Source organism: Heteronotia binoei, chromosome 8 (genome assembly GCF_032191835.1).
Source record: "Heteronotia binoei isolate CCM8104 ecotype False Entrance Well chromosome 8, APGP_CSIRO_Hbin_v1, whole genome shotgun sequence".
NCBI classification, from domain to species: Eukaryota; Metazoa; Chordata; class Lepidosauria; order Squamata; family Gekkonidae; genus Heteronotia; species Heteronotia binoei.
In genome coordinates, this window is record NC_083230.1 from 4,939,138 (window position 1) to 5,891,702 (window position 952,565).

The window sequence follows — 952,565 nt, forward strand, 5'->3', positions numbered from 1 at the left end:
TCCTCTATATGACAGTCCTTCAAGTACATGGTGATTATATCACCTCTCAGTTATCTCCTTTCCAGGTTAACCATGCCCAGTTCCTTCAGCCTTTCATTATAGGATTTGGTCTCCAGACCGCTCACTACCTTGGTTGACCTCCTGTCAGCTGATGTAACTTTACTGAATAAAATGCTTAGCTGAACTGTCACCATCTTTAAATGCTGTTACTAACCATGAGAAAGGACCTTGCATATCAAAGTAGAAAATGCAGATGTTGCCAATGCTTGATGTGAACATTTCTTTCCCTTGATACTAACAGAAGCAGAAATTCCCCCCTTTGAAGATAAAGCGCCTCCAGGGACAGCCGCCTGGCCATCCCCAGAAGACTAACAGTAAAAATAAGATAAGAGGGAGAGACCATGTGAATCTTTGCACCTCACCTCAGCAATGTTTAGAATTGTGGCTTTGTATAGTTCCCTTTGATGTACCCCAATATAGCCTGTCACCTAATGCTACAATGTATCAGTCTCAATTTTCCTTCGTTCCGATGCTTATGGATTATCAGATAAAGCCTAACTTTGCAACAATTCAAGGTCTGGTCAGTTTGAGATCCCATCGTCTGACACCTCCTCTGTACATGTTCCAGCTTGTCTATATCCTTTTTAAATAGTGGTGCCCAAAACTAAATACAGTACTCTAGGTGAAGTCTAATCAGAGCAAAAAAATACCATCACTTCACATGATCTGGACACTGTACTTTTGTTGATGTAGACCAAAATCACATTTGCCTTCTTGACTACTACATCACACTGCAGACTCATATTCAGCGTATGTTCCACTGAAAACCCCAGATCTTTCTTGCACATACTACTGCCAAGTATCCACCATTCTATAGAATCTAGATGCATTTCATTTTTCCTACCTGAGAGCCAGTCTGGTGTCATGGTTAAGTGCACGAACTCTTAGCTGGGAGAACCAGTTTGATTCCCCGATCCTCCATCTGCACCTGCTGGTATGACCTTGGATCAGTCATAACAGAGCTGTTCTTCTCAATAGCAGTTTTTGGAGAGCTCTCACAGCCCCACCTACCTGTTGTGGGGAGGGAAGGAGACTGCAAGCCACTCTGAGACTCCATGTGAAGGATGGGGTATATGTCCAATCTCCTCTTCTTATAAATGCATCACTTTACATTTATCCTGGTTAAAATTCTTTTTTGTTGTTGTTTCAGCAGTTTGCCAGCTTATCAAGATCATCCTGTATCCTGACTGTCTTCTGCTGTATTTGTGACCCCTCCCAATTTAGTATCATCTGCAAATTTAATAAGCATTCCCTCTATTCCTTTATCCATATCATTTATAAAAGTGTTAAAATTGGTACCAAGACAGATCCTTGAGGCACTCCACTTGTCACTCCTCTCCAAGAGAATAAGGAAACAATCACAAGCATTCTTTGAGTGCAATCTCTCAACCAGTTACAGATCTACCTAACAGTAATAGGATCCAAACCGCATTTTGCCAATTTGTCAACAAGAATATTATGAAGAAACCCTATCAAAAACCTTACTGAAATCAAGATAAAACTATGTCTACAGCATTCCTTGGAGCATTGCTTACTGGAATGTACCTTTTGCAGTATTGGGGATCTGTTGATTACTCGTTATTAAATAACATGGGGTTGCTAACATCAAATAAGGTTAATAAGTTCTTTTGCATTTTTTGCCTTTGCAGCATTTAGTTTAAGGAACCTAGATAAATGGTGGTTACATTTTTAATCTGTGTGAAAACATCCACAGAAAATTTGTGAAAGCTTGGGAGCATTCAGCTTTTTTAACCCCCACCCCCACCCCGGTAACAACCATTTATCTAGGTTCCTTAAACTAAATGCTGCAAAGGCAAAAAATACAAAATAAGCTGCCAAAGTTTTCCATGGTCAACTGTAACCGAAACTTTATCAAGGGAGAGACCCCTGTGAGAGCTTACAGATGCTAGAAGTTGATTTGCAGATCAATGGTCGTCTTCTGCCTGAACAAAATTTATAGGTAGTTTGGGAATTAGAAGCCACTGGAAACAACTGGAAGAACAATCAAGTTTCTGACCAAGCTCAGTGACTAAAATATGAGCTGCATGGTGTTGGAAGAAAATTCAAGGACTGGCCTCAGCCTTCATAGCTGAGGAGAAGGATAAAATCACTTGCAGACTTCTGGAAAGTTCCTGTAGATGGCCATCCTGATGCAACATTTACATGATATCTGATACAGTTGTGACCTGAGCAGTGAGACGGAGTTTGATGTAGACTAGCTATAATATACAAGGTAAAATTACTAAAACAGTTATAGCTGTCCTTACATATTCTCTACGGTAGAGGTGTCAAACTCCTTTCTTATGAGGACCTGATCTGAAATAAATGAGACCTTGTCGGGCTGGACCATGTGTGTTCCTATTAAAGATTAGGTAGCAGAGATATAAACTTTATAAAGGACACAAACACAAAGATTTTTTTAAAAAAAAATTAAAACAAAACATTAGGACTCATTTGACTTAAAGGTGCTTTCTTTGTATTTCTTCCATGGGATCCTGGGAACTGGGCAAAGGAAGCTCTGGCTCTTTCCTTCCATCCCTGGGGGACCAGGAGGAGGAGCCTCAGCCAATAGAAGGAAGAGAGGCTTTTCTCTGTAGCTCCTGTGTGATTGAGCAAGCCTGGCAAAACAAGCTGTGATGCAGAAGGGAGCAAGAGATAGGGAGAAGGAAGCAGATGACAGCCAGCTGTTCAGGTGCCTAATTGGAGCCCTCTGGGGGCCTGATTCAGCTGCCGGGTGGTACGTTTCACACCCCTGCTCTAGGGACTGACATGCATGCTAGTGTTGTGTCATGTTTGCCATGTGTGAGACAAGAACAAGGACAATGGGATTTGGGCAGACTTCTAGAGTCCTGTACTAGCTTAAATTATTTATGGTACAAAAATCTAAATTTGCTGAAATATTGACTTGGATCCATAAGTGCCTTTCCACAGACAGAAGACACTTCCACATGTAAGGCCAAGTTTCTGCATTGAAAATTCCCACTTTGTGTTGCTGCTCCCCTGTGTTCTATGCTATACCCTTACTTCTGCAGCTGTTTTTCAGACATTGCAATATGATAAGAGAAGCAGGAAAGCCACACTCTGCAAATGGAACTCTACTTGCAGCTCTCTGGAACCAAGTTATCACCAGGGGTCGTTTTGTAGAAAAATAGGTGGTGGAGCTCATCCAGGGATTGTTATGCAGCTGCAATACTATTCAATGGACAAGGAGGTGGAACTCTCAAGGAGGAGGTGGGACTCTCAGAAAGGATCAGGAGCTGCACTCCTGTGAGCTCCCACTGAATCTGAGGCTTCGTTATCACTATTTGGAATATAAGGGCCACTGGTATAATCTGTGATAGTGCCAAGACTTCCAAAGATGTACTCTAAAGGGCTTGCTTTTCAAAAAACAAACACAACAACAACGCACTGGATTAAATCACTCTGATCTATACTCTCAGCTTTAGGTTCTATCAGTGTTTCAGTGCTGAAATCAGAAGGTCTAGACAAGGTAAGCTTCCTTCTATAACATGATAAAGGTAAAATTCAAAATTGATTTTAAAAATTGTGTCCTTTTTGCCCTCTTTACTAACTGCATGTCCTATCTACAGGCTTTCGTTATGAAAGCTGCATTGCTTATTGCTCAGTGATGATATGAAGGCAAATCACACTTAAGGAAGGAACTGTGCAATACATAAGCAGCTGTTACATCAGTCTTAAAAGTCCCCTCTGGCACTGATCACCTCTTGTTATTGGGCGCTAATAAGCTCTGAGGTAGCTTTTTTGCAGCAAGCTATAAGCTAGAGTTGATAGACTGAGTGCCTACGGACAGAGGCTTCTGACACTGTACAGAAGGCGGCAATCAGCACCATCCCAAAGAAAAAGAAATGCAAGAAAGCAAAGTGGCTGTCCGATGAGGCTTTACAAATAGCTGAGGAAAGAAGGAAAGCGAAAGGCAAAGGTGAAAAGGAAGGATTCATCCAACTGAATGCAGATTTCCAGAGAACAGCAAGGAGAGATAAGGAGGCCTTCCTGAAGGAACAATGCAAAAGCAATAGAAGAAAATAATAGAATGGAAAAAACGAGAAATCTCTTCAAGAAAATTGGAGAAATCAAGAGCACATTTCATGCAAAGATGGCCATGATAAAGGACAAAAACAGTAGGGACCTAACAGAAGCAGAAGAGATTACGAAGAGGTGGCAAGACTACACAGAAGAATTATACAAGAAGGATCTCAATGTCCTTGACAACAATGCGAGTGGAGATGATGGTATCCCAACTGAGCTATTCAAAGTCCTAAAAGATGTTAAAGTGATGCACACATTATGTCAGCAAATTTGGAAAATACAACAGTAGCCACAGGATTGGAATAGATCAGTTTATATTCCAGTCCCAAAGAAGGGTAATGCCAAGGAATGTTCAAACTATCGCACCATTGCACTCATTTCACATGCCAGCAAGGTCATGTTAAAGATCCTACAAGCTAGGCTTCAGCAGTATGTAAATTGTGAACTAACAAAAGTTCAAGCTGGATTTCGGAGAGGTAGAGGAACTAGAGATCAAATTGCCAACATGCGCTGGATTATGGAGAAAGCATGAGAGTATCAGAAAAACATCTATTTCTGCTTCATTGACTATGCTAAAGTCTTTGATTGTGTGGATCACAACAAACCGTGGCAAGCCCTTAAAGAGATGGGAGTACCAGACAGGGTTGCCACTTTCTGGAAAGTCAGGGAAATGGAAATTGGTCAGGGAAATTGGTCTGAAGTCAGGGAAAGTCAGGGAAATTATGATTAAAATATATTCAAGCAGTGGATTTTTGACCTGCTGCTGCAAGAGCATGATCTGTTCTTGTGGCAACTGAAATAGAGAAGTAGCAGAATACAAGTCAAACTTAATAATGCCCTTTCCCAGCTCCACCATTTTCTCAGCTCCACCCCCATCAACCAACCTAATGTGTTTGTTGAGCTCTGTCGCTGCATGATTTCCAAGGTTTGCCTGTAACATTTGCAAAGGAAGGCTAGTTTAAAAATTTAGTAAAATATACAAACTTTAAACATCAAACTGTTTTCATCCCTACTTGCTACAGATGTTGCTGCAGTTAATGTTGAAAGAAGCTGATATTAAATCTCTTATTTGACAAATATTTTTGCAGTTGAGACTTGTGTAGTTGGTAGAGTGAAACATTTCAATAAGCCTTGCATTAATGCAACATGACCTATTCATTTTTAAACTTGTGGTTATATTTGAATGGTGGTCTGGGAAATTGACAAATGGTGGTCAGGGAAAGTCAGGGAAATGAAAAATAAAATTTTAGTGGTACCCTGCCAGACCACCTCACATGTCTCCTGAGAAATCTGTATAAGGGTCAAGAAGCAACTGTCAGAATGGGATATGGAACAACTGATTGGTTTCGAATAATGTTAGGGGGGGGGAAGGAGTTTGACAAGGATGTATATTGTCACCCTGCTTATTTAATTTATATGCAGAGGACATCACGCGGAATGCTGGCCTGGATGAAGCACAAGCTGGAATTAAGATTGCAGGAAAAAACATCAACAACCTCAGATACGCAGATGACACCACTCTAATGGCAGAAAGTGAGGAGGAGCTAAAGAACCTCTTGTTGAGGGTGAAAGAGGAGAGCACAAAAGTAGGCTTGAAACTCAACATCAAAAAAACTAAGATCATGGCATCCAGCCCCATCACACCTTGGCAAATAGAAGGGGGAGACATGGAAGTAGTGACAGACTTCACATTTCTGGGATCCAAGATCACTGCAGATGGTGACTGCAGCCATGAAATTAAAAGACATTTGCTCCTTGGGACGACAGCTATGGCAAACCTGGGCAGTATAATAAAAAAGTAGAGACATCACCCTGCCAACAAAAGTCCATATAGCCAAAGTGATGGTATGCCCAGTAGTAATGTATGGCTGTGAGAGCTGGACCATAAGGAAGGCCAAGTGCTTTTGAGATGTGGTACTGAAGAAAAATCTTGAGTCCCTTGGACTGCAAGAAGATCAAATCAGTCAGTCCTAAGGGAAATCAACCCAGACTGTTCCCTGGAAGGTGCTGAAGCTGAAGCTCAAATACTTTGGCCACCAAATTGTCAGACTCTGGAAAACTACTGTATTAAAATGCTTAGATTAACTGAATGTAATAAAATGTTTAGCTCAACTGACTCCATTTTCTAACCTGTATTACTAACCATGGGAAGAGACTTTGCATATCAAAGTAGAAGCATAGTATTTACTAACACTGGTGTGAATTCCTGTCCCTGGAACTAACAAAGGCAATTCCCTTTTGAAGATAAAATGCCTCCGGGGATGGCAGCCTAGCCATGCCTGTGAGATCAAGAACCACAGAGAGATAAGCGAAAGGCGCTGTGTGAAAAGTAACACTTCATGTTAAGAATGCTTCGGAACATAGTTTTGTTTAGAATACCTTTGATGCACAATTCTTTAAAGTGACTCCTCACCAGGGAGAATGTATCAGTTCCAATCTTGCTACGCTCAGAAACTATGAACTATCAAATAAAGCCTTAAACTTTGTATCCAATGGAGTCTGGTTGATTTGAGGTTCCATCGTCTGACACAAATGAGAAGAGAGCACTCACTGGAGAAGATCCTGATACTGGGAAAGACAGAAGGCAAAAGAAGAAGGAGGCGGCAAAAGATGAGATGGCTGGACAACATTACTGATGTAACTAACACGAATTTGAGCAGACTTTGGAGGATGGTGGAAGACAGGAGGGCCTGGCGTGACTTTGTCCATGGGGTTGCAAAGAGTCAGATTGACTGTGCAACTGAACAACAACATAAGCAGTAACTGAATAGCGATTGAGTTTCAAAGTCAGAAATGTACTGTATTTTAAAGCGCAGGTGCTTGCATGTTGCTATGAGCAACAAGCAATACTGATAGATACGACGATTATTTCTTCCACCTCTTTGGAACTATATTAGGCAAAGAAAGAATATCATTTGTATTAGTGAAAATGAAAGCCCTTTAGTAACTAAAACAACCAAGGGGCTTCTATCCTTTGCAATGCTGACAAATAATATTTTCCTTAGTATGAGGTACAATCTGACCAGTTTCTCATTATCCAGTTGTATTCAGGTTAGATTACTTCTGAAGACCAAGTTGGAAAAGGCAAGGTGGACAACATGGTTACAAAGAACACATCTCAGTCTTAAGATCTATACTGGTTATCGATTCCCTTCCAGGCATAAGTCAGAATGATAGTTACTGTTTATAAAGCCCTAAATTCAGCATATCTCAGGGACCACAAATGCCCATTCGAGTAGGTATGTTAATTAGGATCTGGTTCTTAAGTAAGCCCCAAAGTGTGTGCCCAAATCTAAGTACTAGATACAGGGATTTCTTGACTATGGTGCCTTGGGGAACTCCCTACAGCAATTCAACCTGGCAGCAAGCTTCTTGAACTTTAGGCACTTAACATACTTGTTCTCCCAAGTCTTATGTTGATTCCCCCCAATCTGTTTTCCATTTTCTTTTAATGGTAGGTGTGCTTGAATAACATTTCTGCAACTGCTTGAAGTATGTCCATAATCTTGGTTTTTATGCTTGGTAACTGGTCTTGCAGTATTTGTTTGATATTTGTGTTTTTAATATTTGATATTTGTACATTAGCAGGGCTCTCAGGATAAAAACAAAGGGCAGGATGCAAGCACATTCTTAATAGAATTCAAGATTTTTATTTTAAAAAATCTGACCTGGGTCACTGAGAATGATTAATGCTCCCAAAAAGCTCTCATAGCCTAGAATGACAGCAAAACAGCTTAGGAACCATGCATGATCCTAAATATTAAGATTACAAATCTGTAGTGATCCTGGGTCAAATACTGGCTGGCTTTGAAACCAAATCTAGTTTTAAACTGCATCAGTTCTCAAATGGCATTGAGTGCCAGAGATTAAACATATTTTTAGATGGCTTGTGTTCTAGTTATGCCAAATTTTAAACTGTTCCAGCAGTTTCTGTGTGCTATACATGAAAGAAAGAACTCTCTTTACTTTAAAGATTCTCCATTACAGAAACGAAAGCACAGATGTAATGGAGAACCAAGTTGCACTTATCTATGACCACTGTTCACTGAGTGGTCTTCTATTCAGACACAAATTTGGGACCGTGTGTGCAAAGGCCAGTTACAGAAAAGATTTACAAAGCTTTCTAGCAGACCAGGAGTGCCCCTCCTTCATCTGTTGCTTTCCTGCTACAACAATCACATGACCAGGAGGAGGGGTGTTAGTCCCTGAGCTCTCTCCCTACCACCACTGGAGACCCCTAAGGTTCCAGAGTTTACAGCAGGGCAGGGGGAAGGGATGTGTACCTGCACAGAAGGACATTCAATGAACAACAATTACACATCAATTACACATAAGTGCAACCCTGTTTTCATCATTGTGGCTTCTGTGCAGACCCACACTGGGAGATTAGCAAGCTCGCCGATTGAAAGAGGTGGGTGTGAAGCTCTCAAAGGAAGAGGCCAGGTGGACCACCTTCCCAACAGATTTAGTGTCTCATGCTGACATTCATCCAAAACTCTTATAAAGGATCATGTAGCTCTCTGCAAGTGTCAATACTCCCTCTAAACTGTGGAGTCTTGTGAGCAAAAAATTCTACTTTGTGAGTTACTGGCTCTCAAGTTGTGAGCAAGCAATTTAGGGCTACTGCATGAATTAGTTTGCTCTGGAGCCATCCTTCCTGAGCTGAGACAAAAATGTGTAAACTGGAGGCTAAAAAACTGTGAGCTAGCTCACACTAACTCAGCTTAGAGGGAACACTGATCCCAACCAAAATACATGCAGTAATGTGGCAAAAAACCCCAACACTCTCTTGGAGAGATCCATTATATGCATTTTTCACTACCACAATGGAGTATGCCTTAATGATTTCTTCAGCAGTGTGGCTTCAAAGGGCTTGGACAAATACACACCATTAATATCCTGTCATAACAAACCTGGTGTCACCTAGAAATGCTCATTTCTAGAAAGTTATTCAACACTCCATAGTTGAAATATACTGTAAACAATAATTGAAGAGTGAGTTTAAGTGTACTTGTTTACTGGCACAATTTGAATATTTGATGATATGCCGTCTCACTCAGTAAGCACATTTAGGCTAAAGATCTGATATTTCAAGGCACTTATGGACGCTCCATGACTCCATGAAAACCAGGACAAATCAGAAGTGACAGTTAAACAGCATATAATATAAAAATATCCTTTTGTTTACAATTTACAAAATGTATTACAATTGTCATCTCTGCTGTCTTGTAGTTCTGGATGTGCACCCAGCACTTAAAAAAACAAAAAAACAAAACCAGAGCTATTTACTAACAGTAGGGCAAATAATTTACAAAGGTACACAAAAATTTAGATCATGCAGAGACTTCTTACACCTTCAATTAATACTTTATGATTGCAGCTATAATACCTGCCTGCCCTGTTCATATACAAAATAAAGTGTGCATGGTAATCAAACATCAGCAAAAAGTCTTCCATAAACTCAGTAAGATTTCACTATATTAATATGTCTATAAACAGTGTGTAACAAGGTTAAAAGGACATTAAGGCAATAATACTTGAAGTAACAAAATAAACCTTATGTAATACTTGCTACTAAGTGTAATAAGGCAGGTTGATGGCCCCAAGTTAGATTGCAATACTAGAATCCACTGTTACGAATACTTAAGGTTTGTGTGGATGTGCAGCTACAGATTACCATTGCGTAGTTGTGTCTACACTGTGTTAGTCCCTCCTCCCCCACCCCAAAAATAAAGAATGGGATACTAGTGATCTAGTTCAGTGGCACTTGAGTATTCCAGTATAAAATTCAGTAACTGTCCATTAATTCTTGCATCATGTCCATTCTGAAGGTGGCTCTCTTGGTCCTTTTGGTTTTCCACAGCGGTTTCCAAAACCTAAGAAGATTTAAATGATATTTTTGTAAAGCAGATTTACAGAAGAATTCAAAATACTTTCTTAAAGCCCCTCAAATAAGTTCATTGAACACAGACAGACTCTTTTCAAAGTGGTAGCTAGCATTAGATGTACAGTTCTCAAAACAGAAAAAAAGATGCTGTGATCTTGAGTCTATGATGTTTCAACTACAAACAAAACAAAGCAAGAAAGGATCAAAGAAATAGGAGAAGCCCCACCCCTCTCATACAATCATGGAAACAGTACATTCTACTTTCTTTAAACTTCATTTATTCCTTACAATTAGGGTAATTTTGTAGTTGCAACAAATGTCTATTCAGTGTTTATTAAGCTCTTCAGGGTGTATATTTGATGTTATTTTCCTTGCTGAACCATTATGGTTCAGCTATAACTATGCATCTAGGCAAATTTTTCAGCAACACGTATGTTAAAAACAGGTTGCTTTCCTGTAACTGATGATCTTCGAGTGGTCAGCTGTGCAATCACACACTTGGGTTTTGGGCCCTGCACGAATCCAACCTTGGAGAACTTCAAAAGCAGCGTCAGCGTTTTTTTGGTGGGCTTTTCCTCAGCCCTGGGGAGGAGGCAGTGAGTTGCATGCCTAGGGCTGAGGGGACGCTCCGCCCCTGCTCAGTTTCTTTCAGCCGCCTCTGTAGGTAAGTAACGAACGAGCCAGCAGTGGGGAAGGCTGGGTGGGTTGTGTGTGACTGCGCAGGTGACCACTCGAATATCATCAGTTACAGGTAAGCAACCTGTTCATCTTCTTTGTGGTCCCTGTGCAGTCGCTGTATGGGAAAATCTGGATGGAATGCTGATGCAGAGCTGCGGCCACGATGGCCATACACTTCATGAACACCCTTCGGTGTGGTTGAGAGGCCGAAGGGGAGGACCTGGTATTGGCAACTACTGGGTCCGACTGTGAAGGGAAGGTATCGATGATGGTGTGAGGAAATGGAGATGTGGAAATAAGCAACACTAGCCATGAATCTCTCAGTAGAAGCTGCAGAATTGTTTGCAGGGTAATCATCCAGAACTTCCTGGGTTTGATCTAGCAGTTCAATCCTCGTAGGCCCATGTTGAGGCGTTTGCCCCCATCTCGCTTGGGGACGATGAAGAACCATGAGTAGAAGCCTTTTCTCTGTTGGGATGGAAGTACTGGTTCTATGGCTCCTTTGGATAACAATGCAAGTACTTTTTCGGATGCATTGTCAGGAGTTTAGAATCAGTAGGCTGAATTTTGTAGAGGGACTTTAAGCAACGTGGAGTCAAAGGGATGGACACCAGTTTGTCCCATGTCTCTGCGTGTGGCTAAGTGGACTGGTAACATTAGTAGTAAGGATGCAGATAGAAGGTCAGACTGGACCAGCTGGTACACCAAGTCTGTCACCTAAGGGGCATTAGTGTGCATTGAGATGCTGAGAGCTTCTGCAATCCTGATGATGAGCTCCAGGTAGATCTTAGCATCTTCTGATGGTGAGAGGGTGCCTGGTGGGGTGACATCTGGGGTATGGTCTGTCTGCATGCCATCTGGTTCAGAGTCAGATGCTGAAGAGCCTGATGCGGAATGCACTGGAGACTTCAAGGGTTGTCAAGTAAATAAGTTGGCTGACATGTAAAGAGGGGGTCATCCTTGGAGGAGTCCTGAAAGGTGTCTGGCTTTGAAGGTGCTCCCAATGCAGCAGGAATCTTAGGAGGCTGTTGGGGTACAGGAACCAGAGGAGCAGTGCAGGCAGCCACTGCAGCTTTAAACACCTGAAGCGGAGACTGGAGATAGGTGTCTAAATATTGAGCACAGCAATCTTCTTTAGATGGTAATCGTGAGTGATGGCAGTGATGGTGTCAATGGTCATAGTATCTGGGAGAAGGAAATTGAGAGCTAGAGGACCTTGAATGGCAGTGATGAGAACAGCATCACTGCCTGGAGCAGGAGTGAGAACGACCATGACAGGAATATGAAAAGCATGATCGGCTTCTAGACTGGGTACACTGGCGTCTAGAGCAGAATCGACTTTGAGCATGGGAACAGCTGCCTTGATGTCAAGAATGAGACGACATAGGCTAATCCTGTTGCAGTCGAGGCAGAGGTTGAGGGAGGAGATGTGGCGGCTGGACGTCTTTGAACCAGTTGGCACGGTCTGTAGTGAGATCTGAGACCAGGCTAGACAAGCCACATTGGGTTTCAGACGAAACTGTCTGGGAGTGGAGAGCTTTCTCCGCGGCGACGGCAGCAGACATAGGTGCTTCTGTCTCCAAGAGATCGGTGTCAGGGATGACTATAATGGCAGAAGTATCTGGATTGATGGCGGTCAAGGTCAAGGTGGAGAGCAAAGACGATAAAGTCTGATGTTCGGTAACCAAAACGGAAGTCGAAGCCAAGGCAGATGCCATAGTTGGAATGGACAGCAGAGATGTCAATTCCGAGGTGAATGGAGCTGAGGCCGTCAATGGCTGTTGCAAGGGTCGATAGTAGCAGACATCGAGTGTTGCTGTGCACAATGGCTTCAAGTCGAGGGCTGTTGAGTCAGTGTTGGCGGGCCCAAGGCCTTATTGATGTCAGCCAACATAGTTGGTCAATGTTTTCTCTCTTTGCGGCCTTATGCTTTTTCTTTTGGGAAGCTGCCGATGGAGCTGAATCTCCCTGCTCTTTTTGGGGGGAAGTGATGTTTGCTTGGATGGCTCAGAGTGCGGCAAAAGAGAAGTTTCAAGGAGATGACTTCGGAGAAGGGCCGTGCGGTTTTTCTGGGTCTGTTTCCTGAAGCCTCGGCAGTGCACACAGTGTTCAACATTGTGGCCTTTCCCCAGACAAAATAAACAAAATGAGTGCCCATCCATAGAAGGGAGCTTAGCTCGGCACTTTAAGCAACTTTTGAAAAAAGTGATGGTCCCTTTTTTGTCTACCAGATCGGGAAAGGGAGTAACAAAAAGCTGAAGGGAACAACTCACAGAGGGTCTTTTTTTGTTTGTTTTTTTAGATGAAGGCAAAGATGAAGACAAAGACGCTGAAGGCAAATAGAAGCAGAGATGCTGAAAAAGTTGGGAGCGAGAGTGCACGAGGTCCATACAGGGAGGCAGCAAAAAGAAACTGAGTGGGGCGGAGCTTCCCCTCAGCCCTAGGCATGCGCACTCGCTGCCTTCTCCCCAGGGCTGAGGGAAAGCTCGCCAAAAAACTGCTGACACTGCTTTTGAAGTTCTCAGAGGTCAAATTCATGCAGGGCCCGAAACCCAAGTGTGGGACTGTACAGGGACCACGAAGAAGATCTTAAGCTTTACCTCAAAGTAATGCCATTTATACAAATTCTGTGCTACAATTACCAGCAATGAATTCTCACTTCCATTTGACTACTGTAAGAGGCAGAGGTACCTTCAAGTAAAACTGTAGTTTCTTCCTAGTGCATTAACCAAGGGGGGAAATCATTGTAAAGATTTACGCATCGGATGCTATGTATTCATTTTATCAAGTGATCAAATCCACGCAGTAAGAATGACAGATTACCAATTGCTGTAGTTTCAGCTGGAACTTCTGAAGCAGGGTCTCTTCTAACTACAAGACTGGAGAGATGAGGCTGAGGTATTCTGTCAGTTTGTGATGAGTCTTCCATTTCAGGATGATCTGCAAAAGGGGCTCAGTGATGCAAAAAGTCAAGAGCTTTACAACTTGCTGAATTGGATCCAAACTAAATTATTCATAAGTTGAAATTGGACCTTTCCTGCCTTCTTCCCCCCTCCCTCCCCCCCCATCCTCATGAAATGCTGCTCCTGAGGGTAGGAAACCCTGAAGAATGACAGCAGACATCTGTAGCAGGAAGAGGAAATGGATAGAAACTGCAGATTTATTTTGGATCCAATCCCTTTTCTCCAATAGTCAAAACAGCATTTTGTGTAATATCCTGATTTATCCTGTTTTCATTAGTAAAAAAAATTCTTGCACTCCAACAGAAATACAACACAAAGACTTGCTCTACTGTAAACAAAAAGCAACCACACTTGTTTCACTATCAACCTCTGAGAGAGTATTTTAACACATGAATCCCTCCTTTTGAGGACCGGTGCATGCATTTTGAACATGCTGTGATGTCTCAGGTTAGAAAATGACGTGACATCCCTGCACATACACACAGCTGGCAACCATGGACGTCGATCCTTACATTGTCATGGAGAGCTTCTAATAAACTATGAAAAGAAACACACTTGTGGGATGAGTGTGTCGCATGCAGAGAGGCACATGCTAATGTTCCCTTCTGCACAACAAACTTCCAGATCAAGGATCCATTTTAAAAACCTCCATATTCAGCTTTCATTGTAGTGCACAGGTAGACTAGTTCTGCAGCTCTTGGTTTGGTTAGGCATCTGATACAAAAAACTGCTCCCTCCTGCAATCTGACCCTACCATTACCTACCTTGTATCACCTCTACCCACTGGCCCTAGCCAGTGCTATATGGATCTAAATGCCTTGGCCACAGTCAACTCATTAGGAACCATGAACATGTAGATATCATATTTTAACTGCTACAACAACCTGTCTTAAATACTTTGTCTCTTTAAAGAAATGAATCACTTACCAGGCTGTGCAGGGGCAGCTATTTTCAATGCCTGTTAATAAATAATATTGGAAAGGTTGGCTAAAACTACTTGAAGAATGGTCACAGAAGGATAATTACACAAATACTGAAACAAATGTAATTATCATTTCCTGCCAGTGACACTCTAGTCCAGGGGTCCTCAACGTGGCTCCAGTGGCCCCATGGTATCAGCCAAAATCTTCCAGGGGTTTTAGAAAGCAGATGGGTTGCTGCCCAGGTTGGCTTCTAGGTGGCCACTGGAATGTGAAGATTTTTTAAAATGTTGTTTTGGCTGCAGCTGCCATCACAGCCCCTGGATCTTCTCTGTGTGACTGCAGACGTCTGCTGTGTGTCAGCAGGGCTTTTTTTCTGCCAGAGCCACAGGAGTGAAGCTCTGCCTGGACTGGCCAGGGCTCTGGCTGGCCCGACCCAGCATGCGGCAGTCACATGTTCCCAGGCCAGGCGGTGTGGCCTAATATGCAAATGAGCTCCTGCTGGACTTTTTCTACAAAAAAAGCAGTGTGTGTATGCAAGAAAATAATTTAAAACAAAATGTCCATGTTGAAAGGCAGACTATTAAACAGAACATCTGCCTGAAATATTGAAGGGTTACTAGAGTTATGAATACCCTCGCTCCCTGACATTTTGTGGTTGGCTCTGCTACCTGGGGCAGTCATTTTGGAGCTGGTTCCACCTCCTGCAGCTCTGCCCACCACCAGTGTTCCCTCTAACCTGAGTTTGTGTGAGTTAAACTAATTTATGCAGTAGTCAAATTGCTCACTCATAACTTTAATGTCAGTAGTTAATGATGTAGAATTTTTGCTCACAAGACTCCACAGTTTAGAGGGAGCATTACCCACCACCAGTGTCAGAATTTCAAAGGTTCCTGCAGGCTCAGAAAAGTTGGGCACCCCTGCTTGAGTTCAAAGCTAAGCACCAACATCCATACTCAACATTTAAACCAAGAGGCTATTTCAATCACATAGCTATTTTAATCTATTTTCATCCAAATTAATCTGATTATAATGTTGAATACAAGTTTTACTCCCAGTTATTTCTGGCAGGGGTGGGAGGAATCAGCTTCTCGCAAATCACTGTCAACTACTTTCCAATCATGCAATATAGTTTGGTTCAAACACTTCTGCACCACATGCCTAGGAACCAAGAGATGCCAGACACAGGAACTGGTCCAGCACATATTTATTCACCTTTAATCTACTCAAAGTATGACATTAAGGTATATTGTAAGATCAACAATAAAGCTCTGATTTGACACAGCTGTATTTTGTATCAGTAACACATCTAATTTTGACAAGAGACTAAGTTCCAGGTAGAGAACTATGGTGACAGCTATTCTGTCCCAATGTAGGTTTCAGTAACCTATCTGCCAATTGACACTGCCCTTTCCCCCCAAAACAGTAGCCGGATTCATATTTAACACAACAGGATAATTACTAATGTGAAGGCTGTAGTTTTAAGTTTAATTTAATTTAATTATTCCATTTATACCTCGCCCTATCCCGCAAGTGGGCTCAGGGTGGCTTTCAACAATAAACAACATTAAAATGAAAATCACATCAAAATTAAAACATCATAAAAGCAGATATTTTCACATCAGAGGAACAGACAGTTAGCAGTAATTCATATATTGGCAGCAAACCACGCAACAGTATGTAGGCTGGTAGCTGTCAACACAACTTAAGCACTTTGCTGATAAGGTGCTGGGGGAAGTGACGACTTTCAAAGGACACCTGCTGGATCAGTTAAAAGCCTGGTGGAAGAGCTCCGTCTTACAGGCCCTGGGAAACCTATGTAAGTCCTGCAGGGCCCGGATCTCCAGCAGGAGCTCATTCAACCAGGTAGGGGCCCAGACCAAAAAGGTCCTGGCCCTCACTGAAGCTAGTCGGGCATCCTTAGGACCAGGGATCACAAGAAGATGTTGTGTAGTTGACCTCGGAGCCTGGAGGGAGCTCATCTAGGGAGAGGTGTTCCCGAAGATATGCAGGCCCTTAGCAACTACAAGCACTATGAGCTGGGTTCAGAAGGCAGCAAGGAGCCTGGGTAGCTACCACCAAAACTGCAGTAGGCAAATGTTCTTTGCCACTTAATCACAGAATACAGCCATGCTATAAATGGTTACCCTAGAAAATGTTAATGTTTTATCATTTTAAATACTGCCTATTTATATATTTTAACTAGTATATTTTGAACAATGTGCTCCCACTATTGAACTTCCCATACTTACTGTACATTGTGTTGGTTCAGATGTTTTCTGGTCTTGTAAAGAACTCCATTCAGCAGCTTGTAGAAGGATAACAGCTTTGGGCAAGGTTGTGATTAGGGGGGAAAAATTGCAAATATTTTCAGTAAATATGATGTTGTACCCAACATAAGATAAATACAGGAAACACTTTTCTGGAAGACCATCAACATTAGCAGTTGTAACTTTTAGAAATTATATGCCTATACATAGATACTAGGCCTTTAATTTTCCTATCTAAGCATCAGAAAGCCAGTAACTTTAAACTGGAATGGAGATCTGGACAACTTTAAATGCATTTGAATCACAGCCTAAAGCAGTGCATAGCTATGCTGGCCACATTGATATTATGGGAACTCAAACTGCATGTCATCAGGTAATCAAGAAAGTTACAAGGCTGATGTACTTTTTTATTTTTTTAAAGTATTTATAGGCCACCTCTCTTCCAGACAGTTGGGTCCCAATGTGGATAGGGTACATGGTTATTACTTTGGCCTAAGAGTGAACAAATGAATGAACAAAGAACAAGACTTATTGCGTGAACAACAAAATAATGACCAACATGGCACTGTACACATTTAAAATTCCAACATATTTAATGAAAGTCTTGAACACAAATGTGCCAGGTTAAAGTGATACATATTTTAATCCCCAACAACAATATTTACATATATGATATTTCTAAAATATGCTGTTTACACATCTATACAAATCCGTTACACAACAGAGAACCACCAATAGCAATCCAGTATTATACTCTGTTTTTGGATTAACAAAAATATTAAACTCACTCTGATCACTTGCAAGCACAAACGACTCTGGTCTTCTTTCTGAAAGAGGAGAGGAGTCTTCAGTAGCACCAACATCTAAAACCATATAAAATTATCAGTCATGTTAAATCACTATCACAACTCCAACAAAATGATAAGGCATTTCATCATATGCGTCTGGAATGAAATCAAAATTACAATTTATAACAAATGGGTAACTGAATAATCTTTTCAAAGTACAATGCAAGCATTGATATTTTTATTTTACTCTTGGTTTTAAATTCGTTTTACTACATTCTTAAAAAGCCGTGTGTTTAATTGTCAGCCGCATTGGTGGCCCTGATTGGGCAGAAAATAAATTCTGTAAATTAATAAACATTATGACTTTGTAAAAGGGTGTTTTGCACAGCAGCAATATGACTAGCTGCCCGCAAAAATTTGCATATTAAAGGATGCTGTTTCTATAACACCTTCATTTAGTTAAGAGATCAGTAATAAGTGACTGTTTAGAGAAAAGAGAGACTTTCCTCTTCATTTTAAAAATGTGTCTGTGTCTTCCACAAGTGTACTTCTGCTGATGGAAGAGAAAGGAGAGATGATTTCATCCCCTTCCTTTACCCACACAGCTTTCCTTTACATGGATCCCCATGACTCTGGAATAATCTTTTTAGAGGATAAAAGGGACTGCAAGAATAGAGAAGAACATGGGAAGATTCTGCACAACTTTCATAGATGCATGGCTGGTCACCATGCTGCAACCTTGGAGAACAGAAATTGCAATACAGTTGCTAGCAGATCAATACCCTTCATACACACTAAATGCATTCATACTAGTTTAACTGCCATGAACATCTGATCATTCTTAAGGCAGTTCTACAGCTGGAGATTTGATACAAGAAGTAAAACGTCTACAAACCCATTAAATGATTTCATGATAACCAGGCAATCAAAATGTGGCTTCCCAAGTAGTAATTCAACATTTTATCCACCAAGCTGTGTTGGCCCTTGTTTTAATATACAAAACTTAGCTTTAAATACTTTATTTTTCCAAACCAGGAAAAATAAGATAAACATAATATAGGTAAATAATATTGATAAAATCTAGTACAGCTTACCTTTGTTGGCGCTAGAATGCACTGTGATTACAGCATCTTGCCTTGCAATGGACATCGGCAATACTTTCCTAGCTGAAATGTTTTCTGTACAAACAGCTGCAGAAACTGTGGCACTTGCAGTTGAAATATTACACATGCTCTGAGACCTGGCTCCACCAGAGCTCTTTTCATCTGTATCAGAATCATCAGAATGCAGAGGATTTGTAAAACAAAAGGGAGCCCTAACTGAAACCACAGCTGTATGTTGCAGGTTTTGTATTTCATCGGAAGAGGAATCCATGTGAGATTGTGAGTTTGGTACTACTGATAGATTTTTAACACCAGGACATAAAACAGCTGACTGTGGGTCTTCTGGTGTTGATATGGGCTGTACATTTTCAGCCCCTTGTAGCGACCACCTAGCATGTCCCTTCTCCTTGAGAGGCAAACAGTCTGGTCTCTGCACAGCATCAGAACCTATAAGACACTGATGTCCTTCTAGTGAAGATATTACAGCTATATTCAGTAGCTGCATGTTGTCTTCCAAACAAGAGTTTTGCAAAGTATCAACAAATGCATCTCCTGAGCCTTGTTCCTGTGGTTTAAAAGTCTTACCCAGTGTACAAGAAGAGCCACTTTTAATTTTAATTGCATGTCCCCTGTTCAAGAGAGAGTTGCCATCAAAGCTCCTTGGCCCTTCCTGAAGAGGTACCTTTTTAATTTCAAAACTCAAGTTGTGCTCCAGCTTCTTTTCTACACATTCAGAAAGTTCATTCTTCCCTGAATAGTCAGTTTCTTTACAGTAGTTTTCATTCAGATCTGCTGGATGTTCTGAAGAAACAATGTGTAAGATGGGCTTTGGGTGGTATCGATCATTGTCCTGCCATACAGTTGTGACAGTTGGGTAGGCAGAAGGAGGCGATGGAGTTAAAATGGGTGGCACTGGATGAGGCTCAGGAGGTTGCAGAATTTCTTCTTTAACATCTCCTTCTACAAGGCAGCTAAAAGAGATTGTTGTGTAAATTCCCCATAATTGGTGTTTATGCATGCTTATTATGCATGTTACTTAATCAGAGTTAACAGGAGCTAGCAAAGCATTTCTACAGACTTCATTAACTATTAAAATTAGTATTTTACCCATACTACAGTGGTGATGGTCAAGAAGATTCATAATGCAATAAATATGAAGCAAAGGCCGGATATAATTTTGTATATAGCACCAAGAACTCCTATCTTGTACAAATATTTAAGCACAAGAGGTTTGACCAAAAACACTTTAAGGACATGAATAATAAAAAGAGAAATACACACACAAGGAAAGGTATTAAAAGGCTAAACAAAAAGTAGAAAGGAAATGCTACCATAATCTGGCAGTTTATATTCTATAATGAAACATGGAAATTTCAGTTTTAAAAACACTCAGAGGAATCTTGTACTCTCTTGTTGCAGCATGTGGAGGAAAGTGTGAAATAGACATTAAGTTTTAGCTCAGTGCCTGGAAGGTGACAGGGGAGAGACAGTTAAAAAAACTGCATTAGCAGACATAACAATAATAATTAGTACTACTACTATGGTCCATTGTGAAGAAAAATACAGTGGGCTCTAGAAAGAGGCTCTGGTTGAGTGCCCCACCACCCTTGCTGTCCTCCCCCCACCACACACCTCAAGGAGAGCTGATCTCTGCCATCTGGAGAGCAGTTGTAATTCTAAGTGATCTCCAGCCATCACCTGGAGATTAGCAACAATGGTTCCCCTGGGGGAAACAGCATTGTACCTGCCTGAGGTACCACCCCTCCTCATACCCCACTCTCTCCAGACCCCACACCTTAAATCTCCAGTAATTTCCTAACCCTGAGTGGGCAACCCTATCTCCTTCCCTTTATCTGCCCTTCTGACTTCAGCTTAACATTGCCTTCCCCTCCCTGCAACCTCTACATAGGGAAAGTGTGATATTACACTGTGTACACAGTGTGGGGGAAGAAACCAAAGCAGCTTACATCATTCTCCTCTCACAACCCTGTGAGGTGGGTTAGGCTAGAAGCCAGTGAGTGGTCCGAAATCACTCAGCTTTCACAGCAAGAACCTGGGTCTGACAGACCCGCTCTGAAGCCCTAAATCCTATGCCATAGTGGCTGTCATAGGGGGGCTGCTGCTGAACAGTAGCAGTTCAAAAATAGATCAAAGCTCATGGCTATAATTACTGACAAATTGATTGTATTAACCAATGAAGTGATGTAAACTAGACATAAAATCATTAAACATTCACAATGTGCGACACACATATAAACTAATCAAGCACAGTTCATTTTGACCCAGACTCGTCAGTAGTCCGCACTTGGTGGCAGAAAAATCTTCATTCTATCAGAGTTCACTACATTCCAGACAGCATACCCTAGTGGTCTTAATTTTAATATTGATCATTCTGCTTCCTTATAATTGGATATTTTAGAATATCGCTTTAAGAAAGATTGAGCGTTTGGTATTTAATGGAAGTAATAGCTCTCTATACCAAGAGCTGGGGACAGACTGATGAAGTGAATGCGTTGATCCTATGCTAAAAGCTGTAAACTATGGGTGAGTAAAAAGAATTGCAACATGAAAAAAATCACATAAAGGCATGGCTGTGGGTTATGGTTCACTGTTGTTTGCTTTATTTGTATTTATGTAGCTCTGTGAAAAGAAATATTATTTTGAGAAAGAGAGCGAATGACAATTGCGAAACCACCATGAAGGTCTAGATTTGGTGAGTACTCTCATATTTCCTGAAGTTTATTTTTCTCCTGCTGACTTCAGTCTCTTCCCTGCTGTTTTAGAGCCCTATGTGACCGCTAGTAGGAAAATTTGGATAAAAGTTAAAAGCGGGCCACGTGGAACGAGTTCTGTAGCCTTTCAGTTTAAAGAGACAGTGCATCACAGGATTGCGGGAGCTATTACCAGAAGCTATTACTCACGGACTTATTGAGCTGCACTGACTGAAATTTGTTTGTGTTATGACACTTCTTCTATATTCTAATAAGATACTATGTTTATCATATCTAAATATTGTTTATTTCAGTGAGTGCGTGTTTATTGTATTTATGCTGTTGGGGGGGGGGGGCAAAATCCCAGCTCCTTCATCATGCAGTACATCCCTCTTCCTTCAGCTTGCAGTACAATACATTCAAACCTTCATCAACAGCAACCAAAATGTTAAAAGTACATGTTGTACATCACCTAATGCATGGTCATCATAAACTGTCAGCACAAGTTTCAGAATAAGTTAGATCATTCTGAAGCAAAACCAGGCAAGACAAACCAAAGTAACAAGCTACATGAATAGGTGCCACATCATACAATTTCATGGCAAGGCTTGAATTCAGTTTCTGCCACATCTCTAAATTCCAAGTATCTTACAATTTACTAGAAGCAACAACAGGGAGGACTGATACAAGGCAATAAAGAGCTACCACAAATGTATCTTCCACTAAAACCATATCAAAAGTCTTCTGTGTTTAGTAGGGGAAAATAGGAAACAAACACTTCAGCTTGAAGAGGATTACCAGTAGCCGTCAAGACAGACAGCAGGCTGAAGCCATTCTTTAACACATTATTATCTGATTCATTCTGTTGCCAAACTCCAGGAATCCAGGAAAACCTGGAACTGTCCCATTATCATCAGTGTAATATCACATTAAACTCTGGACTGAAGTTTAGCATCCACGTTATTGAGTATCAGACTGTACTCAGTCATGCACAAGAAAAAGCTTCAATTTGATAATTTCATCAGCTGCAAAAGTATACAAATATATCTGTAAATAAGCTCAAAATGACTACAAATTTGTTAAACTTTGTTTTATGCTAATATAGTTTTACAATTTCATGCTTTGAAGGTGGGAGATCTATTTTAAAAATAAGTTAGGAATGCCAATTATGCTAATCAAGTCTTACAGTGCAAATACTAAGGTGGTCTATTCAGAAACCTACTTAGGTTTATTCAGTGGGGCTTACTCCCAGGATTGATCTACGGATGACACCAGGTCATCTGGCTATCGGTATAAAAATGGATCCCACAGGAATATTTCAATGTATTCACAACTGCTAAGAGTTTGACTAGAGCATCTGAATCAAACATTAGATGGATGATTACAGTTGTTTCATGATCAAGCAATAAACTATTGTTATCAAGGTGCTAAAAGAATATCAAGGAACCAAAAACCTGTCAAGTTACAATATCAATTTGGTTGTCCAAATCACTAGAAGAACAGAATATGGAAATACTTGTCCTAACCCCCCCCCCAAAAAAAAATCCAAACCCAGATATTTAGAAATTAAGAAACTGTCTAGAAATCTAAAGCATGCATTCCTAGACATGCGACAACAGATCAAACTGGAAAAAACAATAACAACTCTTTATAAAAGGTTCAACATCCCATGAAATGTTGCTAGGATGAAAACAGAACAATACTACCAATTTTAGCCTACCAATAAATAGTTTGTGTAATGGAAGAGACGCAGATGTTGGAGGGAGGGAGGAAGGAAGGAAAATGGATGAGGGGGAAAGAAAGCAACTTTAACTCTAAATGCCTTCTCCAAGCTGGCTGACAAAGTGGTGGAGTCTTTGAGAGCCATACAATATGTGTGAAAGAGCCACATGTGGCTCCTGAGCCACAGTTTGGCCACCCCTGCTTTAGAAGGTGTGACAACACCTTCCTGGATCTGAATTACTCTATGCCTTGGCAAACATGGGCCAACTTAGACTGATATGGGTGAAGGCAGACTGCCATAATGCCAATTTCACAGAAGGGAAAAACTAAGTTATGTTTGCAATCACTAACTATACAACATGAAGCATACCGCTGAACACAAATTGTTTAACAATTACTGAGCAAAGAGAAAATAAAAGGATCAGGAAATAGAATCCTTTCCCCTTAAACTTATCATTTTGATCTTGGGGGAAAGCCGACAGGAGATGAAATGTCTCTGGTTCGGGAGGACTCGTCTCAAAGAGATGAAGGGTTGGCTGCTATTTTTCTACTATGATGGTGACAAACAGTATGGACTGTCTGCCAGATTCGAGAGGGCAGGAGGGAGGTGGCGGGCCTAGCTTGCCTGGGAAATTATAGATGTTTGTATGCAAATGCTAGAAGTGTCCGAAGTAAAATTGGTAAATTGGAATGTTTAGTGTTGGGAGAAAACATAGACATTGTGGGAATTTCAGAAACTTGGTGGAATGAGGAGAATCAGTGGGACACGGTGATTCCTGGATATAAGTTATATCGGAAGGATAGGGAGGGAAGGGTTGGAGGTGGGGTGGCTCTGTATGTCAGAGAGGATATACGGTCCAGTAAGACTGAGGTCAGAGAATTAGATTCCCTTTTAGAAATGCTTTGGGGCTTGAAATAGAGGGCCCAAAAGGAAATTTAACTATGGGAGTTTGTTATCGCCCACCAAATCAAAAGAGAAAGGACGATTATAATATGATGGAAGGCTTAAAGATAGAGGCTAAACGTAAGAACTATGTCATAATAGGTGATTTTAACTACCCGCAGATTGATTGGGTCAATATGTGTTCTGGTCGAGAGAAAGAGATTGAGTTTCTTGATGCTCTCAATGACTGTGCTATGGAGCAGATGGTCTCAGAACCTACCAGGGGTGGGGCGATCCTGGATTTGGTCCTAAGTAATGCCCAAGACTTGGTGAGAGATGTAAAAGTGATTGCGCCGCTTGGGAGCAGTGACCATAATGTTATTGATTTCACTGTTTGTATAAATAGGGAGTTGTCCAAAAAGACCACCACAACCACGTTTAACTTTAAAAGGGGTAAATTCTCTGAGATGAGGAGGCATGTGAGGAGGAAACTGAAAGGAAAGGTAAATACGGTCAAAACCCTTGGGGAAGCTTGGACACTATTTAAAACTATAATCCTAGAAGCTCAGATAAAATACATACCACAAGTTAGGAAAGGCACAAACAGGTATAAGAAGAGGCCAGCATGGTTAACAAACAAAGTAATGGAAGCTGTAAAAGGTAAGAAGGACTCCTTTAAGCGGTGGAAAACCAGTCCAAGTGAGATTAATAAAAGGGAACACAGGCTGTGGCAAATCAAATGCAAGACTGTGATCAGGCAGGCAAAAAAGGACTATGAGGAGCATACTGCAAAAAACATAAAGACCAACAATAAAAATTTCTTCAAATATATTAGAAGTAGGAAACCAGCCAGGGAAGCAGTGGGGCCCTTGGATGACCATGGGGTAAAAGGATTACTGAAGGAGGATAGGGAAATGGCTGAGAAGCTGAATGCATTTTTTGCCTCCGTCTTCACCGTGGAAGATGAGAAGTGTTTGCCCGCCCCAGAACCACTAATGTTGGAAGGGGTGTTGAAAGACCTGAGTCAGATTGAGGTGACAAAAGAGGAGGTCCTACAACTAATAGACGAATTAAAAACTAATAAGTCACCGGGTCCGGATGGCATACATCCGAGAGTTCTGAAAGAACTCAAAGTTGAACTTGTCTTCTAACAAAAATCTGTAATCTTTCACTGAAATCTGCCTCCGTTCCTGAGGACTGGAAGGTAGCAAATGTCACCCCCATCTTTAAAAAGGGTTCCAGAGGAGATCGGGGAAATTACAGGCCAGTCAGTTTGACTTCAATACCGGGAAAGTTGGTAGAAACCATTATCAAGGACAGAATGAGTAGGCACACTGATGAACACGGGTTATTGAGGAAGACTCAGCATGGGTTCTATAGGGGAAGATCTTGCCTCACTAGCCTGCTACATTTCTTTGAGGGGGTGAAGAAACATGTGGACAAAGGAGACCCGATAGATGTTGTTTACCTTGACTTCCAGAAAGCTTTTGATAAAGTTCCTCATCAAAGGCTCCTTAGAAAGCTTGAGAGTCATGGAATAAAAGGACAGGTCCTCTTGTGGATCAAAAACTGGCTGAGTAATAGGAAGCAGAGAGTGAGTATAAATGGGCAGTCTTCGCAGTGGAGGACGGTAAGCAGTGGGGTGCCGCAGGGCTCGGTACTGGGTCCCATGCTCTTTAACTTGTTCATAAATGATTTAGAGTTGGGAGTGAGCAGTGAAGTGGCCAAATTTGCGGATGACACTAAATTGTTCAGGGTGGTGAGAACCAGAGAGGATTGTGAGGAACTCCAAAGGGATCTGCTGAAGCTGGGTGAGTGGACATCAACGTGGCAGATGCAGTTCAATGTGGCCAAGTGCAAAGTAATGCACATTGGGGCCAAGAATCCCAACTACAAATACAAGTTGATGGGGTGTGAACTGGCAGAGACTGACCATGAGAGAGATCTTGGGGTCGTGGTAGATAATTCACTGAAAATGTCAAGACAGTGTGCGTTTGCAATAAAAAAGGCCAACGCCATGCTGGGAATGATTAGGAAGGGAATTGAAAACAAATCAGCCAGTATCATAATACCCCTGTATAAATCGATGGTGCGGTCTCATTTGGAGTACTGTGTGCAGTTCTGGTCGTCGCACCTCAAAAAGGATATTATAGCACTGGAGAAAGTGCAGAAAAGGGCAACTAGAATGATTAAAGGGCTGGAACACTTTCCCTAAGAAGAAAGGTTGAAACGCTTAGGGCTCTTTAGCTTGGAGAAACGTCGACTGCGGGGTGACATGATAGAGGTTTACAAGATAATGCATGGGATGGAGAAAGTAGAGAAAGAAGTACTTTTCTCCCTTTCTCACAATACAAGAACTCGTGGGCACTCGATGAAATTGCTGAGCAGACAGGTTAAAACGGATAAAAGGAAGTACTTCTTCACCCAAAGGGTGATTAACATGTGGAATTCACTGCCACAGGAGGTGGTGGCGGCCACAAGCATAGCCACCTTCAAGAAGGGGTTAGATAAAAATATGGAGCAGAGGTCCATCAGTGGCTATTAGCGTGTGTGTGTGTGTGTCTGTGTCTGTGTGTGTGCCGCTGTGTGACACAGAATGTTGGACTGGATGGGCCACTGGCCTGATCTAACATGGCTTCTCTTATGTTCTTAAGTTAAGAGCTAAGCAGAACAATTTTTCTGTTTCAGGTCATATTTCAGCTGCTTTTTCCCAATCATTCTCCCTTTTTTTCCATTCAAGCCTCTCTTGTTCCTAAAACTGCTTTTCCAAAATCCTTCTTCCCACTCTCTTTCTCCAACCAAAGAACAGACTCCTTTTAAACCTTGTTAGGTTAGTCTCCAGAAGGGTTCTCCTTTCAATGATTACAAGGAAATCCTGGTGCCAAGGGAAAAGTTCCTTTGTTCTGTTTGTCACCCACAAATAACATATGAAAAGGCATCAACCACAGGCAGGCAGACTAGCTGGTAGAACCTGATTTGCAACCTTTGGCCTGCCTATGAAGGTGATCATAGCTTAACCCATGACAGTCAACCAAGTATTACAATTTGCCTCTAAATGTTGAGATTATTTACAGACACCTGTGGATGAAGTGTTATTTCACCACACCTTGATCAAACTAAATTTTAATACCTGCTGCGTGTCCGAGGTGGCTTTGGTGGGGGAGAATCCTGTTTCTCGACATCTCCAGAACGAGCGGTGTTCTCTGTGCTAACTTCATTCTGCCAAGAAAATTAAATCCCAGAAACTTTCATTGAAAGATGGAAAGCAAATTGAAAAATAAACACTACCAAAATCAAAGTTCTAAGAATGGAAGAAAAATAAAAACAAATTGCAAAAACAAAGTCTTATAACATGTAACATAAATACCAGGTTTTAGTTTTATCTACAACTCAGTGAAGAAATATTTTTAATGTGCCTAAGATCCAATTTGGCCCTGACTTGGATAGCCTAGAAAAGTCTTATCTTGCCAGATCTCGGAAGCAAGCCAGGGTCAATGCTAGCTAGTATTTGAATGGGAAACCACCAGGAAATACTAGGGTCATGACACAGAGGTAAGCAATGATAAAGCACCTCTGAATGCCTCTTGCCTTGAAAACCCCACAGAGTCCCCATAAATCAGATGTGACTTGATAGGAAAAAAACCCAATTTAATTAATTCCCACCCACACCCCCCAGCTTGATAATATGTAGAAATCCATGTAACTGTTCTATTTGAGTATCTCTTCAGTGTGAGATTAAAGTTGATTGCCTTTTTGCTAAGGACATCATGAAATGCTTAAGATAGTGAGGCACTCCAAAGGGATCTGTCAAGGCTGGGTGAGTGAGCGGCAATGCGGCAAATGAGGTTTATTTGTTTATTTGTAATTTATATCCTGCCCTTCCCACCAGGTGGCTCAGGGCGGCTTACAACATATAAAAACTAACATAAGAGTATAAAATTAAGCATAAAAGTTTAAACATTTCACAATTTACATAGTTAAAATCTAAACATTTCTCACGGTTATATACTTAAAACATTAAAAACATACAGCGATCTTACAACTACACTCAGTTCAAGTTTCAGTGCCGGTTAGTTGTGAGCCAGCCGGAAGAGGACTGTCTTACAGGCCCTGCGGAATTGAGCAAGATCCCGCAGGGCCCTTACCTCTTCCGGCAGCTGGTTCCACCAGGAAGGGGCCATTACGGAGAAGGCCCTATCCCTTGTAGTTTTCAAATGGGCTTCCTTTGGCCCGGGGACAACAAGGAGATTTTGAGTTCCCGATCTCAGTACTCTCTGGGGAACGTTTGGGAAGAGACGGTCCCTCAGGTAGGCAGGTCCTAGGCCATATAGGGCTTTAAAGGTAATGACCAGCACCTTGTACCGAACTCGGTAGAATATTGGCAGCCAGTGCAGAGCCCGGAGTCCTGTCTGAATGTGCTCCCATCTTGGGAGCCCCAATAACAACCGGGCGGCGGCGTTCTGCACCAACTGCAATTTCCGGGTTCGGCACAGGGGCAGCCCCATGTAGAGGGCATTGCAGTAGTCCAACCTCGAGGTGACCGTTGCATGGATCACCGTTGCTAGATCGTCACGCTCCAGGAAGGGAGCCAACTGCCTTGCCCGCCTAAGATGGAAAAATGCGGACTTGGCAGTGGCTGCTATCTGGGCCTCCATCGTTAAGGAAGGCTCCAGTAGTACCCCCAAGTTCTTGACCCTATGCGTCGCAATCAGTGGCGCACCGTCAAAAACCGGTAGGGGGATTTCCCTTCCCGGACCCCGATGGCCCAAGCAAAGGACCTCTGTCTTCGCCGGATTTAGCCTCAGCCCGCTCAGCCTGAGCCACCCAGCCACAGCCTGTAACGCCCGGTCCAGATTTTGTGGGGCGCAGACCGGCCGGTCGTCCATAAGCAGATAGAGCTGGGTGTCATCAGCATACTGGTGACAACCCAGCCCGTACCTTCGGGCAATCTGGGCGAGGGGACGCATATAGATGTTAAATAACATAGGGGAGAGAACCGCACCGAGGCATCCCGCAATCAAGCGTGTGCCTCTGGGACAGCTCATCCCCAATAGCGACCCTCTGTCCCCGACCTTCAAGGAAAGAGGAAAGCCAGTGCAAGGCCAACCCCTGAATCCCCGCGTCGGCGAGGCGGCGGGCCAGTAGCCGATGGTCGACCGTATCGAACGCTGCCGATAGGTCCAACAACATCAGCACCGCCGAGCCGCCCCGATCCAGATGCCGTTGCAGGTCATCTACTAGGGTGACCAGCACTGTCTCCGTCCCATGGCCCAGGCGGAAGCCGGACTGAAGGGGATCAACATGGCCAAGTGCAAAGTAATGTACATTGGGACCAAAAATCATAACTATAAATACAAGTTGATGGGGTGTAAACTGGCAAAGACTGGCCAAGAGAGAGATCTTGGGGTCGTGGTAGATAACTCACTGAAAATGTCTAAGTCAAGTAACACCTTTAAGACCAACAAAGTTTTATTCAAAATGTAAGCTTTTGTGTGCTCTAAGCACACTTAATCAGACAAGGAATCAGGTACAGTGTGCTTAGAGCACATGAATGTCAAGCATAAGATTTCAAAATAACCAGTCCTTGGATTTTGAAACAAAGTTAGGTTTATTGATAATCCATGTGGCTCATTCGAGCTGAAGATTGGGACTGATACTTTGTAGCACCAGAATACAAGCTTTAAAATGGCACATCAAAGGTTCTATAAACAATTCTACATTCACGTGTGAAATTCACACTCTGGGTTCCTTATCTATATTGTGACTAGCACATCCTGGGTTCAGGCCTGGCTGGGCCTGGAAACAAGTCCCAGGAGGTCTTATCTTCAAAGAGGACATTCCTGCATTTGTTAGTAAAAGCGAAAGAAGAAAGGTGGGGGCTGCTACTTTGATGTGCTCACATTTTAACTTTGGGTTAGTAACAACTCTACAATCTAAATTCTCTAATATAGAAGTAACAATTATAAAATCTGGCTTCTGCAATATAGAATGGATATACAATGCTTGACAATGAAAGCTTACATTCTGAATAAAACTTTGTTGGTTTTTATTTATTTATTTATTTTTGTTTATTTTATTTATATCCTGCCAGAGCAGGCTCAAAGTTGCTACTTGACTCCTGCTTTGTTCTACTGCTTCAGAACAACACAGCTGCCCGTCTGGATCTATTAAAATGTCGAGACAATGTGCGACTGCAATAAAAAAGGCCAATACCATGCTGGGAATTATTAGGAAGGGAATTGAAAACAAATTCTGGTCACCGCACCTCAAAAAAGATATTATAGCATTGGAAAAAGTGAAGAAAAGGGCAACTAGAATGATTAAAGGGTTGGAACTCTCTCCCTATGAAGAAAGGTTAAAACGCTTGGGGCTCTTTAGCTTGGAGAAACGTCGACTGAGGGATTACATGATAGAGATTTACAAGATTATGCATAGGATAGAGAAGGTAGAGAAAGAAGTACTTTTCTCTATTTCTCACAATATGAGAACACGTGGACATTCAATGAAATTGCTGAGTAGTTGAGTTAGAACTGATAAAAGGAAGTACTTCTACACCCAAAGCGTGATTAACACATGGAATTCACTGCCACAGAAGGTGGTGGTGGCTACAAGCATAGACAGCTTCAAGAGGGGATTGGAAAAACATATGGAGCAGAGGTCCATCAGTGGCTATTAGCCACAGCGTATTGTTGGAACTCTCTGTCTGGGGCAGTGATGCTCTGTATTCTTGGTGCTTCGGAGGCATGGTGGGAGGGTTTCTAGTATCCTGGCCCCACTGGTGGACCTCCTGATGGCACTTGGGTTTTTTGGCCACTGTGTGACACAGTGTTGGACTGGATGGGCCACTGGCCTAATCCAACATGGCTTCTCTTATGTTCTTAAATGTTCAGTGAACTATTGCCGTGCCCCATCACTAGGTTTGGATGGCATATAGCAGAGGGTTAACAAACTCATGCAAAATTGTTTACCTCCTAAAATAATGCAGAGATGCCAGGAATTGAATCTGAGATCTTCTGCATGCTAAGCAGCCACAGCTCCTCAAAGCTTATCACTAAAATCAAGACTGGAAAGCAGCAAATTCTACACCAATTTTTAAAAAGGGGTCCAGAGGGGATCAATAACAGAATAAGCTTGTTAGCTTGATGTAAGGTTTGGATAAACATTAAAGACATAATTTCTAAGTATGTAGAAGGACAAGACCTACTGAGGAAATCTGTATGGCTTCTAGAAAGTGAAATCCAAATTTCTCAACCTCTTCAGAGTTCTTTGTAAGAGTTCACAAGCACATGGATATTGATTAAATAGTAGACATGGTATTCCTGCACTCTCATCCCTCTTGCCCCACAAAAGAGACTCCCGGGCATCTTCCCAGAAAACCCTTAAAGGTAAGTCTCAAGGTAACAGAAAGAGGTCCTTGTCTATATTGGTAATGTTTTTTTTAAAAAAAGCAAGCAGAGGATAGACGTTAAGTGGAAAGGTCTCACAACTGAAGGAAGCAAGCAGTGAGGTCTTCCAAAACTGTATGGGACAGGCACTATTTAATTATTAAATATTTTAAAAAAATAATTATTATTCCAGGTGAGGGAAACCAAAAAGTGGATTGTGAGTAATTAAGAACACAAAAAGAGCCCTGCTGGATCAAACCAGTGGCCCCTCTAGCCCACCATCCTGTCTCACACAGTATCAAACCAGTTAGCCTGGAGAAATTTCTCCAAACTGAATGAGTTCATGACAGGAGAAATGACAATGAATTTCAGTATAAGTGTAAAGTGGTGCAGATTTGAGCAAAATTCCAAACTTTGACATAAACTTATGTGGTCTGAACCAGCTGCGATTTGCAAGGAAAGATCTTGGAGTATTTCACTATGTGCACAGAACAATGAAGTTGTCACCTTATTACGTGACTGCAGAAGGAGGCAGCAAATTCTATATGAAAAATTATTAGGAAAGAGACTGAAAATAAAATGAACAGCATTATAATGCCCTTGTATAGAATTAAGGTGGGGATGCATTTGAATTACCCTTTACTCATCTTGAAAGGATACTAAAGCCAAAAAATGTACAGAAATGGGCAACCAGAATTATCAAGCAGATTTTCTATGAGAAAAGGCTAAGATTTAGGAATTTTTACTTTAGAAAAACAAATGGCTAGCAGAAGCCTAGAAGCAATCCCTGGACTGTGCATTCTGCATTAAGCTTTGAAACCAAACAATGCTTAAATAATTTCAAATAACAACAGACTCAAGAAGTGGACTTCAAGGCTGTTTTACAGTTAAATAACATTTTCTGGAGTCGCTTCTAGGTATTGAAGTAGGAATAGACATTTTGCTTTAACTTGTTAGCAACCATTATTTGTGATTGCTACTATTCTCTCTCCCCGAGTTCTGAGTGAGCTCATAAAATGTGAAATAATGCAAGTCAACCTCCCTCCACAAAAGGCTAACATAGTACAAGAAATTCATGCTGCTGCTCACAGTCCTTTCTAACAACCCCTCCCCACAGAAGAAACTAGACCAAGTCCCTCCTCCCTTTCTCACATACTCTCCATACATCTAGAGCAGGCTTTCCCAAACTTTTCTTTCCCGTGGCCCAGTTATTTTTACACTTCTCCTTCGTGGCCCACTAAAATTTGGGGGTGGAGCCAGGAGACTTTGGGGGTGGAGCCGGGAGACAGGAATTATGCCATTTCCTGTGGTGTCAAGGACCAAGAGATGTCACTTCTGGGGCACACTGACCCAAAACTTCACCTTTTCCTGTGATGTCACTTCCAGGGCACTTCCCCAAACCTGCCTCTTCTTCGGAAGTAAATTTATTTTCAGAAAAATCTCTCTGAAACTCATGCTGAGCCAAAATGGGGGTGGAAAGTGGGCGGTCCTCTCTTTTCACCACCACACCTACATGCACCTGTTTGTGTATTCTTCTCAAGCTTGCAAGCACTTCTAATGCCCATGTTCAATTGCCTGCACCACCTACACATCCCTTCCTCAACAGCACTGGCCAGTGTATGCAATTGGGAGTGCTGTTGCCTTTGCCATCAGGAATACCAGCACTATGTATCACCCACACTGGGCCCTGGCAGCTGCTCCACCTCAAAATATGCTGACACATTTAGTAGGCCCTTCCTTCAGCTGCTACTACCGGAACCCTGACTCAAGCTACAACCAAGCTTGCTTGGTTTCAAGAAAATCTTTTGACAGCTATTTTTCATATTTTTCTTTGGTTGAAACATGGGGAAATTGTTGTGAAAGGTAGCAGAGAATTGTACTGCAATTAATGAATTAATTTCAAGTTATATGAAGTTCACACAAGCTTTTCTGCAGTTATCCCAAAAATGATATTTATGAGGGGCTTGCAGCTTTTTACTGGCTGTGTTTTCCATGCCTTTAAAAGCAACCTGTTGTGCAGATACTTAGCCAGTGAACTACTTTCATCCTTTTTAATATCTACAGGAGGAGTTTAATTTTGGTGTCAGACAGCTGTTAAAAGCAGAACCAGTAAAATGGTGCCAAGTTCATAGTACCATCTCTTCCAGTGCTGTTGAGATATACCACAGTAATCTCCAATAATCTCTTTCTGCCCCACACCTCTTACTCTCACTCACTCACACAGAAATCTCATAGAAGGCCACTTGGCTACAACCGGGGGTGCCAACTTTTCATTGGCAGAGCTCCTATGTCTGCAACAACAGTATGATGAACAGAAAAGTTTCATCCAGTAAAAATGGAAGGAAAGAAAGAAAGAGAAAGAGAAAGGAAAGACAAGACAAGACAAGACATGGAAAGAAAAAACATAAAACATAAGAGAACTATGTTGGATCAGGCCAGTGGACTATCCAGTCCAAAATTCCCTCATACAATGCCCAAAAAGAACCAGAATGTCCACCAGTGGGGCCAGGGCACTAGAAGCCCTCCCACTGTTGCTTCCCCCCCTCCCAGCACCAAGAATACAGACAGAACATCACTTGCAGGGAAAGAAAGAAAGAAGTGGGGGCAAAGAAAAAAAAAAGCCTTCCTCACCATCAGATGACCCCAGCCAGCAAAAATTCTGCCCAGGGGTTATTTGGTAAAAAAAAAAAAATAGCTACTGGAATGCCCACTCCCCGCCCCTCCCAGCTGAAAAAAGCATACACCACCCAGGCCTCCCGGGGAAATCTCCCCAAAAGAACATACTGCAAGGCACATGAAAGCTCATACCTTGAAGAACACTTCATGGGTCTAAAGTGCCAGTGGGTGCTAGCTTTTCTCTCAAAACACTGGGAGTGGGGAGAAGGAGAGGCAGCCCAGCTCCTCTCTGCACAACACAGAGATGGGGCGGGGCTAGCTTTGCTAGGGCAGGGCTAGCTTTGGCTTTTCTTGTGACCCGGTAGTGAGGCTTCCATGGCCCGGTACCAGGTCACGACCCTGCAAATGGGAAACACTGATCTAGAGATGTACAAAGAGGATATGGGGAAGCTGTTGGGTCTTGTTTTATAAATGGTAGTTAGGGATGTGAACTGGAAAAAAAAATGGTGCTATTCGGGTTCGGAGTTATTTGAGGTTAAAAGTATTCAGAGTTGCCATATATCCCCAAATACCAAGTTCAGTAAAGCAAGCTGGTTCAGATTTTTGGGAATCCTGAATATATAGTTCCATCATATCCTATCGGCCATTAAAGTCAATGGCAAAATCTCATAGAATATAATCTGGGAGGGGGGAGGAGTTTTAGGAGAGGCACCAAATTTGCAGTGTAGCTGCAGGAACCTCTTCCCCAAAGAACCGCCATGTTCCAAAAGACTGGGCCAAAAAGAGTTGCCCCCATTGATTCCTATGATGGGAAGAACTAGCAAACACAGGCAGCAGTCAGATTGTTCTAGAGCAGGGGTGTCAAACTCATTTTTTATGAGGGCTGGATCTGACATTAATGAGACCTTGTCAGGCTGGGCCAGGCTGTGTCAGGCCAGGACATGTGTGTACCTATTTAAGATTAGGTAGCAGAGATATAAACTTTTTAAAGGACACAGACAAACACGACTAAAGGGTTTTTTTTTTTAAAGCACCTTAAAATAAAACATGCTTAAAACATTAGTACTTGTTGGTCGTCTTAGTATTTCTCCCATTGGATCCAGGGAGCTAGGCAAATGAAGCTCTGGCTCTTTCCCTCCCTCCCCAGGGGACCAGGAGGGGGAGGAGCCTTAACCAATTGAAAATCAAGGTTTTGCTCTTTAACTCCAGTGCGATTGAGCCTTGCAAAGCAAGCTGAAACACAGAAGGAAGCAAGAGAGAGGAAGAAAGAAGCAGACAAGGTAGCTGCTTGGGGGCCTGATAGGAGCCTTCCGGGGGCCTGATTCAGCCCCCACGCTGCATGTTTGACACCCCTGAGAATCTCCACAGTGGAAAATCAACTGTGGTGAGGGTGCTTGTTTACCAGGAGCATAACAATGATGTGTGCCCAGCAGAACAAATAACACTGTGGCAGTGCCACACACAGGACCTCAGTTCATATCTGAGAAGCTCTCCAATTTACAAACTTGTCAGGAGGGGGGGGGGTGCTTTCTGCAAGGACTGCACCACAGAATCAGTGCATTGAATATACCCTGTACCAGCTTACTAGTGACCAGCCCAGCAGCACAACCCTACCAACTACTGCCCAGAGCTGAACCCAGTGCTCTTGTGACTAATGCCAGCTCAACAGGACCTCCAAGGAAGGAGAGCCCATCACCTCCCGAGGAAGCCTGTTCTACGGAGGAATCGCTCTAATGGTCAGAAAGTTCTTTCTAATGTTGAGCCAGAAACTCTTTTAATTTAATTTCAACCCACTGGTTCTGGTCCTACCTTCTGGGGACACAGAAAACAATTCCACACCATCCTCTATATGATAGCCCTTCAAGTACTTGAAGATGGTGATCATATCACCTCTCAGCCTTCCAGGCTAAACATGCCCAGCTCCTTCAACCTTTCTTCATAGAACTTGGTCTCCAGACCCCTCACCATCTTTGTTACCCTCCTCTGGACCCATTCCAGCTTGTCTACATCCATCTGAAAATGTGGTGCCCAAAACTGAACACAATACTCCAGGTGAGGTCTTACCAGAGCAGAGTAAAGACTTCCTGTGATCTAGACACTATAGTTCTGTTGATACAGCCCAAAACTGCATTTGCCTTTTTAGCCACCACATCACACTGTTGACTCATGTTCAGCATATGATCCACTAAGACCCCTAGATCCTTTTCGCACATACTACTGCTAATGGAGTATTAAGCAACATCCTTCTAGGTTCCTATTGTCAAACAATGACTGTGTCTGAGAAATCTGAGGAAGCACTACTAGAACAGAACATATACTCGGGTATTTCACATGATCACTCCCATTCAGTCATACTTGGACAAATGCAATTTATTAAACAGTTTACTGTACACAGCCATTTGTAACACACACCCAGGTCTATACATTATGCAACTGAACATCTGTTTCAGAGCAAACCCACCAAAAAGAGTCAAGCCCAAATATGTTATATATTATCTTTAGTTGTACCAATATCAAAGTATCAGAATGTCAGAAAAGTTCGCTCCCCAGCAGACTAATTGGCCCAAATCAGGATCTGAAACCCCCTTACCAGAATGTGATGCACCAGGAGTTTCTACTACCCACTTCCCACAGCAACTCTTCATGAGACTGAAAATATATGCTCCTGAAGCATCTCCACCAGGACTCCACCAATGAGGCAGAAGGAGACATGCTAACAGACATGACACACTCTACCCACCCTGATACATGTGTGGAAATATCTTCTGTTAGTATGCCTAGGAGGGATGAACGGCTTGGGGATTCTGGCTATGTTAACTGCAGTTAAGTAGCATTCAGTTACCAAATCTCTACATTTTTTGCTACAAAGATTTCTCCAAATTAATTGATCCTGTGAGTATATAATAAAGCCTAAGTGGGAACACATCTGTTTGTGTATTTTCACAGAAAAAGAAAAGTGGAGACAAACAGCAAAGGAAATTTAATACTAAAGAAATTCTACAACTCTGATCTGTTATAAAGAAAATAAAGTGACGTACCAGCCCATCTGCAATTTCCCAGTTGGCACAGCTCTCGTATTTTTGTAGCTGTTTTTCAAATAACTGTGCTATGGCTCGGTGAACAAGTTCATACTGCTCCTGTATGTACATGACAAAGACTAAGATTAACATAAAAGATATACGAACAGCGAAGCATAGCCATGTACTAAAATTCTGCAGTGAACACAGTTATACCTTAGTCTGTACCGCAGAATGCCTTTGCGTCCTCATTTCTTGTATTAAGTTAAACACATTGAATTCTTCTGGTATTTTCTGTAAAGAAAAGTAAAACAACTTTTCCAGAAGGACCTGGTTTCAAATGCTATCTAAAAAGCCACAAGAACACTTCAATTTTTAATATTAGCTGGTGCTGAAAATTTAGCATTACAACTATGTGCCAATCATCCAAAGGGCCACCATGCAGTCATAAATGAATATAAAGTAGTGCCTAGCTTAAAGCTCATTTCTAAATTCTTCTCAATTTTGCGCATGTTGGACAACTCCATTATTCCCCTATAAAACTCTCCTTTAATCTCAAGCTAAAATGACCTAGTTTTAAAGCATTCAAATTGCTATAAATCCGCCTTACCCCAGCTTTCAACAAATTCCATGTGTAATCTATGGCACAGATGGCTCCTGTTCTTCCACACCCTGCACTATAGGAGGGAAAACAAATTTTAAATCTGCTTTTCAGGATTTTTCATATATAGTGAGCACTTGAAACTTCACAAAAGGATATGAGTGAACCAGTCCCTGTTTTCATAGTACAACAGCATGCATTCCCAGTCAACAACATTATTTTCTGACACAAACTTTTGTCTGTTGCGCATACAGTATAGATTATAGAAAACAATGGTACATTAACACCCAATGAATCCATTTTATTGGCAGCTTTTAACTGCATGCACTTTATTTCACCAACTGTCAAGCATAAAGGGTAACAGAAGATGAAAACCATTTGTGAGGCGTGGTTTAAATATACAGCATCCCATAAGTTTTCAAAATATTACTTACATAAATTTGGTTAAACTCACTTAGATAAATTATTAGGAACTGACGGACTGTGGTCTATACTACTGTGCGCTGCTTACTGAAACGAAGATCCTGCTATGTAATTTCTCTGTCTTTCAATGCATCGTGTTAAATTATGCTTTGCTTCAGTTCTGGTTTTTAGGTTTCTGATTTGGGTTTACATCCCTAACTGTACTGTTTACTGAATATCCTCTCCCACTAATTGTATTGATTCACACTGCACTGTCCCTTGCGTCCAAATGAGAAAGGCAAACTATAATGACACAGATAACAAATAAATAATATTTGTATTTATACTACACCCTGATGGAGCAGGTGTCACTCCCGGTTCCACCATCGATCTCTCCTACCTGACCCCCTCCCCACTGTGGGACAGAAGGCTCCTCTTTGAACTTCCACCATGACTGACATGAAAGATTTACTTTGTACCTGCAGTGTATACAAATAGGGACGTCTTCATGCTCCTGGTATTCTCTCATTAAGCTGATCATGTCCAGAATAGAATCAAAAGATGAAGGAACATCATGGTCAGGCCAGTTCACATAATGAAACTGATATACTCTACGTGTTTCCTAAAGGAAAATAAATGGTGACATTATGTAGTGTCACTTTTTGTAACCACACTAGATGCAACTAAAGAAATATTCAGAAAGATAAATGAACTCACAATAGTCACACAAGCTGCATGCTATATGGAACTGACCCCTTAGGACAACATTTCAACCACCCATTACCACTACAACTTCAAGGTTGTCATTTTTTAAATTTCAAGTTGCAGCCAACTTCTGGTGACCCCAGAGGGTTTTCATGGCAAGAGAGGTTCAGAGACACTTTGCTATTGCCTGCCTCCGTGTGTCAGACGATGGACCTCAGAATCAACCAGACCTTGAATTGTTGCAAAGTTAGGCTTTATTCTGTAATCCATAAGTATCTGAGCACAGGGAAATTGAGACTGATACACTATAGCATTAGGGAGACAGCTATATGGGGATACATCAAAGGGAATCATACAAAGCCACAATTCTAAACATTGTTGAGTTGAGGTGCAAAGATTCACACAGTCTTGTTCTCTTATCTTATTGTTACTGCTAGTCTTCCGGGGACAGTCCAGAGCCGTCCCTGGAGGCGCCTTATCTTCAAAGAGTGCCTTTGTTAGTATCAAGGGAAATGAAGGTTCACAGTAAGCATTGGTAACATCTGCATTTTCTACTTTGATATGCAAGGCTCCTTCTCATGGTTAGTAACAGGGTTCAAAGATGGCTACAGTGCAGCTAAGCATTTCATTCAGTAAGGTTCAAGACATTTTATTCAGCAAGGTTACTTCCATGGTGGCCTCCCATCTAACTATGAACCAGGGCCTATCCTGCTTAGCTTTCGAGATCTGACAAGATCGGGCTACCGTGGGCTACCAAGGTCAGGGCCCACTACTAATAGATACAGCATAGGCCCTTGTGTTTAATTCTTACCATAGGATTTTAAAGAATTTCATGAAGAAGTGAGTATGCCAGCTCTAAAACCAACAATATATTAAAAATTACTACCCAACTTATGAAAGCCATAATAGCTAAATTTGCATCAAAACTTGCAGCAGTGGTCAGAGCCCAAAAGATGCACATACACAACTTTGAGTCTCTACAGATGTGTATCAGCTCAAGCATGCAAATCCTTAATCAATACAGTTCCAAGATTCTGGCACACACGCACAAAAATCACAACCTAAGAGCACTGAGTACACATGTAAATTTACTACCAGGATTTTCTTTTAAAATCAAATTTAATTTAAAAAGAACGAGAAACTTGTTCACTAAAGTGTGCAATATGAAATAACCAAATCCTATTAACAAAGTTCAGCTCTGATCCCAAAGCATAAATAATTTAGTTGCAAAGAAGATGAAAACCTGAACCTTACATTTTATGTCATGGCACAAAGACTATGGCACTCCGCTACCCACACAAGTTTACCTGGCACAAAGTGTACCATTTTTCAGGTGCCAGGAAAAGATGCTTTTTAGATGTATAATCTTTTTTTTTTAAGAGCCCTGTGGTGCAGAGTGTTAAAGCTGCAGTACTGCAGTCCTAAGCTCTGCTCACAACCTGAGTTCAATCCCCGGTGGAAGCTGGGTTTTCAGGTAGATGGCTCAAGGTTGACTCAGCCTTCCATCCTTCCGAGGTCGGTAAAATGAGTGCCCAGCTTGCTGGGGGGGAAAGTGTAGAAGACTGAGGAAGGCAATGGCAAACCACCCCGTAAAAAGTCTGCCGTGAAAACGTTGTGAAAGCAACATCACCCCAGAGTCGGAAATGACTCGTGCTTGCACAGGGGACCTTTCCTTTCCTTTTCCCTTCTTTTGTACCTGTTAGAGGTTTTTCTTTTGGGGGGGGGGAGGGGGACTGCTTTTAAAATTGCTGGTTTTGCTACTGATGCTACTTAGCTTTTACGTGCTTCTTTTATTATTGCATTAACAGTTTTCAGAGCTATTTCATTTATTCCTAATACTGCTGTCTCTTGTTTTTATTGCTCTTTTAAGTTTTGTTGTTCTATGAAAGCTAGCCAATCATCACAGAGGACAAGTGAAGGAGATAAATGATCTAAAGAAATATTATCTCCTCCCCACTTGCTGCCACATGGTTCTTCTGGCTTCCTGACACAATGCTACGATCCAAACTCTGCAGTCAGCCACTTGACACAGGGCAGTTGCTACTCACCTTTGCATTATCCCAAATTAAACGATTAATTTCACAAATTACAAAAACACTGCTATACAACATTAAATATGATGCCCAAGGTTTTAGTACACCCTCAATATACTACTCAAAATTTTAGTACACAGGAGAATCTCTAACACATATCGATTGTTCATTTAGCTAACAGTACAGAGCTTGTATCTACTTACATTTTGAAATTCAAGTAGCAGAGTTCTAATATAGTAGTCTGTTCTTGCTTGCTCAGCTTCCTAAACAAATAAGGAAATACCTGAATGGAATTTAACAAGATACTAGTAGAATTACCAAGAACAGTACTAAATTTATTCCAATACATTCTAAAGCAGAAATTGCATATTCTTGTTTACAGGTTTATGGGGAAATTAGCCTAGATATCCTCAAGTTGCTGATCAAGTTAATAAATAATAATAATAATAATAATAATAATAATAATAATAATACATTTTATTTATATCCCGCCCTCCCTGCCGAAGCAGGCTCAACATAAATTCGATATACAAAAAAACATTCATACACTTCAATAGATAATACATTAAATAAAACCATCATTTAAAACCAACATTACTATTAAAATTAGCATTTATGGTGCTACATCTCAGACCTTCAGTGAATATACTGGCGGAAACGTCAACAGTGGATCTAACTTAACTCCATATTTAGACAAAGGCCATCTTAAAAAGAATGGTCTTGCAGACCCTGCGGAATTGATCAAGACTCCGCAGGGCCCACACTTCATCCGGAAGTTGATTCCACCAGTGTGGAGCGACCATCGAAAAGGCCCGTTCTCAAGTGGTCTTCAATTTGGCCTCCTTCGGCCCAGGGATTGTCAACCAGTTTTTTCCCGCTGACCTCAGTACTCTCTGGGGCTCATATGGGGAGAGACGGTCCCTAAGGTAGACAGGCCCTCGACCATATAGGGCTTTAAAGGTAATAACCAGCACTTTGTAACGAACCCGATATATAACTGGCAGCCAGTGCAGCTCGCGCAGCCCCGGCTGTATGTGCTTCCACTATGGGAGCCCTAATAACAGCCTAGCCGCTGCATTCTGCACCAGCTGCAGCTTCCGGGTTTGGCACAAAGGCAGCCCCATGTAGAGGGCATTACAGTAATCCAGTCTCGAGGTGACCGTTGCATGCATCAGTGTTGCTAAGTCATGACGCTCCAGGAAGTTAAAAATAAATGAAAATGTTTTATACCATGCTAATGCATGGACTTTAACCATAGCTGAGTTCAAGAAACATTATGCCTTAAACAAGCCAGAGTGGTCTGCCACCACGGATATAGTTGCTTAAATCAATGTATTCTATGATCAGACTATTATCAAGTTATAGCACTTTTTGAGTGCTCTCCATTCTTAGATGCGTGTACATTTCCGTTTTAACCAGCTCATTTCCTAACATTTCTGCCATTATTCATATTCAGTGCACTAATTTCTACTTATCTGTCATCACTTCCTTCCAGAAAACTCACCATGGAGACCACTTGTTAGCATATTAATTTGTCCAATCAGAATCAACTTATCAACAAATATTTGCTGTAGTGTTAATAATTCAGTACATGCTTGGTTAGTTTTAAAATGTTTAACATCTTAAAGAAAAGCTGGTCCAAACAACTGTTATATACTATAAAATTGTCTCATTTAGAAAAACATACCTACATACTGTAATTAAACCCACTTAGCCAATTTCCATCTCTGTACAGACTTCTCTGAATTGGTTCAATCTACCATTTACGCAAGTAAACTAGATAATGATATGGAATAAAGACATATAAAGCATCAACCTTGCAGTAGATAAGATTGGTCACTGCTTGGCCAGTAGACAACCTCTATACAAAAGGCAAGGTATAAGTGAAATAAGAGAACTCGTTTGGCAGACACAATGGCTCACTAAGTACACACAAATATTACAAGAGAAAAACATTGATAGTTTCAGTATTAGAAAAATCCTAGGAGCACATGCAAGGCCTATCATGTCTGAAAACAACATTGAAAACAGTGACTTCGTCAAAGAAAGTTGGATAAGATGGTTACAGGACTTTGGCTACTCCATTGAACTAGAAGAATGGGAAAAAATCTGGAAATATAATATTAAATTGACTAAATCAATAGTTTTTAAAGAAAATCTATATAAAATGATGTACAGATGGTACCTTACTCCCACAAGATTGGCCAAAATAAATTCAACTTATAATAACAAGTGCTGGAAATGTAAAAAGGTTAAAGGGACACTCTACCATATTTGGTGGAAGTGTGAACTCACTAAGAAATTCTGGGCACAAATAAATATATGGATCCAAAAGGTTCTAAAGAAAAGGATTAAACACTCTCCGGAACTCTATCTATTGAGTGTATGTAGAGAAAACCTAGCTCGAGGGGGAAAAAAACTATTGATGTATATGATCACTACCGCTAGGATACTCTTCGCGAAATAGTGGAAATCCCCACAAACTCCGGATAAGCAAGAATTTTTATTTAAGTTACTAGAATCTGCTGAAATGGATATTTTGACCATAAGGTTGAGAGACGGAAATTGGCAAGAATCTATAAAAACCTGGGAACCAGTGTATATATGGGCAGAAAGTATGGGATTTGTGATGAGACATTAGAATTGGTATTTTGTATTATCCCCAAAACTCCTTCTATATGTGGTGTCAGGTGGTCGGTAGTTATGGGGCTACATGGACATTGTTTTTCCTTCTCTTTTGTTGCTGTTTTTGGTTTTTGTTTGATTCACAATAAACATTTAAAATTTAAAAAAAGAAAAAGAAAACAGTGACTTCGCCCAGAAAGTGCCATTACCTAAAACAGACCTGAAGTTGCTTTATAGAGTGCAAAATCTGACAGTGGGCTCCACCTGTAGACTACATGCCGTTACCACTGAACAGCAAGTACCTGCAGAGCAGATCTTCATGAAGCACACCAGTATTTGGAAAAAGCAGAGCGATTTCAACTTACCAAAACTCTTGAGGAGCTCTGAAAGCACAAAGGCTGTTTGGAGTAGTCAACATATATCAAATAGTTTACAAAGCATTTTGAGTCATTTATTATTAGGAACCATGTGACTAGATAAGATATTGAAAAACTATATTTTATGTTTGTCACCTCTCAGCCAAAACTTTGTTCCCAAGGCAGTTTCAAGTAATAAACATACCAACTTTTTTTTAATGTGTCACACTCCAAGCAGCTTAAAACACTAAAAGCAATGAGATGAAACATTTATATAGCATGAAGTTTACAACACTATGTTAATTAATTCCTCCACTGACGATTCTGTGCACTGGTCTGTTCAAGCAACTGGTAAGTCTTTTATCATTTTTATATTGGATATACCTATCAGAATATTGGGACGATTACCATACATGTAGGCTTTATGTCTGAGGCATTATATCATATCACAGAACCTGCTGGCTGTTTCTCAACCTTAGAAATTGGCAGTCATGAAATTTGTCATCAGTTACATATTTCTTCATCTTTAAAAAACAAGGTTGCACTTACCTGAAACTGATGTTTATTGAGGCTGCTTTGCAGTGCACATGCAGGCCTATCATGTCAAGATCTTCTAGTGTAAAACTATTAATAATAATAATAATAATAATATTTTATTTTTATATCCCGCCCTCCCCGCCAGGCGGGCTCAGGGCGGCTAACAGACATGGGGATCCCATGATTCACATAAAACAACATAAACAGTTTTAAATATATCAGTCACAAATAAATTATTTAAAATAGTTAAAATATATAAAATGGTGCTAAAATACTGTATCATAATGTACGCAAGATGGCTAGATGTCCATTCGTTGGATTAATCAAGTTCTATCTCAAAAGCCAGCTGGAAAAGAAATGTTTTGCAAGCCCTGCGGAACTGGTTCAGGTCCCGCAGGGCTCGCACCATCTCAGGAAGGTCGTTCCACCAACGAGGGGCTATCACCGAGAAGGCCTGCTCCCTGGTAGCCTTCAACCTAGCTTCTCTTGGCCCAGGGATTGTTAGTAAGTTCTGAGAACCGGATCTCAGCGCTCTCTGGGGCACATATGGGGAGAGGCGGTCCTTTAGGTAGGCAGGTCCTCGGCCATATAGGGCTTTAAAGGTGATGACCAGCACCTTATAGCGAACACGGTAGACAACCGGCAGCCAATGCAGATCCCGCAGCCCAGGCCGCGCAGGTTCCCACCGTGGTAGTCCCTCCAGTAGCCTGGCCGCCGCGTTCTGGACTACCTGAAGTCTCCGTGTTCGGTATAGGGGCAGCCCCATGTAGAGGGCATTGCAGTAGTCCAATCTCGAAGTGACCGTTGCGTGGATCACAGTTGCTAGGTCGGTGCGCTCCAAGAAGGGAGCCAACTGCCTCGCCCTCTTAAGGTGAAAGAAGGCGGATCTAGCAGTGGCGGCTACCTGGGCCTCCATTGATAAAGAGGATTCCAGTAGCACTCCCAGGCTCTTGACTTTGCGCACTGGTACCAGTGGCGCACCGTCAAAGGCCGGTAAAGTGATCTCCCCTCCCGGTCCGCCGCGGCCCACGCAAAGGACCTCAGTCTTCGCCGGATTCAACTTCAGCCCGCTCAGCCTGAGCCAGTCAGCCACGGCTTGTAATGCCCGGTCCAAATTTGTAGGGACATCGCCAGCCCGGCCGTCCATCAATAGATAGAGCTGGGTGTCATCTGCGTATTGATGACAACCCAGCCCATACCTCCGTGCAATCTGGGCAAGGGGGCGCATAAAGATGTTAAACAACATCGGGGAGAGAACTGCCCCGAGGCACACCACAATGAAGTGGGTATCTCTGAGACAGCTCCCCCCCAATTGCCACCCTTTGTCCCCGACCATCAAGAAAGGAGGAGAGCCACTGTAAGGCTAGCCCCCGAATTCCTGCGTCGGCGAGGCGGCGGGTCAGCAGCTGATGGTCGACCATATCGAACGCAGCCGATAGGTCTAGCAACAGCAATACCGCCGAGCCGCCTCGATCCAGTTGTCGTCGGAGGTCATCCATGAGGGCGACCAGGACTGTTTCCGTCCCATGGCCCGGGCGGAAGCCGGACTGGCATGGGTCTAGGACGGAAGCGTCCTCCAGAAATTCCTGTAACTGCACCGCCACAGCCCTCTCGATAATTTTGCCCAAAAAGGGCAAGTTTGAGACCGGCCGGTAGTGTGCCAATTCGGCCGGGTCTGATGACGGTTTTTTCAGGAGAGGGCGGACCAATGCCTCTTTCAGGGGTGTTGGAAAAACGCCTTCTGAAAGGGATCGATTTATAATATCCCGTATAGGATATCTTAATTCCTCCTGGCAGGCCTTAATTAGCCAGGAGGGGCATGGGTCCAGATCACAAGATGTGGATCGTGCAGTGCCAAGAATTCTGTCGACTTCCTCCAAGCTGAGCGGGTCGAAGCAATCCAGAGTTAACTCAGAAGACACGCATTGGGTTTCGAGTCCACTTACTGCCTCAAAATTGGCGGGGCAGTCCTGGCGGAGCGATTGGACCTTATCCGCAAAGAATTTTGCAAAAGCCTCACAGCCAATCTCCAATTCCTTAGCTTTTGAATTGCCTTGAGGCAATGTAGTCAGATTCCGAATTATTCTAAATAATTGGGCTGGGCGCGAATTTGCGGATGCAATCTTAGCCGCAAAGTATGTTTTCTTTGCGGCCTTGATTGCCATCTCATAGGACTTCATAAACTTCCTGTAAGATGTTCTAATCGCCTCGTCACGAGTACGTCGCCATTGCCTCTCTAGCCGTCTAAGGCCTTGTTTCAGCTGGCGTAATTCCGGGGTATACCACGGAGCCAGCTTAGTCCGAGGTCGCAGAGGGCGCCGAGGTGCGATTTCCTCGATGGCCCTAGAGAGCCGGCTATTCCAGGTCTCAATCAGGCCATCGAGGGAATCGCCAGAGAGCCAGGGGTCCCGTAGAGCCATCTGGAACCGTTCCGGGTCCATTTGGCTCCGCGGGCGAGCCATAATCGGCTCCTCGCCTAAACAGGTTTGGGGGGGCATATTTACACGGGCCTTGAGAGCGAAGTGATCCGACCATGGCACTACCTCTGCGGTTATGTCGCTCACTACAATCCCGGCCGCGAAGATCAGGTCTAACATGTGTCCGGCCTGGTGAGTGGGGGTTACAACAAATTGAGAGAGTCCCAGTGTCGCCATGGAAGACACTAGGTCCGTCGCCTGACTGGAGGACGGGTCATCAGCATGGACGTTGAAGTCACCCAGGATTATCAGCCTTGGGTGCTCCAGCGCCCAGCCTGTCGCCGCCTCGAGCAGGGACGGTAAGGCGTTGGCCGGTGCGTTAGGCGTACGGTACACCAGCGTATAGTGTAAAACTATTAGGGGGCATTTGAGTGCCTATTGGAGCCACTGAGATTGTTTCCCTCAAAACAATCATATGATCCAATGGCATGATGTTCTGAATCCCTCAGTTCCATTTGAGCCGTCACGAGCACTTTTACTTTCAGGCTCATACTGGGACAGATGGGAGGGTATGTGTGCCTGCACAGAAGATCTCAATGAACATCATGTGAGGTTCTGCCAAGTAACACTTAGACTTCAACTATAAAGACATAGGAAATTTTCATGTTACAGGTGCATACTTCTCCATTCAAAGGCTTTGCCTTTGAGGACCAGAACCCAAGACAGTATTAGGTAATTTCAAAAAGGTGCAGGCTTCTTCCCCCACCCCTGACCTTTAAAGGCCTACCTATTTATAACACAGGTCACAGAGAGCTCAGCCTGAGAAATGAAAGTCATTCTCAGGCATCCAGATGTTCAAGGAAGGCCCCCGCATTCTCATGCATTCAGTAATGTCTCCACAGGCGGGCCTGGTGAGGGGGAGGCTTAGTAACCTTCACCAGACCAACACACAGGCGTAACATCAAACAGAGGGAGATAATGACACAAAACAAGAGACAGAGCAAATTTAGACAGGAGACAGAATATGGGGAGCTCGGCTACTCCCCTCTCAAATGCTTTCTTGAAACATAATCTCCAGGTTTGATGTCTCAGACGGGAGACCTCTTCTTGTCAGCTTGGTGTTTATAATCCAGTTTCACTTTTTTCCAGTGTCTCTTTCACTACTTCCCATTGGGAGACTAGTGTGGACCACCACTCTTGTAAATTCCTCCTTTATCCATAGAGGTTTCTTCCAGACCAGGTAGTGGCTTGCCCTCAAACTCCTATACCACTCAGAAGGGGGTAGTTCTGATAGAACTGTGTAGGCTGTTATTGTAACAGTACTCAATATAATGCAGAAAGTCAACCCAGTTGTTCCACTACTGGTTAATATAACATCAGAGGAACTGTTCCAGTATCTGGCTAGTCCTTCTATCTGGCCGTCAGTCTCTGGATGGTAAGCCGAACTGAGTCCTTGCTCAGTGCCAGTCAATTTAAGAAACTTCTTCCAGAATTTAGCCACAAACTGGGAGCCCTGATCTGAGATTACTTTGTCCAGGAAAGAGTGTAAGTGGACCACATGCTAAATAACAAGTTTGGCTAGCCTCTTGGCTGCGGGGAGCTGTGCACATGGCACAAAACGAGCTTGCTTAGAAAACACGTCTACAATTATTTATATCATAGTCTCTCCTTGGCTGGGAGGTAGATCTGTGATAAAGTCCATAGAAATCACCAACCAGGGATGTGAGGGGGTTTCCAGGGGTTGCAAGAAGCCAGGTCCCGCCCCCCCCCCCCCGGCCCGGTTTTTCGCTATTAGATAGATAGATGATAGATGAATTTATTGTCATTGTTCTCAACAAAAAGAGAGCAACGAAATGAGGTGCTCTTCCACAAACATACCAACACATCAAACACACATATTCATAAACCATTTAAATACATCTGAAACCATTAAACCATTTAAACCATTAAAACCATTTAAATACATCTAAAACGGATAAACATTCATAAAACCATTAAAACCATTTAAACCCTTAAATAAACATTCATAAAACCATTAAACATTCATAAAACCATTAAAACCATTTAAACCATTAAATACATCTAAAACAGATAATCCTTCATAACCCTGCATTTAACCTAACCACAGCACTTGGATAGAAACTGTCCTTAAATCTGTTTGTCCTAGCCTTCAACACTCTATATCGTCTACCTGACGGTAAGATCTCAAAAAGCAAATGGCCCAGATGTGTATGGTCCCTTAGGATCATTTGTATCTTCCTTTTACATGCCATATTATACAGATCCACCAATGAGGGGAGAGAACATCCACAAATCTTTTGTGCTCTTCTCGTCACTCTTTGGAGCACCCTTCTCTCTGCTTCCGTGCAGCTCCCAAACCACGCGCAGAGGCAATAAGATAAAATGCTCTCAATGGAACTACGATAAAAGGCAACCAGCAGACTCCCTGACAGTTGTAGTGATCTTAAGAGTCTTAAGTAGTATAGTCGTAGGCAGATCTGGCATTAGATCACGTATTGAGAAACATCTTTGCACACACTAGGCCACCAGACCTGCAGTATTTTTACAAACCCAAAATGTCCTGCTAATCTGCTGTCATGACAGTCCCGTAAAACCTCTCCCATAAGAACCTCTGGCACATACAGCTTCTCACCTTTATAGAGACAGCTGTCCCCCCCTCCCAGGATCTTTAAAGTCTAACTCTCCCTCCTTGGTCAGTGCCTTTCTGATCTTCTCAACCCAGGGACTGAGGGAGGCTGGTCAGCTTCTCATGCTTTGCTATGTTACTATGGCTCCTCTCAACTGAACTGATATAAATCTCATGCCTACAACTTTCTCCTTCTGATTCTGGGAGGAAGGGCAAGGTGTCTGCCAAAAAGATCAATTTCCCTGGAAGGTACTTCAGGGTGAATCGGAATTTTGAAAAGAATTCTGCCCATCTTAGTTGCTTAGCTCCTGTTAGTTCCCAATGGGGGAAGCAGAGCACCTCCAGATTCAGTAAGTCAGTCCACACCTCAAATAGCACTTTAAAGGTTTCTGACCAGTGCTGAGAGGCAGCCTCCTTACACCATATGGACCAGTGCCTCTCAATCTCTGAAAACTTTCAGGAGATGTATATGCAGGGGTGCAATTCCTTCCTGGGACCCTCTTGTAAAATTATCCCTCCTGTAGCAACGTTGCTGGCGTCCACTTGAAAAATGAATCTTTTGTTCTCATCAGGATGACAGAACACTGGCTCAGAGGTGAACTACCTTTTGCGATTGTCAAAGACTTGATGACAGTTATCACTACAGCTCAGTTTAGCTCCCAGCTTCACCCCTTCCGGCCCCCTCCCCTTTGTTTTGAGTAAGTCCGTCAAAGGTAACATGGTTTGGGCTAAGTTTTTTATAAAGGGCTGGTAGAAACTGGCAAACCCTAAGAAGGAGTGAAGCTGCCATCTAGTTTTCGGGGTTCCCTCCCCAACACATCCTGGACATTGGCAGAGTGCCTTACCTGTAACCCAGAAAGTCTAACTCTTCCTTATGGAACTCACAACTGGACAGGTTTGCATAAAGCTTGTTCTTATAGAGAATGTGTAAAACTTCTCTCACCAATTTCACATGTGATGGTAAATTGCTTGAATAAATCAATACATCATCTAAAACTACAACCCCCTTGTACAGAAATTTGTGTAATACTTTATTGATTAAAAAGGTGATGCCCTTTGTGGTCCAAAGGGCATCACCAAGTATTCAAATTGTCCTTGGGGGGGTGTTAAACGCTGTTTTCCACCCATCTACCTCTTGGATGTGGACCCAGAAGTATGCATCTCTCAGATCCAATTTTGTAAAGATTTTCCCATTAGCCACTACCCCCAGCAAGTCTCTAATCAGGGGGATGAGGTAAGCATTGGACATAGAGACTGTGTTTATCCCTCTGTGAGCTGCAGTAATCAGTGCACAATCAAAGCCTCCCATCCCTCTTTTTCCTAAATAGCACAGATGCAGCGTGAGAGGCGCTGACTAGGTGTATGAAACCTCTTTCCCAGTTCTTGTCAATGAATTTCTGCAATTTCATCCTTTCAGCTGGACTCATGGAGTACAACTTTCCCTTGAGAAGGTGGTTCCCCTGAAATCAGTTCAATGGCACAACCTGTGGCACAATGGGGTGGCAACTTGTCAGCCTCCTCCTTCTCAAATACTTGATTTAAGATTTCACTTGGCTTCTCCTGAGTTAAGCGCATACACTCCAGGGAGGAGAGGTGGAATACCATTCTGGGGCCCAGCCATGCTCCTTGCGTCTCTCATCAAGGAAGCATAGATGGCCAATGTTCCATTGTACATAGGGGTCATGGTCAGTGCACCAATGGATCCCGGGAATCTTGCACTGAGTGACACTATAAAGGTCCTATTTTTCCAATCATCCCCCAGTCCCACTGGTACCAGTTCCATCTCATATAGCGCAAGGGTCTCTCCACATAGGGTTTCCGTCCATCTGCTCAAACATAGTAATTTTCTTTAACTTCACCAAATTTAGCCCCAACCCCATGACCAATGCCAGACTAAGTTCCTGCTACATTCGGAGTCAAGCAGAGCTTGGACCCAGATGTGAGTTCCTTGCTGGGGGTTCATTAGGGTTATGGGGATATAAAATACAGTTCTTTCAGTCCTCACCCAACGTGGCAGACTGATCTCTTGGACCTGGTGGTTGGCACCCTTCATAGCAGGTCTCAGCCATTTCCCGATGGCTGTGGCACTAATCCTTTGCTGCTGGAAGACTTCTTGATCCTGGGCTCTCTGGGTCACTGTGGATTGCACCTGCTGCGACTCCCTCACTTGCCCTTGTGGCACTCCTGCCCACTTGGTTGTGAAGTCTTTCACTTGTGCTTTCTCCGTGTCCAGGGTGGGGGTCTGCTGCTTGGGGCATTCAGCCACAAAGTGATTGTCAGCCCCACATCTCAGTCACAGCCCTTGCTACATCCTTTTCGGCAATGGCTGCACCGTCTCGGCCACTGTCTCTCTCTGCTCTTGGAGTTCACTCTCCTCCACTGGCCCGCCTGGTGTTGCAGCTGAAAAAGTTTCACCACTTATTCATGGTTTTAAATCTCACAAACCAGTAAAATCTATCCCAGGATAGACAATTGCTTTTGCCACAAGATCGAGATTTAGGCCAGAGCAGTAAAACTCAACCTTCACTGATTCCATTCAGTCTTGTACCTTGCTTGGAACTCTGCGGAGAATACTTGCACTGACCTTTTCCCCTGTTGCATACATTTAAACTTAGTTCGTGCTCTTTTCCTCGAGTGGGTCCTCGAACTGCCCCCATAGTGCACACATGAAGTTTTTCACGCTTCACAGTTCTGGGGACCAGGCTTCATACAGAGTGGCATACCACTTCACTGCTGCCCCTCTGAGCCTGAAACCAAGGTAACTCACCCTGCTGGCATCATCTGGGAAAGTATGGCCCCGTTCATGCAGGAACTCTAGCACTTGCACTGTGCTCCATCAAATTTGGCTTCTAGATTCTGTTGGTCTATCAGCTGCAGTGGCACTCCCACTGGGAGCCCCAGTTACAGCAGTTGTTCCAGCACTCCTGCTGGGGTTCCAGGTAGCTGCTGCTGTTGTTGCTGCAGCCCCACTGGGAAACCGGGTGGAGCTGGCGGGTTTCCCTGAGAGGAACAACCTGACCTGGTTGTTGCGTGAGTTGCAGTGTCAGCATGTTCTAAACAACTGCTGTGAGATCCCCATCATCTCCCCCCTCAACTCTGCAATCTCTGACCAGAGCCCTTACACTGTCTCACAAGGGTCCATCTCCTTCAGTTCCTGCTCTGCCTGCTCCTCTTCCCCTTCGAGAATGCCTCCTCCTAAGAACAGTGTCTTTGAAAAGTCTACCCCGTCATCAGTCCCAGTAAGCAGCATCCTCCTAGCTGATGCTCCTTGAGGCACCCACACCATTTGTGTCTTCTCAAACTAATCCAATGAGCCCATTCAAGATCTCAGGGTCAGGCCCCCACCCATATTTCTTTCAGCTTTGACTCGTTGGGCCCACACTGATCTGTGGGGACTTCTGTGGCCTCACTTGGTTTTGTGAGGACTTTGGAGGTGTCCTCGCTTTGCTCTGATCCAGTGGCTGCAAGTCTCCATCATCTGGCGTAGCTCGGGTCTCAGTTCTTCCAATTAGATAGTGACTTCAGGCAAAATGTGAGGTTTTGCCAAGTAACACTCAATTAGACTTCGACTTTGACTGTGAAGACATAGGAAATCTTTGTTATGTTACAAGTGCATACTTCAACCTTTAGAGACTTTGTCTGAAATGAGGATCAGAAGCCAAGACAGCTTCTCTCCCCCCACCCACCCCCCGATCTTCAAAGACCTACCTATTTATAACACAGGTCAAGATATCTCCGTCTGAGAAATGGAAGTCATTCTCAGGCATCCAGATGGTTCAAGGAAGGCCCCCACATTCTCATGCATTCAGTGACATCTCCACAGGCAGGCCTGGGAGGGGTGGGGAGGCTTAGTAACCTTCACCAGATCAGCACACAGGCATAACATCAAGCAGAGGGAGATAACAACACCAAACAAAAGACACAGAGCAAATTATGACAGGAGACAGAACATGGATCCTGACATATCAGTTACAGATGCAACCCTGTTTTCATTGTTGCCTTCTGTGCAGTCATATATTGGGATTTTAGGAAACTGCTGACTCAGGAAGTAGATTGAGCTCTTTAATAAACACTTTATTGAAACACTGATTGCAATACAGCTTTGCCCACTGATGCTTCTCTTCTTGCATCTAGGTCGAATGCATAGTATCTGACAAACGTATCATGGTTCTGATCTCGTTTATTGGGACTCCTCTGAGGAAGGCTGTTGACAGCACCTGGGATCTAGTTGAATGTGCATGCACCACTTATGAACATGATATTTCTGCCTTTGAATAGCAACCTCTTATTACTGTCACAGTCCATCAAGACAACGTCTTAAGATGAAGCCCTTTCCCCCTTTGCAATTCTCAATAATAGAGACTTAACCTTTCTAAAACATTTTGTTCTAAATAAAACAATATTGATCTTGTAATATCAAGTGTATATAACCTTTCTGCATCAGAACTCAGTGATGGGAAAAACTCTGGTAAAATAAATTACTGTGTGAGAGGAAACTTCAATACTACTTTTGGGAGAAATTGCAAACTGGGCCTCATCACAACCCCTTTCTGAAATATCTTAAGGAATGGAGAGTCCACTTAATTGCCTTGCAGACATAACTGCTACTTTGCCTAGACTTTACATAAAGTCTAATGAAGTTGTAGCTAAAGACTCAAAGGATTTAGCCATCAAATGAGTCAAACCTAATGACAAGGATCATTGTTGAATCAGTGCAGGTTTCAGAGGAGTTAGAATTAATTAGACCTTCAAGAAATTTCTCAAACTATGGGAAAAACTGACTGGCCCTGAATCATAGGTAGAATGCAGAATTCGCTGCTAAGTACACTAAAGAGTGAAATAAACCATTCTCTTCCATTAAAATAACTAATCTGAGGTGCGCCTTTTCAGGCAAAACATTTTTGTTTGAGGTTCATTCCACAAAACATGCCCACTTATTGCTTTATAAGCATCATATCAATATCTCCCTAACTTCTGAGGAGAATCTAACCTCCTGGGAAGGATTCTCCAAACTGTCAAGTGTAGCTTGGCTAGTTTGTGATGATGTATCTGCTCCTATGCTCATTAAATTGGAAACTACAGGTAAGTAAACGGACACTCCTTTGGACAACAGCCTTAAACTGGGAAACCACATCTGTCAAGGCCAAAAAGAGGCCATCAGAATAAGACCTATGCCCTCACATATGACCTTGGCTATAACTCTCCCTACCAGGGGAATGGGAGAGAAACATAAAAGAGCCTCCCTATCCACTGAAGCTGAAAAGCATCCCCTAGAGAGTGAGAATCCCTTCCTGAAACCAAACAAAATTGTGGAACTTTTGAATTTTTCCTTATCAAGAATAGATTCATCTGAGGAAAACCTCACCCCTGGAATACAGGGTGCAGATATTACTATAGTATAGCCCACTCGTAGTTCATTAAAAGAGTCCTGCTGAGCTGATCTCCTTGTGAGTTTTTAGTGTCCACGATATGTATAGTTTGCAGAACCACCCTATTTTGTAAAGCCCAATGTGTCAGACAATGAAATTTCAAATTAACCAGACTCCATGTGTTACAATGTTAAGGATTTATTTGATAGTTCAAAGTTTCTGAGCGCAGCAAGATTGGAACTGATACTTTTCCCTAGGTGCATAGATACTTTAAACACTTGTACATCAAAGACTTCTAAGCCAATCTACATTCCCACTATGAAGTGATACATTTCACACGGTTACTTTCTCTTATCACTTTGTGGTTCCCATTCTCACAGGGATGGCCAAGCCGGCATTCCCGGAGGCACCTTATCTTCAAAGGGATGTTGCCTTTGTTAGTATCAGGGACAGGAATTCACACCAGTGTTAGTAGCAACTATGCTTCTACTTTGATATGCAAGGTTTCTCCTTGAGGTTAATAACATGGGTTAGAAAATGGAGACAGCTAAGCTAAGCAGTTCATCACAGTTTAAACCAAGCATCATATTATATCACGGTAACTTTCCAGTGTCTGACACAATGCCAAATGGTGGCTGTCTCCAGGGACATAAGCCAAGAACCAGTACCAAAGAGGCATAATAACCAACACTTCACTGGGATTAAAGCCAAAAGATGTGCCCATAAAGAGATGTTGACCTTCAGATCATTTTGATATTTTATTTTTTCTACGGAAAATAAATATTGTTCTTGTCTTCTTTCTAGGAATAGAAAATTACTTGTGCAGAGAATATAAAAACAGAATGCCTACCTGTAACAGACGTTCAAGTGGTCACCTGTGCAGTCACGCACATGGATTCCGTGCCTGCACAGGACCCAACCTTCGAGAGATATCAGAGCTAGCCTAACACAATTTTTGGCAGGCTTTTTCCTTCCTTCTGGGGAGCAGACATCCTCTGCGTATAGAGACTTTTGGTCAGAGTGGCAGCAGCTGCAGCTGGTTTGCTTAGAAGTTCCATGGATTTTTACCCTTTAAGGTAAGTTGTAGCCTTTTATCAGTTTCTCCCAGCTATGTTAATATACATTTAAAGAGTCATCTAGTTTTTAGAGTATCTGGGAAGTATTCTAACTTGGGAAATTCTCTCAGTAGAAAGGTACCAGTCCTTCTGTTTTCTTCATTGTCTGGCACAGGGGTAGCCAAACTGTGGCGTGGGAGCCACATGTGGTTCTTTCACACATATTGTCTGACTCTCAATGTCCCACCGTCCCATCACCTGGCTTGGAGAAGGCATTACACTCTTTAAATCACTTCTCCAAACCAAGTCAGCAAGTGAATGCATTTAAGTTAAAGTTGTTTTCTTTTCACCTCTCCCTCCTCCCATCAATTTGCTTGCCTGCCTTCCTGCCATCTGATGTTCATGTCTTGTGGCTCTCAAACATCTGGCATTTATTCTATGTGGGGGATATACATATGTGGCGTTTGAAGGCTCCCCTGGAAACTGGTAACTTAATTGGACTTAATTGGAGCGCCTATCGGTCACTCTGGGGTGAAGCAGTAAAAAACTTTAATGGCAGCTAAGAGCTTGGTCTTGTGGTCTGTGAATTTCTAAAACTTAAACCTGAACTTTTTCTTGTATTGCCCCCTGTACATGCAAAGGTGCAGGGATTTGAGATTGCAAATTGTTTTAAGCTATGGGACAAAAAAGAACACACCCATTTGAGGCAGAGGATGCACTGCCCCTTAATTCCCAAAAACTAATGAATCTAAAAAATTCTATGAACTCTCCTGGCCTAGACATTTCTGATATTTTTGCAAATATTATTTCTTCATTAAATCCTTATCTGACCACAGACAGCCAAGCCACCCTGGGTCAATTCAGAAAATTTTGGTTTGATCAAAAATGTAGAGTCATGAGGCATTCCATGTGCACATTACAAAGTAGAGTCAGAGCATTTGGTACTGAAACATCAATCCAACTTTTGTTCCAGTTTTGGTGTTTCTATAACTGAAGGAGGGAAATCTCAGCAGGAAGACTTGAACCTTTCAATTTTACAAAAAAAGAGATTTTTAGAATTAATATCCTTAGGTATTCAAGTACATGATTCAAAATTTGATGTTTCTTCTATTTCTCCAGATTTGTGGTTCCACTGTTTTTTCACCCTCTATAACAATACTCAAAGTGAGTCATTTGTTGATTATCCACCTATAGCTTTGGAGATTTTTCCAACATGGGCCCCATGTCAGTTTCAGAATGCAAGCAGCTGATTAATTCCTTACTTACACACAAAGCTCCAGGGAAAGATATGGTGCCCCCAGAGGTATTAAAAATAAATTCACAGTGGTGGTGTCACTTTTAGCCCAACTATTTTCAGAAATCGATCATACCTGCAACTATCCCTTCCAACTGAAAACAAAGTATTATAAACCCTGTTTACAAAAAAGTTAATAGGCAAGTTCCTGCAAACTATCACCCTATCAGCCTACTGGATATCTCTTCTAAATTACATACCCACCATCTTTTGCTCAAATTGGAAGGATGGGCTCAACATGGACCTAACGTTGAGCCTGATCAGGAAACTCCAGCTGGTGCAGAATGCAGGAGTGGGTCCTCATTGAGACCCCGCAAACAGCACACATTCAACCTGTGCTGCATGAGCTGCACAGGTGACCAGTTGAGCCCTGGATTGGTTCAGGGTTTGATACTTACCTTTAAGTGCCTTAATGGTCTGGGACTGCCTCTCCTGATATATCCCCCAAAAGGCATTACATTCCGCTAATAAGAACTTGCTTGTGGTCCCTGGTACAAGAGATATCTGGCTGTCCTCACACAGGGCCAGGGCTTTTCAGCAACCTGGCCCCAACCAAGTGAAACTCTGCTGAATACCATCCGTGCCCTGCGGGACTTGACGCAGTTCCACAGGGCATAGAAGACATTTGGTTGAGGACAGCAACAGCATTCATCTGGCAGGCATTCTCTCTCCCCCCCGCAAGATGGTACAATAACTGGAAATTTAGATTGCTATCTGAGCAAATTTGACTGATATTTTATTGCAACTGTAATATTTAACTTACATAATGTTTATACATTATTTACATCACCCCAGCCCTATTTGCAGGGATTGGGCAGTATGAAAATAAAATGTAATAATAAACATATTAAAATCATGCATATTTTATTTATTTATTACCGGGATTCCTGTCCCGACAAGGCAAGCTAAGGGTGGGCTACAACATAAATATGTATACCTCATTAAAATAATAAAATTTCTCAATTAACAATGTAGTTATTAAAACAATGAGTAATTAAAACACAAGATGGCAGTATTTCTGAGGTCTGCTCAAAACATTCCAATAGTCAGATCCAATTCATAGGGCATTTAATGCATATGAGCACCTTAAAAACAGTTCTGAGCTGGTGTGCAACAAGAGAGGCAGACCGTATAAAACATCTGCAGCCTCATCTAAAAGCTTGGCAGAAGAGCTCCCTCTTGCAGGGCCTGTGGAATCGCAGGAGGTCTCACAAGGCCCTGATCTCCACGGGGAGCTGATTCCACCAGGTCAAAGCCAGAGCTGAAAAGGACCTGGCCCTAGTTGAGGCTAAACAAATACTTTCAGGACCAGAAACTACCAGCTGACATTGATCGGCTGATCGTAAGGGGAACCTATGGGGAGAGTTGGTCCCACAGTTATGTTGGTCCCTGGTCATTCAGGGCCTTAAAGGATAAAACCAAAACTTTTAACCTGATTCAGAACTCCACCAGCAACCAATGCAGTCCACAACTATCAGCAGCATGTGCGCCTGCAAAGGTGTCCATCATTGACAGCAGGCACGCTGCTGCCTTTTGCACCAGCTGAAACTTCTGGATCAAGTCTAAGGGTAGGCCCACACAGAACAAATTACAATAATCTAATCTGGAAGTGACTACTGCATGGATCACTGTAGCCAAGTCATGGGAAGAAAGGTTGGGAACCAGCCGAAGATGGAAGAAGGCAGATTTGGCAACCATTATGACCTCACCCTCCACAGATAAAGAGATCCAGGATCACACCTAGGCTCCAGGCCCTGGATGTAGACATTAATGGTATCCCATCCATGGCCAGCATACGGGAGTAGGCCAGGTAGGCAGTCACCTAGGGCGGCACCTGCCCTTCAGAAGCACCACCGGGCACTCCCTCTCCCCACACCCACTTTTGCCTGCCAGGGTCCGTGCACAGACCCCATTAGTGGAAGCACACACTTGTCTACATACAAGTGGAAAGTGGAAGCACAAACTGCTCTGAGCCTTCCTTCCTTTGGAAGGCTCAGTGCAGCACAGGCAGCGGTCCCTTAGTTTTCGCCTGCTGGCAGACAAAAGCAGCAGTGCACACTGGAAGGCTCAGAGCGGCGCAGGTGCTGCCCCTTGCTTTCGCCTGCTGGTGTCTGTGCACAGACCCTGGCAGGCGAAAGCAGCGGAATTCAATGCTCTGAGCCTTCCTTCCAAAGGAAAGAAGACTTGCAGCAGTGCGTGCTGCTGCTGCTTTGCTTTTGCCTGTCTGCCTCCAGTCCTCCCCTCCCCCAACATAAAGGTGAAGGAAGGTCAGAAGTTGGATTTCTCCACTCAAATCCCCATGACTCAGGTACAAGACCTCCATCTTTGATGAATTCTGTTTCAGCCAACTCTGCCTCAACCAACCAGCCACAGCCCTCAGCACCCGATCCAACAGGTCAGTCCGTTAACAGATACAGCTAAGTGTCATCCACATATTTTATAGTATGTTTTTAATTTTATGTGAAAAATACAGAGACTGAAAGTAAGATAAAATAGAAATACCACAGAGTTTCATTTATACATTTGTAGTCCTATTTTTGTTGACAAACGCATAAAAATCAGAGAAAATGTCATTTATACTTATATACTTTTGTTTTGGGTTGGTCTACATACAATTACATTTTCATTCCTAACAATAGGAAGATTTCTGACCATGAATCATTGTAAGCATAAACACTTTAAACATATTCTGTCTCTTAAACATTCTGGTCTTTATCATTTTATTCTTCTTGAAATCTTTAAAGCTTTCCAACCACATTTTGATCAATATATCAAAAAAATACATTCAATTTTTCTTGACATTCGGATTCTCGTAAGATGTTAACTTTTCCATGATCAATTAATGTATTTTTCCAGTCAATCAATTCTGGGCATATTTCAGCTTTTCATATAAATTGCAAATCCCATCCTAGCTGCTGTCACCAGGTATTTAAATAGTTCGTTATGAATTTTTGATACATTGGACCAAAGGTGTCGAACTCCTTTGTTAAGAGAGCCAGATTTGACACAAATGAGACTTCATGGGGCAGGCCGGAGGTGTCATAAAAATGTCATGTGAGGTAGTGGAGACATAAACTTTATAAATGCCACAACGATTTTTTAATTTTAAACACAAACATGCTTAAAACTCTTGCAATATTTTGTTTAAAATGGAAAGGTGAGGGAATAGTGGGATTTGGCAATGCAATTTTTAAAATAAAACACCGAGAGAAAACACAAGGGGCACAGCAGAAACTAAAAAAAAAATAAGATTCTCTGATCCTGGGGAAAAAATGAAATGGCACTGCAATGGCACTGCATCCGCCCCCCACCCCTGGGTCTGCTCACATTGGCAAGGAAAATGTGGAATGCATTTTTCATTAAGGTCTCTGGACCCTATCTATCTGGGCACAGAGAACTTAATGGAAAATCCATTCCATATTCTCCTTGCAGCTTTGCTTCCTGCTGCAGCTTGCAAAGACAAGGAAGAAAAGACAGTGAACTCAAAGAGCAAGGAACTTAATCAGCCTCAGAGCTTCAAATGGTGAGGATGGGGGTGGGAGGAGAAAAGAGACCTGTGGGCCAGATTAAAGCCCTGGGTGGCTGGTTCTGGTCCGTGGGTTGGTCATTTGACTCCCCTGTATTAGGCAGTAATCAATGTTCCTTCTAAGCTGCAAAGTTTGTGAGTTAAAATTCTGCTTTGTGAGCTCATGGCATTAAAATTGTGAGCTACTACATAAATTAGTGTGCTCTGAGGTCATCCTTCCTGAGCTAAGGAAAAAATGTATGAGCTGGAGGCTAAAAATGTGTGAGCTAGCTCACACTAACTCAGCTTAGAGGGAACACTGACGGTAATATATTTAGTACCATTATTTTTTTTAATTTATCAGTAAGTTTATTTTTACTATCTTTTGTATTTCTTCATGGCTCTTTAATATTTTTTTGTGATCTGCTAGCGTTTTTGGTAGAATATCTGCTTTTCCAACTTTAGCAATTAAAGCCTTAGCTACCCAAGACATGTCTATTCTTGAGTATGAGTGATGTCTGTCTGAGTAAAATGTAAAGTCTCTTCCCTGTGAGTGGAAGGTTCACCAAATGACCCAATTCTAACATCTCCATGTATTTAAATACATTCTTTTGTAATTTCTGCCTACAGTTTTTTGATCTTTTTTTAAGATTGTAGACTGTTCATATCTTCAATGTTCAGGATTTCACCTTCATAAAAACCTAACAGCATTTGATAAAAGTTCCTTCCCTTGTGCTGTCAGTTCAAAGCCCTCTTGATGAATCTCTCCAGGTTTCTGCAGAACACCTTCCCAGACTTTGACAGATGAAGGTTATTGTGCTAGTAGGTTATTGTCCAGAAAACATAGTCCGTGGTCCCAGAATCCAAATTGCTCCTACTGGCACCACCAATGCAATCAGTGGTTCACCTCCATTACTGTCTGCTCCCACTGTATTCTCCTTCCCACAACAGGAAGGATCAAAGGGAACACCACCTGCACCCCCACTCTTGTCCCGAGAGCCTCCTAGTCAGCCTTAATGCTTCCGATGGTGTTCACAGTTTGAACCCATCACAAATGGGTAGTGCTCTGTGGGTTTGATAAGTTTTGAGATCCTATCCATAATATCTTTAATTTTCACCCCTGGCAGGCAACACGCCTCTCAGGCCAAAGGGTCAGGCCTGGATACATGACTTTCCATACCCCTCAGCAGGGAATCACCAATAATCACCTTCCTTTTCCTTCCCTTGCCATTTCTCCATGTTCTCCACCCTCTGTTTTCCTACTGTTTGTAATACTTCTGCTGGCAATATTTCCATCTCTGCCTCTGCCGCAAGGGCCTGGAATGGATTTCTTAGTGTAGTCTTGCTTGATGCCTTTGGGACAGGACTGTAGCACTCTGAAGAATCTCATAAAGACTTTCAACTGCACTGCTGTCCTTTCAATTGGTCTCTCCCCTTCCCTAGGCAGGACATCAAGGCTTCGGTTTATGAACTCCTCCCCTTCCTTGATTCTTTCTTCCAGGCTCCGAACCTTCTCCTCTAAGAGTTCTATTAACTTACACATCTGACTAATCCGTCTTGTCCTCAGGGAGAAGACTAACATGTTACACCCCCTGCTGCAGGTCATTGGTAATGGTCCATGAGCTTCATCATCCCTTCCCAAGTGGGGTAAGCACAACAATGCAAACTTTCCTAACTATTTATGAGATCCCCAGGCTCACCTCTGACTCAGCAGCCAGAGCAACAGTAGAGGACAGGGCCAGCAACCTCAACTTAGATGTGGCCACAATTAGCCAATCATCCAATTATGGCTAAATTGTATATCCCCTCAAACATAAAGAGGAAACTATTTATGCCAGGCATTTTGTGAATATTTGTGGTGCAGTTGCCAATCCAAATAGCGATACAGTGTACTGAAACTTTTTCCACATACCAAAGCCTAAGATATTTTCTGTGTTCCTCCTATACTATAAAAATACACATCTTTTAGGTCCAGTACTGCAAACCATAAATCATTCTTCAACAGCTGTAGAACCTGTGTTGATGATATCATATGAAACCTGGACACCTGTAAAAATTTGTTCAGTGCCCTTAAATCCAAAATTGGTCCATTTTCCCCATCTTTCTTTTGCATCAGAAAGACATGAGAACAGAACCAGTTGAATCATCAGGGGTCTCTACTTCCTCTAATACCCCTTGTCTTGAAGTGCATCTGCTTCCTCTTGCAACTGAGGCAAATGATATTCACAGCCACTGGTTGTGCAGGTGGTAGTGAACTAAAACTCCATCTTGTATCCATGTTTAACAATGTCAGGAACCCATTTGTCTGAGGTTACAGAACATCAGGGCTTTTTTTGAGCAGGAATGCACAGGAATGCAGTTCCGGCTGGCTTGGTGTCAGGGGGTGTGGCCTAATATGTAAATGAATTCCTGCTGGGCTTTTTCTACAAAAAAGTCCTATGTGAAACACTGGTGACATCGGGGGGGGGGGGTGGCCTAATTTGCAATATGAGTTAGTTAGTTCTTTATTCACGGTCATCCGACCAGCTTAAAAATACAAACAAAACAGCAACAAACGCATCACCTCTTACACGAAATTCCTAACTCCTGCTGTTACATATATTGTTAAAACCCATAACCAAGATTTACACTCTCAATTTCCCTCCTTTCCAGCTGAGCAGCTTAGCAGAAACGGGCAATCTTAGAAGAAACATCAGAATGAGCGTCAGACAGGAGGAAGGCAATTTGCTCATCCTCCTGCCAGCCCACCAAGGGTCCGAGAATCGGAGAAATTAGACTTGCCCTCAAGTCCTTGTAGTTTGGGCACTGCAGAACAATGTGGGAAGTTATTTCAACCTCATTGCAATTGCAGGGGCACAGTCTTTCCAGAAATGGGCGCCTGGCGTAACGACCCAAAAGCACCGATGAAAAAAGTGCGTTGAGCCGTGCTTTTGAAAAAGCTATCCGATATTTTGAGATAGTAATATTGAAAAGATAACTGGCTGGGGATAGTACTTTGGCTTGCTTCCCTAAGAAAATGTGTGCAGAAAGACTAGTTCTGGCAGATCTCAGTTCGAGCTCCACCAACCTCATGCGCAGACGTTCTTTCGCGTCCCTCAACTCCATCATTGCTAAGGACTCAGGGGAGAGATCACAAAGTCTGAAATGGTCTAGACATCTTTTCTCCCAGGTTCCCACAATAGGGTCTAAAAGAATCAAGTGGGGAAGACCATCTGACTTTGAAAGAACCTTCAAAAAGTTACAAAAGGTGTTTAACCACATGGACATCTCGATGCTTGGGACACCAGCTTCTAATCTGATGGCAGAGTTTGGCAGACAGCTAGGAACAGACAGAAACTTGTGCAGGATTTTAGTTTGTACTATCTCTAAAATATGGTCTCTGTTCATATCCAGCAGCTCCCAATGAGGCTACTCTCAACAACTTTGCCTTCTGATAGTTCCTCTTCATTTGCATCAGAATCTCATCAATCTTTTCTGAAAATAACATATGACATTCATATGGGAGATCTTCTGCTCTCTGGTGTGTGTCCAATGGGAGTGCATTAGATCATAGCCATGCATGTCTTCTCAAGACAACTGAAGTGATACTTTGACCTGGATGGCCCAGATGTCCTCTCAAAAGGCAGTTAGCACGTCATCAGATCTTGGAAGCTAAGCAGGGCCAACTATGGCAAGTACTTGGATAGGAGACCTCCTTGGAATACCAACACCAGGAGACAGAAGCAGGATGTATGAAGCCACTTCTCTGAATGCCCTCCATGCCCCAGTAGGGGTCACCAGAAGTCACCATAACTTCCAGGCATGCACGCACACACACAACGTACAAAATGCAAAAAAAAAAATCATATTGGATGTGTCTTTCATTTAAGTATCTACTTGCATTGATCTGTCGCTGAGCCAGTCTCATTTGGAGAACCTTTGCCAATTACTTCTTTTAATTCTTCTAAACAGGGATTTAACTTCTCCAAAGAAACAACTGATATCATTCCATGATGGCTAAATAGTTGGCAATCCTAAGATCTACTGCAGCTGAAGAATACATTTTTCTGCCTATTGCATCCTTCCTTCTTTATCCACTAGCACAACATGATTGCTCTGTCGCCCTCTTGGTTGCATCTCAGGCACTAGGGATGATGGCAGAGGACACAGTCCCAAATAACTGCATTTATCTTGCTTCACTCTATAAAGGTTTCTAATCAGTGAGATGTAGCTAACAAGGATGCAGGCTTATTCCACAATTCACCTGCCATCTCCAGGAATCCCTCTAACAAAAGGAACGCTACCGCTCCTGGGTACTCAGAATATAAATGTGACAGGATTTTATCTCTAGGGTGTTGAGAGGTATCCATCCAACAATTTGGCCATGCGAAGCATCTGCTCAGCATAAAGCCTGAGATCCTCCAATGGTGAAGAAGATGGCACATTCCAACCCTTTCATTTGGAGACAGATCAGATGGGACTTCCAAATTCTCTTCTGATACAAGAACAGGTTCATCCCTTAACCCCTCATCCAACTCAAAAGTTAGTTCACATACTGTTGCAGCAGTTAGGACCAAAGTAGTTATCACAAACTTCATAAAATACTTACACATGAAATGCGAAATGGTCCAAACAACACACCTTCCTCTCCATTCAGAGGCCAGTAACGCTCACATTTTTTCTGTAAACAAAACATATGCAGTTTTAATCAACATAACTGTCAAGTCGGCTGAATTCAATAACGAGTCTTTGGTTGAAACAAAGTTGCTAGTTTATTGAAAGCAGAACTGAAGACCATGATAGAGATTGAAGGACTGGGGTACATAGACATTAACCAAGCATTTAAGGTATAGATCAAAGGATTCCTACGGGCGGGGTACTCCATGCAGTATATTTTCACACTAGGATGTTACTCCCTCGTTCCCAAGCCAAGGCCTTGGCGCTTCACACTCCCACAGACACCCGGCTTGAGAAGGCTCCACTATCTTGTTCTCATATCAGCATTTCAAAGCAGACTACACAACAAAGGCATAGCTAAGCGGGGGGGGGGGGGGGGAGGAGAGGTAGCTAGCAGCATTCGGTGTTCAGTATGAGCCCAGAATCCCTTGCTTCTGAACCAGAGTTAGAAAACATGTTAATAAAAATACAGCAGACTTGACAATAACTGCATACATATTTACAAATACGTTGTACAGACCACTGGATATAAATGCCAGCAAGACCATCTTTTCTCAACTGTTTAAAATTTCAGATACTTTTTAGAACTTACTTTTTAATCTACTTCTAAAAAATTTCTATTTGCTCTCTGAATCCTTATGTAATTAATTTTAAGCCCACAAGGCTGTGTTGAGAATACTGCACTTAGCCTTGGTACCATCTAGTTTAGTGTACATGCTCAACATTATATAGTTTTCTTACCATTAATATATCTCATAACGCCTATTGCACTGCATTTTATGAAATCTGATATCAACTTTTAATTTTGCAATTTCTGAAAAAAAAACATAATATGGCAATATTCTGTGAGAAGCCAATTCAGAAAATTGATTTAGTAGCATAAAGGCTGCACACATACCCCCAAACCATGTATACGTACCCTTCCCATTTCAAATTCTCGACAAGCCATTACAATAATCTAGAAAAGAAAAATATAAATTTATCTAACAGTTTCAAAATGCTATTAAACCCTGCTTATATGCTGTCTAACATAAGAGCCAATGTGGTTTGAATGATTCAGATGTCTGATCAGGACACACAAGGCTCAAGTTCAAATTCCCATTTAACCATGAAGTCCATTGGCCACTATTTGAACCGAAGCTATCTCACAGGATTGTTGTAAGGATAAAAGGGAAGATGAGAAAAAACCACACACACCACCCTGAGCTCTTTGGATGAAGAATGGAATAGATATATTCAGATACAGCAATTCGCAATTACAAAAGAAGAGAAACATGTTTGAACATCAGTTCATAGAAAGCATGCTGTGATGGACAGCACTTTAAAATCTTTCAAGTGCTGTGGAAGCAAGTAATGGACTGTGAAGGGTTAATTCCTCACAGAAACAGATAACCTTGAGTGACACGCTGCTCTAAAAGATCTAACCGGTTATGAGTTGAGCAGAGGAAGACTTGAGAACTGAATGCAGAGGAGACAGATATCTGAATTCAGCCCTAACTAAGAAGAGTCGAATATTGACAGAACCTGAGTCTAGCGCTGATAGAGAAGGGTTTAGTGCTGACAGAATTTGTGTTTAGCCATGACTAAGGGCAGTTTAACACAGATGGAATACTGGAAAGGTTGACAGGAACAGTGGGCAATCAGATAAAGACTTCCATTCAGGCCAGATATTCTAGTGAGAGAAGAATTTCCCTACCCAGTTAAAGCAGGGAGACTGTGCTGAAGAATGGAGAGATCCCAGGTTTGGTGTGTTTAGTGAAGGAGTTGGGTACTGAACAGAGTACCCCTGCCTTCTGGAAAGCAAAAGAGCCAGATATGCTCAAGAAAGTATTCTGGAGTGTTTGGAAACAGTGAAACAAAACCCCCTCATCTTAAAGATTCTATGTCACTGAAAAACTTTTTAAAACTCCTAATTGCTTGGAACATGTGATCTGTAGTATATTGATTTACCTCCGAAATTTTACCCCTTTCACCTTTTCCCTCTACGTTGAATAAAATATATAGTTACTTTTGAACTTTAAAAAGCCTAGGAGCCATTTCAATGGTTTCAGTTAAAGGGGGATCTCAACCCTTTCCTCAGTTTTCTGGCTGAGCCAGCAGCAGAATTTCATAATGTGATAGCCAAAGTTCTTCCAAAAATAAGATCGATAAATATCGCTGCTCAGTCAGAAAAGGAGAGAAAAGGAGATCTTGCCTCTGAGGGACGTAAGTGAGTGAGGTCGACATAGGTGAAAACAGCTATTACAATATCTACATTTAAATATGATGTTTAGAACACAGACACAGCACTTACACTATGCATCATGCTTAACGGCAGCCCATACTTTGAAAAGCAACTGAAGCCCACGTGCACAATATTCACAGTAATTACAAATGCAATCTAGATATATTTCCTACAATGATTAAGCGCAAAAGTTATAAGATTTCAAATTTGACACCATGCTATCAGATCAATTCTCTAGGCAGACTAATACTTTTCCCTGTGATAGTTTTGTATGTAGGACAGGGCTTTCAGTTCTGTTTACAGTTAGCAGTACATGAGGCATGCCAAAGTGAAGCTAGGATGTACCATAAGCCACTGAAGTTAGACCTCTCTTAACATTGCACTGCAAGGGGCATTAACACTTGGAGAATAATCATCATTTTGACATGTACCAACTGCCATTTTGGTGAGTTCCAACTGAATATTTACTCTTGGAAGACAATTCACTTCCCACAACACATAACACATAACACAAGCCAAGGTCTGAATGACAGCAACATACATCAGGACATATGTGAGCACATCAAGTGACAGTATCATGCAGACAATTAGCAAGTATGTTGAATTGCAAGTCACCTGTTACAAAAATCTTTACATGACAGAACTGAATACTGAGGCAGGATACTTACTGCAACACTGTACTCCCATATCATCCTCCAGAAATCTATTACTGTATTTGCTAGCGGTCCCTGGGTTGCTACATACGCTTTTGGCCCATGGACTCCCTGAAATTTTAACACACACTGAATGTAGTTAGCAGTTATAGATGTGTTGTGAGTTTAAATACATTTTATAACATAAGCCAGTCACCTTAGACATGAAAATTCAAAGGCTGATTCTATTTAAAGATGCACATCCAAAATGCCAATGTGTCAGTCTCTTCAAACTCAGGAGTAATGTTCAAACCAAAGTAGTGTTTCATTCAAACTAATAACACAAGAAAAATACTCTAGAGTACATGTATAATGAAGAGTGTGAGAGTGACCTTTTAATGCAGAAGGTCAGGATATAAATCTCATTAAAATAAAGTCAGCAAATTAAAACAGAATATTAAAGCCATAGCTACAGTCAAGTCATTGAATGATCTGTTAAGAATACTTAGCTCTCCTGCCCAACAGAACATATGAGGTTTTCTTTGACACTAAGCTTTTCCTGGTCCTTATGTCTTCCTACAATCGGTGTTGATTGTTCTGGCTTTTCCAAATCTTTTTTTCACAAATATTTTTCCACAAAGTTGTGGAAGTCACCACACTCATCCGAATTTTTTGTTTACTGTCCAATGGTATTTGGCAGTGTTGTGTGGAGAAAATAATTACTATGTGCACCTATTACTGTTTTTATTTTAGATTTTATCACTTCTCTCTGCCATAAAGAGCCAGCAAAATGGCTGAAAAGTTAAAACAAATAAATGTACCTTTTGAAACCATTAAAAAACAACCAATCCCCCCCCCCCCGCATCATTAAGGCAAACTAGAGCATCATCTGAAGAGAGAGTATTAATGCATTAAAAATACTGAACTGTGGCTGCACCGTGACTTTTACTTATTGGGCACTATAAAACCTCCTTTCTCTTATTTATTTACAATGTGTTGATATTTACATTATTATTGTACATGATTGTTATCAGATGTATTGTTTCTAAAGCACCAAGTTCTACGAACCAAGGATTTTTGTACAAGTTTAGTGATTTCTTATTCACACACCAATGGTTTGGAGAATACTCTTTCCTCCTTTTTTTTGTGTTCAGGTTTAACAAACTATAACATTCTGTTCACCATCAAGGAAAGTTTGGTACAATATTTACAATTTCGTTAGGGAATAAAGTTACATAATTACATACCTTAATAAAATTTGCATTGATGTAGTCTGAATCTTGTGGGGGAGTTTTTAAAGTCAGTTTAACTCTGCTGTGGTCAACTATAAGATAGTAAATTTATGAAGAATTATTTTGCATGTTACATTTTGCATGCATTCCCCATAACACTGCACAACAAAATAAATGTGATTTTAAGATCAAAAATGCTTCCAAGAACCATTTTAAAAGGTAAACAAACATGATGCATTAGGAGACACTTGCTGCTACACTAAATTCAAGCCATTCATACTTGTTCCAGGAACAGGATTCGTATCTATAGCGAAAGGACTAAAGTCATGTTTCTAGATATTGCTTTTTATTATTGACTTTATGTCCACTGTTCACTAAATTTCTTAGAAGCAAACACAACACTTTTTAAATTTTAAAACACTCAGATCCAGTTCAGACCACCTGGCAAGAATCTAAACCAATTCTATAGGTAAAATCCAATATCAAATTACTATTAATCCAAAATTCTAAACCAGGCCACAAAAAGGCAATTCCAAGTCAGCATGTGCTCCATTACAGTTCACAGGACTTCCTCAACAGTAGGTATGGTTAAATGCACAGCTTTCTTATAGTAAAATCTGAAGGAAAATATATCCAATAATAAAGAATTTTAAAATAAGCCAGAATGGGGTGGGGGGGGGGGGAGACAGGTGTGAACAAAAATGCCAGGATTTTATTTTTGCTGTTCTGACATTTTACTTTTGCTGAGGGCTTACTATGTAGATGTGGTTTTTATAGTTTTTAGCAAACTTCTTGTAAGTTTTTTCCCACTAGCTACCTTGAGCTTCGTGGCAAGGCAGGACATAAATATTTTAGAAACAACAACAGTTTCTGAATTCATTGCGATGCTCTAAGGGAACAGAATTCTGTTATATTTCAGGTTGTTATTTTGAAGACATTTAAGTTACAATTGAGACTACTCATGATCCCCCTAAGTCAATGTTTCATGGTAGATATATCATGGTTATGGTGCAGTGGCAGTTTCACCATATTGTATCAAGCACTGAACAGTTTTAAACTTCCTTCTTTAGTTTTCAGGTTCGGGGATCAAAAACATTACTAGGCTGAAGTCAGGGCATCGCCCTCTCAGCAGAGCTGAGTCAAAACATTGCAGAACAACATTAACTTAAGAAACAAGACAAACCCTACCACTGAAGAACACAGACAACAACAGCAGACTCATCTCTCATCCAGGACTCATGAGTAGCTAACTCTAAAATAAGCTCAATGTCTCATGCTGGCTAAGGGGCACAACCAAGTAGTGTGGCTTCTGAATAGAGCAGCAGAATAATTTCCAGGGAAATCTAGACTTACCTTTTATACTACATCTGTATGTATACAGGTATCTCAAACATTGCACGCATTAATTTTTCCTGCTTATGTATTTTAAGAGTAGTCATGACACTCGTGAATTAAATACCACTGTGTTTTCAGGCAAGATCTCTGAATCACATGGACAGCAGGAGTCAGTTTTTCTAGAAGTATTTCATTAGCAATTCATACTTGCTACACATTGAAGACAACCCACAGTTCAGTTACCATTAGCTATGTTCAGTAATGGTCTGATATTCATCTGGCCAACTCCTGTCAACATTGTTAATTCTTAAAGTTAGCTTGTGGTTTGAAACTAAAGGTTGTATTGGCAATCACTGGCCATTCTTGTTTCTGGTGACTTTTCAAATAACCTGTAACCTTAGTAAAGTAACATTTGGTTAGTATCATACTGACTAAGGGGCACATCAGAATCCACGTTTTATGCATCCCGAGGGTTCAGTTTCCGTACAAGCCTGCAAACATTACCTAGCGTATGAACACTCTTTGCAAATCTTATTGTTCTTATTCCCAGTTTCTGGCATCATACGAGGCTTTGAATTATTGTCTTGCTCCCTCATACAATTTAGTTTAAAGCCCTCCTTATTAGGTTAACAAGGTTGTTACCAAACACCCTTTTTCCTACCGCCCATAAGGTGCAAACCATCTCCCAATAGAAGACCACCATCTCGAAAGCGTAAACCATGGTCCAAAAATCCGAATCTTTTCTGACGACACCATCAATGTAGCCAGTCATTTATTTGAAGTATTCTTTTTTCTCGTCCTAAGCCATGGCCTGCAACAGGAAGCACTGACGAGAACACAACCTGTGTGCCCAGCTCCTTCACCTTCTGACCCAGAGCCACATAGTCTTTTCTAATACGTTCAGGGCTATGACAGGCAGTATCGTTCGTTCCCAGGTGGATCAACAAGAAAGGATAGTAATCCATGGGTTTGATAAGTCTTCCAATCCTTTCTGTCATGTGCTGGATGCGTGCACCTGGCAGAGGGCAGACCTCTCGGGATGATAAGTCCGGTCGGCACACTTTGGACTCCACCCCTCTGAGCAAGGAGTCTCCAATCACCACCACCTTCCTCTTCCTATATTGAGCAGAAGCTCCAGGCTTCTTTTCCACAGGATCCTGAGAAACTTTCTTCAAGCTTCGTGGAGGCTGGGGAAGTAGCCCTTGTTCCAATGGTTCAGAATCAGTTACTGTGGGGAGATCCTAGAACCTATTGCTGAGCAGCAGGGGCTCAGAACATCTTCTTCGGGTCACATTTTTCCAGGACATCGTTTATCTTGATTTCAGTAAGGCTTTTGATAAGGTTCCACATACTATCCTTGTTGACAAGTTGGTAAAATGTGGTTTAGATCTTGTTACCGTTAGATGGATCTGTAACTGATTGACAGATCGCACCCAAAGAGTGCTTGTGAATGGTTCCTCATCCTCTTGGAGAGGAGTGACAAGTGGAGTGCCTCAAGGATCTATCCTGGGACCTGTTTTGTTCAACAACTTTATCAATGATTTGGATGAAGGAATAGAGGGAATGCTTATTAAATTTGCAGATGATACTAAATTGGGAGGGGTTGCAAACACAGACGACAGAAACAGGATACAGGATGACCTTGACAAGCTGGAAAACTGGGCTAAAATCAATAAAATGAATTTTAACAGGGATAAATGTAAAGTTCTGAATTTAGGTAGAAAAAATCCCATGCATGATTATAGGATTGGGGAGACTTGTCTTAGCAGTAGTATGTGCAAAAAGGATCTAGGGGTCTTAGTGGATCATACGCTGAACATGAGTCAACAGTGTGATACGGTGGCTAAAAAGGCAAATGCAATTTTGGGCGTATCAACAGAAGTATAGTGTCCAGATCACATGATGTGATGGTATCGTTTTACTCTGTTTTGGGCACCACATTTTAAGAAGGATATAGACAAGCTAGAACGAGTCCAGAGGAGAGCAACAAAAATGGTGAGGGTCTAGAAAGGCTGAAGGAGCTGGGTATGTTTAGCTTGGAGAGGAGACTAGATGACCCTAGTGGTCCCTTCCAACTCTATGATTCTATGATCACTACTGCAATTATACTGAAAAAACAAGCCTTTTCCAGGAGACAGATTTTCCATAAAGACTCATCTTCAAAGAGATAATCTGATTATACTGAGTCAACCCAGACCTCAAAGAATTTGCCAAGCAAAGCTATTCAATTCCAAGCACAAAAGTAAACTATGAAACACAAATACTGTAGACATGTTTGGTGATTGAGGATATCACGTCATGTCATAAAGTGCATCCCTATAGACCAGGGGTGGCCAACGGTAGCTCTCCAGATGTTTTTTGCCTACAACTCCCATCAGCCCCAGCCATTGGTCATGCTGGCTGGGGCTGATGGGAGTTGTAGGCAAAAAACATCTGGAGAGCTACCGTTGGCCACCCCTGCTATAGACTAATTTTTTAAAAAATATTCTTGGTGCTTCTCCGGCACCAGGATGGAACCTGTAGCTAGTTTTTAGTGCTAAAGTTCAGATTACACAGGTGATCAAGTTAACTTCTGGTTAAGCTACTCCTAACAGCCAGAAGGGCATCCAGAGTAGAAGCAGGTCTAGAAGTTCCTATCTTTAATGTTTTTAACTGTTTAAATATTTAACTGTTTATACTTGAAATTGTTTAAATTTTATTGTTGGAAGCCGCCCTGAGCCATTCGTGGGAAGGGCGGGATATAAATCCCAAATAAATAAAAAATAAATAAATAAATCTTCTGAATAGAACTTTAAAAAAAAATAGAAAATTAATAAATGGATCTAAATCAAATATTTGTACAAATGGTAAACCAACTTTCCCCCCACTAATATTAACTTGAAACATAGGATGTCAGTCTGCCGATATAGTCAGAATTCCAATATCTATGCAGATGACATTTGAAGGTAAAGGTAATCCCCTGTGCAAGCACCAGTCATTTTCAACTCGGGGGTGTTGCTTTCACAACATTTTCATGGCAGACTTTTTTACGGAGTGATTTGCCATTGCCTTCCCCAGTCATCTACACGTTACCCTCAGCAAGCTGGGTACTCATTTTAATGACCTCGGAAGGATGGAAGGATGAGTCAACCATGAGCCAGCTACCTGAACCCAACTTCCACTGGGATCAAACTCAGGTCACGAGCAGAGCTTGGACATTTAGTGGTTCTTAAATGAATTAATCAAACACTGTAGAACTGTTGTTTATTAAAAATTTACATAACTATTTCATCTCCCCATTCCAGGATCTACCCTTTTCCTGGTAATGTTCAGACAACAGATTCTTCAAGAAAACTGTTTTGAATAATTATATATCAAACGAGTCACAAAACTTTTTGCTACACTGGTTCAGAGATCAGAGTCATTAACAGATTTTAAGCCTTGAAAATGGGTTTTTAAATAGAAACTGGGAGGCCAACACAAAGAAACATTCACTTACACAGATGGCGGATCTTTTTAAAAATACTACTTTCAGTAAATAATTACCATCTAATTTACTTATTCAAGATATTGTAAGTGTTAACTGGCAAAATACTTTTATTAAATGATATTAAAGTGTTTATTTAGAAGAAAAGGGCTTACATGGCAGTATATCCTTGTATCTGTTCTTTTTCACATTTTCTTCTTTTTCTCCTGTGAATGTTGGGTAGATCTTTTCTGTTCTATACTTGGTTGATAGCCTCCTTAGCCTCTGTAATTAAAATGTTTTGATCTAAGTTACTTTTTCAGCAGCTTCAAAATACTTTTTCTTCAACAAAAAAGCTGCTGTATAGGAATAAGTTTAGTTGGGTCTTTTCAACCACCATTACTCCGCACAGCTCTCTTTAACCTGAAACAAATATTGAAGAACAGCTAGTCATATCATAGAAGTGTTACCCACACAATGGAATATTTTCCCCTTTGCAGTGTTCTATTCTGATAGTTAAACACAAATTTTTATAGAGTAATTTGTTACCAACACTGCTTTGAGGACATCAAGAAAAAAATGAGTTATTTCTAAAGCAACATGGACTGTCCCACTTGTGAGTACTAGAGAATCCTCAAAGATACCACTGGAAATAGTATAGAGCGTTGGAGTTTTTTTGGGGGGGAGTGCTTTCCTTTCCTTTTTAAAAATTATGCCCTCACATCCTAAAGGAGAAAGCAAACTGATAATCTTAATTGGAAACAAAACATCCATCATATCAAACAATGAAACAATTTTAACAATAAAATAGCCCAGCAAAATCACTAGCACACTCCCACCAGGTAGAGTGAGTTGGAAAGGGAAGGATAAAACTACAAATATAAAAAAAAAATGAGATCAACATTCACACTGTGTGGTAAGAAGTATTCAATCCACAACAACCCAACAATCAAACCAGAAATCAATATTTTGGGCCCAATTATCATTTAATTTCCCCTTAATAGGATGTTTGTTTGTTTATTGGCAAACTGGATTTTCTTTACTGTAAATTCTATATAAAATGCTCTACAAGGTTATATATACTGTTTTGTACCTTCTATATGCACAGTAGAATTGTGTTGAATCGTTTTTTGTTTGACACATTCATTTTACAAGGCTATGTATAACTTGGAATTTTTCAAGAAACTTATTATTTATCTTTTTTTTAAAAAAAAAAGTCTGGTAACCAATACTCTCTATGTTGTGGAGTCTTGTGAGTAAAAATTCTAATTTGTGAGGTACAAGTATTAAAGTTGTGAGCTACTGCAGAAATTAGTTTGCTCTGGGGCCATTTTCCCTGAGCTGAGACAAAACTGTGTGAGCCAGAAATTAAAAAACTGTGAGCTACCTCACACTAACTCAGCTTAGAGGGAACACTGTTGGTAACCTGGTGGTGGAAAGTGCTGTCAAGTCACTACTGACTGAAGACGACCCCATAGGATTGTCAAGGCAAGAGACATTCAGAGGTGGCTTGCCATTGCCTGCCTCCACATCATGACCCTGGTATTCCTTGGAGATCTCTCCTCTAAATACCAGCCGGGGCCAACCCTATTTGGCTTTTAAGATTTGACAAGATCGGGCTCACCTGGACTATCTATGAAAGGGATGTCTGGTTCCTAAAGCTCAGCAATCTACATGCAAGGCAGAAAACAGTATTATAATAAAAATGTAAGTTGCCAAAAAGGCTATTGTATTTTTGTGCTCCTGAATATCTGACTGCTCCTCTGAGTATAACCAACTGATCAACAAGCCAACCCAAGAATACATTTTCTTTGTTCCACAGGAAAGAGATTAATAGTGCTAGGGAAGTTCAAACAAACAGCAACAAAGGTACTATATATATTTTTATAGAAGAAAGCTAAATAAAAATTACTTTCCAAAATAAACTAATCTGCTGTAAACATATTCACAAAACTCTTTCTATGACAAAATGATTTCCACTTTGGGAATGGCTAGTATAAGAGGAAGCATGATGTTTAAACAAAAAAATCTATCTACATTTCGTCTAAAATGAAAACTCACATTGCCATGTCCTTAGTTTTATGACTTGCACTGTTCGTTCACATTTACTCAGGACACTGTTTTCTACAAAGAACGTAAGAGAAGCCATGCTGGATCAGGCCAATGGCCCATCCAATTCAAAGGAAGTCAATACTGCATATTCACTGTTTTACAGAAGTGGTTTGAAAGATAGTGACTGTTGCTACATAAGGCAAAAGATATATTTTTAAGATGAAAATTCACAATGCCGTGTTTTCACTTTTATGACAAACTATCCATGCATATTGACTCAGGAGACTTTTCTACAAAGAAGTCAATACTGCTTATTCATTGTTGTACAGAAGTGGTTTGAAAGATAGTGACTGTTGCTATGTAAGGCACAAGAGATATTTTTAACAGGAACAATGTATTTCCTCTTTCAAAGGGGTGACATGGCAATTTTACAGGTTACAGAAACACCACTACACCGTATAATACAAAAGACACCAAAACAAAGACTTTATTTTATAGGTTACAATGTGTCAAACATGTTGCATTCAGATAACTTTCAAAAAGATAAACTTCTACTGATTCCTTGATTCCTCATCAACTGCACACAACATGTACGGGGGTGGGAGGTTTAAGCAAAAACACTACCTCATAACTGCTTTTGAGTCAACAGTGCTGACTCCTTCCTTACCACAGTGGTCATATAAGACCAAGAGCTCTGCAACAGAGAGTGAGGAAAAAGTCAAAGGAAGGTAAAGACATCAACATATGCTTTTTTGGAGGATCAGCTCAGAGTTAATTATTCTCTCACATGTTCAAAGGAGGTGGATGTTCTCTGCTTGCCAAAGATGTTCCATAATTTTTCAACTATTTTGGTTATTTATTGCAAAAAAAAAAAAAAGTCAGTTTCTAAGGATTCAATATTTGGTCTGTTTCAAGGCTATAATTAATGTTTTTCATGTGATTATCCTAAAGAACTAAGAGAAAACACATTCTACTGATTGGGAGTGGGGACATAATCCAGATTTTCAAAGATCACTGGTTGACTGAGAAAGGACAAGACTAAAATTCTTTACTTGTATAACTTATTTGTATAGCTGGAAGGTATATTGTAATCTCCAAACTAATATGGAACAAATACGCAATGCAAGTAAAGAGAGAGTAAGCCTACAACTGAGGTTCCACAATGACATCTGTGGAATAGTTAAATTCTGCTGAAAAAAAGGAAGATATGCCACATATGGCATATCAAACACTGTTTTTAGACATGCTAAAATCTGCGAGTCAGTCTTCGGTGCCCTCAGGTCCCCCCCTTAAATTTTAATTCTGTAAGGGAAATATAAGTAATGTTGCCCTAAAACCTTTGCAGTTATTGTTCCAATAAAAATAATTTCCACTTAAAGCTTCACATTTATTTGACTATAACATTTTAACCATATTTATTTTTTCCTTCCCTGTAAGAAATTTCAGTTAAAGTATCTATTGCTTATCAGGACAAAACTAACACTGGGCACAATTTAAATTTTTACCACATTCAGATCAGCAAAGCTCCAAACCTCTCATCAACATATATGGCCAGCCCTCTTTTTTTCTTTTTAGGGTCCAATGCCATATGTATTTTCCCTAATTTTTTGTTTTCTAATAGGTGTTAATCCTTTTCTCTAATATGTTCTTCCTGGAGGCATATGTTATCAGCTTTCAATTTAGAAAGCTGTAAAAATGTCTTCCTTCTTATCTGTGGTACATGAAACCCACTGATGTTAACCGACAAAAGTTTCAATTGGCTACTCTCCATTATGTCTGGTGCTCTTTATTACCGTTTATGTTTGAGTCTTGTTTCCATAGATCTGCCTGCTCCCCTTTCTTCCTCAGAATCTTTTCCCTCTTCTGATGATTCTTCTGTGAAGCCTTGTCCCTCTCTTTTCTCCTGCCCCTTCTTAGTATCTCTACGTCCTTCCCTCTTTGTACCTGCTCTTTTTAATGTTGTTTCTATCCATAAATTCCTCTAATTTAAATATAGAGTCAATTTTATATCTTCGTTCTTGGTATGTAAATAACAGCCCTTCTGGGAAGAGCCATCTATAAGATGTTGATTTCTCTTGCAAGAACTCTGCCAATTGCTTGTAGTCCTGCCTTCTTTTTCGCACCTGCCATGGGACTTCTCGTGAAATTCTCACAGCTTTTCCCTTTACTATTAAACCTTGGCCTTTACAGGCATTCCATACTGTCTCTTTAACTTGTCGTCTGTTGAACCTGACATGAACCTCCCTAGGGAGTGAGTGGGTTTTTTTAATAAGCCGTGCTGACCCTCTGTACATGATATATTTCTTTTTCTAGCTCAGAGAGCTCTAGATCTATTGCTGGTGCCAATGCGTCACACATTTTGGATGTCAGATGTTCAGATTTTTGTTCAGGAACATTTTGGAATCTTAGGACTAAGGCTGCACTGTCAAGCTCTAATTCGTTATCCTATCTTGTACTAGTTTTTGTGTAGATTCCACCATAGCCAGCCTTTTATTAACTACTACCAATTTAGAATCAAACACTTTCACCGTTTGGCTCAGCCCAGATATCTCTTCTTTGGTTTCTGTCAACTGCCTCTGTAGCCCATCTAATTTTTGATTTAACCCACCTATCTGGTCAATTAAATTACTCTGTACTTGGTTTAGTGCTGCCATAAAATAAGCCTGCATGTTACTCTGCATTTCCTTAAGAGTGTCTTGGGATATTGAAGTCCCTACTGAGGCCCCAACTGATTTTTGTGTCCCAGGAGGGGGGACTGACTTATTAGGTTTGCTCATTTTAATGGGAAGATTAGATCAGTATTTGTGATTGGAAAGATAAGAGGCTTAAGCTTCTCTAGGTACCCTAATTACAAGCTCCAAAATTGCTTCTAACCAAATTCTCTGTCAGGTGACAGTGTGGCAACAGGCCAAATAAGAAAAATACATATCTATATTTAATCAATATATGTGGCTTAAGGAAGCTTAGAATTAATAAGGCAAGTAGCAATGCTTTTAAGAATCTTTGTGTGGTTCTGCCTAAGCAGAAGGGGAACCAGCCAGCAGGCAAACAAAGAAGACAAACAGCAAAATTTGTAACATCTCAAGCCAACCGCAAAGCTATATTCCTGTTTAAAAGGTACTTCCTCTTTTGGTAAGCAGGCAAACTAAGAAGTGCGCTTGCAAGCATAAAATACAGAATAAAGGAGCAACAGCTATAAGAGAGAAACAAATGGTTAGAAGAGTCTTAAGTACGTTTAGAGTCTTTAGGTGTAAGAAATCTATAAGAAATAAAGAGTGTGTTTTAGTAATGATTGTGGTACTATGCAGAAAAGCAGAAGTTACAGCAAGCACCGACAGGAAGCCCACATAAGTTAGAGGCAGCCAGGCTGATGGACAAACGGGCCTGAGCCTAACCACAGGCAGGTCAGGTGCAGAAATGTGCAAGGTCATGTTTGTGGTTTTGTGCGAGGTCATGTTTGTGGTTTTGTGTCAGTGGACCAGGAACCTGGGAAACTGAAATGTATTGAAGTGGGCATATGGGCTGAGGAATGGTATAAAAGGCAGCAGGTAACTGCAATCATCGCTCAGACTCTCGGGTCTGAAGCCCGTGTACAGGGCCATGTGCACGTTAAATAAAGAAAAGCTGTTTTCCTGATTTTCGTCTCCGTTGCCTCTGTGATTGATCCGGCTGAAATTGGTAACGTATAAATAGGGTTTTCCTGCTACAACAGTATATATTTAACCACCAATATGTACCAATATTGTTAATATGAGTCTTTTGATTACCTTTACTGCAGAAAAAGCATTCAATAATGTAAACTGGCAGTTTCTTTTGGAACTATTGAAAAAGATGAATTTTGGGGCCAAATTTGGGGAAATGACGGAGGCTATATATTCCAATCAGAAAGCTAGGATAGTTGTGAACGGTACTTTAACAGATACTACTAACCTCTGGAAAGGTACCAGGCAGGGCTGTCCATTATCCCCTTTGCTATTCATTCTATATCTGGAGGTACTGAATATAGCAATTCAGAACAATAAACATATTAAAGGACTAAGAATAAAAGGGGAGGAATATAAGCTTCAAGCATTTGCAGATGATCAAGTATCTTCCTCCAGTGCTGAGTGAGGGCTACTAATTTATCTCCCATTCCAAACATGAAATTCAAAAATGCTTGCCGTGTTCTGGCACTTTGCAGTGTCTGTCCATTCCAAGAGCCTATTTTTTAAAACTGCACCCTGGTTTATTCACTTATCCAATATTTCAATAACCTAGCAACTAATTTAGGAGTTCTAGGACACTTCTCAAATACCTCAGTTATCCCTATGCCATAGGTCACTGCCAGCCTATGTTAGTATCTGATAACCAGGCTTCAACACTTACCTACCAAATCAAAAGCTTCAATAATATAGGCCCAAACAATTGCCTCTAGGTTTTGCAAATTTTAGGTAAAACATTCTTTTAAAATAAAGTACAGTTGAATAATATCTTACCCTACATCAGCTGCAGAAACTTGCCTGCAGTTCAATAATAATTTGTTGCTCTTCTGCCTAAATTTAAGAACTACCACTTATAAATCAATGAGCTGATTAAAAAAAACTTGCAGGAAATCCTTTGATTATGTATTGGAATCAGAATACAGAGGTTCCAGTCCACTGAAGACATGCTACTGTTATTTAAGTCAGAGCCCTCTAGCTGCTCTTTTGGTTAAAAAGTGCCACACAAACTAAAAAAGGCACCCATTCAGATTTAACATTTTTCTTTACCCATTATTTTGTGTTCTTCTGCTACTATGGGAGGATCAGGAAGCACACAGTAGATGCTAGTACAAATAACACAATGTACTCCAACAATACAAACCACACTACACATTTACAAGAAACCACCCTACTACTTTGCCAAAAAGTACATTTCTTTGAACAGCTACAACAGCATATTTTTACATGGAGCTGGTGCTGACACAAATATACACTCTTTACCAAAGTTCTGTCAGTGGCTCCCTATTATTCACTGCATTAGTTTCACACTTCCAGGCCTAGTTGCCAGAAGAAATCCTCAATTATTATTTCAGATATAGTATCATATTTGAATCCTCAATCTTCCTCCAAAGAATCCAAAGGGCAGGGGAACACAAACATAGGAAATAGGCTGGGAACCAGCTCAGGGTTTTTTGTTTCCTCTGTGAAGGACATAAACCGCATCCTTCCCCACGCCACACCATGTGCAGCCTCCTGAGACAAGACAATTCAGCTTCAATTAATCATGATGTCCAAAATCAAATGTCTTCATAAACTGAGAATTTTAAAGCTACTGGGATCAAAAGAAACCTGATTTACTGAAGGCATTTGCTTCTGGATACAACTATCTGGATCTTGATGCATTCAACGGAAAGAATTACAAAAACCTCACAATTTACTGGGATTTGTGAGGTCTAAACCCAGCCTAAGAATGGCCCAAATTATCCAGTGAACCTCCAAACAGACAGATGAACTGCTTAAACAGAATTGAAGAGCTGTAGATTTGAACAGAGTGCAGCAGAAAAGTGCTGAACTTTGGCTTGTCTGAAGTTCGTCTGAAACATCAATGCTTTCACCAGTGACACATCAACTAAATTACTGTGCTAGATGCACTACTTGAGCACTTGTCAAAACACTACTTCTCACTGCCAGTTTAACATGTCATCTTATGCTCTTTGACATAGCAGCTTTCCTAAAGCTCTACTTTCTCTTCAGACTAGAACATTATACTTCTCTTCGACAAGACATGGTAATATATAAAATAGTGTATTTATCTGTAACTATTGTTTGAGTGGTTTTCTGTACGGGCACACATAGGATTGTATATGTGCAAGCCAGTCACAGAGATGAAGGTTCCAAAGCTCTCTAGTGCTTTCCATGCATTCGGAGTGCATTTCTCTCCAGTGTGTGCCAACATTTCCCACCCAAACCAGCACATGACAGAGACAGGGAGAGTGCTCTTTTCTCAGTCCTCCTTAGCCACTGTGGAGGATAGATTCCACATGAGAGAACCCTACAACAGGGAGAAGACAACTTGATGAACAAAAGTTACAGGTAAGTGCAACCTCATGTTCATTTTTGCAGTGTCTATGCAGCTCCACTACGGTGGCCAGACCGTCCCGGGCGCCCGGGAATGTCCCGGTTCTGGCCCCCTATTCCCGCCTCCCGGGCTGGCTATACCGGGACCATTTAGAGGTCCCGGTTTAGCCAGCCCCGGAGGCGGTGGGCCGCGGGCGCCGGCGGGGAAGGCGGCGAGTGAGGGAGGGAGCGTCCCTGCGCACGCACAGGGACGCTCCCTCCCTCACTCGCCGCCTTCCCGGCCCGCGCGCGGGGCCCAGCGGCGGTGGCGGAGGCCTCTCCGCGGCCTCCGCTGGTCGCTGGAAGCCCTCCAGAGACTCTGGAGGGCCTCCAGCGACCAGCGGAGGCCGCGGAGCAGCCGGCGCTGGTCCCGGAAGGCCTTCCAGAGACTCTGGAGGGCCTTCCGGGACCAGCGCCGACCAGCGAAGGCCTCTCCGCGGCCTCCGCTGGTCGCTGGAGGCCCTCCAGAAACTCTGGAGGGCCTCCAGCGACCAGCGGAGGCCGCGGAGCAGCCGGCGCTGGTCCCGGAAGGCCTTCCAGAGACTCTGGAGGGCCTTCCGGGACCAGCGCCGACCAGCGGAGGCCGCGGAGAGGCCGTGGAGCAGCCAGCGCTGGTCCCGGAAGGCCCTCCAGAGACTCTGGAGGGCCTTCCGGGACCAGCGCCGACCAGCGAAGGCCTCTCCGCGGCCTCCGCTGGTCGCTGGAGGCCCTCCAGAGACTCTGGAGGGCATCCAGCGACCAGCGGAGGCCGCGGAGAGGCCACGGAGCAGCCGGCGCTGGTCCCAGAAGGCCTTCCAGAGACTCTGGAGGGCCTTCCGGGACCAGCGCCGACCAGCGAAGGCCTCTCTGCGGAGCAGCCGGCGCTGGTCCCGGAAGGCCTTCCAGAGACTCTGGAGGGCCTTCCGGGACCAGCGCCGACCAGCGAAGGCCTCTCCGCGGCCTCCGCTGGTCGCTGGAGGCCCTCCAGCGACCAGCGGAGGCCGCGGAGAGGCCACGGAGCAGCCGGCGCTGGTCCCGGAAGGCCTTCCAGAGACTCTGGAGGGCCTTCCGGGACCAGCGCCGACCAGCGAAGGCCTCTCCGCGGCCTCCGCTGGTCGCTGGAGGCCCTCCAGAGACTCTGGAGGGCCTCCAGCGACCAGCGGAGGCCGCGGAGAGGCTGCAAAGCAGCCGGTGCTGGTCCCGGAAGGCCTTCCAGAGACTCTGGAAGGCCTCCAGCGACCAGCGCCGACCCGCGGAGGCCGCGGAGAGTCTGGCGCTGGTCGCTGGAGGTCCTCCAGAGACCAGCGGAGGCCCTCCCCGGCCTCCGCAGCCGCCGCCAGCCTCGCCAGCAGCACCAGCCGCCGGAAGGAGAGGCCGTCACCCGCCCTGGAAGAAGGTAAGCAGGGAGGGTGGGGGCCGAAAGCGGGGGGGGCTGGCGGGAGGGGGCGGTCTTCCTTCCCTCCCCCCTCCCTTCCTTCCTTTCTTCCTTCCTTCCCTTCCTTCCTTCCCTCCTCCCTTCCTTCCTTCCCTCCCTTCCTTTCTTCCTTCCTTCCCTCCCTCCTCCCTTCCCTCCCTCCCTCCTCCCTTCCTTTCTTCCTTCCTTTCTTCCTTCCTTCCCTCCCTTCCCTCCCTCCCTCCTTCCTTCCTTCCCCCCCTCCTTATGTTCTTATGTGACACAGAGTGTTGGACTGAATGGGCCACTGGCCTGATCCAACAGGGCTTCTCTTATGTTCTTATGTGACACAGAGTGTTGGACTGGATGGGCCACTGGCCTGATCCAACAGGGCTTCTCTTATGTTCTTATGTGATACAGAGTGTTGGACTAGATGGGCCACTGGCCTGATCCAACAGGGCTTCTGTTATGTTCTTATGTGACGCAGAGTGTTGGACTGGATGGGCCACTGGCCTGATTCAACAGGGCTTCTGTTATGTTCTTATGTGACGCAGAGTGTTGGACTGGATGGGCCACTGGCCTGATCCAACAGGGCTTCTCTTATGTTCTTATGTGACGCAGAGTGTTGGACTGGATGGGCCACTGGCCTGATCCAACAGGGCTTCTCTTATGTTCTTATGTGACGCAGAGTGTTGGACTGGATGGGCCACTGGCCTGATCCAACAGGGCTTCTCTTATGTTCTTATGTGACGCAGAGTGTTGGACTGGATGGGCCACTGGCCTGATCCAACAGGGCTTCTGTTATGTTCTTATGTGACGCAGAGTGTTGGACTGGATGGGCCACTGGCCTGATCCAACATGGCTTCTTATGTTCTTATGTGACAATACTGACTTTGGTGGACCCAAGCACTGATTCAGTGTAAGGGAGCTTTGTGTTTGTGACTGGAGTGGACAATACTGACTTTGGTGGACCCAAGCACTGATTCAGTGTAAGGGAGCTTAGTGTTTGTGTCTTCTGGTGCAATTTTGTTCTCAGATCCTGTATTTACTTCATCAGTACATGGGATAAGGCACTTTCTCAACTGTGCTGCATAATGCAGCCTATTTATTTTGTCCTGTTTGCTCTGTTGGCTCTATCTGCGCCACCTTCATCACTTTCGGGGTGTGGATCCCCCAGTGGGGTGGTCTCCCGACTCCCTCCGCCGGCTGTTTCTGATAGCCCTGCGCCCCCTCTTTCATTTGATATGTGTCCCGTGCGGGTGCCACCCTCCCGCCGGGAGATGCCGCAAAATGAGCCCCCTTGAGGCTTATGGCGGCAGGGCTCGGGGGAAGCGAGCTAGACTGCTGTTCTTTTGAGGGGTTATAGAGTGTTTCAAGTCCGTCCCTGTGGCATCGGTCCCATCGTTGTAGGGCCCAGGGGGCCGGCGCAGCGGCCCGCTGAAGCAGCCTGTCGGTCACTTCCGGGTTCCTGTCCTGCATCTCGACCTGTGTTATTAGTGACAGGCTGCTTCGGCGGGCCGCTGCGCCGGCCCCCTGGGTCCCACAACGATGGGACCGATGCCACAGAGACGGGCTCGAAACACTCTATAACCCCTCAAAAGAACAGCAGTCTAGCTCGCTTCCCCTGAGCCCTGCCGCCATAAGCCTCAAGGGGGCTCATTTTGCGGCATCTCCCGGCGGGAGGGTGGCACCCGCACGGGACACATATCAAATGAAAGAGGGGGCGCAGGGCTATCAGAAACAGCCGGCGGAGGGAGTCGGGAGACCACCCCACTGGGGGATCCACACCCCGAAAGTGATGAAGGTGGCGCAGATAGAGCCAACAGAGCAAACAGGACAAAATAAATAGGCTGCATTATGCAGCACAGTTGAGAAAGTGCCTTATCCCATATACTGATGAAGTATATACAGGATTTGAGAACAAAATTGTTTCCGGCGGGATTTTTGGGGACGTCACAGGAAGTGCTGTGAAGTCACTTCCTGTTTCCGGCAGTGGCATTTGGGGGAAATGATGTCATTTGGGGGAAGTGATGTCACAGGAAGTGATGTCACTTCCCGTTTCCGGCAGGTGACGCGGGGAAATGATGTCACAGGAAGTGGTGTCACTTCCTGTTTCCGGCGGCGCGCGCGCGCACACCCCTTCCCCCCCCCTTCCCCCCCAAGGTGTCCCTGGCTGGCCTTCAGACATTATGGTCACCCTAAGTTCCACATCAGAGAATAGCAAACTCACTTAGTGTGTGCTACTCAGCAGAACAATTACTGTAGTACCACTTTTCCCACAGCTGCTTCTCTCCTGAAGTCTATGTCAATGGAGTAGTATTTTGTGAAGTTCAAAGATGAGGACCATGTCGCCACTCTGCAGATGTCTTCTATAGACACTGAACGGTGGAAGTCAACTGAGACAGCCTGTGCTCTTGTGGAATGTACCTTAACCTGGAAAGGTCAGTAAATCTTCTCAAGAGAGAACGCAAGTTTAATTGCAGACACCACCCAACATGAGAGAGTCTGGGTGGAAATAGTACACCCTATTGGGATGGGAGAAACACACAAACAAGTGGTCATATTTGTGGAAACCTTTAGTATGCTGGCAGCGCTTTTTTTTGTTAAAAAAAGCCCAAGTGGGAACTTATTTGCATATTAGGCCAAACCCCTTGTGCCAAGCCAGCCGGAACTGCGTTCCTGTGCATTCCTGTTCAAAAAAAGCCCTGGTATGCTATGAATACAACAGTAAAGTTCTTCTCACATCGAGACTGTGTAGCATGAATGCTGTTGGGCAAGTGGGGGAAGGAAAAAACACTGAACCATTGGGACACATGAAAACTGGGCACTAATTTAGAGAAGAACTTGGAAGCTTGATCAAATGGCAGTCTTACCACTATGAAATTTGGTAAAAGAAATCATACAGCACAGTGCCTGTAATTCACCCCACTCTCTGTGCCAATGTGAAGGCAAGTAAGAAAATAGTTTTATAGGGCTGGTTTGATAAATCACAAATACCCATTGATTTTAACGGATTATATATCAAAGAAGACAAAACAAGGGAAAGACTCCACTGAGGCACTGGAGGGGAGATCGGGGGTACAGGTTAAGTAACTCTTCAAAAAACATTATTAACAGTTGAGCACAAAAAAAGTTAGAGCCTTCAACATTATAATATAACTGTAACATTATAAGCCAAGAGAGCTACTGAATAAACATTGATGGCGAATATAGCTAACCCAGAATCTTTCAAATACAATAAATAATCAAACTCAGTAGGAAATAGGCAGACTCCAACAGGATCCCATGTGTGGATGTCCAGTCCACAAATCTAGTTCACTTTTTAGAAACTTTATTTTTATAGACAAACAGATGTAGTATTCAAAGAAATACTTTAACACCAGCAAAAAAATATTACAAACATCTGAGGAATGCCAACATTCAAACAACTGGGAGATTTACAGTTAACACATCCAGAAACAAACTAAGCCAACAAAGAAACAAAATAAAAGCATTACTGTTTTGCATACATTTTGTGTATTGTACTGAATGGGGTTCATCAAAAGCACACACTGCAATTACAAGTTAAAACAAGCTACAATACATTACGCAACATTTTGTTGTAGGTCCCCTCTTCTATTATATATTAGCAAAATATGTATTTTAATATTCAATATTCCCTTCATTTGATCTGAGTAAAATCTCAAATTCTGTGAGAGGGCTTTTCAAATTTCTGGTTGATTTAACAAGTGCTTAATTTGCAAACAGAAGTTCCAATAAATTTTAAAACCTAATTGTTTTTCTCGTATTCTTTTCCAGGATGACTCCTTTATTCATTATATCTATCAAACAAGTCAGTTTTCCCTTACACCAGACTTCTGTTGATCCAAAATTATCTACCAGTCCAAACCAATCTTGTCTTAGAAAGTCTGATGGTGTACAGATTTCTCCTACTAATTTAGTTCTCCTTCCAACCCAATGTTTAATGTATTTTCCAAAAATACATTTTTTGCAATTTAAATTGAGATTTATTCCATATTATTCCATCTATCAATTATGGTTGTGTAAAGATTTGTTCAATATTAATCCAATCTTCAACTGCATCTTTGTGCATCATCTGCACAATACTGACCAGATTGGATGCTTCACAATAAAGTTGTAGATTCAGTAATCTTTCACCACCTATTTTTGTAGGTCTTCTCACTAAATGGTTGTCCCATTAAAAATTTATTATTTCTGCAGTTCCCTGGAAGAGGGTTCAATTGGCAGCACTCTAAATAAAAATAAAAACTTGGGGAGCACAAAAATTTTAAGTAGATCTATCATATCATGTTAATTTTAATTTGTTCTCTTTTAAAAAACTAGATTATTATTTCTTGGCAATTTTTTTCATATTTATATATGTTTAAAAATTCGTTCAATTTAACTGGGATATGGAATCCTAGTTATCTCAAAGTAAAGGTGATCCATATAAAAGAAAAATTATTTTTAAGGCTGGTAATAGCTTTTGAAAACAACTTTAACTGAAAGATTTCAGATTTTGTTAGATTAATATTAATAAATTAAGCCGAAGTCTCCTATAATTGTTTGCACTGATTCAAGAGATTTTAATTGTATCAGACAAATAAAGGACTATATCATCAGCAATTATTTTACATTCTCTGTCACTAATTCTTATTCCCTTTACTCTTATCTGACTACTAGTGGTTCCATACAAATTACAAATAATAGTGGGGACAAGGGACACTCTATCTTATTACTCTAGTGATTTGAAGTGTCTCAAAACACTGACCATTTGCTTTCACCTGCACAATGGGAGCTGCATGAAGTGTTTGTATTATTCTACTAATTTTTCTCCAAATTCCATTTGTAACAGAAGTTCATTCAGATATTTGGTCTCTAGGCTATCAAAAGCTTTTTCTATGCCAAGAACTATAATGGTTGTGTCGCATTTACATTTTCTGCTAGAATCTATAATATTCAATGTCCTACAAATATTATCAGTCATGTTTCTTTTTTGGTATGTGTTAGTGAATTCTGTTTATGCACAGCTACTGTACCTCCAATTACCCAAACAATTAGGAGCTTCTGAAATCATATCAATGGGTCACCAAAATTGTTGGGCAATTTCTTTTGTACCCCCAACAGCACAAACCCAAAACTAAAACCTGCAGTTACCGAAACAACCTGCAGTTATCAGAAGGCTAATACATACTCACTAATAAGTTTTAAGACCTCGTAGATAACCTATATTAGACTCCCAGTTTGGAAAAGCAAAACAGTTTATTAGATTCCAAGTTTCTCCTTCCGACAGAAGGCTTAAAATATAGTTAGAAAGGCAAAACCAGAGATTACATTAGTACTGTTGTTCATACAGTTCCTTTAGACAGAAGGCTTCAAAATATAGGAATAGAAAAACAAAACAGTTGGATAAACTTAATACATTTAAAAAAACAACTACACAGTTAGAATTCAGTCAAGCATAAAGCATAGTTATATTTTCCCATTTAAAATCTAAGTCCCAAGTATCTGGCAGAGCTAGATTCTGAGGATGTTTGAGGCCCCAAACAGAAATTAACAAGGATTGTTAATTTCTTGGCTGGACTGACAAAGAGGTCCCTGCCTCTTATACAGTCAGCCCCTTCTGCTCAAAAGTTCAGAGCTTATAAAGGCTTCAACCCATCTCTTTATCAGATCTATTGGGTCCATAGTTGTGCCTTACTGTAAACAATTTTGCAGCCAAATAAACAATCAGAGTTCAGATTGTCCTCAGTTTACTTTCGCCAACCCACTTAGTAGTAGGCTTCCTCCAGCTTGCTTCCTGCTATACCAAATAAGAACCAAACCCAAATATGGTCTTCCTGCCTGGGGAGGCAGCTTGAACTCTCACCCATTAACCTAATTTAGCCCGAATACCAAAAGTAAATATAGATACTCTAAGGTGCTGAAAGACTTAGACCTCGGGTGGCCATATTCTATAACTGCAGAAAGGATCATAGAGAAATTTATTTATTTATTTTTCGTACTTATATCCTGTCCTTCCCGCCAAGGCAGGCTCAGGGCGGCTAACAACATTTTAACGTCAAACAATAAAACAGTAAACAAGAAATTACAATTATCAATTAAGCAGTTAAAACAATTTAAGATAGTTTAAAAATATTAATACAATTTTAAAACAATTTTTGGTGCTAAAATAATAAAGTACATTCAGTGGTGTTGGGCATCTATGTAGTTTGGCTGAAGGCCAGTCGAAATAATGTTGCTTTGAAGGCCTTGCAGAACTGGGCAAGGTCCCGCAAGGCCCTGACATCTTCTGGGAGTTGGTTCCACCAGTGGGGGGTCGCAATTGAGAAGGCTCTTTCCCTGGTAGCCTTCAATCTTGCCTCCCTCGGCCCGGGGATTGACAATAGGTTTTGCAATCCAGATCTAAGTACCCTCTGGGGAACATGTGGGGAGAGATGGTCCCTAAAGTAGGCAGGTCCTTGGCCATATAGGGCTTTAAAGGTAATAACCAGCACCTCGTAGCGAATCCGGAATACTATTGGCAGCCAGTGCAGTCCCTGCAGCCCCAGCTGTATGTGCTCCTGCATAGAGAGGCCCAATAACAGCCTGGCTGCCGCATTCTGCACCAACTGCAGTTTCCAGATTCGGGGCATGAGCAGTCCCATGTAGAGGGCATTGCAGTAGTCTAGTCTCAAGGTGACCATTGCATGGATCACCATTGCTAAGTCGCTGTGCTCTAGGAAAGGGACCAACTGTCGTGCCCGCCTAAGGTGGAAAAAGGCGGATCTCGCAGTGGCTGCTATCTGGGCCTCCATAGCCAATGTGGGCTCCAGTAGCACCCCCAAGCTTCTGACTTTGGGTGCCGATATCAATGGCGCCCCATCAAAAGCTGTTAAAGGGATTTCTCTTCCCAGGCCACCACGGCTCAGACAAAGCACCTCTGTCTTCATCGGATTCAGCTTCAGACGACTCAACCTGAGCCACCCTGCCATGGCTTGCAGTGCCAGGGCTAATTTTCTAGGGCAGAGGCAGGCCAGCCAGCCATCAGCAAATAGAGCTGGGTGTCATCAGCATACTGATGGCAACACAGTCCAAATCTCTGGACTATCTGGGCAAGTGGGCGCATATAGATATTAAACAACATCAGGGAGAGCACCGCCCCGAGGCACCCCACGATTAAGCGGATGTCTCTGGGATGATTGTCCCCCAATCGCCACCCTTTGTCCCCGACCACCGAGGAAAGAGGAGAGCCATTGCAAGGCCAACCCCTGAATCCCTGCTTCGGCGAGGCAGTGAATCAGCAACTGATGGTCGACCATGTCAAACGCCGCCAACAGGTCCAACAACAACAGTACTGCTGACCCGCCTCGATCCAGTTGTCGCTGAAGAGCATCCACAAAGGTGACCAGCACTGTCTCCATCCCATGGCTTGGGTGAAAGCCAGACTGGTGTGGGTCTATGACAGAAGCGTCCTCCAGAAAGCTCTGTAACTGCAGCGCTACTGCCCTCTCAATGATTTTACCCCAAAAGGGTAAATTCGAGACCGGCCAATAGTGTGCCAATTTGGCCGGGTCTAATGTTGGTTTCTTCAAGAGGGGATGGACTATCGCCTCTTTGAGGGGCCATGCGAAAAGCCCCTCCAAGAGGGACCTATTTATAATATCCCGTACAGGATATTGAAGCTCCATCCGGCATGCTTTAATCAGCCAGGATGGGCAAGGGTCCAAATCACATGTTGTTGGGCGTACAGTTGCAAGGATTCTGTCAACTTCCTCCAAGCTGAGTGTTGTAAAACCGTCTAGAGCCGATCCGGAAAACAGGCACGGAGCCTCGAGCTCACATACTGTTTCAATTGTGGCAGGGAGGTCATGGCAAAGCAACGAGACTTTATTCGCAAAAAAAGTTGCAAAAGCCTCACAGCCGATATCCAATTCCCTACGATTTGGTCTGCCACGTGGCAGAGTTGTAAGAGTCCGAATAATACTAAATAATTGGGCCGGGCGTGAGTTCGCAGATGCAATCTTGGCCGCAAAGTAAGCTTTCTTTGTGGCTTTGACTGCCATATCATAGGATCTCATATACTCTCTATAAGATGTTCTGGTTGCTTCGTCATGAGTCCGCTGCCACTGCCTCTCTAGCCGTCTTGAGCCTCCATTTCATCAGCCGCAAATCCGTGTTGTACCACAGTGCCATCTTTGAATGGGGGCGCAGAGGGCACCAGGGAGCGATCTCATCAATGGCCATGGTGAGCCAATTTTGCCATGACTCGACCATGTCATCGAGCGAGTCGCCAGGGGGCCAGGGATCCCGCAGTTCCTTCTGGAACCGTATTGGGTCCATTAGGTTCCGCGGGCGAGCTAAAATACGCTCGTTGCCTAAACGAGTTTGGGGTGACACATCCACATGGGCCTTCAGGACATAGTGGTCCGACCATGGCACTGCATCAGCAGTAATTTGGATCACTGTAACCCCCGACGCAAAGATCAAATCCAGCATGTGCCCCGGCCTGATGTGTGGGTGTAGTTACAAATAGAGAGAGTCCTAGCGTAGCCATGGATGACACTAGGTCCGTCGCCTGATTAGAGTTCGCGTCATCGGCATGGACGTTGAAATCAACCAGGATTAAAAGCCTTGGGTGTTTCAACGCCCAGCCTGTTGCAGCCTCCATCAAGGATGATAAGGTGCTGGCTGGTGCGTTAGGCGATCGGTACACTAACCAGATCGCCAAACCCTTTCCAACATCCCACTTCAGACCCGCACATTCAATGCCGTCGATCTCTGGAGTCAGGAGAGCCTGGAAGGAGTAAGCCTCCCATATGAATAGTGCCACTCCACCCCCCAGCCCACTAGTCCGTGGCTGGTAGAAGACTGAGTATCCAGGGGGGACCACTTGGGAGAAGGCTACCATCTCCCCGTCACGTACCCAGGTCTCAGTCACGCATGCCAGGTCCATATCCTGTTCACTCAGGAAATCCAGAAGGATTGAGGTCTTACTGTTTATGGACCTGGCATTGCATAGCACCAGTGACGGAGGCGAGTAATTCAGCCTGGCCCCACCCCCTGTCACCACTGGGATGGGACACAGAGTGGAAGGGGACCAAGCACCCACACGTCTCAGCCGCCTTTCGTTACATTTATGTCTGTTCCCACTGTCATATTTTCCCCTCCCCAGGAGTACTGGAATTCCCAGGCTGGTCACCCCTCCCCACTGGCCTCTGCAGTCACCTCAAACCGGTATAGGATGTCCTGGTATGATCCTGTATTCCAGTTCTAGTCTCAACCGCCGCTGCCCTTGCTAACTGAGAACACCCCCCCACAATCAAACAACCCTGCCAATTAACCTCCCCATAATGGTTAATTAATTCTAAAACCCCTTAACCTAATCTCATTAATTAATTAGATTAACAATTTATCCCTTAAAGCCAATTAAGTTTTAAATCCCCCCCACCTCAATTTACACTCCTAACTTAATCAGCCAATAATAATCAATTATCTTAATAGCTAATTTGATAATAAACTGAACCCAAAATTACTCCCAATTATACACCCCAAATTAATCAACCACTAATACGATAGGTTCAGTTAAATTTAGCAGCTAAATAAATCAGAGCTCATTGTTAGCAATTAGGCAGTTAAGTTAGATGGCAATAGAAATAAAGTGCTAATAGTTAAAGTGCTTTGATGGTAAAGATAGTGTTTAAAGTGCGGTTTATATGCAGGCACCTCTTCTATCCTGGGGCTAAATTCAGCCCCGCCCGTCGGCAACCCAGCAGGCACGGAGGGGACAGATATCCTCTCTATGCCCCATAAACGCTGAAGCCCTCCAAACAAGAGCCCAACACAGCGCCGCCAGCGGAACACGAGGGCCCCCGTTAACCCAGCATGCCAGCACCACCAAAAGCGGGAGCGGTTCAAGGACTGCAACACCACCAGATGTAATCCTCGTCCAGGAACCACAGCCGCCGCCGACAATCCAGGGAGCAGCCAGCAGCCAGGTAACGTTGGCCTAATGCGTAGATGAAGATTACCACTGAGTTAGACTCACCATAGGGCCAACAGCCAGGGGGGTGGCACGGTTTCTTCTTCAACCGGGCAGGCAGGCGAGGGGCGGTTGAGGAGATTAGAAATTTTCCCTCGTCGGCTGGGGGGGGGGTAGCTTCACCCGTTCGCATGAGCACTCCACCGCAGCGGCCAATGCCGCCGGCGCCACTTCTCAACCCTCTACCCCTCCCTATTTGTCCACCCTGCTTGAGTCGCCGCTGCTTTCCCTGTTGCCCGGGTAGCCACTCACTCCACCCCGAGGTCTGCCTCCGCGTCACTAGGCCAACTCAACAGGGCCGCGTCTCCTTTTATAGATTTTATAGATTTTCTCACTGATAGAAGTCCATGTACAGTCCCTGCTTCCTTCCCAGATCCAAGCTCATCTCTCTGTCCAGTGGCTTCCACTGATTTCATTCCATTGACTTCCGTAGCTAGGTTGGCACAAGATCCCTCCTTTCTGCCAGGTCTACAGGAGCACTGGGGGGAACCCCACTGTGCCACTTGAGTTGCAGTCTGCACTCCTTCTTTCAGCATCCCATGCCTTTGCCTCACGACTAGCCCCCCAGGACCAATCAGGATACCTTGGGCTCTAGAAAGCCTTGGCTTGAGACTTTCTACTCAGTTTGGAGAGCTGGTTATCTAGCCCCCCCCCCCACACCACCTTAGAGGCTTCTAAGGTGTTTGAAGAGCTTAGTGCCCATTTCATAAGAGACCCAACCCAAAATTCTGCCACAGTATGAAACCCATTTGAGGTAGATTTATGTATTCTGGTATGATTCGTTTCAGTCTATTCACCACAACAGAAGGGAACATTTTCATATCTTGATTTAAACACATTATTGGTCTATATGAAGCAGAGGATACTAAGTCCTTATCACTTTGGGGCATGACCACTATATGTCCTCCCATTTATGTCTTTGGCATATCTCCTGAATCCATAATATGGTTACAATCTTTTAAGAGACCTGCTAAACCTGAAGAAAACACTTCCCCCTCCCCATTCTCCAAGGGAGGAGAAGAAAGGAGGAACCTCAGTCAGGGAAGGAGCTTGGCTCTGTAGCTCTGCTATTCAACTGAGAGAGCCTGGCACAGCTAGAGATCTCAATCAAAACTTAGAGCTATGCCAGACTCTCTCAATCACACAACAGGGCTACAGAGCCAAGTTCCTCCACTGGCTGAGGCTCGTCCTCCCTCCTCCTCTCTCGGAGAAGAAGAAAAAACAAGGAAAAGCTGCTTTGCTCGGCTGCCTCAGTCACAGGGGAGAAATGCAAAAAGCACCTTTAAGACCAATACAGTTTTATTCAAGGAAACAGCTTTTTGCCTTGTTACCCTGTGTGTGCATGTTTGTTTTATTAAGCTTGTTTTGCCAGGATTGTCCTGGGTGCAACTGGGTTCCCTCCATCCTTATGATCCGATCTTTCTTAGTAGGAAAGCAATGTGAACTATTTAGATGAGGAGTAACAACAAACTATTTAGATGAGGAATAACAAGGTGGATTAGACTTTGAGTGTGTGTCCAGCACATTTCATTTGTAGAATGGGCGCTTTGAACCTAGTTTTCCCAGATTAGTAGGCTGATACTGACCACTATACATTGCTGTCTCTCTGTTTTTGCACTGCCTCATTAGAGTTGCAGTTGTTTTTTTTCTGGGGAAGACTATAATTTTGTATATAAACACATAGCCCTCAGTCTGTGTCATGGTACCTTCACATGTTCTTGACCAGCAAACAAAGCAACTTATGTACAAAAGCTCACAATGCCCAGCCATTTCATGTTTTCCCCTGGGGTTTAGGGCACAAAGCACTGACCATGAGATTTCTGTAATGAGTGTCAATAAATCAACAACAGGTTTGCAACTTACAGATATACACCTGAACAGCATACTCAAGATTGGTACAGCACATTGTCTCCAGAATTTGATGCAATAATTCACAGCAAATGATGTCAGTTATCAGAAACTGTTAAATAAAATACTGAAAGCATCCAACAACAGATACAGCTGGGTGTCATCAGCATACTGGTGACAACCCAGCCCCAAACTCCATACCATCTGGGCAAGGGGGCACATATAAATGTTGAATAACATGGGAGAGAGGATCATCCCTTGAGGGACACCACATACCAAGGGGTAACGCAGCGAGAACCTCTCCCCAAGCACCACCCCTCTGCTCCCAATCATGGAGAAATGAGACCAGCCACCTGTAAAGCTGTCCGGATGTATCCTCACATTGGCGAGGTTGATAGACATGAGCACTTATTTGTACATTTTAGTTTGCACTGCCAACCCAAAGGCACATCAAGAAATCATATTTTACATTCAGAATCACATAGAATATGGGAGAAATACTGATTAGGCATGTAGCATCTCTGTGTTAGAATTCACTTTTCATGTGTAGTTCCAGCTGGATTATTGAAACTAGCTTCCTGTTAAGACAACAGCCAGCACTCCTGAGGGGCCATTGTTCTAGCAGCAGAAACTGCTCAATAACATTTTTAATTGAGACTCCCTGGCAACAGGATATTTCAATAGGCAAGTAAAAAGCAAGAAGAGGACAAAGGAATGTGCCATCTGGAATCTGCAAGCAAAGTTACATATTGAACTTGCAAGCCAAGGACTTCTAGACACATGCGTACTTTAAAAGAACTCTGTAAGCTGTATCAAACTGTGGAATGCAATTTTGAAAAATGCAAGAGCAACATTTTCACATCAGCTCAAGTAACCCAAGGGGGACTCATCCAATCAGATAGGGACAGGTCATCAGGTCAAGCACCTGATGGACCAATTATAATTGTCTTGAATAATGTTGGGTGATGTAATTTTAGGTATAAAATGACCTGCACTTCCTGTATTCCTCAGAGAACTGCTGGTTCCTGAGGGTCTTTATCCCTCTGTACAGTTTCTCTCTTATTAATCAGTTTCCATTTTTTTCCACAGGACTCCAAGTGTGCTGTGAATTGGGCAGGGGAGCATATTTGGCTCACAGGTTGTGTGCAACAAGGTAGTGGGTCACAAGACAGTAACTGACCATGTCAAACTCTGCTGTCAGACTGAGTAGTAACAGCAGCACTGACCCACCTTGATCCAGATAGAATCAGAATCAGAGAGTTGGAAGGGGCTATGCAGGATCAACCTAGATCATCCCTGACAACTGTTTGTCCAGATGCTGCTTGAAGACTGCCAGTGAGGGGGAGTTCACCACCTCCCTAGATACCTGATTCCACTGTTGTTCAACAGTGCAAAAAACATTTTTCCTAATATCCAGCCAGTATCTTCCCACCCTTAATTTAAACCCATTATTGCAAGTCCTATTCCCTGCTGCCAATAGGAACAGCTACTTGCCTCCTCTAAGTGACAGCCCTTCCAATACTTAAAGAGAGCAGTCATGTCTCCCCTCAACTTCCTCATTCCCAAGTCCCTCAATTTTTTTTCTCATAGGACTTGGTCTCCAGGCTGCTGATCATTCTCATCACTATTCAGCTATATATGTCTACGGAGATCACCTGTGAGGGTGACCAATGCCATCTCCATCCCATAGCTAGGGTGGAAGGGGGTCCAGATAGAGGAATCTTCCAGGAAACCTGGAGCTGCTCCGCTGCTGCTCTTTCTGCTCTCTTACCCAGAAACATAAGATTCAAAACTGGACAGGATCAATAGGATCCAGGGATGGGGCATTTTTAAAAGAGCAGTCTCACAACTGCCTCCTTCAAGGAAGATTCCTGAAATCAGAGACAAGTCGATAATATCTGCCAGTGGAGCCCGTATTCCATCACTGCCATCTTTCACCAGCCGCAATGGACCTGGGTCCAGGAGGCAAGTGTGGGCTTCGCAACGCGCAAGGTCCTGTAAGCCTCATCCTGGGAGAGTCAGCTGAAGTGGTCCATTACTGGGCCTAAAGATGGCCTAGGGGCCTCCAGTTCTTGTACTGTATCAATATTGACTGGCAGGTCTTGGCAGAGCAACAAGCTTTTATCCACAAAATAATTCCCAAAAGCCCACAGCTAATTGCCACTTACTGTCGACTTGAACTTCTTTGCTCTACAAGCTGGCAGCATCAGAGAAAGAAAGAGCCAGAATCTCCACAACTTGATCCTCTGAGGATGATAAACTGTCCACAACCATCAGTGGTGGGGAAAGCGTACAGGGCAGCACAAAGCAGGTAGAACCTACCCTAGAGGGCAATCAGCAGTGAATAGGCGAGTACTTGTTTTTATAGATCCCAGTAGGCAGCCGTGTTGGTCTGAAGCAATAGAACAAAGCAGTAGACAAGTGCACCTTTAAGACCAACTAAGTTTCATTCAGAATGGAAGCTTTCATATGCTCTTAAACAGACTTCATTAGACAAATGGGAATGGAAGCAACAGTTCTTAATATAAGTGGGCAGTGTGGAATCATGAGAATGTTTTTAGCAGATTAAAAGAAGTGTTTGTTAGTGTTAGGACAAAACAAGGCTGGAAAAACACAGGAGGGTGATAAAAAGCAGACTGCTGTCGTAGGGGTGCCATAAATCTAGGTAACATTCTGGCTTTGTTAGTTTAAATAGAGAGCGTGGTTTCTCAAGAGATTATAACATCCATATAGTTTGCCATAGGATGGGTTGGTATATGCAATAAGACAACCAGCTAATATCCCCCATTTGAGTATGTCAGTACAAAAAAACAAAAACAAAAAACCCAAATATTCTGATACACTGTTCTAAAAGAGAAATAATATGTTAGCCCTTAGAAAAACAGGGTGCATTAAAGTATAGCGGAAGGTGGGTTAGTATATGAAATGAGACAAACAGCCCACATCCCTCATTTGAGCATGTCAACACAAAAAAACATTATTCTGATACACTGTTCTAAAAGAGAAATACATTGGAACACTGTGGATACACAGCTATACTCAGTGAGAGTTGGTTTAGCATATGTAATGAGATAAAAAACCAATATCCTCATGGAGGCTCTACTACCAAAACTTCAGAAGTTGATGAATACTATAAGAAAAGATACCTAATACGTGGAAAGAGGCAGTAATTTCGTTGATACCGAAAGAAGATAGAGATGCCACGAATGTAAAAAATTACAGACCAATTTCATTACTTAACAATGATTATAAAATATATGCTAGAATATTAGCAGAACGCCTGAAGCAGCATTTGAATACTTTTATCAAAGAAGAGCAAGCAGGATTTCTTCCCAGGAGGCAAATTAGAGATAACATCAGAACGGTGATAGACATTATTGAATATTATGAGAAACATCCTGAAAAAGAAGTAGCACTATTTTTTGCGGATGCAGAGAAAGCATTTGATAATGTGCATTGGGACTTTATGTTTGCAGTGATGGAGAGATTGAGATTGGGTGAAGATTTTATAAGAATGGTGAAGGTGATTTATACTGAACAACAAGCAAGACTCTGTATAAATGCAGACTTGACAGAAAAAATGATAATCAGTAAAGGAACGAGACAAGGTTGCCCTTTATCTCCATTGATATTAATAATGACCTTAGAGGTATTGCTTATGCGAATCCAAGAAGATAAGGAGATAGAGGGACTGAAATTGAAAGGTTTTTCCTATAAATACAGAGCGTTTATATATGATGTAATGTTTATAAATGAAGATCCAACTCAAGTTACACCATTGCTGCTTCGTAAGATACAAGAATATGGTGAGCTGGCAGGCTTCTATATAAATAAAGAAAAGTCAAAAATTTTGTGTAAAAACATGCCAAAGAATAAACAGGAAGAACTACAAAGCTTAACAGAATGTGAAGTGACTTTTAAAGTAAAGTATTTAGGTGTAGAAATAACAACCAAAAACATTGACTTATATAAAAACAACTATGAGAAGCTCTGGCGGAAAATTGATGGAGATTTATTAAAATGGAATAGGCTGAACTTGTCTATACTGGGCAGAATTTCGGCAATTAAAATGAATGTGTCACCAAGGATTATGTTCTTGTTTCAAACAATTCCAATAGTGAAGGATGACAAACAATTTAATAAATGGCAAAGGAAACTTTCAGAATTTATATGGGCTGGCAAGAAACCAAGAATTAAAATGAAAATTTTGACTGACACAAAAGAGAGGGGAGGCTTCCAATTGCCAGATCTAAAATTATACCATGATGCAGTTTGCTTGGTGTGGATCAAGGAATGGATAACGTTATTAAATAGAAAATTATTAACACTAGAAGGCCATGGAAATGTTTTTGATTGGCATGCATATCTGTGTTATGGGAAAAATAAGATGGATGGCTTTTTCTTACATCATTATATAAGAAGTAATTTGTTAAAAACCTGGTCGAAATACAAAAGATACGGGGATGAGAGGAAACCGCTTTGGATTGTGCCAACAGAAGTAATAAAGTTATACTCAGATATTAATGAAGAGAAATGGTTATCATATAAACAATTGTTAAAAATACACGGCGGTAAGGTGGAATTAAAATCGGCGGAAGTATTGGAATATAAGTATAATTGGTTTCAATTGCAACAAATTAAAAGTTTGCTTGAACAAGATATTAGAAATGATGGAGTAAGACAAGAACAAACAGAACTGGAGAGAATGCTGTTTGGCGATAATGAAAATTTGATTTCAAGAATTTATAAACTATTATTAAAATGGTCTACAGAGAATGGTGGTTAAATCTCAAATGTTAAAATGGGTGATAAATATAAATAAATACAGATGGAACAATGGGAGTATTTATGGAAGAACTCTGTGAAGATATCGGCATGTAATAATATTAAAGAAAACTGTTTTAAAATGCTTTATAGGTGGTACATGACTCCTAAGAAACTGTCGAAAATGAACAATCAGGTGTCTGATAGATGTTGGAAATGTAAAAAACATGAAGGATCTTTCTACCACATGTGGTGGACTTGTGAAATGGCAAAACCATTTTGGCAAATGATTCAGCAAGAGATTTCAAAGATTCTGGGTTACAACATAAAGAAGGCACCAGAAATCTTTTTGTTGCGATTGCAAATGGAAAATTTTCCGAAACAAGATAGAATGTTACTTTGGTACTGTCAGGCCATGTTTCATTGAAGTTATTGATAATAGCTGATCAGGTTTACTTTATGCTTACTAACCCAATTGCTGAATAATTGCTATGCCACTAACATTGTGCCCGGCGGGAGGAAACGGAGGGGTGGGAATGGAAGGTGCTAAAATACCAAAGGCCAGTACAGGTCTTTGAAGTGCAGAATGCTCAGCTCGCCGCCCTGGCACCTCCCGAGCAAAGCAAGGACATCACCAGAGGGGGGAGAGAGCATCCATCACCAGGGCCAGATAAGAAGGCGCGTGAAAGTGTTGCCTGCCAGGACAACTGTAGTTTTATTATGAGAAATGGTTTAAAGCCTTTGAAGTGTATTCATAAATGTCAATGCTACAAGCTATCCGTTATCAGTTTCAATGCATTCATGTAGAGAGTAACATTGTTGTAATCAATAAAGGAAACTTAGTTTTGAACAAAGACAAGTCTGATCCTTTTGAAACTTCAATGAACCCTTTGCTGACAGGTACATGCTTCCAGCTGCACGGACATTGTATGTGCAGATGTGGAAGCAAGATAAAATACCAGAAAAATGGGACTGGATTATTAAAATTATGCATTGGAGTGAAATGGACAAGCTTACAAGAATCTTAAAAGTATATGATATAGAAAAGTTTAACAATGAGTGGGGAAAATTTCAGACGTATGTTGAAAAACAATGGAAGGTGAAAGGACATTTGGTGATTTTTGATAATAGTTAAATGCTAGGGAGATATAAATGGACTACAGTAAAAAATGTAATTATACCCTTTCTTTTTTTTCAACCTATTTTGATAAGGATTATAGTTAAAGTGAGACTACGGGAATATATATTTCTTCAATTTTATTTTTATGATAAGGATTGAGGACTAAAGGATTATAACGAAGATGGATAATAATTATAGCAAATGGTTTTTTCCTTATCTTTATTTTACTATAGTTATAAGATTTTTTATGAAGATTCTTAAAATGTTAAAACTACTTTTTATTTCTTTTTGTATTTTAAGTAAAATGCACCAGTGGAGGTCACGAAAAGGGGGGGAGAGAGGTGGAAAATGTGATGCAATGTATTGGTACTAAATTTTTAATAATAATTGAATATTATTATAATATGTTGCAGAATAATAAAAATTGTTTTACACACAAAAAATACTCAAACATAGAACAATATAGATAACAGGAACGAAAACAAGAAATATAGTAGAACTGACACAGAACTTAATTGTTCATCCGAATATGATGACTCAGGGAGGGCCAAGCTGTCCTCCCAGAGAAGAAGGGCCCTTCATGGTAAATAAAAGAGGACATCTTGCTTGGGACCTCCCAGAGCAGTGCCCTTGTAATTTGGGGGGGGGGGGGAATCATCATGTTCTGGACCACCCTTCAACCAAAGGATGCCTCAGCTGAGTGAAATGCATTTTGTTTGTATTTCATTTTTTTCCCCATTTAGTTTATATCCCGCCCTTCCCACCAAAGCGGCTCAGGGCGGCTCACAACACAAAAGTTCTAACATGGGATTAAGTTTTAAAATACATCAATTTACAACATTTAAACAATAATCCAGTAAAAACAGTAAAACAAAGCCATTTACCAAAGTACCATACTACAGCCTTCTATTCGAAATTTTCAAGTACCGATCAGTTGTATGCCAACCAGAACAGGACTGTCTTACAGGCACTGCGGAACTGCCCAAGGTCCCGCAGGGCCCTCGCCTCTTCCAGTAGCTGGTTCCACCAGCAAGGGGCTGTGATTGAAAAGGCCCTGTCTCTGGTCGACTTAAGTCGGGCCTCCTTTGGCCCAGGGATTGTAAGCAGGTTTTGAGAACTCGATCTCAGGACTCTCCGGGGAACATGTGGGGAGAGACAGTCCCTAAGGTAGGCAGGTCCTAGGCCATATAGGGCTTTAAAGGTAATAACCAGCACCTTGTACCGAACTTGGTATATTATTGGCAGCCAGTGCAGTCCCCGGAGCCCCGGCTGGATGTGCTCCCATCTAGGAAGCCCTAATAGCAGCCGGGCAGCAGCATTCTGCACTAGCTGCAACTTCCGGGTTCGGCACAGGGGCAGCCCCATGTAGAGGGCATTACAGTAGTCCAACCTCGAGGTGACCGTTGCATGGATCACCATTGCCAGATCGTCATGCTCCAGGAAAGGGGACAACTGTAGTCTTTAATGAAAGTAGAAACTGAGGACCAGGTGGTGGCTCTGCACACATCTTCTCCACAAGCATTTTTTGCAAAGGCTACATTAGTAGCCACACTCATAACGAAGTGTGCTTCCCAATGGGATGGGAAGATTACTTTACAATGCAGGATTTTATGGTCCTGCTTATGAAAGACCTAGACATGCCCTGACCTATATTAGTAGGGGAAATATTAATGAATAATGAATCAGATTTCTGTAAACTCTCAGTCCAAATCAGGTAAGCCTGATGTCAGGACTCACCTAACATCCAAAGTGTGCCACACCTCCTCCTGAGGGTGAGAGAGATTTGGGCAGAAGGTACGTTTAATTCTTGGGATCTGTAGAAACTGGATGAGACCTTAGGAAGGAATGTCAGGACAGTTCTCCGGACCACTCTGTCTTTACGGAAAACACATAGTCCAGGCTGGATGGACAATAGTCCCAATTCTGAAACTCTTTTGACTGATGTGATGGCTGTAAGAAAGAGAGCCTTCATACAGAGCCATTTGATGGGGATGTCTCTGGTTCAAAAGGAGGCTTAGTAGGACAGGACAGTATTAAGCCTCCAGGTTAGGAACCTGTGGGAGATTGGAGGGTCCTTGGATGAGGCACCTTTGAGAAAAAGTTTGAGATGTGGATATTGTGCAAGAGTCCTTCCCTGAAATTGTGGAAGAACTGACAGTATATGTCGCTTTAAGGCTTCATAATACTGGGTAAACGATTATGTAACTCCAACTATACAGCTGTAACTAGAAGCATGTGAGAAACATGTGAAACTCATTAGCCAAATGAGCAAAGGGATTGGCTGGTGGGGGTATAATAGCAGAAGCCACACTACTACCTCTTGTGGAGAAGGAGTGGGTGAATAGTGGAGAGGAGTTGGAGAGTGGCATGTTATATTGTTGGATTGATTGGATGAATTGGATTGATGGACTGGTAAATGACTATTCTTCTGGACTGTGATTATTGTACCTCTGAACCGGCTGGACTGAATGTGAGTGACCTGACAATTGGACTGTACTTGACTTATGCTTATTGCCTGAACCCTAATATACTTGTTGAACTGGCTGTCTGTGAGTCTGTCTTTATTAGAACTCTAGCTGAGGCTGGGCTGACCAGAGTGCCCTACAGGACGTATTCCAGCACACTCTGTCAAGAACACTTGATAATGCCAAAGTGTGGGAGCTTTCAGACCCCTTATCTGTCTTGGAGAAAGTCCAAAATGGCGGAGACAGGAAGCTTTCGGGTGTTAACGGCTTTTCTCCTGCACCAGCGAACAAAGGCCTTCCAGGTGGTATTATATATTTTAACAGCAAAATGTCTCCTCAGCGCTAGCAACATGTTGGTAATGTCATGTGAACATCCAACCTTCAGGAACTGATGCCTCTCAGCTTGCACACAAACAGACATTCTGGCTGTGGGTGCCAAATCAGTCCCTGGTGAAGCCGCCAGGAGGGCATCTGCTCAAAGAAAATTGGTCTGAGAAGCTTGGGGAGAGCTGCGAATAGCGAAAATGCATATTAGTCCTCACAGCCAGGAGGACATCAGGGCATCTGTGTCTGGGGAAAAGAACCTGGAAAAGAACCTTCACACTTGATTGTTGTCAGGGGATGCAAAAAGTTCACAGAGTTGGAAGGACCTCCAGGGTCATCTAGTCCAACCTCTGCACAATGCAGGAAACTCACAAATACCTCCCCCTAAATTCACAGGATCTTCATTGCTGTCAGATGAAGTGCACAATTGTATCATCCCGAAACCATGCCCTCCCCTACCTGGTCCATGGAAAAATTGTCTTCCACAAAACCGGTCCCTGGTGCCAAAAAGGTTGGGGACCGCTGCTCTATATGACAGCCCTTCAAGTACTTGGTGATCGTATCACCTCTCAGCCACCTCCTCTCCAGGCTAAACATGCCCAGCTCCTTCAACCTTTCTTCATAGGATTTGGTCTTTGTCACCATCTTTGTCACCCTCCTCTGGACCCATTCCAGCTTGTCTATATCCTTCTTAAAATGTGGTGCCCAAAACTGAACACAATACTCCAGGTGAGGTCTTACCAGAGCAGAGTAAAACGATACCATCACTTCAAGTGATCTGGACACTATACTTCTGTTGATACAGCCCAAAATTGCATTTGCCTTTTTAGCCACCACATTACACCGTTGACTCATGTTCAGCATATGGTCCACTAAGACCCCTAGATCCTTTTCGCACATACTACTGCTAAGACAAGTCTCCCCCATCCCATAGCCAACCAGAGGTAGAACGAATTGCAGTACTATCTTGGAAGAGGATCAGTTTGAGGAACCGTTCGTCCTCCTGAATATTTTGACTTAACCTGTCCACCTGCATGCTTAGTTCTCCCTTTTTCATTCTCCTTGGCCCAGGAAAGACTACATGTCGCTTCCTGGTGGAGTCTGACTGATCTGGCTCCCTCCTGTTTGTTGAGGCACACCTTGGCCGTGGTACTGCCAGTCCTGAGGAGGACATGACATCCCTGCAGCAAAGGCTGGAATCACATCAGGGCTAGTTGTATTGCCCTCAGCTCGAGGAGATCGATGGGGGAGTTAGGATTCCATCCTCATCTATTCGCATTGAGTCAGCTAGTCTCCAAGACTGCATTCCATCCCACTAGGCTTGCGTCAGTGAGCACCTCTTGTTCCTCCAATATCCAATACTTCTTGCCCTGCAACATGTTTGCTGGTCTGGTCCACCACAGGAGACTCTTCCTGACCTTGTGTGGTATTGATATCATGGTCTCCAAATGCTGGGCAATTTGCAGCTGAAGGTCTGGAAAGCTTTTGAAGATTCCCCATTGTATTGAGTCTACTGTCAAAATGAGGACCATCAACTTTGAGAGGACCATCAAGAATCATGAATGCTTCTGAAGCACTGAGACCACCAGCTGGTGGGTTTTGAATGCCTTGGTTGATGAGAGGAAGAGAGAGTTGGATTGAGTGCTGATAATCACTCCCAGGTGCTCTGTTGATTTGACAGAAGGGAACTCTTGTCCATTCACTAGAAATCTGTAAGATTCCAGGCACATGATGGTAGTAGCTGTGTTCTCTATAGCCTAAGTTTGATAGGATTCAGATGAAAAGGTCATCTAGATAAGAATGAACAAGGACTCCTTGCTTCCTGAGATCCATGACCACATTCACCAGGAGTTTTGTGAATACTATGGGAGCCAATGAGAGGCCAAAGGGAAGGGCCTTGTATTGATAGCAGTGACCTGCTATGCAGAAGTGAAGGAAGCATCTGCACTCAGGAAGATGAGAATGTGCAGATAGACCTCTATGAAGTTGATCAAAGTCAAAAATTCTTGTTGCTTGAGGGATGCCATGATGGATCTTAAGGTTTTCATCTGAAAGCACTGAAGCGTCATGAACCCATTCACAAACTTAGGATCTAGGATGGCTCACCAGCTGCCATTCTTTTTCGGCATGGTGAAAAATACTGAATACATCTCCTGTCCCTGTTGCACAGCAGGAACTTCCTCTATGGCTTGTATGTTCAGATGACGGACTGCTTCTGTGGTTCTGGCTTTTTTGGCTGGGTTCCTCAAAAGAGGGGATGTGATGACCTGATGGGGGGGATTTTGGAGAATTCTATAGAGTAGCCATTGAACAGAAGAGTCTTGGACCATTTGACTGTTGCAGACTGTAACCATTTGTCTCAAAAGTGCAGCAGACACCCACCCACTGGGAGTGGCAACGAGTCACGCTTTTGTGGGCTTGGAGTCTCTCTCCTGTTGATTGTGTTGGATCCCTGCTTGCTAAATCTTGGGTTGCATGGTCCATACCTGAGAGAGAATCTTGCATTTCCCCAGGAACTTCTGCAAGTATCTGGGCAAAATCTAGGGAGGAAATGCTGTGAATTAAAGGAACCAGAGGCAAAGTATCTTTTTTTCATTTCCCTGTATAGATTTTGGCATAGGTTTCTTGTCCCTAGTGTCAATATTTTATCTAGGGAGTCTCCAAAAAGGCACCCACCTTGGAAGGGGTAGGTGGTGACTACTGATTTGGATTGGTAGTCAGGTGGCAGCTGAGCCACAAGGTCCACCTGGCAGCTGTAGTAGAGGATATTGTCCTGGAGGAGAAAATTAAGATGTCTAATGCTGCATCAATGGAGAAGGAGATGGCTTTTAGAAGTCTGTGGTATCCTTCTAGAATGAGTTTGTTAACAGGCATTAACTGTATTAATTTTCTAACCCAGATTATGGAGGCCCCAAAAACTAAAGAAATGACTGAGTTAGACCTGATAGTCATGGCTATGGCCTAGGGTTGCCAAGTCCCCCACAGCTTGGCAAGAGTTTTCCCCAAAATCGCTAGAACATTTTATTAAAGCTTTTTAATAATACCTAGAAACTGCTTGTTGGCCAGGAATTTTCAGCCCTGAGTGGACTCTCAAAAAATTCAGGAAATGAAAAGGGGTTTTTTTCCATCCTATTTACCCTTGAGAAAAATTCCTCCCTGCCTTTTGGGAGTTTTTTGGTCTTGGAGGATGATTAGGGTTGCTCTTCAGAAGAGAACTCCTGAAGCTCTGGGGCAGACACAATTTTGCTTAAAAGCCTAAAGTATTGTAAATCCTCTGACCTAATAAACCAATTGGTTTGCTCTCTTAACTCAAAGACTGCCTTTTCCTCACTGGAGAGAAATTCTCCCTCTCCCCTGTCATTTAGCAGAGTCAAAGGAAGACTCTGTTGTTCCATCAACAAGAGATCTAGTTGTGTGTTGACTAAGTGAGGTATTCTGTGCCACCTTCCTTGGCCACTTAGAGCCACATTTGATATGCTGATGTTTAGGCAAAGCCCTCTCTGAGGAAGGGGGGGGAGGATGGAATGTGGAAGTATGCCTGCTAGATTCCCCTTGCATCCTAATGGAGATTATCTCTTTTCTTACAGCAGTATTGAGGGCATCTAACAGCTCCATTGGAAGTCATTAGCAGTTGCCAGCCTTGAGGGAGAATTAAATCTGACCTGTTCAGAGGACAACTCCATTGTCAAGGGGTGAGCTCTGGTAAAATCAGGGTCTCTTGCAAAAGGACTTTCCTGAGCAGAGACCTCCTTTGAGGGAACAGAGCATGCAGGGTCATGCCCACTTCCTCCTGTTGCACAGCCATAATCTCGAGTCAGTTGATCTCCATTTTGACATCCTTTTTAGAGTCCCACTGGAGAGAGCTATCAGTGGCCACCAGATCAAGCCTACTTGAGAATCATATTGGCTCCACTATATCCCACAGAGGATGCAGCTTTATGGAGGGCAGAGAAGCTCCTCCCCAGATAGAAAACTGTCATCTGAGGCCATTGCTGCCAACAACGGGAACACATTCAGCCTGTGTTGAAAGCGCTGCACTGGCTACCAATAACGTACCGGATTCACTTCAAGGTGCTGGTTTTAACCTTTAAAGCCCTATATGGCCAGGGTCCTGCATACCTTAGGGACCGCCTTTCCCCGCATATGCCCCAGTGAGCACTTCGGTCCAGGTCTCAAAATCTGTTGACAGTCCCCAGAGCCAGAGAAGCTAGGCTTCAGTCAACTAGAGCCAGGGCCTTTTCCGCAGCTGCACCTAGCTGGTGGAATGAGTTGTCGGAGGACGTTAGGGCCCTGTGAGAGCTCCACAGGGCCTGTAAAATGGCACTTTTCCACCCTGCTTTTTCATAATGACAACTTACAGCAACGGACTAGCCCCATAAACTGGAATTTAATATCATTCTGAACTTTCTACCACGCTATGGCGATTTGGGGTTCCTTGGAACATCTAATATTGACTATCCAGTATACTGCTACCACTGAAATTTAAATTGCATCATGAATTATTATACTAGCATCTATTGTTATAGTATTTTTAACTGATATTTTAAAATTGTTTTTATGTCTTATGTGTTATCGATGTTTTTATCTTGTTTGGTCATTTTTTGACCCTAACCTGTGAGCCGCCGTGGGGAGGGTGGTGTCAAGCATTGGTATTTCAAATAATCAAGCTATTGTTTAAATCAAAGACTTGCTTTATTGATAACCCAATACTTGCCCAAGGAACGATACCTTGGAAGTGAGACAGTAAGTTACATAGCATGGCATCTTAAAGGCTACTACAAAGACAAAGTTCAGATAGCTCCAAGACATAACATACAGATGTGAATTGCACAGAAAGTTCAAAGCATACTATCAACTAGCCATTTGGATACTACAACATCTCTCAGTTCCCACACATTCTTGGCCTGCTGATATGTATGGGAACTCGGGAGAGGTACTTCTACTTTACAGTATGGCGATTACTTGCATATCCTGCATCCTTGAGAGTCCACAGGTGGGGGAAGCTTTGAAAAGAAATCTTTATTCAGAAAAGGAAAATAGTTAAGGGGGAGGGTGAAGTATGAACACCAAATGCATATCAAATCATGCTTGACAGGTGCGATATAATTTAAATTTAATTAATTAAAATAAAATAAAATAAAAAATCAAGGAACTTTGCAGCAATATATTGGCCACCACTAGGACAGCAATAAATTGTATGTTTTTATAAAGTGTTGTTAGCCGCCCTGAGGCTGCCGAGGTGGGGAGGGCGGGATAGAAATAAAATTTATTATTATTATTATTATAAAATGGCCACCACTAGGACAGCAAACTCTCTTCAAGTTGAATGCATGAAAAGAATAGGCAAGAGAAAGGGGAGAGATCCAGAAGCAAGACACATCATAAGGTGACTGAGACAAGGAAAGAATGAGAGAGATGAAAAAGGAACGGGGACAACTAGTGTTGAAAAAAAAAATAAAGACAAATCCCATTTCTAAATTGCTCTCCCTGTGAGGCAGGAAAAGAACCGGAGGAAAGGGGGTGGATCCCTCGTGAGAGACAGAAAGTGAGAAAATTGATCCTGCCTCTCTGAATAAATGGTGGGAAATACCCAAGTAAGATGTCCTTTGCCTCAGAGGGAGAACATCTGATTTTTCAATACAGCAAAGTTCACTCTTCAGTGACAAACTAAGTGAATCAGTGCAATATGGTTATACTGAGGTCATAATAGCTTGACCTCAATAGCATGAGTAACTAGAGAAAACCTTTGCCAAAACCCACAATTCTCTTTTAACTTGATAACTTGACAAAATATGATAAAAATGTGCACCCTTCCTTAGCCCATTACTATGAGCCAAGGAGTGTACTTTCTGCTAGAAGGCTATTTGTGACAGAGGTCAACAGTATTTCAATAAGCTACCAGAAAAGACTGTAACTAATAATCATCACAACTAGTTTGAATAGAAAGGAAGTGAGTAAGACTGGAAGAGGAAGGAATAGGAGAAAAATACACTTTAGGAGTAAAAGAGGTTTAGAACTAAACCAGATAGCTGCTCTCCCTTTTGAGGCAGGAAAGAAACTGAGGAGATGGGTGTTCCCACCACAGGAAGAGGAAGAAGAAATGTTAGTCCTGCCTCACTGGGTAGATGGTGGGAAATACCCAAAATGCCCTTCGACTCGAAGGGAGAAATACTAATCAGTCACTTTTATTCATCAATGTTTTTCCAAATACTTTGCGCCCCTGAAAAGTTTACATGACAAGAATTTTATTTATTTTAAAAGTATATATGCTGCCTTCCCCAGAGACCTTCTCTCTAATCACAACATGTGGCAGCTACTGGTGGAGAGGAGACTGAGGCAACCACCCACTGGACAGAAAAATGTCCAGTCCCCTCCCACAGCCTCTCATATAGATTCCTTAGACCCAACCACCCACAATCAAATAAAAAGGGGGAACAAAATCTTTGATTAAAGGATTGCTGGAGTGTAAGCTATGTGCTCCCTGAAGGTCTCTATTTGAGAATCTGCTAAACCAAAGCTGTAATTTATCTGTGAGGTAAACAGAAATCATTTTTTCCTACATATTTGACTAGACAGACAAAACACAGATGGAGATGAAGGTATATTTAACAAAAAATAAACTCTTTAATAGTGTAAATGTTTTATGTGGATGGCTTCCATATGTAAAGTGAAACCGGCTCTCAACTTCACTTCCAAAGGTTGCACATTTTTCTTAACAACTCTGCAGTTAAGTAAATAAACCCTGGAGGGAGATTTGATTCACCTCTCTCCTGACAGGTTACCTCAACAAGTTCAAGACTGCTCTTTTACCAGAGACCCTTTCCACAGAACCTGTATGTTTAAGTTAGGAATGCAGGGCCCTTAACGGGATGCTTATTTACCTCAATGAAACAAGCTATCTTCCTAAGTCTAGGGTGGCCAAACTGGCTCAGGAGCCACATGTGGATCTTTCACACACATTCTGAGGCTCTCGAGGCCCCCACCGCACCATTGGCCAGTTTGTCAGGGACAAAGGGTGGCAATAGGGGGGCAATTGTCCCAAAGGCACCCTCTACCATGTGGTGTGCCCCAAGGGGCGGTTCTCTCCCCAATGCTGTTTAACATCTATATGTGCCCCCTTGCCCAGGTCGTCCGGAGATATGGGCTGGGATGCCATCAACATGCAGGTGACACCCGGCTCTACCTAATGTTGGGTGGCCGGTCTGGCTGAGCCCTGGAAAATCTAGACCTGGTGTTACAGGCCGTGGTGAAGTGGCTCAGACAGAGTCGACTGAAATTGAACCCTACATAGATGGAGGTCCTGCATCTATGTCATGGTAGCCTAGGAAGAGAGATCTCCCTGCTGGCCTTTGATGGGGCACATCTGGTGCCTGCATCTAGGGTCAAGAGCCTGGGGGTGCTCCTGGACTCTTCACTGAAAATTGAGGCCCAGGTAGCGGTCACTGCCAAATCAGCATTCTGCCATCTTTGGTGGATAAGGCAGTTGGTTCCATTGCTCGAGCGCAGCAACTTGGCAACAGTGATCCATGCGATGGTCACCTCAAGAATAGATTACTGTAACGTCCTCTGCATGGGGCTGCCCTTGACTCAAATCCAGAAGCTGCAACTAGTGCAGAACACAGTGGCTATGTTATTGGAGCTGCCTGTACGGGTGCACATTCAACCCACGCTGCAAACACTGAACTGGTTGCCTGTGGTGTACCAGGTTTACTTCAAGGTGCTGGTTTTAACCTTTAAAGCCCAATATGGCCTGGAACCTGCTTACTCTCAAGACCGCCTTTCCCCATATGTACCCCAGCAGACACTATGCTCAGGCTCTCAAAATCTTTTAACAATCCCCGAGCCAAAAGAAGTACAGTTGGCCACCACCAGGGTCACCACCATGCCGCCCCCACATGGTGGAATGCCCTTCCAGAAGAAATTAAAGCTCTACAGGACCTGGTACAGTTCCACAGGGCCTGCAAGACCAAACTCTTTTGCCTTGCATTTAACACTTGAGGCAGGCAACCGCTACACCATAATATTTACATCATAGCTCTGAGAGCCCGACTGGCACTATGATAATAGCACCTGAGCACCAACATAACAATAGTAATAATGTCAGCAATATGTAAATGCCAAAGCAATAATAGTAGTGATGGTAAACGAATCTTGGATGATTAGCTTATAGTCTTGTAAATTGTTGGTTGTTTTATTATATTGTCTTGTTTTTAAGCTGAATTGTTGTTTTAAAATGTTGTTAGCCGCCCTGAGCCCATAAGGTGAAGGCAGGATACAAATTTGATTAAATAAATAAACATCTGTCTCTTTAAATCCCTTCTCCAAGTCAGCTGGAGGCTTGGGGAATACATTTAAAGTTGCTTTCTTTCCACCTTATTTTATTTTTTCTTTCCACATTTCTTTACTGCTGTTGCTCTCTTTCTCCCCTCCCCCTCAAAAGTTAAATGTGTTCTCCAAGCCCTGCCCCATTGTTATGCCGGCTGGCTGGCTTGGCATGGAGACGCACTGCCAGCTCCAGGCAATGAAATAAATAAGAAGTTGTGCCAGCAGCTAAAGGCTTTTGCTTTTATTCTTGCCTTGCCTCTCTCTGTAATAAATTGGTGGGGGAATGGTTGGCATCCTGGGAGAAGCCTAACCAGAGCAAGTCTGCCTGGGTTCATGTCTTGCAGTTCTCAGACATCTGATATGTCTTCTGTGTGGCTCTTATGTTTAAGCAAGTTTGGCCACCCCAGCCAACCCCAAATCCTAACTAAAAGCCAAATAAAAATCTGGCTAAGTTGGTACTCTTATCCAGCACCTCAAAACCTCTGTCTGAAGAAAAAAAAATTCACTCTCCTTAAGTTGAGGCTGGCTCACCCCTCCCATCCAGTGGAGCACCACAGGCTCTGACTGGGTGACAATCACTTCATTTGCTTGAGGCCTAAATCACACGGATTGGTTCAGAGCCCTAGAGAAGTGGTACTTTAAGGGATAACAACACACAATTATACCACCAAATCATATACAGGCCAAATAAGAGCTTTTATGTCTAAAATCTCACAAGGCATTGATCACTATAACCTTAAAAGAGCTTCCCTTCCAGTCAACCCTAAAAAAACCTTTTTTCTTACACTCAAAAATGAAAAAGTCATTTGTAAGAGGATTGGGAAAGTTACTAGAAGCACCAAAGTGGTGTAGCGATTCAAGTGAGCCTGCCTTGGCGGGGAGGTCGGGGTATAAATAAAAATGTATTATTATTGTTAAGTGTCAGACTAGGATCTGGGAAACCCAGACTCAAATCTCCATTCTGCCATGGAAGCTTGCTGAGTGGGCTTGGACCAGAGACACACACCATAAAGTACCTCCTCGTAGGGCTGCTGCAAGAATAAACTGGGGGAGAGTAGACTGATGCAAGCAACTCTGGGCTCCCACTTGGAAGAAAAGCATGATATAACTTAAGAAAATATATATAAAACCCGAAAAATCCTTTGTTCTCCACAAATCATGCATACAACACTGGAATGTTGCCAACAGCTGGTATGAAGGCCCTACAAATTGCATTTCTTTGCTGTACAGATAGACTTCTCACTTTTACCTCTCTGATCGAGGTAACCAATATATGCCAGCAGCACTTAAAGCCTTTAATGCTAAAACTGATGCTCAACTACTGCACAGGGTACCAGAGAGCCAGTCTGGTGTAGTGGCTAAGTGCGTGGACTCTTATCTGGGAGAACCAGGTTTGATTCCCCACACCTCCACTTGCACCTGCTGAAATGACCTTGGGTCAGCCATAGCTCTTGCAGAGGTTGTCCTTGAAAGGGCAACAGCTGTGACCACCAACATCACAGGGTGTTTGTTGTGGGGGAGGAAGATAAAGGAGATTGTGAGCCACTCTGAGTGGAGGGCAGAATATAAATCCAATGTCATCGTCGTCTTCTCCTCTCTGAATCAATGTAATTGACAATTCAGTTGAATGTGTCCACTCTAACTTCTTATAAAAGATCGTGGGGGTACCACCTATGTGTGTTCCATATGCCTCTTGATGTTTGGAGTGTGGTCAGAAATTGCTGGCAACTACGGCATGGATTCACACCATTAAATTTTGGTTACGACTCCACTTCAACTCTGACCCTCTTAGCTATATATATCAGCTACTATCTGAATCTGTCAATTCTAGCTGGTTATCTTACATCAAAGCCAAAATAAATTCCCTAGAAACACAGAATCATAGAGTTGGAAGGGACCTCCAGTGTCATCTAGTCCAACCCCCTGCACAATGCAGGAAACTCACAGACACCTCCCCCTAAATTCACAGGATCTTCATTACTGTCAGATGGCCATCCAGCCTCTGTTTAAAAACCTCCAAGGAAGGAGAGCCCACCACCTCCCGAGGAAGCCTGTTCCACGGAGGAATTGCTCTAACGGTCAGGAAGTTCTTCCTAATGTTGAGTCGCAAACTCTTTTGATTTAATTTCAACCAATGGTTCTGGTCCTACCTTCTGGGGCCACAGAAAACAATTCCACACCATCCTCTATATGACAGCCCTTCAAGTACTTGAAGATGGTGATCGTATCACCCCTCAGCTGCCTCCTCTCCTGGCTAAACATGCCTGGCTCCTTCAACCTTTCCTCATAGGACTTGGTCTCCAGACCCCTCACCATCTTCGTCGCCCTCCTCTGGACCCCTTCCAGCTTGTCTATATCCCTGAATTTATCCTTAGAATCTTTAACCATGCTTTCCGAGTCTGAGGCTTTAAAAAAAGTAAAATCTAGTCTATGGCATTCAGAGTTACAAACTTTCTATAGTAGGGGTGGGGAACCTCCTGGCCCTGGGGAGGCTGCTGCACAGCTGTATACGGCCCTCAAGGTCACTTGGTGTGGCCCTCAGGCTTTGCTGGACTGAACCGAGCCATGTGGCAGCCTCCCTGGGGCCTGGCTGGCCAGCGAGGATTGTGTGGCCCAGCTGCGCTGTGCAGCAGCCTCCCCAGGGCCCAGATGAACTGTGCGGAAGACTCCCAGGGGCCTGGCTGGCTGGTCAGAATTGCTGCAGGGCCTGGAAAAGTTACTGTCAGAGTTCAGTTTGCAGTTGATTATCCCAGATGGTGTGGCCTAATATGCTAATGATTGTGTGACCTAATATGCTAATATTAGGAGATGTGGTCTAATATGCTACTGAGTTCCTGCTGAGCTTTTTCTACAAAGAAGTCCTGGACCTATGCATTTGCCTAGGGTGGCGGGCCAGGTGTGTGTGGGTGTGTGTGCCAGATTAGGCTCTCCCCACATGACTTCAAATAAAAAAACAATTATTTTCATTAATTTTGCTGGCCTGAATCACTCTCCCTCGGCGGAGCACTGTTTTTTAAGTTGAAAATTTTTATGGCCCGCAAATGATGTTATAAATATCCATATGGCCCTTGGCAGAAAAAGGTTCCCCACCCCTGCTCTATAGCCTTACCAACAGAATCTGGTCTTCCTTAGATTTAGGGATAGTTCCAAATCCAAGCTTCCCAGCTGTATACCTCTACCAACTCCTAGCTCCAAATTTGCACAGAGCCTTCTCCTTGGCCAGATTTAACGCTCTTCCGTCAGCCATTTTATCTGGCAGAGTCCAAGGGATTCCTTACTTGAGCAGGTGCTGTCCTTGTACGAAGGACTGCATTGAAACTGTCAACCATGTTCTTCTTCAGTGCCTTTTTTATTTGGTGTCCCATCATGGTTTTTATGTCCCATATTAGCCCTACTCCAAGAGACTTCTGATGATTTTAAAGTTCTTTTCTTGCTTAATAATTCAGATATTGAAATAACTGAAATAGTAGCAAAGTTTCTTTGTAGTATTATGGTTACACGTCCTGATAAGTAATACTATGTATTAGGCTTCATTATGCTGTTATTTCTGTTTTTATCTTATACTTCTAATCTTACTTTGTATGGACTCTGTACTCTCTAATTGATAATCTGGTCATCCTTCTATTGTATATGTCTATGCATGCCAATAAAGGCTGTCTGCTGATGACATCCTCCGTTCAATATTGACCATGTTTTGTGACTATGCATGAATCAATCTATTTTCCACATAAGCCTCCTGCTGCATTTTACAAATACTGCAACTGACATTGTATCAGCATTCCCACTACAAGTTCCTTACTGTGCTCTTTACAGCTACAGCTAACTTTACATTCCCGTACCAAAGGAGACCTACCTAGCAGTTCTCAGGAGGCAGCACGATTTCTGAGATTACTAGATACGGGTTTACCCTGCCTTTCTGTTTACTTCCCCCTCCCCACACACACACACACACACACCCTGATGCAGTAACTTGGAATTTGTGTGAGCCACTATTCTTCATGTGTTTGAAGGAGATGCAGTTCTGCAAAAGGAAACAGCATGAAAACTGCTTTATTCCAAGGCTATTACTATAAATCTAAGTAATTACTGCTAGTTTATTCTGGCAACTTTTCACACTAAAAATAAAAAAGAAATATTACCTGAAAGATGGTCCCGTGGGAGATAGCTACAGCACAGATATTAGATATAGAAAAACAGACAACTATTTTGTATTACTGAAACTTCCATGAAGCAAGAATATTATATTTGTGGTTAAAGATTAGAATCACTGAATGCTGTGGCACATCAAAGGTTTCAGCAACACGCAGTTAGAAGCAGCTCGGACCGGTGCGTCCAGAGTCCCTTCTAATCGGACCGTTCGAGGAGTCTCCCACAAAGGGCAATTCAACTCAGAACGCAGGGTGCTCGAGCGGTGAAACGGGGATGTCAACGGAGGCGGCTGCCCCCTGATCCCGCTTGCTCCTAGCCTCATTGTTCCAATCGCCATTTTTAAATGGCATGAGGGTTGACCGCCGGCTTTTCCTTCTTTTTCTGCACTCTGGATTTTAAAAATTCTGCAATACTAAGACAAGCTGCATTTATCTCATCTTCACTGTAAGTGTTCTTACTTCATAATATTGACGTCTGTGGCACTATTTTCAACAAGCAGGGAAAGGGAGAACCAGGGCTAAGGCAGACTTTAAGTGGAGGCAAAAGATTAAGAGGGGGGGACTCTCTCCTTTTTCAAGGCTTTTAAAAGTTTCTGTCTACCATGGTAACATTTACAATACCTGCATGAGGAGATTTACACCAATCTTTAGTTATACAAGAGACTTGATGGCTGAATTTAATTGACTTATTTTAAACCCCCTCTAGGGGAAAAAGCTTTGGACTTTGGGAAAGTTGCTTGCTTGCAAGTTTATATGGATGTGAAGGACAGCTGGCTTAAAAGTACTTTGAAGCTTAAATTGAAGTGCTCTGAATGAATTTACAAGAGCTCCAACTTGATTTTTAAATGCTGATGGGTATCTTATATTGACTTTTTGATATAGCTGGATCTCTGGTTGGAAGAAGAACATCTGTGCAAATTTCCAAAGTGGGTTCCCACTTCTTGTTGGATGTTATAACCCTTTAATTTTGTTTTCACTTTTTTCCTTTCTTTCTATCCGTGGCTGGATTATTGTTGACATGGTTTAAACATTTTTAGCTCTGGATTCTTTCTTTTTTTTCTCATCCTTCCTTTTTGGATTATCAAATATGGAAATGCTTTCTTATTTTTTATTTTTATTTATTTTTTGCTTTTCTCTTTGGGAGTGCCTGGTTTTATTTTTTTTTTCTGGATTACTTGTTTAATTTTTAATTCTTGATTTCACTCTTGGGTTACAAATAGGGCATTCAGCTCTGGATTATAAATTTATATCTTGAAGTTGTTGAAAGACTCCGTAGTGCCTTGGATTTTAATTGAACTATCATTGTTAGAGGACTTGTAATAGCGAATTGTTTTTGTTTTTGTGAACTGAATTGTTTTGCCTACATTGTGTTAAGTGCGGTTTGCCAAAAAAGTTTTGTTTATTATTGTTCCTACCATTGTTTTGGATACAACAAATTGTTGATAGAAGCTAGAAGACTGTTTTCTTTTAAAAACTATTTCATAATAAGGGCATTGCTTGGTGGAGATTAGCTTATCTGTTATAAAAAGGAACATAGAGTTCCAAAACAAATTCTGAAGAGGCATTAAACTTGTGACTATAAGTGTACTTATTCTAATAAGAATAGAAAATAAAGCTGGGATTTGTTTCAAAGAAACAGTCAAAAAAAAGAAAACCGAGAAGGAAAACCACCAATTCCTTCACCTAGTGTCCCATCTGGGCCAGGGAAATTTATGACCATACAGGGAGATATGAAAGAAATGCAAAGCACCTTAATGACTGCTATAGCACAGCTGACTAGCAAAGTAGACAATATTGGTGAACAGATGGCAGAGATTAAACAAGAGCTCTTAGAAAACAGCAGACAAACAGCTGAGACCAACAAAGCCTTAGAAGTATTAGATGGCCAGGTGACGGAGAATACCCAAAAGGTGGAACATCTGGAAAAAGAACAGAATATACATGATTCTAGACTTTTACAGTTGGAAGTAGACAGAGCTGCCTATATGTTGAGGTTTCAAAATATACCAGACAAGAAGATTTTTCTGAAGATTTACAGAAAATTTTAAGTGAAGCCTTGGCTGAAATTTTACAGGTGACTTCTCAAAGGATGGAAGAAGAGTTTGATCAAGTTAGACGGGTGCCATCAAGTTATACAAGACGAAATAAATTACCTAGTGAAGTTCATTAGAAGCTCACAAGAAAGAGGACTAGAGATGACATTTTGAAGCAAGCGACAGATCTATGATGATAGCTGGGAATATCGTGAAAATTCTAAGAGAGGTACCTTGGTCAGTGAGACAAAAGAGGAGAGAATACCAAGCGTTAACAGATTTTTTGAGAGGAAGAGAAATACCCTAAATGTGGTTAATGCCGTAAGGCCTTCTTTTTACCTACCAGGAGAACAGGTACAGGATAAATTCCATCTTCAAAGCTCAAAATTTTCTGGATAGAGTGAAAACTAAAGAAGGCAAGGAAAAGAAGGAGGAGGAAGAAAGTTCTGGTGAAGAGATCCAAATGAACCACAGAGATACCCAAGACAGCAGACCAAAAAAGATAAGAAAGATAGTGATAAGCAAAACCCATAATGGCCTCAATAGTTTCTATTAATGTGAATGGACTCAACTCTCCTGCCAAAAGGAGGAAGACTTTTAGATATTTGATAAAAATGGAAATGGACATAATTTGTCTGCAAGAAACTCATATTTTAACTAAAGACCAACATCTTTTGAAAAATAAAAAACTTGGTAACTTATTCACAGCAACAGACATAAACAAGAAGAAAAAGGGAGTGGCAATATATATTAAGGATAAATTTAACCCACAATTGCAGTATGCATCTGAAGATGGAAGAATTCTACTAGTGGAAATTACAGTGGACAATAAAAAAATTTTACTGGCAAATGCTCCAAATGACGAGCAAGAGAAATTCTTTCAAGACTTGTGTCTTAAATGATCAAATTTGGAATATGTAGAATATTGTCTAATAGGAGATTTTAATGCAGTCTGACAGACAATTGGACAAAAAAACATATAAACAGACTAAAAGTAAAAGTCTTCAATTGCCAATAAGTTTTTGGAAATTAGTAGAAGAACTGGATTTGGTTGATGTATGGAGAACAAAATATCCAAATTCTAAAGATTTCACCTACTATTCTTCTAGCCACCAAACATGGTCAAAAATTGATATGTGTTGGCTTTCTACAAGTTTGATCAAAGATCTAATGGAGACAGAAATTCAAACATGAGTTATTTCAGACCATAGTCCTGTAATGATAAAGCTCAAAGGTACACAACTGAGATCATGGAGGTTAAATAACTCAATTTTAGAATATAAAGTCTTTCTTAAAGAATCTAAGGTTGAAATGGAATCCTTTTTTAAACAGAACATAACACAAGATGTAAAGATGCAAGTAGTTTGGGACACTGCAAAATTTCAGGGGCCTTGCAATTAGATACAGTATCAAGAAAAAGGAAGAACTGAAAATTTTCAAAAATTAATGTCACAAACTGGAGAAGCTGGAAAAAAACTCAAAAAACAACCAACAAAACATGAATTTCAAAATAAGGTAAAAGAAATACAGCACCAATTGAACCTGTTACTTATGGAGGAGATGGAGATAAAATTGAGGTACGCTAGACAAAACCTTTTTGAACATGCCAACAAACCTGGAAGGTGGTTGGCCTATAGGATGAGAAAAGAAAAGGCCAAAAAAATAATTTCGACCCTAAAAGATGAGAATAATAAAGAAAACTCAAAAGCAAAAGATATGTCAAATCGTGAAAAAGTTCTAGAAAAAATTATATGAAAATAAGCAAATTCATAAAATAGATCTAGAAGATTATATTAAACAAAACAACTTTAGTAAATTTACAGAGGGACAGTAAAAAATTTTAAATGAGCCAACTACAATAAGAGAACTTGGAAACGTAATGGCATCTCAAAATAATGGCAAAGCTCCGGGTCCAGATGGACTGCCTGCTGAATTCTATAAAGCCTATGAGGAGTCTTTATTATTATCATTTAAGCGTCTCATTGAAAAGATCCAAGAGGAAGGCCAAATACCAGCTTCATTGCAAGAAGCTACAATATCTTTGATCCCAAAAGAGGATACTGATCTGAAAGATATTAAAAATTATCATCCAATTTCCTTTATAAATGTGGATTACAAAATTTTTGCCGCATTACTGGCACAACGTTTGAAGAAAGTTTTACAGTCTACAATACATTACGATCAAGCAGGATTCCTTCCTAGAAGATACCTGAAAGATAATGTCAGAACAGTTTGTAATATCTTGGAATATTATGAAACTCATCCAGAAAAACAATTGGCTCTAATTTGCTTGGATGCTGAGAAGGCCTTCAATAATGTTCGTTGGCAATTTATGGTACAGCAATTGAAAAGTATGGAATGTGGTGAAAATTTTTTGAGAGCAGTAGAAGCAATATAATCTTTTCAAAGTGCAAGGGTGACAGTGAATGGCGAACTGTCAGATGCAATTAATATTCAAAAAGGTACAAGACAAGGCTGTCCACTGTCACCTCTACTTTTCATTCTATCTCTAGAGATACTGAATAACCAAATAAGGGAAGACACAAATATTAAGGGAGCTATGATAAAAGGTGAACAATATAAACTGAGAGCCTTTGCAGATGATCTAGTTTTTTATATTAGAGCAACTAATAGATTGTCTTATAAACAAGATCACACAATTTGGCTACTGGGCAGGATTGAAGATTAATCATCACAAAACTTCTGACAAAGAATATGACGATGGAACAAATTCTATCTCTTCAGCAAAAATCAGGGTTTCTGTAAGTAAGTAAGTAAGTAAAATTTTATTTATATCCCGTCCTCCCCCGCCAAGCAGGCTCAGGGCGGCTAACAACAGCAAAATAACAATACATTTAACAAAACATTAAATTAACCCCAAACCGATTAATACATTAGTTAAAACAGTTACTAAGTCTAAAAACATTAAGTTAAATCTGACAGTACCGTTATTAATCGACGCTATGCCTGTCAATGAGAAAATGCCTGTATGAGAAAAGAATCAAATACCTAGGTGTTCTTATTTCAAATAAGTGTAGTAGTTTAAAAACAGATAATTATGATAAACTACTTAAAGAAATTAAAAAAGACTTGGAGATATGGCATGACTTGAATCTTTAATGGGAAGAATAGCCTTAATAAAGATGAATATCCTTCCAAGACTATTATTTTTGTTTCAAACTATTCCAGTATTTTTAAATAGTGGATTTTTTCAAGAATTGAACAAGTTGGTCTCCAAATATGTTTGGCAAGGCAAAAAACCTACAATCAAACTAAAGACATTGCAAGATTCCAAATTAAGAGCAGGTATGGGCCTTCCAGACAGGCAAGTGTATTACAAAGCTTCTGTGCTTTTGTGGGTAAGAGACTGGATACTACTGAATGATAAGAGACAAAAACAGGTTGCTTAGCTGTAACTGATGATCTTCGAGTGGTCATCTGTGCAATCACACCCTTGGGATTCCAAGCGCCTGCGCTGGCTCCAACCAGTACTGAAAAGCTCTATAGTAGATCTTTGTGTCCCGACTACTGGGCATGCTCACAGACACAACCACGCATGCCCAGTAGGCGGGGCAGCAAGATCCCATCAGTTCCCTTCCGACCGCTGAAGCAACTCCAATAAACCTCTGAAGAACTGCCAGCGGAGGGGAGGAAGGGCGGGTGGTGTGAATGCACAGATGACCACTCGAAGATCATCAGTTACGGGTAAGCAACCTGTTTATCTTCTTCGTGGTCTCTGTGCATCACACCCTTGGGAGAATAGCAAGCTAAAGCTTACCTGGAGGAGGGAGCTGGCACTAGACGACTGCAGCCTGAAGCACCGCACTCCCCACACCCATGCGGTCCGTCACACACGCATCTAAGGCATAATGCTTCACAAAGGTATCCGGGGTCGCCCAAGAAGCTGCTCTGCAGATGTCGGTAAGGGGCACCCCCTTGAGGAAAGCAGTGGACGTAGCCAATGCACGTGTAGAATGAGCTCTAGGAAGTCCCAGCAAAGGGCGTTTGGCTTGCAGATATGCCAACTTAATAGTCTCTACAATCCATTTCGACAGTTTCTGGGAGGAGACTCACTTTCCCTAGATGGACCGGAATAGCACACAAACAGGATGGACATCAAACGAAACTCCTTAGTTCTATGAAGGTAGAACAACAAAGCAAACGTCAAGCAAATGTAGAGCTCTTTGTTCCTGACCCTGTGGGGAAGGAAAATGGCTGGTAATAAAGTCTCGGATTGTAGATGGAACTCCAACATTACCTCGGGCAAAAAACGAATGTCTGGAGCAATGGCGACCCCTTGATCATGAAACTGCAGGTACAGAGGGTCTGATCTGAAGGCTGAGAGCTCCCCAGACGGGATCACCACCAAGAATGCCATCTTCCAGGAAAGGAGATGAAGGGAACATGAAGCCATAGGTTCAAAAGGGCGATGCATAAGACCTCTGAGAACCAGGGAAAGATCCCAAACAGGCCACCAAGAATGCCACCTTCCAGGAAAGGAGATGAAGGGAACATGAAGCCATAGGTTCGAAAGGGCGATGCATAAGACCTCTGAGAACCAAGGAAGGATCCCAAGCAGGGACTATGTGACGGCCGGGTGGATGCAGACAAAAAAGACCCTTTAGGAAACGCTTAGTTTCTGTGTGAGAAAACACAGTATAGCCCTCAACTTGGGCGTGATGTGCAGATATCGATGCCAGATACACCTTGATGGATGAGTATGAGAGACCAGAGTCAAGCAAGTATAAGAGAAATGAAAAAACTGTGAGAAGACTAGTCTGATCCGGAGAGAGCCGAGAAGAAACTACAAATGAAGCGAAACGTTTCCATTTCAGACTATAGGACTTCCTGGTGGAAGGCTTTCTGCTGTTTAGCAAAACAAAGTCAATTCTATCAGAAACAGAAGCTAAGCAATGAGCCAATCAGTTTCAAGTGAGGGACATCGTGATGGTACGTCTGTCCCCTCTGTTGATGAAGAGGAGATCCGGCTCCTTTGAGAGATGATAAACCCGTCTTTGGGATAGATGAAGGAGAAGCGGAAACCACCATGGAGCTATCAAAATGCAACTGGGCTGTTCCCTCTTTATCTTGACCAGCACCCTGGTTAGCAAAGGGATGGGCGGGAACATATGCAGGAAACTGTGAGACCACTCGAGAAGGAGGCCATCGCTCTCCGATAGAGGATCCAGGCCCCCCTCGAGAACAAAAGCGATGACATTTGCAGTTGTGACATGTGGCAAAAACGTCCATCTCTGGGTGGCCCCATCTTTGGAATACAGTTCTGAGATAAACTGGGTTCAATTCCCACTCGTGTAACTGCACTCCCCCTCCGCTCAGATAATCTGCCTTGACATTTAGGGTTCCCGGAATGTGAACAGCAAGAAGCGATATTCCCTGATCCAGGCACCAGAGCCAAATGTTTATTGCAAGGCGACACAGCCTCCGTGACACTGTGCCTCCCTAACGATTGAGATATGCCATAGCCGTCGTATTGTCTGTCAGTATCGAGATGGATTTTCCTCTCACAAGAGGGAGGAAGAACTGAAGAGCAAACCAAATTGCCATCAGTTCCAAATAGTTGATGTGATTGGCCTGTTGTAGAAAGTCCCAAGTGGTTCCCATGGTTAGGCCTCTGAGGTGGGCTCCCCAACCCAGGAGAGAGGCATCGGTTGTCATCGTCTCCGTGGGAGGAAGTGGGCAAAACGGAGATTTGTCAAAAAGAAACTGGCGGGATCCTCGCGCTGGCTCCAGTGAGCATGCGTACTGGGACGCCTGCGCATGCCCACTGGTGCCAAGCGCAGAAAATCCCAGGCTTTTTAGGTACCGATTCAGGGGATTGGCGCAGGCACTATATCCCATGAGTGTGAAGCACAGAGACCACAAAGAAGATCTAAAAGATTTATAATATAAAATATCAAATAATAATATGTGACAATTTATGTATCTTAAGTATTGCAGATGTAGGCTTTTATTTTTTGAAAGTAACTTTATGCAGAACAAGGTTAATATGTACTTTGTCTTCTATTCCCCCTATTCCCTGCCCTTACTTTTTTCTTTCTGAAACTAATAAAACTTTTTAAAATGGCAAAGGATCAGCAGAATAGTTTTATGGTGAAGCAACAGTTTCAGGTACAGCCATCTTAAAAAAGTCTCTATTCATCCTGCTTAAAGTACTGCCCCTGCTTCATTTATAATCTTCCCCAATGCTGTATGGACAGAAAGGTGTGTATTTTTTCAGAGCTCTCCCCCCCACACACATTGGTGTCATTTTCCTTACCTCAGTCCCTGCAGCAACCATTTTCCCTTTCACTGGCTGCACACTGCTCTCCTTAACAGGTGTGTATAACTAGAAAGGCTAAATATGTACTAAAAAAAATGAAAGCTTAGATCTAGTACACTGCTTTAGGCTGTCTGTTGTTTGCAAAGCCTTTTAATTCTCAGGGGTGGAAACTAGTCAAAGGGTCAAAATTACTGATTTTACAGACCAAAATTCCAAAAAAACCCAGCCAAAAACTGATAAAAACCTGACAAATTACTGAACAATTTAACTTCCTATCGTTAAATTAAAGTAAATCTGGAACTTCATTTTAAAAAATTATTACCAGGCCTCCACCATCACCACAGACAACCACTGCACATCTTTTTATTGAATTTTTAATCATAGAATTGGAAGGATCTCCAAGGTCATCTAGTCCAACCCCCTGCACAACACAGGAAAATCACGAGTACCTCCCCCTGCCCACCTTCTCATGATCTGCCTAAGTCCAAAGAATCAGCATTGCTGTCAGGCTCTCATCTAGCCTCTGCTTAAAAACTTCCATCAAAGGAGAGCCCACCACCTCCTTGAGTTCTTCCTAATGTTTAGCCAAAATCTCTTTTGATTTAATTTCAACCTGTTGGTTGTGGTCCAACATTCTGGGGCAACAGAAAACAACTCCACAGCATCCTCTCCATATGACAACCCTTCAAGTACTTGAAGATGGTTATCATATCACCTATCAGCCCTCTATGAAGATACAACAATATTTTCACTATTATAGAAAATGTATGGCAAAAACGCCTCCCTTTTAGCAATAATCGTATACTGCAGATATAAAACAGCAAAACAGTTTCGGGGTGAGGCTAATCTGTTGATGGGTGGCTGGCCACTCGGATACTGCCCCATCAGTTTTGGCTGAGGGATTGGAGGCCCTGGTGGGATGGTTAAAGCAGAGCCAGTTGAGACTGAATCCTATTAAGATGGAGATTCTGTGACTGGACAGGGGGGATTCAGGGTTGGGGTGCCAGTTCCTGGCTCTTGATGATGTGTCCTTAACACCAGCACAAACTGTCAAGAGCTTGGGTGTGATTCTGGATGCCTCCTTATCAATGGAGGCCCAGATCACAAATATTGCCAGACCGGCATTTTACCAGCTACACCAGGTCAGGCAACTAGCCCCCTACCTTTCCCATTCTGCCTTAGCCATAGCAATCCATGCAACAGTCACCTCAAGACTGGACTACTGTAGCTTGCTCCATGTGGGCCTACCCTTGAGACTGACACAGAAACTGCAGCTGGAACAAAATGCAACAGCGCAGGTCCTTACAGAGACCCCATGAACAGCACACATTCAGCTTGTGTTGCATGAGCTGCACTGGTTACCAGTTGAGCATCAGAGCAGGTTTTGGTGCTTACCTCCAAGGCCCTTATTGGTCTGGGACCCATGTATTTTTGGGACTGCCTCTCCTGGTATATTCCCCCAAAGGTTATTACACTCTGCTGATAAGAACTTGTTTGTGGTCCCGCAGCCCAAGAAATATCTTGCTGTCCTCAACCAGGGCCAGGGCTTTTAGTGCCCTAGTCCCATCCTGGTGGAACTCTCTGACAAGTAACATCTGTGCCCGGTGGGCTTCATGCAGTTCCTCAGGGCTTGTAAGGCATTTGGTTAAAGACAGCGACAGTGTTCATCTGGTTGCATAGATAGAAATTTAGATTGCTATCTCAGCAAATCTGACTGATATTTTATTGTAACTGTAATGTTTCTAACCTATATAGTATGCTGCTTATTTATCACTGCACACTGCCCCAACCCCTGTTTACAGGGGATGGGCAGTATAAAAATCAAATTTAATAAATAAAACATATTTAAAAACACACATAAAATAATCATTATAAGAACAGAACAATTACTGTACGGTAAATTTTGTCCTTGCTTTTACTTTATCTTTGGATTTTTGCTGCAAAACAGAAGTTATTAATGAACTCTTTCATTTCTCAACAATTTTCTGCACTGCATCTATCAGCATTTTTTCTTGCCCTCTTCTTTTCCAAAAAATACAGTAACAAAAGCAAAAGAACACAAATCATATTCACAAAAACAAAGAGATACTGACTTAACTGACCAATATCAGCCTGCGTCCCATCCCAACGGTTGCAGACAGTAGGGCTGAGCTGAAGTTCCCGCCTCCAACATTGGTGCTGTGTAATGTCAGGTTCATTAATAATAAGACCTCCGTCCTTTGGGACTTTCTGCTAGAGCAGAATATGGACCTGGCTTGCATGACTGAGACCCGAGTGTGAGATGGGGAGACAGTTGTTCTTTCCCAATTAGCTCCACCCGGGTTCTCGGTCCTTCACCAATCACAGATTAGCAGCTGGGGGGAGGGGTGGCAATATTCATTCGGGAGGCTTACTCCTTCCGGACTCTTCCACCCCCAAAGATCACTGGTATTGAATGTGTCGGTATAGTGTGCGATGTTGGAGAGAGTTTGGCTATTTGGCTGGTGTACTGGCTACCCAACACACCAGCTAGTGCTTTACTGTCCCTTGTGGAGGCCGTAGCAGGCTGGGCACTGGAACATCCAAGGTTTCTGGTCTTGGGTGATTTCAACGTCCACACCGATGACACGAGTTCCACACAAGCGATGGATCTGGTGTCATCCATGGTGGCGCTGGGACTCTCTCAATATGTAACAACTCCCACCGACCAGGCTGGACACATGCTAGATTTGGTCTTTGCGGAGGGGGTGACAGTGGACCATATTACTGCTGACACAGTGCCATGGTCGGACAACTATGCCCTGAAGGCCCATGTGAATGTTCCACGCCAACCCTGTTTGGGCAGTGAGGGCATTCTAGCTCGCCTGCGGAGCCAAATGGACCCTAAGCAGCTTCAGATGACTCTACAGGATCCTTGGCCCCTTGGCGACTCTCTAGATGAGCTAGTGGAGGCCTGTCAAAACAGGCTCTCCACGGCCATTGATGAGATCACTCCCAGGTGCCCTCTCCACCTCCGCTCAAAGCTGGCATCGTGGTATACCTTGAAGCTACAGCTGATAAAACAGAGGCTCAGACAGCTAGAGAGGCAGTGTTAGCATGCCCACGACAAAGCAACAAGAACATCTTATAGGTCATTTATGAAAACCTGAGATGGCAGCCAAGGCTGCTAAGAAAGTCTATCTTACAGCCACGATTGCATCTGCGAACTCGCGCACAGCACAACTGTTTAGAACAATTCGGTCTTTAAATACCCTACCACAGGGCAAAACAAATGCTAGGGAATTGGATATAGACTACGAGGCTTTTGCGAGTTTTTTCACAGGTAAAGCCTTGTCGCTCCACCATGACCATCTGGATAGAGGTGGTTCTGCGGTACTGATGCTTTTAGACCTGTTGGCCGCATTCGACATGGTCGACCATCAGCTACTGACCCACCGCCTCACCAACACTGGGATACAGCGGTTGGCTTTACAGTGGCTCTTTCTCCAGGGTCAGGGACAAAGGGTGGCAATAGGGGAGGAGCTATCCCGATGGCACCCACGTGTGTGCTGTGCCACAAGGGATGGTTCTCTCCCCATTGTTGTTTAACTTCTACATGCTCCCCCTTGCCCAGAGGTTTGGGCTGGGATGTCATCAGTATGCAGATGACACCCAGCTCTGTTGATGGGTGGCCGGTGTGACTCCTGTGACCATGGCACTACAAGTTGTAGTAGGGTGGCTCAGGCTGGGTAGACTGAAATTGAATCCGATGAAGATGGAGGTCCTGTATCTAAGTCGTGGCAATCCAGGAGCAGAGATCACACTACCGACCTTTGATGGAGCGCCACTTATGTTGGCACCTAAAGTTAAAAGCTTAGGGGTGTTACTGGACTCCTCTTTAACAATGGAGGCCCAGGTGGCAGCCACTACCAAATCAGCCTTTTATTACCTTCAGCTGATAAGACAGTTGATCCCCTACCTCGAATACAATGACTTGGCGACAGTGATTCATGCCACGGTCACGTTGAGATTGGATTACTGTAATGTTCTCTACATGGGGCTGCCCTTGTCTCAAACCCAGAAGCTTCAACGAGTGCAGAATGCTGCAGCCAAGATGTTAATGGGCCTTCCCTTGCGGGAGCACATTCAACCTGTGCTGAAAGCTCTGCACTGATTGCCCATCGCATATCGGGTTTGTTTCAAGGTGCTGGTTCTTACCTTTAAAGCCCTATATGGCCAGGGACCTCCATACCTTCGGGACCATCTTTCCCCACATGTTCCCCGGAGAGCACTTCAGTCAGGGTCACAAAATCTACTCTCAATCCCTGGCCTTAAAGAGGCCAGGCTCATGACAACTAGAGCCAGGGCCTTTTCTGTTGTAGCCCCAAGCTGGTGGAACAAGCTCCCTGAGGAAGTTAGGGCCCTGCGAGAGCTCACAAAGTTCCGCAGGGTCTGTAAGACGGCGCTCTTCCACCAGGCATTTGTAAATTAAGATCACAGGCTACAACAGACTCCAAAACAACTGGACCACCCCTGCAATATAACTATTACTGTTTTTAATCCTCAAAAAGTTAATTTGTGTAGAATGCTAGAAATCAAGAATAGCATAGTACTTTATCTGTAAACTTGATGGTTTATTAGCTGCAGTGAATACCAAATTTATTGTGCTTTAGAAGATGTTCATTATAGCAATAAGGCTAGAGATGAAAGAAACCTATCTTCAATCTACACAAAGAAATAAATTCCAACAGGAACTCTAACAAGGTAGATTCTAAGAGAATCCACACAAGAACTGTAGAGTATCTGGGGGGGGGGGGGGACTTGAAGGTTAAAGACTCTTGTCCCAGATCAACCAGCCTCATTTGCTGCATGTCTTCTGCAAGCCTTCCCATCTTTCTCAAATCTATATGCTGTTTGTATCTTTGCTTGTTCTCCTTTCCAGTGTCACAGGGCATGATCCAAAGACTACATAAGATATATAAAAGGGAGCTTTGCTGAAAAGCTCATTTGGTATTTATGAGAACATGAAAAGATTAAACAGGGACCTGGCTAAACCCTTTTTCAATCAATAGAGAAACTCCTTTGTACTGTCATGCTGGCCAGCTCTCATCACTAAGGATGGACATCCATAAATGGAAATTTGAGACACCTAAAGGGTCAGCCAGCAGACAGTGTCTAGTAGCACTTCAGCACACAACGTCAAAGAAAATAAAAGCATAAGGGCATCTGACAATGATGCTGTGGTAAATATGTAAACTAAGGGTTCTAATTCAGTCATATAATTAGCAACATGCAAACTAGACACACATTATGCACAAATTATAAAAACAGGCAGTCAACATAGCCTTCTTATTATAAAAGCATTATCCAGCTGATTCTACACCCAGATTCAGAGTTTGGTCTGAACCAGGAATCATATGCAATAATTAAACAATGCTTCCAAAGAAACAAGGCATACCACAAAAATTTCTGTTCAGTTTGAATTAGCATGGCTCATCCGCTCCCATTTTCAAAAATCTTATGAGAGAAAGGAACCGAATCAATACTTTATGCTCCTTATTTTCTCTTTTGTCCCTTTTTATTCTGTATCCCTTAAAATGGTAACAAATAAAATGTAAAGAGAGAGGTGGGGGGGGGATAAGGGGCAGATTCTACTGAGGATTACAGTTCCAGACCAGAGCTTGCGGGTGAAAGGATTTTTATTTGTTTGCTTTTAAAAAAAAAAAATAAACCAGACTCTCTTGGTCAGCTGTGAAATGGGAAGGCGAGAGAGGAGGGAGAAGAAGGTTTATGACACCTTGACCCAAGGAACCAGGTATGGATCTGTTCTTGTTCTTGGAGGTCCCCTACCCACAAGGAGCAGTATTTCAGAGGGCATATTCAGGGCTGCAGTGAAAAAGGTGAGGTGGTGAAATTCTGCTCTGTTGGCAAAAATCTCTTCCACCAGGAAAGATGATTACCATTCTGTACTCTTATACCATCCAGTAAGAACAATGGTACTTCACTGAAAATACAGAGCAATGGATCTTCAAAAAAATGAAGAATTAGCCTTCCCCATGCAAGTAAGATTCTAACAGTTACACAGTTGCAGATTGAAGAGTTGTTCAAAAGAATGAAAACTGTGCATTCAAGATTCAAGTGTAGTTTCTATTTTTTAAAATTACTGTTCCATTCTAAGCAGAGTGGTCTGGTTCAGATCTAATGATAAATCATGATTTGTTGCTATGTTAGTGATCCTCTGAGACTGCAGCTCTCTGCCTCCTCTCTTCGTGCTCAAATCAATTAAAAATGTCTTTATCCAAACCAGTTTGTCACTACAACCAACCCGTAAGCGTGATTTTCTCTTCTGCAAACTCAAGATTCAAAATCAGAGATTAATCCTGCTTTGGAAGGAAGAACACAATGCACAGATCCTGAAAGCTTTTTCATATGGTAGCAATTCATGGTTTACCCTTACTGCTCAGAATCACACTAACAAAGTCTGCTTAGTGATTTACACATTTGTACAAGATGCTTTTTGAAGATGTATACCTAAAGGATCAAAATAGCAAGACAACAAGGAAGAGAACCAAAGCACACACCAGAGCACACACAAGAATCCATACTCTAAATCAGAGGCGTCAAACTCATTTGTTACAAGTGCCAGATCTGACATAAATGTCACTTTGTTAGGCTAGGCCATGCATGCCATAAAATGTAACATGAGGTACCAGAGATACAAATTTTGTAAAGGTGATTTCAGATGTCAAATGGCAATAGCGGGGAAATGACAATAGCAGGTTTGATTGGATTAGGTGTAATATGCAGAGGGGTAGTGGGCATTGGAATACCACATTGGTAATGAGACAGGAAACCTAGGTTTCAATTCCATCCAAGAGGATTCAGTCCAGGCAGCTGCAAGGAATAAATGGACATAAGCCTGACATTAGAAACCATAACATTCCATAGCTGACCTAAGATTAGCAGTGCTTTCACAAAAGAATTTCAAACGGAGATTAGAACGAGACATTGTTGAATTGCAATTGATAATGAAACTCAAGGCAATGCATCCTCTGGACTGAACTGAGAGCTAGTTTTCATGTCTCATTAACAATGTGTGCTATTATCATTTGGCATCTGAAATCACTTCACTCTTCAAGATACTGTTCTTGTATCTAAATCTTAAACAAGGTTCTTTTTGAATTAAAATAAATACAGATAGGAACAGAGAAATCAAGACTGATTCCGCATTTAGCACTTGTCTCCCTTCTCTTTTCCCCAGATTTCACCTCTGGGGCAGGACTGCATGTTTTCTGCTCGCTCCTTGCCCTGCACAAGCTTGAGAGCCAAGAACAAGACCAGGACAAAGGCTATTGCAGAATTGGTACCTTCTTTTTAAAGCAACAACTTTTCAAAACAAGCCAAAATAACGTCCTCAGTGTACACTGTGCTTGTCAAAGAATCCATTCACCCACCCTCTGAAGAAAAAGTAGTGTGCTTGCACACAAAAGCTCATGCCTGGAATAAAACATTGTTGGTCTTGAAGCTGCCATGGACTCCAACTTTGTTTTCCCTCTCTCAATCTTTCCCTCCTCCCCAAATGAGGAGCAGCAGTCCCAGAAAAGGAAGCAGAAGCTTCCAGGGAAGGAAGGGATTTTTCCCACTAGAGGGTGAAGTAAATCCAAGGACTCAGGCCCAGGGGCATGGTATGCAGAAATAAGTGTCTTTGTTTCCATGCATTCTTTATCAAACCACAGCTTTGAATACTTGTTTGCTTTTATCGACTGTAAGCCGGCATCATGAATCAATAAGGGTTCAGTTTCTGAAGTAAACTGCCATACGGAATCAGTGGATTTTGTCCTGATGTAGATTCTATAAAGGCCGATTGATACTGTAATGCGGTTTCTTCTGCTAAAAACTCCTTCAGCCTCTGCTCAAGATGGACCATCCATTGTTTACTTATGTTGACGCCACAGGGAGCATCCCAGATGAGTGAAGGCAGCTGATAATTATTCCTGTCTTCAAAAAAGGGAAGAGGGAAGACCCATCCAATTACAGACCAATCAGCTTGCTCAGTATAATTGGGAAACTTTTTGTAGCCCACCTTCTAGATAAATGTAAGATCTGGATAGACCAAGAAAATCTATTGGTTGAAGAGCAGGCTGGATTTAGGAAGGGAAGATCTATTCTGGGGCACTGTCTAATTATGCAACATCTAATTGAAAATTATGCTGCTAACACAGCGGTTTCTCTGCATGCTGCTTTCATTGACTTAAAGATTACATTCAATTCCATATTCAGGGGAAAGCTTTGGGAGAAACTTGAGATTACATCCATCAACTGAAGACTTCTACATTTAATGAGAGTCTTATATAAGAACACATCTTTTAAAGTCAAATGCAGCAGGATTGGGCATCTCACTCACTAACTCCATATCAACATCAAAAGGAGTGAAACAAGGCTGTGTTTTGGCACCATTGCTATTTATTTTCTATATTAACGGTATGATTATAGCTTGAATAACCCTGATTTTCACCCCCCCCTACTTTAGCCAATAGAGAGATTCCTGCATTCCTATATGCTGATGATATGCTAATTCTTTCTCAAACTCCTGTGTGTCTTAGAAGAGCCCTGCAGGCTTTTAGCCTTTTTTTGTAATGAAAATATGTCTTTTGGGAAGAGACCTAAAACTAGGGACTGGAACATTAATAGACACAGGACTGAGCAGGTCAAAAGCTGTAAGTATTTGGGGGTGGTATTACAGTCATCAGGGACAACGCGCATCACAAGTACATGGCTGAGATTGACCAAAAGTCTTCCCAGACTAAAAAATTCATTCAAAAGGAGTGCAATATGTATCTGCTGCCCTCAGATTATACCAAGCCAAAACTTTATCTCAGCTACTGTATGGGACAGTATTGGGACCATCTTCCCCCAGCTTTGTTTTGCTTTTTTAGAAAAAGTCCAAAGTTTATAAGGGCAGCTTTTCAACAGCCAAGTTGTGTCTCTAACACAAGCTTCTGCTTAGAATCTGGACTAACTAAAGTAGAGGCTAGAGTAAAAAGCCTTGCTTCTATCAATTTCTGGCTTTAATTAAACTGTGTTCCTCAAGGATTAACACCTCTGATCCTTAGGGACTGCTTTCAATCCTCCTGGTTAACTACGGTTAATTGCAAGTTGACGTCCCTAGACTTTTCTCCAGACCCTTCTAGTGATGGGTTTACACCAGATGATTGCAATTATTAAACAGAGGATGCTAGACATTGAACGACAGTGTGATATCAATAGAGCGCCAAACAGCCATTCAGGTCACTCCTTCTACCTCTCTCGCCTCAAGACTCTGTTTGGGTTGATTCCAAGCTTCGACTTCATGGTGTTAAGCAGAACCCTATACTTAATGCAGTCTACAAAACCTGGGACTCCCTCCGCCAACATCTGGGACTCCCTCCGCCAACACCCTGAGCTCTTCAGATACTCTTCCATTTCCAATCAGACATGGTTTCCTCCTGGACATTCTTCTCCAATTCTTCAAACTTGGAAAGCCTGTAATATTTCCCACATCAAGGACATTTCTTAAGCATTGGGTCTCCTACCAAAGAACATTCTGGAATAAAGAACTGGTCAGTCCATTTCTTGGTTCTTCTATCTACAACTAAATCATACTTTCTCTAATCTTAATCTCCATAAAATTTTCCATTCTCTACATACTGACTTTGAGCATGTATTACACTCTTCATCTTCCAATAACAAAGGCCTTATTTCAGCATTCTATGACATCTTACTTAGACTTAATAGTATAAGATCTCTGGGTCACCAGTTGGTGTGGAAGCAAGATTGTAATCCCTCACTTACTCCTGGCCAATGGAATAGCATCTATGCTTCATCCTTATGCTCGTCACTGGTTTTCAACACTAGACTTCAGTCTTTCAAGATACTAAATCGCTGGTACCTTACACCTGCAAGAGCGTCCTCCTTCTCAAAATCTATCTCACCCTTATGCTGGAAAAAATATGGTGAAGTAGGCACCTTCGCTCACTTTTGGTGGGAATGCCCATCAATTGTAAAATTTTGGACTCCATCAAACTTATCGCTTCCTACCAGATACCTTTCAATCCTGCTGCCATCTTTCTTAATTTATGGGGCTCTCTTGCTATTCCTAGAATGAGACAAGAATGAATTATTAGCTTGCTAGTTGCTGCTAAAGCCTCGACTGCTTCCTTCTGGAACACCTTCACAGCCCGCACAATGACCACTTGGTTCTCTAAAGTGTGGAAACACATCATTATGGAAAAAAATCATTCTAACTTGCAACAATCTGATTTTTCTAATGTTTCAGCTAAATGGTTTCCTTTTATTGATTATGTTACCTATCTAGAACTTCCTCCTTTCAATTCCTTTCTAATGTCTATGCTTCTCTAACTCTTTGCTATTTTACTCCTAGTTCTTGTTTTATGGCACAGCAGTGGTAATTTATTTTATGTTCTTCTATTTTCTTTAAATTCTTATTAGGCTCTCTTATTTCCATTTCTGGCTTCCTATATTTCTAATTGATTTACAATGCTTAATTATTATAATGGGTCTCCCTTTTAATTCTTGTCTGATTCCTTTCAATAGGTCTGTTAATTGTATAACAGTATTAAATCATTCTCTGTTTTGTATGTGTGTGAGATTAACTTATTTTTTGAGATCTGCTTTACTTGTATACTATCCCTCTACACATTTCCAAAATCTGACTTTATTCAGTTTGTTGTAAACTTTTAAAATTTCAATAAACTTTTCGGGGGGAAATTTAAAAAATAGAGCACCAAACTTTTTGGCACCAGATAACATCAGATACATCATAGCTTCAGCAGCCTACCTTATGTCCCTGAAGTTTTCCTACCCATCAAAGAGCATTTTCTCTAGCTAAATGGCATGTACTCCCTTTGGCAGTGCTGGAAGGAAGGTATGGAAAGACTTCTTTGTTAGAAAGAGTCTGTCCTTGTGGTGCAGACATAGTAGAAACCACTGAACATGTTTTGTTCTCTTGTCAATTTTACCAGGAAATATGTGCTAAGTTTATTCTCCCTCTCGTCAGGAAGTTTCCAGACTGTTCTGACTCTGAGCTTTTAAGGAAGTTTCTCATGGGCATTAACGTGCAGACTACAGCTTCTTGCACATGTTTTTTTGCTGCTGCCTGTAAAGTTTGTAAGGATATTTTATGTAATACTTAAAATTACTCATCTAACTTGTAACTGTTTTAATTTTGTTTTTATTTCCCATTTAACTTATGGACCACTTTTAAAATTCTGAGCAGTGTATATAATGATCTATACTGGTTGTAGACCATAAGAAATAATAATAAGAACACGACATTGGATTTATATTCCGCCCTCCACTCAGAGTGGCTCACAATCTCCTTTATCTTCCTCCCCCACAACAGCCACCCTGTGAGGTGGGTGGAGCTGAGAGGATTCTCACAGCAGCTGCCCTTTCAAGAACAACCTCTGCCAGAGCTATGGCTGACACAAGGCCATTCCAACAGGTGCAAGTGGAGGAGCGGGGAATCAAACCCGGTACTCCCAGATAAGAGTCCGCACACTTAACCACTACACCAAACTGGCTCTCAAATAAATTGAAAAAGCCTCCTGGAGGGAGGGACTTGTCTTTGTATCTCTCCCACACAAAGCAGCCATGAAGTTCTAACTGTCTGCATTTGTGTCTGTGTGAGGGAGTGAAAGGAAATAGGAATTAGGAAACTCTAGGGAGCTGGGGGGGAGAGAGCAAGATACTGCGCAGCTGCAGCAGCAGCCCTAAAAAAGAAAGCAGGAGAAGGAAGTTACTCAGGGGATGGATTTGAGCTCTCAGTGGGCTACTTCTGTCCCACAGGCCAGATGTGTGACACCCCTGCTCTAAATGTTTTATTTGGTAGCAGTTAATAGTTCTGTGCTCAGTTTAGTGTCTTATACATACCTGCAGCATTGCTGAAAAAAACAGCAACCAAGAGCACAACAAAACAGCACCAATACAGTCAAAAGTCAAAAGAGGAGGCCAGCAGGTAAATATAATGGGCTGGGCCCTATGGCTCCATCCTAATGGTGACATTGTCTGCAAACAAACAAAAAAAATCCACTACTCATGGAATGTACAGGAAACAGATCCACAGACTCCATCCCAGCAGACCATATGTACACAAATGTAAGTGCAAGTACTTGCATAAATTCAGTAAAGGAGAATTCAACTTGCAATAGAAGGGATGAGAAAACTAGATATTATCCAGTAAAATTTACACAAATTTAAGTTAACATGAAAATCAGGGGTTTGTGGTCTAATATGCAAAGAAGTTCCTGCTACAAAAAAATCCCTGATCCTAAAAATGTAAAGTGACTGGCCAGATCATGATCCTAGGCCTAATGTGGCCTACAGGCTCCAGAGAAGCCTGCCTAGGAATTGCTAGTGGGCCTACATTTCCCAGGATCCCTTCTGTCCCTCTGACTGGCTGGCAGAGTTTTGGAGGGAAAACTAGCCTAAGAGGGGATGAGACCCAGGAGGAAAGCATAAACAGGCCAAGCTGCAAACAGGGTTGTTCTCTCTGGAAAAGGCTGCAGGGAGAAAGGTTCTCTCTGGCGACAAGGCAGCTGGAGGGTTCCCTCACCCAAGGAAGTGAGTCTGTTTGGTATTAGGAAGGGAATGTCTAGTCAGACACGTCAGGGCTGTTTATTTACACCAATCTTCACTCTTTTCTATATTTACTGTATACCAAACATTTTATTACCCACTCGTGTGTTTTTCAGCACTCATGATAAACTGTTATTGTTAAACTGCCTGGGTCCCGGTGTCTCTTCAGTCACAGTTGAAAGGTTTTGCTAAAAAGGAAGCTCCATGCAGTGGCGTCACTGGGGTGGGTTGCACCCTGGGGCCAAGTGCGTGGGTTGCACCCTGGGGCCAAGTCGGTTGCACCCTGGGGCCAAGTGTGCCGGACTCGGAGGGAAGAGCAGCAGTCCTCGTGCGCTGCCCAGAGGTGCTAAATCCCTCGCGTTCGAACAAAGGAAGCCTCCGCCTGGAGAAGCCGAAAGATTTGGGGACGGTAACCGTCCCGAAACTTGAGGAGAGGCGCTGCTCGTCCTGCAAACTACTTCTTCCATCAGTCCGTCCCTCCCAAGGCGCTGGCGGCGGCGCGGGCTTGTGCAAGACCAGTTGCTAGCCGAGAGCGGCGGCTGGGGGAGCTCAGCGCACCTGGCGAGAACCAGCGAGAAAGAAGCCCGCTTCGGGTCCTCGTCGCCTGCCCCCTCCTCCCCCGCCGCCAGCAGCAGCGCCTGCGGTGCGGAGTCTTCAGCACTGGCGCTCATGCGCACTGCCGGCAATGCTCCTGCGCTACCCCTCACCCGCTCCTCCTCTTGCTGCTGCGAGCGCGGCCGATGCCGCCTGTTTTCCTCCTGCGTGAGGGACTCCCTCGCTCTCTGCCTGCCTGCCCCCTTCCCTTCCCTCCTGCGCCCCGCGCGTCTAAAGCCTCCTTTCCCTCGCTGGTTGGCTCGCAACGTCCTCCCTTCCCTGGTTTGCCTGCTCGCCCTCTGATGCCTGCCTGCGGAGAGCTGCGCTTTCCTCTTCCCTCCCAGCCTTCTCTCGCTTCGCCACTGCCTTGAAAGAGCCTCCCCGCGTCTCCCGCCAATAAAGACTGTGATTGCTTGCCGCCTGCTGCCTTCAAAGAGCCCTAGGGGGCCAATGAGAATGCTCTAGGGGGGGCCAATGGCCCCCTTGGCCCTGCCCTAGTGACGCCTCTGGCTCCATGGGTGACTGGGTGCTCTGGGCCCTCCCATACAGATCCTTACCAAAGTAGTGGCAGCCAGTAGAAGACCCTTCCTGGCCTCCTGCTGTGTGACAAGCTGCATAATCAGCAAAACATTTTAACCGTTTACTAAAAGTACCCAGACATCTGAAAGTAACTAAACTCTGAAATACAAAAAAATATACGTTCCATGGATGGTTCTATTTATTTACAGAGTCAGATCATGGTATAGCAAAGTACAGCTAAACACATATAGATCGAATCAATCATCACAGCCCTAATATGCTGTGTGAGAAAAAGCTTTCGGACTGGTGAAAGAACCACTGCTAAAGGGGCACTAAAACTGATGAAAATTCAGTCAGTCCAGAGCAAGTGCTATTTTGAACCAACACAGGAACTCTCCAGGTCTTCAAGCAGATTGGAATTGTTAGCACTCAAAGAGGATTTGAATGACAGTATTTACAAGAGCAACCTAGGTAATGAGGTGGACACACAGCAGCCCGGTATAAGCCTGCCTACTGACCATATGCACCCCCCAGCCATCATGCTCCCTAATTCACTCATAAAAGAAAAAAAAGATAGAATCCTCCAAGGAATACAGCTTATATGACAATGGACCTTGGCTTCCAGCTGGCATAAACTGGTTGGCTGAAAGTCACCAAATGGACAGGCAATTCTTCTGACATGTACCTGCTCCAAAAAGAGAGCAAGTACATATAACAGAAATTTCCTGAGCTGATATTTAAAAGGTAGTATTTGGACTTTAGGCATCTCATGAGATTGCAGGCTCAAAGAGAAGGGCATTTCCTTAAAAATGTTTTACCCTGAATGAGATGTTGCTTGAAACCACAACATCCACAATAAATTAAGTGTGTCCTGCTTTATCACTTTCAGGGTCCAACCAATTCATAGTTTCAATCTTGATGTTATCTAGAACAGTTCTGACAAGTAGTTAACACATCTTATCTTTGTGGACCAGGAATTTTCTTCAGATACTGCAGAAGCAATCCTAGAATAGGGTTTCTTGGTATGGATAAAATGACCATTGGAACTCTGAGGAAAGGAGGACATCTTGGTTATTTCCCATTATCTGATCAGGGAGGCAGGGAATAGAATTTCTTCCTGTGGTGCAGGAACGTCCAATCCTCAGTTTGGGTAACTCCAAAAAAGCAGTTCATTGGGGTGCCGAATCAGGCCCCCTATCAACTGGCTCTTGTCTGCTTCTTTCTCCCTCTCTCTTGCTTCCTTCTGCATCTCATCTTGCTTTGCAAGGCTCACTCAACTGCACAAGAGCTGCAGAGCAAAACCTTGATTTTCTCAATTGGTTGAGGCTCCTCCCTCTCCTAGTCTCCCACGGAGGGAGGGAAATAGCCAGAGCTTCTTTTGCCAAGTTTCCTGGATCCCATGGGAGAAATAAAAAGAAAGCACCTTTAATACCAACAAATGCTAATGTTTTAAGCATGTTTTATTTTAAGGGTTTTTTTTTAAAAAAAATAATCTTTAGTCATGTTTGTATGAGACCTATTAAAAAGTTTATATCTCTGCTACCTAATCTTAAATAGGTATACCCATGGCCTGGCCCAACAAGGTCTCATTTATGTCAGATCCGGCCCTGATAACGAATGAGTTGAACACCGCTGCTTACTATATAGGTACACATTAACATTAAGAGTCAGAACAAGAGGGAAGGAAGGTAGAGGAGAGCTATAAAACAAGAAGGTGATGTAGATGAACAGAGCCTGAGTTCTAATACTCGTCTGGTCAATGTTACTGCCACTAGAAAAATGGTTTTGAGCCATAACCACTTCAATGAAATGTCCTTGAGTGGCACAAAGGGTGGTTTAGTCAGAGCTATCAGTACAGTATGAAAACACCAGATTGAAAACCTGCGTACCCGTGGAGGACATTTAAGTGAGGCCCTTTCCAGGAAACGGCAGATGTGCAGAGGACTGGATAAATCCACATCCTCCACAAGATGAAGTACTACTGTCAGTGCCACAACCTGTCTCTAAAGGGTAGCCTGTTTCAGGCCAGATGTCAGACAGTCTTGTAGAAACTTGAGAATATGGCAGATGGAGGATTTCAGGGGACTAACCTCCTTCCTCCTACATCATCTGTGAAAGGCTTTCCACAAGGCATTGTAAATTCTTGTGGGTGAGGCCTTCCTGGAGACCAACAAAATGTCCGTTACCTCTGAAGAGTATCCTAAGTTTAAGAAGGAACTCTGCTCGACTGCCATGCTGCAACCATTCTGGATGAGGATGCCAGATAGGTCCCTACATCAGCATGTCAGGTGAAACTGGTAGATGAGGATGTTGATATACTGCCAAGTGTTGAATCGTGGAAACCATGGCCAGTGAGGCCACCATGGAGCCACTAGGATGATCTCTGCTCATTGCCATCTAATCCTCCAGAGGAGTTTCAGAAGGATAGGAATTGGGGAAAATGTGCACATCAATCCCCGAGGATACCTAAACATTAGAGAATCCACCACTTCCACCAGAGGATGGAAGAATCTTGGAGTATCTGGGTAATTGGTGGTTGAGTGGCATAGCTATAGACCTATTAGCAATGGTCTGAAATGTTCCACTGTCTTCTGAATAACTTTCTTTTTAGGGACCATTTCTCTTGATGGTCTCCCAACTGAGCCAACCCACCTGGACATCGGCTATGCCCTTTATGTTCTCAGCTCTGATGGCTGCTCACCAAGACTCCACCCAATTGAACAGCTTGGTTGCTTCTTTATGCAGAGCACAAGACCTGGATCCCCCTTGGTTGTTCAGGTAGGCCTTGGCTGCTACATTGCTACATGAAAACCTTTCACCTGGTGATTGTAGATGGATGGCTCTCAGTTCCAACAAACTGATCAGTAATTGCATCTCTGTCTGGAACCAATGGCCTTGTGTCGGTATATCATTGAGAGTGGCTCCCCATCCAGAGAGGCTGGCATCTGTGAACAGCCAAACCTCCTTGGTTGTGTAATAGATTCAAAAACGTCTCCAAGCCCTGGCTCGATAAAGAATGCAAGCAAGCAAGAAGAGATCTAAAATCAGCGTATCGTGCATATAAGAACTCTGAGGACCTTGATTCTCTGTGTGCACAATACCATCTTTCATGCTCCAAAAAGTTATACAAACAACTGATTGCCACAAAGAAGCGTGAGGCCATGAAAGTGCTGTGGAATAGCATTATACAGTCATCCAAGGAGGGTTTTGGAAATTGATCTCAAGACACTCCTGCAGAGACATCTCCCCCATTGACTCATTTGTCACCCCCAAGAATTGGGAATCATTTTTTCAAGTGCTGTACTCTGATCCCCACCATTCTGCAGTTCCCCAGATTCATGAGGCCCTTTCAGACCTGCCACCTTGGCCTCCAGTGACAACTGGAGAAGTTAGATCTTTGATCAGTAAACTCAAGAGAGGCAAAGCTCCAGGCCCTGATTTTATTCCCCCAGATCTATTGAAAGATAATATAGACTGGTGGTCCTCTCTCTTGGCCCCATTGTTTACATATATAGATTTGACAGGGGATTTACCTGAGGCCTGGAGAGAGGCTATCATCATTCCTTTTTTTAAGTCCAGGCAGAAGGATAATCCAGCCAATTATAGGCTGATCAGCCTCTTGAGTATTCTGGGCAAACTATACACTAGCCATCTTCTAGAGAAATTGCAGTGCTGGCTGATTCAAGAAAGGTATTTGGTAGATGAGCAGGCTGGGTTTAGGGAAGGACGATCCACGTTGGGACATAATTTGATTCTATCACATTTGATAGAGAAATACGCAACCAGCAGAACTGTTTCTCTTTATGCAGCCTTTATTGACTTAAAATCTGCTTTTGATTCCATTCCCAGAGGAAAATAATGGGAAAAGTTAAGGGCCACCTCAATTGACAGATTTTTATTCCTGATCCAGGCATTATATACCAACACATCTATTAGGGTCAGGTGCAATAAGCAAGGTCTCCTTACTGACCCTATTCCAACTTTAAAAGGAGTCAAGCAAGGCTGCCTTCCCTTTTTGCCATCTTTATTAATGATATGATCAGCAACCTCCATCTGGTCGATACTCATCCCCCCTCCCTGTCCAACAAACGACATCCAACATTCTCAGATGGAGCCAGCGTGGTAAGCTACCTGGGCTCTCAACTCAAAGGGGTCACCGCCAAGTGGTTCATCACTCTGTACGAAACTGGGGCTCCAGAGCTAAGGAGTGTAGCCCAGTTTATGCATGCTCTCCAAGCACAGTTTGAAGACCTCCAAGAAGAGAAAAGAGCATATATGGGGCTGAAACATATGCGGCAGGGAAGCAAGTCAATGTTAGAGAAAAGCCTACCTGATTATTACTCAGCAACCTTACAGTTGCATCACAAGATGGATTCTGGAAAAATTTAGACATGTACTGATTGTATAGCAGCACAGTTTACACTCACCAAAATAGCTGCATAGGTATTGATGTCTCATTCAAAGGTAGGTTCTACTGAAACTAACAGTTGTATTGAATACTAGTCAAGTAAGGAACTTCAACAGAAATGGACTTAAACAGTTTCATACACCACTCCTTTGCATATGGCCATTTATCTTTAATCATATAGCTATTTATCTTTATCATGGCATCAATAGATAGCAAAAGTAGTAGGAGTTAGGGATGTGCATTCAGTTTGGCCGAACAGAATAAAACACTGAATACCCCGATTCAGAAGTATTTGGCGCCGAATACTTCCAAATCAGATCTAGCCCCATTATACGGTAGCCGAATACGGCTCCCTCAAATATTCGGAAGTCAATGGAAAAGGATGGAAAGGAGGTTTTACAGCCTCAGGGAAGCTGCTTGCCTCCTTTCCCATTCTTTGAAGCCTTTTCCTGCCCCTCCCATAGCCTCCCTGGGATCAGGGAGGGAGGGGGAGAGGAGTCCCAGCAGCCAATCAAAGGCATGCATTTGCAAAATGCATTGCAAATGCATGCATCTTTGCAGGGCTGTTGTGTTGCTGATAATGAGCTAATCCCAGCCAGAAGCAACATTGTTGTTATTTTGTTTATTTGGGTATCCAAGTAAATACTGTTCTCTGGCAATCACAGAGCAGTGGTATTTTTGAAACTGCTGTGTATGGCCAGAGAACCTTTTTAAGGAGTCTGCCTGGCTGGACTCCATTGCTGCTGTTGGACTGTGACTGGACTGAGAGAGAGAGACTGTGCTTGGCTTCAGCTGCTGCTGCTCTCTGTCTCAGCCTTCTTGCCTGGCCTGCCTGGACTGGAAGACATCCAAAGGTAAATCTTGGGATTCTTGTTTTTATTTTACTTAGGATTTAAGTAAAATACTTTTTAAAACTCAGAGTCCCTTTACTAATCCAGATTTCGATGGATGGCTTATTTGGGGTTAGGGGGTTCTGCTGGGACAGTGATAGCTGGTGTGTTGCTGCTGAGCTGAGAGGGAAGGAATGGTTTCCTTCCCTCTCTCTCACAATCTGAGACCCTCCAAAAGATCTTCCTCATTTGGGGTGCAACTCTGGCTCGCCTTCTTGGGTTGCACCCTGGGTAACACCAAAGAGCTAGACCGTCCATCGCTCAAGTCTAAATGCGTCTTGCTTTGCACATCACTTAGTGTCATAGACAGATGTGGAACTAGGTGTGGTCCACTGCTTTTGTTGTCTGAGACTTGTGCTGTTTGTGGCAGGGCTGGAGAGTTGGTATCATCGGACTGTGTGTCCTAAGGCAGGGAAGCTGGCATCTGAGTTTTCCCCAGCATCTAATTGGGTTTTCCCAGCATTGGGAGCAATGGGCCTTTTGGGGTGCCCAAAGATAGGGACCCTTGGCCCAAAGATAGGGACCCTTGGCCCAAAGATAGGGACCCTTGGTCCCCTGAAGCTACCCTGCAGTTTTTGGGGCTCTCTCTCAAACCCCCTGTCCCCCAGCAGCATTTGAGTATACTCTATCTTGCCATTGAGTTCAATGGCCCATAGGATATAATGGTGGGATGAGGACACACTCTTTGGGTGCCCCTGAAATGGGACCCCCTGGGCCAATATTTTTTTTTTTGCATTGGGGGTTCTGTAGGGGAGAGTCCCCTGCAGGTTCCCTGAAAATTTGGGGGCTCACCCTCAAACCCCCTCCCCTCCAGGCAGCTTCTAATATACCCTATGTTGCCATTGATTTCAATGGCCAATAGGGTATAATTGGGACGTATATCCAAGAATAACTGAATATCTCCCGTATATTTGGCTATTTCCAAATACTGGTATTCAGAAATATACAGTAATCTGAATTTTTCAGCCTCATATACTGTACTTCCGAATCCAAATATTTTGCACATCCCTAGTAGGAGTTAGGCCTCCACAGAATGTCCCTGACTCAAATCTGCTAATCCAAGTCAGTGCCTATAACAGTTACCAAGAGTAATCAAATCAACCACACAAATTTGCCAGTTGTACTATACTTATTTATTTATTGCACTTGTATCCTGCCCTCCCCAAACAGGCTCAGGGCGGCTAACAACTGTCACAATTCGATGACAGATTCCCATCATAACAATAAAACATCATTAAAACACTAAAATACTGATATTCAGTTGACTATAATTTTTCCATTTTTAAAGTCTGGCTATCTGAAAGTGCAGTCAAAGAACTTTATTGCCTAAATAAAATGGCTACATTACTAGGTATAAGACCCTCAGTAGCACTATTTCTTTTATACAAGAATATCTGATCTGAGAGCTTCCTGGAAATCTCTCTCTTAAGGACAAGAAGTCATAATTATACCTAGTTAAAATTAAACAGAATTATTATAGTGGCTAAATTTTACTAATTGCACTCTTACATTTATATTAAACAGTGCTTTAAGACAGTGACTGATGTTCTAATAACAAGTCATTTCCAAATCCTGTTTTTATTCAAATTTCACAGTTTGAGAATAGTCCTTGTATAGAACAACCATGCCTCAGTTGCACTCATCACCCTGCTTGATCTCCCAGTGCTTACCTCAGGGCATGAACTACTTGTTCTTTGGATTTATGGCTGGGGGGGAATGCCTCCTGGTAGAAATCACTTAATAAAAATATTTACAAACTTTATATGCAGCATTTTAATATACACTGTACTATAAATCTGAATTATCCACTGGCATTCACTGGGAAATTGTCAGTACCATTTCACAGTTAAAATCCCTTCGAGTTTGAAAAAACAAGCAGTCAACTACAACTCAATGCCCAGAAACCCTAGTGTATTTATCTATGCATGCATGCTTTAAACAATGCCTACAAAAAAGTTTGAGAATATATTTTCAAATGGCATATGTTGTACAAAAAAAACCCCCAGAGATTCTTCAGAAATCGTTACCATTGTGCCAGCATGGTATCAAGTGATTGCCACTGTATGCAGAAAGAACAAAATGCACATCTTGACAAGGAACTACAATGAGGATCATTTATCTATTTTGCCACAACAAAAGAGTGGCAATTGCCTGGTTATGTATGATTTCTTACTCCATCCAATGTATGCATTAACAGCAATCATCTGTGAATCCAACAGGTTAGAACTGTTAACTTTACTGGTACTTTAACTTTAGTTACATTAATTACTCTCAGAGAGCAGCTGTGTTGATCTGCAATAGATTAGATTAGGTAGATAAGGTATGGTCCAGTAGCACCTCAGAGACCAACAAGCTTTTGGGGGTATAAGCTCTGAAGAGTCAAAGCTTAAGCAATGAAAGGAGTTTTGACTCTCAAAAGCTTATACCCCCAAAATCTTGTTGATCTCTATGGTGCTACTGGACTTGATTCTAGTTGTTCTACTAATAATTACTGTACAGTGACATTTCATGGTTTGCTGCATGTCACTGAAGATTTGTTACTGGCGCATAGAAGATAATTACCGTTTTCGCACACAGCTTACCTTGCAGTCACAATCCTGTTCCCTTCGCAGCATCCGGTCGGATTTCCCACCATCTGCGCCGGAGTTACAGGAAGTGCTGCGGCTTTTGCGTAGCAAACGTAAACCGCTAAAACCCAGTTTACGTTTGCTACGCAGAAGCTGTGGCACTTCCTGTAACTCCGGCGCAGATGGTGGGAAATCCGACCAGATGCTGCAGAGGGAACAGGATTGTGACTGCGAGGTAAGCTGTGTGCGAAAACGGTATATGAGTCAAGCATTAAATCTACATGAAGCAGATAGCTCACAAATCAGATAGGGTACAAGTTCTACTAAAGGAACACACTCAAAGCACAACAGAACATTATACCATATGCAGAGTTCCAGGCACTGTAGTACATCAGAGAATCAAACCAGTACCAGTAAATAGCTCACATGCCTAGGAGAATATTTGACTTTTTATAGTGCAGAAACACATCCCTGTAAGCTACTTTTAAAACTCAAGGGAGTACTCTTACTTTGATCAACCAAAAAATACCTCTTTATCTATCAAAAGGTTTGAGGAAAGTATTTCAATAACCCCCTCCTCAAATCCAGAACAGAACCCTATTATTAGACTCCATCCTGACGAGAACAAGTAAAATGGGTAATAGCAATTCTCTTCTCTCCAAAATGCCTCAGACTTAGTTGTAGCAGTATATGACAGTTGTTTAAAAATTACTACAACTCAGCATTTATATAACGCCAACAATGCACTAGATAAAATACAGACTCACTAAAACAGCCATTTTCTGTGATCACATACTCACAATTTACATTAACTGGACAAGATATTTCTATCAAAAGCAAGGACAGAAAATCCAGGCTAAGGTTCAACATAAAGATTAATTATAGCAGTATATTTTCAGTGAAGATTTAGAAAAAGGATATGGAAGTCACCCAGGGAGGCAGAGGAAACAGCACTGTGTACAAACATTGTCACATAAGGCTCTATTTATTTCGATTTCTAGACTGCCATCCTCTGTAAAACAGGTGATAATAGTGGAAAAATCAGGGCAGCAAAAATTCAGCTTATGGTGGTACTGCAGGTAACAAAGTTAAAAGAGACTTGTAGAGGAACAATGCTGACTGCAGATGAAGAAATTTAGCAAAGTGACCACAGTGGGGAGCTACAGCAAGCAGAAGGGTAGAATGATCTAAACAAGAAAATGAACTAGTCTCAGCAAGGGGTGCAAAGAGGAAATGGTTGATTCTGGAGATGGTGAAAAGGAAACAGGAGCAAAATGTTGCACTTGTATGAAAGTGAGGGAGGAAAACACACAAAATAAAAGATAGTCTTAGCACACAAGCCTTAGCACAGGAAAGATGAAAGGTTCTCCAAGCAGAAATAGGGGAATAGATCTGGAAAGAAGTGTTATTAAGAACTCTACTTTAACGTTGTTCTAAGAATTCTACCTTCTCCATGATGTTCAACTTCCAATTACTTTGACAACCAGGAGGACAGGTTGGAGGTGGGGAAATGTATATACAAGGATGCAAAATGTTAGTGTAAAAAGCAGCTTTTGAATGTAACAGTGTAAAGGCTGTAAGGATTTGAGAGTGTCCATTAGATTACAGAAGAGAGAAACAGGAAACCGAGAGCAATCCCTGTGGAGCGCTTATGGAGAGCTGGGAGATGATGAAACAGGACACAGAAAGAGGGATCAAGAAACAGGAAGTCTGATAGAAGAGAACAGTGTCTTATAAGCAGCAAGTTATTCAATGAAGAAATGTTTGATAAATGGTGTCAAAGGCAACAAACAGATCAAAGAAAATGAGTACTTGTAGCCAAAAATTCACAAAAAACCTGCAACAGCTTCAAAAAAAAGCACATTACCTCTATACTTCATGATAAATCAACAGTCCCCTCCCTTTTACCATAATCATACTTCAAAACACAAAAGGTCTGCTGTTTTGAGACAGGCATGTTAGAAATCTGTTTTTACATAAAATGACCTGTCACTTAAAGGTTATTAGTCTTTTGCAGGCACAGATCTCCAGCCCTACATAAGATACGCAGTACTAAATCTTTCAAGCACTTTAACTACAGTAGTGGGATACATATTGCATAGTTAAAAAGAGTTATCTCACACACATGCACACTTTTTATGTTTGATTTTCTATTCCTATGATTCCGGAAAACAACTCACCCTGAGCTTACTAATGGAAAAGCAGTATATTTATCTGGTGAATAAAAGAAAGTGTAACAAAACTAAAATCAAGACTTTACAAACTTTTCAGATGTTTAACTTCTATTGACTGGTAATGTAAACCTAAACAGATCCCCCCGTATTTCAATTAGCATATTCTGTTGCATATAGAATAGAATAGCAAGTGCTGAGGTTTATAAATTAGTTGTACCGTAATTCTCAATCTATATGCTTTGGAAGATTAAACAAGAATTTCCACATCTTTTTTCTGCAGTATATTTATCCAGTAAATAAATGCGTACAGCACTGTATCAACATACAGAGCTGTTTTGTTAAACCACTGCAGGTCTGGAATCTAAAGTTCACAAAATGTCTATTTTCCCCAAAATAACACCAGTTGTGGCACTATTTTATGAACTTCAGATTTCAGACCTGCATAGGTTAACAAAACAGCTGTGTGCTAAGGTGACTTCTTCAGAGTAATTTGGAACTTGTGGTGAATGCTTCGGCACTATATTTAATCTCCATCATTCTTCTTTATACATTGTTGATATTTATGTGTGCTTGAGTGTACCTTAACTATAAATGTATGAGCACTACTATAAGCATCTGTGAATACATTTATTGTATTACTTTCACAGTGCTAGTTAACACTGTTTCTGTAGCCATAACCACTGGCTCGTAATACTTACTTTTGTGAAAATAACATTAATTATTGAAATAAGGCAAGACAACATAAGACTAGAAATTAAAAGCACAGTTTTTATTTTATCCTACAGAATAAGAAATCATATACGTTTGTTATTGACGGTTTCCAACTCAGTGTTCTTCCTGCTTTCTCTATGTATAGCAGTATCTGAGTATCAGCAGCACAGGGCTTTTTTTTTTAACAGGAACTCCTTTGCATATTAGGCCACACACCCCTGATGTAGCCAATCCTCAAGCTTACAGGGCTCTTAGAACAGGGCCTACTGTAAGCTCCAGGAGGATTGGCTACATCAGGAGTTTGTGGCCTAGTATGCAAAGGAGTCCCTGCTACAAAAAAAGCCCTAAACACAGAGATAATTAAGACCATCAGCTGAATCTGATCTCCAGAACTCTTAGCTTGAAGCATCAGCCATGGTGAATGTGTTATCAAGATGACTACTTGGGAGTTAGGTTAAACATGTAAACTTTCACCAATACTTTTCCCAGTTCAAATGCTCCTGTATCTACCTCAGAAACTATAGCCAGAGAGCCATTCCTGTTTCCCATGCCACCCCACCCAGGATGAGGAAACTGTTTCCTGAAGTATACTTCCTCTTCCATGCCACAGACCTGAAACAACTTTCAACACCCCCTTGATTTTATGCAATATCCTGTAGACACCTCTCTATATTTCCGGCCACCCTCAATGCGACACTTGCCTTAGAGTTTGTGATTCCAACTCAGTGACAACTCACAAGACGTTTAAAGTCCTGACCCGGATAAGGCTAAACCTGACCTCTTCAGTTCTCGGAAGCTAGACAGGGCCAGCCCCAGTTCATCTTTGGCTGTGAGACCATCCAGGAAGTGTAGGGTCACAACACAAAGGCAGCCCACGGCAACCAACACAGAACATCTCTTGCCTTGAAAACCTGACGGGGTCACCATAAGTCAGCTGTGACTTGATTTGGGGAGGGGGAGGCAAAGCAAGCCACGAAGACCATGCACAAAAAGCATGGCCAGATTTCCTGCCGGTTAATCCCAAGTCCCCTGTCTGCTGCAAAAGAGCCCTGTTGTTTCCCTAGCAGGAGCATCAGAACTATTCCTGGCCTGTCTGATAATGGCCAAGAACGAGGAGCGGGAAAGGCTGCCCTTCGCAAAGCGAGAACGACCACGAGTCATTGGGAAAACTGCCCGCTTCTATGCACACCTGGACAATTTACACCTGCCCTTTGCAAGGTGCAGAGCTGAGAGGCCGCAGCTGGGGCTTCGGGATGGGGGAAGAGCCGCCTCCCGGGGGAGCGGAGGCTGCGCTCCAGGGGCCTTCTTCGGGCAGGAAGGCGAAGCGGGCAGGTCCCTCGCGGGCGACAAGCACAGCCGCTGCTTCCCGGGGACGGAGGCTGACTTGGTGGTCTCTGGGTCAGGGAGGGCCCCGCAATGGCAGCGGCAGGCCCGCCGCGCGGAGGGGAGGGGAGAGGAGAGGAGAGGAGGCCGCGGCCCTTCCGCCCCCCCCCCCCCCCCTCACCATGAAGTCGGCGGCGAAGTCGTCCTCCCCGCTCTGGTCGGCGCTCCTCATCGCCCGCACGCGCTGCACGAACCTCCTCAGGATCTCCTCCTGCTCCATCCTCCCGCCGAGGAGCGCGAGGAACCGCCCGGCCCACCGGCCCTCTCCCGGCACCCCGCCCCGCCCCGCCCCGCCCCTCCCTCAGAAGCCGCCGAACACCACAAGGGCGGCGAGGCCCCGCCCCTTCCCCCTGCGCAGGCGCAAAGACATCCGCTCGCTCCCTCTCTCTAACACGCCCATGTGCGGAGCCCCGGCATTGGAGCCGCGTATCGTGGAAGTCGTCAGGATTGGCTTATCGGCTTGTCAGTCTGTTTCCCTATGGTCTCACCCCTAGCTCCGGAAAAACCTCCTTTCCCCCCTTCCCCGCCACTTATATCCCCCGGTGCATTGACGCTCCCCTGAGGCTGAAATGTAGGACTTCGGGTCCCATTCGGTGGTGGGAGGGGCATAAATTAATCCCCGGGGCGCGGCTGCAGTGCAGCAAAGGAGAGAGGCTGGCGGCGACCCGGATCTCGGGGGCAGGAGCCGCTTTGCGGGCTGGGCACGGCCGCTTCTCACGGTAGCCACATTTTTGAGAAATGGGGGAGGATTCGAGGATTTAAATCGTGTTTACCGAAAGGCAAGTCTTATCGGCTTCCGCGGGCCTTATTTCCAAGCGGGCATGTTGGAAGCGGAACGGCTTGCTGTAATATTTCCCTTCGCTTGCGGTGTAGAAACAGGCAGTCCCAGTCTCTTCTTTAGTTATTTGTAAGATCTGCTCTAGTTAGGGTAATGAAGTTATGCACAACTGTGTGCATGGCTGTTCACAAAACGTTCAGAGAGAGAGAGAGAAAGATATGCTTAGGGTTGCTTTCAGAGGTCAGGTGAGGCTGGGAGGTCTCACTAAATTAGAATTGATCTGCAGGCTGCAGAGATCACTTCCCCTGGAAGAAATTGTGGGCGGCTTTGGAAGGTAGGCTCTTACATTATGTCACTGTTGAGCCCCCTCCCATCCTCCAAACTACCATTCCCAGACTTCACACACACGCACAAATTTCCAGGAACTTCCCAAAATGGACCTGGCACCTTTGCCAGGGGTTGATTGGTGGGAGGGGGAGAACAGTCTGGGAAAAGCCTGACCCCCCTCCCCCACGCGCACACACACACCCCAGCCGAAGAGAAAGAACTTTCCCCATTAGTTTGGCACCACATACAGCCCGGACAGGCTGCTTTAATGGTCAATTGGCCCTGGATGCTTTTATAACATAAAAGAAAGCCAGCACCCTATGGTCATTAGAATATTAAACGAGCACCTCAGAGACCCAAGTTCTTGTCCTTGCTCAGCCATGAAGCCATCTGGGTAACCTTGTTTTAACCTGCCTCACACAGTGGCGCAGAGTGCTAAAGCTGCAGTACTGCAGTTGGAGCCCTCTGCTCATGACCTGAGTTCGATCCCAGCGAAAGCTGGTTTGGCGTAGTGGTTAAGTGTGCGGACTCTTATCTGGGAGAACCAGGTTTGATTCCCCACTCCTCCACTTGCACCTGCTGGCATGGCCTTGGGTCAGCCATAGCTCTGGCAGAGGTTGTCCTTGAAAGGGCAGCTGCTGTGAGAGCCCTCTCCAGCCCCACCCACCTCACAGGGTGTCTGTTGTGGGGGAGGAAGGTAAAGGAGATTGTAAGCCGCTCTGAGACTCTTCGGAGTGGAGGGCGGGATATAAATCCAATATCTTCTTCTTCTTCTTCTTCTTCAGGTAGCAGGCTCGAGGTTGACTCAGCCTTCCATCCTTCTGAGATTGGTAAAATGAGTACCCAGCTTGCTGGGGGGGGGGGGGGGAGTGTAGATGACTTGGGAAGCCAATGGCAAACCACCCCGTAAAAAGTCTGCTGTGAAAACATTGCGAAAGCAACGTCACCCCAGAGTCGAAAACAACTGGTGCTTGCACAGGGGACGACCTTTTACACAGTGGTTGTGACTATAAAGTGGAAGATACATTCATGCTGCCCTGAGCTCCTTGGAGGAAAGGTGGGATTGATATGTTGTCAATAGAACTGGAATCAGGCAGCTTTAAGCAATTCTAGAGTCCAGTTCTCCAGCAATACAAGTTACAGTTGTATGGAGCGCACACTACAGATTTTTTGTCTATTGGCTTGCATTATACACTATTAGCCATCGATAAGATCGCTCCACAGCACTCTCTGTGCCCTCGTTCTAAGCTGGCTCCGTAGTATAACCCAGAGCTGCAGCTGATGAAAACGAAGGCTCAGACAGCTAGAGAGGCGGTGGCGGCGTACTTGAGACAAAGCGACCAGAACATCTTATAGAGAGTTTGAGGCCCTATGAGATGACAGTCAAAGCCACGAAGAAAGCTTACTTCGCGGCTAAGTTTGCATCTGCGAATTCGCGCCCAGCACAATTATTTAGTATCATTCAGAATCTTACAACTCTGCCACAAGGCAGATCAAACTGTAGGGAATTGGATATAGGCTGTGAGGCTTTTGCGACTTATTTCGCAGATAATATCTCGTCGCTCCGCAACAATCCCCCTGCCACTGTTGAAACAGTAAAGGAACTCAAGGCTCCATACCTCTTTTCCGGATCAGCTTTGGATCGTTTTACAATGCTCAGCCTGGAGGAAGTCGACAGAATTCTCTCTACTGTGTGCCCAACAACATGTGACCTGGACCCTTACCCATCCTGGCTGATTAAAGCTTGCCGGCTGGAGCTATGATATCCTATACAGGATATTGTAAATAAATCCCTCTCTGAGGGGCTCTTTTCAGGGCCCCTCAAAGAGACAGTGGTCAGCCCTCTCCTGAAAAATCCATCAATAGATCTGGCTGATTTGGCACACAATCGGCTGCTCTCAAATTTGCCCTTTTGGGGCGAAATTATTGAGAGGGCACTAGCGCTACAGTTACAGAGTTTTATGGAGGACTCTTCCGTCCTGGACCCCCATCAGTCCGGCTTTCACCCAGGTCATTGGGTGGAAACAGTACTGGTCGCCCTGGTGGATGATCTCCAGTGGCATCTGGACCGAGGCAGTGCAGCGATACTGATGTTGTTGGACCTGTCGTCTGTGTTCGACATGGTCGACCATCAGTTGCTGATTCACCGCCTTGCCGACGCAGGGATTCAGGGGTTGGCCTTCCAATGGCTCTCCTCTTTTTTCCATGGTCGGGGACAAAGGGTGACAATTGGGGGACAGTCATCCCAGAGACACCCACTTAATTGTGGTGTGCCTCAGGGGGCGATGTTCTCCCCAATGCTGTTTAACATCTATATGCGCCCTCTTGCCCAGATTGCCAAGAGGTATGGGTTGGGTTGCCATCAGTACGCTGATGACACCCAGCTCTATCTACTGATGGACGGCAGGTATGCCTGTACCCCAGAAAATTTGGATCTGGCACTGAAGGCTGTAGCAGGGTGGCTTAAGCTGCGTTGACTGAAGCTGAATCTGACAAAGACAGAGGTCCTTTGCCTGAGCCATGGAGGCCCGGGAAGGGGAATCCCCCTATCAGCTTTTTATGGTGCACCTCTTGCAATGGCACCCAAGGTGAGAAGCTTGGGGTTCTACTGGAACCTTCATCGACAATGGAGGCCCAGATAGCAGCCACGACCAAATCCGCCTTTTTCCATCTTAGGCGGGCAAGGCAATTGGTCCCTTTCCTCAACCGCGGTGACCTGGCAACTGTGATCCATGCTATAGTCACCTCAAGATTGGATTACTGTAACGCCCTCTACATGGGGCTGCCCTTGTCTCAAATTCAGAGCCTGCAGCTGGTGCAGAATGCAGCAGCTAGGCTGTTATTGGGGCTTCCCATGCAGGAGCATAGCCTGGCCTGCAAGAACTGCACTGGCTGCTGATAGTGTACTGTATTCAATACAAGGTGCTGGTTATTACCTTTAAAGCCCTATATGGCCGAGGACCTGTCTACCTTAGGGACCGTCTCTTCCCATACGTTCCCCAGAGGGGACTCAGAACCTGTTATCGATCCCTGGGCCGAAGGAGGCAAGTTTGAAGATCACTCGAGAGACAGCCTTCTCTATAGCGGCCCCCTTTTGGTGGAACCAACTTCCAGAAGAAGCAAGAGCCTTGCGGGAGGGACCTTGTCCAGTTCTGCAAGACAGCTTTATTTCAACTTGCTTTTAATCGATAGCCACATGTGAGGATACTCAAGAAGACTGAATTGAAACTCCTGGAATGTATTATTAGTACCAAATTGTTTTTAAAATGTTTTAATTGTTATATTATTTAAGGTTTTAATTAATGTTTAATATTTGTACATGCTTTTATTGTTGTGAGCTGCCCTGAGCCTGCTTTGGCGGGGAGGGTGGGATATAAATCCAATTAAAATAAATAAATAAAAATACAGTTTGTAAGGTGAATACATACATTTATTTCATCCTGACTCTATGAGAAGCCAAGGCCAGCCACGTACATTTTATTTATACATTTTATGCCATTATATGGTGCAAATGAATATATGAGATGTTTACCATGTACCTATGAAAAATTGTAACATGAAGACCCAAAGATCTCGCCAAAGCTGCAGCCCTCCATATGTGTAGTTAGGAGTAAAGTATGGTTTGCATATGTTTCCTCATCAAGTGCTGATTTGAACGTGCAGATAAACCCTCACACAAATATCACCACAGGCAGCACTTTCATGCTTCCCCGCATAATCTTGTGCTTTGGAATGGAGCCAATTAACACATTCTGTTGGCCATCATAAATCAAGTGGTAAGGAAATCCAGTGTTGTACTGGCATGTGTAAACAAGGCCTTACACTGGATAGTCTTCCATCCAAATAATGTATGAGGTCAGACCCCACACATCATCTTTTGAATGTTTAAAATCTGATAGGTATAGGTAATGGAGGAGGAGGAGGAGAAGAGATTTATATCACAACCTTCACTATCCAAAGGAGTCTCAGAGTGGCTTTCTCCCACTATAATAATGTTTCCTCTGATCTCTGTTTTCCTAAGAGGAAAGTGGTGAAATTCTCAACATTATGGCTGAATGTCTTGTGTATATGCACCAGAAAGCACTTAACAGGTCACAAAAGGTGGCTTCCCTTTCAACCCACAACCATACTTTTTTCAAAGTTACTAGTTCCCATGATAGCAAAGCACAATGTTAACATAGGTCAAGAGTCAGAAAAATGTCATTGGGCTGGTTTTCCAGCGATCAGGTGACAGAGTTTATATTTCAGCACAAATTCCTGAGTAATCAGCCACAGCATCCAGTCTTCCCTGAAGGCTCTGGCTCACCCTGTTATCTATCTGTTGCCAAATAGTCAGATGCAGGGCAGCTGCTCTCTCATGGACTAAAGAACCCTGCCAAATCTGATAACAAAAATCTATGTAATTAAAGAGTATTGTCAGTCATTCTCCTAACCACACATTTGTCTCTAGCAGAGAAGAGGACAGAAAGAGAATCCCGTAGAGAAAACCATGTAAAGATTTGAACATGTGAAGCTGCCTTATACTGAGCAACACTTTTGGTCTATTGGTCTCCTCTTACTGGTAGTAGCTTTCCAAGATCACCACTGGAGGTCCTTCAACATCACCTACCACCACTGATCCTTTTAACTGGACATGCCAGGGATTGAAAAAGGAACCTTCTGCATGCCAAGCAGATGCTGTACCTACCACTGTGCCACAGACCCACCCCTTCTTCCTTGCTCCCAAGCTGCATTACTGCACAGGGTGGTCCTTTTAAAATGTTTTAAAACTTTAAAATATATATATAAATCTGAACTAGAAAATTTCCCAATTCAGATTTTCCCAGAAAATCTACTTCTCTGCTCAATGGTCATAATTTCCATCATTGTGCTTTGGTATTCAGAACATAGATGGGGGATTTGCATGAATTAAGAAGGTTGGGCCATTCATACCTTTTAAAGGGGATTACAGTCAAGGTTCAAACACCTGACACTCTGCACATAATTCAAGGCTGTCTTCCTTAGCAGCAATCAATAAAGTTCCAGCTGAGTGCCATCTTTTTAAAGAAAGAGGACTGAATGTAAAACTGTTGACTGTGTGAGTCAAGATCTTCAACATCTGGCCAGTCATTGTAAATATTTAATCCTCAAATGCACTTGCATTTTTCTGCTTCATGCTTGCATTTTTGCAATTCTGTGGAGAGTCTGGCATCTTTATGGTGCATTGATCCAGTTTTGTTGGGCTCAGTGTTAAGGTCTTAAGGAAAGGTGGAGGCTGTATCAATATATTCAAGCCAATTGTGAGCCATGAAGCATTCCATTGCTTTGAGAATTGATATGAAACTAATGCTTTCAGGGTGCTGAGGTTACATAAGAACATAAGAGAAGCCATGTTGGATCAGGCCAATGGCCCATCCAGTCCAACACTGTGTCACACAGTAGCCAAAAAAACCCCAGGTGCCATCCGGAGGTCCATCAATGGGGCCAGGACGTTGGAAGCCTTCCCACTGTCCCCCGCCGCCCCCCGCCAAGCACCAAGAATACAGAGCATCACTGCCCCAGACAGAGAGTCCCAACAATACACTGTTTCTAATAGCCACTGATGTTACCTCAACGAGCTTTTTATTGGGGAATATTAATATTTCTTAACTCAAAATGGTAGGCTGCAAGAGATGAGGTAAAACAGAATCTCTGTCAGTGTTTACGGAGATAGACCACTGAAATTCTTTGGTTAAATTAATTAATTTTATTATCGGAAATGATTTTCAAATGGTTACATCCCAATCAAATTATTTTCAAGCATACAAGAGGAATTACAGAGGTTAGCTGAATAAGTAGTGGGGGGAGATGATACAATTACCTAGTTCTTGCAGAGTGGGCTGATCAGAGAAGGCCAGAGACCTCTACAGAGAGATTTCTCCTGAGAAAGGGGGTGGGGGATGGGGAATGAAGGCACGAAGGGATGGAGGGAAAGATGGGAGGCAGGAAGAATGCCAGGAAGAGACTCTTGACAGGTAGTGTGGCCTGTTTTCTAGGGTAAGTTACGTCACATCCAGAGGCTCCCAGTGTCCAATAATAAAGCAGAGTGAATACCAAGTATCCAATGAGAAATCAGAGTGTAATATCCAATTAGAAACCAGGGTGTCATATGCATAAACCCCAAAAGAGGAATTTTAATTACACTGGCCAAATGATCTTATTGTTTATGTCATTGTAGAGGCTGGTTCCTTTGAAGTTTCCTGAGAGGTGACAAATCTCTCTCTATATGCCAGGATCATGTGTTCGTCACATGTTCAGGAGATGGTTTGACTTTGATAGCCATTAGTAGTAATTAAAGAAAAATAGAGATTCTATAGAACCTAGATTCCTTGGCAGAAGTGTGAGACCAGATTAGAGATATACCACACATTCACAACAAGATGGCACTTGGCCTTTAACCTTTCTGTTTCTGCTGTCTTTCCTGAGGAATAGCAGACCAGCAGACCATACATACATACGATTTGCTTAGGAGTTGCAAGGGAGTGTTTGTGTCCCTCTTGTTTCTTTGTTTTGAGAACAGCACTTGAAACAAGTTGAAGGGTGGAGACATTTTTACAGCTTTGCCTGCTATATTTCCTTATCTGGGCCTGAGTTTCTCCATCCCCAGGATCAGAAAATGGATGCCTCTTAGCCTTTCAGCACAGCCAAAATGTCTGCCAAGCCTGTGAACCAGACTTGATATGCCAGCCAGCATAAAGGCCTAGAGATTGGACTGAGTTTTGCCTCTCTTCTGTGGAAAAGAGACCATCTCAGTTCAGGTGGGCATTGCTGTCTAATGTTCATATTTCAGGGCTACATTGCAATATCACATTCAAGGGGGTGAATTGTTTAGGTATCAGTCCAGGGATGTCTTTCTGGATATCAGTGATGGACCTCTGCTCCATATGTTTATCCAATCCTATCTTGAAGCTGGCTATGCTTAGCTGCCACCACCTCCTGTAGCAGTAAATTCCATGTGTTGATCACCCTTTGGGTGAAGAAGTACCTCCTTTTATCCGTTCTAACCCAACTGCTCAGCAATTTCATTGAGTGCTCACGAGTTCTTGTATTGTAAGAAAAGGAGAAAAGTACTTCTTTCTCTGCCTTCTGTATCCCATTTATAATCCTGGCCCCATTGATGGACCTCCTGGTGGCACCTGGGTTTTTTGGCCACTGTGTGACACAGAGTGTTGGACTGGATGGGCCATTAGCCTGATCCAACATTGCTTCTCTTATGTTCTTGTAATCTTGTGAACCTCTATCATGTCACCCCGCAGTCGATGTTTCTCCAAGCTAAAGAGCCCCAAGCATTTTAACCTTTCTTCATAGGGAAAGTTTTCTAACCCTTTAATCATTCTAGTTGTTCTTTTCTGGACTTTTTCCAATGCTATAATATCTTTTTTGAAGTGTGGTGACTAGGACTGCACGCAGTACTCCAAATGAAGCCGCACCATCAATTTATACAGGGGCATTATGAGATTGTCTGATTTGTTTTCAATTCCCTTACTAATAATTCCCAGCATAGCAGTGGCCCTTTTTATTGCAGATGCACACTGTATTTTTTAATTGAAGTCTCACACTGTTCTTAGACATGTATGGCTAGCCAATTGAAGTCACACAGTGAGACAAAATCCAGGCAAGAGGGTTAAAAAGAGTTTGTATTCAAATAAGGGACAACATGCAGCCAAAAGTTTAGCTCAAATGTCCACTGAGCATCAGTTGCGTTCCAGTGTTTATACTCTTGGTTCTCTTTCCAGTTTCACATCACCCTTGACATCACTTACACATGTTTATTTCAATTATCTTTGTTTCTACTATCCATTAATTTTACTTTTGACAAACAGTCTTTCTGGCTTTCTTTCAGCATTTACTTTTCTTTCATCCAGTGGTGTCTTATCAAAATCTTGTTAAAAATGAAATATGGCACTCTTCTGGACAAAGAACCTTCACAATATCTCTGTTGGCTATTTCCCCAGTTTTTCTATCTCTACAAAACTTACAGGCTTAAAATTCATATTACAAGCGAAAATTAACTTTCTCTGCTATTGATATAACTTTTTATATTAGCACATGCATATATGACACACCAATACTTGTTTATAAAGTATTCCTATCTAGGCTTCCCAACCCCCCCGCCCTAGCGGGGGACCCCCGCCTTTACAGCCCCCTCCCCCGCTCTCCAAAAATCTGGAAGCGGGGGGAGGGGGTGGCGCTTCCCCCTCACAGCGCCCGGCTGCCGCCGCAGCAACACCAGCGCCGCCACCACCAGTGCCCCCGGCCCGGGCACAGACAGCAGCCGCTCGCCGCCGCTGCTGCCCGCCGCTGCCATCACTGCTGCTGTGGCCCAAGCTACAACCTGCAGCGGTGGGAGCAGCGCACCAACCGGAACCCGCAGCGGCGGCAGCAACGCGGAGCCTCGTTCCCCCCCACTCGGAAGTCCAGCACCGAGCGGCCAGGCGGGAGAAGGAGGCGGCGGCACTGCCGACGCGCAAGGAGAGGAGAAGCGGGGAGGGGAGAGGAGGGGGTGCTGGCCGGACGCCTGCCTGGGCTGCCCGGCCTTTGTTTCCCGGCACCTCCGGGATCCTCTCCTCTCCCAGCAGTGCAGCCTCCTCTGACCTTCCCTCTCCCTTGGAGGGTGTCGGGGAGGGAGGGAGGGAGGGAGCAGGGAAGGCCCCCACCAGAGATCTGGAGGGGGACTGGGGGGAACATGGAGTCCTGCAGGGTGAACGGAGACGTGGCTTCCGACGAGCTAGTGTCGCTGGGAAAAACCTCCGCTGCCTGGAAACGTAAAGGAACCACTTGAAACACAGCACTGCAGGTTTCAAACGACTGGAATCCTCGGAAGCGAGGCAAGGAGTCCGGAGAAGAGTGAACAAGTTCATGTCATGGGGGGAAAGGGGTATTCCGGGAAATCTAATTTAGTTGCAAACTTAGTCGTACCTGTTGCACACATTCGCTTTTAGGATACCATTAAAAAGTTAACCCTTCTCGTGACCAACCCCATCCCATGGAGCTTGTTTGCATGGTAAGGCTCTTTCACCAGGGAGTTGCATGCAGCTTTGCTCACTCCTCCCCTCTTGTCTTCCTGCGCTCTGAACTGACCTTGTGCTCCTTGTGTGTGTGTGTGAGAGAGAGAGAGAGAGAGAGCGCGCACAAGGCATCCCTCCAGGAATATTATTTCCAGATGGAGGTAAGAAACATTCATTTCTAAAATGGTAGCCGGTATGGTTGCTGGCTGAGGATACGAAGAAGGTCCCTCCTCATAATTTCAAGGCATTCATTGCACCAGTGACAAGCACTTTGTGAAGACTGTGTGTTGACCGAGGTTTGGTTCAGACCTCCCCCCATCCCGAGTATCACGCGTTCCGCCCTCGTCTTTTCCCCGGTCATTTTACAATCATTCACTTTTGCTTTCATTCGTGATGGCACAAATCCAACTTCCCCAGTTTGGAGGCCCTCTTCCTGCTTCAGGGTCGTCAGAAAGCGGGGAGAGGGGAGGGAAATGTCTGCTGGGAACTATTTTTCCCTATGGAGATTTATTCCCATGGAAAATAATGGAGAATTGATCCGTGGGTATCTGGGGCTCTGGGGGGGGGCCTGTTTTTTGAGATAGAGGCACCAAATTTTCAGTACAGCATCTAGTGCCTCTCCCCAAAATATCCCCCAAGTTTCAAAACGATTGGACCAGGGGGTCCAATTCTATGAGCCCCCAAAGAAGGTGCCCCTATCCTTCATTATTTCCTATGGAAGGAAGGCATTGAAAAGGTGTGCAGTCCCTTTAAATGTGATGGCCGGAACTCCGTTTGGAGTTCAATTATGCTTGTCTCAGCCTTAATCTTGGCTCCACCCCTAATGTCTCCTGGCTCCACCCCCAAAGTCTCCTGGCTCCACCCCCAAAGTCCCCAGATATTTCTTAAATTGGACTTGGCAACCCTATTCCTATCAGATATATATATGAAAAATAGTGATAATCCCATTCCAGCAATTTCTAAAGAAAACATTAAACTTCTTATATGGTTATTTCAGTTTCAGTGTAACTGATAACATAAAACTTCTTTTTTCTTTCTTGAATAAATACTTTTATTATTCATTTAACTCACCAGGAAGTTCTTATTGATTTTCTTAAAATATTAAAGTTTAATTTCGTTTTCCCTTTTTTGTAAAAGTTTATAAATAAACTATTCTCCTTATTCTGTTCTCCTTATTCACTTGAGGGCACTCTCTGTATAGAAAAATATAAATATAAATATAAGATGTTTTTGGAAACATCTGAGCTATTTTTCAATCCTGGCCTTGCACTTATAATTGGCTGAAAATACTTTCATTTAATAAATATCACCTCTGCTTTTTAAAACAATGCTTATTGTAGCAATTTAATTTCTTCATAGTAACCTTCAATTAAACAACCTGATCAGGCTGTTTACTTATATATTTCATTGGCTAAATATGATTCTCAATAATTGAATGTGAACATCTGAAAGCATTTTTAAACATGAAGCAGAAAGCTAGTTTAATTCCAAACCCTTTTGTCATTTTCTTTGGCTAATAGGCAAATCTTTCTGTTAAGAGATAAGAGATAGACTTGATGGTAAGGAATTTCTTAACTGAGTATTCTTGCAACTTAGAATATATATTTGGTCAACTTATTTACAGTATATTTGGCCAATTTTATTTTCCACAAAGCTTCAGGAATTTAAGGATCCTTAGCATAATGCTTAAGCAGCAGTTATTTTCAGCTAATTAACAAAGTATTAAAAACTATAAGCAAAATATTAAAAGCTGTAATTAATTTTTGGAAGCAATCAGCAAATAAGGAGAGGGGGTTGCCAATCACTTTTCTCTGCTGCAGAGATTTCAGCTGTATTCTGCTTGATAAATCTTATCAGTCCCATCCTGACATATTAAAAATAAAAAATCTCTCAACTAATTATCAAATTCCTTCTGCTGGACTTCTTGTTAGCTCAATAAATGTGATAGAAACCATGGCTGTTATACCTTTTTGCTTTGCCAGCTTATTCCAGGGAGCCCCAATGTCCATTCCCAAAAATATTGACATCCATAAAACAATAATCAATAGACTATCATTCAGGCCTTTTAGCTCCCTCTACAGATATGTCTGTACACTTTTCTCTGGGGTGTGTGGAAAGGGGCTTTATTCAAAGATGTCAGCTTGAGCAATAAGAACAATGTATAACATTATGGTACTTTAGAAAGCAATCCTAAGCAGGCAGGGCTTTTTCTGAGCAGGAACGCACAGGAACACAGTTCCAGCTGGCTTGGTGTCACGGGTATGACCTAATATGCAAATGAGTTCCTGCTGGGCTTCTTTTTTTTTTAAAGTCCTGTAAGCAGGTAGAATTCTACTCAGATCTATTTTGCGGGCTAACTCCAGAAAAAGTATGTTGAAATCACTGACCCATATGTTAGTTACCTCATTTACAAACACAAAAAAGCCTCTTGTAAAATAAGATAAGACTGAAACCGGGAACAGCCCACAACATGATATTTCTAACTCTTTTCTCCTTTGCTAGTCTTTGCTATATTTGGAATGCAACAGGACAGTAGTAGCCACAGCCCAAAAGTCTGAATTTGAACTCTCCCCCAACCAAAAATGCAAACTTTCTGGTTTACAAAGTCTATTAACTGCTACATGTCACCAGTCTGCAGTGTGTACATTCTCATCAAGGTTATTAAGATTATTTATTGTGAAATCCTAAGCAAAGTTATAGCTTTATAAGCCCATTGAAGTCAATGGGCATAGGAAGGTGTAACTGTGCTTGGAATTGGAAAAAACCCTATAGCCAACTCCAGAATCCACCATCCATCACAATAGTATCTTTAAATCAGATTATGGAATCATAGAGTTGGGAGGGATCTCCAGGGTCATCTAGTCCAACTTCCTGCACAAAACCCACAAATACCTACCCCAAATTCACAGGATCTTCATCACTGTCAGATGGCCATCTAGCCTCTGTTTAAAAACCTCCAAGGAAGGAGAGCCCACCACCTCCCGAGGAAGCCTGTTCCACTGAGGAATTGCTCTAACGGTCAGGAAGTTCTTCCTAATGTTGAGCCAGAAACTCTTTTGATTTAATTTCAACCCATTGGTTCTGGTCCTACCTTCTGAGGCCAAAGAAAACAATTCCACACCATCCTCTATAAGACAGCCCTTCAAGTACTTAAAGATGGTGATCATATCACCTCTCAGCCACCTCCTCTCTAGGCTAAACATCCCCAGCTCCTTCAACCTTTCCTCATAGGACTTGATCTCCAGACACCTCACCATCTTTGTCACCCTCCTGTGGACCCATTCCAGCTTGTCTATATCCTTCTTAAAATGTGGTGCCCAAAACTGAACACAATACTCCAGGTGAGGTCTTACCAGAGCAGAGTAAAGCGATACCATCACATCACATGATCTGGACACTATACTTCTGTTGATACAGCCCAAAATTGCATTTGCCATTTTGGCCACCGCATCATATTGTTGACTCATGTTCAGTGTATGGTCCACTAAGACCCCTAGATCCTTTTCACACATACTACTGTTAAGACAAGTCTCCCCCATCCTATAGCCATGCATTGGATTTTTCCTACCAAATTGCAGAACTTTACATTTATCCCTGTTAAAATTCATTTTATTTGTTTTAGCCCAGTTTTCCAGCCTGTCAAGGTCATCCTGTATCCTGTTTCTGTCTTCTACTGTATTTGCAACCCCTCCCAGTTTAGTATCATCGGCAAATTTAATAAGCATTCCCTCTATTCCTTCATTCAAATCGTTTATAAAGATGTTGAACAAAACAGGTCCCAGGACAGATCCTTGAGGCATTCCACTTGTCACTCCTCTCCAACAGGATGAGGAACCATTCACAAGCACTCTTTGGGTGCAATCTGTCAACCAGTTACAGATCCACCTAATGGTAACAGGATACAAACCACATTTTACCGACTTGTCAACAAGAATAGTATGTGGAACCTTATCAAAAGCCTTACTGAAATCAAGATAAATGATGCATGCAGCATTCCCCTGATCTAGCAAGGTAGTCACATTCTCAAAAAAAGAGATCAAGTTAGTCTGAGCTGACTTGAGAAAACCATGCTGGCTCTTAGTAATCACATCCATTCTTTCTAAATGTTCCAGGACCGACTGTTTGATGATTTCTTCTAAAACTTTTCCAGGTATAGATTAGGGGTGTGCATTTGGTTCAGCCGAACCTCATAGACCACCAAATCACCCCTAATTCGGAAGTATACGGAACAGTACACTTCCGATTCCATTTTCAGGCCATTAAATGGGAGCCGTATATGGCTCCCCATATACTTCCGTATAGATATTCGGAAGTATACGGAAGTCAATGGAAAAGGCGGGAAAGGAGCTTCTGCAGCCTCAGGGGAGCTGCTTGCTTCCTTTCCCGCCTTTGGAAGCCTTTCCCGCCTCTCCCATAGCCTCCCTGGGATCAGGGAGGGAGGGGGAGGGGGACAGGAGCCCCAGCAGCCAATCCAAAGCATGCATTTGCAAAATGCATTGCAAATGCATGCTTTGAAGGGCTTTTGTGTAGCTGATGGCTGGGCTAATCCCTCAGCCATCAGCTACATTGTTCTTTTGTTCTTTTGTTTACTTGGGTATCCAAGTAAACAGTGTTCTCTGGCCAATCACAGAGCAGTGCTATTTTTTGAAACTGCTCTGTGTAGTGTCAGAGTCTGCCTGGCTGGACTCCTCCATTGCTGCTGTGTTGGTGTGTGTTGGTGTGAGAGATTGTGCTGCGCTGGCCCTTGGCCTCAGCTGCTGCTGCTCTCTCTCAGCCTTTCCTGACCTGCCTTGAGAAGAAAAGACGTCTAAGGTAAGACAGTTTTGGGGTTCTTGTTTTTATTTTAGTTAGTAAAAGGACTTTTTAAGACTCAGAGTCCCTTTCCTTATCCAGAGTTGGGTGGGTGAGTACTGGGTAGCTTATTTGGGGTTAGGGGGTTCTGCTGGGGGTGGGGGCCTGGAATGGGGTGGGGGGGGGTTACCAATTTGCCCGTATCTTACTTTAGTGAGAGGACTTTTAAAAGTGCAGTGTCCTTTTACTTTTCTTGATTTGGGTGGCTTGGATTTCTTGGGGTTAGAGTGAAGGTTTTTTTGGGGGGGAGGGGTTGGTAAAGTTCATGTATTGTTAAAAGTTAAGTTTTTTACTGTTTTAAAAGGATTCTGTGTTTGATTTGTTGCTGCTGTGTTGTGCTGCTGTTGTTCCTTTTCTCTTCTGGTTCTGGTTCTTGGGGGGGCGCTGTTTGGCCTAATTTTCATTGTTTAAAAGCCCACTTTTTTAACAGTTGAGTTTCTTGGCCTTCTCCTGTTGTCCCTTTTCCTGGTTCTGGTTTTGGGGGGGGGGAGCTGGCACCTGGGTGAGAGATCCAGAACCAGCAGGCTTGTTATGCTTGGCCAGCTCTCCCCATGTTGTTTGGGGCAGGGCTGGAGAGCTGGCATCTGTAGATTGTGTATTCTGTGGCAGGGAAGCTGGCACCTGGGTGAGAGACCCAGAACCAGTAGGCTTGTTGTGCTTGGCCAGATCTCCCCGTATTGTTTGGGGCAGGGCTGGAGAGCTGGCATCTGGGTTTGCTGCAGCCAGGTCTGCAGAGCAGACCTTGAGCAGATTGTGTTTTGTGTGGCAGTAAAGTTGGCAACTGGGTTTATATTGGTTCCAGGCCTGCAGGGTTCGTAGAGTAGATAGAGGGATGTAGTGCATTTGGGTCCTATAGAGATTATCTGGTATGAAGTTAGGTTTATTTATTTATATTTATTTATGATTTGTATCCGCCCTTCTCACAAGTGGCTCAGGGCGGCTCCCAACAATTAGTCAGACATAAAATTAAACAAATATTTGAATATATAAACAATTAAAACATTTAGAACAGTTAAAACCTTAAAACCATTAAACATTCCAAAACTATGTGAACAGGAGTTTGGCAAAGCTACATTGAGTTTCTCGTCTCAGCTAGGTGTAAGCTAGCCGGAAGAGGGTCGTCTTACAGGCCCTGCGGAACTGAACAAGGTCCCGCAGGGCCCTCACCTCCTCTGACAGCTGATTCCACCATGTAGGGGCCATAACAGAGAAGGCCCTGTCTCTAGTGGTTTTTAAGTGGGCTTCTTTTGGCCCAGGGATAGCGAGAAGATTTTGGGTTCCCGATCTCAGCACTCTCTGGGGAACATGTGGGGAGAGACGGTCCTTCAGGTAGGCAGGTTCCAGGCCATACAGGGCTTTAAAGGCAGTGACCAGCACCTTGCACCGAACTCGGTACATCACTGGAAGCCAGTGCAGGGTCCGAAGACCCGGCCGAATGTGTCCCCACTTTGGGAGACCCAATAACAGCCGGGCCGCGGCATTCTGCACCAGCTGCAGTTTCCGAGTTCGGGACAGGGGCAGCCCCATGTAGAGGGCATTGCAGTAGTCCAACCTCGAGGTGACCGTAGCATGGATCAATGTTGCTAGGTCGTCGGGCTCCAGGAAGGGAGCCAACTGCCTTGCCCGCCTAAGATGAAAACACGCGGACTTGGCAGTGGCTGCTATCTGAGCCTCCATCTTTAGAGAAGGCTCCAATAGTACCCCCAGGCTCTTGACCCTGTCCGCCGCCGTCAGTGGCGCACCGTCAGAAACTGGTAGGGGGATTCCCCCCCCCTCGGTCCCCGACGACCCAAGCAAAGGACCTCTGTCTTCGCAGGATTTAGTCTCAGTCCGCTCAGTCTGAGCCACTCAGCCACGGCCTGTAGTGTCCAATCTAGATTTTCCGGGGCGCAGACCGGTTGGCTGTCCATCAGCAGATAGAGCTGGGTGTCATCAGCATACTGGTGACACCCCAGCCCATACCTTCGGGCAATCTGGGCAAGGGGTCACATATAGATGTTAAATAATATCGGGGAGAGAACCACCCCTTGGGGCACACCACAATCAAGTGTGCACCTCCGGGATAGCTCCCCCCCAATCGCGACCCTTTGTCCCCGACCATCAAGGAAAGAGGAAAGCCACTGTAAAGCCAACCCCTGAATCCCCACGTCGGCAAGGCGGCACGTCAGTAGCCGATGGTCGACCGTATCCAACGCAGCCGATAGGTTCAACAGCATCAGCACCGCCGAGCCACCCTGATCCAGATGCTGTTGAAGGTCATCTACCAGGGCAACCAACACCGTCTCCATCCCATGACCCGGGCAAAAGCCGGACTGAAATGGGTCAAGGACGGAAGCGTCCTCCAGGAAGGTCTGTAACTGCATCACCACTGCCCTCTCAATAAGTTTGCCCAGAAAGGGCAAATTTGAGACCGGCCGATAATGTGCCAATTGGGCCGGGTCTAAAAATGTTTTTTTTAGGAGGGGACGGACCACTGCCTCTTTGAGCGGCGTTGGAAAATGCCCTTCCGTCAGGGATCTATTTATGATATCCCATACAGGATATCTAAGGTCTCTCTGGCAGGATTTAATAAGCCAGGAGGGGCATGGGTCCAATTTACAAGTTGTTGGGTGAGCAGATAAGAGAATCCTGTCAACTTCCTCCAGGCTGAGGGGGCTAAAGCCATCCAGAGTATAATCCGAAGACAGGCTCGGGGCCTCAGTTTCACTAACTGTCTCAAAACTGGCAGGGGGGTCGGGGCGGAGTGACACGATTTTATCCGCAAAAAATTTCGCAAAAGCCTCGCAGCCTATTTCCAATTCAATAGAATTTGGTCTGCCTTGTGGCAGCGTTGTAAGTCCTCGAATTATATCGAACAGTTGTGCCGGGCGCGAAGTTGTGGACGCAATCTTAGCCGCAAAGAATGCTTTCTTTGCGGATTTGATTGCCATCTCATAGGCCTTCAAACTCTCTCTATAAGATGTTCGGGTCACTTCGTCTCGAGTACGCCGCCATTGCCTCTCCAGTTGTCTGAGTCCCCACTTTAATTGCCGCAGCTCCCGGTTAAACCAGGGCGATGGCTTTGAGCGGGGGCGCAGAGGGCTCCTGGGTGCGATCACCTCGATGGCTCTGGAGAGTCCATCGTTCCAGGACTCTACCAGATCATCCAGGGAATCGCCAGTGGGCCAGGTATCCCGTAGGGCCAATAGGAACCGTTCCGGGTCCATCAGACTCCGCGGGTGAGCTAAAATATGCTCTCCGCCTAAACAGGTTTTGGGTGACACATCCATACGAGCCTTAAGGGCAAAGTGATCCGACCATGGCACTGCTTCCATTGCAATATCATTTGGCTTTGGGTGCCCCAGAAATTAGACACCCTAGTCCAATTTTTTTTTTGGCCTTGTGGGTTTTGTGTGGGACAGTGCCTTGAAGCTGCGCAGCAGTTTGGGGGGCTCTCCTCAAAATCTCCTGCTCCCCAGAGCCACTTTTCCCACGACAATCACAGTGAGGAAGTGGCTCTAATTGTTTTTTTCTCACCATTGGGAGCAGTGTTCCTTTTGGTTTGCCCACTGATGGGTGCAGTCTTTTTGGGCCAGGGGGGTTTCATGCTGGGGAGTCCCCTGAAGCTGCCCTGCAGTTTTGGGGCCTCTCCCTCAAACCCCCCTCTGGCCAGAGCCACTTCCCCCACAGCAATTATAGTGGAGGAAGTAGCTAATTGGGCTTTCACCATCATTGGTGGCAATGGGCCTTTTGGGGAGCCCAAAGACAGGGACCCCCTGGCCCAATCTTTTTGGGACTTGGAGGTTTTATAGGAGAGACTTCCCTGCAGTTTTTGGGGCTCTCCCTCAAACCCCCTGCCCCCCAGTAGCCTCTAATTATGCCCTACGTTGCCATTGATTTCAATGGCCCATAGGGTATAATGGTGGGATAGGGGCACCCTCTTTGGGTGCCCCTGGAATGGAACCCCCTGGCCCAATCTTTTTGGGACTTGGAGGGTTTGTAGGGGAGAGTCCCTTGAAGGTCCCCTGCAGAATTGGGGGCTCTCCCTCAAACCCCCTCCCCTCCAGGCAGCTTCCAATATATGACCATAGGGTATAATGGGCCCGTATATTCGGAAATAGCCGCACATCTACCATATATGCGGCTATTCTGAGTACGGTAATAGGAAATACACAGTATTCCGTATCTTTTTGGCCCCGTGTATTTCCGAATCCGTGTAATTCCGGGGGGGGGGGGTTGCACACCCCTAGTATAGATGTCAAGCTGACGGGTTGGTAGTTACCTGGATCCTCTTTTTTCCCCTTCTTGAAGATAAGGTCAACATTCGCCCACCTCCAATCTTCCGGCATCTCTTCTTTTCTCCAAGAATTCTTAAAAATAATAGCCAGAGGTTCAGAAATTACATCTGCAAACTCTTTTAGAACCCTTGGATGCAGTTCATATGGCCCTGAGGACTTAATTTCATTTAAAGAAACTAGGTGTTTATGTACTATCCCTATGCTGATCCTAGGTTGGAACTTCATACCCTCCTTATATTTCTGTTTTCACCATGTTGAGCACCATTTTCCTCAGAAGAGAAGATTGAGGAAAGGTAGGAACTGAGCAGTTCCGCACTCTCTTCATTACCTGTTACAATTTCACTTTCCTGCCCTCGCAATGGGCCTACCATGTCTTTGCTCTTTTTCTTACTTTGAACATAAGAAAATAACCCTTTTTTGTTGTTTTTAGCATCTTTGGCCAGCCTAAGCTCATATTGAGCTTTAGCTTTCCTAACTTTTTCTCTACAAGCACTGGTGATTTGTTTATATTCATCCTTGGTTATAAGGCCTTCCTTCCAATTCCTAAAGGAGTCTTTTTTATTTCTCAAGTCTTTAGAGAGCTGTTTATGGAGCCAACTCAGCTTTTTTAGGCCTTTTCCATTTTTTCTTCTCATAGGAATCATCTGCGATTGCGCTTTCAGTATTTCGCTTTTAAGAAACTCCCACCCCTCCTCTTATAAACAATTTTATTGGCAACATATGGTAGCAAATCTATATCAATATCTTACAACTTAAAAAGAAAAATTTATCTACGCCATATCTTACTTTTCTCCCCCCCTCCCCCCGTTACTTGATCCCCGCCAGTACCCTTAACTATTAAAAAAACCAAAAGTTATATTCTTCTTTTAAAACTTAATCATTATCAAAAACTGTCCAATGTTCTTTTATTTTCCACTCTTTTTCTATGTATCTTCTGAACTTCTTCCACTCCATCTTAAAAACTTACAAATCATAGTCTCTTAATATTCTTGTTAATTTGTCCATTTCACTCCATGTCATAACTTTTATAATCCAATCCCATTTCTTTGGTATTTTTTCTTGCTTCCACAACTGCGCATACGATGTCCTAGCGTCTGAGAGCAAGTACCAGATTAAAGTTCTATCTTCTTTTGGAAATGTTTCCATTTGTAGTCCCAACAGAAAAGTCTCTGCAACTTTGTTAAACTCATATCCCAAGATCTTAGAAATCTCTTGCTGAATCATCTGCCAAAACATTTTAGCTCTTTCACAAGTCCACCACATATGGTAGAAAGAACCTTCATGCTTTTTACATTTCCAACATCTGTCTGGCATCTTATTGTTCATCTTTGCCAATTTTTTAGGAGTTATATACCATCTATACAGCATCTCAAAACAATTTGCTTTAATACTTTGACATGTTGTGAGTTTCATAGAGTTCTTCCAAAGATATTCCCAAGATTCCCAAGCTTCCATCTTTATTTCTTTATTCACATTAATTGCCCATTTAATCATTTGAGATTTCACTACTTCATCTTCTGTAGACCACTGTAAAAGTAATTTGTATACTTCTGAAATTAATTTATCATTGTCTCCAAGCAGAACTTTTTCCATTTCTGTTTGCTCTTTCCTTATTCCTTCAGTTTTAATGTCATTCTCTACCAAGCTCTTTATTTGTTGCATTTGAAACCAATCATATTTGTGACTCAATTCTTCAGCAGTTTTCAGTTCTATTTTTCCACTTTGTATTTTTAACAATTGATTATATGACAACCACTTTTCTTCTGCTCCTACTGGAAGGGAACCAAGCCCTCTTTACTAGACTATGTTGCTACCTCCAGAGCTATGCTTACAGAAGTGCTGGATTTTAGGGTTATTAGTAGATCTGAGAGTGACCACCTCCCGCTGTCACTCAAAGTCTCAACTGCCTTGCCGTTTAAGTCTAGAGAGATCCATCACCCTTCCGACCACTTAAGCCCTGTGACTGGCTGTGTAAAATGGTCCAGCAGAGTCAGTGCTAAGATCAGGAGTCTCTTGGGGTGTGAACAGATGATGGGCCTCAGGAAAATGATAATGGAGAAGGAGGGTAACATTGTCTCGCATTACAATGACATAACTGCTGCCCTAAAACCTACTCTCTCCTATTATATGCATAATAACACAGTTCTGAAAAGACGATCTTACGAGTGGTACGATTCAGAATACAGGTCCTTAAAGAGGCAGGTTACAGCTGGCCTGATTCTGGCAAGGGAATCTCAATTGACGGCTCACTATATGCAGTTAAAAGTCCTAAAAAAACAATTCAAGGAACTTACCCAACATAAGAAAGAAACTTTTATTAAGAAAAACTGGGAGGCCCTGATTAATGCAGCTAAATCAAACAATTCATCGCTTTTTTGGCATACAAGTAATCCACTATTGAAAGTTTTCCCCCTCAGAAGCTTCAAATCATATTACTGCTGCAGAGTGGGTGGAACACTTTCAGAGGATATATGCCTCTGAAGAGCCCTCTTGCCCCACCCTACGAGCGAAGTTGCTAACAGAGGACATTCCGTCCTGGGATCCTGTCACCTGCGAGGAGGTGAACTCCCTTTTAGGGAGGGGGGAAAGCCCCTGGGGGGGGGATTACATTAGGTCTGACCTACTTAAAGAGCATCGGGATTGGTGGGCTCCAACGTTGGCTTCCCTTTTCTCATATATAGATGAGACAGCAAACATGCCAGCCGATTGGGGCTGGGCGATTATTGTGCCCATTTACAAAAGAGGGGGTCATGAACTCCCCTCGAACTATAGGCCAATTAGTTTGCTAAGTGCTATTAGCAAACTGCATGCCTTACATCTGAGGGACAAACTTACGGCCTGGATGGATTCTCAAGGCATTATTGCTGATGTTCAGGCTGCCTTCTGCCCTGGAAGATCCCACCTTGATCAGACTTTGGTGCTGCAATTTCTGGTTGATAAATATTTGGCCACAAAGGGCTCCAGACTCTTTGCAGCCTTTGTCGACTTTAAGGCTGCCTTTGATCTGATACCCAGATCCAGGTTATGGGACAAGCTTGCAGCTTCGTCTATTGACAGACGGCTGTTGTTGCTAATGGTTAGCCTTTATAGTAACTCGGGCATCAGGATAAGATGCTCATCTCAAGGCCATCTAACCCAACCAATTTTAGTGAACAAGGGTGTCAGACAGGGTTGTGTGCTCGCCCCCTTGCTTTTCAATTTCTACATAAATTCACTTCTAACCTCCTTTAATGATTTGGCTTTACATCCTCCCAAGCTCGCCGATCGGCATATTCCAGTTCTAGCGTATGCTGACGACGTGCTTATACTATCCAGGACGCAGATTGGTATGCGAAGGGCCCTTCGCCATCTAACCCAGACCAGTCTGCAGGAAAAGTTGGAAATTAATCTAGATAAAACCAAGGTTTTAGTTTTCACCAAACGTTTCAAGGCTCATTGCTGGTTTCTAAATGGCAAACCCATTGAGCAAGTAAAAATTATTAAATACCTGGGGGTGATTTTTCATTATCAGGGAAAGCGTTTGGCACATAAGAACTATGTTGCACAATCTGCGCAAAGAACAGCTGATGCCATCTACCGTTTTTACATCTCCAAAGGGGCCAAATTCTTGCCTGCAGCACTAAGGCTGCATACTGCAAAGACTAGGGTCCAGTTGCTCTATGGCGCTGAAATTGCCCCTTATTCAACCACCAAGCCATTGGAGATAGTACAAACTAAACTCTTGCGCAAGCTTCTGTCTGTTCCCAGTTGTGTGCCAAACACTGCCATCAGGTTGGAATCTGGCGTCCCAAGCATCGAGACGTCTATGTGGTTAAACACCCTTTGTTACTTTTTGAGGGTTCTCTCAAAGCCAAGTGGCCTTCCCCATCTGATTTTTTTCGACTCTTTTGTGGGAACTTGGGAGAAAAGGTGTCTAGATCATTTTAGACTCTGTGATCTCTCCCCTGAGTCCCTAGCAATGATGGAACTGAGGGATGCAAAAGAACTTTTGCGCCTGAGGTTGGTTGAGCTTGAACTGAGATCTGCTAGAGCTAGTCTTTCTGCGCACATTTTCTTAGGGAAGCAAGCCGAAGTACTGTCCCCAGCCAGGTATCTTTTCAACATCACTATCCCAAAATATCGGATAGCTTTCTCAAAAGCACGACTCAACGCACTTTTCTCTTCGGTGCTTTTGGGACGTTACGCTGGGTACCCATATCTGGAAATTGCAATGAGGTCGAAACAACTCTCCCTGTAATTGCAATGAGTGCCCCTGTAATTGCAATGAGGTCGAAACAACTCTCCACATTGTTTTGCGGTGCCCTAATTACAATGACTTGAGGGCAAGATTAATCTCTCCAATTCTCGGGTCCTTGGTGGGCAGGCCGGAGGACGAGCAGATTGCCTTCCTCCTGTCTGACGCTCATTCTGATGTTTCATCTAAGATTGCCCGTTTCTGTTATGTTGCTCAGTTGGAAAGGAGGGAAATTGAGAGTGTAAATCTTGGTTATGCGTTTTAACAATATGTGCAATAGTTGGCGTCAGGAATTTTGTGTAAGACGTGATGGGTTTGTTTTTATGATTTTGTTTTTGTTTGTATTAAGCTGGTCGGATGACCGTGAATAAAGTACTACTACTACTACTACTACTACTACTACACTTTTCTTCACCTTTCTCAACCATTATCTTTATTACTTCAGCTGGCACTATCCATAAAGGTCGTCTCTCATCTCCATATTTCTTGTATTTTGTCCATGTATTTAATAAATTGCTTTTTATATAATGGTGAGAGATAAGACCATCCATCCTCTTTTTTCCATAATACAAATAAGCATGCCAGCCAAATTTATTTCCGTGACCTTCTAACACTAGAAGTTTTTTGTTTAACAGCGTTATCCATTCTTTCATCCACACTAAGCAAACTGCTTCATGATATAATTTTAAATCTGGTAGTTGAAATCCGCCTCTCTCTTTTGCATCTGACAGAATTTTCATTTTAATCCTTAGCTTCTTCCCAGCCCACACAAATTCTGAAATTTTTCTACGCCATTTATCAAATTGTTTAGCATCCTTCACAATAGGAATAGTTTGAAACAAATACATTATCCTTGGTAGAATATTCATTTTAATTGCAGCTATTCTGCCCTGCAATGACAAATTAAGCTTATTCCATTTTAGCATATCTTCATCCATTTTATGCCATAACTTCTCATAATTATTTTTAAACAGATCAATATTTTTCATTGTTATCTCCACCCCTAGATACTTTACCTTAGAGGTGACTTCACAACCCGTTAGTTTCTGTAATTCTTGTTGTCTATTCATCTGCATATTTTTACACAGAATTTTAGATTTTTCTCTATTTATAAAGAGTCCTGCCAACTCCCCATATTCTTCTATTTTAGTTAACAGCAAAGGTGTAACTTGTAAGGGATTTTCATTTATAAACATTATATCATCAGCAAACGCTCTGTATTTGTAAGTACATCCTTTTATTCGTAAACCTTGTATATCTTTTTCTTCTTAAATCTGCATCAATAAAATTTCAAGAGTCATTATAAACAACAATGGTGAAAGCGGACAACCTTGTCTAGTACCTTTGCTAATTTTCATTTCTCCTGTAAGATCTGCATTAACACACAACTTGCCCTTTGTTCGGAGTATATTGCTTTTATCATTCTTATAAAACTTTCTCCCAGCTCCATTTTTTCCATTATCGCAAACATAAAGTCCCAGCTTAAATTGTCAAATGCTTTCTCTGCATCTGCAAAGAATAATGCTACTTCTTTTTCTGGATGTCTTTCATAATATTCTACAACATTTACAACAGTCCTAATATTGTCTCTTATTTGTCTTTTGGGAAGAAACCCTGCTTGATCTTCCTTTATAAAATTTATCAAATGTTGTTTAAGCCGTTCTGCCAAGATTCTTGTAAATATTTTATAGTCATTATTTAATAACGAAATTGGTCTGTAATTTTTTACATTCGTGGCATCTCTATCTTCTTTAGGTATCAATGAAATGACAGCTTCTTTCCATGTATTTGGTACTTTCCCTTTTATTCTTATTATGTTCATCAACTTTTGCAATTTTGGTATTAATTCATCCTTAAGAGTTTTAAAATATTTAACTGTATATCCATCTGGCCCAGGAGCTTTTCCATTTTTCATTGTGTTGATTGCTGCTTCAATTTCTATCTTTTTAATTGGATCATTCAAAATTTTTCTCATATTTTCAGTTAGGGGTTCTATTTTTAACTTTTGTAGATATTCATCCATCTTCTCTTTCTTTATTTTAACGCCTTTAAACAGTTTGGCATAGTACTTGAAAAATTCTCTTTTTATTCCCTCTTGAGTAACCACTTTTCTTCCATCTACCACAATTCTACTAATAATTCAGTCAATCAGTCAGTCAGTCAGTCAGTCAGTCAGTCAGTCAGTCAGTCTATTTTCTCTCTTTTTCGTCAATTGCCAAGCCAAATACTTTCCCGGTTTATTTGCTCCCTCAAATGATTTTTGCTGAAGTCTTTTCAAATTCCATTCCAACTCTTTGTTCAACAAATGTCTCAATTGAGTTTGTAATATTGTAATTTCCCTTAAAATTTTCTTTTTCCCTGGTCTTTTTCTCAGCTTCCCTTCCTTTTTCTTTATTTCATTTTGAATGTCCACTAACTGTTTTTCTTTACTTCTTTTATCTTTATTATTCAAAGTAATCAACACTCCTCTCATTACTGCTTTGTAAGCATCCCAGACCGTTTGAAAATCAATATCTTCTCTATCATTCACTTGGAAAAAAGCTTTAGTTTCCTTTTCTAGGAATGTCACTGTCTCTTTATTCTGTAGCAAATCTTCATTCAATCTCCATCTTCTTAATTTCTTGGACAATTTTGTAATCCACATTATTGGGTTATGATCGGCCCCAATTTTAGGTAAAATCTCTATCTTCCTTGTTATAAAACTTAAGTCTTTAGTTCCCCACAGCATGTCGATTCTAGAGAAAGTTTTATGTCTTGCTGAAAAAAAAAGTATAGTCCCGCACTTCAGGATTAAATTTCCTCCATATATCTTCTAAATTTTCTTGTTTAGCCAATTCAAAGAAGGATTTTGGCAGTTTCCCTTCTTAGCAATACTTGATCATAAGTCAACTCATCAAATTTTTTTATAATGTCTTTAAAAAAAGCATCCTTTGCACCATTGGGCGCATATAGTCCCAATAACAACATTTTTTCCCATTTAATGTTATCTCCACTGCTACAAATCTTCCATCATTGTCTTTAAATACTAATTTTGGCTCTAATTCTTGTTTAATATATAAAACCACTCCCCTTTTCTTCTGTTCAGCTATGCAGTTCTTCCAGGAACAAATTGAGGGGGAAGGGCTCAATAGACTGCTAAAGGAGGGAGAAGCAGGAAAGTCCCTCTCCATGAAGTGTGCTAGGGTTACCAACCTCCAAATAGTATGTGGAGATCTCTAGGGATTTTAACTGATCCCCAGGTGACAGATCTGTGCCTCTGGAGAAAACAGCTGCTTTGGAAGGTAGACTCTGTGACATTATACTGTTTTGAAGTCCCCTCCACAACCCCGCCCCCCCCATACTCCACCCCCAAAATCTCCAGGAATTTCCCAACAGGGAGCTGGCAACCCTAATTATGAGATTGCCAAGTTAATCACCCTTGTTGTCCAGTTTTAATTGTCACATTTAACAAATACTTTGGCATGCAGATTTATTTGTTGGAAAATACAAAAGTTCAGCTGTTGTCACATTCATTTGCAAGTAGAAGGATATACACCAGTGGCCCCCAACCTTTTTGGCACCATGGACCGGTTTTGTGGAAGACAATTTTTCCATGGACCGGTGGGGGGGGGGCGGTGCTGGAGTTTTTGCAACCCCAGGCTCCCCCTCCGCCCATGCCACATCCCTGCCCCCCATGGGGGTCTTTATATGCAGGGGGAGATTGGGGCTGTTTCTGCCTCCCCCTCCCATTTAAAGAGTCTATAAATGAGGGGTAGGCTAAGGTCACAGCAGCACTGCCCCTTCTACTGGTCCGGGATCCTGCAAGGGGAGGCAGCCTTGGAGTGAGGCCGTGCTGCCTCTTTAGTCCGGAGTTGCTTTGGCTCACTCCATGGCCCGGTTGCTAGCAGGCCATGGACCAGTACTGGACCAGTGGTTGGGAACCCCTGATGTACACCCTGACTTCCAAAGCAGCTGGGTGAAATGATGGTTGTGATGCAAAATTGTTTCATGTAAACAGGAAATTGAACCAGGATGTAAACTAGACAGTTTCCCTATCCAGGAGCTTCAATTAAAAATAAACACATTAACTTAAAGGTCAGAAGAGATTTTTCTTCCTCTATGGAGAAAAAACAAGGTGACATAATAAAGCTGTATTGGTTACAACAGTAAGGTATAAAACAGCTCAAAGGAATTTAGATTATAATATTAAATTTTAATTGCACTAAAGGAATGCTGTCAATTAAGATAAATCCAAAAGTATAGCAAAATAAATGCATTAACCTGCATCAACATAATGGTTAAGTACCGATCTTGATGTATCTTGGGATTTTGTGAACATTTAGCCGCAATCAGGAACGCAGCATCATTATCCTCAATAAGACAAACAAACAAACAAAAAGCATAGTGATTGGCACATGACAAATCATCAAAAATAAAATATTGTCTGGCTCAAATTCACAACCTGTAGTTATAACACTAGTGTAACTAATACAAGTTGTGCTGTTTATACAGCTCTGCACTTTTGACCATCCTTATGGCAAGAGCGATCACTGCCCCAAAATCAGGCACATTACAGAGGGAACTGATTCACAGAGCTGACAGCATCCTGGTGGCTTGATTCCAGTGCTTATGAATAGTGAATAAGGTAATCAATTTATGTAACCTTTTATTTTGTTGTTCATAATTATTAAATATTGTAATAATTGGAATATATATCACGAATAGAGTAATGAGGAGATTGGGAAGAACTTCTACAGAAAGTTCACACATTGCTTAACTGCAGGTATCTATTTAAATTTAATCAAAATGATTGTATGAGAGTAAAAAAAGATTCAATTTTTTAAAAATATTTTTATTTTATTACTGACAGAAAATCAGAAGTAAAATTGTATTAATTTGACATCCAGATTGACTTGATTGAAGATCAGCCTATGAGAAATAATTAATGGGATATTTTTATTAATTCATTTTGTAAATAATGTATGTAATTAATATATAACTATGTATCATATTTTTAATAGAGCCCACACCACTGTGGAAGATTGAAACAAATTGAAACAAAGTAAATAAATACCTGGGGTCTTCGTAGGGTTGCCAAGTCCAATACAAGAAATATCTGGGGACTTTGGGGGTGGAGCCAGGAGACTTTAGGGGTGGAACCAGGAGACATTGGGGGTGGAGCCAGGAGCAAGGTTGAGACAAGCATAATTGAACTCCAAAGGCAGTTCCGGCCATTGCATTTAAGGGGACCGCGCACTTTTGAAATGCCTTCCTTCCATAGGAAATCATGAAGGATAGGGGCACCTTTGGGGGGGGGCTCATAGAATTGGACCCCCTGGCCCAATCTTTTTGAAACTTGGAGGGTTCTTTGGGGAGATGCACTAGACGCTATACTGAAAATCTGGTGCCTCTACCTCAAAAAACAGCTCTCCCAGAGCCCCAGATATCCGCAGATCAATTCTCCATTATTCTCTATGGGAATAAATCTCCATAGGGAATAATGAAGTTCCCAGCAGACATTTCCCTCCCCTCCCCCCACTTTCTGATGACCCTGAAGCGGGGGGGAGGGTCTCCAAACCGGGGGATCCCCTGCCCCCACCTGGGGGTTGGCAACCCTAGGTCTTCATATGGACTTGGGCTGAAATATTACAGCATGGGACTCAATTATTAATTGCCTAGTGTCGGGTGTTTTTCTATATTCTGTTTAAATCATCACTCCACAACTGTTTTAGCATCCAGGTGGAGCCTGGAGATCTCCCAGAATTACAACTGATTTCCAGACTACACAGATCAGTTCTCCTGGAGAAAATGGCTGCTTTGGAAGTTGGATTCTATGGCGTTATACCCCCCTGAGGTCCTTCCACTCCACAAACGCAGCCTTCTCAGGCTCCACCCCTAAACGTCCAAGAATTTCCCAGCCCAGAGCTGCCAACCACACTGATGCACCCTGTTTTCTGCAGACCTGTTACAACAGAAGGCCCAGGATAGCTGTATACATGGACCTGCTCTCTGCCCCCTGGTATACAGGCAGTGATTGCACTGCAATCCCAGGGAAATCCCAATTTTCTCAGCTACCTGAAATGTTGTTTTCCCAAGTTCACTAGAATGGAACCTCTCTAATGGATTCAGTTCAGTGCAGAGTGTTCATGGGCATAATGACTTCCATCTGCAAAGCATGACTGTCTCAGCTCTTCACTCCAGTGGCAGCCTGAACTACCCCTATTTCCAGGGATCCTGCTCTCTGCAGGAGCAGGATTTGGGGGGACATTTCAGGCTGCCTCAGAAGGGCAAACTGAGAAAGTCATATTCCATCAGTGGAAGTCATCACTGCTATGGAAATAGGGTTGCCAAGTCCAATTAAAGAAAAATCTGGGGACTTTGGGGGCGGAGCCAGGAGACTTTGGGGGTGGAGCCAGGAGACACTGGGGGTGGAGCCAGGAACAAGGGCGTGACATAATTAAGGATAGGGGCACCATCTTTTGGGGCTCATAGAATTGGACCCTCTGGTCCAATCGTTTTGAAACTTGGGGGGTATTTTGGGGAGAGGCACTAGATGCTATACTAAAAATCTGGTGCCTCTACCTCAAAAAATAGCCCCCCCAGAGCCCCCAATACCCACGGATCAATTCCCTATTATTCCCTATGGGAATCATTCTCCATAGGGAATAATAGAGTGCCCAGTAGACATTTCCCTCCCCCCCACGCTTTCTAAAGGGGGGGAGGGCCTCCATACGAGGGAATCCCCCTCCCTGCCCCCTCCCTCTCTCTCTCACACACACACACAAATACTTACTTGGTCTTCTTCTGGAGAACTGTGCCTGCTGTGAAAACGAAAGCAAAGAAGGGAGGGGCCGTTCTCCGAAGCCCTTCCTGTTTCCTCCTTCCTGCCCAGCCTTAAAGGGACAGGGATTTTACAAACTGCTCAGGAGCTCTATAGGTATGTTCTCCCCCCCTCCACCCCCCCCCCCGGTTCTCAATTTTTGAAGACCGGGAGATTAAGCTGGGAACCCAGAAGTCTCCCGCTAAAGCGGGGGGATTGGGACCCCTATATGGAAATGCTGTGCTGGATCCAATCCAGTGTCCCGTCAAAGCTGCAATACATCCAAAAATATGCCCACATTATATACAGAGTACGCAACAATATCACAGAATTCAAGGCCTGTGCATAGATATCACCTGCATATACCCAATAATGCAAAGCACAGCGCATCCCTGTACTGAATGTAGCACAGAGTTTGTTTTTTATACCTTAAGCATATTTGACTTGTAATAAGGCAAAGAATCCAATGTTTCCATATTGCCCCTACCATGGTGATGCATGTTCATGGTCAGGAGGAAGTTAATTGGACAGATGGCATTCAGCTGGCATAAATAACAGCTGTTGCTTTATTGCAGCTCTTCACAATGTTTTACCATCAGTGAATGCTAGGGCATTTATGTACAAATAGCAGCAGGAGTTAAACATTCTGGCATTTATTTGTCTTTGAGTCAGAAGTGTTCTGCTTGAAAAGGCCTATCTTTATTGCTAAAAATATAGTTGTTAATTGTGGTTCAGGACTTCAGCAGGTCTGCCACTGCAGTGATTTCAGGATAATGACCATTATCATGTATATTTAATACCTGTATTTCTCAGATTATTTAAAAGACCATGGCTGCTACCAGACCAATCCTTTGCAAATTGACAGGGGAGTCAGGTTTTGCAGAATTCAATGGGGCTTCCTTCCAAGTAAGTACATATATATATTTGCAAACTAAAATTTACCGCAGTTCCTGATAATTTGGTTTGTGTTTCAAGGCAGTGGTCTCCAGTCTATGGATTAGGATTTTGGATGGGTCACATAGCACCTCATGCTGGGTCATGAGCCCTATAAAGTTGCCAGTGTTTTGCAATCTTTTGGAAGGACCTGTTGTGCTCTTGTGTCTTATTACATGCTCATTGAGAAGACCAGCAGGACAACAAGGAGAGGTCACTCACCTATGGAGAGGACTCCTCCATGCTCTAACTATTGGCTTATTCCTCTTTTAGTTTGGGTTTTGACATTGGGTCCCATCTTCCTGTCACATTAGTTTGACTTTGATACCACATTACTTCCTGTCATGTACTTGCAATTCTATGTATCCTGGATCTGGAAAGTCTGAAGACATATCAAAGATTTCAGGTTTTTCACGGCTGGTAACATCATTAGGGTTTGTAGAATCTTTCGGGCTCAAGTGCTGTGTTCTACTTTTGAAAATAGCTGACTAATATTTGATTTTGTGGGGGTTTATTTATTTATTTGCTTTGTTAGTCTGTTTTCCTCCTTGAGCCTCAAATTAAAAAAATTTAAAACCAATCCAATATAACAGTATAATGCATAAAATAAATAATGCAACTCTTGCATTTCCCCTAATGCCCCTGGTTCACAGTGCCCTCTGTTGTTGCTTTCTTGCCTTCTCCCAGCAGGGTCGATGTAGTGTACTGGGAGCGTCAAATGAAGAGGCTCCTTGCAGCTGCATTCAGAGTGGCTGCCCTTGCTGAGCCAGCCAATCAGGTAATATCTATTTGAATGAAGCCCACTGTTTGAGAGGCTCCTTACAGCTACACTCAGAGTGGCTGCCCTTGCTGAGTCAGCCAATTAGATAATATCCATTTGAATGAACCCATGCAAATGAGGTTTCTTAACCTGTTTTTTCTATTGGGTTATTTATTGCTGGAGGTGTGTTTTGAGTGGAGTTTCTGTGTATATAGTTGTGGCTAGCTGCGTGTGTTTTCAGTTGGGGTTTTGCTAATAAAAGAGTTATGCTAGAATCACTATAGGATCTGACCCACTATAGGATCTGACCCACTGGCGATGAGAATGGGATGTTGCTTGGGTATGCAGCCCCAAGAACTGAATCACTGAGCTGTTGCTTGGGTATACAGCCCAAGGACAGAGCTGAATCACTGAGTGGAATCACTTGCCGTGGAGAATTGTCACCTTGTCCAACTGGCACCCAACCCCTCCGTTGCTCCAGTGGGGTAATCAACATGGTCACCAAGGGCCATTTCAAACCATTTGATGCTGCTGCCAAGACTGGCACTCATATGTCTCCCAATTCCAGTTCTATTTCATGATAATGAGATCACTGACACAGTGCACCAAAGCCACATTCCTCAGTGTCTGTAGGTGAGCCACCTTTGAGATCACCGATGCTCTCATGGCACTAGAAAAACTTGATGTGGTGTCCTTTGCCACAATCAAAACCAAGCTCCAAGACCACTTCTCACCACAGCCTTCCAGGATCACCTGCCGCCACACCTTCTACAAGAGGACCAGGCTCTGGGGGAAATTGTTGCTGCCTTTGTGACCACCCTTAGGAAGGCTGCATGGCTGTGTGAGTTTTCAACCTCAAAGAGGCCCTCTGTAATCATTTGGTGTGTGACCTCCGAGATGAGAAACTCCAGAGATGACTCTTCGCAAAGAGGAAACTGGATTTCAAGACAGCATATGAAGAGGCCATTGCCGCAGAAGCTGCAGAGCAGTTGACAGAGGAGGTATGCCAGATGCACAGTCCACCTCCTTCCCACAAGACCGAAGCAGTCCACCAGGGGCGCACTGAGGACTTCTCCACAGATGAGGACAATGAAGAGATTCTGCACATGAAGTCATCAGCCAGAAGCACAAGGGAATGCAGTTGTTTCAGGGGTTCCTTGCACCAGCTGCAGACGGTTTCACCAGAGGAAGACATGCCTGTTCCAGGATGAACAATGCCAGATCTGTGGAAAAAAAGGGGCACATTGCTCATGCCTACCGCTTCACTCAGCCCCACGACATGTCACCAAGGTTGAGATGCAAGTCACCGCTGGTCTCCTGGAAGACTCACATCCACCATGAAGACTGCCACACCCTCTCTCTATGCTCTGCCATGCCGGCTGAGACCAAGAGCATCCCCGTCCTGATGCTACAACCACCAAAGTGTGCCAAGATCAAGATAACAGTGAGGATACAGAACATGCATTTGCAAATACTCTTTGAGCAAAGATTGCAAAGGAGGCCAAGTATCATCCCATTTTTACAGCATCATAGGTATAGTTGGGGAGGCAAAAGTTAAAAGCGATCTGAACCCTTGGAAATTACCAGGAAGTCTTTCAAACTTTAAAACAGGGGTCCCCAACCCCCAGGCCATGGACCAGTACCGGGCCGTGGCCTGTTAGCAACCAGGCCGTGAGTTGTATAATTATTTCATTATGTATTGCAATGTAATAATAGAAATAAAGTGCACAGTTGTATTATCCCGAAACCAGTGTTCCATCTAAGCTGAGTTTGTGTGAGCTAGCTCACAGTTTTTTAGCCTGTGGCTCACACATTTTTGTCTTAGCTTAGGAAAAATGGCCCCAGAGCAAACTCATTTATGCAGTAGCTCTCAACTTTAATGCCAGTAGCTCACAAAGTAGAATTTTTGCTCATAAGACTCCACACTTAGAGGGAGCATTGCCCAAAACCATCCCTCCCCAGTCTGTGGAAAAATTGTCATCTGCAAAACCAGTCCCTGGTGCCACAAAGGTTGGGAACCACTGCTTTAAAAGACCAGTTAAATGGAACTCTGTTCATATAAGGTGGCTCAAGGAAAGTATAATGCTTCTTTTGTTACTCCAGTGATTATGAGTCAGTTGATTAAAAGAGACATACAGCACCACTTGAGTTGTTTGGAGACAGAAAGCAGGACTTACATTTTTACCTTTTGGAGTGTCCTCTTCTTCTTGGAGAACAGGTAAAATTAATGTTTTCTTTAGCATGTCTAATTTATTTGAAAAGCTATTAAGTTGTTGAAAAATAGCCATCACTGTCTTTCCAGTTAGTGAGCAATGGTCTCCTATAAGCTTCATTAGAGAGTGTTTTTGGAATTGTATAGTTGACTCCCTACTCTCTGCAGATAACCTTTCATTATGAGAGGGAATTCACTGCCACAGGAGGTGGTGGCGGCTGCAAGCATAGACAGCTTCAAGAGATGATTGGATAAACATATGAAGCAGAGGTCCATCAGTGGCTATTATCCACAGCGTATTGTTGGAACTCTCTGTCTGGGGCAGTGATGCTCTGTATTCTTGGTGCTTTGGGGGGCAACAGTGGGAGGGCTTTTAGTGTCCTGGCCCCATGGATGGACCACCTGATAGCGCCTGGTTTTTTGGACACTGTGTGACAGTGTTGGACTGGATGGGCCATTGGCCTGATCCAACATGGCTTCTTTTATGTTCTTATGGTGTCAACTGCAGGGGATACTTCTGTGTTGTTTCGGAAAAAAAAATATTTCTATCAGTTCTATTACAGAGCTGCAAGTTCAGAGCTGATTGTAGTGGCTCCTCTTCCTCTATGTTCAGGGCATTAAACCTATTGTAGATAGAATTAGAAGAGATATCACTTATTATTTCCTTCAAAGGAGATTCATCCATACATAGTTGTTTTGCTAATTTTGATGGAGAGCTGACGTCTAAAGGTCTGCTTCTTTTCTTATCTCCCATTTTGACTCTCAGTAGATGTCTGTAGCGGTTGTAATTAGAAGAAGAAGAAGAAGATATTGGATTTCTATCCCGCCCTCCACTCCAAAGAGTCTCAGAGCGGCTCACAATCTCCTTTACCTTCCTCCCCCACAACAGACACCCTGAGGTGGGTGGGGCTGGAGAGGGCTGTCACAGCAGCTGCCCTTTCAAGGACAACCTCTGCCAGAGCTATGGCTGACCCAAGGCCATGCTAGCAGGTGCAAGTGGAGGAGTGGGGAATCAAACCCGGTTCTCCCAGATAAGAGTCCGCACACTTAACCACTACACCAAACTGGTTAATTAGGTAACTCTCAGCACTTTCAAGGACAGAGCAAAACAGTTTCAAAAGCTGGGATCCCAGCCAACAACTGATGTTTTGGTTCTTGTAGTCAGGGCCAGCTTGTCCACTAGGCAAACTAGGCAGTTGCCTAGGGCGTCGGCAGGTTGGGTGCGCTGAAGTCGGCAAACGCCTAGTTTCCCCCCCCACACACACACACACCTCCTCCTCCCTCCCTTCCCCACCCCAGGTTGATTTTAATGTCCAGAAAGGCGATCAAGTACTGCTCCCGGCTGTGTAAAGGCACCCCCCCCCGCCGCCGATTAGCTGGTCAGTGGGTAAAACGGCGCTGTGCACTCACTCAGCGCCAGGCAGGTCAGCAGCAGTTCGAACGAACCATGTCCCAAAAGGGCACCACGACTGCTCCCTCCTCCACACTTCCTTCCCATCCAGGAAGTGCAGAGGAGGGAGCAGCTGCGGTGCCCTTTCAGGACGCAGTTCGTTTGAGCTGCTGCTGGCCTGCCCAGGTGCTGAGTGAGCACACAGTGCTGTGTTACCTGCTGATCAGCTGATTGGCAGGGGAGCCGCGTTTACACAGCTCGGAGTGGTGCTCGATTGCCCTTCCGGACATTGAAATCGACCTGGGGTGGGGAAGGGAGGGAGGAGGAGATGAGGGAGGGGACACAGAGGCACAGGAGGCATGGGGGGGGGGGGCAATGGTCCATGTTTGAGATAACTGTAAGATTTTAATATGAATTGAGGCTATATTTGGGCCTGTAATAGTTTTTTAATCATTTTGTAATAAATACATGTATTTTTTGTATATTTGATAAATATATGTCTTATATTCAGTTATTTAAATATACCCTATCAAAAATAAATATCACTGTATGTTAGAGACAAAGTCCTAAAAATGTTTCAGTGTATCGAAGTGGACACTGGGGAGAATTTTTTTTTTGTCTTTTATACTTTTATATATAATCATCTTTATAATTATAACATATATAATTGCGCTAGGTAACCCTTTTTTTCCTTTCTGTATTTTCTTCATATTATTTCTTGGTTTCCTCCGTTCCCTCTCATTTTTTATATATACACCATAAATTATTCCCAACATTGCCACTACATCCAGTAATCTGGTTTTGTACTAGATTTGCTAGGTTATTAAAATATACACATTAATCTTACTTAAGATGTTGTTGCAATACTAGATGCAAACTTCAACATTCATGACTTGTCTAATGTTTAATTCTGTCAGGTTATACATAAAGTCATTTTAAAATGTATTAAAAGCATGCACTATACTAACCTGGACTTCATATTGACCTGCTGGTGACCTCACAGGAGCCATCCTTTGAAGGTTGAGAAAGAATTAATTGTCTCTGAGAGCCTTTTCTAAGTGCCTTTGGAGGATAAACCATCGGTCTTTTCACATTATGCCAGCCCTTGATAGCTTGCTAAGTTGCTGGATGTACATTTCTGCCCATTACAAGCCAATCTATCCTGTTCTTTTCTGAATTAGCATTGAATATTAAATAAACCTGATCCTAGCTTTTAAAGATCATAGTGTCTGTTGAAATTTATTGGATGTGTTTTTTAATCCATCTGTTTTAGAACAGAAACACTACAGATCCCTTTCTATTATCCAAAGTGCTGATGGTAATCAAATTCTCTGGGATCCTCAGCAGTGCATCTGCGATCTAAAAAAACCAACTCTTTTTATGAGTCAGTGCAGACATATAGAAATAGTGTTTTGGCTCTAAAATGCAGAATAGCATACTACTGGTTATGATTTTTAAATATTTAAATATGCATAAGCATTTCAAGCAGCATCCAAAATTATTTCAATGTGAATGGAGTATTAATTTTTATTATTTTTGCAGCACTTTGTTAATTTCAATTCTTTGTACTGAAACGGTTTATATAAAACTAGAAATAAGGCCCATTGTGAGGAGAAATTCAACAGGCTCTAGAAAGAGGCTCTGAGCGAGTGCACTCCCACCCTTGCTGTCTTCCCACCCACTCATCCAAGTGGAGGCATTCACTCCCCCAAACCTTGGTGTCTTCCCACTCACTTAAGGCAGCAGGTTTCTGTAGGGGAATTGATCCTTCAACTTTCCATCTCCTCCCCTCTCTCTGCAGCCTGAACCTAGGAAAAATACATTCTTTTTCCACAGTATGGACCACGCCAACTTATATCCTCCTCCTCTTCCCCAGATGCACAACAACCCTGTGGGGTAGGTTAGGCTTAATGTCTGTGACTGGCCCAAAATCACAGTGTGGACCAAAGCAGGAGGGAAGCAACTGCAGCAGGTACAGAGTTCAACCTGCAAAACATCCATTTTCTCCAGGGGAGATGATCTCTGCCATCTGGAGAGCAGTTGTAATTCTGAGTGATCTCCAGCCCTCACCTAGAGATTGGCAGCAATGGTTCTCCAGAAGGAAATGGCTGGTTTGGAGGGTGCAGTCTATGGTATTGTACCTCTCTGAGGTATTGTACCCATTCTCAAAGCCCACCCTTCCATGCACCACCCTTCATATTTCCAGGAATTTCCCAACCTGGAGTTGGCGATCCCATCTCCTTCCCAGCAGCGGAGCAAGCAGCCAGGCATAGGGAATCTGTTCTGAATGGATATGATAACAGTTCAGGGGTACCACCCCTGCGGGGGCTGAAACATTTACCATATGGCAACTGAAATGAGAGTTCATTCCACCTGGAACTAGATTAACTATTCCTTTACAATTTTATAGCAACTGCAACTCCCGCCTTGTGGTCTATATCCTGATTTGTGGAAACTGTTCAAAAAATAAATGTGGGCACCACAATAAATCCTATTAAGGTCCGGGTGCTGGAATGTAAGGAAGAGTGCACAATAAAATTTCTGAAGTGCCTCTCATCTCACATTATACAGAAACTCACCATTCTATTGATAACCTGAAATATTTTGGTATTTATAACCACAGAAGTCACCCCAGCGTTACTGTAGAAATACACAAAAGTCTTTTACATGTGGAGTCCTTCTGTACATATAGATTGGATACGTTTAGCCCCAGGGGTCTTAATAATTACATTGATTTTTCTTGTTTTTTATGAATATGTTGTCCTCAAATTTTCCATTATTTAGTGCTTCTGTATGGGTCAAGTCTTTGGGAGTTTTTCTCCACAGTAGAAGATTTGTGCTTGGTATGCAGAGTTTGAGCAGGAATTTTGAGCAGGAATGCACAAGAATGCAGTTCCGGCTGGCTTGGTGTCAGGGGTGTGTGGCCTAATATGCAAATGAGTTCCTACTGGTCTTTGTCTACCAAAAAAAGCCCTGTTGGTATGAATGTGAATATACTGGAGTAGTGAGTTTTTTCCTTGATTTGTAAAATGTGTTAGGAAGCTATATGAATTTGGTTGGAATATTATATATTATGCATGTGTATGCACGGGAATGGGTGAATTCAACTCAGAGAATCCCTACATCTATGTGAAGTCAAATGGGCCTTAGAAAGCATTACTAACAACAAAGCAAGCGGAGATGAAGGTATCCCAGTTGAGCTATTCAAAGTCCTAAAAGACAATGCTATTAAAGTGATGCACACATTATGTCAAAAAAATTGGAAAACGCAACAGTGGCCACAGGATTGGAAAAGGTCAGTTTATATTCCAATCCCAAAGAAGGGTAATGCCAAAGAATGTTCAAACTATTGCACCATTGCGCTCATTTCACATGCCAGCAAGGTCATGTTAAAGATCCTACAAGCTAGGCTTCAGCAGTATGTAGATCGGGAACTACCAGAAGTTCAAGCTGGGTTTCCGAGAGGTACAGAAACTAGAGATCTATTTGCCACCATTTGCTGGATTATGAAGGAAGCACGGGAGTATCAGAAAAACATCTATTTCTGTTTCATTGACGATGCTAAAGCCTTTAATTGTGTGGATCACAACAAACTGTGGCAAGTCCTTAAAGAGATGGGAGTACCAGACCACCTCACATGTCTCCTGAGAAACCTGTATAAGGGTCAAGAAGCAACTGTCGGAACGGGATATGGAACAACTGATGGGTTTAGAATAGGAAAAGGAGTTCGACAAGGATGTATATTGTCACCCTGCTTATTTAATTTATATGCAGAGTACATAATGCAGAATGCTGGCCTGGATGAAGCACAGGCCAGAATTAAAATTGCCGGGAAAAACATCAATAACCTCAGATATGCAGATGACACCACTCTAATGGCAGAAAGTGAGGAGGACCTAAAGAACCTCTTGTTGAGGGTGAAAGAGGAGAGCACAAAAGTAGGCTTGAAACTCAACATCAAAAAAACTAAGATCATGGCATCCAGCCCCATCACTCCATGGCAAATAGAAGAGGAAGACATGGAAGTAATGACAGACTTCACATTTCTGGGATCCAAGATCGCCGCAGATGGTGACTGTAGCTATGAAATTAAAAGACATTTGGTCCTTGGGAGGACAGCTATGGCGAACCTAGGCAGTATAATAAAAGGTAGAAACATCACCCTGCCAACAAAAGTCCGTATAGTCAAAGCGATGGTATTCCCAGTAGTAATGTATGGCTGTGAGAGCTGGGCCATAAGGAAGGCTGAGTGCAGAAGAATAGATGCTTTTGAGATGTGGTGCTGGAGAAGAATCTTGAGAGTCCCTTGGACTACAAGAAGATAAAATCAGTCAGTCCTAAGGGAAATCAAACAAGACTGTTCCCTGGAAGGCCAGATGCTGAAGCTGAAGCTCAAATTCTTTGGCCATCAAATGAGAAGGGAGCACTCACTGGAGAAGATCCTGATGCTGGGAAAGACAGAAGGCAAAAGAAGAAGGGGACGGCAAAAGATGAGATGACTGGACAGCATTACTGATGTAACAAACATGAATTTGAGCAGACTTCAGAGGATTATTATTATTATTAATTTAATTTATATCCTGCTCTCCCCACCAAAGGCAGGCTCAGGGCAGCTCACAAACCAAGGGTTGATACAAACACATTAGTGTGACCGATACAATAAACAACAATAAAACATTAAAACAATTTAAAACACTTCCATGTTTTACTATCATAATTTCAGGCAGTGATTTAAATTCTAGTGGTTAGCTATACTCAGAAGTCTCAAGATCACCATAGCGCAGTGAAGGAGGCCATTGGTGGTGTTCTTATGGCCCAGTCCCATTGCTGCAGATGTTACCATTCATGTAAATGCCTGGTGGAAGAGTGCTGTTTTGCAGGCCCTGCGGAACTGTAAGAGCTCTTGCAGGGCCCTAACCTCCTCCAGCAACTCATTTCACCACCTAAGAGCAGCAACAGAAAAGGCCTTGGCTCTTGTTGTTTTGAGCTTCGCTTCTCTGATGCTGGGAACTATCAACAGGTTTTGAGACCCAGACCAAAGTGCTTGCTGGGGCATGTGCAGGGAAAGGCGGTCCCTAAGGATGGTGGAACACAGGAGGGCCTGGCGTGACTTGGTCCATGGGGTTGCAAAGAGTCGAACTCGACTGTGTGACTGAACAACAACAACAACAACTATATATATATATGCACTTTATTGAACTGAATGAGTTTAATACTATATCAACATACAGGAATTAATTGTATATTGTTGGACTAACCATTTGTATGAACTGGCTATTGACTTCAAATAATATTTTTGTATGAATCGGCTATTGACTTAAAAATATTGTGAGTTAAAGACTTTTGTTAGTAATCTGACCATGGTCTATTATTGTATAAGCTATTGTCCATTCTGTGGTTCTTTCCTTTGTTGTTGAACCTCCAAGTGGTGCCTGAAGATCTCCTGGTATCACAACTGACCAGAAGACAACAGATCTCTCTCCCCCTGGAGAAAATAACTGCTTTGGAGGGTGGACTCTGTGGCATTATATTCAGTTGAGGTCTCTCCCCTCCCCAAACTCTGGCTTCTGTAGACTCCACCACAAAATCTCCAGGAATTTCTCACCAACCTGGAACTGGCAGCCCTAGTAAGGACTGGGTCCAATGAATTCTCCCTCAAAGTCCAAAAGAGGCCTGGAAAGGGCCTCCCCCCTGCCTTTTAGTGAGAGAAGCAAGCTTTGTTGCCTTTTACTGAGAGGAAGATAAATTGCCTAACAAAAGCTACTGCCTAGTAGCTTCCCCAGTAGCCCGAGCTGCATTTGTCCTGGGTCCAGCAGTGGGTGGTAGAGAGGAGCGTAGCCAGCGAATGGCACAGGAGAGCAACTGACTGGTGGTTCATGGGCCAATCACTAATGGAGTTGCACACCATGGCCAATGGGTGGGGCAGTGGGTGGGGGAGAGGAGTATAGCCAGCAAATGGCATAGGAGAGCAACTGACTGGTGGTTCATGGTCCAATCACTAATGGAGTGCACACCATTGCCAATGGGAAAGACGGACTGAGTCAATTCCATTAGGGAATTATTATCTATGATGTGCAGCCTGATCCAATAAATTTTGACTGTAAATAATAAATCATACTAATATCGATAGGATTTACTCTCAGGTAGGACATGACAGTGGTCTTTGCTTGATCTTTTCAAGTGGAATAATAATATGCAAATTGCCCTTCAGGTTTACTGGACTTTTTCTCCTCCTTTCAGCTACTATCTCGGCACCATTATGAGCTATTTTTAGATTATTCCAAATACTGCGTGAGTAGATTTTCTTTTATGATGACATTGCACAGGAGGCATTAATATATTCGGTGCTGATGTTTCTCGTGGACAAGCTCAAGACATTTTGATGCCTGAGGCATTTTCTGCTTAATCACAGAAATATTAATGATCAAATGAAAATGTATTTATTTATGTGTTTTTGTTCGATTTATATCCCACTCTCCCCACCAAAGCAGGCTCAGGGCGGCTCACAATTCATAATAATAAAACAACAACAGTATAAAAACATTAGACTAAAATGACAGGTGCTATTTCAAACCAAATAATAAATAAATAGATGGCATTCAAGTAATTGTAACAGACACTAGCTAAATCTGGTGGTCTCAGTGGTAACATAGCAGTTTTGATGTAATCATGTAATCAGATTCCATAGTTAACAATCAAACACTAGGTGGAATAGCAGAACTGAGTAGTCTTCTGGGAGTTGATTCCACCAATAAGGCCTTGCGGAACTGAGTAAGTCTTCTGGAAGTTGATTCCACCAATAAGGGGCAGCAACAGAAAAGACTCTTACACGTGTTGTTTTAAGTCTTGCCTCTCTTGGCCCGGGGATCAATAATAGATTTTTAACTTCTGATTGAAGTACCCTCTGGGGAACATATGGGGAAAGGTGGTCCCTCAGGTAGACAGGTCCCAGACCATATAGGGCTTTAAAGGTAATAACCAGCATCTTGTAGCGAATATGGTATGCTACAGGCAGCTAATGCAGTGCTCGCAGGCCAGGCTGTATGTGTTCCTGCATGGAAAGCCCCAGTCTGGCTGCTGCATTCTGTACTAGCTGCAGCTTCCAGATTTGGGACAAGGGCAGCCCCATGTAGAGGGCATTACAGTAGTCCAATCTCGAAGTGATCATAGCATGGATCACAGTTGCTAGATCACCGTGCTCAAGGAAGGGAGCCAACTGCCTTACCCACCTAAGATGACAGAAGGCAGATTTGGCAGTGGCTGCTATCTGGGCCTCCATTGTCAGCAAAGGCTCCAGTAGCATCCCTAGGCTTCTGACCTTGGGTGCCTTCACACGTGGCACCCCATCAAAAGCTGGTACGGGAATCTCTCTGTCCAGACCACCGCGATTCAGGCGAAGGACCTCTGTCGTTGTCAGATTCAGTTTCAGTTGACTCAGCCTGAGCCATCCTGCCATGGTTTGCAGCGCCAGGTCCAGATTTTCCAGGACACACTCCAACAATAGAGCTGGGTGTCATCCACATACTGATGGCACCCCAGTCCATACCTCCAGGCAATCTGGGCACAGGAGCGTATGTAGATGTTAAACAACACTGAGGAGAGCACCGCCCCAGAGACACACCACAAACAAGTGGATGTCTCCGGGATGATTGTCCCCCAATTGCCACCCTTTGTCCCCAACCTTGAAGGAAAGAGAAAAGCCATTGCAAGGCAGACCCCTGAATCCCTGTGTTGGCAAGGCAGTGGGTCAAAACTGACGGTCGACTGTGTCAAATGTGGCCAACAAATGTGGCCAACAAGTCCACCAATGTCAGTCCTGCCAAACTGCCTCAATCGAGGCGCCACTTTAGGACAACCAGTACTGTCTCTGTCCCATGGCCTGGGCAGAAGCTGGACTGATGGGAATCTAACACGGAAGAGTTATTATCCATTATCTGGGGTGGAGGTATCTCTGACACCCCCTCTAGGGGCAGAAGTGAGCCACTGGGAGCCAGCAAGCTGTCCCTAGTAGATGGCAGGGTTTTGACCATGGCATGGTATTGCCAACCTCCAGCTGGGGCCTGGAGATCTCCCAGTATTATAACTGATCTCCAGATGATAGAGATCAGTTCCCCTGGAGAAAAATGGCAACTTCAGAGAATGGACTCTACAGCATCACATAACTGCCAAATACCCTGCCAGATAGGCTCCATCCCCAAATCTCTAGGAATTTCTCCAAATGGAATTGGCAACCCTACCATGGCAGGAACCACACTGACAAATCAGAGTGCTAACAACACAGACATAGCTCAGCAGAGTGACAGGGATCAGTTGGAAAATTATGGGGTTAAAACAAGGAAAGGAGGAGTAGGAACAGAGAAGTATAAAGCTGGAGCTATCAACCAATCAGAGGCCCAGCTCTTGAGAGAAGGCCTGCCTCCTCACAAGAACCAGAAAGTGGACCCACCTATTGTCAGCTTGTGTTCAGTTGCATCCTATTGATCCTAACCACATTGCCTATATTGTTTATTTGTGTAGAACTAACCCTAGGACCCTTTGATAGAATGCTAGGTATGCCAAAGGGGGGGGGGGAGGAAGAGCAGGGCGCCAGAAGCCATAAACGGCGGGAAGACCAGAGGGAGGCGCCGCCGCTTCCCAGCCGCTGCAAGGACATCGGCCGAAAGGGGGAGGCTGGATGGCCCAGGAAGGGAGATAGCCAGCGTGTGAATCAAACACCTTAGAAAGTGAAAATAACTTTGTTTTGAGAATGATTTAGAGGCCCCTGTCTTTGATGTGCCCCCATATATGCTAGTGCCTTTTCAATGTATGTTATCACTCTCAAAGACCTTCTGCAGTAGTAACATTGTATACTCAATAAAAAGAAACTTATTTCAAAAGAAAGAGTTCTATTATTTTGAGGATTCGATAAACCCTGCGCTGACACCTATTCTTTAGGTTGGTCTTTAAAAGTGAGAGAGAGGGTGATGAGGACTGGCCAGTTTTGGCTTTTGGAGGAGCCAGCTTGGGCAAAGAAGGATAATACAGGTGAACCTTCACACACACACCCCGCCCAAGCTGAGCAGCCTTCAGTGAAGTCTTCAGGAGAAATCTACTGAAATTCTTGGACATACATTGGTCATAATTTAAATTTGATAAAAGTATACTAAGTGTTTAGAAGAAGAAGCTGATGATATTGGATTTATATCCTGCCCTATACTCTGAATCTCAGGGTCTCAGAGCAGTCACACTCTCCTTTACCTCTCCCCCCCCCCACAACAGACACCCTGTTAGGTGGGTGGGGCTGAGAGAGCTCTTACAGCAGCTGCTTTTTCAAGGACAACTCCTACGAGAGCTGTGACTGACCCAAGGCCATTCCAGCAGGTGCAAGTGGAGTTGTGGGAAATCAAACCCAGTTCTCCCAGATAAGAGTCCATGCACTTAACCACTACACCAACCTGGCTCTCACCCTATAGATATTTTCTTGCATGCTTTTTGTTGAAATTTGTTGATATTCTGTTATCTTCCAACTACTGTTGAAACTCTTCTCATAAGTTTTATTAGGCACACCACCCTTACCTTTAACATGCATCCATTCTCAACTTTTTTTTCTCTCTTTTACTATGACCCACATGTTGATGACTGGGGAAGGCAATGACAAACCATCCTGTAAAAAGTCTGCTGTGAAAACATCATGATGCGACATCACTCCAGATTTGGAAACGACTGGTGCTTGCACAGGGGATTACCTTTACTTTTAAGCATGGGTGTGGAATGCAAAAAGCTATCCTTAAAACCTGATTACAGTGTTCAAAATGAGCACCCCAGGATACAATTCACAGCAGCTTTGACCATGTCTTGACAGCACGGTAAAATTTTAAATACATCCCTAGTGCAAAAGCTCAAAACCAGTTTTGTTGCTCTAATGTTAGTTTTTAATCACTATTGAAGACAAATCTAAACATGCAACTTAAAACAAGTTGATTAATTGTCCCATATTCTTCTTTACTGCTCCCAATATGATAGGTTTCTAGACCCATTTCTGCTCAATATGACACGTTGTTCAGATGCTGCAAAGGTATGCCGTCTTCTGAATGATTTATCATCTGAAATAACTGAAAAGGTTGCTTTATTCTTGAGTCTGATAATCAAGGATCGATTGTCCAATTTATAGCTGTATATGACTGGTTTATTTTGTTATTTCTGTATCTGTTTTTTGCCTTATTTATAATCTGATATATGCCAATAAAGACTTGTATTTGTTTGACAAATCTAAATAGATGATCTGTCATCATGTGGTAACTTTCTAGGCCTGGCATACGGGGATAGCTGTTTTATTTTTTAATTAATGCTTCATGGGCAATCTATTTTAAGCAGGAAAAAAAATCAAACAGCTTGAGGTAAGCAAGAACATATATTGAACAAGAGCAGAACTGAACACAAACAGGCCACACCACTCCTCATATCCATTTGGCCTGAGTTAAACACGCCCCCTTATGTGGCCGGCAATTACCCTATTGGTCTGTCCAGGAGTCTTCATTTGCATTTCCTGATAGAAATACCTTGCATCCCTATTGGCTGGTTCTAAAAGAACAGCCAATCAGAATGTTGGCATCAGGGTCCTGGAGGGCAATGTAGAATACTTCAAGGTCAACTAACAGACATAACACATCAGCAGTCAAAACAACCAATACACAGCACTCACCCTGTGTTTAATGGTCGCAGAATTAGCTCTTATCCCCTGTAGCAATTGCTAGTTTATCTCTTTCCTGCTTTCCTAGAGTTGCTAGATCTCCCCTGGCAACCAGTGGAGGGGTGAGGGCAATATCTGTCATTTGCACTTCTGAGAAAGATAGCAGGCTAATGCAGCCTGTTAAGATCCCATGGTTCACGCTCATAGAACCTTTTCCAGATAATGTTTGCTAATGGATATAGTGGTTAGAATGTCACATTAGGCATGGGAAGTCCCAGGAATAAGGCCCCCACTCACCCATGGAGTTCACTTGGGCGAGTCACTTTTGCTCACCTAAGCCTTAACCTTTTACTAGCTTTCTACAGGGACAAAACAAGGGAAAAGAGAGCCACATATTCACTACCTGCCTCACCCAGCAGCTACAGTTCCTCAACAGATTCCAGGAACCTAATGAGACGGCCTCAACCTTCCTGGCCCGCCTGCACGACATGGGAAGATGTCCTGATCGTGAAGTTCACTCACGGCCTCCGGGACTCAAAGGCATGTAGGAAAATAGCTATGGAAGATGATCCTACCCTGGCGAAGGCCCTACAGATAGCCACCACCGCCGAGGATGTGAGTAAGGAAAAGGTCTGCCTCCTGGGCACCAGTGCTCACCAGCTGCGACCGGCCACAGAGTCGGAAGACTCCGACGGGGACGATGCCCTGAAGCTCCACTAGGCAAGTCAACAAAAGCTACGAGCACAGGTGACAGAAATGACCACCCCCAAGACCTCGCCAGCTGCGTGGAGCTGCACGAGCGACGCACCTGCAGGTTCTGGAGCACAACCTGCCACACATGCGGAAAGGCCAGGCACCTGGCCTGGGTCTGCCGATCGTCAGTGCAGCAGCAAGAGAAACCTCCATACCAACAAGATGGCTGCCGCCACGAGGTCACACTCATGGATGACATCCAGGCACTCTCTACGACAGGGACCCAGGTATGCCAACTGCCCCTTCCATCCCCCAATAAGTACCACGTGACTGTGTTCATTGACAGCAAGCCCTGCAAAATGGAAGTAGACTCGGGGGCAGGCCAGAAGGTCATTTCAGCCCGCACATTTAGGGGGTTATGTCCAGGGGAAGAGACCCAACTACAACCATCCCCATTCATAGTCCGCGATTTCCAAAAGCGGGAGGTTGCAGTCCTGGGAGTGGGCCTGGTCCAGGTTACATATGGGAGGTTCAAGGGCAAGCTTCCCCTAATCATAGCAGAAGGGGACCTGAGTAGCCTCCTGGGGTGGCCCTGGTTCGAGGCCCTAGGGATACGAGTAATGGGTATCCATCACGCCCCCATTCAAAGAGACTTCCAAACCGTGTGCAATGAATTTCTTGCTGTGTTCGACGGAACCCTGGGAACGTACACAGGGAACCCTGTAGCACTACAGCTAAACCTGCATGTGGAGCCCATATGGCTGAAGGCCAGGCACGTGCCCCTAGCGTTGAGACCCAAGATTGAAGAGAAGCTAGACTGCCTCATGGCCCAAGGGGTCCTTGAACCAGTAGTGAACGCAAAGTGGAAAACCCCCATCGTCACCTCGATCAAGTCTAATGACAGCATCTGCATCTGTGCTGATTACGAATGCATGATTAATAAGACGCTTCAGGGCCACGCCTACCTGGTTCCAGTGGTGAGCCACGTACTAGCGTCATTAGCAGGGGCAAATATTTTTGGGAAATTGCACCTGGCACAGGCATACCAACAGCTACCTGTGGACGCCACCACAGCAGAGGCGCAAATGATCGTTATGCACCAGGGGGCCTTTAGAGTAAAGAGCTTGCAGTTTGGGGTCAGTGTGGCTCCACGTATCTTTCAGAATCTGATGGACACCCTTCTTACCCGGGGTCCAGCCATTCTTCAACAATGTGCGATAGCCGCCGCCACTGAAGAGGAGTTCACTGGCTGCCTCCGGGCTGTGTTGCAGAGGTTCAATGGCAGGATTGAAGGTGAAACGGGAGAAATGTGTGTTGGGCAGGATTGAAGGTGAAACGGGAGAAATGTGTACCCACCATTGATTTCCTGGGGTATACGGTGGACACAAGCGGCATTCACCTGGCCCAGGATAAAATAAAGGCCATTTGTGATGCGCCAGTGCCCACCAACAAGGCAGAATTACAATCCTTCTTGGGAATCCTCAATTTCTACCACGCTGTCCTCCCCCACATTTGCTACCTTCCAGTCCTCAGGAACGGAGGCAGATTTCAATGAAAGATTACATATTTTTGTCAGGAGATCCACAAGTTCAACTTTGAGTTCTTTCAGAACTCTTGGATGTATGCCATTCAGACCTGGTGACTTATTACTGTAGTTTTTAATTCGTCAGTTTACTATTCGAGGACTCTACAGAAACCAGAGCGAAACTACGCTCACATAGACAAAGAGGGCCTGGCCATCGTGGTGGGAGTTAAAAAAATCCATGATATCTTGTATGGCCAGCCCTTCACCATCTTGACAGACCACAAGCCCCTACTGGGCCTGTTCGCCCCTGACCGCCAAACACCCCAAATGCTTTCACCGCGGGTGTTGAGGTGGTCCATTTTCCTTAAGTACCGCCTGGGGAAGGCCGACACCCTGAGCCGCCTGTCGCTGCCCTTAACAGACCCAGATCCAGTCCCAGCGTTCCATATCATGTCACTAGAGTCCCTCCCAGACACGCTTAGAAATGTTTCAGACTTCAGTGATGTATATTATACTCCAGTCCTCATCCCAGGTCCTTATACATTATTCCAGGTCAGTATAATCTATCTCTAGCCCTCCTTTTACACAGGACTGGGCTCACGTGTCCTATGTATACTTCTTGAAGAATCTTTTGTTTCAGTGTATTTGGAATGACAGTCTGCTCTCCTCTTAATATAAGACCTTAGTGAATTGTCTGTTCTCCCTTGACATTCCAGAAATCTCTCCCATGGCATTTGTTACTTCATTTTGGGCCATTTTCTCTTTCTCACCTCCATTAATTTTTACATCATCTTGTTTTTTGTTTGTTTGTTTTTTGCTGTTTTTCTCTCATGGGATCCAGGGAACTGGACCAAGGAAGCTCTGGCTCTTTCCTTCCTTCCCCAGGGGACCAGGAGGGAGAAGAGCCTCAGTCAATAGAAGGAAGAGAGGCTTGACTCAGTAGCTCTGCTGTATGATTGAGGGAGCCTGGCAAAGCAAGCTCTTCCTCCCCCCCTTCCTCCCCAAGGGAGAAGCCTCAGCCAATGGAGAAAACAAAGGCTTTGCTTTGTAGCTCCTTTGTGATTGAGCAAGCCTTGCAAAGCAATCTGTTATGCAAAGGGAAGCAAGAGATAGGGAGAAGGAAGCAGATGGGGGACCTGAAAAGAATCCTCCGGGGGCCTCATTTGGCCCCTGGGCCACATGTTTGACACCCCTGAGCTAGAGGTTTTTTATTGTGTGCTCCAAAGGTTTGTAATCTGTTTCTATTGTGGGAATTTGGCCTCCTAGTTCAGAGACTGGGAATCAACAACACATTTAGACAGAGACAGCTTTTTATTTTTACTGTTATGGTTTGTATTTTTGCTATAATGAATGTACTGATGGAACTTTTCATATCCTGATACAATTGCAATTTTTTTTCAATTTGTGTAAAATTGCACTGAGCTGGAGTTAGTGACTGTGATGGATATCCGCAGGCAGGGCAGGCCCTGCTACTAGGCTATTGCCTAGGGTGCTGGGCTCCCAGGGGTGCCGAATTGGCTACTCCCCATATGACTGCAACTGCAACTGCTGCAGTGGTTCCTGGGACAGTGGGGGGCTGCATCTGGTCGCTTTCACCCTGCTGCCAGAGAGGGCGCCATTCATCACCTGACCGACGTGAGACTGTGCTGGTGCAGCAGGAGCCTCCTGGTCTCGTGTGCCTCACTTGAATCAGACTGCAGTGACCAAGGTGGGTTCCAGGCGGGCTGCAGATGTTCTGACTTGAGCCTCTGGCTCCATGCCCACCAGCTGCCTGTTTGCACTAAGAGCGGAGTGGTGCTGGAGGCGCACATTCATGTCAGCTGCTGGATGCCGCTGCTGCCGCCCTCCCAACCTGTGTGTGCAAGCCGCTTGAGTCTGTACAGGAGCCTCCTGGACTTGTGCAGCAGCTGCTGGTGTCACCAGCTTGCCACAGCCTCTCTTTGCCCCGCCCACAGCGGGCAGCAGCCAAGGCGGGATGCAGGCAGGCCTCTGCGGCTTCTCCGAGCCTCCTCTGACAGTCTCTGAGTGCCTGCCTGCCTGCAGTGCTGCTGCTAGGTGCAGAGCAGGGGTGGTGGGGGGGCATTGATTTGTGGGGCCGAGGGCCGCAGCAGTGCCCCCAGGAACAACAGGAAGACCTGTGCTGTGTTGAGGTAAGACTTCCTTGCCAGATCTGCACCAACTTGGCTTTTTTTCTTTTAAAGAGTTTAAAAAAGAAAACAATGGGGGGGGGAATAGAAAGCCCTTCATTTTCAGCCCCCAAAGACTGCAGTGAGTAGCCAGCACCAAGGGATGGAGGAGGGAGGGGCCACCACACTCTCCCACCACACAAACCATCGGGTGGGGGCAAACTGCTCAGCTGCTTCCCCCTTCTGCTCTATCTCTTCCTACAGTAAAATCTCACTGGACAAGGGTCACTGGAGTATTATGTGGCCATCTAGCCTTTATACTACAAAGTCATTAAATATTAAAATACAAAACTATAACTTATTGAACATATGAGGCTGCCTTATATTGAATCAGACCCTTGGTCCACCAAAGTCAATATTGTCTACTCAGACTGGCAGCAGCTTTCCAGGGTCTCAAGCTGAGGTTTTTCACACCTATTTGCCTGGACCCTTTTTGGTTGGAGATGCCAAGGTTTGAACCTGGGACCTTCTGTTTACCAAGCAGATAATCTACCACTGAGCCACTGTCCCTCCCCAATTATTCCTTAGAGTAAGCAAAGCTATTTTATTATAAACCCTTCAATGGCTCTAAACCAGCAAGGCTATTTTATTATAAACCCTTCAATGACTCTAAAGGTTGGAAGGGATTTGTACACCTGGGCACTTTTCTCCATTGTTGATGGGACATAATTGTAATGGACAAGATAGCATCTCAACTAGCAATAGCAGAAAACCCCACCAAAAAAATCTTTCTTTAAAGATAAATGGTTTACTTTTTTTGAATATGTTACAAATAATGAAAACAATGTATGTGCCATGCCAATGAAATATGTTGATTTTACCCTCTACTAATTTTGATGGTTTTTGTTTATTAACTGTGCAAGTCTTGAATGTTTTGTAGTTGACTATATATAGTTTTGTATTATGATATTTGAAAAATTGTTTAAATAAAAAGTTATTTTTAAAAAGAAATGTTTGGATGAATCCACCCATAGCTCTTCCACTACCTAGCTTAGCTCTTTCTTTACAGACATACCAGACTGTCAAGTACCTTACCATGAAAGGGTTACTGAGTTACTGTCTCACAAACTGTGCTAAAAATACTGCCTTTGTGTTATCTTGTATCCTGTACTGCAGTGCCTAGCCTATCTCTTCCCTTCCCATGCTTTGCTCTGCTTCCATGCACCTGCATTATGTTATGACTATAAGCCGGCTTAGTGACGAATTATATCAAGTTTGCAACCTTGGACAGTGGGAACAGAAAGTCTACCGATCCAAAGAATGCTTGGAAAAGTAACAGTGGGTGGGGGGGGGAAGGCTTCTCATTGCTTGCTATGCTTTTGCTGCACCTATGTTATTGATGAATATAGTGGATCAGATCTGACTCAGACCCTTGGCCTGAGAGTTACTCGCTTCAGATTCTTAATAAATGGAACCTAATAACTAAACAAGGACTGTTTATTGAGTACTCGGGGGAGGGGGAACCTGACACAGACTCTCTCTTCTAACCATAACTCAGTTTAATAAAAACTGTGTTCACTGCCAGGATGTATCTTGGGTAAATATAAATGCAAAGACCAGACCACAGTTTGTGTTTTGGATGGAACAGCAACTGTGGTTTGCTATGACTATAGGAATGAGATTGATGTGAGTGAGAGAGGAGGGGAAATGAAGTACCACATAGATTACCCAGGGTTGTTCCTGAAATCATTGTTTGCCTTTACATCTGTGCTGAAATTGTTGATATATTAGCTTCAGTGCAACTATGACCCACCTTTGATTAGGCACCACTTCTGTCCAAAAGACTGCATGTTTAAGGCTGTTTACCTTGCAGAATTTATTGTGCTGGTTATGCATTCCTACAGAACATCTCAGTTTTCCTCAATGCCACGATAAAGCATGGTTAGTGGGCTGGAACTGTGGGTTTTGCAGGCCACTGCTTGCCTTTCGATCTCAGGACTGTAATGCCTTCACCACCTTTGCAGACCATTTGTTGGAGACAACTAAAGCAAAGTGCACCTTGAGAAAGTGCTAAATTCCTATGTGGTTTCAAATGCTATTTCATCCCTTATCCTGCCTAGACTTGATCCTACGCATCAGAAGTCAGTCCTATTTCATTACTGATTTACAGTACAGAAAGAATCACAGAGTTTTTGCTGGAACTGCATTCTCTCCCAGTAATGCTAGGCTATACTGAAGACGAAAATGCTACTTGCGATCATAAACAAATGATCCAATTCATGTCGGTTTCTGCTTGTGCCTCTCAATAGACAATTTTTGTGATGGACAAGTAGTTGCAACCATTAAGAGTCTAGTATAGGAGTAATTTATGCAGGACTGCTGGCCCTTTATAGAATAATGAGCCATTTAATTATATACTTTATGTGTATGGGAAATTGTATTCACATTTATAACACAGAACAAATGGCTGTGGATTAAATATGTGGCATAAGTATTAATATGGAATTACCAGTGGAGGTGTTTGGAAATCTCATAAAAGTTTTTAAAAATGTTTTTCTTTAAATAAACAGTATAGGAACCGTAGCTTATAAAGTAAGTTGTTTTGTAGACATGTTTTGTTTGTCACATCCACTGTATAAACTTAAATTTCTGTGTAAAATAATAAAGGCCTATAATGGCAATGAGGTATTAATGAGCTGTTTTCCAGGTTCTTATTTAATAATTAAAACAGTGTGCTTAGTTGTTCACGTGTGTACTGTGGTCACAAGAAAAGCTTCAATGTCCTTTTGTTTTGTTCTTCCTTCAAATAACGGGAAAATCCAGGCAATTTTCTTCTACATAGACAGTACTGCAAATCTGTGATATTTTTATCTTTTTAAAAATATGTATAAATATGTGAACTGAGTTGTGCAATCCTATCCATAATTATTTGAAAATAAGCCCCCTAGATTTCAGGGGCTTATGCTATTTTAGTACATAGAGCACAAGGCTGCAAACTTTGTTCCTCTTTGGCACTTTGAATATAGCCAAGGAATATGTTTCTTTTGTCTGTCATCTAAGCCACCAAGTTCGGTGAGAATTGGATATAGGAGGGTTAAGTTACAGCCCCCTAAAGCAGGTGCCCCCAGGAAAGTGCTCTCATAGGAGTATGTCAAACTACCCTCACAAAAGCTAGAGACATCCAAATTGCAGAGCATTTCCCTGGGATGCCCCTCCAGCTGCCCTACAGGTTGTGTTCAGATTGGCTTGCAGGGGAAGATCCTAGGGTCGCAAAAAGTGCAAAGGGAGTGGAGTGTATTGAACATCCTCACTGCAAGCTGAAAACACCCTAGATGGGATGCCCCTCCATCTGCCCTCCAAGTTGTGTGGGGAATGGATTGGCTTTGACCCTCAGTTCAAGACATGCCAAGTACAAAATGTAGCTCTAGGAAAGAGCAATGGAACCCAGAATCCATTTCCCCAACAGGGTTGGTGGAAGAAGGCTTACAGAGACGACTCTGGGTGGGGGAGGTTAAAATTCTCATTGTGAGGTGTGGAGTTGCACCAGACATGGAGAGGATTGTGGTCGACCCCCGGGCAACTTGTGATGGGGGGTTAACATTCCCATTGAGGGGAGGTGCAATTGCACCTGACATGAGCAAGAGTGTCCCAAAGCCCTGAGTCTGCCAGGCATTTTGTGATCATGGGGGAACATACGAACATATATGAACATATGAAGCTGCCTTATACTGAATCAGACCATTGGTCCACCAAAGTCAGTATTGTCTTCTCAGACTGGCAGCAGCTCTCCAGGGTCTCAAGCTGAGGTTTTTCACACCTTTTTGCCTGGACCCTTTTTTGGAGATGCCAGGGATTGAACCTGGGACATTCTGCTTCCCAAGCAGATTGTGACGGAAAGCAATGGGTTAAGCATAAGCTGAAGACGCACAGGGCTGCGTCAGGTGACCTGAGGGTGGGGGCAAAGTGCTCTGAGCTCTCAGGGAGGGAAAAAAGTTAGTTTAGTGAGGGAAACTGCTGAGGCAGGAGTTCAGTCAGTTGGAGTCTGACAGAGTGGAGGCCTGTCAGAGAAGTCTGTCAGTGGGGACCTGACAGAGACTGAGAGGGTCAGTTAGTGCCGGCCAGAAGGGCTAAGAGGGCAGTTGATCCTGTGAAGAAGCTGGAGACGGAGACGGGGAAGTCTTCCAGAGACTGCCAGCTGGACAAAACCAGCCAAGAGGGCTGTGTGTGTGTGAGTCAGTTAAGACCAGAATGGTCACAGACACCAGGAAACTACTCTAAAGATCTAGTGAGGAGGCTGAGGGAGTGGATGTGGGTCTGAGACACCAAGAAGGGCTGAGAGGAGAGACTCCAGTCGAGGGGTGAGACTAGACACATCAGTCCCAAGAGGCCAGACCTTGGCTAGAGGTGGAGAGTGAGTTGAAGGGAACGGTGAACTGTGTAACTGTGAGAGATCCAAGAAAGTAAAAGTGACTGTAAGCTTGAAACAACTGAACAAAGAATAAGCCTGTGTAAATATCTCCCATATCCCCAGTTAAGACTTTTTGTTACAATAAATCTGTGGTTTAAGTTAAAGTTCTCGTGAGCCTATATATTTTGTGGGAAGAATAAACAAAGCTGCTGGGGTCCCATCAACAGAACAAGTAAAAATACCCCGAAGAGACGAAAATATAGAGATCCAGTGAGGGCGTGAGGTGGGCGCTGCTATACAGATGCTCTACCACTGAGCCACCGTCCCTCCCCCAAGGTGAACAAGATGGTACTGTCAGGGGTGGTTCCTGGAAGGGGGATGTGGAGGATGACAACACCCAGATAACGAGAGGGGGGTTTACTTTTCCCTGGCCAGAGGAGTGCGACTCTTTGGTAGACACTTGGATTATGATAAAGGACCAAAGTCCATATATAGAGGAGGGGGATTTCCACTCAGCAAAAATTATCATCTTCAAGGATGAAGACATTTGAGTCTTGCTCCTTTACAGTATTAGCCATTTTAGCTCACTCTTTCCTTTCCTCTCTCCACAGTTCTAGGGACTCCAGTATCCACTTGGATAAAATCAGAACTCTATTAGTATGTTCTGATAATTAGCTTAGTAAGGCTGGGTCCATAACTGATTGTTGGGTCTGGTTTAGGATGGTTGGACAGGTCAGGCAGCCATCCTTACCTTCACTTAGCATAGTGTTTCTTCTGAGCTTCAGCACAGCAGCGTGGCCTAGTCTATTGGTTACCACACTATCTCACAAACTGCACAGAGAGCCCTTGCTTTAAGAAACTAATAATGGTGGATACGGGACATCCTATACGGGACATCATAAATAGATCTCTTTCAGAGGGCCGCTTTCCTGCCCCTCTGAAGGAGGCAGTGGTCCGCCCTCTCCTAAAAAAGGCTACATCAGACCCGACCGAATTGGCACACTACCGGCCGGTCTCAAATTTGCCCTTTTTGGGCAAAGTTATTGAGAGGGCTGTTGCGCTGCAGAGGTTTCTGGAGGACGCTTCCGCCTTAGATCCATTCCAGTCCGGCTTCCGCCCGGGACATGGGATGGAGACAGTCTTGGTTGCTTTCATGGACGATCTCCGGAGGCACCTGGATCGAGGCGGCACGGCGGTTTTGCTGCTGTTAGACCTATCGGCTGCATTTGATATGTTCGACCACCGGCTGCTGGCCCGCCGCCTTGCCGACGCAGGGATTCAGGGGTCAGCCTTACAGTGGCTTTCCTCTTTCCTTGAGGGTCAGGGACAAAGGGTGGCAATTGGAGGAGAGCTGTCCCAGAGACACTCACTCAATTGTGGGGTGCCGCAGGGAGCAGTTCTCTCTCCGATGCTATTCAACATCCTTATGCGCCCCCTTGCCAAGATTGCCCGGAGACATGGACTGGGTTGCCATCAGTACGCTGATGACACCCAGCTCTGTCTATTGATGGGTGACCGGACTGGCAATGCCCCGGAAAATCTGGACCGAGCGTGGCAAGCCGTGGTAGACTGGATTAAGCTGAGTGGGCTGAAACTGAATCCAGCGAAGACAGAGGTCCTTTGCCTGGGTCGCGGCGGTTTAGGGAATGGGGTCTCTCTCCCAGTTTTTGACGGGGCGCAACTGGTAGCAGTGCACAGAGTTAAGAGCTTGGGAGTTCTACTGGAGCCTCCCTTGACAATGGAGGCCCAGATAGCAGCTACTGCCAAGTCCGCCTTTTTTCACCTTAGACGGGCGAGGCAGCTGGCCCCCTTCCTGGAGTGCAGCGACCTGGCAACAGTGATCCACGGAACGGTCACCTCGAGGTTGGACTACTGTAATGCCCTCTACTTGGGGCTGCCCCTGTACCGAACCCAGAAACTGCAGCTAGTGCAAAATGCAGCAGCCAGGCTGCTACTGGGACTGCCTCAATGGGAACATGTGCAGTCTGGGCTGCGGGAATTGCACTGGCTGCCAATTGTTTACCGGGTTCGTTACAAGGTGCTGGTCATTACCTTTAAAGCCCTATATGGTCGAGGACCTGCCTACCTTAGGGACCGCCTCTCTCCATATGTTCCCCAGAGGGCACTGCGATCAAGCTCAAAAAATCTTCTTGAAATCCCTGGGCCAAAAGAAACTAGATTAAAAGCTACCAGAGAACAGGTGTTCTCTACAAAGGCCCCCCAATGGTGGAATCAATTGCCGGAAGAGGTGCGGGCCCTACGGGATCTTAACCAGTTCCGTAGGGCCTGCAAAACTGCCCTCTTCCAGCTAGCTTTTTAAGACAGAACTCCTGATAAGATCAGTAATACTGAGCCATCTTATACGCCATTCGATTGTATTTTAATGTCATACTGTTTTATTGGTTTTATTGTCTAAATTATTAATTATATTATCTGTTATTTATCTGTATCATGGTTTACCATGTCCTGTTAGCCGCCCTGAGCCTGCCTAGGCGGGGAGGGCGGGGTATAAATAAAAGTTTATTATTATTATTATTATTTATTTTTAAAAAACATAACATATAACTAGTGAAGAGAAAGAGTGTCTAAACTATTCTAGATAACCAGATGGCTTTGTATTGTAGTAGGCTATCTGGTTAGTTCAGTTCAGGAGGAGAGACACCATGCTATTCCTCTTGATGCAAGCAAGAAAGAAGTAAGAGCAGGAGAACAGGAAGAAGGAAATTCCTTGAGTTACATTCTACTGGTTAGAGAGGGTGAGTGACAGCAGGACAAACAGGAAGGAAACTGACTGATATGAACCTATCTATCTGTCTAGCTCTATGGTGTTTGTAGTCTTGGGGGGACTGAGTGAGAGCCATCGCCAATCTGTTCTTCTAACAGGCTAATCTGAACAGGCAGTATGCTGGCTCTTTCCAAGCGCTGTGGCTGCATCCTCAGTTTGCAAAAGCAACAGACACAAACAGGAACATCTGGTAATTGTACTTTCATAATAGTGATGTCAAGGGCAGAGCAGCTGCAGGCAACTTTTATCTGAAAAGAACTTTGGTAACACATAATCAGCTGATATTAACTGGATTCAAGTGAACCACTGTCCCATCATTTTCAATGCTCTTCTCAGGGCTTTTTTTGTAGCAGGAACTCCTCTGCATATCAGGCCATACACAATCACTGGACCTAACAACATCAACTACACCATCTCAGGCCAGTGTGCTGTAGTGGTTAAGTGCGCAGATTCTTATCTGGGAGAACTGGGTTTGATTCCCCACTCCTCCACTTGCACCTGCTAGCATGGCCTTGGGTCAGCCAGAGCTCTCGTAGGAGTTGTTATTGAAAGGGCAGCTGCTGGGAGAGCCCTCTCAGCCCCACCCACCTCATAGGGAGTCTGTTGTGTGTGTGGGGGTGGGGGGGAAGGTAAAGGAGATTGTAAGCCGCTCTGAGATTCAGAGTGTAGGGTGGGATATAAATCCAATATCATAATCTTCTTCATTCACTTGCTCATCTTCTAATGTTATATTTATTTGTTTATTTTATCCCACCCTCCCTGCAAACAGGGTCAGGGCAGCTAACAGCATAGTAACATGATAAAATACAATAATCTATTATGAGACAATATTCATATAAAAATAATGAAAAACATTAAGCAATTATTAAAACCAAATACATAAAATTAATTTCTTTGGTGCTATATCTGCTGATATGCAATGTATAAAATAAATAGATGGTCAGCGTCCATCTACCTATTATATATGCCAATAAATGCCATTGCCAACAATGCCCTTCAGTTCTCTACATAAGCAAACTGGACAAACCCTACACCAAAGGATGAATGAACATAAATCTGACATGAGGAATCACAAGGCTGAGAAACCTGTAGGAAAACACTTTAACCTCCCAGAACATACAATGTGTGACCTCAAAGTAGCTGTTTATTGCAAAACAACCAAGAACAGAATGGAAAGGGAAATTGCTGAATTACACGTTATTACAAACAGGGCTTTTTTGAGCAGGAATGCAGTTCCAGCTGGCTTGTCATCAGGGGATGTGACCTAATATGCAAATGAGTTCCTGCTGGGCTTCTTCTACAAGAAAAGTCCTGATTATAAAACTTGGAACAAATGCCCAGCCTGGACTTAACAGGGATATTGGTTTCTTATCTCATTACATATGCCAAACTCATTCTTACCAGGAAGGACTATACATCTTCTGTAAGAACATGCATCCTTTGTATTTTTATGCATTTCTCTCTCTCTCCCACCCCCAATACATCCTCTGTAATATAGTGATGCACACATTATGTCAGCAAATTTGGAAAATGCAGTAGTGGCCACATGATTGGAAAGGGTCAGTTTATATTCCAATCCCAAAGAAGGGTAACGCCGAGGAATGTTCAAACTATCGCACTATTGCACTCATTTCACATGCCAACAAGGTTATGTTAAAGATCCTACAAGCTAGGTTTCAGCAGTGTATAGATCGGGAACTACCAGATGTCAGACCCAGAGGCAAGGAAAAGACAAGTAGAGTTCAAGATCTTTATTCCAGCATCATAGGCAGATACAGGCGTTGTCGGAACTGGCTCTTCTGCCATTTCCTTGCTCTTATAAGCCCTTGTCCTGACTGTTATAATTCAAACCAAGCGTGCCAAGTTGAAGCGGGGATTTTGCGTGGGTTCACTACTATTCCCTCATCATCCCAGGTGCTTGTTATCACCCCGTCGGTTACATCTCCTCCAGCTCCCTTGACCTTGGTCGCATAGTAACGAGCCAGTTCCCAGACATGCCACCTTCCCTCCCAATAGGCAGCGAGAATGCTTCAAAGCCAGCATAGCAAAGCATAAGCGTTAGCATTGTATAATTGTTTGGATACATATGGCAAAAGGAACAAAGATGGAGTGACTCTTGACATTCTGTCCCCCCTAAAATCCCTTCCCCCTGGGCTTGCCGGGGTATTTGTTGTAAAAGTCTTTAATCAGGGCTTTACCATTTGTGTCTTTGGCTTTGACCCATTCTGCTTGACTTAATGGGAAGTGAGTCCATTTAATAAGGTAAAAGAGTTCACCATGCTTGATCTTGGTGTCGAGAATTTCCTGCACCTCATGATGAATCTGACCATGAACCAGAGTAGGGGGCGGTGGTTCCATCTGGGGGTGCCATGACGAAGGCCCAGGGTCTTTCTTCAGATAACTGTTGTGGAAACAAGGGTGCACATGTTTAAGGTTTTTTGGGAATTCCAGTTCAACCATTACCTTATTTATAATCCATTTGATAGGGAAAGGTCCCAAATACTTCAGCCCCAGTTTTTTACAATTCTGAGCGTTGGGCAAGTGTTTGGTTGAGATATACACCTTGTTCCCAACCGATAAATCCCAAAGTTCGGAGTGCTTTTTATCATATTGGGTTTTGTAGGCTTCCTGCACCCTCTGGAGTTGCTGTCTGATAACTGTCCATCCCCCCGCCATTCCTTTCCACCATTCAGCAAAGTCTTCGAGAGCTGACGGGCGGGTGGGGTGAGCTCCAGAAACAGCTTACTCTCGTACCCATACACTGCTTGAAAAGGGCTTACTTTGGTGGCACTATGCACGCTATTGTTGTAAGCGTATTCTGCAAAAGGCAATAGGGCCACCCAGTTGTCTTGTTGGAAGGATGTGTAACAGCGTAGGAATTGCTCCAGCACCATGTTGGTGCGTTCCGTCTGTCCGTCTGGGGGTGATAGGCGGAGCTGAGCCCTTGTTCTATTCCCACCAACTCAGGTGCGATCGCAGTTGGAAATCACCTTACTGGGGAAAGCGTGTAGCTGAAAGATGTGCTGGATAAACAATTGGGCTAGCTGCTTAGCCATGGGTAGCTGCTTGCAGGGTATGAAGTGAGCCTGTTTAGAAAAGGTGTCCACTACCACTCAAATCACTGTTTTCCCATCAAGGGGGGGCAGGTCGGTTATAAAGTCCATAGATATACATTCCCAGGGGCGCAAGGCAGGAGGAAGGGGTTGCAAGTGCCCAGGCGGAAGCCCCCCCCCGTTTCTCTGCCATGATGCAAGTGGGGCATCCTGTTGTATATTCCCCCACATCCTTTCTAAGTCCCAGCCACCAAAATTGTCTTTGAATCAAATGCACTGTCTTGACAAAAACCAAACTGCACCCCCCCAACTTAGAATCGTGTGATCTTTGGATCACTTGTTTGCGTAAGGGGGGCGTACGTAGAGCTTCTCCCCCTTCCGCCAAAGGCCGTCCTCAGCCTTTGTTAATTGTAAACCTCCCTCCCCCGGCGGATTATCCAGAGTCGTTTGTTTCAGTTCCATTAGGAATTCTTCAGGGGGCTCTGCTTCCCTCCGGCTTTGCGCACGCGTCGTCACTAATGCGCTTAGATGGGAGGGTGTGAATAGTGAATCAATAACTTCCTTCCTCTTGCTGTCGTGTTGGGGGAGGCGGGACAATGCATCTACTAGGAAGTTCAGTTTCCCTGGAATATGACCCAACTTGAAATTGAACCGCCAAAATAACCCTGCCTACCGCACTTATTTATTGTTGAGGTTTTGGGTGGCGATGAGAGCGGCCAGATTTTTGTGTTCCGTCCACAGTTCGAATGGCTCCCTTGCCCCCTCTAGGTAGTGCCTCTATTTCTCTAGGGTGAGTTTAATGGCAGATGCTTCCTTATCCCAAATAGACCAATTGCATTTGGTTGGACTAAATTTCTGGGACAGGTACGCACAGGGGTGCAGTTGGCCGTCTGGCTCCTCTTGGAGCAATACAGCTGCGTGGGCGACACTGCTCGTGTCACACTGAACCACGAACCTTTTGTTCTCGTCAGGGTGTATTAGACAGGGTTCGGACGTAAACCGTGCCTTCAGTTCATCAAATGCCTTTTGACACTCTCCTGTCCACTGAGCGCTGGAACTGCCTTTTAAGGCTTGCAGCCCCTTTCCTTTTGTTTTCAACAGTTCTGTGAGGGGTAGGGTGACCTTGGGAAAGTTGCTAATGAATCCCCTATAAAAATTTGCGAACCCCAGGAAACTCTGGAGCAGTTTGCGGGTTCAAGGAGGTTCCCAGTCGACCATGGCTTGTAACTTTTTTGGGTCCATCCCCAGCCCCGCCCCCTGTGGAGACGCGGTACCCTAGGAAATCGAGTTCCATTTTACGGAATTTGCACTTGGATAGTTTGGCAAACAGTTTGTGTTCATACAGGGTCTGTAGAACCTCCCTCACTAAGCGGATGTGAGAGGGTAGGTCTTGAGAATATATCAAAACATCATCCAGGTAATAGACTATGCCCTTGTATAGATACTTGTGCAATACTTCGTTTATTAAGTTCATGAATACTCCTGGGGCCTCCTTGTGGCCGAACAGCATGACCAACTACTTGTATTGGCTAAGTGGGGTGTTAAAGGCAGTTTTTCACTCATCCTCTCCTTGTTGCATACTCGGAAGTACACATCCCGGAGATCGAGTTTGGTAAAGATTTTTCCTTGGGACACTTCCCCTAGGAGGTCCCGTATTACTCATAGAAATCGCATTCAAGTTGTGAAAGTCAGTACAGAGCCGTAAACTGCCGTCCTTTTTTTTTTCTGAAGAGCACCGGGGCGGCATGGGGGGACTTGGTGGGTCGTATGAATGCCCTGCTCAGGTTAAGTTCCAGGAACTTTTGTAGCTCCTCCCATTCCCCCTGGCTCATCGAGTACAGTTTAGCTTTGGGCAGTGGCTCCCCCTCCACCAGTTCAATGGCTCAGTCAGTGTCTCGGTGAGGGGGTAGCGCGTCTGCCTCTTGAGCATCGAACACTTTATGTAGATCTTGATATTCGAGGGGTAAGCTGGGCACCTCGACTTTAGTGACACAGAGTTTTTGAATCTGGGGAGGGGGATGCAGGCCCCACTTCTTGTTGCAGCAGTGGCCTTCACACACCGGGTCTAGGAAATATATTGCACTCCCGCTCCATTGGACGAGCGGATCATGGTCAGCCAGCCATTCCAGACTGAGGATGGCTTGGAACTTGACAGCCGGGGCAATGATGAAGGTGCGGGGCTCCCAATGCTCTCCCACCCCCAGGGAACATACCTGTCCCTGTGCTACATGGCTCCCCCTTCACGGCTCCCCCTTCATTTGGCCTCCGGCTTTATCGGTGTGGAGGTTCCCTTGGCTTGCTAGGGCACTTGCTGGCGATGTGAATTGTTTGGATACATATGGCAAGAGGAACAAAGATGAAATGACTCTTGACACCAGAAGTTCAACCTGGAATTCGGAGAGGTGGAGCAACTAGAGATCAATTTGCCAACATGTGCTGGATTATGGAGAAAGCAAGGGAATATCAGAAAAATGTCTATTTCTTTGACTATGCTAAAGCCTTTGATGGTGTGGATCACAACAAACTGTGGCAAGTCCTTAAAGAGATGAGAGTATCAGACCACCTCACATGTCTCCTGAGAAACCTGTATAAGGGTCAAGAAGCAACTGTCAGAATGGGATATGGAACAACTGATTGATTTAGAATAGGAAAAGGATTTTGACAAGGATGTATATTATCACCCTGCTTATTTAATTTATATGCAGAGTACATCATGTGGGATGCTGGCCTGGATGAAGCACAAACCCAAATTAAGATTGCCAGGAATAACATCAACAACCTCAGATATGCAGATGATACCACTCTAATGGCAGAAAGTGAAGAGGATCTAAAGAACCTCTTGTTGAGGGTGAAAGAGGAGAGCGCAAAAGTAGACTTAAAACTCAACATCAAAAAACCTAAGATCATGGCATCTGGCCCCATTACGCCTTGGCTAATAGAAGGGGAAGACATGGAAGTAGTGACACACTTCACATTTCTGGGATCCAAGATCACTGCAGATGGTGACTGTAGCCATTAAATTAGAAGACGTTTGGTCCTTGGGAAGACAGCTATGGTGAACCTGGGCAGTATAATAAAAAGTAGAGACATCACCCTGCCAACAAAAGTCCGTATAGTCAAAGCGATGGTGTTCCCAGTAGTAATGTATGGCAGTGAGAGTTGGACCATAAGGAACGTTGAATACAGAAGAATAGATGCTTTTGAGCTGTGGTGCTGGAGAAGAATCTTGAGAGTTCCTTGGACTGCAAGATCAAATCAGTCAGTCCTAAGGGAAGTCAGCCTGACAGTTCCCTGGAAGGTCGGATGCTGAAGCTGAAGCTCAAATACTTTGGCCAGCAAATGAGAAGGGAGCACTCCCTGGAGAAGATCCTGATGCTGGGAAAGACAGAAGGCAAAAGAAGAAGGGGACGGCAAAAGATGAGATGGCTGGATGGCATTACTGATGTAACTAACACAAACTTGAGCACACTCCAGAGGATGGTGGAAGACAGGAGGGTCTGGCATGACCTGGTCCATGGGATTGCAAAGAGTCAAACGCGACTGAGTGACTGAACAACAACAAATACATCCTATGTGATAGAATGCAATATATTGGAATAGATTTTTTTTAGACACAACACCTCTAGGAACAACAAATTGGTATGGTATTTAGAACAACATATAGTGATTTTCACCTTCACGCTTGAGGGGAAAGAGATAGGTTTCATAAAGTTAACTTTCTCATAATTAGAAAATATTCTCTTACATACTTATCTCTTATTTTGACATATTTATTGTGTCAACTGTTGTTTCCCCTTAATTAGATCGGTACAGCTGTTGACCCTATGCACTTGGCTTGTTGTCCCTGCTGTGGCTCAAAAATTTTTCATCACCATCATCTATGAATTGCCTCATCCTTGCCAATGCCAGGCTCTAGGCAATGTACAGCAAAAGAATACACATAAAATTAACAAAACCAGTTGATTAAAACAAGTTGCAACCCAATGAACATTATTTATAGCGTGCTACAGTTCTGCTTTCTAGGCATTGGGAGCAGTCCCCCCCCTTAGGGGGAGGGAGCTGCCAGTCTGGCAACTGTTGCTGTCCTCAGGTAAAAGCCTGGTGGAACATCTCTGCTTTACAAGCCCTATGGAATTGTAAAAGATCCCGCAGGGTTCTGGTATCTTCTGGCAGAGAGTTCCACCAGGTTGGGACCAGGACTGAAAAAGTCCTGGCACTTGTTGAGGACAGCTGGACCTCTTTAGGGCTGGGGATCATGAGTAGATTTCAATCATAGATATATGGCCGAGGACCTGCCTACCTAAGGGACCGCCTCTTCCCACATGTTCCCCAGAGAGCACTGAGATCCAGCTCTCAAAATCTTTTAACAATCCCTGGGCCAAGAGAGGCTAGATTGAAGACAACCAGGGAGCAAGCCTTCTCAGCAATGGCCCCTCGATGGTGGAATCAACTTCCAGAGATGGTGCGAGCCCTGCGGGACCTGAACCAATTCCGCAGGGCTTGCAAAACATTTCTTTTTCAGCTTGCTTTTAAGACAGAACCTGGCTAAACTGATTTGCAGCCATCTAGCCATCTTATGTATGATTATGACGTATAGTATTTTATAGCACCTATTTTATCTATTTTTAACTAATTTATTTATGTAATTGATTGTATTTAAAATTGTTGTTTATATTGTTTTATTTGAATCATGGAATTCCATGTCTGTGAGCCGCCCTGAGCCCGCCTTTGGCGGGGGAGGGCGGGATACAAAAATAAAGTTATTATTATTATTATTATTAATCAGTAGAGTGTAATGCTCTTCCAGGGACATAGCGAAGGAGGCGGTCCTGTAGATACGCCAGTCCCAGACTGCTCAAGACCTTAAAGATCATAGCCAAAACTTTGAATCTAACTTGGCACTCAACTGGAGACCAGTGTAGCTGGCGCAGCACAGGTAGAATATGTTCCATTTGTGGCATTCTTGTCAGGACTCAGACCACCGCATTCAGGACCTGTTAAGAGTTTCCGGGTCAAAGTCAAGGGTAGGCCAGCATAGAGCAAGTTACAGTAGTCTAACCTGGAGATGACTGTTGCATGGATTACTGTGGCTAGGTCCAAGTGAGGCAGGGGGGGAGCCAGTTGCTTGGCTTGGCATAAATGAAAAAAAATGCCACTTTAGCAGTGTGTGTGACCTGGGCCTCCATTGAGAGAGAGGCATCCAAGGTCACACCCAAGCTCTTGACGGTGTCATATGCTCAGGGCCTGTGCTAGGGTTTTTGGTGCCCTAGGCAAGCTGCCCACTAGTGCCCCCCCCCCCGGAATATTAAAAAAAAACAGAATTGTAGGAAAAATGAAAAAATGTGATTTTTAATTTACAGTTTTTAATTTTAATTTTTAAAAAATGTGAGATTAAGCGATAAAAATTGTGGGAATACTACTTGATCCTTTCAGCTGGAGGTGCCAGGGACAAGACCTTCATGTGAGCATTTCTACTCGATCCTTTTAGCTGGAGGTGCCAGGGACAAGACCTTCATGTGACCATTTCTATTCGATCCTTTTAGCTGGAAGTGCCAGGGACAAGACTTTCATGTGACCATTTCTACTCGATCCTTTTAGCTAGAAGTGCCAGGGACAAGACTTTCATGTGACCATTTCTACTCGATCCTTTTAGCTGGAAGTGCCAGGGAGAAGACCTTCATGTGACCATTTCTACTTGATCCTTTTAGCTGGAGGTACCAGGGACAAGACCTTCATGTAACCATTTCTACTCGATCCTTTTAGCTGGAGGTGCCTGGGAGAAGACCTTCATGTGACCATTTCTACTTGATCCTTTTAGCTGGAGGTGCCAGGGAGAAGACCTTCATGTGACCATTTCTACTTGATCCTTTTAGCTGGAGGTGCCAGGGACAAGACCTTCATGTGAGCATTTCTACTCGATCCTTTTAACTGGAAGTGCCAGGGAGAAGACCTTCATGTGACCATTTCTACTTGATCCTTTTAGCTGGAGGTGCCAGGGAGAAGACCTTCATGTGACCATTTCTACTTGATCCTTTTAGCTGGAGGTGCCAGGGAGAAGACCTTCATGTGACCATTTCTACTTGATCCTTTTAGCTGGAGGTGCCAGGGACAAGACCTTCATGTGAGCATTTCTACTCGATCCTTTTAACTGGAGGTGCCAGGGACAAGACTTTGTGTATGCAAGAAAGATGCTCTACCACTGCGCTATGGCTCCCACCTCATGACTCTGTTAAAGTAGAGTAGGAAGGAGGAGTGGTAGCAGACAACTTCAACAGGAGCCAGTTTTAGAAACTCTAATTGGCTCTTCTTCAGCTTTTACAATTGGTTAATTTATTTCTGCTGGGCTCCGAGGAGCGCACTGCGCAGGTGCTGTCCGCTTTCGTGTTTCCCAGGTCTGTTACTGGGCAGCATCTGCACTCCATGGAGCCTGCTTTCCATTGGGGAAGGCAGGCTCCAAGGAGCACACAAGCTGCACGTGGGGAGAGGGGCCAGGTGGCATCCTAGGCAGCCACCCACTTGGCCTACTCCCACGCATCTGCTAAATCATATCATACCATAATTCATTTTTCAACTCTGTCTATAAATTTGAATGCTTTTCTCCCATTTCACTGTACCTGAAGAAGTTGTGTGTGCAACACACAAAACGTATACCTTGAATAAGACTTTGTTGGTCTTAAAGATGCTGCTGGACTCTTACTTTATTGCTTGAGGTGACCATCCACCACTCCTGCTATATCTTCGAAGACCTGAATGAGATGGTGGAGAACTGTGGCGGCAGGGGATACAACGTCAGACTTCAGGAGAGGCCTGCCATTGCTCCCCGTTGTCCTCCATTAGCAATTCCCTGCAAAGATCTCGGTTGCCAACTTTCTCAGTCGCCTACTTGAAAAATCTGTAGGAAGTTTTTACCTAAGAAGCATTTTAAAAACCCGCTTCCCCCCCCCCCCCCCTCTGCAATGCCACGCGGCACAACTGCCCGCCATCCCCAGCAAGCGCAGGCCGGCCAAGAAGGGCACAGCGAGCGCCGGATCCCGCTCTGCACTGCGGGGAGCCCCCCGGCCTCGCTCCAGGGCGCCCGGCCAGTCCGAGCGGCGCGGAGGTGAAGGACACACGGCGCGTCCAATAGGCAGGCTCGCCCGCCCAGTCCCAATGGCAGCAGCTGCCGCGCCGGAAGCAGAAGCGAGCAGAAGAAGAGCCGCGGGGGAGAGGAGAGAGAGGCTGCGATGCTGCTGCGCCTGAGCGAGCGCTTCGACCCGCGGAGGGATGCGGCGCCCTGGCTGGCGGGGACGGCCCTCGCCCCCCCCTCCTCCTCCTCTGCCGGCGCTGGTGAGGGCGGGGCCTGCCTCTGCTCCGGGGGTTGCTTTCTGCCCGCCCCATCCCGAGGCAGGCGAGGGGTGAAGGTCGGTTTGCAGAGCGGCAGCGGCTTTGCGCCCTGACATGAAGGGAGAGCCTGTGGCTGAGGGTCAGAGCTGCGGCTTGGCATGGTCTCTGCCTGGCACTTCCAGTTAAAAGCCTCCGGGATTGGAGAGCTGCTGCCAGTCAGGGTAGACGAGAGAGAAGTTGTGGCAAGACGCCTCGTTTGCATGCAAAAGACCCTGGCAAGGTTCAGTTGGCAGTGAGCGGTGTAAATATTGGAGAACTGGAGAGTTACTGCCTATCAGAGCAGGCTGTACTGAGCTTGATAAAAGTCAGTGATTTGATTCAAATATAGGCAGCTTCATGTGGAGTTTCTGAAACTGTGGCGTGTAATTTAGTTTTTGGTGAGGGAGCTATGCAAAAAAGACTTGTGAAGTGTGTATGTTATAACTTTGACTCTTGGGGTCAGTTGACTGTCGTATGTGATGTGAACTCTTGCCAAATATATATACAAATAACCAGCCTACATTTTCTGGCTCTTTGACAATTATTTGCATGCAGGTTTTGTAACAGTTAGGAGCCCTGTGGTGCAGAGTGTTAAAGCTGCAGTACTGCAGTCCTAAGCCTGCATTTTCTGGCTCTGACAATTATTTGCATGCAGGTTTTGTAACAGTTAGGAGCTGCATGGCGCAGAGTGTTAAAGCTGCAGTACTGCAGTCCTAAGCTCTGCTCACGACCTGAGTTCGATCCCTGGTGGAAGCTGGGTTTTCAGGTAGCCAGCTCAAGGTCAACTCAGCCTTCCATCCTTCCGAGGTCGGTAAAATGAGTACCCAGCTTGCTGGGGGGAAAGCGTAGATGACTGGGGAAGGCAATGGAAAACCACCCCGTAAAAAGTCTACCATAAAAACGTGAACGCAACATCACCCCAAAGTCAGAAAACAACTGGTGCTTGCACAGGGGACCTTTCCTTTCCTTTTGTAATAGTTATGAAAGTATAAATGATTTTGCAAATAACTATGTGAAATCTTCTGGCAAATAGCACTCACAAGGTTCCTGGTGGTTTTTTTTAATGATGTCAGGTAACTTAATGCAAAAACAAACAAAAATCCAAACAAAAACACCAAAAACCTCATTTGGGAAGAAAAATCTAACTGCAAAGCAATTATGTGTGTAAGCTATAAAGTTGTACAGTATGATTTGGAATATTAAAAAGGTGAATTACAAATAAAAGCCTGTTCTCCAAGTTTGTTAGCTGTATGCTACTAACTTTCTTTGATCAAGGTTTATTTGATCAAGCAGAGTGCTTTTTTTTAATACTTGTTAATCTGTGTTTGTGTCTCTGTGTTTTGTGTTGTTGGAAAAGTCAAAGACTTTGTCAATTAAGTGCCCCATCCATATGTTGGGGTTGAGTTTTTCTCCCAAGTTGCTGAAGGGTAAAGAAAATTGATCATTATTAAAGGACTGATTTATTATTAGAAAACCAATGCCACAAGCATTGCTGATCAGTGACATATAGTTTAGTACTGTAATTTGTTTCTGTTTTTGTTGAGTCAGTGTTTTAATTGTACTCATGATTGTTGGAATAGTAACTAATTTGGGCATGGCTTATTTTTTAGTCCTATTTCTGCTTATGTGCTTTTAAAATATTTGTGTTGTGTGGCCTTCAGATAATGTAGAAATTAAACTGACCTGACCTGTAAAGGCCTCTGTCAGGCAAATTAGCCAATTTCCTTTTGGTATCTTTGAGAATGAAAATGGCTTGATTTGGCTGGACATGTCCAACAACTATAATGAAAATGACTGACCAAACAGAGTCAACCAGAGTGTATGCCTGAATGGTAGATTGTGTATATTTGCTTATCTGATTCAGAATGTCATATTAAACATTAGTTTGAAAGCTGTGAATGATCCAGGTGTACATAATGTTTAACTTACTTGAAATGTGTTTTGGGTTTACTGTTACTGTAACAACATAAGTGAAACAAGGTAGCATTAGAATGCTAAAATGAAGTGAGAGCAAGAATTTTTTTACACATTGCCTTTCTATATGGTTATGTATACCATATTTTCCTGTGATTCAACACGTCCCTTACTCCCACTTCAACTGTCTCATATCAGAATTGTGGCCAGAGAATATTAGAATGCATTGTGACTCTAACTATGTAGCAAGCAGACGCTGATTAAAGTCAGAAGAGATCGCTTGGATTGCAGGCAGTTGTGAAATTTTGAACATAAGACCATAAGAGAAACCATGTTGGATCAGGCCATTGGCCCATCCAGTCTATTTAATATATATATAATTTTTTTGGTCACTGTGTGTGTGTACACACACACACACACATATACATATATATACACACTGTGGCTAATAGCCACTGATGGACCTCTGCTCCATATTTTTATCTAACCCCCTCTTGAAGCTGGCTATGCTTGTAGCCGCTACCACCTCCTGTGGCAGTGAATTCCACATGTTAATCACCCTTTGGGTGAAGAAGTACCTCCTTTTATCCGTTTTAACCCGACTGCTCAGCAATTTCATCAAATGCCCACGAGTTCTTGTATTGTGAGAAAGGGAGAAAAGTACTTCTCTCTCTACCCTCTCCATCCCATGCATAATCTTGTAAACCTCTATCATGTCACCCCACAGTCGACATTTCTCCAAGCTAAAGAGCCTCAAGCGTTTTATACTTTCTTCATAGGGAAAGTATTCCAACCCTTTAATCATTCTAGTTGTCCTTTTCTGGACTTTTCCTAATGCTATATCCTTTTTGAGGTGCGGTGACCAGAATTGCACACAGTATTCCAACTGAGACCACACCATTGATTTATACAGGGGCATTATGATACTGGCTGATTTTTTTCAATTCCCTTCCTAATCATTCCCAGCATGGCGTTGGCCTTTTTTATTGCCATCACACACTGTCTTGACATTTTCAGTGAGTTATCTACCACGACTCCAAGATCTCTCTCTTGGTCAGTCTCTGCCAGTTCACATCCCAACAACTTGTATTTGTAGCTGGGATTCTTGGCCCCAATGTGCATTACTTTGCACTTGGCCACATTGAACCTCATCTGCCACGTTGACGCCCGCTCACCCAGCCTCAACAGATCCCTTTGGAGTTCCTCACAATCCTCTCTGGTTCTCACCACCCTGAACAATTTAGTGTCATCTGCAAACTTGGCCACTTCACTGCTCACTCCCAACTCCAAATCATTCTTCTCTCTCTACCCTCTCCATCCCATGCATAATCTTGTAAACCTCTATCATGTCACCCCACAGTCGACATTTCTCCAAGCTAAAGAGCCTCAAGCGTTTTATACTTTCTTCATAGGGAAAGTATTCCAACCCTTTAATCATTCTAGTTGTCCTTTTCTGGACTTTTCCTAATGCTATATCCTTTTTGAGGTGCGGTGACCAGAATTGCACACAGTATTCCAACTGAGACCACACCATTGATTTATACAGGGGCATTATGATACTGGCTGATTTTTTTCAATTCCCTTCCTAATCATTCCCAGCATGGCGTTGGCCTTTTTTATTGCCATCACACACTGTCTTGACATTTTCAGTGAGTTATCTACCACGACTCCAAGATCTCTCTCTTGGTCAGTCTCTGCCAGTTCACATCCCAACAACTTGTATTTGTAGCTGGGATTCTTGGCCCCAATGTGCATTACTTTGCACTTGGCCACATTGAACCTCATCTGCCACGTTGACGCCCGCTCACCCAGCCTCAACAGATCCCTTTGGAGTTCCTCACAATCCTCTCTGGTTCTCACCACCCTGAACAATTTAGTGTCATCTGCAAACTTGGCCACTTCACTGCTCACTCCCAACTCCAAATCATTTATGAACAAGTTAAAGAGCATGGGACCCAGTACCGAGCCCTGCGGCACCCCACTGCTTACTGTCCTTTACTGCAAACACTGCCCATTTATACTCACTCTCTGCTTCCTATTAATTAGCCAGTTGCAAGAATTGTTCCACCTTGAGAGGTTAAATGATGAATAGGATGGATTCTTAGTACATCTTTATTAATGTTGTGTTTTAACAATTTATTGATAACATATGGTTACAAAACTTATCTTTTGTATGCTAACCCATATGATATTTCAACCCCCCCTCCCTCCAATATTTGACTTCCCCAAAGTTATAAATTTAAATTCAATACTAAAGGTACCGCTAACCAGTCAAAGTCCAGTACATCTTTATTAATGTTGAATCAAAGTTTGCTTGGGCCAGTCACACTCACTCAACCTAACCTACTTCACAGGCTGATAGTGAACAAATGGAGTTGGGAAGAACTGTGTTGTATGCCACTTTGGATCCTCATTGGGGGGAAAAAGAAGGCTATAAATACAGTGCCAGTCTCAAGCATAATTACTTTCTCTAAAGGTCACTGTCTGGTGTGTAACTCTCCTTAGACTTAGCAGGGATTTGCTCGATGACTCACCTTGGAGGCTTAACATTTCTGTTTCTACCCTGACTGCTAAAAGTCATTGCTAGTTTGCTGGAGAGGAGGTTGGGGACTTGTTATGGCAGATTGCTGTCACATCGGGAAGTGGGAGGTGGTTTGGTAATTGTTGTAAACAATTTTTCCATTGTCACCCGGCCAACTTCCCTCTTTATTTCCTTACTACTTGAACAACAGTTAAAAATGACAGTTGCTATGACTTTGCAGTCTGTTGATACCTTCTTGATGTACTTTTTATTTCAGACCCTCTTAAAACTATATTTATTGTCTATATTAGCCCAAAGTAGTTTATGATATATTAACACTTATTGTTTCAGACAACTTTTGGGAGAGTTTAGAGACCCTGCATACAGTAAACATTGAAAGAAATGGAAATATTATTTATACTTGGAAGGTAAGTCTACTTTTTTTCACTTCAGAGATTGGTCATGATGCTGTGCATACTTACTGTGAAGGGAATTCAGCAGGGCATTGGATTTCAAGTCTGGGAGTCATATCAAAGAAGTGTGTGCATCCCTTTATTAATGTCAAGAAGAAGATTCTTGCCATTGATTTATGCCATTAATGTTATAATAGCCAGTTGCCAATGTTGCTTATTTATACTGCAATTGTGAAATCTGCACTCCATATAACACATGTATTGCATAGATGCCTTTTACATTTTAGCCTTTATAATGCATTTGCTCAATAGCTATGCTTTGCCTTCCTCTGTATTGTTCATTATTTTGTCCATGTAATTTTAGAGTGAACTGGAATGTGCTCAAAGGCCATTGGTCTTGAAATGCAGGTGGTTATCTGAGAGCTGTACACCTGGAGCTTTATTCTCACAGCAAGACACTGAGTGACTATGGGCGGACTGACCATATAATAATTCAAATGCTTCTTGACACTGCTTTTGCACCCTGAAGTATTGATGTCATTACCGGTCATCAGTAAAGGTAGTCCCCTGTACAAGCACTGGGTTGTTACCAACCCAGCTCATTTTACCGACCTCGGAAGGATGGAAGGCTGAGTCAACCTTGAGCTGGCTACTTAAACCCAACTTCTTCTGGAATCGAACTTGGGTTGTGAGCAGAGCTTGGACTGCAGTACTGCAGCTTACCACTCTGTGCCATGGTGCTCCTCATTAACAGTCATACCTAGAGTATAAGTGTCTGGCCTTATCCTGTGAGGTCAGTTCTAACAAAGAATGTCTTGCTGTAAACATGTATCTTTTCAATAAAATCCTTATTTGATTCAAATCAAAGAGGCTGAGTTGATGAGAAGTGCACAGGACCTGACAATCCAACAATTTAAATTTGGATTGAAGATGGAATATCTCTTTTAATTAAAATGTTAGAATTTTATTTCTTTGATAGCAAGGAGTTTACAAAATATTGATGTTCAGATACTGTGTGCAATATTTAGTTGATCTGGCATCCAACCAAACATTTAGCGGAGTTTATGTCTTGCTCAGTTTTATTACTTATATAAATTGCATTCCCCCCATCAAAAGGCACTTGATATAGCATATAATGTACCATAAAACACTGCTAAGAAGACTCAGCTAGATTTTTAAAAAGACTTGAAACAAAAAGCATCTGTTAGTCAGCCACCCAGCTGGAAATGCCTTTTGGAACAGGATGATGGAGGTCACAGCAACAGGCACTTCATGCTTTGCTGGGCAAGGCATAATCTCCACAATGGAAAGGGCACAGCCCTGAGTCCTCACTTTAGAAAAAGGCAGGATACATAATAAAGTCTCCCCTCTTGTCTCAGGAAATATGGAAACACGTACATAAGGAGATGTGCTCTGAATTGTACATGCCCCCAAGGCTCTAAACTTGACCGGGGTCAGAAATTAATGGATGAGATAGGGGAATGACCAGGTACCTGACAGACTGGCACTCTGTGTGAGGGTCAGGAGGGCTGCTAAAGGCACAGTGTAGAGAAATATTGTCAAGCCTATAAAAGTCACATTATGGATGGTATTGAGAGAGAGAGAGTTAAGTATTCAAAAGTTTTGTATAATTCTGCATTTATTCAACCAATTTCCTTTGCAGGGTATTTGGGGACACACCAGTGTTGGATTGTATGATCCCAACAGTAAAACAAATGAGGTAAGCCTAAAGAGCATTTATGTTGAGTAGAGAGCTAGAGACTAGAAAGTCTTCAGTGTTTCCTAAATCAAGCTGTTTAATGTTTATGAAGGCTTTCAAAAGTGAGTTTTTCTTGTTTCCCACCAAGTCATTTATGAACTGCGCAATTACTGCCCTAAAGTCATCAAACTTAACTTTAAAGCTAGAAACAATCCTCTATAAACCTTTAGTAGTAGGCTTCCACTGGTAAAACCCATCTCAGTAATTTTTGGTAGATTTTCGGTTTTATCCAAGCTCCTGGAATAAATGGATTACCATAGCAGGTGATTTTTAAAGTAAGGGTGACCTTCTAGTCTCTGGTACCATAAATACGAATGCCAACCCAGAGTGAGATCATGTCCTTTAAGAGATAACTGTCTTCTATCATTCAGTAAAGCCCAGTCTCTCACCCAAGACAGCACATAAGCTCTGTAGCAGTGATGGTGAACCTTTTAGAGACCTTTTAAACTGCAACCCAAAACCCACTTATTTATCACAAAGTGCCAACACGGCAATTTAACCTGAATACTGAGGTTTTAGTTTACAAAAAACAACTCATAGTGAAATTAACAAACTGAAAGAACACTTGGTCTGGATAGCATTTGCTTAGGAAAGAAAGTTGCTTTTTTTCCACCTCTCTCCCTCCCCACCTATTTTCCTTCCTTCCTTCCTTCCTTTTTTCCTTCCTTCCTTCCTTCTCTCAGACATCTGACATTTGTGTCTGGTGCCTCTCACACATCTGACATTTATTCTATGTGGCTCTTACGTTAAGCATGTTTGGCCACCCCTGTCCTACTGGATCCCATCTAACCCCCTCCCTAAAACTGCAGGAACACCTGCAAGGAATTTTCCTCTGTGTGTTGTGCTTGGGGGCTCCATTGTGATTCATGTCAGAATTCCAAAGGTGCCCACGAGCTCAGAAAGGCTGGAGTGCCCTGTTGTCTCTCTGAAGGAGGCCCAGTTAGGGTTGCCAGGTTTGAGTTGAGAAATACCTGGAGATTTGGGGGAAGAAGCCTGAGTTTGGGGAGAGAAGGAGCTTCAATTAGATATTACTCCAGAGTCTCGTGCGTGGGGGGGTGGGTGAGGGAGCATATGTGCCCACAGAGAGGGCTCCGAGTGTCGCCTCTGGCACCTGTGCCATAGGTTCACTACCACTGCTCTATAGTATAACTGCCAATCTGGAAGGCCCAGACATGCTCTGTCTTTTGAATCTTGTAGTGCTTTAAGTTTAATTTTTGGTTTTTTCTTCTGCCAAATATACGCAGAGACCGCCGTATTCAGCTCTTGGAAATAAAGTATTAGGTAATAATACTGGAATAGATTGAAATAAAAATACCAATCTCGGCAGGATAGTCATTTTTATTGAAGCAATTCTTCCCATTAAAGATATATTCAAGTCGTTCCACTTTTCCAAATCTTTTTTGATCTCCTTAAGTAACTTATCATAATTATCTATCTTTAAATTATTGCATTTATTTGTAATATAGATCTCCAAGTATTTCACTTTCTTTTCATAGGAAAACCCTGACTTTTGTTGGAAAAGATGGGTCTGCTCTGTTGTCATATTTTTAGCCAAAAATTTCATTTTTGCATAATTTATTTTCAATCCTTCCCAAAGGCCGAACTGGTTAATCTTATTCATCAAGTAATCAATAGAGTCCAATGGTGGTTCTAATATAAAAACCAAGTAATTTGCGAAAGCTCTCAATTTATGCTGTTGTCCTTTAATCAATGTGCCCTTAATGTTTGGGTCTTCTCTAATTTGATTGTTCAATACTTGCAAACAGAGAATAAAAAGTAGCGGTAATAGAGAACAACCTTGTCTAGTCCCCTTCTGAATAGTAATTGATTCTGACAATTCACCATTTACCATAACCGTCGCATTTTGGGAAGAGTGTATAGATTGTATCATCTTTAAGAAGTCCTTGCCACACTCTATAATGTTCAATTGTTGTAACATAAACTGCCAGTTCACATTCTTGAAGGCCTTTTCTGCATCTAAGCAAAGTAATGCTAATTGTTTTTCTGGATGACTTTCATAGTACTCCAATATATTACAAATTGCTCTAACATTGCCCTTCAAGTATCTCTGGAGGAAATCCTGCCTGATCTTGGTGTATAATATCCAATAGAACATTCTTCAAACATTGTGCCAAAATTGAAGCGAAAATCTTATAATCCACATTTAAAAGAGAGATTGGTCTGTAATTTTTTATATTTTTCAAATCTATCCCTTCTTTTGGTATCAAAGATATAATAGTTTCTTGCCCTGAAAGAGGTATCTTAGTCTCTTTACGAATCATGTCATAAGATACTTAAATGGAATCAAGAGACTGTCTTCAAAGGCTTTATAGAATTCAGCAGGGTGACCATCTGGTCCTGGAGATTTACCCTTTTTTTGCAATGCTATCGCCTCTCCCATTTCTTTTATCGTTATAGGTTCATTTAAATTTTTCGTTGATCTTCTGTGAAGTTATTGAGTTTATTCTGCTTAAGATAGTCTTCTAGCTCAGGGGTGGCCAATGGTAGATCTTCAGATGTTTTTTGCCTACAACTTCCATCAGCCCCAGCCAGCATGGCCAATGGCTGGGGCTGATGGGAGTTGTAGGCAAATAACATCTGGAGAGCTACCATTGGTCGCTCTTCCTTCGGCACCTGTTTAGTATCATATAAATTTTTATAAAATTGTTCCACAATTTGATGTATCTCCTGTCTTTTAAATTTCTCTATATTATTTTCATCTTTCAGCACTGTGATGGTTCTCTTGGCATTTTCTTTTCTCAGTCTATATGCTAGCCATCTTCCTGGCTTGTTAGCAAATTCAAAATAATTTTGTCTGGCAAATTTTAATTTCTTTTTTACTTCTTCTGCCAATATCAAATTGAGTTGATGTTGCAACTTTTTTGTTTTATTCTGAAATTCCAATTTTGTAGGTTGTAATTTAAGATTTTTTTCTGCTGTTTCTGTTTGGATCATTAAATTTTGATAAGTTTCCGCTCTTTCATCCTTCATCCTTCTTTCTCTTGGCATTAAACCTAATTGCCAACCCCCTAAAGAAGGCTTTGGCCATATCCCATGCAACTTGCATCTTTACATCTTGAGTTGTGTTTTGTTTAAAGAATAACTCAATTTCTACTTTGGTTTCCTTTACAAAGTCCTTGTCTTTCAAAATCTGGGTATTTAATAGCCATCTTCTTCTCATTTGAGTTTCTTTTAATTTTATGGTTACCGGATTGTGGTCTGATATAACTCTCGGGTGAATCTCAGTCTCTGATAATTCCTTCATCAGACCGGCAGACGACCAGCACAATTCTCGACCAAGATTGATGTCTTCATGAATAAAATGTAAAATTTCTTGAATTTGGAAATCTTATTCTCCATGCATCTATTAAATTAAGTTCTTCAGCTAGTTTAAAAAAGCTTATTGGTAGTTGTAAACCTTTGACTTGAATATGTTTGGGTGCCTTCTTATCCAGTTGTCTGTCAAAAACTTCATTAAAGTCTCCTATTAAACAATAGTCAGCGTAATCAAGATTTGTTAACTTAAGATGCAAGTCTTTAAAGAATTTATCCTGATGATCATTCGGTGCATAAATATTTGCCAAAAGAATCTTTCTGCTTTCAGTAGTGATTTCGACTAGTAAAATTCTTCCATCTTCTGATGCAAACACCAATTGAGGGCTAAGTTTGTCATTCACAAATGTTGCTAGGCCTCTCTTTTTTTTATTGAGGTCAGAAGCCAAGAATACCAATTTTTTTATTTCTTAATAAATGCTGATCCTTTGGTAGTATGTGGGTTTCTTGGAAACAAATTACATCTGCTTTAAATCTAGATAAATAATTGAAAGTCTTTCTCCTTTTTATAGGAGAATTGAGTTCGTTGACGTTAATCGAAACTATTATGGATTTTTCTTATCACTATCTTTTAAAATCTTCTTTATTTTGAGATCGCATTGAATATTTCTTTGTTCCATCTTGCTGTTCCTCCTCTGAAGATTCCTCATCATCACCATTCTTCTTTTTCTTATTTTCTTTCTCTCCAAATTTCTCCAAGAAGTTTTCAGCCTTAAAAATTGAATTAATCCTATATCTTTTGTCTTCATATGTAAAGAGCAGGCCTTCTGGTGATGTATATGGAATTTCTCTTTCTCTTAAGTAGGTTGTCAGTGCATTATATTCTCTTCTCTTCTGTCTAACTAGCCATGGCACCTCCTTCAAAATTCTCACATCTGCTCCTGCTATTGTCACTGACTTGTCCCTTGTTTCAAAATAGTATCTCTGATTCTCTTTTTTGTGAACTTCACAAGTATCTCCCTGGGAAATTCTTTCTTTCAGGTAAAACTTGATGTAACACGATAAACTTGATCAATCTCTTATTCAGTTTTTAATGGTGCAACCTGTAAGATTTCTGCCAAGGCTTCACGTAATGTTTTATGCAAGTCTTCAGACTTCTCTTCTGCTGCATTTTGAAATCTCCACAAATATATTTTGTAACAAGTTGATTAACTATTGTAGAGGCAGAACATTGATTAAGTTGGTAGTTAATGACATATCAAACAAAGGAAAGGAAAAATAAGTTTTTTTTTTCATTTCTACCTGGAGGTATTAGAGACCAATGTTAAATCCAGATTTTTTAGATCATGCCTCAACCACAAGCCTCTTAGTAAATATGCTAACATTGAGACTCCAATCAGCTAGAGTATTCACTTAAGTAGAGGAAAAAACATCATAAAAACACAACAGATCATGAATTCAGGGCTCACTATTTAAGTAGTAAACTCTATCTAATGTCAGTAGCAGTAGAGACTATATAGAAACAGCGAGCCAAGAGAGAGAAAAAAAAGGGACGGAGCAGAAGCCTTGCTGCTGTCAAAGCTGAAGTCGGTGCTCTGTCGTCAAAGCCTCTTCCGATCCCCCTGCGCGTTGGTGTGCTGGCTAGTTGTAGACGCGAAGGTGCTCCCGGCCAATCTCCCGTCAGTTGGAGTCATTAAGCGATCCACAGACCAGGAACAGTGACAACGAGCAGTAAAGAGTTAAGAGAAGAGGTGTTCATGCAGCTCCATTTGTATCAGGCGTTTGGTCTCTCGGCGCCGGAAACAGCTTCCACAGGTCTGCCTTCTCTTCCGGAGTGAGTGTGAGCGATAAGGCGGCCATTAATTCGATCCCTGACTGCGCATCGTGAGCTCCATGTAGGACGCCATTTTTATAAAGCAAAATCTCAGATGTTGGACTCCACTGGAATCTCAAGTTGTTTATGTGTAGTTTATGCGTAATAATCCTCAGATTGCGTCTTTTTTCCAGCGCTTCAGGAGATAAGTCCAGAAGAAAGAGCACTTTTTTCCCATTGTACATTAAGTCATCACTCTGTCTTGCCTTTTGTAAGATCATTTCTTTGATTCTGGGATTTGAAAATTGTACCAGGATGTCTCTATTAAAGTTGCTTCGCAACAATTTCCTAGATCCCAGCCTCTGTACTCTTACAATGTTGTTTGCCATATTTCCTTGGAACGAGAGCTTTTCTTGTAGCCAGCCCGCTATGAGAAGTAACAGATCACTTTTTTCTTCAGCCCCCTCATCAATCCCACGTAGCTTCAGGTTCAAAGATCTCCATTTATTCTCCAAGATTAATATTCTGTCCTGAAGCTTGTTTTCATTACTTTTGATGTTGACAAGCTCCGTTTTGGTGGACAACCCCAGCTCCGCTGATTGTTCCGCTATTTTGGCGGTAGTGGCCAAGTCTTCAGTTAGTTCTTCCATCTGAGCTTTTAAAGGGCTGATATGCTCAGCTATAGTGTCTTTGAAGTATTTATGGATATCAAGTCGTAGGAGATCAAGGTCTCTACGACTAATTGGGCCATCTTCTTTACAAACGGGAGTCACTGGGGAAATAGGCTGGTTGGAAGGAGCGGGAGCAGGGCTGAGCGCCATTTTGCACGCGGTTGGGGAGCAGAAGTCTGGGCCACTGACCTTGTTTGGATTTTCTGGTGAGAAGTAGTCGGAAACTGCAACTTTTTTTTCCCAAAGTTTGCTTCTTTCTTTGTCGCACCGTTTTCCCTTTTGATTTAGTTGTCATTGGAGTTTGTAGAGTCTTTCAATTTGTTGAAAGGGGAAGGAGGTATATGGAGCTCGTTTATTTCGCATCTGCCATTGCCTCGCGACGCTCCGCCCCCACCTTGAAATCTCAACATATATGCTACTCTGTCCATTTCCAATTGAAGAAATCTGCTATCAAAAGTTTTTTGGTTTTTTTTCAAGCTGTTCCACCTTTTGAGCATTAACCATAACTTGAGCATCTAAGGCCTTTAAAGCCTTATTAGTCTCCACTGCCTGCTTTCTATTCTCTTGGAGTTCTTGCTTAACTTCAACCATTTGTTCTCCTGTATTGTCTACCTTGTCAGTCAGTTGTGCTATTGCTGTCAAAAGAGCATTTTGTATTTCTTTCATATCCTCCTGCATGTTTGAGATACTAAACTTCACAGTGGGCAGACTAGGAGATGAAGTAGTGGATCTAACGTCTCTTTTCCTTTGCGTTTCTATGAAGACAGCAGCCATCTCCACTATTAATTTTCTATGCAATGTTACCAATCAACCATAAAGCTTTGAGTATTTACCAGCTTATTATGAAGCAGGATGTATTAGCTTTTATCAAGCCCCACAGAAAGAAAACAAAATCAGTGTTTTCAATAATCATCAAATTGTTTGGGAACACAACGTTCCAGCAAACATCCACAAATCCAGCAAAACCCAAATAGAGATAACAAATACAATAAGCAATACTGTTTTACAAGGGTATCAATTTAAATTTAACACAGAGATCTGAATAACCAGATCTCCCATACTGTATTTTGTGGAAATCACACTTATCAACTTAAAAAATTAAAAAATTGTCAAGCAAAGTTGATCGTTATGTATACTCTATCAGTTCAACCTAAAAGTTAGTTAACAAGACCTTATTTTAGCAGTGATCTTCCTCCAGCAAATACTTCCAAGAGTCACGTCTTAGTCCAAAATTGTGGAATCTCTCTACATAGCACTCTGTCATCCACTGTAATCCACTATAATCCAATTCCCAATTGTGAATTAAAACCAAAAAAGAGAAAGTTCCAAAAGGGAAAAAAATATATTTATAATCCACCACCATATTTGTAATCCATCCAGAGGTTCTGTAGTCTGCTAATATGTTTATAATCCACCATGAAGTTTTATAATCCACCAAGAAATTTGTAATCCAACAAAAAAGCTTTGTAATCCACTGTGTTTAGATGAACCAAAAATAAAACTGTCAGCCACCAAATCAGCAGGTATGCAGCCACCTTCACGGATGTCAGTGCCACATTCACCCGCATACTTAGGTTAGCTTGAGGCAAAACATCAATACAGAGTTCACCAAACCCTTTAGGACCAATGAAGTTTTATTCAAGATGTTTCCTAAGTTCCAAGCCCTAAATTCCACTTTCTGTCAGCAGCAACACCAGCAAGCCAGTACATCACAGACTGATTCCACTCTTTCAACACTTAGAGGGTTAAGAGGGTCTTTGCTAGCTCTCTAATTCCCAGTTCAAATAGAAATAAAATAGAGCTGATGTAAGAACAGATTATTTCCAGGATGAACAGTAGATTTTAAAAAAGAAAAACCTTAACAGTTGGAATGTCAGTGAGAAGCCTTGAAGTGAAAGGAGAGGGAGTTGGGCAATTGCCACCCCCTCCTTTTAAGTTCCACGCTTCTGTCCAGACTTCCAGCCTGCAAGTTCTAACACTTCAATAATTAAAAATAAATCAGAGGAACTTACAGCAAGGTATTTTAGCCTTGATTTCAGAAAGGTCCATGCAGTAGCGCTTGATATAGAAAGGGGAAGAAGCCGGTAGTCATCTCTAGTGCCATTTAAAAATGGCGATCTCTGCAGTGGAGCTTTACGGTGACAGCGGCTCTGGGAATCGACCACTGCCAAATTCCTGAGCCTGCCGTCAAGCCACCTGCCTTCCAAGACCCTCCCTGGGTCTTGGAGTCAGGTCCCGCAGCTGGAAGACCCCACAGCTGCTGGATTGTAGAGTGGCCATCGGGAGCAAGTCCATGGCCACTCTAAATGTTGAGTCACCAAAACCGGAAGCCGCAAGGGGAAGATAATCTGTGAAGGGGTCTTAGTTGGTCTAGCATGATAGGTTAGCGATCTGTATTGTTTCTGTTGTAGTAAAGAAGAACTTTATTCTCTGTGAATGAATAAGGATGCTAGTTTGAAAGGAGGATTGGGATAGTGCTTCTAATTTTAACTGGCGTTGTGGAGGCTAAAGTGTCTGCATAATGCAAAGGGAAATAATTAAAGTGGAAGTCTGTATTTTCAATCTTTTGAAATGCTACTGTTTTTAAGCATTATGTAATATGTGTTTTAACCCAAGGTATCTTTCAACAGCACCTATATACTTTTGAAAAAGATCTGTATGTGATCAGCTGTTCAGTCAACAATGAAAAGACATTGCTTGGTAAGTTCAATTTCCTTTCCCATTAGAAATTCTCTTGTATAATTATGAAGACTTTGGGATTCTTGATTGCTTGTGCTCACTAGTTCTCCTTGTAACTGTCACTGTACTATACATGATTCTGTTTTGAAGACGTACTCTGTGTTCTTAAAACATGAATGGACAATTTCAGATTTGTATGTAGTGCCCTGTATTGTTCACCCCCCTTCAGTAAGATTTGTGTGCTTTAATACTTGACCCAGGGTAGATGTCATGAAGTCACAGCTGACGTCTGGTGACCTTGGAGGGTTTTTATGGAAAGAGGTGTTCAGAGGTGGTTTGCCATTGCTTGCCTGTATGTTGTGACCCTGAACTTCCATGATGATCCTGTTCAAATACTGATGAGGGCCAACCGTGCTTAGTTTCTGAGATCTGATGAGATCATGCTAGCATGGGCTATCCAAATCAGGGGGTTAATATTTACTGTAGCAAATTTAAATATGTGTGTTTTGGTTTTTTTTTTTAACCAATTAGCTGTCAGTTTTCTTCAGTCAACAAAAGAAGTAAGAGCAGATCTGCTAATTCAACCAGGTACTTAAAACATGAAGATTATCTTCTTGTGTATTGTTGGACATAACCTCCAATAAGACTATTATTGCCCTAATTATGCTTTTTTAAATCACAGTGTCGAAATGTCTGACGTTACTCATTGAAATTTGTCCAGTTAATAACGTGAAAGTTTTAAAGGCTGTGGATAGCTGCATCAGAGTGCAAGTAAGCAAGCTGAATGATCTAAACTTGATAAGGAGAAATTATAAGGGATTTAGCTACTAGGGATGGGCATGAGCCAGGAAAATGAGGTTTGGGTTTCAGTTCATGGCTCAGCATGAACCGAGCCAAGAGGCCCACTTACGAGCTTATATGGTTGGCAAGGGTTGGGGCCCTGCAAACCTCATTGAAAGGGACTGCAGTCCCTTTAAACAGGGGTACAGAAAGCCCCAAAAACAGATGAGTGGTGGTTTGATGTTTTGGGCTGTCTTGTGCAGTCCCTTTGAAGTTTGAAGGGATTGCAAAACAGCATGGAAAATAACTGTATGGTGGGGAGGTGCTTCTGCAGTCCCTTTAAACTTCAGAAGGACTGCAGAAGAAAGCCCAAAAAACAGTGGCCAGCAGGAGGGGGGAAGGGCCAGCAGAAAGGGAGACAGGATCATCAGGGAAGAGACGTCCCACCTCCCTTTCTCTTGGCCACACAGCTAGGAGAAAGGGGGGAATTTATTTTCCACTCCCTTCCGCCTTTCTCCTGGCCATGGCAAGTGGTGGCCAGGAGAAAGTGGTGGGGGGGATATCCTGGATAAAGCTAATTTCCTTGCCGGTGGGGAGAGCCTTCTCTCGGTGGACCCAGCTGTCTTGGGCTCACTCATGCAGTCCATTTAAAGGGGTATACTAGGGAGGCAGCTGAGCCACCTCCCTGATGCAGCCCCTTTAAATGGGCTGCTTAAGTAAGGCCAAGACAGCTGGGCCTGTGTGGAGAAGGCTCTCTGCTCTGGCTCAGCTGCCTTTGGTACCCTGGAAAAGCCCCTGGAAAAGCCAGGTGCAGCCCGGTTTAAAGAGCCTGCAGGACAGAGCCCAAGACAGCTGAGCTGGTGGAGAGAGCTCTCCCTGCTGTTTCAGCTGTGGACTCCCCCATGCAGCCTGGTTTAAAGGAGCTGCAGGAGGGAGCCCAAGACCACTGAACTGGCAAGGAAAGCTCTCTGCACCAGGGAGCCTGGAGCTGGGCCAGTGGGGAGAGCTCTGCATGCTGACTCTGCTGTCTTGGGCTCCCTCTTGCAGCCCTTTTAGACTGGGCTGCATGTGGGAGCCCACAGCTGAGGCAGCCAGAAAAGTTCTTTCTCTCCCTGCCATTTAAACTCTGCTTCCTGCTTCCTGTGAGAAGCTCAAAGCAGGGTGTAATGGCTCCAAGCCATTTACACCAAACAGCTGAGTGACGGGGAGCTCCCATCCCCTGAATTGTTTCTCATTCAGAGTTCTTCTGCGCTTCATGAAAGATCACAAACCACCAAACCACTTCCAAATTTTGGGGAAATTCATTGTGGTTCATCAGTTCACAAACTTTGGTTTGCAAATTCCGAACTGGTCAAAATTCATGATAAACTTTGGTTTGTCAGCTGGCTCATGCCCATCCCTATTAGTTACAGTTGTTCAGGTTTTGTTTCAAAATGCTTTGTTGTATGAAAATTTTGTGCTTTGATGTGTCATTAGACTACTACTTTTAACTATATAACAAGGAACTTACAACGTTCCATAGAAAACAGCATTGTTATTCTGACTGTTAGACTTATATAGTTGAGTGTTACCAGGTGAGCTTAATCAGCAAAGCTTTATGCTGCCCATTATCTTTTGACAAATTTCCTTTTACAGTTTCTGTATCCAGTTGCAGAAGCACATGCTTTTCCAGAGAGTTGTCTCTTACTCATTTCAGAAGATAAATGTAAGCGTATTTTTAAAGTTACATTTTAATGCCATTGTAAGCTTTTGAGTGCATGCACACTTCATCAGACAATGAAATGGGGGACAGTTTCATTTTGCATGCTTAATCACTGCCCGCCAGCTATATGTAACTCTGCTCACTGTCCCCCATTTCATTGTCTTATGAAGTGTACATGCGCTTGAAAGCTTACATTCTGAATAAAACTTTGTTGGTCTTAAAGGTGCTACTGGACTCCAACTTTGTTCTATTGCTTCAGTCCAACACAGCTGCCCATCTGGATCCATTTTAATGGCATATTTCACAAGCTGACTTCTAATACTTTTATTTTAGGTAGCTGAGAAGCACCTGGCTGCATGAGAGCCAGTTTGGTGTAGTGGTTAAGTGTGTGGACTCTCATCTGGGAGAACCAGGTTTGATTCCCCACTCCTCCACTTGCACCTGCTGGAATGGCCTTGGGTCAGCCATAGCTCTGGCAGAGGTTGTCCTTGAAAGGGCAGCTGCTGTGAAAGTCCTCTCAGCCCCACCCACCTTGCAGGGTGTTTGTTGTGGGGGAGGAAGATAAAGGAGATTGTGAGCTGCTCTGAGTGGAGGGTGGAATGTAAATCCAATGTTGTTGTCGTCGTCTTCTTAAACGAGTACACACACGCAGGGCAGATGGTATGCACCCAAGAATACTCAAATAACTCTAGAGCTTGCAGAAACTTTCTCCATCATCTTCCAGACCTCTTGGAGGATTGGAGATGTTCCACAAGACTGAAGGAGTGCAGATGCTATACCAGTTTTCTAAAAAGGGAAACGGATGACCCAGGAAACTACAGGCCAGTCAGTCTGGCCTTTGACCCAGGGAGTTCAGTTTAGTTTATTCATAGCCTAAGCCAGCATTTAAAACAGTAAAATCATACAAAATTAAAACTGAATGACTATAAAATTGTACATAAAAAAGCATAAAATACTGCTGAAAAACTACAAATATAACAGAACATGGCAGTTACAGCAAACAGATTGGCAAAGGTGTTTATCCATTTCCTGACTGAATTATTAGAGTTTTCCTTATTCTTGTGGCAAGCCAGTCAAATTTTGCTAATTTGTATGTAACCTCAAGGTTCTTATCATCAAGAAGATTCTTAAGGAGTTGCAGTTTTTGACTACTGGTAAAAGATATGGCCGTGGAAAATTGAAGTACTTTGCGATGATCATTATAAGTCTCACAGTCAAATATGACATGAGAAACCATTCACAAGCACTCTTTGGGTGTGATCTGTCAACCAGTTACAGATCCACCTAACAGTAACAGGATCCAAAGCACATCTTACCAACTTGTCAACAAGGACAGTATGTGGAACCTTATCAAAAGCCTTACTGAAGGCAAGATAAATGACGTCTACAGCATTCCCCTGATCCAGCAAGGTAGTCACTTTCTCAAAAAAAGAGATCAGATTAGTCTGACATGACTTGTTCTTGAGAAACCCAGGCTGGCTCTTAGTAATCACAGCCATCCTTTCTAAATGTTCCAGGACTGACTGACTGATGATTTATTCTTAAACTTTTCTAGGTATAGATGTCAAGCTGACGGGTCAGTAGTTACCTGGATCCTCCTTTTTCCCCTTCTTGAAGACGGGGACAACATTCGCCTGCCTCCAGTCTTCCGGCACCTCTCCTGTAATTCAAGAATTCTCAAAAATAATAGCCAGAGGCTCAGAAATCACATCCGCAAGCTCTTTTAGAACCCTTGGATGCAGTTCATCTGGCCATGAGGACTTGGTTTCATTCAAAGAAACTAGGTGTTTATGTACTACCCCTATGCTGATCCTAGGTTGGAACTTCATACCCTCATTATATGTTCTGTTTTTGCCATGTTGAGCACCGTTTCCCTCAGAAGAGAAGACTGAGGAAAAGTTGGAATTGAGCAGTTCCGGCCTCTCTTCATTACCTGTTACAATTTCACTTTCCTGCCCTTGCAACTGGCCTACCATGTCCTTGTTCTTTTTCTTACTCTGAACATTAACCCTCCCCCCCCCTTTTTGTTGTTTTTAGCATCGTTGGCCAGCCTAAGCTGATATTGAGCTTTCCTAACTTTTTCTCTACAAGCACTGGTGATTTGTTTATATTCATCCGTGGTTATAAGGCCCTCCTTCCAGTTCCTAAAGGAGTCTTTTTTATTTCTCAAGTCTTTAGAGAGCTGTTTAAGGGAGCCACCTCAGCTTCGTTAGGCTTTTTCCATTTTCTCTTCTCATAGGAATCATCTGTGATTGCACTTTCAATATTTCGTTTTTAAGAAATTCCCACGCCTCTTGAACCCCTTTCTTCCTAAGTATTTCTGACCATGGGATTTTACCCAGCATAGTTCTAAGTTTATCAAAGTTCGCCTTTCTGAAGTCCAACCTATAAGTCTGACTACGTATAACTTTTCCCTTCCCTAAGACTGTAAATTCCAAAATCACATGGCCACTACTGCCCAGGGTGCCCACTATTTCCACTTCTTCAATCAATTCTTCCTTGTTGGTGAGAATCAAATCCAAGATAGCAGATCCCCTTGTTTCCTTCTTCACTTTTGGGAAAAGGAAGTTGTCAGCAACTATTTGACCTTTCATTTTTAGCAGAGTTGGACTTCCAACAGATGTCTGGGTAATTGAAAACTCCCATGATCACTGTGTCCCTTCTCTTGGAGAACTTTGCAATCTGTTCATTGCAGCAGGGACAAAATCATTGCAGCAGGGACATAATCGTTCTTGGACTGGCACTTTTTTGTATCTCCCCTCCACCACCACTGAAGGGAGAACGTCCCACCTCATTAGAGTAGACGTTCTCCTATATTCCTTATTTGTTAAGGTAGGGCATCAGTACGTAGGTATAGGTAGGACTTCTAATACTTCCTAGACTATTAGAAAGGGTGGAGGTATATGCATCTCCTGTCCCATCTAGAACTCAGAGCTTTTTAATGATTATATATAGTTCCTATACAGCCTTTTCTGCCTGGAGTTTTACAGCTGATCACTACCTTGATGCTTGTGGGGGGGGGGGCACAGTGGGAGGGCTTCTAGTGACTTGGCCCCACTGATGGACCTCCTGATGGCACCTGGGTTTTTTTGGCCACTGTGTGACACAGAGTGTTGGACTGGATGGGCCATTGGCGTGATCCAACATGACTTCTTTTATGTTCTTTCCTGTGTGGTGTGATGATCCTGCAGACATATGAATCACTGGGTTCCAGTCCATATGCAGGAATTGTGTAGACAGCCAATTGTTTGTTTAAAAGTCAATGAAGTTTGATATGATGGTTCTGGATACAGCTACTTTGGTTAGGGGGATGGAGGAGTTCTTTTTTGGCATGTGGAAGCTTTTCTGTAATTTTTATCAAGCACCTGAAAACCGCAGTCAAACTAATTCTGCAGGAACACAAGGAGAAATTCTCTGTCCCCAAGCTTTTAACAGTAAATGCATGAGATTTCTCATTAGTCCTTTGCCTCACCATAAATGTTTTTTTTTGCCAGGTTGACTGTATTTAAAATATCACTTGGACAGCAATCCTGAACATTTGGCACTCCCTTCCAAACCTGCCATCTCCAGCTCATGAGGCCTTGGAATGCAGCATCCTTTCTGCACAGCTGCAGTTTTGCTAAATTTGTTATGCCTTGCCCACCTTGTACCATTTCATGCCAATACTGAATGCAAATATGGTAGTAAGGGGTTTGAAAATGAAGTGCTATTTTCTTAAAAGTGAAACAGGTCTTGAATGGTGTGAGCTTGTGAGTGAGAGAATTCTTAAGAAAAGATACCGACGTTGTTTTTGTATTTTACAGATGTTGAAAAACTTGACATCAAAGTTGTCAAAGAAGAACATGCATCAGTAAGAAATTCTGAAAATTTTCATTAATGTATTTGTTCAGGGCCAATAATACGGATGAAATGGAGATAAGGGCATAGATTTTTTTTTTGCATTAATTATTTTCTATAAAACATATTTTGTCCAGCTGAATTTTATAGAAAACCTATAGGTAATGTGGCTGGTAGAATATAATAAAAATTGGCATCTGAAAAATTGATCTAAGCCCAGAGCTCTGAGGCTTAGTTCATAGTGACCAGCAACTTAATGAGATTTACAGAGAGACTGTCTGAGGAAGTTACTTACAGTTCATTTCACCCTGGTCCTCCATACTGCCACCTCTATAAAACTACTGGTGGGATTTTTTAGTTTAATTGTGGAGGGTATATAGAACTCACTCCTGGCCATACTCCTGAAAACCTATACAAATGGAGTATTTTCTGATCAGGTCCCAAGTTATTTGATATTACCTCCCTTTTTCTAATTAGCATATTGTTTTCTTTTCCTGTTTTAGGTGATTGAAAATTTCAGCCACCTCCCAAAAGAGAAAATTGCTGATGATTTCATTTGGATCCAGTGGGATACACTAGAGCAAAGACTATTCTATATTGTCCCAAAGGTTGAAAATATTAAATATTCCTTTAATCAGTCAGTCAGTCAGTCAGTTTATTGCGGCTCTAGGCCAATCAACAACAACAACACAACTCATCAATAACAATACAGCACAACACCAGGCTAAAATATAACATAACAATATAAAACTATGTACAACCATCAAAATAGTAATAAAATTATCTGACGTAGGCAACACTTAACTAAGGGCATCTTCTTTCAAATACAAACAGCATTAAATTTCTTCCTGTCAAGGTCGGTAACATATAGAAACTTAGCAAGATCCAGAGAAAGTTGATCACTCCCATCCCCTAAGAGGAAGTAAATGACTTGGGCCTGATTTAAAGATTTAGCTAGCATTAGATGGTTCCGCAGAAGTCTGTACCTTGCCTCTGTATGGAAAAGACAGTTCAGAATGAGATGGGGAACCGTATCGACCTCCTCCAGGCCGCACGGACAGATCCTGTCTTCTAACGGGATCTTGTGGAAACGGCCCCTCAGTATTGCTGTTTTCATTCAGAACTGTAACTTAAACCAACTGAAATGTATATTGATTAATAAGAGACAGAAAGTATTTGTGGGGCTTCATAAAGTTTATCAGAGTTAGGCTTTTCATATCTTTTGTTCTGAAAGTTCTGGTCTAACTTTCAGTGCCTGGGGAAAAGAATGAGGTTACTAAGTGCAAACTTTTTATTAGGATCAACCAGAGTAACACAAAACAATGTGCAAATGTGCATATTGTCCAGAACTCTTCATCAGACTGGATGTTGTGATGGATTAAAAATAGAGTGATGGAGAAAAGACATTTCAGACCGTGATCTTAAGCCTGCATTTTTTGTGGAATAGTAGATAAACTGGGGGTGGGTTGGATTGATAGTAAGTTGCACCTTTTGTCAATTCCTAGAAGACCAACTGGAGGAAAGTGCGCCTTTCTGTTTTCTGAGAATTAACAAGCTGGAGGAAGATTATCTTTGAAGGGACTCTGCTTGTGAGCTTTTTGTGCTTATGCGGCCTAGGCAACATTACTTTGGTTCTCTGTTGAGTCTTTAACTAGTACATCACATAACATTAATCAAGATTTTTTTACTTTAATAACTGGATGTGTTTTCTCAGTTTTTAATTGGAGGCTGTCATTTTCCAACCTCATTCCCAGAAGACCAGATATGATACCAACTTCACTAGCACCACTATCTACATTCTACGCAGGAAGGGGCTTTAAGATCAGGGGCAAGAAACACCTCTGAATATGTTAGCATCCTGCCAAATGAAGAGCTCTGGGGAATTTGAAGCTTGTCCTCTGCCTTGGGCTGGTGTGGTTGGTTCTAGCGAGGAGGGATTGCATAGCTTTTGTAAATGGATTCTGCTTTGGACCAATGCTGCTGCTTCCACATTGTGATCATGGAAACAGTTTTTCTGTATTATTGAACTACATATTCCAGAAATCTGGACTTGTAGAGCTGAACCCTTCCATAGGTAAACCCTTCCATTAGTAATGTTTGAAAAAAGCTTATAAAACATCCTTTCAGCAGAAAAAGGAAATAAGACTCCAGAAAAAATATCTAATTATTTGCTGCACTGAGTGCATGGTAAGTTTTGTATGGTATCATTTAGTGCTTTGGTGTGTTTAAACCTAAATCTCCCTGGTCCACCAATAGATGTTGTGTGATACACTTTGTCTGGAGATTCTGGGGATTGAGCCTGGGACCCTTCATGCAGAGTGGATGCTCTACCCCTGAGCCAGAGTTCTTTCTTGGTTTTGCTGCACCTCACCAGTGCTGTGCAAAGGAGGCTATGCAGAACAGGCAGGGAAAGGCAGGCCCACTGCAGAACATTCTAGGCTTCTGAGCCCATAGCAGCATCTTGGTGGTTTCAAGGGAAAGTGAGCGGCTAATAGAGGGTTTGCCTCACAGGAAAGCAAGTTTCTTTGTTGAACAGAGTGCTTCAAAACCAGACTTCACAGTTTGATTTGTAGTTTGCTAGCTTTCTAAAAACAATAAATCTAGAACCAATTGATACGTTTTAATGTGACTTCTGTTTTGTTCTGATCTTTGCTATCCACTGTTGCTAAATTCCAACAGACAGAAACTTGTGCAAGTCCTCAAACTCCTGAGTGATTGAAATCCTGCTGCAAAATAAAGACAGCAGTGTAGAAACAAAAGGCACACAACTTCTGTACTTACTTGAAAGGAAGATGACCCTGGAGTGTAGCACAACTCCCTTCCAAAAATTTTATATATGACAAATTTTAATTACTGGAAATAACCTTAGTGTGTGTGCTAATGTAAGATGACCCCCCCTTTTTGTTGGCATTCCTGAGTGGGGGGGCTAGTCTTGCATTTGGATAAATACAGTTCTATAAGTTTGCAGGAGTCCACTGGGGTTAACAGCATCTTACTTTGACTTTTAATGTGTTTGTGCCAAAAGGTGATGGGACACAGTTTTGAAACCCATAAAAAGACTTCATTTTATGAAACAGAATTGGGGTTTGTGGTATGCAAAACCTGAAGACTTTGCAGACAGAAAGTAGACTGGAGCAGGAAGGAAATGTGTAGCTTAGCTCTGCTATGGCAAATTTTTAGAAAAGGTTGTGCGTGTTTGCTTTTTCTAGCTTGCTTCAGAATAGAAAGGGTCAAATATCTTATCGTGGAGATCAGAACTATGAGTTGCAAGGAAAATGGGGTGGGGCTTCCTAACCATCTGTTTACCTGTGTAACAATGGGGAAATTGTAGGGGAGACATGGTGGAGATGATTGAGGATTCTCCTCATTTTGATACAGACCCCCTCTGTAGTGATTCTTGGCCTATTTTGCCTTTTCACAGTCAGGCTCCCTTCAGTTTCAAATCCTTGTGTTTGTGTGTGGGGTGTCATTTGCAGCAGACCATTGGGGCACAGAAGCAGTCATGTGCCTTCTCAATACTCCCTCAGATGAATGCTTCGCTATCTGCATTCTTGTGGTTGGACCTGCATGCTCCAACCACAACATCTAGTTATACACTATAGATCTAAATGTATTACTGCTATTTTCTCTTAATAATCTTCTTTATGTTGTAGGAATCAAGGGACGTATTAAACTGTGTCCAGTTTTATCCTGATAAAAGCTTTACATTGATAGTAAGTTGTCCAGATTTTAGTATTTATAATTCTAAATACTAAAGTTCATTCATTTGCAGATTTGTGGCTGAATCCTGCTTGGAGTTGTGTGTATCTTTTAGACTTCTGATGTTGAACTTAATTTTTATGAGGCCCTTATCTGACACAAATGTAACTCAGTTGGGCCACAGGTATAATAAATGATCAAAGGACACTATTTAAGTCATAGTTGGTTTTACTGAAGTCAGCCTCTTGTATGAAGCATAGAGTAGGAATTTAGCAATCTATTATTTTGAGGCTTGTCATGGACAAGATGAATTTGGTTTTTTAATTCATTAACTGAATAATTATAATGTGGCCTTCTAGTGTGATGTGTAATTATTTCTGTGGTATATTTTGTTGAAGAATGATATTGTAAAATAGAGAAGTCTGCATTTGAGTTAATGTGGTCTCAGTAGTCCCTACTGGATCAATTGCCTAAATGCTCTGCTACCCTAAAGTGTAATGCATATTTACTACTGCTAAGCAGGGCTTTTTTCCTAGAAAAAGAGGTGCCGGATCTGTCAAGAGGGAAATGAGGGTGCCCCTCATGAACTGTTAAACATATTTTGAGAATTTTGTTTCTACTAAGGTTCCAGAACTCTGTTCCACCACGTTCTCCCAGAAAAAAAGCCCTGCTGCTAAGTAACACACAACAGCATTGTTTCTTTGTTTTTCTGTAGCTTGAAGTACCTTTGGAGATCTCCCTGACTGACACAGGGTTAAAGTGAGTGGTAAATTTTATTTGTTTTTTATTTACTTATCCTATTTATACCCCACCTTTTCCCCCAGTGGGGACCCAAGCTGGCTTACATAAATTCTTCTCACCTCCATTTTATTGTCACAACCCTGTGAGATAGGCTAGGCTCAGAGTGTGTGACTGGGTCAAGGTAATCCAGCAAGCTTCCATGGCAGAGTTGGGTTTCAAATCTGGTTCTCTCAGTTCCTAGTTCAACACTGTAACCACCACACCCTGCTGGCTCTCATTGAAGGAACAAGTTTTCTAGTTGCATTCACACTTAATGATGCAAAATTGGATGCATCAATGTATCTACTTCGTCTTTGCTACATGTCCCCTTCCTAGCTTCAATTCAATAGCAAAATGTTCTTACCTAATGAGTAATTATTGTTATGGGTGTTTAAAAAGCTAGACATGATCTATCATGTCCTCTTTTTCTCTTTAAGGAATCTGAGAGTGGAGATAAATATTCCTTTAAGCAATTGCTATTTTTCATAGTTTGACTGTGGGCATGAGAAATTCCCACATCATTTTTTCTAGGTGTCTTTTCAGAGAGAGAGCTGCATTCACAGGGCAATGGAATTCTCTGTTGCATCTAACACTCCAATATTATTCTGATGTTTACTCCATGAAACTCCTCTCCCTTGAGATGTCAGTGCCCTACTCTTCTACTATGTGGTTACGCTCTTCCTTTCCAGTGTTTGACACAGTTCTAAATTTTGTTGGGTAATGGATCCGCATCCAATTTTTGCCTTGTAATTGAGTGATGCATGTATTGTATTTAGAATGGCCATTAAATGACGAATGGCGGGAGTTGGAATCAGATTATGGTTTCTATCAACGTGCCTTGTCAGGAGGAGCTACTGGTACATTATAAAACTTTGACAAGATTAATAGCAAAGAACTATACAAAGCTTAATCAAGGCAAAATATAGTGATTGAAGATTGTGTCGCACTATCCCAGTTCTGATGTAGAAAATAAGCTACTTTTTTATTCAGAAATATTTGAAAGGAGTTGTTAATTGTTCCATGCTTCTCCAAATACAACCTCATAATTCCTGCTTTGAATTTATAATTCACTCTTCTTTACTTCAAGTTCATTTTCACAGAGGTATCACTGTTCTGGGTAAAGAAGTAACTGTGGTTTTTCTGTTTAGACTTGTGAATTTGGAATGTGGCTATTATCAAGGCCAAGAGACAGAATCTCAACCTTTGAATCTACAGGTTTTTACAAATGAAAAAGGTAATTAATGTTTAAGATTAATGTGTGTTCCATTTAATTATGCACCCAGATTACCAGGAACCTTTTTGCAGCTTAACTTTCTCTGTTTGCACCACCACACAGTGGATATCCCTTAGCTATTGTGCTTTAGGTACTTAGGTCCAGTTATCAGAGTACAAAACACGCATGCATGCCATTATGAATAGTGTTTTAAATTTCTGCTTTTCTACACTGAAGTATGTTTGGGGGAAGGCAAGGCACAATCTTCTTTCTTACTAAGAGGGCAGCTATTTTAATAAACATTCCATATTATAACTCAAGCGACTCATAGATTAGGTACTTGGCTGCTTATAGCTACATTTTAAAGTATTGTAAGAAGCAGTTCTGAAACTTCAAAGTGGTGCTATATGCGTCTTAATTCAAATACACATTAGTAATGAAAGCAAAATATGTTTTAGTGGTAGCTGTTCTAACTTGTAGCACCTTAATTATTAACACTTAACAGCTGTTTTATTTAATTTTAACCTAATTTATAACTGTAATTTAATTGTATTTTAATCTGTCTTATTGTATTGATTGTATTTTATTGGAATCATGGTTGTTCCATGTCTGTGAGCTGCCCTGAGCCTGCCTTTGGGGGGGGGGCGGGATACAAAAATAAATTTATTATTATTATTATTACCTTGACACAAACTTCTAAAACAAATTTCTCTCATTTTGTGGCATGGAGAAAGTAGACAAATTTTGTTCCTTCCTTCCTTCCTTCCTTCCTTCCTTCCTTCCTTCCTTCCTTCCTTCCTTCCTTCCTTCCTTCCTTCCTTCCTTCCTTCCTTCCTTCCTTCCTTCCTTCCTTCCTTCCTTCCTTCCTTCCTTCCTTCCTTCCTTCCTTCCTTCCTTCCTTCCTTCCTTCCTCCCTCCCTCCCTCCCTCCCTCCCTCCCCTTGCCACATGACTTGAAATAGAAAAACAATTATTTGCATTAATTCTGCTGGCCTGAATTTTTCTCTCTTGGCGGAGCACTGTTTTTTAAGTTGATAATTTTTATGGCCCACAAATGATGTTATAAATATCCATATGGTCCTTGGCAGAAAGAAGGTTCCCCACCCCTGCTTTAGGTACAATTATATAACACATATATAACTTGATTCATGTTATTCATAATCTATTTCACCCCAGTGATGACTCCTCAGTATAACAGAGCATTGGTAGCCAACAACATTCCTAATATTTTTACCTCTCAAAAGCAATCAGCTTACTATTTTTATTACGGGAATGATTCTTTGTGTAGCTGCAGATGTTGAGGGATTTGCACTGGCAACAGAGCATCTCAGTGTTTTCCTTGCCTCTGATCTCTTTTTAAAACATTGAAGGAAATCAGTTTATCTACTATTACATAGAAAGAGTGAGTGTGCTTTCTTCTGCATCAGGGACAGGAAGGGGAAAGTAACCTTCACTCTTGTATTCCACAATTTGATGGTTGTAATTTCTTGTCCAGTTAATATAACAGCTCTTATTTTATCCGTTAGGATGCATGTGCATATGTCATTGTATCGCTCCTGTGAATCCTGGGGAAGTGACTTACTCTGTGTTCTTTTTACATAAAGGTACAGTTAATGTAGCTCATCTAGCTATAGCTATATATAGTTTGAAAGCATCCTGCTGCTATAGATGTGTATGTATATATAGAACTTTACGTATTCCCATTGTCTTTCTCCTCAAGTCTCCTTTTCTTGATTGACATCTCTATACCATTAGCCATGTGTGGCCCCCATCTGCAGATAGGTAAATTCACAGATTGGGGTAACACAGAAGTCAAACAGATTTTTCTTCAAACTTGGAGGACTCAAATCAAACACAAAGATTTTTTAAAAACTTAAAATAAAACATGATTAAAACATTAATTAAAGCACTCGTTGGACTTAAAGGTGCTTTCTTTGTATCTCTCCCATGGGATCCAGGGAACTGGGCAAAGGAAGCTCTGGCTGTTTCCTTTCTTCCCCAGGGGACCAGGAGGGAGAGGAGCCTCAGCCAATAGAAGGAAGAGAGGCTTGGCTCAGTAGCTCTGCTGTGTGATTGAGAGAGTCTGGCAAAGCAAGCTATTCCTCCCCAAAGAAGGAGCCTCAGCCAATGTAGAAAACAGAGGTTTTGCTCTGTAGCTCCTGTGTGACTGAGCAAGCTTGGCAAAGTTAGCTGTGATAAAGAAGGAAGCAGGAGAGAGGAAAAAGGAAGCAGATGACAGCCAGTTGCTTGGAGGCCTGATAAGAGCTCCCGGGGGGCCTGATTTGGCCTCGGGTTGCGTGTTTGACTGCCCTGTTGTATTGGGTCATTGAGTTTGTCTTAATAGGTATTATGTGATTTATTGGATTATGCCAGTCTTACTTTTTCAGAGGTGTGTGTGTTTGATATTGGGTCAAAGTTAGCCACCTTCCTGTGCAGTAGGCCTGGTATACCTGAGCTTTGTCTGGGGCTTTGTTGCCAGGCTCTGGCCAGGACTGTGTGATATAAATGAGAACAGGTTTAAGTTCAAGATCAGTACATAACCTGCCTACCAATTTTTGTCCTGTGTTTTCAGAAATTGTGCTTAAAGCTGGATGTGTGTCTTCTCTGTCTCATTAGGTTATAGTAAAACATATACTGTTACTTTGGAAAGAATGGATTCTTTGCAAGTGAAAGATCTGTTGTTTTTGAATCTTGGTAAGCTGAGAATCAAAGTTTATCCTTCTCCTCTTGCTGCTTTGCTATTATGAATTACAAACCCAAGTACTAAAGGCAGTTCTCCTTCTCTCAGAAGGAATGGGCATGTTTAACTTTCTGTGTCACATGGGTCTGCTGTGGCTTTAAAATGATTTGAGTTGCTAAATAAGCAGCCTTCTCTGACCATTATTTGGTGGGAATAATGAGCTAATTACATGCTGCTGGAGACAGCGTAAATGCACTGGCTGTTTCCTATGTCATAGCCTATGAGATTATTATTGTCTTGTTTCTGGGAGGTGCAGACACAGCTCTTTTAACTCAGCTCACTGTACCAAGAAAAAGAGTCATGAAGCTGGTTGCACTTTATATGAGTGTTTTTTTTTTAAAAAAAAAAACATATATTTTTAAAAAAAACCCAGATTGTCCATCTGTGGAATATTTCCAATAGCCCTGCTATTTCATGCTTAACTCATCTGTCAAATCAGCTTGAATTCTGAGGATAAGTAATGCTTAAAGCTTGACCATTCTTTGGTTTTGTTTTAAACTCCACAGATTATTATGTGGCTGCCTTCTTGCCTGGACACTTTCTGCATCTGGTCAACACTCAGTATCCTGACATGACGTGCTGCAGCTTCTTTCTGAAAGGTACGGTGAGACTTTCTTAACAGTCACTTTGGCAGCATCTGTTTGTTTAGAGAATTGTTCACGAACCCTCCCTGTGCCTGGAGAGAATACAAAGAGTAAGCTGAAAAAATCCTCCCTTAAATATTTCTCTATCCCCTTTTTCCATCTGCCATTCTCCAGGGTAGAAGCAAAGAAGCCTTTATTCTTTATTTTAAGAGATTTCATAATGCTGGTTGAATTGGTAAAGGTCTGAATAAACACAGAGTGAACAGAATTTAGTTTTGATCTACCACTTTTTTGGGGGTGGGGGGGGGCTCAAAGTCTTGGTGTGGTACCTCTGCTGGAAAGAACAGGAGCCTGGGAAATCTCTTATCCTGACATATTTGGAACAGTTCTTTAAAATCAGAATGAGTCCAGATATAAATCCTGATCAATACCTGTCATGTTTTTATTGTAACCTTTGCTCTAAAGAACTTGGAGTGGTGTACATGTTCTCCCATCCTTTTTTATGCTTACAGCAGTCCTGTGCCTTATACATGCACTCTGTGTCATCCCCGGTGAAGGACTGGACAACAGGAGGCACTCGGTTGCACTTTCATTCTTACGCCAAAGCTAAATTCTATGATTGGCATTTAGGCTTGTAGAAGTCAGTTGCTGGATAGGAAGTTGGGAAGGAGGAGGAAGGACCTGAGGTGGAAGAACAGATTAGGGAGAAAGGGTTAGTGTTCCGCATGGTCTAATACACTTATCCTCTTAGAGATGTGAAGGCTTTCGGAAAAAATAAACAGGGGAAAAAATGGAATCCAATTCTGCCCCCCCCCCCCTGGAATTTTACCTTCAGTTTTTCTAATGAAAAAAAAATTGGGAGGTTTTAGGGAACACTTGGGGAAAGCCCTCTTGTGGTTTTTTCCCCTTTTCCTTTTGGAATTAGTGAAATGTTAAGGCAAGGTTTATTTAAAATGCAAAGTATGACAACTTTGATGTAAACCAGTCTATATCATTAGCAATGGTAATTCCTATGTACAGTGTAGGCATATATAGCATATATCTTAAGAATGCATATTGTTTAAATGCAAACAATCCTGGCAAAACTTAATATGCAGAAATGAGAGCAAGTTTTAATCACGGAGATGAAGTTTAATAGTCACTCTAGCCTCTTGCTCCTGTTCAGTTCTTCATTGGGGTTCACTTGAATGGATCAATTTTTGAATGAGGACATTGGAGCTAAAGTAGAAGCTTATTGGGCCCACTGGATTGGGCTCCATTGTACCAAGTTTGTGATCATCTAAAAAACTATTGGGAAGTCCTTCTTTAAGGACTGAGAGTTTGCTGAGGTTTGGGTGGAAACATATTCATTGTGTGGGATTGATCCACCTTCTGAGGGATTCAAAATTCCTGGGGAAGCATGGACAGCAGAGGGTTTACTTGGGGCCATCTCTGTGCTAACTACAATTAGAGGACAAATAGGGAGAATGGGGGCAAAAGTGCTGTCCTTTATACCAAGAGCCTGTTTTTCAGCTGCTCCAGGCTGTAAGTGATGGACTTTTGCTCATTAGCTGGGAGACCTTTGAACAAGAATCACTGAGATTTCTGCTAGGTGAGATGTATGTACTCTGTCTTGGACTCCATGTTAGTGGGGAGGGGGGTGTCCTTCTAGGAATGAGCACAGACCTTAAAAAGGCAGTTCAGTTCAGGGTGGCCCATGAACCAAACTCCAGACCAAACAGGGTTCGGAGTGGCCCATGAACTTCTCCTTTCTTCTGTCTGTGGCTTGCTGTGGCTGGGAGAAAGGGGGCAGGGCCCACATTGTTTCTGGCTGTCAGTTCACTGACAGTTAGAATGGTTTCTCAGTGGAACAGGCTTCCTCCAGAGGTGGAAGGTTTTAAACAGAGGCTAGATGACCATCTGACAGCAATGCTGATTCTGTGAATTAGGCAGATCATGAGAAGGAGGGTAGGAAGGGTTGCATCAGGGCTTAGTTCTTGTGGCCCCTTCTTACACACCCAGGGAAATGCTGATTACCACTTTAGGACCAGTCAGCAGTTTTTCTCGAGGCCATATTGGCAAGGGGTCTTGGAGGTTTTTGCCACCGTCTGGGCATGGAGCAGGGGTCACTGGGGATGAATGTGTGTGGAGGAGGTATTTGTGAATTTCTTGTGTCGTGTTGGGGGTTGACCTAGATGACCCTGAAGGTCCCTTCTAACTCTGTGATTCTAGGAGAAAGGGGGGAGATCACACAAGAAAGGACTTCCTTTCCCCCTTTCTCTTGTCCATGGCTTGTTGCAGCTGGGAGAAAGGGTGTGGGGATTGTCCAGGAGTAGCAGACTCACTGAACTGTTAGGATTAAATTACTGTGAGTGATTTAACCCTTCAGTTTTGCTTCCCTTTCCTTTGAAGGGAGGGCAGCAAAGTCAAAGGGTTAAATGGCTGCTAGCTGGCCATTTAAACTGCTGGGGCAAGGAGAAAGGGGAGGAGATTGCCTGGGACAGGACTTTCTTTCCCTCTTTCTTCCAGCCATGCCTTGCCACAGCTGGGGAAAAGGGGGTATAGGGATTGCCTGGGAAGGGTTAAATGGCTGGTAGCCATTTAAACCTTACAGCTCTGCGGCAGACCAGATGAGCTGTTGGGTTTAAATGGCTGGCAGCCATTTTGCTCCCCCACCCTTAAAAGTCCGCTGTGGAGTTGTTAGATTTAAATGACTGGCAGCCATTTAACCCTTTGGTTTTGCTTACCCTCTTCAAAGCGGGGGTGAGCAAAGCTGAAGGGTTAAATGGCTGCTATCTGGCCATTTAAACATCGTAGCTGATCAGTGGACCCTGTACTTCTCCACTGTTAGGTCTAAATGGCTGGCCCTGAACAGCTGAACCTAATGAACCAAAAGTCAGGTAAAAACTTGGAGAGGGTGCCTTCTCTGTATATCAGTTCCCAAGCTCTGAACTAGCCCAAGTTTGTGATGAATTTTGGCTTGTGAGCCAGTTCGTGCCCATCCCTAGTCATCCCAGCTAATTGGATCGCTATCTGGAACTCTGAGTCACTTTTCCTGCCATTGGTCTCGATGTCAATTCTGAGGCATAATGTCCCTGGGCTAAAGAGGGGGAAGTGTAAAGACTCTGGATGGAAAGAGTCCATTAGTATTCAGGGATTTTTTTCTGTCTTATAGTCAGAGATGGAATATTTAAGCAACCAAGCATTAACAATAATCTGGCTGCCCTATGGGGGCAGTTAAAATTCTCAACTAAATTCAGATTATTTTTGGTATTCAACAGAGCTCTCAGATACTGTGCTACACAAAATTTAGAATTCTTGGGGAGGAGTTTTATCATCCATTATGATATTCAAACAGATCTGATGGTGCTGAAGGACTAATTGGTACAAGCTGTTGACTCTACTGGTGGCTGAGGGTTTAGGGGAGTCATGCCTGTGGTGGGACCAAGTTAAGAGCATCAGTGGCAGAGCACTGTTGTTGCTAGTTTCCAGCATTACACCAATTAGGTAATCCAGTTTTGAAAGCGTTAAGTTCATCTGGTCAAAAATAATTCCCGCTGCTGCACTTGTCAGAAAGAGAGGTCTGCTATTACATCAACCACCTCCTTTCCCTCAAAGCTGCCCTGAGCCCGCTTCGGTGGGGTAGGGTGGGATATAAATAGAATGAAATAAATAAATAATAAACAAAACAAATTCTTGCATCAAGGCAGACTGACCCACTCCCTGACCCATCACTCCCTGTGATGTTAACAGAAGGTGTCTCAGTTTGGGGAGCCAGTACGGAAAACTGGTTAGAGGTGGGCACATTAAACACCAAGGAATTAGTACATGCAAAGTACTTATGCACATATGCAAACGAAGAGGGAACTAGCAGACAAACCAGGTATCCAGGAGTTAGACATGGGCAACTGCAATTGAGAAACCCGTGTGCTGAGACAGCTGCTTTTGTAAGTGCCACCCCGTCCCCGAAAGAGACGATTTAACTGCCAAGTGCAACAGATAGACTAGAAAAGTTCTCTGAGAGAGAAAGACCAAATTGCTGTTACTCAAAGAGATTCTGCTGGATTGACTCCAGCCAGCTGGACCAAAATTTTGACCTTGCTCCAGTCCTTCCAGCACTCCTCAGGTAGGTAGGTCATGGAGTAGGTCAAGGACAGGCGACTCAGCACATTTTTCTGCAGGCATGCTATGACAAAATACTGTCTTAGGGGGTCACTGGCTGCTGGTACAGTATCTTAGATCAGGACTAACAGTTCCCAGAGTGCATTGTCCAGGTGGAAAATGGGAAGATGTAAAAGTAAACAGAAACGGGGAAGAAGCAGGGAAGTCCAAGGTGACTGGCAGGACCTTAAAGCTTTTAATTGGCTGAACTTGTTCAGGCTCACAGTGAAGGTAACCAGCTCAAGGAGTGGCAGCAGGCACAGACCCTGTTTGGAAGCTCAGGATAAATACCTCACCGACTCAGTCCAGAGGATTCTAGGCAATGACCTTAGAAGCACTTTTGGGGGGCAGGTTAAGTGCAGAATGAGGGCTTCAGCAAAGTGGGTGCTCAATCCAGCAAAAACTCAGTACGTGAGCAGTGCTGCCTCAGCAGCCGCAACTCCCAGGTGCAGAGGGCAGATGGCAGAAGGAGGTGCCGCAATTGCAGGACCTTCCCATAGGGATTCAACAGGGAGCAAGAATAGGTAATCTGTTCACCTGCATTCTCACATAGCACACATTCTGGAAAATGATGTTTTTCAATCTATGCAGTAAAAAACCCTGAGGAGGGATGGCTCAGATATACTGGAGCTCTTTGAGGAAATTGTTCACCAGTTTAGAGCCTTCACCTCTAAATGATAGAACTCTAGAATCCAAAACCCATTTTTCTGCAGGCTGGTTTGATCAGTAGTGTAGAGCAGCTAAAAAAGAGCTTGTTTGTTGCAGATATCAGGCACACAGTAATGAAAATGGAGTCAGCTCTACTGTCCTTATAGCTCTTACGTCAGCATATAAGAAGCTCCTAAAGCAAAAGAAGCTATAATGGCAGAAATTGGGCCAAGCCATCATGGAGAGGGCAGAATCCAAGTTTTGGGATCTTGTCGCTATGAGCCTGGGTAAAACTTCCACCCTGGTGGAGGCATGCACATTTCATTCAGATCTTTGGGATCCCTTCCACTCCTCCTAATAGGGTTTCTTGTACAAGCTCCCTCTATTGGTCTATCAATCTTGCTTCATTGGTCTCCTGTATCAGCTTCTGAGATTTAAAGTTTATCTCCTCCTCTTCTTCTGGCAAGGCCCTGGGGACGACCTGATCCCCCAGAACTATTCACATTCTTCTCTGACTGGTGGGCCTCAATTTTGGCCAAGCTGTTTACCCAGATCAACACAACAGGGGTTCTCCCTTAGGATGGAGATGCAGCATTATGGTCCCATTGTATAAAAATGGAGATAAACGGGTTCTCCGTAATTACCACCCAGTTAGCCTGTTGGATTATAGTCTGCAAAATGGACAACAAATATCTTTTAGGTAAGTTGGAGGAGTGAGAAGCCTCCAACTAAGTCATCTGACCAGAGCAAGTAGACTTCAGAAAAGGGCAAAGCACAATTGATCATTACTTGATCTTATACCATTTCATCCTAAAATGCATGAGGGGGGGGGGGGTGGCTTATCAAACACCTGTTTACGGCTTTTGTGGGCCTTAAAGTTGCTTTTGACACAGTGGATAGGGACTGGTTTTGATTGAAGCTGGCTTACAAACCTCAATAAAATGTTTTATCTGCAAGAGGTTTTGCTGTGAGAATTCCATAGCAATCTAACCACTACAATAAGAGAGGGAAGTCTGGATCACTAACTGAGGAGAACCCAGTCCTCAGAGTGGTAAAATGCAGGGGGGGCGGGTGTTCTAGCTCCCCTGCTCTTTAACCTATACCTCAATGATACTGTGGTGAGACTGACAGGTGCAGAGCATAGTCCACCTTCACTTGGCCAATAGAAGGTGTCTATTCTTCTGTATGCTGAAAAGATAATTCTGTTGTCTCTCACACGAGTTGGCCTAATGAGGATGGACACATTTAGCAACTCCTACAAAGAACAATCTCTTTGTATTAATCACTCTAAGATTAAGGTGATGGTTTTTAGAAAGAAGCACTGTAAATTCAGGTGGCATGCAGACATCCCAATAGATCAGTGCTACAGTTTTAAATACCTTGGGGTAACATTTTCTGAAAATGTCTCCTGGAATGCTCATCTGGTGATAAGTAAGTCCTCAGTGGCAAAATTATCTGGGGCTGTCCTTAAGTTGCATCTCTCAAAAGACGGCTTCTTGAAAGACCCCACCTTGAAATTTTTCCAGAGTAAAGTAATTATCCAGCTCCTGTATGGAGTTGTGATCTGGGGTTGGGATGACAACACAGTATCTAGCCTGGAGAGAACACAAAATTCCTTACTAAAGAGATTTGATCCTGCTTCAGGGTATTCCAATTGACCTGCTGTGAGCTGAATCTGGTTTGCCTTCCATTAGGGCCCATGCCCATGCTGCCCTAATCAATTACTAGTTTAAGTTTTAAGTTTAAGTTTATTTCAATTTACTGTATTTTTTGGACCATGGGACGCGCCTTCCTCCTGGGGGGCGATCCGCTGCCTCCGCCTCCGATCCCGGTGCTTCCCCCGCGCCTGCCTGGCTCCAGCTTCTTCCAGCAAGCGCTGGGATCGCTCCACGCTGCCCCCACTGCTTCGCGAGCGCCGGCTGCGGAGAGGGCAGTGTGCTTCCTCCGTGCCTGGCTCCAGCTCTGACGCTTACAGCAAGCGCCGGGATCGTTCCCTCCGCCCTCTGATCCCGGCGCTTGCTTTAAGCATCAGAGCTGGAGCCAGGCAGACAGGCACGGAGGAAGCACCCGCCCCCTCCGCAAACCCAGCGCTTCGCGAGCGCCGGCTGTGGAGGTGGCAGCATGCTTCCTCCATGCCTGTCTGCCTGGCTTTAGCTCTGATGCTTACAGCAAGTGCCAGGATCGCTCCCTCCGCCCTCCCATCCCAGCGCTTGCTTTAAGCATCAGAGCTGAAGCCAGGCAGACAGGCATGGAGGAAGCACGCTGCCCCCTCCACAGCCGGCGTTCGTGAAGCGCTGGGTTTGCGGAGGGGGCGGGTGCTTCCTCCGTGCCTGCCTGGCTTCAGCTCTGATGCTTAAAGCAAGCGATGGGATCAGAGGGCGGAGGGAGCGATCCTGGCGCTTGTTGTAAGCGTCAGAGCTGGAGCCAGGCAGGCGTGGGGGAAACGCCGAGATCAAAGGCGGAGGTAATGGATCGCCCCCCCCCGGAGGAAGGTACGCTCCATAAGACGCACACACTTTTTCCTCCACTTTTTTTTTGGGGGGGGGGGGAGTGCATCTTATGGTCCAAAAAATATGGTATATCCTGCCCTTCCCACCGAAGTGGCTCAGGGCGGCTCACAACATATAAAATCTAACATAGAATTTAAAATTTAAAATACATCAATTACAACAGTTAAAAAAGTAAAATAATAAAACATTTAAACAGCGATCTATCAAAATACTACACTGAACCTTCTATAGAATTTCTAATGCCAGTTAATTATAGGCCAGCCGGAAGAGGGCTGACTTACAGGCCCTGCGGAACTGGCCAAGGTCCCGCAGGGCCCTCACCTCTTCTGGCAGCTGGTTCCACCAGCAAGGAGCCGTTACAGAATAGGCCCTGTCCCTGGTGCATTTCAGACGGGCCTCCTTTGGCCCGGGGATAGCAAGCAGATTTTGAGAGCCTGATCTCAATACTTTCTGGGGAATATGTGGGGAGAGACGGTTCCTAAGGTAGGCAGGTCCTAGGCCATATAGGGCTTTAAAAGTAATAACCAGCACCTTGTTGAGAAAGTTACTAGAGAAAGTTAAAGAATTCTCCTAGTCATCTTTCTAAGAGTGCTTTATCCAACTGCAGAAAGACACCTCTTGGGTTGCCAGCTATCACAGACTTTTCTGCCATTACCCCAATACCTGTTGGCCACCAGCACTTCCCTCAGGATTTGATGTTCAATATAGATGCCTCCTTAGTTCTAGATTTCTCCCATGGTTTAAATTGCTCAAACGGGATCACACCAGAACTTCCTATTTGTTCAGCATCACCTTCCACAAACAGAGAGAAGCCTTTACAGCCCTTAGATTTCAGATAGTGACAACTGCCATGTTAGTTGGCTCTTACCGGTGTACAGTGAGTAGGCATCTGTGGAGTCCTGGAATTGGAGGATCTCCCACATATCCTGTTTATGACCTTTACTTAGTTCCTTGGGCCAGGTTCCTTGCAACCATTTTAGCCAGGCTATCCTTGCATTCAGTGGGAGACAAAATCATCTACTTTTTAACTGATGATGGCCATTAGATCACCTATATATAATGTCACTGTATGCACTGGTGGCCCAGAAGATTCATGCAAAACTTTTGCCCTGATATTCAGCATGCTATATTCTCTGCTATGTCCCGGACCTGACAATTTTAACATTTTTTAAATCATGTCGAGTTTTTACTGCAATATTTATTATTGCTTGGACAGCTATCATTAAATCGTTATTGCCTTTGGCCCCATGCAGTAAATATTCTACCTACCTACAGTTATTATAATGTCTTTAAAGGAGCTCAGTGTTATAAAGTTTCATAATATCCAGATATTTTAGCTATCTTGCAATTTGTGATTGTGTGCGAGTATTTCTGCCCAAAAAAATATGCTTGTTTTGCTTGCTACTAAATTTGTGTCCTACCTTTAATTTTTTTCTTCTTCTTAGATAGTAAAAAATTAAGATAAACGTGCTAGGATAGCCATGGATGCCGTGTTTTGCAATTCTCTCTCAAGCGTTTGGTATACTTGTAATTGTTGTTATAGAAAACTAAGACATTTGTACTTCTAAATTCTATACAAATGCCAAGAAGTGCATTTTTATATGCTAAATTATAAATGGCTCATTTTATGCCGTTAAATCAGTGAAATAAGTTTAGATTTTATACGAAAATAACCATTGCATATATTTCAGGTTTTCTCAAAATTTCCATGTTTCCCGGAGGAGAAACTGGATTTTTCCCCCCCATGGTTTCCAGATTTCTGGAATTTTTAAATTTCTACACCATGGGTGGCCAAACTGTGGCCTGGGAGCCACATGTGGCTCTTGCACACATATTGTGTGGGTCTCAAAAGCTGCACCACCGTATCAGCTAGCTTGGAGAAGGTATTACTGTCTTTAAATTACTTCTCCAAGCCAAGCCAGCTTGTGACTTAGAGAGTGCATTTAAAGTTTCTTTCTTTCCAATTCTCTCTCCCTCCTCCCATCTGTTTTCCTTCCTTCCTTCCTGTTTGGTGTAGTGGTTAAGTTTTGTGTAGTGGTTAAGTGTGTGGACTCTCATCTGGGAGAGCCGGGTTTGATTCCCCACTCCTCCACTTGCAGCTGCTGGAATGGCCTTGGGTCAACCATAGTTTTTGCAGAGTTGTCCTTGAGAGCTCTCTCTGCCCCACCTACCTCACAGGGTGTTTGTTGTGAGGGAGGATGGTAAAGGAGATTGTGAGCTACTCTGAGATTCAGAGTGAGGGTGGGATACAAATCCAATATCATCATCTTCTCCTTCCTTCCCTTCCTCCTTCCCTCCTTCCCACCTTCCCTCCCTCATCTGATGCTCATGTCCTGCAGTTCTCAAACATCTGACATCTGGCTCTTACGTTAAGCAAGTTTGGCCACCTCTTCTCTACACCCTTCTGATTTGGGGAGCTTAGTACTTTGTTAGCTGATCTGACACACAGATTTTTCTCTTCTTGTTGTTTTGATCAGTTTCCATAAATGAACAGCCTTTATGCACACTCTTAGATCAGGAAAAAATGTTTGATACCCTCCCCCTTTCGTTAACACAACTTGATGGTCACTTGTAGCAAAAAAACCCCCCCCACATATCACAGCCTCTCTAGTAAATATTAGCCACTTTCTTGACTTTTGTAGTATTTGGGTCTACTTGACACATTTGTCGTGCCTTGAAGTACACCAATCATAGACATATTAAATCATTGTTTAGCAGAATGACCCCATTGGGATTCTTTGGTGCTGAATGGGGTTCCTGTGTGTTGGGGATTCCTACCTGTTACTGGATCATAAAGCAGTCATATGCACCTCCCTTTTCTCCAATGCTGAATGTTCAGGTGAAGATGCAAAAATCAATGGATTGCACAAGAGCGCTGTTGTTTCCCCTCTCCAGTCCGTGGTCTTGGATCTCAGCACGGGAAAAATGTTTACTCTTGAAATAAACAAGCAAGCTTTATTGCATTTCCTCTGGAACAGCAAGTTGGACAGTGACAGGTTGGCCACGCTCCACTGTCTGCTGCTGCATATTGGGAGCACAACAGAGTTGGAAACTGAGGTAGGGAAGCATTTTCTTTTTGCCATGGAAATTTGGGTGCCAATGTATCTTGCATGTAAAATATAAAGCAAATACCTCCCAATTTACTCAGGGCTTCAAGGATAGCATGCCATCGTCTGGAAACAGTAGCTGCCTCCAAAATAGTTATGGATCTTTTCCCCTCATCTTATACAATATTTTTGCAGGTCAGCTTTAGAGGGAGCCTTTGGATTGCGTTTGTCAGGCCGGCCACATTAGTGGTGGGTCACAGTCCTAGCTGGACAGATACAAATTGGGAAACTGTAAAAATAAAAAAACTTTTGAAGACTACTGTTGTACCAGTTACAAGTAAAGAACTAAAATATGCTAGAATTAAGAAGTTTAAAAGAAAATAAGAGCGCTGAATGAGAACTGAGCTTTAAGACTTGAGAACTTCTTTTGCCTGCTAGTCATCTGAAACTGTGCAAGGGAATAGCTGTATCATGTGCCTTTTCTGCCCTTGGCCAATGGGGGACATCACAAGTAGGCAGGACCTGGGCAAGCAAAGCACGAGGATTTCCTAGCAGAAGGCTGATCTGACAGCAATCAGTGCTCACAAGGTCACTCACTAACTTTCATGGCAAGCCCTTCAGAGCACACATTAGCCAATGTTAGGTAGTGGTTAGAGTGTAAACTAGAAGCAGGGAGACCCAGGTTCAACCCCCCTTTTTACATTAAACTTATTGGCTGACCATGAGTCACACTCTCTCAGCCTAAACCACTTCACTAAGTAGATATGAATGAATGAATAGCAAGCCTTTATTGGCATAAAACAGATTTAGCAGTAAAATAGCAATATAAATAATATAAAATCCTAGATTATAGAGTACATAGGGAGCTAAAATACATAAAATAAGTAAAATATATGTGAGTCGAGTTTAGCCAATTTAAATAATTAAAACAAATAAAATGTGGTCATTCCAGAACCATCCTCTGTCGTTTTTCCATGGCCTGTTGGAGATATCTAGCCACCATTAAAGTTACCTCAGCACAAGTGTCATTTAAAAGTTTGTGGACTTTGCCTGAATCAGCACAGCCCAACATATCTGCTAAGATATCTTTCAAGTATATACAACAAATATCATCATAGAGAGGACAGTTCAGTAATACTTGGGAAATAGTTTCAATACACTTGGAATTACAAAGACAGTGTCTATTAGAGTACTCAATCCTGTTAAATCTACCAAATAGGATAGAAGATGGAAGTAGATATGAGAATCAAAAGGGGAATGGGGTAGCCATTAGGGGTGTGCAATTTTTTTAATTGGTATTTTTTGTTTTGGATCTATTGGACCTGAACATTTTTTGGTATTTCCGAAAAATCTTGGATCCCAATACCAATATGGTACTCAGATCTGGAATTATTTTTTGAAATCCTGATTTTTTTTTGGGGGGGGGGGGTCCCAGTAGAAAAATACCAGTTTTTTATAAAGCCAGCCCAATCCCCACCCCCAAGAAAACCCAGTTACATTAGGGAAGCCAATAAAGTATTTTGGGTATATTTGCAGCTCGGATAGATCCAAATGCACACCCCTAATAGCCATATAAACCTCCCCAAACTCCTTACAGGTAGTACAGGATGAAACTTCTCCAAATAAATACAGTAGTGACCATTTTTGTTTTTTTTGTAGATTATTAAGTGGATTTCTGAGAACATGTCAACTTGTTTTACGTTTGACCCTATACAGGAATTTATTATTGGTAGGTATTTTTTAAAGTTATTTCTTGTTTTATAAAAGGTTGGTAAGGGATACAGAAAAAAAAAGAAGGTATAGAATACTTAAAATTTTCAAGGACATTGCAGTGTAATAAAGCCTTTATATAATATATGCATTAGAATCATCTTAGACATTAATATCGTATATGTCATCAACAAAAAAAGAAGAGGAATCCTTAAACTGTTTGACCACATAAGTCAAGACTGTTCTGGCTCAAAGTAAAAAAAAAAAATCATATTATTTTGCTCATTCCATGCTATACATAAGATACGGAAAGGAGTGTGCTGATGCAGCTTCCCCAGGAGGCAAAGGCTGGTGTTCAGCAGGGCAGGTCACAGGCAAGGTTGCAGAGAGAACTGAAGTCCAGTTCAAAAGTCGGGGTTCCGGGAAAGTCAGTTGCCAGGTCCAGTTCAAGGCTGCAGAGGTCCAGCAACAGCAAAGTTGGTGGCTCCATAGCAAAGTTTGTGCATCCACAAACTGCTGCTTCTCCTGGCTGCATTTATAGCCAAGTCTTAATGAGCTAAACTCCCAGCCAGTTCATTGGCAGTCATCCTGAAACTATTCATCTCTTCAAACAGTGTTCCCTCTAAGCTGTGTTAGTGTTAGCTAGCTCACAGTTTTTTAGCCTCCAGCTCACACATTTTTGTCTTAGCTCAGGAAAAATACCCCAGAACAAACTTAATTTATGCAGTAGCTCACAACTTTAATGCCAGTAGTTCATGAAATAGCATTCTTGCTCACAAGACTCCACAACTTAGAACAGGGGTGTAGAACTCATGATCACTGGATCTGACATAAATGAGATCTTGTTGGGCCAGGCCATGTTGGACCAGGCCATGTGTGTACCTATTTAAGATTAGGTAGCAGAGAGATAAATTTTATAAAGGGCACAAATACAATTAAATATATATTTTTTTAAAAAATTAAAAACTTGCTTAAAACATTAGCACTCATTGGTCTTAAAGGTGTTTTCTCTGTATTTCCCCCATGGGATCCAGGGAACTGGGCAAAGCAAGCTGTGGCTCTGTCCTTCTTTCCCCAGAGGACTGGGGGAGGGGAGCCTCAGCCAATAGAAGGAAGAGAGGCTTGGCTCAGTAGTTCTGGTGTGCGATTGAGATAGCCTGGAAAAACAAGCTCTGCCTCCCCACCTTTCTCCCCAAGGGAGGAGCCTCAACCAATGGAGAAAATAGGAGTTTTGCTCTGTAGCTCCTGTGCAGTTGAGCAAGTCTTGCAACGCAAACCGTTATGCAGAAGGAAGCAAGATATAGGGAGAAGGAAGCAGATGACAGCCAGTTGCTCAGGGGCCTGCTAGCACCCCTCAGGGGGCCCTATTTGGCCCCTGGGTCACATGTTTGACACCCCTGACTTAGAAGGTGCATAGCTGACAGCAAGTCATGAGTCTAGCACTTCTCCTTTCTTGCAACTCTTAAGTGTCTCTTACAGTGTCAGCGCTGTTAGGGTGTGGGTAAGCTAGGTGGGCTGGGAATGACTTCTGAAGACTTGTTTACTTCTAGATCTAATGTCTAATTTTATCAATGTGTCACTGGGGTTTTTAACCCAGCCTGTAATCCAAACCAGGCCGGATAACTGATAATATAGTAACTCTTTGAATCTAAATTTTGGCTTTTTGCCATTCAAGATGAATGTATTTATTTGTTTCAATCCTTTACAATCTTTTCTTGAATATCAATTAATATTATCTGGAAGAATTTTTGTAATAAGACATTCATTTTTATTGCCAAGATTCCCAAGCAGGATAAATTTAATTTGGACCATCTTTCCAGATCCTTTTGTATCATCCAAGCTATTTTGTAATAGTCTTTGAAAACTGTATCATTATGTCCAGTCAGGTTTATTCCCAGATATTTTACTAGAGTCAAGAATATTTCACAGCCTTTGATTTTTTTTCAGAATTTTCCCTGTCTTCTTGCTTCCTTTTAAATTTTAAATTATTTTTGTTTTTTTCCCCTATTAATTTTATATCCTGAAAAGGACCCAAACTTTTCAATTTGCCCTATTACATGGTGCAATGAAAAATAGGGATTCATAATGGATCTCCCACATAACTTTTCAGTTTGAATTGTTCTTCACCAACTTTTATACTTTCAGTTTTTGGGTCTTGTCTTATCCTAGATGCAAACATTTTCATTGCAAGAATAAACAAGAGTTGCAAAAGTGGACAAGCATGATGTGTTTCTTTTTCTTTTTGAAATCCTTCTGTTAATACTCCAGTAATTTAATTTCTTTTTTCGCCCCTAACAATAGAAGGTTAATCCTCAATGTCTCTAGGCTATCCGTGATCGTGACTTCATCCTCTGTTGGTAACTTTGAATAAGAGAATATCCTCTAGGGAGTTGTTTAGGTTTAAACCAGGGGTGTCAAACATGCAGCCCGAGGGCCAAATCAGGCTCCCAGAAGGCTCCTATCAGGCCCCCGAGCAACTGACTCTTGTCTGCTTCCACCTCCCTCTCTCTTGCTTCCTTCTGCATTTCAGCTTGCTTTGCAAGGCTTCCTCAATCATACAGGAGCTTCGGAGCAAAACCTCTATTTTCTCCATTGGTTGAGGCTCCTCCACCTCCTGGTCCCCTGGGGAGGAAGGGAAAGAGCTTCCTTTGTCCAGTTCCCTGGATCCCATGGGAGAAATACAAAGAAAGCATCTTTAAGACCAACAAGTGCTAATGTTTCAAGCATGTTTTATTTTAAGGGTTTTTAAAAAAAAAAAAAAAATCTTTAATTGTGTTTGTCTGTGTCCTTTAAAAAGTTTATATCTCTGCTACCTAATCTTAAATAGGTACACACATTGCCCGGCCCAACAAGGCACAGCCCAACAAAATCTCATTTATTCCAGATCCAGCCCTGAAAATAAATGAGTTTGACACCCCTGGTTTAAACCTTCACATTAGCTGTTATAAGAATTTTTTTTCTCATAAGAGTTATTTGCTTTAAAAGACACTCTAGATGTTAAAGCCTCTCTCCTTGGCAAGGCAAATTAGTCAAATCAAATTGCAAGTAGTTCTGTTTTTGAACAATTTTGGTCCCGCTATGTTTCTTGATCAGTAGCGTTTCTTATGGTCCCGTTATAAGAACATAAGAGAAGCAATGTTGGATCAGGCCAATGGCCCATCCAGTCCAACACTCTGTGTCACACAGTGGCCAATATATACACATACACACATATATATACACATACATACATACTGTGGCTAATAGCCACTGATGGACCTCTGCTCCATATTTTTATCCAATCCCCTCTTAAAGCTGGCTATGCTTGTAGCCGCCACCACCTCCTTCTTGTGTTTGGTTGAAGGTTTCTGCTTGCTGAAAATAAAAACTTAATAGGAGTTGGAAAATGCCTGTGGCAGTGAATTCCACATGTTACTCATGAAAATGCCCAAAGGGTGATTAAATGCCCAGGAGACATGGAAGGAATATCCTCGCCTCCTGTGTCTAAACAAAGATAGATGATTTTCTTTCTGAAAGGGATGTTTATAACATTCCTGTTTCGAAAGATATGCAATTTTAATGGGTAAGAACAGGATGGAAAGAGATGGAGGCTACAGCAGAAATGAACAATGCCCTTTTAAAAAGCAGTGGAAGCTGTTGTGATCCTGAAAGGGAGTTAGATAACTGAATGGACTTGACTGCTATGAGGGTTAAATGTATTTTGAAGTGTCTGAATGAAACTAATGAGAAGCTTGAAAAATTTATGGGGATGAGGATTGGGACAACTGAAGAGATTAAGCTTTGTTGTCACCTTAGAGGATCTCAATATAGATTTGTGCCAACTATTTGCCAACTATGCCGGGGAACAAAAATCTATTTGCTGATTCCCCTATTTGCTGAAAATGGAAATGCTAAACTCCAGCTGATTTTTCAACCCAACCCCAAGCCTGATAATTTGCAGATACAGAGGCTGGCTACCCCCGTGGAATACAAAACTCAATGTGCTGAGGCATCTCAGTTTGTTACTTAGGATGGGGATTTCTGGAATTGATATGAGAGAGCTAGAAATGATTAGTCAATCGGGCCAGGTGCAGAGAGTTCTTCTTAGATTTGCAAGTGGTATTGGATAAAAATATGGAGCAGAAGTCCATCAGTGGCTATTGAGACGTGTTGGATACTGATCTGTTAACTTTTCCAGTCAATCTGATTTATATGTTGAAAAATAGAGTTGTTAACTTCCCATGCAAGCAGATGTGATAAAACTTTGTTCTCTAATATTTGAACCACAAAGTTAACATATCTTGCCATTGATCCCTGAGCTATCTGACCCATGCACTGCTTTATTTCTTTTGGCAAATGTCACAAAATCTATATATCTGTTTCTTGAATGTGGGTAGATCTGTGGATATCTAAATCTGTGGATTGAGACAAAGGAGATTTTTCTCCCAACTTTGGGGGAGGGGAACCCCCAGGTTTAAAGGAAAATCAGAAATCAGGAAAAAAATCACATGGGGGGATTTGTTGTCTGTGCAAGGGTGGATACCACACTTAAGTCTTCTTTTATCAAGGCCGGTTGTATCACTGATGATGGTGGGGCAGAGTGCCCAGGAACAATGGTGAGCCTGGCTGCAGTGCTGATGGTTTGGGGGGAGTGGCCAGAAACCATTTCAGCCCCAGCTGTGTGGCTCACAGTGGGGGGTAGGGGTGGGACCCTGCTGCATTGCTCAAGGGAGTAAGTGGACAGGAGCTGCAGCAGGCCTGGCAGCATGTCCAGAGGAAGGTGCAGCTTTTACCCTGTTGCCACTGCAGGAGTGGTGCCCATATGGGCCACTTGCAGCTTCAAAAGCCAGTGGCAAAGAAGTGTCAGGATCTAGGAGTTGGTGGCAGCTGAAAGAGCCTCCCAGGGCCCAGCAGTAGATGAGCTCTGCAGCTTCTGGACTCCTCACTGCTGCAGGACCTGCTGTTGCTCTCTGCCTCTCTGGGCCACAGTAAATCTACTCTCCCCATTTCCTGACCGTTCCTGCTACCTGCTCAGTGCAGCTGCCTGTACCTCAAGCAGGCTCACTCCTACCCCCACCCCCCGTCTCCACTGCCTCCCCACAAACCCACAAGTTTCTTGCAGATCCACACTTGTCTATGCTAATTCAGATCTGATGCATGCTTTTATTTGGTGGTATCTTCCTCCTCAGTTTTTGAGCAGGGAAGAAACCTGAGAAAGGAAGTTGAGTTCAGTGAAGGAATGACACTAGAAATTAAATAATGTCTTTGACTTGTTAAAAAAAATCTTCTGCAAACATTCTCTCTCTCTGTCTCTCAAAATGCATTCAGCTTCTTTGTATTGGAGAATGTGTTCAGAGGCCATCAATCTGGATAAACTTTTGCCATATACATCACTGGTGTGCTGGAATGAGGTAAAAATTAAAAAAATATTTAATAAGTCATGGAGATCTCTTCTCACGTGGGATATATAAGTCCATGGAGTTCTTTTACAATCAGAGTTACAGTTTACGCCACATCATATATGCAGGACCAGTTTGCCCTGTGACCTAAAGTCACAGAATCAGCATTGCTGTCAGATGGCCATCTTGCCTCTGTTTAAAAACCTCCAGAGCCTACCACCTCCTAAGGAAGCCTGTTCCATTGAGGAACCACGCTGTCAGGAAGTTCTTCCTAATGTTTAGTTAAAAACTCTTCTGATTTAATTTCAAGCCGTTGGCTCTGGTCTGACCTTCTAGGATGACAGAACACACTATCCTCTATATGACAGCCCTTCAAGTACTTGGTGATCATATCACCTCTCAGTCATCTCCTTATCAGGTTAACTATGCCAAGCTCCTTCAGCCTTTCATTATAGGACTTGGTCTCCAGACCCCTCACCATCTTGGTTGCCCTCCTCTGGACATGTTCCAGCTTGTTTATAACCTTCTTAAATTGTGATGCCCAAAACTGAACACAATATTCTAGGAGGGTAAAGTCTAACCAGACCAGAGCAAAGCTATATCATCACTTCACACACGATCTGTTGATACAGCCCAAAATCTCATTTGCCTTTTTAGCTACCACATCACACTGCAGACTCATGCTCAGTGTATTGTCCATGGGCAGCCAAATCCAGACATACGGGTCGGGCGGCCGCTCGGACATCGGTGGATCTATGGCGCCGTTAGTCGGCCTCCAAAGGGGTTCGGGGCGCTGGAGCACAGTGTGCCCAAGCGGCGGCTGCTGCCAGTAGACACATAAGATAAGCTGGAGCGTGGCCTCCCTGAGCAGCACGAGGGCAGGGACAGGAGGGGGGCACTTCTGCGGGGACGGCAGTTGGCTGGGGAGCCAGCCCATGTGATACCTGCCGCTGGAGAGAGCGCTCCCTGGCGGTAGGCTGCCTGCATGCCCCACCCCCCTCACGCACACACTGAGCATGCGTAATTCTTGGGGGAGCATCCGGTCAGCACTTACTGCTAGTTCTATGGAGAAGGCTACCTGTCAAAGGGGTGAAGCTGAGCCCCCGTCAGTGTCCCCCCCGTGTCCTGCATGGGAGGATGGCCTCCCAGATGCTGTGGGGGCCACCTGCCAGGACACAGTAGGCACCTGTGCCCCAAAGGTGCTGGCGGCAGTCCCCGTAGTGGCTTCCAATCGTGCCCGCCCGCAGAGAATTGTACACCCATGAGGGCTGCGTGATGGTGTCAAATTGGCTGTGTGCCGCACTCACCGCCCCCCTATCCCGCTCAATTAAGGACTCAACGCTATGTGCAGGAATCAGATTTATTGAAGTACAGGGCTGCAGAGGGGCTGCCGCACGGACCCCTTGCAGGAAGCTGCCTGCATCCGCAGTGGGCAGTGGCAGCCGTCCAAACGGCGCAGCCGTGGGGTGGCCGGTGCATTATCGGACAGGTGCGGCGTCCCGGACTTCGCCCCTGAAGGCGCCCGTGCACTGCGTCTCCCCGTCCGCCTTGCCGGCCGACCAGAGACTGGTCAATATTGCCGAGCAGGTGCTCCTCATGGCCAGGAGACTGGACAGGTGGCCGCGGACACGGTCCCTTCCATCCCCGCCATCCAGTGTTGTCCTGCGGCCGTGGCCTCCCACCATTCCCGGTGCCCCTCCAGCCTGTCCCGCTCTATGGTTGCCCACATGAAGGACAGGGTGACGAGGATCCTTTCAGCTGACTGTGATCCCCGAGCCCTGGGTCTCGGGTCCCCACCACCTGCTCAGCCTTCGGCATCACTGCCGCCTGTCAAGTCTGTCTAAAACTCTGGCTCAAGCAAAGAGCATGTTGGGTAGAACCAAAGTATAACCAAATGCTGCTAGTTCATCCTCTCTTCCTTCCCCCTTCCCTATAGAGATCTGGTTCTACTTTGAAATGGTAATGTGTGAAAGTCTTATCTGTGCCTTCTCAGCTCAGGTTTGGGGGAGAGGAAGGAGCCTGGGAGTATCAAGGCCAAACGGGCCTCTAATCAACATGAGAATGTATTTGTAACATCTATTGTGAATGTCCTCTGCACAATTCCACCCCCCCCCCATAGGAATCCTTTTGAAGTATACCTTATATGCAATGTATCTACTGTATGTACTTTAGTCTTTTCAAGACCTGGCTTAGGCCACAAGTATCAGTATCAATAAAATAGAGTCTTTGTATCCACACCGACTCATCATTGAATCTGCAGACTTGACACGGCCTTCTGGATCCTTCAGCGGCTCCCCCTGGTTATGGTCCGGGTCCGGCGGGGGGCGCGTGGGACGCCCCGCACTTGAGTCTGCCATGGCTGTGCTCCCCGGATTCCCAAGGCATGGGGCGGAGATGTGGGCAGATCCAGAGTTTGCAGCATGAAGGAGGTGGCTAGGGCCGACCATCTTTGTGGGGATGCCCTTTGTAGGTTCTTCACCACATCAGCTATCAGGGTCATGGTGCGGCTACCTGGGGGATGGAACAGGGGTCAGATGCTGGCACGAACGGCCACTCGCGGACGCCCTACGCCCCGTGCTCATTGCCGCACCTTGAGGGGACTCAGGCCGCTCATCATCTGTGAACAGACAAAGAAGAAGAAGAAGATATTGGATTTATATCCCGCCCTCCACTCCGAAGAGTCTCAGAGCGGCTCACAATCTCCTTTACCTTCCTCCCCCACAACAAACACCCTGTGAGGTGGGTGGGGCTGGAGAGGGCTCTCACAGCAGCTGCCCTTTCAAGGACAATCTCTGCCAGAGCTATGGCTGACCCAAGGCCATTCCAGCAGCTGCAAGTGGAGGAGTGGGGAATCAAACCCGGTTCTCCCAGATAAGAGTCCGCACACTTAACCACTACACCAAACTGGCTCTCCAGAGCCAGATGGAGGCCACCCACCGCAGCATCCATGATCTCCTCACTGGATGTGTCCTCCCTCGGACTGGCACCTCCTGACGACTGTCTGGATGTTCTGGGGTTGGCAGGGGGCGCTGGACCTGTCGACCTCCTGTTGCACAGGTGCTGGGTGGCCAGCTCCAGTCTTCGGCTGCCTCGCTAGAGCGGCCGCCCACCTCCAGGTCCACAGTGGAGCTTGTGCCAGTCCGTGAGGAGTCCTGGGAGTCACCTGGGGTGGGGAAGGGTGTCGCCATCAGATTGTGGCAGTCCCACGGTGGTGAGGAGGGGCAGGGAAGGGTGCCAACTTACCGCGGATCACCTCAATGTCATGGCCAGCTACAGCCACCGGGTGGATGAGGGGGTCCCATGATTGCCTCAGAGCCAGTCAGCGCCCGGGCCACTGCCTCCTCATAGGTCGAGCCCTCAGCAATGAGACGCTGGACCCACTTCTTGGCAGGGCCGAATGAGTTGTTCCAGCATTTCAGGGTGGACTGCTTTGTGTGGGGGACCTGGCTTACAGCGGACACTCACTCCGTTGCCATAAGCCAGAAACCCCGGTGGTGGGTGTTGGCCCCCCCAGCTCTTATGCCAGCGAGCGCCACTGCGGCATTCTTGGCCACTAAGCCAAAGAGAAGCGCCTTCTCTGCCACAGTCCAGTTTGGCTGTCGGTGACTCTCAGTCGGTGCTGCTCTGTCTGTCGCCATTCCTCCTACGGGCAGTGGAACGTGGGGGCTGCTGACCACAGCTGGCTGATAGTGGGTGCTCTCACGTCGCCCTGCCCAGCTTTCCCATGGTACACCAGCAGGGCATACAGTGGTCTCAGCGGCCCCACACCTCTGCTCGGCCAGGGCCCGTCAGAGCTCCAGCGGTGTCTGGAAGCAGTGGCTACTGTGTTACGCTGTGTATATTGTATATTGGCTACTGTGTGACACAGAGTGTTGAACTGGATGGGCCATTGGCCTGATCCAACATGGCTTCTCTTATGTTCAGTGGTGGAGTGTCTCGGGGCGGCAGCCAGGCCACCACAGACCATGTCACATCGTGCAAACCATGGGGGCCGTGACAGGTGGTGCCCCCTCATCACACTGCCAGAGCCCCCCCAGGTGCGAATGCTGCACATCCTCCCCGCTCTCTATGTGTGGGTTGTGCGGTGGTGATGGAGACGTCGGGCGCGCAGATACCGGGAGCGCCTGAGCACTTTGCGTCTCAAGGACGCCCCTGTCTGGACCACTTCTGCTTGGACTGCGCCACCATCCAGGACCTGTGTGAGCAGCTTGGGGCGAGCCTCTGCAGCCAGGTGGCTGGCCCCCGCCCCATCCCCGTCTTGCAGCATATCCTCATCTCGCTATGATTCCTGGTGACTGGCTCCTTCCAGGGCATGGTGGCCAAGGTCCTGGAGGTCTCCCAGTTGTCGGCCAGCCACTGCCTCCACTCCTTTCTAGATACCATGCTTCAGTGCCTCCAGCAGCATGTGTGGTTCCCAACAGGCGAGGAGGAGCTGCGGACTTCCAGAGCTGGCTTTGCATCGGTGACGGGGTTCCCCAATGTTGTGGGGGCTGTGGACTGCACGCATGTAGCCCTGGTGGCCCCACGAAGGATCCCATGGTGTACCGGAACAGGCACCACTTCTACAGCCTCAATGTGCAGGCATCCTGCGACCACCAGGGAGTCTGCCCAGATCTTCCCATCCTCGGGCCTCAACCGCCTCCTGGCAGCCTCGCCGGATGGCCAGGGGGGGTTACTAGGTAAGGCCACCAGGCGGCAGGGTGGGGCGCCCCCCCATCCCCTGTCCTCACCTTCCTGTCCTCCACAGGTGACCGAAAGTAACCGCTGCTTCCCTACCTGCTGACGCTGCACCAGGAGGATGCGCCCAAGGACTGAGCAGCGTACAACCAGGTACACAGGGCCACTCGCATCATCATCGAGCGTACCTTTGGGCAGCTGAAGATGAGGTTCTGCTGCCTACACCACATGGGCGGCCGACGCAGCATGCAGCCGCTTCCTGTGGCTAAGCTGATGGCCGTCTGCATCATGCTGCACAACATCATCACCTGGCAATGCCTGCCGGCTCCCCAAATCCTTCCCCTCCCAGACCCCAGGTCACCGATGCGGAAGAATGTGGAGGTGGCGGCATGGGCTGCCGCCCAGCAGGACTTTGGGGAGTACTTGAATCGGGAGCGTGTGTGAGCTCACATCTGGGCCACTTGGCGCATGACCAGGGCATCCAGGGAGGAGAGCTGTGGGACTGCTGGGGCTGGGCGACTGTGCTCCGGCGGCCACAGAGGCTGGTGTCTAGCACACACACCTGAAAGACAAAGAGACCGGGGGAGGCCTTGCTGACTGCAGGCATAGAAGTCCAACCCTGGCTGAGCCTGCGGCGAGCAGGGTGAGCGTCCCGGCTGCCTCCGGTGGAGCCATCCCACACATTTCCAGCTGTCCTGCATCACGGGCCAGCCTGCAATCACAGCAGCCGCGGCAGGGGCCGGCGTGAGTGCCAGCACCTGCCATAGATGGCGAGTCAGAGGCTGGGCTGGGGAAATCCGCAACACTTGTTGCACCCCCCTCACCCCAGCACGGGGATGGCTGAGACATGAGGTGTGGGGGATGGCAGCGGGATGTGCAGCCAGGGCTCACCCCCACACGCACATGTGCAGGGGCCTTCACCCCGCCCGGACGCTGGCCAGTCTTGGGGGCTGGGGGCCACGAGGACTCCGAACTGAACTTACCCATCCATACGGGGGGCTCCGGGAGCGAGACCTGTTAGGGCTAGGAAGCACAAGTGTTTAAGCAGACAGCCTAGAATTAGCTCACCTCCCCCCCAAGTCCAGCATCTATAACTTAAGTAACATCCTTCTATGTGCCATTCCCACCACCAAGTGCACCCCTCCTCGTGCTAAGTCCTCATTTAGAGGTCCACCTAACGGTAGCTGAATTCAAACCACATTTTACCAACAAGAATAGTATGTGGGAGAACCAGCAAGATGGCCCTTTGAATCAGGAGGCTGTTTATGTCTCCTGTGGCATTTATCTTCATGAGTGTTAGAAAACTTTCTCTAACACGTGGAAACAGGATTTACACCTATGTTCCTACTCCATAGGAGTCACTAACTATAACAAACGGCATCCTGCAGGACCTGTGCCAACTGTTGCCTTTAATATTTTCATTGATGGTAAAAGCCTTTAAAAGCACCAGCTGTTTTGCTTTTTTTGTTCTGTTTTCTTTTCTTCTTTGGACACAGATTTTTCCTTCTGCATTTTAAAAGTACTTATAAAGCAGCTCTCTTTATCTAAACCAGGGGTATCGAACTCATTTGTTATGAGGGTCAGATATGACATAAATGAGACCTTGTAGGGCCAGGCCATGTTGGGTTGGGCCATATGTGTACCTATTTAAGATTAGATAGCAGAGAGAAACTTTATAAAGAACACAAACACAGTTAAAGATTTTTTTTTTAAAAAAAACCTTAAAACATTAGCAGTCATTGGTCTTAAAAGTGCTTTCTTTGTATTTCACCCATGGGATCCAGGGAACTGGGCAAAGGAAGCTCTGGCTCTTTTCTGCCTTCCCCAGGGGACCAGGTGGGGGAGGAGACATAGCCAATAGAAGGAAGAGAGGCTTGGCTCAGTAGCTGTGCTGTGTGATTGTGATAGCCTAGCAAAGCAAGCTCTTTCTCCCCCTTTCCTCCCCAAGTGAGGAGCCTCAGCCAATAGAGAAAATAGAGGTTTTGCTCTGTTGCTCTATTTGCTCTGTGTGATTGAGCAAGCTTTGCAAAACAAGGGCAGAGCAGAGAGAAGGAAGCAGATGACAGCCAGTTGCTTGGGGGCCTGATTCAGCCTCCAGGCCAGATGTTTGATACCCCTGGTGATGACAATACTAACAGTGCTTGCAAGATTGTTTCTCTCCTTTTGAAATCTTCAACCATTTGTAAACATTTTAAAAACTGATATAATTGGATGCTGGAACAAACACTAATTAAAGCTGAGAAGTGGCAAGTGATCAGAAGAGAAAAAGCTGAAAGTTTTAAAGCACCTAAAACTATTTGTGGAATGATATAACAAAATAACTACATAATCACAACTGTGTCATCTAGCCGCCATGTTGGCTGTTATGAAAGCATTTTTATAACATACCTGCTTTGTTCTCAGGAAGAGTCTAATTCACTTTGTTGCTTATTTGGTTGCGAATACAGCAGAGTATAGGGTATAGTTCTTGTATATGGTATAATTCTTATATGAGAGGACTATATCTGATAAACAGAGAGATTATCTGGAAGGTCACAAAAATGTCCCTTAGATATAAAGAGGAAAAGAAACAAGAACAAGTAGAAGAAGAATTAGATACTCCAGAATATATGGTTAAAATACAAGAAATTATACATGCCCAAACAGAAACAATTTGTCATGGGTGCTGGGGACCCTGCAGAGGAAGTTGAGCCGGCAGAAGAAACTGTGCCCCTGCCACCTGCACCAGTGCCCCTGCCTCCTGCTGGAGAAGATCCCAGCCCCCCTGCCTCGCCCTCTCGGGTGGCGCGTGTGCGTGACCGCCTCCGTCAGGACCTCAGGGATCGGAGGAGGGCAGCACGCTCACAAGCAAGACGCTCCCTGAGCCCTGAGTTTTGAGAGGATTCTGGCCCTTCTAAGAGCAAGGATGCTTGAGTTGCAACAGGATCCTGGCTGCCTCCCTGAGCCAGCAATTAGCCCAAATGGGCAACAGCCAGCAGAGGGCTATATAGCTGTAGGCTTTGGGAGGAGGCTTTGTGGAAGCAACTAGTCATCTCCCTGACGTTCTAGCATCCACTCCGGCTTGACTTTGGTTTCTGGACTCCCTGACTTTGGCTTGTGACTTCTGGACTCCCTGACCTCGGCTTCTGGACCTCGGACCTGCGATACTTGTACAGTGATTCGGATTTGGCGCCTCGGACCCTCCTGCTTACTGGCTACAGACCTCGGACTGCCCCTGGACTTTGCCTGACCCGGCCCCAGCTGTGACACAATTACAGCTCAGATTAAAGAGTCTGAACAGAGAACTCAGCAACGAATTAAGCATGAGGGGAAGTTTACCTATGATAAAATAAAAAACAACTGGATTATCAGAGATACAGGATAAAGTTCATAGTAATTCACTTGAAATTGATACTTTGAAAGCTCAATGTATCTGGAACAAAAGCAAGAGGCTACAGACTAACAATTGAAGCTGGCTAAGCAGGAAATTGAAATATTAGAGACTGAATCTGTAACCTGCGTTTCAGATCAATCCTAAAAGAGTTTTGCAAGATTGATTTAGAAGAGAGCTTCTGTAGACTACTTCAGGCTAATTTTAAGACTGAAAGTGATTTTCCAAATATCAAGCAAATATATAAACTCCAATATTTCAGCCAAATATAAAAAACCTTGAGATATTTTGGTCAAAGTTACTCATTAGAAAATGAGAGATTTTATCTTATACAAGCAGAGAGAATCTAAAACATTCAATCTCCTTAAGAAGCAAAAGACAGATATTATTTGTATAAAGGAAACACGTATAAATACAGATCATGCGCATCTTCTTCAGAGCAAGAAAGTGGGGAAAGTTTCTGCTCAGCTACTAAGGAAAAGAGGGGTAGTTATTTATATATTGAATCAGCAACTTAATGTCATACAAGAAATACCTGACATAGATGGAAGATATATTATGTTGAATGTAAGAACCCCTGAAGGCAAAATTCTCACTTTAATTCCTCTCTATGCTCCGAATAATGGAACTCTATTGGACTTCCAAGAAGGAGAAATTGTGAACATCAGGAACATGAATGGAGTAATGGACCCTAAAAAAGATAAGAGAAGGAAAATAGGTATATTACCTAAAAATGTTTTTAGCTATATAGATATGCTTCATTTAATTGATGCATGGAGAGTTTTGTATCCAACTGCTAAAGACTCTATCTTCTTTGCTCAACATCAAATGTATTCTAGAATAGATATGTGTTGAATTTCCAAAACATTACTGATGAATTTACAAAAGGCTGAGATACAACCAAGGAGTTTCGCAGACCATAACCCTTTGCTAGTAGCCTGGCACAGGGTGAAACCAATAAGAGAAGTTGGAGGATGAACGATAACATTTTGCGGCACAAGGACATTTTAACATAAATGTAAAAAGGAATTAAGAGAATTTTTCACACTAAATATGATCAAGGAGTTGATGACAGTTTTGGAAGCAAGTAAAGCTTTTATGAGAAGGAATTTAATAGCTATTACCTCTAGAACGAAAAATGAGAAGTTGGAGAAAATAGTGAAATTAATGGAGAAAATTCAAATTTTGGAAGCTCAACATAAACAGTCTTTTAAAAAGCAGATAATAATGGAGATTAAGCAATTTAGAACCCAACTAGTCTTGTTACAGACTGAAGATATGCGGAAGAAATTGAATTTTATAAAACAAAAGCTTTTTGAGTATGCAAATAAACCTGGTTGGCACCTAGCTCATTGTTTAAGAAAGGAATCTGAAAGGAAAATGATCACAAGAGTTAAAATACAAAATGGAATTACATATATGAAAAGCAAAATACAAAAGCAATTTCTCAACTTTTTCCACAATTAAGGTTGTCAAAGGCCTTTTCTGCATCTAGGAAGATTAGTGCCAACTGCTTGTCAGGGTGGGCTTCATAATACTAAAATATTGCATATTATTCTCACATTGTTGCTCCAATGTCTTCTAGGAAGAAAGCCTGTTTGGTCTGGAAGAACTTTCTTTAAGTGTTGAGCTAATATAAATGTGAAGATCTTATAATCAACATTTAGCAAAGAGATTGGTCTATAATTTCTAACCTCTTTTAAATCACTTGCTTCTTTTAGGATCAACGAAATAGTGGCTTCTTTCCTATTTTATCTAGCAAGAGTTTATATGGAAGATTCAAATTGTCTTCAATGGTTTTATAGTATTCTGCTGTAGATCATCTGGACCTGGTGTTATACCATCCTTCTGTAAACCTATAGCTTCATTTAAGATTTTACGTTCTTCAGTGAAAGGTTTAGGGCTGTGATGGGCAAGATAGTTTTCAATCGCTTCTTTGTTTACATATGAACATATGAGTATATGAAGCTGCCTTATACTGAATTAGACCCTCGGTCCATCAAAGTCAGTATCATCTTCTCAGACTGGCAGCGGCTCTCCAGGGTCTCAAGCTGAGGTTTTTCACACCTATTTGCCTGGACCCTTTTTTGGAGATGCCAGGGATTGAACCTCGGATCTTCTGCCACTGAGCCACCGTCCCTCCCAATTTAATTTTAAACCTTTATAAAGAGTTTTATAATGGGTCTCGATTATCTTTGCCATTTCCTTATTTGTAAATCTTTCTATGTTATCGGTTCCTCTAAGGGCTAGGATGGTTCTTTTTGCCCGATCCTTTTTCAGTTTGTAGGCTAGCCATCTACCTGGTTTGTTAGCATTATCAAAATAGTTCTGTTTGGCAAATTTTAGTTTCTTTTCTACTTCTTCCATCAGTAAAAGGTTGAGCTGATGCAGGAATTTAATGTTAGTTTGTAATTCTTCTCTAAAAGACTGTTTGAGTTCTTCCACTTTCCGCAATTTCAGATTTAAATCTTTAGTTTGGTTTTGTCTAACTTTCTTGCGTCTAGCTGCATACCTGATAACTAGTCCTCTAAAAAAAGCCGTACTCATATCCCACACCATTTGCATAGTTACTTCCTGATTCATATTTTGTTCAAAGAAGAATTTGAGTTCTTTTTTTGCTTCCTGGATAAAGTCTTTATCTTTCAAAAGCAGTGTGTTTAGACTCCACATTCCTTTCCTCCTTGCATCTTTCAAGGCAATAGTTAACATATTATGATCTGATGCCACTCTTGGATGAATGTCTGTCAGGTCCAGGTCTCTCATTAAATCTGTTGACAACCAGCACATACCAATTCTGGACCAAGACTGATGTTTATGAGAAAAATAGGTATAGTCCCTTGATGTAGGAAATCTTGTTCTCCAGGCACCTACAAGGTTCAACTTATCTGCTAATTTCAGAAAGTGAATGGGGAGCATCATTCCTCTGGATTTTGTTTGTGGAGTGACCTTTCCATCTAAATTTTTTGTTAAAGATAGCATTAAAATCACCTATTGCACAGTATTCTTCATAATCCAGATCTAATATCTTGTGGTGTAGACTTTCTTGATGGTCATTAGGAGCTTATATATTCACCAGGAAGACCTTTCTCCCTTTTAAAATTTAGTTCCAAAAATAATATTTGGCCATCTTGTGAGGCAAATATAGGTTGAGGATTGCACTTAACTTTAATGTAGCAGACCACTCCTCTTTTTTTCTGTGTAGGGTCTGAGGCAAAAAAGGATATTCCCAATTTTTTATTTTGCACTAAACCTTGATCCTTTTGAATTATGCACATCTCTTGTAGACAAAGTATGTCAGCTTTGAATTTGGATAGGTAGAGAAAAGTTTTCTTTACCTTGATTGGGGAATTAAGACGGTTTACATTCAGAGAGAATATTTTAATTTGTTGTTTGGTCATTATGATGGCTTCTTATTACTACCCTTCTTATCCTTATACCTCACAGCCAATTTGTTCCTGGTTTTGATCCTTTTCCTCTCCTGACTCTGATTGACTGCTTGTTTCTTCCTCGTCTTGTTCTCCTTCCTCCTCTTTACTTTTCTTCTCTTTTCCAGCATATTTTTCCATAAAGTGTTCGGGTTTATGAATAGAAGTAATTCTATGCCTCTTTCCTTCATATGTAAAGATGAGACCTTTTGAAGTGAGCCAAGTATAGGGTACTTCCTATTCTCTTAAGAAGCTTAAGATCTGACATAGCCTTCATCAATGTCAATTGCAAGTCTTTAATATCTTCCTGCAAGTATTTTGCAGTCAGTTTGGCAGGGCCATATTGGACATTTGGAGATGGCATGGTACCTCTTTTGTTCATTATGATGACAATCAGCAATTTAATACACAGGAAAACTTTGGCAAAGCTGAAAATGCTTCAAATTACAAGAATCACAGGATATTTTATTGTAATATTTTTTAACCTTTTGAAAGGAAGTGTTATCCACAATACTAAAAAGTCGCTTAGATTACAGTTTCATGTACAAGTTTGTGTAGTATCACAATCAACAATTTCGTACTCAATCCAATGATATTTAGGTCATAACTGTCTCACAGGTACTAGATTGTAAACAATCCAAATTATATCCACCAGCAAATAACCATGTTGTTATAGGTTGCTGCAGAGAGCCTGTGATTAATGTATCCAGCTCTTAGCTGTTAGAAATTAACACAGATGTCCAACAAATATATAAATACCCATCTTCAGGAGCTGGGGAAACCCTAAGAACTGTAACTTTTCAAAGCTTGCACAGGGAGCTAACATAAGAAAGAAACTTCATTAGCTTTTGACAAACTGCACCACCAGAAACCACCAGAGATCCTTTAAGTCATATAAGACTTTATTTCTTATATCCAGATCTTGTAGATCTTCTAGCCCTTAGATGAGAAGATGCATGAGACCGTAATCCAAGCAATCCACAATAGGAAAAAGCAGCTCAGTAGAGAACAATGTAACTGTCAGAAATTAGCACAGCAAGTGCACAAAAAATGCTCAAAAACCCATCTTCAGCAAGGGAAGAGCCGGGTAAACCCTAAGAACAACCCCCTCACCACTTTCTAATAGCTCTTAAACGTCTTTAAAAATGTACAAAAAGGCAGCACAGGGAAACTTCATCATATTATAGAATCAGCATCAGTATTCGAAAGCCGAAAAGATTGAGGTGGAAAGAGGGAGGGAGAACTCCCCCTCTTCAATAGCCATTTCAGTTTCTTCCCCTTAATGCATAAGACTGTCATCTACAGCAAACCACAGTGGGAAAGAGCAACTTATAAAAGTTCTTTAACTTCTTAGAAAAAGCACAAAAGGCAACACAAGGAAACATCGTCACATTATAGAGTCAGCGTCAGCGTTTGAAAGCCGAGGAAATCGGGGTGGAAAGGGAGAGAAGACCCCCTTTCCCCCTCTTCTACAACCATTTCAATTTGTTCTACTTAACGGAGCTTATCCTCTTTAAAATATAGATCCCATAAGCATAATAAAAGTTGAAAGGTTCAGTCTTATAAGAACAAATGGCTTAGATTGAAGAGATGCAGATCAGCAAGAAAGGGGAAATATAAAAGCAGGTGGGTGTCCCCTCTTGTCCAAAATGGCGACCTGCGTGACGGAGCTTCGTGATGACTGGGGACCTGTGAGCTGAACTGCCATTCAATTCACTGCCCCCTGTCCAGTCATGTACTGGGGGGGCCTTTGGGCAAGGGGGCCATCCAATCACCCGATTCAGAACTGTTTGCTGGAGCGACCTCAGTGAACGTGTCCTGCTGTGAGGCACCAATCCCCAGAACCTCTGCTTAAGAGAAATTAAAAAGTCAGAAGAGTGGATTTGTAATATTATGGTAATAATTAAATGCATTGTCTGTATGAGCTGCGCTGAAATTGTAATTGTAAAAGGGGAGCGCTCTAGGTATGTTTATACTTTATTTCATATTTATTTTATACTTTTTTCTTTATTTCCCTGTTCTTTAAAATCGAATAAATACTTTTGAAACAAGCAAAATAGAAAAATATGTGGAACTTTATCAAAAGCCTTATTTAAATCAAGATGAAGCAAGATAAATATCTACAGCAGATCCCTGATCCAGCACGGTAGTAACTTTTTCTTAAAAAGGTTAGGAAAGGTGCCATGCTCTTATCATTTTGCAAATCATGTAAAACAGAGTTGTTCAGGAGAACTTTTTTGTAAAGATAATTATAACAGACGTGTTCAGGAAGGTTTATTTAAAAAGAGGGTAAGAGTATGAATTATACCACTGTGTACACAATATTATCAGTTACACATTGTTTCGTTGTTTTCAATTGTTGTGATACCATTTTATTTCCTAGTCTTTGCTGATTTGATATTTCTTAGTACTGATCCTGTTGACTTACACTGTGCTTATTAGATGTGTTTTCCTCTGGACTGTTATCAATTTACACTGTAATCCTCTGAGTCTGGGTGAGAAAGGGCAGCCTCTAAATATGGTAAATAAATATCCTGTAGGGATTTCCTGTCACACTCCTCTCTCTTGTCTTTACAGCTCATTCCTGGAGTAACGTGCACAACTCACATTATTTCATTACCAGTAGTGAAGGTAAGTTGTTGTCAGGGCTGGACCTAGACTGTTTGGCACCCTAGGCGAGGCTAACAACTTGCGCCCCCCTCCACACACTGAGAACCAATTTTCAAAAATAGATGAATTGTGAGAAAAATGAAAAGCGCAAAACTTGAAATTGCTCCCTGACCTGGATAGCCCAGCTGCAAGCCTGATATTGCCAGATCTCAGAAGCTGAGCAGGGTCAACTCTGGCAAGTATTTGGATGGGAGACCTCCTTGAAATACCAAGTTGGGAGGGCAGGCTCTATTCAGCCACTTTGAAAATCCTCCATGCCCCAGTAGAGGCCATCCACCAGAGGTTGGCACACACACACACAAAATACCAAAGAAACCAACTTAAAAAAAAAAGTGAGAATTAGTAATACAACAATCTTTCATTTTCTTTTTCAAACAGAAAACAGTTTTAGCACATAAATCACAAATCATTTTGAATAATCCTGTGAATTGTAATGTTACAATTTATCTCTCTTGAATATTTCCATTTCGGGCACATCAAAATTTCACTTTGCGTGCCTTTTCCTTTGCAAATTCAGTCACCAATTCCTTCAGGTCAAGTGCTGATGCTTTGGCATGTTCAATTGATATGGTTGCCAAACCAAGTAGTCTGTTTTGCAGCACTGTTGAGCATATGTTTGTTTTTATAAGTTTGAGCTTTGAGAAACTGCGTTCACCACTTGTCAGTGACACTGGAAGTGTGAGAAGGATCCTTAGATCAACAGCAGCATTAGGCACATTATCCAGGAGTCTTTGTTGCAGTATGAAGAAAAGTATTCCTTGTGGCGGCTCAGATGTTGAAAGTCTTCAAGCTATTGCTGTAAGTTCACAGCACATCTTCAGCATCAATATCTTTGTTTCCATTGTGTGTCAGTGATTTTTCCAAATTCCTGCAGCCCACCATTACACCATCAGGTAATTTTTTTGTTGAAACTATATATATCATTCAGGAAGCCAAATAGGGAATTATATTGTTATAGCTCTTTAATAGATTGTATGGCCACGTCTAAGACAGCAAATTAGAAATTGAGTCTGAATTTCTGCTGTGGCTCTTGCAGCACCTCTTCGTGGCCCTCATAGTGAAAATGCTGTTTCTTTCTCCTTTTTCTGTCTCAAAGTTTGATAGTTTTCTAGCTCCTTTGCAATCTCAGTAGCATCTGTGACGGAACCGGCCCGATTCTGCCTTCAGACCCGGTCCCGTCTACTCCCTATGGAGTCGCCAACTTCTGGAGGGAGCTATTTCTCCTCCTGCCCCTTGGGCTCGCTGCCACCACCTGCTCAGTCTAGGGGTTCAGATTGAGAGGAACAGGACTCCCAATCCCCCTCTCCTTCTATGAGGCCGGGCCTCAAGGTCCTCTGCCACCCTGTACTTGGGTACCACAGAGACCTCAGCACTTCTTTGGGGCACCCCTGGAGGACTGGCACCTTATCCAACTGCATGCCTTCCCCCTTCCCCGGGGCCCCCTTTATAACGCAGCGTGGTCCAGAGCGGTTGGGGATCTATGTGGTACAGAGTTTGACTGCCAGCATTCCAAACAGTAAAAATCTATTTATTTAAAAGAGAAAAAGAAAAGAAAAGAAGAACAAAACAAAAACAGTTGCATTTAAAAAGTTAGCACAGCACAGCACCCGTACAGCAAACAGCATGACAAACAAAATGTGGTTTTAAACGCGTCCTACTGTCCCTGGTCTAAACACGCCCTGCCTTTTTGGATGACTTGCTTGGTCTGACTGCCTGGGGGCCTTTTCTCTTGAATAGGCCGCATGCACAGGCAGGAGCCTCCACACTGGCAACCTCTTCCTTCGAGCTGCAGCTGAGAACTGAAAACTCTTCCTCCTAACTCACATGCAGAGAACAAAAGAACTTCCTGTCTCTCTAGGAGATTTTCCCCCTAGCGTTGTTGGTTTGGCTCTGGAAGGGAGGGGGGAGTGAGGGGAAGGCTAGGCCCAAGCCTGCTTCGCAGTTTCATGTTTTCCCTCCCAATGAAGCTCCAACCTGGATTAAAATGGCGTTTCTCCACAGCATCTATCAAAACTTGTTGAAAATGCTCATCAAACCTACAGCTGAAAAGGTAATTCTTGGTCTTTTGCAATTTGTTTGCAGCTACATTTAAATCAACTTCATTTTGTTGTAGCTTGCTTGTAAGATTGATTTCAAAAAGGATGTTGTACCATGTTATGATGGACGCTGCAAACTTAAAGTTATAGATTGTATCAAGCAAGGCCTTTAGCTTCAATATGAGAAGTATGGAAATACTTCTTGAATTGAAGCTGGAAGCCTTGCTTGTCAGTGAAGATCTCCATAAAAGCATCATATATATTACCAAATTGTCAAGCCCCGCTATTCCAAATAATGAACTCCTTTGTTAATTCAAATAGAAGCATTTATTGCAGAATTCGAGGTGCTCCAAATACAAGTCATTGGAAAAATTGAGGTACAGAAAGCTGCATGCATAATATAAAGAGTATCATAAACTATTACCCACTGAGGCCTTCCCCTCCCAAAGGTCACAGGTTACAGAAATAACCTAACAATTCTTCTACAAAGGATTTCTCGCAGGAACTCTATAAGATAAGGGATTGGTGAATTAGGGAGTATAGTATTCACACACAACAGACCATTGAGTACCATAAACAACTCCCTGCCAGCTGGCCAGGCCTACGTGTCAACCCACCTGTGAGTAATGGGGAAAAAGTGGAGGCTTTGAGGTGCCAGACAGGCCACAAGATACAGAAAATAGTAAGGGGCTTGACGATGATATCTCAGTGGTTTCAAATCATTGATCTGACTTTCCCATCTTGTTTGACTCAATGGTTTAACCGTTATGCCTGATACATGGCTACCAGGCTGCTGGCGCTTAAAATCAAAAAGGTGGCAGAGCAGTTTTTAAACTAAATCTAGGGGGAAAGCCGACAGGAGATGAAATGTCTCTCGTTCGGGAAGTCTCATCTCAAAGCGATGAAGGGTTAGCTGATACTTTTCTACCGGGTAATGGAACAGAGTTGTCCACTGAGATGGTGACAAACAGAATGGACTGCCTGCCAGAGTCTCGAGGCAGCAGGAGGAAGGTGGTGGGCCTAGCTTGCCTAGGAAATTATAGATGTTTGTGCGCAAATGCTAGAAGTCTTCGAAGTAAAACTGGTGAGTTGGAATATTTAGTGTTGAGAGAAAACATAGACATTGTGGGAATTTCAGAAACTTGGTGGAATGAGGAGAATCAGTGGGACACGGTGATTCCTGGATATAAGTTATACCGGAAGGATAGAGAGGGAAGGGTTGGAGGTGGGGTGGCTCTATGTCAGAGAGGGCATACGGTCCAGTAAGACTGAGGTCAGAGAATTAGACTCCCTTCTAGAAATGCTTTGGGTTGAAATAGAGGGCCCAAAAGGAAATTTAACTATGGGAGTTTATCGCCCACCAAATCAAAAGACAGAGGACACCTATAAGATGGAAGGCTTAAAGATGGTGGCTAGACGAAAAAACTGTGTCGTCATAGGTGATTTTGGAGCAGATGGTCACAGAACCTACTAGGGGTGGGGTGATCCTGGATTTGGTCTTAAGTACTGCCCAAGACCTGGTGAGAGATGTAAAAGTGATCGCACCGCTCGGGAGCAGTGACCATAACGTTATTGATTTCACTATTTGTATAAATAGGGAGTTGCCCCAAAAGACCAGCACAACCACGTTTAACTTTAAAAGGAGTAAATTCTCTGAGATGCGGAGGCATGTGAAGAGGAAACTGAAAGGAAAGGTAAATACAGTCAAAACCCTTGGGGAAGCTTGGAGGCTATTTAAAACTTCAATCCTAGAAGCACAGATAAAATATATATCACAAGTTAGGAAAGGTACAAACAGGTATAAGAGAAGGCCTGCATGGTTAACAAACAAAGTAATGGAAGCTGTAAAAGGTAAGAAGGACTCCTTTAAGTGGTGGAAAGCTAGTCCAAGTGATATTAATAAAAGGGAACACAGGCTATGGCAAATCAAATGCAAGACTGTGATCTGGCAGGCAAAAAGGGACTATGAAAAGCATATTGCAGAAAACATAAAGACCAACAATAAAAATTTCTTCAAATATATTAGAAGCAGGAAACCAGCCAGGGAGGCAGTGGGGCCCTTGGATGACCAAGGGGTCAAAGGACTACTGAAGGAAGATAGGGAAATGGCTCAGAAGCTAAATGAATTTTTTGCCTCTGTCTTCACTGTGGAAGATGAGAAGTGTTTGCCTCCTCCGGAACCACTTCTATTGAAAGGGGTGTTGAAAGACCTGAGCCAGATTGAGGTGACAAGAGAGGAGGTCAACAGGTCCGGATGGCATACATCCAAGAGTTCTGAAAGAACTCAAAGTTGAACTTGTGGATCTCCTGAGAAAAATATGTGAACTTTCATTGAAATCTACCTCTGTTCCTGAGGACTGGAAGGTAGCAAATGTCACCCCCATCTTTAAAAAGGGTTCCAGAGGAGATCCGGGTAACTATAGGCCAGTCAGTCTGACTTCAATACCGGGAAAGTTGGTAGAAACCATTATCAAGGACAGAATGAGTAGGCACATTGATGAACACGAGTTATTGAGGAAGATTCAGCATGGGTTCTGTAAGGGAAGATCTTGCCTCACTAACCTGTTACATTTCTTTGACGGGGTGAACAAACATGTGGACAAAGGAGACGCGATAGATATTGTTTACCTTGACTTCCAGAAAGCTTTTGATAAAGTTCCTCATCAAAGGCTCCTTAGTAAGCTCGAGAGTCATGGAGTAAAAGGACAGGTCCTCTTGTGGATCAAAAACTGTCTAATTAATAGGAAGCAGAGAGTGAGTATAAATGGGCAGTCTTCGCAGTGGAGGACGGTAAGCAGTGGAGTGCCGCAGGGCTCGGTACTGGGTCCCATGCTCTTTAACTTGTTCATAAATGATTTGGAGTGGAGAGTAAGCAGTGAAGTGGCCAAGTTTGCGGATGATACTAAATTGTTCAGGGTGGTAAGAACCAGAGACGAGTGTGAGGAACTCCAAAGGGATCTGTTGAGGCTGGGTGAGTGGGCGTCAACATGGCAGATGAGGTTCAATGTGGCCAAGTGCAAAGTAATGCACATTGGGGCCAAGAATCCCAGATGCAAATACACAAACCATTCAACAAATGACAAACTTTTTGAGTGAGCATAAAAACTTTGGGAAACCAGATCAAGAATAAAAACCATTATGGATTACAAATTAGTATCTTGGAATATAAATGGACTTAACTCACCATAAAAAAGGACAACTTTTCACTGGATTGGAAAACAAAAATGTAACATAAGTTGCTTACAAACAGATCCAACAAACTGATTACAATTTTTTTATGGAATAAACAACTTGGTGTGGAATTTTTTCCATTGGCTAAGGAGAAAAAAAGAGTAGTAGTATTTTATATCAAACAAGAACTTGACCCGAAATTAGTATTTAAAGATGATGATGGCAGATATATTGCAGTAGAAGTGACACTGAATCATAAAAGAACTTTATTGCTAGGAGTATATGCTCCAAATTGAGCAAAAGACTCTTTTTTAAAAGATATAATGCAACAATTGGACCAAGTTGTGCATGATCAAATTATGATAATGGGAGACTTTAATGGAACAGTGAAAAATACTCTGGACAGAATTGGGAAAAAAATAACGAAGGGAAACTTCCAAAATCATTCTTTGATCTGGTTAAACAAGAGAGTTTAGAGGATCTATGGAGGGAATTAAACCCCAAAGAATGTGATTATACTTACTTCTTGGCAAGGCACAACTCTTTTTCGAGAATTGACATGATCTGGGCCACAAAAGATCTTGGACTTTTAACAAAGAAAATAGAGATACTTCCTAAAATAAGAGCAGACTATAATCCATTATTGTGGTCTGCAAATCAGGGAAAAAGACTCTAAGATGGCGGATAAATGAGGATTTGTTACAGAAACAGGAAATAGTGGTTTCTCTGGAAAAGGAAACTAAATGCTTCTTCCAAATAAATGCAAAAGAAGATACCCAGTTTCAAATTGTGTGGGATGCATATAAAGTAGTAATGAGGGGCATTTTGATCACATTGAACAACAAGGATAAAAGAGCCAAAAATAAACAAATGATGGACATTCAGAAAGAAATTGGTAAAAATGAGAAAGAGCTGAAAAAATGACCTGGGAAAAAGAAGATTATAAGAGAAATTACAATACTACTAAGCCAACTGAGCAATTTGCTGAATAAAGAATTGGAATGGAATTTAAAAAAGACTACAGCAGAAATCTTTTGAAGGTGCGAATAAACCTGGAAAATATCTTGCATGGCTAATGAAAAAAAGAAGGGAGAATAAAGTAATTAACAAAATTGTATCTGGAAAAAAAGACATTGTTGACCATGAAGCATTAAAAGGGAATTTTAAAAATATTATGCCAAGCTGTTTAAAAGGCAAAATGTCAATAGAAAAAGAATTGATGAGTATCTACAGAATATTAAAGTCAACTCATTAACAAAAAACATGGAGAATTTGTTGAATAAACCAATTGAGAGAGGAGAAATAGAAGAGGCAATCAACTTAATGAAATTAGGAAAAGCACCTGGTCCAGATGGCTTCACGGCAAAATTTTATAAAGTTCTCACGGAGACGTTATTACCAAAACTTCAGACATTGATGAACACTATAAGATTAGATAGGAAAGATCCTGGTACATGGAAAGAAGCAGTAATCTCTTTGATACCAAAAGAGGACAGAGACACCACAAAATTACAGACCAATTTCATTACTAAACAGTGACTATAAAATATATGCAAGGATCTTAGCAGAACGCCTTAAACAGCATTTGAACAGTTCTATTAAAGAAGAACAAGCAGGATTTCTTCCCAAGAGACAAATCAGAGACAACTTAAGGACAGTTATAGATATTATTGAATATTATGAGAAACACCCTGAAAAAGAAGTAGCATTATTTTTTGCAGACGCAGAGAAAGCATTTGGTAATGTGCATTGGGAGTTTATGTTTGCAGTGATGGAGAAACTGAGATTGGGAGAAAATTTCATTAGAATGGTAAAGGCGATATATTCTGAACAATCATCAAGGCTCTGCGTTAATGCAGACTTAACAGAAAAAAAGATGATAAATAAAGGAGCAAGACAAAGCTGCCCTCTATCTCCACTGATATTTATAATGACTTTAGAGGTTTTGTTAATTCAAATCCAAGACGATAAAGAGATAGAGGGGCTAAAAATGAAAGGTTTTTCTTACAAATACAGAACATTTGTGTAAAAATATGAAGAGCAAACACGAAGAACTACAGCAATTAACAGAGTGTGAAATTACTTCAAAAGTAAAATATTTAGGTGTGGAAATAACAAAAAAAATATTGATTTGTATAAAAACAATTATGAAAAACTTTGGTGCAAGATCGATGGAGATATGATTAAATGGCACAAATTGAACTTGTGTATGCTAGGTAGAATCTCTACAATTAAGATGAATGTTTTACTGAGAATTATGTTCCTGTTTCAAACAATCCCAATAGTGAAGGACAATAAACAATTTGATAGCTGGCAAAGGAAACTTTCAGAATTTGTATGGGCTGGGAAAAAAACAAGAATTAAAATTAAAATTCTGATTGATGCGAAAGAAAAAGGCGTATTCCAACTGCCTAACTTAAAGCTGTATCATGATGCAGTTTGTCTGGTGGGGATTAAGGAATGGATGACATTATCAAATAGAAAGTTATTGACATTAGAAGGACAAAAATGAACAATCAGTTGTCAGATAGATGCTGGAAATGTAAATGTCATGAAGGATCTTTTTACCATATGTGGTGGACTTGTGAAAAGGCTTTGGATGGCATGCTTATATGTACTATGGGAAAACTAAGATGGATGGTTTCTTCTCACATCACTATATCAGAAACTATCTGTTAAACACCTGGTCAAAATATAAAAGATATGGTGACAAGAGGAAACCGCTTTGGATTGTACCAACAGAAGTAATAAAATTGTATTCAGATATTAAAGAAGAGAAGTGGCTAACATATAAACAACTTTTAAAGATCCAAGGAAAAAAGGTGGAATTAAAAGCAGCTGAAGAAATACATTATAAATATAATTGGTTTCAACTGCAACAAATAAAGAGCTTGCTTGAACAGGATATTAAGAACTATGGAATAAGACAAGAACAAACAGAACTGGAGAGAATGCTATTTGGAGAAAGTGAAAAGCTGATTTCAAGGACATATAAACTGTTATTGAAATGGTCTACGGAAGATGAAGTAGTTAAATCACAAATGATAAAATGGGCGATAAATATAAATAATACAGCTGGAGTCATGGGAACACCTATGGAAGAACTCTATGAAAATTTCTACATGTTATAACATTAAAGAGAATTGCTTCAAAATGTCATACAGATGATACATGACACCTAAAAACTGGCAAAAATGAACAATCAGTTGTTGGATAGATGCTGGAAATGTAAATGTCATGAAGGATCTTTTTACCATATGTGGTGGACTTGTGAAAAGGCAAAGCAATTCTTGCAAATGATTCAGCAGGAGATCTCGAAAGTTTTGGGATATAATATTAAGAAAGCACCAGATATCTTCTTGCTGGGATTACAAATGGAAAAATTTCAAAAGCAAGATAGAACAATAATTTGGTATATGCTTTCAGCTGCATGGACATTATATGTGCAAATGTGGAAACAAGACAAAATACCAGAAGTATAGAATTGGACTCTGAAAGTTATGCATTGGAGTGAAATGGACAAACTTACAAGAAGCTTAAAAGAAAAAGATTTAGAGAAATTCAAAAAGGATTGGGGAAAGTTTCAAAAATATATTGAAAAACAGTGGAACGTTAAAAGACATTCGGCGTTCTTTGACAATGATTAATTTTTAAAGAAACGATCTATGGATTACAGTTTAAAAGACATGATTATTGGATTATAACCTTTTTTCCTTATTCCTAATGACTAAGAAGAAATATCATGAAGATGGATTATAACTTTTGAGTTGTTCGGAGAAAGATTTTCTAATACACAAAGTTTATTACCTTATAACAAATTAGATTAAATAATAATACAGGGACGTTTGATAAGAGGACATGCACTGCTGCGGGTCACAAAAGGGGGTGGGGTGGAGAGAATGTTATATATGTGTTCTAACATTTAATGACAAATGAAGATATGTTATTGCAATATATTACAATAAATTGGTTTAAACAAGAAACCATTCACAAGCACTCTTTGTGTGCGATCTGTCAACCAGTTACAGATCCACCTAACGGTAACAGGATCCAAACCACATTTTACCAGCTTGTCAACAAGGATAGTATATGGACCTTTATCAAAAGCCTTATTGAAATCAAGATAAACGATGTCTACAGCACCTGGGAGAACCAGGTTTGGTTCCCCACTCCTCCACTTGCAGCTGCTGGAATGACCTTGGGTCAGCCATAGCTCTTGCAGAGTTGTCCTTGAAATGGCAGCTTCTGTGAAAGCTCTCTCAGCCCCACCTACCTCACAGAGTATTTGTTGGGAGGGGGAAGGTAAAGGAGATTGTGACTTCTCCTCCTCCTCTCCTTTTCTGTGATTCTCCCTTTGTGTTTTGTTAGTTCCAGAATATGGCATGAGCCCGTAGAGGGGGGAATGACTCACTGAATGGCTGACAGGAGGGCAGCTCAGCCAGTTTGAATGTGGGCAGCTCAGGACTCAGGCTGAGGCTGTGTCTTGAGGAGGGGTGGTGGTGAGGTAGTGACATGACTTTTCTTGAATGAAGGCTGCCTAGAGCAGGAGCCCTTTGTAGACAATACTGGTTGAGTGGGTGGGCAGGGCCAACCAGACCGATGGGTCTGTGCCAGGGCCCGGACTCAGGAAATCACTGCACTGGCACAGCCCAGCACAACTTAGGGGAAGCCTGGCAGCAAAGTGGGCCAGCAGCCGCTGCTAAACCTTGTGGTCATACTGCCTGTGATCTGCATGTTTGCACCACTGAGGGAGTCATGTGGTGGGTGTCCAATTCGATGCACCTGGAAGGCTGGCACCCTAGGCAACAGCTCAATTTGCCTATTGTGTGGTTCAACCCTGGTTGTTATAAGAAAATATGGTTAGGGATATGAGTGTAGGATGGCTCTAGTGCTCTGAAGGCAAGGTTCAAGAAGATTAATTTATTTAAGAGCTGCAGTAATTAGTAAAAATGTGCAGTACTTCCAAAATTCTGTTGGTTCTAATGCAATTTTTACCATGGCTCTTATCTCTTGCAAATATTTTATTTGTTATTTGCAAAGGTATATATATATATATTGGGGGCGGGGTTACATTTTAAATTTTTATTACGTTTCAGTATAAAGGGAAAGGAATGATGCGGGGATACAGAAGTAAAAAAAAAAGGAAAAGAGTTAGGGGAAGAACAAAACAGAAAAAAGAAAAATAAAAGTAATTATAGCTGTTACATTTTTATCTTCCAAACCTGATACTAAATTCTTTCTGCCTGCAAGTCTTAAATTTTAACCCAATACAACCATTACATTCTACAATCTTATTATTTTGTTATATATTTTTTACTGTTCTGTTGCTTATGATATAAATCTAAGGTATTAATCTTTAATACAAACAATCAAGAAAAGCAAAGAAACCAACCACAAAATAAAGCCTGCTGGTTAATTTTAACAATGTTAGGGGTAAACACTAACTGTAACAATATTTACAATAATCATAAGCAGAGAAGATGAATATAATTTCTTTATCCTTAATACTACCTTAATTGATTCCAACAGAGAAAAAAAATGAAAAAAAAAATAAAAATAACCAAAGACCAAAATAAAACCTAGGAGACAATACTTTATTTCAATATCAACAGATTCTATTGCTAAAAAGAAACAAAATACAAAACCAGGACCAATCTTTAAAATTTTCAAATAGCTGTGTTGTCTACCTCATTATAAATTGACCCAAATTAATTGTTTGTCTAGGTTGAATGTTTTAAGATTCATTAAACTTTTTGGAGACTATATCTCCTATTTTCATATTACTCTAAGAAGCACAAGTTTAATAAACAATGACAGCCTCATTTCACATATTTATTATTTTTACCTAGGTAAGAAATCATACAATCTCTATAACCCACTCTCTATTAAATTGCTCTATTTAACTTTATATAAAAAAGTATGATTCCTAGATGAAAATGGCCCCCTCTCTCACACTTTTTTTTGCCTATGGAATAAATCATACATCTCTATAACCCACTCTCTATTAAATTGCTCTATTTAGCTTTGAAAATCTACGATCCATAGATAAAAATAACAAACAGAAGAGAAGCATTCAGATTCTAAAAGTCTCAATTGCCATTTCAAAGCTGCACGCCTCTAGAAGTCTCGCTTGCAATTTCAAAGCCATTTCAAAGCCACACATCAGTTTCCTTTTATTAATTCCATGTTGACCAATTACGAGATAGAGCAACAGTTTATAATCCCTTCTTTTTGAAAGCTTTCCAAGTCTTGATCTTCTTGAAGTAGTTTGCCTTTTCTCTCTTTGGCACATAGATCCGTTTTATTGAAAGCAATGAGATCTCCACGACATCACTTCTTCCTGTAAAAACTTTAGTCAGGCTTGATTTCCGCCTCCTTTTTGTAACTGCGCACAATGTCTCCATTTTGATTTCTTTCAACTCCTTTCCCACCGGATCTTTATTCACCTCTCTCATCTCCATAGACATCACAGAGTCCCCTCACCACTCTGTTCATGTAAATTTTCAGTTTCGCTGTGTTTTAAAATAAAGGTTTCCACCTTGTCTTGTATCAACTCTGTCAGCAGACAGATTTCCTGCTTTAAGGAGGATATGGCAACCATAATATCTTTTTTTTCAAATGCTTCAGGTTGAATCGCCATCTTCTCAGTATGATAATCAAAGATAAAAAGCAACTCAAAGTCCCAGATAGTTTATCTTTCTAAATCCTCTCCAGCCTTGTGCGTTTCTCTTAAAGTTCGGTTGTAATCGTTTCAGTCCCGATCAGGTATCTTAAAGATATAACCGACTTTTATTCAGACTGTATTGAAATAAAATAATGTCTCATTATAGCTTGTTTAATAGTAAGCCAAATCCATTCGGATATCCATGTTCAGGCCAATTTAAATATCCTCTTCTTCCCACCCCCTTTTTGAACAGTCCCAATTGGCGTTATAGCAAAAGATCCATTAATCGGTAGTGGTAAAAAGAATGACTTAGTTGCATGATAGCATTTCGGTGATTAAGGTAGAAATATGATGTGATAGAAGCTTGTTAAAGAAGAAAGCAGTTGGACATTCATCTCTTGCTGCCATCATGGTGACCACGATGGTGGAGCATCGGGGCAGTCGGGAGGAACAGGGACCAGCCGCCGCTGTTTCCCTGGTTCCTGTAGAGCCTCTTGCTGTCAGAAGACCCCTCGAGGGTCTCCCTTGAGATGCCACAGCTGTGGCACTCCTCCTACCGCCTGGTTCAGGGGGCTGCCGAGAGCGAGCTCTGCAGATCCACCGAGCTCAAGATGCCAAAACCCAGAAGTCCCCCAAAAGATATATTTTGAAAGTGTGTTCTGACTTCAGGATCACTTTCTCCTCCTTGTACAGGAATGTCATTTTTTTAAACATGTAGAAGTGGAATCTATGCATACAATAAATGTGTGAGAGAGAGGGGAAGGGGGAAAAGACTTGCTGGATCTTAGGTCACATGTTTCCAGCTTATTATAAATTACTGGCTTCTTAACTAGCATGGTTCCATGTTCTTGCTGAGAGTTTAAGCTTACTGGCAACATTCTGGAATGATAAAGGTGAAGTAAAACCAGGCCTCAGTTTGAGCAGGAGCACACTGGAGCAGGGCTTTGGAAACTCCAGCATTGCCCCCTTGTCTCCTCCCCAGCTACCCCTCTCCGGTGAAGTCTGTCTACCTTCCTTCCTTTCATTTTTCTTTCTTTCTCTCTTTCACTCCTTCTGACACACTTATAGTGATGTCAGTAGGTGTGGCACATGCACATGAGTTATGCAAATGGTCGTACTATTGAGCTCTGACAACTCTTTTTCTACAAAATGAGCCCTGAGTAATACTATCACTGTTCTAAAACCAGCCACGATCAATTCATAATCACAAAGTTGTAGTTCCTTAACGCTGCCACTAGAGGCCACTGCTGTTCTGCATTGCTTCTCAGTTTAAGGAACACGTACTTGCTGTATGAGGTGGCATCTGCTCATTTTAACTTGGTGGAAGGCATATGAAATGGCTTGGGTATTTAGATTTACAAATGATGTGGTTACTTCCACAGAAAGAATAACTGAAAATGGCAAACTGTAGTACATTTTGAATGGCAAATTCCTGTGCAGAGCCATGCAAAAATGTCTTTGGCTTATTGATCTTTCTTGCAAATCTTTCATTCAACAAAATAATGTCAATTCCATGGAGGATTTCTGTGGACAAAATAGGGGGCACTTTCACCAATTCCCTTTGAGAGGGCACTCTGGGCAGGGGGGAGGTGAGGAAGTTGCAGTTGGCAGACTGAAATCCCTTCAGTCATTGGGAATTGCCAGTGGATCCAGTTGATGTGGGAGATGTGAGGAGCTTTGAAGCTCACCAAGGGAGTTCCATGGGTCCTGCCAGTCATTTGCATTCTCAGGGAAGAGAGCCATGAAATGCACCAGCAAGTCAGCAGGAGCAGAAATCCATGCCCACAAAGGGATGACTATTTGCTGTATTTGCCAGGAAGGGCAAGGTGAATAGCTGTTGTAAAACATGATGTGGGAATGGAGATATATCCAGAATCCAGATGGGCTGTCATGGTGTTGGTCTGAAGCGAGAGAAAGAAGTTTGAATCCAGTGGCACCTTTAAGACCAACAAAGTTTTATTCTAGGTATGAGTTTTTGTGTGTGCGCACACTTCCTCAGATTTGTTAGGGAATTCTGTTTGAAATTCTATTTCTTTATCTCAAACAGTGTGGTGGATCACTGGATCAAATAATCATTGAGAGGCCTTTAACATGAAAAAGGAAAAACGTATTTATTTCTACAGGGAAAGGGTACTGGGAGGTGAAAATAACAAACACTATAGAACTACATCCTCACACTAGATCATGTGCTTAATGGAGGCTACTTCCTCCTCCTCCTTGACCTCTCTGCCTGCACAAAGGAAGTCACCTGACTAACTGACCTAACAGACAAAACAGATTTTCCCACTTCTAGACCTTTATTGACAGCAGTCAGTATCTTCTTCCCAGGTCATGCAGACAATAGGGAATTAGGCACAGTGTTAACCCTATAATGACTGGAACTGAACATTGCAAAGGACAAACAAAACAGATACATATTTCCAACAAGATTAACTTTGTTGGGCTTTAAGATGCCTTAAACTGAAACTTGGGTATGGAGACGTGTGAAATGTGCTCTGAGTTGATCAGGGTTCACCTTGCTATGAGGAATGAGTTCCATAAGTCTGGATTGTGAAAGAGGATTCCTGCTGCCAATGAAGGCAGGAAGGGTTAAAAGGTTAGAAACATCAGCTAGTTTATGTTCAAATGCTGCGAGTTGGATTTCCCTGTGTGGAGCAGATGAAGATCCCATGGACATCTAGGGGGATGTCAGAAGTAAATCTTCTGAATTGCTGTAGTTTTCTCTAGATTTCTAAACCAGTAGGCTGGATAGTTATTTTCTCTGTCTTGTGCTCTAGTCTAATTTGTGGCAATAAAGTTTTCTTGCTTAAGAAAACACCCTGTGGTTAAAACTCCTCCTCTTGCACCTTAATCACTCGCTCGTACTCAAACATGCATGCACAAGAGAAGAGCTGAAGTTGGGAATCTGTCCTTTGCACATGCTCAGAAGCAACCTTTAGTAGTGTTCTTCAAGTCACTGGTAATGTGGAAGACTGGCTTTTAACGGGGGGGGGGGGGGGAGAAGAGGAACACACTTTACATGTACATAGACTACAAGTATATCAACACCCACAATCCCCAGGTCAGGTTTATAACAGATCCAAGTTGGATGCTTTCCAGGTACCTATCCGAATATGAACTTGTGTGAGGGGGGTAGGGAAAAGTTATGTACTGGCAAAAAAATATGCTCTTGGTATCTAAATTCTTAATGTAACATTCAAGGTTTTATAGCATTAATAATCTTCCACAGGCGGCAGAATTGTTGCAATTATATTGGAACGTTTGTGATGTAGGTTAACCAATCATAAGGTATTACTCCCCCCCCCCAAAAAAAATACTTGCTATGTATCTCATCAAAATGTCCAATTTGGGGCTGCACTAAAGTTGAAAAATATCCAGGTGTGAAAAATCCACCAGTCTCTGTCCCCGTGGGGTATTAAAAATTCCTTGGGTATTAGATGTTGTATGTCTTAGCCTTGTGTACACAATTCATATTGTAGCAGGAAAGAATTTACAGAAGTATTATTTTCTTAATTTCAGGTGCAAAATTGCAAAGGTTTCTGGGAAAAGCTCATTTCAAGCCTGGATTGTGCGAAGTATGCTGAGTCACATTTGCGTTTCAACAGCAAGGTGCTTTGGAGGGTGTGGGAGAAACTGCATTTGAACAAGGTAAATGAACTGTGGCAGCAGGTGTCCTGGTACACCCCCTCATCAAAGAGGTCAGCAGTTGTGCTTTCTTGACTGAATAAACCAAACAGAAATGTTAAAATGAATCTTGTTGCTGAATGTCCCAGGTCTGAAGGAATCAGCTATGGGAATTGAGCTGGTCTGTGTATTCTGTGAGTAGGATGAAAACTTTCCTCCTTGTGTCCTGACTGATAATTTGAGAAATTCCTATTTTAGAATTAGGATTTTTTGCTATTCTGAATCTGTATAATATCAACAGGTTGAATGTGGCTCAGTCTCTTTGTTTTGATATGCCTGACAGAGACTAAGATTGAGGCACTCTATACATTGTTCAGATATTTGCCCGTAGCTGGAGTATTGGGACAAATTATACCCTCTTTATCTTGTTGCTGGTTGGGTGCTACAACAGTGAACTAGAAGAATATGAAGATGTTCTGGCTAAGCATTTCACATTATTGAATTTGTTTAGGTTTCTTGAGAGCTTTTCAAAATCCTCTCTTAGTGTTGGTAGAATGGAATCATCTTCATCTCCTAATGTTTTTTATTCAAGTTAATGCATGCTTTATTTCAGAGAACTGAAGGGAAGGGAATCACAACATATATTACAACTGTATTTGAATATGCAAAAAGGTAAGTCTATTTATATTAATGTTTCCGCACAGAGGTGATACAATCCCTCTATCTAGCCCCTGTCTATAGGCATTTTTTGACCAACTGACGTTTCTGGACAGTTTCCAAATATATAAAGTGTGCTGCAATAATCTTAACCTGTGTATGTGATCACAGCATGGGTCGCTATGGCCAGATCACATCTGTTCTCCCCCCCTCCAGCCCATTTATCTCTTCTTTAGACAAAAACCCCTCAGATTCCTTAGCCATTCCCCATATGGAATGTGTTTTTCGCAATTCAGTCACACTTTGGCTGCCGCCTTTTACAGCTTTCCCAGCTCTGCTCTATCCTTTTTGAGATACAGTAACCAGAATTATTGATAGTATTCCACAGTATTTAGGAACTTGCAAAACAAGCATTAACTCTTGTGGGGGGTGTTTCTTGTGTCTGAATATAGTCTCCCTCTCTGTCTCAAACATATACAGTCATTTACACACACACACATTTTGTGGTGTCTACCTTCTGGTCGCCATATGTTCTAAATGAAATGTTAAACCTGTTTACTAGGCAGCAAATTCCAATCTTGAATGATTCTAGTGCCTTCTCCTGCTCAAATGGAATTTTCACCAGCCTGTGTCTTTTGCCCTCTTACCATACCAAACCTTTAATGGCATAACAGTTGCAAATAAAAATACACAGACTATAAACAATTTAAACATTGGAGATTAAATCAAAATGAAACCGAGCTTACAGATGCATTCATACATGGTCAGATTTAAATTTAAGGATGTCAGCCAAAAGTTTTGCCACAGCCTCGCTAACCTCCCCCTCAGAATCGTTCAATAAATAATAACAGGGTGGCAGAATAGACAAATCTGGGGAGAAAGAAAGCTTGCAAAATAAATCTTTACGGAGATTATGATAAAAGGAACAATCAAGCAATATATGCTGAATTGAGTCAGAAATATTCGCTCCACGGGAACGGAGTCTGTCGCCTAAAGGGACTCGATGATATCTCTCTTGTAAAACTTTGGAGGGAAACGCATTTAGTCTACCCAACATAAATGCCCTGTGATGACTTGGAATGGTTAAGTCTGATAGATAATGGGGCATTTTGCCGCAGAAAGCATAAAGACCTAAGGAAGCTAGAGAGCAGATATAAGGGTCTGTTGGACGTAGTTTCGTTTCCTCCAACTCCCACAGTCTCAATTTAATACATCTGAAGATATATGACTCATCAGAAGTAAAAAAATCATCAACCTCTAACCCCAACTGGTTAAGTTTGGACATAAGAACTGCTGACTAGGATGAAATATATGAGTCTCTTTTCATACAATCAAGAAGGCTGTTAGGATCTGTTCTAAAGTGAATTTTGGTTTTAAACAATTTATTGGTAGCATATGGTTACAAAGCTTATCTATTCCTTAATTTTTTCTTTTTTCACATTAACCCATATGACATTTCCATCCCCCCTCCCTCCAATGTTGACTTCCCCGAGGTTATAAGTTCAAATCCATACTAAAGGCACTTCTGACTGCTCAAAGTTCCATATATATATTCTTACAACTAAAAAAATGTCCAATATTTCTTTACTTTCCAAGTTTTCTCCATATATCCTTTAAATTTTCTCCACTCCCTTTTGAATATCTCTAAATCATAGTCTCTTAGTGTTCTGGTTAATTTGTCCATTTCACACCACGATAAAACTTTCATGGTCCATTCCCATTTCTCTGGTATTTTTTCTTGCTTCCAAAGCTGCGCGTACAAAGTCCTAGCAGCTGATAACAGGTACCAAATTAAAGTCCTGTCTTCTTTTGGGTATTTTTCTAATTGTAATCCAAGTAAAAACGTCTCTGCAATTTTCTTAAAATCATAGCCCAAAATTTTGGTGATTTCTTGTTGTATCATCTTCCAGAATTCTTTCGCTCTTTCACATGTCCACCACATATGGAAGAAAGAACCTTTATGTTTTTTACATTTCCAACATCTATCCGACATTTTCTTACTTATCTTAGCCAATTTTTTCGGAGTCATATACCACCTATACATCATTTTAAAACAGTTCTCCTTAATGCTTTGACAAGTTGATATCTTCATTGAGTTCTTCCAGAGGTGCTCCCATGTTTCCATTTGTATTTCTCTATTCACATTAATTGCCCATTTGACCATTTGAGACTTTACTACTTCTTCTTCTGTAGACCATTTCAATAATAACTTATATACTTTTGATATCAATTTTTCATTGTCACCTAACAGGACTCTTTCCAGTTCTGTTTGTTCTCGTCTAATCCCCTCTGATTTTATGTCATTTTCCATCAAACTTTTAATTTGTTGCATTTGAAACCAGTCATAATTGTTATTTAGCTCTTCTGAGGTTTTTAATTCAATTTTGTCTCCTTGAATCTTAAGCAGTTGGTTATATGACATTTCTCTTTTTTCTTCAGAATCGGCTGTTATTTTTATTACTTCTGCTGGCACTATCCATAATGGTTTTCTCTCGTCCCCGTATTTCTTGTATTTTATCCAAGTATTTAGTAATGTATTTCTGACATAGTGGTGAGAGAAAAAACCATCCATTTTATTCTTCCCATAGTACATGTATGCATGCCAGCCGAATCTATTTCCGTGAGCTTCTAACCACAGAGGTTTTTTGTCTAACAGCATTATCCAATCTTTTATCCATGTCAAACAAACTGCATCGTGATATAGTCTTAGATCGGGAAGTTGAAAACCTCCTCTCTCTTTGGCATCCGTTAAGATCTTCATCTTAATCCTTGGTTTCTTTCCGGCCCAAATGAAATCAGAGATTTTCCTTTGCCATTTGTTGAATTGTTTTGCTTCTTTTACAATCGGGATGGTTTGAAACAAATACATTATCCTTGGCAAAATATTCATTTTGATTGCAGCTATCCTGCCCAGTAAGGACAAGTTGAGTTTATTCCATTTCATCAAATCTTTGTCCATCTTACACCACAGTTTTTCATAATTGTTTTTGTATAAATCAATGTTCTTCATTGTTATCTCTATTCCAAGGTACCTAACTTTGGTTGTGACTTCACAACCTGTCACCTTTTGTAGTTCTTTTGTTTTATTTGGTTGCATGTTTTTACAGAGGAATTTCGATTTCTCCTTATTTATGTATAATCCTGCTAGTTCTCCGTACTCTTTTATCTTAGCTAACAGCAGTGGTGACACTTGAACCGGATTCTCCATTATGAACACTATATCATCTGCAAAAGCTTTATATTTATAAGAGAATCTTCTAATTTTTAGACCTTCTATTTTTTCATCTTTTTGAATTTGTTGTAACAAAATTTCAAGAGTCATTATAAACAACAATGGTGATAGCGGGCATCCTTGCCTTGTTCCTTTACTCACTTTCAATTCTTTGGTAAGGTCTGCATTTATACACAATTTTGCATGCTGATCTGTATATATTGCTCTTGTCATTTTTATAAATTGTTCCCCTAAATTAATTTTTTCCATTACCGCAAACATAAAGTCCCAATTTAAGTTGTCGAAGGCTTTCTCTGCGTCAACAAAAAATAAGGCCACTTCTTTTTCCGGGTGCTTTTCATAGTATTCCACAACATTAATAACAGCTCTTACATTGTCCCTTATTTGTCTTTTAGGAAGAAATCCCGCTTGGTCTTTGTTTATAAAGTTGGTCAGGTATTGTTTCAGTCGCTCTGCTAAAATTCTTGTATAGATCTTATAGTCATTATTCAACAATGAGATTGGTCTATAATTTTTTACGTTTGTGCTATCTTTATCTTCCTTAGGAATCAGAGAGATTACAGCTTCCCTCCAGGTCTTTGGGATTTTTCCTTCTTCTCTTATCGTGTTTAACAACTTCAACAGTTTGGGTGTTAATTCATCCTTAAGAGATTTGTAAAATTTTGACGTGAATCCATCTGGCCCTGGAGCTTTACCCTCTTGCATTGCTTTTATTGCTGCTTCTATTTCAATTTTCTCTATTGGGTCATTTAATATCTTTTTCATATGTTCCGTCAAAGGTGCCACCTGAATGTTTCGTAGATACTCTTCCACTTTTTCTTTACTTACATTCACACCCTTGAATAAATTTGCATAGTATTTAAAGAATTCTCTTTTAATTCCTTCTTGATCCACTACTGTTTTCCCATTTGCCATGATTTTATTTATAGTCTTATTTTCTTTCCTTTTTTTTAATTGCCAGGCCAGGTATTTACCAGGTTTGTTTGCACTTTCAAACGATTTCTGTTTCAAATTTTTTAAATTCCATTCTAGTTCTTTATTCAGCAAATGTTTAACTTGGGATTGTAATATCGTAATTTCTTTTATTAATTTTTTCTTCCCTGGTCTTTTTTTTAAGTCCTTTTCTTTTTTATCTATTTCATTTTGCAGTGCTGACAGCCTTTCTTCTCTTGCTCTTTTGTCTTTATTATTCAATGTGATTAATATACCCCTCATTACTGCTTTATAAGTGTCCCATACTGTTGGATATTCCATATCATCCGTTTCATTTATTTGGAAGAATGCTGCAGTCTCCTTTTCTAAGAATGATACAGTGTCTTTATTTTGTAGTAAATCCTCATTAATTCTCCATCTTCTTGATTTTCTTTGCAATTTTGTTGACCAGCATATTGGATTATGGTCCGCCCAAACCTTTGGAAGAATCTCAATTTTTTTTGTTATGAGGCCCAAGCTTTGGGAACCCCACAACATGTCAATTCTGGAAAAAGAATTATGCCTTGCTGAGAAAAATGTATAGTCTCTTACCTCAGGGTTGAACTTTCTCCAAATGTCTTCTAGATTTTCCTGTTTAATCAACTCAAAGAAAGAATTGGGCAGCTTCCCTTCTTTATCATTCTTCTTTGGACTTGATCTGTCAAGGTTGTTTTGTATTGTCCCATTAAAATCGCCCATCATCAATACCTGGTCATAAGTCTCTTCGTCCATTTGTCTATTTATGTCTTTAAAGAATTTGTCTTTCGCTCCATTGGGTGCATAGAGTCCTAATAGTAACGTTTTTTTCGCCTCTATCGTCACCTCAACAGCAATATATCTTCCTTCTTTGTCTTTAAAGATTAATTTTGGGTCAAGTTGTTCTTTAATGTAAAAAACCACCCCTCTTTTCTTTTGCTCTGCTAGTGAAAAAAATTCCAACCCCAAATTTCTATTCCACAAAAATTTACTGTCCTTGCGTTGTATATGAACTTCCTGTAAACAAATTATATTACATTTTTGCTTTTTAATCCAATGAAATGTTCTCCTTCTTTTCTGTGGTGAATTTAGTCCATTTATATTCCAAGATAGTAATTTGTACTCCATTATGATGTTGGTTCTTTATTTTCTTCAAAAAAGCTATGCATCTCTTGTTCGCTTCTTATTGTAATCCTTTTGCCATTTTGTTCAAATCCAAGACCCTCTGGTATTATCCATCTATATCTTGTGCCCTCTGCACGCAACTGATCGGTTAGCTTCTTGTACTTTTTCCTATCGCTGATCACTTCTCTTGGTAGCTCTTTCATTATTTTAACTCTGCTCCCTTCTATTGCTCAGGCTTTTTGGTACCCTTTCCTCAAAATTTTCTCTGCCACCTCTTTTGATCTTAATCTTATGACGATGTCTCTTGGCAGACCTTTATTTTTCGCATAAACTGAGTTGACTCTGTAGGCACCCTCCAACATACTCTTAAATCTGTCAGGGTCTTCTTCTATGTACTCAGTGATGATATCCACCATATAGCCTTTTAAGTCTGTATCTTCTTTTTCAGGTACCCCTCTTAGACGCACTTGTGACTCCAGCAACTTACAGTCGTGTATTATGACCTTTTCTTGAATTTTTAGCAAGGCAGAGGCCTGTGTATCCACTTTCATCTCTACCTCTTTCACTTTATTTTGAGTCTCTTCCTTAAAATTCTCTATCTCCTTCTTAAGGTCTCCAACTTCTTTTTTAATATCTTTTTTTATTGCCAAATGCAATTTGTCCATAGCTTTTAACATTTTTGCCTCCAGAGCGTCAAATTGAGACTGCATCTTGTCAAATGATTGGGCTCTTGCACGTGTTGTTCTTTCTACTGACATATAAAAAATCACCAAACCTTAAAAAAATCCCCACATAAAATTTAGCATCCAATCCAATAGCTTAGAGCCAGTTCTTTCAGATGAGACTAGTTTCGTTTTTCTCCCTTCTTCCTGAGCAAAGATATTGAATTTTAACAATTTTGACAGTTTTTCTCCCTTTTAAAATGGCAATCGTTATTTCTCTATGGTACAGTTCCAGCCTAGAGAGGTCTCTCTTCGTCTTTCTTGATCTGAGTCTTGGACTCAATTCCTTCCTAGTTCAAAGGTCGGATGTCACAGCTCTTGTTGTCCTTATAGGCTCTGATTTATTGTCCAGCCCCTTTTAGTTTCACTTCCTGTCACAGCTTAGACTGATCTCGTGTCTAGTCTCGCAGTTTTTTGAGCTGCATGAAGATTGATTGGGTCAATATGTGTTCTGGTCGAGAGAAAGAGATTGAGTTTCTTGATGCTCTCAATGACTGTGCTATGGAGCAGATGGTCTCAGAACCTACCAGGGGTGGGGCGATCCTGGATTTGGTCCTAAGTAATGCCCAAGACTTGGTGAGAGATGTAAAAGTGATTGCGCCGCTTGGGAGCAGTGACCATAATGTTATTGATTTCACCGTTTGTATAAATAGGGAGTTGTCCAAAAAGACCACCACAACCACGTTTAACTTTAAAAGGGGTAAATACACTGAGATGAGGAGGCATGTGAGGAAGAAACTGAAAGGAAAGGTACATACGGTCAAAACCCTTGAGAAAGCTTGGACGCTATTTAAAACTATAATCCTAGAAGCTCAGATAAAATACATACCACAAGTTAGGAAAGGCACAAACAGGCATAAGAAAAGGCCTGCGTGGTTAACAAATAAAGTAATGGAAGCTGTAAAAGGTAAGAAGGACTCCTTTAAGCGGTGGAAAACCAGTCCAAGTGAGATTAGTAAAAGGGAACACAGGCTGTGGCAAATCAAATGCAAGACTGTGATCAGGCAGGCAAAAAGGGACTATGAGGAGCATATTGCAAAAAACATAAAGACCAACAATAAAACTTTCTTCAAATATATTAGAAGTAGGAAACCAGCCAGGGAGGCAGTGGGGCCCTTGGATGACCATGGGGTAAAAGGATTACTGAAGGAGGATAGGGAAATGGCTGAAAAGCTAAATGAATTTTTTGCCTCCGTCTTCACTGTAGAAGACGAGAACTTTTTGCCCGCCCCAGAACCACTAATTTTGGAAGGGGTGTTGAAAGACCTGAGTCAGATTGAAGTGACAAATGAGGAGGTCCTACAACTGATAGACAAATTAAAAACTAATAAGTCACCGGGTCCGGATGGCATACATCCGAGAGTTCTGAAGGAACTCAAAGTTGAACTTGTGGATCTTCTAACAAAAATCTGTAATCTTTCATTGAAATCTGCCTCCATTCCTGAGGACTGGAAGGTAGCAAATGTCACCCCCATCTTTAAAAAAGGTTCCAGAGGAGATCCGGGAAACTACAGGCCAGTCAGTCTGACTTCAATACCGGGAAAGTTGGTAGAAACCATTATCAAGGACAGAATGAGTAGGCACATTGATGAACACGGGTTATTGAGGAAGACTCAGCATGGGTTCTGCAAGGGAAGATCTTGCCTCACTAACCTGTTGCATTTCTTTGAGGGGGTGAACAAACATGTGGACAAAGGAGATCCGATAGATGTTGTTTACCTTGACTTCCAGAAAGCTTTTGATAAAGTTCCTCATCAAAGGCTACTTAGAAAGCTTGAGAATCATGGAGTAAAAGGACAGGTCCTCTTGTGGATCAAAAACTGGCTGAGTAATAGGAAGCAGAGAGTGAGTATAAATGGGCAGTCTTCGCAGTGGAGGACGGTAAGCAGTGGGGTGCCGCAGGGCTCGGTACTGGGTCCCATGCTTTTTAACTTGTTCATAAATGATTTAGAGTTCGGAGTGAGCAGTGAAGTGGCCAAGTTTGCGGATGACACTAAATTGTTCAGGGTGGTGAGAACCAGAGAGGATTGTGAGGAACTCCAAAGGGATCTGTTGAGGCTGGGTGAGTGGGCGTCAACGTGGCAGATGCGGTTCAATGTGGCCAAGTGCAAAGTAATGCACATTGGGGCTAAGAATCCCAGCTACAAATACAAGTTGATGGGGTGTGAACTGGCAGAGACTGATCAAGAGAGAGATCTTGGGGTCATGATAGATAACTCACTGAAAGTGTCAAGACAGTGTGCGTTTGCAATAAAAAAGGCCAATGCCATGCTGGGAATTATTAGGAAGGGAATTGAAAACAAATCAGCCAGTATCATAATGCCCCTGTATAAATCGATGGTGCGGTCTCATTTGGAGTACTGTGTGCAGTTCTGGTCGCCGCACCTCAAAAAGGATATTATAGCTTTAGAGAAGGTGCAGAGAAGGGCAACTAAAATGATTAAAGGGCTGGAGCACTTTCCCTATGAAGAAAGGTTGAAACGCTTGGGACTCTTTAGCTTGGAGAAACGTCGACTGCGGGGTGACATGATAGAGGTTTACAAGATAATGCATGGAATGGAGAAAGTAGAGAAAGAAGTACTTTTCTCCCTTTCTCACAATACAAGAACTCGTGGGCATTCGATGAAATTGCTGAGCAGACAGGTTAAGACGGATAAAAGGAAGTACTTCTTCACCCAAAGGGTGATTAACATGTGGAATTCACTGCCACAGGAGGTGGTGGCGGCCACAAGTATAGCCACCTTCAAGAGGGGTTTAGATAAAAATATGGAGCACAGGTCCATCAGTGGCTATTAGCCACAGTGTATGGAGCACAGGTCCATCAGTGGCTATTAGCCACAGTGTATGTGTGTATATAACATTTTTTGCCACTGTGTGACACAGAGTGTTGGACTTGATGGGCCGTTGGCCTGATCCAACATGGCTTCTCTTTTGTTCTTATGTTCTTAAACCGCAACCACAAAAATCCACAACAATATGTCTTTTCTCCAAAATATCTTTGAAGGCAATTGTTTTTACGACGTTCAATTTTCACAAGCTGAATTCTTTTCCTGCTATGCCCCCCCTCAGCTCAGTTCATTCTAGGTTCTACAGTTTATGGGCATGTATACACGGCAACTCTCTTTTCTTTCTTCTGCGTCACCAGCCTCCCATTGCCAACTTTCACTCTTATCTTGAAGGTTTTTTTTTTTTGCTGTTGTTCACATCCAAAGCCACAGAGCTCAGCTTAACAAGGTAAAAGTTTTTTTTTTCCATTCAATTATGCTTTGCCTTCGTCTGTTATTAATCCACTCAGTGTTTAAACTATATTCAAAGTCTCTCAGAGTGAAGATAAGAATGATGAGTCTACCTTTTAGATGTTCTCAACTCCCCCGGCTGTTATTTTCTTGCAATTAAAATCAGTCCTTCTAGAGTGCTTGGATTCCGACAGCCTTAAGTGACCGAAGTCACTTTAGAGTCACTGTAGACGATGGTTGACAAATTCCAGTGCCGGACATCAAGAAATGAAGGAGTCAGCTCCCTGACTGCTCCAGTTCGATATCAACAGCATTAAAGGAAGATAAGTCGTCTTGGGTTAACCCTTGCCTAGGGTTAATGAGCATAGACCTTATCAGGGGTCTTTAATACCCTGAACAGTGACAATAAAATCCCCCTCTGTTAGGGAGCTGCAGACTGTCTTCCAGCCAAACAGGAAGCCATCTGTTCTAAAGTGAATTTTGAGCCAGAATTTAAACACTGCAATCCAGGCTTTTGTCTCCACCAAAGACTGACCCACTTCAGAGCAGAGAGCAAAGCAGGACACACATTTTGGCATACCAAGAATTTGTCTAAAGAATGAGGCTTGAATGCCCTCCACTTTCCTGGTAAATGCTGAGATCCATATAGGGATACCATAGAGAATTTGGGCTAGCGTTTTGGCTTTGAACACCTTAATTGCTGCCGGAACTAATTGGTTGCCCCTTGCAAAGAAAAGCTGTTTAATTTGAGCAATCGAACATTTAGCCAAGTTGACGGTGTTGTTACGATGTGAAACCCAGCTTAACTTGTGATTAAAAGTGATCCCCAAGTATTGTTGAATTGCCAATAAACCATCTCTGTGGGTGCCTACTTTAGATTTGAAAAGACAACTACTTTAGAACTACTTTAGATTTGGCATAATTGATAGAGAGTGAATTGCAATTACAGTAGTCATAGAAGGCATTCAAATACCTTTGCAGGCCCACACTTGTGAAGAAGAAGATACTGGATTTATATCCCGCCCTCCACTCCGAAGAGTCTCAGAGCGGCTCACAATCTCCTTTCCCTTCCTCCCCCACAACAAACACCCTGTGAGTTGGTGGGGCTGAAGAGGGCTCTCACAGCAGCTGCCCTTTCAAGGACAACCTCTGCCAGAGCTATGGCTGACCCAAGGCCATTCCAGCAGGTGCAAGTGGAGGAGTGGGGAATCAAACCCGGTTCTCCCAGATAAGAGTCCACACACTTAACCACTACACCAATCATCGGCATAAAGTACTAAGGGGACCGCTCGGCCTGCTAGTTTAGGCGGATGACCATAAATAGGGTTCAAAAATTGTACCAGGTCAGTTAAAAATAAATTAAAAAGATGCGGGGCCAGCACACAACCTTGTTTAACCCCCTTTAAAACGGGGATTTTGCTAGTCAAGTCACCGCTAGAAGAAAATTTCACTTGGCAAAAAGTATTAGAATGAAGTTTCCTCAAGAGAAGCAGCAGACGAGGGTCCATTCCCAGGTAACCTAGCTTAATCCATAGTTGGGCTCTATCTATTGAATCAAAAGTGCCCTTCAGATCAATGAAGGCAGCATATAATTTTTTTGTCCCAGTATGCATATATTTTTCAGCAATGAAGGCCAGAGTGTAGCAATGGTCCATAGCAGATTTGCCTTTGGAGAAGCCAATTTGTTCAGGACCTATGATGTTGCCTAGGCTCATCCAGTCAGTTAATCGGAGTTCTACATGTTTGGCATACAACTTGCCCATTATAGATAATAAACTAATGGGACGGAAATTTTCTGGTAACTCCAATCCCCCCCTTTTTGTAAATTGGGATAATTATAGAATCAAGCCAAGAGTCAGGGATGGAGCCATGCAGATCAATGAAAGAGAACAATTTTGCAAGGGACAAGAGCCACCAATCAGCAAACTTTGTGAATACCTCAGTGGGAAGGCAGTCAGGGCCTGGTGCTTTACCCGCTTTTAAATCCTTCAAGAAATCACTGATTTCCTCTAGAGTTACTGGAGGCCAGACCGGCATATTAGTAACTGTGGGGTTTGCTAAGATAGGAGGGGATACACATGGAGAAGCAAAAATGTTAGAGAAGTAATCAACCCATGTTTGCGCAGAAATATTTGGGTCAGTAACAGAATTGTTTTTTAGATTATCCGAAATAATTCTCCAGAAAGCCTTATTATCATTAGATTTTATTGAGTGGTAAAGTTGGTCCCATTTATTCTGAAAGGAAACTTTCTTTTTGGATGTAATAAGCTCCAGGTAGGCTGTCTTACAAGCAATATAGGCCTTAATTTTTGTTGGGTCTTTGGAGTGACAGGCCTCTTTAAATTGTGCTCTCAGTTCTTGTTTCCAAGCTAAACAGTCTGTATCGAACCAGCTAGAGAAACTGGACCTAGACAAGATCACAGGTTTAGCTTTAGCACTACAGTAATCATTTAATAATGAGAATCCTGCCCTCTTATGCAGCAGTAATTGGCTTTCATCTCAAAGGGTGAGGACATCTGTATGCCCAGAACTGGCAATTTCACCTTACTTCAAATTTGGGGCTCTTGTGCTCAAGAAATGCAGTTTTGACCTTTCAGATGGGTAGGCATCAAAAATGTCTCATGTTCTTTGTTCAATAGACAACAAAGGGGGGGGGGGGGTCTTGTGAAACTCATGGGGAGGGAATCTTATATCTCTCCCCATTGATGAGCTGATGTGTCCCAACCACTCACCTTTGGGCCTGGCTGCTGTGTTGCCTAGGAGCTGCTCTGTCACTGGAGACACTCCCAGTGTTTTCTGCCACCAGAACTGGGCCTGGAACCGTTCTGCACAAGCATGTGGACCCTCGAAGCTAAGTGTGTTGTATGCACCTGCACAGAAATGCTGTTTTACTTTTGGGGAAATTATTACCCTCTCATATATATTTTTTAAAGATTTCAGGTTTTTCTTCAAACTTTGGGGGAGGGGTCACAGAAAAAAATCTGCTTTGGATAAGTGTGACTCCAATCTGTGGATTTAGGTACCTGGTAACAGCGCTGACGCTAGGGTGCCTAGCACCCCAGGAAAGGTGCCCCCCTGCCCCTGAGTTCCCACCTCCCAGTCTCCCCCAACCTATGGACAAAATGCTCCCCCTGGTTCCACATATGCCAGCCTCACCGCCTTGCCTTGGTGGTGGCATGGAGTTCCCTTTTGCCCTGGTGGCGACCATGTTGAGTGCCCCAGAGTGGTAGCACGACCTGACTGTGGGGGCTGCAATCCAGATGCACATCAGCTGATCAACGGGCCCTTTATCAGCTACTGGGAAGGGCAGTGACTCTCCCTTCCTCGCTCACTGGCTTCTTTGCTGCCGCCAGGTCCGCACCTGTAGGCAACTGCATAAGGTAGCCTAATGAATGCACCAGCCCTACCTGGTAAATAGATATATGGATGTGCTTGGACCTAATGACAGTTACTAGTTTCCCAAGATTCAGAACCTGACTTTGAAACTTTCTTCTCCTAAATCTGTATCTGTGTGTGTCTTTTTATTCTATCCCAGGACAAAGTTTGCCTCATTGCCAATTTCAGAAATATTTTTGCTCTTTTTCTTTAATGTGTGGTGATTTAAATTTGCTAGTAAATATAGGCTTGTTAAACTACTGCATAACCTGTCATGTTCTATGGTGATATACTTTACTGATGAATGTTTGGTTTATGTAATAAATGTTAAGTGCATCAGTATAATAATTTTCCTGCTCAAACAGGAAATATTCCAACTTGTTTAAGATCTGTAGTAACTGGATATGGGTTAATGTTGAGAATAAATGATAGTTTAGTTGAACTGCTTTAGACAAATGTATTTTATTTAGCTGACTGTACCCAGTAAGATGTAACTTGGGGTTTTCAGTATATTTTTGCATTATTTTTGTTTAAAATGGAGGTCTTTCCTAGGGCCTAGAAGCAATAACTACCATGGGGGGAAGTGTCTAAAAATACTTCACTTGATAATGAAGCATTATGTGAGTGCTGGGGGGGACTGCTTGATTCCAGAGTGTTCCATAGAGTGAGCTCAAGAGAAGCCCAGTTCTTCCCTAGGAAGTTGCCTGTGTCTCATTGGGAGAGCCCCGCTTCTCATATCTTTGTTCTGTGGAATCCAGCCACAATTAACCCCCCCCCCCATAAAATAACACACATCTCCTTCTAGTTCCTGTGCATCAGTAAACATGAATCTTTAAGATACCATAAGGCTTCCAGGGATTTGAAGCACAGTTGTGTATCTGTGTTTATGAAAAATTTTCAGCAAATCTTCTTTTAAAGCACACTTCGATATCATTGCGTTCTCCACAGGGTGCTTTCCAAATTCAAGACATGGAGCACAGGTAAGACAGACGTGCCCCACTGCTATCATTATCTTATCACAATCCTGAATAATGGTGTCATATGGAAAGTCTTCTCGTCACTGTAGACTAATGATGCAGGTATATTCCAATCCTGCAACATTACTGAAGTGTTAAAGCACGTTTTTTTTCACTAAGATGCCAGCATTTTGCTTTTTTTTTTTGATGAGTAGGAACTTTGAGAGATGGATAGTAGAAAACATTTTCCTTGGGAATAAATTGAAGATATCTTCTCTTTGAAATAACATTAAATGAGAAGAAGGAGGGAAAGCCTGCACCTTTCCTCTGTAACAGGGGTGCAATATGCCCTGGCAGGCCTCAAAAGAATATGTATGATTCAAGTAGGTTGACTATGCTCTAGGTTACTCTGATTTCAGTGGGAGAGATTTTTTCAAGTGCTTAACCCTCCCATTGAAATCAGTGGGATTTTGGAGAGACCATGGAGAGGCCACCAACCAGCCAGAACCCCGGGCCCCCCTTTCCTCATCACCGCTGGTGGGTACCCGTTCCCGTACCACCCGGGGTAGCTGCTGGCCCCAATAGGCGTCAACCACCTGGCCATCACTCACCGCCAAGCTTGGCGAAGGGGGGCCAATCCTTCATCCTGTTCTCAGCCGGCCGCAAACTGGGGGTCCGTGGCCCACCGTGGTCAAGGGTCTGCCGGGGGTGGGTCGTCATTGGCGCTGGGGCCCTCCCCTGCATCCTCTGGTTCTGCGTGGTCCTCAAGACCTGCTTCTCAGGGGTCCACAATGGTTAGGAAGTGCGGAGAAGACAGCCACTGGGAGGGGGCATGGGCAACAAGAAGGGCAATAAAAGGGGTGGAAGGGCAGCCAGGAGGAGGTCAGTGATGACCCAAGGTGCATAGATGGCTGTTCAGTGGTAGAGCCTTGGTGTCCCCAGAGGAGGGAGCTGGATATAAATAAATATCAGCAGATAATATGGACAAGAGAATGAGAGACACTCCATAAATGATGACATATATTGGCATAGCATACAAGATGAAGTAGTGTCATATCAGTTGGAGGAATAATCTTGATCCAATTTTTGTTGTTGCTTGTTGTAAGCAAGGACTGAAGCCCATGTTGGGCTTCAATGCATTCTTTCTGGAAAAGTCTGAAGTGCATCACTTTGTGTATTTCATTCATGAGTTTCCTGCCCGATCCTGCGATAGAGCCTATAATATGTAACTCCTGTTTTGGTGTAGTACAAATCTGAAAGATGATCACATTTGGGGTCCCATTTGAAAAATGTTTTCAGGCTCTCTGGTATTTAGCACTGGTCCTGCATAATACTATTTCTCCTCCTCTTACATCTTTGAACAGCAGAAGAAAGGCTGGTTCCTCTCTTCCAAGATGAAGACGGCCAACAGCAGTTGCTGGTAGGACTGGTAGGTGGTGCTTAATCTGTGTTCTGCACTTGAGGGCGCAACACTCTTATGTGTTGACAGAATACGTAAAATTAAATGTTTTCATGAAGCATTGTTTCCATCATGCAGTAATACTCATAGATTACTAAACACTATAATTCCCAAAGGTTGGAATACTTTATCTTTGCCCATGAAGTGAACATCTGTTTGTAAATTTATGATAAAAGATCACTTCCAACTTTCTACTAAGAGATTATTTGTACAGAGGGTCCTGGCTTTTCTAAGCACTGATTTTTCCAGCTTGCTGGAACTGATTATTTTAAATGCAGCAGGGGACAGGATACCTTCCCTCCATTTGCTTGGCATGTAGAAAAACACTCCGTTTAATTACTCTCATTGTGTCTGACAAGGCCTAAGGTCATGCATTCAGCAGAATCTTATTTATTTACACATAAATACGTTTTTATTTACAGGTTTTTATCCTGCCCTTTTTGCTTTCACAAGGGCCACTAATGCAACTAATAATTTAAAAACCAGTAAAATCAATACATCCAACACACATTGTTAAAACAATTAAAACCAGAGCAAAATACACAAACATAAAAACAGCAGTTAAAAACACTGTGCAGGAAGGAGGGATCATTGAAGAAATGCCAAATGAAACAAAAAAAAATATTCATACTGCTGGTGGAAGACAACAACAGAAAGGGAGAGGAAGGGGAGAGAATTCCAGAGCTTTGGTGCCATGATGAAGAAGGCCCTCTCCCGGGGTGCCACACCCCTAATCTCAGAAGAGCACTTGGGACATTTGAAGATGACTGTAGTGTTCATCTATAGTGCAGCTAATGCAGTTTTGACTATATGGAAGTTTTGACAATATGATGTTTGCTTTCTTTTTTCTGCAAAACATAAATATGAACAAACATACTTGTATCAATGTAATAGTAGGTCATACGTGAAAATGTTTGAATCGTGATTTTAAAAAATTACTGTGGATGTTCTCAGCTTAAAACATTTCAGTTGGTCTTATTTTATTGTTTGCCCCTTGTCTTGTTCATCCTCAACCGTGTGGTTGGAGTCTTCAGACTTATTAAGCTTTCAGGCACAGTGGGAATTTTGAGAGAGGCAGGTGGTGCCATGGCTGCCATGGATGCAGAGGGTTGGACTGGCTCCCCTGAAGTGGAGCTGTTTGATCTCAGCTTCTAAAGAAAGGGGAGGTTCACTCCTGTGCAAACTCAAGGAGAGGTTCCTAAACCCAGAATCTCTAAATGGATACTGTGTATTGAATAAATGGTGACTTTCTTGCCTCCCCCATCTTACTTACTTTTATCCCTTAGAAGTTCCTTGAAACATAGATCTTGAGCAGTGGAATTGTTTAAACCTGCTGCTTAAGGGTCTTAAGTACTGAAATAAATTTTGCAACTGCCAGTGTAACTTTAGAATTCCTATTACTTAATAAAAAGACTGTTATCTCAGACACAGATAATCCAGGCCAATCAATGTAATAGGGGACGAATGTAATGCAATCTAAGGACCTCAGGAAAGGGACATTCCAGTAACATAAGCACTGGAGAATCAATCAAACTGGAGGAACATAAACAGGTTCTTTCCAAATAAGATAGCTTAATATATCTACCTTTCATAACCCCGGAAGGGATGGCATTTATTCTGGCACAAACAAAACTCTTAAAAGGCATGGGATTGGCAGAAAAATAATTATATCATGGCAAACAGCTTGAGGAAAAATAAGTATATGATGGCAAACAACGTGAAATGAGCAAGTGCAACAACTTTGAGTCACTGTGCTAGCATAATCTATCTCTGCAATATGTTTTGATTACAGTAAAAGCCTCCAGATTCTCAACTTCCCAAACCATATCTGATTCTCTAATCATACTATAGTCATCTGTGTCCCCCAGCATTCTGGCCCAGTGGGTCAGTGACTCCCAAGAACACTAAGGAGGTTGAAATGCAGGGTTGCAGCGTGTGTGTAAGGTGGTGAACCAACAAAAAAAAAAATTGCTGTTCCACAAGTAGAAGTGCCTACCATAAACTGAAGAACAATTTAAGGTCTATGTCCATGGCTAAGTTGTGGGTGAACAGCTGTGATGTGCTTACTTGGGTTAAATTCAGTGGGGAAAGACTGTGGAGTTAGATGCAGATAGTTTGCTCTTGCTGTTTTTCCTGTATTGTGCCCAGTGATGTTGCAGCCATAAATACAATCCCAATATCTTGTTGAAATGGTACCAGTTTACATATTCTGTTACAGTCTGGAAAACAGAAATTTACCCTATTGAATTTGACAACATCTTGTAACAATAACCTGCAAGATTAATAGTTAATTCTGGAAAAAGCATAGACAGTGACATTCTCTGGTTTTGTGCTTTTATCTTTCTCTGCCTTAATATTAGAATTTAAATTAATTGGTTTATTTTTACAGATGGCTGTCCAGTTGAAAGATCATCTTATGAGACACTTACAATATGTCAGCAAAAAGAGGATTGAAGAGATAGCTATGGATTATGTTTCAAAACAGGTTGTTTATTTTTTTAAGCTAAAGCAATGCAGGGGGTTTGTTTTGTAGGGAAGACTTATTCTTAATTCATTTAAGAGATGGAAGACCCTCAAGGTGGCCGAATGGACTGCCCTACTGCAGGTGATAGGATCCAAGTCTGAATACTTCTCTATGGAAGCAGAACTGCTGACACACAAGGAATAAAGGTCTACCCGCTCCATGCTTGCTGTTCTAGCTTTCTTTTCCCAGAGGATTTTTAACCTAAACATACCAAAATGTGATCCCCCTCCAGCAGTTTGAAGTGGTACAGTCTATTCTCCCACAGTTCTAACCCCCTGCTACCTCCATCTCCTATGTGTGTGCACGTGCAGAGTGTGAGTCTGGTCTAGTGTAGAACCATGTATTACCAACTATTAATCTTACAAGTACTACAATCTAATAGAAATTCCTCCTCACCAACCTCATTGTGGAGAATAAGGAAGAACTGTGCCTATACTCTGTCTCAGGGTCCATTTTTAAAAAAACAATTGCTTCTGTGGGAATGATATTCCATTCCTGTTTATTTTCAAAGATATATTTAAGTGTGACTGACTTTGTTCATAGTTATGGTATGGTGTGCATGATACATTATTGAATAATTCATTGTTTTTAGTAGAACGAAGTTTGATAGTCCTATTATGACTGCATGGGGTTGTTTGTGCCAAATAACATACTTCCTTTGTTTACTACAAAATTTGTGATTTCTGTTTTCAGCTTTAATTTCCCCCCCTACGTCTCACATGACAAAAACTAAGATGAATGTGCTAAGGTAGCATTGGGTTCAGCAGTTTGTGCTATAGTTCTGTTTAGCAAAGGGTCTTGCAATGGGTATATTCTTAGTCTTGGTTGTAGAAAACTAACAATGCAGTCCTAAACAGGGTTACAGCCTTCTAAGTGCAGTGGATGATACTGTGAGGTATTTATGGTTTTACATAAATATGCCAAATTGTACAGTTTTATGTGCTAAGTCATAAACTGCATTTCTTTTATTAAAGTAGCAAATTAAATTCAGATTTAGTAAGAAAGAGAATATATCATAGATCTAAAATTTTCCCATTCCCCTCACTCCTCCATTTTCAAAATGTCTAGGAATTTGACATCTTTACAGTATAGATTATTTCCCTGCTCACAGATAGTTACTTAATTGTATATAGATATTGGTGCAAGCCTATAGTGGCACATTACTACTTTTTTATCACGACACTGTCCATTTTTAGAGTCTCCCTCACCTTCTTGACAAAGTCAGAAGATGTGGCCACCAGGATTGTGATACAACTTGATCTAGAAAGCTGAGCTTTTGTTACCTAACAGGCAGTGGCTGATTTATTTTGTGACATTAATATAATTATACTGAAGCAGTTTAGTGTTGTGGTTGATCCATAGTTGAGAATATGAGTTAGAAAAGTAGAAGGTCTTTTCAATGAGAATTCAAAATACTACTTTATGTTTATATTTTGTAGCTGGATTTAATGTATCGGATAATGGAAAATGTTTGGAAGAAATATAATCTCAGTTCCTGGGTCCTTTCATTGTAAGTTGCTATTTTCTGTTGATTCACATTGAATTTAATCAAACAGAAAGTCTATACATGGGTCAGGAACAGAAAAGGTGGTTTCATTTGCTTTTGTAATGATGAAGTGACAGAACTTGGCCAAACATTGTTTTTAACAATGTGGATGTTTACTATATGGTTTTAAGTGATGACAGTACATTATACCAGTGATCTTCAGTCTATGGGCTGGGGCCCTGTAGATGGGTCGCAGGTTGGCCATTAAAGCCACTGGGAGAAGTCAAAAGTCCTGGCCCTCACCCTATGCAGAGAAGTGTGTGGTTGGCTAGGCAGGTCCTTCCTTTGGGAATGGTGGGGTCCTTTTCCTGGGCTGTGTTTTCCTCCGTCCACTCCTGGTCATAATCCTCTGAAGGTCCACTTTTGGGGAAGGGTCTGCTACTTAGGCATATGTATAAAGAGCAAACACATCATGTCCCTTTGCAAACAGGATGAGACATAGAAAGATGGTGGAGTAAGGTCACTCATTATTAGAGAGGGTTTCTTTTTGTCACAGGCTGGTTCATCCCCATCAAAAGCTGTCCCTTACTTTCTGACTTCCTTACCCACATCACAGTTTTGCCTGCCATCCCCAGCTGCCACAGAGTGTTCCGTACTTGGTTGCTGAATGGACTTCTTCCTACAACTCTGGCTCCACTTTTTCCTGTCACATGACCAGTGTCTCATGACTTCCTCTTGCATGCTTACAATTTACAACTCTCTAGAGATGAAAACAGAGTCCCAGGTCTGGAAAAGTTGAAAACCAGTGGTCTAGACAAAACATGTTGATCTTGCAACCTCCACTCCAACACCATCTGTAACACGAAACCATGTAAACGACAATGTCAGAATTATGTTACAGTTCTTTAAAGGGCAACATACGGTGCAAATTGCTTGTTGTATTTTTAATGCACATGTAGAATGCTCTTTCTAATTAAAAAAAGCTTTGATGGTAGTATGCGAATCAGAAGATTAATATCAGAGATCTGCCCAAAGAAAAGGCCGGGCTTTGTGTATACTCAGGTTTACTGAAAAGGAACATGCTTTGTGACGTGCAGTGAAGAATACAAGACAGGAGATTGTGATAGTAGAAGTCCTGTTTTGAGCTGAGCCTAACTTCATTTTTGGAATGTGTGTTCTAAGCAGCCCAAAAGGATTATGAGAAGAGGTAAGGAAGTGTACTGGTTTTGCTAATGGGGTGGTGTTTTGCTTTGTGCAGTGGGCAGCGAGGCACTTCGGATGAGATCCTTGTGTTCCACTTCATGTGCCAAATACTGCATGCTGCAAGTGGGATGTGTCTGCCTCTGCCTCCTGGTAAGTCCCCAACAGCAGAGATGATTATTTCTTTCACTTCTATGGAGGCTCCCTTTGCTTTAAGTAAGTTGTGATTCAGTGAAGCTCAATCAACTTTGTTTCAATCCCAAAATGGGTTTATACGTGCCGTGTCCCTCTTGGAGGTGAAAAGTGGATAGATACGGCCATTGACCGCGTCATTTCTAATGGAAAGCTGTGTGCTGACTTCTGTTGGGAGCACCCCAAATATCACAAGTTGAGCTCTCCGTAATCTCATTCTGGGCAGGTGGCCTATGGCCAGAAAAGAAACTTTGCTTAGTGATACTAATAGAGTAGATCACAGTAAAACTGATTTCTGAGATGACAATTTGGGGGGAAATTCACATCTCATTTGTCAAGGTGGCGAGTGGTTTATGATTGAACCCAGCATATTTGGCCTGGTTTTTCACCTACTTTAAAAAGGTCTCACAGAGAAACTTCTCAGTTGTGATACCACAGTGAGTAGTTATATCACCAAACATTGGGGGAACAGTCTCACTTTTGATTTGGTGCTGGTCATAACCTTTACATAACCATAACAAGGTGCTGGTCATAACCTTTAAAGTCCTATATGGCCTCGGACCTGCCTACATTTGGGACCGCCTCTCCCCATATGTGCCCCAGAGAGCACTCTGTTCAGGGTCCCAAAACCTCCTTAAGATCCCTGTACTGAAAGAGGCTCAACTGTCCATCACCAGAGCCAGAGTGTTTTCAGTAATAGCCCCTGCTTTGTGGAATGCAATACCTGAACACATTGGGGGCCTGTAAAACTGAATGATTTAAACTCGCTTTTAGCAGCTGAAGGGAGGTAGCTATTATTCCACGGCATCAGTGACCCAACTGAATCATTATAACTGAATCAAGAACACCAATCAGAAATGCACATTTTGGTTTTAATGATTGTAAACTGTATGATTGATTTTATTGCATACTTTGTTTTTAATGTTTTATGTGGTTTAATTTTTTGTTGTTGTTAGCTGCCCTGAGGCCATCAGGGGAGGACGGGATATAAATCTGATAAAATAAATAAATAAAATAAATTTGACAAGAAGCAGTGCTGAACTCTTTCCTTAATGCTTTTTTTGTATATTGTATGAAGATAGATGAATGCACTAGTGAACGCGGGTCAAGGCATATTCTGCAAAGGGGTTTACAAGTGTATATTAAATGCAGTGAAATATTAAAAACTGACAGCACATTTTCTCCATGCATGTGAAAGAGAAAGAGTTTCATTTTACTGAGTCTTAGTTTGGAAGGCTGTTTGACACTAATTTGAATGGAATAGAAGGGTCTGAAATGACTTCAGATCCTGATTAGATGGGAAATCATCCACCCTCAATCACAGCTAGCATCAGTGCTGAGGTGATTAAGGCTGAAGCATACTTGCAATACAGTTAAATATGTCCTCGCCAGCCTGCCTAACTGTTCTGTGGATCTTCCTGCTGCGGAAGAATTTGGCAGAGGAAGGCAATGCTAATCTTATCTACTAATGCCTCAGGGTGGCTTTACTCTTAGCCTAATGGAAGATTGACTAGGCCTATGTCATCCCAAACAGATGCTCTCCAGTTTTTCAGAAAAAAATATCAATTGATACTCTACAAGCAATTTTTTAGAGGCAAATATTCTCCCAGTATAAGTTTTTCCCTACTGTTTGGCTGAATTAAGTCTAAACTAATGTAACTTTAAACCCATTTTCTCAGGGGTGTGTATGTGTTTGTGGTGACTTACACACATAGTGTTTTAAATATTTATTAGCAGTTCCTATTTTAAATTAGAACCCAAAACGTCATAATGGTATTCAGGGATAATTTTAACTAAAAAATCTGCCTTGCAGCATCTGCCATTTTGTTCCAGTAAGAAATCTTGCATTCCTGTTCAAACAGTCTGCTATTTCTTTCACGGCAGGGTTTCATACTCTGCATCTGGGGCTGGGAGTGCGCTGTCTCCCTTTGCACACCCTCTTGCTCTACATTGATCAAGGAGTGCTGCGCCTGACAGAAACATGTGCTTTGGAACTCTTGAAAGGTAAAGTGCACTTTGTATCAAATAAAAGATGATGTTCCTCTAAGGGGGCAAGACACAAGTTTAAAAAGCATTCCGTTTCTTACTGTCTTTCAAACCAAGCTAATTTTATTCTTACAGTTATGGAGGGGTAAAATACCAGTTGCCAAATTCTGGATGGAGGGTATTGACAAGCAGATCATGAGATATATCTTTTTGTAAATCTGGAGAGCTAGGCCTGGTTGGAATAAGCTGCTAGCCAATTTGCTTGTTTGTGTGAGCCACAAGTTTCATTGGTTGTTGTCCCCTTGTCTCATAGAACCTGAACTTGGTTTTATCTCAGTGTCTGTTAACAGCATCTGTTACCCTTAAGACCTTATATACAATGAAGAGAACCACAGAAAGACAAGTTGATATACAATTAATAAACTGTGGTCTGATTACTATTATGAAATTCTTGTTTTGTAATTGCCACAATTCTTATACAGTGATGTCCAATCTCATAGTCAATTCATTCCAACATTATTATATATAATATTATCCCAATAAAGTGCTTGTGCCAAAGTCTCTGTGTTTCTTCTTTAAGTAGTGTCAAAACTGGATTCTTGTACAGGACATCTTAACCACCTCTGATGTTGCTTGCCAGCTAATCTGCATGTTTCAAGTAAACTTCCTTATGGAGGAGCAAAAAGTTATCCACAGTTACTAAGTTCCAACCGCTTCTGTAATAATCAATTCATATACCAAGCACAGGTCTATAGTGTCTGCCATTCAAACCGGAGAATTCATATGTTCCATTGATCTGTCAGATATACCAATCAAACAGTCTCATCACAGGTTTCTAAGATTTGCATACAATGGGAATTGTTTTCAGTATCAGGCCCTCTCCTTCTTGCTGAAGTTATTACCAAAGGTGTTCATCAAGGTTCTGGTGTCTTTGATGGCATACCTGAGGGTCCAGGGTGTCATTGTTCCTATATCCTAGACATCCTGGTCAAAACACCCTTCTCCACTCAGACGTTAGAGGCACTGAACATCATGATGGAGCTCAGAGTACATGGTTTTGTCATGAACCTGGAAAAGAGCAATTTAATACCAATGCAATCAATTCTTCATCTGGATGTATAGATAGACAGTGTACTCAACAGAGTCTTCTTATTGCTGGAAAGACAACAAAATATACAGCACCTTCTCACACAGATTCTAGAAAAAAGGTCAGTGGAAATCCTGGTCCTAGCTGAACTTCTGGGGATGCTGGTGTTGTGCCAGGAAATCCTGCAGTGGGCAAGATTCCATGCCCATCCCATCCCATCCGTTCAACAATAACAACCTTTAATGGCATTATACACTAAGAAGTATATAGGAGATAAAGAGTGCTTAATACAATTAACACAAATCACGCCTTTTTTGAAGCCAGATACAAAGGGTCTACTAACAGAGTTTACAGCAATACCTGGAAGATTTTTTGTTCCTGGTGTTTAGACGGGGGTCCAACCCTTTGATAGTTCCTGTGGGTGAGATCTTAAATTTCTTACAGCAAGGGGCTTAGTACTAGCATCTTGAATAGATGGGTAGCAGCTATTTTAATGGTATGGGGTACCAGGAAAGAGAAATATTTAGTTCAACATACGTATGTTAAAATGCTTTTAAAGAGGGGCATCTTTATTGAATCCACCCCCAAAACGCCGCTTCCCGACATGGAATCCAAGGCTCCGGGATTAGGGGATTACAGCACACTCTTGGAGGGGTGCAGCTACAGGGCCTTTCTGTGCCTAGAGACAATTTGCAGGGCAGCTACATGGAAGTCAGTACACTCCTTCACTTGGCACTACCAAGTTAATCAATTCACCTCAGCAGAGGCAGCATTCGGTAGGAGAGTTATGCAGCACACTGTGTAATAATTATCCGAAACACTATACAAGAAATGCACTTCCTATCCAGTTACTAAATTTCAAAGGTATACAACAGATATCCAGAAATAATTTTTTATTTATTTATTTATTTATTTAGGATTTATATCCCGCCCTTCCCACAAGTGGCTCAGGGCGGCTTCCAAAAATTGGTCAACATAAAATTAAACACTTTTAAATATATAGGCAATTAAATATTTAAAACAGTTAAAACCTTAAAACCAATAAACATTCCAGTTACATATAACTGATAACATATAATGATTAGCCAAATGTCACTGAAATATATACAGTCCAAAAACATTGACCTGATAAGTTGAAAACAGATGCCCGGTGTCCTTCCTGTTTCAAAACAAATCTTTTGTTCTCATAGTAAGTCAGTGTATGATCAGTAACATTAAAAGGATACTTGCAAATTTCAAGGTCTGTCAATCCAAATTTCAGAATAGAGAATCACTACATTCTCTATTCTGAAATTTGGATCAATAAACCTTGAAATTTTCATGGAAATTATTGGGGTGGGTGGGAAATGTAGACAAATTATTGTGCCAAATATTTCTCCTATCTCACCACTGACAAAACATTATGGTTTTCTCCAGAGCTTTCTCAACATGATGGTAATATGTATCAACTTCGAAAACAGAAGGTTTCAAAGTTTTAAGAGAGTTAGCCTTTGAAAATAATATACTTGAAAAAACCCATCTAGAAAATAAAACTCATCTAGAAAGAAGCTAGGTTCTACAGTCAAGTAGTTTTCTTACCTACAACTAAAACATACCTTATCTTCACCTTAAGTAAAAATTGCTTTATCACAACCTCTTTCAGAATATGAACTTATGGATATTAAACAAAATTCAAAAGGTCTTATTTCTAAGTTATATAAAATTCTATTGATAAACAGTTCTGAAATTTTACCCTTGCAAAAGAATTGGCAACAAGATCTCTCAAATAGACATAAACCAGAAGATTGGGGAGGGGGGGAATTGAGAATCCCATTCCTTTAGGTCTCCAATCTTTAATGTAAAATTTCAAATAATAAAAATCACAACCCGTTGTTATTTACTGCCAACTTGACTCCGCAAAATGTTCAATAAACTCTCCTTGTTGCACCAGGAAATGTGGTCAGATGGGTGACTTCCTCCAGATATGGTGGTCTTACCCAATCATGGTGTCTTCTTGGAAACGGATCCATCAAAATATTATTTTAATTACAGGTGTAAAGTTGTGTGCTCGTGCAGTGGTGGGGGTAAACTTTGTTTTCTGGATCCACGGGCACCTATGGAATGCGCCAACATTTTCCTTGGCATAACTACATGCCTCCTGGGGGGCGTGTCTGGGCCCGGGTTTGATTCCCCACTCCTCCACTTGCACCTGCTAGCATGGCCTTGGGCCAGCCATAGCTCTGGCAGAGGTTGTCCTTGAAAGGGCAGCTGCTGTGAGAGCCCTCTCCAGCCCCACCCACCTCACAGGGTGTCTGTTGTGGGGGAGGAAGTTAAAGGAGATTGTGAACCGCTCTGAGACTCTTCGGAGTGGAGGGCGGGATATAAATCCAATATCTTCTATCTTCTTCTTCTTCTGAAGTCCTTAGGGAGCCAACTAATCCTGGCTGTGCCCCTGACTCCACCCCCTTCCATGCCGCCGTGGGCATCTCTGCCAGACTCTTGCTTCCACCCGGGCACAGCCCCCAGGCACCACTAGCTGCGGGCAGGGAGCCGCTCAGGTGGGCCAATGCCTGTCACCTCCACGCCAGTGTAACTGGCCTTGTGCCGGCATAACTTACGCAAGTGTTGGTTTGTTTCCAAAGGATTTTGCCCCCCCCCCCCCTTAAGATTGCACTCTCAAATTCCTTCCTGATGTTTTTTTATTGGACTACCAAAAAACCCTTATAGGAAATAAAGAGCATAATGAGCCTATCTCTATTTTACTTCCTACAGCAAGAAGTACTGTTGCCGCTCATTGGAAAAATCCTTCACTACCTCACATCGATACTTGGTTTACTCATATTTGGTCTTATTTTGTTATGGTGAAGATTACTATTGGCATTATGCAACTATACTCTGAGAAAGCTTACAATAATTTTCTGGCAATTTGGTTCCCATTTATGTTATTTCTGTTTGAACAGGAATTAAATGAAATATTCTAAAAATCATAAATTGATTTAGGAACTGACGCATTAGAGATTACCATTTTAGGAGACAATGGGATACTTAAAGTTCTGCCTTATAGACCAGGAGTGTCAAACATGCAGCCTGGGGGCCACATCAGGCCCCTGGAGGGCTCCTATCAGCCCCCAAGCAACTGGCTGTCATCTGCTTCCTTCTCCCTCTCTCTTGCTTCCTTCTGCATAACAGCTTGCTTTGCCAGGCTTGCTCAATCACACAGGAACTACAGAACAAAACCTCTGTTTTCTCCATTGACTGAGACTCCTCCCTTGGGGAGGAAGAGAGGGAGGCAGAGCTTGCTTTGCCAGGTTCTCTCAATCACACAACAGAGCTACTGAGCCAAGCCTCTCTTCCATCTATTGTCTGAGGTTCCTCCCCCTCCTGGTCCCCTGTGGAAGGAAGGAAAGAGCTAGAGCTTCCTTTGCCCAGTTCCCTGGATCTCATAGGAGAAATACAAAGAAAGCTCCTTTAAGACTAATGTTTTAAGCATGTTTTAAGTTTTTTTATTATATATCTCTGCTACCTAATCTTCAATAGTACACACATGGCCCGGCCCAACATGGCCTGGCTCAATAAAGTCTCATTTATGTCAGATCTGGCCCTCGTAACAAATGAGTTTGACACCCCTGGTATAGACTATGTTGTATTCAACAGTTTTTGCTGTTTGGAAGTACTCCTGCACTTGACTATGTGTCACATTACCCCTGGCACTGACGTGGACAGCTTGACCTTTTCTTGATGCTGCCTAGAGTGAGTTAGTAGGTATAACTCTTTCCCTGTTCTGGTAGCAAAAAGCCAGAACGTATTGTTAGAATAATAGAATCACAGAGTTGGAAGGGGCCATGCAGGCCATCTAGTCCCAACCCCCTGCTCAATGCAGGATCAGTCTAGAGCATCCCTGGCAAGTGTCTGTCCAGCTACTGCTTCAAGACTGCTAGTGAGGGGGAGCTCACCACCTCACTAGGTAGCTGATTCCACTGCTGAACAAGTCTTTACTGTAAAAAAATCCTTACTTTCATTTTAGATTGCCTGTATGGCCCATTCCAAGTCTGTGATTCTGTTATTCTATGGAAAGGTGAAAAACAAAGGTAAAATATGGTGTAAAATAGTTGACTGAATGCCAAGCTAGAAGAGAGAGGCTCATAAGAAGCTCCTTATCACTTTATCTAAACCAAATGTTTCATGGGCTTTAATTTCCCTCCCTGCCCATCCTACAACCCAGTACAACCCCTACAACTAAAATTTTGAGGTATAAAAAGGGAGAAAATAGTGATTAGAACAATTTAAGTAAGATAAAATTTAAAAAAAACCTAAAACAGGGAACCACGTCAGCATCTGCCTCACATGCTCCTTTTTCTCACTTATTAAAGCACCTCCCTTTACCTCCTAAAAGGGAGAATGGAGGGAGTTAAAATAAAGATAAATCTAAAATATTGAAACGAAGAGGTTTTTGTAATGTCTTCAAATTTGGAATTTCCCAGAAAGAGTTTAGTTTGATCCCCTTCAGTATAATAAAATTTTACTTTTAAATATCGGCAGTTGGGTGGAAATAAACATAATGGTGTTTGTAGCTAACAAACATTGTGACTCCATTTGTATTTTTTCACATGATGCATACTTAAGGAAATGTGCAACATGACCTCATTGTGCTTCTAGGTGCGACATTGTTGGTTGTCACAGGAAACACACAATATCACATCAAAAATTGCTTTCTGTTATAGTTGGAAGGCTTAATACCAACCTTCCTCTAAACTTTTACTTTGGCTCCTGGTAACTAGCAGCTTTGTACATACACCACTTACCTACAAATACTGTGCGGTGTTGGCATGAACCTTCTTTGAAATAATTCTTGACACTCAGAACTCAAATTGTGTGGAACTTCCACAGAGGGGAATAGTTGCTCTTAAGTCATTACAAGGTTAGTACTTCTGGAGTGCTAATAAATGAAATGACTTGCTGTGTTTTTCTTTGTTTTTTAAAGAGCTGGACAATACTGAAAAAGAAAAGCTGAAACTTGGTATTCTCACAAGGCTTCCTGAGGTAACTTTCGAGTCTTATATCTGCTTGCTAGGTGTCTTTGTTTTTTAAAGAGCTGGACAATACTGAAAAAGAAAAGCTGAAACTTGGTATCCTCACAGGTAGAGAGAAAGAGATTGAGTTTCTTGGAGCAGATGGTCTCAGAACCTACCAGGTGTGGAGCGATCCTGGATTTAGTCCTAAGTAATGCCCAAGACTTGGTGAGAGAAAGTGATTGCGCCGCTTGGGAGCAGTGACCATAATGTTATTGATTTCACCATTTGTGTAAATAGGGAGTTGCCCAAAAAGACCGCCACAACCACGTTTAACTTTAAAAGGGGTAAATACACTGAGATGAGGAGGCATGTGAGGAGGAAACTGAAAGGAAAGGTAAATACGGTCAAAACCCTTGGGGAAGCTTGGACACTATTTAAAACTATAATCCTAGAAGCTCAGATAAAATACATACCACAAGTTAGGAAAGGCACAAGCAGGTATAAGAAAAGGCCTGCATGGTTAACAAACAAAGTAATGGAAGCTGTAAAAGGTAAGAAGGACTCCTTTTAGCGGTGGAAAACCAGTCCAAGTGAGATTAGTAAAAGGGAACACAGGCTGTGGCAAATCAAATGCAAGACTGTGATCAGGCAGGCAAAAAGGGACTATGAGGAACATATTGCAAAAAACATAAAGACCAACAATAAAAATTTCTTCAAATATATTAGAAGTAGGAAACCAGCCAGGGAGGCAGTGGGGCCCTTGGATGACCATGGGGTAAAAGGATTACTGAAGGAGGATAGGGAAATGGCTGAGAAGCTGAATGCATTCCCCCCCCCCCCCGTCTTCATTGTGGAAGATGAGAAGTGTTTGCCTGCTCCAGAACCACTTATTTTGGAAGGGGTGTTGAAAGACCTGAGTCAGATTGAGGTGACAAGAAAGGAGGTCCTACAACTGATAGACAAATTAAAAAGTAATAAGTCACCAGGTCCGGATGGCATACATCTAAGAGTTCTGAAAGAACTCAGAGTTGAACTTGTGGATCTCCTGACAAAAATATGTGATCTTTCATTGAAATCTGCCTCCGTTCCTGAGGACTGGAAGGTAGAAAACGTCACCCCCATCTTTAAAAAGGGTTCCAGAGGAGATCCAGGAAATTACAGGCCAGTCAGTCTGACTTCAATACCGGGAAAGTTGGTAGAAACCATTATCAAGGACAGAATGAGTAGGCACATTGATGAACACAAGTTATTGAGGAAGACTCAGCATGGGTTCTGTAAGGGAAGATCTTGCCTTACTAACCTGTTACATTTCTTTGAGGGGGTGAACAAACATGTGGACAAAGGAGACCCAATAGATGTTGTTTATCTTGACTTCCAGAAAGCTTTTGATAAAGCTCCTCATCAAAGGCTCCTTAGAAAGCTCGAGAGTCATGGAGTAAAAGGACAGGTCCTCTTGAGGATCAAAAACTGGCTAATTAATAGGAAGCAGAGAGTGAGTATAAATGGGCAGTGTTTGCAGTAAAGGACAGTAAGCAGTGGGGTGCCGCAGGGCTCAGAACTGGGTCCCATGCTCTTTAACTTGTTCATTAATGATCTGAAGTTGGGAGTAAGCAGTGAAGTGGCCAAGTTTGCAGATGTCACTAAATTGTTCAGGGTGGTGAGAACCAGAGAGGATCGTGAGGCACTCCAAAGGGATCTGTTGAGGTTGTGTGAGTGGGCGTCAACATGGCAGATGAGGTTCAATGTGGTCAAGGGCAAAGTAATGCACATTTGGGCCAAAATTCCCAGCTGCAAATACAAGTTTTTGTTGATGGGGTGTGACCTGGCAGAGATTGACCAAGAGAGAGATCTTGAGGTTGTGGTAGATAACTCACTGAAAATGTCAAGACAGTGTGCGATTGCAATAAAAAAAGGCCAACACCATGCTGGGAATGATTAGGAAGGGAATTGAAAACAAATCAGCCAGTATCATAATGCCCCTGTATAAATTGATGGTGCGGTCTCATTTGGAATACTGTGTGCAATTCTGGTCACTGCACCTCAAAAAGGATAACATAGCATTGGAAAAAGTCCAGAAAAGGGCAACTAGAATGATTAAAGGTTTGGAACACTTTTCCTACGAAGAAAGGTTAAAACGCTTGGGGCTCTTTAGCTTGGAGAAATGTCGACTGCAGGGTGACATGATAGAGGTTTACAAGATTATGCATGGAATGGAGAAAGTAGAGAAAGAAGTACTTTTCTCCCTTTCTCACAACACAAGAACTCGTGGGCATTCAATGAAATTGCTGAGCAGTCAGATTAAAACGGATAAAAGGAAGTACTTCTTTACCCAAAGGGTGATTAACATGTGGAATTCAGTGCCACAGGAGGTGGTGGCGGCTACAAGTATAGCCAGCTTCAAGAGGGAGTTAGATAAAAATATGGAGCAGAGGTCCATCAGTGGCTATTAGCCACTGTGTGTGTGTGTGTGTATTTGGCCACTGTGTGACACAGAGTGTTGGACTGGATGGGCCATTGGCCTAATCCAACAAGGCTTCACTTATGTTCTTATGAAAAGGTGCCTGTTTGGATGGGTTTTATAAACTCTTTGACTCAGTGCTAGAGTTCATAGAAAACAAAGAGCCAACTTAAATGATTCAAAAAAAGACAGCTTATTTGGCAGACTAGTTTAATAATTTTAATGAAACAAATCTACAGCTCCAAGGCAATGAGGTAAATTTAATCAAAACAAAAACCTGTTATGTCCACATTTGTGGCAAAACTTCTTATGTACAAATGAAATTTAGGATGAGGGGAATTCAGCCAGTTTCCAAATTTATCAACAGTAGAAAAACATTATGAAAACTTGCCTTACCTATTGTCAACACTTGGAGGCTCTCCATTCTGACTTTAATGAACAATTTGAAGATATTCTTAAAATGAACATACCCAGTTGGGTTTTGGGCCCTTTTTCAAGTACAAACACAGAAGAGTCTCCAAAATTACAAGAATTTATAGTAGTGGCAACAAATGAGGTGACACCAGGCCTGTAGCCATGGGTGGGGGGCACGGCCCCACCTTCCAACCCCCCCTCCAACTACGTGGCCCCTCCATTCAGTCAAGCTCACCACCGTGCATAATGACTTCTCAGCATTTGCCTCGTAGCTGCCGCCTTGTAGCTTAAAGCTGCTGCTGCAGTAGAAGAATTTGCCTCCTTGCTGCTGCTCTAATTGAGCAAATTTTGCCCACTGCCGTTGCTGTTGCTCTTTCCTGCCGTTTGCAAAGCATGCAGGAAGGGAGGGAGGCTATCCAATCGCCAAGCGGCTCCAGCAAGACTTCCTCCAGTCAAGGCTGACTGTTCCTACTCTGCTCTGACTGTGACCCACCTACAAACAAACGCTGTTGCTGCTGGCAAAACACGCCTCCCTCCCTCCAAACACAGCATGCTGGTCTCTAAGCCGGCAAGCAAGCACCTTCCCTGCCTTTGCTGTCTGCCTCTCCTCCTGAATCGGCAACTTGAATCCAAGAGTTCTTCACACCAGAGAAGGCACTGACATAGATGCAAGTTTAATGGTGAAGCATTAAAGGGGGGGGGGTCCTGTGGAATAGGTGCCAGGCTCCAGGCTAGACCTGGAGATGGTGCAGTGCAATCAAAAAAGCCCCTCACATCCTAAGGGGAGGTTTTATTTGCTAGAGCAACACCTGGATGCACGTTTAGAATCGCACATTGTTGGGAGGTGGGGGTGGAATGGGGGTTGAATCCAAGAGGTGCTAGGACTGGAGACCCACTGGGATGCAATTAAACAAACCCACCCAGACTCCTGTAGGGGGCTTGGGGTTGCCAGAGCCAGACTGGGATGCACTTTTTAAAAACAAAAATATCAAGGGGGAGGGGGAGGAATGGAATCCCAGTGTAAGCTTTACGATGCCAGGCTCCAGGTTAGACCTGGAGATGGTGGAGTACAATTTTTTAAAAAGCCCTCATGTCTTAGGGTTGGGGTTTTTTTGCCAGAGTAAGACCTGAATGTACTTTTAAAATCCAGAGCAGTGGGGAGATCGGGGCCGCCAGAGTAGCAGTGGTGGAGAGAGTGGGGGCCGCCAGAGCGGGGGGCCCCTTCATCAGAAATTTTATTCCGTGCCCCCCCCACCTAAAATTTTCTGGCTACGGTCCGGGTGACACTCCTCTTCAAGTGTTTGCAAATCATTTACAACGCATCTCCTTTAATAAGTTGCCAACCTATCAAGCCAATATGGAAGCGTCTCACCCTTCAAACTTTTTTGAGTCAGTGCCTGCCTTTTGTCAAGCCACTGTGCATTATCTACAAGGTGCCACTACTTTTTCAAGTTGTTGCAAGTCAGTTGCCAATTTATCTAGACGCTATGGAGGCGTTGCACCCTTCAAGCTACTTTGAGTTAGTTGCCTTACTACCATACTGTCGTCTTTGGAGTCAGCGGGAAATGGATTTCTTCGTGTGAAGTCATAGGCTGCTTTAAGGACTGTTTTTTTTGTTTCAGTGATTGTATGTGGAAATTACATGTATGTTAGTTATCTGGTAATACTATCCAGTATTGTGAGTTAATTAATATAAGTGCTTGTGGCAAATGATTATATAAAGATATTTAATTGTCATTCACGGACTCAATTGTTGTGTGAATATGGTCCGTGGTTTCCTTGTGGTTGGTTCAGTGGCAGGAAGGCGGATGGAAAAGAAGCCATCCAGAGGGCTCATTATGTGAGTGTTCGGCTCCAGACAGGAAGGGCTTTATGTTTGGGGGGGGGGGGGGATCCATACTAGCAAATCCTCTGCAGGTCTGCCTTTGAACTTTTGGCCGCTAATGGGATGCAGGTTCAAAGTTGCTGCTAGGTGGCCACATGTTGATAAGCAAGATTTTGCCTGTGGAAGAGGGAAGTGGCTTTCTGCTGTCAGAGATCTATCAGTGTTGGTAAAGAGATATTCACAGATTTGCAACTGAGGTTTATGTCATTGCAGTTGATTATCTTAACAGGCCAATTTAATCAACATCCCCCGTGCAACAGCTCCTGTATCAGTGCTGTATTTGTTGCATTTGCTTTTTGGCTTCCCACTGTTATTTTACTCTGTTATACAGGCAAATGGTAACAAGGTTGGTCAGCTGCCCAGTCATCCCGTTGGCTCCACCACTGTGGTGCGGAACTATGTTAAACTCCTGTTTGAGAACCTCAGGAATAAATCGGTAAGAGCTGAATCAGATATCGAGACAAAAGTTGCCAAACTTCAGCCTCAGCCACAATGCTCCATGGTTGCATGGCTACATGTAAAGCTTTATTTGCTTGATGGGCAAAGGAGGCATATGGTTCAAAAACCTCTGTGTGTGTGTGTGTGGTATTGGGGAAGGAGGGCAGTGGCATATTGTGAAAAAGGATACTGAAGGGTGCTGGATAAATTGAAGTCTATATGTTAAAGGATTCATGATCTTTCATAATGCAATGTTTAAAATCCAGAAGTTTAGGCGAAAATGCATTTCTTTCACAGCCCAATATGTCACTAGTGGACAGATCATCAGCCCAAAATGAGTTTCTTCCTCTCAGCTACTTGGTCACCATATTGACAGAAGTGGATCATCAAGGTAACGATCTTCCTACAGTACTGGGACAGGAATTAGACCTTGCATAAGTGGCTGCAGCCAAAATGGCCTCGGTTTCTCCTGATCCTCTTCATTGGAACATGTTTTGGGCTCCAGTTGGATTGGAAGATTATTATGGTTCCAAAGTCAATCCTTACTCTTATCTATAGCATCTCCTAAGTGAGGCAGGATTCCTTAACACTACCTAGTGCCATAATCCTTATGGATGTACATTAAAGGTGGTTTATAAAATATAGTCAGTGTCTGGTCTGCTGCACATATTACAGATGAGGGCAGGTTAACCAGTGAAGGACTGCTTCCCTATGCTCTAGCTGCACATCCGTTGATTACATACGGCAGCTCCTGTACTAGTGGACACCTCCGTTGTTCTTGCTACATTGGGAAATAACTGTGGGACTGGCTTTATGCATATGATTGTCCCATCCGTATTCTAGTGATGGGACAGGAACAGTGCCTTAGAAAAGTGGCTGTTCTGCAACCAAAATCACCTCCATTATCTAACTGGATTGTCAGTGACAGCACAGCCAAAATCAAGAGCAACAACTTGGGGTCAACAACCATAGACATAGGGTGAGAGCAAGTATTTAGCTCAGATGCTTGGCTAATATCATTATCAGTGTTAAAAAGATAGTCACCTGTGCAAGCACCAGTCATTTCCGACTCTGGGGTAATGTTTTCACGGCAGACTTTTTACCGGGTAGTTTGCCATTGCCTTCCCCAGTCATCTACACTTTCCCCCCCAGCAAGCTGGGTACTCCTTTTACCGACCTCGGAAGGTAAAAGGAGGCTGAGTCAATCTTGAGCTGGCTATCTAAACCCAGCTTCTGCTGGGATCGAACTCAGGTCGTGAGCAGAGAGCTTGGACTGCAGTACTGCAGCTTTACCACTCTGTGCCACGGGGCTCTTATACTAACTATTAATATATGCCATTATTTTTCTCAGGACAGATGGCTTCTGTGGAACAAGGTACCATGAATGTGAGACTTGTTGAAGAGGTGGCCCTGAAGCACACTAGAACACTCTTGGGCCTTTAGCACTGCTGCTCAAAGATGAATTGGTTCCTTCAAGCAATACCTCAGCCTTGCCACACACAGCCACAGATGCAAATAAACAGCCTTGAGATGAATGAACTGCTGGTTGCAGGAACAGAGGTACAGAATTGGGAAGATCTTAGTTTAGGTAATATGGAAAACTCTGTTGTTTGAAGAAAACTTATAACCGTTTTTGTTTGCACTTTTAATGACTCGGGTGTGTTGCAGAAATTGAAACCCCTGTGGGGTACATACAGACCAGTGCCAAACCATAATCAGTTCTTCTGCTATAGTCTGCATTTTACAGCAGTTCGTGTATATAAGAAATTGAGAAATTAATAGTGTGTGTGTGTTAAAATGTTAATTTATTGGTGGCTGTTGTATAGTGATGTGTATAGAGAAGGTCCACTTAAGTAATTGTGTGAGAGTCCTGCATCATAAATGGAAAATGTCTTTGTAAAATGAGAGCAATTGTATAATTTTGGATGTAAATATTAATGTATTTTTGGTTTTGTAGCCAGATAGGGGTGTTCTAAGATGTCTCATTGTTTTGTAATTCAGCATAAATACTGCAAGGGAGCTTAATTATCTTTGGGAATGCTACTGGAACAATCTTCTTGTCTGGACTCCTTGTCTGGATTCTGGAACTTAAACTCTTCAATATCCTGTTAATAGCAGTCAATAAGAGAGAGGGTATGCATTTTTTTTTCAATGAATGGGATCTTAAAATGTTTAACTTCAACTGGATCTCACCCACTGTTTCTAGAATGCATCACTGTGAAGAGAAGTTGCTGTTTTAAAGCTATTCTGTGCCTTGCCTGCAGTTGCATTCGCAACCATGTTTATATAGTATGTGGCTTCCCTATTTGTTTCCTTAGCTGTGATCTGTGACAGCAATAGAAAAGATGTACACTGGCTTCCAGCGGGGATAATTTTTTGTTTTGTTCCCAACATGCTGGCATACCACTAAACTGATGTAATTGAAGCTAGAATAACTGCCGTACAAGTACTTGACTTGTAAACAGCACATTTAAAAAGAAATTAAGTCAAGGGCTGCTGTCCTCAGTTCTGCACCCTTGAGTCCTGTGCATCCAAATAAGACAGAAGCTCACATAAACAGTGCAGGGTTACAGTCACAATATATACCTCTTTCACTATAGCACTATAGCGAATAGAAAATTATATGGCAGATGGGTTTGATCTTAGTATTTCAAATTTAAATATTCTTCTGGAAAATGTCTTGCTTACCCCTTCTCCCCTCCTACAGCCCTCTTTGACTTCTGAAAAAGAGAGATTGGGAGCTGGGAGAGCTTTGTGGGCCAAATGGTATTGAGCATGAAGTACTGCAGTGAGGAGGTAGAACTGGGTGAAATTGCTACAACATTCCTTGTCCAGAGGCACAAGAAGCTGCTGGTTGGCAAGAGAGAGGGGAAGGGAATTCCCAATTCCTCCCCTTCACTGTAAACTCACATATCCCCCTCCCTAAGCACACTGTGGCATTTTGTTCACAAGGCTTCCCTGACCCTACCATCAGTTATTCTGCAATAACAAGGAGGAAGCCAGAAAGACTGGCATTTATCTGTTTCACAGGATTCCTCCCCCCGCCATGAATATTTTTGGTATTCATTTTCTAGAATTGGACACCTGTTTAAAGTTTTACATTTCTAGCTGCAGGAGCCCGTCTCTATTGCAGGACTTCCCTTACTCCTGCACTACAGCTATTCATTTTACTGGAGCACTCTTAAATGGAAGAAGTTTATTACTATGTAAATAAGAGCCACCACCTATTCATTCTTCAGAGAATTTCTCTTTATTTGTGTCATGAAAGTGAGTTCAGTATATCTGTTTGGAACAAAACGTGTAAACAATTTCTAATATAAAAATATGATATAAACCTGTTGGGCTATCATATAAACAGACTTTTCAAAATACTAAACAGTTTGGGCCATTGAATGCACAAAAGGAAAAGTGCAGGTGGATATTCATTAATATTGTGGTTTTAAATGTATTACTTTTTTGGCTGACATTTAATAAACATTTTTAAAAGCTGGTCGGAATTCCTTGTGCTTCAGATGTTCACAGGTTACAGTCCCCTAATCATGATGTCACATGATCGTTTCACTGGAGCTTTTGTAGTGCTGCTGAACCGAGAGTGCTGTTGGGGTTAGTACAACCTCATTAAAACCTGATGGTTCTGTTGCTGATATTACTAGAATATAGATTTGACCTTTTAAGATATTCTGTGGCTGGATGAAGGGCCAACGTCTTCAGATTTCAATTGGCTTTACAGTTGGCTTTCTTATGTATCTCAGATTTGAACTAGGCTCACTTGGTTTGAAAGGAGCCAATGCCCCATAGGGCCGTGGTAAGGGGAGCACATTTTCATCATCTGGAATGTAGGCATTGGGGCGTTGTTCAGCTGTGGTTTGCACGCTAGTTGGTAAGTTAAGTTTTTCCTCTTCTTCGAGATGCTGTAAAAACAATTCATAATTGGTTAAAGGCTGTCCATTTGGGAAGAATTCTTAGGAGTGCTCTGAGCTTCAATTGCACCAGAAGTGTGATTGGCCTGCAAAAATCACTATTGCATCAAATTATCCCAACCAGGTCCTAGTAGAGAAGTAGTGGAAGAGATGCTCTACTGCAGGGGTGTCAAACATGCATCTCGGGGGCCAAATCAGGCCCACAGAAGGCTCCTATCAGGCCCCAGAGGAACTGGCTGTCACCTGCTTCCTTTTCCCTTTCTCTTGCTTCCTTCTGCATCACAGCTTGCTTTGCCAGGCTTGCTGAATTGCACAGGAGCTACAGAGCAAAGCCTCTATTTTCTTCATTGTCTGAGGCGCCTTCCTTGGGGAGGAAGGTGGGAGCTTGCTTTGCCAGGCTCTCTCAATCAGACAGCAGAGCTACTGAGCCAAGCCTCGCTTCCTTCTATTGGCTGAAGCCCCAATAAGAATTAAATACATTTTCCCCCTTTTTGATAATACCTCTTGAAAATGTTAACTTAAGAATTCAGGGCTGGCAAGGAGGGTTGGAATCTCAGGGTGGATTCACAAGTGTATCCATATTGTTTAGTCCCTTGCTGCTCAAAGGAAAACTATTTCTGTTGAAGAGTATGTGCTGTGAAAGCTCAGTCTTTTAGTATTGGTTCACGAGTGTCACATACTGTGCCGAGTGTGTGCTTGTCATTCTTTGAGTGTCTCCCAAAGTTTTTGAGCTATCATGGTTTCCAAGAAAGATGCAAGTTGCATGTTCTCCTTGCATTTATTTCCCTGGGCACATCCTATAAGGCAGCAGTGCCCATGAGTCGGTGCCCTGGTGTCTGCCAGTGTTATTTCATGCTACTTTCTTCCCCAAAAGTAAACAGCCAACCCACTACAAGCAGCTCCAAAGTGACCAGGTGATGTCATCTTTGGGTCAGCAGGGAACACTTGTTTGGATACAACTGCCTTCATCATAAGAAGAGGGCTGGTACTTCCTAACATTTTGGGATTGGACCTAGCCCCACGGCAGCCATTTTAGTGTGGTATCCAGCGCCCAACACTTGTTTTTGAAATTCCAAAAATGTCCATAAGCTCAAAAAGATTGGGATGAGGTCTTTGTTTTGGGTCTGAGAAGTTCTTCCTGCAACCCAAAACTACCAAATAGAGACCCAGAGAATGTCTGTCAACCTGGTTCCGGCCACCCCTCCTAGAGTTCCATGTGACGGACAGCAGTTATCAAGCCTGCCAAAATCCACCCACCACCTTGCCTAAGCTGCATCCCCAGACAAACTCACCTGGGCTCTGGCTTCAGCGGCTGCCTTATATACGTCCTCGTCACGCAGCACCTTTAACCACTCCGTTTCTACTTCCTGTGGTGGTGGGAGACCTTTCTCCAGCCTGGAGCTGACAGACATTAAAAAGTGTTCTTTGTCCCTCATTTCTTGTTGCAGTTTAATGGCAACTGCTTGACTCATCGATAGCTCTGCAACAAGAGCCATCATCTTTCGCGTTGCAGCTTTTATTTTCTCCTGGAGTCTGTTCATCTGGAATAAATAGGATTAGCAACATGTCAGGGGGCAAGGATGTGTGTTTCCCCCTCATTCCCTCCCTCCTGCCATATAAAAGCAAAACAAGTCCATGCCAGCTGTTGCCTTTCAGTTCAGCACCCAACAGTGATCTAAACCTGGGATCCTTCCATACCAGGGGGGCATGGTGGTCAGGATGCGAATGTGATTCTGTGTTAAATCACCCTTCCAACAGGGATTTCAGACAGAAGACAGTAATTATTTTCTCTCCATTGTTAGCTGTGGTTTCCCTTTCATGCCTGATAGGCATTGAACCTCAGCAGCTGTATTTTTTTGTCACCATCAGGATTCTCTCCCAGTCTGTTTTTAAAAAATGTCTAGGAGCATTGTCAACAATACATAAGAATAATTCAAGCAATATGCTTTTTTGAAACCCTTTTTAAAAAAACAAACCCACATATTTGCACAGGCACCTCCCCACTCACTCTCGCAAAAGGCTCAGGTATGAGCAATTCTCTTCTGGGTTTTGTTTTTTAAAAAACCTTCAGAAGCATGAGCAATGATGCATAAAAAGGCTTTTAAAAACTTTTAAACACTGCACATTTGTAGTCACCTCCAGAGATCTCCTTCCTGTCTAAAAGGCTGACTGGGTGACTTTCTTCTGTCATACTAATTGCTGCAGCAGAACTGTTTCCCTTTCAGGCCCAATAAACTGCTTGTGCTGAAGGTTTAAATAAAACAATTTATTGTGAATGGTCCTTGTGCAAACAGAGGCCAAGTTCTTGAGTCAGAGGGCTGAAACATGGAAACTCCTTGGAATGAAGGCATCCCTGGAGTGAACGGTAGGATAACTGTGTGCAAATTATTTCCTATACTTTGCATTTATAAAGAGCTTTAATTATTTCATTAATTCATTTGTAACCTGCCTTTCTCCCCAGTGGGGGCCCAAAATGGCTTAAATAATTCTTATCCCCTCCATTTTATCCTCACAACAACCCTGTGAAGTAGGTTAAGCTGAGAAAGTATGACTGACCCCAGGTCACCCAGCCAAGTTCCATGGCAGGAACGGGGATTTGGACAGATGAGTCGTCCAGAAACAAATCCCACACACACCACACTGGCTCCCCAAGTACATGGGCAAGCTAATCAATAGAGAATTAAAATTCTTTCCACTAATTTAAGTATTGAAATATTTAGCTCATGAGTAGCACAGAACAAAAATACTAGGTATAATTCTCTTAAGTTAAAAAGCCCCTTGACTCTTTTTCTATACAGTTGAAAATAATTATTTGTATACTAATTGCCCTGTTCTACCTCTACTTGTGTATGCAAAGGTATTTACCCAAAATTGGTTGCATCATTTGGGGAGGGGTTGCCCATCTATATGCACAGTAAAGATGTGCATCCCATTGATGGCAGTGCCAAGCAAACAGGCCCCACCAGCTGCTGGATGTTTGTTCTTTATCGCCACAGTTCCTGACTGAACAAATGTTATGCTTGAAGAAAGATGCCTCCATCTATATCATTCTCCTTAGCTGGCTTGTGGGATGAAGTTCAATAGCAGCCATACCTTTTTTGCCAATAGCAATGTATCCTCCTGGCCATTTTCCACCTTGACTCTGATCTTCTCTGTTAACTGGGACACTTGTTCAAAAATAAAGTCCTTCTCAAGCAGTTTCTCTTCTTTCTGTGCTAGCTGGATTTCTAACTACAGTGAGAGCAAATTCATAAACACACAATGAGCAAGAACAAATTATGTCAAAAAATTTCCCTGAAGAAATTGTTAAGTGTAGGGAAATGTCATGGGGATTGCCTTGCCAGAACATCCGAAAAAGCTCCCAGGCAGAGTCCAGAAGCTGCAGCTGAATCTCTGCAGAGGCAACGGCTCATGCAAACGATGGCTGGCTGATTATTAGAGCTAATTACCTGAGTGATAACTGTACTTTGGCCTGCTTTGCTTGAACATCCAAAAAAGCTCCAGGCAGAGTCCAGAAGCTGCAGCTCTATCCCAGCAGAGGCGACAGCTTCTGCAAACCTTGGTGGTATGGTAATTAGAGGTGGGATCTTGATTATAAGAGTGGGTAGGGTGGATGTCCATTGCTTGGCCTGGACTACCGTGGGTTTGGTTGACTGTGTTTTTCTGGTTCACTAGACATCTGCTGCAGAGCTGGTTAGATCCTCCACCAGGTAGAGAAAGAAACCAGAGTAAGTTACAAGATGTACCTAGTGGCCAGGGAATCCTTGTAAGAAGAAGAGGTGGGAGGTATGCTGGTGGCCAGAGTTAGATATAGAAGGAGACTGAGATATGGACATGCTCAGTAACCTTCTAATCTTCCCATCCCAAGGAATGATAGTGTGTGTAGACCCAGAGTTCTTTGCCCTCCTCTTCAGGCTTGATATTCTGCAATGTCAGTTTAATTATGAATAAAACTGCCTCCCTTGAAGAACTTACTAGGAAAGGCAATTTTGATTTGGCATGCTTAACCAAGATCTGGGTGGACAAAGATGAAATATTGGCTCTCAGTCAGCTGACTCCCTCAGGATACTCTGCCCTGGTGCTAGGGATTCTGCTGCTCCCAGCAGACCCCTGCACTGTGCCCCCCCGCCCAAGCTCCTTTTCTTTTCTTTTTTGCGTGTGGCATGATGACACTAGTGACACCATCGTGCAGAGCAGCGTGGAAGCCTCCGAATAGCGCGGTGTTTTAGCGGCACCTGGCTGCTTTCAGGTTGAAAGTGGCTGAGCGGCGCCTTCCCTAGGCAGCCACCTACCCCACCTACTCCCATGTGCCAGCCCTGAGGATATTCAGTCCTTCATCAATCACAAACAGGACAGGATGTGGGTGGCAATTCTCATCCAATATTCTTTTTCCTTTGAGCAACTTCCTGCAACAAACGTTGCTGACATTGAATGTGTAGGCCAGGCATGGGGTGCTAGCCAGGGAGAAGGTAGAAATCTTGCTGTCTTACCTCCTGAGGTTGGCTGAGACAGTGGCAGAGTGGGCCTTGCAATTCCCCAAATGGATTGTTTTGGGGAACTTCAGTATCCTTGTCTGGTGCCTTCTTTGGCTTTATGACTGTCATGGCATTATTAGGACTCTCCCAGGTTGTATTGGCCCCCACACACTGAGCAGACCACACGCTGAATCTGATATTTTGGGCAGGAATTGATCTGGATTCAGCGGTACCTTTGCAAACTGGTGTCATGGATGGATCAATACCTTGTGAAGGTCAGTTTGCGATTTGCCTCTCCACTCTGCAGGGGTGGCAAGCTTATTTATGCTCACCTGTGGAGTCTCATTAATCCAATCGGATTCCAGAAAGCTGTTATTTCTGATCGGTCTGAGGCGATTCCGGGCTCTCCCGCCCCCAAAGATCACCAGCATTGAATGTGTCGGTATGGTGTGTGATGCTGGAGAGAGTTTGGCAATTTGGCTGGTGTACTGGCCGCCCAATGCACCGGCTAGTGCCTTACTGTCCCTTGTGGAGGCCGTAGCAGGCTGGGCACTGGAACACCCAAGGCTTCTGGTCTTGGGTGATTTCAACATCCATGCTGATGACGCGAGCTCCACATAGGTGATGGACCTAGTGTCATCCATGGCGGCACTGGGACTCTCTCAATATGTAACAGCTCCCACCCACCAGGCTGGACACATGCTAGATTTGGTCTTTGCAGAGGGGGTGGCAATGGACCATATTACTGCTGACACAGTGCCTTGGTCGGACCACTATGCTCTGAAGGCCCACATGAATGTTCCACGCCAACCCTGTTTGGGCGGCAAGTGCATTCTAGCTTGCCCGTGGAGCCAAATAGACCCTATGCAGCTTCAGATGGCTATACAGGATCCTTGGCCTCTTGGTGATTCTCTAGATGAGCTGGTGGAGACCTGGCAAAACAGGCTCTCCACAGACATCAATGAGATCACTCCCAGGTGCCATCTATGCCTTCATTCAAAGCTGGTGTTGTGGTATAACCCGGAGCTATGGCTGATGAAACAGAGGCTCAGACGGCTAGAAAGTCAGTGGCAGCATGCCCACAACAAAGCGACAAGAACATCTTATAGATCATTTATGAGAACCTAAGAGATGGCAGTCATGGATGCTAAGAAAGTTTATCTTATGGCCATGATTGTATCTGCAAACTCACACCCAGCACAATTGTTTAGAAAAATTTGGTCTTTAACTACCATATCGCAGGGTAAAACAAATGCTAGGGAATTGGATATAGGCTGCGAGGCTTTTGTGAACTTTTTCACAGATAAGGTCTTGTTGTTCTGCCGTGACCTCCCTACCAGAGTTGAAGCAGTAAATGAACTCAAGGCTCAGTCTACGTCTTCTAGTCAGATTTTGGATTATTTCACTCCACTCAGCCTGGGGGAAGTTGACAGAACACTCTCCTCTCTATGTTCAACCACATGTAGTCTGGACCCATGCTGATCCTGGCTAATAAAAGCTGGCCGGGGAGAATTACGGGCTCCTTTGAGGGAAATTGTTAACAGGTCCCTATCTGAAGGGACCTTTCCTCAGCCTCTAAAGGAGGCAGTGGCCCGCCCTCTCCTAAAGAAACCATCATTGGACCTGGCCATATTGGCAAATTATTGGCCGGTGTCACACTTGCCTTTTCTGGGCAAGATTATTGAGAGGGCAGTAGCAATGCAGTTACAGAGCTTTCTGTGCTTAACCCTTTTCAATACAGGTTTCATCTGGGTCATGGGATGGAGACGATTCTGGTCACCTTCACAGATGACCTCCAGAGGCATCTGGGTAGAGGTGGTTTGGTGGTACTGTTGCTCTTAGACCTGTTGGCCGAATTCAACATGGTTGACCATCAGTTACTGACCCACCGCCTTGCTGACGCTGGGATACAGGGGTTGGCCTTACAGTGGCTCTCCTCCTTTCTCCAGGGCCGGGGACAAAGGATGGCAATAGGGAAGGAGCTATCCCATTGGCACCCACTTGTTTGTGGTGTGCCACAAGGGGCGGTTCTCGCCCTGATGTTGTTTAACATCTACATGCACCCCTTGCCCAGATTGCTCAGAGATTTGGGCTGGGATGTCATCAGTATGCAGATGACACACAGCTCTATCTGTTGATGGGTGGTTGGTCCAACTCCTCCCTGGAAAATCTGACCATGGCATTACAAGCTGTGGCAAGGTGGCTCAGGTTGAGTAGACTGAAATTGAATCCAACGAAGGTGGAGGTCCTGTATTTAAGTCATGGCAGACGGAGGTCCTGTCTAAGTCTGGGGGCAGAGATCTCTACTGACCTTTGATGGAGCACCACTTATGTTGGCACCTAAGGTTAAAAGTTTAGGGGTGCTCCTCAAATCCTCTTTAACAAAAGAGGCTCAGGTGGCAGCTACTGCCAAAAAAGCCTTATCTTCGACTGATAAGGCAGTTGGTTCGCTACTTTGAATGCAATGACTTGGCGACAGTGATTCATGCCACGGTCACGTTGAGATTGGATTACTGTAATGCCCTCTACATGGGGCTGCCCTTGTCTCAAACCCAGAAGCTTCAACGAGTGCAGAATGCTGCAGCCAAGATGTTAATGGGCCTTCCCTTGCGAGAGCACATTCAACCTGTGCTGAAAGCTCTGCACTGATTGCCCATCGCGTATCAGGTTTGTTTCAAGGTGCTGGTTCTTACCTTTAAAGCCCTATATGGTCAGGGACCTCCATACCTTCCCCACATGTTCCCCGGAGAGCACTTCAGTCAGGGTCACAAAATCTACTCTCAATCCCTGGCCTTAAAGAGGCCAGGCTCATGACAACTAGAGCCAGGGCCTTTTCTGTTGCAGCCCCAAGCTGGTGGAACGAGCTCCCCAAGGAGGTGTGGGCCCTGCGAGAGCTCACACATTTCCGCAGGGCCTGCAAGACAGAGCTATTCCACCAGGCATTTGGAAATTAAGATCATAGGCTGCAACTGACTCCAAAACAACTGGGCCACTTTTGCTAGAAAACACAGGGGAGGAGTTTGTTGGAGGTTCAAGTTTTCCCCCAGTTCTTGCCCATCTCTAGTTTGTGTCACTTTGGCACTATAATGAATGTACTTTTTGAACAAGCCCTTATGAGCCATGATCCCATGAAGGGGCCAAGGCAAGCAGCCTGGTGTCAGCTACAGAAATCGCAGATAAGATTTGGTCAATTAGACAATAAAGAAAAACACTAGACCAGAGGTGACCAAACTTGCTTAACATAAGAGCCACATAGAATAAACATCAGATGCTTGAGAGCCACAAGACATGAACACATATTACACACGTCTTCACTAATGCTTTCTTTGCACAGAAAGATTTAAGTACATATGTATACAACACAGCCATGCTAGAAGGAGACTTTTAAAAAGAAAAACTGGGAAAAACAGTCCCTATAAGACCAGCATAGGAAAAGGTTACAGAATTATTTTTTGGCACTCGTCAAGAGTTACTTCATTTTGTTCCTCTTGCCATATGTATGCTTGTGCTTGCTATGCTGGCTGATTGCTTTGAAGCATCCCCGCTGCTTATCTAGAGGGAGGGTGGCATGTCTGGGAACTCGAATGTTACCATGCAACCAAGGTCAAGGGAGTTGGTGGAGATGTGGCTGAGGGGGTAGATAACAGACACCTGGGGTGATGATAGTAGGAGGGAACCCGCATAAAATCCCCGCTACCATGGCACGCTTGGCTTGAATTGTAATGGTCAAGGCAAGGGATTATAAGAGTGGGGAACTGGTGGGAGAGCCAGTTCCGACAACGCCTGTACCTGCCTATGATGCTGGAATAAAGATCTTGAACTTTACTTGTCTGTTCCTTGCCTCTGGGTCTGACACTCATGAGAGAAGGAAACGCACATGTACCATATAAACCACCATTTGCATTATTATACGTCTCTTTTTGCCTGGATACTGAGGCTAGGAAACACAGCTCCTACAAGAGCTATGAAACTAAGAAGGAATCCTGCACTGTCCTCTTTAATTCCATCCCTCCTTCCAGTGGCTCTCTCAGCTCTTGTGCTCTCTTTCCCTGCTCTAAGTCTCCAAGCAACCTCTGTGGTGGAAGAGAAGAGCTTGCAAGCTGCTTATTTCCCCCCTCCTTCCCCGCTTCACACAGAGCAGAAACAATTGCCTACCTATGGGTCAGTACGCAGATGCTGACTGAGATCTTGATACTAAGCATGCTTATTTGAGAATAAGCCTGCATTAAGATCTTCCTTGATCTCTGGGAACTGCACAATATGTCTGAAAGAGCCACATGGGGCTCCTGGGCCACAGTTTGGCTACCTCTGCACTAAACAAAGAAAGCATGCTGTAACATGACTGATCTTGACAGCAGTGAAAAAAGAACTGAAGGAAGGGGGCACAGCCACATTGGAGCATGTGACTGTTTAGGTGGGAATGTCTTGCGTGGCTATGACATACAGCACTTCCTAATGCTTCCTAGCTGTAAAAACCAATGATGCACAGAAAACCAATGATGAACTGGCATTGTCCATCTCTGTCTCACCCCCACTTCCTCTGTAGCATGTTCGGTTATAACTTAAGCCCAGGTTCTGATGTCATCAACTATTTCTCCTTCCTCCAATCCCTGTTAGGGCTACATAACATGATGACATTGGGACAGAGAAATGTGCCCATTTTAAATAATGTTTCTTTTACACTGAGAAGATATATTTGAGTTAACAGGGGAAATTCCAATAGAATGCTCGCAGATTTGTTGGGGGATACCCATTGCTTGCCTGCTATCCTGCTTCTGGACCCCTCCCATGTTCCACATCTCTCTTCAAAAATCTTCTTGTCCTTTACTTCACTCATACTCCTTCCTTTTCTACTGTGTCCTTTTTCACCTTCCTTCCATCCCCATTTCTTATCCTTCACCTCTGCTCCACATCACTTCTCTAGTGAGCTTCAAGGTATACTAAAACGTAAGAATGGAAAGTTTGTGGTGGTGGATGTCAGTTTAGAGAGCAAACTCCGGTTGATTCTTGTGAAATCTGGGCAGGAACTGCAGCTTAAGTAGTAACAGCTGCTCAAGCTTGCAGCTTGGTTCTGCTTGTCTATGTTGGGGGGATGGGGTTTGTTTGAAACTACTTTGCCATGACAACTGCTATGCCCCCAGAGGCGAGAAAGGGAGTTCACGATGATAAATTAAAACAAATATGAGAAGAACCAGAAGAGACAACTGGAAGATTATACCCCCCATGCTAGTCTCAAGCAGGGAAGCCCACCCCCTCTACTAGCACCTACTACATCCAACATGAATACATAAAGTTCACTGTACACAGCATTACAGACTCCTCAGTATTGACTTCAACACAATTGCCCTCTTACAGCCCCCAGTCCCACTAAGGCTTACAAATACTAACTAAGATGGGGAGTTGTGTTTGTCTGTAGCAGTCAAAAAAAGGAGTCCCGTAGCCCCTTCAAGACAAACCAAACGGGTTCACCTTTGAGGTGCTCCTGGCTTCTTACTCTTTTCTACAAGGACAAGTCACCCACTACAACTTATTTCAACTAAAAAGATATTGGTAAGTGTTGGGTGATTACACTACCACCTGAAAAGTTTCTTGATCCCTTCCAAAATGTTTCATTCCCCTTCCCAACATTTGGGAAAACCCAGCTACAGCCTCTCCCCAGGAGGTAAGCTTAATTATATTTGAAAGGTGCCAACCCAAGGAGAACTAAAAATATTAAAAGGACTCCCTACCACTAAAGCCATTTTGCAGTGATATCCACTGCCCTTTTTCAATTTCCTCAACATGCCTGTAGGCTCAATATGCTTGAGGACCCCCAAGCTAAATGTACAACACAGCCATTTATGAGGGTAATCTGGAAGCAGGAATGATATTACCTCATCTATCCTTTTGAAAAGCTCTGGCAGACTGGGGTCTTTCCCAGGCAGTGCTCTTGTTCTGTTGTGACTTTTGGTGTCTGTAAACAGTTTCTCCAGACTTTTAATTTTGTCCTTGCATTGAGAAAACTATCAAAACAGGAGTGAAGAATAGATCATGAACAATCAACCTGTGAAGTTAGCAAACATTTTTTTTTCCCTTCTCTAGTTGAAGAAAACTAACTTATATTTAACATTATTAACCAAAATTTCCTTTTCCTGCCCTGTGTAACTGGGCATATTATCACTGGTCTCGCTCTCCCAGAGCCCTGTCAGGCAGAAATTCTAAGAAAAGCTGACAGTTGACCATATGACTAAGTTAAACATTCATTTCTGACAATACGTATATTCTGTGACATTTGTTACAAGCAATTCTGTAGAAATACACATTGCTGATCCAAAATGTAAAATCAGAATGTGATTCATTTCCTGTTCTCCTTCTTATAGAACTGCATACTCTAGGCCTTCCTGTCTTCAGAAATTGCAGGTTAAGAAAAGTTTTAAGCCCCACTCAAAATCAGCATTTTTAAAAGGAGGTATTTGCTTTGAGAAATATGTTTATTCCAATTATCAACGTAGTACATTTTTAGCCTCAGAGTGGCATACATATTTCTGTCATACCCATTTGATCTTTACAAGAACTCTGTGAGGTAGTTAGGCTGAGAGTGTGACTGGCTGAAGGTCACCAAGCCAGTTTCGTGGCAAGGGCGTGGTGGTGGATTTGAACCTGGATCTCTAACAGTTTAACCATTATATCAGCTGGCTTTCACAGATTACATTTTGCTTTAATACTTGTGATAGATTGAAAAAATATATTAAATTAATAAATTCCAAGACTTTGATAGTGCAGTTTCAAGAAAAGGAGAAATGTTTATCGTAATAAAGATGAACAAAACCAACCTAGCCACAGGGAGCTGCAAAAGGAAAATAATGAAAACGTAACAAGAAAGAGCCAAACCACATACTTCACAAGAAACAGGATGCGGTTACCATTCCAATGAGAGCTCAACACTCTACCAAATGAAAACACAATCCCCAAGAAGTTCCCCACAAATGCAACTAAAATGGATAAGTTTTATTTATTTTTAAAAATGGTATGGCATTACTCCAGACCTCTGCTTGAGGCAGCTCCCAACAACAAAACAAAAACAAGAAGGCTATAAAAACAAAACAAATCATACCAATAAATACTTCAATAAAACAATCTAAGTCAATATTTAAAAAAATCCAATAAAAGCAAGCCAAGGCATTGAAAAACACATAAAACAGTCTAAATTGATTCTGATAAAATAATCATCAAGCTAAGACTAGAGTATAAAATAGCAGGAAAAATAACCCAAAAATCCAAAACATAAAAAGCCATAACAATGTGGATATTCTATTATTACAGCCTGGAGGTCAGAGGACACTAGTTTGCAGCAACAGCATGAAAGTTCAATTTATTAAAACGGAATTTTCTGTCACATAATTAATGATTGAGTAAGAGCCAGTTTGGTGCAGTGGTTAAGTGCACAAACTGTTAACTAGGAGAACTGGGTTTGATTCTCCACTTCTCCACATGAACCTGCTGATGTAACCTTGAGTCAGTCACAAGTTCTCGCAGAGCTGTTCCTCTCTAGAGCAGTTTCTGTTAGAGCTCTCTCAGTTCCACCTCACAGGGTGTCTGTTGTAGGGAGGGGAAGGGAAAGGAGATTGTAAGCCACTCTGAGACTCCTTTGGGCAGTGAAGGGTGGGGTATAAATCCAATCTCTTCTCTTCTTCTAAGATACGGCACTTTAAAACACAGCATTATACAGAGTATGCAACATGTATGGTTTGAATGTCAGATGAGGTTCAAATCCCCCATCAGCCATAAAGCTCACTTGGTGATGCTGCGCCACACACAGAGAGAAATGTACAGGAAAAAGAAAATGAATATTGATCAATTTATACATAAGTAAATATGACTTACCACTAAGGAAACAGGGTTGAACTTACCTGTTCATCAAGTGATCTTCTGTGCAGTCCCACATGAGGACTGTGATTTTACAGGCCAGCCATGGAGAAGAGCTAGCAAACTTCTTTGTAAAGAATTTTCCAGACTCCCATGAGGGCTAGGTCTCCTTCCACTCACAGATTTTTTTCACACACAAAAGTCACATGATATGGGAGGGGCCAGCATTCAACCCTCAGTTTCCTCAAGCTGCCATGAAGTAGAGACCAAGCAAGGCAGACGACAGGGAAGGAGGGAAGGATGTGTGTCTGCAAAAGGCAGTACATTGTATTCTATGGTATGTTCCATGTATTGAAAAAATCTCAAATATTTTCTGTATTTTGCAATCAGTAACCATGTTTTATTATTGAAGTGCTTGAAGTGATTTTACTTTAGGCATCATAATATGTGGACAACTGGTTCAAGAACATTAGTCCAACAGCTAGTCATGGGACTAAAGTACTCTTAGGGCCAAATGTTTGTTTCTAGCTTTGCCTGTGGGATTGGGACTGCTGTTGATATTGCTGCTGTCTTACACTCTGGAAGTGGTGATAAGGGGGGGTCTATAGTCGTGGTAGCGAGGAAATCTATAAGAGCTAAAATTATTACCAGATGTAGGCCAGTAACTTTGTTTAGGTGGTTGTTGAGATGTGGAACCTGAGATGCCCAGTGTCTTGGCCTGTAGTTTGTACTGTCTCAATTTCCCTGGTACCTCATCAGTCAGGTCACTAACAGCACAATCCAGAGAGGGGGGTCAGAAAGTCTTTTGGGAGCAGACGAGCCACTATGTGGGCGCAGGAAGGGTTTGCACCGATGTATAACTGGTGCTGCCACAGTGGAGGGGAGTTACATGGACGGGGGGCCGCCCAAGGGCAGCAGCGCCTGCGGGCTATGTCCGAGTGTGGGCGGACGTGAGGCAGACTGTGGCATTCAGGTGAAGGAGGGGGTGGAGTTGGGGGTGCAGCCAGCCTTAGGCGGCTTCCTGAGCAGTTTGACCCATGATACGCCCCCACCCGAGAGGTGCAATGTTAAGCTGGCAAAAATAGCGGTGTGTTCCATAGGCACTCATTGAAACCAAAAACAAAGGTCGCCTCCACCGCTGCGGAAGCTTGCAAACCCCTTAGGGAGCGGCGTGATTGCCTCACCAATCCCCTCGCGCCTCGGGCTGACGAGCCCCCTCCTCAGAACCAATCGTGGTCTCCCCCTTCCTAGAAATACTTCCACTCTGGCCTTGCACAACTCAGTTGTTAGGGAGAGAAGCGTGTGGCGGGAAGCTCTGAGTTGGTGACAGGCAGGCACACTGGTGATGGGTTTTGCACCGCACGGTTGCTTTGACAGTATCTTTGACTTGCGAGGGGGAGAGAGAGGTCTCTCTGTCAAGTCTGCTTCAACTCTGGTCAAGTCTGTCTTCCATCTCTGGTTCAGGGGGAAGCATTCTGGGTAAAAGCCACACTGTATACCAATGCTGCTAGCTTGAGCTCTCCTTTCCCCCCTCCCTTCCTTTGTTATGTAGTTTTGCTTTGAAATGGGAATATGTGAAAGAGATTATGTGTCAGAACTTGTATCTTTAATGCTGGTTCCCTATAATGTGACCAATGCTGTAATGTATTCTTACTGTGGCTTAAAGCTGCTTTGTTACTGAACCAAACTGACTCCATGTTGTAACCCTTGCTTGACCCACAGTGCTTGGATAGTAATTAACCTTGCCCCACTGGTATCCAAAATATTTGGGGCTGTAGAGTGAGTTACGTTATGTCTCTGCACATTCTCACACTGGGACCCTTTGAAGCCGAGCAGCATGGCCTTCGGAGTAGGGAGGCATCCTCTCTACTGATAGTGATGGTGAGAAGACAGATGTGCCTGTAACGGTGTGAATTGTGGCTTTGTGAGATGTTTGCTTTACGTGTATAAAATTGTGCTGGTGCTGGCTCTCGCCATCACTGTTATCTTGCCTTTTCCAGTGCTTAGTTCTCTTCAATAAAATCCTAACTTTGTAACCAAGTATGGGATCCGTTTGAAGTTCCTAAGTTCTGACATTATAACAGTGATCCCATTGTTCGTGGCTTATCTGTACTGGAGGCTTGGCCCGATGGCGGCAAAAGTACCAGACGACGGAGAGCCCACCACTCCAATAGAGGACCCGCCGCTCGACCCAAATGTGACGGGGGTTCGGCGCAAAATTAAGGTCCCGGCGCCTTTCTCGGTCGACGCCGCGTTCCCAGCCCCGCGAACCTGGAGCCCGCGGAAGTCCACGGCAGCAATCGACGCCGCGGAGCAGCGGTACCGAAGCATGCTGGGCGAAGGGGGAGCCGGAGACGGCGACGGCGACCAAGAGGAGGGCCCGGAGCTCCGAGGGGGAGACGACCAGATCCGGACCCTCCGCAACGACTTATTCGACTGGGTGCGGGAGATACACGACGACGTGCATCGATCCCGCGTGACGATGGCCGAGGAGTTGCAGCAGAACCTGGGCGCGATCTACGACCAGCTCCGCACTTTGCAAACTGCGGTCCTGGGAGTCCCGATTGGAGGGCTACCGCTGGGGCAACCGCCCGTAGCCCCGCCGGCTCCGCCGGCCCCAGCTCCGCAAGCTCCGGCCGCCCCGGCCCCGCCAGCTCCGGCCGCCCCGGCCCCGCCGGCTCCGGCCGCCCCGGCGCCGCCGGCTCCACCTGCCCCGGCACCACCAGCCCCGCTGGCCCCGGCTGCCCCGGCGCTGCCGGCCCTGCCCGCTCCGGGGGCCCCGGCGCCACCCGCCCCGATCCTGCCGGCTCTACCGGGCCCAGCGCCGCCGCCGGGGGCGCCGCGAGCCCCGGGGGGGGCCGAGGGTCGAGGAAGGGAATTGAAGATTACTTTCGATGGGAATCCGGAGGACGTGGAGTATTTTACCATACAGTGCGACACGTTCTTCACCCACTGGGGTGCGGATTACCCGACCGAAGCCAGCCGAGTGTACCACATCGCGTCCCGACTGAGAGGTGCGGCCCGCAAGTGGTACGTCGGGCTTTTTATGGGGAGAAAGCCCGAACTAGCTACGGTGGCGGGGTTCCTGCACGCGATGCTCCGCCAGTATGGCGATCCCCTACGGGAGGAGAAGGCTGTCGCCGCCCTTCAGCGCATAGAGCAAGGCAACCGCTCCACTCGCGAGTATGCCACCGAGTTCCTGGGGTACTGCGCGGCAGCGAGGGGATGGAACGAGGTCATGAAATATACCGCGTTCATCAATGGTCTGAACCCGAACATCCTCGACCGCTGCTACAGTCAAGGGAGACCCGACACGTTGGTCGGATGGATCCAACTGGCCGGAGAAGTGGAGACCAACCTCCAACATGTGGGGATGCGACGGCAGCAGCTGGCGAAGAAGGCGGCGAAGCTCACGCCGACTAAATCCGAAGGGAGGAAGGCCCCGGCGACCTCCACCCCGTCTCCTGCTCGCAAGTGCTTCAAATGCGGAGACCCAAATCATCTCGCTGCCAACTGCCTAGTGAAAGCGGGTTCCACCCCACCCACGGCGAAGACAACTACCCCGGGGCCGAAAAAGAAAAAGAGCGGTCGCTCGAAGGAGCCCAGCCGGGGCTCTGTCGCCACTTCCTTGGCGACTGAGGAGGATTTTACCACCGATTTGGCTACAGTGGAAGAATCGACCGAAGAATCGGACGACACCGAGTCGGCGGGAAACGACAGCGACCTGCTTTAATGGGTGCCGCAAAGCAGGTCCAACAACAGCCGGCACTCCTCACGGTGAGAGCCACAGGGGGTTTACTATTTATGGCCGTTACCCTCCTCAACCCTAACCTAAAGAGATTCATGCACGCCCGAGCGCTGATCGACTCCGGGTGTAACAGGGACCTGATTACCCCCCGCCTAGTTGAGGCGTTGGGATTAGCCACCTCCCCCCTACCACAACCGATGCAGTTCCAGCAGATGGACGGGGGGCCCATGAGAGGGGAACCATGTACTTTAGAGACTCAGGCAGTCCCGGTGGGAACCGAGGAGCATTGGGGGATTGAGACTTTCGTAATTGCCCCCTCTTGCTCTTTTGACGTGGTGGTAGGCTCGTCTTGGCTCGCCCGCCACCAACCAGACATAAGGTGGGAGGAACAGATCGTCCGGTTCCCGGATTGGAGGTGTGAGCATCACCACTGGCGCCCCGAATGGGGGCCGCACGCTCCCCTCCAAAACATGCGGGCTTGCCTCACTCTCGAGGAAGTCGCCTCAATCCCCAAGGAATACCAGGATCTAAGATTAGCTTTTAGCGAGAAGGAAGCGGACGAGCTACCGCCCCACCGCCCTACGGACTGTGCCATTGAGCTGATCCCAGGGCAACAGCTTCCCAAGGCGAAACTGTACTCCATGGGTTGGGCGGAGAAAGCTGAACTCCGAAAGTTTTTGGACAAGAATCTAAAGCGCGGCTTCATACGGCCGGCCACTGCCCCCCATGCCGCCCCCGTCCTCTTCCGAAAGAAAAAGGACGGGTCTCTTAGGCTTTGCACAGATTTTCGTGCTATAAACGGGATTTCCATGTCCAACGCCTACCCGATCCCGTTGATAAAGGATTTGTTGAACACCGTAGCAAAGGGAAAAGTATTTACAAAGCTTGATCTCCAAGACGCGTACTTCCGCGTCCGCATCAAAGAGGGGGACGAGTGGAAGACAGCGTTCAACACCCCCCTGGGACAGTTTGAGTACCTAGTCATGCCCTTCGGACTGCAAGGAGCCCCTGGTGTATTCATGAACTTTATCAATGAAGTGCTACGGGAATTCCTGTTTAAGGGGGTGGTGGTGTACCTTGATGACATCATTATCTATTCACAAGATCTAAAGTCTCATGTGCCCCTGGTCCGAAAAGTGTTACGCACCCTTTGCAAACACAAACTGTATGCCAAATTGTCAAAATGCGAGTTCCACAAGACCGAATTGGACTATTTGGGTTTCCGGGTGTCGGGGGAGGGATTGGCCATGGACCCCGCAAAGGTCCAAGCGGTACTAGACTGGGAGCCCCCTCGAACCCGCAAACAACTACAAAGTTTTATCGGGTTCGCTAACTTTTACCGCGACTTCATTAAGGGGTTTGCCACAGTCATGCTCCCCCTCACGGAACTCCTTAAAACCAAAGGGAAGGGTTACGAGGCGAAAAAGCCAGGCGCACGCCTAACGTGGACGCCTGAATGCCAAAAAGCTTTCACTGAATTGAAACGCCTCTTCACCTCCGAACCCGTGTTGGCTCATCCCGATGAACTGAAACCCTTTGTGGTCCAATGCGACGCCTCCGACGCCGCTGTGGGAGCCATATTGATGCAGAGAGGGGAAAATGGGGTGCTCCGTCCATGTGCCTATATCTCAAGGAAATTTTCCAACGAACAAAGAAATTGGTCGGTCTGGGACAAGGAGGCGTTTGCAGTCATGTTTGCCCTAAAAACCTGGCGCTCCTGGCTTGAGGGAGCGAGAGTGCCCTTTGAAATCTGGACCGATCATAAAAACCTTGAAGCCCTCACCGGGCGTCGCAAAATGACTGCAAAACAAATCCGGTGGGCAGGTTTCTTTGCTAAATTTGACTTTGTGCTAAAACACATCCCGGGCTCAAAGAACTTTCTAGCAGACGCCCTCTCTCGCATGCCACAACACGACAGTCTCCGGGAGGAGGTAGTGGACTCATTAATTTCCCCCTCAGCCATCTCAGGGGGGGTCACTACCCGCTCCGGCAGGCAGACCAGCCCTCCGGATTCAGATCTGCTGCCTCGATTCCTTTCAGAATATAACCAGGAGGCCGACCGCCCCCCTAACTTGGTTAAAGCCGAAAACGGGCTCTGGCTGCACAATGAAAAAATCTATGTGCCCACTCCCCTCAGAAAAGATGTCTTGGAGCGCTGCCACTCGAGTCGCCTGGCCGGCCACTTTGGCTATGTCAAAACCCTCAACTTACTCACCCGCCAGTTCTGGTGGCCAAAAATTAAAAAAGATGTGTCAGAGTTTGTACTTTCATGTCCCACCTGCCTCATGGCGAAACGAAGGGGGGGTAAACCCCCGGGCCACCTGGTTCCCCTTTCTACAGCCACCCGACCGTGGTCGGTAGTCTCCATGGATTTCATTGTCGAACTCCCACCTTCACAGGGCAAAACAGTCATCCTGGTCGTAGTCGACACATTTTCAAAGCAAGCCCACTTCATCCCGTGCAAAAAACTACCCACGGCCAAAAAACTTGCCCAGCTCTTTTTCACCCACATTGTCCGCCTACACTCGTTCCCAGACAAGGTCATTAGCGACCGCGGAACGCAGTTCGTTGCCAACTTCTGGCGGGAGTTCTGCAAACTCGCTGGCATCGAGCAGGGTCTGAGCTCTGCCTACCACCCCCAGTCGGACGGACAGACGGAGAGGGTTAATGGTCTTCTGGAACAGTACCTCCGCTGCTTCATTAATTTCCAACAGTCCAACTGGGTAGATCTCCTCCCCTTTGCAGAATATGGCTACAACAATAGCCTCCATAGCTCCACCAAAACCTCCCCTTTTCAAATCATCAATGGTTACGAGGGCAAGCCGTTTCCCACTCTCGCCCTCCCCGCCAGCCCGGCCGAACCCACATCCTGTCAACAATGGTGGGAGGGCCCCCGTGAAGGCTGGAAGGGTATTCAGGAAAACCTGGAGGAAGCGAAAAAAGCCTACAAAAAGCAGTTTGACAAAAAGCACTCCCCAGAGTGGGACCTGAAGGTGGGGGATACAGTTTTCCTGTCCACAAAAAACCTTCCCCTTCCCCAGCCCTGTCGCAAACTCGCACTGAAGTTTCTTGGGCCTTTCAAAATAAAAAGGGTAATAAACAAAGTGACTGTGGAACTAGAGCTGCCCAAATCTCTAAGTAAGATCCATCCTGTTTTTCATTGCAGCTTACTTCGGAAAGACCCTGGTGCTACGTCCTTCCATCCCAGGGCCCCACCGCCCCCTCCGACGACAGTGAGGGGTCAGAGTCACCATGAGGTCCAGGAGATCCTGGACTCCAAAGTCAAAAGGGGGAAACTGTATTATTTGATCAGGTGGAAACACTTCCCCCCGAGCTGTGACGAGTGGGTCGAATCGCAGAACGTAGCCGCTCCGCAACTGCTGAAAAAGTTTCACCTACTGTACCCGCACAAGCCCAAAGCTGGCCCCGCGGGAGGGGGCGCTTAGGGGGGGCAGTATGTCAGAACTTGTATCTTTAATGCTGGTTCCCTATAATGTGACCAATGCTGTAATGTATTCTTACTGTGGCTTAAAGCTGCTTTGTTACTGAACCAAACTGACTCCATGTTGTAACCCTTGCTTGACCCACAGTGCTTGGATAGTAATTAACCTTGCCCCACTGGTATCCAAAATATTTGGGGCTGTAGAGTGAGTTATGTTATGTCTCTGCACATTCTCACACTGGGACCCTTTGAAGCCGAGCAGCATGGCCTTCGGAGTAGGGAGGCATCCTCTCTACTGATAGTGATGGTGAGAAGACAGATGTGCCTGTAACGGTGTGAATTGTGGCTTTGTGAGATGTTTGCTTTACGTGTATAAAATTGTGCTGGTGCTGGCTCTCGCCATCACTGTTATCTTGCCTTTTCCAGTGCTTAGTTCTCTTCAATAAAATCCTAACTTTGTAACCAAGTATGGGATCCGTTTGAAGTTCCTAAGTTCTGACATTATGGTGCCTTCTCAGGCTGGGCACCGGGGGAGGTTTCTCGCCCAAGGCCAACAGGCCTGAGAACGAATTTGTAACATCAATGTGTGAATGTGCCCTGCATAGTACCCCCTCCCTAAAGAATCCCTTTGAAGTATACCTTATATGATTACACTTTACTGTATGGTCTTCAGTCTTTCAATCTCTCCGAGTAGTCGAGAACAATGATATCAATAAACTAGAAACTTTTTATCAAGAAGGTCTCGTTATTGAATCAGCCGACTTGACACTCTCCCCTGGGGCTAACTGCTCTTGTTTCCAGATCTCCACAGGCTCTGCATACGAGGATTGTCGCCCATGGCTGGGTAAGTTCCATTGTCTTGCCCCCCCAGCCTCCCCCCCTCCCCTCGCTCTCGACCGCTTGTTGTGTGAGTGTCTCTAGCACTTGAACCAGGCAGTGGGCTCCGGCAGGGGGCATTTGCTGATCCCGCTCCCCTGTGCTGCTGCCTGCTCCCTTCCCCTGGTCTGCCCTCTGCTGCATTCCCAACCCCTGGGAGGGCACGGTGTGTGTCTGTGTGGCAGCTGCAGGGAGGTGGGTCAGAGACTGTCCCTTTAAAAGAGTGCCTAGCTGAAACGCAGCCTGCTCTTCCAGCCGCCCCCCATGCAGGTGCTCGGGATCTCTATCTCTGTTTTGCAGGTGGGACTCCAATACAGAGGCTTCCGCATGTGTCACTCCATCGCCCCCACTCCCTCAGCTGATTCTGCCCGCTGCTCTGAATGGAGCCCTGCCCACGGTGAGACTGCCCAGCGCACGCCAGGGAGACTATTGCACTTTGTTCCAGAAAAATAAAGTCTGAGCTGTGCCCTCTGTTGTCTCTCCTGCTTGGCATCTGCTGCATGTTCCCTGGGCAACCCCCTCTGTCAGTGGCCTCTCCAAGGGAATGCCTGGGAGGGTGGGTAGACTTAAATGGAGGGGGGACGGTCTATGGCAGGGGGCATCAGGGCAACACAGAGGGTATCTCTGTGTGTGTGGGGGGGTGTCTGCTGCTGGGCTGTTCAGTTCCAGACACACATTCCAGTTGCTGTCTATGACAGCAAACTCCTGCACTTGGTATTTTCGGATTGTCTGTCTGCCATTGGTAGAGTCTCTGATAGTGGGAGGGTGTGAGGGGATTGACGGCTTCTCCGTGGTCCCGTCCGGGCCTGTCATGCCCCCACCCCCACCTCGCTACCAAGCCAGGCTTCTCGTGCGCGCATGCCCAGCCTCACTCCTGTTCCCTCCCTGTGTTGGTGGGACGTCTCTCCTTTGCCTTTGATGGTCTGCCCATCATTGGCGCCATTCTCTGTTTGAGGGCGGGTTGGGGATGGATATCAGCCTCTCTGTCATGAGTCGTGGTGCATGTGCTAGGACTGGCCGATGGGGGGTGGGCTGGCTCTTCCCTCCAGCTGCCTCTGCCTCCCTTGTGTGCCTACACCAGCGGCATTGCCATGGCGACCGTCTCCCTCAGGCAAGCTATGCCTCTCCCCTCCCCATGCTTTAGCGTGCTGAAGTCCTCAGGAAGTCTACTAGCGGCGTGGCAGCTACACCACGGCTGGCCACCACTTATGTCAGGATTGAGCTGCCCATAACTCATTTCCTTCAAAAGGGAGATCTTCCAAATTTACTCTGGTATCTAGGGATAGAGTGGAAACCTCCAACAAGGAATAGAATCAACAAGGAATAGGCTAACACCAGTGCCCTCCCATGGCAATCAGCATAATGATGGGAAGCATTCAATTGTTGTTTCCCTAACACTTGGGTATTGAGCTACTTTCTCCCAGAGCAGCATTTAGTAGCTACCCATAATAGCCAAATTGTTTATCACCCTCAGATTCATAGCTCCTGAGGAGTATATTTTATGGCCAAACACATCCATCTTCCTAGGGGGAAGATTTCAAACCAGAACAACCCTTGGCTGGCAATGCTTTAGCCATCATAGAATTGGGTTTTGGATGCTGAAAACAGATAAGCACAGTCAGTTTCTTTAACCCGGTACAGGTTCTCTAGTTCCTGGACAAGGCTGGGACTGATGCATGTCTGTCCCAGGCTAACATCACCACTTCTTGAATCCCTTGGAGAAATGGTAAGGCCACAGGGCCAGCTTCAGACTCAAAAAGAACCTTCGTTAGATTGTTTTTAGTCTGTGATTCAGTAGACAAGTACTCCAGATTCAGAGCCCTAGCCATCTTGATGAGTTGCTCAGCATAGGGTTTGTTGGTATCTGTCAAAGATGGTGCTTGGGAATAGCTGACTTGGTTCTCAGGAGACCTCGATGCCAGCTTGGAACCATGGTCAGAGGTCTGATTGGTGGTGTCCTTTGATCTAGAGAGAAGAGTGTCATAGTTGATTCCTTCAGTGCTTTGGTTGCTGAATCTCATCCCTGGATGAACATGAGGGAGGGTATCACAGCCCCAGATAGAGAGAATCGCAGGATCCACCATCAGCAGCATCAGATATGATGAATAAGAGTGGGGTTAACTCGATTTGTGATGATGGCATCTCAGTGACAAGGAGTTCAAGAGCTCATTGTTGGAGGATGACTCCAACTAGTTCTGATGCTTTGACTTAGAGGAGCTTTCATCGCTGAGCACATTTGACATTGAGGTGATACAAACAGGCATTCAGGCATTGAGGACTGATGGCATTGAGAATTGCTGCCCTCAATTGCAGTTAGTTGAAAGAGACCTAGAATGGGGCTTCAATGCTGTAGTGAGCTGCTGGTGCTGCTCACTTCTGGTGCTCAAACAAGGCCAGTGTTTCAGCTGTGGCTTACCTTCCATTAGGGGAGGTTGAATTGCAGTGCAGTTTTTCAAGCAGCATTCATATGGGTGACTGTGATGAGCTTGGTGAAGTTTGAGGTAAATGCTTTGATTTTTTTCACCTTCTAGGTGGTTCTGAGAGAGCCCTGGCTAACCCTTCACAAAACGTTGTTGAAGTACGCCTTCTCCTGTGGGAGATCTGGAAGTGGGCATAGTCTTCTCTGAGGGAGCTTCTAACAGGGCCTGAAGGGCCTTCTCCCAAAGCACTGCCTTGAGGCAAGCTGCTCTACCCTCTCTGGTCTTGGGTACTAAATTGCGGCAGGCTTAGCATGAAGCAATAGTGTGTGCTTTACCAAGGCAGGAAGTGGCAAGAGGCTTGCTCTTCTGATTGTGCCATTTTTGCCCCACACTGAGCATGTTTTTTGAAAAACACCATCTCTTGTGGTTTAGGAGACTTCTGACATATTTTTACCTCAGACTCAATCTCTCTGAAGACATCAAGAATGCTCTCACTCTAAAGTCCTTTCTTACTAGCAGCAAAAAGAGAACTGCAGGGTGAGTGCTGGCCCCTCCCACACCACACGACTTTGGGGGCAGGAAGAGTCTGTGAATGGGAGGGGAACCTAGCCCTCCTGGGAATGTGGAAAATTCTTTATAAAGAAGCTTGCTTACTCCTCTTTGTAGCTGGCGTGTGACATCGCATCCCAATGTGGGACTACACAGAAGCCACAATGATGAACATTTCTATATATCTGCTGTGTTTGCAATACATAAACAATGGCTTATTTTGCTGCATGCATTCTATGCTTACATAGTAGTGGAAAGTCAGGTGGGACCTTAACCTCCTTACCTGTGTGTGCAAATAGAACAAAGCTGAAGTCCTTAAGACCAACAAACTTTAATTCAAAGTGTGAGCTTTTGTTTGTCAAGCACAATTCCTCATGGCACTTCCTCAAACAGAATGAAACAGAATCTTATCTATCTTGCATATAGAGGGTGGGTAGTGTTTTTAAAATATGAAAAAGAATAATAAGCTTAGTTACATGGCTATTACCTGTTAGGATTCAACTGTTGGGGAAACAACATCACAAGGATATAAATATGTCAGGATTGGAGATTGATGCATCCTTAATGATGAGTCTGTCATTAGGTTTCTCCGTTATAAAGAGTAACAGAACAACCCTAAGCAAAGGATGTTGTTGCTTGAGAGGAGACCAATGGAGTATAACAACAGACTCTCCATTTATTTATTCTTTACAATTAAGAAACCTAATGACTGACTCACCAGCAAGGACACATTAATCGCCAATGCTTTTACTACCTTAAAACCAAAATTCCACTGGGGAAAGACAATGATTCCATTTAGACATCACACCAAATCAGTTAAGAAAAGTTTAATTGTGGCTAGGTGTGATGCCTGAATTTACAAACCATGGATTGCAAATAATGGTTTATACTAATTGTGATTTGGTGTAATAACATTGCTGAGCCATATGTATAGTTCCTAGGATGAGAGTGACCCAGGTTCAAATCCTCACGCAGCCATGAAATTCCTATACCAGGAGTCTCCAAAGATTCTTTTACTAGACAATTGTAAGTGCTGAGTAAATGAAAGGCGGGGGGGGGGGGGGGAGGATAAGCAGTTCAAAATCAGGGGGTATTTTGTTTGCATATTTGGTTAACAAGGTTTGCTTAGAAGTAAGTCCAATTTTATTCAGTGAGGCTTACTCAAAGAAAGTATTCTTAGGACTGTAGCCTTAGAAGCTCAAACCACAACTTGGGTTCTAAACTATGGATTGTGCAACCCATGGTCTGATGTGATCTCTGAACAGATTCAATATTTTTAAATTTGGAGGACCATTACCTGAATCTGGAGGACCACTAAATCAGCATCAAGGCCTTTTTTCATTGGCAGTGTTTTCAGGAATAACTCAATCTGCCGTTTCTTCTCAGTCCGTTTCAGCCTCAGAAAGCGGATCTTTTCATCCATCACATTAATCTCAATGTCACCATCTCGACTCATCATCTCCTGAATATTTATTTTCTCATAGAAAATGCACACTTCTTCCTCACGTTCAATGAGCATAACTCCGCTGCAAAGAAAGCCAAAGAAAAGACTGTCAGGCAAGTGGCAACAAATAATTTTAAACTGGCCCATCCAAATAGTTCATGTTATGACAGTTAATCTTCTGTCTATTATCATTGCAAGAAGATTACATTTGATGAACTAGACTTCCTAATTAGAAGTCTCTTTCTTTAAATGATGTTAAAGGAGGAACAGGAGAGGGGTGGGGGAGCCAGCCACAATCATGCTGGGAGATAGTTGTGGGGGATCATTAATATTGATTAGGAAACACATTTTAGCTTTATCCTGTTTGCACAATCAGGCTGAGTCAGACAACAGCCACTTAGAGGAGGAAGTAATTTGTTTAATCAGTGTTACTATTATGATGATGACAATTTAAAGTCACTATTGAAGAATGAAACCTAGCTTTGCAAAAGGTTCTGCATTTGGCTTTAAAATTACTTGGAAACATGGCTACAAACCATGGATTACATTGTCCTAAGAACACCCTGTACATGTGAAATAATGATTCTAAGCCATGTTAGTAAGAAAAGTAAAGATGATATTCAATTTTTAAAAAATATCTGGCTTGTCCTGGCTATTACAGCCTCAGTTACAACCATGAGAAACATATTTATAAAACATTACTAAAATGTATCACTGCGCATAGGATACAACAGAACATGGCTCCCTTGTGGTTTCAGTGTCTCAATCTGCGTAAATACAGCTTGGCTCAGAAAAAACAGGTGCTTACCTGTAACTGATGATCTTCGAGAGGTCATCTGTACAGTCACACACTTGGTTTGGGTGCCTGTGCATGATCCCAACCTTTGAAAATTCGGAAGCTAGCCTTGGGCATTTTGGCATGCTTTCTCCCTTCCTCTGGGAAGCAGGCATGGACGCTGCACATGACCGGAGCTGAAGAGAAAGCTGCCTACCACTCCATTCATTTGAACTGCTGCTGGTAACTCCCATAAACTTTAGGTAAGTGACTGAGAAATGCCAGCAGTGTGGGAGGCTGGGAGGGCATTTGCGACTGCACAGATGGCCACTCGAAGATGATCAGTCACAAATAAGCAGCCTCTTTGCCTTCTTTGTGGTCTCTGTGCAGTCCCATGCTTGGGTGATTAGAGAACTAGTGTGACCCACCTAGCCAGTCTTTGCGTGGGTTTTTTGACTCATTCAGGGTTCACCGTAAGTCATTAAAAGGTCTGGGTCCTTCTGGAATGACTTGGTTCTGGTAATGTAGAATGATAATAATATAATAATAATAATAATAATCATTTTTTATTTCTATCCCGCCCTCCCCGCCGGAGCAGGCTCAGGGCGGCTCACAACATAAAACATACATTACATCAATTATACTTATAAAACATGGTTAAAACAATTACAGAGTATTAAAATTAACATAACAGTATGGCGTTATAAACAGGTTTCAATAAATTTCAGAAGTAAAAACATTTCAAGAATAAAAGCATTTCTAGCAGCATATCTAGATTTGTCACAGTTTTCCGCTAGTTGAAGGCCATCTTGAAAAGGTGGGTCTTACAGGCCCTACGGAATCCCTCTAAACATCGTAGGGCCCTCACCTCCTCAGGGAGTGGTTCCACAGTAATGGAGCAGTAATAGAGAAGGCCCGATCCCGGGTGGCTTTCAGTCTGGCCTCCCTTGGCCCAGGGATATTCAGCTGGTTTTTTCCCAGATGACCTCAGTGCCCTCTGGGGCTCATATGGGGAGAGACGGTCCCTTAGGTAGGTAGGTCCTCGGCCATATAGGGCTTTAAAGTTAATAACCAGCACCTTGTAGCGAACTCGGTATGCCACTGGCAACCAGTGCAGTCCGCGCAGCCCCGGCTGTATGTGCTCCCACCTTGGAAGCCCCAGCAACAGCCTAGCCGCCGCGTTCTGCACCAGCTGCAGCCGCCGAATTCGGCACAAGGGCAGCCCCATGTAGAGGGCGTTGCAGTAGTCCAGTCTCGAGGTGACCGTAGCATGGATCACTGTTGCTAGGTCGCGGCGCTCTAGGAAGGGGGCCAACTGCTTCGCCCGACGAAGATGAAAGAACGCGGACTTGGCAGCGGCCGCTATCTGTGCCTCCATTGATAATGAAGGCTCCAGAAGAACCCCCAGGCTCTTGACCTTGTGTGCCGCTTTGAGCTGCACACCGTCAAGGACTGGCAAGGGGATTTCCCCTCCCAGGGCACCGCGACCCAAGCACAGGACCTCTGTCTTCGTTGGATTCAACTTCAGCCCACTCAGTCTGAGCCAGCCTGCCACGGCTTGCAATGCTAGGTCCAGGCTTTCTGGGACGGAGCCAGGCCGGCCATCCATTAGCAGATAGAGTTGGGTGTCATCAGCATATTGATGGCACCCAAGTCCAAACCTCCGGGCAATCTGGGCAAGGGGGCGCATATAGATGTTAAATAACATCGGGGAGAGAACTGCCCCTTGTGGGACCCCACATACTAGTGGGTGCCTCCGGGACCGTTCCCCCCCAATGGCCACCCTTTGTCCCCGACCTTCGAGGAAGGAGGAAAGCCACTGTAAGGCCAATCCCCCAATCCCCGTGTCGGCGAGCCAGTAACTGATGATCGACCGTATCAAATGCGGCCGACATATCCAGCAATATCAGCACCGCCACGCTGCCTCGATCAAGATGCCACTGGAGGTCATCCACCAAGGCGACCAGCACTGTCTCCGTCCCATAACCCGGACGGAAGCCGGACTGGTGAGGGTCTAAGGCGGAAGTGTCATCCAAAAAACTCTGCAACTGTAACGCCACTGCCCTCTCTATAACCTTACCTAAAAATGGTAGGTTCGAGACCGGCCGGTAATTTGCCAATTTGGCCGGGTCTGCTGTACTCTTTTTCAGGAGAGGGCGGACCATGGCCTCTTTCAAAGATGTTGGAAATTGCCCTTCCAAGAGGGATCTATTTATGATATCCCGTATAGGATATCTAAGCTCCCTCTGGCAGGATTTGATTAGCCAGGAGGGGCATGGGTCAAGGTCGCAAGTTGTAGGGCGTACAGTTGAGAGGACTTCGTCGACTTCCCCAAGACTAAGCGCGTCGAAGTGATCCAAGATAACACCAGAAGACAGGCACGGAGCCTGCATCTACTGCATTCAATGTGGCAGGAAAGTCCTGGCGGAGTGACGAGATTTTATCTGCAAAAAATTTCGCAAAAGCCTCACAGCCTATTTCCAATTCTTTCATGTTTGGTCTGCCTTGGGGCAGAGTGGTCAGATTCTCAATTATCTTAAATAATTGTGCTGGGCGCGAATTTGCAGATGCAATCCTAGCCGCAAAGTATTCCTTCTTTGCAGCTTTGACTGCCATCTCATAAGACTTCATAAACGTTCTGTAGGATGTTCTCGTCACTTCGTCACGAGTATGCCGCCACCGCCTCTCTGAGTCCCTGTTTCAGTTGGCGTAGCTCCGAGGTGTACCAAGGAGCCAGCCTACTTCGGGGGCGCAGAGGACGCCGGGGTGCAATTTCGTTGATGGCCCTGGATAACCTGTCATGCCAGGTATCTACTAGGTCATCAAGGGAATTGCTAGGGGGCCAGGGGTCCCGCAGAGCCCTCTGGAACCGCTCAGGGTCCATCTGACTCCGCGGGCGAGCCAAAATAGGCTCGCCGCCTGTACATGGTCGAGGGGGCGCACCCACACGGGCCTTAAGGGCTAGGTGGTCCGACCATGGCACCGCTTCTACTGCGATACCGTCCACCAGAATCCCCGACGCAAAGATCAAGTCTAACATGTGTCCGGCCTGATGCGTGGGAGTGGTAACAAATTGGGAGAGTCCCAGTGTCGCCATGGAAGACACTAGGTCCAGCGCCTGATTGGAGGCCACGTCGTCTGCATGGACGTTGAAGTCACCCAAGACCATAAGCCTTGGGAACTCCAACGCCCAGCCCGCCACCGCCTCCATCAGGGCTGGTAGGGCGCTGGCTGGTGCGTTAGGCGGACGGTACACCAGCCAGATCGCCAACCCCTCCCCCACTTCCCACGCTAGACCGGCACATTCCAAGCCCTCGATCGTTGGGGCCAGGAGAGCCCTAAAGGAGTAACCCTCCCGTATGAGTAGCGCCACCCCTCCCCCCCGGCCAGTGGTCCGTGATTGGTGAAAGACCGAGTAGCCCGGGGGCGCCATCTGGGAGAGAGCCACCGTCTCTCCATCCCGCACCCAGGTCTCGGTCACGCAAGCCAGGTCCATATCCTGCTTGAGCAGGTAGTCCCTAAGGATTGAGGTTTTATTATTTATTATAAAGCTCTCTGGATATCCAGCAAATATAGAGTTCAGCAGGGTCTGGGAAGAAGGTGGAAAGAACAGTAGATTGGGACAAATGAAAGAATAAGATGACTTTGGGTAAAAATGAAGGATCTGGGCATAACACCGCCTTTTCCTTACAAAAAATACTGTAAGGGGTCCACCTTAAATGCACAAAGGCCGCTTGCTCTCTCAGCAGAGATAATTGCCAGCAGGAAAACTCTGCTTCAGGTTAATAGATGAATATCTGTCATTGCCAGTGGCTCAAAGGGCTTGCCCATGAGCTTTGCTAGCGCTAGCGACAGACTCCCTTCCAGGACTAAGAGCTTTCAAGGAGGTTGGAGATGAAGCATTCCTTTCAGGAAGGACTTGGTAACCCTGTGAAAATAATGTACTACCATCAACAAGATCATAGTTAGCTAATATGGCAGCCAGCTGGACCTTTAAAAATGAAACCCCAATTTCTGAATTCTGCAGGAAAACAAGGTACACAAGAGCCTCCAGGAGAGATGCAGTTTTAGGACTGATCAGTTTCAAGGTTGCATAGATCACAAAACATTTCCATGTGGCATCATAGGTCCATCGAGTAGAGGGTTTCCTGGCACCCAGCAGCACTTTCTAAATGTCCAAGGGGGAAGTTAAGGGTCTATCCATCTTGCTGTTAGTTTGACAAAACTGGGACCATGATGGCAGACCCTGCCTGCTGCTGTGATAACAGGCATGCGGCTGGAGGAAGAGGCAGGTAGCTGTTCTTCTAAAGATGATGAAGATGCAGAAACCAGGGTTTCCTGAGCCACTGGGCTAATAAAGATGCAGGAGGTCCAATGGTTGACGTCTCCTTGTCCCGGACCAACCAATTGCACTCTGAACCCGAGAACGTGCGAGACAAATATGCACAGGGGTGTAGAGTCCTGTCCTCCCCCTCCTGTAATAACATGGCCACTCGGGCTACATTGCTTGCGTCACATTGCACCACAAATGTTTTATTCTCGTCTGGATGGATTAGTACCGGTTCAGAGGTGTAAGGCTTTGAGTTTCTCAATCGCCTTCTGGCATGCCGGAGGCCAATCCAACCAAGCTCTGGGCCGCTGCGCCTCTGGCCCCTTCCCCTTGATTTTTAGAAAGTCTGTGAGGGGAAGCACCACCTGAGTCCAACGGAGAATAGCTCCTCTGTCTCCCCAGTCACTCACTCCTCTGCTCCCACAGTCTTGCCACCACACTGTCACCCCCATCCCGAGCTGTTGCAGGACCTACGCTGGAGGGTCTTCTAGGGGGGCTTCTTTCCCATTTGGGATTTTTAGGTCATCGTTGGACTTGCCCGTGTCTTCCCCCAACATGGTGAGCAGTTGAATGGGTTCCAAGTTAAAGTCAGTCTTTAACCATTGATGCAATAGCAGTTTATTAAACCTCGATAACTGTAGTAAGCATGGCAGATCTGGTGGGGCCAGTCTTTGCTTCTCTTATATACATTCAATAAAGCTGTTATATTTCAAAGAGAAAAGCGGGAAGCTTAAGCAAGAGATATACGTGGTAGTTCATTAGCCCTTCCCCTCCCAGCTGCACCATTTGGTCTCTAAGGCAACCGCCAGGCCAGCAGAGTCTTCTTAGATAACTGTTGCAAAGAGATAGTGCTATGCACACGAAAGAGCAAGAGAACATCAGAACAATAGTTTATAGGAATTCATGGCAAGACTCTTGACACATGAATCACCATTGCTATGCTCAAGTTAAAAGCCCAACTGCTGTATCTGCCGAAGGTGAAAGAAGGCAGATTTGGCAGTGGCTGCTACCTGGGCCTCCATAGTTATAGAGGACTCTTGGAGCACTCCCAGGCTCTTGATCTTTGGTGCTGGGATCAGTGGTGCCCTGTCAAAAACCAGCAAGGGGATCTCCCTTCCTGGGCTGCCATGACTTAGACAGAGTACCTCTGTCTTCAACGGATTAGTGAATTTGGTGCAGTAGGGGCAGGCTTCCACCCAATGTTCCTCACTGAGATAAACTAAGCAGAAATCATGGTCATTGGTGGATGGTAATTTTGAATAGCAACAGCACTTCCATACACCACAGTCCCAAGTGTGGGGGGGAAAGGGTGAGAGAAGGGGGGAAGCAAAAGCAAGGAGAAAGACAACTAATATGAAGAAAGATTGGGGAAGGGGGGTTTTTTGCAGTCAAAGATCTGTGGAAGATGAAAGTCATGGAAGAAATAGAAGTTGAAGAAGGGGAGAAATGTCGAGGAGCTCTTTGAAGGAGATGAGTTGTGAACAATGTGGTGTTCAAACAAGAACTGAGAGGGAAGTAGCTTTATCCTCAATTCCAGGTATGCACAGTTGATGCCTGCTCCCCAGAGTGGGGAGAAAGCACATCAAAACACCTGAGGCTAGGTCTGGAACTTTTTGAGGTTGGGATCACCCACAGACACCCAACCCAACTGTGGGATTGCACAGAGACTATGAAGAAAATCAGTGCATCTGGGCACAGGAGCTATTGTTGCTGGTTTTCTTTAATCAGCTACAAAATGACGGGGAGAGACAGGTTATTTATTTACTTATTTATTTATTTTATCAGATTTATATCCCGCCCTCCCCCGACAGGCTCAGAGCGGCTAACAACAGTTTAAAAACATTAGCAGTTTACAAACATATTAAAATTAGAGCTATAAAAACATTTCCACATATATTAAAAATCCGAGATGGCAAGCTTCTGTTTTCCATTATATTAATTCAGGGAGATTGTCGATAAAAGAGAAGTGCTGAATGAGCAAACTCAGAGGGAGGTTTCAAGAATTGGAAGAGGATAATAAAAAGTTAAAATTGTATTTTACAACATCATTCAACATTTTGAGGACCTTATGGTTGAAAATTAAATAGAAATGTATTAAATAAATCAAGAGCACTCTAAGAACACAAACTATATGGAGTAGAGAGCAGCAATAAAAAGAAATTATTTTCTGGCAAGAGGTGGATGCTATTCAAAGGGCAAACTGTGGGAGCACCCTAAGTATTTTTCTAAGAATCCAGGTACTGTACCTCTCATTTCGGCGCTGCACGGCCCGTTCATATTTCTTCCACAGCTGCACCATTTCATCCTCTACACGGGTGAGTGTGTTGGTGAGCCTTTCAACATCCATCAGCTGTTGCTCTCGCTTTTCCTTCATCTCTTGCAATGTTGCAAAAACCTTGCAGACATCACTCTGGATGCTGTCCTTGACTGCAATGTTATTTGCGTGCTTCAGCTGGTATTTGTGCAATTTTCTGAATAAAATGAAAAAAAAAACCACCTCTTCAGATTGAAGTTACATTTCAAGGAGTTTTCAGTTTGGGTGACTGTTAACCCTTCCGGCTGCACTTTTCTACCAATCCACAATATCCCCAAGGAGCTAAAATATTGCCTGCTGGGGACACATGCAGGCACTCATATAAGTCCCTGTACTGTTGCTTCAATGAGGCAAACAGCGAGTTAATCAGAAAGTTAAACCCTTTCCAACCAGTTTTAAATAAAAAGAAAAGGGTAGGAGATCCCTACAGGGAATTTTCAGCATCACACCTGGTTTGGCTTCAAGAAGCAAATGTGCAAGCAGCAGCTTCCTTGAAGTGAGGTCAGGTGAGATATGCAACTTGGATGGCAATGCACATGCCAATGGCTAATTCTGGCTTTAGCCTACCCCTTTTCCAAGAAGTTGCTGGTGGCAACTTTGCTTCCACTAAGAGACAAAGGACTCGATCAAAATTGCCTGATGAGCTTTACAGCTGAGTACTTGGGTTTACCTAATCTAAAGCCAGCTCTCTAAGCCCAATATCACACTGAAGGCACATCTTATTCAAAGCAATATTGGGCACCTAGGCCATTTCCTAAATCATAAGTACGTTTTTGTGTTTATCCTGTCAACTGTGCTTATTAATAATGTTTAATCCATGCTTACTAACCCTAATGCTTAATAGAATGTTAGCTACTAATGGTTGTGCCCTGCACGGAAAGTCAGGAGGGGTGGGAAGGAGGTTGCCAAAACTCCAAAGAGCAGCCCGGCCTTTGAAGTGCAAAATACCAGGCTGACCGCTCTGGCGCCTCCCGGGCGAGAGCAAGGACACCAACAGGAGGGAGGATGTAACTGTGCCTGGGGGAAAAGATAACCAGCGTGTGAAAGTAACAAGTGCAGGGACGAATGTAGATTTATTATGAGAAGTAGTTTAAAGCCCTGGTCTTTGAAGTATGTTCATAAATACCAATGATTCCAGTTACTCGTTATCAGTTTCAATGAATCTGTGCAGAGAGCAACATTGTTGTAATCAATAAATGAAACTTAGTTTTGAACAAAGCCAAGTCTGATCATTTTGGATACTTCAATTAATCCTTTGCTGACATATCCAACTGAACAACAGATTCCTTATCAAGCTAGTATGTAGAGATATGTGATTATAGTCCTGTTTTGAACTCGATTAGGGAGAAAGGGAATTTATTTAAAGTGCAATAAAGTAACAAACCTTTCAAGAAAGAAAAGGTAATACCCGAAGCAAAATTACAAAAATACTTGAGGCATAAATATGGAAAATTATGGAATATGGAAAATTATTTTTCAGAAGAATTATTTACTTAGATCCTCACCTCTCTTTAATTACAGCATTGTTCCTTAAGATTTCTCTCTCATTATCTAACATTTTGAGCCGCTCTTTCATTTCAGCAGTTTTGTGGTGGGCAGTGTGCACAAGGTTAACCAGTTTGTTCCTCTCATGACGTACAATGTCATACATTTTGGCAAATTCTTTCATTCTACAGTGTTATGGGAAAAGAAAGATAATCAGTCTCATGTGCCAGCCGATGAAACCACTTCATCAAAAGAGTTGTCAACATTTTCTTACTGTCTTTGGATTTCCTTTTGCTTCTTCTTATGTTCCCTTATTTCAAAATCTTTTGTTTTTATTTCTGTAATAATGTTATTCAGTCGAAGCTGCAATAGAAATAGCAGTGGCTATAATTTTGAGAACCATAAGGCTCCCTAAGAACTGGAAGACATTTGGATAAACATGCCAGGTTGTTTTTTTAACAGAGCCACAAACTAGGATTACAATAAAAGAAATCATGTTTTGTGTCTGGTTTTTGAATAATTAGTGCAATATGGACAAAGAGGTAATAAAACAGCTGTCTGAAAATACAGGATATGAGCACACAGGTGCATATATGTGTACAAGTGCAACGCATATACAAGTGGTCAGTTAGTCTCCTGTTCCTGGCAGGCAGCTGGTTTCAACCAGTTTGGTGTAGTGGTTAAGTGCGCAGACTCTTATCTGGGAGAACTGGGTTTGATTCCCCACTCTTCCACCTGCAGTTGCTGGAATGGCCTTGGGTCAGCCATAGCTCTGGCAGAGGTTGTCCTTGAAAGGGCAGCCGCTGTGAGAGCCCTGTCCAGCCCCACCCACCTCTCAGGGTGTCTGTTGTGGGGGAGGAAGGGAAAGGAGATTGTGAGCTGCTCTGAGATTCAGAGTGGAGGGTGGGATATAAAACTAGTATCATCATCATCAATCATCATCATCATCATCATCATCATCATCATCATCATCATCATCATCATCATCATCATCATATTGTTCAGCCACTTCAAGGCCCATTTCTTTACCTGGGTACCATTTTGTCAAAATTTCAAGCAATCTCAAGAGTTTGGTCAGATGCTACAAGGGCTGCTTCCACACAAGCATTTTACTGTGACAGTGCTTTCAAACTGCCAGCACTTTTTTTGAGTATTCACAGAACATCTTCTAATCTTCCACTTTCCAGATTTCCCCCCTGCTTTGCTCCTGTCTTTCTCATACCTACTCTACTACGATCAGTTCCATGCTATCTGTATGGGAAGGTGTGCATTTTCCCACTCACATAGACATAACTTCCCTTCTGCCAGTCCTTCATAGCCATTTCCCCTGCTACACCAACAAAGAGCTTTTTGAGAGCTACGTAGATCATTATAATGATCTATTTCTATAATCATCTAGTTAATCTGGATTCCTAGTTTTCATTTTTTTTAAAGTATGTCGCTACCATTTTTCACTGTAGACCCATAAGGGAAAAAAGGCAGGGAGTTTTGTCCAGATTACCTGGAAAGGAATGGCATGCTGCAAGACAGCTGCAGAGAGGAAGGAATGCACTGCTCAGCTGAATATGTGGATGCCCCAGTGCTGCTGTAAATGCCTTTGCATTCACAGTGTGATGGAAACAATATGGAGAATCACTGCTGTGTGGATGCACTCAATGCCAGGTGGGTTATGCTGGACAAAATTTGATACCAAAATGTCAAAGCTCTGTATTGTATTATTTGAACTCTGTATTTTTATGACTGGAGACTGAAACAAAAACCAAGCATTTTATTTGCACATGACATTTAGTGAGCATTAACAGCAGTTTTTGATCTTTCCTTCCAAAACGCCTGCTCATTAGGGTCCATAATATGAGAATATTTTGAACTCCTAGAGCTCTTGGCAGTCACAGGGTTTAAAATCCCTGAGCTGATACTCATTGAAACAAGCACCAAAAGACAAAGTGACTTACCCAGCTTCACACTGCAGTCCCATTTCTAGAGATTTCTCCATGGGATGTGGGTGCAGGAGAGGAAGAACAACAATCAGTACAGACTTGCCAGTGGTTTGGAGGTGAAACTAGGTTTGAGGCATTTGTCCAACAATAAAAATATGTAGGCCAGAAACTACAGTTTAGGACAGAATTCTGCAGACACCTGGCAAGTCCAGGTAAGTTAACATGCAATTTCATTTAGATTCTTCTTACCTGTGCTTTTAAAAAGTCCTTTGATTTTTGTTCCCTCTCATCAGCTTTGAGCTGAGTCATGCGTATCAAGTTGTTTGCTTCCTCTCTGTAATGCTCTTGAGCTTTAAAAAGTTGGTCTTCTTCAGCAATGCACTGCTCCAGCATCCGTCCCTCAACATCAGTGGATGTTTTCTAAATAGAAAACACCAGAGACCACTTTGCCTTTTTCTCTTTCACATATCACATTCAATGTTGACAGAATGCCACACTTGTATGCAGTCCCTTGCCTTTCCCTAATCCTTCAGTCTCAGTAACTTTGTCTAAAATGAAATCCTGCTAATATTACTAAAGTACTCAGGGACCAAAAAGTACTAAATGCCCTACAGAACACAGGAATCCCTGTCTGACTGGAGCAGCTCAGGAACTAGTGAACTGTCGGGGGAGAAGGCCACTGGTTATCAAAAGGTCATTATCCTCAACACATGAAACGTAATGACAGATACTTACCAGTGGCACTGGAAGAACCTGCCTGTGGCTGATGGGACCCACCCACATGTCCTGGCACAGAGAGTAGGGGTAAACCCCCTGCAGTAGCTCAAGCCCATGGTGAAATCCACTGAGCAGGTGGTTGAACGCATGTTGGGACAGTACACAGTCTTATCTGCCGCAGCTGCCCAGCAGTGGATTTTGTCCAATGAGCCAAAGACCCTCGAAGAGGCTATCACCTTGATGGAAGCTTATGCAGCAGCCAGTGGGGTGTCAAAAGAAAGGAGGCATGGCACGGGCAGAAGAATGGCAGGTCTGAGTGAGAGGGGACCAAATGGCAAGACTAGTCTGGGACTGCCTAGGTCTGAGAACAAAAAAATGAACACACCGTATAAGAACTGAAACAAACAAAGCAACTGTGTATAATAAATTGACAATGCAGCAAAAGAAAACCTTTATAGTCTCTTAACTTATAATATATCAGAATTTCTAGTGCTCATCAATACTCTGCAAAAATTCAATAATGTATCAGATTGCACAATACGACAGTGCTAGCGAAATAAATGTAAATTATTTCTAAGGTGAGGTGGATGAAAGGAAGAATAATGTAAATAACTGTTCTTATCCACCTTTTAAAAAAAATTCTGGCCAAAGACTCCTGAGGGGCCCCAATACACTATAGTATCAAAAAATGTTACAGAATCACAATCCTTTTGATATGAAAACTTTATGCTATTGTGGCAGGAATTCATCCATCTCACAATGCCTTCCAATAAACGAGCTCAGATATCACCAAAAAGACATAATCAATAAGCCAGTTTTCAGGAAGGGCAGGATAGAAATGCAAAAACCCAAACATAATAAGCATTATAAGCAGGGACTGATTGGAGCCAGAGGAGAACTTCACTTTGTGGGAGAGAATAGAATAGTCTGAGTTACTTTATTGAAAGTTTACCCTCTGATCTGCATCTGAGAACAAGCAGGAAGGGGAAAGAGGAACTTGTGCTGGAATGGGGTGGAGGCAAGGGGAAACGGAAGACCCCAGTCAGCCAAGAGGGCCTGTATGTTATGCCTGAGTGTTATACGTGAGTGCATATCTGGTAGGCTTGCCAATCCCCAGGTCCCAGCGGGGGATCTCCCAGTTTAGCAGGCTCCTTCCCGCCCCCAGTCAGCTGGCCGGTGGGAAGAGCCCCGCCCCCACAGCCTCCATGTGCCTTTCCATCTCAGAAGGCTTAGAAGGCTTGCCTCTTGAATGGTGTGTGTGCCTTTAAAACTCTGGAGCTAGGCTGAATGGGAGTGGTGCGAGCCTGCAAAACAATATGGTTGTTGGGAGAAAGGGAAGAGATTAGAGAAGCAGCTATCTCCCTCCATTTGTTTTGCAGCCCTTTCAAAAGTCTTTGCACAGAAAAACAGAGAGAACTTCTGATTTCCCTGTGTTAGTTTGAAGAACTTGGTTGAGTGTACAGCATTCAACAACTTCCATGGTGAGTAAATTGCCCCAGTGAGACCACAAAGTGTGTGCTTCCAAACTGTGTTTATTTTGGCAGTTTTGTGTGTGTGTGTGTGAGAGAGAAGGGGGGAGTGGAAGTGCAGCCAGCTGCTTGGGAAATGAGGAAATGAAGACTGTATTCAGGGGAACTGCACTGCTGTATTTCTATGTATTTATTTTAGGGAATGGGGAAGTCTCCTGGCCCCACCTCCAAAGTCCCCAGGTATTTTCTGAGTTAGACTTGGCAACCTTACTATGCAATGTGAATGTCCTCACATGGACTGTTCTGAGTTGGAGGCATGGACAGCACTGGGAGTAGGAAGACCCTGATCAGAGAAGGACCAAGGGGGACCCTCCATTGTATGCATGGGAATGTAAAACTGTACTATACATGCATGGTATGGGTGGAAGGGCACAAGGTATATAGGCAAATATAGGGTAGTAGCATCCCTGGTCTCAATTGCCCTGCTATCCTGGGGCAGGTTGAAAGTGTTGGTGCAGGGAACATAGATAAGGACACAAGAGAAGCCATGCTGGATCAGGCCAATGGCCCATTCAGTCCAACACAGTGGCCAAAAAACAAAAAACAAAAAAAAAAACCCAAGTGCCATCAGAAGGTTCACAAGTGGGTCTAGAAGCCCTTCCACTTTGCCCCCAAGAATACAGAGCATCACTGCCCCAGACAGTTCCAATAATATACTGTGGCTAATAGCCACTGATGGACCTCAGCTCTACATTTTTATCCAATCCCCTCTTGAAGCTGGCTATGCTTGTAGCCACCACCACCTCCTGTGGCAGTGAATTCCACACGTTAATCACCCTTCAGGTGAAGAAGTACTTCCTTTTATCCGTTTTAACCCAACTGCTCAGCAATTTCATTGAATACCCACGAGTAATTGTATTGTGAGAAAGGGAGAAAAGGACTTCTTTCTCCATCCCATGCATTATCTTGTAAACTTCTATCATGTCACCCCGCAGTCGATGTTTCTCTAAGCTAAAGAGCCCCAAGTGTTTTAACCTTTCTTCATAGGGAAAGTGTTCCAAACCTTTAATCATTCTAGTTGCCCTTTCCTGGACTTTCTCCAATGCTATAATATCCTTTTTGAGGTGTGGTGACCAGAATTGCACACAGTATTCCAAATGAGACCGCACCATCGATTTATACAGGGGCATTATGATACTGGCTGACTTGATAGGAGCAGCAGGAGCCATGGTAGATGGTGTGGACAGTGCAATGGGAAGATTCCGCATTGGCAAAGGTGTGGGCACAGGCTAGGGGAAAGCTGACAGAGGGACAGCAGGGTCTGTGGCTCAAGAGGAAAGGAGACCTCCTTTATCATTAACCCAGGAGGGGGAGGGCAAGGCCCAGTAGAGCAGTTGTTGATCCCCAAACCCTACAGGCAACAGCTACTGCAGATGGCCCATGACTTTTCCCTAGCAGGGCACTTGGCCTTCAAAAAGACCCCTAAGGTGGTGATGAAGGGATTTTATCAGCCAGAGCGCAGGTCAAGCAGTACTGCCAACTGTGGCAACATGGTACAAGGGTGGGGTGGGGGGTTTGAAACCTATGCAGGTAATCTCAGTACCTTTCAAGAAGATTGGACTAGACCTGGTGGGAGTGTTGGAATCATCAGCTGGGGGCCACAGTCACATTTTAGTAGTCATGGACCAGATAATGAAATGCCTGGAGACATTGGAACTGCACAGTACCACATCAGAGGTGCTGGTGTGGGAATTGTTGGCTATATTTGCCTGGATGGGGTTGCCCAAAGTGGTGGTCCTGGACCAAGGGCCTAATATGATTGGGAAGGTCTTCAGTGAACTGTGGCGATTGCTCAGGGTTTGCCCTCTACATACTGCCATAAACCATCTCCAGACTAATGGGCTGGCCAAGTACATCAATCAGGCCCTGAAGCAGATTCTGCACAGATTTATTCAAGTTGAATTCCATCAGTGGCCCTGATGGTTGGGATGCTCAGATGTTTGCAGTGTGTGAGACGCCACAAGCATCTACAGGGTTCACCTTCGTTGAACTGCTTTTTGGGTGGCATTCACCAGGCTTGTCCGACCTGGTTTAAAAAGCACTGGGAGGCCACAGGGATTCAGACCTGGAGGTTGCACCTACATCCTTTGCCTCCAGGCATGCTGGGCCAAGGCCATTTGCAAGAGGCAGGCTCACCAGAAGTGGGCCTATGATCAACAGGTCTGAGTGCAAGAACTGAAACTGAGGGACTGAGTGCTAGTGCTCCTCCCATCCAGCCCTTCAAGGTTGCTGGCCCAGTGGCAGGGACGCTTTGAGCTGGTAAAGTGGATTGGTGAGGTTGATTATGAGGTCAGGAGGCCAGACATGTGGGAACTGCTTCATATTGAGCATGTCAGCCTTCCTAGGACCATGAAATGCCTACTGCGGAAGGGCTGGCAGCAGCAGAGGAATGGGGGGTCCAGAGAGTACAGGAGCTGATCACAGGGACAGGGGCCGTTTTCGCACACAGCTCACCTCGCAGTCACAATCCTGTTCCCTCCGCAGCATCTGTCGGATTTTCCACCATCTGCGCCGGAGTTACGGGAAGCGCCGCGGCTTTTGCGTAGCAAACGTAAACTGGGTTTTAGCGGTTCACGTTTGCCATGCAAAAGCTGCGGCACTTCCTGTAACTTCGGCGCAGATGGTGGGAAATCTGACCAGATGCTGTGGAGGGAACAGGATTGTGACTGCGAGGTGAGCTGTGTGCGAAAATGGTTAGTTATTTTTGGAGACCTCTTACAGGACAGATGCAACAATTACATCTGCCACAGACAGAGACCCGTAGCTTCCAATGCAAACAGCATTTGTCTCACCTGGGCCAGGATATTTCCATGCCTTACAATTCTGGCCCTAGAACTCCCACAATCATCCTGAAACAGGTGGTCGATTCTGACTCTCCTATATTTATTCTCTGATGAGTTATTCCTGCCATAAATGAACAGGTGGACAGACAGGCTAATTCTTTTATTACTACAGATTCCTGGTAACAGCAAGAAAAGTTACTGGGCTATTTAATTTGGCTCAAGGTTATATGGGGGGCCCAGATGGAATATTTGTCTGGAGACCCTGCGGACCCTCTTGGCAGCCCTGGCTTCCAGGGGCTAGCAGGCTTCTTGGTGTTTCATCCCCAAATCTGCAATGATAGCCACACCCTTTATGGACTTGGTTTGGAGACGAATGGCCCAGGAATTGCAGTGGGATTCAAAGGACATCGAAGCCTTTGAAACAGTGCAGAGGGCACAAAGTAAGAAACCAGTCTTCAAGATGCTTGACCCCAGTCACCCGTTCACTCTGCAGACAGAAGCCTTGGGCACCAGCATTGGAGCTGTATTGTCTCAAGGGAAGAAGGAAAAGGAGCACCTTGTCCTATAGCTGAACAGCAAGCTAGTCAGAATGTGAAGAGAGCTCTGCTATCATTGAAAGACACTGAGCGTGAAATGGGCTGCTGAGACATTGAAACATTATTTGTTGGGGGTACGGTTTACCCTGGTGACAGACCATGCCCTTTGGTGTGGCCACAGTGGACGAGATACTAGTCTGTGGCTGACTCAGTGGTACTTGGCGTTGCAGCCCTACTCCCTCAAGGTGCGGCATCAGGCTGAGGTTGGTCATCTCACCACAGATTTTTCCTTCCAGGAGGAAGGAGATTGTAACCCTCCTGAAAGGAGGAGCCCCTGTGGAGTGCCATGATGCAGAGGGAATCAGGGGTTGGTGGAGACCAGCAGCATGAGTCTGGTCTGACATGCTTAATGCGGGATGAGGGTGGATCATAGTCTTGGCATTGCTGGCTGAAAAAGGAGTGCTGTTGGGCCAAGAAGAAGGAACAATGTTCCGGGGGTGGATTGCTAGGCTGCAACTTAAAAGCCATGATTAAGTATGTCTGGAGGTGGCTGATGGTCTAGATCCCTTGTAACAGGATACAGGTGAATGTGACCATACAGAGAGACTGCTAATAAAGATCTGTTGGAAGTCTGTGGGGGCAATGGAAAGATGACCTTGACCCAGATTGCTGTGACCTCCTGTATTGCAGCAATCAGAGCACTAAATCAGCTAGGATTAGATTTAAAAAAAAAAAAAAATTAATTCCATTCCTAAATGTCTACAGGGATATATGGGGAGGAAGAGCAAATATATTGCTACATTCTAGAATGAAAACTATCTGGGAAAACGTGGCATATAAATAAGCTAATTATTCACCTCCTGAGCAAAATTCCTCTTAATAATTTCAACTTCTCTCTGGAGTTCCCTTCGCCTTTCTAATAATGTCCCATCATCTTTAGGTAGAGCATCAATCTGTAAAAGGGAAGCAGGACACATTCAATTTATGCCAAAGAAAACAATCATACTACTTAATATAGCTAATTCAAGTGTCTTTAAATTTTTGTTTAAAATATGAAAATTCAGGAATCCAAGTACAAATGTCAAATTTTAAAGCAATCTTTCTAAATTTTTTAAGTTGACTGTTAAAGGGAAAATCCCCCCCCCCCCCCCGCAAAATCAGGGTAAACATTACCCTCCTCCTTTTTTTGGTATTATATTTACAACCTCAAATCCTATACTGTACAATATCTCTGCTGATTTCCAAGAATACCCTGATTTATAATAGCACAGTGCCTGTAGTATCTGCGAGAGTCCAGCAGGGTAATTAGACGGGAACCGAAGTTAGGCAAAACACATAGTTTATTATAGAATCCAACAGCCAAGAAAACAGACAGATAAACGACACACGCACAAAGCATACTCATGAAATACTAAGGTTAACAGCAGGCCAGTAGCCAGAAAATTCTGGTTGTGGGGGCTCACAGAAACCTTTTTTTGGATGTAGGGCCCCACCCTGGCAGCCTCCACTCTCTCTGCCGCCACTTTTCTCTCCATGGCTCTGGCAGCCCCCTTCCATGCAGCACCTCCCCCTCCCTCCCCCTCACCCACAGGGAGAAACTGTAAAGAGCAGGTCCGGGGGCTCTGGCAAGGTGCCCCTGCCAATCACATGATCGGCTGGAAAAGCAGCTCCTAAGCCGGCGGTATCTATGCTGGCTTTCCAGTGCGATCAGCAAGTTCAGCGTGGGGCGGCCAGTGCTGAACTTGCCGATTGCACAGGAAAGCCGGCGCAGGAACCACCAGCTTCGGAACTGCTTTTCCATTCGATCACGTGATCAGTGGGGGGCACCTTGCAAGAGCCCCTGGAGCCTGCTCTTTACAGTTTCTCCCTGTGGGTGAGTGGAAGGGAGGGAGGGGAGGTGCCGCGCGGAGGGGGGCCACCAGAGCTTCTGAGAGAAAAGTGGCGGTGGAGAAAGCAGGGGCGGAGGAAAGGAGGGGCCATAAGGGTCCAAGGGGGGGTTGGATGGGGGGCCATGCCCCCCGTGGCTACGAGCCTGGTTAAAAGACTGCAGGTGTGTTAATTACAGCAGAAGCAACGCTTAAAGAAACTTTACACTCTCAGACAATAGACAAATCTTCTTTACACAGAAAAATATACAGCCATTAATAAGAAAGAAAATTCAACCAATGATAAAAATTTGAATATGCTATTCAGGTACATATCTTTCTGGCAAAAAGATAGCTCTACCCTGCGATGTTACATACTTGGGGTGTCTATCTTCAGTTTGTGAGACAATTGTCTCATCCCGTATATCACGCGTATCCTCATCATGATGTATGTTTTCCTCTTCACTAGAATCACTCTGCTGTTCCCCCTTTTTCATCTGAGGATCCAAATCTTCTTCTATCTTAACCTCCTGTTCTTCACCATCATACCTGATTTCTCCATAGTACCTACATTGGTATTTAAGCTTACATCTATTTCTTCTATAAATAGATCCATCTGGAGTCATAACTTGATAAGTACGAGCTTGATTACATTTTTGTATTACCTTGGCAGGAAACCATCGCTCCTTGGACTCCACCCACACTGAATCTCCCACTTGTAAGGGTTTAAGGGATATCATGCTGCTTGATCCTGGAAATGTTTCTGCTTTGTCTGAACCTTCTGGAGATCCTCTCTCACTCCAGTAGGTATTTTAGGATGCAGCAAGTCTTTTGATACAGGGAGTTTACTTCTTAGCATTCTTTGTTGTTCAGTCGCACAGTCGAGTCCGACTCTTTGTGACCCCATGGACAAAGTCACACCAGGCCCTCCCGTCTTCCACCATCCTCCAAAGTCTGCTCAAATTTGTGATTGTTACATCACTAACACGCGTCTTTTACCATCCCCTTCTTCTTTTGCCTTCTGTCTTTCCCAGCATCAGGATCTTCTCCAGTGAGTGCTCCATCAATATTTGAGCTGGTAAATGCTTCATTCCAGTGATGGGTGTATTCCTATATTTGAGTAATGCCAATTATGGATCTTCCGCCTTCCTAATCAGTTGTTTTATTGAGCCAATTGTTCTTTCTGCCATCCCATTTGACTGTGGATATCCTGAGAATAGGTGAATTTAACTCAGCAGATCACTACATCTATTATTGTAGGGAAGAGTCCCGTAGAAGACATGGTGTGGCCTTTATAGTTAACAAGAGAGTGAGGAAGGCAGTAATGGGATACAATCTCAAAAATGACAGAATGATCTCGGTCAGTATCCAAGGTCAACCATTCAATATCACAGTAATCCAAGTCTATGCCCCAACCACTGATGCAGAAGAGGCTGAAGTGGATCAGCTCTATGAAAATCTACAACACCTTCTAGAACACCTGAAAAAGATGTCCTCCTCATCATAGGGGACTGGAATGACAAAGAAGGAAGTCAAAAGGTAACCAAAACAACTGACAAGTTTGGCCTTGGAGAACAAAATGAAGCCAGGTAAAGGCTAATAGAGTTTTGTCAAGACAACAAACTGGTCATAGCGAACACACTCTTCCAACAATCTAAAAGGCGACTCTACACATGGACATCACCTGATGGGCAACACAGAAATCAGATTGATTATATACGCTGCAGTCAAAGATGAAGAAACTCCTTAAAGTTAGCAAAAACAAGACCTGGAGCTAACTGCGGCTCAGATCATGAGCTATTCATTGCAAAATTCAGGCTTAAACTGAAGAAAACTGGAGAAGCCATTAGGCCATTCAGGTTTGACCTTGATCACATCTCTTATGAATATACAGTGGAGGTAAATAGGTTTAAGAATCTAGAGTTGATAGACAGAGTGCCTGAAGAACTATGGATGGAGGTTCATGACTCTGTACAGAAGGCAGCAATCAGCACCATCTGAAAGAAAAATAAATGCAAGAAAGCATTTGTCTGATGAGGCTTTACAAATAGCTGAGGAAAGAAGGAAAGCGAAAGGCAAAGTTGAAAAGGAAAGATTCACCCAACTGAATGCAGATTTTCAGAGAAGAAGGCCTTCCTAAAGGAACAATGCAAAGCAATAGAGGGAAATCAGAATAGGAAGGACAAGAGATCTTTTCAAGAAAATTGGAGAAATCAAGGGAATGTTTTGTGCAGAGATGGCCATGATAAAGGACAAAAACAGTAGGAGCCTAACAGAAGCAGAAGAGATCAGAAAGAGGTGGCAAGAATACACAGAAGAATTATACAAGAAGAATCTCAATGTCCTTGACAACCATGACAGTGAAATCGCTGACCTCGAGCCAGACATCCTGGAGTGTGAAGTCAAATGCGCCTTAGAAAGCATTACTAACAACAAACCGAGTGGAGATGATAATATCCCAGTTGACAGTATCCCAGTTGACGGAGATGACGGTATCAAAGTTCTAAAAGATTATTCTGCTAAAGTGATGCACACATTATGTCAACAAATTTGGAAAATGCAACAGTGGCCACAGGATTGGGAAAGGTCAGTTTATATTCCAATCTCAAAGAAGGGTAATGGCAAGGAATGTTCAAACTATCACACCATTGCACATTTCACATGCCACCAAGGTCATATTAAAGATCCTACAAGCTAGGCTTCAACAGTATGTAGATCGGGAACTACCAGAAGTTCAAGCTGGGTTTCGGAGAGGTAGAGGAACTAGAGATCAAATTGCCAACATTTGCTGGATTATGGAGAAAGCACGGGAGTATCAGAAAAACATCTATTTCTGTTTCATTGACTACGCTAAAGCCTTTAATTGTGTGGATCACAACAAACTATGGCAAGTCCTTAGAAAGATGAGAGTACCAGACCACCTCACATATCTCCTGAGAAACCTGTATAAGGGACAAGAAGCAACGATCAGAAAGGAATATGGAACAACTGATTGGTTTAGAATAGGAAAAGGAGTTTGACAAGGATGTATATTGCCACCCTGCTTATTTAATTTATATGCAGAGTACATCATGCAGAATGCTGGCCTGGATGAAGCAGAAGTCGGAATTAAGATTGCCGGAGAAAACATCAACAACCTCAGATATTCAGATGATACCACTCTAATGGCAGAAAGTGAAGAGGACCTAAAGAACCTCTTGTTGAGGGTGAAAGAGGAGAGCACAAAAAGAAGGCTCAATATCAAAAAAACTAAGATCATGGCATCCGGCAAAGAAGAAGAAGAAGAAGAAGATATTGGATTTATATCCTGCCCTCCACTCCAAAGAGTCCCAGAGCAGCTCACAATCTCCTTTACCTTCCTCCCCCACAACAGAAACCCTGTGAGGTGGGTGGGGCTGGATAGGGCTCTCAAAGCAGCTGCCCTTTCAAGGACAACCCCTGCCAGAGCTATGGCTGACCCAAGGCCATGCCAGCAGGTGCAGAAGGGGAAGACATGGAAGTAGTGACAGACTTCACATTTTTGGGATCCAAAATCACTGCAGATGGTGACTATAGCCATGGAAGTAAAAGACATTTGCTCCTTGGGAGGACAGCTATGGCGAACCTGGGCAGTATAATAAAAAGTAGAGACATCACCCTGCCAACAAAAGTCTGTATAGTCAAAGCTGGTATAGGTGGTATTCCCAGTAGTAATGTATGGCTGTAAGAGCTGGACCGTAAGGAAGGCTGAGCACAGAAGAATAGATGCTTTTGAGATGTGGTGCTGGAGAAGAATCTTGAGAGTCCCTTGGACTGCAAGAAGATCAAATCAGTCAGTCCTAAGGGAAATCAACCTGACTGTTCCCCGGAAGGTCGGATGCTGAAGCTCAAGCTCAAATACTTTGGCCACCAAATGAGAAGGGAGCACTCACTGGAGAAGATCCTGATGCTGGGAAAGACAGAAGGCAAAAGAAGAAGGGGACGGCAAAAGATGAGATGGCTGGATAGCGTTACTGATGTAACGAACACAAATTTGAGCAGACTTTGGAGGATGGTGGAAGACAGGAGGGCCTGGTGTGACTTTGTCCATGGGGTCGCAGAGTCGGACTCGACTGTGCGACTAAACAACAAAAATCCTGGGCTATTCACACAGTCCAAAACCCCAGTCACAGGCAAATTGCCAAAATTCTTTGCTGGCAAATGGCATATTGTCACTCACCACAATTTAAGGAATGCCATGATGAGAAAAAATGGCTTTAAACTTATCAATCACAGTTCCTGTAGTTTTATCAGTGAGAGTTATTACCTCTGGATATTTTGAAAAATAATTAATTGCAAGAAAAAATGACAGTGAACCATGCTCAAAAATGTCCACTCCCACTTTCTCCCATGGCAACTCAGGAACCTCATGTAGCATGAGTGGTTCCTTTCGATTTCTTGAGGAAAATGAGCACACAGAACAATTTCCAATAAATATTTCAATGTCATTAGACATACATAAGAACATAAGAGAAGCTATGTTGGATCAGGCCAATGGTCCATCCATCCAGTCCAACACTTTGTGTCACACAGTGGCCAAAAAACCCAGACACCATCAGGAGGTCGATCAGTGGGGCCAGGACACTAGAAGTCTTACCACTGTTGGCCCTCCCAAGCACCAAAAATACAGAACATCACTTGCCCCAGACAGAGTTCCAACAATACGCTGTGGCTAATAGCCACTGATGGACCTCTGCTCCATATGTTTATCCAGTCCCCGATTGAAGCTGGCTATGCCTGTAGCCTCCGCCACCTCCTGTGTCAGTGAATTCCATGTGTTAATCACCTTTTGGGTGAAGAAGTACTTCCTTTCATCCATTCTAACCTGACTGCTCAGCAATTCGAGTGTTCATGAGTTCTTGTATTGTGAGAAAGGGAGAAAATTAGTTCTTTTCTACCTTCTCTGTCCTGTGCATAATCTAGTAAACCTCTATCATGTCATCCCTTAGTCGATGTTTCTCCAAGCTAAAGAGCCCGAAACGTTTTAACCTTTCTTCATAGGGAAAGTGTTCCAACCCTTTAATCATTCTAGTTGCCCTTTTCTGCACTTTTTCCAGTGCTATAATATCTTTTTTGAGGTGTGGTGACCAGAATTGTACACAGTATTCAAAATGAGGTCGCACCATCTATTTATACAGGGGCGTTATTGTACTGGCAGATTTGTTTTCAATTCCCTTCCTTATAATTCCGAGCACAGCATTGGCCTTTTATATTGCAGTCGCACACTGTCTTGACATTTTCAATGAGTTCTCTAGCACAACCCCAAGATCTGTCTCTTGGTCAGTGTCCTCCATTTCACACCCGATCAACTTAGAATCATAGAGTTGGAAGACACCTCCAGGGTCATCTAGTCCAAACCCCTGCACAATGCAGGAAATTCACAAACACTTCCTCCTAAATTCACAGGATCTGCATTGCTGTCAGATGGCCATCCAGCCTCTGTTTAAAAACTTCCAAGGAAGGAGAGCCCACCACTTCCCGAGAAAGCCTGTTCCACTAAGGAACCACTCTTAACAGTCAGGAAGTTCTTCCTAATGTTGAGCCGGAAACTCTTTTGATTTAATTTCAACCCATTGGTTCTGGTCCTACCTTCCGGGGCCACAGAAAACAATTCCGCACTGTCCTCTATATGACAGCCCTTCAAGAGCATTTTTTAAAACAGCGAATAAATACCCTGTAGCAGTATTCTTTTAAAGACTAGAGAATGGCATTGATAAAATTTTTTGTATGTTAATAAAATACCCCAAAGAATACATCTCATTTAAAAAGAACAGATGTGATACAAGCTCAAGCATAAGAACTTCATACCCACAAAAATTAATAATAAAAATTCAGCTAAGCAAACCACATTCATATAATGAATTAATTTAAATCGTTTTAAAACATGTAGCAGCAATTTTTGATCTAACAATGCTGAGCAGGAGTAGCATCTAGGCAGCAGATAAAATTCAAAATCATGGAGACCAGCAAAAATTCATTAGTAATAAAAATTCAGCTAAACAGATCATGTTAATATAATAAATTGATTTAAACTTTTCAAAAGTCTTTAAAATATGTAGCAGCAACTTTCGACCTATTAACATTAAGCAGATGTAGTATATAGGTAGCATATAAAAATCAAAGTCATTAAAAGGAATTTTATACTTATAGGAATTCATTAATAATAATAAAAATTTAGCTAAGCAGATCACGTTAGTATAATAAATTAATTTAAACGCTTTAAAAAGTTTTAAAGCATGTAGCAGCAACTTAAGAGTTAACAGTGCTGAGCAAAGGTAGTAAATAGGCAGCAGATAGAAAGGATATGAAGAGTCTGCCACTCCTCCTGTTCCTCTTGAGAGGATCAACAAACAAATCTAAAAATTATGCTTCCAACAAGTCTTGTTAGTTACTGTTACTAACAGCCAACTATAGATACAGTATAAGGCAATAACACCCTGCATAAATAAACTCAGTGTAGAGTAGGTGAAGAGAGACAGGAAAAGAAACCTGTAAACAAGAACTGTTAGAACGACCCCCCCACCCCCCGCCACTGCCAACATCCAACCATAGAACAACTGCCCTAACCGAAAGATAATATAAATAAGTGCCTGAAAAGGCAAATGCAACATACTAACTGTAAACCACCACCCTCCTCCCGCCCAAAATACCCAAAGGAAAAACAAAACAAAATAAAAATAATCCCAACCAGGATTGTTTCTGAGTGGCCGCTATGTCACATCCACCCCACCACTAAGGGGCTAAAGAGCAAAGATGCCCCTGAACCCTAACCCCCACCCCACCCCTCTACACCAAAGGACTAGAGGAAATGTCAATAACAACACCAAATATATGAAAAAACACACAAACACAAAAGCATAAAACCTTGAAAGACATATTACAACCAATAGGTCAGAATATTTCCAACACTGTCATCACACCAATAAATAGTAATGGGTAATGCTATGGCATGAATTATCTTGATCGTGGTTGCCAGCAACACATCCTTACACTTAAGGGTATTTTCTAGCTCCTTCATGGCTAGGATTTTACAACAGCCACATGAGTAAATATATACAAATACAAAATGAGATGCAACACTTGAGTGGTGAGGGTCAGATCTGTCTAAATGGGAGGGAACCATCAATTCAAAATGTGAATGCTGTCTCTCTTGTGAGGGAAGGTGCTGGGGCACCTCTGTTGTACTGAGCACTGGCATGGTAAGCCCACTGAGGGTAAAGGAAAGTGAAATTGTAACAGGTGGCGAAAAGAGGGCAGAACTGCTAAGTTCCTACTTTCCCTCAGTCTTCTCTTCTGAGGGAAAAGGTTCCCAACATGGCAAAAACAGAACACATGATGAAGTTTTTTGTTCAGAAACCTGTTTTTTGTTCATGAAGTCTGGACAAAAATGCAGCATTTACTCAAATACCAGACTAAGTTTTTTTTTGGGGGGGGGGGTATGCCATAAAAAAGAGGCTGTTGTCAAATTTGCATTTAAGTTACAATTATTATGCTTAATAATAATAACTGTGTATAACATTTTTAGATGGGAATAAAGAGTCACATGGCATCTTTAAGATCAACATTTTTTTAAGGTATAAGCTTTTGTGTGCCAGCTCACACCTGGAATAAAATTTTGTTGGCCTTAGGTGTGCCCCTGGACTCAAACTTTGTTCTGTTGCTGCAGACCAACATGGCTAGCCACCTGGATCTATTTTTAGAGGGGGTTCATTTTATATTCAAGGTCATATTCTTTTTGAGTACTGTACGGAAACACTGTCAAACAAATCTTTAGCATGGTAAGCTGATCAATAGAACTTGTCCAGACAGACCTCCAAAAGGACTCTTTCGTGGTGTGATTTAACTTGTGCCGAGCTCTCATGAGCTATTTTCAGCTGCATTTCCATCTTCTTGAAATTTCTCAAGTCTTTCTCCCTCTCACGTTGCATGCGGCTCAAAGTATCTTGCAGTTTTTGCTTCATCACAAGACAGTTGCGAAATCCAATTTCTAAAATGCCCCTGTGGAAGTGGAGAGGCGATGGTGAAAACACACACACACTGAAGAAAACTAGCCAAGGAACCGGCAGAAACAAACACAACCACTTTAAAATCAGATGCGGGGTATGCAGACATCACTGCAAAGAAATCAGAATGGAAAAATAGTATTGGAAGAGAGAAATTCCATTTCACCCACTATTTTTTTTATTTTCTGAAGGGGAGCTGTGATATTCCATTGTGGAAAAAAGGAAACATCAGCCCTGGGCAACCCTGAACGTCCTTGGAAGAGAATTGTGGGTTTCTTGATGCAGCAATTGGAAATGCCCAAGAAACTGCCAGGCAGATACCTTGCTTGCCACTATCAATCTTTCTCTGAGCTACCTGGTGGTCCCAGAGCATCTGGTGCATTCTGGGACATGTTTTCAATGGTCTCCGCTCAACATGAGCTAAATGGGCTTCCTAAAATAAGCAAATACCCAGGTGGAAAGTATTTCTTTGAAGGCAGCTGGTGTGAAAACTTTTGGGTGACATCCCACTTCACCACATACATGGAACGCTCAAGTAAACTGATAGGCAAATACTTTTTTGCAGCTGTTCTGTTATCTATATAACTACTTAACACACTAGGACACCTTTTGCTTGAAATGTGTAACTGCTGACTACGGTATATGTAGGGGGGCTCTGTCCGCCAAACTCAGTTTTTGCAAGAAGCAGCTTGCTTGAAGTGTCTCAGTATTTCAGTAGACTTATACCAACCAAGAGGTGTGTTGATAGCTGGGGAACTCGCAGGACTTGACAGTGAGGGTCTCCTGAGTTTGTTGGTGGAATTAGCTAGGAGACCCAGACAATGCGAGAGGGGGCCACAAGCAGGATCTCCACCTATGTATACGGGGATTTTTCCCTTAGTAGAACTCTCAAATGAACCAGGCCTTAATTAATGGAATGGTTCTTACTAAAAGAAATTAAAAGAAATAAAATCAAATTTATTAATTGAAAAAGCACTCTATGAACACTCATACAAGTTCAGAAAATAAAGGTGGTAGCTTTATAAAGACAAGAAGAGAACTTATTTTACACAGGACTATATTACCTAATCCAGAACAGAGATTTGAGGAGAAAGATGAACAGAACAAACCAGCATTCCATTCAAAGAAGTTGTACCCAGTTTCATCGTGTTAGGAGTGTAATTTAGTGGATGTCCAGATAATGCATACACACAAACGTACGCACGCGCACAAATAGACAGAGAGACACACACAGTCACCACAAGAGAGCTCAAGAAGAACCAGAGAGGGTATGGATATAGCCTCTGAGCTATGACATGATTGTTCCCAGAACAATGTTGTGATGGTGGGAATGAAACAATGTACTTGAACCAGGGAAGCTGCACAGCTTTCCCATGGGTTGTGAATGCAATGTAACATTCATGTGAAAAGGTCTATTGTTTGGTGACCTCTAATAGGCATAGCAAGAAAACTATTCCAAAGGGTGTTATGAGATTAAAATGGTTTTCACTACAGACTCACATAGGATAAACTAGGTAAGAGAAAGTCAGGCAAGGTGGGGGAAGGGGTTAGTAGTTTTACTGCTTTTTCTGGAAATTAATATTTGGAATTGATGGATTTAAAAGAGGGAAGAGAACTGCCAAAAACCAGGCCTTTGCACCTTTTGGATCAGTTTCCCAGACAAGCATCTGACCAGTATTCGATGACCCACATTTCATGTGATTGTAGGGCCTATTTTGATCTTATTTGCAGACCAGGTAAAAGTCTAGATGAGCGACCCTGCGAGATGTTGGAGGAAGAAGGTTTCACAAGGTACCAGACTAGTCCTTCAAGGGAGGAGGGGTCCAGGCATAACAACAGGGAGTGCTTCTTCAGATTACATGGCCTTGGAATACAAGCCTCACCTTTCAGCTATGGCACTTCCTTCATTCTCTTTGTTCAATTCATGCATCTTTATCAAATTACTGAATTCTCGGTCCTTGCTTTCCAGCAATGATTTTTTGCCATCCACTTCTTTCATCACATCTTCCTTCTCTTGAAGCGTGCCCTCAATTGTAGCCTCTAATTTTTTAACGTGGTCAGTTACTTCTTTCAGTTGTTCCTGCAGTGCTGCTATCCTTTTCTCTGCTTCTCTGCAGACAGTGACAGATTGGAATATCTGAAAAGGGTTTTCCCTCCACTCATTTCCCTGTGTAATACTTTGCAATCTTATTTTTAAAAAATCAAATAAATAAACTCAGTCCACATTCCTATTTTAAAACCATGCTGTCAAGGGATTTATAAAGGACACACCCACAGCAAAAACGTCTGCTTCATAAGGCTTTATGAATGCCTGCATAGCTCCATACTCTTGCTGCACAGTAACTCCTCTGTGCGCTAATATTTCCAGGACTGGGAAATATTCTGAGAAATCTTGCAGATCTTATATAGTCCACCCTGATGATCAGCTCTGGCACCAGGATGCCCTGCCGTGCCAGCCACCCCAGGCAAGGTGCCCCCCACCCCCAGTCTCCCCTCCCTCATGTCCCCAGCCAGCTTTGCCACAGCTGCCTTGCCAGCCGGAGCATATGGATCGAGGTGGCTCGGCAGTACTGCTGTTGTTAGACCTATCGGCTGCGTTGGAAATGGTCGACCACCAGCTGCTGGTCCGCCACCTCGCCGACGCAGGGATTCAGGGGTTAGCCTTGCAGTGGCTTTCCTCTTTCCTTGAGGGTCGGGGACAAAGGGTGGCAATTGGGGGAGAATTATCCCAGAGACACCCACTTAACTGTGGAGTGCCTCAGGGAGCGGTTCTCTCCCCGATGTTATTCAACATCTACATGCGCCCCCCAGATTGCCTGGAGGTATGGGCTGGGTTGTCACCAGTATGCTGATGACACCCAGCTCTATCTATTGATGGATGGCCAGCCTGACAATGTCCCTGTAAATTTGGACCAAGCGTTGAAAGCCGTGGCGGGCTGGCTTAGGCTGAGCGGGCTAAAGTTAAATCCAGCGAAGACAGAGGTCCTTTGCCTGGGTTGTGGCGGTCCGGGTGGGGAAATCCCCTTGCTGGTTTTTGACGATGCACCACTGGTACTGGTGCGCAGGGTCAGGAGCCTGGGAGTTCTACTGGAGTCTTCCCTGACAATGGAGACCCAGATAGCAGCCACTACTAAGTCCGCCTTCTTCCACCTTAGACGGGCAAGGCAGTTGTCTCCCTTCCTGGAGCGCGGTGACTTGGCAACAGTGATCCACGCAACGGTCGCTTTGAGACTAGACCACTGTAATGCCCTCTACATGGGGCTGCCCTTGTACCGAACTCGGAAACTCCAGCTACTGCAGAACGCGGCAGCCAGGCTGCTAGTAGGTCTACCTAGGTGGGAACATGTGCGGCCTAGGCTGTGCGAGCTGACCTGGCTGCCAATTGTATACTGAGTCTGTTACAAGGTGCTAGTTATTACCTTTAAAGCCCTATATGGCCGAGGACCTGCCTATCTTAGGGACCATCTCTCTCCATATGTTCCTCAGAGATCTAGTTCACAAAATCTGCTGAGATCTAGTTCACTGAGATCTAGTTCACAAAATCTACTGAAAATCCCCGGGCCAAAGGAGGCCAAACTGAAAGTAGCAAGGGAGCGGGCCTTCTCGATAACAGCACCCCAATGGTGAAACCAGCTGCCAGAGAAGGTGTGGGCCCTGTGGGCCCTTAGTCAGTTCCGTAGGGCTTGCAAAACCGTCCTTTTCCAGCTGGCATATTAAGATGGAAACATCGCATCAATAAGCTATGTTTCCATGTATATTAAGAATGTAGCACCATTAATTTATACTGTAATTTAAATTTTAAATTTTAATCTAATCGCTGGTTTAAGAAATGTATTTTAATGGCTATGTTGCATTTATTGTTACATCATGGTGTGACCCTCCATGTCCTGTAAGCCGCCCTGAGCCTACTTTGGCGGGGAGGGCGGGGTATAAATAAAACTTTATTATTATTAAGGTGCAGCACAACACAGCCCGGCTGCAGGATGCACACCTCTGTGGGAGGATGCCGGAAGGGCCTGCTGATCAGCAGTGTCTTCATTGGGCAGCAGCTCTCCCTTCCTCTCTCACTCATTCCCCCCACCTTCCCAGTTGCCTTCCCAGTGAGAATGCACACTGCAAATTCACTGCTCTTTAAAGTCACATGCCCCTTTTGATTTTGTGATCACAGCTAAATGTTGTCACTTCTGGCATGAATTTTAACTGGTAGATTACAGAATCATGGATATTTAATATTTATCTGTCCAAAAGAATTTCTGGGTAGCAGCTGGCAGCATATATTTAGATGGTGATGCTTCAAAGATGGGCTAGAGGGGTCCTGAGGAACATTTGTCCAGACATCTTAAAGGCTCTGCAGGAATACCCTGGGAAGACAAAAAGGCCCTGGAACCAGTCCAGTTGCATGGCCCTGTGGCACTATGAGCCAGATTTAAGGCCACTCAACGCAGTGGGACCAACAACAGACATCATCTCACCCCTTGCTTCCTTTTGTAGGTGGGCAGTAGTAAAGACACCCATTATCATTGGCCATGAAGTTTCTGAGCCCAGTACCCCCCAACATGTTGGCAGAGTTGCTGGAGCTTCACTTTGCTTGGTCCTGGTCACCAGTGGCCCTCCAGGACAGTGGTCCACCAGGAAATTTCCAAAGAAGTCTACCCACTGGGTTCTGACTGAAGCCACCAGAATACTTAGATGAGCTTGGAAAGCGCCAACAATTTGAGCAGCAAGTACCAACAATCTGGAAAACAGTACACACATTTTTAGAAATTCAAATGTATTATGATTCCCTGATATCCCAGATCCTTGCTGTAGTACTGGAAGTATTATTTGATGTTTTCTACCAATTAATCCAACAATCTGAGGATTCACAAGAAGCCGTTTTCCAGGACCCACACAGGAGACAGCTTCGGCCAGCACCAGCATCATTCATTCAGTCATTCGTTTGTTCGTTCATTCATTCATTCGAATTATACTCTGTCCTACCCCAAAAATGGGCTCAAGGTGGTTTACCTCATAAAAACCAGCAGGATAAAACAATAGAGCAATAAATAGGATCAACAATAAATAACAGTTAATAACAAAAAAACCCACACCTTATGTCAGGGGAAAAACCCTACACATATAAGTAATCCCAGAAACTCCAATGTCCGGAAATATCAGAAGACAGCAAGGCACTGGGAAGGGGCTACAGGCAAGGGAGGCCAAAGTAAATTCAAACATTCTGTATTAATTGGATTGTGCACTAAACTACTAGGAAATGATGGTTTTGAGCAAACAGCATTAAATAACTTACTGTTTTCTGCGGTTCAGTTTCTCCATTTCTTTCCCAAGCTGAATAGGAATGGCCTGGAGATGGATAAGCACATCCTAAAGATTAAAGAAACAGGCATTAGTCTACATGGGCCAGTGTTCTAAGAGTTCCATTAAGCTCCCAAGGAATTCAGGGTATTTTTGACCCCAGAGTCATGGGGGGAAATTGGTTTAGCCATTTAAAGCTTTCTACAGGCACCCATGACGCAGAGTGGTAAAGCTGCAGTACTGCAGTCCAAGCGGTCTGCTCACGACCTGAGCTCAATCCTGGTAGAAGCTGGGTTCAAGATGGCTCAAGGTTGACTCAGCCTTCCATCCTTCCGAGGTCGGTAAAATGAGTACCCGGCTTGCTGGGGGGAAGGTGTAGATGACTGAGGAAGGCAATGGCAAACCACTCCGTAAAAAGTCTGCCGTGAAAACACTGTGAAAGCAACATCACCCCAGAGTCGGAAACAACTGGTGCCTACACAGGGGACTACCTTTACCTTTTACAGGAACCAAACTCTTGTTATGCCTTTTTCTCAATGAACTGCAGTACCCTGCAGTCCCTCTTGCCTCCCCTCCCCTCCCCTCCCCACTGCCATTCTTTTTAAACTTTGAGCTTAATCAAAAGATTAAATGGGTTCAATCTGGCTCCCAAGACACTTGGCTTGAACATGAAAGTACTATGCATAATTGTAAAGGGGAGCTCTATGGACCCCAATAAATACTGGGGGTGGGAAGGATTTAAACAATGTTCCCAGGTACAAATAGATCGGCCAACCCCTATCATTGCCATTTCCTGGGAAGGTGGAGCAAACAGTGAAAACTAAAATTTCTCTCATAATTTATATCTATAGACATTTTGGCTTTGATGTTTTATGCCACTTTTGGAATCAGGGGTTGAAACAACTCCCAGGGAAGCCAGTGCTTGCAACCTGAATTGTAGGAGCAGGTAAAAGTCAAATTGAACTGTACTGCAATTTTGGAAATGGGGGTCATGCTATACCCCATCGCAAGCCATTTTTGGGGTCCATTTTTCCACATTGCATTGTTATTATGTAAAGTTTCAATACTGTAACAGTTAAAAGAATTGTTTTCTTAAAAATAAAACAGTTCTACAGATTTCCAATTGCCTTATGCTTTAAAAACGGTGGGGTCAATTTGACCCAATTTACATTTGTTGGGTTTTTTTTCAATGAGGGGTATTTTTAATCCCAGTCCCAAACTTCACTCTTCTTTGTCTTGCATTTTTGAAGAAAGTTATTCTTGAGAGCCAGTTTGGTGTAGCGATTAAGTGTGCGGACTCTAATCTGGAAGAACTGGGCTTGATTCCCCACCTCTCCACATGCACCTGCTGAGTGACCTTGGGTCTTTGAAAGAGCTGCTATCTCAAGAGTAGTTCTTGAAAGAGCTCTCTCAGACCTACTTACCTCATAGGATGCCCATTGTAGGTAGAGGAAGGGAAAGGAGATTGTACTCTGAGTGAAGGGCAGGGAATAAATCCAATCTCCTCTTCTTCTGAGGGTGGACTCAATCACATCACATCTCTCAGAACTTGCTCCTCTCCTCAAACCCTACCCTCCCCAGGCTCCATTCCCAAAATATCTAGGAATTTCCCAAACCAGAATTGGTAACTGTATGCATCCCCCACCTTGCAGAATTTGTACTCCCTCCCCGTGGCTCTTTCTGGCCCTTTCTCAAAACATATGAAGAATGTAAGCAGACAACCATAATATGAGCACTAGTCCTTAATACATGTACTGATAATGATACATTTAGGCTTGGGTTACTTTTGTATCTTCTTGCTTCCGAAGGATTTCATCAAGTTCCTTCTGGTCTTTAGTGAGATGCTTTTGTCTTACTGTCAAATCTTCTTTCAGTGTTTTAATTTCTTGTCTTCTTTGCAAAGTTTCTTTACGGAGCTCTTCACAGCTTTCTTTCAGGCCCTTGATCAACTTTTCAGCATCCTTAAAAACCAACAAAAATACCAAGTTGAGTTATCGTTTCTTACATTCACTGAAAAGTGGAACACATTCACTAAGAGTATGTTAAAATTAGGTTTGTTTTATAGACATGCTTATTCCTTGACATATGATTCCATGGACCCATTTAACTTCCTTTATGTCTTTCCTAGCAGCCCCGTGGTGCAGAGTGATAAAGCTGCAGTACTGCAGTTCAAGAGGTCTGCTCATGACCTGAGTTCAATCCCAGCGGAAGCTGGCTCAAGGTCGACTCAGCCTTCAATTCCTTCTGAGGTCGGTAAAATGAGTACCTGGCTTGCTGGGGGGAAAGTGTAGATGACTGGGGAAGGCAATGCCAAACAACCCCGTAAAACAACCCCGTAAAAAAGTCTGTTGTGAAAATGCCATGATGTGACATCACCCCAGAGTCGGAAACAACTGGTGCTTGCACAGGGTGCCTAACTGTCCTGGATGCCTAATTGTCACTGCAGTTTCATGAACCGAGTGCCTGATGTGTAAGATGCTCTCTAGAGCCATTGATGAGATCGCCCCTCGGCGCCCTCGTGTTAAGCTGGCACTGTGGTACACCCCGGAATTGCAGCAGCTGAAACGAGAGCTCAGACGGCTGGAGAGGCAATGGCGGCGTACTCGAGACGAAGAGACTAGAACATCTTATAGAGAGTTTATGAGATCCTATGAGATGGCAGTCAAAGCCACACAAAAAACTTACTTTGTGGCCAAGATTGCGTCTGCAAATTCGCGCCCGGCACAATTGTTTAGGACAATTCAGACTCTTACAACACTGCCGCAAGGCAGGCCAAATGCTAGGGAATTGGAGATAAGCGGAATTTTTTGCAGATAAAATCTCATCTCTCCGTTGCGACCTCCCCGCCACATTGGAAACAGTATGTGAACTCGAGGCCCCATGCCTGTCTTCTGGACCAGCTCTGGGTTGCTTCAAAGTGCTCAGTTTGGAGGAAGTTGACAGAATCCTCTCCACTGAATGCCCAACAACTTGTGATCTGGACTCTTGCCCTTCCTGGCTAATTAAAGCTTGCCAGAGGGAGCTTAGATGTCCTATACGGGACATCGTAAATAGAGGGGCTTTTCCCAACGCCTCTTAAAGTGGCTGTGGTCCACCCCCTCTTGAAAAAAGCTACATCAGATCTGGCCGAACTGGCAAATTACCGGCCGGTCTCAAATTTACTCTTTTGGGGTAAAATTATTGAGAGGGCAGTTGCGTTACAGTTACAGAGTTTTTTTGGATGACGCTTCCATCAGACACCCACCAATCCGGCTTCCGCCCAGGTCATGGGACGGAGACAGTGCTGGTCGCCCTGATGGATGACCTCCAGTGGCATCTGGATTGAGGCAGCTTGGCAGTACTGATGCTGTTAGACCTATTGGCTGCGTTCGATATGGTCGACCATTGATTACTGACCTGCTGCCTTGCCGATGCAGGGATTCAGGGGTTGGCCTTGAAATGGCTTTCCTCTTTCCTTGATGGTCAAGGACAAAGGGTGACGATTGGGCAAGAACTGTCCTGGAGGCACCCACTTAATTGCGGGGTGCCACAGGGGGCGGTTCTCTCCCCGATGTTGTTCAACATCTACATGCGCCCCCTTGCTCAGATTGCCCAGAGGTAATTTTATTGAATGGATTATTTTATAGCTGGTATATTTTACTATTTTATGATTGTGGCTTTCTCAGTTGTGAGCCACCTTGAGCCTGCTCCGGCGGGGAGAGTGGAATATAAATACAATAAAATAAATAAATAAACAAACACCCTCCCCCCCATACCATGGAGAAGAACTCACATAAATGGATCAAAGCCTTGGCATTAGAGATGAGCAAGAGTAAATTCTTCACCACCTCTGCTTTCCCAATTAAAAATGTCCTCTTGGATTACTTTTGACTACAATCTGGGCAAAATCCAAGAAAGTGGACAGCACAAGAATTTTGTGGAGATGGTAAAAAATCGTCTGCTCTACTGTGGTAGCCGGAACAGAATAAAAGCTCCATGTGAAAGCAACCTGAGTCTGCATCTAGTGGATATTGCAATAACTCAAACAACATTTTGAAAAATCTTTCAAAAATTATTTTAAAATAGACTGTCTTATTCTGGGGTGTCAAACATGAGGCCCTGGAACCACATCAGGCCCTTGGAGGGCTCCTATCAGGCTCGTGAGAGAGTGTGAATGTTTTGTTGGCTTGTTATGCCAGGGCTCTTCTGGGTGCAACAAGGTTTTGCTTCTCCCTTTTCTCTATATTCATGCCTTCATGATCCCGTTTTTCTTAGCAGAAAAAAAATGTGAACTATTTAGATGGGAAATAAGCCAGTGAGGTGGATTCAGCTGAAAGGGTGTGTCCAGACCAAGTTCACCCAGCACATTTCCTTTGTAGACTGGAGGTTTTAACCTAGTCTTCCCATAAAGTAGGCTGATACTGACTACTATACATTGCTGTCTCTTTATTCTTGCACTACCTCATAGGAGCTGTAGTTATTTCTCTGGGGAAAACTATAGTTTTGTAGAAAAACACAAACACACACAATGCAGGACTCTCATTGTCTGAGGGGTGTGCATCAACCATTGGACCATCAACCACCACTCAAGAATTGTTTCATTTCAATGGCTGAGGACTGAGGCACTGCTTTGCAGAGGAGAGAGCAAAAGCCTTCCCTCGATTGGCTGATGGAGGGAGGAGGGAAACTGCCACAGAAAGCCTTTAATTGATTGGCACTGCTTTGCAGAGGAGATAAAGAAAGCCTTCCATTAATTGGCTGAAAGAGGGTGTCAGAACTTGTATCTTTACTGCTGGTTCCCTATAATGTGACCAATGCTGTATTGTACTCTTACTGTGGCTTAGAGCTGCTTTGTTACTGAACCAAACTGACTCCATGTTGTAACCCTTGCTTGACCCAAAGTGCTTGAATAGTAATTAACCTTGCCCCACTGGTATCCAAAATATTTGGGGCTGTAGAATGAGTTATGTTATGTCTCTGCACATTCTCACACTGGGACCCTTTGAAGCCGAGCAGCATGGCCTTCGGAGTAGGGAGGCATCCTCTCTACTGATAGTGATGGTGAGAAGACAGATGTGCCTGTAACGGTGTGAATTGTGGCTTTGTGAGATGTTTGCTTTACGTGTATAAAATTGTGCTGGTGCTGGCTCTCGCCATCACTGTTATCTTGCCTCTTCCAGTGCTTAGTTCTCTTCAATAAAATCCTAACTTTGTAACCAAGTATGGGATCCGTTTGAAGTTCTTAAGTTCTGACATTATAACAGTGATCCCATTGTTCGTGGCTTATCTGTACTGGAGGCTTGGCCCGATGGCGGCAAAAGTGCCAGACGACGGAGAGCCCACCACCCCAACAGAGGACCCGCCGCTCGACCCAAAAGTGACGGGGGTTCGACGCAAAATTAAGGTCCCAGCGCCTTTCTCGGTCGACGCCGCGTTCCCCGCCCCGCGAACTTGGAGCCCGCGGAAGTCCACGGCAGCAATCGATGCCGCGGAGCAACGGTACCGAAGCATGTTGGGCGAAGGGGGAGCCGGAGACGGCGACGACGACCAGGCGGAGGGCCCGGAGCTCCGAGGGGGAGACGACCAGATCCGAACTCTCCGCAACGACTTATTCCACTGGGTACGGGAGATCCACGACGATGTGCATCGATCCCGCGTGACGATGGCCGAGGAGTTGCAGCAGAACCTGGGTGCGATTTACGACCAGCTCCGCACTTTGCAAACTGCGGTCCTGGGAGTGCCGATTGGAGGGCCACCACTGGGGCAACCGCCCGTAGCCCCGCCGGCCCCAGCCCCGCAGGCTCCGGCCGCCCCGGCCCCGCCGGCTCCGGCCGCCCCGGCCCCGCCGGCTCCGGCCGCTCCGGCGCTGCCGGCTCCACCTGCCCCGGCACCACCAGCTCCGCTGGCCCCGGCCGCCCCGGCGCCACCGGCTCCGCCCGTTCCGGGGCCCCCGGCGCCACCCGCCCCGATCCTGCCGGCTCTACCGGGCCCGGCGCCGCCGCCGGGGGCACCGCGAGCCCCGGGGGGGGGCCGAAGGCCGAGGAAGGGAGTTGAAGATTACTTTCGATGGGAATCCAGAGGACGTGGAGTATTTTACCATACAGTGCGACACGTTCTTCACCCACTGGGGTGCAGATTACCCGACCGAAGCCAGCCGAGTCTACCACATCGCGTCCCGACTGAGAGGTGCGGCCCGCAAGTGGTACGTGGGGCTTTTCATGGGAAGAAAGCCCGAACTAGCTACCGTGGCGGGGTTCCTGCACGCGATGCTCCGCCAGTATGGCGATCCCCTACGGGAGGAGAAGGCTGTCGCCGCCCTTCAGCGCATAGAGCAAGGCAACCGCTCCACCCGCGAGTATGCCACCGAGTTCCTGGGGTACTGTGCAGCAGCGAGGGGATGGAACGAGGTCATGAAATATACCGCGTTCATCAATGGTTTGAACCCGAACATCCTCGACCGCTGCTACAGTCAAGGGAGGCCCGACACGTTGGTCGGATGGATCCAACTGGCCGGAGAAGTGGAGACCAACCTCCAACATGTGGGGATGCGACGACAGCAGCTGGCGAAGAAGGGGGCCAAACACACCCCGACTAAATCCGAAGGGAGGAAGACCCCGGCAACCTCCACCCCGTCTCCCGCCCGCAAGTGCTTCCAATGCGGAGACCCAAATCATCTCGCTGCCAACTGCCCAGTGAAAGCGGGTTCCACCCCACCCACAGCGAAGCAAACCACTCCGGGGCCGAAAAAGAAAAAGAGCAGCCGCTCGAAGGAGCCCAGCCGGGGCTCCGTCGCCACTTCCATGGCGACTGACGAGGATTTTACCACCGACTTGGCGACAGTGGAAGAATCGACCGAGGAGTCGGACGACACCGAGTCGGCGGGAAACGACAGCGACCTGCTTTAATGGGTGCCGCAAAGCAGGTCCAACAACAGCCGGCACTCCTCACGGTGAGAGCAACAGGGGGTTTACTGTTTATGGCCGTTACCCTCCTTAACCCGAACCTAAAGAGATTCATGCACGCCCGAGCGCTGATCGACTCAGGGTGTAACAGGGACCTGATCACCCCCCGCCTAGTTGAGGCGTTGGGATTAGCCACCTCACCCCTGCCACAACCGATGCAGTTCCAGCAGATGGACGGGGGGCCCATGAGGGGGGAACCATGTACTTTAGAGACTCAGGCGGTCCCGGTGGGAACCGAGGAGCATTGGGGGATTGAGACTTTCGTAATTGCCCCCTCTTGCTCTTTCGACGTGGTGGTAGGCTCGGCTTGGCTCGCCCGCCACCAACCAGACATAAGGTGGGAGGAACAAATCGTCCGGTTCCCGGATTGGAGGTGTGAGCACCACCACTGGTGCCCTGAATGGGGGCCGCATGCCCCCCCTCAAAACATGCGGGCTTGCCTCACACTCGAGGAAGTCGCCTCAATCCCCAAGGAGTACCGGGATCTAAAACTAGCGTTTAGCGAGAAGGAAGCGGACGAGCTACCGCCCCACCGCCCTACGGACTGTGCCATTGAGCTAATCCCAGGGCAACAGCTTCCCAAGGCGAAACTGTACTCCATGGGTTGGGCGGAGAAAGCTGAGCTCCGAAAGTTTTTGGACAAGAATCTTAAGCGCGGCTTCATACGACCGGCCACTGCCCCCCATGCCGCCCCCGTCCTCTTCAGAAAGAAAAAGGACGGGTCTCTTAGGCTTTGCACAGATTTTCGTGCTATAAACGGGATTTCCATGTCCAACGCCTACCCGATCCCGTTGATAAAGGATTTGTTGAACACCGTAGCAAAGGGAAAAGTATTTACAAAGCTTGATCTCCGAGACGCGTACTTCCGCGTCCGCATCAAAGAGGGGGACGAGTGGAAGACAGCGTTCAACACCCCCCTGGGACAGTTTGAGTACCTAGTCATGCCCTTCGGACTGCAAGGAGCCCCTGGTGTATTCATGAACTTTATCAATGAAGTGCTACGGGACTTCTTATTTAAGGGGGTGGTGGTGTACCTTGATGACATCATTATCTATTCACAAGATCTAAAGTCTCATGTGCCCCTAGTCCGAAAAGTGTTAAGCACCCTTTGCAAACACAAACTGTATGCCAAATTGTCAAAATGCGAGTTTCACAAGACCGAACTGGACTATTTGGGTTTCCGGGTATCGGGGGAGGGATTGGCTATGGACCCCGCAAAGGTCCAAGCGGTACTAGACTGGGAGCCCCCTCGAACCCGCAAACAATTACAAAGTTTTATCGGGTTCGCTAACTTTTACCGCGACTTCATTAAGGGGTTCGCCACAGTCATGCTCCCCCTCACGGAACTCCTCAAAACCAAAGGGAAGGGTGACGAGGCGAAGAAGCCAGGCGCGCGCCTAACGTGGACGCCTGACTGCCAAAAAGCTTTCACTGAACTGAAACGCCTCTTCACCTCCGAACCCGTGTTGGCTCATCCCGATGAACTGAAACCCTTCGTGGTCCAATGCGACGCCTCCGACGCCGCAGTGGGAGCCATATTAATGCAGAGAGGGGAAAATGGGGTGCTCCGACCATGTGCCTATATCTCAAGGAAATTTTCCAACGAACAAAGGAATTGGTCGGTCTGGGACAAGGAGGCGTTTGCAGTCATGTTTGCCCTAAAAACCTGGCGCTCCTGGCTTGAGGGAGCGAGAGTGCCCTTTGAAATCTGGACCGATCATAAAAACCTTGAAGCCCTCACCGGGCGCCGCAAAATGACTGCAAAACAAATCCGGTGGGCAGGCTTCTTTGCTAAATTCGACTTTGTGCTAAAACACATCCCAGGCTCAAAGAACTTTTTAGCAGACGCCCTCTCTCGCATGCCACAACACGACAGTCTCTGGGAGGAGGTAGTAGACTCGTTAATTTCTCCCTCAGCCATTTCGGGGGGGGTCACTACCCGCTCCGGCAAGCAGACCAGCCCTCCGGATTCAGATCTGCTGCCCCGATTCCTCTCAGAATATAACCAGGAGGCCGATCGCCCACCTAACTTGGTTAAAGCTGAAAACGGGCTCTGGCTGCACAATGAAAAAATCTATGTGCCCACTCCCCTCAGAAAGGAAGTCTTGGAGCGTTGCCACTCGAGTCGCCTGGCCGGCCACTTTGGCTATGTCAAAACCCTCAACTTACTCACCCGCCAGTTCTGGTGGCCAAAAATTAAAAAAGATGTGTCAGAGTTTGTTCTTTCATGTCCCACCTGCCTCATGGCTAAACGAAGGGGGGGTAAACCCCCGGGCCACCTGGTTCCCCTCCCTACAGCCACCCAACCTTGGTCGGTAGTCTCCATGGATTTCATTGTCGAACTCCCACCTTCACAGGGCAAAACAGTCATCCTGGTTGTAGTCGACACATTTTCAAAGCAAGCCCACTTCGTCCCGTGCAAAAAGCTACCCACGGCCAAAAAACTGGCCCAGCTCTTTTTCACCCACATTGTACGCCTACACTCGTTCCCAGACAAGGTCATTAGCGACCGCGGGACACAGTTCGTTGCCAACTTCTGGCGGGAGTTCTGCAAACTCGCTGGCATCGAGCAAGGACTAAGCTCTGCCTACCACCCCCAGTCGGACGGACAGACGGAGAGGGTTAATGGCCTTCTGGAACAGTACCTCCGCTGCTTCATTAATTTCCAACAGTCCAACTGGGTGGACCTCCTCCCTTTTGCAGAATACGGCTACAACAATAGCCTCCATAGCTCAACCAAAACCTCCCCTTTTCAAATTATCAATGGTTACGAGGGCAAGCCGTTTCCCACACTCGCCCTCCCCGCCAGCCCGTCCGAACCCACATCCTGTCAACAATGGTGGGAGGGCCTCCGTGAAGGCTGGAAGGGTATTCAGGAAAACCTGGAGGAAGCGAAAAAAGCCTACAAAAAGCAGTTTGACAAAAAACACTCCCCAGAGTGGGACCTAAAGGTGGGGGATACAGTTTTCCTGTCGACAAAAAACCTTCCCCTTCCCCAGTCCTGTTGTAAGCTCGCACTGAAGTTCCTTGGGCCTTTCAAAATAAAAAGGGTAATAAACAAAGTAACGGTGGAACTCGAACTACCCAAATCTCTAAGTAAGATCCATCCTGTTTTTCATTGCAGCTTGCTTCGGAAAGACCCTGGTGCTACGTCCTTCCATCCCAGGGCCCCACCGCCCCCTCCGACGACAGTGAGGGGTCAGAGTCACCATGAAGTCCAGGAGATCCTGGACTCCAAAGTCAAAAGGGGGAAACTGTATTATTTGATCAGGTGGAAACACTTCCCCCCGAGCTGTGACGAGTGGGTCGAATCTCAGAACGTAGCCGCTCCGCAACTGCTGAAAAAGTTTCACCTACTGTACCCGCACAAGCCCAAGGCTGGCCCCGCGGGAGGGGGCGCTTAGGGGGGGCAGTATGTCAGAACTTGTATCTTTACTGCTGGTTCCCTATAATGTGACCAATGCTGTATTGTACTCTTACTGTGGCTTAGAGCTGCTTTGTTACTGAACCAAACTGACTCCATGTTGTAACCCTTGCTTGACCCAAAGTGCTTGAATAGTAATTAACCTTGCCCCACTGGTATCCAAAATATTTGGGGCTGTAGAATGAGTTATGTTATGTCTCTGCACATTCTCACACTGGGACCCTTTGAAGCCGAGCAGCATGGCCTTCGGAGTAGGGAGGCATCCTCTCTACTGATAGTGATGGTGAGAAGACAGATGTGCCTGTAACGGTGTGAATTGTGGCTTTGTGAGATGTTTGCTTTACGTGTATAAAATTGTGCTGGTGCTGGCTCTCGCCATCACTGTTATCTTGCCTCTTCCAGTGCTTAGTTCTCTTCAATAAAATCCTAACTTTGTAACCAAGTATGGGATCCGTTTGAAGTTCTTAAGTTCTGACATTGGGAGGATGAGCCGCAGAAAAGTTCCCTCAATTGGCTGAGGGCTCCTTCTCCTCTGGGGAACCAAACAGCCAGAGACATAGACAAAATATGGCATCCCTTGGCATATTTTCACTTGGAGAAATCTCGACTGCGGGGTGACATGATAGAGGTTTACAAGATAATGCATGGGATGGAGAAAGTAAAGAAAGAAGTACTTTTCTCCCTTTCTCACAATACAAGAACTCATGGGCATTCGATGAAATTGGTGAGCAGTCAGGTTAAAACAGATAAGAGGAAATATTTCTTCACCCAAAGGGTGATTAACATGTGGAATTCACTGCCACAGGAGGTGGTGGTGGCTACAAGCATAGACAGCTTCAAGAGGGGATTGGATAAAAATATGGAGCAGAGGTCCATCAGTGGCTAATAGCCACAGTGTGTATATATATGTATGTATGTGTGTATATATACACACACACACACACACACATATATATATCATGGCATTATTGAACAGTAAAGGTTTCTATGAATGCCAGATTTGGTAAATATACAGTCTATTTAATTGTGGTCTGAGCAATAACTGGAACCTATATTGGCTGACATAACTCTGTTTAATAATGAGGGAGAGATCAAAATGTAGTCTATACGATTGTATGTTCGATGTCTAGCTGAATAAAAAGTATAATCCTTAGTTTTTGGATGTGTTTGTCTCCAAATATCATTAAGTTGGTACTGTTGTAAAATGTCACCCAGTTTTGTAAATTGTTTTTCTTGTTCTTTGTTTTTTGTGTATGTTGTGATCTGTCTAAATTGTTTTCTATTACATAATTAAAGTCACCCCCTAATATAATATTGCCTTCAGCAACAGATTAAATGCCTCCCCTTTGCTTTTCAAGCCAGCCTGCCATGGCGACCAGCTGAAGAAGCAAAGAGAGAAGGGGCTTAAAAGTTAAAACCCTTTTCTGGAGTATCTCCATTGCACCCCTTCTCTCTCTCATCACACTGCAGTGATAGCATGATCTCTCCATTGGGTCAATAGAGTACAATGGAGAGATCTCTCCACAGCTGTGAGGTGGCTGGAGAAGGGAGCAGTGGCATTTCAATGCCCTAGTTTCTCTCCCAGCCATACCATTTCTGCCTGGCAGTGGGGCCAGTGTGCCAGCCCAACTGTCCGGTAGAAACATCTGACAGCCTTTTTCCAAGCAGACAAAGGGAAATGGGGGAGTTTAAGGGAAGCCAGGCAGACATGCCTGGGATCCTTTCAACCTCTCCTTTTCCCCACCCACTTACAAGTGCACCAGTTCCACTATCAGGCAGAAATGCTTGAGAGCCTTTCAAACCCCACTTTCCCTCCCCTGCTTTCAAGTGGAGTGAAGGGAAAGGGGGGAAGTAAAGAGAAGCCAGAGTTCTACCTGGCATTCAGGATCAAGAGCTGAATAGATTTGTTTCCTGTATGGGGATATCTAATTGGGAAGATGAATCAGTTCAGAGAATATGATTCAGCCTCTGGGGAGCCCATATAATGCTGCATATACAGGTTTTTTTCCAGTTCAGCTGAGCTGAATGCACATCCCTAGTAATGTGTTTGTATTTCAGTCATATCATTTCTTATTTTTTCATCTAACCAAATGGATCCAAATCAGGAAATATGAACATCATACTTACAGTAGCTTTAGGGATCCTTTTATACTCTTTTTCTAGGAGTTTCTTGTCTTCCAATAAACTAAAGAAAAATAGATTACTACAGAAGAAAACCCAGCTTACAGATGTCAAAGCAAGTGATTATCCATTACTTGGAAGCATCCACCTTTTGTATACTTAAATACTAGGAATAAGGCCCACTGGTGAGGAAAAATACATCAGGTTCTAGAAAGAGGCTCTGGGCAAGTGCCCCCCCTTCTGTCTACCCACCCACCCAAATGAAGGCATTCACTCTGCCTCACTCTTGGAGGGTGGAGTCTATGGCATTGTACCTATCTGAGGTCCCACTCCTCCTCAAACTCTACCATCTCCAGGGTCCCAACCTCAAATCTTCAGGAATTTTCCAACCTGGAGTTGTCAACCCTCTCTCCTTAGCAGCAGTAGCAAGCAGCCAGGCCTAGGGTAGTTAACCTTCAGGTGGAGTCTGAAGACCTCCTGGGATCACAACTGATCTCCATACAACAGATCTCTCTCACTCTGGAGAAAATAACTGCTTTGGAGCGTGGACTCTATGGCATTATATTCAGCTGAGGCCTCTCCCTTTACTAACAGAAACAACCTTGGTTGCCTAGCAACAGCCTCTGACTAGCAGCTTCCCTAGTGGCCAATTCTCATCTGTCCTGGGGTGAGGCTGAGGGGAGGCAGGGAGTGATAGGAAACAGGTGGCCACCATGGCCTCTAAGGAAGCACTCCCAGCACTTTCATACCATGTGTCTTTACCATCTCCCCACCACTACTACCTACTTTCTCTTCTGAATGCCACAGAGATTGGGTAGGCAACAGCAGGTGGGAGAGAGGATCAGGCCTAGCCAACGGCATGTAAGTTCTCTTGAGTGGTGGTTTATGGGCCAATCACTAATGGAATGCACACCACAGCCAATGGGAAAGTCGGATTGGGTTAATTCCATTAAGGAATTATTATCTATGATGATTTATGGCCAAAAGATCTCACAAAGCAACTCTACTTGTAGGCTCAGCTGAGTCTCTGCTAGGCAGCCCAGTTTAAATCAGACTGACTAATAGAGCCTACAAAGCAGACAATCCTGCCGGGCAAATGCTCCCCACAGGCTTAGTTGAGGATCTGGTCAGCAGCCAGGACCGTAGCCAGCAGGGGAGAGTATAGGTTGTGCCCCCTATAAATTTTGCTGTGTCCCTACCCTAATATCCCTCTTTAAACACAAATTTTTGGCAGGGTAGTTATAGTGCCATTCACCTTGCCCTCGGATTAGCCATGGTGCTCCCAGGTCCCTCAGTAGCTGTGTACCCAAGTGGTGTCCAAGAAGCCTTGGTCTTGCACTAATTGTGACACACATCCCTGGCTTGGGTTGTCTATGCTCCCTGTCCTGATAAGAAGAAACCGTGTGCACAGCCCTCCTTTAACAAAAACGTAGAGCCTGATGATTCTTTCTCATCCTTTCCACTGTATTCCCTGGAGCTTTCCCCTTCCTAAATGGTTTAAGATTATGGCAAATGGTTTCCTCAGGAGAGACAAAGGGTTCCCCCACCAATGAACTGCAAGCACGTGTAAAATTGTTTGCAATTTTTCCCCTCCAAAGTGTGTCTCCTCCTCCTCGCTTGCCAACCTGCAGGAGGAGGTGGCGGTAGAAGAGGGAAAAGCATAAGGTGTGCAGCAAGAGAGATTATGGTCGTTAAATTATTTTTAATTAGTGATTACCCCCTAATGTTCCTAAATGGCCCTAAAAAAATCCTGGCTATGGGGCTGTGGGCTGCCTGGTTTAAATCAGACTGCCCAACAGAGCCCACAAAGCACCTGATACTATGGGAGAGTTCTCCCTGCAGCCTCTGCTGGGCAGCCCATTTTAAAACTGACTGCCTAACAGAGTCCACAAAGCAGCTGATCCTGTGGGGGAGAACTCTCCCTGCAGGCTCAGCTGGAACTCTCTTTGGCAGTTTGGTTGTACAGCTGAACCGGCAGGGAGAATGCCCCCCTCTGGCTGCTTTGTAGGCTGTCTTCTGGAGTCCCTTTTAGACACCACCTGTTTAAAGGGACTGCAGAAGAAAGCCCCAAAACACTTGAATGGCAGGAGCAATCTGCTCCAGCCCCTCAGCTGTTGTTCTGGGTTTGTTGGTGATCCCCAAATATATCTGGGATTTTCCAGAAATTTCTCCCACCCCTCAGGTCTCCCAAAAATCCTGGATACATTTGGGATGCCGAAATATACCTGAAAAATACCAATAAGGGGTGTTTGGGGTGAATTTTCAGTTTGGGGAGACCCTAATGCACACCCCTAACCCTCTAAAACTCTTAAGTTGAGGGTATGAATCAGCAATTAGATACTCCTAAGTGAAATCGGGCCTCCTGAACAGTGACCTCTAATTGTTCAGGGCAGAGGAAGTTTGAGTTTTTGGCCCTTCAACTGTTCTCTTTTCAAAACGTTCCTTCAGGAAAACTAGATGCTAAGCAGTTCCTGCAATTGTTTCACATCAAGTTCCAGGTTAGCTATGAATAAATGAGAACAAAATAGCTCATGCCGCTCCTGAGTGTGTATCCTCTCACTGCATCCCATTCCCACCATGTTACAGGAGACTCAAAGGCTTCTGCAGGTGGCCTTCACTTGCATAACTCCAGCACTCCTTTTAAGGAATCATCAGTGTTGCCAATTAATCAGGACAAAAAATGTCCTATCCCTTTAACAGAGGCTTAATGGGATTTACCAAGTGATGCATTTACCTCCATAACATGAAAAATTTTAGCTGCCCATTCCCACATATTAATCCTCTATTAAAGGGACAGAACATTTCACCCTAGGCTTGCTGGCAGCCCTAACAGTCAACTGGTTCAGCATAAACTATCACTTTCTGGGTTTTTTCCACTTCCCCTCCCATCTCAAGTGCGTGTGGACACAGGTGCCAGGCTCCTAGTAGCCTGGATGACACTTCATACACTTTGTAATTCAGAGCACCCCAATATTATTTACCTGTTCAACTTGTAATGAATTTCATACTCTCTTTCTTGAATTGCGTTATATTCATTAAGGTATCTTAGGTACTGCTGTCTTAGTTTGGACACTTCGGAGGTGGATCCTTCTGGAAACTGGTCAGCCTTTTCTAGTTCCTGCTGCTGCTGTTCCACTTCAACTGTGAAACGTTTGGCATCTTGCAGCAGTTGAATCTCTGATGCCTGTAAACTGAAGTAAAACAAAATTGTTGAACTGCATATTTAGAAAACAAAACAAAGCAAAGATGTGCAAATCACATCTGAATTATAAATTTTACAATATCTATACAAGTTGGGAACCCATGAAAATAATGGGGGGGGGGGGAGGAATAGAAATGACTGGACATCCCCCCAACCCAAATTTCCTCTTCTCGGCACAATAAACTTGTAGAGGCCTGTACAACCTATTTCACTGTCCCCTGTCAGGTTTTCCTTTTTTCTTCAACTGACACTCAACTGTTTTCCCCATTACAAGCTTCCTTGAGAGCAATGAGGATTATCAGCCCTGATTATGTACATGGGGACAAGTCTATTTTTTAAAAATTCAAAAGAACACGTTTTCCCACTTAGGTGGGTATGACAATCTTGCCTTCTTCCCTCCCTAACACGCAGGATTTTTCCTTCTGCTTTCTTGCTGAGCAGCCCCTTTTTTCTTCTTACATGTTTGTCTATGGCTGTCCCACCCAGTCACTTTGTTATTTTGATGCTGGCCTAGCCCAGGGAACTGAGAGAAGAGACAACATTACCTGTTGCCTTTGAAATGGCACACCAGATGCTTTTGAAAGTTCAAAATAAGCAAAATGTTTTAATTTGGAGAACAGGTCAGGTGAAATCAGGTGGAGGATGTATGAGATGAAGAGATAATAAAACAGAGGTAACTTTGTATTCACACAAACACTAGGTAATTTGTTGACAACAAGTAAGTTTTACTACTATTCAACAAAGACTTTAAAACTATTCAACAAAGACTTTAAAACTTTAAAACTAGAGAGGCTTTCTTTTCAGTTTCTGCTTAGACACCCAAGCATGGTTTCTGAGTTTCATTGAGACATAAATTTTAGAAAGCAGGAACATAAAACTAAGTTTCCAAAATCCTTCTTTATACAAACCAGGGATCACTCCTCTTTTGAGAAGCTATTTCCCTTCTTATCTGGGCAGGGATCACTTCTATTTACTAGAAGCTATTTCCCATTTTTTTGCTTGAATGAGGATCCTCCCTGATCCACTTGCTCTCTTAGCCTTCTTCCCTGTCCACTGTCAGTGCTTAACTGCCTCTTCTTCAACAGTCAGTTCCCAGCTGTCATTGTTTAACTGACTATGTCACTAGAATTCTATTTGAACATCTTGTCACTCAAAGGTTCTCAGACTCTGTTAACACTTGATGGCCCATCAGAGTGGGAAACTCCTACAAATATTCAGAACCCCCAACACTGCCACATTTTATTCCCCTTCTGACAGACACTCAACCATGACATATATTATGGGAGAAATAATAGTGCCATGAATGTACAAAGTGTTTTACAGACAAACTAAAAGACCGATTCCAGCCCTGTTGAGCTTACACCTCGACGGTGTGCCTCTGTCAGCGGCGCACAGGGTTAGGAGCCTGGGGGTGCTACTGGAGCCTACCCTAACTATGGAGGCCCAGATAGCAGCCACTGCCAAGTCCGCATTCTTTCATCTTAGGCGGGCAAGGCAGCTGGCCCCTTTCCTGGAGGACGGCGACCTGGCAACAGTGATCCATGCAACGGTCACCTCGAGGCTGGACTACTGCAATGCCCTCTACATGGGGCTGCCCCTGTGTCGAACCCGGAAGTTGCAGCTAGTGCAGAATGCCGCTGCCCGGCTGTTGTTAGGGCTCCCTAGACGGGAGCACATTCAGCCGGGGCTTCGGGAACTGCACTGGCTGCCGATAACATACCGAGTTCGGTACAAGGTGCTGGTTATGACCTTTAAAGCCCTTTATGGTCTGGGACCTGCCTACCTTAGGGACCGTCTCTCCCCACATGTTCCCCAGAGAGTGCTGAGGTCGGGGTCTCAGAACCTCCTTGTAATCCCTGGGCCAAAGGAGGCCCGTCTGAAAGCGACCAGGGACAGGGCCTTCTCGATTGCAGCTCCCTGTTGGTGGAATCAGCTCCCGGAGGAGGTGAGGGCCCTGCGGAACCTGGAGCAGTTCCGCAGGGCCTGTAAAACAACCCTCTTCCGGTTGGCATATAATTAATTGTGATCAGAATGCCGAATACTAAATCTCAAACATCAGATTACTGAATATTGGAAATTGAAGGACTGATTTAAGGAAAATGTAGCATAGTGTATACCGATGTGAGTTTTATGTATTTTTAGGTTTTTATGTTTTTATTGTATAACTTTAATCATATTTAAACCGATTTCTGTTAGCTTTTACTGTTGTAAGCCGCCCTGAGCCCACCTCGGTGGGGTAGGGCGGGATATAAATCGAATAAAATAAATAAATAAAATAAATAAATAAATTACAATCTAAATTTTGATGTGGGAGGACTAAAGACAACAGAGAGAGAGAAGGAATGACAGAACTAGATAAGAACATAAGATACTTAATTATCTAGACTATGGACAGATGTGGCTCTTCTTGTGTGGAAATGATAAAAGAGAGCTTTTATATCTATGTCTAGAATGTTTTTAATTTTTATGGATTTATCTTTGGATTTATATTCCACCCTCCCTGCAAGCAGGCTCAGAGTGGGTCACAATAAAGGAATAATAATAAATACAGTTAATAGTAGGTTAAAATTTATAACAAACAGCACATAACCATCTCTGGTGCCCACCAATGTCTCCCGCTGGCACGGGACATAACAAACCAGCAGCAAAGCCCCTTCAGCAGATGCCACAGTTCATCTGGGAAGTGTGGACATGGAAGGCCAAGGTTTTCAGATATCCGCCACCTCACCCAAAGCCTGGTGGAACAGCTCCATCGGGCAGGCTCTGCGAAATTGCATTGTAATCTGCAGGTCCCCGATCTTGAGTGGGAGCAAGTTCCACCAGACTGGGGCCAGGGCAGTAAATGCCTTGGCTAGTTAAAGCTAAGCAGACATCTTCTGAGCTGGGGACTATCAGAAGATTTTGTTCAGTAGAGCGTAACGTTCTTTGGGGCACATAGGGGAAGAGGTGGTCCTGAAGATATGCTGGTACCAGGCCACGTAGGGCTCTGAAGGTCAAAACCATAATCTTGAACCAAATCTGGTTCTCAATAGGCAGCCAGTGCAATTAGTGCAGCACTGGCTAAATATGCAGTCACAAAGACATCACAGTCAGCAGGTGTGCTACCGCATTTTGCACAAGTTAAGGGGCAGCCAAAGTTGCTTCATGTAAGAGCCACATAGACTAAATGTCAAATGCTCGAGAGCTGCAAGTGATTTCAGAGGAAGAAGCAGGTCTGGGGGAGTGGCCTGAAAGTGACTTCACAGGAAGGGGTAAAGTTTTGGTCCTTCCCAGCCATTCAAGCCACAACGTTGGAGACTTCTGCTCTCCCCACCTTCCACCCACAGCTAGAAAGAGGGCCCTGCCTGCCAACACACACGCGTATGCAGCTTTGGCACAGGGAAGCCAACAAAAGAGCCGCTGAGGGGAGAAAGTCATAAGAACATAAGAGAAGCCATGTTGGATCAGGCCAATGGCCCATCCAGTCCAACACTCTGTGTCACACAGTGGCCAAAAAAATTATATATATATACACACATATACACACACACTGTGGCTAATAGCCACTGATGGACCTTTGCTCCATATTTTTATCTAACCCCCTCTTGAAGCTAGCTATGCTTGTAGCCGCCACCATCTCCTGTGGCAGTGTATTCCACATGTTAATCACACTTTGGGTGAAGAAGTACCTCCTTTTATCCGTTCTAACCTGACTGCTCAGCAATTTCATTGAATGCCCACGAGTTCTTGTATTGTGAGAAAGGGAGAAAAGTACTTCTTTCTCTACTTTCTCCATCCCCTGCGTTATCTTGTAAACCTCTATCATGTCACCCTGCAGTCGACGTTTCTCCAAACTAAAGAGCCCCAAGTGTTTTAACCTTTCTTCATAGGGAAAGTGTTCCAACTCTTTAATCATTCCAGTTGCCCTTTTCTGGACTTTTTCCAATGCTATAATATCCTTTTTGAGGTGCAGTGACCAGAATTGCACCACAGTATTCCAAATGAGACCGCACCATCGATTTATACAGGGGCATTATGATACTGGCTGATTTGTTTTCAGTTCCCTTCCTAATAATTCGCAGCATGGCGTTGGCCTTTTTTATTGCAATCGCACACTGTCTTGACATTTTCAGTGAGTTATCTACTACGACCCCAAGATCTCTCTCTTGGTCAGTCTCTGCCAGTTCACACCCCATCAACTTGTATTTGTAGCTGGGATTCTTGGCTCCAATGTGCATTACTTTGCACTTGGCCACACTGAACCCTATTTGCCACTCACCCAGCCTCAACAGATCCCTTTGGAGTGTCTCACAATCCTCTCTGGACAATTTAGTGTCATCCACAAACTTGGCCACTTCACTGTTCAACTCCAAATCATTTATGAACAAGTTAAAGAGCATGGGACTCAGTACTGAGCCCTGCGGCACCCCATGTGAAGTCGAGCAAAGCAAAGGATGTTGTTGCAGCCATGAGTCCCAATATGCGTTGAAAAATAAATACTGTTTGAGTCGGACTGGTCACGATAGCAGCTGCTAGAGATTTGATGTGGCAAGCTTGATCTTGTGAGACAGCATGGATAGGCGTGCACCTATAAACTGGATGTCTTGTGTAGGTATCAGCTTGGATTTTGCTAAGTTGACTTGAAGGTCCAGAGAAGACAGTAGGGACAATGTGGTGGTGATGTCCTAGAAAAGTTTTTCCTTGCATTGGGCAACTATGAGCCAGTTGTCGATATATGGGTAGATGGTGATGTTTTGTTGGCGAATTGCAGCTCCCACCACCGCCATGCATTTGGTGAAAACCCTCAGTGCCGTTGAGAGACTGAATGGGAGAGCACGAAACTGGTAGTGTTGATCCCCCATGGCGAATCTCAGGAACCTTCTGTGATGGTGATTGATGGTGAGATGAAAATAGGCATCTTGAAGGTCGAGAGATGCCATCCAGGACTCCCTCGGGATTAGTGGGAGGATGAATTGCGAGGTGATCATTCTGAATCTTTTGTAGGTAACATAATGATTGAGTTTCCGTAGATCTAAGATTGGACGTTGGCCCCCATCCCTCTTCGGTACTAGGAAGTACCGGGAATAGAAACCTGTGCGAAGAGATTGGTGTGGGACTAGCTCTATAGCTTTTTTTCCCAGAAGAGAGCGGACTTCCATATGTAGAGGAGGAGAGGGGGGAGTACGTACAAACCAATGGTACTTTGCAAGAGAATCAAACTTTATGTAATAACCTCTGATGATGATTGCAAGGACCCAGGAATTGGAGGTTATGGAAACCCAATTGGGGAAGAAAGGGGGACAGTCTTTTTTTTTTATAACTCACAATTTTTATTTTTAACAAATCAATACAAAATAATTAACCATTAACATATAAACAAAATGGCACCTACCATTTTACACAAAAATATAAATTATATATTATAAACTAGAAACAAAATAATTCTTAAAAATAATACACCACATAAATTAAGAGTTCTGGCAAGATATAAAGTCAAATACTTAATACAGAATAAAGTCAAGATACTTCGTTGGAACAGATAGACTAGTTGAGGGTTTCTCATTGATATATAAGAGAAAAGTTCCACGTGATAAGTTTGTACTGCTGAGATATTTGTATAAAGTTCCTCAAACCAGAACTTTAGACCAGAGTAAACAATTTAAACCTCAGCCAGACTAAAGCAGAAATAAGTTAAAAATTATACTTTTAGACTACTAAATAAAAGGAAAAAAAGAAAAAATAATAGAAGTTGAGAACAATTAACACTGAAGCCCCAAAAGGAGCTAAGGTTCCAACCACTTACCACCTTCCCACATACGGAGTCACCAAAATACTCTCTCTAACCTGAAACCTTCCTACAAAACAAGGGAGGCCTATCACACTTCAGTAGGAACAAATCACTCAAAAATCTCTCTTTTTCCTTCCCTCATTGGAATTTTAAAGCAGACTCCCGTATACAAAGTTTTGTTTGGTAAAGCTTCCAGTCTTCTTGCTACAAAAATAAATTCAATATGATAAGTACTGCATCATGTGAGCAATTAAGAGGTAATTATTGGTTAATATCCTGAAGTTTCTAGGCCCTTTAAACACAATTTTGCTTAACATAAACCACAGTATTTTGACTAACTAGTGCATATACAACATTTACTAATTCTGTCACTTAAAGCTATATCTCCCACGTTTCCCATCAGTAAAACTAGATGTCAAGCATGCTATTTCTAAAGGTGGTTAGCAGACAAGCTAGCTACAAAGCAGAACATTCCTCCTTCTTTCCCCCCCTCCTGTTTTCTTCCTTTTTCCAAAGGATGCATAATAAATCCTTCTGTACCCAGGATGTTTAGAGTAACCTTGTATTAATGGTGTAGAGTGCCTCTCCCCCCGATTCACAAGCCAGGTCTTATTGGTTCTCAGAGGATGTGTGAGAAAGGGAGATGTTTTTATTAGCTGACATTCCTTAGTCATAAAAGAGATACTAGTGAGTAGCCTTTGAACCCTCAACTCAATTTGCACCTTTATGTTATTCTTTTGAAGTTATCTGTAACCTAGCCTTTTGAAGTGTGCCTATAAGTTACTATCCAGTGCTATGTATGTTATTACTTCCAAGGAGTCCGTCCTTGGGCAAGCTATTGAGTTTTACAATAAAGCAACTTTTGATTAAAGGACAAAAGCTTGATTATTGAGAAATATCAATGCTTGACATTTTGGAAGTAATTTTACTTGGGGACATAACCGAATTGGCAACTTTCTGACCGTATGGTGGAGAGAACTCCAGACAATGGAAAAGTCCCCACAACTCCGGAGAGACCACGAGGTGAGCTACGAGGAGATGGTGCCGGCACCTCCATGGCACATCCTCGACGCTTGAGAGCCACAGAGAGAGGATCTCCCCTGCACATCTAGCAACTGTTTATCACCCCTAAAGTGTGGGTCCCCAGAACGTCAACCACCTTGATGGATGAAGCACCAGCTCAGAGAGAAGCGATCCTGGCACTACCCTCCATGCATTTGAGAATTGGGGAAGAGAGCGACCAGGGCACTTCGGAAGCGAGTGGAGGGAATAGCCGGGAAGACCGAGGACGGCCATACCCTGACAAGAAGGAGAATGAAGGTGGAGACAGAGAACGGCGATGCCCGGATGACGAGGAGGAAGAGCCAAATCCCGATGCCCGGGAATTCCTCCAGACGATGAGAACCGAGATGGCAGAGATGGCCAAGGGGTTGAGGAATGAAATGCAAGCCAATGCTACCTTCATGGCCCAAGAGATGAGAAGGCAATTAGAGAGAGTGCTGCAGTCACAAGATCCAAGAGGAGGGCCACTACCCCCTCCGGGGAGGCAACAGCCACTACCTCCGCTTCCGTTACCTCCCATACCCCATGACTACGAGAGGTGATGAGATCTGGATGCCACCTTCGATGGTGACCCAGAAGAGATGGAGTACTTCTCAATTAAAGCGAATAGCTTCATGCATTATTGGGGAAATACCTTCCCTGACGAATTTAGCAGAGTGGATTATCTGGGGTTGAAACTGAAAGGGGCTCCGAAAAGATGGTACGTGAGTTTATATGAGACCAGAAGCCCAGAACTAGACACCGTGGCCACGTTCCTTCGAGCCCTGCTGACCCAGAATGAAGATCCCCTGCAAGAAACGAGAGCTCTCACCGCCTTGAGAGACCTACAGCAAGGATCCAAAGCTGTGCGTGAGTACGCTGCCAAATTTTGGGCCAACATGGCCAAGATCTGGGGAAGGAACGAACAAATGAAAATAGAGCAATTCCAGTGGGGCTTAAATGCGAGCGTAGTGGATTGGGCCCTCCAACAAGCCTGCCCTACTACACTGGTAGGGTGTGTGCAACTAGCAGGCGAAGTAGAAACAAACATGAAACGAATGGCCCTACAACGTCAACAGCAGCAAGGGGGAAAGGGGGGACGTGAGTCTCGGTTGGGGGCGAAACCAGATGGGAAAAAGGCTAGCCAAGCTGGGGGAGCTACCAAATCCGCTACCCCAAGACACTGCTTTTGGTGTGCGACCTAAACCACCTGGCGGCCAATTGCCCGAGTGACCTCAAGCCCCCCCCCCTTACTCCGAAACCCGGCGCACCCAAGGCGAAAAAGGCGGAAGGTCGGTTGAAAGAGTCGGCGAAAGGGAGCTTGGCTAGCCGCAACCCCTCTAGGGGAGGAAATTATTATTGTAGATGAGCTAAGTGAAACATCCTGGGATGATGAGCTGGCGGGAAATGGGGACGACCTGCACTGAGAGGTACCAAGCAGCAGGTCGCGGAATTAACGGCACAACTGAGGGTGAGAATAACTGGAACTTTATTTTTCATCCCTTTGACTTTGTTAAATCATAAACTAAAGAGGTTCATTTACACCCGAGCTCTGATCGACTTGGGGTGTACTAGAGACATAATCACGCCCAAATTAGTGGAAGCTCTGGGGCTTCCTAAGAATCCATTACCTCACCCCATACAATTTGAGCAAATGGATGGAACTATAATGAGAGGGGAGCCCTGCACCGAGCAGACCCAAGAAGTACCAGTGGGAATAGAAGACCATTGGGATTCTGAAATATTTGTGATAGCTCCCTCCTCGTCCTTTGACATTGTACTAGGAGTAGGATGGCTAGCCAAACACGAACTCGACATAAAGTGGGGGGACCAAATCATAGACTTTAGAGATAAAAAGTATGAACACCACCACTGGAACGGGGCCTGGGGTCCCGAACCACCCCCTAGAAATGAGAAACTATGCTTAACCATTGAAGAAATAAAATCGATCACCAAGGAATACAGAGACGTAAGACGAGTGTTTAGCAAAGAGGAGGCTAACGAACTCCCCCCCCATAGAAATACAGACTGTGCCATTGAATTAATCCCGGGACAGGAACTCCCGAAGGCTCAACTATATTCGATGGGGTGGGCTGAGAAAGCCAAATTGTGAAAATTTTTGGACAAAGATTTAAAAAGAGGTTTCATAAGACCCGCCACTGCACCCCACGCCACCCCCATACTATTTCGAAAAAAGGACAGGGCTTCATCTTTGTATGGCTTTTAGGGGGATTAATGTGATTTCTACTTCCAATTCATACCCCATACCATTGATAAAGGATTTACTCAGCACCGTATCAGAAGGGAAAATTTCCCCAAAGTTAGACTTGCGAGATGCTTACTTCCGGGTGCGGGGAGGGGGGGGGGGAGATGAATGGAAGACAGCGTTTAACACACCCATGGGGCAATTTGAGTATCTAGTCATGCCTTTTGGATTGCAAGGAGCCCCTGGAGTTTTCATGAACTTTATAAATGAAGTTCTGCGTAAGTACCTGTACAAAGGGGTAGTGGTGTACCTGGATGATGTAATTATTTATTCTCAAGATTTGTAATCCCATGTAAAATTGATCAGAGAAGTTCTGAACATCCTCTATGAAAATCAACTGTATGCTAAATTATCCAAATGTGAATTCCATAAGACAGAATTGGACTACTTAGGATACCAAGTGTCTGGGAGAGAGCTAGCCATGGATCCGGCTAAAATACAAGCCGTAATAGATTGGGAACCCCTGAGGACATGTAGACAGTTCCAATCCTTTCTTGGATTCGTGAACTTTTATAGTAATTTTATACAGGGGTTCGCACACACCATGCTGCCCTTAACGGCTCTCCTGAAAATGAAAGCGAAGGGCCCAGAGGCTAAAAGGCTGGGAGCTAAGTTAGAATGGTTGGCCAAATGCCAAGAGGTGTTCAATAAATTGAAAAGACTATTCACTAGCGAACCTATCTTAATTCACCCCAACGAGTTAAAACCTTTTGTGGTATAATGTGATGCCAATGACATCGCGGTGGGGGCAATTCTGATGCAACCTGATGAGGAGGGGGCCTTAAAACCTTGTGCGTACATATTCAAAAAGTTCACTCATGAACAGAGAAATTGGTCGGTCTGGGACAAAGAGGCTTTCGCAGTAACTTTTGCTCTAAAAACGTGATCATGGCTAGAAGGGGCGAGGGTCCCATTCGAAATTTGGACAGATCACAAAAACCTGGAAGCCCTTATGGGGCGAAGGAAACTAACCGAGAAACAAATCCGGTGGGTAGGCTTCTTTGCCAAATTTGACTTTATTCTAAAACACATCCAAGGTTCTAAAAACTTTTTCGCTGATGCACTATCTAGGCTCCCTCAACATAACAGTCAAAGAGAGGAAGTGATCGACTCCATCATTCCACCAAGTCAGTTATGGGGGGCAGTAACCACCCGCTCTAAGGCAAAACATGAAAAACTGGAAGAAAAATGGGGAGGAGAAAGACTGATCAACGAAGTTGAAAAAGAGGGAGAAGCCAAACCAGAGGGGGGGGGAAGGGTGAAGGGGGCTTCTGGTACAAGGATGGTAAATTATATGTACCAGAAAGCTTTCAGAAAGAAGTGCTACAGTTTTGTCACAACAACAAACTTTCGGGGCACTTTGGATATGTTAAAACGTTGCATTTAGTGAACCGGCAATTTTGGTGGCCGTTCATGAAACTATGTTGCCTCTTGTCTGATATGCTTAATGGCAAAAAGAAGGGGAGGAAAGCCTCCCGGATTGTTACAACCATTGGAGACAGCTACCAGACCATGGTCAGTTGTCTCGATGGATTTTATTGTGGAACTACCGATGTTGCAAGGGAAAAAACTGTAATTTTAGTAATAGTAGACACCTTTTCAAAACAAGCTCATTTCATCCCTTGCACCCAGTTTGGTGTAGTGGTTTGGAGAGCCAGTTTGGTGTAGTGGTTAAGTGTGCGGACTCTTATCTGGGAGAACCGGGTTTGATTCCCCACTCCTCCACTTGCACCTGCTGAAATGGCCTTGGGTCAGCCATAGCTCTGGCAGAGGTTGTCCTTGAAAGGGCAGCTGCTGTGAGAACCCTCTCCAGCCCCACCCACCTCACAGGGTGTCTGTTGTGGGGGAGGAAGATAAAGGAGATTGTGAGCCGCTCTGAGACTCTTCGGAGTGGAGGGCGGGATATAAATCCAATATCTTCTTCTTCTTCTTCTTCTTGCACCCAAATTCCCACTGCTAAAAAGTTAGCGCAATTATTCTTCCAGCACATGGTCAAATTACACTCGTTCCCAGATAAAGTAATTAGCGACCAGGGTTCTCAGTTTGTTGCCAACTTCTGGCGGGAGTTTTGTAAACTAACTGGAATTGAACAGGGATTGAGCTCAGCCTACCATCCTCAAACAGACGGACAGACGGAGAAGGTGAATGCCTTATTAGAGCAATACTTAAGGTGCTTTGTGAATTATCAGCAATCGAACTGGGTAGAACTCTTGCCATTTGCAGAATATGGATATAACAACAGTGTGCATAGCTCTACAAAGACTTTGCCATTCTTAGTAGTGAATGGTTACGAAGGGAAACCTTTCCCAGTACTACCGGGGGGGGGGGGGGACACCAGAAGTACCCTCATCTTTCGAACAATGGTGGGGAAAACTGGGAAAAGTTTGGAAAGTTATTCAAGAAAATCTAGAGCTAGCCAAAGAAACATACAAAAACATTATGATAAAAGTCATGCTCCTGTTTGGGATTTTAAAGTGGGAGAGACAATAGAAAAAGAAAAAAAACCCTCTGCCTTGAGCAGTGGTCTTAATTTCATAAGAACAAACAGTGTTTAAATTCATTAACAAGATATCACCAAAATACTAAGCTAATTTTTAAATAACATATAATCAACATTTCAAGAGTGCATTAACTGAATACATAAGCCTTAGAATTCATAACAATCTATTAAAAACCTAAAATATTACTTAGTACACTCCTTATACCTGTATTGATTTAAAACTTTTGCATCCCTAAGGATTGTAGTAAAAAGAAAAAAAAATTCCCTCTAACCCTCCCCCCTTCTAAATACTAAGCTAATTTCATTCTAGAATGAATTAACAATATAAAAGCATTCAAGTATTATGATTTAGATTTCAACCAGAAATAATCCAAAAAACATTTCATTCAACACTTATTATCCAACTTTCATATAACAATTAACAACTATCTAAAAGTAAAAAAGAACTGTATGAGAAATTCATTGTTCAGCCAGATTAATCATATTAGTTATACCAGATCTATTTCATAAAAGCAGTGTTAATAGGGTTAAAATAACTATATACATCTTAAATTGATTGTTCAAAAATACATTAATTTAGTAGAGTAACAAAGTGATCTCCATATAAGAATAAAACTATACCTAAAACTCTTTAAAAACACATATGAATTACAACAGTTAAGCCATCAAAAATCATGGTTTAAGTCAGTGATTATTATGAGTGTTTGAACTAATAAAAAATCAGCTGAATTGTCAGTGCAGTTTATGTTTTACAGTCTCTTATTAAACATTTTGCATTACATCCAGACACTTGCTATCCTATAAATGCTTTCAGTCATCAGTTCAGGTTGCTTCAGTAGAGGGTGAGTCCTCTCTTACTGGAAGGAAGGCACGCACATCTTCTTCTTCACTCTGCGACAGTTTTAAATTGAGATTGTCCAGTAGTAATTTCCCCGTCATGATGTCTGACGCTTTAAACAATGTGTCTCCTTTGTATACAAGAATATCGGAGACAGAAAAAAAGTCTCTTACCGATGGTGAGGTCTCTGTAATGGCTTTCGCTGTAAATTTAGCTCTGGTTTTTGCCTTGGCTTTCGTTTTGAAACATTTTCCCATCTGGAACCTGTTTCGGAGTCTGTGACGTGGCCGAAGCACCCAGATTTAGCAGGGAAAGCTTATGAGCTTTACTGAAACGCATCCGCCATTACTCAGCGATGCCCCCCCCCCCCAGGGGACAGTCTTGTGATGTTGTCTGATGTGATAGTGAGGGAGTCAAAGAGACTGCTTGGATGCAGTAGCTGTTTTTTTGGAAGGTTGAGAATGAGATCGCAGCTGAAAGGGTTGCCTTGCTGGAGGGGCTTTCCGCTTCTAGTATTCGGTCTGCTTGGGCAAGCGTTGACACTTGTAATAGGATGGTTTCCAAGCCCTTGGCCTGCTAATTGGATGGGTTTGGTGTTGGGTAACTCCTAGTCTTTTTTGCTGCTGTCATCCACTGTGGTGAGAATGTCGTCAGTAGTGGCGTTGAAAAGACCCTGGCCATCAAAGGGTAAATCTTCGATTTTAAATTTAATGTCCGGTTGTAATGAAGAGGAGCGTAGCCGCACAGAGCAATGGATGTGGATAAGGTTCTAGAGGAACAGGCGACAGCATGGCGCACAGAGTTGATTTGCTGCTTGCTCACCCTTGATATTTCTTGGAGAAGCTGCATGGCCTGTTTTTGTGAAGAATCAGGCATGGAAGGAACCAGAGCAGTCAGTTGAGACGCCAAGTTGAAAGTGTAAGCAGAGAAATATGCTAGATAATTATGTATCTTAGAAGTAGCTGTTGTTAGAGCATAGATTTTTCTTCCCAGCATGTCAAGCTTTTTCCCGTCCCTTTCAGGCGGGGCAGAGTGTCTTGTTTGTTTGGATTTGGTCGCAGAGTGAACGATCATGGAGTTGGGTGCAGGATGATTAAAGAGAAACTTAGACTCCAGTGCATGAATCTTGTATAAAGACTCTACATGCTTAGATGTTGGAGGTACCGATGCAGGCTTGTCCCAGGCCTTCTTCAAGCCTTCGAGATGAAAAGGAAGCATCGGCAGGAAGGAGCCGGCAGGCAGATCAGCATAAACCAGATCATGGACAAAGTCTGAGACTTTTGGTAAGTCAGTGGTAAGTTTGATACTCAGGGTGGTAGCCATGTTAGTAATCAAATCCAGGTAAGCCTTGGATCCCTCAGAGGGAGAGAGGTCAGCAGGCTTAATGATGTCTGAAGCTGGTGATGCAGGGGTACTCTTCACAGAGTCTGAGGAATCTGACTGTTCAGAGTCAGAATCATTAGAAACATTGATCGGAGTTATTGGACAAGGAGTGTCCGGTAAAGGCTTGTCCGGTAACTCCTTAGATGTATCAGGTAAGGCTATTTCCTTCCTTTTCGAGGGCTTGGCCAAGGGTGCAGAAGTAGATGCTGCAGGCGACAGTCTTCTTCTCGAATCCATGATGTAGTGACTGTGCCGCTGAGGAAACAATACCTCACGGTACTGAGAAGGTACCGAGGATCTTCACGGTACCGAGAAGAGAGGTCCTCACGGTACTAAGACGAGGAGTCTTCATGGTACCGAGAACAGTAGGCATCATGGGAAGGAGAGCGAGAATACCTCGAATGATGATGGTACCTATAATAGTAACTCCTAGGAGACATAGACCTCAATGTGCTGTCCATGTGGGCATAGGAATAGTGCTCTCTACGGAGTCAAGGCGGAGATTGCTGGTAGGTGTAAGCTTGTGCAGAAACATCAATATAGGTAGGAGAATGGTGATGTGATGTAGACCTGGAGCGACGGTGATCGTGCACCTGGGTGGACATTTCCTTGTAGAGAGGAGATACTGCCATATCCTTGACGGAACGAGAGGAAAGGGTTTGAGCATGTCATGACATGCTTTGCATGTCATGTCTCGAAAGGCGTGCAGCTTGAATAAGTTTGCGCGTTGCTGTCGAGGGCGAAATGGTGGTGGATCTGAAGAGAGGATCTCTTCAGGCAAAGTATCTTGCAGAGAAGGTGACCTCGATGGAATGCAAATGACATCAGATGTGATAACGTCCGTAGGAGCCGAGAGCTCTATAGGAAGTATCGGAACTGTAGAGGTCGATGCCACAGTCAGATATATTGAATCAGTAGCGTTAGCCCTAGATATCAAATCCGTAGCAGGAACCGAAGTAGATGTCATAGTATGAGTAGGGACTGTAGGATCCGTAGTCGAAGTAGAAGAAGTCTGTCGAGGATCCGTTGTCAAAACCGAAGAAGTCTGTTGAGTTTGAGAACTGTGGGACTTGGAGGATTCGGAAAGGTGTTTCGATGAGCAGTGTTTCTTTGTCGAATTGGAGGATTTCTTAGTGTGTTTGACAGACTTATGCTTACTGGGAGCCGATGCCACGGAAGCTGCCGAATGCGCCAGATCCCTTTCTGGATTGAGGGAGGTTGGCGAAGTATGGAGCCCCTAGTTGTGGGGCATAACAGGGTGCAAAGATGATTCTAAAGGATGGCTATGGAGTCCAGCAGCCTGATTTTTTCTTGCTTGCTTTCCAAATTGGCTGCAATGAGTGCAAGCTTCAACTCTGTGGGCGTCCCCCAATCAAAAAAGACACAATGAATACCCATCAGTAGAGGGAATTTTAGTTCCACAGTTAGTACAGTTTGCCTTCCTTCCCTTCCATACGCTCAGAGGGGGGGAGGGGAGGGGGAAGTGGTGAAAGACAAAAATTAAAGTCTCTCTTTTTTTAATAGGAATAAAAGAAGGACGAAAGAAGCAAAGACGGTAATGATATCACAAGAGTAAGCCTGAGGAGAAGACTGGTGGAGACGTGACGAGTTAGGTGTGATCCAAGCGGCGGCAGAGAAGAAACTGAGTGGGTGGAGTGCCTCCCCCTCGCTCCAGGCATGTGCAGTGGATGCCTGCTCCCCAGGGCAAGAGGGAATGCGCGCCAAAATAAACGCCTGAGGCTAGTTATCTATGCTCCAAGATGGGGTTCGTGGCTAAGCAGAGAATCCATGTGTGGGACTTCCACTGCTGGAAGTCTGAATTTTTTGAAGTTTCTGGTATGAGAGAATAAAACTTAGGAAAAGGAAGGTTTAGCTTTAGGTTTCACAGGGTGTTCCCAATCTGCTTCATCACTGAGTAAAACCCCAGCTGATAGAGGAACCCAAGGTGGATTTATTCCTTGACTTTGGTAATGATTTTATCAGAGCCCTTGGGAAATTCAGCATCCTCATCTATTATCCCATTTAGGGTATAAAAGCCGTCCAGGGTTGCCAAGACCTTCAATGAAAGTCTAATATAAAGCTCCTGGGACTATGGCAGTAGGCAAATTATCTGCCTCTTCCTCATATAATTCAACCTCTTCTTTAACAGAAGAGAAGGCTGAGGACTCAGAACCCCCCTTTTGATCACAAAACAGAGGATTGCGATCCCTGGGGGACCTATAATTTGTTTTGTTCAACTTTTTAAAAATTAAAATGGGTTAAAGAATTTACTCACACCCTTATCTCTGTCCAATTTCTTGGACTTAAAGAGTGTGTCTCTGGCTTGGAGCCCTCTTTCCAAAGGTCTCTACAATCCTTTCTGATTCACCCTACAATCAGGAAGATGATTGGCTTTGACACCTTCCCCTGAAACATCCATGGTTTGACTCTCAAACTGAGTGTCATTATTGGATGAAGGGGAATTTAGCAGTTAGAATTCAGTTAGAATGCTGAGTCCTCCATGTTGAATCCCTGGGCTGCAACGGAAAGTGAAAGCAGTTCCTCAGTCTGAAGTAGTTAATCCCTCTAGGACCCAGGGGCTGATTCAATATAAGGCAGCTCCTGAGATGACCGCCTTTCCCACTCTTTTTTCTCCCTGAAAATCTGAGGGGAACAAAGGGACCTTATTATCCAGGGAAAAACAAGCCTTTGGCTCCCAACCATAAGAGAAGGGAGGGGGAAATTTTCTTAGCCATTTGCCCACCAGGTTCCCTTTACAAATGAGGAAAACCAAGGCAGAAGAAAAGGGAAAATGCTGGATCAGTGCCCAGGGCACAACGCTACCTTATTCACAGGGTGCAGCCAGCTTGGACCTCCACCAGCTCTGAATAAATCATCTGCACCAGGAGTTATGAAGTCTCAGCCTTCTGGGCTAGCACCTGGGTGACACAGCTCCAGAGACTGCTGCTGACTCTACCACTCACTTATGTGTCCCCACAAGTGTAGGGTCACAAAGAAAACAGCAAGGAGGGATGCTGGTGGCAAAAGTGGGAGTCAACGAAGCTCTAAGACCACTGTAGAACAAGCTTGCGGTCTCAGTGTCAAAGGAACCCATGTGGCCAGCCACTGCAGTGAAGAACAGCATACCAGAGAGGCTTGGGTGCCTAGGTACCTTCCTGTCTGGTTCCCTGATTGCCTCAACTTCTTTCTTATCAGGATCTTTGACCTCAACAGAGCTCAAGCTGACATGTCCTGCTTCAAGGGCAGGGCTGGTAAGACTAGGAAACCAGGGGATGTCCTTCCTCTCCAGGATCAAGTTTAAGCCAACCCTGTCCTCGGAGAGGAGGAGCTACATTCCTAATAGTAAGGACTGGCCCATTACCAGGACCACTGGAGAACTCATTATTGAAAAGATTAAGTGCAGTACTGAAGACATAGTATTAAAGCCACTGGTGTAGGACTTATATATACTGTAAGAATAATGTAATCAACAGTAGTCAACTGTGCAAATTCAACCTCTATGAATTCCCCCAGATTCATAATTAAAACAATTAATTGATTAAGTATACTATAATTGTTGATATATAATTGATATTGTAAATGATTAAACATATTGTAACTAATAACAGAACTGATTATGTAAAACAGGGGTGGCCAACAGTAGCTCTCCAGATGTTTTTTGCCTAAAACTCCCATCAGTCCCAGCCATTGGCCATGCTGACTGGGGCTGATGGGAGTCGTAGGCAAAAAACATCTGGAGAGCTACCGTTGGCCATCCCTGATGTAAAAGATTAAGTGCAATAGTGGAGACTAGTAGCATTAAAGGTGCTAGCAACTGTGTAAATTCAACATTTATAAACTCCCCTACTTGAACAAATTAAACATAGTTCAGAGGTTAGTGAATGGGAGTAACAAGCACACAGTAATAGGGAGTGTATTATTAATCTCCCTTTCTCCCAAAAACCCTAACTAGAGAAGCTATATCTGTCCTAACCCCCCCTCCTCTGAAGATACTGCTCGTCAAACAGAGTATACCTAAAGGTGGTTAGACTCTGTAATGGATTCAAGCATTTAGCCTGGAAGCTGGGAACAGCTTGCAACAATTGGCTGGGACACAGCCATGGTAACGATAATGTAGCGAATTGAGAGGGGCTTGGAGGGAAGAAAAATGCTTCAGAGTTTTGAGTTTTCAGTTAGTTGGAGCTTGAGTATTGGAGTAGTGGAATGAGAACTGTGTACTGAAGCTGATCAGTTGTTGTGAAGCAATTAAAAGGAGCTGAGAACAGTCAGTGGGGCTGAGTTCCTTGAGTGGACAGAACTGAATAAGAAGCTTCTGTCAGAGAGAGAGTTATAACTCAGAAGGGGGTCAAAACCAGGCACCTTCTGTGAGGAGAAACTCTCTGTGGAGTTCTGTCAGAACACAGGGCAGACTCCTAGTTAAACTGAGAACACTCAAACACTCTGAAAGGAGGACTGGATTCTGGTGGCTAGAAAGGAATCCCAAGTTTCAGACTAAGAATCTAGCTGCGTGGGACACACCAGGAGCGAGGGGCTGCTTTTCAGCTCTCAAAGGTGTGAGTCCTGTATGCTAGTGTGTATCTCTGTGAGGGAGAATTTATCTGGCACAAGTCAGGAGTCCTCAGTGTGAGTGGCAAAGAGTGTCAGTTTATTATTTTTATGATTTTAGAAGCCTGAGCATAGGGATATACCAACTTCACTGCATAGCATTCCTAGTGCCAAATAGGCACTGCCTGCATATACAAAGTTTTTGTATAGTTCTATAAATATGGTTTATATTTTAAAACTATCTCAGCCTGATATATCTCTGGTGTTTAGCCTAATCACTATTATTTTACCCCCTCCCTTGCCTTTTGTGAACCAATAAATATTCTTTGTGGTTTTTGAAAACGTTTGGCACCTATTTTATATTTCTGATTGGATTTCAGTCTGTGTGTTCCTGAGGTACTGAGGAAGGTGACAGAAAAATTTCATAGAAGTCACCCTCCCAAGTTGACCCTGACTGGTTCTTTACAGAGTCATTTGACCACTGACAGGATAAATAGGTGAGGGTGGCGGGGAGAAGAGAAAAAGGTAAAACAGCTCTGGAGACTTGAAGTTACAGTAAAAAAGAATAACAATGCTAAATGGTTGGTTTGATAGGAACCCATTTTGGAGAGGGTTGGGTGCTTGGAGACTTGTCAGGAGACTGCTTCGGCAAAGAGTTAGGAACTTTGGAATTAAAAGAATGCAGGACAGATTGACTGCTTTTCATGTCTGCTTCCATGTCCACTTTCCATGTCTGTGTAATTATACTACTAGTTTGCAAGGGGAAGACCAGCAATATAGAATTTTGGCTTCTGTAGTTTATTTGTAATGGTTTTCATGCTTGTCTTCTTTGAAGTTTCCAGTGTCAAATCCTGATATACTTGGATTGCTGTTCCCTGGTAAGTAAAAAAAATTTAGTGCTTCCTTCCTTCACTTTCTGGTTGTTACTTAATATGAGGTCACTTTTCATGTTACTTTGCACGTTACAGAGTCCTTCTGTTTGGAAATAGAAGTTTGCATCAAATTTTCAATGTGAGTTTTTTGCCTCCTAAATTCACACATTCCATTTTCTCCTTTTGATTGCAGTGTGTACATAGAAGAGGCTTCAGCCTTCCTCCTGCATTGTTTCTGTATCCTCAAATCATCCCTTAAAGCTGCTCTTCGTTGCACCGTGGAAATCAAATTATTTACCTGGTTTTATGCAATTTTCGCAACAGTGACTTCATAGGGTAGACATGACAATGGCTTAGAGAGAGAAGGCTAAAGTCAGGTCTCCCTAGATGCCACAAGGAGTAAAAGGCACAGTTCAGTCTGGAAGACACAAAATGTCTCATTATGCAGAGTCCTCATACTGTCCACAAACACACATGGAACTTTGGAGTGTGTGAAATGGCTTTTTATGGATTTACCAGGAGAATACACATAAAAGTCTACTAATAACTTACCTTACTAGAGTCTCATGCAGAAGGGTATACTTTGCCTTCAACTCAGATACTCTGGTTCCAGGGATTTTCCCAGCATAAAATAACTGCAGAATGACAAGATTGACAAGTGTCAGTTATTTATATTGTTCATGCTTTGTGAGATCATTACCTGATGATCTTTCAGTCTTTCAGCTCTTGACAACATTTTAGATAAGAAAAGTGCACAATAGACTTCTGTAACAACTTGCACTACACAGGTCAATATAAATGGAATTCTACATAGAATCAAAATGGAGGCCATTTAAAAATACAATTTAACATGTCATTATTGCCCAAAAACCACTAGCTACTGCTTGCAAATACAATCCAACAATTCACATCCAGTGTGGTCAGGTAAACTTCTGATGACCTGCTGTTGCTTTAATGAAACTTATTTCAAAGTTAAGGGTTGGCTCCTACAACTCCTTTCCATGTTCCCCCGTGTAAGGAAGCTTCCACTAAAACAAGAAGTTCTTCTCCTTGGTGAAAGAGCATCTGGAAAAAGTGGACATCTTCTTGTGTCAAAAGAATGTGCTGCTGGTGATGGACTGGAGTTACAAAATCCAGTCCTTTGAGATTAAGGGTGTGGTCGGACAGGCAGGTTGCCTTGGCAGTATCTCAACTTTAAATAAGATGCTGGAGTTTGGGGTGGTTTCTGTTAATCAGAAAGTGCGCCCTAAGCCAGCATCATAGTGCCACAGGCCCATGGTTGGTCAGTCTCATCACTGTGCCATGACCTCTGGCTGGGTTGGTTTTTTTCCTATGTCCTGTTGTGCATGGACAGAAGCAGACACATAATGGCATGGCAAGATGATCAGTATACTGTGTTTTGTGGCTATGTCATTAAATCTGATGACTGTAAGAATCCAACAAATTGATTCAGGAAGATTGCTGCTTGTCAGATTATCACTGAACAAACAGTGTAGGCCAGTAACAAAACAAGGCAACTTTTGAATCTCATTACAGGAATAATTCTGGCAATTGGTAGGATACAATATCTTTAATGGGTTAGAACCAATGATCTAGAGTTCTTGCATAAGTGGATCCAACCCATTAAAGATCATCTTCTTTTTTTGTCAATATAAACTGGATGATTAAACAATCACAGGCAAGAGGTAAGAATCCACAGGCAAGAGGTAAGGATTCTAAAACATGCACATTCTCGATCTAAGAAAGCACAAACAGATCAAGATAGCTTTTGTCCAGTTTGGGTGTCACTACTGTGTAAATGTTAGGGATGGGCATGAACTATGAAACTGTGGTTTGGTTTGTGGTGGACCCACGGACTAAACAATGAACTGAACTAAAATGGCCTCACAGGAACGAAACTGGTTTGTACATGGAAAGAAGCTGTTATTTCCTTGCTACCTAAAGAAGATAGAGATGCCACCAATGTGAAAAATTACAGACCAATTTCGCTTTTAAATAATGACTATAAAATATTTACAAGAAACCTGGCAGAACGACTTAAACAACATCTGATAAATTTTATAAAGGAAGATCAAGATGGTTTTCTTCCCAAAAGACAAATAAGAGACAATATTAGGACTGTTGTAAATATTGTAGAATATTATGAAAGACATCCAGAAAAAGAAGTAGCATTATTCTTTGCGGATGCAGAGAAAGCATTTGACAATTTAAACTGGGACTTTATGTTTGCAGTAATGGACAAGATGGAGCTTGGAGAAAGCTTTATAAGAATGATAAAAGCAATATATTCTGAACAAAGGGCAAGGTTGTGTGTTAATGCAGATCTTACAGAAAAAATGAAAATTAACAAAGGTACTAGACAAGGTTGCCCGCTTTCACCATTGTTGTTTATAATGACTCTTGAAATTTTATTGATGCAGATTCAAGAAGAAAAAGATGTAGAAGGATTACAAATAAAAGGATGTACTTACAAATATAGAGCATTTGCTGATGATATAATGTTTATAAATGAAAACCCCATACAAGTTACACCTTTGTTGTTAACAAAAATACAAGAGTTTGGGGAGTTGGCAGGACTTTATATAAATAAAGAAAAATCTAAAATTCTGTGCAAGAATATGCAGATGAATAGACAACAAGAATTACAAAGACTAACGGGCCGTGAAGTCACTTCTAAGGTAAAGTACCTAGGGGTGGAGATAATAATGAAAAATATTGATTTGTTTAAGAATAATTATGAGAAGTTATGGCGTAAAATAGAGGAAGATATGCTAAAATAGAACAAGCTCAATTTATCATTGCTGGGTAGAATAGCTGCAATAAAAATGAATATTCTACCAAGGATAATGTATCTGTTTCAAACTATTCCTATTGTGAAAGATGCTAAACAGTTTGATAAATGGCAAAGGAAAATCTCAGAATTTGTGTGGGCGGGGAAGAAACCAAGGATTAAAATGAAAATTTTGACAGATGCAAAAGAGAGAGGTGGATTCCAATTACCAGATCTAAAATTGTATCATGAAGCAGTTTGTTTAGTATGGATGAAAGAATGGATAACGTTGTTAAATAAAAAACTTTTAGTGTGGAAGGCCATGGAAATAAATTTGGCTGGCATGCATATTTGTATTATGGAAAAAAGAGTATGGATGGTCTTTTCTCTCACCATTATATAAGAAGTAGTCTATTAAATACATGGATAAAGTATAAGAAATATGGTGATGAGAGAAGACCTTTATGGATAGTGCCAGCCGAAGTGATAAAGATAACGATAAAACAGCCGAAGAAAAACGGCTATCATATAATCAGCTATTAAAAATACAAAGTGGAAAAATAGAATTGAAAACTGCTGAAGAATTGAGTTATAAATATGACTGGTTTCAAATGCAACAAATAAAAAGTTTGGTGGAGAATGATATTAAAACCAAAGGAATAAGGAAAGAACAAACAGAAATGGAAAGAGTTCTGCTCGGAGATAATGAGAAATTAATTTCAAAAGTATACAAATTACTTTTACAATGGTCTACAGAAGATGAAGTAGTGAAATCTCAAATGATAAAATGGGCAATTAATGTAAATAAAGAAATAAAGATGGAATCATGAGAATACTTGTGGAAGAACTCTATGAAACTCGCAACATGTCAAAGTATTAAAGAAAATTGTTTTAAGATGATGTATAGATGGTACATGACTCCAAAAAAATTATCAAAGATGAACAACAAGATGCCAGACAGGTGTTGGAAATGTAAAAAGCATGAAGGTTCTTTCTACCATATGTGGTGGACTTGTGAAAGAGCTAAAATGTTTTGGCAAATGATTCAGCAAGAGATTTCTAAGATTTTGGGATATGAATTCAACAAAGATGCAGAGACTTTTCTGCTGGGATTACAAATGGAAAAATTTCCAAAAGAAGATAGAACTTTAATATGGTACTTGCTGGGCCAAGAGAGGCTCGATTGAAGGCAACCAGGGAGTAAGCCTTCTCCGCAATGGCCCCTTGATGGTGGAATCATCTACCAGAGATGGTACGAGCCCTGCGGGACTTGAATCAATTCCGCAGGGCTTGTAAAACATTTCTTTTTCAGCTGGCTTTCGAAACAGAACCTGGATAAACTGATGAAACTGATGTGTAGCCATCCAGCCATCTTGTGGATATTATGACCCATAGTAATGTAGCACCTTTTATCTATTTTAACTAACTTATTTATTATGTTATTGATTATTTAAAATTGCTGTTGTATTGTATTGTTTTATTGAACCATGGAATTCCATGCTTGTGAGCCGCCCTGAGCCCGCCTTTGGCCGGGGAGGGCGGGATATAAGAATAAATTTATTTATTATTATTATTATTATTATTGCTCTCAGCTGCTAGGACATTGTATGCGCAGCTGTGGAAACAAGAAAAAATACCAGAGAAATGGGACTGGATTATAAAAGTTATGTCATGGAGTGAAATGGACAAATTAACAAGAAAATTAAGAGACTATGATTTGGAGCTTTTTAAGTTGGAGTGGAAGAAGTTCAGAGGATACGTAGAAAAAGAGTGGAAAATAAAAGGACATTGGACAATTTTTGATAATGATTAAGTTTTTTAATTTTTTTAAAAAACAAAAGTATATTTTTTTGTTTTTTAATAGTTAAAGTTACCTTTAATATTTGTTTTTTTTAAGTAAATAACACTGGCGGGGGTCAAGTAACGGGGGGAGGGGTGGGGGAAATGTAAGATATGGGGTAGAAGAATTTTTTTTTAAGTCTTTATAAGATGTAGATATAGTTTTGCTACCATATGTTACTAATTAAAATTGTTTATTACTAAAATGGCCTCATGGGAACGAAACTGGTTTGTTAATGTCATGACGCGGCAGAATGCCCCCTGCAGTGGGCTAGAGACTCCAGACTCACAGGGGATCTCTAGCTGATTCTCCTCTACCTGCCCTCCGTTTTGTGAGTTATGGCCAAAGAAGGTGACCCCAGGAAAGTGCTTTTGGGAAAATGTTGGGTGCAGCTTCAGGATTGTATAGTATGGACTCTGTACAAGTTAGAAGCATCAAACTTGGAGCAGGTCTCTCCGGGATACTCCCTGGGATGGCCAACCCCTGTCCTCCCCTGGGCCCAGGAGTCCCCTGCATGGTTGTGGGTGGCCATGTCCCTGGGCCCCATTCACTCATCCTGGTCAAGGTAATGGGTGGGTATGACCAACACCCCTCCTCCCTGCCCTGCCTGGGTCCAGGAGCCACTCACATTGTTGCAGGTGGTGGCAGCCTTGGGCCCCATTCACCCTCCACAGACAAAGCGATTGCAGGGAATGGCCAACTCCCCTCCATTTCCTGGGCCCAGGAGCCACCCGCACTGTTGCAATGCAGCTGCATCCCTGGGCCCCATTCACTCTTTATGGGCATGGTAATTGCAGGGAATGGCTAATCTCCCTACTCCCCTGCCTGGGCACAGGAGCCACCAACATTGTTGCAGTAAGCTGTGTCCCTGGGACCCATTCACCTGTGACACGATTGCTTTAACTGGCCAACCTCCTTCCTCCCCTGCCCTGCCTGGGCCCAGGAGCAATGTATTGTTGCAGGTGGCCATGCGCCAGGGCCCTGATCACTGTCCACAGACATGGCAATTACAGAGCATGACCAACCCCCTCCTTCCCTGCCCTGCCCAGGCCCAAGAGCCACCCACACTGTTGTGGATGGCTCTATCTAAAGTCCCTGTTCTCCATTTGCAGACAAGATGATCATGGGGTATGGCCAAACCCCTCTTCCTCTCCTGGGCCCAGGAGTCACCTACAACAGTGACTTGGGGTCAAGGAACAAAGAAGACCCAGACCCGACAGTGTTGAAAATGGAAGGAAGACCTGTTGGCAGGCCTGTAACCATGGGGGAGCCCGGGGGTGCATGGTCCCTCCATTCAACCCCCCCTTAAAGCTCTGTGGCCCCTCTGTTGGATGAGACCCCAGGCAGACGCTGCTGCCCCTCCCCCCACCATCGGGTAAAATGGCTGCAGACTGCCACCTCCTCTCCTCCTCCACTCTGCTCCTGTGCCCCTCTGGCACACTCACAATCAGCGCTGGGGGCACAGGCAGCAGCAGCTAGTGCCCTGCAGAAAAAGCGCCGCTGCCCTTGCCACCTCCCCACTTCCTGAGCCGAGCTGTCGGAGGTGGGGAGGAGGTTGAGTTCAGCTTGGGTGGGGAGCAGAGAGAGCCAGGCCAGGTGCTGCTGCTGGTGGCCTTCTCCAAGGGAAAGAGGGGAGGGTTCGGCTCCTGCTGCCCCCTCCCTGCTCTGCTCCTGGCCTGGGGGGTGCTTAACGCAGGTGAGCTGAGGCTCTGGCTCTGCTGGCTAGCCTGCGGTGTGGTCCTGCAATGCTCCTCTGCCTCCTTTGTGGCCCCCTCCCACTCCACCTCTAGCTTAGGATCTACCTGGGCAGCATGATTCAGAATGGCTTGGGGGCAAGACAGAGACAGATGTCAGCACTGGAGTATTGCACTCGAGGGGCCTGCCCTTCCCTTTGTGTGGGGCTAAAGCTTCACGGCACTGCATTGTGTGGGAGAGAAAGGGGGGGCTTGGAAAGCCCTTTTGAAGTGCCGTCCAGAGCTGGGGGTGGAGGGCAAGTTCAGCCACAGCATGGTCTGGAGGAGAGAGGGAGGGAGGGCTGCTGGGGAAGGCACATGTCCAGTCGAGGCTGGGCCCAGTTTTTTAAATGTTTATGATGCCATGGCCCCCCACCTAACTTTTTATCCTAGGCCCCCCCCCCCATCAAAAATTTTCTGGCTCTGGGACTGCCTTGAGGTGGCTTGGGGCCTTGGAGAACAGAGAGAGAGGCTGGCTCAAAGCCTTCAAAGCCCTGAGTCCCACCAACACCCAATGTCCAACACTGAAGGGTGTAACAAAATTGGAATGGGATGGGCTGACCACCCATAGCCATCATCTTGCCAGTGGGTGAAGTGAGAGACTGGCTCAAAGCCAAAATCCACCTTGAACCCAATGCCCAACAGGAAAGAGTGAACCACAATTGGGATGGGGTGGGTTGGACATGCACAGTTGACAGCAGGCCAAGTGGGAGGGATGGCTCTGGACTCTGAAGCCAGGGAACAAATGGTGCCATGAAAAGAAAGACATGCTGATTGGTTCCTCGGGAAGTTGACCATGCTCTGCAATCACCTTGCTAGCCATGCGAGTGAAAGGGCATGGCCCTGGAGCCCTGGAACAAAGAGAAGGCCAATATGCTGATGCAACATGCCATGCTCCCCACCCAGGCTCTGGCTTGTGGCCAAAGGGATCTGTGCCCTGGAAGGATTGGCCATGCCTTGCAGTAACTCCGCTAGTGGTCCCAGTGAAGGGGGATGGCCCTGGAGCCCTCAAACAAATGGAGAAACCCCCAGTTCCCCATGCCATGCCCCCCAGGCTCTGGTTTGCAGCCACAGGATTCACTGGTGACTGAGATCTGTGACCACCATCAAATGCATTGGAAGGACTGGCCATGCCCTACAATCACCTTGCCAACAGTGCCAATGAAAAGGGATGGCTCTGGAGCCATGGAACGAAGGGAAAACCTGGCAAGAATTCCCAATCCAGGGGATCCTTGGTATAAACTGGCAGCTCTCAAAATACCACAAAAACAACCAGGGAGTGGGAATCCATACACTCACCAGTATGGAACCTGCCACAAGTCCTTTTTAGCTATCCCAACAAACAGAAACCAAAGGGGAAGCTTTTAACCCTCCTGGGAATAAACAAGGAAGTCAGTCCTGCTCTTGCAGAATCAGTTCCCACCAACAGTTCTCCTATATGTGGATTCTTTAAGTCTAAGGCACTAAATTCAGTTTGTAGCACTTAAACAGACAACAAATATGATCAAGTCGGTTTCTGAATTAAAAAGTGCAAAGGATATTTCAAAGGAATGTAGCAGCAAGAAAGAAAACAACAAAGCTGCTATTTAAGTTTCTAACTGCACCGTAAGACATTTGCTCAAAGTTACCAGTTGTTACCTTTCTTGGTTGAAGTAAGGCAGCGTTTTGAGTTTCTTTGTCCAAAGAGGATTTTGTGTGTGTGTGTGTGCCAGGCAAGCGCATGACCGATGGCAAGGTTACATTACTTCTGGATAGCTGAAGCTGGCTGCTCCAACTCCAAATACAACAACAAAATAGAAATGCTAAACTTCTCAAAGTCTAAGATTTGCATAGGCTAGAGCCCTTTAGCCAATCCAAAATCAGACTACCCAAGTTCCCTTGACATGGACTCGTGACAACAGATGGCTCAGAAGAAAAGCAGTTTATGATGGGATCCTTCTGCAGTATAACTCCAAGCATCAAAAGAAAGGGTTAGATGTGCTTTAGGCCACAAAACTTCCAGTGACCAAATGGTGTGTCACTGTTTGTCTGTTATTCAAAGGCACAAACTATACCTGATCCCCTCGTCTGATGAAGTGTGCTTAGAGAGCACACAAAAGCTTACGTTCTGAATACAACGTGTTGGTCTTGAAGGTGCAACCGGACTCCTGCTTTGTTCTGCTGCTTCAGACCAACACGGCTGCCCACCTGGATCTATCAAAGGCACAAAGTTGACTTGCCAATTTTCCCATGTCCACAACAGATGTCTCCCTTTTGGATCTTGTCAAACCATAGTGCAGACCTAGAGATTGAGTATTAAGCCTGACTGATATTTAATGAAAGAACAAGGAACTGAGCCAGAGGTCCATCTCCTTGACATGGCCCCCAGACTCCTGGAGGTAATACGTCCTGCTCCCAACCAGGCTATGGCTTGCAGCTGGTATAAGAAGGAAGTGGTCACTCAGATGAGTATTATTCTAGCCTACAATTGGGTCTGGACTGGAGTGCACCCATCCACTGCAGTGAATACTTTTACTCCACAAATAAGTGGGAACATATGGGAAGCTTGCTAATCACCCCTCATGTCTAAGACAGGTAATGAAAGACAGAAAGGCATACCTTGATTTTTTTTTATGGGGGCTCCCTAATGTTGCCTCATAGCAGCTTGGTAGATACCCCAGCCATACACCACAAGGAAGGAAAACATGTCTACAATGCTCCGTCCCCCCCCCCACACACACACACACCAGACCCAAACACAAGAAATCCCTGGTCACTGCCTGCCACTAGGTGACAGAAATTTCTGGATGGTTCTTCACCATTAGAGGAACACATTGTACAGGTAAGAAATCATGTGTTGTGCCTGTGAATTCTACAAATGCAATGGAAAGAGGTAGTTGAACCAGGTCTTGTTTCTATAATGTTTGAAGAGGTGGATGTTTACTGAGGTGGATGTCATTCCATGAGGTAGGTGTTGCGCTAATAGGATGGCCAACCCCTGTCCTCCCCTGGGCCCAGGAGTCCCCTGCATGGTTGTGGGTGGCCATGTCCCTGGGCCCCATTCACTCATCCTGGTCAAGGTAATGGATGGGTATGACCAACACCCCTCCTCCCTGCCCTGCCTGGGTCCAGGAGCCACTCACATTGTTGCAGGTGGTGGCAGCCTTGGGCCCCATTCAATAAGCTATAAACAATGCTAGTCCCCCATATCAGTCGCTACACACAAAGCATAAACATTGGAAATACAGTCGATCCACAAAGTACTCTGGAATGTTCAGCTTGTCAAATGCCAGTGAACATTCCTCTTTAAAGATTGAAATTATTTTGTTCTCCCTCCCCCTTTACCTCTCTGAGAAAGAGCCTTCTGAGCACATCTGATGGAAACAATCCTTCGTCACAGTACCCTTTCCACATCCATTTGTCTGCTTAGAAACCCTTGTAAATTGCAGATTATGGGGAATGTTTTGGAGTGTACACTCAGCTTGTGTGGGGTCCTAGAACATACTTAACAGTGGGCTGTGACTGCATATGGCAAGCACATGCTTTCAAGGCAGCTCATCCACTATTCCTAACCTTCTCAAAGAGGAACATCTAACAAACTGCCAAGAAACCCAACAGAACCCCAGCACAGAGTTGAACACATTCTCTTTGCTGCTTATAGTAACTTTATTTTTACTAAAACATTCCAAAACAAGATTTCAAAGCACCAAGCAGAAGAGTTTTGGGTTTTGGTTTCCAATTGAAAAGCAGACTGAAGAGCAATTAGAAATTTTAAAAATCACATAAATGGAGAATCTGCATCTCTTTCAGCTTTGCTCCTGCCCAACAAGTGCTGAAAGTCACATTTAATAATCTTTTGGCTTTCTCCACAGGTACCTACTCCAATCTGCTGTTAATATCTCTGCAACTTGTTGTGATGCAATCAGATTCCGCCCTTTTCCTAGAACAGCGCAGGCAGGCAGTCTGATCATTCGTCAGCAGGAATCAGTCACCCTGTATAACTGTTGCCGAAGCGTTGCATACTTCCTCACCAGGCCAGCTGCTCCAAAAAGATGAAGGTTGTTTTCTTGATCCTGCTCCAGGCAGCTGGGCTGCTTTTCGCAAATGGCTCTGGCCTGATGGATGATGGGATCAAAAGTGTCCAAGAAGAAAAAGAGAGTGAGGCTTGCCCCATCACGGTCAAAACCGGTGGGAAATGTGGTGGAAGAGAGCAATGCCCATACCAGGTAACCTTGCCACAAATGACCATCCAGCTACCTTGGCAATTTCAGCAGATTGAGAAAACAATAAAAGAAGTGGAGAGCCTTAAGGAAGTGGTAAACAACTTGAAAAAGACCTGCCCAGATTGCAAGCTGCAAGCTGATGACAACCAAGAAGCAGACAGCGAGTTCCTGCCACTTGAAACAGACACCATATTGGACTACAGCAAATCACAAGAGAAAAGAGTGAAAGAACTGCAAAGCAAGGTATCCAGGCTATCAGCTGGCTTGAAAGATGCAAAGACCAAAATTCACTTGTTACAAGGTCAGCTGGAGCAAATGAACCTCATCAATATGGATAATGTGGAAAACTACGTTGACGGCAAAATAGCCAACCTTACATTTGTTGTGAACAGTTTGGATCACAAATGTTCTTCTAACTGCCCAGCCGAACAGTCGAATGCAGGTAGGTCAGCTCTGCACGCTTTAAAAGGGCTTCATGTTCTGGTCAGCACTATGTTTACGGTATTCCTTTAAACATACTAAAACCAAAAGGAAGGTCATATTTTGGGAGCTGCTCTATCTACATTCTTTGGAACTATGGGGAGGTCAGTAGATTAGAAAAACGGAAGGCATGGAAATGGTCTACACAGTACAGTGCAGGCTGCTTTTGGAGCAAGGAGACTTGTTAGCTCAGCTGAAATAGATTCTAATACGCTGGATAAGAAACTGACACAACTGAACTTTAGATGCAGAATCTCTTTCAGCATTAATAGCCTGAACTCCTGCCTCCTGCCCAATGTATTCTCTATCTTGGTAGAACCTGTAAAACAGAGAGTGGGGCAAATTATGGAGGCAAAACTTATTACACATTTTATAGATTACAATAACAATAACAAAAGGAACTTAAGCTGGGCCCATTAATTTTACATTTTTAATTTTGAAGTTTAAAGGTGCTAAGTGGAACTTATGTCCTTTGAATGTTATGAACTCCTCTGAGCAAATCAGTCAAGGAGCAGGATACACATATAACAAAAATAAAATTTAAAAAAAAACTATAAGAAGCTGTTTTAAATTCCCACTTACTATTACTTATGGAAAACTTTCGTGTCCTGCATTTTTGGCATAATAGGTCTCTGAGCTGTCTCTAGTAACTTAAAACAGAAACTCTTTTGCCTCACGGAAGGAAAAAGGATCCATGTAGGAAAGCAGCCATCTACATATGCTGCTAACGCAGTCTCCCATCACTACAACACTCATTTGATAACAGTGCGTTGTGCATCTTCACTGCGGGCTACCAGTTACTGTTCCCCGTTGCTTTGTACAATCAACTTCCCAAGTCAAGAACTGGACTGGCAGTACCATCTTAAACAGAGGTACACTAGTCCTAAACCCACCAATGTAAATGGACTGATGCCTGCATTCATCATGACATCTGTATAAAACTATCATTTCAGCTCAGAGACGAAGCAGGTAGGAAACATTCTAGTGCTGGAACAAGAAAGGTATATCTAGATTTCCTCCACCCAGTTGCTTTGTTGAACTGGACATCTGAGCATCTATGCTTTGTCACTGCTATGTACCTTTGCTTTAAATTACTGACTTAACGGCAAAATCATTGCCTACTCCAATGTTATATTGCACTTTTGAAATTCACAAGAAATACCAAAAAACAAACAGAAATATTATTTTGATCTGCCCTAGAAAATGTTAATGAATAACATGACATATTATATGCATTTGGAAATATGCAGAAAGGTGTAGTCTTCAACGGTTGACATAAATTATGTTTTACAGCTGCACGTATCTGAACCTCAGCAGAATTAATGTATCCCAAATGGATGACATGTGCTATACTAACAGTGAAATCTTGGCAAGATGTCATATATAAACAATGTAAAATGAAAGATTACTTTGGATATTATTTCTTTCAAATCATGTAACTCTAGGGACAATATTTAAAACAGTTATCTCATTACCTCCAATGGATACGTGATAGTTTTTGCCAGAGAAAATCTTTAATTGGTGTTTTGTCTTTCAGCATAATTATAATTTTACTCCAAAGATCATTTGAAACAGCCACAAGATTATTTAGTTGAATCAGTCAAGAAGAAAAATCAGTTTTCAAATACTCTAGACCAGTCTAAGTATCGCAATACTGGAAAATTGTCTTGATCACCTAATAATAAATTAACCAAGAAAAAATCCTGCTAAGAAATAGAAAACTAGTAAACTTTCTTAAAGAAAACTAAAATAATGGCAAACTGCTGGAACAGCTTCCTAGCAAAGACTGTTGATGAGCATTTCATATTAATAAGGCTGGCCCAAATGAACTACATAGATATTCCCCAAGTAAATCAGGATAGTGCACTAGATTCAAAGGGATTTTGTTCTGTTGACAGTTTCCTTGTTTGTGTGTCAAGAGAATACCTTGAGACACTGTTGGAAGTTCAGTTGAGAGTCTCTGGGTAAAAATAAAAGGCTTAAGAAATAATAGTGATAATATGGGGGTCTGCTATAAACCACCAAGCCAGGCAGAGGACTTGGATGAAATACTCCTAGAACAGACTGCAAAATTATCAAAGAAACAGGACACAGTGGTAAATGGGAGATTTCTATTACTTGGATATCTGTTGGAAGTCCAAGTCTGCTAAAAACAAAAGGTCAAATAAATTTTTGACATCTTGCTGACAATTTCATTTTCCAGAAAGTGGAAAAGGAAACAGGATCTGCTATCTTGGACTTGATTCTCACCAACAGGGAAGAACTGGTTGACGAGGTGAAAGTAGTGAGCACCCTGGATAGTAGTGACCATGTGCTTTGGAATTTACAGTCTTGGGGAAGGGAAAAGCTGTATGCAGTTTGACATATAGGCTGGACCAAGAAAGCAAATTTTGACAAACTTAAAGTTAGGCTGGGTAGAATCCCATGGCCAGAAATACTTAAGGAGAAGATAGTTCAAGATGGGTGGAAGTTTCTTAAAGGCAAAATATTGAAGGCACAATCACAAATGATTCCTATGAGAAGGCAAAATGGGAAGTGCCTAAAGAAATCAAGGATTTGAGAAATAAAAAAAGACTAAATTAGGAAATTATATAAACAAATAACCATTGCTTGTAGAGAAAAAGTTAAGGACACTAAAGCTCAGTCTGAGCTTAGGCTAGTGAGAGATGCTTAGAAAAAAGGTTCTTATGTTCAAAGTAAGCAAGGACATGTTAGGCCCATTGTGGGGATGGGGAAGTGAAATTGTAACAGATGATGAAGAGAGGGCAGAAATGCTCAGTTCCTACTTTTCCTCAGACTTCTCTTGTGAAGGAAACAGTACTCAACATGGCAAAAACAGAACCCATGTAGAGGGAAGAGAGTTGCCGCTTGGGATCAGCAAAGGGGCAGTTCATCAATACCTCATTTCTTAAATGAATGTCCTCAGGGTCAGATGAACTGCATCCAAGGGTACTAAAAGAACTTGCAGACTTGGGAGAACTTTGGGGGGGGGGGTCACAAATACATTAGAAGACAGAGTCAGGATACAGGATGATCTTGACAGGCTGGAAAACTGCTAAAACAAATAAAACAAATTTTAATGGGCATAAATGTAAAGTTCTGCACCTAGGTAGGAAAAACCAAATGCATCATTATAGGATGGAGGAGACTTGTCTTGGCAGTAGTAGGTGCAAAAAGGACCTAAGGGTCTTAGCGGACAGTACACTGAACATAAGTCAGCAGTGTGATATGGTAGCTAAAAAGGCAAATTCAATTTTGGGCTGTATCAACAGAAGTATAGTGCACAGATCATATGAAGTGATGGTATCGCTTTACTCCGCTCTGGTTAGACCTCACCTAGAATACTGTGTTCAGTTTGGGGTACCACAATTTATGAAGGATATAGACAAGCTGGAACGTATCCAGAGGAGGGCAACGAAGATGCTGGGGGTTCTGGAGACCAAGTCCTATGAGGGAAGGTTGAAGGAGCTGGGGATGCTTAGCCTGGAGAGGAGACAACTGAGCAGTGATAGGATCACCATCTTCAAGTACTTGCCCCAATAACCAATTAGGGTTGCCAGGTCCAATTCAAGAAATATCTGGAGACTTTCAAGGTTGTGACAAGCATATAAATAAAAGTTTATTATTATTATTATTATTATTATTATTATTATTATTATAACTGAACTCTAAAGGGAATTCTGGTCACTACATTTATAGGGACCACACACCTTTTAAATGCCTTCCCTCCACTGGAAATAATGAGGGATAGGGGCACCTTCTTTGGGGGCTCATAGAATTGAGCCTCCAGTCCAATCTTTTTGAAAGTTGGTATTTTGAGAAGAGGCATCAGATGCTATGCTGCAAATTTGGTGCCTCTATCTCAAAAAACAGCCCCCTCCCAAAGCCCCCGATACCTGCAGATCAAATCTCCATTATTATACCCATGGGAATTGGTCTCCATAGGGAATAATGGAGTGCCCAGCAGACATTTCCTTTCCCCCTTGCTTTCTGATGAACCTGAAGCGGGGGAGGGCCTCCAAACCAGGGGATCCCCTGCCCCCACCTGGGGATTGGCAACCCTAGCTGTCATATAGAGGATGGTGCAAAATTGTTTTCTGTTGCCCCAGAAGGTCAGACCAGAATCAATGGGTTAAAATTAAATCAAATGCATTTCTGGCTCATCAATAGGAAGAACTTCCTGACAGAGCAATTCCTCAGTGGAACAGGCTTCCTCAGGAGGTGGTGGGCTCCCCTTCTTTGGAGGTTTTTAAAGAAAGGCTAGATGGCCATCTGACAGCAATGCTGATTTTGTGAATTAGGCAAATTCTGAGAAGGAGGGCAGGAAGGGTTGCATCAGGGCTTAGTTCTTGTGGCCCTTTCTTACACACCCAGGGAAATGCTGAGTGACACTTCAGGGTCAGTCAGCAATTTTTCTCCAGGCCAATTTGGCCCGGGATCCTGGAGGTTTTTGCCATCTTCTGGGCATGGAGCAGGCATCATTGGGGATGTGTGTGTGTGTGGGGGGGAGGTATTTGTGAAGTTCCTGCACTGTGCAGGGGTTGGACTAGATGACCCTGGAGGTCCCTTCCAACTCTATGATTCCCATTATTTATTTCATTTCTAAAGCTTGCATGCATCATAATCTTTCCAGCTACAGAGAGAAAAATGGGTTTATAATCTTCAGGAAACACCTGGAAGAAATATTTTCTGTACAAAATGAACTGCTGAGAGGAAGAAGTGTTATATTAATGCTTGCCCAAACTCATTTCCACTGTAAAACCTCAGTGGTTGTGTAATATATTTACAGGAAGCCAGTTACATTCTCTTAAACTGCATCACATTGAGTGTCATAGTGTCAAGTGCACACAATAATCTGCAACAGGTAGGGAAAAAACCCTGATGTTCTTTACATCTACAAAACAATAGCCAACTCTAAGCCAATCTCGTATAAAATATTTTTGCTGTGCTTTGCAACATGTATAAAGTCAGCCATTAGTGTTGAATGAGAAAGTTATCAAATGTTAATAGGAACGTGCTAAATCTAAAATTCCAGTTCCACAAAACACTACTAGATGGTACTGGTCCCCATCAAAACTCAACAAAATAAATCCCTCTGTCGACCCACAATGTAAAAAACTTTGCGGAGAGAAAACAGACTATATTCATGGATGGTGGCGGTGCAGTTTCATACATAAATTTTGGCAACAAATTAAAATGCAAATAAAACACATCATGCAAGTAAAGTTACCTTTGGAACCCGACATCTTACTTCATAACTGGAAAGACACAAAAATAAGCTCAGGTACAGCAGAACTAATACATATTCTCATAGCGACAGCAAGAATGGCCACTGTCACACATCGGATAGAGAAATACACCCCTAGAATAGAGATGTGGCACCCGAAAATCTGGCACATATTTATTTTGAGTAAGATTACATACAATCCATATGACATCACATACCCAGTATGAAAGGCATGTAGTAGCAATTTGGTACCCTTTAATGACTTATTTTACAGAAAACGGGATCATTCTTAGAAATTCATTGTATAGAAAGTTAATGTATTTCTGAAAGTCTTCTTGTTAAGGTTATCCGGGTAACAATTTTTATAGGCAAAGCTGTAAACTACATAAAATTAAGTTGTAAATCAGTAACAATATTAATATGGCACTATTGTTTATATAGCATGACATATAACGCTATGAAGTATACCAATAAAGTATTTTTTTTTAAAAAAAATGTTAACGGGAACCTGGAGACACCAGCTAAGGTGTGACACAGACATAAGGTGAGGGCTGTATTCCAACTGTACACTTCACTTGGGGAATAATCTCCAAAATTTAGTGCAAAAATTTCAGATTTATCACAGGGATCTAAGAATTAATTATATTATTTTTTAAAAAGCATTTATCCCTAACAGTCCAAGTAGTATATGTAAATAGAGTCAATATATTTTTATCAAAGAGAAACACTAAGGGAGATTTCTTGGTTTGGAATCCACCTAATGGTCCCATCTTTGGTTTGGACAAGCTGGGTGTCACATCATGGTTTGGCATTAAATGAGCTTATGAGCTCTGTGAAAAAATGTCTTGTCTCCTGGAAGATTGGCAAGCAGGCTTTAAAAATTTCTTGCTCTGAGCATGGAGACAAGTCTGTGTGTGTGTGTGGCGGGGGGGGGGGAGAAATTAGCCCATCACATTCCGGAAGTACCTGGGTTGCCTCTTTAGAAATGCTAACTGATATGCAGAGGAGACAATGGGATGAGCCACCTTATCTTTCTTCTCTAGGCAGGAAACAGTGTGGAGGGTGCTGGGCTAGATCAGCCCCAGAAACCATCTCCAGGAATGAATTGGAAATTTCTCAGAAGGTATGGAGGTTTCCCAGGATGCCTCCTCAAAAGGAGGATTCCTGGAGACAACAGGAAAAGAAGCATGGATCAGGTTGGAGAGTGATGTAAAATGAGTGGAGTCAGAGGATTAATAAAAATGCTTGCTCCAAGAAGGGGAGAACTTTTGATTCTGGGCCGTGGAGGAGGACAGAATGCTGAGCTGTGTCAGCAGGCAGTAGCCATCTTGAACATGTGGCTAGGCCTGCTGTCTGGATGGATGCAGGAAACTCTAGACACCCTCAGAGTATTTTGTAATTTACTAAGCTTAGAATTGTCTCCTCTACTTCAGCATCTAATACAGTAAGTTTTAGAACCAAGGACAGATGATGCAATTATAACCAACTTTTTTTGTTCTTCTAGTTGCTGATCTGGTGCTGTGCTAAAAGCAGGCCTCAGATTCAGTGGGAGCTCACAGGAGTGCAGTTCCTGAACCTTTCTGAGAGTTCTGCCTCCTCCTTGAGAGTTCCGCCTCCTCCTTGAGAGTTCCATCTCCTCCTTGAGAGTTCCACCTCCTTATCCATTGAATAGTATGTGCAGCTACATAATCCCTTGATGAGCTCCACTACCTATTTTTCTACAAAACGACCCCTAGCTAAAAGTATGCTTGTAACCTTTTTCTTTTTTTAATAAACGTTTTAATATTGTGAATGGTGGCAGTAACTCTGTGCCACATAGTTCCCCAACTGCTTTAGACCACATTACTTTAAAAGGGGAGTCTTGGGAGAGGGGAAGGCAAGCAGCCGGCAACCGGCTATTTCCCTGGGCCCCAAAACTGTAAAAGTCTCCCTGTGGAGACCCAGCACTGGGTAGAAGGAGACTATCCCTGGGCCGAAAGAGATTAAATATCAGAATACCAGAGCACGGGCCTTTTCAATCGCGGCCCCTGCCCTATGGAACCAACTCCCCGAGGAGGTGCGGGCCCTGCGGAACCTTGATCAGTTCCGCAGGGCCTGCAAGACCACCCTCTTTAAACTTGCACATTTGGACTGCTAAAGAAGACCGCTAATTAAGGATCCGCCAATGCAGTTTAAAGACCTATACCGCTGTGTATATACTGGCAGAACTAGCGTCAAACACCATCAACACTGTCAGACGAAGTTATTTAATTGTATATATTGGATTTAATGCTGTTAAGTTTAATGTTTTATATTGTTAAATTTAAATGGTTTTATCTATTATTGTATGTTTTTATGAAATGTTGTTAGCCGCCCTGAGCCTGCCGAGGTGGGGAGGGCGGGATATAAATAAAATTTATTATTATTATTATTATTATTATTATTATTATTATTAGAAAAAGGGGGCGAAGGGGGGGAGAGGGGAGGAACGTCTGCTGAGCACTTCATTATTCCCTATGTGATCGATTCTCATTGGGTATAATAGGGAATTGATCTGGAGGTTTTGGGGGTTCTGGGGGAGCTGTTTTTTGAGGTAGAGGCACCAAATTTTCAGTATAGTATCTAGTGTCTCTCCCCAAAGTATCCCCCAAGTTTCAAGACGATTGGACCAGGGGGTCCAATTCTATGAGCCCCCAAAGAAGGTGCCCCTATCCTTCATTATTTCCTATGGAAGACCATATGTGATGGCCAGAACTCCCTTGGAGTTCAATTATGTTTGTCACACCCTTGTTCCTGGCTCCACCCCAATGTCTCCTGGCTCCACCCCCAAAGTCCCCAGATATTTCTTGAATTGGACTTGGCAACCCTAGCTACGGGCATGGGGAGGAGGTTGTTAAAAGAGCAAATGGCAACAGGAGGGCGAGGGGTAAGCAAAAAGGATAGAAGGGAGAGTTAGCACGGTGGTTCCTAAGCCAGACTAAAGCTTGTTCACCCAGCTTTCTCTTGCTTAATTCTACAATACAGATTTCTTTTGCTCCATTGAATAGCTTAAACTAGCCCAAGGTTATGAGAGCTCAGAAGCCAAGCTAAGCAGAGTTGATAATGGTTAGTATTTGGATGGGAGAGCACAAAGGAAGAAAAGGCTTCCTAGGCAAAGGAAGGCAATGGCAAATGGCCTCTGCTTATCTCTTACCCTGAAAACTTCACAGGGATCACCACGTCATCATATGTCAGTTGCAGTGTGATGGCACTTATTATTTGTTTATTATTTATAGCATGGCAACAATCGAAAGATGTTTTGCTTTCTACATGAGAGTTTTGTGTGCAAAACCACCACCCTCCCCATGTTTCTAGGCAATTTGTTTCATTTATTTTACATGAGAAACATCAGAAAGCTAATTTTCTGGGGCTGCAAAGCATGGAAACATGAGAAGAGTTTACTACTATGGAATTGAGATTAACTTTCTCTAGTATTATGCTGCTAGTTCTAGATAAACTAAAAATGTGAATCAGCAATATCTATACTTCTATAGTGTCTTTTTCCCCCCCTCTTGTGCCCAGCTATACAACTTCTGTCAAGAGACTGCTCTGATTATTTTGCCTTGGGCAAAAGGCACAACGGAATCTATACAATTGCTCCTGATCCCAGAAATGACAGCTTTGAAGTTTACTGTGACATGGAATCTATGGGAGGTGGTTGGACAGTGATCCAGATTCGTCAAGATGGCAGCACAAACTTCAACAGAACGTGGAGTGAATACAAGAATGGCTTTGGAAACCTCAGCAGAGAATTCTGGTTGGGGAATGACAAAATTCACCTCCTGACTAAAAGCAAGGAAATGCAACTGAGGATTGAACTTGAGGATTTCAACGGAGTCAGAAAATATTCAAAATACGAACAGTTCTATGTGGCCAATGAATTTCTCAAATACCGCCTGAGCATCGGCGGCTACACGGGCACAGCAGGGGATGCTCTCCACTTCAGCAAACATTATAACCATGATCAAAAGTTCTTCACCACCCCAGACCGAGATAACGACAGGTATTCATCAGGAAACTGTGGGGCATATTACAGCTCTGGCTGGTGGTTTGATGCCTGCATGGCTGCCAACCTCAATGGCAAATATTATCACCAAAAATATAGAGGAGTTCGAGATGGGATTTTCTGGGGCACATGGCCTGGGCTTTCAGATGATATCCCAAGTGGTTATCGACAACCTTTTAAAAAGGTTAAAATTATGATCAGACCTAAGGTATTTATGTCATAAATCACACTGAATTATGAGAAACAAAAAAAGATATTTTTCTCTTTCAATTTTGAAATATCTCTGCGTAGACAAATGTATTATAATTCTTCCAAAAGAACACTGCCATGTTTTTAAAAATTGTTTTGAATGTTCAGGCAACCATTTACAATTTCTGTAGCAAGGGGGGCGGGAAAGGTTTCATTTTAATTCATGCTTTGAATTTAAGTGCATTTTGTAACAGAGATTTAAAAAAATCCCACTATTGGAGTGTCTTTATTATTACCTATGCCAGTCTCATGCGTGCAAGCTAGGCATACAGACGGAAAACAAACAGGCAGTTCTGAAGCCCCTGGCTTTCACTGTTCCCTCAATAGATTCTCCACACGCAAACACACCCAGTCTGCAAGTTACTGTCAACTTGCTCCAAAGCCCAAGAAGAATGTACTGTCAAGTCACAACCAAATCATGGCAACCTCATTCATAAGGCATTCAGGTAAGGGATAAGCAGAGGTGGTTCTCCATTACCTTCCCCCCATAGTCACCTCAACCCTCCTTGGTAGTCTCCCATCTCACTAAATGCAGCTGACCCTGGTTAGCTTTCAAGTTCTGATGAGCTCAAACTAAACTGAGCTATTTGTGCTACTACAATGGGCCGAAACTCATGTAAACTCCCAGGTATTCCAGGAGAAATTATCTGCCTTTGCCTGTCGATTATTAAAATACTTGCCATGTGAATAACGTGAGCTGCCTAGAGCAGATGGACGCATTCCTTCTTAACAGTTTGTTAACATGAACTGTAACAAAACAAATAATGTTGTAAGCCGCCCTGAGTCCGCTTGTGGAAAGGGCGGGATATAAATGGAAAGTAATAAATAAATAATAAAACCAAAAATTTCTCCCAAAGACTATTACATGCTATTCAGATAAGCTTTCTAATTAACTCTCACTGTTTAAGTCAACACAATATTTTGGAACCCCAACAAAGAATGCTATCTGCACGATACATATGAAGAACTGAAACATAAATGTTTTATCCCACTTTAGCCCCATTGTGACACCAGGGATTTTAACGCCTGCATAGTGCAGTCACAATCCAATGCAATCTTAGCCACAAGGCTGACAAAGAAGAGAAGAACTAAGTTTGAATTCAGCGGAACCTTTAAGACTTAATTGAATTCAAACTTTGTTCTACTGCTTCAGACCAACAAGGCTGCCCATCTGGATCTATCTTAACAGAAGAGTAACTGTAGAAGTACTTGATAGGCACTCTCTCGCCATCCTTGGTAGCTAGGACGCCACATAATTCTCCTATCTTTGCACTGGAGACATTCTAATACAAATCAACATGGTCTAAATGCAACTAAGACATCACCCAACCACCGCATGTGCATGGACGCATAAAAGCATGCTGTAAAGAAGAGCACACAGTGCCTCACTTGTCTGTTACTCCCCCCTTCCCACACTTTGGAAACAGGCAGAAACTAATACCCACAGGCACAACCTTTCCAGGCTGACCCTCAGATATGGATATGAATACCATGATGGGCAAAACTCAACTAAGCAACAGAACAACAGAGGCAAGAGCTGCCAGGCAGGACAATTTGGGGAACTAGAAGGAAGGGAAACAACCACAACAACAAAATTTTATTTATATCCCACCCTCCCCGCCGGGGCAGGCTCAGGGCGGCTAACAACACAATTCAAGTTTAGCTATACAGATAGATAAAATTACAGTTAAACAACATGGACATTTAATTAAAAATCTGCTTAAGTTTTAAAATTAAATTAATAAAAGTGCTAATGCTATGTTTACTTTATGTTTGCTTTTATGATGGCGGTTTCCTTAGCAATTTCCATTTTCATCAGCGAGAGCCAGTCGGAAGAGGAAGGTCTTGCAGGCCCTGCGGAACTGTTCAAGGTCCCGCAGGGCCCGGAAAGTGAGAAAGTCAAACTTCATGGGTACACAACTTTCCACCTGTGAAAACCTCCGATAGGTCCAATCATACAGTGAAAATGCTAGCCTGCTCTTTCCTGTATTTGACAGTAGGTTCAGAAGTTTTGCTTCCATCAGATACTGAGACTGCCTCAGACCCCAACTGCAGTCCTACTCTGCACTATGACGTGACTACTGTGCAAAAACTGCAAAGGTCTTTTAAAAACGTTATGAAGAAAAGATGACACATAAAAAACTTGTGGTATATCCCTGCATTTTTTAAATGCTTATGTCAAGTAATTCTAGGGTTGCCAGCCTCCAGGTGGGGCCTGGAGATCTCCTGCTTTTCAAACTGATCTCCAGCTGGCAGAAATCCACTCCCCTGGAGAAAATGGCTGCTTTGAAGGGTGAATTCTATGGCATCATGCCATTCTGAGGTCCCTCCCCTCCCCAAATCCCACACTCTCCCAGATCCACCCCCAAAGTCTCCAGGTATTTTCCAACAAAGACTTGGCAACCCTATCTAGGTGTAATTCACCTGCTTCCTTAAAAACTTTCAGCGTCCAAGTTCAAGTTTATGGACTATTTTCTGCAAATTTGCCAGTTACACAGTGATCTCAGGGATAGTCTTAACCAATGGGAAATAGGGGCAGCTACCCTGGACCCCATAGTAGGAGCAGCAGGAGGAGGGGGGAAAGAAGAGAAAGAGCAGGCTACTGCTGCTGCTACTCACACCTGTTCTGTCCAGAACACTCATGACTGCCCCGTCCAGGGCTTGGGCAACCAGCTCAACAGTAGCCACTTGCACCAGCTCCACCCAGGGCTCTGGCCGCTATCTTCTAGTGATGGCGCCCACTCACTTTACATGGAGTAATGGCCAACCCAGTTGGCCTTGGCAATGAGAGCCAGTGTGTGTGTGTGTGTGTGGGGGGCAATATGATGGCAGTGATTCTGGGGGCCCATCTTGGACTTTTGCCCAGGGCCCCACAATCTCTAAGACTGCTCCTAAGCAACTTTTGAAGAACAATACACAGATGCTACATTCTTGTATTGCACTTTCAGTGCATGAATAATTACATTTCTTAATTGAGGCAAGCTATTATCCAACTATCTTCAGAGTAAATAGTTAGAGAAATATTCCCCATGCAAATATAAACATAAGATTAAAGTAAATAGTATCTTTAACTGTCCAGACACAGGATGATCATTATCCATTTTGTCAATATATTAACAAAAATATATTAATATATAGGTACATATGTATTACTAAAGGGACTCCAATAGATGGGACTGTGCACTAGTACCCTGCGTGATTTGACAATTTTTGCTCATTTATGTTGGAAGGAAAGCAAATTATAATATTGAGAGGCTGTAAAAACTCTTCTTGAAAAAGTCTGGTGTCCTGATGGCATAGAATGTTTATCAGAAACCATTTATTCTTTTTTAAAAAACTTTCAATATACATGCAATACAGTGTCCACTAATATATTTCTTCTAAAGTTAATGGAAAAGAAAAGGCAACTGTTTTTTGAGGGGTATTGCATTTGACACAGGAGAGAGTCCTGTGTTTCAGATTACTTCAAAAGGCAGAGGACAATATTTAAAATATTATTACCAACAACCAAACCAATCACTTTAATAATCACTGCCTCTCAGCATCCACAGTTACCAGAGATGCCATTTATCTGTTGGGGGCCAGGCATCTCCCACCCACAGCTCCCATTGCCCATTATTGCTCCAGAGACTAGTGAGAGAAAAAGCATTTATAAATCACAGCATGACAGTGTTACATTAAATCCTAGAAAGAGTCAGAAGTGAGATTACAGTGCTCTAGGAATTGCTGGAAACTCCGCCATTTTACCACTGTGTCCAGTAATCCCTGAAGTGTCATGATGTCACTTCCTAGTTTTCCATGGAACTGATGTAATGCCATCATGCTGATGGCAGCTTCCAATCTCTCCTGAATCATTCCAGTTGCAACTGCTGGCTGGCAACTCTAACAGTTACATGCCACCGATAGCTGTTATAAGGGCAAAAGAACGAGAACAAAACAGAATCCATTGCTAAACTGGTGGAAAACCATACTGATTTCCATTCCTTTTGCCCTTCTCTGGCGTTTCCCATTTACCAGATCCCGACCCGGTATCAGGCCATGGACGACTCTATACCGGGCCATGGATGCCGTGCTGCCCACGCCCTCCCTCCATCCCATTGCTGCATCCCTCTCCCCCTCGGCCTTTGCCCCAACCCTGGGCAGGCCCTCCTCCTGCTAAACTTCCGCTTCGCTCTGGCCGGGCGCCAGCTGCTGCTTCAGCCGCTTGGGTCTGGGTATCACTCTCCCCCGCCATCACGGAGACCATGGGGGCTGGCCACAGCTCTCCCGGCGGCGCTGTCAAGCCCAGCCAAGGAGGCTGCACCAGGAGGATGTGTTGGGAGGACCGCCCCCACTGCTACTCCTCGTTGCTGCATTGGAGCCCCACTGGGCTCACTGCCAACAGCGAGGGATGGGAGTCTATATATTTCTCTGTAAAGACCCTTAGCCACTTCTGAGAACTATGAAGTCCAGAAGGTCCAGGTGGGAAAACAGGTCTGTGTATATCTAAACCTGATGCTTTTCATAGTAAGTACTTGATTTTTTTTCCGCTTTTATTGAAAATGATTTTTGTGTTGTGCAACTTCCTATAAATGACACTTTGTACTGGGTAATCTAACTGGCATATCTTTTAGCAGGGCTTTTTCCCTTTCCCTGAAAAAAGAGGTGCCAGAACTCTCAAAAGGGAAATGAAGGAGAAACACACTGGTGCCCTCATGAACGTCTAAACATTTTTGGAGATTTTTGTTTTCACAAAGAGGTTCCAGGACTCTGTTCCACCATATTCCCCCAGAAAAAAGCCCTGTCTTTTAGTATAATTTTTATGCTTGATTATTAATTTATGATTAATTTGCCTAGGAGTAAGACACAACCTCATTTTTTGGAATTATTTTTCTTCTTTAGATGTACAATTTCATTATTGCCATCTATACAATTAAAACAAGTTTGTTTTTTAAATAGCAGAATTGATATTGGTTTAATAATTGGCTGTAGACAGTTCTGTTCATCGAGCCAGGAGCCTTGCACACACCCTGTTTAAATCCCTTCTCAAGAGAGAAAGTAACATTGGCCAATGCAGTTTTTGTTTTAACTGACCTTGGTGCTGCTTTGTTTAAACATAGCAACCCCAAGATTGTCTCTGCAAACTGAAACAATTCTTTTATGTTTTTGTTTGGTTATAAATGATTTAAAACATCAAGTGTTGTCTTTATGAGCAAACAAGTGTCACCTCCATTCAGCTTAGGAAAAGATGTGTTCATTCTTTTTGTCATTATACCTTGCTCAGGTGTCACCTCTGTTACCACAAAGGGCTGAATATTTTGTCCAGGCTGCCATCTTAATCCAAAAATAATCCTTGCTGTGAAACTATCAGCTTTATGATGCCAGATGTTAATATCTAGTTTTTAAACAATGACTAGTACTGGTGTCAATTATTTATACAGACTGGAAAACCTTCTTTGCTTAAAGACGGATTAATTATAGTTATATTTACAAAATATGTAGAAAAATTCTACAATTACCCCTTTGAACCTAAAGCTGTTGGATAGCAGACTTATAATGCAGTGGGTTCAATGCATAGAGGAGACGCGATTGCAGTGATCATAGCTCTCTTTATTAAGTTACAGCATGGTAACCACTGCACTGGAAGGCTGGTGAACTGGGCCAACAAGCCCAAATATATACAGTCCTGGGTTCCTGTGCTAGAACACCATTGGATCATTTGAACCAACAGGGAGCCCCTGATCGGACCAAGGCAGCAGGGATTTGGATCCTACTGCCCATTGTTCCCGAGTCCCCAAGCTCAGTCCTCCTGGCTCCAATAAGCCAGGCAGGAACACTGGTCACTGAAACCTTAAGTTCCCATATACAAGAATGTTTAGAAAGTACAGATGATTACAGAAGCTTTTCCTGAGAACTCCCAAGAGTTCTCCCAAGTACAAAAGCACAAGCCCTCTTTTATCCAACCACACCCTAGTCTCTTGACATGAGTTGGTCATCAACTGATTGTGAGTACAACACAAACACAGCAGCTTTGAGTCAGGATTCCCAGCTCAAGTCCCATGATGTCTGCATCATGCCCGCTTCTCTGTGGGTCTCTAGTGCCGGGCTGAGTGGTGCTGGCTCATTTCCCGTCTGGGGCAATGCTGGCTCCTCCTGGTCATTGTCTTCTCCGATTGCTCCCAGGCTCCTCCAGAAGCATCCTACAGTGCAGCTGGTTGATGTGCCGGTGGAGCTGTTGGCCCCCTTTGGTTAAAACTTCATAGGAGCAGAGGCCAGTGACATGGATCACCCTGGTTGGAACCCATTCTGGCCTGCTGGTGCAGTTCCAGGCATATACGGGGTCCCCCAGAAAGAACCCTCTGGGCGCTTCTTGACTCACCAGGTTTGGGTGCTGTTCTGGAGCCCGGTCGGGGTGCAGCCAGTCCAAACGTGTTGTGAGGCACCGCCCCATGAGGAGTTCTGCTGGGCTGTGGCCAGTGGCTGTGCTAGGAGTTATTCAATGGCTGAACAAGAAAACGGCAAGCCTGTGGTCCCCGTCCCCATGGATGATCGTGCTTAGGGACTCCTTGGTCATGCGTGCCATTCTCTCGGCCTGCCCGTTCATGGCAGGGTGGAAAGGAATGGACAGAATGTGGTGAATTAAATAGCATCCCAAATACTCCTGGAACTCCCCGGACGTGAAAACAGTTCCAGTCTGTTACAATCGTGTTGGGCAGACTATGAATGCTAAAAATCTGTCTAAGGGCCTGGATGGCGGCTGGTGGAGAAGTGTCACCACCGGGCCACCACACGTAGCTCCTGGCAAGGGCCTTCATGTGCACGATCCCTGGGTGTGTCTCATGTAGGGCCTCTAAGACCTGCTTTTGCAGCAGTGGGGGAACTACTACGCAGCTTCCCCAGAGTAGGCATGCCAAACAGGTCAGCTGGGATTACAAATGGTTAGTGATTACCCTGATCAGGGCCTCGTACAAGGCAGCTTCAGAGCGATGCAGTGCTTCACCAGTTGCAGGGTAGCAATATCACAAACGCTGAGCAGGAGCAATTTCTTTTTTTTACGTATAAAATTTTTATTTTCAAGAAAAAGGGAAATGGAGATAGAAAATTAATAGTACATCAAGAAAAATAGAACACATTCTGCATGTTGCTATATAATTCAAATAAAAGAAAGTTTTATCATATTGTTACACGCTTGACCTCTCATCACAATAATCGCATAGAGTTATATTGTAAGTTCACGTTTAAGTTATCAATTTGGCTAGTATTTCAACCATATAAATGAAGAATATTAACCACAATTCACATTCCAGCAGCTTAAGTGTCTAGCCATACATATAACTTCTCCCAGCATTTTCTTGCTCCTTCTTTGGATTTCCCAGCAAGAAATAAAGATAGGTAGTCCATCTCTGCTGCTTCCAGTATCTTCCCGATCAGTTCCTGTTTCGTAGACAGTTCTTGAAGCTTCCATTTCTAAGCAAACAAAACCCTAGCTGCAGTATTAATATGTGCCATTAGATGTCTTGTCTCTTTTGTATAATCACTAGGATACATGTTCAACAAAAACAATTCTGGTTTAAATCGAATCTGCATCTTCAACACTTTTTGCAGTAGTTCATGCAATCTTTCACCTTCTCACAAGTCCACCACATGAACATGTAGCAGGAGCGATTTCTTGTCCACCTCATACTTGATCTTGTGGAATAGCATGTAATATTTTAGCCGGTCCACCCAGGTTTCCTACAGGTCTGGATGAGTGGGGTCGAACTCTAGTAGATACTGTCTTGGAGCAACAGCCATGATCCCAGCCGTGATGCATTGGGAGATGAGCGTGGGGCACTAGAGCTCAGTACACGGTGCATGCGGTGTGGCTGGGCAATAGGCTGACTCAGCAGGATCCCACCTTCATTGCCCGTTTTAAATACTGGGTTCGATGCGTTGGAATTCAACCAGGAGCATGCTTTTTTGGCAATTACATACTAAGACAACATGGCGCGGCTGAGACCCTGCTTATTTTCATGCAAAAGAGACACACACCCTCCCCTGATTCCCATACCAAATCAAGGCAGTCCAGTTTCGCACCAAGACTGCTCATTGGTTGCTGCTTCAAGTTTGGATCAATCAGTCTCTAGCTTTCCCGCAGTTGCCCGGCATGCACGAAAGCTTTCCTTGAAACATTAATTTCAGTACATAACAGAGGGGAAGAGAAAATTTCTGTCATGTCCTTTGTTTTAGTATGATGAAAGTAGGCCTCATTCGGAGGTGGAGCTCCCCATAGCAGCACTCCAGAAGTGTTGTGTCTTGCATTTCGGTCCCTGAATTTATAACACAGTGCGGCTATGCACACTGAGGAGTGGGAAATTGTGGGTCATCTGACTGTAAAGGACAGATGCTACCCGCCTATGAAGATCTGTGGCACAAAGTTTAACTGGTCAGGATTGGACCTGACTGGGAAGTGGGTTGTTCCAGGTGAATGCATATAATCAAGGACCCAGCCCCGCCATGTTGTCTTTATGATGTACTCGCTAATAAAGAATTTTGACTGCTGATCGTCTCGGAACTCAGTACATTACACTGGCGATGAAGTTGGATCCTGTTGAGCCAGCCTACTGCTCAGCTGCACCGCAAGCCCGCGCAAAAGCTCCAGTGCTATAATCGCACACCGAGCCACGCATTGCGGCTGGGATTATGGCTGTCGCTCCAGGACAACTCCTAACAGAGTTCAACTCCACCAGGCCAGATCTGTGGGAGTCATGGGTGGACCGGCTCTGCTACTACATTGAATTGCACAAGATGGAGGAAGCCGTGGAAAAGAAGGTGCTTCTCCTGAATCATGCGGAGTGGAGACCATCCAACTGATGAAGTGACTCATCGCATCTACAACCCTTGTGGCCGCCATGTTCAGGGACCTGATCAAGGTTATGACAGACCACTTGTTGTCACAACCTACCCACCTCGCATGCAGACACTCATTCTACACGACGCAACAGCGACAGGCCGAGTCTGCAGCAGAATACCTCTCCAAACTCCAAGGTCTTGCCCTGCAATGCGAATTCAAGTGGAAACCGGGGAAGATCCTGCTCGACCGATTCACAGTGGGCATCCATGAAGAGAAACTGCGCCGCAAACTGCTGGCCACCAATGACATTACCCTCAAGAAGGCACTCCGACAGGCGACCGCCTTCGAGCAGGCACACAGCTGCCGCTCTGCAATGAATGTATACCAGGCTGCCACTGCATCGACTTCGGATGGCTCAGATGGGGAAAAGGCACACCAGCTATGCCGCCTCACCACGGCCTGTGGTTCAACCAAAGGCTACCGAAAAGCCAGCCATGACGAAGTGCGCCAGCTGTGGGGATCCACACGAGCGCCACAACTGCCCATTCCGGAACATGGACTGAAGGAACTGCGGGAAATTGGGCCACATCGCACGAGCCTGTTGGGTTGAGTCTCACCAGAGGTGCCAGTCCACGCATCATGACTCAACTGACGCGCGCTCCACTGCCTCAACCAGCATACAGGTATTGAACTTGCCCCAAGACACTTCTGATAAAATCAAAGTATTAGTGCTCATCAACGGGATGCCCTGTTTGATGGAGCTGGACTCGGGCTCTTCCATATCCATAATCTCAGAGGAGACCCTTAAAAAGCTGTGCCCCAACAGCGGCCTGACCCTATGGCCGATCAGATTCATCTTGTGGGACTTTCAAAAGAACCCAATCCAGATCAAGGGATGGGGCCATGTCTGGGTGCAATTTAAACATTTTGAGGGGATGCTGGACATCCTAGTAGTGCAGCACCAACTCACCACTTTACTGGGTTTAGCCTGGTTCAAGCCGCTGGGGATAGAGATTGTGGGGGTGAACCAAGTCCAAGCCCAAAATTTCAACTATGTGTGCAAAGGGTTCCCCAAAGTATTCAATGGGGCTTTGTGCTGCTACAAAGGTCCACCCATCTTGCTACAGCTTAGCCCCATGGTTCGGCCCATAAGGCTTAAGGCACAGCGAGTCCCGTTCGCGTTAAAACCTAAGATTGATGCTGAACTGCACTGCCTCATGGCACAAGGGGTATTGGAGCCAGTCTCCCATGTGGCTTGGGAGACTCTCATATTCATGCCCATGAAGCCCAACGGGAATGTCCGCATCTGCATGGACTACAAGTGTACCATAAATAAGGTCCTACAGGACACGTACCCTGTGCTGGTAGTGAGACATGTCCTAGCATCATTGGTGGGCTCTAAGGTTTTCAGGAAGCTAGACTTAGCACAAGCCTACCAACAGCTTCCAGTGGACGCACAAACAGCAGAGGTGCAGACTTTGTTACATACCAGGGGGGCCTTCACGGTCCGGTGGTTACAATTCGGGGTGAGCATAGCTCCGCGGATTTTACAAAATCTCATGGACTCTCTCCTTAAAGGGGTTCCTGGAGTGCAACCATTCTTCAATGACGTTCTGATAGCAGCCCTCGACATAGAAGAATTCAGCTACTGCCTCTGTAAGGTCCTGAGCCGTTTCCAGACTGCAGGCCTAAAGGTGAAGTGAGATAAGTGTTCCCTTGGGGTTCCCTGGGTGGAGTTCTTGGGTTTTGCGGTCAACGCCACAAAAATCCACCTGACCGATGCCAAAACTAGGGCAATCGTCCAAGCTTTGGCCCCCACTTGTAAGGTGGAACTTCAGGCGTTCTTGGCGCTCCTGAACTTTTACCACTCATTCCTGCCCCCCTCGCTGAACCCCTACATAGGCTCCTCAACAAACACGCCCCACGGGTCTGGGGGAAAAAAGCAGGCCGCTGCCTTCCAAGCGGTCAAGGACATTCTGGTCTCAAACAGGGTGCTGCATCACTTCGATGAGTCCCTCCCAGTAGTCCTAGCTTGTGATGCTTCACCATATGGTGTCAGCGCGGTCCTGGACGGGTGAGAGGTTCCTGTGGCTTATTACTACCGCACCTTGACTCCTGTGGAGCGAAACTACACCCAAATAGACAAGGAGGCATTGGCAATTGTGGTGGGAGTGTACAAATTTCACAACTACCTTTATGGGTGGCACTTCACAATTGCCACAGACCAGAATCCGCTGCTGGGCTTCTTTACCTCGGATCGCCATACCCCGCAAATCCTGTCCCAACGCATCCTGCAGTGGAATGACTTCCTCCACGTCTACATATACACACTGGTCTACAGGCTGGGGAAGTTGATGGGCCACGCAGATGCCCTCAGACGCCTCCTGCTGCCATCGCAAGACCCTGATCCGGTGCCTGCTTATCACGTAATGCTGATAGAGGCTCTGTCCAATAGGCCTCTCCATGCCGCTGAAGTAGCCCGTTTCTCAGGCTGTGACAGTTTCCTTGCACATGTTTTGGACTGGGTGGGAAGAGGTTGGCCCTCTGGGCAAGGTTTTTTTTTTCTTTTCCCGAATTAAACAATCTTTATTAATTCAGCAGAATAGTTACATACTTAACTTGAATTGTACAACCAGCAAAGAAAAGAAAAGTGTGATCTATTAATTCAAACACTGAGTAAATAGAAAGCATATAGCCTTAAATGAGTGATTGACAAGAGAGGTATACAGTGTAGTACAAATTGCAAGGAACCACATCAGTATGAAAAAAAAATTCAATAAAAGAATGCCATTTCTCTATAAAGGATGTAGCATTGGTGTCTAGGTCATAAATCAGTTTTTCTAAAACAAAATAATCCCAGTTTCAACCACCAGGTTTGCCCAGATTTTTTTGGGGTGGGGGTGGGGGGTGGGATTGTCACTTCCAAACTGCTGCAATTGCACATTTGGCAGCCACTAATATAAATGAGATTAATTCAGTTACAGGTTTAGGAACCCAGGTGAGGTCATTGAGATTTAAAGGATTTAATTTCTTTAAGAAAAAAGAAACAAGGTAACTTAACAAATCAAGAATCCCCATTTTAGAACCTTATATCAATACAGAAGAAACAAAAATATAAAATAAGGAAAGTTAACTCTATAAATTTGTCTTCATTTTTCAATAAGAAAATTTTCCCTTTATAAATTCTAGTCCATTATTCCACCTCCTTCAGCTTTTATCAAAAATCAATAAGTGTCCCCTTACTTTCCATTGTTTTTCAATGTAGTTTTGAAATTTCTCCCATTCCTTCTTAAACTTCTCCAAATCATAGTCTTTTTAAAACTTTTAAAATCCAGTCCCATTTTTCTGGTATTTTGTCTTGCTTCCATAGCTGCGCATACAATGTCCTTGCAGCTGAAAGCAGATACCACACCATCGTTCTATCTTGTTTTGGAAAACTTTCCATTTGTAATCCCAACAAAAAAGAGTCTGGAGACTTCTTAATGTCATAACCTAAAATTTTTTGACATTTCTTCCTGAATCATTTGCCAAAATTGTTTTGCTTTTTCACAAGTCCACCACATATAGTAGAAAGAGCCTTCATGTTTTTTACATTTCCAACATCTGTCTGACACCTGATTATTCATTTCTGCAAATTTCTTAGGTGTCATGTACCATCTATACAGCATTTTATAACAGTTTTCTTTAATGTTATAACATGTCAAAATCTTCATAGAGTTCTTCCATAAATACTCCCAAGATTCCATTTGAATTTCATTATTAAAATTAATTGCCCATTTTATCATTTGAGATTTAACTACTTCCTCTTCTGTTGACCACTTCAATAGTAATTTATAAATCCTTGAAATCAACTTTTCATTATCACCCAACAGCATTTTTTCCAATTCTGTTTGCTCCTGTCTTATGCCTTCATTTTTAATGTCCTGTTCCACCAAGCTCTTAATTTGTTGTAGTTGAAACCAATTATATTTGCATTGTAATTCTTCAGCTGACTTTAGTTCCACTTTTCCTCCATGTATTTTTAATAGCTGATTGTACGTTAAACACATCCTTGCATCAGTTTCTGAAGATAATTTTAATACTTCTGTTGGCATAATTCATAACGGCTTTCTCTCATCACCATATTTTTTATATTTTACACAAGTACTTAGCAAGTTTCTTCTAATATAATGGTGTGAGAAAAAACCATCCATCTTATTTTTCCCATAAAACATATATGCATGCCAACCAAAAATATTTCCATGACCTTCTAACGCCAGCAGCTTCTTGTTTAATAATGTCATCCAATCTTTAATCCATACCAAACATACTGCATCATGACACAATTTTAAATCCAGCAGTTGGAAACCTCTTTCTTTTGCATCAGTTAAAATTTTCATTTTAATTCTTGGTTTCTTACCCGCCCATACAAATTCTGAGACTTTTCGTTGCCATTTACTGAATTGTTTATTGTCCTTCACAACTGGAATTGTTTGAAACAGAAACATAATTCTTGGAAGAACATTCATTTTAATTGCAGCAATTCTGCCCAGCATAGACAAGTTCAATTTATTCCATTTTGTCAAGTCTTCATCAATTTTCTGCCAAAGCTTTTCATAATTATTTTTATACAAATCTATATTTTTCATAGTAATTTCCACACCTAAATATCTTACTTTTGAGGGAACTTCACACTCTTTGCAGTTCTTCCTGTTGACTCTTTGTCATATTTTTACACAAAATTTTTGATTTTTCTTTATTTATATAGAAGCCTGCCAATTCTCCATAGTCTTGAATTTTATGAAGCAGCAATGGTGTCACAGATAGAGGATTTTCATTAATAAACATTACATCATCAGCAAACGCTCTGTATTTATAAGAAAAACCCTTCAGTCTCAGCCCCTCTATTCCTTTATCTTCTTGTATTTGCATAAGCAATATCTCTAATGTCATTATGAATATCAATGGAGATAGAGGGCAACCTTGCCTTGTACCTTTGCTGATTATCATTTTCTCTGTCAAATCTGCATTTATACAGAGTCTTGCTTGTTGCTCAGTATTTATCACCTTAACCATTTTTATAAAAGTTTCTCCAAGTCCTAATTTCTCCATCACTGCAAACATAAAGTCCCAATTCACATTATCAAAGGCCTTCTCTGCAACTGCAAATAATAATGCCACTTCTTTTTCAGGATGCTTCTCATAATATTCAACAACGTCTATGACAGTTCTAATATCATCTCTAATTTGTCTTCTGGGAAGAAATCCTGCTTGTTCCTCTTTAACAAAATTGTTCAAATGCTGTTTGAGTCATTCTGCTAGTATCCTACCATATATTTTGTAATCGTTGTTAAGTAATGAAATTGGTCTATAGTTTTTTACATTTGTGGTATCTCTATCTTCTTTTGGTATCAACGAAATTATTGCTTCCTTCCATGTATTTGGTATTTTCCCATCAATCCTTATAATATTCATCAATTTTTGAAGTTTTGGTACTAACACTTCTGTGAGGACTTTATAAAATTCTGCTGTGAAACCGTCTGGACCCGGTGCCTTTCCCAATTTCATTGAGTTTATTGCTGCTTCAACTTCAATTATTTCATTTGGTTCATTTAAGAACTTTTCCATATTTTCTGTTAAGGGGCTTACCTGAATTTTCTGTAAATATGCATCTATTTTATTTTTATCCACCTTTTGACCTTGAAATAGCTTAGCATAGTATTTAAAAATTCCCTTTTAATTCCTGCTTGGTCAACTATTTCTTTATCTTCTGATACAATTTTAGTAACAAATTTACTTTCCCTTTTCTTTTTCATTTGCCAAGCCAGGTATTTTCCAGGTTTATTTGCTCCTTCAAAGGATTTATGTTGTAATCTCTTAAGGTTCTATTCTACCTCTTTATTTAACAAATGTCTCAATTGACTCTGCAGAATTGTAATTTCCCTTATTATTTTCTTTTTTCCCTGTCTTTTTTAAGTTCCTTTTTTCCAATCTCTTTTTGAATATCCAACAATTGTTTATCTTTATCTCTTTTGTCTTTATTATTCATTGTGATTAAAAGACCCCTAATTACCGCATCCCACATAGTTTGGAAATGAATGTCCTCATTTTCATTTATTTGAAAGAAAGCTTTAGTTTCTTTTTCTAGAGACACCACTATCTCTTTTTTCTGTAGCAAATCTTCATTTATTCTCCATCTCCTAGTCTTTTTCACACTTTTTGTCGACCAAATCAGTGGACTGTGATCAGCCCCAACTTTAGGAAGAACCTCTATTTTTTTCATCATAAGTCCAAGATCTTTTGTAGTCCATAACATATCAATACTTGAGAAAGAGTTATGCCTTGCTGAAAAAAAAAGTATAGTTACACACTTTGGGATTAAATTTCCTCCATGTATCTTCCAGATTTTCTTGCTTCACTAAATCAAAAAATGACTTTGGTAATTTCCCCTCCTTACTTCTTCTTCTTGATCTGTTGTGAGGAAAAACCCCCTACTTTTCCTAATATGTGCACATCATGATCACCAACATGGTTGCCAGGGCGCCTGGAGAAGTAAGCTTGCATCCGCCTGGCCAGTGAATGCGAGTGATGCTACCCAGGAACTACATAAGACTCCAGTGTACCTATTAACAAGTATATGAGCGCTTGAGTCAGGCACAGAGTGTCTGCAGCCGCGCTCTAACTTGTCCCCGCCATCACGTGGAACCCGCCATGGCAAGGAGGAGGCTACGCCGCCACGGAGCTGTCCAGGCGAACGGTGTGAAGCGTTAAGCATGGAAACCACTGTGTTTTGCTTACACCACATGTAGCCATCTTCCTGCCTGGTTGGGCTTCATTCCTTCTATGTGGGAACCTCACGTACACACCTTGAGTCATTCCTAGCCCGCAAGCAACCCACTTAGTTTATGAATGGATTAATGGCTCCACTATTAATCCTGATTGCCCAGTGGTTTCCTAAACAACTGTCTTCACCCCGGAGAGTTGAGAAAGAGGAAGAATCTCTCCTGATACCATCAAGCCTTTTTGTCTACACCGGAATACCTAGGTGCATATCTGATTCTCTATTGTCCCTTTCCCAGTTAATCCCATCTCCTCCCAATCACCCAGTCATTCCCACATTGATACCTACGGAGCCGCCCCAGGCCCTGTCGCAACCTGGAAGTTTCCAGGATGCCCAGGATGAAGGTGATGTTCATTGGTTGAAGTACACACCCAATCAGGTGTCGCCATTGACCCACCATTGGTCCAGCCGAAGTCCAGCCTTCTTGGTCATCAGCAGAACCTCCCATTACCACTCCCAGTCACCTCCCATCCCCTCAGGACTAAGGTGACTCTATATAACCTGTGGACTAGCTACCCACAGGTGTGCCTTCTACTCAGTAAACCCCCATTCCCGCTGGGTAGTAACACCCCCGATTCCTGATCAGTTTCGGGACCTTTCCCCCATTTCCTCATTCGTCGCCATCGGAGCCTTCCATTGGAGTCTGCGAGAGGTAGTATTGCCCTGTATGTCCATTCCTTTATGTTCCCCTATCGATCTCTCTATTTTTCCTAGACCTGTATGAATGTGTGATTGATTTTGTACCTTGTGTGAACGAACTATTGTTTCAAATAAACCACAATTGATTTTATTAAATTAGAGTTCTTTATTGAGCATTGACTCTCTGATCGGTTGAGCCTCGTATACATAGATAAAAGATTCCGTTTAGGGGCTAGCTGTCTCTCACTCTAATTCCCCAACTTTATTTTGAGAGCAGTTTCCCTTACAGAAATTGGTGGAGAAAGCGTTGGCATTATCCTGTTTGTGTGAACGCACGCGAGTCGACACGCGTGTCTTCATACAGACAGACGTAAGGTTACACCGTTCAGAAAGTCTTGCTAGCGAGGCTATTGCGTGAGTGATTGAGTGAATGAGTTCTGTGTGAACGGCTCTAGCGAGCATTTCTATAATTTGTGGGTCGGGCTGCTCCCCTTTCTATCATTCAGCGTTGGACTTCTCAGCCGCCCCGAGGAGGCCAGACACCTCGCAAGAGGACTGAGCCCGATCGAACGCAAGGGGGAAGTCCCGTGAAGTCCGGCCGCCGTCCCGAGGCCTTCTAAACGCGTCTATCGTGGGAGGGAACGTCAGGACAGGCTAGGATTATTTAAGATCTGGATAGAGCACCCTTCCCTTCTCCTTTTCCTTTAGAGCTTAGTGCACACACGCACACACACTACATACACATACACCTACACACGCACACCCAAGTCCTTACACGAGTCTAGGCCAAGGCTAGTCTAAGGCACCCGACAGTCAAGAAGGCAAGCGGGTCACAGGACCGTTGCAATCTGACTGCTGAGGAACTTTTATTTTGTTTTTGTTTGCCCGGTGACGCGATCGTTGGGTCGGCCCGTGGCTTTTCCCTTTGGCTGAGACGCAATCATAGGATTGGCTCATTGCCTAAAACTCTGCCCGGTGACGCGATCGTTGGGTCGGCCCGCGGCTCCCTTTTTCACCCGAGACGCGATCGTTGGGTCGGCTCGTGGTTTTTCCCTTTGGCTGAGACGCAATCATAGGATTGGCTCATTGCCTAAAACTCTGCCCGGTGACGCGATCGTTGGGTCGGCCCGCGGCTCCCTTTTTCACCCGAGACGCGATCGTTGGGTCGGCTCGTGGATTTTCCCTTTGGCTGAGACGCAATCATAGGATTGGCTCATTGCCTAAAACTCTGCCCGGTGACGCGATCGTTGGGTCGGCCCGCGGCTTTCCCTTGGTGGCCGAGACGCAATCATAGGATTGGCTCGTTGCCTACAACTTTGCCCGGAGACGCGATCGTTGGGTCGGCCCGTGGCTCCCTTTTCACCTGAGACGCGATCGTTGGGTCGGCTCGGTGCCCCGTAACTTTAGCTGAAACACCACTGGAGGTTGACAGTAGGCGAAATATAAGTAGAACCAAAAAGAAAAACCCACATCCACGCTAAAATGGAGATTCTCGCAAAAAAGGAGGAAGTCCCCAAGTTGGAAAAATGGTTGTTGAAGAAAGGGGATAACCCTTGGCAAAAGGGAATCTTTGACCAAGGCCCTGATCCCCTCCAGTCCTTTAGGGACATATTTGAGGAAAATTGCAACAACAAAACAATTAGCACTGGCAAAAGAGACCTTTTTGCCACGTGGGGTTTGTTTGAAGCCCTGCGGGATAGCTCAGCCCTGATTAAACAACTTAGGGAGCAGCTTACGCAGAGAGATCAGGAAGTGAAACAGCACGAAGTGCAGGCAGAGAAGAAAGAACAAGAATTAGAGACAATTCTTAAGAAACACGCAGAGGTGCTGGAGAGGGAATTCCAGAGGCAGACCGCTGAAAGGGAATCCATACTCCAGAGCCATGCGGCGGTGCTGGAGAGGGAGTTCCAGAGGCAGACGGCAGAAAGGGAATTCCTGCTCCAGAGCCATGCGGCAGCGCTGGAGCAGGAATCCCAAAAACATACTGCTGAAAGGGAATCCATACTCCAGAGCCATGCGGCGGTGCTGGAGAGGGAGTTCCAGAGGCAGACTGCGGAAAGGGAATTCCTACTCCAGAACCATGCGGAAAAATTGGAACAAGTGCAGCAGGATCATGAAATCGAAAAGGCAGAGTTGCACAGGAGACACGCTGCAGAAATAGATAGGATAGCGCAGGAGAATAATACCCTGGACCTTGACTGGCAACAGGCGAGTCGGACCGTAGAGGAGGTTAAGGCTGAGAAACTCACCATAGCTATAGCATATCAAGATACAATAACAGCTCTAAAGAAGGCCCAATTGCAAGTAAAAGCATTGAGCAAAGAGCTGGAGCAAACTAAAAACCGGAATGACAAACTGCAACACGCCGTTGAGATAGCCACAGAAACGGTGAAGAAAACCAAAGAGGCAGCTAATCATGAGGCGTGTAAAAAAGAAATTGCCTCATTGCAGCAGAAGTTAGACCGTAAAAATGCTCTTATAGCAACGGTCTCCCCATCCACCTTCTATGCTTTTTCGGACGAGGAAAGTGAGGATGAGGGAGAAATACAACCAGTTTCCCGGGTTTCGGAGCCATGGGGGATTACCCCCGCCCCAATATACCCGGTGGTCACCCGACAAACCACCACTAAACAAGGGGGCGACACAGAAACTGTACAAATAACTAAGGAAGTTCAAGATTGGAAGATCGAGAACGTTAAAATGGCTTTTCAAATCCTCGGTCCATATAATAAAGAGACATCGGTACAATGGATGATGCAACTGAAACGGGAATACCCGGACATCACCATCAAGGAATTAAATCAGGTGCTGCGACTGGCCGCAGCGGGCCCAAATGCAGAAAAAGTAAGGGCCCAATTGGTGATCCCATACCCAGATACACTCACCACCCGGGAATGGATAGCTGAAATATTAGCAGTCACCTGGGAGGAAGAGAGCATTAAATATGTTTACAACCAGCTTGTACAGGGTCCGGATGAGGACCCCCTAATTTATCTATCAAAAAAACAGTTCCTAGCCGTAATTGCAGATGTAGTCATAGTAGATGAGGGAAAACCGCCCGATTATAATGACGAGGATTTTGTCCTTGATGTCATCCAAGGTCTTAATAGGACCACCAGACAGATGTTAGGACCCACCCATGCACACAACCCCGAGTGGGATCTCCTTCATTCTAACCTCAAGAATATCAGTAGATATATAGGTAAATATGGGCCTGATAAAAGGGGTAACAAGAAGGACCGCGCTAAGGAAGCCGTTAACACGGTTACTTATGCCAACAATGGGCCTCACTCTCAGTATCAGAAGAGGGAAGTTAATCCGGACCCCTATAACCCATCGCAGCCTCCAGTCAATCCTCCAACAGGACAAAATAAGCACACCCAAGGGCGGAACAACGGGAAACCGGCCAGGCAGAAGCCAGGAGCGGGGGGGGGAAACCCTAACTATCAACCAAGAGTCCCCCCTCCACCAGTGCAACCCACGGCCCCTTTTCCTCCTCCCGCAGTGCAACCGCACCCGGCCCCACAGCCTAACACAATGACGGGCCCTTATGGGGAGGCATATCAAGATTTACAGAATCAGAGTCGAGGGTACAAGCCTTCCTTTAACGGAAAGGCCGAGCGGACTCGCTTTTGGAATTCGCTATCGCCCGTAGAACAGACTCAGCGGAAAGCGCTCTGGAACTTTTTACTCCGTGCAGGGTGCGATATGACCAATATGGATCTAGCACCCACTGCACTTTTGATGGAAAGGCAACAACAAGTGATACAGGGGTGGGGAAATCAGCAGCCGTCTGCTCCCCCACCTCCGCCAACCCAATCTCATTTTGCGGCACCTCAAGGGTATGCACTGCCCGTAGCTGCAGTAGTTCAACATCCACCCCCTCCAATGCACCCCACTGTTCAGCTATATCCGGCTCCGATAGCCGCGGTCCAGCAGCAAACGGTCGTTAACAGTCCGGAATATGAGGAACAGGGTCTGCGCTAGGGGTGCCCGGGGCCCACCGATCTCCCCGAAGGAGTAGTGGCTAGACTTAAGCCAGACACTTGGGGGAGACCAATGGTAAAGGCAGGCATTGGGGCCCCAGGGAACATTAAACCCGCCACTCTATTAGTAGACACAGGAGCATCGATTAGTGTGCTCCATCCAACGCTAGTTACTCAAGGAACTCAGACAGATAAAACTCTGGAACTGGCTGGGTATGCGGGAGGAAGCCATCTCTCCCACATCTGGAAAAAGATTCCAATCACAATAGGGAGACTCAAAGCCACCATGAGAGCCTGTAATAATGCAGGAGAAGACGATGGGATGGTTGGGGCTCCCTTCCTAAAGAAAAACCATTTAACGGTAGATTTAGCCAACGGACTCCTGTGGCACATCCCGGGAGGCCCGGACCTTATTAATGCTATACACCGATGTGCAGCTTTAAAAGCTCCGTTCCCTGTATGTTCAGTAACGGGAGATCTATGGACCCTAAAGTTTCCCGGGGTGTGGATTACTGACAAGGCGGAGTGTGGGACTGTGAGAAACGCTTGTGTTCTCATAGAAGGCAAAGATCCTCCTCCCCAGCGTCAGTACAAATACCCCGCGGAAGCGGAAACAGGGATAGGAAAAACAATTGAGGGTCTGTTGAAGTGGGACGTCATCCTCCCAATGCAGTCCATCTGCAATGCCCCCTTGTGGCCGGTCTTAAAGGCAGATGGAGTAACTTGGAGGATGACAGTGGATTTCAGAGCCCTCAATGCAGTGACTCCCCCGGTGGCCCCGGTGGTCGCCAAGTACAACGAGATAGTGGCAGCCATTGCAGCGGGATCTAAATTTTACAGCGTGGTGGACTTGGCCAACGCGTTCCACTCGATCCGCCTGCACGAATCTTGTTGGTATAAATTTGCATTTACCTTCCGCGGCCAACAATACGTGTTCAAGCGGACACCACAGGGCTTCCATTCTAGCCCAAGCATTTGTCACGCGCATGTTGTACAGATGTGGGACCGACTGCTGCCCGGATCAAAGGATTGCGTGCTCAGTTATGTAGATGACGTGCTGATCCACGCAGAGACAGAGGAGAAGGTCCGGGAGGTCACTGAGGAGGTCCTCAACCTCATCCAAGAAACGGGCTTCAGAGCAAGCAGGGAGAAAGCCCAGCTAGTAAAGACCGAGGTGAAGTACCTCGGCATCACACTAGGAGCAGAAGGGAGAACACCGGACTCACAGAGAGTGGAAGTGATTTCCAAACTCCCTGCCCCCACAGACCCCCACTCACTAAGAGCTTTGTTAGGCACCTTTAACTTTTCCCGGGATTTCATCGAGATGTTCTCCGAGAAAGCCCGACCTCTTTATGAGCTCCTGAAGAAGGATGTGCAGTGGTATTGGGGACCGGAGCAGCAAAAGGCTTTTGCAGAGCTCAAAAATGACCTCGCAAAGGCTCCGGCGCTTGCCCATCCCGACGTTACCCAGCCGTTTTTCATTCAGCTGGCTATCTCGGAGCACAGTCTGGGGGCTACTCTGATCCAGAGACGAGCGGGATCGCAGAGGGTGGTGGCTTACGCCTCCAGGAACCTTACTTCCGTGGAGGAAAAATTCTCCCCCTGCGAGAAGGTCTGCCTCGCTCTGGTTTGGAGTTTAACCCATTGGGAGTTTATAATAGGAGGAGCAAGGGTGATAGTTCAAACCACTCATTCCCCTCTTAAGTATATTCTCTCCGGGAAAGTTAAAGATGGGCAAGTTTCGAACCAAAGGATCGCCCAATGGACGCTGGCGTTAACTAATAGAGGGGTCGATTTCCAGAAGGAACAAAAGGAACCGCCCTCGCCCTATGGCCTTGTAGTTGAAGGGGAAGAGCATGAGTGTCCGCTGCCAGTGGTACAACATATACCCTGGCCAGTTAATGGAGGAATAACCCTAGCGGAAGCCCGACAACAAGAGCTTGTTTGTTGGTTTTGCGATGGGTCTTCTTTCCATGTAAATGGCTCAGCTCGAACCGGCTACGGCGCCATTAGAGTGCAGGATTCCCGAGTCCTTAAAGGAACCGTCCGCCCTCATTCTAGCCAAGCCGCAGAAGTGGAAGCAGTGCTAGCAATCCTCCAGTTCGAGCCTCTGGATGTTCCCCTAGCCATTTTTACAGATTCTCATTGGACGGTGCAGGCGATCACGGCCTGGCTGCCCATTTGGAAGAAACAGAATTGGCAGAATAGCGAGGGGAAAACAGTCGCGCATTCTCAGAAATGGCTGCAAATAGCGGAAAGAATAGAGGCGCGAACTGACTCCACCTACGTGACTCATGTTAAGGGACATCAGAGACAATATACAGAGGAAGGGATGTGGAACAATAGAGTAGACGCTATTGCCAAAGAAGCTGCATTCGCAGACAGCAATCCTTTCCGCTCACCCCCCACCTTTCCTTTACACCCGGTTACCACCCGGAATCAGAGCAAAGGGAGGGAAATCCTAATGGACTTGGGCGAGCTCCAGAAAGACGACCCAGAGATCCTGGAGCTTGCCAAAGCCCAGAAGGATGAAACGGGGAAATACACCATCATTCAGAAAGAGGGCATTTACTGGGCAGTAAATAGTCAGGGGGAGCAGCACTGGATTGTACCCCTGCAGGTCAGAGGGGATTTAATCAAGTTTGTGCACGAGCAGGGACACCGCGGTGCAAATCTAACTTTGGAGCGGGTAAAGGAGACGGGCTGGTGGCCGGGCATGCGCCAGGAAGTAGCACAGTGGGTTAATAATTGCCTCGCGTGCGCTATGGTTAATGCCGACACATCAGGACCCAAAGCTCCCATCCAGCACCAAAGAATAGAGGGACCCTGGGCTCGTATACAAATCGATTTTATCGGCCCCCTTCCCCGCACAGCGAGAGGGAATCGATACTGCCTCACAGTGATCGATCCCTTCAGCAAATGGGTGGAGGCTTTCCCGTGTAAATATAATACTGCCGCTACTACTGCTAAAATTTTATTTAACCACCTATGGACGAGGTGGGGAATCCCGAGGGTCATGGACTCGGATTTGGGGTCACACTTCATCGGGGAGGTTACAAAGGAATTGTGCAAAGCCTTGGGGGTGGAACAGCGGTTTCACATTGCCGGGCACCCCCAAGCCTCAGGGGCAATTGAGAGGACTAACCGGACTATCAAGGAAGCCCTACGGAAAGTAGTGAAGTCCACAGGCAGGGATTGGGATGAAAAGTTACCCATTATCCTGATGGCACTAAGGGGTACTACTGCAGTTCATGGTCACACACCGCATATGGTCATGACAGGAAGGAAAATGGTGTTGCCAGAAGCCTTCTGGCTCAAAACACAACTTCCATCTGACTGGATGCCGGTGGTTGTGAATGACGCATGGGTGCAATCGCTAGTCACGGAGGTCCACAATATTCACCTGGAGGTAGCTAAACAACTAGGAAAAACACAGCAAGCGATGGATCAGAGATTAGGATGGGTTAAAAACCCTCGAGTGTGGGATCCAGGCCAGCTAGTGCTATATAGGAGATTCTCGCAAAACGAGCACTCCTTGGAAGCCAAATGGTTAGGTCCCGTCCCGATAACACTGAGGATCAGCCCAGCAGTCTACCAAGTAGAAATTCAGAAAAAGAACGGGGAGACCTGGCGAAAGTACTTCCACTGTTCCCAACTCAAGGAATGGAAGGGGACTGCGCCAGCTAACCCTAATCAGATTCAGCAACCTGAAGAGGCGCCGCCGCAGAGAAGAGCTGAAATCCGACAAATCTCTGTCATGCCCTGCCCTGAACCGGTGGATTTTCCCTTAAGTAATACTTTCCTCACCCTTGGTGTAACTTGAACAAGTCCAAGTACAAAGATTCCTGAGACAGACCTGTCCACAGTAATCTAGGGGGGGGGGTGCAGGAGAAAAGAACTCAGAACACAAACATGTAATTTTAGAACTGCAGCAAGTTTTTTTTTCCTCTTCTTTTCTTCTCTCTTGTGAACATTACTCCTTCCCTTTCCCCCTATTCCCCAACCTTGCCTTAGTACTTTGACTCCTTCAAGCTTATAGAAATAGCAAGAAGGGTCTACAGCGCAATCTTATCTTTTATTTTCAGGTACACAATATGGATTACCAGAATGTGAAGGTGAGATTTGTGAGAACAATGATGTATGCAATGTATTTAGTGTTGATGCTAATGCAGGAGGAATGTACAGCTGATAGAGCAGTATTGCCCACTATAGTCCCATTCTCTCATTGGAGATGTAAGACAAGCCTATATCCCAAGGAAATCATGCTGTGCAAAGTCATAAAGTCTAATTATGGGGAAAATGACAGCAGACTCCCCAGAAGCAGCTATGACTTTCGCAGCTGTGATGAAGAGTGGGTCAGACCACCTAATATGATTCTGTTATGTGCTGGGACCAGAATGTTAACGCAGGAACTGTACTGTTTTTCTCATGAGGACACCATGAGACCTCTAGTGCCAATGCATTGTGTTTATGTCCCAAAGGGCCCACGGAAATTAACAACAACGCCCACAATAACTTCTAGCGCTACTCCAGCCTCTAAAGGGTTTACTGAGGACATGGGGCCATACTGTGAAATTGCAATCGTGTCGACCGCAGTGTGGAGCGCAAAGAATCCTTTCAAATTTATATTATCAATTGGCTCTAGGATAGAAAAGCCGCTTGCGTTCTCAATACAGACACCTAGTGGAGAGACGCATCACTACCAGCTAACTGCATGGTCAAATAAAAATTGGATTGTTACTGATTCGGAGTTAGGGACACAGGGACCTCCTGACTGGTTTATAGTAATAGACCCTCTATGCCAGCGGGAGTCCGCGATGGGAATGAAATTCACCAAATTGGGCACCTTCAACACAGAGCTTCCATCGGAGGAAGGAAACTACACCCTCACAATAGGGAATTTTACCCAGCTCCAATTCAACCCTCTCATTCCAGACGCTGAGAGCACATTAAGTGCCAACTCTCACATAATTGGCTCCCATGTGATTAAGCGGGATATTAGGGAACAAGTTTTAATTCGGCCACAGATGGTATTAAAGGAAATCAGGGTCAGCCTGACGGGATTAAATACCATCGAAAAATTGCCACAATGTGCTCCCTACTTGGAACCCAGCAAAAAGGGTTGGGAGGCTTGGCTGCAGTTATGGGTGGGGAACACGCCTCGCAGATTGAAACGATCTGTAGGAGACTGGGTTGCACCAGTTGCTGGAGGAGTAGCGGTCTTAGATTCTATAAATATAGAAACCCTCGCAAATAAATTTGCCTACGCTACCTCCTATATTTCCCAGCTGGGAAAACCCATTAATGACTCTTTCCACACCATCTCTGAAGTCCAGCATTCCATCAGCTCCATTTTAGTAAATTGGGAAAACCAAATTGAAAGAGATTTTGCCTTGCTGCTGAGAGGCACTCAATCACTACAATTAAATATTTCTTTAGCACTGGCATGTACCCAGGCTCAAGCTATGAATTTAGCAGTAACCATGGGCATGATCAGGCAAGCCACGGAGGGAAATATCCCCCTGGAAATCAAGCAGTTAATCAGGCCAGAAATTCCCACCCCGCAATTGGAATTGGAAGCCTGGTGGACTCTGGTGAATACCTCTTTCTCAGTGGACAGGCAGGAATTGAGACTTCTCATCCTGATGCCCACTGCACAAAGGTTCTTTTATGTACACCCCGTTGTGCCACTGGGGCTGCAAGTAGGACCAACCGAAGTTCTGTATTCCGTGGACTCAGATAAATGGGCCAGGAATGAAAACGGAAGTTGGGAAGCTGTGGGTCTACAGGCATGCGTACACAAAGACAACCTGGGATTTATTTGTGATGAGCAGACTCTACAAACTCACCACCCCTGCGTGAACCCCTTAAGGGACTCCCCTCAAGAATGCAAATATGCGCTTAGGCAAGAGAATGCCTCTGCTTTTGTGTACTTGGGAAGAGGGTGTGCTTGCGTGAGGACATATTGTGAGTACCTCATCATAAATACTTTCCACATCCAACCCATGCTCCCAGATGTAAACAGATGCTTCTGTAACTTATCTTCCATTGTGGGATGCGATATAGAATTCACAGTCCCCATATGGACTAGAGAAGAAATCTTGCTGGCCCCGAGTCTGTTCAAATTCATTCAGCCAGTTTTTCTGGGCATGGGGCTGCGGGCGATTAGATCCCTGCTGTCCCATCCCCTTTTAAAACAGACCTTGCAGGAAATCAAGAGGAGCGGAGACACCGCGTCCATGGTGATTAAACATGACGGACAGGAAATCTCCGGGCTACTGACACAAATCAAGGACACGGGAAAGCACTCGTTCCTTGACGCGCTCCTTGGCTGGAGCCCTACTGGGTCAGCGATCCTTAACGTAGCCCTGCACCCTATTGTAGTCATTTTGGTCTTCCAGATTATACTCTGTATTGCAATAATTGTCTTGGGGTGCTGGCTGAGAAAGCAGCTCAAGAAGGTGGACGAGCTCCAAACCATGTGGAGATATCGTCCCCTCGTCATAGAAAAGCCCTAAGTACCGCCTTGAATCCCCTCCCCACTTGTGCGAGGGGGGGGGGGAGGGAGGCTCCCTTTCTTCATTCCTTTTCCAAGATCTTTCTTTTACTTGTAAGGGAGGGCTGTATAGCCCAAGGGAAAGGGAGAGGGGAGAAAGGCGACGAAACCGAACCGTGGAGGGAGGACCAACAGTGGCAAGGTAGAGCTTGCAAGGGCTGCCACCCGAGGGTTCAGAAGTCTTCATTGGAAGACTCCCATCGGGTGCGTGCCCTGCTTTGCCACTTCAGGCTCCCATCTGAACTGGATCGCGCCAGGCGCTTCAGTTCAACAGGCCCGCTGGGACCCCCGGTTTTGCAGCCCCACATGTTTAACAACAGCGGGGACCGGTCGAGTCACAGGCTAAAGCCGTCGGATCATCCCCCTCTGGTGCCTCGATTCCACCAAGTAGCTAAAGGGTCACAACGAGTCAAATGAAAGCTCGGCCCAATATACATTTTAAATCCCTACACCCTGGGTATGGGTTTGGAAAACTTCCCCCCCCTCCTTGCTCACCCCTGGACAAGGCTTTAAGGGTGAAGACCCCACTGCCCCGTCGCTCCCAGATCACCCTGTATTTGGGGCATTTGCATAGATCTCTTCGGCACATGCTCCAACTTTCGGGATGGGAAACAGAGGACGATGGGAAGTGTAGTCCCCACAGCCCGCTTTTACATTATGCATGTCAGTATATTTCAGCCCCTCGCTCTGTTCCTATGGGGAGTTCTATCTTTTACCAAGTAAAGGGTGGGCTCGTTGGCCCAGGGGGAAGGGGTGAGAGGAAGCCCAAATTGAGCAGAACAAACTCAGGGCATTCTTGCAAGTGTTGGATCGCTTCTTGATGGTCTAGATAACAGTCCCACCAAGTGATCCATCACTACAAGGCCCGAAGTGACTCTGGGACAGAACCTGTTCTGACCCAGAGAGACTCCCAGCAGTCCAGTGTTTGAGCTCTGTGACTCTTCCGGCGCTCCGTGATCCTGAAGGAACACAGGGAACGGAGAGGGGAAGAAGTTGCAGACGCTCAAAGCATCAGGAACCTGGCGCAGCCACTGTTCTGACCCATTGGGACGCCTGAGCGTGCAGCCCTTACCCACATAACTGTGGAAGGGACTCAGGCTGTGCATGGGCACCCGAACCGAGGAGCTTAGGAAAGGCCACCTCCCCCGGGCACCCTAGGTCCGCCAGTTACCTTTTAGATTAAAAAGGCAACGCGGGCGAAGAGCAATCTTGGAGCCAATACACCTAAACTATGGTCCATTCACAAGCCACTATTCCCACAAGGAGCGGACCGAACCCAGGTCCATATATTTGATAAATGTTTTATAATATCCTATTCCCAACATGCCTTAGGCTTAGTTCATCTGCATAAACACACCATGCGCATGCACTAACCCAAAGTGCAGGATTGGAGACATCTGGGACTTAGAGTTCTAACCCCCCATGGGGTAATGAATTATTGCTATTAAGATTTGTCTATCTTTTACCAGAGAAGGTTGGGCCGCCGAAGCAGCCCGAGGGTTAAAAGAAGGCAGGCACTGACACTTGCCCTCCGGAGCGCGGAGCTCCAGCTAAAAGTTCCGCCCACCTAAGGGTCTCAGGGGGCCAGAACAGACTCTGCACCAGGTGCCATACTTGCAGGGGCACCCTGAGTTTGTAAAGGCGCACACGAGACCAGGCAGAATGCTCGAACTCGGCCCCCACCGGGAACGCCAAACACACCGAAGCACCTTCAAGTCACGGTGACTCTGACTTTCCCCCACTAGAAAGGAGTGCCCAATAATAGGAATACCGCTGAAATAAAACCTCAAACCTTTTGGGGTGATCTTGAGAAAAGGGGGGTGCCCCACAATGGCCCCAGGGACCCATTTCAAGGCAAAAGAGTATTTGCATATGTGCCTCCCACTTGGTGTGCTTAATGAACTGAATATCCTCCTTGCCTGACGCCTCTGTAAACCGCCCTATCTGCCAGTAGAAGGCAGTGCTCAGCGGAAGACATGACGTGGCAGTCTACCCGTTGTCATCTCCCGGGCGGGAGAAAGGACGGAAAATGGGGATTTTGGCCAACCAGCCATGTTTATATGTATGTTTGCAAGATGTTATGAATCTATTTTTGACCAAAAGAAGGGTGCCCACCCTTTTCGGGTGGGCTGGGCTCAAAAATTAGAGCAGGCTTTTGGAGAAATTGCGAGGCCGAACCAAGGAGTGTGGAGTTGGAGGGAGCGAGAGTCGAGTTGGCCCTTTTACGAGCTATCTCATCGGGCTTTCCCAAGAAGCATCTCCCTGGCGGAAGGCCTCTCCTGGTGGTGTAGGCTCGGAGAAGCCCACCCAAAGGAGTAACCGGCCGCGCTCAAAGCCCTCCTCACCATGGTTTCCATCGCATGGTCAGGTTAGCGTGAGGGACGGGAAGAAGAAGAAAAAACCCCCCACACTGCTTTGCTCAGGGTCATTTGCATCTCCCACACCCACCAATAGACCACTGGCACCACATTAAGGGCACGACCCCACAGGAAGTGGGAACCTCCAGGCAACGCAGAACCCTCCCCTGCCAATCCAAACTTTGATTGACAGACAGAGACCCTTAGGTTGAGTGTCAATGGGAACCTAAGTTTTCCTTATGTGTTTGTTTTTGCTTATGTTCTATCTTTTACCAAGTAAAGGGGGAGTCCCCCCCTCCCAGTCAGGGAGGGACTCCAATAGGCCCTAAAAGAGAACCACGCTTAAGCGGGTTCTCCGGAGCCCAAACGGGCTCCCGATTAAAATATGGGAAGCGATCCCTGGGTCTACTTCCCCGAACCTACACACCAGGAGAGGCCTTTCCGTGGCCACACTCCCCGGTTCGGGTTGTAGACCCATGGGTCCGCACGTCCATCGTATGCCGCTCCCCTATGCCAAACCTACAGGGCATGGGAGCGGACTCACTTTAAGATTGAAGAGAGCAGTCCGGAGCCAAACGAGAAAAGGGCTGCAAAAGTATAAGGAATTATGACTGTGTATTAGTATTTTGCCTGGAAAGTTTATTATTGTGCTAGAACTGTATAAACTTGGACAAAAGTCTGTAAAAACCTCTCCCAGAACCCTTTGTCCATGACATTTACATAAATATACAGGAAACTCCTTCTGACAGGGTCTCCCCAGACCATGTGAACAGGCCCCCGACCGGATCCGAGCAAGGATCGGAGGCCCCCGTGTTGGGCATGCTCCATGGGTGACTTGACTTCACTATGGGCAGCCTGGATACAAAGGGGGTGGGGGTGGGATATCCGCCGCAGACTCCTCGGCGCCGCCAGCCTCCTCCCCTCCAGAAGGAGACTACAGACAAGCCAAATGAGAAGGGAGACCTCCCCTTTCCCCAGCGTGGAAGTTATCGAGGGGGGGGAGAAGAAGACCGAAGACCAAAAAGGTCAGACAGATGAATTATGTATTAGCATAGTGATAGGATTTGTGTTTTATTATATGTATGAAATGTAACCCAGTGATTTTAAATGACTTGCCTTGGGAATCTGCGTATAATATAAAATGCTTATTGCCTGTCTAATCAATTATGGCAGCCTAGCCGGTCTAGACTGCACACATGATTTCTGCTTTTAAGTGACCTTTGATTCGAATACCTTGTATCTGGAGATTCACCATGTGTTTTTTTTATGGATTTTAATAAGGCTATATTTTGCTTCTAAGTAACCTTTTAAATTTAAATACTTTGTATTATGAGATTTTATTATGTGCCTTAATGAATTTTAATACTGTTATATGAACCCTTGGTTCAGATACTGTGTATTGTGAAATTTTACTATGTGTTTTAATAGTGCTATATGAAATATTGAATATGTACAATGTATCCCAGAAGGCCTCCCTGTAAGCACGAACGCCAAGGAAGGATCTGATGGCCCATTGGCATTTTTAAATTATGTTTTTGAGTAGTTTTAGATAGTGGCTCCAACCTTTTTGCAGGTAGCCGGTATTCCATAGTAGATTTCCCATGCTTCAAGGGTTTAACGCCCTCTTAACGAAGCCCCGTTTTTCTTTATTTTTATCCGTTGCATATGCGAGACTTCGCCACTAGGCGGTGACGTCAGTCTCGAGGGGGGGAACTGTGAGGAAAAACCCCCTACTTTTCCTAATATGTGCACATCATGATCACCAACATGGTTGCCAGGGCGCCTGGAGAAGTAAGCTTGCATCCGCCTGGCCAGTGAATGCGAGTGATGCTACCCAGGAACTACATAAGACTCCAGTGTACCTATTAACAAGTATATGAGCGCTTGAGTCAGGCACAGAGTGTCTGCAGCCGCGCTCTAACTTGTCCCCGCCATCACGTGGAACCCGCCATGGCAAGGAGGAGGCTACGCCGCCACGGAGCTGTCCAGGCGAACGGTGTGAAGCGTTAAGCATGGAAACCACTGTGTTTTGCTTACACCACATGTAGCCATCTTCCTGCCTGGTTGGGCTTCATTCCTTCTATGTGGGAACCTCACGTACACACCTTGAGTCATTCCTAGCCCGCAAGCAACCCACTTAGTTTATGAATGGATTAATGGCTCCACTATTAATCCTGATTGCCCAGTGGTTTCCTAAACAACTGTCTTCACCCCGGAGAGTTGAGAAAGAGGAAGAATCTCTCCTGATACCATCAAGCCTTTTTGTCTACACCGGAATACCTAGGTGCATATCTGATTCTCTATTGTCCCTTTCCCAGTTAATCCCATCTCCTCCCAATCACCCAGTCATTCCCACATTGATACCTACGGAGCCGCCCCAGGCCCTGTCGCAACCTGGAAGTTTCCAGGATGCCCAGGATGAAGGTGATGTTCATTGGTTGAAGTACACACCCAATCAGGTGTCGCCATTGACCCACCATTGGTCCAGCCGAAGTCCAGCCTTCTTGGTCATCAGCAGAACCTCCCATTACCACTCCCAGTCACCTCCCATCCCCTCAGGACTAAGGTGACTCTATATAACCTGTGGACTAGCTACCCACAGGTGTGCCTTCTACTCAGTAAACCCCCATTCCCGCTGGGTAGTAACACCCCCGATTCCTGATCAGTTTCGGGACCTTTCCCCCATTTCCTCATTCGTCGCCATCGGAGCCTTCCATTGGAGTCTGCGAGAGGTAGTATTGCCCTGTATGTCCATTCCTTTATGTTCCCCTATCGATCTCTCTATTTTTCCTAGACCTGTATGAATGTGTGATTGATTTTGTACCTTGTGTGAACGAACTATTGTTTCAAATAAACCACAATTGATTTTATTAAATTAGAGTTCTTTATTGAGCATTGACTCTCTGATCGGTTGAGCCTCGTATACATAGATAAAAGATTCCGTTTAGGGGCTAGCTGTCTCTCACTCTAATTCCCCAACTTTATTTTGAGAGCAGTTTCCCTTACACTGTCCAAGTCATTTATAATTGTTCCATTGAAGTCTCCCATTATCATTATTTGATCATAAGTCACTTGGTCTAATTTTTGCGGGATATCTTTGAAAAAAGAGTCTTTTGCCCCATTTGGGGCAAACAATCCCAACAACAACGTCTTTTTATCATTCATCATCACTTTTCTTGGCAACTCTTTCATGATTCTTACTCTGCTTCCCTCAATTTCCAGTTTTTTTTCAAATTGCTTTTTAAAGATCTTTCCAACCATATCTCTTGTAATAAATTTGATTACCACATCTCTTGATAATTTGTTTTTCTTTGCATACTGGGAATTAACCCTATATATATAGTCATACAAATAACTGGATTCATCAGAGTCTATTTCTAAAAACTCAGCAATGATTCTTATTATATATATCCTTAAATCAGAACCTTCCTCTTCAGGTACTCCTCTCAAACGAATCTGGTTTTCCATTAACTTGCAATCTTGCAGTGCTGCTTTCTCCTGCAGTTTATTAATCATGGGATCTTGATCTTTCACCTTATTTTCAACCTCATGTACTTTGTTTAACGTTGTTTGTGAATCATTTCTGAGATTTTCAATCTCTTTATTTCTGACTTCACCACCTCTAGTTCTTTAACTACTTGCTTTTTATTTTCTGTTATTAGGTCCTTCATCACTTTGATCATGGCATCTAATTGTTCTTGTATCTTTGGCATCTTTACTTCCTCAGCTTCTGCTCTGACATTCCACTCCCCTCACTGCCAAAATAAAATTTCAGGTTGAGCTCTCCAAATTAAAACTACACCACTGGATCTTAAAGATTAGGAGATGCCCCCAAAATGCACCCAAAATCGCCATCCTCAGGGCTTCTTAGCTCAAGATATTCATTTTTAAAGTTTTTAAAATAGACAAAATGGTGGCCGAGATTTTTCTAGCCCTTTTAAAATTTTCTGTTTCTCCAAAAGGCTACCAAAATTAATACTTCTGATATGTTCCAATATGTTTCACTCTGTAGTAATGAAATCTGCCAGCCCCAATAGTTTTTTAAGTCTCGTTTTTATTTCTTTAGAGTTTTAAATTATTTTGACCTTCTTTTAATGGCCACCACAATTTTTCTATGATTGTCAAGTCCTAGAGAAGGCCAGGAGGTCTTTAAATTCCATTCTTTCAATGGCCTCTTCCTGCTTTTCTTGCCATAAAGTCCCGTTCTCGATGGTTGAAAGATCACGCGAAAGATACATCACTTCCTGTGCAGTCTTCCAGCTCAGCAACTCAATAGTGATGGGTTTTTTTTACAGAAACCACATGTATTCCAAATAGAAGGGGTTTTTTTGCCTTTAACTTTGCTTCTAAGTCTCCCAAAAGTCTCAAAATTGCCCCCTTCTCTTGTTTATAACATTAGAATATTGTAGCTAAGTCCAGATTTCAATCTTTATCTCAAATAAAGTTGGTTTTAGTCCCGGAATGAAAGATAAAGATCTTCTTACCTTGCAGCCAAATTTAACCTTTTTAACTCCATCCTCTTCAAGGATTAATATTTAGAAATTTAAATAGTCCAAAGAAAGCTTGAATCTTGATGAATTTAAGTCAATTTAATGACCACGGAGACCCTCTGTAGACGCTGGAATGCAATTCCTCGATGGGGACTCATCAAAGCCTCAAAGGAACCCCGCTGGGACTCCTTTCAGCCAAAGTAAATCCCCTCAAAATATTCCATGCATGTTTTGGCCTTTTTCCTCACTGAGAAAAGTGGGCAGCAGGCGTTGGATTCGCCTTCTCTACCCAGAACAAAGGCTCTGGTCCGCTTCCCTTTTGAGAAATGGCTCAATTCTCCATGATCCAACCCCGGAAGTTGATAGTGATTTCTTATAAAGCAGGGAGGAATATAACTTGCCCACCACTGAAAGCAGACTTATTGGATGATAGTTACATGGATCTGTTTGGATCACCTTTTTTGTAAATAGGGACTATTATTGCATGTTAAGAAGAAGATAATGAAGAGGAGGAGATTGGATTTATATCCCACCCTTCACTTGGAGTGTCAGAGTGGCGTACAATCTCCTTCCCCTTCCTCTTCCTACAACAGATATCCTGTGAGGTAGGTGGGGCTGACAGAGCTCTTTTGAGAACTACACTTGAAAGAGCAGCTCTTTCAAGAATTGTGACTGACCCAAGTGACCTGCACACTTAACCACTACACCAGCCTGCTAGGCATGAAGCCTGTCTTGTTAATCTAAGTGAAAATAGGTGCAAAATCTTGGCCCACCAGTTAGTATTTATTATTTTATTGTATCACCTGGTTTGTTTAGTTAGATTAATTCAGATTAGGTCAGATTATTTATTACGGTACATAACCAATAAAAACAATATAAGAAGCCAATCCATTCAAATCCAATGTACAAAATACTCAAACATTTAGGCATGGTTGTTAGTAGAATAAAAATATTCGAAAAAGGAAGCTTTGCAAAACTTTAAAATATACAGAAAGGATAAAAACAGTCAACTTCAAAGTCCCTCCTTTACAAAATCATCACAAATTCTCCTGGCAGCTTCCAGAAATCTGGCACAATCATATGTAAATTGGGGATTAGAGTCTACTAACAATATATTTCTAGTTTTGGAGTCCAAAAGGCCCTGGCATCTCTCTAGCAAACAATGAATATACTTGGCACATATGCTTTTGTATAGTCCACACTCAAGCAAAACACGGTCAATTGTTTCCACTTTATCTGTACAGCAAGGGCAACCCGCTCTGCCATTGGCACCTTTCTATAACGGCCTTCTACGACTGCAGATGGAAAAATATTGCATTGAGCCATAGAAAAGGCCCTTCTGTGAGATGGTATTACTAGATTTGGAGATGACAGAATATTTGGATGATGACCATTTTCCTCTCTGGTTAATCCTTAGTATTTCAGGTAGTAATGCTCTTCCACCTGTTTTACCTTTCCCACTGTCAGAGTTATGATAGACTTAGACCAGTGCAATGAAATTGGTTTAAGAGAATGCATCCTTCAACATTGGTGTTGTGCAACACCAGGTTCACAAATAATAAGACCTCTGTCCTGCAGGATTATCTCACAGAGCAGAATATGGATCTGGCTTGCATGATCAAGACATGGGTGAAGGATGGAGAGACTGCCACCTTGAACCAGTCCCCCCCTTCCCTTCACCAATCCTGGATAGTAAAGCGGGTATATGTGGCAATGTTTATCTGGGAGTCTTTCTCCTTTAGGGCGCTTTCCACCCCCAAAATTGCTGGCATTGAATGTGTAGGCCTGGTGTGGGATATGAAGGAAAGCTTGGCTATTTGGCTGGTGTAAACAATGGCCTAATGCACCAGCAGATACCCTGTCTGTCTGTTGGAGGCTGCTGTCAGCTGGGCACTGGAATGCCCTAAATTGTTAATCTTGGGGGACTTCGATGTCCATGCCAATGGGGCAGCCTCTTCTCTTTTGAGTTTAAATGTTTTATTAGGTTTCAAAGGAATAAGGGAATGGGTTGGGGAAAAGAGATATAGAAAAAGAATGCTGTTACATATTTGCATTACAAATATAAAGCATAAAAAAGTCTTACATGCATGAAAAAAGAAAAACAATAGCTGCTAACTGTAAATCACAAATTACTTTCTGATAGTCTAACACTAATATCTTAATATTTAATAATTTCTATGGATTATGTCACATATATGTCATAAATTTAAATCAATTGAATTTTACCATCTGCATTAAAGGGCTTAAAACATCAAGAATTGTAACGACTAGCGCTATTAACGCCATCTTGGAACCACAAATTATATCTTAATTTATATTGTCATATATTTTTAAAATAATGTTTTATTGTAATAATTTTATTGTAATAATTCAACATTGTTGTTTTACTATTTTGCTTGTTGTTAGCTGCCCTGAGCCCAACTGGGGAATAAATGCAAATAATAAATAAATAAAAAATAAAAAATAAAAACATAAAATATTTTTTGCATCTTGCATAGATTTGCCTTTCAGTAAAAGGGAAAGTGATTCCAGTTCTGCTATTTCAAATAGTTTCTCAATTAGTTCCTTTTTGGGGGACACTTCTTGATGTTTCCAGTGTTGTGCCATTAGAATACTTGATGCTGTGGAAATATGTGCAATCAAATGTCTTGTTTCCTTTGAATATTCACTGGGAAAAAATTCTGGTCCAAATCATATTTGTATTTTCAACACTTTCTGCAGTAACATGTACCATTTCCCAATATTTCTTGACTACATCACAAGACCACCACATATGGTAAAATGTTCCCATCTGGGAAGTACATTTCCAACATTTATTTGATGCATTAATATACACCTTAGATAGTTTTTTCTGGAGTAATATACCATCTATAAAACATTTTATGTACATTTTCTTTAAAAGTAACCGCTCTAGTCAATTTTATAATAGATTTCCACAATGCTTCCAAAGCTACCATATCAATATTATGGCCTATATTTTGTGACCATTTTATCATACAATCTTCCAGTAGTTCATAACTTTAATGCCAGTAGCTCACAAAGTAGAATTTCTGCTCACAAGACTCCACAGTTTAGAGGGAATATTGGTACAGACCCCTCTGTGTGAGATTGTAACCTATCCCTGATGTCAAGGGTTTTCTCAGGGGGGCTGAAAGAGGCAGTGGTGCAACCAAAGGAACCATCTTTGGACCCTATGGCCCAGACCAACTACCACCCAGTGTCTAACCTTCTGTTCCTGGGTAAGTCAGGTGGTTGAGAGACCAGTGGCCAAGCAGCTGCAGGTCTTCTTGGATGACACTTCTGTCCTGGATCCCTTTCAGTTGGGCTTGCATCTTGGCCATGAGGCTGAGATTATGAGATTACAGATGACCTCCAGAGCCAGCTGGATTGAGGTGGGTCAGAGCTCCTGCTGCTTCTAGATCTGACAGCATCGCTCAACAGACTATAATGATCTCTTGACTCACTGCCTCACTGACATAGAGATTCAGGAGTCTGTCTTGCAGTGGCTTTCTTCCTTTCTTCAAGGTTGGGGACACAGGGTTTCTTCTAGGGAAGAAGGTTTCTCTATAATATCCATTGGAGTGTGGCATCTCTCAGGAAGTAATCCTCTCCCCAGTGCTCTTTAACATCTATATGCATCCCCTTGTACAGTTAATCTGGGGGTTTGGGCTGCAGTGTCATCAATATGCTGATGACACCCAGCTCTATCTGTTAATGGATGGCCAGCTGGACTCAGCCCCAGGTATCTTGGACAGGGTTTTGGGGGGCATGGCTGAAGTTGATCATCTGAAGTTGAATCCAGTGAAGATGGAGGTCCTGTATCTGAGCCATGGGAGACTAGATATGAAATTCAGTTCTTGGCCCTGGGTGAGGCGTCAATGACACCAGTGCCAAGACTTCAGAGCCTAAAGGGATACTGGATGCCTATCGACGGAGGCCCAGGTCACCACAGTTGCCAAGTCAGCTTTTTCCCATATGCTGCAAGTGTAGCAACTGGTTTCATACCTTTCCACCTGCAACTTAGCTACAATGATCCATGCAACACTCACTTCCAGACTGGACTATTACAACTCCCTCTACACTTGTACCTGATCCAGAAGTTGTAGCTTGTGCAGAATGCAGCAGCGCACATGCTGTGATATTTTCACAGGCACACACTCAACTGGTGCTACGGCAATTACACTGACTACTGATAGGATTCTGGATCCATTTCAAGGTGTTGGTGTTAACCTTCAAGGCCCATAGCAGCCAGGGACCAACATACCTCCACCTCTCCCCATACGTGCCCTGACAGGCCTTGCACTCATTAGACCAGCATACACTGGAAGTCCTTGGCCCAAAGGATGTCTGTCTAGCCTCAACCAGGGTCAGGGCATTCTTGGTCCTGGCTCTAACCTGGTGGAGCAAGCTCCCAATGGAGATCAGGACCCTGCTGGATCTGTCACAGTTCTGCAGGGCCTGTAAAACAGAGCTGTTCCACCAGGCTTTGGGGTGAGGCAAAACACCAACAGGCCTGTCCTCCCACAATCTGCTATATTTGTTGGGTCACTGAACTACACTGAACTGGAGCCATCTGAGAGCAATAAACTGTACGACCGGGGGGAAATTCTATAGGTTCTGGCCTCTTCTTTACTGTTATACTGTACCAGGACACTGTAAAACGATGGTTCAGAATGCCTTCTTGTTTTTAAGGGTTAACGGTTTTATTATATAGTGGGTTTAAAGCATTGCAGAGACGAGATCATAGTGAGGACAGCTCTTTATTAGGGGCAGCATAGTGATGGCTGCTTCCACAAAAGACTGACTAAGGACCTGTGGGCCAACCCTATATACAACTCTAATCTCCCGTGCTAGCTTGCCATTGGTTCATTCAAACAGGCAGGGGTCTGTGATTGGTGTAGGGCGGCAGGTATTTGGATCTCATTACCCATTGTTATACAGTCCCCAAACTCTGCTTTCCTGGCTCCAATGAGCTGGCAGGAAGTACATACTTTAAGGCACATACGTAACAGGTTTTATAGTAAGAATTGGTTTTATTGCTGTGTGTTTTGCATGTTGTAACTATTCTGAGTCTGCATGCAGGAAGGGCAGGATAGAAATTTAAATAAATAAATAATGATATTGCAAAGGAAGTGGAGAGTTTAGTCTTGCCCTGAAGTTAGTCACCTTAACTTTAATGTCTTTTCATTTTGCTACTACCTTTGTGTTCTGGACAACTTGCTAAAATTGCTCCAGCCATAAATATGCATCTTCTGGGTAGTTTAAGAACCATTATGACCAGACCAGGCAGGGGAATTGGTTTGAAGCTGACAGCAGGGCATTTAAAAGGGCAATCCATGATATGTATCAGCAATTTAAATCACACAATAATAAAAGGTATGCTTAACTGGATATTGCTGTTGAAATATGAATCCACAACAGGAGTCTCTGTAGCTGCACAATTCCTCCTGGAGGAATCACTCCTGGAGATCCAGGGGCCAGAAACATTTTCTCCCTCATTCTCCTTTCCCAGACACACTAGAGATCATCAGAAGCTATCCTAACCACCCACGAAGGCGTTAAGGTAGATAATGATAGATGAAGGGGGAACGTTAAGGTAGATAGTGGGGGAACATGACAATTGAGGCTACTTGGTGATGTATGTCACTTTTTAAAGGCACTTGCTACCAATGCATGTCTGTGTGACAGAAAGAGAGATCATCAGAAGTTTTTAGCTTCTGTATATTTTAATAAATGTACATGCCAAGAGTTTTGCACAATTAAACATAATCTTTATACAAAATATTCACAATCTTTTACATCATCCCATCTACTTTCTTAGAGAGGGTTTATGACTAACTGGGTTATTGTTATTTTGAACACACATGAAGCTGCCTTACACTGAATCAGACCATCGATCCAATAAGGGCAGTATTGTTTACTCAGACTGGCAGCACTTCTCTAGAGTTTCAGGGAAAGGTCTTTCATATCATCTACTGCTTGGGCCTTATTAACTGGAGATGCTGAAGACTGAATCTGGGACCTTTTGCGTACAAAACATATGCCTTACCACTGAGCCATGGCCCCTTTAAAGTTATGGGGGCCCTAAGTTTATACACCTAACTTGAAATGTGAACTTCACAGATGTGTCTGAGAATACAGGCATGACTAAAATCCACCATGTGTTAGGAGAAGACCCAATTATGAGAAGAGGTCTCCTGAATTTCCTCCAGTAATCAAGTTAGGTTTTAAACACACAGATTTTACTTGAGTAACTACACATTACCAGCTTTCATGTAAACTGATGTCAAAGAAACTGGAATGTATAGGGTTCAAAATAGTGTTTTATATGTTTCCTATTTGTTCACTAGTTCTCGCCAGTGCAATCTAGAGAAAGCTGACTATGCTTTGTTGAACATGCTTTCAGCATGCTTACATAGAAGAACCATGTATACATTTTATTAATCACAGAAATTGGGAGAAAATGGGAGAAATAAATTTTACTTTGCTGTGTGTTTCTCTTGGACAAAATTAAAAGTTAAGAAACTAGAGGGAAGACTCCAAGGGTGTTGTAGAAAATGAGTTTTATTTGTATAAAATTGTCCAACATCCTTCCAGCCTCTTGCCCTTTCAAAGTCATTTTTCTAACTTTTTTGCAAAGATCGGGTTCTCTTTCTTCCCTGTGCAAACTGTTTAAGTCTTTAAGATATGCAAGAACAGCTTACTGGAGCAGCTCAATTGTTAGCCTCCCAGAAACAGTGGAAACACTCCAGAGTTCAAGAATCTTTAGGCTTGGAATGTTTTGCATATGGTACTGGCTGATCCTCATATTCTCAGAGATTGCTTTCACAACTTGAGAAATGTAGCAGCCAATATCTTGGCTAGAGAATAAAACTTGTCATTATTTAAACCAGGGGTGGGGAACATTTTTTCTGCCAAGGGTCATTTAGAAATTTATAACATCATTTGGGGGCCCGTTTCAAGCATGATATTTCTGAGTATTAATTTAGTATGCATTTTGGGTTCATACTTCCCCCCTCCTCCTTTCTATTATCCCTCTTTTTGGAATAAAGATCTCTCTTCAAAGTTCCCCCACTTCTGGACTCTCAAGGATGCAGGATATGCAAGTAATCTTCGTATTGTAAAGTAGAAGTGCCTCTCCCCCGAGTTCCCTTACATACCAACAAGTTAGAAATGTGTGGGGAATCGAGAGATGTTATAGTATCCAAATGGGTAGTTGAAAGTATGTTTTGAACCTTCTATGCAATTCACATCTGTATGTTATGTTTTGAAGCTATCTGAACTTTGTCTTTGAAGTAGCCTTTAAGATGCCATGCTATGTAACATTCTGTATCACTTCCAAGGTATTATTCCTTGGGCCAGTGTTGGATTATCAATAAAACGAGTCTTTGATTTAAACTATAGCTCGATTATTCGAAATATTGATGCATGACAGCCAGCAGGAACTCGTTAGAATATTAGGGTCCCCCCTAATATTACCATATTAGGCCATGCCATCTGGGATAATTGAGTGGAAGTTGGTGGTAGCTGGATCCCACCCTCAACCCCTGCCACCCCTCCCTCCCTTCATGCAGAAACTGCAGCTGCTCCCACCAGACCCAAGGTACCCACATACCCTACCAGTCGTCATTTACAACACCCATCACTTAGGCTTCAAAGACAGAGAGAAATAAATAAAGGGAGATAAAAAAAATGAGAGGGAAGAAAAGGAAATAAATAAATGTGGGGAAGAAATGAGAAAAAGAGAAATAAAGAAAGAGGAAGAAAGAGGAAGAAATAGGGGGAAGAAATGGAAATAAAGGAAAATAAAGAATGGGGGAAAATAAAGGGGGAGAAGAAACGGAAAAAGGGGGGGAAGAAATAGAAAGGGAAATAAAGAGGAGGGGGAAACTTACTTGAACTTCCACAGTGACGCTTCCAGGTCCCGCAGTGATCTAGGGAGGCAGCAGCAGTGCGACAGGGCCCCAAGACCCCCACCAGCCAGCTGGCCTAGGGAGGCTGCTATGCAGCGTGGCCCAGCCCAACGACCCCTACCAGCCAGCTGGGCCCGGGGAGGCTGTGGCATAGCGCACCAGGCTCAGTGACCCCCGCCAGCCAGCTGAGCCTGGGGAGGCCGCTGCGGGCCAGTCTGAGGGGTTTCGCAGGCCATTTACTGCCTGTGGGCCGGAGGTTCCCCACCCATGATTTCAACAGTAGTATTCTATAGTATTTGACTAAGAAAAAGTTCATTTATTCCATCTTCTCCTTTTCCAAGTTTATGTCCACAGCTTCTCCTTTGAATATGCCAATATACATAGCAAGTCTGTCAGATATGAAAAAGCATTCCGTTTTTACACTGAAATACTAGGGCATTTTGTTTGGGGATTCTGGTTGTTTATACTGCTAAACCCTAAAAGTGGGTCTGCCAGAAATTCTGTTTAAATAATTTATGGAAATGAGATGATGGAAAAATGAATAAGAAAATTTCACTCATGTTAGCAACACAGCAGTAATATACAGGAGAACAGTGCAGAGTTTTAAAATTGCTTTAATTCTCTTTGTTCTCAAGCACCTTATAGTGAAATCCAAAGCAAGGTTACACTTTTCCAAGTCAATCAGAGCTCCTTATGTGATCAGAAGGACACCATTCAAACCAATTCCTTGGCCTGGATCCAAATCATCAGCCCTTCAATTATTGGACTAAGCTTGCAGAAGAGATCCTTGTGTCCATCCCTTTTCCCAGCACTGCCTTCCTGAGCTACTCCAAATCTCTCTCTTGAGAGATACCCACAGATACCCCAGATACCCACAGATCAATGGAGCCCTCAGGGACACTGGGGATGCTGCAAGCAGGAGGAAATTGGTAGACCTTTTCCTCCACTTACACAGTAAGATTACACAAAATAATTTGGGAGATCTGAGGAGACACTTTGGTGGTAAGAGGGACACAGAAACAATCCTTTCTCAAAAATTTCTCTGGAAAACTATGTATTCACCATTCCAGTATTGTGAGGCCAGGACTGCACTGGCCAGTTTTTTATAGCTATTATTTATACATTATTATTAAAACATTTTATGCTGCCTTTCCATCTAATTTAAGAGTCCCCAATAGGGTTGCCAAGTCCAGTTTAAGAAATATCTGGGGACTTTGGGGGTGGAGCCAGGAGACGTTGGGGGTGGAGTCAGGAGCAAGGTTGTGACAAGCATAATTGAACTCCAAAGGGAGTTCTGGCCATCACATTTAAAGGAACTGCACATCTTTTAAATGCCTTCCCTCCATCGGAAATAATGAAGGATAGGGGCACCTTCTTTTGGGAGCTCATAGAATTAGATCCCCTGCGCCAATCTTTTTGAAACTTGGAGGGTGTTTTGAAGAGAGCTACTGGATGCTATGCTGCATCTATCTCAAAAAACGCCCCCCTCCAGCCCCAGATACCCACAGATCAATTCTTCACTATACCCTATGTGAATCGGTCTCTATAGGGAATGATGGAGATTATCCCCCCACAGCGCTTTCTGATGAACCTGAAGTGGGGGGAGGGCCTCCAAGCTGAAGGATCCCCTCCCCTCACCTGTGCATTGGCAGCCCTAGTCCCCAAGGCAGTGAATGATCAAAACATTAAAACAATATACCCGTATTTTTCACACCATAAGGCGATCCGGACCATAGGACGCATCTTCCTCCTGGGGGGTGATCCGCTGCCTCCGCCTCCAATCCTGGCGCTTCCCCCACGCCTGCCTGGCTCCAGCTTCTTCCAGCAAGTGCTGGGATCGCTCCACGCTGTCCCCACCGCAAACCCAGCACTTTGCGAGCGCCAGCTGCGGAGGGGGCAGCGTGCTTCCTCCGTGCCTGTCTGCCTGGCTCCAGCTCTGACACTTACAGCAAGCGCCAGGATCGCTCCCTCTGCCCTCCGATCCTGGCACTTGCTATAAGCGTCAGAGCTGGAGCCAGGCAGATAGGCACAGAGGAAGCACGCTGCCCTCTCCACAGCCGGCGCTCGCAAAGTGCTGTGTTTAAGCTATACAGGGCTTTAAGGGTGAATGTCAGCACCAGCACATTTTTCAAGGGCAGCCCCTCATAGAATGCATTGCTATGATCTAATCTAGATGTTATCAAGGCATGTTGCACAGTTGTGTCATTCTTTTTACCCAGGAAAGGCTGCAGCTGGTTTACCAGCAAAAGCTGGTGAAAGGTGCTTCTGGCCAGTGCTATCACTTGCTTATCCAACAGGAGGCTAGGGTCCAGCCGCATTCGCAAGCTACAAATCTACTCCTTTAGAGACAGTGCATTCCCATTTAGAACTAGGGTTGCCATCCTCCAGGTTGGGCCTGGAGATCTCCTGCTTTTACAACTGATCTCCAGCTGACAGAGATCAGCTCTCCTGGAGAAAATGGCTGCTGTAAAGAGTGGACTCTATGGCATTGTACCATGCTGAGGCCCTTCCCCTCCCCAAACTCCACCCTCTCCCCGATCCACCCCCAAAGTCTCCAGGAATTTCCCAACATAGGCCTGGCAACCCTATTCAAAACAGGACACACCACAATTTGCGGATCAGTCCTGCAGGCCACCAGTTCCATCTCTGCATTGTTGGGATTAAATTCCAATTCATGTAAATGTTTGGTGTCAAGACAGAACCTTGTGGGAACCAACAGGTCAGAGGTCAAGGGAACAAGCAGCAATCCCCCAGCATCATGCTCTGAAGCTTACCTTCCAGGTAGGACCAAAACCATCACAGAATGGTGCCCTCAAAATCCTAACCCTGAAAGACAGTCCAGAGGATACCGCGATGGATAGTATCAAAAGCTGCCAAGAATCCCAGAAGAATGAACAGGGTGATATCCACATCTATCTCCCATAGGAGGTTATCCACCAGGGCAACCAAGACCATTTCAGGCCCATAAACAGGCATGAAATTAGATTGAAAAGGATTCAAACAATCTAGTTCATCAGGAGGAATCCTTGAAATAGCCCATGCCAATCACTTTGTTCAAGAAGGGTACATTTGAGATTGAACAACAGTTATTCACAATGAATGGTTCCAGAGAAAATTTCTTTAGGGATGAACATATCATTGCCTTTTTCAAGGCAGGAACAACCAACACCTCTCTCAGGGAGGCATTTACTGTTTCCTGGATCCGGACATCCAACTTCCTTCCACACACAAAGATTTCAGCAACCTGGAGGAGCAACGATTATACCAGCAGGTGGGAGGTCTCAGACTTCCAATAATCTTCTTAGACTGAATACACCAGAGAAGCTGGCACTGGGCATTATCTGACCCTAGCACTGTTAATGTAGAATCCAAATCAGCATAGATGTGAGTGATTTTTTTGTTGCCAAGCCTCAAGTAAACTAGTTACAGCAGGCCACCAAGCAGTCAGGATTGATCCCAATAGCCCTCTGACCATTCTGAAGAGTTCTGCAGGCCTACACCATACAAATGCAATTGGTGGTGGTGAAGCAGGGCGTTTTTTTTTTTTAGCAGGAACGCACAGGAATGCAGTTCTGGCTGGCCTGGTGCCAAGGGGTGCTAATATGCAAATGACCCCCTGCTGGGCTTTTCCTACAAAAACGCCCTGCGCAAAACAATGGTGACACCAGAGGTATGGCCTAATATGCAAATGAGTTCCTGCTGGACGTTTTCTACAAAACAAGCCCTGTGGTAAAGTATTGTTTCTTTGCTGCCATTATTGTCATGGAGCAGGTTGAAAAATGAGCTTTAAGTCCATGTGTCAGATATGTTATGAGTCTTTCTCCGTTGTTATGAGACTTTCTCCATCTTTGCCTTGCAATGGGTGACCTCCTTTCACCAAGGTCGGGGACAAAGGGTGGTGATAGGGGAAGAATCATCCCAAAGGCACCCACTTATATGTGGTGTGCCACAGGGTGCGGTTCTGTCCCCGATGTTATTTAACATCTACATGCGCCCCCTTGCCCAGATTGTCAGAAGGTATGGGCTGGATTGTCACCAATATGCGGATGACACCCAGCTCCATCTATTTATGGGTGGCCATTCCAACTGTACCCCGGAAAATCTAGACCTGGCTCTTCAAGCCATAGCATCTTGGCTCAGGCTGAATCGGTTGAAGCTGAATCCGATGAAGATGGATGTCCTCTATCTGAGTTGGGGTGGCTCGGGAAAGGTGATCCCCTTGTCGGCTCTTGATGGGGTGCCACTAATACTGCCCCGAAGGTCAAGAGATTGGGAGTGCTCCTGGAGTCCTCTCTGACAATGGAGGCCCAGGTAGCAGTCACTACCAAATCTGCCTTTTTTCATCTTCGCCGAATACGACAGCTGGCCCTTTTTCTGGAGCATGACGACATAGCTATGGTGATCCATGCTATGGTCACCTCAAGAATAGATCACTGTAATGCTCTCTACATGGGGCTACCCTTGACCCTAACCCAGAGACTACAGCTAGTGCAGAACCCTGCAATGCGGCTGTTGTTGGGGCTCCCTAGATGGGAGTACATTCAGCCAGTGCTGAAAGAGCTGCACTGGCTGCCTATTGTATTCCAAGTCCATTTCAAGGTGTTGGTTATGACCTTTAAAGCCCTTTATGGTTCGGGGCCTGCCTATCTATGGGACAGCCTTTCTCTGCATGTTCCCCAGAGAGCACTGTGTTCAGGGACACAAAATCTATTGTCTATCCCTGGACCAAAGGAAGCCAGGCTATGCTCCATTTGGGCTAGGGCTTTTTTGGTGGCGGCACCAAAAAGGTGGAATGTCCTCCCAGAGGCCACAAGGGCCCTGCGGGATCTTTCACAATTCCGCAGGTCCTGTAAAACTGAACTGTTTTGACAAGCCTTCAACACCTGAATCCTGAAGAGAACCATCACCTCTCACCGCTGAGGAGCTATGAATATCATGGGATCATCAACAGAAAAAGACAGATCCCGCCATATCAAAATGTATAGCACCACAAAATGTTTTAAATGTATTTTATTGATTTTAAATTGTTTTATATAATTGATTGTTAGCCGCCCTGAGTCTGCTTATGGAGAGGGTGGGATATAAATTGAAATAAACAAACAAACAAACAAATGGTTATTCTTGCAGTCCCCCTTGTATTTTCCTCGCTCACAGCCCCCTTCCCCACTGAACCAAGGCGTTGTGTAGAGGCACATAGGAGTCTTTGTGCAAACTGCTCCTAAATTCTCCTAATTCCAGGGCACTGACAGGAGCACCAACCATAGCAATCAGATAACTGTCTAAGGCTGTTTGAAAACCATTTGGCTCTGAGGGCAAAGCATCTTAATCCCCTACCCTTGCAAAGCCTTGGAATGCTTATACATCTAAACTGCAGCAAGTAGTGATCTGTTCATGACAAGGAGACTGTCTTCAGTCCCCCCACTGTTAGATCACCTTTTTCTACTGAGAACCAAAACCAGATCAACCTGCATAGTGCGTAGGACAAGATCAACCTGCGCATAATATGTCAGACAAGGTAGCTTTGGCATTGATGTTGAAGTCCCCGAGGGCAAGCAGTCCAGGGATCCTCAACACCACCACTGAGACTTCTCCCACCCACTTTACCATGTGATTTCATACTGAAATCTTGTAACTGGAATAACAACAACTCTTCTTCATCATCATCATCATCAACAACAACAACATTGCAGGCACTTGAAACAAAAAGCATGAAAGCCAGGATTCAGAAGACCAGTGATAACAGCAAATGTTGACTTTGCAAGACAAAGGATGAATCAGTTGACCACATGGTCAGTGCCTGCAGTAAAATTACTTATACTGGCTGTAAGGAACATCATGGTAGAGCTGCAGCTATGTTGCACTGGAATTTTTTGCAAGTATAGCTTACCATCAGCTAGAAATTCATGGGAGCACAAAACCAGAGAAGACCATGGAAAATGATGAAACAAAGATTCTTTGGGACTTCTGAATACAAACAGATAAAAACCTGGAGCATAACACCCTTAATTGCAGGGGAAAAATGAGAAACAGAGAGAAAAATTGTAGGGGAAAAATGCAGGGAAAAATGAGAAACAGAGTTTGGATCATTGAAGGTGTAATCCCAGGAGACAGAAGAACAGAAAAGAATTACTAAGAGATGATCACAAAATACCAAGACCTACAAATAGAGTCAGGGTGCCTATGGGAGAAGAAGGTTACCACTGTGGCAGTTGTCATTGCCATGAGCAGTGCTTAGTCTCAAAAAACACATGGACATTCCGGCTTCCGGTTTTGGATTCATGGAGGATTGACGTGCTTCTCAGTGAGGAGCAGTCCAGACCCTCTGTTTTGGAAAAAAAGAACAAATGGATGCCATGGAGGCAAGATTGGTGAAGGTGATTAAGGAATCTGTAAGTGAATGTAAGAAGGAATTAAAAAAGGATATAGAAGTTCTCACTAAAGAAGTTAAAGCAATATCTAAATGAATTCAAGATGTTGAAGATAAAGTGACAGACCATAATGTAAGAATTAATACAGTGGATTCCACTATAAAAAAATGCAGGAAAAAGCAGTACTGCAAGATTGCAAATCAATGGAAGACCAGATACGTTTGAGAGGGGCGCCTGAAAAAGATGGAATGGATTTAGGAACATACATAATAAGGATTATTGCTGAATTTGTTGGTGACGACCCTGATGAGACTAACTATTTCTATGACTATATTTACAGGGTCAATTCAGAGTATGCAAGGAAAAATAAACTACCAAGGGATGTGGTAGTGAGATGTGTAACAAGAGACTTGGCGGGCAGAATTTTAAGTAAACAATATGATGGTAATTTGGTGGTGGAGGGTAGTGAATCAGAATCATGAAAGAATTACCAAGAAAAGTTCTAAGTGACAGGAAACTATATAAAAAATTGACAGATCAGTTGAGAAAAAGTGAATTGAGATATAGGTGGATTCTTCCAGAAGGTGTGGGTTTTGAATACAAAGGGAAGAGATGTACCATTACAAATGTGCAAGATATGGAGAAATTCCTGATGGAAAATAAAGAATTTGGGGGTACAGATTAAAACCAGAAAATCATGATGGATTACAAATTATTATCTTGGAATGTAAATGGACTTAACACACCACAAAAAAGAAGGGCAACTTTTCATTGGATTAAGAAACAAAAGTGTAACATTATTTGTTTGCAAGACGGACATATTAAACAATTGGATTACAAATTTTTATGGAATAAGCAATTAGGTTTGGAATTTTTTTCACTGGCCAAGGAAAAAAAAAGAGGCATAGTTTTTTATGTGAAGCAGGATTTAGAACTAAAACTGATGTTTAAAGATGATGATGGTAGGTTTATTGCAGTGGAAATGATGTTAAACCACAAAAGAACTTTGTTATTGGGATTGTATGCTCCTAATGGTGCTAAAGACTCTTTCTTTAAGGGCATTATGCAACAACTTGACCAAGTGACATATGAGCAAATTATGATAATGGGAGACTTTAATGAAACGGTTAAGAATATTTTGGACAGATCTGGGGAAAAAAATAAAAAAGGGAAATTGCCAAAATCTATTTTTGAATTAGTTAAACAAGAAAATTGTGTGGATATTTGGAGAGAAATGAACCCTACGGTGAGAGACTATACATTCTTTTCAGCAAGACATAACTCTTTCTCAAGGATTGATATGTTATGGATTACAAAAAATTTGGGGTTGATGAAAAAAAATAGAGATTCTTCCTAAAATAAGTGCAACCCACAACCCAATAATGTGGTTTGTGAAGGACACTAAAGAGACTTCAAGATGGCGGATAAATGAAGATTTACTGAAGAAAAAAGAGGTAGTAGAGGCTCTGGAGAAAGAGACCAAAGCTTTCTTCCAAGTAAATGAAAATATTGATGTCCAATATCAAACGGTGTGGAATGCATATAAAGCAGTAATGAGAGGCATTCTAATCACACTGAATAATAAGGACAAAAAAGCTAAAGAAAAACAAATGATGGATTTATAAAAAGAAATTGGAAAGAGAGAGAGGGAACTAAAAAAAAGGTCAGGAAAAAAGAAAATCTCAAAGGAAATTACAATTCTACAAGAACTACTAAGACATTTATTAAATAAAGATGTGGAATGGAATTTAAAAAGGCTTCAACAAAAATCTTTTGAGAGTGCCAACAAACCGGGAAAATACTTGGCAAATTAAACGAAAAAGGGAAAATAAAATTATCAATAAAATATTTTCGGGAGATAAAGAAATTGTGGATCAGGAAAGAATTAAAAGAGAATTTTATAAATATTATGTGAAATTGTTTAAAAGCCACATGGTGGATAAAGGAAAAATAGAGACATTTTTACAGAAAATAAATGTAAACCTTTAACGGAAAATATGAAGAAAGTGTTAAATGACGCGATTGAAAAAGAGGAAATAGAGGCGGCAATTAATTCAATGAAATTGGGGGAAGCTCCTGGTTCAGATGGATCTACAGCAAAGTATTATAAAGTTTTGAAGGAGACTCTACTTCCAAAGCTTCTGAAATTGATGAACATTATAAGAGTTGAAGGGAAGCTACCTAATACTTGGAAAGAAGCAGTAATCTCATTAATTCCGAAAGAAGACAGAGATGCCACAAATGTAAAAAAAATAGACCAATTTCATTACTTTATAATCATTATAAACTGTATGCTAGTATACTAGCAGAACGCCTGAAGCAGCATTTGAATAACTTTATTAAAGAAGAACAAGCAGGGTTTCTTCCCAGATAGCCGATTAGAGACAATATCAGAACGGTAATTGATATAATTGAATGCTATGATAAACATCCAGAAAAAGAAGTGGCTTTGTTCTTTGCAGATGCAGAGAAAGCTTTTGACAATCTACATTGGGAATTTATGTTTGCAGTAATGGAGAAATTGAGATTGGGTGAAGACTTTGAGCGAATGGTAAAAGTGATATATACTGAACAACAAGCAAGACTTTGTATTAACGCAGATTTGACAGAGAAAATGGTAATTAGTAAAGGAACAAGGCAAGGATGCCCTCTATCCCCACTGATATCTATAATGACTTTAGAGATATTGCTTATGCAAGTCCAAGAAGATAAGGAGATAGAGGGTTTGAAATTGAAAGGTTGTTCTTATAAGTACAGAGCCTTTGCAGATGATGTTATGTTTATAAATGAAATCCGACTAAAGTTACACCGTTGCTGCTTCAAAAAATTAAGGAATATGGTGAACTGGCAGGCTTTTATATGAACAAAGAAAAGTCAAAAATTCTGTGTAAAAATATGACAAAGAGCAAACAGGAAGAACTACAAAATTTAACAAATTGTGAAGTGGTTTCTAAAGTAAAATATCTAAGAGTAGAAATCACAACAAAAATATTGATTTATATAAGAATAACTATGAAAAGCTCTGGCGGAAAATTGATGGAGATTTATTAAAATGGAATAGGTTGAACCTGTCTATACTGGGTAGAATATCGGCAATTAAGATGAATGTATTACCAAGAATCATGTTCTTATTCCAAACAATTCCAATAGTGAAAGAAGATAAACAATTTAATAAATGGCAGAGGAAACTTTCAGAATTTATATGGGCTGGCAAGAAACCAAGAATTAAAATGAAGATCTTGACTGATGCAAAGGAAAGGGGAGGTTTTCAAGTGCCGGATTTAAAATTATACCATGATGCAGTTTGTTTGGTGTGGATAAAGGAATGGATAATGTTATTAAATAAAAAATTATTAATATTAGAAGGCCACAGAAATATTTTTGGTTGGAATGTATATTTGTGCTATGGGAAAAGTAAGGTGGATGATTTTTTCTCACATCATTATATAAGAAGTAATTTGTTAAAAACTTGGTTGAAATACAAGAAATATGGTGATGAGAGGAAACCGCTTTGGATTGTGCCGACAGAAGTAATAAAACTATACTCTGATATTCAGGAAGAAAAACGGATAACATACAAACAATTGCTAAAATACAAGGCGGCAAGGTGGAATTAAAATCAGTGGAAGAATTGGATTATAAATATAATTGGTTTCAACTGCAACAAATTAAAAATCTGCTTGAACAAGATATTAGAAATGATGGCATAAGACAAGATCAAACTGAACTGGAAAGAATGATTTCGAAGGTATATTAACTATTATTGAAATGGTCTAAAGAGGATGAAGTGATTAAATCTCTAATGATAAAGTGCGCAATTAACGTAAATAAAGACATTCAGATGGAACAATGGGAATATCTATGGAAGAACTCTGAAAATATCGACATGTAATAACATCAAAGAAAATTGTTTTAAAATGTTATACAGATGGTATATGACTCCTAAGAAACTGTCAAAAATGAACAGTCAGATGTCTGATCGATACTGGAAATGTAAAAAACATGAAGGATCTTTCTATCACATGTGGTGGACCTGTGAAAAGGCTATATAATTTTGGCAAATGATAAAGCAAGAAATTACAAAGATTTTGGGTTACAATATAAAGAAGGCACCAGAAATCTTTTTGTTGGGATTACAAATGGAAAATTTTCCGAAACAAGACAGAACATTACTTTGGCACATGCTTTCAGCTGCATGGACATTATATGCGCAGTTGTGGAAGCAAAACAAAATACCAGAAAAATGGGACTGGATTATGAAAATTATGCATTGGAGCGAAATAGACAAGCTTACTAGAATATTAAAAGAACTCGACATAGATAAATTTAACAAAAAAACCCACAAGGACATTCTGGGCATTGAGCAAATAACACCAGCTCAGCTCCAGAAGACAGAGTTGTTTGAAACAGCAAGAATCCTGCAAAGATACCTGTGCAATTCCGAAGAATTTGGCTGGATTTCTAATTGCAGAACACCATCTATCAGTCAAATATCTGACTATGAATTCTTCTCCTCCTCCTCCTCCTCCTCCACCACCACCACCATCATCTCCACCCTGTTAACCAAATGAAAATTTAAGAGTATCCTACCTCATCGAGGCACTGAAATGCAGCACTTGAAGCCACATCAATGGAACCTTCATCTCGGAAATTAATTGTTGGTGCTATGGCATAAATAGGATCTTCAAGATACCCTGGTTCTGCTTCAGGTTCAGGTTCTGACTCACTCAAACTGGCATCTTCAAAATCACTCATTTCCCTTGTCTAAAATTCTGCAAAATAGCAAAAATTCAACTGGTTTATATATTTAATTCTTAATGGAAAATAAATTCAAAGTTTAACAAAAATCAGCTTTTTTTAAATTTTCAAAACTTTATTATAATCATAACAACGAATACAGAGTAATCAATATTCATATTTCCAAAACATAAATAAAAAAAGAAACAATCAAATGAACAGAAACAAAAACAAACATCAAACAGCAGCGCAAGAAACATATTGATAATAAAACCAATACTATAAATACTTTAAAGTGATTCATTATATTAGATTGATAATATCATAGTACTTGCAGGGAATGGTTCTAAGAAAAAAGCACAAAGGAAAAATGACCAAAGAAAAAACCCCACGGACATAAATAGTCACAGGAAAAAAGCCCCCATGGAAACATGCCCACATGGAAATAAACCCACATGGGGAAAAATCCATACTGAAAGAAGCTCACATGGAATAGGGTTGCCAAGTCCAATTCAAGAAATATCTGGGAACTTCGGAGGTGGGGCCAGGAGACTTTGGGGGTGGAGCCAGGAGCAAGGTTGTGACAAGCGCAATTGAACTCCAAAGGGAGTTCTGGCCATCACATCTAAAGGGACCACACTCCTTTTAAATGCCTCCCCTCTTTAGGAAATAATGAAGGATACGGGCATATTCTTTTGGGGCTCATAGAATTGGACCCTTTGGTTCAATCCTTTTGAAACTTGGAGGGTATTTTGAGGAGAGGCACTGGATGCTATGCTGCAAATGTGGTGCATCTATCTCAAAAAATACCGCCCCCCCCCCCCCCGAGCCCAAGATACTTGTGGATCAATTCTCTATTATACCATTTTTGTTAATTCCAACTATGTTTATTGATTTCTTCCTTCCAGATACTTGCCAGAGCCAGCCCTGCTTAGCTTCGTAGATCTATGAGGCCTCAACTGCTTCTGCTATTTAAGAAAGAGAAGCGATCACAGAGCAAGCAGTAATTTGCCTAACCCAAAACCCATACATTTTGATATTCCTGAAACGTATAGGCAACTGATACTTCACGATTCTGGTGTGGAAAAATCCAGACAGAATTCAGGTTTTAGGTGATAGAGTGCTTGAATTAAACAAAGATATCATCTATGGAGATGGCACCTTTGATAAAGTGCCAAATATGTTTTACCAACTGTACACATGGCATGCCATGGTGGGTAATTCATATCCACCATGTATTTACATTTTACTTCAAAAAAAGAACATAGACACCTATAGAATGTTTGAGACAATGAAGCTATTGATTCCAGATCTGTCACCTCAAAAGGTTTTAGTGAATTTTGAGAAGGCTTGTATGAATGCAGTGAGGATTGCCTTTCCACACGCTGAGGTAAAGGTGTTATTTTCACCCGTGTCAGAGTCTCATTAGGAAAATCAACAGTGTTGGTTTGAAGACTGAATATGAAACTAATATGAACATAAAAATTACACTGAAATCTCTTGCTGCATTAGCCTTTGTCCCAATCAATGATGCAAGAACTGTTTACAATGATCTAAGAACCCCCCCACCCCTCCTCACCACCGTGGGACTGCCACAATCTGATGGTGACACCCTTCCACCCCCCTCAGGTGACTCGCAGGACTCCTTGCGGATTGGCGCAAGCTCCACTGCGGACTCGGAGGTGGGCGGCCGCTCCAGTGAGCCAGGCGAGGTCAGCACATCCAGCACCCCCCACCAAGTCCGGGGGAGGACACATCCAGTGAGGAGGTCATGGATGCCGCGGTGGGTGGCGTCCGTCTGTCCACAGATGATGAGCGGCTCTAAATAAAAACAAAAATCTGGGGAAAATAAATGATTTCAGGATTTGTATTTTCTCTGTCCAAGGAACAAAGGAAGATGTTTTAATCTTTGGAAGGGTTGCTAAGGCATTATTCAGGAAATGATGGTTAACTTTACAGATATCCCCTAAATTTATTGGAATATTTACCCCTAGATAAGTCCAGGTCTTATAAATTCATTTAAAATGATAATTAGAATAAATAAATCCTGAAGAGAATCAGAAATTGTAATAGGATAGAGAATGAATTTGGATGGATTGGACCAAAGTCCAAAAATAGATGAAAACAAAAATAACAACTTAGAGATAGCTGGTAATGAGGATTTAGGGTTAATTGCAAAGAGTGTTAAGTCATCAGCAAAAAGAGAGAGTTTGAAAGACTTCTAGTGGACAGTAATTCCAACAATATCAGATGAGTTGCGAATAGCATTGGCAAGGGGTTCAATCGCTATGGCGAAAAGTAAAGGGGAAAGGGGACAGCCCTGTCTGGTACACATGATAACCTAAATTCATCAGGGTCCAAGTTGTTGATATGTATGATAGCTGATAAAGAGCACGTATGGTTTTAATAAAAACCGGGCCAAATTCCATTTTCTCCAGTAAAGTAATAAGGTATCAAAATCAAAAGCCTTTTCAAAGCCTTTTCAAAGTCTATCGATAAAATAAAAGAAGATTCGACACAGAATTTCCTACAATAGTGAATGATATTGAATACCTTCCTTGTGTTGTGGGTTAACCTGGTTTGGTCCGGATGCATTTAATGGCCAATGAAAGTATTAAGATGAGAAACAAGAGTTGCTGCAAAGATTTTATAATCATAATTTAAGACAGAAATTAGTCTATATGAATGGGATCTAGCTGATCTTTATTTTTTTTAGGAAGAACTATTATTTTCCCTTGCAACAGGTAGGAGGAACATTTCTAGAACTTAAATCTGATTATAGGTATCAGCTAAAATAGGAGTCAGTAAAACAATGAAAAAATTATAAAACTCCAGAACAAAACCATCTCTGCCCAGAGATTTATTGGATTTCAAAGACTTGATGGTCTCTTGAATTTCAAGCGCTGTGAATGGCTGATCTAAAAAAGATCTGGATGCAAAAGATATTGAGTTAAGTTTCAAGTAAGTATCCAAAAAAGAGTTGATATGATTAGATGAAGGATGCTGAGACGCATATAAAGCCGTATAGTATTTCTTAAAGACATCTACTATATCTTTAGCAGAGTGCTTCAATGAACCAGATTTATCTCTAATAGATGGGATGGTTATTGAGAATAACCTCTTTTTAACCTTTCAAGAGAAGCGTTTAAGCAACTGAGGAGTCCGAAACAAGTACTTCTGTTTAACGAATGCAATTCCCCCCTCCTCATACCACCTAATATAATAAAATACCAAAATTTTCAACTCAGCTTGAGAGCAAACAAGAAGTGAGATTTAGCTATACTTATCAAACCTCATTTCAGAATGAAACAAAACAGACAGGAGAAGAATTGTACATAAAGCTATAACACTGACTTCATAAGTGCAAAGATATTACAGTTTACCAAAGTATATTGATGTAAAGCCACTTTAAATTATATACAAATGAAGCTCCCCAAGAACTAACCCCCCAAACAATTCACACCCACATCCACTCACACCGATGATTTGTGGAGATTCAAATAATAACAACACGCACATTAACAATCCATGAACACTCACGCACTGAATCTAACAATACATTCTCAAGATCTAAATTAAGTCATGCACAAGTCCATACTCACTTTAAGAAAAAAAAACCATAAAAATAAAATAATAGAATTGCAAAACAGATCAAACAGGCCCTTTAGTCTATTGTGCACAGGTGTATATATATATAACATTACTCACACTGGTAATCCACTACCATTAAGTTTAATTCCAAGTCTATCGGCATTAAAACTTAAACACACCAAAACCTTCCCAAAACTATTATGGGATATTATAGCACTTTTAAAATCCAATATCCAGTTGGCCTCCTACACTCACAGAGCCAAACATAGATATTAAAAGGATAAATTGGTTCTAAAAGACAAATCTAGGCATAACCTTGAGAATAAGTAATGGTAATAAACAAACAATGACAAAAGAAGTGCTGATAAATTATAAATACAAAATTTCATACCAATTCATTAAGGGCCAGTAAGTACCCAATCGCTCATTTCAAAACATATATTGGAGAATTTTATGAGATCAATAAAACCCAGAATTCATCTGAACAGAATACCAACCACACTCTTACAAGTAGGGTTGCCAAGTCCAATTCAAGAAATATCTGGGGACTTTGGGGGTGGAGCCAGGAGAGTTTGGGGGTGGAGCCAGGAGACATTAGGGGTGGAGCCAAGATCAAGGCTGTGACAAGCATAATTGAACTCCAAAGAGAGTTCTGGCCATCATATTTAAAGGGACGGCACACCTTTCAATTCCTTCCTTCCATAGGAAATAATGAAGTATAGGGGCACCTTCTTTTGGGGCTCATAGAATTGGATCCCCTGGTCCAATCTTTTTGAAACTTGGGGGGTATTTTGGGAAGAGGCACTAGATGCTATACTGAAAATTTGGTGCCTCTACCCCAAAAAACAGCCCCTCCAGAGCCCCAGATACCCATGGATCAATTCTCCATGATTTTCTATGGGAATAAATCTCCATAGGGAGTAATAGAGTTCCCAGCAGACATTTCCCTCCCCTCCCCCCGCTTTCTGATGACCCTGAAGCGGGGGGAGGGTCTCCAAACCAGGGGATCCCCTGCCCCCACCTGGGGATTGGCAACCCTACTTACAAGCCTATAATAAATCACATCACTCTCTCTCTCCATAGATTAAAAATTCAACCATTCCCCTCCCATATGCATGATCAAACTCTCACACTTGCCCACCTCTTAGACATACACTCCTATATTCACACAAATTTAAAATTCAAGCACACTTGCAGATCCATACATACACACCCACACATCTGCAACCATGCAAATTTAATTGATTACTTTAATTGAAATCCAGGCAACCAAGCACATACCCACTCAATACAAAACGCTCATTAACACCCTACAAAATTCTATATCCAAGCATGCACGCAGACCCACACATACCCACGCACCTACATTCATTCATACAAAATTAAATGATTACTTAATAAGTAAAAAATGCAAACACTCAGGCAACCAAGTTCACACACCCACTCACCCATGCAATGCAAAACGCTCATTAACACCTTCGTCAAAACGATCCCTAATGAAAACATAGAAATTATTTTTTAAAAGAAATAAAAGGGCTGAGCACTGCTTAAACAACTCAATATGTAATGATCAGGTACAAAAAACCAGCCACTCTTCCCTGTGCGGTTGCAAAAGAAAATCCAAGTACATCAACAACCAAATGGCGCCCTCTGGAGGCTAGAATAGCAAACTTGTAAATACAAGCAGAAGAAAATCCAAATTGATTACAAACAAAAAAAAATTCCTGCCTCATTCTGAAAAGGAAAAAAAGTTATAAATTGCAAACATGCACAGCAGTCAACGCCAGGAGAGTCAAGATGGCGAGAACGTCCAGTGGGTACACAGCGCCATCTGTGGTCAGAAGATGAAAGGCGATCTTGAGAGACTGCATCCAAGAGCTCAGTAGGAATGGAAAGTTTGAAATCATGTAGCATGCTGATTCTGGAGTCTAAATCACTGACTACATAGGACTGTTCTTGAACCATGACTTGTAGCTTGTAAAAGGCTGTCCATCTATATTTAATGTTTGCTTCATGGCTTGATGCCTTTGCAAAGTCTCTGAAGAGAGATCCTATAAAATTTGCACTTTATGATCCCCAATCTTAAGTGAGCCACGTGAATGAGCCTTGTATAGCAGTTTGGATTTCACTGAGTTAGAAGAGAAACAGACCAGAACGTCTCTTGGCTATGAAGACTTCTGTTTTTGAATAGGTCACAGTCTATAAACAGCATCTTAGCTCTGAGTCAGAAAATCCAAGCTCTTTTGAACGCCATGTTTTAATGAGACCTTTTAAATCAGAAGGTGAAAGAGAGTTCTCAGGAAGACCCCTTATCTTAGCGTTTCTGGCTTTCAAGGAATATAATTCTACCAGTAGCCCACTCATCCCATTTATAAAAATACTGTGCGTCATCTTATTTTATTTCTTTATTTAATTTATATCCCACCCTCCCCGCCAAAGGCAGGCTCAGGGCGGCTCACAGGTTAGGGTCAAACAGTGACCAAACAAGTAAAACAACAATAAAACATAAAGCATAAAAACAATTGTTAAAACATCATCTTGTGAAATGCTCGCCATATTGAAAGCAGAATCTGCCGTTTCAGCCATCTTCTCATTTGAGCTGAGATGGGCTGAATCAGTGCAGAGAATCTGTCAGTCATATTATGTTCTAAAGTCTAAAAAGCTTCCACTACCTCTGCTCTGAAGCTTGCAAATTCGTCCATTGACGGGTTCCCGCCTCCCGCCACCATTTTTTCTGGAAGGCTAGGAGATGCTGCAGAGGCTCCGGGACAGTGTTCCTTCCAAGCTGAGTGAGCGTGAGCTAGCTCACAGATTTATAGCCTCCAGCTCACAATTTTTTGTCTTAGCTCAGGAAGGATGACCCCAGAGCACAATAATTTTTGCAGTAGTTCACAACTTTAATGCCAGTAGCTCACAAAGTAGAATTTTTGCTCACAAGACTCTGCAGTTTAGAGGGAACTGCTCTGGGACCTGCTTACTTAGGAAAATAATCCTGAGCGAAGCCTTTCGAAGGTCCCACTTGCTGCAATTTTGGTCAGAGGGACTTTCCCATATTAAATATGATTTTTAAAGGTAAGCTGAGCGATGCGGTGGCCGAGAATTTAGGGGGTAAAAGTGGAGCTTCGCTTTCAAGCATCCATCCCCGAAGCTCGCAACGCCACGCCCCCCAAATTCAAAGTTTAGAGGAAGTAACAAAACAGATTAGAGATGAATTGCTGGATATGCTTATGTGTAGCAATAACAAAGATCACCAAGAGAAAGGAGAAATAAGCATTTGTGAATGGAGTAGATGAGGGATATTTGTAGCGTATATATTGACTGATTCTGTGTGGCTGAAATATATGTGAGAACTGAAAATACCTCATTCACTGCATGCTAACAAACAGAAATTTAAAAACTGAACAAGACTGGACACAATTTCTGTGTTCTGAATATAGAGCTATACTTCTGAGCAGTATCAGTCATCGCCATTGCTAAGGCCAAATTCATCCCAGAATTCACCTGCATCCTTAACAAGTTCCAGTAGCAGCAGGGAAGCCAGTAGAGAACACCATAGTCAGAGTCCTCCCTGCATGCAGGGTTTTTATTGGATCCTAGTGCACTAATCTTAGGTACCCAGAACACTGTTGATCAGTCCAAGGAACCACAGCAGGGTAAAGAGAGACACGACCAAAGGAAGGATCAGGACCGGTTCTACATGTTTTTTTAGGGGGGGGGATTAAAAAATGGTGCCCCCTTATGGGCTCATACCTTACGGGCCCATAGAATAGAATGGACTCCATACCCAATTTGGCGCCCCCTCCCCGGTGGCACCCGGGGCAAGCACCCCACCTCTGTCCCTTCCTAGATCCGGCCCTGGGAAGGATGGGGGAATCTACAGGTCTTTGGACTCTAAAGAAATTAAGTTACCTGACAAATAAGGCACAGGAATTAGTCGGAGCTTTAGTCAAGACTCTTAGATGGTGTGTGAGATTGCAACAACTGGTCTTGTGGAATCCTATTTTTTTAATTAAGTGAAGAACATAAATATTAATTGTTAGATTAATTGCACATATTTGCTTTTATCTTTGATCATCAGCTGCTTTCAACAAGGCAGGGTATACATTTTAATAAAGCAGACATACTTTTCAAGTAGCTTTAACTCAGACCATATATCATTTTCAGAGACATAAATTAGTACGTTTGAACAGCATACCACATCACTTGAAACAACACCCAAATACCAAGGACACAACACAGCGACAACTCTCTCTCTCTGCTTTTCTAGAGGCACTGTGGTTTAAAGGTCACAAGTGTCAGTTGGCCTCTAGTTCCATTTGGATTTTCTTCAAGAACATTCTGCTTTGCAGAGCACAGCCAGCAGCTGCATTTGCTTATAAACTCAAAACAGGAGGATGCCTCCTAGGGAAATCACAACATTGCAAAACTAACTACAAATAGCATAACACAAATGGTGTGTGTGGGGGGGCGGGTTGTGCATCTGGAAGTCCTGGTGACTTTTGGTGACTGACCACGACTGGGGGCCAGGAGGATATTCAAAGAGGTGGCTGAATAAAGCGTGCCCCTGTCCTCCTAACTAGTGGTATTTCAAAGAGGCCTCCCATCCAAGTGCTTGCCAGAGTTGACCCTGCATAACTTTTGAAATGTGAAGAGACTGGACTTACCTGGGCTAACCAGGTCAGGGTGACAAGGTGGTCTAAGGAGAGAGCCTTTTAAAATCAAGATCACATTCTTTAATGGTTCTGCATATGCTGAACTGCTGCAATGTTTTTGGGTTGCTTCTAAGGCTAAATAAAGGTTTGTGAATTACACAAATCCACTCTCTTCACTAGTGCCATTCTACTTCCATATACCTTCCACTACCTACTAAGTCCATATGGATGGCCTTCTTTGACTTGGACATCACAAGTGGCACAGCCAGCAAGAGGCTGTGGTGTGCGTAGGGTTGCCAATCCCCAGGTGGGGGCAGGGGATCCCCCGGTTTGCAGACCCTCCCCCCGCTTCAGGGTCGTCAGAAAGCGGGGGGAGAGGAGGGAAAAATGTCTGCTGGGAACTCTATTATTCCCTATGGAGATTTATTCCCATAAAAAAATCATGGAGAATTCATCTGCAGGTATCTGGGGCTCTGGGGGGCCCCTGTTTTTTGGGGTAGAGGCACCAAATTTTCAGTATAGCATCTAGTGCCTCTCTTCAAAATACCCCCCAGGTTTCAAAAAGATTGGACCAGGGGGTCCAATTCTATGAGCCCCAAAAGAAGGTGCCCCTATCCTTCATTATTTCCAATGGAAGGAAGGAATTGAAAAGGTGTGCCGTCCCTTTAAATGTGATGTCCAGAACTCCCTTTGGAGTTTAATTATGCTTGTCACAGCCTTGATCTTGGCTCCACCCCCAAAGTCTCCTGTCTCCACCCCCAAAGTCCCCAGATATTCCTTGAATTGGACTTGGCAACCCTATAGAGGCACCAAATTTTCAGTATAGTATCTAGTGACTCTCCCCAAAGTATCCCCCAAGTTTCAAAACGATTGGACCATGGGGTCCAATTCTATGAGCCCCCAAAGAAGGTGCCCCTATCCTTCATTATTTTCTATGGAAGGAAGACATTTTAAAAGGTGTGCTATTCCTTTAAATGTGATGGCCAGAACTCCCTTGGAGTTCAATTATGCTCGTCACACCCTTGTTCTGCTCTGCCCCGATGTCTCCTGGCTCCACCCCCAAAGTCTCCTGGCTCCACCTCCAAAGTCCCCAGATATTTCTTGAATTGGACTTGGCAACCCTAACTCTATGGCATTGTACTCCAAGTCCCACCCTCTCCCAGATCCACCCCAAAGTCTCCAGGTATTTTCCAACACAGACTGGGAACCCTAATAAAATGGCTGCTCTGAAAGGTGGACTCAGGGCATTCGACACAACTGAAATCCTTCCTCTCCCCAAACCCTGCCCTCCCAAGGCTCCACCCACAAAATCTCCAGGTACTTCCCAACTTGGAGCTGACAACCACAGGTTTCCTCTATCAGAGCTCCCAGCCCCATAAAGACTTAAACAGGTAACGTATCTATATTTCCAAGTGTGCCCCTATCTGTGGATATCTAAATCTGAAAACTGGGGGCACATTTACCCCAAACAGGTTTTTCTGCAAACTTGAGTGACTCCCGTGGTTTGCAGAAAAACCTGAAATCTTTTTTACAAATACACATGGGGTTTAAATCCCCCTCCCAATAAAAATAATAATTAAAACCTTGTCTGCACATGCACAGGCCATTCACTGGAAAGGGAGCTGGCAGTTGCTGCAGCAATAGGGGCTCAGATCTGATGGCAAGCGGAGGCAGGGAAGCCTCAGAGGCCTGCCTGGATTCTTCCAAGTGAGCTGCTGAGAGTGCAGAGGAAGGAAACCGTGGCAGGTCGCTTGGAGCAGCTCCAGGTGAGCCACCACAGAAAAGAAAGTATTGATGGGCCTGGGCAAGCCTCCAAGAGCTGGAAGGGAGAAAAGAAGCTTCAACTGCTCCAGGCAAGCCAAAGAGAGTGGGGAGGGGGCGAGGCAGTGGGCCCACTTGAAGAATCTCCAGGTGAAATATCAAGAGTGGAGAGGGTGAGAAAGAAGCCGGGGGGGGGGGCTGCTTGGAGCAGCTCTGGGCAAGCCACTGAGAGCAGAAGGGCAAAGAAGCTTCAGCTGGGTCTCCTAGAGCTGCTCTGGGTGAACTGCAGAAAGCAGGGGTGGGATGGGAGAGGGAAGGCAGCAGGCCCACTCAGAGCAGCTCTGGGAGAGTCACTGAGAGTGGGAAGCGGGAATGAAGCCTTGGTCGGCCTGTTTAGAGCAGCTCCATTCAAGCCACTGAGAACGGGGGTGGGGGGAGGAAGCTTTGGCTTAATTACCCAAAGCTGCTCCAGGTGAGCTGCAGAGAGCAGGGGAGTGGGGGGGAGCAGCAGCTACAGAGGAGTCCAGGGGCCACATTGGGTCTAGCAAGAAAGTATGAGGGGAGATGGGACTCCCTCTGCAAGTCTCGCAGGCCTCCAATTGTTAAATGTTGTTTCAGCTTAAGAAATATTAGTAAGCCTAATATTGAAATGTCGACTGCAGGGTGACATGATAGAGGTTTACAAGATAATGCATGGGATGGAGAAAGTAGAGAAAGAGGTACTTTTCTCCCTTTCTCACAATATAAGAACTCATGGGCATTCGATGAAATTGCTGAGCAGTCAGGTTAAAACGGATAAAAGGAAGTACTTCTTCAACCAAAGGGTGATTAACATGTGGAACTCACTGCCACAGGAGGTGGTGGTGGCTACAAGCATAGCCAGCTTCAAGAGGGGGTTAGATAAAAATATGGAGCAGAGGTCCATCAGTGGCTATTAGCCACAGTGTGTGTGCGTGTATATATATATATATATATATATATATATATATATATATATAAATTTTGGGCCACTGTGTGACACAGAGTGTTGGACTGGATGGGCCATTGGCCTGATCCAACATGGCTTCTCTTATGTTCTTAAGCCTGGTATTATACTGTGTCTTGAAAATTTTCTCGGCCCCTTCTAAAATTGAAATCTTTACATTTTATCCCTGAATTTTGCTTTCATTAAATATGTGTGCAGGGAGGACTGGTCCTTTTTCTTATCTGATCTGAGTGTCTGCAGCTAGCTTGGCTGGGGGTAGGGTTGCCAAGTCCAATTCAAGAAATATCTGGGGACTTTGGGGGCGGAGCCAGGATACATTGGGGTGGAGCTGGGAACAAGGGTATGACAAGCATAACTGAACTCCAAGGGAGTTCTGGCCATCACATTTAAAGGGACAGCACACCTTTTTAAAATGCCTTTCTTCCATAGGAAATAATGAAGGATAGGGGCACCATCTTTTGGGGCTCATAGAATTGGACCCCCTGGTCCAATTGTTTTGAAACTTGGGGGGTATTTTGGGGAGAGGCACTAGATGCTATAGTAAAAATTTGATGCCTCTACCTCAAAACATAGCCCCCCCCCAGAGCCCCCAATACCCGCAGATCAATTCCCCATTATTCCCTATGGGAATTGTTCTCCATAGGAAATAATAGAGTGTCCAGTAGACATTTCCCTCCCCCCCACTCTTTTCTAATGCGGGGGGGGGAGGGCCTCCAAACCAGGGAATCCCCCGCCACCTCCCTCTCTCTCACACACAAATACTTACTGGGTCTTGTTCCTGCAGAACTTTACTTGCTCTGAAAACTGAAAGCAAAAGAAAGGGAGGGGCCGTTCTCCAAAGCCCTTCCTGTTTCCTGCTTTCTGCTCAGCCTTAAAGGGACATATTTTAAAAACGGACCTGCAGGAGCTCTAAAACTACATGGAGATTGTGGGGGGCGGGACTTCTTCTGCCGGCCAGCTGGCTGGGGGTGGGGAGAAGCCTGTAAAACTGGGGGATCCCCCGCTGGGACCTGGGGATTGGGAAGCCTACTGGGGGGGAGAGCTAGCGCCGGAAGGAAGAGCTAAAACTAGGCTTCCCAATCCCCAGGTTCCAGCAGAGGATCCCCCTGTTTTACAGGCTTCCCCCCACCCCCAGCCAGCTGGCCAGCGGTGGGGGAGGAGCCCTGGCCCCACAGCCACTCTGTACCTCTAGATCTCAGGCAGGTTTAGAAAATTGCAAACAGGTCCCATTTCAAAATGCCTGTGTGCATGCCTTTAAAGTTGAGCAGGAAGTACTTCATGGGGAAGGGTCAGTAGCAGAACCTCTTCAGAGCACAGCCCCTCTGTTTTGCTTTCCTTTTAGAGTAAGTAAGTGGGTTGGTATGAGTGTGTGTGTGAGAGAGAGCAGCACCAATCCCCAGGTGAGGGTAGGGGATTCCCTGGTTTGGAGGCCCTCCCCTCCCCCGCTTCAGGGTCATCAGAAAGCTGGGGGAGGGAGGGAAATGTCTGCTGGGAACTCCATTATTCCGTATGGAGTATTATTCCCATAGGAAATAATGGAGAATTGATCTGTGGGTATCTGGGGCTCTGGGGGGGGCCCTGTTTTTTGAGGTAGAGGCACCAAATTTTCAGTATAGCATTTAGTGCCTCTCCCCAAAATACCTCCCCAGTTTCAAAAAGATTGGACCAGGGGGTCCAATTCCATGAGCCCCCCCAAAAAGGTGCCCCTATCCTTCATTATTTCCTATGGAAGGAAGGCAATTTAAAAGGTGTGCTGTCCCTTTAAATGTGATGGCCAGAACTCCCTTTGGAGTTCAATTATGCTTGTTGTGCTCCTGGCTCCACCCCCAATGTCTCCTGGCTCCACCCCCAAAGTTCCCAGATATTTCTTGAATTGGACTTGGCAACCCTAGCTAAAACTGGAGTGCCATGAAGCAGTTAACAAACTCCCAAGTCAAGGTGCTGGTCTTACCCTATAAAGCCCTATATGGTTTGGGGCTACAATGCCAGTTGAAGTACTTCTCCCAACCTCAATACCCAATGCTCAACCTCTGTGGCCTTCCTCCAGGTGCCAATCCCTCAAGAGGCTCAGAGGGCAACAACTATAGGAAGGGCCTTTTCGGTGGTGGCTCCCCCATCATTGCAACAACCTCCCAGCTGCGGCCCACTTGGCACAAAATGTGCCATCTTTTCAGTGCCAGGTTAAGTCTTTGAGGAGACCTTTAAAGACCTCTCTGGTTATGTAGTGGTTTGATATGATTAACCAGGGGTTTTTCTTTCACTTTGGGTCAGCTTTTAGATCAGGTTTATTGTTCTTTAATGTTTTTATATTATTTCAATTGTCATAGAATTTACAATACAGAAGAACATGGTGATTGTCCTTTTTGCAACCCCTGGAGGGTCAATCTGAGGACTGTAAGATCTTTTCACTATTAGCCTCAAACAAGAGTGAAACCATTGAATCTGTGGCAGAATTCTTTTACCATGCTTCCAGGAGGAGATGTTATTTTTGACCATGGACTCTATTGTTATCCATATGGTGTTGTCTTATTATGCCAGTAAAGGGTATGAGATGTGATGTTGTTTTCATCTTTAATGTTTTTATCTATTGTATTTTACGGTTTTACATTTGTTGTAAAGCACCTAGAGACCTTTGGCTATGGGTGGTATAGAATTGATATAAATACTACTACTACTAACAACAACAATTTTAAAAATCCACTTCCTCCATATGTAATCACAAGTATATTTAAATGATAGAGTTGAGGGGATGATCAGCGAGGAGAAAAGTGTTCTAGTCAAAGCAAGAGATGACCAGAGTGTGAATCTAATTTTTTTTTCCTGAGGGAAAAGAGGAAAGGGCTGAATTTTTAAATGCTACAGAAGAAGAAACACAGCCTGGCAACAATATGAGAACTGAAGCAGAGGAATCAAAGAATGCCTAATCTTTAAGAGACGTTAACAATGTCAACAGCCATGGAACATGCACAAGGAAAAATAAGACTTGAAAGAAAGATGAGAAGGTCAGTCTTACATATTGAGTGCGATAGAGTGGAAATACATTTGGATGTTATTTCTTTCCTGCCTTTTGGAGGATTGTTATGGGGGGAAGGGAATGAATACATTAACAAACAAACGAGAAATGAAAGAAACCTCATATACAATATCTTATTTTGCAGAATAACGTGAGATATTTTGAAAAGCAATGCTTACAAAGAATAGTTACTTCTATCCTTTAGTTCTTTCAAATTTCTTCTAATAAGCCTCTAAAGCAGCTCAGGCAATTAAAACTCCTGGATCCTATGTCAAGGAATAACTAATAATAACCAGTAACTGGAACACCAAGTCTGAAATATAGCCATTGGCTTACTGTGCTGGAGGATGATACAGTATTAATGTCTGGTCTGTTGTAAATGTTGCCTGAACATCCACATTTTCTCCTAGTCTTTGCATTCTATTAATTATATTAATTTAATGTGTGTTTACTTGCCCTTGAGAAATTTAGTTTGGAAGCTGGGGTATTTTTAGGTTATCAGACTTAATATTTAGAAACTCAACTACATAAAAATGCAAGTGGAACATAACACTTTTGCAAAGTATTTATAGAAAGCAATTGTTAAGGTTTACCATCTTCAGTGTTCAAGATGGGCATGACTTGTTTCTAAAAAGCCCTATAAAAGTCTTCAAGACTGGCCTTTTCTTAAATAGCTGACAAAGAAAGAAGGGTGACCTCAGATTCTTATAAAGATTTAATATGGCATCACTCTTATACTGAAAGAATGTTTAGATTCTAAACTGTACTGTGTATTATAGAAAGATGTTCTTTTTTAAGAAACCAAAGCCTTAAGCAGACACTCGCCCTCAGGTTCCTTAGATAGGAACAGAAAGAGAGGAATGCAGAATGAACTTTTTACCCACACTGGCCAGCAGTTGCTTATTTCAAATATTTATACACAGTCTACTGATAGACGTTTGAGAGAGTTTACAACATAAAACATAATCTGAAGTAAAGTAACACATAACAGAACTAATTCAAAAATAATAACAGTCCCAAATCCAATCAATCAATTAGATTACAGGCTAATAAGCAAAATGCCCAACTGACCGACACTTTTGCCTGGTGCAGGCAGAGCCGTCCCAGTGCAGCTGACAGCCACTTAACGTGGGCGGTGCTGGTCCATTCCCAAAGGGATCTTTTGTAGTTTACTATTGTAGCGGTCATGCCATTCCTGTGCCCACTACCAGGCGCCAGCTGAGAGAATTCTTAGGAGCAGCAGGGTTCTGCAGAATTTGGCTCCCCAATTTTGCCATAACCGAAATGGAAAAACCGAAATGGGTAGAGGCAAAGGACACTGTTATAGAGGATTTTCAGCCATGGGAAAATGTTAGCAGTATAAATAAAAATTTTAATGCTGGTTCAGATTCCTCTGAGCAATGGATGGCTCCTGAAGGGTTATATTGGATCTGTGGTAAAAAGGCATATACACTCCTGCCCAGGAGATGGCATGGGACTTGCATTATTGGAACAATACATCCCAGCTTCTTTCTTTTGCCATTAAATGCTGGTTCTGCTTTGGGGACTCCAGTGTTTGATGATTATGTTAGATCAAAACGTTCCTTGGACATCGGAGGTACGCAGTGGGGAGATGAATGGCCTCCACAGCGGATCATTGAAAACTATGGCCCAGTTACTTCGGCACAAGATGGGTCTTGGGGATACAGAACACCTGTGTATATGCTTAACCGTATTATTAGATTGCAAGCTGTGGTAGAAATCATTATGAATCAAACAGCCATGGCTTTAGAACTGTTGGCTAGACAGCAGACCCAGATGCGTGCAGCCATATTTCAGAACCATTTGGCTCTGAATTATTTGCTGGCTGAAGAAGGTGGTGTCTGTGGGAAGTTTAATCTTTCAAATTGCTGTCTTAATATAGATGATAATGGAGAGGCTGTACAGAATATAGCATCTGAAATTCGTAAAATTGCTCATGTACCAGTCCAAACATGGAAAAAATTGGATGCATCATGGGTTGGACAAATTATGGGAGATTGGAAGCGTATTTTATTCTTAATTGGTATTTCCTTAGGAGGTTTAGGGTTATTGCCTTGTTTAATTCCTTTTATAAGGTCCAGTATTAATAATGCTGTAAAGGCACTTACTCCCATTGAAAAAATGCCAGCATCTTGTACATGCCTCCAGAAGAAAGGAAACAATATTTCATTAATTTGTGTAATAATGATCAGACTCTTTCAGACATAAATAAGCTTTCAGAGTTTGAAAGGGGTAAATGAAGAGGGACCCCTGAATAATTAATGAATGCCGCTATAATAATAAATGAAAATATGCTCTTGCCTTCAAAAGCAAAAAGGGTGTCTGATGCAATGTGTTAGAAGCAGACAGCTTTCAATGGGTGCGGATACACAGATGTGTATTGGATAACAAGACAGGAGTCTCTGAGAAGCTTCTTGTTCAAGCTGATAAGCAGGGGGACATAAGAGTGGAAAAATACTGGAAGGAAAGCAAGGGGGTGAGGGAATGTTGAATCAGATAATTTGTGAGGACCTGCTTGGTTTGGGACCCGACAAAGCAGGAAAGCTTGTTTTACTTTTCCAGATTATGAACAAAGACGACGATGAAGATGATGAGTGAGCTAAAGAGGACAGTATTTAAGTTTTTCATGTGTAGGCTGGGCTAACAGTTTAAGTTTTTTAAAATATATATATTTTGTTTAACTAAATCAGTTAACAAACATGGATGTTTAAGCAAACATATGCTGTAATGTTATTGTTTTAGTTGAATAAAACTATTTAAATTATTATTATTAAGGTAATGATTATTTTTCTCCTTCCAATAAAGTACAGCTTTTCTGCCAAATATGAATGATTAATCTATTAAACTGGAGATAATTCACCTCACAATGATTTCATAATTACCTATCTATAATGTGTTTCTAATAGTATTAAAATCAATAATTTTTTATAACTGTAAACCTAATATGAACAGTTGTTATTCTAAATCTTCATCTAGTTGTGAATATTAAGGTTATACCAGCAAAAATGAGTCTTTATGTAGAAAACTATGATTTAAATCAAGTCTTACTGACTAGTGATTTAAATCACGATTTAAATTAATTTGATTTAAATCAAATCCACCCTGCAGGGTTGGCCTTGCTTAGTATTTGGATGAATCAAGGAATTCCAGGGTCGCTATGTAGAGACAGACAATCGCAAATCACCTTTGAATGTCTCTTGCCTTGAAAAACCTATGGGGTTGCCATATATTACCTGCGACTTGAGGGGTGGAATCAATGAACGAGGCAACTTGCAGAATTCAGTTAATGGAACCATTTTTTTGTGGTTGATGATATCAATATTAATCAAAATTCAGTACAAATGACCTGTTTGTTTCAAAAACAGGGGATGAGGAAGATGCCACCAGTCCTTTCCAGAGGCGGTGACACAGAAGCTCTTCAAAAATGCAGCTCTTGAAGAGTAGGAAGAGGCTTAGTGCTGTGCATAGAAAATATTCCTTAAAGCCAGCATGCTCTTTTTAAAGACATTATAGAACAGCTTGATGAACTGACCTATGACCAAGTTTTGATAATGGGAGATTTTAATGGAACAGTTAAGAACTCATTGGACAGATCAGGAGGGAAAAAAAAACAATAGTAAAGAAGGAAAATTGCCAAAGTCTTTTTTTGAACTGGTTAAACAAGAAAATCTGGAAGATATATGGAGGAAATTTAACCCTGAAGTTCGGGACTATACTTTTTTTTCTGCAAGACACAAAACTTTTTCTAGAATTGACATGTTGTGGGGAACTAAATATTTAGGTCTTATAACAAGGAAAATAGAGATTTTACCTAAAATTGGTGCTGATCATAACCCAATAATGTGGATTACAAAATTGTCCAAGAAGGTGAGAAGATGGAGATTGAAAGAAGATTTGCTACAGAATAAAGAAACAGTGACATACCTAGAGAATTTAACTAAAGCTTTTTTCCAAATGAATGGCAAAGAGGATATTGACTTTCAGACTGTCTGGGATGCCTATAAAGCAGTAATGAGAGGAATGTTGATTACTTTGAATAATAAAGATAAGAGAATAAAAGAAAAACAGTTGTTGGACATTCAAAATGAAATAAAGAAAAAGGAAGGGGAGTTGAGAAAAAGGCCAGGGAAAAAGAAAATTTTAAGGAAAATTACAATATTACAAACTCAATTGAGACATTTGTTAAATAAAGAAGTGGAATGGAGCTTGAAAAGACTTCAGCAGAAATCCTTTGAGGGAGCAAATAAACCGGGAAAGTATTTGGCTTGGCAATTGAAGAAAAAGAGAGAAAATAGAATTATTAACAGAATTGTGGTAGATGGAAGAGAAGTGGTTACTCAAGAGGGAATAAAAAGAGAATTTTTAAGTACTATGCCAAATTGTTTAAAGGTGTTAAAATAAATAAAGAAAAGATGGATGAGTATTTACAAAAGATAAAAATAGAGCCCTTAACTGAAAATATGTGAAAAGTTTTGAATGATCCAATTGAAAAAATAGAAATTGAAGCAGCAATTAACACAATGAAGAATGGAAAAGCACCTGGGCCTGATGGCTATACAGCTAAATATTTTAAAACTTTTAAAGATGAGTTAATACCAAAATTGCAGAAGCTGATGAATACGATAAGAATAAAAGGGAAAGTACCAAACACATGGAAAGAAGCTGTTATTTCATTGATACCTAAGGAAGATAGAGATGTCACAAACGTAAAACATTACAGACCAATTCTGCTATTAAATAATTACTATAAAATATTTACAAGAATCTTAGCAGAACGGCTTAAACAACATTTGATAAACTTTATAAAGGAAGATCAAGCAGGGTTTCTTCCCAAAAGACAAATAAGAGACAATATTAGAACTGTTGTAAATATTGTAGAATATTATGAAAGACATCCAGAAAAAGAAGTAGCATTATTCTTTGCAGATGCAGAGAAAGCATTTGATAATTTAAATTGGGACTTTAAGTTTGCAGTAATGGAAAAAATGGAGCTGGGTGAAAACTTTATAAGAATGATAAAATCAATATATTCTGAACAGAGTGCAAGGTTGTGTATAAACACAGATCTTACAGAAGATATGAAAATTAGACAAGGCTGTCCGCTTTCACCATTGTTGTTTATAATGACTCTTGAAATATTATTGATGCAGATACAAGAAGAAAAAGAAATAGAAGGTTTAAGAATAAAAGGATTTACTTACAAATATAGAGCTTTTGCTGATGATATAATGTTTATAAATGAAAACCCCATACAAGTTACACCTTTGCTGCTAGCTAAAATACAAGAGTATGGGGAGTTGGCGGGACTTTGTATTAATAGAGAAAAATCAAAAATACTGTGTAAAAATATGCAAATGAACAAGCAACAAGAATTACAGAGACTAATGAGTTGTGAAGTCACCTCTAAGGTAAAATACCTAGGGGTAGAAATAACAATGAAGAATATTAATCTGTTTAAAAATAATTATGAGAAGTTACGGCGTAAAATGGATGAAGACATGTTAAAATGGAATAAGCTTAATTTGTCATTGTTGGGTAGAATAGCTGCAATCAAAATGAATATCTTACCAAGAATAATGTATTTGTTTCAAACTATTCCTATTGTGAAGGATGGCAAACAATTTGATAAATGGCGAAGGAAAATCTCAGAATTTGTGTGGGCTGGGAAGAAATCAAGGATTAAAATGAAAATTTTGACAGATGCAAAAGAAAGAGGTGGGTTTCAACTGCCGAATTTAAAATTATATCAGGAAGCAGTTTGTTTAGTGTGGATGAAAGAATGGATAACATTGTTAAACAAAAAACTTTTTGTGTTGGAAGGTCACGGAAATAAATTTGGCTGGAATGCGTATTTGTATTATGGAAAAAAGAAGATGGACTTTTTCTCTCTCACCATTATATAAGAAATAATTTGCTAAATACATGGATTAAAGAAATATAAGAAATAATTTGCTAAATACATGGATTAAATACAAGAAATATGGAGATGAGAGAAGACCGTTATGGATAGTGCCAGCTGAAGTAATAAAAATAACGGCTGAGATACGCAAAGAAAAGTGGTTGTCATATAATCAATTATTAAAAATACAAAGCGGCAAAATAGAACTGAAAACTGCTGAAGAGTTGAATCATAAATATGATTGGTTTCAAATGCAACAAATAAAGAGATTGGTGGAGAATGACATTAAAACTGAAGGAATAAGGAAAAAGAATTGGAAAAAGTTCTGCTTGGAGACAATGATAAATTAATTTCAAAAGTATATAAATTACTTCTACAATGGTCTACAAAGATGAAGTAGTGAAATCGCAAATGATTAAATGGACAATTAATGTAAATAAATACAGATGGAAACTTGGGAATATTTGTGGAAGAACTCTATGAAACTTTCAACATGTCAAAGTATTAAAGAAAACTGTTTTAAGATGATGTATAGATGGTATATAACTCCTAAAAAATTGGCAAAGATGAATAATAAAATGCCAGACAGATGTTGGAAATGTAAAAAGCATGAAGGTTCTTTCTACCATATGTGGTGGACTTGTGAAAAAGCTAAAATGTTTTGGCAGATGATTCAGCAAGAGATTTCTAAAATATTGGGATATGAGTTTAACAGAGTTTCAGAGACTTTTCTGTTGTGACTACAAATGGAAACATTTCCAAAAGAAGATAGAAATTTAATCTGGTACTTGCCGTCAGCCGCTAGGACATTGTATGCGTAGTTGTGGAAGCAAGAAAAAATACCAGAGAAATGGGATTGGATTATAAAAGTTATGACATGGAGTGAAATGGACAAATTAACAAGAATATTAAGAGACTATGATACCATACCAAACCTTTAATGGCATAATAGATTCAGATAAAAATACACAGAATATAAAAATTTAAACATTGGAGATAAAATCAAAATAAAACCGAGCTTATAGATGAATTCAAACATGGTCAGAATTAAATTTAAGGATGTCCGCCAGAAATTTTGCCACAGCCTCACTAACCACCCCCTCAGTATCACTCAATAAATAATAACAGGGTGGCAGAATAGACAAATCTGAAGAAAAAGCTTGGCAAATAAATCTTTACGGAGGTTATGGTAAAAAGAACAATCAAGCAATATATGCTGGATTGAGTTAGGAGTATTCGCTCCACAGGAGCAAAGTCTGTCGGCTAAAGGGACTCGCTGATATTTCCCTTGTAAAACTTTGGAGGGAAACGCATTTAGTCTAGCTAACATAAATGCCCTGCGATGACTTGGAGTGGTTAGGGCTGATAGATAATTGGGCATTTTGCCACAGAAAGCACAGAGACCTAAGGAAGCTGGAAGAGACTATGGAAGAGACTATGATTTAGGAAGTTTTAAGACGGAATGCAAAAAGTTTAGAAGATATGTAGAAAAAGAGTGGAAAATAAAAGGACATTGGACAATCTTTGATAATGATTAAGTTTTAAAAAGAAAAAGAATATAAATGTTTGTTTTAATAGTTAAGGGTACCTTTAAATATTTGCATTTTAAGTAAATAACACCGGCGGGGGTCAAGTAATGGGGGGAGGGGTAAGTAGAAAGTAATATATGGGGTAGATAAAAGAAGGTTTTTTTAAAAGATGTAAGATATAGACTTAGTACCATATGTTACCAATAAAATTGTTTTAAATGAAAAAGTGGAGAGGGAAGGAGCAAGAAAAACATATTTCAGGCCATGATATTAAGACACCTTTGTCAGTATCAGGCCCTTTGTCAGTAACAGGTCCTTAAAAACAGATATATATATATATTTAAGCCTTATTCCTATTCTATGAAGCATGTTGATTCTACATATATACTGGTACATTGGGAAAAACTCAAAAATGTCTTGGATATGTCAAATGGAACCCACATTTGGAACATATGAAGCTGCCTTCTACTGAATCAGACCCTTGGTCCATCAAAGTCAGTATTGTCTTCTCAGACTGGCAGCAGCTCTCCAGGGTCTCAAGCTGAGGTTTTTCATGCCTATTTGCCTGGACCCTTTTTAGTTGGAGATGCCGGGGATTGAACCTGGGACCTTCTGCTTACCAAGCAGAGGCTCTACCACTGAGCCTCCCTCTCTCCCTTAAATGGCTGAGAGTCAAGGAAAGGCATAATAGCTGTTACTTCCTGACCATGTGGCAACATGAAACAACTGCAGCTTTAAACTATTTTTAACAATTGACAGTATTATATATGAAGGGGTCCCCACAATGCTTTCTTGCTTTGGCTGCGACAGATTAACCCTGTGTGCCATACCATACTCCCCCCCCCCCCCCCAAATCCATTTCTGTTCTCTGTTCATTTAGGAAATACTGATAAACCGACTTCTTCTAACCTGAAAAATCTATTTAAAATATTTGGTCCTTGTCTACGTTGCCTCAGGCTGACTGCACAGCAGTTAGCGACAAACACTGGTTGCAAAGCGATTCTTTTAAAAGGACAATGTTAAGGGGCCACGAAATGCTTTGCGTGCGCGTGCACAGAGACCTCTCTCCTCTCGGCATTTTACCCTGCTTATGTATCGTGTGGCGGGTGCGCGCCCGTAGCCTCCCCGCAACGCCCAGCGCCGCCGGCGCATCCAAGAGCAGCAAAGCTCCGCTTCCCCTTCATCCTGCCCGCCCTACCAGGCTTCCCTCCCGGGACCCTTCGCTCCTACCTGCGCAACACACTCACCAACCTCCACACCAGCGTCTTCCGTTGCCATGGGAATCAAAGCTCCCCGACCTTATGTCCCGCCCTCCTCTCTCCCGAGCGGCCAATGAAAGAGTCCATCCCCATCCTTTACAGTAGGAAAACATCCGCGCTCTCCGGCAGCTCATTGGCTGAGATTTCAGGAAACGCTTGCTATTCTGGGACTTGTAGTTTTCACTTCGGATGTGTCTTATGAGATTCAATTAACCGGAAACTACCACGCCCAGCAGACACCGCGGTGACAGGCTGCGGCTCAGCCGGCTGGGTTCAAGCCAGTTTCCTGTTTCTTGTACGGAAGGGCGCAAGCCTCAGCCTTGAGCTTGAGGACCGCTGTGTCTTGCGGCGTCCCGGGAGAGCGTTCTATAATCTTCACGGCCTCGGCATCCAAAAAGACTGTTCCACCCGGAGGCTGACAGAGATGCTGCCTCAGGCCGCGAAGAGAGCAGCAGGCGCCGGGCGTGGATTGCTGCGGCGGAGGGGAGTTGCCGGGCCAGAGTGGCGGGAGGCCTCCTCCCAGCTGACCTTCGCCACCCGTCCGGGTAGCGGCAGCAGAGATCCTCCCGGGTCGGAGAACCCTCTCAAAGGGTGGGCCCTGGCTGTGAGCCCCTTTGGCCAGCTGAGAGTGCGGCTCCCTTGCCACGTCTCAGTGAGTCCCCTCGACCCACATCAGTACCCCGATGCTAACAGGGCATTTGTTACAGTGAGTAGACAGAACCCCAGTCCCCATCCTGGTGCAGACCTGGATGATGTGCACGTGACATATGACACAGAGCAGAAAGAGATGGGAGTCCTCTCAGATGACATGGACAGCACAGCCTCTGTGGATGTGAGGATCCCAGTAAAATTTGGTATGCAAATTAACCGATTGCAAAGAAGTAATGTGTTGACTGTGCGATACTGTGGCATCCAGTTAAATTATTCTCACACGCGGACAGTTAGGCTGGTTGTTCACAAGCTTGAGCATTCCTTTTGGTTTGGCATTTCCTGAGCAATGTGGCTTAACATATTTCCAGCTTTTTGCAGCCACTGTAGATTAGACAAAATGTTTATTTCTGTGGCTCAAGGCATTTCCTGGCAGGTTGGTGTTCTTGGCCTCTGTTTTCAGCTGAAGTTTAAGGTAGCTGCCTTGGCAAAATTAAAAACAGTTTTCAAATCCTGACATGTTAGCCAGCACAGTTTTTCTTTCACTTCTATAGATGTCTGCTGGCCAAGCCTAGAAAACTTCCCATTTCATCACAACACATCTTTTTATAGTACAGTGGATATTGTGTCAGGTTTCACTGAACAGTCTTGAACTTAAATTCCCATTCAGCTTGGCAGTGGATGCTTGGGGGTCAGTCACTGTCTATAGGCCTAACCTAACTTTATTTTAGTTAGTTTATATCCCGCTCCTTTCCCTGCCAAGCAGAGCTAAGAACAGCGTCCAACAATTAATATACAATAAAATCAACATTATTACAATTTTAAAAACTTCGTACTACTATTTAAAATCCACAATTGGTGTACTATCTTAAATGACACCCAACAATCCATCACAAGTTGATAACTAGGGAGGCAGCCAGTACAGAGAGATTTACAGCCCAGCAATAATGAGGGAGGCCACCTGATCTCTTTAACTATCCCTGTCTTCAACCATATGCCAAGTGGATCATCTCAGTCTTACAGCTCTTCGGAACTGAACCAAAACCCGCAGGGTCAGCATCTCACTGAACAGAGAGTTCCACCAGGTGGGGTCCAGAGTCAAAAAGGCTCTGATCCTGATCAAAGAGAGCCAGATCACTCTGAGGGCAGGAATTGCAAATAAGTTGTTACCAGATGAGCATAATGCTCTCTGAAGTGTGTATAGGCAGAGGTGGTCCTGGAGATACAGTGGTCCCAGACTATTTAAGGTTCATAGGGTTGTTGTAAGAATAAAATGGGATAAACCTCTTATATGTTGGAGACAAATGTTCTAACAGTAATAATATGTGGACTCTAACCTGAGTCCATGTATTTTGAGTGTTTTAAATATATACATTTTACAAACAGCTATGATGTTTGCGTTCTTTAATTTTTTTAGTTCCTTCATGTATTCAGATGTAGGATTCCCAGTTTATAGATGATTGCAACCACAAGAGATACAATATTAGATTAAAACAAGTACAGTTCAGTGCAATTCACCTTCACTATTTGTAATTGGTTTTAGACTTGGATATCAAGACATCAGGGGATGGCTGTGTGAAAATTGAAAAAATTGAATGTGAAAGTTGCAGAATTAAAACAGAGAATGGAACTAGCATTTTACAGTCAATAAAGGTACAGCAAAATTCTCACACATGCTCATTTCCTTTTCTTGTCTTTATTTTTAGAAAATATGCTTCATTATCTCCAGGGCTTTTGGGGGGGGGGGGATGTGGTAGAGCAGAGTTCTGAAACCTCTCTGTGGAAACAAAATTATTTTAAAATGATTAAAAGTTCATGAGGGGCACCCGTGTGTTTCTCTTTCATTTCCTTCTTGAGAACGTTGGCTCCTCTTTTTCCAGAAAAAAGTCCTGATTATCTCTCATAAATATACTTTATGAAAGTGAATTTATTCTTGCATATGCAGTATCTGATTATTCTAAATTTGGGATTTTTATAACAGTGTACAAGCTGATAAAACAATTTGGTTAGTCATTTAAACTAGTGGCCCCCAACCTTTTTGGCACCAGGGACCGATTTTGTGGAAGACAATTTTCCCAGGGACTGGTAGGGGTGGGGTGCTGGGTTTTTTGCTGCCCCAGGCTTCCCCCATGCCCACACCCTGTCCCTGCTCCCCCCAATGAAGGTGTTTATATGAGGAGTAGGCAAAGGTCTCTGCCTCACTCTGCAGCCCGGTTGCTAACAGGCCACGGACCGGGGGTTGGGGACCCCTGATTTACACGCAGTCTTTTCTATTTGTGGTACTAGTTTGACAATGTCAGTGGAAAGCATAGTAATAAGAATATTAAATACTTGTAAACACAACGATATATAAACAAATTTTTGCAAAATGTTCTGATACCTTGTAAAGAGTTTCTTCATTGGGTGTTATTAATGTGATTGAACAGAATTGTGAATTGTCTCTGAAGAATTTTTTAGCTAGGGCATTGTTTCAGATCTTCCACAAAATACAGACGTACTTTGTTTGTCAAGCTGTTTTTCCATTTGTATGTTGTGCTGAGGTCTTTTGAAAGTCCCTGAAAACAAAAACATAGTAAAGTGTCTACTTAGTTCACATAGGAGGGCTCGTGTGCCCTTTAACAGATGCATAACAACTGGAAATTATACAGATGCAACTTTTACTTATATGCTGTTAGAAATTCAGTAACTTCAAATTAATAAATAAAAATAGTATGAAATCTTTAACTGCTGGATTTCTACTTTATTTGCAATTAATTCATTTTCCAAAAGAGTGGCTAAAAGATCCAACTGAAACTGTGTCCAAAGACCTGTTGTTGCTGAGAAACACATATCTGAAGAACATCAACAATAACAAAATTAACTTTTTAATTGCGTATAAAATTCTCTTCCAGAGTAAGAATATTGACATTCAAGCCAAAGGAGGCAAAGTGATCAGCCTGGGAACTCTTCAGGGAAATGCTGATATTCATGTGTCACAAGAAAGTGTAAGCAAGGGGTTTTTTTTTACTAAAGACTGCAATCATTTGGGAGCTGTAGGATAGAGAGATTTAATTACATTACACAAAATAGCATTGTAGGTTTTTATCTCATAAAGGAGAATTGTTCTGAGCATTTGTATTTACTTTTAAGTTTTTGTGCAACTATAATTGCTGCCTTTCTTCCTGAGAAGGATGTTCTGCTTTTAACACAGTTGCATATCAGATAGAAATCCATAGGAATTGCCTTTCTGTGCTGGGAAATTTCAGTATTTCTCACACTTCCTAAAGTTATACGGCCTGTATTAGGGAAAAGGTGACAAATCTACATTTAGGAACTTGCAGTGCATGCAGTTATGTTACAGTGCAAGAAAGCTACTTTCTGTCTTTATTGGTTTTTCACTCTTCAAATAAGGAAACACAATGAATGCAGGATGCTGGAGGGGATTGTTACAGTGTATGATCAGGGAAATTAAATACATGTAAGCAGGGGTCGTTTTGTAGAAAAACAGGTGGTGGAGTCATCCAGGGATAGTTATGCAGCTGCACCTACTATTCAGTGGACAAGGTAGGTAGGAGGTGGGGAGGGGGGCTGTCAGAAAGGTTCAGGAGCTGTGCTCCTGTGAGCTCCTGCTGAATTCGAGGCCTGTGTGTAAGTATGTATGTAGCCCACGTTCCAATCTGACCCAAATCCCTGCTAAAGTAGCATGAGTATCAAGAAGAAAACCCTCTCTCTTCATGTGTTAAAGGAGCTGCTTGCTGGCTCAGGTTCTACAACCAGCTTAAAGGAAGGCCCCCAAAGTCCATAAAGCCGTCAGTATTTTAAAAGTAACAGCACAAAAAAAGATTTGTGTGTTATTCTTTTGTGCTGTGGAAAGAGAGATCAGTTGCTTTGGCCAAATGTCGACATGAGTATCTGCTTGTCAGTTTAAAGCAAACATATTAGATAATTTTCAGAAGATGGCGTCTTTGCTTTGTTTCCTTTCTCTTTAGGGAGAATGAAGATGGAAACTATCTTGTAAAGATTGATCCTGTGACCATGGATTGAGCAGCACTAAGGGTGATAAATAGGCCATTAGTTTGCAGCTAAGAATTTTCCCATCCATTCAGGGTCTTCAAGAATAAAACAATACAGCCACTGTGCTGAGATTATAGTTTATAGGAATAATTGTTCCAGCAGGTTTCTTTGGAAAAAGTTAAAATGAAATTGGAAAAATCCAGAGTTGATTTGCAATCATCTTTGATTTATTTCATCTGAACTGATTTGGACCAGAAGAACTAGTATCTTTGCTTACTCTCAGGCTCTGTTCAGACACACAGTATAATCAGATGTTGCTGTTGTTTCCTTCCGGATTTAAAGTGGCTGATCAGACAGCAACATCTGCCTCCCAGTATTAACTCATAGCCCCCCCCCCCCTCCAATCCTTCTTAGAACCGGATTATTTTGTTACCAGTTTGAGAGCCAGTTTGGTGTAGTGGTTAAGTGTGCGGACTCTTATCTGGGAGAACCGGGTTTGATTCCCCACTCCTCCACTTGCACCTGCTAGCACGGCCTTGGGTCAGCCATAGCTCTGGCTGGAGTTGTCCTTGAAAGGGCAGCTGCTGTGAGAGCCCTCTCCAGCCCCACCCACCTCACAGGGTGTCTGTTGTGGGGGAGGAAGGTAAAGGAGATTGTGAGCCGCTCTGAGACTCTTCGGAGTGGAGGGCGGGATATAAATCCAATATCTTCTTCTTCTTCTTCTACCTATTCCTTTGCGGTGTTTTTTGAGTTCTCCGGTTTCACCTCGTAGTTTTCGTCTGGATAATTCTGCCACGATATTAACCAACTTCCAGATGTCTGAAGGCTGTCCCAGAGCAAAAGGAGCCTCGGACATCCGGTTTACGGTCACCATTTTTTTTACTACATAGCGATGTGCGCATAAGAACATAAGAGAAGCCATGTTAGATCAGGCCAATGGCCCATCCAGTCCAACACTCTGTGTCACACAGTGGCAAAAAAATTTTGCCACTGTGGACCAAAAGAATAACGTCTAGAGATGGTAGTAGTGGAGTCGTTGTCTGAGAACCTTAACTGATTAAGTAGGAAAGTATATGACCCTGCTGTCAGCAATTATTAAAAAAAATTTTTTTGCCACTGTGTGACACAGAGTGTTGGACTGGATGGGCCATTGGCCTGATCTAACCACATAACGTTTTAACCTATGTGCATAATGCGTGCATGTGCAAAATAAGAACTGCATGGTGGGAGGGAAAAAAAGAACTGCATGGTGCCGTCATGTGGACGGCAGAAGACAGTTTCACAGCAGAGTGATTCGAATTGTAGTATGGCAGTCCGATCGATAATATCCAGAACAAAGATATTCGGAACAGAACGGGGTCAGTTTAACCCAGACTCAACATGCTGTGTGAACAGGGCCTCGTATTTAATATAGACAGGAGAAGGAGATGTTTGGGAGGGGCCATGGCTCAGTTGTAGAGCATCTACTTGGCATGTAGAAGGACTCAGGTTCAAGCCTAGCACCTCCAGTTGAAGGATCAGGTAGGAGGTGATGTGAAAGCCCTCTGCCTGAGACCCTGGAGAGCCACTGCCAGTCTTGAGTAGACAATACTGACTTTGATGGACCAAAAGAATAACGTCTAGAGATGGTAGTAGTGGAGTCGTTGTCTGAGAACCTTAACTGATTAAGTAGGAAAGTATATGACCCTGCTGTCAGCAATTATTATCTAATAATAAGGTCAATCTTATGTGTGATGATGAGACATTTTATACATCAGCAAATGAACTCTAGGAAATCAAAGCTTCAGACTCCTCAAAGTTCCTTCTGGATTACTAAAAATAAGCCCCACTGAGTTCAGTAGGGCTTTAGGGTTGCCAGTTCTGGCATGGTAGATTCTTGGAGATTTGGTTCCTGGGGAGGGTGGAGTTTGGGAAGGGAATTCAGCAGGAATGTGATTTCATAGAGCCCAATTTTAAAGCTCCCATCTTCTCCATGGAAAATTAGCTCTATAGTCTAGAGAACAGTTGTAATTCTGGGAGAATGCCAAGAATCTCCTGGAGGTTGGCAACTATTAGTTGACTAGGAAAAAGGCCCATTGTGAAGAAAAATACAACGGGTTCTAGAAAGAGGCTCTGGGTGAGTGCCCCCATTGCTGTCTTCCCTCCCACCCGAGTGAAAGCATTCACCCCCCCCCCCACTACCACCACCACAACAGGAGCTGATCTCTGCCATCTGGAGAGCAGTTCTAATTTTGAGTGATCTCCAGCCCTCACCTGGAGATTGGCAACAGTGGTTCCCTGGGAGGAAATGGCTGATTTAGGGGGTGGAGTGTATGGCATTGGACCTATCTGAGGTCCCATGCCTCCTCAACCCCCACTCTCTCCAGGCTCCACTTCTTAAATCTCCAGGGATTTCCTAACCTGGAGTTGACAACCCTATCTCATTCCCTTTATCTGGCCTTCTGACTTCAGCTTTCCATTGCATCCCCCTTCCATGCAGCCTCTACATAGGAAAAGGACAGTCTTTCTCCATAGCATGTGTGGGGGGGACCAAAGCAGCTTACATCATTCTTCTCCCCCCCTTTTGATCTGCACAACAACCCTGTGTGGTAGGTTAGTCTGAAAGTGTGATGACTGGTCCGAAATCACCCAGTCAGCTTCCACAGCAAGAACTTGGGTCTGGCAGACCCTGCTCTGAAGCCGTAACTCCTATGCCGTCCTCAAACTACACCTCAAAATCTCCAGGAATTTCCCGCCAACCTGGAACTGGCAGCCCTAGTCAGGACTGGACCCAATGAGTTCTCCCTCAGAGGCCTTTAGTGATACCTTTCAGACTAACACTGTCTCTCTCCTCCTCTTCCCTCAGCCAATCAAGGGAAGGGTTTCTTTCTCTCCTATGTGAATCAGTGCAACAGGTGACTCAGCCAATGGGAGGGTAGGGAGAGCCAGTAACTGCCAGGTTGGTTGCCTTTTACTGACAGAATCAGCTTTGCTGGTTAGCAACAGCCAGTCAGGCAAGAGAGAGGAGTGGACTAACTAATGTCATGTAAATACTCTTGACTGATAGTTTGATGGGCGAAAGGTTGATGCACCACAGTCCCACTGGGTCCCAACCTATCAGGTTATTTGGTTTTGCCAAGACAAAAGAGGTTTTATTATATTCTAGATGATGATGATATGATCAGCATGCTGTCTGGGAAGTAAATGCCTTTATGCTTGGTGGGCATTGAGTTCCATATAAACACATTTGGCAGTACATTGCATAAAGCCACATTAACACACATAATAGCTCTGGGTAGTATTTGGGTGGTCCATTTAGCTTCATGGCCTAAACTTTTAAAAAGGTTTTGAGATATAAAGCTGTTTCTCTGCACTCTTCTTCTCAAATGTTCCCGTTTACAGCTCATTCTGTCCCTAGTATCCACTTCTGTTGCTCCCAGTCTCATGGATACCCCACGTTTTATTTGTTTGGTTTGTTTATAGTTACCCTTTTGTCAACTATGCACACACAGGACATAGGGTAGTATCCAAGATGGTGGTAAGTATTCAGGAGTGGAAGAGTAGTTCCCAGAGACAACCGATGAAATGTTGGTCTTGAAAGGAGCCTTTCTTGTATTTGTGGGTTCAAAAGCAGAATATCTAACAACAAATGCAAATAATAGATGTTCACAGCCACAAAGCCCTTCATACACAAGAACTCAGACGTGTGCAGTACCACCTCTTCTGATATGTCATGTCCTTAATCCTATCTATTTATTCTGAGTAAGGAATTACCATCCCCCAACCCAAATTAACAACATTACATCCTGACTGAGGTTGCTCCACTCCCCAAATCCCACAACCCTCAGCCTCCGCACACACACACACACACAAATGGTTGCCAACCTCCATGTGAGACCTGGGGATCTCCTGGAATTATAACTGATCTCCAGACTACAGAGATCAGTTTCCCTGGAGAAACTGGCCGCATGGTATTATGCCCTGCAGAGGTCCCTTCCCTTCCCAAACCCTGTCCTCTCCAGCCTCTGCCCCCAAAACTCCAGGAATTTTGCAATCCAAAATTGGTAACTCTACAACCCTACCAATTACCTATCCCTGAGGAAACGAGAAGTGGGAGAAAAGAATGGCCTCCTCATAGTGACATTCTGGTATATGTAGTAAAGGCCACAGAAAGGCAGCTAAGAGTGTCATCCAGAAGTTACATCACACCCTCCCCAAACTCTGACAATGTTGGGAACTCTCTGAGTGACACCACCGTTTCTCCAATCAAGGTGTGCTTTGAGTGCCTCCCAGTTGACAGGTTCAGACAACTGCAGCTTATACCTGTGCCCCTTTCTATGATGGAACCACCATTATTCAATAGATTTCCTAAGCAAGTCAGCAGGACATCCACCTGTTGAATGTACTAGGAAATCAAGCAAGGCAAAATAATTTAGAGGGATTTTAATCAATGGTTTAATGATGGGTACTACCTATGATGGTGAGATTTGTGTTTTGTGACAGTTGTATATTTATTGGTACTTAATTGTTATGATTTATTTGTTTTAAAAGTCCTTGTTTTAAATTGCTTTGAGTCTGCTTGAGGAGAAAGGTGTGATAGAAATGTTTAAAAATAAATGATAGTAGCATATGGGTGGAACTAGAAGTGACATCATATGCTTACAGCTGTCTTCAATTACTTGTTTCTGTAGCATATATATACATTTCATTTAGACCCGGAAGCAACCATTGATGTTGGAGCAAAGACGCAGGGGTAGGGAACATTGCCTCTCCAGATGTTTTTTGCCTACAACTCCCATCAGCCCCAGCCAGCATGGCCAATGGCTGGGGCTGATGGGAGCTGTAGGCAAAAAACATCTGGAGAGCCAACGTTCCCTACCCCTGGACTAGGGAAATGCGCACATGCAACATGAATAAGATGCCATAAGGAAGAGTGCCTAAAATTATAGGGAGCAGGAAGACAATCTTGACATCCTGATTTGTATGATTATCCTTAAATGTTCTTTTGATTTTATTATTTTTTAATGCAGTGGACAGCATGGAACTTCAAACATAATATCTTAAAGATGTTCCTGTGTTGCCTCCTGGCCAAATAACTATTATTCTAGCTAGAGTTACGAACATCCAAGTGGGACCTGGAGTTCTCAGCTGATTTCCAGACTAGAGCGATCAGTTCCTCTGGAGAAATGGCAGCTTCAGCAGACAAGTTCTATGGCAGGTGTGACAAACATATGGACCGAGGCCCTGGAGGGCTCCTATCAAGCCCCCGAGCATCTCACTGTCGTCTGCTTCCTTTTCTCTCTCTTGCTTCCTTCTGTATCACAGCTTGCTTTGCCAGGCTTGCTCAATCAAGCTACACAGCAAAGCCTCTATTTTCTCCATTGGCTGGCCAGCACCTGAAGCAACCTATGTACAAAAACTCACAGTGCCCAGCTATTTCATGTTTTCCCCTGGGCCTTAAGCTCAAAGCATTGACCATGAGATTTCTGTAATGAATGTCAATAAATCAAAAGTAGGTTTGCAACTTACAGACACACACCTAAACAACACCTAAACAGCATACTAAAGATTGCTGCAGCACAGACACGGTCTCCAGATTTTGATGCAATAATTCAGAGCAAGAGGTGTCAGTTATTAGAAACTGTTAAATAAACAAAATATTGCAAGAGTGCTCATCTTTTAAGCATATTTTATTTTAAGATTTTTAATTAAAATATCCGTGTGTGTCCTTTATAAAATTTATATCTCTACTACCTGGCATTACATTTTATGATACACTTGGCCCGGCCCAACAAGGTCTCATTTATGTCAGATGTGGCCCTCATAACAAGTGAGTTTGACAGCCCTGCTCTGTGACATCAAATCTCTGCTGAGCTCCCTCTCCAGGCAAATAGGTGTGAAAAACCTCAGCTTGAGACCCCGGAGAGCCGCTGCCAGTCTGAGTAGACAAGACTGACTTTGATGGACCCAGGAGGGTCTGATTCAGTAGAAGGCAGCTTCATATGTTCCTCTGCAAACTCTGCCCTTCCCAGGCAACCCCCAAAATCTCATGAATTTCTCGAGCCAGAGTTAGCAACATGGTTTGTAACCTCCAGGTGAGGTTTGGAGATCTCCCGGAATTGCAATTGATCTCCAGACAGCAGAGATCAGTTCCCCTGGTGAAAATGGCCGCTTTTGAGGGTGGACGCTATGGCATTATACCCTGCTGACATCCCTCCTTCCCTAGGCTGCATCCCCAAATAGTCAAAAATTTAGCAACCCGGAGTTGGCAACACTAGTTAGCAACCCTATCCATTTGCACAGATGATCTGGGACCTGACAGGTAGCTTTCTGCCAGTTTCCTAAGTCTTGGGAAATGCTTGAAGATTTACAGCAAGAGATAAATGGTAATTCAGTCCTTATTGTTTAAATGTTTTATGATTTGCACTTCTAGGCTACCAATCCAGAGAAGGATCTCTCCAGAAAATCTTAGTGGATATACAGAAATATTAGTTTATGAACAGGCATGCATATTCTGTGTTTTGCATATGTAAATGCTCCATAACTTCTCTGAAATCACTGGGATTGCTATAAATTTACAGCTGGGTATTAAGTGTCAAACCCTACATTCAATACTTATCTGCCAAGCACAACATCAAGGTAGCCAGCTTTTTTTTTTAGTCTGGAGTTTGGCTGGCTTTCTGCAAGAGCCCCTTCTGTTAGCAATCAGCCTGCCTTACATCTGCCATGTGGGCTGTTATGACAATTTTGTTCCATCAGCTACAGTCGTCATTCTGTTAAGGGCTCTGTCAGCATTTCCAATATAAACTAAGTCTGTTGGAGGTTTATAGCTTTAATTCCCCTAGGGCCAAAATTAGACACTTCAGATTTCTGTCAGGAGTGCAGCTTTCTTCTTGTTTTTTCTTTTAAAAAGAGGTTAAATGTTGTGTACAGTATGTCACAGAAGTGAGTACACCCCCTCACATTTTGTAAATATTTAAGTATATCTTTTCATGTGACAACACTGAAGAAATGACACTTGGCTGTAATGTAAAGTAGTGAGTCTACAGCTTGTATAAAAGTGCAAATGTGTTGTCCCTTCAAAATTACGCAACACACAACCATTAATGTCTAAACTGCTGGCAACAAAAGTGATAATGTCCAAATGGGCCCCAAAGAGTCAATATTTTGTGTGGCCACCATTATTTTCCAGCACTGCCTTAACCCTCTTGGGCAAAGAGTTCACCAGAGCTTCACAGGTTGCCACTGGAGTCCTCTTCCACTCCTCCATGACGACGTCACATAGCTGGTGGATGTTAGAGACCTTGCGCACCTCCACCTTCTGTTTCAGGATGCCCCACAGATGCTCAATAGGGTTTAGGCCTGGAAACATGCTTGGCCAGTCCATCACCTTTACCCCCAGCTTCTTTAGCAAGGCAGTGGTCGTTTTGGAGGTGTGTTTGGGGTCGTTATCATGTTGGAATACTGTCCTGTGGCCCAGTCTCCAAAGGGAAAGGAGGGGATCATGCTTTGCTTCAGTATGTCACAGTACATGTTGGCATTCCTGGTTCCCTCAGTGAACTGTAGCTCCCCAGTGCCGGCAGCACTCATGCAGCCCCAGACCATGACATTCGCACCACCATGCTTGGCTGTAAGCAAGACACACTTGTCTTTTTACTCCTCACCTGGTTGCCGCCACACACGCTTGACACCATCTGAACCAAATAAGTTTATCTTGGTCTCATCAGACCACAGGACATGGTTCCAGAAATCCATGTCCTTCGTCTGCTTGTCTGCAGCAAACTGTTTGCAGGCTTTCTTTTGCCTCATCTTTAGAAGAGGCTTCCTTCTGGGATGACAACCTTGCAGACCAATTTGATGCAGCGTGCGGCGTATGGTCTGAGCACTGACAGGCTGACCCCCCCACCCCTTCAACCTCTGTAGCAATGCTGGCAGCACTCATACGTCTATTTCCCAAAGCCAACCTCTGGATATGACGCTGAGCATGGGCACTCAACTTCTTTGGTCAACCATGGCGAGGCCTGTTCTGAGTGGAACCTGTCCTGTTATATCGCTGTATGGTCTTGGCCATCGTGCTGCAGCTCATTTTTAGGGTCTTGGCAATCTTCTTATAGCCTAGGCCATCTTTATATAGAGCAACAATTTGTTTTTTCAGATCCTCAAAGAGTTCATTGCCATGAGGTGTTGTGTGGAACTTCCAGTGACCAGTATGAGGGAGTGAGAGCGATAACCTGCTCCCCCTTCACACCTGATACCTTGTACCACTAAGGAGTCACATGACACCAGGGAGGGAAAACGGCTACTTGGGCCCCATTTGGACATTATCACTTAGGGGTGTACTCACTTTTGTTGCCAGCAGTTTAGACATTAATGGCTGTCTGTTGTGTAATTTTGAGGGGACAGTACATTTACACTGTTATACAAGCTGTAGACTCACTACGTTACATTGTAGCCAAGTGTCATTTCTTCAGTGTTGTCACATGAAAAGATATACTTAAATATTTATAAAATGTGGGGGGGTGTACTCACTTCTGTGACACACTGTATGTGGACTCATGTGAATGTTCTTTATTAGTGTTCCTGCCTGGCTCATTGGAGCCACAAGGACTGAGCTTGGGGACCCTAGAACAATGGGCAGTAAGATCCAAATCCCTGCTGCTCTGGTCCAACCAGAAGCCCCTTGCTGGTTCAAACGATCCAATGGAACCCAGGACTGTATATAGTTGGCCCCGTTAGCCCAGTTGAGCAGTCTTATAGTTCAACTGTTACCATGCTGCACTGAATAAAGAGAGCTGTGATCACTGCTACCTTGCCTCTTCAGTGCATTGAACCCACTATATTATAGTGGTGATGAGGATGGGATCCTGTTGAGTGAGCCCCTGCAACCGGCACCGCACCGCGCATCGCTGCCCTCCATGCTCCAACCCCATGCATCGCATTGCCACCGCTGACCAGAATGGCTACCACTCCAGGATCACTGCCCGAGTTTGATCTGGCTCACCCGAGCTCTGGGAAACATGGGCCAAGAGGCTAAAATACTGCCTCATGGTCCAAAAGATTGGAGATGGAGACAAGGACTGGGAGATGGCCATGCTGCTGAGTTCCTATGGCATCACCACCCTGAGGCTAGCCGAGAGCCTGGTTGCACCCGCCATAGTTGAGAGCTCCACGTACAACCAGATCATCAAAGCGCTGACCGGTCACTTCTCCCCGTAGCCGACCAAGATGACCCGGTGGCTCAACTTCTATGACCGCAACCAGCAGCCGAATGAGTTCGCCGCTGACTACCTTGCTGCTCTGAGGGAGCTCTGAGTCCGGGGAGACTTCACCCAGCTGCAAGAGGTCCTGCTTGACTGCTTCACGCACAGCCTGCACGACGAGTGTGCCCACTGGAAAATCACAGAGATGGACGACCCAACCCTTGAAAAGGCCCTGAAGGTTGCTTCCACCTCTGAAAAGATTGCGAAAGAGTGGGGACACCATTCCGAAGCCTGCGCTCACTAGCTCCCCACCTCGGCATCCGAGGACTCCAATGGCGATGGCGCTCTCAAGCTGTGCCATGCAGCCCAGAAACACCTGCCTCCACATGCACTGGAAACCTCGACCCCCCCCCCCTTCAGGCCTGCGCCAGCTGCAGGGAAGGCCATGAGAGGTGATCATGCAAATTCTGAAACGCCGTCTGCCACCAGTGTGGGAAAATGGGCCACTTGGCGCTGATTTGCTGGTCCAAAATGACCTGCTCCACTCTGGGTGACACAACGCAGCGACAAAATGGCCAATGCCACGTGACTGCCAGAGTAGAGGAACTGCACTCCCTCTGTGCCCAGCACCCAGGTATGCCAGTTGTCCATACCCTCCCCAGACGAATTAAAGACCACCATGGTTATCGAGGGTGCTCCATTCAAGATGGAGATAGACTCGGGGGCCATCTTCTCGGTGATCTCGGCCCAAACCCTCAAATAACTGTGCCCAAGGGTGGACCCCACCTGTACCCCTCCCTAGTAATCGTGTGGGACATTCAAAAACGGGAAGTCACCGTGAATGGTGTGGGGTTTTTCAAAGTCAAGTATGGACAGTTCGAGGGAACCCTACCATTGCTAGTTGTTGCCGGGTCCCTCTCTAGTTTCTTAGACTGGGCGTGGTTTGATCCTCTAGGGATCCACGTGACTGGCATCCACCAGACCCATGTAAGCACAGATTTCCAACGAATCTGTGAGGAGTTCCCATCTGTCTTCAATGGAACTCTGGGGACTTACACTGGACTCCCCGTGTCCCTGCAGCTCAACCCCACCGTGCAGCCTATAAGGCTAAAGGCCCAACGCATCCTCTTTGCTTTAAAACCTAAAAGCAAAGAGGAGCTGGATCACCTCATAGCACAAGGGGTCTTAGAGCCAGTTGCTAATGTATGGTGGGAAACCCCCATCATTAGCCCAGTGAAGCCCAATGGTAGCGTCCGCATCTACATGGACTACAAATGTACCATCAATAAAGTGCTGCAGGACCACACCTCCCAGTCCCTGTGGTCAGCCATGTCCTGGCTTCACTGGTGGGGGCAAAGATTTTTGGGAAGTTGGAACTGGCCCAGGCATATCAGAAGCTACTCATGGATGAGGCCACAATAGAGGTGCAAACAATTGTTACCCCCGGGCGCTTTCTGGGTCAAACGCCTCTAATTCGAAGTCAGTATGGCCCCGGGAATTTTCCAGAACTTAATGGACTCTCTTTTAAAAGGGATTCCCGGAGTCCAGCCAATCTTTGATGATGTGCTGATCACCACCGCCAACGAGACGAATTCGCCTCCAGCCTCCGAGCAATGCTCCAATTCTTCAATACGGCTGGGTTGAAGATGAAGCGAGAAAAGTGCCTCCCTGGAGTTCCCCAAATTGACTTTCTGGGGTACACAGTAGATGCCAGCGGGATTCACCCCGTGCAAGACAAGGTCCGGGTCATCTGCGACGCCCTAACCCCCACCAACAAGGCCGAGATCCAGGTATTTCTCGGCCTTCTGAACTTTTATCACACATTCCTCCCTCACAAGGCCACAGTAGCCAAGCCTCTCCACCAGCTATTGGACAAAAGGGCATCCTGGGTATGGAGTCGCCAGCAAGCTGCCACCTTCCAGGTAGTTAAGGATCTTCTAACTTTTAATAGTTTGCTGGCGCACTATGATGAGTGGCTTCCTGTTGTCTTGGCCTGCGACACCTCTCCCTACGGGGTCAACGCAGTCTTGGCCTATCAGCTACCGGATGGCTACGAGGTCCCAGTAGCTTACTACTCATAGACTCTGCAGTCCCCAAGCCCAATTACACACAAATAGAAAAAAAGGGTCTGGCCATAGTGGCGGGGTTTAAAAAATTTCATGACTACCTCTATGGCCGGCCCTTTAAATCCTGACAGACCACAAGGCACTGCTAGGCCTCTTTGCCCTTGACTGCCAGACGCCCAAAATAATAGAAGGCAATGGGGCACAGCAACACTTTGAGCTGCCTGCCACTCCCATTGGGGGACCCTGATGCTGCTCCAGCGCACCAAATCCTCCTGTTCGAGACCCTCCCAGACTGCATTGCCAGGAAGTCAGCCAAGGACTGCACCCTCTCCCAGTTTTGGGACTGGGTGTGGAGGGGGTGGCCCACTAGCCTGGTGGGCCCGGATTTTACAGCATATGCGTCACACCAGGATGAACTTTCCACAAGGGGTGCCTTCTGTGGGTTAGCAGGGTGGTGGTGCCCCCAGCTTTGCGTTAGCAAGTCCTAACCACACTGCACAAGACTCATCCAGGAATAAAGTGGATGAAGGCGCTTGCCTGCAGCTATGTGTGGTGGCCTGGCATTGATGACACAATCAAGTCCTGGGTCACCTGGTGCCAACCCTGCCAAGAGACCAGACCGGCACGGACTTCCGGAGTTGAAGCTTAGTGAGCTGCCCTGTTTCCTTGTGTGGGACAGACCAGGTTCTTTGTTTTTGGACAGAAAAGGTTTTATAAAGCCTACTGTCTACTTTTTCCAGTAAAGGAACTTGTCTATGGCATGCATGTTTATTTAGAGAGGAGTTCACTTTGGCCGACGAACGACCCCTGAAGAGGTTTTTTTTCGGCTTTGAAGACTCCCCGATGAAGAATTGCATTCCACCGCCTACAAAGAAGCCTTGGTGTCATTAAATTGACATAAACTCACTAAAGCTTCAACTTCCTATGGACTACAACAACATCTGAGATAAAGGGGACGGTAATAGAAAATTAGACGTCGCTAACGAGGTACAGATTCTTATCTTTTATTCCGGGAGTAATTCAAGCTTGTTAAAAGGGAAGATCTGGGACCCAGAACTATCTTTCAAAGTGGAAAATCAAGGAGAAGTGGAAGGGGGTAGAAGTTGTTTTTTTGGACTTAAAAGAAAGCAGAAATATGCAGAAAAATACCTTTTGTTATTGATTCCTGTGGCTTTGAAAAAACCCCAGCCATAACAAGCTGCTGACTCTCTCCTTAAAGCAGGAAGTGACGTTTTCTGTAACCATTGAGACACTTCAATCCCAGAGAGTAAGGAAGTAAGGGCGGAGTGAATAGGAGCATCCAAGCATCCGGACATTTGCAAGAGTCAGTAATCATAGAGAAACATTGGAGGCTAATTACAGAAAGGCCAAAAGATTTTTATTAAATAGCCTGAAAGTGGACTATAAAAGGATTTAAAACATATATAAACAATCCCCTAAGGGCTAAATAAGTTGGATTATGTGCTTGAAAAGGGAAAATAAGCCCTAGAGGGCAAAAGGAAAGCTTTTTAAAAAGTGAGGCTTGGAACTTTAAAAATCAATATCTTGTGCTAGGAAGCTCTGAGGACGGCATTCTTAGGCTTGTTGGAAAGGGCATGCTCTGCTCTGTTAAATGCAAATATCAGATTAGAGATTGAAGATACCAATTAAAAATCCATTATTTGCAATGGGCAGTCAGTAATGTCTGAAAAGAAGTTGGAACCAAGAGTTACAAGGTTAAGAGCTGCCTCACTGGGAGAGGGTAAAATGTCTAAACAAGTTCATGAACAACTGGAAGCTATGGAAGCAAGAATTTTGAAAGTAATGAGAGATTTAATAACTGGAAGCGAGAAAAAATTAACTATGGAAATAAACTCCAGCGCTGAAGAGATAAAGAAAGAATTTAAGAAGGAAATTGAGGACTTAAGGAAGGAGTCTCAAGCAACAGCTAAAAAGACTGACGAGATAGAAGTGAAAATTAAAGACCAAGATGCCACTATTAAGAAAATGCAAGACAAAGCAATACTACAAGACTGTAAGTTGATGGAGAACATGATTCGGCTAAGGGGAGTGCCTGAGAATGAACGGGAGGATGTAAAGACTAATATTGTCACAATTATGGCTGAATTTTTGGAAGAAGATGTGGAGGAGATGGAGCATCTATGTGACTATGCATACAGAGTTAATTCTGAATTTGCCAGGAAGCGTAAACTACCCAGGGATGTAGTAGTGAAGTTTACTAGGAGAGACGTGGTGGGAAGGATCTTAAGCAAGCAATTTGAAACCCCAATGGTGAGGGAGGAAAGTAGAATACGAATAATGAAGGAGCTGCCGAGTAAGGTTATAAGTGACAGAAAACAATTTAAGAAATTGACGGACAAGCTAAGGGAGAAGAACATAAGGTACAGATGGATACTACCAGAAGGTCTTAGGTTTGAATATAAAAGACTGCGAAAAACAATAGTTGACACCCAAGGAATGAATGAATTTTTGGTGGACAATAAAGAATTTGAAGGTACAGAATAACTGAGAAAACATTATGGATTACAAATTAATTTCTTGGAACGTAAATGGACTTAATTCACCACAAAAAAGAAGGGCAATTTTTCATTGGATTAACAAGCAGAAATGTAATATAATTTGTCTACAAGAAGTGCATATTAAACAATTGGATTACAAATTTTTATGGAATAAGGCTTTGGGAGAACAATTTGTTTCATTAGCTAAAGAAAAAAAAAAGGGGAGTTGTTTTTTATATTAAAAAAGAACTAGAACCCAAACTGGTCTTTAAAGACAATGATGGCAGATACATTGCAGTGGAAGTGTTGATAAATGGAAAAAAAACATTGTTGTTGGGTTTATACGCCCCTAACGGGGCGAAGGATGTTTTTTTTAAAGACATTTTGCAACAACTTAACCAAGTGACTCATGAACAGATTAAGTTAATGGGAGATTTCAATGGAACCATTAACAACTCTCTGGATAGATCTGGAAACAAAAAGAAGAAAGATGGGAAGCTACCAAACTCCTTCTTTGACTTAATAGAGCAAGAAAGTCTGGAAGACATCTGGAGAAAGTTTAATCCTAATGTACGTGATTATACCTTTTTCTCAGCAAGGCATAACTCCTCAAGAATTGATATGTTATGGTCCACGAAGGACCTGGGACTTATTACAAATAAGATGGAAATTCTTCCGAAAATAGGTGCAGACCACAATCCATTAATGTGGTTAGCGAAGGTTATGAGAAAGAGCAGAAGATGGAGAATAAATGAGGATTTGTTGCATAAAGTGGAAGTAGTGGAGTCTCTGGAAAAAGAAACTAAAGCTTTCTTCCAAGCAAATGAAGACCAAGAGGTTAAAACACAGACCGTTTGGGATGCGTATAAAGCAGTGATGAGAGGATTACTAATCACATTGAACAACAAAGACAAAAGAGCTAAAGAAAAGCAACTGAAAGATTTACAAGTAGAAATAAGCAAAAAAGAAAAAGATCTAAAAAAAACGACCAGGGAAAAAGAAAATAATGCGAGAAATCACAATTTTGCAGAATCAGCTGAAACATTTATTGAACAAGGAGGTGGAATGGATGTTAAAAAGGTCACAGCAAAAATCATTTGAAGGTGCTAATAAACCAGGGAAATATCTGGCTTGGCAACTTAAGAAAAAAAGGGAGAAAAAGTTTGTGAATAAAATTTGTGTGGAAGGGAAAGAAATTGTAGATCAAGCTGTAATTAAAAGGGAGTTTTTTAAATTTTATGCCAAATTATATAAAGGTCAACAGATAAAAAAAGAAAAAATTGATGCCTATCTGCAAAGAGTAAAAGTAAAGCCCTTGAATGATAATATCGAAAAAATCTTGAATAAGCCAATTGAGAAGGTTGAAATTGAAGCAGCGATTGGTTCAATGAAATTAGGCAAGGCTCCAGGTCCAGACGGCTTCTCAGCAAAATTTTACAAAGTCTTGGCGGATGTACTAGTACCCAAAATGCAAAAGTTGATGAATTGTATTAGAGAAGATGGGAAGGTACCAGATTCTTGGAAAGAAGCGGTTATTTCATTAATACCAAAAGAAGAAAGAGATTCCACAAATGTTAAAAATTATAGACCGATTTCACTACTGAATAATGATTACAAAATATTTGCTAGAATTTTAGCGGAAAGACTCAAACAGCATTTAAACATTTCTATTCAGGAAGAACAAGCAGGTTTTCTCCCCAGGAGGCAAATAAGGGACAACATCAGAAATGTAATAGACATTGTTGAATATTATGAAAAACACCCAGAAAAGGAGGTGGCCTTATTCTTTGCGGATGCGGAAAAAGCTTTTGACAATCTTAATTGGGACTTTATGTTTGCAGTTATGGAGAAAATGAATCTAGGAGATGATTTTATAAGGATGATTAAAGCAATATATACAGAACAACAGGCAAAACTTTGTGTGAATGCCGACTTAACTGAACAACTGAAGATTAGCAAAGGCACTAGACAAGGTTGCCCTCTATCTCCATTGCTGTTTATAATGACCCTAGAGGTCTTGTTGACTCAAATCGATGAAGATAGTGAAATAGAGGGTTTGAAGTTGAAAGGTTTTTCCTATAAATACAGAGCCTTTGCAGACGATGTGATGTTCGTCAATGAGAACCCAGTACAAGTGATGCCTTTGTTGTTAAAGAAAATTAAAGAGTATGGTGAGCTAGCTGGCTTTTATATCAATAAAGAAAAATCAAAAATCCTTACTAAGAATCTGACACTAAACAAACAGAAAGAATTACAAAATGCCACTGGATGTGAAGTTGCCTCCAAGGTAAAATATTTAGGTGTGGAGATGACGATGAAAAACATTGACTTATATAAGAACAATTATGAAAAGCTCTGGCATAAAATAGAAGGTGATATGTTAAAATGGAACAAACTAAATATATCCATGCTGGGGAGGATATCTGCAATTAAAATGAATGTTCTACCAAGGATGATGTTTTTATTTCAAACTATCCCAATAGTGAAAGATAAGAAACAATTTAATCTGTGGCAAAGAAAAATTTCAGAGTTTATTTGGGCGGGCAAGAAACCAAGAATTAAAATGAAAATCTTAACAGATGCGAAAGAAAGAGGCGGCTTCCAACTACCTGATTTAATGCTATACCATGATGCAGTCTGTTTGGTATGGATTAAGGAATGGATGACTTTGATCAACAAAAAATTATTGGTGCTAGAAGGACATGGAGATATATTTGGTTGGCATGCGTATATGTACTACGGGAAAGAGAAAATGGATGGTTTTTTCTCACATCACTATATAAGGAGGAGTTTGCTGAATACTTGGAAAAAATATAGTAAATATGGAGATGAGAGGAAACCACTTTGGATTGTGCCAACTGAAGTAATAAGTATGCCGCAAAGTGTAAAGGAAGGGAAATGGGCATCATACGAACAACTGCTAAAGTTCAAGGGGGGCAAAGTTGAAATGAAATCGGTTGAAGAATTGCAGGACAAATTTGATTGGTTTCAGCTGTTACAGATTAAAAGCTTGATAGAGAAAGACATTAAAAGTACAGGTATAAGATGAGAGAAAACAGAAATGGAGAAAATGCTGCTGGGCGAGAATGAAAAATTGATTTCAAGGATGTACAAACTGTTATTGAAATGGTCTACAGAAGAAGAGGTGGTGAAGCCTCAAATGATTAAATGGGCGATTAATTTTAATAAAGAAATACAAATGGAGACATGGGAACACCTATGGAAGAATTCAATGAAAATATCAACGTGTTATAACATAAAAGAGAACTGTTTCAAAATGCTGTACAGATGGTATATGACACCTAAAAAGTTAACAAAAATGAATAATCAAGCCTCAGATAGGTGTTGGAAATGTAAAAAACATGAAGGTTCTTTTTACCACATGTGGTGGACTTGTGAAAAGACAGAACATTGTTGTGGTATTTGCTTTCAGCTGCGAGAACATTGTATGCGCAAATGTGGAAGCAAGACAGAATACCTGAAAAATGGGACTGGGTCTTAAAGGTTCTTAACTGGAGTGAAATGGACAAACTTACTAGAATCTTAAAAGACAACAATTTTGAGAAGTTTAAAGAAGACTGGAGTAAATTCCAAAGTTACGTGGAAATACAATGGAGGGTGAAGAGCCACTTAGTGGTTTATGACAACATTAACTGAACTTTAAATGATAAAGAAGAATTGTGATTATTGAATTAGTAGAATATAGTTACATGGTAACTATGTATATATGAGTTAAGATAAAATCAAGACAGTTGGAATTCCGGAGTTGGTTTTATAACTTTGGGTTTTGTGTTTAATAAGCACTAAGGGAATTATAGAGAAAGGGTTAGGGAAAGATGACTCTTTGTGTAAAAATTTTATAATAATCTGTTTTAAGTACCGGCGGAGGTCATGAATAAGAGTGGGGGGGGAGGAAATATGTAATGTATTGGAGAAGTATATTTGAATCTGAATAGGTGAATGTACTTCAATATATTGCAAAATAAAAGTTTGGTCACAAAAAAAAAAAAGAGACCAGACCGGCACCACCCCGTGCCCCAGTACAGCACTGGGAGTATACCTGTAACCCATGGTCCCACCTGCATTTGGACTTTGTGGGGCCCTTCCAGGGACAGATATTCTCCCTTATAGTGGACTCCCACTTGAAGTAGCTGGAAGTAGTCCTTGTGGTGTCTACTTCCTCACAGGCTGCCATCAGTGCCCTCCTCCGGGCATTTGCTACGCACGGCCTACCGGACACCTTCGTCTCTGATAATGGGACTGCTTTTACGTCGAGTGAGTTTCAGAACTTTTATACATGGAATCTGATCGGGCACATAAGATCCACACCATTCCACCTGGCTACGAACGACCAAACAGAGCAGATGGTGTGGACTACCAAGGAATCCCTCCACCACATCACCCATGGTGATTGGGAGGCCCGCCTTGCAGAGTTCCTCCTGGGCCAGCACACCATCCCCTGCACCGCCATGGGCTGCAGCCTGGTGGAACTCTTAATGGGCTGACAGCTGCCCACCTTCCTGGCCGGTTGCACCCGGACCGAGCCCTGGACTTAGAAGAGTTTCTGGATGTGCTCTGGGCACCCTGTGGATTTGCTCTGGAGGACCCGGTCTATGCAAAGAACTTTGGGGGGTGGCCTGACCTGGATCCTGGCCAGGGTTTCAAAGGTTCTAGGGTCAGTCTCCTACAAAGCGACCATGGAAGGTGGGTTTACCTTCAGGCGACAACTGAGGTGCCGCACCCTTCTGGAGGACAAGGTTGATGGCTATTGCCCTGTTGACCAGCCAGAAGCTCTGCCACTGCAGTCGACAGAGCCATCCAGATCCGAGGATCTGGCTCCTGTGCCCTGGGCCGAGTCACCAGCAACAGAGGATTCCGTGACACTGGCCAAGACTCCAGCATCACCCGCCCCTCCACTCACCGCGCCTGAAGCTCTGACCAGTACTCCGCTCACTCCGGCAGCAAAGCAGTCAACGTGGGAGCACTGCAGGCCTGCCTACCTCTGGGACTATGTATGTTAGGGTTTGCAGACTAGGGGGAGGGATGTTGTGTATGTGGACTCATGTGAATGTTCTTTACTAGTGTTCCTGCTTGGCTCATTGGAGCCTCAAGGACTCAGCTTGGGGACTCTAGAACAATGGACAGTAGGATCCAAATCCTTGCTGCCCTGGTCCAACCAGAAGCCCCCTGCTGGTTCAAACGATCCAATGGCATCCTAGTATGGGAACCCAGAACTGTATATAGTTGGCCCTGTTGGCCCAGTTGAGCAGTCTTATAGTTCAGCCGTTACCCTGCTGTACTGAATAAAGAGAGCTGTGATCACTGCTACCTCGCCTCTTCAATGGATTGAACCCGCTATATGTATTAAATATTAGGAAAGAAAAACTGGGATGTTTGTATAGAAACAAATTTGCAACCTGAAACCTCTGGTCAACTTAAATATTATAAATTTACAGACTTAGAGGTGTAGAAATGTTTGAAACTTGATTCTGGGAGCCTTGTCCCCACAAGGAGAGGCCAGTCTACAGAGTTATTAGGATCGAGAGGCATATTGTATCTACTGAGGTATGTGTGGTTCTGAGTGATGGCAGTACTGAATTGCCTTTTAAACATAAGATACAGGTTTTGAGCATAAGATACAGATTTTGAGTGTGTACACAGGGTTGTATGTTTAAAGATCTGAGCCCAATTGTTTTGTATCCATAGATGCCTTGAATGTAAGGAACACAGATTGGCGTTAGTGTCATGCCTCACAGTGATAGGAGGAGGGGCTGCTGCATTCTGTAGAGAGGTGTGACAGTTTGAACCCTTAGGTTTGATTAATCTTACATTTGTGAAACAAATTTCTGCATTGCTCTTCCTGAGGATGAGGCAGCCATTCAGCTGAACCATGGATTTATTCATTTTATAAGGTGCTAGATGGCACAGAAATGTGAAAGCCGGTTTTTGAGACAAATGAGTACAAAACTGTAGATCCATTAGACATGCTGGATCACAATCTTGGGGAGGAGACTGAGTTAGAAAATTAAAAGCATACGGAGAGGTTTGTTTTTATAGTGCAAATTAAACTGGATCTTGCAGAACGATATTAAATTTTTAAAGAAATATTTGTTGTATCTTGTACGTTGAAATAGTTCCTGGTAGATTGTAGAACCTGTATATCTTTGGTCATTTATTATCCTGTCTCTTGGCCTGTCTGCCTGTTGCATCCTTCTCCAGCTCCCTTTAAAACATAAAAAGCAGCAACAATGAGCTGATTTCATCCACATCAGGTTTGAACCACCATTTAAATCAACTGGGAGGCTTGTCTCGGTGGTTTCATTATGCTAACGGCTCTTTCCATGCAGTCTCCCTCAGGTGATCATTGGGAGAGAAACACTCACATTGCAGGCATGATTGTAGTTATGCTGTCAGGCTTTCTTTTATATATTTCTGCAACATTAAAGCAACATTGATTCATTTAGCTATAATGATATCAAAGCCACACTAGTAGAATTCAGCCTAGTGACGTAGTGCTGTAGCCCTGAGCCAAAGCAAATCTGCATGAACTGCAAGTTCTCTTGTGCATCCAACAGTTCTTGCAGAATGATGTACCGGGAATTTCCATGCAAGCAAGCCCAGACCAGAATGCCAGGCAGCTTCTTGGATTCAGTTCTTGAACTCAGGGACAGGCAAACAATCTGGAAAGCAGGTCAGGAAGACAGGAAGGGTTCCAGGGAACAAGCCAGGACAGAGAGCCAAACTAACAGAGGTTGGCCTTGAGACAAAAGTCAACAGTCCTGCAGTAGTTATTGCTTGAACTTTTGCTGCAAAATCTTGTCTGGCTTGTCCAGAGGAATTGCTAGAAAATCTCCAGGAAAGTCCTCCGTCAGGTTGAAACAGGTGGGCAAGTGAGAAGTTGGGCTGACGTAAGGCCTGAACTACATAAGACAAGGGTGTCAAACCTATGCCTCGTGGGTCAGAACCGGCCCACCCAGGGCTTTAATCCATACCACAGCTCTCTTTTCCCCTCCCCACTCTTCTGCCTGTCCTTATCCTTTGGAGCTCAAGCTCAAGCTGCAACTGAGCACAGAAAACAGAGAGCAGTGCTGCGGAACTTCCAAGCTCCTCTTCACTGGCAGAAGCTCCTCTGGGTTGAAATGCATTGCAGAACAAAAGAAGTTGCAAAGCAAATGCAGAATGGATTTTCCATTCCCAGATTAGTCTTTCTGGCCCTAGAGACCTTAATGGAAAATCCATTCCTCATTTTCTTTGCAGCTTTTTTTGTGCTGCAATGTATTTCAGCGGAGCCCATGCAAGTCAGTTTGCATTCTTGGCTCCCATTATTTCTAAAAGGCCTTCAAGCTTCTCCCATCTCAAACTGCCCTGCCTGGAGGGTCTGCCTGAAGAGCACTGCCACTGTGAGTATACAAGCTACTACTATCAACCAAAGGCTTCTTCATTTAATGCGAGCATTATATGTTAACACATCTGTTAGAGTCAGATGCAATAGGAATGGGCACCTTACCCACTCCATTCCAACAGCAAAAGGGGTGAAGCCAGGATGTGTCCTGGCACCTTTATTATTTATCTTTTATATCAATGATATGATTAGTAGCCTAAACAACACTTCCTATCACCCCCTACTCTAGCTAATAGAAAGGTCCCTGCACTCCTATGTGCCAATGACACAGTACTCCTCTCTAGAACACCTGTGGGGCTCAGAAGAGCACTTTGGGCATTTAGTCTCTTCTGTGATGAGAATCAGCTGGTAATTAATTACAAAAAAAAAGTATTTGGGGAAGAGAACTAAAAAGAGGGTCTGGTTTATCAAGGGGCACAGGATCGAGCAGGTAGAGAGGTTTGGTATTACAGTCTTCAGGTTCAAGGAATGCCCACCATGAGCATGTGGCAACACTCAGCCAAAAATCAGCCCAGGCCTTAATATCATTTTTCCAAACTAGAGGGCAATTTGTTCCCGCTGCACTCAAGCTATACCAGGCTAAACCCCTAGCCCATCTCTTATACAGAACAATATTAGGCCCATCATCCTCTTGCTTCACTCCCCTGGAATTAGTGCAATCAAAGTTTATAAGGGTTTGTTTACATTAGACTTGTATCCCGCCCTCTCCGCAAGCGGACTCAGGGCGGCTCACAACATTCATTACATGATTTAAAACAATGACAATAAAATCTACAAAACATTAGTACAATTAAAATTTAAAAACTATTTCACGGTGCTGTGCCATTACTATGTTGGCGGTTCTGTTTTTCAGACGGTTGGTCACCGGAAGCTCTAGCTGATGTCAGGTGGCAGCTTCTCTCGGTTTAAACATCGAAGGCCTGTCTAAACAATTTGGTCTTACAGGCCCTGCGGAATGTAGGAAGGTCCCGCAGGGCCCTTATGGCCTCCGGGAGAGCATTCCATAACTCTGGTGCTGCCACCGAGAAGGCCCTGGCTTGTGTCAAATGCAACCTGGCCTCCTTTGGTCCAGGGGTGGACAGCAAATTTTTTGTCCCTGAACACAGTGCTCTCTGAGGATATATGGGGAAAGGCGGTCCCGCAGATAAACAGGTCCCTGACCATAAAGGGCTTTAAAGGTCAATACCAACATCTTGAAACGGACTCGGAACACAATAGGTAGCCAGTGCAGCTCTTTCAAAGTCTGTCGGCTAAATATAGGTTTAGACTAGGCAAAAGCCATCACCAGACAGGGTGCTTGATACCGAACGGCAACAAGATCTCAGTGAAGTGCCAAATTTTTTGGCACCAGATAATTATAGATACATTGTAGCACCAGCAGCATCTCTCTCATCCCTGGAATCCCCTGTTCATCGTAGAGCCTTTTCCCTAGCTAGATGGTATGCACTTCCCTCTGCAGTTTTAGAGGGGAGATATAGAAAGATCCCTAAGAATGAGAGGGTCTGTCTTTGTGAGTAGGGGCCATCGAAACTGTTGAACATGTTCTCCTTTCATGCCAATTTTACCAGGAGATATGGGCAAAGTTAATTAGTCCCTTAATAAGTAGATTTCAGGGCCATTTCAGTCTTTCTAATTTTGAGATCACTAGGAAGTTTCTTATAGGAGTGAACCCACAGATTACAGGTCCTTGTGCAAGGTTCTTTTCAATTGCATGTAAAGTTTGCAATGATACATTATGTTCTGAAGCCAAATGTTAATAGCTATTTTGTATAACTTTCCACTGTTATCTTTTGTGATGTTCGAATGTTTTGTAAATATTTTAGCTTTGTTTTTTAGCTTTTGGTAATTTTTTCTGATTTGTGCTGGTCGTTGACTGTATTAAAATAGAACGAATGAACGTATACAAGGAGGGGAGAAGAAAGCATGCAATGCCCAGCCATTTCATGTTTTCCTAGTCTCAGCGCCTTTTATATTTTTTGTTTATATTTTTAGTTTCTGCTGTGATTTTTTTGCTTTTTCTTTATGCTTTATTCTTAAAAATTGCATTGTCAGATCCCACTATTCCCCCACCTCTCCATTTTAGGCAGTAGGGTTGCCAGGTCCCCTTTGGCCACTAGCAGGGAATGGTGGGTATGGTTGCCAAATCCATGTTGGGAAACTCCTGGAGATTTGGAGGTGATGCTTTGGGAAGGACAGCAACTTCAGTGAGTGCAATGGCATATTGTCCATCCTCCAAAGAATCCATTTTCTCTAGGGGAACTGATGACATCCCTATTAGCCAGACATCTTTTAAGGGTTGGTGGGGAAGGTTGCAGAGATGTCAGATATGAAGGACTGTTAAATAAACATAATATTGCAAGAGTGTTACTGTTTTAAGCATGTTTTTATTTCAATTTTTAAAAATAATATCTTTAATTGTTTTTGTGTCCTTTATAAATTTTATATCTTCTTTACCCGGCATTACATTTTATGACACACATGGCCGGGCCTGACAAAATCCCATTTATGTCAGATCTGGCCCTCATAACAAATGAGTTCAACACCCCTGAGTTTGTCCACAAGTTAGGCTGAGGTTGTCCTGACTGAATACTGTATAAGTGGCCCATTGCCCAGCAGGGAAAAAGTGCTCCCCCTCATGCCATTTAAGGGGTTTTAATTAATTGTAGTTAATTGTTATTTATTCTACAATGTATGTATTGAGTTTTGTTGTTAGCCGCCCTGAGCTGCTTTGGTCAGGGAGGGCGGAATAAAATGTGACTGACTGACTGACTTTCCTATGGAGAAAGGCTGAAGAGTCTGGGACTTCTCAGTTTAGAAAAGAGATGACTAAGGGGTGATATGACAGAAGTTTATAAAATTAAGCACTAGGTTAGGATTGCCAGGTCCCATCTTCTCCCCATTGGACGGATTTAGGGGGGCATTCCAGGAAGGGGATGGGCCATCCCAACTTGATGATGTCATGCAGAGTGATGTCATTGTGTCAGGGATACAGCGCTGTGCACACATGCCCCCCACTTTCTCCCAACCATTTAAAGGGAAAGCAAGCACTGTGAGCACCTGCCCTGCAAGCCAGAAATTTGCTGCTTGCAGGGTAGGTGCGAATGCCCCCTGCTTGAAAAGAGACGGTGCCCCATATGCCCCCTCTTTTCAAGTGGGGCCATGAATGATGGATGGGGGCTTCCCGCCACCAGCCAGGTTAGCTGGCATTTGGAGGAAGCCTGAAAACTAGGGCATCCCCAGCCCCCACGTAGGGATTAAAGCAACCAAACAGAGAAACGCAGAAAAACAGAGCAGGGAAAAGATACACAGACCTCCGCAAAAAACCAGCCTCAGTAATAACAAAATACTTAATAATACTTAAAGAAGTAAAGGTGTATTTATACAAAGAAAGTGAAATAAATCACATTTAAAGCATAAGAATGCTGACCACGCCCACACCCATAGTCTTACAGACAGCAATCAATGCCGATCACTTCAAAACTGAGGGTCCGGGTTGTGGTGTAGAGGTCGATTCTCAGACGGAGTCCAGCACTCCAGTTCGTCTTCCAGAGTGAGAGGTGAAATGGTCAGACGCAGCAAGGCACGAAGGAAACACGACAGGGCTCTACGTGATGCCCTCTTTCACGCAAAGCTTCTACAAACTTCAAAATGCCATTATGCAATTTTCAAAAGAGAGCACAGCTTCAAAATTCAACAAATGAATGAAGTTGGTTCAACTTCATTGCTAAGAACTGGGTGAGGAGGAAAAAAGAAGGTGGTTGGATGAAAGAGACCACCTGATTCAATGGGGCAAAGAGCTATAATTGGAGCTATAGGTTAGTAAGGGTTATACTGTATTACAGTTATGACTGGTACAATGGATAGAATGCTTTCATGCTGTTAGAGACTCACCATCTGTAACCCAGGTATGAAATGTGTTAGAAAAAACAGCTTTCTTATTTTTTTGTTATTGGCCTGACAAGACTGTACTAATAGGTTATAATTTTTTTCGTAACTTAATAAAGCTTTAATTAATTTCACAAGGTTTGGTTTATTGTGTACAAAATCTACCTTAAAAACTCACAGGTAAACTTGCCTGGGAAATCATTTAGGGGTTCCAGGAGTGGGAGCTGGGAACAACAACTCAGTGGGACTAGAGGGCATCCATGACAAGCCTCTACAACACACTGGCTAATTTCATCTTTAGATGAGTGGGCTTTTTAGTTTATGTGTTTGTACAGTGCCTGGGAATTGTGTCATATACAATTGCAAAGAATTTATTTTTCTGTATTGCCTCCTACAGCTTGGACACAGTGCTGTGAAGCTGACTGATTACAGGGATCCCCCTTGTTTAGCTTGAGGACACTTTTGGAATTTTCACCACAAAATGGTTGCTATGGGGGCTGGGGCCAACCACAAAACATTGGGGGTTCCAAGTCAAGAGTGTCAGCATAGGGTTCATGGACGTTCCAACAATGAAGAGTCTCTTTTCATTTGAAAATAAGTATCCTTTATTGGTTACATCTATGTTACTGCTACAAGAGGTCTTTGAAAGTGATAACATGCACAGGAAAGCATTGGCATTTATGGACAAGGATCAAAGCCTGGGGATTTAAATCATTCTCACAATACAGTTACTTTCTACTTCTAAAGGGTGCGAGGTTCACACGACGTTATCTCAGTTAGCTAGCCATCACTGTCCCTCCCTCCTGCGGCTGGCCTTGTAGCGGCTGGGAGCCAGCCGCATAGTTTCTGCACTCCAAAACACCTTTTACAACCCTTGGCGCCGAGTTCCCCCCTCCCCTGCTCTTCCTCCCTGGCACAACTAAAATACTGTCACAGGTCAACTGGGTTAGTGGTTAGCAAAACAGTATAGGCAATCTGGTTAGGATCAATCTATTTAGGATCAATATGAACACAAGCTGACAAAGAGTCCTCCTGTGATGAAGATAGCTGTTTCTGAATGAGTATTTCTTGCACACACACAAAGGTGATGCCCCCTGGGCTCTTCTAAAGTACCTCCTGCTTCTCTGAGTTGGAGAAAAGGCAGCACTGGCTCTTTGCTTTTGGGAACAGATGGTTTAGGGAGAGAGAAAGTGGGTACCAAGAAACATGTTGATGGGCACAGTGGCACCATTGGGAATCAGTGATTGATTGAGACTTCTTTTCTTTTGCAGAGTGTGGATATTGAAAAGCTACAAGGGTCTGCCATTAACATTTCTACCAAAGATGGTTCATTAAAAACCAAATATCTTTATGCAGAGTCTTCATTTCTGTCCTCAACAGCTGGTGATATTCTCATGGGGAATGTTCATGGTAAGATAGCAAAAGAGTTTGTCTGCTATTAGAACTACATCTATTTAGCTAATGCCTTTTTAAGGAAAAGTATTCTTTTATGTGCATAGCAGAGTACCTGCCTGTGTTATGACACCTAACATATTACAGCAATCTGTTTATGTTCATGGAAAAATTCAAGTCAGATTGGATTGTTTTAAAGAGGATAATGTTTATTAATAAAGTTGACTTTTCCAAGATCATAGACTTCTTGATGCCCTGAAATGGGCTGGAAGCCTAGTGCCATTCAGTGGAGTGACTATGTGAGGTATAACTGAAAAACGCAGTTGAAGGAGCAAATAAAATTCCCAGCCAGTGTTTGAAATTAGTCTAATTTATCTCAATCAAGGTATGAAACATAGACGACGGATCTGCGAAAGAGAATTTGTGAAGAAGTGGGAACTGAAGCAGGGAATGTAAGACAAGGACAAGGAAGATAGGGATCCCCCTTTCCCCTTGCTCTATGGTTCCCATTCATATTGGGCCTGCCCATGCTTGGGAATTGCTCTGAGCATGGAACTCCTAGACTACATCTGTTGAGAGGATGCACAGAGGACATAAGGACATCTGAACTGGCCCTCAGATGATTGTACAGGCAGGTGACGTATGAATGCTGGGCCTAGCAAAAGGTTTTGAATAAGAGAAATAGTCAAAGATCAATCCAGGTAGAATCCTGGTATGTATAAGAGGGCTTGAACCACTGGACCATCTGTTGGGCATAACTAATGAGATTGCTTTAGGTAGCCGTCTTCTTCTGTCAGGAAGGCTGCTTTTTGGGTACTAAGCTGAAGACTTGTGAGTACTCTTCTTTTTCTGGGTGAAAATAAGGAATTGATTGATTCCACTTTAACTCTCCTCGCAAGTCTGCAACCAGGAGTGATGGTGGTGGTTTGCACCTGAGTGCAATGCTTCTAAGAAGTATATCACATTTCCAGTTGCCTTAAAAATATTGAGTTATGGATGTTGTTGTTGTTCAGTTGCACAGTTGAGTCCAACCCTTTGTGACCCCACTGACCAAATCATGCCAGGCCCTCCTGTCCTCCACCACCTTCCAAGTTCTGCTCAAATTCATGTTGGTTATATCAGTAACACTGTCCAGCCATTGCATCTTTTGCCGTCCCCTTCTTCTTTTGCCTTCAGTCTTTCCCAGCATCAGGATCTTCTCCAGTGAGTGCTCCCTTCTCATTTGGTAGCCAAAGTATTTGAGCTTCAGCTTCAGCATCTGACCTTCCAGGGAACAGTCAGGGTTGATTTCCCTTAGAACTGATTGATTTGATCTTCTTGCAGTCCAAGGGACTCTCAAGAGTCTTCTCCAGCACCACAATTCGAAAGCATCTATTCTTCTGCGCTCAGCCTTCCTTATGGTCCATCTCTCACAGCTATACATTACTACAGGGAATACCATCACTTTGACTATATGGACTTTTGTTGGCAGGGTGATGTCTCTACTTTTTATTATACTGCCCAGGATTGCCATAGCTGTCCTCCCAAGGAGCAAATGTCTTTTAATTTCATGGCTTCAGTCACCATCTGCAGTGATCTTGGATCCCAGGAATGTGAAGTCTGTCACTACTTCCATGTCTTCCCCTTCTATTTGCCAAGGAGTGATGGGGCCGGATGCCATGATCTTAGTTTTTTTAATGTTGAGTTTCAAGCCTACTTTTGTCCTCTCCTCTTTCACCCTCAACAAGAGATTCTTTAGTTCCTCTTCACTTTATGCCATTAGAGTAGTGTCGTCTGCATACCTGAGGTTGTTGATGTTTTTCCTGGCAATCTTAATTCTGGCTACTGTTTCATCCAGGCCGGCATTCCGCATGATGTACTCTGCATATAAATTAAATAAGCAGGGTGACAATATGCATCCTTGTCGAACTCCTTTTCCTATTCTAAACCAATCAGTTGCTCCCTATCCTGTTCTGACAGTCTCTTCTTTACCCTTATACAGGTTTCTCAGGAGACGTGTGAGTTGGTCTGGTACTCCCATCTTTTTAAGGACTTGCCACAGTTTGTTGTGATCCACTCAATCAAAGGCTTTAGCGTAGTCAATGAAACAAATAGACGTTTTTCTGATACTCCCGTGCTTTCTCCATAATCCAGCGAATGTTGGCAATTTGATCTCTAGTTCCTCTACCTCTCTGAAACACAGCTTGTACTTCTGGTAGTTCCTGATCCACATACTGCGGAAGCCTAGCTTGTAGAATCTTTAACGTGACCTTGCTGGCAAGTGAAATGAGTGCGATGGTGCGATAGTTTGAACATTTCTTGGCATTACCCTGCTTTGGGAATGGAATATAAACTGACCTTTTCCAATCCTTTGGCCACTGTTGCGTTTTCTAAATTTGCTGACATAATGAGTGCATCACTTTAAAAGCATCGTCTTTTAGGATTTTGAATAGCTCAACTGGAATATTGTCATCTTCGCTCGCTTTGTTGTTAGTAATGCTTTCTAAGGCCCATTTGACTTCGCACTCCAGGATGTCTGGCTCGAGGTCAGCAATTTCACTGTCATGCTTGTCAATGACATTGAGTTCCTTCTTGTATTATTCTTCTATGTATTCTTGCCATCTCTTCCTAATCTCTTCTGCTTCTGTTAGATCCCTACCATTTTTGTCCTTTATCATGGCCATCTTTGCACAAAATGTTCCCTTGATTTCTCCAATTTTCTTGAAGAAATCTCTTGTCCTTCCCATTCTATTATTTTCCTCTGTTGCTTTGCATTGTTTGTTTAGGAAGGCCTTATCTCTCCTTGCTGTTCTCTGGAAATCTGCATTCAGTTGGGTAAATCTTTCCTTTTCACCTTTGCCTTTTGCTTTCCTTCTTTCCTCAGCTATTTGTAAAGCCTCATCAGACAGCCACTTTGCTTTCTTGCATTTCTTTTTCTTTGGGATGGTGTTGATTGCTGTCTCCGTCCATAGTTCTTCAGGCACTTTGTCTATCAACTCTAGTTCCTTAAACCTATTCTTCACCTCCACTGTATATTTATAAGGAATGTGATTAAGGTCACAGTTGAACAGCCTAATGGCTTCCCCAGTTTTCCTCAGTTTAAGCCTGAATTTTACAATGAGTAGCTCATGATCTGAGGTCTTGTTTTGCTGACTGTAAGGAGCTCCAGGTCTTGTTTTTGCTGACTGTAAGGAGCTTCTCCATCTTTGACTGCAGAATATATAATCAGTCTGATTTCTTCGTTGCCCATCAGGTGATGTCCATGTGTAGCGTCGCCTTTTAGGTTGTTGGAAGAGGGTGTTTGCTATGACCAGTTTGTTCTCTTGACAAAACTCTATTAGCCTTTGCCTGCCTTCATTTTATTTTCCAAGGCCAAACTTGTCAGTTGTTCCAATTACCTTTTGACTTCCTACTTTGGCATTCCAGTCCCCTATGATGAGGAGGACATCTTTTTTTGGTGTTAATTCTAGAAGGTGTTGTAGCTCTTCATAGAGCTGGTCCACTTCAGCCTCTTCTGCATCAGTGGTTGGGGCATAGACTTGGATTACTGTGATGTTGAATGGTTTGCCTTGGATATAGACTGAGATAATTCTGTCATTTTTGAGATTGTATCCCATTACTGCCTTCCTCACTCTCTTGTTAACTATAATGGCTACACCATTTCTTCTACAGGACTCTTGTAGTGATCCTCTGAGTTAAATTTGCCCATTCCCGTCCATTTTAGTTCACTGATTCCCAAGATGTCAATGTTCAGTCTTGCCATTTCTTGTTTGACCACATCCAGCTTACCTTGATTCATAGATCTTACATTCCACGTTCCAATGCAGTATTGTTCTTTGCAGCATCGGACTTTCCTTTCACCATCAGACACATGCACAGCTGAGCATCCTTTCAGCTTTGGCCCAACTGTTTCACTCTTTCTGTGGTTACTTGTACTTGCCCTCCACTCTTCCTCAGTAGCATATTGGGCACCTTCTGACCTGAGGGGCTCATCTTCCAGCACCATATCTTTTAGCCTTTTGTTACTGTCCGTGGGGTTTTCTTGGCAACGATACTGGAGTGGCTTGCCGTTTCTTTCTCCAGTGGATCGCATTTTGTCTAGGTTCTCAGCTGTGGCCTGTCCATCTTGGGTGGCCCTGCATGGCATAGCCCGCAGCCTCGTTGAACCGCAGAAGCCCTGTTGCCATGTCAAGGCAGCAATCCATGAGAGAGTAAATTATGGATAGGAAACATCTAATGTTGGAGAGACCAAGGCAGCAGTACAGATAGAAATCTTCAGTTGGTGTTAGGGTTGCCAATCCCCAGGTGGGTAAACAGTACAAAGCACACAGCTTCCCGCGACACCAGCTTCCGTTTCTAAATAAACCAATTCAACAGCCTTGAAAAACAGTAACATGTATTAACTTCATAAACAACCATACAATTAGTCCTTGATACAAAAAGGAAACGTATACACCAAGAGTTCACTCTTTTTCTGTGGCGAGTTGGTCACTTCATTCCTTGAAATCCCGGTGCAATAATGAAAATGATCAATGTCTATTGATGGATGCAGCCAATAATCCAAATCTGAGCAGACAAGGTCGTACTGGAACCCTTGTTTCGCCTGAGCTTCTTCAAGCTGCAAACAATCCTAAATACATAATAAGATCATAAAATTTCAACCATATATACATAAGCCAACATGTATACTTGTTGCAAAAACTGATTCATAAAGCAAACCTTTTAGCAATTTCTTCATACCCTGGGCCAAAAAACGCCAATTCATTTTTGTCAAAAGGCACTCCAAAGGCACATTATTTCCTTTTTGTATCAAGGACTAATTATATGGTTGTTTATGAAGTTAATACATGTTATGTTTTTCAAGGTTGTTGAATTGGTTTATTTAGAAACGGAAGCTGGTGTCGCGGGAAGCTGTGTGCTTTGTACTATCTATTTTTACCGTGATTCTCTTTTTGTGTTGTACAATCCCCAGGTGGGGGCAGGGGATCCCCTGGTTTGCAGGCCCTCCCCCTGCTTCAGGGTTATCAGAAAGCGGCAGGGGGAATGTCTGTTGGGTACTCCATTATACCCTATATCTGGGGCCCTAGGGGGACTGTTTTTTGAAATAGAGGTACCAGATCTTCTTTGTGGTCTCTGTGCTTCACACTCATGGGATAGTGCGCCTGCGCCGATCCCCGAATCGGTACCTGAAAAAGCCCGGGATTTTTTCGCGCTCGGCGCCAGTGGGCATGCGCAGGCGTCCCAATGCGCATGCCCACCAGCGCCAGCGCGGGGATCCCGCCAGTTCCTTTCTGACCGCTGCGCTGAGAGGTTTTCCTTTCCGTTTCCCCGGTCGGTGAGAATCCTTGGCTTTGCCTTTTTTTCTCGTCTTAGCCCGTTTATCGTTGTTAGTTAGTTAGTTAAATTTATAGTTTAGTATACTTAGTGTTAGTGTAAAAAAAAAAAAAAGCGTTCTTTGTTTGTTTGGCGAACTGCCCCTTGGGGTGCTTCGCTCCCGCTTTCCCCCGTTTTCTCTCAGATCATTCTGAGTAGTTTTTTCTGCGGCTTCTTTCTATGGAAAGTCGCTGGGGGTTTTTCAAGCGCTGCCGTGCTTGTGGAAAGAAGATCGCCCCTCCGGACGGCCATTCCCTGTGCCTGTTGTGCCTGGGAGAAGCGCACCGAGTTGAATCCTGTCCGCACTGTCTCCGCTTCTCGAAGCAGACCAGAAAAAATCGGGCGGCTCGTTTATCGGCGGCGCTCATCGAATCGGCGCTTCGGCCTCATAGACCGATGGAGTCGTCGGTACCGAAATCGACCGACGCCCCGGCACAGGAGCTTGCATCGGCCAATGCTGCTCCGATACTGACTCCGACCGATCCGCCGGAAGAGCGTGGCTCCACAAAACGTTCCCGCGAGGGCTCGGTGGATACGCCCGCTAAGAAGCGCCGAGAGGACTTGGGGACCCGAGCTCCTAAGAAGGCGAAATCAAAGGAGAAGCGGAAGCGACCCCGCACTCCTTCCCCATTGGCCAGTACATCGGCGTCGGCGATCTCTAAGCCGCCGAAGAAGATCTTGGCCTCTCCACGCCGAAGCCCTGTGAGTCAGCAGCGTCTGTCGGCATCGGAGCAGGAGCAGGAGATCGACCTGACCCAACGCTCGTCATCTTCTGGGTCCCATCGGCGGTCGGCTAGCGAATCGGCCTCGGAGGTGGAACAGTCGGCACCGATAGTCCCGTTGGTTCCGTTCAGACCTCGGGACAGACGTGCACCGGAGCCGTTTCATGCACCTCAACGCTTCCCGATACCACCATGGGAGCAACGCAGGTGGCAACCGCCCTACTCCCGGTACGACTCCTGTCATTGGTACCCGGAGGACTACCAGGACTGGGAGCGAGCGTCAGAATATTCTTCCGTGTCGAAGGTCTCGCACTGATCCAGGAAGGCGTCGGCTTCGGTGTCGGTCCCCCCGGATCGACAGTTGGTTCCGGTTGAAACTCCGCGTAGACCGCTGCCGGTCCAGCTGCCGCCGCGAGAGTCGACCCCGATCCTGTCAGAGCATTCCACCCATCAAGACTCTTCATCGGAGTCGGACGGTGAAGTCCAGGACTTAGACCCTTCACCGGTCTCCCAGACGGCTGAGGATCTTCCGATTTCGCCATCGGAGGATCTAAAGTCTTATGGGGACCTTGTGAAACGCATCGCTTCCACCCTTCGATTACCCGTGACTCAGCCAGAACCCGTAGTGGACGACAGCGTGTTCGACATAATGCAGAAGAACACGTCCACTGCGGTCGCTCTACCGGTTACCAAGGTGATCCTTCAAGTGGTCAAGGAACCTTGGAACAAACCATCTTCGACGCCGGTGTCATCTAAACGGCTGGACCACATGTACAGGGTCCAGGAGACGGGGGCTGAATTCTTATTCACCCATCCACGCCCTAACTCGGTGGTAGTCTCCTCCTCCTCGAAGGCCAGGAAGGTTCACTCCACTCCACCGGACAAAGAAGGGAGGAAGATCGACGGAATGGGCCGCAAGGTCTACTCAGCTGGGGCACTTGGCATAAAAATATCTAACTATGCAGCCTGCATGGCTAGGTATCAGTATGCCGTGCTGGAACAACTTGCCCCGTTCCTCTCTTCTCTAAGTGAGGACAAAAAGGCCGCTGCAACCAAGCTGCAGAAAGAAGGTCTCGCTGTGGCCAGACAACAACTGGCTGCAGCGAAACACATGGTGGAAGCCTCAGCCAAACAGATCACCTCTGCAGTCTGCATTAGGCGTCACTCCTGGCTTCGGTCTATGGCACTCCACCAAGATACAAAAACCTTTATCGAGGACCTGCCTTTTGAGGGTGACGGGCTCTTCAGCACCACAACTGACACGGCGCTGCAAGAGTTCGATAATGTCAGAACTTAAGAACTTCAAACGGATCCCATACTTGGTTACAAAGCTAGGATTTTATTAGAGAGAACTAAGTACTGGAAGAGACGAGATAACAGTGATGGCGAGGGCCAGCACCAGCGCAGTTTTATACACTAAAGCAAACACATCACAAAGCCACAATTCACACCGTTACAAGCTGTAATGTACTGGGAGACGAGACGTGGTGAAGACTTCAGGCTTTATTCGCTAGTACATTACCGAACTGGGGAACACGCAGCCGGGTCCGCCAATATATACAAACACCCCGGAACAACCCCCCCGCTGGCCAGCCCAATCCTGGCCAGTTAAACTTCCCGCGCTTGACATTGATTGGCCGTGACTTTCCCCGCGCTGTGCCTGGTCGCCCTAGGACGCGCGGCGCGTGTGTAGAGTCCGATACTCTACACTCCTCCCCCCCTAGTTCAGACCACATAGTCCCGGAGGTATGCTGGTGCTCTCCGTTCCCGTGTCGATCTCCTCGGGGTCGCTCGTGGAGCTGGGTCTGGTTCTGGTGTGGGCGATGCTGCTCTTGGTTGTGGGACGCTGGGGTCTGCTTCTGGCTCCGGCTCTGATTCGGTGTCTCTGGGGGCATCATAAGTAGGTAGTTCCTGTATTGGCGGGGCCCCCTCCGGCGCTTCGGTTGCTAGCTGTTCCCTATTCCCTGCCTCCTCCATTTCTTCGGGTAGGGTGCGGCGGCGCAGCTGATCTATGTGCCGTCTTAGTACCTGGCCCCCCTCGGTGGTCACCTCGTATGACCTGGAACCTGTCACCCTAAGGACTCTCCCCGCGACCCAATCGGGGCCGCTTGCGAAGTTCTTCGCGTATACAGGGTCACCCGGAAAGAACCCCCGCACTGCCTCCCGGACCTCTGGGGACCCGCGGACCTCGGGGGCCCGGTCTGGGTGCAGCCTGTCTAGACGGGTTGTCAGTTTCCTCCCCATGAGCAGTTCCGCGGGGCTGGATCCCGTTATAGGGTTTGGGGTGATCCTGTTGTGGAACAGGAAGGCTGAGAGGCGGTGGTCCCAATCCCCATGTACTATTCTCCCCAGTGCTTCCTTGGTGGTCCGCACCATCCGCTCCGCCTGGCCGTTGGTTGCCGGATGGAATGGTGCGGACCTTATGTGTCGTATGAGGTACCTCTCCGTGAACTCCCGGAATTCCCGGGAGGTGAAGGCCGTTCCGTTATCCGTCACCAGGGTGTCTGGGATCCCGTGCGTGCATAGGACCTTCCTGAGTGCTCGGACGGCTGCCGCCGTGGAGGTTGAGGCTACCGGAATCACCTCTAACCATTTTGTGTAGGCATCCACAAGTATAAAAAAGATCTGGCCCTGATACGGGCCGGCAAAATCTAAGTGGAGGCGGGACCATGGCCGCCTGTTAGACTCCCATCTGTGGACCGGGGCTGACGGGGGATCGGGCCGGGATTCTTGGCAGGGTTGGCACCTCCTCACCCACCCCTCAATTTCCTCATCCATGCCCGGCCACCACACATAACTACGGGCCAGGGCTTTCATCCTCACGATGCCCGGGTGGGTCTCGTGGAGGTCTTCCAGTACCTGTTTGCGCAAGGGGGGGGGAACCACCACCCGGCTGCCCCAAAGCACGCACCCCTTGTGTGTCGATAGCTCGTCCTTCCTGGACGCGAACGGTCTGAACACTTCTTCCACTTTGCCTGCCGGCCACCCCCTCCCCACCCAGTCCCTGACCCGTGCCAGGATGCGGTCCCTCCCTGTCGCCCGGGCTACCTCTGCCGCGTGCAGTGGGCGCTCAGGGAGAGATTCAATGAGCATTACCCCGTGTGCGGGGGCGGGATCGGGTTCTGTTATGGGGAGCGGCAGGCGGCTGAGGGCATCGGCGTGTCCCATGGCTTTGCCCGGGCGGTGTACCAGTTCATACGTGTAGGAGTTCAGGAACTGGTTCCACCTCAGGACCCTCTGGGATAGGATTTGGGGGGTCTGACGGTCTGAAGCTAGGAGGCCCAGGAGCGGCTTGTGGTCAGTGGCGATGGTGAAATGCCTACCGTAGAGGTAGTCGTTGAACTTGTGCACCCCCGCCACGATCGCCAGGGCCTCCTTATCGATTTGAGCGTAGTTCCGCTCCGCTGGGGATAGGGTCCGTGAATAGTATGCTACTGGCACTTCCCTCCCGTCCGGGAGTTGGTGCCCCAAGACCGCTCCCACCCCGTAGGGGGAGGCGTCGCAAGCCAGGATCAGTGGCAGGGTTTCATCATAGTGGTGCAAAACCGCGTTCGAGACCAATAGGTCCTTGACTGCCTGGAACGCCACGGCTTGGCGCTTCCCCCAGACCCACGGGGCTTGTTTATCAAGCAAACGGTGTAACGGTTCCGCCACGGCGGCCTTGTGGGGCAGGAACGAGTGATAAAAATTCAGCAAACCCAAAAAACTTTGTAGCTCCGCTTTGCTTTTGGGAGCGGGGGCCTGCACAATGGCCCTAGTCTTGTCCTTAGTCGGGTGAATTCCAGCCGCGTCCACGGCGAATCCCAGGAACTCCACCCGCGGAACCCCCAACAGACATTTTTCCTTCTTCACTTTCAACCCCGCCGCTTGGAACCTCCGGAGGACCTCTCGCAGGCGGCCTTTGAACTCTTCTTCGTTCGGGGCGGCGATTAAAACATCATCGAAGAAGGGTTGCACTCCGGGAATTCCTTTAAGGAGAGAGTCCATTATGCTTTGGAAAATTCCCGGAGCCACGCTCACCCCGAACTGCAATCGTTTAACTCTAAACGCCCCCCTGTGGGTCACGATCGTCTGCGCCTCTGCTGTCTTAGCGTCGACTGGCAGTTGCTGGTATGCCTGTGCTAAGTCCAGCTTGCCAAAAACCCGTGCCCCTGCGAGTGTCGATAGTACATGGCTGACTACGGGGACTGGATACGGGTTATCCTGGAGCGCTTTGTTGATCGTGCACTTGTAGTCAGCGCAGATCCTTACGTCCCCGTTCGGTTTCACTGGCGTTACAATGGGGGTCTCCCAAGCCGCATAAGTTACAGGCTCCAAGACGCCCTGGGCCGTGAGGCGATCCAGTTCTGCCTCAATTTTCGGCTTTAGGGCAAACGGGACGCGCCTCGCTTTGAGCCGTATGGGCCGGACCATGGGGTCAATCGGTAGGGTGATGGGCGGCCCCTTGTAGCTCCCCAGGGACCCATCGAAAACCTCGGGGAACTCCTGGCAGACCCCTTCGAAGTTGCTGGCCTGCACGTGCTCCACCCCTACCAGCTTGATCCCCAGTGGTTGGAACCAAGCTAACCCCAGAAGGGTGGTCAGTTGGCGCTTGACCACCAGGATGTCTAGGGGCCCCTTAAAGCTTCCCCTCTCCACATGCACCTGGGCCCACCCCACGACGTGAACCGGGTTTTTCTGGAAGTCCCTCAGTACGAAATCCGCTGGCCTCGTTTGGAGGCGGCGGCGGGGGCATAGTCTCGTAAGGGTCTCCTCTGAAATTATGGAGATCGAGGAACCCGAGTCTACTTCCATGACGCAGGGGGCGCCCTCGATCCGGACAGACATTTTGACCTTGTCCGGGGCTGCGAGGGGCAAGTTCAGTACCTGCAAGCTGGTGGATGCCGTCGTGTGGGTGTCCATGGAATCGTGATGCGCTGACGGTGGTCGACGGCTGCTCTTGGCCCGGCAAGCCCGGGCGATGTGGCCCATCTTCCCACAGCTTCTGCAGTCCAGGTTTCGGTACGGGCAGTCCCTCCTTTCGTGGGGGTCGCCGCAGCTGGCGCACTTGGAGCTGGGGTTGGTGGGGGCCCTCTCCGTCGCTCGTTGTCTTGCGGGGACCCGAGTTTCTGTCCTCTGTGGCCGTCGGAGCTGGAACGCTTCTTCCTCTGCTCGGTCCTCTGGTCCCATTTCTTCTTGGTGTACTGCCTCTCCCCGCGGCTGGCCATACGCCTTGGTGGCCCTCTCGAACGCCGTCGCCTCGTTGAAGGCTTGTTGTAGGGTGAGCTCCTCCTTTGCGAAGAGCTTCTGCTGCAGTCGCTCGTCTCGGAGGCCCCAGACGAAACGGTCCCTCAGGGCTTCGTCCCTCTTGTCGAAACTGCAGTTCCCGGCGATCTGCCGAAGGGCCGCCAGGTAGACCGCCGCTGTCTCCCCCGACTTCTGGTCCCTCTTGTGGAAGAGGAATCGGCGGGCGACGATGGACGGTTGGGGCGAAAAGTGGCCCGTGAGGAGTCTCACGACCTCCCCGTAGGTCCTCTCAGTCAACTTCGCCGGAGCGGAGAGACCCCGTGCGATCTCGAAGGTTTCTTCTCCACAGACGCTCAGCAGGACGTCTCTCTTCCTGTCGTCATCTTCGATCAGGTTCGCACGCAGGTAGCATTCGACCCTTTCTGTGTAGGTCTCCCATCTCTCGGGGTGCTCCGGGTTGAACTCCGCAAGATGGCCCGTCGTTACACTTGGGTTCGCCATGGCGGCGGCGGGCTGTGCGATCCTGCGGTCTCCGCCTTCCTCGTCTCCGGCCAGGTCTGGTTCCCCTCGGGCGGCCGGACCTAGCTCGATCCCATCCTCGTCGCCAGTGTAATGTACTGGGAGACGAGACGTGGTGAAGACTTCAGGCTTTATTCGCTAGTACATTACCGAACTGGGGAACACGCGGCCGGGTCCGCCAATATATACAAACACCCCGGAACAACCCCCCCGCTGGCCAGCCCAATCCTGGCCAGTTAAACTTCCCGCGCTTGACATTGATTGGCCGTGACTTTCCCCGCGCTGTGCCTGGTCGCCCTAGGACGCGCGGCGCGTGTGTAGAGTCCGATACTCTACACAAGCACATCTGTCTTCCCACCATCCACTATCAGCGGGGAGGTTGCCTCCTCGCTCTGAAGGCCACACGGCTTGGCTTCAAAGGGCACCAGTGTGAGAATGTACAGAGACACATCATAATTCAGTCTACAGCCCTAAATATTTTGGATACCAGTAGGGCAAGGTTAATTGCTACATAGGCACTTGGGGTTATTAGGAGGTTACAACATGGAGTCAGTTTGGTTCAGTTACAATGCATACATGAGCAATACTGAGATCACAATGCAAGTACAAGTTACAAGGCAGTGAAGCATCAGCAGTAGTTACAAGTTCTGACATACTGCCCCCCCCTAAGCGCCCCCCCCCCCCCCGGGGAGCCAACTTGGGCTTGTGTGGGTACAGTAGGTGAAACTTTTTCAGCAGTTGCGGTGCGGATACATCCTGTGACTTGACCCACTCGTGACAGCTGGGAGGGAAGTGTTTCCATCTGATCAAGTAATACAACTGGCCCCTTTTTACTTTGGAATCCAGAATCTCCTGGACCTCATGGTGACTCTGACCCCTCACTGTCGTCGGAGGGGGCGGCGGGGCCCTGGGATGGAATGACGTAGCACCAGGGTCTTTCCGAAGGAGGCGTGAGGAGTGCCGGCTGTTCTTGGACCTGCTTTGCGGCACCCATTAAAGCAGGTCGCTGTCGTTTCCCGCCGACTCGGTGTCATCCGACTCTTCGGTTGATTCCTCCACGGCTGTCAGGTCGGTGGTACAATCCTCGTCAGTCGCCAAGGAAGTGGCGACGGAGCCCCGACTGGGCTCCTTCGAGCGGCTACCCTTTTTCTTCTTCGGCCCCGAGGCGGCAGGTTTCGCCGGGGGTGGTGTGGCTCCTGCTTTAACGGGGCAGTTGGCGGCGAGATGATCCGGGTCTCCACATCTGAAGCATTTGCGTGCGGCGGAGGGGGTTGAGGTCGTTGGGGTCTTCCTCCCTTCCGCTTTAGTCGGAGTGTGTTTGGCCCCCTTCTTCCCCAACTGCTGCCGGCGCATTCCCACATGTTGGAGGTTAGTCTCCACTTCCCCGGCCAGTTGGATCCATCCGACCAGTGTGTCGGGTCTCCCTTGGCTGTAGCAGCGGTCGAGGATGTTTGGATTCAAGCCATTGCGGAACGCGGTGTACTTCATGACTTCGTTCCACCCCCGGGCCGCCGCACAGTATCCTAGGAACTCAGTGGCATACTCGCGAGTGGTGCGGTTGCCTTGTTCTATGCGTTGGAGGGCAGCGATGGCTTTCTCTTCTCGAAGAGGGTCGCCGTACTGGCGAAGCATTGCGTGCAGGAACCCCGCGACTGTTGCCAGTTCGGGCTTCCTCCCCGTGTAGAGCCCCACGTACCACTTGCGGGCCGGGCCCCTCAGTCGGGACGCGATGTGGTTTACTCGGCTGGCCTCTGTCGGGTAGTCGGCACCCCAGTGGGTGAAGAACGTGTCGCATTGGATCGTAAAATACTCCACGTCCTCTGCATTCCCGTCGAATGTAATCTTCAGCTCTCTGCCCCTGCCGTCGCCCCCCGGAGCAGCGGGGCCAGGGATCGCCGGGGGTCCCCCTGGGAGCGGGGCCTGGGGTACCGCCGGCGGCGGCACCGGGCCCGGCGGGGCCGGCAGCATCGGGGCGGGCGGCGCCGGTTGCACCGGAACGGGAGGTGCCGGTGGCGCCGGGGCAGGCGGTGCTGGTGGCGGCAGGGCCGGCGGAGCCGGGGCGGGTGCCACCGGCGGTACTGGGGCCGGCGGGACCGGTGGAGCTGCGGGCTGCGGCCCCAGCGGCAGCCCTCCTCCTAAAGCCGGGATCCCCAGGACCGCAGTTTGCAGGGTTCGAAGTTGGTCGTAGATCGCGCCCAGATTCTGCTGCATTTCCTCCGCCATCGACACGCGGGACCGGTGCACGTCGTCGTGAATTTCCCGCACCCAGTCGAACAAGTCGTTGCGGAGGGTCCGGATCGGGTCGTCCCCACGTCGTGCCCCCGGACCTTCTCCTTGGTCCTCGTCGTCGTCTCCGGTTCCTCCTTCGCCCAACATGCTTCGGTACCGTTGCTCCGCGGCGTCGATCGCTGCCGTGGACGTCCGCGGGCTCCAGGGTCGCGGGGCGGGGAACGCGTCGACCGAGAAAGGCGCTGGGACCTTAACTTTGCGCCTAACCCCCGTCACCTTCGGGTCGAGCGGCGGATCGTCTGTAGGGGTGGTGGGCTCTCCGCTGTCTGGAACTTTTGCCGCCATCGGACCAGGTTTCCAGTTCAGATAAGCCACAAGACAATGGGTTCACTGTTATAATGTCAGAACTTAAGAACTTCAAACGGATCCCATACTTGGTTACAAAGCTAGGATTTTATTAGAGAGAACTAAGTACTGGAAGAGACGAGATAACAGTGATGGCGAGGGCCAGCACCAGCGCAGTTTTATACACTAAAGCAAACACATCACAAAGCCACAATTCACACCGTTACAAGCACATCTGTCTTCCCACCATCCACTATCAGAGGTTGCCATCCACTATCAGAGGTTGCCTCCTCGCTCTGAAGGCCACACGGCTTGGCTTCAAAGGGCACCAGTGTGAGAATGTACAGAGACACATCATAATTCAGTCTACAGCCCTAAATATTTTGGATACCAGTAGGGCAAGGTTAATTGCTACATAGGCACTTGGGGTTATTAGGAGGTTACAACATGGAGTCAGTTTGGTTCAGTTACAATGCATACATGAGCAATACTGAGATCACAATGCAAGTACAAGTTACAAGGCAGTGAAGCATCAGCAGTAGTTACAAGTTCTGACAGATAAGAGCGTCAAGACCTCCAAGAACTTGGGCGTCCAATCCACCCCCAAAACTTCTAGGTCCAAGCAGTGGCCTAAGCCCTGGACCAAGAAGCCCTATCAAAGGTTCTCCCCTGATCAATGGCGTCCCCGGCCTGCACAGCCTGAACGACCCTCCTTCTCTGGTAACGGCAGGAACCGTTACGGGGCCCAGCCCTCCAACAAGTCTAAGGGGGCTCGTCCTCAGAAGCAGAGGGTTTGACTTCCTGCAAGCACGCGTCATCGTTCCCACTGTTGGCTCTTCCATCCGCCTACGCCCTTTCCTGCCTGCCTGGGAGTTGATCTCCACAGACAGGTGGGCACTGTCCATCGTGAAAGAGGGCTACAAAATAGAGTTTGTTCAGACCCCAAACCAGTCCGTGGTAGTTACCACTCCCCCTTCCCCACCTCTGCTGGCGGAGGTGAACAACCTCCTACAGAAACAAGCCATAGAGGTGGTTCCGCCGGAGGCCAGGACAGGAGGCTTCTACTCCCGTTACTTCCTGGTCCCCAAACGGGACGGGGGTTTGAGGCCTATCATGGACCTTCGGAGTCTGAACAAATTCATTCTGTACCAGAAGTTCAGAATGGCTACCCTGCAAACTATCCTGCCCCTCATCAATCAGGGAGACTGGATGGCAACCCTGGACCTCAAGGATGCCTACTTTCATGTCAGCATCCACCCTGCGTTCAGGCGTTTCCTAAGGTTTGCAGTGGGTGCTCGGCACTTCCAGTTCAGGGCCCTGCCGTTTGGACTGTCTACCGCTCCTCGGGTGTTCACGAAGCTGATGAGTGTGGTGGCTGCCCGCCTTCGTCTTCAGGGAGTTGTTGTCTTCCCATACATCGACGACTGGCTTCTTGTGGCGAAGTCGAAGGAGAGTTTGACAACGCACATCGCCATCACTCTGCGTCTTCTCGGCACCCTGGGATTGCAGGTCAACCTGGAGAAGTCCCATCTGACTCCATCAAGGACAGTTCAATTCATAGGGGCTCTGCTGGACACAGATCAACACCGAGCATTCCTTCCTTCGCAGAGAGCAAAGGACATCATCAATCTGGTACAGCTTCTCCAAAGGCGGCAGTGGGGCACGGCTCAGCAGCTCCAGCGGATGCTGGGGCTGATGGCTGCGACGACAAGCGTGCTACGTTTCGCAAGACTGCGAATGAGGGGACTGCAACTGTGGTTCTTACGCCATTTTCGTCCGCTCAGAGATTCACCCCGAAAGAGGTTTTCCATCCCACCCGGGACTATCCAATCTATGCAATGGTGGGGATTGGAGAGCAACATCTGTCAAGGGGCTCCCTTTCATCTACCAACCCCTACTGTGACTATTGCCACCGACGCTTCCATGTGGGGGCGGGGAGCTCACCTGGAAGATCTATGTGTAGGGGGCCAGTGGCCTCCGAAACTGAGTCGGTGCCATATAAATTACTTGGAACTGCTGGCGGTTCACTTCGCCCTTCGCTCCTTTCGCCCTCTGTTAGCAGGGAAGACTGTGGCACTGCTTACGGACAACACCACTGCCCTGTGTTATATAAACAGACAGGGGGGGACAGTGTCCCGCAGACTGTGCTCGCTGGCGATGGACCTCTGGACGGAGTGCCTCCAGTGGGACATTTTTCTGAAGGCAACACACCTGCCGGGGGTCCTCAACATTCAGGCGGACTCTCTCAGCAGGGGTGGAGCTCTCCCACACGAATGGGAACTGCAATGGCAGTTCCTGGAGCCGGTGTTCCAGCGTTGGGGGTACCCACAGCTAGATGTCTTCGCCACAGCGGAGAACAAAAAGTGCCCCTTGTTTTGTGCCAGGGGAGGTGCGGATCCAGCCTCGCTGGGAGACGGACTCCTTCTTCAGTGGGGGGGCTGGTTCCTTTACATGTTCCCACCCTTGCCTCTACTGACAAGGGTAGTCCACAAGTTAGTTCAGGAGAAGCCACGTTGCATCCTGGTGACTCCTTGGTGGCCCCGTCAGAGTTGGTTCTCGATCCTGCTCCAACAGTCGAGGGGGGTATTTTATCAGTTCCCGACAGATCCGGACCTGTTGTCGGCCCAGGGCGGGCACGTACTCCACCACAACGTGCCTCACCTGAAGCTGACGGCGTGGTTCATCGATCAGTAGGGTTTTCCACCAGGGTCCAGCAAGTCCTCCAAAGCAGCAGGAAGCCTTCCACTCGTGCCTCTTACGAGAGGAAGTGGAAGAAGTTCAGTAACTTTGTGGCTGACTCCCCTACGTCGCCTGACTCCGTTGGGCTTTCGGCAATTTTTGAGTTTCTTTTAGCCTTGGTGGATGAGGGGCTGGTATTCTCCTCCATCAAGGTTTATTTGGCGGCTATCTCTGCTTTCCATGTTTCAGTAGAGGGCTATTCTGTTTTCGCTCACCCTCACTCCAAGAGGTTCATGAAGGGACTGTTCCGCCTTCATCCCCCTTCTAGATCCCCTCCACAGTTGTGGGATTTGACTCTGGTTCTGGACAGGTTGACTCGTCGTCCTTTTGAGCCCATGGCAACATGTTCCTTACAACTTTTGTCCTGGAAGACTGCATTTTTGGTTGCCATCACCTCAGCACGTCGTGCGGGGGAGCTCACGGCGATGCGCTGTGATTACCCCTACCTTGCCTTCAGGAAGCGGGGGTCTCCCTAGCTCCAGACATTACTTTTCTTCCCAAGGTGGTTTCCCAATTTCATCTTAACTTAGAAGTTTGGTTACCCACGTTTTACCCTAGCCCTTCCTCGGATGAGGAGCGCAGGCTGCATGCCTTAGACGTTAAACGTGCCCTCTTGTTTTATTTGGATCGTTCACGGGGCTTTCGTAAGGACAACCAACTTTTTGTCTCCTACTCTGCCCCCAAGTTAGGGTCCAAGATTTCGTCTCAAAGGCTTTCCAAGTGGCTCACTGAGACGATTAAACTTTGTTATTTGTTGGCGAAGAAGCCTTTACCTGGACCTGTTCGTGGACACTCCACAAGGGCGATGGCCACGTCGGTGGCATTCCTGAAAGGTGTGTCCCTTTCCGACGTCTGCAAGGCGGCTACCTGGTCTTCTCCGCATGCCTTCATGAAGCACTACGCGCTGGACGTGCATGCTCAGCAGAGGACTCGGTTGGGAGCTGCGGTGCTGCAAGCTGTTTCTTCAGGTTGACCGTCTTCCCACCTCCAGGTATGCTTTGCTTGCTAGTCTCCCATGAGTGTGAAGCACAGAGACCACGAAGAAGATAGACAGGTTGCTTACCTGTAACTGTAGATCTTCGAGTGGTCATCTGTGCATTCACACTACCCGCCCTCCTTCCCCACTGCTGACGGTCTCCCTCCAGTAAGAGGCTTTCGGCGGTCAGGAAGGAACTGGCGGGATCTCCGCGCTAGCACTGGTGGGCATGCGCATTGGGACGCCTGCGCATGCCCATTGGCGCCGAGCGCGAAAAAATCCCGGGCTTTTTCAGGTACCGATTCGGGGATCGGCGCAGGCGCACTATCCCATGAGTGTGAATGCACAGATGACCACTCGAAGATCTACAGTTACAGGTAAGCAACCTGTCTATTTTCAACATAACATTTGGTGCCTCTCCTCAAAACACCCCCCCCTCCAAGTTTCAAAAAGACCGGACCAGGGAGTCAAATTCTATGAGCCCCAGAAGAGCAATTCTATGAGCCCTTCATTATTTCCAAATGGAGGGAAGGCATTTAAAAGGTGTGCAGTCCCTTTAAATGTGATGGCCAGAACTCCCGTCGGAGTTCAGTCTTGCTTGTTGCAACCTTTCTCCTGGCTCCACTCTCAGTGTTTCCTGGCTTCACCCACAAAGTCCTCAGATATTTCTTGAGTTGGACCTGGCAACCCTAGCTGGTATACCTGATTGCTAAAAAAACCTCTTTTCATTTGTGTGCAGCCGTTAAACGACCAGTTCATAGGTCACACAGTGATGTAGCAATTCCTTGTTTCAGTCTGGTAGATCTAATAACATCTAGATAAAGTACTGTGTATTGTGTTCTCTGCTTTACTTGGAAACCATCTTGGGCAATCTGGGGAGAGAATGATGGCATAGAAATATACTGAAGAAATAAATAGGAATTGACAGGGTTCTTTCCCATGCTGGTGTAGGCCTTCTAGGGGCTGGGCATTGCTGGCATAGGTAGGAACTATGTCATATGTATACACTGTGTATAAATCACGCTAGAAATCTCTGGGGTTAAAAATTCTTGGTGTAACTGGCTTTGGGATACTATTTTTGTTGGAATTTTTTATTTGGTGTTTGGGTTGGCACTTCAAATCCACTGCTAATTTTTCTGCCGTTCTTGGCCGTGTATCCTGTGTGCTTTGGTCCAGTCTATTTCTTCTCATTTTGCAGCAGAACTACCGTAATCTGATTATCCTGTATGTTAGTTCTGCTGGTGGTTGGAATGTGGGAGTACAATTCCATGGTTCCTTATTCACTAACCTCTTGGTGTACAGATTTTCCATGTGATTAAGGTGATCTAAAGCAGAAATGTGTACCAGCCACAGAAAATACCTACCTGAAAAAATAATGCCCAGAAATTCAGCGTTGTGGGACCAGAACAGTGAGCTGTTGTTTCCTACCAAGTTTGTACCTTGGTTTGGAAGTTCTTCTCTCCTTCCACACTACCACCCATGTCCTTATATAAAATCCTCTCCTTGTTCTTTTATAGTGAAGTATAGGTTGACTTAAACTCCTGATTGTCACCCTGGCCTGACTAGAGTCAGGCTGGCTGGACATGCGTAGGCTTAAATAAATAAGCACAATTTTTTTTTAAAGATAAGTTGCATTTTATATCCATGTAGTACATCAAAGCAGTTTGCAATATTAGTCCAAAGTTTTGAACTTAGCTTCCTAATATAGAAAATCTCACACAATCATACAGGTATTCATAAAGACCTATTATGAAGCGGCGGGGTGGGCTCCCTCTGGGTATCCTACCCCCCCCAGGGAAAGTGTATGCGCAATACATAGCCTCTCCTTCCCGGTGTAGTGAACGCCGCGTGGTCACTGTCTGGCTATGCCTGGCAGATGGTCACTGCAATGGCCTCTCCTGCATTACTGCATCCGTAGCAACACCTTCTCGCTGGTCCCCCCCGTTTTTCACAGAGTTTGCTACGTCATGGTGCGACCGAATTGTCCGGCGGTATAACCGGATGGGCAGGCTGGGCCCACCAACCTCGCCAGCCTAAGAGAAGGAAAACTCTAACATCAAACCCGGGCAGATAGAGCTCGTTAATGTAACACCTGCCACCTGGAGGACTCGCTGCCGGCGTCCCAGCTTACTGGGCCATGGCAGATGACCCCCAGGTGAAAGGGTGGAGCCAGTACCGCGCACACTGCGCTTCACCTAAAAAATTCCTCTGCGCAGGCCTGAAGGGCATATCCACATACACAACCCACAACGCATCAAGTCCTGCAGCGATGGGCAAGGGGCGAAACGGCAGGTGGAAGGTGCCACTGGAAGCCGCAGTCCCAATCCTGCATGTAGGCGGTTCAGGGTATTGGTCGCCTGATGCTAACCCGGAGACGAAAGCATTTTTCGGCAGCACCCTGAACGACCAAGCAGCCTTATCTAGGGACAGCACTGCTTGCTCCACACGGAGAGGGGCCTAGAAAAGGTGGCCTAAACAAAGCTCGTCTCCTCCACCCCAGTTGGCTAGCCGCGGTCAACGGGCATCCTTATTTGCGGTCAAAAAATAACAACAAAGAAAAGGCATGCACCTGCCTCACAAAGTGTGCAAAGACTAAAGCTTGCATGTTGGAACATCAGAACCATGCTTGACACAGTAGACAGTGGTCGCCCTGAACGACGCTCTGCTCTAGTTGCCCACGAACTTCTCAGGTTGAATATCGACATAGCAGCTCTCAGTGAGGTCCGTTTCCCTGAGGAAGGTAGTCTTCAAGAACACGGTGCTGGCTATACCCTCTACTGGTCGGGTAAGTCAAAGGCTGAGAGCCGCCTTTCTGGCGTTGGCTTCATGGTCAGGAACTCCATTGCCTCCAAACTCGAAAACCTGCCAACAGGTCACTCAGATCGCATCATGTCCATGCGCCTCCCACTTCAAAACAAGCAACATGCAACACTCTTCAGTGTGTATGCCCCAACCCTTCAAGCAGATCCTGCAGAAAAGAACAAGTTCTATGCTGATCTACACAACCTCGTACGGAAGACCCCTACAGAGGACAAGGTGATCATCCTTGGCGACTTCAATGCCAGAGTAGGTAAAGACTCGGAAGCCTGGAAAGGAGTACTTGGCAAACACGGCATTGGCAACTGCAATGACAACGGGCGCCTCCTGCTAGAATTCTGCATGGAGCACCAGCTCACCATCACCAACACTATCTTCCAGCAGAAGAACAGTCTGAAGACAACCTGGATGCACCCACGGTCCAAGCACTGGCACCTTATCGACTACATTCTGGTGCGCCAGAGAGACCTTCGAGATGTCTTACACACCCGAGTAATGCCCAGTGCGGAATGTCATACGGATCATCGTCTTGTACGCTGCAATCTCCGTCTTCACTTTAAACCCACACCCAGGAGAGGAGGTATCCCTCGGAGGAAGTTTCAGGTTGGCAGTCTCCAGTCAGCCGAAGTTAAAGCTGTCTTCCAGGCAAAACTCCAGTCAAGAATTGAGGACCTCAGTTGCCCCACAGACCCTTCTCCAGAAGCACTCTGGGGACACCTAAAAACTACCATCCTGCAGATCTCTGAAGAAGTCCTCGGGTTCTCCACAAGGAAGAACAAGGACTGGTTTGATGAGAACAATCAAGAGATCCAAGATTTACTGGCGAAAAAGAGATCTGCCTACCAAGCACATCTTGCTCAGCCCTCCTGTCCTGGGAAAAAAGCAACCTTTCGCGCTGCATGTAGCAACCTCCAGCGCAAGCTTCGAGACATTCAGAACGAGTGGTGGACCAAGCTTGCAGAGAGAACCCAGCTGTGTGCAGACACTGGTGATTTAAGAGGGTTCTACAAAGCCCTGAAGGCAGTATATGGTCCATCATATCAGGCTCAGAGTCCCTTGCATAGTGCAGACGGCCAAGTGCTCCTCACAGACAAGGCATCCATACTGAACCGGTGGTCAGAGTATTTTCAGGTTCTCTTCAGTGCCAACCGCGTAGTTCAAGATTCAGCAATCCACCTCACCCCACTTCAACCAGTGAAAACAGAGTTGGATGAGATCCCCACCCTAGAAGAGACTGTTAAAGCCATCAAGCAACTGAAAAGTGGCAAGGCAGCAGGAGTTGATGGAATTCCACCAGAGATCTGGAAGCATGGGGGCACAGTACTACATAGCTCACTTCACAAAGTACTTGTCACCTGCTGGGAACAAGGCAAATTACCACAGGACTTTCGCGATGCAATCATCATCACCCTATACAAGAACAAAGGGGAAAAGTCAGACTGCTCCAACTACCGGGGGATAACCCTGCTCTCCATCGCAGGCAAAATCCTTGCCAGAATACTCCTGAACAGACTGGTGCCCACCATTGCAGAAGAACTCCTCCCAGAGAGCCAGTGCGGCTTCAGAGCTAACAGGAGCACCACCGACATGGTATTTGTTCTCAGGCAGCTCCAAGAGAAATGCAGGGAACAGAACAAGGCTCTGTATGTGACTTTTGTCGACCTTACCAAAGCCTTCGATACCGTTAGCAGGAAAGGCCTGTGGCAAATCTTGGAACGTTTAGGATGTCCCCCAAGGTTCCTCAGCATGATCATCCAGCTACACGAAAACCAGCGAGGCCAAGTCAGACACTGCAACGACCTCTCGGAGCCCTTCCCAATAGGCACAGGTGTAAAGCAAGGCTGCGTTCTCGCGCCAACTCTCTTTACGATCTTCTTTAGCATGATGCTTCAAAGAGCCGCAGTAGATCTAGATGATGACGATGGTGTCTACATCCGCTATCGCACCGATGGCAGCCTGTTCAACCTGAGGCGACTAAAGGCCCACTCCAAGACGATGGAAAAACTCATTCGAGAGCTACTGTTTGCTGATGATGCTGCACTCGTCTCCCACTCGGTATCAGCTCTGCAGCATATGACGTCCTGCTTTGCAGAGGCTGCCAAGCTATTCGGCCTAGAAGTTAGTCTGAAGAAGACAGAAGTTCTCCACCAGCCTGCACCCCAGGAAGATTATCACCCTCCCTGCATCACTGTGGGTGAATCAGTTCTGAAAACAGTCCAGCAGTTCAGCTACCTGGGGTGCATCATCTCCTCAGATGCCAAGATCGATAAGGAGATTGACAACAGGCTGGCAAAGGCAAACCGTGCATTTGGCCGACTGCACAAAAGAGTGTGGAGCAACAAGCATCTGAAAAAAGGCACAAAGATCAATGTTTACAAAGCGGTTGTGATGACAACCCTCATCTACGGCTCCGAATCGTGGGTTTTATACCGTCATCACCTGCGACTCCTCGAGCGCTTTCATCAGCGCTGCCTTCGCACCATCCTCAACATCCACTGGAGTGACTTTGTGACCAACACTGAAGTTCTCAAGCAGGCGGAGGTTACCAGTATCGAGGCACTGCTGCTGAAGACGCAGCTGCGCTGGGCAGGGCATATTTCTAGGATGGAAAACCACCGCCTTCCCAAGATTGCCCTGTATGGCGAACTCTCTACCGGCCATCGAAATAGAGGGGCACCAAAGAAGAGGTACAAGGACTCCTTGAAGAAATCCCTTGGCGCCTGTCGCATCAACCATCACCAGTGGTCTGACCTAGCCTCAGATCGCAAAGCATGGAGACACACCATCCACCAGGCTGTCTCTTCCTTTGAGAACGCACGCATAGCTGGTCTTGAGGACAAAAGGAGATTGAGGAAGAATCGCACTGCTACAGCACCAATCCTAAACCAGACTTTTCCCTGCAGCCACTGTGGCCGGACCTGCCTGTCCCGCATTGGTCTTGTCAGCCACCAGCGAGCCTGCAGCAGACGTGGACTATTGCACCCTTCTTAAATCTTCGTTCGCGAAGCCAAGCCGAGAGAGATTATGAAGCATAAAACACATAAAGGGCATATGTGAACCATTTTCACCTCCCCCCTTGTATAAACGTTGTATTTTTCTGTTAAGGGACAGGATAAAGGCAACTAGACTTGTATACAGTTCAAACAAGATAATTTGAACCTGACTTTATGTTTATTTTCAGAAAGCTGTTAATGAAATGTTGTGGCAGGAGGGTGCCCTGAATAGTAAAATATAATTTTTGCTTTACATGCATTATTAACCTTGGCCTTATTTTTTTTAATCTCATCATGACTGGTGAGTCCCTTTTATTTTCAATTTGCTCCAGGCCTTCAGTGGCCCTCCAGAATCTCTGTCCTTTCCTTCCCCTGGAGGCCAGGCTGCTACGAGAATGTGAGGCTTTTGTATTCTTCTCATCTCCTCATCCAGCCCTGATTCCTTTGTTTAGTCAAGGAATGTAAAAGAGCTTGAATTCCTTGACTGAAGAGAGCGGCAATGATCAGGACAGGGAAATGAGAAGCTTACACAGACTTCTCATTCCTTATTGTGGCCTGCCAAGATGCCGATACTGGTGAGGATGTGATAGGGTTTCTTTTGCTCCAGGGGCTTCCATAGCACACACGTGCTTTGTCCACAGCAGGACTGGACTGAGCCAGTTCCAGCTGTCTCCATTATTATGCTTATTAGTCTAAGTACCCTTGGCTTTCCTATCAGTTTCAGTCACCTTTAATGGCATAATGGCATTAAAATACACATAATAACAATTTCAGACCATGTGACCATGAACAATAAAATACAAATAACTCATTTTAAAAGGCTGTATCTGGTTTGGGCCACTTCAAGTCAGAAACTTAGCAACCAAAGCTGTGATTTCACTACTAACACCATTTAAGAGATATTGAATAATTCTACCTTTGTTAACATTAGAAACAGAATACAATAATGGCAATAAAAGTTTCTTATGAGAAATTGTATGTAGTTGACAATGTAAAATAATATGTTGAATTGAATCTTTCAAAGCAGAATTACTCAGCCTTTCATGAAAGGGAGTTTTTTTTAATCTGCCCAATAATATATTGGAAGGGAAAGCGTTTAGAATTATGGAATCATAGAGTTGTAAGGAGCCTCCAGGGTCATCTAGTTCAGCTCCCTGCACAATGCAAAAAAATCACAAACACCTCCCCCTAAATTCACAGGGTCCTCATTGCTCTCGGCCATCTAGCCTCTGTTTAAAAACCTCCAAGGAAGGAGAGCTTCCTGTTTAAAAACCACTAGGGATGTGCAAAAAAAAAAATTCGGTATTACACGGATTCGGAAGTATACGGGGGGGATTCGGAATCCCCATATACTCCTGAATACCGCATTCAGAATAGCCGCATATACGGTAGATGCGCGGTTATTTCCGAATATACGGCCCTATTATACCCTATGGGCCGTTGAAATCAATGGCAGATAGGGTATATTTGAAGCCTCCTGGAGGGAAGGGGGTTTGAGGGAGAGCCCCCAAATTTGCAGGGGACCTGCAGGGGACTCCCCCCTCCAACCCCCCCAAGTCCCAAAAAGATTGGGCCAGGGAATCCCATTCCAGGGGCACCCAAAGAGGGTGCCCCTATTCCATCATTATACCCTATGGGCCATTGACATCAATGGCAACATAGGGCATAATTAGAGGCTACTGGGGGGCAGGAGGTTTGAGGGAGAGCCCCAAAAACTGCAGGGAACCCGCAGGGGACTCTCCCCTACAAAACCCTCAAGTCCCAAAAAGATTGGGCCAGGGGGTCCCTGTCTTTGGGCCCCCCAAAAGGCCCATTGCCAACAATGATGGGGAAAGCCCAATTAGCCACTTCCTCACTGTAATTGTCGTGGGAAAAGTGACTCTGGGGAGCAGGGGGTTTTGAGGAGAGCCCCCCAAACTGCTGTGCAGCTTCAGGGCACTGTCCCACACAAAACCCACAAGGCAAAAAAAAAAAAATTGGACCAGGGGGTCCAATTCCTGGGGCACCCAAAGCCAAAACTAACTTTACACCAGATAATCTCTATAGGACCCAAATGCACTACATCCCTCTATCAACTCTATGAACCCTGCAGGCCTGGAACCAATATAAACTCAGTTGCCAACATCACTGCCACAGAAAACACAATCTGCTCAAGGTCTGCTCTGCAGACCTGGCTGCAGCAAACCCAGATGCCAGCTCTCCAGCCCTGTCCCAAACAACACGGGGAGAGCTGGCCAACCACAACAAGCCTGCTGGTTCTGGGTCTCTCACCCAGGTGCCAGCTTCCCTGCCATAGAACACACAATCTACAGATGCCAGCTCTCCAGCCCTGCCCCAAACAACACAGGGAGAGCTGGCCAAGCACAACAAGCCTGCTGGTTCTGGGTCTCTCACCCAGGTGCCAGCTTCCCTGCCACAGAACACACAATCTACAGATGCCAGCTCTCCAGCCCTGCCCCAAACAACATGGGGAAAGCTGGCCAAGCACAACAAGCCTGCTGGTTCTGCGTCCCCGTGCCGCAGCCCATCGGCATTGAGAGGCAGCGCTCATCACCGACACTCATGGCTAAGGTCAACAGCCCTGCAGCAAGACATGAGGGCTTTTGTTGAGGACTTGCCCTTTGAGGGGGACAGCCTTTTCAGCACCACCACAGACAGTGCACTGCAGGAGATAGACAAGAGCCTGAAGACCTCCAGGAACTTGGGTGTGCAGGCAACATCCAGAGCTCCTAAGGTGAAGCAGTGGCACAAACCCTGGGCCAAAAAGACTTACCAAAAGTTCTCGCCTGAACAACAATGGCGACCTCGTTCGACCCAGCCTGACAGCAGACCATCTTACTCCGGCAACAACAGGAACCGTTATGGCTCCCAGGCCACCGGCAAATCCAAGGGTTGCCAATCCCCAGGTGGGGGCAGTGGATCCCCTGGTTTGCAGGCCCTCCCCCTGCTTCAGGGTTATCAGAAAGCGGCGAGGGGGGTGGAATGTCTGTTGGGCACTCCATTATACCCTATTGAGATCAATTCCCATAGAGTATAATGGAGAATTGATCCATGGGTATCTGGGGCCCTAGAGGGACTGTTTTTTGAAGTAGAGGTACCAGATTTTCAACATAACATTTGGTGCCTCTCCTCAAAACACCCCCCCCCCCCAAGTTTCAAAAAGATAGCCCACAGCCTCACTGAACCGCACAGAGTAGGTCCTACTGACTGAATGCTTTTGGATTTTTTAAAAAATGTGTATGGCTTTGAAACTCTGTATATAGTTTGATTTCTGTGCGTTTTTCTAAAATATGGTTAAGGAATATTAACTCATAGATGATATTAATTCCTGCTTGGTATCAATGTTCCCTCTAAGCTGTGGAGACTTCTGAGCAGAAATTCTACTTTGAGGAGCTACTGGCATTAAAGTTGTGAGCTACTACATAAGTTGTTTGTTCTAGGGCCATTTTTCCTGAGCTGAGACAAAAATGTGTGAGCTGGAGGCTAAAAACTTGTGAGCTAGCTCACACTAACTCAGTTTACAGGGAACATTGCTTGGTATATGTGCCCATGCATTGCATAAAAGAGCCTTTGAGGTTTCTAAGCTGACTGCTAGTTAAGGTCAGGACTGTCCAGTATCCTGCTAATTCGCCACATAACATCATCAAACTCTGGTACAAATTGCTGTTTTTCTTTCCTTTCAGGTATTACCACCCTTCGAACTAAAACAGGAAACATCACAGTAGGTGAGTTACGATATTTAGTTTTTTCAATCCAGAAAACGCAGCTGCTGTACTTGTATCAGTGATGACGGTGCACAGTTTTTTAAGATGTGGACCACCATTAATCTTTCTAAGAAGTGTGCAGTAGAGATATATTTCATCATTTCTGTTTATCTGCAATAGCTTTTGCTAGAATTCCCTTGAACACGGGCTTGAATTCTCCAGATCTGTTCCACTAACAATGGCATTTTCCTCCAGTGTAAGAGCTTCTTGCATCCAGGGAAAATTGCTTCTGCTTGGGGAAATACCTCTGCTAGTGGAACAGATCTGTGGGATTCAGCCCATGAGATGGTAGTCCCGGACTTGAATCAGGCTTCATTATGACCTTAAAGCTATTATATTTCAACCCCCCCACCCCTGTAATATGTACTGATTAAAGTTGGGCCTGTTCAGTCTGGCCATACTGAGCACTCACCAGAACTCTCAAGAACATGCTCATCAAACACATAGAAAAATAGATCTGGGATTATTTTGAACCATATAATACAGTTCTTTAAATTAAATGGGAATATCTAAGCTTTATTATTTGGGGACATCTCCCCCCCAAGCTTTATTATTTGGGGACATCTCCCATCTTTGAAGAGGATCCTTGAATATGTTTTCCTAAGAGGTTTAGGGGGGTCACTCACCTGTGCCCACCATTATAGATTCCTTGACAGTACACAATATCTTTACCTCTTTAATCTGAGCTTTTGAGACTTTGGTCTCTGTACCAGACTAACCAGCCAGTGACGAACATAACTAAATTATCCTAGTCTAATTAATTGGCTGTACAGTCTGGTATTTTTGCCATTGGATAATGTTTTAGATTGTTTTGTAATATTTAATTAGTTTTGTAATGTCATATGGTTAAACAAATTTGCATTCATAATTGCTCTAAACCGCCACTTGCAGTGCAAAAAAACCCCATCAGCCATGGAAACTGCAGAATGAGATCCAGTATTCAAAGTTTCCTTTTAATTTCCTCAGATGAACTGATTTTTTAGGCAGCCTTTAGTCAGACTTCCACATTACACTGGAAGTGAATGCTTCCACTTTCTGGTGCCTAACAGAGTTTCCTTTTAGATAGATCCAAATAGGCAGCCGTGTTGGTCTGAAGTAGTAGAACAAAATAAGAGTCGATTGCATCTTTAAGACCAACAGTTTTATTCAGAACGTAAGTTTTCATGTGCATGCACACTTCTTCAGACGAGGAATGAGGTACAGTAAGCAGAGCCACATATAGCTGGTGGGGTTTGGAATACCCAGTGGTACAAAGTTAAAATCCAATAGCAGAATAGTAAAATTAACGAATTCAGAAAACCTTTGATCTGGGTTGCATTAGCGTGGGAAACCATAAAACAGTAACATGTCAGAATGTGAGAATGCCTGTTAATTATTCTATTGCTAATAAACCTGAGACAAAAAGAAGGCATTCTTATTATTTATATAGAGTTTCCTTTGTTAAAAAAAAGCATACTAATGGCCAGCTGTTGATAGCCTTTCAACTGTTCAGATTTAAATAATTATGTTCTAGTAAAAAACAAATATGAAATGTCACTCTAGTGATTAGCAGAACTGTCAATTAATGCACAAGGTTTTAGCTGATTAATCATCTGCCTTTTAACCAACTAATCAGTTAAATCTAATTATATTTGCGTTTGCACCCAAACCTTCAACATGATGTCCATTTGAGAAGAGTTATATATCTTACAATTTAACAAACAAATGCTGTCACTTTTTTAAGAAAGAAAAACCCGCTATTTTCCCTTTAATTCCCTATTATGCTGACAAAGAATCAAAATTGCTTCTGAAATTACACACACACACACACACACACACATATATGTATATATTGTCCTGGCTTGGATAGCCTAGGCAAGCCCACTCTCATCAGATCTCAGAAGCTAAGCAGGGTTAACTGTGGTTAGTACTAGGATGGGAGACTGTCTTTGAAATACCCAGTCGAGAGGACAGGGGCAGGCTTTATTCAGCCACCTCTCTGAATATCGTCCAGGCACCCAGTAGGGATAAGTCACCAGAGTCAACATGACTTCCAGGTGTAAACACACAACAATATATACAAAATAACAAAAAAGAGAAAAGAACTAAAAAAAATTAACTTGCAAATTTACTAGTTAACCGGCAAAATTAATTAATTTGCTTATTAGCCCTCTTAAGAGGGCAGAGTTACTCTGCTGATTTCAATGAACTTGGACTGGAGTAACTCTACACGTGATTGTATTGTGAAGCTTGGAGGCGCAGTTATTAAGATTTACATTCTGTGATTTTAAAATGAATGTTTAAAAAGGCAAAAGCGCAATCTGCGAAGGAGGATTGTGCTGAATACAACAAATTAAGTTTATTGAAAGCATTTCTGTGCTGCCTGTCCGTCCAAATAGGGTCCCCAAGCACTAAACATTAAAACATTTGAACATTCAAATAATGTGTGGTTTACTGTAATGTGTAATGTACTGTCAAGTCACTTCTGACTTATGGTGACCCTATGAATTAATGTCTTCCAAAATATCCTATCGTTAACAGCCATGCTCAGTATGGAATCATAGAGTTGGAAGGGACCTCCAGGGTCATCTAGTCCAACCCCCTGCACAATGCAGGAAACTCACAAATACCTCCCCCCTAAATTCACAGTATAGCAGGAAACCATACTCAGGTCTTGCAAAACTGAGGGCCATGGCTTCCTTTATTGAGTCATTCTGTCTCATGTTGCGTCTTCCTTTTTTTCCTGCTTCCTTCAACTTTTCTTGACATTACTGTCTTTTCCAATGTCTCTTGTCTTATAAAATTATTCAGTAACACACACACACACACAACTAGTGATGGGCACAAACCAGAAAAACCCAGTTCAGTTTAGGTTTGAGACCTGTCCCAAATCCAAACCCAACCACTCTTCTGAACTAAACCAGTTCAAGAAGTTCAGGACGTGATGAGGTGTTCCAGGGCTTTTTTTGGAGCAGGAACTCCTTTGCATATTGGGTCACATACCCCTGATGTAGCCTCCAAGTGCTTACAGGGGTTTTAGTACAGGGCCTACTGTAGGAAGATTGGCTCCATCAGGACTGTGTGGCCTAACAGGCAAAAAAGCCCTAGGATGGTCCTTTGGGGTCCTAGAGACTGGATAATCACAGAGCAATTCCAGATGACTCTCCTCTAACTGCTCACCAGTTTTTGTGAAGACTGAACTTGTGTGTGTGTGTGTGGGGGGGGGGGGGGTGTTCCAAGTTACGGACTCCCAAACAAGGTGCCCCAGGAAAGTGCTTTGCAGGGAGATGTCATGCACAGATTCTTTAGTGTATAGAATGTTTTCTGGGTAAATGTTGTCAAGTGTAAGTTCTGGACCTTAGAACAACCTAGTAGAGGGGAGGCATCAAACTTGTAGTGGACCTCTCCACGATGGACACTCCTCTCCCCTCGGAAGGATGCGGGAGAGAACTGTTGCCAGCACTGTTGTAGATGGATGTGTCCCTGGCTGGGCTCATCATCTTTCCAACAACCCTGGCCTTTGAGTCACCCACATAGTAGGAGGCTGTAGTGCAGTGTAGGGTAGGAAAGGGCCAACCCTCCCACCCTGCTCCAGAAGCTACCTGCATGGCACCTTTCCTCCACAAGCAAGGTAACTATAGCACCCCACCCAGGCCTAGAATTCACCTGCATGATAGGAGGCTCACTCCCCAAGCCCACCATCCTGCCACAGAAAATGGGACTGCAGGGAAGGGCCTGCCCTGTCCAAGGGCCAGGAGCCAGAGCCATCCACATGGTTGTGGGCCCTCCCTTTGTGGATGGACACCGTGATTACAGGGGAGGGCCAATCCTCCCACCTTAAAATGCCTGGGGCTCAGGAACCACATACACAGTGGTGGTTGCTGTGTTTCTCTGGGCCCATGCTCCCTCAGTGGACGTGATTATAGGGCAGGGCCTACACTTCTGCCCTACCTGGGGCCTGGGAGCCACCCACACAGTTGCAGGTGGTTGTATCTCCCTGGGTAGGCCCACCCTACCCTCCTTCCGTGAACAATGTGACTGTAGGGCAGAGTCAACCCTCCCACCCTAACCGGGGCCCAGGAACCATGCTGTGGGTGACTGTGTCCCCGTGGGAAAAGTGAATGCAGGGCAGCACCAACCCTCCCACCCTGTCTAGGGCTTGAGAGCCACCCACACAGTTGCAGGTGGCTGTCTCTCCTCAGGCCCATTCTCTTTCTGCAGATGAACAGCTTGGTTATGGGGCAGGGCCAATCCATCCTCCCTGCCTGGGTCCAAGAGCCACCTGCATGGTGGCAGTTGGGTTCATCTTCCTGGGCCCATCCTCCCACTAGGGTTGCCAAGTTCAATTCAAAAAATATCTGGGGACTTTTGAGAGGGGGGAGCCAGGAGCAAGGTTGTGACAAGAATAACTGAACTCCAAAAGGAGTTCTGGCCATCACATTTAAAGGGACTGCACATCTTTTAAATGCCTTCTCTCCATTGGGAATAATGGATAGGGGCACCTTCTTTGGGGACTCATAGAATTGGACCCCTGGTCCAATCCTTTTGAAACTTCAAGAGTATTTTGAGGAGAGGGATTGGATGCTATGTTGAAAATTTGATGCTTCTACCTCAAAAAACAGCCACCCCCAGAGCCCCAGATAACCATGGAATTTAGGGAATTGGATATTGTCTGTGAGGCCTTTTTGACTTATTTCGCAGATAAAGTCTCGACTCTCTGCCATAATCTCCACAGTATGGGAACTGGAAGCCTGTTGTCTGTCTTTGGGTCCCACATTGGACCACTTCAGCCGCCTCTCTCAGGAGGATGTGGACAGGATCCTGGCTGTGGTGAAGCCCACCACTTGTCCTCTGGACCCATGTCCATCCTGGCTTGTTAAAGCAGGTGGGGAGGACATTCAGCGGCCCTTAGCTGAGATTGTTAATCTATGCCTGTCATCAGGTGTTTTTCCAGCTAAGCTTAAAGAGGCAGTGGTTTGCATGCTTTTGAAAAAAAACAGAGAGAACCTTTCTCCCTACAGCCTTTCCAGCCAAGCCTTTTATGCTTTCCCTACCAAGTCCCACCTCTCTCTAGGCTCTGAAAATCTGCCACCCAATCAGAGGGACAGAAGGGATCTTAGGAAATGTAGGCCCTCCTGTGGATCTGACTTTGTACACTGCTCTGCAGCTGCAGTTTTTACAAACCATTGGAAACCTCTGTTGTCTGCTTCGAACACTCCCCAATTTCTGGATTGGCTCTGGTTTCTGCGCCACTGTAACCTCCTCTTTATATGTTATGAAGCTGTCTCCTCAGCAAATACATGGCAAGGCCCCTTGAGAAGAGCAAAGAATTGAGCCATACTCCTAACTTCCTGATAAAGTTGACTGTAGAAAGATGGACCACATCAAGGGTCAGTAGTTGTGGCTACCCCAGTGGCCCAGGCTTCCCAAGCCACATAATCTCTGTCTTAGATGGTTGTAGCTTCAATCAACTCTCACCTAGCCATTCCACCACTGTATAGAGGCAGGAGGCCAAGACCAGAATTCCAGCTTCTGGTTGGTCCTTAAATAAGAGGTAGAGCTGGGTGTCATCCATATATTGATGGCATCTCAATATTGATGGCATCCAAACCTCCTGACAGTTTGCGCTAGAGAGTACATATAGATGTTAAATAACATTGGGGAGAAAATTGATCTCTGCAGAAGTCCACAGGTTAGGGCCCATGGTGAGGACCTCTCTCCACCCATGATTACCCTCTGAGATCAGTTCTGGACCAAATGATCTACTGAGTCAAAGGCAGCTGACAGATCCAACAGGACCAGTAGCACCATCCCACCTGCATCAAGGTGTAACCAGAGATCGTCAACCAGAGCAACCAAAGCTGTCGCAGTCCCAAACCCCAGCCAGAAGCCAGATTAGAAGGAATCTAAGGCAGATGGCTCCTCTAGGAAGTTCTGGAGCTGTTCAGACACTACTTGCTCAGAAATGGAAGTGGTAATTGGCTAGGTCCCTCTCATCTAGCTGTGACCTTTTCAGAAGAAGTATCTCCATTACTTTCTTGGGGGAGCCAAGGAAAGAGCCCTGGTACAGTGAGAGATGTATAATGTCTCCCGAGGCTCCTCCTACCACTTCCCTGGAGGCTTTCACTAACCATGAAGTGCAGGGCTTGAAGGAGCTGATATGACCATGGGCTGCACAGACAATATGAGAATGGGTTGAAGGAGTCCAAAAACGGACTGGATCGCACACACAGGGCCCCAAGATTCCCACTGACTCCAAATCTGGTAGCCAAGTCTTGGCAAAGGAGGAAGACTTTTGAAACATTTGAAAACAATGTTGCAAATGTGTTACAGCTAATAGCAAAATGTTCATCTACTTTTGGAGCCATTGAAGGGGTGGTCAGTTGCCGAATGGCTCTAAACAATTGAGCTGGGCATGACACAGCAGATGCAGTGAGGCAGGAAAGTAAGAGCACATTGCTGCCTTCACTGACGTTTCATAGGCCTTCAGGTGGGCTCTATAAAGTGCTCTTGTTTCATCACAAAGTTTGTTGCCAGCACTACTCTAGCCATCTAAGCCCCCTTTTTACTGTCCTTCTTTCATCTGTATACCAGAGAGCCAAGGTAGTACAGGGGCAAAGAGGGCAACTCGTTCAGTGGCCTCCTGAAGGCCCAGAATCCAGGCATCTGTGAGTTCATCAAGATAGCTGCCAACAAAGCCAGACAAATCCTGCAGAGCATTCTGGAATCCAGTTGGATCTATAAGTCTCTGTGTTGACTATAGAGGCCCAAACTACACTACATTTGTAACACAGAGTGTCTGGGTTCCTCTGACTGGTTTTTCAAGCACATGGGGCCCCATTTTGGATTGGAACCACAGCATGCTCTTAATCAAAGTAAGATTGATTTGCTCCTGCTACCCCCCCCCCCCACAAGTAGTGTTTCTACCTCAGCCATTTTGCAGTTTTGCCAACCATCTCTGAGGTCTTCCAGAGTGAAACTCTGCTTGCATAGATCAGTGTGGAGATTCAGCCCCCTTACTACAGGAAGATGTAGAAAATGCTGCATTTGTTGGTAACACACTAAGAGAGCTTTCCTTCTTAATTGCTAAAACAGTGGAAAGTATTTTGAATAGTTACAGTGTGTGCTCTCAAGACCGGTTCTCTAATCTGCATAGTAACTGAGAATTACAGCAGGAGCCCTTTAAAATCTAGGAATACTGAGCAGACAACAGCTGGCCTGACACTTCAGGCGGAAGTACCGAAAGATCATGAGAGCCATTGCAGCTCTTTCCTGCCCACTCAGGGAACATATTTATTACCCATCTCCCTAATGGTGGTGGGGGAAATGAGGTAATACTCAACTGCTGTGTTGAGGGTTTTGAACTGGGAGCAACAGGGCCTTTGACACAGAATGTCCCGCAACCCACTTCGAATTTCTTCCCTTAGAAACAAATGCATTTTTGTAAACTCAGCAGGCGATTTGGATAAAATAAGAGAAGTTCAATTGACAGTTATATTGGTTGTCTTGGAACAAACAGGTGTCTGGCAGTGTTTCCTTGCTGCCCATGTTATATCTTGCTGGCCAGGCTACGTCTGTAGAATGAAAGACAGAGATATGGTGGTAGGAGATTTTTTTCACAAAGGGTGACAAGATATGGAAATGCTCAGACCCCTTATGATCTCTGTCCCATCCTAAGGAAGGATGGTGTGCAGGCCTAGTTAATTCCTTTCTGTTTGACCTTAATGCTGTGTAATGCCAAGTCATTAAGAAATAAGATCACAATTCTCCAGGAGACTATCCTGGAAGGATGCTTTCACAGGTGTGCTTGACCAAGACCTGAGTGGGTGAGAATAAGGTAGTTCCTCTCATCCAGTTTAGGATATTTGATCCTCCATCAACATTGAACTAAGGGATGGGGGGTAGAGGGGTGATCCTCATCTGAGACTGTTTTCCCTTCCAGAGGATCCCTGCACCAAACATCACTGGCCTTTAATGTGTTGGCCTGGCTTGGGGTATCAGGGAGAGGGTGAAATTCCTGATGGTGTGCCATTTGCCCAGTGGACTCCCTTCTGGAACTGTCAGAGGCAGTAGCTTTTAAATATATATATATATATATATATTAGTTTTAAACGGGATGTAAAGGCAGTAGGTGAGTGGACAGTGTTTTCCCCTAGACTGCTGGTCTTGGGGGACTTTAACTTCTATGCAAAGACTTCCTTACCTGGTGCAGCCTCAGACTTCATGGCTGCCATGGCAACATGGGGAGTCTTTCTAGGTCTATCAGCAGTGTTTGATAAAGTTGGCCATTTGGTCCTAATCAACTACCTTGCCTCCCTGGGGGTAAGGGACAATGCCTTTATTTGGTTCTCCTTGTTCCTTCGGAGATGCTCTCAGAGGGTTGCTATTGGGAAGGAGAAGACTTCCTAATGAGACCTGAATTGTGGAGTTCCACAGGGTTTTATCCTCTCTCCAATGTTACTTAACATATATATGAACTCTCTTGCCAAGATCATCAGGAGGTTTGGAGTTGGGTGCCATCAATATGCTGATGGCATCAGTTCTTCCTCCTGCTAGATAAGCAGTCAGTGGCAAAGCTCTCAGCACTATCCTAGTGCCTGGATGTGGTAGTCCAATGTTCAAGGTTGGCTGAAGTTGAATCCATTCAAGATGGAGATCATGTGACTGGGAATGACTGAGATGTGATATTCACTGCCAGATCTCAATGATGTTCAGTTGACAGCTGTAGACTTTGTAAAGAACTAGCTTTTTCCTAGTGCATAATGGTTTTCTTTGTTCCACAGTTAATTTCACTATTTTGCCATTGGATTTTAACTTGGTACTATTTTGCAAGCTTAACTGCTGCCCACCAGCTATGCAGCACTGCTCATTGTACCCCATCTCATTGTCTGATGAAGTGTGCACACGAAAGCTTACATTCTGAATAAAACTTTCTTGGTATTAAAGGTGCCACTGGACTCAAACTTTGTTCTTTAAACTAAAGCAGGTTTTTAAAGGATTCTCGTGCAAGGCCACCAAGGGGGAGCATGGCACAACCTTTAATGGCCTCTTCATCCTGGGGACCCACTGAGATGGGCAAATTATATGGTATGTTTTCATATGATAGTTTTGATTGGGTGTATGTGGTGACAGTAGGATTCACAACCTTGTGCGGCCTGGAGTTCTCCCAGAATTAAAGCTGGTCTCCAGACCACAGAGACAAGTTCACCTGGAGGAAAAGGCAGTTTTGGAGGCCAGTAACATCAGATTCCCGTTGAGATCCTTCCCCTTGTCAAATTCCACCCTCCCCAAGCACTACCCCCAAATTTCCAGAAATTTCTCAAGCCAGAGTTGACAATTCTAGACAAGAGGGGCCCCATAGGCAACCTTTGTTTTGTGTATGCGGACGAATGTTGTGTATTATTAATAGAGTTCCTGCCTCGCTTATTGGAGCCTTTAAGATTGAACTTGGGGACTCAGGAACAATGGGCAGTGGGATCCAAATCCCTGCTGCCGTGCTCCAATCATGGGCCCCCTGCTGGTTTGAATGATCCAATGGAATCCTAGCGTGGGAACCTTGAAGGGTATATAGTTGGCCCCATTGGCCCAGTTCAGCAGTCTCATAGTTCAGCTGTTACCATGCTGTAACTCAATAAAGAGCTATGATCACTAGAACACGGTCTTCTCCTTGCTTTGAACCCACTATACTATAGTGGCGATGAGGATAGCATCCTGGTGAGTGAGCCCGGCATCCAGCACCACACCACGCATTGCTGCCTCCACATCCAGCTCTGTGCATCACATCGCCATTGCCGTCGTAATGGCTGCCGCAGCAGGAACGCTGCTCGAATTTGATGCAGCCCACCCTGAGCTATGGGAGACATGGTTGGAATGACTGCAGTATTACATAGCGTTCCATGAAATTGAGGGGGCCAAGAAGAAGGTGCTGTTGCTCAATTCCTGCAGAATCGCCACCCTGGAGCTAGCCCAAGGCCTTATTGCACCCACCATGCTCAAGAACGCAACTTTCAACCAGATCATCTCGGCGCTCACAACCCACTATCCTGGCCCACCACTTTGATTTTTTCAAGCGGAACCAGTAGTCCAACGAGCCGGCAGGAGACTACGTCCAAAAGCTAGCTTTACAGTGCGACTTTCCCAGTCTGGAAGAGGCCTTGCGGGATCATTCCGTCTTCAATTTTAGGGACAAAAAGCTGCAGTGGAAGCTCATGGACCAGGATGACACTGCTCTCCAGAAGGTGGTCAAGGAGGCGATGGCCTACAAGAAATCCAGGAAGGATCATCTCGCAGCTGCCACCCATCAGTCCACCACATCGTCTACTTTGGAAAACTTAGAGGGAGAAGATGCTGTAAAGCTTTACCGTGCAGCTCAGAGATGGCCACCACCACGTGCAACGGAGACTGCACTTGCCTGGGATTGTGCCAGCTGTGGGGAACCCCACGAGTGCCGTTCCTGCAAATTCAGGGATGCCATCTGCCACCTGTGCAGGAAGATGGACCACCTGGCACGCGTGTGCAGGTCTAAGTCCAGCCGCCCTACATTGGGGGGGGGTGACCCCAGTGACAACATGGCCAACGCCACGAGGCTGCCATCGTCGAGGAGTTGCACTCCCTCACCATGTCCACCAACCAGGTATGCCAGTTATCCATGCTCTTTCCAGACACATTAAAGTCTACCGTGTTCATTGAGGGCACTCCATGTAGGATGTAGATAGACTCGAGGGCCACTTTTACAGTAATCTTAACCCAGACTCTCAAGCAACTGTGCCCAAGGGAGGGACCCTGTTTATACCCCTCCCCAGTAATCGTGTGGGACTTCCAGAAACAGGAGGTTGCTGTACAAGGGGCCGGATGCTTTAAGGTCAAATATGGACAGTACAAGGGAACACTGCCCTTGCTAGTCATTGCCGGGTCCCTCTTGGGCTTATTGGGATGGGCGTGGTTCGAGCCCCTAGGGATCTGCATGACTGGCATCCACCAGACCCCCACATGCATGGACTTCCAACAGGTTTGTGCAGAGTTTCCATCGGTTTTTGATGGGATGCTGGGAACTTACACTGGGGTTCCATATCCTTACAGCTCAACCCCACTGTACAGCCCATAAGGGTCAAGACCAGGTGCGTCCCCTTCACCTTGAAACCAAAAATAGAGGAGGAGCTGGACTGCCTCGTGGCACAAGGGGTTTTGGAGCCGGTCACTAATCCATGATGGGAGACCCCCATCGTGACCCTGGTCAAGCCCAATGGCAGTGTCCGCATCTATGCAGACTATAAATGTAACATAAACAAGGCTTTGCAGGACCATGCCTACCAGTCCCAGTAGTCAGCCATGTTCTCGCTTCACAGGCAGGAGTCAGGATTTTTGGAAAGCTACACCTGGCTCAAGCATACTAGCAGCTTCCAGTGGATGCCACCACAGCTGAGGCCCAAACTATTATGACTCACAGGGGTGCTTTCTGAGTCAAGTGCCTCCAGTTCAGGCTCAGCGTGGCCCCAGGTATCTTTCAGAACCTAATGGACTCTTTTAAAAGGCATCCCTGGGGTCCAGCCATTCTTTGATGTGCTAATAGCCGCTGCCATGGAGGAAGAGTTCACCTTCCACCTCCATGCAGTGCTCCAGCGTTTCGCCTCAGCCAACCTGAAGGTAAAGAAGGAAAAGTGCCTCCTGGGGGTCCCAAAAATTGACTTTCTGGGCTACATGGTGGACGCCAGCAGAATCCACCAAGCGCAAGACAACGAGGCCGAGCTCCAGGCATTTCTCGGCCTCTTGAACTTTTATCACATCTTCCTTCCCCACAAGGTGGCAGTGGCTGAGCCCCTCCACTGGCTTCTGGACAAGAGGGCTCCCTGAGTTTGGGGCCATTGGCAAATTGCCGCCTTTCAGGCAGTGAAGGACCTTTTAACTTCTAATAGCTTGCTGGCGCACTTTGACGAGCAGCTGCCAGTTGTTTTGACCTGCAACTCCTCTCCCTACGGGGGTGGGTGTTGTCTCAGCCCATCTGCTGTTGGATGGCCGCGAGGTCCCGGTGACTTACTACTCAAGGACTTTGCAAAAATCAGAGCGCAACTATGCGCAAATTGACAGAGAGGATCTGGCCATAGTGGCGGGGGTTAAAAAGTTCCATGATTACCTTTATGGCTGGCTCTTCACCATCCTAATGGAGCATATACCCCTGCTCAGCCTATTCACCACTGACCGCCAGATGCCCCAGATGCTCTCGACCTGGGTCCTGCGGTGGTCCATCTCCCTGGCCGCATACCAGTATGCTCTCCAGTTCTGGCCAGAGAAGGTAATGCCACTGCCATCGGGGGATCCAGATCGTGCTCCAGAGCACCAGATCCTCCTCTTTAAATCCCTCCCGGACTGGCCAGTTCATGCGAAGGACATTGCATGCCTGTTGTCCAAGGACCTGCGTTTTGGACTGGGTGTCGAGCTGATAGCCCGACAGTCGAGTGGGCCCAGATTTTACAGCTTACATGTTCCGCCAGGACAAGGGGTGCCTTCTATGGAGGAATAGGGTGTGGTGCCCCTGGCTCTGCGTCAGTGAGTTCTAACTGCGCTGCACAAGACCCATCCGGGGATTATGCAGATGAAGGCATTTGCCCACAGCTATGTGTGGTGGCCCGGGATCAATGATGCAATTGAGTCTTGGGCCATGCCCGAAGTGACGACTGCTCCTTTGCCCACTCCAGGGCTCAGGTGGTCCACGTGGGAGCACCGCAAGCCTGCCTACCTAAGGGACTATGTCCGGAAACAGGAAGTGACGTCACTTCCGGTGACGTCACTTCCGGTGATGTCATGCCACCACCGGAAACAGGAAGTGGTATCACTTCCTGTGACATCATTTCCCCCGCGTCACCTGCCGGAAACAGGAAGTGACTTCACAGCACTTCCTGTGACGTCCCCAAAAATCCCCCAAATATCACCGCCGGAAACAATTTTGTTCTCAAATCCTGTATATACTTCATCAGTATATGGGATAAGGCACTTTCTCAACTGTGCTGCATAATGCAGCCTATTTATTTTGTCCTGTTGGCTCTGTTGGCTCTATCTGCGCCACCTTCATCACTTTCGGGGTGTGGATCCCCCAGTGGGGTGGTCTCCCGACTCCCTCCGCTGACTGTTTCTGATAGCCCTGCGCCCCCTCTTTCATTTGATATATGTCCCGTGCGGGTGCCACCCTCCCGCCGGGAGATGCCGCAAAATGAGCCCCCTTGAGGCTTATGGCGGCAGGGCTCGGGGGAAGCGAGCTAGACTGCTGTTCTTTTGAGGGGTTATAGAGTGTTTCGAGCCCATCCCTGTGGCATCGGTCCCATCGTTGTGGGACCCAGGGGGCCGGCGCAGCGGCACGCCGAAGCAGCCTGTCACTAATAACACCAGTCAAGATGCAGGACAGGAACCTGGAAGTGACCGACAGGCTGCTTCAGCGTGCCGCTGCGCCGGCCCCCTGGGCCCCACAATGATGGGACCGATGCCACAGGGATGGGCTCGAAACACTCTATAACCCCTCAAAAGAACAGCAGTCTAGCTCGCTTCCCCCGAGCCCTGCCGCCATAAGCCTCAAGGGGGCTCATTTTGCGGCATCTCCCGGCGGGAGGGTGGCACCCGCACGGGACACATATCAAATGAAAGAGGGGGCGCAGGGCTATCAGAAACAGCCGGCGGAGGGAGTCGGGAGACCACTCCACTGGGGGATCCACACCCCGAAAGTGATGAAGGTGGCGCAGATAGAGCCAACAGAGCCAACAGGACAAAATAAATAGGCTGCATTATGCAGCACAGTTGAGAAAGTGCCTTATCCCATATACTGATGAAGTAAATACAGGATCTGAGAACAAAATTGCACTAGAAGACACAAACACAAAGCTCCCTTACACTGAATCAGTGCTTGGGTCCACCAAAGTCAGTATTGTCACATAAGAGAAGCCCTGTTGGATCAGGCCAGTGGCCCATCCAGTCCAACACTCTGCGTCACATAAGAACATAAGAGAAGCCCTGTTGGATCAGGCCAGTGGCCCATCCAGTCCAACACTCTGTGTCACATTTAAGAACATAAGAGAAGCCCTGTTGGATCAGGCCAGTGGCCCATCCAGTCCAACACTCTGCGTCACATAAGAACATAAGAGAAGCCCTGTTGGATCAGGCCAGTGGCCCATCCAGTCCAACTCTCTGCGTCACATAAGAACATAAGAGAAGCCCTGTTGGATCAGGCCAGTGGCCCATCCAGTCCAACACTCTGTGTCACATAAGAACATAAGAGAAGCCCTGTTGAATGAGGCCAGTGGCCCATCCAGTCCAACACTCTGCGTCACATAAGAACATAAGAGAAGCCCTGTTGGATCAGGCCAGTGGCCCATCCAGTCCAACACTCTGTGTCACACTTAAGAACATAAGAGAAGCCCTGTTGGATCAGGCCAGTGGCCCATCCAGTCCAACACTCTGCGTCACATAAGAACATAAGAGAAGCCCTGTTGGATCAGGCCAGTGGCCCATCCAGTCCAACACTCTGTGTCACATAAGAACATAAGGAAGGAAGGAAGGAAGGAAGGAAGGAAGGAAGGAAGGAAGGAAGGAAGGAAGGAAGGGAGGGAGGGAGGGAGGGAGGGAGGGAGGGAGGGAGAAAGGGAGGGAGGGAAGAAGGGAAGAAAGAAAGGAAGGAGGGAAGGAAGGAAGGAAGGAGGGAGGAAGGAAGGAAGGAAGGAGGGAAGGAAGAAAGGAAGGAAGGAGGGAGGGAAGAAAGGAAGGCAAACCCCCAACCGCCAGCCCCCCCCTTCGCTTTCGGCCCCCTTACCTACGGCGGCGGCGGCGGCGAGTCCGGCGGCGGCGGCGGAGAGGCCTTTCCGATGCCCTCCCGGGCCTCCGCCAGCACGGGGGGGGGGGTGGTAGAGGCCGGGGAAGCGTCGGAAAGGCCCGCGGGGGTCGCTGGAGGGCCTCCAGCGACCCCCGCGGGCCTTTCCGACGCCCTCCCGGGGGAGGAGGACGGGGGTGGGGGTTGAGAGCCCCGGGGAAGCGTCGGAAAGGCCCGCGGGGGTCGCTGGAGGCCCTCCAGCGACCCCCGCGGGCCTTTCCGACGCCCTCCCGGGCGGAGGAGGACGGGGGGTGGGGGTTGAGAGCCCCGGGGAAGCATCGGAAAGGCCCGCGGGGGTCGCTGGAGGGCCTCCAGCGACCCCCGCGGGCCTTTCCGACCCCCTCCCGGGGGAGGAGGACGGGGGGTGGGGGTTGAGAGCCCCGGGGAAGCGTCGGAAAGGCCCGCGGGGGTCGCTGGAGGGCCTCCAGCGACCCCCGCGGGCCTTTCCGACGCCCTCCCGGGGGAGGAGGACGGGGGGTGGGGGTTGAGAGCCCCGGGGAAGCGTTGGAAAGGCCCGCGGGGGTCGCTGGAGGCCCTCCAGCGACCCCCGCGGGCCTTTCCGACGCCCTCCCGGGCGGAGGAGGACGGGGGGTGGGGGTTGAGAGCCCCGGGGAAGCATCGGAAAGGCCCGCGGGGGTCGCTGGAGGGCCTCCAGCGACCCCCGCGGGCCTTTCCGACGCCCTCCCGGGGGAGGAGGACGGGGGGTGGGGGTTAAGAGCCCCGGGGAAGCGTCGGAAAGGCCCGCGGGGGTCGCTGGAGGGCCTCCAGCGACCCCCGCGGGCCTTTCCGACGCCCTCCCGGGGGAGGAGGACGGGGGGTGGGGGTTGAGAGCCCCGGGGAAGCGTTGGAAAGGCCCGCGGGGGTCGCTGGAGGCCCTCCAGCGACCCCCGCAAGCCTTTCCGACGCCCTCCCGGGCGGAGGAGGACGGGGGGTGGGGGTTGAGAGCCCCGGGGAAGCGTTGGAAAGGCCCGCGGGGGTCGCTGGAGGGCCTCCAGCGACCCCCGCAGGCCTTTCCGACGCCCTCCCGGGGGGAGGAGGACGGGGGTGGGGGTTGAGAGCCCCGGGGAAGCGTCGGAAAGGCCCGCGGGGGTCGCTGGAGGGCCTCCAGCGACCCCCGCGGGCCTTTCCGACGCCCTCCCGGGGGAGGAGGACGGGGGGTGGGGGTTAAGAACCCCGGGGAAGCGTCGGAAAGGCCCCCCGCGGGCCTTTCCGACGCCCTCCCGGGCGGAGGAGGACGGGGGGTGGGGGTTGAGAGCCCCGGGGAAGTGTCGGAAAGGCCCGCGGGGGTCGCTGGAGGGCCTCCAGCGACCCCCGCGGGCCTTTCCGACCCCCTCCCGGGGGAGGAGGACGGGGGGTGGGGGTTGAGAGCCCCGGGGAAGCGTCGGAAAGGCCCGCGGGGGTCGCTGGAGGGCCTCCAGCGACCCCCGCGGGCCTTTCCGACGCCCTCCCGGGGGAGGAGGACGGGGAGTGGGGGTTAAGAGCCCCGGGGAAGCGTCGGAAAGGCCCGCGGGGGTCGCTGGAGGCCCTCCAGCGACCCCCGCGGGCCTTTCCGACGCCCTCCCGGGGGAGGAGGACGGGGGTGGGGGTTAAGAGCCCCGGGGAAGCGTCGGAAAGGCCCGCGGGGGTCGCTGGAGGGCCTCCAGCGACCCCCGCGGGCCTTTCCGACGCCCTCCCGGGGGAGGAGGACGGGGGGTGGGGGTTGAGAGCCCCGGGGAAGCGTCGGAAAGGCCCGCGGGGGTCGCTGGAGGGCCTCCAGCGACCCCCGCGGGCCTTTCCGACGCCCTCCCGGGCGGAGGAGGACAGGGGGTGGGGGTTGAGAGCCCCGGGGAAGCGTCGGAAAGGCCGCGGGGGTCTCTGGAGGGCCTCCAGCGACCCCCGCGGGCCTTTCCGACGCCCTCCCGGGCCTCCGCCGCCACCGCCGGGCCCCGTGCGCGGGCGGGGAAGGCGGCGAGTGAGGGAGGGAGCGTCCCTGCGCGTGCGCAGGGCGATCTGTGCACGCGCAGGGTCGCTCCCTCCCTCACTCGCCGCCTTCCCCGCCCGGGCGCGCGGCCCCCGGCTCTCTGGCTGGCTAAACCGGGACCTCTTAATGGTCCCGGTATACCCAGCCCGGGAGCCGGGAATTGGGGGCCAGAACCGGGAAAGTCCCGGGAGACCGGGACGGTCTGGCCACCCTAAGTGTTCCTGCCTGGCTCATTGGAGCCTTTAGGACTGAGCCTTTAGGACTGAGCTTGGGGACTCAGGAACAATGGGCAGTGGGATCCAAATCCCTGCTGCCCTGCTCCAATCACAGGCCCCCTGCTGCTTTGAATGATCCAATGGCATTCTAGCGTGGGAACCTTGAAGTGTATATAGTTGACCCTATTGGCCCAGTTCAGCAGTCTCATAGTTCAGCCGTTACCATGCTGTAACTCAATAAAGAGCTATGATCACTGGAACATCATCTCCTCCTTGCTCTCAATGCACTATATTATACTTTGTATGCGTGCCCGTAGGAGCTCTCAGCAGCCTTCAAGTTGGCCCATCGCTTCACACAGCCCAGGGTTTCACTACAGAAGTATTTGCATGCAAATGTTTGCTTTCCCTTTCAGCTGGTCTTATTAGAAACATGTGATCTGCCTTTTGATCTTAGGAAAACTTAAAATAGCATTTGGGGATTGGGGAGAGAGCAGTGAAAACAAAAGGGAAACTGACTATTTTGCTGTGCAAACACCTCATGATCACCTTGCCTTTAGACAAATGCCATTTCTGCAGACTCAACAAGTCTGGGAAACAGATGCAAGTATGGAATACAAAATGCTGCCACGAAGGCATGCCGGGCTGAAATTCCACATGAGCATTTACATTTGGTTTCTCAGTAGGAGATACAACTCTTTAACAATCAATTATTAGTGTTCCAGTGTAGAATTTCTCCCATGGAAGTGTTTGCAATGCTTCCCAAAAAAGAGAAAAGCCTTTTAGCTCCTAATAATTACAAATGACGTTTCTATTGGAATGGAAGTAAATATAAACCGAAAGACAAATTTGTTTGAGCAGAAAATGTTGTTACTCCAATAGCTGATTTGAGTGATGACTGTATAATTGTATAGAATTGCCCACCCTTAGCAAACTCCTATATAATCTCCTTTTCCCAGACCCCTGTATTGTGGGATGAACATGCAAATGAGAAAGCATGGTGGTGTATTCCCCATGAAAGCAAAAGAAAGTTCTGTCCTTTAATCAGCATAATCTTATAATTGTGAAAAATGCTTGCTTTTTTTTTTTTTTTTAGCAAGGTCAGCCCCCAAGGCAGTCCCCCTGTTAAGAAATGCATTGTCTCTTGAGGGTTGGCAGCAAGCAGGGCTTGACTGTGCAATTTAACCTTTATTAAGTAGGAGGGGAGGAAGTTAACCCATGTTCTTCCAGATGCATCTCTTAAGAAATGTTGGAATAGTTCAGGCAACAGATCCCAAACAGTGTGTGTGGGGTGGTGGTGATAGAGATGCAGAGGAAGGAGGCAACCCCAATCCAATGACTGGGCCAACTGGGGGAGGAAACCCAGGAAAAAGTGAAGTGTATTGGAGAAGAGTGGAAAGGATACCCCAGACAGTAGAACTCCAGAAATCGTTGGAGTGGAGTGGGTATTAGAGACGCAGAGGAAGGAGGCAGCCCCAAGACAATGACTGTGGAACAATTCTGGCAGAAAACCTAGGCGAAAGGGGGTGTATTGGAAAGGAGCAGAAAGGGAACCCCGGGCAGCAACTCTGAATCAGTGCGGGCAGTAGAATCCCCCCCCCCCAAAAAATAGGGTGAGTGTTAGAATATAAGGAAGGGCCAAACCAAGGCAATGACTGTGGATCATTTCAAGCAGAAGTCCCAGTAAACAGTGGAGAAGGAGCAACCGCAGATGACTGATTTCACAGCTCCAAATTAAGTATTTTAATGTTGCTTGCAACATCAATTGTCTTTTTTAGAGCTTTGTTTTTTAACATATCTAAGAACTTGGAACTGTACTTTGTTTTAAATTTGGGGCTGCATATCCTGGAATATTTTGATTAAAGGCTGGCATGCCTAATTAGATAATTAGTTGGCATCTTCAACTTGAAGGAAGGGCTGATGACCAAGACAAATTCCTGCAGTTTGTTTTATATCTAACAAGTTTGAAAGGTGAAATTAGCAGAGGAGTGATGAGCTGCAGAATTTATTTGTCTGAAGGAGCTAACTTTAACAGCAGGAGGGGGTAAAATACATAGAAGGACAAGACAGTCTGTTAACACTCCTGTGGATCAGAACACTTAATTTCCCTTCCATTGTCCAAGCAAAGTAAGATTGGGGACTATTTTGCCCCTGTAAATATCTCTTGTACAATGTTTCTACCTCAAATCAGTGAGAAATACAAGTATATCTGAGAACTGGCAGTATAAAGCCCTGCAAGAGAAACAAAATGAAGTCCTAAGTTCTTTATTTCAGGAAGATGGGAAAAATAATAGCATTTTATACAACATACTGAGAGAGCTTTCTATACCATCTGCAAGAGCAGTAGTCAATATATTTCAACATTTAAAGTTTATAGGGTTAAAGCTTGATTTCCTAACTCAGCAAATTTCTAACGTAAGCAATAAAATCTCCACTTGTTGAAAAAGCAAGTATGGGACAGCCCTCTCAGCCACTTAAGGGAGAAGGATTGAGAGGCCATGTAGACTCTCGCTCCCCTCAAGTTGGAAACCATGATGATTTTTACATAAAATTTGTTTAAATATTGCCAGTTATGGTGGACATATACCTTCCTGGAATACAAACCTAAGGTGATTCAGAACATGAAAACCTTATTTGGAAACAAAATTAATTCTTTGGACTTAACTACAGTGGAATCTCTTGGGAAATCATACCAGGGGCACAAAGTTTTATTGACTTTTGATAGTCCATCTATCCCATCACTTTTTTTCTCAGAATTAAAATATTTTTAAATTCCAAAGAAATCCCATCAGTTAGAGTTTTTTCTAATGTAATCCAAGTTCCACCTGTTTGTTTAAGAGCTCAGCTATCTTCTGGCTCTGTAGTGGCTAATAGTTCTCCTAAGGAAACTTCATTCGAAGCCTCTCATCAGGATCTAATTAATTGGAATGACTCTCTTGTTCCTTCAGTTAGTAAAGAATGTTCTCTCCTTGATATCACTCTGGAAGAGGACTTGATTAGTTCTTTTACAGCTTTGCCAGCTTCAGAGCAAGATGAAATCACAAACAGACTGAAGCAGCTAAAATCAGAACTTTTGAAATTAAAAAATGACAGCTGTGCACATTTATCCCAAACCCCTCTGCCAAGGAAGTTGATGTGGAAGCGGTTCCACATACATTATCTCAGAAACACCTTCCTCCGCACTACCTAAGCCTTCATAGGACCTTCTGATGCACAGTGACTTTTCTCCAGTCAGAGACTATAACCTTATTCAACATCCTAGTAAAGAATAATAACTTCATTTCAACTGTTAAATCTATATATAGTCACCTTTGGCAAAACTTTGTGTAACTGGGAGCACTTCAGACACTATATATCTCCATTGGGGAACTCAATAGGGTTGTCCCATGTCACCCTTTCTTTTTGCCTTAGCCATTGAGCCACTGGCTGAAGCCATTTGTCAGGATTCCACCATTCAAGGAATTACTGCAGGCTCCCTTCAGCATAAGGTTTGCCTTTATGCAGATGACATAGTCATATATATCACTTGTAGTTGTTCAACCCCTTCTGACAAATTTTGGTTTAGCTTCTGGCTTGATTATGAATGTCTCTAAATCGGACATTTACTCTATAAATTTACCAAGACCAAATTGCATAATTTATTTATATTACAGCAAATTTATTCCTATAACTGGATTAAATGTTCATGGAAATATCTAGATGTTCACATTCCCCTTAAATTAACTGATCTATAATGAATTCAATTATGAGAAAACATAAAGAAATCCAGTCACTTTTAAATCAATGGCATACATTAAAATTAACTTTAGCTGATTGTTTACACTTATCAAAATCATTTATATTGCCAAAATTCTTTTTTTTCATCACCGACTGTTATATCCAAAAGGCAAACATCACTAAATAAATTTTTTGAGGCTCAGAAAACCTCCATTATTTCTGCTACTACTTTATACAAATACCCTAGACAAGATTTTGCACTCCCGAACCTCTTACATTATTATTATGCAGCTGTTTTAACAAACCTTATATGTACATTCTCGGAAGACTGTTCGTCTGGATGGTTGCAAGCTGAGATGTCCTTAACATATCCTCTCGCTACAGCAAAATTTTGCTGGAATTCTAGGTCATCATCACTTTACTAGACCCCATTAATGAAAAATATTCTTAAGGTATGGGATAAATTGTGGTTGAAATTGCTGTTGGACATTTTTCCATATGCTGCTTTTGTTAATCAATCTTGGTTTAAACCTGGACAGGATCCTGGAACTTATCTGTTTTGGAGATCTGTTGACCTGCCTAGATTAATGGATCTATTCCAGGAAGGTAAACCGTTATCGAAAGACCACATTGAAACACAAATAGACTGTGCTATCCCATGGTTTAAATATCATCAACTATATCATTTATTGACCTCTATTCCAATTAAAGCAGCATTGTCACACCCGTTATCTCTATTTGAACAAATCTTTAAAGCCCAATTTGGTTCATCATTTGGTTCATTTGGTTCTTCTGTTCGGTATATATTGTTTATTAGGTTCAATCCCAACACTCTCCCCTACTTCTTCCCTCATGCAAAATGAATGGGTTCAAGACTGTCAGTCTAGACTGAATCCAGATGATTGGCCTAGTGTTTGGAGGGCTCCAAGTAATCTATCTCCTATTTTCTCTGTTATCAATATTTTAAAGTGGCTCATACATGTTATTTATCTCTGGGCCACCTTCTAAAAATATACAAAACTGGTTCTGATAAATGTTGGAAGTTATGTGGATGCTCTTCTGACTTTCTGTATAACTGGTAGGCTTGTTCTAAAATTTCTGCTTTCTGGGATTTCTTTCCAAAATAGAACAGATTATGGGTGTTCGCCTAGATAATCTACCTGAAATTGTTCTTTTAGAATACTGGCCTGCCCTACAACTCGACAAAATAGATTCTGAAAGGCTGGCAATATTGTTAGCAGCTGCTAAAATTTTACTTGCAGTGAAGTGGAAAGATTCTTCAACACTCACGATTGAACAATGGGCCATTAAATTATGGAAGCTTTTTATAATGGGGAAAATTACTAATGCATCAAATCCTGTTGAGTTCCATAGGTATCAGAAATTTATTACATTTTAAAAAACAGTGGGGTATATTGGAGAAGAGCAGAAAGGGAACCCCAGGTAGTAATTCTGGAACAGTACAATCAACAGAACCTTAGAAAGTGGTGGGGTGGAACAATTTTGGCAGAAAACCCAAGAGAAAGGGGTGGGGTTTGAGATGGAGAAGGATGAGGGAACCCATAGCAGTCACTCTGAAAGTGATCCAGTCATGGACAACCCAATGAGAAATGGCAGGGATGAAAAGCAGTAATACCCTTTGCAGCAGAGAAACAAGGGTGGGAGGAAGAATTGCAGCACAGAAACCCAGGGGAGGCAATTCCCCCTGGTCCCTGACAGACTAATGCTGAAATCTTGTGTGGCAGTGTATATCATAGTCAAGAGATCCAGCAATCCACCCCCCCCCCCCGCCAGGGCCACCAGCAACGCTATCGTGTGAACCCAAGGACACCCAGAACTCCCAAAGACCCAAAATTAACAAAGACAACATGTGCAGTTCCATTGTTACACTCACCATGAAGACTGGAGATTAACTTCTCTGGTTGGCTAGCAGCATTGCCTGTGGAGCTTGGGAGGGTCCGTACTGGCATTTTCAGGGCTACAGAAGACCACCCCCACAAAAGCTTTCTCGTTCAAATTTTTCTGGATGATATTTTGTTTCTGAGTTCTTCTGAGCCACAGTGAAAAGCTCAGATAGTTCAGTTTGGCCCATGCCAGTCTGGACTTGTCTGTGCTCATCTCTACTTTACATAGTGCATGCTATTTCACATGCAACCCTGCAGCAGGACAAACCACAACCATCCCTAGACTTGGGAGGGAAGGCTGACTTAAGCCATGTGGCACTTCAGGAATAAAGTTCCATACAGCTGCTGTGCAGCTGTGAGGAAAGCAAGTTGGATTGGAGTATCCTTGACCTGACATGTAGCCAAACATGTCATAAAGTTTGGCCTTCATTCTACCTCAGCCGCTTGACCGTGGCAACTAGACTGGAGCCCAGCTGAATGTCTCTGATAGTGTTGTTTTATCTCAGATTATTTTAGTTAAATATGCTAACCTTCACCAGCCCTAACTGAAAGACCAGAAGGGGAGAGATTCCATTATTGTCTTTCTGCAAATTCTTGATGCAAAATTACTAGCCTTTGGTTTTCATTTAAGTGATTTATTTAACAGATTTCATGTAAAGGATTTATTTAAAAGATCTGCAGTGTGTAGAATCTGGTCAGCTTTCCAGAGGGTGTCCTCTTTGAACTGGCAGAGGCAGTCTCAGACTCCATGCTGAGACTGCTGCCTGCAGGTGATAGTCCTGCTGGACTTCAGTATTTGTAAGAGTACATTTGAATGCCTCCCAGAAAAAACAATTCCATGTCTCCTTTCTCTGTCTTTCTCTGTGTTTTGTAAATATGCTGTGTTTAGAAACAGCATATAATTTTGGCTTTGGTGATCCCTTTTTTCTGTTTTCCTAGAGAGATAAAAATGAAAACTTCTGGGGGGGATTATTATAACTGAATATTTAGAGAAGAATTAAGCTACATTTCTTTCTAAACCATATCCACATGTTCTCTGTATCTAAATTTCAGTGAATCTCGAGTAAAATACAAATACAGGGAGACCATCATGTCCCAGAACAGAAGTCTTTTTCAGGAAAGAAGCATTTTGGAAACCCCGAGGCCACAGAACCCTGCTTGGAAGCTCTTTAAAAGTGTCCCATGAAACATACCATTTAATTAGTCTCAGTCTGCTCAGATCTAAATATCGTTATTTTCTTGGTGTTTTTCAGATTCTTCAGAAGGATTCCTAAAAGCTTCCACATATCAAGGGAAGATTGATGTTTATACAATTAGTCAGGAAGGGGAAGTGGATCTAAAGTCTCAGAATGGTTAGTAAATAAGAACCTTTTAAATAGAACCTGTGAATAAAAAAATTAGATTTTGAGTGGGCAACATGTGGTAAATTATCCACAGAGTTCAATGACGTTAAAATGTATATTATTTATCATTTTGCAATGTTTATTGAAGCTAACTCCTAGACCCATGTATAAGCATTGTGGTTTCTGAGCATCATAAGCATCCACCTCTGATGCTTAAAGCAAGCGCTGGGATTGCTCCCTCCGCCCTCAGATCCCAGCGCTTGCTTTAAACATCAGAGGTGGAGCCAGGCAGACAGACAAGGAGGAAGCACGCTGCCCTCTCCACAGCCGGCGCTCACGAAGCGCTGGGTTTGCAGAGGGGGCGGATGTTTCCTCCTTGCCTGTGTGCCTGGCTTCAGCTGTGATGTTTAAAGCAAGCGCTGGGATCGGAGAGCGGAGGGAGTGATCCCAGCGCTTGCTTTAAGCATCAGAGGTGGAGCCAGGCAGACATACAAGGAGGAAGCATGCTGCCCCCTCCGCAGCCGGCGCTTGTGAAGTGCTGGGTTTGCGGTGGGGCCACGTGGAGTGATCCCAGCGCTTGCCTGAAGAAGATGGAGCCAGGCAGGCAGGCATGGGGGAAGCGCCGGATCGGAGGCAGAGGCAGCGGATCGCCCCCCCAGGTATGTACCTTCGGACCATAAGATGCACACACTTCCCCCCACACACACTTTTTTTTGGGGGGGGGAAGTGCGTCTTATGGTCCGAAAAATACGGTAATTAAACCATAATACCTAAGCCTGTTGCTATGTCAAACCTCATGAAGGTTTGAAAAAATTATTCCATCACAGTGATTGTGTACAAGCTGGCAAACTATAGTGGTTGTGCTTGTTATACAAACTTGAACTCAAGCCATGGGTTTTTACATAGTTACCAGTTCTGGTTAGAAGGGAAGTGCAAACCATATGCTGGCTTCAGGCTAGATGTTTCCAGGGGCTCAAGAATTTCTGTCCATGCAGAATGATTTCCTCCTCCCTTGGTAAGATGTTCTATGAAATCCTGTTCTTGTGGAAGAGGACCCCCCAAGGAACTGGATTTCAGGGGAACATTTTGGTGGCTGAGGGAGAAGAAATCATGTTCTATCCTTGCATCTGCAGAAACTGTGGGTCCAGCTCATAGTTTTCCATTTAATTGTCCAGGGGTTTCCCAAACTTCCCCCCATGGCCCAGTTATTTTTACCACTTCTCCGTGGCCCACTAAAATTCGGGGGTGGAGCCAGGAGACAGGAAACACTGGAATTAAAGGGGGGGGGAGAAAGGAAGGGAAGGAGAAATGACATGAGAGAAGGCAGGGAACCCTAGAATTAAGGGGGGGGGGGTTAAGGGAAGGAGAAATGACATGAGGGAAGGCAAAAACCCTGAATTGAAGTAGGGAAGGAAAGGAGAAACAACATGAGGGAGGGGAGGTGAACCCGCAGAAAAGGTGCTTAAGCATGGCTGTTCTAACTATCATCACAATTTGTGTTCTTTTTTAAAGTACTAGTACTGAAAAAGTCTAAACCTAGTTATAGTTTTCTAAGCCTGTTGAAGTGTAATTTTGCTTGGATGGTGCTGCAAGGGTCTGCTCCTTTCATTGTTTTCTGAGGCAGAAATGAAGTTAGCCCTCCTCCTAGCGCTAGAGCTAAATACAAAGTTTCATTAAGTCTGTAGAGAGAAAAAGATAGGAGGTTGTTGGTCAAGTGCTTGTTGCCACCGTGCCTTGGCACACATGGTGTAAAGATAAAAGACCTCCTCTTGAGCTATGAAGGTGTCACTGTGTGGCTTTCTGGAGACTCTTGGCAAGAGCAGCAGGCTCATATCAGTGCAGTGCAATGTTTAGAGTGCTGGACTAGGATTGGGGAGACTCAGTTTCAAATCACCATTCTGCCATGGAAGGCATGCTAGATGACTGTAGGCTTGTCACACACTCTTGGCCTCACCTACCTCACAAAGTTCTTATGAGGATAAAATAGAGGAGGGGAGAACAATATAAGCCAGTTTTGGTCCCATCTGGGGAAAAGGTGGACTATAAATTAAGTCAATGAATAAATATGCCTACGTTCATCTGAGTTTCATTTTTTGATGTCCTCTATTTGACTGTGGCTCAGGCATGCCTTGTCTGTTAACATAAAATCATAGAGTTGGGGACCACCAGGGTCACCTAGTCCACCCCCCCCCCCCGCATAATGCAGGAATCCTTTCATGAATCCTTTCATTTCATTTTAATGTTATAACAGGTTCCATTACAGTCAAGGTACCTGCCACGCTTAAAGCTTATCTGCACTTATCTGGAAGCAAGATTGACGTGAGCCCTGAGGTTCAACTACAGAGGACCCAGAATGTCTCCAGAGAGGGCTGCATAATGGTTACTGGTAAGACTTGCCTTTTACAGTCTCCTGATGGTAACTGGTAAGAGTTGCCTTTACAGGTCAGACCACTTGGTTTTGAAGGCCCAGCTGGACATTTCCACTCCTCCCTCTCTAGGCAGGGAGCTGATTTTTGCTCGCCTGTGGAGACTAATGGACCTCATTGGGTTCCAGAATGCTATGCCGGATCCACAGCCCCTTCTGCACCTCTTTAGATGAGTTGGTAGGAGACTGGAATTCCTGTCTTGCTGAAGCCATTGAGCAGTTTGCACCCTGATGCCTTCTATGCTCCAGGGGGAAGTCATTCCCCTGGTATACAGAAAAACTCCAGGGATGGAACAAGAGCTTCAACGACTTGAGTGAGTTTGGCAGCGTACTTGTGACGAAGCAACTTGAACATCTCATAGGATGTTGGTGGAATCCTATGAGGAGGTGGTGAAGGCTGCGAAGAAGGAGTTCTACTCAACCTCCATCACATCCATGGGCTCATGCCAAGCTCAATTGTTTAGGATAATTTGGTCTTTAACAACCCTCATGACAAGAGGCTCAAAGAGAGAGAATAATTTGGCCATTGATTCTGAGACGTTTATGAGCTTTTTCACGGATAAAGTCCTGTCGCTCCACCATGACCTACCTGCTAACTTTGATAAAGTGAGTGAACTGGAGGCCCCTTGACTGTCTTTGGCTTCAGTCTGTGATTCTTTCAACCTGCTCTCTGTTGACAGGGTCCTGAGAGCTGTTAGGCCCACCACTTGCCTACAGGACCCATGTCCCTTTTGGCTAGTTAAGGCTAGCAACGAGAGGATCCAGGGCCCCATGGAAGAACTCTCTGAAAATATCAACATGTAATAATATAAAAGAACACTGTTTGAAAATGCAGCACAGGTGGTATATGACCCCTAAGACGTTAGCAAAAATGAACCAGCAGGCATCTGATCGCTGTTGGAAATGTAAAAAGCATGAAGGCTCTTTTTATCATATGTGGTGGACATGTGAAAAAGCAAGACAATTTTGGCAAATGATTCAACAAGAGATGTCGAAGATTTTGGGATATGCAGTTAAAAGGGCACCAGATACCTTTCTGGTAGGATTACAAATGGAAAGTTTTCCGAAGCAAGACAGGACTTTGGTTTGGTATATGTTGTCAGCTGCAAGAACATTGTTTGCACAAAGGTGGAAGCAAGCTGAAATACCAGATAAATGGGACTGGATTTTAAAAACTTTACATTGGAGTGAAATGGATAGACTTACTAGAATCTTGAAAGACAGTGATGCAGAAAAATTTAAAGATGAATGGAAGAAGTTTCAGGACTATATTGAAAAGCAATGGGGAGTTAAGAGACATTTGGTGGTTTTTGAAAGTATAACCTGAAATTGGGGAAAATGGGGGAGACAGGTGATTAGAAAGAATTTTTTTAATCTATATATGATAGCTCCTTTTATTAGCAGTTAGAAAATATAGTGATAATTACAACAAACAGTTATAATTGATGTGATAATAGATCGATGAAAGATAAGTGTAATACTTAAAAAGAATTAAATAGCTATACTCAAAAGTAAGTCTGGCTGGTAAAATCCATCTATATCTTGTATATTTTTGCCCTTAATTTATCCGTCAAAGGTTTAAATTGTCTTCTGTCACTGATGACCTTCCTTGATATTTCCTTCATTATTCTGACTCTGCTCTCCTCCACCACCAATTCTTTTGCAAATTGTTGGCTCAAGATCCTTCCCACTATATCTCTAGTGGTAAATTTAATTACTGTGTCTCTTGGCAATTTACGCCTTCTGGCAAACTCTTAATTGACTCTGTACACGTAATCACATTGATCTTCAGTCTTCTCTGGCTCTTCACCCAAATATTCAGCAATAATAGCCATGATATATTTCTTTAAGTCCTCTTGATTGTTTATTGGCATCCCCCTCAGACGTACAAAGTTCTCCATCAGCTTACAGTCTTGTAGTAGAACTTTTTCTTGAACCTTCTTTGTTGTAACATCTTGATTTGTAACTCTATCTTCCACCTCTTGCATCTTCTGTGTTGTTGCTTGTGACTCCTTCCTCAGATCTTCAATTTCTTTCTTGATCTCTTTCTTTACAGCTTCAGCACTGGAATTTATTTCTTTTGTTAGTTCCTTAGTTATCTCTTTAGTCTCTTTAGTCAACTTTTTCTCACTTGTAGTTATCAAATCTTTCATTGCCTTTGTTAATCTGGCCTCCATAGCATCCAGCTGTTCTTGGGCAATCTTAGACATTTTGCCCTCTACTGAGCCAGCTCTTCCACATGTTCTTAGTTCGTATTTTGGATCAGACATCAGTCTTCCCATAGCATATAATAGACCCCAAGTTGACCTCACCAAACTACAAACCTATAACAGGGTTCAATAGATTAGAGCATGCCCTCGTCAGCAACCCCAAAATCGCCGTCCTCAGAGCTTCCTGGGCCAAGATATTAATATTTAAAGTTTTGTAATTCAAAATGGCAGCCACAACTTTTTCAGGCCCCAACTCTATGATGTTTTGGGCTAGAGTAGGCCTGGAGGTCTAGGATGTGTCCCTCTTCTCCCAGCGCTGTTTCCTGACTCTGGAAGTGAAGTCCCGTTCTCAATGGTTTCCACTCTCGAGATATTTCGATCGTCACTTCCTGTTTCCCAATTGCAAGCCGAGGCTTTGTTATGATGGGGGATTTTTTTGCAGAAGCCACGAAGGTAAACAAATCTTTTTTTTTTAGTTTTACAGCACCTATTAAAGTCCCAAAGCCACGATTTCACCCCCAACCTCTGTAACACAGCTTTACTTCTTTGCAAATAGTTCCAAATCTTTGTTTCTTTAGTTTAAAAACATTCTTTTAGACCCGGAATGAAAGATAAGAATTGTACCTTATCAAGTGTCCAAAACTTCCTTACACCGAGTGTTCCAATCTTCAGTAGTCTGTAGTCCATAGAAAGTTGGGGTTGGGTGAATTTATGTCAACTCCAAAAAGCCTTTGTAGACGTTGTTATGCGATTTTTCACGGGAGATTCTTCAAAGCCAAAAAGGAGCCCCAGCGGGACTCCTCGCCAGCCAGTTAAACTCCTCAAAATCTTGCAACCATGTCTTGGACTCTTCCCATAACTGGGAGGGTAGACAGCAGGTGATAAAAACACCTTTTATGTCCAGAGCAAAGGCGTTGGTCCACTCCATGAAAGGGAGATGCGTCAGTTCCCCATCTTTCCAACTCCGGAAGTCAGGATTATAAAACTTTTATAAGTTAAAATCTGTCAGGCCAGGAGAATTTTTGCTTATCCCAGTTTTTCAATTGTTGTAGAACCGATTTATGTAAGGTGTCACATTTGTATTGTTTGAGCTTTGTGATATCCCTAGGGATATGTACTCCTAATAGTCTCCAGGAGCTTTCTGTCCAGTTCTCATGTCCTGTTAGGATCAATTGTTGCTGTGTGGAATTGGTAAGGTTTATAGGAAAAATTTCTGACTTCAGACGGCTAGAGAGGCAATGGCGGCGTACTCGAGACGAAGCGATTAGAGCATCTTGTAGAGAATTTATGAGATCCTATGAGATGGCAGTCAAGGCCACAAAGAAAACGTACTTTGCGGCTAAGATTGCGTCTGCAAATTCACGCCCGGCACAATTATTTAGGATAATTCGAACACTCACTACACTGCCACAGGGCAAACCAAATGTTAAGGAATTAGAGATAGGCTGTGAGGCTTTTGCGAAATATTTTGCAGACAAAGTCCAATCACTCCGCTGTGAATGCCCTGCCATATTGGATTCAGTATGTAAACTCGAGGCTCCATGCCTGCCTTCTAGTTTGATCCTGGATCACTTTGACCCACTCAGCTTGGAGGAAGTTGACAGAGTCCTCTCTGCTGCACGTGCAACCGCTTGTGATCTTGACCCATGTCCCTCCTGGCTAATTAAAGCCTGCCTGGAGGAGCTAAGATGTCCTATATGGGACATCATAAATAGATCTCTTTCGGAGGGCTGATTTCCTGCCCCTCTGAAGGAGGTAGTGGTCCACCCTCTCTTAAAAAAGGCTACATCAGACCTGACCGAATTGGCACACTACCGGCCGGTCTCAAATTTGCCCTTTTTGGGCAAAGTTATTGAGAGGGCTGTTGCGCTGCAGCTGCAGAGGTTTCTGGAGGACGCTTCCGCCTTAGATCCATTCCAGTCCGGCTTCCGCCTGGGACATGGGACGGAGACAGTCTTGGTCGCTCTCATGGACGATCTCCGGAGGCATCTGGATCGGGGCGGCGTGGCGGTTTTGCTGCTGTTGGACCTATCAGCTGCGTTCGATATGGTTGATCACCGGCCGCTGGCCCGCTGCCTTGCCGACACAGGGATTCAGGGGTCAGCTTTACAGTGGCTTTCCTCTTTCCTTGAGGGTCGGGGACAAAGGGTGGCAATTGGGGGAGAGCTATCCCAGAGACACTCACTTAACTGTGGGGTGCCACAGGGAGCAGTTCTCTCTCCAATGTTATTTAACATCTTTATGCGCCCCCTTGCCCAGATCGCCCGGAGACATGGGCTGGGTTGCCATCAGTACGCTGATGACACCCAGCTCTATCTATTGATGGGTGACTGGACTGACAATGCCCCGGAAAATCTGGACCGGGCGTTGCAAGCCGTGGTAGACTGGATTAAGTTGAGTGGGCTGAAACTGAATCCAGCGAAGACAAAGGTCCTTTGCCTGGGTCGCGGCGGTTTAGGGAATGGGGTCTCTCTCCCGGTTTTTGACGGGGCGCAACTGGTAGTGCACAGAGTTAAGAGCTTGGGAATTCTACTGGAGCCTCCCTTGACAATGGAGGCCCAGATAGCAGCTACTGCCAAGTCCGCCTTTTTTCATCTTAGACGGGCAAGGCAGTTGGCCCCCTTTCTGGAGCGCGGCGACCTGGCAACAGTGATCCACGCAACGGTCACCTCGAGGTTAGACTACTGTAATGCCCTCTACATGGGGCTGCCCCTGCACCGAACCCGGAAACTGCAGCTAGTGCAAAATGCCGCAGCCAGGCTGCTACTGGGACCGCCTCGGTGGGAACATGTGCAGTCTGGGCTGCGGGAATTGCACTGGCTGCCAATTGTTTACCGGGTTCGTTACAAGGTGCTGGTCATCACCTTTAAAGCCCTATATGGTCGAGGACCTGCCTACCTTAGGGACCGCCTCTCTCCATATGTTCCCCAGAGGGCACTGCGATCAAGCTCAAAAATTCTTCTTGAAATACCTGGGCCAAAAGAAACCAAATTGAAAACTACTAGAGAGCAGGCGTTCTCTACAAAGGCCCCCCAATGGTGGAATCAACTGCCGGAAGAGGTGCGGGCCCTACGGGATCTTAACCAGTTCCGTAGGGCCTGCAAAACTGCCCTCTTCCGGTTAGCTTTTTAAGACGGAACTCTCGAAAAGATCAACAACACTGAGCCATCTTACACGCAATTTAATTGTATTATAAGGTCATACTGTTTTATTGGTTTTATTGTTTAAATTATTAATTATATTATATATTGTTTTACTTGTATCATGGTCTTACCATGTCGTGTTAGCCGCCCTGAGCCTGCCTAGGCGGGGAGGGTGGGGTATAAATAAAAAGTTTATTTATTATTTATTTATTTATCATTTATTATTAAAGGTAATGCCTGAGATTAGACTGAATGACTTAAGTAACATTTGAAGTGCTGTAAGAGATTCTGCTGGTGAGGATAAATATAAAGTTAAGTCATCAGCGTAAACAGCCAGTTTGTGAATTGAGAGTCCTATGTCTATACCTTTTATGTCTTTATTTTGTCTTATTGCTTCCATTAGGGGTTCAAAGGCCATAAGAAAAAGAAGAGGAGACATGGGGCAACCTTTTGGATTGGGAGGGATTGCAAGGAGTTGCCGTTTATGTAGAGTCTGGCTGAGGGGCGATTGTAAATTGCCTCAATAGCATTTTTGAAATTTAGACCAAATCTCATGAGATTTATAACCGCTTTTAGAAAGGGGAATTCAACACTGTCGAAAGCCTTCTCAGCGTCTAGTGACAGTACTAAAGCTTCTTTTTTGTTTTGAGTACAATGCTGTATTACATTTATAGTCTTTCTGATTGTGTCTATAATGTTGCGGTGTGGAAGGAAACCGGATTGTTCTATCTCTATATAGTTATGAAGAATGGATTTAAGTCTGTTGGCCGAGATTTTTGTAAAAACTTTTGTATCTACGTTCAGGAGTGAAATAGGGCGGTAAGAGTCCGGAAGCATATGATCTTTATTTGGTTTGGGAATGACAATAATATTGGCTTGAGCCCAAGAAGAAGGCATAATCCCTGTATCTAGGATTGAGTTACACAGATCTTTCAGTGGTTCAACTAAGTCTTGTTTAAAAATTTTGAAAAATTCTGGAGGGTACCCATCATTACCGGGGGAGGTTTGATTTTTTAATTGGCTAACTGCTGTTTCTATTTCCTGTGATGTTATTTCAGACTCCATGAATTGGCGATGTTCTACAGATATTTTATTAACCAATTTGTTGTGTTGTAAAAATGTATTAATCTTCTGTGTGTCAGGAGATTTGATTGAATATAGATCCGAATAATATTTTGCAAAACTATTAATGATTTGGTCAGTGGAGGTATGAATTTACCCTGTGTCATCTTTTAAGGAATGGAGAAATCTAGATCTTTTTTGCTCTTTCGCTCTCCAAGCAAGAAAGCGGAGTGACTGTTTAGATCTTATATAGTATTTCTGTTTTGTATAAATTAAGGGTTTTTTTTGATTGCTTCATTTTCCAGAGATTCTAATATTTTTCTTTCCACCAGTAATTTCTGATAAATTTGATTATTTCCTGTATTCTTATATGCTAACTCCAGATTCTTTATCGAATTATGTAACAATTTAATTGTTTCTTTTCGCTCTTTTTTCAGGTGTGCTATTATTGAGATACAATGGCCTCTGAGGGTCACTTTAAAAGCTTCCCATAGAGTGAAATGTGAAATGTGTGTTCTGGCAGATTTTCTTTGAAATAAAATTGAATGTGGTTAGATAATTGTAGTTTGACCTCCTCTTGTCTTAGAATTGAGGTCCCGAGTGTCCATCTTCTTTCTGAAGAAGTCTGTTTGGGGTTAAAAAGTGTGCATGTTACTGGTGAGTGGTCTGACCATGCTTTGATCTCTATTTCCGCTGTTGAAATATTTTCTGCCAGTTGGTGTGATGCTAAAATATAGTCTATACAGGAGTAAGAATTAAATCATTGTGAGAAATATGTATAGTCTCTTGTTATTGGATTTTTAACTCTCCATATGTCACTAAGTGAGTGTAAGTCAAATAAAGATTGCAACTGAGTAAAGGAGTTTCTTTGGTGTGAGATGAGATGTTTTGAACCTGATCTGTCCATTTTTTTATCTGCAATATAATTAAGGTCTCCACCTAATAGCACTTCTCCTTCAGTAAAATTTTGCAGCTCTTTGAAAGTGTGTTTTAAAAATGTGATCTGAGAGGAGCTGGGGGCATATACAGAGCCCATCGTTATCAGTTGACCTTCTAGCCAGCCCTTCACGAAAATAAACCTGCCTTGTGGGTCTGCCAGTTGCGCTTTAAGATCAAATCTGGTGTTATTTGCAATTATTATTGCTGTGCCCCTGGCTTTTGAAGAGCCTGGGACTAGAAATTGGGATCCAAACCATGTGGATTTGAAAAGTGACCGGTCAGTGGATTTGATGTGGGTTTCTTGTAGAAATGTAATGAGTGGCTTAAGCTTGAGTAAGTGAGATTGAATTCTTTTTTGTTTTATGCAGTTATTAAGGCCACGGACATTGAGTGAAACGATTTGATATCCTGAGGACATTTCCTAGTAATTAGATGTTTCAATAATACTAAGCAGTGAATAAACAGTTGTCTAGTAGAAAGAATTTGCAAAACAAAGTTTTTGAATTTCAAAGCTGAACAGTAGCCAAAAACGACCAATTATGTGTACACTTATGACTAATTATACTATGCAGTGAAACTAGCCGATCTATCTGCTGTTGTGTTAGCTACACACCAGTTGTAATCAAAATAAACAACAAATAAAATATTACAAACAAGTTCACAAAAAAAAGAAAAGGAAAAAAACGGATAAAAGGAAACTTATTCAAAATACTTTAGAGTTCTTAACTCTACAATCTACAACTTATTTACCCTTACCCCCCCTTAATAACAGTGAATCTATTTTCTACAGATTCTAAAGTAATACATTTGCATTTGGTAACAATTGTTGGAGCTTAGGTCCTAACTTATTAAATCTCCCTCGCCCCCTCCCTTATAAAAGGCAAAAATGTTTTGCAATTCTAGAATTGACTATGCATGAATTAACTTTGGTAACCATTTAACCAATATTGCAATTAGTAGCTTTCTGCCATTCCACCCTTCCATGTACCCCTTTTGCCAACCAAAAGGCATATAGTAACATAACCATAATATTTACTGAAGTAGACCTCTGTTGGCTCACTACTGGTATTCAGACACAGACATGCTCTAAAGTTGACTGGAACTCTTTATCCTAGAATCTTGTTTGACTTCAGTGGAGGAGATGAAAATGACAATTTTCTTTTGTGTGTTTTTGTAGGTTGATCTAGATTAGTGTCCAGTTTTAAAGCTTTGAGTGGTAGTAGTCTCGATTGCTCATCACATGCCTGAAAAGTCTTGCCTTGATAACGCACAGAAAGTTTCCCTGTTAGGTTCCATCAATATCTTATTTGAGCTTCTTTTAAATGTTTGGGGACTGGCTTCAGTAATTTTCTGATGTTGAGAGCCTCTGCTGGTACATCAGGGAGGACTAGAATATGGGAGCCTTTGTAATCAAAAAAACCTTTTTCTTTTGCCACCTGCATTAAAGCATTTCTGATGCTTAAGTCCTGCAAAGTTATTAAGACATCTCTTGGAAGGGGCTTTTTTGCAGCTTTAATTGATCCCAGCCTGTATGCCTTAGTAATAGCTATTGGGAAGGATTTAACAACATGAAGAACTGAGGAGAGCCATTGGGACATAAAGTCAGTAATATCTGAGTCTTGTTCTAATCCTTCCTCCAGCCCCCTGAATTTTAAATTATTCTGTTTTACCGTTGATTCCAGTGTGACCATTCTATCTTTCATAGTCATTATGTCTTCCTGAGTTTGTTTGCAGTCATCTTTAAGGATCATGCTGAGGTTCATAGCTGATTCAGCAGTCTGTGCAGTGAGAGTCAGAGCTTCTGATATTTCCTGTAGCTTCTGTGTTGTTGGTCTCATGATTTCCTCCATTTTTTCTGTCAGAGTTTTTAACAGAGTAGCTTCCAATTTCTTTAAAGGAACTCTGGAAGGAAGAGTGGAGAGATTCTTGTAGGGTGTCCTGTAATGTTTTGATTGTAGAGGCTTCCATGGGCTTCTCCTCCATTGTTTCTGCATCGCCTGATTTTGCGGCCGCCATTTTTGCTCTGTTTCGTGTCCCGGCTGTATTACAGGCCGATCTTTTCGCTCTCATTTTTTTAGAGTGGTAAGGGAGTTCTGTTGCCTCAAACACTCGACCACTGTGGCTTTAAAGGCTTTAGCAGTAATCGTCTGGTAAGGAAGCTGTTTTTCGGCGATTTTACCGTCCGTTCTAGCAAGTATCAGGAGGGGGTTGCAGGAGCAGCAGGATCATGCGTCCACCATTACTCGTGGCTATGCTCCGCCTCCCCTCTTAAGCAGACTTGTCTACTGCTTTGTTCTATTGCTTCAGGCCAACATGGCTGCCTACTGGGATCTATTCTTTAGGAAGTTTATTTTCTCCTTTGCTCGGCTTCCCCCAGTAGGGAACTGTTCACTCCCCCTCATGAAATAGCATCCCAGTCTCAAGCCCCGGCTGCTCAAGAGAATGCGCTCTCCAGCTCACGCAGTTCCCCTAGGCTGAAAGTACAAGGGTTGTGCAATGTGACTGTGGAAAGGCTGGGGGGGGGGGGGAAGAGAGAGGTGCTGGCACCAGCCGCTTTTCCCCTCGCCTGTGCTCAAACCCTGCATGCCACACTTCGTGGCTGCTTTGCCCCAGGCGCACCTGCACTCATTGACTGCCAGACTCTGCATGGGGGAGGGGGCTGCCATTTGCTTCATTCACCCCCGCTCCCCCCCACCCCTGCAGTGGCCGTGCCTGCTGGACAAGGTTCCACTAAGGGAAAGGGGAGGTCGCCTTGTCGCCTGCAGCAGCGCAGCGACCAAGGGGGAGGGAAGGAGGGAGTGCCGCCATTTGCCTTAAGCCAGCCTCCCTCCTCCCCTGCTTGTCCTGGCTCTGTGTCCACCCGGGCGCCCTGTCGCCATTGCTACAAAAGAGCACCCAAAAGCGCCCACCGCCTGTAGAGGCGGAGAGGCTGGGAAGGGGGGGGGAAGGGGTCCCTCAAGCCTCGCTCACACTCTGGCACCCACTTTGACTGACTCTCCCGTGCGCAAGTGCCTCTGTGAGAGACTACCTTGCGCGAAAACCCATGGTGGAGGAATACTGCTCTCGAAGCTGCCCCTCACCCCCCAAAGGTTGCTGAGCTTCCCTCAGGACCTTCCCTGGAGTCCTTCCAACCTCGCAAATCCGCTGGAAGAAAACCATGTGGCCCAACAAGAGCTCCGTTTGCAATGTGCACGTCTGATTTCAAGTTTGCTTCGGGAAAGACTGATCCGGTAATGGCGTTTACTGCCCTACCTGACCAGCCAGTCACCTCCAGGATTGGCTAGATCTCCCACGCCATATCTGAATAGGCTCATCCCACCCCTCGTGGTTTCATTTGAGGAAATGGGGTGTGGTCAATCTCTGTGGCTGCTCCATGGCACCCACCGGTTTTGTAATGGAATGCAATATATAGGAATAGATTTTTTTCAGACACAGTGCCTCGAAGAACAACATATTGTTAAGGTATTTAGAACACCATATAGTGATTGCCACCGTCATGCTTACATTATGTTACATTATGTTATATGCTAATATATTTTTTTCAACTCTGTCTATAAATTTGAATACTTTTCTCCCATTTAATTGTATCTGAAGCAGTTGGGTGTGTAACACACAAAAGCTTATACTTTGAATAAAACTTTGTTCATTTTAAAGGTGCTATTGGACGCTTACTTTATAAAGTTCAAATTGTCACACTGCTCAAGGTATGAGCCATAGAGCTTTTAATGAAAAAGGACAGGAAAGGAAAGAATTTTAAAAGGATGCAAACGCTATAGTAAAGACAGTCTTAAGCAGCTGATACCAATAACTCTTTCTCTCACTCTGTTGACTTCTGCACACAAATGTTATGTTGACTAGTGAAGCAGGATCAAAGCTTCTGCAGGATTTGACACCTCCGCTTTCATTTTGAATTTCTGTCTTCAAAATAAAAGATAGGGACTGATATCATCACTGTTGCTATTTCTAACATGACCCATGACAAAGCACAACATATAGTAGTTAAGATATCTTGACCCTTTTATGTCACTGGGAAAGAATGTCCTCATTAAGTGAATCCTCAAGAGAACAGCTTGGTCTTCTCTTTTTTATAAGGATGGACAGCTAAGGGTTCAGTTCCCTTTGTATCAACAAGGACAGCAACACTGTAAAAACTTTTGTTTTCGAAAATTAAGTCATCGAACATGAAAAGAAACCACCAGCAGCAGCAGAGGGTCCCTTTGCTGATTTAACATAGAGGCTTTCCAGAAGCAGGTATAAGAAATTAAACAGGCATGTTACATTCAGTCTCCTGGTAGATCTGGAGCAAAATTACCATATATCAGATACTCTACATAATGAATCTGGAAACTGGCTGTGGGAATTGCGTGCCGGGCAGCTTTTAAAAAAAATAAGCAGACAAGTATGCTGGGGTGACGTGCCTGGCACAATAGCATCACTTCTGGGTAACATAATCATGCTAGACATGTCACGGCATGCGAGGAGGATCCCCTGCCGATCATGACACAGACAAAATGCCCCAAACCCAAGCCACACCATTTTGCATAGCACGAGCACCTGAACCGATTCAGAGCGAACCACAAATCGGCTATTTTAGGCTATTTTAGGCATGAATCGTGTTTCATGCTTTGATTTATGCCCATCCCTAGTCCCAAGCGCATAGATTTATGTTGGGTTTTAAATAGAACATAGACTTTTGTGTGAAAATGAAACATGATGACACAAGTTTAGCCTGTGTTTTGTGCACTGTGAGTCATTTGCACCTTGTTTCTATAATGGTGAAGGAAATCCTATAGCTAGGAGGCCAAAAGTTGCCTTTGTTTCACATTTCACGACAATATTGTGCTTTGTTGAATATTCTGTATATTTTGTTGAATATTCTGTAGATGAAATAAATTGTTAGGGGCATCTTACCTGCAAGTGGAATGCTAGGATAGTCCATCATCAAACTGTTCCCCTCTTGGGATATAATTTAAACAGAAAACTCATAGCAGACAAAAAGCACTTGCCCCTTAAATCATTTTAGTTTAAGCTGAGACAAGAAGGGAGCGATCTGAATTTGTCTCCTCTGAAATGTCTCATTTAATGGGGCTTACTTCCCGGGAAGCATTAGTACTGCAGCCTAACAGTGCAGTCCTAAGCAGAGCTACAGCCCCCTTTAAAGTCAACAGGTTTAGAAGGATGTTAACCCTGCACAGGATTGCACTATAAACTGAGTTGTGCCCATAGCTTTCCAGTTTAGTTGTATTTCATTTCACAAAAAACTTGCTCAGTCCCATTCAAACTAACTTTTTTGATACAATTCTGTTTTACTTTTCCTCTCTGCTTTAAATCCACATGCTGGAAATAGATGGGAGGGGGATAACCGCAAATAAGATTAAATACATGAAAATGAAAGGGTTTTTTTTAAAAAAAATCTTGACTGTGTACTATGACCTTGAATTTTTATCTCAGGATACAGATGTTTAGAGCTGTTGTTACAAACTAATTTTGTATTCCTTGTGCGGTTTTTGAAAAACTGATTGAAAAGGTTTGTTTGACATTCCATGACCATAATACAATTTTAAAAATATGTCTTAAGAAAAAAAGAGGTATAAGGTATTGTAGTTGAGTTGCAAGTATCCATTTTGCATTCCAATTTTTAGCGTTTTTTAATAGTTACACTTTTAGATATTATGCACGTCTGAAGCTATGTTTGAGGACCGTAGAAATAAAGCAAAAAAAATTAAGAGCAAGAAAGGGAGATCAAGCTGACCTGTACACAGTAAGTTGAAGAATTAAAGAAAAATCACATTTGCTTCTGGACAATAAAGCATTAAAGAATAATAAAGAATTAAAGAAAAATCACATTTGCTTCTGGACAATAAAGCAAGTCAAAAGAAACCCTAAACTGAAAGGATGTACAGTATGTTTAGTTCATAAATGATAACAGTTCCCATTAGTACAGTTGGGTTAAAACCACGTTAGTGAACTAATAATATTGTGCCACACATCTCTGTGGTTTAGAGCTTGTCGGACTGGATGTGATGTGGCAGAACCGTTTCAGGTTTCTGTACATGTACATAATGGATTTGGAGTATCATTTTTGCCCTAAGGAATTGGACTAATGCCTACCTGACATAGTTGTAATGTGGATTAGGATTAAGATGGATATTTCAAATAGTAATTGAGTGTATGTATACACACATGCAATCATATAAATACCATATGTAAATCACATATCTATAGACATGTTGGCAAATCCCAGCTCCCTCATTGGTAGGAACTGGGTGGGACTGCACTTCATCAGCCTTTGGCCTGTCAAACTATCAATCAAGAGTACTTGCATGCCATGGTTGAGTATGCTCCTCTCTCCTGCCCAAGTGGCTGTTGCTACCCACAAAGCTGGTTCTTGTCAGTGACAGGCAAACAGCCTTAGTTCTGGCAGTTACTGGCTGTCCCTACTCTTCTCCTATTGGCTGAGCTGCCTGTTGCACGTATTCACTGAGGAGAGAAAGGAAACCTTCCTTCAATTGGCTGAGAGAAGAAGGAGGAGGGAGACAGCCAGAAAAAGGCTTCCTTTGATTGGCTGAGGACTCCTCTGGAAAGGGAGTGGGGAGGGCATCCTGTGCTCACAAACCAGATACAGAGAGAGAGAGAGAGAGAGAGAGAGAGAGAGACTGAAGTCCTGTGTTTAAGGCCAAAAACATTGTCAGAGACTGGCCTCTGAGGCAGAACTCATTGGGGCCAGTCCTGACTAGGGCTGCCAGTTAGAGGTTCTGTGACGGAGTCTGAGGAGGGCATAGGAGTCAGAGGTTCAGAGCAGGGCCTGCCAGACCCAGGTTCTTGCTGTGGAAGCTGACTAGGTGATTTTGGACCAGTCACACACTTACAGCCTAACCTGCCTCACAGGGTTTTGAGAGGAAAATGATGTAAGCTGCATTGGTTCTCCCCACCCACTGTGGAGAAAGACTGTACTTTGCCTATGTGGAGGCTGCAGGGAGGGGGGAGGTGATGGAAAGCTGAAGTCAGAGGGGCAGATAAGAGGAAGGAGATAGTGTTGCCAATTTCAGGTTAGGAAATAAATGGAGATTCAAGAGGTGGGGCCTGGAGAGAGTGGGGTTTGAGGAAGGGTGGGACTTCAGACAGGTACAATGCCATTTTCCCCTGGTGAACCACTGTTGCCAATCTCCAGGTGCAGAGATCACTCAGAATTATAACTGCTGTCTAGATGGCAGAGATCAGCTCCCCTTGAGGGGGAAAGGAGTGAATGCCTTCACTTGGGTGGGTGGGAAGGCAGCAAGGGTGGGGGTGAGTGAATACTAAGAGTTGGGGATGGGTGGGAAGATACCAAGAGTGTGAGTGAATGAATGTCATGAGTGGGGGGTAGTGGCATACCAAGGGTGCAGGGGTAGTTAAGAGGAAGAAGTGGTTTGAGTGGGTGGTATTAGGATGGGAGGGTGGGAAATTGGGGGGGTGGGAAGACACCAAAGGTTGGGGGAAGTGAATGCCTTCACTTGGGTGGGTAGGTGGGAAGACAGCAAGGGTGGGGGGTCACTTGCCTAGAGCCTCTTTCTAGAGGGGGCAATTTTTTACAAACCCAGAAATTTGCCCACTAGATCCAGGGCCACTCTGTCAGTGCAAACCCAACACTTCTGCTACTCCCATGGGCTGTTGTTCCACTTGGTAGGGCTGTCATTCCAGTCCCAGAGCACTAATTCTATTTCTGGGGGTCATCTTTCCACTCTGGGACCTTTGTCTGGGCCAAGAGACATTAATGTACAGTTAACTGTGTATTTTCATTGCAACTATTTAGTGCTGTGATGTATTTAAATGGAGCCCATGCAAGTCAGTTGGCATTCCTGGCTCCCATTATTTCCAATGGACTTTCAGCCTCTCCCATTGTTCCCAGTGAGCAATCCTGTCATTCCATTTAGTACATCCCCTCAGCAGAACCCAGTGCCATTTTGGCAATGCCAGCTTAACAGAACTGACGTGAAGCACAGAATCACACTCCAAGCAGGGGGGGAGGAGTTGCATGCCCAGCAGGACCAATGCTGACTGGGTGATTTTGGAGCAGTTACACACTTTCAGCCTAACCTACCTCACAGGGTTGTTGTGCAGACCAATGGGGAGGGGAGGAGAATTATGTAAGCTGCTTTGTTTCCCCCACCACCACTGTGGAGAAAGACTGTCCTTTTCCTATGTAGAGGCTGCAGGGAGGGGAAGGCAAGGGAAAGCTGAAGTCAGAGGTACAGATAAAGGGAAGGAGATAGGGTTACCAACTCCAGATTAGGAAATTCCTGGAGTTTTAAGGGGTGCAGCCTGGAGAGGGTGGGGTTTGAAGAGGGATAGGACCTCAGACAGGCACAATGCCATTTCCTCCTGGGGAACCACTGTTGCCAATCTCTAGGTGATTCAAACAACAACAAAAAACTGTGGAAAAATAACGAAAAATTAATGAAAAATACTTCAAAATTGTAATAGATAATTGAACACCTCAACTTCACACATTATTACATGTAGTTATATATTATAGCATATCGTCAAAAATACAAGGTATAAAGTACAAGGAATAAATATTCAAAAGTGCTTGCAGTTAATCATGTCCAAGCCAGCTTGAAATACTTGATGACTATTCACCTGACTCCGTGGGACAATTAAAGTGCCAGTGTCAAATGTGTTGCAATTGCAGATAATTCTTGTTCTTCAGCAAAGAATTTATGATGTTAAGACGTTGCTATCAACTTCCAGCATACCACATTCCTGTGACACTGGTTTTCTCCAGAGCTAGTGTCACAGAAATGTGGTATGCTGGAAGTTGATAAGTGGAATACGTCTCTCAGATGAAGACAATTGAAACAGTATTACAGGCTTTACTGTCAGAGGCTAATGACTATCCACTATATATTAAAGGAAGTTTAAAGCAACGTCTTAACATCATACCAGATGTTACTCTGGGACAAGAACATAAGAGAAGCCATGTTGGATCAAGCCCATCAAGTGGCCCATCCAGTCCAACATTCTGTGTCACACAGTGGCCAAAAAAACCTGGGCGCCAGCCATCAGGAGGTCCATTAGTGGGGCCAGGACACTAGAAGCCCTCCCACTGTGCCCCCCCCCAAGCACCAAGAACACCATCACTGCCCCATGAACCAGTTTCTTGATGTCTTCCTAGAGAAGAAGAAACCTCTGGAAAAGCTTTTTATCTCAGAAGGCAAGAACCTAGGCAAACAACAATTAAATGCCTTCAGACAACGATGGCATCTGACCTACTTATGAGAAGGCACTCTTGGCTCAGAGCCTTGGCCTTGCTGCCTCCTACCAGGACTAAACTGGAGGATCTGTCCTTCAATGTGAATGAACATTTTAGTAATCGGACATGTGAGGCCCTCAAGAAGCTGAGGAAATATAAATTGACCACAAAGTTGCTGGGCATTTCCTCAGAGTTCCCAACCAATCAAAACAAAAACTCTGGTCAAAGCAACATCAAAGGTTTCCATATAACAGATCTTTCAGGTTTTCAGAGTATAGACCTCAAAATCAGCCCCATTAGGGGACACCTAGGCCTTTTTACCAACCTCAAGCCTAGGGTAAGAGACAAAACAAATCCAGCAGGAGAAATTCTGGATCTTCCCCCAGGGAGCAGCTTCCCAAGTGTCATAAAGATAACTCAGCCCAGCCCAAACTAAATGCCTTTTGCCAAGAAGGCAGCTCAAGCAAATTAGACAATATTGGAGTCCACCTCAGTTGGGTAGGCTGCCACCAGTCGTCTGTTCTCCCCTCCAGCCAGGAGTCAAAGGATCAACTCCTGACCTTCCCAGGAATGACTAAGGCATCCTCCTTGTGAGGTGGGCTCACAATAGGAATTCCCAAAAGTTAAGTATTGTGGTAGGTGGTCTACCAGTTTAGGCACTAGATTTAAATTGCTAGCTGTGGAGACAAATAACTGGAAGTTATGGTTTAAAAATATGGATTTTTATTAAGGTGCAAAGAGTACTTAAAATAAGAAACCGTGAGGAAGAAAACAATAAATCTAGGTATTTAGTTACTAGCTAAGACACTAAAACATTGTTTCACAAAGTACAAAATGTAATATAGTTAATTCTGTTGTATACCAATGCATGTTTTGACAATTGTTACATCCTGATTGAGCTTAAGACCTTTAGTCATAGAAGCTAATAAATGAAATGGAAAATGGAGTACAAGATGTTACCTTTCTTAGTTGTGGGTTCCAAAGCAACTCTTCTCCAGAGTTCAGCAAAGCCAGTGCTGTTTGGGTTTCAGCAAGCAAAGACCAAGATGGCTGAAATGAGCCAAGAGATGCCAACATGTCTGGATAACATGCAGGCACCTTCCTGACTAAGGAATAGGTTTTAGGATGCTTCCTTTACTGCGTAGGGTCCCAAGTGTTGCTAGGTCTTTGCGCTAATCAGGGCAATTTCTTGTGGTCAAGTGCATAAACCACTTGCTGACCAGATGACCTAATACTCTTTGACCATATGGGAAAGGAGAAGGGTCTGCCTGCAGCCAGGCCGATCTGGCTTCCCATAGGTGCTTAATTGGTTAGAATGTGAGTAGGGAGGCAGCAACAGGAGAAGACAAAACACAGCTGTCTTATCTCCCCAGTGCAAGGTCAGTGTGTTCTCTTCTAATCACGGCAGTATGAGTCTCTAAAGAAAACAACACCGCAGCACGTCGCAAACAGCCTGAACCAAACTTTTAAATTGGACTCCATGTTGAGTGAACCAGAAATCTGTGACATCAAGGGGCGCACCCTGATATTTTGCATGTTCATCAGCTTCTAGTTTATTTTGCCTTTTCCTGAGACTTGTAACAGCCAATGGCTAATTCCAATAAATGAACTGAACTGGACTAGCTAAAAGTTCACTGTTTTGGGACAGATTGTCTCATTTCTTTAGTTCATGGTTGAATGTTACTAACAGTTCCTGGTTTCTTTCAATAATAAAACATTGTTATTTCATGTAGTTAAACACTTGCATGTCCTGAAGTTCAGAATACTCTTTTTACAAGAGATCTTACCTTTGCTTGGAGGTGACCTGCTAAGGTTGATCTCAAGGATGTGTATTTTCACATCTCTATACATGAAGCTTTCAGGTGGTACCTCACATTTAACTACAATAGCCACTGTTATGAATACACTGTTTTGCCTTATAGCTTGGCATCAATGCCTAGAATATTTACGAAGTGTATGTCTGCAGCAGTAGCCCATCTAAGGCTGAGGGGATGTGTTCTTTATCTGTATCTGTATTATTGGCTCAGTGTGGCCAACTTGTCAGAACTTGTACTTTCCCTGCTTGCTAAGCTTAGCAATGTTAGCCTAACTGACTCCATCTTGTGTGCCAATACTAACCCTGTATACTCATAGCTAGGCCTCTAATCAAAGTGCTTTGCATTTCAAACAAACTGTAACCGCCGGAGGAATGACAGATAGCCCCTGGGAATAGCCTGCAGGTGTCCTTTGAAGGCAACCGCCCAGGACATCGCAGCAGGACTCCTTCCTCCCTCTGCTGATAACAGACTCTGGGAACAGACCAGTGTCCCTGAAAGTGTGAGAACCAACTTGATTGTTTCTGTAACAACCGCATAAAATTGTAACCAATGCTAAACCCGTTATCAGAGTTATTCTGTGCCTTCATGAACTTAGTTCTCAATAAACACCTATACTTTGTAACGAAGTACTGGGCCTCGTTTGAAGTTCTTCAAGTTCTGACACAACTCGGAGAACCCGGCAATTGCTATCAGCACTTTCACTGATTTGGGGTTCTTAATTAACACAGTTAAGTCCATCCTTACCACCAGTCACTCCATTGAGCTTTTAGGGGCCTTACTGGACTCCAACAAGAACAAAGAACTCTTGCTTTTGCTTAGGGCTGATCACCTTAGTAGTTTGGTCTGTAGGTTCTCCTATCTTCCAGACAGTCATACCTATTTAAAGATTGTTGGGTTACATGGGCTCTACTTTTTCTCATCTTGTAATATTTCGAAGCTTATTCTTGCGGGTTTTTTGCCATTCCATATAAATTGGTTTATCTATGTCTGCCATTCCTTCAGTATTCTTTTTTCTTTGTATGTGGGAAGTACCTGGAGCAGAAAGTTTATAGTTTTGGCAGCACATTCACTTTGATTGCAGAGATTTTTCCCAGCTATGAGATTTTAATTTCCCCCCCATATACATAAGAATGCTTCTATCAATTTCCAGTTGGTAATTATTTTAGAAAGGTTACAGTTTTACCCAGTCACATTTATTCCCCAAATTTTAATAGGATAGGTGGCTGCTGAGCACTCTGTACTCTTTATAATCTTTTCTTCTTGTTGTGCTAGAAATTTTGTTATCATACTTGCCTTCTTGAGAGCCAGTTTGGTGTAGTGGTTAAGTGAGTGGACCCTTATCTGGAAGAACCGGGTTTGATTCCCCACTCCTCCACTTGCACCTGCTAGCATGGCCTTGGGTCAGCCATAGCTCTGGCAGAGGTTGTCCTTGAAAGGGCAGCTGCTGTGAGAGCCCTCTCCAGCCCCACCCACCTCACAGGGTGTCTGTTGTGGGGGAGGAAGGTAAAGGAGATTGTGAGCCGCTCTGAGACTCTTTGGAGTGGAGGGCGGGATATAAATCCAATATCTTCTTCTTCTTCTTCTTTCTGTTAATTTTATAGCCTGAAAAGGATACAATTTCTGTATCTTTTTTCTGGATACAATTTCTTCAATATGTTCAATTACATATTGTAACAATTGGGGGGGGGGGGTCTTAGAACCATGTCATCTGCATATCTTTTTATTTTGAACTCCATATCATCCACTTTTATCTCCTTGATTATATCGTCTTGTCTGATCTTTATAGCTAGAATATCTATTGTTAGCAGGGCTTTTTTTTTTTTGTAGAAAAAGCCCAGAAGAAACTCATTTGCATATTAGGCCATACCCCCTGACAACAAGCCAGCTGGAAATGCATTCCTTGTGTTCTTGCTCAGAAAAAGCCCTGATTGCTCGTATAAATAATAAAAGTGACAGGGGACATCCCTTATATGTTCCTTTTTCTATTGAAATTTCTTCTGTTAATATGAGGCTCTGCCATTCTCATATTATTTGCTAGCAATAAGAAGTCTTCTTGGAATTGAAGGGAAAAAAATAAGCATAGTTGTTCCAGGGTCAATTACTCCTGGCCCTTGATAAAGACTTCATTTCGTTTGTCGAAACAGTTGTTGGGTAGAGAAGACCTTGGAGAATTTATTCAAGCACTTTTGGGCAGTGGAGACTTTGAAGAATACCCTACAAGCACTTTTCAGTCTGTTGGGGTCTAGTGAAATTGATGGATTTTTAAACATACCGAGAACCCATTTTGGAAGTTTTTACAGCCCCTGTATAAGTTCAGAAAGAGTGCATTGTTATAGATCATATTGTATCTGTTTCCTGTGATTTGTACCGTGAAGCATACTATTATATTTATGCTCTATTTGTTCCCACTGAGATGCTTTTTTGCTTTCTTCTACATCAAGGGCATAATTGCCAGGCAGGGTTGAAAAAACGGCCCTAGCCCCCTTCTTTGCAATTAAGAAAGGCTTCAGCAACTTGAGTGTGGGAAGATCAACGGCTTTTGAGTCTTCTTTGATTAGAAGATTTTAAAGTCCTTTGTCTCCTGAGATGCAGATACCATCAAAGCTTATGTGGAGGGATGCCAGTGAAACATTCATTGTGTAAGTCTGCCAGCTATAAAATAATTGTTTAGATATTGAATGGAATTTGCTTATACCATTATACTGAAACCTCAACTAATAACTCTAAGCAACAAACTGACTTTATCTTTCTGGTATTAATGTGAGAATGTCAACAAAGTTCACTGTCTCCTTTTAAATGCAAACCAAGCTTTCTGGTCAATTTTCTATTCCGTATCAAGTCCCCTGACATAAGAACATAAGAAAAGCCATGTTGGATCAGGCCAATGGCCCATCCAGTCCAACACTCTGTGTCACACAGTGGCCAAAAAAATTATATAAATATACATATACATATATATATACACACTGTAGCTAATAGCCACTGATGGACCTTTGCTCCATATTTTTATCTAACCCCCTCTTGAAGCTGGCTATGCTTGTAGCCGCCACCAGCTCCTGTGGCAGTGAATTCCACATGTTAATCACCCTTTGGGTGAAGAAGAACTTCCTTTTACCTGTTTTAACCCGACCGCTCAGCAATTTCATCGAATACCCATGAGTTCTTGTATTGTGAGAAAGGGAAAAAAGTACTTCTTTCTCTACTTTCTCCATCCCATGCATAATCTTGTAAACCCCTATCATGTCACCCCGCAGTTGACATTTCTCCAAGCTAAAGAGCCCCAAGCGTTTTAACCTTTCTTCATAGGGAAAGTGTTCCAACCCTTTAATCATTCTAGTTGCCCTTTTCTGCACTTTTTCCAATGCTATAATATCCTTTCTGAGGTGCGGTGACCAGAATTGTACACAATATTCCAAATGAGACCGCGCCATCGAGTTATACAGGGGCATTATGATACTGCCTGATTTGTTTTCAATTCTATTCCTAATAATTCCTAGCATGGTGTTGGTCTTTTTTATTGCAATTGCACACTGTCTTGACATTTTCAGTGAGTTATCTACCCCGACCCCAAGATCTCTCTCTTGGTCAGTCTCTGCCAATTCACACCCCATCAGCTTGTATTTGTAGTTGGGATTTTTGGCCCCAATGTGCATTACTTTGCACTTGGCCACATTGAACCTCATCTGCCACGTTGACGCCCACTCACCCAGCCTCAATAGATCCCTTTGGAGTGCCTCACAATCCTCTCTGGTTCTCACCACCCTGAACAATTTAGTGTCATCTGCAAACTTGGCCACTTCACTGCTTACTCTCAACTCCAAATCATTTATGAACAAGTTAAAGAGGGGACCCAGTACTAAGCCCTGTGGCATCCCACTGCTTACCGTCCTCCACAGCGAAGACTGCCCATTTATACTCACTTTCTGCTTCCTATTAATTAGCCAGTTTTTGATCCACAAGAGGACCTGTCCTTTTACTCCATGACTCTCGAGCTTACTAAGGAGCCTTTGATGAAAAACTTTATCAAAAGCTTTCTGGAAGTCAAGGTAAACAACATATATTGGGTCTCCTTTGTCCACATGTTTGTTCACCCCCTCAAAGAAATGTAACACGTTAGTGAGGCAAGATCTTCCCTTACAGAACCCATGCTGAGTCTTCTTCAATAACTCGTTTTCATCAATGTGCCTACTCATTCTGTCCTTGATAATGGTTTCTACTAACTTTCCCGGTATTGAAGTCAGACTGACTGGCCTGTAATTTCCCAGATCTCCTCTGGAACCCTTTTTAAAGATGTGGTTGACATTTGCTACCTTCCAGTCCTCAGGAATGGAGGCAGATAGCAATGAAAGATTACATATTTTTGTCAGGAAATCCACAAGTTCAACTTTGAATTCTTTCAGAACTCTTGGATGTATGCCATCTGGACCTGGTGACTTATTAGTTTTTAATTTGTCTATCAGTTGTAGGACCTCCTCTCTTGTCACCTCAATCTGACTCAGGTCTTTCAACACCCCTTCCAAAATAAGTGGTTCTGGAGCAGGCAAACACTTCTCATCTTCCACAGTGAAGACGGAGGAGGGAAAAAATGCATTCAGCTTCTAAGCCATTTCCCTATCCTCCTTCAGTAATCCTCTTACCCCTTGGTCATCCAAGGGCCCCACTGCCTCCCTGGCTGGTTTCCTGCTTCTAATATATTTGAAGAAATTTTTATTGTTGGTCTTTATGGGGTTTTTTTTTTGCAATATACTCCTCATCGTCCCTTTTTGCCTGCCTGATCTCAGTCTTGCATTTGATTTGCCACAGCCTGTGTTCTCTTTTATTAATCTCACTTGGACTAGCTTTCCACCACTTAAAAGAGTCCTTCTTACCTTTTACAGCTTCCATTACTTTGTTAACCATACAGACCTTTTCTTATTCCTGTTTGTGCCTTTCCTAACTTGTGGTATATATTTTATCTGAGCTTCTAGGATTGTAGTTTTAAATAGCCTCCAAGCTTCCCCAAGGGTTTTGACTATATTTACCTTTCCTTTCAGTTTCCTCTTCACATGCCCCCTCATCTCAGAGAATTTACCCCTTTTAAAGTTAAACGTGGTTGTGCTGGTCTTTTGGGGCAACTTTCTACTTATACAAATGGTGAAATCAATAACGTTATGGTCACTGCTCCCAAGCGGTGCGATCACTTTTACATCTCTCACCAAGTCTTGGGCATTACTTAGGACCAAATCCAGGATTGCCCCACCCCTGGTAGATTCTGTTACCATCTGCTCCATAGCACAGTCATTGAGAGCATCTAGAAACGCAATCTCTTTCTCTCAATTTGAACACATATTGACCCAATCAATCTGCGGGTAGTTAAAATCACGTATTACGACACAGTTTTTACGCTTAGCCACTATCTTTAATCCTTGCATGATATTATAATCGTCCTCTATCTTTTGATTTGGTGGGCGATAACTCCCATAGTTAAATTTCCTTTTGGGCCCTCTATTTTGACCCAAAGCATTTCTAGAAGGGAATTTAATTCTTTGACCTCAGTCTTACTGGACTGTATACCCTCTCTGACATACAGAGCCACCCCACCTCCAACCCTTCCCTCCCTATCCTTCCGATATAACTTATATCCAGGAATCACCGTGTCCCACTGATTCTCCTCATTCCACCAAGTTTCTGAAATTCCCACAATGTCTATGTTTTCCCCTAACACTAAACATCCAACTCACCAATTTTACTTCAAACACTTCTAGCATTTGTATACAAACATCTATAATTTCCCAGGCAAGTTAGGTCCGCAGCCTTCCTCCTGCCACCTCGAGACTTTGGCAGACACTCCATACTGTTTATCACCATCTCAGTGGACAACTCTGATCCATTACCCAGTAGAAAAGTAACAGCTAACCCTTCATCTCTTTGAGATGAGTCCTCCTGAACCAGAGACATTTCATCCCCTGTCGGCTTTCCCCAAGATTTAGTTTAAAAACTGCTCTGCCACCTTTTTGATTTTAAGTGCCAGCAGTCTGTTTCCATCTGGGGACAAGTGGAGACCATCTCTTTTGTACAGCTCCCACTTGTTCCAGAAAGCATCCCAGTGCCTAACAAACTTAAACCCTTCCTCCCTACACCATTGTCTCATCCACACATTGAGACTTCTAATTTGTGCCTGTCTCTCCAGCCCTGCACATGGAACAGGTAGCACTTCTGAGAAGGCTACCTTGGAGGTCCTGGCCTTAAGTCTGCTGCCTAGCAGCCTAAATTCTTCCTCCAGGACCTCACGACTGCATTTCCCCACATCGTTGGTGCCAACATGCACCACGACCACAGGCTCCTCCCCAGCACTGTCTATCAGCCTATCTACTACACGCGTAATGTCCGCTACCTTCGCACCAGGCAGGCAAGTCACCATACGGTCAGTACGCAGTTTTGCCACCCAGCTGTCTACTTGCCTAAGGCTTGAATCACCAACTACCAAGACATTGCTTTTTAACCTCACAAACACTTGTTGGGGAAAAGAAAGACATCTGAGAGACAATTTGTAGTAGTAAATCATTGGGAGGGAAAGGGCTAACTCCCTGAATCATTTTTCATTGTCTTATCCTTAAGCTGGTTTTGATTTTAGAAGGCCAAGTTCATGCATCTGTGTATAATGTGTAGTTTGGCGCTTTGTATGGCCATTGGCAAGAAAGTGGCTGTAAGACTTCTACAGCTGTTACCCACTAACAACAAATCAACATGAATTGCTTTAATCTAAAGCTAGGAATTGTGATCATTGTATTCTAGGATCTAATGTTCTGCTTCCGCAAAGGAGTGGATCAGGCAAACCTTATTGGTAGCTTTGATTTAAAAATCAACATTATATTGAAGCATATTTATCATTCACAAATTCATTCTGCTGGCACTCAGTAGAGAGCGAGTCATTGAGTGATGTCAAGGAGGAAATCACAGAAAACAACACATATCTTTAAAAGCATCTTGATTTCTTCCAGTAAAACCACTTGGGGAATATTTTTGTGGAGGTCAGGGAAAAGGCCCTTATTGACAATATGTTAGATTAATGGAATGTATGTATTTTGTTTTTTTCAGGCCATCTGAATCAAAGGGAGGAAAACGAAAAATACATTAAAGCAGAGACACAAAATGGCACAGTTTATCTCAAACACCAAACCTGGTTCCAATCTGTAAAGCTGAAGACTCCACCCTAAAGGTTTTTTTATCTGAATTACAGAGACATAAATAAAGATCATGTTAACTGTAAAGATTACAGACTCAGGTGGGCAGCTGTGTTGGTGTGAAGCAACAGAACAACGTTTGAGTCCAGTAGCATCTTTAAGACCAACAAAGTTTACTTCTGGATATTAAAATGGTTGGTCTTAAAGGTGCCACGGGACTCCAACTTTGTTGTTAAGGTTAGAGTTATATTGTTGCTGCCTTGTAGTGAATGGGTGGGGTCTTACCCAACTTTTGTATATCAGATGGCTGTTCTTAATTTACTCTTGCTTGTGTTAATGCTTCTGGTGTCTCCTATGGCTCCCAATTGTAGCATGCTCAGAAGTTATAATATAGACATTCTCTAATTCTGCTCTTAATTAATTTAAATGGTGTATTCCCTTTAACTGACCTGTGTATTAAAACTCAAAACATGATTTAAAGTTTTCAATTTTTGCTTTTAAGCTAGTGCATGCACACGGTTGAGAATTCTCCATGGTTACTGATCAAGAAGAAAAGGGCCATTCCTAATATATAGTTTTCATATATTATCCAGTATATAAGGGCTGATTCTGCTGCTCTGATCTCCTGGTATGAACCCGTGCACTCTCTTAGACCTGCTCAGTGTGCCCAGATCAAAGGCAGAAGCTCTGGTTCCTGCTCACAATGAGTGGGATGCCCTGCAGATTGAGTTCTTTAATATGGGGAATTCCTGTTTGTCGTGTGAGAAAAATCCTTGTGCAAAAGCTGCCCAAGTCATAAGTGATTGAAAATCTCTGTTTTTGGCTCTTCCTTGCATATCGTTTGTCTAACCATTAGTGTCCTAATTTCATACAAGTAGGTGTTCATTAATCCAGAAGCAAGAATTTAGTTCTGTCTCATACCTAGCTGATCTACAGCTTTAACATCATTGCATGTCGAATTCCTTTGGAGACTGAACCACTTCAGATTATAAGAGCAGAAAGACCTACCTGAGTTCTTCCCTGCTTAGAAGAATTCGCTGCCTTTAGAAAACTAGTTCTTAAAGAGTAAGGGCTAGTCTAGGTACTTTCTCCATGGTACATTGTCTGTTTACAGAAAGTTTTTTACAATGTGGAAAACAATTTTTTTTAAGATTATTTTCCTGCAATCTGAAGGAGTAGTGGCCAGTGAGACAAGGGCTAAACCTGTAACTCAGTCCTATGAAACAAAGAATCCTGGTATTTCTGCCCCCCCCCCCCCATCCACACACACATGTCTGAAGAGCACTGCGCTCAGTAGATAGGAACCTCCTGGTGGTCCCCGGCCTGAAAGACATCCGGCTGTCCTCAACAAGGGCCAGGGCATTTTCCACCCTGGCCCCAACCTGGTAGAACTCTCTGCCAAACAACATCCATGCCCTTTGGGACTTCATGCTGTTCTACAGGGCATGCAAGGCAGAGACGTTTGGTTGAGGATGGCAACAGTTTTCCATGTGGCTAGCATTCCTGTTTTTCCTGCCTCCTCCATCTTATTAGCTATAAGCTTACTACCATTGTATTGATGTAAATTTAAGGATTTTTAGTTACTTATTTTTTATTATTTGTGTATTGTATTGTGTGGATGTTCTTACTGATGTGTGCTGCCCTGAGCCCTGTTCTACAGGGGGGGGGGGGTTAAAATGTAATTAAATAATAAATAATAGTTAAGTTGACAGGAGCCGGAGCACAATCAAGGCCAGCCAGCCTGCCTCCCTTGCCCCCCTCAGAAATTCACCTTTATAGATCACTGCTGGGCCAGGATGGGTTGTCATACAAGCAATTGCCCCATTGCAAGACATACTTCATCTCTGAAACACATTTTGTCTCATTCAAAACTGGGTTTTTGGATACAGCAGCACCAGGGGGATTTCTGAATACACTCCTTGATACGCTTTCAGAATGATATAATAAAAACCTCAAGTTCATTTTCTAACAAGTTTATTATAGTATACAGATACACTTTTGTTATAGGCAAAAGGTATTCACTATTGGTAGACAAAATAGGTTCTTTGTAAACCGATCACTGAAACGGAATCTACCAACGGCATCTCTTTTACTACCTTTTAATTACAATAGGGATAATGATAATGTTTTTAAAACTTCTTTATGAGAAAAATATCAATAAATTTCAATAAAACAAAAAGAATTGGTGGTTTTAGTCTTCATTGTTTAGATTCTGCAAGTGGTTGTGTATCTTCTGATTTAATGCTGAGACTTTTCTCACGTGCCAAATTTTTTTTCTGTTTTTTTGGAATGTATATCTCACTGCCAGAATCATAACCAAACCACTGAGGAGGCTCATCGTTATTATATTCATATTTCTGGAGCCTTGATGTATACTTGGAAACTGCTTGCCTGAAATTAAAAAAGTAAGGCAAACTTACAAAGGAATCTCCTGTACAAAGAGAACACAATATCAAATATATAGAAAAAACTAAAACTAGTTGTTGTTTGTTTTCTGCTGTCTGCACTCATCATTCACTCTCACTGCTACTGTGGCATGGAATATTCATAAACATTCTTAACTTTTCTCAATAAGCATGTTAGAAGTAAGAATTTTTTTTGGGGGGGGGGGAGTAGATTGTAGGAGAGAATGCTACCCTGGGCATAAGGTCAGAGGGCTGTGTGCAGATTGGGAGATCAAGGCCTGGATATTTGAACAAGGGGTACAACAAAAAAGCCACAAGAAGCCCAGCGGCGTGGAGAACAGGCAACATGCAGAAGATGCCAAAAAAAAGGGGTTGACGGAAAAGGCAGAAAAAACTGAGATAATGATTAAGTCCAAAAAAAAGAGCAGGAGAACATTTTTCAGGGTCTCACAATCACAGAGAATGTATATTGTGGACCAGAAACAAGGATAAGAGACAGCAGTGCTGAGCAAACAGAGATGTTAAGGTAATGAATGGGATTTGCTCTATTAGCAGGAATGAACTGAATATTAGAACAAAAGAAATGCCCTGCTGAAGCGGATCAGTGGTCCATTTAGGCAAGCAGCCTATTTCACATAGTGGCTAACCACTTCTCTGAAGGTCAAACAATGGGGCATAGAGATTGGGGCCTTTGCCTGAGGTTGCCTCAAGGTACTGATTTTCAAAGGTTTACTTTTTGTGAAATTGGACGTTCCCTTTAGTCACCATGGTTAGTAGCCACTAGGGATGGGCACAGACTAGGAGATTGTGGCTTGGTTCATGAACCAAACCTGCCCGGTTCCTGAATCAGTTCAATGAATTGAACCCAAAATGGTTTGTGAGCCTGTCCAAATGTCAAATGGCCCCCAGGGGGGTAGAGTCTCTAAACTTGCAGGGTGTCTCCAGCTTACTCTTCTCTATTTGTCCTCTTAGGTTTTGTGAAGATCAGACTTTGGGGGTCCAAGTTATGGACCCCTGAAAAAGGTGCTCCCTGACAATGTTTTTCAATGGGCCTTCACACACTGGTTTGGAAGTGTGCAGAACAGGCCCTGGGTGATCGGAATGCCTCCATCTTATGGGGGGTGCCTTCTAAGGACAACCCCTAATTGCCCACCAAATTTTGTGAACATCAGACTTGGTGGGTCTAAAACGGTAAAGGTAGTCCCCTGCGCAAGCACCATATTTTTATCTAAACCCCTCTTGAAGGTGGCAATGCTTGTGGCCACCACCACCTCCTGTGGCAGTGAATTCCACATGTTAATCACCCTTTGGGTGAAGAAGTACTTCCTTTTATCCGTTTTAACCTGTCTGCTCAGCAATTTCATCGAATGCCCACAAGTTCTTGTATTGTGAGAAAGGGATAAAAGTACTTATTTCTCTACTTTCTCCACACCATACATTATCTTGTAAACCTCTATCATTTCACCCCCTAGTCGACGTTTCTCCAAGCTAAAGAGTCCCAAGCGTTTGAACCTTTCTTCATAGGGAAAGTGTTCCAGCCCTTTAATCATTCTAGTTGCCCTTTTCTGGACTTTCTCCAATGCTATAATATCCTTTTTGAGGTGCGGCAACCAGAACTGCACACAGTACTCCAAATGAGACCGCACCATCGATTTATACAGGGGCATTATGATACTGGCTGATTTGTTTTCAATTCCCTTCCTAATAATTCCCAGCATGGCGTTGGCCTTTTTTATTGCAATCGCACACTGTCTTGACATTTTCAGTGAGTTATCTACCACGACCCCAAGATCTCTCTCTTGGTCAGTCTCTGCCAGTTCACACCCCATCAACTTGTATTTGTAGCTGGGATTCTTGGCCCCAATGTGCATTACTTTGCACTTGGCCACATTGAACCGCATCTGCCACGTTGATGCCCACTCACCCAGCCTCAACAGATCCCTTTGGAGTTCCTCACAATCCTCTCTGGTTCTCACCACCCTGAACAATTTAGTGTCATCCGCAAACTTGGCTACTTCACTGCTCACTCCCAACTCTAAATCATTTATGAACAAGTTAAAGAGCATGGGACCCAGTACCGAGCCCTGCGGCACCCCACTGCTTTTTTGTTTATGTTTTTTGCAATATGCTCCTCATAGTCCCTTTTTGCCTGCCTGATCACAGTCTTGCATTTGATTTGCCACAGCCTGTGTTCCCTTTTACTAATCTCACTTGGACTGGTTTTCCACCACTTAAAGGAATCCTTCTTACCTTTTACAGCTTCCATTACTGTGTTTGTTAACCATGCAGGCCTTTTCTTATGCCTGTTTGTGCCTTTCCTAACTTGTGGTATGTATTTTATCTGAGCTTCTAGGATTATAGTTTTAAATAGTCTCCAAGCTTCCCCAAGGGTTTTGACCGTATTTACCTTTCTTTTCAGTTTACTCCTCACATGCCTCCTCATCTCAGTGTATTTACCCCTTTTAAAGTTAAACGTGGTTGTGGCGGTCTTTTTGGACAACCCCCTATTTATACAAACAGTGAAATCAATAACATTATGGTCACTGCTCCCAAGCGGCGCAATCACTTTTACATCTCTCACCAAGTCTTGGGCATTACTTAGGACCAAATCCAGGATCGCCCCACCCCTGGTAGGTTCTGAGACCATCTGCTCCATAGCATAGTCATTGAGAGCATCGAGAAACTCAATCTCTTTCTCTCGACCAGAACACATATTGACCCAATCAATCTGCGGGTAGTTAAAATCACCTATTACGACACAGTTTTTACGTTTAGCCGCTATCTTTAAGCCTTCCATCATATTATAATCGTCCTCTCTCTTTTGATTTGGTGGGCGATAACAAACTCCCATAGTTAAATTTCCTTTTGGGCCCTCTATTTCAACCCAAAGCATTTCTAAAAGTGAATCTAATTCTCTGACCTCAGTCTTACTGGACCGTATATCCTCTCTGACATACAGAGCCACCCCCACCTCCAACCCTTCCCTCCCTATCCTTCCGATATAACTTATATCCTGGAATCACCGTGTCCCACTGATTCTCCTCATTCCACCAAGTTTCTGAAATTCCCACAATGTCTATATTTTCTCCCAACACTAAACATTCCAATTTACCAATTTTACTTCGAACACTTCTAGCATTTGCATACAAACATCTATAATTTCCCAGGCAAGCTAGGCCCGCCACCTTCCTCCTGCCGCCTCGAGACTCTGGCAGATAGTCCATACTGTTTGTCACCATCACAGTGGACAACTCTGGTCTGTTACCCGGTAGAAAAATTGCAGCCAACCCTTCATCTCTTTGAGACGAGTCCTCCCGAACCAGAGACATTTCATCTCCTGTCGGCTTTCCCCCAAGATTTAGTTTAAAAACTGCTCTGCCACCTTTTTGATTTTAAGCGCCAGCAGCCTGGTTCCATCCGGGGACAAGTGGAGACCGTCTCTTTTGTACAGCTCCCACTTGTTCCAGAAAGCATCCCAGTGCCTAACAAACTTAAACCCTTCCTCCTTACACCATCGTCTCATACACACATTGAGACTTCTAATTTGTGCCTGTCTCTCCTGCCCTGCACGTGGAACAGGTAGCACTTCCGAGAAGGCTACCTTTAGTCTCGCGCCTAGCAGCCTAAATTTTTCCTTCAGGACCTCACAACTGCATTTCCCCACATCGTTGGTGCCAACATGCACCACGACCACAGGCTCCTCCCCAGCACTGTCTATCAGCCTATCTACTACACGCGTAATGTCCGCTACCTTTGCACCAGACAGGCAAGTCACCATACGGTCAGTACGCGGTTTCGCCACCCAGCTGTCTACTTGCCGAAGGATAGAATCACCAACTACCAACCCCCCCCCCTTCTCCCCCTGCCCAGGGATGGTTCCTTGGCGCGAAAGGATTCCCGCTCACCAACCGAAGAAGCAGTGAAGTGGCCAAGTTTGCAGATGACACTAAAAAGTTCAGGGTGGTGATAACCAGAGAGGACTGTGAGGCACTCCAAAGGGATCTGTTGAGGCTGGGTGAGTGGGCGTCAACATGGCAGATGAGGTTCAATGTGGTCAAGTGCAAAGTAATGCACATTTGGTCCAAAATTCCCAGCTACAAATACAAGCTGATGGGGTGTGAACTGGCAGAGACTGACCAAGAGAGAGATCTTGGGATCGTGGTAGATAACTCACTGAAAATGTCAAGACAGTGTGCAATTGCAATAAAAAAGACCAACGCCATGCTGGGAATTATTAGGAAGGGAATTGAAAACAAATCAGCCAGTATCATAATGCCCCTGTATAAATCGATGTTGTGGTCTCATTTGGAATACTGTGTGCAATTCTGCTCACCACACCTCAGAAAGGATATTATAGCATTGGAAAAAGTGCAGAAAAGGGCAACAAGAATGATTAATCGTTTGGAACACTTTCCCTATGAAGAAAGGTTAAAACGTTTGGGGCTCTTTAGCTTGGAGAAATGTCGACTACGGGGTGACATGACAGAGGTTTACAAGATTATGCATGGGATGGAGAAAGTAGAGAAAGAAGTACTTTTCTCCCTTTCTTACAATACAAGAACTCGTGGGCATTCAATTAAATTGCTGAGCAGTCAGGTTAAAACGGATAAAAGGAAGTACTTCTTCACCCAAAGGGTGATTAACATGTGGAATTCACTGCCATAGGAGGTGGTGGCGGCTACAAGCATAGCCAGCTTTAAGAGGGGATTGGATAAAAATATGGAGCAGAGGTCCATCAGTGGCTATTAGCCACAGTATATATATATGTGTATGTGGTGTGTGTGTGTGTGTATACATACAAACACACATATTGTCCACTGTGTGACACAGAGTGTTTTGTGTGTGTGTGTGTATACACACACACATATATTGGCTACTGTGTGACACAGAGTGTTGGACTGGATGGGCCATTGGCCTGATCCAACATGGCTTCTCTTATGTTCTTATGACTCACCTTTGAATGCTGACCCAGTAAGCAAAGGGGATGGCACAGATGCTACTCCACTCACCAAAAAGGACCTCCAAAATCTGAAGGAAGACCTCAGATTGTATATAAAAGAGGTGGTATAAGACGTTCTCCAGACAGTGAAAGTGGAGATAGACCAACTAAAGGCAGCCCTTGCAGAAACTAACAAAATGGTGGAATGGGCTACAGAAATCAGCAAAGCAATGGAGACACAACTGAAGAACCTGCAAAGGTCAGATAAAAATCAAATTGATAGACTGATAACTTTGGAAAATAGATGGAGATCTTGCAATCTTAAACTGAGAGGGATGGGAGAAGAGGTGCACTCAAAGGGTGACTTGGCTCTCTATATTTCTACCTGGCTCGGTGGGGCAATTGGGTTGGAGGAGGGAGTTGCACCAGCTATTAAACGGGCTCATCGTCTAGGCCCCTTAGCAAGAGCCTGCTGCAACCGCCCCCGGGATATCCTCATACAATTTCTTTATCCTCGAGACCGGGATAAAATCCTAAGGGAATCTAGAGTGAAAGGCTGTTTGACCCATGAAGGCAGTAAAGTGCAAGTGCTCTTGGATTTATCCCCGGAAGCCCTCTAGAACCGTAAATCACTCAGCCTCATTGCAAACAAACTATTCCAATCCAATATCAGATTTCGCTGGAGCGTGACATCAGATATACACATGTATCGAAATGGCGGCCTACATGAAGCTTCTGACCCCTCATTGGGACTGACTCTGCTGCAAGACCTGGGAATAGACCTGACGCCAGAGGGAAAAGCAGCCCTTATAGACCAGAAATGAAAGGACAGGCTGTGACTATGATTTGCTCATTCATTGATTTGGAACTCTGTATCTTGCTGGAGTGGAGCTATGTACTGCAGAGCACAGCAGAGCAGCAGAAAGGAGAAACTGAGGAGACGCAGGGTGGTCCCGGGTTTGCCTAGATGATCATTGTCATTCTATACAGTTTAATTAATTTACTACTGGGGAGGGAGGGGGGCAGTGGGAGAGTGTATATGAGCAGATGGATGGCTGAAAGTTTATTAAGTAGGCTTAGGCAATTAATTTAGGATAGTGATGATTTGTAAATAAGTATAAATTAATTATATAGGACTCCTGGGTTACATGAAGGGTGGAAAGATCTGATGTAACACAACTATACTATTATGAACAATCTTAGAGGTTTGCTTCTCCGGTGATGCTATTCTTAATTTCTCTATGACAACTCAAATATATGTGTGTGTATATAGTTATAATGGGATGCATAAATGCATGGGCAGATATGAGCAGGGGTATATCTATGAAGAGGCAAAGTGATGTTTGCATGGGGAGATATGAAAGGGAGTGGATGTATAGCAAAAATTGAATGGATGAGTGGAAAGATGAATGAATGAGGGTGTTTGAATAAGTGAACGTCTATGCATATACTGTATATACAAAACATTTGAGCAGCAATCTTTATAATTAATTCAACACCTTTTGAAACCTGAGAACAGACTACGTTATATCACATATGGTGTTAACACAGGAATACTCAGCATTGGTCATATCAATAATTGTACAAGTTGAAATTGTTATAGTTACGGTGTACCTTATTTTCAAGTAATTGTACAAGTTAAAATTGTTATAGTTACTATGTATCTTATTTTCAAGATCCAGCCCCCTTAGAAATAAGACCTAGAGTGGACATAATAGAGGAAGGTTATGTGACTGAATGATACAAGCAGCAGCCCCCGGAGTGCCATACTGCTTCTTAAAGCAATTATATACTGTGCAGGTGTGAGTGGAGTCCATAAGATAAGTGATACAAGTTACAGAGTACAAGGCCTATGAATAAGTGATCAGGCAAAGTCAGGCTTGCCCTACAACTCTGGGAGAGTGGCTGGGAGGAAACGGAAACGTTTTTCTCTAACTACACGAACAGGCCCCTCTAAGCTTTGAATTTTCCTTTTTCAGGTAGGGAAAGTTTGCAATAAATCTTCCCTTTTTCTCTCCTTAAGAGGAGAGAAAGCTCTGAAATTGTCCCAGTAAGGGAAAGTTAGGTTACTGTTACTTGTTTTAGAGTTTGGTTCTATTGATATTTTCTTCTTGTTTTCCATTTTCTCTGTTGGATAGTTGCCACTTTAAGAGGATTTTGCACTATCATAGAGGAGCTAAAATGAATAAAAATGTATGTTTCAAGAAAAAAAAGAATTGACAGCAAATGATAGTGATCAAAGCTCAGGAGCAACCAATAGAGGAAACTTGTTGCCATCAGGCCCTACTTGGGGGGTTCTTGGAAGCATTCGAGAGGCCATGGGTGGATCGCCACATTCACTGCCACTGTCTCTACTTGATAGTTCAGCTAAAAATGTTTTTTGCATGCCCGCATGGCTAGTGTATAGGAGCAGGTGAGGTAGGCAGCTACCTGGGTGCCACCTTGCCTACAGGGTACTCTCAGGCACCCCCTCCCCCTCCCCCCGGGCACGGGCAGGGGGAGTGGTCCGGGGCAGCAAAAACCCCAGCGCCGCCAATTCAGGCCAGCTAATTTCTGTTTCTGTTATGGGCTGATGTTGTAAATGTTAGCCTTGAGGCTTTATTTTGGTATGATATAGACATTTTTAACTAGTTTTATATGGTAATCTTTTTTAAAAGTAGTCTTATAAAGGAACATCTTACCTGGTAATATTTGGGCAGTACAGCATTTTGAGAATTCGGAGCTGCAAGCAACCTTTCCACAGGGACTTCAGTGCTTTGTCAGTAATATTTATGCAACCTGAGATATCCAAGTAGTGAAGGTAAGGGCAGACTACTCCCAAATACTGCATACCGATATCAGTTACCTGTAAGTCAAGCATATTCACTGAAAAAATTAAGGAATTTTTAGAGACTGTCAAACTATGAAGTATATAAAATTATACTTTAAAAGTGAGGTTCATAGAATTAATTTAGAAGAGACCATAAAACTGTATGTTTACTTAAAATGTTGGAATTATTTGGGGCAAATTCTAATCTATGCAGTGTCAGATACATTTTGTGCCTTTTAATACAATGGAAAACGTTACGGTATGACCTGATAATGGCAGTATTGTGAAAATACAAAATCCAACCCTATTCTTAAAGCAGTCAGCAGCTGAGGTCTAGGCTTATTGAAGTCTTTATATACAGCTAATATATTATTATATTGATCTGTAAGGCTATTACTGTATTGCTTTGTCAACAGGCAGTTAGTTCAAGATCATTTCAGAACACTTTCAACATTTGCAAGATTTTCCGCCTGGTGACATATCACTATGCATTAGGGTTGCCAGCTCCTGGTTGGGAAATACCTGGAAATTTTGGAAGCGGAACCTGCGGAGAGTTGGGTTTGGGAAGGACAGGGACTTCAAAAGGGTATAATGCCATTGAGCCTACCTTCCAAAGGGGCCATTTTCCCCAAATTAACTGATCTCTGTTGCCTGGAGATCAGTGGCAATTCCAGGAGACCTCAACCAACCACCTAGAGATTGGTAACCTGACTATTCATGCTAGACTTTTCCAAGACATTTTAAGAAGCCATTAATCCCATCTGTTTTGTGAAGAACAAATGCCACTTAATTTAATTAGATCAGCTCCAAGAATCAGCAAATAATAAAAGAAAAAAACTACATGAAATGAAACAAGCACAAAACAATGAAAGCAAATGAAGACAGGGACAAATAAAGTAATACTCTCCTCAAACAGAAAAGCAAAATTAGTGGGATTCAGTCAGCCGTTTGCACATCCCATGCCCATAGGCAAAAGCTGCCTCTTGGGAGGAGTCAGTAAAGAGGAAAGAGACAAGTTGTTCAGATTGTCCCATTATAGTTGAGAGAATTGGAGCAATATACTGATTTCAGGTGTCATTGTAGAATGGGCAATGCAGCAGAACATGTTAAATAGACTCCACTTTCCCTGTATGACATGGGCAAAGCCATTGAGGGAGCAGGAAACAATGGTATCTGCCTTCCAGAAGTGCTGAAGATAAAAGAGTGCCAGGGCAAAAATTCTCTAATATTTGGAGATCTCAAGGGATCTCAGATAATCTGCTGGTTAAAAACATTTGGCATCTTGAAGAATAACTCGATATTTCTATATCTGAGCCCCGTCTGACTGTAGGACATGGTCTCAGAACAGATGTTTAATTGTTGTTTTTTATCCCCCAGATGCAGTAAAACTTGGGGGGAAAGGCCACACTCCTGGAGTTTCCCCTCAACTCCTCTTAGCAAGGTCGAGTGGTGTCTCTCAGCAAAGATCAAGGGTACTAGACCTACCAGACTGAAGATGAGTTTTAGTCAGTAGGTGGATGCAAGTAGCCACATAGGTGCTTCCAAGCAGATCAGCCTGGCTTCTAGCCAGAGGGCATTTGGAATATCAAAATGGGAGAGAAAACCAGTTAAAGAATCCATCAGTTTTATCCAAAGGCCTATTTTTGCCAGAGCCACACATTATTTCCTGGCAATAAGAAGCTTTTGGGATTGAAGAAAAAAGAAATAGGCATAGTTGTTCCAGGATTAATTTCATTAAGAGAATTACTTCCGGCCCTTGATAAAGACTCTATTTTGTTTGTCGAAACAGCTGTAGGGCAGCAGAGACCTTGGACAATATTATACAAGCACTTTTCAGTCTGCTGGGGGCGGGTGAGATTGATGGACTTTAGAACCCCTTTTTGAAGACTTTACTGCCTCTGTGTATAGGTTTAGAAAGAATATATATGTTTTCTATGGTTTCAATATCTTTGTGACTGATTAGTGTGTGCCTTTAAGTATACTGCAAATCGTCACTTATTTTGTTCCCGGCTTTTCTGCTTACTGTTCCAGGGGAAAGGCAAAAGGAACTTAAATTTTTTCATTCGGGTCTTTGGGGAAGGCAACTGCAAGACTTTGATATTTTGTTGTCTGTTTAGGATCTGCAAGTCTTCTGGGTGGTTTTGTGAAGCCTCAGCTAGAGCTGGCCTAGACACTCCTCCCAGAAAGTTCCTGCAAGATAAGCCTTCCTATGAGCTTTCAAGTCCCAGCAACCTCAGGGAGTCAGCTTAGTGTACTGGTTAGGAGCATGAACTCTAGTCTGGGAGAAAAAGGTTTGATTCCCCAAATCTCCACATGCAGCCAGCTGGGTGACCTAGGGTTAGTCACAGTTCTCTCAAGAGCAGTTCTCTCAGAGCTCTCTCAGACCCACCTACCTCACAGAGTGTTGGTTGTGGGCGAGGAAGGGATGGCTGCTCTCAGGCTTTGAGTGAAGGTTGGGGTATAAATCGAATCTCTTCTCCTCTTCTTTCTTCTTTGGAGCTGGAGACCATAGAATAGGCTGCCTCTGATCAGTGGGATTTAGGTCCATACTCAATGGTTGTGTAGTTCCCAAAAGGAACCAGAAATGCCACGTGTTCTGGATCCCAGTTTCAGAACCAGTTGTGGCAGCTCCTTCAGCTCTGGATGGGATCCTTTTCCTCCACCATAAAAATTCTGATTAGGGGCTTTTTCTGTTTTTTTCCATGATAAACCTCACTGAGTTGTTCCTTACACTATAGGATGACCTCTAATTTGACAGTTTTAGCAGATTTGACCACCAGTGGCAACTCTGAGGAGGAGTAGCCTTCTCCCTTACCTTACCAGGGGAAGCTTCAGTTGAGCAGGCCCTCCACAGTGGATGGAGCTGAGGGTCTGCAGAGAATGATAGCCCCACTTCAGCGACTTGGATTGGCTTTGAAATGGACCATTGGTCACACACCTTAGTTCTAACTCAAGACCAGGCACAGGCTGACTCCCTTGGCTCAGCAAATATCATCTCAGCCTACGTTGAGCATCCTGTTCCTTTTGGGTTCCCTAGGGCTGTATGATTTCTAGCACTGAGTTGGTCCTGTGAGCGAGCACCCATGTGAGAGATCTGTTTTGGCTAATTCTTCCCTAACAGATATCAGTATTAGTGAAATGTCATTGGGATCTTTCAAGCTTAATTGGGATTTTCAAATTGGGTAGTATGATATTAATAATAATATATGTTTTCTTACTCTCTCCATTCCATTTTGGGTCCTATGTTAATTGTTTATTGATTTATAAGTGTAACTGAGACTTTGTTGTATTTTGACCCCTGAAGAAGCCCTCTGCAGGTCGAAATGCATCCGGTCATGTGCATTTGTCACTTTGATGATTTTATGAGGCTTCATTTGGGCTTTTACAAGGTTTTATATGTTTTTGTAATAAACATGTACTTTTGTCTATAACTATTGATGTTTTTAACCTTTGGCCCCTTAGTATTCTAAACTTCCTTTGGAAGTTTTCACTTGGTTGATTTAGTTTATGTTCCCCTCTCTTTGTGGTTAGGATACTACTGAAGCCAGCACCAAGGATGAAGAGTTTGTAGGTGTTCCTGGATGTCCCCTTTTCAATGAAGGCCCAGGATGCCACTGTTGCTTGATCAGCCTTATATAATTTACAGCTGGTCAAACAACTGGTTCCCTATCTCACTTCCCAGGACTTAGCTGCAGTGATCCATGCAATGGTCACTTCCAGACTGGATTATTGTAAGTTGCTCTGCGTGGGCTGTCCTTGAACTTGACCTGGAAACTGCAGCTAGTGCAGAATGCAGCAGCACCTGTGCTGATGGCAACACCTGTGTGGGCTCACGTTCAACCAGTGCTGCACCAACTGCACTGGCTGCCAATAGAATACTGAATCCAATTCAAGGTTCTAGTGTTAACTTTCAAAGCCCTATACAGCCAGAAACCTGCATATCTTCTGGACCATCTCTCCCTATAAACGCCTCACAGAGTGTTATGCTCAACTGATCGACATCTTCTAGCTATTCCAGGTGCCATGCTTTCTGGCGCCCAAGGCGAGGTCACCACCACCGCTGCCTCTGCTGTGGCTAAGGTCTCTGCCTCCTCCTTCTGAGGGGCTGGGGCAAAATTCTTTTCCCACTGCTGAGCTGACAGGTCGTTTTTCTAGAGTCCCGTACTCAGATCGCTTATGTGTTTGTGGGTCTGGAACTGTAGAAACACTTGGCCATTTCTATTATTTTGTCATCAGTGGTCGATTCCTAGATCAATTTGGATAGCTCCTGTTCTTACCAAACATCAATTGCCAACTGAACTTTGGGTGGTCCCCTATTTGTTGGCAGATATTGATCCTGAAACCACCTATTTTGTTGCAAAATTTTTACTGATAATTTCATTTGTAAAATGACAAAAATCTGGATTGATCTGATTGTAGCAGAATCTGGTATATATTTAGCTAACATAATGGTTTTAGGTTTACTTAACTGAATGACAGGTTTTATTAGAAATTGCTGTTTTAATATTTTATTCACTTTCGCCATTAATTTTTGCTATCTCACCAAAGCCTCCTGAGTAAGCTAAGCAGTCATGAGATAAAAGGATGAGTCCTCTTATAAATTAAAACAGGACAGTAAAAAAAGAGTAGGAATAAATGGAAAGTTAAAACAATGGAAGGAAATACTATTGGGGCTGGTGCTATTTAATTTGTTCATAAATTATCTGTAACTGTGTGTGAGGGTGTAATAACCAATTGTGCAACTGAGAAAATTATTCAGGATTGGGGTTGGACACAAACCCATTCACGAATCAAAGTTCATTATGAATTTTGGCCAGTTTGTGGTTTGCAAACTGAAGTTCATGGTAGGTCTACAAACTTTCCAGTGGTTCATGGTGGTTAATGAATTGACACATTTCCAGACAGACTCTCTGCTCAACCATAACGTTTGCCAAACTTCAAAGGCAGGGTGAGGTTCCCTGTGCATTTGATGTACTTGCAGGGATCCATTCTACACACTTTTGAACCAGTGTCTGGCATTTTCTCCAAAAGTACTTTCCTAGGGGCATCATCTTTTGAGGGGCATAGCTTGCCCTCCTAAACCTAATCTGCACATAACTTGGGCATGTAGAGGAGCATTGCGGGGGGGAGGTCTCTGGTAGGTTGATATCTCTAGCTTGCACAGGGTCTATACACTCCTGAATGTGTGCCTGTCATTTCATCAGAAAGCACTTTCCTGAGGGCAATTTATTTTGGGGGAGGGGATCTTAACTCAGACCCTGTAAATCCAATCCTCACCAAACTTGGGAGAGCAGATAGAGGCGAGTCAGCCAGAGACCCTCTTCAAGTTTGGTGTCACCAGCAATCTGTAGCGGGGGGGGGGGGGGGATTTCTATCATGTCACAAACCTCATGAACTAAACCAGTATGTTTGATACTTTAAAAGTTTGTGATGGTTTGTGGCTCATAAGCTAGGCATGCCACAAACTGAAACAAACTACATTTTCCCAGTTCATACCAATCCCTATTCAGGATGGTGAAAACCAAGTCTGACTGTGAAAAGCTCCAAAAGCGTCTCCACAAATTGTATGAGTGGACAAAGATGTGGCAAATATAAGTGTAAACCAAGTGAGTGTAAGGTGGACACTGAAAAAACAGGATGCTTACCTGTAACTGATAATCTTCAAGTAGTCATCTGTGCAGCCACACACATGTGTACTGTGCCGGCTCTGAACTCCTTTTGGAAGCTTTCAAAGGTAATCAGTCTTTTGGGCAGGCTTTCTCCTCCACTCTGGGGAGCAGGCATTGTCTGTGCATGCCTAGAACTAAGGAGAAATTCGCCACCTGCTGAACTCTTTCCATCTGCCACCAATAAGTCTCTTCAACTAAAAGTAAGTGACCAAGAGAATCCAACAGTGGGGAAAGTTGGGCAGGTGTGCATGACTGCACAGATGACTACTCAAAGATCATCAGTTACAGGTAAGCAACCTGCTTTTCTTTTTTGTGGTCTCTGTGCAGTCCCACAGATGTGTGACAAGCAAGCTGGAATCAACCCAGATGGTGGGTGCTGGTAGCTAAGACCCCAAAAGCCTAGAAATAACATAAAACAATTAATGAAAATAATACAGAACGTAGTATGTCACCTTTCGGTTCACCAGGAAAAATCCAGTTGGCATCACTGGAAGATGGATCAAAGGACTGCTGAAGGAGGCATCGTATCTGGCTCTGTTGTTCAAGGCACAGTGGAAAGTGAAGGTCAAAGTATTCAACCAAGTGGGAGATCAACATATATCTTCAACAGGGCACCAGCCAAAAACACTGTAGATGTAGATGCAGCCCTTCTAGTGTGAGCTTGAGGAGGGACAGGTAAAGGCTGCTTACTAACTCACAGTAAAGTTGAATAGCAGATGAGATCCATTTAGACAGTCTCTGGGATGAAATCTCATGACTCTTAATGGGGTTAGAGTAGGATATGAATGGGGGGGGGGAGGGATTGAAGACAGACAAACAAAGAGAGCAATACAATAAAAATTTCTTTTACAGGTGAACAAAAGGGCGTAAACAAGAAACAAAGGCACAGAGACAAAGGCTGAGGAGAGCAGATGAGGAGGTGCAAATGGTGCAGAGGTTAAGAAGGAAATGAGTGGGTGGCAGCTTTCTCCTCAACTCCAGGCATGCACAGTCAATGCCTGCTTCTCAGAACGGAGGAGAAAGACTGGGGATTAGCTCTGAAAGCTTCTGAATGGAGTCCAGCATAGGTGCAGTCCCCATGTGTGGGACTGCACAGACACCATGAAGAAGATCAAGAAATCCCAACTTCAACTATATATTAGTGGGATCTGAGTTTCTGCGACTGAGAGGGAAAGAGAGTTTGGTGTTGTAGTGAATAGGCTCAATGGAATTGTGTCAATCCTAGTGTGCCTCAGCAGTAAAAAAGGCAAAGTTTATGTTGGGAATTAATACAAAAGGGACTGAAAACATAATGTCCCTATATGATGTGGCCTCCTTTGGAATCCTGTGTACACTGCTGGTCACTGTATCTAAAAAAGGACACTGCAGAGCTGGAAAAGGTAAAGAAGAGAGCAACCAAGATGATCGTGGGGTTGAAGCACCTGAAGAGTCTGAGACTTCAATTTAGAAAAGAGATTACTAAAGCGGGCATGAAAGAGATTTATAAAATTATACATCGGTTAGAGGGAGTAAACATATCTTTTTCTCCCTCTCCCAAAATACGAGAACTTGAGGGCATTCAGTGAAGTTGCGGGGCAGTAGATTTTCAGAATGAACAAAAGAAAACATAATGATGTGATTAAAATGCGGAATTCGCTGCCAGAGGATATAATTGTGGCCACGAGTATAGACAGCTTTAAAAGGGAATTAAATTGTTGACGTGTATCTCTGGTTATTAGCAATGGAAACTAAAGGGAACATTCACATTCAGAAGCAGTAAACCTTTAAATACCAGACCAGGAGGCAACACCAGGGAAAGGCCTTAGCCTCTATGTCCTTTTGTTGGCCCTCCTTAGTAACTTGTTGCCCATTGTGTGAGACAGGATGCTAAACTAGATGGACCACTTGTCTGTTCCTAACATACTACTGGTCCAGGTCTTGCAGGCTGTCAGCTCTCTCCTTAGTAAAAAATTATTTGTCGTTTTGATTTGTGAATAGCTCCATCCTTGAATATTCAGGGTTCTGAGTGATATACAACAATTATAAATACAGCAAGATAAAACAATTCAACAATTTAAATAAAAACAATTCCAACAATTAGTTTTCTAATTTAGCCTTCTCGTCTTTCTGGATCTCAGCTAAGCTCCTCCTTACAATCAAGTTAGAGGGTTTTCTCTCCATTTGTCTTAAAGACACAGGTCTTTTCTGGGCCAAAGCCCCATGGCTTGCCTAGCAATTAGTAGACTTTAAAAATAAAACCATATTTTGTTTAATGTTAAAAGTGCAATCATAGTTTAATTTGGATTTTTAATAGTGCATTAAATCCTCACTTACTTATGCATTAGTGGACTATACCACTGCGTAGTATGTACTATTTGTTGCTGTATGTATTATCCTGCTATGTAATCTGTGCACTGCATAACATATCAGTACTTATGCTTCATTTCAGCTTTGTCTCAGATTTCTGCAGTTCCACTCATATTATATTGCTTATTGGATATTTTATTGATTGCACTGAGTTATGCTATGTAATCTGTCTTGAGTCTCAGTGAGAAAGGGAGACTATAAATAACATAAATAAATGAAATTAAAATACTTACCCTGGGACATCCAACCATACTAAGGGAGGTAAGTTTGTGACAATTGAATGCCAAATGTTTTATTGATTGATTTGACAACTGCTGGCAAAAAGAGAAATCCATGTAGTCTAGATGTTTGACATCCATACAGAATCGCTAGAACACAAGTCACAAAAACCAAAATAAACCTCAAATGATTTACTCATGGTAGTTTAGTTTCATTAAGTTTTATATGTTCTGAAAACAACTGACCAATCTTCCTCCAAAAGTGACACTGGGAAATGTATTTTTCTCATATTTAAATAGATAGAAATAAAATTATTAGTAGAATTATTATAATTACAATCTGAGATACACATGTGCTCCATATGTATATACTGCTATATCTCTCAAGAGTTGCTTCCAACAAAAATCTCAAAGTATTTCTGGATTTACTTTATTAATTTATATATAACTTCTTCAAAAAGTTCATCATGAAAGATAAAAAAATTAAAATATGTATCAAGAACTGTAGTATAAAGAATATAAAATATACATAGTATAATGTATTTACTATAGTATAAAGAATATAAAATATACATAGTATAATGTATTTACTATAGTATAAAGAATATAAAATAAGATGATAAAAATTTAGAATGACATTTCAATCATCTGTATAAAGCTACATCCAGAAAAAAAATCTCAACATTGGCTGGGATGAGACAATTCATAAATTTAAATAATAACAACAACAACCAAAACCAAGTCACTAAAGGACTACCTAAGATAAGAATCCTTCATCTCTTTCCAAAAATTTGGACACTACTGACAGAATGAAGAGAAATAGCGATTACACCTCTTCCACCCATTATCAGCATATCCCCACATCAAATAACATGGCTAGTTGTCCACACAAGTCCCACGACCCCAGGAATAAACCTTTTTGGGATCAGAAAGGTCTGCTGAGAGGAAGAGACCATGGGAGAAAGAGAGACAGTTTTTGTGCCAGTGGATTGCTGCCTGGATCCAACCATAACTCATGTATTGACTGAGATTCAAAAAAGTTTTAGTGGACTACAGGGAATATATAATCTACTGTAGTGGACAAGATCTGTATTTTAAATCATAATCTATCTTCACATTATGAGCTTTGTAAATCCTGACTTTAAAAAAATACAGCAGACTAATATCTGTAGTAAGGAATATTCCTGTTTTAATAAATACTGGTTACAAAATTTAACTAGGAACAGGGCCAGTTTTCTTGGAGTCTAACACAGCAAAATGTTTTAGTTGGAAGTAACTATATAGAATTATCATTGCAGTTGTCAAGTATGATATTATACACATGTAACTAAAATGCAGGATTATTTTAGAACTTTTTACTAATCCATACATCAGCAGTTGATGGCGTTTTGAATGCCCCACATTAAGAAAGTGCGTTATCACAACTTCCTTAGATTCCATTTTGTACATCAGATCAGTTTGTTGGAAAATAAGTGGCTCAAAAGTTTTCAATCCTGTACAAACCACTATTCCTGAAGCCAACGCTCCTTACATCTTCAGAGGAGGCTGACAGTAAAGTCCTGAATAGATTTTAGTCTGTTGGAGGTTAATGAGTTCAAAAAGGCATAACTCTGTAAAATTTCATTTTTTATTCAGGGACGAACCAATAACTTAGTGCTTCCTTAAAGCTCTGTACTCCAGTACATTGTATTGGTGTGATCCTCTTAAAGTAATAAAATATCAAACAGGGTAAGTTGTCCTCAATGTCCAACACAAGACAATCAAGAAAGATTAAAATACTATTATCCAACTATGATTCATTCTGTTCTACTAGGAAACAAGATCTTCTGTCTTGTACAATCAGCTATTATACTGAGAGTCCAGGGTGGTGTAGTGGCTGAAGTGTTGGACCAGGACATGGGTGAACCAGGTTCAAATCTACACCCTGCCATGAAGCTCATTGGGTGACTTTGAGTCAGTCATTGTCTCTCAGTCTAAGCTATCTCACAGGGGTGTTGTGAGGATGAGACAAAGGCGCAGAAAACAATGTATGCTGTCCTGAGTTCTTTGGAGGAAAGGCAGAATAAACATGTACCAGATAAATAATATTGTGAAGTGAAAAAAGTCACTATACCGAGAAAACAGTGGCTGTTTCTTAGACATGCTGATCAGCTTTGGGGGATCAACAAGGTGGAAGGACAATTATTAAACACTGTATACTGAATAAAACTCCACACAGCTTCTCTTAATGCTTCTGATGACTGAATGAAAGCTTAGAAGGCTGTATAATGGCTTCCCATAAATAAGACAAGATGTTTGCATTACCACATGGCCCCCCCCCCCCTTAAGTTACATTGAGCCCACATGAAGGCATGCTGGGAACTCCATTCTTCATTGCACTGGAAGGAATAATTTTTACCATCAGAAACTTGCCTATAAATCTCCATGTGCATAGTGGTAGCAAAATCAATTCAGTCTCAACCCTAGGGTGCTGTTTACAGAGAACAATTCCTACAATAATATGTGGCTCTAGAGTCATGAATGGTCTCATGAGGACATGATCAGTATTTGCTGCTTTGGAACTTTTCTGTTTCTGGGGCACAAAGTGATGACTATTGAATGGCAAGCAAGGTTTTTGGCATTTCTGATAAGCAGCAATCATACATTTCTGCTGCAAGACTTTGCTTTTTCTTAAATGGAAGAAATCATTTGATTAATTAAAACATCAAAAATTTAACCTACTTTCATGAGTCTTGGAAAGCCCTCTGCTTTGATTCCTAATATGCATGACTTTTGAGCTGTTTTCCTTCCCTTTCTCTCAGAATCTGTCCCTGTTCCTTGTGCTAGTCTTCAATGTACTCCACATACAATGATATAATATTAAATACTATTTCTATTACATATTGCAAAGACAATTCTGTCTGCAATCTGTTGTTCGTACAAAAGGCTGCCTACAATCCTTTTATCAGGATCCTCCTGGGATTGCCAAAACACATTGATCCATTAACAACAAAGATAAACTTGCTGCTGCATATACTGTAGACAGAGGTGTAAAACTCATGGCCCAAGGGCCAGAACCGGCCCACCAAGAGCTTTAATCAGGTCCACAGTTCTCTTCCTCCACTCCCTTCCCTGCCTGTCCTTACCCTTTCAAGATCAAGCTGCAGGAAACAGAGGACAGGGCTGCCTTCATTGTCACTGGCTTCTCCTTTGGGTGCCATTACAACACAGAAAACGTTGCAAAGAAAATGCAGAGTGAATTTTCCATTCCCAGAGTAGCCTGTCTGTGCCCAGAGACCTTAATGGAAAATTCATTCTGCATTTTCTTTGCAACTTTTTGTATGCAATGGAACAGTTTGCTCCCCCTCCCCAATACCTGTATGATTTAGTTTGGTCCTACTGGGTGGAGCATTTGTTTCAGTTTCCAGTTTTGTATGTTAAGTACAAAACCCACAGCTTCAGCTGTCTCCTTGCATATGGCTGATGTTTGGAACCAGCTTGTCTCTGCTGAATGTACCTGAGAATGGGTGGCTGAGTGAGTGCTCTAACCTGGGATCCCACAGCCATTACACTTGGAGAACCACAGGCACTCCGAGTAGACGGGGTGAGGAAGAGAAGCTTGCAGTGTCCAGCCATTTCATGTCTTCCTAGGCTCAGAGCATTTTCTATTTTTTAGTTTCTATTTTTAGTTTTTGCGGTGGTCTTGTACTTTTTGTGATGTTTTACTTTTTAAAAATTGCATTGCCAAATCTCATTATTCCCCCACCTCTCCATTTTAGGCAGGCATCTTTTAAAGGTGTGTGTGTGTGGGGGGGAGGTTTGGGACCAACCACAGTTAAAATATAGAGTTCTACAAGCTCAAGGAACTTGTTTTGCAGAGAAATACTAGTTTTAACACACACATATCCTCCTAATATGGGGCAACCAAAATTATTATCTCAAACCAACCTGTAAAAAACCCTGAAACCCTGGAGAGCTACAGTCACTCTGAGTAGACCTGGGGGAGCTTGCAATGCCTAGCTATTTTATGTTTTCCTAAGCTCAGAGCACTTTATATTTTTAGTTTACATTTTTAGTTTCTGCTGTAGTACTTGTGCTTTTTCTTGATATTTTGTTTTTAAAACTGCATTGGCAAATCCTACTATTCCCCACCCTTTCCATTTGAGGCAGGCATATTTTAAGGGGGTGGGGAGAGGGTTGGGAGGTGTCAGTTCCAAAGACTGTTAAAGAAACAAAATATAGCAAGAATGTTCTTATGTTCTTATGACCCCGCCCAACAAAGTCCCATTTATGTCAGATCCGGCCTTCATAACAAATGAATTCGACACCCCTACAATAGACACAGTTCTACTGCTTAAAATGCATTTGTTGATGAACAAACATCAAACTGTCAATGAGAACAAATGAGAGAGCATCAGGTTGCGGTTCCTTTTGAAAGCTTAAACCACCAGAGGATGAGGTTGAACCTGTGGAAAAGCTCAGCTCTTGATGGAAAGTTTTCTCCATGCAAAAGGCAGCACCAACTTCTCAACCATTTTTTCTCTTTTCCTCCCTTTTCTTGCTTAGCTGTTTCCTTTTTTAAAAAGTGTACACTATTTATCTGTATATCTTACAGTCTTTTCAGTTTTCATATGTCCTGCTTGTGATGAGAGATGGAAGCAAGCCTTTAATCATGCATATGTCCTGCCTGGCAAAATGTGGCACATTGAGCATATTGTGTTGTTAGAGCTAGCACATTCAGATATGTGCCTCAGCTTAACTCCCTCCTTGAGGAGGGGTAGATTTAGTGGAACCTGTGGGCATACTTATGCAGGTCATAGATGTGAATATGAAGCTGGAGACTTGTTCCTGCATCCTGCTGTCTATAGACAGAGTGGGGGCTGGGTTAGGAACCCATTGTAAACTCAGTTCTAGGTATATTCCTCGCAGTTGAGTTAAAAAATCCCCACAATAATGCCTTCCTACTTTGCACCAAATTTTAAAGTACTTCCAAGGTTTTGTTTTTCTTGCTGCAGATCAGGTTATTCAGGGTTAGTTTTTTTCATGCTTAAAGAATGCACTTAAAGCTCGTCTCCATTTAGAGCTGTATGCATTTGAGTTACTGTACTTTGTGATCCTGAGATTTTGTGAGTTGTTTTTATGACTGATGTATTGATTTATTTCCTTCAGATTTTTGCTCTATTTTTCATAAAGTTTTATAGCTTTCCCCCCTTTCCTTTTTTAATGCCCATTTTTCAGCTGAACACCAAAGTAGAATCATGTCCACTGCTAGTCTGCTAGAATCCTTGCCCTGAATTGTCAGATTGCCCATCTCCTAGCCACCAGAATTTATCAGAAAGGTTTGCAGATTGGCTCATTTTGTGGATTCCTATCCATTTCTCACAAAAGTCCTCAGCAGTCTGGAGACTATGTTGCTGAGTATAACTTTATTTTTTAATTTATTTTTATTTATTTAATAGGCTTATATTCCGCCTTTTCCTGTTACGGGCTCAAGACGGATCACAACATATAAAAACAGCAATAAAACCTACATATCAAAGTTAAAACACCAGTTTAAAGTTAACAGTAAAAACAATAAATAAAAAGCACCATCAGCAGACAGGGCACAGCATATCAATAACCAGTTGCACTGTAATAAGCATGATGTTACCACAAGGGAGGCCAAATGATGGAATAATAGGATGCCCGCTGCCTCAACCATAGGCCCGGCCGAACAGCTCCGTCTTGCAGGCCCTATGAAATGGCAGTAATTCAGGTAGGGCCCGGATCTCCACAGGGAGCTGATTCCACCAGGCAGGGGCCAGGGCTGAAAAGGCCCTGGCCCTGGTTGAGGCAAGTCAGACGTCCTTAGGGCCAAGGGTGGTCAGGAGGTATTGTGTAGCCGACCGCAATGACCTCTGGGTATATGGGGAAAGGTGGTCCCTCAGATATGTTGGTCCCAGACTGTGTAAGGCTTTAAATGTCAGTACCAAAACCTTGAAGCGGATCCGGTACTCAATAGGTATAAAACTCTACTCACATAAGACAATAAACATCATGGTCTGTAATGTAAAAATGTTTCCTTTTATCTGTATTTTAATTTTATTATACATATTTAAATCAATACATACTTTATTATGAAATATTAATAAATGCAATAATAAGTAAAGCAAACAGCAGATATCATCACACAGATTAAGATACTCAGGATATATATTGTAATTACTACCATGTGAAAAGATGAGGTAAGTATAAAAGTTTATTGAGATGAGTCACTCATAAGTGGGTTTTTCAGGTCATATGTAAATTTAAAAATAACCAAGAGTGATAGGAGCGATTGGAAGGGAGAATATTCTGTTCCAACATGAAATTTAATACATGGGCCCACATAGAAATAAATTTATTATAATTTCTTCCCGAATCAGTGTAATTATGATTCACTACCATTGAAATTTTGTGCCTTATGAATTTGTCCATGATTTTGTCATACCAGACTGATATGGAGGGAGAGGGTGGAGATATCCAAGCTGAAGCGATTGTGAGATGGGCTGTGGCTATGAGAATGATAATCAAGTTCTTATGTAAAAAGAATTGGAGATCATCATCCCAGAGGTTCAAGAGCATTAATTCTGGTGTCATCGGAAGTGGCTGTGAAGTAATTATGGAAATTTGTTGTGTAACCTCATGTCAAAATTGGTGTATTATTGGACAATCCCACCAGCAGTGCAGATAAGTATCCATAGATCCACAGTTTTTCCCAGCATATGATTCATTTGATAAAGCCATCTGTGGGAGAGGTACCAACGTGAGATAGTTTTTAAAAACTGTATTTGAATGCTAAAAACTATCTCACATTGGTACCTCTCCCACAGATGGCTTTATCAAATGAATCATCAGATCAGTCCAATATGCTGGGGAAAACTGTGGATCTATGGATACTTATCTGCACTGCTGGTGGGATTGTCCAATAATTCTTTTTACATAAGAACTTGATAATAAATAAAAAGTTTGGGAAGATGAAACATTTTACAAGGTGGATGTGATCCGGCAGGGAAAGGTGAAACAAATTCCATTCTTTTAGTTGGTCAGTAACTGTAGAGTGTAACTTATCAAAGTTTTGCTTGAAAATATCATCCAGTTTGATAGGATTTTCAACCCCCAAATGCCACCACATGAAGGAACACCAGCTATAGGAGAAGGATTGCTTGATAGCAGATGTTATCTCAGAAGGTAAGGAGATCTGGTAAATTTCAGATTTGGAGAAATTAATGTGAAGACCAGAGATGTTTCCAAATTTGTTGAGAATCTTTTGAATTTCTGGCAAGGATCAACAAGGATCAGATATATATATAATAAGAGATCATCTGCATACAGGCTAATCTTATGTTCTCTTTCTCACAGCTTAATTCCAGAGGAGACAGCTTAATTCCAGAGGAGACAGCTTAATTCCAGAGGAGACAGCTTAATTCCAGAGGAGTTCCTCAGCAAGTGGTTCTATGGCCAGAGCAAACATCAGAGGAGATAGCAGGCATCCTTGCCTTGTACCTCTCATTGGATAAAATGTATAGGAGTTATACCCATTAATTCTCACTCTAGAAAAGGGATGACTATATATGGATTGGAAGGCTTGAAGGAAATTTGGGCCAAAACCCATCTTCTTCAGTAAACACAACACATAAGGTGCTTCCACTGAGTCAAACGCCTTTTCAAAATCGATTGCGAAAACCACTGATCCTTGTTTGGAAGATTTACTATACTCGATTATATTAGGAGTATGGTGGATGTTGTCTGTCAGTTGTCTGCCAGGGATGAAGCCAGTCTGGTCAGAATATAGTCATTGACTAACTTTTTTCATACTATTAACTAGTATAGATGTAAAAAATTTTGCATCATTATTTAATAAGGCAATCGGTCTATAAGAAGCCAGATCCAGCAGATCTTTTTTTCTTTGTTTTGGAATGACCATGATCAAGGATTCTTTCCAAGAGGCAGGAAGTAAGTCGCAATGAAGAACATTATTACAGATAGTTAGCAGGTGTTCCGCCAAAGAGAGATTAAATGTCTTATAGACCTCAGCAGGTAGACCATTGACACCAGGTGATTTATTGATTTTTAGATTTTTAATTGTAGATTTCAATTCTTCCAATGTGATGTCAGCATCCATTGTGTCATTATGAGCTTGAGAAAGAAACTTAAAACAACCCTTTGAGGATAAGTACACCTTATGTCATCTGGAGCCAGGTTAGTTTAACTATATAACTTTTAATAGAATTTTGCAAATGTAGAACTAATGTCTTTAGGTGAAAACTGTAAGATGCCTTCTGGATTTTAATGGAATGAACTGTAAAGGAGTGTTTCTTGTCTCTGCCTTGCCAAATGAGTAACTTTGTATACTTTCCCAAGAGTTGCCAGCAGCATTGTTTTAGAAATATATATATATATATATGCGCACTTCAAAAGTATCAGTGGAAAAATCAGATCACTAATTTAAAAGATAACAGAGAACTCTTATTTGTCTATGTCCACAAGAACAACGGTGGACTATAGACAAAACACTAACCGTACTTTTAAAGGGACTCAGAGGATCCAAACTCCCTCCCTCCACAATCTAAGCAAAGGTGAACAGTAACAAAAACCATCATAAAGTTGCAACAAATGAATCAAAGTGTAATTTCTTTCAAAGAGATCCAGGGCTGGAGTGCTGAAAAGAGGCTCTTGCTTCCATTAGATCGAAGAGAAGATTTTAAAAGTTAGTCTGGGGTAGCAGGAGGTAATAAACGTCGTTTGACAGAGCGTCTGTTTCTGTCAGTGCCATCATGAATTTGAAGAGCTTGAAGCAGATCATAACCGGTGTCCTCATCTGAGACGAAGAAGCTCTTCCCCTGATGAATCACCAGGAGCTTGTCATCAGGAAGCCATTTGTAATGAATGTTCGCCACAAGCAGTTGAGCAGTAACAGCTTTTAAAGAGCTTCTGATCTGCAATGCTTCTTGCGGAATTTCTGAGAAAACTAGAATAGGCACCTCTTGAAATAAAATATGACCCAGTTTCCTTGTTTCTTCCAATATACGATTGTGGATTTTCCAGTCTACAGAATGTACTAGCAGGTCTCTGGGACCTTTTCAATTGGGGCTGAGCTTTGCCGATTCTGAAGGCTCTGATAATAAAAGGAGTTGCAGATTCAAGAGATAGGATCGTAGCAAGCCAGTCTGAAATAAAGCGTGTTAAATCTGTATTAGATTCTGAGCCCTCCAGCAGACTTCTGAATTTAAGGTTCAGTAGTTTAGACTGGGACTCCAGAGAGATCAAACGCTCCTTAACAAGCTGATTGGATGTCTTCAAATCCTTAACTTTCTGCTTTGAAACATGCCCCATACAGAATGCAGTCTCCGTGGTTTGCAGTGTTTTTGACAGCAAAGTTTGAATAGCTTTTAACTGATCTCTTATTGGCTGGATCAATGTGGACATCTGATTTTGGATCCGCAGCTCTAGATTTTCAAAAAGTGTCAGTAGATCTTGTTTTTTCAAAGCCATTTCCACTAGAACAGTAATTGCAGCAGGATCCGTCATTTTAATGGTGTCAGGGCTTTCAGGCATGAAATTGACACACAGATCCCGATGACAGGGTGAAGGCCATAGAAGCTTTCAGTGGTGTTTTTTGCAAAGCAGCTACAACTCCAGAGTTTCCCCCCATATTTTGGTGAAGAAGAAGATGACATTGGATTTATATTCCATCCTCCACTCAGAGTGGCTGACAATCTCCTTTATCGTCTTCTCCCACAACAAACATCCTGTGAGGTAGGTGGGGCTGAGAGAGCTCTGTCAGAAGCTGCCCTTTCAAGGACAACCTCTGTGATAGCTATGGCTGACCCAAGGTCATTCCAAAAACTGCAAGTGGAGGAGTGGGGAATCAAACCCAGTTCTCCCAGATAAGAGTCCATGCACATAACTACTACACCAAACTGGCTCTCTATGGTTAAGGTTTTGTCAGTTCGATTAGTAGTAAAATATTAATCTGCTGTGAGGGGGTGAGGAGCAAGGAATTCAAGCAACTGCCATCTCCCAGTGTCGCCATGGAGACCTTTTTTATACATATTATACATTTATTATACATATTTAATAATCATATATTCATGATTAAAATGTTCATTTTCTGAAAGGAAGACTGAGAAACAGAAAAACCTCAAAGTGATTATGTTTTTTTTCCTTGTAGACTATGACCCAGTTAGTTATCTGCTAAAAATAAATTTGCAATGGTAATGCTCAATATTTAAGATCGAGAAGGGAGGCTTGGGCAATGAACTTTTCAGCCCAAAAAGAGATCATTTATATTTGTGCATTTAACATGACAAGTGGACAACATAAATCTAATATATACTCAAGCATCATCCCATAAAATTAATTTGTTTTCACCTTTATACATAAAGTTACAGCTAAATTGACATTGGCTGTGATCCTGCACACTGCATACGTGGAAGTGAGTGGACAGAGCAGCCTCCGTAAGGCTCCAGACTAGCACAAAAATCTAGATCATAGGCATTTCACAATCATGTTTAGTTTGACCCTAAACCTCATCAATGGATTCAGTGGCAAATCTGCAGCTGCTCATGGAGTTAAGCAGAAACTGAACTGATTATCCTAGACAGCAGCAAGCTGAAGAACCATCACAATAAAGCATAATGCTTCTAAAAAGAACTTTTCAGCATTTGTTAACTATTAATCATGGGAAGTTTAAAAATGACACACAAACAAGGTTGACAATAACATCTATAGATTTTGTATTACCTTTATTCCTGCATCAGAAATTAACTTACATTCCGATACAGTGATCTCCTTGATTTTGCCATTTCGGCCAAGAGCTTCCAAAGTCTATAAACATTTTAGAGAAAAGTTAGTGTGGGTTAATTGTCACTGCTGGTATAAAGTATCTGTTATTCGACATATTATACTTATTGTCATATACTACTCATCTGTTTGTTTAATTTGAATCACTTCTTAATTTTTAGATTATTTTACTGAAACAACATGGGCTGAATTCCACAACTAGAGTTTTCTAGGCTGTTCCAATCAGGCAAATAATTTGGTACAAACTGAGAACTGTTTCCAGACTATGATTTGAGAATATGAGAATTTGAGAATAAATCAGGTTATTACTATTTATATTTTACCCAGTTCAGATGTCACAACAAATTATAGTCACAGAAAGCATGAAAAGGAGAATGGTGTTTGTGTGTAAGTGGGGAGATGAGACCCCATAGCACATGCCCATTTCTCCAAGCTAGTTAAACCATGTTCTGGATAGCTGAGAATCTGCCACCAGAACTGTGCCACCAGCACATACATACACTTTGAGATATTTTCCAAGCTGAAAATGTGGCGTATCCAGTATTCGAAGGTGAGATAGGAAATTTATCACAGAGGCTTGCTGCAGTCAAGAGAGAGATTCTGAAAGAACCTGGTTAGGGATGGAAGATGATGACAGTAACACAATCCAGGCCTTCTCTTGGCACTTTCCAGGGGCACCTTCTTTGGGGGGCCGTAACTCAAACCCTGTAAATCCAATCCTTTCTAAACTTGGAGGGCCCATGGGGGAGTCAGCCAGAGATCCCCTTCAAGACTGGTGACTCGAAGTTTGCACAGGATCCATCCATCCTGTAGACCCTTGAACCTCCTGAACCTGTGCCTGTCAAAATGACAGGCATTCTGAAAGATACAGGTTCAGGAGGGAGCAGGATGAATCCTGTGCAAGCTAGAGACACCAAGTAGAGGACAAGTAGAGGAGCATCCAGGGGAGGTCCCCTATGATTTTGGTGTCTCTAGTTTGCACAAGGTCTGTTCTAGGAACTCCTGACCCTGCACCTGTCAAAGTGACCACTTGTCATTGACAGGTGGTAGTTTTGACAAGTGCAGGTTCAAGAGTGTATAGAATGGAACCTATGCAAGCTAGAGACACCAAAGTAATAGGATACTTCACTGGGATGCTTCTCTATATGCCCTTCAAGTTCTCCCCCCCCCCCCATTGCTTTGAAGTTTGGTAAACCTTTAGATTGAGTGGACACTGTCTGTCTGGAAATGTATCTGCTCAAGGACTGGCACAAACTTCCATAGACAGCTTGAAAGTCCATGAAAAAGTTCATGCCATTTAACCTGCCATGAACTTCAGTTCACGAACCACGAACCACGAACCCAGGGCTGGTGATGAACCTACAAAAATTAATCAGAAACTTTACTTTGTGAGGCAGTTCATACCCATCCTTACCCACCACCTATTATCTTATTTCAGTCCTGCATGCCTGTCATTTCTTCTCTCGTTGTGCCCCCCATCCCATCACTCCTCTCATTTTCTGCTCCCTACCCCCATCACTTTCTCTTTCTGCCTCATCACTCTCTCAGCCACACACCTGCTTCCCCCACACACACACACAACAGCAGTGATGGCAGCAGCTCTCCAGGAATCACAACTGATCTTCTAACTACAGAGTTCAGTTCCCTTTACGGTTGCTCACTCCAAATTTGTTTGTTTATTTTTATTTTAGGCCATTTATTGTCCGCCCTTTTGTCAGGGAAGGGCTCAGGGTGGATCACATTCTAAAAATAGTATAAAAACAACAGTTAAAACCAGAGTGATGTGAACAATTCGACAGATCATAACAAAATTATAAATGGCAGCTCAGTTGGTTACATATTATATGAACTGGAAATAGTAAATAAAATAAATTTATATTACAGCAGAGGGGGATCGCCACATAGGGCCAGTTGGTGGAGTAAGGAAAGTTAGGAAATTCCTGAATATTTAAGGGTGGGCCCTTGGGAGAGTGAGGCTCAGGAAGGGAAGCAACCTCAGCGAGGTAAAATGCCATAGACTCCACCCTCCAAAGCAGCCATTTTCTCCAAGGGAACTGATCTCGGTCATCTAGAGATCGGTGGTAATTCTAAGTGATCTCCAGCCCTCACCTGAAGGTTGGCAATGCTAGTTTCCCTGGAGTAAATAGCTGTTCTGGAGGGTGGAATCTATGGCATTATACCATTCTGCAGTCCCTCCCCAGGTTTCACACCTCAAATTTCCAGAAATATCCTATCTCCTTCCCACCCAATAGTCAGCCTACCTGCTGTCTTCAGTTTTCTGTCTCCTGCCTCCCTTTACCTAGGAAAACTATGGCCTTTCATAGGTCACAGTCTAGTGCAGTGCCTGGATGGATGATGAGTAATTCCCTGGTGGTGCTTAGAAACCTTTTTTATAGAGCTGGGACTGGACAATGGAAAGGATATATGGTACAAGTCAACCAGAATAAAGCTTTTGATAGACTCAATCATGACTTCCTCTGGGATGTGTTAAAAGCTAGAAGAATCCCAGCAACTTTTGTTGGTTGGTTAAGACACTCTACAGGCATGCCACAGCTACCCCTCAGGTGAGAGGTTGAGAGGGAAGAAAGATCTTGCTCCAAGGACTCAGGCAGGGTTGTCCCTTAAGCCCCCTGATGTACGTTTTGGGACTGGCTCCATTGTTGTTCATGATTGAAGCAAACAAACTGATTTCAGGGAGTGGAGGGGAAGCCAGTGCCAAATGCAGATGATGTCTATTTCTTTGCCTGTTCTAAGCAGGGAGTAGTTGAGATCAATAAGGAATTGTTCGTTTGTATGGGGAAAGTTCTGGAGCTCAGATCAATTGGGAGAAACTGAAACTCATTAACCCCCCCAAAGGAGCAGAAGGGGTTGGAGTGGTGAATCTTCAGAAAGGAATAGAAGCTTTGTGAAAAGGAGAGAAAGAGCCCACGACTGAATCTGTTAGGATTTTAGGTATCTGGTTTGGTACAGCCCTTGGAGCATGGAGAAAGAAGTGGAATGAGTGGGCTGATAAGGTACAAGGGAGGATGGGACAGTATAATATAGTGGGTTCAATGCATGGAAGAGGCAAGGTGGTAGTGAAGCATCAACTCTTTATTGAAGCATACACCTGAGACTGCTGGACTGGGCCCACACGGCCAACTATATACACACCTGTGTTCCCGCACAAGCTTTTGATGGGTCCATTCAAACCAGTAGGGGGGCCATGATTGGTGTTGGATCCTGCTGCCCATTGTTCCCAAGTCCCCAAGCTCTGGCTGTCTGGCTCCAATGAGCCCAGCAGGAACCCACATTAAGTTCTCACTTGAGTTCGCATACATTACATCCCTCCCCTCCTAGTTCACAAGCAGGCCTCCCACTCCCCCTGGATGAGGCGGCAGAGGGACTCTTTTGTGGACCGCACCATCCTTTCTGCTTGGCCATTGGTAGCCGGGTGGAAAGGGGCTGACCTGAGGTGCCGGATTAGATTCCAGCCACAGAAGTCCTGGAATTCTGCTGATGTGAAGGTGGTCCCATTGTCTGAGACAAGAGTGTCTGGGAGCCCCTGGGTGGCGAAAACGTTGCGGAGCACTGTAATGGCAGCCCGGGAGGAAGTGGAGGTAACCAGGACTACCTCCAACCACTTAGAGTAGGAGTCCACGATTAGGAAAAATAGCTGACCCTGGAATGGTCCAGGTGCAAGTGGGAACACGGGTTATGTGTGTACTCCCACTGCTGGGCTGGCACTCTGGGTGGTGCTGGCCGGGTCTCCTGTCATGGTTGGCACCTCACTACCCAAGACTCAATGGCATCGTCAATTCTGGGCCACCAGACATAGCTGCGGGCAAGGGCCTTCATCCGCACAATCCCTGGGTGAGAGTCGTGTAGTGTGGTGAGAACTCTGCCGCAGATCAGGGGGCACCACTACCCGACCCCTCATAACAGACAGCCTTTGTGGACCGATAGTTCATCCTAGTGGGAAGCAAACACTGCAAACTCTGAGCCCACCTGGCCTGTGGGCCATTCCCTCCACACCCAGTTGAGAACTCGGGAGAGGATTTTGTCCCAGGCAGAGAAACTAGCAATGTCATTTGCATGAACTGGGCAGTCTGGGAGGTACAACATTATCTGGTGCGCTGGTGCCGGATTCGGGTCCTCGGAGGGTAGCGGCAACTGACTCAAAGCGTCCGCATGGCCGATTGCCTTACCCGGACGATATTGCAAGTCGTACTGGTATCCTGCTAGGAAAATGGACCACGTTAAGACCAGCATCTGGGGCGTTTGGTGGTCGGGGGCAAACAAGCCCAGGAGGGGCTTATGATCAGGGAGTACGGTAAAGAGCTGGCCATACAGATAATCATGAAATTTCTTAACCCCAGCTACAATGGCCAACCCTTCCTTATCTATTTGCGCATAGTTGCGTTCTGGTTTTAACAATGTCCTCAAATAGTAAGCCACCGGAACCTCTTGTCCATCTGGCAGCACATGTGCTAAGACTTCCCCCACCCTGGAAGGAGACTCATCGCAGGCCAAGACAATGGACAGTCGTTTGTCGAAGTGCATCAGCAGGCTGTTTGATGTCAGAAGCTCCTTCACCGCTTGGAAGGTGGCAGCCTGCTGGCAGCTCCACACCCACTGGGCCCTTTTGTCCAGCAAACGGAGGAGGGGTTCTGCTACCACCGCCTTGTGGGGAAGGAAGGCATGGTAGAAGAAAGCTTGTAGTTCCGCTTTATTAGTGGGGGCGGGGGCATCGCAAATGGTCTCCAGCTTTTCCTTTGAGGGATGGATTCTATTTGCATTGACCGAATACCCCAGGATGTCGATCTTGGGCACCCCCAACATACATTTCTCCCTCTTCATCTTTAGGCCCGCTGAGTCGAAATGTTGGAGTACTGCACGGAGGCAGGAGGTGAACTCACCTCCGTGGCTGTGGTGATTAACACATCATCAAAAAATGGTTGGACCCCGGGGATACCTTTCAAAAGAGAGTCCATTAGGTTCTGGAAGATCCCTGGGGCCACGCTGACCCCAAACTGGAGGCACTTGACCTTGAAGGTGCCTCGATGCGTCACTATAGTTTGCGCCTCGGCCTTGGTGGCGTCCACCAGGAGCTGCTGATAGGCCTGAGCCAAGTCCAATTTCCCCAAAATTTTTCCCCCTGCTAGGGAGGCCAACACGTGGCTATCATATGTTTGAGGGCGAAAGGAACTCGCCGTGCCTTCAGCCTTATGGGCTGGACGTTCAGATTTAGTTGTATGGACACCGGGGGGGCTGTGTAAGTTCCCAGGGTCCCGTCAAAAACTGCCGGGAACTCCCCACAGACGCTCTGGAAGTCTTTGGGCCATGTGGGGACCTGATTTAATCCTGTTACTTGGATCCCTAAGGGTCCAAACCATGTTCAGCCCAGTAAGCTGCCCAAGTCCCCTTCCATGACTATCAAGGGCAGCCGTCCTGAGATGTTGCCATACTTCACCCTCGGAAACCCCACTCCCTTAACTGTGATCTCCCGTTTCTGATAGTCCCAAACCACGAACAGGGATGGCTGCAGTTTGGCTCCCCCCCCCCCGCCCCCAGGGCATAACCTTCTGAAAGTCCTAAGAGAAATTACAGTTTGTCCGGCCCCCGAGTCCACTTCCATTTTGCATGGTTTGCCCTCAATGAGAACAGGCACTTGCAATTTCCCAGGGGAGGGCAGGGGAAGTTGGCATACCTGCTCATCTGAACTGGCGATGGAGTGGAGGTCTTCCGCCAGGGCGGTGTTCTGGTTTCTGCCTGGATCCCCCTAGCCAGCAGTTCTTGGGGTAGAGTGCTTGGACTGGGAATGGCAGACTCTTGCAAGATGGCTCATTTTCCCACACTGATGACAAACTGTGTCTCGGAATTGGCAGGGGTTCCCCATAGCTGGCACACTCTCGAGCAGATGCTGTCTTGGACAAGCGGCTTGGTGGTTTCTTCTGTGCCATGTGCCATAGCTTGAGTGCATCATCTTTTCTGGAGTCCTCCGACTCCAATGAGGATGCGGCAGCATGATGCGCAGAGGCGGTGGCTCGCTCCTTCCTCGATTTCTCATACACCTTAGCCTCGATGGCCCTGGTTAGGTCTGTGTCTTTCTTACCCACCAACTTTCACCTCAGTTTCTCGTCCCCACAGGCCGAAGATGAACCAGTCCCTTAGCGCTTTGTTGAGGACTGGAAAGTCACAGCGGAGCGACAACCAGTGGAGGGCAGCGCTGAAATCTGCCACTGACTCATTAGGTTGTTGGCAGCGTTCCAAGAACTCAAGGCAGCAGGCCAGGATGGCTGATTGCGGGGTGAAGTGCATTGTGAGGGCCATGATGATCTCATCGAAGGTGGCTGCCATGAGGGTCACTGGCGCCATTAGACCTTGGACCGACTCCAGGACATCCATGCTGCAGGAGCTGAGCAGCAACGCCTTCTTCTTGTGCCCCGTGACCTTGTTGTAGTCGATGTAGTTCTCTAGTTGCTCTAACCAGGTCTCTCATATCTCTGGGCAGCCCACATTGAAAGCTTGAATCGGGCCTGGTGTAGTGGCCATTTCATCAGCTGCGGCGGTGCAGAGTGCAATGATGGATCGGAGCAGCAATGCGTGATGCTATGCCTCCTGGGCTGCTCACCAGGATCCCATCCTCGTCACCACTATAATATAGTGGGTTCAATGCATGGAAGAGGCAAAGTGGTAGTGAAGCATCAACTCTTTATTGAATACAGCATTGTGAGGCATACACCTGAGACTGCCGGACTGGGCCCACACTGCCAACTATATACAAACCCACACAAGCTTTTGATTGGTCCATTCAAACCAGTAGGGGGCCCATGATTGGAGCAGGGCAGCAGGGTTTTGGATCCTGCTGCCCATTGTTCCCAAGTCCCCAAGCTCTGGCCTTCTGGCTCCAATGAGCCCGGCAGGAACACACATTCAGTTCTCACTTGAGTCCGCATACATTACAGACAGTTTGACTCTTTATCAACATGCCAATTACATTGATGTCTACATGGAACTGGGAGGGAATTATGTGGCTCAACTGTATCCTCCTGAGCAAAGAATTGTCGCAGAGATCACTGGAAAGGTGAGAAAGTTTGTCCTGGAGACCAAGCATTTCCCCGTCAAGTCGGCAGATTCAATAACGAGTCGTTGTTGATACAAAGAAGCTACTTTATTCATACTGATACTTGAGGCTAGGCCAGCATTGAAAAGACTAAAGAGTATACTGTAGATAGATTGCATATAAGGGATACTTCAAAGGAATTCCTAAGGGGGAGATTATGCAGGGAACATTCACACATTGATGTTACCAATTCGTTCTTAGGCTTGCATGGCCTTGATCATAGTGGGCTCCTGACTCCCTTCCGAGAGCCAGGCCTGAGAAGGCACAGATAAGACTTTCACATCTTTCCATTTCAAAGCAAAGCTACACACTACAGGAAAGGAGGGGGTAGGGAAAGTCTGAGCTAGCAGCATTTGGTTATACTTTGGTTCTACCCAGGATGCTCTTTGACTGAGCCAGAGTTACAGACAGACTTGACAAAAGTATGGAGAAGTGGAGAAAGGAGCATTAGGAATGTGTGAGATGGAACCTTGGTTTCTTAGTTGGTTTCTGGCTCTCAATTTTGAAAGGCCCAAAGAGGCTGGAAATGGAAGAGAAGAGAAGAGGTGCCCCTGAGCCTGCCTTGGTGGGGAGGGCGGGATATAAATAAAATTATTATTATTATTATTATTATTATTATTATTATTATTATTATTATTATTATTATTATTATTATTATTATTATTATTATTATTATTATATTCCCGCCACACTTTCTGCTAATCCTGAAGTGGGGGGATCCCTTGCCCCTTCAGTGGTAGCAAGTGGGTGGTAGCACGTTTCCAGGGCTGGCCCATCCATTAGGCACTCAAGGGCATGGCCCTGAAGGGGGGCAATTTGGGCCCTCCCTCCTTGCCTCCTTGGCAAGGGAAATAGGTAAGCATGGAAGCACGGCTCCTGTGCCTCAGAGCATGTGTGCCATCCAGCTACCGTCACTCAGCCTCCTGGGTCTGGAAGCACCCAGGAGACTGAGTGACAGTGGCTGGGTGGGACACACACTGCAAAGTGCAGAAGTTGCACTGTGCCGCCACTGTAGTGCTCACCCTCGCCCGGTGTTGGTGGTGGGCCAGATGCCCATCTCGGGTGCCGGATGCCCTGAAGCCAACCCTGTGAGTCACTCAGAGGCTACTGCCAGGCCTATGGTTGCCAGCCACCATAGGGGACCTGGAGATCCTTCAGAATTACAACGAAACTCCAGACAACAGAGATACACCCCAGCCCCCCCCCCCGAAAACAGCTGCTTTAGAGGTGGACTCCGTAGCATTATACCATGCCAAGGCCTCTCCCGTCCCCAAATGCTGCCCTCCACTACAAAATCGCTAGTAATTTTCTAATGTGCACCTGGAAATCCTAGTCAGTCCAGCTCTAATGAATCCTTCCTTTAAGGCCAAGATAGGTCTGGAAAAGGCTTTGTCCCCTCTCCTTTTCTTTTTACTCACAAAAACCCAGCCTGGAATACTGTAGTTGCCTAACAATAACCACTGAAGGAATCCATTTTTTAAAGCTACAGGATCTCGTTTTATCATTTTTAGACTTTTTAAAACTCCCCGATTTTTTAAAAAATATTTCATTTTTTCGCAAACCTGGAACCCCTTTCAAGTTTGTAGAAATATTTGTCTTGACCATTCACAACGCCAGTCACTGGATTTATATATGCAAACATTTGCTGACTTGGCTATTAGAATATAAGATATGTACTGTAAGGCTCAAAGTTGATATGATTTTTTTTAATGACCTCACTCTCATTTCCTACATTCAGATGGTATAGAGAAAATAATTTCCCAAGTGCTGCAGGGGACTGATTTGGTTAGGGATCCTGGCAGAAGGGGGGAATGGGCTTCAGCCTGCCCCATCCTGTGACATTTCACATCCCATAAGGGCTGGGGAGTGTTCTTTGCCCTGAAGGAAGGTTGTACATTTAGTATTCAGCCCAATGGGACAAATAGCACTGGATGTGACTTTTTAAAATGAGTCAGGGGAACCTCAACTTACTTAATTTTATTTATTTATTTACTTTTGATTTATATCCCACCCATTCCAGACAGACTCAGGGCAGCTTGTTAAATCTTGTCAAGCTAGTCTGAGCCTAAAACTTTGACCGATTTCTCACTCGCCTTATGCCATTCTCACTTTCCTCTTCTCAGCGGGGCTTCCTTCCGATTTCACACTGTCTGCGTCGGGGCTGCAGCTAGCGTCAGCTTTTTCACACAGCAAGCAGAAACCGCTAAAAACCAGTTTCTGTTTGCAGTGTGAAAAAGCTGACGCTAGCTGCAGCCCCGGGGCAGAGTGTGAAATCGGCAGGAAGCCCCGCTGAGAAGAGGAACATGAGAGCGGCATAAGGTGAGTGGGACATTGCTCTTTGCTTTTAGCACCAAGTGCAGCATCCACATGTATTTATTATTATGTCAGCCTTTTCAAGTGTAAAGTAGGGGTGTGATGGGAAGTCTATTTTTAGCAGAAAACTGGTACAAAAGAGGGGGAAGCTAAATCCTGTCCTCCTTTCATTCTGTTTCTTTAAGCATTTTCTCCCATCCCAACTCCAATACCAGAAGTCAGATGAACAGAAAAACCAATGGTTAATGCAGTGGAGCAGTGTTTAATTAATCTCCCTCACCCTTGTGCTCAGACTCTTGGGTGGACACAGGAAGACAGATACTCCCAATCATGTCTAGTTTATTCCCAGTCTCTTATAATTACCTTCTTTGGCAGGCGAAATATTTTACAATGATTATTAGCCAAAATAAAACATCATAAAATAATGTTTAAAAATAGATGTATTATTGAGCATTAAGACGCAGAGAGAAAAAATAGCTTTCACATAAAAGAAGTATTTTTGACCTTTAGTATTCAGCCCAATGGGATACTGCATACTGCACATTATTTGTATCGCAAACATACTTTTGGTTTCCAATGATTATGAGCATGTTGGATTTTTTTTCCAAAGCCTATTTTTAGAAACCTTTGTTCTATACCCTTAGGATGACATTTCTAAACTGAAGTATGCACCAAGAAAAAGTTTTAAAAATCCTCATATGCATTTTAATGAAAAACATCCTTGTATCCATTTTAATAAAAAAAAAAAAACCTAGACGCCAGAATGCTAGACTATATAGGGTATGATTCTCCTAAGATTACCTTTGGCCTTTGTATACCTCTTATGATCATAATCTTTGTATAAAATAAATAAAAGGCATCATGGCACAGATTGCCTTCTTCCACAGATGAAAGAAAAATAATGAAATACAGGAAATTGTATTTTTAAACGATAGCAGACTTGTTTCAGTAGCACAATAAGAAAAAAAAATAAGAATGGCTCTCCATTGGTCCAGTGGTGGTGAATGGCTGTCAGGACTTGCCATATCCCAATCATCTCACACAGTCGTTTCATAAGGGTGGCCACCTTGTTGCATAGCCCATAAGGACCAACAGGTAGCAATGACCTCAGGGTGGCCAAGACAATGGGCCCATGAAATCCATGATCACATAGTCAAAATGCATTGGGATAACTGGTACCCCTTTCACAACATGGGCTTTAGGACTGGCCCAGGTGTTGGTCTGTTGGCCTATTGGACAGGCCCAACAAAAGGCCTACATGTCTCATGCCACTGATGGCCAGAAGACCTTGACCAATGCCCGAGCTAGAGTTGCCTTGGTGCCCTGATGCCCCACCCACACATGGTCACGGGCCTTAACTAGCACTTCTGGGTGGTAGGACTGGAGCACCAACAGTTGTCAAACTTTCTTCCCTTCTTGCTAACATATCTATACTATACCATGCAGGGCCACCTGGAAGCATGCCCTCTCTTCTAGATTTGTCCCTCACTCACTGCCACAACTTCCTTAGGTCTTCCAGTGATTTGTTGTTGAACTGAACCCTCAGGAACTCTGGATTACCTGACCAAGTACCAGGAGTAACCAGAGTAGGTGCTGTGGATGGTCCCTCCCCTACTTTGCTTTCTTCATTTGTTAGCAAGGTGTCAGTCGGGGTTGTGGCTTTGTGAAGTGTGAGGTGAAAACCATGGATGTCCCTTCCTAGCAATATAGGATGCAGAAGGGCTTCAACTTGGGCCAGCTCTATGAGTTGGGTTCCAGGAATGTCACTGGGACCCTGACCATGAGCTCTTCCTCAGCATGTTGACTGTGATGGAATTGCAAGCCAAAGCAGGTTTTAAGAGACAAAGAGTTTATATAATTGGCTGTTCTACTCACTCTCTGATTGACCAGCATCAGCTTAGAGAGGAAATAAAGCAGCTGATCTGGAAGGAAAAGTTTCATTCACCTTTTGGTCACTGTCAATCTTCGTCTGAAATCTAATGTCCAGATCAGTAGCCAGAGGGTTTGGCTTCTCTGAGGGAAGAGATTTTGGGAGTCAGTGATTTCTGTCAGAGAATTGTCTGAAAAGTACTTTATTCAGATTCTCAGTAAAGAAAGCTACAACATTGCTTTATACAGACATATAGTACTGGAGTACTCAGCTTGCTGGGGGAAAGTGTCGATGGCTGGGGAAGGCAATGGCAAACCACTCCATAAGAAAATCTGCCGTGAAAACGTCATGATGCAACATCACCCCAGAGTTGGAAACGACTGGTGCTTGCAGTCGTTTTAGTACTGGAAGAGGTATTTGGCAGGAGGTTTCAGAGTTAGAGAGAACTCCAAGACAAGCCAAAAAGGAAAAGGAGTATTGTTTCTTAGGAACAAGAATAATAACTTCTAGTTTTATCTTATTTATTATGTTTTTAAAATGTTGCGAGCCTCCTTGAGCCCTGTGTGCAGGGAAGAGCAGAAAATAAATTTAAACAATACTTTTTAAAAAAATAGCCAGTAGGAAGCAGTTGGGAAGAAAACCCTGGTCTGTGATAAAGGGGGAAGAGCTTAGACACCTCAAGAGTTATTGGAAAGCTATAACATCTAAAGGGAAAACCCAGATCTCTGGAGGGAGAAACCTAGAAGTGCTGACAAAGCTATTCTCTAAGAAACTTTATTTAAGATTTTGTTAACAGCTGAAATATATAATAAGCATGTTCAAAAACTTCAATTCAGTTTATACTAGAATGTTTTACCCCAGCAACCTCTCTACCTTAAATTCTCACAGCTATATATTCCCTGCCAGTTTATTAAAATATTTATTCTGTTTTGAAAGTTAATTTTGCCTCATGTGTCATTTCATGAGAGTATTTTAAAACCAGACAGCTCCTGTATTCTTTCTAGTTCCTGTGCTGGGTCATAAGCCTAAACTAATATCTGTTACACAGTGGGGCTGTTAAAGCTTATAAAATAAAGAAGAAATACATGCTACTGAAGGGCAGCTCAGTCACTGAGGGGGACTAAAAATGTTTTTGGTGGGAAAATCTGCCTGGGAGTGGGGAAGCATCAGGGATCTCTCATACTGACAAAAGCTGGCCACCATGGCTTTGTGTACAACCAGGAAGTTGTAGTGTAGGAATCATGTCCAAATCATGCATATCAAACTCCCACTTTCTAGTTAAGAAGGTTAAACAGCATCCAGATATCTCTACTATTATCAACAAGTGGGAACCTTAAGGATTTGTAAGAGGCACCTTATTTTTCTCCTCTCCCAGTATTTCATCTTCCATTTTCCCAAAATACCCCATAGTCTCTTGCCTTTTCCTGCTTCCTTCTAGAATGGCCAACCTGGAGATCTCTTGGAATCACAATGGATCTCCCAACTACAAAGATTAATTCCCCTTTAGGTTGCCAGCTCTAGGTTGTGAAATTCCTGGAGATTTAGGGGTAGAACCTTGGGAGGGCAAGGTTTGGGGAGGGAAGTGACCTTAGTAGGTGACTGCTTATTAGGGTGACTGCTTTGGAGGATGAGATCTATTACATTATACACCTCTGAGGTCCATCCCCACCTCTAACCCCACCATCCCCAGACTCCACCACCCTAATCTCTAGAAATTTCCTAATCTGGATTTAGCAACCCTATCTCACAAAACTGTGACTGACTTATTTCCGCCATGTCACGTGAAAGAACTCACTAAAAAAGCAATTATACTTTTATTGGAAAACCAAGGAAACCAGGCCATCAAAGAACACATTGGCTAGACACCATAAAAGCTGATGCCAGCCTGCACATGGAACAATACAAAGAAACTGTAAAAGATTGAAAAATGTGGAGAGAGCTGGCCCATAGAATTACTGAGAGTTGGACATGGCTGAATGGTTAACAACATCTCCTTCTCACCCAGCATCCTACCTACCCCCCCCCCCCCCAAAGCAGTCTCTGTCTAGGAAAACTGTGTCCCAGTTGTGTGGTGTCAGGTCCACTTGCGTGGTAGGGAACCCTCAAGGACTTCTGAGAGTGTCAGTTTCCCCTTTCCCTCCACTGGCATATCCTCTCCCGTTTATCTGCCTCATTCTCTCCTTCTCAGCCATTCACCAACCTACCATTTTTTTGCCTCCCATTATCAGCTATATTTATTATTTATCTACTTCATTTATAGTCTACCTTTCTCCACAGTGGGAACCACAACAGCTTACATTATTCTCCTCTCCTCTTTTTTTATCCACACAACAATCCAGTGGGGTAAGTTAATCTGAACACATATGACTGGTCCAAAATCCCATTGAGCTTCCACAGCTAAATGGGCAATCTAAACGTGGGTCTCACAGACCCTACTCTGAAGCTCTAACAGCTACACCACACTGGTTTTGATAGGGTGATTGCTGATAAACAATAGCAAGCAGCCAGACATCTGGGCTCCATCATGTTGGCTTCAGAGGGGCTTGCAGATCGTCTCTCTGCAGCAACTCTGAGTCTGGCTGTTGGAGGGGTGTCACAGAAGTGATGCCCCCATTAAAAAAATCCCAAAAGAGGCTTTTTCTTTGGCATGGGATTTTTACAGGGGGAGAGGGGTTCAGCGGCGGCTGCCTCTGTATTTCCTGTATGTCCTGAAGCTCTGCAGTCATGAAAGCTGCCATACCAGCAGAAAAAGAAGAACGCCCACCCACTTTCTTGCTTTTGTTTTCTCCAGTACATCTTTGAAGTAGTGTTTTTCTACTCCTAAAGTGATGATTCTACTTAACAAGTAGGTGCTTTTCTAATTCTACCCCCTGATGGGTCACTCTGCATGACAACAAGAGACTAGCTGAAAAGAACAAGAAGAGGCCTCGGAATGTTATGAGTAGTCTTAACTATTTAAATTGGATTGAACACAATTACTAAAATTGACCCGGATTATAATTGGACATATACTAAAGAGATTATTATGAGGTTGCAATAAGATCTGAACACAAAGGAGATATATTTTAGAGAGATCTGTCTCTATCGCCGGACTCTACCTGAAAGAATGGCATTTAAAACCTCAGTTGAAGCTATCATGGAATGTGGATTAGCAGGAGCTGGAAACTATTTAACAATCTGATTTAAGAGAGTTTTGTTATCAGAAAAAAATGGCACTGCTAGCGAAATGTCTCATGAAAAAGATATCTGTTCAAATATTATTTCTTTGAAACGAGATCTTGTTGTTAAAGTTGTTAAAAGGAGTAAGGTTGGAAGAGTGAAGAATTAAATAAGAAATAAGGGTAAGTAGCTTCCTGTCTTTTGGAGCTAAACAACTAGTTGCTCTCTCTTTAGAGGCAGGAAAGAAACTGAGAAGATGGGTGTTCCAGGATCATGAGAAGAGGAAGAAGAATAATTCTATTTCCTGCCTCCCTGACAAGATGGTGGAAAGCACCCAAGATGGCCTCCGACTCAGAGGGAGAATGAGATAGACAAATTACTCAGTTGTATCTTATGTAATTTGCTAAGGATAAAGAAATATTTTTATATGCTTGTTTTAATAAGGATTTTGTTAAACCAACTATTTAATCTGTGTTTATAATAGGCTTAAGTAAAATTAGATAAAATTGGCATTGAGATAGTCTTGGAAAAAAATTAACTTGTCAATTTATTTGTGTTTAAGAAGTGTTTAGATTCATATTGCTACTACTAGTTTTTTAAAAGAAATTTTTCTTTTTTTCCTGGTAATGGAAGAAAGGCAGGTAAAATTTATGGAGATTTTTATACTTTTAGGTAGAATGATTTGAGTATTTTATTGGGAGATAGAATCATAATTGGTTTATACTGGCTTCTGTTTCTGTTTTCCCCATTCTTTTAATGCCCTTCCCCCCCTCTTTTTTATGTATTCTCTTCAATGCTTCTTTCTTTTGTAGTTTAAATCAATAAAAATTATAAAATCTAAAAAAAACAACAACTAAAGCAAGCAGCCAGGCCTAGTTGAGTAATGCAAGTCCACTGAGGTAGGTCTGCACTATGGAAAGACTTCCGGGGCCCACAGGGGCATTACTGGGGCCCAATGCCCCCTTGGGATCTGCTCATTCAGCCATTTTGCAGCTGCTGCATTCCTTGCATTCAGCTGCTAAAAAAATCTCTAGCAGAGTAGTGGTCTCTTGTAGACCTGTGGGTTTTCTACAAGGCACCCAATATCTTGCTTGGGGGAGCAATATTTGCAACAGCTGTTCAAGAACACCATCATTGACAATCTGTAGCTAAATTCAGTCTTCAGGAGGAGCCATCATGTTGTCACATCATGGAGGGATGTCACCAAGGCTCAGGGATGATTTCCCCTTGTATGTGATGGACCTGAACTTCTGGCAGTATGTCTCATGTATGATCTCATATTGGTCCAAGACAGCATCTTTCAACTTAGTGTATTCAGCCCCTTCAACTTTCAGTAAGGCCCTCAAGGCAGCCCCTGTCAAAAAGAGCCCAATGATGAAGGCCCACTGGCTCCAGGGCCACTGAGTTGCCTCAGGGGTGCATTCAAAGACCTCAAAGTAAACATCCACATCATCTTCAGGTCCTAATCTTGTCAGATGAAAGTGGGTTGCTCAGTCCAATGCCCTGGCCATTCTGGGCAGCCTTGAGTCCACTGGGGTCCTCTGGCTCTCCCCTAGGGTCCAGCATGAATCTCTCACCATCACCTTGTGGGACTCTTGTGGCTGGGCCATTACATCTCTCAGTATTTGTGCCTGTTGCTTGACCAACCACTGATCAAACTGGGTAAAGCCCATCTCTTTGATTTTGGATTTGTACTTGCCTTCTGACCTATCATCCAGGGAGAGATTGGAATCTCTAGGCACCTTTGCCAACAATGGTTTTATCACAATTTGTGGCCGGCTCCACCCAGGAGGGATCAGTAGTCAAGCGAGGGGCCTCCTTATGGCAGGGCCAGTGTCCACATTCTCCAGCACTGTGGGAGTTTCTGCCTAGACTTCTGAGGGCTCCCCACCTCTGTTCAATCCCATGCCTTCCCTGTCTTTCAGCCAGCCTCAGAAAGGTGGGCAAAGGGAACTCAGCGGTTAGCCCCATCAAGTCTCTCAGTCCCAATGGTTCTGCAGCACACACTTTCCTCCCTAGCTGGCATGCAAGGCTTTCCTTTCATCCCTCTGAGCCTCCTGTTGTGCCTTCCTTCCTTTTCAGCTCTTGCCTCAGTCACAGCCCTTGCAAACACGTTAAAGTCCCTGTGTGCCTTACATATCCTTTTCCCCTGTCATGGGGCCATGCTTGTTCCCAGCTGCACTGTTGTCATGTCTGTGTATCCAGGGCAGGTGTTCCCCCTCAATGCACTTTCACACTCTGCTTCATTCTCTGTGCTTTTCTAAAGCCTGTAAACATGGCCAACCATTCTTTCCACAGGACTCAGCCGCCACACTACCCTTGCATCTGGGAGCATCTAGTGCTGAGCCCCATACCACCCACCCATTCCTCTTCTTACTGGGCTATGACACCAGGTTTGGAGCCACTTGCTCCCCTGGAGATGCCAGAGTCAGTGTGTTGGTCTCAGGCTGGGACGCGTGGCTGAGGCCTGTAGTGGTGTTGCGGCCACTCCCCACATTTCAGCTGGGGCAGGACCCAGGACTCCATGCCTCCCCAGTGACACTGAGAGCTGCATGGGCCTCCCCTCACCTCCAAGGTCACCCATTGCCACGAGTCCCTCTACCCCCACAGCCTGGTAAGTCCACCTGGGTAGGGCTGGGGGGTGGAGGGCTTCACAGGCAGTGTACTTACCACAGAGAATCTGTGGAGGGCAAGAGAGTCTGGGACAATCCCAAACACTTATCTTTTGGCAGTGATCCACATTTCATATGGCATGAATGGGACAGTGAAACAGAGATAGCCACAAACAAGTTAGGAGGGCACCCTGGGCCTGCACTAAATTACTCGTTCACAAATTTCCAAAAAAGGGGGGAAGCCCAACCTGACAACAACTGACTGTGCTCATTGCTTTCCAGGAGCATAGAATATTAGTAACATAAGCTGAAAATTCAAATGCATGCAATAACTAACGGGAGATAGCTAAATTCAAGTCGCCACATAACTGATAGTCCTGGCCAACATTACACTTAGCAACATTATTTATGTTAATTTGTATTCCACCCTTTTCCGCAAGCCGCTCAGGATGGATCACAACAAGAGTTAAAACAATTAAAAACGACAAGCTAAAACCATAAAATACAATAAAACAAATAACACATATATCAAAGGTGGTGGTTCCCATTGGGTGCATTCTATATATCAGCACAGCAGTAGGCCCAGAGGATGAAATAATAAATTAAGATAAAATAATATAGCATCATGGCAGGCAAGGGAGGCCAAGCAGATGGAAATAAGGATGTCCGCTGCCTCAACCAAACAGCCGCATCTTGCAGGCCCTACAAAATGGCATCAAATCAGGCAGGGCCCGGATCTCCGCAGGGAGCTGATTCCACCAGGCTGGGCCCTGGTCGAGGCAAGCCGAACATCCTTTGAGCCAGGGACGGTCAAAAGATGCTGCGAAGCAGAACACAGCAATCTCTGGGGCACATATGGGGAGAGGCGGTCCCGCAGGTATGTCGGTCCCAGGTTGCGTAAGGTTTTAAATGTTGAGACCAAAACCTTGAAGCGGATCCGGTACTCTATTGACAGCCAGTGCAATTGGTGCAGTACTGGCTGGATGCTTGCCCATAGAGGCAATACAGTTACCAGCTGTGCTGCCGCATTTTGCACCAGCTGGAGTTTGCGGGTCAGCCTCAAGGGCAAGCCTGCGTAGAGTGAGTTACAGTAGTCCAATCTGGAAGTGACCATTGCATGGATCATAGTAGTTAAGTCCTGGGAGGACAGGTAGGGCGCTAGTTGTCTAATCTGCCGAAGACAGTAAAAGGCAGATCAAGCAACTGCTGTGATCTGAGCCTCCATGGAAAGTGAGGCATCCAGTATCTCTCCCAGGCTCTTCACCTTCTGGGCCGGCACAAGAGGTCCAGGGCTGGGAGCTGGATGCCTGACTCTAACCCCCCACAGCTCAAGTACAGGACCTCCATCTTAGCTGGATTAAGCTTCAGCCAACTTAACTGCAACCATCCAGCCACAGCTTCTAAGGCCCTGATCAGATGATCTGGGGTGGAGTCTGAATGGTTGTCCATTAACAGATAGAGCTGGGTGTCATCTGCATACTGGTGACAACCCAGCCCATAACTTTGAGCAATCTGGGCAAGGGGGCGCATATAGATGTTAAACATCATGGGCGAGAGAATAGCTCCCTGAGGCACACCAAATTCAAGGGGGTGCCGCAAGGAGGTCTGCTCGCCAAGTGCCACCCTTTGTCCCCGACCACGGAGAAAGGAGGAGAATCACTGTAAGGAAACCCCCTGAACTCCAATGTCGGCAAGGCGGTGGGTCATTAGATCATAATCGACTGTGTCAAACGCTGCTGATAGGTCTAGAAGCAATAGCAGCGCTGACCCACCTTGCCGCCTTCTGAGGTAATTTGTGAGAGCGACCAGAACAGTCTCCGTCCCATGACCAGGGTGGAAGCCAGACTGGAATGGGACAAGGGCAGACATCATGTTACATATTGTAACAACATCATGACTATCATATTTGATAAAATCTTTGCGTAATTTTAATTGTTATCTTACAATATAGTAATTTCTGATTGTTATATTTTATATTCTATGTTGGGTGTTTTTTATTATTGTTCGCTGCCCTGAGCCCATTGCGGGGAGGACGGGATATAAATCTAATAAAAATAAAAGGTGTGCATGTGAGAGGTGTGATTCCATTAACTCCAGTTGCTTCTTGTACAACATAGGGCAGGGAAGAATGGGAGGGGTATGTCCTCCTTCCCAAGTGATTTTTAGGTTCAGAGCTAGGTAAGTGTGTCCTGTTTTCTTAGCTCCAGACCTCAACACTCAGACTAACTGCAGAATTGCACTAGATTGCTGCGATTCAAGAACTGGGGAGTAGAAAGCTGCTCAGTTAGCCCTGGTAACTAGAAGTTGCATACAACCGCGCTGTAGAAACCAGGCTACAGACTTGCCTAGGCATTTCTTCCCTCCTTCAGAATTCCCCTCTGCCCAATTATGAAAGAGTATGTAGAAACAACTTTCTATCCCATGCTTCTGTCATCTCACCTGATCACTGATGGCAATTCCAGAAATGTTAATATGAGTCAATGAAGGCAACATTGCTAAAACCTCAATTCCAGTATCATTCAAAGCCTGACAAGAGCGCAGATTCAGATACACCAGACTTGTGCACCTTCAGGAAAAAACAAAGGAAATCAGGTTATATTATCTTTAATTGTGCCATGTCTGCAACCTTTAGATTTTCAAAAGACCCAGAACAACTTCCAAAATCACAATTAATTAAATTGAAGTGCATATATCAAACAAGAAAGGAATCAATATGAAAATTCTGTACTGATTACTCAAGCAATCTAAACAGAGGTGTAGCCAGATAATTTTGAGTGGTAGGGCATTGGGAAATCCTATGGGGCAGGAGACAGGTGGGAGGGAGAGAAATAACAGAGCTGGAAGCTGCCAACAGAACAGCTCTCCTGCCTGCAGCCAGCAGAAGAGAAAGAGGACTTGACTTCAAAGGGGTGGAAGGCTGTTGTCTGCTCCTCCTCATGACTCATGTAGATGAGGAAGAGGACAGAGGACTCCGCCCCCTGCCCCCCCTCACGGAAGAGGACTTCACGCCCCCTTTTAAATGCTGCTTAAGCTGTGAGCAGCAGAGGGGGGGGGCGCAAATGGCAGCCTTCCATTTCATCACTGGCTTCAGCTAGTGGGAAACTCACTACTGAGGGGTGTATGACTCCACCCTGCCCCCACCGTAGCTATGGGCCTGAATCTAAAACACTGTATATCTCAAGGAGGTCATATGGGCCTTATTAGCTTATTTAAGGTGATATCACCGGATCATTTCTTATTCTTTTCTCATCTACTTTTGAAATGTGTTTCACATTGTTAAACAACTTTTCTCTATGCATATAAATAGGAGAGATTAGGAACCACATAACTTGAACATCTAACCACAATCTTTTGCAGTGAAGGGCAAAGTTAAAAGCATAACTTGGGTCTCAAAGCTGTGCCACTTACTAAGTGCTTAGTATGGTGTCATAGGCTGCAGTCCTAAGAATACTTTACTGAGACTAACATTCCCAGTAGTATTAAGGTTGCTCCCATAATCTCCTAAGATTTAAGAAAATGTAAAAAGACTGATCAGGAGTAGAAGGTGAAAGCAGGTGTTTTTTGACTGAACGTCTATTTCTATCAGAGTCATCATGAATATGCAGAGCTTGAAGGAGATCATACCCAGAGTCCTCATCTGATGCAATGAAACTTTTTCCTTGTTGAATCACCTGCAGCTTTCCATTAGGGAGCCATTTATACCGAACGTTAGCTGTGTGGAGTAGAGCAGTTACATTCTTCAATGATTTTCTAATCTGTAATGCCTCATGTGGAATGTCTGGGAACACTAAAATATGCAGTTCCTTAAATAAAATATCGCCTTTCCTTCTAGCCTCATCTAAAATGCGATTACGGGTTCTCCAATCTGCAAATCTACAATCAGATCTCTAGGAGCCTTCCTATTGATATTTGACTTTGCACCCAGTCTGTAAGCTCTTTTAATCAGAGGTGCTGCAGCAGAGTCTGAAGGGAAGATCGTAGCAAGCCAGTTTGAAGTAAAGCAGATTAAATCCATATTATTTTCCGAGCCCTCCGGCAGACCCCTAAATTTAAGATTCAGGTGCTTTGATTGGGACTCCAAAATGATCAAACGCTCTTTAACAATTTGGTTAGAAGTCCACAGATCATTAACTTCTTTCTTTAAAGTGTGCCCCAGTGAAAGCGCAGACTCTGCTGTTTGAGATGTTTTTTAGAGAGATGTTTCAATAGTCTCTAGCTGTTCTCTTACCAGCTGGATCAGCATAGTCACCTGGTCCCGAATTCGCACCTCAAATTTCTCAAATAGAGCTGGTAAGTCTTGTTTCTTGAAAGCTGATTCCACAAAATGTGCTGTATTTGTGGCATCTACCATTTTAGCATTACCAGAACTTTCAGGCTTGAAACTGACACAAAAATCTCTGAGCAAAGAAGGCGCAGCAGAAGCCTTCAAAGAGGATTTTTGTATTGCCCCAGTAGTTTCTGAGTTTTTCCCATATCCCAGTTATAAAATTAACTGTTTTGTTATCTTTATAATATCGGTTAACTGTGAGGGGAAGAGGAGTGAGGGATTCAGACAACTGCCATCGCCAGCATTGATCAGTCTTCAAAAGTTTCTCTTCGATCTGCTGAATTACCAATGGAAGCAAAAACATCCTCACAAGAATCTAGCCCTTAAACACTCTGGAAAATGGTTGCATAGACGATAGATACATTGAAAATGGATACATAGAGAGTTGCTTGTAGCTACTTTAGTCTGGTTATAGTTACTGCTTTATTTATGCTCTTAAAGAGGGGGGGGGAAGGGAATTTGGGTTTTCTTTGTCCCTCTTTAAAGTGCTGGTAGGAGTTTGTCTATAGTCCACTGCAGTTTAGTGGTCACAGGCAGACATAGCTCCCAGTATATTATTATTATTATTATTATTATTATTATTATTATTATTATTATTATTATTATTACTATTATTATTATTATTATTATTATTATTATTATTATTATTATTTTAACATACTTTACAGGTTTTATCATATTATTAATTGTACTCAACTTTAGAAGTGCTATAAATATATTGCTATTGAAATATATAGAATATCTCTTCTTACTGTACTGGTAGTCAACTTTTTAATATGTAATATTTATTAATTATTTAATATTTAGAATATTTATTAAGTGACTTACTTATTTACTTATTGCATTTTACATTCTACTTGAAGTGTCGATGCTTCTGTATTATATAGTAAATTAATAAGATTATTTTGTAATTAATTACACTAAAATAATTAGTTAATTTTAGAAATTGATATTGATAAATTTGCTAAGTTTTTAAGTGACAGGAAGGTTTATTTATTTTACTTCTTAAATATTCAATTAATTTGCATTACCTGCTTTTATTAATTGTAAAGTGCGGTTAGCATTGTTTATTTAAGAGCAGGGAGTTTTATCTCATTGAATTCACTGAATACATATCTTTAATTTATTGCACTATACTCTTGGTTCATTACGATTTATTTTTACAAAAAAATTAAATATCTGAGTTGTGAGTCAAATCATAATTAATTTAATAATTATTATTTTAATACCTATTATATAATTATTTAAACTATTAAATTTGAATTACTCTTATATAAATTATAAATCTTGAAATTATCTTCAGCTGTTGTTATTGTTATTTTCTAAGTAAGGGAAGAAGGAAAGATCAATTTTACACTCAGAGGTGAACATTCTCAGATTATTATTTTTTTAAATTCCTTTTAAGTAGGTATTTTGTAATTTTTTATATCCTACTTACAACAATGGATGGTTCACAAGTTTTCATCTGTTAATATTAGAGGCCTTAACAATTTAATAAAAAGATAAAGGGTCCTTCAATTCATTAAAAAAACAGCACCCAAATATCTTATTTATGCAAGAAACTCATATCCACTCTAATGATCACACGGTTTTCAAGACACCTCACTATCCTTTAAAATATCAAGCTCCAGGCTCTTCTCAGGCTAGGCGAGTTGCCACACTATTCTCACGAGAAACTAATTTTATACTGGAGGATTCCCAGATTGATCCTTGAAGTTGCTATCTTTTTTTGAAAGGTACCATTGAAGGCAGACAATTCACTTTTGCATCAATTTATGCCCCTAACCAAAACCAAATAGCTTTTTTAGATTTGGTTTTCCAATCATTATTAGCTTTTCAGAAAGGTGATTTAGTAATTGGAGATTACTTCAGTCTTATTGCTAATGGTAAATTGGACAGAACTTTTAGGAACTCTAGGCTTTCTAAATCTGTCTCCTCAAACACTAAGCTGTCCAAACTGTTTGAAAAATACCATCTGCATGATACTTGGAGAGAAATAAACCCATTAGCTAAAGATTTCACCTACTACTCAAGCAGACACAACATCTATACAAGGATAGATTATATAACAGTATTGGACAAAACCTTAAGGCTGTTGTCCTCCTCCAATATTGGTCCCAGACATCTAACGGATCATGCTTGGTTAGATTGCTCTTTAAATATAAGTTTATTATCAAACAGCCATAGAAAGTGGTCAATGGATAAATCTATTTTATCAAATAGTACAGTAAGAGATAAATTAACACTGGAACTCCAACATTTCTTTAAAAATTCCTCTGCTGAAATTTGGGATATAATTTGGGATACAATGAAGGCTGTGATGAGGGGATTTATTATATCACTGACTTCAACTATAAGAAAGGGAAAAGAAAAAAGCCAAAGCAGAAGTGATGGCTCGTATAGCTTTACTTGAAAAATTGCACAAAATGTCTGGAAATAAAAGGACATATTCTAAATTACTGACTGAACGGAAAGTATTGGAATCTTCGGAGACCACTCAAATTCAAAAAAATCTTCTGTTTTTGAAACAACGTTGCTGGCAGAGATCAGAGAAGTATACAAAACTACTTGCTTGGTGCGTCAAAGATAAAAAGCATTCTTTAGCAGTACATTCAATTAAAGATTCAGAAGGAAATTTAAAATTTTTACCTCAGGATATTTGCTCTGTATTTGCTAAATTTTATGAAAAATTATACAGTTCAAATAATATGGCAAGGGAGAATATAGATACATAGTTAACTTCAAAGGGATACTTTAAGCATCTTTCTTCGATTCATAGAGACTTGTTTGAGGCAGACATCACACTAGAAGAACTTGAAGTTACAATCAAAAACTTAAAAACTAATAAATCTCCTGGTGTGGACCGTTTACCAGCAGAATTTTACAAGGCTTTTAATCTGTCTCTTGCAGAACATCTATTAGTTACATGTAACAATGTTTTACAAAAGGGTATAATTCCTGCTTCTTGGAAAGAATCTTTGATTGTGGTCATTCCAAAAAAAGATAAAGATCTTACTGACCCTGCGTCATATTAATAATGATGCAAAAATTTTTACATCAATTCTAGCAAACAGGTTAAAAAGAATAGTTACTGATTACATTCTACCAGATCAAACAGGTTTTATGCCTGGTAGACAACTCACTGACAACATCCGATGTACTCTAAATTTAATCCAAAACTGTAAACCAGCTAAAGGTGGCTCTATTATTTTGGCTATTGATTTTGAGAAGGCTTTTGATTCAGTGGAAGTTCCATATATGATGTGTTTATTAGAAAAAATGGGCTTTGGCCCAAATTTTCTTTGGGCTTTTAAATCTATCTATAAAAATCCTTTCTCAAGAGTAATGGTAAATGGTTGTAATTCCAACCAGCGAGAGGAACGAGACAAGGTTGCCCATTATCTCCTTTAGTGTTTGCTTTAGCTATAGTACCGCTAGCTGAAGAACTCAGAAGAAATTTGGTCTTTTCTGGAATTACAGCAGGGGGGATTGAACATAAAATCAGTCTATACGCAGATTATATTTCATTATATATATATCTGATCCTTGTAGATCTCTGCCAGACATTCAAAGAGTTCTGGATAATTTTGATAGAGTTTCTGGTCTGCGTGCTAATCTCTCTAAATCTGAAATCTATCCTATTTTCTTATCTTCTGAGATAACTTCTTCTATCAAGCATTTCTATTCTTACTCTTGGTGCACACATACCTGGCGACATTTAGGGGTTCACATTCCTATTAATTTGACTGATATTTTCAAACATGATTACGATAAATTGTATTTGACTTTAGTTAATCTACTGTAAGAATGGAATTTGCTACATCTCTCTTTGCCAGATCGTATTCATCTAGTAAATGCTTCATTTTTCCAGAATTTTATTTCTTTTTCGCGCTCTAGCAATTTTTATTCCAATGGTTGCTTTCAATAAATGGCAGAGCTTACTCACCAAATTTATTTGGTCTTATAAGAAGTTACGTTTAAACCAACGGACAGTATACAGACCATCTTACTTGGATGGCTTGGACTTGCCGAATCTGAGAGTGTATTATCAGGCTTCCGTTATTGCTAACATTGTTTGTATTTTGAATTCAGACTTCATGACAGAATGGATGCTATTTGAGCAGTCTTTGGTTGCTATCCTTTGCTTAAAAGAAAAGTTTAGACCTAAGCTTGCATGAAATAATATTTTCTTGTGTGTATTGCTTCAGACCTGGGATAGAAATAAAAGGCTTCTTGTCCCAGAAATCTCTCTGTATGCAACATATACTAATCAACCCTGGTTTGGTCCAGGAAACGTTCCAGGAGTATTTGATGATTGGATAAAAGTAGGTATTTCACGCCCAATAGATCTATTATATAACGGATCAATAAAAGAGAAGAGTTTTTTGAAGACCTTACAGGTATTTCAGTTCCTTGGTTTAGATACTTACAACTTAAAAACTTGATTGAACATCTCTCAGAAATTGGTGTTTTAGCCGGATTTTGATCCACTTTTCAAGAACTATTAGCTCTGCCTTCCTCCTGTATAAAAGGTCTTCTCTCTAAATTATATAAAATCTTAATTATGTCAGACTGTGGGCAGCCTCTGGGCTTTCAGTTAGCCTGGAATGAAGACCACCTTAAAGACATCCCTCCTTCTTCATGGCTGAAAATCTGGGGCTCTTATGTCAATTCCACTTCTATCTTTAACATTCAACTTCAGTTCCTTAAAACTATGTCGAGATTGTACCTTTCCCCCAGACAGCTACATCAAATAAACCAGCATATTAGTCCACTTTGCTGGAAAAATTGTGGGTCTCTGGGAACATTTCTGCATTGCTGGTGGGAGTGTCCAGTTATTTCTCAGTTCTGGAATGATATCACTCAACAAATCTCCAAAATCACTTCACAGTCATTTTCAATAGCACTGGAATTAATGCTCCTAAATTTGTGGGATGATTCTCCTCATACAGTCTCACACAAAGAGTTGGCCATCATACTTATAGTGGCAGCAAGAATGACTATTGCTTCAGTATGGAAATCTCCCTTGCCTCCTTCATTAAGAGTCTGGTATGATAAAGTTTGGGATCAATTTATCATGCATAAAATTGCGACCTTTATGAACCACAACTTTTCGAATTCAGAAAGTACTCATATCAAGTTTAGATCTATCTGGGCCCCAATTTTTAACTGCACTTATCATTCTTGGCTTCATTTTTAGTTGTTTAAGGTCTGAGAGGCACATTTCTGGGTGTATTATTTGGTTGGCTTGTATTTAGTTATTATTTCTCTGCTCATGATATTTTATGCAGTATTTCTTCCGACTATTTTTTGCAATGCTATTGAATGATATAATTTTATGCTCTTCATATGCATTTGTAAGTCAAAGATCTTTGTTTTTAATAAAGATTTATTTTTTAAAAAAATGTAAAAAGACATTTCTGACCAAAGTTGGAAGTTTGGCATAATGGAAGGCAATTGTTACAAATACACAAGGAGTACTGAGAAAGGCTGTCTCATCCTGCAACACAGTTGAAGTGACTACATAGAATATAATTGGAATTAAACTATCTTTTGATTCTCAAATGATATTACTGAAGCTGTTTAAAGGTCACATGAAAAAGGAAAATACAGTTAACAATTTGTGAATTACTGCAAACATAAAAATATGGAAGATATCAAAAACTTTTCAGTGCCTAAGTAAATATATGATTAAATAAACTACAAAGGAAGATTCTTGTTTGATAAATGGAAGTTGTTATTAGATACTAAAATACATATCATATTAATGTAAAATACAAAGGTAAGGATACCAAGAAATGTTTCAGGGGTGCCTAAGAGTTTAGAGGTGGAGCTATACTTTTTCCCCTTTAACCAGCAGACCCTCCCCCATCTGCATGCCATTTGACAATCTGCCCGGGGAAGGGTTCCATGAGAACCAAGATCTACACAAGATATGCATGATAAAAGACTCGTGTGTGTAATGCCCATTTGAAAATTCTTATTGTCAAGAAATGAACATTGCATGCGCAATGTGTGTCTGTATTAGTCAGTATTATTATGTCTAAGTAGTGTAAAGATTTGTACCTTTAAGTGTGCTGTGCCAGAAGGCAATTATCTAATTAGATACAAGGTTGATTAGTCTTACCTGTATAGTATTCAATTGACAGTAGATCTAGATCTTAGTTTTGACACCAAGTCATCTAGATGCGAGTCATCTGACAGCTCTAATTAGATCCTGTTTTGGATTGGCTAACTAATTAAGCCTGTTAATGGTAACAACTCTAATATAATCTGGTCAGAAGCCACACCAAAAAGCTTCTTCATCTTCTGGACTATGAGAGGGAGCTATGTCCAACTGCATCGTGATGCCTGACTAAGGAGGGCAAGCAGCCAGGAGATATGGCACAGTTAAGTGTAGGAGGCAGTGGGCTAGCTGCCAATAGTCTTTTGTTTTGAGTGTTTCTCTTCTATGTACACTGCTATTTCTTATGTTTGCTTTATGTCCTTTTTATGTTTTCCTGTACCCTTTTGTAAATAAAGCCATTTATATTTTTGTACAATTTCTTAGTGTCTTGAAGTTTGGTAACCATTTAAAGCTCACCAGACCATAAGAACCCTTAAGGCAAAAGTTTGCTAATTATAAATTATTTTCTGTTGACTTTCCTCCCCTCCCAGGTCTGAGGGGGTATAGCACAACCCCCCTTGACCTGTTTGACATGGTGGCAGAGCTATGGAAAAGTGGTTTGGTGATATAAAATAATTTTTTTAACTAATTAGAATTAGTTTTGGACTGGTCTACTCATGAGGGAAAAAAATTAAAAAATTTTCAGTGTGCAAAGACAGAGGTTCACATTGGTTTGTTATTTTATTAGAAGTAGTCCTGGATAGAGTAGGAAGTCAACTGGAAAGGCTGCTTCTAATTAGAAATACTGAAACGGAAATTGACATTGGCCAGGCTAAATTAAATAATGAAAACGAGTATACGAGAAGTGGACTTAGTCCAAACTGTGAGGAACAGAATGTTTTGAATACTGCTAATGGAACTGATACAGGTGATGAATATGCAGACTCAGAAGCCTTGCACCATTGCTTTCCAAAGTGCCAGCAAGCCACTATGGACTTTTTAAAGGCACAGGCAGAAAGTAAAACTGCAGACAGATGGGGCAGAAAAAAGTTTCCTGTTTACCAGCAAGGGCAGGACATGTCCACATATCTAACATTGTTTGAAACAACCTGCCAAAGCTATGATGTGCCTAAAGAAAGCTACGTATAAATTTTGTTGCCTCATGCCACGGGAAAATTGGCAGAAGTTTGCAGAGCCGGAGAAACATCAGCGGTGAAGGTTGGAATGGCCATTGCAATGAATAAGTTGGAGATATTAGATGCCAATCAGTTCATTTCCACAGAGCAACGTCAATGGGTGGACAAACTTAGGATGGAGCCTGTTGTAGTGAACCAGGAAATGACAGTCATGGGCACAAAAGATACTGGAGCAGATCTGAGTTCCATCAAAAAATCTTTGTTGGAAGGAAAGAATGTGCCTTATATAGGCTTCATACATGTAGAACCTTATGAATGTTTTTTCCAAATTAATACCTATTGTAAAATTGCATGTTAAATTTAGAAATTATGAAGGGGAACAGGTAGTGTTGGTCCATGAGGAATCTGAATGTGATTGTGATTGAAGCAAATCTATTGTACAAGGCAGTAAGTGTCAAGCATGAGGGTTCAATGACGAGTCGAAGTTGATACAAAGACTACGTTTATTGATAGACTGATATTTTGGCCGAAGCCAGTTCTTGAGAAGAATGAAACTGACACATTGATACAATACTTTTAAGGATTACTTCAAAAGGATTCCAAGGGAGGGGGTTGCGGGATAGCATTCACACATAAACTATCAACATGTCTACATTCCCAGGGCGTTATCAGAACTTCCTCCTTGCTTTGCCCAGATGTCTCATCCTCCCTTAGGAGAATATATGGGAAGGTACTGATTATTTAGTTCCCTTCACATTACTCTTAATTAACAGCCATAAAGCGGGATGCGAAAGAGGAAAGAATAGCAAACTAACAAGAATGGGTCCTCCATGACAATTCCCAGACCAGACTTTTGTAGGACCCTAAAACAATCAATTATCAATAGCAATTAACCATGCTTGACAGTAAGTTCAAGGGCTATGCAAACACAATTACATACTCAGGAACCCCTAAGTAGAATCAGAAGGGAGGAGTTGCCAAATAATGCAGAGGCACAAGCTGTGGACAGCACAGAAGTAGTTTCCCAGGGGAAGAAAAGACAAAAATTTTCCTATGAACCATTATGAACATGAAGTCACAACGTGAGAGTGAGTCTGAAGATTATGGCCAACTAGAGGTAGGAAGAGTCTTACCTGGAAAAAACTTGTTTAAATGTAATCAAAAGCAAGGAAAAACCCCCAAGGTTTATAGGATATGAGCTAGTGAGTCAGCAGTAAGATTCAATCAGGTAGTAACTCATTCAAATTCTCCAAAGATACAGCAAGCACAGTATGTTAACGGCTTGCAAGTAGTTCAACAGGGCCAGAATGTTCAACATCCTGTTAAAGTTAGATGCACAAACTTTAAGGTTGGAGATAAGACCCTGATCTCAGGAACTGGACATAATGACAAGCTAAGAACATCAGGTCAGAATCCTTTTGGCAGAATAAAATCTCCTATGAACCAGTCTGAATGTATGTTTTCTGTTAATATTTGCCAGTATGAAGAATTAGATTTTTTTGACATTGTATTTGGAAATGTATAGTCTGACACAGAATGTTAAAGGTTACATTGCGTCTGAATGTATTATCTGGATACCTTAGTATGTACATGTATGTTTTTAAATGTTGTAAAGTGTCCAGTTGGTATAGCAATGTTATTTGTAACTGCTATTCTTCATCTGCTATGATCAGAGTTTGAGGGTTCTAGATCTCAGCATTTTAAGAGGGGGCATGTCAAGAAATTAACATTGCATGCACAACCCCCTCAACCTGTTTGACACTTATGGAAAACAATACTGTATTTCCACCCCAAAACTGAGTTATTTGTAGCTGTTAAAGAAGAAAAATAATTTCTGGATTATTTTCTAAATAAGTTAACAGTATCAGAAATTTCTTACAGTGGTTCCTCTAAATACTTGTTATATTCCCAGAGTGGAGACTGTTGCCTGCACCACTGTTAGGTAAAAGGCAAAATGTAACTTTGATTGCAAGGAACAGATTTCAAGTGCAACATTAAATGTTGTACAGTGCAATCCTAAACAGAGTTACACCTTCTATGTCCATTGAAGCTGCTGCTGGACTATAGTACTATGCACTCTTATTAGGAAAAATTCCATTTTAATATGCTCACTAAATTCCCAGAACTTAATCCCAACAAATGTCAGCTGGTTTATAACCAAAGATGCATCCAATATTTGACAAAGGGAACATAAATGCTTTGAAGGAGTATTTTTGTTGTATGTGTGGTTGGAATTGTATCAATGATATGGAATTCTTGCCTGGCTTATTGGAGCCTGTAGGACTGAGCTTGGGAACTCAGGAACAATAGGCAGTAGGATCCAAATTCCTGCTGCCCTGCGCCAATCACAAGCCCCCTGCTGGTTTGAATGGTCCAATCACATGCTAGCGTGGGAACTTTGGGTGTGTATATAGTTGGCCCTGTGACCCCAGTCTTCAGTCTTCTAAGGCAGCGCTATACCATGCTGTATTCAATAAACGAGCTATGTTCACTACCACCTCACCTCATCATTGCATAGAACCTGCTATTTTATAATTCTCAAGAAAAAATCAGTTGCAGTTGCTAAAACCTAAGCATCATCAAACAAATAGTATAGTGTTGGATCCTACCTTTGAGCTATTTTGATGAGACTCCCATCAGTGATATTGGAACAGTTGGCCAAGGTCAGTTCTCTTATCTTTAAGCCGGCAAAACCTTCAACAAATGATTTTAACCCTGCATCACTGATTCTATAACATAAATAAAATATGTTTATGCTTTTCATAATTCAAATATTTCTAATAACTACTATCTGTGTGCAAGATGACTGGATACTGAAATATACAGGGGTCACTATTTATCTTCCTAACTGTTCTGAAAGTGACTGCTACCATGGTGGATCTCCCAGGGAGAGGAAACTATATACCCAGTGGATTTTCTTGATCCCTAATTATAGTTTGAAACTAAAATTTTCACTTAGATTACTTCAAAATGAGCTTCCATCTGTTATCTAGACTGCATAGAACATGATCCTAACTATGACAGGTGAGAAGTAATTCTAACTATGACAGGTGAAAAGTCCATTAATTTCAAAGGGCTTACTTCCAGGCTATATTTAGGGCCACTGAAAGACAGTAAGGTTACAATTGGCAAAGAAATAGCTGACAACTTAAATAAAAACACATAGTTATTTTAAAGCATTCAGATTCAATCTTGAAATAACCCAGTTAATGGTAGTTGGACTATTTTCAGTACAAGTACATGCAGCAAATAAATTGATTCACAACACAAGTTAGGATTCCATCTGTAAAAAGACATTAGGTTAGGACACCAAGGTTCCTCTTTTAAATTTGGTGTAGTGGTTACATGTGTGGATTCTAATCTAATCTAAACTCCTACACTTGAAGCCAGCTGGATGACCGTAGGTCAGACACAGTTCTCACACAGCTGTTCCTCCAAGAGCAGTTCTCTGAGAGCTCTCTCAGCCCCACCCACCTCACAGGGTGTCTGTTGTGGAAAGAAGGGAAGGAGATTGTAAACTGCTCTGAGACGCCAAGTGAAGGACAGGGTATAAATCCAATCTCCTCCTCTTCTATCCAGAGAAGATCTCTGCAGCACCCTCCCAAATTACATTATTATTATTATTATTATTATTATTATTATTATTATTATTATTATTATTATTATTAAATTTTATTTGTATCCCGCCCTCCCCGCCTAGGCAGGCTCAGTACTTAAGAAGTTCTTTGTACATTGAAATCTCACTATGCAAAGCAAGGACAGTTACCAGCACCAGAACAAAAACCAGTGTACAAGCTTTGTGTACTGAAAGTCCCATGTTCAATTTCTGTCTGGAGAGGACCTAAAAGTAAAGCTTCACATTCCTCCAACCAACTGTAGATGCTTAGATTTTGAAACTGCTTAGATATCATTAGATGGTTTTGGACAAGACAGTGCCTAAATAGTTCAATTAAAATGAAAGATCAATTAAAATGAAAGCTGTGAGAATAAATGAGCAATAGGAAATAAATTATTATTACTAGTTTTGATAGACAGATAGACAGAGTAAGCCATGGCTCAATGGCAGAGCAACCCAGATTCAAATTCTCCAGTTAAGCACCTCAGATAGGCTTGAAAAGATCTCTGCTTTAGATCTTGACTATCTATTGTAAGTCTGAACAGAAAATCTCCTAGTTTGAATCAGTATAAGATAATTTGATATGTTGGCTCTCAAGAGCTTGAACCCAATTCAATATTTATCAGAGTCAATCATGCCAATCAACTCTTAGAAAAGTAATAAATTTTATGGGAAGATTTATATACATGATAGTCTGCAGGTGACCAATAGCATCAAGGAATGAAAATAAACAATGTTGGCCTCATAGCAATTACTCTAAATTGTTATGCAATAATTAAGCAACTATCATTTTGCCTTGGGGACAATCAGGCACATCCAAGTACTGCCAATTGGCTAACCTACTGCCAGCCACCCTGCTCATGATCCCAGTAGAGTATAACACTTGCCTGACATCACAGATCGCTTATATAACAAAAACAGCACATAAAGTTTTCTTGGAGAATCTAATTTTCTTTTTAAAGCTGTTGAATACCAATTACCAAAAATGCATCCAGTAAACAACTGTGGCTACATCAGAAACCAACACAGTTCAAGCAAAGCACATGTAGCCTGTATTGCTGCATGCCATCTGAAATCTCATAAGAACAGGCCATTGAGTTGCAACTGACTCATGACAACCCTATCCATGGGTGTTCCATTCAAGAGATGAGCAGAAATGGTATATCATTGGCATTGCAGAGGACAGCATCCCATCTTCCTCAGTGGTCACCCATCCAAGTACTGCTTAGCTTCCAAGCTCAGACAACCCCAGGCAAAGCAGGGTAAACTCTCACAAAGTCACTATTTTATTCAAGGATAAATGGGCTACTCTGACCAGATGGCCTTCCCAAGCCATGGTCCATCTCAGCCTATTTCACTCACTTTGCAGAGTATCTGCATTGCATCCGGTGATGGAATGTATTGCAGACATAATGCTGATCCCCTGAGTTGATGCAATATGCAGGGTGGGTTGACAAGTAAAATGATGCAGTTGTCCTCATATCTGCTCTGTTTGCAGGCACAGGGTTTTTGTTTTTAAGCATACTTGCAGGCAATGCTTCAGGCTGTAGAAGCCTTTTGTTTGTGAAAACACCACAATCCTGTCTACATACTTGGATACTGACAGAAATAAAGTCACTAAAATGAATAAATCAACATAGACAAATCAACATAGGTTAATACCTCGTGCAATCTGATAAATTCAGCACAGTAATATTAGCCAGTGGTGCAATTAGTTTGAGTCCGGTATCAGTTATCTTCTGGCAGTCAGTCATACAAATGCGATCTAAGCAGGGCCAGTGTTTGCTCATCATCTTGAAAGTTAGATCAGTAATCCGATTACTCCCTGTTCAGACAATGTAACAGTCATTAGGTTCACACTAGACAAGAAACAATGTCTACTGGATATTCATCATTTCATCACTAACCTTCTATCTTGATCTTGACAAGCTGGCATTCAGCAAGAGCTTTAAAGGCTATGTCAGAAACATGTGGGGCCTCATTAAATTCAACAGATATAATCTTTTGGCATTTCCCCACTAATACCTTTAGGGAAAAAGGAAAACAAAGAAAATTTGAATCAACATATTTTATACAACATAAGATCAATATATCTCAATGGTAGGCCTCCTCGTCTATAATGAAATTAGCAAAATGTGGCCACTTAGATAAGAAGAAGAAGAAGAAGATATTGGATTTATATCCCACCCTCCACTCCAAAGAGTCTCAGAGCGGCTCACAATCTCCTTTACCTTCTTCCCCCATAACAGTCACCCTGTGAGGTGGGTGGGGCTGGAGAGGGCTCTCACAGCAGCTGCCCTTTCAAGGACAACCTCTGCCAGAGCTATGGCTGACCCAAGGCCATTCCAGCAGCTGCAAGTGGAGGAGTGGGGAATCAAACCCGGTTCTCCCAGACAAGAGTCCACACACTTAACCACTACACCAAACCGGCTCTCCGATAAGACAAGACTTGCCACCTATTCAGGGAACTTCCCAGGTATGCAGAAAAATATGACTTTAGAAAATAAACAAAAAGACCCCTGCACCTATAGACCTAACGAGGGCTGAGTGTCATTTAAAGGGGGGACAGGAGAAGAAATCATCCTGCTCAAGCCCTTGATAGAATTTAAAGAATCCGGGGAGGGTGTGTTATTCCAAACTGATCCGATCTTGCCACTCTTTTTGTGCTCCCAGATGATACCTTTATTAATACTATATACTCAAGGAAAGAAAAAAAAATCCACTTAATACTACTTGAGTGAGAAGAATGGGTTCTGCCCACCCCCCACCCCCGGCCAATGAACATCCTAAATGTTACTAGTGGAAAAAGGAGAAGCTCAGTCTTTTCTTTCTTTCTTTCTTTCTTTCTTTCTTTCTTTCTTTCTTTCTTTCTTTCTTTCTTTCTTTCTTTCTTTCTTTCTTTCTTTCTTTCTTTCTTTCTTTCTTTCTTTCTTTCTTTCTTTCTTTCTTTCTTGTGCAATGGGTAAAAAGGGAGGTGAGTCCATTCATTATGCCCACCCAACCTGTCAGTTTCAGGGATACAACATTTAAGGGGAACAGGTAAAAATAAAAAAGAGCACCACACATTCTGGAAGTTCCTTAGACAGCAGATAGCCCACAGAGAGGCTAATTACATGGCTAATTCTGAAACTGGTTTTAGAATAGTTGGTTAATTACAACTACAAACACAAGTTTGGGAGGAACTTACTTGAATACATCTGTCTGTCAGAGTAGGCATTTCATTAATTGTGAGGTATTGGATCCCGCTGCAGCTTTTAGCAATATTCTTGAAGCCTTCTACTGAAATCTGATTTTAAAAGCAGAATATCTTTTGTAAAATACTTGTCATACACAGCCCAACAAGTTGCTTTAAACATTTTCAATGTGTTCATTATGTGATGATTATTAAACACAAGTTTAAGCCGCCCTGAGCCACTTGTGGGAAGGGCGGGATATAAATCCTAAATAAATAAAGTGGAAACCTGCAAGAAACTTGGGAGATGCATCCCTCCCCCCCCACTTTGCTTCCCTCTTCCCCCTTCTCTAACACTCTTCCTGCTTTCTCATCCCCTCCCCTTTTGTCAATCTTTCCCATATCTCTTTCTCTCCCTCCCTTTATCTGACAATCTTCCTCCTCTCTCTTTTCCCCTTTCCCTTCTCTGGCAATTTCCCCCTTCTTTCTCCCCCTTCCTTTATCCATCACCCTATCCCCATATCTTTTACCCCCACCCCTTCTCCATCAATCTACACTCCCCTGCTCTGTCGACCTATCTCCTATTTCCCCCTACTTCCCTCCTTTTATCTGCCAACCTACCCCTTCTCCCTTTTGCGATATAGTCTCCATCAAGCAACTCCCTTTCTATTTCTCCTGACCCCCCTCTTGTCAATATTCGTCCAGTCTCTCTTTCTTTCCCCTCCTTACTTTAACAGCTGCAGCAACTGCAGTGCCAGGAAGTTTCTCCAGGTATGGAGTGGCTCTCCTGTTGCCAAACCAGGTGTAGCTTCAGGCCTGGCCACGCTCTGCAATGTCATCTGGGAGCCAATGAGAGGCTCCTGAATATGGTGGCTGGGCTTAGAACAGTGTTCCTTCTAAGCTGACTTAGTTAGCTGTGACTATTTAGCCCCTTGGTAAACTGAGAGATATAGGGCAATTAAGTGATATAACCAATAGCTAAAACATTGGTGGAGAACATCTCAGGACAAGCACAACTGAACACAAGTTGACCACATCAGAGTCTATTCTCTGGCTGCGACAGTAGCAGAGTAAATACATTTACTATCCTTGTGTCTGTACAGTGCCATTCAGTGATGGAAAGTCTGCTTGGTGCTGTAGTCCTTTTAGACTTTCTTGCAAACTTTCATCAGTCAGTGACTTTGGGCTGGCTTTCTGCTAGGCCTCTTGCCTGAGAAAACAACTCTAAAATTATGCTCTCGCTAAGAGATAATTGCTTAACAGCTTTCTAGTGAAATCATCAGCAGCTGTGGAAGCTGGTACTGCTATCTCTTACTGGCTTCCAATTAGGGAATTTCTTACAGCTTCTAGCTTGAGACCCAAGGCTGAATTAGCTGGCATTTGACTCTTGGTCTCCCTGGCAACTAAGTGGAAGGTTACATCACCCTGTGGATTCTGGTTGGCTCCTTAGGCTCAGAAGGTGGTTAGATTCTACTTCTATAAATTTTGTTATGTCTTGAAACGTAAGCTAATGTACCGTGTGGCGATAGCTACAGAGGCGACCAAGGGAAACCCACGGGTCCCCGGATGTAGCTCGCCCGACGTCCCGCCCATCTGTGGCGGGTAGTTTAACTGGCCAGGATTGGACTGGTCAGACCGGGGGGCAGTTCCGGGAAATGTATATAAGCGGGGCCCGGCCCGCGTGTTCCCTCTCTTGTAATGTACCACTGAATAAAGCATGTTGCCTTCAACCCGTCTCGTAACTCAGTACATTACAGTGGCGACGAAGGTGGGATCCTAGCCAGGTAACTCCCGAAGAGGACCTTCGTAGAGCTGGCCGGAGACAAAGAAGGCACATCATCCAGGGAGACGGAAGCACCTGCCGCTGCAGCCACCATGGCTAACCCGGGCGGAACGATGGGTCGCCTCGAAGAGTTCAACCCCGCTAAACCGGAGAGGTGGGAGACCTACACCGAGCGGGTCAATTGCTACCTTCAAGCAAACATGATAACGGACGACAGCTGGAAGAGAGACGTGCTTCTGAGCGTCTGTGGAGAGGCCACATTCGAGATCGTCAAGGGTCTCTCGGCCCCCGCGAGAATCACGGAGAAGACTTACGAGGAGATAGTCCGACTCCTTACGGGGCACTTCTTGCCCCAGCCCTCAATCATCGCCCGCCGATTCCTCTTCCACAAGAGGGACCAAGAGGCGGGAGAGATGGCAGCCGAATACCTGGCCACTCTTCGCCAAATTGCGGGAAACTGTAGCTTTGACAAGCTAGAGGCGGCCCTGAGGGACCGTTTCTCCTGGGGCCTGAGGGACAAAAGACTACAGCAGAAGCTCTTCGCAAAGGAAGAGTTCACCCTCCAGGGCATCTTCAACGAGGCCACAGCATTCGAGAGAGCCACTAAAGCTTTCCACAACCCGAGGGCAGAAGCCGTCCATCAGGAGAAGATGGTGCAGGGCCACCCAGAGGAGGAGACACTCCAGCTACGCTGCCCACCCGGGATGGGACCGAGAGCGACCCAGTGGCCATGAGCGACCGAGAAACCAGCCACCACCAAGTGCGCCAGCTGCGGGGACCCACATGAGCGTCGGGACTGCCCCTATCGCAACGTGGACTGCAGGAACTGCGGGAAAATGGGCCACATCGCGCGGGCTTGCCGAGTGAAGGCCACCCGCAGATGCCAGTCCACCAACCAAGACTCAACTGAGGACTACTCGACCGCCTCAACGAGCCTGCAGTAATGAACTTGCCCAGCAATACCCCCGACAAGGTCAAAGTCTCGATCAGGATCGAGGGCAGCCCCTGCCTGATGGAACTGGACTCGGGCTTCTCCTTCTCCATAATTTCAGAGGAGTCCCTAAGAAAACTGTGCCCACGTGGCCGGCCCAGGCTGCGACTGGCTGGTTTCATACTATGGGACTTCCAAAAAAACCCTGTTCAGATTCTGGGATGGGCCACAGTGAGGGTGGAGTTTAAGAGCTTTAGGGGGAAACTTGATATACTTGTGGTCAAATGCCAGCTCACCACACTGCTGGGCCTGGCCTGGTTTCGACCACTGGGAATTCAGATCGTGGGGGTACAGCAGCTGGGGATGCAAGGGTTCGAGCACATGTGCCGGGAATTCCCAGAGGTGTTTGATGGGGCCCTAGGGTGCTACAAGGGCCCTCCCATATCCTTACCTCTGGACCCCCCAAATGCAACCAATTCAGCTGAAGGCCAGGTGGGTCCCGTTCGCTCTGAAGCCCAAAATTGAAGCAGAGCTGGACCGCCTCACAGCCCAGGGAGTGCTGGAACCGGTTTCCTACGCCACATGGGAAACCCCAATAGTTACCCCAGTGAATCCAAATGGGGATGTGCGCATATGCGCCAATTACAAGTGCACCATAAACAAGGTACTACAAGACAACCCATACCCTGTTCCAGTAGTCAGCCACGTTTTGGCAGCACTAGTGGGGTCAAATAAATTTGGGAAGCTGGACTTGGCCCAGGCGTACCAGCAGCTACCAGTGGACGCCGAGATGGCAGAAGCCCAGACCATAGTGACCCACAGGGGAGCTTTTAGGGTGCAGCGGTTGGGGTGAGTGTGGCTCCGGGGGGTCTTTCAGAGCCTGATGGATTCTCACCTCAAAGGATCCCCGGGGTGAAACCGTTTTTCGACGACGTTCTGATCACCACACCAGACACGGAGGAGTTCAGCAACCGTCTGCGAGAGGTACTCCGCAGATTCCAGGCGGCCAAACTGAAAGTCAAGTGGGGAAAGTGTTCCCTCAGGGTGCTGAGGGTGGAGTTCTTGGGGTTTGCGGTGGATGCTGCAAGGATCTACCTGACGGCCGACAAGACCAAGGCCATAGTGGATGCCCCGGCCCCCACATGCAAGGCGGAGCTATAAAGTTTCTTGGGGTTATTAAATTTTTATCATTCATTTTTGCCCTACAAAGCGGCCATAGCAGAACCCCTCCATAGGCTCCTAGACAAAAACGCCCCGTGGGTCTAGGGAAAGAAGCAGGCAGCCGCTTTTCAGGCGGTCAAGGGGCTCCTCGTATCCAATAACGTGCTCCACCATTTTGATGAAGCCCTGCCAGTGATCTTAGTGTGTGATGCGTCACCGTATGGGGTGGGCACCTTCCTCGGTCACCAACTCCTAGACGGGAGGGAGGTCCCGGTAGCCTACTACTCCAGGACCCTGACCCCCGCCGAGCGCAACTATGCCCAGATTGATAAGGAAGCCTTAGCAATAGTGGCGGGGGTGCATAAATTTAACAACTACCTGTACAGTAGATGTTTTACGATCGCCATGGGCCATAAGCCGCTCTTGTGACTCCTCACCCCAGACCGCCAGACGCCACAGATTCTGTCGCAGCGCATCCTGCAGTGGAATCAGTTCCTAAACTCTTATTCGTATGCCCTGGTCCACCGCCCAGGCAAGGCGATGGGACACGCGGACACCCTCAGCCTCCTGCGGCTGCCCTCCATGTACCCAGCCCCAGCCCACCATGTGATGCTCATTGAAACGCTACCGGAGAGACCCCTCCATGCTGCCAAGGTAGCGAAGGCCACGGGGCAGGACAAAATACTCGCGTGGGTTCTCGACTGGGTGGGGAGGGGATGGCCCGAGGGAAAGCAAGCTGAAGAATTCAGGGCATTCACAACACGCAGGGAAGAACTGTCCACTCACAAGGGGTGTCTTCTCTGGGGAAGCAGGGTGGTGGTCCCCCCCCCCATTGCGGAAACAAGTGCTGGAGGCCCTACACGAAACTCATCCAGGGATTGTACAGATGAAGGCCCTAGCACGCAGCTATGTATGGTGGCTGGGGATGGACGAAGAGATCGAGGGGTGGGTTCGAAGGTGCCAGACCTGCCAGGAGTCCCGGCCCGAACAGTCCAGTGCCCCTGTCCACCGCTGGGAAGCCCATAGGAAGCCGTGGTTTAGGTTACACATTGACTTTGCAGGGCCATTTCAGGGTCAAACATTCTTCATTCTGGTGGACGCTTACACCAAGTGGTTGGAAGTTATCCCCGTAGCTTCCACCTCAATGGCGGCGGCGGTCCGGGCGTTGCGCAGGGTTCTTTGCACACACAGGATTCCTGACGCCATCGTCTCGGATAATGGGACCGCGTTCACCTCCCGGGAATTCCGGGAGTTCTTGTAGAGATATCTAATTCAACACATACAGTCCGCCCCCTTCCATCCAGCCACCAACGGCCAAGCGGAACGGATGGTACGCACCACAAAAGAGGCCCTGGGACGCATAGTACAGGGGGACTGGGACCACCGCCTGGCCGTCTTCTTATTTGATAATAGAATCACCCCCAACCCAGTCACCAGGGTGAGACCAGCCGAGTTGTTAATGGGGAGGAAGTTGATCACAAGGTTAGACCGCTTGCATCCAGACTGGGCCACTGACCGCAGTTCACCCGAGATCAGGGAAGCGACTAGGGGATTCTTCCCGGGGGATCCAGTGTACACAAGGAACTACGCAAGCGGCCCTAAGTGGGTAGCAGGCCGAGTGCTGCGCATGACTGGGTCCTGCCACTATGACGTCTCAACAGAGGGGGCCAAATCCTGCGGAGCCATATAGATCAGATGCGCCGCCACACCTTGCCGGAAGAGCCAGCTGTAGTAAGGAACGAGGATGAACCAACAGCCGCAACCACACCAAGAGCTACCCCGCTCATGCAGACCGCTCCAACCGATCGGGCGGAAGAGCAATACCGTGGCGGGGACGACCCCCCCAGGAGCAGGGGCACCAGAAGGGCAACAGGTGGCGGACAGCCCTAGGCCAGCATTACCCCCACGCGGGGAAACCACCGCCCCATCCGCTGCAGCAGCCGCAGCCCCGGCCGGCCTGGTGGCCACTCCTACTCCACAAGCAACTCCAAGGAGGTCGACCAGGGAACGCAAGGCTCCAGCATACTTGCAAGACTATGTATGTAGGGGGGGAGGAGTGTTATGTCTTGAAACGTAAGCTAATGTACCGCGTGGCGATAGCTACAGAGGCAACCAAGGGAAACCCACGGGTCCCCGGATGTAGCTTGCCTGACGCCCCGCTCATCAAGATCTGTGGCGGGAAGTTTAACTGGCCAGGATTAGACTGGTCAGACTGGGGGGCAGTTCCGGGAAATGTATATAAGCGGGGCCCAGCCCGCGTGTTCCCTCTCTTGTAATGTACCACCAAATAAAGCATGTTGCCTTCAACCCGTCTCGTAACTCAGTACATTACAAATTTAGTTATGCTTTGCCTAGAAGTTGACTGGGTGGGCTGCTTGAACCATTATCACCTTTGCTATGTTGGTGGCTAAAGGCAGTTCATCTGTTCCTGGAAGTTGAAGGCCTTGTTTCATCTTGTGAATGCTGGAGTATCTTTGTGTTTCTTGGAACCTAGTAACTATGCTTTGAAATGAATGTCAGCTAGAAAAGAACAGTCTTATTATGTTTAATCCTTCAGAAGTCTTGTATTTATTAATATACATTGTATATATATATACACACACACACACACACACACACACATTGTACCTTCTGTGAACTTTGACTCGATGGTCCCAAAGTTAAGTCCAGTGGCTTAGATTCGCTTGACTATGATTAATTCTTGTACAAGAGGCAAGATTAAGCTACAGAGGCAACCAAGGGAAACCCACGGGTCCCCGGATGTAGCTTGCCCGACGCCCCGCCCATCAAGATCTGTGGCGGGAAGTTTAACTGGCCAGGATTAGAATACAAGATTAAGTCTTGTATTTATTAATATACATTGTACGTATATATATATAGTACCTTCTGTGAACTTTGACTCGATGGTCCCAAAGTTCAGTCCAGTGGCTTAGATTCGCTTGACTATGATTAATTCTTGACTTTGAAACTCAGTGTTGCAAGTCCTACCTTGCAGGGCTGACCTTCTGATCTAGTTTCCCAGTAAGGCTCTTTCCTCTAGAGACCTTGGGAATAGTTTAAAGAGCCTGGTGGCAGACTACCTGTTTAGCCTGGAGAGAGGATTAAAATTTTGTCTCTGTTTTTGTTAATAACTGGACTACCTCTATCCCTGCTTTCCTGGGTTTGGGACAGGGGGATAGAGGGGGAACCCAGGATAAGTGCAGGTTCTAACAGTAATTCAGTGACCTTTTCAACATCCCATTGTTACTTGGTTGCAGATAAGAGTGCCTATGGGTGCGGTCACACTTACATTAAATCCATCTTTAAAGCGTCTTTAACGCGTCTCTCAAATAATCCGTTGCATCCAGCTCCCTGATCAGACAGCGTGGAGTTCCGATGCTATCCCATGTTGATCCCATCATTGCTCGATCACACAGCGCCCTACTGGAACTACTTTCATAAGGCGGCAACCAGCATTAGCGCAGGCGCAGTGCTGGGCGCTAACAGCTTTTTTGGATTCGTTTGAGCGCATGCGCGTTTGTGTTTGCACTGGCCTATTTTCAAATAGTGGCAATCCGTTCATGGGGAAGACTGTTGTTTGAACGCTAAAGGTGACATTGGTGTATACGTGAGCCTTCTACTAAGATGAGATGAAGTTCAGAACCAATCGCCTGGATAGCTCCTTGGCGGCTCAGTCTCTTCCGTTCCACGGCTGGCCCCCGCGACTACGGCAAGACACTCATTGTGCTAGCAGGCACTCTGGCCAGACGTGTGCGAGCTCAGTTCTCCAGGCGCCCTGGCAACCATTCATTCCCCCCCCCCCTGGTCTGGTATCGTAACAATGAGGGGTCGCAGCCGCTTTCCTTCTTTCCCATGGCATTTGATACCGCGCACGGGACATCACATTCCATTTCGATGCATCGATATGTCGATATATCGATATATCGATAGACCAGCGGGGGAAACAAAAAAAAAACAAATGCCATGGCTCTCAGCCATGCTGCTTTGTGCGTTGCTTTCTGAGAGACTGCCTTAAGGCTATCTGGATCCTTCGCACGCCCCAGATTCCTTCCTTCGATGGCGCAGTGATATGCATGGCGGGAAGCTGGAAGCAGGAAGCGCTGCTGCGACTGAGCAACGATTGCCGGTTCAGATGCTGCAGAGCGCTCAGGAAGCGCTCAGGGAGCGTCTTGTTCCGGATTAAAAGCACTAGCAAATTAATCCGCGAGCAAGGCGCATCAGCGTGGGACGGGCACGGGCTAAGCACACTTCACAGATGCGGACGTGTGAACGTCCGGGTAAAATCCGACATGCCTGCGGGCTCAACTCATGCCTGTAGCGGGGTTTTTTGGACATCTGACCGCACCCTATATCTGCTCTGATTTGGATGATAATATGCATTCAGTACATCTACCAGATGTTGCCAGCGTTCCAGATTGCTACTTTTGCTTAGATTAAATTTAATTGTTACAGTCCTAAAATGTGAGCAAAGTATCTGGAGATATTCAGCCTTCTACCTGTCCTCTTGATCCTTGCCTTAGGTGATTATATCAAGCAAAAATGAAATTATCAGTCTGGTCCTTGGGAAAGAGAACAAGCAGAGAAAGATGTAATTGTCAGGGAGCTTCTGAATAAACCATCCATGGACCCAACCAATTGTTCTAAATATTGGCTGGTTACAAATTTCCCCTGCTTGGGCAAACTGTAATGTCAGTTCAATTCCAGGGTTTTTGTATGAAACTGATTATCTGGATCCATTTCAATCTGACTGCAGGCCTGGGTTTTGGCATAGTGCTGTTTCTAACTGAAGGATTGATTCCAAAAGATAGCAATGGGATAATTTAGCTCTGTCTCTAGGAACTGTGTTATGAGGTTCTATCTGTCTCTATTTTATCCACTGTGCTATTTAATGTCAACATGAAACTCCTTTCTCCAGCTGTCTGGGGATTTGGAATGATATGCCCTCAGCACATTCTATTTCACCTTTCCATCGGAGTCAAATGGTACAGTGGTTATGGTGAATTTTTTAGTTTAGTTTATTTATGATTTGTATCCCGCCCTTCCCACCAAGGTGGCTCAGGGTGGCTCACAACACATGGAATCCAACATAACAATATTAAGTTTAGGCATTTACACAATTAAAAACATTTAAAATATAAAAACATTAAAACAAAGCAGAAGTCTAATAAAGCTACACTTAGTTTCCTATGCCGGTTAGTTATAGGCCAGCCGGAAGAGGGTTGTCTTACAGGCCCTGTGGAACTGAGCAAGGTCCCGCAGGGCCCTCACCTCTTCTGGCAGCTGGTTCCACCAGGAAGGGGCCATTACAGAGAAAGCCCTATCCCTGGTAGATTGCAGGCGGGCTTCCTTTGGCCCGGGGATAACGAGAAGATTTTGGGCTCCCGATCTCAGCACTCTCTGGGGAACATGTGGGGAGAGACGGTCCTTCAGGTAGGCAGGTCCTAGGCCATATAGGGCTTTAAAGGTGATAACCAGCACCTTGTACCAGACTCGGTATGTTATTGGCAGCCAGTGCAGAACCCGGAGCCCTGGCCGAATGTGCTCCCATCTTGGGAGCCCCAATAACAGCCGGGCCGCAGCATTCTGCACTAGCTGCAACTTCCGGGTTTGGCACAAGGGCAGCCCCATGTAGAGGGCATTGCAGTAGTCCAACCTCGAGGTGACTGTAGCATGGATCACTGATGCTAGATCGTCAAGCACCAGGAAGGGGGCCAACTGCCTTGCCCGCCTAAGATGAAAAAAGCGGACTTGGCAGTGGCTGCTATTTGAGCCTCCATCTTTAAGGAAGGCTCCAATAGTACCCCCAGGCTCTTGACTCTGTCAGCCGCTATCAACAGCACACCGTCAAAAACTGGCAGGGGGAATTCCCCCCCCCCCGGACCCCGACGACCCAAGCAGAGGACCTCTGTCTTCGCTGGATTTAGCCTCAGCCCGCTCAGTCTGAGCCACTCAGCTACGGCCTGTAACGCCCGGTCCAGATTTTCTGGGGCGCAGGCCGTCCGGCCGTCCATAAGCAGATAGAGCTGGGTGTCATAAGCATACCGGTGACAACCCAGCCCGTACCTTCGGGCAATTTGGGCAAGGGGATGCATATAGATGTTAAATAACATCGGGGAGAGAACCGCCCCTTGGGGCACTCCGCAATCAAGCGTGCGCCTCCGGGATAGTTCCCCCCCAATCACGACCTTTTGTCCCCGACCTTCAAGGAAAGAGGAAAGCCATTGTAAGGCCAACCCCTGAATAGAAAGTAATGGGCTGGATGGGAGCTAATACATTGAAATATTGGATAGAGGTGCTCTGGTTCAGTGATACAGTACATCTTTGCCACACAGAAGATCTCAGGCTTATATTCAGTCTTAGCAAGCTTTGGGAAAAATCTTTCTGTGCAGGGCACCCTGAAGAGCCACTTCCAGTTAGAGTAAAATACTGAGCTAGATGACTTGGTGTAGTGCAGTTTTATATGTATATGGAGTCCCTGAGTTTTCCAGTCCAGCCCCCCTTCCAAAGATACAGTTCTGAAACTTTTAGATCTGGTTCTTATATTTAGACGTCCAAGAGACATTCATGCATCAAATCAACTTTCAAGTTGGTATGCCTGGAACATTCCCTAGTTAGAAGGCAATGGTCCTGCCAAGCTTAGATTTTTTGTAATACAATTTACGTGAGGGCTAAGGCTTGGTGCTAGGGCCTTGGGCGCCCCAGGCTGGAACCTCCCCCATGCCCCCCTGCCTACCCAGCTGCCACACCCCCACCTGTGGGGAGGGCAGGCACAGCAGTGCAGCAGAAGAGGGCTGGGCGGGCTTCTGGAGCCTCCAAGACTGCGCTGTGCTGGCACGGCTCATCTGCAGCCCCTGTTCAGCCTCCTTGGGCAGAGCTGAGAAAGCTGAGCAAGGGCTGTGGGCAGGGGTGTTCTCCTCCGAGCTCGGCTTCCCTTGTGAGGTATAATATAGCGGGTTCTTAGGCATTGAAGAGGTGAGGTGGTGGTGAATAACAGCTCTTCATTTGGTACAGCATTGTAGATGGCTGCACAGTAAAGACTGAGAACTAGGACAATGGGGCCAAACTTATATACAACTCAGGGTACCCACACAAGCACGTTATTGGATCGTTCAAACCGGCGGGGCTTGTGATTGGTGTAGGGCAGTGGAGATTTGGATCCTGCTGCCCATTGTTCCCAAGTCCCCAAGCTTAGTCCATATGGCTCCAATGAGCCAGGAAGGAACACCCATTAATCTTCAATTGAGTCCACATACATAACATCCCTCCCCACTTAGTCCCCATTCCTGAGCATAGGAATGGACAGAGGGGCAGTCGCAGCTTCTGGCACGAATAGCTGCGGGGTCGGCAATGCTGGAGCTTCAGCTGGCAGTTCCGAGGTCTCGGGAGTGTACAGCGGCTCTGGTTCCCCAGTGGCTTCTGGCGCGGACGGAGGTGTAGAAACTGGGGCTTCTGCTTCGGTTGGTTCAGAGGTTCTCAGGGCCGGCACAGGTTGCCGGGCTTTTCCCCTTGCTCCTGTCTTTGGGTGCCTCACATGACCGCAATTCGTCTATGTGCCGCCTCATAGTGAACCTGCCCTCTTGTCAGAACTTGTAACTACTGCTGAGGCTTCTCTGTAATGTAACCAGTACCTGCTTTGTACTTTCAGTATTGCTCATGCTCAGATTGTAACTGAACCAAACTGACTCCATGTTGTAACCTCTTAACAACCCCGAGTGCCTATGTAGCAATTAACCTTGCCCTACTGGTATCCAAAATATTTAGGGCTGTAGATTGAATTATGGTGTGTCTCTGCACATTCTCACACTGGTGCCCTTTGAAGCCAAGCCGTGTGGCCTTCAGAACGAGGAGGCAACCTCCTTACTGATAGTGGATGGTGGGAAGACAGATGTGCTTGCAATGGTGTGAATTGTGGCTTTGTGATGTGTTTGCTTTAGTGTATAAAACTGTACTAGTGGTGGCCCTTGCCATCACTGTTATCTCGTCTCTTCCAGTACTTAGTTCTCTCTAATAAAATCCTAGCTTTGAAACCAAGTATGGGATCCATTTGAAGTTCTTAAGTTCTGACATTATAACAGTGATCCCATTGTTTCGTGGCTTATCTGAACTGGAAACTTGGTCCGATGGCGGCAAAAGTTCCAGACAGCGGAGAGCCCACCACCCCTACAGACGATCCGCCGCTCGACCCGAAGGTGACGGGGGTCCGGCGAAAAATTAAGGTCCCGGCGCCTTTCTCGGTCGACGCGTTCCCTGCCCCACGACCCTGGAGCCCGCGGAAGTCCACGGCCGCGATCGACGCCGCGGAGCAGCGCTACCGGAGCATGTTGGGCGAAGGAGGAACCGGAGACGACGACGAGGACTTGGGAGAAGGTCCCGGGACGCGAGGTGGGGACGACCCGATCCGAACCCTCCGCAACGACTTATTCGACTGGGTGCGGGAAATTCACGACGACGTGCACAGGTCCCGCGTATCGATGGCGGAAGACGTGCAGCAGAACCTGGGCGCGATCTACGACCAGCTTCGAACCCTGCAAACCGCGGTCCTGGGGATCCCGCCGTTAGGAGGAGGTCTGCCGCTGGGGCTACCGCCCGCGGCTCCACCGGCCCCGCCGGCCCCAGCACCACCGGTGGCACCCGCCCCAGCTCCGCCGGCTCCGCCACCGCCCGCACCGCCTGCCCCGGCGCCACCGGCACCACCCGTTCCGGTGCAACCGGCGCCACCCGCCCCGGTGCTGCCTGCCCCGCCAGGCCCGGTGCCGCCGCCGGCAGTACCCCAGGCCCCGCTCCCAGGGGGACCTCCGGCGATCCCTGGCCCAGCGGCTCCCGGGGGGGGCGACGGAAGGGGCAGGGAGTTGAAGATTACATTCGACGGGAATCCAGAGGACGTGGAGTATTTCACGATACAATGCGACACGTTCTTCACCCATTGGGGTGCCGACTACGCGACGGAGGCCAGCCGAGTAAACCATATTTCGTCCCGCCTGAGGGGCCCGGCCCGCAAGTGGTACGTGGGGCTCTACACGGGAAGGAAGCCCGAACTGGCAACAGTCGCGGGTTTCCTGCACGCGATGCTCCGCCAGTACGGCGACCCCCTTCGAGAGGAGAAAGCCATCGCTGCCCTCCAGCGCATCGAGCAAGGCAACCGCACTACTCGCGAGTATGCTACTGAGTTCCTGGGATATTGTGCGGCGGCCCGGGGGTGGAACGAAGTCATGAAGTACACCGCCTTCCGCAATGGTTTGAACCCGAACATCCTCGACCGCTGCTACAGCCAAGGGAGACCCGACACCCTGGTCGGATGGATCCAACTGGCCGGGGAGGTGGAAACCAACCTCCAACATGTGGGGATGCGCCGGCAGCAGTTAGGGAAGAAGGGGGCCAAACACACTCCGACTAAAGCGGAAGGGAGGAAGACCCCAGCGACCTCAACCCCCGCCGCCGCGCGCAAATGCTTTAGATGTGGAGACCCGGATCATCTCGCCGCCAACTGCCCCGTTAAAGCAGGAGCAACACCACCCTCGGCGAAACCGGCCGCCTCGGGGCCGAAGAAGAAAAAGAGTAGCCGCTCGAAGGAGCCCAGTCGGGGCTCCGTTGCCACTTCCTTGGCGAATGACGAGGATTTTACCACCGACCTGACGGCCGTGGAGGAATCAACCGAAGAGTCGGACGAGACCGAGTCGGCGGGAAACGACAGCGACCTGCTTTAATGGGTGCCGCAAAGCAGGTCCAACAACAGCCGGCACTCCTCACGGTGAGAGCCACTGGGGGTTTATTGTTTATGGCAGTCACCCTCCTTAATCCAAACTTAAAGCGGTTCATGCACGCCCGAGCGTTAATCGACTCAGGGTGTAACAGAGACCTAATTACCCCCCGCTTAGTAGAGGCACTGGGATTAGCCACCTCGCCTCTACCGCAACCGATGCAATTTCAACAGATGGACGGGGGACCCATGAGGGGGGAACCGTGTACTCTTGAGACCCAAGCGGTCCCGGTAGGAACCGAAGAGCACTGGGGGATTGAAACTTTCGTAATCGCCCCCTCTTGCTCTTTCGATGTGGTGGTGGGCTCGGCTTGGCTCGCCCGCCACCAACCCGACATAAGGTGGGCGGAACAGATCGTCCGATTCCCCGATTGGAGGTGCGAACACCACCACTGGCGCCCCGAATGGGGGCCGCACGCTCCCCCCCAAAACGAACGGGCTTGCCTCACACTCGAGGAAGTCGCTTCGATTCCCAAGGAGTATCGGGACTTAAGGCTAGCTTTTAGCGAGAAGGAAGCAGATGAGCTACCACCCCATCGCCCCACGGATTGCGCCATTGAATTGATCCCGGGGCAACAGCTTCCCAAGGCGAAACTATACTCCATGGGTTGGGCGGAGAAAGCGGAACTCCGAAAATTTTTGGACAAAAACCTTAAGCGTGGGTTCATACGACCGGCCACAGCCCCCCACGCCGCCCCCGTCCTCTTCCAAAAGAAGAAGGACGGGACGCTTAGACTTTGCACAGATTTTCGTGCGATAAACGGGATTTCGATGTCCAACGCATACCCGATCCCGTTGATAAAAGACTTGTTGAACACTGTAGCGAAAGGAAAGATATTCACCAAACTTGACCTTCGGGACGCGTACTTCCGCGTCCGCATCAAGGAGGGGGATGAGTGGAAAACGGCTTTCAACACCCCTCTAGGACAATTCGAGTACCTAGTCATGCCCTTCGGACTACAGGGGGCCCCTGGGGTATTCATGAACTTTATCAATGAAGTGCTACGTGACTTCCTCTTTAAGGGGGTGGTGGTGTACCTTGATGACATCATTATCTATTCGCAAGATCTCAAATCTCATGTGCCGCTAGTCAGGAAAGTGTTAAGCACCCTTTGTAAACACAAATTGTACGCCAAGTTGGCAAAGTGTGAATTTCACAAAACTGAGCTTGACTATCTGGGTTTCCGAGTGTCGGGGGAGGGACTGTCAATGGACCCCGCAAAGGTCCAAGCGGTGCTGGATTGGGAACCCCCCAGAACCCGCAAACAGCTCCAAAGTTTTATCGGGTTCGCAAATTTCTACCGTGAGTTCATCAAAGGGTTCGCCACAGTCATGCTTCCCCTAACCGAACTCCTAAAAACCAAGGGCAAAAGTGAAGAGGCGAAAAAGCCAGGCGCACGCTTAACGTGGACGCCGGACTGCCAAAAGGCTTTTACCGAATTAAAGCGCCTCTTCACCTCAGAACCCGTGTTAGCACATCCTGACGAGTTGAAACCCTTCGTGGTTCAATGCGACGCCTCCGACGCCGCAATCGGAGCCATATTGATGCAAAGGGGAGAGAACGGGGTGCTTCGTCCATGTGCCTACATTTCTAGAAAATTTTCTAACGAACAAAGAAATTGGTCTGTCTGGGACAAGGAAGCGTTTGCAGTCATGTTTGCCCTTAAAACCTGGCGCTCCTGGCTTGAAGGAGCGAGGGTACCTTTTGAAATATGGACCGATCACAAAAACCTCGAAGCCCTCACCGGGCGCCGCAAAATGACTGCAAAACAAATCCGGTGGGCGGGCTTCTTTGCAAAATTTGACTTTGTGTTGAAACACATCCCAGGTTCAAAAAATTTTTTAGCAGACGCCCTCTCACGCATGCCCCAGCACGACAGTCTCAGAGAGGAAATTGTGGATTCACTCATTCCCCCGTCAGCCATTTCGGGCGGAGTCACCACCCGCTCGGGGAAACAAACTACCCCTCCAGACGGAGACCTTCTGCCCCGGTTTCTTACTGAATCAAACCTAGAAACTGACCGTCCACCTAACCTAACTAAGAGTGAAAACGGTCTCTGGTTGCACAATGACAAAATCTATGTGCCCAGTCCCCTCAGAAAGGAAGTCCTCCAACGCTGCCATTCTAGTCGCCTAGCAGGGCATTTCGGCTATGTCAAAACGCTCAACTTACTCACCCGACAGTTTTGGTGGCCAAAAATCAAAAAAGACGTCTCCGAATTCGTTCTCGCCTGCCCCACTTGCCTCATGGCAAAACGAAGGGGGGGTAAACCCCCCGGCCACCTGGTCCCCCTCCCCACGGCCAACCGGCCTTGGTCTGTAGTCTCCATGGATTTCATTGTTGAGCTTCCTCCCTCACAGGGAAAAACAGTCATTCTCGTTGTAGTCGACACTTTTTCTAAACAAGCCCACTTCATCCCCTGTAAGCAACTCCCCACAGCAAAAAAGCTCGCTCAGCTCTTTTTCACTCACATTGTACGCCTACACTCGTTCCCCGACAAGGTCATTAGTGACCGCGGAACGCAGTTCGTTGCCAACTTCTGGCGAGAGTTCTGCAAACTTGCTGGTATTGAACAGGGTCTCAGCTCCGCCTATCACCCCCAGTCGGACGGACAGACTGAGAGGGTCAATGGCCTTCTGGAACAATATCTCCGATGTTTTATTAATTTCCAACAGTCCAACTGGGTGGACCTCCTCCCCTTCGCTGAATATGGCTATAACAACAGCCTCCACAGCTCTACCAAAACTTCCCCCTTCCAAATCATTAACGGCTACGAGGGCAAGCCGTTTCCCACGCTCGCCCTCCCCGCCAGCCCGTCCGAGCCCACTTCTTGCCAACAATGGTGGGAGGGCCTTCGTGAAGGCTGGAAGGGTATTCAGGAAAATCTGGAGGAAGCGAAAAAAGCATACAAAAAGCAGTTCGACAAGAAACATTCCCCCGAGTGGGAATTGAGGGTGGGGGATACGGTCTTCTTATCTACAAAGAACCTCCCCCTCCCACAAACGTGCCGCAAGCTGGCTCTAAAGTTCCTGGGGCCCTTTAAAATCAAAAGGGTCATAAACAAGGTAACCGTAGAACTCGACCTGCCCAAGTCTCTAAGTAAGATCCATCCTGTTTTTCATTGCAGCCTTCTTCGGAAAGACCCTGGTGCTACGTCATTCCATCCCAGGGCCCCGTCGCCCCCTCCGACGACAGTGAGGGGTCAGAGTCACCATGAGGTCCAGGAAATTCTGGATTCCAGAGTAAAAAGGGGCCAGTTGTATTACTTGATCAGATGGAAACACTTCCCTCCGAGCTGTGACGAGTGGGTCAAGTCACAGGATGTATCCGCTCCGCAACTGCTGAAAAAGTTTCACCTACTGTACCCACACAAGCCCAAGTTGGTTCCCCGTGGGGGGGGCGCTTAGGGGGGGCAGTATGTCAGAACTTGTAACTACTGCTGAGGCTTCTCTGTAATGTAACCAGTACCTGCTTTGTACTTTCAGTATTGCTCATGCTCAGATTGTAACTGAACCAAACTGACTCCATGTTGTAACCTCTTAACAACCCCGAGTGCCTATGTAGCAATTAACCTTGCCCTACTGGTATCCAAAATATTTAGGGCTGTAGATTGAATTATGGTGTGTCTCTGCACATTCTCACACTGGTGCCCTTTGAAGCCAAGCCGTGTGGCCTTCAGAACGAGGAGGCAACCTCCTTACTGATAGTGGATGGTGGGAAGACAGATGTGCTTGCAATGGTGTGAATTGTGGCTTTGTGATGTGTTTGCTTTAGTGTATAAAACTGTACTAGTGGTGGCCCTTGCCATCACTGTTATCTCGTCTCTTCCAGTACTTAGTTCTCTCTAATAAAATCCTAGCTTTGAAACCAAGTATGGGATCCATTTGAAGTTCTTAAGTTCTGACACCTCTGAGGTGACCTCGTACATGATGGCCCCTAGTATTCTGGAGATCTGGCCTGGTATATAGACTGGGCCCTCCCCAAAGTTTTTAGCGAACACCAAATCCCCTGTATCAAACCCATGGGGAGTCCGAACCACCTTGGTTACCTCTTGTAGGTCTGGGCCGTGATCTGGGTGCATGTGATCCAGAAGGGTTGTTAGCTGCCAGCCCATTAGGAGCTCGACCGGGCTGCAGCCAGTGACTGTGCTTGGGATGGTATGCTGTGCCAATAAACACTCCATGAGGCGGGCTCCCCAGTTCCCTTGGATGATGCGGCTGAGTGATTCCTTAGTAGCTTGCACCATCCTTTCTGCTTGGCCATTGGTGGCTGGGTGGAAAGGGGCTGATATAATGTGTTTTATTAGGTTGTAGCCACAAAAATCCTGGAACTCCACTGACATGAAGGTCATCCCATTGTCTGAGATGAGCGTGTCAGATAGGCCGTGAGTGGTGAAAACCCTGCGGAGGGCTCCCAGAGCGGCCTGGGATGAGGTCGACACTACTGGGACTACCTCTAGCCACTTCGAGTAGGAGTCCACAATAAGGAAGAATATTTGTCCCTGGAAGGGCCCTGTGAAGTCTATATGCAGGCGGGACCAGGGGTTACGTGTGGACCCCCACAGTTGGGCTGGGGCTCGAGGTGGGGCTGGCTGGGTCTCCTGGCACGGCTGGCATCTGGCTACCCAGGCTTCTATGGCCTCATCAATCCCCAGCCACCAAACATAGCTGCAGGCCAGTGCCTCCATGCGCACAATCCCCAGATCAGTTTTGTGCGCGTGGTGAGGACTCGCTGCCGCAGCACCGGCAGAACCACCACCCTGCTCCCCCACAACAAACATCCCTTATGTACCGACAGTTCATCCTCGTTGGACGCAAAAGCTACGAAGTCCGATCCCACCCTGCCCATGGGCCATCCTCTCAACACCCAGTCCAAAACTCTGGAGAGGAACTTGTCCTTTGCAGAGCAATGGGCAATGTCCTTGGCGTGCACCGGGCAGTCTGGAAGGGACTCCAGTGACACAATGTGGTGTGCAAGGGCAGGATCAGGGTCCATTGCTGGCAGCGGCAGGCGACTCAGGGCATTGGCATGGCCCATAGCCTTCCCCGGGTGGTACTGTAGGTCGTACCGGTACCCCGTGAGAAAGATGGACCACCGTAGACCCCTCAGGGAGAGCATTTGTGGCGTTTGATGGTCGGGGGCAAACAGACCCAGCAAGAGTTTGTGGTCCATCAGGATGGTGAAGGGCCGTCTGTACAGGTAGTCATGAAATTTTTTTTTACCACGACTGCCAGGCCCTCTTTGTCAGTCTGTGCATAATTGTGCTCCACCTTTTGCAGTGTCCTCAATTAGTACACTACCAGGACCTCACAGCCATCTGGTAACACGTGGGACAAAATGGTGCCCACCCCGTAAGGGGAAGCGTCACCGGCCAAAATGATGGGCAGCTGCTTGTCGAAGTGTGCCAGCAAGCTGTGGAAGTCAAAATGCCTTTTACCGCCTGAAAAGCGGCAGCTTGCTGGCGACCCCAAACCCACGGAGCCCTTTTGTCCAAAAGCCTATGTGGGGGCTCCACTACTACCGCTTTGTGGGGAAGGAAGGCATGGTAGAAATTGAGGAGCTGAGAAATGCTTGTAGCTCTGCCTTGTTGGTGGGGATGGGTGTGTCACAAATAGCCCTAATTTTGTCCTGAACCAGGTGGATTCCACTCGCATCCACCGTGTAACCTAGAAAGTCAATGGTGGAAACCCCCAACACACACTTCTCCCTTTTCGCCTTTAGACCTGCCCCATCAAAACGCTGCAGCACGGCCCGGAGGTGGGAGACAAATTCCTTTTCGGTGGCCACAGCAATCAGCACATTGTCCAAGAACGGTTGGACCCCGGTGATACCTTTAAGGAGTGAGTCCATTAAGTTCTGGAAGATCCCCAGGGCCACGCTGATGCCGAACTGCAGGTGCTTAATCGGAAGGCCCCCCGGCGTGTCACGATGGTTTGGACCTCCGCTGTGGCGGTGTCTACTGGGAGCTGCTGATAAGCCTGGGCCAAATCCAGCTTCCCCAAAATTTTTGCCCCCACAAGGGAAGCCAGCACATGACTGACATGGGGACTAGATAAGCATGGCCTTGCAGCACTTTGTTAATCATGCATTTGTAGTCTGCACAAATGCGGAGACTGCCATTCGGTTTCACCGGGGTCATGATAGGGGTCTCCCACTTAGTATTGGCAACCAGCTCAAGTACTCATTGGGCCATGAGGCGGTCTAGCTCCTCCTCTATCTTAGGTTGCAAAGCCAGGGGGACTCGCCGGGCTTCAGCCTTATGGGCTGCACATTAGGGTTCAGGCGAAGATTACCAGGGACCTGGTGTATGTTCCCAGAGTGCCATCGAAAACAGCAGGGAACCCCTTGCACACTCTCTGAAAGTCTCTCCTTGATGGGGCCCAATTGATTCCCATTATCCAGATCCCCAGGGCCTTGAACCACGATCATCCCAGCGAACTACACAGGTTCCCTTCCACTACGATTAGGGGTAGTTTGCCCGAGAACTGTCCATATTTTATGTGGACTGCCCCCAACCCCAGTACAGCGACCTCTCTTTTCTGGAAGTCACAGACTATGAACGGGATAAATGTAGTCGGGATTCCCCACCCCACCCTGGGCACAACTTCCTGAAAGTTTGGGCTGAGATGACTGTCTGGCTCACCCCAGAGTCTACCTCCATTTTGCAGGGCTTGCCTTCTATCAGGACAGTCACTTTGAATTTATTGGGGGAGGGCATGGGGAGTTGGCATACCTGATCCCCCGCTGTCGTGAGTGCCTGGATGTCTTCCACGAAAGCAATCTCGTGGCAGCGGCCATCATTCTGCTGCATGGTGCTTCTCTGGGCCTGGCGCAGTGACTTTGAGTGGCAGATGCATGCAAGATCGGCCATCTTTCCACACGTGTGGCAGATGGCATCACGGTACTTGGGCTTCCCTGCAACTGGCGCAGCCTTGGGTTGCCGCCGGGTCGGTTGCACATGGCAGTGGGCATTTAGGGGCGGCCTGGTGTACCTTTAGCTGGTTGTCCTCAGAATCTTCTGGGTGGACCCTCCTGCAATCTGGTGCACACTGGTTGCGTGTCACTCCTTGTGTGACTTCTTGTAAGCGGCCGCTTCAATCAGGGCATCTGCTAGGGTGAGGGTCTTGTGGACTGCCAGCTTCACCTGCATTTTCTCGTCCCAGAGGCCAATTATGAACCGATCAAGCAGGGCCTCTTCGAGTCTGGTGAAAGAATACTCAAGGGCGAGGCGGCGAAGCTCCGCAAGGAAGATGGTGACAGTCTCCCCGGCCTTCTGGTCCCATTTGTGGAACTCAATGCGCCGGGACGTGCGGGTTGGCCTGGGCGAGAAGTGTTCGGTCAGCTTCTCGATGATGGCCTTATAAGTGGCATCGTTCAGCATCATGGGTGAGAGAAGGCTCTCTGCCAGCTCCAGCATGTTTTCTCTGTAGATGCTGAGCAACAGACTCTTCTGCTGTTGCTCATCAGTGATCTTGTGGAAGGGGATGTAGTAGCTCAGCCTCTTCTCCCATCTCAATGCTCCGGTTGAACAAGGTTGAACTCCGACATGTACCCGTGCGGCCCTGGTGCAGCGGCCTGGTTGGGGCCGGGCTCTGGGGGAGTGGTGGCGCTGGACGCTTGAGTGTTACTCATCTTCAGGTCCTGGCTTGGTGACCTTCTTCAGTGATGGTGGTGTGATGCACAGAGCTGGGAGCAGCTGCTGCGAGGCACGGTGTGGGGCCAGTTGCTGGATCGCCTACCAGGATCCCATCCTCGTCCCACTATAATATAGTGGGTTCTTAGGCATTGAAAAGGCGAGGTGGTGGCGAATAACAGCTTTTATTTGGCACAGCATTGTAGGTGGCTGCACAGTAAAGAAAACTAGGCCAACGGGGCCAAACTTATATACAACTCAGAGTTCCCGTGCAAGCACATTATTGGATCATTCAAACTGGCAGTGCCTATGATTGGAGCAGGGCAGCAGAGATTTGGATCCTACTGCCCATTGTTCCCAAGTCCCCAAGCTCAGTCTGTATGGCTCCAATGAACCAGGAAGCAACACCCATTAGTCTTCAATTGAGTCCACATACATAACATGAGGGAAGCCAGGCTCAGAGAAGCCACACCAACCCCCTCCCAGCTGCCCTCACCTTTAAGGTGAGAGCAGCCGGGTGGGGCATATTCTTCTCTGAGCTTGGCTTCCCTCATGAGGGAAGCCAGGCTCAGAGAAGCCCGCCAACCTCTGCCCGGCTGTCTTCACCTTTAAGGCAAGAGCAGCTGGGTGGGTGGCGTTCTCCTCTGAGCTCGACTTCCCTCATGAGGGAAGACAGACTTGTTGAAGAGCACACAGCCATGCGCCATCCTGCTGCTCTCATCTTCCCAGGTTTGCAGCCTGGGAAGCCAAGAGCAGCAGGGAGGGGGCGCTCAACAGCATCCCGTAGGCAAGGTGGTGCCCTGGATGGCTACCTACCTCGCCTACTCCCACGTGCTGGCCATGTGACGGCTTTCTTTTATCTGTGGCTAATGTTCATTTGGAACTGTAGAAGATGGAGCCTGCATCCTGATTATTGGGCCAGGCTGAGTTTCTGTATCTCAGGGTGGAAACGGAAAGAGAACTCCCCTCAGCACTGACCACTGTGACAGCCATGTAAGCTGTCAAGGGAGAAGGGAGGTGCAGAAAAGGCTGTTGCAGGCTTGTTGACAGTAAACTAAAGTGTAAGTGCTGCAGTTGGTATGTTCTTAGGGGAGAACACAATCTGAGACTACTGCCAACTCTTTGCCTCACCATATATCATAAAGTTTTGGAACCTATGAGACAGCTATCTCCCTCAAAACACCCAATTCACAAACATTTCCCATTCTCACACACATAGTCTGTAAAAATTTTCCATTTAAAAACTATTTTTGGAAAATTAATCATAGCGATGGCTTTGTGAATGTATAGTATTTTTGTTAATAAGCTAAGGAAAATTAATAAAAGCTTAAATCTCAAATGAGGCATACATTAAATAAATGGCTGCTAAAAATGCTCTGTTGTTTTCTATGAAGTTTCAGTGACTTCTGACCCAAACATGACTGGGAAGTTCTGAGATGTTGAGAATTGTGATTGCTATAATGACATGTAAGAACAAGGTTCTTGCACAGATAACTGAAAATTATCTGCAAACCAAGCCTATACGTTATAAAAAAATGACTTGGATTAGTTACTAAGTATTACCAACACTTTTGCTAAGAGGAAAATCACACTGTCTTCCCAGCAGTGATTTTGAAGAGTGCATTTACTTCATGAAAAAAAAAAAAACAATCTGCCAAGGCTCAGTATGTAATCAGATTTTAGAGATCTATAAAAATTTAAATAACCTGAATTCAGATATCCTTTTGGCTTCTCTGAAAGAACTCATGGTTTTTGTACAACAGCAAGCTAATAGCACAAGCTAATATAATTCTGTATTTGCTTCAGTTCCTTCAGCCAAAAACCATTATAGCAAAACAGCCAATAACCTTACTGTCCAAATTTGTTTTAGGCTGCAAAAAACCCCAAAAAACTTTGGGATGACATGGAACAGCATACAGAAATATGAGAATATAAAAGCACAAATTACTCGGTTCTTTCCTGATTTTCAAAGTGACACATAGCTGAATATTTGCAAGAATCATTGTTTCCAGCTCTAGCCAAAGCCACCGCTATGATGAAATTGGCAGACTAACATTTAATGTTACTAAAATTGGCAGACTTGCATTTAATGTTACTAAAATGTTCTCTTTTCTCCCCAGGCCTTTGCCGTCACTACCTCACATTCTAGAGGCATCAAGAGAAACAAGCCACTTTCTGATTTGACTACTGTGGTGTTTTCTCCTGTAAATAATTTGTGTGATTTTAATTCTGTGATTAAATGCGAGTTTTAGATGCATGTGTGATGGGCTGCACTTTTAAAAGTGTAGAAGTACTTAGTAAAAGTATTTCCATTTACAGAGCCAGAGCACCTTGAGTGACAGGAATCTGGTTAGCATCAGCTGAATAGAGAAAGATTTCTGAACTGGATACTGAGGATCAGGAATGGAATTCTAGCAGGAGCTCTTTTGCATATTAGGCCACACACCCCTAATGTAGCCAATCCTCCAAGAGCTTGCAAAAAAGAGCCTTGTAGGTTCTTGGAGGATTAGTTACATTGGGGTGTGTGTGGCTTAATATGCAAAGGAGCTCATTCTAGAATTCTACCCCTGATGAGGATAATTCAGTTTGATTTCAGCCCTAGCTGAGAAAAGTCAAGTAGTGACACTTTTGGATCTCAGCCTTAACAGAGAGCAGCTTAACACAGATGGAAAATTGGGGGAAAGTTAGCAAGGAAGTTTGGGAAGAGGTGAAGACTCCCATTTGGGCCAAATAGAAGAGGATAGATCTTCTAGTGAGAGAAGAATTTTCCTACCCAGTCAAACAGGGAGTTGGTTCTGAAGATTGTAGCGATTCCAGGTCTGGTGTGGTAAGAAAGTGCCTTTAGAGACCTTAAAACTCAGATAAAAACTCAAGATGGGAACTGGTGTTTCAAGAGAAGGGGTTTGGGTACTGGAAAGAGTGTACCAGCCTTCTGAAAACCAAAAGAGTCGGACATTACTGAAATAAAGTGTACTGAAGTGTTTGGGGGAAAACGCAAACAAAAGCCTCTCAACTTAAAAGATTTTAAGTAAATCTTAATAGCTTAAGAAACTCTCATTAGCCTGTTACATAAGAAAAACAGGTTGCTTACCTGTAACTGATGATCTTCAAGTGGTCATCTGTGAATTTATACTCATGGGATAGGGCACCTGCACCGATCCTGATTGGTATGTTGAAAACCTGAGTTTTTTGCACCTCACACCCAGTGAGCACATGCAGAAGCCCCATTGCGCATGCTCACCAGGCTATCATGGACATCCCACCAGTTCCTTCTGAGTGCTGTAAGATCCTGCAGAGGGAGGACCAACAGCAGTGGGGAAAGAGGGCAGACAGTGTGAATTCACAGATAACCACTCGAAGATCATCAGTTACAGGTAAGCAACCTGTTTATTTTCATTGTGGTCTTTGTGCTTCACAGCCATGGAAGATTAGCAAGCTAGGCACACCTGGGTGTTGGCAGTCAACCAGATGAAGCAGCTTGCAAAACCAGACATCCCACCTGTGCCCTCCGATGCTGATGTACATCCATGGCATAGTCCTTCATGAAGGCATGTGGTGAGGCCCATCTGGCTGCCTTACAGATGCCATCCATCAAAGCACCATGGAGGAACACAGTGGATGTAGCAATGGTCTGTGTGGAATGGTCACACAGTGGACCTGGCAAGGGTTTCTTGGCCAGGAGGCAACAGAGTTTAATAGTTTCACTCAGTCACTTAGCCTCTGAGCAGAGATCTTAGTGTCCAGTCTAGGGGCAGTATAGGAAATAAAGAGATTAGGGTCCCTCCGATAACTCTTCTGCTCAAGAAAAATAGAAGAGTTCTCTCCATAACTAAGGAGTGTAAATGTCACTCCTAAGCAGAATAGGGCAACAGAAAAAAAAGGTAGGTAAAGAGATGTCCAAACAAAGGCAGAAAACCAAGACCACTTTAGGGAGAAAGGTTATGTCCGGGGCTAAGGACACACTGTCCTCATGATAACACAGGTATTGGAGGGTCACAACGCAGCACCATGAGCACACTCACTCACCTAGCCAAAGCGATGGCCACCAGAAATGCTGTTTTCCATGATAGAAGAGTCAGAGGACATGTGGTCATAGATTCAAAGGGACACCCCATTAATTGGTCCAGAATGAAGGGCAAATTCCATGGAGGAGCTGGGCTCCTGGTTGGAAGGTGAAGTCACATAAAACCATTTAGAAACTGTTTAATGTATGGATGGGTGATAACAGAGTGTTCATCAACAGGCTCGTGGTGCGCAGAAATGGCTGCAAGATAGACTCTAATAGAAGAATGATTCAAACCAGAGTCTGCTAAGGATAGCAGAAAGTCAAACACAACAGATAGGGCTGTCCTCTGCAGCGGAGAGGGAACTGCTTAAACTTAGACCACTTGCAGCTGTAAGATTTGTGGATAGACGGCTTCCTACTATTTAGGGGAATGTGCTGTACTCATGCTGAGAAGGCAGAAAGATGATCTTCCATGCTGTCAACTTGAAATGAGGCCCATTGTGATGCAGAAGCTGACCCCCATGAGTAGACAGTAGGTCCAATTCCAGGGGAAAATGGTGGAATGACCTGTGGGCCAGCCTCGAGATTATGGGGAACCAGTTCTGATGTGGCTACCACTGGGTGATAAGAATGCAATTTGGATGTTCCCTTATCACTTTGTTCACTATCTTGGTGAGAAGAGGTAGTGTGGGGAAAGGTAGAGAAACCAACCTGCCCACGGAAACAGAAGACTGTTCCCCAACAAGGCCGGGTCTGCTCCACCCCTTGAACAAGATGCCCAGCACTTCCAATTCTGGGCAGTGGCGAAAATGTCTATTGGTTGAAACACTGGCAGCAGGTAAGTCCAATTGATCTCCCATTCATGTGGGGAGGCAGCTCCTCTGCTCAATGAGTCCACTTGAATGTTAAGTTCCCTTGAAAGATGCCAGAAAGGACTGGAGGCTGATGCATTCATTTCAAATGTTCATGGCTAGGGCACAAAGTTTCCTGGAAATGGTTTCTCCTTGCCTGTTGAGTTGAGGGCCATAGTATTGTCTGTTAAGATCAAGATGGTCTGGTTCATGACGATGGGTCAAAAAGAGTGAAGGGCATACTGGATTGCCAACCACTCCAGAAAGTTGATGTGATGATGTGCAAACAACTGGGACCATTGACCTCCTACACAGAGACTGTTCACATGGGCACCCCAACCCCATAGGGAAGTGTCCATAGTAACTGTCACTGATGGGGTAGGGAGATGAAAAGAAGCTCCCTGAAGAATGACCCGAGGACTTCTGGCGGAATTTGGAGTTACGCTAGAGGGGAGTCGATCGCAGGTTGGATCACAGTAATAGAATGCGCATATGGAGCTTGGCAAAGAGTAGCAAGATGTTGCGACCATCATTCCCAGGAGCATTTGCAGCAGCTTGCCCTCTGAGACTGTAAAAGGCGCACTAGAGAGATAATGTCATCATGGGGGGAGGAAAGCTAGATGTAGGTTGATGTCCAGGATTGCTCCAATGAACTGCACCCTTGTTGAGGGTATTAGCTAAGATTTCTTTGTGTTTATCTGTAGACCCAGCCTGTCCAGAAGTTTAAGCGTGGCTGCTACGTTTTGGAGGAGAAGGTCCTTGGTTTCTGCAACCAACAGTCAGTCATCTATATAATGGAACAAGACCACCCATTGAAGGTGAGCAGCTATCACCACCATAGTATTGGTGAGCACCCTCAGGGCTGTGGAGAGGCCAAAGGGGAGGGCCTTGTATTGTGAATGGTCTGACCTAATTGCAAAGCAGAGATACTTCCTGTGTTAAGGATGGATGTTTATATGAAAATACGTATCCTGTAGATCCTGTAGATCCAAGGTGGCCATACAGTCTCACTGCTTGATAAGTGGTAGAATGGTCTGTAAAGATGTCATATGGAACTTTTGATAGGTGATGAATTCATTCAGGGCCTGAAGGTCCATAATGGGTCATATCTCACCATCCTTTTTCAGTACTGTAAAGTAGCAGTTCCCAAGGTTCCTCAGCATGATCATCCAGCTACACGAAGACCAGCGAGGCCAAGTCAGACACTGCAACGACCTCTCGGAGCCCTTCCCAATAGGCACAGGTGTAAAGCAAGGCTGCGTTCTCGCGCCAACTCTCTTTACGATCTTCTTTAGCATGATGCTTCAAAGAGCCGCAGTAGATCTAGATGAGGACGATGGTGTCTACATCCGCTATCGCACCGATGGCAGCCTGTTCAACCTGAGGCGACTAAAGGCACACTCCAAGACAATGGAAAAACTCATCCGAGAGCTACTGTTTGCTGATGATGCTGCACTCGTCTCCCACTCGGTATCAGCTCTGCAGCATATGACGTCCTGCTTTGCAGAGGCTGCCAAGCTATTCGGCCTAGAAGTTAGTCTGAAGAAGACAGAAGTTCTCCACCAGCCTGCACCCCAGGAAGATTATTACCCTCCCTGCATCACTGTGGGTGAATCAGTTCTGAAGACAGTCCAGCAGTTCAGCTACCTGGGGTGCATCATCTCCTCAGATGCCAAGATCGACAAGGAGATTGACAACAGGCTGGCAAAGGCAAACCGTGCATTTGGCCAACTGCACAAAAGAGTGTGGAGCAACAAGCATTTGAAAAAAGGCACAAAGATCAATGTTTACAAAGCGGTTGTGATGACAACCCTCATCTATGGCTCCGAATCGTGGGTTTTATACCATCATCACCTGCGACTCCTTGAGCGCTTTCATCAGCGCTGCCTTCGCACCATCCTCAACATCCACTGGAGTGACTTTGTGACCAACACTGAAGTCCTCAAGCGGGCAGAGGTTGCCAGCATCGAGGCACTGCTGTTGAAGACGCAGCTGCGCTGGGCAGGGCATATTTCTAGGATGGAAAACCACCGCCTTCCCAAGATTGCCCTGTATGGCGAACTCTCCACCGGCCATCGAAATAGAGGGGCACCAAAGAAGAGGTACAAGGACTCCTTGAAGAAATCCCTTAGCACCTGTCACATCAACCATCACCAGTGGTCTGACCTAGCCTCAGATCGCAAAGCATGGAGGCACACCATCCACCAGGCTGTCTCTTCCTTTGAGAACACACGCATAGCTGGTCTTGAGGACAAAAGGAGATTGAGGAAGAATCGCACTGCTACAGGACCAACCCTAAATCAGACTTTTCCCTGCAGCCGCTGTGGCCGGACCTGCCTGTCCCACATTGGTCTTGTCAGCCACCAGCGAGCCTGCAGCAAACATGGACTATTGCACCCTTCTTAAATCTTCGTTCGCGAAGCCAAGCCGAGAGAGAGAGAGAGAGAGAAAGTAGCAGGAATAGAACCCATAGCCCTGGGATCTGTCGCTTGTTTTTGTAGGAGATTTTGGGCTTTGTCTACAAAGGCCAGTGAAGGGGATGTCATGAAGACAGATGTGGCTGGGACCTCAGTGAATTCTATCATGTAACCCTCCTCAATGATGGAAAGGACCCAACTGTCCAATGGAATGTTCCCCCATATAGGTAGGTATGGGTAGAGGCGGGTAGGTCCAGAGGAGAGGGGGTGGGAGACTGGGGGAGCCAGAATGGAAAAGTCAAAGGGTACGGGGCCCCTTGGGTCTGGCTGGTTGTGATGGACGAGAACTTGGATTTGTTGCCATATGACAATCTACCTGAAGAATGGTTGGACCCAGGACTTTTTAAAGGAAAAAACACAGCAGGAACTCATTTGCATATTAGGCCACACCCCCTGACACCAAGCCAGTCAGAACTGCATTCCTGTGTGTTCCTGCTAAAAAAAAGTGGCCTGCTTCTGGAAAGGATGCTTGGCCCAGGGCTTACTCCAAGATCTTGACTTGTTGGAACATGATGAGGATGGCACACCAAGATTGCGGGACGTCTTGATGCTCTTGTCCATCTCCTATATAACAGAATCCGTTGTTGAGCTAAACAAGCCATCCCCCTCAAAGGGCAGGTCTTTGACAAATGCCCTAATATCAGGTTGGAGGGTCGTGGAATGGAGCCAGGCATGGCGCCCAGTGAGATACCAGACATCAGAGTCTTAGCAGACTAGTTGCTGCTTGGCTAACAACATGCCTTCTTTCTGAATCATCTTTGCAGAAGAACTCTTGTCATCAGGTGAAGATGCTATGGAGTCCAACAGTTGTTCCCACTTGGTGTAGTGATAACGCAGCATGCGTGCTGCATAGTTGGAGATATTAATCTCTAAAGCTCCTGTAGAATAAAACTTTCTGCCTGCATTTCAAACTTTTTACCCTCTTTGTCCAGGGTGGAGGGGAGGTGGAGTGGCTCTTTTGAGCTTAGAGAAAGATTACACCACTACAGTGTTAGGGCAAGGATGTGTGAAGAGGAACTCAGCTTCCACTTTCTGCATGCAATACATATGAGTCAACTTTTGTGACGATGTGGTGGTAGAAGCTGGTTTGGCCCAGGGTTCCTTTGTTGGTGATCGGTAAAGCCACAATTGTGGAAGTATCACACTACATTATATCAAAGACCATATTGGTGATCATGGGTTGTGGCTGTACCACTGTGAGTGATAAGGTGTGAGCCATATGCTTCACTGAATCCCCATAGGGCTTAAGGTCTTCAGAAGGGGAGATAGGAAGGTCTTCCAAGATCTGTGGGTTGGGTAAGTTCTCGGCTGGTGCCTTATCTTCTAAATCTCTGTCCCTGGAGTTGGAGTCTGATACTGAAGAAGCCTCCTTGGCATCAGAGTGGTCAAATAGGTGCAGTGTCGAAGGTGCATCGACAGGCGGTGTTGGAAGAGAAATTGGCTTGGTGGGCAGTGTAGCGCGAGGCTTTTCCTAATATCATCGGTCTGGAGGAGGAGGAACCAAGACTGTTGTTGAAGGTGGTTGACATGGAGGGTGATAGGAGACCCTCAATCGATAAGACACCTTAGAACGCTGGTCCCAGTCAGGTAGATTGTGAGGTGGAAACCATGGATAAGCAGAGTGAAGGGGGTAAGCTCCATAAAGATAGTGCTATTGACCTTGGTCCCATGGAGGTGGCGGGTGAAACAGATGCAGCAGTTAAGTATCATGGTCGACACCCTGGTCACAAGGTGGTTCCTTTGGAGGTGGTGCCTTAACCTATGTTGAGCCCTCTGGGTCTGATGCTGAGCTGCCCTCACTGTGTGAATGCAAACTGGATCGAGAAGATGAGGTCTGCTGAGTCAGGTCGAACTCATGATCAGAACCAGATAGCTGAAGAGGTTGAGTGCTCAGAGTTCCCAGTACCGAGATGCTTTGCCAACAAATCAGAGGCCAGGAGCTGTAGCAGTGGGATGACCAAGACAATTGTCGGATCCAGTACCAGACACTTTTGGGGAAGGAGAGGGAGTATGACTGACATGGTCATGTTTCTGATGTTTCTCGTCCTTCTTATGCTTCTTTGGCTTTTTGGTCTTCGATCCCTTATTCTCCCTGCTTCCCTTCCCAGATGTCAAGGATTCTGAATGAGAGGATGAGCTCGCATGTTGGGGCAGTCGGTATCGGTGTGCAGCTGGCTTTGGGAGCTTAAATTGGCTGCAGGGGCCTTTGCATTGGTGACAATGGTTGTGTCGCTGCATCAGTCATCATTGGGGGAGTCAATCTCATCTTAGTCGGCGTTAGAGCTGACTTGAGAAGGGAGGTGGAAAGTCGAGCCACTTGGTTCTTTCTAGTCTGCTTTGAAAAATTCATGTAGTGGGGGTACAAGTAAGCATGGTGAGCTTCTCCTAAGCAGAGGGGAAAGAGCGAGTGGATGTCTGGAGGAGGGATCTTGCTATCACACTGCGAGCAGTGTTTGAAGAAACCCCAATGTCTTTCCATAGGCGAAGAAGAAGCAGTTGAGGGGAGGGGTGAGAAAAGCCCCAAAAGGCAAAAATAAAGGGGTTTTTTTTAGATAGTCCAAAGAAGAAAACGAAGAGTTGGTGGACTGAAATGAAGAGAAAAGGACCGGGGAGAGCCGATTAAAGGGAATGTACTGACCAGAGCTGGAGAAGACAACTGATTGACGTGGCAGTCAGAAGACAACTGGCAGGATGTCCACACTCACCCAGTGAGCATGTGCAATGGGACCTGGAGGGGAGCCCCACAAAAGAACAGAGTCAGAGACCCCTTCCAGTAGCAGGCAGTGCCGCTGAAGGAGTTTTTTCCATCATAGAAAACAATGGAGGAATGGGGGCATCCTCTTTGGGTGCCCCTAGAATTGGACCCCTAGTCCAATCTTTTTGAAACTTTGGGATTCTCTGGGAAGAGGCTCCTGCAGTTACACTGCAAATGTGGTGCCTCTCCCTCAATCCCCCTCCCCCCGCAGCCCTCAAACATTACACCCTATGTCTTACAATTGACTTCTATGGCCCATACAGTATAATGGATCCATATATTCAGGAATAGGCAAACATCTCCCAAATCAGATTCCAGCACCAAATCTGATATTCAGAGATGTTTAGCCTCCTGAACATTTTTGCCCCTGAGTACTCCCAAAATCTGAATTTTACCTTTTTTTTTTTTTTACACACCCCTAGTTCACAGGACAGTTCCATTGAAAACCAAACTGGAGATTCTCTAAAATTTAGAACACTGTGATTACGTCATTTTTTTTTTTACACAGAAGACCACTATTTTTATTGGGATCTAAGAAGTAGGGAGAAAAAGTCCCAACAAACTGTATTTTATTCCTGGCTATACTCCAGAGAAAACTGGATACCATAACATTTCTCAGCTTAACAGTTTATTGGTCCGCCAAAATATTTCTGGACCTGTATATTATATATTAAGTGGTGCTTTCATGTATGATAAACTGGCCTGGTTTGTGTCCAGATCAGATTGGATTCTGGCACCCTAAGGGTGAAACCGTTGAAGGCCTCTGATAGTCAAATCCTGGCTTCTTCAGACTCTTTAGGACTGTAAGACTGTCTTCTCTGAGAGAGTTTTTGGTCAATTAATATAAAAATTCTGAAGTGGAACATAGATATAATCAGATAATTTCTAGATAAACTGGACAATCCTGTGAGTTTTATTAACTTCAAGTGTTGTTTCTTAAGGAGTTATGTTTGTTCTGCTATTTACTAGCTACAATCTTCTTTTAATTAGCTTTCTTTGAGAGTTGGAAATGTGCATGTAATATGTTACATAGTTAAGTATTTTTGTAGCTGCCTGAAAGTAAACAAAACCTTGTTCCTCACCACCCGACATTCTTGTTCCCCACCACCCCACATTTAACAGCAGATTACTGTGGCATTTCCCAAACTACTTTTGAGATTCCACTGTTTTTAAAAAGCATTTGCTGTTTAGTATGTGCATGGGTATCAGGGAGCCATTATTCAAAACATAGTCCCAAAGCCCTCACCCCAATAAGTGGAGATAATTGTGCAAATCTTTGGATGGCAACTTGCAATCCTAACAGTTATGAACACATTAACTTCACTTTGTTGTGCCCATATCAGTCCATTGGTTACCAGTCAGTTACCAGGTTCAATTAAAGGTTCCGATTAACATCTTCAAAGTCCTTAATGACCTTGGACCCAAATACCAAAGCCTTCTGAAGCTGCTACCCTGCAAATGGGTAAAATTGACATTGCTTTTTCATGTGCATTCTCTGTGGTGGTTCCCACCTTATGGAATGGCTTGCCAGTGGAGGTCAGGAAGGCCCAATACATCTATCATTTCACAGAATGTGCCAAACAGAGATGCTCATGAGAACCTTTTTACAATGAGATTAGAATAGTAGCATAACTAAACAGTACAGGAGGTCATGTCTATAAGGGAAGGTAGTCCAATATGTTGTAAAGTTTATTGTATGTATCACCTCCCTGTTTTACTTGATGTCCTCCAGTTTTCTTCATCATGGTAAGTCACGCTTTAGACAGTTTTTCATTTGCATTGTTTTCCAGTTCTGAAATCCTAATTATACTACAATTGTTTATTTGGGGTCTTTGCTATCTGACTGTATTTTTTTTCATATTTTGTAATATACCTTGAGTCTCAGTGAGAAAAGCAATCAATAAATGAAATACATCTTGTATGTCCCCAGGAGAGCATTATGCTCTCTAGGTAGCAATTTGCTGGTGATCCCTGCCCCTGAAGACATCTGGCTGCCCTTGACTATGGCCAGGGCCTTTTCAGTCTGGGCCCCAACCTGATAGAACTCTCTGCTGAATACCATCAAGACAATGTGAGATCCTATACAACTCCCCAGGGCCTATAAGGCAGAGAGGTTCTGCCAGGCTTTTGGTTGAGGACAGCAATGGTTTCCATTCTGGGTAGCACTCTCTCTTTCCCTCCAGGCTGCTCTGTTCCTCCACCCCTCCACACACACACACACACACACACACACACACTTACAAGGTAGCCACAGTCTGAAATAGAAAATTGAAAGAAATTTCACCATCTGAATTTTTTCGATTTATTGTACTAGTACTGTTCTGCATTTATGTTACCGTTTTGATGCTTTTGATGAAATGATGTGCATTGCCCAGAGATCTGCAGTAGCAGGAATTGAATGATCCATAAATTTAATTTAATAAATAAATACATAGTAATAATAATTACGCACCAGATTGGAGTTGAAATATTTTCAAGTTATAATTTAGTATATTCTCGAACCGGGCAGAAAGTTCGGAGACTTCCTGATCCGAACGTGTGACTTTTGAGCTGAACTGTCTGAACCTCGAACAAGGTAAAGTCTGGGCCTGATTCTAGTTCGGTGTTTGGGTCTGTGCCCATCCCTACTGGTCATCCTTGTGGATGATCTCCGGCGGCATCTGGACTGGGATGGTTCAGCGGTACTGATGTTGTTAGATCTGTTGGCTGCATTCGACATGGTCAACTACCAGCTACTGACTCACTGTCTCGTTGATGCAGGGATTCAGCGGTTGGCCTTACAATGGCTTTCCTCTTTCCTTCAAGGTCAGGAAAAAGGGCGATGATTGGGGGATAGTCATCCGACACCCACTTAACTGCAATGTGCCTCAAGGGGCGGTGCTTTCTCTGATGTTGTTTAACATTTATATGCGCCCCCTTGCCCATATTGCCCAGAGGTATGGACTGGACTGCCATCAGCATGTGGATGACACTCAGCTCTATCTACTGATGGACAGCCAGTCTGACTGTGTCCCAGAAAATTTGGACCTGGTGTTGCAAGCCGTGGTGGGATGGCTCAGGCTGAGTTGACTGAAGCTGAATCCGATGAAGACAGAGGTCCTTTGCCTGAGTCACAGCGGTACTGGCAGGGAAATCCCCCTATCGTTTTTTGATGGTGCACCACTTACAATGGCTCCCAAGGTCAGAAGCCTGGGGGTGCTACTGGAGCCTTCCCTAACAATGGAGGCCCAATAGCAGCCACTGCCAAATCTGCCTTTTACCATCTTAAACGGGTAAAGCAGTTGGTGTCTTCCTCTAGTGCAGTGACCTGGGAACTATGATTCGTGCTATGGTCACCTCGAGACTGGGTTACTGTAATGCCCTCTACATGGGGCTGCCCCTGTCCTGAATCCAGAAACTGCAACTGGTGCAGAACATGGCAGCCAGGTTGCTATTGGGGCTCTCCATGTGGGAGCACACACAGCCTGGGCTGCGGACACGGCACTGGCTGCCAGTGGTATGCCAGATTCACTAAAAGGTGCTGGTTATTACCTTTGAAGCCCTTTATGGCCAAGGACCTGCCTACCTTAAGGACTGTATCTCCCCACATGTTCCCCAGAGGATACTTAGGTCAGGAACACAAAACTTACTATCGATTCCCGGGCTGAGGGAGGCAAGATTGAAAACAACTCGAGAAAGAGCCTTCTCAATCTCCACCTCCATTGGTGGAACCAACTGCCTGAGGAGATCAGAGCCTTGCAGGACCTTGCCCAGTTCTGCAAGGCCTGCAAGACAATACTATTTCAGCTAGCTTTTAACTGAATGACCACCACCAAGATATTAGATATAAATGGATGTTTAAGAGCACTGAATGCCATCCTTAAACTGTAATGAAAGTAGCACCATATTGTTTTAAATTGTTTTAATCTAATGTTTAATTTAACTGTTTTTATTGTTATTCTATTATGTATTGTGAGCTCTGCCCTGAGACTGCTTTGGTGGGGAGGGTGGAATATAAATCAAATAATCTAAACTAACTAAACTAGAGCTGCTAGCTTACATTGCTAAATTCCTAAAGCAGCAGGGTTTGTGATCTCTCTCTCTCACACACACACACACACAAGTCACATCCAGGATGTATGGGTCAGTAAAAAGATTCTCTATTGCTCCTAACAGACAGACATTGGGGGTGGTTAGGAGGCATCCCAAATTGGGCCAGCTCAAAAAGAGCTTTCCCAAAGCCTCCACACGCTCCCCTGCAAGCCATCCCCATCCCATCCACGAGGCGACATAGGCACGATCAGACGGCTGTTGTGCACCATCCCCATTGCTCACTTTGGGTTTTTTCCCCATACATGTGCTCTGAACGGTGTTTTTTTTTTTAAAGGCTGGATGCAGCTTTTTCTAGTCAATTCCTAAGGCGTCTCTGGATCGGCCCAGAGTGCCGGTCTGTAATCACCCCATGAGTGTCTTGCTGAACGATGAGGCAAGTTTACCCTGTTGGCCCTTGGTCCTTCCTTGAATAGTGGGATACTTTCTATCAAAATAAATACAACTGTCTGGACAGTAATCAGATTAATTAAATGTGTTGCTGGCTACTACTAATGTTCATGTTTATGACACAACTGTTCTATATCATTTGTTGTCTCAGGTTCACAGGACCATGCTCCCTAAGAAACACCTTCCTAAAGAGGAAGACCCCCTTCCCCCAAGTCCAAAATCCAGTTTAGAGCCACAAAATTGGAGGTCAAAGACTGCTGAAAGGTCATGGAAATTAGATAAAACATCATGTGAGACTGTGAAGAAATACATTTTTGGGTGGAGGTCTGAACTGAATAAAACCCTTGCTGGGAGTTTTTTTAAAAAAGATTGGTCTGGGCAGAGAACAGGCAGGAAGGAGGAAGTCAATTCCAGCCTCACCTTCACTGTCTTTTAAGAAATGCTAATAGGTCTAGCTAGAGACACTGAGATTGTCAAGCCCCTCTCCCAAGCAGGGGACAGAGATTTGGAGGTATTAAATACTAGAAGGACTTCAGGAAGAAACTTCTGGAGATTTCGGGAAAAGCTTATTTGATCCAGCCTGACCTGATCAGTGGGTCAGGAAAGAGATATGATAAAACTCCTAGGTGCTGAGGTCTGGAGGAGGCAGCCATTGCCTTGTCCTGGCCTGCACACCCGAAAGAGGCCTGAAAGTAAGGGACTCCTGTAAAAGATCTGTAACTTTCTACACGAGGGAGTCTGGCTTATATTTAACATCTTATGGGGCATGTATGGAGGGTCAGAGGAATTGATATTCTAAGAACCAGGACTGGCCCTGCCACTAGGCAAACTAGATGATTGCCTAGGGTGCTGGCCTTCTGGGGGTGCCGAATTGGGTGCCCCATGTGACTTGGTGACATTATCAGTGTAGGGGTAGGCAGACACCAGAAGTTGGCCTTGCCTAGAGTGCCAGACAGTCTAGGGCCAGCCCTGCTAAGAACATGCTTATGAACCCTTTCTTTTAAATAAATACTTTGTAACTTTTGATCCTGATAGTGGTTCTCTGTGCCATATAGACTTCTACTGTCTTGAACACACTATTTTAAAAGGAGCACCAGGAGGAAGGGGAGCGTAGCAGGCAAATGGCTACTCCTTTGGTGGTGAACAAGGCAGCAAGCTGGTGCCATAGTAATCAGATTCTGGGTAACAGGAAACACAGAGGCAATGCCTCTGAAGTTGGAAGGAAAGCTGGGAGAAGGAAAAAACTGCTTCAGTTGTTGGGAAAACACAGGAGGGCAGAGTGGAACAGGGCCTGAAGACCAGAGCAGGACTTTTCTGCCACAGGCTTTTGACTGGTCTCTCTCAACAATATGTAGGCAGCCAGCAGAAGGGTTAGAGTGGGGTGGTAGCACAAGGAGGAGATGCCACTTAGAGGAAATACCTAGAAATCGGTAAAATTACTTATAGGAAATATCTAGAAATATAGTAAAATCACAGAGTCTCCAGTAATTCCTAGAGCTACTGCTATCACTTCTAGGTTTTCCCCCCCTGGAAGTGACATCATCATGCTCATGATGCTGGTGAGTCCCCCCACCACCACCATTGCCACTTACAGTGGTAGTGGTGGGCAAGAATTACTGATTTTAGAAATGGCTACTGATTTTAGAAATGGGAGTCAGACATGTGCCGGTCTTCAGTGCAATCTGAAGCCAATTTACACCCTTACAAATCCATTGAATTCAATAACCTTAGAAGGGTGCAGCTGTGCTTAGGATGGCAGTATCAGTCTTCTTCTAGTGATAGCCCAGATTCTATAGATTGAGACATACAATTTCTCTTACCACAATGGACTGAAAATATGAGAGCCTCTGGGCAAATGTCTGCTAAACAGATGGCTATTGATGGGTTAGCATGTGTGTAAGTCTGTTGCTGAAAGAATAGCAGCAAATTACCTCACCATTTTTTTAATACTTTACAAAACAAGGGAAAAGATATTAGAAAGCACTCTGCTGAACTGATTTCCTTTTTTAGAAATCCTGTCCCCCTCCAAGATCTTTATTTGTTGCGGGCTTGGTCACTGAGTATCTTTAAAGTATACTGATCTGGAATATCTAATGGTATACATGGAAGTAACAGCACAAATAAACATGTTTTAACTTTGCCTCCCCCCACCCCCCCCCCCAAATGTAATGCATCCCTTCATTATGCAATGGGGTTGGTTGTTTATAGTTAAGACACCCACTGGAATGAAGCCAAAGCCTAAAGTGCTATTCCTCAGGAAAATTTAAGCAGCTGCGGTAATGTAATTTAAAACCTCTCAAAAGTTTGCTGCATTGCAAGCACAGCTTTAGTATATCGTGATTGCTGGATGCCACTGGTCATCTACAGGATTCCCTTCTGTACATTGTAGAAAAGAAAGCTGAAATGCAAACCTGGAGGCAGCCTGAAAGATCCAGACCGATGAGTTTGTGACATCCTCTTCCAGAGCCAAGGTACTGTAAACCTTTGTCTGTGAATTTTCTGCAGTAAGCTAAATTTAAATATTGCAAGTTTGAGAAGCTCCTTTACCAGATGAAGAAAAGAAAAGGGGGGGGGGGGAGAGAAGTTACTACAATAGTGTGCACAACATTCTGATGCAATCTGATACTCTAGCAGAAAGACTTTCTAATAACATACATGGATGTTTGAGTTTAACAGGGTTTTTCTCTTTACTGGAACATAAAGAACTGATTGCTTTATTTTCATTAACACATGTACTTCATACTCCATGATACTGGTACTTTGATAAAATAAATAGTGTTAATCTTTAAAATAAATTCTGATTTTAAATTTATGTTGCTTGGTTGTTACTTTATACATTTTTGCTGTAACATGGACGAAACCTCAACAATGTTAAGGGGAAAGTTGCAGTAATGATTCCACGTTGATATATAAGCTGTACATATTCAAAATGAAAAGCAGAACTCTATCAAAGGATACTAAAGTATACAGGAATTAAACATATTGTTAAAGTGGCCCTGCTTGTGTAATACTTTTCTTTAAAGTTTGAAGATACTATAGTAACAAAAGTAAAAATGCAAATTGATAAAGCCTGCACATCTAAAAGACTTAATCACTATAAATACAAAGGCAAACAAAGAGAATGGGTTAGACCATAAGTGCAGCAAATCTGTACTCTGAAGCTATATTCTCTACATCTGCTTGCGTAGTATTTTAATGAGGTAAATCTAAAACTATTAATTTTGTTCAATTATATTCTAGTTGAAATAAATATGTAATGTAATCCCATGATTACCACAAATGAAAGCTTGCAGAAAGAAAATTACAACATATCATTAGGCACAAGGACATCCTGGTCTGCAACAGACTTAACTTTTGGAAAGCATTTAAGGCAGTTTCACAAGTCAGCAAAAAGTATGGCTTTGAAAGGTCGGGAACATCCGCAATGATGAATGCAGGATGTCACAGTCCCTATTTGTGTTCTAAATAGCCTTTGTGTTCTAACTATGTAGTAGGAAGAGGGGAATAAGCAATGTAGATCGAATGGGATGGAATTTGAAGTAATGTGGAAAGTAATATAAAACCATAATCTCCCACCCCCCAGTCACTGTAGCTGATCAGCTGACCAGCTGGAGGAACTTTGTGGCAGCAGGGGAGGTCAACTTTAGCATCTCAATTTTGTTGCTGCTAAGTGGCATTACTTCAGTGTGCACCAAAAGTGACATTATTGTATTACTGGCAACATGGGGATGCTCTGATATTTAGACAAAAAGAGGGTAAAAATGGTTTTTACAAAAAAGCAGCTTATTTCATATTAACAAAAATATATAAAACAGGTAGGCAGAATTTTCTATCATATGATAAAGGCCAGTATTTTCAAATGATTCTGCATTATCACATTAATTTTTAGAGCCACAAGCTGTGGTTTATATTGAGCAACATACAAATTAAATATTGTCTGGAGTTGGTAACTAAGAACATAGCATATTATGCCATATTTAATAGGCATTGTTCAGGAAATGAAAAAGCCACACCTCTCAGGTGTACAAACATTTTTGCTTCCACTAGTCTACAGCTAACATTCTTTAATAGTGTTGTCCTATGTTACACTATTTTAAGTCTATTAATTTCAAATAATTTCAAACGTTGTTTATAACGCACCTTTCTCCCCAGTGGTGACCCAAAGTGGCATATATCATTCTTGTCTCTTCCATTTATCCTCAACCAAGGACAACATGCAAACATCCATGGCAGAGATGGGATTCAAATCTAGTCCAGCATTAAACACTATACCACACTGGCAGAGTAGCTATTGCATTTTTAATCTTTTATTTCCATCTTGTATTCTTTATTAAGGTTTCATGGATTCCTTATTTTTCTAAACTTCAAAACTTTGGCTGAAACCTTTATAAATGAATAAATATAAAGTCTCAAATACAGTGCTGAGTCCAAATAAGTTTCACTGAACATGTTGATAGGCTTAACAGGTTTCAATTCAACATGTTTAGGAAACATTTTCTTCTATTTTCTTGGTAGAGGTGCTGTAGTGAAAGGGCTACCATCCAACATCCATTTAGGATGTCATCATGCCAGCAACGTTGCATGCCGGCCACTCTAGGCATTTCAGGGAAAACTCAATGGTTTTTCCAGATGCTCTAGCAATTTGGGAGGGAAAACCTCTATTGTACCATAGAGTTTTCCCTCCCAAATTGCTAGAGCATCCCAATGTGGGCTGGCAGGTTGGGACCTCCAGGGCGGGAGAACCCCGCCCAGCCCGTGGGGTTGGCAGCCCTAAGGATCTCTGAGGCCCCTCTCCATATTTGCCATTCAGCAGCACTCCATTGTGAGAATCATAAGGATGCCAGAACACTGCCAGTATGAACTTACTATATGGAAATACCTATTAAGGAAGCAAGACTCTTCTCTGAAATATCAGGGTCAAACTAGATGTCATGGTGATCAACATTTTAGAGGAGAATTTAGCCATTTTAAAATTACCACAAGGACCCATTGTGTGATGACAACATGCAATCTTGTCTCTCCCCCCCCCCTGCCCCCAATGCCTTTTAAAGTTCCAAATCAGCCATGGAAACTGATAGAATTAAATAAATGTCTAGGAAGAAGTTTTGTGGGTTCTTTGGAAAGTTTCCAACCCCCCCCCCCTCTTTTGCACTGAAAAAACTGATTAGGGAAGATCTAGACAAGGACCTTGTGCAAGGAAGAATATTACAATTTCAATCTATCTGCACCTATGTTCCTTCAAGATGAATCATCCAAAATAATATCAGGCTAAGCATGCTCAGAAAACAGTGCTGAGAGGTGCTAAGTCTAAACCTCCTCCCCCAATATGCTGCATTAGCAACTAAGGCTTTGATTGATGTTATTTAGCACTAAGGGCATGCCTCCCCCAACCTACCAGACCACAAAAGTTAATGATGGGCTGGTTTGTGAACAGCCCTTCATCTTCAGATGCTTCACAGTGCTTGCCAATCAGACCCACAACCTATACTGCAGGAATTAAATACATTTGCCCACCAAACCAGCCACCTTAGTTAGGACCTTACCAATCTACTTTAATCTTGTCTATCCAAACAAGATTATGCTCCCTAATACAGCATAAAACAGGCACACACACAAAAAAGAATCTCTTACAACCAGTTTGAGACAGCCCCCCCCCCCCCCCCCAATTCCTGCTTGGCCTTCAAAGTGACCAGCTAATCCCATAGTGTAAACAACCTAATGCACACACCTGTTACTATCCAAATACATCCACAAATTCAGACCAAATAACAGGTCATTTTACACTTGTTTCTTGTTTACTGAAAGCAACTCTTACTTTTAGTGCTACTAAATGGGGGAAGGGAAAGAAAACACTCCTTATTCTGACCAAACCCTGAAATGTGCCATTCAAAGCTTTGCTAGACAGGAACTAATCCTATGAAAGATTGTAAACAAGCTTGGAATTAAGTTTCAATAGTGCCATTTCTGCTTTGTATTTCTTATATAGTTTATGAAAAATTCTGTTAAATGGGGAAAAAATAAGCTACTAACCAAACTTGTAAATATTTAATGAGCTTACACACAGGACTTCCCCCCACTGGTAAATAAATTTTTCACACTGAAGATTTCTACCAATTTCAGCTCACTGCTAAGGCAGTTTTTATACATCTCTTTCCTCCTGTGCCGCTTCTTTTTCGTTCGTTCTTTCTTGATTGAATGATGGCAGGAAGTGACTGTAATCAGGATAATATAGTTTGGCAAGCAATAGAAGACCTATTCCAAAATTCAATAGTAAAACTACAAGAAGTAAAATGTCAGTGGTGAAGAAAGAACACAACTCACAGTGATCCAAACAGATTGATGCTGAAGCTGAAATACAAGAAGCGACAGCTGCTTAGAACAGTTTTAATATGTGAGGGAGGGGACGATTACTTGAATGATGTATTTTTAACTGAATCTTACTTTTGTAGAGGCAAATGCCAGCAATTCCAGATATACTGGTGAAGGTCAAGGGGAAAAATCAGTCCCACAAAGGCGGCTTTGTATAAATATAATCTTGCTGGCTTTAGACATGGCTCATGCTGATATGAAAATGTGCAAACATGCCTGAAGATAATTGGGCTGGAACAGATTCTGGCATATTTGTTTTGAGTACAATCCAACGTGCTGGTCTTGACTTTAAAAGCCCTATATGATTTGGGACCAAGATACCTGAAGGACTACCTACTCCTATATGAACCCATCTGTCCTCTACAGTCATCTTTGGAGACCCTGCTTTGGGTGTCCCTGCCTTCTGAGATTAGATAGGTGGCAACCCAGGGGAGGGTCTTCTTGATCATGACACCCAAGCTCTGAAATTCTTTCCATAGGGAGATCAGTATGGCCCTTTCTGTTGCCATCTCCACCAGCAGGAAAAGACTTTCTTGTTTCATTTGGCGAATATTCCCTCAGTGATCCATCCTTCCTGACCGGTGTTTTAATTGTTGTTTTTATGTCTGTGTGTATTTTAACTCTGTTTTTAATTTGTTTTAATGATGTGTGTTGGTAGGGTTGATTTTAGTGGTTTTATATGTGATTTTATTGTGATGTTTTAAATTGTTAGGCCCTTGTGAGGACAGAAATGTGGAATATGCATTTTGTAAATAAATAAATGCAATAAAAGTTCAACTTTTCCCTCTTTCTCCTGCTTGTAAATAATGCAAGTACATAGGCTCCAAGAACAGCAAATGATCTCTTTAACAAAAATTACTCTCAGTGCTTAGAACAAGCATTACCGTATTGTCTTTATAACATTCTTTATCATGAGCAGCTGAGTTGCATAAATAGCAGCCAACTGGCAATTGGGGAGAAATACATTATATTTTGAATCCTAGATTCTGCACAAGCTCCATACTTGGTTTTTTAAAAAAATTTCTCTTTGACAGAAAACAAGTAGGAAGGAGGAGGTCAATTCAGGCCCATAGCCACGGGGGTGGGGGGTGGGCAGGGGGCCCAGCCCCTCCATTAACCCCCCCCTTCCCCCTGTAGGGCCCCTCCATCTAGCCCCTCTGGTCAAGCCAACCCCCTAAGTATTTAAAGTAGGGGACCTCTGCAATTTCATTACCATGAATTTTTCCACTTGTGATGAACATGAAATCCACCCCCCCCCCCAAAAAAAAACAATGACCTTGAATTTTTGATACTTAACTATCAGGCAGACAATACAAGACAAACATTTCTATCAGAGAGGACAGTCCTGATGTTCTTGATAGAACTGCATTATCAACAGAAAGTAGGGTAGAAAATTTAACATTTGATGGAAAATAACAAATACAGACAGAGACAAAAGAAATCAAATCATTTATATATAAATTAAACGATAAAGGGGTCAGCACGTACCCCTAACACACTGTAGGGAAGTTACATTGGAGGCCTTGCAGTTCTAGTTGGTTGGGTGCTGGGGCTCTGTTTTGATTTATGAAGAGCTGTCTTTTCTTTTTCTCTTTTATTATCAGCTAGGAATAAGGCATGTTGTGAGGGAAAATACAATGAGCTCTAGAGAGAGGCTAGAGAGAGGCGAGTGCCACCTTTCTCTGTGTTTAGTGCTGTAGGAATGATCCATTTTTGAAGTAATGAGTGGGGAATGCCTCTTTGAGGAAGGGTGAACCGGAAACGGTAACAAATGCTGGCATTACTGTCAGAGGCTTCCTTTGCATCCACTTTTATGAATTCCAACTTGTTGATGTTCTGAAGCTGTTACAACTGCTGTTTGGAAATAGGAAGGAACTGATATAAAATCATAAGGCACTTTTCTTCAATTGAATCAGCGCAAGCACTAGTGCTTTAACCTGTCCCGCAGGAGCGGGGGTAGGGGGGGCGAAGTTACTGAAGTCTGAAATAAGCTACTGAAGACTGAAACTGACATGCTTACATGGGACTGGATGGACTGGGACTTTGGTTGTTATAATTTATGTTTGACTGTTTATAAATTACTGTGAAAAGTTGGATATAAATATTAGAATAAATAAGTAGTTTGGGCAGGTTGATAACATTGAAGCAACTTTCTTTGTTAGGTTAAGCAGGGTTCTGACAGTGATTGTTTCTCCTCTTTTACACTTGACCTGTAATGCTGCTTGTCATATTTTAATTTTTAAAAAAGCCAAAGTAGACTACAGGAGTCCCCCCCCCCCCCAAAGTCCTTGTATGTTTTCTAAGGTTCAGCACAGGGCAATGGTCCAAGACCAGGTCTACCATTATAGTGGGAAAGGAGTGTGTATACCAGTTCTCCAGAGGCCAAGTCTATCAAATATAGTCAAAAGGAGTGGTAGACCTGTTCTCTGGAGGCCAGATCTGATAATATAGTGGACCGGGGCAGGTAGATCTGTTTTCCAGAGGACACTTCTACCAACAGAGTGGAAAGGGGTGGGTGAAATTTTACATGATTCTGTTTTCTCATGTTTAAATTATACTTAAAATATAGTTTTAAGTATTGTTTAAAAGAATTTATTCTGAGATTTTTATAAGGTTATAGAAGTAATCCTCTAAAAAACTAATTTACATTATAGCAAAATGTAGACTTGCTCACAACTTTAATGCTACTAGCTTTTCCCGCCTCATGGGGTAGAATTCCTGCTCACAACACTGTGGGACTTAGAGGGAACATTGGTCCTGTTCTCCCTAGGCTCCATCTCCAAATCTCCAGAAGTTTTCTAACCTAGATTTGGTAGCCCTACCACCACATCCCCTGTTGGGGGCCATCAGGGACCTGGCAACCCTAGTCTTGCTAGAGCTTTCGATACACAGAGGCTGGTCCCTCCACTTCCTACATCGACGTGCATCTTGGCTTTTATGGTTAAAATGTGTGGATTGATTTCATTGTATATTGTTTTTAATATTCTATGTGGTTTTTAACTTCTTAGTCGCTCTGAGTCGGTTAGGGGAGGGCGGGGTATAAATTTGATAAAATAAAAATACATAAAATAAAAATAAATAGTAAGTCTTCTCCAACTGGGCAAAGATTGGAAAGAAAAAAGTCAAGTGAAGAATCTATGCTCATTGAAATTGTTTCACCTTCTCAGTAAATGACCCTTTCTCATTCTCTGTTAATGAGCAGATAAAGGCTCCAGAGGACAAAACCATTAAGGCAGCTATGGGATTTCACCTCGAACCAATGGAAACAAATATTTGAATCATTTGGGGCTTTACCTTTTGGTGAGCAAACCAACTCAGTTAGTAGATTGAAAACTCTCCAAAGAACCTTGGGGAAGGAAATCTCTTTTTCTAGAGTAGAAGTTAACTCCTCTTAATTAGCCCTATGTCCTATTAGTCAGCCATTAGTAGTGCTCGAGACCCCCACTGAACCACTGACAAAGCAGGGATTTTAAATTCTTGACAAAATACAGAGTTCCTAGGCAACTACCTTTTTTAAAAATCTGGACCTGGGGGTTCTGGAGGTTAAACAGAATTGTTCTTTTTCACTTGAAATTAAGATTATTGTTAAACAACCTACAGAGCAATCCTGAGTTGCATCAACGTTGTGACAGCAGTACCAGTCAGCTCCCTAAGGGGATAGTTACATGGCACTGAACGGGATAAAAGATGCCTAACAGTGCTGTGGGCTGTTGCCAAAGCAGCATTCATGGTGATTCTGTCTCAGCATGGATTTCTGGCATTGTTGCAGGTGAGAGCAGCATGACAGAAAGGGCAGGCCGAGCCAATGGGAGGGCAGGTCATTGCACATCCATGAGACGTCAACCTAGGGCTTTAGCAAATCTGGAAATTACGGAGAATTATAAAGAACTATGGGAACACAGTCTACCTCTTACACTATGTATCAATGGAAATAGAACCAAAGTTGTTAATTTTATGTATTATAGTTTTGATATTGTTTAATAGGTTTTATACTGATATTGTTTTATGTTAAGATTGTTGCACTTTTATGATGCCATCTTTGGCTTGTTAGCCGCCCTGAGCCGACTTGCGGGGAGGGTGGGATACAAATAGAAATAAATGTTGAAGAGGCGGAGTCAAGGCTGCAACACCACCACACAGTGGAGAGGGGCAATCTGGAGGAGGCCCATTCCCCCCTGATGGCTCACCCCCTTAAAAAGACATGTTCCTATAACAAGTCCTCACCAGCCAGGAAGGAGGCAACTCTGGTTACCAGCCTCCAGGTGGGTGCTGAGGTTCTCTCAGAATTACAGCACATCCCCAGAGTCAAAAGATCACTATCCATGGTGGAAAAGGATGCTTCAGAGGCTGTATTGTATGGCCTCATACCTCACAGAGGTCCCTCTCTTCCCCTGTCCCCATCCCCAAATCTCCAGGAGTCTTCCAACGTGAGATGACTGATCTGGGAATTCTGGTGCTCCTGGGGAGGGGAAAGTACAGCGGGGAGAATAGGCATTCATATGAGGGAAGGAGGCCAAGATGCCAGAATGCTTGACCTCCTTCCAGCCTGTATCCCATCCAACAGTTGCAAGCAGTGGGGCCAAGTCAAAACATCCGCTTCCAGCATTGGTGTTGTGCAATGCTAGGTCCATTAATAAGACCTCCGTCTTGCAGGATTTCCTGCTAGAGCAGAATATAGAGCTGGCTTGCGCGACTGAGACCTGGGTGTGAGACGGGGAGACGGTTGCTCTCTCCCAAGTAGCTCCTCCTGGGTTCTCGGTCCTCCACCAATCATGGACTAGCGGACGGGGGGAGGAGTAGTGATGTTCATTCGGGAGGCTTGCTCCTTCCAGGCACTCCTGGCCCCAAGGATCACCGGTGTTGAATGTACCGGTCTGGTGGTTGAGGAGCAAGAGAGTTTGGCTATTTGGCTGGTGTACCGACCACTCTCTGCACTGGCCAATGCCCTGCTGGCCCTTGTGGAGGCCATAGCAGGCTGGGCGTTGAAGCACCCTAGACTTTTGGTCCTGGGTGACTTCAATGTCCATGCCGATGACATGGGCTCTACATTGGCATTGGACCTGGTGTCATCCATGGTGGCACTGGGACTCTCTCAATATGTAACAACTCCCGCCCATCAGGCTGGACACATTCCAGATTTGATCTTTGTGGTGAGAATGACAGTGGACTGTATTACTGCTGATGCAGTGCTGTGGTGGACCACTATACCCCGAAGGCCCGTTTGAATATCCCGTTCCAACCCTGTTTGGGCGGTGGGTGTATTTTAGCTCGCCTACGGAGCCAAATGGACCCTATGTGGTTCCAGACAGCTCTTCGGGATCCTTGGCCCCCTGGCTATTCTCTAGATAAGCTTGTGGAGACCTGGCATAACAGGCTTACCATGGCCATTGATGAGATCGCTCCTAGGCGCCCTCTGCGCCCTCGTACAAAGCTGGCGCCCTGGTATACACTGGGAATACGGCAGATGAAACGGATGCTCAGATGGCTAGAGAGGCAGTGGCGACGAGCCCACGATGAAGTGACAAAAACAGCTTATAGATCATATATGAGAACCTATGAAGTGGCAGTCAGGGCCGCTAAGAAAATCTATCTTATGACCATGATTGCGTTTGTGAGCTTGCAAGTATTTAGGACACTTCGGTCTTTAATTACTCTACTGCAGGGTATACCAAATGCTAGGGAATTGGATGTTGGCTGTGAGGCATTTGCGAGCTTCTTGCAGATAAAGTCCTGTCACTCCGCCATGATCTCCCTGCCACTTTGGAAACAGTGAATGAACTTGAGGCTCCGAGCACGTCTTCTAGTCAAGTTCTGAATTCTTTCACTCCACTCAGTCTGGAGGAAGTTGACAGAATACTCTCCACTGTGCACCCAATCACCTGTAGGTTGGACCCATGCCCCTCTTGACTAATAAATGCTGGCCGAGAGGAACTATGGGTTTCCCTAAGGGAAACTGTCAACAGGTCCCTTCTTGAAGGAACCTTCCCCCAGCCTCTTAAAGAAGTCGTGGTTCCCCCCCTTCTAAAAAAGCCATCTCTGGACCCAGCTAAATTGGCAAATTACCAGCCAGTGTCTAACTTGCCATTCTTAGGCAAGATTATTGAAAGGGCTGTGGCAGTGCAGCTTCAGAGTTTTCTGGATAATGCTTCAGTGCTTAATCCACATCAATCTGCTTTTCGTCCGGGTCACAGGACGGGACGGTTCTGGTTGCCCTCACAGATGACCTCCAGAGGCACCTGGACAGAGCTGGCTCAGCAGTGCTGATGCTGCTAGACCTGTTGGCGGCGTTCAACATGGTCGACCATCAGCTACTGACTTGACACGTCGCCAGTGCTGGGATTCGGGGGTTGGCCTTGAATTTGCGTTCCTCCTTTCTCCAGGGTCAGGGAAAGAGGGTGGTGCTAGGAGACAAACTATCGTGACAACACCCACTTATGTGTGGTATGCTGCAGGGAGTGGTTCTTTCTCCGATGTTATTCAACATCTACATGCACCACCTCACCCAGGTTGCCCAGAAGTAAGGGCTGGGCTGTCACCAGTATGCAGATGACACCCAGCTCTATCTGTTGATGGACTGCCAGTCTGACTCCACCCCAGAAGATCTGTCTGCGGCATTACAAGCTGATGATGTAATGTCAGGTCCAGAAATAATAAAACCTTAGTCCTTCATGACTTCCTTCTTGAGCAAGATATGGACCTGGCTTGTGTGACTGAGACCTGGATGCGCGAAAGGGAGACAGTGACTCTCCCAGGTCACACCCCCCCAGGATACTCAGTTTTTCACCAATTACGGACTAGCGGGCGGGGTGGAGGGGTGGCTCTATTCATACTCTTTTTGGGTGCTCCTGTCACCAAAGATTGCTGGCATTGAATGTGTTGGCCTGGCGTGGGACGTTGGGGAGGGATTGGCGGTTTGGCTGGTGCACTGTCTGCTTAACGCACTGGCCAGCGCCTTACCATCCCTGATGGAGGCCATGACAGGCTGGGCATTGGAACACCCAAGGCTTTTGATCTGGGGTGATTTCAATGTCCATGCCGATGACTCGACCTCCGTTCATGGCGACACTGGGACTCTCCCAAGTTGTTACAACACCCACTCACCAGGCGGGGCACATGCTGGATCTGATCTTTGCAACAGGGGTTGTAGTGGACCGGGTTGCTGCAGAAGCAGTGCCATGGTCAGACCACTATGCCCTAAAGGCCTGTGTGGCTGTCTCACCTCAAACTTGTTTAGGCGGTGAGCGTATTTTAGCTCGCCCGCAGAGTCTGATGAATCCTGAGCGGGTCCAAATGGCTCTTTGTGGTCCCTGCCCCCCTGGAAATTCTCTAGATGACTTGGTAGAGTTGTAGCATGATTGACTCTCCAGGACCATTGACAAGATCACACCACGGCGCCCTCTGCACCCTCGTTCTAAGTTTGTACCGTGGTATACCCCAGAGCTGCGGCTGATGAAACGGGGGCTCAGACGGCTAGAGAGGCAGTGATGGCGGACTTGAAACAAAGCAACCACAACATCTCATAGAGAGTTTATGAGGTCCTATGAGATGGCAGTCAGTGTCACAAGCAAAGCTTTCTTTATGGCCAAGATTGCGTTTGTGAAATCATGCCTGGCACAATTATATAGGGTAATTCGATTGCTTACAGTACTGCCACAAGGCAGGCCAAATTGTAGGCAATTGGATATCGGCTGTGAGGCTTTTGTGAATTTTTTCACAGACAAGATCTTGTCCCTTTGTCACAACCTTCCTGCTGCAGTTGAAACAGATGGTGTGGCCTAATATGCTAATGAGTGTGTGACCTAATAGGCTAATATTAGGGGATGTGGTCTAATATGCTACTGAATTCTTGCTGGGCTTTTTCTACAAAAAAGCCCTGGACCTATGCATTTGCCTGGGACGGTGAGCCGTGTGTGTGTGTGTGCGCGTGCGTGCGCCAGATTAGGCTCTCCCCACATGACTTCAAATAGAAAAACAATTATTTGCATTAATTTTGCTGGCTTGAATCATTCTCCCTCAGCAGAGTACTGTCTTTTAAGTTGATAATTATTTATGGCCCGCGAAGGATGTTATAAACATCCATATGGCCCTTGGCAGAAAAAAGGTTCCCCACCCCTGCTATACGGGATATTGTAAATAGATCTCTCTTGGAAGGGCTTTTCCCAACATCTCTTAAAGAGGCAGTGGTCCGCCCTCTCCTGAAAAAGTCCACCTTAGACCCGGCAGAATTGGCACACTACTGACCAGTCTTGAATTTACACTTTTTGGGGAAAATTATTGAGAGGGCAGTAGCGCTACAGTTACAGAGTTTTCTGGAGAATGCTTCCATCCTAGACTCCCACCAGTCCGGCTTTCATGGGACAGACAGTTCTGGTCACCCTAATGGATGCCCTCCAGCAGCATCTGGATCGAGGCGGCTCAGCAGTCCTGATGCTGTTAGACCTATTGGCTGCATTCGATACGATCCACCATCAGCCCATCGCCTTGCCGACGCAGGGATTCAGGGACTAACCTTACAGTAGCTTTCCTCTTTCCTATGTGGTCGGGGACAAAGAGTGTCAATTGGGGGAGAGTCATCCCGAAGACACCTGCTTAATTGCAGTGTGCCTCAGGAGGCGGTTCTGTCCCCATGTGACCCCTTGCCCAGATTGTCCCGAGGTATGGGCTGGGTTGCCATCGGTAAGTTGGTGACACCCAACTCTATCTACTGATGGACGGCCGACCTGATGATGTCCCAAAAAGCCTGGATTAGGCGTTGAAAGCCGTGGCTGGTTGGCTTAAGCTGAGCCAACTGAAGCTGAACTTGACAAAGACAGAGGTCCTTTGCGTGAGTCGCGGCGGCCTGGGCAGGGAAATCCCCCTATCAACTTTTGATGGGGCACCACTGACAATGGCACCCAAGATCAGAAGCTTGGGGGTGCTATTGGAGGCCTCCCTGATGATGGAGGTCCAGATAGCAGCAACTGTGAAATCTGCCTTTTTTCATCTTAGGCAGGCGAAACAGTTGGTTCCTTTCCTTGACCGTGGCAACCTGGCAACAGTGATTCATGCAAAGGTCACCTCAAGATTGGACTACTGTAATGTCCTCTACTTGGGGCTGCCTTTGTCACGAACCCGGAAACTTCAGTAGTGCAGAACGTGGCTGCTTGGCTGCTACTGGGGTGGCCCAAGTGGGAGCACATACAGCCAGCACAGCAGGAACTGCACTGACTACCAATAGTGTACTGGATTCGCTACAAAGTGCTGGTTATAACCTTTAAAGCCCTATATGGCTGAGAACCCACCTACCTGAGGGACCGTATGTCCCCACACATTCCCCAGAGAGTGCTGAGATCTGGATCTCAATATCTCCTAGTGATCCCCAGGCTGAAGGAGGCGAGACTGTCATCCACCAGGGATCGGGTCTTTTCAGTGGCAGCCCCCTCCTGGTGGAATCAATTGCCGGAAGAGGTTAGGGCCTTCCGGGACCACTCTCTTCCAGCAAGCCTTCAGTTGCCTGTAGGAGAATTCCAGAACAGCTGTCGCCCTGAGAATATGAGTAACATCTAATTTGTTAGCACCAACTGTATATTGTTTTTAACTTATATTGTTTAATGGTTTTATTGATTTTATGATTGCAATCATAGTATACTATAATCTGATGTAAGCAGCCCTGAGCCCGCTGCGGCAAGGAGGGTGGGGTATAAATTGAATTAAACATAAAAATTGATGCTTCTCATTGCTTTCTCTCCAGGTAACTGAGGGTATCCCCTGCTTCTGCATCTGAGGGTGACCCCCAGACTGGACAGCCTACTATCAGGCATACCACCAAACATGCATGGTCATTGAATGGGCATTCAGACAGCTGAAGATGCAATTCCAGTGCCTCTACTGCACAGGGGGACATTGAGCTATACAACCCCAGGCAGTGCCAAAGCTGTTTGTGGTGTGTATGATGCTCCACAACATGGCTCTGAGCCAGTGCCTCCCACCACGCTCTCTAGTGTCCAAAGTGGACATTAGAAGATTGCTCTGTTGGTCCTGCACTGGACAAATTAAATCTTGTAATGATTCTTAAAAAAAAAATGCATGCCAGCTAATGACTGGAAAAAGTGTTGAACGCACCGAAGGGCCAGTGTTTGAAAATGCTCTCCTGGAACATTGCTAGATCGAAATTTAAAAGCTTCTCCCCAGAAATTAGAGAATTAATGGCACAGAATGACTTTCTGTTTCTTCAGGAGACCTGGGGTTTAGATAAAATCTTGTTCTCTGGATTTCAGGCTTATTCATTTGGTGCTATTCAATGTGGTGATAAGACCCTTGGGGAGGGGGATAGCCTTAATTTAATATCACTGCCATTAAGCTTCCCACTTCCTAATTTTCCTCCTTGGGCATTAGCTGTTGTTTTTGAGATAGGCTCCTTAGCATTGGTCTTTATAAACGTTTATTTGCCTCTGGAGTGAGTAAAGGAGTCAACTGTTACTCTTTGAGATCAGTTTAATAACTACATATATTATTTGACTTGTAGATAGCCTAAGACATCTTTTTTTATTTTTGCAGATTATTTTAATGCACATACTGGCACTGTCCTAGAAGTCTTTCATTAAGTGTCTCCGGGGATATTAGTGGAGAAAACTGTCAAGCATGAGATCTCAAAATAACCAGTCCTTGAATCTTGAAACAAAGTTTGGTTTATTGATAATCCATGTGGCTCATCCGAGCTGGGAAAAATTGGAACTGATACTTTGTAACAGTAGAATACAGGCTTTAAGATGGCACATCAAAGGTTCTATAAACAATTCTACATTCATGTGTGAAATTCACACGCTAGGTTCCTTATCTATCTTGCGGCTAGCACATCCTGGTTTCAGGCCTGGCTGAGCCTGAGAACAAGTCCCAAGAGGTCTTATCTTCAAAGAGGACATTCCTGCATTTGTTAGTAGAAGTGAAAGAAGAAAGGTGGGGGTTGCTACTTTGATGTGCCTTAGTTTAATTCAGGGTTAGTAACAAATCTATAATCTGAATACTATAACGGAAGATGAATATACAATGCTTGACAGAAACACTTTTACAGATTGTCTAAGGATAACAAAATCAATTTATCTGGTAAACTAATGGCCACATTTATAGGCAATAGAAAGCTGATTATTTTAAATGGTCTTAAGAAGAGGCTGGACCACAGGGATGCCGAAAATAGTCATCTGATACCCATCCAAGACCATAACAAACTGAGAGCAGTAAAATGGAGTTCTGAAAACTATACTTTGTGTAGAACCTTGATGTTCTCACATAAATGTCATGCTCTTGAGATAAATTATTCTAGGATCTTGTGTGCATGATAGCTGCTGTAGAGCATATCTACTCCCTGTGTACTCTACACTGATCTATCAAGATAAGGCCCTGTTGTATACATAAACTAATGTTGTGACTTTGGAATATGGTTGCTGCCCAGCTCATTGGAGCCTTGAAGCCTGGGGACTCAGGAACAATGGGCAGTAGGATCCAAATCCTCGCTGCCCTGCTCCAATCACAGGCCCCCTGTGACCAGAAGGCACCAGAAGTTGGCCTCGCCTAGAGTGCTAGACAGTATAGGGCCAGCCCTGCTAAGAACATGCTTATTAACCCTTTCTTTTAAATACTTTGTAACTTTTGATCCTGATAGAGGCTCTCTGTGCCATATAGACTTCTACTGTCTTGAACACACTATTTTAAAAGGAGCACCAGGAGGAAGGGGAGGGCAGTCAGTTGGCTACTCCCCTGATGGTGCACAAGGCAGCAAACTGTCTCCATAGTAATCTGACTCTGGGAAGTGGGAAACACAGAGGCAAGGCCTCAGAACTTGGAAGGGAAGCTGGGAGTCCTGACCCTCCCAGTGGGCAATTATTACAAAAGTCAGGTGGTGGCAGCAGGAAGGAGAAAAGTCCCTCCAGTTGTTACAAAAGCCCAGGAGGGCAGGGTGAAACAGGGCCTGCAGACTGGAACAGGACTGTTCCACCACAGGTTGGTTTCAGTCTTTAAAACCATTTACATAGAATACACCCCCCCTCTCTCTCTATCAAGTCACAGTCCATAGGGTTTTGAAGGCAAGAGATAATCAGAGGTGCTTTGCCATTGCCTGCTTCTGTGTAGTGATCATGGTATTTGCTGGTGATTTCCTAACCAAATACTGACCATGGCCAACCCTGCTTAGCTTCCAGTGTTCCCTTTAAGCTAAATTAGTGCGAACCAGCTCACAGGTTTTTTAGCCTCCAGCTCACACATTTTTGTCTTAGCTCAGGAAAAATGGCCCCAGAGCAAACTTTATGCAGTAGCTCACAACTTTAATGCCAGTAACTCACAAAATAGAATTTTTGCTCATAAGATTCCACAGCTTAAAAGAAGTTTGCTTTCAAGACAAGATCAGGCTGTCTTGGGCTATCCAGAACAGGGCAATGGCCCCTCTGATTGCCTTTAAACACAGAGTAAAACTTGGTATTTTCTCAGACCTTTTAGTCTCTATTAGTTGTGTCTGCATATGTATAATACTTAAATCATTTACACTCCACCTTTCTCTCTGAGAATCAAGGTGGATCATGTGTGTGTATATCTATATCTATATAATCTTTAAAAACTACTGTGAGGCCCTGATCTGGATTGGGCACATGATGCTGTAGCCCCAGAAGCTCTTTTCCCACACACAATTTCAGGTGGCACTTGAATAAGGCAGTTTTATGTGTAGGGATGGGCAACCAGTTCATGAACTAAAGTTCATCATGAATTTGGGCTGGTTTGTGGTTCATGAAGCCATGTTCATAAACTGAAGAGTTACCCGGAACTTCCACAGATTTTGATGCAGTTTGTGGAGGTTCATGGCAGTTCATGAAGAGCAGAAAGCAAGTGCTTAAATGGCTCAGAGCCATTTCACCCCAGCTTTCTGCTGGCTACAGATTTCCATAGCTAGTAGAAAAGCTTCAAGCAGAAAGTAGGGAATAAAATGCTTCCCAAGTATTCCACCCTTGGATTTCTGCTGGCAGAAACTTTTCCCAGTCAGCAGAAAGTGGGAAGAGAAGGGGGTGCAATGCCTAGGAGGCATTTTACTTTCTGCTTTCTGCTGGCCAGGAAAAGCTGGGGAGGCATTTCGCCACCTACTTAAACCCTTGCTTTCTGCTCACCAAGAAAACCAATAAGAAGCAGAAAGCTCTGAGCCATTTAAACCAAACACCTGAGTGGTAGGGAGTTCCTAGTCTCTCAGCTGTTTGGTTTAAATGGCTTGGAGCCATTTAAACCCCTGCTTTCTGCTTCCTGACACTTTTCTGGGCGAGCAGAAAGCAAGGGTTTAAACTTTAAATGGCTCACAAAACCATATAGGCTGGTTTATTTCATGAACCAACTTCCTGGTTCATATGGGTATGTGGTTCAGTTCATGGTTTGGTCACAAACCAAAGTTCATGTCCATTCCTATTCACATTAGCTGCTACTCTTTACAAAACAGATGGAATCTGGAGAAAGTTGGGATCTGGTGCAACCTTTCTTCATAAAGTTATCTTAAAATTCAGATTTTTTCATAAATGATCAATATGCTTTTACCTTGATAGAAGTCTTAATGTCCCATTTGTAATATCAGTGTGAGATAAATTTAAACGAAGTAGAGCTGGACAGCCTTCAGATACAAGCCTCATTAATTCATCCTGTGTAACAAGGAAAAGTCATAAATAGAATTGGTTTAATTTCATAGAAGTGAATTAATATATGTGTGTGTCAAAGCATTTTTAACATTTTACACTTCAATGCTAAGACATCTTGTAATGTTAAATATTATTACATAGCTAGTTTTGTACAACTTAATTCAGGACATAATGGCTGGGCACAGAGGGTGGCACTCAGGGAGAAAGTCTCACTGCAATACCTGCTGGAATGCGGAGTGCCTCAGGGGGCGGCTTTCTCTCCAATGTTGTTTACCATCTGTATGCACCCACTTGCCCAGTTGGTCCAGAGATTCAGCTGGGTTGTCATCAGAATGCTGATGATACCTAGGTCTATCTGTTGATGGATGGTCAGCCTCACTCAGCCCCAGATAATTTGGACAGGACATTAGGAGCCATGGCTGGTTATAGCAGAGCCAGTTGAGATTAAATCCAAAGAAGGTGGAGGTCTGGTTTCAGACTTGTGGGGAGCTGGATTCAGGAATCCAGCTTCTGACACTTGGCGTGTACCTCTGATGCCAGTGCTGAGAGCAATAGCCTTGGGTGATCTTGGAGGCCTCACTTTCAATGAAAGCCCCCGTCACCATTGTTTCCAGGTCTGCCTTATGAACATATGAACATATGAAGCTGCCTTATACTGAATCAGACCCTTGGTCCATCAAAGTAAGTATTGTCCACTCAGACTGGCAGCGACTCTCCAGGGTCTCAAGCTGAGGTTTTTCACACCTATTTGCCTGGACCCTTTTTTGGAGATGCTGGGGATTGAACCTGGGACCATCTGCTTCCCAAGCAGATGCTCTACCACTGAGCCACCGCCCCTCCCATCTGAGGCAGATCAACGGCAGATCTGCCTTTTATCATCTGAGGCAGATCAGGCAACTTGTTCCCTATCTCTCCTCCTGGGACTTAGCTACAGTGATCCATGCAATGGACACTTCCAGGTTGAATTACTGTAAGTCACACTACATGGGGCTGCCCTTGAACCTGACTCAGAAACTGCAGGTAGTTCAGAATGCGGCGGTGCACTTGCTGACCTTGTCTGTACAGGCACACATTCAAACAGTACTGCACCAACTGCACTAGCTACCAATTGAGTACTGGATGTATTTCAAGGTTATTGTGCTAACCTTTGAAGTACTATGTGGCTTGGGACCAGCATACCTTATATGCCCCAGTCAGTCTTGCACTCTGTAGACAAACATCTACTGGTAGTCTCTGGCCCAAAAGACATCCGCTTAACCTTGGACAGGGTCAGAGCTTTTTCTGCTCTGGCCCTGGCCTGGTGGAACATCCAACTGAAATCAGGGCCCTGAGGAACTTGTTGCAGTTCCACAGGGCCTGTAAAATGGAGCTGTTCTGTCAGGCCTTTGGCTGAGATGGCAGATGTCTCTACCATTCATTCATTCATTCATTCATTCAATTTCTAACCTGCCCTCCCCACAAGTGGGCTTAGGGTGGGTAACAACAAATAACATTAACAATCAGGAAGATATCATAAAATCATTTACAATCTGGTTTAAAACAATTTATTAATAGCATAAGGTAACAATGTCAAATTATATCGTTACAATCCCTAACCCATATGATATTTTTCTAATCCCCCCTCCCTCCTTTACTGGACTTCTGCCGATGTTATATACTTAAGTTCACTTATAAAGGTACCCTTAACCCATCAAAGTTCAATTTTCCCTTTTCCTTGTTTCCATAACTGCGCATATAATGTCCTAGCAGCTGAGAACAAGTACCAAATTAAAGTTCTATCTTCTTTTGGAAATTTTTCCATTTGTAGTCCCAATAAAAATGTCTCTGCTACTTTCTTAAAATCACATCCCAAAATTTGCGATATTTCTTGTTGTATCATCTGCCAAAACTTTTTCGCTTTTCCACAAGTCCACCACGTATGGTAAAAAGAACCTTCATGTTTCTTACATTTCCAACATCTATCCGACATCTTTTTACTCATCTTTGTCAGTTTTTTCGGAGTCATATACCACCTATACATCATCTTGAAACAGTTCTCTTTAATACTCTGACATGTTGATATTTTCATAGAGTTCTTCCAAAGATATTCCCATGTATCCATTTGTATTTCCTTGTTTACATTAATTGCCCATTTAATCATTTGAGATTTTACTACTTCTTCTTCTGTAGACTATTTCAACAATAGTTTATATATTTTCGATATTAATTTTTCATTATCTCCAAGCAGAACCCTTTCCAATTCCGTTTGCTCATGTCTAATTCCAACAGATTTAATATCATTTTCCATCAAGCTTTTTATTTGTTGCATTTGAAACCAGTCATACGTGTTGTTTAACTCTTCTGCAGATTTTAATTCAACTTTATCACCTTGAATCTTTAGCAGTTGGTTATATGACATCCCTCTCTCTTCATCAGATTCAGCTGTTATTTTTATTACTTCTGCTGGCACTATCCAAAGCGGCTTTCTTTCATCACCATATTTCTTATATTTTATCCATGTATTTAGTAAATTAATTCTAATATAATGGTGAGAAAAAAGACCATCCATCTTATTTTTCCCATAGTACATATAAGCGTGCCAGCCAAATTTGTTCCCATGAGCTTCTAACAATAAAAGTTTTTTATTTAACAGCATTATCCAATCCTTTATCCATGTCAAACAAACTGCATCATGGTACAGTCTTAAATCTGGAAGTTGAAAACCTCCCCTCTCCTTAGCATCTGTTAAAATTTTCATCTTACTCCTTGGTTTCTTCCCAGCCCATACAAATTCAGAAATCTTCCTTTGCCATTTGTTAAATTGTTTGCTATCTTTCACAATCGGAATAGTTTGGAACAAATACATTATTCTTGGCAAAATATTCATCTTAATTGCAGCAATCCTACCCAACAAAGACAAATTAAGTCTATTCCATTTCATCATATCTTTGTCCATCTTGCACCATAACTTTTCATAATTGTTTTTATACAAATCGATATTCTTCATAGTTATTTCTAGACCTAAATATTTAACTTTGGGAGTAACTTCACATCCCGTCAAAATCTGCAAATCTTTCTGTCTATTTGGTTGCATATTTTTGCATAAAAATTTCAACTTCTTTTTTTAATATATAGTCCTGCCATTTCTCCGTATTCTTTTATCTTAGCTATCAACAAAGGTATCACTTGGATCGGATTCTCAGTTATGAACACAATGTCATCTGCAAATGCTTTATACTTATAAGAAAATCCTCTAATTTTCAATCCTTCTATCTCTTTATCATCTTGTATTTGCCTTAACAAAATTTCAAGAGTCATTATAAACAACAATGGTGAAAGCGGACATCCTTGTCTTGTACCTTTGCTCACCTTCATTTCTTTTGTAAGGTCTGCATTTATACACAATTTTGCATATTGATCCGTGTATATTGCTTTTGTCTTTCTTATAAAATATTCTCCCAGATTTATTTTTTCCATTACTGCAAACATAAAGTCCCAGTTCAAATTATCAAAGGCTTTTTCTGCATCCACAAAAAATAATGCCGCCTCTTTTTCTGGGTGTTTCTCATAATATTCTACAATATTTACAACAGTTCTTACATTGTCTCTTATTTGCCTTTTAGGGAGAAATCCCGCTTGATCTTCCTTTATAAAGTTAATCAAATATTGCTTAAGTCGTTCTGCCAAGATTCTTGTATAAATCTTATAATCATTATTTAGTAATGAAATTGATCTATAGTTCTTTACATTTGTGACATCTCTATCTTCCTTGGGGATCAACGCAATTAGAGCTTCTTTCCAAGTAATTTCCCCTTTTATTCTTATCGTATTCAACAATTTTTGCAATGTTGGTACTATCTCATCTTTAAGAGTGTTATAAAATTTAGTTGTATATCCATCCGGCCCAGGAGCCTTGCCTATTTTCATTACATTTATTGCTTCTTCAATTTCAATTTTTTCTATTGGGTCATTCAAAATCTTTTTCATATACTCAGTCAGGGGTGCTATCTTAATATTTCGTAGATACTCTTCCATTTTTTCTTTTTTGATTTTCACACCTTTAAATAAATTTGCATAATATTTAAAAAATTCTCTTTTAATTCCTTCTTGATCCACTATCTCTTTTCCATTTGTCACAATTTTGTTAATGATTTTATTTTCTTTCTTTTTCTTCAGTTGCCAGGCTAAATACTTCCCAGGTTTGTTCGCACCTTCAAACAATTTCTGTTGCAAACTTTTAAAGTTCCATTCAAGTTCTTTATTCAACAAATGTCTTACTTGGGATTGTAGTATTGTAATTTCCCTTATTAATTTCTTTTTCCCTGGTCTTTTTCTTAGTTCCCCTTCTTTTTTCTTTATTTCATTTTGTATATCTAACATCTGCTTTTCTTTGGCCCTTTTATCTTTATTATTCAATGTGATTAATAAAATTATTTACAATCTGAGTTAATTTAAAAATCAGTTAAATACTAAGGAAAATATTAGGATGGCACCATAAATTTATTTATATACAATTCCACAGCTAAGCTATATAAAACTGTGTGTGCTCAAGATTGGTAATCCTGTGGGCACAAAGTGAGAACATTTTCAGCAGAGAGGCCAGATGTTTCCTTGTCCACCACCTCAGCTAAAGGCCTGACAGAACAGCTCCATTTTGCAGGCATTGTAGAAATGCATCAAGCTCCGCAGAAGCCTGATCTCCAATGGTAACTTGTTCCACCAGGTACAGGCAAGGACAGAAAATGCCCTGGCCCGGGTTGAGGCTAAGCGGACTTTCTTTGGATCAAAGACAACCAGTAGATGCTGATCACTGGAGCGCAAAGCTCTCAGTGGGGTGTATGGGGGGAGGTAGTCCCTTAGATATGCTGGTCCCAGGCCACTCAGGGCTTTAAAAGTCTGTTCCAATTCCTTGAACTAGATCTACCTCCCTTGACCATAGTAAACCTACGGATGCTTAATATCCTGCTAACGTCTAACAGGAGGTTTATTGGACTGCTCCGAGCAATGTATGTTTCTTTGCTGCCATTTTGTTTTATTTTATTGGTTTTTAATTATATATTTATTAGGAGTAAAGCTGTCAAGCCCCGATATTCCCAATAATGAAGTCCTTTGTTGCTTTTAAATAAACTTGTTTATTCAGGAATTCAAAGGTGCTCCACTTAACAAAGTCAGTGGAGTTACTGAGATACAATAGCTTACATGCTTGCTATATAAAGTATCATAAAACGTTACTAAAGGTGCTTCATTTGAATCTTTCCTACTACAAAAGCATTCTCACACTATACTGTGAAAAGATAAGCGAGCCTGTGAATTTGGGGAATATATCCTTGATACACAGTAGGCCCTTTCGGTATCATAAACATTCTGCTGCCAGATGGTAGTGCCTATGTGTCTCCTAAGCTGTAAATAATAGAGACTGGTCAGGGCCATGGGCCTGCTATGGTTAGCCAAAATAACGGGGATTGACAAAAGCCCATTGTGAAGAAGAATACAACAAGTTCTAGAAGGAGACTCTGGACAAGTGCTCCGCCCACCCTTGCTGTCTTCCCACCATTCCAAGTGAAGGCATTTACTCCCCCCACCTCAAAGGGAGCTGATCTCTGCCATCTGGAGAGCAGTTGTAATTCTGAGTGATCTCCAGCTATTACCTGGAGATTGGCAACAGTGGTTCCCCAGGAGGAAATGGCATTGTACCTGTCTGATGTCCCATCCCTTCTCAAACCCCACCCTCTCCAGGCCCCACATTTTAAATCTCTAGGAATTTCCTAACTTGGAGTTGGCAACCCTATCTCCTTTCCGTTATCTGCCCCTCTGACTTCAGCTTTCCATTGCCTCCCCTCTACTTGCAGCCTCTACATGGGAAAGGGATGGGCTTTCTCCACAGTGTGTGGGAGGGAACCAAGGCAGCTTACATCAATCCTATGAGGCATCTTAGACTGGAAGTCTGTGACTGGTCCAAAATCATCCAGTCAGCTTCCATAGCAAGAACCTGTGTCTGGCAGACCGCATTCTGAAACTGTAACTCCTATGCCCTCTTCAAATTCCACCACAGAATCTCCAGAGATTTCCCACCAACCTGGAAAGGTATCACTAAAGGTCTCTGGGTGAGTGCCCCCCTACCCTTGCTGACTTCCCACCCACCCAGGGAAGGCATTCACTCTCCCCCACCTTAAGGGGAGCTGATCTCTGCCATCTGGACTCCAGACAACAGATCTCTCTCCCCATCCTGGAAAAATAACTGATTTGGAGGGTGGACTGTATGGCATTATATTCCCCTGAGGTCTCTCCCTTCCCTGACAAAAGCAGCCTGGGTTGCCTATTAACAGCCTCTGGCTAGCACTTCCCGGGGAGCAGCCACAGGCTCTAAGGAAACACTCTCAGTGTTGCCTGGCATCCCTGGCTATTTCTGTGGCCTTTGGAGGCTGTGTGTGTTGGGGGGCCTTTTGTGAGGCCACATAAGCTCTGCAGCCCTTTTTGAGGCCAGTTGACAGGACACAGAGAAGAGTTGGAGATGTGGCTGTCTCTGAGGTAAGACTGCTTTTGGCAATTTGTTAAACATTCCCAGGCCTGCAGTAGGTGGGAGCAGAGGAGTCAGCCAGTAGGAGGCCAGAGAGTGATTGACATGTGATGGGCCAATAGTGTGTTCCTGCAGTAACTGCCAGAACTAAGGTTGGTTGATTCAGCTTTGCTGGCTAGTAACGGCCACTTGGGCAGGAGAGAGAAGTAGACTTAACCAATGGCATGCAGGTACTCTTGACTGATAGTCTGACAGGCCAAAAGCTGATACTCCACAGTCCTACCGATCCCCAACCAATTAGGATGGTCAGATTTGCCACTATGACAGAATTATTACTATATATGATTGTATTTTATGTTGTTAGCTGCTGTCAAGCATCGACATTTCCCAATAATCAGTCTTTTGTTATTGAATCAAAAGTTGCTTTATTGTAGAAACTCCATAGCTTTGCCAAGGACAGATTCCTTGGAAGTAATGGCATGCACAGACTTACATAGTTACTTTATAGGACAGCTTCAAAGGATAACATACAGATGCAATTTGAGTCACGGGTTCAAATATGCATGCTTGACATACTGCCCCCCCTACAAAGTATCTCTTTTATTACTAAGGAATGTAAGTTAATAGAAACATCTCCCTTTCTCACACTTTCTCTGTGAGCAGATAAAACCTGTCTGTGTGAATCTGGGGGAGAGGCACATCGCACTGTTACCAGTCAGGCTAACCTAAACATCCTTGAGCCAGATGGATTTATTATTGTCCTTAGGTTGTAAAAGAGGGGGGAGCAGGAGAGCTTGGTATCCTGTTCTTTGTCTGAGGAACCATAATGTGCTCAGAAATATGCATGCTTGACATACTGCCCCCCCTAAAACTCTCATCAGGGTTTGGTGGGATGTTTAGCATAGAATTTCTTAATTAATTCTGGTGCTTTTACGTTTGAGCGCTCGACCCACTCATCGTGTGCTACAGAAAAGTGTTTCCATCTAATCAGAATATACAATACACCCTGCTTCAGTTTTGCATCTAGAATCTCTTTTACTTCATGATGATTCTGATCACCAACTGGGATAGGTTCTGGAACTTGGGGTCAAGGGTGCCAAGGCGTAGCTCCAGGGTCCCTCAGGAGTAAACTGCAATGAAAGATGGGGTGTATCTTACTAAACATCTTTGGTAAATCAAGCTCTACTAACACTTTATTGATTAAACATTTAATACGGAATGGTCCCAAAAACTTGTAGGCCAGTTTTTTAGAAGGTTGCGGTAATGGTAAGTTCTTGGTTGATAGAAATACTTTCTCGCCCAGCTTAAAGTTCCATGCTGGTGTATGGCTCTTATCATAATGTTTTTTGTACGTTTCGTTTGTCATTTTCAGGTTCTCTTGGATATTATTCCACATTTTCCCTATCTTTCCCCACCATTGTTCAAAAGATGAAGGTATTTTGGGCAGTTCCCCTCCCGACAGGAGGGGGAAAGGCTTTCCTTCATAACCATTCACTACCCAAAAAGAAGTCTTTGTGGAACTATGCACACTGTTATTATATCCATACTCAGCAAAGGGGAGGAGGTCGGCCCAATTTGCTTGTTGGTAATTCACAAAGCATCTTAAATATTGTTCTAATAAAGCAATATTAAATAATCACCCTTTCCATCTGTCCATCCGTCTGGGGATGGTACGCAGAGCTCTACCCCTGTTCAATTCCAGTTAGTTTACAAAACTCCCACCTGAAAGTGGCAACGAACTGTGAGCTCTGGTCACTAATTAGTTTATCCGAGAACGAGTGTAATTTCACCATGTGTTGAAAAAATAACCGTGCCAATTTTTTAGCCATTGGTATCTGCGTACATGGGATAAAATGAGCTTGTTTAGAAAAGGTGTCCACTACTACTAGTATTATGGTTTTTCCCTGTGAGGGAGGTAGTTCCACGATAAAATCCAGTGAGACCACCGACCAGGGTCTGGTAGCTGTTTCTAAAGGTTGTAATAATCCGGGAGGTCCCCCCCCCTTCTTTTTGCCATTATAGATATTGGGCAAGAGGCAACATAGTTTGAAATATCTCTTTTCATGAACGGCCACCAAAATTGTCTATTTACTAAGTGCAGGGTTTTAACGTAGCCGAAGTGCCCTGAGATTTTGCTGTCGTGACAAAATTGGAGCACTTCTTTTCTGAGACTTTCTGGCATGTACAGCTTACCGTCCTTATACCAGAATCCTCCTTCATCCTTCACCACTCCTTCGGGTCTAGCCTCCCCTTCATTCTCTACTTCATTGATTAGTTTATCTCCCCCCCCCATCTTTCTGCTAATTTCTCGCGCTTCGCCTTCAAGTGCGTAGTTACAGTCCCCCCAGCTGACTTGGAGAAATGATGCAGTTGATTACCTCCTCCCTTTGGCTGTTGTGCTGAGGGAGTCTCGACAAGGCATCAGCTAGGAAGTTCTTCGATCCCGGGATATGTTTCAACGTAAAATCGAATTTGGCAAAAAAACCCGCCCACTGGATCTGTTTCTCAGTTTCCCACACCCAGTAAGGTTTCCAAGTTTTTAGTGCAAAAGTCACTGCAAAAGCCTCTTTGTCCCATACTGACCAGTTCCTCTGTTCATGGGAGAATTTCTTGGAAATCTAAGCACAGGGTTTCAGGGCCCCCTCCTCAGTGGGTTGCATCTGAATTGCCCCCACAGCGACGTTGCTGGCATCGCATTGAACCACAAAGGGTTTTCGTTCATTGGGGTGGATAAGGATGGTTTCACTAGTAAACAATCTTTTAAGTTTATTGAACGCTTCTTGGAATTGGGCGGTCCATTCTAATTTTGCCCCAGGTCATTTGGCCTCTGGACCTTTCCCTTTTGTTTTCAGGAGGTCTGTTAATGGAAGCATGGTGTGGGCAAATCCCTGTATAAAATTACGATAAAAATTTGCAAATCCAATGAAGGATTGAAGCTGTCTACGTGTCCTCGGGGGTTCCCACTCTACTACTGCCTGTATTTTGGCTGGGTCCATGGCTAACTTTTTCCCGGATACTCGGTAGCCTAGGTAATCCAATTCCGTCTTATGGAATTCACATTTGGATAGTTTGGCATACAGTTGGTTGTTATAGAGGGTTTTTAGAACTTCTCTAACCAATCTCACGTGAGATGGTAGATCTTCCGAATAGATAATGATATCATCCAGGAACACCACTACTCCTTTATACAAGTACTTTCATAGTACTTCATTTATGAAGTTCATGAAAACTCCTGGGGCCCCTCGTAATCTGAAAGGCATGACTAAATATTCAAACTGTCCCATTGGTGTGTTAAATGCCGTCTTTCATTCATCTCTCTCTTTTATGCGTACCCAGAAGTAAGAATCTCGTGAGTCCAATTTCATGAAAATTTTTCTTTCTGATACAGAACTGAGTAAGTCTTTTATTAGGGATATGGGGTACGCATTGGAGGTTGAAATCGCATTAATCCCCCTAAAATTCATGCAAAGTCTAATCCTTTCTTCTTTTTGAAAAGTACTGAGGCAGCATGGGGGGCCGTGACTGGTCTTATGAACCCACGCTTCACATTTTTGTCCAGGAATTTGCATAGTTCTGCTTTTTCAATCCACCCCATAGAGTAAAGTTTGGCTCTCGGGAGGTCCTGCCCAGGGATTAGTTCAATCGCACAGTCAGTACCTCTATGGGATGGGCGCTCATTGGTTTCTTCTTCGCTAAACACCTGTTTTAGGTCTCTATACTCCTTAGGGATTGATTTTACTTCTTCTATGATCAGACACAGTTTTTCGTTTACCGGGAGTGGCTCCAGACCCCAATCCAGGTTCCAGTGGTGGTGCTCACACCTCCTGTCTCTAAAATCTATTATTTGATCTCCCCACCTTATGTTGGGTTCGTGCTTTGCTAACCAACCGACCCCCAAAACAATGCCAAAGGATGATGATAGGGCTATTACAAATAATTCAGTGTCCCAGTGGTCTTCTATTCCCATTGGTACAGCTTGGGTTTGTTCAGTACTGTTCCATCCATTTGCTCAAACTGTATGGGGTGCGGTAGTGAACTCTTAGAGAGTCCCAGTGCTTCCACCAACTTGGGTGTGATTATGTCTCTAATGCACCCTGAATTGAGCAAGGCTCGAGCATCTATAAAACGTTTCAGGCTGGGGTTTAAGAAAGTCAATGGGATGAAAAACAAAGTTCCCGTTATTCTCACCCGCAACAGCGCCGTTAATTCCGCGACCTGCTGCTTGGCACCTCTCAGTGCAGGTTGTCCCTGTTTCCCACTGGTTCGTTCTCAAAGTCGTCTTCTCCCATCTCATCCACCACGATAATCTCCTCCTCTCGCCGCTGACGGAAAGCTCCTTTTCGCAGATTCTTTCGCTTGTCCTTTTGTCTTCTTTGCCTTGGGTGAGCTGGCCTTCGGGGTGAGGAGGGAGCCTCATGGTCGTTCCGGGCAATCGGCCGCCAGGTGGTTTTGGTCACCACATCGAAAGCAGCATCGGGGGGGGGGTAGCTGGTTTGGTAGCTCCCCCAGTCAGGCTCGCTTTCTTCCCTTCAGGTTTTGCCCCCGACCGAGACTCACGTCCCCCCTTGCTCCCTTGCTGCTGTTGATGCTGGAGAGTCATTCGCTTCATGTTAGTTTCAACTTCACCTGCCAGTTGTACCCACCCAACCGTGATAGGGCTGGTTTGCTGAAGGGCTCGATCCAGTACACTCATGTTTAGGCCTCGCTGGAATTGCTCTATCTTCATTTGCTCACTCCACTCTCTTACTTTTGCCATATTGGCTCTAAATTCGGCTGTGTATTCTCTTACCGTTTTGGACCCTTGTTGTAGGTCTCTCAATGCGGTGAGGGCTCATTTTTCTTGCAGAAGGTTCTCATACTGGGTCAGTATGGCTCTCAGGAATGCCGCCACATTGTCCAACTCGGGGCTTCTGGTCTCGTACAGGCTCACGTACCACCATTTGGCTGCCCCTTTCAGCTTCAACCCCAAATAGTCTACTCTGCTGAACTCGTTGGGGAAGGTGTTCCCCCAGTAATACATGAAGCTATTCGCTTGTATTGAAAAATACTCCACCTCTTCGGGGTTCCTGTCAAGGGGAGCATCCAGGTCTCAGCCCCTCTCGTAGTCGCGTGGTAACAGTGGTGGTGGCTGAGGTTGTTGCACAACTGGGGGTGGCAGGGGAGGAAGCGGTTCTCCTCTTGGACCCGGTGGTTGCAGTGCTCTTTCCAACTGCCTTCTCACCTCTTGGACCATGAGGGTAGCATTGGTTTGCATTTCATCTCGCAGCCCCTTGACCATCTCTGCCATCTCAAAACTCATTGTTTGGAGGAAATCCCGGGTGTTGGGGTTTTGCTCTTCCTCTTCCTCTGGGTCCAGGTCAGGACATGGCCGGTCTCTGTTGTCCCGTCAATCTCCCCCGTTCGCCTCCAAAGTGCCCTGATCACTATCCTCTCCCATTCTTGACCATGCGGAGGGTAGTGCTAGGATCGCTTCTCTCCAAGCTGGTGCTCTGTCCATTAGGGTGGTGGACTTTCGAGGGACTCACACTTTGGGAGTGATGAACAGCTGCTGGATATGTAGGGGAGATCCTCTCCCTGCTGCTCTCCTAGCGTCAAGGATATGCCACAGAGGAGTTTGCAGGTTGGCACCTTCTCGCTCTTTGTCTAGCGGCCTCTTTAAGGTGTTTGGAACGTCTCCATTGTCTGGAGCTCTCTCCGCCATATGGTCAGAAAGTTGCCAGTTCGGCTACATCCCTCAGTAGGTTTGCTTTCAAAATGTCAAGCATCGATATTTTGTTATTGAATCAAAAGTTGCTTTATTGTAGAAACTCCATAGCTTTGTCAAGGACAGATTCCTTGGAAGTAATGACGTGTACAGACTTACATAGTTACTTTATAGGACAGCTTCAAAGGATAACATACAGATGGGTTCAAAAGTTACTACAAAGTATCTCTTTTATTACTAAGGAATGTAAGTTAATAGAAACATCTCCCTTTCTCACACTTTCTCTGCGAGTAGATAAGACCTGTCTGTGTGAATCTGGGGGAGAGGCACATCGCACTGTTACCAGCCAGGCTAACCTACATCCTTGAGCCAGATGGATTTATTATTGCCCTTAGGTTGTAAAAGAGGGGGGAGCAGGAGAGCTTGGTATCCTGTTCTTTGTCTGAGGAACCATAACGTGCTCAGAAATATGCATGCTTGACAGCTGCCCTGAGCCCACCATGGGATAGGGTGGGATATAACTGCAATAAATGTATGAATATAAACAAATCCCAGGAGCCAGATTGGCATGTCACCAAGAAATTTCATTGTAGCAGCAATAATTAGAAAATTTCTTATATTTCTAGTAGCAGCAATAATTAGAAAATATTGTCATACATAACACTGAAATAGAAGTCTGGCTCCTAAACATTGGGACTGGCTTCTGTTTGTGTGTGTTAACTGCCATCAAGTCACTTCAAAACTATGGCTACCATATGAATTTACCTCCACAGCTTTGCTCAAGTCTCGCAAATTGGGAGCTGTGGCTTCCAATCCATCTCATGTTGAGTCAATCCATCTCATTTTGAGTCTCCTCTTTTCTTGCTGCCTTCAACTTTTCCTAGAATTATTATCTTTTCCAGTGACCCTTGTCTTCTCAAAATGGGACCAAAGTATGATAGTCTCAGTTTAGTTATTTTAGCTTCTAGGGATAGTTCAGGCTTGATTTGATCTAGAACCCACTTATTTGTCTTTTTGGTGGTCCACAGTATTATAAAACTCTCCACCAACACTGCATTTAAAATGAATCAACTTTCTTCCAGTCTGCTTTCTTCATTGTCCAATTCTCAAACTTTCGCATCCCATACATAGTAATATGGACTATGTTGATATTGGTCGCCACCAATGAAACAGGGGTTGCACTTACCTGTAACCTTTGTTCACCGAGTAGTCTTCTGTGCAGGTACACATGTGTGCCTGTACAGAAGCCATGAAGATTAACATATCCTTACACTAAAGAATATTTTCTAGCTCCTTCATGACTGCCCTTCTCAATCTCAATTTCCTTCTGATTTTTTGGTTGCAGTCTCCCTTTGAGTTGATAATGGAGTCAAGAAATAGAAAAATAACTATTTCAATTTTTTCATCATTGACCTTAAAGTTGTGTTATTCTCCAGTAACCATTACTTTTTTCTTGATGTTGAACTGTAAACCTTCTTTGGCACTTTTTGCTTTAAACTTTAACATCAGTCATATCAAGAGGATGGTGCAGAATTGTTTTCTGTTGCCCCAGAAGGTTGGACCAGAACCAACTGGTTGAAATTAAATCAAGAGTTTTTGGCTGAACATTAGGAAGAACTTCCTGACAGAGCAATTCCTCAATGGAACAGGCTTCCTCAGGATGTGGTGGGCTCTCCTACTTTGGAGGTTTTTAAACAGGCTGGACAGCCATCTGACAGCAAAGCTGATTCTATAAACTTAGGCAGTTCACAAGAGGGAGGGTGGGAAGGGTTGCATCAGTGCTCAATTCTCATGGCCCTTTCTTACATGCCCAGCGGGAGTCTGTTCGCTACTTTGGGGTCAGAAAGCAATTTTTCTCCAGTCCAGTTTGGCCAGAAATCCTGGAGTTGTTGTTTTGCATCTTCTGGGCATGGAACTGGAGGTGTAGGGAGGAGGTATCTGTGAATTTCCTGCATTGTGCAGGGGGTTGGATTAAATTACCCTGGAGGTCCCTTCCAAGTCTATGATTCTATTATTCTAAGTCTTCACTATTTTCTACCAGTAATGTGGTTTCATCCACATATCTCAAATTCTTAAATGTTCTTTCCGCCAATTTTCACTCCACCTTCATCTAATTCAGCTTTCCTTATATGTTCTGCATACAGTTGAGTCAGAAAATGAATACCTCTACATCTATCACAATATGCTGCCACTGAATGAATGACATCCAAGGGCATCAGTGTTTCTATGGATAAAAAAATGAGAGCACAGAACGAAAGACACAGGTTAAGCAAGAGGGATTTTCACAGAGGCTGGCAAGCAGCATAGCTCATCTCACCTCGTCCTGGATGGCAATGATCCAGCCATCTTGAAGCAACGGAGATACATGGCACAATGGGGCAGATTTCTGTGTTTGCATTGCTATATAACTGTTGCATTTAGGAAACGTTTCATTTCCAGAGTTCAATATGAGTTAATTAATACTTTTGACTAGTCTCAAGTAGTTGGCCTCAATAATCTACTATTAATATATGGCTATGAAGACTGAGGTTACAGTAATCATCTTAATTTTCTATTTCTTTATCTTTTTCTCATTCGTCTCAAAAAAATAAGCATTCCTTTTTAAAGCCCATATTGCCAAATGCACAGAAAATGACTGCATATTTTATTTCCCTACTGCACAAAATGTGTCCTACTGCACTTTAGACCCTGCCTAGAAAATCAATCCCACAGCAATGCCAGATCTGCTGCACTGTGGGCAACTGACTGCTTGTCTCTGCTTTGCAAGCGCAGACAAATTCCTGGCTATGCTTGAAAGCTCTCCTATTGCCATCAAAGGGTGGTAAATGTGAAGGGCGTGTGACTTTGTTTGCGATCTATTTCTGTCACAACGCTCCCATTTGACTCCCAGTGATTTTGTCTGTTTTTCCATATGTTTCTGACACTGTTTGATTTCTCATTCCATTAATAATCTCTCCAGAGATGTTTAGCTGATTGCGCCAGCATCCTTGTTCTCAGCCTTTAGATAATGCAGTCTGGGTTCTTTGTGCAAAAGTGTGGAATTGTGCCCATTACTTTTTTCAAAACTAGTTATTTCCAAAAGCCATTCTCTTCAGATGTGGAAATTGCAAACTTACTCATAAAAATGGCAGCCCAGTCTCAAGGTGAGAGGTGGCCCTTTTGCCAGTGCCTAGCTAACAAGAAACACTGTGTGTATTTTCCATGGCGCACAGACAGGAGCAGAGGGCTTTTGTGCCGGGAATCCCTGTCTGGACATGGGCGCAGAAGCTTTGAGTCTGAGAATTTCTATGTTCATCTAAGTTAAAATGGGTTCAGGAGCTGTGCAGTTAGAATACACATTACAACATGTGGCTTATTTTTAATTGTCTGCCACTCTGTCAAAGTATGTATGCTCTCCCTGGATTCTCTAAGCATTCCATTTCACCTTCTCCCTTATTTCAATAAAGCTTCAATTGCTTGGTGTAAAGTGGGATACCTTAGCCAGGTAACTCACAACAGAGAGGGGTGTGTGCACATGCATGTGCAACATGGAGAATAAATTGTGTGTCTGCCCATGTTCTACTAGTTAAACCCCACATATGGTAGACTGCTGGCAATGCTACTCAGCACACTCAGTATGCTTGCATCCTGTTTTAGCTAGCCAAAAAAGGGAGGGAATTGAAGGGAATGGGGGTTTGGTGCTTTCTCACCCTTACATCTTCATTGCAATTACAATGAGTCAGACTTCATGTAATGAGTTCCAATAGTCCCTCACTTTTGAGAGAGTTAATTTTAAAACACAAAACTATCTACCAGTCCTTCATTTTTAAACCTGGAAAAGTTATCTATTTTCTTTCTGGGCTAACTAAGTGTGGCAGTAGCTGACAGTTCTTTGTGTCCACACCATACAGAAAAGGGTGGGCTCCTGATTTCAAAAGCAAAGGGAGGTAGTACCGGATTAGACTGGTGAAAATTGCACATCCCCATTTGCTAATGGAAAATTTAGCCTTATCCTACCCATTGTACCTTTTATCAAAGAAATAACTAGGGAAAATGCCAGTCATTCTGATGGGCTGTACTGAGGAATCCATTCTGTGCCTACTCCACCCCAGATGTATCTTGTTCCATCAGCAGTAGTGATATTATTGTAGCTAGTGCAGCTACAGAAGCAAATAAACATCAGTTTTGGAGACTAGCATTCCTTCCGCCTCGCCTGCAATGATTGTATAGCAGTTAATGAATAAAATGAGACAGCAGAATGACCCTCAAAATGAACACCAAAATATATATTGTGAATCCACAAAAGAACACATATGACAACTTGATTTACACTCTGTTTTGTACAATTTTGTCCTTATCATACATCACATTTTCTTTTACCATTATTTTCAAGCATTATAATATATGACCTGTTTGTGTGTGATGGGATTGTACTTGTCATTGTTCACTCTCTATCTGACAGTCTACAGTGGCAGATGCATTGGATTTGTTGGCTGTTTCACTGCTGCTGCCCTGAGATAAATTAGGTGTGATTATTTCTCCATCCTTGCTTTATGGCAGCAGCACTATTTTAATTACTTTTTGTTTACTTTGTTTATAGTCTACCTTTCTCACTAAAAAGACTCAAGGCGGATTTCAAAATGTAAACATCAATTAAAACCACTATAGATCTACCAATTAAAACATTTGTTTTGGAACAGAGTGGAACTTGAAAGCTTTTAAGGTAAAGCTGTTTGATTGTAAACTATAAAGTGTGATAGTTTTCAAACTATATTCTTCCTTATATTTGTAGGCATGACATGCCGGATCACATATTCCCCTTTTAAATAACAGACTTCCAACTTTTCTGTACAAAGTGGAATTTAAACTCAGTTTTGCTAACTTTTTATTCTGCTTAAGGCTTCTCTGATTTATAATGTTAGTACTTACATTTAATCCGTGGCATTTGGAGACATTTAATTCTTGCAAATTTCTGCACTGACCTACAATAAACAACAATAACAAATGAAAAGAAAGCTAGACTTACTTGAAAAACACAAGGTGGTATCAAGCTCAAACTGGTAATGTTATTGAAAAGGATAATATAAAAAACACTTTTTGAAATGGCATAAGAGTCTGGTTTAGGCTAAAATAAATAAAATAAAATAAAAAATACATTAAAAAGCAAGTTATCTCTTAAGGATAGATACAGAATGTGAAAATATAACTGAAGGCTGTGACAGTGGGTTGCAATGCACAATGTGTCTTAGTGCATTCTGCTTATGCCAGCAGCAACACAATTGGTACAGAAACACATGCTTTAATATAGTTTTGAACAAAATAACAATGTTCATGTGAAACAATAGAATGTACAACGGATGGTTCATGTGATTTCATTTAATTTGGTTTCATAATGGTATCAAAATAAATACCGTGTTTTGACTTGAGTATGCAAAAAAGGCAGTGAGGGCACAACTGCTTTCACTTAGTGCAAGTAGATACTGTTATTTTCAGTTAGTAATGGTGTGTTTCCCTATTAAGGAAAGATATCAGCTTGTCACTTCACATAAACTACAGTCCAATGTCACATAAATGCCCTACATTGACCTGACACAGGCATCCTCAAGGATAAATTGAATATTTGTTCATATGATGCAGAGCTCTCACTAAATTAAAAAAAAAAAAGTTTACTTCTTCAGATGTAACAATCCACTTCTTTCAAATATTTAGTGCATTGCCATACATTTCCAATATGGTATCACATTATGTACAATTGTATCTGGGACAACTGAGGGTTCATCCTGCCCTGCCTACTGATAACAACAGCATCTGTCTCCAGGCAAGGTGCTTGCCCAATGGTGCTTATTCTCTATCAGTCAGGGGTTAAAAAGAGAAGGAAGAAAATGAATTTAAGAAGGTGAGCCAACAAGAACTCAAGATTCCTAGGACAGGGGTGTCAAACACAATGCCTGCAAGATGGGTTCACCCCCTGCAGGGCCTCAGTCAGGCCGATGAGCAACTGTCTCTTCGCGGCTTCCTACTTCGTGTTCCTCCTTCCTGTTTCCAGCATCAGAGTTGGCTTTTGTCCAGTCCCTCCTATTTCGTGCTTTGCAGAGGAGAGAAGGAAAGCCAAGCCTCCCTTCCCTCAATTGGCTGAGGGCTCCTCCTCCTCCTCTGGGGAGGGAGGGGGAAGGAAAGAGCTACAGAGAGAGTCCCATAGCACTTTTAAGAAGACAAGAAACAACATTTTATTTCAGGTATAGCTTTCCTGTACACTTTTTTAAAGAGAGAGAGAAAAAAGAAGACCAACAATGTTTTATTCCAGGTAGAAGCTTTTGTGTGCCTGCACACTTTTTCAGAAAGGGAGGGAAGGAGAGAGGAGTCCCATGGCTTTGGAGAGATCCCTCTTCCCAGTTCTAACAGATTGGGAGGGGGAAGAAATTTAAGAGTATAGCTTTCATTCTTAATTAGTGGAAGGGAGCAAGAGTCCAGTAGCCCCGTAATGAATAACAAGATTTGTGGCAGGGCAGGAACTTTCATGAATTACTGCTTACTTCTAGATACAGCTAGAATGTGAGTCCATCTGTCCTTACATCTTGGAGAGTGAAGTGATGTCAAACACCAAATGACAATTCCAGGCATTGGTAGTGAAAGAAGAAACCTAGATCTCAGTTCAGTCCAGGAGTATGCATTGTCTTGAGCTTTATTATCAGTTGCAATTCAGCAGTCTCTCTAATCTCCCTTTGAAATTTCTTTGTAAGAGAACTACTACTCTTAGGGCAGCAACCGAATGTCCTGGAAGGTTAAAATATCCCCACCCTGGTTTTTGAATGTTGTGGTTTCTAATAGCAGTAAAAAAACTAAGAGTCCAGTAGCACCTTAAAATTTAACAAAATTTGTGGTAGGTTATGTGCTTTCATGAGTCACTGCTTCCTTGTGCAGGCTTATTTCTATTTATTCTTTGCATCTTCCTGTACTGAATCCTTCTGTATCAAATTCTTCTGTACCAATAGGTTTCCTGTCTTATTACCACTGCTGATATCTCCATGCCTACTACCCCTCTGCATATCATACCTAATCCAATCATGCCTGCTATCGCCATTCAACATCTGAAATCATCTTTATAGAGTTTATACCTCTGGTACCTTGTATTACACTTTATGGCACATGGCCTGGCCTGACAAAGTAACATTATGTCAGATCCTGCCCTCGTAACACATTGGGCCCTCGTGACAAAGGGGGTACTTTAGGTAACAGAGCTTGTATTGTCCAATCTTTTCTGGCACTGACTTTCAACACACAAAAAATTAAGTACCGGCTGACATTTTGTCTGTTGATCCAATCAAATCTGGGGAAATCAGAAGAGGACAGTCGCATTGCAGATAGCAGCTTTTATAAGCAGCTTGTATATGAGGAAACTTCCCTCATAGTATGAGAACTGAAATTAACAAAGACAAAAATAACTGGCACTGTGAAGGTTTGTAAGAGAAAAGTTGATAAAATTGTTCTGTAATGCCAATAAAAGAAGACCTTTCTAGTGTCACTAACTGTAAGGCAGAAATACTTTTCAAGTGCTTTTAGAAACTGGGGTGAAAGGAACTCAGAATTTTTTCTCCTGTCCTAGATAGTCAGATGTTATTTTTTAATATACACTGTAGTGGCTCTACCTTGCTCCTTGATCTCTCAGGCACACCTGAGAGGTTAATAGGGAACCAGGTACAGCGAACTTTGTTCATGCCCAGGGAGAAATGTTAATCTCTGTTAATCTCTGTAAAATGGTCTCTGCTTTCGAGCGCATCTCATGTCTTGACCGAAACAGTTTCGCATTCCTCAGCTATTCCACGTCAGACAATGTCTCGTGACTATTTTGTGTAACTCAATAAAAGGCTGGACCAGAGTCCAGCAAGGCAGCTGCTGCTACTACCTGAAGGCTGACTGCTTGAGTCGTTCTTTGCTACATGTGGCACCCAGGAACAGGGACCACACCCTACTCACTCCATCTGGAACAGACTTCGGTGCACCACTTTCATTCCTTCAGGAATCCCTTTTCAGGGTGAGTATGGGGGTTTTGCTTTCTCAGAAGCAGAAAGCACACACCAGGGAATTGACCTATTTCCTTAGAAAGGCGGGGCAGGCTAGTTCTGACTCTAAAGTTCAGGGTCTGATAAAAGAAATCGGGCAGCAATGCCCTTGGTACCCGGAGGGCGGGTCCCTCAGGGTATCTGACTGGCAGAGAATTGGCACAGATCTTCATGCTGAACCACAAGCTCCGGTGGAAGTCTTGCAGTTGTGGTTCCACTGTTATCATGCTGCTGGTACCTATGGTCCTGACACTCTTTCCCCCTCTCAACTTAGCACTCAGCCGCCTCCCTCCTATTCTAATGTTCAGTTGCATCCTCCTGCTACCACTCCTCCTGTCCCTCTTGCAGATACAGGACAGGAGGAACAAAAACCTGTGAAAAGTGCCTTTCAAAAAAAGGTACGACAGGAACAGGACAAGGGTGCATTGACAGGGGAAGAGCTGGCTGATTTTTTATCAGTATGCCCAGTAACATATGCACAGAATGCGGACGGGCAACAGGTTGTTAATTATACTGCGTTGCCCTACTCTGTTTTGAGTGAAATTGGAAAGGCTATCAGAGATATGGGCATAGGGGGAACCTACGTGCAGAGTCTTTTAAAAGGACTCTCTAATGGATACTATGATTCCTCAAGATTGGAAAAATATAAGGATGATGTTAACTCCTGGACAGTATGTGGTATGGGACAGTGAATATCGTAATTTGGCTGATGCTCAAGGGCGTGGCTCCAGTGGGGCTTATACTGCTGAACAACTCTATGGATCCAGACAGTTCAGCACTATTGAAGCTCAAGCTTCAACCCTGTTGCAACCCTTGCTATTGTATCTAAATGTGCTTTATGGGCCTTTGCCAAGGTACCTACAGAAAGGAAACCAGCCCATTGTTTTGCAACTGTCCGTCAAAAGCCACAAGAACCCTATTTAGATCTTATCAACTGTCTTCAGGCAGCAATCAGAAGACAGGTTGATAATCCTGACACAGCAGGAGAATTGATGATGAAATTGGCCAAGGAAAATGCTCATTTGGATTCAGAAAGAGTCCCGTGGTGCAGAGTGTTAAAGCTGCAGTATTGCAGTTCTAGGCTCTGCTTACGGCCTGAGTTCGATCCTGGCAGAAGCTAAGTTCAGGTAGCTGGCTCAAGGGTTGACTCAGCCTTCCATCCTTCTGAGGTTGGTCAAATGAGTACCCAGTTTTCTGGGGGGAAAGTGTAAAAGACTCACTTTACTTTGCAACAGCGCTCAGCGCAGCAGGCTGAAATTGCTGCTATAAGAATGGCCTTTCAACTCTATTCACAAAGGCCTTTCAACTTAATACTTGACACCTTATATGCATTTAATTTGATTCATCAACTTCCTGGTGCATGTATCACCCCCCAAATTGACTCTAATCTGTTGACTCTATTCTTAATCTTACAATCTTTAATTTCTTGCCGTACGCTACCCTTTTTTGTTGCTCACATTCAAAGCCATTCTAATCTTCCTCAGGGCAATGCATATGCTGATAAAGCCTTGAAAGGTGTTACCTCTCTATTTACTGATCCTTTTCTCAGCTATTTTCACCAGAATGCCAAAGCACTTGCCAAACAGTTCTCATTACCTTTTGATCAGGAAAGTGGCCCATCCAGTCCAGCACTCTGTGTCACACAGTGGTCAGAATATATGTGTGTATACACACACACGTGTATGTATATATGTATGTGTATACACACACACACACACACTGTGGCTAATAGCAACTGATGGACCTCTGCTCCATATTTTTATCCAATCCCCTCTTAAAGCTGGCTATGCTTGTAGCCGCCATCACTTCCTGTGGCAGTGAATGCCACATGTTAATCACCCTTTGGGTGAAGAAGTTCTTCCTTTTGTCCTTTTTAACCTGACTGCTCAGCAATTTCATTGAATGCCCATGAGTTCTTGTATTGTGAGAAAGGGAGAAAAGGACTTCTTTCTCTACTTTCTCCATCCCATGCATAATCTTGTAAACCTCTTATCATGTCACCCCGCAGTCGACGTTTTTCCAAGCCAAAGAGCCCCAAGCATTTTAACCTTCCTTTATAGGGAAAGTGTTCCCTAACAAGCTTTGGCAAATGGATGTTACCCATATAGTTTCCTTGAAACCCTGGTACTGTGTCCATGTTTGCGTAGACACGTACTCTGGATATCTTTGGGCTACTGCCCACCGTGGTGAAGCCACCAAACACGTCGTGGCTCACCTTATTTCTGCCTTTGCAGTAATGGGTTGTCCGCAACTGTTGAAAACTGATAACGCCACAGCATATAGTTCTTCTGAATTTGTTGATTTTTGTACACAATGGAACATTCAAATCCAGCATAGCATTCCGTATAATTCCACAGGTCAAGCTAATGTGGAATGCACTAATCAGACATTGAAAACCACTCTTCAAAAACAATTAAAAGGAGTGAAAATGGTTCCTAACCAAATACGGGTTCCGGAACAATAGGATTTGGTCTTATTAACTTGGCATGGTCCGGTTCCCCTTATTACCTGGGGGCACGGGCATGCTGCTGTGTTCTCTCCTACAGGTCCTTTGTGGGTTCCGGCACATTGTGTTCACCCAGCTAAAGATGGCATGGCATCAGGGTCTCCTAAATCCAATTCCCAACTTCAATCTCAGCCTCAAACGGGAGATTGTGCGACGCCCGCAGACTCAGATGGCTTGTGATATCACATGGGGTGATGTGAAGCATCTAACTAATCAAGCACAAAAAAGTTGGAAGAGGCTGGGCGGGAGCCATCCCCAGAGAACTTGGTGGCTGCTGTTTTTGCACAGCTAACAATGAACTCCATGACTGTTCCTTGTTGTTTGTGTTTATGTATTTTGTCTCCTGTCAAGGCTATTAGTTTTGGAGATCGTCTTCAGTTTAATATTTGGGAACGCTTAGCTAACATTGACAATGTTTCACATTTTTGTTTGACACAACGTACTGATTTACATATGTTATTAGGAACCTGTCTAATTCCCATTTGCAAGGCTCCAGGAATCATAGGGAACAATACAGTTCTTGGTAAAAATTTTAATGAATCCCAGATCTCTTATGCAACTTTACCCAACTGGGGCATTCCCACCTATAAGCTTCCAGCGGATGCCTTAACTCTATATACCCCATATGTGGCTAACCATGAAAATCTTACCTGTGCACAGATGGTAAATTGCTCTCACCATAAGCCATTGCATGGTTGCCTGCAAACAGGTGCCCTCTTGTGGAAATGTAATGCAACAATTAATGTAACCAGTAATTATGGCCATATTCCCTTACCCCCGGGTGGTTTTTCTCTTGCGGCCATCGGACTTTTAGTTATATTCCTGCTAATATATCTCTTTCTGCATATCGTTTAAGTCACCTTGCTGTGGTGTTGCCTCAAAAATCCTGGCTTATAGAATCCTCTGCTTCACGCATTCGCAGGGAAACTCTCCCCTTAGACTCTACCCGTGATTCTTCTGATATGGCATTATTATCTCAGGCTGAATATGTGGCCCTCGCTGCCTCACTTGTAGGTGTCCCCAGCCTTGCCAACCACAATTCTCGTAACATAAATGCACTTGCTTGTGTAGTTGCTAAAGCATTGAACTATACCTCCGCTGCTTTGACTGCTCTCAACGTAGAACAGCGACAGCTTCATCGTGCTATTTTAGACAATCGAGCTGCAATCGATTATTTGTTGTTGTTACATCATCAAGGCTGTGAAGTTGTACAGCAGATGTGCTGCTTTAATTTGTCTGACAATCGTCATGTTATCGAAAATGAAATACAAGCCCTCAAACAACTGACACAGCAAATCAAGCAAGATGTCCTCCCTTCCTGGTGGAACAGTTTATGGTCCTGGCTTCCCTCAGGAGCCTGGCTCCAAACTCTTTGCATGTCTGGAATATTAGTTCTTGTCATATTGATTTTATGTTGCTGTTTAATCCAGTGTGTACCCTCCTTACTGCAGCAATTTCTTTCTATTTGCAGCACAGTTCCCACAAATCCTATTTCACAACAACAATTGCCATATGTATATAAAGCTCTTGCGCAGATGGACCATCAGCTTAAAAACAATTAAGGGTGGAATGTAGTGGCTCTACCTTGCTCCTTGATCTCTCAGGCACACCTGAGAGGTTAATAGGGAACCAGGTACAGCGAACTTTGTTCATGCCCAGGAAGAAATATTAATCTCTGTAAACATGATACCCTGGTCTCTGCTTTCAAGCACGTCTCATGTCTTGACTGTAACAGTTTCGCATTCCTCAGCTATTTCACTTCAGACAACGTCTTGTGACTATTTTGTGTAACTCAATAAAAGGCTGGACCAGAGTCCAGCAAGGTAGCTCCTGCTACTACCTGAAGGCTGACTGCTTGAGTCGTTCTTTGCTACAATACACTTTTAAGCAGTTTAAAGTGTTTCATGTATTTTCAAGTGTTCTCTGCAGCCACACCGCAGCTGTAGGAAACTGCTCTCTCTCTCTTTTTTTTTTTAAAAAAGTCCAAATGGGCTCAGAACAGTGCTGCAGGGGAAGGAAGCATTTCTCTCTCCCTCCCCATGTAGTTTTCTCACACAAAAACCATACTGTGCATAAGGATGTCAGTCCCTAGGTGGCGGCAGGGTTTTCCCCAATTTTTAGAGTTCCCCCTCCGTGCCAGCCAGCTGGCTGGAAGGGGAAGTCCCACCCGCAACAGTTGTCTGGCTCCCACCTTGCAAGAGGTGATTTTGCCTCTTGCAGGGCAGGAGCCAGCATCCCCATCTTTCCCCCTCAACCATTTAAAGGAAAGCTTCCCTTTAGGTGGTTGGAAAAAAAGCAGGAGAGGGGTGTGGGAGCTGCATTGGGGACGTGATGATGTCTCTCTCTGTGTGATGTCATCACATCGGGGATGGCCATGTGCCCTCCTGGAATGCCCCCCCCCCCCAATATCCCCACCACTTGGGAAAAGATTGAACCTGAGAAACATAGCTTTGCGGGTGGGAGTTATTTTTGCCAGTTTTGCTGCTTCACATGGAGTATCTGTGTACACACAACAACAAAACTGGTGAAATAACTCCCCCCAGCATGTTTTTTGCTTGAGAAAACTGCTTGAAGAGGATGCAGGAGACAACCTCCCCCCCCCCCAAGTGCTGGTCTAAGCTTGTTTGGATTCTCTTTTATTATTATTATTTTTAGAAGCAGTTCCCAGCAGTTGCTGTGTGACTGTGGGAAACCCTTGAAACCATGTAGAAAAGGTACCATCTAATTTGGCTTTGAATCAATCAATCCTGTCTGTAGTTGGTTGGATCCCAAGGAAGATTTCTGTGCAAGCAGCTGTCCTGGTACAAGTGAAACTGTCTTTGCTTAAGTTGTGGATTAATGCAATATTCTGATTAAATTGAAATGATCTTGATGTACTAAAAGTTTATGGTATAATCTTCTACAGAAATGTCTTTCTAACATGCTACATTTCTTCCACTACAGAAATTCCAAATACCCCAGCTGTGCCTCCTTGACTCAGATTCAAAAGTTAAAAACTTCCAAACTCAGATTTCAGAGGAATATTCTGACTGTTTCAGCTGTCATACAAAGAAATTGGGACCAGCTGGATGTCAGGATGCAAGTGGTTACAATTATAATACTACTCTCCTTTTGTAAAGCAGCTGACTTTAGGAAGACAAGGAATGGAAGTTCACGAAACCAAGCAAATAATGGAAGAGCAAATGACTTAAGAAAGGCATCCAGCACTGTTGAACGCTATACTCCTGGCCTTCCATGTGATATATACACCTATCTTTATGACAAATACTTAGATTGCCAAGAAAGAAAACTGACTTTTGTATTGTCTGATTGGCCTGAAGATTTAAAACACATGCTCCTAGCAAGGAACAGGATTCGTAAGTTGAAGAACAACATGTTTTCCAAATACAAAAAACTAAAGAGCTTAGATTTACAACAGAATGAGATATCAAAAATTGAGGACCAAGCTTTTTTTGGTTTAAGCAAACTAACTACACTTTTACTTCAGCACAATCAGATGAAGGTCTTGTCAGAAGAGGTATTCATTTACGCTCCTCTTTTGAGTTACTTGCGCCTATATGATAATCCGTGGCATTGCAACTGCCAGATGGAAACCTTTATAACAATGCTGCAGCTTCCAAGAAACAGGAACTTGGGAAATTATGCTAAATGTGAACATCCAACAGAACGAAAAGGTCAAAAGCTCAAACAGATAAAAGTTGAATCGCTATGCACTGAAGAGGAAAGACTGGACCCGAGCAATCTAGTCGTTCCAAAGCCTGAAGTCAGCAGACCTGAATTTGATTCCTCTCTCTGCCATATTTATTTGTATCCTGTACAAACACTAGACTGCAGAAAAAAAGGTTTGTACATTTTAATTAAATCTTGACATTTTATCTGCATATTCTCACATCATTAGATCCCTCTGAGCAGGGAAAGGGCAGGACATACAATTTTGTTAGAACTCACTTCGTCCAAGTAATACAATATTTAGCCACCCAAGCATTCGTCATAATAATTAATACACTAATCTATCTGCAGATGGGGAGGCCAGTGAAGTTTGGCCCCTGTCTGCAGATACATAAATCCGTGGATTGGGACCACACCAGTGCTAAAGAGATTTTTCTGAGAATATTTGGGACCCCCTAGGTTTGCAGAAAAACCTGAAATCTTAACAAAAATATATTGGGAGGTTTAAATTGCCCCCTAATTAAAAAAAAAAAAGCATCTGCACATGTACAGACAAAATATATTTACTGGTACAGCTAGTCGTGGCCACAGCAGGGAGCCGCTCTGGGCTGGCTACTGTAGCAGAGGATGTCAGGAGAATCTCCAGGCCCAGAAGCAGTTGAAGACAGGCTGTGGTCCCACCTGCCATGGTGGAAATTGCTGGAGAAGCTCTGGGCCTGGCCACTGTGGCGAAGGACGCCTGGACAGACTCCCAGGCACCGCCACTGAGCTCAAGGGTGGGTGGTGAGGCTCAGAGCTGCACCAGACTAGGTGATGCAGGGGGATAGGATTCCCCCATGAGTCTTGGGGACCACTACTTGTAAATTATTATTATTATTATTGTTATTATTATTATTATTATTATTATCTATCCCACCCTCTCTGCAAGCGGACTCATGGCAGCAAAGAGCTCAAAACAATTCAGAATACAACTTAAAAATGATAAAACAGCAATTAAAATATATAAGATACATTTCATGGTGCTGTTCAAAACTTCAGTAGGCGGGATCATAACTTTCTTTCTTCTGACAGTGATCCTACAGTGATTGCAATTCCTTATGAGTGGTATCGCTCTAGGGTGGCAATCCTCTCCCACTTAAGTGTTAAAGGCCTGTTAAAATAGTTTGGTTTTACAGGCCCTACAGAATTGGGAGAGATCCCGCAGGGCCCTTATGACCTCCAGGAGGGCATTCCACATTTCAGGTGCTGCCACTGAGAAGGCCCTAACCCGTGTAGAGCACAATGTGGCCTCCCTTGGTCCAGGGATAGATAGTAGGTTTTGTGTCCCTGAATGCAGTGAATACACAATACACTATGCCATGCCAATTATACAATGACAGAAATTAACCCATGTGCATGGCCCCTCTGCGCTGCTGTGTGTGCCCTCCCCACCTTCTGGCTTTGCCCGCATGGGTGGGGGGTGTCTAGGTCACTAGACGCCCTAGGGCCACCCCTGGGGATGAGCAAGGTAAAACAGGCCAGGCATACTTGTAAATCAAAGAATAAGAACATAAGAGAAGCCATGTTAGATCAGGCCAATGGCCCATCCAGTCCAACACTCTGTGTCACACAAGAACATAAGAGAAGCCATGTTGGGTCAGGCCAGTGGCCCCTCCAGTCCAACACTCTGTGTCACATAAGAACATAAGAGAAGCCATGTTGGATCAGGCCAATGGCCCCTCCAGTCCAACACTCTGTGTCACATAAGAACATAAGAGAAGCCATGTTAGATCAGGCCAATGGCCCATCCAGTCCAACACTCTGTGTCACATAAGAACATAAGAGAAGCCATGTTGGATCAGGCCAGTGGCCCCTCCAGTCCAACACTCTGTGTCGCACAGTGGCAAAATTTATATATATATAAAAACACACACACACACACACACTGTGGCTCATAGCAACTGATGGACCTCTGCTCCATATTTTTATCCAATCCCCTCTTAAAGCTGGCTATGCTTGTAGCCGCCACCACTTCCTGTGGCAGTGAATTCCACATGTTAATCACCCTTTGGGTGAAGAAGTACTTCCTTTTATCCATTCTAACCTGACTGCTCAGCAACTTCATTGAATGCCCACGAATTCTTGTATTGTGAGAAAGGGAGAAAAGTACCTCTTTCTCTACTTTCTCCATCCCATGCATTATCTTGTAAACCTCTATCATGTCACCCTGCAGTCGACGTTTCTCCAAGCTAAAGAGCCCCAAGCGTTTCAACCTTTCTTCAACCCTTTAGGCAATCTCCAACCCTTTAATCATTTTAGTTGCCCTGGAAAAAATTTAGTGGTGGGGTGGTGGTTTAAGAAAATTTGCCATTAAGTTAGGTGAAGCTGTGCACACTCACACATTCCCTATTGGTATAACAGAATCCAATTTGAGAGGCAATATCTTCCATTTTTCAAATAAGGTTAATCAAGAAGACCTAGGGTTTATGATTCCCAAGGAGGTTTACAATCACAAGAGAGAAAAAAACACATCAGTAATGCAAAATTAATTATACTAACAAAATAATTGTTGTAATTTTTACAACAGTTTTATAAAGTAGGTAAAGATTATTGTTCCCATAAGTGGCCTGAGACTGAGTAAGAGATTGCCTAAGGCCGGGCATCCAGAGGGGTCTGGCTGAGGAGAGGTTTAAAATTAGATCTTCCTGGATCACAGCTCTTAGTAAAGCAAAACCCTTCATGCCCATTTCACCAAGTATCTCAACCACAATTAGAAGAATCATGTAAAAAAAAGGGATTCTACCAACTACCAGATGTATTTAGATATTATAAAAACCCTACAGTTTATAAACCATGGCTTCATTAAACTCCAGTTTAGTGTGATATCTCAATGCAAGCCACTTAACAAACTGTAGTTTGTCAGTTGGTGTTAAACTAAGATTTTAAACTATGGTTATACATGGTTTGTTAATAGTAGTTTTTTTGTGTGTGAACTATGGTTTGTTGTGACATCTGAACACAGAAATCCCAGACTGTTAAGTAGCATGGCCTTCTATGCACAAAAACAGAAATGCAGAACAACTGCACTCAAGTGCAATGTTGTGAAGAGGTTAAGCTCTGGGAGTGTAAAGTACTGGGGTTGGCGCAGTAAGAGACCAGAGTCGGAGAGTGATTTCAGCAAGCTTTACTTCAGGAACACACACACAGACTGAGCTCTATTCAAACTTCCCGCTCTTTTATACAATTCTTGCCCCCTTCTGATTGGTCCTTAACTATCTACATGGATTGGCTATTTACAGGGCCCTAAGGGCCTATCTGGGTACAGTATGAGCCTAGATGTTGATTGGCTACTTATGTTTCAATCCTTCCCCTGATTGGGCATGCTTAGGCTTTCTCTGGAACCCTGGTGTGGAGTACAAGCTTTGGCTTGTTCAGCTTCCCTCCAAAAGTAACAGTTCCCTCCAAAAGTAACAGTTCTCCCATTTAAGCCTAGGACACAACACCCCTCCCCCCATAGTTCCAGGTATCAGGTGACATAGTCCTGGAGATATGCCGGAGGGCGGCGGTCTCGTGTTGAGCGTCGGAGCTCCGAGGGGACTGGGCGTTCCGACTTGGTTGGTGGTTCCGCGGCTGCAGAGCTGGAGACATCTGGGACGGCGGCCCCGGGAGACCTGGGTTCAGCTGCGCGGTCGGGGGTCTCCTCCTGCTGGGCAGAAGCGGGCTCCACGGAACCCTATTCTGTGTCAGGCTCTCGGGGACTTAAGTTGTCCGGATCTGGAGCCTCTGACCTTGGCTCCCCGGCAGGCAGGCGACCTCGGAGTTGGTCGATGTGTCGCCTCAGGAGATGTCCACCCTCCAAGGTCACTGCATAGGAGACCGGTCCGGTGACATGGTCCACCTTTCCAGGGAGCCAGGCGGGGCCAGTGGTGGCATAGTTCCGTGCCCACACTATCTCACCTGGGTAGAACCCTCTGGGAGCTTTAAGGTGTTCTGGCGCCGGTCGCCTGTCTGGGGCTCGGTCAGGGTGCAGCTTGTCCAGCAGGGTGCAGATGCGGCGGCCCATGAAGAGTTCTGCTGGACTGCGACCTGTGGAGGCGGTAGGTGTGGTCCGGTAGGCCATTAGGAAACACGCCATGTCTTTTGGCCAGTCTGAGGGGCCCAGACGGTTCAAGGCCTCCTTTGCCGTGCGCACCATCCGCTCTGCCTGGCCGTTGGTGGCTGGATGAAACGGGGCAGAGCGAATGTGCCTGATGAGGTTCTTGGCCAAGAAGTCCTGGAACACTGCGGACGTGAATGCTGTGCCGTTGTCAGTGACAATGGTCTCCGGCAACCCGTGGGTTGCAAAGATGGCCCTCAGAGCCGTGATGGTCGCCTGCGATGATGGCGAGGGCACCTGGACCACGTCCAACCACTTGGAGTATGAATCCACTAGTATGAGTAGAGTCTGCCCATGGAAGGGGCCAGCAAAGTCCATATGCAGTCTTGACCAGGGGGTTTTGGTGGATTCCCATGATTGCACTGGGCCACGTGGGGGGTCAGGCCTTGACACCTGGCATGTCGGGCACCTTTTAACCCAAGCCTCAATTTCTGCATCGAGGCCGGGCCACCAGACATAGCTCCGTGCGAGAGCCTTCATGCAGACTATGCCCGGGTGTGCCTCGTGCAGGGCTCTCAGCATTTGGTCTTGCAAGGGCTTGGGGATGACGACTCTGTTGCCCCATAGTAGGCAGCCTTTGTGGGTGGATAGTTCGTCTTTCCGGGCTGCAAACGGAGTAAATTCTGGCCCAGTCGAGCCCTTGGGCCACTCCCTCCCCACCCAGTCCAAGACATGGGAGAGGACTGGATCACGAGCGGAGCGGGCAGCAACGTCGCGGGCGAGCAATGGCCTGTCCGGAAGCATGTCCATCAGTAGGATCTGATGAGCCGGGGCTGAATCGGGATCCACGTCAGGCAAGGGCAAGTGGCTCAGGGCGTCAGCATGGCCCATTGCCTTGCCCGGGCGATGCACTAGGGTGTAAGTGTAGCCGGCTAGAAAAATGGACCAACGGAGGACCCGTGGGGACAACACCTGAGGGGTCTGCCGGTCCGATGCAAAGAGGCCCAAGAGGGGTTTGTGGTCCGTATAGAGGGTAAAGGGCCGGCCGTAGATGTAATCATGAAATTTTTTGACGCCGGCCACAACTGCCAACCCTTCTTTGTTGATTTGGGCGTAGTTCCGCTCCGCTGACGAGAGGGTCCACGAGTAGTACGCGATAGGGACTTCGGTCCCATCAGGGAGTCGGTGGCCCAGAACTGCCCCCACGCCATAAGGGGATGCGTCGCATGCAAGGACCAAGGGCAGGGTCTCGTCGAAATGGGCAAGGACGGAGTTGGACATCAGGAGGCCCTTGATATCCTGGAAGGCTTTAGCGTGCTGGCGGCCCCATGCCCAGGGTCGGTTCTTGTCTAGAAGTCGGTGCAGGGGTTCGGCCACCGCTGCCTTGTGGGGGAGAAAAGCATGATAAAAGTTTAGGAGGTCGAGGAAGGCCTGGAGTTCTTGCTTGTTGGTGGGCGCTGGAGCATCTCTGATGGCACGCAGCTTGGCGTCGGAGGGGTGGACCCCCTGGGCATCGATGGAGAACCCCAGGAATTCCACCTGATCCACGCCCAGGAGGCACTTCTCCCGTTTGACCTTGAGGCCGGCTGTTTCAAAACGTTGTAGGACTCCTCTAAGGCGGGCGGCGAATTCTTCAGGCGAGGCTGCCGCGATCAGCACATCATCGAAGAATGGAGTGACTCCGGGAAGTCCTTTTAAAAGAGAGTCCATGAGTTCCTGGAACAACCCCGGAGCCGCACTCACGCCAAATTGCAACCGCTTTACTCTAAAGGCCTCCCGGTGGGTCACAATTGTTTGGGCGTTGGCCGTGGCCTCATCCACCGGCAGCTGTTGGTAAGCTTGGGCCAAGTCCAACTTGCCAAAAAATTTTGCGCCGGCTAGGGTGGCTAAAACATGGCTGACGATGGGCACAGGGTATGTGTGGGCCTGAAGAGCCTTGTTGAGGGTGCACTTATAGTCTGCACAAATCCGCACCTCCCCACTGGGCTTGACTGGAGTCACGATGGGAGTTTCCCAGGTTGCGTGGGTGACAGGCTCTAGTATTCCCTGTGCAATCAGTTTATCCAGTTCCTCCTCAATTTTAGGCTTGAGCGCGAATGGAACTCGCTGCGCTTTAAGCCTAATAGGCCGCACTGTGGGGTCGAGGTGTAGTGTAACCGGGGGACCCGTGTAGCAGGCCAAGGTGCCATCGAAAACGGCCGGGAACTCTTTGCAAACCTTGTTAAAGTCCACTCCGACAGTCTTATTGACCCCCCTGATCTCTATTCCCAGGGGCTTGAACCAGTCGAGACCGAAAAGGTTTGTAAGGTGGTTCTTGACCACTAGCACTTGTAGCTGGCCCTTGAACCCCTTGTATTGGGCTGGGACCGGGCCCACTCCCAAGATAGACACCTTATTCTTCTGGAAGTCCACGAAGGTAAACCCCGGGTCCCTGAGACAAGGCCTCAGCCTGGTGGGAATTTTAAAAAATGTCTCTGCCGCTATAATAGATGATGCTGACCCAGAGTCCACCTCCATTTGGCAGGGCACCCCCCCGATCCCTACATTGACCCGGATTTTGGAGGGCCTGACTGGCGAGGGTAGGTACTGTACCGGGTATGGGTGGGCGTGGAGAGCGTCGGTCTCGAAGTCTGGCTGGCCTTCGGAGTGCGCAGATCTTTGCGGGACGCGTGCTCGGGATTTGGATCTGCAGACACAGGCAATGTGGCCTTCCTTGTTGCAGAGTTGACAGGTGGCATTCCGGAATCGGCAGGTCTTCCGCTCGTGCTGGCCCCCGCAACTTGCACATGCAGGTAGTGTCTTGTGTCTCATGCCCTGTGGGACATGGGTGGTCTTCCTTCCTGCTGAACGATAGCCGGTTTGTAGAGCTTTGTCCTCGTCTGAGTCCTCTGTAGATGGTTCAGGGTTGATCTGGTGTGCCGCAGCCTGTCTTGTCAGCCGTGGCTCTGCTGATCTGCCCTTCTCCCAGCTGGTGGCCACATCGATTGCCTTTGTTAGGTCGCACTCGGAGAGGGACAGGAGTTTCTGTACTAGTTTTTCGTCCCTCAAGCCCCATACAAACTGGTCGAGAAGGGCTTCGTTGAGGTCTGCGAAACTGCATTGGCTTGCCACCCGGCGCAGGCTTTTCAAGAACGCCATCGTGGTTTCGCCTGCCTTCTGTGTCCTTTGTCGGAAGTCCCAGTGCCGGGTGAGCTTGGTTGGCTGGGGCTGGAAATACTTCTCCAGAGCGCTGATGATGTCGTCCACCAGCGTCTCTGAGAGCTTCCTGGGTTGGAGAAGAGCCCTGGCTAAGTCCACGGTCTCCGTGCCACACGTACTGATAAGCAGAGCTCTCTGCATGGTAGTCTCTGTAATCTTCCGGAAGGTCAGGTATGACTGGAAGCCTTCGACCCACGAGTCCCACAGCTCGAGGCGATCGATGCTAAAGGGCTGTAGGAGGTTGGCTGGAGCCTCCATTCTTGGCAGCGTGTCTGGGCGGCTTGCGAGCTGGGGTGTGCGCAGAGCGGAGGTGCGGACCCAGATGGCTTGGATTTAGCCACCTTTCCGTGTTCCTGGTTCTGTTGCTGGTTCTTACTGGCATCCCATCCTCGTCGCCAGTGTAAAGTACTGGGGTTGGCGCAGTAAGAGACCAGAGTCGGAGAGTGATTTCAGCAAGCTTTACTTCAGGAACACACACACGGACTGAGCTCTATTCAAACTTCCCGCTCTTTTATACAATTCTTGCCCCCTTCTGATTGGTCCTTAACTATCTACATGGATTGGCTATTTACAGGGCCCTAAGGGCCTATCAGAGTACAGTATGAGCCTAGATGTTGATTGGCTACTTATGTTTCAATCCTTCCCCTGATTGGGCACGCTTAGGCCTTCTCTGGAACCCTGGTGTGGAGTTCAAGCTCTGGCTTGTTCAGCTTCCCTCCAAAAGTAACAGTTCCCTCCAAAAGTAACAGTTCTCCCATTTGAGCCTAGGACACAACAGGGAGATTGAATCTCAACTCTGCCATTGAAGCATGCTGGGATGACCTAGTACCAGTCACACTTTCAGCCTAATCTACCTTGCAGGATTGTCACAATGACAGAGTGAAGGAATAGAAAATAATGTAAACCACTTTGAGTCCCCACTGGACTCAACGGTAGGGTTGCCAAGTCCAATTCAAGAAATATCTGGGGACTTTGGGGGTGGAGCCAGGAGACATTGGGGGTGGAGCCAGGAACAAGGGTGTGACAAGCATAATTGAACTCCAAGGGAGTTCTGGCCATCACATTTAAAGGGACAGCAAACCTTTTTAAATGTCTTCCTTCCATAGGAAATAATGAAGGATAGGGGCACCTTCTTTTGGGGCTCATAGAATTGGACCCCCTGGTCCAATTGTTTTGAATCTTGGGGGGTACTTTGGGGAGAGGCACTAGATACTATACTGAAAATTTGGTGCCTCTACTTCAAAAAACAACTCCCCCAGAGCCCCCGAAACCTCCAGATCAATTCCCCCTTATACCCTATGAAAAATTGATCTCCACATAAGGAATAATGACGTGCTCATCAGATGTTCCTCCCCCCCCACCCCCCGTTTCTGGTGACTCTGAAATGAGGGATTGGCCTCCTACTCATGAGTTGCAGCCAACTTCTTCCAAGTAACACAGACACCCCATCCCAAGAGGAAGCCTTTCAATCGGAGACTGGAGCCTCCAGGGGGGAATGTCACATGATGGCTTCGGGGGCAGGGCTTCCCCTCACCGGCCAGCTGACTGGGGGCGGGAAGGAGCCTGGGAAAGCAGAAGAACCCCTGCTGGGACCTGGGGATTGGCAAGCCTACTCAAAGGCCAGATATAAAATAGGTAATAAAAGAAATGTATAACCCAGAAAAGAATTAAGTGGCCTTGTATTTATTTCCTGAGGATTAAAAAAATGGAGACAATGTGGCAAAGTGGCCTGAGATTCTCTTAGAAGCTGATTGTTTTACAAATTTTGATCTGTTGGGGGGGGGGGGAGGAGACATATAAAAGGAATTATTTAAAAAAAATTAATCTTAAAATCATTATATCTAAGCAAATTAAACAGAGATTCCAGAGTACAGAGTAATGTCTAATCCATAATAAGTAGGGGGTGTGCAGCAATCAGTATTTTTTAGGTTTGGGTATATAGAAATTCCTAATATTCTTTTTTTTAAAAAAACCATTCAAGCAGAACATGAAATCATATGTCAGTCTAATTAATGCCATACAGAATAAGCCTTATTCAAAAATCTTCCTTCTAGAACCATGGAGGATTAAATATTTAATCTTGCAAACAGAAAAGTGCTAATGGGGTAAAGACCTCAGGAGAGAAATACTGAATGACAAGGTTGAACAAACTCAATGAGCTCTAAGTGACAAACTTTCATTATCCATTCCTAAAACATGCCTTTTAATCAAAGAGAAGGCTTTTGTTTTACCCATACCAACTAGAGACAGTTTCTTATCTATAGCTGTCATACAAACTAGAGACAGTTTCTTATCTATAGCTTTCATCCAGTTTGATCTGAAAGTGTCTCGTTTCAGAGCAGCTAATAATCCCTCCTCAACAAAAGACAATTTTAATCTCAGATTAAAGGCATAAAGTCATGCTCTTGCTTCTAGTTATGTGGCACCAAATTCTGCGCATAGTACAACATTTGAGACAATATGATAAAAAGTGAGGTCTTTTTTCTTTTGAGTACAGTTTAGGGGATACGCTACTGGCCAGACTGAAATGGGGATGGGAATAATCAATTCCAGCAGCATGGAAGCCAGAAACTGAAAGGCAATTATCTAAAGACTGGTTTACAGGGCCTCTCTAAGCAGAGTTACACCCTCCTAAACCCATTGACTTCACTAGTAGACTTTAAATTTCCCTGAATAATGCAGAGATGAGAATTACTCCTGCTCTTACTTTCCCTATAAAGTTTCTTTCTCCTTTTAATAAGTTTAAATTACAATAGTGGAAGTACTATATATTACACTCAAGATGTGGCACTGAAGCTCAATGAGTAGAATCATGTATTTGAATGCTGCCACAATTTGTACAGGACCCTTTCAATTCAGCCTTCCTTTGTAACAAAATGGTACAGAACTAAAAGGCATACAATATTATTACATTATAAAAGCATAGGCTTGCCAATCGCCAGGTCCCAGCGAGGATTCTCCCTCTTTCCCAGGCTCCTTCCCGCCCCCAGTCAGCTGGCTGGCGGGGGGGGGAGGGTGGGGAAGCCCTGCCCCCCACAGCCATAATGTGCCTTTCCCCCTCCAGAGGCTTCAGTCTCTACTTGAGAAAGCCTCCCTCTTTGGATGGCCTTTAAGGCTGAAGGGGAGGGGGGAGGAGGCAGAACAACATGGCTGTGAAAGGCGCCCAGACCCTCCATTTGTTGCACAATCCTTGCAGAGGTCGTTTGCAGAGTATGAAGGTAAACTTGAACCTTTGGTTGCCCTGTGTTACTGTGAAAAACTTGGAAGTTCAGCAACTCATGAGTAGAGGTGCAAATTCCCAGGTGGGAAAGTCAATACACACAGGAAACCACAGCGTATAGATAATTATTAATACAGAAACCACTGTGTTAAAGCATTACAAAAACTCATGCTATATGAATCACTCCACATTTATCTCAATACACTTGTTATATTGTATACATTCCAGTTCTCTTGTATTATTCAAAGTCCAAAGTTCATGAAAATAATTATCCACTCCGGATGCTTGAAAGTAAACAATAAAGTACCAATCCTTGCTGTATTCTGTGTATTCTTTCTCAGACGCACGAGATACCATGAAGAAATGAATTCTCTTCCAGGCAGAAATCCTCTAATCCAACCGGTGCAGTGACACGAAACCAGCTGCAGTCATGTTTCATTCCAACTTCCACTTGGCCGCAACAATCAACTAGAAACCAGTGCTAAGGCAACAGCTCTTATTTGCCTCTTTGTGCTAATTGAAATTGACAAGCTGTTGCGAATGAGAGCTGTTGCCTAGTTGATTGTTGCAGCCAAGTGGAAGTTGGAATGAAACACGACTACGGCTGGTTTCGTGTCGCTGCACCGGTTGGATTAGAGGATTTCTGCCTGGAAGAGAATTCATTTCTTCACGGTATCTCCTGCGTCTGAGAAAGAATACACAGAATACAGCAAGGATTGGTACTTTATTGTTTATTTTCAAGCATCCAGAGTGGATAATTATTTTCATGAAGTTTGGACTTTGAATAATACAAGAGAACTGGAATGTATATAATGTAACAAGTGTATTGAGATAAATGTGGAGTGATTCATATAGCATGAGTTTTTGTAATGCTTTAACACAGTGGTTTCTGTATTGATAATCCCCAGGTGGGGGCAAGGGAGCCCCGGTTTGGAGGCCCTCTGGAGCTGCAAGGTCATCAGAAATGGGAGTGGGGGGAGGGAGGGAAATGTCTGCTGGATCATAGGGTATAATGGAGAATTAATCCCGGGGTATCTGGGGCTCTGGAGAGATGGTCTTTTGAGGTAGAGGTACCAAGTTTTCAGTGTAGCATCTGATGTGTCTCCTCAAAATGCTCTCCATGTTTCAAAAGGATTGGACTATGGGGTCCAATTTTATGAGCCCCAAAAGAAGGTGCCCCTATCCTTCATTATTTCTAATGTAGGGAAGGCATTAAAAAGGTATGTGGTCCCCTTAAATGTGATGGCCAGAACTTCCTTTGGAATTCAATTGTGCTTGTCACAACTTTGCTTATGGCTCTACCCCCAAAGTCTCCTGGCTCCATCCCCAAAGTCCCCAGATATTTCTTGAATTGGACGTGGCAACCCTATAAAAGCACCAACCCAAATGGCACCAAGCTCTTGGCCAAAAACATACCAGATTGCCCCAACACAACATGCTGCACCTCAGAGTAAATCCACCATGCAGATGGTATTTGTAGATCAGATAGCCCCTGGTGAATAAAAACATAGATTCAAGCCACATAGGGCAAAGGCAGGCCAAAGCCTCATTACTGCTTTGAGGAAAAGGAGAAAGATCAGTACTTAAACAGCCTCAACAACAACACTCTTAATGAAATGCCATCTAGCAAGGAAGACATCAACCATGAAAAAATGCTCTAATACAGGGGTGGCCAACAGTAGTTCTCCAGATATTTTTTGCCTACAACTCCCATCAGCCCAACAATTGGTCATGCTGGCTGGGGCTGATGGGAGTTGTAGGCAAAAAACATCTGGAGAGCTACCGTTGGCCACCCCTGCATATGTAAAAGAAGAACTTTATATGTAAGGATGGCTTCTTCAGTAATGTGGACAGTTTATTTGAAGCTCCGTATGCTTGCATGAGTAGTGCTCGAGATGGTGGAGTCCAGCATAATGCTCTTTTACTTTGATTGTGTATCTGTCTTAAACATTTAATCAGTGGTGCAGTCCAGAGTTGTTATAACATATATTTCTTCTTTTCCCCAAGAGTTAAAGACAGTTCCTGGTAACATACCTCCAGATGTAGTTAAACTCGATCTTTCTAACAATAAAATCAAGCAGCTACGACCGAAGGAATTTGAAGACATTCATGACCTGAAGGTATTAAATCTTAGTAGTAATGGAATAGTTCACATAGATCCAGGTGAGCAAACTTGATAATTGTATAGGCCATTAATATACGTTCATAGCTGAAATAACATTGTGGTGTAACAGTTGTTTTCCTCAAAGAAGGATTTAAAAAAACATACAAAGTAAATCTCTAGATATAATTTGTATACTTGACAGTCCTGTTGCTTTCTTACTGTGGAACGCAGGAACAGCTGCACTTGGGAATGAGTTTCTAACTGTCTGAGTCAAAGTCAGGTTAGAGAAACCTAGCCACTTCACGTAAGTGTGTAGTGTGCCCCTGTCAGATTGTTTGAATTTCTGTTTTGGCTCAGAACGACAATACTTACTTATTTAGTCTTCTGTCTAGAAAATTTGCTTCTGCTTTGCTATCCCCAAGAACAGACCAAAGTGGATTATCCTGCCCCCCACCCCAAAAAAAGAAAGAATGATAACAATAATACATTCCAATCACAATACAATCACGAGAGCAGTTGTGACAGAGAAAAGAATATAATAACAAAGCAAACATGGACTCTGCCCAACCCTCCTGAAACTCTACAAAATAAAGGGAGGGACAGGTGGGGAAATCCACAAGCCCGAATGAGGCTGGTAATGCAGCAGGGCCCCTTTTAACCCAGCCAGGTGGACCAGAAGGAAGACTCCTGTGTGGCCCATTGGCTTAGCCCAAGCCTGCTTGGTTTGAGCTGGGGGGGGGGGGTAAGGGGGGTCCACAAAGGAATAAAGACCTCTCCAACCATTGCCTGCTGCATTGCCAGTCCCAGAGATGGCCAAGTACACATCACCTCTCTTCTTGCCTTCTTGTGGGCCTGCAAATGGGGCTCCAGTAAATCTGGGACCCTGGGCTTCCAAACTACCAGTGAAGATCCTTTCCCCAAGCCCTGCTCTCTGTGTCACCTCCAGCAGAGGTGGGACAGGTAGCAACCTGAGAAAGATGCTTTGTTTTTTGAGCTGGTGCCTCAGCTTTGGGGTGCTCTCCCCTCTGAAGGTTGCCCAGTACTTGCTTTAGTGTCTTTAAGGTGCCAGACAAAAACATTTCCTTTCATTCAAGATTTTAATGGAAGGGTTTTAATAATTGTTTTTATGCCCTCCTTCTAACTCATAACTGTTTTATGAAAGCTGTTTTATGTTCCTCATAGACATTGTCTTTTTAGACATTGTCTTCTGAATATTACATATATACACACACATACAGAAAGAGAGGGAGGGAGGGGGGTCATTTTGTAGAAAAATAGATGGTGGAGCTCATTTAGGGATTGTTATGCAGTTGCACCTACTATTCAATGGACAAGGTGGGAAGAAGGAGGTGCACTCTCAGAAAGGTTCAGGAGCTGTGCTCCTGTGAGCTCCCACTGAATCTGAGGCCTGTGTGTGTGTGTTGCTGTTTTATTCCTGGTGCTAATTGTATCCTTTGTTGTCTATGATTTGAGTGTTTCTTTTTACTTTGTGAGTAAGGTTGCCAGAAAAAGACTTGTTGCAGTGGGAGCATTTGGGGGATGGAGTCTGGAGAAACAGCATTGCACAATGACATGCTATTACTTTCCGCTAGGAATCCAGGAGTGACATCATAGCATTGCATGACACTCTTGGAATTCTTCAGATCTCTAAACCACAGAGATCAGTAAAATTCCTGACACATCACACAATGTCAATTCCACTTCCAGGAAATGATGTAGGGCTTTTTTTGTAGAAAAAGCCAGCAGGAACTCGTTTGCATCTTAGGCCACACCCCCTGACACCAAGCCAGCCAGAACTATGTTCCTGTGTGTTCCTGCTCAAAAAAAGCCTTGGATGTTCCCACATTATGCAATGTCTGCCCCCGTTTTCTCCCTGCTGTTCCACTCAGAGCCAGGGGGGATGGGAAGCAATTCCCACGTTTGCAATTCCCTTCAGAAGGTCTCTGGAGAACTGCATATACATCTTCTAGACAAATAAGTAAGGAGCAGGTGAAATATTTAAATTAATCATCATTTTAAGTATATTTTTTTACCCCTGCAGCTGCATTTTCTGGACTCATCAATCTGGAAGAACTAAACTTATCTAACAACTCCCTGCAAAATTTTGAATATGGAGTATTAGAAGACTTGTACTTTTTGAAAATACTGTGGCTCAGAGAAAATCCTTGGAAATGTGACTACAACATTCATTACCTTTTCTACTGGTTGAAGCATCACTACAGTGTTCACTACAGTGGTTTGGAATGCAGAAAGCCAGAGGAATACAAAGGTTGGCTGGTTGGAAGATATGTACGGAGTTATTATGAAGAGTGTCCCAAAGGCAGGCTCTCTGTTTATCCAGAAACATTTGAACAAGACACAGGTGATGAAGAATGGGAAAGGCTCAAGGAACCACAAAGAACAGCAAAGAAACATGGTGTAGTTGTAACTGTAATTGGTTAATTTGGGGGTATTTTTATTGCTACATTAAAGCCTGTGATACTTGTTTCTATGAGAAAAAAGTTGTTTTTTTAAAGTTGTGTTTGTTCATAAGGTAATATCTACCTAAAATATGTTTCATTTATTAAACAAAAGATGGCATTGTTTACTTATTTCTTTATAAATTTACTATTTTTAATCTTTTGGGGTCATTTTTGCAGTGTCTGGTAATAATTTGTAGAAGTTCAATACAAAGGGGTATGATTTACTGCAATTATCTTACATACTCCAATGCTAAGACAATGCAGTAAGATTAAGCTGTTTAGACGACTGGACTCAAGCCTTCTAGTTGACAAAGACAGGACTGTAAACACATTTCAAAATTTTCTCGTCTCTTGAATCAACATATTAGTTGAATCTGACAGTTGCACAAGTGTCTGTGCAGCAAGATTTCCCCTTCTTCCCTCTTCCCTCCATCTCAGTGGTACTGACAAAACTACATTTGCAATTACCATCAACCTGAAGACCTACATGATGACTACAGTAGACCCTTTATGCCACCCCTCTAAACACACACATGTAGTAAGATATAATAATAAGGAATAATAAATGTATTAATAATAAATTTCTACCTAAAACTACCTGTGAGTACATAGGGTGTTATCTCCCATTGCTTTGTTTAAAACAATTGATTATACTGTAATATATTGTAATAACACATTATCATTTGTTATTAAAAATTAATACATATACATTACATTTTCTCCATCCCTCCCCCCTTTTGGTGACCCCCCGGCAGTGTATTTTATTTAATTTGTTAAAAAGGTAAAACTTTATCTACTAAAGAATCTTACTTCATAGAAAAAACATCAAAAAGAAAAGAAAAAACCATAGGTTACAGTTATAATCCATCTTCATAGTAGTCCTTAAATCATTAACAAAAAACCTGAAAAAGATACATTCCAATAATCTCGCTTTTTTACTATAATCCATATAAAGTTTCTTTAGAGATTAACCATTGTCAAAAATCGCCAAATATCCTTTAACATTCCATTGTTTTTCAACATACTTTTGGAACTTTGCCCACTCATTTTTGAACTTCTCTAAATCTTGTTCTTTTAAGATTCTTGTAAACTTGTCCATTTCACTCCAATGCATAACTTTCAAAGTCCACTCCCACATTTCTGGTATTTTGTCTTGTTTCCACATCTGCACATATAATGTCCATGCAGCTGAAAGCATATACCAAATTATCGTTCAATCTTGTTTTAAAAATGTTTCCATTTGTAATCCCAACAAAAAAAATGTCTGGTGCCTTCTTAATATTATATCCCAAAATTTTCGAAATCTCTTGCTGAATCATTTGCCAAAATTGTTTTGCCTTTTCACAAGTCCACCACATATGGTAGAAAGATCCTTCTTGTTTTTTACATTTCCAACATCTATCCGACACCTGATTGTTCATTTTTGCCAGTTTCTTAGGTGTCATATACCACCTATATAACATTTTAAAGCAATTTTCCTTAATTTTATAACATGTAGATATTTTCATAGAGTTCTTCCACAAATGTTCCCATGACTCCATCTGTATTTCTTTATTTATATTTATCGCCCATTTTATCATTTGTGATTTAACTACTTCATCTTCCATAGACCATTTCAGTAAAAGTTTATATGTCTTTGAAATCAGCTTTTCATTCTCCCCAAACAGCATTCTCTCCAGTTCTGTTTGTTCTTGTCTTATTCCATATTTCTTAATGGTCTGTTCAAGCAAACTCTTTATTTGTTGCAATTGAAACCAATTATATTTATACTGTATTTCCTCGGCCGATTTTAATTCCACCTTTCCTTCTTGAATTTTTAAAAGCTGTTTATATTATAACCACTTCTCTTTAATATCTGAATACAATTTTATTACTTCTGTTGGCACAATCCAAAGCGGTCTTCTCTCATCTCCATATCTTTTATATTTTGACCAAGTATTTAACAAATTACTACTTATATAATGATGTGAGAAGAAACCATCCATCTTATTTTTCCCATAGTACATGTAAGCATGCCATCCAAAAACATTTCCATGACCTTCTAATGCTAGTAATTTTCTATTTAGTAATATCATCCATTCCTTAATCCACACCAGGCATACTGCATCATGATACAGCTTTAAATTAGGCAGTTGAAATCCGCCCCTTTCTTTCACATCTGTCAGGATTTTCATTTTGATTCTTGGTTTTTTCCCGGCCCATACAAATTCTGAAAGTTTTCTTTGCCATTTTTTAAATTGTTTGTTGTCTTTCACTATTGGAATTGTTTGAAACAGGAACATAATTCTCGGTAAGACATTCATCTTGATTGCAGAAATTCTGTTCAGCATAGACAAATTCAATTTATTCCATTTTATCAACTCTCCATTGATCTTACGCCAGAATTTCTCATAATTATTTTAGTACAAATCAATATTTTTTGTTATTTTCACACCTAAATATTTTACTTTAGAGGTAACTTCACACTCTGTTAACCTCTGTAGTTCTTCCTGTTTGCTCTTTGACATATTTTTGCACAAAATTTTCGATTTTTCTTTGTTTATGTAAAAGCCTGCCAATTCTCCATATTCTTGCATCTTACGAAGCAACAATGGTGTTACATGAGTGGAATTTTCATTTACAAACATTACATCATCTGCAAATGCTCTGTATTTACAAAAAAAATCCTTTCACTTTCAGTCCCTCTATCTCTTTATCTTCTTGAATTTGCATTAGCAAAACCTCTAAAGTCATTATAAATATCAGTGGAGATAGAGGGCAACCTTGTCTTGTTCCTTTACTTATTATCATTTTTTTCATTAAATCTGCATTAATACAGAGCCTTCCTTGTTGTTCAAAATATATCGCCTTTACCATTCTTATAAAATCTTCTCCCAGTCTCAGTGTCTCCATCACTGCAAACATAAAGTCCCCATGCACATTATCAAATGCTTGCTTTGCGTCTGCAAAGAATAATGCTACTTCTTTTTCAGGATGTTTCTCATAATATTCAATAACGTCTATAACTGTTCTAATATTATCTCTAATTTGTCTTCTGGGAAGAAATCCTGCTTGTTCTTCTTTAATAAAACTGCTCAAATACTGCTTAAGGCACTCTGCCAGAATTCTTGCATATATTTTATAGTCATGGTTAAGAAATGAAATTGGTCTGTAGTTTTTTACATTTGTAGCATCTGTCTTCTTTAGGTATCATTACTGCTTCTTTCCATGTGTTGGGAATTTTCCCATCTGTTCTTATAATGTTCATCAGTTTCTGAAGTTTTGGTAATAACACCTCTGCAAGAACTTTATAAAATTTTGCCGTAAAGCCATCTGGACCGGGTGCTTTTCCTAACTTCATTGAGTTAATCACCTCCTCAATTTCTCCTCTTTCAATTGGTTTATTCAACACCTTCTCCATGTTTTCTGTTAAGGGATTTACCTTAATTTTCTGTAGATACGCATCAATTTTTTTTCCGTCCAATCTTTGACTTTTAAATAGCGTGGCATAGTATTTATAAAATTCCCTTTTAATTCCTTCATGATCAACAATATCCTTTCCTCCCAACACAATTTTGTTAATTACTTTATTCTCCCTTCTTTTTTTCATTTGCCAAGCCAGATATTTTCCAGGTTTATTCATTCCTTTAAAAGATTTCTGTTGGAGTCTTTTTAAATTCCATTCCACCTCTTTATTCAACAAATGTCTCAATTGGCTTTGTAATATTGTAATCTCTCTTATAATTTTCTTTTTCCCAGGTCTCTTCTTAAGCTCCTTCTCCTTTTTTCCAATTTCTTTCTGAATATCCATCATTTGCTTATTTTTGGCTCTTTTATCTTTATTATTCAATGTAATTAAAATGCCCCTCATTTCCGTTGTAGGCATCCCACACAGTTTGAAATTGAGTGTCCTCATTTTCATTTATTTGGAAGAAGCATTTAGTTTTCTTTTCCAGAGACACCACTATCTCCTGTTTCTGTAGCAAATCCTCATTTATCCGCCATCTTGGAGTCTTTTTTGCTGATTTTGCAGACCACATTATTGGATTGTGGTCTGCCCCTATTTTAGGAAGTAGCTCTATTTTCTTCGTTAATAGTCCAAGATCTTTTGTAGTCCATATCACATCAATTCTTAAAAAATAATTATGCCTTATTGAAAAATAAGTATAGTCACGTTCTTTGGGGTTTAATTCCCTCCAAATGTCTTCTAAACTCTCTTGTTTTACCAGCTCAAAAAATGACTTTGGTAATTTTCCTTTATTATTTTTTTCCCCAGACTTGTCCAAAGTATTTTTTACTGTTCCGTTAAAATCTCCCATTATCATAATTTGTTCATACACCACTTGGTCTAATTGTTGAATAATATCTTTTTAAAAAGAATCTTTTGCTCCATTTGGGGCATATACTCCAGACAACAAAGTTCTTTTGAAGTTCAACATCACTTCCACCGCAATATATCTACCATTATCATCTTTAAAAATTAATTTTGGATCTAATTCTTGTTTGATATAAAAAACAGCCCCCCCTTTTTTTCTCCTTGGCCAATGAACAAAATTCCATCCCAAGTTGTTTATTCCACAAAAATTTATAATTTGTTTGTTTGATATGTACTTCTTACAGACAAATTATGTTACATTTTTGTTTCCCAGTCCAATGAAAAGTTGCCCTTTTTTGTGGTGAATTTAGTCCATTTATATTAAAAGATATTAATTTGTAATCCATAATGGATTTTATTCTTGATCTGTTCCCCCAAATTCCTTATGATCCCCCCAAAACTTTGTCATTTCCTGGGTATTTGTGATGGTAAATCTCTGTCCTTTATATTCAAAACTTAAATCTTCAGGGAGTATCCATCTGTATCTCATTTCATTTTCTCTCAGCTTTTTTGTCAACTTTTTATAGTCTCCTGTCACTGATGACTTTCCTTGGCAATTCTTTCATGATTCTTACACTACTGCCATCCACCTCCAATGTACTCTCGAATTGTTTACTCAGAATCTTTCCCACCAAATCTCTTGTCACAAATCTTACTACTACATCTCTTGGTAGTTTATTTCTTCTGGCATATTCCGAATTTACTCTGTAGATGTAGTCATAGAGATTAGTTTCATCTAGGTCTTCATCTAAAAATTTAGCAATGATTTTTATTATATATGTCCTTAAATCAGTCTCAATAGATTCAGGTACCCCTCTTAACTGTATCTGATTTTCCATTAGTTTACAGTCAAGTAGTAGTGCTTTCTCCTGAATTTTATTGAATAGTGGAATCCACTATGTCTATTCTTGTACCTTGGTGTTTCACCTTTTCTTCCACCTCTTGAACTTTCTTTATCGCTGCTTGAGAATCTTTTCTAATATCTTCAATTTCTTTTTTAATTTCCTTTTTAACCCCTTCTGCACTGGACTCAATGTCTTTTTTAATTCTTTATTTCTATTTTTGACTCCTTTATTATCTTTACCAATCTTGCTTCCATAGCATCCATTGCCTCCTACCATTTGGCCATTTTTGCTTCTTCAAGTGACCCAGCCCTCATTCGAATCTGCTTTGTTGCTGATTTTTGCACAGACATCCCTATTTGCCCATTGCTTAAATAGGCTCCAAAGTTGACCTCTCAGATTCAATTTTCAAATACATAGTCTTATAGATTGTATGAGCCCAAAATCACCGTTCCCTGATGCTCCCAAGTCCAGATATTATTATTTTTTTAATTTTATTCCTTCAAAATGGTGCCCGCAACTTTTCTGTCCTTTAAAAAAAAAATTCCTTTTTTCTCCAAAACTGCACCAAAGTTGATTCTAAACATATAATCCAATAGATTTCACCTTTTAATAATGATATCTGCTAGCTCCACTATTTTTTAAAGTCCCAATTTCTTTTAATTAATTTTTAAATTTTTGACCTTCTTTTAATGGCCACCAATACTTCTCTAAGATTTAAAGTCCTAGAGAGGGCTGGGAGACTTGCTATTTTCCGTTCTCTTAATGGCTTCTTCCTTCCTTTCTTGCCACGAAGTCTCGTTTTCAATGGTTAAGAAGTCTCACGTTATTTCTATGATGCCATTTCCTGTGTTGTCTTCACCAAGTCAGCAGTTCTCTTCGGAGGGGGTTGTCTGCTCTCGACCACAGGTATTCAAAACAATAATTGTTTTTCCTCTTTTAATCTTATTCCTCCAATTTCACCAGTCCCAATAGTACCCCCTCCTTTATCTTCCTTTGTTTAAGATGATATAATTGGATCTAATTTATTTTAAATTAGTCTTATATTAGTCCCGAAGTGATAGATATAGATCTTTTACCTTCAATGCCAATATCCTTCTGCACACTGCTCTTTTCGAAGATAGATGTTAATCAGTCCCAAAGAAGCTTTGAATCTTGGTGAATTTAAGTCAAATTAAATACCTCCGAAATCCTCTGTAGATGATTGAATTCAGTCCTTCTCCGGGGAATCTTCAAAGCCAAAAAGGAACCCCACTGGAGTCCCTAGTCAGCCAAAGTAAATCCCCTCAGAACTTGATATGCATATCTTAGCCTTCTCCCTGCCTGGAAGAAGTAGGCAGCACATGTTGCAATCACCTTCTCTGCCCAGAACAGAGGCTCTGGTCTGCTCCTCTGCGGAGAAGCAGCTCAATCTGCCATGACCAAAACCTGGAAGTCTCGGGTGTTATCTCCCATTGCCGAACCATAGCTAGCCCTTATGTGAGGGGAAGGACATGCAAGTCAGACTTATGACACAAAACAGCATTCAGGCTTTTCAGTTCTCCAGAACTCTTTATAATGTTGTATGTTAAAAGATAAATGCTTCCTTGTGTTAAAAGCAGCCTTCAAGTTGAACTCTAGTGTTACAAGAGACAGGGCAATTGGCACCTCTCTTAGTGCTACGTGGGAATCACCAGCCAATCACAAACCACACTGGGCAATAGCCTTTCTTGAAACATGCCTTGGGAAATGTTGATACGATTGCCAACCTCCAGGTGGTGGCTGAAGATCTCCTAGGATTACAACTGATCTCCAAGCAACAGAGATCAGTTCACCTGGAGAAATGGCTGCTTTGGAAGGCGGGCTCTATGGCATTACACCCACTCACTGTTTGTTTACTGTTGGCAGAAAGTGATCACCAATCATGATGATTCAGATACCTTGCCTTTCAGTTGTCAATGAGCATGCCATGTACAAGGAACAGTGAGTTACAATGCGACCTCTTTAACAGTTTTAAATTTTAAAAAACAAGGGTTTATACTAATATGGAAGAAGCAGAGGGGGAGAGAAATAAACTACAATCCCCACAAGGCTGCATGACAATATGTATATTCAAATTAATCAGAATGCAGACTGCTCAGGCATTAGCAGATACCACCTTTTATTTTAGGGCGCCCAGAAACACCAAAGGAAGAAGTCTACAGAATCAGCAATGTGCTTCCTAAGTGGGAAGCAGCAGTGATGCCGGGCACAGTAACAGGGCTGGGGGCAGGATGTAATCACTCTTGTGTAGTCATCTTTTCTGCCACTTGAACATGCATCTTTCTTGCACTTTGTTGGTAAGTTTCCTTTTAAAAATATATCTTCAGTGCTGACAGAAGAGGAATCTTTGTGGGGACTGGAGAAAGATCGAAAAAGCTAGCTGTGTGGGGTTTTTTTTTGGGGGGGGGGGTACCGTACAGCTATTGTAGCACTTGAAAATCTTGAAAACCCTGCTTGATATTGTGGTCAGAAGCAGCCTGCTCCTAAATATTAAACACAGCAGAAGGCTGTCGTTTGTTACTGACAAGAGAAAGGCAGTCTTCACATTCTCAGAAGTACTTCCTATTTTTTTTTTCTCAGGTCCACTACTGAAAATAGACTTCTAGCCCTGTTTTGGGCTTGTCTTGGGACAAAATAAATTAGGAGGAAGTAGAACAGGCAATAAGAGCTTGCTTACAACAAGGAGAGACCAAGGGCTTGTTTTCATGAAGTGTAGAGGTGGACAGAAAATAAATGGATTTTAGAGGGGAACAGCAGATATATGATCCTTGGTCATTTGGTGAATCAGTGCTTTTTTCCTGAACAGTCCTGTGGTTTTAATCTGTGTGAAACTGTAAATCCTGCATCTTGATTCTAAGTAGATGGTGCAAGAGAAGACTGCAATTGTTCAGTGGTGAGGGGAAAGCAGTCTGCATATACTCAGATGTACTTAGGAGTGTTTGGGTGAATTCATACACACTAAATAATGTGCTTTGCAACTGGATTTTTACTGTGTAAGAATAGCAAAGAAATCTACTTGCAAACAGTCACCATGTGAAAGCTTCCCGAGTCAAATACTGACTGATATTGGACTAGTCATATACTACTGTAGTTCAGTTTTCCTCCACAGCTGTAAATGGGAACTGTCCTCTACCTGGGAGGGCATCATCAAAATTGTACCTTTCTGGGATAACGACAGTAATTATTTGCCATTCAGCTAGTTGAGTTTGGTATACAAGTGGTTGGACTCTTATGAAATCACACTCTTTTTATAGACTGACAGAATTTAAATAAAAATATTCCTTGTAATTTTATCCTTGCGATCAGTATCATGGATTAGAAATGCTTTGTACATTACAGTGTATTTTGAGTATCACTCAGCAAATATTAGTCACTCTTGAGGTAACACTGAGTGGTCAAAGTCTGGTAAGAAGATTGATTACTTCATATGCCTTAGTCCAACTATGACATAATCCTCTATGGGACCCACAAAGAATGCATATGGATGCTGAACAAAAAATGTATTGTTATAGAAGATGAGATGATCAAGTCCTTCCAATCTTTCTGATTACAACGTTGCAAGGAATCTAGCATGGAACTTTTGAACAAAAAACCATGTCATTTTGGTTTCGTCATGTGTTTCTCTTGGAGTTATCCTCTTTTTCCTGATGCAGACTATAACATGAAAGATAGAAATTCAGCAATAACAGCTTCTCTTGTGATTGAATCTGCATGACAAAGCAAGCTTCTCAATGCTCCCAGGCCCCCTCAGGCCCAAACCCATCGATCCTCTAGTCACAGCCCACTCCAAGATGAAATGTCTGGTTAATCGCAATTAGTGGAACGCATTGCACTGGTAAGAGATTGCCTGTTGTGAATTGTTCAAATGCAATTGAAAGAGGTAGTCAAACAGGGGCTTGCTAGTGCAGGCAGATGGTTGCTGAGCTGGATGTTGTTCCAAGGGATATTTCCTTTGAAGAGTAAAGAAAAGGGGGGTATCCAGGGGTTTCCTCAGTGGAGAAATTTCAGTGAGAAAGGGTTGGGTGTGGGAGCGGCCCAACCCTACCCAGCAGAGGTGGCCATCGCCCCCTCAAATGCCACAGGCTAGAAGGAGGGAGTGGGAGGGGCAACAGGAGACCTGGAGCTGACCTTGTAGCCCAGCAAGGGGAGCTCGGCCAACTTTCCCACCCTGACCAGGATCAGGCAGGAGGGACGGGGTCTGAGAACACCCACTCACTCTGGACACTGGTGGGAGGGCAGGAGACTTGTGGCCACACAAATGAGGTCAGGCCAGATGACAACCTTGCTAACCAGTATTCCAGGGGAATGGCATTGACAGTAGCAAGGAACTAGGCGATGTACTCTCTCACCATCACCTCTGCTGAATCCTCTGCCATTGCATGCCTGGCACCTCCACCACTGCTGACCTCTCAGTTCACCACTGACAACCAGTAATGGGGCTTCTCTGTGGCTGGGCTCTTTGAGGCAGAGGTGCTAGGCTGCAGCTTCTCCTCTTCCTCCCCAGACTCTTCCATCCACTGTTCCCTCTGGCAACTTCCGTGGGCCTGTACCCTCTTCACTTCCTTGCAGAGCTCACAATTCCTTTGCATGAGCTCCGCACTCCAGAGAGCAATGCTGCCTTTTATTTGGGGGGGGGGGGGGGGGTCACAGATACAGGCCTTCTTGTACTCACTTTCCTTGAAGAGAGGATGCAACCTGATGGTGATGTCCACCTGCAACTCTCTGCAAAGGCCCTGACCCTTGGGAGAACAGGAGCCCTCCTGGGACCCAGTGCCAGTGCAGAAGTCAGTGCCCAGCCCAGCCTTGAACAAGACTGGCTGTATGGGCACAGAACATATTGGTGGTGTCAATTGAGGGCCTTGAGGACACACACTATTTAGGAGGAGGAGGAGGATGTTGGATTTATACCCTGCCTTTTACTCAGAGTCTCGAAGCAGCTTACAATCCCCCTCCCTTTCTCTCCCCACAGCAGACACCTTGTGAGGTAGGTGGAACTGAGAGAGCCCTCAGAGAACTGCTCTTCGAAGAACAACTCTGTGAGAATTGTGGCTGATCCGAGATCACCCAGCTGGCTTCAAGTGGAGGAGCGGGGAATCAAACCCAGTTCTCCCAGATTAGAGTTTGTGCACTTTACCAATACACCAAACTGGACCAGCTGGAAAGGATCAGCCAGTCGTTGGAGCTGAGGCTGAGCTCCTCTTCTCTATGCAGGATGGTCATGGAGGGGATAACATCCTGCACCACACTCTTCTGCTCCACTAAATGTGCTGTCATGGTGTAGGTTGAGTTCCTGCAGATGGGTAAGTCCAGGGTGAGCTGGACTTTCAGGCTCCTCCCCCTCTATCTGCCACAAGCACAGCAGACATTCAAATCTGATGCTGCACAAACAGCCAGGTGCCAGCAGATCTCAAGCAAGCACCACATCTTAAGGTGGCGCAGGGTCCCAGTTGGCCCTGACAGCGCTCCCCACTCCCAGAGCATCCTTCACCACCAAGTGAAGCATGTGCACCAGGCAGGTGATGCCCTCGAGACAAACAGCCTTCACTGCTGCCAGCACATTGGCGCCGGCATCTGTGACTGGGAAGCCATGGGCAATGTCACCAGAGCCCACTCATCCCCTCAGGCTACTCTGTATCACAGTAGTTATGTTTTGCGCATCTATCCTTGCACATGGAGCAGAACTACTTGTGGACTGGTGGCAAGACTGTCCCCTTCATGGGCCTGGGCCATGCCCCAACAGTCCAGACAGAGAGATCCTCTGGTTGCCACCAGCGGGCGGTGAGGGAGAGGTTGCCAGGCTGCTGGCTATTCCAGAGATCTGCCTTGCACTCTGGAGAGATGAGCTTCGACCATTGCCACTGTGATGCACACTCATTAGCTCATGGACCTCTAAGAGGGGACAGAGTACCAGGGAGCCAGGTGTTGCAGCAACTGGAAAGGTTGCATCCTCCATGGGGAAGAGATGGCCATCCACAGCAATAATGAGATGAGCAATTGCTTCCTAGGCCTTCCATATAGCCCTTTTGGATGGCACTGTCAGCGTCCCTGGGGAATGATCCCTTGGAGGGTGGTCTGCCTTGATGTCCCTCCCATGGGACCCTGCGTGCAGAGAGTCTTTCTTAGGGGTGCCTCCTGCTCCCCCTCCCTGATGAGAGAGAGTAGGCCTCTTCCTCCTGCTGGCTGCCACTCTCCTCCAGCAGCAACATACTGGGGTGCTTGCAGGGGACAGAGGAAGACAATTGTTGGGGGATTGCACCACTCTAGACATGGGCATGGCACACCTTGCACTTTGCCACATGGCACACCTTGCACTTTGTCACTGGGCTGGCTGCAGAAATATTTCCAAACTATGGGCTGGAAATAGGCCCCACAATTGGAGAAGGCAGGAGGGACAACTGCTTTTTGGCACTGGGCTGGAAGGGGACACAGAGGCTTGTACTCAAGGTAGCAGCAGCAATAGGGTGTTGTGATGTGAAAGAGGAGAATGCTTCCTCCTGCTGAATCACTGCTGTCAGAGTATTCCTCTCTAAAGAATGTTAGCCAGTGTTGATGTCTGGGCAGTGCTAATAACTCTGTTGCCTCTGTGGAGAACCCTAGGAACAGATCAGGGGAAGCACACTCTAAGACCCCTGGTGATGCCCTGGTAGGACCAGGCTGCAGTGAGCTGGCAGGATGGGTTCGGTGCCCGGGGTACAAAGAAGGTGGAGGACTTCTTCCCCCCACAGTGAGCTTTGCACCTGCTTTCACTCTCATGGCACAGAGGTGTTCACAATCAGGAGGGGGGGTTATAAAATGTGGGACCTCAGCCAAGGCACCCAGTAGCTAAACCTTTCTGCTTGGCATGAGCAGAGAGTTGGTGCTGTGTATGTGGACCTAAGTGAAGACTTATTTGGTGTTCCTGAAGGGCTCATAGGAGCCATAAAGACTGGGCTTGGGGACTTGGGAACAATGGGCAGCAGGATCCAAATCCCCGCTGCCCCGCTCCAATCACAGGCCCCCTGCTGGTTTGAATGATCCAATAACGTGCTTGTGCAGGAGCCCTGAGTTGTATATAGCTGGCCCTGTGGACTTAGCCAGTCTGAGAGTGCAGTCCTATACTATGCTGTACCTAAAAAAGAGCTGATGATGATCACTACCACCTCACCTCTTCGTTGCATTGAACCCCCTATATTATAGTTGTGGATGAGTGAAGCCCAGAACCAACCAGCTTCGTCCAGCACACTGAACTCCAGCATCGCTGCTTAACTGCCACTGCCACCTGGCTCTACCATGGCTGCTGCTCCTGGACTGCACGGATACATCCCAGAGGACTGGGACACTTGGGAGAAGTGGCTGAACTACTTTATCTGGTACTACAAGATCATGGATGAAGACCAGTGGAAGTCGCTCCTGCTCAGCATCTTCAGCATGGCAACCTTGTGGTTGGCCAAGAGTCTCATCTCGCTCACTATGCTTGAGGCAGCCATTGTGGAGAAATTGACCAACCATTTCTCACCCTGGCCAACCCACATGACCCAGCGCATCAAATTCCACAAGCGGAACCAGAGGTCCTGGGAGACCATCACCGTCTTCCTTACGGAGCTCTGCCGCCTGGCCCTGGACTGCACTTTCTCCAACCTCAAGGAAGACCTACTTGACCCCTTCGTAACCGGCCTCTGAGATGAAAAGATGCAGCAGAAGCTGGCAATCCATGAGGACGCTCAGTGAACCTGCAGTGTACGAGAAATCGCATAAGGAACTACACGCAACTGGGGTACACAACGCCACCACTGCCACCTCTGCTGCCAAGGACTCCGAAGGCGACAATGCCCTCAAACTTCACCACGCGCCCTGAAGTGCCTGCCGCCACGTGCCACCTAAACAGCACCTGTCCAAGAGTGTGCCAGCTGTGGAGAGCCCCACGAATGGCACTCCTACAAATTCTGGGACATTGTCTGGGACATCAGTGCGGAAAGACAAGACCATCTGGGACTTCCAGAAATGGGAGTTCACTATACTAGGGGTAGGGGGTTTCTGGGTAAATTATGGACAGCTCTCAGGAACTCTACCCTTGCTAGTGGTGGATGGGGACCTTAGTAGTTTATTAGGTCAGACATGGTTTGATCCCCTTGGAAATCTGGGTGATGGGAATCCACCAGACCCATGCAAGCATAGATTCAGCAAATTTGTGGGGAGTTCCCAGCCATGTTCAATGGGATCTTAGGAACTTATACAAGTCCCCCCAATAGTGTTGCAGCTGAGCCCCAACGTGCAGCCCATACGGCTGAAAGCCCAGTGCATCCCTTTTGCCCTTAAACCTAAAATTGACGAGAAGTTAGATTGCCTTGTTGCGCAAGGGGTCCTAGAGCTGGTGACCAATGCATGCTGGGAGACACCCATTGTCACCCCAGTCAAGCCCGACAGTCATGTCCCGCATCTGCGTGGACTACAAATGTACCATCAACAGGACACTGCAAAACCACGCCTACCCAGTTCCAGTGGTCAGCCACGTGTTCGCATCATTGGAGGGAGCTAAAATCTTTGGCAAATTGGATTTGGTCCAAGCCAACCAGCAGCTCCCGGTAGATGCTGCTACGGCCGAGTCATACCTTTATGGCTGACCATTCATCATCCTCACAGACCATAAACCCCTGTTGGGTCTCTTTGCCCCAGACCACCAAATGCCCCAAATGCTGTCACCACGGGTTTTGAGGTGGTTCATCTTCCTAGCAGGGTACATGCTTCCAATACTGCCCGTGGAAGGCAATGGGCCATGGAGATGCATTGAGCCACCTGCCGCTGCCATCCGGGGACCCGGGCCCTGCCCCAGTGCACCAGATTCTGCTCATTGAATCCCTCCCAGACCACCCCCTACACGCCAAGGACATTGTCTGATTCTCAGCCAGGGACAAGACCCTCTCCCGAGTTTTGGACTGAGTGTGGAGGGGGTGGCCCACCAGCTGGGTGGGCCCAGATTTTACAGCATAAGCGTCTCGCCAGTATGAACTCTCAGTGCACAAGGGGTGTTTGTTGTGGGGGAGTAGGGTGGTGGTGCCCCCGGCCCTGTGACAGCGAGTCCTCACCACACTGCACAAAACCCACCCGGGGATAAGAACATAAGAGAAGCCATGTTGGATCAGGCCAATGGCTGGAAGTCAAGGTTAACAACATCTATTGGGTCTCCTTTGTCCACATGTTTATTCACCCCTTCAAAGAAATGTAACAGGTTAGTGAGGCAAGATCTTCCCTTACAGAACCCATGCTGAGTCTTCCTCAATAACTCGTGTTCATCAATGTGCCTACTCATTCTGTTCTTGATAATGGTTTCTACCAACTTTCCCTGTATTAAAGTCAGACTGACTGGCCTATAATTTCCTGGATTTCCTCTGGAACCCTTTTTAAAGATGGGGGTGACATTTGCTACCTTCCTGTCCTCAGGAATGGAGGTAGATTGCAATGAAAGATGACATATTTTTGCCAGAAGATCCACAAGTTCAACTTTGAGTTATTGCAGAACTCTTTGATGTATGCCATCCGGACCTGGTGACTTATAAGTTTTTAATTTGTCTATCAGTTGTAGGACCTTCTCTCTTGTCATCTCAATCTGACTCAGGTCTTTCAACAAACCTTCCAAAATAAGTGGTTCTGGAGCAGGCAAACGCTTCTCATCTTCCACAGTGAAGACGGAGGCAAAAACTGCATTCAGCTTCTCAGCCATTTCCCTATCGTCCTTCGGTAATCCTTTTACCCCTTGGTCATCCAAGGGCCCCACTGCCTCCCTGGCTGGTTTCCTACTTCTAATATATTTGAAGAAATTTTTATTGTTGGTCTTTATGATTTTTGCAATATGCTCCTCATTTGTCCCTTTTTGCCTGCCTGATCACAGCCTTGCATTTGATTTGCCACAGCCTGTGTTCTCTTTTATTAATCTCACTTGGACTAGCTTTCCACCACTTAAAGGAGTCCTTCTTACCTTTTATAGCTTCCATTACTTTGTTTGTTAACCATGCAGGTCTTTTCTTATACCTGTTTGTGCCTTTCCTAACTTGTGGTATATATTTTATCTGAGCTTCCAGGACTGTAGTTTTAAATACCTCCAAGCTTCCCCAAGGGTTTAGACTGTATTTACCTTTCCTTTCAGTTTCCTCTTCACATGCCTCCTCATCTCAGAGAATTTACCCCTTTTAAACCTAAACGTGGTTATGCTGGTCTTTTGGGGAAACTATTTATGCAAATGGTGAAATCAATAACGTTATGGTCACTGCTCCCAAGCGGTGCGATCACTTTTAATCTCTCACCAAGTCTTGGGCATTACTTAGGACCAAATCCAGGATCGCCCCACCCCTGGTAGGTTCTATTACCATCTGCTCCATAGCACAGTCATTGAGAGCATCTAGAAACTCAATCTCTTTCTCTCGACCTGAACGCATATTGACCCAATCAATCTGCGGGTAGTTAAAATCACCTATTACGACACAGTTTTTATGTTTAGCCACTATCTTTAATCCTTACATCATATTATAATCGTCCTCAATCTTTTGATTTGGTGGGTAATAACAAACTTCCATAGTTAAATTTCCTTTTGGGCCCTCTATTTCAACCCAAAGTATTTCTATTAGGGAATCTAATTCTTTGACCTCGGTCTTACTGGACTGTATACCCTCTCTGACATACAGAGCCACCCCATCTCCAACCCTTCCCTCCCTATCCTTCCAATATAACTTATATCCAGGAATCACCATGTCCCACTGATTCTCCTCATTCCACCAAGTTTCTGAAATTCCCACAATTTCTATGTTTCCCCCCAACACTAAACATTCCAACTCACCAATTTTACTTTGAACACTTCTAGCATTTGTATACAAACATCTATAATTTCCCAGGCAAGTTAGGCCCGCAACCTTCCTCCTGCCACCTTGAGATTTTGGCAGACACTCCATATTGTTTGTCACCATCTCAGTGGACAAATCTGATCCATTACCCAGTAGAAAAGTAACAGCTAACCCTTCATCTCCTTGAGATGAGTCCTCCCGAACCAATGAGTCCCTGCATTGCTGATAAGGATAGTACTTACTATGGCATTTCCGCTATTATGCGTGCTAATTAGAGAAAGCTGGGAATTCTTTTGGCTCTACTGAACTTGGGAAATTGTACAATACTTATAAGAATGGTCCCTGAAAGAACGATCTGAGATCCGAAACGGCTTGCAAAGCGGACCAGTTCTCCGTTGAACCACCTACTTTTAATACTGGACTGAATGTTATTTAGTGGCTTTCAGTCACATAAGGACAGTAGGAGCATTGAGTAACGTATGAGGTTTTATCTTGGTGATATGTTCTAATATTATTCATTTTGTATTTTGATACTTATTATTCACAAGTTAAAATTGCATTTTACACGGAGAGTTTTTTCTTTTTGTTGTGGCTCTGGCAAGGATAAGCCTTGCAATTTAAAGGCTCAAGCTCCCACCCACCTCTGACTCAAAAGCCAGAGCAACAGCAGAGGATAGGCCAGCAACCACCCTCAGGCAAACAGGCTCTCCTCTCTCAGCAAGAGCTTTCCAGCAGTTCTGTCCCAGCTCCAAGCACCTTCCTCTAACGCAGCTGTGCTATTTCTGCCACAACTCCTATCCAGAGTTTTAGGAGAGACTGGTCGCTGGAGCTAGGTACTGGTTTCCTAGCTTCTGGGCATGGTCATATTCCCTCGCAGACTTGCCAACAACTCTCTAGCTGACCATCCATCTGGAGGCAAAGTGAGACCACAGTCTAAAGAGTAGCAGGGCATTCAACTCTAGCAACCTCATCTAGAATCTCATCCAAAAGGTTTTCATATTTTGGTCTATTAATGCTGCTTTGTTCCAGATCAGGTCTTGCACTATTATCTGGAATTCCGTGGTGCACTTGGCCACTGTGCCCCTCCTTTGTCTCAGGGCCCAAAGTCTTCTGTTGGCATTCTCTGCTTTCTGAAGCTTGGCAAACACATTGGAGAGATGCACCACAAAACCAAGAAAATCATTTCACAAAGGCAACTACACAAGGACCAAAGGTGTGACCCATTTAGCTGCCTGCCCCTTTAATTAACTAATCAGGAAGCATATCTTCACTTTATGAGAAGGGAAATCCTAGCCTCACCACTCAATATACAACTGGCACTGTGCTAGAAATTCTGGGAAATATTCCACAGTGCCCTTAAACTTCTCTGGAGGGTAGATAGGGCATTTTGGGGTACAGAATGAAGAGCAACCACTTGTTGCTACAGCTGTTCCCGCTGCATTACCACTAGAGCTTAAGCTGCTGTATCTGGTCTTGAAGCACCACCAGGCTCACCAACGAAGCTGTAGCCTCCTCTATCTTGTGAAAGTTTGGGGTGGAAGCAAACTGTCAGAATCTAGGGTCAGACCAAGCCAAATTCCAGAGTCAGAATCAAAGTTCAGTCTAAACTTCAATTACTGCGACAACAGAGTCCAGTTCAGAACATTTTATACAGGAAGCAAGGTCCAACAGTCGATAAAATTGCAGGGAGGAAGATTCCAGAGTCAAGAGCCAGCCCAAGAGTCAGAGGAACAGAGCAGCCTTCAAAGCCCAATCAAGCAGCTGCAGGCTTATTGCTTCCACAACATGCAGGCTCCCAGCACTGGATTTTATAGGCACTTCCTAACAAGCCCTTGTTAGCAGCCAGCTGCTTGGGAGTGCTACTGCAGCTACTCCAGGCTGTCATCAGCAAGCAGCAGGCGCTCAAAGGTGAAGGTGAGCCTGGTGGACTGGTCTTAATCAACTGAGTCTCACCTGCTGCATCAGGGCTGAGTCAACACAGGAAGTATATCAGATATCGTGAGATTTCTCTACCAGTGAAACGAGACTTGGTGGCAGGAAAAGCAGGAAGTACCAGAGAAAGAAGAAGGTAGTCAGAGAAGTAAACAGCCTACTCTAGGTTTACAGTACCAGAGAGAAACATCGGCGGCCATTGCTGAGAGGACAAAGTTTTAACGTTTTTAAAGTGACTGGGACAATAAAAATTGGTGGAGTTAATTGAGTTGGCAATTATAAAATAAGGATTATTGGATAGTGGTGAAGAAGATTTGAATTGGTTAAAGGGAAAAGAAGAAAAAAAAATTAAAGTGAAGCAAGTCACGACCGCCATTTTGGTGAAAAATAAAAACTTTAAATATTAATATCTGAGCCTGGGAGGCTCAGAGGATGGTGAAATTGGGTTCATTGGAAAGGGCAAACTTCATTCTATTAAACCTGAGGGTCCAAATTTAATTTGGTGAGATAAAAATTTTCAATCTTTTTTATATGTCAGACCCGAAGCAAACTTGTGCTAGGTCTGCTTCAATGGAAAAAATGCAAGCCCAATTAGATGCAATGGAAGCCAGGATAATGAAGGGGGTGAAAGAAATGATAACTGCCTCTAAAAAAGAAATAAGAAAGGATATTGAGGACTCAAAAAAAGAACTGAAAAAAGAAATAGGTAATCTCAGAAATGAGAGTGTAGTAATAACAAAAAAAGTACAAGAAGTGGAAGCGAGAGTGAAAACACATGATTCCACCTTGCTAAAATTACAAGAAAAAGTGACAATCCATGACTGCAAACGGATGGAGACTCAGATACGTCTGAGAGGAGTACCTGAAAAGGAAGATGGTGACCTGAAAGAATATATAATAAAAATAATTGCAGAATTTTTGGAGGAAGATCCTGAAGAGACTAAAAATATGTATGACTATATGTATAGAGTGAACTCACTCTATGCTAAGAAAGATAATTTGCCAAGAGATGTTGTCATAAGATATATGACAAAAGAAATGGTGGGAAAGATCATGAACAAAAATTTTGAAAAGACATTGATAGTGGGAGGCAGCAGAGTAAGAATTATGAAGGAGTTGCCAAGGCAAGTGATAAATGATAGCAGAACATACAAAAAACTGACTGAAAAATTACGGGACAATGAAATGAGGTTTAGATGGATAATTTTAATCTGGTACTTGCTCTCAGCTGCTAGGACATTGTATGCGCAGTTGTGGAAGCAAGAAAAAATACCAGAGAAATGGGATTGGATTGTAAAAGTTATGGCATGGAGTGAAATGGACAAATTAACAAGAATATTAAGAGACTATGATTTAGAAGTTTTTAAGACGGAGTGGAAAAAGTTTAGAAGATATGTAGAAAAAGAGTGGGGGAAAAAGGACATTGGACAATTTTTGATAATGATTAAGTTTTAGAAAGAAGAAGAATATAAGTTTTTGTTTTAATAGTTAAGGGTACCTTTAAATATTAGCATTTTAAGTAAAAAACACCGGCGGGGGTCAAATAACGGGGGGGGGGGGTAGAAAGTAATATATGGGGTAGCTAAAAGAAGTTATTAAGATGTAAGAAATAGATTTGTTACCATATGTTACCAATAAAATTGTTTTAACCAGGAACACCAAATTAATAGACTGTTTCTGTTCCTTTGTCTTAACTCTCTTAATTGTTTTAACTACTGTAAATTATTGAATATGTATTTTAATATTTATTAATGTTATTGTTCTATGCTTTTATGTTGTAAGCCGCCCTGAGCCCGCCTTGGTGGGGAGGGCGAGATATAAATCAAATAAATAAAAAAATAAAATAATAATTGAGAGAGTCCCAGTGCCACCATGGATGACACCAGGTCCATTGCCTGTGTGGAGCTTGCGTCATTGGCATGGAAGTTGAAATCACCCAAGACCAAAAGCCTTGGGTGTTCCAGCGCCCAGCCTGCTATGACCTCCACAAGCGATGGTAAGGCACTAGCTGGTATGTTGTGCGGCCGGTACACCAGCCAGATAGCCAAACTCTCTCCAACATCACACATTATACTTACACATTCAATGCCAGTGATCTTTTGGGGTGGAAGAGCCCGGAAGGAGTAAGCCTCCTGAATGAATACTGCCACCCCTCCCCCCCCCCGCTAGTTCATGATTGGTGAAGGACTAAGAACCCGGGTGGAGTTAACTGGGAGAAAGCAACTGTCTCCCCATCTTGCACCCAGGTCTCAGTCACACAAGGCAGGTCCATATTCTGCCCTAGCAGAAAGTCCTGAAGGACGGAAGTCTTATTATTAATTGAGCTGGCATTAAATAGCACCAATGTTGGAGGCACGTACTTCAGCTCAGCCCCAGTGTCTGCAACCATTGGGAAGGGACACAGGCTGGAAGGAGGCCGAGCATCTTGGTATCTCAATCTCCTTCCCTTAAATAGACGCCTCTTCCCACTGCTATACTTTCCCCTCCCCTGGAACACCAGAATCCCCAGCTCATTCATCACCTCTTGCTGATGGTCTCCGCAATCACCTCAGACAGATCAGAATGTAACAGCTGAGTAATAGCAGTAGTACAAGTACAGTAGTCTATACCTGGTATGCCTCTAACTTGATGGTAACAATGTCTTACTAACTGGTAGTACAAGTACAGTAGTCTATACCTGGTATGCCTCTAACTTGATGGTAACAATGTCTTACTAACTGGTAACTGTTTAGTCCCTCCTTAAGTCTAAACTAATATTCTAATAAATTTAATTCCTACCTACTAAATTAATTAGACACCTTAATATTGCCAATTAATCAACACCTCCAATTAGTACTGTGATAATCTTCAATCAAATCAAAATACTCCTAATTAATCAGCAACCTCCAAAAGTTAATTTAGCAGCCAATTTTCTCTAAAAGGCGGGGGGAGGGGGAGAAAAAAAAATCTGTTTTTCCTACCTGCTAAATTAATTAAACCCACACTCACTAATTAGACCCTCACTCACTTACTCCCTCATTCACTCACTATTGCCAATTAATTTAAAAATAACCAATTAGTACTACAAACATAACCTCAAGATTTAAATACACTAGTTAATCAGCAAAAATTCTTAGTTAATTTAGTAGCCAATATAATAATATCATTTTAGCATTAGTTCTAATCAGACTCAATTAAATAAATTAATTGTCCTATACAATTAATTTAACATAACAAATTAAGTTGCAGTACAGATCATCAGGTTAGCAGCAATTTGTTAAAAGCAGAGTCCGATTTACAAGTTCAGCCTCGTGGCAATTGATTGAGTAAAGAGGGCTGGAATTTTAATCACCTGGAGTCTTTTAAGGTGCAACAGATATAAAGTGCAGTCTGGGTGCAAAAAGCAAGTTTTCAGGAAGCTGATGTAAAAAAAAATAGAACAGTGTTAAGACACAGTTCGTCGGGTTAGTATAAAACAAACAGTTAGTAGAAAAACAAAATCATAACTTTATTTCTACAGGGGGATGGGGAAATGGGATAAAAAATAAGAAACACTAAGACTATACCTTTACTATGGAAGGCACATGGCTAAGAAGCGAGAACTTCCTCTTTCTTCTTGACCTCTGCCTACCTAGACAAAGAAGTCACCTGACTAACTGACCAATTAACACAAAAAAAAAACAAATAGTTTTTTCCTGGGCTTTCTCCTGACTGGGAGGGAGCCAAGATCCTCTTCCTAGGTCAGGCAGACAATAGAGAAACAGGAAAACAGTATTAACCCTATAATGACAGGAACTTAGATCATTGCAAAGGACATGCAGAACAGATACATAATTTCAACATTGAATTACAAGTGCTTAGAGGATGAACTAATTTTGCTACTGCTAAAAGTGACTGAATCAGATAAGAGAAAAGAAAAATATACTACAAACCTGGCAAGAGGCACATATAACTGATCCATAAGGAAGGAAATGATCCAATGCTACCACAATCTTACAGACCTATATCATTGTTAAATGCAGCTTACCAACTTTTTGCCCTAATAATGTCAGAGCGACTTAAGAAATGCATAACAAAAATTATCCACCTGGATCAAACATGTTTTGTTCTGGTGAGATATATGAAAGAAAATTCCTGTTTTATAATTGATGCATTGGAATTTGTACAAAAAGAAGAAGAAAATAGCAGTTTTTATGTTTTTTTAATGCCAAAAAAGGCTTTTGACAATTTGTCTTGGACATTTATGTTAAAGTATTACAGCATATTAACTGTGGACCTAAATTTTTGAATTGAATCCAAAGCATCTGTATGAAACAAAACACCAAAATGTTAATCAATGGCATATTCTGAGGGATTCCAGATACAGAAGAGGACAAGACAAGGATGTCCCTTATCACCATTATTATTTATCCTCACAATGAAAATTTGTGCTTCTAGGATTAGACAAGATCCAAGAATCAAGGGATTGAGAACTGATGGAGAAGAATTTACCAAATCAAGAATAAGACACTATTAAAATAGTCATAGGATGTGATCTTGTTACTAATTCAGTTAAATACTTGGGAATAAATGTTTCCAGGAAAACAGATATGCTTTTCATAATAATTATGAATAACTTGGGGGAAAAAATCAAGAGGATCTGAAGAGATGGTCCAATTTAAATTTGTCTTGGTTTGGGGAAATTGTTGCAATTAAAATGAGCATTCTCCCAAAACTTAACTTTCTATTTCAGATGTTACCAACTGAGCTACATGACAAGATACTGAAAGATTGGCAAAGACAAATAAACACATTTATATGGAATAGCAAGAAACCAAGGGTTATATTCAAAGTTTTACAAGATGAAAAGAAAAGAAGATTAGTGGTCACAAACATTAAACTGTACTATCAAGCAGCTTGTTTGGTATGGAAGACTAATGAAATTAGAAGCAGCAGATTTGCTTAAAGGATTACATAGACATTTTTGGATTAAAGCAAGTGGTAAACAATCTAAAAATAACCCCGCTATCAGAAGCACAGGCCATGCTATTAGAGACAGCTTGCTGAAAAACTGGTGGTTACTTAACACAATATTAAATCCTCCAATATCACCTTTAATGTCACCACTAGAAGCCTACCATGACAAGCCTGAGAGGTGAAATAATGACTTCGTAACATACGAAGACATGATCAATAAACGGGAAAATCAAATCCTGGCAAGTTATTAATGAAAAAGGAAAGAAGATACAATGGTTAACATATCTTCAACTATTATTGAGCCTTAAAGAAGATAACCACTGAGAAGGAAATACATTAAAGAACTTGAATCAGTTTTAAAAGATAATTTTGAATAAAAAGGATCACCTTCAAGGTCATATCTGCAAACTTCTACTACAATATGACACAGAAACAGAACAAGTTAAGGTATGTATGATGAAATGATTACAACATTTTGGGCAAGATATCCTATTTCAGCTACGGACAAAAACAAAATTTACAGCGAGTCAGAGAAAACTGGTATAAAATGTTTTACCACCCCAAAAGTCATCGAGAAGATGGATAAAAATGATCAAGGACTGTGTTGGAAGTATAAAGAGATAGATGGTACTTTTTACCATATGTGGTGGTCTTGCAAAAAACCTAGTAAATACTGGAAGGAAATACATACTGAAATCCTAAACAAACACATAAATAAAATTGAAGATTAAATTTGCTATGATATGGAGGCTCAGATAGCAGCCACCGCCAAGTCCGCATTTTTTCACCTTAGGCGGGCAAGGCAGTTGGCTCCTTTCCTGGAGAACGGCGATCTGGCAACAGTGATCCATGCAATGGTCACCTCAAGGCTGGACTACTGCAATGCCCTCTACATGGGGCTGCCCCTGTGCCGAACCCGGAAGCTACAGCTAGTGCAGAATGCCGCCACCCGGCTGTTGTTAGGGCTCCCTAGAAGGGAGCACATTCAGCCGGGGCTTCGGGGGCTTCGGGTATTGGCTGCTGATAGCATACCGAGTTCGGTACAAGGTGCTGGTTATGACCTTTAAAGCCCTTTATGGTCTAGGACCTGCCTACCTTAGGGACCGTCTCTCCCCACATGTTCCCCAGAGAGTACTGAGATTGTGGTCTCAGAACCTCCTTACAATCCCTGGGCCAAAGGAGGCCCGTCTGAAAACAACTAGGGACAGGGCCTTTTCGATTGCAGCCCCCTCTTGGTGGAACCAGCTCCCGGAGGAGGTGAGGGCCCTGCGGAATCTTGGACAGTTCCGCAGGGCCTGTAAGACAACCCTCTTCCGGCTGGCATACAACTGACCGATATCTGAATATCCAAATTCATGAACATCAGCATATCTGAACATTGGAATACTTGAAGAACCGACTTTTAGGGAAGATGTAGGGTGGGATATAAATCGAATGAAATAAATAAATACCTGAATCAATGCTATTGGGCATTTTACCAGTGAATACAGAAAGAATGAAGCACAAATTGCTTAGATATATGTCAACTACAGCAAGAGTAGTATTTGCAGCTAACTGGAAAGTTAAGGGCTGCCCAGCTCTGGAGAACTGGATAGACAAGATGCAGTTTGCATTTATGGCAAAATGGACAAGCTGCATTAATCAAAATATGAATTTGAAAATAATTGGCAAATTTTTATGGCTATTGTAATCAATCTTTCTAGTTACATAGTTGAATAGTTTGGAATTGTATGATAATTATGTAACTATTTTATTACGAAATAATAGGGGTATTGTATCTATGTGATTTTTTCATAACGTATGAAAATACTATAATCTTATCATAATTATAAAAATTCTTTTGAGGTTATGTGTATAATTCCATAGAATAGATGAGAAGATATAAAAGATAAAATATCACGAGAAAAAGAAAGAATATCTGACCAGGTCGACATTGTTATTTTTGAACAAAGAACATCTTTAATATTTGTAAAATTCTGCTTAATCTCCCCCCCCCTTAACCTGACATTCCTGACTTGAACCAGTCCCAGGAGGCTGTTATTTATGTCATTGGTGAAATTTATGTATAACCATCAGTACATATAAGCTAATAAAATTTTTTCCAACTTCTTTATCTGACAGCCAGTCAAAATATATAGCCAAAAGACTAACATATTCCAAAAAAGGCAAGCTTACTAGGTGGGTGGGAAGGAAGATAAAACATACACTAGACTTTTCCTTGGATTTAGCCCTTATTTCTACTCCAAATGCAAACCACAGAAGAGAAGTGTCTACTTGGTTTCACCTTGATTGGTACCCTCAACCCAACTAGCAATGAGTGGGTAGACTAGAGGGTTGGGGTGTCTCAGTTAGCAGCATAGATAGCCCAAAGTACACTCATTCCCTCCTCCATGGAAGACACCCTATCAAAGGGCAAAGAACTTGGCTTTTAAAAACCTGGATCATTTGAAGCTCAAGATTCTATTAGTTTACACATACCTACAAACATATTGTACTTTTTCTATGTATGTCAAAAAGTAGCCATAGAAACAGGCAAGAAAGGTATGCAAAGCAAACAAAAGAAGAAATGCAAGTTAATGCAACAGAATACTTACCAATACTTTTAAAAGTAAGCCACTGCAGTGCGACACAACCATGAAGATTCAAACGTACCACAGAAGCACGCCACTTCAGCAAGATATTTCCTCCTATATAGTCCTTCATCTTGTCCTTCACTTCAGAAAAATTAATCTAGAAGAGAAAATTAATTTCCCCAGAAATGATAAAATGATTACTAACTGTTCCATGTGTTAGACTAGTTCAATCTAACAGTCTCCCTGAAAAAATTAATAAAATACTGGCAATTACTCTGAGAAAATTAAATGAAAATATTTTTAAATATCATGGCAATAGAAAACACAGAGATGTTTATAGAGTAGTATCTTGATTAATTTCATTTTAATAACCATCTATTGATTATATATAGAAAATATCAGGAAAACCCACACCCACGCTATTTTGTTTGCATGAACAAGCAATCTTAATATGTTCTGTGGAACCTTTTTGGGAAACTATCAAAGGAAGGCTGCTCTTGTATTTCATCTCTCCTAGACTTGCCATCTACACACGTCCGAATTCCTTATTTATTTATGTCAGAAATGCTCAAAATGAGATGCACCATAAACGGCAAAATGCTATTTTAATAGACTATATTAAAAGGACTGCATAATTATAATAACCATAGCTGTTATTATAATTATAGTGTAATGTGCTCTCTCCTCTCCCATTAAAAGCAGATCACACCATTTTGGATACTGAAGTTTCTGGATGGTCAGCCTCACATAAAGCATATTACAATTTGGCATTTATTCACATATATTCATGTTATACATTAATTTTTCTACATATTCTTTAATATGTATATAATTGAACTGGGTTTATCATATTTAATATCACTAGGCTGCTGAGAAAAGGGGCTTTCAAATTATATCTAATGGACCCTGTCTTAAGTATCTAGTCCGACTGCATTGGCTTGCTCTCCTAATCCCAGTGGAAGGGAGTCACAATCAGCCTGCTCTCCTAATCCCTGAGGAGAAGGGCCACTGAACCAGCTTGCTCTCTTACCCCAGATGAGGAGGACCAGGCTTATTCCACTATGCCCACAGGGGGTGAGCCCAGGACTTGGCTTTCCTTCTTCTGGAGGAGAAGGCCCCAGCCACCTCTGCTCTCCAGCCTGCTCTGCTCCCCACCCTTTCACAATCCTCATCAAGCCTTCTGAACTTCAGCAGAGCACCACCACTGTGGCAACCAGAGGAGCCACTGTCCCCACTGTGACCACCTGAGGAGGACCCCTGATGCCCAGGATCCACGCTCAAGAGCTGCAAGCAGTGAAGAAGACTGGCCAAGAACTGCCAGCTGCCAAGACCAGGGCCTTGCTTTGCCTCCCCCTCCCCTGCCCCATGGATTTATTTTCCTGCACACTTCAACAACCTTCAAAGTCACCAGAAAGAGCACGCATGCCAAAATATGTTCTAATGTATTTACTGCTGATATCTTGTCTTCTCTGCATGCACGTGCATACCTGGGACTTACTTGTATTCACTGCTTCTTTTGCTTTTCAAAATTGTACTACAAACATTCTCTTGAATAAAAATCAATCTCTTAATCAGCAGCTCTGAATCTAGAAAGCAAGCTGTACCCACATGTTGCCAAGGGTGACCTCAGTGAAATTCTGATTTTTTCAAAAAAAAAAATTATAAACCAAAGAAATTTACCTTGATTGTGGAATGATATTTTACTATATGACGTATATTTTACTCACATGTCTTATGAATAAATCCATGTGAAATCTCAAATTCCAATATCCGTGAGTTAGGGCTAACATACAAACTTTATTAACAGTATAGCTATAGTAGCAACTGCCCCCCCCCATACCAAACATGTAGTAAGCTTCCTAAGCTACAGACATCTGTCCTCAATGGTTGACACTGTTGGAAGCTGTACAATATAGATAAATCAGGTAATGATGCTGTTCATTTTCTTAATATATGCTGATTCTGTTTCCCCATATAAATTCCACTGGCAGTTTTTGTGAGATCATCATTTCCTTTTCCAACAAAATACAGCTAGGACGACATAAATAATAGATTTTGGAACATTTTTAAGTTCCTACTTTTTAAAACTCTAGACCAGGGGTGTCAAACTCGTTTGTTATGAGGGCCGGATCTGACATAAATGAGACCTTATTAGGCCGAGCCGTGTTGGGCTAGGCCATGTGTGTACCTATTTAAGATTAGGTAACAGAAATATAAACTTTTTAAAGGACACAGACAAACACGATTAAAGATTTTTTTAAAAAAAAACCCTTTAAAATAAAACATGCTTAAAACATTAGCACTTGTTGGTCTTAAAGGTGCTTTCTTTGTATTTCTCCCATGGGGCCCAGGGAACTGGGCAAAGGAAGCTCTGGCTCTTTCCCTCCCTCCCCAGGGGATCAGGAGGGGGAGCAGCCTCAACCAATGGAGAAAATAGAGGTTTTGCTCTGTAGTTCCTGTGAGATTGAGCAAGCCTTGCAAAGCAAGCTGAGATGCAGAAGGAAGCATGAGAGAGGGAGAAGGAAGCAGACAAGAGCCAGTTGCTCGGGGGCCTGATAGGAGCCCTCCAGGGGCCTGATTCAGCTCCCAGGCCGCATGTTTGACACCCCTGCTCTAGACCCTTTTCAGTTGGCTTCTAGTGCTTGGAAGCAGAAGTAGATATCAGGGAATGTGTGTTGAACTGGTTCAAATAATTCCTCACTGATCAAACTGAAAGGGTTGCTATTATCATCAGTGTAGGATCTAGCCTGTGAAATTCCACAAGGTGCAATTCTGTCCCCCATGCTTTTCAACCTCTAAGCCCTTAGGATGAATCATTCATAGTTTTGGGGGTGGTTGTCATCAATACACAGATGATACCCAGCTCTATATATCCTTATCCAAAAGTCCTGGTGATGCAGCAGAGGTCTTGAATAGAGATGGACACAACCAAAACATGAATCATGATTCGTGCTAAAAATGGACAGTTTGTGGTTCATTCCAAACTGGTTCATTTGATTCTGCTGCACCCAAACATGAACCAGTCTTTTTTCTTGGCATGTTGTTTGGTTCATGTTTGCTTCGTTTTTCCAGACAGCCTGGCACTGATATATTTCCTAGCCCCTGCACTTCTGGTCAGTTTCCAGTGAAATTGACTAGAAGCAGCAGCTCTGCTCTCCCTGGTGGCCTGCACTTTTGGTCAGTTCCCATTGAAACTGACTTGATGCTGCAGTTTTGCTCTCCTGGCCCCTGCACTTCTGTTCAGTTTTCAGCTGACTAGCTGCCGTAGCTCCACTCTCCCTGGCTCCCTGCTGCTTCAAGTCAGTTTCATTAGAAACTGAACAGAGGCGCAAGGGCCAGGAGAGCATGTCTAGTCAGTTTTCAAGCTTTCGGGGGTGGGGGGGAAACCGACCAGAAGCTGTAGGGCTTCTTTTCTTTTCCCAGCTTGACATACTCCTAGGAGAGCAGTTTACTGGGGGCACCTGCTTTAGGGAGCTGTAGCTCAGTCCTCCAAAGTCCAATTCACAGCAAACACGGTGAGCTGATAGAGGAAAGTCTTATGAAGAGTTCGCCACAAGTTTGGCATCTCTAGCTCACTCGGAGGCCATTCTATGTCTTCCCAAACTGAATGAACCATGAATTGCTTAGGAAATTGAAAAAAAAAACACCATGAAAGAAACCAAACCACTGATTCGGGCAACCCAACCAACCATGAACCAAACCACCATTTTCACATTCCATGTCCATCCTTAGTCCTGAATAACTGCCTGTCTACTGTGGTAAATTGACTAAGAGTGAATAAATTGAAACTAAACCCTGAAAAGGCAGACATCTTAAAAGGACATTTTGCTCCCCACTTTTGATAGAGTTCACATGACCCTTGCTGACTCAGTTAAGAGCCTTGGGGTTATACTGGATCCAACTTATTATTGGAAAAGCAAGTTTCTAACTACTTGACAGTCCTTAAGATGGCCCATTTTCTTTATATGGCTGATCTAGGAACCAAGATCTATGCCACAGTAACATCCAAACTAGACTACTATAATGTACATTAGTCTCCTCTCAAAATCAACTTGGAAACTCTAGTAGGTACAGAATGTTGCAGCTCAACGACTATTGGGAGCTAGACAGAACGTGCATATTACTCCTATTCTGTAGTCATTTCAAATGCTGCCCATCAGTTACCAAGCTCAATTTAAGGTATTGGCTATCAGGTTTATGGATCCATGAGACTGCCTTCCCCCTATTATCTATCATAACAGCTTCACTCATCTGATCAGGGCCTTCTGCAGCTGCCAACTTGCAAATGGGCAAAATAAACAACTGCCCATACATGAGCCTTTGCCATTGTGGTTCCCATCTTATGGAATAGCCTGCCTGAGGAGGTCAGGAAGCCTCCCACTCTTCTGGCTTTCTGCAAACTATGCAAAATGGAATTGTTCAAGAAGGTCTTTTTTGCACATGTATTAGGATTGCACTGTACAAAAAGATTTACAAATTTACTTGCTGAAACGAGGATCCTACTATATAATTTTCATATAATTAATATGTCATGTTAATAAAAATTTGTTTCACTTCTGTTTTTATATTTCTGTTTGGTTCTACAACCCTAATCCTATTGCATTGTTTATTGAATGTCCCTTCCTATTGATTGTATTGACTCACCCTGTGTAATCCACTTGGAGTCCCAGTGAGAAAGGTGGACTATATATAATGTAAATAAAATGTTTTAGAATGTTAATAATTATATTTAAATGGCTTGGTAAATACACACGGTGAATATTCCTGTAGGTATTTGGAGTGATTTGCTTCAAAGGTGGTCCTCTGGGGCCTTAAGTTATTTTGTCTGAGGGACTTTTGCCATAATTTCTTTGAGACTCAGACACTTTGCTGCATTTTTCACTCCAGATTCAGAAACACAGATAGGAAGTGAACAGACACACATCACTATGTCATACATTTAATCATTAATTGGAACTAGGCAGTCAAGGCTAAATAGATGAGTTTATCGGTACAACATTATTTTTTATTCATATTTCATATATGAAATACAAATATTTGAATAAAAGGCCATGAGAACCTTATTTCTGTTATGCATGCTGTTGCCAAAACACATACGGGTGCTTTATTATTAATTACCCTCATTTTCACTTCAGTTCACTTTTTAAAACTGATTATTAGATCTTGCATTTAGGCATATGTACTTACACTACACCACACTGAACAAACATGTGTCATTGCATTCCATGATCGACAAACTTGAGCACATCTTCCCAAGTCAATTAAGTTTAAATAATGAAAGATCTAGATTGGAAACAGAGAAATATATTAATACATAAAAGATGAATTGCAAATTTTGGTCATGGTATTCACCACATTGAACAAAGAGTACTGTCACTCTTAAGAATATTCAGTGTAAGTATCACGACAAGAGATAGCCTTGCGAGGACCTTTTTGAAACCTTAGTTTTGCAACATACTACTAGAGAACGCTGCAGGCCTCCTATTGAAGCAACAGTTCAAGTAGTGGAAGAAATAAGCCCAGTAAGATTTTCCTGTATTCTATACAGCCTTCATTATTTTGCTTTCCTGTCTGATTCAATATATCTTCCTAAATGCAATGATGTTTCTAACTAGATTCAAACTTTTACATTCTTAACCATATGCCTATCATTTTTCTATAGCTCATAAGGCTCTGAGCAAAATAACAAGTAGTATTAGACCCTACTGAAGTCTCTTTCATCCCCAGGCTCCACCCTGAAATCTCCAGGAATCTATCAACCCAGAATTGGCAGCTTTAGTGCAGATAGGACTACAGAATCATTGTCCCCCAACCAGCCCCCACAGTGGAGCCAAGCAAGTGTTGGCCTTTGACCCACACAATGTGGGTGGGAACTGCTGTTGCTTCTGGAAGCCAGCTACCCAGGTCCCAGATGAGGTGGGCATGGGCAATGCCAGGACCATGTTTGTCTTCTTTTTCCTCTCCCTCAGCAGGTGGGGCTGTGGGTGGTTGGGGCCCCTCCCAGTGTAGCCCAGCGTACCTGCCCATTGCTAATTGACTACAACTACCCGTGAGCTAGTGAAGACAAGTGGAATAGATTCAGGAATAATGCTGATAGGGAAATCTTATTAACTGAAGACTTTCCATATAATGATTTTCAGCACTTGCTTTGATTGGGTAAAAAGTGTATTCAGGTTCTACAAACTTGGGCTGAGGGATGGAGCCAAAGTACAGCAAGCTGTTGGCAACAAATCTCTGACAGCACATCTAAGAGATTCAGTTAAACGGTGGAGGTTATGGACTGATACACTAATCTTAAGTTTGGTAGTCAATTTTTTAAAGGGTTTGCACCAAGAAACTCCGTGTTGCTGAGTATGGATGAGACATGCTTGAGATGTTTAAGGCTACAATACTATACATACTCCTTTTGAACCATTTGTACCATTTACATGGATAGAATTTACAGCTGAATAAATTAGATTTAGACATTATGACTAGTCCTATTTACAGTTTAGTAATTTCAATGGACAGAATGGATTTCTCACCTCCCCCAGCCTGCTGTAGCCCAAAATGCTTTCCTATGGACCTGAAAAAAACAGCATGAAGGGCAAACTGGGAGTCCATAGTAGGAGGGAAATAGCTGCAAATATCATTCCCTCCCTTCCATTAGCAGAATTTTTCTATTTGATTCAGCAAGTTTACTGTGAGAGATTCTTCATTAGCCTTTGTCCTGGTCTCGTTCTCAGCTCTCAAGTTTGCACAGGGCACAGAGTAATCAGGAAACACATAGCTCCACTCCAGAGATGCCAATGCAGAATCCGGGGAAAAAGAGCTGCCATGAGGAGCCCCACTCAAAAGGGAGGCAAGGGCTAAGTGCAGAATCGGTCTAAGTGTCATGATAATCAATGAAACCTCACAAGAAATCAACAGGAAACCAATAGGTTGCTGGTCTATGAGCAGAACAGAAGCCCAAATCTTATTTCAGCTGACTATAAAGACTTTCCCTCTCATGGATTGCTGCCTTGATGTGGCGAGAGGGCTTGCGCAGTTCAGAGAGGCTGTGGGCTATGCCATGCAGGGCCACCCAAGATGGATGGGCCACAGCTGAGAACCCAGACAAAATGCGATCATCTGGAGAAGGAAATGGCAAGCTCCCTACAGTCAGCAAAAACAAGACCTGGAGTTGACTATGTCTCAGATCATGAGCTACTCATTGCAAAATTCAGGCTTAAACTGAAGAAAACTGGGAAAGCCATTAGGCCATTCAGGTTTGACCTTGATCACATCTCTTCTGAATATACAGTGGAAGTGAAGAATAGATTTAAGGGACTAGAGTTGATAGAGTGCCTGAAGAACTATGGACGGAGGTTCATGACATTGTACAGAAGGCAGCAACCAGCACCATCTCAAAGAAAAAGAAATGCAAGAAAGCAAAGTGGCTGTCTGATGAGGCTTTACAAATAGCTGAGGAAAGAAGGAAAGCAAAAGTCAAAGGTGAAAAGGAAAGAGTCACCCAACTGAACGCAGATTTCCAGACAACAGCAAGGAGAGATAAGGAGACCTTCCTGAAGGAACAATGCAAAGCAATAGAGGAAAATAATAGAATGGGAAGGACAAGAGATCTCTTCAAGAAAATTGGAGAAATCAAGGGAATGTTTCGTACAAAGATGGCCATGATAAAGGACAAAAACGGTAGGGACCTAATAGAAGCAGAAGAGATCAGGAAGAGGTGGCAAGAATACACAGAAGAATTATACAAGAAGGATCTCAATGTCCTTGACAACCATGACGGTGAAATCGCTGACCGTGAGCCAGACATTCTAGAGTGTGAAGTCAAATGGGCCTTAGAAAGCATTACTAACAACAAAGCGATAGGAGATGACGGTATCCCAATTGAGCTTTTCAAAGTCCTAAAAGATGATGCTATTAAAGTTATGCACACATTATGTCAACAAATCTGGAAAACGCAACAGTGGCCACAGGATTGGAAAAGGTCAGTTTATATTCCAATCCCAAAGAAGGGTAATGCCAAGGAATGTTCAAACTATCGCACCATTGCACTCATTTCACTTGCCAGCAAGGTCATGTTAAAGATCCTACAAGCTAGGCTTCAGCAATATGTAGATCGGGAACTACCAGAAGTTCAAGCTGGGTTTCAGAGAGCTAGAGGAACTAGAGATCCAATTGCCAACATTTGCTGGATTATGGAGAAAGTATGGGAGTATCAGAAAAACGTCTATTTCTGTTTCATTGACTAGGCTAAAGCCTTAGATTGTGTGCATCACAACAAACTGTGGCAAGTCCTTAAAGAGATGGGAGTACCAGACCACCTCACATGTCTCCTGAGAAACCTGTATAAGTGTGAAGAAGCAACTGTCACAATGGGATATGGAACAACTGATTGGTTTAGAATAGGAAAAGGAGTTCAACAAGGATGTATATTGTCACCCTGCTTATTTAAATTATATGCAGAGTACATCATGCAGAATGCTGACCTGGATGAAGCAGAAGCCAGAATTAAGATTGCCGGGAAAAACATCAACAACCTCAGATATGCAGATGACACCACTCTAATGGCAGAAAGTGAGGAGGACCTAAAGAACCTCTTGTTGAGGGTGAAAGAGGAGAGCACAAAAGTAGGCTTGAAACTCAAAATAAAAAAAACTAAGATCATGGCATCCGGCCCCATCACACCTTGGCAAATAGAAGGGGAAGACATGGAAGTAGTGACAGACTTCACATTTCTGGGATCCAAGATCACTGCAGATGATGACTGTAGCCACGAAATTAAAAGACGTTTGCTCCTTGGGGGGACAGCTATGGCAAACCTGGGCAGTATAATAAAAAGTAGAGACATCAGCCTGCCAACAAAAGTCCATATAGTCAAAGCGATGGTATTCCCACTAGTAATGTATGGCTGTGAGAACTGGACCATAAGGAAGGCTGAGCACAGAAGAATAGATGCTTTTGAGCTGTGGTGCTGGAGAAGACTCTTGAGAGTCCCTTGGACTGCAAGAAGATCAAATCAGTCAACCTGACTGTTCCCTGGAAAGTCAGATGCTGAAGCTCAAATATTTTGGCCACCAAATGAGAAGGGAGCACTCCCTGGAGAAGATCTTGATGCTGGGAAAGACAGAAGGCAAAAGATGAGATGGCTGGACAGCGTTACTGATGTAACAAACACAAATTTGAGCAGGCTTCAGAGGATGGTGGAAGACAGGAGGGCCTGGCGCGACTTTGTCCATGGGGTTGCAAAGAGTCAGACTCGACTGTGCGACTGAACAATAACAACAAAATAAAGACTTTCCATTTCTACAAGCTATGGTATACAGGTATTTGATATTTCATTGCCTGAAGTTCAAAATACAAGAGAAAAATAAACAAGAATCTCACAAATAGAAGTTTGACTGCACATTCATTGCAGAGCCATGTACTGATGGAGCACCAAAACCAGAGACAAGATGCCACACTCCATCTTTCCTTCTTCCAAGCAAGGGGGGCTTTTGTCTCAAATCATGGCATGAGCAAAAGATCAGGTAAGCATATGTTACCTTTGACTTTTTGGGGGGTGGTTTAGGAGGAGATGAAAAGCATAACCAGTAGCTAGCATAACCAGTAATGTGCTTGACTGGCACAATGAGCAAACAACACAACATGCAACTTAGGTCACCTTCACATGGGGCACTTGAAAATGGTAACCCTAATCAGGACTTCGTTACATGCATTCGTATGTAACATATAATTGTTCTAATAGCAAAGCATTTGGAAAATGCTGGACTTTGGAGAATGTAAGGGATAGTCTACAGCTTTAAATCCTCTCAGGACAGGTTCATAACCATAAATAAGTATACAAACCAAAATTCAGTCCAGGGGGTTCCTTATTCTGATTAGCCAAAAAAGTGAGTTAGTCATTGCACAGCTACTTATTAAAAATACTTTACTAACCCGGACTAATGCATTTTGTGGCAATTTTGCCAAGCCTGCTAATTTTGCCGGCACACTATGGTCTATAGGCAGGATTCTTTCAGTCAGCTGTCTTTCATGCAGACGTTTTTCACGCACTTCAGCATGATGAACTTGAGCGTGTCTATCAGTTTCCTCAATATCTTCTTTTTGTAAATGCTGTAAAATAAAAACGTAAAATACCACAAAAAATTATTTTGTTCATTCATAGTAAGCTACAATTTTGAATGACAAATATAATATACATCAATCACATCAATGAACCTTAGCATCCATCAGAAATCAGTCATTAACTCAGGGCACCTTCCCTTTACCCCCAGGGCTGATGGCAGGTTTCCTGGTGCCCTAGGTTGGGAGGGTAGGGGCCGCCCCCTAACTCCCAGGTGATTTAAATGGTTGCCAGGCTCTTTAAATGGGAGCCTGGCTGCTTCTGCTGGTGCTTCCCACATCACTGAAAGGTCCCGCCAATCAGCTGATTGGAGGGACCTTTCACTGGCATGGGGAGGGCAGCAGCTGCTCCTGAGTGCCCTCCCATGCAATTTAAATCACCTGGGAGGAAGGGACAGCCTCCACCCTCCCAGGGGCCACCCAACCTAACCCATGGCCACCACCCTAGGCAACCACTTAAGGTCATCTAATGGGCACACCGGACCTGTTTGCCCCTCAAAGAAGTGGTTATCCATCTGCTACTTAAAATACTATCAGTACAGAAAAATGATATGGCCAATTATTGCCCTTTCTGGGCAAAGTGATTGAGAGAGCAGTAGCAGACCAATTCCAAATCTTCTTGAATAACTCATCTGCTATAGATCGTTTTCAATTTAGCTTCAGACCAAACTAACAAAGATTAGTTTAACAAAGATGCCACTTCTAGTTTTAGTTGATTACCTCTAAGTGTAGAGAAGACTCATGCCTCTCTGTTGCTCTTATTGGATTTACCTGCAGTCTTTGATACCGTAGATAATATCATTTTTATGAGATATTTGGAGACATAAGTAGGTATTAAAGGATGTTACTTGACAATTCAAATCATTCCTCAAGGATTGGATTCAAAGGGTTGCTATCAGAAACCAGTTGTTATCAACCTGGAACCTGTCTTGTGCAATTACACAGGGCATAATTTTGATCTCTGTGTTTATTGATCTCTTACGTAAATCAAAATATTTGAGTTAGGGTTGCTAGCTCTAGGTTGGGAAATATCTGGAGGTCTTGGGGGGGGCGGGTAGAGCCTGAGATGATTAGGGTTTGAGGAGGGGGTGGATTTCAATGAGGTATAATGCAATAGAGTTCTAAGTGGCCATTTTCTCCAGCTGAATTTATCTCTGTCACCTGAAGATCAGCTGTAAACTTACGAGATCTCCAGCTTCCTCCTGGAGATTGGCAAACCTATTTGCAGTTTCTAGATGGGTTGTCACCAATATGCTGATTATATCCAGTTCTATATATCCTTATTCAAATCTCCTGGTGATGTGGTAGAGGTCCTAAATAGCTGCTTGCCTGCTGTGGTTAACTGGCTAAAAGTGAATAAATTGAAGCTAATATAAAGGTAAAGCTGGTTGGGAAGGTGGAGGTCTTGAAGGACATTGTTCTCCCCATTTCTGATGGATTTTAATTGACCTTTGTTGACTCAGTTAAGAGCCTTAGAGTTATAGTGGATCCAACCTTATTGTTGAAGAAGCAAGTCAGTATATCTGCAAAAAAAGACTTTCTACCAATTCTGCAAAAAAAAAACAGTTTTCTATCCTCTCAGCCTAACCCATAAGATGGTCTCTTATCTTGATCTGGCCAATTTGGCCACCTGGATCCATAATATTGAGACTAAACTACTTTAATGCATTGTACATTGGTCTCCCCTCAAAATCAACTTGGAAACTCCAGTTGGTGCAGTAGGCTTCCCACCCCCCCCCCTGGCGGGGGACCCCCGAATTTGCAGCCTCCTCCCCTGCTCTCCAAAAATCCAGAAGCCGGATGGGGGGGGGGGGCGGGAAACAGCGCCAATTTTAGTTCCACTCTTCCCCACTGAGTTTCCCAGTTAGGTTCTTCTGCTTTCCGAGGCTGCTTCTCGCGCCCAGTCAGCTGGCCAGAGAGGGAAGCCCGGCCCCCAGAGGATCATGTGCCTTTCTACCTCTGGAGGCTTCAGTCTCCTATTGAAAGGCTTCAACTCTGGTGTGTCTGTGTTACTGTAAAGAAGTTGGCAGCAACTTGTGAGTAGAGAGGCCAGATTCACCAGAAACCGGGTGGGTGGAGGGGGGGGAAGGAGAGGGAAACGTCTTCATTATTCCCTATGTGGAGATTGCTTCTCATAGGGTATAATGGGGAATTGATCTGGAGGTTTCGGGGACTCTGGGGGAGCTGTTTTTTGAGGTAGAGGCACCAGATTTTAGTATAGTATCTAGTGCCTCTCCCCAAAGTACCCCCCAATTTTCAAAACGATTGGACCAGGGGGTCCAATTCTATGAGCCACAAAAGAAGGTGCCCCTATCCTTCATTATTTCCTATGGAAGGAAGACATTTAAAAAGGTGTGCAGTCCCTTTAAATGTGATGGCCAGAACTCTCTTGGAGTTCAATTATGCTTGTCATACCCTTGTTCCTGGCTCCGCCCCAATGTCTCCTGGCTCCACCCCCAAAGTCTCCTGGCTCCACCCCCAAAGTCCCCAGATATTTCTTGAATTGGACTTGGCAACCCTATGGTGCAGAATGCTGAGGCGTAGACGTTATTGAGAGCTAGACAGAGCATACACATTACTCCCATTCTGCAGGTGCTCATTGGCTGCCCGCCCATTTGTTACCAAGCTCAGTTTAAGGTATTAGCTGTCACAGACAAAGCTGTTTATGGCTTTGATTCCTCTTATCTGCAGGGCCACCTCTTTCATTATGCTCATCTGAGCATGGCAAAATCAACTACTACCCATGTTTTCTTGGTTGTAGTTCCCACCTTTCAGAATGGCCAGAGACACGGAGGCCACAATAGAGGGCCCTGAAGCCAGCATCATACTTTATTCACCAAATGCATTCAAAGAAGTTTTTTCTAATACCGTTCTAACTGTAGCCCCTAGGGGCACAGGGAAGACAGACCACAATAAAAAGTAATCAGAATCTGCTGGCTTAGCCTGTTAGCAAAGTTTACTATGAGCAATCAGATCCTGCTAAATGTACCAACCAAGCCACCACTGGAGCAAGGCAAGGCCAGTTCAGACAAGTTACAGTCATTGCCCGGATGCAGCCTCCTAACGAGGTTGTTATATATGGTTTCCCTCTTGCTTCAGTTTCACCAACTCCTGCACAGTCAGGTCTTGCAAAGGACAGCTCTGTCAGTGCCTGGTAGTCAAATAATCTTTAAAACACCTTTCATTGTTTTTTCCTACATTTCTCTAATTCTTTTCCACAATTTTCCCCATCTTCATTTTGCTCTCTTCCTTATGATCTGTGTTTCATCTATCTTCAATGCCAATTTCTCTGCCCATCTTATTTTTCAGTCAACTCTTCATCCATTCTGGTTGGCAACTTGGAATGTATTTAATAGTAGTATAGCAGCAAGTCTTTGTTATTCTTATGAACAGAAGAGAGGAATTACTATTTCCTCATAAACTATCAAAGTATTAAAAGGATGCTTCCCCCTCTCCACCCTTTACATGCATGATAATAGAATGTTAATCTGCCTTAGCGGTAACCAGGGGTCATTTTGTAGAAAAGGAGGTGCTGGAGCTCATTAGCACAACATATTTGCATATGCCACACACCCCGGACATCACCGGAAGGTGGACTCAATTATATCAGCTCAGTTTCTACCTTAAGGCTTCTTGAATGATAATTGTCATCATAAAACCTTACTCCCATCTTACTTTTTAAATTACTTTCTCCAATGTGGCCACAGTGGCATGATGAAGATTTCCATCTGTATTGGTTATTTTTCCATGGGGGGGGGGGGGAATAGAAAGTTTGCCAAATCTTAGAGTTCAGTAGAATTCTCCCAGGGGGGTTGAACACTGGAGCCCAAAAGCAAGTATTGGGGGGGTGGGGTTTAAGAAAGAAAGAGCACAATAAAATTTAGATGTTCTGGAGCTCCACCTGGTGGTAACAAATGAGGAACAGAAGTGAGAATGTTGATGTTATTTATATCCCACCTTTCTCCCCAAGGGGGACCCAAAGTGGCTTACATCATTCCCCTATCCTCTCTTTTATCCTCACAAAAACCCTGTGAGTAGGTTGGGCTGAGAGTGTGTGACAGACCCAGGGTCACCCAGCATGCTTTCAAGGGAGAGTGGAAACTTGAACCTGGGTTTCCCACATCCTAATCTGAGACTTTAACCACGACACAAGTCTAGCTTCCATTGCAAATGGGGGAGGAGCGTGTGGTGATAATCTGGGCCAGGATATTCCTGAATGCCCATGATCATCCTGAAGCTGGTGGCCAATTTTGAGATTTCTAGCTTTATTTTCTGATGAGTTATGCCTGCTACAAATGGACAGAGAGATGGACATGTCGATCCTTTTACTATTATAGATGTGTAGTAACAGTCAGCAAAGTGATTCATTTTGTTATATTTGGTTTGAAACAGGGTTCTATGAGGGGAGTGATGCAATCTTTGTCTGGGGGACCATAGTGGCTCTTGGCAGCCCTGGGAGTCAGAAAGGCTCCCACTCGCCTGGCTGTCTACAAACTATGCAAAGTGCAATTATTCAATAGAGTCTTTTTACAAAGACAATATGTTATTTTTTATGTATTAAATTTATCAATTGCCCTCCCCAGTGGGACCAGGCTCAGGGCGATGTACAACACAGTCATATAAAACATCAATGAAACAAATGGGATTTAAATAAGACCATAAAAAACATAATAATCTGATTCATGATTTGTCATTGTTGACTACAGATGGCACTAAAATCCTAACAGCGCCTCTATCTTGTGGGAAATGACTGAAGGGGAAATGAGAAATGGGAGTGCCAAGACTGAACCATCATTGTCCTCAACCAAACACCTAGAAGAACATCTGTAAAATATCCCACAAGTGCAGATGTTGTTCAGCAGAGAGTTCCAGCAGGTTGAAGACAGCTGGATGTCTCTTGGGCTGGGGGACCACCAATAGCTTCTGATCTTTCAAGTGCAGTACTCTTCTGGGGGTATACAAAAAAAGGCAGTCCTGGAGGTATGCTGGTCTTGAGTGTTAAAGGCCTTAAAGGTCAGTACCATAACTCCAATGCAGCTTGCGCAGCACCAGATTAACATGCATTCTGTGTGTGAAGCATCCCCGTAAGGACCTGTGCTGCTGAAATTTGCACTAGTTGGAGTTTCCAGGTCAGCCTCAAGGGTAGGCCCATGTAATAATCCAATCTGGAGGTGACTGTTGCATGGATTACAGTGGCTAGGTCAGGGCAAGACAGGTCGGATCTTTTTTATTGTGTAAAACTACACCATCCATGCTGATTCCATCTATTGGTACACATACTGGGGCCATATGGGTTGCATATCCTATACAGCTCCAACTGTATTAGTTATATGTGCAAAGCTTAGGGCGTTTTCGCACTCACCTTCAGCCGGCGCGACCCCCCTCTTCACCGCGCAGGATCTGCGTGGATTTTGCACGTAAAGCTGCGGAGCAGCCGGAAGAGCCGGAAACTCCCGGCGCTTTTGTGGCGCAAACGTAAACCGCCAAAAAGCAGTTTCCGTTTGCGCGGCTTTTGCGCCAGGAGTTTCCGGCTCTTTCGGCTGCTCCGAGGCTTTACGTGCGAAATCCGTGCAGATCCTGCACAGTGAAGAGGGGCGTCGCGCCGGCTGAAGGTGAGTGTGAAAACACTCTTAGTTTATACTGTGTTTACTCAGATGAGTAGTGTATAGAATTTGGTAATTACATTAAAGATCCTGCCCTCTGTTTATACTGGAGAGTTTACATGAATGAATTTACTTTAAGATCACATTATGGCATACCACAACACATTTTTTAGCTCTTCTATTATAAGAAGTCTCTCTTCGCCAGGCTTTTAACGTAATCTTCTGTAATGTTAACTCAAAGACTCTTCCTATCCTTGCTGCTGCCCCTGGAGAAACAAATAATTAAGTCAGAAAACCAGTATTAATAAATAGTCATTCCCATTTAAGCCTTAAAAAGGATCATTTCTACTTTTCTTTCATTAGTTTTATATATATATATATATATATATATATATATATATATATATATATATATATATATATATATATATATATATATATATATATATATATATATATATATATATATATATATATATATATATATATATATATATGAAAAGTAATATAAGAGCAGAACATGTTATAGGTAGCAGGCAATGCACTAGACTAGATTTTAATTATGTAAATTTGGAGTGTTAATTTTTATGCATAATTTTATATTTTATGTTAGTTTTTATATGTTGTAAGCCGCCCTGAGCCACCTGGTGGGAAGGGCGGGATATAAATCTCAAATAAATATATAAATAAATAAATAATGTCCTCTATGGGGCTGCCTTTCAAAACTATCTGTAAACCAGCTGGCTACTCTCTGGGATGTATTACTCATATGCACTAGCTGATTATCTGTTTCCAAGAAGTGTTGGTCCTAAAGGGCTTGAGGCCAGGGTACTTCAAAGACTGCCTCCCCCTATATTATCCATCTCATCAGCTAAGATCTTCCTCAGAAGTCTGCTTTTTGTGCTTCCATCTTCACCAAACCGAGAAAGGCTTTTCAACAGGGGCACCTTGCCTATGAAATGCACTTTCTCTTGAGACTTGCCTGGTGCCTACTCTATTCTCCTTTAGGCACCAGGCCAAAACCTTTTAAAAAAAAATTTACCCGGGTTTTTAATTAAGGGGCTGATTAACATCATTTTCATAATCTGTTGTACTCACACTGGAGTGGCTGGCCACAGATAGCTGCTAGTTGCCTCCTTAATGGGATAGTTATGCCATGGCCAAAAGGGAAAAATAATGCCCCAACAATGTTTCCTGGAGCTGCCGCAGCAGCATACATGGCAATCCTGCAGCAGATGTGGCGTTATGGACAGGGCAGGCAGGACTAATGAGAGTCATGAGTTGAGGAGGCTGAGCCAAGTGTCTGTCACTGGCGGGGGGGGGTGAGCCACAGGAGTAATGCACACCCTTAAAGAGACCAGCTCCTGTTACAAGCTCTGACCTCCCATGAGTGGGGAGGGAGCACCACCCGTCAGACCAGCTGGCCCCCCATGGTGGCGCTCTGTACACAGAGCACACAGGGACCCAGAGGTTGATGGTAAATGAGAACGTGGGTGTGAGGGTGCCCCCTGCTCACTGCCAGCCGTGGCATGCAGCAGGGCACCCATGTTGTTGAGAGTGTCCCCAAGTCAACCCATGTGCCACATCCACAGGAGGCATAGCAGGAGGAGGGTCAGGGGCCCAGAGAGACTCATGGTGGGATCAGATGGGGAATTTGCTGTGATGGCCTCTCAGCTTGAAAAAAGCCAATCCTAAAAAAGGCACACCATGGTGATCACACAGCTCCTGGGAGGCTGCCAACTCCCACACGGGCTGCATACATACCAGAGGAACTTCACAACAATCTGGCATGCGCACTGTGCATGCATGGTATGCCGTGCCCATTCAGAAAACCAGGAATGCATCATTGAAGCATGCTGGGAACTTTGCCACCAGAAAGTCAGAGTGAGGGCCTTGGTGAGAGATCCTGGGGGTGTCAAAAGAGCACTCCAGCTCTGACAATGTCAAAGTCACCCTCCTCCCTGGGGGCAGGTGTCAGTACCCAGCTGCTCTGGCTGCTACTGCATCACCTGCAGGGTGGAGGGATGTCAGTTAGGACAATGGGGAAGGTTTGAGGCAGTTGGTGATAGGACCTGGCCCACACATCTAGGACAAGGTGATTGCAGTGGCAATGACACCCACCACACAGGACCCCAACATTGCAGCCACCCACTGGGGGGTATCACCATCTGCATGATAGCCTTCACTCCCAGCAGACCCTCCTCCACTACCCACTTGTAAGGAACACATTAGGTCATGAGGATTTGGATAGGCTTCCAAGTGGGACCGAAGGAATTGTTCCAGAGCTTCAAAATTGACATCTCCATCTGGATGGCAAGTCCCAGAGTAGATATCCATTCAGTGGCCATGCTCCAAAAGGCAGGAGGTGGCCAAGGCAACACTTTATACTGGCTTAGTCCTCCCAGGGAGAAAGTGCTGGTATTTGGCAGGGCTGTCCAAAGATAGAGATTACATAAAGAGAGCAAGCAAAGTTCAGCCCAAAGTCAGGGGTTCCAGAGAGTAGGATAACAAAGTTCAGTCTAGGTCAAGGGGAACAGACAGCAAGTTCAAGCTTGTCCAGAATCAGGATTCCAGAAAAGATGATTGTCCATGTCCAGTCCAGGGTCAAGGTTCCAGAGATCCAGTAACAGCAAGGTCAGTGGTTCAGTAGCACGGTCTACTTGTTGCATACATGAATTACTGCTTCTCTTAGCTGATTTTATAGCTAAGTCTTAATGAGCCATACTCACCGCCAATTACTTGGCAGTCATCCAGAAGCTACTCATCTATCTCATCAGTTAACAGCTGGCAACAGGCCACACTCTTTCTCCTTGCCTGCAACTCCACATATTGCTAACAGGGCTGGCGTTGCATGGGTGTGGGAGGACTAGGTGAACTGGGAGTTCTTTTGGAAGATGACCTGCATCCATAGGAAGCACTGAGTTAGAAGTTAAGGAATTAAGTGGATTGTCTACCACAGCTTGAGTCTCTTGGTAGCCTCTGGAAGTAATTTAGAAAAAAATATGCTGAATTGGCTTTAGGCCTGGAGGGATGCTCCCACTCCGCTGTAAAAGGAAGCTGGTAAAGAAATCCACGACTGAAGAATCTCCAGTTTAGGCATAATTTTTCCTGATCCTACTGGTAAATCAGGATTAAGGTCTTTCTTTTCTTTGGGCATTGTGGAGAACTCCAAGGCCCTACGAACTTTAGGCATTATTTTTTGAATATAGCTCTTGAGGAAATAATTGGGTTTAGATAGCTGGCACTATCTCCTCCTCTTCCTCAGACAGCTCTCCTTCCTTCTTGTCAAATATCTGAATTGAGGAACCGGAATCTCCTTCAGGAGAACTAACTTCAGGCACTATCTCCTCCTCTTCCTCAGACAGCTCTCCTTCCTTCTTGTCAAATATCTGAATTGAGGAACCAGAATCTCCTTCAGGAGAACTAACTTCAGGCACTATCTCCTCCTCTTCCTCAGACAGCTCTCCTTCCTTCTTGTCAAATATCTGAATTGAGGAACCGGAATCTCCTTCAGGAGAACTAACAAATCCATCTCCCAAATGGGGTTTGCACAATTTGTTTTTCTTAGGTCTGTCTGGAGACGGATAAATGCCTAGCTCACATCCCTCTCCAAATAGACTTCTCTTGGATGGTCTAGCCCTTTCCTGAGTAGCTTCAGCTCCCCTAACATTTCTCTGAATCAGCAGAGTAGACTTAGCATCTGTCAAGCTCCGATAGTCCAAATAATGATATCCTTTGTAGTTTGCAAATAGAATCATTTATTCAGATTCAGAGATGCTCCACAGAACACGTCCATGAAAGAACTGGGGAACCAAACAACTTACACAGCTATATAACATGCTACCAACAGTTACTAAATTGGCGGTTCTTTTCGAACCCAGGGGTTACAGGTTAGGATAATAAAACTACAAAGAGAATTAGCAAAGGCATGCCAAGAGATAACAGTCCTTCAGAACACAGGGGCATCGCTCCTCACACATCAAGAGACTAAACAGAGCCCTCTAAAGTTGTAAACATTCTCTTGCCAGATGGTAACAGCTATTAGGTAGTAAATATCAGAATGTAACAGGGCCCCTATCAGAATGTAACAGGCACTTAGATTCCATGGGAAGAAATATAGAGGAGCTTGACATACTGCTCCCCCTCAGGCTGGCCCTCAAGATTTGTGAGGATATTTTTTGTAAAAAATTTTGATTAACCACGGAGCTTTTATGTCCATTCCATGTATCCACTCGTCATGTGACAGTGGGAAGTATTTCCACCTGATTAAATAATACAAGACCCCCCCCCCCCCGGTTTTAATTTAGCGTCCAAAATTTCCCCCACTTCATGATGATTCTGATCCCCCACTGGAATCGGGTCCAGCGCTTCGGGTCGGGGTGCCATTTAGTTCCCCCGGAGTCCCGATGAAGTAAACTGGCATGAAACATGGGATGAATTTTACTAAACATTTTAGGTAGTTCTAATTCTACAGTTACTTTATTTATAATCCTTTTGATTATAAATATTTGATTTTAAAAAGTCCCACGTATTTATAAGCCAACTTCCGGGAGGGTTGGTGCAATGGTAAGTTCTTTGTAGATAGGAACACTGTATCTCCCACTTTAAAGTCCCAAGTGAGAGAGTGGTGCTTGTCATAATGTTTTTTGTAAGTCTCCTTAGCAGTATCCAGTTTTTCTTGTATGGTTGGCCAAGCCTCGCTTAACTTTGCCCACCATTGCTCAAATGTGGAGGCGAAATCCTCCTGCCCCCCCCCCCCCGGATAGCAAAGGGAACGGTTTCCGCTCATATCCATTAACTATTCTATAAGGGGTGGTCTTAATAGAGCTGTGCACACTGTTATTGTATCTGTATTCGGCAAACGGCAGTAATTCTACGCAGTTAGATTGCAGGTGATTTACAAAGCACCGTAAATATTGTTCTATTTGTTCCGTCTGACTGTCAGTCTGTGGATGATAGGCAGAGCTGAGCGCTTGCTCGATATGGGTTAATTTACAGAACTCCCACCTGAAGTTGGCAACGAACTGGACACGCCGATCGCTAATTAGCTTATCCGGAATGAATGGAGTTTCACCACATGTTGGAAGAACAACTGTGATAGTTTCTTAGCTGTTGGTATTTTAGAGCAGGGAATAAAGTGGGCTTGTTTGGAGAAGGTATCTACTACGACTAAGATCACTGTCTTCCCCTGGGAAGGAGGTAGTTCCACTATAAAATCCAGAGACACCACTGATCAGGGTTGGCTGGCCATTTCTAGGGGTTATAATAGCCCCGAGGGCTTCTCCGTCCCCTTCGCTTGGCCATTAGGCAGATTGGCAGGAGGCCACATACTCGGAAATAACTTTTTTCATAAACGGCCACCAGAACTGCCTATTCACTAGATGCAATGTCTTAATATAACCAAAGTGACCGGCTGTTTTATTATCATGACAGTGTTGTAAAATTTCCTTGTGCAAACTTTCAGGAACATACAGTTTATTGTCTTTGTACCAAAATCTCCCTTCTCCTACACACACTTCTGATGCTCGACCTTGGCTTCAGCTTCCAGTTTAAGTCGTCCCCCCCCCCCACGTCCCTCTGCTTATAAACGGAGTTTTTGTGCTCTTGTAGTTACAGCCCCCCCCCAAGTGGGAAGGGGAAATTAATGAGTCTATTACCTCTTTTTTACTATTGTGTTGGGGAAGTCAAGAGAGCACGTCCGCTAAAAATTTGCAGGAGCCAGGAATGTGTTTCAGCTTGAAATCAAGTTTGGCAAAGAAGCCCGCCCACCAGATTTGTTTTTCAGTTAATATTCTGCATCCGGTCAGAGCTTCTAAATTCTTATGATCGGTCCAGATTTCAAAGGGGACCCTCGCTCCTTCCAACCATGAGCGTCAGGTTTCTAAGGCAAACTTAACTGCAAAGGCTTCTTTGTCCCACATGAACCAGTTATGCTGCTTTGGGGGAAATTTTTGAGAAATGTAGGCACACGGTCTTAAGTTTCCCTCCTCATCCACCTGCATTAAAATCCCTCTCACAGCCACATCGCTTGCATCATATTGCACCACAAATGGTTTTAGTTCATTTCGGTGGACTAGTACCGGTTTGCTAGTGAACAGTTTCTTTAATTTCTCAAACACCTTCTGACATACATTAATCCACTCAAGCTTCGCCCTGGGCTTCTTCGTCTCAGGGCCTTTCCCTTTTGTCTTTAGCAAGTCGGTTAGGGGCAGCATGGTATGCGCAAATCCTTGTATGAAATTATGATAAAAGTTCGCGAAACCGATAAAGGATTGTAATTGTTTTTGCGTTTTGGGGGGCTGCCAGTCGAGCGCTGCCTGTACTTTGGCCGGGTCTATCGATATTCCCTTCCCTGACACTCGGTAACCCAAATAATCTAGTTCTGTCTTGTGGAACTCACATTTCGACAGCTTAGCAAACAGTTTGTGTGCATACAGGCACAACACTTCTTGTACTAGTTTCACGTGCATTTGCATATAATTGGAATAAATAATGATGTCATCAAGTTAAACCACAACTCCTTTGTACAAATATTTTCTGAGTACTTCGTCAATGAAGTTCATAAACACCCTGGGGCTGCCCTGTAATCCAAACGGCATGACTGAGTACTCAAACTGGCCAAAGGGGGTGTTGAATGCTATCTTTCACTCGTCCCCCTCTTTGATGCGGACTCAGAAGTAGGCATTCCTCAAATCTAGTTTTGTGAAGATTTTCCCTTAGAACACAGTGTTTAATAGGTCCTTTATGGGCGGAATCGAATAGGCGTTCAATGCAGAGATTGCATTAATCCCTCTAAAATCAGTACAAAGTCTCAGTCCCCTGTCCTTTTTCTTGCAGAACAACATGGGCGCCGTGTGCGGGGCCATGGCTGGGCAGATGAACCCTGTTTCTAGGTTCTTGTCTAAGAATTTTCGAAGTTCAGCCTTCTCCACCCATCCCATCAGGTAAATTTTGGCTTTAGGGAGGCTCGGCCCCGGGATCAGTTCTATAGCACACTCCGTGTCCCAGGGGGGGGGTAGTTTATTAGCCTCCTCTTAGCTAAAACTGCTTTAAGGTCTTGGTACTCTCAAGGAATGGATCTCACTTCCTCTATAGTTAAACATAACTTTTCATTCACAGGAGGGGGATCGGGGCCCCAGTCGCTTCTCCACTTGTGTCTATCGCAGACTGGGTCTTTAAAGTCTATGATCTGATCCCCCCCCCCCCACTTGATGTTTGGCTCATGTTTGGCAAACCAGCCCACTCCTAGTACCAAATCAAACAATGAGAATGGGGCTATTACAAAAATATCCATGTCCCAGTGGTGCTCTATTTCCACTGGAACTAGTTGGGTTTGTTCGGTGCACAGTTCCCCCTTCATTATTGTCCCATCCATCTGCTCAAATTGGATGGGATGGTGCAAAGGATTTGTGGCCAAACCCAGGATTTCTACCATTTTGGGGGTAATTATGTCTCTAGTGCGCCCTGAGTCCACCAGGGTCCTCATGTGCATGAAGCATTTGAGGGATGGATTCAGTAGAGTCAATGGGATGAAAGACAAAGTGCCAGTAATCCTCACCCTTAGTGGTGCTGTTCAATTTTCGACCTGCTGCTCGGCGCCACTCAGTGCAGGTCGCTCTTGTTTCCCATTGGCTCTTCCTCCTGGGATTCCTCTTCGTACTCCAATACAACTATAATATCCTTGTCTCTCGGGGCGGCCATGGTGGTGCTGCCCCAGCCCAACTCCTTTGGACAGCCTTCCGCTTTCATGGGCTTGGGTGCACTGGTCTTTCATGGCTTGGGTGCACCCCTTTATGGCCATCTTGTTCTGAGAAAAGTCTCTGAGGGTGAAACTCACAGGCCTGAGGTGAGGCCCAGCCTTGGGACAGAATCTCCTGAGGGACTCCTCCAAAATGATCAAAATGGAGGAACCTGTGTCTGACTCCATCAGGCGAGGAGCCCCTTCAATATTAACAGTTACTTTTATTGTGGGTGACCTGAGGCAGATGCAGTACCTGTTGCTGCTGAAGTGAGGTGACGTGGAGCTCCAATGCGTGTGTGAACTCCTGGTGAGAAGTCTGGTGCATCCGGGTCCCCTTGGTATGGCAGGCTCTGGTGATGTGTCTGACCTCTCTTCAATTTCAGCATATGGTGTCATGGAAATGGCAGGACCTCCACTCATGGAGCTCTCAGCAACTGGCGCAGGGCATCGAGGTGGTGGGGACAGCAGGGCGAGAAGCGGTAGTAGGGCGAGTGATGTGGCAAGCTGGCCGGGCCATCTGGAGATCCTCTTCATCCTCATCAGAAGACTCCATGTAGTGGGCTGCTGCGGTGGGCCTCCATGAAGCTGGCAAGCTCTGCAACTGGTGGACCTCAGTGGCGAACTGGTTGGTGAGGGCCTCCACGGTGAGGGCCTCTTCCAATGCGACCTGAAATGTGGGGTCCTTCTTGGCAAGGAGCCTTCATTGGATGCGCATGTCCCTGAGGCTGCACGCCAGCTGGTCTTGGAGTGCTTCCTCCAGATTGCTGAAATTGCAGTGGCGGGCCACCCACCAGAGAGCAGTAACAAAAGCAGTGATTGACTCCCTGGCTGCTTGGTTCCTCGCATAGAATGCATGGCAGCCGAACCAGCAGCGAACAGGCGATCTCAAACGTTGAGCAAACGCAGGTGGCCTGCTTCTTCACATCATCCGTGATGTCGTAGCACTCTAAGAAGAGGAGATGATGGAGCCGGGGCCCGAAAGGCCGAGTGTGAAGAACCCCGGCTCAAAGGGCAAGACGAGGAGGATTATCAACTGTTCCGCTCGATGGTCCGGAGGGAGATCGACGGAGCCATCGGAGGGTTGCGGGACGAGGTCCGGGACCTGACGATCCAACTCGGAAGAGCGCTAGGGGGAGCGACCTCCAGACACCCGGCAGGGCCCCCCGCAGCGACCAGAGGCCGCCCCAGTCAACCCGCGGCGGCGGCCACCACCCCTCCCCCGGGGAGAGTCAGGGCACCCCAGGCGCCGGCACCGGCACCCCCAGCCGCTGGAGCTCCGGCGGGGCTCCAGCACGTGGGGAGAGAATTGGATGCCACCTTCGACAGGGACCCAGAGGAGGTGAATTATTTCGCAATCCAAGTGAACAGCTTCATGCATTACTGGGGGAATTCCTTCCTGGATGACTTCAGCCGAGTCGACTACCTGGGGTCGAAGCTGAGAGGGTCGGCCAAGAGATGGTACGTGGGCTTGTGTGAAACCAGGAGCCCAATCCTGGATGATGTACACACCTTCCTACAAGCCTTGCTGACCCAATATGAAGACCCGCTGCAAGAAACCCGGGCGCTAGCGGCCCTATGAGACATGCAACAGGGGGCCCGACCCATCCGAGAGTATGCCGCCGACTTCCAGGCCAACGTAGCCAGAGTCCGGGGCTGGAACGAAGTGATGAAGATCGAGCAGTTCACGAATGGACTGAACGCGAGCATCCTAGACCGGGCCCTCACCCAAGCCCGCCCGGCCACCCTAGTGGGGTGGATTCAACTAGCGGGGGAGGTGGAGAACAATCTCAAGAGAGTGGCCATGCTCCGGCAGCACCAGTCCGGAAAGACCCCGGCCCGAGGGGGGGCCCCGAAAGCGGAACCGCCCAAGGGAAAGAGGCAGGTGGCGGCGGTGCCAGTGGGGCTGCACAGGTGCTTTCGATGCGGAGACCCTAACCACTTGGCTTCCAGCTGCCCACACCCCCCACCGCCGAGAGCCGCCCCAGCCCCGCCGAAAGCCGCCGCACCAACACCGAAGAAGCCGTCCAGCTGCCCTAAGGATGCGGCGAAGAGCAGCGCGGCATCGGTGCAGGAGGAACTACAGGAGGAGGAGGTGCTCCTCTCGGCCGAGCTGGCAGACCTGGCCTGGATTGAAGAGCCGGCGGGAAACAAGGCCGACCTGCTGCCCTGAAGGCGGCTCAACAGCAGGTCGATCGCGACGAGGAGCCGCTGACGGTGAGAGTGACTGGGAAATTGTACTTTGTGACTGTGAAATTGCTGAACCCCAAGTTACGGAGGTTCATGCAAATACGGGCTTTAATAGACTCGGGGTGCAACAGGGAACTGATGTCCCCCAGGGTGGTGGAGGCTTTGGGACTAGAGAGCTCACCGCTGCCCACCCCATGCTGTTCGAGCAAATGGACGGGTCGGTAATGTGTGGGGAGCCGTGCACGCTCGAGACGCAGCCCTGCCCGATGGGGATCGAGGAACACTGGGACCAGGAGTTTTTTGTGATCGCTCCCTCATGCTCGTACCCGGTAGTGTTGGGGGTTGGGGTGGTTGGAGAAACACGAGCCATTAATCAGATGGAGGGCCAAAACCATCCGGTTCCTGGACCCGGGGTGTGAATGACACCTATGGAACCCGGCGTGGGGGCCGAAGGCTCCTGCCGCCAAAGAAAGGGCTTGTGTGACAGTGGAGGAAGTACACTCAGTCCCCGAGCCTTATCGGGACCTCATGGAAGTCTTTAGTGAGAAGGAGGCCAATCAGTTGCCCCCCCACCAGAGCACGGACTGTGCGATAGAGCTAATTCCGGGGGAGACCCTGCCCAAGGCGAAACTCTATCAGATGGGGTGGGCGGAGAAGAAGGAGCTGCGCAAGTTCCTAGATCAGAACTTGGCGAGGGGGTTCATCCGGCCTGCCACGGCCCCCCACGCCGCTCCGGTCCTATTCAGAAAGAAAAAGGACAACTCGTTGAGACTTTGCACTGATTTTCGCGGGATTAACGCGATCTCCATGTCAAACGCCTAACCCATCCCCCTCATCCGGGACTTGCTAAGTACAGTGGCGGGGGGGAAGATATTCACCAAATTGGACTTGAGGGATGTTTACTTCCGAGTGCGCATCAAAGAAGGGGATGAGTGGAAGACGGCATTTAACACCCCCATGGGACAGTTTGAGTATTTAGTGATGCCGTTCGGACTACAGGGGGGCCCGGGGGTATTCATGAACTTTATCAATGATGTGTTGCGGGACTACCTGTACAAGGGGGTGGTGGTTTACCTGGATGACATCATTATTTACTCGCAAGACGAGAAATCGCATGTAAAGTTGGTGAGGGAGGTGCTCAGCACCCTGCTGAAGCATCAACTGTATGCCAAATTGTCTAAATGTGAGTTCCACCGGACGGAACTAGATTACTTAGGATTCCGGGTGTCCGAGCGTGGCTTGGCAATGGACCCGGCGAAGGTCCAAGTGGTATTGGAATGGGCTCCCCCGAGGACACGTAGACAGCTCCAATCGTTCCTCGGGTTCACAAATTTTTACAGACAATTCATTGAGGGGTTCGCCCAAATAGCCCTGCCCTTGACTGATCTCCTAAAGACCAAGGGCAAGGGACCGGAGGCCAAGCGGCCCGGGGCGAGGCTGAATTGGACAGAAGAGTGCCAAGCCGCGTTCGAGCACCTAAAGCGCCTGTTCACTAGCGAACCGGTCCTAAGCCACCCGGACGAGCAGAAGGCCTTCGTAGTCCAATGCGATGCCTCCGATGTGGCCGTAGGAGCCATTCTCATGCAAAAAGATGGGGAGGGGAAGCTAAGACCATGCGCCTATATATCCCGAAAGTTCTCGGACGACCAGCGTAACTGGTCAGTGTGGGACAAAGAGGCGTTCGCAGTGATGTTTGCCCTGAAAACGTGGAGGTCTTGGCTAGAGGGGGCGAAGCTCCCTTTTGAAATATGGACTGACCATAAAAACCTAGAGGCCCTAACAGGGAAAAGAAAGCTAAGTGAAAAACAAATTCGGTGGGCAGGGTTCTTCTCAAAGTTCGATTTCACCCTCAAACACATCCCAGGGACAAAGAACTTTCTAGTGGACGCCCTCTCGCGGCTTCCGCAGCACGAGAGCCAACGGGAAGAGGTGGTGGACTCGTTAATTTCCCCCTCGCAAGTGGCGGCCATGGTCACCACCCGCTCCCAGAAGAAGAAGAGAGAGTTGGGGGGAATTAACCCTGAGCTGATCGCCCGAAAGACCGAGAGGGAGGGGGATGAGAGGCCAGAGGGGGTGCAAAAGGCCAAAGACGGGCTATGGTACAAAGGGGAAAAACTGTATGTGCCCAAGCTCTTGAGGAGGGAAATCTTGCAACTCTGCCACTCCTCCAAACTGGCCGGGCACTTTGGTAGTCCAATGCGATGCCTCCGATGTGGCCGTAGGAGCCATTCTCATGCAAAAAGATGGGGAGGGGAAGCTAAGACCATGCGCCTATATATCCCGAAAGTTCTCGGACGACCAGCGTAACTGGTCAGTGTGGGACAAAGAGGCGTTCGCAGTGATGTTTGCCCTGAAAACGTGGAGGTCTTGGCTAGAGGGGGCGAAGCTCCCTTTTGAAATATGGACTGACCATAAAAACCTAGAGGCCCTAACAGGGAAAAGAAAGCTAAGTGAAAAACAAATTCGGTGGGCAGGGTTCTTCTCAAAGTTCGATTTCACCCTCAAACACATCCCAGGGACAAAGAACTTTCTAGTGGATGCCCTCTCGCGGCTTCCGCAGCACGAGAGCCAACGGGAAGAGGTGGTGGACTCGTTAATTTCCCCCTCGCAAGTGGCGGCCATGGTCACCACCCGCTCCCAGAAGAAGAAGAGAGAGTTGGGGGGAATTAACCCTGAGCTGATCGCCCGAAAGACCGAGAGGGAGGGGGATGAGAGGCCAGAGGGGGTGCAAAAGGCCAAAGACGGGCTATGGTACAAAGGGGAAAAACTGTATGTGCCCAAGCTCTTGAGGAGGGAAATCTTGCAACTCTGCCACTCCTCCAAACTGGCCGGGCACTTTGGTTATGTCAAAACGCTGCACCTGACGAACAGGCAGTTCTGGTGGCCCTCCCTCCGCAAAGACGTGTCCGACTTTGTCACCAGTTGCCCCATATGTATAATGGCTAAAAAACGGGGGGGGGGGGGAGCACTGGGCTTGCTACAACCACTTGAAACCGCCAAGCGGCCATGGTCGATAGTGTCCATGGACTTCATAGTGGAGCTCCCCCCCCTCGCGGGGGAAGACTGTCATTTTAGTGGTGGTAGACACGTTCTCCAAGCAAGCGCATTTTATCCCTTGTAGAGCTACTCCCCTTCGCTGAATACTGTTACAACAACACGATGCAAAGTTCCACCAAAGCTTCCCTGTTCTTTACAGTATTTGGCTATGAAGGGAAACCGCTCCCGCTGCTACCGGGCGGAGCGACGCCAGACAACCCCACCTCCTTCGAGCAGTGGTGGAAAGGGCCAAGTAACAGCTGGCCAATCATTAAAGAAAATTTAGAGGCAGCGAAGGAGTCCTACAAGAAGCAGTATGACAAATCCCATGTCCCGGCGGGAGAGTTTAAAGTAGGAGATTCGGTGTTTGTCTCAACCAAAAACTTTCCCTTAACCCAGCCGTCTCGGAAATTGGCTTACAAATTCATAGGGCCCTTCAAGGTGAAAAGAGTAATAAACGCGGTAACTGTGGAACTGGACTTGCCACCAGCCCTGGGTAAAATCCACCCTGTGTTTCATTGCAGCTTGATCCGTCAAGACCCGGGGCCGTCCAGCTGGCATCCTCTTTCCACCCGGCTCCTCTCCACCATGGTCGACCGCTGCCTCGCCACCCAGGGAGCCCTGGATTCTTTCCCCCCGACCAGGGCCCCTCCCCTCGCTGTGGAAGGGGCTTAGGGGGGGCAGTATGTCAAGTCTGAGTTATGCTTTACTAGTATAGATTTAAACTCTGGTTCAAACTTTGGTTCAGGAAGTGACTCCTGGGTAAAAGCCATACTGTATTCAAGTGCTGCTAGCTCAACCTCTCCCTACCCCCCTTCTTCCCTTTGTTATGTAGCAAAGCTCTGCAACTAGCTATGAGAAAAAGATTACTGTGCCTTCTCAGAGATAATGGGTACCAAGGAAGTGCCCAAGGCCAGCCAGGCCTGAGAACGATAAAGTAACAACGATGTGTGAATGTGCTCGCTTAAGAATACCCCCTCCCATAGGAATTCCTCTGATCTGTACCTTAAATGTTTGCCCTCTGTATATGCTCGCCAGTTCTCTCAATCTCTGTCGACCAGTCTTGCAACATGTTACAATAAACTTGAAACTTTTATCAACAAGGACTCGTTATTGAAACATCAGACTTGACACTGGCCCTGCTTAAGTAGTCTGCAAAGCCCACACCCAATTTCCAATTACACACAACTATTGGTACCCTAGCCAAGCCATTAGTCCCCATTGGCCACCACCCGGAGTCCAGGTGGCTATTGTTATAAAGCCTCAAGCTCAGCGAGTATCTGGCAGAACATCCTTGAATGTTCTTGATTTAATACACAACAGAAACAAAATGTCTACCACTCTTTTCTTGACTGTTTAATGTCTGCTTAATAGACCAATGCCATCTTAAGCCTCCTATTCTACTGCTGGAATCCACAGGGAACTCAAATTAGGGACTTTCTCCATTTTAAAAATCTCCCCCTTTACAGCCAGAAAACACACAGGGAGGACTGAGGGACTTTTCCCCATGCTGCCTCCTGAAAAACCCTCCAATATGGTCTCTTACCACCTCCGAAGGTCACGACTTGTAAGCCTGGCTCTCTGCTTTCAAAACATTGGTGCTTTCAACATCTGAAGGAGGAGTCTGACACTCAGATTTCTCCATGGACTCAACACTGCCCTGGATGACTATGACTGGCAGAAGCCTCACATGGGACAAGTGGGAGTCAGTGGCTGTAGCTGGCTTTGTTGGGTCAATATCCCAATGTCACTGCTTTCCCTCACTGCTTGCTGCCTACTGTGACCTGACCAGTGAGGAACAAACAAGCCTCCAGGCATTCTCTTCTGGTCTTCTGGGCCTAGCCCTGGATCTGTGCACTCTCCTGAGTGCTGGAACACATCCTGCCTTGGCAGCAGAGCCAGATAGAGTGCAGCTGTCCCAGTGAGAAGGCCACTCCCTCTCCTGGATCAGTTTAAAGGAGCCAACCCTGTTTTGGAGGAGGAGAAGCCTTCCCAGAGGTGACTGACTGTCCCACTGCCTGGACCATTGGAGAAAATTCCTGCTCTCCTTGGGGTTCCTAGCCACTAGATCCTTCCAGGGCGTTGTCGTAGAGGTGCTTGTGGTGTCACAGTCCTCAGTAGCTGCTGCCTACACAGCTTTCTGGATGCCTTGTGTTCATCAGGGCAGGGTTTGCATCATTTGGAGGCTTTTCCAATATGGTGGGGGTCATTGACTGCACCCACATAGCCCTCATTGCCCTCCAGGTGGAGCCACAGGTATATCATAATCACAACCACTTCTACAACCTGAATGTTCAGGCCTCCTGAGACCACCAGAGTATATTTATAGACATCATGTGCAAGTTCCTGGGCACAGGCAGCATCCATGACACCCAGACCTTTGCTGCATCCAGTCTTGATTGCCTGTTGGCCACATGGCTGGAGAGCAAAGGATGGCTCCTGGTCTAGTATGGTGGGCATGGCTAGGTGGCTGTACAGCAGAGGACGCCACCTGTGATGCCTCATGCACCATTTTCTGCAGGTGACTGAGGGGATTCCCTGCTGCCATATTTGCTGTTGCTGCATCCTAAAGTTGACCCACTGGATCACGCAGCCTATAACCAAGCCTACTGACAAACACACATCATCATTAAGCAGGCAGTTGAAGATGCTATTCTGATGACTCCACTACACAGGAGGACACCAAATTATGCAGTCTGCAGCAGTGAGAAAACTGCTCGCCTTTTGTGCCATGCTCCACAACATCACCATGCAGCAGTGCCTCCCACCTCCTATTAGTATGGCTGATTGGGAGGGTCTACAGGTCAGGGACCCTATGAGGACCCTATGCTGTCATTGAGAGATTCACTTAGTGGCTATCTCAAGTGGGAGCATGTGTGGGCACACATCTGGTAGCAGAGGCATCCTGATGGTCATGACGGCATTTCTTCCCCCTCAGCCTGGGTGGGGAATGACAGCCCCACTGGTGGCCTGCCTGTGGCACTGGAACCCTACCAAGGTTCATGGAGGAGCCACCAGCCCCATATGGGCTTCTCCCTCAAACTATGGCCATTCAGGCAATCACATGCCTCCACATGGGTGTCATTGGACTGAAACTGCTTGTCAATATGGATCAAACATAGTACTGTCTTTGGGAGCACCCCATCAGGCACAGGGCTGTCAGGTCTATGGATGTGTGCCTGTGGTTCAGCTGTTGGAGCCAAGGTGGCCTCAGGCATCCAAAGAGGTTGGCAAAGTTGTTGCCATCAGAGTTGTACGTGGTTCTCTTGGGATCGACCTGGGACCCTTGAGCACCTGTGGCTGTGGCAAGGAGGCTGACCAGCCCTGTTAGCCATTCTGTTTTTCACATTGCTTAGAATCCCCTGAAAAAGAAAGGGACAACAGTTGCTACAGAGCTAGGAATTTTCAGCAGGTGAAGGTGCCATATTTGGGAGAGGGAGATGCCATGCCCAGTGCAACTTGGTGTAACCATGGTAGGCTCAGGAGGTAGGGGTCTGGGAACCTTGCTTATCTATTCACATGTGGCTTTCCTGTGGGAGTCCCCCCACTCCTGCTGAGCCAACCAGGTCTTTCTTGCTTCCTCAACACCCTCCTGCGGCTCCGTCTCCCATGGGTTCCCAGCAGACACCAAAACCTCAGTTGGGCACAACGATTCAACTTTATTAAAGGGATCCAGGATTAATGGAGTGGTTCTCGTGGGATGCTTCTGTGCGGTGTGAGCACTTGGGTGCTGCCTCTCTGAGGGAACTGGCATACCTGTGCAGGCTGAAGTAAAGCATGGGTTTTGCTCTCCCTATGGTGTACCCCCCAGGTGCTCTCCTGGTGGTGCTACATGCCCTGTTTTTGTTGTGCTTGCCACCAGGGTGCATGTGCACTCACTCTAAGTCCGCACGGCAGGGAGTTATCAGACAGAATTCTGTGGCAAGTGCTCTGTCTCTGTAGTTCTTGGGCAACCTCCTGAAACCATTTGTAGGGTGGAGGGCCATGATTACAGATATTATTAGCTTCAAAAACTAAGCAATTTGATGAAGATAAAATACTGAGTTTGCATGATCTAAAACTGACAATGTTATTTGACATAAGATGACTTACGTTTGTGCTGCCTTTTACGGAACTGCACCCAGCTCTTCCACTTCCTTAGGATCCGCCTTAATACCTGGCCTCTGTGAAAGCTTCTTGCAGCAGCCAGTTTCCTCTCTAGGATATCCTGTGCACATCTCCGCATACTACAATACTTCATCCAGGCCCTGCAGTTATTAACATCACAAAAAAGGAAAAAATGCCCAACCAAAAAAAGAAAGGGTAAACCAAAAACACTGAGAGCACAAAACCAGGGGGGAAAAGTGGTATGATGTAACATTATATTACCAAATTCAATTACGTCCACAAAACTTAATACCAAGGAAGTTCTGGAAGTCTGCATTTCACTAACGAAAAAAAGGATCATTCTGAATGTTTTCCTACTGTGCATACAACAATGGTTATTTTACATTTTAAATGAATGTAATTATAAAGATTAAGAATGCCATTTTAACCATACCTAAAGATGAGTCTCAAACCACCCAGCAAATTTCACAGGAGATTTTGACTAATGTTTTACATACCCCATCCAAATATACTTTGGTCCACAGTTGATCAAAGATGGTCATACAGCTTATTTTTACCATAGTGTATAGATGGAAAATAATTTTGATAATATAAGCCATTCCCAAATAATCCTTCTGGACTATCTAAGAAAGGATGCTTCCAGGTGGAGAGTCTTCCCTGAATGGAAAGCCAAGATCCTTCACAATAAAAGAGAACATCTACAGGATTCTCTAGCTCAGTCCTATGACTGCTCTGTCACCATCCCTACCAAAAGGACCACCGACTCAATTTGGTCCTTTCCAAGTTTTGTTTAGTAGATTTCAACCCATCCGTCCTTTAAAGAACTGAGGGCAGCATACATGAATTTTTTTCTGTCCCTCACCCCTTTTAATCATTACAGCAACCTGAGAGGTAAGTCTGGGAGTCAGTGACTGGCTGAAGGATGCTCCAGTGGGCTTTATGGCATAGCGGAGACCTGCACTTGATCCCATGCTCCTAGTCCAACCTCATAAGCACCACACTACAACAATCCATTTGTTTTGCTAAAGCACTGCTCTTCTACAACTATCGTTTCTACAACCAAAATGGCATATGTAGAAATCTTGCAATGCCCATCCTAAGGATTCTAGAACCTAAGGGTTCTAGAAAGATTGCAACTTCAGTCTGTATAAATCCCCGTTTGCTGCAGCTTATTTAATTGCGTTTTACCTACTTTTCAGCCAAAAAAAAAAAGTGGATCCCCAAAGCAGCACTCAGGAATAATAATAAAAAAAACTTAACACAATTCACAATCAATACAAAATGTTCCTTGGGGAGGGGATTCTCAGCTGAAGCTCAGTCCAGGTTTTGTTTAGAGGTGCCTATCCTTTGCCTGATAGAAAGTGGAATGCTGGAGGAAGAGAGACCTCAGCATAAACTGGCCCTTGCTGGGCTTCTTCCTGCCCCTCCTCTGATAGTCCCATAGTGCTACCTTCTCCTGCTTCTCCATGACATCAGCATTTCTGAATTTGGCCTTTAATTACTAGTTTTCAACAAATTTCTATCCTTTTCTTCTCTTTCTTCCAAGGACCTCAAGAATATCCGTTTTCCCATCCTCACTTTCCTCATTGCAGCCAAAGCAATCCAACCATTTGCTCGCCTCCCCTCTCTATTAACAAAGCTGCGCTGTGGTACCCCCATGCAGAAATTATTTCTGTCTGTGTGTGTTTGCCATCAAGTCACAGATAACACGGTGACCCTGTTGGGTTTTCAAGGCAAGATTCAGAGGTGGTTTTCCTGCACTTTCGTCTTAGTCTCTCATCCAAGGACTAACCAGAGCTGACCCTGTTTAGCTTTTGAGAGCCTGGCTACCCAGGTCAGGACATTTGTGTACAAAACTGAAATGTGATTACATAAAAACAGCCCTAGTTCTGCTCACATCCCCTTGTTATTATATGCGGATGACACAGTTCTCTTGTCTACCTCTCGTGTTGGATTAAAACGCTGACTGAACCGTTGCCACGAATATTGTGTGACCAACAGACTGCAGCTAAACTATGAAAAATCAAAGGTACTGGTCTTTCCTTTTCCCCAAAAATCATATAAATGGACTATTAGTGGTAACAAACTTGAACAGGTTAAGCACTTCAAATACCTGGGCGTCTATTTTCAATTCAATGCTACTTGGACCCACCATCGCAGAATGGCTATTAATGTAGCTACAGTTAGTGCTACAGCAGTATCTTGCTTTTATTTCTCTGACAGAGGTAATCATTATGTTCCAGCAGCACTTAAGGCCTTTAATGCTAAAACTTGAGCGCAATTATTGTATGGGGTACCTCTCTGGATTGATGCAGTTGACATTTCAGTTGAACATGTCCACTCTACCTTTTTGCAAAAGATCATGCAGATACCTATGTGTGTTCCTTATGCCATTTTATGTTTGGAATGTGGTCAGAATTTGTTGGCTACTAAGGCGTGGGTTCACACTATTAAATTCTGATTACAACTCCACTTCAACTCTGATCCACTTAGTTTTCTGTACCAACTACTTTCTGAATCTGATCATTCTAGCTGGCTATCTTACATTGAAGCTAAAATAAATTCCCTGAATCTATCCTTAGAATCCTTATCTTTGCTTTCTGAGTCTGAGGCTTTTTTAGAAATGAAATCTAATCTACTGAGCTCAGAGCTACAAACTCTTTATGGTCTTGCCAACAGAACCCACTCTTCCCTAAACTTAGGGATTGTCCCAAATGCAAATATTCCAGCTGTGTACCTCTACCAACTTCTAGCTCCAAATTTGCACAGAGCCTTTTCCTTGGCCAGATTCAATGCCCTTCCATCAGCCATTTTATTTGGCAGATTCCAAGGGACTCCCTATTCCAGTAGGTGCTGTCCCTGTGAGATGGGTTGTGTTGAGACTGTCGCCCATGTTCTTCTCCAATGTCCTCTCTATTTGGTGTCCCACCGGGATCGTTTATACTTCATATTGGCCCAAATTTTAGAGACCTCTGATGATTTCAAGGTGCTTTTCTTGCTTGATAATTCTGATCCAGAAATTACAGAATTAGTAGCAAAGGTTTTTTATAGAGCTATGGTTACTCATCCTGATAAGTAGTACTATGTATCAGGTTTTACTGTGTTGCTACCTTGTTTTTTATCTTGTAATCCTAATTTTATTCTGTATGGATTATGTATTGTTTTAATATATAACCTGGCAAACCGACAAAGGCTTCATTATCAGCTATATCACCAACTGTCTCACAGGCCACACTTTTTGTCAAATACAGCAATAGCCCTCTGGCAGTCCACACTAAATACACTGGCAATACACCAATACGCTTGTGCTTCTGGAAAGAAAAATCCCCAGTAACAATGTATTTAAACAAAAACGAGGACAATACACTGGAACACATTGAGTTGGAACTATCTGAATTCTCTGTATTACATGAGTGATAGATTATTTCCAGAGAAAACAACAAACATGGAATAAGTCTGTCAATTCAATATGGCATAAAAAGTTGTACATTTGTCAGGTTTCAGGTAAACTGCATGTACATAGCCAATACTTACTCAAAGTATATTCTCTTTAAGTTGGTGCTATAAAAGTTCCATGCTTTATCACATAACTCTGCAGTCATCTGAAATGTAATTGTACATTTAAATAAATAAATAAACAAACAAACAAAACAAATTAAAATAGGGAAGATATGCATAAATCTGAGAGTACTAATTCACTATGAAATTAACAGCATTTTCATGTTCAACATCAGATCTAACAAAAAATATTACTCTATTTTTCCTAGACATTACAATCTTCCCCAGTTTTTACTATATTCTAGCTGAATGGAATCAATCAAACCTAAATAATCATAGTCATAAACGTGAAACAGTCTAGATAAGATTGCTATGTAAAAGGCTGTCACAGTGAATGGAACAATGCATGTTAATCTTACTATCTATTTGTTGCCTTTGGTTGTATGTTCACACACTTCAAGATTGCCGCTACAAGATAAGAATTGTTATTGACTGATAAGAATTGTTACTGACTAGGCAGCACTCTATGCACTCTATGCAGTTTTCTTTTGTGAATCTATTATTGCTGTTAGTTGTGAATTGGAATGAAGATGTGTTAAATGCAACACTGGCCAATTACCTGCTTTTTTCAGATTAAGGCCAATTCTGCACTTGACCATCACAGAATCATAGGGTGATAACAGACAGGCATTAGGGTTTGTAGAATCTTTCGGGCTCAAGTGCCGTGTTCTACTGAAGAAAGTTTTTCTTCCAGATGTTTCATTCTCAGCTGCGGAGAACATCCTCAAGAACATCCGCAGCTGAGAACGAAACATCTGAAAGAAAAACTTTCTCCAGTAGAACACGGCACTTGAGCCCAAAAGATTCTACAAACCCTAATGATGTTACCAGCTGTGAAAACCTGAAATCTTTGATAACAGACAGGCAGTTTGGGGTGGTTGGGAGGCGTTCCGAATTGGGCCGGCTCAAAAAGAGCCGCCCTGACACTTCGACACACTCCCTGGGGAGGCGGCCCCATCCCATCTGCAAGGTGACTTGGCATGTTCAGACAGGGAGGCTCCTCAGAAGCCGGACTGCTCTTTTTCTCCCCTGAAGAGTCAAGCACTCGAGCACTCATGCGCTCAAGCGCTCTGGTTAGGCATTACCCAAAAAAAGCGGGAAGCGTCTTGGGGTGGCTTGGCAGTTTCACACTACCAAGGCCCCTTACATCTGCCACTTCCAGATGCCGATGGGGCGAATGGCTGTCTGCTCAGAAATTTGCTACCACTTCAGAAGTGGTAGCTTTTTGAGCCAGCCTGCAGAGGCCGGAGTATGGGGTGAGTGCAGGACGGGGACTGGTGGCAGATGTTCGTGTGTGGAAGGATTTTTGGGGTCAATTTCAGAGCCGTCTCTGAGTCGGCCCAAAGTGCCGGTCTGTAATCATCCACAGAAACCGACTGCATTAGTTTATGATTCTAGTGTAGAAAATCAATTTGGGGACAGGGCTGGACCAGGATTAAAGGTCTAGTGTGGAACTGGCCTAAGTATCTCCTGTTTGACTATTTTGATCAGGGATTATGAAGTCTTTAGGCTCTGAGGATTTTGTTTACTTGGTTTTTAAGCATTAATTGTGTTTATATTAGACTAATCACTGATGTTCGGTACTGTCTGCTGCTATGTTATGTTAATCACTGAGGTTTGATAGATGTTTAGAGACATCCCTAGTTATTTATTGCTGGAAGCTTGTTGATATGAATTTGAATAACTGATGGGCAATGTTAGCAAGCACTTTAAAAGGAAGACGACAAAGGGGAAGGAAAAATCTATTAACTAATTGACATTTATTTAAATTTAATTAACTGCATACTGATTTAAAATATACATTAAATATTTATTTTATATCTTTATTTATATATATTCATATATATTTATACAGTTAAGGCAAATGTTCTCCTTACTGATTCTGACATTCGCATAAGTTGATGTCAAGAAAGATTTCACTGACTACGATAGGAGACTAATTGCTGCTATGGAATTTGTAGGCTGCCCTGAAGTGAGCAGAACATACCTTTGTTTTTGTTTTGCCTGTTTCCCCCTTCATTTGCATGTAAGTAAAGGAATTAAAAATCAATCAATACAGTTGAGCTACCAAGGTGTTTTCTTTTTTTTTCTCTTCCACTCCTTTTTTCCTTTTCTTTCTTCTTTGGTGAGGTTTGTAGAGAGCTAAGCTTAATGGAAATTTAATGTCACAGCAAATATCAGGGTTCTTTGAGCTACTGATATGAATACAAGGTATAGAAAAAAGAAGGAATTGATAGCAGCATCAGAAGGTGGGATAATGCCAGCATTGGAAGAAATCCAAAAACTATTTCAATCTGAATTTAGCTGTTTTGCCAAGTCATTTACAGAGCAATTGAGGGGGGGAGGGGTTGGAATCAGAATAGAGATCTGATTGATCCCTAAACTTGCGTAACTTGGAATTATGCCATCATAAACAAAGTTTATACATTTGCAGGGCCCTAGTAGGGTTGTGCACTGAGTCCCATTGGCGCATGAACACAGCAGCTGCATGCTAGTGGAGTAGCAGCACAAACCCAGCTGCCAGGATAAATGTGAGCTTTCCAGGGGGTGTGGCAGCAGTTAGGCAACTACCAAAGTGTTTTCAGCATGGGAACCCCCCTCCATAAGTGCAAAGTTGTGTCAGCAAAAATGGTGTGGTAGCTCACTGACAGTCATGGTAAGCTCAAATTCACTCACTCCCCCCAGTTCTGGCCACAGACATGAGACCCCAAATAGCTCAGGATATCAACTAAGCATGCAACCAATCAGCACACTCCTCTGCTCTAGCCCTGCCTCTCCATGACCCAATCACAGTCCAACAGCCCTACAGATAGTTCCATGAGCTTGTCCCAGAATTCCAGTTGTAGGGCACATGGCATGAAATGCTGTTTGACAGCTCCCTGCCATGCAGACTTAGAGCAAGTGCAAGCACATCCCAGTGGTGAGCACTAAACTGATAGGGCAGGTAGTATTGTTCAGCGAGCACCTGGAGAGCACACGGAGAGCAAAGCCCAAGGCAACTGCTGAGGGAAGGGGGCCACTGTGACAGGTGTGGACTAGGCTGCTTGTATAGTCAGGTGGCAACACCCCCCTTGGCCAAATCCCTGCAGCAGCCAGCAACCTATGTGCCTGCCAATTCCGCATGATGGCCACACTCTTTCCTATCCAGGAGCATTATGCCCTGAAGGTTCTAACACCATTCCTCTTCCCTTACAGAGAGACAGCAACAGGAGGATGACTCAGTTGAGGAGGGTGTGGAAACCACCAACTGGAGGGATCCTTGTGGAATCGGAGCACCAGATGGGGCAGTTCTTTCACCTTATGGCAGCAAATGCCCTTCGTTCTCCTGTAACAGAACATCACTGGCTGCTCCTGCATCTGTTTTTGGCCCATATGTAGGTGCTGATCCAACAGGGATAGGTGACACCCAAACAGCTCCTTGTAAGCACCCAGACATATGCAGCATCTTGGTCATTCCTTCCCCATTGCCACTTAGGAGGAACCACTAGCAGCAATGGACTGAGCAAGCTACTAGTTGTCGGGGTCAGAATCCCAGAAGAACCACTCAGAAGGGGTGAGGGGAGATGACACCACACTCTGCCTCCAAACAAATTAAGTTGTATTGTACATCTCTTCTAACCATTTAAATTGAGGTCACTGGGCAAATAAAAGAGACATCTTTCACTCTCTGAGCCTACTCTTATGCATAGAAAACATCAACCTCATAAAAACCAAGAGACTCCCTAATAATCTCTGTAGAATGAGATTACTTTTACCTTTTTGCTGCTCAACAGTTCCTCTGATGTTACTAAAAATGCAGAGATTCCTCTCCTCTTTCAAAATTTCTGCTCATAGATTTTTCACAGATGGTCAACCCACTTCTTCCAAAAAGCATACCTGCAGTATCTGAGTTCTCTGACCTTGGGTCAGCAGCTTCTGCAGGTGGAAATAACAAAGCACTACCAGCTCAAACTCCCCAGAACTCTAACAACTTCAGAGAGACTATTTCTGGCGAGCAAGGGAACATCACCTCCACTGTGGACAATTTTAAAAATTCTCTACAGAATCTTCACTCCACGACTGGGTCACTTAATTTACCCCACCCAGTGAGACAGACGATCAAGAGCAACCCAAGGTTCCAGAAACACACTAGCATCCTGGGGCTCAGTGCCCACAGAGCTAGGAGCATCCATCTGACATGAGGTGGATGCAGCGAGCATGTACTGTGGAGGAATTGGACATCTGCATGCACATGCAGTTCCATCTATGAACCCTCTGTTCTGTTCTCTGTTTTGCTTGGGAAAACTACTCTTCATCTGACTGTCCAGAGGTGTAACTGACCCATGGCTTAACCATCTCACCTGGTTGAAGTTCTTAGCTCCGTAGTCATTGTCATCCCGTCCCCTTTTCAAGGGATCCTAAGCAATGTGAAAAACAGAATGGCTAATACGGCTGGGCCTGCTCCTGGCCAAAGCCATGGGGGGCCAAGGGTAGCAGGTGCACATGGTCCCAATAACTTCAGTGGGGAGGGCAGGATATAAATGGAACGAAATAAATAAAAATAACAAAAACCTTGACAACCCTTCTGAATGCCAGAAGCCACCATGGCTCCAGCAACTGAGCCACCGGCATGCATCCTCAGACCCTGCTGAACCCTGTACATGCCAGGTGTGCCCAGGTGCAGTGCTGTTTGATCCATATTGGCAGACCATCCTGTCAGTTCCATTGACACTCAAGGGCATGTGAGGGGGGGGGGTGTCCATCATGCCCAGACGCACCATGGTGGTGTTCAGGCATCACAGGCAGACTACCAGCAAGTCCATCATTTCCCATCTGTGAGAAAAGGCCCCCAAACTGATGGCATGGCCATCAGGATACCTCTGCCACCAGATGTGTGCCTGTGCACACTCTCTCGCTCAAGATGGCCCCAAGGGTCCTGCCTCACAGAAGCCCCCAGTGACAGCACAGAGTCTCGTTCCCTGGCCCTACATCAGCTGCACCAAGGAGAGGTGGTAGGCACTGTCACATGGCAATGCGTGGAGCATGGCACAAACTGCAAACACCTTTGCCACTGCCAGAAACTACAGAATGTCAGGTTAGGCCTGCCATATTATGCATTATGTTTCTTTTCTTGTTACCTGTGCTAAGCTTAATTTCTTTGCTGCTGACCTATGAACCATGTATTGTAACGCCTAAGAGTGTGCAGAAGGTGGGAGCTGGTGGATGCTGGTTACTTTATGCCTTTTGCTGTTACCATTATATTGCTTATCTTATTAGCATAGCAATGGGCACATTCTCACCTGGAAATGCAACTACTGACCTTAGGATGGTACTGATGGTACAAGACCCTTAGGATGTAGTGTCTGGCACTGCTGGGTACCAAACTCTCTGGAAAAGAACTGGCTAGGGGGTGGAGACTTGAGTTTCCTGCACTTTTATTTTTTTATAATTGCAATTACTGATGCTAGTTGTGTCATTCCTGGCAATGGCTCTCTATGAGTGAAGAGTCCCTACCTGTATATACCCTTTATAAAGTCTAACCATGTTCTCATGAGAACAAGTTTGCTGGGTTGATAACTGGCAGAATTTCACAGAGCTCTGTGGCCCCATGTGGTGGATATATCAGAACCACAGCTTCAACTGGCTAAATACCCACTCAGACCATGCATGTTTGTTGGTGAGCCTTGTTGTAATATGCTCATGAGGCATATTAACTCAGGAAAATAGCACGTGAGGCATATTGCCAACAGGTGATCAAGTCCGGATGCAGCAAAGATCTGGACATCATAGACACTGCCCAGGGACTTGGACATGATGTCCATAAAGATACTGTGTGCTTTGTGGGCAGAGCACTACCATGGGGTGCCAGCAAGGCTGACAAGTGATACCTCCCCTCCCCCACTAACTAGTGGTCAGGGCTTATATTGGGAGCTAATCTCTTTAAGGGGTGTGTGCAACAGAGGAGGAGCATAACTACTGTGACCCACCCCACTCCACTACCTGCCAGTGATGGATACTTGGCTCAGCTTCCTCCATTCATGACTCCCACTGGTCCTGCCTATCACACCACCCTCACCTGGATCTATCTTGCATTATTATCATCTGCCTAGGATCTGACTGCTTTGGAGAAAGGAAAATACTTTATGATCTTGCCTGAATAGATGAAGTAACACCAAAGCAGGGAGAGGCTGCTTTGCTGGCTGGCTTATCGGTGGAGAAACACAAAATGGTGACTGAAGGAAGCAGGCAAGGGAGTATGAAGCAGACAACAGCCAGTTGCTGGAGGGCCTGATTGGAGCCCTCTGGGGGCTGGATCAGGCCCACGAGTTGTATGTTTGGTACCCCAGTTTAGAGGATAAAAATATATGGGAGTCCACCCAAGAGAAGTTAAAATTGCATGATAGCTAAATCTGTGTTGTATGCTAAGCAAACCATATTTGAATATGGTAACAAAGTAGGCAAGATTTTAGCAAAATTTAGCAAATTTGCTGAACAAGAAAAGGGAAGGGTTCAAGGTGCTCAGAGTAAGAACTAACTCAGGAGAGCATACACAAACAGATGAGCGGACCTTTAATGAATTTAAAAATTTCTGTTCTAACATATAAGGCAGAAAACTTGTATGAGGAAAAGATTAAAATATTTATGAGTAATTTGGACATCCCTAAGGTATCTGGTGAACATAAGAAATTACTGGAGCAATCAATACTCAGTTCTGAAATAAAAACTGCAATTAAAAAGTTAAAAACAGATAAATTGCATTGTTCAGATGGCTTTAGTAATGAATTTTGCCAAGGAACTTGCTCCAAATCTGGAGAGATTGTTTGCTTATATTCAGAACAGTGGAGAAATCTCTAAATGTTGGGCAGATGCAAATATATCTATTTCAAAAGAAAGTAAAGGTCCTTATGATCATTTTATAGATCTATTTCACTCCTTAATTTGGATTATAAAATTATGGCAACTGTTTTGGCAGACAGATTAAATGAAGCATTAGACAACTATATAGTTTTGGATCAGAAAGGCTTTATAATAGGCTGTTTAATGGCTTGGAATGTTAGAAGGCAAGTGAATCTAATAAACTTGTTAAAGTCAGACACATTTTTGCTGTGGTCTTTTTGGCTTATACAGAAAAGGCATTGGACAGAATTGAATAGTCCTTTATGAATGTGGCCCCGTCTACCTTTGGTATTGGTAATATATTTGGTAATTGGATTAATTTACTTTATAAAGTAACAGGAGCTAGAATTCTGACAAATGGTACCTCTTCATCCTTTTTTCAATTAGGAAAAAATGTGTGTCAGGCTCTGTAATTCTCATATCTAATAAACCTGAAATACTAACCAAATGGACTCTTTGTACTAACCTAAGCTCTTTTCTGTAATGTAGTAAATGTGCACATCAAACGGGACACCAAGTGAATGTAAATGTTGTTGATGTTACCAGAGAACAAAAGAATGCAACTGTTAGTAGCTAACACGGCCGCAAGGCATGTTCTCAGGGCAGGGAGATAAGCTAAAGCCTTGTGTAAAAGTTTGCACCTTCAACTCCTTGATGTTATGGGAATGGGGGGAATTGTTTAGAAAGTCTTTGATGTAGAAAACGTTAAAAGTAGAAACCGCCTAGTCCCCGGCATTAGTCTCAATCTCTGTTTCCAGCTATGAGTTTCCAATAAAGTATCATTTTGTTTCAAATGAATGCTGCCTTGAGATTCCATCGCCTGACAGTGTGTCGTGGTCCGGTCAGGGCACAGTGACAGTGAGGACTCCTCAGTTGACAGATGCCAACCAGCAGGAAAATGAAATGCAGGCATTCCCTGACTTGCAAAAAAAAAAGAGGCAGTACTGTCCTGATAGACCCCACCACCAGAAAGATAGCCAGCATTTCCTGGCTTTTGCCAATTACTACAGACAATTCACTGTGGACTTTGCCACCTTAGCTGTGCCCTTGACCATGCTGCTACAACCCCGGGAGCCATTCCATTGGACACCAGCTGTTCAGCAAAACTTCCAGGAGTTAAAAAGACGTTTTGCCACTGAGCCACTGTTGCACTACTCAGTCCCCAGCTTACCAGTTCTGATGGAAATGGATGCTTCCAGTCTTACAATTAGAGCTATTTTATCCTTGCAGAAAACAACCACTGAGACATTAGAACCTTGCACCTACTACTACTCACAACTCACTCCCGCCTAGTGGAATTATACCATCTGGGGATGGGCTCTCTTGGCATTAAAGCAGCCTTTGAAGACTGGTGTCATCACCAGGTGCAGGCACAGACATACCATCACTACCCCGAACATCTGCAAATGGTGCACTGGCTGAACCAAAGCAGATACAGTGCTCCCATCTCTTTTCCAGTTCTATTTCATGGTGACATACATCGCCAGTTCCCAGAACAAGCAGGCAGATGCCCTATCCAGAAAACTTGAATACTCTGACTCCCCAACCCAAGAGCTGCCGTTGGCCAAAGTCCTGCCATTTGATGTCTTCACTACCAGGCCCCCAACATCCCCACTCAGATACGGAAACAGCAGCAACACAATCCCTGGACATGAAAGAAGTTCCAGGGTTGCCAAGAAATCAAGCAAGATAAACCAGCAGGCTATAGAGGGTAGTGGGGGATGCTCACCCATCAAGGCCAGCTTTACATACTACCTGAACACTTGAGGATGCAAATTCTGCATCTCACCCAAGACATCAAGCTGGATGATAAAGACTAACCATTTGTAACCTGAGATTTCTGGTGGCCTTGGGTCCAGACCCAATACATAAGCTCCTGTGATGTCTACCAAACCAGGAAACCAACAGGACTGCTGCATTCCCTGTCAACTCACTCAGGACCCTGGTAGGCCATGTCTATGGATTTTATAACCAACCTAACTCCAGCGGGTATACAAGTATCCTAGTAGCCGTGAACCTCCTCACAAAGATGCTCCATTCCATCCCCTGCATTGGCCTCCCCACATCTCATCAGACTACTCAACTGTGCCTGCAGAATATTTTTGGACTTCATGGGCTACAGGAACACCTAGTATAGAATCATGGGGTACAGTTCACATTCCACTTCTGATGAGCTCTACACTCCTTATTTGGTACCCAAGTACATTTGTCATTGGCTCACCATCCCCATTTGGATGGACAGATGGAATGCACCAATGCCATGTTTGAACAATACCTAAAGTGTTATGTAAACCACCAACAGGATGACTGGTCGGCCTTACTGCCTCTAGCCAAATTCACTTATAACACTGCAGTGCATGCCTCCATTCGCCAGACATCCTTTATGGCCAACTATGGATATCACTCACAGTTCCTGTCCTAGGTCATGCCAGCTTCAGCAGTCCCCTCTGCTAATGATTTCGTAGGTGAGCTCCAGGCCCTCCACACAGTCTCCTGTGAACAACTGCAGCAAACAAAGCAGGCATATAAAGCAGAGACGATGACCTGATGAAGGCTTAAAGGTTGAGAAATGGGTGTGGCTTTCCACGTGGCAATTCAAAAACCAACATCCATCCCAGAAGACAAATGTTCAGTTCATCAGACCCTTCCTGATCACAGAACAGGTGAACCCCATGGCCTCCCATCCACCCTCTGAATACATCTGGCATTTCATCTGTTCTCCATCATTTCCTCCTGGTCCCTGCCACACCTCTACATCTGCACTGGCCCCCAGCCCAGGCTCCTCCACCCATCTTGGTGGAGGGTCATAAAGAATATGAAGTGGTACAAATCCTGGACTCCTGGAGATAACATAGATGGCTCTAGTACTTGGTTGACTGGAAAGGCTTATGGTCCAGAAGACCACCCTTGGGAACCCACAGACAATGTCTATGCACCTGCCATGGTGCGACAATTCCATAGGGCTTATCCCCAGAAGCCTAGCCTGGTCCCATCAAGAGGGGGCCCTGGGGGGGGTGTTGTGGACCAGCCAGAGTGCAGCAAAAGTGAGGACTCCTCAGAGGAGGAGGGGCTTTGTGTAGTCAGCCCACAGTCAACATAAGCCGACCAGCAGGGAAATGAGGTGTAGGCATTCCCTGACTTGCAACCAAGAGTTGATTAAGAATCTCCTCCACCCTCCTGCTCTAATCCAGCAGGTGAAGGTCAGCCAGGCCCCCCCTACCAGTTCTCCAGGGTCACCAGCACCCTTGGAATTCCACAGAAGAAGGTTGAAAACAGATTTACAGGCTAGATGGCACAGTACACATCTCACTGCTCAGTGCCAGCTGCCTGTTGATAGTGAAGATGAAGGACTGTTCCTTATAAACTGACTGTACACATGACATCTTGATGTGTGGTTATAAAGTCACCTGAGAGAAGCTTTTGGGTGTGGACACAATGTGTTCCTCAGATGCTGAACCTGCTGGCACTGTCTTGATTGATTTCTGGAAACCTGACCTCTAACCAAACGACAATGGACTTCTGAAACTTCCTCTGCTTATTCTTGGAAGTTTGAAATATGCTGCAACCTGACACCAAGAAGCTGGTGAGTCAAGCCAGAACAAGGTGTAAGACAGGGATGCCTGCTTTCTCTATTACTGTTTAATTTAGCAATTGAAGTCCTTCCATTAGCAGTATGACAACATCAGGGTATTAAAGGCATCCGTTTTCATCAAAATACTACCAAAATGCTTTTATATGCGGGCAATACATGATCTAAAAAAAAATCAGTGCAGAACTTAAATAGACAAATTGTGGCATTTGGGGAAGGAAATATCTCTCCCGGTCTTTGACGGGGCGCCGCTGAAGACGGCTCAGCGGGTAAAGAGCCTGGGCGTCTTACTGGAGCCTTCATTATCAATGGAGGCCCAGATAACAGCCACTGCCAAATCAGCATTCTTCCACCTGAGGTGGGCGAGGCAGTTGGCCCCTTTCCTAGAGCGTCAGGACCTAGCAATGGTGATCCACGCGACGGTCACCTCAAGACTGGACTACTGTAACGCTCTCTACATGGGGCTGCCTCTGTACCAGACCCAGGAGCTGCAGCTAGTGCAGAAAGCGGCGGCCAGGCTGTTACTTGGTCTCCCAAGATGGGAGCATATACGGCCGGGGCTGCGCGGACTGCACTGGCTGCCAATCGTATACCGGATCCAGTACAAAGTGCTGGTCATAACCTTTAAAGCCCTATATGGCCAAGGACTGACCTACCTGAGGGACCGTCTCTCCCCATATGAGCCCCAGAGAGCACTGAGGTCAGTGGGGAAAAGCAGACTGAATATCCCTGGGCCAAAAGAAGTCAAACTTCAAAGCACCCGCACTCGGGCCTTTTCCGTTGCGGCCCCACAACTCTGGAACAAACTCCCAGAGGAGGTGCGGGCCCTGCGGAACTTAGACCAGTTCCGCAGGGCCTGCAAGACCGCCCTCTTCAAACAGGCGTTCACCAATAACTGAATTAATGTTTACCGCCAGATTAATAACGGTTACCGCCAGTGTTGATTTAGGAATGTTTTAATTATTGATTGATTTTAATGTGAATTTTAATGTGAATTTAATGTTTTTAATACTGTATTGTTTACTTGAAATGCTGTTAGCCGCCCTGAGCCTGCTTCGGCGGGGGAGGGCGGGATATAAATAAAATTTTACATTACATTACAGTTTCAGGATACAAAGTGAATAACAGCAAATCAATATTAATAGATGTAGGGTTAACAGAGGCAGAAACAATTAAACCATCACGGAAGAGTAAAAGGATAAGATATTTAGGTATTCTTATTTCTAATTATTTAGGCTTCATGGTATAGCAAAACATAAATCCAGTTATTAAGCAGTCTGAACGTGATTTAAAGAATTGGTCAAAATATATACTCTTGGTTGGGTCGCACTCATTAAGGTTAAAATATTTACCAAGATTCCTTTTTATGATTATGACGCTTCCTAGTGAAATGTCCAGTATTAAATCAAATGCAACAAATGTTTAGTAGATTTATTTGAAATAACAGAAGACCCAGAAATCAAGCAGTCCAACAGACACGAGACAATGGCAGTCTGATGGCACCCTCTGCTGAAAAATATTCTCTTATTTCTAGACTTCCTGCAATAACTAACAGGCTTGCAAAGGATAAGAAAGATGCATTCTGGGAGAGAGAACAATATGGTCTTTCTTGTCCTCTTGACATTTGGGTGTGAAAAAACAACCAGCAAAGAGATGACCCAGGTATAAGATATACCTGCATGGCATGGACCCAAGCATGGGATCAGACCAGAAATTGAAGCTGGATTGCTCCCCACACATACCACTATCAGGCCCGTAGCTACGAGGGGGCATATGGGGGAACTGCCCCATGACTTCTGGAAGAGGCCCCCTGATTCTGGGGCCCCAACCAGCCCCTGGGGCATCTGCTATGGCTCTAGGGCAGTGGAGAGGTCACTTCTGAGATGGGGGGCATCAGCACTCTCAGCCTTTGGTCTGAGTTAAAGGGCCTGCTGATCAGCTGTTTCACGGGCCCATTAACTTGAGAGGGCTGGAGGCCCCTTCTGCTGCCTACCTGCGTGCTGTTTTAGTGGCAGGGAAAGGAGGGCTGTGGCGAGCTCACCACCACCCTCTCTTCCCCACCAGTAAAATAACACTCGGGTTGGCAGCAGAAGCAGGCCCAGTCCCGTGAGAGTTAAGGGCCTGCGAAACAGCTGATCCATGGGCCCTTTAACTGGCATGGGGGCTAGGGGCTGCTTCTGCTGCCGGGAAACTGAACACACACACACTCACTTACAAAGCATCCAAAATAAACAGTTAGCAAACATTTTTGTGATCTCACTGGGGCAATTTACTCACAGGAGTTGCTGAATGTAACCATCTGCTGTATTTCCACCAATTCTTCAGACTAACACTAAAAACAAAAGGTTCTAGTTTACTCTTTACCAATGTTCCCTCTAATCTAAGTTAGTTTTTTAGCCTCTGGCTCACACATTTTTGTCTTAGCTCAGAAAGGATGGCCCCAGAGTAAATTAATTTATTCAGTAGCTCACAACTTTAATACCAGTAGCTAATGAAGTACAATTTTTGCTCACAAGACTCCACAGCTTAGAGCAGGGGTATTGAACTCATTTGTGATGAGGGCGAGATCTGACATAAATGAGACCTTGTTGGGCTGGGCCATGTCGGGTTGGGCTGGGCAATGTCAGGGCAGGCCATGTGTGGACCTATTTAATATTAGGTAGCAGAGATATAAACTTTATAAAGGACACAGACAAACACAATTAAATATATTTTTAAAAAAGTTTAAAACATGCTTAAAATGTTGGCACTCATTAGTCTTAAAAATGTTTTCTTTGTATTTCTCCTGTGGGGTCCCGGGAACTGGGCAAAGGAAGCTCTGGCTCTTTCATTCCTTCCCCAGGGGACCAGGAGGGGAAGGAGACTTAGCCAATAGTAGGAAGAGAGGCTTGGCTCAGTAGCTCTGCTGTGGGATTGAGAGAGCCTGGCAAAGCAAGCTCTGCCTTCCTCCCTTCTTCCCCAAGGGAGGAGCCTCACCAAATGGAGAAAATAAAGGCTTTGCTCCGTAGCTCCTGTGTGATTGAGCAAGCCTGGCAAAGCAAGCTGTGATGCAGAAGGAAGCAAGAAAGAGGAAGAAGGAAGTAGATGACAGCCAGTTGGATGGGGGGGGGGCTGATAGGAGCCCTCTGGGGGCCTCATTTGGCCCCCAGGCTGCATGTTTGACACCCCTGGCTTAGAGGGACTATTGCTCTTAACTATCTATTTTATTATGGAAACAACATCTGAAAGGAATGTAAACCAAATGGAGGGAATTTGCTGGCTTTTCTTCCTTTCTCACAGCTTCACATGTTCACCGGGAACAGCCACGTGGTTCTGCTGGCTTGCCTGCCCCCATTCAGCTTTGCTCCTACTGAGATTTAAAGGCACACAAACTTTCCAAGTTCCCAAGCCTTTTCCAAACTTTCAAGCTTCTTCTAAGCCAAGGGTAGTCAATGGTAGCTCTCCAGATGTTTTTTGCCTACAACTTCCATCAGCCCCAGCCAGCATGGCCAATGGCTGGGGCTGATGGGAGTTGTAGGCAAAAAACATCTGGAGAGCTACCTTTGGCCACCCCTGTTCTAAGCCTTCCAAGGTGGAAAGGCACATCATGGCTGTTGGGGCAGGGCTTCCCCCTGCTGGCTTGCAAATCCAGGGGATCCCCCGCCAGGACCTGGGGACTGGCAAGCTTATTTAGCTACATGCGATTGAAGTCTGGATGGATTTAGGGGTGTGTGTGTGTGTGTGTATCTATAGATAAAGATATACACACACACACATATACATATCCCCCCTTTTCTCTTTGTGTCTGTTTTTTCTTGTAAGATTATTATTCCTGTAAGGTTTGTGATATTATTTAGTGTATTAAGGAAATGTAAACTTGAATTTGTGGTAAAATAATTTTTTTAAAAAATTAAGAAAAAGAAAAAGCAATACACTGATTTGTTAATGCTATTCAGTTTTAGAGATGGCAATTATTATTTGCAGATAATGGGTTGCCAGCTCTCCCCACCCCCAACCACCAGCTATGGGATGGTTGTCAGATCCAGTTTGGGAAACTCCTGGAGATCTGAGGATGTAGCCTGGAGAGGACAGTACATTCAGTAGTGTGTAATGCCACAGATTCTACCCTCCAAAGCACCAATTTTCTCCTGGAAAATTGTTCTCTGTATTCTGGAGATAAACTGTAATTCGGAGGAAATCTCCAAATCCCACTTGGAGTTTGACACCGGTGTTTGGAAAGATGAAGCATTATTATATTTATTTATTTATTTCCGTAGATTTATAGGCCACCCTTTCCCATAGTGGGCTCAGGGCGGCTTCCAACACAACAAAACAATCAAACCAGTTTAAAACAATTAAAACAGTTTAAATAGTTTAAAATTGAGACAGTTAAGCCACAGCTCACATTAGGTGAGGCGGCGCAGATGGTATAAACAGATCGATTGGGCTTGCTTGTCCCAACCTAGGTGTTAAAATCCCAGCTGTGCTGGTTTCACAGAATCAGTGCAATGCAATCAGTGCAGGGGAGCCCGTTTAAGTGATAGGACGCCCGTCTGCCTCAGCCATAGGCCTGATGGAACAGCTTCATCTTACAGGCCCTCCGGAATGGTAACAAATCCTGAAGGGCCCGAACCTCCACCGGGAGCTGATTCCACCAGCTTGGGGCCAGGGCTGAAAAGGCCCTGGCCCTGGTCAAGGCAAGCCAGATGTCCTTTGGGCCAGGGATGGTCAGAAGATGTTGGCTTAAAGTGGGCCCGGTACTCAATTGGTAGCCAGTGCAAACTGCGCAGCATCAGCCAACTGCTCGCCCATACAGGCGATTCAGACAGCAATCATGCTGCCGCATTCTGCACCAGTAGTCTAGCCTGGAAGTGACTGTTGTAGTTGTTTGGTCTGCTGGAGATGAAAAAAGGCAGATCATGCAGCAGCTGTGACCTGGGCCTCCATAGAGAGGGTGGCATCCAGTATCACACCCAAGCTCCTCACCTTCTGGGTTGGCACAAGAGATGTACCATCTAGAATGGGAAGCCGGATCCCTGATCTTGGCCACACACCCCCCCCCCCGGATCCAAGTACAGGACCATCTTAGTTGGATTAAGCTTCAGCTGGCTCAGTTGCAGCCAATCGGCCACTACTTCCAGCACCCTGGTTAGATGATCTGGGGCAGAGACTGGCTGGCCATCCATCAACAGATAGAGATGGGTGTCATCTGCATACTGGTGACAGCCCAGCCCAAAACCTCTGGCAATCAGGGCAAGGGGGCGCATAAAGATGTTAAACATCATTGGCGAGAGAATAGCTCCCTGTAGTACACCACACTCTAGTGAGTGATGCAGGGAGGTCTTCTCGCCAATCACCACCCTTTGTCCCCAACCACAGAGGAAGGAGGAAAACCACTGTAAGGCAACCCCTGGACTCCAATGTCGGCAAGGCGGTGGGTCATTAGATCATAGTCAACCGTGTCAAACGCTGCAGAGAGATCTAAAAGTAGTAACAGCGCTGACCCGCCTTGATCCAGATGCCTTCTAAGGTCATCTGTGAGGGCGATCAGAGCAGTCTCCACCCCATGACCAGGATGGAAGCCAGATTGGAAGGGATCAAGGACAGATTATACACTTGATCCTGTCTGTCTATAGAACTGCAACAAGAATAACAAAAGCTTAAGTTTTTGCAACTAATGTCTTATCCTTTCCATCTGCCTTTCTTCCTTTAACAACCAAAAAAGTCACGCGGAAAATGGGAGCAGGAAAAAACCACACGGCTCTGTGTAGAACCAGCTTAAAAAACACCTTTAAGTAAATGTTTGTATGTCATCAATAAAGTCTAGTTGAACACTCTTGTAATCCAACTCCAGGGTGTTTTTGAGTTTGATTATTTGTTTGTAATTTATTATAGGAAATAAGCTTTTGCTGGGATAAAGCATTGGAGCAAAACAGGAAAATTAAATTGATTAATCCTGTCGCATTATTGATTAATATGCTGCAGAAATAAACATGCATGCAGCTGAAGAGGAAGAGGAGGAACATTTTTTGTGAATGAATTGCATACAGGCATTGTTCAATCCACACCTTTATAAGGCTTATTGCTGTAAAAAATACATTGAAGTTGGATTACAAGAGTGTTCAATTAGACTTTATTGATGTCATACAAACATTTACTTATAGGTGCTTTTTAAGTGGTTTTTTCTTCCTTTAACAGACACACCGCCAACCTCTTGAAGGTCAGTTTTAGATCTCAAAAATCCTAAGGGCCAAAAGGCCTAGTGAAGGCTTTTGGCAGCCTAAATAATTGGGTGTGCCTACCACTTCTACACATGGGGCAAATCCAATGCTGCTGTTCAAGGCTCGGAAGTCCCTTACCTACACAACCTGATTTCCAAACCTAAAGGATAACAGCCATCTGGAGAACTGCTTAAATGAATCTGAGAACAATCCTAAACAGGTCTACAGAAAAGTAAGTCCATTTTATTCAATAGAGCTTACTCCTCTGGAAAGGGTTCTTAGATCTGCAACTTTTATTTATTTGGATGTTTTCTTTGGTTCTAAAGAATAAACTCTGTACAGTGGTGGGCTTTCTTTGTAGAAAAAGCCCAGCAGGGACTCATCTGCATATTAGGCCAGACCCCTGACACCAAGCCAGCCAGTTCCTATGCATTCCTGCTCAAAAAAAGCCCTGGGTGAAGTGACGGGGAATTAAAGCCTGCCTTGGCGGGGAGGGCGGGATATAAATAAAAGATGATTATTATTATTATTATTATTATTATTATTATTATTATTATTATTATTATTATTATTATTATTATTATTATTATTATTATTATTATTATTATTATTATAGGAAGGAGAAGGATCCCTGGATTTTATCAGTATCAGAATTATTCCAACTTTTCCCTTTGCTGTCTCCCCACCACCACCATCACCACATGTCTTCTTTTCTTAGGCCTTTGGGGATAAGAGGGCTTCTTTATCTTAATAAAATCCTTTATGATGGTGGCAGAATTTATTTTGGGTTGGCCCTCTTTATGATCCTAACCATATTCTTTATGATCTTAAACATACTCTTAAATATACTCTTTATGAAATTGGCGACAAGAACTCTTTCTGAAAGTAGCCATGCTCTTATGAAATGAGCACTAAGCTCTTCAAACACCTTAGAATGGGATGGTCAACGGTAGCTCTCCAGATGTTTTTTTGCCTACAACTCCCATGAGCCCCAGCCATTGGCCATGCTGGCTGGGGCTGATGGGAGCTGTAGGCAAAAAACATCTGGAGAGCTACTGTTGGCCATGCCTGCCTTAGAAGTCTCTATATTTCAATATGAGTTTTGACTGCAGTTATGAATTTGGCCACCAGAGATTTCAGTCTCTCAGCATCGTGGAGCCTCTATAGAGGGCCAGATGGGGTAATTGGGTGAAAGTTCAATCAGCCTCTTCTGTGGAGGACAAGAAACAAGATGAAGCCATTGGCATAAACCCAGCAACTAGGAGTAGGGAAATGGTTGCCTGAGGCGTTCCCAGCGATTATTGTTTATTTGGCTGCAAAATTATTTACTGCTGAATGACACAAGTGGCTTTGTGCATGAGGTCATTAATGCCTATATAAGCTGTGGGGTTTTTTGCTCCAGACTGCCTCTGTGTCAGATTATGCCATGCTAATTGGGAAAATGTAGACTAATAGGGCTAAGACCTGTTGGGACTTTTCAGTATGCTCTCTGCTTTATTGTATTTTATGCTTTATGCTGTAAATGTGTAACTGTTTTTTGTCTTGCTCTCTATCCATATATTTTAAGCCTTCTAAAGGAGTGTTCTTACGTCTAAAGGAATTGTAAGAGCAACTGTACTAATGTAATCTCTGTTCTGTCTTTCTATCCATATATCTGAAGCCTTCTGTCTAAAGAAGAAACTGAAATGTACTAATGGTATCTAAACTGTTTGCCTTCTGTTTAAAGAGAAACTTGGAGTCTAATAAGCTGTTTTTGCTTTGAGAAACCTGGAGTCAGAATCAAGTTTTTCTACGAGGTCTTAAAACTTATTCGTGAGTATGTATTAGCCTTCTGATAACTGCAGGTTGTTTGGATAACTGCAGGTCTTGATTTTGGTGTTTTATATTGTTGGGGGTCCAATAGAAACCCCCCAACAATGATAAAGCTAGATAGTTATTCAAAATAAAATTATAATTCTCTCTGAATTTGATAACAGCAATTGTCCTGATTCTATAGAACAGGGGTGGTTTTTTTGAGGGGGGGGATTATTACCAGCTGATCATCATCAAGTCCTAAAAGCGTGTGTAAATACGTGTCTGAAATTACTTTTAACCGTTGGCTTAAAGCAGGATCGATACACATATTCCTGGGAGAAAAAAAGAAGAATTTATATTACTTTTCTAAAAAAAAACCACTAATAGCAACATTATTCAAATAACGTTAATGAAACATCATATTAAAATTATGTATAAGGGAGCAAGATATGAGATAAATGAGGATCACTGCTGTATTAAGAAATACTGTTAACTCATGTTCAGAGTAGCAACCATAAATGTATTACACTGTAAGAAATCTTTCAAAAAATCAACTTTACTGCTGATAATTTTAGGCACTCCCCACAACTCAGCTGTCCTGAGCTGTTCTCTGTGGTCAGCCCAAAAACCAGCTGCACAGTGGGGAGGTGCTGTCCACTTTGCAGCTCTTTCCTTTAAAGGGACTGCAGAGGTGTCATGGGTCAGCCAGAACATTACAGCAGTGGGGACTCCACAAGAGAAAAGGATTCCTCATCAGGAGGAGAGCTTTAGGGAATCAGCTCTGAAGCAGCAGAATTTGATCATCAGGGTTGTCAAAACTCACAGATGACAGCTGCGGCAAAGCCACCAGCACTCCCTAGCCCTGCTACAACGAATGAGGCTCAGGTGCTTATTACAACCAGGCACCACGCCGGCACCGGGGCCCCAAGCTCCTGCCCCACAGGTGGCCCCAAGGAACGTGGGAAGAGAGCTGGATGCAACCTTTGATGGGGACCCGGAGGAAGTGAACTATTTCGGGATCCAGGCAAACAGCTACATGCATTACTGGGGCCACTCCTTCCCAGACGAATTCAGCCGAGTCGACTACCTGGGCTCAAAACTGAGAGGGGCCGCTAAGAGGTGGTACATAAGCCTGTCTTTCATTGCAGCTTGCTTCGTCGGGACCCCGGGCCATCCAGTTGGCACCCTCCCCCTGCAGGGGGCCTCGCTACATTGCCGGTCGACCGCGGCCACGTCATTCAAGAAGCCCGGGACTGTAACCTAACCAAGTCTCCTTTGCAATCCCGAGCGGTGGAGGGGGCTTAGGGCGGGCAGTATGTCAAGTCTGCTGTACTTTCTCTAGAATGCATCTTTGGTTCAGGAAAAGGATCCTGGGTAAAACCCACACTGTATACCAATGCTGCTAGCTTGATCTCTCCTTTCCCCCCTCCTTCCCTTTGTTATGTAGCAATGCTTTGAAATGGGAATATGAGAACGAAATAGTAACAGCAATGTGTGAATGTACCCTGCATAGAGTACCCCTCCCTCAAGAATCCCTTTGATGTATACCTTAAATGCTTGCCTTGATTGTATACTCGCCAGTCTTTCAATCTGGCTCTATAGTCTAACAACATGTTACAATAAACTAGAAACTTTTATCAAGAAGGTCTCGTTATTGAAACATCAGACTTGACACCAATGGGTTGAAATTAAATCAAAAGAGTTTCCGGCTCAACATTAGGAAGAACTTCCTGACAGTTAGAGCAGTTCCTCAGTGGAACAGGCTTCCTCGGGAGGTGGGGGGCTCTCCTTCCTTGGAGGTTTTTAACAAAGGCTACATGGTCATCTGACAGCAATGTTAGTCCTGTGAATTTAGGGGGAGGTATTTGTGAATTTCCTGCATTGTGCAAGGGGTTAGACTAGATGACCCTTCCAATTCTATGATTCTAAGACTTAGAACAGAGTTTCAAGAGAGAAGGTGGAGTGCACAGATACTTGTTGATTAGTAGTTGCAGGGTTATGTTTAAGCAGCTGGAAATTTAGAATAAGTTCTTCCAGCTTGAAATGCTTGAGAGCCAGTTTGGTGTAGTGGTTAAGTGTGTGGACTCTTATCTGGGAGAACCCGGTTTGATTCCCCACTCCTCCACTTGCACCTGCTGGCATGGCCTTGGGTCAGCCATAGCTCTGGCAGAGTTTGTCCTTGAAAGGGCAGCTGCTGTGAGAGCCCTCTCCAGCCCCACCCACCTCACAGGGTGTTTGTTGTGGGGGAGGAAGGTAAAGGAGATTGTGAGCTGCTCTGAGACTCTTCGGAGTGGAGGGTGGAATATAAATCCAATATCTTCTTCTTCTTCTTTTATGCTTGGTTTAATACTGACTTCATCTAGTATGACTTCAATATTGGCCTGCCAGTCCCCTCACTATCAATGGCTGAGTGCCTGACTGTGTATTTTCACATGGAGGTCCCATATTGATGAATTCTAGGGGGAGCAGTCTTCTCTGCATCTCTCCAGAGGTTCCTTTCCTGTTTTTCAGCTCCCCCGCCCAGGCATCTTTTCTTAGTCTCCTCCAGGTTGACAAGATGGTTATTCTTTTGTATGGAGAAGTCCTTTCCATATCAGCTTCCCACCTCACAGTGCCCTCACCTGGTTTGAGAGGCCCTTTTTTTTTAGTCTCTGGGGAGCAGTTGGCTCTGTCCCCTCCAGGTTATGTGGTTTCACCAAAGCTAGTTTTAGTCAGGCCAGCCACCACACCACACACTTTCCACTGAGTAGCTCCAAACACTACTTTTTAATGTATTTTGCCATTTTTATGTTTTTCTTACCTTTAAATTTGTTTAAATGCCATGTGAACTCCAATTCCTTTTACAATAGATATAGTCTTACTTCATTATTACAACTTTAAGTCACACCTCTTCATGCCCCTCTCATTCATGATCACCAGGTGAAAAGCTCAGCTAATATCAAGGTTCTTATTATCAAGACAATTCTAAGACATTCTGGTATAGAACAATCACATAGTGATGATGCACCAGCAATAGGAAATGAATGGCAGAATAGGGGGTTAGGAAAGAATTTTGTGTGCTGCTGCATTTAATAACATACAAATACAACATTAGTTCAGATTCTTAAACTCATTGACCTTCACCCCTTATTCTTTGTTTTTAAAGCTTTAATCACTTGTTGATGTATTATCCTGTTATATTTAAAGGATCATTAATTAGAAACTTTATCAAGCATTTTCTGAAAGTCAAAATAATTCACATAACACTTCTTTACATTTCACTTTTTTACACTAGATCACAATCTTTTACTGTCCATACAAAACATACTTACCATAAAATACTAGCCAGCCCATGGTCCATTATTTCTTTGATCTTTTCTTCTAAAAATCTAAGTGGGTCATCTGGGCACATAATTAATAAACCACTCAATAGAGCCTGCAAGAAATGCTATATAAGTAATTCTGATAAACATAACAAGTACACCTATATATAAGAACAAAAAGTTAAATGTTGTTACCTTTCCACGTTCATATAATTTCTGCTAAAACCTTAGCCATTTGTGCATCAGCTTATATAAAATTCCATGTTTTGAATTGGGAGTATATCTTTCCAAACAATTTAATCCCAGGTTTTGTTGGTTCTGTTATTAGGGATGTCACCTAAAACAGCATGCATGCCGGGAGCAGGGCCTGTTAAAAATATTAATTTCACTCTATTGGCACTAATTGTTCGGAGGCAAGTAGAAAAGTCAGGGAAACTCAGTGGGGTTCCCATCATACTCTCCCCAAACTGCCCTCCTGGGATTCTAAGAGCTCTTGGGAGTCTGAATAGACTAATTTCCACCTGTTAAATACTGGATTCAATGCATGAGGAGGCTCCTTGCATAGTGATCAAGTTCTTTATTAGTGATACAGCATCTTTAGTAAGTGACTATAAACTACTGGAAAGCACTCAGAGCATGCAGTAATATATACAGTTGAGTCAGGAGAAACCCACCCCCAGGAAGCAGAAAACATGCTGTGATTGTACCCTTTTTGGATCCTTCATTAGAATATGCATACTCATTGGCAGAACCTAGGATCCTCTGATACTGCCTCCCGATCGGCCGGTTTGAATTATGCAGCCAATCGGGATGCAGATCTTTGGATCTTCTCAGTCTACTGTGTTGCGCCTCAAGCTCAGGACACAACACCCAACATATCCAGGCATGCCTTCACATACATAACACACCACTTCATCCATTCTATTTCTTTAACAGAGTCATGCAAAGCCTGTCAATGTTTCATATTCCTAGAGCACATTCATTCCTCATCAGACTTTCCCCCGTTTTGTTTTTCCCTTAGCTTACTATTTCATTTTTTTTACCACAAACTGCAACATAATAAACCATCTTCTAAAAGGTATTTTATTCCATGTAAACGTTGCTGATCAAATATTTCAAATATCTACATGTCATTAAACGTACATTATCAATAAAATTGTGACTAAAATCTTTGATCAATCCCCAGCTAGCCTTGTTTCGGTCTTCTTGCTCCTTTTCCCGTGACGCTTCTACTGGATTTCGCACAAGCTGCTCCAGGGCAGTGAGTTACCCTGCCTTTTTTCGAGTTCCCTCTGCAGCAGGCAGAAACCGGTTTTCAGAGGATCCTGCCCGCTAGAAGCCATACAGTTCAAATTTCAAAGGAGTAGATTTGGTGTCCCTCACTATGCACCAAACGCAATTCTTAGAATAGAGTCAGGGCAAGTATCACTAGGGCCTCACAGCTGGTATCTGACATCGTGCCTTAAACGAAACTTAAATCCATCTGCCATAGCCACCTTAATTCTTCTAGAAACCTACCACTTAGGCTGAGTGGATGCCGTTGAGAATGAACTAGAACTACACAGCTTTCCCCCCTTAGCAATTTGCCACCTTGGGAGCTTTCACTGTGGCCTGACTTAATCTTTTGCTTTCAGCACTTCTAGAAGGCAGATACCTATGCATTTGATATTCCCAGCACTTTTGCCTCTGCCACTCTGGCACAGTTGAAACAGTCAAGCATGTGTTACTACACTGTAAATTCTACAAGGACATGCACTCCATACACTTCACCCCTATTCTATCTAAGTTCCCAGTGTAAGGTTGTCAAGTAACACTCAGGTAGGCTTTGCTCTACTAAAATAGGTAAAGCTTTATTTCTGATTTGTCACCAGTACACACCACCCCCTACAGGGGCTTTGTCAGGAATGAGCACAACGTAACAAATGGTTCTAAAATACCCTTTCTACCCCCTCCTTTCATGATTTCAACATAATAGTCAAAAGCAGTTATTCTCTAGGCTAAACAAAAGCAATATATTGTTCAAAGGCATACAAGGTGTTATTGGGAAGACTATGACCAGATGGTACACGTAGGAATTGTTAACACTTGAGGGTTCCCAGAGTTCTGGTGATGCACATGGGACTGTTTTCATGTTACAGCCCCGGTCTTCAAGGACACAATATATCTCACAGACAGTCAGGCACCAAGAAGTGTGGAAAAGAGAAGAAAAAGGGGGAGAGGACAGGAGAAAGGTGAAAGAGAAAGCAAATTATTATGCAGATGAACCATGAATGTTCACATGATGCCCATATAATAAGACATGTGGTGATACATGGCATACATATCAAACATGTGATAATAAAGGATGCAAATGACAGAAGACCTGTGGGATTCTGACACCCAGGTAGATCAGATATATTTTATACATCCCTCCTCCTGCAAATCACTTAAATAAAACCTCAATTGAAGAGGTTACATTCTGTGCTAAGGTTTGAACCACAAAGTAGTTGATTATCCAAACTCTCATCACCTATGAAGCATAGGAAAGTTTTTGAATTTTATTTTCTTAATGTTTACACTTATATGAAGTGTGTACTAGACACTACTATAATATTGTTCATTTCTTGATTGTTGTAAATAAAGAATAAAGAATCAATTTGTCCTTAATATTTCCTTCTAAATACTTTTTTGTTGTGTCTGCTTAGGCAAGTGATTATACCGAAATGTTAAGAAACATTTGAACAAAAAGATCTATGTCAGTTTAATAGTATCTTCTACCACGGTGTATGCTGTATTGAGTCAACTTATTATACAGTACTGCAACTCCAGTATAAATATTGTTTCAAGTAAAGGCTACATCTAGTCAGATATAAAATTTCAGTGAAACAGAATTAAGCACATACTTAACTCTCCCGAGCAACTTCCTTCTCTTGCTTCCTTTTCCAAAGCTGCTACTGCAACCACACCATAGCTTGCTTTTCCCCAGCTCCCTCCTGTTTCCTGTATCCCCCCTTCCCTCCCTCCCCCCTCTCTTTCACACATACAGAGAGAGAAAGAGATGTGGCTGCTTCATGAGGGAGAGATACAAAGGAAAAGGAAAGGAAAGGAAAGGAAAGGAAAGGAAAGGAAAGGAAAGGAAAGGAAAGGAAAGGAAAGGAAAGGAAAGGAAAGGAAAGGAAAGGAAAGGAAAGGAAAGGAAAGGAAAGGAAAGGAAAGGAAAGGAAAGGAAAGGAAAGGTCCCCTGTGCAAGCACCAGTGCTTTCCAACTCTGGGTTGACCTTGCTTTCATGTTTTCACTGCAGACTTTTTTTTACGGGGTGGTTTGCCATTGCCTTCCCCAGTCTTTTACACTTTCCCCCCAGCAAGCTGGGTACTCATTTTACCGACCTCGGAAGGATGGAAGGCTGAGTTAACCTTGGGCCAGCTACCTGAATCCAGCCTCCGCCAGAATCGAACTCAGGTCGTGGGCAGAGAGTTCAGACCACAGTATTGCAGCTTTACCACTCTGCGCCATGGGGCTGCTGAGATACAAAGATAAGCCTTTAAATACAAAGATAATGCACACACACAGCTTCTACTTCCTTCTCCAAGGAGGATCCAAGACAGAGAGAAAAAACAAAGTTGTCGGTGTCCCATGATGGCAGCTTCAAGACCAACAATATTTTATTCCAGATATAAGCTTTTGTGTGCAAGGGTCTGTTATGTGGATGGATTCTCTCCACCACTCTGGAACTTGTCTTGCCATCATGCTGCTCTTCTCACTATGCATGTAAAGAGAGACAAGAGGTATGGCACCCTTGTTCTTGACACAACAGGTCTTCCAAAAGGCTGCCAAAAATGGCGGCTCCAAGGGACTTGTGACCCAGCAGAGAGACTCTGCCGCTGGAAGTGTGGGAGGGTCTATGGCACCAAGACCACTCCTTTATAGAATGCAGATAACCCAGGCACAAGTGATGCCATTAGGGGAGAGGGGTCTGTTTTGCATCCAATTAATAAGCATACCTATTGTCATATAACTCTTTAGCATATAGGACTGAAAGGGTATAAATATTATTGATCTTTATTGCTCAGGGTTGCTTCTTGATTCTCCCTCAGTGAGCCTCAGACAACAGCCCAAAGAAATCTCTTTAGTACTTTTTTTTTTATTGTTAAGTTTGGAAGGTGTACGCATTAAGACTTTTTTTCTTGCTAAAGTTCTCTGTTTTTCTGTGCTTGGACATAATAAATTGAAACTTTTTTGGCTATGGCGTGTCTCTCTCCTTTTTGCCCAAGGGGCCCCATCTCCCCACGGGTCCCTGAGTACCCCAGTAAGGAAATCTCACAACAATTTGATGGCCTGTATGGGGATTGGGGCATTGCAGAAGTGAACTAGCTTTTGGGGGGGGGGGGCAGGACTGATCCAACAAAGTATGTCTTTCTTCCTTTGTACTAACCTGTTTTTACATTGTGGAATTTGAGGTGGAGGGGGAAAGAATAGAGACAGCTGCTTTGGAGGCAGGAGTAAGTCCTTAGATTGCACTAAGGCATCAATAAGTTTAAGTAAAGGGAAAGGCTTAAGCCCTTGTGGAATGAGGCAGCATTTATGTAAGTCCAGGTATAGTCTGGCATTTTTACTGTTTGGGAATCCTGTAGACTCTGTGGGTGCTGGCAGCCCCAGTCAGTCTGAGGAAGAAGCCATGGGAGATGGCTTGAAAAATCAGTTAGTGTTTGTTTATCCATGAATGGTGTGACTGACTTGTGCATGAAAGCAGAGTGCTTTTCCTGGTATAAATCCCATCTGGATACCCTACACCCAAGTTGAGTTGGTACCCCTGCCCTTAGCCTCTCCCGATGGAAGATGAAGGCACTGCAGGGAAACCTCGCGCTTACAGTGCTGTCTTGTGGGTTCCCATGACCAGCGTTTCCCACTTGCTGGGTCGCAACCAGGCACCGGGTCATGGATGTCTCAATACCAGGTTGCAAGTAAGGTCAGTGCAGCGCCAGGAGGCAGGAAGATGGCAAAGGCAGCCCCTGGGCTACCCTCTCCATTTAAATACTCAACAGGGTGTTTACATGGGTGGGGGAGGCAGATCGTCTGCTTTTGCAGTCTCCCTGTGAGGTGGGGAGAGAGCAAAGGCAGCCCCTGGGCTCCCCTGATGGGGTGTTTAAATGGGGGGGGGGAGGCAGATTGCCTGCCTTTGCAGTCTCCCCGCAAGGTGGGAAAAGAGCAAAGTCAGCCCCCAGGCTCTCCTCCCCATTTAAACACCCCAGTGGGGGGAGGCAAATTGCCTGCCTTTGTAGTCTCCTCGCAAGGTGGGGAGACAGCAAAGGCAGCCCCTGGGTTCCCCGGCAGGGTGTTTAAATGGGGGAGAGGCGGATTGTTTGTGTTTGCAGTCTCCCTGCAAAGCGGGGAGAGAGCAAAGGCCGCCCCCAGGCTCCCCTCCCCATTTAAACACCCCAGCAGGTGAGGCAGATCGCCTGCATTTGCAGTCTCCCCATGAGGTGGGGAGAAAGCAAAGGCAGCCCCCAGGCTCTCCTCCCCATTTAAACACCTGAACTACTGTAGAAATGAAGCAGTATCTGAAGAAGCATGCATGCACACAAAAGATTATACACAGAATAAAACAAAAGATTATACCTGGTATAAAGTGGGCCATGAAGGAGAAGTGTAAAAATAACTGGGCCACGGAGGGGGGGGGGGAGTTTGGGAGAACCTGCCCTTGACTGCTTGGAGTCTGGTGTGTTCTCCCGCTTATAAACCTCATCCTGGTCTGCTGCACCAAGGCTAGGTTGGTACTTGTGCCTCCAGCATCAAACACGTGAGGTCCCTTGCATGTATATATGTGTGCGATATTAGGAAAATAAGTGTGTTGCCCAGGGTTGGGATTGCACTCCGGGAACAGCTTGCCCTCTCTGGAATGCCCAGGGTGCACGGCTTCTGAACTTGGTTGTGAAACCCCGTGCCTCAACGCACAGATCTCTTCTCCTTCCCCTTCTTTCCTTTTCCCCTTTTCCTCCCTTTTTCAGATTGGAGAGAAGAAGCTGTCTCACTAAGTACTACATTTCCTTTGAGCCCTTAGGCAGTGGACTGTGTGTGTGGAGAGAAGACAGCGGGAACAGCTCAGAGTAAGATTTTACAGGGCTCTCCCCTGGACAGCATGCTTAAAATTTTTGACCCACTGCTTGGATCAGAGAAATTTCCTATGAGTCTTACACTGAAGAAATTTATTTATTTCTGCTCAAATAGGAGGCCTATTCAGCTGGCCTGGCAGATCTTTTTCTCTCCCCCCCCCCCCCGCCCCCACCCAGTGCAATGGGATGTTATTACTGTGGGATCTGGGGGTACTTTGCTAAAGAATGTCAAAAGAAGCAACGTGATCAATGCATGCAGCAGTGGGGCTGTGCCCGTGGACCCCAGTAGACTACCACCCCCACCAGCAGACTGGGTTAGCCCTTACACAGAAGAGATGGCAGGGTGGGGGCGGCACCACGGGGACTAGGAACTACGTGGCTTTGTCCTGTGCTGCCATCTACCGACCAGGCCTGCAGTGAACCTCTAGTTGACTTACACATTGGGACGAAAACATACTCATGTTTGGTCAGATGTTAAAACAACCTGAAATAGATCTAGTCCCTGCAGGGAAACTTATACAGGCTGTGGGGCATTGAGGGGAAATTGATTCCACATCAATTTTCCTCGGAGGTGCAAACTGAAATTGACAATGTAAAACTTTCTCATTGAGTATTGCTGTCCTGTTATATACCCATCAATTTGCTGAGGAGGGATTTACTCTTTAAATTGAATGCAACAATTATTTGCCAGGCATCAGGGAAATTAAAACTACCCATTCCTCTGGAACAGAAGGTGAATAGGTCACTTTTAATGCTCCTAGCAACAGACAAATGTACCCTAGCAAATGTACCCCATTTCATTTTCTGGTGAAGTGTGCATGCACACGAAAGCTTACATGTTGAATAAAACTTTGTCGGTCTTAAAGGTGCTACTGGGCTCCCAACTTTGTTCTGTTACGTTCTCATACTGTATACAACATCAGATTTGCCTGTTTCTAGCTGTCCCACACTATTATGGCCAGCCAAAATCTGTGGACCTGTAACTCCCCTGAAAGTATTCTGGAGTTGGGAATTCCCTACTTCTCACAATCCAGGTGGCAGGTTTTGAAGGGACAGGGCCAGCTATGGAAAAGCAGGGCTATCAATGAAGTCTCTATTATGGGTGTGGAGTGGGACTAGGAAGGGTCCGGAACACACACTTTCTCCCCGTACTTTCACCTGCCATCTAACTTGATAGGTCTTTAGTTAGATGATAACAGAAGCAACATGATAATAACAGAAGCAACCTTTCAGCCAATATGGACTCAAAGTGGCTTACATCATTCTCCTCTCCTCTGTTTTACCTCACGGTATCCCTGTGAAGTAGATTAGCCTGGGAGTGAGACTGACTCAAGTTCACTCAGCAAGCTTCCATGGCATGAACTGGAAATCAAACTTGGATTTCCCAGATCCTAGTGCAACACTTAAACCGCTATACCATGATGGCTCCATAAACCAAACATATTCTGAGGAGTCTTGTTGCTTAGAAAGTCTGAACTTTCTCAAATTAGCTTCTTACCCCTTGAGGATAAATTTCACATACCTTAAAGATGTATTAGTTGCAAAAGTGATGAAAATGCCCTTAAATATTGTTTGATTGAAAATGGACTGTGTTGCGCTCATACTCAAACACACACACAAACACACACACACACACTCCATCCACTTGTCTCAGTTGCTTCCATGATATAATAACTTTGATACAAATAAAACAGTAGACCTGCCCTCACCTGGTTAAACCGAGACAAATCCGATCTCATCAGATGTTGAAACTTAAGCAGGGTCAGCCCCGGCTAGTATTTAAATGGGAGACCTCCAAGGTATACCAGGGTTATATTCTGTCTTTGACTTTTCCTTTCATTCTCTCTTCCTTCTCCTTTTTATTTCTCTCACAAGCCTCATTTTGGGCAGGAGCTCACAGGAGTGGCGCTCCAGAACCTCTAAATTTTATTGTGCTTTCTTTCTTTCTTACCCCTCCCCCAAATACTTGCTTCTGGGCTCCATTGTTCAAACCCCCTATGAGAATTTTGCTGAACTCTAAGATCTGACAAACTTTCTAATATTTCCCCCCACAAAAAATGGGAAAATAACCAAAACATATAAAGCAGACAGATGGAAATCCTCCTCATGCCACTGTGGTCACATAGGGGAAAGTAGTTTAAACAGTATGATGAAAGTGAGGTTTTATTATGACAATTAAGCAAAGAAGCATTTTAAGGTAGATGCTGAGCTGATATAATTTAGTGCCCCTTCTGGTGATGTCAGGGGTGTGTGGCATATGCAAATGAGTTGTGCTACTGAGCTCTAGCAGCTCTTTTTCTACAAAATGACCCATTTATTTGTATCACCATATATAAATACCTACCTAGTGAAGACCCATTACATCAGATGAAATGAGTTCTTCAACCACGTAGGCTTATGTTGGGACAAGATCAGTTTAGTCTTTAAAGCAACCCTGGAGAATCCTGATTGTGTATGTCATAAGGCTATTTTTCTTTCAGCATACTAAACCCTGCACTGAAGGAGGTGGATAAACTTAATCCTATGCAAGGATTATGCAGGGCCGGCCCTTCTGCTAGGCAGATTAGGCATTTGCTTAGAGTGCCAGGTCAAGGGAGCGCCGCATTGGGTGCTCTCCCCCCTCCCAGTGCCCTAGGCAAATGCCCTGGCTTGCATGCTGGCCAGCTGGCTTCACTTTGTCTCCTCTTTGCTCTGCTCTCTTCCGATTCCAATTCCAATTCTGAAAGGGAGGCGAAGCAAAGCCACCCAGCTGTTGCACCCTGGCTGATTCACTCCAAGGCAAGCGAAGCAGCCGGCACGCAACTGCTGGCTTCACTCTGCTTCCCTTCCAGAATTGGGAGGTGAAGGAAGCCAGCCGCCCGGGTTCCCTCCCCGCCCTGCTTCACCATGAGCCCCCCGAGGGGTGGTGGTGGAAGGGAACAGGCAGCGTGGTGTGGCGCTGCAGGGTGGCACCACAGAGGAGGGCAGTGGGGGGACGGGCTTGCCTAGGGCACCGTACACCCCTGCAAATCCCATTCGTTATGCTTAGACTTGTCTTTGTGCTTTTTAACAGAAGGCTCAGAGGCGAACACTCAGAGACCAATGCTTTCAGGGCCACACGCTTTAAAGGGGCAGAGGCAGGCACTGACCACTCAGATGCCACTGATGGAGCATGGGACTTTCTGTTTGAATCAGGTAAAAGTCCAGTAGGCTGACGGTTGGGAGCGGCTGATGTAGATTTAACAGCATCAGAGAGCTTCAAAACTTTCTCCCATAAAGCAGCTCAGAGGAAAGCCAAATGTCTGATCGTGGGTAAACTTCTGACAAATGGGACAAGCTCCAACGTTGTGAGCCTCTCCCAAACAAATCACACACAATGAGTGATCATCAGTCTTCGGCATACTAGCACCACAACTGGAACATTTTTAAAAGTCAGACAGGTTGCCTGAGGCGAATGTTTGACAGAAACAATCTAATATAGAGTCAGGAGAGAAGGCTAGGTATAAATACACCTGAAGGTGGTGAAAAGGGGACTGAGGGAGTGTGTGGAGGCCTCCCCCACCCCTGAGAATATATGCCTGTTTTGGCAGGAAATGGTCTCATTGGCTCTGGCAGGATGGGGCTCCTCCTACTCCATTGGGCTAGGCAAGTTTTGTTTTTTGGGAGGCTGGCCTGTGCATGTGCAGCACATCATGCGGGACTGCACAAGGCAACGATGATGAACTGATCGTTCATTTCAGCTATTTAAAATAACAGCACCCCACTTGCAACAAGCGAGGGGAATAATTCATATCCCAGAAGAAAAATGAGACAAGTCCAATTGTTTTCTTCTTGCAAGTGGGAGGTTCCGTTATTATTGATAACTGAAAAATGGATAACAATGCATAACGTCCCAGTAGCCAGAATGGATGCCAGAAGGGAACCCAAAGAAAGGAGGAGCAGTCTTCATTTCCCCTGGTACATCTGTCTTTCCGTCAGCCTTGCATTCAGCCTCCGGGAGCTAACCCGGAGAAGCCGTTAGCAGTTTACCTCATAGGTGTCAGGTATGGAGTGTTTTTTGAAGTAGACTCGGAGCGCAGGGTCCATGTTCTGAAAGGTAGCCATGGCTGGGCCAAGCAGTGTCCTGCTGTGAGGTTGGGGGGGGGGGTCTTCACCGTCGCTCAAAACCCCACTGGTCTCCAGCCCCTCAGCTGCCGCTCATGGTCGCCTAGCAACAGAGCTGCTGCTTCTCCTCTGGCCAGCCAGGCTCTGTCCCCGCCCCCAATTCATCCTTGGCAGCCTCTCAGAGGGCAGGATGCGAATGAGAGGGGCAAACGGCTGACCTTCCAACAGGCAGCACTGGCATTTGCTGGAGGAGATTGTTTTGGCGGCCCCCCTCCCTGCCCCGAGACAGCTGGCCCTGCAGGACAGGCAGATATTCAACAGGGGGGAGAGTGGTACACCCATTGAGTTTTTACCTGTCAAATGGCTGTATATTCAGAGGAAGGAAAAAAGTGCCAGTAAGGGGGTAATTTGTGTGGCTAGAGACTGAACGTTCAGCATGCTCTGTGGAAATATATAACTGGTTTTCGGGGACTTCTGCCTGCTGCCTCCCAGCCCCATAGCTATGAGGGGCCCTGGGGGGCATAGCCCCCGACTTCTGGGTGGGGCCTTCTGATTTGGGGGCCCCAGTCAGCCCACGAGGCCTCTGCTAAATCCTTGCGGCAGATGGCAGAAGCAGCAGACAGCCTCCACACAAGTTAAAAGGACTGCCTGCCAATCAGCTGACTGGTTGGCCCTTTAACTGGCCCGGGAGGTCCAGACTGCTTCTGCCATCGGCCCCATGTGATTTCCCAGAATGCCACCCAAGGAGGAGGCTTCCTGGAGACAACAGGAAAAGAAGCCTAAACCTGGGCGGACCAGATAACGAGGGATGGAGAGTGATGTAAAATGGGTATGCCAGCACTTTCGCTCTGGGAGCTGGGCCTTGGAAAAGAACAGACTGCTATTCTGTAGTCAGCAGCCAACAGCCATATTGACTGACCATGTGGGTGAGCCTGGCTGGATGCAGGAAGCCTGAAGCAATGAAGTATCCTTAGAACATAGAATCACAGAATTGGAAGGGACCTGTAGGGTCATCTAGTCCAACCCCCTGCACAATGCAGGAAACTCACAAACACCTCCCCCTAAATTCACAGGATCAGCATTGCTGTCAGGTGGCCATCTAGCTTCTGTTTAAAAACCTCCAAGGAAGGAGAGCCCACCACCTCCCGAGGAAGCCTGTTCCACTGAGGAACCGCTCTAACGGTCACGAAGTTCTTCATAATGTTGAGCCGGAAACTCTTTTGATTTAATTTCATCCCACTGGTTCTGATCCTACCTTCTGGGACCACAGAAAACAATTCCACACCATCCTCTATATGACAGCCCTTCAGGTACTTGAAGATGGTGATCCTATCACCTCTCAGCCGCCTCTTCTCCAGGCTAAACATGCCCAGCTCCTTCAGCCTTCAACATGGTAACTTACTAACTTTAGAATTGCCTGCTCAACTTCCAACAACTTGTAGGGCATTTTTTTAGACCAGGGGGAGAAGGATGTACTTAAAACCAACTTTTATTTGATCTTGTTGCTGATTGTGCATTGTGTTAAGATTTTACTTGTAATCTGGGGTCGTTTTGTACAAAAATAGGTGGTGCTCATCCAGGGATTGTTATGCGGCTGCACCTACTATTCAATGGACAAGGTGGGAAGGAGGAGGGGGAACCGTCAGGAAGGGAAGGGGGAATCCACACTGTTGACAGTGGTGCCAGTCCTCCAGGGGTCTCCTGAAGGTCTTTGGGCTCTGTGGCAACTAGGTGCTGGGTGGCAGAGGCTCTTGAAGCCAGGCCTCAGAACTGGAAAGGGGGATTGGGAGTCCTGTTCTTCTCACTCTGGACCCCTAAATTGAGCAGGTGGTGACCATGCGCCCTAGTTATACTGAACTATCAATCACTACAGAAACAGCATTAACGCACTAAATCTTTTACTGCAGGGATGGCCAACAGTAGCTCGCCAGATGTTTTTTGCCTACAACTCCCATCAGCCCCAGCCACCATGGCCAATGGCTGGGGCTGATGGGAGTTGTAGGCAAAAAAACATCTGGAGAGCTACCGTTGGCCACCCGTTTTACTGTATAAAGAAAATGTGCATGGTGTTTAGGATTATATACTGGTGAAATTGTGGAATATCTAGTGAGACACTTCTCAATGGCAATATGAATCTGTGAAGCCACAAAGAAGCATAAAATATCATTTGGGGAGAGAGAGAGAACGGCCAACTCTGTCTTTACTTACAAGGAGTATTCTTTATGTTGTCCAGAGTATCGCTCCTAAAGGGGTGGGGGTATACCTCTGGACATATACTTGGAGTGGGTTGGAGCTTGTATACCTCCATAGCATTCTCTACCCCTTTGCTTATGTTTATGTTGTTGATGTTGGATTCAATTTATACCCCGCCCTCCCCACTGAGGTGGGCTCAGGGTGGCTTAATAGTTCCTTGGATTTTATAGGAGTACTCACAAAAAATTGGAAGAAAATGGACTCTTTAAAACATATCTTTCTTAGGGAGAGCCACAAATTACACACCTCTAAGGAACCATGGCATTGTGAATGTGGGGAGACTGTGCAGTTAGCAATCAGTACGGAACACGAAAATGATGGTTTGTTTCATTTTATGGTTTGTTGGGTTGCCATTTGTTTTTTTTCCCATTGCCCAAATGATTCTTAGTTTCTTTGGTTTGGGAAGGTGTAGAATGGGCCGAGTGGGCTAGAGACACCAAACATGCGACAAACTCTTCAGTGGACTCTCCTCTGCATGCTCTTCAAGTTTGGTGCAAATTGGATTTCAGGGGGCCAAGCTACAGCCCTCCAAAGCAGATGCCTTCAGTAAACCGCTCTCCTAGGAGCACGTCAAGCTGGGGAAAGAAAGGGAAGGTACCCTGCAGTTTCTGGTCCATTTCACCCCCAGGAAGCTTGGAGGGGAGTGGAACCAACTAGAAGCAGCAGCTCTGCTCTTTCCAGCCCCCTGCCTTCTGGTCAGTTTTCAGTGAAGCCTTAGGGGGCTGGTAACAGCTGGGCTGTGGCTTCTAGTCAGTTTCTCTGGAAACTGACCAGAAGGCAGGGGGCTGGGGAAAGTGGAGCTGTGATCTAGTCTGTTTCTGGAAACTGATCAGAAGTGCAAGGAGCTGGGGAATCATGCCAGGCTGTCTGGAAAAATGAACTAAACAGCATGCTAAGAAAAAAAAAAAAGGCTGTTTTTGTGTTCGGGTACAGTGAGAACGTTCTGATGCAGAAGACTGCTTTCTTGGGTACAAGTTGAACACTGGAGTGTAAGCCAGTTTTTTGAGTAAACAGGGAATAATAACTAGCCAAGTCATTCCAACAGAGATGATTAAGCAGGAAGTGCTGTGTTATAAATAGCAAATAAAAAATTTTATAAGAGAAAACAATCTGTATTGTGTAAGTTAGTTTTGCAGTTTGACACAGATTTATTTGATCCTATTTTACAAAGCTATAGAAGTCATCATGCTTTCAGTTCCATATGCAGTTTATACACATTTTGCACATCATTCTGTTAATATGATGTTAAGAATCTTCCAGTTGTGTGTGCATCTGGGGACAAAGTAATAAAAAAAGCTAAATAAATAAGAGAACACCAAATGATTGTTTCAGTTATACAAACATTATTTGACAACCAATTTCCCAAACAGCAGCAGCATTCAGGCTTTTGAAAAAGAGCAATTTCATAACAATATAATGAAGGTACAGAGATTCTGGCCAGCAGTAAAAATACATTAGCAAGGCAAGTTTCAGTATTTTTTTTAAAAAGGCACACTTCATTAGATCATTTTAAAACTTGTCTATCTTACATTTTTATTTGAAAATGTACAAGCATTAAGTACAATCAGTGTTTTGTTTGAAATCGCTATAGCAGTAACTCTTGGAAGACTGTTTCTAAATCCTATGATTTCAAAAGCTTTGAAGGCACAGGATATGTCCTCAGGGTTAATAATCTGCTCAGAGAAAGGGTGGAGGACTATTTGCACTCAGGCTACAATAATACATTTATCCTCACCTACAGTGTCATTACAATAACAGTTGTAAGATTCAAACCTCTTCCATTTGTGTAGTGCTATTATCTTTTAAGCTGGAATATTGAGCCGTTCTTAAATTAGAACCTAATACAAAAACCTGCCAAGTCAAAGTAACCTGGATTGAAGTACCATTTGTTCTGTCAAAACGAGGGTACAATCCTAAATATACTTGTCAGGGAGCCTTTTGAACTCTGCCTTACTCCCAAATAAACCTACTTAGGCTTGAGCATGGGTCTCTTTTACACTTAGATAAGTGGAACCTACAATCTTGGAAATGCTTTTAGGGTGCAAAGGCAAGACCAGCATCCAACTATGGACCCCCAGGAGCAATTGTTTTCAACAGGAACTACTGAAATTATCTTCCATTGATCATACGATGGTTAGGAAAGAAGCAGGTGAAAGAATACCTGTGGCTTCCCCTGCTAGCATTAAGTGCATATAGGACTCTACAGAATGAGGTCCATGCCTTTCAGCACATGCAAACTAGGCTGCCACTGAGGGAGATTTTGCTCCATTACCACAGCATTTGGGTATAAATGTATGGAGAATCCTATAAAAGTTGCCTTCCTCTCGCTATATCCCCTCATGTGTCAGATCTACATGGGCAAAATGAGCTTCTGCCTTGGTTTTCAGGACTATTCCTTCTATCACAGAACCAGGCACTGTTTCGGTTGGGGTAGGAAACGTAATAATGTTGCTTTAGTCATCCAGTGCTGGAAACTGCAGTATCAAAAATAAAGCCTTGAGTGCACATGCCTTATCAACCAATATGTAATTCCCAGCAAGTGACCTATGTCAGTAGTGCTGTGTAAACTAATTAATATTTTAAAAGATGAAGCTGGCTTCCACCCAGGGACAGGTCTGTGTGGTTTCCCTGCTGCTGGTGCAGTGTGCTGATACAGTGCAATTTCAATGGGCTTCTAAATGACAGGTTTCCCCATAGCGTCCCTGCCCCACTCTGCCAGCTGTGGCCACCCCAGTCTCCCTTAGGCCACTGGGCTTTTTCCAAATTAAAAAATCAGCTATTGAATATTATTTCAATATAGCTTCATGTGCAACAGGTTCCTTGAATTCCCTGCTTTCATTTTTTTTTAAGTCAGTCTCTACGCACAGCGTTCCCCCTCCCCCCTTAAATGAAAGCTGGAAATCTGAGGAACCTGTTGTGCTTATTTGTTACAAGGCTACCCTGATACAAAAATAGTCAATTGCCAATCCACCACCACCACCACAAAAAGCCCTCCAGTGGCTGGGGAAGGAAATGACCACAGTAGGGTCAGAGTCATGAAAAATGGCTGCCGTGTGGACAGAAAAATGGGAATGTTCCCCCCCACACACAACAGCCATCCAGGCTTTACTGTGATCCTTCCAAAAATCAGAGGAAAGTTGGGGAAACCCAGGAGGTGCATGAAGAAGAGTTGGTGTTATACCCCGCTCTTCACTACCATGAGGAGTCTCTGAGCAGCTTACAATCACCTTCTCTTCCTCTCACCAAAACAGACACCCTATGAGGTAGATGGGGCTGAGAGTTCTGACAGAACTGTGACTGATCCCAGGTCACCCAGCTGGAGGACTGGGGAGTCAAACCTGGTTCTAGATAAGAGTCCACTGCTCCTAACCATTACACCAAGCTGGGATAGATAAACCCATGTGGAAATGGCCCAAATCACATTTTATGGGCTTATTTACATAATATTTATAAGCAAGTTAATATAATCCAGTTGTATAATTTCATTTGGTTTATTAAAAAGTTGCACTTTTACAGTTAGGCTCGTATGCAAGGGTTTAAAAGGAACTGTTAGATCATCCACAAATATACCTGAAGTTTTAAGAATCCAGTTTAAATTTTTACAAAAAAATTTTACCAATCTAATTTTGTTCCTGCTTTCTGTCAAGAAGTAACATACAAAACAGTTGAATGTTTGCATTTTTATTCAAATCCATCATCACTGATACTTATGTCTTGAGATTCTCCATGCTTTAAGACAAAGAAATCCTCAGTTTTCAGCCCATAACTATCAAGAGCTTCCTTCAGTTTAGCTGGAGGGTCCAAGTAATACTGTGAAAAGAACAAGACAATGTCACTGGGGCTGCCTGTGCCTACCCTGGACTACAGCTAGTGATTCGCATTTGACCAACTGTAGCTTGAAAACTGGTTTCTGTATTATGAATTGACTCTAATAATGCACACACAAATTCTATTTGGTCACTATGGGAACAGGATATTACTGGAGAAGCTTGCTTAAGAAAGATACAGCCAAGGATTGTGAGCACAGCAGGAATGCAGATATCCCTGTTCACGGAAAATGATGCTTTACTTAGTGAGCTTCTCAGATGTTACAGTGCTCACAGGAATATACCAGTTCTACGGGCACTTGTTTAATATTACAATCAATTTTCAACACAGAACTGTTCTTAACCCTGGGGACGGAAGCTACTTCTAACATGCAGTCTTTATATGATATATTGGCTACAACTTTCCCAATGAAGGAAGTTCAGGAATTTTAGCTTATTTCTACATTTCCCCGCAGTTGAAACCTTAAAAATATAACACAGTGAGTCTATAGTTCAATCACATAGAGAACACATGTTGCTCAGTGGTGAAAAATTGCTACCCTTTGTCATCTAAAATAAAATCTCATGTATGGATTATGCTATCACCGTAATTACAGTGCTCAAGTACAAAAGGCAAGTCTTACATCAAATATATGTTTATACTTAAGAAGCGCTTATAAAGTAATGGAACCATTCATTAGGAAAGATTAAGCATTGCTGCAATCCCTTAAAAAGCTGAATATTAAGAGAGTTTACCTATGCCCAGTTGTAAACTAGTTGCATTATTATTTAAATACTGTTAATCCAATTGTACTGGCGTTCTCGGCATCATTTAAGTCTTACATAATTTAAGTCATACAGTTGCAGGAAGGAAAGCTTGGGGAATGTGTATGAGACTGAACTGTGCCTCAGATCAAGTAATAAGCACAGCATTGTCAACCATGTCTAAAGTAGGACCAATATGAAAATTATTTTTGCACACAGATACTTGGATGTGAATGTCAAAGAAGTAAACAAAGGGAGGAAAATCTCGGAAACAAGAGTTCTTCTCATACACCCAAGTAAATGCAAGGACTTCAGAAACATGAGCAATTTACACACTTGAAAAAGTAAATTTAAAAACAGTATTCAAACCAGTAAAGTTGCCCTGGAATAGATCTCTGTGCACATTGCATCCTCCTATGAAACTCATATCAGTGAAGGCTGAACCACCCAGGGTAAAGGACAGGTTTTCATCTTCTTACAACTAACACAGCAATCCTATGCACACTTAGCTGGGACCAGGGGTCGTTTCGTAGAAGAATAGGTGGCGGAGCTCATTAGCATAACTCATTTGCATATGCCGCTGCTCCCCCCAGCCAAAATCAACCCAATGCAAGACAAGAGAGCCTTGGGCAAGTGAGGCCTGCCTGGGCTGGCTAGAGATCCAGCCAGCCCAAGCAGGCCTCGCTCACCTGGGGGTTTCCTGGGCTACTGCCCCCAGTCAAAAGGGCAGCAAGCCACCCACCACCCAAAATCACGTAAGAAGTGGAGAATGGGTGGTGCAGGCTTCTCCAGGGATTAATGAGGACTGCTGGGGGTGTGGCAAAGCCGCTGGTGACTGGATGGCAGCCTGCTCTCCTAATCTAGGGATTGTTATGCAGCTGCACCTACTATTCAATAGACAAGCTAGGTGGGGAGGAAGAGGGGGAACCCTCAAAAAGGTTCATGAACTGCGCTCCTGTGAGCTCCTGCTGAATCTGAGGCCTGTCTGGGACTAAATCCTAGTTAACTCAGTGAGATTTACTTCTCAGGAGGTCTCCTTAGGATTGTCCATACATTTCCAAATGCAAAACTTCCCTTTTCTCAAAGAGTGTAAACTGGCAACCATTCACTAACATATGAAAATGTAAAGTAGCACACTCAAGGACACCAGGGGATAGGAATGTTTTAAGATGAACAGAACACTGTGCTCTCTTATTCTTCATTACATATTGCCATACAGTGGGCAGCTATTGCCATTGAAGCAAAAATGTCCAATCACTTCCTTTAAACATCAGAAATGACCTTAAAAATGTTTCCATAATACTTAGCTTCCTTGTTTAATTTAAGGTTTCACTTTATTGCTTCTATTATTTCTATCACTGGGAGACTGCGGGTGACGAAAAGGCAAGGGAGAAACAGTGAATGAAGACTCAGGATAAATCCAGCAAGTGGGCAAAAGCTCAAAATAGCGCTAATCAGGAACTAATAATAATGCCATCTAGGGATTAGAACTGTCTATGTTTGAGATGTTTTAATGATTTTACTGTGATTTTATTGTGACGATTTAATCCCATGTTGTTTTAACTGTTGTAAACTGCCCTGAGCCCGTCGGGGGAGGGTGGGATATAAATATAATAAAATAAACAAATTTTGAAGTGTACCCCGTGACAGTGATGTGGCAATGAATCGACACTCTTCTGCCACCACTGCAGCTGCCCAGTGGAGGCCAGGAGAGCTGTTCCGTGTGTGTTAGAAGCCTGCTGGGATCTGCCCTACAGGAGCAGGTGGTCCGTTCAGTGGGCTGCTGTGACTGTTTTGCTCAGCATTTTGTAGATAAAATCTCTTACATCTGGTCCAACTTTGACACTGTCAGCAGTGACAGGATCAGATGGTGCCAGCGTGCTGTCTTGTCCAATTATTTGGGAAACTCTTCAGTTTATTCAGCCTGAGGGTATGGATGGGATCCTTGGCATTTTGAGATCTACCATCTGCTTGTATAACCCCTGCCCTTCCTGGTTACTTAAATCTGCTGCTGGGGGGATGGGCTGACTGGGTTTGAAAGGTACTTAATGCTTCCTTAAGAGGGGACATCTTTGCTCCAACAATGAAACAGGCTGTGGTACATTCGCTTATAAGAAAGTTATCATAGGCTGTGATCACACACATTAAATAATGCACTTTCAATCCACTTTCCAACTGTATTTTGCCAGTTCACACAGTAAAATCCAGTTGTAAAGTGCACTGATTGAAAGTGCATTATTTAGTGTGCATGATCGCAGTCGTAGATCCAGAAGATTTCAATAAGTACCAACCAGTCTCAAATGTTCCATTCTTGAGCAACGTGACTGAACAGGTTGATGGTTGGACAGTTCTACACTTTCTTGGATGAGGCAAATTCTTTAGATCCTTTCCAATCTGAGTTTAGGTCTGGTTATGGGGCTGAAAAAGCTTTCTTCACCTGGATGCTAACTGGAGTGGTTGTAAGGACCATACCACTCCAGTCGTGGCTCACCTACACTGGCTCCCAATTTGTTTCTGGGCACAATTCAAGGTGCTGGTCTTGATCTTCAAAGCCCTATTCAGAGGTGTTGAACTCATTTCTTATGAAGGCTGGATCAGAAATAAAGGTCACTTCATCAGGCTGGGACATGTGTGCCATAACATGTCATGCCAGGTACCAGAGACATAAACTTTATAAAGAACACAGGCAACCCCAATATTGTTTTTTACTGAAAATACAAACACGCTTAAAATATTAACACAGTATTTTCTTTATATAAGTCTTTGATAACTGACACCTCTTGCTCTGAATTATTACATCAAAATCTTAAATCAATGTCTGTTCTGTACTAATCTGGTGTATGTGGCTTAGACGTGTATCACTAAACTGAGAACGTACTTTTGATTTACTGAACTTTATTACAGAAAAGAGCTGTTCAGAGATGTATGTTGATTCAAATATAGACGGAATTTTAGAAGCAAAAGTCTTAAACTGGGGTTAGTTAGGACCCCAAAACTGGTATAATTTGCTAATGCCAACTTCAGAAAGATTATCCTTCAGTACAGCATTATACTGGTTGCCCACCTACCTGTGATTTGTGGCATCTTTTTTAAATTTGTAGGTGGGGAGCTGTGTGAATGTTCTACTTGGTCAACTGTACTGACTCACTACATGTAATCCACCTTGAGAACACCTCCCAACTTATGGAAATTGTTCCTGTCCATCTCTTCCCCCCTCCCCAGCAGAAGTAGTCCAAGGGGTCCTCTTCCCTCTCTGAAAATACACTTCACCACTTCACTAGAGCAACGAAGTTTTTCTCTGCAACCCTGGATGCATTTTTGTGTGACAAGCAGAGGTTTACCCCAAGTGTACACATATAATTTAAATTATCTGAGTAGTTGGAGCTACTGCCTCAACACTTAAGAACATAAGAGAAGCCATGTTGGATCAGGCCAATGGCCCATCCAGTCCAACACTCTGTATCACACAGTGGCCAAAAAACCCAAGTGCCATCAGGAGGTCCACCAGTGGGGCCAGGACACTAGAAGCCCTCCCACAGTGCCCCCCCCACAAACACCAAGAACACCGAGCATCACTGCCCCAGACAGAGAGTTCCAACGATAAGATGTAGCTAATAACCACTGTCTGTTCCATATGCTTATCCAATCCCCTTTTGAAACCATCTATGCGTGTAGCTGCCACCACCTCCTGTGGCAGTGAATTCCATGTGTTAATCACCCTTTGGGTGAAGAAGTACTTCCTTTCATCAGTTCTAACCCGATAGCTCAGCAATTTCATTGAATGTCCACAAGTTCTCGTATTGTGAGAAAGAGAGAAAAGAACTTCTTTCTCTACCTTCTCTATCCCATGCATAATCTTGTAAACCTCTATCATGTCACCCCTCAGTCGACGTTTCTCCAAGCTAAAGAGCCCCAAGCATTTTAACCTTTTGTCATAGGGAAAGTGTTCCAACCCTTTCATAATTCTAGTTGCTCTTTTCTGCACTTTTTCCAATGCTATAATATCTTTTTTGAGGTGCGGTAACCAGAATCGTACACAGTATTCCAAATGAGGCCACACCATCAATTTATACAGTGGCATTATGATATTGGCTGATTTGTTTTCAATTCCCTTCCTAATAATTCCCAGCATGGTGTTGGCCTTTTCCATTGCAATCACATACTGTCTTGACATTTACAGTGAGTTATCTACCCTGATCCCAAGATCTCTCTCTTGGGCAGTCTCCACCCGTTCACACCCCATCAACTTGTATTTATAGTTAGGATTTTTGTCCCCAATGTGCAATACTTTGCACTTGGCCATGTTGAACCTCATTTGCCATGTTGGCACCCACTCACCCAGCCTCGACAGATCCCTTTGGAGTTCCTCACAATCCTCTCTGGTTTTCACCACCCTGAACAATTTGGAGTCATCCGCAAACTTAGCCACTTCACTGCTTACTCCCAATTCCAAAGCATTAATGAACAAGTTAAAAGGCATCAGAACCAGTACTGAGCCCTGCAGCACCCCACTGCTTACTATCTTCCACTGAGAAAATTGCCCATTTATACTCTCTCTCTGTTTCCCATTAATTAGCCAGTTTTGATCCACAAGAGGACTTGTCCTTTTACCCCATGACTCTCAAGCTTACTAAGGAGCCTTTGATGAGGAACTATATCAAAAGCTTTCTGGAAGTCAAAGTAAACAATATCTGTTGGGTCCCCTTTGTCCACATGTTTGTTCACCCCCTCAAAGAACTCTAACAGATTAGTGAGGCAAGATCTTCCATTACAGAACCCATGCTGAGTCTTCCTCAATAACTTTTGTTCATCAATGAGCCTACTAATTCTGATAATGGTTTCTACCAACTTTCCCGGTTGAAGTCAGACTGACTGGCCTATAATTTCCTGGATCTCCTCTGGAACTCTTTTTAAAGATGGGGGTGACATTTGCTACCTTCCAGTCCTCAGGAACAGAGGCAGATTTCAGTGAAAGATTACATATTTTTGTCAGGAGATCCACAATTTCACCTTTGAGTTCTTTCAGAACTCTTGGATGTATGCCACCCAGGCCTGGTGACTTCTCAGTTTTTAATTTGTCTATCAGTTGTTGGACCTTCTCTCTCATCACCTCAATCTGACTCAGGTCTTTCAACACCCCTCCCAAAATTAGCAGTTCTGGAGTGGGCAAACACTTCTCATCTTCTATAGCGAAGACGGAGGCAAAAAATTCATTCAGCTTCTCAGTAATTTCCCTGCCCTCTTTCAGTAATCCTTTTACCCCTTGGTCATCCAAGGGCCCCACTTGCTCAATACACAACAAAAATCATGAACCCTCCACAGATTCATCAACTGCCTGTCAATGACCAGAATTCCTAGAATCATAGAATTGGAAGGGACCTCCAGGGTCATCTAGTCCGACCCCCTGCACAATGTCAGAAATTCACAAATACCACCCCCCCACACACACACACATCCCCAATGACCCCTGCTCCATGCCCAGAAGATGGCAAAAACCTCCAGGATCCCGTGTCAATCAGCATTCCCCTGGGTGTGTAAGAAAGGACCACAAGAACTTAGCACTGGGACAACCCTTTCTGCCCTCCTTCTCATGATCTGCCTAATTCACAGAATCAGCATTGCTGTCAGATGGCCATCTAGCCTCTGTTTAAAAACCTCCAGAGAAGGAGAGCCCACTACCTTCCAAGGAAGCCTGTTCCACTGAGGAGCTGCTCTGTCAGGAAGTTTTTCCTAATGTTTAGTGAGAAACTCTTTTGATATAATTTCAATCTGTTAGTTCTGGTCCGATCTTTTGGGGCAACAGAAAACAGTTCTGCATCATCCTCTATATGACAGCCCTTCAAGTACTTGAAGGTGGTGATCATGTCACCTCTCAATCATCTCCTCTTCAGACTAAACATACCCAGCTCCTTCAACTTTCCCTCCTAGTACTTGGTCTCCAGACTCCTCACCATCTTTATGGCCCTTCTCTGGACATGTTCCAGCTTGTCTATACCCTTCTTAAATTGTGGTGCCCCAAACTGAGCACAATACTCTAGGTGAGGTCTAACCAGAGCAGAGTAAAGTGATACCATCAATTCACATGATCCTGACACTATACTTCTGTTGATACACCCAAAATTGAATTTGCCTTTTTAGCTACCACATCACACTGCTAAGTCATGTCCGGTGTATGGTCCACTAAGACCTCTAGATCCTTTTCCCACATACAAGTCTCCCCTACCCTATAATGATGCATTTAATTTTTCCTACCTAAATGCAGAACTTTATATGTATCCCTGTTAAAATTAATTTTATTTGTTTTAGCCCAGTTTTCCGGCCTGTCAAGATAATCCTGTATCCTATTTCTGTCTTCTACTGTATTTGCGACCCCTCCCGATTTAGTATCATCTGCAAATGTAACAAATATTCCCCCTATTCCTTTATCCAAATCATTTATTAATCTGGGAGACCCAGGTTCATAAGCCTCATTCTGCCATGGAAGTTGCTGGGTGACTTTGGGCCAGGTACTCTCTCAGCCTACACATTCTTGCATCGTTGTTGTGAGAATAAAAAAAAAATAGATGGGGAAAATGAAACTTGTAAATTGTTCTGGGTTCCCTCTCTACTGGGTAGGAAAGCATACTTAGAAAATAAAAATGGTGGAACAAAAACTTATTGTCTTTAAGATGGCTCAAGACCTCCTGTTTGATCTTAGCCTACAACTACACCTTCTTGCCACTCCCCTCCACACAAACACTCAGCGCTTTCCCAAACCCCAGAATTATATTTCTCCTCCCCTCCCATGGCTTTCCAAACACAGTTCCCACCACACACCCCATTGCACACGCTTCAACCCTTCCCTTCTGTGTCCCTCCTTCCAGTCCCTTGAACCCCTCCCCTCAGACACACTCTTGCATTCCCATGCCAACAATTCCCCTAATGCCCATTTTCATAAGCAGCTCCCCACCACCATCTTCCCAAATAATGACTTTCTACCTCACCTCTTCCCTCTTCCCAAAGTGCCACTTCTCTGGCATTGCGGCAGAGAAAGAAGGAGGTGGGCAGAACAACAACATATGAACATATGAAGCTGCCTTATACTGAATCAGACCCTTGGTCCATCAAAGTCAGTATTGTCTTCTCAGACTGGCAGCGGCTCTCCAGGGTCTCAAGCTGAGGTTTTTCACACCTATTTGCCTGGACCCTTTTTTGGAGATGCCAGGGATTGAACCTGGGACCTTCTGCTTCCCAAGCAGATGCTCTACCACTGAGCCACCGTCCCTCCCCAAGTAAAGGAAGGTGGTGGTGACAGCGGTGAAGGAGGAAGCTCCTGATGCTGACATAGAGAGGGGGGTCCAGCATGCATGCGCACGGGTGGGAGGTGGCAAACCCTTCTCCCCAACTCTGAAAGGACAGGGAGTGATGACCATACATGCACAGCTTGACTCAACTGTGAGAGAGAAAGGAATGGGGAACCCTCCAGCCAGCCAACCTGATGCAAGTCTTTTCACTGCTCTTGCCATCATTGCCATTCTGTTCTTTGCTTGAGATCTGGATAACAGGCCTAGACTGGCCAATTCCAGCCCCCAGGGCCATATGTTTGACATCCCCACCCTATGTAGTTTGTGACCAACATAACTGAAGGACTGTCTAATCCCTCATTAACCTACTCAACCACTATGGTCTCCTTTGGAGGCCTTATTTCAGAGGCTCTTGCCTTTCGAGGTTAGGCACGTAGCAAACTGGGGAGTGGGCCTTCTCAGTTATGGCACCAAAAGCTCTGGAACTCTCTCCTCACGGAGATTTGTCTGTCCCCTTCTGTTGCCATCTTCTGAAGCAATTCTTGTTGCATTTGGCATTTCCTCAGGGATCCCTCCTGGTGGTCTTTTATCCAAATACTAGTCAAGGGTTTTATACCGTCATCACCTGCGACTCCTTGAGCGCTTTCATCAGCGCTGCCTTCGCACCATCCTCAACATCCACTGGAGTGACTTTGTGACCAACACTGAAGTCCTCAAGAGGGCGGAGGTTACAAGCATCGAGGCACTGCTGTTGAAGACGCAGCTGCGCTGGGCAGGGCATATTTCTAGGATGGAAAACCACCGCCTTCCCAAAATTGCTCTGTATGGCGAACTTTCCACCGGCCATCGAAATAGAGGGGCACCAAAGAAGAGGTACAAGGACTTCTTGAAGAAATCCCTTGGCACCTGTCGCATCAACCATCACCAGTGGTCTGACCTAGCCTCAGATCGCAAAGCATGGAGGCACACCATCCACCAGGCTGTCTCTTCCTTTGAGAACGCATGCATAGCTGGTCTTGAGGACAAAAGGAGATTGAGGAAGAATCACATTGCTACAGCACCAACCCCAAATCAAACTTTTCCCTGCAGCCACTGTGGCCGGATCTGCCTGTCCCGCATTGGTCTTGTCAGCCACCAGCGAGCCTGCAGCAGACGTGGACTACTGCACCCTTCTTAAATCTTCGTTCGCGAAGTCAAGCCGAGAGAGAGAGAGAGAGAGAGTCAAGGACAAGGCTCTTCAGCTTCCAAGACATGAGGAGATCAGGCTAACTTGGGCTATCCAAGTCAGGGCATCAGTTTGTAAATAATAATATCCCATTCTCTTCAAAAGAAACACTCGTGGTTTACAGACAATTAAAATAAATTAAAATACCAGCATAATCACATATTGAATATTAAAAAACAAATTTGAGACTAAATTACATAACTAGATGGCTACGCACTACATCTCTGCACAATTCACTGTTCTGGCCTGCATCTTTTCAGGCAGCCTCCGCCAGAGGGGCAGCTAATTTTTCAGAAATCTGCAAAACATTGTTTTAGATTATGATTTTGAACAGAAACCCTACAGTTGTCAATAATGATTAGTTCACACATACCTCATTGGCTAAAGCAAAAGTTCCCCAGTGAATTCCAACAGATTTCTTTGCCTGAACATCTATATGAATCCGTACAGCTTCTTCAGGGTCCACATGCTGGTATTTCATAAACCACCTACCAAAACAGAGATAAAGTATTTTTCTTCATCTGTTACGCAGATAAACAAGTTCTTTATTACAGTGCACCATAAAACTCATCTTCACCTCTTGCTTCTCATTGCCTCTTAATGTACATTTGCTCTTCATTTATCACCCCTTTGTTCTCTTCTCCCAAAGCCTTTAAGAACAGTACCCCATTTGCTCCTCCTCAAAATTCCTCCATAATTTCCCAAAGCATCTCTTACACCACTTTAATTTCTCCTGCCAGTTAACAGTGCCTTCCTACCTCTCCATCAAGAGGTATCCAATATCTGTTCTCAAACTGTGAGTCCTCTTTTAGAGGCCATTGCCTCTTCTCATGCCCTGTACACCTACTGTGCTAAGCAAAATCACTGGTCATTTGATAGATAGGGTCAAATGCTTCATGCTTTCAGTTTACATACCTTGGCTCGTATGCTCCAATAGGGATAGCAGCAAGATCAAAAGGCCCAAATCTTCTCCCTATCTCTTCAAATGCAATGCAATAGCCAGTGTCTCCTGCAAAGAAAAACCTATTCCAAGGTCCCAAGACAGACCAGCTTCCCCAGAGAACTTTGTTGTCATCGGTAGCAGTCCTTTTGGACCAGTGTTGGGAAGGAGTGAAAACGAATGTGACTGCATCATGACCAGGAACACAGTTTTCTCCCCACCAGTCCAGTTCAATGACATTCTCACAGCCACATTTCTGCATCCAGTCTAAGAGACCCAAGGGCACAAACCATCTCAGGTCACTTCCAAAACGAGTGTTTAAATTCAATACAGTGTTGTAGTCCAAATGGTCATAATGGTTGTGGCTGATCACCACTGCATCTATCTTGGGGAGCTGATCTACTGTGCACGGAGGTCCTCGGAAACGCTTAGGACCCATCCACTGGACTGGAGAAGCCCGATGGCTGAAGATAGGGTCAGTCAGAAATGTAAGTTCATCCATTTCCACCATTACTGAGGCATGTCCTAGCCATGTGACTCGCATACCAGCTCCAGTCTTTCCGGCTAACTCTGGGTTCTGAACAAAGTATGGCTGCACTACTGGAAGCTCTTTGTCAAGTTCCTTACAAAAGAAAACAATATAGAGAAATTCAGTGTTGGGGAAATCATGAGTGCAAGAACCTTTTCATGCATTTCCATCCCCACTATATTCATTTGAGGAGGGAGAGAAGCTGGTGTCCCAATTGCATCAAGAAAGAAAGACAGTTGTTCTAAAAAAACCCCCTCTTCTTTATTTAATTTCAATCTCAAATATAAATTCATTAAGACATATAAGAATCAGGTATGCAGTATACAAAGTTAATCAAATTACTTAAATACCCAATTAGAGTGCATTGTAATTTTATAAAGAATATATCCTGGTTATTCTATCAAATCCCATAACATAGGGAGGTTGATCAGAACAACAAGAAACAAGACTAAATTCCCACATTAAACACCTTTTCCCACCCACAGGAGCTAGTGTAATGGCCAATCAACTCTGTGACAAGCATCTGATATATAAGAGAGAGGGAGAAGGAAGCAGATGACAGCCAGTTGCGCGGGGGCCTGATAGGAGTCCTCCAGGGGCCTGATTCGGCCCCCGGGCTGCATGTTTGACACCCCTGCTCTAAAATGTCTCCACTTTGTTAAAATGCTGAACAGATTTACTAATTCATGGAAGCATGCCAAAGCTTTCCTTTCCTGGGGAATGAAAAAAATAATTTTATTACAAGCATATCAAACTTAAGCCTCAGGGATTTATAAGCTGCATAATGAAACTCTTAAAAACATATACATACTCATTTTTCCACTGCTGTTGTAAGAACTTTTCTCCATTCCTTTCTTCTATGAAATATGCAAAAACCTTCTCTGCTACAGTGCTGAAGATCCAAGAAATATTAACTCCTTCCCAAGTACAGGGGCAGCATTAATTAAATCATAAGGTGTTGAAAGCAACATGCAAAACTGCATTATAGTACATTTCACCACAAATCCTTCAACAGAAATCCAGAAGGGAGGTAATCTTATGATAGTCTTATTCTGCCTTGGTATTAGTATACTGGCAGAAGTATGGAAGTGTACATAGAACTCAAAACAGTATAGCATAAGAACTACAACAAATTTTCCAAATTTATCCTCAATAACAAGTTGGTCACAGAAACAACCGCATACAGAAAGCATTCACGTTATTCATTTATCTAAGTTAATAAATTCCAATGTGGAAAAAATCAGTTTGAATTTGATAGAGAGGAAAGCTAGACTGTAAGAAAAAAAATGACCAGCTTTAGCAAGATTACCTAATTTGTTTTAAGACTTCCACACTTACCATATAACGTCCGATTTCACTAAGCAGTGTAGCCCAGCATCATCTATACCAGCAGCAGACATTCTTTCACTAAATCTTCAGAAACGTCAACCGTTTACATTAATTTTGAATTTTGGTCACACTTGGCTCAGAGCACCGTAAACGTTCCTTCTGTTGAAGGCACACCCACACTTTTAGTTCAACAGAAGGACCCTGGGGAAGGCACCATTGAGTGCCTGTTGAACACTAGCCATTTCCCAGTTTACATCCATTCTCATGCATATCAACATGTAACTCTTGTCAACCTCTGTGGCAGCAGGCAGCAATCAGGAATCTTTTGAAGTAGAAAGAAGACATGCCCTCTGAGTCTCTTGTGTAAGTGGTATCTCACCACCTCAACCACGTCCCTAACTGCAGCCCTCTTATTTTGTAGAACTGTTGCCAGTGGAAGTAATTCACTTTTACAAGGAAAGTGATTAATGGCTATCACAGAGTATAACTGTATACTGCACAAATATTAAAAACTGGCATAATGTTACCATGCAGACTGATATTTCCATAAAGTACTATTATTGTGGCGCCCATATCATTTAATGGCCAGTTTTATTCACTGTGGTCAAGTCCTTCAAAATATCTGAGAAAGCTCCATTAAATGCTATACTCCAACACTGAGGCCAAATAGTTCCTATCTTGTGCCAAACATTGTTTTTAGCAAAATACCACACTGGCACATGCATCTACAAAGGTCTACATAACAACTAGAATGCATTATACAGGTAAGCATGCCCAGCTTCTAGAACAGGGATGGCCAACGGTAGCTCTCCAGATGTTTTCTGCCTACAACTCCCATCAGCCCCAGCCATTGGCCATGTTGGCTGGAGCCGATGGGAGTTGTAGGCAAAAAACATCTGGAGAGCTACCGTTGGCCACCCCTGTTCTAGAACACCATCAGATTCACTATTTGTAATGCAGATCACAGAAAACTCTCTAAGAACATATAACGATTAGCACCAAGAGAAGGATGTTTTATCTACTCCTCCACTGGTATGATCAATAACAGAATCAGGTCCTTACCATATCTGAAGAGCATTGTGGCCTACATAACAGAGCTCTGGAGCAGAGTGCCCACTGAAATGTTCTAGCAAGGTAGTCAAAAGGTTTAAGCAAAAGGCACAGTATTCAGACAATGGCTCACACAAAAACCTTGAGCTGCACACAACTGGCCAACAACATCATTAGACCTAGCAGCAGCAGCAAGATTGTTCTAGTCCACACTGAATTCCTAATCTTGCCAGCAAATTCAAACTCAGAGATACATCACCTTCATACTTTCAGTCTTTTCTCTGCAACTGTGAAAAAAAGGAATTTTAAAAGCCAAGGTCCCTCCCCCCCCCCCCCCAAAAAAAAAAATACATGCTGTGATTCCAGACTACATAAACATGCCCTGGAGCCAGCAGAAAACTGTCTGATGCTGTCAATAAAAGAAGGAATTTACAACATGAGCTATAGAGTGAAGAATGTCACTTGGTATCAGAGGCTTCCTTGACCTACTCTTCTGGAGGAATTGCTCCTCTAGGGGTTACTGGGAGTTCTAATGCAATGCGGGCTTTGGATAGTAAGCACAGGTAATCCTCGGCCTTAAAGAATCTAGTTGATAGTTGTTGGTATCTCTAGATCTCCCTCATTTTGCTCATCAGAGAGAGACTCTCCCTGTTCCCATCCCTCTGCCTCTGTTGGAGGAAGTGTCTGAGTCGCAGTCTGATGCCAAATGCTCCCTTTTTCTTTGAGTGGAGGGGGCTCATTTTTGGGCTGCCTTAATTGGCTAGGCATGAAGACCCAAAGATCTGTGATCCCTGGACCTGTGTTTGCTGGGCCTTCCCCTGTTCCAAGAGACAAGAGAGTGGGAAGAAGAGAAGTGGGATCCTATAGGGGATCTAGATCTCCTATGTCCCCAGTAGCATTAGGGGTGAGGCTCTGACAGATATCCCCAAGTTCTTTCCACATAGCTTGCTTAATAAAAGACATAAGATCTGGAAAAAACTGGACTTGCTGCTGTAACTGGAATCCAACTGGGGGGGGGAGGGCATTAGGGCCTCCCATGTTGGGTTAGTTGTCTTGTGGGGATGCTGGATTGTGTTCCACTTGAAAGCCTGGCTGGAACTCGGTGGAGACCTCCACCACCTCTCCAGGCATTTTCTCTGCTGGGCAGCTTGCCTGGGAAAGACCTCCCAAAGAGCAAGTTGACTCAAAATGGCCACCATTGTAAGCCATGTGGCCTGATCCAGCTACTGGCCTAACTCCACTTACACAGCCATGGCTGCATGTGGGCCATGCTGCTCTCCTCAGCAGTCTATCTTGTGCTTGCGCTGAGGTGCCTAGCCCACGAGGGAGGGTTTGGTTTCCTCTGCCAACAAGAAACCATCGTCCTCTTTCAGGCCTGGCATTCTTTAAGCAGCTGCTACACGCTTTCCTGCTTTCAACAGCCGAATAGATTGTGAGGCATCTGCAGGATTTTTCCCTTCCTGTCCATGATCCCAGGGTCCACAGAGGGAGAGGGAAAGAGAGAGGGGAAAAAGGACAGAGGCTAAGGCAGACTCAATGGGAGGGAAGAGGAGGAAGAGAAAGTAAATTATAGGGCAGAGTCCGTATGCCTAGCCACACTCCCTTCTGAGAAGGAAAACAAACTGGAGAGGGTGACTCCCACGAGGCTGAAGACAGGAAGCTGAAAATTAGTTCCTGCCTCCCTTGATTGGACAGTGGGAATATCACCCTATCTTCTGCCTCAGAAGAATAAGATATTAAAATAAGGCACATAGTTCAGAGGCAAAGTAAATGCTACAAAAATAATGAAGTTATCTAGCTGACATTCACTTTAAGTCCTATAGCAGTAATGACAGTTCTTAAGCAAGGAGCACAATACAAATATTGGCAGCAAAGGAGGGCTAGGGAGGAAAAGGACAAGAATCTTCCTTTCTAACACAAGCTGTATTTTATAGAAAACTGCCAGCCATAACTTCTTTACCTCCTCAACCAATCACTGGGAGGTATCCATGGAACTTTCTAAGGTGAGAGCAAGTTCCCCCTCCCATACGAAATTCACAGCTGAACTGTGTGAATTAACAGGCCTGAGTTGATTACCTTGATAAGTAACCATCAGTATGGGAGGGTTGTGTGGATGATACCAGCAGAGAATATGAGAAAGGTAAAAATTTAGCTGGAATGTTCCTAAAATGGCTTCTCTCTGACACAGTCCTAAGTCAATGTGGCTGAAATGGGTACGACAATGTCATAATTGTCTAACAGGGGATGTAATAGGATTCTGTAAATTCTTAACTGCATTTCGTAAATGTTGATAAGTCTCATGTTTCATTAGCCGACTTTGCTCTCAATCACCACCAGCTTGTGTATCTCTAACCTAACCAACATTTTATGGCCTACATCCAGCAGCGTGGGAAACCAAGACAACCAATCAGCAAAAAGAGATTTGCCTATTCTCAGGACTCCCCCAGGCATGCAAAAAATATTTAATTCCTCAATTATAAACAAAGCCCTCAAAAGCACTGGATGTGCTTGTTTCATTAATGCTTAACAACCCCAATATTTAGCAAAGGAGGGCGGGAGAGCAGAAAGGGTATAGAGAAACAACCTGCACAAGTATTCTGGAGAGCATGAAGAAGGCTGCCTCCAAAGAATCAGGACAGGGAAGATCTCCTCCTTCTGCAATATATCACTCAAATCCAGGTCTCTATAAACTTCTTGCTCACTCGACCCAAACATCAGTGCTACAGCCAATGACGGAAGAGTGCTAGATTGCTGAAATTCAAAAGTAACTTGTCTAAGAAACCTAGGGCTTGTGCATGATAGGGGGAAGGGACTCTCTCAAGAATTTATCCCCACCATGATTCCTCGAGCCATACTCCACCCTGTAAATACTAAAATGGAGCATCTTCACACAACGACAGAGAAAATTACAACCAGCTTAATTCAAGATCATTTCAACAGGATTCAATTTGATTCTAATTTCTTTAACAAGTGGTGTTTGCTGTATGCATCACTTAGCATCTAATTTCTTTAACAAGTGGTGTTTGCTGTATGCATCACTTAGCACCAACATGTTAATTTTAGTTTAGCAGTCTGCAATACCTCATTAATATTTTAACAAGAATAATTTCACAAATAATGCATGCCAATGTAGTCATGCCAACATTCCAGCATCAGCAAAATCTACTAATTCTGTCTGAAGAAAAAAACTATGTAAAATGGAAATTCTTGCCTCCCCGCACCTGAAGGATTCATCAACTGAAGATGAACCTAGTAATTAGTGGAAGAAGAGTAGTCACATAATGTGTAGTCAGGAAAGCTGACAAGTGATTTGTGTCTCATACAATTTTCATTATAATATTCAACTTCAACTAACCAATTTACCTAACTTCAACTAATGCAATAAACTAATTTCTTTAAAGGTTATAGATTCAGGACCTGCTGAGTCAGTCCCGCCTCAAGGGCCATATGAGTTCACACTTCCAGTGGCATTCACAAATCTTCAGCAAACAGATGTCACTGGGATCTCAATAATTTCCAGACTTTTTTTTGTTAAAATGTATAAACTTTATTTGAAATATGAAACAGAACAGGTGTCAGTCTATATGACAAGATATGCTAAGAACTTTGGATATGATATACAAATGGAACAATGAGAAAGAATGTAGTTGAAGGGCTTGAAATTTACTTTTAAGTTTTAATCTTAAAGATTTTTAAAAATAAAATTATGTTTCATTGGTATATGTCATGAGATAATGTTTAAAATATGAGCAGCATCAAGGAGCATTTTACCATATGTGGTAGGCCTGTGATAAAGCTATTTTTTTTACTATAAATATACCTCAATACAGAAGATTTTAAACATTAACATACAAAGGAAACCAGAACAGTTTTTAAAAAACTATGGAGCTTTGTTTTTATATACAATTACTGCACTGAACTTGCTTTATGCACAGAACTGGAAATCTATGAAAATACCCACAGTAGAAGAACGGTTGTTGAAAAGATGCTGAAATTTGCAGAGATGGTTAAACTTGCTTCATTGATCAGAGAAAAGACATTATCAACATTTTTGGTTAAGTGGAACCCCCTTGTGGAATGTTCGTATGTAAAGGAAAGAAATTATTTGATGATTCATGGATTTGGGGATTAAGATGGTTTAAACAATAGATTAAAAAAGGAGACTTGCTGGTGTCTTTGTTTGATTTCAGAGTAAGTGGCCATGTTATAATTTTAGAATTACTATAATTAATGCTGTTTTTCTTTTTCATGGCAGAAAATTTTTGGAATGTCTTCATATGTTTCTTTGACCTTTTTATTTTATGCATCTGTTTTTCTTTTCTTTTTCTTTGCCATTTTTGTTTCTTTTTTCTTTTTATTGGTTCGAAAATTTTAATAAAAATAATATTTAAAAATAATTTCCAGACCCCTGCTTTTAAATAATAGTTCCATACAAATAATATGACAGCAGGCCTGGGCTTGCCATCAAGTTTGTGTTCAACAAAGCCACAGCCAATCCTGGCCCCATGACAGAGGTCCCCAACAATATATGGACCACGATTCATCAAATCCCCACTTGATTTTTTTGAGAGATGCATAAAGTACTGTAAGTTTGCACCCAAAATGTTATGTGTGAAGCAGAGAGTACTTAGGGCATGACTGAATTAAGTAAAAACAGAATATTTACCTGCTTTGAACACGGAACTTTGCTGTTGTTCTTCTCTGTAAGAATCCACTTCATAATATTAGGGAAAGACAGTGATTTCCACGTTGGCCAAGGGTTGACAAACCTTCCATCTTTACCTCTCTTTGATTTTGTGACATCTTCTTCCAACCTGTAGTCCAGTCGGAAGCTTTTCCGGGATACCCGAGAGGAATCACTGCCCTGGGAACCTTGACTTGAATGCTGTCGTTTCCTTAAAGCTTCTTTAGGATATTGACTGCAAGCAGACAAAGGCTGTTCTTCATACATTTCTTTAAGTGAAGACCTGGGGGGGGGGGGGGAATAGCATTCAGACCGTTACTTGCCCTCCAACGGAAAAACACAAAAAACACCAAGCTGCATCCCTAAAATAAAGTTGTAAGCAGTTGCTAGGCCTCTATTTTTCACAACAAAGAATGCACAACAAACACATTTTAGCAGACAGACATTTTGGCATCTTTGATACACAGGAAGTCTCCAGTGCTTTGCTGTGCACACCGTCAGAATCTTGGACTGCTGCTTGCCAGAGAGACTTACACTGGAAGAGTCCCGACATACAGCTCTTGAAATTAAGTTTATGCAGTTTGACTTTCCTACCTCTTTCCTCTCAAGAGTGCTTACTCGGGCAGGCATTATGTTATTATCTGAGAGACGAGGAAGAGGAGGAGACTGGATTTATACCCCACCCTTCACTCAAGCATCTCAGAGCAATCTAACTCATCTCCCAGATACTAGTTTTTGAAGGTGTAGGAAGTGGAGGAATAAACTCAACAAACCAAAGTTTTCTTGTATACCTAGGCTACCCATGCCCAGTTTGCCTTTCCCATTTGGACTCCCAGCTGCTGGGGAACCCAATAAACTGCAATACTAGGAAAAACAAGTTTACCGTAATCAAAATGAATGTCAATCTCTTCATAAAAGACATATATTTATGGTTTGCAAATGAAATCAAATGTACCACACATACACCAAACATTTTAGTAGACTTCACACATCTAGAGAACAGCAAGCAGAATGGATTGGATTTAATCATGATTTAATTCACGTCAGTAAGACTCAATTTAAATCATGATTTTCTACATAAAGGCACATTCTTGTCGGCCATAATATCTACAACTCATTTTTGTATAATAACTTTTCAGCTTAATTATCAGAAAATTAATGATTGGTTATTTACCACTTGAAAAGGATAATTATGAAATTATTGCAAAATGAATTCTCAGTTTAATAGGTTAATCATTAATATTTGGACAAGTTTTCTACTGTACTTTACTGGATGGAGAAAAATAATCATTAACAGTAACGATTTAAATTGTTTTATTTAACTAAAACAATAACATTATATAGCAAATATATTATTGTATTTGTTTAAAACATCCATGAGTCTACACTCACAAAGAACTCAAGATTTCTGGAGTATTCCACTCAAAAAGTTTCACTTTCATTTGTGCTGCTTGCCCCTCTCTCCTTGCACTCAGCTCTTAATATTTCCTCCTTATCCAGACATATACCACCCCTAACATCCTTATATTCATTAGACTTCTTGAAACTTAGCACTTAAGAGATAAGGGGTTGATTCTGTGTGCATAGTTTTGCAGAAGGCCAATAGGACTGAGGTATCTTAACTGTAACTTATAACATTTTTGTTGGGAAGAAAGGGCATGCTATCTCTGCAGATAACTGCAAAACCAAGCATCTGTAGTAATATCTTCTAGAAAGAAAAACTGCCAAAAAATAATCTTACATGAACCTCTGGGAGAGTATGACATTGTGAATGAATTAATGGAATTCATCTACCAAAAGTTTTAAACATTGCATGAATATACAGCCTAATGCTACATAATTAAAAATAAGTCCATATTTCATGATCATAGAATCACAGAATCAGAGTTGGAAGGGACCGCCAGGGGCATCTAGTTCAAGCCCTTGCACAATGCAGGAAAAGTACCTCCCCCACCTTCTTTCTCATGATCTGCCTAAGTTCAGAATCAGCATTGCTTTCAAATGGCCATCTAGGCTCTGTTTAAAAACCTCCAAAGAAGGAGAGCCCCTCCCCCCCCCGAGAAAGCCTGTTCCACTGAGGAACAGCTCTGTCAGGAAGTTCTTCCTAATGTTTAGCCAAAAACTCTTTTGATTTAATTTTAACCTGTTAGATCTGGTTCGACCTTCTGGGGCAACAGAAAACAACTCCACACTATCCACTATATGACAGCCCTTCAAGTACTTGAAGATGGTTATCATATCACTGTTGAATAACCTTTGGACTATAATGTAGCTTAAATAGAAAACTAATGGAAGCTGTAAAAGGTAAGAAGGACTCCTTTAAGCGGTGGAAAACCAGTCCAAGTGAGATTAGTAAAAATGAACACAGGCTGTGGCAAATCAAATGCAAGACTGTGATCAGGCAGGCAAAAAGGAACTATGAGGGGCATATTGCAAAAAACATAAAGACCAACAATAAAAATTTCTTCAAATATATTAGAAGTAGGAAACCAGCCAGAGAGGCAGTGGGGCCCTTGGATGACCATGGGGTAAAAGGATTACTGAAGGAGGATAAGGAAATGGCTGAGAAGCTGAATGAATTTTTTGCCTCCGTCTTCACTGTGGAAGATGAGAACTTTTTGCCCGCCCCAGAACCACTAATTTTGGAAGGGATGTTGAAAGACCTGAGTCAGATTGAGGTGACAAAAGAGGAGGTCCTACAACTGATAGACAAATTAAAAACTAATAAGTCACCGGGTCCGGATGGCATACATCTGAGAGTTCTCAAAGAACTCAAAGTTGAACTTGTGGATCTTCTAACAAAAATCTGTGATCTTTCATTGAAATCTGCCTCCGTTCCTGAGGACTGGAAGGTAGCAAATGTCACCCCCATCTTTAAAAAGGGTTCCAGAGGAGATCCGGGAAATTACAGGCCAGTCAGTCTGACTTCAATACCGGGAAAGTTGGTAGAAACCATTATCAAGGACAGAATGAGTAGGCACATTGATGAACACAGGTTATTGAGGAAGACTCAGCATGGGTTCTGTAAGGGAAGATCTTGCCTCACTAACCTGTTACAGTTCTTTGAGGGGGTGAACAAACATGTGGACAAAGGAGACCCAATAGATGTTGTTTACCTTGACTTCCAGAAAGCTTTTGATAAAGTTCCTCATCAAAGGCTCCTTAGAAAGCTTGAGAGTCATGGAGTAAAAGGACAGGTCCTCTTGTGGATCAAAAACTGGCTGAGTAATAGGAAGCAGAGAGTGAGTATAAATAGGCAGTCTTCGCAATGGAGGACGGTAAGCAGTGGGGTGCCGCAGGGCTCGGTACTGGGTCCCACGCTCTTTAACTTGTTCATAAATGATTTAGAGTTGGGAGTGAGCAGTGAAGTGGCCAAATTTGCGGATGACACTAAATTGTTCAGGGTGGTGAGAACCAGAGAGGATTGTGAGGAACTCCAAAGGGATCTGTTGAGGCTGGGTGAGTGGGCATCAAAGTGGTAGCTGCGGTTCAATGTGGCCAAGTGCAAAGTAATGCACATTGGGGCCAAGAATCCCAGCTACAAATACAAGTTGATAGGGTGTGAACTGGCAGAGACTGACCAAGAGAGAGATCTTGGGGTCGTGGTAGATAACTCACTGAAAATGTCAAGACAGTGTGCGTTTGCAATAAAAAAGGTCAACGCCATGCTGGGAATTATTAGGAAGGGAATTGAAAACAAATCAGCCAGTATCATAATGCCCCTGTATAAATCGATGGTGCGGTCTCATTTGGAGTACTGTGTGCAGTTCTGGTCGCCGCACCTCAAAAAGGATATTATAGCATTGGAAAAAGTGCAGAAAAGGGCAACTAGAATGATTAAAGGGCTGGAACACTTTTGCTATGAAGAAAGGTTGAAACGCTTGGGACTCTTTAGCTTGGAGAAGCGTTGACTGCGGGGTGACATGATAGAGGTTTACAAGATAATGCATGGGATGGAGAAAGTAGAGAAAGAAGTACTTTTCTCCCTTTCTCACAATACAAGAACTCGTGGGCATTCGATGAAATTGCTGAGCAGCCAGGTTAAAACGGATAAAAGGAAGTACTTCTTCACCCAAAGGGTGATTAACATGTGGAATTCACTGCCACAGGAGGTGGTGGCGGCCACAAGCATAGCCACCTTGAGGAGGGGTTTAGATAAAAATATGGAGCAGAGGTCCATCAGTGGCTATTAGCCACTGTGTGTGTGTGTGTGTGTGTGTATATTAAAAAAATTAAAAAAAATTGCCACTGTATGCCACAGAGTGTTGGACTGGATGGGCCATTGGCCTGATCCAACATGGCTTCTCTTATGTTCTTATCCTTAGATAGATTTTTCTTCAAAAAGAGGTCCATTAAAAATCCAATTTACATTTTAAAAATCCACCTTGATAGCAAGTAAGTGTTCTCCAGTTGCAGACTAAGAACATTTACCAAATTAAAATGAACTCCCAGCTAGGAACACTGAAATAAATAATGGCTTGATTGCTGTTCCAGTTTTTAGAACTGAAAGAACCAAGAGTTCTTTGTGGTCATAGTAACTATTTATCAGAGGTCAAACATCAAACTATCAGTCAGAGGACCAAACTCTTCAACCTATGCCCAGAAGTCACTCACATGATTCCCCGCCCCCCACTGGAGAACATAAGCAGGTTTAAACAGGCAAGGTGGTTAATAGTAGGACCTGTGGATAGCATCTTGAAACATCCCCTGGTGTGAATCTCAACTTCTAATTTGAAAAGTTGAATCAGATTCTATTTTGACTGCAGGCCAAAGCCTGCAAATGAAAAACACTCCACTAGCAGTAGCATAGGATATGTACTTTGTTAGTTAAAGTGCTGACCAAATGTGGAAATAACTTGAACAAAGGATTGCAGCTGAGGCAGGATTGTAATCCTGCAGTTCAGGAAGCCTCCATTTTATTACTTTGTATTGCCTTGTGCTATTTTAGAGCAGCCCTGTATCCAGGATTTTTTTCCAGGGGTGCCAGGGGTGTTAATTAAAGGAAAGTTAAAAGAAAACCCTTTCTCCAGCAGTGCTCAGGGCGGGCAGCAGACTCCAATGTTGTTGCTGCCGCACAGGGCTGCTGTTGCTGTGGTTGGCTGGGAACATAGCAGCCCAGCCTGACTTGATTTGGAGGTGAAGGCAGTGAGGGAGGCCCAGCTGGGAGGGGAAGGGGCTGCACCAGCCATGGCTTGCTGCCCCCCACTGCCAGACACACACCCCAGCAGCTTAGCCCAGCTCAGCCCTTCTGCAACAGCAGTAGGGTGGGGGCCAGACCCGGAGGGAGCAGAGACAGTGGCTCCTCTCAACTGGCTGCTGAAGCATGGGCTGGCCCAGAATGGATGAGGAAGTGGCGTTCTGCAAGGTGGGTCAGGATGACTTGGGCCCAGCAGAGCAGCTGTGGTTGAGCAGAACGGGGAGGGAGAAGGCCATATGGGGCCCCTTTTGAGCCACATGTGTCCAGGCATGATGTCCTTTGGCCACACTGGGTGGGGGTGGGGGTGATGCAAATGCAGAGCCTCATCTGCCCCACCCCTAGCTACCGCCCTGTTTAGAGGTTTCCTGTACTTTAATCTATAAATGCCATGAGCATTCTGATTTCCTTCTGCAGTAAATCTTTGGATATCAGCATGTGCATATATTAGTTTGTTTACAGTATAAGATTAGTGAGATGCTTTGAAGATGAGCAAGAAGCTTGTCTTTAATTAGCTATGTAAGTCTATTTTTCCATGTCCTTTATACCTTATTTCAATAGGTGTGGGTAGAGCACACTGGTAACTATGGATGGCAGGTTAAGTGTGGGCTGGTGGATAAATTAGTTTAATCATCCAGCTCCCTGAAGCATCTTTGGATAGAGGCTGTCTGGTCCAAATTCCTGAGCAGGGATCTTTCTATTTTCTAGTCACCAGTTCTGTTTCTATTATCACGGTCAGCAACCAGATCCAACTGACAAAAACATTATCAGGTATACAGATATTCAAGATAAACTCCACTTAAAATAAAAATAGAAATTTAGCAAAAGAAATCTATATAAAATTACATAGAAGAGAATAAAATATATAATATATAAAGCAACATCTTAGATAACCATATTTAAAATTTGAACCTGGAATCTAAAAATCAAGAACTATATAGTACACCTTGTGATTAAGTTGAAGTCAAGGCTCAAAAGGGCAGGACTGAAATGTGTTGCTCACTTTGATCACCTGTGCACAGAATCTAGCAGTTAGCTTGGTAATAACTGAGATTTCATCTGTTAATAATTTATCTAGACATATCTGGACCACTCCTACCATAGGACTGTCAGCAAGGGAAAGAACTGTCTCATCTCAAATTTGTTTATAAAAGGAGCAGCAGAAAAAGACATGTCCTGTTGTCTCCACCCCTGCTAGAGGACAGGGCCAAACTGAGAGGATTTGGGATCTTATACTTCAAGCCATCAATGCCTGAACCGTCACTGTCCAGCATAGGGCAATGGCCTGAATGGCCAGCATCTCTCATAAAAACTTCAGTGTGCAAAGATGAGAAAGGGGCAGCTTGGTTTTTGTTCTGTGGTGGGAACCAGGGTGAGATTACCTACCTAACAGGAATCAGGCTGCAAGGTGAAGGCAAATAAATCTTAACTGAATTCTAAAGAAAAACCTTTTGGTACTAGTGCATTTTGTAGGCAAATCATACTCACAGTAATTTTCAATAGAGTCTTACTAACAGAGGCATAATCCTGAATTATCAGCCACTATTGACAATAATGGGGTAAAAGGCACACATCCATTTCTTCAAGAAATTTTGCTGTAACACTATAAGTACCATCAGAACCAAAAAAATTTCACAGAGATGCCTGTTCTTTGCAAGAGAACTGACCTGCTTACTTAAACACTGATAATGCCATTTCATCCATTATCATTTTGATATAAAATTCAAAACCACATTAGTGAAACTGGCTGCTGAGATGTTATGCAGCTAAATATCACTTTTGTAAATAAGATATCCATGTCTTGGCTTGAGATGACAAAGCTTCCTGTATTTTCATCAGGCTGAGGAGAAGTGAAATTGTGATGTCAGAGGAGGTGACATAACTAGAATGAGGAAAATAGCACAATCAGAAGTGTCCTCACCCCACCCCACAACCTTATTGCAGAGGGGTTTAAGGTATCTGAGTCAATCTCCTACACTAAGAGTTAGTGCTGTATAGTGGTCAGGGTGGATTGGGATCTTCGAAACCCAAACTGGAATCCCCACTTTAATGGGTGACCTTAAGCCATTCAGTCAGTCACTTGTTCACTTTCTTAGCCTACCTTTCTTCCAGAACTGCTGCTGTCAGGATAAAAAAAGAAAGAGGGGAGAATGATATTTTAGGAGAAAAGTGGAGTACAAGTATCTAAATAAAATAAACAAAAGGTGGCTGCTTTCATTAACAATGACTAATCACCAACATGACTCGTGTAAAACACAGATCCTTACTTCAAGCTCTGATGTCACCACAAAAGCATTTTACTGATTATTCACTTAGAATTTTTGACACTTGTGTATTCTCTGAAATACTCGTCCATATTCAACCATCACCTATATATTAATAGCAAAGTCAGCCAAACCTGAAGATACTTAATAATTATAATAATAATAATAGATTTTATTTATATCCCGCCCTCCCCGCCTAGGCGGCTCAGGGCGGCTAACAACAATTCAACATTAACATAAATAGGTAAAACATTGAATTTAACAATTAAAATTAAACATATAAAAACCAGTTAATTAAATTAAAATACATAGTTTAAGTTACATTATATATATCTGGCAGCAATAAAGCTGTTCTGGCGCTGGTTCTGCCAGTTTAGATAATATTATAGATGGCGGTTCTTTGTTCCTAGCAACTCAGCAGTCGATATCGTTATAGGCTTGTCTAAAAAGGGCGGTTTTGCAGGCCCTGCGGAACTGGTCGAGGTTCCGCAGGGCCCGCACTTCCTCCGGAAGCTGGTTCCACAGTGCAGGAGCCGCAACTGAAAAGGCCCGTGCTCTGGTGTTTTGGAGTTTGGCCTCTCTCGGCCCAGGGATGGTCATTTTGTTTTTACCCACTGACCTCAGTGCCCTCTGGGGTTCATATGGGGAGAGACGGTCCCTTAGGTAGGCTGGTCCTCGGCCATAAATTCAGTCACTGGAGCTGTGAACTGAAAAACAGATCTCTCTACAAACTTGAAAAGGACCCTAGATTTACAAGGAAGGTGGTGGTTAAAACCCTGAAAATGATAAAAGGAACACCTGTAGCTTTAAGCAATGGATCCCCTCAGTAGTCCACAGTATTTTAAAGCTGGGTCTCTGTGAGTAGGGTGAGAGGGCAGGATGAGAGGGCAGGGTCTTTTGCAGACCTAATTTTGGTCCCTGAGGGAGGACTCGGGGGGGGGGGGGGGACCATGCCTGACAAAGGTTGCAAACTCCAGACTGGAAAGTTTCTGGGTATAGTCTGAGGAGGGTAGGGTTTGTGGAGGGGAGAGGCCTCTGCTGAATATAATGCCATAGCATCCACCTTCCAAAGCAGTCATCTTCTCCAGGGGGGACAGATCTCGTCCAGAGTTCAGTTGTGATTCTGGGAGATCACTAGGTCCAACCTGGAGGATGACAGTCCTAAGTCTAGCAGCAGCCTCTGGGTGAACTGGTATCAGCATCCGACTTGCATTACTCAACTAGGCCTGGCTGCTTGCTATTTTCAACAGCACCCACTCTATTAAAGCTACATGCTCTCAATACATCATTACAAAAACTCTTATCGCTGTCATTAAACATTTCTTGGTATATCAAAACAATGAACAGACCAATTTCATTATTGAATAATGATTACAAGTTGTTTACTACAATTTTAGCTGAAAGATTAAAGTTAATTCACGGAGACCTATGCTGCTTTTTATCCAAGAGACAGCTGAAAGACAGTGTCAGAACACATTAGATATTTTTGGAGTACCTGGGAAAACATAACACAAAATAATCAGCTTTGAATTTTCTAGATGCTAAGAAAGCGTTTGGCAATTTAAATTGTACTTTTATGTTCAAGGTTCTGGAAGATATGGATTTTGGTGATAATTTTATTAAGGGTGGGGAAATAAATTTATTATTCACAAATAATTGTTAATGGAGATTTAACTAAGCCTTGTGAGATTCAAAAAGAAACATGACAAGATTGCCCACTGTCTCTCCTTTTATTTATTTTGGTTCTTGAAATAAACTTTCATATATAATTCCACTTTCATCTTGGCAAATCCAAGCTCCCTAATTGGTTGGGACTGGGTGGGACTGTGGTGCATCAACCTTTGGCCTGTCAAACCATCAATCAACTGCTCTAATGTCGCACTGGATGACTCTGCTCTCCCCCACCCACAGGTGGCCCCAGGACAGATGGGGATTGGTCCTTTGATGAAACTGCCAGGGAGTGGCTGCTGCTAGGCAACTACCACTGCTTCTCCACCAAGAAATCAACCAAGCTTGGTTCTCTCAATAGAAGCCAGTGGGGGAGACCCTTTCATGTCCTATTTTAGCCTTTGAGGGAAAACTCATCGGTTGACCGCTTCTCTCTCCCACGTGAGTGGCTGTTGCTAGCTAGCCAAGTTGATTCTGTCAGTAAAAGGCAACCAACCTTGGTTCTGACAGTTGCTGCCTCTCCCTACTCTCCGATTGGCTAAGCTGCCTGCTGCACTGTTTTGTAGAGGAGAGAAAGAAAGCCTTCCCTTGACTGGCTGAGGGATGGAGAAGGAGGGAGAGAGCCACAGAGAAAGCCTTCCCACGATTGGCTGAGGGAGGGAGGAGAAGGGAAGGTTTTCTCTTGATTGGCTGAGGACTCCTCCCTATCCTCCTCTGGGAAGGAAACACCCAGTGACAGAGTGCAAAAATGGTGTCCTGTCACAGAAGGCCAGCTACTGAGAGAGACAGATAGGGAGGGAAAGCGAGACACAGAGAGAGATTGAAGTCAACGTTATCAGAGAGAGAGAGTGTTGTTCTTATTGGTATCACTAAAGACCTCTGAGGGAGAACTCATTGGGGCCAGTCCTGGCTAGGACTGCCAGTTCCAGGTTGGTAAGAAATCCCTGGAGACTCTGTGGTAAAGTTTGAGGAGCGCATAGGAGTTAGGACTTCAGAGGACTCTGCCAGACCCAGGTTCTTGCTGTGGAAGCTGACTGGGTAATTTCAGTCACACACTTCCAGCCTCACCTACCTCGAAGGGTTGTAGTACAAATCAACGTGGGGAGAGGAGATTGATGTAAGCTTCTTTGTCCCGCCCCCCCGGGAGAAAGACTGTCCTTTTCCTATGTAGAGGCTGCAAGGAGGGGTGAGTTGGTGGAAAGCTGAAGTCAGAGCAGCAGATAAAGGGAAGGAGATAGGGTTGCCAACTCCAGGTTAGGAAATTCCTGGGTATTTAAGGGGTGGGGCCTGAAAAGGGTGGGGTTTGAGTAAGGGTAGTACCTCAGACAGGTACAAGGCTATGCATACCACCCTCAAAACAAGCCATTTCCTCCTGAAGAACCACTGTTGCCAATCTCCAGATGAGGGCTGGAGATGGTGGCGGTGGCTACAAGCATAGTCAGCTTCAAGAGGGGATTGAATAAACATATGGAGCAGAGGTCCATCAGTGGCTGTTAGCCACAGAGTATTGTTGAAACTCTCTGTCTGGGGCAGTGATGCTCCGTATTCTTGGTGCTTGAGAGGGGCAACAGTGGGAGGGCTTCCATGTCCTGGCCTAACTGATGGACCTCCTGATGGCACTTGGTGTTTGTTTGTTTTTTTAGCCACTGTGTGACACAAAGTGTTGGACTGGATGGATCATTGGCCTGATCCAACATGGCTTCTCTTATGTTCTTATGAGATCACTCAGAACTACAACTGCTCGCTAGATGGTAGAGATCAGCTCCCTTTGAGGTGTGAGAGGAGAGTGAATGCCTTCATTTGGGAGGGTGGGAAGATAGCAAGTGTGGGGGCACTCACCCAGACCCTCTTTCTAGAGCCTGTTGTATTTTACTCCACAACAGGCCTTACCCCTAGTAGAGACATAAGACACAATGAGAGGATTGGGGGAGTTAAGATTTAAAAAGAGACTTACAAGTTAAGAGCCTTTGCATAGAATCATAGAGTTGGAAGGGACCTATAGGGTCATCTAGTCCAACCCCCTGCACAATACAGGAAACTCACAAATACCTCCCCCTAAATTCACAGGATCTTTATTGCTGTCAGATGGCCATCCAGCCTCTGTTTAAAAACCTCCAAGGAAGGAGAGCCCGCCATCTTCTGAGGAAGCCTGTTCCACTGAGGAATCGCTTTGTCAGGAAGTGCTTCCTGATGTTGAGTCGGAAACTATTTTGATTTAATTTCAACCCATTGGTTCTGGTCCTAGTTTGGTCCTAGTTTCAACCCATTGGTTCTGGAGCCAGTTTGGTGTAGTGGTTAAGTGTGCGGACTCTTATCTGGGAGAACCGGGTTTGATTCCCCACTCTTCCACTTGCACCTGCTAGCATGGCCTTGGGTCAGCCATAGCCCTGGCAGAGGTTGTCCTTGAAAGGGCAGCTGCTGTGAGAGCCCTCTCCAGCCCCACCCACCTCACAGGGTGTCTGTTGTGGGGGAGGAAGGTAAAGGAGATTGTGAGCCGCTCTGAGACTCTTCGGAGTGGAGGGCGGGATATAAATCCAGTATCTTCTTCTTCTACCTTCTGGGGCCACAGAAAACAATTCCACACCATCCTCTATATGACAGCCCTTAAGTACTTGAAGATGGTGATCATATCACCTCTCAGCCACCTCCTCTCCAGGCTAAACATCCCCAGCTCCTTTCCTCATAGAACTTGGTCTACAGACCCCTCAACATCTTCGTTGCCCTCCTCTGGATTCGTTCCAGCTTGTCTATATCCTTCTTAAAATGTGGTGCCCAAAACTGAACACAATACTCCAGGTGAGGTCTTACCAGAGCAGAGTAAAGCGATACCATCACTTCATGTGATCTGGGCATTATACTTCTGTTGATACAGCCCAAAACTGCATTTGCCTTTTTAGCCACCGCATCACTGTTGACTCATGTTCAGCGTATGATCCACTAAGACTCCTAGATCCTTTTCGCACATACTACTGCTAAGACAAGTCTCCCCCATCCTATAACCATGCATTGGATTTTTCCTACCTAAATGCAGAACTTTACATTTATCCCCGTTAAAATTCATTTTATTGATTTTAGCCGAGTTTTCAGGCTGTCAAGGTCACCCTGTATCCTGTGTCTGTCTTCTTCTGTGTTTGCAACCCCTCCCAATTTAGTATCATCTGCAAATTTAATAAGCTTTCCCTCTATTCCTTCATCCAAATCACTGATAAAGATGTTGAACAAAACAGGTCCCAGGACAGATGCTTGAGGCACTCCACTTGTCACTCCTCTCCAAGAGAATGAGGAACCATTCACAAGCACTCTTTGGGTGCGATTTGTCAACCAGTTACAGATCCACCTAACAGTAACAGAATCCAAACCACATTTTACCAACTTGTCAACAAGGATAGTATGGGGAACCTTATCAAAAGCCTTACTGAAATCAAGATAAACCATGTCTACAGCATTCCCCTGATCCAGCAAGGTAGTCACTTTCTCAAAAAAAGAGATCAGGTTAGTCTGACATGACTTGTTCTTGAGAAAACCACGCTGGCTCTCAGTAATCACATCCATTCTTTCTAAATGTTCCAGGACCGACAGCTTGATGATTTGTTCTAAAACGTTTCCAGGTATAGACATCAAGCTGATGGGTCAGTAGTTACCTGGATCATCTTTTTTCCCCTTCTTGAAGATGGGGACAACATTCACCCGCCTCCAATCTTCCAGCACCTCTCCTGTTCTCCAAGAATTCTCAAAAATAATAGCCAGAGGCCCAGAAATTACATCCATAAGCTCTTTTAGAACCCTTGGATGCAATTCACCTGGCCCTGAGGACTTTGTTTCATTTAAAGAAACTAGGTGTTTACATACTACCCCTATTCTGATCCTAGGTTGGAACTTCATACCCTCCTTATATGTTCTGTTTTTGCCATGTTGAGCACCGTTTCCCTCAGAAGAGAAAACTGAGGAAAAGTAGGAATTGAGCAGTTCCGCACTCTCTTCATTACCTGTTACAATTTCACTTCCCTGCCCTCGCAATGGGCCCACCATGTCCTTGCTCTTTTTCTTACTCTGAACATAAGAAATTATTTGATCTTAATTTTGGAGGAACTCCTAAAGGAGATTGAAGAACTGAGGGCAGTGGCTGAAAAAAGAGGGCATCCAGGTCTATCTGGATGATACATTCCAGTCTGGTTTCCACCCTGGCCACTTGTCACCCTCATAGATGACCTCCGGAGGCACCTGGGTCTACACTGCTGTTACTTTTACACTTGACAGTGGCATTCGACACAGTCAACTATGACCTTATGACCAACATCTACATTTAACATCTACATGCGCCCCCTTGCCCAGTTGGTCCAGTGGTTTGGGCTGGGATGTCACCAATATGTGAATGATACCCAGTTCTACCTGTTGTTGGACAGCAGCCCAACCTCTGCCCTGGAGATTTTGGGCAGGGCACTGGAGGCTGTGGCTGGGTGGTTATGGCAGATCTGGCTGGACCAGCTAGCCAAGTTAAATCCAGCAAAGATGAAGGTGCTGTACCTGGGTCATGGCAAGATTGCATCAGGTATCAGACTCCCACCCTTCAACAGTGCAAAACTTGTGCCAGCCCAGAAGGTAAAGAGCCTGAGAATGATCCTGGATGCCTCACTTTCTATGAAGGCCCAGGTCACTGCTACTGACACGTCTGCCTTTCAGCAGATCAGGCAATTGGTATCCTCTCTCTCCCCCCCAGGACCTAGCTACAGTGAATCATGCAGCAATCAATTCCAGGCTTGACTACTATAATTTGCTCTATGCAGGCTTGCCCTTGGGACTGACCTGGAAACTCCAGCTAGTACAAAATGCAGTGGTGTGCCTGCTGACTGAATCGCCTGTACGGGCTTCATTTGGCCTGTGCTACACAAATTGCATTGGCTACCAAGCGAGTACCAGATCCATTTCAAGGGGTTGGTACTAACCTTTAAAGTCCTGTGCAGCCTGAGACTGACACATCTAAGGGACCATCTCTCCCTGTATGTGCCCCAAAGGGCTTTACACTTGGCTAATCAATATATACTGACCATTCCCAGCCCAAAGGACATCTGGTTAGTCTCAACCAGCGCCACAGCATTTTCTGCCCTGGCCCCAGCCTGGTAGAATGCAAAATGGAGGTGTTCTACCAGGCCTTTGGCTGAGGCAACAGACATCCAATCAAGTTGGCCGCCCTTACTGCAGCCTCTTTTTCCATCTGGCCCAGTTTTTATAAGTTTTTACCACCCCAGCAGCTGTGATCTAGTTTCACTGCACTCCAGTCGATAGCTGTTTTATTTATATTTTAACTATTTTAACTCATTGCATAATTATATATTTTACTATCTGATGTAATCTGCCCTGAGCCCTCTTGCAGTAATGGCAGAATATAAATTGACATAAGTAAATAAATAGATGGCTAAATTGACAGAATTTGGTGCACTAGTTCAGGGGTTTTAAGCATGTGGCCTGAGGGCCAAATCAGGCCCCTGAGCAACTGGCTGTCACCTGCTTCCTTCTCCCTCTCTTTTGCTTTCTTCTGCATCACAGCTTGCTTTGCCAGGCTTGTTCAATAGCACAGGAGCTACAGAGCAAACCCTCTATTTTCCTCCTTTGGCTAAGGTTCCTCCCTTGGGGAGGAAGGGGGGAGGAATAACTTGCTTTGCCAGGCTCTCTCAATCACACAGCAGAGTTACTGAACCAAGCTTCTCTTCCTTCTATTGGGTAAGACTCCTCCATCTCCTGGTCCCCTGGGGAAGGAAGAACCAGAGCTTCCTTTGTCCAGTTCCCTGGATTGCACAAGAAAGACACAAAGAAAATACCTTTAAGACCAATGAGTGCTAATGTTTTCAGCATGTTTTATTTTAAGCTTTTTTTTAAAAAAAAGCTTTGTTTGTGTCTGTATTCCTTATAAAGTTTGTATCTCTGCTACTTGGCATTACATTTTTTGACACACATGGCCCAGCCTGAAAACGTCTCATTTATGTCAGATCCATCCCTCATAACAGATGTATTCGACGCCCCTGCACTAGGAGGTTTCAAAATTATTGCACAGAAAAATAACGTTAACAAAAATATGAAAATCTATTTATCATGCTTTATTTTTGTTAATCCACCACACACACTTCAAAATGGGAGGGGAACCCAAGACTTTACGCAACCCAAAGAGCTAAGCTAATACCAGTGTAGTTCTTTCTTTCTTTCTTTCTCTCTCTCTTTCTTTTTCTTTCTTTCTTTGTATTTTTAGGTGTGTGTGCACACCTGGAAGTCATAGTAACTTCCGATGACTGACCCCTACTGGGGGCATGGAGGATATTCAGAGAGGTGGCTGAATAAAGCCTGCCCCTGCCTCCCAACTGTTGGTATTCCAATGAAGTCCCCCATCCAAGTACTTGCCAGAATCGGCCCTGCCTAGCTTCTAAGATTTCTCTGGAAGTTGAAGTTCCACTGAAATACAACTAGGTATAGGACTGCCATTTTAGAAATGCAGATTTTGAAACAGAGTTTCCCCTTTTGCTTTTTAATTTTTAATGTCTGACATGGGAACTCACAGCTTGCTGTAGTCCTAGTAGAACATTTTAGCGAGTGCCTGCTTAATAGCTGCAGTAGCTCTGCGACAACTCTTCGTGCTTACATAACAAATATACTCTCTGTTCAAAGAGAAGATATATATCCTGACAAAACAGATTCACAATTGATACAACTGCCTGAGTTTACAGAGGCAGCTTGGAAGGAATGAAACAGTACAGAAATGAACAGTTAACAAGATAACAGGCTGTCTAGTCCAGTATATTTACCTGAAAAATCAGGAATGGAGAACATCAGAATATTTTTGTCAGAAGGTATTCTTGCTGTCTCTTTTTATACATGCAAACTTACTCTCTCACTGACTAGTCTTGAATTACAACCTCTCTCACTGACTAGTCTTGAATTACAACCTACACCTCGTAATTAGAAAGTGTTTGAAAAACAGAGACGGAAATACACAACTTATTAAGATACCACTTAATGACGACAAATCTAGAGAGAATGTGGCTGCTGTATGTAATTTTTCAGGGATGGCACTGGAGGAAAACACCCTTGACTTTCATGTTCCACTTCCAACCAATCTAGAAATTCCTATTCTCCCTTGCTATGCAGCAAACGAGAGGCAAATAATAGTATAAAGAGCCTCACAGGAACATGCCACAGCCCGTGGAAGGCCAGGTTTGCACTGGATCTAACTACAGCTGCCCCAATTGGCCAAAAACAAAAAGGCTCTGCCAACAGCACAATTTCAAACTTGACCATTTCTCTCCCATTTAAAAAAATGAACAATGACGTCACCTTGAAGATAAGACCAGCATGACGACCTTTAGAAGCCAAAGAATCTTTGTGTGTCGGAGTGTGTGTTCCTAAATTTGTTTTAAAATTATACTATTATACTACACAACTGTAGTCCCAAGTCAGTCAAAAAGGAAATGTTGCCTACATGTTCCTTGAGACATTCTGCAACTCCGTAAATCACAGCACTTTTTGATTCTGTAACGGTTAATGATGTGATTTCATTACGACTATCACCCGACATATATAAAGCACCAGTCCTGGGCTAGGTATAGTACAGAAGAGGCAAAAACAAAGCATCTTTGCCTATGAAAATTCGGTGTGCTTAAAATTTTATTTAGGTAATTTACTACCCCCCTTTTCTCTGTAGTAGAGATCCAAAGTGGCTCGCATATGTACAAAATTTAAATAAGCAATTCAAAAAGCAAAACACTGTTAATGAGCAAAAGAATGAAACTACTTTCTGGGAAGGTCCTGTAGCTTTCTTGACAGCCACAAGAGACCTCTGGCATGTGCCTCTGGCCATCCCCAGGCTTTACACCTGAAACCGAGGAGGAGGCAGAAGCAAAGCATTGTGCAGCTAGCATGATACGCCCCAATAATTTCCCTCCCTTTGCCTTTACTTACAACGCAAGCAAAGCAGAGAACAGAAATGTGTGATTGCAGCGTTGGATAAAGAAATGGTAGAGAAGGGATGGAGTGAAAATGCAGTGATGGCAAGAGAAAAAATTGCAGACATCCACGTCAGTCACTACATAAAACCATTCCCTAGATCAGGTCCATAGCCACAGGGGGGCCTCTGGGGGCACTGCCCTCTGACTTCCAGGCAGGATCTCTGATTTCGGGGGGGGGGGGCCTCTGAGATGCAGCCTGTTTTCTGGCGAAGCGTCACCCACAGCAGCTGGAGCTGGGAGAGCTGAGCAGGGGACAGTGCACTGCAGCAGCAAAAGCAGCAGGAGGGAGGCGGAGGACCAGGAGGCGGAAGAAGCCGCGTGGAATGGATTGGGAGGGCGGATGGAGCTGCTGGCTGCGAAGTGCCAGGTTGGGGAAGAGGGATGTGGAAGAAACCCCTCCCCCACTTGTCCGCAAGGAGCAGCCCCTTCTTGACTCCAAAGTTTTAGGGTCGGCTGCCTCAACTTGGCCACTTTCAGAGCCTCCAACTTTTGCCCCTATCCTAGAAAGCTTCTGAAAAGTTGGGAGCCTCGCGGTGGATGGGACAGGGTGCCTCACAACTTTTACAAAGCCCGCCCCCCCCCCCCACTTTTATAATCCTGGCTACAGCCCTGCCCTGGATTATCTTAATACTGTAAAAATTCATAGATCTACAGCCCAAAGAATCAGGATTTCTATCAAAGAACCACAAGAGGAACCGAGAAACCTCTACGTTTTCTTGTCCAACTATATACACTGAAGAACAATACAGCCAGTCATTCCCTAATGGACTCATGAGCATTGGTAGGTGAGTGGAAAGGAAATAAGGAACCAGGAAAAGGGGATAGATTATGGAGACTTTCAGGAAAGGGGATGAGGAAATAGTGGTAAGAGGAAAAGGAAATGCCCCCATTTCCTTGTTGATCTCCCACTTGTAGTAGTAGTAATACTGTAGAACTTCTTCTGTTTGGGCCCCACAATACATCATATTAATCATGGAACTGCATACACCTTAATTTTAAAACTGAAGAAACTGGTGTTTCTTTGATTCTTTCTGGAAGAAAATTTCATTCCTTCCCTACCTAAAGTTTGCAGCTTGCACATAAAAATTCTAGAGGACAACTAGAGTCTTTTGGCTATTAGCATGGTGCAGTGGTTAGGGTTGAACCAGGATCTAAGACACCCATGTTCAAATCCCACCACTGCCATGGACACTTGGGCCAGATACACAGCCTCCTATTTCACAGGGCTGCTGATAGGATAAAACAGAGGAAAGGGGAATGATTTAAGCAGCTGTGGGCACCCACTGGGGAAAAAGGTCAGATACAAATGAAGAGAAAAAGAATCAGAACCCCAAGACTACAATCCTACAACCTAACAAGAGTTCCTTGATCTTGCTTGCTTTTCAAAGCAGTGGATAACTTCTTTCAAAAAATATGTGAGTCTGAAATGTTAAAACAGATTTTGAATGTGAATGACAGAATGAATGCTGACCACTGAACGCTGTATGGCCTCCATAGTCAATGGCGCTGGTGGGATACCCAGAGGCAACAGTTCCAGGCCCGTAGCTACGCTTCTGAAAGAGGCCCCCTGACTCTGGGCCCCCAATCAGCCCCATGGCTCCAGGGCAGTGGAGTGGTTGCTTCTGGGGCGGGGGGCATAAGCAGTCCCAGCCTCCGGCCTGAGTTATAGGGCCCACTGATCAGCTGTTTCACAGACCCTTCAACTTGAGGGGGCTGGGGGCCCTTTCTGCTGCTGGCCCCGCGCAAGGTTTTAGTGGCAGGGAAGGGAGGGCTGTGGCGAGCTCACCACCGCCCTCTCTTCCCCACAAGTAAAATAACACACGGGCCGGCGGCAGAAGCAGCCCCCAGCCCCGCGTGAGTTAAGGGCCTGCGAAACAGCTGATCCACGGGCCCTTTAACTGGTGCAGGGGCTGGGGGCTGCTTCTGCTTTCGGCCCACATGTTATTTTACTGGTGGGGGAGAGAGGGTGGCAGTGAGCTTGCCACAAACCTCCCTTCCATGCCACTAAAACAGCGCACAGGCCGGCAGCAGAAGAGGTGGCGAGAGGGGGAGCAGTGGACGAGCGAGTGGAGTGCAGCGGTGGGTTGGGGCGAGTGGAGCACAGCGGCTGGGGGGCGCCATGGGGGTTGTCTGCCTAGGGCATATTTGCCCTTGAGCCACTCCTGGCAGCAGAAGCAGCCTCCATGCCCCCTGCTACTTAAAGGCCCCGTGGCTCAGCTGTTTCACGGGCCCTTAACTCGCATGGGAGCCTGCTTCTGCTGCCGGCCCGAGTGTTATTTTACTGGTAGGGAAGAGAGGGCAGTGGTGAGCTCCCCGCAGCTCTCCGTTCCCTGCCACTAAAACAGCGCATGGGCTGGCAGCAGAAGCAGTCCCCACGCAAGTTAAAGGGCCCATGAAACAGCTGATCCACGGGCCCTTTAACTCGCCCGGGGGCTGCGAAGCAAGTTGGTGGGGGGGAGGGGAGTTGAGGGCGGTGGCAAGAGAGAGGCAAGCAGGGAGGGAGCCACCCGAGGGAAGGTTGTTTGGGCCACTGGGTGAGGCATCAGTGCCCCCCGAAAAATGTAAATACCCCCCGACCTTCCAAATTCTGACTACAGCCCTGAACAGTTCCCTCATTTTTCTCTAAACCAGGGGTGTCAAACTCTTTGGTATGAGGGATGGATCTGACATAAATGGGACCTCGTCAGGCTGGGCTATGTGTGTCATAAAATATAACACCAGGTAGTGGAGATATAAACTTTATAAAGGACACAAACACAGTTAAAGGTTTTTTAAAAGTTTAAAATAAAACATGCTTAAAACATTCTTGCAATACTTTGTTTATTTAACAGTCTCTGATAACTAACACCTCTAGCTCTGAATTATTGCATCAAAATCTGGAGACAATGTCTGTGCTGTAGTAATCTTGAGTAGGCTGTTCAGGTGTTGTTTAGGTATTTATCTGTAAGCTGCAAAACTACTTTTGGTTTATTGACATCCATTACAGAAATCTCATTATCAATGCTTTGAGCCTAAGACCCAAAGGAAAACATGAAATGGCTGGGCATTGCAAATTTTTGTACATAAGCTGCTTCATGTGCTGATCAGCCAATGGACAAAACAGAGGCTTTCGTCTTTAGCTCCTGTGTGATTGAGCAAACCCGGCAAAGCAAACTGTGATGCAGAAGGAAACAAGGGAGGGTGAAGGAAGCAGTGAGTTGCTTTAGGACCTGATAGGAGTCTTCTAGGGGCCTGATCTGGCCTTCGGGCTGCATGCTTGATACCCTTGCTCTAGACACTTCCTGTTCTTCTATGGCTGGCACATTTAAAGGTCCAAAATGTGAGTAGTTGCTTTGAAATCTGGGGGCAGGACATTAAAACCACGGGAAATCTGTGTGGAGGGAGAGTGTACAGACTTTGTGCCTTACTAGCAATAAACAAACAGTTAAGGGGTTTAAACTTCAGGTTCAGGCAGGGGTGGGGAGAAATATAGTCACAATTTCCTGTCAGATAAAAGCTCCATTAATTCATTCTGGATATGAAGTAGCACACAGGATATTTAGGAGTCAGCAGTAACAGGAAGGGGCAGGAGAGTGTGTGAGAATGAATAGGAGCTACGAAGATGAATGAGTCACAGAAAGCATCAAGGAAACGGGCAGGGATATTCAGTGAGGAACCTGAGGAAGGTATATTAAGTTTGAAAAGTGGATTTCCTTTAATCAAGTTTGAGAAATATGCCCCAATGAAAAATGGAGGTAGTCGGCTAAGTGGGATGTAGCATAACCCCTTGTAGTTTAAAATACATGCCACCTTGAATGCCCAACTGCAGTACCTTGAATAGAGAAGTTAATTAATGTTTTTAATAATCAAATTCAAAACTCTCTGCATTTCATCATTAACAAAGCAAATCAGAATCACAGAAGAACACTTTTGCTTTTTACAACAAACATCCAATTCCAGTTTAAGCGGGTCACAGCTCACTTCTTCAGATACTGAAGAAATGAGCTATGAATCATGAACGCTCCTCCCCTGGCACAAATGTTAACGTGCTACCGGACTCTTGCTCTTTTCTACTGCCACAAACAGACTAAGCAGCTCCCCATCTTCATTTAAAGCGAGCGAGCTAGCAAGCTGGGGAGAAATAAAAAATCATGGCCAATTGCCAACTCTAACAAATGCTATTCTATCGAACAGAGCTTATTTTAAACATTTCAGCTTAGGTTTGGTCTCCACAGTGACCATAAATACACATATACAGGACTTTTTGCCTTTATTGCAGATTTTAAATAAGACATCAGTACTTTAAGAGATACAAATCTGGGAAGAGGGGATTATGTAACAAGGTTCTGGAAGACTGCTGCAGCACATTTCCATGTCTGCAAAGGAGAGGACAACAATTATAGCAACGGAATTGATGTTCCTGGCTTTCATTCTTCAGTCCAGACTCATTCACAAACGAGACACCTCCCCCCCCCCCCCCCCCGGAGAGAGAGGACAGGGGGCAAGGACTGGGTGCAGTGGAGGCTCATATCTTAACTAAACAGCTTCATGTTTTTTCTTTCTTTTTTTAAGAGAATCTGAGATAAGCTACATATGACTTATTCATTAAAAACCATATAAAACATGCAGTGATACTTCAAACAGTAACGTATTACTACTAGAGGGTAGTAAACCAGAAATGATTCTAGGATTAAGCTCTTTTGGGGCACGGAGATGGACTCCAGCCAGTCTCTCCTGGTTCTGAAGCCCACTTCTGATCTGCAGTAGAAACGGTTTGGCTTTCTGATTTTCACAGAACACAGTGACACTTCAATCATTCCCCCAACAGCAGAAAGCCTGCAACTATACAATGAAGTACTGAGACAAAAACCCCAAACACAAACCATGACACCTAATTTATCTTTGAGCACAACAGCTGCTGGGAAAGCCCAAACGCCATTGGCATTATCATCTTGTCTGATCTTCCAAGACACACAGGTGCAAGGATGCTGCCCTTTTCCTCCCCAACGACAGCCACAATTTAGGGCACAGAAAGCCGCCTTTCAGTCTATTGCCTTTAGAGCTTCAGCAAATGTCTGAAATCGAGCAGATGGCCGGGAAGTGGGAGGTGATAGCAAGGGAGATGGATGTAAATATTGGGCAGCAGCTCCATTCACAACCAGGGTAAGGCAGGAAGTAGTCAGGATATTTAATCTTCTGCAAGCAATACATTTCTAACATCTGCAATTCCCATGTTATGGTTGCTTTCACTTAAGCGTAAAATCAGTTTTTGTGACCATATTTCAGCTGTAAAACTGACAGGCCTGCTCACATCAAGTTTCAATTGATCTTTACAGTGAACAGAATCGGCCCTAGCAAGAACCCATCCCTATTTCTCTCTGCCCTGAAACATTCACACCTAATAGGAACACCTCAAGGCAGGCAGGCAGGCAGGCTCCAGCGTCCTTTTCAGCCTGGCCACATTCACATCCTCGCCCTCTGACACTCTCTCGCATTGCCGACTTTTCACAATAGACACACGACACATTGTGAAGGTACTCTGTGAACAGACCGCGCACTCCCTCTCAAGTCAGCAATGCCCCGTTACAGCAGAATGCAAGCACGCTGTTTTAAAGCCGCGGCCCCGTTTGCTCGGCCCTGAGCACCCTGCACGGGACCCGCGGCTTTCGTGCAAGGCACAACTGCAAGGGGGCGTCTCAATCAACTGGCGACGATGCCCTCTGAGCCCGGAGGCTCAAGGACTGGAAATAAGATCCCAGAGAGTTCGGGTGGAGGCGCGGGGGGTTGGGTCTTGCAAGCAAAGCCACACAGGTCCGCAAGACCCACGCGCCCGGAAGCCGAACTGGCTGGCCTAGCAGCGACCCTTTCCCCTAGGCGAGCAGCCAGCAGCCCTCGGCAATCGCTGCTGAAAGGAAGCGAGCCCTGGGGCGGCTGCAAGATTTCAACGGACTTAATCCCTCATCAGCGGGCATGCTCTGAGCCCACCGAGACAGACGCAGGCGGCTCTCAATGCCTTCTTGTTAACGCGCAGGGAGAGAACTCGGCTTTGCAAATGCCTGTTTAAGGAGGGCCCTCGCCGCCGCCGCCCGGAGCCTTGCAGGGTCTGTTAGGCGCTCCTGCACTGCAGCGCCCATCTGCCCCCGTGCAACAGAGGCCAGTTCTGGAATGCTTTGCTTTTCCAACCGCCCGCCAAGCCGCGGCCTCTCACCTCTCCCGAGGGCTTTCTTCTTCCTCCTCCTCGTCCATAACTGCGCTGCGACGGCGAATCCTCCCCGGGGGCTGTTCCGCCTGCTGCTCCCGCCGCCGCCGCCGCTCCGCCGGCCACGCACAGGACTCCGACCAGAGCTCGGCACAGCAGCGCCACACCTGCCTGCGCCTCACCATGGGGCGGGCCCCGCTCTGCTAGCGCTCCTCGCGCGCCCCGGCTCCCAGTCCCTGCCCGGCGGCGGCAGCAGCAGCAGCTCGACAGCGCCCCCTTGGCTCCACGGGAAGACATGGCCGCCCCCGCCCCCAAGGCGGCCCTTTTGCTCAAGTAGGGTTGCCAATCCCCAGGTAGGGGCAGGGGATCCCCCGGTTTGGAGGCCCTCCCCCCCCCCCGGCTTCAGGGTCCTCAGAAAGCGGGGGGGAGGGGGGGGAGGGGAGGGAAATGTCTGCTGGGAACTCTGTTATTCCCTATGGAGATTTATTCCCATAGAAAATCATGGAGAATTGATCCGCGGGTATCTGGGGCTCTGGGGGGCTGTTTTTTTGGGTAGAGGCACCAAATTTACAGTATAGCATCTAGTGCCTCTCCCAAAAATACCCCCCCCCAAGTTTCAAAACGATTGGACCAGGGGGTCCAATTCTATGAGCCCCAAAAGAAGGTGCCCCTATCCTTCATTATTTCCTATGGAAGGAAGGCATTTAAAAGGTGTGCCGTCCCTTGAAATGTGATGGCCAGAACTCCCTTTGGAGTTCAATTATGCTTGTCACAGCCTTGGTCTTGGCTCCACCCCTAATGTCTCCTGGCTCCACCCCCAAAGTCCCCAGATTTATTTATTTATTTATTTATCTGGGATTTATATCCCGCCCTTCCCACCGAGTGGCTCAGGGCGGCTTACAACATATATAAAACTAACATAAAAGTATAAAATTACACTTTAAATTAACATTTCACAATATATAATTAAAATCAAACATTTGTTATAACTATACATCATTAAAACAGCCAGCAGTCGTGGAGCTACACTCTATTCAGCTTCAGATAAAAAATTCAGTATACAATAAACAGCATTCAGTAGTCGGTATACAGGGCCGTTAGTTGTGGGCCAGCCGGAAGAGGACTGTCTTACAGGCCCTGCGGAATTGGGTGAGATCCCGCAGGGCCCTTACCTCCTCCGGCAGCTGGTTCCACCAAAATGGAGCCATTACAGAGAAGGCCCGGTCTCTTGTGATCTTCAAGCGGGCCTCCTTTTACTTTTTGAATTGGACTTGGCAACCCTCTGCTCAAGCCTGGGGCACCTGATGTAGACAGCCCAGTTCGTTCCACCACTTCCAAAGAGGCCTTATGCTGACATGTTGCCTGGCAGGCCCGCAGCTACAAGAGGCCTGTGGGGGCACAGCCTCCCCACTTCCGGAAGTGGCCCCTGGGGCTCTGCCATGGCTCTAGGGCAGTGGAGAGGTGGCTTCTGGGGTGGGGGACCTAAGCAGTCCCAGCCTTCGGCCCGAGTTGATCAGCTGTTTTGCGGGCCCTTTAACAGGAGGGGGCTGGGGGCCCCTGCTGCTGCCGGCCTGGGGGCTGTTTTAGTGGCAAGGAAGGGAAGGGAGGGCTGTGGTGAGCTCACTGCCACTCTCTCTTCCCCACCAGTGAAATAACGCGCGGGCAGCAGAAGCAGCCCCCAGCCCCACACGAGTTAAGGGCCTGCAAAACAGCTGATCCGCGGGCCCTTAACTGGCAGGGGGCTGGGGGCTGCTTCTGCTGCCCGCGCGTTATTGTACTGGTGGGGGAGAGGGCAGTTGTGAGCTCACCACAACTCTCCCTTCGCTTCCCTGCCACTACAGCAGTGCACGGGCTGGCAGCAGTTGTGGCGAGCCGGGGCAGGAGGGGTGGCAAGTGGGGGAGCGTCATGGCGGGTCAGAGCGAGCGGAGCACAGTGGCTGGGGGGCTCCAGGGAGGGTTGCCTGAAGGCCTAGAGAGAGCCACTCCTGGCAGCAGAAGCAGCCCCCATTCCCCCCTGCTACTTAAAGGGCCTGTGGATCAGCTGTTTCGTGGGCCCTTAACTCACTGGGGGCCTGCTTCTGCGGCCGGCCCAAAGTTATTTTACTGGTGAGGAAGAGAGGGGGGTAGACGAGGGGAATTTTACTTCCAGGCGCATTGGTCTTCCATACCAGTGTAGGTTTGCTTGCAAGACACAACCCCCCTCGCCTCGGCCTGAACTGCACCATAACTCTCTGGGATCTTATTTCCAGTTCTTGATCCTCAGGGTTCAAAGGGCATTGACACAAATTGGTATTGATTCAGACACCCCCCCCCCCGCAATTCAGTGGCGTTTAGACTCCCCTTGAAGTTGTGCATTCCATGAAAGCAGCATATCGTGTGCGTGGTGCTTAGGTCTGAGTAAATGGGGCTGCAGCCCTCCCAACCCTGCCACTAAAACAGCGTGTGGGCCAGCAGCAGTTGCGGCAAGCGGGGGGAGGTGGAGGGGGGAGCGCCGCGGTGGTGGCGGGCGAGCAGAGGGCAGCGGGGGAGAGTGGCAGTGGGGGGCGAACGACTGGAGCACTGCCACGGTGGGTGGGAGCGAGCGGATCATGGCGGCTGGGGGCCTATTTGCCCTAGAGCCGCTCCTGGCAGCAGAAGCAGCCCCCAGGCCCCCCTGCTACTTAAAGGGCTTGTGGATCAGCTGTTTCGTGGGCCCTTCACTCGCGCAGGGGCTTGCTTCTGCTGCCAGCCCGCATGTTATTTTACTGGCGGGGAAGAGAGGGCGGTGCTGAGCTTGCCACAGCCCTCCTTTCCCTGCCACTAAAATAGCGTGCGGGCTGGCAGCAGTCACGGCGAGTGGGGGGAGGAGGGGCGGAAAGCGGGGGAGAGCCGTGGTGGTGGCGGGCAAGCAGAGCGTGGCAGGGGGTTGCAGCAGGGGATGAGTGAGCAGAGCGCCACCCCCACAGAAGGTGGGGGTGAGCGGAGCGTGGCGGCTGGGGGGCATGGGGGGGTTGCCTGCCTAGGGCCTATTCGCCCTAGAGCCACTCCTGGCAGCAGAAGCAGCCCCCAGCCCCCCCCCTCCGCTACTTAAAGGACCTATGGATCAGCTGTTTCACAGGCCCTAAACCCACATGGGGGCCTACTTCTGCTGTCAGCCTGGGTGTTATTTTACTGGTGGGAAAGAGAGGGTGGTGGTGAGCTCCTTGCAGCCCTCTGTTCCCTGCCACTAAAACAGCACATGGGCTGGCAGCAGAAGCAGCCCCCACACAAGTTAAAGGGCCTGCGAAACAGCTAATTCATGCCTGGGGGCTGTGAAGCAAGTTGGTTGGGGGGGGGGAGGAGAGGGCGGTGGCAAGAGAGAGGCAGGCAGGGAGGAAGCCACTAGAGAGAAGGTCGTTTGGGGCACTGGGCGGGGCATCAGTGCCCCCGAAAAATGTAAATCTCCCCCCCCCCCCCCCGACCTTCCAAATTCTGGCTACGGTCCTGTTGCCTGCACTTGTTCTATGACGGGGAAAGATGGGGTATAATGAAAGATGAAGGCAGAACACCTCTGAAAGGAGTAGCAGAATCAAATTAGAGTTACCAAGTAGTTTATTATTTTGCTGTGGGCCAACCCTGCTACCTGCATTCTTCCCCACCCCTCCCCCCATCACACAGTTAAACATATTAAAATATATAGACAACTACTATGGCATTATAAAAATAAAAAAAACATATTAACCATTAAAAATGGAAACTTTAGAAATGATGAGCCAAATCTATACCAGCATTCTTTGTATCATCTAAGCTGGCTCTTTGAAACTTGCACCTGATTCATAACATATGAAGTTCTCTGGGCAAAGTGGCATATGTGGCGCAGCAGAAACCGCATGAATGAAGCAACGCGAGTTAATGCAGGCATACTGATTCAGTTCTGCTTCCAAGCATAAGTGAAGGAACTGAATAACGTGGGAATGGAACCCTTGCTTGGGAATGCCACATATTTGCATGGGTGTACCACAGTTCATGTATTACTTTTCTATGTGATCCATATTTGCAGAACAGGGCTTTGAATACATGGCATAAAATGTGTGACTCAACACACCACCTGCAAACATAAACAAGCCCACAATTATTGTAAAAATCTTTTCCTGTTAATCTTTGCCTGCTACATTTTTGTTTTTTATGCAGGTACTAGTAATAAGGCCCGTTGTGAAGAAAATACAACGGGCTCTAGAAAAATGCTCTGGGCGAGTACCCCCCACCCTTGAGGTCTTCCACCCACCCAAGTGAAGGCATGCACTTCCCCTCACGCACACACCTGAAGGGGAGCTGATGTGTGTCATCTGGAGTAGTTGTAATTCTGAATGATCTCCAGCCCTCACCTGGAGATTGGCAACAGTGGCTCCTCAGGAGGAAATGGCATTGCATCTGTCTGAGGTCTCATCCCTCCTCAAACCCCATCCCTTAAATCTCCTAACCTGGAGTTGGCAACCGTATCACCTCTTTATGTGTCCCTCTTTCAGCTTTCCATTGCCTTCCCCCTCCCTGCAGCTTCTACATAGGAAAAGGACACTCTTTCTTCACATTGCTGAAGACCAAAGCAGCTTAAATCATTCTCCTCTTCCCAATTTGATCTGCACAACCTTGTAAATTAGGTTAGGCTGAAAGTCTGTGACTGGCCCAAAATCACCCAATCAGCTTCCAAACTACTGGCAGACCCCATTCTGAAGCCCCCACCAAAACCTTGGCTTTCACTCACCTCCTCACCAATATTTCCTCTAAGCTGCGGGGTCTTGTAAGTAAAAATTCTACTTTGTGAGCTACTGGCATTAAAGTTGTGAGCTGCTGCATAAATTATTGTGCACTGGAGCCATTTTTCCTGAGCTAAGGCAAAAAGGTGTGAGCTGGAGGTTAAAAATCTGTGAGCTAGCTCATGCTAACTCAGCTTAGAGGGAACACTGCTCCCCACCCTTGCTGTCTTTACACCCACCCTGCAGCTGAAGCAGACACCGGCTTTCCAATCTCTCTCCCCCCCCCCCCGCATACGTGTGTGTGTCCCCGTGTCTGTGGTAGCTCAAAGCCCTGAAACAGGTCCAGAATGCCAAGAAGGGAGAATAATGGGGGGGAGAGGTGCAGGGGGAGCATGACAGGGGTCACACATACACTGAAGTACATCATTACTTTTGTTTGCAGTGCATATCCAGCCTTGTGTTTAGCATCATCATGAGCTTGTGGCATTTGCGGGGGGAGGGGGGGGCTAGCATGGTTGTGTTATAGAGTAGGCACCTCAAGGCAGGTATTTTCTGTAGGGGATTTTATCTGATTTTAGTTTCCCATCTTCTCCCCCCCTCCCTACAGCACCTTCCTAGTAAAAGCAGGAAGCAAGCGACTTCAGCAGGGTATAATGACACAGCCCTCACCTGGAGATTGGCAACAATGGTTCTCCAGGCAGAAATGGCTAATTTTGAGAGTGGATTCTATGTATGGTACCTGTCTGAGGTCCCGTCCTTTCTCAAACTCACCTTCTCCACCCCCCACCCACCAAATCTCCAGGAGTTTCCCAACCTAGAGTTGGCAACTGCTAATTCACATTGGCTGTCATAGAGGGTCTGCTGCTGAACAGGAGCAAGCAGCCGGACCTAGTTAAGTCATGCCAGCCCGGTGGCATCAAGTCACCCAGAGGTGCTGCCAGGCCTAGGGTAGCCAACCTCCAGGTGGAGCCTGAAAATCTCCTGGGATCAGAACTGAATTCCAGACAACAGATTTCTCTCCCCATCCTGGAGAAAATAACTGTGGACTGTATGCTATTCTAGTCGCCTGAGGCCTCACCCTTTACTGAGAAAAGCCGCCTGGGTTGCCTAGCAATAGCCTCTGGCTAGCACTTCCCAGGGGGAAATAAGTGGAGCCTTGCCTCCCTGGCTATTTGTGTGGCCTTTGGAGGCTGCGTGTTCTAGTAGGCCTTTTGTGAGGCCACAGTAGCTCTGCAGCCCTTTCTAAGGCTGGTTAACAGAGAGGACGCCGAGAAGAGCTGGCTGTCTCTGAGGTAAGACTGTTAACATTCCTGGGCCTGAGTAGGCGGGGGCAGAGGAACATGTCTCTCACAGTTTACTGTTTGCTTTGCAGCAGCATTGTTTGTGGGGGGATGGACTATCCCAGACTTCTTACAACAGGCCCTGAGGAGAGGCAGTAGTAATCAGTAAGGCTCCAGGAGAACCTCTCAGCAGAGAACTGTCCTGCAGGTTCTGATGGGGTTCTAGCTTGACAGGGCTGGCAGTAGACGGATCACAGCGAGGTTACCCAATGACGGGGGGAGTGGTGACAGACAGACTGCAAGGCCACTCTTATGGTAGCCACAATTTCCAATAAAAATTGAGGATCGAGCCAACATGTTCAGCTTTTATTACACCTGCTAGCAGTAAAGCCCATTGTAGGAAGAAACACAATGGGCCCTAGAAAAAATATTCAGGAGGGGGGTGATGAATGTGTAGGTGACAGGAAAGAAGGAAGGAAGACAAACAGAAAGAGAGAGACAGAGAAAGAATGGTAGGGAAAAATGGGGAGAAAAGAGTGAGAGAAAGGCCCATTCTCCATTCAGCTTTGCTCCAGATCTACTGAGCACTGAATTCACCTGCTACAAACTCACATCATTCAAAATGATTCTACATTTAAAAATATGCTCCTCACCTTTTGTGGTGTTTCACTTCTATATTTGAAAAGAAGGAAGCCCCAGGCAAGGATTCTTGCCCCCTGAGCAGCAGTGCACACATTGCTGCTGCGCGCCGCCTCTTTCACCTGCCTGGAACCCAGGCAGCTGAAGGGGGTGGCGGGGCACCTCTCCACCACTTGGAGGCTGCCATTCTTTGCCTCCACCTCTTGCCTGCCTGGGACCCTGGCAGACCTGGTGCTAGGGCCTTGGGCGCCCCAGGCTGGCACCTGTCCTGTGCCCCCCACCTGCACCTGCCCTGCTGCCGCACCCCTGCCCATGGGGAGAGCAGGTGCAGTGGTGTGGAAGGAGGGATGGACAGGCTCCAGTCAAGCTGGGCGTTTGCACTGCAAAAGCATTCTGAGTTGTGCTCAGAGAAGCCATGCAGATTTCCCACCTGGCTGCTTTCACCTTGAAGGCAAGAGCAGCTCAGCGGGGCGTATTCTCCTCTGAGTTGCGAGGAAAACCTAGCTTGGAGGAGAGCACAAGTCAACGCACCTCTGAGCAGTGCACCTAGTGACTTCTTGAATCAGCGCTCTCGCAAGTGAACCATGGACTGGACTTTGGGGAGGAGTTTTTAAACTCGGAGGGAGAGTTCTACAATGCCTGTCATGAACCACCTCTCCAGCACCTCCCTTAGTTTACGCTTCCTCTCAGGGTCACCTTTAGAATTTAACACTTACAAGCTGGGGAGGGGTCATGGAAGGAGTTTCTTAACAGTTTCCCAGTCCCGGCTATACTCAGCCTCTGCTGGCTAGCTCAGCCAGGGAGCTACTCCAGGAAATATTGGTAGTCTGCCACCACTCCCTTTACAAACAAACCCCAGGAGGGAGAAAATGAGAACCCCCCCTCCCCCGGTGCTACTTGCAGAATGAGTCAGCAGCCCCACCCGAAGTCCAACAGGCTGCTTCCCCCACCCAGAAGACTGGTTGGACAGATTAGATAGCCAAGGTCAAGGGCACCCTGGAGAGCTCTAACAGGCAACACACGGACCAGCACCACTAACAGATTAAGGCTTTTTATTGTGTTAACAAAAAGCAGTCATAAGGATAAAACAGACGTTAAGGCAGTGCAAAATTAAAATAAAAACATAATATAAACACTAACGAGACATTCAGGCAGGTAGTACATTAACATGTGGATTAGTACAGTCTTGGCATTTCAGTCAGCAATAGTCCAGCAACCGACAAAGGAAGAGCAGCCAGAGAGAGTGGCAATCTGGCAAGGCTTCCTCTTAACTCCGCACTTAGCCCATGGGTTGGTGCAGAATTATAGCAATCCTGCCTTTCACTGTCGTTCCAGACCAACCAATGAGAGGCAGGGACTAATCAGGATGACATTGCAGATCTTGAAAATCTTGACAGCTCACCTAGACCCTCAGCTGTCAGAGCCAATTAAGCCAGAGGTGTGTTCTTCCACCTTCCACATTGACCCTACTTAGTGTAACCTAATAGGTGAAGGGAGTCAAAGCTTCTTGTTTACACAGCCCAGTTCTTAAAGGAGACCCTCCCCACCTGTCAAAAGCCACAAGCCTGATTAAGAGTTAGGGATCATGACAAAGGCTGAGGCCAGAAGGCCTTTTCATGATAATTACAAACTTAGATCTGCATGTTCAGGAAAACTCCTGTTCAAAACTACTCTTGAGAAATGCAGGGCAACTCCAGGATGAAAGCATTTTCATTGCCCATTCAAAAAAATGAATGCAGAAGACTTAAGAAAATGCAAAGCAAGACAGATGTGACAGCAATATGCAATGTAGATGATTACTTTTAAATACGCACAAAGACAGGATTTTCTGCCATGTGTAGAAACAGCCAAACAGAAATGGAAGGAAGGAATGGTAGACAGAGGCTGCAATCGCACGTTAAATAATGCAGTTTCAATCCAGTTTCAAAGCCAGTTCACACAGTAAATTCCAGTTGGAAAGTGCATTGGAAGTGGATTGGAAGTAGGGTTGCCAATCCCCAAGTGGGGGCAGGGGATCCCCCAGTTTGGAGGCCCTGCCCCCGCTTCAGGGTCATCAGAAAGCGGGGAGGGGGGGAAGGGAAATGTGTGCTGGGTATTCCATCATTCCCTATGGAGACCAATTCCCATAGAGTATAATGGAGAATTGATCTGTGGGTATCTGGGGCTCTAAGGGGAGTTTTTTTGAGATAGAGGCACCAAATTTGCAGCATACCATCTAGTGCCTCTCCTCAAAAAACAGTTCAAGTTTTAAAAAGTTTTGACCAGGGGGTCCAATTCTCTGAGCCCCACAAAAGGTGTCCCTATCCTTCATTATTTCCAATGGAGGGAAGGCATTTAAAAGGTGTGTGGTCCCTTTAAATGTGATGGCCTTTGCAGTTCAATTATGCAGTTCAACTCCCTTTGCAGTTCAATTATGCTTGTCACACCCTTGCTCCTGGCTCCACCTCCAAACTCTCCTGGCTTCACATCCAAAGTCCCCAGATATTTCTTGAATTGGACCTGGCAACCCTAAAAGAAAGTGCATTATTTAGTGTGTGTGAAATAAAAAGACAGAGATACAAAGAAAGAACAAGAGAAGGAACAGAAGGGAGGTAGAAAAATGAGGGGGGGAGGAGTGAGAGCAGGGGTCATTTTATAGAAGATGAGGTGCCAGAGCTCATTAGCACAACCCATTTGCATAACTCTTCACATATGCCAAACATCCCTGACATCACCAGAAGGTGTACTAAATTATATCAGCTCAGCATCTACTTTAACATGCTTCATGAATTATAACTGTCACCTTACTCCTATGTGGCCATAGTGCCATGACAAAGATTTCCGTCTGCCTGCTTTATATGTTTTGGTTCTTTCCCCATTTGTTGTGGGGAAAAATATTAGAAAGTTTGTCAAATTTTAGAGTTCAGCAAAATTCTCACAGGGGGTTTGAACAATGGAGCACAGAAGCAAGTATTGGGGGTGGGGGGTGGGGTTAAGAAAGAAAGAGTGCAATAAAATTTAGAGGTTCTGGAGCTCCACTCCTGTGAGCTCCTGGCCAAAATAAGGCTTTTGAGAGAAATAAAAAGGAGAAGGAAGATAGAATGAAAGGAAAAGACAAAGACAGAGAAAGAATGAGAGGAATGAATGAAGTGAGAGTTATGTTAAAGTTTGGGAGAAAGGAATAAAATAAAGGGAAAGGAGGGAGGGAAGACAGAGAAATGACAGGAAGACAGACAAGCAGGCAGAAAGTTAGGCAGCCATTATATTGTGTATATAAACTAAGGCTGTGTATTAGTAATGGTGTTCCTTCCTGGCTCATTGGAGCCTGTGATGGAACCGGCCCAATTTGGCCTTCAGATCCAGTCCCGTCAACTCCTTTTTGGGTTTCCAACTCCTGGAGGGAGCTAATCTTCCTCCTGCCACTTGGGCGTGCTGCCCACCTGCTCAATTTAGAGGAACAGGACTTCCAATCCCCCTTGCCAGTTCTGGGGTCTGGCCTCAAGGTCCTCTGCCAAGCCAGCACCTGGTTAACACAGAGACCAAAGTCCCTTGTAAGAAATGAGTTTGACATCTCTGTTAGGGTTTTCAAGAGATTTGCAAAGGTAAGTTGCCATTGCTTGCTTCATTGTAGTAAACTCTAGTATTTCCCATCCAAATACTAACCAGGACCAACCCTGCTTAGCTTCTGAGATCTGACGAGATAGGGCAGGCCTGGGCTATCCAGACTGGGGCTCAGTATATAGCTTTGTGTGTTCTCACACAATTGCTTGTAGAGATTTGTGCAGCTATGTTTTTCAAGATCTTCAAAGGAATAAAGGAAGCAGGCTGCAATAACCCAAAGCAACATTGCTTAACACTAGCAAATTATATCTGGATTCTACATAAAAGTCAGCTGCCTGCTGCCTGAATGTTACATGCAGCACCTACATTTGGGTTGCCAGCCTCCAGGTGGTAGTCGGGGATCTCCTGCTATTACAACTGATCTCCAGGTGACAGAAATCACTTCTGGAGAAAATATCCACAGTGGAAGGTAGACTCTATTGTATTATACTCCAATTAAGTCACTTCTCTCCCCAAACCCTGCCCCCCTCAGGTTTCACTCTCCCCCCCCCAAATCCAGGTATTACCCAACTTTGTGCTGACAGTCTAAGCCAGGGGTGTCAAACATGTGGCCCAGGGGCCAAATCAGGCCCTCAAGCAACTGGCTGTCATCCCTCTCTCGTTTCCTTCTGCATAATAGCTTGCTTTGCAAGGCTTCCTCAATCGCACAGGAGCTATAGAACAAAATATCTATTTTCTCCATTGGCTGAGGCTCCTCCCTTGGGGAGGACGGGGGGGAGGCAGAGCTTGCTTTGCCAGGATCTCTCAATCCCACAGCAGACTACTGAGACAAGCCTCTCTTTCTTCTACTGGCTGAGGCTCCTTCCCCTCATGGTCCTCTGGGGAAAGAAGGAAAGAGCTGAAGCTTCCTTTGCCCAGTTCCCTGGATCCCATGGGAGAAATACAAAGAAAGCACCTTCAAAACCAATGAGTGCTAAGGTTTTAAGCATGTTGTAAGGTTTTTTTTTAAAATAAATAATTGTGTTTGTTCCTGTCCTTTATAAAGTTTGTATCTCTGCTAGTCTTAAATAGGTACACATATGGCCTGGCCCAACAAGGTCTCATTTATGTCAAATCCGTCCCTCATAAATCTCATAAATAAATAAATAACAAATGCGTTTGACATCCCCTTGTCTAACCTACATACAGTAACTAAAAAGTAGAATATTCTGCAGAGGCTCTAAGATGGCAAAACATTTCAGTCTGAGATACATTTCAAAGATTGAGGACAGCAAAACTGCCTCAAGTTAGTATAGAGTTGCAGCTCCTACACTGAGTTTATGGCGTTCTAAGCTTTGCAATTTATACACAATGGCTAAATTATCAGATATGTCTAAAATATATGAGGGAACCGGATCTAATGATTTTGTTGCAATCTGGTTTCCTATCTTAGAATACCTTCAAGAACAGAGAGCTAATTGAAATGCCTTATTGGATAGCTCTCATATCGGTTTCTCTGAGCTGGACACCAACAAGCAGCCAAATGAGCAGGAGAGTTTTTTTGTCCACATAGGGTCTCTAAGCAATCTCCGCCACCGAGCCTACCAGCATTCTGTGAACAAGCTGTGGAACATCAGGAAGGGCACAGAAGTCTCCCTAGCCCAACTCCACCAGATGATCTAACTGGTGGAACACATCAAGGAGGGTGTTTGGCCAAAAGCTTCAAGGAGGCCAGAAGCTACAGCAGATGTGGTTGGAATGGAGCATGAAGCAAACAGGGAACAGAAAACCGGTGAACTCTTCAGTACAGCCAGAGGTTGAGTCACAGACCTTGACCATGTTCTGAGGCCTGACTCAGCAGCTGCAGGGCTCCTGCTTAGCCCTCCTCTCCAGTGTCCAAGGCCTTCTGGCTTCTGTCCAGGACAGAGTCCAACACCTCCACCACACGGTGGAGGACCTCCACATGTCCTTCTCAACAGCCTGCTTCTTCCAGGACATTTCGGCCACCATCATGGCCCAGAGCCACTAGTGAGTCTCCAGGGTGCGTGAGGCCGAGGATGAGCTGCTCGACTATGTGGTCTCATATGTTCTCCTCCCATAGGTGGTGGGGCCTTTTGCCCCCAACTTGACGGAAGATTCCTGCACAAAAGCAGGACCTGTGCAGGACCAAAGGAGAAGCTGGACAGCCCACAAAAAGACCCCTCCGAACCTAAAATGCTGGACAAGCCCACAAGCTGAGCTAAAGAAAGACCTCTAGGTTTATGTTGCGGGTTTCCAAAATGTCTAATGTGACTTTTGCGCAAAGACTTCTGGGAGTTCTGTTGGAAGGGCTTTGGCAAAACTACATTTCCTAGGTATTAGAACTTACTAGGCTTCCCAAACCTCCCGCCCTGGCGGGGGACCCCAGGATTAGCCCCCTTCTCTCCCGCTTTCCAAAAATGTGAAAGCGGGGTGGGGGGTATGGTGTCTGGGAGCGATTCCATTGTGAGCAGTTGCTTAAGGTGGAGAGCGCAGATCCTCTGTACGAGAAGAGCCAAGCCGAGTCCAGGAACACCTTAAGAGACCACCAAGATTTTTAGGGTTATAAACAGCCTTCAAGTTTCAAAGCCCCCTTTGTCTGATCTTCTGAAGGGAACTTTGGTTGCAGTCACGCACACAAAGGTAGGAGGGCCTCCTGGAGCAGGGCAGGGGGGGGAGTGGTAAGTTAGCTGCATACTGCCTAGCCCTTGTAGGATTGCCGCCCCCCCCCCCCACGCTTTCTGGCTTCTCTCTTTCACTTCCCAATCCCGGCGTTTACACAGAGAACCTGCTGGGATCAATTTGCAGCCGCTTTGCATTCCACAGGCTTCCATCATCCCACTTTTTCATAATCTTCTTCTTTTTGCACATTTACTTGGAAGCAAATCCCAGTGTTTCAGCTGAGCTTACTCCCTACTAGGTGCAAGAAAGATCGCAGTGCCTCTGTTTCCTGCTGAAGAGAGCTGCCCCAACCTTGTGCACACTGATTTGGGAGCGCTCTTTGAAGAAGGCATGCTGAATTAAAGCTGCTGTTCTAAGCAGTGTTACTGGATGAACTTGCCTTCTGAGCTTAGGGTTGCCAATCCCCAGGAAGGGACAGGGGATCCCCTGATTTGGAGGCCTTTCCCCCACTTCAGGGTCATCAGAAAGCAGAAGTTGGGGGGGGGGATGTCTTCTGGCCACTCCATTATTCCCTATGAAGATCAATTCCCATAGAATAATGGATAATTGATTTGTGGGTATTAGGGCTCTGGGGGGCTGTTTTTTGAGATAGATGAACCAAATTTGTATCATAGCATCCAGTGCCTCTTCCCAAAATACCCTCCAAGTTTAAAAATAATTGGACCAGGAGGTCCAATTCTACGACCCCAAAAGAAGGTGCCCCTATCTTTCATTATTTCCAACGGAGGGAAGGCATTTAAAAGGTGTGCAGTTCCTTTAAATATGATGGCAAGAACTTCCTTTGGAGTTCAAATATGCTTATCACGCCCTTGCTGCTGGCTCCACCCCAATGTCTCCTGGCTCCACCCCCAAAGTCCCCAGATATTTCTGGAATTGGACTTGGCACTTACTCTGTTAACATTGCTGCAGAGTGAGATTCCAGATGTTATTTCTGTTTTACATTTGTGGTAATTTAATGAAGACTGGAGAGCTTAAAGATATGGGGTCAAAGTACTTATATTTTTATTTTTTTGGTTTTGTACATTTACTTTTATTGTAACTTTTAATAATTTCTTTTGTTTTGAGAGATAATGTAATTGTGTTGCTTCAACTAATGTTTAATTGTAGACTGTTAATGTTTCTAAGTATTGTATAGTAATACTTCAATAAAATTTTGGTTTGGATAAAAAAAAAAAGTTAGTATAGAGTTATTTCCTCATCCAGAGATATAAAAGGTACTCAGGTGTACAAGTCTGTCAGGCATGAGAAATTCATAAGCAACGGCAACTTAGTGAAGTGCCTTGTGTATTTATTACCTGCATACACATAACAGAGGAAAAGTGACTGTTTCAAGACAGCTCAAAAAACACAGCTCAAATTAACAACCTTGCTAGCTATCAATACTGTTGAATTGCGTAAACAAGTTCAGAGAGGATTTGAACCTAAGCATGATGATTCATAATTTTTAAAAGTCCTATCTATCCAGCAGTCTTGGGAAAACATATTCCCAAAAATATAGGTGTGTTCTTTATATAAAAGACCAGTCTATAAATTGCTTAGAATCTTATAGTCTAATAGTGAAGTCAAAATCTCTTTAGATACTTAAATCCAATTACTGGAGCTGTGAATGAGTAAGATAGATCTTTCTATAAATCTGAAAAGGATCCTGGGTTTGCAAAAAAATGTGAAATCTAAAAACAAAAAACTGGACAGCTTAAAAACCCAGAAATGATGAAAGGAGTGCCTGTGGCTTTAAGCAACGGATTCCCTCAGTGACTCTTGCTGAGCAACCACAGTATTCCAGCCTGAGTTCTGTCAGTAACAGGCAGGGGGGGGGGGTGGCAGGCTCTTTCCTGATTTATTTTAGCCTTTGAGGGAGGACTCACTGCAGCAAGGCTTGGACCTAGGGTTGCCAGCTCCAGACTGGGAAAATCCTGGAGTTTTTGTGGTAGAGTCTGAGGACAGCAGGGCTTGGGGAGGGGAGAGTCCTCAGCTGACTGTTCTTTCCTTCCTTTGCATACCAGAAATAATTCCTCAGGGTCAAGAATAACTCCACTGACCTTGGGGGTTATGCCAATGATTGTGCAAAGCCGAGCAGACAATTTGAGGTATATGGATACCCCAGAAACATATCTCCAGTGCTAAAACTAGGGCTGATGGCATCAGTAGAATGGAGTTGTTCAAGGATACATCTAGAACAAAGGACAAAGCTAAGCTGTTGTGTGCATTTCAGTTCTTCCCCAGGGCATGTTAGGTGGTGAGTGTACTAAGGAAACACTGGCATATTATTGATTCATTGCCAGGTTGTTCAGAGTTTCCGCAAATAGGATGGAGAAGGGGCAGGAGTGCGCATGATATGCTGGTGCATTCTGATGTCAGGGGCAGGGATGTCAATGGGTCCCAAGTTCCAGCAGGACACTTGTTGTGGGAAATGTATCACTTGTCCTCAGACCATGCAGATAAACAAATCACAATTAACAATTTTGGAAATTGTGTCATTTCACCACATGTACATTGCCCAGAACCCTGCCATAGCAGGGATTGGGTGATTTATAAATACAACAAATAATAACAATAAACCGTCTTCTCTGTTTCAAACAGTGGCTAGCAATGTTCCCTCTAATTCCGCCCCCTCCCCGAGTGGAGCAGTTCACATCTTGAGCAGAATATAGCTGCTGTAATCTTCAAATGGGCAATGGGCAGTGCAAGAACCTCTGCGGCTTCAGACTACTGCTGAGCAAGGCTTTCCATGTTAATGGTGGCCCCTCATGCACACAGCTTAGAGGAACACTGGCAGACAATCAAATGCCATAGGGAAGCCCCCATGCAGGGCCCATGGACAATAGCCTTCACCTGCTGAATGCTCCCCAGCATTGGACAAAGCCTCTCAACCTGGAGGTTTCATTTGGCAAATGGTGAGTAATAGTTCTGTCCTCCATAAATCTGCCTAACCTCCTCTTAAATCCACTTAACCCAGCGGGAAGCACGTCATGTGGCAGATCCAGGTGGGCAGCCGTGTTGGTCTGAAGTAACAGAACAGTTAAGAGTCCAATGACTAGGGTTGCCAATCCCCGGGTGGGGGCAGGGGATCCCCTGGTTTGGAGGCCCCTCCCCTGCTTCAGGGTTGTCAGAAAGCGGGGGGAAGGGAGGGAAATGTCTGCTGGGGACTCTGTTATTCCCTATGGTGATTTATTCCCATAGAAAATCATGGAGAATTCATCCACGGGTATCTGGGGCTTGGGGGGGGGGTGCTATTTTTTGGGGGTAGAGGCACCACATTTTCAGTATAGCATCCAGTGCCTCTCCCCAAAATACCCCCCAAGTTTCAAAAAGATTGGACCAGGGGGTCCAATTCTATGAGCCCCAAAAGAAGGTGCCCCTAACCTTCATTATTTCCTATGGAAGGAAGGAATTGAAAAGGTGTGCCGTCCCTTTAAATGTGTTGGCCAGAACTCCCTTTGGAGTTCAATTATGCTTGTCACAGCCTTGATCTTGGCTCCACCCCTAATGCCTCCTGGCTCCACCCCAAAGTCTCCTGGCTCCACCCCCAAAGTCCCCAGATATTTCTTGAATTGGACTTGGCAACCCTAATGCAGAGTTGGCAACCCCGTTCGATCTCCTGGCATGCATAACGGTGGCCCAGTGTTCCTTCTAAACTGCAAGAGTCCTGTGAGCAAAAGTTCTACTTTGTGAGCTCCTGGCATTAAAGTTGTGAGCTGCTGCACCAATTAGTGTGCTCTGGGGTCATCCTTCTGGAGCCAAGACCAAAATGTGTGAGCTGAAGGCTAAAAATCTGTGAGCTAGTTCACGCTAACTCAGCTTAGAGAAGAAGACCGTTGATTTTATACCCTCCCCTTCTCTCTGAATCAGCGTCTCGGAGCAGCTTACAATCTTTTTTATCTTCTTTCCTCACAGCAGACACCCTGTGAGGTGGGTGGGGCTGAGAGAGCTCTGACAGCAGCTGCCCTTTCAAGGACAACTCTGCGAGAGCTATGGCTGACCCAAGGCCATTCCAGCAGCTGCAAGTGGAGGAGTGGGGAATCAAACCCGGTTCTCCCAGATGAGAGTCGGCACACTTAACCACTGCACCAAACTGGGAACTGGGCCTTGAATTCAGCAGGAGCTCACAGGAGGACAGCTCCTGAACCTTTCTGAGGGTTCCTCCTCTTTCTCCCGACCTACCTCGTCCATTGAATAGTAGGTGCAGCTGCATAACAATCCCTGGATTAGGAGAGTGGGCAGCCAGCCAGCCACCAGGAGCTTTGCCACACACCCAGCA

The 952,565-nt window shown here is 44.1% G+C and overlaps 8 protein-coding genes across 9 annotated transcripts; 4 read left to right on the forward strand and 4 right to left on the reverse strand.

Annotated features, from left to right (window-relative positions):
• Positions 1-9,251: 9,251 nt before the first annotated feature.
• Positions 9,252-151,347, reverse strand: PTPN12 (protein tyrosine phosphatase non-receptor type 12). Its single transcript, XM_060244687.1, has 18 exons — positions 150,911-151,347; positions 74,297-74,405; positions 69,356-69,432; positions 68,145-68,240; positions 66,172-66,210; positions 65,185-65,256; positions 40,995-41,054; positions 38,533-38,675; positions 37,661-37,727; positions 37,267-37,344; positions 37,072-37,170; positions 27,163-27,251; positions 18,708-19,687; positions 17,614-17,688; positions 16,808-16,881; positions 14,563-14,593; positions 13,496-13,612; positions 9,252-9,983 (listed from the first exon to the last, which is right to left on the reverse strand). Exons 1-18 carry the CDS (start codon positions 151,007-151,009, stop codon positions 9,922-9,924), a joined length of 2,367 nt encoding a protein of 788 aa, XP_060100670.1. The 5' UTR covers positions 151,010-151,347; the 3' UTR covers positions 9,252-9,921.
• A 67,511-nt stretch (positions 151,348-218,858) lies between these two features.
• On the forward strand, positions 218,859-332,344 carry GSAP (gamma-secretase activating protein). The gene is given in 31 exon segments (XM_060246070.1): positions 218,859-219,035; positions 223,744-223,860; positions 225,509-225,565; positions 233,992-234,061; positions 234,572-234,628; positions 234,723-234,811; positions 236,456-236,525; positions 240,326-240,372; positions 240,863-240,967; positions 244,013-244,072; positions 244,774-244,817; positions 245,987-246,072; positions 247,577-247,654; positions 248,667-248,744; positions 249,297-249,389; positions 259,512-259,729; positions 261,379-261,448; positions 266,737-266,819; positions 280,857-280,910; positions 296,340-296,468; positions 297,058-297,116; positions 310,688-310,719; positions 312,063-312,124; positions 314,544-314,639; positions 316,118-316,188; positions 317,423-317,517; positions 319,441-319,560; positions 325,590-325,648; positions 330,709-330,813; positions 331,113-331,206; positions 332,172-332,344. Coding segments are annotated over 31 exon segments (2,748 nt in total).
• A 1,232-nt stretch (positions 332,345-333,576) lies between these two features.
• On the reverse strand, positions 333,577-521,791 carry CCDC146 (coiled-coil domain containing 146). Of its 2 annotated transcripts, XM_060244689.1 has the most exons (19): positions 521,585-521,791; positions 499,078-499,259; positions 426,574-426,656; positions 406,589-406,798; positions 403,614-403,671; positions 392,906-393,082; positions 391,117-391,190; positions 387,710-387,937; positions 385,635-385,821; positions 376,798-376,893; positions 370,625-370,795; positions 368,713-368,801; positions 368,459-368,623; positions 366,886-367,110; positions 359,388-359,616; positions 345,084-345,212; positions 337,829-337,966; positions 336,028-336,276; positions 333,577-334,726 (listed from the first exon to the last, which is right to left on the reverse strand). In XM_060244689.1, exons 2-19 carry the CDS (start codon positions 499,240-499,242, stop codon positions 334,523-334,525), a joined length of 2,877 nt encoding a protein of 958 aa, XP_060100672.1. In that variant the 5' UTR covers positions 499,243-499,259; positions 521,585-521,791; the 3' UTR covers positions 333,577-334,522. The 2 variants fall into 2 exon arrangements, with proteins under 2 accessions (XP_060100672.1, XP_060100673.1); XM_060244690.1 differs by lacking the exons at positions 345,084-345,212; positions 521,585-521,791 and having other exon boundaries at positions 499,078-499,258.
• Positions 436,319-446,753, forward strand: FGL2 (fibrinogen like 2). The gene is made up of 2 exons (XM_060244688.1): positions 436,319-437,008; positions 445,814-446,753. The coding sequence occupies exons 1-2, from the start codon at positions 436,396-436,398 to the stop codon at positions 446,518-446,520; spliced, it is 1,320 nt and encodes a 439-aa protein (XP_060100671.1). The 5' UTR covers positions 436,319-436,395; the 3' UTR covers positions 446,521-446,753.
• FAM185A (family with sequence similarity 185 member A) lies at positions 504,582-633,116 on the forward strand. Its single transcript, XM_060246071.1, has 10 exons — positions 504,582-504,651; positions 521,877-522,035; positions 522,138-522,788; positions 524,126-524,235; positions 525,474-525,566; positions 552,877-553,015; positions 580,599-580,640; positions 604,553-604,651; positions 606,894-607,028; positions 632,548-633,116. Exons 1-10 carry the CDS (start codon positions 504,582-504,584, stop codon positions 632,664-632,666), a joined length of 1,617 nt encoding a protein of 538 aa, XP_060102054.1. The 3' UTR covers positions 632,667-633,116.
• A 1,628-nt stretch (positions 633,117-634,744) lies between these two features.
• Positions 634,745-888,288, reverse strand: FBXL13 (F-box and leucine rich repeat protein 13). The gene is made up of 21 exons (XM_060246072.1): positions 888,224-888,288; positions 878,135-878,238; positions 875,062-875,155; positions 856,341-856,408; positions 849,120-849,369; positions 845,483-845,732; positions 844,268-844,422; positions 838,981-839,220; positions 820,044-820,179; positions 770,190-770,242; positions 752,984-753,084; positions 735,484-735,613; positions 697,254-697,352; positions 695,974-696,091; positions 695,729-695,891; positions 693,060-693,179; positions 681,321-681,447; positions 661,763-661,846; positions 651,035-651,169; positions 642,659-642,822; positions 634,745-635,024 (listed from the first exon to the last, which is right to left on the reverse strand). Exons 1-21 carry the CDS (start codon positions 888,278-888,280, stop codon positions 634,832-634,834), a joined length of 2,841 nt encoding a protein of 946 aa, XP_060102055.1. The 5' UTR covers positions 888,281-888,288; the 3' UTR covers positions 634,745-634,831.
• Positions 735,316-794,709, forward strand: LRRC17 (leucine rich repeat containing 17). The gene is made up of 4 exons (XM_060244691.1): positions 735,316-735,543; positions 778,770-779,668; positions 791,996-792,151; positions 794,134-794,709. The coding sequence occupies exons 2-4, from the start codon at positions 778,903-778,905 to the stop codon at positions 794,532-794,534; spliced, it is 1,323 nt and encodes a 440-aa protein (XP_060100674.1). The 5' UTR covers positions 735,316-735,543; positions 778,770-778,902; the 3' UTR covers positions 794,535-794,709.
• A 5,743-nt stretch (positions 888,289-894,031) lies between the features above and the next one.
• Positions 894,032-935,728, reverse strand: NAPEPLD (N-acyl phosphatidylethanolamine phospholipase D). Its single transcript, XM_060244699.1, has 5 exons — positions 935,467-935,728; positions 912,145-912,445; positions 904,546-905,192; positions 904,004-904,118; positions 894,032-894,361 (listed from the first exon to the last, which is right to left on the reverse strand). Exons 1-5 carry the CDS (start codon positions 935,640-935,642, stop codon positions 894,233-894,235), a joined length of 1,368 nt encoding a protein of 455 aa, XP_060100682.1. The 5' UTR covers positions 935,643-935,728; the 3' UTR covers positions 894,032-894,232.
• Between the last annotated feature and the right edge of the window lie 16,837 nt (positions 935,729-952,565).

What these genes read in the sequence shown, in the direction of transcription:
- PTPN12 (XM_060244687.1), bottom strand. Translation starts at nt 151,009, where the DNA reads ATGGAGCAGGAGGAGATCCTGAGGAGGTTCGTGCAGCGCGTGCGGGCG. An exon ending in GAGAATTTGAAATGGGAAGG is followed by an intron (nt 65,257 to 66,171) that starts GTACGTATACAT and finishes TTTTGTTTACAG; the next exon opens with AAAAAATGTGAGCGTTACTG. An exon ending in AGCTGCCCCTGCACAGCCTG is followed by an intron (nt 13,613 to 14,562) that starts GTAAGTGATTCA and finishes CCCCTTTTGCAG; the next exon opens with ATCATCCTGAAATGGAAGAC.
- FGL2 (XM_060244688.1), top strand. Translation starts at nt 436,396, where the DNA reads ATGAAGGTTGTTTTCTTGATCCTGCTCCAGGCAGCTGGGCTGCTTTTC. An exon ending in AGCCGAACAGTCGAATGCAG is followed by an intron (nt 437,009 to 445,813) that starts GTAGGTCAGCTC and finishes TCTTGTGCCCAG; the next exon opens with CTATACAACTTCTGTCAAGA.
- CCDC146 (XM_060244689.1), bottom strand. Translation starts at nt 499,242, where the DNA reads ATGAGTGATTTTGAAGATGCCAGTTTGAGTGAGTCAGAACCTGAACCT. An exon ending in ATTCATTACAAGTTGAACAG is followed by an intron (nt 403,672 to 406,588) that starts GTAAATAATATT and finishes ATTTTTCTTTAG; the next exon opens with TTTATTGGAAGACAAGAAAC. An exon ending in CATTGCTATTGGCAAAAAAG is followed by an intron (nt 336,277 to 337,828) that starts GTATGGCTGCTA and finishes TATTTATTCCAG; the next exon opens with ATGAACAGACTCCAGGAGAA.
- FAM185A (XM_060246071.1), top strand. Translation starts at nt 504,582, where the DNA reads ATGCACAGCAGTCAACGCCAGGAGAGTCAAGATGGCGAGAACGTCCAG. An exon ending in GGTACACAGCGCCATCTGTG is followed by an intron (nt 504,652 to 521,876) that starts GTCAGAAGATGA and finishes CCGCCCTACCAG; the next exon opens with GCTTCCCTCCCGGGACCCTT. An exon ending in TTCATGTGTCACAAGAAAGT is followed by an intron (nt 525,567 to 552,876) that starts GTAAGCAAGGGG and finishes TTTCTTTTGCAG; the next exon opens with AGTGTGGATATTGAAAAGCT.
- LRRC17 (XM_060244691.1), top strand. Translation starts at nt 778,903, where the DNA reads ATGCAAGTGGTTACAATTATAATACTACTCTCCTTTTGTAAAGCAGCT. An exon ending in ACTAGACTGCAGAAAAAAAG is followed by an intron (nt 779,669 to 791,995) that starts GTTTGTACATTT and finishes CTTTTCCCCAAG; the next exon opens with AGTTAAAGACAGTTCCTGGT. An exon ending in AATAGTTCACATAGATCCAG is followed by an intron (nt 792,152 to 794,133) that starts GTGAGCAAACTT and finishes TTACCCCTGCAG; the next exon opens with CTGCATTTTCTGGACTCATC.
- FBXL13 (XM_060246072.1), bottom strand. Translation starts at nt 888,280, where the DNA reads ATGGACCCTGCGCTCCGAGTCTACTTCAAAAAACACTCCATACCTGAC. An exon ending in GGACGGCTTCTTCGGTGTTG is followed by an intron (nt 844,423 to 845,482) that starts GTGCGGCGGCTT and finishes TCCTCTTCTTAG; the next exon opens with AGTGCTACGACATCACGGAT. An exon ending in ATCTTTCAGGCTGCCTCCAG is followed by an intron (nt 697,353 to 735,483) that starts GTTTGCATTTCA and finishes TTTTAAAATCAG; the next exon opens with ATTTCAGTAGAAGGCTTCAA.
- NAPEPLD (XM_060244699.1), bottom strand. Translation starts at nt 935,642, where the DNA reads ATGGTGAGGCGCAGGCAGGTGTGGCGCTGCTGTGCCGAGCTCTGGTCG. An exon ending in AAGTTCCGTGTTCAAAGCAG is followed by an intron (nt 905,193 to 912,144) that starts GTAAATATTCTG and finishes TTCTTTTGTAAG; the next exon opens with GAACTTGACAAAGAGCTTCC. An exon ending in ATTGGAGCATACGAGCCAAG is followed by an intron (nt 904,119 to 904,545) that starts GTATGTAAACTG and finishes CTGTTTTGGTAG; the next exon opens with GTGGTTTATGAAATACCAGC.